General features: G+C 34.9%; 3 protein-coding genes across 4 annotated transcripts; 2 read left to right on the plus strand and 1 right to left on the minus strand.

Moving 5' to 3' along the window:
- Positions 1–29520: 29520 nt before the first annotated feature.
- On the plus strand, positions 29521–765155 carry Sema2a (Semaphorin 2a). Of its 2 annotated transcripts, none has more exons than XM_089597226.1 (11): positions 29521–29982; positions 107661–107748; positions 291162–291213; positions 322237–322299; positions 393883–393990; positions 466699–466969; positions 498469–498699; positions 584856–585269; positions 647833–648109; positions 696232–696679; positions 764304–765155. In XM_089597226.1, exons 1-11 carry the CDS (start codon positions 29811–29813, stop codon positions 764376–764378), a joined length of 2199 nt encoding a protein of 732 aa, XP_089453352.1. In that variant the 5' UTR covers positions 29521–29810; the 3' UTR covers positions 764379–765155. The 2 variants fall into 2 exon arrangements, with proteins under 2 accessions (XP_089453352.1, XP_089453353.1); XM_089597227.1 differs by having other exon boundaries at positions 764307–765155.
- Positions 765156–796273: 31118 nt separating this feature from the next.
- LOC149373393 (uncharacterized) lies at positions 796274–799594 on the minus strand. The gene has a single exon (XM_089597221.1). It carries the CDS (start codon positions 799592–799594, stop codon positions 796274–796276), a length of 3321 nt encoding a protein of 1106 aa, XP_089453347.1.
- A 33077-nt stretch (positions 799595–832671) lies between these two features.
- On the plus strand, positions 832672–837909 carry LOC106638119 (uncharacterized). The gene is made up of 6 exons (XM_089597222.1): positions 832672–833439; positions 833860–834189; positions 834262–834975; positions 835108–835510; positions 835631–835795; positions 835865–837909. The coding sequence occupies exons 1-6, from the start codon at positions 832672–832674 to the stop codon at positions 837907–837909; spliced, it is 4425 nt and encodes a 1474-aa protein (XP_089453348.1).
- The last annotated feature ends 49497 nt before the right edge of the window (positions 837910–887406 follow it).

Below are 887406 nucleotides of genomic sequence, written 5' to 3' on the forward strand. Positions count from 1 at the left end.
GAATGATAAAGTGAAAAATGAATTACTCTAGTGGTATTGTGACTAAGAATAGTTCTAAAATAATTATTTTATAAATAATAACTAAAAAACTCATAAATTAACAAATTAGTTAAACAAACGGAAATATGTGACATCAAGTAACTTACTTTTTTTTTTAAGTGGTAGTACTCCGTGAAATGGATTGATCAAGAGGGAGATTTATGATTTAGTTAAAGAAAATTTTAATGTTACTGCATGAGCAGGATATTTAATTATCGAAGAATTCATATCCACAAAGCTCTAACCATGTGACACATTGTCTGAGTCTTCTAAATATATCGTTTAAACATTATCATCCAAAATTAAAGCAAGAAACTTGAAACTTTGTCTGATAGAAGCAAACGAAGAAGAACTCAAAGCTTACGTGACTGTAGCAATGTACGATATTTCGTGCCAGGGGGTGATTAATAAGGGATAAAAAAGGTACATTTTTGTAAACTGGACAGTACATTCGTCATCAGCGATCCCAAAACCTCTAATGTCACATGTGGCTCGATTTTTTTTTTAATGTGCGATATTTTATATCAGAGAGATGTCAATAAGGGTTGAAGGGGGTTACTTTTTGTGAATTTGACAGTATATTCGTAACTAGCTACGAATGCTACTTTATGCTTTGAAAGACATTACTTGAATCTTCGCCGTTTAACAAGCTTTTTCGGAATCAGCCACACTGTGCACAGTTATAAATTATTTTTTACTATTTATTTGAATTCTTGTTACTTGAATTTAGTAAATCTTGACTGAATAAAATATTCATTTGATTAATTCAAACGATTCTTTAAGTAACTTATATTGTTCAATCAAATAAATTTGTATTTGCTGATAGAATATTTGTATTAGAATACAAATTGTATATGATCAATTTGGAATGACAAATTGAATAATGATGATGTATATGTTGTTCAGTTTCTATTTATATAAAGTGCGAGATCAATTGGTTTCATTTCAATTCGAGATTCGATAGAAACATTCAACTCGACTTCGGTAATGAAGCAGAGCTAACCGAGACTCGGACGGCTCACGACTCTCGTACTTATGACCTTTCTATTATCATTACAATCAATAAGGGCTGTGTAAACTGTTAAATCAAATACTTTATTAAACTCCATAAGTGTGTGTGTAAAATAATTATAAATATCATTTAATTTTGCCTTCGCTTTGAAACCGAAGATTATGCACTACAGTCTCACGCTCCTTTACAGGCTGCGGGACAGTATAGATAGTCCAAATATTCATTCGTTTATAAGTTAGGAAAAGGAGAAACAAAGAAAAGGGAGTGTTGGGCTTTGTAAAATATATACGTCTACGTACCTGTTCTTTTTGCAGGTTAAATTCTATGTGATTCTTCAGTACCGCCTCTTTTGATATTATTAATTTTATTTGGTTCCAACTAATAAAATAATTCTATACAATCTGGTATGTTTGTTCTTTTTATTGAGTTTCAGGATAACTTACAATGGATTTATCAAGCAACTATAACAACTTAGATTAAAATATTAAACTGATAATTAAGAACCACACTTAATGAGCGGTGAAAAGCTACTAACTAAAACTATGCGCAAAAAAATGCACCTTGTACGAAGCTTTAGTTAAAACTTCTTCATCTTACATGCTATGAGGCTGGTACTTGCTGACTTTATGTACCCTTTTTAGGCTTCGAGGCTCGCTTCGGTTGTCACTTGACACTTCCGAGAGCCACGAAGTACCCAGTCAGTCTTGTTAGGTGACGACTTTCGGTAAGTATGACTTTTTTTAAAGTTTTAAAATTTTATCATTGTGAATATATTGGAAAGAAAATAGAATAAAAATGAAAAATGTATTTTTTTACGCAAACCGTCACTTAACAGTGTTAAAATTAAAACTGTTTCAAACAAAACAAATATGAATACAAACAAAAAAATTTTTTTTTATTTTAAGTAATTACGATTTTGAAAGAGAGATTATTGTTTATAAGATTAAATAAATGTATAGTTAATTGGAAGCCATTGAGTTTTAGGAAAATTAATATTTAAAAAAAATTTCTAAATTCAATAGGCCGTATATTTATTTATAAAAGTCATAATTTTTTTCGATATCAAACTAATTTAATTTTAGAATTGTCAGATTTACGATACCAAGTAAATAAAATAATCGAGTAGATCTGATTATGACCAAGAAAAATAATCTACGTAACTTCTTAAATTATAAAGTTAAAATGTTCCTTCAAATAGATAAAAAAGAAATGAGAGAAATTATAGAGAATTCAGGACAATGGAATGCTATGAGAGATTCATTGACCAAAGTAGGAATCTGGTTGATAATTACGCATAACTGCATAACTTGGAATATTCAGATGTTAAACAGCCTTAGGAAAAATTAATGGAAAAATAATAATAAGTCATTCATCCTAAAAATGTACCCTGGCAGTCACGTATTCAGTGTGACTTACATAAATATTACGCCTAATTCATTCTGCTTCTACAAATTTACGGTATAGACTTGCAATAAACGGGTGCATAAGTTTCATATTAGGGCAAAAATAACAACATGATACCGATTTATCATGTGAATTTTTTTTATTTTATAACAATAATTGTTATGCAATGTCAATTTTTCTTTTTAATATTCAAAGGTTAGCGTTTGATAGATTTGCAGTTTTTTAGTACAAACAGAAAATTGTACAAGAACTTCGATAAGAAAAGTTTGAAAGTAGAAAAAAAATAACGAAATTAAGTTAAATGAAAAAGTAGACTTATTATGGACTGTCGATCTTCACTTTATTCGTTGAAAACGTGTAACAGCTGCTTCGGTATCACAGTACCTTCGTCAGACAAATGTACATCAAGACTTAATAATATACAGCATTCTCTCAAGAACATACACGCTGCACCGTGGTCGACAATCAGATAACAGGGGCTACATACATACATACATTCACACATTCATACATACACACACAAATGCATACATTTCGTGTATAGTCAATAATACTGGTCATTTCAAAGCTAAATTAAGTAGAGGCGAATTATTTGAATTTAACATGTCATTCAATAAGATATTAGAGTCTTTTAATTTATTAATTTCTAGTGCTTCTAATGCATCTAATTTTAATCCTTTGTTCCATGTGTGTAAAATCTTAGAATTGTTATTGTAAATATGATTACATTTAAAAATGTGATTGGCATAACAAGAAGTTTCTAGTTGTTTTTCGTAGGCATTTTCGTGTTCCTTGAGTCTGAACTTGAAAGCTCTACCTGTCTGTCCTCTACATTTCTTATCACAAGAACCACAACTAAGTTCGTGAATGCCTGATTTGTTTTCCTTTTCGGTCTGATCTTTATTATTTTTGATGATAGTTTGTAAAGTTTTGTTTGATTTAAAAGCTATGTTTATATTGTACTTCTTCAAGTGCTGTTTAATCTTTTCTGACAAATTGCCTACGTAAGTAATTACATGATACGGTGCAGTTTCTCTTGCGGACTGAGAAAAAACTTTGCTTATAGCTTTCTTATACTGTATATTTTTAATTAACTTGTCAATAATGTTGGAATCATAGCCATTATTGTGAGCTATTTTTTTAATTATTTGTAATTCTTTAGTATAGTTCTCAGAGTTTAAAGGTATGGAAAGGAGTCTGTGAATATAACTATTGAATGCAGACATTTTATGCGAGTACGGATGAATAGAATTTTTATGTATTGTGGAATCCGTGTGGGGAGGTTTATGGAAAATACTATACTCTAGTTAATCGTGAATCCTATGTATTGGTAAATCCAAAAAATTAATTCTATTGTTGTTTTCTTGTTCCATAGTAAATTCAATATTTTTATGTAATGTATTAATATGTTTGAAAAATAAATTTAGTTGCCTTTTTGTACCAGTCCAACAACAAATTACGTCATCAACGTACCGATACCAAAAGAGCAAATTTTTACGAAGACCATGTTCCATAATTTTATTTTCTAAGTCATTCATAAGAAATCTCTGCTAAGAGTGGACTTATGGGATCACTCATTGTAAGGCCATCTCTAGCTAAAAATATTCGGTTTTGGAATTGAAAATAGTTTTGTTTCAAGCAGACCTCAAGAATGTGTAAAATTTCTTCTAAAAATAATTGGCTAGTAGTGGATCTACTAAGTAAATTTTTAATAATGTTTCTTACTTCTAATACTGGTACGCTTGGAAAGAGGTTTTTTACATCAAATAAAATCAGAGTCGAATTTTCTGGTAGTTGTTGATTTTTTAAATCATCTATAAGTTGTATGGAATTTTGTATGCTGTAGGTGAATGTGAATTTAGTATTTTATGTAATTAATTTAATTAACTTTTTGGATACTTTATACGATGGGGAACTATTAAATGAGACAACTGGTCTAATAGGCATATTGTTTTTGTGTAGTTTAATTAAAAAGTATAGTTTTGGTAGCTGGGGATTTATCTGGACAATCGCATAATACGGGAGATTCGATAGAATGGTTAGGTTTTTATGTAGACTTATAACGTCTTGTTGAAATTTATGTGTAGGATCTTTTTTCAGTTCTTGAAAATGACCTGAATTTATAAATTCAAAGGTTTTCGAGACATAGTAATGCTTATCTATAGCTATAACTGTATTCCCTTTGTCCGCTCGAGTTACAATAATATTATTATTTTTCAACTTCTTTCTGATACTAATGGCTATTTTCTGATAGTTTTTTATCTTAAAATTTGAATTTTTTTTTATTAAACTAGCTAACAAATATTTCTCTTTGTTCAAATTATTGACTAAATTGTTCGGTAAAAGTCTTTTGTTGTTCAGTACAGTTTCACATTTGACAGCTATGAGTTCTTTTGCTTTTTTGAAATTTTTTGTACATTAAAATTAAACTTATAACTTTTCTCTAGTAGAGCGGTTTGTTTTTCTGAAAAATTAGTGTTTGACAAATTAACGAATCTATTGAAAAATTTGTGGTCAGAATATCTATGATCATTATTAGTGTTAGTGTCTGTGTAAGATGTGTTTATCCTTTTAAAATATTTCAGTCTATTTACTTTACTTTTTTGTTTTATGTACTCTTTCCAAATGATACAATCTATTTTTACTCTCACATCACTATCAAGTGCCGTAAATTCAATGTTATGGAGTTTGGATAAAAGTTCAATATGAATCACTTTAAGGTAAACACTCAGAACGTCTCTTTTGTTGTATGCTTTTCTTCTATCTTCCACTAGCCATCTTCTAATTGCCCCTGCCACTGCTTTTTTCGCCGACGAGTTGTTAAAGTTGGTTTTTATCAAAATGTATTTGGGTACTAGTTGATGTTTTATACATTCGTTATAAAACCACATATTTTGCGTATGTATATAACAGGGGCTATATACATACATACATTCACACATTCATACGTACACACACAAATGCATACATTTTGTATATAGTCAATAATACTGGTCATTTCAAAGCTAAATTAAGTAGAGGCGAAGTGGTCGACACGGCGTTTAAACGCAATTTTAAATTTCAAAATAAAAAAACTGAAGTTAGAAGTTAGAACTAGACTGAAATATTTTAAAAGGATAAACACATCTTACACAGACACTAACACTAATAATGATCATAGATATTCTGACCACAAATTTTTCAATAGATTCGTTAATTTGTCAAACACTAATTTTTCAGAAAAACAAACCGCTCTACTAGAGAAAAGTTATAAGTTTAATTTTAATGTACAAAAAATTTCAAAAAAGCAAAAGAACTTATAGCTGTCAAATGTGAAACTGTACTGAACAACAAAAGACTTTTACCGAACAATTTAGTCAATAATTTGAACAAAGAGAAATATTTGTTAGCTAGTTTAATAAAAAAAAATTCAAATTTTAAGATAAAAAACTATCAGAAAATAGCCATTAGTATCAGAAAGAAGTTGAAAAATAATAATATTATTGTAACTCGAGCGGACAAAGGGAATACAGTTATAGCTATAGATAAGCATTACTATGTCTCGAAAACCTTTGAATTTATAAATTCAGGTCATTTTCAAGAACTGAAAAAAGATCCTACACATAAATTTCAACAAGACGTTATAAGTCTACATAAAAACCTAACCATTCTATCGAATCTCCCGTATTATGCGATTGTCCAGATAAATCCCCAGCTACCAAAACTATACTTTTTAATTAAACTACACAAAAACAATATGCCTATTAGACCAGTTGTCTCATTTAATAGTTCCCCATCGTATAAAGTATCCAAAAAGTTAATTAAATTAATTACATAAAATACTAAATTCACATTCACCTACAGCATACAAAATTCCATACAACTTATAGATGATTTAAAAAATCAACAACTACCAGAAAATTCGACTCTGATTTTATTTGATGTAAAAAACCTCTTTCCAAGCGTACCAGTATTAGAAGTAAGAAACATTATTAAAAATTTACTTAGTAGATCCACTACTAGCCAATTATTTTTAGAAGAAATTTTACACATTCTTGAGGTCTGCTTGAAACAAAACTATTTTCAATTCCAAAACCGAATATTTTTAGCTAGAGATGGCCTTACAATGAGTGATCCCATAAGTCCACTCTTAGCAGAGATTTCTTATGAATGACTTAGAAAATAAAATTATGGAACATGGTCTTCGTAAAAATTTGCTCTTTTGGTATCGGTACGTTGATGACGTAATTTGTTGTTGGACTGGTACAAAAAGGCAACTAAATTTATTTTTCAAACATATTAATACATTACATAAAAATATTGAATTTACTATGGAACAAGAAAACAACAATAGAATTAATTTTTTGGATTTACCAATACATAGGATTCACGATTAACTAGAGTATAGTATTTTCCATAAACCTCCCCACACGGATTCCACAATACATAAAAATTCTATTCATCCGTACTCGCATAAAATGTCTGCATTCAATAGTTATATTCACAGACTCCTTTCCATACCTTTAAACTCTGAGAACTATACTAAAGAATTACAAATAATTAAAAAAATAGCTCACAATAATGGCTATGATTCCAACATTATTGACAAGTTAATTAAAAATATACAGTATAAGAAAGCTATAAGCAAAGTTTTTTCTCAGTCCGCAAGAGAAACTGCACCGTATCATGTAATTACTTACGTAGGCAATTTGTCAGAAAAGATTAAACAGCACTTGAAGAAGTACAATATAAACGTAGCTTTTAAATCAAACAAAACTTTACAAACTATCATCAAAAATAATAAAGATCAGACCGAAAAGGAAAACAAATCAGGCATTCACGAACTTAGTTGTGGTTCTTGTGATAAGAAATGTAGAGGACAGACAGGTAGAGCTTTCAAGTTCAGACTCAAGGAACACGAAAATGCCTACGAAAAACAACTAGAAACTTCTTGTTATGCCAATCACATTTTTAAATGTAATCATATTTACAATAACAATTCTAAGATTTTACACACATGGAACAAAGGATTAAAATTAGATGCATTAGAAGCACTAGAAATTAATAAATTAAAAGACTCTAATATCTTATTGAATGACATGTTAAATTCAAATAATTCGCCTCTACTTAATTTAGCTTTGAAATGACCAGTATTATTGACTATACACGAAATGTATGCATTTGTGTGTGTATGTATGAATGTGTGAATGTATGTATGTATGTAGCCCCTGTTATCTGATTGTCGACCACGGTGCAGCGTGTATGTTCTTGAGAGAATGCTGTATATTATTAAGTCTTGATGTACATTTGTCTGACGAAGGTACTGTGATACCGAAGCAGCTGTTACACGTTTTCAACGAATAAAGTGAAGATCGACAGTCCATAATAAGTCTACTTTTTCATTTTTTCAGGAGTCCTTTTTTGCTGCCTATCAATTAGATAGTTGCTTGCATTGTAGGTAATGCACTTATCAGCACAATTTTGCATTAATGTGACTATCTGAGTTGATTGAACTTTTCGTTTGACATTTTCAATATTATTTTTGAGAGAATTACTTTCTTTTGTTCTGACACTTATTTGATTAATGTGTATATCAGATGTCCTACTTACTTACAATACATCATTTTTGTTTTGAAGTAGATTCTCGTAAGAATTCTGTTTGCAATCGATTATTTCTTTAACATTTGTAAAAGTTTTGCAACCAAAACGTTTTTCTAATTCAATTATTTTAGACGGTATAAAATCAGAAGTATTGTCAACTCTTTCTTTTTCTGCTGGCCTTTCCTTGTATTAAAAAGATTTTCATAGAACACGTTACCATTTATATCTGTATATTTAGCTGAGTAAAGTGCCTCACATATTTTTAATTTATCCTTTTTAAACTCTTTTATTTCTATATCTTTATTGGACAAATTTTCCAAGTTTTCTTAACACATTTTTTTTTACCATCTATCATTTGATCAAACATTTCTTCGTTTGGTTTAAAATTACAAAGTCCACCTTTATTCTTTATATATTGTCCAGCAAATATAATTGCATGCATTGGCTCATAGTTTAACCTTGATCTAAGATAACTTTTTTCAAGAAAAAAATTACCATCTGTCTTCTCCGGCATTGCTTTAAATTTGGGTATGTATAAACCATCCAGAGCAAAATTAGCTATATTCACATATAAACAGTCATTACTCTCACAATAATCTTTGACCTCGTCCAAAAAGTATCTGTTTCATACTGTTTAATTTTTTTAAAATCATCACATTTGGGTAATTTTATTCAGTCTTGACTTATTTTACGTTGCAATTCAAAGTTTTCAGAATTAATAATTGCTCGGAAACAGGAAAATACTTTATCTAAGGTAGGATATCTGTTGTGGAATTTTTTTTTTAAAGCATTTTTCTGATTAAAGCATACCATTATCTACATTCAAGGATTATTAAACTCACTAGCAGCCCCCCGTCTTGGCTTCGCCCAAGACTTACTAAATCAAGCACCGTAGTGTGCTGACATGTAATGTGAAACGTTTTTATTAGAAATTTTAGATCTGTTCCTGACACTTCTCAGAACAAAAATCTTCTTATTAAAACATATTTGTTCGGAATCCATGCAGTTTATTTAGTCAAATAATAATCTAAGATATACAACTCCCAAAAAATATATATTGAAAAAAATTTTTTTTCCCTTATCTCACAACTTTATTTACCAAAGCAAGAAAGTCCTGAAGCTTAATTTTAACATCTTTTATCGCCACGAAAATACAAATACATTTTCTACTTATTTAAAAATCTGAAAGATTTAAAAGATTACTGTAAGGGTACAATAAAAAGCTGATCTCTCATGTAATAGATTTTATTTGTCGATTTCGACGCTGCGGCTCCAATCTCGATAAATTTTCTGCGTCAGTTTCTTGACACCTGAAATTGTATTCATTAGATAAATTTAAAGTCTTCCTTTCAATTCATCCTCTTGCGACTTTTGGCGTGCTTAAGACTTTTGTGAAAAGGCTATTTTCCGTCAACTTTGTTAAGTTCTAATTTATTTGGTGGCAAGGTAGTTCGACGTACGATGGCCCTGAAAAAGACCAGTTAGCTTCTTAAGTAAACTTTTTCTTGACTAAAGCTTACAGCAATTGCGACTGCCTAGGTACCTCAATCATCTTCTCTGGCCTGCTGTTAAAGTTCCAGACTAACAAGAAGAAAAGTAACAAAGTCCGAAGCTTTGGAGCTAATTGTAGAGATCTGTCCCAACATCTCCTGGTATGACGTCGAAGACGTTGGTGTCTCAAGCACCTTTTTTGCAGACTCAGTTGTTTTCATAATCTAAGATGGGAAGATTGGTTCGTGATGCTTGCCCGTTGGAGACTATCCCGTTGGCTCCAATTTTGTTTTCCTTTATAGCTGTTAGGTTCGCCCAGTATATACCTTGGAGAGAATCGGAGATTCCTGATTGAATGCTTAAAGTCAAGAGGGTAATGTAGGGTCGTCAGTCACCGGGATTCCCAGCCTTGCGACGAACAACTCCGCTCATGATGTCTGCCAGCGAATGACTGTCTTGGTTTAATAACGGGCAGCTTTAATTAACACAGTCTTTTAGTCGTTGAATCGCTTCTGGAAATGATGGTAAAAAATGTATTTGTTGGCAAGGTAGTTTAAACTTAGGTGATCCCTTAAAGAACTGATGAGATTGATGGTTAAGTAGGGAGCGTAAATACTCATAATGGTACTCAAAAGGGCTAGGGGTGAAACTTTCAGCTATTCCTTATTATTATTCTTGATGATGAAGAGCTGGCTGCAGCTAGCTTGACTCTAACCCTTGGAGTCTCTGTGTACGAGGACCGTGATGAAGGGAGGTAGGCCACTGACTAAAGAATATCTCGTCTTCAGGTCATTCCCTGGATAACCATCCGCTCATCGTTAGTCGGAAAAGTGGGCCTAGAGAATACCTTCTCTATGGACATGCCGTTGGAACGACCACTGAGAAGGAAGCTGTTGGGGCTGCCTGTGCTCCTCAGGGCTGTCTTCTCTGACTTACATTAGTAGTAAAAATTTCTCTGACGGTACCAGGCCGGATGGTGGAACGGCCACATAACTCTGAAGTGTTAAAGCAGGTTGTGCTCTGGCTGGATACGTCTCCTGGTATTCCGCCAGAGACGTTATCGGTTTGAATAATTTTTTATTGGGAACACTCGTCAATCCTGGAGGATCAGGGTGAAAATAGATCTAGGCTACTTGTCCATTAAAGAAGAGTGTTATTGGTAACCACGATACCCAGCTGCTCGACTATTATCTACATTCTTGATGCAGCTCGATGAACTGCTGGTAGACGACTGCAGAAATTTTCGAGATGCTCCGGCCTATTATAACCATGCTTTTTTAATTATGTCACAGGTAGCTTCGATTTTATGTTGACACCACTTAGTGGATCCTACTGAGCTAAAGTAAAAAGCTGGCGTAATTTTACAAAACTTGGAGCTTATTAATTGCTATTTTTATTAACTTTTTCAAGATAAAAACTATACTAAAAGCATCTTGGATGTGTCAAAAATCGGTATGCAAAATTTTAGCAAAATTAGTTTAGTTGTTTCTGCAGTTAGCGATTATAACGGTTTTAGCAACTTTGCTTTATATATTAGTAAGATTACTTTCTTGCATTGACGTATTTGTTTTAAAATAAAATTCTACAAATGATTCTTTAAAAAGAATTAAGTTGCCTTGACTATTAGAAATTGATTCCAGTAGGCACTCTGTTTTTTTACCCATGCGTGTAGTGTTTATACTTTTGTAATTACTTTTATTTAATATATTCATACTATCAATAGAAAAATCGTTTGCATCTTTTTCAATATATTTTTTATTTATAAATATTTTCAGGTATTCTAAATAAACATATTATACTTTATTTTCTGGAACTGTACACTTTTGTGCTTGTAATTTTTGAAGTTATACTTTTATAGATGCGTTATGCGTGAGGGTAAATAAACGATTTCAGATTTTGACCTTGAGAAAAAGTGTGACGAAAGTGGATTTTGTTCGCTTCTCCGCCTTCGCCCCACCCTCCGTGACGAACTTGTGGCTTCCTCTATACCACATAACGCCTTATCATATCACTTCACCACACATTTTGCTTTTTATATATTTTATTTCTTTGAACAAGTTGTAAAGAACAAAAATTTTTTTATGAAAATTTTTATTTAATGTATATTAAGTAATTTGGTTTAGTTATTAATTCAATTAATAAATAATTTACCTAATAAAATAACTATTTTTTAATGTTTTTTTAGAAAACATAGAAATTAGTATATTTTAGGGGACCAAATTTCCAGTGTGTTTATGAATAATTATTCCTACATACACAATTTCTCTTTTTTACAGTAAATAAATAATTATTTATACAATTTTTCATTATGTTTCAAAATTTTTAAAAATTAAAAAAAAATTTCTTTGTATTGTACAAATACAATAATTGATTTTTATTGTGTTTTATTCTTTAACAATTTTTTCATTCCTGATTAAAGTGATTTTTGGATTTCAGGATGTTCTTAACATAATTAGTGGGGGAAAAGTTCTGAGAAGTGAGAGGAACGTTTATGTGTGCAGTAAGGCTAGCAACTATTTTACTTATGTGGATGTACTTACATGCATGCTTTTACGCACACTTTATCCCTTTTTTCTAAATTTATTTAAAAATTAACTTGTGAGTTTTTTTTTATATTCGATAGGTTTATCTAAAAGTGATGTTTTATAAGGTGACGGGTTAAATGTCGATTTATTTAAATGTAACATACATAAACTAATCGTACTACTGTGGAATTGCTAATAGTATTAAGTTTTTGTGGGTATTTTTTACGCTATTTCAATATACGTTTGACGTAACAATCATATCTGTCAAAAAAATCTATGTGTGATGAATGTCCTGAAGGAACATTCACTGGTAGGAAATACTATCTTACAGGATGGTTTTTATTAATTTTCTATACACAATTGTATTCTATATATTAAATATGGACTAGGAATACGTGTAGGATCGTATGTGATAGATGTGAGCGTGATGTTGCAGATGTCAATAGCGTAGGCAGTAGGAAGTTGTTCTGATTCACAGGAAAATTCGATGAAAGCGCCGTCTTGTACTGGCCAGCCTATATATTATTTTTGTTGTATCGTGCCGTAATATATTGCTTATATTAGTTCAATCATTCAATATTTATCTAAATCATACCTAGCTAACGTAGAAACACTTATTTCCACGGTAATTGCACCACCTTCGAACACAATATTGTTTTATAGAAAGTATTTCATACTTTAAATTATATTGTTTACCAAATAACTTTATAGAAGTATAACTTCATACTTGGGTACCCAAGCATCCACTGTTCACTGGTTTATTAAGGCTTACTAGTTTTGATAAAATCCCTTCTTAAAACATGCTTTTAAAGTATCATTACTCAGCAACTTTAATTTATTATCTATTTTATCTATGGTATCTTTATCTTTGACATTCTAAATTTTATGTCCAAAAAAATTATCAGAGCAGGCCATCTTCTCAGTATTCGTAATATGCACTGATACAACGATAGCCATTGTATTTAGCAAAAGCGTAATGCCCTTAGCACTGGCAGCTCTGAAATCTGTGGCATTTTTTAAAATTTGTGAGTTCTTTTAAAAAATTTTGACATTTTGTTGTAAGTTAAGAGTTTCAAAGATGTGCAGTCGGGTGCAGGTGACAAGGTTGCAACTGCATCCCGAGCACATAAATGTTTTATATGGCAACTACGTTTTGCTGGTATAGTATCTTGAATCATTTTTTTAAATCTAGACAGTACTGAGTTATGATCACCAATCATAACATTTGCATAATCTAATGAAAAAGAGTAATATTATTTCTTATTAATTCCTACAAATGTTCAGCATTTGCAGATGTTTCTATATCATTGTCGTATACAAGTAGCAAATCTCATAACATATCGACTACATTTTTTCTATCTTTATCAAAATATCTAACGTTGATGCATGGGTATTAATCAACTGTATTATCCGCTGACTCATCAACCGTTATAGAAAATTTTTTTTTTTGAAGAATTTTGATTTCAGATTCCTTGTAAGCTGGTGGGAAATTAAAAACTACAATATCTCTTACACGCCTTCTTGATAAAAAAATATTTTGCAGTGTGAGACAATCAGAAAAACAAGTTTTGAAAAATTTTTTTGTTTCTTTAGTCTTTAAAAATACTAATTTAATCTGACACAAGCTCCAGCAATACGTAATTTTACCTCAGCTGTCTTTTTTTCAATTTTTCCTTATCTTTATTTGCATTGTTCAAGTGTTTAGAAGATGATAAATGTTGGTTTATTTTTCGCAATGATGTTTGCTAGTGGCAATCTAAGCATTTAGCTGCGGTATTTCCAGTAAGTCCAATGCATTGTGAATATTTTTTCACAATGCATGACTCATTATTATTACATCGTTCAATCGTTGGATGATCTATTTTTTTGCTATTATTATTTTCTTCCATAAGAAACTCTATTGTTTCTTCGTTCTTGACAATTATGCTTGTGCTAGTCTCATTTATAAATTTATTGTTTAATTGAACGATTTAATCTTGGATTGTCTGTATTTTTTAGTAATAAACATGGTCACGATCATCAAATAAAAATCGAAGAATACCATTAAAGTGTTTCTTTCGTGACTCCCGAATCAAATGTGCGACTAGAAAGTTAAATTGCATTAAAGTTGTTTTAACTCGTAGGAATGTCATAAAATATTGTTGATTGGATAAAATAAAGCACTCATGTCAAATTTCTCACCGTTATATTTTGTAAAATAGTTTCTAGAAATGATTTTTTAAAAATATGCTTAACCTTCAAATTTCTGTAGACTATGCCCTTTTATACCACTAACACAGAAAATGTAAATATTCGATCACATACTTCTCAATATCACTTGAATTAGTCAGTCGTTCACGTTTTCCAGGGTATTAATTTTCCGGCATTGCACAAGCTTTATTGTATTAGTTTTTCATTTGTTTGTAATGGACAAATTTTTTTAATTTTTTGTAGATAGTGTGAATTATGTATTGCCCTCCGTAAAGGCTCATGCTAAGATAGCCTTTTTTAAAAAGCATTTCCTCTAGCTTAAGTGATTGATTTCGCTGAAATTATTAAAAAAAGTGTATCGTAACCCAATAAACAATTTTAGTAAATTTAGTTAGCTCTGACAACAATTTTTCACGCATGAGCCACGTTTATTTTTATTTTTATTTATTTTTTTTTTTTTGGTACTTTTCTAAAGACGAAAAAAATTCTAGAAAAATCCAGTAAATGGAATTATTGTAATCCAGCCCAAAAATGGCCCGTGTACCAGATCTGACTCTCTTCTTGCGGAGGCTCATGCAGCCTCTTTGCAAAAAATTTTAGAAATATTGTTGGAGCTGAAACCTTACAATAGTTTTATTTAAGGTTCTAACTCTCCGACAACATCGAAAAATTGTGGGTTAGTGACTACATTTCGATGTAATAGTAGTTTTTTTATTGAAGATTCAGCACAGGTCTTATGGGAACAATTCCTAAGTAGCTATGTGAAACAAATCACAAGCGAATATTATTATATGAATGCACATAAAAAACTATAGCATGTACATTTTTAAAGTACTTTACGATAACAGAAAAAAAATTTAATTTAAACAAATAAAATCTCGAAATAAAAATAAATAATATGTGTCAAATGCATACGTATATGAGTCAAATTTTGTTCTATTAGTCAAGGGGCCCACCTTAAAAATGCTTGGGTCAAAAGAATACTGATAAAACTTGGTCACAAGTCAGCATTCATTAAAACCATGGTAAATATACTGACAGGTTGCAAAAACGAAAGAGGAGAGATTAAATCTAAAAGCTAAAATAGAGATAGCACCTTTTGGATGGTAAAATCGGAGAAGCACCACATTTGATTTTAAAGTCAAGATATCACCTTATTTTACATTCAAAAAAATTATATATATATGGAGCATTCCACGTCAAGTGAAACGGTCAAAAAACAGTTTAGGCCAAAATCTATTGGAATCGATAGTCCTTCGGGAGAAATCATTATTCTAATTTTTTCAGAATTTTTTACCGACATCACAGTCGTCAGTGACGGTCACAAATTTGAAATGTTTTCTTAGACCCAGTTCTTTCCAATTATTTTACTAAAAGAAAAAAAAAATAAAATAAAAAAAGTAAGGGCTAAATTTTGTAAATTTTTTGACGTAGAATCGTTTAAAAATACTTAAAAAAAGATTTGAGGTTATGTAACCCTTCTTTTTTAAGTTTTTAAAATTACATAATTTTTTTCGCAAAGTATGACACGATTTTTTTTTAATTTCTCTTTTTTTTAAAACTTTATAACAAATTTTACTTCCGTAATTTTTTGCGTAGTGGGCTTGAAACGGGAACAGGCGCTGAGTGGCGCTGAACATTATTGTCACCAAATTTGACGCTTTTTCACTTGGGTTTCAAAGTTCTGCAATCAGATAAAAAACTTATTTGTATTCATGGAGGCTGCTGATAATAAGTGTGTAGTTAAACTTCTGGAATTCAAAATGGCTGATTCAATAATGGTGGACGATTTCTGGAAATATTCAAAAATAATTCTAAAGAAAATCGTATCATATTTCTTGTTTAATTCTTAGTAAAAATTGTATCTTGTACTTTTTCAATTAAAGGTATGTATTTAGAGCAAAATATTCATGGAAGTTTAACTATACGAATTCACGTCAGATTTCATATTTTGTCCGTTCATCAATCCGTAAGAATAATAACAATACATGTTCATTTATGCAATTGACTTTGTAGAACGCCGATATTGACATTAGTGTTAGGTTATCTGAAATCAACATGGTGGATTCGATATGGCCGCCGGTTCATTGTTGTCATGGAATTTAAATATGAATATGAGCCAGTCTATTCCTGCTGTGGAAGTCTCTGAAGTTTATACGATTTCAAGTGAGCTTCTATGTGCTGTTGTAGTCACGTAAGGCTAAGAGCCCACTTTAAAACTATCAGCCTATCGGCTTATAATATAACCCCTTTGCAGGGATATTAAATGACCTGAACTTCTCATCGGGCCTTAAAATTCAACCTTACTTTTCAGTCATTTTTTTTGTTCAAGAATGTGACTTTGGTATTATATTATAGGCCATAACAAATATATATGGGCCATAATATAATAACGAGGTCACATTCTTAAACAAAAAAAATGACTGAAAAGTAAGGTTGAATTTTAAGGCCAGATGAGAAGTTTAGGTCATTTAATATCGCTGAAAAAAGGTTATGTTAAAAGTCGATAGGCTGGTAGTTTTAAAGTAAGCTCTCAGCCTTACGTGACTACAATAGCACATAGAAGCTCACTTGAAATCGTATAAGCTTCAGAGACTACCGCAGCATGAATAGACTGGCTCATATTCCCATTTAAATTCAATGACAACAATGAACTGGTGGCCATATCGAATCCGTCATGTTGATTTCAGATAACCTAACACTAATGTCAATATCGGCGTTCTACAAAGTCAATTGCATATATGAAAATGTATTGTAATCATTCTTACGGATTGATGAAGGGACGAAATATGAAATCTGACGTGAATTCGTATAGTTAAACTTCCATGAATATTTTGCTCTAAATACATACCTTTAATTAAAAAAGTACAAGATACAATTTTTACTAGGAATTAAACAAGAAATATGATACGATTTTCTTTAGAATTATTTTTGAATATTTCCAGAAATCGTCCACCATTATTGGATCAGCCATTTTGAATTCCAAAAGTTTAACTACACACTCATCATCAGCAGCCTCCATGAATACTAATAAGTTTTTTATCTGATTGCAAAACTTTCAAACCCAAGTGAAAAAGCGTCAAATTTGGTTGTCAATAATGTTCAGCGCCACCTAGCACCTGTTCTCGTTTCAAGCCCTTTACGCAAAAAATCACGGAAGTAGAATTTGTTATAAAGTTAAAAAAAAAAAAAAAAAATTAAAAAAAAACGTGTCATACTTTGCGAAAAAAATTATTTGATTTTAAAAACTTAAAAAAGAATGGTTACATAACCTCAAATCTTTTTTTAAGTATTTTTAAACGATTTTACGTCAAAAAATTTACAAAATTTAGCCCTTCCTTTTTTTATTTTATTTTTTTTTCTTTTACTAAAATAATTGGAAAGAACTGGGTCTAAGAAAACATTTCAAATTTGTGACCGTCACTGACGGATTTGGTGTCGGCAAAAAATTCTGAAAAAATTAGAATAATAATTTCTCATGAAGGACTATCGATTCCCATAGATTTTGGCCTAAACTATTTTTTGACCGTTTCACTTGACGTTGAATGCCCTATATATATATATATATATATATACACACATACTAGTGGAGCTGACACCCTCCTGCGTGCTCTGCGCGCCAACTCCCCACTAACAGATTGAGTAGACAAAATAACGACATCACTCGTGTAATTATCAATGCAGGCTGAGAATGAGTTTACAACAGCCGAATACGTGACTCACAAAGGAGTTACTAAGACAGTTGATAACATAAATATTAATTTTCTAATAGAATTTTTAAATAATGTCAGAGAAGGTTTTCCACCACACAAATTAAAATTTTAAACAAATGCTATAGTAATGTTAATAAGAAATTTAAGTATATCAGACGGTCTCTGTATTGGCACAAGATTAAAAATAATAAAATTATTCAAGTATATTATAGAAGCAGAAATAGTAACGGGAGAAAAAAAAAAAGCAAAGTTTATACTTCTACAATAACATTGAATACTGGCACCTCATCATCATTACCTTTTGTCTTCTATAGAAAACCAGTTTCCCTTTATATTAGCATTTTCTATGTTTATCAACAAATCAGAAGGACAAAGTTTTGATTTCTTAGGATTGTATATTAAAAAATCTTTATTTTCTCACGGACAATTATACGTTGCTTTATCAAGATGTAAAAATCCAAAAAGAATTTTTATTCAAATTGAATCTGAGAATACATCAAAAATTAAAAATATTGTTTAGCAAGAAATTTTTCAGTAATTCAAAAATATGTAACTTCAAAGATCGTCATATTTAAACAGACAAATGTAAATTCATAAAAACCATGAAAAGAAATATGAGGAAAATGTGAAAAGGGTTTTAAAAAAATAGATGGGTTAAAACGACACATGAAATATCACAACATTAAATTAACAGAATGAATTATTGTTTCAAAAGCTTAATCGTGTTTGTCTATTTAATTACTGCTTCTCCTGAATTCTGTCTTTTTGTAAATTGAGTCCTCAGTTAATCAAGAATTGTACAATTGGGTAAAGTACACATGGACCAGAAAGAGTATGTAAATGTATGAGTATGGGTGTAATCTAAATGTAAAAGTTCAATTAAGTTAAACGAATAATGGTCCGTAAGAGACATATAATGAGTATGGGGGAGAGAATAGACAGAAAGGGACCTACGATCAGTGAGTTAAAAAATCCTAAAAACGAGGTATGACTTGGGTACTAAATAACATATATTTTTTAACATTTAAGGTGGTAAAATATTCTATAGATAAGTATTTTTTGGGTGAAGGTAGAGGGGGAGGTCAAGAGGGAGCGAGGGGGAGCTGAGGGGTAGCAGGGGGAGGGGGAGACTGAGACTCACTTTCTGCAACTATATAATATAGGGATATATATATATATACCAGTAATGCTAACAACCAAGAGTTCTCGCGCAAGCGCACAACGATTTTACTCTCTACGTCAGGCAGGCACTGCCAGGCAGTGGAGAGAGAGCTCCCTCTACCGTACCTTTAACCTTAGCACCTCCCACTTTCACACCTTAAATACAATCTAATGCTTCTACAGATTCTAGCTGTCATAGTGGAGTTGACTAACTCTTTTGCCCGCGCGTTAAATCTGAAAAACTCAGGTTCAAGACACAATGCTAAGCACTTTTTTTTTTTTTTTCTTGTTACTACGTATACTTAAGATTTCTTTTTGCTTTTTTTTAATGCTGCAAATAAATATAAAATTACAATTTACGGTTCTTATTATTGCTTATCTGTTAAAAAAAAAATTCACTCTATGTGTACGAAATCCTTTTTTTTCAGAAATAAAAAAATTAATTTTTTATGATACCAAGGAAACGTTTATCATTTTCACACCAACTACGTTTTTTTTTCTTCTTTTCTTAAAAAAAAATTTATTCTTAGAAATTTCTGAATTTCTTAAAAAACGATATAAAACTATATCCAATGCGCTTCTTGCGATCTATGTAACAGACTCTACTATCGTATAGCTACTATGTCCTGCAATTTGATTCAATATTAACTAAAAACAAGCTCAAATTTTTTCCAGGTAGTTTTTTTTCAGTATTAAAATAATTAACGCCTATTTTTCTGTACCAATTTTTTAAATATGTTATTACCATTGTACTAATTCGTTTTTTTACAAACCCTACTAAACAAATTTTGTGACTATTCGTCATTAATCACACAACAGAGAATGAGGCTTTAGTCGAATTATAATTAAATTTTCCTATAAAAATTGTTACTAAGCTAAAAAGAAATACAGAACATCGGAATGATGGGAAAGAAATGTTATTAGTTGACTACTCCTTTCTGATCTTTTTTTCCTTGAGTAAATTTTAACATAGACCACCTCCACTTGTAATAACTTGTCACGAGTTGTTTGTTTTGATGATATATATTCATTTCGCGTCCCGTGTTATTTTATACAACTTGCAAATGCTTTGAGCAACAAGTTTTGGAGTGAAAACCTGAATGTAGCTCAAGATCTTAAAAGGTCTTTTCCTTACAGCGATGTCAAGTAGGAATTATAAAAAAGTAAAATCACTTCGTTTCCGTCATATTTTGTTAACGACAGAGCACAATTGTGTCAATTAGGAGTCAATATTTTTTGAAATAAAATTGTTAACATACGTTCTGAACACAGTATTTTGTTATTTGCAAATGTGAAAATATTGGTCCAAACTATTTTAACTTTGCCGCACTCTAATGCTTAGCCTGAAAGAGTTTTTCCATTTTTATCGACATCAAGCAAAAAAAAAAGAAATAAAATAAATTGAAAATGGATTTATTAGATGGAATTTATTTTATTTGGTCTTATTCTTTCGTCTGCGGTTTAACTGCATTACATTTTATAGGAACAAAAAAATCATCTTTATTTATTAAATTTAAAAAAGTATGAACATAAAGTTAATATCACTTTGAAATATAAATCGCAAAGTAAATAATCTTTTAAATATTTTAACTTTTTGCTTTTTTTGTTTGCTTTTTGTACATGTAATGTTTTGTTCGTCAATGCGCTATTACAAACGTGTTTACTAACTAATTATATTTAGATGTTCTACTTAAATAATTTATCAATAGATTTTAAATGTCTGAATCAATAACGTAAATACAATTCTATTGTATAATCTAATTAAGCTTATAAAAACTTAGATTTTGCAACATACATCAGTACTTCATTAATTGCGTTCAACATCTTTTTACCATTAATTTACTACTCTCTAAATTGATACAGGCATAATATCAAGTGAAATAGGCCAACGAGGGAAATCAATTAAAGATAAAATTTAGAGTTAGAGTAGTCATAAAATCATTACCATTTCTTTAAAATATTAATCTAATATTATGTATTCCTTTTAAACGACCTAGTAGTTATAATAATAACATTATTTTTTATTTAAAAAAAGGCACCAAAATACTTACTGCAAGGTGATGTAAAAACTGAATTATTCTTTACTTAATTATTACTCTTTATCTCTTAACAAAATAATTTTCATAAATAGTTTTTACTTAATATATAAGCAATGATACAAGCCATAAATAGTAATCTTATATTTATTTGCAGCATTAAAAAAAAGCAAAAAAAAACTTGAGTATAAGTAGTAACAAGAAAAAAAAAAGTTGCTCGGCAGCGTGTCTTGAACCTGAGTTTCTCAGATTTAACGCGTGGGCAAAAGAGTTAGTCAACTCCACTATGACAGCTACGGTCCATAAAAGCATTAGATTGTATTTATGCTGTGAAATTAGGTGGGGCTTAGATTAAAGCTACGGTAGGGGAAACTCTCCCTCCACTGCCTGGCAGTGTCTGCCTGACGTGGAGGCAGTAAGAGTAAAACCGTTGTGCGCTTGCGCGAAAACTCTTGGTTGTTAGCATCACTGATATATACGAATAAATATGAAATTCCAGGTCAATTTTAACGTTGCCTCGTGGTAAAAAGTATAGTGAATTCAGTACATATTCAAAGGTTACCATAAAAATTACCCTCAACTACGGTTATTACTTATGTACCACTGCGTTTAAAACTTAGGTAACGACAAAATATGACAGGATTACTGTTGCTTTGACAGTAAAAATTCCTGTAATTTTTTCCTCCGTTTATGGTAGATTATTCCCGTCGTAAGCTTTTTCCCGTCAATATACCTGTACATACTTTACGATTGTTGGATATATGTATACTTTTCAGGCAAGTACCTTTGTGATTTTCCACATATGCTTTTTCACCATGTAATGTTCCTCTAGGAGGGTTTGAGGCGACCTTCTCACAGCAAAAATTGCCTAACTTCCCCCAACCCTCTTCTAGTAATGAGAGGCCTCCCATCCCTTGTCCCTTTCCCAAGTGCTAAGTGCCCATAGTAGTGCCCTTATTAAAAAGGAGCCAAACGTAGAGTACTATAATATAAAAAAAAACAATTAATATATTGCATGACTGTTATCTTACTATCAAAGAAAAGATTAACAGAAGCTATCTTACTGTTAAAAGAAATAAGCCCTTAACCAATGATATTTAACATAAGATGTAATGCAGAAAAATTTAATGGTAGTGCAAGTCAAAAAAATTATATTTTTTACTTTAAAATTATACAAAAGTCCGTACATCCAGGTTGGCTATTAATTTCTTAAGCTGACTAGATCTTATGTCACTCCTTTGCAATAGTTCACTGGTTAAAAACGTCTTTGAAGCTCAAATATACTTATTAATCTCCTAATATATGCTAATATAAGCGACATTCCAAATTTAGATTAAACTTACATTTTTTTATCAACAATGTCAAACAATCAAATTATTTAAGTTATACAATCATGTGTATGTACATCATGATTTTTAAATTTTTAGTAACCGAATTTATCAGAACTGATATCATCCAAATTTCTCATAACTAATATCACTACTGACTCAAAATGATTACAAAAATGGTTGTTCTTAAAACGTTTGGACGTAAAGAAAGTTTTCATGGTTTTTCTACTCCAAATACAATTTATCACAAATTTCTTAATGGTTTAAAGACATACGATATTTTGTTTAAGTGAAGTTCAGTCAATTATTGAAATAAATGCATCCATTTCTAATACCTTGAGGTAAGCTGCTTGAGCAGTCTAAGTATTATAACATATCTTCAATGAAAGCTAAGATCATACTCTTTCGACTAAAAAAACTTTGGCTTATTTGTTGCTATTACTAAAAATTGTCAGAGATTGAATGAAGAGCAACAAAAATCGCTAAAATTAAGACTGACGATGTTTGATCTAAATTTTCGTTTCCACTAAATCGCTTGTGACATTTTATTTTTCTCATTTTATGGAAATTAATTTACGTACACGTAAGTCACAGAATAAATTCCCTACGCAAAGCTACCCATGACCATTCGCGCAGAAAATATCTTTTTTTTTTATTCCCTCTTTTGTAAAAGGTAGTGGAGTCAGTAATTATGGCTATGAAGAATAAGGACGTTGAATGGACTTCTGTCGCTATATCGATACTAAGCTTAGAAGCTGCTGGATAAGGATGGGGAATAACCAGTTCCCTTGTGATTGTAATGTATTGATATTTTGAAAAAAGTATGAAAGTAACATGGTAAGGATATTTAAATTTTTTATACAATACAGTGAATTGCATATAATGAAGCAATTATATTGAATTAAATACCTGAATTACAACATACAGCATGCAAGCTGTAACCATAAAAAAATTTATTTACAAATCAAATATTTGATTGTTCGAATTTATTTAATATAATTTCTGATACATACTATCAATCGTCAAAATTATTAGGTATTAATAATAATTAGCAAGTTGCATCATCCAATCCTTAGCCGTTTATTAACGAATGTTTCATGGATTTACATGCAATAAGATTAAGTAATATCAAAATGGTAAAAATTAGATGTAAAGATTGAAACTATTTACATGTTAAACGTTATAACTGAAATTCTTGCAAACGCGTATTATTAATTACAGAGAAGCAAACAATTAATACATGTGAAAATACAAGTGATAGCACTTGTAGAGCACATATGCCTGTTGTTTACTTCGCCATTGAGGATCCTGCAGTACGATTCCGAACAGCATTCGAAGCGAACCAAGCAGAATCGTAACCACAAGATGGACTGACTAGCAGAGCAACTCGAGGTAGCAGTAGACCTCATATTCTCGGCAGCTCGACTTATTGCGTCGCTCTTCTCGTCAAACTCGTATGTAAGAGGCGAGCGACCGAAAATATAGACAGTAGGCTGTAAATGGCAACATGACGTCACATTTTGTTTTGCTGTCGTTTCTTAGTAATGTTATGGCTAGGCGCCTAAATAAAAATACTTAAATTCAATCATATCATAATTCAATTGAGTATATGCTTTATTATTTGTATATTTTTTTCTATTCTAAGGAAGGAAAAGTCGTGCATTGTTTCTCTAAGTTGGTAACCTACGGTTACACGCTGTAACTTTTGATCCGCGACATGAAATCTCACGGGATAAATAATTTTAGTCCCAATACAGCGTGTGTTCATTTACTTAAGGTCTATACTTGAAGACACGATTATTATATAATACTGTCAAAATAAAAGGTTCATTTTTCAAAGCGATTTGTACCAAAACCACGATTTTAGTGCAAATTTATGTAGTGAAAACCCTTATTTAGCGGGTTGGAATGCGCACAAAAGTAGTATTTATGTAATACTTAGTAAATACATTTTACGGTGTAAATGCGCAGATCCAGTCAAAAAGTTTTAATTTACTTAAAAAGTAGTTTATTTGTGAAAGTGGAAGTGGGACAGGGTATGGATGTGACATTTTGAATATATTCTGTTAATTTTCTCATAAGGGATTTATTCTTATAGATATTTTACTAGGCCTACTATAAATATTTACATTTTAAGTATTTTTTGCCAATTTTTTAGCTGAAAATCGTTACTCAGCATTGAAAAGAAATATGATTGTTTCAAGTGAATTTTGACAAAGTGTTATATTGAACATTTATTTCCGTTGATTTAAAATAAAAAATTTTCACTAGCAATAACATTAATATATTACAGTAGTAATAGCTTCAAAGGTTACAAATCAAACTATTTTTATAAAAACTATTGTATGAATCATAAAAATTTATGCTTCATTTTAGTTTTTTCAAAAGTATACAGCTAATACCTATAAGACTGTCATAACACAATAAACGAGACACTTTGACCAAGTTAGTCAAAGTGTCTCGTTGGATTTTCTACCTCGAGAGTAGGTTATATAAAATAGTTAGTAAATTAAACTATATTTAAATTCTTAACTTATTTTAGGCCGTATGGCAGCAGACTACTAAGAGAAGAGTAGGAAGAAATAATGCCAACAAACTAAAAATCGAGAGAAACAAGCTCTGCAAGAAGTGCAAAAACAGCTTTTCAAAAAATTTGAGAAGAAAGAAACGATTTGGACAATACTTTATTGATTTGATCAGCTGTTACTAGAAAACATGGATAAAAGGTTACAAAGCCAGAATGTTCCTCTGTCTACAGTTAAATAAACAGAGCAAACAGTTTAGTTGAGTCTTATCAAAAAGTGTTAAACTCTATAATTAATTCATAAGGTACAAGTAAATATAAAAACTTGGTAAAAGGAAGCACATTTTTATTAAACACAATATTTGACGTTTCGTCGAAACCAAAGTCGACCTCTTCAGAAATAAATACGAGAGGCGCTTCCCCTTTTACATCACGATTGTCAGGTGACATGTATAAGTATTAAGATAATGATGACATAAAGTATAAAGCGTTTGACGTCAACTCTTCTACACTGAGAAAAGTAGTGTAAGAAAAATTGTTACAACTATAATAAAAACTATTATCTTTCTTAGGATATCTGAGACATACTTGCCATATGGATTTTTATTTACATGGATATTTTTCTTTTTTTAGATCATAGACAAACATCAATTTTTAAAATAATTTTTATTTTATAAAAAAATCTGCTCTGATCAAAAATTGAACTTTTATCCTTTAACTTTCAAAACAGGCTCCATAACTCCTAAGCCACGGTTTCATATGTCTGCTCCAGCATCGATAAAGCGCACGTGGGAATGTATGCTGTTTATGGTGCACACAATGAAGTCGAAAATGAAAGGATTTTATGTAGACCACAGTGTTGACCTTAGATAATTAGTCGATTCAAAATTATTTGCTTGCACGTATAAATTTTTAACCCTTAAAAATCAAAAACTATGATTCTCGTAATAATTACATTGGTATAACCTTAAATTTAAAACTCAATAAGCGTGTATACCTATAAATATCGTATAAAATTACTTTTGAATATAGTAATTCTTAATATACTAAATACTAAATAAATAGTAATGCAGTTGAATTAGAGATTTTGCTATGTCACATAGTAAATTCAAGTTTACAATATAGGACATTTAAAAATGATTACAATAGAGTATACTATGTTAGGAAGGAAAAATTATTATACTATCACGATTTTTACTAAGCTAGATATAGTAACTTCTATTATATTGTGTCTTTTTTTTGACTTTTTTCGACCACGGGCGTTTTTAAAGGTTGGGTGTGCCCTTGGTAGAAAAAATAGAATTCACTACATAATCCTCATGGCTCCGTGGATATCCTACGTCCCTTGAGCCCTTTTTCACAACTTTCTCAGGCTGAAAAATATCCCCGGAGACGTTGGCACTAATCCGACAAAAACTACTATTTCTTACCATGGGTTCAAAGTGGAACTGCCGCTTGCGCCCTCGGGCCACACTTTGGGCCCTTGTAATCACTTTGAGTCTACGGGCAGAAAAGTTTTTTTGCACCTTCCAGACTCAAAGTGATTTACTGGGTGCAAAGTGTGTCTAAGGGCGTAAAATTGCACTTTTCGCTCTCGGTAAGAAAAACATTACACGCTTCTCGAGCACCAACATACAACAACCACGCCCTTCGGGCGTTGATATTTGACCTTTGTGCCCTAGTGACGCAATGCACTATTTTAGGGCTGCTACATAATAATAATAATAATTTAAAATATAATAAAAATTTTTTTAAACGTGAAAATGTGAGCCTTTCAGTGAATATGACGCCGCTTTCCTAAAAAATATAATAATTCTCAGTTTAGTGATAAAACTTTTTTCAACACCATTTTTCTTAGTGTAATTCAACACGTGAAGGCTAAGACATGCACTTTTTAGCACATTATAAGAACATATAGTGCGTTATTACACCTATAGCGTGTTTTTTTACATTTTGCATGAATGATACTACGGAGCTAACTTTTGACTTAGTATCTGTGATTTAGCATACTTCTTAAAATAAATAATGGTAACGTTCTGAAGAGTGCTCACCACGATGCTGACATATTAAGCAGGGGCAGTATAAGAGATGTCTATAAATTAAAATTTTATGAAATAGAAGCGAACAAAAATGCAGTTAGTGCTGAATACTAAGTCTTGTGCATTATGTAAAAGCGAAAAAATTCGCAAGAACAAGGTAAAATAGATAATTTGTTTTTTACCAATGAACTAAACACGAATACCTCATTCAAGCAGACAAACTTGCACGTTTTCTCGTCTCTGCCTCTGTACACACCCAAACATTAATATATTTCAATTAATGTGTTGTGTGCTTATAAGCAATGTGCATATATGCAATATGCGTATTTACGTAACAAATAGAGTATTCTAATAAAAGAAGCTGATGATCCAACGTAGGACTAGATGCAAAAAAAGTTATATTCTTCAAGTGTATCACATGCACTGCTGTAGAAGATTACGACACTGAAAGACGCATAAACCTCCAACAGCTACTTGTATCGTATTGAGAATGTAAGAACGTAGATTTGTAGCATTCCCAATATTTAAATAATGATTTAAGACATAGTGACTAATATCAACCTTGAAATTTAACTTGTAAAATCCAAGGTCACTTAGAAAATCTTAATCCCAAACAAATTGAAAAAGAAATAATTTTGTGACTCGTAACTATTTCCATAACATTAAAGAAGTTTAACACATTCTAGCAACGTCCTTATCCAAGCCTATGATAAGTGACTACAGTAACGAAAGCAATTGATGGTACAATTTTGAAAATAATTTTTAAAGTAAAATATATACATGCATTAATACGAAAAAAAGTTAACTAAAAACTTTTTTTGCATTTTTTTTTTATTATTATAACAATCTTCTGAGTGGTCAAGGTAATAATAATTAGATGAGATATTTTATGGTTTACTTAAAATAACCAGATGAGAAAATGTAGATGTAATTGATTCACTATGAAGCAGTTTTTATTGAGTAGACAATTTTTCTACAGAGAGCTTTCAATCCCCTAAGAACGCTCTATTCTTTTGCAAAAGGGACTTTTCAGAAACTTCTTTACAAAAATTTGTTTATTTTATAGTCCAAACTATGCTTTCTGCATTAAGTAACTAATCTACAAGCCATTTAAGTATTTTTTTTTAATAATATTGAGTTGTAATAATCATGATGATAAATATTGCTCTTTGTTTAGTTACGCATGTGAGAATAGAAAGTGTAGAAAAATTATGACTACAGATTTATTGCACCACTTGAAGTATAGTTAGTTATTGGACTTTTTTAATGTATGTATACTTCTTTACGTTACATTTTGTAAGGATTAGTATGTTATGACTTGAAGAATTACAATTTTTTTCATTTCTGAATTAATACATGCATTCAAAATTCTTTACTTTTTAATAAACAACAGCAAAAATAAAACTTAGAAACTGCCTTTTAAAAAAGAAAAATATTCCATCTTTATCCGTATACGTACATAACATACATTTAACATCTTTTGAAAATTAATTTTTTTCAATCGTATTATTTAAAGATAATTTTTAATATTCTTCTATATATTTATTTTAAGGACGGATCTCAACTCATAGATTACTGTCACATGAGATCTCTTAATTGTAACATTCTTTAAATAGTAATGGCATGCATTTAAATGAATAAAATTGTTAGTTTGAGTTAAGAAGTAAGCATTAGTTATAATTGTAGAACATAAAGTTTGTAATGATATTATCTAAGACCCATCGTTCAGGATATCAATTGATGGATAGTCAAAGTGAGCCCCGTGTATATGTTGACACAAATAATTTCTTATGTTTTATCAGGGTTACACTTACACTTAAGCTAGTTTTCACAAAATCGTAATTAAGCTTAGAAAATTCTCAATCGTCTTTAATTTATAAATATTTTATGAAATGATTATCCACGTAGGAGAAAAGTTGTAAGATTTAATTTTTTCTCTTGTAAAATAAATACTTTAGATTTATAAGAGATGAAGCAGCTGTCAATATACTGACTTTTAACTAGAGCAATACAGTAAGTGTGTAATCCAAAGCATAGTAAGAGTTTGGTTATTTAAAAATAGTTATTTATTTTTGCTTACAAAATACGAAAATAGTGCTATGATCAGCAGAAAAAATTAAAGCTTAAGTAGTAAATAAAATCCGATCATAAGTAGTCAAAATACTTTACGGTGTATTTAAAATTTAACACTATTATTGTGAATGAGTAATGAAGTTTAGTCTTTCAAGTCAGAAATAGTTTCATTAAATTTTTTATTAGCAAAGGTTTTCACTGAATTATTAAAAAATTTTCATATTTTCTACAGATACACCAAAGTAATTTGACATGATTATTTTATATTGGCAGGCTAGATGTATCCTTGATGGGGTGGGAACTAAGGATGTACGTTCAACGAGTTTACTCGAATACTTCCGAGCTCAATCGAAGCAAAGCATAAACAGGGGGATGTTGGCAGTAACACTGTGACCAGGTAGTGAGATACCACAAAAGTAACAGAGTTTTAAAATGTATTACTTCCATTTTCATTGTTTATTTGAAAATACTGAGTATTTGTAGTGAGTGCATTACATCTTTGATATACAATCTTTGGATAAAGCTGTATAAAATAATGTTCAATTTTTATTCATCTAATTAGTTTGTTTGATTTTTCTAACCATTTAGTATATAGGGATATGCAGGCTGAGAGTTTTGAATAGTATTTACCTGTATGAACCACTTGTAAAATTTTGATAATTTTTTAATGTCAGCACTAATGTGATTTGTAACAAATGTCTATGATTTGCTTAGAAATCATGCTTTGTGTAAAGGGAGGTATATTATTATCTATATTTAGTTTATTACCAGAATTAATAAGTGCAAACAGGCCTCAAGGGGCTCATCCAGGACATGCATACTTTGAACAACCGTGCTGTGGACGCACTCACCTTAGGCATCACAAAGGTAGGTATCATATCTATTTATATTCTACAAAGTTACAACACTTAGTTTTTTTTCAAGTGTAGCATTACCTTAAAGTTCAGAAATTGTTGGTAACAATCAAAAGTCTTTATAAAGTCGACAGTAAATCAATTTCATTTAATATAAACACATTGTTAAAAAAAAGGCCAAACAAGTTTATAAAGTTAAAGACAGCTTAGAAATACATTACCCTTTAAATAAATTTTCAACTATAAAATTATCTTTTTCCAGCATGTGGATAAGGTTTATCAAAGCATTTATTAGTTAAAAAAATATTTTTTGACATAACACAGGAAAATTAAAAAAATATTTTGATTACATTTCTTAGAGTTCTTATAAAGTAACCGTATTTGGTATTAGAAATTTGTAAAAAATGAGTAAAAAAGCATGTTAATACATTGTATCTATTTTATTTTAATAATTATTTTTGTTTTAGATTAATTTTACAACCAACTTTTCAAAATTTTCATTTTTTAAGCTTAGAGTAAGCAAGTTTATAATCTTAATACAAAAAAACTATTCTCCCTGACCATCACGTATCTACACTATGTAAGTGTTGAGCTTATATTAAAATTTTTTTACCATACCCCCCCCCCCCCCCGAAGGACGACGCTTCTTTCCTAACTGTAGGGATAAAAGTGCAACATTTTTCCTAGGTAAAAATTTGCATTCTCTAATTATAGAAGCTTACCTGCGGCCCGGGAGACAATTTCAAGGCAGGTAACTCCAAAATACTTTTCTAGTTAGTCAAGAATGTGAGTTTTATATGGGAGGTTATATTTTCTCTACCCTGAAATTGTAAAGAAATGTCATAGTAAGACAGAGAGTAAAAAATCGTAAACGCTACACGGGACAAAAGTATAGTATTGATTTGACTCAAAAGGCAATTACACACCTGGAAAGGATTGTGGTAGTTTCATCCCATGTGGCGTAATAAACCATGAAATTGCTGTATGATATTTATTATTACAGTTAGTATAGTCTACCCTATCATACAATAATATATACGACGTACGATAAAAATATAACTTAGGGTTAAATATGTTTTCATGTTTCTTGATTTGATTCTTTCTTTTGTATTTGAAATTCAAAGTTTGACTTCCAGGATAACAGACTGCCTTTTTACTAAGTTTTTATTCAAACTGTTACAGTTTTTCAAAGCTCACTTATCTTCTTGAGACATGGCCTGTAATATTACACATTAAAATTTTCAATGTATTTCATAAGGTTTAATGAATTACTATAATGACTATGAGCACATCTTAGGTGGTGCCACCTATGTTGAAGTTTAGTACTTAATAAACTAGCATGATACTGTTGGATCTTATAGGAATGGTTCTATTATAATTAACTACAATTCTATTTTTATATGGTGATTTATGGAATTCATAATTCTTACACAACATTGGTACACTAAATTAAATTTGAATTATTTTGGAGTAATTACTACACTATTTTTGTTACATGGTCAAAATTAATTCCATACTTGCCAGGCAAGATTCATCAGTTTGTCAGAAGTGCCATGTTCATAGGTATAGCTGATACCTACTGTTTATCTAAAACTATCATTGACCTTTGTTTTCTTATTTTTTTGCTGATTTGTATTTTTTGAGATAATTATTTTCCGATAAACTATTACAATATCATGTAATAAGTAACAGTTTCATAAACTGCCACATCAAAATAGAACTGTAGTTTTTTGGAATACAGACGTACCTGTAAGATCTAATGCTTTCGTATTGAAAAATTTAGAACTGAACTCCAGCATTGGTGGTGCCATTGAAAACCTGCTCGTAGTAAATATATTATCTTATGAAGCATCAACGTATTTAGAGATATTTCACAAACGTTACCAAAATAGACCTTATGCCTCTTGTACGGTGTTTTTCTTACAAATAAAGCTACAACATCATGTATTAGCCATTACAAATTACTGGAACGCTATTCTTTTAATATAACGATCCAGGTAATAACAGTTTGAATGACAAAAACATTAAATTCAAATTCAGTTTGTTAAAATAACCACCTTACAAAGGATGTCAATTTGTTTTTCAATGCCTCTGATATATATTTAATGGTTCAGTCCCATCACAAGTAATAGAGCTGCGAAATAGGCTCCACACAATAGAACGAGCCAAAAAAACCTGCGCGCCCTTACATTCTGCTCAGATAAAGTTTGTTACGTTAACATGAGCAGAAAACATCAATTAGTTACTTATTTAAGCCTGTAAGTTCAAGTGAGATAAAAGTACATCAAATCTCTTACTCACACTCCCATGCTTAAATGAATTGTACATCAGTCTTTCCTGCCCATGAAAACGAGAAAAAATGTGCCTTAGCTAAATAAAAAAGCATTTAGTTGCTCTAATTGGCTCAATCTTTTGTGTAAAGTCTGAGATACAAATTTACTTATTAAATACAGTTTATTCATACTGACAGCATAACGACCTAATTTCAATTAAGATTCCTGTTTGCTGGATGCTCTACTAAGGTAATTTAGCCTCTCATGATGATCTTTCTGTAAGCAAGCCCATATGCCCCGTTTGTCCAGCATTGACTAGCAAAAAAACGATTTTGCTGATTTATTAGAGGTTGCACTTAGTAAGTAAAATTGTCAATAACTTGTCAAAGCTTACAGTGCATTTGCACCATTTATCACTACCCAGTCCTATGAAGCCTTATAATTACTTTGTCGTGAAAGTTCAGGTATTTGCTCTTTTACCCATGGAATCGCGTGGACCTTCAACCGTTAACATGCGTTATCTTGTACCATTTTGTGTAATCTTGTATCATCTTATATTGAGCGTATATACTTGCTGCATACTCGTGAGCCTGTGCATATACTCGTATGCCCGAGGTGAATGCCGGTACGGCCTAATGAGCTCCCAAGCTGTCCGAATGCCTGGGAGACTAATCAGGCTCCTGATAGTTGAAAATTGTGACCATCATTTTAACAAACAACACCAGCATTTGCACGTTTTTCTGTTTCGTAAGTTTATGGTCGTTTGTGCGAGACAATAGCTAAGTTTCGTTGACTATTAATTAAATCTTCAAGTCGTGCTATGAATGAAGACCAAATGTTCAAGCTGACAGACGCTGTGAGAATATGCAAGCCATTGTGAAAAAAGCGTCTTTTTAAATTAAAGGATCCTAAGCACTAAGTTTAACTTTGAAATTCTATTACCAAGGACTTGGAGCTGCCAGGTAATACTACGAAACGTGCAAATTTTTATGACTTTACCAATTTTCTTTTGTAACATTATATTGTTAATACTTCTTTTTCTATTAACAGATGATACTCTTTGAAATAAGTGAAATAGCTAGAAAGCTGAACTTGAGTATGAGTTCAGAAAGCTTAATAACCATCGTTCAGGAGCCACTTGTTTAGAAAGAACGAGATCTGAATGTAAGTTTTACGAGGAGCTCTTATTTTTCAAGGATAATCTCCTGACTTACAATCCAGCTAGCAATTACAAATCTTTATTTGAAGTAAGGGACTTACTTGTCATTTCCACAGCAAACACTGCGAATAGTCGTGACAGCATTGTCTAAGCCACTACAACCAGGAGTCCTGTTATCGATTTACGTTGGTTCGAGACACTCCTTTCTGACGTAAGAAAAATCAGTCCAGATGATTTAAGTTTCGTCACGAACGATCTGAATCAGTTAGTTTTCCAGTACAGCCAGCCAAATAGACACTGGAAACAGGTTTTGACGTCAGATGATAAGTGAACGCACTGTAGTAATCAATTAATTAATAGCACACGTAACATATATATTTAAAAAATCCATCATGTTAAGTATAACTTGTTTTATTCAATAATTTTATTTGTGAATGTAAGCAGAAAATAAACGAACGTGGCAGATGGCTCACAGATAAAGTAAAAGTCACCATTCAAGAGAAAACGCGTATCTTCTCTTATAAAAACAAAACCTACAAGTAAACCAGAACCCTCTTACTTCTCAACATCTTACAATCCAAAAGAAGACTCAACCAGAGGTATTTTTTTCATCTACTCAAAAATAACATGATTACATTTTCGGCTGATTACTAGTACTTTTAATTTTTTTCAAGTTTTTTATTTTATTTATAAAATAGTTTTTAGTTATGAGAGTTATAAATAAAAAGTATTATTAATAATGTTAAAAAATTTCTTAGATTGCTGTGTAATTAAAGATTGTCACAAAGTAAGAAAACCTTTTTCACCTTTAATCAGCATTAATTACTTTTGTGTAACTTACTTTTTATTTATAAACACTTTACTTTTACTTTTAACAAAATTTTACTCGTGAGAAACCAGCGCGAGGTGTTTGATGTAGAAGGTTAAACCGCACTCGTGGAGGACCGTATGGTAGCAGGGGCGGACTCTAACTACCCAGTTGACCGTTCGATGGTAAAATTTAAACTGTACTATGCCTTGCTTTGCAGTAGACTGGGTTGTAGCAGAGGTGGATTCTTACTACTCAGTCTACCTTGAAGGGCTATCGTCGGGAGCGTTTTCTCGGGGCCTCTGGGCCTTTTTATAAGGAGTAACGGACCTCTGTGACGCGCTGGTTCGAGACGACGCAGAAAAATTTGCCGGAAAAATCTTGAAGGGGAAAGATAATAGCCAAGGATCTAATTGGCTGGAGATGCTCTAGTTCAGCCACTCAAAAATTGGCACATCTCACATCCGTCTCATTCTCCTCCATGCGTCAGGAGAAGGGAAGGTGATTCTCTCACTAGTGCCCTTCCTTTCTCTTTTACATCCAAATTTTTTAAAACTTTAATTTGACTTGATGTTAATGTTAAGATAAAATATCGTTAATTTCGGTAGAATTTCAGTTAATGTGTTTTCCGCTTCTAGTCATTGGAGAGGGAGTTGGCGCGTGGTGCTCTGGAGATTTGAAATTCCGTTACTTATATTGGAGCAGCCGCACGGACTCTCTCCCGACACATATGAGTCAAGGAAAGGGGAAAGAGCTATTGTTAATGATGAGATCGGTATTCCCATTTTCTCTTAAATGTTAAGCGAGTTCAAAAATTTAGGCTATTGCCGATGGTATATGAAAAAATTCGGAAATGTAATAGAAAAAAGGGTAGCTCGGCGAGTTATGCATCTATAAAAACCAAATAAAAAGTTGATGTTGTTATGCTTGGAGTATAGTATGTATTATGATTTGTCTATACGTATTCACTCTACGTTATTCTAATTTTAAACATCGTATCAAGTTGTGCCAGCATTTAGTAGTACACCCCAGTTCAGCTGTTCTTAGTTGGACTTTTTGCCTTTATTAGTTTTTGAAGTTATTACGTTTCTCTGTATTGAAAAGTATTTTATTATCTTATTTGCTTTTCGTTTCCAATCAACATAGGCCTACGTGCGTTTGCATGAATCATAGTTGGTCCATGTGCTGCAGCTACGAATAGAGTTTGCAGGTGATTCATCTCTTTTCAGATGCACGTTGGTAGTTTTAAGTCAACACGGAAAATTCCGAAGAAACGAGCGGGGAAAAAATAATAGTAACTTTAGTTTTCCGACGTTATAATTTATAAAAATAGTTTTACAATCAATGTGACACCTTTATGTGAAGTCAAATAAAGTACCCCGAGATTTTTGATTGTCTTGATTGATGAATGTGTAATTGTTTTAAAATATGTATGGTAACTTAATGATGATTAAAAAAAACAAAGCTTTAATACCTGAATTGAGGTAATACTTTTTAAAACAAGTTAATTTTATACACTCTATGCACTGTAGATAACGTTACGTTTTATGTTAATTTAAGAAATAGGAAAACCATAGTAATTTTAATAAATCAAAACAAAATCGTACAATAAATGAAACAAAGTTGTAAAAAATCATCACGGACATTAACAAATTGTCACTATGTCTAGCATTATAAGAAAATATACTGATTTATATTTAACTATTATAATTAGCATTTTTTCTTATAGATTCACGACAAAAAAAACAATTCTATCACACAAACGGAAGAATTTGTCCCACTGAGGTTTCAGTTAGGTAATAAAATTTAAGAAATAAAAAATTTGTGATACGCATTAACATAAAAGGAATTCTTACATACTAAGTTAATTAGTATTTTTTTTACATGAAAGCTACTGTTTGATCATTAAGTGCTGATATAAGTGCACTTCTAAAGTGTCAGATCAGGTGGGTATAAGCATGCAACACAAGTGAATAAGAAAATAAATATAATAATCATAAGCTTTTATTACCACTTGTACATTAACAATATCAAAAAAAGTCTTAATTTTCTGAACAATATTCACACTGAGTTTTTTAACAAAATAATAAAATCATTAATAGTTTTTGAGCTTGCGTAAAAAAATAAAATTCAATAAAATCAAAGTAAATAGTAAAAAAAAGTAATTAAAAGGCAATATTCAATGAGCATCACTATTAAGTTTATAAGCATTGAGTATATTTTTATACACTTGAGCAAATATAATAGTGAAAGTGGCTGTGTGCACTTGATTGTCTGCGTGTGTGGGTGTGTGTAACTGTAGAGAATGTATCTGTGTCAGAGAGTTTGAACTGAGCACTGTTATAAAATAAGTTTTCTCTAAATTTAAAAATGAATTTACCATACAACACTTGATTATAATACTTTGCGGTGAAAGCACAAATAAAATACAAATGGTTGCAGTAAGCCTCGTCCACTGTATTATGAGTTCTTCTGTGATTTATAGATTATATTAACCTTACAACACATGTATTATGTGAGTAGGTTTTTTGTATGAAACTTGCTTTATGAGCATATTAAACTTGAACAGTATGTTATTGAAACTGATATGATATATATAATTAACAATTTCATATACTGAGTTTAACTAGAACTAAAAGTGCCTGATAATTAACTAGCTTGAAATAATAACTGAAGTGAGTTTGAGCATTAACTATTTGAGAGCTAGTTGCCAACTGAAAATTATGAGTATATATAACGGTAGGTGATGAAAAAACGCGCGAACAGCAGCAACAGTCCAGTCACATACGCCAGCCTATCAGAAAAGAGGTGCCCAACGAAAAAACATTGAAAATTAATCATGGTTGTAAATCGTGAGCCGTACAGTGCTGCCATCACATCTACTGTGGAAAAGTGGGCATAATTCAAATAAACACTGCAGCTTCTAAGATTCTGAACAGTCACTAATACATTTGACAACTATTCTTACATCAATCTATAAAAAAGTAGTTTACATTTTAATTTGATTAAATTTTCAACAAATAAAAAGATTATTAACAAAATAATCCATGAACTTTTGTCGTACAGTTACACCGTTTTCCTTAGCAAACGTCTTATTTTTTTCGTTATCAGCTGCTGTTTCATTTACTACGAAATGGTTTGTTGAATTATTGTAAAAATGTTGCGATCATGATGAATCAAAATATAATGAAGCAAACAAGCGACTTGGACAATCGAAGAAGCTTCTTTAAGAGAGTATTTTATTGTACAATATTATATTCGCCAGGATCCTTTACTAGATCTGAATGCGTTTTTGATCACCATACAAGCACGTGACAATCTTTTCTCAAAGTTTATTGATCTTGTGATAATTTGGTCCCCTTAAAATGTTTCATCAGATGATCCATAAGAGGGTAGGCACCGTCTTCAATAAACACATGAGGTACGACAACTACTGTACTTGGCATAAAACCAGGTCCAGGAATAGTTAGTTCTTTTTGTACAAGAGCTCTATAAAACAGCAATGACTGAAATGTCCTGCCAGTACTTTGGTGCCCAAAATTTTCGACACCGATGCAAATATACCTATACTTTTCATTAACAACTGCTTGTAAAACAATGAAAAATAATCTAGTTATCGTACGAAGAATTTGACTTCGCTGGCTTTTTAATGGCAGTATGGCGTCCATCTATTGCAACTTAGCAATAAGTAAAGTCCTATTTGACCTTGAAATCATTTGTGATTTTGGAAAAATCTTGGTTTGTTGGAACTGTCATATAAAAAGGTTAAAAAACTATCCACAGTGCACTTATAACTTCCTCAGCGATTGTGCACACGGTTGAAATACCCATGCAACAGGAAAAAGCCTATTTAGCAGAAAAGAATCTTGTAGCCAATAACCTATGATAAATATGATTTTTTTGTCATGAATTCTTACAAAGTTAATTAAACTAAAAATTTTATTTTACTTTAGTTAGGAGAAAACTCAGTGGGAGAAACTGACCCTAAGACAGCCTGGGGCATCAATCACGTTAAGACTAAATGTTTGAGTCATATTTCATAGACTTAAACACCGACATGAACTTTGCCCACCTTTCACTTACATTGACGAGTGTAAGAAACGTCCAAGCCATCGTCAAGTTTAATAAGTCTAGATTATTCCGTGGCTAAATATCCTTAGCTTTGATGATTGGCCTAGATGGAATTCTATTAATCAGCCAATGTGTCAGAAATAGTTTTAAAGTTAATATAATACTGAGGGGATAAAAGTGTGAAAATTACCTTAATGTTACCACGAGACTCTCTTCCCGGTAAAGTGGGGATGTATGCAAATTGCACCAGTTCTTTTGTAATAATTCATGTGTTATTGATAATATATACAAATATGTACTTGATGACGCACGCAAGTACTGCTGAAACTTATCAAAATACTCTAACAACTTCTGGAAGAGGTAATGATATTCTCCACAAGTAGCCCTATTTTTATTTATAGGGTGGACTTGGCATGTGCGTATTTTGGGAAGAATGAGAGGTAAAGACGTATCAACTACAAAGACCATATTGACAAAAACAATCTGTAATGATAGTAATAAAAAAAATTACTCAAACCATGACATAGCTATAGTAAAAATACCGACACGTAACTGTTGCAAATTAGTTAACCTGTAAGTTGTTGACTGAACTACTTAATACGTCTCTTGTCAATGTTATTTTTCTGTATTTTCATGACATCGACGACAACCACTTGTCATTTCAGCAAAGATTCGCTATGAATCGATCTGATTAAGAAGATGGCTGGTAACTTGAACTGAACGACGATAGCGAAGGATCAGCGTTTTGCAAAGTTCGACCATTGTTACCCTGATTAAGGACGTTCATCAGTTATCGGGGAGACATTATAGAAATAAAAGCGGTGAGGGGTAATTGAACATGCAGCAGCACCGGCAACTGTTTTACAGATAAATAAACAGCTCTAGAAACTCTGTGACCAATTTTCAAAATTTGATAAGAAAAAAAAAACTTTAACCAGTGGATCGTTTGCAATTTTTGCAACAACTTTGCAAAAAAATTGTCAGATAGATCAGTATTTTGTGAAAAAAATTAAATTGATACTTCCTTGCGAGAGACTAAAACACAAGCTCACCCACCTTTCGTAGTGCATGTGTAATGTTAAAAAATATTAATCGTTTGCAATTTGATTGTTGAACCCGATAAAACATAACTGGCTGATCCGCAGTAACAGTGGGAAAAACAATTATTTTTATTTGATAGGTGACTTGTCTGCTTTGCAAATACGTACATACATAGCGTTGCCAAATTACTTCTAGTGAAAAAAACACTGATATCAGACGACACACAAATGTATAGATAGCTTACTGTATGTGTGCATTTGGGGTTCGAGAACCAACCCGCACCATATCATCGACTGTTTTTGCTGACATTTGATCGAAAGTTATAAAATGTACTATTGATATTTATGCATAAATAATGCTAATTACTCCAGTAACTAAACATCTTTAACATGTTGATCCACGTAAGAAAATTTTTATCTTTTAAATTTCGTTTACCAACTAATAAATTAATATCTTCCTGTAGAACTATTTGTTCATTTGCTATTTCTGATAAAAAGGAAAACAAACAAATTACAATGAAATTTTATTATTAGTGCACTACAATATACACTGTCAAACGCACAAATAATTTATAAATTTATTTTCTGTAAGTAAGTAAAAGAAGCACTAAAAAATAAAAAAAATTTTACTCCTATTTTCTAGTTGCATCTCCAAGTAAAAGAGTGTCAGTTGATCGTTTCAGATAACTTGTCTCGAAAAAACTTTCTGAGGATGCAACTTATGTAGTTGTCAGTTGCATTTGAGATTGAGTATGGACAAAGGAGGATGGACACATTAAGTTAGTGGATGAAGTCGCAATGTTAGGAGTGGTTAAGGACGAAGGAATCGGCTAAAACGCCGTAAGAGACTGGATACTCGAGTTTTTTGGCATCCTAGGCACGGACGATGAGTTCGGATAAGTAAAAACTGGTTGACACTGGACAGAATTTCGGGTGGATGAGGGGTGTTTGGATGAATCAAATCAGGAGTTGCGTGAGACTAAGATGGTGGCATACAATTTGTAAAGGAATATTGTGCAGATTTCAGGGGTTAATACGATGCATGCTGAGTGAGATACGGATAGCCATTATGTAGGTAGAACGAGCCTGGTTTTTAATTGTGGGAATCCTGTAGTTAGTATCCGGGATTGTCATAGTATTGTCAAAGAACATCGAGGTGATCACATGAGGATTTACTGTATCGATGGTGAAGTGAACCTACGAATAAAAAAATAGTAATGAGGAAAAGCAATACTTGCTTAACACTTGTATTTGTACGAACAATAGTTGACGCCTAATTTGTCCTCGTCATGACCATGCCTGAACTTCTTTTTTTCCTGGTGATAGATGTTGACGTTGCTTCTTGTTTTATTGGAGTACCCTCTATAATGTAACAGTTTTAAGTATTTAAAAAATACATTGCTAAAAATTTTAAGAAGATTTTAAACAATCTATTTATATAGATAAAGTGTCAAAATTAAAACAGTATAAAAATGAAGTATAGCAACAAATAAATACTGGAAAAAAAAGTAATTAAAATTTTACAAGGAGAAACTATTATTAATAGACATATCAACGCCAAAGCACAACGTAGTAAGTTTGAAAAAGCAAACGAAGCTTTGGCAACCGTGCTACTATTTACTTTAGATTTGCATACTCGAATTTTCAAATTTCGAAAATTAAGTATTTTTGCCGGTATGCCTGATGTATTTTGGTTTCATTTAGTTTCTTTAATCCCACTTTACAGCTTTACTAAAAAATTTACATCAGAAAGTTGTTATAACAAGAAAAATGAGGCATGTACATCTCAAAATTCTCAAATTAAGATTAAAACTTCTTCAGTTTTAGTTTCAACTTTTAAATGTTTTTATCATGAAGTTGACTGCAAGCTAAATTTTTTTGGTGTATAACTGGGATAGGCGTGTTCTTAAAGTTAAATAGAGCTACCAACAGTGTTAAATTCGCTACAGGTACTTCCTATAATTTCATAGATAAGATAGCGTGCAGCATTGGGAGCTCACATCGGCTAAGATGGTACAGCGTTGGCTCTCCGCCTGCAGAGCTCAGGTTCGGGACTCCGCTCTGTCACTTCCTCGCGGGTAAGTCTATGGTGTTTTCAATTTGACCTAATCACTAGAATATAATATAAGTTGACAATCGGTGATATAATGTCTATTTACCGTGGCATGCAGATTTGCAGATAATAGTAGAGAATAACCATGTCTCAGAAGAGGGGTGGGTGGGTGAATGACCTTCTTATAGTAAAATCGTTTGTACGTCGCTTTCACGGTTTTCGTACGTATTTTCGTAATAAATAATTATTTACTGTAAAAATTAGTTAGTTATTATATAATTTTTATTTGCAAAGTTTCAATTTCATCAATACATAAGAAAGATTTAAAAATAAAAGCTAGTTGAATAAATTACACATTGGGGATTTTTGATGCGTACAATTACATAAGTATGTTACTTAAAAAGAGTTATTGAATTTATATAATTATAGTTTTTTTTCATTCCTGACAATCATATGATTAAGTAGTTCAGTAAAAGAAAGAAAAAGAAGATAGTATTATAAGTGAAAGTTCTAAGACCGTATTTTTAAGAAAATTTATTTCGTTTGGTAAACTTATTAATTATTTAAACAAATTAACGTCTTCACACATTCATGTATTTAAAACATCTTTATATGAGCTACTTTAAGTAGAAATTTAGTGAAATCATTGTAGATACGCGTGGCTATGTTGTACAAACTTCGTTTTTATCCAGTATTTTTAAGTATGAGCGATATCTAACGTAACTAAGTTTTTTTAATACAAACATTAAAAAAACAGTATTTTCCTAAAAAGTTATGATATCTCCATACAAATACCTTTTAATAAATCAAAAAAATTAGGTAAGTTTCATATGTTGTTGAGTTAATATTTCAATGTAAGAAATTTCTGAAGCCTTTACACACTACCAATGAGCAGTATTCTTCCTAATAAATCTGTAGCCTTGAAAAGTTCTGAAATCCAATCATAAAAACAGTAAAGTTTTTTTTTTTGCGCGACGCAGATTTTGTATGACACTCGTATTATACTGTTTAGTACTCATACTTTAACAAAATCAAACCTAATAATATAAACTTTTGACTGGTACTTCATGCAAACCTCATATAACATACAATAATGCCTTGATATATCAAAAGTATATGAAAATATTAGGACATTATTCTAATCCATTTAAAAAAAAGGTCAATAAACAGTACTAGTCAAAAGTTAATATTATTGAGTTTGATTTTGTTAAAGTACGAGTACTCAACACTATAATACGAGTGTTATACTATACAAAATGTACGTTGTGCAAAAAAAAACTTTACTGTTTTTATGTTTGGATTTCAGAACTTTTCAAGGATACAGATTGATTAAGAAGGATACCACTCATTAGCAGTATATAAAGGCTTCAGAAATTCCTTACATTAAAATATTAACTCAACAACACATCAAACTAGCCCAATCCTTTTGTTTTGTTGAAAGGTATTTTTGTGGGGATAAGGAATTGTTTCTGGTTGTATTATAAGCTGTATTATATGACGTTGTGAAATACTCGGATTTTTCTTTAATTGTCATCTGTGCTTGTTTAATAGGAGGACCACATAATGTAATTATTTTTGTTTTAGTCGCCGTAAAAAAAACATCTAATATTTTTAGTTGTCTTTATAGGCACATACATATTTAAAATAAATAATATGCTTAGAATGAGTGGTACCTTTACAATACAATTGATTGTCATTTGAAAGTAACATTCTTTTCCAATTTCTTTTGAGTTGGCTGTGTCGAAATATCAGCATGCTTATATCGTTCCTACAGAAAATTATATCATCTCGTCGTATTTTTTGTACGTTTGGTAAAAGAGTATCAAACCAACGAATATCTATAGCAGGAGTACTGACAAAAAAATTGACAACAACGTCGTTTTGGTTAGAACTCATAGCAACACCTATCGTTGTTGCTGAAGCCGCACTAGATTGTTAACAACCAAAGAGTTATTGAGATGGCCAACTAACTTCTCAATTGGTTCGACAACTGGCTTATTAAGTACTTTCCGAACTAATTTGCTTACTTTTACAGTATCTTTCAAAATAACAAAGCTTTAAAGTATTCCCAATCAGACGTCAAGCCCAAGTTGTGGAGATTAGTATACTCTACGGCAAATCTGAACTTAAGTACCTCTATTTCAGTATACTATCTGTAATTTTTGTGAGAGAAAAAGTCAGACTCTGCCAATATTCTGTTTCATGCAATTACAAACTTAACGGCAAAATATTAACAATTATAAATTAAGTATAGTGGACTTCTCAGGACATTAACAGTCCTTAAACACCAGATTCCAAAGAGCCGATTTTGCTTTAGAATCTACACTTTTATTTTTTTCTATAATGGCTCACATATCCTCTTAGCGTCTATCAGCTTAAATGTTTGGTCTCCATTTATAGCATGACTTAAAGATGTAGTTATCATTCATTAAAACTTAGGTATTATCGCACACAAACGACCAAAAGCTTATGAAACAGAGAAATGTGCAAATGCTGGTGTTGTTTGTTAAAATGCCGATCGAAATTTCCAACTATCAGGAGTGTGACTGGTCTCTCTGGCGTTGGGAACAGTTCGGGAGCTCACTAGGCCACACCAGTGTTCACTCGGGCGTACGAGTATATGCATGGGCTTGCCAGTATACAGTGAATGTATACGCTGAATATAAGACGATGTAAGATTATATAAGATGGTACAAGATAACGCGCGTAAGCAGTTGAAGGTCTACGCGAGTCCATGGGTGAAAAAGCAAACGCCTGAACTTGCACGATAAAGTTATCCTAAAGCTTGATAGTGCTGGGTAGTGCTAGATGGTGCAAATGCACTGTATGCTTTGACGGCTAAACTACCATAGTAGAGCAACGTACAGCTGTGTGGGCTTTAATATCTTTTTTGCCATTGTTAAATTTGCTGGAAAAAGCACGCATGCGCCTAGTTGTCTCAAAGACTCTTAGGCATACTAGAAACTTTATTGAAATATTCTCGTAAGGCTGTCAGTATGAATGCACTGATAAAATGACCGAGTAGGAATGTAAGAAAATTTTCTTAACAAAGTTCTCGATATATTTATACCATATTAACATGCACATGTAAATAAAGGTACCATTGAAGTATTTTTTCAGCCAAGCACTCTTCTTCTATTTTTCTCTTAGTCAATAAAAAATGAGATATTGTCTCTGGATGCAGATTAAATTCACAACTTCCTTTTTACAGATAGTTGCTCTACTGTTAAGCTACTGACGAACTGTGTATATACTCTTACTACCGGTTCAGATAGAGTGTATTATTGACAGAGATGTTTTTTACATTTAAGCTTGATTTATTTAATACAATATTACTTCTCACACTATTGAATACTAGACTCCTTGGAAACTCAATGGTAGAGAAACTGTATAGTAAATAGAATGTTGTGTATTTGATTCATACTTGGAGACGTTACTTTTCTTATTTTTGCTTATTTGTTGAAAATCACTAGGAAAAAAAAAGTCTGTAACGATCGTCTTAACGATATAGACTGAGCCTGATAAGGTTGGCGTTTAGACCAACAAAACGTTCCTAATTTTTTGGAGTTTTCATTCGTACTTTCAAAATTAGCTCTTACTGATCGTGTTCTTAGGCACTGACCTTCAAGTCATTAGGAAAAAAAAAACTTGATTTTCTTTAAGATCATACAAAAGCTTGTTATTGACTAGGGCAAGGATTAGCACAGTTGTTGGTTGGAAAAAATGGTTTTACAGTACCTCTATCTACATGGGCCTATTTATATAATGTAAGAATATCAAGAACTTTATTAAGAAAGTTTTCTTGCGTTTCCACTTATAACCCCAAAAGCATATGAGTCACAATAAAAGAAATTTCAAGCCAATAGCAACAATACCTGGCATTTAACACACCTGGCATCTCCAGAATCTGACGTGAGATACGTAATTAGTGACCCTTATTATCAATAAATAATAATTTTTCTTGCTAAAATTTGTATCAAAAAATTTTAAAAAATCAGTGTGTAATATATGATGTTAACACGTAGGATTCTTAAAAAGAAACCTAAGACTATCAGTTAATGTATAACAGCTATCACCTATTTAGCTCTGCATAGCCGTGTTTCTATACATATGTGAATATTGCCATTGACAAAGTAAAAAACCATTTTATATTTATTATGAATTAAATATTGACATACCACTGAGGACCTATACTTAAAATAGCTTCCAAACCATCAGACCACGGTTAAAAATGGGCACGTGAGAAATTCGTCATCCCAGAGGGGTGAGTCAAGCGAGTAAGGACTAAATCGTGAACTCGTAAGTACGTATTAACCAATATAAAAACGGCAGCCCAAGTCATTGTACTACCATGGGGGTTACCCATAGCTTCATTCCGTCATGTAGTATAAAATAATCCTTATATGTTGCCTTTTTGTTAACATTGAGCTTATTATGCAAAAAGTAGTAAGTAATATAATTATATAAAAAAATTAAGTTAATAGATGAAAAAAGTTTTAAGATTAAGATACCACTCGAAAAGCCTAATTTTTTTAGTATCACAATCATTTAGAAAAAAAAGTACACGAAAACTGTAAAATTAGGAGATTTTAGTTACGGAAAAAATATAACTTATTTTATCAATAAGTGATTAATATTGATTAAATTAGATTGAAGTTAACGTGGGTTAGTATTCCCTTTTTGAAGCAAGGGTGCGGGTACATTCAATATTAATGTTATTAGATTTAAGTTTACGTGCGTTAAAGCAGCCCACCAATCTACAAGCCAAGCACTGTGCCTATGGTCAACGAATCACCACGTACTACGTCTGTCCAGTTTTCAATAGTACTGTAAAATGAATAGCTGCTTGCTCATTAAGTATAGCTGCGCAATGCTGAGTTCAGTTCGTACGTGGTTGTTGAGCCGCGTGCTAGTGCCTTTGTGCGAGTTTTTTACCCATGCACTTGCATCTACATTGCTTAGACAATTCTCATACGCACTTAAGCGTTCTCCTTTGTTTATTGTTTGGTATTTTTTGGTATGATTTCTCGACTCATATATTCAGAAACCTCATCTCAGAAAATTTGAAGTATTTGAATCGAAATTATAATTTGCTCCTTCAAGTTAATAAGTAGTTCTTAAAATATTCGAAAACACTATCGGTTTATTTTACTAAGCTCTTGAGCACGACACTCGCTTTGATACTCAAAACTTTTATCACTGAAACAGTGAGTCGAGTCAAGTAATTTTACGTTAGTAAAATGTACACCTACCAATTTGAGGATCAGCTTATCTATTTTGTAGTTGTTATACTTTCAAGCGTACAGTTACATAAAGTGTGTCACTTTCTTCTAACATTTGTTTCGACAGTTAATGTAGTAAGGTCTTGCGAATGGTTACTCATTAATTAGGGCTTGTAGTGCAAGGTAACCTCGTCAGCTGTGGTGGAATTAGAGGTCAGCATCTCTACAATTGCTGCAGGCCATCCATGCCTGCCCCGACTGCCAGTCGACGCCACCTACTTTTTATGTAGGCCCTTTACACCTGCTGCAGGCTGTCTATGCCTGTATTGTCTGCCAAACGATGTCACTTCCTTATACTGTAAGGCCTCTACGCTTCATGCAAGCTGCAGGCTGTTTAGGCCTGCCTCATCTGACGGTCGACACCACCTGTTTGTATTGCAGACCCTATAATACTACGGGTCATTCTAGTATTGCAGCAGTCAAATATTGAGCTAGTAGAGACGTAAACCTTAGATCTATATTCAAATGTTAACTTTAAGTACTTAGTTTACGATTTAGTCAGTCACTTGCTCTTGGGCTAAAATAATTTTGTGCTATCACAGAGAACCTTTATGTAAAGCAGACTAAGTTATACACAAAGATTAGTAATTGATTCAAAAACTTAAAAAAAACCGGTATTGTAAGGATGTCTTGCGGAAGAGCAGAGGCTTTGATACAGAAATGAGAAAATTTCTTAGAAAGACTTCGTAAAATTTTTGAAGACATATTGACACTTACCAAGGTAGATAATAAGCATTTATACAAATCCCGCTAATTTGGCAGGTTCTTCCTTTAGCGTTTTGTATCTTTCAATTAATCGAGGACTAAATTTCCTAAGTTTACTAGTAATTGCTCTGATTAGGAGGATTTTTGGGATACCTCTAAGTCTCTGGTGTATAGGAAGAAGTATATCTATTAGATTTTCCAATTTTATCAACTATGCATTTATTTAGGTAGTGAGGCCTTAGATTTGATCCGATTCGTTTGTTTAGCCAATGATCAGTACCATGCAGCTTGGCAATGTCCTATAGTTAACAGCTATCTCTTTAATATAACGAATTGTTAAGTTATGAAAACTGAGTCTAGGATGGAGCTTTAATGGACTGGTACGGAAATGTTAGATCCTATGGACTGTACCAGCTATTAACAGTTAGCAGATTTGATAGCAAATCATAGCGTTAGAAGCTTTTGAGGGATTATCTTCAAAGTTCAACTCAACAAGACAAATAGTATAGATACGCTTATACTCTCTCATTTATCAAGCCCTAATAGTGGGGTTGCAGACAGTATTATCACTTCACAAAATTCTCACCAATGTGTAGCTTGCATACAAGATCATTCTCTCAATAAGTCTTAATTATTCAAGACTCATAGCCAAACTTATCCTATTACAAAGAAATAAAGACTTGTAATTGAAAGTCACACTTATTATGCTATTAATTAGACTTTTTATCTTCTACCTCTTAAGGAAATATAATTGCTTTCCTCCTTGTTAAAGTGAGGGTAAGGGAGTATTCAAAGTTAATGCGACCAGATTTAAAGTGTAAAAACTTATAGACAATTCTGATATCCACTCTATAGATTAAGCTTTCTCCTTCGCTTATTGTTCGGTATTTTTGGTACGATTTCTCAATTTATGTATTCAGAAACCTAGTCTCAGAGAAATTAAAGTGTTTATATCAAAATTATAGTTTGATGCTTCAAGTTGATAAATACTTTTTAAAATGCTCAACACTACTGTCCGTCAATCCTTACTGAACTCTTAAGCACGATACCCACTTTGATACTCAACATTACCAGATTTATAAATAGTGGAAGACTTCGAAGCCAAAATCAGAAAATTTGAGTGATAAATGCGATGTTTTTTATGTTTTTTTGTGTGAATACGCATAAGCTTAGTTATATTTTATATTATTTTACATATACTTGAAGAAAGCTACCAGTAGCTCAGTGATAGATCGTTTGCTTTCTATCTGGAGAGCTAGGTTTCAATTTCCACTCATGCACTTACGGCACCTCTGTGTTTTTTTCTCTACATGTTCCGTTATGTGTGTGATAGCATCTGGCTCTTGGGTGTATGACCATACCATCGTAGTCAGGAATGAAACAATACCAAATTAAATATTACAAAGAAAAAAAAATATATGCATCGAGCACAAAGAAGTCCAATAAGGTATCTAAATCTAAATCAATCACAAGTATGTATGTTAATATACTCTCAGCCGTTTGTTGATAAGCTAGAACTTTTGTCAAATATTTGCTATAAAAGTGCTGCCTATGTATTAGGTGGTGGCGAGTACTTTCAAAGATTTTATATTTTTTTTTATATTTTATTTTCATGTTTACAATATTGTTTGACTATCATTTTTTAATGATTTGTTAAGTGCATCTATTTATCTTCTGCTTGCGTTTCCTTTGCCTTTACTGTCATAAATCTTTTAAACTGACTTTTTCTTTTTTATATTTATTTTAATTCTCTGATCAACATGTCAGCCTACTTTGATTTATGTTGATGTACACGCTGAAATTAATGTTTCACCACTTATTGCACCTGCTTTCTCAAATTATTATGACTCCATTTCCTACCAATCAATTATTCATTTTGTGTCTGTACTACGGTTCTTCAGTTGAATTTGTTACTTTTAATCTCACATTTTCCATACGACTTTTCACTTCACGTTATGATAGTTTTATGGTATTTCACAAATAAACTTTGGATCGATAACAGCTTCAAACTAAAACTTCCAGCGGCGATGACGTACTTAAAAAAAAAAAATGTCCTTTTACAATATCTTGAAATCAAGGAAAAAGCAGCCTTCGAGGACAATGCATCTATATACTACAAGGAAAATTATGATTTGTATGGAATCACGAACAATACATTGCAAAATGATAAATAGAAAGAGTGAGAAGAAGCATACGAAGCAGTGGCAGCTGAGCCCATGCTTAGGCGTCTGGGAATAATGTGACTGTTTCCCATCTTTTTACAGTCATATCCTGTTATTTGTGTGCTTATGATGTATCCAATAAACTGATGTAATCCAGTGAAAAGTGCGTAAATAAATATTCGTGTAATATAACAAGCGTGACTATATAATTTTGAAAAATAACCGTGTATGTATGAATACGTAAGTAGTTAGAAATGCTAGAAATCCCAAACTGTCAGCTTGGCACGTAAAACTTCCGATAGAAATCATGATGTAGGCAATAATAATTATTAAGCCCAGCCGTTATATAGTTCTGTTGTTTTTTTACTGTGAAATTCATTTTGTTACTTAAAATCTCTTTGATCAGTGGGCTCGGCTGCAGTGTATTTTCCATTTAGTTCATTACTTTACCGATGCAACACAGCCACCGCGTTACTGAATGGCGTTCACTCACATTAATAAATAGTTAGTCCATCGCAATAAAAGTAATGATGGGTAACAAAAGCATTTTTTTCACAGACCTGGAGCCTAAAACTTGTGCCTGGCCAAAATTCAAAAGTCTATGCGTATTTAGGGGGGTTGCTACGAGTAAAACAACGTTAGCATCGTATTTTGGCTTCTGTTGATCTTATAGATGTTTTTTTTTTTTATAAAAAAATCAGCACCATAAAATGCATTTTATTACCAATTTCTACTTTAAAAATTAACAAAGCTACAGTTTACTAAAATGCTCTTGTTAATAACGACGACAACATTTTTTAGGAAGGTTTTAAATTTTCCTTCTTTGGAGATACTGTCAGTACCTACCAATTCAAATTTATTTTATCAAGATCAATTCTCATTGACACAACTGACAGCCAAACAAAGTTTCAACAAAAGAATTTTGCAGTATGTCACTATATTTTTTCTAGACAACCAAATCAAGGGCCTTGAATCAACGTTAATAAATTCTGTGGAACACCTCAATATCCCGCAATATAACTAAGTTTCTAACGTATTTTTCAAAATTTTTTCAATTTTAACGTTTTAAGAGGTTGGTGCTTGTTTATTGTTTTACAATTATTTTAAAAATTTTTTAAATATCGTAACTCTATGTGAAGTTAACCGCTGAAAATTTTTTACTTTAATCTTTTTTCACTGAAACTGTTTGCTTTTCATAGCTATGAACAAATAAATCTAAACAAACGCTATTTTAAGTTATTTTGAAATATAACAATCACAGCTTAACTTGTATGATCCGACTTTTTGAATAGCTTACTGTATTCCAACCAGCAGTTTGAAAAAGTGTCGCTACTGGCGATAGTCGGAGTCACTAGGCCGCAGATAATGCACCGAAGAAATTGTCAATTTCTCTTTGATAATTTAATCATACGAATGTATTAAGTAAGAAGACGTTGATATGAGAAATAATAACTTTTTTACTATCCAGTTCATTGTTTTTTTTACGAGTGTTGTCAGGTAATATTTTCTCGTGCAATCATATAGTGAGAGTACACATATAGAGGTACCTTGTATGTGTGTGCACTAGAGCGTTGGGGGGTAAAATCGCACCGGGATGGCAGCGCTTGACGGCGGCGCTTGACAGGGTCCGAGAGTAGGTGTTGACGCTTTAAGTCAATCGAATTATTGACTATCATACGCGGAGCAACTGCCACAAATTCTGCCATGGTTGATAGTAAAGGAAAGGTGAAAGTGAACCAGTTTCAATAGATAAAATAAAAATTTTTAAATAACGATTTCACTTTAAATGCACTAAGAAAAGTGGTGTTAAATAAAGGATTATAACAATAAAAAAAATTACAATATTTTTTTAAGAAAGCTGAGACATACTTGCCATATTACAGAAATTACTATGCTATGTGGTGATACTAGATTGTATTTAAATTTATTATTCGAAATAGTAATTTTTAGTTCGTTTGAAAACAATATTTATGCTCAAGTAAAAGAAGAAAAATATACATTCATATTATATATGTAAAGAGAATACATTTGTAATTATCAGAAGATTGAACTATAGTTTTTATTCATACAGATTTTTTGTCCTTTAGATTATAGATTGTTACGGGGTGTCACCAATGCGGATTTAGCGAGGCGGAATTTGCAACCTCGACCAGGCCTGTGTTGCCCGAATACCCTCAGTGACACTTCCTGTACGTGATGTATGCGGGTCTCGTTCCCCGAGACATCGCAGGGGCCAAGTATCGTGGCAACCTTGGGCGTCATAACTTCTCGCGACGACTTTCTTAACACCACACTAGGTTGAAATTGGACACACAACAAATAAATAAACACTCGCTGGTGATGTTTTTGGTAAAACGGAATATATTCAAAAGTATATAAAAGAAAGTAAAAAATATAATACACTCGCGTGTGTATGCGCGCGCGCGCATGCATGTGTGTGTGTGTGTGTGTGTGTGTGTGTGTGTGTGTGTGTGTGTGATCACACGTCGAGCACGGTTGCTTGATGTGCTCACGGTGCAAACTCGCAAACCGGGCAGACAACGCGGGCTATTCGAGGGCCACTGCTTCTTAGCGATGCCTCTCGCAATCGAGGTTCCACTGGAGTCATGAAGCGCGTACGCTAAGACTAGTAGGCGTCCCTACTGGCAGCGTTCGAAGGCTAAGGTCTTCTACGTTGGCCTTGATGACCTCGTGTCCAATATCTCCTGTTATCCCAGCAGGACCAGAAGCCAACTCGGACCCAGGGCTACATTGGATAATCCCTTAAGACTAGCCCTCACTACCACAACAGGAATAATCAGTGAACAACGCTTCTCGCGCAAAAAAAAAAAAAAAAAAAATTAACGCTTCTCACGTAAAACAGCAATTTTTCTTCTCGCGCGCTTGAAGGCCTAAGTTAATCTGCTTTTTTTTCGGCTTCTCTTTTCCTTACCCCTTTCCTATCTAGTTCCTTTTCACACTTTTCCCCCTTCTGCTACGTCCCTACCTGCCCTAGCCTTTTGGTGATGGCTTGACGGCCTCTCACCGTCACACCCCCCGACTGGACGTTGGATACCGGGATATAAAACTCTACTTCTTAGGTGCCATTCAGGAAGGCTTGGGTTAAGTTTATGTGGAAAAAAGATAACAGAAGGTTAGAAAATACAAGGGGGACAAAGGGGCAAGGTTTATTGGCAATAAAAAGAAGTAAAAAAGAAGATAAAAAAAAGATGAAAAATGAAAGCGAAAAATAAAATATATATATCAATAGAATAAACAAAAAAATTCGACGGGGTGGTCCGCCCTTGGCCGCTGGTATGGGCAATGAATTGACCAGTCCCGGACTGGAGGGTGTTACTCCTGGATCCAGTCCCCGTCTACGCGCTTGAAGTGGTAGTGTTCCGTGCTCCTTGGGCACTCCTTAGAGCGCCTAATGCCTTTTAGTCCACACATGTAAGAGCGAACGGGCTAGGTAATTTTTCTCCCGCCATTACAGCGTGGGCCTTGAGCAAGAGGCGTTCGTCCTCCTGGCGGGTTTCAGCTTCGTGGTTCCGGGTCTCCTTAGCGCACTGACGCCCTTCTTTATCAAGATGCTTACGCTCCTTGATCCACGCCTGGTAGAAGGCCTCGAAGTTTCGACGGCCTAAGATGGCGATCTTCTGGGCCTCCATTGTCATAGCCGTGGAGCCGCGCTCCCCGAAAAAGGCCTCCATCTCCGCGAACACGGCAATCGCCTCCTAACAACTCGCCACGACATGGTCTCGGGCCTTGTCAAGACGCTCCTGGATGCCCTTCCAGGTGGCGTTTGGGCTGACAGGGGCCAGTGGCTGTGGAGCTTTCGTGGCCTCTGAGGTGGTCAGGCCTGTTGACGGGGGATCCACCTGGCCGTCTTCACTGGGCTGAATGCCCAATTGCGGAGTTGCCTCTATCTGTGCGTTGAGACCTCGTTTGAAGGCCTCAATTAATTCGTTGGCCTCACCCTCGTTGCTGGCGTGTCAGAGACGCCTTATCAGACCACCCAAACTGATGGCTGTTGTCGGCTCCATCTGTAACAGCTCTGCCCCATAACAACAAAAAGAAAGAAAGTGGGGAGAAGAGAAAAAAATATGGTGAGGTTAGATGGAGGCGCTTACAAACTAAATTCTCGTTGGTTAACGGGGTCACAAACATCGCGCTTTAATTGGCGACTGATCCGTCACTTGGTCGCACGCTTGGACCTTGTCGCGTGGTCTGCCATCGCTTGCAGTTGTCTTAGATGTGGCGGATGGCTTCGACACCACGGTCGCTTTTCACCGATGGCCTAGCTTCAGCCAGGCTAGTCTGGCAGCCTCGCTTCCAATAAATGAGCTCGCATTAGGCGGGTCACGCTTCGCCTGTTTGCCGCTTTTCAACGGTGGTTGAGTAGCGCTGACCACGTCTTCTTCGGACCCCAAGTCGTAAGATGGGGGGTCTTCTTCCACCGTCGCTGAGGCTCTACTAACGTAGGGTTTCAACTGCCCTACGTGTAAAAGGCCCAAGTGCATGCCTCCTTCAGATTCCAACTCATACGTGTTGGACCTCAATACTTCATAACGGTAAAGGGGCCGACATACCTTGGGGCCAATTTTACCACCATGCCCTGCGTTGCCGAGGACAAGACGTGGTTTTCCCGCCATACCTGATCATCGGAAGCGTAGACCACGTCGCAATGCTTGGTATTGCAATGCCGGGTGGCATTGGCCTGTGCCTTATCGCTTTGCTGGGCTGCTTCCACGTGCAGCATCAAAAAACGCTCCATGCGTTGCTTCCAGCTCTCTAGTACCTCATCCTCTAGGCGTTGCTGGGTCGTCAAATCAACCTGTCGGCACATTGTATCTGGGGCGTATGGTTCCGTACCACTGTTAAGCATCGCAGGGGAGAAGCCTGTGAAAGCGTGCCTCTCCGTGTTGTAAGTGAATACATGTTCAGCCAGCTTCTCGTCCCATGACCTATAATTGAATCATGGTTTTGATGGTGCAGTTCAGGCGTTTGACCAGGCTTTCCTGTGGGTGATACGGCAGTGTAAGCATGTGTCGTATACCCAGGCTCTCCAAAAATCCATTGACATCTTTGTTTCAGAACTCGTTGCCATTATCCATCAACAGTGATTCCGGGGTACCATGTTGACAGATAACGCTCTCTTTCAGCGCGCTCGCAACAGCCTTTCTGTTGGCTCACCGTAGTGGCACAACTTCGGCCCACCTTGTCAATAGATCCTCGATCACGAAGATATATTCGTGGCCGTGTGTTGTCTTCAGTAGGATGCCCATCATGTCAGTGGCCACTACTTGCCATAGAGCGGGGATGACCCTACGCCCCATAAGTCCTGGGGGTAGCCTCTAGTCTACCTTGGTTTGTTGACAAACCAAGCAGCTCTGCACGTATCGAGTGACATCCTGGTAGTACCTTGGTCTGTAGTACAGCTGGGACTCCTGCGCGAATGTCTTCTCACGGCCAAGATGGCTGGCAGATGGTGTGTCATGACACTCTTAAAGCACTTAGTCGTGTTGGCTTTTAGGCACCACCAGCTTTCAGGCTTCGGTGTCTCCGAGAGTTTCGTCAACCGTAGAGTCGGGGTGATACGCGTATAGGTATCCCCCGACGATTTTCCATCACGGTACACCTCGTGGGTCGTCTCGTACCTTTTGTACCATCTCTTGGTACCAACGATCTCAAGCCAGGGGTTCCCACACTAGCGTGACCACAGCGCCACTCTCAACATCTTCATAGTGTCGTGACAGGGTATTAGGTACGTAGTTTTGCGTCCCTTTCCGGTGTTTAACTTTCCGGTGTTCAACCTCGAAGCCATAGCTTTGAAGCTCCATGGCCTATCTTGACAGTCGTCTGGTTGGGTTATTAATATTTAATAACCACTGAAGATTGCTATGATCGGTCACAACTTTGAAGCGTGTTCCTTCAATATACGGACGGAACTTCCACGTTGCCCATAAGACCACGAGGCACTTGCATTCTGTTACGCTGTGATTGCGCTCAGCCGGTGTCATCAAACAGCTTGCAAACTCCAGCACCTTTTACCGTCCGTTGACTATCTGTGACAGTACGGCGCCTAATGCAGAGTCACTAATGTCTGTTTGCACCACGTACTGACTCTTGACTTAGGTCGCAGTAGCACGACCGAAGTCGTCAGCAAAGCCTTGGTCTGTTCGAAGGATCGTTGTTGTTCGTCTTTCCAGTCAAACGACTGATCATTGCGTAACAGCTTATTTATCGGCTCTACTACCGTCAAATTGTTTGGCAGGAACTTTCGGTACCATGAAACTATGCGTAGGAACCGCCTAAGTTATTTCAGGTTCTTCGGAGCCGAAAATGCCGTAATTGATTCTAATTTGGCCGGATTCAGTCGTAAACCATCTCGGTTTACGAGGAAACCGAGGTATCTCAACTCGGATTGACAGAACTCACTCTTTCCTCGGTTAAGGGTGAATCAAGGTAGGCATAGGCATAGGGCTCGAGCTCCGGCCCAATAAGGCAGTCGATTAGCTGCCAAAACGTCGCTGGCGCATTACTCAGGCCAAATGGCAACCATTGGAACTGAAAGAGTCTCTTGCTTGGCACTGTGGCTGTTACCAGCTTAGGTTTCCTGGTTAGTGGTATCTGGTAGTACGCGCTGCCGAGAGTAAGGGTCAAATCAAAACGCTCTTTTTTTAGCTTGCGCAGGATGGTATCTATATATGGCAATGGATACGCGTCAGGCGTTATCACAGCGTTTATCTTCCGGTAATCGACGCGAAAACGGTACTCTCCATCCTTCTTGCGTATCATGACCACGGGACTTGCTTAGCCACTATTGGAGGGCTTAATCACGCCACTTTCGAGCATCTTACTCACGTGGGCATATATTACCTCCTGAATCTTATCCGATACCGGGTAGCACTTCTGCTTGATGGGTCGCGAGGTTGTGACCTCGATCTCGTACTCAAACTATGTAGTGCATCCTAAGGGAACTTCACGCTCTCCGTAGGGTTTAGGAGGGCCTACAACTCTTCTTGTTGCTTGGACAAGATTTCATCCAGCCCGATGGCAGTGAGTTGGTCCTTCCCTGTCTCTAACAGCCCTGCTACCTCTAGAGGAACCTTGGTCCCTTGTCCTTTAAGTACCAGGACTCTATCAACAGGATCGTGAACGGTCCCGAAAGCGTTGATAAAGTTAGCACTGACGTAGCAATCAGCGTCTAACTCGGGTAGTAAAATGATGTCCACGTCTCGATTAACCCTTCCTAGTTTGAAAGGTAGAGTGACGAGGTCTAAAGTGCGTGATGGTCGTCCGTCAGCTATCACCGCGCTTCCTAGCGTGGGGCGGAGTTGACGACCGGAGGAGTTTGCTATCTGGATCCCAACTGCTCGCATGGTGGTCTGGGTAGCATCAAGGTCGTATAGCGCTCGCAGCTTGTACCCGGCTACTGCAAGTTGTTGTTACCACCGGCACGCGTCCTTCGATGCTACCATGACCTAATAGGGTTTGGGGGACGGAGGCGGCGTAACACCTTCGCTTACCTCTGCCTTCTCTCGTTTCCCTGCCTCTTGTGAGGGCAGTTCCACGCATAATGGTCTAAGTGATTCCACTTGTAGCAGCGCGACTGTGACTTCTGCAAAGGGGACCTGTCTCTCCAGGACCCAAGATCTCTCGTGCCTGACCCATCTGCCATGCTGCGCACCTCGTCTCGTTGGATTCGATCCAGTAACTTGGGACGCATATTCCTGTGGAAAAGGTCTAAGTGCCGTTTAACCAGCTATGAAGGTTAAATTTTTCTCATGATATTTTTAATCTATGTTTGCTCAGTTTTGTACCTGAATATTTGCCGACAAACCTTTTCTAAATTCAAATTGCGTCACGTTTGTTATTCTTGTATTAAAGTTTAAGTAATTTTCCGATCATACGCCTTTATCATCGCGTACATTTGCAATGCCCAAGAGACCGTTTTACCTTTACTCTTGTACCTTTATTTATCAATGTACTAGAACTTCTACTTTAACTTTTGTCTCTATAAATATTGCTCTGCGAGCATAGTATGTTAGTTAGCGCGCCGCGGCGGCAGAGAAAGCTTCTCTCCACTTGCCTTCACTTGAGCACATTTTCATAATTTAAGCACTGTAAATATATTGTAAATATTTTTATTACACATTTGCATTATATTTATTTTCCGCCGTAAACCACTTTCACCTCTACACGACTGAACTGGATTGGGAGCAGCATTAAACCCCTTCCCTCGCGAACATTTTTGGTAGCAGAGCGTGGTTCCAGGGACCGACGGTCAGTGCAGAAGTGGATATGTGCTAGTGCTCAGTGAAGCCTTGAATTTTGCCTTGACCATTTGATGCCGTGTAGGTGAACGCGCTCTCGCGAAGCTGCAGTAGTGAGTCATTCAAGGAATCAGAGTGTGTGCATGCTCTCCGTGCTTGAATTTGCCAAGGCGGGCGGTCGTTAGCTGCCAACACTCAGCCCTATTATCAAGCGCTTCATCGCGACATCGACTGCGTCATGGCAGACGTCAAGAAACTCAAAATTTTACTTAAGCGTCAACAGGAGTTGTACAAAAGCATTAGCAATGCTTACGAAAACCTCAAGAAGCGCGGCAAGGATAAGTTCACTCGTGCAATCATCGAGAGCCGTATACAGCAACTACGAATAAACTGGGATGACTTCAAGGACACTCATCTCAGGATTCTCAACATTGCTCCAGACGATACTAAGGACATTGGCTATTTCAATGAAGACAGCTACGAAATCGCCGAAGAAGCTTACCTCGATTCGGCAGCTAATTTGGCTGAACAGCTCGGAAAACTTCCTGCATCGCCCGCATCAGACCCAGCTCCTGTTCCACCAGCTATCTCTCGCAACCTGCCGTCCATTGCTGTGCCCACATTTTCCGGACATTTCAACGACTGGCTCGAGTTTAAGGATCTGTTCTCTGTGATCATAGTCAACGATTCTCGACTTTCCAACGTCGAGAAGCTTCAGCACCTCAAGACGCATGTGCAAGGCGAGGCGGCTGAATTGTTGAGGACGATCCAGGTAATCGATGCCAACTTCGAGGCTGCATGGAAAAGGTTGGAGGATCATTATGCAAACAAGCGGCTCTTGGTTGCCGCGCTAACTCGCGATTTGCTAGCCGCGCCGGCTGTAAGCAACGAATCGCCGCTCGAACTCAAAGCATTGCTCAGTGGCACTGTAAATGCCTTGGCTGCACTTAAACAGCTTAAGCGTCCGACGGACCAGTGGGATGACTTGGTGGTCGCTGTTACAGCTCGGAAACTCGACGCTCGAACTTTCCGAGAATGGGAGTCATCGCTCAGCAGTACCCACGAGCCTCCTGCACTTGAAACGCTCGTGCGTTTCATTGAACAACGCATCTCGATGCTCGAGATCGTCGCGTCTTCTACAGAGAAGGCAACACGGAAGAAGGACAAGACGGCGTCTTCTACTTCGCACGCATATGCCGCCTTTACGGAGAAATGCCGCTTTTGCCAAGGTGAGCATTTCATACTACGCTGTGCCGATTTCAAAGCAAAATAGCCACATGAACGCAAACAGTTTGTTGAGGCCAAGAACATGTGCTATAATTGCCTTGGTGCTCACAAACTCGCAAGCTGCAAATCAAGCAAACGATGCCTAACTTGCAACGGGCATCACCATACGCTGCTGCACGAGAATTCTGCCACTACAGTGCATCTTGCATCTTCTGCATGGCCTGCTACACTCACGAAAGGAAGTCGCGTATCCTGTCATTGGATGGCATCGCCAGACTCTTCAAACACTACGCTGTTGCCTACTGCGCTCGTCCGAATTCAAGGCCCGGACGGACGCACACTCATCGCTCGTGCCATGCTCGACAACTGCTCTCAGCGATCCTTTGTTGCAAAGAGCCTGCTAAGTAAACTTCGCCAGGAATATGAAGAGGCCAGCATGGAGGTCATTGGTATCGGTGGCATCAAGACTCCGCAAGTTCATGGAAAAACTTACCTTACTCTCACCTCCATGGTTAGCGACGGGAAGCTCACGTGCGAAGCTCAAGTGCTCTCGCTCATATCCAGCTACAGGTCAGGAAACTTCAAGCTTCCAGGCGACTGGAAGTATCTACAGGGTTTGGAGCTTGCAGACGACTTTCGAGCCGATCTGACGGAAATCGAGTTGCTGCTAGGAGCTGATGTGCTTCCACGAGTTCTTTAAGAGGGCTTACGCATCGGACTACCTGGGACACCCATGGCCCAGCGCACCATATTCGGCTGGACGCTTTCCGGTCCATTACATTATTGACATTTTTAAAATACAGACTCTAAGTTTGTTTTACATAAGTGCAGTGCTAATTGTTAATACTCCGTTTACCCCAAACCGTAGTATGACGGGCGGTATGTTCAGTTTTGTACCTGAATATTTGCCGACAAACCTTTTCTAAATTCAAATTGCGTCACGTTTGTTATTCTTGTATTAAAGTTGAAGTAATTTTCCGATCATACGCCTTTATCTTTGCGTACATTTACAATGCCCAAGAGACCGTTTTACCTTTACTCTTGTACCTTTATTTATCAATGTACTAGAATTTCTACTTTAACTTTTGTCTCTATAAATATTGCTCTGCGAGCATAGTATGTTAGTTAGCGCGCCGCGGCGGCAGAGAAAGCTTCTCTCCGCTTGCCTTCACTTGAGCACATTTTCATAATTTAAGCACTGTAAATATATTGTAAATATTTTTATTGCACATTTGCGTTATATTTATTTTCCGCCGTAAACCACTTCCACCTCTACACGACTGAACTGGATTGGGAGCAGTATAAAACCCCTTCCCTCGTGAACAATGTTAAGAAATTTTGTACGGGCTCACCAGCGTACTGGGTACGCATTTACGCATCCGAGTTCAGACGGTTTTGCACCTCTTCACCGGAGCCATACCACTCTTACCCTGCAGCTACAAAATCCACCCAGCTAATTCACTGGTTGCATTCGTTGTCGCTGCAATGCCAATCATTAGCTACGGCAGAGCTTAGAAAAGCTCTGCTTCCGTAAGCCCTGAAGTTATGTGGCACTTAGTAATGTGCGTGAGGAAGGAGTCAAAGTTGTCGTGACTTTTCCCTGTGAACTTCACGCTCCATTCCCGGATAATTTGTCCTAAATCACAGCATCCAGAGTCGACGTATGACATGCCTAACCCTGACTGTCTTTTTGCCGGAGGTGGGAGACTCCCCCTTTTCCCCCGACCAGGCTGGACGTGTGGGGTCAACTGGTGCAGCCGATTACGGGGGCAGGTTGAAGCACATCGGGCGCATTGACGAGCTTACCGTATACATGTGTGGCCACATCGTGAACGCTTGTGTCTGTGTTGTGCGCGCAGGTGGTGCCGTTGAGTAGCCACTCATCTGTGGGTAGCTTACCAATGCCGTGTACGCACTTGTTACCGCGTATACCGGGCATATTGCTTGCACCCAGCTGACTAGAGTAGGTGGCCATACGGGTCCCATTGTCGTGGGTGGCAGTGACGCTAAAATGTTGGCCAACGCTGACGCTGAGTCTACGTTGTATCGGCCGTTTCCGAATAACGTAGCTTGCGATCCTGCAAGACTCGCAAACGCCTGCTCGCCGAATATTGTTTCGCGCCTTCTTGCCAGCACGTTATCCTTGTGCGTCTTGAACTGGCACGTTCCTAAATTGTGGATGGCTCCTATTAGCTGTACAAGCTAAGTTTACTCGCGTCAAGTTCGCGATGTTTTCATTGGCTTGTAATAGCTTATCGCGCAGCCATCTGTTCTCATCTTCGAGAGTCTGTGACGATCAAGCCCTACTACGTTTATCCAAGTTTCCGATAGGCAAGGACGTGTTAATAAGGAGCTCGTCTTCGTTCGTAGCGGCTGTTAGGACATACGGGGCTCCAGTCTGCGTGTGTGTCATTGCCAATATCGTCATGGCTCTTAGGAGATCGTTCATCTCCTGACTGTCCCGCACTATTTGTAGCGGATGTATAATGTCAGTTGGCTCGTTTGCTTTTGCAAACTTCTCGTAGGCTTCGTTATCATGAGGTGGTGAGCCTCTAGCCGTCGTGTTACAGCTGCGTTGACATCTTTAGTCGGTACAAAATCTTTGGAGACGTATTTTCCCGTGAGCCACTGTTAGAGGCGATGAGCCCTGACTGCATTGCTGCCAATCGTTAACAGCTTGAGATATATTAAAAAATTAATGCCTAGGTCATTTTTATTAATGACCTGATCAATTAATTTACTGTATATGCTTGCTCCTATAGTAGCTCTGCCATGATCTTTTCATATACTAAAATTCGCACTGTATATTAAAATAAGTTACTGGCAGTACGTTTACTGTACTGCAACGCAGAGATTAGCTTGGAAAATCCGATTTCACAGGCTAAGCTTGTTGGCGCAGTTAAAAATAATATTTCGTCTCGAAATATTGTTTTTTTTCTCGCTCGCACTAGTACACAAAAATTTTGAGTGCAAGAAGTCAGCAGTGACTCAAAATTGTCACGTAAACAAAGCCGCTGCTTTGTTTACACACGCGACCTATTCAAGTCTGTCGGTGTGTCTCGCCTATACACGTTATACGCGCAACTTGTTTTGTTTTGCTGTAGCTACAGTATTCCAAAAATTGGGTTATATTTGAATTTAAATGATTTTTTTCGCATTAAAAATTTTTTTTATAATATTCGTTAGTGGCATATTATGGGCAATAAGAATACATGTATTCTTATTATGTAAAGTAAATTAAAAAAAAAAAAAAAAAAACATTTATTCATTATTCATATAGAAAGTATAAGCCCCTCTGCTTCATATTTATTTTGATTCTTACAACATAATTTGTTTAACTTTATTTTGGACAAATGGCTGTATCACATTTTTGTAGTTCAGAGATCTTAGTAATTGATAATCTATTCTGAGTATAGCGAGAGCATTTAGTTTGACCTCAGTTATTAAGGATTGTAAATAATTTTTGACACGACGCAACTGAGAAGATCTGCATTTTCCTGTGCAGTTTATTGAAGTAACACATACACTCATGTGAAGAGTGGCATCGACGTTTGGATAAATACTCAGCAAACCTTCGTTGCAAATTATTTTTTACAATAGCGATGTTGTCCATGATTTTTCAGAACTTAAAAAGCAGTGAGCTCTGAAATGAACACATTCATTGGCAAATATTTCTGAAATCAGTAGAAAATATGTTTAGTAATTCATTAGCTTTTGGATGAGTATCAGATGCAGGTAAGTTTAACAAGTTAGTGAGAAATTAAAATTTGTCTTGAAATCGCTGATATGCATTGCGTCATATTTAAACTCACTAACAGAGTATCGATGGTGGCTAGAAAAGTATTGATTAATAAGTCTTTTTGCCCGCTTAATTTAACTTCTTCTCTAACAGATTCATCGACTTTTCTAATTCTCTTTTTGTTTCGTCTTGTGTCCTTTTCCTACTCTTAGATATCTGAAATGCCTAGAGACCTATCTGAAAAATAATCAAAATCATCTCCATTTTTTGTTGTAAAATAAATTAATAAATTTTACTGTTAAATAGTTATTTAAGTTGAAAATACATGAATTTCTACACTTTGCAGTTTTCTATTTATGGCATTAATTTTACTTAGTAAGAAACTCCAAAACACTAAAATAAAACATCATACAGGTAGTTTCCAATTGCTCTCGTTTAAGCCAAATACTTTTTGCTTCCCACGTTATGACCAGTTCAAATAGCTCATTTTCTTTAATTATTTGTAAAGCACGTCAAACATTCTCTAAAGATTTGTATAAACGTTCACAAATATCTGCACTCGCAGACCAGGGACTTTCTGATAACTTTCTTAAAGTGACAACTCGTTTATTATCTCTCTTTAATTGACGAGATGGTTTGATTTTATTTCGTAATCATGAGATAAATCAGGCATAGAATCTACAATAATCGAAAAATATTTTGCTGACTGTATTTATCCCGCAATACTTTTTGTCATTTTTTTGAAATTGATTAAATTAATTATGAGCAAATCGTATGCAAGAGGTAACTTGTATGATCACTACCTGGATTGCCATATTTTTTAACAGAGCTTTGATAGCTTAGCGATTAGCGATATAGCTTCTTACCCAGAGATATTTAAGGGGGTCGTGGGTTCGAATCCAGTTGAAAGTTATCGAGACTTCTTTCTTGGGCTTTTTCGATGATATGAGTACCGAGGATGCTGAAAAACCCCTTACACGAATTTTCAAAGCAAATAGTCTATTTTTTTAGTCATGTCTGAACCTCCAGGGGCTTAATTTTTAGACGAAAGCTAACATCACAAAATTATACAAAGTATGATACATTGTATGAAAGTATGTAACTAATAAGAAATTTCTATTTATTGGATTTGAAAAAAAAAATACTATAAACAGTTATTTTGTACCGTAAATTTTTAACTAAAATAAAAAAAGCCGTATGAACTTGAAAAAAAGTATATAAGTTACAAGGTATTTTTCTTTGACAGTGGGTACACCTATTGCTTGTGGATGATGTCGGCGGAGTGCCACAGAGGATTTTGGAAACAGGGTTTAATAATAAATGCCCAATCTTGCAAAATATAAATTTATTACAAAGATCTGAGTTATGCTCTAAGGTGTTAAACAAAATAAAGAAAATAGAAATCAAAATGTAAATAATTCTTATGCCATTTATAATTATATCGGCAACAAAAAAAAAACTCAATAATTTATCCTGCCATCCGCACAATTGCCTGAATTTTACGAACGTTGCTCACTTAAAATCAATACGCGCATTTTTTTTCTAATTGTATTTAACTAATTAAGAATTTAACTGAATCCTTCTTATCATTTAACGTAAGAAAAATTGCATTAACTTATTACAACATAATTAGGTCCTAGTATTTTCTGCTTTAATCGTGGATCCATAACAAAATAATATTCTCTTAAAATTTGAGCACTCTTGTTTGTTTTTCGAGAACAAAGAAAAAATTTAATGAGCACCAGAATCATGGCAACTTATTATTGGATTAATTTTGAGAAAAATAATGGAAATAATAAGTTCTTAATGACTAAATTGAGGTACTTAGTAACTCTCTGCGATACATGCTTAAAACAATTCTTATATGAATTAAATCTTGTTCAGCACCTAGGGTGATGTTTAGTTGTTGAAACCCGTATTGAACTTATTTTTAGGAGTAAACAACTGAGCGATGCACAAATTCGTGAAGCCGTTTTGGAGATGCCAATCCCTTTTTTATATTAAACAAGAGGAGGTCTTACATCCCGTCAAGACTGACTCACTTCAGCGTGCTCTTGGATTACCCGATATTATGCCCCGTTTACGCGAAAAATAATTATTTCGATTTCCTAAAGGCAATTGTGGCACAGACGAACAAGCAATTCTTCGATTATTAAGAAAACAGAGAAACTCTATTAGGCCGAGCGAAAAGCAAAAGGAATATTCACTTCAGGAACACGTAAGAAATAACGAAGCACTCGGACACTAGGTAAATCACTCCCAATACTCTCGTGATGTCAAACCAAGGTCTGCCCATTCCAATCGTATAACGAGAGAAGGACTTATCCCTTCGATCGCTTTTCACCCTCGTTCACAAAGGTCACCACGGAGGACAATGGGGAAAGTACTTACGCTTTTCCCCGCTTGCCTGTCCGATGTCCCACTTGGAGCTTCTTCCAACTTATTCTGCTCACCTCGTTCACTTCTCCGAGCCCCTTTTTCGTTCCCTACCTTTGGCGCTCGAGCCCTTTTAATTTTACCAGCGTCGATTCACATTCATTGACTCAATTGTCAAACACGCATTGTCGTCTAGCGTTGAGCATGCTTATAGCCATGACTTCCTTTCAAAAGCATCAGGCTCAACGAGGCAAAGGCACAAATAAAAGGAAATCAAACTAAAATTTACCTCCCAAAGCTTTAACTGTACATTGTTTATCTACTTAGAATACTGTTACTGTTTATATCTCACTGCTACAGAAACTGGCTTAGGTATAGCAGGATGTTGTTCCCAGGATCATTTAACACGTGCTGTTTTTCTATCTCACGGCATCATCCTTCCAGCACGAAAAGCTGCTTCAATATCTTCATCTTGCAGAAAGATAAATCATTTAGTAATTGGAAATTCTTAGATTTATCACCTCCCTGTACTCATGTCAAACTAAAAATCTTGTGTAGAAATAGAAAAGTTAGAGTTACTGCTGAATTGTATGGTTGTCGTGGAGATGCTGGTAGCAATAAGTGATGAGCTACAACAGAGGTAAGTGATATTTCATAGAGAGGTCAGTATAATATACTTGATGTTGAAATAGATTAAGCAATAATAGTATAGTTTTAAGATTATTCTTTTACTTGAAGATCAGAGCCGAAGAAGGTGTTTTATGACTTAGATTTCGTGCTGATTAGCTTATTAGTAATAAAAAATGTATAAAATACCAACCTTTAATATTATTTTTTACCGACGAATCAGAAAAGACCTTTGATGGCGGAAGAATTGACTATGAACTTAAAGAGAAATTTAAATAAGAACTCACAAACGTAACAATGTTTTTGAAATAATTCAACAAAATAAGATAAAAAAAATTTTTAATATTAAAAAATGATATTCTAACAACATACCTTTTTGATCCAATACATACCACTTATCTAAGATTATTCAGTGTTTTAAAAATTTCTCATCATGTTCTAATGGCATCAAACCTGTATCTTGAAACCTGCTGCAAAAAAAGGTGTCGTTAGCTGTAGCAGAGACCACACCACTTCATCATTGTTGGCTACAGCAGAAATGATCATGTCATGATTACCAAAAACAGAGACAGAACAACGTCATCATCGCAAGTAGAGAGCAGCGTCATTAGTAGCAGCAGAGAGCATCAAACCATCATCACTGGCTGCAGTAGAGAGAGCACTACATTGTCACCAAGTGCAGAGAGCATCACCAAATCATCACTAGCAGATAAGTCAGAAGTCAGAAGCTTATTTTAGGCTAAAGACAAGTAGTCCATGGTAGCTAGGACGAAATTATGCATTTTTCAACTATATCAGAGACTCACCATAGTTTACAAAATAAAATATTTTGTTGAGAGTAACCATCTTTCAAAGAATAAGAATTTTAAAAACAAATTAATTTTAGTAGAGGATATAAAAAATAAAATGTAAAAATATGTGTATATGTATAAAACCACTATAGGCACACACTTTTAATAAAAACACATTAATTTTTCAGTCTACTGTCTCTCGATTTTAGTTCTTTTAAAAGTTTGCTTCTGAAACTAGTAGTGGCGTAGGCAGCTCTCGTCGATGCAAGCAGTCTGTTCCACTCCACCGCCACACCCACCATGTACGACGACCCAAACACGTCGAGGCGGGCTCGTGGCACCTCCAGCTCATAAGTACCGACCCTTCTTGTTCCAACTGCCCGTGGATCCTCGTCCCTGAATCTGACTCGCTCAGCAGAGAGACAGAGAGAGTAAGAGACAGATAAAGAGAGTTTGGAGTTTAAAGTTTATTTATTGATATGGCTAAAGATTCCCGAAGCAGGGCTCAGTGTTCCTGTGTAGCCTTAACAGTTTACAAGTAATATTACAAATTACAATACGCATAGCTGTAATAGGGCTACACTTTGCGCGCCCTGTAGCGATCAAAAATATAATATAGTATATAATAAAGAGAATAGAGAAGAAATAAGAAAAAAAAAAAAAAAAAAAAAAAAAGAAAAGAAAAAAAAAGACATAGTAATTATAATTATAAAGAACTAGATCGTTTGCCGTCAAGCTAATAACTATCCGCGGTTTCGCAGCTTGTTGATATCGTGAACATATAGTGCCTGCCTGAAACACGGCCGCTGGTACATCTCACGCACAAACAAGGGCCAGTTATTCCACAACTTTACACGACCGTAGTAGAAGGCACCTCATAGGCAGTCTAGTTTGCAAGTCGGTAGCAAGAGATTGAGATTGGAAGCACGCCTGGAACCACGCTTATCGCAAGGTCTAAATAGAAACCTAGCACCAAAGTAGCCAGGTTCTTCAGATCTCAAAATAGATGCAAGGCTAGAGAGAGTCAAGTACTCGATCCTGTGTGGGTAAGGTAACATATTGAGTCTCACATAGTCAGGGGTAATATGGTCGCGCTTACGTGTGCCGGTTACGAAACGAATCACAGCGTTCATGCATCTACCAAGCTTCGTTTTGAGCTTGTCGGTAAGGGAGAAGAATAAGCCAGGACAGTAATCGAAGTATGGAAGAACAAAGGATCTAACCAGCTTAAGTCTGCAGTCAAACGGCAGGGCAGCTCTACACTTTCACAACGGAAAAAGAGCAGTAGAGCACCTAGCAGCCGTTACGCTGCATTGGGCCTTAAAACTTAACGTAGAGTTTGAGGTAATGTCCAGCAGCTTCAACGTATCAGAGATACTAACCTTGAAACCGTCCATCAGTATGTCAGGAACAGCTATGCCCGTAAGCTTATTTATGTAGTATCTGGAGCCAAACTAAGTTGCGCCCGTTTTTTCCCTATTTACAAGAGACCATTTGACACCACCCAGGAGAATAATCTACGAAGGATTTTCATCCACGTAATGGATTGTAAGATTTTCTTATTGTCTAATGCTGGCTTCTAAGAATACTTTTGAAAAATTAAGCTATTATTAACAAAATTATATAGCTACTGCAAGTAATAAATTAATATTTTATTTTTAAATAAGCCATCGCTTTAATATTTCTAGGGTTAGGTGTGTAAAAATGCAAAAATTTGTATAAAAAACGGCATTAAGGATAATCTGCAATAAAATTTAATTAATTTTTTTGGTTTACTGTCTCGTGGCGAGAGAGTCGCAGGTGACTCGCTCGCTGAGTTGAAAAATAAGGAAAAGGAAAACAAATAAAGACACTGCGTTTTTTTGAGGGGAAAAAACCTTGCGGTAAAAAAAAACCCCTTTTATTGAAGAACACAACTAAATTTACATACACTTGACTCGACTACGAATTAAAACACGCACGCACGCACGAGAGCCGCGAATTACAGCTGTTCGGGTTTAAGACGCTATCGGATACACAACAAATTGACTACACTAATACTATGTCGACGAGTGCCCTCGCGAGAAACGCCGGTAAAGGCCCAGAGAGATATGATTGCCGTGTCAGGGCGAATTGAGTGTGTTATTGCCGTGTCAGGGCGAATTGAATATGATTTAGGTATTGCCGTGTCAGGGCGAATTGAGTATGATTTGTGTTTGAGGCAACGGAGCTCCGCACGCATTGAGGTGTCTCAACAGACTGGCTCAGCCATGCACGCAGGCACGCGAGCGTAACGACCTAAGATGGCGGCGGCGCACAAGCGTGCGCGCCGTGAATATGTATATATGCTTGTAAGCTGACGAAGCAATGACGGGTCATCGCGTCGTCAGCCTTATGAAGGCATGTACGACTGTACATACTCCGGGCGAGAGCTGCGAAATGACGTTAAATATAACTTAATATGAGCAGAATGTTACTATTAACATATTTGAATTTGCATTGGCTTTACATTGAATGGTAATGAATGTGAGTTAACAATTTGACATAAATAAACTCAGTCTCTCGCTCAAAGTATCTTTGATTTATTTGAATTGTTTGATTAAAAACATAAGACTAATGAATTACTAAACAGGCTAATTTTAAAGCGCTCTTATCTTATCTATTTAAAGTCTTTGATTTAGAATTATTGTGATTAACATTAAGCTTTGAGCAAACATAAATAAAATAAATAAATGGAGATGAATTATAAGAATATTGACTAGTTCAATCAACTAGAACGCATTTACAAGTTAAGTTGTACTAAATCTACAAATTACAATCAATCTTAGTAAGTCTATGACTAATCTTGACAATCAGTCGAGTTTCCTTTGGAGTGACTAGAACCAGTGATTAAATTGAAAAATGAACAGTAATTGAAACAACGACTAAGTTAAAATTATTAATGGAACTAGTTCGCTTCGCAAACTTTATCTAATACGTAATATGCAAGTTAAATTTAGAAAATCGGTAATAAACATAAGCTAGTGATATTGCGTTTATAAACGCCCGTCGTGGTTTTGACTTGAGCTACTCGCGCGATGCCGTCGTTCCCAGGACACACCTCAAGAACCACACCCAGCGGCCACCGCCCATGTGGAATTGTCTTTTCGATGAGAATAACGACCGCACCAGGTTTGATTTCGCCAGTAGATTTATGCCATTTTTGACGGATATTGAACTCATTGAGATAGTCAGTATGCCAACGATTCTAAAAGTCCTGTCGAGCCTTAGTTATGAAGTTTCAGGTGGGTAGACGATTATCAGGAACTGAAACAAGATTTTTCTCGGGTAATGTTTTGAAAGACCTTCCTATAAGTATGTGAGCAGGTGTTAATGCAAGAGGGTCATTGGGATCCGTGGAAAGAGTGCATATTGGTCTTGAATTTAGAATAGCCTCAATCTCAATGAGTAAAGTTTGCAATTGTTCGTATGTGAGAGTCTGATTTTTCAGAATGCGTTTTAAATGGTGTTTGAAACTCTTTACCGCAGCTTCCCAAAGACCGCCAAAGTGAGGTGATAAAGGCGGGTTGAAATGCCAAGTTATGCGATTAGGAAGTGCGTAATTTTTGATTTGGTTTTCATATTCGGGTGTTTTAAATAAGTCATAAATTTCTTTCAATTTATTATTGGCTCCTACAAAATTTGTCCCATTATCTGAATATACGTGTTCGGGTATTTCCCTACGACTAATAAACCTACGAAAGGCGGCTAAAAAACCTTCCGTAGAGAGATCATGTGCTAGTTCAATGTGAACCGCTTTGGACATCATGCATACAAAAACACATCCATACACCTTAAGGGTTGTTCTACTTCTAAACTGTTTTTCCTTAATATAAAGAGGTCCAAAGAAGTCCACGTGACTAAATGCTGGGGCTTCAATTACGCGAGCTGCGGGTAAATCAGCCATTTGGGCCTGTAAGGGTTTAGGTTTGGTACGAATACAATCCACACAGTGTCTGATAATTTTTCTAACTTGATCTCTACCATTAATTATCCAAAAGCGTTCTCTGATTAAGTAAAGAGCGGATTGTATTCCTCCGTGTAAATTAGATTGATGGTATTGTCGAATAATTAAATCGGTTACGTGATGTTTGCTTGGCAGCAAAACTGGATGTTTTTGATTGTAAGCAAGTTGTGCATTTTTCAATCGACCACCCACGCGCAAGAGTCCATCGTTATCTATGAATGGATGTAAATTGTCGAATCTGGTAGTTTTTCGATAAGGAACAGAAATTTGCCCAGACTCTGTGTCGTGAGCGGTCGACAGACGTTTTACCTCAACAGGGAAATTCTCGTGTTGTATACTACGCAGTAATTTCAGCTCTGCTTCTCGTGCTTCTTCAACGGTGATTGGTAATCCTTTGTTAAGTTTTGTGCGCCATCTAAAAATTAAAGCTATAGTTTTAATAAGAGTCTGGTATGATGAAAAACGAGAATAGATCTCAGACACTGAGTTTGTGGTTAGAAGGCAGAATCGTTGTTTGAACCCAGAGTCTTCTCGACTTGATATCTCGACACTGGGTGGCCAGGTGTTCTCTGCTTGGGACAACCAACTCGGACCTGAAAACCAAGTGTTATTTAAGAGAAAATCTGCAGGGAGTTGACCCCTGGATAACGCGTCTGCTGGATTGTCATCTGTTCGCACATGTTTCCACTGGACCTCAGCTCCGATAGTTTGAATATCCGCAACCCTGTTTGATTCAAAAGTTCTTGATAAGTGGGGAGCCTTGCTAATCCAATGCAGTGCGATGGTAGAGTCAGACCCCAGCACTACCCGATCGACATGAAGCTCGAATTGAGATCGCATAGTAACGTATAGTTTTTTGAGTAAGGATGCGGCAGATAATTCCAATCGAGGAATAGTCATATTTTTGAGAGGAGCGACGCGTGATTTTGCACATGCAAGTCTTACCAACACTTTGCCCTCTACATCTATGGACCTGAAATAAATACATGCTCCATACCCACGTATGCTTGCATCGCAAAACCCGTGTATCTCGACTCGTGCAAAATTGTGAATCAAGATGTGACGATCAATCGAAAGTTTTTCTAGCAGATGTAGTTGTTTTTCAACAGTGGCCCATCTGGTATGAATTTCCTGGGGCAGGGACTCATCCCATGTGATTTTAGATTTCCAGCAATCTTAAATTAAAACTCTGGCATATAACGACACTGGGCCTACCAATCCAAGCGGGTCAAAAATTTTAGAAATTTCAGATATGAGTTTACGTTTAGTGCAAGTGTCTTTAGGATCAATTACTTGAACCTTGTATTGAAGTTTGTCAAGTTGAGAATTCCAAATGATTCCCAGCGTTTTTTGAACAGGATTTTCCTTTATCAAACAGTCTAAATCAAAGAATTTCTTATCAATGTTGTTAAGAGCAGCTTCGTGATTAGAGGCTCATTGTCGTATCGTAAATCCGCCTCGACTCAACAGCTCAATCACTTCATCACGTATCTGAATAATCTCACCGAGAGTGTCAGCTCCAGTAATGAGATCATCCACATACAAATCTCTGAGGAGTATTTTACTAGCTCGTGGTGAATTTGATGCTTCGTCGTTGGCGAGCTGCTGAATCGTGCGTATGGCTAAAAATGGGGCTGATGAAACGCCAAATGTTACGGTATTAAGTTCATAGGTTCTGATTTGGTGGTTATGGTACCATAGTACACGCTGATATTTTCGATCATCGGGATGTACGATAATCTGCCTATACATTCGGGCTATGTCGGCTGTAATGACGTATTTGTGGGCTCGAAATTTAATTACTTGTTTAAATATTTTGTCCTGGATGGTGGGACCTACTAGTAAAACTTCATTAAGTGAAATTCCTGTGGAAGTTTTTTCCGAAGCATCAAAAACTACTCTAAGCTTGGTGGTCTCGCTAGATGGTTTTATTATGGCATGATGAGGAAGATAATAACCTCCTACAGTGTCGTTAGTTAGTGACATATGATTAAGGTCGATATATTCTTGCATCACCTTTTCATACTCTACTTTAAAATTGGGATTTGCCTTAAATTTTCTTTCAAGTGAATAAAAACGATTTAATGCTTGAGAACGAGATTCTCCTAACTCAAACTTATTGCAACGAAAAGGTAGCCACACGATGTATCGACCTGTAGGGTCTCTCCGAGTATTATTGACAAAATGTTTTTCACAAGCTATCTCATCGCGAGATTTTGAGGGTTTGGTGTCTATCTCTTCGACTAGCCAGAATCTTTCTATCATGGTATCTAATTTTACTACATTACAAGACGCCTTTCTTGAGGTTGATATGTTGTCTGAGCCTCCTGCCACTATCCAACCTAAACTAGTTTTCTGTAATATTATGTTAGTCGTATTATGAGTGATATTTAATTGTCCTACAGCTAATACTGCTAGGGTAGTGCCTGAGGACAATAATATGTCAACTGCTTGAGGTATGTGAAATTTAGGATCTGCTAGTTGTATATTTTTTGGAATGTGATATAACTCACGAGGGAAAATTTCATCTGGCACGAGGTTAGTGATTTTTGGGACAATAAGGAATTCTAACTCTTTTCCAAACTTGGTGTGATTGGATTGAAATTTAAGCTTAATGCATTTTTTGGAAATAGTGCATAAGTCATCAACAGCTCCTATTGAGACTGAACAGTCTCTAACAGGTAGCTTTAATGACTCTGCTAAATTAGAAGTGATCAAGTTGACAGTAGAACAAGAATCTAACAACGCTCGTGCCGAGATGAAATCACCCTTGAGATTTTGTACCTGTAAGATGGCTGTCGGCATAAGCTGTGTGTGTAGTGAATGTGCTGATGATGCTAATGAGTACTGGTCTAGTCATGTTTTTGATGTAATTGATTGTTCCCTTTCAGTTTTTTGGGTCGCAGGAGTAGGAGTGTTTGGTGTTCCTTTGGTCTGTTGTTGAGATGTTGTATTTGATTTCTTGTCTGCATGTAGAATGGTGTGATGATCCCTGTTATACTTTCTACATCTACTTTCGTTTTTGCAAGGTAGTGGATGAGAGCGCAAACAGTTACGGCAGATTTTGTTACTCTTTACAAAATTCCACCGCTCCTGAAGGGCAAGCTTATTAAATGCTGGGCAGACATAAAGCCGATGAACTTCGTTACATTTAAGACAATTTGGTGAAACATTTGTCACTAAGGAGCGAGCATTAAAATCGATAGGAGTTCGCTTGGCCTTCTGGGAGGGTTGAGAATTGTCAGAGGGTCGCTTCCTATTGCTAGCTGATGGTGTTGAAAACTCCTGCTCTATTGCTTTGAGGTTAAAAATGCTGGTTTCTACAAATTTATAAAATTCATCCAACGTCGGGAACATGTCTAAAGCTAGGGTTTCCTGCCATCTCCTACGAGTTGTTGTGGGAAGACATTTAACTAAACTTCTCACTATAAATTCATGATGGATGTTAACGCCTAGCTGCTCTAAAATGCTCAAGTGTTGTTTACCATCATCTATTACTTTGGATAAATCTGCTGCTGTTGCCTTACCAACAGGGGGGAGACTCATAACGGCATCGATATGTCTTTCTAATAAAAGCCTTTTCTGATCATAAAACTCATTCAAAACCTTCCATGCCTGTGTGTAATTTTCTGCAGAAATGTGAAAAACTGCTACCTTGCTCAGTGCCTCTCCCCTCAGTGAACCTTTCAGATGAGCAAGTTTTACCATATCACTAATGTCAGTGCGTAAATGAATTAAGTCAGTAAAAGAGTTTTTGAAAGACTTCCAATCTTCATGGCTGCCACTGAAAGGCAGGACACTGATCGTTGGAAGCTTAGGGGCTTCATGTCTCTCAATGATGGTGGTATTGGTGATGCTACTGTTAAGATCAGGTTGATTCATTTGTTTGATTTTGGAAGCTACCGTGTAATACGTCATTTCAGCTGAGAAAAACTTATCAAAACAAGGGTGCTTAGGTTGATTGAGTGTCAATTCATCGCAATATCGGACGCAATCCTGGTGTATTTTTTGTAGGTCTGCGAGCCGCAGGCCCGCATTGACAGAGTCGACAGAAGAGCTATTTAAAAGGTCATTTAAATTTTGCACTTTGAAAGAAAACGTTTGCAGCTTCTGCACGAGGTATTCAATGCGTGCCGCAGACTTTCGGGACATGATGCTGAAATTTAATTAACACTTAGGGTGTACAAAAACTAAATGTGATTACCAGAATGCTAAGATAAAATTAAGTCAATTTTAGGACGTCACGCGTTGATCGGCGTACACACCATGACTGCCTGCGGCTCACCACATTACATGGAAAAAGGTACAGACAGGAGGAGGGCTCAAACACGAGGCACCGGCCGGCCAGGTTCGGCACACAGTCCGCCGTGCCGGGAACACCAACAATCAACACGCAACTCTACGCAATTCGCGCCAGGGAGAACGAGAGAGAGAGAGAGAGAGAAAGAGAGAGAAGGACAGAAACAATTAACGTAAGTGTCCTCTGCTGAAACGCATGTGCAGGAGACAAAGGGAACAGAAATAGCAAATTCACTTATCTGACTGGGTGCGACGAGCGGCAGCTGGGCGGTGGTGTGTCCAGGCGCGGGAACGGCGGCGTCGATGATGTTGGCGGTGATGATGATCTTCGCGTGGCCAGCGGGATATGCTGCACCCACGCGGGCGACTCTCGTCGTGCACGGCGACTGCGTGTACGCGTGCGATTTCATCCGTGAAAGAGAGAGCTACAAGAAATCGCGGCTCGCGCGCGCACGTGCGTGCAAGGATCACTCCCGGGTTTCGGCACCAAAATGTCTCGTGGCGAGAGAGTCGCAGGTGACTCGCTCGCCTAGTTGAAAAATAAGGAAAAGGAAAACAAATAAAGACACTGCGTTTTTTTGAGGGGAAAAAACCTTGCGGTAAAAAAAAACCCCTTTTATTGAAGAACACAACTAAATTTACATACACTTGACTCGACTACGAATTAAAACACGCACGCACGCACGAGAGCCGCGAATTACAGCTTTCTCTTTCGCGGACAAAATCGCACGCGTACACGCAGTCGCCGTGCACGACGAGAGTCGCCCGCGTGGGCGCAGCATATCCCGCTACAATATTATTCGTTAAGCTAGTGAGTATAGATTGCTGATTACAACTTACTGCTTATACTTTAAAAATTCACGTGCATTGACCCAATAATATACATAGGGATATCAAGTTTTAGTCGTATTAAGCCTACTATTATAGAGTCTAAGGGCTTGACCTTAGATCTGTTATCAGCAATGTGGTAACTATTGTTAAAAAATATATCAATTGATTTTCGAATACTATGTCTCGCGTCCTGTATTAACCATGAACTGTCTTAAATTTTTGTGATCATTGCTTAAGAAAAAGCATGTAAACCATGTTTGTTGTAAATTAGTTTATTTTCCTGAGACTTGGCCACACTGGATCTATGACTTAGTAAATCTACTATACAGACTTGTTCGAGGCATTGAACAACTAATATATAAGCTAAAAAACAATCTGAACTGTGGAAGTTTATAATTTTTTTTTTTTTTCGTGCCTGACACATAAGTTTTTTCTAGCTACTGGCTGTCACATAAAATTTAAAATTTTTGTTTCAAAGAATACCACATTAGACTTATAAGTAATGACGCATTCGAAGATATTAAATAAAAAAATTGAGCCAGTTGTTTGTTATCAGTCAGTATTTTACAGTGGTATGAAAAAGCTTTCTAAAGTTTAATGCATCAATAACAAAGTAAGAGTTTTGCTTTTTGAATAATCAAACAATGTTTACTAGAATTTAGAAGTTATTGAAATAAAAAGATCGTGTATTTATGGTTCATTAAACCTTCAAACTTCTACAATTTTTCTTTAGTTTTGAAATTCAGGAGTACTTATGTTTATCACAAGATTAGTGCAAATCATCTCAATTTTTCTAACAAGTTACAGTTAATTGTGTATGTATAGATAATATTCATAGATTTATTGTTGTTGTAAAACGCTTTCAAATGATGAGTTTTATTTGAAAAAGCAAGTATTTCAATGGATACTTATAGTCAAGGTTATTTTTTTCTATTAGGTTAGAGTCAATGCTTGCACACGCATATATTCACATGTCAAAAAACACGTGCATGCAGGTCTGCATGATTGTATAGCATAGAGGTGTTAATAGTACAGGTCATAAGTTGAAATAAAACGAGCAAACTGCAGTCAATCCTCGTGTAACTACGGACTAGCACACATACGTGATGAGAACAATTAAAGTAACTTAAAGTATGACTTCACTCTTACAGAGTTAATCTTTTATTTAAGAATAATTTACACACTTCAACTCTTTCAGAGTCAACCACGTTCATTTGCAGTTATGTCTTTACAGAATTGAGGGAAAATAGCGGGCCACCCGTAAGACGAAACAGTAAACATAAAAAAAGATTTAAAAAGATACGTTGAAACAAAATAATGATGATTCCACAATTAATTAAGAATTGTGTACACCAAGTATAATTTTCACAGTTCCGATATAAGATCAGAAAACGGTAACTTACTTGTAAGATTACATAAGAAGTCAAATATTGTATAATATAAAAGTAGAAATTCTTTATTGAGGGAAAAAGTAAGACTCCATACTTGAGCAGTAGGTACGTGTAGATATTTATCATTATACAGCGTAAAAGTATGAACAATACATATTGCAAGTCAAGAGTACGTAAAGTGAGTTAACAGCAGTCAGCCTATGTGTAACTGCCGACTAGCGCACACATGTAATAAAAAGTATTAAATAAATAGGAAGTTAGATTATGTATACATTCAAACTTAATTCCTTATTTAACTCCCAAGTAAATACACCACAAAATGGCATCGAAGATGAGATTATTTTAAGTGCATGACATCTCAAAAACAAGTATCTTGGCAGCACGAAAAGTTAGCGTAGTATGGTTAACCTTTTGTAGCATACCAAACCTTATACGGCCACCTGGTAAGCCAGTTTACTTCATTTTCTTTTTTTGGTGTGACCGAATTGGTAATGTTTCTTCTTATGACCCAAAATAAATGCAACAGAACAATTTACAATACTACAAATACAACTACAACAACACCTACAACTGCTGTCACACGTAAGCAGTCTATATCACTATACTTATAACCTTCTGTCTTAAAAACTTCAGAAAGATGCAAGATAGCTACAAAGACTAAAGAAAGTTTTCACAATTTTTAAGCTTACTTCAGAGGAAAATATGCCACATTTACTACAGTAAATCAGTGAAACCTTATTTATCATCAGGATGCCAGAGCAACAGAAGGTAAGAGTTATGGTCAATTGGATATTAAGCTTAAAATTAAAAAAAAACACACAAAACAACGATTTTAACTGTCTAATTTAATGGAAATACGTGTTATCATTCTTTATTGCAAATTAAAAAAAAAAATTGGCTTATTTTAGTAGTTAGTAAATATTTCGGTTAAAATTAATTTTAGAGCAAAATGTAAAGTATCATAGTTATTTATAAATGATTTTACACAAGAATAAGATGTTAAAAAAAGTTTAAAAAAATTTCCATTGTTCAAACAATAGAAAAGCGTATAGTATAACTAGTGGCCTACCTAACTCGGCTTTATCCAAGACTCACTAAATGAAACACCGTAGCGTGTTGACATATAATGTGAAACGTTTTTAGTGAAAAATTTTAAATCTATTTCTGATACTTCTCAGAACAAAAATCTTCTTATTAAAAACTTAATTGTTCAAATTTTATACTGCTCATTTGGTCAAATAATAAGCAGTAAAAAGTAATAAAAAATTAATTATGCTTAAAAGTACCGTGCGTTCCTTATGCCATAAAATAATCGTTGGTTCTAATGGGCCATTGATTTGCAGTTTCTCCCATATAATCGACAAAAAGGGCTAGTTTTTAAAGCTGTAAGGATTTAGAACTCACAAAAAATTTATAATTGAAAAAACTTTTTCTCTCCTCTCACAACATTATTACCAGAGCAGCAAAGTCTGAAAGCTTAATCTCTACATTTTTGTCGTCACAAAAATACAAATACATATTATTCTATCTATTTAAAAATCTGAAAGAGTTAAAAAATAACTATGAGGGTTATAATAAAAAGCTGATCCCTCACTTATTAAACTATTTATTTATCGATTTTGCTGCTGCTTCAATCTCGATAAATGTTCCACGTCAGTTTCTCGATGCCTAAAATTGTATGTATACAATTATTGTATTAAATGAATTTAAAGTTTCCTATAAAATTCAGTCTCTTGTGACTTTAGGCATGTTTGAGACTTTTGTGATATAACAGTTGTTTTCTGTCATCTTTTTTCTGGTCTAATATATATATTGGCAAGGTAGTTTGACGTCTGATGGCCCTAAAAAAGACCGGTAAGAGTTCTTTCCCAACATCCCGAAGTTTGTTTTTTCTTTATAGCTGTTAGATTTGCCCAGCGCAAACCTCAGAAAAGATTGATAATTCCTAGTTAAATGCTTCGAGTTGAGAGAGTTACATAGAGTCATCAGTCGCCAGGGTTCCCAGCCTTGTGACGAATGTATACGTTTTTGACATTACAATGGCTACTCTCAACAAATTTCATTCACACATTAAATCATAAGCAATTTTTTAGCATTAACGTGATACAGTATTGACGCACTTACTAAAAAAATAGAACAATACAAAATGCATCATAAATTATGGACTTCTTTCGGCATACTCAGTAAATATCTGAAGACTAGCAAAAACGTATTACACTGTTGACAAACACTTTTTTTCCTTAATAAGAAGCATTTTACAAGAGGTCTTAGAAAAAGGTATAATAACATAAATTTAATAACGTAAACAAGATGACATGACGTTACTGAAAAGCGTTAAAGAGCCAGAGAATGAAGGAGGTCGATAACTACTTCCTCACGTACGTTATCTACTACCCTCTCTCTGGACACTGGCTCTACACTTCTTTCTTTCTCTCTCTCTTTCCATCTCCTTTTCTGTCTCTTTCTCTATTTTTACACACTAAAACATTGTATTGACTTTTATACGGCGTCAGCATAAATACATATACTACGTTGCCTTTTTTGGCACAGTAGGGTCAATCAATACATTGTATGTATGTTTATTCGTACATTATGCGTACGTGCTACCATGACCTCAGTATAATGTAATTAATAATACATTTTAAGCAAAATAGTACGAAAATAACAATTGTTACAGGTTCTTTAAAGAAGAAAGAAATTATCGAGGTGTATAAAAAGAGATATCTTGGTAATTACACAACGTAACGTTATAAACCTTATTTAATACTATATTCTTATAAAATCAACGTTAGTAATACTAAAAAATTTTGCATTATTAGAAGTTTGTTATTTATATCATTAAGTCTAAAATAATTGTACGATAACAAACCTCATACCAGTGAAACATATCATGGGACATGTGTTTAGGACGAGGTCCCTTCCGTAAGTCGGGTTATCATAATCAATCATTAGCTCGCCCAGGTCTTCTTGGTTTGAGAGCAATATTTTGAATACAAAAGTTATTGATCTGACAATTTTACACAAAGTCTACCTGTTGAACAAAATCATCAAAATAATTTTATTGCTTAAACAATCGAGAAATCTGAAAACGCAAAGCATAAGAATGCAGGAAAATACATGTTGCAATATTCAAAACATAATGTAAATTAGATATTCTATATAGACATTAGAAAGTGTGTTTTTTTATTTAGTTGATTTTTCAAATCTAATTGCGAAGTTCGAAAATGTCAGCCTAAGGTATATTGCTATTAAAAAATTTACTCTTAGCTCTATGCTTCATGCACTGCCATTGATTGACTATGGTATTCGGCAGCGTTGTTTGACCAAGGGTATTACACACAAGTCTATGATTGAAGAACTGAAGCGTTACTTATCGATAGTGTCAGTGTATACATAGTAATTATGTCCATAATTATTTTTAAAAAATTTCATTTCTTTATTATTTATAATAACATATTCATTAGGCGATTTTTATCATAACTTCCTTATTACCTTATAACTACATATCATTACAGCAGTAACTAAAAGGTTTTCACTCTGACACTGACGCTGCCGTTGCACGGCGCTTCGATTTTTCAGTCACAAACTTCGCAATAAGATTTAAAAAATGAACTAAATAAAAAACGCACTTTCTAATGTCTATATAGAATATCTGATTTACATTATGTTTTGAATATTGCAACATGTATTTTTCTGCATTCTTATGCTTTGCGTTTTCAGATTTCTCGATTGTTTAAGCAATAAAATTATTTTGATGATTTTGTTCAACATGTAGCCTTTGTGTAAAATTGTCAGATCAATAACTTTTGTATTCAAAACATTGCTCTCAAACCAAGAAGACCTGGGCGAGCTAATGATTGATTATGATAACCCGACTTACGGAAGGGACCTCGTCCTAAACACATGTCCCATGATATGTTTCACTGGTATAAGGTTTTTTGTCGTACAATTATTTTAGACTTAATAATATTAATAACAAACTTCTAATAATGCAAAATTTTTTAGTATTACTAAGGTTGATTTTATAAGAATATAGTAGTAAATAAGGTCTATAACGTTACGTTGTGTAATTACCAAGATATCTCTTTTTTTACATCGCGATAATTTCTTTCTTCTTAAAAGAACCTGTGACAATTGTTATTTTTAAACTATTTTGCTTAAAATGTATTATTAATTACATTATACTAAAGTCATGGTGGCACGTACGCACAATGTACGAATAAACATACATACAATGTATTGATTGACCCTACTGTGCCAAAAAAGGCAGCGTAGTGTATGTATATATATATATATATATATATATATATATATATATATATATATATATGTAAGTTTGTTGTATTTAACACTTACAAACTTAGCCGCTGGTGCGACTCATGATTCTCATGAGTCATTATGAAAGCACACAGCTAAACCGTCATCACCACCCTCGCCTCTCGTTGTCCACGTACTCTAGTCAGTTAGCTACAAGCGCTCAATGTGTTGGCACCAAATATAAAATTGTATTATAATTGTTGTGTAATGTAAAGTTGTTAATGAAAGCTTGTAACACCTAAAGCGACATAATTGTTGATTCAGGTAATTGTAACATTGTTTTAATTTTAATATTGTGTATTGTTATTTACAATTATTATTGTTATTAAAATTACAGTTATATTTCTTTCTGCATCAACTTGTGTCTGATTTTGTGCCATTCAACACCACTCCTAACCGTCCGAAGTTTCACGTTTAAAGCAACTTGAAACTTACAAATCAACAATTATGGAAGGAAAAATCAAGGCAACATTTCTCCTATCTGCGGAAGCTCAGGATAGTAAAACCACGATTGTAAAAGTAAAGACTATCCAAATCCTGGGACAAGAAGAGAATTTTTTTTTCCCGCCCGAATTTGAGCCCATATCTCAACATACAGAATTGATAAAATTGTCAACGATCCAGGGAGCTGTAAAGAGTCTGAATGCGAGAGGAAAATTCAGGAAAATTGGCATCACGTTAACAGAAAAATTAAAAGAAGCTTACACGGATGAGGAAGGTAATGTGGTGTTTGGCGGTTACTATTTAGAGGTAGTTGATAATACCCCCCCACCCACGGACAGCACATTGCCCACTTCTGTTAATGATAATCCGATGAAATTTGTCGCAAGCAACATGATTCTGCAAAAATTTTCGAGTAAGGATCAAAACGCAAAGTCGTGGTTAGATTTATTTATGCTTGAGTGCAAAAGATTGAATATCGCCGAATCCCAGTTTCCGGAGGTTTTAAAAACTTGTTTGGAGGGACCTGCTTTGGATTGGTTTTCGGTTCTATTTAAGTCTGGTGCTTTGACAAAGCCTTGGAATTATTGGGCACAGTCTTTTCTGGATACATTCGGGGAGATTTCTTGGTGTGAGATTGAAAAAGCTTATTCTTTCCGTTGGTTGGGTGGACCTTTCTTGGATTTTGCATTAAAAAAGAGAAATCTTTTAATAAACGTTGATCCTGATCTTAGTATAAATTCTCAAATCGATTTTATTGTGCTGGCTTTACCAAAATCCGTTAGAACACATTTAAATAAGAAAGACATAATAACAATTGAAAACTTAATGTCGGTACTGCGCACACTTGAGCAAACTGTAAACACACACACAAATACGAGGAGATCCGAGGTGGATACATATACACAGAAACAAAAGTACTTACCTTGTCGTATTTGCGAGAAAATTGGATACCCGAACAGATTCCACCCAGAAAATTTATGTAGAAACAAAACAAATTCGATTATAAAATCAGCAGAAACAAAAAACTAAATTCGATCCCGCTTATAAAATTAAGGGTATTTGTCAATGATACTGAGGCCAGTGGGCTATATGATACTGGAGCCAATGTGTCACTGATGAACTACAATTTTTATAAGACACTACCATTAACAAGTGGAATAAGCGGGATCACATCGATAAAAACATTAAATGGTTCAATACAAGCTTATGGAACAGTAACGGTAGATTTAAAGATTTTTAATTCAACAAGAAAATTTTCTTTTACAATTGTTAAAAATGATTTATTCGAGGATCACTTATTGATAGGTTTGGATTGTATCAAGGAGTTTTCTCTGTGTCAGAATGAAAATTTAAAAATTGTTCAAAGTTCGAATTCTATTTCTAAAAATATAAATGCCAAAGAATGCCAAAATTTGATGCTCGAAGATAAAAATGATAATAATGATTTAAATGATCTCTTGAAAAAACATAAGGCAATATTTGCTAAGAGTAAATTCGATATTGGTACAGTAAAAAATTTCGAGGCAACGGTCAAGTTAACTGAATGTAAATATATTTCAAAAAAACCATATAAATGCTCAATTCCGGATAAAACAGAAATAGAAACGCAAATAAACAATTTGTTAAAAGTGGGACTCGTGGAAGAGTCGTACAGTCCATATGCCGCGCCAGTCACTTTGACTTATAAAAAAGATGAAGGGAAAAAATCGCGATTGTGTATTGACTATCGTGAATTAGATAAATTAATTATTCCTGAAGGCCAGCCGTTTCCTAGAATTGATGATCTAGTGGTACGTGTAGGAAAGTGTATTTACTTTTCAAAACTAGATATCAATTCGGCCTTCTGGTCTATTCCCTTGCGAGCTAAGGATAAATACAAAACGGCCTTCGTGACTCATCATGGTCATTGGCAATGGAGATGCTTACCTTTTGGGTTAAAGTCAGCTCCGGCTATATTTCAGCGGATTCTTTCTAGTATACTAAGAAATAACGATTTGGATTCCTTTGCCATAAATTATATAGATGACATTCTAATTTTTTCTAAAAACTATTCTGATCATCTTAAACATATTCAAAGAACGTTGCAAGTTTTAGAAGAACACGGTTTTAAATTACATGAAAATAAATGCAGTTTTGCACAGAAAGAAGTAACATACTTAGGAAACATAATATCAAACAATAACATAAGGCCAAATAACGATAATATAATAGCGATAAAAAATTTTCCCACTCCGAAAACCAGAAAACATATCAGACAATTTTTGGGCAAAGTAAATTTTTATTTAAAATATATCCCCAAATCAGCGATTGTACTGGAGCCTTTACACAATCTTCTGAGGAAAAATGTAAATTTTGTGTGGTCAAACAAATGTAAGGAAAATTTTACAAAAATAAAAAATTATCTGTGTACTTCACCGATATTAGCAATATTTGATCCTAATAAACCTATATACATTTACACAGATGCTAGCTTAGAAGGAGTTGGTGCAATTTTGAAACAACCCCAGGAAAACGGATCTATTAAACCAGTATTTTTTTTTTCACGAAAACTCAATTCATCTCAAAAGACAAAAAGGGCAATTTATATCGAATGTTTAGCGATAAAAGAAGCCATTTTACATTGGCAGTATTATTTAATAGGCCTACATTTTAAAGTATTCACTGATCACAAGCCTTTACAAAATTTTAATATAAAAAATTGTAAAGATACAGAACTCTTATATATTTTAAATTATATATCGCAATTCGAATTTGATATTCAGTACAATCCAGGAAAAAAAAATTCGGAGGCTGATTGTCTTTCAAGAAATTCCGTTTTGTCTGATGACAACAATGTTGAGGAATCAAAAATAAAGATAGTAAATTTTTTAACATTGGAAAATTTCTTGAATGATCAAAAAAAGTTAGTTCGTGATAAATATTGTAAAATAAAAGATAATATTATATGTAAAAACCTAAATAGGACAGAAAAAATATATTTAACAGAAAAATTTGGTGTAACGGTTCTTAAGAAACTGCACGATTCACAAGGGCATATTGGTGTCAAACAAATGTTATTAACAATTACACCAGTCATATATTTTAAGAATATGCATAAACATATTAAACTTGTTTGCAGAAGTTGTGAAATATGTATAAAAAATAAAACGAGATTTGGCAATTTTAAAGCTCCGTTGTCGCAATTAGGTCCAGCGTCAAAACCGTTAGAAATACTATCATTAGATACAATTGGAGGTTTCAGTGGAAACAGATCTTCAAAAAAATACTTACACTTGATGGTGGACCAATTAACTCGATACGCATTTATTTTGACATCAAAAACACAAATAGCACGGGATTTCATTCATTTGGTAAAAACGGTTGAAAACAAAGGAAATTTTGGGATGATTTTAACAGATCAATATCCGGGGATAAATTCCACAGAATTTAAAAATTACTTAAATCAGAAAAATATTCAATTAATTTTCACAGCAGTAGATTGTGCATTTTCAAACGGACAGAATGAGAGGACTAATCAAACTTTGATAAACAGAATCCGTTGTAGAATATACGAAAATAAACAAAAACCATGGTCTGTTATTGCAGAACAATGTATTCGCGAATATAATAATACGATACATAGCTCGACGGGGTTTTCACTCAATTATTTATTAACAGGAGAGGATAACTCAATAATTCCAAGAGAAATAAACACAAATATAAATAATAATTTAGACTTTAACAGATCTCTAGCACAGAAAAATGCTAACAGATCACATATTGTAAACAAACAGTATTATGATAAACATACTAAAAATATAGAATATCAAAAAAATGATTTAGTTTATATTTAGAGTGGTAATAAGATGAATAAGAAGAAGTTAGATCCAGTCCGGATAGGTCCATTTAGAATAACAAAAAAATTATCCGAATCCATTTACGAAATAGATACTGGTGAGAGAAAAAAAAAAAGCTTAAATATTTTTCATAAGAGTAAAATGATCCCTTACGATCCTGTTCCTGCCGAATCCTCTCGGGGAAGGGGGATGTAAGTTTGTTGTATTTAACACTTACAAACTTAGCCGCTGGTGCGACTCATGATTCTCATGAGTCATTATGAAAGCACACAGCTAAACCGTCATCACCACCCTCGCCTCTCGTTGTCCACGTACTCTAGTCAGTTAACTACAAGCGCTCAATGTGTTTGCACCAAATATAAAATTGTATTGTATAATTGTTGTGTAATGTAAAGTTGTTAATGTAAGCTTGTAACACCTAAAGCGACATAATTGTTGATTCAGGTAATTGTAACATTGTTTTAATTTTAATATTGTGTATTGTTATTTACAATTATTATTGTTATTAAAATTACAGTTATATTTCTTTCTGCATCAACTTGTGTCTGATTTTGTGCCATTCAACACCACTCCTAACCGTCCGAAGTTTCACGTTTAAAGCAACTTGAAACTTACATATATATATGCTGACGCCGTATAAAAGACAATACAATGTTATAGTGTGTAAAAATAGAGAAAGAGACATAAAAGGAGATGGAAAGAGAGAGAGAAAGAAAGAAGTGTAGAGCCAGTGTCCAGAGAGAGGGTAGTAGATAGCGTACGTGAGGAAGTAGTTATCGACCTCCTTCATTCTCTGGCTCTTTAACGCTTTTCAGTAACGTCATGTCATTTTGTTTACGTTATTAAATTCATGTTATTATACCTTTTTCTAAAACCTCTTGTAAAATGCTTCTTATTGAGGAAAAAAAGTGTTTGTTAACAGTATGATACGTTTGTGCTAGTCTTCAGATATTTACTGAACATGCAGAAAGAAGTCTATAATTTATGATGCATTTGGTATTGTTCTGTATTTTGGAGAGAATCAGTTAAGGTATTATAAGTAAAATTCAATAAAACTAAAAATGTGATCTATGCTTTGGTGGCATGGCATGGCGTGACATGGTGTGGTATGGTGTGGTGTGGAGGGGACCAGAGCGAGATGGTATGACAATGGAGACAGGGAAAAAGGGGAGTAATATGAAAAACTATAGATCAATTTCTTTCTAGATGTTAGTTTCCTTTTTATCCTCATCCGATGTCAAGCAACATTACCCTTTTGTATGTATATCTTATATAATAACGTGCTCGAAGTGAACACAAAAACTTATTTACTACGAAAATTAAGCGTCGATGTAAGCATACACGCTGTACCTTAGATTAAAAGTATTCCTCCACTTACCAGTGGGTATGCTATTAAATATTGTGCAAGCTATAAGAGTTTTAAGACAATTTATTATACAAAAGTTCACACTGGTATGCTCCTAAGAAGGGTTAAAGTAAGTAGCTGATACATTTACATTGAATTTACACTATTAACAAGGTAATACTAGAATCAGATGAAATTTTATTGCTAGCTGAGGAACTTACAAGCTGGATAAACAATACAACACAGAGTCTATTTTAATAATGATTGGTAATTGGGACTATCACCTGAAAGTCAGGATAGTAGCAAGTACTTTTTTTTTATCGACTGGATCATAGATCTTAGCTCTAGCCAAAGATAATAATATTTGTTGGATGTTGATTAATTTACGAATAAACTAGGGCCAAGTGATTTGTATAAAATTGTCTTGTTTTATAGTAATCGTGGATCCAGATTAGTATCGCAAAATTGAGGTCATCACATTTTAAGAAAAGTACTAATTAGCGATATTATTTTGCATACATAACAATATACTCAAACTAAAGCATGTATTTAGCTGCCTTATAATGATAAATTACCTTATTGAATTCTTGTGTTAACATGGAAAATATAAAAAAATTGGGTTTTTAAGTTGAAATAAAATTTGTAGCTTGCGATCTTTGTGTTAAAGTTATAGTTTATATTAACATAATTAGTTGAAGCTCTCAAACTGTACGCCATATTTAGTAAGTGTGTCAATACTGTATCACGTACATGCTTAAAAATTGCTTATGATTTAATGTGTGAATGGAATTTCTTGAGAGTAGCCATTGTAATGTCAACAACGTATACTTGATGCGATTCTGTCTCATTATATATTTTATTTAGTTACATATTTTTCATCTTACTTTCAACCGCATCCCATACCTTTCGTTTCAAGCTTTTTTTATATTTGATAGTAGAAATAGAAATATACATCAAGACAAAGTTAAGATAGGAAAACAGTTTTCTAGGCACTAAATATGATAGAAAAAAACTATAAAATGAAGAGAAATACATAGATAGTACTATTTCAATATACAATAATAGAAAAACAGGAAGAAAAAGGTACTGTTATAAATATTACACGTTAACATGCGTATATTAACATACATGAGCAGTGATAGCGTGCCAAAAATTCAAGATTATATTCACCAGGTGCATAACGTACTACTTTCTGCGTCATGACAAAAACTGGCATTCTGATTCCCACAGTGAGTATAAGAACTATATTAAAAGTAAAAGAAGAGATCAAACATTACAGTTAATACAGATAAATTTGTCAGTTTAACACTAGCAAATAAATTTGGAAGCTAAACAACTATTCAAAAGAATTTTTATTTTTTAGTGGTAAGAATTATGTTCACAGCCCATAAAAGCTACGTTGTCATGAGCTAGTATTCTAACTAACACTACCAATAGTTAATATGAATAATTATATCACAGCTATCTTGTGGCCATATCAACTGAATTGTGATTTTTAATCACTCAATGCATAACAGTTAATCTTGTGTGTATACCCACAATTCTTGCTCTTGATTCATATTTCTTCAAAGTAGTACCAAGCAAAAATTTTAGTAATTATGAACATTTTTATTGGGCAAATTGAGCTGCTCATTTTATTTGAATTTCAATGCATTTATTACTGCTAAGAGAACAGTCAACCAAGTTTGCTATCCATGGGCATTTTGATAGATTCTATCCCTTCTAATATCATGTACCTGGCAAGTATACGTAACTTATTATCAAATAATACACACTTTCATTTCTCTCCCTCTAAGCAACCACCTTATTTACTGCCCCCTTTTATGCTAACCTCCAGCTTCTCTGCCTGTTTGCTCATGTTTATTTGCTGATAAGATTTCGTGTTAAAGCGTTGTTGGAAATGCCTATACTACACAAGTCTGTATAGCATACTAGTACATCTTTACACGCAACATGGTCTACATGATGAAAAAAGATAACACTTACGCATTTTCACCCCCAAAATATACAAGTACATAAACCGTACCCAAGAAGAGGTTTAGTGCGTAAAGTGTACAAAAAAAATGAGCCCCACTTGTTAATTTACAGGGTGCATTTTAAAAACAATGTGGATGGTTTCATTGTGAGCTGTACATTTATTGTTGTGCACTAAGGTGGAGTAGGAAATGGATTCTGAAATCAGCTTTTACCAATTACCAATTAATTTGATCACAGTTTCCTGTGAAAAATTAAGCGTTAGGACTTACTTTTACGGGGAATATTTCTTTGATTGCTTAATGATGTGATACAGAAAGACGTTCAAGTTTCGTGCAGTAAGAAATAGTTTAATTGTATAAAAAACAATTTTAGAGTTTCCTAACTCTAGAGTCATAAGGGACTTATCCTAAATGTTCAAGTACGATCAAAAATTCAAAAGATAAAGCTTATAATGGCACGTGATTTTTTTCTAAATTTGAAAAGTCACACATGAATAAATCTTGAATCAATACAGTGCTAATTGTCTTATTTTAAATTTTAGAGATTATATGTAATGAGTTTGTGCCTAAAGGGTAAATTCTTAACACAACCATGAACCTAAACGTGCTTTAAAAACTAAGATCTTCAAAATATCTTATACATGCATCCATACCGATGAAAAAAAAAAGTTTTTAATCTTCCAGTAACAAAAATTTTTGCGCAATATCGAGTCAGATATGCTAAAAGTTATCTTCAAGATATGCTTAAAGGAATGTTATAGGATGTCATACAGTATTTTTCACACAACTGCGAATATTAGTTATTTACGTAACAAGTGCGGAAAAGACGATTTCCCGCACGAGTCGTGATTGACTTGCACGAGTGGCCGGAGTTGACGGGAACGAGTGCCAGTTAAGCACACGAGTGCGTAGCACGAGTTACCGTCACTGGCCACGAGTGCGAGTTCATCACACGAGTGCGGGAAATTGTCCCGCACGAGTTGCGTACAAGTTTTTTCGCAATAAGTGTGCGGAAAATAGGTGTTTTCCGCACGGATATTAGTGTGGAAAATCGATTTTTCTACATAGTGTGCGGAAAATATTTTCTTGTGCTACGCACTCGTGTGCTCAACTGGCACTCGTTCCCGTCAACTCTGGCCACTCGTGCGAGTCAATCACTACTCATGCGGGAAATCGTCTTTTCCGCACTTGGTACGTAAATAACTATTATATAACTTCAAGTTAGAATTTTGGCAAATAAAAAAAAGAATATATAATAACGTTTAACCCTAAAATATTAAGCTTTTTTTATATAAAAGATATCAAAATAACTAGTAACAATATTAAAAACAAAACACGAAATAGCAACCTTTACTTCCAGTAAGAGAATTCGAACATGGTCTAAAAGATTCGTAATCGAGTGTCTTACTGACTTGGCAACAATGGATTGGACACTCGAAGGATAAATTCTAGAAAAAAAGGTTCATCAAAAAAATTATTTATTTTCTTATGTTATGTTTTCAATTAACTGCCTTGACAACTTAATTACAGACTAATACACAATTTTATTAATTCACATTTAACATTATTTTATGTCTGTTAATACGTTTGTTCAGAATAAATCTAGTAATTAAATGTAATTTTACAATGTTTTTAAGCAATATTTATATATTCATTATCATATTAATTGGCACATGTACAGATAATGGCTCTTTCACATTGGCAAACTTAAAACCATCCATACTCTTTTGATAACAAACATACTTTATGTTAAAGGTAAGAATTCATCAATTTTTTGTTTGAAAAAGTTATCAAGAAATAAGTAAAAATGAGAAAAATATCTCTTTCAGACGTAAATCAAACTCACAACTTTCTGTTAACTAGACAATTACTTTTCCACTTGATGTCTCAAGGAGCCAAGCAGTCACTTGCACCATAGGTTTAGATGAGATTTTATTATAAATTTCTTTTATTTGTCTTATCCCGTCCTTCACTTGGATAGATATATTAAAAGATGATTTTGATAAGTGTTAAAAAATTTTTAATTCAATGTGACTATAAGATACCGAAGCAATATTGATAAATTTTTTTATATTAAAGTGCTATACGTCCAGCTCTTATAAAGGGCACTACTCTAGGCTCTGAGGACTTGGGAAAAATAAGTGAATACGGACAAAAGGCCTCCCATTACTGGGAGAGGGTTAGGGGGAAATAAGACAATTCTGCTGCGAGAAAGTCACCTATTTTCTCCACAAGGGGTATTGTGTATCAACCTCCTATTCACTAGAGATTTCTATATATCACTTGAGCAACCAAGGAGCCATGCATTCATACTTACGCCGATAATTGAGATAAGTTTTTATTCTTACTTTTCTTGAACTGTATTACCTTAAGCATGGTTTTAATAGATATACTAAAAAATAATTTTTCTGTTTGTGGATCCATTAAAAATTTAATGTGACTCCGTATTTTCTTATTCTTACTCATTTCTTAAAAATTTCTTAAAATAAAAAATAAGTGAGCTACAATTTTTAATCTTAAGTATATTTATTACTAAAAAGGGCATAAATATTTTGAAGAGAGCTTATATAAAAGTACCACCATCTGTAAATGTGGTAGATAATAAATGTATCAAAATTGATTGCTTATCTCGTAGAATCATATTTAATTCCTCATTTATAATTACACTTAAGAATGATTTTCCAATATATCTATTAAAACTGAGGATGAGGTAGAGCACATAAAAAATTTTTAAATGAGAACTCATCTAAACCTACGGTGAAATTGAATCCATGTCTCCTTTGTATTTCAAGTAATAGAGAAACTATATAGTAAACAGAAGGTTGTGTGTTCAATCCACCTGAAGGAAAGATACTTTTCTCATTCTTACTAATTTCTTAGAAATTTCTTGAAATATGTCATGAATTAATTTTTATTTTACATTTTAAGTGTATTTTTTATAATGTCATGAATAGTTTAGAAAGTGACTGTACAAAAAGCTGTTATCTATATATGTGCCAACTAATATGATGATAAATAAATCAATACTGCTTGTATACCTCGTAAATTCCCATTAAACTTTTAATTTATCAAGAAGCATAAGAATCATTATTCTAGTACCCAAAATCATGACAGTGACAATAATACTGTTTAAGAACCATCAAAGACTTAGTTTTCATTCCCGGATTTAAATTTTTGTACTTGTAATTATAAGAAATAATTATAAATTACCTGCTTTACTAATTTTTCTAAATACATCTCTACATTGAGTAATAACAATTGACTTTTACATTTGACCTGGTAAATATTGGCAAGAAGTGTAAGTGGTAAAAGTTATGTGACTTAGCAATTGGACGTATAAAGATAGTTTTGTACATGCCTATCGAGCCCTAAGAATTGTATTAATATCGCTTATGATGATAATGAATTTTGAAATATTATGAAAAGTATATTTTTATACTTTCAAAGGAAACGCAATTTCTGTCTTATTTTGGGGAATTTAATGGGGAATAAGAAACGTTTTTCTTGAAGTAGCAGGTAAGTAGGCTCTTGCTCTATATATATAAATATGTGTGTCAGTTTCTAACATTAATTTAATAAAGATATCACATTATATCAGTTATATTAAGGTTATGTTGTAACATTAACCACGATCTCTCTTTTTTGCACCTCAATGGTTTTGTTACCTAAGAAAACCCGTAAAAATTAATTATTTATTTCTATCTTTTTTGTTTTTTGAAATATCACGTATTTTTCAAGGTTATATTGTAGTCAAATATTTTGGAAATATATTCCTAATATGTGTAGTAATTTTCTAGTTTTGCTATAATTGTTTCACATTTTTTATTAATAACTGTAGAAAGATGTAGTGTTAAATAAATGATATGAGGTTACATTATTCGTTGAGTAAAGGCTATTAGTGAAAATCAGTAAAACGATCTGGGCACCTATGATGAGCATTTAGTGCAATTAAGGTGGCCAAGCTTGCAGATGATGCTACCAACATGTATTTATACAAATACTTGTCAAGTCACTTTAAAACTGTTTTGGCCTGCACCCTTTCTCTTTCAGATGTCGTCTGTCATCTGCACATTTTGGCACTAAAGTTTCACTTTATCTATGCTGTACTGGAGATCTCACTGTACCAAAGCATATAGCTTGGTATATTAATACTAGTGGGGCTTTGCCCCCCTGCATGCTTCACGCCTCAACCTCCTAAGAATTTTTTACATCTACAAAACTTCAAAATTCCTCAACTCAATATCTACAAAATAATAGACTTGTTAGTTATATAATCGAATATAAGCGACAAGTGTTATTTATTTTGTTCTACTTCTTTTGATGATGTTACTAATATCTCAATAGAATTAAAATATACGTACAACATACAGTTTTGAACAAAGTTATTTTATTACATGGTAAATACAGCATATACATAGAAGTGATGTATTAAAAGATGGAAGTTTGAATGTTAAGGCTTTTTTGTGATAAAAAAATGTACATGTGTGTATAAGAATATTAATCAAAATATCAATCAATCAATATTAAAAATGATAATCACATACAAGCACTACAGTATCTGGTACAGAAAATAGAATTATAAAATTTTTACTCTTAAAAAGTTTGCGTTTGAAAATTTATGACAATTTTTGTAATGATAAAATTTCGAGTATGATGATTAAGGCTATCCTATTATTTGATGTCGTAAAATTTATTTTGTATCAAGCTTCAAAAGTTTTCAGATAAAAGTCAAAGTTAGAATATTCATAGTAAAAGAATCTAAAAGTACTGTGTCATAAAAAATAAGTTATTTTTGTGCTTTTACTTGCAAAAAGTCTTACGTGTAAGATAAATTTTATATACTTCAAAATTAATTAGAGGATAAATTTTTTTTTTTAACCTCAACGTACAGTTGACCTTAAGAAAAAATGTCTTTTTTCTGCCACCAGCTGAAAGTACGTACCTCCTAGTCAGTCTGTTTAGCAAGGAAGAGTCGTTCAGAGTTGTTTACGATCAAGACACGACTTTTTTTGTTTCAAACTGAGACCATTCGAAGCTTAGTGCCGCTGCAGTACATAAAGTTGTATGTTTACGTATTTACAAGAAAGTTAAGAATATCGTATAGCTGACTAACTAAAGCTGTAGAACTAAAAAAAGCAACAAAAAACAACGGAAAAAGTTCTTTTCTTGACTCAAAATGTTATCATCTGATAAATCTTTGGATACAGACAAAATTTAAAATAATTTTGACCTGGAGGCTGTGAAAATTGCGCCAACAGCTTCATTGCCAAAAAAATTTTCAGAACGATACTTACTAGGTTACAAAACTTAGAAACAATGGCAAGAAGTTCATAAAAACTTTCTTTCTGATTTAACTGATAATAATTAGTATCAATACATGCCAACAAAAATGACTACCCCGGACAGTTTATCTTTAGAAATATGTTTTACGATAGAGTACACACGTATATCAACTGCTGTCCAGTGATGATTTTGTTACGACCAGACTTGTTTAGAGTATAGTCTCAACTGTTCTATTGAAGTGTCATTTGTGGATCTCTTAGGGTTAAGCTCGTGATCTTTATTTGTTCTTTGTAATTAAATCATAGTCTTTATTTAAATAATATGGGTAATTTTAATTAATGTCTTTCCTTATTAAAGCAATTTAATAATAATTTGTTCTTTTAAATACAATTGACTCGGGTCACCTTAACAAAGTTCGGTGTTAATTATATTACTGATAAATAACTTACATCTATCCTCATTGTTATTGCTGCTGCTTTGGAGTTCCCTAATGCTTCGTGTGGTAACCTTCAGTGTTTCCTTAAACTACACGAATGAGTTCGTGGCCAGCAGGATGTTGCGATTTCTGCTTTCTCTGCTATCGCCGGAACAACTTTCGGCGAGCCTCCTTTGCAGTACCTCGATCCTTAGCGTAGTCTGATACTATTGATGTTCTCGATACGCACTCGAGTTGCCTCAGCCAACACGTTATGCCTTACGTGTATAAGGTACTTACGAGTCACGAGAGTCAAGAGTTGAGTAAAACTTTAGAGGATAGGTAACAGACGTAAAGAGAGCTATTTTTCATCTTCGTGGTGCGTTCTTATAGGATCAGAGTGAGCAAAAGAGGCCTTTGGTTGAATTAGGTCAACCAATGAGCGGTGTTCTTGCAGACTGCGTTGACAGCAAAACTGTAGGCTTGCATGATTATGTTACATGTCAGGATTTCATGTATTAGGAAATAACAATACAGCAGTACTAATTACATTTTTCTGACAAGTGTGATTGAGGTTTTTGGATCAGTGATGATGAAAGCTCGTATCAGTAACAAAAGAAACGCTAAATATAAGATTGAGTGTGTCAAATAAGTTTACAAATCTCGCAATTAATCCTTTCGAGGATTTTGCAATTAATTTTAAATATAAAGGAGTAATGTGTGAATTACAAATTTTAAATTAGTATACATTATCAGAATCGAACAATTAATGAGCAAGTAACTATTTATTTATACATACAATACAATTTATACATTTATACATACCTGCATTCTTACAACAAGGCTGGTCGTATTCTATGTCAGCATATTATGAAACATTCACCTTAAAGCAAATACACACACGCGCACACATAAGCGACGTATGACCTCTTCTTGTCATACGAGCTTGCTGTATATACACAATACGTTTTGAATGTATTTTACGGATGGATTGCGTTTTTACTCATAATATGATACGTCTGTATCAACTCAGGATGTAATAATTTCACAAACAGTTTTTTTATTAACTATCAGAATAACAAATAAGTTTGTCAAGTTGTTGGATGACCCAAAATGACTTTAGTGCCAAAGCTAATCGCATCATATGTGAACTTAAACAAGCCAGAAAAATTAAAAACATCAGCAACTCTCCTGTCAGAATCAGATGCCAACATGCAAATGATCGAGCAGCTTGGTAGGTAGAGGTCTGACATAATAACTCAAGGTTATACTGAAAACTTCTTGCATAACAGGCAGCTTATATTTAATGGTAATACACACAAGATAAAAACTTCAGACAAAGCATCAACATTAACTAGAGCAGAAGCTTTACTAACAATAGGAGCAATAACTTTGGCAGCAACAACAGCAGCAATAACAACAGTATCTATAACAACAGCAGCAACAGCATTGGCACCATCAGCTTTAAACCTTAGTCATGAAAATCCTTTGACAAACTCTAAATCCATTTTTGTGATGCGAGATAATCTTTGTTTACATTACTTAATACGTAAGATTAATTTTAAAAATTATCATCCCAATTAAAAAGTAGAATCTTAAGCTTTCAAAAAGTTTTCAAAACGTTTGACTGTTTATAAATAGAATTTTATAAATGTTACAAATATGTACAATGTAACGTTACCAATAACTTATTATTTTTTATACTAAATAATAAAGAAATAAGAACTTGTTTTCATAGTTTAATAAAATTTCAATGGTTTTATTTTATTTTCTTGTATGAACTTTGTCTATTCCTGTGACATCATTTTTTATTTTGTTAAGTTATGCATGTGTTCTTTGATGCCCACCCCTCACCTGTAAGACCTTGCCTTCGGCTCGGTCGTCGCAGGCTTAGCGGGCGTCAACACACACTTGCACAGCAGCATAGCAGACAAGCATATCGAACAACGAGCTGCTAGCTCATCAGTTGACGCTGGCTGACCATGTATCCTTATTACCTATACATATCAGTGTATGCTGTACATATAGGTATTATTAATTAAAAATGTTCTTTTGGCTGGATGAGAGAAAAAAGTACTATACGAGACTCGGCCAAACAGTTTTAGTCGACGGCGTCCGACTTATGATGGCCTCGTCTTCGCCTCAGCCGTTATGACCTCGCAGCCATAAACTCCCACTTTCTAGCCTTGTGTCATAATGTACTTTTGTACTGAAATCATACTTTATAAAAACTCTGATTTTGTCATTTAATAATTATCATGGAGAAAGCTAAGACTAATAAAATTTGTTTTCTGTATACACTCAACGGTAAGGATGAGTTATTTTTAGTATTTTAATTGATTCAAGGTATGAGAACTTAATTACTAAATGTTTCACCACTTATTATTTCTGTTTCAAAATTCTTTTTCAATAATTTTGCTATACGTAGTCTAGTGCAATTGCCCAAACCATCCAATATACTCAAATGTCTTATCAACATAATAATATCATCTACTTTAAAATTTAAAACATGTGGTGGTAATCCTTTAAAAATATTATTCATTCCAATCACTTCCTATATATTTTGCATAATTTATGCTGTAATAAGTATGTTCTATCTCTTTATTTCAATTCAAGAGTATATTATTTAATATATTTAATAAAGGCAGCTATTTGTACCATCCCTATTAATTTGATTACAAGCGTTATTAGTTTTTTATCCCTGAGGAAGTTCATAGGGCTCTAGTTCTGTGGTTCTATTTCCAATGTCCATTAACAATAATTGAAAGTATTAATCCGTACACCAAATATTATTTTTAATTTTAAAATCTTAAAAAGTTTTCATAGAAATGAATACTTAATAGTTTCACAAATCATAAAACTTTTACATCCAAGCACTATTACTTGATAGATAGGCTAGATAGTGTAAAGGTAAAAATGTAAAAGGTGTGTTTTTAATGTGCAGGCGATTTTATTGTTGAAATTGCTTTTCTTGAAGTGTACTTAAATCATCTAAATTTTCGCCAAAATTGTTGGTGTGCTTCTTTCCATAATTGACAATTAGTTGGGAAAAAAGTGTCTTTTTCTCTATCTTCTTTAATATCTCCATTCCTTTTAACTTTTAGTATCGGATATGCATAGAGAAAGTTGTTTCTTACATATTTTTCTAAAAAATAAGCAAAGACAGATATTGCTAACTGCAAATTTTAACCTGCAAATATCCTCAAAAGTTAAAAAAAAACCTTTTTTTTTCACTATTTTTTTACTGAAAAATGACTGCACATGGATGGCTTAAAACGCCTATAAGAGTTGTTTATGTTAATCCAAACCTGCTTAAATACTTGTATCGTCATAAGTCAATTACTTTTTCAATTTTTAATGATCCCACTTTTTTTTCGTAACTGCAAATTGCACCGATTTTTTAACCAATGGGTCTCACTGGTCAGACCAAGCCAGAAAAATTATAAGCATTGAAACTTCAGTATACAGTTAAAGTATTTAATAAAAATTAATTTTTTATAGAAATTACAATGATTTTTTTAGTAATATTAGTTAAAGACGAACGTAAAAATTATATAACTTTTTTTTTAATCCATAGTAATAATTCTTGTTGGCACAGCTGTAAAGCTGGTATTTTTATACAAATTAAAAAAAAGATTGTCCTAGCACGCACACGAGCCGAGATAATTTTTTTCTGAAAAATAATTTGGGCGTAACATACGTTGCACAGCGCATAAACTTAAAAAAGTAGAAGTCCAATACTTATATTGTCATAAAAAAAAGTTACCGTACCCATATTGTATGAAATAGTAATAAATAACAGTTGTCAAAGTTGATCATGTGAAAGTTCAGCATGAAGACCAGATCGTTTGTGGCAATGGAGTGGGGGAAAAGACCAGCAGAACTGAATTTGAGGATTTTAAATCTTACGCGCTTGCAAATCCAGCTATAGCTCGGCTTCTACACTACCCACAAATCCTTTTTTGTAATGGATTTGGGAAAGCTTAATGAGACAATAATAAATATCATGTCTATTTATTTTGAATTCTCTAAATAAAGTCTCTACTTAACATACGAACTAAAAGCATTCTAAAAACATAACGTAAGATGTGAGTATGCTGAGCACAATATCATATAAATAGCCGTATTTTAAGTAAAAAATGTTCATTTTATTACAGTAATATAAAATCCATAACAAACTATAGTGAGAAAAAATTAATGATTTATACGAAATTATATTTCCAAATCATCTCAGACCATCAACGAAATCACTATTAATTTAATTAAAAATTTTCTTTTGATTATTATTCAGTTTGACAAATGTATCTTTGAAATTGGTTTCTAAATTAAATGTAGTTTTATTTTTTTTAACATCGTTGGATTTTACTGTTTTACTCAATAATAATTTTACTTATAGTGACCTATAATCTTTACATTCTTTTTCTTAGAGCATTAATGGCTTAGTGGTCAGCGTCCTAACCTCATATATAGAGATCTTTCAGGAGCTGTGCGTTCAAAACCCGATGGGGGACCAAAAAAAGGACCTCAAAATTATGAAGGGTGGGTAAAGGTGGGCATCGAGGGCAATGGGGTTGAAGACTGAATATGTTCGTACAACTGTATAACATAAGTGATATCTTTCTATACAATATAATTATTTTATGAGATCTTTTAGTAGGTCAACACATCCTTCTACACCCTCTTATGGCATCCCTTAGCACTCCACAGCCACCTACAATACAAGGAACAATTCTAACAATTCTTTTATTTCTCTGTTATTTTAACCCAACAAAAATGTGTCAATCCCACGCCCCCCCCCCACTTACCATGACAGAGACCTTAAATATTTTATAAAATGTTATAATTATCCAGTTTTAATGAAAATATGTCAAAGAAGGGTACATATAAAGTAATTTTTCCACCATACAGTCTTTTCCAACATTTTTCTACACATACTTAAAATTTATACTGTAAAAACACTTCATTATAGATCCATTATGAAATACCTACCTCCACAGCCTTTCCACACCTCCTAAATTAACTTATAATTTTTTGTGAGATAACTTTATAATAAGGACAGAAGGGGCTGATCTTTAACACCTCTTTATTTAAAAATTATAATTTTTTTAGATACCTGTTATTTGTATATTTGTCGACACTTTACCTTCACTGTAATATTACTTTAACTTATGTTGCTTCTGTTTCATCAGTTTTAGTTTTATAAACAACAACTTTAATTATAGATGAAATTGTATATTTGCAAGCCTTAATAAATAAGTTTAAATGACTTTAATTTTTTTTAACAAAGGTAGCTAATAAAGTAAAGATCACGTTTAAATCTTTTATCTTACTAAAATATAAAGCAAGGTCGCTAATACCATTGTAATCGCTAACCACAAAAACTACTGAACCGATTTTGTGGAAATTTTGCATACTGACTCTTCATGATTCCGAGATAGTTTTCGCATGGTTTTTTTCTTGAAAAAGTTAATAACGATATCGATAAATAAGCTCAAAGTTTTGCTAAAATAAGCAAACTTTGCGCTTCAGTTCAGTAGGATCCACTTGGTGGCGTCCAGGTAAAATTGAAGCCTGCCGCAACTAAAGATAGTGAAGAGTGATTATCAGAAGCCCCATCGAGTAGACATTTATCGCAGTCGACCATCGGCACTACACCACGAAGAGAGGAGTCCGACGTGCAGCTGGGCATCTTGGCTACCGATGACACTCTTCTTTCATGGGTAAGCGAAATAAATCAGTTGTTACCCCGAATCCCCAAAATAAACGAGTGCCACGGAAAAACAGGCATTCGGAACATCAACATCTCCGATGAAATACCAGAAAACGTTTCTAGCCAGAGCACAACCTGCTCCAGCACTTCAGAGCTTGGTGGCCGTTCAACCATCCGACCTAGTGCCGTCAGAGAATTTTCTTCTTCAAATGCGAGCCAGGGAAGACAGCCCTAAAGAGTACGGAGAGCCCGGCCACTTTAGTGATCGTCCCAACGGCATATCTACAGAGAAGGTATTCTCCAGGCCCACTTTCTTGACTACTGATAAATGGTTGGTTATCTGGGGAACTACCTAAAAACGAGATATTCTTTGGTCAGTGGCATACTTATCTTCCTGTACGGTTTCCATACACAGAAACTCAAAGGATAAGTGCCAAGCTACCTGCAGCTAGCTCTTCATCATCAAGAATAATAATAAAGAATAGCTACAAGTTTCACCACTAGCCCTTTTCAGGATCATTATAAGTATTAACGTTCCCAACTTAACCATCAATCTCATCGGTTCTTTTAAGAGCTACCTAAGTTTAAATTACCTTGCCAACTAATACATTTTTACCACGATTTTCGGAGACGATTTGTCAACTCAAAGACTATATAAAGCCGGCCACTACGAAACCAAGTCAGTCATTCATTGGTAGATGTCACGAGCAGAGTTGTTCGTAACAAGGCTGGGAACCCCAGTGACCAATGAACCTATATTACCCTTTTAACTTTAGGCATTCAACCAGAAATCATCGATCCTTCCCAAGGTCTGTGCTGGGAGAACCTAACAGCTGTGAAAAAAAAAAAAATGAACGTGAGCCAACGGGACAGTTACCAACTGGCAACCATCACGAACCAAACTTTCCACCTTAGATCACCAAAACAACTGAGTCTGAAAAAAAAGGTGCTTTAGACACCGTTTTCGACGTTATACCAGGAAAAGTCGGGAAATAGCTCTACAACTAGCTTCAAAGCTTCAAACCCAGAGGTATCCAGGCAGTCACGTTTGCTGGAAACTTCAGTCAAGAAAGACTTTACTTCCAAAGCTCACCAGTCCTTTTCAGGTTCATTCGACGTCGAAATACCTTGCTAACAAATATATTACAACCTAATAAAGTTAAAAAAAATAGCCTTTAGGGCTCACAAGAGTCTCAACTATGCCAAAAGTCACAAGAAGTCGAATTAGAAGAAAAACTTCAAATGCATCTCATAAATACAATTTTAGGCGTCAAGAAAATGACGAAAGAATTTATTAAGTGAGAGATCAGCTTATCACTATAACCCTCATAGTAATCTCTTGAATGTTTTAGATTTTTAAATAGGTAGAATATGTATTTGTATTTTTGTTGCGATAAATAACGTAGAAATTAAGCTCTGGGACTTTTTTGCTCTGGTATTAAAGTTGTGAGATAAGAGAAAAAAATTTTTTAATGATAAATTTTTGTGAGCTTTGAATCTTTACAGCTTTAAAAAATAGCCCTTTTCGGAAATTATACGAGAAAAACTGCAAATCAATGGCCCCTTATGGCCAACGATAACTTTATGGCATAAGGAACGCACGGTACTTTTCAGCATGATTATAGTTTTTTTATTTTTACAGCTTATTGTTTGGCCAAATAAACTGTATGGATTCTGAACCAATATATTTTAAATAAGAAGATTTTTGTTGTAAGAAGTGTTGGAACTAGATTTATAATTTTTTACTGAAAACGTTTTACATTACATGTCAACACACTGTGGTGTTTTATTTAGCAAGTCTCGGCCGAAGCCAAGACGGAGGGGCCGCTGGTATTGTATTTGGGTGCGTCCAAACAGAGCGGGCCAGCCAGCGCTTGCGACTCTTTTTTCTTGTGAAGTGAGTTCTGTTCAACTCATGTGGTCAGTCTCGGAGAAAAAATCTTTTTTTGTGGAGAAAATCGACTTACAAGATCAAGTCTTTGTTTTTCAAGGTTTGACTTTACTTTTATTTATTAAATTTACTCTAACCAAAAGAGCAACTTTTAAACTACATCTCCTCAAATTTTTAGAGAAGGATGAGCATGGGTTTACGAATGGCTCTATAAACGAATTGTACCTTTAAGTTAAAAACTTTTTTAGAAAGTTAATTTTTTTAATTTCTGGTTATCTTACTAAATATTACTATGTTATTTAAACTATAACTATTTTCAAGTAAACATTACAAAAATCGTATCGAAGCGGTATTTTACATTTAAAAATTTTTTTGTTGTTGTATAAAACCTCGTTTAACTCCATGTGTGTACGTTTGATGCAACACCAGAAAAAAATATTTATTATTATTTACGAATAAATACGTCATATTTTCTTTACAGGTAATCCAGGAGGGTAAGGAAAAACTTACTTCTATAAAACGTTAATTTTTGATTTTTTTTCTTAAGATAAAAATATTTTGTTATTGACATGGACTGTCATACTATCAGTTATGCTTTCATAAGAAATGACAAAGTATAGAACTTTTATACTTCCTTTACATCCTAACAATATAAAAATCGCTTTTTAGGGATTCAAGTGAGATAAAAAAGAGAGAAGTTAAATTAATTTCTTAGAATAAAGCTTCAATAATTTTAAAATAGCAGTAAAAACAGTAAACAGAACAGTAAGAAATACATGTCATACTGAAAAATATTTTAGAAATAAATTATTTATTATATGCGGGGATTTTCGTTTGAATAACTCCCTGATAAAAAATAGTCACAGAAAAATTATGATTGAACAAACTATTGAATCTTGTATTTGATGGATCTGATTCTAAGTTAAAAAATAAGAAATTAATATTTGTTTTACCAATTTTTAGAACTAATCTAGAAGTTTAGAAAGAAGAAAGAAAAACCTAAAATGGTTTCAGAAATCAAATATTAAATGATCTATGTTCTGGAATATTTTCTAACATCTGTGATTTTTTGATAAATAGTGTTATACTATCATTGCATAATAAGTACACTTGTTATATAAACGATCAAATTCTTAAAAAATTAACTAGAAAAACCTAAATGTACTGAGATAATGCAACTCATTAACGAAATGATAAATTGGACGATGATATTTATATAAATTTACTAGTGCAAATATTGCACAGTATTCGTAAAGATAAAGCACCTCATAAACTAAGCCTAAAAACTGGTACAATAATGACGTTACTTAGAAATTTAAGTGTATCAGATAAGCCATGTAAAAAAACACGATTTAATATGGTATATAATAAAAGGGCCATAAATAACTAAACAAGAATTTGGAAATATAATCTTAACTCTAAAAATAACTCTTAACACAGGAAACATCTCAATATTACCTTTTATTAAGTATCATAAGTAATTTACAATCATTGTGACATTTTCTATGACAATAAATAAATTTTAAGGTTACAGTTTTGGTAATGTAGATTTATATTTGAGAAAATAATTTCTTCTCATAGTAAATTATACGTGGCTTTATCGAGATACAAAAATAGAAATTATTGATTTTTCCGAGTAGTGAGACAAAAAAATACGGAAAAAGGAGATGTTTAGAAAAAACTTTTTTTTTCAATAAATTAATTGTATTTGATGATTTTCAGAAATCAATCGACAAAAATTATGGTAAAAAATTAAAAGTTACAATATTTTTTAATGTATTATATTTTAATAATAGTGAATAATGTAATGTATTTTTTCTATGATAAAATTTTTTTGTTAAAAAAATCGATTTTAAATTTTTTAGAATAAGAAATCTCTAACTCCTTTGTTTTACATTTGTTGTCATATAATATGATGCCTTGGTATATGGATTATAAAAAAATTACTCTACCATTGTTTTAAAACATGTGATTCACTTTACTATTATTAATATTTGAAGTTGCAGTTGTAGAAGTAAGTTCTTCTTGTAAGAGTAAATGATTCATCAATAAGTTTGAAGTTCTTGGAGCATTTAATTATTTGTGTGTTATTATTACTATAAGTTATTTAACATTTAGGGTGGCTTAGAAGAGTGCAGGGGAGCTTAAAAAAAATGTAATTAATTACAACTTACTTGAAAACTGATAAAATTGTACCTCATTCAATGGGTGGTTGACGGGCGGCTAAGGAGGATAGTGAGGGAGTGTTTTGATGACCCTTATAGATTATTGTATAATATAGGAAGTAATGCTGATGGCACATAATATTCTCGTATAATGGTAAAGTGTACAAAAAAAAGAGACAGAGGTAAAGAGGTGTAGTGCTAGTGCGTGAGGTGAGGAAGCAAAGGTAATACCCTGAAGTTAGTAATTATTGATTTTCTTTAACCTTTTTGCTCTCTTTGAGTTTTTATGAAGCTTTTTTGTAACGTATCAAATACGTTTTTTGAAACCTTGTAGAAAAAAAAGTAATGTAAATGTATGGATTGCAAGCAAATGAATAAACAGCGTAATGTCAGCCAACCAGATAAATACTACCCCTGTTGGGTGAAAATCCAGACTGGGTCAAAAAAAAATTTCTTTCTATAGATCTAAAGCCTGACAACAAACGTGATTATGTAAGGACCAAGAAGATGTTAGCAATAGGTCTAAAAAAATGGTTAAAATGGCCAAAACAAGTTTTTCAATTCTACCAGAAAAGCTGTAACTTGGACAAAAAAACGTTCCACCTAAAAAGTATGCACAATTTTAAGATAAACAAAATGATCCCCGGTGAACTCTAATCAGTCTTTTTAAAAATTGCCAATATTGCCTTGGTTTTTGGTATTTCGTAACAGGCGTTCTTTTCAACATTTTTTTCAAATTTCAACATAATAAGGGTTTTGTTATTTTTAACAACCTTACAAAATTTCGAGTTGATCAGATACAAACTTTTTGCAAGCCGTCAAATAAACTAAAAGAAACATCCTTCCAAAAAACAGCCCTGAAAAAGTTTTTAGACCACATAAAACTATTATTGGAAATGACTTCTCCTGATTAGATGTTAGTCAACCATTGGTTAAATTTTTGTATCCCTTACTTTTTCGTAAGTATCCTAGAAGTCTATAGGAAAATAATGTTTTTTTACGAAGTAACAGCTGGGAGCAAGAGGGAGTGGCCTGAATCGGTGACGTGGCGCTGGCTTGGGCACGCTACCGATTCAGGCCACTCCCTCTTTCTCACACTACTGTCGACCCGTTTTCGCACAAGTTGCTTTAAACTGGCGTAGTCAGAAAAATTATCGACATCATCTGATCTAAGCATCGTAAATTAACAATTTTTGTAATATGGGGTAGCTAGTGATAATATCAAGATTGCACGTATCAGAAACATTTTAGTAATAAATAAAGCTTCTGCAAATATAGTATTGTACTCTGTACCTTTTTTCACCTTTCCGTTTAAAGATGTCTTTAGATACTTACATCGTCCGTAATATACCAGAAGATGACAAGAACAATTAAAATATACAAGAGTAATTTACTGCAATTATAAAAATTAAAAAATTTACTTATTACAACTAAAAATAATTTTCAAACTTCATCTCATGGTTTTTTCTGCATTTCGTACAAGATAGTATTTCTATAATGTTTGTATTAATACTTCAATCACTATGAATATTCTGTACATAAAGCTACAGAGTTTAATTAGTGTAATACTAAATTTGCCGTAGCTATATATTTATTACTAGAATGTTGCTGATGCCTACAGTCTGAATATTATCACGAGCTACCCCATATAACAGAAATTGTCAATTTCCGACGCTTAGTTCAAAAGATATCAATAATTTTGCGAACCGCGTCAGTTGGAAGCAACTCACTCGAAAACGCGTTGGTGGTACTACGTGCAAGAGGGCGAGACCTATAATTGGCGGTGTCCCCAAGCCAGCTACTAGGGCTGCGCCGCTGCTGGTACTTTGTGAAAAAACACTATTTTCCGATAGATTTTTAGAATACTTATGAAAAAGTTAGGGATACAAAAATGCAACCAGTGGTACATTAACATCTTATTTAGAGAAGACGTTCTTGACAATGGTCTTATCTGGTCTAACAACTTTTTTAAAGCAAGTTTTTGGAAGGACCATTTTTTAATTTACTTGAAGGTTTACAAGCAGAGTCAAATTCGCATTTGTTATGACAAAATTGTAACGTGTGTCTACGGACCAACAACTGCACTGATTCATGCTCGTCACCATCATCTATTTATTTTACAGGTAGACACACCAGTACCTAATTTAAGTAATTTAAGCTGTCCATAGTTAACCATTTCTTGACCACTAGTTTTATTAATTAAATATTTTAACTTATGATCTTACTTTTTTTCATGACAACTTTTTTTTAATTTCTCTTACTTTGCCTCGTTAACACAGCTTTAATATTAACTAAACGTTTGTTCTTACTGTCTCTGGACTGGTATAATTCATTTTACTTCTAGTATCTTAGGCTTTGTAGTTTATCGCTGCATTATATTGCAAGACTGACACCTTCATTTTTGATACGCTCAAAATATTGAATAGAGTGGTTTTAAAAGCAGTAGTTCTCGTAAAATTCTTGTATTGTCAGCTACTTTAATATTGCTGCTTTTTTAATGGTCTTTTAAAGCACACTTACTTTACAAGTGTTGCCTCACATCTTTTAATCTTTTACTGTCTATAATCTACTGTAGCAGTCTATATTATTCTGCAAGTCTGCAACAAAATAATGTTTGCTTATAATTTTTAATCATTTTTGTCCCACTAAGATCACAAGACGCCATTTTTACGAAGTCTTAGCATTAACTACAAAGAATTTTCTGACCTCACTCGCAGAAATTTTTTCAAATCAAGTTATTTCCGCAAATTAATTTATTTACTTAAGGAAGCTTGTAATCTAGATTATACAAATGGATATAAGTTAGAAAGTGTAACACATGATTTTATGTAGAAAAACATAATCCAAGCTAGTGAAGAATCTTGTTGCGCATAACTGTATAAAAAAACCTATTTATCGATTGTAAGGCTAACTTAACAAAGAGTCTATGCATTTAAACACAAAAATACGAACACACTTGCATATACCTTACAACATTATGTTAATGTTTAAAAAGAAAAAAAATCAAATTTTTGCATTTGTGAATACTGCAGTTGTGCCAAAGGCTAGCTTATACATACATAACTATGATTGTTATTACTTCAATTAATAGCGTATTTGCAGTGACGTATAAATAACTAACAAGAGCTAACTTTATTTTTCATAAACTGTAGTTTACTTTCTCATTTTACTTTTTTATAACTCAGCAAGGACATTGCATAGTTGAGAGCCAATTTTTTTTTCTCTATTTCAGATCATATCCGAGAATTCAACTGTGGATTGCTATACTATAGAACACTCTACTTAGATAGCCAACGAGATTCGTTATATGTTGGAGCAATGTAAGTACTGACCTGCGTATATGTTACTTTGGATACGGCTAAGCAATAAAACGCATTAAATGATTTTTTAGAAGAAACCTATTTCACCTAATTACGCATCCTTTTTGATTAAGTACTTATACGAAATGATAGTTACGATAACTGTAGCAACCTGACACTTGACTTTGCCCGATTCATAACCACAACAAGGATTACTCCACATTGATAAGGCGATTCTAGATAAGGTTCTCATTATTATAAGAACTATAGTTAGACAAACATTCAATTAATAGCATAAAAAATACCTTTATTATTTCAAGACTAGGGTACACATAAGCAGCCTTCAGATATAACATACACACACACACACACACACACACACACACAAAGTGGAGCCTTACCTTCATGCGTGCTTTGAGCTTTAACTTCCTTACAATAATAACATTATTTGTTTGTGTAAAAAAGTATTTAGTAAACAAAAAAACGTATGTTAAGGTGGCTCATAACGAATTATACTTCAATATGAACCGAATCAGCTCCAAACATTTGAAGCTGTATTGCCAGGCAATTTTTTGAAAACTAATCTCTTAGGAATTATTGTTTAACTTGGGCTCTTATGGAAGACCATCCAATATTAATTAATAATGTGATAATATTTTCCAAAATATACCTTAACTCTTTGTATGAAAACAGGAATTGAAACAAGAAATCACAAGGTTCTCAATGATATCGAAGAAATTTGGGTGTGCCAGGTAATATTTTGGTACTAGTTATCAAAAAGGTGATTATGTATAAAAAGATAGTGGTTACTTGTGCTATAGCAGCGTTATGACCGGAAGTTTGTTGGTCTGATGGTCTGATGTTACGCAATCAGACAGTACACGTGTAATGAGCCACTTTAAAATATTTATAAGATTTTTAACCTCAACATTCTCAAAATTAATTTACTAATACATTAGTGCGTTTTGAAATCACAAAAATGATATAAGGAACGTCGAAAATCGTTTATACTCCTGGTATTATTGAATTATAGATAAATACAAATATATCTGACTAACAAATAAAGCAAGTTCTCAAAAAACGTTAGAATCACTAACTGCGAAAAATATTAAACAGATTTTGCTAAGATTTTGCATACTGATTTTTGATACTTTTTAGATAGTTTTTGCATAGTTTTTATGTTGCAAAATCAATAATAATAGCAATAAGTAAGCTTAAAGATTTACAAATATACTCTTTTTTTTTACTTTAGTTTAGTTGGATCCATTAGGTACCGTTAAAGTGAAATTGAATCTACCTCCGATCAAAGTCAGTATGTCTAGTTCAAATATGCCTCAGAAGATTGTCGATTACCATAGTTGTTTATCAGGAGTACATCAAGAATGAAGTTTTTAGTCACACAGCTGGGTATCCTGGCCAATAATGTCACTCTTCTTCAATGGGTAAGTGACTTACGTAAAATTCCATCCTGAACTGCCAAGATAATGAAGTACTTCGCAGAAATAGATATTTTCAATGTTAACGTTCCTGGCATAATACCAGAAGACGACTGGCCAGAGTACAATCTGTTTTAACACTTCAGAGTTTCGTGGCTCTTCATCCAACCAACTTGGTACTCCTAGAGTACCTTTCGCTACAACAGCAAGCTACGGTAAATAACCTTGAGGAGTTTGGGCAGCTACATTGGCCAGAAATTAAGTTAGCTTTCTCTTTAGTTCTTCGTCCCAATAGTATACCCACAGAAGAGGTATTTTCCCGGTCCACTTTCCTCACCAACAGTGAGCATCTGGTGATCCACAGAATCACTCGAAGACGCAGTATTTTTTAACCAGTGGCGTAGCGCTCTTTAGCATACTCTCCTTATGCAGAGACTCTGAGAGCAAAAGTCAAGCTACCCCAGGTCCAGATACCCAAGCTTGGAAATCCCCAACAAATGAGTCAAGTCAAGCGCCAGATATGCACTATTCACAGAATGTCAGATCCAGTTTGTCAAATCATCCATCCAAGGCTGACCGTTGAGCATAACGAAAAACAACTAAACGTACCATCACTAGCTCTCTTCTGGGCCATCATTAATCTTTACGTTCACTAAACTATTATCAATTTCATCGATTATTTTAGGGCTATCCAATGTATGTTGAACTACCTTGCCAGTAGTTACATGTTTTAGAAATAGTATTTTGGACGAATATCTTAAAGCAAATCCTGACAAAAGATTTGTCCACTAAAAGTCTATATAAAGCCAGCCAATATTTAACCAAGTCAGTCATTCACTGGCATACGTCAAGAGCGAAGCTGTTTGTTATGATGTTGGGAACCTTGGCCATATAGAAGTTGTATGGATCTGCTGAGACATGGTGATAAAAGTATTACCAAACTGCTTGCCCCAAGTTGAAGCAAGAGGCCAAACACAACTTATTGCTGTTGCAAGAATTTTGCTATAGTTGTACTTACTAGATATTCAGATTTTGGATGGATAACAAAAACGTAAGACTATTTCTAAGTAAAGTAGTTGATTTTACTTAAGTACAAGATGGAAAATTATCTGTAAGGCTGCATATTGGTGATTATCGATTATCAGTAGGTATATGAGAATTTACTTCACAAAGAAATCATCTCCAATCTACACATTGAACAATAAAACAGTTTAGTTAGAGATAGAAAGTAGTTATATAATCTTAAAACCAGGCGTTAAAGACTACATTGTATTTCAACATGTAAACATGTTACCGAACCAATCTTAGAAAAATTTTAGTAAAACTGAAAGCAAAAATACAATTAACCTTGATAATCTCATATTTATAGAAATCAGTAAAGAGTGGAAAACGCTGTTAGACCAACGTAAAATCCATGCTTAAGTTATAAATATACGTTATAAAATTATGAAAAGTCAAATAATAGGACGTGGAGAGTTTACTACCGTTAATGCCAGTATGTTGATAAATACCAATGTCACTCTTAAAAAGGTTAAAATATTTAGTGAAAAAAAGTAATTACTGAGAAAAATTGTTACAGTTAACCAAGTATACCATCAATACATCGTTCCGTTAACGGCTGTTACTTTCGATCTATTTTATTGTTACCTAGTGTTGGAAGTTTTTAAAAGTAAAATGTTAAGAAACACGTCATTTGATACTATCAAGAAATAGTATAATTTAACTGAAGAAGATAAAAAATTAATATTTATTAGGCTTTGCACTGCCGTTTGTTTCTTGCATGATTCAACTTCGTCAAAAATTTACAAGGACATAAAACCAGAAAATATTCTGATAAACAATGATTGTCTGACCAAGTTCTGTGACTTCAGTTCAATTCAAAAGAACGGCATGAATTCTAAATTATCAACATTGTTTGGGGTCTCTTCCAAAGCTACAACTCTATGTATGGCTCCTAAGCTTTCACTTGAACTATCTCATGCTACGACAAAATCTAATTATCGGGACTTGGCAAGCATAACTGTAGAAATATATTTTAAACAGTCTGTATGGTTTATCAAGTCTAAAGATCTAATCCTTGGTCTAAAACAAGCCCTTGATGTTACAAAAAAAGATGTGTACTTAATATTGTACCAAAAAATATATAAACAACTTTGATAACTTGTTTTTAGTACAAATTTCACGGAAAATCTAAGGCCAGTACATTACTTGACGTTTTTAGAGCTAATTCTCTGGATGATGAAAGATGAGAAGCAAGCGTAAGTATTTCAGTAATAGTTAATTCTCTCTACAAGCATTATAATTATTTAAGTAATGGAAGAGAATATCTTTAGATGCAAACAACTAACAAATTATTAACTTGTATTAAAAGTATCTGTTCTGAAAAAACTTTAATCTGTGCTATATACTTGAAATAAAAATTGTTTTGCTTTTGAAAAAGTTGTAAAAGTGTCAATCTATATTATTTTTTAATTGTCACTAGATTTTATAAGGACTTTAATGTAATTTTACTATTATGTCGTAAAAAATTTACATTATAATGTGTTCGATACTACTATTAAGTTTATATTAAAATTTTTTTACGTAAATATAATAACATATTTTTAACGTATATGTTTAAAAATTTCAAATGTAGAAATAAATCTTTAAGTCAAATTATTATACATTGACCTCTTTCCATCCAAATTGCGCTATGTAAACGTCGCGCTTATTTTTCGAGTGAAACTCGCTGGAGTGCGAGAAAACTTTGTCAATTAAAAATTACAAAGCAGTGAAAAAAGTTATCCGCTTCCGCCAGGAGTCGAACCTGGGCCTCCTTTTTGCCGGGAAGGTGCGTTAACCAACTTTGCCACCAAAGCCTCGGCAGACACCCTTCTTCACTGCTCTGCTTATGCATATCTTTAGGTCGAACGCCGATATTATAGATATTAATGTTATTAATTGATGGGTAAGTATTATGTCAAATTATAATACATTGACCTCTTTCCATCCAAATTGCGCTACGTAAACTTCACGCTTATTTTTAGAGTGAAACTCGCTTTTCACTGCTTTTTTCACTGCTTTGTAATTTTTAATTGACAAAGTTTTTTCGCACTCCAGCGAGTTTCACTCTAAAAATAACCGCAACGTTTACATAGTGCAATTTGGATGGAAAGAGGTCAATGTATAATAATTTGACATAATACTTACCCATCAATTAATAACATCAATATCTACAATGAATCTTTAATATGCTTCATGATTTTTCAAATACAGTTCTGTATGAATTAATTTACATTAATTTGGAAAGTAAAAAAAAGTTTTGAAATATTTGCATTTATTCTGACAAATATGTATGTAATTATGTGTTGATAAGTTATGCTTAAAGTTTTTCATAGTTTCTTTGATTATAACTGAGCACTATACTTTCCAGGTAAAAATAAACTTTAAATAGTTCCGAAAGTCATTGATTGAGTCTCAATCACAGTGACACAAACTGTTAGCAAATAACAATTGCAGCTTTAGTTGCGATTGGATTGAGCCATAGTGACAAGTATTTCTGTGCTCTAGCTTTAAAGAATTCTACATCATATATGAGGATAACTCTACCAGCAAATACAATCATTTTTAAATGTACTTAACAATGAAAATAAAGTGCTTATTGTAAATAACACTTACCAGTTTCCTATTGAACTTAAAATAAAAAACAAACAGCTCCAAACACAGTTTCAATAATCAAACAAAACTTAAGTTAATAGAAAAGGATGTATTATGTCATGTATCATTTTCAAAAGGTTAATTTTTTTTAATACAACAACTCCAATGACATTGATGTGTTACTAAATTAATAAACAATTACTTATCCTCTATTATTACCAATTTTCATACAATACTTGCTTTTCATAAAATCGAGTGGGAAGCGGTAATGGGGCAGGAAAAACTTACGAGGGGCAATGAAAATAGGCTACAAGGGTAGTCGGCAGTGGTAAGGGGCTTTACCCAATTTTTACTGAGCCAAAATATCGGCCAGAAATTAGACATGCACTCCTATTTTCGCTAGCTGAAAAAAAGTCGGCTTCTTCAGGCCGACATGCATACACACAAGTCTCACACCCATCTAAACTTATGCACCATGTTCACGTAACCAGTAGGAAATTGGTGGTAAATATAAATATTAAAACAAGTATAATAAATAGAAAGAGCAAACGTGTCCGCACATTCCAAGTGTAGTATTATGCTTATTCCTACTGTAATGTCGTAGCATAGTGTGCTACTTTCGTACAGTGTCAACGTATACAATGTATACATGCACATATGTGTGTGAGTGTAACTTGCTTGCAGAATTATGGATGCAAGCATGAAAGTTTGCATGTATGAGTGTATGTGTGTACTTTTTACTTTTACTGTGCAAGTGTGTACATGTTTACCTTTCCGCATGTTTATAAAACATAGTAGTTAATATAAATACTATATACACTAGTTAATATTATTATTTTAATAAAGTACATTAACAAACAATTTTTGCATGTATAGCATATAAATTCAGATAGCCAGTGTTGATTTAACGGGTTTTCATGATACTGCAAAACCTCTAAATATTACAAAATACGCCATATCTTTAGGAAGAAACAAGATAGAGCAAAAATAACAAGTCTAACAGGCATTCTACAGGCAAAGAAGCATCATGGCACACAAAAAGAGAGGTGATAAGTTATGTGAAGATATAACCACAAATTTTAGTATTTTTAATATTTCTCCATAAAGTCAAGGTGGAAAATTTTTGGAAAAATTATAGCTCTTCGCAAAATTATTACAAACATGTATTATATAGATAAATATCATTTTTTGCCCAACAATAACCTTAAAAATTATTTTAAAAAGTCGAAGCCTTTCATACATGAGAAATATACAGGGAAAAAATAAATTTACCACTGTAACTGCAAAAAAAGAGTACATATTGAACTCTTATGTACTTACAAACCTTGTATTTTACAGAATACATGTCATTTCTACATACATACGAGAACTTCATTCTTACCGGAGTCCCACACCCTGGTTTTTCTTAGTTCGTGGGTCAGCCAAAGGGCTATTAGAGCGCTAGTGGGAGCTCTTTTGGGGCATCTAGTTGCATTTGGAGCTTATGAAAAATGCCTGACTCATTTAACTGTTTATTATAGTGAGATATTTATTTATTCGTATATGTATGTAACAGTCTCCTAACTACTTCGAAGATGAGAAAAGTTTAAAAAATTTAAAAATAAGGCTTCAACAATCGCCAGAATTTGCTTAAATTTCATACGTAAAATTTCTTGCACAAATTTGTAGGTTTCAAGTTTCTTAATTGATTTTCCAAGTAATTTCTTCCCAAATGCATTTTAATGCATTGTATTAGGTTTTCTCTATCTCATTTAAATAACTTTAGAAATATAGTTTTTTACCAATAATTTGAAAAATTCGGGGTGAACCCTGTGTCAAAAAAAAAAATTTATTTTAGAAGTGTTACGTTCGAACTTTTATAAGTAAAGAGCAAAACTCGTAGATTCATTCTACTAACAAATAAATTTAATTTTTGTTGTAAAGGTCTTTGCCATACGTTGTTTAATTTTTTCTCAATATTCAATTTAATAATCAAGTAACAATTATGTTTCTATGAATTAGAATTTCGAATCTTGAAATATTTCATATAATTTAGTAGTTTAGAAAAGTTTAGAAAAGCTGAAAATAGTTGATGTTACAAATACTATAAATTATAAAGTTCAAATTCGCATTAACAATAATTACCTAATTTATAGTTTTCTTAACTTAACTTTACTTCTACGATCGTTGGTTAGCCGCTGCTTGCGCACACGCAGTCGCAAGATCTTACAAGGTTGACTGCAACGATTATTCTAAGCCTAGATGAGAGTACTCGTGGCGATGAAAACAATTAAACTGCTGCTTTTAACGTCAGAACCCAAGTCGACGGTCTTTTCTTTCTTATTCTTACATTTTTTTAATTACCAAAATAGAAGATTTACTGGTTTGAGTTGTTTAATCTTCTAATTTTTTCTTTTATTTTACAATAACGTTTTGGCGCCAATGTCGTTCAACTCTTTTTAAACATAATTATAAAATGTCACAAAATCCCATTAGTTCATGACACTTATATAAATGCTAAATTTGAGACATTCCCCAAATTACATTTGTTTATTTAAAGACGAAAATACTTTTATTGAAAAAAAATCTTAGAAATGTTTCATATTATAAACACCTAATACATAAATACATTAAGGAGACTGTTAAAAATGTCATCTATTTCTTACAGTTTAACTTTAATTGTTAAAGTTCAAACTGAGAATAAATTCATGTTTGCTCAGTCATTCACCCTTTTTTAAGCATAGTTCTAAGAAGTTACAAAATCAAATTGGTTCAGAACACTAACATGAATGTTGAATTTGAGGCATTCCCAAAATTTTGTTCATTTAAAGATGAAAATTCTTTTATTGTACGAAAAATCTTAGCAATGGGTCATTTAATGAATACCTAATTTATAAACACAATGAGAAGACTGTTGAAAATATTATCTATTTCTTACAGTTCAATTTTAATTTTTAAAATTTTAACTCAGGTTAAATTCATATTAGCTTACCTGTACGAATTACCTGTATGTAATTGAAATGTAGGGTCTTCTCGTTTTCTATTTTCAAGGTGCTTTTTCAAAATTGCAGGCATCAGGAAAAAGATAATAGCACCAGAAATTTATAAAACTCTATAAAATATGTGTTATTTACTTAATGTGGATCGCCAAAATAAACCGATCCAGCGTACGAGCCGCTTCTTTGTATACTACTTAGCTCGCTCAAAACGATCGTGATCTCATGAAATGTGTGCGGAGACTCGATTACAAACGTTCAGTTAAATTATTGGATTACCTTAAGTCAGCACTTTCTTAAAAGTGTTATGATCGACTTGTAGCTGCGATGATGAAAACGCTAGGTATAAAAATAACCATACATAGCAACATAGTACACTATAGGTATAAGATCAGAGGTATATCGATCGACAAATCAAATCGTTTTCGAAACTGTTTCGACGAATGTTTTATAAATCTTGATACATGTTTCAAAAACTGTGACATCAGCAGATTATTTACCACGAATCTTTAACCTTGAAAAAAAAAAATTATCTCAATCTGAATTGGCCTCAAGCTTTGCCTTCAGTTCTCCTAGGACTCAGAACTTCTTTCAAAGAGGATCTCCAAGTGTCTCCAGCAGAGATGCCCTACGGTGCGACAGTCAGAGTGCCGGGTGAGTTTTTCACCGTCCAGAGTCACCCGTTAGTCAATTCACCATCATTCCTCTAGGGACTACGTGACCTCATGCAGACCATCAAGCCTGTCTAAGCATCACGACACGTGCCTCCGCTAAAGCCGTTTGTCTTCGCCGACCTGATGAGGTGCTCACACGTCTTCCGGCGTATTGATGTGATCTGGAGACCACTGGACCCTCCAGACTCAGGGCCACACAAAGTTATCTGGCACGTGGACGATCGTAACTACACCATCAAGGTTAAGGGCCAGCCTCGTACCGTCTCCACAAATACACTAAAGCCACCTTATCTCGAAGTCACGGATATGCTGACAACTAGCGAAGACGCCACTGATACAGTACCTTTATAGCTACCAGAAGCAATGGTGCCCTCATCAGCTACAGACGGTTCCGGAGATCAGCCTCAAGTGTTTACCTCAAACTCACAGCCAACGCAGCCTATGCAACGACAATCAGCTGAACCACCGCTTTCACCGGCATCGACGATCTGTTCCAGAGAGCAGCTTCCATCACCCACCATAGTAGCTGGCCCGTCTGTTTCTTCGCCTACCCAACCCTCGCCTGGAACATCACCATCTACCAGCAACAGACGTGTAGCGCTCTGCCCATTTCCAATGGAAATCTCTGGATGGGGAGTCCTTATGGCGTCAACCCCCGGCTGAAGCTCAACACAAGCTTTGCGCCGTAAGCAGCAGTTGGTCCCGCATAGGCTATGGTAATACGCGCCCGAGCACGCCACTACTTATGGACGCATCGATCAACAGCAATTTTATATTCCATATTTAAATTAATCCTTAGTTTCTGGTACTATAATAAAGCCAGAGTCTTATACGACCTCACTTATCTTTTCGTGACCTGCTTCGTACCTCCGTTATGCTCGAGCACCAGGGATTAGCTCACTCGCGATAATCCTCAAAGGTTGACTGGTTTGTGTGCCAGCACGCGGGAGACCACAGTTCGATTCTCGGCCAGTGCGACTCTTTCGAGCAAGTACCTCTGTGAATTTTTGCCACGCAGTGTTCCTCGTGAAGAGATGGGCGACCTTCTCGCAGCAAAACAGCTAACCACCAAGATTCTTCACTAAAGTGGTCTTCGTGACATTATCACTGAACCAACAAATTGAATAAATTGAATTTAATAATGATATAAATTCAGGCTGCCCTGAATCTTTATCAATTTTTTTAACATACTTTATAAGCTCAGATACCGAGAAATAATAGAATAAAAATTCAGTAGTTCACACATGCTCTTATGAAATACATACTAAAAACTATGATGGAAATAATACCGATAAATAAAATTAAAGGAGTTGAAATAAGAATAATTAAATAATAATCGTGCAAAGTTCAAGCCCCGTGTTATGTAACATTTTACAAAAGTAATTATTCAAAAACACGAAAATCATACGCAAAGATTATAGCGACGTTGCGTGTTTCATTGATTTACAGATTCTATGCATGCAGCGCGTTTGTTTACATTTTGCATAAGTAATGTAATCTTGTCAAATTTTAGCTTTGTACCGGTAATATAGTATGCTACTAAAAAAAAAAATTTTAACTTGGCAACGTCGTTAACGGAAAGACTCAAAAATGGGGTAATCTTGTCTTTCACTTGTGAAACGATTATAAAAAGTCGTAAGAAATAGAGTTTCTTCTATGCCTTCTTAGTTCCACAGTTGGATTAGGTTTTAAGAAAAAGTCCTTTTACCTACTGAATGCTGTGTTATACAAACTCACCAGCAGTAAAAATAATAGACGATATTGGTCAATGTTTTTAAAAATTGTTATTAAAATTAAAAAATTGTACTAAAAAAATTTTGTTTGAAATCGGTACAGTTTTAGTCGAATAATAAGCTGTTTGAAAAAGAAAAAAATACAACGATTCTGAAAAGTACCGTGCATTCCTTACGTTATAAAATACTTGTTGGCGTTGATTTGCACTTTCTCAGGTTATGATATATAAAAAGGATTATTTATAAAAGCTTTACAAATTTAAAACTGATATAAACTATGTTTTTTAATTGCTTTTTTAATCCCAAAACTCTAGTATACATAACATTTTGAGTCTCATTCTCCGAAGGAAATCAAACAATCTGATGAAGTGGATCACCAGTTCTTGAAAGCCCAACAAACAAATGTTCATGTGAAAAGCAGTTTGATCATGAAACTACACCCATATCAGTACAAATTTATCCTTGCGACTTTTTAATCGTCATGGAAAAAAAACTCTGCCTAGACTGTACGAACTGTAAACGCTTAAACTAATAAGTTTAATTAGTTGGGACCAACCAAATTTTATTATTAATAGCTGTTTTGCCTTATGCTGGACGTGTTAAAATAAGAGCTCCTATTATATTATTCCATGAAGTTTCAATTTAAAGTCTGGTTTTATCTGGCTAAATTTTTGTTTTTAACTATAATAGTATGTGCACGTGAGGAGGGCCTCGTTTTTGCCATTTAATACTGTAGATCAAAGCATTCATTTCTCCATCTATTGCTTTCTTAGTGAGGATATCAACGAATTTTCTTGGTTTCAAGTAATAAATCCTTTAAACAGTTTCATGCCTGTCTGAAGGTTTTTGATATTCGCTTTTCATTTCTTACCACTTAAGGTAAACATGTGAAAGTGACGAATAAACATGGACGTACAAACTTCCGTACGTACGCCATTACATTTTGAGTTTTCTTATGCATCTATTATTGTAAACCAGTGAATGAAGATGGCAAAATTACTGGCTGTTTGACTCTGGTGAGTTCACTGTTACTATCATAATTGATGTCTTCGCAAATAAAATAATAGCTGTGTGATCATGTTTGCTATCACATCAACCACAAACCTATTGAGTGAGTTCTTATATTATAGCAGGTATTTCATACTGTCAATTTTTAATATAAGTCTATAAGAGTATAATTAAATTGCCTAATCTATTTGAAGTTTTCAAATTCATCAGCTATTCAAGATTCATAATTTGATTTAAATGCCCTTATAAGGAGATTCAAATCATGCATAATTCTTTGTATTAATTCTATCAAAGTTTGTTTAAGAGCATTGTCTGACTGAGAAGCAGTTAGTTTTGCTACAGACATAAAATAAATTTGCAAATACGGCAGACTTCTGTCTTTTTCCAGAAGGAAGCTCATTATTATATGGTACACTTGACCCTGAATTTTAAAAGTTTGTATAAAGTTTCCTTCTCTGATATTTTTGCCTCCAAATAAAGTCATTTAGAATTGAGTATTACGACGTCTCATATTATGAAGAAAATACTTTCATAGAGTGTGTTAATCCATCAATATGAATATTAGGGTTATAATGAAGAGCTGATCTGTCACTCAAATAAACATTTATTCGTCAATTCTTATACTGCTGTTCTAATTTTAACAAATGTTTTGTGTCACGACACCTAAGATTTTAAACGCTTAATTCATTTGAAGTTTTTGTTCTAATTCGGTCTCCTGCAGTCTTAGACATTGTTAAAAAATTTTGTTAGCCCTCAAATTTTTCTTGCAAATTCTCTTATAAGATAGTAATGGTTAATAAGGTAGTTCAACGTTAGCTAATCCTTAAAAGAACCGGTGAGCAAGACTCAGTAAGCTGAGCGTAGATAGTGGAGGAACTATATTTCTTGGTCAAATGCTTATAGTCAAGAAAGTGATACAAGGTTTTTGGTTTCCAGAGTTTTAAGCCTCATAACAAACAGCTCCACTTTCAACATCTGTCAGTAAATAACTGACTTGATTTAATATTGGCTGACTTTTTATAACTCTATTGTTAGTGAACCAATCGTTGTCAAAAGTTGCTCTAAGAGTTTTGTGTAATAGTTCTTAGAAATATACTTATAAGTGAAATAATATAATGTTAGATAGCCATTAAAAAGACTGGTAAGAAAGATTCAGCAAGTTGTGCGCAGACTATGGATGAATGATAGATTTTCTCGTTTATGCGACCCGGGGTGCCCCAGGTTCGCACAAACGAACAAATCTAATAACTCCTGGATTACTGCTTATAGTCGAGATAACAATAAAGGGTTATGGGTGGCCAAAGTTCACAGTCTCACAACGAACAACTCCAACCTCAACGTCTCTCAGTAAATGACTGACTTGGTTTAATGTCGGCTGTCTTTATATAGCTCTGCTATAAGTGGATAAATCGTTGTCAAAAGTCACTTCAAGATTTTAAATCTGAAGTAGTTCTGAAAATATTCTTATTGGCAAAGTAGTTTAGAATTGAATGGCCCTAAAAAGAACTGATTAGATTGATGACTGTGTAGTAAACATAAGGAATAATAATGACCCTTAGAATGATCGGTGTTTATACTTCCAATTATTTTTAAATGTCCGTACTTAATAGCGGACTGTAGGTCCATAAATTGACTCTACGAATCTGGCATGCTGTAAGCAACACAGATCTGCTGCTTCACTTGGCTCTGCTGACGGGGATCATAAAGTTCAAGAATTTGAACCCAGGATGGCCTGACTCTTGCCGTCAGGATTCCTCCGTATAGCGAGCGTGCTGGAGCAAGGTACGCCACTAGCCAAAGAATACTTCATCTTCTTATCATTCCCCAGATTACCAAAAGCTCACTGTTGGTCACGTAAGTGGACCTGGAGGAGATTTCCTCTGTGGGTATGGTGTTGGAACAACCTGCCAAGAAAGAGACTAATGTTCTTTTTAACCAATATGGCTGTGCTTACTGCCAAGGGTTATTTTCCCTGGCATGCTATTGTAGCAAAAAATTCTCCAACAGCACCAGGCCAGACGGTTAGTGCGAGCAAACAAGATTTTTGGCTAAAAAATCCAGACTGGGTCAAAAAGTGAAGAGGTGTGAGTAAAGGGGGTGTGCGAAATAAAAACGAGTATTTTAAAGTAAGACAAAAAGTTTATTCAATTAGACTGCCGACCGACGTAAAACACAAATGACTTGATACAGTTTACTGACTTACTACTGACAAAACGGACAAAGACAATAAAGAGAGCTGACGAGAGACGGAGAAGGCACGGTGGCTTATACTGTACTGACTATAGTGCCCACAAGTATCACCTTGCCTGTGGCGCTGTCTTACACATTATACATACTGCCTATTGAAAAGTCGTACATGCCAACACTTCCTCCTAACTTAAGATAGCTAAGTATATTTAAAAAAAAAAATAATTTAAGATAGATACAAAGAACAATTTTTTTTTTTTTTTCATAAAATAAATAAATAAATGTGTGTTCTTGACTCGGCTCCACGGCTCTGGGAATGCATCCAAGTAGTCCATGAGTCGGTCCATGGCTCCTTTATCGCTTATCTGAAACAGAGACAACTTATTAGTTACCAGTTAGAGTCGCAGAAGCTGTTCGCGATTCTGCTAGCAAATTTTTCGTGGAGCTCGATCGGTAGAGGTTCTGTGAATATATCGGCTATCTGTTCTTTAGTATTCAGCCATCTGACGTTTACTCTACCATAATTTACACATTCTTCAACATAATGCTCATGAATTTCTGTCATATGTCTTAATTTACCACTGCCTGTAATTCTAGCATTTTGCTCAGCTGCCTTATTATCGCACCATAGATCTGCCGGACACAAAGTATTATTAAGTATGATTTGAATCAAATTATCAACTGCCATCAGTTCTCTACATGCTTCACTCAGTGACACATACTCTGCCTGACATGTTAACAAAGACACAAACGTTTGTTTGTGAGTTCTCCATGCCACTGAGCCTCCAAAGATTTTAATCACATAACCACTTGTGGTTAGAGACCCTTTACAGTCGCCAAAACTAGCATCGGAGAATGCTTCCAACCCTTGCTGCCTTCCACAATATCTTAGACCATAAGATTTGGTCCCTGCCAGATACCGAAACACTCTTTTAACCATATTCCAGTCTTCGTTAGTCGGACTTATTTAATGCCTGCTCAGCACATTCACTGCATAGCTTATATCTGGACGTACAGTATTGGCAGCATATAATAAGCTTCCAACAGCCTCCCGGTAGGGAACGCTTCCAGTCGATCTGGACTCGTTCAAGTCAATCTGCCTTTCTGATTGCTCTCTTTGTTTTCTTTGTTGATTTAACACGTGACCTGTGACCATAGGAGTTTTCACTAGCTTAGAATCATCAAACCCAAACTTTTTAAGTATCTTGTATGTGTAATTGGTCTGAGTTAAAGTTAGAACTGAGTTTTCTCTGTCACTTCTGACTTCAATGCCTAAAAACGATTTAACTTCTCCTAGGTTAGTCATTTCAAACTCACTTTGCAGTCTTTCCTTTACAGACTTCAATTTGCCAGTATCATTACTTGCTATAAGCATGTCATCAACATAGAGAACCAACATCAGAATTTTATCTGCCTTATGCCAAGTAAACAGGCAAGGTTCCAAGATGTGAGATCTTAGACCTATTTTCATTGCAGCCTCCGAGAATCTTTCATGCCATTTTTTCGGACTGACTTTAAGGCCGTAGAAGGCTCTCTGAAGCTTGCACACCTTGCTCTGTTTTTCCAGATCAGAACAGACTAAACCTTTTGGTAACTCCATATATATCTCGTCGTCAAGAGTACTATTTAAAAATGCCGTTTTAACGTCAAGCTGACATGTATCCAAATTTAATTTATTGATTACAGCCAAAGCAGTTCTTATCAAAGTCAGTCTTGACACCGGGGCGTAAGTCTCCGTAAGATCATACTCACTTTTATCTTTAAAACCCCGTATTACCAGCCGAACTTTGTGTTTCTTACATCCTTGAGCATCAACCTTTTTCTTAAGAACCCATCGAGAATCGATGATATTCGGACGTTTACCATTTACCAGTCCTGCAGGTCTGTTTACCAACTTCCAGACTTGATTCTTTGCCATTGAGTCAAGCTCTTCTTAGATGGCTTGATTCCAGCCTTCTTTATCCACAGCCTTCATTGCTTATTTATATGAAGCTGGATCTTTATTTATTTCTGCCAGCAAAGAGTGGTAAACTAGATCTTCCGCATAAATAGTATTATCTCCTGACGTTTCAGTACCACCGTTCTTAAAAATTAGGTCTTTTGTTACTTCTTCCCCGAGAGCTAAGCCCACAAAGCTGACGTCATTTACACGACTTTTTTGGACCAAGTTGGCCTTCATTGTTTCTATCAGTCTTTTCGGCCTTCCTATTTTCCGTTGTACCACCGGGGGCGCTTCCTCCGATGCCACTGTCTCTTCTCTTTCCTTTTCGAATTTTAAAAACCACTCGTCTAATTTAATATCTACAGTCACATTTTCCCAGTTTTTAAATGAATTTTTACCAAAAACGTCTCCGTACACAAAAGGCTCGTTAAATCTGACGTCCCAAATTTTATAAAACTTTCCTTCGTCCGGACAAAGCAGACGATACCCTGTCGGCGTGTATCCTACCATAACTGCTCGTTTTCCTTTTGCATGGAATTGAGTTTCAGTGTTTCTCTGAACTCTCAAATACGTGATGCAGCCGAATCTTTTCATCTGACTTAGGTCTGTCTTTATATTCGGAGCCAGCTTCATTAAAGGGATTTTCATGTTATTTGAGCGATGCGGAGTACGATTGTACGCAAATACAGCTGCGTTTAGTGCCAAGTCCCACACGTTTTCCGGGAGTCCCGAATCACATATCAGAGTTCGGACTTTCATTTGAATTGTTTTGTTCAGCCTTTCTGACGTACCATTATGTTCAGGGGTATCTGGACAACTTAGTTGGAGTTCAGCTCCAAGGTCATTTAATATTTTTCGCACGGAGCCTCCCGTATACTCGGTACCCTGATCAGACCTTAGATAAAACACTTTAGCTTCAAACCCGAGAAGATTTGTACAGCCTTTTACAAAATTATCTAAACATTCACCTGTATCACTTTTGTTTTTCATCGGGTAAGCGGTTGCAAACTTGGAATAATCATCAATAAATACCGAAATAAATCTGTATCTTTTTGGGTAAGAGGGTGGTCTAATAATTCCCATTGTATCTGAATGAATTATTTGCAGGGGTTGGGATGCTCGTTCGCGTACCGAAGGGAAAGGCAGTTTTTGGGATTTTGTTCTTAAACACACATCACAAGTCTTAATCACATCATCAAATACGGCTTTTTTCAGACTTTAAACTTCCAGATAGTTTTCCTGCAGTTTCCTTAGATACCCCAACGGAGCATGGCCCAGTCTGACATGCCACAGCATGGCCCCGTTGTTATCTTTGAGTTTTTTATAATTTTCGCTTAACGGACTTTAAATGTCTTTTATTTCTTCGGTCAGGACTTTTCCGACTTCATGAAATTTTCTGTCATTTATTAAAAATACATCTTTAAAACTGTCATTATTCAATTTACCGACCGAGCTCTCTGAATTTTCCGACTTATTATTTAATTTTATATCTGCAGTTGAATTATCAGGAATAGTGTGTGCTTTTAAATCAGCCGTCAAGACTTTCATTCTTTTGCTGTCCGACTTAACAAATTCAACCATCCAATAGGGCTTTTCATATATTCCCGATATCCATACATTTTCAGTATTAGGATCAAAAATACTAATCTCCCTGTCATCTGAATGGATCGTCAAGCCCATATCAGCAAATTTCCATAGCGACAATAAATTCTCGATCAAGTCGCGAGCACACACCACTCCCTTCAACTCAACGTCGTTATTGCAATTTTTAAGCAGCAAATTTTCCACTTTCTCCGTTTTCAAGTCTGTAGATGAGTCTGAGTTTGCACATTTTATTTTACCAATTTTGTTTCTGTCAATATTTGTAAAGAATTTTTCTGACTTTGCAAAGTGATCAGCGACAAATTTAATCTTATTTTCTCTATTCGATTCTGAATTATTTACCCAACCTACAGAGTTTAAAAACAGAGTATTGGGGGGCTCGATCAACGTCAGAGACTCACCTTTATTTGACCCTGAAGCATCTCGTTATCCCTTTGTCTCCCAGCCCTGGTCAGAAACTTTCTGCCTTTTGGGATCTTTTTCATCCCTGACGTTGCTAGAGTCCCTTTTCTGCCCAAAGTTTCGGGAATTGGAGCGGCCTCGGCCACTGCCACGGCCACCGCCATGGCCACCTCGATTCCCTTGACTTCCACGGCCCTGTTTTTTAAAATCCCATGAATCAGACTTATTTTGCTCACCACATCTCGGGTTGCATCTCTTGTAAGCTGGGATATCATGCACGAACGTGCCACACGTGTAGCACTTCCTGAGTCCAGAACCTGCCTTCAGACACTTGTCAGCCATATGGTCCCAGTCATCACAGTTGAAGCAGCGGAGGCGGTCCTGGGGCCAAGAGGTAGTCAAAGCTGCCTTCGTGGGGCGACCTCCAGTGGATTCTGATAGGCCTTCTGACTCGACCTTTACTATGTACGACATGAGGTTTTCATATGTCATACCCTTTCCATCTTTGCTTTGCATTTAAAGCGTGAAGTCTGTCACCTGCACGCTAGGTACCGCTCCGATTACGGCAGTATAAAAGGCATCTCGCTTTTCTTCTTCAGAAAAGGGACCAGACGTACTTATAGTCTCATAATTTCTGACCAGTTCCTTAAATTTTTCTATGAATTTGGCAACCGATTCTTTCCCTTTGTAAAATTTAATTTCATGCAATTTTTTACGAATCATGGCCGTTGTAAGAGGCGTCTCCCCCTTCTTAAGTTCTTTCAGAATTTCCAATATTACAACAGGATCTTGCAGACGAAAAAATCTTAAATGATATTTTTCCGTTACTCTACTTAATAAAATATCTCTGAATTTTTATTTGTCTTCTTTGATAATGTCTTTGTTATTAAATTCCGTATTTTTAATCGAAGAATCAATGACATATAGTAATCCTTTAGACCGGAGTTCAGACTTAAATTTATCGAGGAAAAATTCGAACTTCATATCTTAAGACAGATGATAATTGTATACGTGTTGAGTATCACGGCCGAATTTATGTATTTGACTGATGGTTGTCGCGAGGAGTTCCACGCTGCTTTTAGACAACTTTTCATTTTTTGTGTCATTCAAGAACGTTTTCAATTTGTCTTGCAGACTTACCCGTGTTCTGTCGTTGCGAGGAGTTGATGACTGTAGGGGTGCCTTGGTTGACGATTGGGCCTTGGATGACTCGACCCTGTTCACCCGCCCGCCCAACCGGGACAACCTCTGGTCGAAATTGCGCATGACCAGAATTATCTTCTCCCTTGCTCTCTCAGCCTCCTACCTTTCTTCCTTTGCCTTCCTTGCCCGTTCTTTCTTTGCCTTCCTTGCCTCCTCGTTTGCTTTCTCCTGCCTTCCGATCATCTGACTAATCGCGGCCATCATCGAGTCGAACCTGGCCAGCATGATGTTTTTTGAAAAATTTTTATTTTTCTGTTCATCTGCCATATGCAACTTCGTTTTGCTGACGTTTATCCATTTATATTTGTTTTCAATGGTTTGCACTTTCTTTACTTTAAGTTGGGTATTTTCCGGTATGCGCAACGGGGAAGAGGGGGCTTCGTGTACAGACTCATTTCCGCCTAATTTCTGCCAAAGATTTTCACTGTCTACATTTATCTCATCAAAGTTTCGGACTTCTGACATTTCGGACTTTTTCTCATCTGACATTTTAAACACATCGACCAACTTTTCAAATAACCCGGGTTTATCACGAGCAGGTTCCTCGCTTTCCTCGTCTTCCCTGAATAGATTTTCTGGCAACGTCACTTTGCCTGCCTTTTTACAAAGAAACTCAACGATGTATTTGTAATCGTCACTGATCAGGTAATCAAAAACAAAAGACGGTCATTGTTTTCAGGGAGTCAACCAGAAATCGACCAAGCGCAAGCCGAATCTAGTCAGCGTGGCCTGAAGCGTGTTCTCGTGCTCAAACACAAAGCACGATTGCACGCTGGGTACTCACACAGTCGCGCGTGACCGAACACAAGTCTAACGTGACTGTGCGAGTCACACGAAAAATAATTTCGTCTACACACCTTTGGCGGGAACATCCCTTTGCCCGACACATGCCATTATTTCCCTTTTATCCACCAACAAGATGGCAGCTTGTTGTCGCCCCTCTGACTTGACTTGGGATGAAATTCCCCGACATATTCTCGACAGAGCATCGATAGTTTGCTTGTCTAAAAGAAAATAAAAACTTTTAAAATACCAGCCTTTTCTGACTAAATCTAAAAACCGCCTTCGATAGTTATTGCCTAGAGTTCAATTAATTAAAAGCACCGGGAAAAGACATATATAATTTTCTGCCGACACACGTTCAAACTTTCCCAGTTCAGACATTTATATTGTAACGCGCACGCAACAGTCGAGGCGACAAGAACAAGAAACGCGAGAAAATACGAGAACAAAACATAAACGGCCTCGTAATATATTTTCAGTCAAAAAGCCTCGCGTCATCACGAGAGGGAGAGAGAGAGACCGAACTCTCTCCTCAGCCGCAATCTGTTGTCCCCTCTCGATCCACCCCGCTCTTGCATGTGCGTGTCGCGCTACCAACGCCACGTGTTTCTTGGAATCCCGCGCATTTCTCAAAATGCACAAGAAATCCCCTTTTTTACCTGACGTCGTAGCGTCCAACCTAGGCATCACTCGAAAAAACAAAGTGTTGACCTACCGCTGATCTCGGTTCTGGCGTTCAGAGTTGCTTCCCTATCCTCGACCGGCATCGACAACGCCTGGTCGACAACGGACTCGGCCTGGTCACCAGGGGTCATGCTTTCGGCTGCTTCCTCGATCGGACTCTCTTGTCCATCCTTTGCTGTCTCAGCCCTTTCCGCCATCCTCCGTTTTGTCACACTCACCCACACAAAAAAATTAAGAAGAGATCACGCGCGGTGATGCGAGTCTGGGGCCCGTAACCTAAAGAGGTGTGAGTAAAGGGGGTGCGCGAAATAAAAACGAGTATTTTAAAGTGAGACAAAAAGTTTATTTAATTAGACTGCCGACCGACGTAAAACACAACTGACTTGATACAGTTTACAGACTTACTACTGACAAAACGGACAAAGATAATAAAGAGAGCTGAAGAGAGATCTAGAAGGCACGGTAGCTTACACTGTACTGACTATAGGGCCCGCAAGTATCACCTTGCCTGTGGCGCTGTCTTACACACTATATATACTGCCTATTATTAAGTCGTACATGCCAACAAAAAGAAATCTTTGTATAGATCTAGAGCCCAACAACAAACATAACCACACGAGGACCAACGAAAATATTAGCAATTGGTCTAAAACAGGTTTTTGGCTTCTACCAGAAAAGATGTAACTCAGACAAAAAAATAATCTGCATGAAAAAGATGCAAAATTTTCAGGTTAATAAAGAGAATCCTAGTAGGCCTAAGTCGGCCTTGCCGTTTCTTAGCAAGTTGCCAAAAAGTGCCAATTGCGCCCTGTTTTTCGATGGATCTTAACTTGCATTAGAACAACCATTTGGACTATAAATTTTAACAAAATATAAGTTTTGTGGTTCTAATAAACCTACGAAATTTGAAGACGATCAGATGCAAACTTTTGTGAACCAACAGATAAAACTAAAAAAAGGTCCTTCCGAAAAATGGCTCTAAAAAAGTTTTGAAACCAGATAGAGCAATTTTTAAAAACGCCTTCTCTTCATCAGATGTTAATCTAACGCTGGTTAAATTTAAATATCTCTAGCGTTTTTGAGCAAGTTTTTTAAAACTAATGTGGTTGGAAGAATTATCTTTATACTTAGATCTGAGCATCATAAATTGAAAACTTTTTGTAATATGGGGTAGCTCGTAATAATGTAAAGATTGTACGTATAACATCATTCTAGTAATAAATACGTAGCTGCTACAATCATAGTATTACTCTGTTTGCACTTTGTAGCTTCGTACATGAAATATTCATAGTGATATAACTATTAATACAAAAATTATTAAAGTACCACTTTATATTAAATGTCAGAAAAACTATGAGAAAGAATTTGAAATTTATTTTGTAACTATAAGCAAATTTTTTAACTGTTACATTTGCTATAAATTGTTCTTATACATTTTAATAATTAGTCATCGTTATCTTCTGGCATGTTCTAGATGATGTTATCATCCGAAATTATTTTTAAACGGAAAGTTAAACAAAAGTACAGAGTACAATTAGTGAGATACTATATTTTCAGCAGTTGTATATTTGTTATAAGAATGTTGTTGATACGAACATCTTAATATAATCACGAGCTACCCCAAGTTGAGAAAAACTGTCAATTTACGATGCTCAGATTAGAAGATATCAATAATTATACTGACTGCGTCAGTTAGAAAGTAACTTGCTTAAAAATGCGTTGACGGCACTGCAAAATAGAGGGTCGGCTTGAACCAGCAGTGTGCCGAAGCCAGCGCCACCGCCAGTATTTTACAAAAAAAAACTATTATTCGATACGTTTCAGGATATTTATGAAAAACTTAGGGATATTAAAGTTTAACCAGTGTTAAATTAATACTGGTTAATCATCTTGAAACTTTGTTGGGTTATTAAAGATCACAAGACCCACGTTGTGTTTATATTTACAGTCAAAATATTTATTAGAATGCCAGTAACGAACCACCGAAAAACAGGGTGAAATTGACACTTGTTATCAATTTGTAAAAAATCAGCAAGGCCGATTTAGGTCCATCAAGACTTATTTTGTTCGTCTTGAAATCGTGAATTTTTTTAATGCTGAACGTTTTTTTGTCTGAGCTACAGCTTTTTCGGTAGAAGCAAAAAACCTGTTTTGGCCCTTTTTAATATCTTTTTTGGACCTAATGCTAATATTTTTGTCAGTCCTCATGTAGTTACCTTTATTTTTGGGCTCCAGATCTATACAAAGAAATTTTTTTTCTTTCAGTCTGGATTTTTATCAAATATCAGTTGTTTTCATCTAGTTTGCTCAAACTGATTTAAACGGCCACGAAATTCGGAAGCAGTGGAGCAGGTCGTGATCTAGCCGGATATCTCCTCGTATTAAGATGAACATGTTGAAGTTCACAACGCCTTTTTTTCGTGGCACAAGATAATCTTGCTGGGTTAGGATGGAATTCGACTTAAGTTTCTTGTCCATTTGTAAATACTGTTTTAATTCGACTGCAGGTTGTTTCGTTTTCTCTTCAATGCCACCTAGTAAATTCAACTGACCTGAAGTGTGAAACTGGGATTTTTTTGCAAACACTTATAATTTGATTTAATGATGAAAACATTCAAAACATTACATTTAAAAAACCTAGTGAACAGTGGGTGCTTGGGTACCCGAGTAGAAAGTTATACTTCTATAAAATTATAAGGTAAACGATATAATTTTGAGTATAAAAATACCTTCTCTAAAATAATATTGTGTACGAAGGTGGTGCTATTATCGTGGTAATGAGCATACCTTCGTTAATTAGGTGTGATTTTAATGAGTTAACGGTTATAAACAATATACTATGACACAATACAAAAAAAATAACATATAGGCTGGCCAGTCCAAGACTTCGCCCTTTCATCGAATCTTCTGGTGGTTTGAGAACAACATCCTACTGCCTACGCTGATAACATCTGTAACGTCACGCTTACATTCATCACGTACGATCCCACACTTACTTCTTGTCCATATTTCATACCCAAAATATAATTGTATACAAAAATTAAGAAAAACCATCCTATAGTATAATTTTCTTCAATAGGGTAGTATTACATGACAGTGAATGTCCCTTCAGGACGTTCATCACACATAGGTATTTTCGACAGATATTATTCAAACGTCTAACGTATATTAAAATAGCATTAAGAATACCCACATAAATGGCATGTTTATGATTCATAGGAAGCTCCTAATTTTTTAATAATTTTTTAATAAGAAAATTGTAAAGGATAAAACACAATCAAAATTGATCATTGTATTTGTACAGTAAAAAGAAATTTTTTGTAATTCTTCAAAATTTTAAAAAATATGAAACAGTTGTATAAGAAATTATTTATTTATTGTCAAAGTAATAAATTGAATACGTACAAATAAGTATTTATTAATAAATTGGAAGGGTGCTCTGCTAAAATATACTAATTGCCAAGTTTTTTGAGCAAACATTAAAAAAAAAAAAATTATTTTATTAAGTAAATTTTTTATTTATTTAATTTAAAACTAAACCAAATGAATTAATGTACATAAAATAAAAATTTCTATGAAAAATAAGTTACAAACTGTAAGACAACATGAAGTAATTGATTTTTCCTTGTTGGGCCTACTCATCGTACAGCAGGTAAGGGCCGTAGCCAGAAAGTATGAGGTCGGGCGTTTAAATCTCTTTGGAAACTATTTTTTTTTTTTTTTTTTTTTTGAAAATTGGTTAAGGAAGAAATAAATTTATGATATTTAAAATGTGTGGCATGGCGATGTAATGTGGCATCACGTGGTGTAGAGGAAACCGGAAGTACGTTACGATGGGTGGGGCAAAGGGGGAGAATTCTCTTCCATCACACTTTTTCTTAAGGTCAAAATCTAAAATCATTGATTAACCCCCACGCATAACGCGCTTATAGAAGTATAACTTAAAAAAAAAAGTTTATGAAAACAACCTAGAAAACATCAAGAATCAGTGAAGGAGATTTTAGCCAAATCGGTTAAATAGTTTTTATAGTCAGCTATTACAAGGATTTTGGAGATTTGGCTTTACATATTAGTAAGATAAGAATAGCATTATGAAACTTAATTTAATCTAAGTTAGACAAATCAAACGTTATAAAAATTTGGCATCCTTTACTGAGTTTTTTTATTGACACAGATTAAATATCAATTATAAATTCAGAGAAAAATCAGAAAGGATTTTAGTAAAATTCAGTTCTGATCTAACTACCATTCAATAGTGATATAGACTTTTTTCTTCGAGATTATGATGTTTTTAAAAAATTTTGTTGATTTACGTCAAAATACAATAGTTTACAATAAAAAAAATAAATGACACAAGTTAAACCAGAGGATAGTTAATAACTAAGAACCCAAGTACAAGGTTATACTTCTACAAAATTATATGGCAGACAATATAATTATGCAAATAAGTATACCTTTTATACAACAATATTGCGTGCAAAGGTGGTGCACTTGTCATCAAAATGACCATACCTACGTTAATTGAGTGTTATTTCTATTTATATTGCAATATTTAATAAATGAACAGTTAAGAACAACATATTACTGCACAATCCAGCAGAAACAATAAGAAGGCTGCTCAGTACTAGTTTGTAAATTTTAATCAAATCTTCCGATGATTTCAAAAGAACTTCCTACAACCTACGCTAGTTACATCTCCAATGTCACACTTAAATCCATCACGTACGCTCACATACTTATTTTTAGTCTATACATTTTTTTTTAAATATTACTTTGTCCTAAAAGTTTAGATAAACCGTCCTGTAGTACCACTTTCTTTAATAAGGTAGTATTATAACATGGCAGTGCACGTCTGTTCAGGACATTCATTGCCAATATGTTTTTAACAGCATGTTATTTAAACATTATTTTTACATTTTAATAGCATAAAAAATATTTAAAAAAAATTGCAGATCGTTTAACTGTGGTATTTTTTTTATGATTCCTTTTAAAAAATATTGATATTACGTCAAAAATTATAAAAGAATCACGTCAAATTTTATTAATTTGATCTATACAAATTGCCTAACTTTTTTGTTATGAAAGATTACTTTAAGATTTACCTATTACATTTGTAAATACATCAACAAGTTTGTTTCTTAATAATGCCAATAAATGTATGTATGTCCATTTATATAAGAGGAATAGTTGCCAGCGTTGCTGTATGTATTTTGCTTCTCTTATTTTACTGAACTTTTCTTCTCGCTTACTGTGATGAGCGTCCTTAATTGAAAAAATTACTTCAATTACGAATGAAAAAATTGTGAAAGAATAAAACGCCAATAAATTTATTAATGCATTCATAGAATACAAGAAAAATTTTCTTAAACTTTTTTGAAAATTTTAAAAAAAGATAAAAAAACTGTACATGCATTCTGTACATTGATTTCAAAAGTAACAAATGAACTATAAATTATAAATCAATAAACTGTAAAGTAATTAATTTTTATTAATACATAGAAAAGCTCATCTACTAAAATACACTACTAATTTCTAAGGTTGAAAAAAATCGTGGAACAAAAAAATTGGTTTATTAAATTTTTTATTCTTTTTTACTTTAGGATTGGTTAAAAAAAAATTAAATTGGATAAGTTTAAAAATGTATGCTGTGATGTCGTGTGGTGGTGTAGTGTGGTGTAGTGTGGAGGAGAAAAGGCGCAGAGCAGTACGGTGAGAGGGGTGGAGCGAAGGGAGAGTAACATGCAAAATCCAGCTCCATCACGCATGTTCTCAAGGTCACCAATCTATAATTGTTAATTTACTTTTATGTAGAACGTGCCTGTAGAAGTATAACTTCAAAAGTTCATTGGGTTACACCTGACGTTATAACGGTTCAAACTTTAGATAAATATCTGAAATAATTGAGAAACTGCTGTGTGATGTAAGAACTGTAGATAGCTATGTGTTCTGTAGTAAAACTAAGTAAAGAGTTCCAACATACAGTGGAGGTAGGATCTCTCACTACAAAAAAAGTTTAAACAGTTGCAAAATATTTTGTTTGAGCTGTATTTGTTTTTAAAAAAGTTTTATTCACGATTAACAAGAGATTCAAATATATTTAAGTAAGGATTCAATCACTTTTGAATTGTGATTTGAATCTTGAATCAAACATTATTTTAATGTACTGCCGTATGCAATAAATATATGTAATGAGAAACATGAAAAAACAGTTTTTGATTGAAAAATTTAAATTAATAGGCCAATTTTAAGTAGCCTTTGCTCTATCCATTATTATACTTGATAATCTGGCCAAAAGACAAACGGCATCATAAGATTCAATTTCACTTAAGACTCAAACAATCAGAATGATACAAACTGAAAGGTATAAAAGTTTGCCATTCTGTGATAAAGGTTTCTGTTGACAATGATCAAATGTCATTTTTACATTTAAAAGAGAACTAAAGCATGTTTAAATAGAATTCAATTTTGATCAAACTGCTATTTAATGGACATTTAATTTTTTTTCTGTGAGATAATGCTTTTTTCATTTTTTTTTGTTTATTTACAATCAAATGAAACAATTTGCAAATAAAAAACCAGTGGACAGAGGGTACTTGGGTACCAAAGTAAGAAGTTACACTTTTATAAAATTATACGACAGACAATATAATTATAAATATAAATATAGCTTCCATGAAACGGTATTGTGTATAAAAATAGTTAGGTGTGGTTTCAATAAATATTCTAATATTTAATAACTGAAACATTATAAACAATATATTGTGGCACAATGCAATATAAACAATGCCCTTTTAAGAAGTTTATCACACATACGTTTTTTTGACAGATATTATTCAAGCATCGAAATTATACGAGAAACACCACAAGAACTACCCAAAGAACGTACAGATTATTTAACTGTACCCTCTTTCACATGTTTAATTTAAAAAATTTGTAATTTAACATGTAACACTATGGAAAAATCACTAAAAATTTCATGCATGAGATCTATGTAAATCTCCCAATTCTTATTTGTATAAAAGATTACGTTTGGATAAACCTGTTTCATTTTCAAATAGATCAACATTTTTTGTTTTTGTTTAATAACACATGAAAAAAGGCGTCAAGTATGCGCTAAAGCGTGTATGTAAGCTAATCTATATAAGAAAAATAATTTTCAGTGTTGCTGAGTACATTTGCGCTCTTTCTACCTCTCGAAATTTTTTGTAAGAAGAAAATACAATAAAAATCAATGATTGTAATTATACAATACCAAAAATTCTTTTTTTAAATATGAAAATAATGAAAAAATGTGAAAAATTGTATAAACAATTATTGACTTAGTTTAAAAGAAAGAAATTAATAATAAGTAAATAAATGTTTATTATGACATATGAAAGCTGCTCTGCTAAGTTATACTAATTTTTAATTTAAAAAAAAAACAGGTACCAGAAAATTTATCTTATCAAATAAATTATTTATTTATATACTGTATAATTAAAAGAAAAGTAAATAAAAATTTACATTAGAAATATGTTACGAACTGTACGATGAAATGAAGTTATTGGTTTCCCTATGCCGGGCTTGCTCACAGCAGAGCAGGTAAGGGGCTTGCCTAGTGTAAAGAGGACGGGGATTCGAATCTCTCTCTTTTTTTTTTTTTTTTCTTAGGGATGGGTTAAACGGAATAAGAAATAAATTCAAAATGTGTACTGTAGTAAGTGCGGGGCTTTGATATTGTGTTGTGTGATGTAAAGTGGACCGGAAGTACATCATGAGGGGTGGGGTGAAGGGGGAGAATGAAAGTAAAATCCACTTCCGTTACATTTTTTCTCAAGGTCACCAATCTAAAGTCGTTTATTTACTCCGTAGGGCAGAACGCGTCTATAGAAGTATTACTTAAAAAAAAGTAATACGTAGGTTTCTCCCCAAAGTTATAACGTTTCAAACTGTCGATAAACAGCTGAGATAGTCAGAGTTCTTCTGTGGACTATGAAGACTGTCACAGCTGTTTTTTTTGCAATCAAATTAGTTGAAAATAGCAACATCTAGTAAAGGCAGAAATTTTAATGTCAGAAAAAAGTTTTAAAAATTGCTGAACACTCTGTTCAATCAACATTTGTCTGTAAAAAAGTTGAATACACGATTCAAATAAATACAAGTTGTGATTCAACCACTACTTAGTAGTAATTGTAATCTTGAATAAAAGGCAGTTTAAATGTGCTGCACACAAAAGTCCAGCTAATTGGTTTAAACGAAAACACTTATGACTCGTCATATTCAGAGAAAAAGAAGTATAGCTTCAATCTACGTAAGATTTATTGTACTATATATTTTTTACTGTATTATAAAAATTAAAGTTAAGTTTCTTCTTCAAGGTTAAACGGTACATCAGCTTTTAAACCTTATTGATCTACTATTTTAATGCAGATTCAAAAGGACTACAATAAAATTCAAATGTGGCTTTGGTTTTTTGTTTAACAAAATTACTGTGGCTCAATATTTATTTATTTATATATTTACTTGAAAAATTGAAGGGCAAGAGCCCTACATAAATATAACAAAATTAAGTTGTAACGTAAGGTTACTATCTACTATCCGTGCTTATAAATAACGATCACGTCCACCACCACCCCACATACTGCATTAGCCACCTCTTCAAGGCAATAATGTTACTAGAATTTCTAATCTGAGCAGAAAGAGAGTTCCATACTCTTCTTAGGCCAGGTAACGTTAAGCTGTATTTATAATTGCGAACTGTATTGGTTTTGAGCAAAGGTTTTACATTTCTTAAAGTATAATTACAATCTCAAGGTACGAATAAAGAAGTGACCGACACACAATTGACGGTAGTTGAAGTAATCCAAACATAAAACAACAGCCGTTATAGATATGAAGCTGATAAACATTTAACAGGCTAGTCTCTGACTAAATACACAAGTAATCGTGATTGATTGGTGTTATGGAAAAACTACTTCTGAACAACACAAATCTTAAAAATTTATGTTCTATTTTTTCAGTCTCATGTATCGATTGCTGTGAATACGGTCTCTAGATCTAGGAGCAATACAATACGTGAGGCAATACAAGGGTCTTATACAAATAAACCAATGTATCCACATTAGTAAAATTCCTGCAGCTTCTCATAAGATATTTCAAGGCCTTATATGCCACCAACAAAACAGATCTAATTTGTTTGTCAAAAGTGAAAGAGTCCTTGAGGAGGATACCTAAATCAAGACTTTTAGTAAGTCTTGTCAGCGATGAGAGACCTCCAGTAAATTCATGAAGTACTACCTCCCTAGTCCTAGAGAACGAAATCTTAGCACATTTTTTTACATTAGCTCTAAGATCGTCAGCCTCGCTCCAATCAACCATCACATCATGATTACGCTGCAATATCTGACAACCAGAATCTTTATATATACATTTACATAATTTGATGTCATCAGCAGACAAAAGAATTTGTGATGCATGTATAACATCCTTAATATCATTAACGTCAATAAGAAATAGAAGCGACCCAAAGTAAGACCTATGGGGCTCCAGATTTAACAACTACACCGTCAGATACAGCCCCATCCAAAACAACAATCTGCTTGAACTCAGTAAGGTACAAGATAAACCCCTTAAGCAGAGATCCGTCAAGACCAACTCTATGTATATTTTGGACTAGTATCTTATGATTTATAGAATCAATCACCTTTTTATAACTGATTTAAATCAAAACAGCCTGGGCATCCACATTTAAAGCCTCTCCAATACTATCACAATACATAATTAGTGACAGCAGAACGCCCATGCCTGAACCTATGTTGCTTATCAACCAATACATGATTTATGTTATCACTTACTCATAAAAAAACAAACTTATCGAACAACTTAGCCACAGTGAAAATAATTAAAATAGGCCTATAATTTTCAACAGAAACCTTTTTACCCATTTTAAATACGGAAATGACTTGTGACAATCTCCAACACTGCGACATCCAACCAATTGCCAACGGCTGGTTGAACAGAATCGTAAGGGCCTCTGAGAATACAGAATCGCAAGCTCTTATAAAGGACGCAGGACACAACTCTGGGCTTCTATTTGTATTAGTTTTCATGCCAATCACTGCCTCCTGGATTTCATTCAGGGAGAACGATAGAGAGTGATGCTGTCCCGGCACCACATCTGCCTCAAAATCAGAGGCGTCACGGCAATCAACTTTATTACTAAAAAACAGAACTAAAGTAATCAGAAAACAAATTAGCCCTATCAATAGAAACCGAGGCAGCACACCCTCTATAGGTAATGGTAGCATGCACATCCCGAATAAAGTACACCTCGTTACCATACTTCAAAATTTTTTAAATATTTTAACACATCTTATTTTAAACGTTCTTTATAAACTGTTTGTAACATTCGTGCTACATCCTAATACATACAGCCCTCAAACACTAAAAAAATAAAAAGTCATGTAAGAAATCAGACTGCAGCCAAGACCTATGCATTCTCTTTTTCGCAATTATAAGATTAATTAAGGGCGAAGAGTATCATGCACGGTATGTGTTTGGCTTATACCAATATTTAAGAATAAATCGTTTCATGACTTTCTGTAGTACATCATCAAACTTATCAACAATGTTCAATAACAAAGGCCAATTTACACCTTGCATCTACTCAATGGCACCCTGAATATTCACCGCACCAAAGTCAAAGTGCACACTATCAGCAATACCAGACGAGCAGCTTACACCAGAGACCTCGAAATACGCTGCAACACGATGACTATTCCCCGGAACCAGCGTAAATACCGTCGCCAGGTAAATCAGTGAGCAGGAGATAAGGCCTAAAACCCTTGAGTAGGGACTGGAAAAAGTTGACGACGACCCAGCAATAAAAACTGATGACTCATCTTTTGAGCAAACTGCCGAATAAGAGCATCACCATCCGTGCAGATTGACATGGAGTCAGAGAACTTATCCCAAGTTGTATTGGGTAAGTTAGAATCTCTAAGTAGGGCTATATTTAAGCTCTGGTGCTTATCTAATAGGGTTTCAACAGTATTTATACGGCGATGGTAGCTAGCCAACGGTGATCTGGGGCATAAATAGGCTTCTCCAATCATACAAGAGAAACTAGGCACTTTTGCACTAACAAACAACTGCTCAACAATCTCATCAAAGACCAGAATAGCGCTGTCAAATTGCCTATTCTCTGCAATGACCAAGCCTTGTAGAGCCATCTAAATATCTATGACTTTGGTACAACATGTAATCAGAAAGGCCCAACCCAGCATTCTTTATACCCCCATGCAGGTATTTTTCAGTGACCACCATAAAATCTGGTTCAGGTACAGGAAGCCTCACATTGTTATCGAATGCAGATAGCTTAGCTCACAGGCGATTTAAATTCTAACAAAAGTTTGTAAGAGAACCTAGTTTTCTGAAGGGCCTTGTGTAACTGAGACTCAAGAACTTCTCTTTTTCTTTTTGAGGTCTATGGTGCAAGGTGTAGGTACACACTTAACTAGCCTTACGATCTTTTTGTTGTTGGTACTAGTGTTTTTAAACAGATTAGCTTCTCATTTCAGAGACTGGAAAAGACTTCTTTGGGTGGCTGTCAGGTCAACCACAGCTGAAATACCAGTCGGCAAATCACGCCACCCAGCTAGGACAGCATTAACATCAGTCTTCGTACTCATACGCACTATGATAGACCAAGTTTAACCATCTGTCAGCTTACCAATTCTACGGATGTTGTTAGTTCCCAGCTCCGTTTTCAATTTCAATGATTAAAGGATTTTATTAACCTTAATAATTTCTTTACTTTTTTTATTGATAGAATTTTCAGCAACACCGAAAAGCAGTATATTTAGCAGTCTTTTTGTAATCTTTTAATCTTTTCTGGTACTCAGCCATAGAATCCTGCAGCTGAGATTCACTCTATGCAAGGGGACTATTTTTCAGCACAAACACATCATGAGTAAGTTGTTGCAAATCTTGCAACAGACCGCCAACCATCACCTCACTGCCAGAATACTTGTCTATGTCAGCAATAAGCTTGTTTACATCCTTTCAGATGACCCTCACCTCTGCCTGAAATCCTACCATGGACAAAACTGCCTCCGTTACTTTGTCTGCAGTCTCCTGCAGAGTTTTAACAGACTCAAGCAGACTGGGATTTTCAATACCATAAAAAGTGCGTTCAGAGCACTTATAAAGATATTTTATTGAATAAAAAAAGAATCTAGACTATTTATTCTTTTCGTTGTAATGATAACGAAACAAAAGTTATTTGTTTTCAAGGATTACCATTAGATCTCATTTTTATCTAAAATGTTCTTTTGAAGAAAATTTTGTCATTATATTCTTAAGTGATAAGACATTAGCAGTTAGCTGGACAACTGTTTTTTAGTATTTATCAAGTATTGGTGATTACAAACTTCACTGTTTTTTAGAATTATTTATTATTAAGTTTTTTGCTTAGGTGAGTGAGCATTGGCGATTAGGAACCCAACTGAATTTTAGCTTGATTATAAATTATTTATATCCATAGTCAAGCAAGCATTGGTAAAAAGAAACACAACAATTCTTTGGTTTTATTTGTAAATAATTTTTTTGCTTGGACAAGCAAGTATTAGCGATGAGAGACTCAACAGTTGTTTACTGAAAGTGAGTTGACAAAATATATTTTCAGCAAGCATCGGCCGTTAAGAACTCTATATTTTAATATTATTTATAAATGTATTAAAATTAAATTATCTATAATTTTTTAATTAAGTTCACAAAATAACTGTTGGGTCTCTAATTGTCAGTACTTGCTTGCCTAAGGTAACAGTTTATTAACATAAAATACTAAAAAACAGTTAAAATTTGAATCGCTAATGCTTGCTCTTTTGAGATAACAATAAATAAAAGAAAAATACGAAAAAACAGTTGCATTTCTAATTGCCAATGCTTGTTTACCTGAAAGAAGTATTATAATAATGAATATTTGAAATATTTAGATTTTTGATTGCCTGTGCTTGCTTGTCTAGAAAGAAAACTTGTCAATGAATACTAAAAAAAAAAAAAAATTATTAATTCAAAAAAAGTTGTTAATAAATACTAAAGAACGCTTGGATTTCTTATTGTAGATACTTCCAGCAATATTTGGATTCCTAATTGCCTATACTAGCTTGCCAAAAGAAGAAAAAAAGAAAAAAAAACATTAATAACAATGAATACTCAAATTCAGTTAGCATTATTATAACCGATGCCATCTTCCCTAATAATTTCTTTTTAATTGACTATAATAAAAATAATTGCATAGCTTATTACTAATGCTTTCTTGTCTTAAATTATAGTTCGTGAATTTACTACCTTTTAAAAAAATTAGGTTTTTACTAGCCACAGCTTTCTTGTCTAAAAAAACATTTTATTAACAATGAATACTAAAATTCAGTAAGATTTTTTGGTGATAATATTTGCTCATCTAAAAAAATGATTTATCAATAAGAAATACCAAACAAAAAAGGGGTTTTCAATCCCCAATATTTGGTTCCCTCAAAATGTATTTTGATAATTTAATATACTCAAAAAAAAGTTATATTGCTCATCGCCGATGCTTGCTAGCCAAAGGAAATATTTTTTTAACACTAAATACTTATAAATACGATCAAATAAATTAGCACCTTTAATCGTTTAGTACATTTAGGGTCAAATTATTAATCAATTCGAGGCATATTAAAAAATAAATTATATATTACTTATAAGTAAGTCATATCTGCCAATTGATACAATGATAAATGTATTAATATTGCTCGTATACCTCTCAAAGTAATATTAAATTTTTTACTTATCTACAAGCAATAGAGTCACTTTTTAATGTACCTACTAAAATCAATCTTAAGATGAAAACAGCTAAAAATTAAGAATGATAAGTTATCTAAACCTACGGTGTGAGTGTATGTACGACTCCTCGGTATCTCAAGTAGTAGATCAACTGTATGGTGAACAGGAGGTTGTGTATTCGATCCACTCCTGGGGAGGATATTTTCCTCATTCTTACTTTCTTAAGATCAAGTGGTTCACTGAACAAAGAAGATAATGTATAATTTATTTTCTAATTTGCCTCCAACTGATTGCTGATTCCATCCTATCTGTAATAAATACTAATATTAAGTTAGACATTCTATTACCAATGCTTGATTGTCCAAGGAAGCAACTTATTACCAAATAATACTCAAATATGGTTGGGTGGCTTATGTTAACTCACGTAACAAAATAATTTTATATTAAACATTGCCAAAAACAATTAGATTCCTTATCACCGATGCTTGCTGACTTGAAAAAATATTTTATTAACAATCGGTACCACAATTCAGTTGGATTTTTTACTACTGATGTTTGCTTACCCAACGAAAAAACTTATGAGTAAATAGTAAAAAAATCGGTAAGGTTTTTAATTACTTATGCTTGTTTGGCTAACAAAACAGTTGTAACGGTGCCCCACCGTTAGGCCACATAGGTAGGCTAGGTCAGGTAGGAAAAGGGGGAAAAGAGTTAAAGGGACTAGGTACAAAATGGGTAAGGGAAAAGGGGGAAAAACAAGAAAAGAAGCTGGGAGAGAGCAGACTAGCTTGGGCTTTAACAGCGCGTGGAAGAAAGATTGTTGTTTTACGTGAGAAGCGTTTGTTTTGTTCTTCATACGCGAGAAACATTGTTCGCTAATTTTTCTGTTGTGGTAATGAGGACTGCATTTAAGAGATTCCTTGGTATAGCCCTTGGTGTGATTTGGCTCCTGGTCCTGCTAGAATAGCAGGAGACGTTGGACACGAGGTCATCAAGGCCAACGTAGACGACCTTGGCCTTCGAACGCTGCCAGTAGGAACGCCTACTGGCCTTAGCGTACCCGCTTCACGACTCCAGTGGAACCTCGATTGCAAGAGGCATCGCCAAGAGCCGTCACTCGCGACCACTGTGAGTACCTTGCAATAGGCAGTTTATTGTGAAAGGCAGTGGTCCTCGAATAGCCCGCGTATGTCTGCCTGGTTCGCGATTTTGAGCCGCGAGAATGTCGAGTATTCGCGCTCGACGAGTGTATACATACACACAAACACACATCCACGAGTATATTTGGTATATCTTTCCTATTCTTTTAAATAGATATATTTTATTCTGATTTATTCACGAGTCTTTATTTCGAAGTATACCTTATTTCTTTCCTTTGTGTTGTATTAGAGTCGTCGCGAGTGGCGACGACATCCAAGGTCGCCACGATACTTGGCCCCTGTGGTGTTTCAGCAAACAAAACTCGTGCAAACATATTACAGCGAGCGTTGCGGTAAGTATCCGAGCAACATAGGCCTGGTTGAGGTTGAAGTCTCTACCTCGCAATTCCTCTTTGTACGTACCCCGTAATACAGTTTAATAATAAATGCAAGGTTCAGTTGGGTTTTTTATCACCGATGCTTGCTCACCTCAGGAGACAATTTATTTATGAACACTTAAGAATACTTAGATATCTTATCATCAATGCTTGCTCCCATGAGAATTAATTTTGTTAATTTATTGTACTATGAAAAAGGTGACATTGCTAATTGCCGATGCATGCTAGCCTAATAATATATTTTAGATATTAACTATTTTACAAAATGCATTGATTTCTAACCTTTGATGCTTACTCGCCTATGAGAACTATTTATTAATGAATTTCACTAAAAAAAGATTTGGTTTCTTATCATGAATGTTTGCTGGCTTAAGAAAACATATTATCAATAATCAATACTTTAAGAAAGTTGGGTTTTTTTATAATGACCCTTGCTCACCTAAAAAAGCCGCTTATCAATAAACAGTACTAATAATATTTTTATTGCTAATGCTTGCTTGGCAAGGGAAGCAATTTTTTTATAAATACTAAGAAACGATTGGTTTTCTTATTGTTAATGTTTGCTTGCCAATAGATATATTTCGTTAATTTACTATGATAAAAATAGTTTTGTGTATTACCGACCGTGCGTGCTTGCTCAAAAATACGTTATTTAGACAACTAATTGACTGAAGAACAGTTAAGTTGAAAATCACCAATATTAGCTTATCCAAGCTCCTTAAATCTACGGCTCCCATGTTAAGTTGGCTCCCAAGAATCATTGGCTCCCATGTGTAACTAGCTCCATAAAAACTATGGCTTCTATATTAAGTTGGCTCCCAAAAAATATTGGCTCCCAAGAATTATTGGCTCCCATGTCTCACTAGCTTCAAAAAATCTATGGCTTCTATGTTAAGTTGGCTCCCAAAAATCATTGGTTCCCATGTGTAACTAGCTCCCAAAATCTACAGCTCCCATGTTAAGTTGGCTTCCAAGAATCATTGGCTTCCATGTGTAGCTAGCTCTCAAAAAACTATGGCTTCCATGTTAAGTTAGCTCCCAAAAATTATTGGCTCCCATGTGTAACTAGGGCCCAAAAAACTATGGCTCCCATGTTCAGTTGGCTCCTAAGAATCATTGGCTTCCATGTATCACAAGCTTCTAGAAATCTATGGCTCCTATGTTATGTTGGCTCCAGAAAATTATTGGCTCCCATGTGTAAATAGGTCCCAAAAAACTATGGCTCCCATGTTAAGTTGGCTCCCAAGAATCATTGGCTCCCATGTCTCACTAGCTCTCAAAAATTATTGCCTCCCATGTCTAACTAGCTCCCAAAAATCTACAGCTCGCATGTTAAGTTGGCTCCAATTATTCTATGGCTCCCATGTGTAACTAGCTTTAAAAAAACTATGGCTTCTATGTCAAGTTAGCTTCCAAAAATCATTGGCTCCCATGTGTAACTAGCCCAAAAAAATTAACGGTTCCCATGTGAAATTGGCTCCCAAGAATCATTGGCTCCCATGTGTAACTGGCTCCCAAAATCTATGGCTCTTATGTTAAGTTGGCTCCCAAGAATCGTTGGCTCCCATGTGTAACTAGCACTCAAAAAACTATGGCTTCCATGGTAAGTTGGCTTCCAAGAATCATTGGCTTCCATATGTGACTAGGTTCCAAAAATCTATGGCTCTCATGTTAAGTTGGGTCCCAAGAATCATTGGCTTCCATGTGTCACTAGCTCGAAAAAATTTATGGCTCTTATGTTAAGTTAGCTCCCAAGAATCATTGGCTCCCATGTGTAACTATGTCCCAAAAAACTATGGCTCCCATGTTAAGTTGGCTCTCAAGGATCATTAGCTCCCATGTGTAACTAGCTCCATAAAAACTATGGCTCCCATGTTAAGTTGGCTCCCAAAAAATATTGGCTTTCATGTGTAACTAGCTTCCAAAAAACTATTGCTCCTTTGTTGAGTTGGCTCCCAAGAATCATTGGCTTCCAGGTGCAACTAGGTTCCAAAAAACTATGGCTCCCATGTTGAGTTGGCTCCTAAGAATCATTGGCTCCCATGTATCACTAGCTCCAAAAAATCTATGGCTCCTATGTTAACTTAGCTCCCAATAGTTATTGGCTCCCATGTGTGAAAAGGTCCCAAAAAACTATGGCTCCCATGTTAAGTTGGCTCCCAAGAATCATTGGCTCTCATGTCTCACTATCTCTCAAAAATCTATGGCTCCTATAATAAGTTGGCTCCCAAGAATCATAAGATCCTATGTGTAACTAGCTCCCAAAAATCTATGGCTCCCATGTTAAGTTGGGTCCCAAGAATCATTGGCTTCCATGTGTCACTAGCTCAAAAAAATTTATGGCTCTTATGTTAAGTTAGCTCCCAAGAATCATTGGCTCCCATGTGTAACTATGTCCCAAAAAACTATGGCTCCCATGTTAAGTTGGCTCTCAAGGATCATTAGCTCCCATGTGTAACTAGCTCCATAAAAACTATGGCTCCCATGTTAAGTTGGCTCCCAAAAAATATTGGCTTTCATGTGTAACTAGCTTCCAAAAAACTATTGCTCCTTTGTTGAGTTGGCTCCCAAGAATCATTGGCTTCCAGGTGTAACTAGGTTCCAAAAAACTATGGCTCCCATGTTGAGTTGGCTCCTAAGAATCATTGGCTCCCATGTATCACTAGCTCCAAAAAATCTATGGCTCCTATGTTACCTTAGCTCCCAATAGTTATTGGCTCCCATGTGTAAAAAGGTCCCAAAAATCTATGGCTTCTATGTTAAGTTGGCTCCCAAGAATTATTAGCTCCTATGTGTAACTAGCTCCTAAAAAACTATGGCTTCCATATTAAGTTAGCTCTCAAGAATCATTGGCTTCATGTGTAACTAGCTCCTTAAATCTACGGCTCCCATGTTAAGTTGGCTTCCAAGAATCATTGGCTCCTATGTGTAACTAGCTCCATCAAAAATATGGCTTCTATGTTAAGTTGGCTCCCAAGAAATAATGGCTCTCAAGAATTATGGGCTCCCATGTCTCACTAGCTCCTAAAAATCTATGGCTCCTATGTTAAGTTGGCTCCCAAGAATCATAAGCTTCCATGTGTAACTAGCTCCCAAAAAACTATGGCTCCTATGTTAATTTGGCTCCCAAAAATCATTGGCTCCCATGTGTAACTAGCTCCCAAAATCTACGGCTCCCATGTTAAGTTGGCTCCCAAGAATCATTGGCTCTTATGTGTAAATAGGTCCCAAAAAACTATGGCTCCCATGTTAAGTTGGCTCCTAAGAATCGATGGCTCCCATGTATCACTAGCTTCTAGAAATCTATGGCTCCTATGTTGAGGTAGCTCCCAAAAACTATTGGCTCCCATGCATTAATAGGTCCCAAAAAACTATGGCTCCCATGTTAAGTTGGCTCCCAAGAATCATTGGCTCTTATGTCTCACTAGCTCTCAAAAATTATTGCCTCCCATGTCTATCTAGCTAACAAGAATCTACAGCTCGCACGTTAAGTTGGCTTTCAATATTCTATGGCTCCTATGTGTAACTAGCTTTAAAAAAACTATGGCTTCTATGTCAAGATAGCTTTCAAGAATCATTGGCTCCCACGTGTAACTAGCCCAAAAAAATTAACGGTTCCCATGTGAAATTGGCTCCTAAGAATCATTGGCTTCCATGTGTCACTAGCTCAAAAAAATTTATGGCTCTTATGTTAAGTTAGCTCCCAAGAATCATTGGCTCCCATGTGTAACTATGTCCCAAAAAACTATGGCTCCCATGTTAAGTTGGCTCTCAAGGATCATTAGCTCCCATGTGTAACTAGCTCCATAAAAACTATGGCTCCCATGTTAAGTTGGCTCCCAAAAAATATTGGCTTTCATGTGTAACTAGCTTCCAAAAAACTATTGCTCCTTTGTTGAGTTGGCTCCCAAGAATCATTGGCTTCCAGGTGTAACTAGGTTCCAAAAAACTATGGCTCCCATGTTGAGTTGGCTCCTAAGAATCATTGGCTCCCATGTATCACTAGCTCCAAAAAATCTATGGCTCCTATGTTAACTTAGCTCCCAATAGTTATTGGCTCCCATGTGTAAAAAGGTCCCAAAAATCTATGGCTTCTATGTTAAGTTGGCTCCCAAGAATTATTAGCTCCTATGTGTAACTAGCTTTAAAAAAACTATGGCTTCTATGTCAAGATAGCTTTCAAGAATCATTGGCTCCCACGTGTAACTAGCCCAAAAAAATTAACGGTTCCCATGTGAAATTGGCTCCTAAGAATTATTGGCTCCCATGTGTAACTAGCTCTCGAAAAAATATGGCTTCCATGTTAAGTTGGCTTGCAAGAATCATTGGCTTTCATGTGTAACTAGGTTCCAAAAAACTATAACTCTCGTGTTAAGTTGGGTCCCAAGAGTCATTGGCTCCCATGCGTCACTAGCTCCAAAAAATCTATGGCTCCTATGTTGAGTTAGCTCGCAAGAATCATTGGCTTCCATGTGTAACTATGTTCCTAAAAACTATGGCTTCCATGTTAAGTTTGCTCTCAAGGATCATTAGCTCCCATGTGTGACTAGCTCCATAAAAACTATGGCTCCCATGTTAAGTTGGCTTCCAAGAATCATTGGCTTTCATGTGTAACTAGGTCCCAAAAAACTATGGCTTCCATGTTAAGTTGGCTCCCAAGAATCATTCACTCTCATGTGTAACAAGCTCCATAAAAACTATGGCTCCTATGTTAAGTCGGCTCCCAAGAAATATTTGCTTTCATACGGAACTCTGTCCCAAAAAACTATGGCTCCTAATTAAAGTTGGCTCCTAAGAATCATTGACTCCCATGTATTACTAGCTCCTTAAAATCTATGGCTCCTATGTTGAGTTAGCTTTCAATAGTTATTGGCTTCCATGTGTAAATAGGTCCCAAAAAACTATGGCTCCCATGTTAAGCTGGCTGCCAAGAGTCATTGGCTCTTATGTCTCACTAGCTCTCAAAAATCTATGGCTCCTATGTTAAGTTGACTCCCAAGAATCATAAGCTCCCATGAGTAACTAGCTCCTAAAAATCTATGGCTCCCATGTTAAGTTGGCTCCCAAGAATAATTGGCTCCCATGTGTAACTAGCTTTCAAAAAACTATAGCTATCATGTTAAGTTGGCTCCCAAGAATCATTGGCTCCCATGTGTAACAAGGTCCTAAAAAACTATGGCTCCTATGTTAAGTTGGGTCCCAAGAATTATTGGCTCCAATGTGTCACTAGCTTCCAAAAATCTATGGCTCCTATGTTAAGTTAGCTCCCAAGAATCATTGGCTCCCATGTGTAACTAGGTCCCAAAAAACTATGGCTCCCATGTTAAGTTGGCTTTTAAGAATCATTGGCTCCCATGTGTAACTAGCTCCATAAAAACTATGGCTCGTATGTTAAGTTGGCTCTCAAAAAATGTTGGCTCCCATGTTAACTAGCTTCCAAAAAACTATGGCTTTCATGTTAGAATGGCTTCCAAGAATCATTGGCTCCCATGTTTAACTATCTCTAAAAAATCTATGGCTCCCATGTTAAGTTGGCTCACAAGAATCATTGGCTCCCATGTGTAACTAGCTTTCAAAAAACTATGGCTTCCATGTTAAGTTAGCTTCCAAAAATCATTGGCTCCCATGTGTAACTAGGTCCCAAAAAACTATGGCTTCCATGTTAAGTTGGCTCCCAAGAATCATTCGCTCCCATGTGTAACTAGCTCCATAAAAACTATGGCTCCTATGTTGAGTTGGCTCCCAAGAAATATTGGCTTCCATGTGTAACTAGCTTTCAAAAAACTATGGCTCCCATGTTAAGTTGGCTCCTAAGAATCATTGGCTTCCATGTGTAACTAGCTCTCAAAAAACTATGGCTTCAATGTTAAGTTAGCTCCCAAGAATTATTGGCTCCCATGTGTAACTAGGTCTCAAAAAACTATGGCTCCCATGTTGAGTTGGCTCCCAAGAATCATTGGCTCCCATGTCTCACTAGATCCCAAAAATCTATGGCTCCTATGTTAAGTTGGCTCCTAAGAATCATAGGCTCCCATGTGTAACTAGCTACAAAAAAACTGTGGCTTCTATGTTAAGTTAGCTTCCAAAAATCATTGTCTTCCATTTGTTACTAGCTCTCAAAATCTACGGCTCCCATATTTAGTTGGCTCCCAAGAATCATTGGCTTCCATGTGTAACTAGCTCAAAAAAATTAACGGTTCCCATGTTGAATTGGCTTCCAAAAATTATTGGCTCCCATGTGTAACTAGCTTTCAAAAAACTATGGCTTCTATGTCAAGATGTCTTTCGAGAATCATTGGCTCCCACGTGTATTAAGCTCAAAAAAATTAAAGGTTCCCATGTTAAATTGGCTTCCAAGAATCATTGGCTTTCATGTGTAACTAGCTCCCAAAATTTACGGCTCCCATGTTGAGTTATCTTCCAAGAATCATTGGCTTCCATGTTAATTTGGCTCCCAAGAATTAATGGCTCCCATGTGTAACTAGCTCCTAAATTCTACGGCTCTTATGTTATGTTGGCTTTTAAAAATCATTGGCTTCCATGTGTAACTAGCTTCTAAAAAACTATGGCTCCCAAGAATTATTGGCTCCCATGTGTAACTAGCTCCCAAAATCTACGACTCCCATGTTAAGTTGGCTTTCAAAAATCATTGGCTTCCATGTGTAACTAGGTCCCAATAAACTATGGTTCCTATGTTAAGTTGGCTCCCGAAAATCATTGGCTCCCATGTGTAACTAGCTTCCAAAAAACTATGGCTCCTATGTCAAGTTTGCTCTAAAGAATTATTGGCTTCCATGTGTAACTAGCTCAAAAAAATCGACGGCTTCCATGTTGAGTTGGCTCCCAAGAATCATTGGCTCCCATGTTTAATTGGTTTTCAAGAATAAATGGCTTCCATGTGTAACAAGCTGCTTAATTCTTCGGCTTCCATGTTAAGTTGGCTCCCAAGAATCATTGGCTCCCATGTGTAACTAGCTTCCAAAATCTACGGCTCCTTAGTTGAGTTGGCTCCCATGTTGAGTTAGCTCCCAAGAATCATTGGCTCCCATGTGTTACTAGGTCCCAAAAAACTATTGCTCCCATGTTAAGTTGGCTTTCAAGATACATTGGCTCCCATGTGTAACTAGCTCCATAAAAACTATGGCTCCTATGTTAAGTTGGCTCTCAAAAAATATTGGCTCCTATGTGTAACTAGCTTACAAAAAACTATGGCTCCCATGTTAAATTGGCTTCCAAGAATCATTGGCTCTCATGTGTAATTATCTCTAAAAAATCTATGGCTCCCATGTTAAGTTGGCTCCCAAGAATCATTGGCTCCCATGTGTAACTAGCTTTAAAAAAACTATGGCTTCCATGTTAAGTTAGCTCCCAAGAATCATTGGCTCCCATGTGTAACTAGGTCCCAAAAAACTATGGCTTTCATGTTAGGTAAGCTCCCAAGAATCATTCACTCCTATGTGTAAGTAGCTCCATAAAAACTATGGCTCCTATGTTAAGCTGGCTCCCAAGAAATATTGGCTTTTATGTGTAACTAGCTTCCAAAAAACTATGGCTCCCATGTTAAATTAGCTCCAAAGAATCATTGGCTCCCATGTGTAACTAGGTCCCAAAAAACTATGGCTTTCATGTTAAAATGGCTTCCAAGAATCATTGGCTTCCATGTTTAACTATCTCTAAAAAATCTATGGCTCCCATGTTAAGTTGGCTCACAAGAATCATTGGCTCCCATGTGTAACTAGCTTTCAAAAAACTATGGCTTCCATGTTAAGTTAGCTCCAAAAAATCATTAGCTCCCATGTGTAACTAGGTCCCAAAAAACTATGGCTTCCATGTTAACTTGGCTCCCAAGAATCATTCGCTCCCATGTGTAACTAGCTCCATAAAAACTATGGCTCCTATGTTAAGTTGGCTCCCAAGAAATATTGGCTTCCATGTGTAACTAGCTTTTAAAAAACTATGGCTCCCATGTTAAGTTGGCTCCTAAGAATCATTGGCTTCCATGTGTAACTAGCTCTCAAAAAACTATGGCTTCAATGTTAAGTTAGCTCCCAAGAATCATTGGCTCCCATGTGTTACTAGGTCCCAAAAAACTATGGCTCCCATGTTGAGTTGGCTCCCAAGAATTATTGGCTTTCATGTCTCACTAGATACCAAAAATCTATGGCTCCTATGTTAAGTTGGCTCCTAAGAATCATAGGCTCCCATGTGTAACTAGCTACAAAAAAACTGTGGCTTCTATGTTAAGTTAGCTTCCAAAAATCATTGTCTTCCATGTGTTACTAGCTCTCAAAATCTACGGCTTCCATATTTAGTTGGCTCCCAAGAATCATGGGCTTCCATGTGTAACTAGCTTTCAAAATCTACGGCTCCCGTGTTAAGTTGGCTCTTAAGAATCATTGGCTTTCATATGTAACTAGCTCCTAAAAAACTATGGCTCCCAAGAATTATTGGCTCCCATGTGTAACTAGCTCCATAAAAACTATGGCTCCTATGTTAAGTTGGCTCCCAAGAAATATTGGCTTCCATGTGTAACTAGCTTTTAAAAAACTATGGCTCCCATGTTAAGTTGGCTCCTAAGAATCATTGGCTTCCATGTGTAACTAGCTCTCAAAAAACTATGGCTTCAATGTTAAGTTAGCTCCCAAGAATCATTCGCTCCCATGTGTAACTAGCTCCATAAAAACTATGGCTCCTATGTTGAGTTGGCTCCCAAGAAATATTGGCTTCCATGTGTAACTAGCTTTCAAAAAACTATGGCTCCCATGTTAAGTTGGCTCCTAAGAATCATTGGCTTCCATGTGTAACTAGCTCTCAAAAAACTATGGCTTCAATGTTAAGTTAGCTCCCAAGAATTATTGGCTCCCATGTGTAACTAGGTCTCAAAAAACTATGGCTCCCATGTTGAGTTGGCTCCCAAGAATCATTGGCTCCCATGTCTCACTAGATCCCAAAAATCTATGGCTCCTATGTTAAGTTGGCTCCTAAGAATCATAGGCTCCCATGTGTAACTAGCTACAAAAAAACTGTGGCTTCTATGTTAAGTTAGCTTCCAAAAATCATTGTCTTCCATTTGTTACTAGCTCTCAAAATCTACGGCTCCCATATTTAGTTGGCTCCCAAGAATCATTGGCTTCCATGTGTAACTAGCTCAAAAAAATTAACGGTTCCCATGTTGAATTGGCTTCCAAAAATTATTGGCTCCCATGTGTAACTAGCTTTCAAAAAACTATGGCTTCTATGTCAAGATGTCTTTCGAGAATCATTGGCTCCCACGTGTATTAAGCTCAAAAAAATTAAAGGTTCCCATGTTAAATTGGCTTCCAAGAATCATTGGCTTTCATGTGTAACTAGCTCCCAAAATTTACGGCTCCCATGTTGAGTTATCTTCCAAGAATCATTGGCTTCCATGTTAATTTGGCTCCCAAGAATTAATGGCTCCCATGTGTAACTAGCTCCTAAATTCTACGGCTCTTATGTTATGTTGGCTTTTAAAAATCATTGGCTTCCATGTGTAACTAGCTTCTAAAAAACTATGGCTCCCAAGAATTATTGGCTCCCATGTGTAACTAGCTCCCAAAATCTACGACTCCCATGTTAAGTTGGCTTTCAAAAATCATTGGCTTCCATGTGTAACTAGGTCCCAATAAACTATGGTTCCTATGTTAAGTTGGCTCCCGAAAATCATTGGCTCCCATGTGTAACTAGCTTCCAAAAAACTATGGCTCCTATGTCAAGTTTGCTCTAAAGAATTATTGGCTTCCATGTGTAACTAGCTCAAAAAAATCGACGGCTTCCATGTTGAGTTGGCTCCCAAGAATCATTGGCTCCCATGTTTAATTGGTTTTCAAGAATAAATGGCTTCCATGTGTAACAAGCTGCTTAATTCTTCGGCTTCCATGTTAAGTTGGCTCCCAAGAATCATTGGCTCCCATGTGTAACTAGCTTCCAAAATCTACGGCTCCTTAGTTGAGTTGGCTCCCATGTTGAGTTAGCTCCCAAGAATCATTGGCTCCCATGTGTTACTAGGTCCCAAAAAACTATTGCTCCCATGTTAAGTTGGCTTTCAAGATACATTGGCTCCCATGTGTAACTAGCTCCATAAAAACTATGGCTCCTATGTTAAGTTGGCTCTCAAAAAATATTGGCTCCTATGTGTAACTAGCTTACAAAAAACTATGGCTCCCATGTTAAATTGGCTTCCAAGAATCATTGGCTCTCATGTGTAATTATCTCTAAAAAATCTATGGCTCCCATGTTAAGTTGGCTCCCAAGAATCATTGGCTCCCATGTGTAACTAGCTTTAAAAAAACTATGGCTTCCATGTTAAGTTAGCTCCCAAGAATCATTGGCTCCCATGTGTAACTAGGTCCCAAAAAACTATGGCTTTCATGTTAGGTAAGCTCCCAAGAATCATTCACTCCTATGTGTAAGTAGCTCCATAAAAACTATGGCTCCTATGTTAAGCTGGCTCCCAAGAAATATTGGCTTTTATGTGTAACTAGCTTCCAAAAAACTATGGCTCCCATGTTAAATTAGCTCCAAAGAATCATTGGCTCCCATGTGTAACTAGGTCCCAAAAAACTATGGCTTTCATGTTAGAATGGCTTCCAAGAATCATTGGCTTCCATGTTTAACTATCTCTAAAAAATCTATGGCTCCCATGTTAAGTTGGCTCACAAGAATCATTGGCTCCCATGTGTAACTAGCTTTCAAAAAACTATGGCTTCCATGTTAAGTTAGCTCCCAAAAATCATTAGCTCCCATGTGTAACTAGGTCCCAAAAAACTATGGCTTCCATGTTAACTTGGCTCCCAAGAATCATTCGCTCCCATGTGTAACTAGCTCCATAAAAACTATGGCTCCTATGTTAAGTTGGCTCCCAAGAAATATTGGCTTCCATGTGTAACTAGCTTTTAAAAAACTATGGCTCCCATGTTAAGTTGGCTCCTAAGAATCATTGGCTTCCATGTGTAACTAGCTCTCAAAAAACTATGGCTTCAATGTTAAGTTAGCTCCCAAGAATCATTGGCTCCCATGTGTTACTAGGTCCCAAAAAACTATGGCTCCCATGTTGAGTTGGCTCCCAAGAATTATTGGCTTTCATGTCTCACTAGATACCAAAAATCTATGGCTCCTATGTTAAGTTGGCTCCTAAGAATCATAGGCTCCCATGTGTAACTAGCTACAAAAAAACTGTGGCTTCTATGTTAAGTTAGCTTCCAAAAATCATTGTCTTCCATGTGTTACTAGCTCTCAAAATCTACGGCTTCCATATTTAGTTGGCTCCCAAGAATCATGGGCTTCCATGTGTAACTAGCTTTCAAAATCTACGGCTCCCGTGTTAAGTTGGCTCTTAAGAATCATTGGCTTTCATATGTAACTAGCTCCTAAAAAACTATGGCTCCCAAGAATTATTGGCTCCCATGTGTAACTAGCTCCCAAAATCTACGACTCCCATGTTAAGTTAGCTCCCAAGAATCATTGGCTCCCATGTGTAACTAGGTCCCAAAAAACTATGGCTTTCATGTTAAGTTAGCTCCCAAGAATCATTCACTCCTATGTGTAAGTAGCTCCATAAAAACTATGGCTCCTATGTTAAGCTGGCTCCCAAGAAATATTGGCTTTCATGTGTAACTAGGTCCCAAAAAACTATGGCTCCCATGTTATGTTGGCCTCTAAGAATCATTGGCTCCCATGTATCACTAGCCTTCAAAATCTACGGCTCCCGTGTTAAGTTGGCTCTTAAGAATCATTGGCTTTCATGTGTAACTAGCTTCTAAAAAACTATGGCTCCCAAGAAATATTGGCTTTCATGTGTAACTAGCTTTCAAAAAACTGTGGCTCCCATGTTAAGTTAGCTCCCAAGAATCATTGGCTCCCATGTGTAACTAGGTCCCAAAAAACTATGGCTTCCATGTTAAGTTAGCTCCCAAGAATCATTCACTCCTATGTGTAAGTAGGTCCATAAAAACTATGGCTCCTATGTTAAGCTGGCTCCCAAGAAATATTGGCTTTCATGTGTAACTAGGTCCCAAAAAACTATGGCTCCCATGTTATGTTGGCTTCTAAGAATCATTGGCTTCCATGTATCACTAGCCTTCAAAATCTACGGCTCCCGTGTTAAGTTGGCTCTTAAGAATCATTGGCTTCCATGTGTAACAAGCTCCTAAAAAACTATGGCTCCCAAGAATTAGTGGCTCCCATGTGTAAATAGGTCCCAAAAAGATATGGCTCCCATGTTAAGTTGGCTTTCAAGAATGATTGGCTCTCATGTCTCAGTAGCCCCCAAAAGCTATAGCTCCTATATTAAGTTGGCTCCTAAAAATAATTGTCTTCCATGTGTTACTAGCTCTCAAATTCTACGGCTCCCATGTTTAGTTGGCTCCCAAGAATCATGGGCTCCCATGTGTAACTAGCCTTCAAAATCTACGGCTCCCGTGTTAAGTTGGCTCTTAAGAATCATTGGCTTCCATGTGTAGCAAGCTCCTTAAAAACCATGGCTCCCAAGAATTGGTGGCTCCCATGTGTAACTAGCTCCTAAAATCTACGACTCCCATGTTAAGTTAGCTCCCAAGAATCATGGGCTCCCATGTGTAACTAGCTCAATATAATTAACGGTTCCCATGTTCAATTGGCTTTTAAGAATCATTGTTTTCCATGTGTAACTAGCTCCCAAAATTTACGGCTCCCATGTTAAGTTGGCTCCCAAGAATCATTAGCTCCCATTTTAATTTGGCTCCCAAGAATTAATGGCTCCCATGTGTAACTAGCTCCTAAATTCTACGGCTCCTATGTTATGTTGGCTTTTAAGAATTATTGGCTTCAATGTGTAACTAGCTAATAAAAAACTATGGCTCCCAAGAATTATTGGCTTTCTTGTGTAACTAGCTTCCAAAATCTACGACTCCCATGTTAAGTTGGCTCCCAAGGATCATTGGCTTCCATGTGTAACTAGGTCCCAAAAACTATGGTTCCTATGTTAAGTTGGCTCCCGAAAATCATTGGCTCCCATGTGTAACTAGCTTCCAAAAAACTATGGCTCCTATGTCAAGTTGGCTCTAAAGAATCCTTGGCTCCCATGTGTAACTAGCTCAAAAAAATCGACCGCTACCATGTTCAGTTGGCTCCCAAGAATAATTGGCTCCCATGTTAAATTGGCTCCCAAGAATTAATGGCTCCTATGTGTAACTAGCTTCTAAGTTCTTCGGCTTCCATGTTAAATTGGCTCCTAAGAATCATTGGCTTTCATGTGGAACTAGCTCCCAAAATTTACGGCTCCCATGTTAAGTTCGCTCCCAAGAATCATTGGCTCCCATGTGTAACTAGCTTCCAAAATCTACGGCTTCTAAGTTAATTTGGCTCCCATGTTAAGTTGGCTCCTAAGAATCATTGGCTCCCATGTGTAACTAGCTCCCAAAATTTACGGCTTCCATGTTAAGTTGGCTTCCAAGAATCATTGGCTCCCATGTGTTACTAGCTTCCAAAATCTACGGCTCCTAAGTTAAGTTGGCTCCCATGTTAAGTTGGCTCCCAAAAATCATTGGCTCCCATGTGTAACTAGGTCCCAAAAAACTATGGCTTCCATGTTAAGTTGGCTTTCAAGAATCATTGGCTCCTATGTGTCACTAGCTTCCGAAAATCTATGGCTCCTATGTTAAGTTAGCTCCCAAGAATCATTGGCTCCCATGTGTAACTAGGTCTCAAAAAACTATGGCTTCAATGTTAAGTTAGCTCCTAAGAATCATTGGCTCCCATGTGTAACGAGGTCCAAAAAAACTATGGCTTCCATGTTAAGTTGGCTCCCAAGAATCATTCACTCCAATGTGTAACTAGCTCCATAAAAACTATGGCTCCTATGTTAAGCTTGCTTCCAAGAAATATTGGCTTTCATGTGTAACTAGCTTCCAAAAAACTATGGCTCCCATGTTAAATTGTCTCCCAAGAATCATTGGCTTTCATGTGTAACTAGCTCTCAAAAAACTATGGCTTCAATGTTAAGTTAGCTCCCAAGAATCATTTGCTCCCATGCGTAACTAGGTCTCAAAAAACCATGGCTCCCATGTTATGTTGGCTTCTAAGAATCATTGGCTCCCATGTATCACTAGCTCCTAAAAATCTATGGCTCCTATGTTAAGTTAGCTTCCAATAATTATCAGCTCCCATGTGTAAATAGGTCCCAAAAAGATATGGCTCCCATGTTAAGTTGGCTTTCAAGAATCATTGGCTCCCATGTCTCAGTAGCTCCCAAAAATCTATAGCTCCTATGTTAAGTTGGCTCCTAAAAGTAATTGTCTTCCATGTGTTACTAGCTCTCAAATTCTACGGCTCCCATGTTTAGTTGGCTCCCAAGAATCATGGGCTCCCATGTGTAACTAGCTTTTAAAATCTACGGCTCCCGTATTAAGTTGGCTCTTAAGAATCATTGGCTTCCATGTGTAACAAGCTTCTAAAAAACTATGGCTACCAAGAATTATTGGCTCCCATGTGTAACTAGCTCCTAAAATCTACGACTCCCATGTTAAGTTAGCTTTCAAGAATCATTGGCTTCCATGTGTAACTAGCTCAAAAAAATTAACGGTTCCCATGTTGAGTTGGCTCCCAAGAATCATTGGCTCCCATGTTAATTTGGCTCCCAAGAATTAATGGCTTCCATGTGTAACTAGCTTCTAAATTCTACGGCTCCCATGTTATGTTGGCTTTTAAGAATCATTGGCTTCCATGTGTAACTAGCTCCTAAAAAATTATGGCTCCCAAGAATCATTGGCTCCCATGTTAATTTGGCTTCCAAGAATCATTGGCTCCCATGTGTAACAAGGTCCCAAAAAACTATGGCTCCAACGTTAAGTTGGCTCCTAAGAATCATTGGCTCCCATGTATCACTAGCTTCTAGAAATCTATGGCTCCTATGTTAAGTTAGCTCCCAAGAATTATTGGCTCTCATGTGTAATTAGCTCTCAAAAAACTATGGCTTCCATGTTAAGTTAGCTCCCAAGAATCATTGGCTCCCATGTGTAACTAGTCCCCAAAAAACTATGGCTCTCATGTTAAGTTGGCTCCTAAGAATCATTGGCTCTCATGTATCACTAGCTTCTAGAAATCTATGGCTCCTATGTTAAGTTAGCTCCCAAAAATTATTGGCTCTCATGTGTAAATAGGTCCCAAGAAACTATGGCTCCCATGTTGAGTTGGCTCCCAGGAATAATTGGCTCCCACGTGTAACTAGCCCAAAAAAATTAACGGTTTCCATGTGGAATTGGCTCCCAAGAATCATTGGCTTTCATGTGTAACTAGGTTCCAAAAAATCTATGGCTCCTATGTTAAGTTAGCTCCCAAGAATTATTGACTCCCATGTGTAACTATGTTCCAAAAAACTATGGCTCCCATGTTAAGTTGGCTCTTAAGGATCATTAGCTCTCATGTGTAACTAGCTCCATAAAAACTATGGCTCCCATGTTAAGTTGGCTCCTAAGAATCATTGGCTCCCATGTGTAACTAGGTCCTAAAAAACTATGGCTCCCATATTAAGTTGGCTCCCAAGAATCATTCGCTCCCATGTGTAACTAGCTCCATAAAAACTATGGCTCCTATGTTGAGTCGGCTTCCAAGAAATATTGGCTTTCATGTGTATTTAGCTTCCAAAAAACCATGGCTTCTATGTTAAATTGGCTTCCAAGAATCATTGGCTCCCATGTGTAACTAGCTCTTTAAATCTACGACTCCCATGTTAAGTTGGCTCCCAAAAATCATGGGCTCCCATGTGTAACTAGCCTTCAAAATCTACGGCTCCCGTGTTAAGTTGGCTCTTAAGAATCATTGGCTTCCATGTGTAACAAGCTCCTTAAAAACTATGGCTCCCAAGAATTGGTGGCTCCCATGTGTAACTAGCTCCTAAAATCTACGACTCCCATGTTAAGTTAGCTCCCAAGAATCATGGGCTTCCATGTGTAACTAGCTTAAAATAATTAACGGTTCTCATGTTCAATTGGCTTTTAAGAATCATTGTTTTCCATGTGTAACTAGCTCCCAAAATTTACGGCTCCCATGTTAAGTTGGCTCCCAAGAATCATTAGCTCCCATGTTAATTTGGCTCCCAAGAATTAATAGCTCCCATGTGTAACTAGCTCCTAAATTCTACGGCTCCTATGTTATGTTGGCTTTTAAGAATTATTGGCTTCCATGTGTAACTAGCTCCTAAAAAACTATGGCTCCCAAGAATTATTGGCTTTCTTGTGTAACTAGCTTCCAAAATCTACGACTTCCATGTTAAGTTGGCTCCCAAGGATCATTGGCTTCCATGTGTAACTAGGTCCCAAAAACTATGGTTCCTATGTTAAGTTGGCTCCTGAAAATCATTGGCTCCCATGTGTAACTAGCTTCCAAAAAACTATGGCTCCTATGTCAAGTTGGCTTCAAAGAATCCTTGGCTCCCATGTGTAACTAGCTCAAAAAAATCGACCGCTACCATGTTGAGTTGGCTCCCAAGAATAATTGGCTCCCATGTTAAATTGGCTCCCAAGAATTAATGGCTCCCATGTGTAACTAGCTTCTAAGTTCTTCGGCTTCCATGTTAAATTGGCTCCTAAAAATCATTGGCTTTCATGTGGAATTAGCTCCCAAAATTTACGGCTCCCATGTTAAGTTCGCTCCCAAGAATCATTTGCTCCCATGTGTAACTAGCTTCCAAAATCTACGGCTCCTAAGTTAAGTTGGCTCCCATGTTAAGTTGGCTCCTAAGAATCATTGGCTCCCATGTGTAACTAGCTCCCAAAATTTACGGCTCCCATGTTAAGTTGGCTTCCAAGAATCATTGGCTCCCATGTGTTACAAGCTTCTAAAATCTACGGCTCCTAAGTTAAGTTGGCTCCCATGTTAAGTTGGCTCCCAAAAATCATTGGCTCCCATGTGTAACTAGGTCCCAAAAAACTATGGCTTCCATGCTAAGTTGGCTTTCAAGAATCATTGGCTCCTATGTGTCACTAGCTCCCGAAAATCTATGGCTCCTATGTTAAGTTAGCTCCCAAGAATCATTGGCACCCATATGTAACTAGGTCTCAAAAAACTAAGTCTTCCATGTTAAGTTAGCTCCTAAGAATCATTGGCTCCCATGTGTAACTAGGTCCAAAAAAACTATGGCTTCCATGTTAAGTTGGCTCCCAAGAATCATTCACTCCAATGTGTAACTAGCTCCATAAAAACTATGGCTCCTATGTTAAGCTTGCTTCCAAGAAATATTGGCTTTCATGTGTAACTAGCTTCCAAAAAACTATGGCTCCCATGTTAAATTGGCTCCCAAGAATCATTCACTCCAATGTGTAACTAGCTCCATAAAAACTATGGCTCCTATGTTAAGCTTGCTTCCAAGAAATATTGGCTTCCATGTGTAACTAGCTCTCAAAAAACTATGGCTTCAATGTTAAGTTAGCTCCCAAGAATCATTTGCTCCCATGCGTAACTAGGTCTCAAAAAACCATGGCTCCCATGTTATGTTGGCTTCTAAGAATCATTGGCTCCCATGTATCACTAGCACCTTAAAATCTATGGCTCCTATGTAAAGTTAGCTTCCAATAATTATCGGCTCCCATGTGTAAATAGGTCCCAAAAAGATATGGCTCCTATGTTAAGTTGGCTTCCAAGAATCATTGGCTCCCATGTCTCAGTAGCTCCCAAAAATCTATAGCTCCTATGTTAAGTTGGCTCCTAAAAATAATTGTCTTCAATGTGTTACTAGCTCTCAAATTCTACGGCTCCCATGTTTAGTTGGCTCCCAAGAATCATGGGCTCCCATCTGTAATTAGCTTTCAAAATCTACGGCTCCCGTGTTAAGTTGGCTCTTAAGAATCATTGGCTTCCATGTGTAACAAGCTTCTAAAAAACTATGGCTACCAAGAATTATTGGCTCCCATGTGTAACTAGCTCCTAAAATCTACGACTCCCATGTTAAGTTAGCTTTCAAGAATCATTGGCTTCCATGTGTAACTAGCTCAAAAAAATTAACGGTTCCCATTTTGAGTTGGCTCCCAAGAATCATTGGCTCCCATGTTAATTTGGCTCCCAAGAATTAATGGCTTCCATGTGTAACTAGCTTCTAAATTCTACGGCTCCCATGTTATGTTGGCTTTTAAGAATCATTGGCTTCTATGTGTAACTAGCTCCTAAAAAACTATGGCTCCCAAGAATCATTGGCTCCCATGTTAATTTGGCTTCTAAGAATCATTGGCTCCCATGTGTAACAAGGTCCCAAAAAACTATGGCTCCAACGTTAAGTTGGCTCCTAAGAATCATTGGCTCCCATGTATCACTAGCTTCTAGAAATCTATGGCTCCTATGTTAAGTTAGCTCCCAAGAATTATTGGCTCCCATGTGTAATTAGCTCTCAAAAAACTATGGCTTCCATGTTAAGTTAGCTCCCAAGAATCATTGGCTCCCATGTGTAACTAGTCCCCAAAAAACTATGGCTCCCATGTTAAGTTGGCTCCTAAGAATCATTGGCTCTCATGTATCACTAGCTTCTAGAAATCTATAGCTCCTATGTTAAGTTAGCTCGCAAAAATTATTGGCTCTCATGTGTAAATAGGTCCCAAGAAACTATGGCTCCCATGTTGAGTTGGCTCCCAGGAATCATTGGCTCCCACGTGTAACTAGCCCAAAAAAATTAACGGTTTCCATGTGGAATTGGCTCCCAAGAATCATTGGCTTTCATGTGTAACTAGGTTCCAAAAAATCTATGGCTTGTATGTTAAGTTAGCTCCCAAGAATTATTGACTCCCATGTGTAACTATGTTCCAAAAAACTATGGCTCCCATGTTAAGTTGGCTCTTAAGGATCATTAGCTCTCATGTGTAACTAGCTCCATAAAAACTATGGCTCCCATGTTAAGTTGGCTCCTAAGAATCATTGGCTCCCATGTGTAACTAGGTCCTAAAAAACTATGGCTCCCATATTAAGTTGGCTCCCAAGAATCATTCGCTCCCATGTGTAACTAGCTCCATAAAAACTATGGCTCCTATGTTGAGTCGGCTTCCAAGAAATATTGGCTTTCATGTGTATTTAGCTTCCAAAAAACCATGGCTTCTATGTTAAATTGGCTTCCAAGAATCATTGGCTCCCATGTGTAACTAGCTCTTCAAATCTACGACTCCCATGTTAAGTTGGCTCCCAAAAATCATTGGCTCAAATGTGTAACTAGCTCCAAAAAAACTATGGCTCCTATGTCAAGTTGGCTCTAAAGAATTATTGGCTCCCATGTGTAACTAGCTCAAAAAAATCGACGGCTCCCATGTTAAGTTGGCTTCCAAGAATTATTGGCTTCCATGTTAAATTGGCTCCCAAGAATTAATGGCTCTCATGTGTAACTAGCTCCTAAATTCTACGGCTTCCATATTAAATTGGCTTCCAAGAATCATTGGCTTCCATGTGTATTTAGCTCTCAAAATTTACGGCTCCTATGTTAAGTTGGCTCCCAAGAATCAATGGTTCCCATGTGTAACTAGCTACCAAAATCTACGGCTTCTAAGTTAAGTTGGCTACCATGTTAAGTTGGCTTTCATGTGTAACTAGGTCCCAAAAAAGTATGGCTTACATGTTAGGTTGGCTCCCAACAATCAATAGCTCTCATGTTAAATTGGCTCCCTAAAATTAATGGGTTCCATGTGTAACTAGCTTCTCAATTCTACGGCTCCCATGTTAAGTTGGCTCCCAAGAATCATTGGCTCCCATGTGTAACTAGGTCCCAAAAAACTATGGCTTCCATGTTAAGTTGGCTCCTAAAAATTATTGGCTTCTATGTGTCACTAGCTTCCAAAAATCTATGGCCCCTATGTTAAGTTAGCTCCCAAGAATCATTGGCTTCGATGTGTAACTAGGTCCCAAAAAACTATGGCTCCCATGTTAAGTTGGCTCCCAAGAATTATTGGCTCCCATGTGTAACTAGGTCCCAAAAAACTATGGCTCCCATGTTAAGTTGGCTCCCAAGAATTATTCGCTCCCATGTATAACTAGCTCCATAAAAACTATGGCTTCTATGTTAAGCCGGCTCCCAAGAAATATTGGCTTTCATGTGTAACTAGCCTTGAAAAAACCATGGCTTTTATGTTAAATTGGCTTCTAAGAATCATTGGCTCCTAGGTGTAACTAGGTCCCAAAAAACTATGGCTCTCATGTTAAGTTAGCTCCTAAGAATCATTGGCTCCCATGTATCACTAGCTTCTAAAAATCTATGGCTCCTATGTTAAGTTAGCTCCCAATAGTTATTGGCTCCCATGTGTAAATAGGTCCCAAAAAACTATGGCTACCATGTTAAGTTGGCTTTCAAAAAATATTGGCTCTTATGTCTCACTAGCTCTCAAAAATCTATGGCTCCTATGTTAAGTTGGCTTTCAAGAATCATAAGCTTTCATGTGTAAATGGGTCCCAAAAAACTATGGCTCATTTGTTAAATTGGCTCCTAAAAATTAATTGCTCCCATGTGTAACTAGCTTCTAAATTCTATAGCTCCCTTGTTATGTTGGCTCTTAAGAATCATTGGCTTTTATGTGTAACTAGCTCCTAAAAAACTATGGCTCCCAAAAATTATTGGCTCCCATGTGTAACTTGCTCTTAAAATCTACGACTTTCATGTTGAGTTGGCTCCCAAAAATCATTGGCTTAAATGTGTAACTAGCTTCCAAAAAACTATGGCTCCTATGTCAAGTTGGCTCTTAAGAATTATTGGCTCCCATGTGTAACTAGCTCCTAAATTCTACGGCTTCCATGTTAAATTGGCTCCCAAGAATCATTGGCTTTCATGTGTAACTAGCTCTCAAAATTTACGGCTCCCATGTTAAGTTGGCTTACAAGAATCATTGGCTTCCATGTGTAACTAGCTCCCAAAATCTACGGCTTCTAAGTTAAGTTAGCTTCCATGTTAAGTTGGCTTTCATGTGAAACTAGGTCCCAAAAAAGTATGGCTTCCATGTTAGGTTGGCTCCCAAGAATCATTAGCTCTCATGTTAAATTGGCTCCCAAGAATTAATGGGTCCCATGTGTAACTAGCTTCTAAATTCTACGGCTTCCATGTTATATTGGCACCCAAGAATCATTGGCTCCCATGTGTAACTAGCTTCTTAAATCTACGGCTCCTAAGTTAAGTTGGCTCCCATGTTAAGTTGGCTCCCAAGAATCATTGGCTCTTATGTGTAACTAGGTCTCAAAAAACTATGGCTCCCATGTTAAGTTGGCTTCTAAGAATCATTGGCTCCCATGAGTAACTAGGTCCCAAAAAACTATGGCTCCCATGTTAAGTTGGCTCTTAAGACTTATTCGCTCCCATGTATAACTAGCTCCATAAAAACTATGGCTCCTATGTTAAGTCGGCTCCCAAGAATCATTGGCTCCCATGTGTAACTAGGTCCCAAAAAACTATGGCTCCCATGTTAAGTTGTCTTCTAAGAATTATTTGCTCCCATGTATAACTAGCTCCATAAAAACTATGGCTCCTATGTTAAGTCGGCTCCCAAGAAATATTGGCTTTCATGTGAAACTAGCCGTCAAAAAACCATGGCTTCTATGTTAAATTGGCTTCCAAGAATCATTGGCTCCCAGGTGTAACTAGGTCCCAAAAAACTATGGCTCTTATGTTATGTTAGCTCCTAAGAATCATTGGCTCCCATGTATTACTAGCTTCTAAAAATCTATGGCTCCTATTTAAAGTTAGCTCCCAATAGTTATTGGCTCCCATGTGTAAATAGGTCCCAAAAAACTATGGCTACCATGTTAAGTTGGCTTTTAAGAAATATTGGCTCTCATGTCTCACTAGCTTTTAAAAATCTATGGCTCCTATGTTAAGTTGGCTTTTAAGAATCATAAGCTTTCATGTGTAAATAGGTCCTAAAAAACTATGGCTTCCATGTTAAATTGGCTCCCAAAAATTATTGGCTTCCATGTGTAACTAGGTCTTAAAAAACTATGGTTCCTATGTTAAATTGGCTCCCAAAAATTATTGGCTTCCATGTGTAACTAGGTCTTAAAAAACTATGGTTCCTATGTTAAGTTGGCTCCCAAAAATCATTGGCTTAAATGTGTAACTAGCTTCCAAAAAACTATGGCTCCTATGTCAAGTTGGCTCCTAAGAATCATTGGCTCTCATGTATCACTAGCTTCTAGAAATCTATAGCTCCTATGTTAAGTTAGCTCCCAAAAATTATTGGCTCTCATGTGTAAATAGGTCTTAAGAAACTATGGCTCCCATGTTGAGTTGGCTCCCAGGAATCATTGGCTCCCACGTGTAACTAGCCCAAAAAAATTAACGGTTTCCATGTGGAATTGGCTCCCAAGAATCATTGGCTTTCATGTGTAACTAGGTTCCAAAAAATCTATGGCTTCTATGTTAAGTTAGCTCCCAAGAATTATTGACTCCCATGTGTAACTATGTTCCAAAAAACTATGGCTCCCATGTTAAGTTGGCTCTTAAGGATCATTAGCTCTCATGTGTAACTAGCTCCATAAAAACTATGGCTCCCATGTTAAGTTGGCTCCTAAGAATCATTGGCTCCCATGTGTAACTAGGTCCTAAAAAACTATGGCTCCCATATTAAGTTGGCTCCCAAGAATCATTCGCTCCCATGTGTAACTAGCTCCATAAAAACTATGGCTCCTATGTTGAGTCGGCTTCCAAGAAATATTGGCTTTCATGTGTATTTAGCTTCCAAAAAACCATGGCTTCTATGTTAAATTGGCTTCCAAGAATCATTGGCTCCCATGTGTAACTAGCTCTTCAAATCTACGACTCCCATGTTAAGTTGGCTCCCAAAAATCATTGGCTCAAATGTGTAACTAGCTCCAAAAAAACTATGGCTCCTATGTCAAGTTGGCTCTAAAGAATTATTGGCTCCCATGTGTAACTAGCTCAAAAAAATCGACGGCTCCCATGTTAAGTTGGCTTCCAAGAATTATTGGCTTCCATGTTAAATTGGCTCCCAAGAATTAATGGCTCTCATGTGTAACTAGCTCCTAAATTCTACGGCTTCCATATTAAATTGGCTTCCAAGAATCATTGGCTTCCATGTGTATTTAGCTCTCAAAATTTACGGCTCCTATGTTAAGTTGGCTCCCAAGAATCAATGGTTCCCATGTGTAACTAGCTACCAAAATCTACGGCTTCTAAGTTAAGTTGGCTACCATGTTAAGTTGGCTTTCATGTGTAACTAGGTCCCAAAAAAGTATGGCTTACATGTTAGGTTGGCTCCCAACAATCAATAGCTCTCATGTTAAATTGGCTCCCTAAAATTAATGGGTTCCATGTGTAACTAGCTTCTCAATTCTACGGCTCCCATGTTAAGTTGGCTCCCAAGAATCATTGGCTCCCATGTGTAACTAGGTCCCAAAAAACTATGGCTTCCATGTTAAGTTGGCTCCTAAAAATTATTGGCTTCTATGTGTCACTAGCTTCCAAAAATCTATGGCCCCTATGTTAAGTTAGCTCCCAAGAATCATTGGCTTCGATGTGTAACTAGGTCCCAAAAAACTATGGCTCCCATGTTAAGTTGGCTCCCAAGAATTATTGGCTCCCATGTGTAACTAGGTCCCAAAAAACTATGGCTCCCATGTTAAGTTGGCTCCCAAGAATTATTCGCTCCCATGTATAACTAGCTTCATAAAAACTATGGCTTCTATGTTAAGTCGGCTCCCAAGAAATATTGGCTTTCATGTGTAACTAGCCTTGAAAAAACCATGGCTTTTATGTTAAATTGGCTTCTAAGAATCATTGGCTCCTAGGTGTAACTAGGTCCCAAAAAACTATGGCTCTCATGTTAAGTTAGCTCCTAAGAATCATTGGCTCCTATGTATCACTAGCTTCTAAAAATCTATGGCTCCTATGTTAAGTTAGCTCCCAATAGTTATTGGCTCCCATGTGTAAATAGGTCCCAAAAAACTATGGCTACCATGTTAAGTTGGCTTTCAAAAAATATTGGCTCTTATGTCTCACTAGCTCTCAAAAATCTATGGCTCCTATGTTAAGTTGGCTTTCAAGAATCATAAGCTTTCATGTGTAAATGGGTCCCAAAAAACTATGGCTCATTTGTTAAATTGGCTCCTAAAAATTAATTGCTCCCATGTGTAACTAGCTTCTAAATTCTATAGCTCCCTTGTTATGTTAGCTCTTAAGAATCATTGGCTTTTATGTGTAACTAGCTCCTAAAAAACTATGGCTCCCAAAAATTATTGGCTCCCATGTGTAACTTGCTCTTAAAATCTACGACTTTCATGTTGAGTTGGCTCCCAAAAATCATTGGCTTAAATGTGTAACTAGCTTCCAAAAAACTATGGCTCCTATGTCAAGTTGGCTCTTAAGAATTATTGGCTCCCATGTGTAACTAGCTCCTAAATTCTACGGCTTCCATGTTAAATTGGCTCCCAAGAATCATTGGCTTTCATGTGTAACTAGCTCTCAAAATTTACGGCTCCCATGTTAAGTTGGCTTCCAAGAATCATTGGCTTCCATGTGTAACTAGCTCCCAAAATCTACGGCTTCTAAGTTAAGTTAGCTTCCATGTTAAGTTGGCTTTCATGTGAAACTAGGTCCCAAAAAAGTATGGCTTCCATGTTAGGTTGGCTCCCAAGAATCATTAGCTCTCATGTTAAATTGGCTCCCAAGAATTAATGGGTCCCATGTGTAACTAGCTTCTAAATTCTACGGCTTCCATGTTATATTGGCACCCAAGAATCATTGGCTCCCATGTGTAACTAGCTTCTTAAATCTACGGCTCCTAAGTTAAGTTGGCTCCCATGTTAAGTTGGCTCCCAAGAATCATTGGCTCTTATGTGTAACTAGGTCTCAAAAAACTATGGCTCCCATGTTAAGTTGGCTTCTAAGAATCATTGGCTCCCATGAGTAACTAGGTCCCAAAAAACTATGGCTCCCATGTTAAGTTGGCTCTTAAGACTTATTCGCTCCCATGTATAACTAGCTCCATAAAAACTATGGCTCCTATGTTAAGTCGGCTCCCAAGAATCATTGGCTCCCATGTGTAACTAGGTCCCAAAAAACTATGGCTCCCATGTTAAGTTGTCTTCTAAGAATTATTTGCTCCCATGTATAACTAGCTCCATAAAAACTATGGCTCCTATGTTAAGTCGGCTCCCAAGAAATATTGGCTTTCATGTGAAACTAGCCGTCAAAAAACCATGGCTTCTATGTTAAATTGGCTTCCAAGAATCATTGGCTCCCAGGTGTAACTAGGTCCCAAAAAACTATGGCTACCATGTTAAGTTGGCTTTTACGAAATATTGGCTCTCATGTCTCACTAGCTTTTAAAAATCTATGGCTCCTATGTTAAGTTGGCTTTTCAGAATCATAAGCTTTCATGTGTAAATAGGTCCTAAAAAACTATGGCTTCCATGTTAAATTGGCTCCCAAAAATTATTGGCTTCCATGTGTAACTAGGTCTTAAAAAACTATGGTTCCTATGTTAAATTGGCTCCCAAAAATTATTGGCTTCCATGTGTAACTAGGTCTTAAAAAACTATGGTTCCTATGTTAAGTTGGCTCCCAAAAATCATTGGCTTAAATGTGTAACTAGCTTCCAAAAAACTATGGCTCCTATGTCAAGTTGGCTCTTAAGAATTATTGGCTCCCATGTGTAACTAGCTCCTGAATTCTACGGCTTCCATGTTATATTGGCACCCAAGAATCATTGGCTCCCATGTGTAACTAGCTTCTTAAATCTACGGCTCCTAAGTTAAGTTGGCTCCCATGTTAAGTTGGCTCGCAAGAATCATTGGCTCTCATGTGTAACTTGGTCCCAAAAAACTATGGCTTTCATGTTAAGATGGCTACCAAGAATTATTAGCTTCTATGTGTCACTAGCCTCTAAAAATCTATGGCCCCTATACTAAGTTAGCTCCCAAGAATCATTGGTTTCGATGTGTTACTAGGTCTCAAAAAACTATGGCTCCCATGTTAGGTTGGCTCCCAAGAATCATTGGCTCCCATGTGTAACTATTTCCATAAAAACTATGGCTTCTATGTTAAGTTGGCTCCCGAAAAATATTAGCTTCTATGTGTAACTAGCTTCCAAAAAACTATGGCTCCCATGTTAAAATGGCTTCTAAGAATTATTGGCTCCCATGTGTAACTAGCTCCCAAAAATCTATGGCTCCCATGTTAAGTTGGCTTCTAAGAATCATTCGCTCCCATGTGTAACTAGCTCTCAAAAAACTATGGCTTCCATGTTAAGTTAGCTACCAAAAATCATCGGCTCCCATGTGTAACTAGTTCCCAAGAAACTATGGCTCTCATGTTAAGTTCGGTCTCAAGAATCATTGGCTCCCATGTGTCACTAGCTACCGAAAATCTATGGCTCCTATGTTAAATTAGCTCCCAAGAATCATTGGCTCCCAGGTGTAACAAGCTCTCAAAAAACTATGGCTTCCATGTTAAAATGGCTTCCAAGAATCATTGGCTCCTATGTGTAACTAGCTCCCAAGAATCTATGGCTCCCATGTTAAGTTGGCTCTCAAGAATCATTGGCTCCCATGTGTAACTAGCTCTGAAAAAACTATCACTTATATGTTAAGTTGGCTCCCAAGAATCATTGGCTCCCATGTGTAACTAGGTTTCAAAAAACTATGGCTCTTATGTTAAGTTGGCTCTTGAGAATCATTGGCTTCCATGTGTAACTAGGTCCCAAAAAACTATGGCTCCCACGTAAGGTCGGCTCTCAAGAATCATTGGCTTCCATGTGTAACTAGCTCCTTAAAAACTATGGCTCCTATGTTAAGTTAGCTCTCAAGAAAGATTTGCTCCCATGTGTAACTAGCTTGCAAAAAACTATGGCTCCCATGTTAAAATGGCTTCCAAAAATAATTAGCTCCTATGTGTAACTAGCTCCCAAAAATCTATGACTCCCATGTTAAGTTGGCTCCCAAGAATCATTGGCTCCCATGTGTAACTAGCTCTTAAAAAACTATGGCTTCCATGTTAAGTTGGCTCCCAAGAATCAATGGCTCTTATGTGTAACTAGGTTCCAAAAAACTATGGCTCTCATGTTAAGTTGGCTCCCAAGAATCATTTGCTCCTATGTGTCACTAGCTTTTAAAAGTCTATGGCTCCTATGTTGAGTTAGCATCTAAGAATCATTGGTTTCGATGTGTAACTAGCTCCCAAAAAAATATGGCCCCTATAATAAGTTGGCTCTCAAAAATCATTGGCTTCCATGTGTAACTAGCTTCCAAAATCTACGCCTCCCATATTAAGTTAGCTCCTAAGAATTATTGGCTTCAATGTGTAACTAGGCCCCAAAAAACTATGGCTCCCATGTTAAGTTGGCTCTCAAAAATCATTGGCTCTCATGTGTAACTAGGTCACAAAAAACTATGGCTCCCATGTTAAGTTGGCTCCCAAGAATTATTCGCTCCCATGTATAACTAGCTCCATAAAAACTATGGCTTCTATGTTAAGTCGGCTTCCAAGAAATATTGGCTTTCATGTGTAACTAGCCTTGAAAAAACCATGGCTTCTATGTTAAATTGGCTTCCAAGAATCATTGGCTCCCAGGTGTAACTAGGTCCCAAAAAACTATGGCTCTCATGTTAAGTTAGCTCCTAAGAATTATTGGCTCTCATGTATTACTAGCTTCTAAGAATCTATGGCTCCTATGTAAAGTTAGCTCCCAAAAATTATTGGCTCCCATGTGTAACTTGCTCTTAAAATCTACGACTTTCATGTTGAGTTGGCTCCCAAAAATCATTGGCTTAAATGTGTAACTAGCTTCCAAAAAACTATGGCTCCTATGTCAAGTTGGCTCTTAAGAATTATTGGCTCCCATGTGTAACTAGCTCCTAAATTCTACGGCTTCCATGTTAAATTGGCTCCCAAGAATCATTGGCTTTCATGTGTAACTAGCTTTCAAAATTTACGGCTCCCATGTTAAGTTGGCTTCCAAGAATCATTGGCTCCCATGTGTAACTAGCTCCCAAAATCTACGGCTTCTAAGTTAAGTTGGCTTCCATGTTAAGTTGGCTTTCATGTGAAACTAGGTCCCAAAAAAGTACGGCTTCCATGTTAGGTTGGCTCCCAATAATCATTAGCTCTCATGTTAAATTGGCTTCCAAGAATTAATGGGTCCCATGTGTAACTAGCTTCTAAATTCTACGGCTTCCATGTTATATTGGCACCCAAGAATCATTGGCTCCCATGTGTAACTAGCTTCTTAAATCTACGGCTCCTCAGTTAAGTTGGCTCCCATGTTAAGTTGGCTCCCAAAAATCATTGGCTCTCATGTGTAACTAGGTCTCAAAAAACTATGGCTCCCATGTTAAGTTGGCTCTTAAGAATCATTGGCTCCCATGAGTAACTAGGTCCCAAAAAACTATGGCTCCCATGTTAAGTTGGCTCCCAAGACTTATTCGCTCCCATGTATAACTAGCTCCATAAAAACTATGGCTCTTATGTTAAGTCGGCTCCCAAGAATCATTGGCTTCCATGTGTAACTAGGTCCCAAAAAACTATGGCTCCCATGTTAAGTTGGCTTCCAAGAATTATTTGCTCCCATGTATAACTAGCTCCATAAAAACTATGGCTCCTATGTTAAGTCGGCTCCCAAGAAATATTGGCTTTCATGTGTAACTAGCCGTCAAAAAACCATGGCTTCTATGTTAAATTGGCTTCCAAGAATCATTGGCTTCCATGTGTAACTAGCTCTCTAAATCTACGACTCCCATGTTAAGTTGGCTCCCAAAAATCATTGGCTCAAATGTGTAACTAGCTCCAAAAAAACTATGGCTCCTATGTCAAGTTGGCTCTAAAGAATTATTGGCTCCCATGTGTAACTAGCTCAAAAAAATTGACGGCTCCCATGTTGAGTTGGCTTCCAAGAATTATTGGCTTCCATGTTAAATTGGCTCCCAAGAATTAATGGCTCTCATGTGTAACTAGCTCCTAAATTTTACGGCTTCCATATTAAATTGGCTTCCAAGAATCATTGGCTTCCATGTGTATTTAGCTCTCAAAATTTACGGCTCCTATGTTAAGTTGGCTCCCAAGAATCAATGGTTCCCATGTGTAACTAGCTACCAAAATCTACGGCTTCTAAGTTAAGTTGGCTACCATGTTAAGTTGGCTTTCATGTGTAACTAGGTCCCAAAAAAGTATGGCTTACATGTTAGGTTGGCTCCCAACAATCAATAGCTCTCATGTTAAATTGGCTTCCTAAAATTAATGGGTTCCATGTGTAACTAGCTTCTCAATTCTACGGCTCCCATGTTAAGTTGGCTCCCAAGAATCATTGGCTCCCATGTGTAACTAGGTCCCAAAGAACTATGGCTTCCATGTTAAGTTGGCTCCTAAAAATTATTGGCTTCTATGTGTCACTAGCTTCCAAAAATCTATGGCCCCTATGTTAAGTTAGCTCCCAAGAATCATTGGCTTCGATGTGTAACTAGGTCCCAAAAAACTATGGCTCCCATGTTAAGTTGGCTCCCAAGAATTATTGGCTCCCATGTGTAACTAGGTCCCAAAAAACTATGGCTCCCATGTTAAGTTGGCTCCCAAGAATTATTCGCTCCCATGTATAACTAGCTCCATAAAAACTATGGCTTCTATGTTAAGTCGGCTCCCAAGAAATATTGGCTTTCATGTGTAACTAGCCTTGAAAAAACCATGGCTTTTATGTTAAATTGGCTTCTAAGAATCATTGGCTCCTAGGTGTAACTAGGTCCCAAAAAACTATGGCTCTCATGTTAAGTTAGCTCCTAAGAATCATTGGCTCCCATGTATCACTAGCTTCTAAAAATCTATGGCTCCTATGTTAAGTTAGCTCCCAATAGTTATTGGCTCCCATGTGTAAATAGGTCCCAAAAAACTATGGCTACCATGTTAAGTTGGCTTTCAAGAAATATTGGCTCTTATGTCTCACTAGCTCTCAAAAATCTATGGCTTCTATGTTAAGTTGGCTTTCAAGAATCATAAGCTTTTATGCGTAAATGGGTCCCAAAAAACTATGGCTCATTTGTTAAATTGGCTCCCAAAAATTAATTGCTCCCATGTGTAACTAGCTTCTAAATTCTATAGCTCCCTTGTTTTGTTGGCTCTTAAGAATCATTGGCTTTTATGTGTAACTAGCTCCTAATAAACTATGGCTCCCAAAAATTATTGGCTCCCATGTGTAACTTGCTCTTAAAATCTACGACTTTCATGTTGAGTTGGCTCCCAAAAATCATTGGCTTAAATGTGTAACTAGCTTCCAAAAAACTATGGCTCCTATGTCAAGTTGGCTCTTAAGAATTATTGGCTCCCATGTGTAACTAGCTCCTAAATTCTACGGCTTCCATGTTAAATTGGCTCCCAAGAATCATTGGCTTTCATGTGTAACTAGCTCTCAAAATTTACGGCTCCCATGTTAAGTTGGCTTCCAAGAATCATTGGCTTCCATGTGTAACTAGCTCCCAAAATCTACGGCTTCTAAGTTAAGTTAGCTTCCATGTTAAGTTGGCTTTCATGTGAAGCTAGGTCCCAAAAAAGTATGGCTTCCATGTTAGGTTGGCTCCCAAGAATCATTAGCTCTCATGTTAAATTGGCTCCCAAGAATTAATGGGTCCCATGTGTAACTAGCTTCTAAATTCTACGGCTTCCATGTTATATTGGCACCCAAGAATCATTGGCTCCCATGTGTAACTAGCTTCTTAAATCTACGGCTCCTAAGTTAAGTTGGCTCCCATGTTAAGTTGGCTCCCAAGAATCATTGGCTCTTATGTGTAACTAGGTCTCAAAAAACTATGGCTCCCATGTTAAGTTGGCTTCTAAAAATCATTGGCTCCCATAAGTAACTAGGTCCCAAAAAACTATGGCTTCCATGTTAAGTTGGCTCCCAAGACTTATTCGCTCCCATGTATAACTAGCTCCATAAAAACTATGGCTCCTATGTTAAGTCGGCTCCCAAGAATCATTGGCTCCCATGTGTAACTAGGTCCCAAAAAACTATGGCTCCCATGTTAAGTTGTCTTCCAAGAATTATTTGCTCCCATGTATAACTAGCTCCATTAAAACTATGGCTCCTATGTTAAGTCGGCTCTTAAGAAATATTGGCTTTCATGTGTAACTAGCCGTCAAAAAACCATGGCTTCTATGTTACATTGGCTTCCAAGAATCATTGGCTCTCATGTGTAACTTGGTCCCAAAAAACTATGGCTTCCATGTTAAGATGGCTACCAAGAATTATTAGCTTCTATGTGTCACTAGCCTCCAAAAATCTATGGCCCCTATACTAAGTTAGCTCCCAAGAATCATTGGTTTCGATGTGTTACTAGGTCTCAAAAAACTATGGCTCCCATGTTAGGTTGGCTCCCAAGAATCATTGGCTCCCATGTGTAACTATTTCCATAAAAACTATGGCTTCTATGTTAAGTTGGCTTCCGAAAAATATTAGCTTCTATGTGTAACTAGCTTCCAAAAAACTATGGCTCCCATGTTAAAATGGCTTCTAAGAATTATTAGCTCCCATGTGTAACTAGCTCCCAAAAATCTATGGCTCCCATGTTAAGTTGGCTTCTAAGAATCATTCGCTCCCATGTGTAACTAGCTCTCAAAAAACTATGGCTTCCATGTTAAGTTAGCTACCAAGAATCATCGGCTCCCATGTGTAACTAGTTTCCAAGAAACTATGGCTCTCATGTTAAGTTGGGTCTCAAGAATCATTGGCTCCCATGTGTCACTAGCTTCCGAAAATCTATGGCTCCTATGTTAAATTAGCTCCCAAGAATCATTGGCTCCCAGGTGTAACTAGGTCCCAAAAAACTATGGCTCCCATGTTAAGTTGGCTCCCAAAAATCATTAGCTCCCATGTGTAACGAGCTCTCAAAAAACTATGGCTTCCATGTTAAAATGGCTTCCAAGAATCATTGGCTCCTATGTGTAACTAGCTCCCAAGAATCTATGGCTCCCATGTTAAGTTGGCTCTCAAGAATCATTGGCTCCCATGTGTAACTAGCTCTGAAAAAACTATCACTTATATGTTAAGTTGGCTCCCAAGAATCATTGGCTCCCATGTGTAACTAGGTTTCAAAAAACTATGGCTCTTATGTTAAGTTGGCTCTTAAGAATCATTGGCTTCCATGTGTAACTAGGTCCCAAAAAACTATGGCTCCCACGTTAGGTCGGCTCTCAAGAATCATTGGCTTCCATGTGTAACTAGCTCCTTAAAAACTATGGCTCCTATGTTAAGTTAGCTCTCAAGAAAGATTTGCTCCCATGTATAACTAGCTTGCAAAAAACTATGGCTCCCATGTTAAAATGGCTTCCAAAAATAATTAGCTCCTATGTGTAACTAGCTCCCAAAAATCTATGACTCCCATGTTAAGTTGGCTCCCAAGAATTATTGGCTCCCATGTGTAACTAGCTATTAAAAAACAATGGCTTCCATGTTAAGTTGGCTCCCAAGAATCATTGGCTCTTATGTGTAACTAGGTTCCAAAAAACTATGGCTCTCATGTTAAGTTGGCTCCCAAGAATCATTTGCTCCTATGTGTCACTAGCTTTTAAAAGTCTATGGCTCCTATGTTGAGTTAGCATCTAAGAATCATTGGTTTCGATGTGTAACTAGCTCCCAAAAAAATATGGCCCCTATAATAAGTTGGCTCTCAAAAATTATTGGCTTCCATGTGTAACTAGCTTCCAAAATCTACGGCTCCCATATTAAGTTAGCTCCCAAGAATTATTGGCTTCGATGTGTAACTAGGTCCCAAAAAACTATGGCTCCCATGTTAAGTTGGCTCTCAAAAATCATTGGCTCTCATGTGTAACTAGGTCACAAAAAACTATGGCTCCCATGTTAAGTTGGCTCCCAAGAATTATTCGCTCCCATGTATAACTAGCTCCATAAAAACTATGGCTTCTATGTTAAGTCGGCTTCCAAGAAATATTGGCTTTCATGTGTAACTAGCCTTGAAAAAACCATGGCTTCTATGTTAAATTGGCTTCCAGGAATCATTGGCTCCCAGGTGCAACTAGGTCCCAAAAAACTATGGCTCTCATGTTAAGTTAGCTCCTAAGAATTATTGGCTCTCATGTATTACTAGCTTCTAAGAATCTATGGCTCCTATGTAAAGTTAGCTCCCAATAGTTATTGGCTCCCATGTGTAAATAGGTCCCAAAAAACTATGGCTACCATGTTAAGTTGGCTTTCAAGAAATATTGGCTCTTATGTCTCACTAGCTCTCAAAAATCTATGGCTCCTATGTTAAGTTGGCTTTCAAGAATCATAAGCTTTCATGTGTAAATGGGTCCCAAAAAACTATGGCTCATATGTTAAATTGGCTCCCAAAAATTAATTGCTCCCATGTGTAACTAGCTTCTAAATTCTATAGCTCCCTTGTTATGTTGGCTCTTAAGAATCATTGGCTTTTATGTGTAACTAGCTCCTAAAAAACTATGGCTCTCAAAAATTATTGGCTCCCATGTGTAACTTGCTCTTAAAATCTACGACTTTCATGTTGAGTTGGCTCCCAAAAATCATTGGCTTAAATGTGTAACTAGCTTACAAAAAACTATGGCTCCTATGTCAAGTTGGCTCTTAAGAATTGTTGGCTCCCATGTGTAACTAGCTCCTAAATTCTACGGCTTCCATGTTAAATTGGCTCCCAAGAATCATTGGCTTTCATGTGTAACTAGCTTTCAAAATTTACGGCTCCCATGTTAAGTTGGCTTCCAAGAATCATTGGCTCCCATGTGTAACTAGCTCCCAAAATCTACGGCTTCTAAGTTAAGTTGGCTTCCATGTTAAGTTGGCTTTCATGTGAAACTAGGTCCCAAAGAAGTATGGCTTCCATGTTAGGTTGGCTCCAAAGAATCATTAGCTCTCATGTTAAATTGGCTTCCTAGAATTAATGGGTCCCATGTGTAACTAGTTTCTAAATTCTACGGCTTCCATGTTATATTGGCACCCAAGAATTATTGGCTCCCATGTGTAACTAGCTTCTTAAATCTACGGCTCCTCAGTTAAGTTGGCTCCCATGTTAAGTTGGCTCCCAAGAATCATTGGCTCTCATGTGTAACTAGGTCTCAAAAAACTATGGCTCCCATGTTAAGTTGGCTCCTAAGAATCATTGGCTCCCATGAGTAACTAGGTCCCAAAAAACTATGGCTCCCATGTTAAGTTGGCTCCCAAGACTTATTCGCTCCCATGTATAACTAGCTCGATAAAAACTATGGCTCTTATGTTAAGTCGGCTCCCAAGAATCATTGGCTTCCATGTGTAACTAGGTCCCAAAAAACTATGGCTCCCATGTTAAGTTGGCTTCCAAGAATTATTTGCTCCCATGTATAACTAGCTCCATAAAAACTATGGCTCCTATGTTAAGTCGGCTCCCAAGAAATATTGGCTTTCATGTGTAACTAGCCGTCAAAAAACCATGGCTTCTATGTTAAATTGGCTTCCAAGAATCATTGGCTCCCAGGTGTAACTAGGTCCCAAAAAACTATGGCTCTCATGTTATGTTAGCTCCTAAGAATCATTGGCTCCCATGTATCACTAGCTTCTAAAAATCTATGGCTCCTATGTAAAGTTAGCTCCCAATAGTTATTGGCTCCCATGTGTAAATAGGTCCCAGAAAACTATGGCTACCATGTTAAGTTGGCTTTTAAGAAATATTGGCTCTCATGTCTCACTAGCTTTTAAAAATCTATGGCTCCTATGTTAAGTTGGCTTTTAAGAATCATAAGCTTTCATGTGTAAATAGGTCCCAAAAAACTATGGCTTCCATGTTAAATTGGCTCCCAAAAATTAATTGCTCCCATGTGTAACTAGCTTCTAAATTCTATGGCTCCTTTGTTATGTTGGCTCTTAAGAATCATTGGCTTTTATAAGTAACTAGCTCCTAAAAAACTATGGCTCCCAGAAATTATTGGCTCCCATGTGTAACTTGCTCTTAAAATCTACAACTTCCATGTTAAGTTGGCTCCCAAGAATCATTGGCTACCATGTGTAACTAGCTTCCAAAATCTACGGCTTCTAAGTTAAGTTGGCTCCCATGTTAAGTTGGCATTCATGTGAAACTAGGTCTCAAAAAAGTATGGCTTCCATGTTAGGTTGGCTCCCAAGAATTATTAGCTCTCATGTTAAATTGGCTCCCAAGAATTAATGGGTCCCATGTGTAACTAGCTTCTAAATTCTACGGCTTCCATGTTATATTGGCACCCAAGAATCATTGGCTCCCATGTGTAACTAGCTTCTTAAATCTACGGCTCCTAAGTTAAGTTGGCTCCCATGTTAAGTTGGCTCGCAAGAATCATTGGCTCTCATGTGCAACTTGGTCCCAAAAAACTATGGCTTCCATGTTAAGATGGCTACCAAGAATTATTAGCTTCTATGTGTCACTAGCCTCCAAAAATCTATGGCCCCTATACTAAGTTAGCTCCTAAGAATCATTAGTTCCGATGTGTAACTAGGTCTCAAAAAACTATGGCTCCCATGTTAGGTTGGCTCCCAAAAATCATTAGCTCCCATGTGTAACTATTTCCATAAAAACTATGGCTTCTATGTTAAGTTAACTCCCGAAAAATATTAGCTCCTATGTGTAACTAGCTTCCAAAAAACTATGGCTCCCATGTTAAAATGGCTTCTAAGAATTATTGGCTCCCATGTGTAACTAGCTCCCAAAAATCTATGGCTTCCATGTTAAGTTGGCTTCTAAGAATCATTGGCTCCCATGTGTCACTAGCTCTCAAAAAACTATGGCTTCCATGTTAAGTTAGCTACCAAGAATCATCGGCTCCCATGTGTAACTAGTTCCCAAGAAACTATGGCTCTTATGTTAAGTTGGGACTCAAGAATCATTGGCTCCCATGTGTCACTAGCTTTCGAAAATCTATGGCTTCTATGTTAAATTAGCTCCCAAGAATCATTGGCTCCCAGGTGTAACTAGGTCCCAAAAAACTATGGCTCCCATGTTAAGTTGGCTCCCAAAAATCATTAGCTCCCATGTGTAACAAGCTCTCATAAAACTATGGCTTCCATGTTAAAATGGCTTCCAAGAATCATTGGCTCCTATGTGTAACTAGCTCCCAAGAATCTATGGCTTCCATGTTAAGTTGGCTCTCAAGAATCATTGGCTCCCATGTGTAACTAGCTCTGAAAAAACTATCACTTATATGTTAAGTTGGCTCCCAAGAATCATTGGCTCCCATGTGTAACTAGGTTTCAAAAAACTATGGCTCTTATGTTAAGTTGGCTCTTAAGAATCATTGGCTTCCATGTGTAACTAGGTCCCAAAAAACTATGGCTCCCACGTTAGGTCGGCTCTCAAGAATCATTGGCTCCCATGTGTAACTAGCTCTGAAAAAACTATCACTTATATGTTAAGTTGGCTCCCAAGAATCATTGGCTCCCATGTGTAACTAGGTATCAAAAAACTATGGCTCTTATGTTAAGTTGGCTCTTAAGAATCATTGGCTCCCATGTGTAACTAGGTTTCAAAAAACTATGGCTCTTATGTTAAGTTGGCTCTTAAGAATCATTGGCTTCCATGTGTAACTAGGTCCCAAAAAACTATGGCTCCCACGTTAGGTCGGCTCTCAAGAATCATTGGCTTCCATGTGTAACTAGCTTTTAAAAAACTATGGCTTCCATGTTAAGTTGGCTCCCAAGAATCATTGGCTCTTATGTGTAACTAGGTTCCAAAAAACTATGGCTCTCATGTTAAGTTGGCTCCCAAGATTCATTTGCTCCTATGTGTCACTAGCTTTTAAAAGTCTATGGCTCCTATGTTGAGTTAGCATCTAAGAATCATTGGTTTCGATGTGTAACTAGCTCCCAAAAAAATATGGCCCCTATAATAAGTTGGCTCTCAAAAATCATTGGCTTCCATGTGTAACTAGCTTCCAAAATCTACGGCTCCCATATTAAGTTAGCTCCCAAGAATTATTGGCTTCGATGTGTAACTAGGTCCCAAAAAACTATGGCTCCCATGTTAAGTTGGCTCCCAAGAATTATTCGCTCCCATGTATAACTAGCTCCATAAAAACTATGGCTTCTATGTTAAGTCGGCTCCCAAGAAATATTGGCTTTCATGTGTAACTAGCCTTGAAAAAACCATGGCTTCTATGTTAAATTGGCTTCCAAGAATCATTGGCTCCCAGGTGTAACTAGGTCCCAAAAAACTATGGCTCTCATGTTAAGTTAGCTCCTAAGAATCATTGGCTCTCATGTATTACTAGCTTCTAAAAATCTATGGCTCCTATGTAAAGTTAGCTCCCTATAGTTATTGGCTCCCATGTGTAAATAGGTCTCAAAAAACTATGGCTACCATGTTAAGTTGGCTTTCAAGAAATATTGGCCCTCATGTCTCACTAGCTCTCAAAAATCTATGGCTCCTATGTTAAGTTGGCTTTCAAGAATCATAAGCTTTCATGTGTAAATAGGTCTCAAAAAACTATGGCTCCCATGTTAAATTGGCTTTCAAAAATTAATTGCTCCCATGTGTAACTAGCTTCTAAATTCTATGGCTCCCTTGTTATGTTGGCTCTTAAGAATCATTGGCTTTTATGTGTAACAAGCTCCTAAAAAACTATGGCTCCCAAGAATTATTGGCTCCCATGTGTAACTTGCTCTTAAAATCTACGACTTCCATGTTAAGTTGGCTTCCAAAAATTATTGGCTTCCATGTGTAACTAGGTCTTAAAAAACTATGGTTCCTATGTTAAAATGGCTCCCAAAAATCATTGGCTTAAATGTGTAACTAGCTTTCAAAAAACTATGGCTCCTATGTCAAGTTGGCTCTTAAGAATTATTGGCTCCCAAGTGTATCTAGCTCCTAAATTCTACGGCTTCCATGTTAAATTGGCTCTCAAGAATCATTGGCTTCCATGTGTAACTAGCTCCCAAAATCTACGGTTTCTAAGTTAAGTTGGCTTCCATGTTGAGTTGGCTTTCATGTAAAACTAGGTCCCAAAAAAGTATGGCTTCCATGTTAGGTTGGCTCCCAAGAATCATTAGCTCTCATGTTAAATTGGCTCCCAAGAATTAATGGGTCCCATGTGTAACTAGCTTCTAAATTCTACGGCTTCCATGTTATATTGGCACCCAAGAATCATTGGCTCCCATGTGTAACTAGCTTCTTAAATCTACAGCTTCTAAGTTAAGTTGGCTCCCATGTTAAGTTGGCTCCCAAGAATCATTGGCTCTCATGTGTAACTAGGTCCTAAAAAACTATGGCTCCCATGTTAAGTTGGCTCCTAAGAATCATTGGCTCCTATGTGTAACTAGGTCCCAAAAAACTATGGCTCCCATGTTAAGTTGGCTCCCAAGAATTATTCGCTTCCATGTATAACTAGCTCCATAAAAACTATGGCTCCTATGTTAAGTCGGCTCCCAAGAAATATTGGCTTTCATGTGTAACTAGCTTTCAAATAACCATGGCTTCTATGTTAAATTGGCTTCTTAGAATTATTGGCTCCCAGGTGTAACTAGGTCCCAAAAAACTATGGCTCCCATGTATCACTAGCTTCTAAAAATCTATGGCTCCGATGTAAAGTTAGCTTTCAATAGTTATTGGCTCCCATGTGTAAATAGGTCTTAAAAAACTATGGCTACCAAGTTAAGTTGGCTTTTAAGAAATATTGGCTTTCATGTCTCACTAGCTCTCAAAAATCTATGGCTCCTATGTTAAGTTGACTTTCAAGAATCATAAGCTTTCATGTGTAAATAGATCCCAGAAAACTATGGCTCCCATGTTAAATTGGCTCCCAAAAATTAATTGCTCCCATGTGTAACTAGCTTCTAAATTCTAAGGCTCCCTTGTTATGTTGGCTCTTAAGAATCATTGGCTTTTATGTGTAACTAGCTCCTAAAAAACTTTGGCTCCCAAGAATTATTGGCTCCCATGTGTAACTTGCTCTTAAAATCTACGACTTCCATGTTAAGTTGGCTTCCAAAAATTATTGGCTTCCATGTGTAACTAGGTCTTAAAAAACTATGGTTCCTATGTTAAGTTGGCTCTAAAAAATCATTGGCTTAAATGTGTAACTAGCTTCCAAAAAACTATGGCTCCTATGTCAAGTTGGCTCTTAAGAATTATTGGCTCCCATGTGTAACTAGCTCCTGAATTCTACGGCTTCCATGTTAAATTGGCTCCCAAGAATCATTGGCTTCCATGTGTAACTAGCTCTCAAAATTTACGGCTCCCATGTTAAGTTGGCTCCCAAGAATCATTGGCTCCCATGTGTAACTAGCTCCCAAAATCTACAACTTCTAAGTTAAGTTGGCTCCCATGTTAAGTTGGCTTTCATGTGAAACTAGGTCTCAAAAAAGTATGGCTTCCATGTTAGGTTGGCTATCAAGAATCATTAGCTCTCATGTTAAATTGGCTTTCAAGAATTAATGGGTCCCATGTGTAACAAGCTTCTAAATTCTACGGCTTCCATGTTATATTGGCACCCAAGAATCATTGGCTCCCATGTGTAACTAGCTTCTTAAATCTACGGCTCCTAAGTTAAGTTGGCTTCCATGTTAAGTTGGCTCCCAAGAATCATTGGCTCTCATGTGTAACTTGGTCCCAAAAAACTATGGCTTCCATGTTAAGATGGCTTCCAAGAATTACTGGCTTCTATGTGTCACTAGCTTCCAAAAATCTATGGCCCCTATACTAAGTTAGCTCCCAAGAATCATTGGTTTTGATGTGTAACTAGGTCCCAAAAAACTATGGCTCCCATGTTAAGTTGGCTCCCAAGAATCATTGGCTCCCATGTGTAACTATTTCCATAAAAACTATGGCTTCTATGTTAAGTTGGCTCTCGAAAAATATTAGCTCCTATGTGTAACTAGCTTCCAAAAAACTATGGCTCCCATGTTAAAATGGCTTCTAAGAATCATTGGCTCCAATGTGTAACTAGCTCCCAAAAATCTATGGATCCCATGTTAAGTTGGCTTCCAAGAATCATTGGCTCCCATGTGTAACTAGCTCTCAAAAAACTATGGCTCTCATGTTAAGTTTAGTCTCAAGAATCATTGGCGCCCATGTGTCACTAGCTTCCGAAAATCTATGGCTCCTATGTTGAATCAGCTCCCAAGAATCATTGGCTACCAGGTGTAACTAGGTCCCAAAAAACTATGGCTCCCATGTTAAGATGGCTTCTAAAAATCATTTGCTCCCATGTGTAACAAGCTCTCAAAAAAATATGGCTTCCATGTTAAAATGGCTTCCAAGAATTATTAGCTCCTATGTGTAACTAGCTCCCAAAAATCTATGACTCCCATGTTAAGTTGGCTCCCAAGAATCTATGGCTCCCATGTTAAGTTGGCTTTCAAAAATCATTAGCTCCCATGTGTAACTAGCTCTGAAAAAACTATGGCTTATATGTTAAGTTGGCTCCCAAGAATCATTGGCTCCCATGTGTAACTAGGTTTCAAAAAACTATGGCTCTTATGTTAAGTTGGCTCCCAAACATTATTGGCTTCCATGTGTATTTAGGTCCCAAAAAACTATGGCTCCCACGTTAGGTCGGCTCTCAAGAATCATTGGCTCCCATGTGTAACTAGCTCCATAAAAACTATGGCTTCTATGTTAAGTTGGCTCTTAAGAAATATTGGCTCCCATGTGTAACTAGCTTCCAAAAAACTATGGCTCCCATGTTAAAATGGCTTCCAAGAATAATTAGCTCCTATGTGTAACTAGCTCCCAAAAAAATATGGCCCTTATAATAAGTTGGCTCTCAAAAATCATTGGCTTCCATGTGTAACTAGCTTCCAAAATCTACGGCTCCCATATTAAGTTAGCTTCCAAGAATTATGGGTTTTCATGCGTAACTAGCTTTAAAAATCTACGGCTTTCGTGTTAAGTTGGCTCCCAAGTACCATTGGCTCCCATGTGAAACTAGATCCCAAAAAACTACAGCTTCTATGTCAAGTTGGCTTCCAAAAATCATTAGCTCCCACGTGTAACTAGTTCAGAAAAATTAACGGTTCCCATGTTAAATTGGCTCCCAAGAATCATTGACTTCCATGTGTAACTAGCTCTCAAAATCTATGGCTCCCATGTAAAGTTGGCTCCCAAGAATCATTTGCTCCCATGTGTCACTAGCTCCCAAAAATCTATGGCTCCTATGTTAAGTTAGCTCCCAAGAATCATTGGCTTCCATGTTAAACTAGGTCCCAAAAAACTATGGCTCCCATGTTAAATTGGCTCTCAAGAATCATTGACTTCCATGTGTAACTAGCTCTCAAAATCTATGGCTCCCATGTAAAGTTGGCTCCCAAGAATCATTCGCTCCCATGTGTCACTAGCTCCCAAAAATCTATAGCTCCAATGTTAAGTTAGCTCCCAAGAATCATTGGCTTCCATGTTAAACTAGGTCCCAAAAAACTATGGCTCCCATGTTAAGTTAGCTCCCAAGAATCATTGGCTTCCATGTCTCACTAGCTCCCAAAAATCTATGGCTCTGATGTTGAGTTGGCTCCCAAAAATTATTAGCTCCCATGTGTAACTAGCTTCCAAAAAAACTATGGCTTCTATGATAAGTTGGCTCCCAAAAATCATTTGCTCCCATGTGTAACTAGCTCCCAAAATCTACGGCTCCCATGTTAAGTTGGCTCCCAAGGATCATGGGCTCCCATGTGTAACTAGCTTCCAAAATTTACGGCTCCCGTGTTAAGTTGTCTCTTAAGTATCATTGGCTCCTATGTGTCACTAGATCCCGAAAAACTACGGCTCCTATGTTAAGTTGGCTCCCAAAAATTATTGCCTCCCATGTCTAACTAGCTTCAAAAAATCTACAGCTCGCATGTTGAGTTGGCTCCCAATATTCTATGGCTCCCATGTGTAACTAGCTTCTAAAAAACTATGACTTCTATGTCAAGTTGGCTTTAAAGAATCATTGGCTTCCACGTGGAACTAGCTTAAAAAAATTAACGGTTCCCATGTTAAAATGGCACTCAAGAATCATTGACTTATATGTGTAACTAGCTTTCGAAATTTACGGCTACCATGTTAAGATGGCTTTCAAGAATCATTGGCTCCCATGTGTCACTAGCTCCTAAAAATTACGGCTTCCACGTGTAATAAGCTTTCAAAAATCTACGGCTCTTATGTTGAGTTTGCTTCCAAGAATTATTGGCTTCCATGTCTTACTAGCTTCCAAAAAACTATAGCTCTCAAGAATTATTGGCTCTCATGTGTAACTAGCTTCCAAAAATCTACGGCTCCCATGTTAAGTTTGCTCTCAAGAATCATTGGCTCCCATGTGTAACTAGCTCCCAAAAATTACGGCTCCCATGTGTCACTAGCTCCCAAAAAGCTATGGCTTCTATGTTAAGTTTGCTCCCAAATATCATTGGCTCCCATGTGTAACTAGCTCTCAAAATCTACGGCTTCTAAGTTAAGTTGGCTTCCATGTTAAGTTGGCTCCCAAGAATTATTTGCTCCCATGTGTAACTAGGTCCCAAAAAACTATGGCTCCCATGTTGAGTTAGATCCAAGGAATCATTTGCTCCCATGTGTCACTAGCTCCCAAAAATCTATGGCTCCTATGTTAGTTAGCTCCCAAGAATCATTGGCTCCCATGTGTAACTAGGTCCCAAAAAACTATATCTCCCATGTTAAGTTGGCTCCCAAGAATCATTGGCTCCCATGTGTCGCTAGCTCCAAAAATCTACGGCTCCCATGTTAAGTTGGCTTCCAAGATTCATTGGCTCCCATGTTTAATTGGCTCCCAAAAATTATTTGCTCTCATGTGTAACTAGATCCTAAAATCTACGGCTCCCATGTTAAGTTCGCTTCCAAGAAACATTGGCTCCCATGTGAAACTAGCTTCCAAAAATCTACGGCTCCGATGTTAAGTTGGCTCCCGAAAATCATTGGCTCTCATGTTAAGTTGGCTCTCAAGAATTATAGGCTTCCATGTGTAACTAGCTTACAAAATCTATGGCTCTCATGTTACGTTGGCTCCCAAGAATCATTGGCTCTCATGTGTCACTAGCTCCCAAAAATCTATGGCCCCTATGTTAAGTTGGCTCCCAAGAAATATTGACTCCCATGTTCCACTAGCTTCCAAAAATCTATGGCTCCTATGTTAAGTTGGCTCCCAAGAATCGTTGGCTCCCATGTTTAACTAGGTCCCAAAAACCTACGGCTCCCATGTTAAGTTGGCTCCCAAGAAACATTGGCTTCCATGTGCAACGAGCTCTAAAAAAACTATGGCTTCTATGTTAAGTTGGCTCCCAAGAATCATTGGCTCCCATGTGTAACTATTTCCATAAAAACTATGGCTTCTATGTTAAGTTGGCTCTCGAAAAATATTAGCTCCTATGTGTAACTAGCTTCCAAAAAACTATGGCTCCCATGTTAAAATGGCTTCTAAGGATCATTGGCTCCCATGTGTAACTAGCTCCCAAAAATCTATGGATCCCATGTTAAGTTGGCTTCCAAGAATCATTGGCTACCAGGTGTAACTAGGTCCCAAAAAACTATGGCTCCCATGTTAAGATGGCTTCTAAAAATCATTTGCTCCCATGTGTAACAAGCTCTCAAAAAACTATGGCTTCCATGTTAAAATGGCTTCCAAGAATAATTAGCTCCTATGTGTAACTAGCTCCCAAAAATCTATGACTCCCATGTTAAGTTGGCTTCCAAGAATCTATGGCTCCCATGTTAAGTTGGCTCTCAAAAATCATTGGCTCCCATGTGAAACTAGCTTCCAAAAATCTACGGCTCCGATGTTAAGTTGGCTCCCGAAAATCATTGGCTCTCATGTTAAGTTGGCTCTCAAGAATTATAGGCTTCCATGTGTAACTAGCTTACAAAATCTATGGCTCTCATGTTACGTTGGCTCCCAAGAATCATTGGCTCTCATGTGTCACTAGCTCCCAAAAATCTATGGCCCCTATGTTAAGTTGGCTCCCAAGAAATATTGACTCCCATGTTCCACTAGCTTCCAAAAATCTATGGCTCCTATGTTAAGTTGGCTCCCAAGAATCGTTGGCTCCCATGTTTAACTAGGTCCCAAAAACCTACGGCTCCCATGTTAAGTTGGCTCCCAAGAAACATTGGCTTCCATGTGCAACGAGCTCTAAAAAAACTATGGCTTCTATGTTAAGTTGGCTCCCAAGAATCATTGGCTCCCATGTGTAACTATTTCCATAAAAACTATGGCTTCTATGTTAAGTTGGCTCTCGAAAAATATTAGCTCCTATGTGTAACTAGCTTCCAAAAAACTATGGCTCCCATGTTAAAATGGCTTCTAAGGATCATTTGCTCCCATGTGTAACTAGCTCCCAAAAATCTATGGATCCCATGTTAAGTTGGCTTCCAAGAATCATTGGCTACCAGGTGTAACTAGGTCCCAAAAAACTATGGCTCCCATGTTAAGATGGCTTCTAAAAATCATTTGCTCCCATGTGTAACAAGCTCTCAAAAAACTATGGCTTCCATGTTAAAATGGCTTCCAAGAATAATTAGCTCCTATGTGTAACTAGCTCCCAAAAATCTATGACTCCCATGTTAAGTTGGCTTCCAAGAATCTATGGCTCCCATGTTAAGTTGGCTCTCAAAAATCATTGGCTCCCATGTGTAACTAGCTCTGAAAAAACTATGGCTTATATGTTAAGTTGGCTCCCAATAATCATTGGCTCCCATGTGTAACTAGGTTTTAAAAAACTATGGCTCTTATGTTAAGTTGGCTCCCAAGAATCATTGGCTTCCATGTGTATTTAGGTCCCAAAAAACTATGGCTCCCACGTTAGGTCGGCTCTTAAGAATCATTGGCTCCCATGTGTAACTAGCTCCATAAAAACTATGGCTTCTATGTTAAGTTGGCTCTTAAGAAATATTGGCTCCCATGTGTAACTAGCTTCCAAAAAACTATGGCTCCCATGTTAAAATGGCTTCCAAGAATAATTAGCTCCTATGTGTAACTAGCTCCCAAAAAAATATGGCCCCTATAATAAGTTGGATCTCAAAAATCATTGGCTTCCATGTGTAACTAGCTTCCAAAATCTACGGCTCCCATATTAAGTTAGCTTCCAAGAATTATGGGTTTTCATGCGTAACTAGCTTTAAAAATTTACGGCTTTCGTGTTAAGTTGGCTCCCAAGTACCATTGGCTCCCATGTGAAACTAGATCCCAAAAAACTACGGCTTCTATGTCAAGTTGGCTTCCAAGAATCATTAGCTCCCACGTGTAACTAGTTCAGAAAAATTAACGGTTCCCATGTTAAATTGGCTCCCAAGAATCATTGACTTCCATGTGTAACTAGCTCTCAAAATCTATGGCTCCCATGTAAAGTTGGCTCCCAAGAATCATTTGCTCCCATGTGTCACTAGCTCCCAAAAATCTATGGCTCCTATGTTAAGTTAGCTCCCAAAAATTATTGGCTTCCATGTTAAACTCGGTCCCAAAAAACTATGGCTCCCATGTTAAGTTAGCTCCCAAGAATCATTGGCTTCCATGTCTCACTAGCTCTCAAAAATCTATGGCTCTGATGTTAAGTTGGCTCCCAAGAATCATTAGCTCCCATGTGTCACTAGCTCCCAAAAATCTATGGCTCCTATGTTAGTTAGCTCCCAAGAATCATTGGCTCCCATGTGTAACTAGGTCCCAAAAAACTATATCTCCCATGTTAAGTTGGCTCCCAAGAATCATTGGCTCCCATGTGTCGCTAGCTCCAAAAATCTACGGCTCCCATGTTAAGTTGGCTTCCAAGATTCATTGGCTCCCATGTTTAATTGGCTCCCAAGAATTATTTGCTCTCATGTGTAACTAGATCCTAAAATCTACGGCTCCCATGTTAAGTTCGCTTCCAAGAAACATTGGCTCCCATGTGAAACTAGCTTCCAAAAATCTACGGCTCCGATGTTAAGTTGGCTCCCGAAAATCATTGGCTCTCATGTTAAGTTGGCTCTCAAGAATTATAGGCTTCCATGTGTAACTAGCTTACAAAATCTATGGCTCTCATGTTACGTTGGCTCCCAAGAATCATTGGCTCTCATGTGTCACTAGCTCCCAAAAATCTATGGCCCCTATGTTAAGTTGGCTCCCAAGAAATATTGACTCCCATGTTCCACTAGCTTCCAAAAATCTATGGCTCCTATGTTAAGTTGGCTCCCAAGAATCGTCGGCTCCCATGTTTAACTAGGTCCCAAAAACCTATGGCTCCCATGTTAAGTTGGCTCCTAAGAAACATTGGCTTCCATGTGCAACGAGCTCTAAAAAAACTATGGCTTCTATGTTAAGTTGGCTCCCAAGAATCATTGGCTCCCATGTGTAACTATTTCCATAAAAACTATGGCTTCTATGTTAAGTTGGCTCTCGAAAAATATTAGCTCGTATGTGTAACTAGCTTCCAAAAATCTATGGATCCCATGTTAAGTTGGCTTCTAAGGATCATTGGCTCCCATGTGTAACTAGCTCCCAAAAATCTATGGATCTCATGTTAAGTTGGCTTCCAAGAATCATTGGCTCCCATGTGTAACTAGCTCTCTAAAAACTATGGCTTCCATGTTAAGTTAGCTACCAAGAATCATCGGCTCCCATGTGTAACTAGTTCCCAAGAAACTATGGCTCTCATGTTAAGTTTAGTCTCAAGAATCATTGGCGCCCATGTGTCACTAGCTTCCGAAAATCTATGGCTCCTATGTTGAATCAGCTCCCAAGAATCATTGGCTACCAGGTGTAACTAGGTCCCAAAAAACTATGGCTCCCATGTTAAGATGGCTTCTAAAAATCATTTGCTCCCATGTGTAACAAGCTCTCAAAAAACTATGGCTTCCATGTTAAAATGGCTTTCAAGAATAATTAGCTCCTATGTGTAACTAGCTCCCAAAAATCTATGACTCCCATGTTAAGTTGGCTTCCAAGAATCTATGGCTCCCATGTTAAGTTGGCTCTCAGAAATCATTGGCTCCCATGTGTAACTAGCTCTGAAAAAACTATGGCTTATATGTTAAGTTGGCTTCCAAGAATCATTGGCTCCCATGTGTAACTAGGTTTTAAAAAACTATGGCTCTTATGTTAAGTTGGCTCCCAAGAATCATTGGCTTCCATGTGTATTTAGGTCCCAAAAAACTATGGCTCCCACGTTAGGTCGGCTCTCAAGAATCATTGGCTCCCATGTGTAACTAGCTCCATAAAAACTATGGCTTCTATGTTAAGTTGGCTCTTAAGAAATATTGGCTCCCATGTGTAACTAGCTTCCAAAAAACTATGGCTCCCATGTTAAAATGGCTTCCAAGAATAATTAGCTCCTATGTGTAACTAGCTCCCAAAAAAATATGGCCCCTATAATAAGTTGGCTCTCAAAAATCATTGGCTTCCATGTGTAACTAGCTTCCAAAATCTACGGCTCCCATATTAAGTTAGCTTCCAAGAATTATGGGTTTTCATGCGTAACTAGCTTTAAAAATTTACGGCTTTCGTGTTAAGTTGGCTCCCAAGTACCATTGGCTCCCATGTGAAACTAGATCCCAAAAAACTACGGCTTCTATGTCAAGTTGGCTTCCAAGAATCATTAGCTCCCACGTGTAACTAGTTCAGAAAAATCAACGGTTCCCATGTTAAATTGGCTCCCAAGAATCATTGACTTCCATGTGTAACTAGCTCTCAAAATCTATAGCTCCCATGTTAAGTTGGCTCCCAAGAATCATTTGCTCCCATGTGTCACTAGCTCCCAAAAATCTATGGCTCCTATGTTAAGTTAGCTCCCAAGAATCATTGGCTTCCATGTTAAACTAGGTCCCAAAAAACTATGGCTTCCATGTTAAATTGGCTCATAAGAATCATTGACTTCCATGTGTAACTAGCTCTCAAAATCTATGGCTCCCATGTAAAGTTGGCTCCCAAGAATCATTTGCTCCCATGTGTCACTAGCTCCCAAAAATCTATGGCTCCTATGTTAAGTTAGCTCCCAAGAATCATTGGCTTCCATGTTAAACTAGGTCCCAAAAAACTATGGCTCCCATGTTAAGTTAGCTCCCAAGAATCATTGGCTTCCATGTCTCACTAGCTCAAAAAAATCTATGGCTCTGATGTTAAGTTGGCTCCCAAGAATCATTAGCTCCCATGTGTAACTAGCTTCCAAAAAAACTATGGCTCCTATGATAAGTTGGCTCCCAAAAATCATTTGCTCCCATGTGTAACTAGCTCCCAAAATCTACGGCTCCCATGTTAAGTTGGCTCCCATGTGTAACTAGCTTCCAAAATCTACGGCTCCCGTGTTAAGTTGTCTCTTAAGTATCATTGTCTCCTATGTGTCACTAGATCCCGAAAAACTACGGCTCCTATGTTAAGTTGGCTCCCAAAAATTATTGCCTCCCATGTCTAACTAGCTTCAAAAAATCTACAGCTCGCATGTTGAGTTGGCTCCCAATATTCTATGGCTCCCATGTGTAACTAGCTTCTAAAAAACTATGACTTCTATTTCAAGTTGGCTTCAAAGAATCATTGGCTTCCACGTGGAACTAGCTTAAAAAAATTAACGGTTCCCATGTTAAAATGGCACTCAAGAATCATTGACTTATATGTGTAACTAGCTTTCGAAATTTACGGCTACCATGTTAAGATGGCTTTCAAGAATCATTGGCTCCCATGTGTAACTAGCTCCTAAAAATTACGGCTCCCACGTGTAACAAGCTTTCAAAAATCTACGGCTCTTATGTTGAGTTTGCTTCCAAGAATCATTGGCTTCCATGTCTTACTAGCTTCCAAAAAACTATAGCTCTCAAGAATTATTGGCTCTCATGTGTAACTAGCTTCCAAAAATCTACGGCTCCCATGTTAAGTTTGCTCTCAAGAATCATTGGCTCCCATGTGTAACTAGCTCCCAAAAATTACGGCTCCCATAAGTCACTAGCTCCCAAAAAGCTATGGCTTCTATGTTAAGTTTGCTCCCAAATATCATTGGCTCCCATGTGTAACTAGCTCTCAAAATCTACGGCTTTTAAGTTAAGTTGGCTTCCATGTTAAGTTGGCTCCCAAGAATTATTTGCTCCCATGTGTAACTAGGTCCCAAAAAACTATGGCTCCCATGTTAAGTTAGCTCCCAGGAATCATTTGCTCCCATGTGTCACTAGCTCCAAAAATCTATGGCTCCTATGTTAGTTAGCTCCCAAGAATCATTGGCTCCCATGTGTAACTAGGTCCCAAAAAACTATATCTCCCATGTTAAGTTGCCTCCCAAGAATCATTGGCTCCCATGTGTCGCTAGCTCCAAAAATCTACGGCTCCCATGTTAAGTTGGCTTCCAAGATTCATTGGCTCCCATGTTTAATTGGCTCCCAAGAATTATTTGCTCTCATGTGTAACTAGATCCTAAAATCTACGGCTCCCATGTTAAGTTCGCTTCCAAGAAACATTGGCTCCCATGTGAAACTAGCTTCCAAAAATCTACGGCTCCAATGTTAAGTTGGCTCCCGAAAATCATTGGCTCTCATGTTAAGTTGGCTCTCAAGAATTATAGACTTCCATGTGTAACTAGCTTACAAAATTTATGGCTCTCATGTTACGTTGGCTCCCAAGAATCATTGGCTCTTATGTGTCACTAGCTCCCAAAAATCTATGGCCCCTATGTTAAGTTGGCTCCCAAGAAATATTGACTCCCATGTTCCACTAGCTTCCAAAAATCTATGGCTCCTATGTTAAGTTGGCTCCTAAGAATCATTGGCTCCCATGTTAAAATGGCTCCCAAGAATTATTGGCTTAAATGTGTAACTAGCTCCCAAACATCTATAGATCCTATGTTAAGTTAACTCCCAAGAATCATTGGCTTCCATGTGTAACTAGCTCCAAAAAATTGACGGCTCCCAAGAATCATTAGCCCTCATGTGTAACGAGCTCCAAAAATCTATGGCTCCCATGTTAAGTTAGATCCCAAGAATTATTGGCTCCCATGTTAAATTGGCTCCCAAGAATTATTGACTCCCATGTGTAACAAGCTCCTAAAATCTACGGCTCCCATGTTAAGTTGGCTTCCAAAAATCATTGGCTTCTATGCAAAATTGTCTCTTAAAAATCATGGGCTCCCATGTGTAACTAGCTTTCAAAATCTTTGGCTCCCATGTTAAGTTGGCTCCCAAGAATCATTTGCTTTTATAATTACTAGCTCTCAAAAAACTATGGCTCCTATGTCAAGTTGGCTCCCCAGAATCATTGGCTCTTATTTTATAACTAGCTTCCAAAAATTTACGGCTTCAATGTTAAGTTGGCTCCCAAGAATCATTGCCTCACATGTTAAACTTGCTCCCAAGAATTATTGGCTCCCATGTGTAACTAGCTTTCAAAATCTACGGCTCCCATGTTAAGTTGGCTCTCAACATTCATTGGCTCCCATGTGTCGCTAGCTCTCAAAAGTCTATGGTTCCAATGTTGCGTTGGCTCCCAAGAATCATTGTCTCTTATGTTAAATTGGCTCCCAAAAATTATTTGCTTCCATGTGTAACAAGCTCCCGAAATCTGCGGCTCCCATGTTAAGTTGACTCCCAAAAATCATTTGCTTTCATGTGTTACTAGCTCCCAAAAAACTATGGCTCCTATGTTAAGTTGGGTCCCAAGAATTATTAGCTTTCATGTATAACTAGCTCCTTAAATCTACGGCTCCCATGTTAAGTTGGCTCTTAAGAATTATTGACTTTCATGTGTAACTAGCTAACAGAAAACTAAGGCTTCTATGCTAAGTTGGCTTCCAAAAATCATTGGCTCCCATGTGTCGCTAGCTTCCAAAATCTACGGCTTTCATGTAAAGTTGGCTTCCAAGAATCATTGGCTCCCATGTTTAATTGGCTCCCATAAATTATTGGCTCCCATGTGTAACTAGATTCTAGAATCTACGGCTCCCATGTTAAGTTTGCTTCCAAATAACATTGGCTTCCATGTGGAACTAGCTACCAAAAATCTACGGCTCCGATGTTAAGTTGGCTCCTAAAAATCATTGGCTTCCATGTTAAGTTGGCTCTCAAGAATCATAGGCTCCCATGTGTAACTACCTTTCAAAATCTATGGCTCTCATGTTAAGTTGGCTCCCAAGAATCATTGGCTTTTATGTGTCACTAGCTCCCAAAAATCTATGGCTCCTATGTTAATCTGGCTCCCAAGAATCATTGGCTCTCATTTGTATCTAGGTCTCAAAAAACTATGGCTCCCATGTTAAGTTGGCTTCCAAGAATCATTGGCTCTCATGTGTAACTAGGTCCCAAAAACCTACCGCTCCCATGTTAAGTTGGCTCCCAAAAAACATTGGCTCCCATGTGCAACGAGCTCTAAAAAAACTATAGCTTCTATGTTAAGTTGGCTCCCAAGAATCATTGGCTCCCATGTCAAACTAGCTCTTAAAAATCTATGGCTCCTATGTTAAGATGGCTTTCAAGAATCATTGGCTTCCATGTGTAACTAGCTCCAAAAAATTGACGGCTCCCAAGAATCATTAGCCCTCATGTGTAACGAGCTCCAAAAATCTATGGCTCCCATGTTAAGTTAGATCCCAAGAATTATTGGCTCCCATGTTAAATTGGCTCCCAAGAATTATTGACTCCCATGTGTAACAAGCTCCTAAAATCTACGACTCCTATGTTAAGTTGGCTTCCAAGAATTATTGGCTCACATGTTTCAATGGCTCCTAAGAACCATTGGCTTCCATGTGTAACTAGCTCTTACAAAACTACGGCTCCCATGTTAAATTGGCTCTCAAGAAACATAGGCTCCCATGTGCAACTAGCTTAAAAAAATCGACGGCTCCCATGCTAAATTGGCTCCCAAGAATCATTATCTTCCATGTGTAACTAGCTCCGAAAATCTACGGCTCCCATGTTAAGTTGGCTTCCAAGAATCATTGGCTTCTATGCAGAATTGTCTCTTAAGCATCATGGGCTCCCATGTGTTACTAGCTTTCAAAATCTTTGGCTCCCATGTTAAGTTGGCTCCCAAGAATCATTTGCTTTTATAATTACTAGCTCTCAAAAAACTATGGCTCCTATGTCAAGTTGGCTCCCCAGAATAATTGGCTCTTATTTTATAACTAGCTTCCAAAAATTTACGGCTTCAATGTTAAGTTGGCTCCCAAGAATCATTGCCTCACATGTTAAACTTGCTCCCAAGAATTATTGGCTCCCATGTGTCGCTAGCTCTCAAAAGTCTATGGTTCCAATGTTGCGTTGGCTCCCAAGAATCATTGTCTTTTATGTTAAATTGGCTCCCAAAAATTATTTGCTCCCATGTGTAACAAGCTCCTGAAATCTGCGACTCTCATGTTAAGTTGACTCCCAAAAATCATTTGCTTTAATGTGTTACTAGCTCCCAAAAAACTATGGCTCCTATGTTAAGTTGGGTCCCAAGAATTATTAGCTTTCATGTATAACTAGCTCCTTAAATCTACGGCTCCCATGTTAAGTTGGCTCTTAAGATATATTGACTTTCATGTGTAACTAGCTAACAGAAAAATAAGGCTTTTATGCTAAGTTGGCTTCCAAGAATCATTGGCTCCCATGTGTCGCTAGCTTCCAAAATCTACGGCTTCCATGTAAAGTTGGCTTCCAAGAATCATTGGCTCCCATGTTTAATTGGCTCCCATAAATTATTGGCTCCCATGTGTAACTAGATCCTAGAATCTACTACTCCCATGTTAAGTTTGCTTCCAAATAACATTGGCTCCCATGTGGAACTAGCTACCAAAAATCTACGGCTCCGATGTTAAGTTGGCTCCCAAAAATCATTGGCTTCCATGTTAAGTTGGCTCTCAAGAATCATAGGCTCCCATGTGTAACTACCTTTCAAAATCTATGGCTCTCATGTTAAGTTGGCTCCCAAGAATCATTGGCTCTTATGTGTCACTAGCTCCCAAAAATCTATGGCTCCTATGTTAATCTGGCTCCCAAGAATCATTGGCTCTCATGTGTATCTAGGTCCTAAAAAACTATGAATCCCATGTTAAGTTGGCTTCCAAGAATCATTGGCTCCCATGTGCAACGAGCTCTAAAAAAACTATGGCTTCTATGTTAAGTAGGCTCCCAAGAATCATTGGCTCCTATGTTAAACTAGCTCTTAAAAATCTATGGCTCCTATGTTAAGTTGGCTACCAAGAATTATTGACTCCCATGTGTAACTAGATTTCAAAATCTACGGCTCCCATGTTATGTTGGCTCCTAAGAATCATTGGCTTCCATGTTAAATTGGCTCTCAAGAATTATTGGCTTCCATGTGTAACTAGCTTCCCAAATCTACGGCTCCCATGTTAAGTTGGCTCCCAAGAAACATTGGCTCCCATGTTAAAATGGCTCCCAAGAATCATTGGCTCTCATGTGTAACGAGCTCCAAAAATCTACGGCTTCCATGTTAAGTTAGATCCCAAGAATTATTGGCTCCCATGTTAAATTGGCTCCCAAGAATTATTAGCTCCCATGTGTAACAAGCTCCTAAAATCTACTGCTCCTATATTAAGTTGGATCAAAGAATTGTTTGCTCACATGTTTTAATGGCTCCTAAGAATTATTGGCTTCCATGTGTAACTAGCTCTTACAAAACTACGGCTTCCATGTTAAATTGGCTATCAAGAAACATTAGCTTCCATGTGCAACTAGCTTTAAAAAATCAACGGCCTCCATGCTAAATTGGCTCTTAAGAATTATAATCTTCCATGTGTAACTAGCTTCAAAAATCTGAGGCTCCCAGGTTAAGTTGGCTTCCAAAATTCATTGGCTTCCATGTTATATTGTCTCTCAAGAATCATGGGCTCCCATGTGTAACTAGCTTTTGAAATCTTCGGCTCTTACGTTAAGTTGGCTCCAAAGAATCATTTGCTTCTATTAGTAACTAGCTCTCAAAAAACTATGGCTCCTATGTTAAGTTGGCTTTCCAGAATCATTGGCTCTTATGTATAACTAGCTTCCAAAAATTCACGGCTTCAATGTTAAGTTGGCTCCCAAGAATCATTGCCTCACATGTTAAATTGGCTCCCAAGAATTATTGGCTCCCATGTGTAACTAGCTTTTAAAATCTACGGCTCCCATGTAAAGTTGGCTCCCAAGAATCATTAGCTCCCATGTGTAACTAGCTTCTAAAAAACTAAGGCTCCTATGTTAAGTTGGCTCTCAACATTCATTGGCTTCCATGTGTCGCTAGCTCTAAAAAGTCTATGGTTCCAATGTTAAGTTGGCTCCTAAGAATCATTGTCTCTTATGTAAAATTGGCTCTCAAAAATTATTTGCTCCCATGTGTAACTAGCTCTCGAAATCTACGACTCCCATGTTAAGTTGGCTCCCAAAAATCATTTGCTTTCATGTGTAACTAGCTCCCAAAAAACTATGGCTCCTATGTTAAGTTGGGTCCCAAGAATCATAAGCTTTCATGTGAAACTAGCTCCTTAAATCTACAGCTCTTATGTTAAGTTGGCTCTCAAGAATCATTGTTTTTCATGTGTAACTTACTAACAGAAAACAAAGGCTTCTATGCTAAGTTGGCTCCCAAGAATCATTGGCTCCCATGTGTCGCTAGCTTCCAAAATCTACGGCTCCCATGTTAAGTTGGCTTTCAAGAATTATTAGCTTCCATGTTTAATGGGCTCCCAAGAATTATTGGCTCCCATGTGTAACTAGCTCCCAAAAAACTATGGCTCCTATGTTAAGTTGGGTCCCAAGAATCATTAGCTTCCATGTAAAACTAGCTCCTTAAATCTACAGCTCCCATGTTAAGTTGGCTCTCAAGAATCATTGGCTTTTATGTGTAACTAGCTAACAGAAAACTAAGGCTCCTATGTTAAGTTGGCTACCACGAATTATTGACTCCCATGTGTCACTAGATTTCAAAATCTATGGCTCCCATGTTAAGTTGGCTCCTAAGAATCATTGGCTCCCATGTTAAATTGGCTCCTAAGAATTATTGGCTCCCATGTGTAACAAGTTAAAAAAAATCGACGGCTCCCATGTTATATTGGCACCCAAGAATTATACGCTCCCATGTGTAACTAGCACTTAAAATCTACGGCTCCTAAGTTAAGTTGGCTCCCATGTTAAGTTGGCTCTCAAGAATTATTGGCTCCCATGTGTAACTAGGTCTCAAAAAACTATAGCTCCCATGTTAAGTTGGCTCCCAAGAATCATTGGCTTCCATGTGTCACTAGCTCCCAAAAATCTATGGCTCCTATATTAGTTAGCTCCCAAGAATCATTGGCTCCCATGTGACACTAGGTCCCAAAAAACTATGGCTCCCATGTTAAGTTGGCTCCCAAGAATCATTGGCTCCTATGTGTCGCTAGCTCCTAAAATCTACGGCTCCCATGTTAAGTTGGCTTCCAAGAATCATTGGCTTCCATGTTTAATTGGCTCCCAAGAATTATTGGCTCCCATGTGTAACTAGATCCTGAAATCTACGGCTTCCATGTTAAGTTCACTCCCAAAAAACATTGGCTCCCATGTAAAACTAGCTCCCAAAAATCTACGGCTCCCATGTTAAGTTGGCTCCCAAAAACCATTTGCCCCCATGTTAAGTTGGCTCTCAAGAATCATAGGCTCCCATGTGTAACTAGCTTTCAAAATCTATGGCTCTCATGTTAAGTTGGCTTCCAACAATTATTGGCTCTCATGTGTCACTAGCTCCGAAAAATCTATGGCTCCTATGTTGAGTTGCCTTCAAAAAATCATTGGCTCCCATGTGTACCTAGGTCCCAAAAAACTATGGCTCCTATGTTAAGTTGGCTTCCAAGAATCATTGGCTTCCATGTGTAACTAGTTCCCACAAAACTATTGCTCCCATGTTAAGTTGGCTCCCAAGAATTATTGACTCTCATGTTCCACTAGCCTTAAAAAATCTATGGCTCCTATGTTAAGTTGGCTCCCAAGAATCATTGGCTCCCATTTGTAACTAGGTCCCAAAAACTTACGGCTCTCATGTTAAGTTGGCTTCTAAGAAACATTGAATCCCATGTGCAACGAGCTCTAAAAAAACTATGGCTTCTATGTTAAGTTGGCTCCCAAGAATCATTGGCTTCCATGTGTAACTAGCTCCCAAAAAACTAAGGCTCCTATGTTAAGTTGGCTCTCAACATTTATTGGCTCCCATGTGTCGCTAGCTCTTAAATGTCTATGGTTTCAATGTTAAGTTGGCTCCCAAGGACTATTGTCTCTTATGTGAAATTGGCTCCCAAAAATTATTTCCTTCAATGTGTAACTAGCTCCCGAAATCTACGACCCCCATGTTGAGTTAGCTTTCAAAAACCATTTGCTCCCATGTGTAACTAGCTCCCAAAAAACTATGGCTCCTATGTTAAGTTGGGTCCCAAGAATCCTTAGCTCCCATGTAAAACTAGCTCCTTAAATCTACGGCTCACATGTTAAGTTGGCTCTCAAGAATCATTGGCTTTCATGTGTAACTAGCTAACAGAAAACTAAGGCTCCTATGCTAAGTTTGCTGCCGAGAATCATTGGCTCCCATCTGTCGCTAGCTCCCAAAATCTACGGCTCCCATGTTAAGTTGGCTACCAAGAATCATTAGCTCCGTTGTTCAATTGGCTTTCAAGAATTATTGGCTCCCATTTGTAACTAGATCCTAAAATCTACGGCTACCATGTTAAGTTCGCTCCTAAAAAACATTGGCTCTAATGTGAAACTAGCTCCCAAAAATCTACGGCTCCCATGTTGAGTTGGCTCTCAAAAATCATTGGCTCCCATGTTAAGTTTGCTCTTAAAAATCATAGGCTCCCATGTGTAACTAGCTTTCAAAATCTATGGCTCTCATGTTAAGTTGGCTCCCAAGAATCATTGGCTCCCATGTGTAACTAGGTCCCAAAAACCTACGGCTCCCATGTTAAGTTGGCTCCCAAGAATCATTGGCTTTTATGTGTAACTAGCTCTTAAAAAACTATAACTATCATGTTAAGTTGGCTCGCAAGAATCATTGGCTCCCATGTGTAACTAGCTCCCAAAAAACTATGGCTTTCATGTTAAGTTGGCTCCTAAGAATCATTGTCTCTTATGTAAAATTGGCTCTCAAAAATTATTTGCTCCCATGTGTAACTAGCTCTCGAAATCTACGACTCCCATGTTAAGTTGGCTCCCAAAAATCATTTGCTTTCATGTGTAACTAGCTCCCAAAAAACTATGGCTCCTATGTTAAGTTGGGTTCCAAGAATCATAAGCTTTCATGTGAAACTAGCTCCTTAAATCTACAGCTCCCATGTTAAGTTGGCTCTCAAGAATCATTGTTTTTCATGTGTAACTTACTAACAGAAAACTAAGGCTTCTATGCTAAGTTGGGGTCCCAAGAATCATTGGCTCCCATGTGTCGCTAGCTTCCAAAATCTACGGCTCTTATGTTAAGTTGGCTTTCAAGAATTATTAGCTTCCATGTTTAATGGGCTCCCAAGAATTATTGGCTCCCATGTGTAACTAGCTCCCAAAAAACTAAGGCTCCTATGTTAAGTTGGCTACCACGAATTATTGACTTCCATGTGTAACTAGATTTCAAAATCTATGGCTCCCATGTTAAGTTGGCTGCTAAGAATCATTGGCTCTCATGTTAAATTGGCTCCTAAGAATTATTGGCTCCCATGTGTAACAAGTTAAAAAAAATCGACGGCTCCCATGTTATATTGGCACCCAAGAATTATACGCTCCCATGTGTAACTAGCACTTAAAATCTACGGCTCCTAAGTTAAGTTGGCTCCCATGTTAAGTTGGCTCTCAAGAATTATTGGCTCCCATGTGTAACTAGGTCTCAAAAAACTATAGCTCCCATGTTAAGTTGGCTCCCAAGAATCATTGGCTTCCATGTGTCACTAGCTCCCAAAAATCTATGGCTCCTATGTTAGTTAGCTCCCAAGAATCATTGGCTCCCATGTGACACTAGGTCCCAAAAAACTATGGCTCCCATGTTAAGTTTGCTCCCAAGAATCATTGGCTCCCATGTGTCGCTAGCTCCTAAAATCTACGGCTCCCATGTTAAGTTGGCTTCCAAGAATCATTGGCTTCCATGTTTAATTGGCTCCCAAAAATTATTGGCTCCCATGTGTAACTAGATCCTGAAATCTACGGCTTCCATGTTAAGTTCACTCCCAAAAAACATTGGCTCCCATGTGAAACTAGCTCCCAAAAATCTACGGCTCCCATGTTAAGTTGGCTCCCAAAAACCATTTGCCCCCATGTTAAGTTGGCTCTCAAGAATCATAGGCTCCCATGTGTAACTAGCTTTCAAAATCTATGGCTCTCATGTTAAGTTGGCTTCCAACAATTATTGGCTCTCATGTGTCACTAGCTCCGAAAAATCTATGGCTCCTATGTTGAGTTGCCTTCAAAAAATCATTGGCTCCCATGTGTACCTAGGTCCCAAAAAACTATGGCTCCTATGTTAAGTTGGCTTCCAAGAATCATTGGCTTCCATGTGTAACTAGTTCCCAAAAAACTATTGCTCCCATGTTAAGTTGGCTCCCAAGAATTATTGACTCTCATGTTCCACTAGCCTTAAAAAATCTATGGCTCCTATGTTAAGTTGGCTCCCAAGAATCATTGGCTCCTATTTGTAACTAGGTCCCAAAAACCTACGGCTCTCATGTTAAGTTGGCTTCTAAGAAACATTGAATCCCATGTGCAACGAGCTCTAAAAAAACTATGGCTTTTATGTTAAGTTGGCTCCCAAGAATCATTGGCTTCCATGTGTAACTAGCTCCCAAAAAACTAAGGCTCCTATGTTAAGTTGGCTCTCAACATTTATTGGCTCCCATGTGTCGCTAGCTCTTAAATGTCTATGGTTTCAATGTTAAGTTGGCTCCCAAGGACTATTGTCTCTTATGTGAAATTGGCTCCCAAAAATTATTTCCTTTAATGTGTAACTAGCTCCCGAAATCTACGACCCCCATGTTGAGTTAGCTTTCAAAAACCATTTGCTCCCATGTTTCACTAGCTCCCAAAAAACTATGGCTCCTATGTTAAGTTGGGTCCCAAGAATCCTTAGCTCCCATGTGAAACTAGCTCCTTAAATCTACGGCTCACATGTTAAGTTGGCTCTCAAGAATCATTGGCTTTCATGTGTAACTAGCTAACAGAAAACTAAGGCTCCTATGCTAAGTTTGCTGCCAAGAATCATTGGCTCCCATCTGTCGCTAGCTCCCAAAATCTACGGCTCCCATGTTAAGTTGGCTTCCAAGAATCATTAGCTCCGTTGTTCAATTGGCTTTCAAGAATTATTGGCTCCCATTTGTAACTAGATCCTAAAATCTACGGCTACCATGTTAGGTTCGCTCCTAAGAAACATTGGCTCTAATGTGAAACTAGCTCCCAAAAATCTACGGCTCCCATGTTAAGTTGGCTCCCAAAAATCATTGGCTCCCATGTTAAGTTTGCTCTTGAAAATCATAGGCTCCCATGTGTAACTAGCTTTCAAAATCTATGGCTCCCATGTTAAGTTCGCTCCAAAAAATCATTGGCTCTCATGTTAAGTTGGCTCCCAAGAATCATTGGCTCTCATGTGTAACTAGATCCCAGAAAACTACGGCTCCCATGTTAAATTGGTTCCCAAGAATTAATGGCTTTCATGTGTAACTAGCTCTTAAAATCTACGGCTCCCATGTTATGCTAGCTCTTAAGAATCATCGGCTCCCATGTGTAACTAGCTCCCAAAATCTACGGTTCCCACGTTAAGTTGGCTCCCAAGAATCATTGGCTTTTATGTGTAACTAGCTCTTGAAAAACTATGGCTATCATGTTAAGTTGGCTCGCAAGAATCATTGGCTCCCATGTGTAACTAGCTCCCAAAAAACTATGGCTTTTATGTTAAGTTGGCTCCCAAGAATTATTGTCTCTTATGTTAAATTGGCTCCAAAAAATTATTTGCTTCCATGTGTAACTAGCTCCCAAAATTTACGACTCCCATATTAAGTTTACTCTTAAAAATCATTTGCTTCCATGTGTAACTAGCTCCCAAAAAACTATGGCTCCTATGTTAAGTTAGCTCGTATGAATTATTGGCTCTTATGTATATTATGCTCCCAAAAATCTACGGCTCCCATGTTGAGTTGGCTCACAAGAATCATTTACTTTCATGTTAAATTGGCTTTCAAAAATTATAGGCACCCATGTGTAACTAGCCTCTAGAATCTACGGCTCCCATGTTAAGTTTGCTTCCAAGAATCATTGGCTTTCATGCGTAACTAGTTAACAGAAAACTAAGGCTCCTATGCTAAGTTGGCTCCCATGAATCATTGGCTCCCATGTGTCGCTAGCTCCCGAAATCTACGGCTCCCATGTTAAGTTGGCTTCTAAGAATCATTGGCTCCTATGTTCAATTGGCTCCCGAGAATTATTGGCTCCCATGTGTAACAAGATTCTAAAATCTACGGCTCCCATGTTAAGTTCGCTCTCAAGAAACATTTGCTCCCTTGTGAAACTAGCTCCCAAAAAACTATGGCTCCTATGTTAAATTGGCTCTCTCGAATTATTGGCTTCTATGTGTAACATGCTCCAAAAATTTACGGCTCCCATGTTAAGTTGGCTCCCAAAAATCATTGGCTCCCATGTTTAGTTGGCTTCCAAGAATCATGGGCTTTCATGTGTAACTAGCTTAAAGAATCTACGGCTCCCATAATAAGTTGGCTCCGAAGAATCCCTGGCTTCCATGTGTTACTAGATATCAAAAAACTACGGCTCCCATGTCAAGTTGGCTCCCAAGAATAATTGCCTTCCATGTGTAACTAGCTCCCAAAAATCTACAGATCGCATGTTAAGTTGGCTCCCAAGATTTTATGACTTCCATGTGTAACTAGCTCATAAAAAACTATGGCTTGTATGTTAAATTGGCTTAAAAAAATCATTGGCTCCCATGTGTACCTAGGTCCCAAAAAACTATGGCTCCTATGTTAAGTTGGCTTCCAAGAATCATTGGCTTCCATGTGTAACTAGTTCCCAAAAAACTATTGCTCCCATGTTAAGTTGGCTCCCAAGAATTATTGACTCTCATGTTCCACTAGCCTTAAAAAATCTATGGCTCCTATGTTAAGTTGGCTCCCAAGAATCATTGGCTCCCATTTGTAACTAGGTCCCAAAAACCTACGGCTCTCATGTTAAGTTGGCTTCTAAGAAACATCGAATCCCATGTGCAACGAGCTCTAAAAAAACTATGGCTTTTATGTTAAGTTGGCTCCCAAGAATCATTGGCTTCCATGTGTAACTAGCTCCCAAAAAACTAAGGCTCCTATGTTAAGTTGGCTCTCAACATTTATTGGCTCCCATGTGTCGCTAGCTCTTAAATGTATATGGTTTCAATGTTAAGTTGGCTCCCAAGGACTATTGTCTCTTATGTGAAATTGGCTCCCAAAAATTATTTCCTTCAATGTGTAACTAGCTCCCGAAATCTACGACCCCCATGTTGAGTTAGCTTTCAAAAACCATTTGCTCCCATGTTTCACTAGCTCCCAAAAAACTATGGCTCCTATGTTAAGTTGGGTCCCAAGAATCCTTAGCTCCCATGTGAAACTAGCTCCTTAAATCTACGGCTCACATGTTAAGTTGGATCTCAAGAATCATTGGCTTTCATGTGTAACTAGCTAACAGAAAACTAAGGCTCCAATGCTAAGTTTGCTGCCAAGAATCATTGGCTCCCATCTGTCGCTAGCTCCCAAAATCTACGGCTCCCATGTTAAGTTGGCTTCCAAGAATCATTAGCTCCGTTGTTCAATTGGCTTTCAAGAATTATTGGCTCCCATTTGTAACTAGATCCTAAAATCTACGGCTACCATGTTAAGTTCGCTCCTAAGAAACATTGGCTCTAATGTGAAACTAGCTCCCAAAAATCTACGGCTCCCATGTTGAGTTGGCTCCCAAAAATCATTGGCTCCCATGTTAAGTTTGCTCTTAAAAATCATAGGCTCCCATGTGTAACTAGCTTTTAAAATCTATGGCTCCCATGTTAAGTTCGCTCAAAAAAATCATTGGCTCTCATGTTAAGTTGGCTCCCAAGAATCATTGGCTCTCATGTGTAACTAGATCCCAGAAAACTACGGCTCCCATGTTAAATTGGCTCCCAAGAATTAATGGCTTTCATGTGTAACTAGCTCTTAAAATCTACGGCTCCCATGTTATGCTAGCTCTTAAGAATCATCGGCTCCCATGTGTAACTAGCTCCCAAAATCTACGGTTCCCACGTTAAGTTGGCTCCCAAGAATCATTGGCTTTTATGTGTAACTAGCTCTTGAAAAACTATGGCTATCATGTTAAGTTGGCTTGCAAGAATCATTGGCTCCCATGTGTAACTAGCTCCTAAAAAACTATGGCTTTCATGTTAAGTTGGCTCCCAAGAATTATTGTCTCTTATGTTAAATTGGCTCCAAAAAATTATTTGCTTCCATGTGTAACTAGCTCCCAAAATTTACGACTCCCATATTAAGTTTACTCTTAAAAATCATTTGCTCCCATGTGTAACTAGCTTCCAAAAAACTATGGCTCCTATGTTAAGTTAGCTTTTATGAATTATTGGCTCTTATGTATATTATGCTCCCAAAAATCTACGGCTCCCATGTTAAGTTGGCTTCCAAGAATCATTAGCTCCGTTGTTCAATTGGCTTTCAAGAATTATTGGCTCCCATTTGTAACTAGATCCTAAAATCTACGGCTACCATGTTAAGTTCGCTCCTAAGAAACATTGGCTCTAATGTGAAACTAGCTCCCAAAAATCTACGGCTCCCATGTTGAGTTGGCTCCCAAAAATCATTGGCTCCCATGTTAAGTTTGCTCTTAAAAATCATAGGCTCCCATGTGTAACTAGCTTTTAAAATCTATGGCTCCCATGTTAAGTTCGCTCAAAAAAATCATTGGCTCTCATGTTAAGTTGGCTCCCAAGAATCATTGGCTCTCATGTGTAACTAGATCCCAGAAAACTACGGCTCCCATGTTAAATTGGCTCCCAAGAATTAATGGCTTTCATGTGTAACTAGCTCTTAAAATCTACGGCTCCCATGTTATGATAGCTCTTAAGAATCATCGGCTCCCATGTGTAACTAGCTCCCAAAATCTACGGTTCCCACGTTAAGTTGGCTCTCAAGAATCATTGGCTTTTATGTGTAACTAGCTCTTGAAAAACTATGGCTATCATGTTAAGTTGGCTTGCAAGAATCATTGGCTCCCATGTGTAACTAGCTCCCAAAAAACTATGGCTTTCATGTTAAGTTGGCTCCCAAGAATTATTGTCTCTTATGTTAAATTGGCTCCAAAAAATTATTTGCTTCCATGTGTAACTAGCTCCCAAAATTTACGACTCCCATATTAAGTTTACTCTTAAAAATCATTTGCTCCCATGTGTAACTAGCTCCCAAAAAACTATGGCTCCTATGTTAAGTTAGCTTTTATGAATTATTGGCTCTTATGTATATTATGCTCCCAAAAATCTACGGCTCCCATGTTAAGTTGGCTCACAAGAATCATTTACTTCCATGTTAAATTGGCTTTCAAAAATTATAGGCACCCATGTGTAACTAGCCTCTAGAATCTACGGCTCCCATGTTAAGTTTGCTTCCAAGAATCATTGGCTTTCATGCGTAACTAGTTAACAGAAAACTAAGGCTCCTATGCTAAGTTGGCTCCCATGAATCATTGGCTCCCATGTGTCGCTAGCTCCCGAAATCTACGGCTCCCATGTTAAGTTGGCTTCTAAGAATCATTGGCTCCTATGTTCAATTGGCTCCCAAAAATTATTGGCTCCCATGTGTAACAAGATTCTAAAATCTACGGCTCCCATGTTAAGTTCGCTCTCAAGAAACATTTGCTCCCTTGTGAAACTAGCTCCCAAAAAACTATGGCTCCTATGTTAAATTGGCTCTCTCGAATTATTGGCTTCTATGTGTAACATGCTCCAAAAATTTACGGCTCCCATGTTAAGTTGGCTCCCAAAAATCATTGGCTCCCATGTTTAGTTGGCTTCCAAGAATCATGGGCTTTCATGTGTAACTAGCTTAAAAAATCTACGGCTCCCATAATAAGTTGGCTCCGAAGAATCATTGGCTTCCATGTGTTACTAGATATCAAAAAACTACGGCTCCCATGTCAAGTTGGCTCCCAAGAATAATTGCCTTCCATATGTAACTAGCTCCCAAAAATCTACAGATCGCATGTTAAGTTGGCTCCCAAGATTTTATGACTTCCATGTGTAACTAGCTCATAAAAAACTATGGCTTGTATGTTAAATTGGCTTAAAAAAATCATTGGCTTCCATGTGTACCTAGCTCAAAAATATCGACAGCTTTCATGTTGAATTGGCTCCAAATAATCATTGGCTCCCATGTGTAACTAGCTTCCAAAATCTACGGCTCCCATGTTGAGTTGGCTCCCAAGATTCATTTGCTCCCATGTTAAATTGGCTTCTAAGAATTAATGGCTCTTATGTGTAACTAGCTTCTAAAATCTACGGCTCCCATGTTATGCTTGCTCTTAAGAATTATCGGCTCCCATGTGTAACTAGCTCCCAAAATCTACGGTTCCCACAGTAAGTTGGCTCCCAAGAATCATTGGCTTTTATTTGTAACTAGCTCTTAAAAAACTATGGCTTTCATGTTAAGTTGGCTCGCAAGAATCATTGGCTCCCATGTGTAACTAGCTCCCAAAAATCTATGGCTCCTATGTTAAGTTAGCTCTCAAGAATCATGGGCTCCCATGTGTAACTAGCTTTCGAAATCTATGGCTCCCGAGTTAAGTTAACTTCCAAGAATCATTGGCTCTCATGTGTCACTAGCTCCCAAAAATCTATGACTCCTATGTTAAGTTTGCTCCCGAGAATCATTGGCTCCCATGTGTAACGAGCTCCCAAAAAACTATGGCTCCTATGTTAATTTGGCTCCCAAGAATTATTGGCTCCCATGTGTAACTAGCTCCAAAAATCTACGGCTCTTATGTTAAGTTGAGTCTCAAAAATCATTGGCTCCCATGTTAAGTTGGCTCTCAAGAATCATGGGCTCCCATGTGTAACTAGCTTTCGAAATCTATGGCTCCCATGTTAAGTTAACTTCCAAGAATCATTGGCTCTCATGTGTCACTAGCTCCCAAAAATCTATGACTCCTATGTTAAGTTTGCTCCCGAGAATCATTGGCTTCCATGTGTATCTAGGTCCCAAAAAACTATGGCTCTCTTGTTAAGTTGGCTCCCAAGAATCTTTGGCTTCCATATGTAACTAATTTTAAAAAAACCATGGCTTTCATGTTAAGTTGGCTCCCAAGAATTATCGGCTCCCATGTTCCACTAGCTTCCAAAAATCTATGGCTTCTATGTTAAGTTGGCTCCCAAGAATCATTAGCTCCCATGTGTAACTAGGTCTCAAAAACCTACGGCTCCCATGTTAAGTTGGCTCCCAAGAAACATTGGCTCCAATGTGCAACGAGCTCTAAAAAAACTATGGCTTCATTGTTGAGTTGGCTCCCAAGAATCATTTTCTCCCATGTAAAACTAGCTCTCAAAAATCTATAGCTCCTATGTTAAGTTCGCTCCCAAGAATCATTGACTCCCATGTGTAACTAGATTTCAAAATCTACATCTCCCATGTTGAGTTGGCTCCCAAGAAACGTTGGCTCCCATGTTAAAATGGCTCCCAAGAATCATTGGCTCAAATGTGTAACTAGCTCCTAAACATCTATGGATCCTATGTTAAGTTAACTCCCAAGAATTATTGGCTCCCATGTGTAACTAGCTCCAAAAAATCGACGGCTCCCAAGAATCATTGGCTCTCATGTGTAAGGAGCTTTCAAAATCTATGGCTCTCATGTTAAGTTCGCTTCCAAGAAACATTGGCTCCCATGTGAAACTAGCTCCCAAAAAACCATGGCTCCTATGTTAAATTGGCTCTCTCGAATCATAGGCTTCCATGTGTAACTAGCTTAAAAAATCTACGGCTCTCATGTTGAGTTAGCTCCCAAGAATCATTGGCTCCCATGTGTAACTAGATCACAAAAAACTACGGCTTCCATGTCGAATTGGCTTCCAAGAATCATTGGCTTTCATGTGTAACTAGCTTCCAAAATCTACGGCTTCCATGTTTAGTTGGCTCCCAAGAATCATTGGCTTCCATGTTAAATTGTCTCTCAAGAATCATGGGCTCCCATGTGTCACAAGCTTTCAAAATCTTCGGCTCCCACGTTAAGTTGGCTCCCAAGAAACATTTGCTCCTATAAGTAACTAGCACTTAATAAACTATGGCTCCTATGTTAAGTTGGCTCCTCAGAATCATTAGCTTTTATGTATAACTAGCTTCCAAAAATTTACGGCTTCAATGTTAAGTTGGCTCCCAAGAATCATTGCCTTACATGTTAAATTGGCTCCCAAGAATTAATGGCTCCCATGTGTAACTAGCTTTCAAAATCTACGGCTTCCATGTTAAGTTGGCTCCCAAAAATTATGGCTCACATGTGTAACTAGCTCCCAAAAAACTAAGACTCCCATGTTAAGTTGGCTCTCAACATTTATTGGCTCCCATGTGACGCTATTTCTCGAAAGTCTATGGTTCCAATGTTAAGTTGGCTCCCAAGAATTATTGTCTCTTATGTTAAATTGGCTCCCAAAAATTATTTGCTCCCATGTGTAACTAGCTCCCGAAATCTATGACTCCCATGTTGTGTTGGCTCCCAAAAATCATTTGCTTTCATGTGTAACTAGCTTTCAAAAAACTATGGCTCCTATGTTAAGTTGGCTCCCAAGAATCATTGGCTCTTAAGTATAATGAGCTCTTAAAAATTTACGGCTCCCATGTTAAGTTGGCTCCCAAGAATCATTAACTCCCATGTTAAATTGGCTCCCAAGAATTATAGGCACCAATGTGTAACTAGCCTCTGAAATCTACGGCTCTCATGTTAAGTTGGTTCCCAAGAATCATTGGCTTTCATGTGTAACTAGCTAACAGAAAACTTGTGCTTCTATGCTAAGTTGGCTTCTAAGAATCATTGGCTCCCATTTGTTGCTAGCTCCCAAAATCTACGGCTCCCATGTTAAGTTGGCTTTCAAGAATCATTGGCTCCCATGTTAAATTGGCTCCCAATAATTATTGGCTCCCATGTGTAACTAGCTGCCAAAATCTACGGCTCCCATGTTAAGTTGTCTTCCAAAAATTATTTCCTTCCATGTGTAACTAGCTCTCGAAAAACTATGGCCCCTATGTTAAATTGGCTCTCGAGAATCATTGGCTTCCATGTGTAACATGCTCCAAAAATCAACAGCTCCCACGTTAAGTTGGCTCCCAAGAATCATTGGCTTTTATGTGTAACTAGCTCTTAAAAAACTATGGCTATCATGTTAAGTTGGCTCGCAAGAATCATTGGCTCCCATGTGTAACTAGCTCCCAAAAAACTATGGCTCCTATGTTAAGTTGGCTCTTATGAATTATTGGCTCTTATGTATATTATGCTCCCAAAAATCTACGGCTCCCATGTTAAGTTGGCTCACAAGAATCATTTACTTCCATGTTAAATTGGCTCCCAAAAATTATAGGCACCCATGTGTAACTAGCCTCTAGAATCTACGGCTCCCATGTTAAGTTTGCTTCCAAGAATCATTGGCTTTCATGTGTAACTAGTTAACAGAAAACTAAGGCTCCTATGCTAAGTTGGCTCCCATGAATCATTGGCTCCCATGTGTCGCTAGCTCCCGAAATCTACGGCTCCCATGTTAAGTTGGCTTCTAAGAATCATTGGCTCCTATGTTCAATTGGCTCCCGAGAATTATTGGCTCTCATGTGTAACAAGATTCTAAAATCTACGGCTCCCATGTTAAGTTCGCTTTTAAGAAACATTTGCTCCCTTGTGAAACTAGCTCCCAAAAAACTATGGCTCCTATGTTAAATTGGCTCTCTCGAATTATTGGCTTCTATGTGTAACATGCTCCAAAAATTTACGGCTCCCATGTTAAGTTGGCTCCCAAAAATCATTGGCTCCCATGTTTAGTTGGCTTCTAAGAATCATGGGCTTCCATGTGTAACTAGCTTAAAAAATCTACGGCTCCCATAATAAGTTGGCTCCGGAGAATCATTGGCTCCCATGTGTTACTAGATCCCAAAAAACTACGGCTCCCATGTCAAGTTGGCTCCCAAGAATAATTGCCTTCCATGTGTAACTAGCTCAAAAATATCGACAGCTTTCATGTTGAATTGGCTCCAAATAATCATTGGCTCCCATGTGTAACTAGCTTCCAAAATCTACGGCTCCCATGTTGAGTTGGCTCCCAAGATTCATTGGCTCCCATGTTAAATTGGCTTCTAAGAATTAATGGCTCTCATGTGTAACTAGCTTCTAAAATCTACGGCTCCCATGTTATGCTAGCTCTTAAGAATTATCGGCTCCCATGTGTAACTAGCTCCCAAAATCTACGGTTCCCACGGTAAGTTGGCTCCCAAGAATCATTGGCTTTTATTTGTAACTAGCTCTTAAAAAACTATGGCTTTCATGTTAAGTTGGCTCGCAAGAATCATTGGCTCCCATGTGTAACTAGCTCCCAAAAATCTATGGCTCCTATGTTAAGTTAGCTCTCAAGAATCATGGGCTCCCATGTGTAACTAGCTTTCGAAATCTATTACTCCCGAGTTAAGTTAACTTCCAAGAATCATTGGCTCTCATGTGTCACTAGCTCCCAAGAATCTATGACTCCTATGTTAAGTTTGCTCCCGAGAATCATTGGCTCCCATGTGTAACGAGCTCCCAAAAATCTACGGCTCTTATGTTAAGTTGAGTCTCAAAAATCATTGGCTCCCATGTTAAGTTGGCTCTCAAGAATCATGGGCTCCCATGTGTAACTAGCTTTCGAAATCTATGGCTCCCATGTTAAAATAACTTCCAAGAATCATTGGCTCTCATGTGTCACTAGCTCCCAAAAAACTATGGCTCTCTTGTTAAGTTGGCTCCCAAGAATCTTTGGCTTCCATATGTAACTAGTTTTCAAAAAACCATGGCTTCCATGTTAAGTTGGCTCCCAAGAATTATCGGCTCCCATGTTCCACTAGCTTCCAAAAATCTATGGCTTCTATGTTAAGTTGGCTCCCAAGAATCATTGGCTCCCATGTGTAACTAGGTCTCAAAAACCTACGGCTCCCATGTTAAGTTGGCTCCCAAGAAACATTAGCTCCCATGTGTAACTAGCTCCCAAAAAACTATGGCTTTCATGTTAAGTTGGCTCCCAAGAATTATTGTCTCTTATGTTAAATTGGCTCCAAAAAATTATTTGCTTCCATGTGTAACTAGCTCCCAAAATTTACGACTCCCATAGTAAGTTTACTCTTAAAAATCATTTGCTCCCATGTGTAACTAGCTCCCAAAAAACTATGGCTTCTATGTTAAGTTGGCTCTTATGAATTATTGACTCTTATGTATATTATGCTCCCAAAAATCAACGGCTCCCATGTTAAGTTGGCTCACAAGAATCATTTACTTCCATGTTAAATTGGCTCCCAAAAATTATAGGCACCCATGTGTAACTAGCCTCTAGAATCTACGGCTCCCATGTTAAGTTTGCTTCCAAAAATCATTGGCTTTCATGTGTAACTAGTTAACAGAAAACTAAGGCTCCTATGCTAAGTTGGCTCCCATGAATCATTGGCTCCCATGTGTCGCTAGCTCCCGAAATCTACGGCTCCCATGTTAAGTTGGCTTCTAAGAATCATTGGCTCCTATGTTCAATTGGCTCCCGAGAATTATTGGCTCCCATGTGTAACAAGATTCTAAAATCTACGGCTCCCATGTTAAGTTCGCTCTCAAGAAACATTTGCTCCCTTGTAAAACTAGCTCCCAAAAAACTATGGCTCCTATGTTAAATTGGCTCTCTCGAATTATTGGCTTCTATGTGTAACATGCTCCAAAAATTTACGGCTCCCATGTTAAGTTGGCTCCCAAAAATCATTGGCTCCCATGTTTAGTTGGCTTCCAAGAATCATGGGCTTCCATGTGTAACTAGCTTAAAAAATCTACGGCTCCCATAATAAGTTGGCTCCGAAGAATCATTGGCTCCCATGTATTACTAGATCCCAAAAAACTACGGCTCCCATGTTAAGTTCGCTTCCAAGAAACATTGGCTCCCATGTGAAACTAGCTCCCAAAAAACCATGGCTCCTATGTTAAATTGGCTCTCTCGAATCATAGGCTTCCATGTGTAACTAGCTTAAAAAATCTACGGCTCCCATGTTGAGTTAGCTCCCAAAAATCATTAGCTCCCATGTGTAACTAGATCACAAAAAACTACGGCTTCCATGTCGAATTGGCTTCCAAGAATCATTGGCTTTCATGTGTAACTAGCTTCCAAAATCTACGGCTCCCATGTTAAATTGGCTCCCAAGAATTAATGGCTTTCATGTGTAACTAGCTCTCAAAATCTACGGCTCCCATGTGTAACTAGCTCCCAAAATCTACGGTTCCCACGTTAAGTTGGCTCCCAAGAATCATTGGCTTTTATGTGTAACTAGCTCTTAAAAAACTATGGCTATCATGTTAAGTTGGCTCGCAAGAATCATTGGCTCCCATGTGTAACTAGCTCATAAAAAACTATGGCTTGTATGTTAAATTGGCTTAAAAAAATCATTGGCTTCCATGTGTACCTAGCTCAAAAATATCGACAGCTTCCATGTTGAATTGGCTCCAAATAATCATTGGCTCCCATGTGTAACTAGCTTCCAAAATCTACGGCTCCCATGTTGAGTTGGCTCCCAAGATTCATTGGCTCCCATGTTAAATTGGCTTCTAAGAATTAATGGCTCTCATGTGTAACTAGCTTCTAAAATCTACGGCTCCCATGTTATGCTAGCTCTTAAGAATTATCGGCTCCCATGTGTAACTAGCTCCCAAAATCTACGGTTCCCACGGTAAGTTGGCTCCCAAGAATCATTGGCTTTTATTTGTAACTAGCTCTTAAAAAACTATGGCTTTCATGTTAAGTTGGCTCGCAAGAATCATTGGCTCCCATGTGTAACTAGCTCCCAAAAATCTATGGCTCCTATGTTAAGTTAGCTCTCAAGAATCATGGGCTCTCATGTGTAACTAGCTTTCGAAATCTATGGCTCCCGAGTTAAGTTAACTTCCAAGAATCATTGGCTCTCATGTGTCACTAGCTCCCAAAAATCTATGACTCCTATGTTAAGTTTGCTCCCGAGAATCATTGGCTCCCATGTGTCACTAGCTCCCAAAAATCTGTGGCTCCTATGTTAAGTTAGCTCTCAAGAATCATGGTATCCCATGTGTAACTAGCTTTCGAAATCTATGGCTCCCGAGTTAAGTTAACTTCCAAGAATCATTGGCTCTCATGTGTCACTAGCTCCCAAAAATCTACGGCTCTTATGTTAAGTTGAGTCTCAAAAATCCTTGGCTCCCATGTTAAGTTGGCTCTCAAGAATCATGGGCTCCCATGTGTAACTAGCTTTCGAAATCTATGGCTCCCATGTTAAGTTAACTTCCAAGAATCATTGGCTCTCATGTGTCACTAGCTCCCAAAAATCTATGACTCCTATGTTAAGTTTGCTCCCGAGAATCATTGGCTCCCATGTGTATCTAGGTCCCAAAAAACTATGGCTCTCTTGTTAAGTTGGCTCCCAAGAATCTTTGGCTTCCATATGTAACTAGTTTTCAAAAAACCATGGCTTCCATGTTAAGGTGGCTCCCAAGAATTATCGGCTCCCATGTTCCACTAGCTTTCAAAAATCTATGGCTTCTATGTTAAGTTGGCTCCCAAGAATCATTGGCTCCCATGTGTAACTAGGTCTCAAAAACCTACGGCTCCCATGTTAAGTTGGCTCCCAAGAAACATTGGCTCCAATGTGCAACGAGCTCTAAAAAAACTATGGCTCCATTGTTGAGTTGGCTCCCAAGAATCTTTTTCTCCCATGTAAAACTAGCTCTCAAAAATCTATAGCTCCTATGTTAAGTTCGCTCCCAAGAATCATTGACTCCCATGTGTAACTAGATTTCAAAATCTACGGCTCCCATGTTGAGTTGGCTCCCAAGAAACGTTGGCTCCCATGTTAAAATGGCTCCCAAGAATCATTGGCTCAAATGTGTAACTAGCTCCTAAACATCTATGGATCCTATGTTAAGTTAACTCCCAAGAATTATTGGCTCCCATGTGTAACTAGCTCCAAAAAATCGACAGCTCCCAAGAATCATTGGCTCTCATGTGTAACGAGCTTTCAAAATCTATGGCTCTCATGTTAAGTTCGCTTCCAAGAAACATTGGCTCCCATGTGAAACTAGCTCCCAAAAAACCATGGCTCCTATGTTAAATTGGCTCTCTCGAATCATAGGCTTTCATGTGTAACTAGCTTAAAAAATCTACGGCTCCCATGTTGAGTTAGCTCCCAAGATTCATTGGCTCCCATGTTAAATTGGCTCCCAAGAATTAATGGCTCTCATGTGTAACTAGCTTCTAAAATCTACGGCTCCCTTGTTATGCTGGCTCTTAAGAATCATCGGCTTCCATGTGTAACTAGCTCTTATAATCTATGTCTCCTATGTTAAGTTAGCTCCTAAGATTTATTAGCTCTTATGTGTAACTAGGTCCCAAAAAACTATGGCTCCCATGTTATGTTGGCTCCCAAGAATCATTGGCTCCCATGTCTCACTAGCTCCCAAAAATCTATGGCTCCTATGTTAAGTTGGGTCCCAAGAATCATGAGCTTCCATGTGAAACTAGCTCCTTAAATCTACGGCTCCCATGTTAAGTTGGCTCTCAAGAATCATTAGCTTCCATGTGTAACTAGCTTTATAAAAACTATGGCTCTTATGTTAAGTTGGCTAACAAAAAATATTGGCTCCCAAGTGTAACAAGCTTTCAAAAAACTATAGCTCCTATGTTAAAATGGCTCCCAAGAATTATTGGCTCCCATGTGTAACTAGCTTCCAAATTCTACGGCTCTCATATTAAAATGGCTTTCAAGAATTATTGGCTTTCACGTTTAACTAGCTCCCAAAATCTACGACTTCCATGTTAAGTTAGCTCCAAAAAATCATTGGCTACCATGTGTAACGAGCTTCCAAAAAACTATGGCTCCCATGTTGAGTTGGCTCCCAAGAATTATTGTCTTCCATTTGTAACTAGCTACCCAAAAACTATGGCTCCTATGTTAAATTGGCTCCCAAGAATTATTGGCTTCCATGTGTAACTAGCTTCAATAATCTACGGCTCCCATGTTAAGTTGGCTCCCAAAAATCATTGGCTCCCATGTTAAGTTGGCTCTCAAGAATCATGGGCTCCTATGTGTAACTAGCTTTTAAAATCTATGGCTCCCATGTTAAGTTGGCTCCCAAGAATCATTGGCTCTCATATGTCACGAGCTCCCAAAAAACTATCGCTCCTATGTTAAGTTGGCTCCCAAGAATCATTGTCTCCTATGTGTATCTAGGTCCCAAAAAACTATGGCTCCCATGTTAAGTTGGCTTCCAAGAATCATTGGCTTCCATGTGTAACTAGTTCCCAAAAAACTATGGCTCCCATGTTAAGTTGGCTCCCAAGAATTATTGGCTTCCATGTTCCACTAGCTTCCAAAAATCTATGGCTCCCATGTTAAATGGGCTCCCAAGAATCATTGGCACCCCTGGGCTACTAGATCTAAAAATCCACGGCTACCATGTTAAATTGGCACCCAGAAATAATTGGCTCCCATGTATAACTAGCTTCCAAATTCTACAGCTCCCATGTTAAGTTTGCTCCCAAGAATCATTGGCTCCCATGTTAAATTGGCTCCCAAGAATTATTGGCTTCCATGTGTAACTAGCTTTCCAAATCTACGGCTCCCATGTTGAGTTGGCTCTCAAGTGTCATTGGCTTCTATCAGTAACTAGCTTCCAAAATTCTACGGTTTCCATGTTAAGTTGGCTCCCAAAAATCATTGGCTCCTATGTTAAATTGGCTTCAAAAATTATTGGCTCCCATGTGTAACTATGTCCCAAAATCGACCGCTCTTATGTTAAGTTGGCTTCCAAGAATTATATCCCATGTGTAACAAGCTCTAAAAAATCGACGGCTCCCATGTTAAATTGGCTCCTAAGAATCATAAGCACCTATGTGTAACTTGCTTCCAAAATCAACGCCTCCCATGTTAAGTTGGCTCCGAGAAATCATTTGCTCCCATGTGTAACTAGCTTTCAAAAAAATGTGGCTCCTATGTTAAGTTGGCTCCAAAGAATTATTGGCTCCCATGTGTAACTAGCTTTAAACAATCTACGGCTCCCATGTTGAGTTGGCTTCTAAAAATTATTGGCTCTCATGTTAAATTGGCCCCCAAGAATCATTGGCTCCCATGTGTAACTAGCTCAAAAAAAACTACGGCTCCCATGTTAAGTTGGCTTCTAAAAATTATTGGCTCATATGTGTAACTAGCTCACAAAAATCTATGGCTCCTATGTTAAGTTGGCTCCCAAGAATCATTGGCTCCCATGTGTAACTAGCTTTCAAAACTCTATGGCTCCCATGTTAAGTTGGCTCCCAAGAATCATTGGCTCCCATGTGTTACTAGCTCTTAAAAAACTATGGCTTTTATGTTAAGTTGGCTCCCAAGAATCATTGGCTCCCATGTGTAACTGGGTCCCAAAAAACTATGGCTCCCATGTTAAGTTGGCTTCCAAGAATTATTGGCTCCCATGTATCACTAGCACCCAAAAATCTATGGCCCTTATGTTAAGTTAGCTCCCAAGAATCATTGGCTCCCATGTGTAACTAGGTCCCAAAAACCTACGGCTCCCATGTTAAGTTGGCTCGCAAGAATCATTGGCTCCCATGTGTAACTAGCTCCCAAAAAACTATGGCTTTCATGTTAAGTTGGCTCCTAAGAATCATTGTCTCTTATGTAAAATTGGCTCTCAAAAATTATTTGCTCTCATGTGTAACTAGCTCTCGAAATCTACGACTCCCATGTTAAGTTGGCTCCCAAAAATCATTTGCTTTCATGTGTAACTAGCTCCCAAAAAACTATGGCTCCTATGTTAAGTTGGGTCCCAAGAATCATAAGCTTTCATGTGAAACTAGCTCCTTAAATCTACAGCTCCCATGTTAAGTTGGCTCTCAAGAATCATTGTTTTTCATGTGTAACTTACTAACACAAAACTAAGGCTTCTATGCTAAGTTGGCTCCCAAGAATCATTGGCTCCCATGTGTCGCTAGCTTCCAAAATCTACGGCTCCCATGTTAAGTTGGCTTTCAAGAATTATTAGCTTCCATGTTTAATGGGCTCCCAAGAATTATTGGCTCCCATGTGTAACTAGCTCCCAAAAAACTATGGCTCCTATGTTAAGTTGGGTCCCAAGAATCATTAGCTTCCATGTAAAACTAGCTCCTTAAATCTACAGCTCCCATGTTAAGTTGGCTCTCAAGAATCATTGGCTCCCATGTGTAACTAGCTCCCAAGAAACTATGGCTTTCATGTTAAGTTGGCTCCCAAGAATTATTGTCTCTTATGTTAAATTGGCTCCAAAAAATTGTTTGCTTCCATGTGTAACTAGCTCCCAAAATTTACGACTCCCATATTAAGTTTACTCTTGAAAATCATTTGCTCCCATGTGTAACTAGCTCCCAAAAAACTATGGCTCCTATGTTAAGTTGGCTCCCAAGAATCATTGGCTCCCATGTGTAACTAGGTCTTAAAAACTATGGCTATCATGTTAAGTTGGCTCGCAAGAATCATTGGCTCCCATGTGTAACTAGCTCCCAAGAAACTATGGCTTTCATGTTAAGTTTGCTCCCAAGAATTATTGTCTCTTATGTTAAATTGGCTCCAAAAAATTATTTGCTTCCATGTGTAACTAGCTCCCAAAATTTACGACTCCCATATTAAGTTTACTCTTAAAAATCATTTGCTCCCATGTGTAACTAGCTCCCAAAAAACTATGGCTCCTATGTTAAGTTAGCTCTTATGAATTATTGGCTCTTATGTATATTATGCTCCCAAAAATCTACGGCTCCCATGTTAAGTTGGCTCACAAGAATCATTTACTTCCATGTTAAATTGGCTCCCAAAAATTATAGGCACCCATGTGTAACTAGCCTCTAGAATCTACGGCTCCCATGTTAAGTTTGCTTCCAAGAATCATTGGCTTTCATGCGTAACTAGTTAACAGAAAACTAAGGCTCCTATGCTAAGTTGGCTCCCATGAATCATTGGCTCCCATGTGTCGCTAGCTCCCGAAATCTACGGCTCCCATGTTAAGTTGGCTTCTAAGAATCATTGGCTCCTATGTTCAATTGGCTCCCGAGAATTATTGGCTCCCATGTGTAACAAGATTCTAAAATCTACGGCTCCCATGTTAAGTTCGCTCTCAAGAAACATTTGCTCCCTTGTGAAACTAGCTCCCAAAAAACTATGGCTCCTATGTTAAATTGGCTCTCTCGAATTATTGGCTTCTATGTGTAACATGCTCCAAAAATTTACGGCTCCCATGTTAAGTTGGCTCCCAAAAATCATTGGCTCCCATGTTTAGTTGGCTTCCAAGAATCATGGGCTTTCATGTGTAACTAGCTTAAAAAATCTACGGCTCCCATAATAAGTTGGCTCCGAAGAATCATTTGCTCCCATGTTAAATTGGCTTCTAAGAATTAATGGCTCTCATGTGTAACTAGCTTCTAAAATCTACGGCTCCCATGTTATGCTTGCTCTTAAGAATTATCGGCTCCCATGTGTAACTAGCTCCCAAAATCTACGGTTCCCACAGTAAGTTGGCTCCCAAGAATCATTGGCTTTTATTTGTAACTAGCTCTTAAAAAACTATGGCTTTCATGTTAAGTTGGCTCGCAAGAATCATTGGCTCCCATGTGTAACTAGCTCCCAAAAATCTATGGCTCCTATGTTAAGTTAGCTCTCAAGAATTATGGGCTCCCATGTGTAACTAGCTTTCGAAATCTATGGCTCCCGAGTTAAGTTAACTTCCAAGAATCATTGGCTCTCATGTGTCACTAGCTCCCAAAAATCTATGACTCCTATGTTAAGTTTGCTCCCGAGAATCATTGGCTTCCATGTGTAACGAGCTCCCAAAAAACTATGGCTCCTATGTTAATTTGGCTCCCAAGAATTATTGGCTCCCATGTGTAACTAGCTCCAAAAATCTACGGCTCTTATGTTAAGTTGAGTCTCAAAAATCATTGGCTCCCATGTTAAGTTGGCTCTCAAGAATCATGGGCTCCCATGTGTAACTAGCTTTCGGAATCTATGGCTCCCATGTTAAGTTAACTTCCAAGAATCATTGGCTCTCATGTGTCACTAGCTCCCAAAAATCTATGACTCCTATGTTAAGTTTGCTCCCGAGAATCATTGGCTTCCATGTGTATCTAGGTCCCAAAAAACTATGGCTCTCTTGTTAAGTTGGCTCCCAAGAATCTTTGGCTTCCATATGTAACTAATTTTCAAAAAACCATGGCTTTCATGTTAAGTTGGCTCCCAAGAATTATCGGCTCCCATGTTCCACTAGCTTCCAAAAATCTATGGCTTCTATGTTAAGTTGGCTCCCAAGAATCATTGGCTCCCATGTGTAACTAAGTCTCAAAAACCTACGGCTCCCATGTTAAGTTGGCTCCCAAGAAACATTGGCTCCAATGTGCAACGAGCTCTAAAAAAACTATGGCTTCATTGTTGAGTTGGCTCCCAAGAATCATTTTCTCCCATGTAAAACTAGCTCTCAAAAATCTATAGCTCCTATGTTAAGTTCGCTCCCAAGAATCATTGACTCCCATGTGTAACTAGATTTCAAAATCTACATCTCCCATGTTGAGTTGGCTCCCAAGAAACGTTGGCTCCCATGTTAAAATGGCTCCCAAGAATCATTGGCTCAAATGTGTAACTAGCTCCTAAACATCTATGGATCCTATGTTAAGTTAACTCCCAAGAATTATTGGCTTCCATGTGTAACTAGCTCCAAAAAATCGACGGCTCCCAAGAATCATTGGCTCTCATGTGTAAGGAGCTTTCAAAATCTATGGCTCTCATGTTAAGTTCGCTTCCAAGAAACATTGGCTCCCATGTGAAACTAGCTCCCAAAAAACCATGGCTCCTATGTTAAATTGGCTCTCTCGAATCATAGGCTTCCATGTGTAACTAGCTTAAAAAATCTACGGCTCTTATGTTGAGTTAGCTCCCAAGAATCATTGGCTCCCATGTGTAACTAGATCACAAAAAACTACGGCTTCCATGTCGAATTGGCTTCCAAGAATCATTGGCTTTCATGTGTAACTAGCTTCCAAAATCTACGGCTCCCATGTTTAGTTGGCTCCCAAGAATCATTGGCTTCCATGTTAAATTGTCTCTCAAGAATCATGGGCTCCCATGTGTCACAAGCTTTCAAAATCTTCGGCTCCCACGTTAAGTTGGCTCCCAAGAAACATTTGCTCCTATAAGTAACTAGCACTTAATAAACTATGGCTCCTATGTTAAGTTGGCTCCTCAGAATCATTAGCTTTTATGTATAACTAGCTTCCAAAAATTTACGGCTTCAATGTTAAGTTGGCTCCCAAGAATCATTGCCTTACATGTTAAATTGGCTCCCAAGAATTAATGGCTCCCATGTGTAACTAGCTTTCAAAATCTACGGCTCCCATGTTAAGTTGGCTCCCAAAAATTATGGCTCACATGTGTAACTAGCTCCCAAAAAACTAAGACTCCCATGTTAAGTTGGCTCTCAACATTTATTGGCTCCCATGTGACGCTATTTCTCGAAAGTCTATGGTTCCAATGTTAAGTTGGCTCCCAAGAATTATTGTCTCTTATGTTAAATTGGCTCCCAAAAATTATTTGCTCCCATGTGTAACTAGCTCCCGAAATCTATGACTCCCATGTTGTGTTGGCTCCCAAAAATCATTTGCTTTCATGTGTAACTAGCTTTCAAAAAACTATGGCTCCTATGTTAAGTTGGCTCCCAAGAATCATTGGCTCTTAAGTATAATGAGCTCTTAAAAATTTACGGCTCCCATGTTAAGTTGGCTCCCAAGAATCATTAACTCCCATGTTAAATTGGCTCCCAAGAATTATAGGCACCAATGTGTAACTAGCCTCTGAAATCTACGGCTCTCATGTTAAGTTGGTTCCCAAGAATCATTGGCTTTCATGTGTAACTAGCTAACAGAAAACTTGTGCTTCTATGCTAAGTTGGCTTCTAAAAATCATTGGCTTCCATTTGTTGCTAGCTCCCAAAATCTACGGCTCCCATGTTAAGTTGGCTTTCAAGAATCATTGGCTTCCATGTTAAATTGGCTCCCAATAATTATTGGCTCCCATGTGTAACTAGCTGCCAAAATCTACGGCTCCCATGTTAAGTTGTCTTCCAAAAATTATTTCCTTCCATGTGTAACTAGCTCTCAAAAAACTATGGCTCCTATGTTAAATTGGCTCTCGAGAATCATTGGCTTCCATGTGTAACATGCTCCAAAAATCAACAGCTCCCACGTTAAGTTGGCTCCCAAGAATCATTGGCTTTTATGTGTAACTAGCTCTTAAAAAACTATGGCTATCATGTTAAGTTGGCTCGCAAGAATCATTGGCTCCCATGTGTAACTAGCTCCCAAAAAACTATGGCTCCTATGTTAAGTTGGCTCTTATGAATTATTGGCTCTTATGTATATTATGCTCCCAAAAATCTACGGCTTCCATGTTAAGTTGGCTCACAAGAATCATTTACTTCCATGTTAAATTGGCTCCCAAAAATTATAGGCACCCATGTGTAACTAGCCTCTAGAATCTACGGCTCCCATGTTAAGTTTGCTTCCAAGAATCATTGGCTTTCATGTGTAACTAGTTAACAGAAAACTAAGGCTCCTATGCTAAGTTGGCTCCCATGAATCATTGGCTCCCATGTGTCGCTAGCTCCCGAAATCTACGGCTCCCATGTTAAGTTGGCTTCTAAGAATCATTGGCTCCTATGTTCAATTGGCTCCCGAGAATTATTGGCTCCCATGTGTAACAAGATTCTAAAATCTACGGCTCCCATGTTAAGTTCGCTCTCAAGAAACATTTGCTCCCTTGTGAAACTAGCTCCCAAAAAACTATGGCTCCTATGTTAAATTGGCTCACTCGAATTATTGGCTTCTATGTGTAACATGCTCCAAAAATTTACGGCTCCCATGTTAAGTTGGCTCCCAAAAATCATTGGCTCCCATGTTCAGTTGGCTTCCAAGAATCATGGGCTTCCATGTGTAACTAGCTTAAAAATTCTACGGCTCCCATAATAAGTTGGCTCCGAAGAATCATTGGCTCCCATGTGTTACTAGATCCCAAAAAACTACGGCTCCCATGTCAAGTTGGCTCCCAAGAATAATTGCCTTCCATGTGTAACTAGCTCAAAAATATCGACAGCTTTCATGTTGAATTGGCTCCAAATAATCATTGGCTCCCATGTGTAACTAGCTTCCAAAATCTACGGCTCCCATGTTGAGTTGGCTCCCAAGATTCATTGGCTCCCATGTTAAATTGGCTTCTAAGAATTAATGGCTCTCATGTGTAACTAGCTTCTAAAATCTACGGCTCCCATGTTATGCTAGCTCTTAAGAATTATCGGCTCCCATGTGTAACTAGCTCCCAAAATCTACGGTTCCCACGGTAAGTTGGCTCCCAAGAATCATTGGCTTTTATTTGTAACTAGCTCTTAAAAAACTATGGCTTTCATGTTAAGTTGGCTCGCAAGAATCATTGGCTCCCATGTGTAACTAGCTCCCAAAAATCTATGGCTCCTATGTTAAGTTAGCTCTCAAGAATCATGGGCTCCCATGTGTAACTAGCTTTCGAAATCTATGGCTCCCGAGTTAAGTTAACTTCCAAGAATCATTGGCTCTCATGTGTCACTAGCTCCTAAAAATCTATGACTCCTATGTTAAGTTTGCTCCCGAGAATCATTGGCTCCCATGTGTAACGAGCTCCAAAAAAACTATGGCTCCTATGTTAATTTGGCTCCCAAGAATTATTGGCTCCCATGTGTAACTAGCTCCAAAAATCTACGGCTCTTATGTTAAGTTGAGTCTCAAAAATCATTGGCTCCCATGTTAAGTTGGCTCTCAAGAATCATGGGCTCCCATGTGTAACTAGCTTTCGAAATCTATGGCTCCCATGTTAAGTTAACTTTCAAGAATCATTGGCTCTCATGTGTCACTAGCTCCCAAAAATCTATGACTCCTATGTTAAGTTTGCTCCCGAGAATCATTGGCTCCCATGTGTATCTAGGTCCCAAAAAACTATGGCTCTCTTGTTAAGTTGGCTCCCAAGAATCTTTGGCTTCCATATGTAACTAGTTTTCAAAAAACCATGGCTTCCATGTTAAGTTGGCTCCCAAGAATTATCGGCTCCCATGTTCCACTAGCTTCCAAAAATCTATGGCTTCTATGTTAAGTTGGCTCCCAAGAATCATTGGCTCCCATGTGTAACTAGGTCTCAAAAACCTACGGCTCCCATGTTAAGTTGGCTCCCAAGAAACATTGGCTCCCATGTGTAACTAGCTCCCAAAAAACTATGGCTTTCATGTTAAGTTGGCTTCCAAGAATTATTGTCTCTTATGTTAAATTGGCTCCAAAAAATTATTTGCTTCCATGTGTAACTAGCTGCCAAAATTTACGACTCCCATATTGAGTTTACTCTTAAAAATCATTTGCTCCCATGTGTAACTAGCTCCCAAAAATTTATGGCTTCTATGTTAAGTTGGCTCTTATGAATTATTGACTCTTATGTATATTATGCTCCCAAAAATCAACGGCTCCCATGTTAAGTTGGCTCACAAGAATCATTTACTTCCATGTTAAATTGGCTCCCAAAAATTATAGGCACCCATGTGTAACTAGCCTCTAGAATCTACGGCTCCCATGTTAAGTTTGCTTCCAAGAATCATTGGCTTTCATGTGTAACTAGTTAACAGAAAACTAAGGCTCCTATGCTAAGTTGGCTCCCATGAATCATTGGCTCCCATGTGTCGCTAGCTCCCGAAATCTACGGCTCCCATGTTAAGTTGGCTTCTAAGAATCATTGGCTCCTATGTTCAATTGGCTCCCGAGAATAATTGGCTCCCATGTGTAACAAGATTCTAAAATCTACGGCTCCCATGTTAAGTTCGCTCTCAAGAAACATTTGCTCCCTTGTGAAACTAGCTCGCAAAAAACTATGGCTCCTATGTTAAATTGGCTCTCTCGAATTATTGGCTTCTATGTGTAACATGCTCCAAAAATTTACGGCTCCCATGTTAAGTTGGCTCCCAAAAATCATTGGCTCCCATGTTTAGTTGGCTTCCAAGAATCATGGGCTTCCATGTGTAACTAGCTTAAAAAATCTACGGCTCCCATAATAAGTTGGCTCCGAAGAATCATTGGCTCCCATGTATTACTAGATCCCAAAAAACTACGGCTCCCATGTTAAGTTCGCTTCCAAGAAACATTGGCTCCCATGTGAAACTAGCTCCCAAAAAACCATGGCTCCTATGTTAAATTGGCTCTCTCGAATCATAGGCTTCCATGTGTAACTAGCTTAAAAAATCTACGGCTCCCATGTTGAGTTAGCTCCCAAAAATCATTAGCTCCCATGTGTAACTAGATCACAAAAAACTACGGCTTCCATGTCGAATTGGCTTCCAAGAATCATTGGCTTTCATGTGTAACTAGCTAACAGAAAACTTGTGCTTCTATGCTAAGTTGGCTTCTAAAAATCATTGGCTCCCATTTGTTGCTAGCTCCCAAAATCTACGGCTCCCATGTTAAGTTGGCTTTCAAGAATCATTGGCTCCCATGTTAAATTGGCTCCCAATAATTATTGGCTCCCATGTGTAACTAGCTGCCAAAATCTACGGCTCCCATGTTAAGTTGTCTTCCAAAAATTATTTCCTTCCATGTGTAACTAGCTCTCAAAAAACTATGGCTCCTATGTTAAATTGGCTCTCGAGAATCATTGGCTTCCATGTGTAACATGCTCCAAAAATCAACAGCTCCCACGTTAAGTTGGCTCCCAAGAATCATTGGCTTTTATGTGTAACTAGCTCTTAAAAAACTATGGCTATCATGTTAAGTTGGCTCGCAAGAATCATTGGCTCCCATGTGTAACTAGCTCCCAAAAAACTATGGCTCCTATGTTAAGTTGGCTCTTATGAATTATTGGCTCTTATGTATATTATGCTCCCAAAAATCTACAGCTCCCATGTTAAGTTGGCTCACAAGAATCATTTACTTCCATGTTAAATTGGCTCCCAAAAATTATAGGCACCCATGTGTAACTAGCCTCTAGAATCTACGGCTCCCATGTTAAGTTTGCTTCCAAGAATCATTGGCTTTCATGTGTAACTAGTTAACAGAAAACTAAGGCTCCTATGCTAAGTTGGCTCCCATGAATCATTGGCTCCCATGTGTCGCTAGCTCCCGAAATCTACGGCTCCCATGTTAAGTTGGCTTCTAAGAATCATTGGCTCCTATGTTCAATTGGCTCCCGAGAATTATTGGCTCCCATGTGTAACAAGATTCTAAAATCTACGGCTCCCATGTTAAGTTCGCTCTCAAGAAACATTTGCTCCCTTGTGAAACTAGCTCCCAAAAAACTATGGCTCCTATGTTAAATTGGCTCTCTCGAATTATTGGCTTCTATGTGTAACATGCTCCAAAAATTTACGGCTCCCATGTTAAGTTGGCTCCCAAAAATCATTGGCTCCCATGTTTAGTTGGCTTCAAAGAATCATGGGCTTCCATGTGTAACTAGCTTAAAAAATCTACGGCTCCCATAATAAGTTGGCTCCGAAGAATCATTGGCTCCCATGTGTTACTAGATCCCAAAAAACTACGGCTCCCATGTCAAGTTGGCTCCCAAGAATAATTGCCTTCCATGTGTAACTAGCTCAAAAATATCGACAGCTTTCATGTTGAATTGGCTCCAAATAATCATTGGCTCCCATGTGTAACTAGCTTCCGAAATCTACGGCTCCCATGTTGAGTTGGCTCCCAAGATTCATTGGCTCCCATGTTAAATTGGCTTCTAAGAATTAATGGCTCTCATGTGTAACTAGCTTCTAAAATCTACGGCTCCCTTGTTATGCTAGCTCTTAAGAATTATCGGCTCCCATGTGTAACTAGCTCCCAAAATCTACGGTTCCCACGGTAAGTTGGCTCCCAAGAATCATTGGCTTTTATTTGTAACTAGCTCTTAAAAAACTATGGCTTTCATGTTAAGTTGGCTCGCAAGAATCATTGGCTCCCATGTGTAACTAGCTCCCAAAAATCTATGGCTCCTATGTTAAGTTAGCTCTCAAGAATCATGGGCTCCCATGTGTAACTAGCTTTCGAAATCTATGGCTCCCGAGTTAAGTTAACTTCCAAGAATCATTGGCTCTCATGTGTCACTAGCTCCCAAAAATCTATGACTCCTATGTTAAGTTTGCTCCCGAGAATCATTGGCTCCCATGTGTAACGAGCTCCCAAAAAACTATGGCTCCTATGTTAATTTGGCTCCCAAGAATTATTGGCTCCCATGTGTAACTAGCTCCAAAAATCTACGGCTCTTATGTTAAGTTGAGTCTCAAAAATCATTGGCTCCCATGTTAAGTTGGCTCTCAAGAATCATGGGCTCCCATGTGTAACTAGCTTTCGAAATCTATGGCTCCCATGTTAAGTTAACTTCCAAGAATCATTGGCTCTCATATGTCACTAGCTCCCAAAAATCTATGACTCCTATGTTAAGTTTGCTCCCGAGAATCATTGGCTCCCATGTGTATCTAGGTCCCAAAAAACTATGGCTCTCTTGTTAAGTTGGCTCCCAAGAATCTTTGGCTTCCATATGTAACTAGTTTTCAAAAAACCATGGCTTCCATGTTAAGTTGGCTCCCAAGAATTATCGGCTCCCATGTTCCACTAGCTTCCAAAAATCTATGGCTTCTATGTTAAGTTGGCTCCCAAGAATCATTGGCTCCCATGTGTAACTAGGTCTTAAAAACCTACGGCTCCCATGTTAAGTTGGCTCCCAAGAAACATTGGCTCCCATGTGTAACTAGCTCCCAAAAAACTATGGCTTTCATGTTAAGTTGGCTCCCAAGAATTATTGTCTCTTATGTTAAATTGGCTCCAAAAAATTATTTGCTTCCATGTGTAACTAGCTCCCAAAATTTACGACTCCCATATTAAGTTTACTCTTAAAAATCATTTGCTCCCATGTGTAACTAGCTCCCAAAAAACTATGGCTTCTATGTTAAGTTGGCTCTTATGAATTATTGACTCTTATGTATATTATGCTCCCAAAAATCAACGGCTTCCATGTTAAGTTGGCTCACAAGAATCATTTACTTCCATGTTAAATTGGCTCCCAAAAATTATAGGCACCCATGTGTAACTAGCCTCTAGAATCTACGGCTCCAATGTTAAGTTTGCTTCCAAGAATCATTGGCTTTCATGTGTAAATAGTTAACAGAAAACTAAGGCTCCTATGCTAAGTTGGCTCCCATGAATCATTGGCTCCCATGTGTCGCTAGCTCCCGAAATCTACGGCTCCCATGTTAAGTTGGCTTCTAAGAATCATTGGCTCCTATGTTCAATTAGCTCCCGAGAATTATTGGCTCCCATGTGTAACAAGATTCTAAAATCTACGGCTCCCATGTTAAGTTCGCTCTCAAGAAACATTTGCTCCCTTGTGAAACTAGCTCCCAAAAAACTATGGCTCCTATGTTAAATTGGCTCTCTCGAATTATTGGCTTCTATGTGTAACATGCTCCAAAAATTTACGGCTCCCATGTTAAGTTGGCTCCCAAAAATCATTGGCTCCCATGTTTAGTTGGCTTCCAAGAATCATGGGCTTCCATGTGTAACTAGCTTAAAAAATCTACGGCTCCCATAATAAGTTGGCTCCGAAGAATCATTGGCTCCCATGTATTACTAGATCCCAAAAAACTACGGCTCCCATGTTAAGTTCGCTTCCAAGAAACATTGGCTCCCATGTGAAACTAGCTCCCAAAAAACCATGGCTCCTATGTTAAATTGGCTCTCTCGAATCATAGGCTTCCATGTGTAACTAGCTTAAAAAATCTACGGCTCCCATGTTGAGTTAGCTCCCAAAAATCATTAGCTCCCATGTGTAACTAGATCACAAAAAACTATGGCTTCCATGTTAAGGTGGCTCCCAAGAATTATCGGCTCCCATGTTCCACTAGCTTCCAAAAATCTATGGCTTCTATGTTAAGTTGGCTCCCAAGAATCATTGGCTCCCATGTGTAACTAGGTCTCAAAAACCTACGGCTCCCATGTTAAGTTGGCTCCCAAGAAACATTGGCTCCAATGTGCAACGAGCTCTAAAAAAACTATGGCTCCATTGTTGAGTTGGCTCCCAAGAATCATTTTCTCCCATGTAAAACTAGCTCTCAAAAATCTATAGCTTCTATGTTAAGTTCGCTCCCAAGAATCATTGACTCCCATGTGTAACTAGATTTCAAAATCTACGGCTCCCATGTTGAGTTGGCTCCCAAGAAACGTTGGCTCCCATGTTAAAATGGCTCCCAAGAATCATTGGCTCAAATGTGTAACTAGCTCCTAAACATCTATGGATCCTATGTTAAGTTAACTCCCAAGAATTATTGGCTCCCATGTGTAACTAGCTCCAAAAAATCGACAGCTTCCAAGAATCATTGGCTCTCATGTGTAACGAGCTTTCAAAATCTATGGCTCTCATGTTAAGTTCGCTTCCAAGAAACATTGGCTCCCATGTGAAACTAGCTCCCAAAAAACCATGGCTCCTATGTTAAATTGGCTCTCTCGAATCATAGGCTTCCATGTGTAACTAGCTTAAAAAATCTACGGCTCCCATGTTGAGTTAGCTCCCAAGAATCATTGGCTCCCATGTGTAACTAGATCACAAAAAACTACGGCTTCCATGTCGAATTGGCTTCCAAGAATCATTGGCTTTCATGTGTAACTAGCTTCCAAAATCTACGGCTCCCATGTTAAGTTGGCTCCCAAGATTCATTGGCTCCCATGTTAAATTGGCTCCCAAAAATTAATGGCTCTCATGTGTAACTAGCTTCTAAAATCTACGGCTCCCTTGTTATGCTGGCTCTTAAGAATCATCGGCTTCCATGTGTAACTAGCTCTTAAAATCTATGTCTCCTATGTTAAGTTAGCTCCCAAGATTTATTAGCTCCCATGTGTAACTAGGTCCCAAAAAACTATGGCTCCCATGTTATGTTGGCTCCCAAGAATCATTGGCTCCCATGTCTCACTAGCTCCCAAAAATCTATGGCTCCTATGTTAAGTTGGGTCCCAAAAATCATTAGCTTCCATGTGAAACTAGCTCCTTAAATCTACGGCTCCCATGTTAAGTTGGCTCTCAAGAATCATTAGCTTCCATGTGTAACTAGCTTTATAAAAACTATGGCTCTTATGTTAAGTTGGCTAACAAGAAATATTGGCTCCCATGTGTAACAAGCTTTCAAAAAACTATAGCTCCTATGTTAAAATGGCTCCCAAGAATTATTTGCTCCCATGTGTAACTAGCTTCAAATATTTATGGCTCCTATGTTAAGTTGGCTGCCAAAAATCATTGGCTCCCATGTGTAACTAGCTTCCAAATTCTACGGCTCTCATATTAAAATGGCTTTCAAGAATTATTGGCTTTTACGTTTAACTAGCTCCCAAAATCTACGACTTCCATGTTAAGTTAGCTCCAAAAAATCATTGGCTACCATGCGTAACGAGCTTCCAAAAAACTATGGCTCCCATGTTAAGTTGGCTCCCAAGAATTATTGTCTTCCATTTGTAACTAGCTACCCAAAAACTATGGCTCCTATGTTAAATTGGCTCCCAAGAATTATTGGCTTCCATGTGTAACTAGCTTCAATAATCTACGGCTCCCATGTTAAGTTGGCTCCCAAAAATCATTGGCTCCCATGTTAAGTTGGCTCTTAAGAATCATGGGCTCCTATGTGTAACTAGCTTTTAAAATCTATGGCTCCCATGTTAAGTTGGCTCCCAAAAATCATTGGCTCTCATATGTCACGAGCTTCCAAAAAACTATCGCTCCTATGTTAAGTTGGCTCCCAAGAATCATTGTCTCCTATGTGTATCTAGGTCCCAAAAAACTATGGCTCCCATGTTAAGTTGGCTTCCAAGAATCATTGGCTTCCATGTGTAACAAGCTCACAAAAATCTATGGCTCCTATGTTAAGTTGGCTCCCAAGAATCATTGGCTCCCATGTGTAACTAGCTTTCAAAACTCTATGGCTCCCATGTTAAGTTGGCTCCCAAGAATCATTGGCTCCCATGTGTAACTAGCTCTTAAAAAACTATGGCTTTCATGTTAAGTTGGCTCCCAAGAATCATTGGCTCCCATGTGTAACTGGGTCCCAAAAAACTATGGCTCCCATGTTAAGTTGGCTTCCAAGAATTATTGGCTCCCATGTATCACTAGCACTTAAAAATCTATGGCCCTTATGTTAAGTTAGCTCCCAAGAATTATTGGCTCCCATGTGTAAATAGGTCCCAAAAAACTATGGCTCCCATGTTAAGTTGGCTCATAAGAATCATTGGCTCCCATGTCTCAATAGCTCCCAAAAATCTATGGCTCCTATGTTAAGTTGGCTTCTCAAAATCATAAGCTCCCATGTGTAACTAGCTCCCAAAAAACTGTGGCTCCTATGTTAAGTTTGCTCCCAAGAATCATGGGCTCCTATTAGTAACAAGCTTCTAAAATCTACGGCTCCCGTGTTAAGTTGGCTCCTAAGTATCTTCGGCTCCCATGTGTAACTAGATTCCAAAAAACTACGGCTCCCATGTTAAGTTGACTCCCAAAAATTATTGCCTCCCATGTCTAACTAGCTCCCAAAAATCTACAGCTCGCATGTTAAGTTAGCTCCTAATATTTTATTGCTCCCATGTGTAACTAGCTTTCAAAAAACTATGGCTTCTATGTCAAGTTGGCATCCAAGAATTATTGGCTCTTACGTGTGACTAGCTCGAAAAAAATTAACGGTTCCCATGTTAAATTGGCTTTCAAGAATCATTGGCTTTTATATGTAACTAGCTTTTAAGATTTACGGCTCCCATGTGAAGTTGGCTCCTAAGAATCATTGGCTCCCATGTTAAATTGGCTCCCAAGAATAATTGGCTCCCATGTGTAACTAGCTCCTAAATTCTACGGCTCCCATGTTATGTTAGCTCTTAAGAATCATTGGCTTTTATGTGTAACTAGCTCAAAAAAATTGACGGCTCCCATGTTAAATTGGCTCCCAAGAATTAATGGCTTCCATGTGCAACTAGCTCTTAAATTCTTCGGCTTTCATGTTTAATTGGCTCCAAAGAATCATTGGCTTTAATGTGTAAGTAGCTCCCGAAATTTACGGCTCCCATGATGAGTTGGCTCCAAAAAATTATTGGCTCCTATGTGTAACCAGCTTCCAAGATCTACGGCTCCTAAGTAAAGTTGGCTCCCATGTTAAGTTGGCTCCCAAAAATCATTGGCTCCTATGTGTAACTAGGTCCTAAAAAAGTATGGCTTTCATGTTAAGTTGGCTCCCAAGAATCATTGGCTCCCATGTTAAATTGCCTCCCAAGAATTCATGGCTCCCATGTGTAACTAGCTCCTAAATTCTACGGCTTCCATGTTATATTGGCACTCAAGAATCATTGGCTCCCATGTGTAACAAGCTTTCAAAATCTACGGCTCCTAAGTTAAGTTGGCTTCCATGTTAAGTTGGCTCTCAAGAATCATTGGCTTCCATGTGTAACTAGTTCCCAAAAAACTATGGCTTCCATGTTAAGTAAGCTCCCAAGAATCATTGGCTCCCATGTGTAACTAGCTTTTAAATATTTATGGCTCCTATGTTAAGTTGGCTGCCAAAAATCATTGGCTCCCATGTGTATTTAGCTTCCAAATTTTACGGCTCTCATATTAAAATGGCTTTCAAGAATTATTGGCTTTCACGTTTAACTAGCTCCCAAAATCTCTGACTTCCATGTTAAGTTAGCTCCAAAAAATCATTGGCTACCATGTGTAACGAGCTTCCAAAAAACTATGGCTCCCATGTTAAGTTGGCTCCCAAGAATTATTGTCTTCCATTTGTAACTAGCTACCCCAAAACTATGGCTCCCATGTTAAGTTGGCTCCCAAGAATTATTGTCTTCCATTTGTAACTAGCTACCCCAAAACTATGGCTCCTATGTTAAATTGGCTCCCAAAAATCATTGGCTCCCATGTTAAGTTGGCTCTCAAGAATCATGGGCTCCTATGTGTAACTAGCTTTTAAAATCTATGGCTCCCATGTTAAGTTGGCTCCCAAGAATCATTGGCTTTCATATGTCACGAGCTCCCTAAAAACTATCGCTCCTATGTAAAGTTGGCTCCCAAGAATCATTGTCTCCTATGTGTATCTAGGTCCCAAAAAACTATGGCTCCCATGTTAAGTTGGCTTCCAAGAATCATTGGCTTCCATGTGTAACTAGTTCCCAAAAAACTATGGCTCCCATGTTAAGTTGGCTCCCAAGAATTATTGGCTTCCATGTTCCACTAGCTTCCAAAAATCTATGGCTCCCATGTTAAATGGGCTCTCAAGAATCATTGGCACCCCTGGGCTACTAGATCCAAAAATCCACGGCTACCATGTTAAATTGGCACCCAGAAATAATTGGCTCCCATGTATAACTAGCTTCTAAATTCTACAGCTCCCATGTTAAGTTGGCTCCCAAGAATCATTGGCTCCCATGTTAAATTGGCTCCCAAGAATTATTGGCTTCCATGTGTAACTAGCTTTTCAAATCTACGGCTCCCATGTTGAGTTGGCTCTCAAGTGTCATTGGCTTCTATAAGTAACTAGCTCCCAAAATTCTACGGTTTCCATGTTAAGTTAGCTCCCAAAAATCATTGGCTCCTATGTTAAATTGGCTTTAAAAATTATTGGCTCCCATGTGTAACTATGTCCCAAAATCGACCGCTCTTATGTTAAGTTGGCTTCCAAGAATTATATCCCATGTGTAACAAGCTCTAAAAAATCGACGGCTCTCATGTTAAATTGGCTCCCAAGAATCATAAGCACCCATGTGTAACTAGCTTCCAAAATCAACGCCTCCCATGTTAAGTTGGCTCCGAGAAATCATTTGCTCCCATGTGTAACTAGCTTTCAAAAAAATGTGGCTCCTATGTTAAGTTGGCTCCAAAGAATTATTGGCTCCCATGTGTAACTAGCTTTAAACAATCTACGGCTCCCATGTTGAGTTGGCTTCTAAAAATTATTGGCTCCCATGTTAAATTGGCCCCCAAGAATCATTGGCTCCCATGTGTAACTAGCTCAAAAAAAACTACGGCTCCCATGTTAAGTTGGCTTCTAAAAATTATTGGCTCATATGTGTAACTAGCTTACAAAAATCTATGGCTCCTATGTTAAGTTGGCTCCCAAGAATCATTGGCTCCCATGTGTAACTAGCTTTCAAAACTCTATGGATCCCATGTTAAGTTGGCTCCCAAAAATCATTGGCTCCCATGTGTAACTAGCTCTTAAAAAACTATGGCTTTCATGTTAAGTTGGCTCCCAAGAATCATTGGCTCCCATGTGTAACTGGGTCCCAAAAAACTATGGCTCCCATGTTAAGTTGGCTTCCAAGAATTATTGGCTCCCATGTATCACAAGCACCCAAAAATCTATGGCCCTATGTTAAGTTAGCTCCCAAGAATTATTGGCTCCAATGTGTAAATAGGTCCCAAAAAACTATGGCTCCCATGTTAAGTTGGCTCATAAGAATCATTGGCTCCCATGTCTCACTAGCTCCCAAAAATCTATGGCTCCTATGTTAAGTTGGCTTCTCAAAATCATAAGCTCCCATGTGTAACTAGCTCCCAAAAAACTGTGGCTCCTATGTTAAGTTTGCTCCCAAGAATCATGGGCTCCTATTAGTAACAAGCTTCTAAAATCTACGGCTCCCGTGTTAAGTTGGCTCCTAAGTATCTTCGGCTCCCATGTGTAACTAGATCCCAAAAAACTACGGCTCCCATGTTAAGTTGACTCCCAAAAATTATTGCCTCCCATGTCTAACTAGCTCCCAAAAATCTACAGCTCGCATGTTAAGTTAGCTCCTAATATTTTATTGCTCCCATGTGTAACTAGCTTTCAAAAAACTATGGCTTCTATGTCAAGTTGGCATCCAAGAATTATTGGCTCTTACGTGTGACTAGCTCGAAAAAAATTAACGGTTCCCATGTTAAATTGGCTTTCAAGAATCATTGGCTTTTATATGTAACTAGCTTTTAAGATTTACGGCTCCCATGTGAAGTTGGCTCCTAAGAATCATTGGCTCCCATGTTAAATTGGCTTCCAAGAATAATTGGCTCCCATGTGTAACTAGCTCCTAAATTCTACGGCTCCCATGTTATGTTAGCTCTTAAGAATCATTGGCTTTTATGTGTAACTAGCTCAAAAAAATTAACGGCTCCCATGTTAAATTGGCTCCCAAGAATTATTGGCTCCCATGTTAAATTGGCTCCCAAGAATTAATGGCTTCCATGTGCAACTAGCTCTTAAATTCTTCGGCTTTCATGTTTAATTGGCTCCAAAGAATCATTGGCTTCCATGTGTAACTAGCTTCCGAAATTTACGGCTCCCATGTTGAGTTGGCTCCAAAAAATTATTGGCTCCTATGTGTAACTAGGTCCTAAAAAAGTATGGCTTTCATGTTAAGTTGGCTCCCAAGAATCATTGGCTCCCATGTTGAATTGCCTCCCAAGAATTCATGGCTCCCATGTGTAACTAGCTCCTAAATTCTACGGCTCCCATGTTATATTGGCACTCAAGAATCATTGGCTCCCATGTGTAACAAGCTTTCAAAATCTACGGCTCCTAAGTTAAGTTGGCTTCCATGTTAAGTTGGCTCTCAAGAATCATTGGCTTCCATGTGTAACTAGTTCCCAAAAAACTATGGCTTCCATGTTAAGTTAGCTCCCAAGAATCATTGGCTCCTATGTGTCACTAGCTTCCAAAAATCTATGGCTCCCATGTTAAGTTAGCTCCCAAGAATTATTGGCTCCCATGTGTAACTAGGTCTCGAAAACTATGGCTCCCATGTTAAGTTGGCTTTCAAGAATCATTAGCTCTCATGTCTCACTAGCTTTCAAAAATCTATGGCTCCTATGTTAAGTTGACTTCTAAGAATCATTAGCTCCTACGTGTAACTAGTTCCTAAAAAACTATGTTTTCTATGTTAAGTTGCTCCCAAAAATCATTGGCTCCCATGTGTAACTAGCTCCCAAAATCTTCGGGTCCCATGTTAAGTTGGCTTTAAAAAATCATAGGCACCCATGTGTAACTAGCTGCTAAAAAACTATGGCTCCAATGTTAAGTTAGCTTTTAAGAAGCATTGGCTCCCATGTGTCGCTAGCTCTCAAGAATCTATAGCTCCTATGTTAAGTTGGCTCTCAAAAATCATTGGCTTCCATGTGTAACTAGCTTCTCAAATCTACGGCTTCCATGTTAAGTTGGCTCCAAAAAATCATTAGCTCCCATGTGTCACTAGCTCCATAAAAACTATGGCTTCTATGTTAAGTTGGCTCTCAAGAAATATTAGCTCCCATGTGTAACTAGCTTTCAAAAAACTATGGCTCCCATGTTTAAATGGCTTCCAAGAGACATTGGCTTCCATGTGTAACTAGCTCCCAAAAATCTATGGCTCCCATGTTAAGTGGGCTCCCAAGAATAATTGGCTCCCATGTGTAACTAGCTTTTAAAAAACTATGGCTTTCATGTTAAGTTGGCTCCCAAGAATCATCGGCTCCCATGTGTAACTAGGTTAAAAAAAACTATGGCTCCCATGTTAAGTTGGGTCCCAAGAATCATTGGCTCCAATGTGTCACTAGCTTCCAAAAATCTATGGCTCCTATGTTAAGTAAGCTCGCAAGAATCATTGGCTCTCATGTGTAACTAGGTCCCAAAAAACTATAACTCTCATGTTAAGTTGGCTTTTAAGAATCATTGGCTCCCATGTGTAACTAGCTTAATAAAAACTATGGCTTCTATGTTAAGTTGGCTCCCAAGAATCATTGGCTTCCATGTGTAACTAGCTTTAAAAAAACTATGGCTTTCATGTTAAGTCGGCTCTCAAGAATCATTGGCTCCCATGTGTAACTAGGTATCAAAAAACTATGACTTTCATGTTAAGTTGGCTCCCAAGAATCATTCGCTCCCATGTGTAACTAGCTCCATAAAAACTATGGCTTCTATGTTAAGTTGGCTCCCAAGAAATATTGGCTTTTATGTGTAACTAGCTTACAAAAAACTATGGCTCCCATGTTAAATTGGCTTCCAAGAATCATTAGCTTCCACGTGTAACTAGCTCTCAGAAAACTATGGCTTCAATGTTAAGTTAGCTCCCAAGAATCATTGGCTCCCATGTGTAACTAGGTCCCAAAAAACTATGGCTCCCATGTTAAGTTGGCTCCTAAGAAATATTGGCTTTCATGTATCTTTAGCTCCTTAAAATCTATGGCTCCTATGTTAAGTTAGCTTTCAATAATCATTGGCTCCCATGTGTAAATGGGTCCCAAAAAACTATGGCTCCCATGTTAAGTTGGCTTTCAAGAATTATTAGCTCTCATGTCTCACTAGCTTTCAAAAATCTATGGCTCCTATGTTAAGTTGAATTCTAAGAATCATTAGCTCCTACGTGTAACTAGTTCCTAAAAAACTATGTTTTCTATGGTAAGTTGCTACCAAAAATCATTGGCTCCCATGTGTAACTAGCTCCCAAAATCTTCGGGTCCCATGTTAAGTTAGCTTTAAAAAATCATAGGCACCCATGTGTAACTAGCTGCTAAAAAACTATGGCTCCAATGTTAAGTTAGCTTTTAAGAAGCATTGGCTCCCATGTGTCGCTAGCTCTCAAGAATCTATAGCTCCTATGTTAAGTTTGCTCTTAAAAATCATTGGCTTCCATGTGTAACTAGCTTCTCAAATCTACGGCTCCCATGTTAAGTTGGCTCCAAAAAATCATTAGCTCCCATGTGTAACTAGCTCCATAAAAACTATGGCTTCTATGTTAAGTTGGCTCTCAAGAAATATTAGCTCCCATGTGTAACTAGCTTCCAAAAAACTATGGCTTCCATGTTTAAATAGCTTCCAAGAGACATTGGCTCCCATGTGTAACTAGCTCCCAAAAATCTATGGCTCCCATGTTAAGTGGGCTCCCAAGAATAATTGGCTCCCATGTGTAACTAGCTTTAGAAAAACTATGGCTTTCATGTTAAGTTGGCTCCCAAGAATCATTGGCTCCCATGTGTAACTAGGTTAAAAAAAACTATGGCTCCCATGTTAAGTTGGGTCCCAAGAATCATTGGCTCCAATGTGTAACTATCTTTAAAAAATCTATGGCTTCTATGTTAAGTTGGCTCCCAAGAATCATTGGCTTCCATGTGTAACTAGCTTTCAAAAAACTATGGCTTTCATGTTAAGTCGGCTCTCAAGAATCATTGGCTCCCATGTGTAACTAGGTATCAAAAAACTATGCCTTTCATGTTAAGTTGACTCCCAAGAATCATTCGCTCCCATGTGTAACTAGCTCCATAAAAACTATGGCTTCTATGTTAAGTTGGCTCCCAAGAAATATTAGCTTTTATGTGTAACTAGCTTCCAAAAAACTATGGCTCCCATGTTAAATTGGCTTCCAAGAATCATTAGCTTCCAAGTGTAACTAGCTCTCAAAAAACTATGGCTTCAATGTTAAGTTAGCTCCCAAGAATCATTGGCTCCCATGTGTAACTAGGTCCCAAAAAACTATGGCTCCCATGTTAAGTTGGCTCCTAAGAAATATTGGCTTTCATGTATCACTAGCTCCTTAAAATCTATGGCTCCTATGTTAAGTTAGCTTTCAATAATCATTGGCTCCCATGTGTAAATGGGTCCCAAAAAACTATGGCTCCCATGTTAAGTTGGCTCCCAAGAATCATTCGCTCCCATGTCTCTCTAGCTTCCAAAAATCTATGGCTCCTATGTTAAGTTGGCTCCCAAGAATCATAGGCTCCCATGTGTAACTAGTTACCAAAAAACTGTGGCTCCTATGTTAAGTTGGCTTCCAAAAATCATTGTCTTTCATGTGTTACTAGCTCTCAAAATCTACGGCTTCCATGTTGAGTTGGCTCCCAAGAATTATGGGCTCCCATGTGTAACTAGCTTTTAAAATCTACGGCTCTCGTGTTAAGTTGGCTCTTAAGAACCATTGGCTCCCATGTGTAACTGGGTCCCAAAAAACTATGGCTCCCATGTTAAGTTGGCTTCCAAGAATTATTGGCTCCCATGTATCACTAGCACCCAAAAATCTATGGCCCTTATGTTAAGTTAGCTCCCAAGAATTATTGGCTTCCATGTGTAAATAGGTCCCAAAAAACTATGGCTCCCATGTTAAGTTGGCTCATAAGAATCATTGGCTCCCATGTCTCACTAGCTCCCAAAAATCTATGGCTCCTATGTTAAGTTGGCTTCTTAAAATCATAAGCTCCCATGTGTAACTAGCTCCCAAAAAACTGTGGCTCCTATGTTAAGTTTGCTCCCAAGAATCATGGGCTCCTATTAGTAACAAGCTTCTTAAATCTACGGCTCCCGTGTTAAGTTGGCTCCTAAGTATCTTCGGCTCCCATGTGTAACTAGATCCCAAAAAACTACGGCTCCCATGTTAAGTTGACTCCCAAAAATTATTGCCTCCCATGTCTAACTAGCTCCCAAAAATCTACAGCTCGCATGTTAAGTTAGCTCCTAATATATTATTGCTCCCATGTGTAACTAGCTTTCTAAAAACTATGGCTTCTATGTCAAGTTGGCATCCAAGAATTATTGGCTCCCACGTGTGACTAGCTCAAAAAAATTAACGGTTTCCATGTTAAATTGGCTTTCAAGAATCATTGGCTTTTATATGTAACTAGCTTTTAAGATTTACGGCTCCCATGTGAAGTTGGCTCCTAAGAATCATTGGCTCCCATGTTAAATTGGCTCCCAAGAATAATTGGCTCCCATGTGTAACTAGCTCCTAAATTCTACGGCTCCCATGTTATGTTAGCTTTTAAGAATCATTGGCTTTTATGTGTAACTAGCTCAAAAAAATTGACGGCTCCCATGTTAAATTGGCTCCCAAGAATTATTGGCTCCCATGTTAAATTGGCTCCCAAGAATTAATGGCTTCCATGTGCAACTAGCTCTCAAATTCTTCGGCTTTCATGTTTAATTGGCTCCAAAGAATCATTGGCTTCTATGTGTAACTAGCTCCCGAAATTTACGGCTCCCATGTTGAGTTGGCTCCAAAAAATTATTGGCTCCTATGTGTAACCAGCTTCCAAGATCTATGGCTCCTAAGTAAAGTTGGCTCCCATGTTAAGTTGGCTCCCAAGAATCATTGGCTCCTATGTGTAACTAGGTCCTAAAAAGTATGGCTTTCATGTTAAGTTGGCTCCCAAGAATCATTGGCTCCCATGTTAAATTGCCTCCCAAGAATTCATGGCTCCCATGTGTAACTAGCTCCTAAATTCTACGGCTTCCATGTTATATTGGCACTCAAGAATCATTGGCTCCCATGTGTAACAAGCTTTCAAAATCTACGGCTCCTAAGTTAAGTTGGCTTCCATGTTAAGTTGGCTCTCAAGAATCATTGGCTTCCATGTGTAATTAGTTCCCAAAAAACTATGGCTTTCATGTTAAGTTAGCTCCCAAGAATCATTGGCTCCTATGTGTCACTAGCTTCCAAAAATCTATGGCTCCCATGTTAAGTTTGCTCCCAAGAATTATTGGCTCCCATGTGTAACTAGGTCTCGAAAACTATGGCTCCCATGTTAAGTTGGCTTTCAAGAATCATTAGCTCTCATGTCTTACTAGCTTCCAAAAATCTATGGCTCCAATGTTAAGTTGACTTCTAAGAATCATTAGCTCCTACGTGTAACTAGTTCCTAAAAAACTATGTTTTCTATGTTAAGTTGCTACCAAAAATCATTGGCTCCCATGTGTAACTAGCTCCCAAAATCTTCGGGTCCCATGTTAAGTTGGCTTTAAAAAATCATAGGCACCCATGTGTAACTAGCTGCTAAAAAACTATGGCTCCAATGTTAAGTTAGCTTTTAAGAAGCATTGGCTCCCATGTGTCGCTAGCTCTCAAGAATCTATAGCTCCTATGTTAAGTTGGCTCTCAAAAATTATTGGCTCCCATGTGTAACTAGCTCCCAAAATCTTCGGGTCCCATGTTAAGTTGGCTTTAAAAAATCATAGGCACCCATGTGTAACTAGCTGCTAAAAAACTATGGCTTCTATGTTAAGTTGGCTCTCAAGAAATATTAGCTCCCATGTGTAACTAGCTTTCAAAAAACTATGGCTCCCATGTTAAAATGGCTTCCAAGAGACATTGGCTCCCATGTGTAACTAGCTCCCAAAAATCTATGGCTCCCATGTTAAGTGGGCTCCCAAGAATAATTGGCTCCCATGTGTATCTAGCTTTTAAAAAACTATGGCTTTCATGTTAAGTTTGCTCCCAAGAATCATTAGCTCCCATGTGTAACTAGGTTAAAAAAAACCATGGCTCCCATGTTAAGTTGGGTCCCAAGAATCATTGGGTCCAATGTGTCACTAGCTTCCAAAAATCTATGGCTCCTATGTTAAGTAAGCTCGCAAGAATCATTGGCTCCCATGTGTAACTAGGTCCCAAAAAACTATAACTCTCATGTTAAGTTGGCTTTTAAGAATCATTGGCTCCCATGTGTAACTAGCTTAATAAAAACTATGGCTCCTATGTTAAGTTGGCTCCCAAGAAATATTGGCTCTCATGTGTAACTAGCTTCCAAAAAACTATGGCTCCCATGTTAAAATGGCTTTCAGGAATCATTGGCTCCCATGTGTAACTATCTCTAAAAAATCTATGGCTTCTATGTTAAGTTGGCTCCCAAGAATCATGGGCTTCCATGTGTAACTAGCTTTCAAAAAACTATGGCTTTCATGTTAAGTCGGCTCTTAAAAATCATTGGCTCCCATGTGTAACTAGGTATCAAAAAACTATGACTTTCATGTTAAGTTGGCTCCCAAGAATCATTCGCTCCCATGTGTAACTAGCTCCATAAAAACTATGTCTTCTATGTTAAGTTGGCTCCCAAGAAATATTGGCTTTTATGTGTAACTAGCTTCCAAAAAACTATGGCTTCCATGTTAAATTGGCTTTCAACAATCATTAGCTTCCACGTGTAACTAGCTCTCAAAAAACTATGGCTCCCATGTTAAGTTGGCTTCTAAGAAATATTGGCTTTCATGTATCACTAGCTCCTAAAAATCTATGGCTCCTATGTTAAGTTAGCTTTCAATAATCATTGGCTCCCATGTGTAAATGGGTCCCAAAAAACTATGGCTCCCATGTTAAGTTGGCTCCCAAGAATCATTCGCTCCCATGTCTCTCTAGCTTCCAAAAATCTATGGCTCCTATGTTAAGTTGGCTCCCAAGAATCATAGGCTCCCATGTGTAACTAGTTACCAAAAAACTGTGGCTCCTATGCTAAGTTGGCTCCCAAAAATCATTGTCTTCCATGTGTTACTAGCTCTGAAAATCTACGGCTTCCATGTTGAGTTGGCTCCCAAGAATTATGGGCTCCCATGTGTAACTAGCTTTTAAAATCTACGGCTCTCGTGTTAAGTTGGCTCTTAAGAATCATTGGCTCCCATGTGTTACTAGCTCCTAAAAAACTATGGCTCCCAAGAATTATTGGCTCCCATGTGTAACTATTTTCCAAAATCTACGACTCCCATGTTAAGTTGGCTCCCGAAAATTATTGGCTTCCATGTGTAACTAGCTTAAAAAAATTAACGTTTCCCATGTTAAATTGGCTTCCAAGATTTATTGGCTTTCATGTGTAACTAGCTTTCTAAAAACTATGACTTCTATGTCAAGTTGGCTACCAAGAATCATTGGCTCCCACGTGTAACTAGCTCAAAAAAATTAACGGTTCCTATGTTAAATTGGCTTCCAAGAATCATTGGCTTCCATGTGTAACTAGCTTCCAAAATTTACGGCTCCCATTTTAAGTTGGCTCCCAAGAACTATTGGCTTCCATGTCAATTTGGCTCCCAAGAATTAATGGCTCCCATGTGTAACTAGCTCCTAAATTCTACGGCTCCCATGTTATGTTGGCTCTTAAGAATCATTGGCTTCTATGTGTAACTAGCTCCTAAAAAACTATGGCTCCCAAGAATTATTGGCTCCTATGTGTAACTAGCTTTCAAAATCTACGGCTCCTAAGTTAAGTTGGCTTCCATGTAAAGTTGTTTCCCAAGAATTATTGGCTCCTATGTGTAACTTGCTCCCAAAATTTACGGCTCCCATGTTAAGTTGGCTCCCAAGAATTATTGGCTTCCATGTGTAACTAGCTTCCAAAATCTACGGCTCCTAAGTTAAGTTGGCTCCCATGTTAAGTTGGCTTCCAAAAATCATTGGCTCCCATGTGTAACTAGGTTTTAAAAAACTATGGCTTCCATGTAAAGTTGGCTCCCAAAAATTATTGGCTCCTATGTGTCACTAGCTCCCAAAAATCTATGGCTCCTATGTTAAGTTAGCTCCTAAGAATCATTGGCTCCCATGCGTAACTAGGTCTCAAAAAACTATGGCTCCCATGTTAAAATGGCTCCCAAGAATTATTGGCTCTTATGTCTCACTAGCTTCCAAAAATCTATGGCTCCTATGTTAAGTTAGATCCCAAGAATCATTGGCTCCCATTTCTCACTAGCTCCCAAAAATCTATAGCTCCTATGTTAAGTTGGCTCCCAAGAATCATTAGCTGTCATGTGTAACTAGCTCCTAAGAAACTATGGCTCCTATGTTAAGTTGGCTCTTAAGAATCATTCAATCCCATGTGTTACTAGCTCCATAAAAACAATGGCTCCTATGTCAAGTTGGCTTCTAAGAATCATTGGCTCCTATGCGTAACTAGCTAAAAAAAATCAACGGCTCCTATGTTGAATTGGCTCCCAAGAATCATTGGCTCCCTTGTGTCACTAGCTCCCAAGCATCTATGGATCCTATGTTAAAACTTAATTATTAAATTCAAACTTAATTATTAAATTATACTAAAAAACAGTTAGGTTACAAATTACTAGTTCTTACTTGTATGATATTGCATTTTATTAATAAATAATTCTTTAAAATAGTAAGATAATAATTTGCTAGAGTTTTCTCGATAAAAGTACATTTTATTAGTTCATAATAAAATTGTCTAAATAACACTTAATTCTATCTTTATTCAATCGCTTATATTATTTACTAATAATATTTTTTTTTACTATTACAGTAACTAGTACATAGGGTATGTGTTTAGCTTGTTTTTTAAACATTAAATAAATTTTAGATCAAAGAAAAAAAAAGAATTTTTCTAATATGTTATTTTAAAAATTTATGTATACTAAGAAGACAAAAATTTATTTAAAATAAAAAGAGAGAAAGTGTGAGCCCAACCCTACGCTCTCACCTGTAAGGAGCAACCATTTAAATTTCCTTTCCAATTTTGTTTTTGTTTATTTATAAAATTTTTATGTATTTATTTTAAAAGGATTTATAAATAGTAACTTTATTAAACCTTTTATCTTTTTTTTTATTTTTTCTACTTTTCAAGTTGAATAAGCCAATATTTCATTGCATATCTTTTTTAAACTGGGCACGCAGCACAGAAAATGATTTGAACACATCATAGAATAATTTTTTGGAATTCTTTTGACAGAAAGGCAGCCAAGGTCATTATTATTGATAATTCTATTAATAAAGTACCAGCTTAGACATTTTATAAATAATTTTTTTTTACAATACAATAGTTTATAATTTATCTCTTATCCAGCATAATTTTCTCCATTTGCTCTTTTTTTTTACCTTTTTATGTATCCAACTCACATTTTTTAACACTCCTTGTAGCAAGCGACTATAGCTTAGATACAAAATTGTACATAAACATGCAATTTCACGGTATTTCTTCCAGCGTATTATAAATACAACGTTCTTTAGTATTTTAATCTATCCAATTACATAGTGGTTAAAAGTAGTGAACTGTAGGCAGAGCGTTTTTTTTCCTAGTTACTAATAGCAAGCTGCATGGAGATAAAGTCGTTGGGTGACCTTAGGAAGCCTCGAAGAATAATGATATATATGTATGAATGATGTATACTTCACGGTCTTCTTTGAAAAAAATACTAGGTTAAAGAAATAATATCTTGTACTCATCTATTAGAATGTACTTAAATTTTGAAGCTCTGCAGCTTATATTCTCACATATTAATAAGGCACACAGATACGTGTGCTGCAATGGATAGTAAAGGGCTGTCATGATGGCAGCTCAAGGTGGTAATAGGATCTCCTACTAAATAAATATAAAAAATGCAAAGGTAGCTTGAAAAAATCATCTGAAAGGTATCATCCAGAGGTTATCATTGAGAAGGTTAATATTATATTGAAAAAGTATCGTTTAACTCGAACTTATTATCAACTTTGCTGAGAAGGTATATTTAGATATGTACTTTTGAACTGTGACGTCATATGGAGAAAATTATTTCGTTTTTGAAATAATGCACAAAAATCTCTGCCCTGTTCATCGATTATACTTACATTTGAACTATTTTTGGTAATTTTCTGTCACTATTATAATCATAATAAATTATTCTATTTTTTTATTGATGTCATAAGCATTTGGTACTTCATTTACACCACAGTTTACCTGCAAGAAGCTTTGAGGTCAATTGCTAAAGCAGATGTTCACAATCTACGAAGGTGATTGGAGTTGACAAATCAATCTCTCGAAGCATTGGAAAAGCATGCCTCGATATCTTTATCCAGAAAAAAGATACAATTCTGCCAATCTATTTGGGCTATTTTGATTTGCGTTCAAGACAAGTTGAGCAGTTTACTTAGAAAAACTGGATAAGAATAACAGTAGCATCTTCCAGAGCAGTAGTGGAGTGAACAAATAATGCAAGTGAACAAAACAGTACAAATAATCCTAGTGTGTAGAACGGTGGCAGTGAGCATAACAGTGCAGATAATCCTAGTGAATGAAATAGCGTTAATAAACAAAGCAGCAAAGATACTTCCCCCATGTACTAAAAAAAATAACCATCACAGTTCAAGAATTTTATACCAACTGGAGTGATAATCAATCAAGATATATAAATATTACTTCCTTCTTTGATGATGCACAAGTGATTATTACATCTAAAATTCCAAGTACTCAAGAACAAAACGATGCTTTGGAAAATAATTTGGAGCTTGTGGCAGAGTACATAATTTAAAAAACTGATGTCGAAGTGATTGATCTAAAGAATTTGAGCACTAAGAATGCTAAAGTCTTACGATCAACTAAGATTATTGATGATGATTGGTTCGATTTGAAAATGAAACAACTCATTATGCATCAAATAAAAAAGTTTAAAAAAGATTCTAGTTCAACACAGCAGCAGATAATTAGTTAAACACTTAGTATCAACAAGTATAATTGGATAAAAGAGAACTTATTTCTCAAACTGATAGATGACGTACGTAAAAAAAAGCTTTTGTTAATGTAAAAAATAGTGATAATACGTGTTTTATGTGGGCAGTACTATAGGCTTAATATCCAGCAACTGGACATTCATATAGAGTGAATAGTTATAAGCCCTATGTGAATTAACTTAACTTTAATGAAATAGAGTATCCGATTTCCCTAACCTACATTAGAAAATTCTATAAACAAAATTCTGTTTTTGTAAGTGTGAATCTGCTAAAAAAGTATTGTGATAAGTATTCAATACTACATGCCACTTTAGTTTTATGAAATAGAATATCCATATAAATTTTCTTTTTGTGCAAAATTTTTGTGTTGATGAAGACTAAGAAAAGGAAAAAATTAGATAGTTTTAGAACTAAGAAACCATTATGTTTGGATCGATAATCTGTCAAGATAAGTGGCAAATCATTTAACAAAACACAAAAAAGAGTGTTGGGTATGTAATAGATGTTTACGTTTTTACAATACTGATAATAACATCAAGGTCCAAAAATGCAATTGTGCGAACGGAAAAAAGTGTTGGATAAAGCTAAGTAAAGGAAAAACCATTCTTAAATTTAAAAATTTAAATTTTACTGAACAAATCCGTTACATCATCTTTCAACAATTTAAGTGTTTAATTAAATAGATTGGAAAAGGACGTACTTGCATTTCAGAAGCATAAAGCATATAGTATAGGCTATTATATGGAATGCATCTTTGATAACAGCCAATCAGTTTACAAGAGTTATCAAAGAATAAATGATAATAATACAGAGACTCCAGCCGAGTGGCTTACTCTACAACTGAAAGCCATTACAGAATATTTACAACAGTTATATGAGAATGCAAAGCCAACGGTCTCGACGTAAACAAAGAAGAACGAGTTTAGAAAAGCTAAAGCTTGCCACATTAATGGTGATTCATTTTAAAAAAATCAGAAAAAAGTACGAAATCATTGTCATCTGACCAGAAAATTCGAAGGTGTCGCTCATTAAGGTTACAATATCAGTTACCAGGATTTAAAATTTACATCAGCGATATTTCACAACTCAACAGGCTATGACTCACACTTTACCATCGAAGAATTGTCTACAAGTAAAAATTTTTAGGGTAGAGTCAACCTAACTTCCAATAACTGGGAAAGATACATTTTATGCACGAAGCACATAACAGAAAGTAACATAAATTTCCGATTTATCGATACGTTCTGGAGGATGTATTACAACTTTGTTAGTTCTTTGGAGAAGCTAAGAGAAAGAGTGCTGCCATCTAAAATGAAGTCTTACAGCAAGTTAAACGGCAGTGAAATTCCTGATGCAGATTACGAGAACGTTTTGAGAACATTTGGCATTTAAACGCCAGGAGAGTACTCTGATCTGTATTTGAAGATTGATATCTTCCTCTTTGCAGACATCTTCAAAAACTTTCACTTAATTTGCATAGTAATTAATAAGTTAAATCCTGCACATTGCGACACCACACTTGGTTTATCGTCAAACGCCATGCTGAAGCTTACTCAAGTTAAATTAGAGCTGCTCACTAACAAGACATACTCCTATAGGCTTCGTGCACAAAATTCTTAGCACCAACTTGTGGATGGTTGGTGAATCCACGTAGTAACAAGAATACACAGAGTAGTATGGTTGCCCAAGGTCAATAACTTTTTTATGTGAAATATCTATTGGCGCATTTTTGGGTTCGACCGATGCGATGAAGTGACCCGTGAGATGGCACGATCTCCAGTTTAACTTGGCTTGGCTCGGCTCGGCTCAGATCTCTATCTCTTTCTCCACGTGCTTACTGCCGCCCCTCTCTCGTTTGTAACGTGTACTACCAATATATGTAGCTATATAGAAGAGTATACAATAAGTAAATATCATATATGTACTGTACATATAGTATATACATACGAACTCACATATATTATATATTATGTATGTGTTAAAAAATTTTTCAAATTTTACGGACTCCGAGAATTAAACCCAAATCGCGTGGATTGGTAATCAGGGACGTTATAGGGTGTTTTTATATTATATTTAATTAAGCCTGCCAATTTCAAAAGAAGCAGTGATGATTATTTTTAAGTGGTCTAATAATATCAAAATTATGTGAAATTGTCTTTTAAACTTCGTTTTGCTTACATCTTTTAACGGTTTGATATACAGAAAAAATAAAAATACCAACGTGCAGGTCGAAAAATTTTCTATTAATCAGCACTTTTAGTTTTGTTTTGACTAGCGCAAAATGTTGAGAAAAAAATGAAAAAGGCTTTTTGGAAGTACCTGTAAAAGTAAGTAAGATAGAGAGAGCCATCGATCATCTGCTGTGGTGCCTGCTCTCTCTCTCTCTCTCTCTCTCTCTCTCTCTCTCTATTGCACTCATACAAGTAGGCCTTTTTCATGGCTTTTTTTAATGTTTTGTGCCTGTAGAAAATGATAAAATAATATTAGAATTATTATCATTTTTTTATCATTTAAAAAAAATTTTTTCTCTGTGAACAGAATTATTTAAGAATATTAATATTTTACCATAATGCACGGTTTTCCCGGGGTCTTCCAATTGTGTTTATTTTGTCTTCCAACTCCATTTTAACTCGTCTTTAATAAAGAGCCAACAAAATTCGCGCGTGTGCGCAACTATCCACAGTAAACAGGTATCCAGAAAGAGAAAGAGAGACAGAGAAAGCAATGCACCTGATCGTTTCTTAAACTAATGTATGTACCTATGTGTAGGTAGGTAGTATATAGATATACTGTTTGCCGTGTATTACTGTTCTTTTTTTTTCTCGTTGTTCATATGTTAATGAACAAAAAAAATACAAACATAATTTATTTTTGAGAGACTGGTGTGCGCTCGGTAGAAAAAATAGGATTCGCCACATACGTGACATTGCTCTGTGGCTGTTTTAAAATAGCCCTGAAGATAATGGCACTTATCTGATTAAAACTACTATTTTTATCATAGACAATCAAATACTACTGAGTTAAATAACATATTCTTTAATGTTTCACATCTGTCGTGGGTCCTGAGACCCACACCTATTTTTTTTATGAAGTTTGATTATCTTAATTATCTTAACTTTACGATAATATTTTTTTCAGAATGAGATTTTGCTTTAAAAAGTAGTAAAAAATATTGATGTCCCTTTATTGCTTATACATGTAAACTGTACTGTACGTATTAGTACTACTAAGTAAGCTTCATCTCTCTCACACATTTTACTCAAAACATGCAATGTAGCTTACATGTTCAAGCAACAAAGGGATGTATATTTTTTTTACAACTTACTAAAGTAAAATCTTATGCTGTAAAAAATATCATACTATTAGAAAGGATCTTAATACGAATGAAAAAAGTTATTTAATTTAGCCAACCGTGCTACTCCATGTATTCTCGTAACCAGGTTGACTCGCCATCCAGCCACAAGTTGGTGCTAGTGTCGTTGTGCATGGAGTCTACTAGCGGAGAAAGAAGTCAGAGAAGGTGTTATTAAATGATGCAACCGCTACGTCAAAGTCCATAAAAAGTATATGGGGAGAAACTCTCATTTCAAGGTAGAAGACAAATATCTTATTTACTTCAACGCATACAAATATGGATGGTCAATAATGCAGCTGCTATTAAAAGTAGACTTCTACTGGGTTGACGACATCACAGAATTAATCATCCTTGATATATCGCATGATGGTAATAACTACTTATTGATTGTATGTTTGGAGTGTTCAGTAGCTATTTACGATGATAGTAAGGATTTACTTCTCTGCTTACAACATATGGTTCATTTTCACTCCAAGCAGCATTAGCTAATAATAATTTTGTATCATGAGGAGCGCTATATCAAACATCTAATAGTTTTATTCAAAAAAGATTTATAGAGTTCTATTTTTTTGATAATAGCTCACACCTTACGTAGACCTTAATATGGAGAAGAGAAAACAGAGTTAAAAAATGATCGAAAAGCTTTTTTTTTAACTTACGATTAATGTTCTGTATGAAAAGATCATAGAGAGTAAACGTGATTAAGTAAGAAGGGTGTTATAATGTAAAAATACTCACTGCTCAATCAAACATCCACAGTCGTTGAATCTTTGCAGAAAATCTTGTAGTTATTTTACTTGCATAAACGAAGATTTGCGTGAGAAAAACAATTTATATTGGTTTAAGTGTACTGAATACATCAAATACTCTCATATGCGACTTCCACTATTTAGATATGCGTCAGCGTTGTAACAACTGTAATTGCTTCACACCGACACCAGCAACTTGAAGATTTTTGGTCAAAATGTCTACGATATTATAAAACCAGACACTGAGATTTTTGATGTATTAGATTATATATCGTCATTATAAAATTCATTGGATTAAGACGTAAGATGTATTAGATCCATGTTCAAAACGAGAATCTTAGTAAAAAAGTAAGGCTGTCACAGTAGCTGTTGTGAAAACCAAAATCAGTTTTGAAGACTATTGCAACTGTCTCTCTAATAAATCTACAGTTATATGTCAGCAAAACAATATCCACTCCAAACTACACATTGTTTATAAACTGCAATAGTAGAAATAAGCTCTTAGTTTACAGGATGAAAAATGTCAGTTACTCCCAGATAACACAGATACGTTACCACTGGGCTAAATCTCTCTAAATTCCAAGATTGGAAAAGAAATGAAGGAAAATGTCAGGGGAAAATAAATAAAGGCAGAAAAAGGAGTAAGAGAAGAAGAGAAGAAGAAGAAAGAAACACTACATCCTCCAGCCAAGTTCATTTTATGTCATCTACTTCCAGGTACAACAGATACCCAACCATGAAGGCATAAGTTTATACATGATAAAGTAGCTATACTTCAAATACCAATAAAAATAGACAAACTAGAAAAGATGAATGGGAAAAGGATTCTTGACATAGAAGATGAAATAGTGGAGAAATTGAGTAAAAAGGATTTAAAAAAAGGGATGAGATTTGAGCAGATATATAAGCAGTTCAGGTAAGTTCCAGAGATTATTCGGTTGTCTGGTAGACTTAATGACAGACAGTCTCTCTGCAAGCACTGAAAACTTCAATAGCTATTCTTCTTATTGTAAGTATTGTGCTAACGACCACATGGTATCGTTTGAACTGATATATTATTATTATTATCTGAGAGAAAATAGATTTTACATAACTTAACTGTATTGTGGGAAATACCTGTCCACTGACGAAGAAACTGTCAGTGCTAGAGGTTATAAGAAAGTACCAAGCAACTAATGCTAAGCCTATAACTACAATACATGATTGTAAGGTAGTCATTACTGTTGTAAATAATAAAAGGTAGTGATTTAAGTATAGTAATATATTAAGATGTGAACTTATTGCCTAATATATATTGTGACCTTAACGACTAAGGAGCAACCGCCTACGTCAAGAGCTAAGGCTTCACTGACTGTATTACTTGGCTCTGCGCGTACACTTCGTGGTCGTCATTTACATGTATATGTTTGTTCGGATTAGACTTTACTAATTTATGAACATCACAACATGCCTTCTTAAATTTATAGTCTTATCCTCTTGTTATTTTACTTAATTTAGCCATTAACTTTCATCAATATTCTTTTAACTTTAACATTATTTTATTTAAATTAAGTTTTTCTTTATTTAAACTATTAGTTAACATATCAGCCATATTATTTTTTAAATTAACTTTTACTATACTTATACTTCCATTTTGATAATTGTTATTTACATGGTGATACAGTACTTCTATGTGTTTCGAATTTTTCGTAAAGTTTCCGTACTTGGCAATTGCAACTGCTCCTGAATTATCTTCATAGATATCAATTGATTTTTCAATTTCTACTTTAAAAATTTCATTCAACAAATTCTTTATAAACAATATTTTACTAACAGCTTCTGACAACGCTGTATACTCAGAAAATGTTGAAAATTTAATGTTTCATTGGTTTCGCCCATACATATTTTTATAACACATTCATCACAGATGAGATGGGATCATGAGATCAGCCTGTCATGTCTCATGTAGACATCGTATATTATACTTTTGACATAAGTAGTTATGTCAAGCCAGTTTGTGGAGCTCTTCCATCTTTTGTTTCCTAAATCATACTGTTTATCTACAGAGACTTTATATCCAATACTAAGAGGATCTAGACTGCTGCCTTGAGTCTTACCCAGCTTACGTCCAAATACGTCAATGCTCATGTTGATACTAACTGAAATGTATACGTACCCTTCCTCACACCACTTTTTAATGATTGATAGTATCTCATTATTCTGGCTTCAGTTCTCTGCTGATCTTTCAGCTGTTAGTAATCAAAGGCAGTTAACTAACTTGTTAAGATTATCGCAGTGCACATGATCTACTTATTAAAGTATATTATTAATTGTCTGAGAAATTTAGTGTTAGGGTAACAACTATCCTCCCCCTTTATTATACTTCCAATAATATATTACATTTGACCGATTATTTTAATTAATGTATGACTACTATGATATCTGATAGCTTTATTTTTGGTACATCTTTTTCATTGTGCATTTAAAGTATTCAAAAATATAAAATATGTTTCTAAATCATCTGTAGTGATACAAAATGCATTGGGACATTTTTTTACAAGTAGCTCTGTTAATCCTATGATTATTAAAAACGCTTACCTGATAAGATCATCCTCAAACTATACATGTGAATTACTGAGCATGTGAATTTTTCTTTTTTAAAGCCCAAACACTAAATCTAATAAATCATTTTAATTTTGATTAACTATAGACAAATATTGGTTGTTTTAAGCATTCTTATTAAATTCACCATAATCAATCTTATTTAAAATAATATTATTTGTTTTGTTTTCATCATCGTCAGTTTGACTCACAGCATAAACAAAAATTGTGCCATCATCACTTTACTTTTTTTTTATAATTCTTTTTATTGATAGTTGATAACTTGCATATGATTTTTTAAATTGCTCTCGAATCTCAGAATAGTTTTTTTTCATTTTAGTAACTATTTCCTTAAGAAGATCTGTGATTGGCTTAGAAATTTCATTGAACACCCTTTCAGACTTTTTTTTTCGAATTTTGACAATCTATACATTTTTTAACTAACTCTTCTACTTTTATTAGTTGTCTTGGTACGTTTTTTCCTTACTTATCCATCTTGACGTTGTCATATGTAACGTCTTATAGTAGACCTAATACAGTCTGCTATATACGTATAATGTTTATAACAAAATTTTCCAGGCTCTTCCTATACCGATGGCTATTTATTTGTATCGACAACGACGAACCCATTTTTATCATATTCTAGCCCTTAGCGGGTAGATTCTTAAACGTGTTACAGGACATGTCAGAGCTTACATGATCATCGTACACATGTTTTGGATTTACTTCATCTTTGTGAAGTAGGGCTATAAGATTAACGTTATATCTAACAAAGGATTTGGTACTCGTGCATATAACTGGCAGAAATAGATGTAGTCCACATTCTTAAGTCTTTCTGTAGAGTAAGAAGCTCTAACATAATATTGTTTTTCATTAATCACATCATCAAAAATTATAATAAAATTAGGGTCGGCGTCATCTGAACATACTTCTGCTTTATGTTCATTTAATTGCATATTACTTATGAGTTCCAACAGCTCTCTTAAGATCTTATATTATTGGTGGTTAAGTAATTTGGAATATTTAGACACATTTGAGAATCTTAACTCGTTTGGATATACTAATAGCCTCAATAGAATGTTCATTTTATCATAATTAGATGGATCACAGGAAACAGCTGATATACCATCAGAAAGTTATTCACCATGGTCATTCAAACACTTTTTCTGTTTTACAAAAGCATCGAACTATGAAGCTCACAATTTCACGGCTTATTTTTTAAATTTTATATCCTCCATGTAGGATGGGCCAATCATGACCAATGTTTAAATAAAGCTAAAAATACGTTGCTTTTATAATTTGTTCTATTACTATGGAAACTTGAGTATAATATAAAATTTCCTATAGCCTGTAAATTTAATGATTTTCTTTTCTCTTCGTCGTGACTCAACGTCTGAAGAGTGATGATCATTCATAGTAAGATAGAATGAGGCCTCTTAAGCAAGGCTCTAAGTAACTGACCTGTAGAATTTTACATACCAAAGCTATCAGTATTGTAGTCCAGGTACCAACCTTCAAAAACGTTTCACGAAAGGTGATCTGGGAATGAATTTGTAAGACGCAGCACGCGAATAGCATGATATAGCTTATTTTCAAAATCGAGAGAACATTGAAGTAAAGAATGAGATAAATCTTTAGCTAGGAGAGCTTGGCAGAGAGTGAGGACTTCTGATTCAAGTATTTGTGAGAAAGTTGCTGCTCTAGTGATAACGAGTGCTATCAAGCTTAAAAGTAAAGTAAGTATGGGTTCGAGAAATAAAAAGAGGATTGAGAACAGCATAAAAAAGAAGATAAAATCATACATGGCCGTAAACACAGTTATTAAAGCTGACTTACGAGGTACGAATACTAAAGATGCACACACAGTTATTACTTTTGTTTTAAAAGCTGCTCATAGTGGAGTTAAAAAAGTAAGTGGTAAAGAATATATTAAAACAATTTTATGTCCAGCCTCCTTATTAGAATAAAAGGTATTTTACCCCTGATACATATTTTCAAAAGTTCTTTATCTGAAACAATATAAGACTGGATTTGGTGTTTAGTCATAACTATATACTGAAGAAAGTGAAAAAAAATATTGCTTGAGGAAAGATTTCTGATGGAGCTTTAATTAACGTTAACTTATTTAAGTATGGTAGAATTTTGAAAATTCCTCATTTTCGCGGGGTATTCCTAAAAAATTAGTTACCTATGTATGGGTCGCAATAGTATAATAATGCAATAGTAAATATGAGTGAGAAAAATGGTCCCAGAACTTGTTGGGTAGCATATAAAAAGTATGGTAATAATATTGATTATTTGGACAGCTTTGACAATTGGCTGCCACTGAACGATTTAATACTGTAATTAGGATTAAATAAAATACGGTATAACCATCAAAGATATCAAAATTTTTCTTTTTACACCTGCAGTCATTTGTGTTCTAAGTTCTTATCACAAAAATTTTTAAAAAATGTATTAGGTGATGTTATAATCAGCCTTTATTCGTTCCCTTTTTCATAATCATGGAAGAAGCATTCACACTAAGTCTGTCTGCTACTTTTTCCATATAAAAAGAGAAGTATTTTTTACCTGTAAATGTATCTCTGAAACACAGCTACGTTCTTGATCTTGTTAAACTTTTAACGCTCAATTAAATCTTAAATATTGATAATAATAAGCCTTACGTTTATCACCAATGGGTAGCTACAAAATTAGTAATATAATGCCTTTTCTAATTGAAGTGTTACAGTCTGAAGATATAGTCATTACCATTGGACCAAATAATAAAACACTTCCCAGCGTTATATGGTATAGTCACGACATAGATTTTAGAACCAAAGATTCTATGGGATAAAAATTAGGTCTTACTGAACGAGTTCTACAACATAACTTCTCCCACATTTCTTTCTTCTCTTTCTTCACCTATACCTCTACCGGATTTTTCTAGGAAAAAAGCTTCGTATTGCTGTAAATCAATTCTCTGATGTGTTTGGTAGTCTTGCAAGCGCATACCTTAGTGCATTGGCTATTGATATTGTATATTCATGTTTAAAAGTGCTTAAAAATGCTTCTTCCAATGTTCAAGAAGCTACTTTTGCTCTTTATTATTTTTTCTCAGGTTTTTCAGCTAACTTGATAGTGCCTTATGCTGATAAAGTAGCAAAACAAAGAGCTGCTTGACGAGTTTTGCTTAATAAGAATAAATCTATTCCAATCACCCAAGCTAAGCGAGTGGCACTTGGCCCGTGTAAAACTGCAGCAAACAAATTTGGGCTTTGCAGGAAACAAAAAAGCTATCTTGAGTGCTTTTAAACCTACTGATATGCAGCTTAACTTCAGCACGTTCATCTTATTACCTGATTACTCTACTGCTGTTGAGGGTAAAGCCATTGACTCATTGGATGACTGTAAAGAGCTGAAGAAAACTGGTCTGGAAGTAAAAGAGGATACGAAGCTTGATCCTCGCATTATTATCCATGATGTCCCTGTCGAGTATTCCAACAAACACCTTCATGAGTCTATCATCAGGCAGAATATACCGACCTGCCCTTTAAATGAAATTAAGGTTTTATATATATTCCCAGCACGTGGAAAAAAGTATCGATCTTGTATTGTACAACTAAAGTCGAAATCCAGGACTAAGTTTTTCGAAGCAGGCCGTATCTTCTGTAGACAAATTATATTCTGAGGTATCTTGGGCACGCCATAGTGCTCCACTAGCGAGCAGAGAGGGTAAAGAGGAATGTGAAAGCATCAAAGCTGACTCCTCTCTCCACCACCGCCAAGCGATCATGGCGACAATTCATAGCATGGCAGCTGCGTCTGCGAGGGGAAAAGAGCTACGCACCACAGACTGAGGTATTCGAGTACAAGGCACCCACGCCGTTCTGTACAGACCAACTCATATATAAATAAAGGCTAACCATCTTTGTAAAATTCGAGTAAAAAGTTATTTTATTCCGGACTCCAGTTTTCCTCCTTTGAAACTTTTCCTTACACTTCATTGGCTGGCACTCCGGTTGGTTTGCTTATCATGTGAGATTGCTTTAATGTTGTGAATGTTTAAAGTTTGGACACATAGCAGCTGATTGTCTGGGTCAAGTCTGTTGTGCTTACTGCGCAGGTGATCATCCCTTGAAAGATTGTAAATCGAAGACTGTACTACGCTGTGTTAACTGTTGTGAAGTTAAGTCTTCCAGTAAAGTTTATAGTGCTATTGACAGATCTAAGTGTATTGTGTTGAAGAAAGAAATTAAGTGTAAGGTATGTCTTATTGATTACAGTCATGAGTCATCTTGTGATCGATCATACGAACGTACAACCGTTATTGGAACACTTCAGTAATGTGCATAAGCTAATGCTATGAACCTTTTAGTCTAGTTTTATAACTGGCTACTAGCAAACAATCTGTGCTAGTAAAAATTGTTGACAACATTCGTGCTTATGCTGACGACCAAGAAGTGACACTTCTGGTCTTAATACACATGTCTTGAGCTTTCGAATTTATGAACATTAACTTACTGTGCAAAAAAACTTGTTGGCTTGTCAGACTCAGCTTGCTTTTGGGTGAGGTCATACGTACCTGGGGGATCTCACGTCGTAATTGGTCATAGGAGTCAGACCTACAAGCTGTTATTTAGAACGAGTGGTGTTCTCCAGGGATCTATCTTGAGACCTCTGCTATTTTCGTTGAGCATTAATAATCTGCCTGATTCCTGTGACTGCTTACATCATGTGCATGCTGACGATTTTTTTTTTTTATGTACATGGTCCGTTGCTAATCTAACAGTTAAAAAAGCTAGCAGCATTTTGTACAATAAAAGTAACTGGTCTAATGTCAATGGTTTGAGCGTGAACCCTAGAAAGTTGCGTGCAACGTGAGCTGGTACCCGAGGATTTCAGAAAAGGCTCGCCCAGTACGTTTTGCCAGGTATCAGGTTTTATGACAGTATTATTGTGCCTTGTAAATCTGTCAAACTGCTGGGTGTTACTTTAGAGTTAATCCTTACATTTAGATAACATACTACTTATGTTGCTGGCAAATGTTTCGGTGCACTGGCTTGAAGCGTAGTTAGCGTATAAATGCTAATTTTCTATCTGTAAGCACTAAACTTATGCTAGTCAAAATTCTCGTATTCACCATTTTGAACTATTGCCTGACATTATATTAAGGGCTTTCTGGTAAGCTCACCATCAAGCTTAGCAGGTGCATGAATGCCGCTTTGAGATGTGTCGCTAGGAACGAAAAGTTTGACTATATTACGCCTATTTACCGCAGATTTAAACTTATGCCTCTTCAAGCTAGTTCAAGATTGCTTACTGTGCGTTTCTTGGCATCTGTAGTAAGGACTAAAATTCTATCGTATCTAATGTGTTATTTAAATTTCAAGGACCTTACTTATTCTGCTAAGAGAGTGAGTTACCTTGATTTAATTTTACCTACGTCTCGGCTTGACTTTTTTGTTGCTGCCTTTAGAGTAGGAGCACTCAAGTTATGGAACAAGATCTCGACAAATGTTTTTATGTGTGATTTTATAAACTCCAGTAATCTAAATAACTAAATTACGGCAATCGTAGGTCATATTGCTTTTAGATTATTTTTCTTAGAATACCTATTTGTATTTTTTTTATTACATTCGAATTATTATCTTATTATTTTTGTTTCATATTTTTATGTACTTTATTTTTGTCTGTGATAATAGTATGTACTTTAACTGAGATTTCTTTGTTCTTAATAAAGCCAGTATGACTCTATTTTGTATGCTGTCTTCTGACTTTATTCAGGCTAACATAGATGTTGAGTCCTTAGCCTACTTCATAAAGAATCTAATCTAATTTTATCTAATCTACCTTATTCTTGTATGTAGCTACTCTTAACGTCAACACGTTACGAGTTAAGTGCAATATTACCATTTGAGCATATATAAATAGTTATAAAGTACACACTATTTACAAACTTCTTCCAGCTATCGCTACAATATGAAATTATTAAAATCCCTTATCAAACTATTTGCTTACCTCTAATTGGCCCGATTATTGTCTATATAAATAACAACGTGTTGTTAATTAGCACGGTGACTTCAGTTATTGTCGTGGAGAGGTTATAAAAGTATAGTTACGCATCAAACCATCAGTGTCATGGGAATTGTATAAAATCATTGAATGCTTGTGTTGGACTGAGCGTTGAAGTACATGTAAAGCTAGATTTTCAACAGCCAACACATTCAAGAAAACAACGAAAGCATCCAGAGTTAACACATTGAAACAATCAGTTTTTAAAAAGTCTAGGACTAAGAATAAACGACTACGGTGGAAACGAGCATGCATATTCTTTTTCTTTTACTGTACTACACATGTAAAAGATTCTAAGCATTTAGTCTCCTGTCACCTTTAATAAGTTTATTGCGAGTTAGGAGATTCATGCTCATCAACCATACGCGTCATATATGGTAATAGTGATAAAATTCTTGTATTGATTTAACATCAAGAGTAATGTTTGTTACTATCCCAAATTTTCTTAGTTATCTAAAAGACTAATTATGACAGATGATAACACACCGGTGACTAATATCAAATTTTTAAACTACATTATCTGTCGTTAACTTGAGAAAATAAGATATAAAGTAAGCGCTATAAAGATAAATAAATATAAAAATTTCCGTGTAATAAGCCTTATTCCGAATTGGCTCACGCTAAGTCCTAATAAAAATCCGTTGATAGAGAATATCACTTGGCTTGGTATAGAAGAAGCTGGTAATTAAAGTCTTACTAATGATGATGGTTATGTTGATATTCTAATTTTACTTAGTATGATATAAGGTTATGCTAAAGACTATAATAAAATAGTTGTTAATGTAAAATGTAAACTTATACTTACGAGATCTAGGAATGATTCAAATGCAGTCTTGCAAATACAAATCCCTGCTGTTTAAATGAATGCTGCAGCAACTTCAAAAGAATCGAAGATATTTAAAATAAATACAATTTAGCTAGAATGGCTTATGCCATAGGTTACAATGTCACATTCGTATGAAATTAACTTATTTAAATATTTTTAAAAAGATAAATTTGTATTTATGAGTTATGGACTGTGGGCGCTGCACAGATATCCGCTTCTACCTACTACATTTTAACACATATGGACAATCACGACCTCTTATAAGTTGGAGAAGCCACGATCGGTTATTTTACTTTATAAACAAATCCAAGCATTTACTGTCACTGTAAGTATTTTTTGACACTGCTCTATAAAAAATGTTTAACTTTATGTTAATTCGCAACATAACCCTTATGGTTCTCTGAACTCTGGTATAAGACTCAATCAGTATGCATTGTTGTATGATATGTATGCTAGCTTTTAAAATCCACATTTTAGTAATAATCATGCACCTTTGCTAAGCAAATATCAATTTCTTACCCATACACCTGTTATTGCAATTGATTGCTCTAAGCAAAATAAATCGCTAAAAAGTTCTCCAGTAAATGTAAGCTTAGAATTATAATCTCTCACAACTTTTTCTTACAACACATAAGCCTGTTGCTTAATTCTATGTGACCTCTATATCTGATACGGTTTAATGAGTGGAAACGTCAAAAAACTTATGTAGAGTGTGGTGGGGGTATAATCATTGAGGTAAAGGTGGTGGACGTACAGCACTATAAAGGAAGCTACAGTCGGAATTTGAGTTAATTTAGTCCCTAGCAACCTCAGGAAGAAGATTGACGTATCACATAAGTTAACCAGTAGTCATTTTAGTAGAAATGTGAACTACGAAATAATTTCTTCGAAGGATAAAGATAATAATAAAAAGAAAAGATCTTTATTTGAAAAATTAAGGCATAAAAAGTATGCAGATAACAAACAGTTCATTTCTGATCAACAAAGTCATAAGAAATTTTAATAAATAGATTATATAGTTGATATGCAGGACTTTAACCAGCGTGTCAAGAACTTTGTGTTAAAAGGGTAAGCTATATAGTTTCATTAACTAGAGACGCTGAGTCTATTGCTTTTTTACTCAAGCAATCATTTTGGTACGAGATGCTTATTGATAAACACAAAAAAGAAAACACTTGGCTGTAATGTAATAAGCATGGGGTATAGGTAAACTACCATACAATACCATCAGTTAAATCCTCAGAGAGTATCTCGTTTATGCACGCAAAGTGTATGCTAGAGACTTGGTGCTGAAAAGTTAATAAGAGAGATTCAAATTTTATATTTGTAATATTATTGAGTTTAGTTACGCTCTGATGAATAAAATTAAATTTTTACAGTTTGTAAATATCCCTATAGGGGATATCAAATTCACCGAGCTGTACATAACGTTAAGCTACTTAAGCATTATATTGTAGCAGTAGACTTTATGGATTAAAAGTATACATTTAATGGAAAGGTAAGACACGGCTTCATCAAGCCGTTACGGTTTCGTTCAAGATTCAATGAGTGGAGAACCGTAGTGTGTAAACACGTAATTTTGATTTAAACTAGTGGATAGAACGTACTGGGTACCAAAGTAAGAAGTTATACTTCTATAAAATTATATGGCAAATAATATAATTACAAATATAATTATACCTCACATGAAACGGTATTATGTACAAAGGTAATGCAATTATCGTTGAAAAGAGTAAACCTACGTTAGTTGGATATGGTTTCAATAAATATTTAAACATCTCATAACAGAACAATTACAAACAATAATTTATTGGCACACTACAATATAAATAATATGGTGGCTGGCGAGTACAAGGCTTTGCTCTTTCATTAAATCTTCCGATGGTTTCAAAACAACTTCCTAAGAAAATAAGAGATACCGTTAAAAAATGGCAGATCGTTCAACTGTACCCTTTTTCACATGTTTAATTTTAAAAATTTGCAATTCAACATGTAACCTTATGGAAAAATCACTTTGAATTGGATTTATAAGATGCTTTACCGTTTGAGCTACCAAGGAGCTGTACATTTACTTGCACCATAAGATTAGATAAGTTTCTCATTCCTAATTTTTAAAGCTGTCCTTCATCTAAGCTTGATATAGTAAGTATATAATTCTAATACTTGTCGGTAAACTAAAAATTTAGTACGACCAATAGGTATACAAGCAAATGTTGATAGATCTTAATCATTGTATCAAGAATAGCATATGTATAGATAGCGGCACTTTTTATACAAGCACTCTCTATTCTCCATACGTGCCCTATTCTTAATATCCAATATACTTGAGATTCATAATACTAAACCACATGATTTCGTTTTCAAGAGACTTTCTTTTAAGAAATAAAATAAGAATGAAAAAAATATCCTCCCCAGGTACGGATCAAACACACAACCGTCTGTTTACTAGACAGTTGCTCTACCATTTGAGCTACCAAGAAGCAGTACATTCACTCGCACCGTAAGTTTAGATAAGTTTCTCATTTTTTATTTTTAGAGCTGTCTTACACCTAAGCTCGATATAGTAGGTATATATAGGTAGTGCAACTGTCTAGTAAACAGGAGGTTATGGGTTTGATCCGCACCGGGGAAAGATATTTTTCTCATTCTTATTTATTTTTTGAAAGAAAATTTTTTGAAAACAAAATTATGTGGTTTAGTACTATGAATCTCAAGTATGTTGGATATTGAGAAAAGGGTACGTATGGAGGATAAAGAGTGCTTGTATAAAAAGTACCGCCATCCATACATATGCACCTCTTGATCCAATGATTAAGATGTGTCAACATTCGCTTGTTTACCTATCGGTCGTATTAAATTTCTAATGATTCTTTTTTTTTTTAAGTGAAAAATTAATGATACATAAATAAATGTTCCAAATTTAAAAAAAAAACATGTACCAGAAAAATACATTTTATTAAATAACTTATTTATTTAATATAAAATAGAACTAAATGGATGACTATACAATAAATAAAAATTTACATTAAAAATAAGTTACAAACTGTAAGATAAAATTAAGTAATTGATATTCTCATGTTAGGCCTGCTTAAAGCAAAGTGGGTAAGGGCCTCGAGCGTTCACAAGTTGGGAGCTCAGATCGCTCTAGAAATTGTTTTTTTTTATTTTTTTTTCTTTTTTTTTTTTAGAAATTGATTAAAGGTGAAAAATAAGTAAAATTCAAAATGTGTTGTGTGGTGCAATGATGTTCTGTAGTGTGCATGGTAAGACGATGTTGGGTGGTATAGGGGGGCCAGAAGTACGTCAAGAGGGGCGCGGGTGGGGCGAAGGGGGAGAATCAAGCTAAATCCACTTCCAATTCACTTTTCCTCAAGGTCACCAATCTGAAATCGTTGATTTACACCATAGGGCAGAACGCACCTGGAAAAGTATAATTTTAAAAAGTTTTTCTTGGAATTCATGCAGTTCTGGTCAAATAATAAGCTGTAAGGAAGGTTAAAAACGTATAATGATACTTAATATTACCTTGCATTCTGAACGCCGTAAAATAGTGATTGGCCTAAAAGAATGTTGATTTCTTCTTTCTCACGTTGTAGGCTATAGTAAATAAAAAGGGCTCTTTGTTAAAATTATAAATATTTAAAACTTTAAAAAAAAATAGAATTCAAACACTTTCTTACCAATTTCAAAACTTTATTACCAGAGAAACTATGTCTTGAAGCCTAATCTATTCATTTTTTAGCACCCTAACGAATACAAATAAATATTATTCTAGAGATAAGTAGGGATATTGCCAATGCCTATGCTTAAGAGTGTGCCAATATTTTGGCTCTGATTTGAGCGCCAATCTATTGTGGCCAGCACAGAATTTATGCACATGTTTTCTATTAGCTGGTGGCTCAAAGGATGAGCTCATAGGAGAGGTAAGGAGAGATAAGAGACTGAAAAGTGAGAAATCCTAATGTGTGCATTGGTAATGGAAAAGGAAAGCTAAGTGTCAGATGCAGATTTGGCGCTCGTAACTGAATTTTCGCGCATGCGCAATAGCAAGGAAATATGACGCTGTGACGCTGCACTTTAGCATCTGATACCTGTAGTTTTTCTCATTCTCACGCGGTCAGTCAGTCTGTTTACACGCACTCTCTGTCTTTGTACAACCTTTGATTTGATCTTACTTTTTCAGTTCAGCTTATTATTGTACTTTTAAGATTGTAAAAACTTAAGATAGCATATACTCAACATAGCATAAGTAAACTCGTTCGTATGAAAAGTGACAGTGTTGAACTTTTCATTTTCCGAGACCATACCTGTACATCCATACTGCTAACAGGTTATGGGCCTTAAATTTTAGTGAAGGTGTGTACTTGGCAGATCTCTCTAGCGTTTTTCTTCTCTCTTTGTGTTTAAGTTCATTGCGTGTTTCCTGTGTGCCTTTTATTTCGTGTTTCCGTAATAATGGAAGCAACCGAGAGCTCTTTGTTGGGTGGCGAGCACTGTTAAACGGAGGAGCTTGGCAGTCCTCTCAACCCGCTTTTCTCCAATAAGGGAGAAGATGAGACGTGAGAGTGCCGTGGCTAAATCGCCTCAAGATGTGAACGACGGCCCAACTCTCGAAGCCTCGGGCGGAGCAGTTAGGAAAGATAAACTCAAGAAGGAAGTGAGCATCAGTAAGTACTATACAATGCCTTAAAGTCTCTGTATTAACGTGAAGTGTTGTCTTTTTCTCTCATGTTTGCTTATCGTACTCCTTGAAAGATTTGTGTTTTTTTTTTAAATAGCACAAAATAGTTTATTTATGATTGCATAACTAAGGTTCTTTTTATTAGACAGTCGTCTTTGTTTGGAAATTCGGGAAACTCGAGAACCGGCACGTATTTGTTTATACGAGGGATGGGCCGGAATCATGACAAAAGAGACACATTTTTGCCAAACCAGCCAGTCATCGCCAAGAAGGACGCCTCGAGGTGAGGAGGGGAGGTGCTCGTTTCGGTTATGGCTTACGTTCAGCTGAACTGAGCGTGCGCGTCTTCTAACGCTATGTCTGGTAGCGCGCATAAAACAGAAAATGCTGTTAATCGGCCATTTTCTTTCTCTCTCTATGCCTGTCACATGTGATGCACACGCCACTTTCTCTCTCAGATTCATTCACACTCGACTTCCATGTTATCCTAACGAAGAAATTATTAGCTTGACGCGCATGCAGACACATAAAAATATAGTACTTTTCGTCATTTATTGCCCATTACTTCTTGGTTAAAACGCGATGAATATGATAAACGATGCATACAAAAAGATTAAAGACGATCGAGGAGAACTCGACGAGGTGGTTGTAACTCGTAAGAACAACCTGGCCATGTTACCCATAAACAATAAGACTAGTGCATACATCCGAGGAGATGCACATCACAATCAAGACATGCTAGACCTGTTTGATTTGATAAAAAAAACGTGCTGGTCAGATTCAACTCGTCCCCAAACAACAGCGTATTCAATGAAAAGGCTCTAAGGATGGAAAGAATTTGATTAATACCTTATCTAGAGACAAAAATAAAAATTTAATAGATAAAAAAAAAAATTTGATTAATACCTTTCCTAAAGACAAGAAAAGAGATTTGAGAGATAGAAAAATTAATTTGATTGATACCACATTTAAAGATACGAATAAAGATTTGAGAGATAGAAAGATAAATTCTACCAATACCTCAATTTACGATAAGCTTAAAGATTTGACAAGTAAAAATTACGATTCGTTTGATAGCAAATTTAAAGACTTGCGAAACAGAAAAAATAGCCTAAAAAAAAAGCTAGATAGTTTACATAAAGAGATGGCGCATGAAAATCATAGACTTAAGAAAAAGCTAATGAAAAGAGCCATTTCCTCCTAGGCTACATTCACCCTGGGACCTAATTGATGTAAACGATTGATGAACTTAAGCTTCAACTTCATTGATGGTTCACTGATGTTTAAACGCGGTGTGCCTAATCATAGTCTAAAGATAGAAGTCGTCAATAAAGATAGCCTAGGTTGCTTTAACTATTCCCTCACTAATGCAACTAAACTAGAATTATTCTTAAACTAATTACGGTCATAATTCAAAAATAAAACATTGCTTCACACAATTGATTTGAAATTAGAAGCCACTATAAACATTACTTAAGAAAAAATGGATGAAGATAAAGAACAGGCCCTAAACGTAATACTTGATTGGTTGTCTCTAGATTACCAAAACAAAGTATTTTACATTACTGATTCCTCCATAATGATAAAAAAATGAAAGATATGACAAGAAGTGACATAAAAATGACCACATATTAAATTCATAACAAAATATATTCCGTTTGATTTTACCCTAAAAAGTAAAGTGTAACTAAATTTTGTTAATTTTTTAATTAACTGGTAAGAGATTTTGAAATAGTTAGTAAAACTAACAGTTTCCCTGAAGATAAGAAAAGAGATAGTTTCTATCAAGCGATTATCGATGGAGTACCGGACGTATAAATAGCAGATTTTAACAGGTTGTTGAAAAGCAAGGATGGCTTATCTTATAACAACTTAAGTCAATATATTCTGAAATCGGAGGTAGAAGGTTCACTCCCACCACCAACAACGGGTGCTGGAGGAAGCCGAGTTGGGGCGAACTTGGGATCGAGTTGAGGTGGGACCGGCGCTGAGCAGAGCCGAGGGGGGACAGGCTCTCGACCAGCTGCCACCGTAACTGCTGCAAATGCAGCCACCGCCAGCACCCTATGTTATGAGTGCAACAACAACGGGCACTATTTGAGGGACTGCCCGAAAAAAGAGCAAAACCTCAAGTGGTGCTACACTTGCCAACGGTTCGTTCAAAATCTGCGAGAGCATATAGGGAGGTGCAGAGGTAACTCTAACAGAATAAACGATTGAGATTTTAAACGTAACACGTGGTAACAATAAGAATAGTAGTAATAATAAAGATAGTAATAAACGGAAACATAAAAACAGTATACAAATCATAACAACAAGAAAGTCAAGATCGATAACAAGGAACAAGGCAGCGAAGGTAAAAATAATGTAGAATAACCTAGATCTAATGCATGTAGTGGTTTGTTTGTTGTTAACCCTGAAACTTTGCTCTCTAGGCGCACGGAGGAAACACGAGTGAACGGTTGCAATAAAGTTGAGTTCGTAGCAGATTCTGGCGCTACATACCACTTTGCTAATTCCAAACTCTACTTCAAAAATTCAAATGACTCTGAAAAAAGATGGATTAAATGCGCGAATAAAGATTCCTTTATGGACTTGAGAGTAAATGGAGAAGGGTTTATTTCGGATAAAAATAACCAAAACAAAATAGTCCTTGATAGAGTTGTATGCGCTAAAGCACTCGCTAGAAACTTGCTGTCACTTCACCGTTTTGCTGAGAGGGGCATGAGTATATACTTAGATAACACAAAGCTGGATATATTTGATCCGCGTTCTAACGAGACCTTAATTTCTGGTATCTACAAAAGTCCTGCCTGGATAGTAGAAATACTGCAAGATGGTCAGAGCACAAGTAACAATAATAAATGTGAAGAAATTATAGACTGCTTAATGGTTGAAAATCTTCCGAAAGCAAGGACCAAGAATGTTCAGAAAGTCAGCACTCATGATAGGAGCTGTCCTGGAATCTCCAACAATAAATCTGAAAAAGCTAGTTTGAACAGCTCTCATCACAGTGAGTTTAAGAAAACTGTTAAAGTTGAACAATTAATCATTGTGATGAACTTATAATTGGTGAGATTCCAGATCTGGATGACTACTAAAGATTGACAATGGTATACCCAGAGAAAACAAAATGTGAAGCAGGACGTTGTCTGGACAATTTCGTGACAAGCGCACGAAACTTGTTGGGTTCGGACCAAAGATATGCTATCTTCGAACCGATCAATGCACAGAGTTTACAGAAGGCCAAACCGTAGAAGTTTTCCACAGGTTGGGAGCAGAGCTTCAATTGGCCGGTCCAGATACTCCTTAGCACAAAGGAGTCTCAAAACGGCTCAATCGAACTTTGCAAAACAAAGTGCAAGCCTACATATACGACTCCAGGCTCAGGGAAAACATGTAGGATTTAGCCGTGGGTAGTGCAGTATATGCCTACAATCCAACACCTCACCGGTCTAACGATGTGATAGCCCTTTAGAAAAGTATTCGCCCAACCTGAAGATAGACATAAAATAAATCAGAAGATTTGGCTGCGTCACATTTATCAAGATACAAAGGAACACTAGAATCAAATTTGGCCCACTAGGGATACGAGTCTTGCTGGTTGGTTATACTATCACCGGCTTCTCTTTCTTATGACCAGAAGATGAAAAGTTCTATGAGAGTTGAAACGTAAGGTTCTTAGAAAGACTTATATTCAGAGATATCTGGGGAAAAGACAAAATAGAAAACTGGGGTTACCACAAGACAGACATTAAACAAGATGAATCGTTCATTAAGTTTGATAAGACTAGCCCTGAAGAGTCATTAGAAATGGAGGTAGAACCAGTAGTCAAGAGAAAGCCTGGTCAGCCCAAGAAAATGAGAGAGTTCACTCAAGAAAACCCTAAGCAACCTACTAAAATAAATGATACGAGTTTTTCCGGAGTTATTGACACAAACAAGTTGGATAAAATGCTTTAATCAAAGGGCGATGTTTATTATTTGATCGCAGAAGTCGAAAATAAAATGACACATGCCCTGATTGCTGGTCTGAACAAAGATCCTGCAAACTTCAAAAAAGCTGTCACATTACGGATCAAGATACATGGCTCAGAGCAATCGACAAAGAACTGGAATCAATGCAAAAAAACCAAGTGTGGAAAATTGTAGATAGATCAACCATGAATGCTGAAGAAGGCAAGCCGAACATCATCGACTCTAAATGGGTTTTGAAGAGAAAAATAGCCAAAGATGAAAACACGAAGTTAAAAGCGAGGTTGATGATTCGTGGTTTCAAAGATAGGAACAAGTACGATCTGCAAGAAACGTACACTCCGGTGTCTAGCTCTTGTAAGATCAATAAATAATAGATATAATCTGGAGGCCTGCCAACATGATGTAAAGACAGCTTTTTTAAATGGTTCTATCAAAGAAAAGATATACATGAAGATTCCTGAAGGCCTGCTTGATGATGACAACATTAAAAAAGCTTCTAAGCTGGAGAAGGCCCTCTTTAGACTCAAGATCAGCCCGAAAAGATGGAATGAGCAATTTCGTGACACTGCATCTGAATTGGGACTACAGTCACATACAAACGAGTTTTGCCTTTATACATGGAGAGGAGCAGATAACTTTCTGGTCCTGATCTTATACGTGGATGATATGATGATAGCTAACAATTGTGTAAGTAAAATGAATGAAATTAAGACTGGTCTGCAATCTGAGTTTGAGATGTCAAACCTTGGTGAGGTTGGTACTTTCCTAGGCATTAAGGTGGAAAGAGATAGAAAACGTCATACAGTTTTACTTACACAGACACCATACATTGACAAAGTTCTGTAAAGGTTTGGATTTAACGACTCAAAACCACAAAGAACACCAATGGTGACGAATCAAATCCTGAATCAGCAAAGAAAAGACAGAGAAGAATCAGAAGATACTGGAGAACTGAACAAAACTCAAACTTAAGAAAATATACCTTACAGAGAAGCAGTTAAAAGTCTGCTGTATCTGGCTAACACAGTCAGATTAGATATCTCGTACTCTGTGAATGTATTAAGCAGACACCAATCTGCCTAACTGAAGATGATTGGAGAATGGTCAAACGAGTCTTTTGATATCTGCAACACATCAGAGCTCTAGGATTAACCTACAGAGGCCGAAAAAATAGACTGAAAGCCTATTCAGATGCAAGTTTGGCAGACTGTAAGGACTCAATGATGACAGGTGGATACCTCATAAGATTGTATGGCAATACAGTTGCTTAGAGCAAGAACATAATTACGTTGCAATCTAAACCTGCAAGGCAGAATACGTGGCGATATGTAATACAAATCAGGAGTTGATAGGAGTGGACCACTCAATAAGCTTAATATTGTCATATACTCTGTTGCCTGTGGACCTTTGATGTGACAACAAAGCTGCCGGAGCAAGAACTAAGACAGATGGTGGCAAAAGACTGAGACACATGACCGAGATCAAAGCTCACTACGTTAAGGAATGTGTAGCCAAAGGAAAAATAATCGTTAAAACAATTCAATTTAAGGAACAACTAGCAGATATTTTTACGAAACCCTTGCCGTTTGAACTACATGAAAGACTAACGAAAAAAATTTTGAATGTTAGTCATAGTAAATTGCATGATAGTTAAATTTTAACTTAAGATAGTAAAATTAATGAATTGATAATAGATAGATAATGATAATAGACATGCTGATAAGTGTGTCTTTCTGTGTATGTTTTAGCTCGTCGCAACCAACCTAATAAGTACTCAAGAAGCCGACGTATTCCACATCTTCATCTCATTACTTACTCTTATATATAATTATTCAGTCTTAATAATCAAACCTGTTTTTTCTTTTTAATTTTATATTGTATTGTTGAATTCAGATACGAATGGGAATGAGTGTTATAGATTTATATTTGGCGCTCGTAACTAAATTTTCTCGCATGCGCAATAGCAAGGAGACGAGACGCTGTGTCACTGCACTTTAGCGTCTGATATAGTTTTTCTCATTCTCGCGCGGTCAGTCATTCTATTTACACGCACTCTCTATCTTTGTACAACTTTTGATTTGATCCTACCTTTTTAGTTCAGCTTACTATTATATTTTAAGGTTGTCAAAACTAAAGATAGCATACAATCAAGATAACATAAATAAACTCGTTCGTATTTAAAGTGACAGTGTCAAACTTTTTATTTCCCGAGACCATACCTGTACATCTACACCACTAACACTAAGCCTATACGTATATACATGCAACTAGTTATATATCTAGAGCCATAGTTGTATACTTATACGCAGTAAAGCGTATTACTTTTATTTCTTTCACCTTCTGAAATCAAGATAAGCTTATTTTTTTAAATAATTTATATTTCATATTAATACATGAGCTTACCAATAATTGCATCTGTCTTTACGTTCGCTTTATATCGAACAAGTACAAATAATTTTTTTTCGATAGTCTGTACTGATTTATACGGTGATACTTTTTGCACTTTTTTCTTAAGAGCAAAATAAGTTATGTGAATGTAATTAATCATTAATCTCACAACATAAATATAATTATAATTATAATTATAACCAATAGTTCTTCACCAATAATACATAGCTTAACTGTTATAATAGGATAGGGCTTACATTAAATCTTACGCTTCGAAACTTAACTATGAACATTAGTACTTTAAGTCCTTTTATGTTCCTTGTATTGCTACCTTAGTTGGATAGAGATTTTGCACTATGTTTTTTTTTTGCAGTACCAGGTTCAAATTTCACAGAAACCAAAAATTTCTTATGCAAAACATATTTTGTTATTTAGTAAATCAAATCAATTCGTTGTTGAAAATATCTGCAGAAACTAAAGTAAAGTGCTAGAGTATTGTTATAAATCTTTGAGGTCATTTGTTTCTATGGTTATGAATGTTTAAAAAGTAAAAATAGTACAAAATTTATGTAAAAAGTGTCAAGAATTATTATGCAAAATTTCAGCAAAACTGGTTAAGTAGTTTTCGTGGTTAGCGGTTTCAACGATTTTTGGGACTTTGCTTTGTATGTTAGTGAGATAGTAAATTATATTACATTAGTATTAAATATTTTAAGCATGCTACTCAAACACATTAAGCCTTAGCGTTACAACAATAAATTAATATTAACGATAAAAGTTTAGTCTGTATCGATATTTTCAAAAACCATCTTTGATGAACATGTCGTCACTCTCAACTAATGAGATTGAAAGTTATTTTATCGGCAGTCACGTTACAGTCAGTCTTTTAGAAAAGAATATTTCTTGGATTATACTTATTTAAAAGTATTTCGTGGTTATTATAGTTATAACTTTTGTTAAGTAATCCCACTGTAGCAGTATTTGGTAATAAAAGCATAACTTTATTAGGTTCAACATGTTTTGCATGTCAATACTTTTTGATTGTTCTGATATCCCCTTCAGAGTTAAATTATTGACAAATATAGATACAAATTTTTTGCAACTCTATTTAAAATACATAAACTCATCTAACATAAAAACTTATAAAAAAAGGTAGTCATCCATAAATTCGTGGGACATCTTATGAGACTCTCTTTTAAACTTATTTGTCTTTAGGTGCAAGATTTTTACCCCATCCAAGTCAAAGTTATACCAAAAGTCATGTAAATGCTATGCTATAGCTGACTTGCTGTCATAAATTCCAACAAATCTCAGGTACTTCTTCAGACTTATGAAGAAAACTTCTCTCTCTCGTCTTTTACCCTACCCAAAGTAGCAAAGTCCACATTTACGGGTAATCATGTAAGCTATCCCATCTATTTGTTCCGTAAGAATATTGTCTCTCTTTAGAATTCTCCTTACACCATCCGAGAACACAGAAGTCAGACAGAATTTTAAAAAAGTCTTCAAACTTACAGAAAAATAATGATAGAAAGTTTCATGATTTATTTTAATAAAACTTAATGAATAAAATTCATGTCAGAGCTTTTTATTGTTTGTATTATTTGTATCTAATTCAATACGGATAAGATAGTTAGTAGGTCTCCTCCTTTTCCAGATATCTTAATTACTTGGGCTCCCTTGTCTACATGTATAGCATATCTCAATCGTAAACTTTCTTCCTTACGTAGGCTTTCAAATTATTTCAGACACAGTTTGATATCGCAATAATATGGTGTACTATGTTATTAGGGCAAAAAGTACAAACATAAACTCCTCAAGGTCATAGTTATTAATTTGACTTTAGGACATTAGGCAAAAAAATACTTTGGGCCTAAAGGGTACCAAAAACTTTCCTATGGACCCAAAGAGAATAAAAGGGTGTAAAGTGTGGCCTAAGGGCAAAAAGTGGCAGTGGCACTTTGTGCTCGTGGTAAAACATAATTTTTTTCTTTCTTAACGAAATCATTAAAAACTTACAGACCTTTGTTATAGAACCAAGAATATCCAAGAAGTGAAAACGATTTGAGCTTTAAATGCAAATGCTTAATTTTTTCTAAAATTAACTTTAGAGTAGTATTTTCTACCTTTTTAAATTTACAAACATTTTTCGATAAGGAAAGGCAAGATTCCTGTTCAATAAATACGTGGGATAGCTAACGTTGTACTCTATGAGCATGGACTTGGCTACCTGAAGTAGAATAACACAGCTATCTGTACAGGTCTTAAGAAATATCTAAAATCGGTTGGAAATTACGAAACTAAGTCAGCTGTAGTACAGCATTTCCATGACTTTAGGCATAAAATATCCTTACAACAAAAATACAACTGTTACACTCAGTACAACCTCAAGAGCTAAATATTAATACAAATTACACTTGCTGAAGTGGGTGTAATATTCTGTTAAGAAACGCTGGTAAGATTTCTCTGTTATCTCTACTCTTGTATGGGTATCTAAGTGGCACGATTATTCCACACAGACAAGTTTAAAAACTTCACCAAGGCATCTGCTTAAGCTACTACCATGTTAAAATTTTAAATTTCAAATCAATGGAAATAAAGACTTAGTATTATGTTTGATCTGGGTGAGTAAGACGTAATAAAACTCCATTTATCAATTATTTTCTGTAAATAAGAAAAAAAAAACATGGACAAAGCATGAGCCGATTACCAGGTTACCTTGCATGCTTACTAACAACTTAATTATTCAAAAACAAAACAGTAAAGAATACGAGCACCAAGTTTTATTTTATTGAGGCTAGGGCACTTTCTGACTACTTAATTGATTGTCTAGTGATAAGGACTTGTTTTATTAAGTAATAAAGTGGCAAGTAAGTGCCCTGGATTATCTGGTAATTGACACTCATGTTATTAACTAATGTCTTATTAATTAATGAAGTTGCAAGTAAGCATACTAGGTCAGCTAGTAAAAATTTTCTTTCTTATTTATTAATATTCGTTTATTATTAAAGTGGCTGGAGAGCATCTCAAGTCATCTGGTACTAGGTGCTCATGTCTTTTATTTGAGAAACATTAATTTCTACTCGTTGCTTTATTTGGGAGTCTTTATTTTATTATTTTATTTTCAGTGTTGCATGTATAAATATATATATAACTCGTATATATACATGTGTAAGGGTAAAGAACCTATAATAATACAATATATAAGTAAGCCACTTATGTTGATATTTTTCAAGCCCCCTAACCCGTTTCACTTCCTTCTCAACTTTCTTTTAAAAATTCGATCGTTTCCTCTTATATTCCAGGTAAAAATGCATTTCATCGAAATTTTAATGCCACCCGTCTGACCCCTTTGTCTGTTTCGCAGCTCCTTAACTCTTTTTTCAGCCCTCTCTTTACATTATACGAAGTCTCCTCTCTTTCCCTTATCAAGGATTTATAAGCTTCTTAGGTCTAGATCATCCTTTTTCATGAGTTTTTTTTTATCATACCCACCCTTCCTCTCCTTAATGACTTAAACATTTTTTAGTCTCTGATCAGTCTCCTTTTAAAACATGTATTTTTTTGCATTTTATCCAACTAACTCTAAGAAAGAGACCAAAACAGTCTTTTTTATGTCAATTATTTTCTGCAAAACTTATAGCTTTCATTAGTTGCATGTACAATAATTTTTTTATGAGTATGTGATATGGCATTATTTACGTTTAAATACAACTGTTTTTAAATTTTTAAACATTTATTTTAACATTATAAATCATCTTTTACATTAAATTAAGTATTTAAACTGTATGAATGAAAATTTTATAAACATTAATTTCAATACTAATGTTACTATGCTGCACGTGTAAAATCCCATATTTCATTGTTCATACTTACTGAAATGTATATTTTATTCAAAACATAAACTTAAGATATCTCCGTATTCATCTAAAGTACTAATGAAGCGAAAATAAGTGGACTACCTCAGGGGAAGTTGGCTTGCGTATCCAGGAATATCCAAGTTTAGACGTTGGACAACACGCATGGAGATATAAACATGCTGCTTTAAAGATGTTAACTGGCGTATCAAGGAGTATCCAAGTTTGGAAATTTAGCAATACTGTTAATGCTGCAAGTAAATATAAAAGTATTGCCTTGGGGATGACAACTTGCGTATCTAGGAGTACTCGAGTTTAGTGTTGGGCAGTACAAGGATTGCTACTAATACATGATTGAGCTAGCTCACAGATGCTTACATTTCTCTATAATAAAGTTGTTTTAAGTAAATTCAGCTCCAAATCTCCTGCCATTTCCTATTCCCTTTATCACTTATCCACACCCTTCAAAGTACCTTGTTATTCGGTTAGGCTCTTAATGTTTTATAAATTTCGTAACATCCCCCCTCAAGCATTTCCCCTGAATCTCCCACCTCTCTCTCTCTCAACCCCTCCATCCCCCGTCTATCTCCCTCGATGTATACTTATATATTTAACCGTTTTTTGTTTAAGGTCTTTCCACGATGTATGGGTTGGTTTGATCGTTAGGGGGTTAACTGTGTCTATGGTTGAATCTCAGGTCCACTTGAGTTCATCAGACTTCATAGTGTAGGAAATAATTGCGTTTTTGTAGGGTAATTGACGTTTATGAAATAAGTTGCCCCAATCAATTCAACTATTGTACAAGATATTTTGATGTTTAATAAAAAAAGTCTTGAACTAATACGATGGTAACAATCTTTAGTAAAATATACTGTCATAATTAAAAAAAAAAAATTATTTATGTAGCAAAATAACAATTTATAAAAGAAATATGTAGTACGGATTTGATGACTTTTTCTAAATCATGTTTTTTTAAATGTAAAATAAAATTATGTTCTGAAGTAAATACAATCTCACAAGCTCGGACGTGTGTTAAGTATAAGTAACTTAGGCAGACTTAATGTGCTTTTAATGCATATATTTATAACATGGTATAGTTATTCAGACGTCCATATAACACCTGATTTGTTCACGTAATTACGTCTTCCCTCTCCGTGCATATAGTTGTCCACATGAGACATTTTCTATAAACATATATATATATATATATATATATATATATATATATATATATATATACATACTAGTGGGGTTAACGCCCCCTGCGCGCTTCGCGCGCCAACCCCCCACTAACAGATTGAGTAGACAAAATAACGACATTACCCGTGTATTTATCAATGCAGGCTAAAAATTAGTTCACAACAGCAGAATACGTGACTCACAAAGAAGTTGATTAAACATATGATTAACTTAACATACTTGAATTAACATAAATATTAATTTTTCAGTGGTATTTTTAAATGATATAAGAAAAGGTCTTCCAATATACGAATTAAAATTAAAAATAAATGCTATAGTAGTGTTAATAAGAACTTTAAGTATATCAGACGGTCTCTGTAGAGGCACAAGATTAAAAATAACAAAACTATTTAAGTATAATATAGAAGCAGAAATAATTATGGGAGAAAAAAAAGCAAAGCTTATATTCCTAGAATAACATCGAATACTGGCACCTTATTATCATTACCTTTTATCTGCTATAGAAAACAGTTTCCCTTTGTATTAGCATGTTCTATATTTATTAAAAAATCAGAAAAACAGAGTTTGAATTCTTTAGGATTGTATATTAAAAAACCTTTATTCTCTTACGGGCAATTATACGTTGCTTTATTGAGATGTAAGAATCCAAAAAGAATTTTTATTTAAATTGCATCCAAGAATGAATCAGAAATTGAAAATATTGTTTAGCTAGAAATTTTTCAGTAGTTCAAAAACATGTAACTTTGAAGATCGTCCTCTTCACCTGGATTGTTGAGCTGCCTGAAAATCGTCGTTACTGCCACTCCAAAAGTTAAAGGAGCCTTTTTTAACGTCTCTTCTTTCTTCACAAACTCTAACGCATTATCTAAGCTTGTTAAAGAACATTTTTTTCTTAGCTTCTTGCTCTTCTTAATCACTTTCTTTTTTTTGTTTACTTTTGTAACACTTCTTTTTTACACCTACTGCAACCATTTCTTCCTTTTTCCTTTTAAACATTTGGCTAGACCGTGACTTATCTAAAATGGTACTTATTCAAATTTAAATATATATCTTAAATATACTTTAATGCTATAAATAATAATCAGGGACAAAAGGTAAACAAAATAATTTGAGGTTAAAATACGATTTTCGTTCGTAATTATCTAATATCTTACGGACATTCATAAACTTGTAGGTAAAGCAGTGAGAAATACTTTGTTGCAGTGATTTTACTTAACGCACCGGCTCAAAAATGTCCAATTATGAAACACTCGTCACGGTTGTTTCATAATACGGACTTACAAACGAAACATGTGACCCCCTCTTAAAACTAACTTTTTACTATATTTCTCCATGATAAATCAAACAAACATAGCAAAAAAAGTGTTCATAGGCTATTTTGATTACAGTTAAAAACATTTTCAATGGTTAATACGGTCTTTCCATGGTAAATGTAACAGAAATAAAAACCGTGTTAAGACGATCATTTCTCTTCGATTAAGGAGGTTGGTACTAGCTGCGAGAAGATTTTCAACTAGTTAATTTTTTTTCAATTAATTCATTCTGTATTTTTTTGCACAGATATTCTATAAATAACAAAGAATACACGACTATTTTTTTCTTTGTATATATTTATTTGGTGTGGCTACTAATCTGATACTTTAAAACGTTGTTTCATAATTAGGACTTGTTCCGTCAATTGGTACTCTTACCTTACTGCGTAGACTAGTGTGCAGGAGGTCAGAGGTTCCAATCAATTTGGAAATTATTTTTGGAACGAACTTCCCTTTCTCGCGTTACGAATTTTAAACCCATATGGGCAAGACCAAAGAAAGTGTAACAAGACTTTTTCGACCCCGCTATAGTGATACAGCCGCATATGAAGCTATATACATTGCCGCAGGCAGCTCTCTCTCTTTTCGTGCCTGCACATCGAAGGACCCGACGGCTCTCTTTTGTTTGGCCTCCTTCAGTTGTACTCAGCCAGAAGCTTCTCCTCCCCACACCACGTACTGTCAGCACTGTCTAAACATTCACAGCAGCCACTGTCAGTATACATACGTATAGTTTGAGTCGGTAAATAACGTATTAGTCTCTTGCCACTTCCCACACCCCGCGCTATTGCATTGATTTCACTGGCTGTAAAAATGGCTGCTTAGTTTATTGCCCAAAAACAATAAATATGATTCAATCTCATGTTTTTCCATAACGAAAAAATTTAATATTTCCCTACAGAATTTCCCCAAAAAAACAGAAAAAATATCATTTATTTGAAAATGTATGATTAGCTGCCAACTTTTTATTTTGATTTTTGCTTTAATCTCTGTTTCTATTGCTCGTAGAGTAATTTTATGCTTTTTTCAACAAGTTTTCGACCGAATCGACATCTTTGTTGATTTATTATTTATTAGTATAACACATTAATCGTAACAGAGGGTAAAAAAAAATTATTGAAACCAAAAAAACTTTCAATTGGTGAAAAAAAAAAACTACTATCTCAATTTGAAAGTAAACGTGAAAAAACACAATTTGAAAGTAAACGTGAGAAAACATATACATCGTTGCAAAATAAAAGGCTATCATTCAAATTAAAGAATGATTATTAATTTTTCTAATTAATTTTTTAAAGTAATACTTAAAAGTGTTATTACAAACTTATTACTTGGTTAAGGAGAATAATTGTGCTGTTGTGTTGATACAGTCACAATTTATGTTTCATTTTTTCTGATTTCGTAGGACATGTGCAAACACCAATAAAACTTATCATTTTACTTGAACCCAAGACATACTTAAAGTATTGATTCACTTAGTTTATTCATTCTTAATAATGTGTTGTTTTTTTAAATTTATCTGCTAGTTATCATTGGTTAGAATTAACATGATAAATATATTTTATTATTAATTTTTTTTTCATTTCCTTAACTTGACATTTTATCCTACACATTATAACTGTATTTAGTCAAGGTCTACAAAGAAGTAAATGAAACTTCGTTTGAACCAAGGGTTCATAGACCCCTCATGCATAGTTTTTTTTTTTTTTTTCTTGAAATTGGTTAAAGAAAAAGAAATAAGATTCAATAAACTAAAAAATTTTTTGCTGTGCTGTGGTAGTGTTAAAACGCATTGTGAGGAGAAGCAAAGACGTGGGGTGATACGGCAGGGTAAAGGAAAAGTAACATGCAAAATCCACTTTCGTTACACATTTTCTCAAGGTCACCAATCTGAAACCATTGACAATTGCATATTACGCCTATCTTACTAATATTAAAAGCAAAATCTTAAAGACCATTGCAATAACTAACCACAAAATCTATTTATTCAATTATACTGAAATTTTCTATACTGATTCTTGACATTTTCTAGATGGATTCTGTTCAGTTTTTATCTTAAAAAGTTACTAATAATAGCAATAAATAAGCTGAAACTTTTAAAAAATTATTCTAGCCTTTTACTTTAGTTCATCAGGATCTGTTAGATGACATGGAAGTAAAATCGAAGCTATCTGCATTAACAGTAAGTGGGCCTTGTTATAATATCCACGAGAAAATTGGTAAATACCATAGTCGTTCACCAGCAGTACATCAAGTGTAAAGTTGTGAGTCATGCAGATGGGTATCCTGACTACCAACAACACTTTTCTCCAATAGAGAAGCTACTTACGTCAAATTACATCCTAAGCCATCAAGATTAACAAGTGCTACGAATAGAAAGCGTTCTGAACCTTAACGTCTCCCGCGTAATACCAGTAGACGTCTTGCCAGAGCACAATCAAACCATTTGGAGAGTAGTATTTTCTACCTTTTTAAATTTACAAACATTTTTCGATAAGGAAAGGCAAGATTCCTGTTCGATAAATATGTGGGATAGCTAACGTTGTACTCTATGAGCATGGACTTGGCTACCTCAAGTAGAATAACACAGCTATCTGTACAGGTCTTAAGAAATATCTAAAATCGGTTAAAAATTACGAAACTTATCTTATGATTATTTACGTGATTAAAGCTCAAATCCTTAAGAATTGGATCAAGCCTAATGGTAGAATAATCTTCTTTATTCCAAGAAAAAACTGTCTCATATATATGTATATGAGTGTATATCTGTAAAAGATTACTTATAAAGTTAATTTATATACGGGTGTTAATTAAGCAGACAAATTAAAAGTTATGCGAACGTCCATATGATTTTACCATGTTATTAACCTATATCTTAAAAGCAAGTAAAGTCTGCAAAAGTCACTTTTACTATACACAAACATACACAACCACACACACAAATGGAAAAAATGCTGTCAGAGCACTTTAATAAGCTAAGCATAATATTTATAGCATTTTGTAGTCAATTTTATAATACTATCTCGGAAAAACAAAACAAAAAGTAAAAACTAGACATCTGGGTCAAGACAAACAACGCAATAATGATACATCTTATTATATTGTAACTCTTTTATGGCCAGAGAATTCCTACAGTGGCCCTCTTCGAGAAAGTATAGACTGCAATATAAGACTTTGGCAAGAAACTAAAAGTAATTGTTATAAAAGACATCAAATTAAAAAAATTAATAGAGTAAATGTTACTGGTAAGACGGTACTAATTGTACAACTACAAAGTTATTCCACTGATAATAATTGTGCAATTTAAATAACTATACAATATTTAAATCCTAGTAGGGCTCCACCCCCCTGCATACTTCACGCCCCAACCCTCCAATTTATGAATCAGTCAAATACTGTGATTTTTCAGTCTGCTTCTTGAAATTGAATAAATAAAAAAATCTTTGGAAACTTGTTTAAGAATCTAAACAAAAATAGTGTTAATTTAATAAATTATGTAATAATAAATACTATTTTATAAATTTTCAACACAGTTTTTTGCCTCAATTTTTATCGCAGAAAATATCGAAGGAGCTAAAATTCAAAAAACATTTTTAATCAGTTTATTAATTTGACAGTGTTTCTAGAAAAAAAGATCTAAAAGGTTTTTTTTACATTATTTCAACATCTTTATATGGAATTCTAACTAGGCCTTATATTAGGTACAGATAAGAATAGTCAAAGAAGTTATGAGAATAAAAAAAGGGTAGTTATACTCTCTGGCCCTAATAAATCACACTGATCGTAAATCACGATTTTTAAAATCAAACGTAAACAAACAGATACAACTTTTTGTATTGATAGCCTAGGAGGTTCAGAAAAAACATTTCTATACAAAACGTTAATTTGTTATTTTATTCCTCGTGGAAAAAAGGTTGTATTTATGGCATAGACTGGTATAGTGACAATATTACTTCCAAAAGAAATGACCAGTCATAGAACATTTCGTTTACCATTAGACTTAAACAATGTAGAAGGTTTGTTCTTGGAATCTGAAAAAAACTTGAAAGAAGTAGATTTAATTATATGAGACAAGGCTTTTATGATTTAAAAAAAAGCCTTAGAAATAGTTAAGAGAACATTACGTGATTGATGTGATACAAATATCCATTTTGGTAATAAATTAATTGTTTGAGGAGGCGATTTCAGACAGATTCATCCAGTTAAAAAAAATAGTAACAGAAGCATGATTATAACAAAAAGTATCAAATTATCATATCCTTAGTTGTTGTTCCATATTTTAAAAGTTAATATCATCTTTCTTCGTTCAATTGACAAAACGTTTTTAAAATTATTACTAGATATTGGAGAAATAAAAATTGAATCATTTCGAGGACCAAATAGATGAAAGCAACTGATGTTTGTTCCGATAACTTTAGAAAAAATGTTAACTTTTCATAAATAGCGTTATATTTACTTTTCATAACAAATATACTTATTTTTTTAATAATAAAATTCTAAATCATGTAAAAAGAAGAATGAAAACATATTACATCACAGATCATGCTAATTATCAGTGTTAATAATTTTCGTAATACTATTTACATAAATTTTTCAATTTGATTAGAGATCTAGAAAATTAGAGCAATTGTTATGTTGAAATGAAATTTGAATGTAGTTGATGGCTTAGGTGACGGTACAAGATCGCCAGTTATAAAATTATCACAAATTACAATATTAAATCAAAAATTGTAACTGGAAGAAAAGTTGGATGGAGAGTTCTTGTACCAAAAATAACTCCTAATACAGAAAATTCATCATCATTACCTTTTATGTGATACAGAAATCAATTTCCTTTAGTCTCAGCGTTTTAGATGACTATCAATAGATCCCAAGGTCAAAATATTGACAATATTGGATTATATTTGAAAAAATCACTCTCTTTGGATGGTCAATTATACATTGCGTTATCAAGACGCAAAAATTAAAATAAATTTTATATTTAAATAGAACGTGATGATAATTTAGAAATAGGAAAAATTGTTTGAAAATAAGTTTTTGATGTTAACTAATGTAAAGTTCGTAATAAAAAATTTCATTACTTTACATCAGCCAAAGTATAAAATTGTTTAAAATAATCTTGCACATGATTGTTGAATAATAAAGAAATGTATTGAATTAATAAAATGATTTTTTTAATACTGTTTTATGATGATGCGCATCATTTGACATATTTTAATAAGTGCGATTTCGTTTTTTTCGTACTAAATAGGGCTACAAACAAGTTCTTCGGTTGAAATATTTTTTAAGTTTATTAGTTGTCATTGACTAAGTATAAAAATGTAATATCATGTTCTTATCCATATAAGGGACTTTCTCAAATCTGCCAAGAGAGCTGAGAGAGATGGTGCAAATCAGGGTTGTACCCAGAATTTTTGTGAGGGTGGTTCTATTATATATATGAATTCAAACTAGGGGGACCTTGCCCCCTGCGTGCTTCACTCACCAACCCGTAAGAAATATTTAAAACTTAAAAATTCAATAACTTTGTATGATTTAAAATTAATATTCACAGAATGATGGACTTGTTAGATAAATAATCAATTATTATTTAGTTTGTTTACTTTTCTTAATGCTGTTTCTTATATTCCAATATACTTAAAATATACGTACATTATAGAGTTTCGTATCACAATATTTTATTACATGATAAATACAACTTGTATTTGGAATTAAAGTACGCAGAGATAAAAATTTTATTATGAAGGCTTTTTTATAAAAAAAAAATGTACATATCTGTATCATCACATGAATGAAAATATTAAGTAATAAGGATTCAGTATTATTATAACATAGCAGCGATATGGTATTTGGCATAAAAAATGAAAGTGCGAATTGCTTATGATTATGAAATTGGCGTTTAAAAATACATGACGACTTTTGAAATGATAAAATTTATAGTACGAAATAAAAGGCTGTCCTGTTTTTCAATTTTGTAAAATTAATTTTTTACCAAAATTTAAGATTTTTCAGATGAATGTCACGAAAAATTACGTTGGGTGGGGCTGTGGGGGGTCTGTAAGGGGCTGTCGGGGGTTTCGGAAAAAACTGCGATGTGTCAAAATAAGGGAGAAAATGGCGGATTTTTACCTTATTTTATGGGGGGCGGTTGTAGGTGAATTAAGGTCTGTGGGGGGGCTATAGGGGTTGTGTGGATTGCCCCACCGAGATAACTATATAATATAAGAGCGAGCGGTGGCTCAGTCGGCTAGGTCATGGATTGGCACGCGGAAGACTGAGGTTCGATTCCCAGCCAGTGCAAATTTTCGGGCAAGTACCTCTGTGATTTTTCACCTGTGCTTTTTCACCACGCAATGCTCCTTGAGGAGAGTTTAGGCAATCTTCCCGTAGCAAAAATTGCCTAATTTCTCCCTACCCCCCTTCTGTAATGGGAAACCTCCCATCCCTTTCCTTGGCCCTTTCCCAAGTGCTAAGTGCCCATAGTAGTGCCCTTATAAAAGGAGCTGAACGTAGAGTACTATAATGTACAAAAAACTATACAGTATAGGAAGTTATAAATGTATATATATACATGATTATAGATAGTGACTTATGCGGACTTCACATGTTTTTAACATGTATATCAATGACATGGTAAAATTCTGCGGATGTCCTCATAATTTCACTTTTGTCCTCATAATAACCCTTACATATATGTGATTGTCCGCATAAGTCACCTCTTGATAAACGTATAAGTACATATATATGTATCTCTATCAATGATGGCTTATGTGGACATTATGTATGTATATATATATAACACAGCTACATTATCTAGAAATTTATTCATCCTAAATTTATCAGAGTAATTAATTATAAAATCACAAACTCCAATGGAGAATTGCGTGAAACTTTTAAATTACATGGATTTTTTAATTGGTAACATAAAATTTAAAAAAAGTTTTAATTTAGTTTTAAGAGGTCTAAAATAATAGTCTTCGTGACATTTATTTTGCATACTATTTTACAGATACGTTTTCAGACCGTACAGTGTGATAAAACTCCTTCAATTTGTTACCTTTGTTACTGGGATAAGGGACAAAACTTTTCAAAGAACTTGTACAGGCCTCCAGACTTTTTTATTACACTTTCTAAATAAAAATAAAATAATAGTCTTAAATAATAAAGTAAATAAGAAAATTGAAAAATTTTGATCAAAAAATACCTTTAACAGGTCTAACTGATTCCTTAAATCAATATCTTCTTTTTCCAAAAAACTTTGCCATAAATGGATGCTACCTAAAAACTCACTCTCAAAAGAATTTAGAATAGACGAAGACTAGTCATACAGTTTTTTAACACTCATTTCAAGAATATCATTGTTTTCTGAAGGGAAAACAAATTCTTATCTCATGTTATTACGTTAAGTTAAGACCACGTTCTTACTCTTAAACAAATTTTCTGTTTATCATATTTACGAAGTTTACGTTTTTTTCTGTTTAAACATAATTTTAAATGATTTAAATATTTCTTGTTGCTCAGAAAACCTATCAGTTAAATGAGCAATAAATCTGTTTAAAAATGATAAATAAATTGATATTCAATTGTAATCTTCCACTCTGGTTGTCATAACATTACTGTGATGTACTTGTGCTTCAGCTAATTTAGGTTTTTTTATTTTGATTTCGTGGTCTATGCAAAATATTGCTACTATTGAAAAACTTTTTTGGAAATGCAATTCAGGTGACTCTCTTATCTTTTTCAAACCGTTTTGAACACAATTTACTCAATTCACTACCGAAGATAAATCGATTTCATCATCTTGCAATCATCGACTTAGAGGGATCACGATACGGTGGACACTAACCATTATTTAACACGAATTCCTTATTTTATTTTGAAAATAAAACCTTTCAATGTCAAACGTTATAGTTTTGTCAGAAAAAAGAATAATTTAACATTGTCCATAAAAATTACAGAAATTAGGTATTATAACAATAACATTATGCATATAATAAAAGGGTTTTTTTTTTTTAAATGTTTTATAGATGCCTGAATTTTACAAACAAAAATATCAAGTATTATGAGAGACAAATATCAATTAGCATGGGAATAAATTTACAAGTACAATCTTAAATACAGTAAATTCATGTTATTTTTAACGTTTGGAAACTGAAATGAAAATTTTTATACATTAAAAAAAATAATAATGATTTGTGTTGGTTATGAGAATCTTATTTTATCTGGAACTCTATAGTACATATATTATTCATGAATCCACTTGACACAGTTGCGATTTCTCGATCTTTCCATAATTTTATTTTTTCAAGCGTTTCAATAGCAAACGGTTGTAGTTCGATAAATGTTAAGACTGACTCATGTTTTTCTACTGAGCGCATTTCACACAGCTTTTTAAATTTACTTGCCTTAGGTGCATCCATGCAATGCTTGATATTGTCTCCAATGGCATCTTTTAGTAACGCAATTCTCTCAGGGTAATTGAAAAAATTTTAAGTTGTTATAATAGTATCTATGGTATGCCTTATCTGAGGAAATGCACAAGATTTTGAGACAGCTAAATTTAAAGAGTGTGCATCACAGTGTACATATAAAGCCATGGGACATTTTTCCTGCACGTATGCATGCACTCCATGCAAATCAGAGCTCATAACTGGTGCACCATCATAATCCTGGCCAACTAGGTAATCCAAACTAATTCCTTTGTCAATCAGGCAGGTAAAAATTGCTTCTGTCAATGCTTTTCCAGTGCAATTTTTCGTAGATATTAACGTTGAGAAATCTTCTCGTAACCGAACTTCAGATGATTGTATATCCAAGTATCAAACAGCTATTAAAAATTGCTCCACACCTACCACATTGGCGCTCTCATTGGCTAAGACCAAGATGCGTTGAGATGAATTATCTGCATCAACAATTTGTCGAGAAATAACTTTGTCACAGCACTCAACTAGTTAATTTCAAATTTTAGGGCTAATATATGTAGAATTTTTATCAGCAGCTGCTAAATGCGTTTTGAAATTCGAATTACCTTTAGCCCAATATCTTAAAATTACTCTGAAATTTCCATCATTAGCATGTGGTTTAATCTGATTTACGTCACCATAATCTCCGTTTCCTCACAATGTCAAATTCTGTTTTCCACATAATATAATCGTTTCTGTAATGGGACTAAGATTTTTCTTATTTTCGTGAATAACCTTTACATTTTATTGATCAAGTTGCAAACTAACCGGTAGAAAATTACCAATTCTAATATAATGGTGACTTTGTAAACTCAATAATGCATTCATGGGATACTGTTTTATTTTATGATTTTTGTAGTCTTTAATACCATCTTTCCAATTTATATGTGATTCTTAAATCAATTTTTGTAGACTGCGATATCCTGTGTCCTCTTGTTTCGTTCCAAAAAACGCATACATTACAAATTGCTCCGTTTTGTATTTTTGAGTAAGCTAACCATTCAAAGCGCTCAGGCCAAGAAAACTGAGATTTTAACAGAATCTTATTACGAAATGTTGAGACCGGAGGAACAAACTTATTGTCAGGTTCCGATAAACTGTCATATACTTTTGATATTTCATTATTGGAGGGTAAAGTTTTCAGATATTTAGAATTATCTGCATCGTCGAATATTTTCTCACGACATTTTGTTTAATGTAGTAAAAAAAATCACAATAACAAAATTTAAAGAAAAAGAAAAATAAAGCCCAACATAATTTATTAATTTATATTTCACATACCTCCATTAACATAAATCGAATTTTAAATTGATTTTAGACTCTCAGGCTTAGAAATCTCAGCATTAGTATTAATCGTAACAGTTGGACTGGCTAACGTGTGACTCGACTCAAAAAGCTTGTTTTTGTTACTAAGCTCACTTTTATCACTTCCTTCATTTCCAATAATCTTATTATGTTTAGTAAATCTTGGTCTTTTTATCAACCATTTTTTCAGTTTGCATTAAAATACACAACCTAGAAATTTTTTTTTTTTAAACTGTTGTAACAGACTACGAGCAGATCTTTTTTGAGATTCGAGACTGGTCAGACTGAGTAACCCGGCTCGGCGATCTAAACTCACATTTGACAAGAGAATGTATCACGCAGAGAAGTTGAAGCCTATATAGAGCGGATTGCAGCACGATCAGCCCATGTAACACCTTCCACTTTTCCGCGGTTGTCTCGTTCACCTATTTTTGGGTGCCTCGGCACTCTCATTGACTGTACGAGAAAAAAAGCGATGTACGCTACATAAGCGAATCTACCTATATAAATAGAAGAACATATATACGTACACACACAAGATTTGTACACAAGGCTGTGCGTGCAGCGTTCACGCTCTTGATGTTTAAGAATCAAATACATAACTATGAGTAGAGGTACAGGTATCACTTTTCCTTTTACAGAATTTATTTTTATATAATTTATACTTTCCCTTTCACACAATTTATGGGAGATGCAGAGCTGCAGTGCATCCCAATAAATACATGACTGATCAGGCTATCACGAAGTGGACGGTGTTACATGCATTGGTCATGCTGCCTGAAATGTGTATGATGTATGATATTGACTACTTCACTGCATGTACAACTACAAACTACACCTCGAACTACACTACTACAGTGTGTATACTGTTTCCCTCATGACAATCATGACACTCAAGACTCATAATTTTTTAAGCTACGCTATCACGGAGATCATACACCTATAGAAAGACAAATATATTATTTTAACTATATCTTAAGAAAAAGCTTGGGTTCTTATGCTACCCACAAACGACACTAATATATTAGCAACACTTGAGTGTATGAAAACTAGTGATGTCATTGCTGCTACAGTGCTACGCTACTAGCAAGAGGACGAGCAGCAGTGACGGCTGTGTAGGCGTCTAGGTATAGTTGAGCGGTCGGCACCAAGCGGTAGTGGCAGAGGTGGACTGACAGTATACTGCACCGGGCAAAGATACCAAAAAGTACAATGGGTCAAGGGACAATGTGGCAGATGACCGCCATTTTTAGTACACGCTTAATTGCAGTGTATATTTATAAAATATTTTATATATCGGTGATTCTGCTGTAACTTGCTCACATCGTGTCCGGTACTCATACTCACGTGCTGAAATAAAATCCAAAGCCTTAAAAACGTCAAATTGTGTTAAATATTGTCGACTTTACTTGACATATTATCTCATACCAATATATTGATCCCTTCATTCAGATAACTGATCACTTAGAGTCAAATTTTCCATTCCGACCTATGTCCTTAACTCAATTTCACTCATGAAAGTTTTCACCAGTAAATAATAAGGCTTATATGCCACTTGGGCGTGTAAGCATTATGTACTCTAGCTATTGCTGATAAGATTTGTACCTTAGTCCCACCAAAATCGTCAAAGACGAGTGAGTTTTCAGTGCATACATTTTGTCCACGTATTCTCACCATAATCGCTGTTTTAACAAAAATCAGTTCAAACTAGTAACTTTTTGGATTGGAAATGCTAATCCATGGTCACTTATTAAAGTATGAGACTAAAATAAATAAACCCTTAGGACAGTAGTACCTAAAATTGTTACCTCTCGAACAGCCCAGCTCTTTTTTTTGCGTATTTCGCGCGTACAAACATTTGATTCCGTTTCAACTCCCATGGAATAACCACTGAGTGTGCGTGTGCAAGTACGCAAACTACAGTTTCTTATTGCATTTAAGTCTAGTAAATAAATTATAAGTGGACAAGTCATTGTAATACGTCTATGAGTCGCCTGAGCACTACTAACTTTGAAAATTCCATTCCTAACTTTTTTATTCTAACCTTACCTCACCTCAAAGTGCCGTTTTTTTCGTTTTAGAGCAATCAATCCTAGCCAAACTTTTTTTTATCACTGTTGCGCTAAAAGACGAGATAAATATCTCGAGGTTTTGTCCAATTGGCCCTTTTTCGCTACATAAATGCAAAAACGGTGGCTCTGCTTTCAACGTTGGTAGCCAAGTGGTTCACTCTATTAGGTGGCTTTATCTGGGCTCAAATAAAAGTCAAAACATAGTTCTCATGATTAAAACAAAAATTTTTGAATTTTATGCCCCAAATGAAAAGTTGTAGTGATTTTATAAAAAATACTGAATTTCAGCCAAAATCACATTATTAGCGATGTTTACGCTCTAATTGAAACAGCTGTAACTTTTGAATGGAGGCACAAAATCGAACAAATTTTTTTTTTAATCAATAGATCTTGATCCCAACTTTTATTTTAGCCCAGTAAGACTACTTGAACTGTTGAAAGAGCTACACCTGCTAGAAAGTGATACAATTCCTCAAAAATCGACGAAAACTTACTCATATAAAATTTCGTAAAACTTTTGACCAGAAAATTCAATAGTTGCATCACTTTAGATGTTTGTTAATGATGTTGTGTACAGTAGAAATAGCATGAAAAAAATGTTTTCTAACCACCTTTTTTATAAAATATTTTTCAAGTCGCTCTGAGCAAGTTACGGCAAAATCACCCATTTACATATGGCAATGTGTACATTTCTCATGGACTGTGCTATTAATGGCAAAGCTAATCAGCACTGCGTGACCCCATCCACTACACTGTCCCTCAACTCACTGTCCCAAAAAGGACACTTGGTGACGCAAAAATTTAAGACCTTTGAATTCCTAAATATTTAATCCCAAATAACCCGGGAAGCCTACTATTCAACAGTTTAAACAATAAATAATCCCTTAACAATAAATTCCAAATAACCTGGGGCACCTTTTTTATCTCCGTAAAAAAAAAATGAAATAACAAACAGTTGAAATTACTGGAGTAAGCACCCCGGGTTATCAAGTAAGACAAACTATAAAAGCGTATCACAGTCCCCTAACCTTCAACTTTTGATCAAATTACTTTTTCTTTAAGTTTATTTATTATTCGTACTTCTGTAATTTTGTTTCTATTGTTCAAACTTTTTAGTGATATTTTTAATAATTTAACCCTGAAAAGGACATAAAGGAGCTGTTAAAATGTTGGCATGGATAATATATCTACTTGAATAAAGTCATGCCAGAGTTACCAAATACTAATTCTCTAAGTTAATCAATATGGTGACGAATGAGCAAGTATTTGAAAAAGATTTATATAATTATAGTGAATTATGTTCTTCAGACGATTTACAAATCATCATCTGTTCGAATCCAAGTAACAATATTTTAATTAGGACTTCTGAATTTTCTTTTTTTTGACAATTTTTTTTTTTACAAAACCTTGTATGAGGTACCTATAAGTAATTTTAACCTTAAAGAACGTTCAATTTATGTTATTAAACCATTTTATATAAATATAAATGGTTTCTTCAATAAATGTTTGAAGCCCTCGTTTGTATGATTCGTATCTTTAAAAACTACTGTACATGATAACTTTATGCCTGCTGTTAAAAAAGTATTCTCTTTTTATGGTGAAAGATAAATACGTACGATTCATAATGGTTGCATCTTAGATTGTTATAGAACCATCACTAGTTTAATTTTAATTGTAATATACCGTTGTTAAAATTTTTGATTTATTCAATTAATGTGCTAATTTTTTGTTTTTAGGGATCGTGTGTTCAAACTGAATTTGAGTAATATTAGTCATTCAAATTGTGAGGTAAGAGTATAATTTAGTAAATTTTTTTTAAAAATAAGTTATAATTCACCTCTATTTCTTTTGAATGAAGTAGTAAATAAAAAAAGTTTTTCATTTTTTGCGTGATTTCACAAGTTTCTTAATTCATAGTTGTTATTAGTAAGAAATAGCTTATCTTTTTTTTCCTAATTATATCAGAAATTGTAATTTAAGTAAAATACGATAGCACTGTTACAACTTTTATTCATAGTTACAATTTTCATTAAACTTACTTCTCACCAATTAACCTAATAAGTACAGACTTTCGAATTCTGATTCTCTTTTTTTTTCTTTTATTTTAAATTGGTACTAATAACTCAAGATCCCATAAAACTTTGTTTTTTACTGCGGGCAGTAGTATTCCCCAATTATTAGAACATATAACAGCCTATCATATATTATATAAACCTACTATACCATGGGCACCGTGAAAATATCGTCTGTTAAGTTGCCAGCTTAGCTAGAACCTTGTGTACCAATGGTGCGTTGGATCCATTCATTACTGTGTAGCCTTAACCCAAAAAAACTGCATATTTCATGGCATCCACTACTCGCCGGCTACGTTGGCACTCTCTGCCAAAGCATCAGATCCAGGCTAGTCACCATCCCCGTTGAAGCCTCATATTTCAGGGACTTCTGTTTTGTCTGCACTTAGGCTCAAAAACTTCAGGGATAAAAAAAATTTCTGGAATTACCCTGAAACAAAATTTCACGTAAAATTCCGCTCCAAAACTGCCGGAGTTAATACGAACTTTTTTCGATGAAAGTGGTCGTAAAAAAATCTACATTGACCGAAAATAGAACCCACGATCCCTAGGTTGACATTTTAATAGTATCAAACACGCTATTACTAAGCTAATACTGTTTCTAAGAAACTTTATGAGGTGCTAGATGCATCGTCACCGTGCTACTTAATGATAAAAATTTTAATTTTTCAAACGTAGATATTTTTTGTAGTATACATTTTTTAAGTTATACTTCTATAGAAAAAATAAATCAATGATTTCAGATTAGTCACCTTGAGAACATTTTAAATGAAAGTTAATATATCATTTTATTTCCCCCTTACCCCGTCACGCAGCACCTTACTAAACCTGTCTCTTCTACATAATACTATACCCTCTACACCTCTCTGCACCACACCTCGTCTTATCATCCTGGGCCAGTCCCCTTTCCTCTACATCACACCACACTACACCACACATTTTAATTGTCATTTATTCTTTTTACTCTTATTCTATAACCAGTGATTGTTATAGAGTGACCAAGAAGTTGTTTGTTTGCATAAATCTCTTCTCGTGAATTGACACTGGGACTTGTGAAAATCAAATATAAGTCTTTCAGTTAGGCTTTTTTACAATCTTTAAGTTAATTATTTAATCCATAGATCCTTCATCCAATAAGGCGTCAGACTTAATTAAAGATTCGTTATTCAGTAAAAGAAGGGGTACTGCTTTACATATAACACTTGTAGAACTTCTGCTTTAGTCTCAATTTTTATATTGGAATTAGTATTATCCTCAAACGGAGTGTGCAAAAGATCGTGATGCTTAATACCACATTTTCCACACGATCGCTCGGTTAACCTATCTCTCACATAATTCTTGTCTAAAAAATGAAAGCACAGCTTCTTTGTTCTTACAGTTTTCTAACATTAAGAAATTGAAGATCTCGCAAAATCCCTACATTTAATAATAATCTCGTTTTTGCGACCACAATGAAAGCATTCCTTTTACTCATTACAAACTTTTTTTACATCTTCTTCAACATTAAGGTTCAAAACAACTCTTTTGCTACCGTGAGACGTTCGAGAATCACGTTCGGACGGTTACGTAATTGCTTCGTTTAAATCTACAGCAATTAAATCAGCTTTGATGTTTAATTCGGCCTTTGAAAAAAAAAATCGGATATTTTTTCTAAATCGGGTTTTGATGAGTTCTCATTAGCAGAAGATCTCACATAATTGTACATCGTTAAATTGGGCAACTTTTGATAAAATTGATTTACAAGCTCTGGACTAAAAAATTACATATTTTTCCATCAATTGAATTTATCGCAATTACGAAATCTTTCAGATCACTCGCAAAATCTACCAAGGGACCCCACACGAACGCTATGGATTATGGGTCCCAATGAAATCTTTTGAAATTTTGATATGTTTTGGTTCGTTATGTGCTAAGCAAATGTTGTCATAGGTTCAAGTCGTAATAATAGACAGATTTTGAGTAATTAAATATTTGAGTTGTCAATTTTAGTTACGGTTAGTTTGACATAAGACGGTGTACAGTCAACATACGCGTCTAATTCCATATACAGACAGATGAAATACAAGGGTTATGTCGTACGCGTGCACTACCCATGACTGCGATAAAGCATACATCAAATTGATATCAAAAAATGCGCATGCTTAACTGAATGATTTATTATTGTGCTCAAATAATGGTAGTCGCTGTTGTATTATTATAACCTTGCCTAGCGTGCTACATGATTCTTTCAAAAAGACAAACTGTAACAACTGCAGTGATTAGATATCAATGGTTTATTCTGAAGGTATATTTTAAGTACATGAAATTTCTAATGATATTTTTTTATGATATTTTCAGTAATTCGGTTATTTTAAGTACTTATTAAATAACTACAAGCTCCTTTGTTCCTTAATGATATTATTCTACCTCTGTAATTTTTGAGTGCTTGCTGTGCCCACGATACTCAGTATTGCATAGGCCATATGCGCATCTACCAAGAGTGATCAAAATGATCCCATTCTTGAGAGAATCACCTTATAAGATATCTTATGCCCTCAATAACGTATACTAATGGTAATACTTGTTAACGAAGAAAATTTTTTATTGATCATCTTAAAGTAAAGTCTGCTGATTTTTTTTGGTTTGTGTCATTTTTAAGAGCCTAATGTATCTTCCCAGAGTCAATATCCTTAACCTGTATCCACGCTTCTCCTTGACTGCTTCATCCATGTCCCAGTGGCGGATTCCTTCTACCAACAACGTGAAGAATGCATGGTAGTGCCGTTTATTTTAACATGCTAGTGTACATTTTTGAATATCTGCTTTAAGTGATTCGTTTGGAATCTGTTTCAAGATCGGTTTTAGTATCGATTCTGATTTACGATTCGAAACTTCTGACATCTGCTCTAATGCTTCTTATGTTATCTTGTTTATACTTTTGAGTTTGGTTTCAAATATATTTTTATTTATTTATTTTTTATAATCTACTTGATTAAAACTTCTTGATTGATTTTTTAGAGGTACTTTGTGATATGCACCAAGGCCTGTTTCATAGTCTGTATACACACATGCTTTAAAATCTGCTTTTCATCTGTTTTAATGTTTGATTCAAAACCCATTTAAAACTACAAAATTTTTCATCATTTTCAATACTCATTATAAAATGCCTTTGACACACATTTTAGTTATATTTTAATAAATTGCTCATACTTATTTTAGGACCTATTTATAAATGTATTTTGAGACTAACTTCTATATCTAACGTTTTACTTTTAAATAAAATCAATACATCATAAGTTTTCTCAAACTATAGAACTATAGAACTAACTTACCGTAGTTCACATACTGCCTATCCTTGCAGTCACAAACAGAAGTCTTTTCTAATGTTCTCTTTCTGATACCGCTTAAAGTCCTATTCCAAGCCCTAAACCTAGTAGCAGTTGAAGTCCTTAAGTCCCTACTGGATCCTTCACAGCGGTTATCGATTTGACGATGCATCTTATTAGATGAGTACGGTTACTCATGACTTAAATAATAATTAAAGTAGAGATGCGTTACTTTGATTTAATATTTTTATCAGACAAATCAGTTTTTGCTTCATCTTCTGTACTTAACAAGTTTTGATAAAGAGCCACCACCTCTAATCTACCGTACTGCTAACAACCATATCGTTGTGAGCAAGAATGATGCAGCGTCTATCGTCAGGGCCAGTTCTGATGTTGAGAAGCCACATCCATACTGCTTAGATGCTTAACATAGTAGGCACGCACTAGCTCTAGTTATTAAGAACCCTGTAAGGATCATTTTCTTTAGCAAGCCTTACATCATTTTAAAATATCAATCTTGTTATCTGTAATAAAGCCTATTTTCAATCTACGTATGTGTATTTATAATTAGTTTGTCGATTTTGTACAATGATAACTATAAGATTTTCTTTTAAGATTTGATTAATAATTTATTTTGGGACAAGTCTCTGAAATCTATCTTGAAATCAGTTCTTAGACAAGCTTAGAATCTGGTTTCAAGACGAATTTCTAGACCAAAATGAAGACAAGCTTTGAAATGTATTTTAGAACCACTGTTGATACATGCGTGAAGATCTATTCAATGACCTGTTATTATACGTGCAAACATTTTTGAGACCATTATGTCGTTTGTTAAATATGTCGTTCTACTCTTAGTTGTTTCCATGATGACTTGGGGGTCAGTGCCTAAGCACACGTTCAGTAAGAGCTAACTTTGGAATTACGAATAAAAACTCCAAAAAACTAACTAATACCTAATTTTATTAAAGTTTTCAGTTAAATTTTAGGAGTACGAATGAAAACTCCTGAAAACTAACTAACACCTAATTTTTTTGGAGTTTTAATTCGCCCTCCCAAAATAAGCTCTTACTAATCGTGTGCTTAGGCACTGACCCTTAAGTCATCATTTTTCAGACTACTTTCTTAGTTTACTCTGTGACCTTTTTACAACTCGTCGTGAGACAAACTTAAACACCTGTTTTGTAACTAGTTCTAAGACAAAAATTGAAACTCATTTTGAAACCAATTTTTTCACGCATTTTAAGACCTCTTCCATTACCTGTTTTGAGATTTTCTTTAAGATTTGTTTGGGGACTAGCTGTGAGACCTATTTAAGACCTGCTTTTTACACACTCTAAAATATATCTTACCAGTCATCCTTAGTCTAACTTCAAGACGTTCTCTGGACTGATTTCAAGACGAACATTGAGACTAGCTTTGATATTTATTTTTAAGCCAGTGTTTCATGATTATTCAACCATTATTTAGTATTTTATTTAAGACCTACTTTAAGACCCACTAGGGGACTAGTCTTAAGACAAAAATAAAATCTAGCTTTAAGACCCATTCAGGATTATGTTTCTTCTACCCCCCTGGAATCTATTTTATTTTTCAACAGTCCTTGAAAAAAGTCTTACAACTAATTTTCAGACCAGTCTTAGTACGAGACTTGAGACATATTGTAAAATCATGGGACTCATTTTACTAGCGGTTACTCGTCAAACATTGGGACTTAGTCTGGGCTACCTATAAAACGAACATCGATACTAGTTTTTAAGCCTATTCAAGGGCCATCTTGTTACGTACCTAAGAACCTTTTTAACTAACCGTTTGAAGTCAAACTTTAATACTTGTTTTAGGACTTGTTTTACCACGGATTTTGAGACGAGCTTCGAGACTAATTTTAAGACCACTCCTTTCCCGTTCTCAAAACCGTACTCGGTTATTTGTTTTAAGACTAACTTTGAAATGCATTTGTGAACTTGTTTTAAGACAAACATTTAACGTTTATTTTATTTTTATTTTTATTTTTATTTTTTGTCAAGTTACTTATTTGCCCTGACGTAAGGTCAATGTGGTACATAATTTTATGTTTATTTAACAACTAAAGCAATATCTTTTTGAGATATTTACACGATCGTACTAAATTGCACTTAATGACTTGAGATGTATAGATTGTGTCAAATTTAATGAAGTAGAGATCAAAATCCGGAGGTCGACACAAGTAGAGTGAAAGCCGGAGGTCAAGATACACCAGGTGGTAGCTGGAGGTGGATCCATGCCGAGCGATGGCCTATGGTCGATAGATTTGTTACGATATCATTTGTGAAGATAATATTTACATTGAGACCAATTTTTTTCACGTATTTTTCTACCTTCTTCGTTATTCTTGTAAGATAAACATTTCGGCTTATTGTGACACTACATTTGAGACAAACTTTTGATTGTATTCTAAGATTACCATTTTTCCATACTACTAAACTCTGTAACATAACTCGTTGGAAAACTAATTTTTAGATTTATTATGAGATCAGTGTTTTAACTTACTCGAAAACCTATTCTACTACCCATTTTGTAACAATCTTTAAGACTGGCTTTGGAACTTGTTTGAAGACGAACATTGAGACTAGCTAAGAAATTTATCTTGACACCAGCTTTTTACCAATATTAGGACCTTATTTATTTTCTGTTTTAAGAGTTACTTTGAGTCTTACTTGGTGACTAATTTTCAGACCAAAATTCAAACTAGCTTTAATACCTATTTAAGACCAGTTTATTTATTCCCCCTCAGAATCTATTTTACTACTCGTTTTTAGTCAAACATCGTACCGTGCTCTGGGCTATTTGTGAGACGAACATTGCGACTAACTTTGAAACCTATATGAAGGCCATTTTTTTACGTACTTTAGATTTTATTTTACTACCTTTTTTTAAATAAACTATGAGACTCGCTTTAGAACTCATTTTAAAACGGATGTCGAAACTAGCTGTAAGACTTATTTTAAGACTACTTATTCCACGTACTTGAAGACGTATTCTGTTAGCTGTTTTCAGACTTACTTTAAGACTTTCTTAAGGATAGTTCGAAAGGGTTATGAAGAAGGTAGTAAAATACTTGGAATAGCTAGCTCAATGTGTATATTATCTTAAAGAATGCTATTGTAACAAATCTGCCGACAACAGGCTACCGCTCTATACGGCTCGACCTCCGGCTTCGTATGTCTCGACTTCCAGATTTCACTCTACTTGACCACCGGCTACTTACTTTTACTACACTGAATTTGACAGAATCAAGAAATCTCCGAACCGTTGTTTACATTTTGCACGGGTCAACTTTCGGCTTCAACCCGGTATCCTTCAAACTCTGGCTTTCACTTTACAGGTCAGACTCCAGCATTTAGACTCTACGACATTGAATTTAACACAACTTGAACACCTCAAAACCTCCACTTTTGCTTTGCACAGCTCGACCTTCAGCTTCCACTTGGTAAGCCTTAACCACCGGCTTTTATTCTACTCTTGACCTCCAGCTTTTGATCTCCACTACGTTGAATTTTTTACAATCTATGCATATCAAGTCCTTAAGTGCAATTAAATCCGATCGTGTAGATATTTCAAATAGAAATCGTTTTAGTTGTGAAATAAACTGTTTAATTATGTACATCATCGACTTTACGTCAAGACAAAAAAAATAACTTGACCAAAAAAATTGAAATAAAAATGAATTGAATGTTGAATGTTTCTCTTACAACTAGTTCACGAATGCATTTTAAAGTTAGTGTCCAAACAAATAACCGAGTACATTCCTAAGTACCTAAAAAGAAAAAGAGTGGTCTTAAAATAAATCTCAAAGCAAGTCTCAAAGTCCGTTTTAAAACTAGTCCCGAAACAAAGTTTAAAGTTTGTCTTATAACGATTAGTAACAAAGGTTTTAAAGTACGTGAAAAAATAGCCTCAAAATAGGTCTTAAGGTTATTGTTGATGTTCGTCTTAAAAGTAGTCATATGCACGTCATGAAGGTTGACTAAAAACAAGTAGTAAAATATATCCCAAGGTAGAATAAAAAGATTGACCTCTAATAGGTCTTCAAATTTGTTTTAATTTTTTTTTATATAAAGTTCGCAAATAACTCTCAATATAAGTTTGGAAACAGGTATAAAATTGGTCTTAATATTTGTAGAAAACTGGTCTCAAAAAAACTCAGAGCTAAACTTAATGTGTGTCTAAGAACTAGTCCCAAAGCAATTCTTAAAGTTTCTCTCTAAACGGTCAGTAAAATAGGTTTAAGAGTAGGTTATTCTGGTCTCATAGTAAATCTAAAAATGAGTATAAGAACTAGTTATGTAACAGACAAGTTTGTCTCAAATTTAGTCTCAGAGTCATCTGAAAAGTTTGTCTTGGAAGGGTTATGATGATGGGAGTAAGATACGCGAAAGAAATAGTCTCGATGAAGATATTATCTTAATTAATAATGTCAAAACAAATACGTTGACTGCAGGTTATCGCTCTGCACAGCTTGACCTCCAGCTTTCACCTGTTATATCTCTACCTCAACCTTTCTCTCCACTAGTCTCGACCTCCGGCATCCACCTGCTCTATTGGACCTCCAGCTTTAACTCTACTTGTCTCGACCTCCTGCTTTTGACACCCTCTACATGGAATTCCACATAATTAAGAAATTTCCCATAATGCTATTTAAAACGATCGTGAGATTATCTTAGAAACGTTTAGCTTCAGTGGTGTAATATCCTCTCTTGATCATGTACAACAACAACTTTACATCAAGACAAGTCCATGACTCGACTGAGAGAAAACTTAAACCAGAATGAGATAACCATTGAATGCTTGTCTTGAAACTAGTCCTCAAATGCGTCCTACAGTTAGTCTCAAAACAAGTAACATAACAGATCTTCAGAAACGAGCCAAAAGTAGTCATAAGACTAATCTTTGTGTGTGTCCAAGAACAGGTAATGAAAAAAGTTTTAAAAAAAGTGAAAAAAGTAGTCTTATTAAAGGTCTTATAAATAGTCTTAATTTTTGTCTTAAAACTAGTTAAAAAACAGGTATGAAAGTTTGTCTCATGACGAGTTATAAGGTAAGTCACAGAGTTTACGTAAGAAACTGGTCTCAAAAATGATGACTGAAGGGTCGGTGCCTAAGCGCATGATCAGTAAAGGCTTATTTTGGGAGTGCGAATGATAACTCCAAAAACTAACACCTAATTTTTTGGGTGTTAGTATTGTGGAGTTCTTATTCGTACTTCCAAAGTTAGCTCTTACTGATCGTGTGCTTAGGCACTGACCCTCAAGTTATCATGGAAACAACTGAGAGTAAAACTACATGTTCAACAATGACATGATGGTCTCAAAAATGTTTGCACGTATAATAACAGGTCCACACATGTATTAACAGTAGTTCTAAAATACATTTTAAAGCTTGTCTCAATTTTGGTCTAGAAATTCGTCCTAAAACCAGACTCCAAGCTCGTCTAAGAACTGATTTCAAGATAGATTTCAGAGACTTAACCCAAAATAAATTATTAATCGAATCTTAAAAGAAAATCTTACAGTTATCATTATACAAAATTGACAAACTAATTATAAATACATATACGTAGATTGAAAATAGGATTTATTACAGATAACAAGATTTATATTTTTAAATGGTGTAAGGCTTGCGAAAGAAAATGTTCCTAATAGAGTTCTACAATTTGCGAATTTATTATAAAAATTATTAGGTTTGTATGAATTCTCAACGTTATTCACATATTCAATTTTATTTTCAGATGAAATTTCTGAATTCGAACCATTGCAGGCAAAATTGATTTTAAAACGATCTCTAATCATATCAAAACTATTACCGAGTTCATTACAGTTACAAAAAAATGCTAAGAAAGTCGATTGTTGAGACGTTTAATGCGGAGAGAGGTGCTCCTCATCAAAGTTTGGTTCAGTTGTTTGATACGCGCGACCAGTCACTGCTGATAACATTGTGAAAGAAAGCGGTGCATGCTTGTGCACCGCTGCAGAACCCGTCGTCGCACGGGTTACTGGTGTGCTTTTATGTGCTGCTGCAGAACCTCAAAATTACACTGAGAATGCTAACAGGGTGCCAAAAACGAAGGCACCTTCTCCGATCACAATCTTGGACCAGAAACTAAGGTCCAAGATCAACAAAGCCCTCATTGTGGAGAACATCCATGTCCGCCGCGTCATTACGATCTCTGAAGGTACACGCGTGTTTTCCGACAACTTCAACAGCTTTCAACGAATCGTCCACGACCTTGACGAGAAAAAGGTCGAATTCACCACCCACCAGCTTTACGAGGACCATGAAATGATAGTCTTCATCCATGGAGTCAATATTGGCTACACGAAATCAGAAATCCTGGACATAATCCAGGAAAAAGTACCCTCCACCCGTCATATCTATCGCATGACCAAGGATGATCGGACCTGGTCTCTGGTCATAGTGAACCTTGACGCGTTGGACCCTAATTCTCGCGCCATCTATGACCTTAGGTCACTTGGGGACACTTCCGTTAGAGTCGAGCAGAAGCGCAAGTCTAACGATATTTCCCAATGACGACGCTGCCATAAGTTTAACCACATGGCAGCCTACTGCCACACCGCATTCATCTGTGGTTTCTGCAGTCTAAAGCATGCCACCACAACCTGTCAAAAAAAGAACAAGGACCAAGTCACCCCACACTTTGCAAGCTGCAATAGTGAGCACCACGCTTTCTATCGGAGATATCCAAAAATCCTCCAAAAAAAAGTTCACACTTCCAAGAGAGGAACTGCCTCTTCTCCTTCTTTTGTGAAATCTACCCTTCAGACAATAACCCAAGTCTCGAATACCATTCGCCTGGAAATATCATGCGTGAATGTGGCATTTTCACAACAATACCTGATAAGAGCTTAACCCCTCACTTCTATGCTCAACACACCCCCCACCACCGAGACAATCCTACACTCCATAATGACCCTGCTGATGCGCCTCGACCAAAGAGTGTTTGGTCTCGACGGCAATAAAACAGCAGCATGCTAGACAGAGACCTTAGACTACTTAACTGGAATGTGAACAGCATTGCACACAAAAAAACTGAGCTCACACACATACTCGAGACAAAAGACATCGACATTTCATGCATTACATAAATGGACCTAGACAACACAAAGATACTCTACATACTAAATTACACGGTACACAGACGTGACAGACGTGAGCAGTCCCGTGACAGAGAGGGCTATCCTTTTTCGCAAAAGCATCCTCCATCGAGTCATAAGTACAGACACTGACAACTGCGAAGCAGTTGGTGTCGAAGTACACACCACTTTATCCGCTTACATTAGAATCAGCTCCCTCTATTTCCATTCCAAGGACGATCCTAACCTCCAATGCATAACCTCGCTGTTTGACTCCAACATTCTTATAATCGTTGCTGGTGACTTAAACGCCAAGCACAAATCGTAGGGATGCAAACACAAAAATCCTAATAGTCGTTCTCTCCTCAAACACTTGCGGAACCACAACATTAATATTAAGTTTTCGGGTCAACCTACTAACTATCCTAGCTCTGTAGACTAAGACCCAGACATTTTAGACATATTTCTAACGAAAAACTTGACCATCTCTACGGAATCTCGAACAGCACTAGACCTCCCTATCAACCACAACCCAGGCAACCTAGAAATCTCTAAGTCCCTCTTCACTATACCAGTTACCATCAGCCACATAGATTGGCTCCACCTTGTATATAATCTTGAATCCTCCCCATTCAAATAGGAACTCAACACAGCAGTTGACGAACTTACAGATAAACTTAACAGGTGCACACAAGAGGCTACCACAACAACTACAGATCTGCAATACACACTTAAACTCTCCCTCAACCTCTTGCGTCTCATCAAGGAGAAGAAAAGAGTCCAAAAACTCTGGCAAAAACGAAGAACCCCTGAACTAAAAGTTCACCTTGATTCCCTTGAAGGGAAGTTAAATTCTAAATTCTCAAATTCCGCAGCAAGGAATCCAACAAATTCATAGCCTAGGAAGAGTCCCACCTCAAACAAACTCTACTCGTTAGACTTGGACAAAGCAAAATTTTTGTCAGATTCGCTACAAAATCAATGCTCCCTTAACCTTAGCGCTGGAGCACTAGTACAGGAACACGCGAGAATCAACTACATGGTGCAGCAACAGGTCCTTGACAACCCAGATTTTGAACACTGCACACCCTTCGGAATTAGAGGTATCATCCACTCCCTAAGAACTTGGAAAGCCCCTGGCAGAGACGGTATTTCCAACAGCATCCTGAAAATACTCTCTCAAAAGTTTATCACGGTGATTTGCAACATCATCAACGCCGTGATACGCCTTCGTTATTTCCTAAGTGCGTAGAAGGAGGCTACCATAATTTGCCTCCCAAAGCCAGGAAAACCTCTGCCACATGCCCATTAATTTACTCTCCTTGCTCAGTAAAATCACTGAAAGCGTCATCCTCACTCACCTTAACAAGCACGCCACGAAGAGCAATATCCTTCCAGACGTGCAGTACGGTTTTTGAGCTAGACATTCAGCTGTAAATCAGCTTCTAGTAGTTACTGAAGGCCTCTCTGACAGCCTTATCCACAAAAATTTTACCACGATAGCTTTTCTAAATCTACAGCAGGCTTTTGACAGAGTTTGACATAAGGGTCTCCTGTACAAGCTTATTTAGTAAGGTTTTCAACGCTACCTTATCTGCACCGTCAAATCTTACCTCTTGGACACATTTATCTGCGTTAAAGTAGGTGACTCCCTCTTAGACCCTCGCCCAATAACCTCTGGAGTCCCCCAAGGCTCCAAACTCCTACCCACCCTTTTCAACATATTTCACCATGACCTGCCCCAGCGCAAAGACATCAACACGTACGTCTATGCAGATGACGTCGTGGTCAGCTACACATCAAAACAACACTCTCGGTGCACCACCCTTCTAAACGATCATATCGTCACTTTCCACAACTGGTACAGTCATTGTAAACTAGTCGTAAATGAGGCAAAGACTATAGCCATGCTTATCTTCTGGAAAAATCCAAGGAAGAAACTACAGAAAATAAAGGTCATTGGAGTGGAAATTGACTGGAGATACTCCACCAAGTACCTTGGCGTCACACTAGACCGTCGACTCATGTACGTTCGGCACATCTACAGCACTCGCGGCAAGATATACGGAGCCTTCATGCAACTGAAGCCCTTCTTTAACAATATAGTAGTCTTTCAGAAGACCAAGCTTCCAAATACACAATACACAGTGGACTCATACATCTACACACACATAAAATAACAACAAATTTAATCTTCTCCAACTCTATTCTGGCGCAAGCCAAGATTCAAGCTTCACTTAGATGTGTAAGAATCCCTTTTCTCATTCGTTTGTGAGCGAGCTGGCCTCCAAAGTTCTTCGTTACTTTCCTTTTTCCTTCTTTTCTCATGCCCTTTTGTCTTCTAAGGGAGTGGTCCTCACGGACCTGTCCCAGTTTTTAGTCGGTAGGCACACCATTTGAATCCGACACAACCACCGGATTATCTGGGGTATCTGGGGTATCTATGAAGACTTTCCTCTTCCCGCTCCTTAAAAAAAAAAAAAAAAAAAAAGCCTTGACATATGAATGAAAATAGCATACTCTTTCTTCGTTGAATATTAGAAATGGATCAGGAGTTTTGGATATTTGACTGAAAGAAGGTGTATTTTTGACAATGAATTAGTACAGTTCGTAAGAAACAAAGAGAAAACTAATCATAAGGAGTACTGAAATTTTGAACGAGGATGACATAGCAAAGTTTAAGAAGAGTAAGAAAGAGGGAGAGAAATAACGGACAAGAAAAAAAAAGAAATTGTAGGAAAAAATAGTGTACATAAGGATAAAAAAGTGTTATTTCAAGTAATACATGGATAACAAAATGCAACAAAAACCTAGAGCAGCTTAAGCTTACAAGGAAAAAAGATAAATAATGATGATAAAAAAATTTGTAGAGTTGTTCAACAGACAAAGATCACATGTGACAATTGTGTAGAGATAAGATGCTTACAAGCTTACAACTAGAAAAAAAGATGTGCAAGCTAAGATTTGCAATAATGTTTTTTTCGTAATTTTTAACTCGAATGGACAATAAACGTTAAACTTTAACGTATAACATGCATAGTAAGTTTTATATGGTAAATTATCTAAGCGGGCTTTATCAGAAATTTTCTTTTTACCTGAAGTACACTATAAAATTTTAAAAAATTTTAGAATCAAGTGATAAAAAATAGCTAATCCACTTAAACATAATACAAACTTTGAAATATAAGTCTTTTTCTTAAAAAAACTGAGAAATTGTATCATCAAACAACTATTATTGTTATTACCAAGCACAAAGTTGTTATATTCTCCTTGTTAATATAGTTTAGAAATGACAATGACGTTTTTATCAAACATCGGAGTGTTGATTAATAATAAAAATATCGAAATTGTAGTGAGTTAAAGAAGCAACAGAATGGGCTTAAGGCTTGAAGAAAATCTTATTTCCTCAATATAACAAGGAATTCGAATAAATTACCCTTTATTTTCTGGAGTGCTACGTAGAGGCTGTGGAAGGAGCTTACAACGTGCCTCTCTCGGATAGCTATGTAACATAGAAGATGTGCATATATTATGTAGTTGTGCTATATACTGCCTAGAATATCTCCGTACATCAATATAGACTAAAAAATAATGGGTCTCTTTTTCTATGAGGAAATATATGTTTGTACATAGTAGCTACGGTAGTGCAGTGGCTGAGGCTACTGTTCTCGTAGCTGAGAGTTCCTGACAATGCAAGCTCATAGGGATGTAGTCTTGTTCCTCACTCATTTGGCTTGCAAGTCTGAGAAGCTATTTTCTCATTTATGGACTCAACCATGGTCCAATGGCTTCAAAATTATGCAATGTAAGACTTCTTTTGCTGTGTGGTGATTAATTTATAAGGATTTTCTTTACCATGCCACTATAGGTAGCGCATACATTCATAGCAGTATAGCATTTCGTAGTCTATGGGGCATTGTTATATGTAGGAGTGGTTGTAAAATATTTGGAAAAGAAGCTTACTCATAAATAGTTGTATTAATATATTTTAAGCTGATAAGACACTTAGAACATTATTGCAATAAATATTTTAAGCACATTTTTTAATAATCCTACTACAACCTTACCTTAGAAAACTGAGAAAAAAAATTGATCTTAACGACATTTTTAAGTGTACCAACGAAAAAAATGTAAAGTATCTATGCTACCAGGCATATTGTTTGGGCTGTGAAGGGCTTTAGGATCTCAGTGCCGTACCGTGATCATCACTCCACTGAAATTAGATAATTTGTATAACCAAGATAAATAATTTTATTCTTCTTTACAGCATATGTAATAAAATGTTATAATGATGATGATTAAAAAATACAGAAACAAATTGGGAACACGTTAAAAAAACAGTAAGAAACAAAAATCATTACTCAAAAAAAGCACAAAATAAACAAATAACAAAATCATAACACAAAAAAAAATGTAACAACCAAAATTAAACCGTAAAACACACAAAAAAAAAAACCAAAACTAAAATACAAAAAACAAAAAAAATTCATCCAATGCTGATAACAAAAAACATACCGAAAACACAAAAAAAAAAACAAATTAAAAAAAAACAAACCAGGGGGTATAAATAGGTCATGGGACCCATGGTAAAAACGAAGTTCTTAAAACATGAGATGAGTATAAAGACACACAATTTCTCAGGTAACAAGGGGGTCACCAGACCCATAGGGAGAACAAAGCTCTATAAAAATAAGTACTGCATTCATGTAGTTCACTTAAACAAAAGCTTGAAAAAAAAATTTTAAAAAATAAGAAAATTCAGTTCAGTACTCACGATAGTTAAACTTCATAAGGTCTGTATTTATGCATGACGTACTCACGAAGTTTAACTATCGTGAGTACTCAACTAAATTTTCTTATTTTTTTTACAAGCTTTTGTTTAAGTGAACTACATGAATGCAGTACTTATTTTTATAGAGCTTCGTTCTTCCGATGGGTCTGGTGACCCCCTTGTTACCTGAGAAATTGTGTGTCTTTATACTCATCTCATGTTTGAAGAATTTGTTTCTTACCGTAGGTTCCATGATCCATTTATACCCCCTGGTTTGCTTCTTTTAACTTGTTTCTTTTTTTTTAATTCCTTTATTTTATTTTTTATTTATGTTTTTTATATTTTATTTCATTGCTTTTTTTTCTTAAATTTTCTTTAATTTTTTTTTAATGCACTTCGTTTTCATTATTTTTTTAAATTTTATTTTCTATATTTTTGTTTCATTTCGTTTTCCATTTTTTTTTTATTTCATTGTATTTTTAAATGTCTTTTCTGATTTTCTTTTTTTTTTTAACTTCATTTTTTAGTTATTTTTCAAATTATTTTCCATTTCATTTTTCTTATCATTTCAAATTTTTTTATTTATTTTTTTTTTTCATTGAATTTTTTTATTTTGGTTTTATACCTTTCTTTTATTTTTATTATTAATTGTTTATCATTGCATTTTGTTTGAATTTTTTTTCATTTACTTTCAGTACATAAATTTTTTCAAATTATTATTTTTTTCTTACTTATTTTTTGCAATTGTATTGCCAATTAATACATTTTTTGTTTTATTTTTATATAATTATTTAATGACATTTTGCCATTATTTGCTCATCGAATTCAAAATAAGTGCCCTTTAAAACTATTTAAATGATATATAACTCGAAATGTTTATATATAATGATTTTACATAATTTATTTATTATTGATTTTATATAATTACTGCATTTATATAATTATGTGACGTAACATAATTTGTTTGTTGAATTCGAAATAAGCACCCTTAAAAGCCATTGATACATTCTGCAACTCTATTGTATGTGTTTATTTTAATAATTAATGTATTTATTAAATATTTCATTTATAACAGTAATTATTAAAATTATTTCAATAACAAAAAAACATCAGGTTTAAAAAAAATCGGTCGGTATTTTATGCATTTGATGCATAAAATACCAACATTTAATGCGTAGTAACGCGCCTTATTTGATTTAATCTACATAATAATACTTATGCCATTTAATTATTTGTTTTTTTAAACTTATTATTAAAAAATAATCTTTTTTTTGGAGGAAGAGACTTCTAGTAAGCGACTTCCGTTTTATGGAAGTCTGTCGTTTTTAAAATTCCAGCGCCCCAAGCACGCGACATAAACAACTTCGTTTTAATAAATAGTCAAATTAATAATTTATCATTAGTTGAATGTATTATCAGTGAATGCACATGGAAATAAAAAATAAGTTATGAACCACACAATAAGTACAAGAAACCGAAACACTATAGTCGCCAGCGCTTGTAGCAGAGTGGGTAAGGAACTTGACTTGTATGCAGTAGGTCGAGGGTTCAAATCTCTTTATTGTAAAGTGTTTTTTTTTTTTTTTTTTTTTTTTTTTAAGAATTTTAGAAGAAAAAATTTAAAGTTAAATTAAAATTATTTTCGGAAAACAAAATTCGTTTAAAAATTAATTGCTTGGGAGTGCAAAGGGAATGGTGGGCCGCGGTGTGAAGGAGAGTAGCACAGCACGGTTGAAAGATATAGGGTAAGGTGGGATAAGGGGAAGTATGTAGGGGACTGATGGTGAGGGTGACGGGTACGGAAAAATACAATGAATAAGGAGGAAAAGACTTTCAGTAAGCCACTTCCATTTTATACGAATTTTTTGTTTTTAAAATTCCAGCCCCCCTCCCCCCAGTACGCGACATAAAGAACTTTGTTTCTAAAAACAAACATAAAGAAAACACACAAAAAATAAATTAAAGAAAACCACTTAAGTAACAAAAAAATATATACGAAAAACAAACAGAACACAAAAAGCCTATAATCTAAAAAAATATATATAGAAAAATATAAAAATTCAGCACTTAAAAACACAAAAACAGCATTACAAATAAAAAACTAAAACAACACACAAAAAGAAAGGAACACAGAACACAATAATCACAAGAAAATGGAAAAAAAAACAAAAAAAAAAACCAATTTGCACAAAATGTATAACGAAATAACCATGGTAGCTCTCCGACAACAAATATGTACAAGTTAAGGATTTTTAAATAATAGTGTACGTAACTTATTTCCTCATGATTAAAATCTTTTCTCCTTCCCAAAAACATTTACACCACTTTTAAATTTCACCATTTGAAACTCTGAACTTGACATTCCTGATTAACTTAGTATCGCATTGATGGACCCATAAACCGTAATACTTACTCGGAGCGCTGAATATTAGCTTGAAATATATGCTAAAACAATCGATAAAAAAATACAAGAACTTGGGACGACTTTCCCAACTAGAAGGGTCAACCCATCATTGCTTGTCGCATACGAACCCATACGCAACCAGCCTACCACACACGTAAGGCCGAAACCAATCATCGCACAAAAGCTGGAAGTGGAAAAAATCTTATTTGAAGCAGATCTCTACATCTATGGTGTGAGGCACGTACATGCATCAGGTAGCAATTACATCGATACTTAGATAGCTTCATCAAAGATATGTTGATAAATGCATTAGTGCACAATTCCGAATTTATTTCCAAAATGATTTTGAAATACCAAGCAACGCGAGCTTTCAAGATAATTCTTAGAAATTCAACCAACGGTGTTCAGCATATGAAGTAAGAAAGTTTATAGAACATTCTGAATGGGATCAAGCCAAAGTTCGTGAACGAGACTGGTATTACGTACGCCACCCTTTTGGAGAAATTTCTGTTAGAAAGAAAAGGCTATGAACGACATAAAACTTCTCAACGATGCAAATTTTGTCTCATGGACATTAAACGCTAGAAAGATTGCTGCGTTTGTACCGGTTATTATTTTCAAGCTTATAAAAATAATACTACCGCTAGATAACAGTTTGAATGCCCAAAGCCAGTCCATCATTGAACCATATGTAGCGATATTTGCCTTTACTGTAAATCAACTTCAAACAAATTTGACTTCAGCATCGTACTCCATCGATAATCTCTTTTCTTTCTATTTATCCCTACAATCCTATATAAATAAGTACCTAAAAGTCATTATTCACACCTTTATTTTCTATCAATCTAGCATTCTCATAACTTATAGTAAGATTATCACTAAAAAAGTGGAGTTTTCAAAGCAAAGCCTGAATGTATTTACAAAGAAAGCAAATCAACGCCTAAATGTCACATTTGCAATACTTTTGTAACAATAGTAATAATGATTTAAATTATAATAATAATAATAATAATAATAATAATAACAACAATTATAATAACAACAATAATTATGAAAATAATACACAAAAAGAATGTAATAAGAAAAACACTTATACAAACTGTAAAATTATAAACTCACACAAGTCTTGTCATAAGATATCTCTTAATCATAGCTTGCGTACGTTCTAGAGGTTTAATGCAAATGTAACCCTATTCAAATTATGTAAACACTTATATATCTGTAATACATAACCCTGCATTACCAAGCATAAACTCAACCAGTAAGAACTAAGGGGGGGGGGCGTGTCATGTTTAGTGACGTCTATCCATAGTCGGTAACGAATACCATATGGCATCTCTCACCTAGTGGCCGCAATAATGGATAAATACCAACACACGATCAATCGGTCACCTGCTCACCAGCCATTCCCACTTCCTAATTCCATCCCGGCCAAATTCAACATGTGGCCTAGGCCTGCAGCTGTACTTTTTTCCAAGAATATGTTAACCAACTTTACCTCCACTTTTTGACCCACCACAGGTTCCACCTTTAATTATTGGTCCGATTTAGGGCTTAAATAAAACTGCACCCTGCGGGCTCGTCCTCTTTCTTGGAGAAGCGGCCGACCAGTAAGCAAGTAGTGGGTACTGATTTAGTGAGTCATATTTGTAAGCATTCATCTACTGTTGAGAAAACCTTTATAATATTTGTAATATTTTTGACCAAATCAAATGAACTTTTGCTGATTATTTGATTAAGCTTTTTTGTTCGTGTTATATACATTATTTCACGAAACAGCCAAGCTTCTTTAATGGCCATCGCAGGAAAGCTGTTGACGTTGAATCATCCACTGTTTGTTATAATACTGGTAAATTAGTTTTAATATTTTAATTGCATTAAAATTTCATTGTAAGGTACGCACAAACACATTTGCTGTTCACACACTGAATGCAACATTAAAGTACTCGCGCACATAAGTTACATTGAAGAGCCACGACGTAACAATGGATACAGAAAACAAACACATCTGTGGTATAGAATTCAAAGAGACTACTCATCAAATCTTTATACACACTATTAAGAAATAAGCTATCTCCATTTTTATTAATGATTTGTTTGGTAGAGTTAATGTATAATATTTTGGATATAAACATTTTTTTCTATTTGGTTCACAATCAAAATTTTGATTTCAGGGAAATTAAATTTATGATTGAATTCTTTTCCGTGTAAGTGATGACAAACTTATGTTTCTTTGCATTATTATGTTTATTAAAACATTTTTCTAAAGCATTTTTTGTCTTACCTACATATCATGTGGGGCAACAATTGTAAGCAAAATGATATTTAACGTTGGTTTAATCGAGCTTATCGATTTTATACTTGCGTAGAATGATGATATTATTTAATTTATTTAAGATTGTAAAATAGAATTGTTTGTTAAATTTTTCCAAAGTATTTAAGCAGAATATGAAAAATAATTGGTCTTAAGAGATAGAAACATTAATTAAGGTACGTAAATTGTCATTCATTTCATTTTTTATTTAATAGTATTAGTACTTTTTGTTTGCTAAAATAGTTTCCTGATACGTTTTTGTTTAAAAAAATGTGTATAGTCATCAAGTTAATTTAGCCATCGAAAAATTTTTTTCATAAAAAAATTTATCAGAGAAAAAAGCTCAATCCACGAAATTGAACACGGCGCGGGCGCTTACTCTCAAAGGCGTAGGATGATTCAAATTTAAAATAATTATTCTATTAGATAAGACTAGCTTTACATACTAACCCGTAGTTATTCTTAAGTTTTTGTGCATAATCATACGTAAGAAATTTATTGAGTTGGTTTTTTAACTTCGTGAGTGAATTATAGGTAATTGTCATATTTATTAAAAGTCTCTTGAAATAATCTAACTTGGTCTTAATGCTAGACATTCTGTTGAAAAATTAAAAAAAATTAAACGTTTACTTTTATCTTTTTATCATAGGTAATTCAAATAATGTAATCTATAGTACGTATTACAATAAAAAATTAAATGTTTATATTAAGGAAGGAACTTAGAACCACAAGGGTTAAGCATTGATTTTCAATTTGAAAAGTAACATTGGATTATTAGCAAAATACGTTTATAATAGCATAAAAAACTAAATAAAGCACTTACGTACAGAAAAAAGTCCTTGTGATAAGAAACCTGTTTAATAGGTTAAAAAATTTATACGACATAGTAATAAATAGTTGAGTGTTTGGATTCACGTGTTTGTAGACAAACGTCATATATATACATGATCAATAATAATAGTGCACAATTTCAGAGGTAAAGGTAACTTGTAATGAACAGGTGCTTGGATTTATCTGTTAACGACACACTATTTTTTTTTTTTTGTTAACATGGAAGCTTGCAGGGTCATTGTGGGAGACGTTTTCATCCACATAAAAGCTGTAGAGTCTTATTGGGGTCGATACCAAATGATTATTGAAGAAGGTCATGTTTTTGTCAGCTAAAGATCAAAGCTTGTGGTTAGACAAGAATCAAGAGCACATCTATCCTTTTCAAAAGCTCGCAAAAAGGTGAAGTTAACATAAAATACGAATAAACTACTCGATAGCTCCAAAGAAACAATTATTTCTTTTTTATTATATGTAGGCGAGACAAAAAGAGCATTAAAAAAACTTCCCAATGAACACAATAATAGAAAGAAGAATAAACTTGTCATCACTCAACATAGAAAAGAATTCCGTCATAATTTTGATTTCCCACAAACCAAAATCTTAGACCATGAACCAAATACAAGAAAAAGATGGATATCTAAAGTATTGTACGACAACTTGACTAAACACAGAAATAATAAAAAAGAAGACACTTTAATCCTCAATACATACAGATATATATGCGTGTGTACATATATGAGAAAATCCAATCCAAATTTGCCTTTACGCGTCCCAAAAAAAAATCAAATTTTTTTTTCAAGGCACACCTTTGAAATAAATTTTTTCTTGTTCTATGTACCCTTAATAACAAGAAAAAGGTTGTGTACATGATCTTTAGGCTTTATGACACGGTTTGTCATGGCACAGAAGATTATAATACTCATTTTTTGGAAAACTCTGTGTGAGCAAGGACTTGTTCTGCCTTATTAAACCAGCTTCTCGTTTCAACTCTGTACAACATCAAGTGTCTTTTTTGTAAGAAATCTGTCTTGATAATTAAACTAGACTTAATTCCACAACAGAACTCAATTATTAATCAAGTGACGCTAATAATATAGTTTTCAACTGAAAAATTTGGAAAGAACTTCCATTGTATTCGAGTTAAAAAAAACATTAGTATGAAATTTTATATAAATAGTTTATCATCATACATTGAATATTATACATAACATAAAAAATTTTATAATAAATTACTACAGATTATAAATAATTTATTAATCAGATATCACAGTCATTTCCTTAAAGCCCGGTAGTTAAAGCACGAAAAAATGGTGGATAAAAAACTTTCTGCCACCTGGAAGAAAATCATTTTAAACACCTACAAATATAGTCTAATTATTGGAAAAAAACTTTTTGATTAACAAAAGCGTCGGCTTCAATTGTTATTAAACAAATGTTATAAGCAAATAGGCGTATTTTACGACTGTTCAATAATTATTGAATTTTAAGACAGGAAAATGTCTTCTTTTGTTTTACAGGAAATCTGCTGTTATTATTTACAAATTATTTATACGCACGTAGATAAATATAAATTTCAGTAATCAATAAGTACTTAAACTTCAACGTCTGTGAGTCGTAGGTAAGTAATGAGTGAGATGAATTAATGCACTAACTGTCATGCCTGCAAAGAGTAAAATAAAAAAAATCGATTTCATAATATATTCAATACAATATTGATTAACAAATAATTTTCTTACAAAAATTTTTTCTAGTTGATGGATTCAAAAATTATTGAACAGTCGTGAAAAACGCTAATTTGTTTATAACATTTGCTAAGAGCATCATATCAAAATTAATTTTTTTCTTAAATACGTAGAAAACTGCTTATTTTTGTGAGAAATTATTTGCGTTTGACTGTACCTAAAATTAAGGAAGTTGTAAGCACTTATTTAATTGCAAAGATCATACTGAAAAAAAGGAGTTAAAATTAGAAAAAAACAAAAAAATTTCTATAACATTGACGTTCTTTATATTCTTGATAAAATGCCGTAAGAACTTTGCGTCTAAATTATTTTCACGCTTTAAGTGAGCTAATGAATTTTTAAATTAACAATTTAATTGTTATGTCATTTTTAAAACAAACAAAAATCTTGTGCACGGTTAAATATGCTTGTGATAGGTACTTAATACAAAATTTTTAATCACTTTTAGCAATAAATAATAAGACTATAAATTCATAAAAATTCATTTTTAAAACAAGAAATTTCACGCTTCCTTGTAACTTAACATTGCAAAAAACAAATTTTTGAGCCATCGAAAAAACCTCAATCGATAGAAAGTTTTATCACGAATAATTTTGCTCGAGTACTTTTTTCAATCAGATCAACAGAAAAAAGTTATGAGCCAAAATGTTTAAAAAATTCGACTAATTTTTACAATTTGTTACATAACAATTTAAATCGATGCTTTTGTTGGACGAAAACATTTTTTACAATAATTAGATTACATTCGTAAGCGATTAATATGATTTCCTTTCAGGTGGCAGAAATTCTCTTTTTGTCCATTTTTTCATGCTTTAACTACCAGGCTATAAGGAAATGACTGTGATGTCTGATTAATGAATTATTTATAATGTACAGTGATTTATTATTATATTTTTAATGTTACGTATAATATTTAATGTGAGATGATAAACTATTAACATAAAATTTCATAGTAATGTTTTTTTTAACTCGAATACAATGAAAGTTATTTGCATATTTTCCAGTTGAAAACTATATTATTAGCGTCACTTTCTTAATAATTGAGTTGTGTTGTGGATCTAAGTCTAGTTCAATTATCAAAACAGATTTCTTACAAAAAAGACACTTAATATTGTACAGAATTCAAAAAGAAACAAAAAAAAATTAAATGAAAAAATGTACTTGCTTTGACATTTATATACTAAAATTTGTGTCTACATGTGTGTATGGTATTCTAAATGTCAACCAGATTAAATGCTGTTTTGTAAAGTAAACTCTTTGTTATAGCGACTATTAGGTTTTATTTAAGTATTTGGGTAAATTTTCTACTATGCCAAAGATAATAAGAATTTTAGTATGAAACTTTTGCTCATTGAAATAGTAATAACATTTTAATCTGTTTGTTTAATCGTACAACTTTGTTTAAATAATTTTGTTATAATTTCAGAATCTTAGATCTAATTATTGCGATTTAATTTATGTGTCTGGTTTGCACAGGTCTGTACCTTTTTTTTCATCACACTGCATCGATTTAGAACTTTCATTTATCGTCACATGTAATAATACCACTAGTTTAATAGCTATTTAAGCTTGAATAATAACTTCATATCTATAAACGCCTTTTACTTGCTATTTTGTCATCATAAATAATAATAGGATCCAAAACTTACAAAGCCAACCTTTTTTCCCTGTTTTAAATATAATGATCATACGTAAGTGTCTCTTACTTTGGGCAATGTAACATAATTCACACCTACATGAAGTCTTACAGACAATGCCACTCATATCTAATTTATTTATTGAGTCCTTTCCCAACCTAATAATGAAAGTCAATCTCCGTGAGTCTGCGTAAATAACACAAATATTGTATTTGGACAAGGCCCCGCAAATAGTTGTCTCCATAGGCCGAAAATAGAGAGCAACAAGAAACACATTTCTATTTAGAACTGACGAATTCAAAGAATGAGAATTAACATTTGCATTGCATTACTGAAGGTTTGAAATGCGAGATTTCTGGGATCTTTTCTTCCGTCTGTTTAGAGAACTCATTGGAAAGGCTTGGACCTCTATTTTTTTAATGAGCTTTTAACACTAATAGACAATAATCAATATATCTTAAGTAAAGTAAAGTAGAATGCTGGCATCCATTCAAGACTGAACTATCCAAAGATTCTAAAATGACCTTCGTAAATCAGGTAGAGCAACAATCTTCCATGGAAGTTTCACAGCATTGCCTGTAAACGTTGCCATCAAAAATGAAATAGTTAGAGTTGATGAGAAAGTCAACTCCATCTAAGACCTCTGTTCTGTCAATACCTAAGAGGCTGATCAAATTGTTAACTTAATGAGAAATGCAACTTTTACTTGGGAGAAAAGGAAGATTAGTGTATAGAGATACTACATCGAAGGAAACAATTTTATCAAGTTGATAAATGGGAGAACTTATTGGGAACACAGTTAATCTTGCTGTAAAACTATCTTTATAGGTCTTGATAAGGCCATAAGCCCTGAACAAATAACCACCATTCATGTTGGAAAGATCAGATACAAAAATCGTTGCTGTATTGAAAATGCCCCTGTCATCCCATTTTTTGATCATATTTTTGACATAAGAAACCAGCTGAGCAAGGATTTCTTTACTATCAGTATCATTCAATTTAATGTAATAAGAATCATCAGACGAAATGGCATTGCCTTTACACAAGTAATCTTCTCTATGTAGGACAACAGCAGCATCTCCTTTGTCTGCGCTAGTAACTAATAGTTCAGTGTGATCTGTTAAAAAAATTTCCAATAAATTACTATTATTAGGAATCGTAGTGTCAAAATAGGAGGTTCTATTATTATTTACTGTCTTATTTTTTAAATTATTGAGACACAATTTACTGTTCTTTGTGCCAAGAACCTTGTCAAATTTTTTTAGAGCCAGAGTGCAATTCAAAGAGTTTAAAATTTGATAAGAAATTGAAGATCCGGAAAAGGTGTCCTCTAAGTAAACAATTTCTTAATATTCCATATAAATTAGCTAATATTAAATAACAAAACTTTTTTTACTTAGATGTAAATCATGTGGATGACTCTAAAAGGTGTCTCCAAGTAAACAATTTTTTAATATTCCATATAAATTAGCTAATATTAAATAACAAAACTTTTTTTACTTAGATGTAGATCATATGGATGACTACCCAAACATATAAAAATGTAGAGTTTTATAAATCAGTTGAGCTGTTAAAAATTCCCGTTATGATAAAAAATTTATTTTTTATTCCTTATTACTCTATTTTTGCGCTTTTTTTTTTTGGTAACATCTAAATGAAAAAAATAACCAGCATACCTAAATTCATCAAGTATGTAAGCATATTATGTAAACAGCTAGCTACGAATGCAGTTCTGGTTAGCCAACGAAGGTAGGCATGAGGGTGATGACATCACCCTGTGTTGGTACAATAAGCACAGATTATTATGAAAATTGTACACATTTAAACCCCTTTCTTGAACTTTAAGAATCTAATGCTTTTCTTATAAGCAAATAGTTGAGTCCATTTTTCGCATAAAGCAGGTGCTAGTGAGTCTGGTTTTGAAGACACTACCTAAAAAAGATGTGTGGCATATCTCGGGCATGGGATCTAACACTGTCATTATCAATAAAAAAACTATTGTCTGGATAGGAGCACTAGAGACACAAAAGGGAAACCAATCTAGTGGCAGGAGAACACCAAATAATGATTCTTGTTGTAGGCCGCAAAAACCAACGCACTAAGAGATTAAGGAGGTGCGTAGGCGATACGCGTAGAACGGTGTACCCACTCTGGGGTAGAAGCAGGATCTCTTGTGGGCGATGAATGTTGTACTTATGGACATCCAACCTCAAAATCAAAACCAAAACGCAAACTCAGTATCATGACCAAAACCAAAATATAAGCAACCAGTCCAATAGCAAAAACCGAGAAAAACATTACAAATTTTTGTCGTAGAATATAAGGACACTTTTTGAAATATGCTTGATTAAAGCAGTTAATGAGACTCTGGATGAATACGAAATCGATATCGTGGCTATTTAATAGGCTATACTTCCAGGAGATGAACAAACAGAAGTAAATACATTTTTAAGCACGGTAGAAACGTAAGAAGTAATGTTGGAACGGACTTTTTTGTTACAAGAGAAGTATCAACAGACGTCAAAGAATTTAAAGTGGTTAATGGCAGATTTTCGTGTAGCTTTCTACTCAGAATGAAAAGGAATATATGACGCAAGTTCATCGTTTGATATTAAAATTATACTGTGAGATCTTAAACGCAAAAATTGGCTAGCAAGATATTTTTAGAACAACTATCAGGAAAAAGAGCCTCCCCCAGTTAAGTTATGACAATGGTACAAGAGTCATTGAATTCATGGTATTATTAGATCTTATTGTGATGAGCACTGAATTTTAGCATCGTGATATTTACAAAGCAACTTGGAAGTCTCCATATGGTGTGACTCAGAATCAAATTGATGATGTATTAACCGATAAGAGGCATAGCTCTAATACTCTTGATGTTAGGATCTATAGGGGTGTTGATTGCGATTCTGATCACTTTCTGGTAGTAGCTAAGGTAAGGACATGCTTAACGATATCAAGAAAACAGTGCTTTAGTAAATCTGAAACAAACATTCATGATAGAGAAATTAAAGACAATAATAATAATCTTGTAGAGCATAAGCCCAAAACAAATAGTTGTATAGATAATCAGGCAGTAGTTATGTTTTATTAGCAACTAGCTAGAAATAAAAAAGTATAAAATATTAAAAATGTAATAAAAGAAGTGGGAAGCAAGATAGTGGAACACCATTCGTTAAAAAAAATAAACCATTATTAAAAATATTTAAAATACTCATAATCGTATAAGTGACGAAGACACTTACAAACTTACACGTCATGTACTTCTGCAAATACCATTATTGATTTTAAATAAGCGTATACTTTATCAAAAAACTTTTATACAATATGACTGATCAAATTACAGAATGAAGGTATTAAGCCTGACAGTAAAAATTCAGTGCTTTAATGTTTATCAATGAAGAATAAGTACAATTATGGAAAATAGTTTTTTTTCTTAACTGTTGTCTATGCTAGACCAACCTTCTTTGTTTTTAAAATTGTGTAGACGAAGCAGTTATACAGGTATAAAAACTGTAAATAAATCATGTTGTTCAATTTTCGAGATAATTTAAAAAATCATAACACTAAAATTGACACGTTTTTTTAACACCATTTGAACAGTCTCAAAACCGATAAATTAATATAGCCATCGTAGTATCATGACCTTCAAGTCTTTATAAAGAAAATGAGGCCTACATGAACTTTTTTTTTTGATTGCAAAAGAATTAAATATTATGAAACTTTTAAGATGCTTTCTTATAAACTAATAAAAATTCATGTTGACGAATTAATATTTTTTCAAACATGCCAAAGTTTTTTTCGAAAAATAAATAATACATGTAAATTTTTTTTTATTTTAGCTATCATTTTGAATCATTTTTTTTTTAATATAACTTACCTAATCAAATCTTAAAATATGCAAAATTACAAGATTTTTGTTACCTATATCTTATAAAATGAAGCACCTTTCATGGTAATAACTGTGCAGGAAATTAATTATACGTCTGTTTCTAGCAATTTTTGCTCATAACAGTGTCACTTTAACATATATTATGACTTCTAAATTGGGAATAACTTCTAGACGATGTTTTTTAACCTTACGTGAGTATATTTCATCATGTTTGAGCCGGTCATTAATCAGATTCACGTTTTTATTAGTCTCATAGCTTATTGACATACCTACAAAAAACTAAGGTTTGTGTCAAATATTTTTAAAGTTATACTTTTATAGGCGCGTTCTTTCCTATGAAGTAAATCAACAATTTCAGATAGGTGACCTTAAAAAAAAGTATAACGGAAGTGGATTTCACTTGATTCTCCCCCTTTTCCCCGCCCCTCTTGACGTACTTTGGTCCCCCTACACCACCCAACATCCAATATCATGGCACTACACTATTCCATATTATCCTACCACACCACACCACACATTTAAAATTTTTTTTTTTTTGTTTTAAAATTAAAAAAAAAAAAAAAAAGTTTTCAAAGAGATTTAAGCCCCTGACCTCATGCATACTGAGCGAGTCCATTACTCACTCAACTTTAAGCAGGCCTGACATAGGAAAATCGATTACTTCATTATATGATACAGTTCATAACTTATTTTCAACGTAAATTCTTATTTATTGTGTATTTATCCATTTAGTTTTATTTAACATTAAATAATTTATTTATTAAAAAACATTTTGTTGGAACATGTTTTGTTTTCAAAAATTTGGAAATAAGTTTATATCAGCAGAGCAGCTTGTATATGTATTGATAACATTTATTTACTTATTATTAGTTTTTTACTTTTAAAATAAATAAATTGTTGTTCATACAATTTTTCACATTTTTTCAGAATTTTTGTAATTGAGAAAAAAAAAAATTTCCGTACTGTATGAATACAATAGTTAATTTTTATTGCGTTTTCTTTTTTCACGATTTTTCCTTTGTGATTGAGAACAAAATTCAGAGAGGTGGGAGCAGCGCTAATATATGCAGCAACGCTGGAAATTATTTTTCTCGCATGGATGAACTTACACACACGCTGTTACGCATACTAGACCACTGCTTTTCTGTGTTGTTAAAAAAAACAAAACAAATTAGAGATTTATTTGAAAATGAAACAGGTTGATCTAAAAGTAATTTTTCATGCTCACAAAAATTGGGGGGCTTATAGAGATCTTCTGAATTCAATTTTAAGTGATTTTTCTATAAGGATACATCTTAAATTAAAAATTTTTAAACAAAACATGTAAAAAAGGGTATAGTTAAACGATCTACAATTTTTTTGTGTATTTCTTATGGTACCTTTGGTATACTTTGATGCTGTAATAATATCTGTCAAAAAAAAACATATGTGTGATGAACGACCTGAAGGGAAATTCACTGGCATCTACTACTATGCTATTAAAAAAAGTGGTACTACAAGATGGTTTGTTTTAATTTTTGAAGTACAATTATATTTTGGATTTTAAATATGGACTAGAAATAAGTGTGTTAGCGTTTATTATCAATGTGAGGGCGAGGTTACAAATGTAATCAGCGTAAGCAGTAGGAAGTTATTTTGAAACCATCGGAGGATTCGTCGAAAATGCTCAGTCTTGTACTGGCCAGCCTCCATATTGTTTGTAATGTATTGTGTCAATATATATATATATATATATATATATATATATATATATATATATATATAAATATATACATATTGTTAGTATTTTTTTAGTTCTCAAATATTAAAATATTAATTAAAACCATACTCAATCAACGTAGGTATACTCATTCCAACGATAATTGCACCACCTTTGTACACAGTTCCATTTTATGGAAGGTATATTTATTATTTGAATCATATTGTCTGCTGTATAATTATAAGGAAATATAATTTCTTACTTGGATACCCAAGCACCCACTGTCCACTGGTTTTTTACTGTGATTATTAACAGAAATACTTGGGATTGGGTATTAGTTTTATTAGAAAAAAAAATTCTAAACACAGCATGCAACTTTTAATTTTAGTCTACTGTGTGTTTGTTTTATAATTTGTTAAATTAATCAAGCAAGTTAATTTTTCATAAAGTTTCTTTATCCAATATCGATCATGATGCTACTTAGAAGTTCTTATAAATTTATTGTCATATATTTACCGTCAAAGCCTCTAATATTGCCTTCATAAAGCTAATAGTAAATGTTTTGTGTACAGATCTATGCTTAGCTATGAAGGTCAAGTGTAAAGATACAAGTAGGGTTCTAGTATCTCTTGTTATTTGGGTCTACCTAGTAGTCAAAATTTTTAACTTCACTAACTTTAACGCTCTCAATCTTTCTACTCTTTATTATTTTGTGCATTTTTCCTTCCTTTTAATCAAAAGAAAAGTCGGCTCAAATATGTTTAAAGTATGGCATCCAATAATAATGGTAAAATAAAGCGTAACATTATCAAAAATGTGAAGTTTATAAAAAATGTAGATAAGATGCACGTATCCTAGGAAAATGATTGATTAGTTGCTAATAAGCATTATTAAAGCTGCAAAGCTCAACTTCTAAATTGTTTTCACCTTGATTTTATTAATTTAAATGTAAGATTCTTTTAACAGTTAAAACTATTTGCTTCAGAGCTAAACCATTCATACTTCTTATTGCAGAGGGATAGTCTTCATCTTGAACCGAGTAATGTTGGAAACTGTGTATCAAAAGGAAAATCTGAGGTAAGTACATGGAACGACTTTTTTTCAATGTTTTAAGAGCTGTATGATACTTTTATTGAAATACAAATAAGAAAGTTCTAATACGTAAATTTTTATTATTTAGATATAAAATTATCTAATTAAACGAAAATTTAAGACACAACTTTAATATCTAGTGATAATATCATTAGGTACAGAAATTTCACTTATACTGCTAATTTTTGAATATCAATCATATAAACATAGACTAAAGTTGTTAAAATTTGTACAAAAGTCTCTACAAAATAATATGATTCATAAAATTGTTCATATTTATAAAAAAGCTGCTAGTTGCAACTACAATTGAAGTATGACTATAATTAAATTTTGTAAACCAGAATTTAATACATTTTGAAACCTCAAAAATAAGGTGAACAGACTATTTATTATGTAGATCAACAATTTTACTTACGAGTCTTAGAATACTGCGTTATGAATAAGATAAAAATATTAAAGCACTAAATCTTTTAACTGGTATATTTACTAAGATACGGTCATGTTTGTAGTGACTGGCGCATTTCTAGCCATAACTAAGTTAATTATTAGCTCAGATATGTAAGCATTTGTTACTTGTTCCTCTATCAATATACCTACATAAAAGCACAAAAAATAGTAAGTGCTATACGTATACAAGGCTATTAACCAGAACAAGCATTGCATCAGTAGAATGTAAAAATATTTGAATATTTTTACAAAAAAGGCTTAAATAACTATTAAGAAAGATATCTTACAACTACGTACATACATAACTTTGATGGACGCAGTTTATAGCTGACTACTAATTTATGATTGACTCTTTTTTGTTGTCTTAGGCGTAAGTAAGTATACATATAGTTTCTTATATTAAATAGTTATTTAAGAGGGTTATTTCACACATAGACCCTCCACCCTTATAACCCAACTGTAAAAACGGTACAATTCTACGAGCTTTTTCGTGGTATTTATTTAGTTAAATTTTTGTGTAGTCCTACCTTAACCGTTCCTTTACCACGTTTAGCACCCCACACAACTTTATAACCTAATTACGAGATCACCCAATAACCCCCTTTATAATTTTAGAGAGCTTGCTCACTTTTGAGCCGCATCTCTCAATCAGATAAAATTATATCGGTTATCATATCATTTGTAATTCAATCACTTTCTGCACCCCCTCTTTTTTGCTCTCCTTACTTTTTGTAAGGAGCCACTCTCAGATCCCCACACTTGATAAGCACATTGTCTGAGTAACAATCTAATATTTTTTTTAGCCCTCTTCAGCCACTTTTTACCTGTCCCGTATTACTTTCTTTGTCCACATAATTTGTTTGCATGTTTCCACAACATCCCTAAGGTAGTGCTACGGCATGCTGATTTTTTTTTTCTTAAGATTGCAGTGAGCTTATGAGTTGCATTGTAGAATATGTATAAGAAAGTTTCATGATATTTTTAATATTAATAAAAAAACGACGAATATTCTTGTATATTATTAAATATTATTTGAACCGTTAACATTGTTCGTAACCCTTTTTACCATGGAAAGATAAGAATTAACTTTCTCTCCTCATAAGAGTCTGTTTAATAAAGCAATAAAGTCTACCCTTTTGTCTTCAACCTAGATAATGCAAAACGTACAGTAGAAAAAAATTTATATGCAATGAGAACTCCATATTATTTTAAAAAGTTGAGTACATATTATTTTGGTACATTATTATTTGTGTTCTAATTTATTGTTTGAAGCTTACAAATATAATTTTTTTAAATAAATCAATAAGAAAATTTTTTTTTAAATTGTACATATTTAATTAAACCAAGCAATCTACAAAATAATATTAACGTTTAAAAATGCAGTATAATTTTGTTTTTAGTAACAGTAAACGATATGCAATAATTTTAAAAATTAAACTTATGTCATAAAACGGTGTTAAATTTATTCTTCAATATTTTCCAAGACTGGAAACCAGACAAACAATTGTCTCATGTATTTCTGAAGAAGTATTTACTACATCCACACTACTTTTGTTTTGACTAAAAGTAAAGTATTTAATTTATGTTCGAAAATTGGGTGGGGTGTGGAGATTTCCTAGTATATATACGTATAGTTTTTTTAGTAGATCATTGCACGCAAATCCTCACAACTACCTACAACCCCCCAATCTACTAGCGTTGACCCCCACAACCTCCATAAGATTATAAATCAATTTATATTAATATATGTAGACTATCAGCCATCTTCATAAACATGTATATATTTCTATATTATATAGTTGTTTTGTGTGAAACAGTCACAATTCTCCCCACGCCCCCGACAACTCCACCACAAAGAAAATGGTTGCAAATAGCCACGCCACAAAATAAGGTAAAATTGGTCCTTTTTTACGTGATTCCGACATTGCTAAAGATATGCTAGTCCCACATTGAGCCCCCCCCCCACATCCCCCCAGGTTTTTTTGGCACATGACAGCCCCTCACACTATTTTAACCTACCAAGCATAAGTTTTGTTGCTTTGTCTCCCTTCCTATGCTTTCTCTTCTCTATTTCATTACCCTTTTGGGCTCAGGCTAGTGATGCACACGAATGCATAGCTATATGTTACCATGCGTACCACGTCTGAGGCTGCGATGCGGACGTCCTTTTTTTTTTTTTTTTTTTCTTTTTTCGTGGTCAAGGATTTCGAGGGCAAAGGACTTACGGCTTAAACCTATTTATAATATTGATACAAGTGTCTTTTTTTTGATAATCCTACTATACATTTTTTTATTATTATTTTTTTTTTCTGCTCAACATAAACTACATATATTTTACAATACACAGTACTTCAAAAATATTTTTGTGATGAGAATACATTTACTACTATATTTAATTTACCGAAAAATCTATAATTTTTCTTTTTTTGCGTACTTATTTTATTAGGGTACCAACAATATTAGCAATTATGGCTGATGAATGTTGTCGAGGATGTGCTGGTTAAGGTTAACTGTATCTGGCCTAGTTTTTTGTCATTATGATTATTATTCGTATTACATTTGTTGTAATTATTCACACATATTAATGCAACTGTAAGTATATTTATTGTTTTAGCTATCCTCTCTTTTTTTTAAGTTTTTTTTTATTGTTACTGATGTTCTTAGTTTACCCATCAGCTGCAGAGCTATGTTGTTCTCCAATGTTGTCTCTGTAGCCATTCATTTTCTGTTGCACCAGTCGTTAACTGTAAACAATCTATAATACATTAGTAAAAGGGGACTCCCATTCCTAAAAACCTGAACGATCCTGCAGCTGCTCCTAATAATATTTCCACCGTCATCCATGCGTAATCCTTCCAGTCAGACAGCACTCCTTTTACTGATGCTACCTCGTACCCGTATGTTTGGTGATGCGCACCACCGTGATGTCTTCTTATTTTGTATATCCTTCTTTTCTCTCACCAGTATATTTCTGTTTTATAAATCTTTTAAAAACCGCCGTAGAGAGAGTGAGGGGCAAGAAGAGAGCGGTTAGCCGTATGGCTATGCATCACCTTTTTTTACGTTCTATCTACGCTTCTCTTTTTCTATTTCTACGTTCATGCACACATATATATCTGGAAGGTGGTTTACTCAAATATGACGTGGCCTAATGTATTATACTATTCAAGAACCGAGTGCTTATTTTCAGATACAAGTGGCACTCTCTTTATAGATGTCGATTTCCTATCTTATGTTGCGGAATACGCTGTGCAGTATACATATATCTATTTCTCACTATTCTACTATGGCTACACTTTCTGGTTGTCGCATGCTTGATTTTTTTCCATGCTTTGTCGTTATTATTACTATTTTTTTTTTAATTTATTGTTTTTTTCTTATTTGTTTTTGTTTTTTTATATTTTCTTATTCTCGTCACTAATTGAATAATTAAAATTTATTGATATATTTAATTATCATTACGCTCCAACAGAGGCGAGTCGAGAAAGATGGTCAATCTTGTGCCAGAGGCGCAATTGGCTTATATCGGTCGAGTCTGACTTCCTGTTCGTGAAATTCTCCCACTCCTTTCCTTACATTCTTGTGTGTCATGCATGTAAAAGGAATTATTATAGAGTCTTATTGATTCCAATGATCTAATGGCGCTGGCACTCATTCACTGCAATTATTGTTTTCTATTTTCTTCTCTCCCTTTTTGCTAGCTTGTACTGCGGTTCTTCGTCTATTCGTATGCTTTATTTTTCGTACCATAGCCACTATGTTTTTCCGGGTTGGTGAGTACTTAACCACCTTTGATTTTTTTATTTATTTTTTTTTTGCATTATTCTAATGGTTTGCCACCACCATAGCTTATCTGGGTCCTTGGTATGTCCCATGCTCTGAGATGCTGCGTGGGTTCATTTCAGCAGAAGTTATTGGTGTTGTTTTTAGGATCATTGCTGATTATTTCTGTAACACTATTTTAGCGTCTAAGTAATCCATTATGTTCGTTTTTTTATTTTATTTTTTATTTATTTTTTTATTTTTATTTTTTTTTTCTTGTGGACTTCGATGCGTTGCTTGTTTTGTCTTCTTCCGAATACTAGCGTCAGCTAAGGGAGTTTACTGCACAGTCCATGGGCCTTTGTTGGGTTACGAGAATCGCTTCCGATTGCTCTAGGTCCGTGCCTAAGGAAGCATCTTTGTGGAGTTGTTGGGGATAGTGGGGCGCTTTTAGGTTACCTTCGAGGAAAAACGAAGTGGCCTTTAAACGCCGCAAATGTGATTGCTTTAGGAGATCACGGTATCTAGCGATAACAAACAGCAAGTTTGCACTCCCTAAAATCCGATAGATCTTTTTTTTGAATTCCTTCCTGCATTTTGATCTTTTTTGTTTGTCTGTTCGAGACTTATCATGTTCCATGCTTACAGGATAATTTTTGTCATGTTTACACAAGTTATATACATTTTTGTTTATTGTAGCACTTCGCTTTTGTTTTGGTAACGCTACCTGTTTATTATCTTATTGCTGTTGTTACTATTATTGTAATTATTATCGTAACTACTCACATTATTCTTATAATAAATTTTTTTTGTTACATTTTTCATTAGAGAATGCCACGCGCCGATCTTGTATGCTTTATGTTTCGTTCCCATATCGTTCGTATGTTATTGTTATAATTCCTCACCTTTACCAGCGTTCATATATGTGCTCCCGTTTGTTGTTCTTTCTTTTGGCGTTATCGTTTGTTTACGTGCTTCTGTCGATGTATGTTCTTTCATGGTGCGTCCAAAGGTCGCGAAAGAAAAAAAACTTTTTTTTGTACTTATTCTATTAATATTATTTTTTTAGACGAAGAGTCTTTCATTGCCTGAATGTCTGTTGGTTATACAATTATTAGTTATTTTACATTTCTTCTCCATATAATTTGTTGCTCACTCGTGGCTTCTCCGAGGGTCGCGAATTAAAGAAAAATAACGCTTTTCTCCTATATTCTTATTCACGTATATTTCTGTATATCCTGTCTATTTATACAGTACTATATTGGTACATTAGCTTTATTATTCTTAAATTATCTATTACTATTGTTATTATCATTATTATTCTTGTTATAACCATTCTTACTATTATTATTGTTTTTATTTTTATTATTATCACTATTATAATTATTATGATTATAACTACTATCATTGTATTGTCGTCAGTTAATGGCTTGCAGTCTTTTTAAGGGTCTGGTGTTGGTAGTAGTTCAGATGGGGGCCTTATGCACTTTTTGTTAGTCTCTTTATTTTTTTCTCGCTTTCTGTATCCCACTGGTTCTTTTTACTATTACCTCTGTCTAGTTTGTTAACAGATTGGTTATTACTGCCATCCTTAAGATTTTCTTTGATATACTCTGGAGGTTTCTGTTTGTTAGAGCCGTTGCCATTATTTTTATTATAAGCTATAGGTGAGGAGTCACTACCAGCGTCCTCGACGAAAGCTTGAAAATGTTGGTCTTCAAGGTGTATGTATTTGAATTCCGCGTCTTTTCCCTCCAATAAAGTGTTGGTATACTACCATATCGGGTGACCCTTGTAGGTGTATGCATAAATTTGCTTTATACTTTCGTAAGAATATAAAAGCGCATTCCCTGTCACCGATTTCATAGCTGTTACTGAGTATTTGTTTGGCTCCTTTTGGGTTTTTACATTTGCTTATCCATTTTCACCTGCGTAGAAATTTTCTAAGTTCGTCTGTTGATTCTGTAAACCCGTACAGGAGTATGAGGCAAAGAAACAGACAATTTCCATTTCTAGGGAAATCGATCATTCTTAGCTGTTTGTTGGGTTCTGCACATTGAGTCCCTGCTACTCAAGTCCTTACGTCTTTTTCATAGTTCATCACTATCAGTATATCATTGAATTCCCATAAATTAATTATCATGCCCTCTTCCCCCCTAATTTCTTTCTTTTCAACGTCAATTAAGATCTTTGCTCGAAATCAATTAGTTTATTCGTTATGTATTAACTTTAAATGAATAATTGGGCCTCTGTTATTATTAAGGGTATTGTTTTCGCTGTCAGGTTTTTGTGTACGTGGTAATCGTTTGATCGTGTACCCGTTCGGTGCTGTTCGGCTTGGCCCCATCATTTTCGTCCCCTATTTATTTATCTGCTATGTATTTTTGGCCCTACTCTCTCTCAGTTCATGTACCCCCCCCCCGGTATCTTTCGTTTTTCATTTGTCTTCTTCATCCATGCAAGGTGTTTTTGCTGCTGCCATCTTTTTTGATGTTGCGCTTCTGTACACAAATCCACCCCACGATCTCATTATTAGAGGTATAAAAAAAAAGTGGAAGTACCTACATAATCACGTTAACATGTCCATGGATAAATTTAAGGAGGATGTTCAGTTGTTGCTTGCCTCAACTTGTTTTCAGTTCAATAAAAGTTTTTTTCAGCAAATTATAGGGTGTCCTATGAGCTAACTCGAAAGTGGCTGCTTTCATCTTTTATGCGTGCAAATATTATTTTTCTCGACTTTACGGGGATTTTAAAATATTTAATCTAAATAGTGAGATACTGATACCTTTTATTTCTATATAATTTTCTTTGAAGCTTATAAGGCCGTAGTATAACTTAAAAGCGTCCCAGCTGATATTCTCTTCCATCACTATCGTAAAGTTATCTGGGATTACATGCAGAGTAATAATGATACCGTTAAAAGGTACTTTAGTTTTCCCTAACGTGCCACGTGTTCTGTATGTGACGCCAATTATAAGGATTTTCTCTGCTTTTTATACACGTTTCTGTAGTGAGACAGCATTCCTTTATACTTGATACTTCGGCACCAGTATCTGCGTAAGATTTTGCGCTATGTTATTGCAGTTAATTGCTGCTTAATATTAGTGATGGTGGTTTTCTTCCAGTACTTGATATATTTACCTTGTGGAGAGGTAGGTAAATGTTTTCCTTGTCTTTTTTTCATCAGCTAACGGGCTTCTGGTCATAATTTCCATTTGAAATTTTCTTTCTTCGTGAACATTTTCCGCCGTTTGAGAAGCCTGCTTGGGATCTGTTTCTCCGAAGTGTATTTTGTCTGATTCTGTTGGCTCCTTCTCTCCCTTGGCTGCCTTTGTCTTATTCCAACGCTCTAACTCTCTTTCTATACTCGGGGCCCACTCGACGATTGGGGAGCACGACGAGCGTCCTGCGAGCTTAGATGCTCCTGACTATGAGTGAATATCTCTTTATGAGGTGCATTATTTGTTTCATTCGGCGGTCCTATGTCGTTACAATTCTAACCCTTATCATAATTTGTATTATAATTATGATCTCCTCTTTAATTATTGTAGTTACAATATCGGTTGTTGTAACCGTTATTATTATTTCTTGGATAATCAGTACTGCTGCTGTAGTTATTATTATACCCTCATTATTGAGGGAATTCTTTCTATAACCGTTGTTGTAGTTTGGATTATTTGTACAAGGAGGGTAATTATAATTATTCCAGTAGTTCAAATTTCCTTCTGTATAATTACGGTTATCGTTGTTGTATTGCCTGTACCTGTGGCTCTTATTTAATCTTCCATTCTCTGCGTCTCTTACTAATGTGTGACATTCGCTTGTATCGTGCCCTCTGCGTTTGCAATAAGCGCAATTTTTATCCTTTATATTTTGCACATTCTGTGTTATTTGCGTTAGTGCGTTATTCGCTTTTATATCTGGATTTTAATACTTTTTACTTGTTGTGTCTGCTACCAGTTCAGAACATATTTTTGTAGCATGTTCTTCGTATTCATCGCAATATGAGCAAAAGTGGTAATCCCTGGCTGTTGTATTTTTATCTGTCTTGACGCATTTTTCTGCCTGCTCGTGATTGTAAACCTGGTCATTTATACCTCTGGCCTCTGTTCTTATTAGGCATACTTGAGCCTCGATTTATACTGGCACTATTTCGCGTAGTCTTAGATCACTTTTTATTTTTAAATTGGCTACAATGGCTTTGCCCAATGTTTTTGGATTAAGACATGTTACCGTGTAGTTATCAGGCACTTGTATGTTGTATGTGTATTGTTTTATGGCTTCTTTTGTAGCTCTCTCTTTTAGTACCTGTCGTTCACTAGGGAGTAGTGTCATGTCCAAGTCATACAAGGATATTATTTTATCGTACGTTTTCTGCACGTGTCTGCTGCAATTTTGCTAACAATGTATTGACGCTTCCAATGCTGCTGTATCTATTTTTCAGTTCTACTAAAAATTTGTCTACCGAAGAGAACTGTGCTAGGCGTGGTATGAATTTGAATGCCTTATCTTTGAATTTATTTGGTAGAGAACCTGTTTTTCGCTAAGTGACTAAGTGACAATAACGTGTTCTGGATTTGGTATTCGTAATTAAAATTTCCTGTGTTATGCGGGGGTATTGCAAATTGATCTTGGACATTAAAGTAATTTTTATTTGCCCAACCTGACCTGAACTCTTTTGCAGGATGAGGTTGTGCCGTAGTTTTTAATTTATAATTGTTGTTGTCGTGGCTTGCATTGCAAGTAACGCTATTGTTCCCTATTACTTGTTCACCTTGAACTACCAGGGTTAGTGCTTGTGTTTTTTGTAGAGTAGTCTCTCCATAAGTCTGTCGTCACGGTGGATGTCTTATTGTGTTAATATAGATGCTGTCTGATTTGTATAGTGTTGTACAGCCTGTGTAGCTGCTTCCCTTATAATATCGTGTAGGTCTGCGTCATGTTTAACTTGCTCTTGTTCGCTAGGTTAATTAGTGAGTAGTCAGTTCAGGTTAGTCGTAGTATTTTCGTGCTTGGCGTGGGGAGTTAATTTTTTAAACAAGAGGGTTTATGTGTTTCTGTATGCAGTGGCGCATCAGTGTCGTTATCGCTTATGTCTTGTCTATGAGATAACTGTCCGCGTCTTATGTTTGGCATAAATTTCTTTAGCTTTTTCATTCTAAAAAGTTTCTGTTTTTTGCTGGCTCTCTGCCACTCAGTGTTCTCGACTGCGGCAGAAAACCGAAGACGTGACCGTCATAGTACCGCCGCCCGAACTAACGCTTTGCGGCGAGAGTTAACAAGCGCTAAGTGGCAAATTCAAATGTGCTAAAACCAACTAACTAAATCCCAAGCTAATTAACCTAATAACTCAGTACCCAAAACCTCTTGAACCAAATAACCCTATACTTCAAATAAATAAAACCTAACAATATTTTTAATATACGCTCAACTTATAACTGTATAAATAACTCATACTCATCAAATTGCAAAACCTTTAAAATAAAGATCCAAACGACTTGCAACACATGAATATAATGAAAAAAAACTACCAAATAACCCAGTAAGCTTAATATCCAATTTATTTAATGATAAAAATATAACATATAACTACAGCGCATATCCCTATATGACCCAAGGCACTTCATTGTAAGTTTATTACCTAATCAAATATAAATTAAAAGCCCAAGCGCCTATCACCAGATGACCTGGGGCGCTTACTGGCCACTTTTTCTTAAATTTAACTGAGCGCCTATCACCAGATGACTCAGGGCACTGACTGGCCAGTTTATTAACAAATTCAATATAAATTATAAGCCCAAGCGCCTATCACCAGATGACCCGGGGCGCTTACTGGCCACTTTTTTTTAAATTTAACTGAGCTGCTATTACCAGATGACTCAGGGCACTGACTTGCCAGTTTATTAACAAATTCAATATAAATTATAAGCATAAGCACCTGTCACCAGATGACCCGGGGCGCTTACTGGCAACTTTTTTTAAAATTTAACTGAGCGCCTATCCCCAGATGCCCTCAAATACTTGCTTTCCAGTTTTCAAACCGTCGGATTAATAATTATCGACTCAAGTGCTTGTTGAGAAACGGAAAGAATAAAATTTTTGGCCCTAATGGTATTAATAAATGGCTTAGAAATTAACAACAAACTGTATAACTTCCTTAGTTACCTGATATAAGTTCCGTTCTATTTATTGTTAACTCAAAAATGCTCTCAAATGTTCTAAGTAACATCACAGTATGCCTTTAAAACATTTTATAATTATTATTATTGCAGTAGTTGGCCGATTAGTACGTAAGGTTACTTATACATACAGCACTAGTTATTTGTTAGTTATTTTTGTATCATACAATTAAGAACCTATTAAGTGCCTTACTTTGCTACACATTGAATGCCGTACTATTGGAGCATTTTTCATTTTATTAACCAGTAGACAGTAAGCGCCCTGGGTCATGTAGTGATAGACGCTTAGGATTTAAATTCATATTGGATTTCTTAATAAACTTGCCAGTAAGCGCCTCGAGTCATCTGGTGATAAGCGCTCAGTTTATTAATAAACAAAAGGGCCAGTAAGCACCCCGGGTCATCTGGTGATAGGCGCTTGGGCTATAAATTTATATTTAATTAGTTAATAAACTTGCCAGTCAGTGCCCTGAGTCATTTGGTAAAAGCAGCTCAGTTAAAATTAAAAAAAGTGGCCAGTAAGCGCTCCGGGTCATCTAGTGATAGGCGCTTAAAATATGAATTTATTTTTAATTAGTTACTAAACTTGCCAGTCAGTGCCCTGAGTCATCTGGTAATAGCAAATCAGTTAAATTTAAAGAAAAGTGGCCAGTAAGCGCCCCGGGTCATCTGGTGATAGGCGCTTGGGCTTATAATTTATATTGAATTTGTTAATAAACTGGCCAGTAAGCGCCCAGGGTCATCTGGTGATAGGCGCTTGGGGTATAAATTTATTTTTAATTAGTTATTAAACTTGCCAGTCAGTGCCCTGAGTCATCTGGTGATAGGCGCTCAGTTAAATTTAAAAAAACGTGGCCAGTAAGCGCCCCGGGTCATCTGGTGATAGGCGCTTGGGCTTATAATTTATATTCAATTTGTGAATAAACTTGCCAGTCAGTGCCCTGAGTCATGTGGTAATAGCAGCTCAGTTAAATTTAAAAAAAAGTGGCAGTAAGCGCCCCGGGTCATCTGGTGATAGGCGCTTGGACTTAGAATTTATATTGAATTTGTTAATAAACTGGCCAGTAAGCGCCCCGGGTCATCTGGTGATAGGCGCTTGGGCTATGAATTTATTTTTAATTAGTTAATAAACTTGCCAGTCAGTGCCCTGAGTCATCTTGTGATAGGCGCTCAGTTGAATTTAAAAAAAAGTGGCCAGTAAGCGCCTCGGGTCATCTGGTGATAGGCGCTTGGGCTTATAATTTATATTGAATTTGTTAATAAACTTGCCAGTCAGTGCCTTGAGTCATCTGGTAATAGCAGCTCAGTTAAATTTAAAAAAAAGTGGCCAGTAAGCGCCCCGGGTCATCTGGTGATAGGCGCTTGGGCTTATAATTTATATTGAATTTGTTAATAAACTGGCCAGTCAGCGACCCGGGTCATCTGGTGATAGGCGCTTGGGCTATAAATTTATTTTTAATTAGTTGATAAACTTGCCAGTCAGTGCCCTGAGTCATCTGGTGATAGGCGCTCAGTTAAATTTGAAAAAAAGTGGACAGTAAGCGCCCCGAGTCATCTGGTGATAGGCGCTAGGGCTTTTAATCTATATTGCATTTGTTAATAAACTGGCCAGTAAGTGCCCCGAGTCATCTGGTGATAGGCGCTTGGGCTATACTTTTATTTTTTATTAGTTAATGAACTTGCAAGTTAGTGCCCTGAGTCATCTGGTGATAGGCGCTCAGTTAAATTTGAAAAAAAGTGGCCAGTTAGCGCCCCGGGTCATCTGGTAATGAGCGCTTGGGCTTATAATTTATATTGAATTTGTTAATAAACTTGCCACTTAGTGCCCTGAGTCATCTGGTAGAAGCAGCTCAGTTAAATTTAAAAAAAAATGGCCAGTAAGCGCCCTGGGTCATCTGGTGATAGGCGCTTGGGCTATGAATTTATTTTTAATTAGTTAATAAACTTGCCAGTCAGTGCCCTAAGTCATCTGGTGATAGGCGCTCAAATAAATTTAAAAAAAAGAGGCCAGTAAGTGCCCCGGGTCATCTGGTAATAGGCGCTTGGGCTTATAATTTACATTAAATTTGTTAATAAACTTGCCAGTCAGTGCCCTTAGTCATCTGGTAATAGCAGCTCAGTTAAATTTAAAAAAAAGTGGCCAGTAAGCGCCCCGGGACATCTGGTGATAGGTGCTTAGGCTTATAATTTATATTGAATTTGTTGATAAACTGGCCAGTAAGCGCCCCGAGTCATCTAGTAATAGGCGCTTGGGCTATGAATTTATTTTTAATTAGTTAATAAACTTGCCAGTCAGTGCCCTGAGTCATCTGCTGATAGGCGCTCAGTTAAATTTAGAAAAAAGTGGCCAGTAAGCGCCTTATGTCATCTAGTGATAGGCGCTTGGTCTTATAATTTATATTGAATTTGTTAATAAACTTACCAGTCAGTGCCCTGAGTCTTCTGGTAATAGCAGCTCAGTTAAATTTGAAAAAAAAAGGCCAGTAAGCGCCCCGAGTCATCTGGTGATAGGCGCTAAGGCTTATAAGTTATATTGAATTTGTTATTAAACTGGCCAGTAAGCGACCCGGGTCATCTAGTGATAGGCGATTGGGCTTATAATTTATATTGAATATGTTAATAAACTTGCCGGTCAGTGCTCTGAGTCATCTGGTAATAGCAGCTCAGTTAAATTAAAAAAAAAAAGGCCAGTAAGCGCCCCGGGTCATCTGGTGATAGGTGCTTGGGATTATAATTTATATAAAATTTGTTTATAAATTGGCCAGTAAGCGCCCCGGGTCATGTGGTGATAGGTGCTTGGGCTTATAATGTATATTGAATTTGTTAATAAACTTGCCAGTCAGTGCCATAAATCATCTGGTAATAGCAGCTCAGTTAAATTTAAAAAAAAGTGGCCAGTAAGCGCCCCGAGTCATCTGGTGATAGGCGCTTGGGCTTATAATTTATATTTATTTTGTTAATAAACTGGCCAGTAAGCGACCCGGGTCATCTGGTAATAGGCGCTTTAGCTATGAATTTATTTTTAATTAAATAATAAACTTGCCAGTCAGTGCCCTTAGTCATCTGGTGATAGGCACTCAGTTAAATTTAGAAAAAAGGGGCCAGACAGCGCCCCGGGTCATCTGGTAATAGGCGCTTAGGCTTATAATTTATATTAAATTTGTTAATAAACTTGCCAGTCAGTGCCCTAAGCCATCTGGTAATAGCAGCTCAGTTAAATTCAAAAAAAAATGGCTAGTAAGCGCCTTGGGTCATCTGGTGATAGGTGCTTGGGCTAATAATTTATATTGAATTTGTTGATAAACTGGCCAGTAAGCGCCCCGGATCATCTAATGATAGGCGCTTGGGCTATGAATTTTATTTTAATTAGTTAATAAACTTGCCAGTCAGTGCCCTAAGTCATCTGGTGATAGGCGCTTAGTTAAATTTAAAAAAAAGGGGCCAGTAAGCACCCCGGGTCTTCTGGTGATAGGCGCTTGGGCTTATAATTTATATTGAATTTGTTAATAAACTTGCCAGTCAGTGCCCTGAGTCATCTGGTAATAGCAGCTCAGTTAAATTTAAAAAAAAAGTGGCCAGTTAGCGCCCCGAGTCATCTGGTGATAGGCGCTTGGGCTTGTAATTTATATTGAATTTGTTAATAAACTGGCCAGTAAGCGACCTGGCTTATCTATTGATAGGCGCTTGGGCTATGAATTTATTTTTAATTAGTTAATAAACTTGCCAGTCAGTGCCCTAAGTCATCTGGTGATAGGCGCTCAGTTAAATTTAAAAAAAAGTGGCCAGTAAGCGCCCCGAGTCATCTGGTGATAGGCGCTTGGGCTATGAATTTTTTTTTAATTTGTTAATAAACTTGCCAGTTAATGCCCTGAGTCATCTGGTAATAGGCGCTTAGTTAAATTTAAAAAAAACTGGCCAGTAAGCGCCCCGAGTCATCTGGTGATAGGCGCTTGGGCTATACTTTTATTTTTTATCAGTTAATAAACTTGCCAGTTAGTGCCCTGAGTCATCTGGTAATAGGCGCTCAGTTAAATTTAAAAAAAAGTGGCCAGTTAATGCCCCGGGTCATCTGGTAATGAGCGCTTGAACTTATAATTTATATTGAATTTGTTAATAAACTTGCCAGTCAGTGCCCTGAGTCATCTGGTAATAGCAGCCCAGTTAAATTTAAAAAAAAGTGGCCAGTTAGTGCCCCGGGTCATCTGGTGATAGGTGCTTGGGCTTATAATTTATATTGAATTTGTTAATTAACTTGCCAGTCAGTGCCCTGAGTCATCTGGTGATAGGCGCGCAGTTAAATTTAAAAAAAAATGGCCAGTAAGCGCCCTGGGTCATCTGGTGATAGGCGCTTGGGATTATAATTTATATTAAATTTGTTAATAAACTGGCCAGTAAGCGCCTCGGGTCATGTGGTGATAGGCGCTTGGGCTATGAATTTATTTTTAATTAGTTAATAAACTTGCCAGTTAGTGCCCTGAGTCATCTGGTAATAGCAGCCCAGTTAAATTTGAAAAAAAGTGTTCAGGAAGCTGCCCGGGTCATCTGGTGATAGGCGCTTGGGCTTATAATTTCTATTAAATTTGTTAATAAACTTGCCAGTCAGTGCCCTGAGTCATCTGGTGATAGGCGCTCAGTTAAATTTATAAAAAAGTGGCCAGTAAGCGCCTCAAGTCATCTGGTGATAGGCTCTTAAGCTTATAATTTATATTGAATTTGTTAATAAACTTGCTGGTCAGTGCCCTAAGTCACCTGGTAATAGCAGCCCAGTTAAATTTGAAAAAAAGTGGCCAGGAAGTGCCCCGGGTCATCTGGTGATAGGCGCTTGGGCCTATAGATTATATTAAATTTGTTAATAAACTTGCCAGTTAGTGCCCTGAGTCATCTGGTAATAGGCGCACAGTTAAATTTGAAAAAAATTGGCCAGTTAGCGCCCCGGGTCATCTGGTGATAGGCGCTTGGGCTTATAATTTATATTAAATTTGTTAATAAACTTGCCAGTCAGTGCCCTTAGTCATCTGGTAATAGCAGCTTAGTTAAATTTAAAAAAAAGTGGCCAGTAAGCGCCCCGGGTCATCTGGTGATAGGTGCTTGGGCTTATAATTTATATTGAATTCGTTAATAAACTGGCCAGTAAGCGCCCCGAGTCATCTGGTGATAGGCGCTTAGGCTATAAATTTATTTTTAATTAGTTCATAAACTTGCTAGTTAGTGCCCTGAGTCATCTGGTGATAGGCACTCAGTTAAATTTAAAAAAAAGTGGCAAGTAAGCGCCCCGAGTCATCTAGTGATAGGCGCTTGGGCTATGAATTTATTTTTGATTAGTTAATAAACTTGCCAGTCAGTGCCCTGAGTCATCTGGTGATAGGCGCGCAGTTAAATTTAAAAAAAACTGGCCAGTAAGCGCCCCGAGTTATCTGGTGATAGGCGCTTGGGCTATGAATTTATTTTTAATTGGTTACTAAACTTGCCAGTCAGTGCCCTAAGTCATTTAGTAATAGCAGCTCAGTTAATCATAAAAAAAAGTGGCCAGTAAGCGCCCCGGGTCATCTGGTGATAGGTGCTTGGGCTTATAATTTATATTGAATTCGTTAATAAACTGGCCAGTAAGCGCCCCGAGTCATCTGGTGATAGGCGCTTAGGCTATAAATTTATTTTTAATTAGTTCATAAACTTGCTAGTTAGTGCCCTGAGTCTTCTGGTGATAGGCACTCAGTTAAATTTAAAAAAAAGTGGCAAGTAAGCGCCCCGAGTCATCTAGTGATAGGCGCTTGGGCTATGAATTTATTTTTGATTAGTTAATAAACTTGCGAGTCAGTGCCCTGAGTCATCTGGTGATAGGCGCGCAGTTAAATTTAAAAAAAACTGGCCAGTAAGCGCCCCGAGTTATCTGGTGATAGGCGCTTGGGCTATGAATTTATTTTTAATTGGTTACTAAACTTGCTAGTCAGTGCCCTAAGTCATCTGGTAATAGCAGCCCAGTTAAATTTGGAAAAAAGTGACCAGGAAGCTCCCCGGGTCATCTGGTGATAGGCGCTTGGGCTTATAATTTATATTGAATTTGTTAATAAACTGGCCAGTAAGCGACCTGGGTCATCTGGTGATAGGCGCTTGGACTATAAATTTATTTTTAATTAGTTAATAAACTTGCCAGTTAGTGCCCTGAGTCATCTGGTGATAGGCGCTCAGTTAAATTTAAAAAAAAGTGGCAAGTAAGCGCCCCGAGTCATCTGGTGATAGGCGCTTGAGCTATGAATTTATTTTTAATAAGTTAATAAACTTGCCAGTCAGTGCCCTGAGTCATCTGGTGATAGGCGCTCAGTTAAATTTAAAAAAAAATGGCCAGTAAGCGCCCCGAGTCATCTGGTGATAGGCGCTTGGGCTATGAATTTATTTTTAATTAGTTACTAAACTAGCCAGTCAGTGCCCTAAGTTATCTGGTAATAGCAACTCAGTTAAATTTAAAAAAAAGTGGCCAGTAAGCGCCCCGGGTCATCTGGTGATAGGCGCTTGGGCTCATAATTTATATTGAATTTGTTAATAAACTGGCCATTAAGCGCCCTGGGTTTTCTGGTGATAGGCGCTTAAGCTATGAATTTATTTTTAATTAGTTAATAAACTTGATAGTCAGTGCCCTGAGTCATCTGGTGATATGCGCTCTGATATATTAAAGAAAAAGTAGCCAGTAAGCGCCCCGGGTCATGTGGTGATAGGTGCTTGGGCTTATAATTTATATTATATTCGTTAAAAAACTTGCCAGTCAGTGCCCTGAGTCATCTGGTAAAAGCAGCTCAGTTAAATTAAAAAAAAGTGGCCAGTAAGCGCCCCGAGTCATTTGGTGATAGGCGCTTGGGCTTATAATTTATATTGATTTTGTTAATAAACTGGCCAGTAAGCGACCCGGGTCATCTGGTGATAGGCGCTTGGGCTATGAATTTATTTTTAATTAGTTAATAAACTTGCCAGTCAGTGTCCTCAGTCATCTGGTAATAGGCGCTCAGTTAAATTTAGAAAAAAGGGGCCAGTAAGCGCCCCGGGTCATCTGCCGATAGGCGCTTGGGCTTATAATTTATATTGAATTTGTTAATAAACTTGCCAGTCAGTGCCCTAAGTCATCTGGTAATAGCAGCTCAGTTAAATTCAAAAAAAAGTGGCCAGTAAGCGCCTTGGGTCATCTAGTAATAGGTGCTTGGGCTTATAATTAATATTGAATTTGTTAATAAACTGGCTAGTAAGCGCCTTGGATCATCTGTCGATAGGCGCTTGGGCTATGAATTTATTTTTAATTAGTTAATAATCTTGCCAGTCAGTGCCCTAAGTCATCTGGTGATAGGCGCTCAGTTATATTTAAAAAAAAGGGGCCAGTAAGCGCCCTGGGTCATCTGGTGATAGGCGCTTGGGCTTATAATTTATATTGAATTTGTTAATAAACTCGCCAGTCAGTGCCCTGAGTCATCTGGTAATAGCAGCTCAGTTTAATTTAAAAAAAAGTGGCCAGTAAGCGCCCCGAGTCATCTGGTGATAGGCGCTTGGGCTTATAATTTATATTGAATTTGTTAATAAACTGGCCATTAAGCAACCCGACTTATCTGGCGATAGGCGCTTGGGGTATGAATTTATTTTTAATTAGTAAATAAACTTGCCAGTCAGTGCCCTAAGTCATCTGGTGATAGGCGCTCAGTAAAATTTAAAAAAAAATGGCCAGTAAGCGCCCCGAGTTATCTGGTGATAGGCGCTTGGGCTATGAATTTATTTTTAATTAGTTAATAAACTTGCCAGTTAATGCTCTGAGTCATCTGGTGATCGGCGCTTAGTTAAATTTAAAAAAAAATGGCCAGTAAGCGCCCCGAGTCATCTGGTGATAGGCGCTTGGGCTATGAATTAATTTTTAATTAGTTACTCAACTTGCCAGTCAGTGCCATTAGTCATCTGGTAATAGGCGCTCAGTTAGATTAAAGAAAAAGTGGCCAGTAAGCGCCCCGGGTCATCTGGTAATAGGCGCTTGGGCTTATAATTTATATTGAATTTGTTAATAAACTTGCCAGTCAGTGCTCTGAGTCATCTGGTAATAGCAGCTCAGTTAAATTAAAAAAAAAGTGGCCAGTAAGCGCCCCGGGTCATCTGGTGATAGGCGCTTGGGCTTATAATTTATATTAAATTTGTTAATAAACTGGCCAGTAAGCGCCCCGGTCCATCTGGTGATAGGTGCTTAGGCTATAAATTTATTTTTAATTAGTTAATGAACTTGCCAGTCAGTGCCCTGGGTCATCTGGTGATAGGCGCTTAGTTAAATTTAAAAAAAAGTGTCCAGTAAGCGCCTCAGGTCATCTGGTGATAGGCGCTTGGGCTTATAATTTATATTGAATTTGTTAATAAACTTGCCAGTCAGTGCCCTGAGTCATCTGATAATAGCAGCTCAGTTAAATTTAAAAAAAAGTAGCCAGTAAACGCCCCAGGTCATCTGGTGATAGGCGCTTGGGCTTACAATTTATATTGAATTTGTTAATAAACTGGCCAGTTAGCGACCCGGGTCATCTGGAGATAAGCGCTCAGTTAAATTTATAAAAAAGTGGCCAGTAAGCGCCCTAGGTCATCTAGTATTAGGCGCTTGGGCTTATAATTCATATTAAATTTGTTAATAAACTTGCCGGTCAATGTTCTAAGTCATCTGGTAATAGCAGCTCAGTTAAATTATAAAAAAAGTGGCCAGTAAGCGCCCTGGGTCATCTAGTATTAGGCGCTTGGGCTTATAATTTATATTAAATTTGTTAATAAACTGGCCAGTAAGCGCCCCGAGTCATCTGGTGATAGGCGCTTAGGCTTATAATTTATATTAAATTTGTTAATAAACTTGCCAGTCAGTGCCCTGAGTCATCTGGTAATAGCAGCTCAGTTGAATTTAAAAAAAAATGATCAGTAAGCGCCCCAGGTCATCTGGTGATAGGCGCTTGAGCTTATAATTTATATTGAATTTGTTAATAAGCTTGCCAGTCAGTGCTCTGAATCATCTGGTAATAGCAGCTCAGTTATATTTAAAAAAAAGTGGCCAGTAAGCGCCCCGGATCATTTGGTGATAGGCGCTTGGGCTTATAATTTATATTGAATTTGTTAATAAACTGGCCAGTAAGCGCCCCGGTCCATCTGGTGATAGGCGCTTGGGCTATGAATTTATTTTTGATTAGTAAATGAACTAGTCAGTCAGTGCCCTGGGTCATCTGGTGATGGGCGCTCAGTTAAATTTGAAAAAAAAAGGCCAGTAAGCGCCTCGGGTCATCTGGTGATAGGCGCTTGGGCTTATAATTTATATTAAATTTGTTAATAAATTTGCCAGTCAGTGCCCTGAGTTATTTGGTAATAGCAGCTCAGTTAAATTTAAAAAAAAGTGGCCAGTAAGCGCCCCGGGTCATCTGGTAATAGGCGCTTAGGCTTATAATTTATATTGAATTTGTTAATAAACTGGCCAGTAAGCGCTCCGGTCCATCTGGTAATAGGCGCTTGAGCTATGAATTTATTTTTAATTAGTAAATGAACTTGTCAGTCAGTGCTCTGGGTCATCTGGTGATAGGCGCTCAGTTAAATTTAAAAAAAAGTGGCCAGTAAGTGCCTCGGGTCATCTGGTGATAGGCGCTTAGGCTTATAATTTATATTGAATTTGTTAATAAAATTGCCAGTTAGTGCCCTGAGTCATCTGGTAATAGCAGCTCAGTTAAATTTAAATAAAAGTGGCCAGTAAGCGCCCCGGGTTATCTGATAATAGGCGCTCAGTTAAATTTAAAAAAAAGTGGCCAGTAAGCGCCTCGAGTCATCTGGTGATAGGCGCTTGGGCTATAAATTTATTTTAAATTAGTTAATAAACTTGCCAGTTGATGCCCTGAGTCATCTGGTGATAGGCGCTCAGTTAAATTTAAAAAAAAGTGGCCAGTAAGCGCCCTGGGTCATCTGGTGATAGGCGCTTGGGCTTATAATTTATATTGAATTTGTTAATAAACTGGCCAGTAAGCGCCCTGGGTCATCTGGTGATAGGCGTTCAAGCTATAAATTTATTTTCAATTAATAATAAACTTGCCAGTCAGTGCCCTGAGTCATCTGGTGATAGGCGCTCAGTTAGATTAAAGACAAAGTGGCCAGTAAGCGCCCTGGGTCATCTGGTGATAGTCGCTTGGGCTTATAATTTATATTGAATTTGTTAATAAACTTGCCAGTCAGTGTCCCGAGTCAATTGTTAATAGCAGCTCAGTTAAATTTAAAAAAAAGTGGCCAGTAAGCGTTCCAGGTCATCTGGTGATAGGCGCTTGGGCTTATAATTTATATTGAATTTGTTAATAAAATAACCAGTAAGCGCCCCGGTCCATCTAGTAATAGGCGCTTGGGCTATGAATTCATTTTCAATTAGTTAATGAACTTGCCAGTCAGTGCCCTGAGTCATCTGGTGATAGGCGCTCAGTTGAATTAAAAAAAAGTGGCCAGTAAGCGCCTCGGGTCATCTGGTGATAGGCGATTGGGCTTATAATTTATATTGAATTTGTTAATAAACTTGCCAGTCAGTGCCCTGAGTCATCTGCTGATAGGCGCTCAGTTAAATTTAGAAAAAAGTGGCCAGTAAGCGCCTTATGTCATCTAGTGATAGGCGCTTGGTCTTATAATTTATATTGAATTTGTTAATAAACTTGCCAGTCAGTGCCCTGAGTCTTCTGGTAATAGCAGCTCAGTTAAATTAAAAAAAAGTGGCCAGTAAGCGCCCCGAGTCATCTGGTGATAGGCGCTAAGGCTTATAAGTTATATTGAATTTGTTAATAAACTGGCCAGTAAGCGACCCGGGTCATCTGGTGATAGGCGATTGGGCTTATAATTTATATAGAATTTGTTAATAAACTGGCCAGTAAGCGACCCGGGTCATCTGGTGATAAGCGCTTGGGCTTATAATTTATATTAAATTTGTTAATAAACTAGCCAGTAAGCGACCCGGGTCATCTGGTGATAAGCGCTTGGGCTTATATTTTATATTTAATTTGTTAATAAACTTGCCAGTCAGTACCCTAAGTCATCTAGTAATAGCAGCTCAGTTAAATTTAAAAAAAAGTGGCCAGTAAGCGCTTCGGGTCATCTGGTGATAGGCACTTGGGATTATAATTTATATCAAATTTGTTAATAAACTGGCCAGTAAGCGCCCCAGGTCATCTGGTGATAGGCGCTTGGGCTATAAATTTATTTTCAATTAGTTAATAAACTTGCCAGTTAGTGCCCTGAGTCATCTGGTGATAGGCGCTCAGTTGAATTTAAAAAAAAGTGGCCAGTAAGTGCCCTGGGTCATCTGGTGATAGGCAGTTGGGCTTATCATTTATATTGAATTTGTTAATAAACAAGGCAGCAAGCGCCCCAAGTAATCTGGTGATAGGCGCTTGGGCTTATAATTTATATTGAATTTGTTAATAAACTTGCCAGTCAGTGCCCTGAGTCATCTGGTAATAGCAGCTCAGTTAAATTCAAAATGAAGTGGCCAGTAAGAGCCCCAGGTCATCTGGTGATAGGCGCTTGTGCTTATAATTTATATTTAAATTGTTAATAAACTGGCTAGTGAGCGCCCCGGGTCATCTGGTGATAGGCGCTTGGGCTATGAATTAATTTTTAATTAGTTAATAAACTTGCCAGTCAGTGCCCTGAGTCATCTGGTGATAGGCGCTCAGTTAAATTTAAAAAAAAGTGGCCAGTAAGCGCCCTGATTCATCTGGTGAAAGGCGCTTAGTTAGATTAAAGAAAGAGTGGCCAGTAAGCGCCCCGGGTCATCTGGTGATAGGCGCTTGGGCTTATAATTTATATTGAATTTGTTAATAAACTTGCTAGTCAGTGCCCTGAGGCATCTGGTAATAGCAGCTCAGTTAAATTTAAAAAAAAGTGGCCAGTAGGCGCCCCGGGTTATCTGGTGATAGGCGCTCAGTTAAATTTGAAAAAAAATGGCCAGTAAGCGCCCCGAGTCATCTGGTGATAGGCGCTTGGGCTATGGATTTATTTTTAATTAGTTAATAAACTTGCCAGTTGGTGCCCTGAGTCATCTGGTGATAGGCGCTCAGTTAAATTTAAAAAAAAGTGGCCAGTAAGCGCCCCGAGTCATCTGGTGATAGGCGCTTGGGCTATGAATTTATTTTTAATTAGTTAATAAACTTGCCAGTTAATGCCCTAAGTCATCTGGATATAGGCGCTCAGTTGAATTAAAAAAATACTGGCCAGTAAGCGCCCCGAGTCATCTGGTGATAGGCGCTTGGGCTATAAATTTATTTTTAATTAGTTACAAAATTTTTCAGTCAGTTCCCTAAGTCATCTGGTAATAGCAGCTCAGTTAAATTTAAAAAAAAGTGGCCAGTAAGCGCCCCGGGTCATCTGGTGATAGGCGCTTGGGCTTACAATTTATATTGAATTTGTTAATAAACTTGCCAGTCAGTGCCCTGAGTTATCTGGTGATAGGCGCTCAGTTAAATTTAAAAAAAAGTGGCCAGTAAGTGCACCCGGTCATCTGGTGATAGGCGCTTGGGCTTATAATTTATATTGAATTTGTTAATAAACTTGCCAGTCAGTGCCCTAAGTCATCTGGTAATAGCAGCTCAGTTAAATTCAAAATAAAGTGGCCAGTAAGAGCCCCGGGTCATCTGGTGATAGGCGCTTGTGCTCATAATTTATATTTAAATTGTTAATAAACTGGCCAGTAAGCGCCCCCGGGTCATCTGGTGATAGGCGCTTGGGCTATAAATTTATTTTTAATTAGTTAATAAACTTGCCAGTTAGTGCCCTGAGTCATCTGGTGATAGGCGCTCAGTTGAATTTAAAAAAAAGTGGCCTGTAAGTGCCCTGGGTCATCTGGTGATAGGCGGTTGGGCTTATCATTTATATTGAATTTGTTAATAAACTGGCCAGCAAGCGCCCCAAGTAATCTGGTGATAGGCGCTTGGGCTATGAATTTATTTTTAATTAGTTAATAAATTTGCCAGTCAGTGCCCTGAGTCATCTGGTAATAGGCGCTCAGTTAAATTTAAAAAAAAGTGGCCAGTAAGTGCACCCGGTCATCTGGTGATAGGCGCTTGGGCTTATAATTTATATTGAATTTGTTAATAAACTTGCCAGTCAGTGCCCTGAGTCATCTGGTAATAGCAGCTCAGTTAAATTCAAAATAAAGTGGCCAGTAAGAGCCCTAGGTCATCTGGTGATAGGCGCTTGTGCTTATAATTTATATTTAAATTGTTAATAAACTGGCTAGTGAGCGCCCCGGGTCATCTGGTGATAGGCGCTTGGGCTGTGAATTAATTTTTAATTAGTTAATAAACTTGCCAGTCAGTGCCCTAAGTCATCTGGTGATAGGCGCTCAGTTAAATTTAAAAAAAAGTGGCCAGTAAGCGCCCTGATTCATCTGGTGAAAGGCGCTTAGTTAGATTAAAGAAAAAGTGGCCAGTAAGCGCCCCGGGTCATCTGGTGATAGGCGCTTGGGCTTATAATTTATATTAAATTTGTTAATAAACTTGCTAGTCAGTGCCCTGAGACATCTGGTAATAGCAGCTCAGTTAAATTTAAAAAAAAGTGGCCAGTAGGCGCCCCGGGTTATCTGGTGATAGGCGCTCAGTTAAATTTAAAAAAAAGTGGCCAGTAAGCGCTCCGAGTCATCTGGTGATAAGCGCTTGGGCTATGGATTTATTTTTAATTGGTTAATAAACTTGCCAGTTGGTGCCCTGAGTCATCTGGTCATAGGCGCTCAGTTAAATTTAAAAAAAAGTGGCCAGTAAGCGCCCCGAGTCATCTGGTGATAGGCGCTTGGGCTATGAATTTATTTTTAATTAGTTAATTAACTTGCCAGTTAATGCCCTAAGTCATCTGGATATAGGCGCTCAGTTAAATTAAAAAAATACTGGCCAGTAAGCGCCCCGAGTCATCTGGTGATTGGCGCTTGGGCTATAAATTTATTTTTAATTAGTTACAAAATTTGCCAGTCAGTTCCCTAAGTCATCTGGTAATAGCAGCTCAGTTAAATTTAAAAAAAAAGTGGCCAGTAAGCGCCCCGGGTCATCTGGTGATAGGCGCTTGGGCTTATAATTTATATTGAATTTGTTAATAAACTTGCCAGTCAGTGCCCTGAGTTATCTGGTGATAGGCGCTCAGTTAAATTTAAAAAAAAGTGGCCAGTAAGTGCACCCGGTCATCTGGTGATAGGCGCTTGGGCTTATAATTTATATTGAATTTGTTAATAAACTTGCCAGTCAGTGCCCTGAGTCATCTGGTAATAGCAGCTTAGTTAAATTCAAAATAAGGTGGCCAGTAAGAGCCCCGGGTCATCTGGTGATAGGCGCTTGTGCTCATAATTTATATTTAAATTGTTAATAAACTGGCCAGTAAGCGCCCCGAGTCATCTGGTGATAGGCGCTTGGGCCTATAATTTATATTGAATTTTTTAATAAACTGGATAGTAAGCGACCCGGGTCATCTGGTGATAGGCGCTTGGGCTATGAATTTATTTTTAATTCGTTGATAAACTTGCCAGTCAGTGCCCTGAGTCATCTGGTGATAGGCGCTCAGTTAAATTTAAAGAAAAGTGGCCAGTAAGCGCCCTGATTCATCTGGTGAAAGGCGCTTAGTTAGATTAAAAAAAAAGTGGCTAGTAAGCGCCCCGGGTCATCTGGTGATAGGCGCTTGGTCTTTTAATTTATATTAAATTTGTTAATAAACTTGCTAGTCAGTGCCCTGAGACATCTGGTAATAGCAGCTCAGTTAAATTTAAAAAAAAGTGGCCAGTAAGCGCCCCGGGTTATCTGGTGATAGGCGCTCAGTTAAATTTAAAAAAAAGTGGCCAGTAAGCGCCCCGAGTCATCTGGTGATAGGCGCTTGGGTTATGAATTTATTTTTAATTAGTTAATAAACTTGCCAGTTGGTGCCCTGAGTCATCTGGTGATAGGAGCTCAGTTAAATTTAAAAAAAAGTGGCCAGTAAGCGCCCCGAGTCATCTGGTGATAGGCGCTTGGGCTATGAATTTATTTTCAATTAGTTAATAAACTTGCCAGTTAATGCCCTAAGTCATCTGGATATAGGCGCTCAGTTGAATTAAAAAAAAACTGGCCAGTAAGCGCCCCGAGTCATCTGGTGATAGGCGCTTGGGCTATGAATTTATTTTTAATTAGTTACAAAATTTGCCAGTCAGTTCCCTAAGTCATCTGGTAATAGCAGCTCAGTTAAATTTAAAAAAAAGTGGCCAGTAAGCGCCCCGGGTCATCTGGTGATAGGCGCTTGGGCTTATAATTTATATTGAATTTGTTAATAAACTGGCCAGTAAGCGCCCTGGGTCATCTGGTGATAGGCGTTCAAGCTATGAATTTATTTTTAATTAATAATAAACTTGCCAGTCAGTGCCCTGAGTCATCTAGTGATAGGCGCTCAGTTGGATTAAAGACAAAGTGGCCAGTAAGCGCCTCGGGTCATCTGGTGATAGGCGCTTAGGCTTATAATTTATATTGAATTTGTTAATAAACTTGCCAGTCAGTGTCCCGAGTCAATTGTTAATAGCAGCTAAGTTAAATTTAGAAAAAAGTGGCCAGTAAGCGTCCCAGGTCATCTGGTGATAGGCGCTTGGGCTTATAGTTTATATTGAATTTGTTAATAAACTAACCAGTAAGCGCCCCGGTCCATCTGGTGATAGGCGCTTGGGCTATGAATTTATTTTCAATTAGTTAATGAACTTGCCAGTCAGTGCCCTGAGTCATCTGGTGATAGGCGCTCAGTTGAATTAAAAAAAAGTGGCCAGTAAGCGCCTCGGGTCATCTGGTAATAGGCGCTTGGGCTTATGATTTATATTGAATTTGTTAATAAACTTGCCAGTCAGTGCCCTGAGTCATCTGGTAATAGCAGCTCAGTCAAATTTGAAAAAAAGTGGCCAGTAAGCGCCCCAGGTCATCTGGTTATAGGCGCTTGGGCTTATAATTTATATTGAATTTGTTGATAAACTGGCCAGTAAGCGACCCGGGTCATTTGGTGATAGGCGCTTGGGCTATGAATTTATTTTTAATTAGTTAATAAACTTGCCAGTCAGTGCCCTGAGTCATCTGGTGATAGGCGCTCAGTTAAATTTAAAAAAAAGTGGCCAGTAAGCGCCCCGACTCATCTGGTAATAGGCGCTTGGGCTTATAATTTATATTGAATTTGTTAATAAACTTGTCAGTCAGTGCCCTGAGTGATCTGGTAATAGCAGCTCAGTTAAATTTAAAAAAAAGTGGCCAGTAAGTGCCCCGGGTCATCTGGTGATTGGCTTTTGGGCTTATAATTTATATTGAATTTGTTAATAAACTTGCCATTTAGTGCCCTGAGTCATCTGGTAATAGCAACTCAGTTTAATTAAGAAAAAAATGGCCAGTAAGCGCCCCGGGTCATCTGGTGATAGGCGCTTGAAATTATAATTTATATAAAATTTGTTAATATACTGGCCAGTAAGCGCCCCGGGTCATCTGGTGATAGGCGCTTTGGCTATGAATTTATTTTTAATTAGTTAATAAACTTGCCAGTTAGTTCCCTGAGTCATCTGGTGATAGGCACTCAGTTAAATTTAAAAAAAAGTGGCCAGTGAGTGCCCCGGGTCATCTGGTGATAGGCGCTTCGGCTTATAATTTATATTAAATTATTTAATTAACTTGCCAGTCAGTGCCCTGAGTCATCTGGTAATAGCAGCTCAGTTAAAATTAAAATGAAGTGGCCAGTAAGAGCCCCGGGTCATCTGGTGATAGGCGCTTGAGCTTATAATTTATAATTTAATTGTTAATAAACTGGCCAGTAAGCGCCCCAGGTCATCTGGTGATAGGCGCTTGGGCTTATAATTTATATTGAATTTGTTAATAAACTGGCCAGTAAGCGACCCTGGTCATCTGGTGATAGGCGCTTGGGCTATGAATTTATTTTTAATTAGTTAATAAACTTGCCAGTCAGTGCCCTGAGTCATCCGGTGATAGGCGCTCAGTTAAATTTAAAAAAAAGTGGCCAGTAAGCGCCTCGGGTCATCTGGTGATAGGCGCTTGGGCTTATAATTTATATTGAATTTGTTAATAAACTTGCAAGTCAGTGCTCTAAGTCATCTGGTAATAGCAGCTCAGTTAAATTTAAAAAAAAATGGCCAGTTAGCGCTTCGGGTCATCTGGTGATAGGCGCTTGGGCTTATAATTTATATTGAATTTGTTAATAAACTGGCTAACAAGCGCCCCAAGTCATCTGGTGATAGGCGCTTGGGCTATGAATTTATTTTTAATTAGTTAATAAACTTGCCAGTTAGTGCCCTGAGTCATCTGGTGATAGGCGCTCAGTTAAATTTAAAAAAAAGTGGCCAAAAAGCGCCCTGGGTCATCTTGTGATAGGCGCTTGGGATTATAATTTATATTGAATTTGTTAATAAACTTGCCAGTCAGTGCTCTAAGTCATCTGGTAATAGCAGCTCAGTTAAATTTAAAAAAAAATGGCCAGTTAGCGCTTCGGGTCATCTGGTAATAGGCGCTTGGGCTTATAAATTATATTGAATTTGTTAATAAACTGGCTAACAAGCGCCTCAAGTCATCTGGTGATAGGCGCTTGGGCTATGAATTTATTTTTAATTAGTTAATAAACTTGCCAGTTAGTGCCCTGAGTCATCTGGTGATTGGCGCTCAGTTAAATTTAAAAAAAAGTGGCCAGTAAGCGCCTCGGGTCATCTGGTGATAGGCGCTTAGGCTTATAATTTATATTGAATTTGTTAATAAACTTGCCAGTCAGTGTCCCGAGTCAATTGTTAATAGCAGCTAAGTTAAATTTAGAAAAAAGTGGCCAGTAAGTGCCCCGGGTCATCTGGTGATTGGCTTTTGGGCTTATAATTTATATTGAATTTGTTAATAAACTTGCCATTTAGTGCCCTGAGTCATCTGGTAATAGCAACTCAGTTTAATTAAGAAAAAAATGGCCAGTAAGCGCCCCGGGTCATCTGGTGATAGGCGCTTGAAATTATAATTTATATAAAATTTGTTAATATACTGGCCAGTAAGCGCCCCGGGTCATCTGGTGATAGGCGCTTTGGCTATGAATTTATTTTTAATTAGTTAATAAACTTGCCAGTTAGTTCCCTGAGTCATCTGGTGATAGGCACTCAGTTAAATTTAAAAAAAAGTGGCCAGTGAGTGCCCCGGGTCATCTGGTGATAGGCGCTTCGGCTTATAATTTATATTAAATTATTTAATTAACTTGCCAGTCAGTGCCCTGAGTCATCTGGTAATAGCAGCTCAGTTAAAATTAAAATGAAGTGGCCAGTAAGAGCCCCGGGTCATCTGGTGATAGGCGCTTGAGCTTATAATTTATAATTTAATTGTTAATAAACTGGCCAGTAAGCGCCCCAGGTCATCTGGTGATAGGCGCTTGGGCTTATAATTTATATTGAATTTGTTAATAAACTGGCCAGTAAGCGACCCTGGTCATCTGGTGATAGGCGCTTGGGCTATGAATTTATTTTTAATTAGTTAATAAACTTGCCAGTCAGTGCCCTGAGTCATCCGGTGATAGGCGCTCAGTTAAATTTAAAAAAAAGTGGCCAGTAAGCGCCTCGGGTCATCTGGTGATAGGCGCTTGGGCTTATAATTTATATTGAATTTGTTAATAAACTTGCAAGTCAGTGCTCTAAGTCATCTGGTAATAGCAGCTCAGTTAAATTTAAAAAAAAATGGCCAGTTAGCGCTTCGGGTCATCTGGTGATAGGCGCTTGGGCTTATAATTTATATTGAATTTGTTAATAAACTGGCTAACAAGCGCCCCAAGTCATCTGGTGATAGGCGCTTGGGCTATGAATTTATTTTTAATTAGTTAATAAACTTGCCAGTTAGTGCCCTGAGTCATCTGGTGATAGGCGCTCAGTTAAATTTAAAAAAAAGTGGCCAAAAAGCGCCCTGGGTCATCTTGTGATAGGCGCTTGGGATTATAATTTATATTGAATTTGTTAATAAATTCGCCAGTCAGTGCTCTAAGTCATCTGGTAATAGCAGCTCAGTTAAATTTAAAAAAAAATGGCCAGTTAGCGCTTCGGGTCATCTGGTAATAGGCGCTTGGGCTTATAAATTATATTGAATTTGTTAATAAACTGGCTAACAAGCGCCTCAAGTCATCTGGTGATAGGCGCTTGGGCTATGAATTTATTTTTAATTAGTTAATAAACTTGCCAGTTAGTGCCCTGAGTCATCTGGTGATTGGCGCTCAGTTAAATTTAAAAAAAAGTGGCCAGTTAGCGCCCCGGGTCATCTGGTGATAGGCGCTTGAGCTTATAATTCATATTGAATTTGTTAATAAACTTGCCAGTCAGTGCCCTGAGTCATCTGGTAATAGCAGCTTAGTTAAATTTAAAAAAAAATGGCCAGTAAGCGCCCCGGGTCATCTGGTGATATGCGCTTGGGATTATAATTTATATTAAATTTGTTCATAAACTGTCCAGTAAGCGCCCCGGGTCATTTGGTAATAGGCGCTTGGGCTATGATTTTATTTTTAATTAGTTAATAAACTTGCCAGTTAGTGCCCTGGGTCATCTGGTGATAGGCGCTTGGGCTTAAAATTTATATTAAGTTTGTTGATAAACTTGCCAGTCAGTGCCCTAAGTCATCTGGTAATAGCAGCTCAGTTAAATTTAAAATGAAGTGGCCAGTAAGCGCCCCGGGTCATTTGGTGATAGGCAATCGGGCTTATAATGTATATTTAAATTGTTAATAAACTAGCCAGTAAGCGCCCCGGGTCATCGGGTGATAGGCGCTTGGGCTTATAATTTATATTGAATTTATTAATAAACTTGCCAGTCAGTGCCCTGAGTCATCTGGTAATAGCAGCTCAGTTAAATTTGAAAAAAAGTGGCCATTAAGTGCCCGGGTCATCTGGTGATAGGCGCTTGGGCTTATAATTAATATTGAATTTGTTAATAAACTGGCCAGTAAGCGACCCGGGTCATCTGGTGATAGGCGCTTGGGCTATGAATTTATTTTTAATTAGTTAATAAACTTGCCAGTCAGTGCCCTGAGTCATCTAGTGATAGGCGCTCAGTTAAATTTATAAAAAAGTGGCCAGTAAGCGCCTCGGGTCATCTGGTGATAGGCGCTTGGGCTTATAATTTATATTAAATTTGTTAATAAACTTGCCAGTCAGTGCCCTGAGTCATCTGGTGATAGCAGCTCAGTTTAATTAAAAAAAAAGTGGCCAGTAAGTGCCCCAGGTCATCTGGTGATAGGCACTTGGGTTTATAATTTATATTAAATTTGTTAATAAACTGGCCAGTAAGCGACCCGGGTCATCTGGTGATAGGCGCTTGGGCTATGAATTTATTTTTAATTAGTTAATAAACTTGCCAGTCAGTGCCCTGAGTCATCTGGTGATAGGCGCTCCGTTAAATAAAAAAAAAAGTTGCCAGTAAGCGCCCCGGGTCATCTGGTGATAGGCGCTTGGGCTTATAATTTATATTGAATTTGTTAATAAACTTGCTAGTCAGTGCCCTAAGTCATCTGGTAATAGCAGCGCAGTTAAATTTAAAAAAAAGTGGCCAGTAAGCGCTTCGGGTCATCTGTTGATAGGCGCTTGGGCTTATAATTTATATTGAATTTGTTAATAAACTGGCTAGTAAGTGCCCCGAGTCATTTGGTAATAGGCGCTTGGGCTATGAATTTATTTTTAATTAGTTAATAATCTTGCCAGTTAGTGCCCTTAGTCATCTGGTGATTGGCGCTCAGTTAAATTTAAAAAAAAGTGGCCAGTTAGCGCCCCTAGTCATCTGGTGATAGGCGCTTGGGCTTATAATTTATATTTAATTTGTTAATAAACTTGCTAGTCAGTGCTCTGAGTCATCTAGTAATAGCAGCTCAGTTGAATTTAAAAAAAAATGGCCAGTAAGCGCCCCGGGTCATCTGGTGATAGGCGCTTGGGATTATAATTTATATTAAATTCGTTAATAAACTGGCCAGTAAGCGCCCCGGGTCATCTGGTAATAGGCGCTGGGGCTATTAATTTATTTTTAATTAGTTAATAAACTTGCCAGTTAGTGCCCTGAGTCATCTGGTGATAGGCGCTCAGTTAAATTTAGAAAAAAGTGGCCAGTAAGTGCCCCGGGTCATCTGGTGCTAGGCGCTTGGGCTTATAATTTATATTGAATTATTTAATAAATTTGCCCGTCAGTGCCCTGAGTCATCTGGTAATAGCAGCTCAGTTAAAATTAAAATGAAGTGGCCAGTAAGAGCCCTGGGTCTTCTGGTGATAGGTGCTTGGGCTTATACTTTATATTTAAATTAATAATAAACTGGCCAGTAAGCGCCTCGGGTTATCTGGTGATAGGCGCTTGGGCTTATAATTTATATTGAATTTGTTAATAAACTTGCCAGTCAGTGCCCTAAGTCATCTGGTGATAGGCGATTAGTTAAATTTAAAAAAAAGAGGCCAGTAAGCGCCCTGGGTCATCTTGTGATAGGCGCTTGGGCTTATAATTTATATTGAATTTGTTAATAAACTTGCCAGTCAGTGCTCTAAGTCATCTGGTAATAGCAGCTCAGTTAAATTTAAAAAAAAGTGGCCAGTAAGCGCTTCGGGTTATCTGGTGATAGGCGCTTGGGCTTATAATTTATATTGAATTTGTTAATAAACTGGCTAGTAAGCGCCCCAAGTCATCTGGTGATAGGCGCTTCTGCTATGAATTTATTTTAAATGAGTTAATAAACCTGCCTGTTAGTGCCCTGAGTCATCTGGTGATTGGCGCTCAGTTAAATTTAAAAAAAAGTGGCCAGTTAGCGCCCCGGGTTATCTGGTAATACGCGCTTGGGCTTATAATTCATATTGAATTTGTTAATAAACTTGCCAGTCAGTGCCCTGAGTCATCTTGTAATAGCAGGTCAGTTCAATTTGAAAAAAAATGGCCAGTAAGCGCCCCGGGTCATCTGGTGATAGGCGCTTGGGATTATAATTTATATTGAATTTGTTAATAAACTGGCCAGTAAGCGCCCTGGGTCATCTGGTGATAGGCGCTTGGGCTATGAATTTATTTTTAATTAGTTAATAAACTTGCCAGTTAGTGCCCTGAGTCATCTGATGATAGGCGCTCAGTTAAATTTAAAAAAAAGTGGCCAGTAAGTGCCCTGGGTCATCTGGTGATAGGCGCTTGGGCTTATAATTTATATTGAATTTGTTAATAAACTTGCCAGTCAGTGCCCTGAGTCATCTGGTGATAGCAGCTCAGTTAAATTTAAAAAAAAGTGGCCAGTAAGCGCCCCGGGTCATCTGGTGATAGGCGCTTGGGCTTATAATTTATATTAAATTTGTTAATAAACTGGCCAGTAAGCGACCCGGGTCATCTGGTGATAGGCGCTTGGGCTATGAATTTATTTTTAATTAGTTAATAAACTTGCCAGTCAGTGCCCTGAGTCATCTGGTGATAGGCGCTCCGTTAAATTTAAAAAAAAGTGGCCAGTATGCGCCCCGGGTCATCTGGTGATAGGCGCTTGGGCTTATAATTTATATTGAATTTGTTAATAAACTTGCCAGTCAGTGCCCTGAGTCATCTGGTAATAGCAGCTCAGTAAAATTTAAAAAAAAATGGCCAGTAAGCGCCCCGGGTCATCTGGTGATAGGTGCTTGGGATTATAATTTATATTGAATTTGTTAATAAACTGGCCAGTAAGCGCCCCGGGTCATCTGGTGATAGGCGCTTGGGCTATGAATTTATTTTTAATTAGTTAATAAACTTGCCAGTTAGTTCCCTGAGTCATCTGGTGATAGGCGCTCAGTTAAATTTAAAAAAAAGTGGCCAGTAAGCGCCCCAGGTCATCTGGTGATAGGCGCTTGGGCTTTTAATTTATATTTGATTAGGTAATAAACTTACCATGAAGTGCCTTGGGTCATATAGGGATATGCGCTGTAGCTATATGTTATATTTTTATTATTAAATAAATTGGATATTAAGCTCCCTGGGTTATTTTGTAGTTTTTTCTCATTATATTTTTGTGTTGCAAGTCGTTTGGATCTTTATTTTAAAGGTTTTGCAATTTGATGAGTAAGATTTATTTATACAGTTATAAGTTGATCGTATATTTAAAATATTGTTAGGTTTTATTTATTTGAAGTATAGGGTTATTTGGTTTAAGAGGTTTCGGGTACTGAGTTATTAGGTTAATTAGCTTGGGATTTAGTTAGTTGGTTTTAGCACATTTGAATTTGCCACTTAGCGTGCGTTAACCCTTGTCGCAGAGCGTCAGTTCGGGCGGCGGTACTATGACGGTCACGTCTTCGGTTTTCTGCCGCAGTCGAGAACACTGCTGCCACTCTTCCCATGCTTCTGGGTTATCTTGTAGATTGATTTGTATCATTTTGTCGTTTGTGTTATTTGGTCCCATTTCGTGTACATCCGTGTATTTTTAAACTTTCTGTACTCCTCCTTTCAGTGTATCGTTTTCTTCTACGTCAGTCATAGTGTTGAATTTTATTTTTTTTTCTGTAGTTTTTCTTGTGTGTTCGTATATTTTTTGTCTAATCGCAAGATGCTTTCGTTGTTGTGTATTTTGGGCTCACTTGATAGATATGCGCACTCTTAATTTGTGTTAGTTAGTAGCCTTTCTCCCGTTTTTGCTTTAGGTTAACTTTTCCTTTTATTAATTATATAGTTAAAAAAATTTTTGTATGGGGTGCTTGTCACATGTATCAGGTATATGTTTGTGCGTGCAATTTACAACCAATATTCTTAATAATACAACCAATGTTCTTGAGCTTTTCGATTTAGTTATAATATTGACATATAGAACTATCTCTCTGGGCGCATATTTACCTCGGGGGTTATAAGTATAGTATATAAGAACAATGAAATCTTACTAACCAGATTCCTGTCATAATGGTCAGTATAATGATGATCCTGTGTATATCCGTGGGTTGGCCTTTGTTCCTCCCGTGAGTTTAACTGCCAATACTTTTCTTCGTTGTTTCCTTCTTTTGAGTGATGTATCCTGTGTCCCGTCTGTGGATGCAATCTGGGCTTGACGTACTCTGTTCGCTTCTTGTTCATATTTCCTTGGGGTCAGTAATTGGTAGTTGACTCTAGTATTTTGATGATTTGGTCCACTGGCTTGGTATGCAATTTCTTTTTTTTTTGGTGTACTGGTCTGGTAGCAGTGTTGATAAATTTTTTGATTATTTCTCCCTCTCTTCCTCTGCTTCTCTAGACTTCTTCTGTTGTGGCGGTTGGATCACTCAATTTGGCGTCTGGAACTTTTGATATTTTTTTCCACTTTGCGATGAGCGATATATTTTCTTTTTTTTGCATTTTATTACGTTGATTCATAAAAAAAATAATATTACGTAACAGGCCGTAAGAAATTTTGTCTGTATTCCACTTCTGACACTCGCTGTCACGTGGATTTCTCAGAGTGGTAATAGATAAAAGCGCGACTTGTGATTTACTTATACTTTATATACTTTATTAGGACTCTTTGTATTTGAAGAAAGTTTTATGTGTATTCTCGTCTCCCGGGCCTGGTTCTTTTACTCTTGCGTCTCTAGCTAATCCTCCCTTACTCTGTTGCTTTGTCTTCATATGCGTTTTCTTCCCTCTTCCCCGACCCTTTTGGGCCCAGGCTAGTGGGGGTGCACGCACGCATAGATATACGCTGTCGTACGTAACACAAGTATGAGAATAAAATGTATGCACCTTATTGCTCTAAACGTATTTACTATGTCCATGGTCCAAACACCTTTAAGTTCATCGCCAAACAAACCTATTACATCCATACTAAAAGCCGTGGTTACGTGAAAAGAAAAAAGCCAGCAGAACTTCACAGCGTCATTGAAAAAAAATGATTATCCAACTAATGTTTGCATTTGTTGTGTAACCTTATTTATTAACGTAATTTAACTTCTATCACTTAACTAGAATAACTTGCATATCGATGCACTCTACAAGATTGAATTATACCTACACCTCTTTTAAAAGAAATGTTCAGTAAAAAATGCATACGCCTATAGGTAAGGTATAGTTGTAGTTTACATAGACAAATACATACACGGGTTGAAACCAAAGGTTTGTCAACAGAATAAAATACTCAACAAATTTGTCATTATATAAATAAACTTATAATAGAATTACGGAAGAGGCTGGAAGAATAATAAATGAATTATCTGTTAAAAAACGACATCTTAACAAATTACCCACTAGACTTCATATCTAACAAATAAATAATTTCAATGAGAGTCATCGATTGTACTTAAGAAATAAACATAAATTACTATGTGTATGTATATATTAATGGGTATTATACACGAACCCCCACAGCTGCCCACAAAAAAATGTTATTTACAAATGGGGCCCCCCCCCCCAAAATTAGGTTGATTTCATTTTTTACGTAATTTCAACATACCGGAAAAATATGGTAGCTCCACATTTAGTCCCCCCACGCCCCCCAACATTAATATAAGGTGCCACGCATCGTCTATTTTCTATTCTTTCTGGCTAATCTATTTTTCCAGGCCGCTGATGAGGCAAATAGACACATCTTATACTTAAGAAGTAATAATGCAACACATTCTATCAGTTACTAATTAAGCATATAAGTTATTATAACTTATCAAATTGAATTCATATACGTAGAACGTATTCAAATACATTCACATTTCCAAAATATTAGGCATAACAGTTAATATTCAATAAGTGTAAGGTGCAGGCCACGTTATAACTTTTTTTCGTTTGTATTATTTAAGTACTACGTAATTTTCAATGATAGAAACCCATATTATTATGATTTAATAAAAATAAATGCATCACCTTAAAACTTACATAATAACTTTAATAATTCAAATCATGAAAGTTTACAAAATGTCAAAGAATTTACCTCTGAAATTTGTATGTAATAATACATTTTTTAATGTTCAAAAGTTTCACCGGAATTTCACAAAAATTCGTGTATACTTTTGATTTTTTTTTAAAACACAAGCACTTTATAATTTAAAGCGATTTTTTAGATTTTTCACAAAAATTCAAGTAACGTTTTAATTTGAATATTAAAAATTTGTTTGAAAAAGCTTTTGGCATGAGCTTTACGTAACCATGAAAGGACAGAACTCCACTCTTTCAACTTTTTCGGAAATTAACAGTAATAAACATTGATTAAAAAGTTATTATTGTTATTTTTTAAAAGAGAACCCATCTGTCTCTGACTGATTAAAGAATTAAATTCCTTACTAAAAATAAATTAACAGAATACTGAGTTTAAGAAAACCGGCACAAAATTTTTTGAACAATATAATTATAGTACTCCGAAATTTTTTCAATAATATTATACTAACAAATAATTTAAAAAAAATTTATTCAGAAATAATTGTTTTAAATACGTACAATGAAAGTTCATATAGAATTGAACTTTTGTTAAAAGTTTAGATAAATTGTTATTTTTGAATACAGTACACTAAGTTCATTTACTTAACAAAACTGTGTTATTTCAGAACTATAATACATCATGTTATATATTGTTATTGAAAAAGGCACTATTTGTTTGTATAAAAACTTATTCTTCAAATATTTAGTGTCCAAGATATTTGATTCTTTCGATTGTAACAGTTTATAAATGTTAAAAAATTTATATTCAAAAATTTCATCACATTCTAAATTTTTCATTTATAAATCATTGTCACAGTTTAGTTGTATAATCATACTATGTTTATTTTTGCAACTTGATAAAGCTACATACAATTGACCATGAGAGATCAAAGGCTTGTTTAAGTGTATATCAACATTATCAAAACTTTGACCTTGAGATTTATTTATAGTTGTAGTAAAGGCCAAAACAAACAGAAATTGCTTTCTGAACAGATTTAATGGTACGAAGGATATGTTTCCTGTGTTAAGTGTTATTTAAGGTGTAAATAATTTATGTAGAATTTTTTTACAGTTATAACTTTACTGTTAAAATTCAGTTTTAATAATGTTGTTATTTTAATCTTGTTCCATTACGTAAGCCATTTGCTATGCTTAAACTTCTTATTAACGTAACTACTGCTACAACTTTTAAATTTAGTTCATGAGGTGGTAATCCTTCACTAATATTATTCAAAATTTCTGTTGGAAAATCTATATAAATGCTATTTTCTGATGTATCAACACTTTTTTACGTAGCACGATCTACACTATAATTAGTCACCAATTCCTCACTCATATAATCGAGAACTTTGTTACTAAATAAAAATGTGTACTTATTATTAGAAGTAAGTATTACGCTAGTTCTTAAAAATTTAATATCCATACCAAAAGTTTTTGAAGATATGTCATTAGTTTCTCATTTTTCTGATACAATAAATGTTTTGATTTTTTCTTTCCCTGTGTCTAACATTAATTTAGAAGACTCTTTATTAGCTAAACGAATGTTTATGTTCCATTTCAAAATTTTAAACGATGACCAAAGGAATGAGAATTATATTGTTTCAAAAATTGTTTTGCTTTTGTTACTATTTTTAAACACTAGTAAAATTTGTAGAAAATCTTCTCCCAATACTATAAGTTTGTTTCCGATATAAGTTTTTGTATTACATAAATCTTATAAAGTTCTCTCAAGTACTTAGAGTGCTTGTATAGGAATCATAGATGCTCTATCATAAAGTATTAAAACAAATCCTCCAATTTTTTTTTTCAGATTTCATTTCTAAAAACAAGCATTCAATGTTATTTATATTCAGTGGTAAGCAAAAAGTTCTATGACTGGCATACTTTTAACAAGTAAAACTGAGGCAATACCTGTCCAAGCCATTGATGCCACTTTTTTTCCTTTTGAAATTGATTAGTATGGTAATGTTTGACATACAAATGTTTATCTTGACCCTCCTAGACTGTCTACGAAAAAAATTTTGTAATTTTCTTTACATATAGATTCAAAAATACTACTTTGATAATTTTTAAACTAAATACATGGAGACTGAAATATTTCATTACAGAAAGCTATTTCTTTAATATTATTAGTCATTTCAGAACTCATGTTTTTTAATAAGTGTAAGTTAAATGATTTTCAAAATTTATCCTCTGAATTTAAAATTTCATTTATGTACAGCAAAGGTCGATTTTTATTTTCAACAAAAAAGTCTTCTGAAAAATGACTTTTGTACATTTCCAAAATTTTATTACCTTGAACGTTTTTCGACAGTAAAAACCATGCAAAAAGTTATTTTAACTAAAACGATAGTATAAGAATATTGGCTTCTTTAAATATATCATCAATTTGACGTAATTCTCTTTCAAACCTATTGTAATATCAGTATCTTTGAAACTTTTATAAGTAACGTTCTCATAAGTTTTCAAATCATATAATGATTTCGCCCCTTTTACATTATTTAAAAATAGTTTTAAAAAAACCGTTCATGGTCTTTTGGAGAAATTATGTTTAATCGTCCTATTGCTGTATGTTTCGTCACATTTTTTCTTTTTTCCCAACTTTTAGTTTGATTATTGAAAATATAGTTTTCTCGAACATTTACGTAATGAAATGATCTCACAAAATCATCTACTGAATTAAACTCAAACCAAGCTGTACGTGACGTCTGCCAATTTTCAAGAGTTCTTTCAATCAAGTTTTCTTCCAAAATGATTTTTTATTTGTTTTCAACGAGTACAGCCAAATTTACAATACTTCTTTAATACTTCTACTACAAATAAGAAGTTCTTGCAATCTCCATGCAGCCTTCATCAGACGTAAATATCTATCATCCACATAATTTTTATTTTTATCTAAAATTTCTTCGTCACAATCGTTAACTTTTTTATAACTCATTAAAAGTTTGATCGCTGCCTTGATGCATGTTGTCATTAACTTATTTTATGCTCTGTATTGATGCACAATATTGAATATTCATGTATCATTTATATTTCATTAACAAATATTTGTTAAATGGTACAACAATTAAATTATAAAATCGAATTTCATCTTCATTCTTGGATTTATGAATATGGTTTTCACAAACATTATTGACTCTCTAATACTCTAAATAACCATTCTTCTTTGAATTTGTGAATTCGAAAAAAGGTTTTGGAAAATTTTGGTACATTTATGATTAACATTATCCAAACACAGACTTTTCTTACTGTGAGGACCATAGAGCATATGCTTAATTATTCATTTGGTGAACTTTTTGTTATTAAAATCCATCTCAGCTGAAATAATTGTGTTTATATCTTAAGGTGTTACTATTTTACTATCAGGATACAATCTCATAAGGATATGTGCATGTGGTAGACCACATTCTTGAAATAAAATAGTATAAAGGTAAGCCAAAACTGTTCCAAAAATATTTTTTTTAACTATGTCATCCACAACAGATTGTAATTTAATATAAAACAATCCAACAGTTATTGGAAATTCAAGGTGATCAGTGATCCGTTAGGGGCGAGATGTGAGAAATACATAAACACAACTAGTGTATTTAAATTTTTTCTCTTACTTTGTTTTATTAATGCGCAACATTCACTGACGTATGTGTCAGCCTCATCAGGCTACAAAAATTAAAAAACAAAGATTTTTACAATAAGCGATTTGGTAGAATCACACACAAAAACACAATAAATTCACAATATAAATTATTACCGCAGGTACGCGAGAATTCGTAAGTGCATTGTCTTACTCGTCACCTGTTGAACTATTGACTGACAATAAATTGTACAACACGCCAGTGCTTATATAGGCGACGGTAAAGGGCGATGAACTCGATCGGGACATTCAAATTTTCTCAGTAAAGGAAGGTACGCTCGATTAAAGGAAAGCACGTTTTTTTTCTATTGATATTATGTTTCTCCAGTTTAATATAAAGCATTTCAGAAATAGTTCTTTTTCTGTAATTGGCTTCTTTGTCAAGGATTTTGAAGTTATTCCAATTGGATTCGTGGTTATAATTAATTTGATGTGTGCAAACGACTGAATCAGAATATTTATTTTTAATGTGTTCACTAATGCGAACTTCAGCAGCTCGCTTTGTCTCACCCACATATGACGCAGGACAATTTTTACAATAAAATTTATACACTACATTTGTCTGTTTATGTTTTTCCGTTTTATCTTTTCCTTAACAGACTATGTGGTTCAGTTTATTGTTGATAAGAGGGTAGGTGTGAATATTGTAGGGTTCTAACATGGTTGAGATTTCTACTTTAATGCAGGTACGCGAGGGTGTTTCCTAAACACATGAAACACCTCTATGATAAGTGCTCAGGCGTCAATTTTCGTTGCAAATCGATACATGTTGATTTCAGCAAACGTGTATTGTCCTTCTGTCATAAGCTTTTAAATTTCGAAATCAGCGACATTAACACACACATTAGATTTTTGCAAAACTCAATATCCCGTTTGAAAGATCACATGGCTTCAAAATTATTTCTAAAAACCCACTAAATTTTCTACAAAAGCGAGCCTCTAACATTTTAAAGTATTTAAACTCTAACGGCTTCTTTTCTAGCACGTACCATCCTAACGCTCCATCACTTACGGACACAACGTTAGCTGAATGTTATGGCTTGCCGAAAATACACAAGGTCAATGCCCCCTTACGTCCTATCGTCTCTCTCGTCAATAGCCCGACATATTTTCTGGCAAAAGTAATTTACAATGAACTCAAGAACTCAGTTAATGTTTCAAAATCACACATCAATAACAGCTTCGAATTAAAAAACAAACTAAAAAATACACAACCCACTGCTAACTACAGATTAAAGTCTTTAGATGTCAGTTCCTCATTCACTAATATTCCTTTAGAGATAGTACTGAGGAGCATCGATTGACGTACATTGACTATAACGAATAAATGTCGAATCCTTGTTGAAGATATTCGACAATATACAAAATTTTTATTTCATAACACCTTTTTTCCTTTTGACAACAATTTCTACCAACAAATTTTCGGCACGCCAATGGGTCAACCCATTTCACCTTTGTTCGCTGACCTTGTAATGGATGACCTGGAAAATGACTGTTTCTCCATTTAAAAAAATAATTACAACATTACTCCATCCTTCTATTTTCGTTACGTAGATGATGTATTTCTTTTTATTAACGTTGACCACATTGATCAAATAGTAAATGTCTTTAATTCGTATCATCTCAAACTACAGTTTACGTATAAAATGGAGATTGCTAATAAATTTAACTTTTTAGACTTGACCATAATCAGAAATTCGAATCATTTTAAATTTCAGTGGTTTGAAACACTTACTTCTTCCGGACGAATCTTAAATTATTTTTCTGGTCATCCAGTTAGCTATAAGAGAAATATTGTTATTAATTTGGTTGATAGGGCGATCTTACTTGCCAGTACACGTTTTCACGGTGTGAATATTGCTAGGGTGAAAAACCTGTTGATAAAAAACAATTACACTTTTAACTTTATTAATAAAAACATAAAGGTCAGATTAAAAAGACACAAATATAGTAATCATAACAGAAGCACTACAAACACCTACCCTCTCTGCAAAATTGGCATACCATATATTGACAATAATTTTGAAAAAATTCAACCATGTTAAAACCCTACAATATTCACACTTACCCTCTTATTAACAATAAACTGCAGCATATCGTCCGCTTAGGAAAAGATACAACGAATAAACATAAACAGACAAATGTAGTATATAAGTTTTATTGTAAAAATTGTCCTGCGTCATATGTGGGTGAAACAAAGCGAGCGGCGGAGGTCCGCATCAGTGAACATATGAAAAGTAAAAACTCCGATTCCGTTGTTTGTGCACACCAAATCAATTTTGACCATGAATTCGATTGGGATAACTTTAAAATCCCTGACAAAGAATCCAATTATAAAAAAAGAATTATTTCCGAAATGCTTTATATAAAACTCGACAAATACAACATCAATAGAAAGGAGGATGTGCTTTCCTTTAATAGAGCATACCTTCCTTTACTACGAAAGTTTAAATGTCCCGATCGAGTTCATCGCCCTTTACCGTCTACCTTTGCGGCTCCGCCTATATAAGCGCTGGCTTGTTGTTGTAATTTATTGTCAGTCGACAGCACGACAGGTGACGTGTAAGTCAACCAAACTTACGAATTCTCGTGTACCTGCGGTAACAATTTACATAAAAATTGATTGTATTTTTGTGTTCGAGCCTTCCAGATCACTCATTGTGTGTTTTTAATTTTAATTTTGTAGCCTGATGAGGCTGACGCACATTGTCAGCGAAACATTGCGCATCAATAAATCAACGCAAGAAAATTTAAATACACTTTACTTGTATTTAAATATTTTCTCACATTTCGCCCCCAACGGATCACTGATCACTTTGAATTTCCAAATTCACCGGAGGGCACTGATATATACTAACAAATCATAGTGTATATCTGTCACTTAACTCGGCTCGGTCTGCGAGAATAACAGAACTTGGGTATCTGGACCTTTGGTGGTTTGACTTTTACCCACGGAGTTTATACATATTGAGCACATGCTTTAGAAAAGGACTCTACTGGTCAAAGAATACTGGGTTTTCATGTCGGTCTTCAGATTAACATCTGCTTTTTATTGGTCAGAAAAAAGGGTATCAAGAATACCTTCTCTGTGGAAATACCATTGCCGTTAATGAGCCACAAAAGAAGAGGCTAATAAAATTACTAGGCAATATGGCTACCTTAGCTCCTAGTTGCTTACTTTGGTTTGCTGTTGTAGCAAAATATGCTCTGACAGCACAAAGTTGGTTGGAAGAATGGCAATAAAATCCTGAAGGATTGAAGCAGGTTATGCTCTGGGCTAGGCATATTATCACATAATGCTGAAGACGACGTTCAAAATGTCTATTTTTTCGTGATATTCCATAATCTTAGCAGATCAGCGAAAATTTGATGTAAGTCAGTTGTCCATTGGATGAAAATTAAAAAAAAATTAGTTTAGTAGTTTTTGTGGTTACTAACAACAACGGCTTTTAGCGCTTTACTTTAAACATCAGTGGGACTACAGTGAGACCTTAACCTAACGTTAGTTTTCTTAGATTTAAGCTGAAATTTTTACTGGTAAGAACCAAGTAAATATATTAATGTTTTATTGTGTGACTTTATGTGATTATGAAAATAATCATAAGGAAGAATTTATTTTAATTTTTTACAGTATAAGATCAAATACTAAAATGAAGTAATTCTACGTCTGTACTTGTATAACTTATAAAAGAGTATAAAAATTATTGTTATTCAAGTAATGTACAATAGGCCATATGATTAAGTCAGGAAGTATGATTATAATCGTCTTTGATAATTTGGTAAGATATAAGAATTGATCAACAATCAGTTGAGGACTAAATAAAAACTTAACTGTAGATTTTAATATTTTAATAACAGTCACGTTTTGCTGGCCATGTTTTCCAGCTTTATCAGTCTAGTTATACAGACGAGGAGTCAACGCAATATACATTATAAGTAAAAAGTAAGTTGTGTCAGCTAGATCGTGTGCAAAGTAAACAGATAAAGGGTTATTATACATCTTTATCGTACTTAGTATAAATAAATGTATTATATTTTCATGATTTCAAACGAGAACAACTTACAGTTTGACATAAATATTGTAAATCACAAGAAACATGTAGTTAACCGTTTACTTAACTTTTTTGCTACTAACTCTATTGTTTCAAAATTTTCTTTTTAATAATTGTTTAATATAAAATTTGTCAAACATTTTTTCCGTATGATTAATAAAAAAAATTTTTCACATTGTTATAAACACCTGTGTCTTGATTTTTTTAAATATGATATTATATCATATTTATATAATTGTTAGCATCAATTGTTTTTATGCCGATTCCTTGTCCCAAGCGAATTATTTTTAAATAAGTTTTAAAATATCTCAAAGCTGAAATTGATGAAGGAATTTAACTTCATTTAGTTAAATAGATAACGCAATTATCTAAAAAATAATAAACTTACTGGCACATCTTAAAGATTTGTTTCTACAAACATTTGTAAGAAATTTCAAGATTATGAAAAATAATATCTAAACTCAGAAAGGAACTCAAAGCATATTAAATCCAAAACTTTAAAATATAATTGAGTCCCACAATTGTAATAGTGGCTGTGGCTCTTCAATAAATAAAAATGTCTTACAGAATAAATAAGTAAAAAAAAATGTTAAACAAATTAAAAAACAAGTTTACTTTTTTGGATAACAGTAATATCTTGGGACTTACTATTCCTGTAACTGCTTCTGACTGCTGAAGTACCTGAGAACTAAAACTAGCTTCTAAAACTCCAAGAGAAAGATTATAAAGAGTTATTTATTACGTCTTACTTTTTTACCAAGATAGTAGAAATTATAAAAAAATGTTTTCATTTGTTTTTGTAAAAATAAAATCATTTTGTAAAAAAAAATTACCTTTAACTCAATGCACTAAGAACAAGTCACGAAATACGTTATCTACAGTAAAAAAATTTATGTAAATGTTCCCGTATGTACTATATCAACCTTTATTATTTTATTTTGATCAATAAACCTGTTAGTGCACAATTCTATTTAGGATTAAATAAATTTTAAAACGTCAATTTTATGCTAGTACTACATGATCGACCTGCTGACATTGAAAGTTTTTTCTTTCATATGCTCTAAGACCTATTATTTAGGTAATAACTTTAAAAAAATATTCTTTAATTACTTGAATGAGTTTTGATTATTTACAAAAAACGTCTCAGCTATGTAATGCCATAACACAATAGTTTTCTAACGGAAGTAAACCAAATTTAATAGGCACACAGGCTTCGTAAGAAAAAAAATTTTCAGTTTTTTTGAGCCTAAATAACTGTAACAAAACATATTACTACACACATAAGCAAGATCTTTCAAAATAAAAATTGCTTATAACTAGTGAATCTATATTTAGTTACATTCCGTTGCGTAAAAGCTGTTAATCTAGGTTTACTATGTTTCAACAAATGAATAAGTGATCTCTTGTAAACGTAGATTTGGTCTTGAAGCACGGTTTTTTATAATTACCAAGGCACCAGAGTTACTTGGTGCGCTTGGTTAGTTTAAATTCGTGATGAGAAAAAACCATTTTCAGCAATTACTGCATGAATCACCATATTTTTTTTGTTAACTTTTACTTCTATAGGGTCGCTCTGCCCTACAGAGTAAGTCAACGATTTCAGATTGGTGACCTTAAAAAAAACTGTAACGGAAAAGAATTTTGCTTGATTCTTCTCTCTTTGCTTTACCCCTCCTGACGTACTTCCAGTCCCCTGTACACCACACAATGTTATAACACCATACCCCAAAATGTCACAAGACCACTCTACAGCATTCATTTAGATTTTTGTTTCTTTGAACAATTTAAGAAAAAAAAAAAAAAAAAAAAAAAAACAGTGTCCTAATATACTTGAACCCTTGACCTCTTAAATAATAGCAAAGGCTCCTACCCACTCTGCTACGAGCAATTCTGATATAGTGAAATTGATTACTTTATCTTAATTACTTAAAAATAATTTATTTAATAATATATATTTTTTAGGTACATGTTTTTTTTGAAAATTTTGGAAATAAATATGTATGAACAGAGCAGCTTTCATATGTATAAATAATTATTTATTTACTTATCATGAATTTAATACGTTTAAAATAAATAAATAATGTTTATACAATTGTTTATACCAAATTTAACATTTTTCAAAATTTTTATTATTGAAAAAAAAATTGTTTGTACTGTATAAAAACAATAGTTGATTTTTATTGCGTTTTCTTCCTTCATAATTTTTATTTGTGATGAGGTGATTTGTTGACTCATGGACGTTCTTTACATAGTTACCGAGAAAAAGTTGAGCTCAAAATTTAGAGAGGTCAGAGGAGCGCAAATAAATGCAGCAACGCTGGAAATTATTTTTCTCATATGAATGAACTTATATACGAGGTGTGATCAAAAAGTAAGGTGACTTTTCATTTTTATAAAAAAATATTTATTTATTCATCCAAAACTATGTTATCCCCTTCAAAATAATCCCCCTCAGATACAATGCACTTGTGCCAACGCTTTTTCCAGCCGTCAAAAAACTTCTGAAATGCTATTTTGGGTATTGCTTTGAGCTCCTCCAGCGATGTAGCCTTAATCTCCTCAATCGTGGCAAATCTTCGTCCTTTCATGGGCTTTTTCAATTTTGGGAAGAGGAAAAAGTCGCTGGGGGCATAGTCTGATGAATATGGTGGCTGAGGCATGATGGAAGTACTGTTTTTGGCCAAAAAACTACTAACTAATAACGACTTGTGCGCAGGTGCATAATCATGGTGTTCGCGGATACACGTCTCATACCCAAAACATCCGTCAAAATTAATTGGCATGAGCCAAACGATATGTCAAGATCATCAGCTATTTCTCTAATCGTGATTCGACGATCATTTAGCACCATTTCTTTCACTTTCTGAACATTTTCGTCGGTGTTTGACGTGCTGGGTCGCCCAGAGCGAGGTTCATCATTAAGATTTTCTCGGCCCTCTTGGAATAACTTACACCACTTATAAACATTTTTTTTGCTCATAGTTGACTCACCGTAGGCCACTGTCAACATTTCAAGAGTTTTTGAGCTCTTAATACCATTTTTTACACAAAAATTAATACAAACTCTTTGCTCCATTATTTTCAACAAAAAGAAATCGCTGAGTACGCAAACACGAGTCTAACCTTTAAGTCTCTCACATAAAAGCAACACATGCTATATAGTCAAAACTATAAACATATGATCGTGACTAGTGTACCAACATAATAAAAAAAAAAAAATTTAACTTAAAGTGTAAAGAGCGCGCGCAATTCAAAAAGTCACCTTACTTTTTGATCACACCTCGTACATGCCTCAACGCATACTTGACCCCTTTTTTCTTGTGTTATGAAATAAAAAAAAAATAATAACAATAGATATATTTAAAAATAAAACAGGTTTATCTAAAAGAAATCTGTCATACGATCAAAAATTGAGAGGTGTACACAGATCTTATAAATGCAATTTTAGGTGATTTTTCTGTAAGGTTTCATGTTGAATTGCTAACTCCTTAAATTAAACATGTAAAAGAGGGTACAGTTGAACGATCTGAAATTTTTTTTTGTGTACTTCTTATGGTCTTTTTAGTATACATTTGATGCTTCAATAATATCTGTCCAAAAGATTTATGTGTAATGAACGTCCTGAAGGGACATTCACTGGCATGTACTACTATGCTATTGAAAAAATCGGTACTATAAGATGGTGTGTCATAATTTTTGTGATATAAGGGCATTTTGGATATTAAATATTGAGTAGAAATCAGTGTGTAAGCATATGTGACTGATATGATCGTGACGTAATAGATGTAATTAGCGTATAAGCAGTAGGAAGTTGTTTTGAAACCGTTGGAAGATTCGTTGAAAGCGTACAGTCTTGTACTGGCCATCCTAAATAATGTTTGTATTGTATTTTGCCATAACATGTTGCTTACAATTTTTCAGTTACTGAACATTAAAATATCTACTGCAATCACAACCAATGAATGTATGTACACTTATTCCTTTGATAATTTCACCACCTTTGTACCCAATACATGCAGTTTTGTAGAAGGTATATTTATATTCACATATTATCTGCCATATGATTTTATAGAATTATAACATTTTACTTAGGTACTCAACCACCCACTGTCTAATGGTTGTTAATATAGAATATCACTGTGAGAAAAGACAAAATACGCTAATGAAAATTTGTTCTAAATTTATTTATAACAATGATTTGTAGCTATGATTTTTATTAAGTTTGTAACTTTAAATCCTTATCTTCGAAACCATCGTAGTATTTTTTTTTCAAAATTTCTTTCGATTTGTACTAATTGCAGTGTTATACGAAGACGGCAATAAGAAATATCGTTTGTTGTTTTATTCTACTTGTGATGGGAAATTTCTGAAAAACAATTTAAATTTTGAAGATCAAGAAAAAAAGGTCGTATCGAAAAATTATCTTATATTACTTAAGTAATATAATTTACAAATTTAACAATAGTTTCAAAATTCTATTTGTGCATAGGTAAACTACACTTTACAATAGTATTTTTTTTTTTTATATGTGCATCGCTGTCATGTTCACCGTAATTTTAATCTGCTTCAACGACCTTATAGTTTAAATGTCTGACTCATTCATTGTTTTATACTCAGTTTCTATAACAGTTTCTTGAAGTTTAGTATACTGCTTTAATCTTTGTATGGATCATTCTCATAATCCAAGAGATAATTAGCACCAATTTCTTCAAAAATGCTTACATTGCTATGACTGCAAGTCTATTAATGAGAGTTCAAACAATATTCAGATCATAGCAAACCATGTTTAATTTAGCCACAAGTTTTAAACTAAATAATATACAATGCTGTATCCATGAGTTTGAAAAAACTGTTATGGAGACTAAGTAAGCAAACTGTGACTGAGTCAGTTGTTAGAAAGTGTGAAGTAATTAAAGGAGATGAAGAGCTTAGTAAGCATGATAGCAATACCTATATTAAAACAAGTAGCTTAATTCATGCCAAACTTTTTGTGTTGCATTTGAGGCACGACCAATTTAGTGGATGCCACAAAAAAATTTTTATTTAAGTAACAAAAATTTAGTTTTAATAGTATTTCATTATCATATGCATCTGAGTTTAAATATTATTATGCTAACTTAAAATAGTACTGTTATACAGTAAACAACAAGAAAGGTTTTGAAACAATTGAAAAAGCATTTTGTAGTATAAAAGTTTGTTATTTTAAACTGTATAACAACACTACTTATCAACACTTTTTCAAAAACGTAATGTACAAAAATTAGATGACGTAAAAATTTTTTTTGCTATTTCGAAGCGAGTTTTGCTTATTAAATTGTTAAGAAAGCCCTTCACTGGAATAACTATTTGGCAAAGAAGTTTTATTTTTATAAGCCCTACAAAATTGGTACTGAACACTTTGTAATAGAATTTTAATTTATGTCTGTTACAGACTAAAAAACGTTTCTTTTGCTGTTTTTGTATTTATTCTTTAATACAGAGCGAGATATTTTTTATTACAGTCTAGAGAAGAACGTACACAATGTAATAGTGGTATTTTTACAATATCTGCTTTTGAACGTGGACGTGTTAAATGTACGTAAATAAAGTTATTACAAAAAAGCTAATTTCTTGTCTCAGATTTCTGCACTAAAAATGCTGTCAAAACTTTTTCCTCTATTGAAACTTGACTGAATTTACACCATCAGCTAAAATATTCAAGTTTAAGCTACTTCTAAAGTTTGAGCACATTTAATACATAAATATTCGAAAAACTTAAAAACGTACACACATAAATTCACACATATGTACACCATGTGATTATCTAAGATCACCCTCATACTAGGTTCAAAATTTATTTTATATTATAAATGATTTAAAACTTGTAATACTTTTTGCTACGACAAAATCAAAAGATTCAATGTTCATACTTTTAGTTTAAATGTTTTCATCATAACTGAAATAAATTAATAAATAATCTAAATCTTTGTAACGTTTGTGTAACACTGCAATTAGTTACAAAAAAATCTTAAAAATAAAAACTACTGTCTTATTTTTTGAGAAGCATAAATTTGAAGTTTCTAACTTGATAAGAACCATAACTGTGGAGTAGGAACTAAGGAAAGTACTTTTTTACATCATGGATTAAAAGTAAGTAAGTATATTTTTACCTTTAGTGCTCTTGTTATCAGAAATATTTATTCATTCGGTTAAACCGAGGGCATACACTTATAACAAGCAATTTTTTTATTTCAATAAATTTTGTTGTATTTTAAACTTTAATTGGTAACAACTCTGGTTTCATTCAAGACTCTGAAACTCGATGAGGCTTTAAATTTTTCTTGAAATAGTATCTATTTAGCTATCAAATCTGATTTATTTTTGTTCTTAAACCATTGAGTTGTATCTTTTTGCAAGCAGTTTCCTAAAAACAATATGTTGATTATAAAGCACTAACATGAAGTCCCTTTTGCGAATTGTCTTAATTCCAACTTTGATTGTAAAAATTGCTTTATCTATGCAAAAAAAAATTCGGAGGGTTAAATTAGGTATTTATAGAAGGGACTTAGTATTATTTACACTGGATAAAATGTATCACTTTATTATTTTTCAATCAGTTGAATGACTTGTTCCTTTTTTTACATTTTTCTATTTTTTTTTCTTTCTTTCGAAAAAAGAGGAATAATTAAGCTTAAGGCAACTTTTTATAAAAGTCTTACAACACAAAAATGTATCGAAATAACTCATTTTTTCTTGAAGTTCACAGTTTTCTAATTTTGATAAAACTCTGTACAACAATTACCACTGCAAACCTCTTTTGTACTATTTTATAGGTTATTTCTGATCTACTTTTGGTAAAACCTTTGCTGTACAGAGTCACAACAATTACATTTTTTAGACCAATTGCAATATTATAGAAGCTGTTACTGAGATAAACTAATACCTTGTAATATTCACAACTCTTAACAAAACACCCATGAAAAAGCTTAAAAGACTTACTTTGTTACTAGCCTGGCATTTGTTTTGGTGTCCAGTTGTTTCAAAATTAGAAAATTTTTTTTTTTGCTTCATGTATTAATGATTTTCTTAATTTATGAAGGATGATAAATAACACTATAACACAATCAAAACAAATTATGAGAACATTTTGGTCTAATGCATAATTTACGAAATTCTTTGTTTTTGAAGTTAAACAATATAACTCAACCTGAAAATCTTAATTAAGGTTGGAAATCTTTTAAAACTAGTTGAAGACAGAAAAGCAGCATAATTTTAGATAGCAATCTCAAAATTTAAAAGAATACATAGTTGCATAAGTACATTTGTACAGGTGTAGTATCACCTTCTTGAGATATTTTTTAATTATTTAATAAATTATAAACCATTAGAATTATAGATCATTCAAAATTCAGTTGCAACAATCACCAAAACTTTGAATTAAAAAAGTTGCAAAATAAGACTTTATTGCAAAATAACGTGATTTACCGTTTTTGAAACTTTTTTCTAGTAAGCAACAAATACTGACTATATGTAATTAAAAAAACCTTGTATTTAAAGTCATCGTCTTAAAAATTACAGTATTACATGGATGAAAGTTGTACATTGTTAGCCCTTTATTTTTAAATGATGGGTGCGAAAGAATCTCAAGCAAATCAGGCCACTGTAGATTAACCTAAAAAGTGAATCAAAGAGGATCGAGAAAGAAAGGACCGTTGACTTGGGTTTCAACGTTAAAAGCAGCAGCCTAATTATCATTATCGCCACGAGTACTCTCATGTAGGATTCGTCATCATTGTGGTCATCCTTGTAAGATCTTGTGACTGGGCATGCAAGCAGTGAATAACTGACGATGATGGAAAAAAGTTGAGCTTAGAAAAAGTTCCTAAAAAGTCAGGACCCAACGAAGAAACAAATCATCGTCTTATAATAGATTATAAAAATTAAAAACTAAAACCATTTTGCATGCTTATCCATTACCCAGTATGATAGAAATATTGAATCCAAATTTATGTCAGTATTTGATTTAGCTAATAGATTTTATTAAACAGAAGTACCTCCAGAAAATTCTCGCAAAAAAGCTCAGTGCTTCATATGGTCATAAAGACTGTACGATTATGTCATTAAGATTATGCAACCTATCGGCTACGTTTCAAAGACTTATGAATTCTATATCATTAGGATTATGAGGCGAAAACTATTTATGTTTCTAGATGACGTTTAAGTATGTGCTGAAACTTTAGAAAAGCATGGAATTAAAGTAAAAAAATTATTTCATAGACTAACAGATTTTGTTTCAACCATCGACGCTTCCAAGTTTGCTATCAGTAATGTTTCAGGTCCAGGAGATACAGGAGAATATTACTCTACAGCTTACATGTCTTGTACTATTAATAATGCTAAAAGATATTACGCCACTAAACTGAATGTTTAAATACATATACTGACGCCATGTTACATAACTCCACAGATTTTTGACAGTGGATGCTTAAGTACCCAAGAGTAAAGTTATACTTCTTTAAAATTCTATGGCGAACTTCAATTATTATTTTAATATTTATTAAATTCGAGATTATAAACAATATATAACAGTACAATACAATAAAAAAATATACAGTGTTACGGGGTGCCACCGATGCGGATTTAACGAGGCGGAATTCGCAACCTCGACCAGGCCTGTGTTGCCCAGATACCCTCGGCGACACTTCCTGTAGGGAATATTCGCGGGTCTCGTTCGCCAAGACACCGCCTGGGGTAAGTATCGCGGCGACCTTGGGCGTCGTCACCTCTCGCGTCGACTTTAACACAACACAGGGAGGACAGGGCACACACAGAGAAGAGTAAGCACTCGTGAGTATTATATTAAACAAAATATATATTCAAAACAGTATGAAATAAATACAAAATCTACTATACTCACGGGTGTATGCGTGTGTGTGTATGTATGTACGCTCGTCGAGCGCAAATACTTGACGAGCTCGCGGCGCAAACTCGTGAATCGGGCACACACGTGGACTAATCAAGGGCCGCTGTACTTTACAATAAAACTGCCTGTTAGCAGATACTTACAGCGACAAGGTCACTATTTCGCTGTCACGGGGACGCTCTTCTGGTCTTGGAGAAGCTGCGGCGTATTCGCTGGGGCCAGTAGGCGTCCCTACTGGCAATGGTGGTGAACCGACGACTTCAGCGTCGACCCCGGCCTGACCTGGCTGGGGAAGTCTTCCGCCTCTCACGGAAGTTCGTGATCACCTACCTTCACGGCAGCCTCCAACACACACTTTTGGTCACCCTGGATATTACACCCCAGGTCACAAAAGGTCACAGCGAAGCCTATCACGGCTGAAACACCAACAAAAACAAAAACTCGCTTCACGCGGAGAAAAAGGAGAGCAGCCAAATCGCTTCACGCGCGTTTGCTGGCCCAAGCTAATCTGGCGCTCTCTCGGTCTTTTCTTCTCTTTCCCTCTTTTTCCTTACCGCTTTCCCACCGAGTCCCTTTAACTCTTTTCCCCCTTTTTCCTGCTTCCCTACCTGCCCTAGCCTGCCAGTGATGGCCTGATGGTCTCTCACCGTTACAATAGGCTGGCCAGTACAAGACTGTACACATTATTTGAATCCTTTGATGGTTTTCAATTAAATTTTTACTGCTGACGTTCTATTATATACGCTCCCACCCTTATTCCTAGTCCATAAGTATTGAATACCCAAAGCAAAATTACTTCTAAAATTTTTTAAAAACCATCCTGATGTACCACTCTCTTCGATAGGGTAGTATTACATTCCAGTAAATGCCCCTTCAAGACGTTACGTTCATCACACATAGGTTTTTTGGACAGGTATTATTCACATCAATTATGTAAACAAAAATGAACATAGATAACACCAAAATAACCTATGATAACAACTAATGTCACAGCAAAAGTTCTCTTAAAAAAGCCATCGGCACTATAGAATCGTTAGCAAGAGCAACTTCTGCAAGTAAAAATTGTAACTATACATTGGATCTATCACAGTTACAGATGCTCTGGCAAGACACCTTACATCTTTGGATAATGTGCCTGGAAGAGTTCTCATCGATAATACATAGAACTTTTAAAATAATCTACTAACAAATTTAGCTCAGTTTTTTGTTTTTAACCTTGAGACTACTGTGCCTTTCCGTTTCGAATCAAACGGTTTACTAGAATGGAGCAATGCAATGCTTGCAAGCTTCTTAAAAATGAAAGCTACAACTGAACATGATTAAGATAGACTATTATATTAGTTTATACATTAATATATAGCGTACAGCTACCGAATTCATACCATACTAATTAGTATATGGCAGAAAGGCATGTTCACCAAATGCATGTTCAACAAAAAATAGAATACGATCTTATAATAAATAACTTGTGGATCTAATTCGTCGCCTAAAAGACATGCACTAAAAATATCACGATGAGCTTTGAAAACATAAACATATAAGTTAACAAAACTATGATTAATATTCTAGATCTTAGAATTCAGAAGTTGGTATGGAAATTAGGTAATGAAAAAATCTTAAAAAAGAAAATCAAATAAATAATACGATAGAATTTTTAAAATTTTTAATGTAATTAAATATTATAAAAAAATAAGACTTAAAGCTGAAGGTTAAAAACAATTATCAACATTTAGGTAAAGCAAAGTGCTTTTACAAATGAGATTTCTTTTATGTTTTAGATGTTTAACAACCTGATCAGATGATTCTGAAACTGTTTTTAATACGGTCTTTAACAACAAAAGAACTTGTAGCTTTATCAATGAACCATGCTTTCCGAAAAACGCTTACAAAAATCGAGAGGTGTTAAACAACCCTGAAAATTATCATGAAAACTGGATTGAAATTCATCTTATTGGTACGATGTTACATCAAGGCTAAGCTCAACCTACCTTTCTTTGTCCTCTTCCTTTCCTTCTCACATACTTACACATATACCAAGCACCTGAGCTTATGCTTCGTGAGACACGTCTAAGCGGAGACCAAGTAAAATAAAGACCCAAGAACAAGTCTATATCTCCTTCTTTCCTTCTGCAATGACAGATTTATCTACATCGTTCGATGAAACTTGATAATTATTTTCTATCGTTTTCCTTTTCAGCCTTAAACATTCGTTGACAAGCCGACGCTCGATCCATGATGTTTGGTTCACACATTGACCAACGTTTATGCCACGAGACTTGAAAATGGCATGCTATACTTCTACCACATTTTTTTAACACTTGCAATACCCAGGGCCACCAAGCCGAGAAATCACGTGAACTGTAATATAACCTTTTTTCGATAAGCGAACACTGGAACCCGTATCGCCATACGATATTCTTTGTTGAATAAGCAATACCCCGAAATAAAAAAAGCATATGTAAAGGAAGACGGAAAACATGTAGAAAATCTTTTCCTCTCTCCACCACGAGATAATGCAGACTAATTGTAAGAAGCTACATACGTTTTGTCATCTCTGGCCTGAGTGGCAATCATAAGGAGGCAAGATTTTCGGCTGCATAAGCCCACGGCCTTCTTAACGGTCAGGCCAGTCCAAAAAAACTCGTTTTATGGTCAGATCACTTGAGTGTATAGGTATAGCAGGTTCTCATTAGGTATTATAGGTATCATAGGTGTCTAGGTTAGAGCAGTAGCCAGACTATAGACACACGACCTGAAGAACCCTGTCGCTGCATTCAATGGTCAGTATCTATACATGACTTGGAGAATCCGGCCCATCGTTTCAATTCAAATTATATCCAGACACCCAGATCTTGCCTTGAGAGCCACTTTTGTATTTCTTTTTTTTGCGACAATATAAGTAAGTAGTTTTATTTTTAAAGTTAATTTTTACGCATCCCCTATAGTTTTTTTCAGCGTAACACCTATTATTGCGTGCCATTTAATCTGAATATTGGTGACCAAGCAGTTGGTGATAGAAATATTTCTATTAAAAAAAAAAATTAAATCAAAAAACAACTCTTAAAAGTGTGCCAGTTGGTGTAAATGCCGATGGACAGGCAACTAGCCTTTGTTTAAATCAATCGAGTGGCGCTAAGCTGTGTGCCAGTTAATTTTAGTGCCAACGACCAAGCAACTAGCTTTCATATGACAAAAAATTTAAAAAATAAAGTATCAACGCTACACTGGATGCCAGTTGGTGTTAATGCTGACGGCAAGGCAACTAGTCTTCATTTAATAACTGTAATCATAAATGCTACGTTGTGTGCCAGTTGGTGTAGTTGCCAACGGCCAAGCAACTAGCCATTAGTTACCAAATCTGATCTTTAAAGATAGATGTTGTGTGTTGCTAGTGAAAATGCCAGTGACCAGATGATTGTAGACTCCTTTAAAAGAAATCAAGTTACCATTTCTCAATAAATGACCGGTTACGTGCTATTGGTGTAAATGCCGATAGCCTAGTAGCTAGCTAAGCTTTCTACAATTATAAACCCTGTTCTTACCTCAGTGCTCCCTCTTCAATACTTCCTGTCATGTTCACAGGTGATTGAGCGAAAGCTTAGGCCTGAATATAAAAGTAACTTCTGTACCATCTTTGACGTAAAAATGGAATAAACGATAACCGTGTTTTAAGATAATTAAAATTTTACAAGCTATAACCAAGAATTACATAACCGAATATACAGTATATCAAAGAAGTGCCATAAGCAACTACATACGAATCAATGCTAAAAAATAATACCTCTATCACACCTAAGACAAATACTAAGAAATATTGATTTATTACAATCAGCATTCCAGCAATATTCCTCACCAACTATTAAAGTATTTGACTCTACCTTAAACGAATTTCATAGCATCAAGAAAAAGTGTGCCCCTCTTGACGTCGAGGGATGAATGTCTAAGAAGGTTTTTTGAACAATGGATGCAAATGATTGAGAAGAAATTATTTCGAAATTGAACAATATCTTTTGAAAAAAAAATGTTTTTGTCCTTGATGCAAACCCAATACACATCGTACGATTTTTCTCATAAATGCTTCACAAGAAAATGAAACAAATAATAATAATCAATAACAAAAATGTTACCAATTAGGTACGTAAAATAGTAACAAATAACAATTATTTATTAGAACAGGAAAAAATTGATCAAATTTGACACTTCATTATTGTATAGGTGGTCAATTTTCAAGAGTTTTTGTATTACATTTTAAATTCCTACAAAATATTATCTAACACAATTAAAACTATCGCTGAAGGTCATCTTCACTCTTTACTTGTTTTATTAGATTAATCAAGTCAAATATTAAACAAAACTCATTAGATCAGTTACAAACATTCCCTTTTCATAAATTAAGCATTTACTACCGTTGCTAAGTAACAAAGCTTTTCTCTTTTAACAGCTGTAATACATGACGAAAGATCAACTGTCACAGTATTTTTTCTATCATCCAAGATCCTATATATGGTACTACAAGATGCAACCACTGCCTATACCACAAAATATACTTAAGAATTTTTAAGGTTACGTCAGCATAAGGCCCGAAACAGATAATGGCATGACAAATAACCACAAACGTAATTGTTCTCGAGCTGATAAAATTTATGTAGATAAATGTGCACACTATGGTCGATTGTTATTATGCAAACCTACCTACACACTAATGAAAGAAGTCGACGATGCTGCTCAGAAATTCCTTTTTTTCACTAAATCAACAGAAAAAGCCTAAAAAATGTAAAAGTGTGCCACACAATTCAGAAAAATCTTACTGCATAAAGTAAAAATACTCTTAGAAAAAGTTTTACTCTACAAGATACTTTCTTATACATTAACTTAATTGTTTTTGTGACTATTGCTGAGAATTAGCACTCAAAGGCACTGGAGTTAAGATAATATTAAGTCGACAACGTTCCACTTGTTCTCGTGATGTCATCCACATTCACGTGGTAAACATGATAAAACTAAACTACACCTACGCATGCAAACCAAAATTAAACTTAAAACTATCACCACTTACGTCTTTAGATATGATTCCTTGCACTACATCAATACACTCCACTTGAAAAAGGAAGAAAAAACAGCCATTACACAACAAGCTGAATTAACTGACACCCTATCATAACAATATTTTTCAGGAAAACTGTGACAAGTCGAAAACCATAAAAAAAAAATCTCTACAGAAAAACTACTTTGCGAGAGTATTTGGTAAAATTGACATGGTCATGGTATTATTTATTTACTAAGCATGCATAAATTGGTTACAAATATTTCAAGTCCTTATTTTCATCAGTTTTTGTTCGTCTCTTTTATCCTTCCTTTTCTTCTTACATTCTCTTCTTCACTTCTAGAATTCCGTTGAAAACTATCTTGGTGAATGTAAACAATTATTTAAGGCAGTATATGTCATTGTCAGGGTATTGTCCAATCTTTTCAAACTCGAACGCAAGACGATGCTGATGCACCCTTCAGTCTATTTTATTTATCCATCCTGTCTTATAATCTTTAACAAAAAAAATATGAATAAAATACTATCACTATAACTGCCTGCAACATAAATATCATGTGCATATATCGATTTTACAGGGACATTCAACACATCCCCCTCTCCAACCCCTCTACCTCCTTAGCACCACCTTCCCTCTACGGTAGGCGTAACTTTGTCAAAGACCGTACTGCTTGCAGCCTACGTGTATGGGAGCTTTTAACTAACGGCATACTACCCTGTCGTGTATAGAAGTAAACAGTGGTTATAACATTCTTCTCAGATACATACATTATACTCTCAGTACACTAACACAAGCATAGTCACGGGTTGTTTCAGGTTGCGGGTGACGGGATCTTTCTCTCTGGCTGGCGTGGAGAATCTGGCAGTGGGTGAAGTAAATAATAGGGCTCAGATGATGCCAGGTAACTACATCTTATATAGCTGCACGCTTCATAAATAAGAAAGACGTGGTGGGCTGACTAATCGAGGCTTACTACCACTGAGGAGACTACATGGCGGTACTTTTTAGTGCGTTGTTTACGCCAGCTCTTTTTGGTGAGTTCTCTGCTTCAGTCGTGGGATTGTATGCCTGTTGCTTGTCACGTTGGGATACTTGTATTTTGCCTACATAAACATTTACAACACACAGTTACTTCTTTTATACTATGTACACAACGCCAGGGCAGTCTCCATAGGCGGAACTGAGGGCAAGTGGTGACTCCCAGCCAGTCAGTGCAAGTAGCACCCTTCTCTAGAACTAGAAAGTGCTGCTGCCTTGGTTTAAGCCCTTCCTTAATCTTAATCTTTGAAAAAAAGGTTAGTACTGGCCTTTACTGATCTACACGTCACTAAAAAAAGATCCCAAAAATGAAGAATGTTAACGTAAAACTTGTACCCCAGGTAGTAAACTTACAGAAGAAATCAACCAGCAGTTTAGATCCAGTGAAAGCCTGGGTGGATGCCACAGGCCCCACGGATTCTAGGGGGGGGGGGACAAAGACGCTTTTCCTGGCCAGCAAGAACTTTTGGATAACTTGTGGCCTCCTTTCTCAGACAAAAGATGAAGAGAAAGCCTTTCGAGCATCGGTAGTAACGCTAGCGTGAATAGCAACGTAAGCATCTTCAGCAACCAAACGCAAGAAGAGCTCTCTTCTATGTAAAATAATAGTAAAAAGTTCAAAATAAAGTGTAGCTAAGAAATCGAAGAAGCTCAGTCTGCCACGATGGATATTAAAGAAACGCTCAAAGTTATTAATAAGAAGTTTGGAAAGACGGCAACAGTCGTCAAAGATAGTTACAAATCTGCTCTGAATCATCTTGAAGCAACTGCAAGTACAAGGAAAGCTGTTTTTTTTAAGGAAGAAAGATACGTATACTTTTGGAATGAGTGCTTTAAATCACTGCAATTAAGAGAGCACAATCCATGTAATTTCTGTCGGCACACAGAGAGAAACCATGAACACTGTTCTGATTGAAACAAAACGTGTCAAGAGAAACAGAAGTCCCTCAAGTAGCCTAAAAAATAGTACAAAATCTTCGTCATGTAAAAAGAAAGAAACCAGAACAGTTAATCAAAGAGACTCTCTTAATGCTGACAGAAAGATCGAAGGGACAGAGCAGACACGACGACAAAGATCTTCGTTGAGGTAGACAAAGAACAAACCTTAAAAAATATGCTTGAGTTGACGAAGGAGAATTTTGACCTAGACAAACCAGATATTTCAGTCCAAAGTGTGATCACTACTAAAAAAAAGGAGACACGCGTACTAAAGCCAAATGTGTAAAGGATGCAGCTGCATTCTTACAACAAGTGGAAAAATGAGTAGATGGACAAGGAACGGTGGTAACAAGCAACAAAAAAGTAAAAATAGAAGTTCTAGATCTGAATGCTATTGTCAAAAAACAAGAGGTTAAAAAGGCTTTCATGAGAACTTTTGAACGAAATAGCCAAGAGACTCAAGTATCACTTTTAAAACTCAATACCAGAGGACAAATAATAGGGCTAATAACGGTAGACAAAGCAACCGCAAAACAAGCAGAAAACGTAGGCAGATTAAGAGTCAGTTGTATAAGCTGCTTGATCAGAAGAGGAATCGTAGTAATAAGATGTTAAAATTTCCTGGGATTTGGACATGTTTCAGGTGACTGTAAGGCAGAAAACAGATCTAAGCTCAAACTAACTAAAAAAAGAGTGCTCCAGCTCAGTATGGTATTTCCTCTGTCCAACGACAAAAGCATAAAAAGTTTAGTGGCAATTGCAAAGACTACAGCCTAAAAAGCAGCACTTAACACGGGTGTTGGTCCTCAGGGACCTGGAGTCCTTTTTTAGACTCGAGAAGATTGACATCTCTAGCAACTGGTGACCAATTAGCTTGCTAGAGCTGTGAGAGACGATGATCTCCCTGGTGACTCCACCCTGAAGTAATGCTAACGTGGTTCCAGTGTGGACCTAAGGCCACGCAGCATGGGGGGGGGTTTAGTGGGTATAAGTGGTCTAATAAGAAAAATCTACTATGTCCCACACTGACGCAGTCCCTGCGGTGTGCATAAAGGCATTCATCCTTCCTCCACAAAAAACCCCTCAGTACCCCTTGGCCCCCCTCTAAATAATGAAAGATTCCACTGGTTTCTTTCTTATTTTTATAAGGTTAAGTTTTTTGAAGTCCTCCCACTACTACCGCTATCCACTCTCAGCCCCCTACTCAGTTTTTGAAAAGATTTACCTTTTTTTATAAGATAAATTTTGTTCAGCTTTCCCCTCTACCCCCCTCAGTCCCCTTACTGTTGTACAACCCTATAATCAGACAACCTATTAAACTTCTCTCACGATTCTGGAGAACTACATCCAGCTACCCTTCAGCTGCATCTCTTATTGTGTCATTTTTAGTTAAACTAATTCCCCCTTAAAGCTTTTTTACACTCATCAAAAAATCCACCACAGCATCTTCATAATTTGTTATACATTGTCTAAACAACACTCCAACATTTGCTCTCATGCTTTTGAGACATTCTCAACCAGTTCCTTAGAAATTATTTTATCAATATAATTTGTTAAGACATTTTCACACCACCTTTGAGGTAGTGCTGCACTGGTAGTGACACACTGGTTTTTTTTATTTTCAATCCTCAATACGTTTATGAATTGCATTATATGATATTCACGTAACAATGATTACAAATTTCAAAGGAAGTTTTTGTAAAGATAAACCTTAACAAATATTATTTAGAAACTCATTTGAAAACATATATAACTGTATCTATAAGATTTATTATCATTTTTGTAAGTAGCATTATCAATACTGTAATACCTTTTCATTTCTACTTTTACCTAAGTCAAAATTTTATCATTCTAAAAGTGAATATATTTATTATAACAAGAAACTAGTACGTCATTCATTAAAAAGGTCATAACTTTACCTAAAATATTGGAACAAACATCGGTTGTCTTTTATTTGTTCAACATTCTTTCTTTAATAACTGATTATAATTTTAAAAACGCTTTGTTAATCAAATACGTAAAAAAAATTTTTTTTGAAGTCTTCTAGGATTTTAAAATTAAGTTAAGCTCTCATGGAGCATGATTTTCCTTTCCTTCTGTAATACCTTCAATAAAACATATTTTAATTTTTTTGTTAAATTTTTGCCTTAAATATATTTAGACTTAAATAACTATGCAAAAAAACTTCTTATTTGCAATGCAGCATAACTTTACATGCTTTTTGAGAAGTATTATGAATTTGGAAATGTTCCACTAAATCTAAAGCAATCGCAGAATTTTCAAATGTTCTATAAAGTATTGCCACAACTGTTTAAAGCATAACAATAGATTCTGCTCCATTAATGCAATATAAAATCAGTTACTACTTTTAAAAGTATAAAATCACGTGACTTATATCTAAAAATGTAAGAGTTATAATAAATCTCACAACTTTTACTTTAAGAAAAAATATCAGATTAAAGTAAAATCTTTGTCTTTGTAACGAGAATTGTTGAGCCAACTAACAGCCACCTGGATACTGTCACAAAAGTTCTCTCGTACATCACTAATCTAGTCCCGACACACTGAATTCCTTTTTTCTAGAAGGTCTGCCACAGGTGTCTGGCTTAGGAATGCCAGTACTCCTAAAAAAAAATTAAAAAGGGAAAAAGGACTGCACTAATTACGAATAAGCATAGTTACTGACGTAAATTTCACAGCGCACTCAAGCTATTTATTCGTCCTCTGCACACTTTCCAATATCACACACTTTTTCTGTCTCTTTTTTCTATAACTATAAGCATTAATACACATAATATACTTTTATAATATTCTCACTGTCACGCTGCGCTACCTGGGGCTCGTCCTAGTCTCAGCAGTGGCTCGGTTACACTGCTAGGTTCTGGTTATTTACTTTGTGGTAGCTGTCCTCTCGTCTAGTTGGATACCTTCCACCTTTATCTCTCTCTCTCTCTCCCGGCTGTTCTCTCCTATATGACTTGTCATTTTTCCTGTAGTTCTCGACTCTAATCTCTGTGATATGCTCTCTCTGATGCCCTACTGATACCATACTGACTATGCTATGCAGTAAGTCAGCATAACCACACGTGCCTCTCCTTTTGCATCTCAAGACCCCTGATGCTTCTAAAAACCGGTAAATCTTTGGAGTTTTTGAAAACTTAGTCCTTGACGCGACAAACTGGCTGTTGGTTTCTTCCATTGCGTCACGAGCTTATCCATTACCCTTTTCCCTCTTACACATACACTCACTTAACCATACTTTACACACATTTAACTTTTCTCGTTGCCTTCGGTTCTTTTCTTATCTGTTGGCTCGTAGTCCACGGCACCGAAAAAGCATATTAAATAATGTGTAAGGAATATATTTATAAATCGAAAATATACATTATTATAGAACTCGGTAACCATCGATGACTTGCCCAAAAATGTAGGTATATAGTGACATGATAGATTTAGCTACCACGTTATGCCATTTTACCTCAAAGCCTGTTTGAAGGGTTATACTCCATTAAGAGCATAGTCTGAGCAAAGTTTTAATATTTATATTAGCCTTCTTTAGACATTTTTCACAACTTCCTTGATAGTTATTTTATCCATATAATTTATTAACACATTTCTACACTATCCATGAGGTAGTGTTTTACCATGCTAGTTTTTTGTTTTTCTTAAATTCTTGATCCATTCAACAATTTAACAAACATTATAAAAACGATACTTTTTATTCAATTGAACATTTTGAATAGAACTATATATTATGTGTAAAAATAATATTTTTGTACAGTGATAAAGTGTAATTTTGGTTTTTTTATGAAAGTAAACAGTACAAAATAACTGACAAAATATACCTTATCATATTATAAAAAAATACTCAAATAACAATTTTATGGACGTTTTACATTTATTTATAGTTGAAACGAACTTAGAAACAGAAATACAAACAATCTTATAATTTAACATCATAAAACTTATAATAAAATAAAATCTATTATGCTATGAAAACACTTATAGTATAACAAAATTTTGTTTTGAACAACGTTTTTATTTTTAAATTATTATCTTGTTCTATTTTAACATAAATTACATTTTTACTTTTTCTTCTTGATAACGTGACATATAATAGACCATGCAAGAACAGTGATTCTCATAAATATAGTCCAATGTTATTAAAACTTTAACTTTAAAATTTACTTTTAGTCGTGGAACATACTAAGGTTAACAAAATTTGTTTTCTTTAAAAAATAAAAGATAGAGATGATGAATTAGAAATTGTTCTGTCATTTAAACAAATATTGATATTACGTTTAAGAATACAATACAGTTTTTAAATATATAATGATTCAATAATTTTTTTTACAATCATGCTTCTATTACTTTTTTTTAAAACTTGACAAATCTGTCTAAGATATCCTCTTAAGACAATTAATTTATTACAAAAATAGGGATTCGTATTATATACATTACGTAATGTTTTTTAAACTTTTTTTCAGGCATTTTTTAAAATCATAAAAGCCTCGTCTCTTATAATCGAATTTACTTGTGTCATTTTTTTCAGATTCAAATTCCAAGAATGAACTTTTTACTTTGTTTAAGTATAATGGTAAACAAAATGTTCTATGACTGGTCATTCTTTTTCGAAGTAATAATAATCACGTTTCAGTCCATGCCATAGTTGATTCGTTTTTATATAAGTAATGGAATAACTAATTAATGTTTTACATAAAAACATTTTTCTTGAACCTCCTGGGCCATTAACTTAAAAAATGTTATCTTATGAATCACGTATAGTTGTAAAAATCGTGATTTAGTGTATATTTAATTTATAGTACATTAAATCAAATATTTGAGTACAAAAACAATTTTTTTATAGTACTATTAACTGTTATATAAATTTTTATTGGTGTGGGTGAATAAAAAATGCACACATGACTTGTCTACTGATTTTAAGATTTCTTAGACATGTTAATGTGCACATTTTTTTATTAAATCAACTTTAAGAGGTAATTTGGAAAAATTAAGTATTTAAATGATATTCAAAAATTATGGGTTAGTGTGTAGAGTGTACAGGAGGCCAAAGCCCTACTAGTATATATATGAATAATGTTTCCTGTCCAGCTTCTACGCCACGATTCACAAAAGTACAGCTGTCTTAAATGTACATGAAACCTCTCGGAGCAGCTGCCATAGCCCGAATTGGTATCTTTTGACCTTCATTATTTGAACCTGCCTATCTACATAGATGTATTCAAAACCCTTTATAATAATATTTTTAATCAATCGTAAGTGACGTCTAAAGATCCTTGGCGTACAAAAATTTTCTATCTGAAAAAAAAATATTTAATGTACATCACACTTTAATTATCAGTTTCGTACTACTTACTAAAATACGGACCGTTACGTCACTGATACACTAGCTGCGCTTTGTATCTAATAGTAAAACCACTCTCTCAAAATACCTTACTCTGTCCCTACTTCACCAGGCTTACTTCACAGGTATATCTTATGAGCCCAAATCAACTACTTTTTTTCTTTTTAACTAAAACATTCTATTTCCAACGATACATTTATATTTAGAAAGACTGTTTCGAATGACAGCACAGTTCAAGCTCAAAAGGAAGTTCTATTTATTCCGCTCACTTTACAAAACTGCATATGAGCAAGAATTTAATTTGCTGACTATTGATATGTTTAAGGACCAAAAGGTACTTGAATGTGTGTATATACATATATATCTCCCTATATTATATAGTTGTATTGACGAATGTGAGTCTCAGCCCCCCGCTCCCCCCCGCTCCCCCTCAGCTCCCCCTCGATTTACGTAGTCATTTTCTTGTTTTAACGTCATTTTTAATCAAATTATATTTGAGTGAGCTCCCCCCGCTCCCCCCCCGCTCCCCCCTCTCCACCACAGCTCTTCCTCAGCTTCCCCTCGCTCCCCCTCACCTCCCCCCAATAAAATACTTATTTATCTAATGTTTTACCATCATAAATGTTAAAAAATATACGCAATTTAGTACCTAAGTCATACCTCGTTTTAAGGGTTTTTTAAGTCACTGATCATAGGTCTCCCTCTGTATATTCGCTTCCCCTTACTTACTATATGTCTCTGAAGTACCATTATTTGTCTTACTTGATTGAACTTTTACATTTCAAATCTCTTTCTGGTCCATGTCTACTTTACCCAAATATAAAATTCTTGATTACTTAAGGACTTTATCAAGTAAAAGACAGAATTCAGGAGGAGGTATAATTAAATAGACAAACACAATAAGGCTTTTAAAACAATAAATAATTCTGTTACCTTAATGTTGTGACATTTCATGTGTCACTTTAACCCATCTGTTCTTTTAAAACTCTTTCCACATTTTTCACATACTTGTTTTTCATGGTTTTTATGAATTAACATACTGTCATGAATTAACGTCTGTTTTAATGTGACGATCTTCAAAGTTACATATTTTTGAATTACTGAGAAATTTCTAGCTTACCAATATTTTTAATTTCTGATTTATTCTCGGATGCAATTTGAATAAAAATTCTTTTTGGATTCTTACATCTCAATAAAGCAACGTATAATTGTCCATAAAAGAATAAAGGTTTTTTAATATACAATCCTAAAGAATTAAAACTCTGTTTTTCTGATTTTTCAATAAATATAGAACATGCTAATACAAAGAGAAACTGTTTTCTATAGCAGACAAAAGGTAATGATAATAAGGTGCCAGAATTCAATGTTATTCTAGGAATATAAACTTTGCTTTTTTTTCTCCCATAATTATTTCTGCTTCTATATTATACGTAAATAATTTTCTTATTTTTAATCTTGTGCCTCTACAGAGACCGTCTGATATACTTAAAGTTTTTATTAACACTACTGTAGCATTTATTTTTAATTTTAATTCATGTAACGGAAGACCCTCTCTAATATTATTTAAAAATACTATTGAAAAATTAATATTAACGTTAATTTAATTATGTTAAGTTAATCATATGTTTTATCAACTCCTTTGTAAGTCACGTATTCTGCTCTTGTGAACTAATTTTCAGCCTGCATTGATAAAAACATGAGTAATGTCGTTATTTTGTCTACTCAATCTGTTAATGGGTGGTTGGCGCGCAGAGCATGTGTGTGTGTGCTATTAAGCTGTTTTTTACTGCTGCACTTTCACTATATCAAAAATTAATTAATAGGTAATCTTTGTTAAGGTTATATGTTTGCCATAAATACATACTGTATAAATAATTTAAAATCAAATTAATAATTACAATGAACCATATTTAGTTTCACGACAAGCTTGTAAGATAATAACTTTAGTTGTAAGAGTGTAAGCAAATGAATATCAATTTATTGATTTAAAAAACTAAAACTCATTTTACAAGCAATTAAATGAAACCAATATCAAGGTTTTATAACCAATATGTTATCTTAATTTTTATTTCACAGTTAATAAAAACCTTTATAAATAAGATAATGAGTTTTCACAAAACTTATTTTCATAATAATATACACTCTTTGTTTAAAATTACGTTTTTTTATTGTATTTTATATGACATGTAAGCATGAAACTTTTACGTACGTGAAAAAACATTAACGGAAAAGTTTACATTAAAGAAGTGTAGTTCCAGGCACTGATTTCCAACAATGATTAGCTTGACACTGTTGCTGTATGAAATTGTGGCAAAGATCTATATTAAAAGCAATTTTCAGTATGCAGCAAGAAGCATTATTTTTGATCCTTATATACATAAATAAGAGTAAGTCTCGTAGTGTAAAATCACAATTTTGTATAGAAATTACAACAATATAATAAAAGCGTTATTATAATACTGCAATATTTTGTATAAATGAACATCGAAAAAGCGTTATGGATTCCGCAGTAATATCACTCTGAACATTAACGCCATAAGAATGCTTCATGAAATGCAAAGCATTCACGCCTACTGCACAACACTTTTTATTAAAACCAATATTGAGAAGTAAAGTAAGCAGCAACTCTATGATAACTTCACATTACAGTGAATTAATAGTACAGTCTACTTCAGTAACAGTACAGGCACAACTGTTACAATATGTAATGCCTTAAAAAAGAAGAAGAAAAAAGAGCTAACCAACAACTTTAAGTCACCTTACTACATTGATTACAATACAGTAAAGTAGTTATGATAGCTTTCCTTCAAACAATTCCTCAACAACATTGTTATAATAACAAACAACTACTAATATATAAATATTTATCAAAAAAATATGAAACCCTATATTATAGTATGTAGAGTACAATAGTAATGAATGAAGTTATTCTCATAATAAAAATATTTAAACGATCTAATATCAACATGTATTGCAGTTACATAAATATCTATTCTCCAGAATCAATGTACAGAGTGCCCGTGTAATGCACATGATTTTCTTCAAGAAATTTGTTTTACTATTTAACCATTTAATTATTAATATGGATTCCAAGTTTGTTTGTTAATTTATAGGAATATTTTAAATATATATTATTTCGCTTTAATAGTCAGAATATTTTTTTTCTTTATTAATACATTGTCAGTCCATATAATTTCTATTACAATCTTAAAATTCTTCATAAAAACTGCAATCTTAACAACTTAGAATCAATTAAAATTATTTGTTAGGTGGATAATTTAACTATTAAAACTAACTTTTAATAGTAACAGAAGTTTTAAGCTTAAATTGATATTATCCCATGGAGTGTTGCCACACAGAGAATGCAGGAAGGCAAAGCTCTATAAGTGCATAAATTCAGTCAACGCTCTAATCACCTTGAAACCAAAATGATTTATATTTTTAGTTCGTGCTAAAACCTAATTTATTTTAAAGTCATAAAATTATTTTTCCTTAGGTACGCCGTTATGTATTTATGAATCCTCATATGTAAATACACATAATTTAAGCCAACCATTGTTCTATTCGCATATTTCTTATACCACTTTGCTACTTTGTTTAGTTAAATGATTTTATGTGACATTCTTTATTTACAAATCTTTCAAATAACATACGTTAAATTCTGGCCAGTTTAATCACACATATTAGGAATTTTTTTGTTAATACGTCTCCTGGTGGTACGCCAGAGACATTGATGTCTAAAGCACCTCCTTTTTTGAAAAGCTCAGTTGTTTTGGTGATCTAAGGAAGGGAGATTCATTCGTGATGCTTACCCGTTGGATACTGTTCCATTTTCTATGGATTATTTTTTCTTTATAGCTGTTAGGTTTGCTCATCGCAGACCTCAGAGAACATAGGTGATTCTCGGTTAAATACTAACAGAGTCAAGAGGGTAATATAGGGTCATCGGTCGCCCAAGTTTCCAGCCTCGTGACGAACAACTCCACTTGTGACGTCTGCCTGTGAATGACTGACTTGATTTAATAGTGGCTGGCTTTACATAGTATTTTAGTCGACGAATCGTTGCTGGAAATGGTAGTAAATACGTTTTTATCGGCAAGGTAATTTAAAGTTAGGTGGCCCTAAAAAGAACCAACGAGACTAATGGTTAAGTAGGGAACGTAAATACTTATGGTAGCCTCAAAAAAGACTAGTAGTAATACTTCTAGACTCCCTTCATTATTATTCTTGATGATGAAGAGCTAGCGGTGTGGGTAGCTTGAGTCTAACCCTTGGTGTCTCTGCGTATGGAGACCGTGCTGGAGAGAGGTACGCCAGTGACCAAGGAATATCTCGTCTTTGGATCGTTTCTCGAATAACCAACCGCTTATCGGTAGTTGGGGAAGTGGACCTGATAAATACCTTTTCTGTGGACATGCCATTTTACGAACCATGGAGGAGGCTGTTGTGGCTGCCCAAACTCAGGGTGGTTGTCCCTGACTAGCAGTTGTAATATAACCTATTGTGGTTGGAGCACCAGATGAGTTTGAAAAATGGCCATAAAACCTCTAATTGCCAGAGCCAAGTGTGCCCTGACTAGGCGTCTGTTAGTATTTTGCCAGAGACGTTAGCATTTAGAACGTCTTAGTATTAGTGGCTGCCCATCATTTATTGTGGCTCAGGAGGGAGTTTGATGTAAGTTTCTTGTCTATTAGAGAACAGTGTCATTGGAGCCGGGATACCCAGCTGCACGACTCCTAGCTCTAGGCTTCATGTACTGTTGATGAACTACTGTGTATTTGGTATGTTGCTGGGGCCTATTATAACCACACTAATTTGATTCAATTGCAGGTTGTTTCGGTTTTACTTTCACGCTACCTAGTGGATTTAACTGAATTAAAGCACGAAGCAAGCCCATTTTTGCGAAACTTTGAGCTTGTTTATTGCTTTTGTTATTAATTTTTTCATGATTAAAACTATACTAAAACCATCCAGAAAGTGTCAAGAATCGGTATGCGAAATCTCAGCAAAATTGGTTGAGTAGCTTTCACAGTTAGCGATAACAACGGTGTTAGCGACTTTGCCTTATATATTAGTTAGATTTATAAAAATGAATTTAAAGTTAGGTCATTTAAAAGGTAAAAGCTCCCGATGATACAGGATGCTTTTGAACTTTATCGTGTTGATAGTAACAAAAATAGCAACAGACACTTAAGTTTTTTAAATCCCTTATTTATTTGTATGTTTTGTTTTGAATTTAAAGTTTTTAATTAAATTATAACAATCATTATGTAGTTTCAGCCTGATACTTACTTCTTAATCTGGCAACTCATGTATTGTATCGTCCTAAAACTTTTAAGTGATATATGTTGTACATCTGCATTTTTTAAGTATTATTATGATCTTGTAGCCATAATGTAAGGTTAATAAAAATTGGGTGTGACTATCACTAGTACAACAAAAATTTTTTTATATATTTGTATCATCAAATTACTGGGCCCATATCAATATTTAAGTACTGCTTACGCACTCTCTGTCTGTCTATTTTTTTTACAATAACAAAGAATTTTTTAGAACTAAATTTAAGAAAGTCAAAAAGGATACGCTTAAAACATTTAAAACTACTGGTAAGGACTGAAAAATCTTCTCCAGGTAATTGTTGAACATAAAAACTCCTGTTAATCATACAGTTTCTCCAGTACTCGAGTTTTGACGGGCTGTGCATTTATACACACCATAGATTTTGATAGATTTAGTTCTTGGTTGAACTACATCTACAACATAATTTGAATGTTAAATATTGAGGTAAAATTGAAAGATGATTTTGTGCTTCTCGATAATGTTGATGTAGGAAGTTTGGTGTGACTTTATCACTGACATAACAAGCAAGTTTTTGTTAATTTATATCATCAAATGTATCGGAAATCACTTGTTAAACCACTCTAAAAGTCATACAGAACTTCTTACATCTAAATTATCGATAAGTGGAAAATAATTTGTGATTGTACCTTACAAAATCGAATATAATTGATTTTTAAGTCATCCTAACGATTACAAGAGTAACTTGGAAAAATTTGAGAAAAGAAGTCAAAAAGTGATTCCTTAACATTCTATATCATGGCAACTGTTGAAATAGGATAATTATGACAGATAGTTAATTTATTTTTTATTACTTGATAGTGAGCCAACTCAATCGACATTGTACTGACGTAAAAATAAGTGAAGGTTCTGTCGTATAAGACTATACATAATTAGTTTAAATTATTTTCTTTTATTTTTGTGAATCGTAATGGTCTTTATATATCTAAGCTTGCGTAATTCTAAATAGAAATGACTTGATTAATTTATTATACCAGTTTTACAAATAATAATAACTTATTTTTTCACAGTATTTTGATTGCAGAAATCATATAAGAGTCATACAACCGATGGAAGATGGTAGACGGTTATATTTATGTGGAACCAATGCTCATTCTCCAAAGGACTGGGTTATTCATGTAAGTTATTTTTTACACTAAAAAAGTTTAAGACTATGAGATATTATAAAAAACAAAATTAATTTTTCTTTGGTTCAGTTAGTTTATTTTGTATGTTTAAATTGCTGGGAAAATCGAATTGGTAGACTTCAATGAGTGTTTTTCATTTTGCAATAACGATGAAAGTTTGTTGGACGTTCAAATTATAAGGAATTGTTGATGAGAATAATAATATTGTTTAATTCTGTAATTGAAAATAAAGTCACAATACAGATCTGATCATATATTCTACGTAAATTTTTAAGTGAACAATAGAACTTACAGATACATTCTTAAACAAGTAAATTCATTTTACATTCAGGAGAAGCCATGAATCTGTTTCAAAGTCTTCTTCTCCCTTAGCACTATGCTTTGCTTAGAAACTGTTATGTAACTTTTCTTGTATCATTTATAATGGATTAGGACTAACATAGACGAACTATACAGTTTGGATGATGAAGGTCATCACCAAAAACTAATGACGAAGTATAAAATAATAATGAACATTGCAAGAAAACTCACAGAAAAGTGTTTTAGATATTGAACATGGAAAAAATGTGAGACATTGTATAACTATAAGTTAAGCGATGAAAGGCCACTTAACAGAAGACATGAACTGGCATATAATCTGAAAAATGGATAAAAAGAGAAATGACAAAAAAATAAATAAGTAACACAGAAAGTAAGTAACCTGTTTTTTTTTTTTTTTTTTTTTTTTCAAAGATTTAAGGAATATGGTTATAGCATCATTGGCACAAAAATAACTTTTTTTGTGGGCGTGTGCTATTGATAAGCGAAAAATGAGATTTCTTTAACTCAATCAATAGAAGAGTATCCTATTTGCATTATTGTCTTACATAGAAAGTAAATAGCCTCTTGTACAAAAAAGTGCTTATTGTATAATGAACCGATAAAAAAGAGGTTTTATTGTTTTTTAATTATAAATACATTCTAAAAGTACTTAATTAGGTTTATTGTTATAAATCGTCAGGATTATTTTTATAGAAAAAGATAAGCTGACCCTACTTTTTTTAATACAAATTCTTTAACAAGTTTTAACATTATTATGATAAGTAAAATCTGTTTTATAAGTTATTATAGTTAGATCAATCATAAGCTGACAAAAAAGCTTCCTTGTTTCAAAAAAAAGTTATTTTATTTGCCCTATTGCTTACAGGTCAAGTCAGCTTGTATCTTAACTCTACTACCTCTTCCTCGTCTAATTCTCAAAACCGACTACTTGTAGATCCTGCGTTATCCGGAACCTTCTTTTATGGCAATGATTGCTTATTTTTAGACACGAAATCAGGTTTTGCTAAGACAAATAACCATCTCTTGGTACACATAATCCTTTCTTTCTTACGACTTTTTTTAAAAAAGAATTATCACAATACATTTATTTAATTACTTATAAGGACATTGTTAAGATTTATGAGTGTTAAAATAACAGTGATGTAATAAAAAGTCATGTAATCAATCTTTACATTAAATCTTGAAAACCATTAAACTATTCAAATACATTTTCATTATAAATAGTTAGATTTAATTATTTTAACTGTTATGAGTGGTAATGTAAGCATGTCAATTGTTGCGTAAAAAAGCATAAGTATGTCACACTTAGTATTAGCTTTATTTAGCCTTAAATTCAAAGGAAATGAATCTTATTTTTTATAAATTCAGCCAGACTTTGAGCCATACATTTAGCCAGACGTTGTGTCATACTTTGAGCCATACTTTGAGCCTCACGTTCAGCCATACATTTAGCCCAACGTTCAGATAGACATTGAAAAATGTTTTTAGCAGGACTTTAAGCCAGTTATTTAACCAGACTTCAAATTTATTTTTTGAATACTATATTTTAATAACACAACATTATGTTGTGCCATTAATCTCTTGTTTTCGAAGTGTGATGAGCGAGACACTACTTTTTGATTAAATCAAAATATTGACAATTTCCTCCAGTTTTTACGTGTAATTGCAGTTGGAATATACAAAATCAGTATTTGCAGGTCAAGGGCCAAAAAGTAAGAAAATTAAAAAGTGACACTGAATGAAAACGACTGTCAGTTCTGGCTTTTATCATGAAGGGAGAAAAAGCATTGTTCTTTGCATCAAAACAAACCTGTTTGTTAATGCATTTCTTTAATGTACAAGAACCTATACGTACTCAAAGTATCATCTAAATTAGTGACGTGGAAATCACCCATACCAGAAATTACATATTTGTGACTTTCCGTGCTAAAAAGTGTCTGGCGCCAGGCGCCATGTTCCCGGTAGCACAGTCCACGAAAACTTGAATGTTAACTCGTTGTTAGTTTCTATTTATTCGTGTAAACTTGAATGTTAGTAACTATACGATATTGTAACAGACACCATGAGAATTTGTTAAGATAACCATTTAGTAAACAACACGTTGATAAAGAAATTAGCTACATACACTCATTCGTCAGTCAAGGAAAATGTAAGCTAACAAAAACATTTACAACGGCTAAATCTGCTTTCCAAGATTTTACACTGCGCGCCTTTCAGCCATATTCTTGGTAGTACGAAATAATCCATGCGCACTAGAGAAACCTAGGACACATTTTTGAATGGAATGTAGCAACTGTATAAACTGTGCCCGTACGCATATGTACAAACTTTTGTAACCCACTCTTATCATTCGCGAACCAGGTTAGAAAATCATTTGGCATTTACAATCCACAACTTTAAGTGCCTTAAAACTCATGTGAATTAGCACGGCAAAATTTTTTGGCCATCAGAAATAATTGTATCATTATAATGTACAGTTTCACTCTGTTGGTAACATGTACAGAAAAACAAATGACAAAGTTTGAAGTTTGAGGTCTAGCATCGTGTTTGATGATATAGTCTTATTATATTACTTAATAAATACAATTATTTTATAGATGCACTGTGTTTGTCAAGTTTAAAAAAGAGATCATGCGATTTTATGTATGTAATACATAAGGCCATACATTAAGCCAGACAATAAGCCAGTCATGCAGCCAGACATTCAGCACTACTTTTATACATCTAACCATACATTCCGCCAGACTTTGAGATAAACTTTGAGTCATACTTTAAGCCGTTTAGTTGGCTACACTTTAAGCCATACATTTCGCTAGACATTGTGCTAAACTTTGAGGCATACTTTTAGCCACATTTTTAGCCATACTTAAAACATGACATTCAGACAGACATTAAGCCATACTCGTATCTATACAAGTTTTCACGTGAACCCACAGTTGGAATATACAAATCAAGTGTTAGCAGAGCAAAAGCAAGAAAGTGAGAAAATTAAAAGGTGACACTGGATGAAACCTACTTAGAATTCTGGGTTTTATCATGAAGGGAGAAAGAGCATTATTCTTCACACCAAAACGAACGTTTTTATCAATGCATTTTAACTATGTACGAGAACCTATAAGTACTTTAGGCATCGTCTAAATCAGTTACGTTAGAATAACATGTAAGCTTGGCACGTCTAGTGACGTCTACCCACAATTGGTAACATATACCATATGGTGTTTGTCACCTAGCGGCTGCACCCACAAATCGATATCAACGCATGCTAAGTTGGTCGCATGCTCACCAGCCACTCTCGCTTCCTAACTTCACCCTCACCGAATTCAGCAGCATCCGGCCTACACCTGCAGCTACACTTTTTTTCCAAGAAAATGTTAATCAAATTTATCTCCACTCCTTGACTCACCACCGGTCCTACCCCTGATTAACGTTCTGATTTAGGGATTAAATAGAACCGTGCCCTGCGGTTTGCTATCTTTTCAGGAGGAACGGCTGACCAACAAGCAAGTAGCCGGTATTAACTAAAGGGAGTTATTTTATTCAACGTCAGTCAGATTGTATAAATTATCGTTATAATATTTGTGAATCAATAAATTAAGTTTTGCTAGCTATTTAATTGAGATTTTTATTTCTTATAATATATTACCAGCTTAACACGCAATCTACTTCACTGGCCAACCTAGGAGAGCTGTCAGCCTCTAATTAACCATTACTCCTAAAGGTACTGGTAAATTACTTTTAATACTTTAACTTCATTACAAACACTGTTGAACACAAACGCATTCGCTGTTTGCGCTCTGTACGCTGCATTCAAATTCTCGCGCACTAAAATTGCGTCGAAGAGCCACGACGTAACACGCATATGTACATACTATGAACATACTTATTTAACCAACTCTAATTATTCGCGTTATATGTTAAAAGTTTGTTTGACATTAACAATACACAACTTTAAGTACCAAAAAACTTCTATCTACATGTCTGTCTAAATATTGGCCTAAAAGTATGGCTAGTTGTCTAGCTACATGATTTGCTTATAGTCTAGCTCAATATCTAGCCTCATACAGTTAATATTTAAAATTGTATAACCTTTACTTGGAATTTGACCAACACACTGCATTAAAAAAATTATTGTGTTCATAACATAATCAGAAATATATCATGAAGTACGATGCTGTACCTTGAATTTAATACTTGGTATTTGTGTTTCTGTACAGGTTATAAATCTAGGGAAACAGTACATGATAGTTATATATTTATTTTTTATTGCTAAGAAAGTTTTGCCCTGCTAATTTACATAACTTCTTAGAACCTCAGATACGTATAAGTTCTTATACTTAGCCGAAATGCATTAACAAAAAGGTTTGTTTTGATACAAAGAACAATGATCCTTCTCCCTTGATGATGAAAGCCAGAATTGAAAGTCGTTTTCATCCAGTGTCGCCTTTTAATTTTGTTACTGTTAAGTCTTCCCTTTGCAAACACTGAGCTCATATATTTCAACTGCGGGTACACGTAGAAACTTAGGGGCTTTGTTAATCTTGAAATCTAAATAAAAAGTAGTTTCTAGCTCATCACACTTTGCAAACCAAAGGTTCATGGCACAACATAACGTTGGGTTGTTAAACTATCGCATATAAAAAGTCAATTGGGAGTGCATGTCTGTTTGAATAACTGGCATGCATGAAGTCCAGCTTAAAGTATGGCTTCATATTTGTTCGAATGTTAGGCTAAAAGTACGGCTGAAAGTGTGCCTTAAAGTATGGCACAGTGTCTGGCTCAAAGAATGGCTAAACGTGTGGATTAAAGCATGGCTCAAAGTATATCCCAAAGTTTCGCTGAATGTCTTGCTCAAAGTCAAGCTAAATATATGACTGAATGGATAACTAAAAAGATGGCTAAATGTCTGGTTACATGGCTTATTGTCTGGCCTGGTATAGTTCATATATTAAATCGTATAATCTTTTCTCTAAAGTATCCTACACAGTGAATTTGTCAGATAATTGTATTCATTACATAGTAAGAAATATATCATCAATCATGATGCTGAATCTTGGAATTCAAACCTTGTCATTTATTTTTTCTGTACAGTATACGAACACAGTAAATCTGTACATTATAATGATACGATTATTTCTTATCGCTAAAAAACTTCTACCGTGCTAATTCACATAAGTTTTGAGGCAATTAAAGTTGTGGATTGTCAATCTAAAACGAACTTCTAACCTGGTTCGCGAATGATCAGAGTTGGTTACAAAAGTATGCCCAGATGCAGATAGGTAATTCCGACGTTACTGACTCAGATAATGCCTCGATTACGTATAGGTACTCGTACATAGTCAAAATGCAGTTATTCAATGGTCTGTTTTTATGTAAAAAATAACGCTCTTGCTCTTTTCATAATCAGAGCTGGAGTTCAAAGTAGTTTTTATTTAGTGTCGCCTTTTAATTTTATCACCCTTTGGCGCTTGCTGTGCAATCACTGAGTTTATATAATATATCCTCACAATGGGTACATGTAAAAAACTTGATAATATTGTGAATCGTTAGTTAGTCATATCTTAACAAAGTTTTCACATTTAAATCTGCAACCTGTGCATACATTTTGGGTCTGAAACCTAGTCAAGAAGATTAGCTCGCTCATCACATTTTGAAAACAAAACTAAGTGGTTTAATAGCACTTTTTATTGTTAATTTATTCAACTATAATATACAAGAGAGTGTACTTCTTTTTATTGGTTCATTATACGATAAGCGCTTTCTCGTACAAGAGGCTATTTATTTTCCACATAAGACAATAATGCAAATGATCTACGCTACTATTGATTAAACTAAAGTCATCTAATATTATGCTTATTGATAGTCAAAATGGTAGATTCACTCGACCTAACCATTTTCGATCATATATCTGAACATTGAGGGATCAACATCTATTGACTGTATTGCGTTACCAGTCAAACTAACCTTTGCAGAATCGGCTACTTAAATACTTGTTTACTCAAAAACTTTCTGTTTTCGAGACTTGCGCCTGTGGACAATATTTTTCAGAAAATCATGATCTAGAACATATGTTAATTTCAACTAATTTTACCGAACCAAAAGTCCATTAACTTGCTGCGGGGTTCCTTAAAATCCAATATTATTGCTTAATATTTACTACGAGTTTCCAAACGAGCCATCTTACTACTTGAATATATCACCTGCAAATTAATAGAAGATTAGAAACAAGTCATCCTGCATAAGTTAAAATACTAAGAACTTATTCTAAAACTTGTAATCATTTGCATACCTCAGCAAAATTTTCAGCTTTCACTCTCATTATAAGCATTTAGGCACCAATGCAGTAAATACGTTATGTAATTGTATTTGATAAATTCGCAAGATTGCTCATAAAAATACTGAAAAATCAAGAATTAAAACTTATTTTAGTTACCTTCAAGATTAAGTAAACAAGAGTAAAAGAATATAAATTGCATTAGGCAGCAGACGAATGGAACAATAATATTAGCTGAAGTTAGATATGACAAAGATACACAAACTACAGATGTTAAACTAGAAGCTAACGTATGGGTAAAGAAAGAAGAACGAGTGCACAAATTTGATCAATTTTATAATGATTTTTTGAAAGTAACAGCTTAACCAGACTTAAATACTATGCTGTTACAGAAATAAGATGAAGAAATAATACGGAAATCTCAATTAGTACGCAGATGACTTATACTTTAACAAAAATTACTTAATATACTTAACAAAAATGGTACTATTGAAATTTGGAAAGGAATATAATTTACTCAATATACTTTTGTAACTATAGCAGCAGTTAATGCAACAGAATTTACTTATATTGGTAACTATGATTTAAAACACTTGCAAATAAACTTGATAATACATTGTTAATAACTCAATAAAATGAGGAATAGAAAAGTAGACTTGAAAATTATGATTTCGTTTAATATTAATAAGCTTTTGATAAAACATACTCTTTTATGGATCTTGTATGTAACCTTTTGATAATGCGTTATACAAGTTGAATACTCCAATTTTTTAAATTTTATATAGTTTAATTTCATAAAACTATCAATGACTTACTTGAAGAAATGCAAGAATTTACCTTGACTAGTAAACAAGAAATAATAACTTAAGCATAAAATACTTACCAAGCAGCTTTCATCCTGAATTTCTGTCAACTACATTTACTATTCAAAATTTTAGATATTCATCGTGCTGCTACAAAAGATAAAAAAACAGTGTCATGGTAAGTCAAATGAAAATAATAAGTAACTGTTACATATTAGAAAAACAAATCTCTATTTTTACACATGTTCAAACTATAATTATTATAATTATAATAATAATTACGCTACAGAAAAAAACTTTTTGAGAAATATTAGAACAATTTGCTCAACAAAATAAGATTTTAACTGAGAGTTTTCATTTAAAAAAAGACATTTGCGGACGATGATAGTTTGGAAAAGAGTCCAAAAGAAGCAAAAAAAATAAAAATTAAACCACCTACGGCTCGTTCTATTGAGAAAACACAGTCTCAGATTTCCGCGAAATATACCACAAAAGCGTAAAATTGATTCATAGAATACATATTAAATTCTATCTTAATTTCAGGCTTAAAAATAAGTTTAATTTTAAAGGTAAAAGAAACACACAAAAAAGCATTGGCATAGATTATCATTTCAGTAAAGTCATTTAATAATCATAAAGTAAGAAATTCACATGACGTAAATTTTTCGACCATATACAGACAGCCGTAACTATTATTTGGTCTACTAAAAAATTTTTGAGAAATCTAAAAGAATGCTTCCTAGAAAAAATAAAATGAAATAATTTCGAGGTCCAAAATAATGATAACATAAAAAGGAGAAAATTACCTAGCAAATTTTTGGAGAAAAACGAAAATAAAGTCCCCGTAGGGTTCCCATAAGACTTATTTTGCTTTAACCATGAGATACATTCAAACAAAAATTAAGATTGTACAGTGCTATTATAGAATTAAACAATAATGATCCTAAATATTGAACAAATTACGCTGAACCATTAATACAGATCCTTTGGATTAATAATGAGGAAAAAGATATTATATAATTCCTATTTATATTTCCAAGAGTAAAACATACAAACAAAACTACTTATGCGATGGTAAAAAAAACTTATAACGTCAAATACGTGACCTAGTTTTTCAAAATTATCATTTTCAAGATAATAATTTTCTTTTTAAAACCTTAGGTCAAGAAAGACAGTTTACCTGTCTATATTAAGTAATAGTTTAAGAATAAGCCAGAAACAATGTGTTCACGATTCAAGAGAATTGGAGTCACATAACTTAATTTTATTATACTATTTTAAATTTTTATTGCTTGAAAAATCATTGACTCTCTTCAACGTGAAAAGCTATGTTTATTTTATCCTAAAATCATTGTTTATTAATAATATTGCTTTGTAATGTATACATATATATTTAAGTACTAGTGCAGCCTTTGTGTAGCATTTTGCGCACTCACCCTCCATAAATAATTATGCCATCATGTTTTTTTAAGCTTATTCACAAAATTTCCTTTATGGATTTTAATTACCTCATTACTTGTATTCTAGTGTTATTCCTGTTATTATTTTAAGCTTTATATTACGAAAATTTAAACGAAATTTTTTAGATGCTTTTTTTATTAATAAATAAAAAATATTAGTCATAAAACATTTTATTTGCCATTCGACATTATAAGCATTGAAAGTATTTTTCTAGAAAATTAAACTGTTGAAAAAAAGTTACACGAAATAGATGTAGCTTCAAAAGCTTTGAAAATTGTGTTCAAAATGTTGAAAGATTGAAGTAATATTGACTTGCCCTTTAATACTTATTTATTTATGTAAGACGCAATTTCAGGAAAGTACTTCCAGTGATCCTGCATGGGTATATAGCCTTTATGATTAACAATACTGTATGAGGCTCATTTTTATGAAAAACTTTTAGAATTTTAAACTTAAAAAATAACATACATCGCATAAATAAGGAACTTGCTTTTTTGTTAATGAATATTGAAAATAAAACAATGAAATCATTTAATATTTCTGAAGAATGTGGTTACATTGGGGAGTCGTATTTTTTGAGTGTAAATTTGTATTTAATGACCAATAATTAACACGGGCCATGCAAGTAAATAATAGGGAAAGGGAACTAAGGGAGAAGGGGCTCGTGGCAAGGTATCCTGGCGTATTTTAACGTAGTTAGTTTCTGCCCTTGCTATCTCAAGTTAGAAGATACATCTACTTTTGAGCAGATAGAGCAAGGTTTTTAGCAATTCATTGTTTTGTTATACTGTTCTGAGTCACGAGGCACCCATTAGTATTTTAATGGGGAAAATAATAAATGTATGACAATTAATCTAAAAACTCTCGAAACTAACTTACTCATTTATTCATAGAATTAACAACAATCAAACTCCATCGTGCAACTAGATGATTTAAGCAAATTTTTTTTTGCATGCAAAATTATATTGCATCCATACATGAAAACACAGCTTTCTCTATACCAAGCAAGTTTAACCTTCTGTTAAAATTCATACTTAGCGGCCCTATTATCGAGCGTGGAGTGCATTTAAAGAAAAATAAGGAATAATAACAAAAGAAAGGGATAGTTTCGTTCTTGATTGCTAGCTAGAACTCATCAGTGTGGCATGATAGCGATCTAGCCACAGACAAAAACACGACTAACAATTGCACTGATACGTAATACTATAACGCTGGCAAGATTGACATAGAAGGTTGGGATGCAAGCATGAATTTTCAACCGTATGCCTATAATAAATCAATTAATCTAAAAACTCCCGAAACTAACTTGCTCATTTATTCATAGAGGTAACAACAATTGAACTCCATTATGCAACTCGATGATTTGAGGAGAATTATTTTTTTGCATAAATGTGAGTGAACAAACAGTTTTCTCCATACCAAGCAAGTTAGAGTTTAAAAAAAAAAAATAATAATCCTGCTCAAATCATCGAATTGCATGAAGGAGTTCAATTTTTTTTAACTCTATGAATAAAAGAGTAAGTTAGTTTCGGGAGTTTTTAGATTAATTGATTTATTATCGGCATACGATTGAAAATCCATACCTGTTTCCCAACCTTCTACGTCAATCTTGCCAGCATTAGAGTATTACGTATCAGTGCAAGTGTTAGTCATGTGCGTCTATGGCTAGATCGTTAGCACGCCACACTGATGAGTTTCAGCTGATCGACGATGAAATAATTTCTTTCCTTTTTTTTATCATTCCTTAATTTTCTCTAAATGCACTTCACGCTCTTTAATATGGTCGCCAAGTATGAATTTTTACAGACGGTTAAACTTTCTTAGTGTGGAGAAAACTGCGTGTTCATGTGTGGGTGCAATATAATTTTGCACACACACATACACACACAAAAATAATTTTGCTCAAATAGTCCAGTTGCATGATGAGTTTAATTGTTATAAATAAATATATTTTTTAGCCTCCAACGCTGCTTGAAGCTACCACTGATGTTCTAAGGAGATGAGCAGACCCTACAGCTTACATCTGTATAATAATTATTTTTTGTTTACTCAACTAAAACCTTAGCTTAAAACGAAAAATTCTGTTCACATAGTATTAAAACTGAAATTTCCCCACTCTATAAAAGAAGGAGAGGCATTGTACTAAGTGGGAGAAAACCGAGGCGATGAGCGAGCGAGAATCAGCATAGAGCGGCAGTTCCAGCAAGGAGTCGATAGCGAGTGGTAGGTTCGTACCCTGTAGCTCATTGTCCTTCCTCTGTTACTCATTTTAGAGTGCTTTTTTCTCATGTTTGCTTTTGGTACTAATATATATGTATATAAATATAGTAAAGACGACTTTTGGGCTCGTACCCTAAATTTCGTTTTTCCATCCACATGCTCTATACCTTTTTTTGTAAGAATCATCTAGGTCATGATCTTGTGATTAAAATAATTACCTTTGAATAATAAATGAAAAAACAACAGAGGAAGTAACTAGTCTCCGTGAACAGGAATTGACTTGAAGAACACAAGATAAGTATACCTCTAAAATTTTTTCCAATATAGTTTGCGTGAAAGCACTAGCATTGCTGACACCAAGAGCATTTTCAGTGTGTCCTTATCCCATCTTCATTATATCCTAGAAGGTACTTGCCGGGTTCGTGACAGTTACCTGTCATGTTCCAGATGGGCCCTTGACTGGCATTCGACGAATATTTGGTTGTATTTAACAAGCACTTGGTGGGTGCTTTGTGATAACTGGATTAGTACTTGGTAGGTACTTAACCACTATGAGATACCATGATTTTCTTGTAATCTTTTGTTCGATATTAAAATTATTTTCACTATTTATTTAGTTGAAACTTTTTTCAGTTGTTATTTTTGTATAATATACTAACAATCCTAATGATAGTAACGTAGATATGATCATAACAGGTTTCATGGCTGTAGTAGAAAATTTAAGTAAATAGTAATTTGACCTTGGTAACATTTGTATTCAACACGATTGAATGTTGATTGCCAAAAAAGTTTGGTGTTAGAAGATAAATGGAAAAAATAGTCAATTGAAAATAAATGAAATATTTTTCAACACAATATTAAGAAATTATGATATTCTTTCTAGCATAAAATATTGTTATTTTCCAGTGGGATGCACTTTTTTACAATAACAAAAACACAACTTTCTCTTTTTCAACTGCTAATTATTTAGATTCAAAGCGTTATTACTACGGAATTTTAAGAACATATATGTTGACATTTGCCTAAGATAACTACTATGAACTTGTAACTGTGTATGTAATTTTTTTGTTCATTTTAATTTTATAAAATTCATTAATCATGTACCTACACTAAAAATGCTTTTTATCTGATGGATGAAACAGAACTCTTGATGCAATACCATAAGTGATCTTATAATTTAGTATTGTTACGTACACTTACTATAAATGTAACTGAGTACATCGTCAAGGATACATTAATAATTGCCCTTGCCAGTTAGTACAAAGTTTTTAAGTTCATCAACTCTACTTATCGATTTCATTAGCTTTCGTGCAATGTTGAAGCTACTCTAGATTTTCCTTTTTATTCAAAGAAGTTTTTTTTCATTCTAGCACACTGCATATTTTTTGTACAATTTTGTCTAAAAAAACTGTAAAATGAAACATAGTTGCATTATATACATTTATGAGGTACACGTGTCGGTACTTTTTATTTACTATTTTGTTAATTTTTAAAATTCATATCTTGTTTTTTAAATTTACATTGAAAACATTGTTTTCTATTAACTGTGGTCAAATAACAGTTGAAATATAATGGATTTTTTTGTTATAATAAATAGGAAAATAGATTTCATAATAGTATATTGTATTAAGATTCCAACGTATTTCTCTTGCATGGTTTGAACGTATCTTATATTCCCCATCGCTGCCTTTCTTGTTCTTTTCCTGTCATTACCACCATCCTAACTCCCTAAGTATGTGAGTTCTTTGTGCGTGTCTCTTGCAAAGTTCCCCTCAGACGACTTGGTCATCTATCTGGCTGAGTACTATTTGCAGAGTGCAGCGATCGTCTCAAGCACACACCAGCCATTGTCAAGTTTAATGGTAAGATATTTTTCCAATAAGCCACCTAACTTTCTGTACTAACCTTTTAATTACCAACAGTGACTTTATCCGATGAGCTGGCCAAGTATTGGTTTTCCTTCGAAAAGGAAGGCATTGGAGGCTTAGACATCACTAAAAAAATCAACTATTTATTTTAACATTCGGATACGTGGTATCTCGGCATCCTGGGTACTTATCCCATCGAAAAACCCGAGAAATAATCTCGAGAATCTTTGACGGAATTTGAACCCACCACCCCTCGAGTATCTCTGGCTAGGAGGCTAGCACGCTAACCACTAAGCTATCGAAGCTCTTGAATATAGGTTTTATATTATTTAGCTCATTCATACCTTGCGTAGAACGAGTTGATATTTTAATTTTATCTTGAAATTTCTCCGATACTATGCTGTGACATTCCTTGTCATATACTTAATACTTATTACTTTGAAACACATGGTTCTGTTCTAAAATTATAAAAAGCGAATGATCAGCGATCTGTAAACATCGAACCATGTACTTGCTTCTGCAATCACGTGAAAAAAATTTTATAAGGCACTTCCCTTTGAATATTAATTTGCACTATTACATCCCAGAATGTGAACAATCACCATTTTCAACACTCTTTACTGTGTATATCCACAAGAAGTACCATACACAGTTTTGACAGCAACATGTACTTATGTTTAAATCTGAAAGCTCAGCAGATTTAACCATCAATTGCTGTGTAATTATTGTACCACGACTGTGCTTGTGTTAATCAAGAGTAACAAGGTGAAGCTCTGATTGGTTTTTCAGATCCCTAACCTGACGTGTCCTCTTTAAATGCAAAAGTATAAGAGCTTCTTGTGCATACTAATATTCGCTTTCTCTCTTTTATCAAGTGCTCTAAAGCAACTGCAAAGATAGAGTGAGTTCTGTTGCGTTTTTACATGAAACATTTTATAAGAATTTTTATCGCGTGACTAAGGCTTGTTTATCCAGTGTGCAAAATCAGTTTAAGCTGTGATAATAATCTGAAGTAATAATACTTTACTTGTTTGCCTTTTTTAAAGGATAAGTAAGTAAAAAATTGTTTTTGTTTTAAGATTATATAATATGAAAATATCAATACACTTGTGAATAACTATAGATGTAGCCACAATAATAAAGATTGGGTGCAGCACGTCCAACGTAGCGGGTACAAAAAAAAGATTATTTAAATTTTTGCATAGAAAAAAAGCATTGAACAATACAATTCTATAATATTCAATACCAACATGAATAATTTATCAAAAAATCTTTTTTTTAATTCAAGTTAAATTAAAATTGTTACAATAAAAGGAAATATTCATATACAAAAAATCACAGTCATCTATTATTGTCTAAGAAATAATAGTAGTTGTAATTACGATTTCACGTATTTATTTTTTACCTTTTTTTTTCTCTTCAAAATAACCCTCCTTTTTCTTAAGTATGCAAGTCTTTTATGTGAGCCCCTTGCAAGGTTCTCAAGCACTCCTTAGCTGTTATTAAGGTAATTGGAAAGGTAATTTTCAATAAACCATTTTACTTACTGTACTGACCTTTTTTTTAAAAAATTGTGACTTTATCAGATAAGCTGGCCAGGGGTTGGCTTTCCTCTAAAAAAGAAAATTCCAGATGGTCCAGACATCGTAAAGAAAAGTATGGCTATGGTTATATAATATGGAAAAACAATTTCATAATATTTTGTCAAGTGTGAACTCTTGTTTTGTCTTTGTAAGCGAATAAAGAAGATATACTATTAAAAAGAAATAATAAGCACTAGCATTGAGAATAAAGTAAAATAAATGCTTATTATTAATTGTATGTATACAACTACTTACATATATGCGCTCATGGTTATAAAATCACCCAGTTAATATTAGTATTTCTTGTACAAATTATTCCTCTTTCTGTCCTCCATGATGTGTCTACATAACATCAGTTAACTTTGAATTCTGATGTAGAAACCCACTCTCTTCTATTTACATATACACATCTAGCCCAAATAAGGATTCACGCTACACACGGAAGATACTATACATAGTGATATCTGATGTTGATAGTGGTGACATCGAGAATATCCATGTATACACTAAATATATCGATAGTTTTGCTGTACCACCACTATACTTCTTGACTCTACATGTAAAAAAAATTTACGTCTCAAATCCTGGAGTTAATATTTTAGATATGTACTGTTTGAGTGCACAATGACTTATATTAACCTAGTGCATTTACCTATATGTTCTATTTCGCAACTTAACAGCGCATATCCAAAATATTTACTTTGGGATTTGAAATTTAAATTTTTTTTTACATCTAGAATCAAGAAGTGCAGTGTCGCTATATCAGGACTTTCGATGTATGCAGTGTATACTTCGAGATCCTCGATGTCACCACTATCAACATCGGATTTCAGTAAGTATAGTATCTTCCATGTGTGTAAGTAAAATATTACCATAACCTCTTTGCATTAAACCTGTAATATTCCGATAACATGAACCTCAGGTCCTCATTTGGGCTAGATATGTATACGTGTAAAGAACAGGGCAGGTTCGTGGATCAGGATTCAAAATCGAATAATGTTGTGATGCACGCAAGTCACGGGAGGGAGAAAGAAAAGCTCTTTTGTGCAGGGAACACTGATATCAACTGGAAGACCTTATTGCAATAAACGCGTAAACATTTAGCTGTATGCCACTTCATATGATGGTTCAGCTCTCGATGAAGGACAATAATAAGTAAACATGAACGACTTACTATCTACTTATGAATATCAGTAAATAAGTATTATTTTTCTTAGGTGCATGTATTAAGTATACTGATTTTTTTTTGGGTCAGTTTTAATATTGCAATGACTTTCAAAATTTATTGAGTATATATAAAGTCTGCTGCACCTGTTCTCCTTCAATTATATTATGCTTATCGATATGAGCAATTTACGTTCCATAAATTCCGTATAGTTATATTTTTTGTATCTTTTATGTAGATTTAGACAGAAGTTAAGAAAATCCTTGCATTTTTATTCACTTATTTCTGTTTATAGAATGAAAAGGAAAAATCCATTTTTATGCTTAGTAGACCTTCAATTTAAACTAACTGTTAATAATTTATTTGTATGTTTGCTTCATTTAAAGTAAGACACGCTGCTTTTTATGTAAATAAGGTACCACATGTTCCACTTGGCTACGATATGCTCACAACGAAGACTTTTGTTCATATTCTAGTAACAATTTTCAGGCAGTGGACACTAAATAAACAATTTTATCCATCAGTTTGTTAATCTAGTAAGAATTATGTTTGAGACAATCAGACTATCACTATTAACAAATCTCAGTAAGGAAATAAAAATATAGTAGTTTTTGTGAAATGATCTACTTGTTTTTAAGAACATGTTTAACCTGCAAGAGTAGCGTCAGTAAAAAATTATTTGTTGATAAGTTTCCCAGCTTTCTAGCTCAACTGTCCAGAGAATCATAAAGAGTAATGAGTCTTATGTTTATCACTACGCAGGCGTTTAAGAGCTACAAGAACAAGGTTATCATTTTAGGTGTAGTGCATTTTTTGGTATTTGCAATATTAAAATGACAAAATTTTAAGGAGATTAATACTTTGGTGGTGTAAGCCATTGACAACATTATCTTACTAAAGTATAAATAAAGCTATTCAACTCATGTGTCTGGACACGAATCAAGCAGCCCTATTGATTTCGAAAAATAACTGCACTATTGCATATAACAAGAGGGAAAACGTATTGAAAAACTCATGTTTGAATAAAAAGTAAATTTTTCAATCAATTAAGCTCGTTAATAGTGTTTCCAATTTTTTTCCATAAGAAAAATAGTATATTATGCACAAATGTGTCAATACTCGTGATTTCAACTAAGCAGGACTATCCTTATCATTAAGATTGACTATTACTGATTCGGAAAATGTAAGCCATCGGTTAGCAAAGAGTTTTTCATAAGAACTATACAAAAATCTGGGATTTTCAAAATTTGTGCATTCTTATTGAGATCATAATATGTAAGAGTTGGTACGGAAGTTTTACGTAGAAGATTTTTTTACAATCTTTTTAGCCTTTTTCAGGCGTTAATTGTATACCAAAGCTATTTAAAAAAGATGTTTATAAAAGCCACCGTTACTTACCAAGTAAGAGTGCTTTTACTTTTGTATCATGTCTTTTTCTCTCTTCTAGTTGTTTTTTAGCATCTTTAGCATCATTTATAGCCTGGAAAACTCTAGTGACACTATAAATGATAGCACCTATGGCATTTAAGCCATTAAATGTAGGAATAAGATGTAGTAAAAATCGAATAACGTTTTGTGTTATAGGAAATACTCGAAGCATTACAATACAATATTCTTCTTTCCATCAGCTTTTTCACAGTTCTCTGTAGTTTCTTCAATTCCAAACTAATAACTTAATTTTTGAGCTCAGGTTCTTAGAATCACTAACTTTAAGGTATATTGAATCAAAACTTTCTAAATAATTTTCTTTTCCTTGTTTATTTTATTCCTACTCACTTAACTGCGCCTCGTACTAGCGAATAATTCCATGTCAAGTTTGGATATTAATTTCATGCCATTGGTGAGTGTAAATACAGCAGCTTTTTTCTCTAAACTAGTGTTCTTGGCTCTGAATCTTCGCCACACCTTTTTAACTACAATCTTGTTGGCGGTGTTTCTTGCCATAATGTTTTCCTAATTTTAAGAATAGGCTAGCTTTATTGTGTTGTTTGCCAGCCTGATGTAATTGATTAATATCTATATCCCCACGAGCTCATCTCTTGGCTAATTAAATCCCAGGTCTGCAATACTTATACATTGGTACATGTAATTCTACAGACTGTGTGTTGATAAATGTGTATCTAACTTCAAAGCATTTGTTTGCATGATAAATGATCATCCCTTTTTAAGTGCTAAGCAATGAAAAAGTTTAAAAATATGAGTGGAGAACTATATGATGCTTAAAATTTCAACTGAGTTAGCATTCAAACAATAGGAAATGTGAAGAATAGAACATTATCAAACTTTCTTTTATTTTTTTTTAATTAACTAATAAGCAAGATTAGAAGATATAATTACCAATGGGCTTGAAAGAATAAAAGCATACTATTTAAAGTAGTTTGTTTTAGTTTTAGTTGAGTCAGCATACAGTAAACAATTACTTCATAGAACAGAATAGAAAACTTCTCATCATAAATTTCGACAAAATCTTTATGCAAGATAAGGAAATAATATGCTATTCTGATATGCTATCCGTCACTAAAACAGCTAATCATTGTATTAAACTTTCAAAAATACAAGCAGCTTGCTTACTTTAATTACTCATCCCAACGGATTCAGATTTAAAAATATTTATGAAAATCTGTACATGAAGTCGCTGAATCAGTCAAAGTGTAAGTTCCTAGAACAGATTTAACCATGAAGTGGTCAACATAGACATGCCACTGTTAAGATAAAAAAGTGGCACTATGCTTTGAATTTCGACCTGGTGACCTTTTTAAGCTTTCTAGGCCAAAAGTTATGAATATCAACATGTCAATGTTTCAGTCAGCTAAGAGTAATCGTAATTATAAAGACAATATTTCTTTGTTGAATAATATTAACAAAGACTATGACACAATTGTTAATGAAATTTATGATGACAGGGCAACACGTGATATCAATAAGAACTTATCCATGAATCTATTTTTACAAATGGGTCGTTCTTTTACAAACCGAACAGATTTTGCTAAAAATTAATCGTCACCTCTTCGATTCAGCTGAAAATTTTTTTCCAGTTTCTACATTGGAAAATAAGAGATACGTGTCCAAGGAATTTTTTTTTATCGCCTGTTTTTAATTTCATAAGTTATAACAAAATTTCATAATAGTGGTTGAAAACTCATTTTAAACAATGTATACCTCAAAATCCCTAAGAGCTACAAAACTTTCACCAATGGCACTTTTGTGGTTAAAGAGATGAACTTGAAGAAAAAAACTTTAAAAAAAATTATTAACAAATTCATATTGTTATTAACAATTTGATTGTTTCAATCGATTTTTAATAACTGCTCCCAAAACAAACCAAGTTTGAAATATTATCATCGTGTTATGCGTCAAACTTTATTTAAAAATTCTGTTTTTAAAATATAGAAACTTTTTAATTTTTATTGTTAAAATATTAATGAATGTAGTGTGTAATGGTAAAAAAAACTGTTTTTTTAATTATAAAATTATATCTGTACCTCGTATTAAAAAAAGTTTAATGTAAAAGTTGTAGATAATTGTAAGATCTACAACTTTTTTAGTAACCATTCGTCAGTATAACCTTAAAATTTTGTATTATCATGCAAAAAAGCGAAAAACCACCATTTTATCATTGATTTAGAATAAATTTTTATTAAAATTAAATCATGAGTGATTTATTTTTTAATCTAACCTTCTGAATAATGAAAAACAAATTTTTATTAAAGAAAAAAAAAAGATTATGAACCACTAGACAAAGAAATAATAGTAACAATGCTCGACGTAACATTAATACGTAAAATGTTTTTTGTTCTTCAAACTTTTTTTTTGCTACTTTATTTTTTACTGTTTAATTAAATGTCTGCTTTTATATAAAGAATAAATTTTTTATCTCTCTGACTTTTTAGAATTTTAAAATTTTGAGGGGAAGCCTGCCTACAGTACGATCTATGATTCAAAGTGTTACCCACGCTACTCGCGTACATTCCCCGTACTACAAGTTTGTTGGCTTTTGGATCAGCTGTGTGTATATTTTGGTCCGCTACCAAAACATATTCTCATTCGTTGTAATTTGAAGTTTCATAATTTTTACTTCGTAATAATGCCATGGAAAGAGACACATAAAATGCAAAATACTAGTTATCGATCAGACAGATGTTTTAATCCTTTTAACCTCAAACATCCAACAACAAAGACTGCTGATTTGAGGACAGTAAATGAAAACTATCTTTTAAAACTGTACTTGGCAATTTCGTCGGATGCATAACAACAAAAAATTTGTCTTGACACTTGAAGTTATTAAAGTTGAAAAAAGAAGATACAAAAGAGAGTAAAAATTAACTACCAGAATTGGTACGTACAATATTTTGATAATTATATTGAGTTCAGACATACTTAACCTATTGTAGAATTTTCTGTCGATGTTTTAGTCTATTTTTTTTTTTTAGACGTTACACAAGAGGAATTCTTCAAGTGAAGAATCTGATATAAAAGTTGGGAGCAGTGATGGTACATCTGGATTTTCGGGAGATGATCCATCTTTGCAAAGTGAACAAGTGGATTTTTTCAAAAAAGGATTAAGCTTCTTAGGATTTTCGCCCATCAAAAAACGAAAGCTATTGTCAAAAAGGTAATTGGAAGAAAAATCAAAACAAATATCGTCCATAATTAGAAAAAAATTCTTAATTTGAGCTGAGATGATCCAGATGACCTTGAAGCAGATTTATATAATAATAAAAGAGTTAGATTTATTAAAATAAGTTTACCGTGTGTTTATAAAATAATATACGTGTCTGAAAGTGCAAGTGGATAGTTTAAAAGTAAAAAGAATTTTATTAATCTCACTCATCACTTTAAAGACTTAAAAATAGCAGCAGAGTGAAATTTTTTCCCCACTTTACATGGAAAGGGGCCATGCGACGGAATAGGTGGGACTGTAAAACGACTAGCTGCCAGAGCAAGTCTTCAGAGAATTAACAATCCCATTCAAACGCTGCGAGAACTTTTTTATTGGGCCACGGAATTACTGCCAAATATTACTTGTCGTTATTCTACTAATGACGATTACTAAGAAGAAAGAAAATTTGTGTCAGAGAGATTTTTGAGAGCAACAACGATTAAGGGAACGCTAAATATCATAGCATGGTTTTACTACCTTGTCAAGAATTAGAAGCGATGCTGTTTTCTCTGCACGAAAAAACAAATATTTTGAATATATCCAAGCAACATAATTTTGTTATGAAACTGTAAAAAAAAATTTATTTTGACATGAAAATTTCGTTACATCTATAAATAAATATTAAGCAATCATAACGTTTCTCTGATTTTTCATTACACATTTTCATTAATTCAATAAAATATAATTTTTTCAGTCATTATTGCTCATCTCCGTTTTACAAGTAAAAAATTACTCTTAATAAATGATAAATTGGTGATTTCTCGCTTTTTTGCATGATAATAAAAAATTTTGAGGTTATACTGACAAATGGTAAATACGAAAGTTGTAGATCTTTCAATTACCTACAATTTCTATATTGAAATTCTTTTGATACGAGGTACAGATATAATTTTATAATTAAAAAAACAGTTCTTGTTACCATTACACGCTACATAAATTAATATTTTAACAACAACAATTGAAAAGTCTCTGTATTTTGAAAACACGATTTTTACTTAAAATTTTAACGCAGAATACGATGATAATAATAAAAACTCGATTCATTTCGGGGGCAATTGTTAAAAATCGATTAGAACAATCAAATTGTTAGTAACAATATAAATTTGTTAATAATTTTTTTTTTCAATTTAATTCCCAAAGTTCAACTCTTCAGCTACAAAAGTGTTATGGGTGAAAATTTTGTAGCTCTTAAGGATTTGGAGCTATACATTGTTTGAAATGAGTCTCCAACCACTATTGTAAAATTTGTTATAATTTATAAAATTGAAAATAGGTGATAAAAAAAATTTCTTGGACATGTAACTCTTACTTTTTAATATAGGAACTGGAAAAAAAATTTTAGCCGAATCAGAGAGGTGAAGGTCACAATCTGTTCGATTTGTAAAAGAATCTTTTAAATACTTGATAGAAATAGGCTTCAGCTAGATCGAATTTCTGGGATAAAAAAAAAAGAAATTTATAATTCATACCTGGTGATTTGCCTTCGTGCTGGTAGTTTATTGTCAGTTTTTTTTAAGTGTGCCAAAGAATACAAAAACATTTTTTTCAGATCAGAAAACAACTTTGGTAAAATTGCTTATAGAAAAATTATTTGAACACTTTCGGATCAAATCTTTGCCTAGAAAAATGTACTTTTCTGTGGACTAGCACATTATTTACAAGATTGTTCAAGAGAACTCCAGGCAAGTTTATTTTTCTGTTCAATTAATGATTCCACCTGGTCTATGTGAATAGACTATGATGATTGGGATGATTCTAACAAACTGGTCAATTAACTTAGATAACTAGTAGCAAAAAATTTATTTTGTAATCTTAGTCATATTAATAAAATTAATTTTATTGTTGATGAGCATCAGAAAACTTTTATTATATTTTAAGCTTAGTCGTGAATGGGATTTAAGTGTCAAAATGAACATCGACGTATTTGAACGTGGATCAGCTAAGTCAAAAAGTAGTTGTCAAGGTCTTTAAGAGGAAATAGATATTGTCTCACTATGGATGATAAATTTAATTTAGAAAACAAAACATTGTTTAATATTGTATCTGCTGTTTAACTTTACGATGCTGTAGATCTTGCTACTTTGAAAGAGAGAAAAAATCTGCTATTTATTAATTTGAGTAAGGTATCCTCAGTAATAATACTAAATTTGCAGCGTAAATTACGTACAGTTTAAAAAATTGTGGTACAAATATCAAATAGAACTTGAGAAGACAGTTAGGAGAGATGAAAGAAGTCGTGAAATAGCTTTATAAGCTTACCAAATGTAACTACTGCTGCTTAAAGTTTGACGTCTACGGCTTGTATAAACCATGGTAAGCTTGTTTTGTAGAGGTAATTCCTTAGTTCTACAAACAAACTTTTAATGTCTAATGCAAAAATACATAGAATTTTGGTACTCTATTTATAGATGTATCAAAGTATTTATTTATGAGCGATTTAATTGTGAACTAAAGCAGACTATGTAATGGTAGTTTTCCTACGAGTTTGAAAAGTCTCTGTTTGCGAACCGAGAGGTTTGCGGTCCAAGCCGAAGGCGAGGGACGTAACGAGGTTCATAAAAGAGACTTTTCGAACGAGTTCCGGAAAACTGCTTTTTCGCCCGAGGAAGTACCAGCCTCCCAAAACCACCCGAGGGCGGAAAAGAAAATTTAAGTAACAAGGTAGTTATAAGTAGATTAATATTTTACTTAAGTGGTTAACAGGCTTTCATAATTAGAAAAATCAAACCATAGCTAGGAACTTGACTAATATAGAAGATGCTAATGCAAATAATCTTATTTAAAATTTAATATCTGAAAAACCAATTGCGTATCAATTGTATTTTCAGTTTCCTTAGTATACATCAAAAACTTCATTTTATTCGCATCTTCTTAGAATTGCATTTAAGAGCTTATATCTTTAAATAACGCATCTTCAATCATTCTTGAAACAAATATTAAGAATTTATCACCTAACTCAGCAACAATCTTTATCCCATTTTGTGTATTGACTTTCTTTAGTCTTGGGAGGATAAAAATGCGAATATTCTTAATTTTACTCAGTTATTTAGTGGGGAGATATTGACCTCTAGCAATGTTGTTAAATTAATATGAATATGTAACACAAAAGAAGGTATTGAAGAGCTTGTATAGAATTTAAATAATACTATGTGCAGCTTACAGCATTTAAGGAATCATCAGTACGTGCATTAAGTTAAGAGAAGATATGGTTACTTTTTACTAACCTATAGTTAATTTAGGACTTTTGTTCAGGATAGTATCACAACATCTCTAATCAGATGACTACACAATCCTACTAGAACGCGCTGCCTTGTCTGTAAAATATTCGATACTAATCCTGTTTGCAGTTGTTGAAAAATTAAGCTCAGTCTGTTGTTGCAGCTCCTTACATAAGATTCTCTCCCACCCTTCATTTAACGAGAATTTTAATTGTCGATCAGTAAATATTGCTCCAGTCTTACTTTTTAACTGCTGGTTTTTTCTCCCTTTCTTCTTCTTCTTCTTCTTCAATGATTGGTCTTCCTTCTGAGATGATGCTACAGTGGTCACAAAATTAGATATCTGTTTGACCACACTATACATAACGCTTGTCATCGTGCGTCTTCAACGTTATTTTATTTTTTTATTCTTAAAAGACTGTATAGTCACATGATCATGTCACGTCCTGAATTAATACAGACAAGTGATGTTATAAGTAAAAGTCGTTAGTCATATTCAATTACATTGATCTCATTAATTTAAAAATCTCATTTGCAAGTTCTTCTATAAACAAATGTAAATCATAACCACTCAAGTTACGCAAGGTTATAAGTATTATTCGTAAGTGTTAATAATTAATGTCTTACTTATTGTGTAAAGCACCGTAAACCCTGAAATAAATTTTATTTATACTGAATTGTCTACACATTATTAATAGTCTCGAAGAGAAATATCTTATTGTTTGACTCTTAATTTCTAGGAAAGTGACAATGACCTCAAAATTTTTCATCTTTTGAACTAAAAAACGCATTAAACAAATGACTTAGCAGAGCATTACTAAATTTATCTTGTTTTTAAAGTGTTTAACTTATCATTTTGCATAGATAAACAAATGAGTAATGTAATTAAATCGCTAGAACGGATTATTTCGATAATCTTTTGACAAACCATATAGGAGCTTCTTCATTTTCTTCATAAATATGTATATGTATTACTATTATAATAAGATTTACAATTATTATCACAACACTTCATAAAAAGTTCAATGCTAATCACCTTGTGCTCCTAAATAAGCATAATCATGCTCGACAGATCGTAACCAACATTTAAAATCTGCGAAAAGTGTAATTTTTCATTCACGGTAAAATCTGTTTATGACATGTACATCATTCTCTTCTCATTATTTTGTTTTTTGATTTTCATAAGAATAAAAAATTTTAATTAACAAAAGATTAACATGCTTTTTTTCTTATTAGATGTCATACGACAAAGGATACTATTAAATATACCTTTTTTGCTTTTAAGAAATGCTAATTTATTTAAATATCCTTTTTTTCAACTTCTTTGATATGGTTAGCAGTTGCTTTATTTTGTCCTTCGAGGTATTGACGGGATCCCTCGAAAGTTGAGACTACATTCTGATGAGCATAATTAGTGGTAGAACTGATGGGCGCAAGAAACAAGATGGCCAGCATCAATAACATGTAACTTCACGTGAACTCCTTAAATCTGCATGTTGCCTAAGAATGTAATTCTAAAATACTTAAACAGGTACTATGAATGTAAGGTTAAGTGAAAGCTTGAAAATGACTCCGATATTAAAGTGCTTTAACGTTGTTATAAGCCTTAAAACATGAGGAACCATCAAATTCATAAACCTGCACCAACAAATAGAAATTGTTTCATGCGATTAAAAAATTTCAAGTGACAAAGAAAAGTTATAGTCAATAATCAAGGTTACAGAATTAACAAAAATAAGTTTATTTTTAAAAAATATTCTGAGCTTAAACATAAAGACCACCGTAGAACCATTAGTAATTCTTTTTAAATTCCCCTATCAATAAAAATTTCTACCTACGATGAACATGTAATAAGTATCATGGTCGTAAATAAAATTTAACAAAATATTTTAGAAATAAAAAAAAAAAAACTCATAACGAATTGCAACATACAATACAACTAAAAATTAACATGAGTAATGAGGTATATATAAACTATTTAAAAAAAAAAGGTTGGATAGAATCTTTCCAAAATGGTAAAAAATTAAGTCCCTAGATTAACAAACAAAAGTCATTAAAGTTATTTTACTATTTTAAGCTTACTTCATAATCTCAAAAATTTTCATCAAAATTTTCCGACTCTAATCACTTTGTATAGTGAATTATCATTTTGTGCTTATTCAGTCACACACAAATATATATTAATCCACTGTAACTTGTCTTATAACTATGCTCCTAAAAACAGACACAAAATAAAGAATTTAGCAATCAATAATACGACACTAACATTTGAAATAAATATTATAGATAAACAAAAATTAGAATTTATACTAACAAACTCCTTACTCTTGGATTCATAAGGCACTATAAGTTAAAATAAATTACAAATTTATTTATTTTTTTTTAAAACATTTAAAACAAATTACAAATTCTTAGAATTTAATTTACTAAATAAAAATCAATGAAATAATCATAAAAGTGTTAGTAAACAATTAAAACTATAAAAGTAATAAGAATATATATCAAGATCTTTAACTTTAACATAGCACTCTCAGCATTCTTGCTTTTATTATAAAAAACTAAAGCTGACAAAACAAGAAATAATCGTAGCACAAAATTTTTTCTTTATACAAGTTCAATTCTAAGGGTTTAATTTCATATTTTTTATAAAAATATAAAAAAAACTAGAGATTTGCATTTTGTAAGTGTCATAAGTAGTAACACTTTTCTGTAGTAGAATTCATAAACTGCCGCTACAAATAATACCATTACTATAATGATCATCATTATCATCATTATCATCATCATCATTATCACCATCATCGTCATCATTATCATCATCAACATCATCACCATCACCATCATCATCAAAGTCATAATCATAATCATCGTCATCGACATCATCATTATCATCATCATCATCATCATCATTAACATCATCATCATCATCATTATCATCATCATCCTCACCATCATCATAATTATCGTCATTATCGTCAACGTCATTATCATCAGCATCGTCATCATCATCATCGTCATCAACATCGTCGTCATCATCATCGTCATCATCATCATGGTCATCATGATCGTCATAACCATAAACATCAACGTCATTATCAGCGCCGTCATCATGATCATCATCACCCTCATCATCGTCGTCATCAACATCACCTCCATCATCAGCGTCGTCATCGTTATCGTCATTATCATCATCATCATAATAACCATAATCATTATCATCATCATCATTATTATCGTTGCCATCATTATCATCATCATCGCAATCATCATTATTATCATCATCATCATCATTATCATCATCATCATCATCATCATCATCATCATCATCATCATCATCATCATTATCATTATCATCATCATTATCATCATCATTATCATCATCATCACCATCATCATCATCGTGATAATTATCGTCGTCATAATCATCGTCATCATCAGATCATCATCGTTATTATAATTATTATCATCATCATCGTCATCATCGTCATCATCATCATTATTATCATAACCATCATCACTATCATTATTATTATTATAATCATAATCATCATCAGCATCATTAATATCATTATTATCATCATTATCATCATTGCCATTATTATTAGGATCATCATTATCGTCATCATTATTATCATTATCAACATTATCATCAAATTATTATTATCATCTTCATCATTATCATTATTATTATAACCATCATTATCACTATTCCATAATAATTATCTGCATGATCACCATCAACACTATCATCATCATCATCATTACTATTATCATTATTATTATCATTATCATCGTCATCATCATTATCATCGTCATCAACATAATCGTAATCATGACCGTTTTTACCATCATTATCGCCATCATTAACATTGTCGTTATTATTATCGTCGTTATTATTATAATTGTCATTATTATTATTGTCTTTATCGTCGTCTTCATTATCATTACCAAAATCATTATCGTTATCATCCTTTTCATCATCATTGTCATCATCATCATCATTATAATTATAATTCTTCCTTTTATCATTATTAGCCTCGCCATTATTATTATCATCATTGTTTTTATCATCATCGTCATTTACATTATCATCATTATTATCTTTAAAATCAGTATCATTATTATCGTCATCATTAATATTGTCATCATTATCGTCGTTATTAGTATTATTATTATAATCATCATCATTATTATTATTATCATCACAATTATCATTATCATTACCATTAACATTATCGCTATTATCATCATAATTAACATAAGCATCATTATCGTCATAAATATTTTTATTATTATCATCATTACCTTTATTACCATTTTAAAAATTATCATTATCATTATTATCATCTTTATAATCATCATTATTATTATAGTCATTATTATCATCATTATTATTATCATTATCATTATTATCATTATTACCATTGTTATAATCACCATCTTTATCGTTATCATCATTATTGTCATCATCAGCATCGTCATCATAATCATCATTATTTTTATTGACATTATCATTGTCATCGTTATCTTTATCGTAGTCACTAATATTGTCGTCATCACCAGCGCCGTCATAATCATCGTCTCTATTATCATTATCTTTCTTATCATCGTCGTCACTATCATCATAAAAATTATTATTAATATTATCGTCATCTTTATTATCGTGATGACCAGCAGCGTGATCATGACTATTATGAGTATCATCATCATTATAATTATTATCATCATAATTTTATTAATATCATCATTATCATTACTATCGTTATTATCCTTACCATCACTATTATCATTATTATCATAATCATTATAAATACCATCATCAATATTATCATCATCATTATAAATACCATCATTAATATCATCATCATCATTATCAACATTATTGTCTTCATAATCATTATCACAAACATTTTTATCATTGTTATTATCAACAGCATCACCATCATTATCATTATCATTATAGTAATTATTATCATTATTATCATCATCATGATCATCAATATCAATATTATCATCAATATTAGCATCCTTACTATTATTATCTTCATAATAATCATTTTTACTATCATTATTGTCATAATTATCATTATTAATACTATCATCATTACCATCACCACCATCATCATCATTATCAGTACTGTTTTTATTATAATCATCATCATTATCATTAGTACCATCATTATGACTATTATCATTATTATTATCTTTACCATTATCATCATCATCATCGTCTTCGTCAGCATTATCATCGTTATCGTTATTATTGTCATGAAAATTATTATCACCATCATCATCATCACTTTTATTATCACGATTATTACTATCATCATTAGTACCATGATCATTGTCATCATCATTATCATTATTCTTATTATCTTCATTATTATTATGAACATCATCATTATCATTATCATTATCATCCTTATTATCGTTGTCATCATCATCATTATCATCATTATCATCATCATCACCATTGGTATCATGATCATTATTATTATTTTTTCCATTCTTATGAGCATTATCATTTTTATCATTAATATCATTTTCATCATTATTATGATCAGCACCATCATTACTATCATCATCATAATTATTATTGTTATCATCATCATCATTTTGATCATTATTATCATCATCTGCAGCATTATTATAATCATTCGCATCATTATTATGATCATTATCACCATCATCATTATTGCCATCATAATCATTATTAACATTATCATTGTCATAATCATTATTATCATTATTATTATTATCATCATGATCCACATCGTCACCGTTATCATCCCCATCATCATCATCATCAACGTCATCATCATTATTGTCATCATAAGCATCGTTATTATGATTATCATTATTATTATGCTTATGCTCATTGTCGTCGTTATTCTTATCGAGGACGTTAAAATCGTCGTCATCGTCAATGTCGTCATGATTATCGTCATCATTATTATTATTTTTACTATCATTATTATTATCATCATCATCATTATCATCATAATCAACATTATTATCATTATTGTCATCATTATTATCTTCGTCATCATTATTGTTGTCATCTTCATTAATGTTATTATTAGCGTTGCCATTATTATTGTCATCATCATTATTATTGTGAGCATCATCATCGTCATTATCATTAATGTTATTATGATTATCAAAATAAACAATATTATTCTATCATTAATTATTATAACCATCTTTATTATTATCATCATTTTTATTTCTTTTATTCTTCTTGTCAGCATTATCATCATAACTATAATCATTATCACTATTATTATCATCATTATTGTCATTATCTTAATCATCACCATCATTATTATAATTATCAACATCATCACCATCATCATGATCATCATCATCATTATAGTCAACATTGGAATCGTTATTGTTATTATCGTCATACTTATCATAAACACCATCACCATTATCATTATCATCATTATGACCACTATTATCTTCATGACTATCATTATTATCATTTTTATATCATCATTATCATCATTATTATCATGGTTATTACTATCGTTATTATCATTATCGTTTTCATTATTATCGTCATCATTATCATCGTTATCATAATCATCGTCGTTAACATTGTCATCATTATTATGAACAAAATCATGACTATCAACATTGTCATCACCATTATTCTCATCATCATCATAATCGTTATAACCATCATCTTCCTTGTCATCAACATTGTCGTCTTCATCAGCGTCATGTTTAACATCGTTATTATTATGCTAATAGCTCATCACCCGTTACTCTAATACTTCACGCGCGTTGGACTGGTTGCCGTTTCCTCAGGCAACTGTGTATATATCATTAGTTTTACAGTTATTATTATCATTGTAATTATCATCATTATTATCATAATTATCATCATTATTATAATTGTTATCATTATCGTTATCATCATCGTTGTGATTATTTTTTAAATCATCATGATTATTATCGTCATCATCATCATTGCTATCTTTCGCATCGTCATCATCGTCATCATTATTATAATCTTTGTTATCATAATCATTATCACCATCATCATTATCATCATCTTTTTTACCCTTATTATCGTCATCATCAACATCACCTCCATTATCAGCGTCGTCATCGTCATCGTCATTATCATCATCATCATAATAACCATAATCATTATCATCATTATCATTATCATCAACATCATCATCATCATTATTATCATTGCAATCATTATCATCATCATCGCAATCATCATTATTATCAGCATCATCATCATCATCATCTTCATCATCATCATCATCATCATCATCATCATCATCATCATAATCATCATTATCATTGTCATTATTATTGTCGTCATAATCATCGTCATCATCGTTATCATCATTTTTATAATTATAATTATCATCATCGTCATCATTATCATCATAATTATCATCATAACCATCACCATCATTATTATTATTATTATAATCATCACCATAACCATCATTAATATCATTATTATTATTATCATTATCATTACCATCATCATTAGGATCATCATTATCGTCATCATTATTATCATTATCAACATTATTATCTAATTATTTATATCATCTTCATCATTATCATTATTATTATAACCATCATCATAACTATTCCATAATAATTATCTGTATGATCACCATCAACACTATCAAAATCATCATCATTACTATTATTATTATTATTATTATTATTATTATTATTATTATTATTATTATCATCGTCATCATCATCATCATCGTCCTTAACATAATCGTTATCGTGACCGTTTTCACCATCATTATTGCCATCATTATCATTGTCGTTATTATTATCTTCGTCATAATAATAATTGTCATTATTATTATCGTCTTTATCGTTGTCTTCATTATCATTATCAAAATCATTATCGTGATCATCCTTTTCATCATCATTGTCATCATCATTGTCATAATCATCATCATTATTATTATAAATATTCCTTTTATTATGATTTGCCTTACCATTATTATTAGCATCATTGTTTTTATTATCATCGTAATTAACATTTTCGTCATTATAATCTTCAAAATTAGTATTATCATTATCGTCATCACCATCATTGTCATCATTATCGTCGTTATTAGTATTATTATTATAATTATTATCATTATTATTATTATTATCACAATTATCATTATTCTTACTATCAATATCACCACTATCATCATCATAATTAACATAAGCATCATTATCGTCATAAGTATTTTTATTATGATCATCATCACCTTTATCACCATTATAAAAATTATCATAATCATTATTATCATCATTATAATCATTACTATTATTATAGTCATTATTATCATCATCATTATTATCATTATCATTATAATCATTATTACAATTGTCATAATCATCATCATTATTCTTATCATTATTGTTATCATCAGCACCGTTATCATAATCATCATTATTTATATCGACATTATTATTGTCATCATTATCATCATCGTGGTCATTAATATCGTCGTCATCACCAGCGTCGTTATGATCATCGTCTCTATTATCATTTTTTTCCTTATTATCGTCGTCACTATCATCATAAAAATTATTATTATTATTATCGTCATCTTTACTATCGTGATGATCAGTAGCGTCATCATGACCATTATAAGTATTATCATCATCATAATCATTATCATTATATTCTTTTTAATTTTAACTTTTTTCTTATCATCGCAGATGCGTGTAATTACCCTTGCATACATAATAAATATTTTTATCTTTTTTTTTTATGAATCTCCCAAAAATGGTAGATACTTTGCTTTAATTTTAAGAGATGATAATACATGTTTGATAAAGTATGATGAAAGATTTTATAAAGAACTGCTATCCATTGAAAAGAAGCTTATGAACAAACTGCATATAATTCACATTTTTTCCCCTTTCACCTTACAGAAGGATTCATAAATTAAGATGCAGCTAAACATGCAATTGCTTGTGACTTTTGAAAAGTACATTTTCAAAAGTGATTATCATAAAAAAAAGTTGTATCTTGGTGCTGACCATACAACTTAAGTTATGAATTGGAAAAATTCTTTATGACAAAAGATTTTTTAACTATAAATAAACATTAAAGTCTAATAGATTTAAATAAAAATAATGTATTTTGTTTTGATCTTTGATATTGATGTAAACACTTCATTAAAATTGTAAAACTTTTCATGTAAATAGCAAAATGACTTAATTTGAAGTGTTATTCTTTGAAATCATCTAAGCTTACCATAACAAAAATTTTACGTTCTTAATATAGTATAAAACAAATATTATTGTTCAAAGAAATACACATTTTATTACTTTGAACGTATAAGAATTTGTAAAAAAAATTTTAATTCATAACTTTAGTAGTGTGGTCAGCGTAAAGATTACACTTTTTTTATGATTATAAAATTTGAAAATTTACTAATTTTGTGCTCAATTGTATATTTAGCTGCATTATAATTTTTTAATCCATCTTTTAGAAGTTAGGGGAGAAAGTTTTAAGTCTACGTAATTTGGTCATATGTTCCTTTCTAACCAATTTCAGTTCTTCATAAAAAATCTTTCTTAATACTTTGTCAAACAAATTATCATATCTCAGAAAGATTTCTACCAATTAGGGGATTATTCTACTGATAAATAATCCAAATATTTATAACCAATACATGCAGGTTGATATCACATGTCTGCAATGATCAGGAAAAAAGTTTCACCTAAGAACTGTATTGAGCACTGACTACTTGCCACTGCAACACCAAATTGAGCCTTATTGAGTAAAAGTTATTTTAATTGGCAGAGATACGTACACTTACATTTGACTCGGAAACTAAGTGCATCTTTTCAAGAATAAACTCGTCGAAACTAAAAGTACGTGTATCCTAAATGTTTTCGAAATAAATAATTTAGTTGGATGGCCAGTGTCAAGATTTGACTTTTTTTATAAGGATTGTACCAATAAAAGAATAATGTACATTAAATAACAACATTGACGATGACGTCGTTATTTAGTAAAGAGTGATTAAATTAGGTTTTACAAAAATTAATGTTTGGACAATTTTGTGTATTTTATCAAACATTTTACAAGTCTTTAGGTGAAGACAGTATACGTATGGACATTTTCTTAATGATTTAAGCACAAGAAAATTGTCTTAATTTACAATGCAACGCAGTCAATGAAATACGATAAAGGAAAAAAAATCAAAATATGTATATATATTTAATCAACAAAAGTGTACAATTTGGGAGAGTGTCAAGTAAATTACAAAGAAATATATATTCAAGAGGAGGATATATATTACAACGGCTCCTTTAATGTCTACTTCTTTCTTTCCATAGTATTTTTTTATCATCGCCAAAACGACACGTATATTCATTAGAAGGTTTAAAGGTAGGTTTCAATTTATGCATATATATATTAAAGGGTAATTCAAAAAAAAATTTTTTTTTCTTACAAATAAGGTTAAAAGTTGCTTTTTGACGTGAAAAGATGCTAGTTAAAATTTAAACTCTTCATATTAATACTAAGACTGCCCGCATCGAGTTTTTATTCTATTTTCCATAAGAATAACATAGGGAAATTTTCCTTTGCACATTCTGATTTTTATCGCTGGGCTGTCGTGTGTCATAAATAAAATCTGATTACTTATTTTTGTAGAAAATTGAACGCTCTACAAAAAAGGTCTCTTATGAGTTTTCGCGAAACCTAATATTTTCAAAGTTGTTCGAGCCCGAAATTCCAATAACCTTTATTTAAGCCGTTAAGTACAGTCTTGCATTCAATTGCTTTTCTGTTAAATTGAACTTTGGGCTCGAATGACTTTTAAACTATTAGGTTTCGCAAAAAATCATAAGAGACCTTTTTTGTAGAGCATTTAATTCTCTACAAAAATAAGTAATCTGATTTTATTTATTACACACGATAGGCTGTCATTAAAAATCAGAACGTGCAAAGAAATATTTTCCTATGTTATTGTTATGGAAAATAGAAAAACGCGATGAGGACAGTTTTAATATTTAAATTAAGGGCTCAAATTTTAACTGGCATCTTTATACGTGAAAAAGCAACTTTTAAGCCCGTTTGCAAGAAAAAAAATTTTTTTTAATTACCCTAATATCATACACACATTTACATATACACTAATTTTCTTTGGATAAAAAAATTTGTTTCAATGGTTTTAAAAACACTTCGATAGTTTTTACGCACCAAGCTTTGCCCAATAGCCGTATTCTAGTCGTTTTGCTCATGTTTTCCACGTCGGTGTAAAGTACTGGTAGACTAAATAATTTTTTTACCTCGGTTACCCATAGACCATCGACTATGCCATCCATCAATACAACCTTGTCTGTTAGGGAGGTAAAAGAAATTTTTTTTCATTGCAGGCAAAATTACAGAAAAACAAGAATAGTAAAAAGAAGATTTAGATCACAACATCTGAAAAAATCTTTGATATACATGTGTAATATCCTCACGTTAAATCATTGTTACAAACTGTTTTTAATTTTTTTTTAACCGGTATTGCTAGGCAAAACAATCGTGATGTAAATTTTTGGACGTTTGGTTCGAACATAAAGTTCTTATAATAAATTGAAAAATGAATTATTAACTGATCATCGAGTAATCTATTTTAATTGCAATTATTGACTTGGCTTATACTCGTAAGAATAATAAAAATAAGACTTCTTCGAAGTTTCAACTTATTTAGACAAAGAGTAAAGAACAAAACGTACTTTTTGTATGTAAAGTCGAATTGGTGGTCACTGTACGGACTCTTTCGACCGTTGCAGAACGTACATCTTCGTCAAGGTCGAGCACGTCCTGTAATAAAACCTTTTTCTTCTTGAAGTCTGCATCAACGTGCTCGATATTACTCCATATTAAACGTTTTCGGCACTGGGCGGAAAATTCAGCAGCGTAAATTACTACGGGCTCTCGTTCCACTTGACTGCAAAAAATGTTTTAAAAAAATTATGAAAAAAAAAAATTATATGATAATTTTGAAAAATACTGACAGTGTTATTTTGCGTTGATCTTCAATAGTCATTATGGCAACGTTTTCAAATAGCTAATAAAAACCATCTTTGGTTTGATGGTTTTTTAAAAATTTTAAAATACGAACATACTCGTAAAATAATACTCCAGTACCATTTGGATCTACAATAGACGTAAAATAATTTTTTTTTATAGTTTTTAGATAGTGCAAGAAAATAAAATATGTAAATTATAAATTAGAAATTTTTTATTATCGAAATACATTACCATCCAGACCACGTCGATTTGGATTTGCCGAGTTCAAATCGTTGCAAGGCGATCCACCCAACAACAAATGTATTGGCAACATTTCCAACATTTTTCCATCATCTGTTATACTACGCACGTCACCCAACCGCTTGACACTGTCAGGATGATTATAACGGCTAACCATTACAGCCGAGTTGTTAATTTCGCTCGCGTAATACAGAGCAATATCAAAACCCAAATTCTTGAGAGCTACCAGTCCTACATACGTACCCACCAACACACATATATACAATCGATACAATAAATTTATTTTTGTTATTAATGAAGGTTACTTTTTCCTTTTTATTTTTTTAAATATAGACCTGTACTGATGCCGTCAAACAGTGACAATACACGTATTTTCGGTCTTTCATCGATGATACAATTTGCACTTGGTGCAGCCGCTTGCACTTGTTGATGCTTCTGCTGATCCAATAATTGTAGCACAGACAGCTTCAATAATGAATTGTCCTCTCGCCACAAGTTGTTTAAATAATTACGATATTTTGCGTCGAACTTACATTTATCTATATTTGCCAACTAATTGAATGTAAAACGTGATGAAGCATACGTTGAAATTAACTATACATGGAACAAGGAATAAAATGTATGAATTATTATTAATACCTTGTGGACCAGCGACCCTGAAGAATATTTTGTCAGATTTATTTCTTGGGTGGAAGAAACATTTCTCGCTATTAGTGATGCGTATCGCAAAATTTGTTGCCTGGTCTTGTCGCTTCTTTGTTTAATCGGTGGCATCTTTCAATACAGAGACACACAAATAAACACACCCCAAAAAGGTGCAAGATGAACGTTTTATCTAAAAATGTATAAAAAATTCGAAAATCGAAAAACCAGAATATACACATTTCGAGTCGTACGTATAATATTCTCCTTATTATATAAAGCAAAGATAATTACCGAATAGCATAAACACTATACGCGCAAAAATCAACAGTAAGACGATATAAAAAAATATGCTAAACGTTATACCAATAAGACTCGTTCTTGTAGTAGTCTACAATGTCGATGGACATCCAAAATAGTATGCATATAGTCACACCGTCCGTATACACATACTGTACGTTGCAGACTATATAGTTTGACAATTACATACATTCTCTACTTGTATGTATCTTGTGCTCTATTAGTCTTATTATTAATTGAAAAATCATGTTTATAAGCAAATACACTTTCGATGAAATATTTTTAGTATAAACAAGGTAGTATATTCTCAACACGGGGACAAATTAGTTTTAAGCACATTGTTACGAAAAACACTGTAAAAGGGTATGTTTTCATAGAGTTTAAAAGTGTAGACTACACCCGCAGGAATTTTCAAATTGTGTTATTACTTTTAGGAGTATAATTCTGAATGACAATTTTTTTCAATCGTTTTAAGGTAGAATTACTATACAGTATTAAAAATAACACTCACTAAGACGTCCATAGTTACATACTTTACATCACTTGCGCAGGTGCACGTATATTAATGTAAGTAACAAAACTTAACGTAACGTAACAAGTATTGTAAAATTTATTATAAATAACTGTAATAGCAAAACTATAATGCAAACATCAGTTAAACTTATTGAAAATAACTTGGAAAGCTAAATTGTAATAGTCACTTTAAAATGCACTACTTAAAAGTTAAGTAAAATACTCAAATCCTTAGTTTTCTAAGCTTTGAATATTGAAACACAATTTGATAATGCCCGTGTAACCGTACCCTTACCATAGTTTCCGTTAATTAACAAAGGGTTTGAAGGGTGAAAAACGTTTTAGTAAATTTTCATTTTGTTGTGTTGGGCCAAATTTTACCATCACGAAAATTTTTGCAAAAAACGTTGTATTATCGTCTTTCCGGATCATTTAAAAATTTGAAAAAATTTATACACACTGCTTGATGTTTGAACAACGTTGTAGTAAATTATCATCTCGTTGTGTTGGGCCAAATTTTAGTTTTCAGACAATTTTTGTTACTCTTGTCAGTCTAATTACCAGAAAGTTAACTCACCCAAAATGTCCTTGATAGAGCTTATGGTCTTTGGCAGATGAGCAACAATTAACACCTCCCTCCAAATATGCTTGGTCTTTTCTTTAAAAGTTATCTGTTTTTTTTTGTTACTTTTATTTAAGTCTGATCTTCAATCAGAACTTTCTTCATAGGCAACATTTTTATGTTACTCTTCATCTTTCTCACTATAGTCTTCTTCCTCTTCATCATCTTCTACGTCTTCATCTTCTTCCTCCTCTTCTTTCTCTCTTTTTTCTTCTTCGTCATCTTCCTTTTCTTCTGGAAACGGTGTAGCTTGTTCAGTTAGAATAATTTTCAAAAAATGGTTTCTCATTTTCGCAGTATTTGGTGAATAGTTTTCTCGAGCAGGATCTCCGCTAGTCAATAACGTTAGTGCCGAAGCTCCAGAATAAACACCACAGCTACTACCATCAGGTTGTCTCTTCATTTTTTTCAAATATGATCTTTTTTTCTCCAACCCAGTCAAAACGAGCTTTTAAATGTGTCATTTCACGTGGGTGTACTTTATATTGTGTTGCTTCAGGCATGCTATCGTACACACGAATGATTTTTCCATCAGAATAGAATGTCCGCCAATGGTTTATAACTGTCCAAATGGTTTATAACTTTACCATAAACAGGCTCAATCATACTGTAATCATTTGAGTACATATATAATACGCTTTGTATCTGTATAGACTCGTCAACGTTCTTCACAATACGTATGAAAGCATCCAGTGAATCGTCATATAGCCAACTATTGATCGGTATTACATTCAGCCTTATTAATGGTGTGGATATTACTCTGTTGCCAAAAAATTCTTTAAAATTTTGTAACTCTGCTTCAGTATACTTTGCTTTCTGAAACGATGGAACGTATGTTAAATCATCGTCATCCTTTTTGTTTCCATGATTGTTGGTGCTTTTACTTTTGCTGATTTTCATCGATTCTTCCGTATAGCTGGGATTTCTTATAGACATGTGTCTAATATGCCTACTATCAAGAATTTTGGGGAGAAGACAATCCATATAAAATCTTACTAATTGACGTTGCATTTTATCTTTCGAAAAACTGTGGTCAACATTAACTTTAATAATTTTTCTATCTTTAGGTGTGTGCATCACGGAAAGACAATAACTTCTTTTAGTTACATGCAGTTGTCCTTGAATTTGATAATAATAAGCATGGGACTGATTCATTTCATTAATGCTTTTTGAATTAAAGATTGCTCTAACATTTTTGCATTTTTGTATAGCTTCTTCGCAAGTCATTGTCACAGCGACATAGGGACACTTTATCTCCACGAGGCCATCGTCTCCAAGAAGTGCATCTGGAGAGCACCCCAGCATAGGTAATTTTTCTTTAGCTACTTCTTCCTGTTCAATGCCATACTGCAGGCTAGGAATTCTTTCACTAACAGGCGGATACAGAATTTGCTTGACTTTAGACGTACAGCTTGTAAATGGTTTCCAGGTAATGGCAGATTTAAAATTTGATGCTGTTAATAAGGTTTTTCTCAACGCGACCCACAAAGGACTACGTCTTTGCAGAATTGTGTCACGTTCAATTTCTATCCGATTTTCTTGATTTTCTCTCAATCTATCCATAAACTGTTTTTTCAATTCATCCACCACTTTCTGAGGTTTATCCATTTCAGCATGTTGCTTACCATAGAATTTAAGAGCATTGTTTCCTTTCCTGTGCAGCTTCTTCCTTTTCTTTCCCACTTGCCTCATATGAGTGTTTTCTATTTTCTTAAGTCTTTCATTTGTAACCTTGTAGAGTATCTGTGGTACAGTTTCTCCCATCTTTCGGTACAAATGCATCAAAGATTCTTTTTCATTGTGATGTGTTACAGCGATTGCTACTCTTATATTGTACTGATTTGTTAAACTGTAATTTATTCTTTTTCCGTTAAGTGTATGACATTCTAAAGAATTAGCTTTTTCAGCTTTATTATTAGTAAATTGGTATAAAAGACTCTCACTAAATTGACCCAAGTATTTGATTGCTTCTTCAACTTTCTGATACAAGCCGATTTTCATTAAATTATATACAACAGTTTTAGAACTTACATCACATTCATATCCTCTATTATGACAATCTTTGTGTTCACCAAATACATGTTTAGGAATGTTTAAAATATCTTTATGTAACTCTTCAACTTTGATTTCCCATGAAATATTTTCGTTTCTACGCTTTGCAACAGCAAACTCTGCTTCCTGCCGAATTACAAAAACATTTAATTTTACAATAGATATTAAAGCAACGAAGCCCCTAATCCTGGGCTGGTTTTTTGGTTGAGTAGTCTGAGCTACAGCTCTTATTTTTTTACATAAGTTTTGAAGCAGATGATGACTACACAAAATTCTTTTTGGAACTATGTTATAGTCACGATAGATATTATTATCAACTATTTCTTTATACACATTACTATCAGCGTCTGTTATTATTATGGCATGTATCAATCCATGCATTTCTAGGCTACGTTTGAAACCTTCTACAATAATATCACTTTCCATTGCAGTTGAAGGTTTGTGAACATCCCAATTTTTGTAACAAGTTTGAGTTGGACATTTGCTTTTATCGTCTGCCCGAGCACAAGTTATGCAATATTTATTGCGTACTCCATAAAACACGATTTTTCCTGTCTCATCATCAAGTATGATGGCTGCTCCAGATAAAGAATCATAGTTTGTTCCGTATGACCTTTTACCCCAACTACCATCCGTACATACTGTAATAAAGGGTATTTCTTCAAGAGTAACGTGTCCTTTGGCGATTGCTGCTGATTTTGCTTCTTCCCCAGCTTTTTTGATGCTTTCATCGGTGACGTCTAATATTTCTTCGTACAACTGATCTTGATGTAGTTTAAAAGTTTTTGGTGCCATAAAATCAATTTTCATGCCAGCACACTGTTCTTTCAGTTGTTAATAACCTATTCCGATATGAAATGCTGTACTTACTGATGCCTTATTAATATCCATGTGGGTCTCCTCTCGAGGCTCGGACAAGATTGCAGCTTCATGTTCACACGAATAACATTTGAAGTACAATTTTGTTTGTAAACCAGTTTTAATCGTTCTATCTTTTAGCCAAGTCCAGTCCTGAAATGGACAGTTTCGTGCATCTGTAAGATGTTCGCAATAAGCTTTTTTTAGCTCCTTCATAACATAATCAAAATCTACAATCAATCTAAAGTTAGTTTCCAAGCTATTTCCGCATTCATTTGTGTTTTCTGCATTTTTCAAAAAGTTTTTTTGATCATTTCCATCACTTTCATGTGCCTCTTCATCATACATCTTAGATTTGAAATCCATCAACGAATCTATGTTATTACTCTTCATATGTAAAACTGTATTTATTTTCACAAGCTTCAAAATTACATCAACCTCCAAGCTATACTTTGAACCATCACTTTCGAGATTAAATTTGAATATTTTGCTTTGATTCGCTCGATCGGCAAAATGTGGGCTAATCAAGCCTCGAATCAGTTTGCAAATTCTATTTAATTTTTAGGTCGTGAACCGACCTCTATGGAAATTGGAGAAAAATTATTATTCTACTTATTTTCTTTCACACCAAAAACAACAACCAAGTCTCTTTAAATACCAAAATATTGGATTTATTCAAAATAAAAACGAAATTCGTACAATGAATGTGATCGCTGCCGCTAGAAAGTAACCGCGTCACGATAACAATTCAATTGACGGAGTGGAAAGAAATTTGAACTAAAACAAATGAAGGAATTTTCTTTGGAACTGTAGACTCAAGTCGATTTATTTGACGAGCTTGAAGTCTCAAACTAACAGACAAATCGATACTTAGCAAAACTCAAGTAGATTGGACTGAGGCTGGCGAACTCGAACGAGGCGAGGCAAAATGGCTGCAAAAGGCCTTTCAATCTGCCAGCTGAAGGCTGAGGAGGTGCTCTGACTCCGGCGTAACTTAGCCTAAGTGAAAACTCGCTCAGGCCCGCTGCTAACCGAGGAGTGGGCAGAGAGGTGAGCTCGAGAGGAGCTCGAGCTCTTGTTTCGAAGAGGCGCCGAGAGCGGGGGCCCCGCACACAGCCATACAACGCGTACAACATACTTGAAATCTATGAAGGCATAAGTAAATTTGGCTTGTGCGTTCGCGTTGGCCCCCCTCCAGACACCCCGACTACAACAAAAGCGTCCGCGTCGTCGCGAGTATCGCATGCCCCCGTGCAAACCACCACAAACAAAGTTAACACGAACATTTCAGCCCGCCTTGACGAAATTTCGTCAAAAATTATTTAATAAAACGAGATAGGAAAGCCTGATATCGGATGAGAATCTACCAAAGCTGACCCTAAACTACTTGGTTGTCAAGTAGTATTACATTTTAGATAACAAAACATATTGAAATAAGTTTAATAACATTGAACAAAGTAAATCTAATTTACTCGCGGAAGCTAATTTTCAATTAAATTCACAATAGTTAATGTAAATCATAATTAAAGGCAAAATTAAATTGTCAGATCATTAATTAACAAAATCAACTGAAACTTCACAAAATTTATGAGTCTCCACGCATTTGTCAAGTTCTGGCTCGCTAAGTAACTTGATGACCTTGGCGATGGGTCGCACGAACGATGATTCGGCTGTTTTGATGGTAACCACTCGTACGAGCCCATCAGCTCCAGGATGAGTGGCAGTGACCAATCCCAAAGGCCACTTTGTAGGAGGAGTGAGCTTGTCCTTGATGAGGACGACATCACCCTGAACAATATTAGGTTGAGGCTTCAACCACTTGTTTCGTCGTAGGTGTTGATGTAGCACCTCTCTACGCCAGTTGGCCCAAAAGGAGTTACGCATGTCAGTTAGCAACTTCCAGCGATCTGTCTGTGGGGAGAATTGTTGCCCCTCATCGTAAGGCTCGGGATGAGACAGCAAAGCAGAGCCGACGAGAAAATGGGCGGATGTAAGAGCGAGATCACCAGAGGCTTCGCTGCTCAAGGGGCACAGTGGCCTGGAGTTGAGGCATGCTTCGACTTTGCTGCACATCGTAGTCAGCTCCTTGAACGTCAACTTTGAATCTCCAACCACACGAATGAGATGATACTTTACGCTGCGTACAGCAGCTTCCCATAAGCCTCCCATGTGAGGGGCGCGTGGCGGAATAAAGGACCAGTCTGTACCTTGACGCGCTATAGTATCAATGACAGTGACAAGAAACTCCGATGAACTATGAAACATCCGTCTTAGTTCGGACGCAGCTCCTCTAAAGTTGGTGGCGTTGTCGGAATACAGAACAGCACAGACTCCACGACGAGCACAAAACCGTGAGTATGCTGCAAGAAACGAGGCAGACGTTAGGTCGGATACTACCTCCACGTGCATGGCGCGTGAAACCAAACAAACAAAAATGGCAATGTAGCCCTTGGTTGATTTTACTCCACGACCCCTTGAGAATAGGATCGGAAATGGCCCAGTGTAATCGACGCCTGTATGTGTGAAGGGCCGCGCCGGAGTAATGCGAGCAGCTGGAAGTTGACCCAACTGTTGCTCGGAGCTTCTGGCAGCATGTCGCGTACAAATAACGCAACGGTGAAGCACTCCAGCGGCGACTCTTTGGTCTCTGGTGACCCACAGCGATCGGCGTAGATGTGACATCATCAATTGCACTCCTCCGTGCATAGTGAGTAAATGCGTCTCTTCCACTAAACGTCTGACGAATTGGCAGCCGCCTGGTAAAATGATTGGGTGCCTTTCGTTGTAAGGCAGTAAAGAATGGTCAAGTCGCCCTCCAACTCGAATAAGGCCTTGTTCATCCAGAAATGGGCTGAGTCGACGTAGAGCGCTGTGTTTTGTGAGAGGTTCACCAGCAGACAAACACATTTTTTCGGCTGGAAAGTGCTGCGCTTGTATGGCTCTGTAACAGTAAACTTTTCCCATACGGTACTCAGTTCCAAGCATCAAAATTTTCGCACGCTCAATGCACTTTTGTGCAGCACGCGTACGCCAGCGGTAACAGTAAGAGAGAATTCTAATTATTTTAGAGAATGCCGAAAACTTTTGTAACGTTGGCAAGCATTCGGGTGACACGACCTGCTTTGATTTTTCACGCTGCTGAGCTTAAATAGCAAAAACTTGGAGATGGGCTGGTGTTAGAGGCTCCGACGGAGTCAGAGACGGCCAGGCAGACTCGTCCTGTAACAGCCAACTCGGTCCATGCCACCACAAATCGAGCTTTGCCAGGACGGCAGGCGAGAAGCCTCGTGTCGCACCGTCTGCTGGGTTGTCAGCTGATCTGACATGATGCCATGTTGCTGAAGGAAGTTCAGTGAGAATCTCACTGGTTCTATTAGCCACAAATGTTGGCCAACGAGATGGATGGCTCTTCAACCATTCCAGGACAACCTTGGAATCGGTCCAGCAGTAAATACTGGCTGGTTGAATCGCTGAGCTGCTCAGAAGGTGCTTGGTGAGACGTACCAAAAGAGCGCAACCACACAACTCAAGCCTTGGGAGAGTTTGCACTTTGGTTGGAGCTAGCTTGGTCTTGGCAAGAAGAAGGCTTGCAGTCTGACCAGGTGTCACTGCGTAGAGTACGGCAGCATAGGCTCGCTTAGATGCATCCGCGAATCCATGCAAATGCCACACTTCTCTCTCTTTTTCTCCAAGCCAGCGTGGTATTCGTATGAGCGAGACTTCTTTCAGCTCATTACGAAAAAGCACCCAGCGTTGACTCAGTGCATCGGGCACTGAAGAGTCCCAGTCCAGATCGTTCAGCCAAAGATCCTGTAATATTATTTTGGCAATGATTATTATCGGAGCTAGCCATCCTAAAGGATCAAATAAACGAGCGATTTCGGACAAAATTGTGCGTTTCGTAAACTCATAGTTTACTCCAAGGTCTTTTACACTAAAAGTAAAGGCATCAATGCTGGGTAGCCACTTAAGACCTAAGGTGGATATTACCTCATCGAGTTTTAACTCAACTTCCTTGGCTGAAACTGACGACAAGCCTTGAAGAAGCCCATTGTCATTCGCGGCCCACTTGGCTAGCGTCATACCTGCCGATGCAAGAACTTGTATGAGTTGATCTCGACGTTCCCGTGCAGTTTCAACTGTATCAGCTCCAGCGAAGAAGTCGTCAACGTAGAGCTTTCTTTTCAGAATTTCGGCTGCATGAGGATGGGATTCCTCGTTGTCCTCTGCAAGCTTTTGCATGACCTTCAGGGCCAAGTACGGGGCTGATGAGGTGCCATAGGTGACTGTGATATACCTATAGTCACGAATGGGCTGATCGGTCGTTGGGCGCCACAGTACTCGCTGCCAGTCAGCATCGTCCGGATGTACCAATATCTGCCGAAACATCTAAACGACATCTGTGGTAAAAACAAACTTAGAAAAACGCCACTGTGTTAGCACTTGAAGCACATCGGCTTAAAGTTTGGGTCCCGGCAGCAGCATATCATTCAGAGAACGACCCTTTGAATCCCGTTGAGACGCATTAAATACGATGCGCACTTTGCTCGGGTTCTCAGGACGAATGACAGCATGATGTGGGAGATAGAAACTTGGTCGATCAAGTTTGTTGGGGGGGACGAGCTCCATGTGATGCATGTCAAGGTACTCCTGCATGAAAGTGCAGTAAGAGTTTGAAACTTCGAGATTGTTACGTAAGCGTTTTTCAGAGCGTAATAGGCAGGCAACGGCAATATCACGAGTGCTTACGAAGTCAGGATTGCTTCAAAGAGGCAATCTGACGATAAAACGACCATCTGGAGAGCGTGTATGTGCCTGAGCGAAATGCTTGTCACAGTATCGCTCGTCCTCGGTTAGCAGCGATCTGCGAGGCACCTCCTCGATTTCCCAAAATCTTTGAAGATTTTCAGAAAGCGACTGATCCGTGTACGTGTGAAAAGCTTGAACTAATGCTGTATTACAGCAGCAAGTTTGGCTTAACATTGGGCCAGTTAAAATCCAACCAAAGACTGAATTTTGAGCTACTGGAGTGTCCTTAGGCCCTCTAATAAGGCCACTGAGCATTATTGACGAATAAGCATCAGCACCCAAGATACAGTCAATCTTGTGAGGCTCTGCAAAATCAGGATCAGCAAGATCAAGATCTTTAATGTGCGACCAATTCGATTGAATAATTTTGTTACTGGGTAGATACCGAGTAAGTTTGGGTAGAACCAAGGCGAATATACTCAACCTAAAATTCTCTAACTTCGGGGATACTAATTGTAACATGACCTCTTCGCGAGCCCTAGACGATTCCTCTGCACCTACGCCAACTACTTTAATATCAATTTGTTTACAAGTAAGGCTAAGTTCAGATACTACATGTTGCGCTATGAAAGAGCGTTCGGCGGCAGGGTCAATAAGAGCGCGGATTGAAAATAAATTTCCGTTGGGACCTTTAATACATATGCGCGCAGTCGCCAATAATGCAGCATGACCCACACGAACGCTGTGAACGTTCACAACTCCCTGCTCATGCGAGTTAGATGCCGATTTCTCGTTAGAATCAGTATTTGCCGAAGAACGCCAATTGATTTGGTTGCTCTGTTGAGCTTTTCCGGTATTTTTCTCAAAATGCAACTTCGAGTGATGATTACCTTGGCAATAAAAACAACGATTTGGCGAAGGGCATTTGTCTGCGAAATGAGAAGTCTTTAAACAATTGAGACAAAGCTTTTCATTTTTACAATATTCAAGACGCTGAGCCAGAGACATAGATTTGAATTTCATACAACGACCTAGTATGTGATTTCCTTTACATAAAGGACAACCAGATAACTTATCTGTACTAACTTCGGATTCAGCAGTATGAACAGACACGCGTTTTGCTTGATTTTGCGGCATATGAGTAGACGATTGCTTATTACGCGAACTAGGTGTATCAGTGCCAGTATGGGCTTGTTCAAGCGCATGAACGCGACGTTCAATAAAACGCGTGAGATCGATATAAGTCGGAAATCCATCAGTAGCCTCTTGTGAAATTTCCCAGGATTCTCGTGAATTCAAGTCAAGTTTACGAATGACACAATGTACCACAAAATAATTTGTTTGATCAATTGGGCATCCGAGATCTTTAAGAGCGCGTACAGCTTCTTTTGCGCGATCCATTATCTCATTTAATTCATGTACATTTTGAGCTTTTACTGGCGGCAATTAAATAAGATTCTCAATGCTATTGAACAGTCGAATGCGTACATTATCATACCGGCGAATGAGTTTGTCCCAAGCAACTTGAAAATTCGCGTCGGTAATTTCAATGCCTTTTAGTCGTTGCGCAGCGGAGCCTTGTAACGCGCTCATTAAGTGTTGCAACTTTGCAACATTAGAAATGTTCGTCTTGTCTTTAACCAAAGAAGAGAATCGCTGCTTAAAGATTTCCCACTCCTCCTGCTTTCCCGAAAAGGTGGGAAGCTGTAACGGAGGGAGGGAAGCTTGAACCTCTACTGTTGGATTTCCAGTAGGTTGAGGCATAGGGTGTGGAGGTGTATTCGTTTTTAGAGCCGCAATTTTACCGAGTATCAGCGATCTGGCTTCGGAATAAGCCATCTCAATCGAGGTATATACGTCTTTTTCGAAATAATCATCATCCACGATCTTATCCTCATAATCAATTAAATCATCATGACGACTAGTAAAAGTCTTCCAATAATTATCCAGGATACTTAATCACGTCTCAAAATGATGAATCGTTTGGGATTCGGCTTTCACTTCACTAGTCGAATTTGCGTAGAAATTCTCTATGTTGGAACATAGTTTCAACTGAGCCTTAAGTATCTTTTCCATTTTGAAAGCAACGATTAAAAAATTAAAATAACCAAATCGAGCCCCAACTAAGATAAAACGTCCTTGATATTTACACTATATACAATATATACAGATGTGGCAAGCGACACAGCAATGATAATTTGGTCTTGGACTCGAAAGCAATAGATAAGAAGAGTGACTAATACAAACAATGTAACGCTAAACGCTTACCATGCGCGCAGTAGTAAGTACCTGCCCTCCCCGCGCTCCTCACCTTCTAGGCCAAGGACAGTAAATTCAAGAGTAAGGCTGCGGGGCGATGAAGGAGAGCGTTGGTACGCTGACACCGTCGATCCCGTCTACGAGGCTACGAAGCTCCGCACAAAGAGAAGATTGATGACCGCGTGCTTGCTTGATGACTGTAGGTCTCTTCTTCCTTCTACGCTTTTCGACGAACAAGGGCGTATGTTTGTTGACGTCGAATGGCCTTGAAATTGGAGAATAATAAGAATTTGTTTTTCAATTTCCAACCACGCTCTGCTACCAATTAATATTTTGCTTTGATTCGCTCGATCGGCAAAATGTGAGCTAATCAAGCCTCGAATCAGTTTGCAAATTCTATTTAATTTGTAGGTCGTGAATCGACCTCTATGGAAATTGGAGAAAAATTACTATTTTACTTATTTTCTTTCACACCAAAAACAACAACCAAGTCTCTTTAAATACCAAAATATTGGATTTATTCAAAACAAAAACGAAAGTCGTACAATGAATGTGATCGCTGCCGCTAGAAAGTAACCGCGTCACGATAACAATTCAATTGACGGAGTGGAAAGAAATTTGAACTAAAACAAATGAAGGAATTTTCTTTGGAACTGTAGACTCAAGTCGATTTATTTGACGAGCTTGAAGTCTCAAACTAAAAGACAAATCGATACTTAGCAAAACTCAAGTAGATTGGACTGAGGCTGGCGAACTCGAACGAGGCGAGGCAAAATGGCTGCAAAAGGCCTTTCAATCTGCCAGCTGAAGGCTGAGGAGGTGCTCTGACTCCGGCGTAACTTAGCCTAAGTGAAAACTCGCTCAGGCCCGCTGCTAACCAAGGAGTGGGCAGAGAGGTGAGCTTGAGAGGAGCTCGAGCTCTCGTTTCGAAGAGGCGCCGAGAGTGGGGGCCCCGCACACAGCCATACAACGCGTACAACATACTTGAAATCTATGAAGGCATAAGTAAATTTGGCTTGTGCGTTCGCGTAGGCCCCCCTCCAGACACCCCGACTACAACAAAAGCGTCCGCGTCGTCGCGAGTATCGCATGCCCCCGTGCAAACCACCACAAACAAAGTTAACACGAACAAAATTTATATTCCAGATTTGTTGTGTTACCGTCATTTCTCGTTATAAGATTACTATGACGAACACCTTCTGGAATTTCCAATCCAACTAGATTCTCAGTGATGATCTCAGTGCTCTTCATGAGCAACGCTTGCACACGTATCCATATCAATATCACCTTCCAACATTATACTTGATTTAGGGAAGAATTCGCTTGATACATTTTTATTGATAACTGTGACTTCATTACTTGAAGACGCGTTTGAAGGGATGCCATGGATGACCACATCTTCCGTATATATGTTTTCAACAATTTTTCTACAAATAAATATTAGTCAGAGACCTATGCACATAACCTATACATTATTTACAACGAAAATTTATTTTCTCAACTTTTATGTTATTTGAGTACTAAAAATTTGAATGAATACTGTGTCACCAATTTGTCGGTTCAGAGCAAAAAAGAGTCAAGTGAGGATAAGAAGCAAGAAGAGCCAAGTCAAAATTTTAAGCAAGAAAGGGCCAAGTCGGATTTTATTTTTTTCCTTAATTTTTCCTTCCGATTTTATGATATTTACACTAGTTGTATCATTATAAAAATTAAGCACCTTTTACTACATAATACCCAACATATAAATGCTTATTTAGTGAAAGGTGTTTAATCATTAGAATGATTTAACTAGTGTAAATAGCATAAAATCGGAAGGAAAAAATAAGGAAAAAAAAATACAACTTGGCTATTTCCTGCTCCAAATTTTGACTTGGCTTTTTCTTGTTCCTAATTTTGACTTGGCTCTTTCTTGCTTCTTATTCTTACTTGACTTTTCCTTGCTCTGAACCGACGAATTATTATGGTGAAAATTATTTTTTAGTAAACAACTAATTAAATTTCTAGAAAATAAGTGATAATTTGGTGTTAGAAAGGCTAGAAACCAATTTTCCAAATTGGAAATCTGTTTGGGGATAAGCTGTAAACCATGGGTATTATGAGTACAAAATTATTGGTAGGTCTTGGAGCCTTCTTAAATACTAGAATTTCTTATTTTTATTGGCTTATTAACAACGAATGTAAAAAAAAAATTAAGTATAATAGTTTTTTAACTATTAGCATTTCTTATCTTCATTATCTTATGAGACACGAATTAAAAAAAAAAAACAAAGTACGATAGTTTTGTCTGCCTAGTGCAGAACATTGTTTTTTACTACTTTAATTATCAAATGAATGATATGCAAAGCTGTAGAGGATTTTTTTTCGTATCTTTTGGTAAGCAGGTGGAACTAAATATTTTTTTGTCACCTGGCTATAGAAAACTTCATGCATCAAATGTTCATATTTTTTCATTTATCTACATTCTTTATGTTTTTCGACCATTCCTGTCAACATTAAACCTGTATGTGTATCTGTTTGAATGATCATGGAAAGATGAAGAACGAATTACAATAGTTAACCTTTTTTTCCATGCATGCTTCTTTGATCGACGTTTTTTGTAGGATACCTTTTTCCCATTTTCCTTTATCAACTTCCTTCCCATGCCTGTATAAATCAATACCAAAATAAAATAATAAAAACAATAGTGCAACTTAATAAACAGTTACTAAACAATGTAACGCAAATGTGAAGACATAAGGATTTGTCAGCACAAAATACATGTGTGCATGAATTCATGAGTATACAAATTGCGGTAATCCCGCCGCTTTTCGTTAGCAATATATACATAGCAAAGGGACCGTTTACATGTAGGACGCTGGAAGCCAGTTCAACAGAATATTATACTTGAGATCTAAGGTGAGACGCGCCATCTAGCGCCGAAGAACCTGTACGAAACTAAACGATGTGGCCAAAGTGAACGATAGAACCTGTTATATTAAACGTGTTAAAAGAGCATGAATTTAGCGTTATTTGCTAATGTGAAAAAGCATCATGCAGCGATAACTGGCACTTAAACCTCCCAGGAGTCTCACCTCAAATAGCATTTAGACTTTAGATTTCAAAAGAAAATTCCCTGATCACTTTTTGTACGTGATAACTAGAAAACAAATAGCATAAATCGGTGATAAATATTATAGTTGCGTCTACGTTAGTAAGAATTAAGAAAGATGTATAATACGGATTATTTGCGATTTTAGATAAAATTGTAGATTTAGATTTTTGAAAATAAGCCTTTGTGGGTCAAATTCAATCAATAATATTGTACACAAAACCATTGCGATTTCATGTGACAGCTAAAAGTAATCCAAATCCAATCTGTAAGATTGATTTTTATTCTTAAGTATCACGCTGTAGTCGTAATAAGTGGCTGTAGAATGAGTAGTACCCCTAAAACGCGTTTGAAAATGGGGAGTTATGGTACTCTGGGCACTGAGTCAAGCAAGTAAAGGGAAAAGGGGATATGACAGTAGAAATTCCTGGAAAGACACATCTCGTAGCACTAAATTAAATCTGAGATATATCTTATTCTTCGATCAAAAAAAAAATTGGGCGCTTTTTTTGTGGATAACCGAATTTGCTTACAACTATAATGAAAATAAAAATTAAACACTTGAAAAACGTTCAGCAAGTAATTTCACATGTAAAGTGTGAAGCAGTAATATTAATTGTTTTACTTCCAAAATTTAAGTATAGGCTATATTGCAGTATCACTGTAATCTCATGTCTTACTGTTCAGTCCTACTTAATGTTTTAAATTAAATGAAAAATCTGTTTCCTTTCAAAGTGGAATTAAAACAATAATATAGCAGTTAAAAATTGTATCGAGAAAATGAAACCGAAGGGATTAATTGTAGCATGAACAGTATGGAGAACCTGAAATGCAGCTCTTACATTATTTTAACCAAAAAACGATTTTTATAATTGATTAAAGAAAAATCATTAATTCTTATAACACTGTCATTCTATGTCATTACAAAATTTTCAATAGTGATTTTTAAAAAGTACATTAATCATACCATCGTTTGTAATGGTTGTAATAATTATGTTGACGAGGTTGGTAATAATGTCCATAACCTCTTGGTGGTTCATTATTGTAAGGTTCATACTTATTATGCTTAAGATTATATCTATCCTCATATAATGCTGATAACTGTCGTTTAACATTATTCAGCTCAATTTATAAATTTCGTCTTTTTTCTGTCTCCCTTTCCATATCTGTTAGACGTAATCTTTGTTTTTCTTTTTCTCTTTCTCTTTCAACTTCCTGTAATTTTGACTTCAATTTTATGGTCTGTTCTTAATTTTTTTGCTACAAATAAAACAATAATCGTTGTGATTGTATTAATGCGTTTATGTAGAGTAGTGTGGAAAAGAATCATTAATTAGAAAAGGTAGGTTGTTAAGTAAATCTTTCCATTTAAAGGTACACAGAGAAATTTAATGTACTTCTAGCACACAATAATTTTTATAATAATGCGTGATACCGTCAGAATTACAAAGAATGTTGTGCATTTAAAAAAGGCTTTGTAATGTATATACCAATATATCCAAAAAAAATTTTTCTATTTAAAAATTTGCAACTATCAGACGACTAAAATGAAAATAAAAAAATGTATTCCCTGTTTATTGAATAGCATAAATGGAATTTACATTAGATGGATAAAATATGAAAAAATTGATAAAAAATGCACAAAGTACCTTGTACATATGACAATAATCTCTCACATTCTTATACGAATGATTTTGTGCTCGTTGGTTGAAGAATGTAACAATTATTTTTAAAAACTCCAGTTTGAGAAAAAATAATCAGAGAGTTGTATATATTAGAGAGTTGTATAATTTACAATTCAATACTTACAACTTGAATCGACTTTTTCAGTTTCTTGATTTCATGTTCCGCTTTATCAAGCTTCAACCTCAGATTTTTGTTGTTTCTGGCATAATAGGAAATTTTCTGAAACATACATATTTATAGCCATATAAATTTTTCACGTATAATTACATATAATAGATGCAGATTACATACATCTTCCGATTTCTTCAAATTATACAAAGAAAGAATACTCAGTTTGTGTTGACGCATGAACCAGGTGTTCCAAAGCTGATACCTGTACTTCTTTGTCAACCTTTTGAAGCTAGAAAATAGGATGGTAGATGTGCCATAAGATAAAGCAATATAAATTATTTAATTAACTATTGGGAACTATAGAATTCAGTTTAAAAAACTAATAATCACAATTTATATAAATTGTATGTAAGTACATAAGTATTCCTTACACACCTGGTTATATGTCTCCAATGTAACGCTATACAAGACTGATTTATCTAAGTATTCGTCACACGATGAAAAAAAAAATGCAAAGGAAGGCAGCAACAGATCAAAATACATGTGATAAAACTATTATTGATCAAAATTGTAAAAAAAAAAAAAAAAATACCCTTGTAGCCTTTTTAAGTGTAGCTTTCTTCTCTTTTGTCGTTGGTGTTGCCTTCATCTTCTGCGGTTTGAATTTTGTTCGACTCATATTTGTGATTGCAAGAATTGACTAAACCAATTAGGCAAAAGTTCAAGGTTAGTGTGATATCGGTATTTACACATAGGGCATTCGATATTTATATGGCTTGTTTAGTACGTAAAGTAAGCTACTCAAAAAAGGAGCCAGTAATTTAATGAACTAAGATCCAAAGTCATGCAATTGCATAAGTACTACAAGTTTATTTAAGATCTCACTATGAAACGCTGTTGAAAAAAAAGTGCATCATACGAACTGGATAAGATAAGAAATATTAGATACCATGCCATGATGTGAAAAACCGGAAATTTTACGTACGGTTCACTTATCAGCCATGAGATCTCAAATCTTGTTTACTTTAAAATCTTTCAATGAGAAGGCAATGTAGCACATTTGCTTTGTGAAATATAAAAAAGTCTAAGAACAAGAAAATAAACAAAGACTCACCTTTTGATTACAGAACAACCTGTATGAAGATGAAGAAAAATATGATAGAACGATGGTGAAGACGAGCGAGTATGGTAACGTATTTTTCTCAATACAGCCTATTTAATCAGTCTTCTCACCTCTCGGCTTTCTCGGTTCTCGTAGCAAACACCAAACTGAAGCTAGATCTGATCCTGATCTTTCGACATATCACTTAACCAGATCTCTGACTTAACATATAATTTTTTGCGATAGTCCCTATAAAATAACCGAAATGAAGACTACGCGCATGCGCACAACTTCTATTGCTTATTGCTGGTTATTTTATAGAGGCTATCGCTTAAAAATGCAAGTTTTGCTATATATTGTAAGATCGGGATCAGACCCCTGCATACATGGAGATAACAAAGCACGGCCGTATATAAAGATGTAAGTACTATACAACGGTAACAGTTCGAGCACAAAAATATGATGAAGTGCAGTATCGTTGCATATCTTATTGCCTTCTTTACTGATTCTCCATATTTTGTACCTTATGTGACGCCACTGTTTGCACGTGTTTGATACAAATTTTGTAAAAAAGGCGAAGAGAGATGAACAGGAACCATAATATTTCTCTCTCTCTCTCTCTCTCTATTTACTCTGGCTCCCCAGCTCGGCTTTCCTCCTTGACAGTTATTATATATATACATATATATATATATATATATGTAATAACTATATATATATTTTTCGTACCAGAGGCCGTAAAGCTGTTAGATTATGCGAGAAGAAAAGCAGCTTTCTGGCCACTTGGAAACGAAAAATAGTATACGCACCTGGGCCAGAAGTAAAGAAGCCTCTGATCGTCCGCTTATCCCTCGGCCTCGCCTCGAACGTTAATATACGGACGATCAGTAATTTTCTTTAATTTTCCGGCCCAGGTACGTACACTCAGTAGAACTCTGATCTGTCCTGAACCCTATTATTGAACAGTACTTCACGCCATAGTTCTGAAATAAGGTCCGGGACAAACCAGAGTTCCACTGAGTGTACATTCCAAATATATAACGTAGTATATAATATATGTTATATATTATATATTGTTTATTATATATTATATATAATTATATATTATGTAGTTATTATATGTATATATATAACTATAGGCAATACAAACTTCTATAATATCTACGTCCTTTTAGACAAGGCTGGAGTTGTGACTTTTAAAGTAAAAAATTTTTACTCATTCTATTGTATTGAATTCCCCCAAGTAAAAATTAAAAATTTTTCTCACAGTTTCTGAAAAATTTCGGAGTGAGCCGTGAGATATTAGCAGGCAAATAGATTAATTATTATAAATTAAGGTATTTTTTAACAAAAAATATACATAAGACTCCTTCATTTAAGTACATAATAAAAATAATTAAAAAAAACCTTACCTTTTCTTTGATTTAATTATTCGCTTATATAAATATTTCTGAACTATGTTATGATTACTTTGACAATTTTTAATTATTAGTATGACTGCTAATCTTTTTATCGTCAAATTTTCTACTAATAAAATAATTTGCGAAGCTATTTTGTATTGCTTATAACATTTTCTAAGCTCTAAAAACCATCTTGCATATTTGCAAAATATTGCGTAGTTTTTTGTAAATCAAATTTTCAAAGAGAATTTTCGAGGTCTCATTTTTGAAGTATTTCATCAAATAAATCATGATTTGGTCTCGATAAACACATTTATATTGTATAATTTAACATTCATTTCTAGGCAAATAATTGTTCTCCAAGGTCCGTTTTCATATGACGTTCCAACTCCTTATTTAAGTACTTACATAATAATATGAATGATTAAAAAATAACCTCAATCACCTCAGATTTAATTACTTGATTTTATCATTATATAATTTTTTCTTTTCTATTTCATTATTGCTTATTTATTTTGTAAATGATAATGACAGTATAACTATATGATTCGAAGGTAATGTTTTCGAACTGTTTCGAAAAAAAGCATCGCCTACAACTATAATGGCCTCTAATAAATTATCAACTTACATATCAATTTTCGCGGTTTGGCATTAAGAGAGTATTTTTTTACACATAATATAATAGAAGAGTAACAAAAAATACGAGTTACTTAAAAAAAAAAAAAGAATAAAAAATGTTATTTGAGACCATGTTATTTCGATAAAGAATTGTTAAAAAAGTAAAATAAAACTCATTTGTGGGGAACGAATTTTTTTACCAATTGAAAATTGTAACCATGAGACTTAGAAAATTTCTTAGCTGAAAAGTCAAAAATGAAATTTCAACCGTCAGTCGATCTAAAACGCCTCAATCATACATAGCTATAGCTATAGCTCTGACTCTTTCCCCCTTCCTCGCGGCACTTCAGTTGTTCAGCACACACCTCTATAACTGTATCTCTTGTCTCACTCTCTCTTACTGCATTGAGGAAAAAATACCTTGAATATTTTTTATCTCGAAATTTTTTGCGGGACAAGAAAAAAGTAAAAGTACAGATCGATAGGAAATTTTCCGCTCTACACGCTGGTATTTTTGTTTTTGTCGTATCCAATAACGCTGATGAGATACAGGCAAAATAAGCTTTTAGACACGTTTTTTGTTATGACGCATCTCGTTTAGGATCTTAGAGCATATACTACTGGAGTGAGCATGCAGGTGGCTGAGACCGTGACACGGTAACCAAGCGTAGGTACTACCTTTCTCTCTGTAGCCGAGTTATGATTGGTCAGGCCTGGGAGGCAAGAACTCGACTTTCTCTCTCTAGCCAAGCTATGATTGGTCGGTCGAGTTCTCGCCTTCCAGGCCCGACCAATCATAGCTCGGCTAGAGAGAGAAAGGTGGTACCTACGCTTGGTCGCCGTGTGTCACGCTTTCAGTCGCCTGCATGCTCACTCCAGTAGTATATGCTTTAAGTTTAGGATGCTGATTGTATTTTTTATAGATTTGTACGGGCCTTATATACCAAATAGCAAAAAAGCATCACTGGGTATGAACATTCGCTTCGTAGTACGTTTTTATAGATCAACTATAACAATTTGATGAAAGTTAGAGGTGAACCAATGCAGCAGTAAAATAATCCTTGATGCTGAATAATTAAAAGGATTTTCATGACTAGTACTCATACAAACTGAACAAGCTTTGTTGGTATAACCTTCAAGAACAATAAGTGAGGATGGACACCACTACTTTCTGCTGCGTTCTTAAACACAACTCCTGGGAGATGCCTGAACAAGAACAGAGATCGTCCACAAGATTCTCCCCTTTTTCACTGCTACATTCGTCTACCATACACAAACGCAACATCAACCCGATGTACGGTGGAAGCATAGGTTGGAAGTTATTAAGTTACGGAAATTTGTTCAATAGTATTATAGTGTACTTTTGATATTACTTTTAATTTATTTGTATTATTATTATTGATATTAATAAATAATAATGATGATAATTACAGGTGAAACAGAGGATACTGTGTAGTAAAATAAAAAAATGTACAGTAAAGAAAAAAACTAAGACACTGTCTGTGCATCGATATTACCACAAAAAATTGTAAGCTGAGAAAAAACAAGGCCTTGTGTGAAAAGTGTGATTCGATGGATTTAATGTTACTGATTAAAGAAAATGAGCAAGAGAGATAAAAATGATGAAAATGGAAGAATTAATGATAATGTAAAGTGCGATCAAATTGCTGGCAAAAGTTCAGCCAATCAATCTTTTATACCTTGTTAAACTAATGCCAGAAGTTCTCTTAGTGCTAGAAGAAAGGTAAGTTATTACTTATTAAAGTAAACGTGACTTCATAAGTAAACATTCAATTATTTTATGTCTATCTTTGGCGTATCTACGTAGGACAGCTGATATGTGTGATATGTCTAATCTGACACTGGCCCTGATCGTTAAGTAACCTGTTGAATACTGAGACAGCATCATGGTGTAGTTCTCTGTTTCTGTGATGCCTATAAGATAGTAAAAAAGGGCTCCATCAATTTCAGTCTTCTCTTCTTAAGAATTATAAGATCTAGGTAAAGATTATTCTACGCAGGGAGTACTAGGTATAAAGAAATTCGTGCATCCAAAACCACAGGGTATGAGATGCTGTTGCTTCATGTGTTTGGTAGAACAGGTAATGCAAAGCCATGATGAATTACGTAATTAGAGTACCCTAACTACGCGCGTAAATCTGAAAGAGTCGATAATACTGCAATAGTTTTTATGGCTTTGACGTGACAAGCGGCATTTGACATCAATAAGGTGAGTCGGCTGGCTTACGTTAACACTGTACGTATATAGTGATTTAATTTTTATAATATTCTGGTTTCCCCATTTTTTAGAAGTTTTGTAAAGAAACAAGCAATTATGCGGGATAGGTGTTTTTCTACGTATCAAGCCCAATAATTTTTAGTGCAACAACAGCCTCTCCAGGTGCAACGTTCAGGCTTACTTTCTACAGTCGTCTCAGCTTTTGAGGAGAAAATTGTTGACCTTGAAGCACTGTGAGAGATCTTCCCAGGTGTGCCTAATATCAACGACAGAGAAAAAAATTACCCAGGCTGAAAGGAAGAAAGATCTCCAAGGACGTGTAAAGCAGCCTGCCTGTGCGTAACACGACCACGATTGCGAAAATCAGCAACGTAAGGACAGTCATAGCGTTTGCTCGGCAGCAAAAAGAAATCGAGACGTAGAAGGACCGACTTAGGGACCTGCTACAACTATGCTATCGGGAAAGCCACTACCACAGCACATTCTCAGGCAACGCCATTATCCTCTCAGTGCTTTACTAAAGGGGCTTGATGATCTCCGACTCGATGGTAGGCGTCGACAACCTGCGCGATTTCCTGATCTACGCACCCTACGTCTGCATCTCCATCTGTGGAGCGGATTGTCGAGCTGCTACTGGAAGTTGAAGAAGAAGAAAAAGAAGGCACGAGAATGCGGTTTTTTAAGCTAATAAACTGGGAGCCGAAAATACCAATCGAGGGCAGCTACATTTTTGAGTCGAAGCTGTCGGAGGACATTATATTCAAGGCCGTTGACTTTCTCTATCCAGCAACGAGCGACTCGATAGTCATAAAATAATCTTGCCCTCTATACGTCATTAAGACGATCCCAGTCGTCGAGCCCTCAGGAAATCAACCCTCTTTTTCTCCGGTTGTACGATCCAATCAGTGGCTCGATGCTGCTGTATGGCCACGACCTGCATGAGCTGGAGCCTCGCTTGCTGTTCACGGGCACGATCAGAGACAACATTACTTATGGCATCCTCGAGTAGCAGAAGGCCAGACTACCTACATCTGCAAGCAGGGCATCGCCCTTAATGAAGGCCAGCGCCAGTGGGTAGCCATAGAGTGCACCCTCATCAAGGTAAGCTTGCGCACAGTATTTGAGACGCTTCTTGTCGTCCCACGTTATTCTCAAACGATGGTGTGATTTCAGTTCGCAGAGCTCATGAATATGTTGCTACAGGTGCTTGACAGTTATATTATCCCTGGTTACACCCTAGAGATGAGACTCCAGGCTGCGTACAAAGACTAGCTATGCCTGCTGTATACTTTCTCCTCGCACCTGTGAGACAACTCGCTGTTTGACATAGCTCGCTGCAAACCCTGCTACCTCTCGACTCTGCACTGCAGCTTATTGTTCTGCTTCAGAGCATACAGGTCTGCATAAATATCTGTCCCTACAAAATCAGTCAATTTTCATCGACATTAAACCTTATAGATCTGGAGCAAATAAGTATTTAATCCTCTTAATTCCAAATTTTAATGGTTACGTTAGGTGTTTCTTCTATGTTACAATAGTCAAGGCTGTTTGTCATCGTAAGACGCAGTGGTAAGACTTAAAAATCTCAGGGATAAACATGCCAATCCTTACAGTATTCTGGTATTATAACTGTACATGATAATTCTTATATGGATTGTTTTAATTTTAGCATCAATTCAATCGATCGTGGATTCTGCGTGTGTGCGCGAGCACGTGCGAGCATGTGTGTTGGTGTAAATTCATGCGTAGAATGCTCAACTAAAATGAGAAAGTACAGCATAATACACTAATTTTTATTCACATGACAACGGTAAGCTCATGTAAAAATGCTATACGTACAGAATGTTCAACTAAAGTGAGAAAGTACAGCATTTTAATTGATGGTGTACACAGATTGTTTTTTTATGAAGATGATGAAGGTACCACGATTCTTAATATCATAGTTGCGTAAGTTACAAATTTTACTGATCTAAACGCATGAGTCAAGTTATTTACATTGCAAGACAACTACGAACCCATGTCAAAATGCTATACGTACAGAATGTTTAACTAGAATGAGCGAGTACAGCATTCAAATTCATGGTGTACACAGATTGTCTGTCATAAAGTTGATCAATGTATTAAGATTCTAGATAGTTGGGTGAATTAATTATAAACTTCATTGATCTGCACGAACGAGTCCAGTTGTAAAATCACATGTCAATTGCGGAACCATACAAAAATATTATGTACAGAATGTTCACATATGAGCAAGTGCATTACTCGATTATAAACTTGCAGATGTATAGATTATCCAGGAATCTTCATTGTTTGTGAGTGAGAAGAAAAAATTAAGAATATTGATCAAAGAGAGTGTTTTTCTGCTGGAACTGAAAAATTAAAATTTTCTGTAGATGTTAAATTAAAACTTTAAAATATTTGATTAATAAGATTAGAGTATGCTTGAGTTTTGTAATTGAAAATGAGCTCAAGTAATTTGGACAAGGAATACTTCACCTACATGACTATGAACTAAAACACATACAGAATGCTCAAACGGAATGAGCAAGTACATTATTAGAATCCTAATCGATACCAGCTTGCGTGAAAATCTCCATTGTCTCATGATAGGAAAAGTATCAAAATTACGTAAGCAGAGAAGTTTGTTTCTGAGATAACTGACAGTTTTTTACTGACATGCAGCAAATTTTGAACATGGGTCATTTTCTAATTGATAAGCCGTAAAGATTAAAATTTTTTAAGTTAAAAATGTAAGTCATAACAAGTTTTCTTGAATTTCAAAATTTGAAGTTAAAATCGCCACTCATACTAAAAAGTGTGTTTAGTGCCATCTACCGTTCTTAGGAAGAACAGCATAGTATGCCATATATTTTCTTTGTTATGAAGGTAAGGTATTTCACTTTTTGACATTAACAGCCCTGCACTTCATGAAACAGTTCGCTCCTACGTCCTCTTACTTAAAGTGGAACTGAGAGAGTATGAGTTCAAAGTTATACACCATCAATGCTCTCGACAGTGGCACCCAAAGAAGCGCGAAGTTCAAATTAGCTATATGGAGCAAGACGTGAAAGCTCAGATATCACGACAGTATTTCATACACAATAAATTAATAAATAAACCCCAAGCTATTTAACCCAAGTACCCAGTAAGCCTACTGGTCGCTTTGTCATTAAATATATTTAATAACACAAGCGCCAATCACCACACAACCCGGGGTGCTTACTAGTCGCTTTGTTATTAAATAAATAAATTTAATAACACAAGCGCCAATCACCACACAACCCGGGGCGCTTGTGTTATTAAATTAATTTATTTAATAATAAAGCGACCAGTAAGCGCCCCGGGTTGTGTGGTGATTGGCGCTTGTGTTATTAAATTTATTTATTTAATAACAAAGCGACCAGTAAGCACCCCGGGTTGTGTCGTGATTGGCGCTTGTGTTATTAAATTTATTTAATGACAAAGCAACCCGTAAGCGCCTCGGGTTGTGTGGTGATTAGCGCTTGTGTTATTAAATTTATTTATTTAATAACAAAGCGACCAGTAAGCACCCCAGGTTGTGTGGTGATTGGCGCTTGTGTTATTTAATTTATTTATATAATAACAAAACGACCAGTAAGCGCCCTGGGTTGCGTCGTGATTGGCGCTTGTGTTATTAAATTTATTTATTTATTAACAAAGCGAGCAGTAAGCGCCCCGGGTTGTGTGGTGATTGGCGCTTGTGTTATTAAATTTATTTAATGACAAAGCGACCAGTAAGCGCCTCTGGTTGTGTGATGATTGGCGCTTGTGTTATTAAATTTATTTATATAATAACAAAACGACCAGTAAGCGCCCCGGGTTGTGTCGTGATTGGCGCTTGTGTTATTAAATTTATTTATTTATTATCAAAGCGAGCAGTAAACGCCCTGGGTTGTGTGGTGATTGGCGCTTGTGTTATTTAATTTAATTAATGACAAAGCGATTAGTAGGCTTACTGGGCAATCAGGTTAAATAGCTTGGGGTTTATTTACTAATTTTTTGTGCATGAAATACTGTCGTGATGTCTGGGTTTTCACGTCTTGCTCCGTATAGCTAATTTGAACTTCGCGCTTTTTTGAGTGCCTGTCGAGAGCACTGTACACCATCCAGAATAAACAACAGACCACTTAACACACTATCACCGAACCCGATACTACAAGAGAGAAAAGTGTATCCCAAACAGCCATGTCACGAGATTTATCAGCTAGCGGACAAACAAGAGAATAAAGAACTGGCTGATAGCAATGAACTTCCGGCGCGCATATGGGCAAATCTTAAAAAGAGAATTCAAGGTCATTCAAAGGAAATGAAAATCCATTATACCGACTCAAAAACTTAAACACCATAATACAGAAAAAAATTGACGTTACAGTGAAAATATTAGAGGAGGTTTAGATATAAGTACAGAAGGTCAAGAAAACTACAGTGCTGACTCGGATTCAGAGGAGCTTAACGAAAAGAACTCAAGGCTGCAGCAAGCACTAAGGGATCAAAATGAGTTAAAAACACGGGATGTTGCAGAGAAAAGATAACTTATTTTACAGAGGCCAGCAAACAAATAATAAGGCTACAATATTAGTAAAACCAGGCTACTGAGAGAGAAACTGCTATATGCATGCCAGCAATATTAGACCAAAAAAAAAGTTTACCTAAAGCACGTAAACGACAACTTGATATCCTACATGAACAGAAACCGTGTTCTACAGCTACAAATCTGATGATAGATCCATCAAAGGAAATAATTATAGCTAATTGCCTAGCGTTACAAATAAAAATTAAAAGGTAATAACCAAAAAACAGATAACGCATATGAAAAAAAAATAAGGAAACATGACATAAGCTGTTAAATTTTGTGACAGATAAACGAGAAGAGCTGAATATACATGACTTATGAGAGAGAAGGTCTGATAAATTTTAAGCGTTAGTAATGATTGACATTAAAAAGCAAGATATAGAAGGTAGACCGGAAATGAGTATCGAGATGTGAGAGCCTTGTGAGGTAATGACAATAGAAAAAGTAGCGTGACACACAAGAGAAGAAGTAAACAAAAGCGCACATCACGAGGGGAGTATGGCTTAGTCAGATAAAAGTGAGAATGAGGTACGAAACAAACGCAATGAGTAGCTGGAGAAAGTTGCATTTCCAGATAAGTAGCTAAAATATTTAATAGATAAAACATGAATAAAAATTTTTAAATGCACCTTATCTAGCGTGGTCTGGAGTAAAATATCGGAAATACCATCTGCCCTCCATAAAAAATGTTTGTTTCACTACCTCATATGGTTGTATGAATTTGATATCTCAACTTCTGAGTTACGAACAATTTTGAGTAACTTTAATTTGTTTTAAAAATGTAGAGAGCCAAAAGAAGCGAAAAAATTTTACAGTCACAAACAATATACAAGATCAGCGATTGTTCTTATCTGTTCTCTCATGAGTTCAGAAAAAACATTTGTGAACATTTGGCATTAACCAATGAAAATTACTTTTACACTCATTATATTGCAATGACAGAAGGTGACCTTGTCCATTTACATCTGGAAGGTGTAGGAAAATTTCCTATTTTATTTCTCCAATACAAGCTTCTAGTGCGATGAATACAGAATTTGAGTTAGGGATAGAGACCCCACGAAGAGACCGCAGCAGTAGTAAAAAAAATAAGGAGCGTGAGCATTGATGTGAGCTAGGTGAAACAATAGACAAAGGTAAGCATAGAAAAAAAATAAAATTCATTCAGAAAATAATCAAGACACCCCCGGAAAAGAAGCAGATTCAAATAAGCTTATGGAAAACAAGAAGAGAACAGACAGCAAACGAACAGCGATGATAACAGCAATTAAAGAACAGCAGAGGAAAAAAGAGATCAAGATTACGAATTGTATAACGTGCTATGCTGAACAAATAGCGAGAACGAAGTCAACACAATTATACACTCACCATCGATAAAAAATATATAGTTTGTAGAAAACGCCTACTAATGGGAAGGCAACCATGGATGCCAAATGAGTGGGAAAACCTCCACCTACTACAAAAACTAAGAAGGATCGAAGGCCACCATTTAAGTTCTTAGACCATCGAGCATTTATGACAATAACAAAAGCAGTACCTAATACAAAGGTCATAGATGCGCTGCACCAGAGGAGATACTTTTATCCAACACGTATCGACCACTCAGAAAGACGAATAGGAGAAACTAAAATGACAAATGCATGGAGAATAATAATTATGGACATGTATGTAAGGGAGCATTTTGAAGAAACATTTTTTAAATCAAACATTGAAGAATGTATTAGGGCCCTTAAAGAGGTAATAGTTGCAAACAACATAAAAACGATTGGGATCGTTAGGGATCTTTAATCTAATTAAGTGGAGATACTTTGTTAATACCTTTGAGAAAATATTCAAAAATATTCAAATAGCAACTGTTCTCTGCACAAACACTCCAGTAATCCCGCTAGCAGATCAAAGGTTTGAAATCATCGAAGAATACCACGAAGCGGCAATAAGCAAACATAGAAGAATAAACAAGACATATAACAGGATCGCCAAAAACTACTACTGGAGAAACAAGCTCCCAGATATGAGACAAGTCATCCTAGGATGCACAACATGCTAAACGAAAAAACTTGTCTAAATTAAAACAAAACGAGCCATGCTTATCACCGACACACCAAGTAGACCGTTCCAAAAGATTTCTACAGACTTCTATGGGCTCATCAGTAAGCCCTCAGCAAATCAGTACACACATATTATATATGCAAAACTGGCAAACAAAGTTGCAACGTTGTACCCAGCCAGTTTAGCACATGCACACTACTAGCCCGAGTACAATGGCATGGGTACTGCTAGGCAGCTTCAGCTTCTTTGATGCGACCGTCGTACCCTGACGCTGCAACCCAAAGTGCCCCGCACAGCAGTTATTACTAAAAATTATAAGCCGATCAAGTAGCTACTAATAGACAGGCCACTGAATTCTCGCCAACGAGCCACCAACGATGCCCCCGAGGAGTTACTACGATTTTCCCCCAAGAAGCCACTACTATGCCCTCAGCAAGTCACTACTCGCGACCCGGAGTCACTGCCCGCTATGCTCGAGGAGGGCACGAAATGCACCTCGTGACTCGAGTTTCCTTTACTCCAAAGTAAACTAGCCACGGGTTCTCCGCCCCTACCAGCCACTAGCCCGATATGAGGGACTCTTAGCGTCCTCCTCACGGTTTCGCGCACCTTGCACACACTACAACCACTGATTAGGTATCAACAGTACTCACCCTGGTGTTTGCGATTCTCTGGTCTCTTGGGTCCTCTGTTTCCTGGTGTCTGCTCCGGCCCAGGTGTTTCTTCAACCCTTTAAGCCACCCGATCGCAACCAACCAGCCAAGACCCTAGAGTTCTCTTCCTGGACACAAGATCCTAGGAAGAAGCCTCAGACAATCGCGAGCCACACAAGACTTCACAAAATCTTTCTCTTTGATCACGTAGAGCTAACGGAATCTGAACAACTACTCAAAGAGAGTCAAATTTCGCTACTGCTCAGCCCAGCTACTTCCACTTGCTCGATTACTCGAAACAGTCTCTACCATCAATTCCATGATCGATCGCCCACCGTCGATCAACGATTGCTGATTGGATAATCATGCCCTAGCACCCTCTTTTGTTTATTAAATTATTCTTTAACCCTTCTTGGCATAAGATTTTGACCGGAAAATCATATTGTCGCCTCCATTGGTCTGGTCCTCCTATTTCAGACCATTCCACTCCCTCAAGAGTGGAGGCGCTGCCACGAACCGTCTACACATTACCAACCAATAAGCCACACCTCTCATGTCCAAGTCACGTCAGCGCCGCTCACCGAGAGCGCGCGCACGACCCATGGCCTCAGAGGCATTGCCCGATCGTGTTGAGTACACTCACAGACACGCGCACATAAAACTTGGGGACTTACCACCGCCATGTCTCTGCGTGTGTGTACTCGACTCTACAACTTCATCGCAAAGTTATCGTCCTCGCACCTGTGAAAATAGCAACAGCTGAAAAAAACAGTAAGAATGATTACAGATCAGTTTATAGCGTACTTTAGGTCACCAGAACATTAAGTATCGGACCAAGACACTTATTTTATGAACAAAAGCATGGACGAACTCGCAAGGTTGTTCAAGACAGACAAATTGGGCTGTATAGCATTCCACCCACAAACCAACCGTGCCATCGAACGTATGCATCATACCCTCATGGAGTACATCAAGGCCTACGTAGAACAAAATGATCACTGAGACAAACATTTACCTATGTGTATACACCTATATAATATCACAGACCATTAAAGTACGAGATACTACTCACTGCACAAACAAGTTTTCAGACAAAGAGCTAGAACACCATCTAGTATTAAACTGCCACCCAAGAACCAAACTTCAAACGAAAATTTCAAAGAGTTTGATGAGATCCTGACAGAAATGAAAGCCATTTCAGCAATGAACCAAGTCTAGGTGAAATATCGATTGAAGTATTACTATGACCGCATACTGAATACAAGATATTTCTTGGAGGAAAGAATGGTTTAAGTGCTGAAAGAGTCATTGGAGAGTTAATATGATAAGCAATACGACAGCCCGTATAGAACAATAGGTGCTGATTACATCAGCAAAAATGTTAAACTGCAGAAAGGTGAGAAAGTAAGAATATCGAAATGCAAATTAAAAAAGCATGTATCTTTAAGGAACCGGCAGAGGATGCAGACAGGGTGAGGGACACGAAAGTACAGACTTGAACATTCGACTTTAATTAAAATTTTTGCGGCCCCCGGAGGCAGCGTGAAAATATAACAGTAAAGAGGAATCAATTAGGTTTATGATAAAATCTTTTGCAGCTCCCGGACGCAGCACCACTGTAAACTAGATATATTAATTTATTAGACTTAGATACGCAAGCTCACAGAAAAAAATTTTAATGAGGAGGTACGTATAAACAAAGTATTAATGACATCTATCAATAGTAGAATTTACGTAACATGAATGGAAAAAAAACAAAGCGAATAAGGGGCGCGTGTGGAACTCTCTTACGAGGAGACATACTTCAGTAAGCGTAGAAATAATTCACAGGCCAAATGTTCACATTATATACGGTTAAATACAAAAAAATATTTACATGTATAGGCTGAGATGTACATGTAAACTTAAATAAATTTATGCGAGGAGCACACATAAAAGTTAATGTGAATTAGCAAAAGAAAAAATTATAAACAAATAACAATTTTTTTTAATCCATTGACATCATTACTCTATAGAAAAACAGGTTGTAGCAATTTTTGTTCGGTAGAGAGAAGTACGGAGGAATAAAAGTAAAATAAATATAGCAATCGCAGAAAAAGTTAATTTATCTTTTAAGAGGTCCACGAGCCCACCGTCGAGTACAAGAATATAAACCTTCTTTTCTTCCCCCTTCCATCGTCCTACATTAAAAACAATCCTACTAGAGCAAAAATAGTAATGTAAAGAGAACAGTGGTTTTCTACAATTGAATGAAAGGAGGAGTGTGGAGTACTAAACTACATAAATAACACACACAACAGAATACAGCATAGCACACACACGTACAATTGCAAAAAGTCCATAGGCTTTGCACTGAATAAATTAAAAAGTCAGCATCGTCGAGGGCAGCGACGCAACGTGGCAGCCATGGACGTGTTACGTACAATATGTAAAGCATATCATACTGACTTCCCCTGGTAACAGTGAGGCTACCTTAGCAAGAGGGCACCAATAGGGGGAAGCAGGATGTTATAAAGCCCGATAAGCCTAAATCGCGGCATTTAAAACTTATGAAGAGGGTCGGGTATTATAAAGGCACTTGAGCATTATCAGAGAAGGACACTGGGTGACAATTACGGGAGGACATGACGTACAGTGAGGCAAATCGCCAAAAAGCTGGCCAAAAATCGAAAAATTAAGTAATTGATATTAAATTCAGTACTTAGGAGTTTTTGGAGTCACTGATTACGAATTTCATATCGAATGTACAAAAATTGATCCCCTTCACCCCTTAAGAACCACCCCCTTGCATGAAATATCACATAATTTATAAAGTTCTCTAGTTGTATATCATTTTCAAGATTTTTGGGGTCGCTGATTATGAATTTTATATCAAGTATACAAAAATCCACCCCGTTTACCCCTTAATGATATTTTTCTAGATGTATAATTAAGAAATCAAAATTGAAAGTAAGATATAATTTCTTGTTCATAAGTTTTTATTTGTCTTGTCTATTTTCCTTGTAATGAAATTTTAAAAACTCATAACTAAAAATTAGTATTTAATCAAACTCTAATTCTGATTGGGAATCACTAGATTCGTTTTTTTTGTCACCGGGAATTGTAATACAACTAGTATCTGTTAATAATTTGAAAACATCAGTTAAAAATAGCTTCTTTGTTTTCTTAGATTTAATTCCTAATAATGAAATGTAAGGATCCGAGTGTAAAAGAAGTCCATGAATGATATCTTCGTGAGTCTTAGTACGTGACAGTTTACTGCTGTTGTCTATTCTTAATAGTTTTGTAACCTTGTGTAAAGTTTCTTAAATTTCTTCTGAAAATGGACCAAGAGGTAATACGTAAAGTCGTATCACTGATGTACCATGAATCAAAATCTGGAACGCAGTTCAGGTTAATGGATAATATGATTTTTTTCCGACACGTACAAAGGTCAAAATTAAGATTGGTGATAAATCAATTCAGTTCTGTTTGGTGGACTGCAAAATGTAGAGCTTTTTCAGTTGTTCTGAACTTGAGTCGTGGTTTCTAAATTTAATACCCTATAGTCCGTTATTGTCATGCTAATAAATTGAAAAAAAAAATAGTTACTTTACGAACCAGTGGTGGCATGTGATACTAAAAGTAAAACATTACAAATCGCTCTGTGGTTTCCAAGCAATACTTTTTAAAAGCGATTTCATCAATTATATATCCACAAGTTATTGTTATAAAAATGTTATGAAATCTCTGTATTATCTCTTCGTCGATCCCTAACAACAAGTCAATTAAAATGAATTTTTTACACAAATAGTAGCAATGTCAAAAATATTTATTTGTACCAGTTATTTCTGCAGATTTTGAATAGTTCTCAAAAAATCTTCCAGCGATGCTTCTATCATTAGAATTTTCGGAACAAGGGTTTGGAAAGTCAACCCTTAATAACAACTGAGATAAAAATTTATTTTGAATTTTTTTTTTTCGATTTTCCATTATTTCTTTATACCCATTTTTTACTGTAGCCTAAAAATGTTCGGGTAAAAATTACATGTAGACTCGTATTTATTTTCAACAGTCCACATAGTGCTATTAATTAAAATACTTTTAATTGTTAATTTTTCGATGACAATCAATTTATAAACAAACCTTCCATTGCTTATAACCCAGTCAATAAAATGTATGCAGGCAGCACTCGTATAAGTGCAGCCAAGAGTGTAATATGGATAAGCTATGAGACAATGCTTGGTCATTTTCTTTTTTTTTTGAATAACTTTATTTAAATCATTTATTTGTAAAATCGAAGAGTTGCAAATAAGCAGGCTATGCTTGATATTTCAGTTGATCTATTAATTATTTAAAATGAAATTTTTTTTTTATTTTTAAGTTACAAATGATAACTTTTAAGTTTCTTAGGACAAAAATTAATTAAAAAAAAATTTCCTTCGCTAATTAATAACCTTTTAACGAAAGTTTAATATAAATGGAAACCTATTGACCTTATTATCAGCCATAGTCAAATGGAGTGAAAATAGTATTTTCATGGTTTTTTCGGAAAAAGTGTCAGCTGAGGAATTTCATTTTTTAAACGCTTATTTTTTTGATGGATCAAATCCTTGGTTTTGCGTTGTCATTGTAATCTTACAGGTCAACAAAATCTTGTAGAGCATAGCCTTGGGTAATCCCACACTACCACACCAGTGTCTACATTTTTTAATTGCAATGGAACTATCGATGTAAGAAATAAACTCTCGTTACTCGCGGTAAATTTGTGTCAAGATTGCTTATACTGGGAGTATCCAGAACTCCCGTCAAATCCATACTTCAATATCAACAAGTAATTATTTTCATGCTCAGCATAAAAAATCGGAGGACTTTATAGTATCCTACTGCAAGTATCATTCCACAAAGACTGCAATGAAATTTCAGAAGTTTTTTCCGTTATTGGGATATCAGCTGGATAAGCAGCTTTTTTAGTTTTTACGATGTTTTTGTAAGTTGGATGGATATCAAAATTTTTTGCTCTTGCATTTTGACGTATGGCTTCATATTGTTGCTTAGTAAAGCAGTTTTCAATTATAAAAGTTAAAGCCTCTTCAGGCGTATACTTAATATTATTACTACGTGAGTTTTCCTATGAATCTAAAATTCTTTTTGCGCAACTTGAAGAACCTCCTGTGGTTTCCTTTAACAGTTTTGCAGCAGCGTTATTTCCATCCGAACGTAAGTCCATTGATGCTGCGATGGTTAACACATTTACACTGTCTGTAACTGCGAAGAGATTATGTTTTTCGTCTTTTAAAACTGACAGAACTTTTGTCAAATGTCTTCGATCTTGTTCCTCTTTTTGCGTTTTTGTTTCTATGATATAATCATAATAATAATACATGCATATTATATTGAAAGACAAAGACAATTAAACTTACGTGGGTGGCTATTAAATGTAAAATCTATTTCAGCATTTAACCAGTCTTGCTCTTACACAAAAAATCGATCATTATTACGTTTTGACGCATTCCATTATTCACTGTATCTGTTATAAAATCTTGAGTTTAGTTTATCTTGAAGAGTTTTCCTTGTACAACAATCATAAAAAACATTACATTTATCTATTAACTTCTGTATAATTTTGACTTTCTTTTCGGCCACTGATTTTTCAGTGGTCTTCAGGTAAGCATAATGGAGTTCAGACTGTCTCATTTTGTTCATTGTTAAATTGTATAAATACGCGCGGAAAATTTACAATGGACAAGGCAATATTACTTTACTTATAACAATACTATAGTAGATTATTGATGGATTTCTTTCTTTGCACTATGCAACTGCATCTTACTTTTGCTAGTTCTAATCTAATCAAACAGCTCGAAATTCTAAGTTACACGGTTATACCTAGTAGCGTGGTGTCAGTTAAGGTGCGTGGTTGTTTAAAAAAAGACAACTATTTCATTAAATATTGAAAAGTGTTACTTACATTTCAAAAAACTTATGTTTCTGATTTATTATTCCATTTGAAGTAGAAGTGTTCTCTTGATACTTTTCTGTAAAATGCTTCAATCAAAAAATATTAACAATTACAGCTAATAAAAAATGCCTGACTTGGGGACTTTAAAAAATTATAACTTTTTTTTAGAAGCTTTTTACAAAAAAATTCCAAGAGATTCTTTCTTCCTAAAATATGCCAGATTCTTAGAGAAAAATTTTTGAAACCAAAATTTAGATTTTTTTTTGAAAATTTTTATAATTGTTGAAACAATTACGGCTTAGAAAAGTTGTACCATTCTTTACAAATTGTGAAGAGTCAATTTGGATTCTGCGTTAAAATATACACCAAAAAAAAAATTTAAAAAACCTTTATTTATCCGTTGCAGACTGGTTGTACCAGAAAAGACCTAGCCCTCGGACTATTGCGCTTACTTAACAAATAATTTTTCATCTTATTTAAAGAAAGTATGGGCAAGATTTTTTGATGGATTAACTTTCTAGGTATGTTTAGGTATATGAAATTGCTTGAGAGCCCGTGAAAGCTCGAGAAAAATCTTTTCGATTTTCTACGTTTTCTTTAAATATTTGCAGAAATATACCATTTTTCAAGAATAAAATTAAAAACCTAGAGATTTATTTACTTTCATAAGTCAAAAGGAAAATTTTCTCTTTATATCATATATAATAACACTAAAAAAAAAAAAAAAATTCATGGCTGAATCGAACCAAAAAATTTTACAATCAATTTAAGAAACAAAAATCACACAAAAAATCGAAAAAATTCGGAAAAAGCAAAATTCACTTACTTGGAAGCTGCGTGCGTTTAAGAACAAATTTTTTTGGGTCATAATTTTTACCGACTTATATGCTTTTGAGTATCGAGAATAAGTAAACATCACAAAAAATAGCAAATTCGAAACTTGAAAAATTGAATTTTGGCCAGCTTTTTGGCAATTTGCTCCACTGTGCGACAAGCCTTGAACGGAAACGCACGTGCGACTTTGCCTTATAAATGTGGTGTTCTTAATAAAATCTTTTAGGAAATAAGTATTGATCGTTTTTCGCGACGCACCTCCTTACTAATCTCTTTCCCACGTGACTATAGCACACTTTCAAGAAAAAATTTCTTAGCTCTTTTGTCAAATTGTATTACTACTAGCTTTTTGAGTTAATAGTAATGATAAATGTTTATATTGTAAATAAAAGTTTAAAGTATTTTTTGGTACATGACATATGACAAATAATTTACATTACACAATTCTATACATAATTGGAGATATTTTTGAAACATATTGTGTTAAATATGACTGTAAAATGTTTTTTTTTAATGTAAAAATTAAAGGAGAGTTTTATCCACAGAGCAATCTTACACACTTATCGCGACAAGAATATGTGCCAGGTGTAGGCATGGGTATAGCAAAGTGCCCTTACGATCCTGCAGATAATTCAACAGCAGTTTGGGTAGAAAAAGGCAATCCAGGGGATCTACCAGCACTTTATTCTGGCACTAATGCGGAGTTCACTAAAGCTGATGCCGTCATTTTTCGTACAGATCTCCTCAACTTTACCACTAGTCGAAAAGTATATAGTTTCAAAAGGACGTTAAAATATGACTCTAAGTGGCTAGACAGTGAGTATTATTATATCACTATAAATTAGTAGATAGATAATTGTAGGCATTTATAGTTATATTTTTTTTCACACGCAAGGACTACTTATTATTATTTTTCAAATTTTTATGACAAGCTCATTAAATAGACTTAATTTTTAATTTAAAATGTATAATTTACTGTTGGCTCACATTACCATCCGAGTTCTAGGTACAAGACAACACACAAATGCATCCAAAAATAAACCAGTAGTCAGTGGGTTATTGGGTACCCAAGTAAAAAGTTTTACTTCTCTGGCAGATAATAGGGATAAATGGCCCAACTACTATGGTGCGACGGTAATACAAAATAAGAAGAACATACTGAAAATATCATGTGTTCAGATATTGTAACACGTGCGGGCATTAGAAACATTTAATCCAGAATCATACTTCACATCATGATATACATAATTTTTAAACTAAGTGACTCTAAACGAATTTGATCTACAAAACTTTGTAGCCGTGCGCCATAATTAGTGCACAGCAATTGGGTTTGGGCTTCAGCATGAAAATCTTATGGGAGATACCCAAGCAGTAATTAAGGGCGCAGCAACTGGTGCTGATTTTATAACGGTGCATGGTCAAATAAGCAAGGGATAACAGCACTAGAACAATTGTTTAAAAAACATAAATAAGTAACAAAACAGTAAAACATTCTTTGCCTTAATCTTGTAAGATACTGCAGATAAAAATATATTAAAATTGATTTTATTTACGTAAAAAACATCGAGAAAGGAGAAATTGATTTACTGCAATGTATCAAATGTAATGCGATGTACTATCCTTAGAATCATCTGGTAATAATGTGTGATTATGATGAATATTTTAATATTCAATAAGTAAAAAATTATGAAACACTATATTTAAAACGAACTTTTAGGCTCATAACATTTCTAACGTCACGCTTTTACCTGTCAAATAAACTCACACAATTATTCTCAGTCACGCACATAACACCCATAACATACGTCTACATCTATATATATTTATGAAAAAAGGCTATAATTAAATGTAAACCATTTTTACTCATAAAACTTCGTTTAACGGTGTAAAATCAATGAATCACATATTGTCAATAAAATTTGTTGCAGACAATAACAATCTACGCATAAAACACGATTGAAAATATAATTAATTGTATCGTTTTTCACATGTTCTTTTTAAAACAGATCTCAACTAAATTCTTAATTTCATGGAAGAATCACATAAAGTTGCATTCACACGTATGGTCCGTTAAAATCTTCCCATTTTTTTGTATGATAGAATACTATAAGGTAAATATATTGAATTTTTAAAAAGAGCCACAAGTAAATATTTTACTAAAATAAGAAATAATGGGTCAAAAATGCGTGACAGCGTATATGCAGGTACATCCATATGAACAAAATTAATACCAGCGTTTCTGTATATTTCGATTCTTCTGACCCCTCTGTAATTTTCCCCTGCTAAGTATTCTTCATTTAAAAAATCACCTTATTCGTGAATTAAAAAATGATAAAAGAATAAGATCCAAAGATGTTAATAAATATATTCATTATACCTCAAAGAAACAAACTGTAAATGAGAATACATTAAAAAAGTCTAAATAAGTGTAAAAAAAGTGAGAAAAAAAACCTGTGTCAACCACCATTTTTTTATTATGTTAAAATTAAATGACTAATAATAATAAAATTTAAAAAATGCTTGAATTATATAATTATGCAAATAAATTATTGAGGTTTTAAAAAATAATATAATAAAAAACAAACTTATTAAATAACAATAAATAAATACTTTCATTAACAAAAGTTTGATCCACGATATTAGAGAAGTAAAATGTATCCTCCAGTCAAGAATCTCTTATGATTAGGTAAATACTGTGCTGGGCTGGTTTACACGAGATTGTGAGTTCAAGCCAGTTGAAACATATTTTCATGGAATAAAAGGTTTTTCTTTTTTTCAAATAAAATATATGAATACAAATTAGATAATTCACTTATGTCACTTTCCTGAATAAAAGATTTTTAGATGTTTTTATTTTGCCACAGCAATGTTTTTTTAGATTTATATGAACTTTTTGACGCTAAATACAATTATAACTATGAAAAATTTTTTTAAACCATGTACTTTTTTCTCTAATATTTTAGTTAACAACTTGAAAAAAACCAAATTTTTTTACAAAAACTTTATAAAGTCTTTCCTGGGCATTGTTTATGATGTATACAATACATTCATCAGTTTTATCTCAATTATCTAAACTATAAGCCCTCTCGAGAGTTGCTAAGTCTTTTGTTTACTTGCAAACAGTGTTAATAAGTAAATAATTTATTTTTTTCGACATTTCATTATTTAGCAATAAGACAGTGTAAAATTTATCAGTACATTCCTAAAATACAACTCATATTTTTTATTTTCTAATGCAAGGATACAAAATTTAAAAAATTATTCAAGTTTTCAATCATGAAGGAATTTTATAAAAATGTTAGTTATAACCAATCTTATAACGAGTGCTCCAAGGTCATGTTTTCTTACCTTACGCCTTAAACTCTGTAACACCTCAAACTTATTTATGTTATTAGACCTTGATCATCGATTCCTCCATACCTTGAGAAAGCTTTTTAAAACAAAGATTAAAAAAAAAAATTTTTTAAGTACGACCTTTGGGAGCCATGATAATATTTTTATTTTTGAATAATTCGCCAAACGTCATTTTCAACCGATTGGACTAAAATTTGCAAGTACACAGACTTAGGCAAGATCTTAGGCAATCAACTAAGGTAAAAAAAAAATTGTTTCAAATGTAGATAAATAATTGTTTAGTTAGTTCAATAAAATTTTATTTTGAATGACCTGACAATCACTGAAAAATAAGTCGGAATGATTAAAAATAATTTGAAAAAAAAAAAAAAATACTAAAAATATAATTTTAAATACATTAAACAAAATTTAAAAAATCTTATACCAAATTTAAAATAAAATATAAATCATGAAATGGTGTTAGTACAAAAATTAAAAAATACTACTTCAGTTTGCCAATGAATTTTTAATTGTATATTTAATTTACAATCTTATTTAATAAAAGTTTTATAAGTTATTTAATTTAATATGAATGTATTTCTAATGATACACTTAAACTACAACAGTATTCTGATTTAAACAATTTTTTAAATACCTCATAGAAAACAAACATATTTCAAACATTTTATTTTCAATAGCTAACGAAATATAATTATGTTTAATAAAGTATTTAATACAATTAAGTCATACAAAAATAGTATTAACTAACGTGTTTAATTTAAACGTGTTTAAATTTTAACAAAATTGTCTACTACAAAGCACGTTTTTATAACACTAAAATTCACTTGGTTGGCAGCTGAAACACAAACGTAAAAAAATTGTTGCAAACTTTTCAAGCATACTTAAAGCAGGAGATTTAGAGTACGATCAGTGAATCAGTATACAATGAGAACGTAGGATCAGTATGTATATTTTATAACTTTAGTTTAAATTTTTACTTATTTATTTACTCATCTAATCAGAAATTCTGATTATGCTGTCTATTTGGCAAGGTAAGACCTAGCTAGGCTTCCACGACGGAAGTCTAGGTAGGCGTAAAACAGGGTTTGAAGTTGGCACTTGCTAGTGCCTATCCAGGGCTCCATATATACATTTATTATCTTTTTTCCTTTACAAATAGTTTATGTACATACACGTTAATAATTTTCTGCTGTATTGTACTTTTGTTTTGAATTTTAGTAATCCTATATTCATTAATACTAATTGTATACACAATATTTTGCTGGAAATAACTTAAATAGTTAGTCAAATTATTACGAAAAAAAGAAGTGAAAAATTGTATCACTTATTATAACTGACAAAAAAAGAATGTTTAAGTATAAAGCGTTAGCTTTTTGATTTTTGTATACCACTGTATTGTATATCCTTAAGACTAGACCAACAGAAGAGCAGCCACAGTAGAACAAAGAAAAATTCATTAAACAAAAATTTAACATACATTGCAATTTGAATGTATAATATTAACTCTTACTTAATAAACTAAGTGTACTACTTGTCCATCAGTTTTAACAAAATTGATTAATTGTTTTATAAGGTTCTTGTGAGTATTGAGTTGTGTTCCTAAGTTATCAATGGATATTATTAGATTTTTTGTCAAAGAAGTAAAAGAAATTTACTAAGCTTTTCTACATGATTCCAAGAATTCGCACATATCATCCATGAGATTTATGTACAGAATAACTTTTCATCGTGGCTTCTGCTTATGTATTAAGGAATTAAAACAGAATTTATAATGCTACAAAACTGGCACTTGCAGTACTGAAGTGAGTCAATCCATCGTAGATTCGCTTCCATGTTGAATTGGCTAGCTTTCTGAGAGATTCTTTATTTGTTTGTTCTATTATAAGGCCTGTTACATTACTGGTTGGCTAGTTCTGCATATCATGAGTAAAGTCGTTAAGGAGAGTATTTTGTTCAGTAGGAAACATTGTGCGATACGTTAATTTTTTTGGGGCACTAACTTAACGTTAAAATTCCGCAAATGGACAACTTAAAATTGATGAGCTGAGTTTTTTTTTAATAAAAATTTATATTCCAAATCTAATATCCTAAAATTTTTTAGCAAAATTCTTTATTCCATAAAAGTTAGAAATGAATTAATTTTTAAATAAGGTTTTCTTAAAAATACAATCAACCAGTAAGTATTTTACAAAATTTCACGAAGCAATAATGTCAGATTCAAGAATTAAAGGAGAATGCGAGGGTACATTCAGTTAACAAAAGGAAATAAAACAATTGTGAATTTATCAAGAAATAATTTTTTTAAAACGAAAATAAATCGAACAATGTTCTTGGCTCGTTAGGATCACTATTTTTATTTTGTTTTGTTTCTGTATTGTCAACACAAGCATGCGCGCCTACCTTTTCAACCTGCTCCTTTGCACCCTTTTATGCCTTAGTAGCACATAAATGCATTTAATAATAAGGTTCACTTATTTTATTTTATTTTCACCTCAATTAAAAAACTCTCAGATAAAATAACAAAGAACCCTTCCATATTAAGCTTTGATGATGGCGATCATAAATTCTATCTTTGTGTTAAACTACTAAGCTCATCGAATAAAGCTGATCATCTCATATTGTACGATTATAATCTTATGAGCAAGTTTGTTCAATAAAATACAATGTTTGTTGATGCAACGCTCGACACATGTCCAAACATCAAAGGAATTCACCAGCTGCTTACTATAATGTGTAAAAAGTATAAGTGTGGTATGATTCTTTACTTATTGTATTATATTTCTTATTATATTGGACAATAAAATGACGGTCTCATTTATAAAGTTTCTAGGAGCACCGATGGCTTAGTGCTTAGCGTGCTAGCCTCCTAGTTGAAAAGACTTCAGGGGTCGTGGGTTTGAATCTCGTCGACCAATTCCAGATTTTTTTCTTGGGCTTTTTCGATAAGATAAATATACATGACGCCGAAAAACCAGTTATCTGATTTTTAAAGACGAATAACGGATTTTTCTGGTAATGTCTGAACTTTGAGGGGTTTCTTTTTAGAGGGAAACCAACATCTGGCCAGCTAATTGGTAAAATCACTAACCATGTTTAAAATGATCAGTATAGCGAATAGATGGTTTATTGGAAAATATGTCCTTCCATTAAACCTGATAACAGCTGAGGTATGCTTGAGAAAATCGCTGTGCTCCGTAAATGGTACCCACAGATGTAGGATGGATGATCGAGTGATCTGCGGGGAACTTTGCAAAGGGCTTCGACGAAAGACTCGCATACATGGAGAAGTAGGGTGGGAATAAGGGAAATAAGGAACGAAATTTGTTTAGATAAAGGACTAGACTAAACGTAAGAACTCTGCCAATGAGTATACGTTTAATATAAATAATGAATATTATAAATGTAATATAAACAATGTCACTATAAAACAAATTTCTGAGAAGGTTCTTCACTGACTATGTTGTCACTCTATTCTATACGAATAGAATCAGCTCAAAATCCAGGAAATCGGAATTACGATGTTAAAAATAGTGAATTTAAGTTTCTAACAAATAAAAATAGTTAAAGTAAATTTCACGGATACGACGGTCAGCCCTCTAAGATTTCTTTGAACGCTAGTTAAAAATATTATGATAAATAGTAAGACTTTTTTCTGCAAACAATTCTGGTTATTCTTTTTTATAGCGTAACCTGACATTTAAACCAATTAAAATTGACTTAAATTTATACCAGTTGTTAAAACCTTGCGTTTACTACTTTTTTCATTAGTATGGTGGTCTTTTTTTAAAAATTAAAATTAATAAAAAACCTACTACAACTACAAATTCCTTGTTAAAATAATTAAATTTACAAAATTACCGCTCAGAAAAACGTCTTTCATTGGCATAGCTAGATCTTAGCTCTTAAGAAGGCTTATCACCAAGTACCCTCATAAAACAACAGATAATGGCAGCGATTATATTGATTGAAAATGAAGGCACATCAAAGAATCTCCTTTAATTTAGTAAATAGTGCACTTGTGGCAGTATGAATGAGTAAAAAGATAACCTTTAAATTTACTTTTTTATTTTTAATATAATTAGAATTGTATTGCCAATATGTATTTTTCATGCTCATTACCATAGAGATATAAGGATAGAGTGCGCTTATTACACTAATGTGCGTAAGGGGGAGTGATACGGAAAAGAAAGAGATGGTCACCTAGAGTGTCCTCTCCATCACTTTCTAGCTGAGCGCTGTGATTGGCTGCTGCTCAAGGGGGTATTCTGGCCGTCAGCGGCAGTTACTGACATAGGTTATTGCCTCTTGAGCATCAGCCAATCACAGCGCTCGGGTAGAAAGAGACAGAGAGAACACTCGGCAACCGTCTCTTTCTTTTACCGTATAGCTGTATTCAGCCTCTAGCGCACTCTATCCTTATATCATTCCTACGCTCATTACAAAGAGCGTGATTTCCACTATCATCCGTTTACTTATTTTTTATAGGTAAAAGTTGCTTCTCCTGTAAAAAAATGTTGCGGTCATAAAATACTTCTTGCGGTCATAAAATAAACTTCTTAAAAGGTCGCAAAAACATTTTTAAACTTTCACTTTATTAACTATTTTTCTCCGCAATTTTTGCTAAAATTGGAGGTATAAAATTATCTGAATTTTTTTTTACAAAATCTGTAAATGACTAGAAGTCATTTTTTAAAAAAGCGATAAGCCTCCTTGAGGAAATATTTTACAATTATCTTTCAAAGTTCAGGCACTTTTTTTCAATTTATACGTGAAACTTTATGTTACGTGCATAAAAAACTCTTGTTGCTGTGATGTGTCACTTCATACTGCACAATATTAACTTTTTTAAATGATTATTATAAAGTTATTTGTACACGCAGAAAAGAATCACAGGAACTTTTACTGTAAAAGCAACGGTAATCCTGTGATAATTTGTCACTACATAAATTTTTACCGCAGTGGTACACGAATTTTTACTGGAGTTTACGGTTATTTTTATGGATACTGTAAAATTTATCAAAAACTCACTATAATTTTAACTGTACGGCAACAGTAAAATTTACCCTGAAAGAGCATGTGCTGCAGGGTTATGTGGGCGGGGGGAAAGGGCCGATCAGTTGTCTACTGTAGTGGACTATGTAGCCTATGTGAAAGAACGAGACAGTCGTATCATCTGTATTACAGAATCAACGCATAGATGATCAAAGTAAGGGTATCTTTTATAAATGACTTTAAGCGAAAGAGGATTGCATCATGTTTCCAACAATTTGTTAAGTACCAATTCTATTAATGCAAATATTTGCACAGGTTTAACGTTTGTAGGTTAGTCTGCGGTACAGCAGACAACTGATCGGGTGCTCAGCCTCCCCCTTCAGCCTACGTGACCCTGCAGCCTATAACTATCTGCCTTTTTAGGAGAAATTTAGTTTGCTGTACAGTAAAAATTATAGTGAATTTGGGATAAATTTTACAGTTACCGTAAAAATTACCGTAAACTAAGGTAAGAATTCACTTATCACTGTGGTAAAAATTAACATCATGACAAATTATCACAGGATTACCGTTGCTTTGACAATAAAAATTCCTGTGATTCTATTATGCAAGTATGCATGTACTTATTCTGAAGATAGCAAATAACAATATTTTATTAATACGTACATTTTTTAATTCGTCAAGTTATTACTTTTAGGACATAATTTTTGCAACAATATTTTTTGATATTCTAAGAATTGCCTAGAAAAAACATAAATTTTCAACCAGATATTTAAACATGTTTCATCTTTTAACTTACATTGTCAGCAAAGAGCCCCCTTAAAAACGGTTTTGTAATTGTTTTTTCTGATTTTACTGAAACTTTTTTGTTTTTCAGTTTCACAAATTAAAAAAATTTGTTAACATTTTATCACCAGAGAAAAACAAGAGGCTAACTCAGCTCCGTACTAAGAAGTGAAATAACTTCATTTATCGTTAATATACACGATTAATAAGAAATGTAATGAAAACAGTAAAAAAAGCATGCTTAATAAATTCATGGCAAAAAAAGACAACTTGATATTTCTATAAAAAACAAAAAGGATATTTTGAGGTTGGAAAACATTTTGTTTTAACGTTAAACATTTATATGTTCATTTTAATATTACAGTTATTAAACGTTAAAATGACTAATTTTCAAGTCTGAGTTATCTGTAATACAATTTTTTTACAAATTAGTTTTTATATCCTCAGAATTTCACATTTTTTCTTTACTGTTATCAGTTGATCTTTTTTTTTAATGGTTAACTTAGGATTTTTATTTTTCAGCGATGAGTTGGGTATTGAGCTTGTTTTTCACGTATCTAACTATTTTTATACTTTCATTCTCTTTGATGTTTTCACTTAAATTTATTCGGATGGCACCATGTCTGGACCCAGGGCCTTGCGACCTGGCATCTCCGGTATCACCAATCTTAATTCATTGAGGGTAAAGAAAGACCCCTCGCCCACACTTATGTCCTCCCACCTCCTATCAAGATGCTCCGGGGAAAGACAAAAGACCACCCTCTCCTAGAAGGAAGGCTCCATCGGCGCCACCGGGTCCAAGCCACGCAGTCTTTTTAGCGTTATTTGTTAGCCCAGGCCCCACGTATCTTTATCTACATCAGCCATGAGTTTGCGCCAACATCGATTCTTGATCACCATGATCTCCCGCGCCAGGATATTTTTTTTCTTCTGTACGCAGCAACAGCCACCTTTGCGTCTTCGCGATTTCTGTGTTGCTGTGCAAGATTGCGTAGATGCTGCGCCTCCCCGCGTAGGTTGGAAATTTTTTCGGTCCACTGGTAGCACAAACGACGGCCCCACCTGGCGATTCTTTTAGGCATACACACGTCACATCACTCCTTGATACGTCCCATGGTACCCCCGACAAGAGCCTCGACTTCCACCGAATTAGTGATCTTGGTTAAATCGGCAGGAGGGCGCGCGCTTGTCATGGCTTCCCGCAACAAATCTTGATTGAGCTTCGCCACGTTCCACCCGGCTGCGCGTCCTCAAGATACTCCTCACAAGTTTGGACCATGTTTCTCATTTACCACGAAGCTGACATATTAGTGATAACTAGCCGTGTAGTCCTCCAGAACCCGCTAGTCAGACATCCGCGCCACCATTTGTGACGACGCTAGTGTAAGGTCGATGATCGTGCCTCGGTTTTCGGGTCACCTGAACGTTGCTGAACTACCAGAGTTCATGACGATAAGATCTAGCCTTGCAGCCATCTCTAGTACCGCCTGCCCCCTTGAGTCAGTTCTCGGCTCCCCCAAGTGATGGCCTTGTAGTTGAAGTCGCCAGCCAGGACTATGTTGCCATTTACCCCGCACACACGAATAGTATCCTCGAGTTCAGCAAATCGCCCTCTAAAGACGTCGATCGAAATGTTAGGAGAAATGTAGCAGGTCACATAGAATACACTTCCACTTTTTATCCACACAAACCCGTTCTTGCCTCCAGTATCGGATATGGGGAACTCGTCGCTGCGAATCAGGATGGCCGCGCAACCAGTCCTGTTGCAGTACCAGCCCCGACTCAGTAACGTGTGGGACGGCTTTTTTATGAAGAGCAATTCCACAACCCAGATACGGGAGAACTGGTCCAGCAGATCATGGGCAAGCATGGTCCTATCAAGGTTTACTTGCAGGATCACCGCCATTTTCACTAAGCTCCTCCTACAAACGTCCACAGCACTTGACACCTGGCAGTCCCAGTGACGTATCCAGTGTCCAGTTTCTGGACAAAGCATTCACACAGGTAACAGCTCACTTTTTTATTGAAGCAGTTACGTGCTACAAGGCCCATTTCATCACACCTCTAGCACGCCCCAGTCCTGTCAGGCCCACCACACTGCCTAGCAATGGGGCCAAAGCCCAGACACTTGAAGCAGCGCTCAGCATTGTACTTAGGCCACATCCTGCAGTTCATCCAGCCCAGTCTTATATGATGCATCTTATTAAGAATCGTAGCTGCCGTTGCAGGTGCCTCAACGTAAGCTACCCGATTTCCCCTGACAGTGCCAGATGACAGCCGCACTGCCAAGACAGGGGCCTTCTCTTCCTCAAATTAGCTTCTCAATGGAGCCTGCACAATTTGCTCCATCACAGTAGGGTCAACGTCTCTAATCTCATATGTCAAGTACAGGGCAGGGGTTCTCACTCCACCAGCACTTGCCACAGGGTTTTTTAGCGCGTCGGAGGCCGTCTTGCGGTAGGCAGACGTAGTGTCTCTCAACTCGACGAGAACACTACCTGTTTTCGTCTACCTGATTGTCCCCACGCTTGCCCCAAGCTCGACCACATTGACTCTCTTCATCAGGGCCAGGACCTTGGCATACTTATTGCCCTCTGCTGGCTGTACGATAATCGCATCAGGCCTGGCCCCCTGACGTCTTCCCTCAGCGGCCTTCGATGGCTTGGCTTCTGATTTTGGAATCTTATCCTCCCTAGCTTTTTCCTTCACCTGTTTCTTTTTCTTTTTTCCTTTCTGGATCTCCATCCAATTTTCCCCACTGCCCGTTCCGCCAACCACGCCATGCTCTGGTAGCAGCTGAAAGCCAAGCCCTCTTAGCTTTTTTAAGGTTTTTTCTGGTGTCAATTTTGGGCTTGGGGTTTCTCTTCCTCTCCTTCGCTTCCTTTTTTCTTTTGGTTGTATACCAATCTCTGGCTCCTCCACTTCTTCAAGCCGATCCTGGTAACGCTAAAGGATGCCTTCAGCCGTCGCTCCAAGCCCAACAAGATCTTTAATGGTCCTCGCCGTGTTGGGCTGCTTAGCCATAAGTGCCTTGAGGTCATTCATCACCCTCGCAAGTACCTCTAATGTGATGTCAGCGCTTTTCCGAAACTCGACCTCTGGGTCCAGCTTAGATCCTCCACCAAGCTCAAAATCGTATGATTCTGCAACAGAGTCATCCCTTTCTCGTCCCAGTTCTACCATACTTCTCCTTACTATAGGAGTAACGTCTTTGTGCCCCCTTCCCCCAGAATCTGTGGAACCTACGGCAGCCAACCGGGCTCTCAACGGATCGGAACTGCCAGCGGATTTCCTCAGAGAGGTTACCACCTAGGGTAATTGTTTTTTATTGACGCTTTTCATTTTGACAACTTATTTAAGTATCGTACTGACCCACGAAGGCCAGCACTACCCTTTTTTCTAGTAAAAAAAATTGGAAAGGGTTAGAAACTAAAGCAGCAGCCCACTCTAATTCCAAAGAAGCATGCTACTCGCTAAGGTCGGCCGGAAGTCATCACTCTTCCTCAGTCCCTCCAGCAGAGACTGCCCTGGCATTGTGTAGAGTAAGTGTGAAAGTGGTGAATGTGTGTAGTGTATGTATATGTTGGTATACTCCAGTCGACCTAGCGAGACATGCCCTAGGCATACAATCCCACGATTGGTGCAGACAACCCGCCAAAGTGAGTTGGTGTACCGCCATGTAGCTTCCTCAGTGGTAGTAAGCCTAGATTAGTCAGCCCACCACGTCTTTTTTGTTCATGAGGCGTACAGCCATATCAGATGCGGTTACCCAGACTAACTTGGGCCTCATCGTCTAGCCTCACCCACCGCCAGGCTTTCCACGCCAGCCAAGAAAAGACCACGCCACACGCAAACCGGAACGACTATTTAGTATACCTGTATTTGTTTAGTGAGAATGTGATGCATGTATCTGAGAAGAATGTTTAAACCGGTGCTTACTTCTGTATACGACAGAGTGGAGATTGGTTAAGACCTGTCTAAATTACCACAATACCAAGACAGCAGGCTGATTCTTAGTGGCTTGGACGGGGGTCAGCTCCTGCTGGCCCTCCAAGTCAGCTGATTTTCATTCGAGTATCTAGACAGCTCCCTTTAAGCTCTAGTCCCTACACGCATACACCACTTATACTCTCATTGATTTTTTAAAGTTCCCCTTCTTTGTTTTTTATTGTTTTCGGGGAAACCCCGTTTCTCACACATTCAGACGAATGATCGCCTAATTCTTTAGAGCTTACCCCATCCTAAGCCAGGTATCCCCACCAATGACAAGGTCTTGTAGCCCCTAGAGGGTAAGTAGCACAAGTAGTAGTGCCAGTTATCACCAGTACCAGTGCCAGTTATCACCAGTTCTTCAGCTTTGTAATAAACGAGGACCATTGTGAGAGCTTGCAAGAAGTCATCCGAAGATGCGTTACCGGTTGAAATGTGCTAAAACTCAATCGAGATATGCTGCAGAAAGTCATGGTAAGCTTGGACCCGATGCCCCCGATGAAACCTTTCTTTTTGGAAAAGGTTGTCTCTTGCCTTTTTCCAGAGCGATTTAATAGAAGGGCAGAGGATAGAAGAGCAGGCCAAATGCCTCTCTTTACCCTCGAGGAGTTGAGATCAGTGATATTGGAGATGCCGGGGTGAAAGCCTTCCAGTCTGGATAGGGTGCCATCTAAACTCTTGAAGGTCATAGTTGTGGAGAAGCCACATGTTCTGCTACACATGTTCAATGCATGCCATCACGTCAGACTATTCAGTTCATACACGTCAAAAGACCCAAAGGCTTATTCTTTTGGACAGGGGCATACCACCTCTCCTGGTCCCGTCATCATTTCAACCCTTACGTATGTTGGACAATCATGAATAAATGCTTCAGAAGCTAGTAAGATCTTGCTTAAGAGGAGAAGTGAGCCTCTTGGATAATTAGTACGGGTTTTGAAGGCGATATTCACGATCATGGCTGTGATTGAGGTTCTTGAGTCAATTAAGAAAGCATAAAAAACCTCTAATAAGACAAGGAGCATCTGTGTTCTGGTGACTCTCGACGTAAAGAATGCCATCAACCCAACTAAATGATCTGACAAAATGAGGAGTTCAAAAAGCCAGAATGTACCAGACTACCTGAAGAAGATTCTGGACAGTTATCTTCAGGTCCGAGTAATCCAGTATGACACAAAAGACGGACCAAGAGAGAGGTGGCTGACGTCGGGAGCCACGCAGGGATCTGTCCTTTGACTTGACCTTTAGAATCTGGTCTATGACGAACTTCTGTGCCTTGAAATGCCTCCGGGGGTCAAGATGACGGGTTTTTCTGATGATATAGCATTGCACTTCACAGTGAGATTCTAAGAGGAGGCCAAGCGCAAAATATAGTGGTTGGTTGCAATAGTGTCGGAGTGGCTTCAGGATCACGGTTTCGAACTGGCGATTAAAAAAACGGAGATGGTCGTTCTCACCAGGCAGATATGGTTTGGGGGGGGGACTTCCACCTAAACGTTATTGGTGAGGTCATCTGCGCGAGTCCAGTGGTACGCTACCTAGGAGTATAGATCGATTTATGGCTCACATTCTATAAGCACATTGGTACTGCAGTCGATGAAGCTACAAGGATATCTGGGGATCTTTCATGGTTACTGCCAAATGTTAGAGATCGGTGGAAAGCCAAAAAACGGCTTCTTGTATTGGTTTCCAACTCAGTCGTGCTGTATAGTGTGGAGGTGTGGGCCGATGCGCTCACGGAGAAAGACATCCGAGAGCGCCTTACTTTGGTGCTACGCATCTCTAAGGATCGCGTGAGCCCATCGTACGGTCTTTTTCGCTGCCGCTATAGTAATAGCACGAACAATTTTCGTTGTTTGGCTTGTGCTGGAGCAGCGAAAAAAGTTCTTGGTCTTCATTGACGAAAGTAAAAGCGACAGACGGAAAAAAACGTTAATGACGTGGCAACAGAAGTGGAGTCAGTCTGGTGTGGGTAGGTTAACGCACCGGTCGATACGGCTCCTGAAGCCATGGGTGGGGACAGAACACGGAACGGTTAGTTATATAACCGTTGAATATGTGCTATTTGTGTGCAAGAGATAGCTCAGTGAGTGCTAGCAGCTGATAGACGGGCTTGGCGTGCCACTCATCCTCAAAACCATCATCTCCGAGATGCTGCGTACTAACGAGGGCTGGAGGGTAGTTGATGGCTTTGTAGGGTCTATCATCTGGCAAAAGAAAGAAGAGGTGAGAGTCACTGTGCAGAAAACGGGATCCCCTAAGTAGGCCTTCAAAAGTCATAAGGCTCTGACTGTAGGTGAAGTTAAATTTGGAATCAGGCTATGCTAAGAACATTTACTTATTAGCAAAGAAAGGCATCAAGCATTTAGTGGCGCTTGCAAAGATTGCAGCCTGTAATGGAGCGCTAGACATCGGGTGGCAGTCCATAGAAACCCCAAGTCCATTTGAGGGCTTCACAAGATTGGTACCTCTCGTAACTGGTAGCAAGCTTGTTTACTGATACTGTAAGATACAATGTTGTCCCTGGTGGCTTTACATTTAAGCAATGCTCACGCAAATCTGGGGTGGAACTTGAGCCAGGCATGATAGGTAGGGTTTTAGTGGGTATTAGTAGTCAAATTAAAAAAAATGCATTGAGTCCTACACTACCACTGCTTTTGCAATATGCCTTAATGCATTTGGGCATTCTTCACAAAAAAACCACATCTTCTGCCACTAAAACTCATACTACTAATACAACAACAAAGTTCTAAATTTACTTAGGCCAATATTTATACATAAAAAGTGAGGCTTTAGAATGCTTCTTAATTCCCCGGATTTTGAGTACTGCACGATTTTCAGTAATGCTCTACTACTACTACTATAGATTAAATCCTTAAGAATGAAGTTCTTAACCGTGGGTTACGATGGTGAATATAGTCCCCGTGTGTTTTCTGTATGTAAGGACGGTCGGGAACGGAAACCCATCAGCCAGAAAGCGTAAAAAAATAGCGTATACTTTTAGGGGGGATACAGAGCAGCAGTGGCGAGTGGTGACACACACAGAGAAAAAGAGAGAGAGAGAGAGAGAGAGAGAGATAGAGAGCCTATCACCGCAGGGACCCATCAGCCAGAAAGCGAACGAAAAAAGCGTACACTTGTAGGAAGGGGGAAGACAGAGCAGTAGTGACGACACAGAGAGAGAGGGAGAAAGCACCAGCCAGCCAGTGCAGGGATCCATTAGCCAGAAAGCGTAAGAAAAAAGTGTGCACTTCCATTTTTGCTGGATAAAAGAGATAAGCGCCGAATCAAAGAGAATTTAAATACGAATCGAATGCAAAAAGAATTCTCGCAAACAGATTTTATTTAAATAAATAAGAGCACTTTTTTGGCCAGCATGCATACACACAACTCTTACACACATGTAAGCTTAGGCACCACAATCTCATAAGCAGTAGAAAATTGGTAGCGAATATTAATATTATAATTAATTATATAAATAGAGAAATAATAAAATTAAAAAGAGCAGGCGTGTACGCGCATGCCAAGTATAGTGTTATGCACATTCCTATTGCCGTATCGTAGTGTGTTACTGTGTGCAGTGTCCACGTATACAATCTGTACATGCACGTATGCATGTGAATGTCACTTGCTTACAGAATCATGGATGCAACCATAAAAGTGTGCATGTAGGATGAGTGTGTGTGCACTTTCTTTTACAGCTTGACAATACAATTGTGTACATGTTTGCCTGCTCGAATGTGTATAAAATAAAGTAGTTAATATTAGTACTATACACACTAGTTAATATTTTTATTTTAATAAATTTTATCAGCAAATGATTTTTGCATGTATGGCAGATCGATGCAGTTGGCCAGTATTTATAAAATGGTTTTTTATAATATTGTGTAACCTCCAAATATTACAAAGAACGACACATCCTCAATAAGAAGCAAGAAAGAGCAAAAATAACAAGTTTTACAGGTTTCCTAAAGGAAAAGAGAGCATTGTGGGACACATAAAGAAAAGTGTTGAGTTATGTAAAGACATAACCTCAAATATCAGTATTTTTAATGTTTTTCGATAAAATCGAAGAGGAATATTTTTGGTGAATTCATAACATATTTACCAAATTATCACAAATATTTTTATACTTCTTATTTTTTGCCCTGCAATAACCTTAAAAATTATTTTAAAAGGTTCCCGAGCCTTTTATGCATGAAAAATGTACAAAGAAGATATAAATATGTTGGTTTATGTATAATTATACACACGCGGGTTTTAGTATAATTATGACTATTGATCATTCATACTTGTTGTAATAATTAGGCAGAAGATGCAGTACCATAACATGCTCCGAAGAAGTAAGTTTTAGTATTATTACACTGAGAGAAAAAAATAATAATAATTCTTGGAAAATGCCAGTAAAATTGACCATTTTACTCAGTTATTTAGATGCAAGTTGGAAAAAAGAGAGATATTATTACTTTTTAAGGTAAAAATTATCATTTTAACAGTAAAAATTATGGTTTAAAGAATGTCCACTGCTTGCAAATATTCAATCACGCTCTTTATTTTTTAAAGTAGTTAAATGTTTGTGCATAAGTAAGTGATCTGTTAAGAGTGGTTAAAGAAGTAAAAAAACTTTTCCTCGACGTTGTTGAATAGTTGAGCAATGTTTCGTTGATCTTAACGCTAACCTTATCAAGATCTCTTCATTAAAACAAAAAAAATTAATATTATATAATACCTACGTGAGTCTTTCATATAATAGTTTACTTAAAATACTGGTGAGATATAATAATTATTACAATAAGTATGATAACGCTAAATATGAATCAAATACAAGTTAACATACATTGTATCGTTATGACGATGATTTGCCGACTGTCTATAGTGTAGGTGCATCGTAAGGTAAACAAAATACGTCAAAAACAGAAATATAATCAAGAAAATACAAATTTATGTAAGGTACTTATTGATATTTGAATAAATAGATACATACGTATATAACGCTGAAATTGATATTTTTATAAAAGAGTATACTATTTTAATTCATACATGAGAGGTTTATATGTATAACTCAAAGTTAAAGTGTCTTCTCCTTTGGTTATTCTATTTTTGAAAAATTATGTGTAGCATTTCAGAAAATAATCTTTTTTGTCTGTTAAGTTAAATATCTGAAATTGTTTCATCCTGGAAGTCAAAAATGTGATTTAATTCTCTTATGTGTGAAGCAAAAACAAACTCAGAGTTCCCGTACTTACTTTGATGCTCCTTAATTTTTTTTTTTAAAACTTTTTTTGTTTCCCCTACATATGTAGCAGAACAAGATTTTCAAGTAAAGTTATACAGAACGTTAGTCCCTTCCATTTTCTTTTATTTTATCTTTACCTAAGACTATTACCTTGTCAAGTTTTTTTACAATGCTTGGATATAATTACACATTTATTTGTCTTGAAATTTTGGAACAGGTTTGGAAAAATCAGGGATTATACGGGATAGCTATTTTGATCATATCGCGCAAACAATTCTAAGATATTGCTCAACCATTTAACAACATTGAGGAGAAATTTCTTTACGCTTTATACTCACCGTACTCAACAGATCGTGTGCTTGTGCCCAAATGGTTTACTTGTATTTTAAATGGTTAGAATTATAGTAAGAACAGTTAAAATTACCCTATTAGAAGAGTAAACCTCAAAAAGATCGGCTAATAAATTTTAATTTTCCACATACAAAGGTGAACTGTCCAAGCCATTGTTCTTACTTTTTGATCCATAGCTTATACTATTAAAATAATTATTTTTACTGGTGAATATAGTAATTTTTTCTTTTTTGCCAACTTACATCTAATTTACTGAGTGGCAAGGTAGATTTTGCTGAAATTTCTCTACAATTTTTTTTTTCACTCTTAGTGTACTGCCATGCAAACATTTAAGACGAATTCCAAATGGCAAACGCAGCATTAAATAATACTACAGCTACTGCAATCACAACAATAGCAGCTGTTATTTTTAATAACTCCTATTTCTTGATCTACTTAGATTTATACCCCTGCAGAAGATGCGTCATTTTAAGCTGCTTCACAAAAATCTGGCTTTCAATATAGTTTGGCACGATTTATACCGATGATTGCCCGACAAAATACGCAGCGAAGCACAGAAAATATTACTTCCCTTACGATTACGACATGCACTTCTCTTGTCATTGCAATTACAGCAGCCGTTTTTTAAAAATTGTTCTTATTACTCGATCTACTTATGAAGATACTACGGCAAAAGATACGAAATGCTAAGCAACTGCAAAAAAACCTGCAATTTGAACTAGTTAAGCACAATGCATAGTGATAATAATGGACGGAATACACTGTAAGTAGCAAAAAATACTTCAGGGAGTACTACATGCACTACTTCTGTAGCTGCAATAAGAGCAGCCATTTTTTTTAATTGTTCCTATGGCTAGATCTATCTATGTGGCTATTTCTGCTAGAGATATGACACCCTAAGCCGCTGCAGAGAATCATGGCTTCCAAGTAAGCTTGGCATGATTTATACTGATAATAATTTGCGGACGAAATACGCAGTGAGTTGCAAGAAATACTTCACCTAAGATTACTACATGCACTACTTCCGTAGGTGCAATTGCAGCACCTTTTTTTTTTTTTTTTTTTTTTTCTTATCATCTGAACTACTTGATCTTATTTGGTAGATACTTCTGCAGAAGATATAAGATGCGAAGACGCTGCAGAAAGACAGCTCTTTCAAGGTAGTATGATTTACATATATTTCATACATTTTGTGATATGGTAGCTGGGGATTACGACTAGCGTGTCTGTGTGGTTTTTACCTTAATTTTTTTTTTGTTATTTGTAGCAACACTCAGTATAATATTATGTTAAGATTCTACTAGGGAAGGGGACCGGGATTTAGCTCGCAGTGTACAGTGCTGACTGCAGCAGCATGTAGCGCAATATAGCAAGTATCGTGGACTAGCTTTTTATGACCTATGCAACGGCACTAGTCTGCTGCCACTACAATCAGCACTGCGCACTTTCAATTAAAAATAATACTTTGCGTCTAGTTGTGAACTAAGTGTTTATTAAAATCCACCTGATTACTGAAATATAAGATTCGATTGGCACACCACGAGGACGCTCCCTCTGATGTGGCTTACTAATCTATGTGTTGCTATACGTTACTAAATTCCGTAGGGGTGCTTCGGGTTGACTCTATTTAAACGTTTAGGGATGGGTAGTTATGGGAGGACCACTTTCACTCACTGTATGCACAACGCTAAGATAACCTGGCGTCACCTACCAGTTCAATATTTCGGCCGGACTAATCGTCTTGTTCCCGACGATGCTGCGTGCGTCACGGGCAGCGGAGAGCTTGGGCGACCTGGTTAACGTCGTCGAGGTTGTGTGTTGGCACTAGCTTGCAGTGTTGCGACTACTTAGTGGCTCGGCAGGCGAGAGTCTAACGATGCCACGTCGTGCAGCACCAGTACCAGCCTCGCAGCGAGCGCAAGTGTCTATCCTTGTCTCGCCGCGCAGGCGCAACGTACTCTCTACGGTCTGCCACACACACCACCCAACACGGCCTCGCCGGTCGACCACCGCTACCAAGCTATCTCCCAATACACTGACAGCTATCGCTTACGGACCTACAGCCTACTTTCGTGATATTTCTCATGTACACATTACTAAGGTGCCTTTGTAGGACCACGGGAGAGAGAGTCAAGCCGAGCTCTTAGATTGTTTGTATTATTACGGCCTCCGGGCCTTGTATCAAAATTCCGCGTGTTATACTTAGTAAGCCACATACACAAGGAAAAGAGAGAGCTATCTTTAAGACTCTCGCCGTTTATTCGCGATGATAAGGGCTCTGTAACGTGCTTGTACACACCTTCGCTTCGCCACGTCACACAATAAAGTTTGGCACGATTCATACCGATGATTGCCCGACAAAATACGCAGCGAAGCACAGAAAATATTACTTCCCTTACGATTACGACATGCACTTCTCTTGTCATTGCAATTACAGCAGCCGTTTTTTAAAAATTGTTCTTATTACTCGATCTACTTATGAAGATACTCCGGCAAAAGATACGAAATGCTAAGCAACTGCAAAAAAACCTGCAATTTAAACTAGTTAAGCACAATGCATAGTGATAATAATGGACGGAATACACTGTAAGTAACAAAAAATACTTCAGCGATTACTACATGCACTACTTCTGTAGCTGCAATAAGAGCAGCCATTTTTTTTAATTGTTCCTATGGCTAGATCTATCTATGTGGCTATTTCTGCTAGAGATATGACACCCCAAGCCGCTGCAGAGAATCATGGCTTCCAAGTAAGCTTGGCATGATTTATACTGATAATGATTTGCGGACGAAATACGCAGTGAGTTGCAAAAAATACTTCACCTAAGATTACTACATGCACTACTTCCGTAGGTGCAATTGCAGCACCTTTTTTTTTTTTTTTCTTATCATCTGAACTACTTGATCTTATTTGGTAGATACTTCTGCAGAAGATATAAGATGCGAAGACGCTGCAGAAAGACAGATCTTTCGAGGTAGTATGATTTACATATATTTACATATAGCATGATTCACAGTAATATTGCTTGAAATATTTTTATTACAATTATTTATGAATAACTAATAATAAACCACACTATTAACGGCTCCATTCCTGTTTGCAAAGGAAGGCAAGCGTTTAATAAGTTGCAGAGTTAGCACATGCTGGAAGTACTGGAGATTGTGATATAGTTTATGTAGTTGCAGAATTGCCCTAAAAATAAAATATAATGTGCGGTCTGAACAATACAAAATCAAATATTTTGAGGCAAGCAGGCCCTGAAGTGCACAGAGAATCTTACTGCACATTATTAAAAATTAATTAGTGTTCCTTAATCCAGAATGAATAGCTACAATTACACCTTTCAGTTACAGCTTTTATCATGCTTATAATTATCTATTTAAGAGCTATAATTAATTTTAAAATATAGGTGTAAATGACGGCTATAAGTTTTTCTGAAATTTTTGCCAAAGGTTGGTTAAAAATTGGTTTTTTTAAAGATACATCGATCATTACAGATTCTACTATCTGTATGATAATATTTTAACTCAGGGCTTTCAGTATTTTTTGAATGGATACGAAAAACAAAAGGACATTAAGAAGTTTTGATTTTTTCGAAACTCTTTGAAAGTACTTTCAGCACTCAGTTTAAGTTTTATTTTACATACGATAACGCAAGTAAAGATTTATAGACCTCAAAAAAAATAAATTTTAAAACGAATTTTTGTAAAAAATTCACGCAAAAATTATAGCTATGATTTGGAGCTATATTTATAGCTGTATTTGACGGGTAATTATAGATAATTTATGTATTATTATAGCTTTAACCAAAGTTTTGATTCATAAGTATAATTATGGCTTAATATTTTTGACTGAGAATTCACTAATACCATTTAAAATTACTAAACACTTGTTAGGCATGAAGCGTAAAAACAGTAATTTTTGGCTAAAAAAGTACTGTGACCACTTTATTAAACACTTGTTAATTATTTAGTGTCACAATAGTAATCTTTGACTGAGAATGTACTGTTACCACTTTAAATTATTAAGTACTTGTGAAGGATCAAGTGTAACAATAGTTGAAAAAATGCTATTGCAAAAAAGATTCGAGGTGCCAATAGTGCAGAACAGTATGGGCAGAGATTACCGTGCAGAATCTATCAAACACGTATAGCAAAAAATGTATTTTTCATTTATTTATTGTAAAGATGGGGTCATCTATAAAAAGTCTTAACGTTGTAAACTACAGTGCTTGAATAAAAGAACACACATACATACACACACACACACACACAAATATTGCTCCACACGCTAACCCCCCCACTTGCGTTATGACTCTAATTTTTTTGAAATAAGCTTTGCATTAATATTTTATAAAGCCTTAAAAAGTGATAAAAGTTTTTTTTTAAGAAAAAAAAATCTGTTTAAATAGGTTTGACGAAATTTGGAGAACTACGGCATTTTAAAAAAATACTCAGGAATAAATGTTCTTTGCTGGGGAATAAGCACTGAGCTGCTTTTAAGTAAACAGGCTGCTAAAAAGTGGTAAAGTTTATGTAGAAGAAGAGATGTGCCCTTAACTTTTATTTTAGTGAGCTTCAGTATTCCTTTTAGTGGCCCCTTTTTTAAAATGAGCTGTCTATCCTGTATGTATCAATAGATATTTCTAAAATTTATTAATCGAGCACTTCTTGTTTTTCTTAAACTGTAGCTTACGTGCTGTCCGTGGGTCAGAGAATGTTAAAATATATTAAAAATGTTTGATGTTTTAGAATAAGAATATATTTATAAAAATTTGGATGGCTTGAACTTAATAAAATTATTAAAAGTGCAAAATCATTAAAGTACATGAACATTCCTGAATATTACACATTTAACAATAAAACAAAACAATAAAATAAACGAAAATGCGTTAAAAAAAATATTACAATGGGCAGATAAAATGCAGTTTTTCCAAAAAATCGGAAAGATTTTATTTAAAGTTGATAATAAATAAAGAAGCAAGAAAAACTACTTTCATAGATTTTAAAACTGTTAATGATATCACTTACAATACTTATAAAGAAACATCTATTCCTATGGGATTAGTAGAACATGATTTTCAGACTGATATAATTTTTGAAGAAACATGTAACGTTATGCTGCCTTTTTAACTATGAAAATCTTTCACATGGTATATTACGTTTCAAAATTTTTTTGGCAATATTACTTAGAATAAATACAAAAAATTGTACATTGAAGATTGTCAACATTATGAAAATAAAGCTCTTTTACATTCAAACGAAATTTTTAATTCTGAAAATATGTCTAACACAGATTTCAATTTACCAGAACCAACAAAAACGATAAAAAAAAATTAATACTGACGATGATAAAAAAATATTTTGTAAATATAAATTCCATAAAATGTTTTTACAACTTAGTTATAATAAACATGCAATTTATCAAGAAATAACAAAATTTGAAAAACAATTTTTTTCATTGATGGTCCTGGTGGATCTGGAAAAACTTTTTCGAATAAGACATTAATTCATAATTTTATATTAATCAAAAAAAAATTCTTACAATGGCTTGGATAGGTATTGCTTCTATTCTACTTCCAAGAGTAATAATTACTCACAGAAATTGAAGACTTCCTTTAGATTTAAGCACTATAAAAAGTGCATTCTTACAGTTTAAGCCAGATAAAAAAAAATACGTAATGTAATGTAAAAAAATATGTAATAATTCAAAATGAAGCTTCTATAATACCAAAAAAGCGTTAGAAATCGTTGATAGAACTTTAAGAGATTTATCAAGTAATAAAAAACCTTTTGGAAATAAAACAATAATATTAGGTAAAGACTTTCATCCAATTCTCCCAGTACTAAAAACGAAAACAAAACTGCTATTGTTCAAGAAACTATAAAATTTTTCAATTTTTGGCCTTTGCTCAATATTTTTTAATTGAAAAATAATATACGTTTGATTAATAGAAAATTTTTTTTATTACTACTAGATGTAGACAAAGGCAAAGTTAAAACTTTTAGGATTCCTTAGACATGAAAAACAAATGATATATGTTCTAAGATTTTTAATAATAATAATGATTCTTTTATAAGTAAAACTATATTAACATCTCATGAAAAATACACACGTTTTTTGTACAAAAAAATTTTAAATGAAATGGTAGGAATATTAGTAAGGTATTAAAGTATTGATAAAGCAACTAACAAAGGAGTATATAAAACAGAAGATAATATTTATATTAATTTCCATACAAAATATTTCAATAGTATCAAAAAGGTCTTCCTCTACATAAACTAAATTCAAAAATTAACGCTATTGTTATGGTAGTACGAAATTTACACATATCTAAAAGACTTGGCAACTGTACGAAATGACGAATTACAAAATTGTTTAAATACAACATTGAAGCTGAAATAATCACAGGAGAAAAAAAAAATAATAAAGTCTTTATTCCAAGAATAACACTAAATACAAACAATTTTTCTTCACTACCATTTACGTTGTACAGAAAACAATTTTTATTTACCTTAGCTTTTTCTATGGCTACCAATAAATCTCAAGATCAAAGTTTTGATGCCTTACGATTAAACCTTAGAAAACCATTATTTTCTTATGGGCAATCATATATGGCATTGTCCAGATGTAGAAACGCAAAAAAAATTTTCATCTAAATTGAAACACAAAAAAAAATTTGAAAATAAAAATGTTGTTTGGAATAAAGTCTTAGAGTAACGAAAAAGTATTTTATGGTTCATTACTATTTTTAAATTTTCTTGCAATTTGTTTTTTTACTCAAAAAACACAAGAAAAAATGCCAAAACGTTAAACAAATTTTTAATGTAAGAAATGCGGGAAATGTTTCAAAAGAAATTATCATTTACAAAAACATTTAAAATTTTATAAAAAAAACGTTCAAAAAAATATTTTCAAAATTATGGGAAAGGTTATGTAAAAGCAGAGCACCTAAAAAGGCATTTTCAAGTATGTCATCAAAATGAACATTGTGAATAAGTTAAATTGTAACAAAGTTTGTTCTTATAGTTAAATAAACTAAGACCATTTGTAACAGTTTATATGTAAGGCCTTACACATTTATTTACTGCATTATCATATATACTAATTAAATTACGTAATGTGATAAGATTTGGGGGGAATCTGGTGGGAAGTATGTGAAGGAGCCTCGGGGAAGCGGGGGGTGGTAGAGAAGCACAACATCGCTCTAAGCTTTTAAAATATATACACACATTCTGTTAAGTGATGACTTGCGTAAATAAATAAATTTTTTTATTTTTATTCTATTTTATATTATATTTATTCACTTCATGATAAAATTTTAAGAATTTCAAAAGAGTAATACTTAACGAAAGTCGTCACCTAACGAAGCTGACTGTGTACTTCGTGGCTCTCGGAAGTGTCGAATGACAACCAAATTAAACGACGAAACCTAAGCGCATAGAGTCAGCAAGTACCGGCTCCATAGCAAGTAAGACAAAGAAGTGTAACTTAAACTTCATGCAAGGTGTATTTCTTTGCGCAGCGTTTTAGTTAGTAGCCCGCTGCCGCTCATCGAGTGCAGTACTTTATTAAACAGGCCGCTTGCTAAACATTTTTGTTTAAAAGTGACTAACTGTTCTTTTTCTTATCTCTTTGTATGATCAATTTGTATCTGAATTGAATAGAAATAAACCAATTCACAACAAATAAAATATAGTGAAAGTGATTAAAATTATTATCTTAAATTAAACTTATCTATCTGAAGTGGCTATAAATAAAAAGTGAAAAGAACCACCAGACGATGGATCGATAGCAACGAAGTATAATACAACCAAGGAGAATAAAACTAGGTATTTGATCTTTCATCATTCTAGTACACACACACACACACACACACACACACACACACACACACACACACACACACACACACATATATACATATATATATATATAAATCAAAAATCACATTACACCAAGGAAAGTAAACAACCGAATAGTTGGACATACTGCTGGTCCCACGGCCCGTCAGGGAGCGTGAGACATAAGTCCACAAACATCCAGCCTTTACTGGATGATAAAGTTAAATAATTACAGTTAAGCATTAAACAAAAATTGATAGCAGAGCGTGGTTAATGGTCTCTTGCTATTTGCTTATTTACTACGTGTTCTTTTAGTGCTATTTTTAAATAAATTATAAACACTGTTTAAAAAAGCATGTTCATAAATGCCGTGTATTACCCCACATAATGCAGTGTAAGTGAAAAAGTCTATGTTGTGCCTTTACGGAGGGCATGATATATGCAGTAATTCGTTACAACTAAAAAAAGGAAAGTAAACTGTAAAAATAATAAATGATAATACAATTCTTAATTATTAGTAAAATAAACTGGAAAGGTTAAGTGTTATAAAATAAAAATAAAAATGAAAAAAAGAAGGGTAAAAAAGCAAACAATGTTGTATTTTGAATAACAGAAGAAAAAAAAATAGTGATCTCTTATACTACACAGTTACGAGACAGAACAAATAGACTATTTTAATCCTGAACCTGCTAACCAGAGCGGTTCATACGTTAAGTCCTGCTTGAGTAGCAGTTAATAATGCAAAAAGACAATAGATAATATACTCAAGAATTTAGAATTTACTGAAAATTTATCTGCATTCATTAAACAGAAATTTTTACACAAGCGACAATTCAAATTTAAATAAATCTTATTTAAATAAACCTTTCCCTTCACATATGATTGCGGGTTTCCTATTTAGAGTTTAAGAATAAAATCTAGAATAATAGCTGTTAAGATGTTAATGAAATTGTTTTAAATAAACTGAGAATATTGTCTGTACCCAAAAAAGGGCAGAAATGAATTAAAAAAGATAAAGATAAGTAACCCAATAACCATTTACGACTTCCCTTTCTTTGAGTATATTGAAACTATTGAGTTCCCTTTCGTTGAATATTCCCTGAAGTTAATGTCTTTATCTTTTTTTATTCATTTCTGCCCTTTTTTGGGTACAGACAATATTCTCGGCTTATTAAAAACAATTTCATAAATATCTTAACAGCCATGATTCTAGTTTTTATTCTTAAACTCTAAAAAGGAAACTCGCAATCATATGTGGAGGGAAAGGTTTATTCAAATAAGTACAATCTATTTCTTTTTATTTTTAATTATCTTATATTTATTTAATCATATATAATTGTAAGGAAATCGTATCTTTAATTTCTACATGTATTAAGTAATAACGATTCTTTAAGTTAATAATGCAAAAAGACAATATATAATATACTCCAGAATTTAGAATTTACTTAAAATTTATCCACATTCATTAAATAGAAATTTGTACATAAGCGACAATTTGAATTCGAATTTTCTTTTCATAATATCTATAGTCAAACACATTGGGTTAGACTAGAACGAATTTTGAGTACAACCACGGAAGATTAATGCTAGGTAACTACCTATCCTACCAAGTCACGTAGGGTTAGGTCGTTCTCAGGACCCTTGGGTATCTTGAGCACTGCTCAAGTCGTCGACCCGGGAACTTCACCTAAGAACGTGGTTGCTAACCCTAGTGCCTTGACTACTTGGGGATGCGTCGTCTCTACGCTTAAAGTGGTCGAGCACCGAAAGTCCAAGTAGGAACCGGTTAGTGGAATGGTTACCTATAGGTGGTGTGCAAACCTTATTTTCAGCTCTTGGCCTTCATACTTGGCCTCTTTCTCTCACCTTGTGCTTGTCGCGGTAATGTACCGGTGCACGAGAGAGTTCCAGGTCTGGGTGACCACGGATCCCCGCGTCCCAGGTTTGCTGGAAGAGGAACCGCTGGAATGTAGTACCACTTTATCTTCAAGAGGATAGTATTACATGCCAGTAAATATTGGTTTAGGACGTTCATCATACACAGGCTTTATTGACAGATATTGTTTGGACGTCGAATGTTTGTTTGAAATAGCCTAAAGAATAACCATAAAAAATGGCATATCATTCAATTACACCCTTTTTTTTATATGTTTAATTTAAAAAAATCCCAATGAAACATACAACCTTACAGAAGAATCACGTAAAATTGCATTTATATGATCCTCAGAAGTCTTCTAGCTTAACTGTATGGAGAATTACTTTTAAATAAACCTATCAAATTTTGAAATAGATCCATAAGCTTTTTTTTCCTTAAAAAAAAATGAAGAGATCAAGTATGCGTAAAAGGGTGTATGAAAGTATATTTATATTAGAAAATAAGTGCCAGGATTGATTCATGTTTGCGTTTTTTGCACCTCTCTAAACTTTTACCACATTAACTGTGCTGAACGTCGTCTCAAAAAATCCTTTCAGTCACAAACGAAGATACAGTGAACGAATGAAAAACAAGAAATTTAATTATTATATTTATAGAACCTTGTACAAGTAAACTATTCTTTAGTTGTCTTAACTATTCTTAAGTCACGCGTGTGTCTCCTTTCAAAGTTTGTCGTGTCTTCGTGTAATTATCGCCTGGTGTCTTGACTTGATAACGCTTAAGTGCTCCTGTTTTAGGCTCGTTATGCCTAATATTACCTTGTTCCCCTCCCGTTGATGCCCTCTTGCTGAAGTAGCCTTGCTGTTACCAAAGGGAGTCAGTCGATGTGCCTCGCATATGGTACGTAACACTCGCTTAATCCACATATTATGTTTTATAAGAAAAACAAGTACAACTGTTTAATTTTGTAACTTCCAATTTATTTAAGTCCTTATTTGGTGACATAATTTTGAACTTCAATAGACTGAAATAAGCAATAAGAGTGCAGACTATTGAGATATAAGATAATTTTTCAATTGATTACTGTATGTTATAGGTTAGGAAAGCAATCATTAAATTTACCCTACAGAGCAGTTTTTTGTAATTACATTTGTAACTTCACCTGCAAACACATTTGTAAATACATTTGAAATTCCACTTGAAATTCCACTCGGAGCTGTTAGTAATTTAAAGGGGTATTTTAAGTAACAACAATTAAATTTGATTTTTTGAATGGCAAAAAAAAATTGATATAGTGTTAAGACTCTAAAAATAAGGAGTTAAGTAGTTAAAAAATAAAAATAAAAATAAAGGTTTAAATAAATTTTTCCATAATTCGAGAAAAAATACTTGAACCGCTTTATTTTGGTGTTACCATGCACATGGTACTATCTTACTATGTCATGACACTGCATAAAATGGCTTTTTAAAACTTTTTTGCCGATAAAAATGGTTCAATTTGATTGTTACTTGTAATACCACTTGAAGATAATACCACTGGTAAGAGCCTCGTCCAGCGTGCAGACGGTTAGGGGTTCTATTCTCTTTGGAAACTTTTTTTTTTTTTTTTCCTAAAAAGTGGTTAAAAGAAAATGAAATAAAAATTATAAAATTCAAACTGTGTGGTGTAGTGATGTCATATGGCATCATGTGGTGTAGAGGAAACTGGAAGTACTTCATGGGAGGCGAGGGGAAGGGGGAGAATGAAGCAAAATCCACTTCCATCACACTTTTTCTCAAGGTCAAAATCTGGAATCGTTGATTTACCCTCGCGCATAACGTTCCTATAGAAGTATAACTTCAAAAAGGTTAGAAAGGTTCGTTGATCCAAAATTTTTTACAGCATTGTTTGCATACATTGCAACAAAAGATACGTTTTTGTAAAGTTAGTTTAGTTTCATTACTGTATATTTCAGAGTAATCTCATTTTTTAAGGATAGATAGAGAATTATCTTATGAGAGAATGATGTATTGTAATCTCAGTACATCTACTTTTCTCTGTGTTAGATGTATTGATCCTGACAGAACCATAATTGGCTAATTGAATAGTATGCTTCAATGAGGTTTTGATTTACTAACTAAAACTAAATTCATTTCGTTATTGTAAATAAAAGTGTATCATCTTACTTAGTCAAACGACTAAGTTTACAACCATCCTATTAATTTTAGGAGAGTTCTAAGTGGTTATTTAACTAGGTTGGAAATGTGATGCAATAGATGGTGTACTAGTCATAATCAAAATTTGAGTCTGTGCAAGGACCGTATAAAGGCGGTTATACAGCTGTACTACTGTTGTGGTGTTTCTTTAAACATGATTATGAAACATTGCAAATTTTTTAAATTGCTATTTGTTGTTTAATTTAGGTTAGAACTAAGTCAAGATAATATTGAGTATTACTATTGTACCGCGTCTTACTGCAAGGAATGTTTGATGTATTGGAAAGCAAATAGTAAGTACTAGGAGTTTTATTATGTCAGGCATTTATACAACATTGACCGATGGTAAAAATAGGATAATTACAATGATAGTGAGCCTTGTTCTGATTATTGCTTGTAACGAAATTTTTCAATTGTATTATATCAAAATCTTTTACAAAACCAATACACTTAAAATCGATGGACACACGTAGAATTATTTATGCATATTATGTATAACATCAACGGATTATAGTGGAATAGGCGACTCAAGAAGCAAAGCTAAGTATCAAGTAAGATTTAGCGTGGAGTGGCAGTACCAGCAGGAAGTCGATAAAGAGTTGTAAGCTTGTACCTTATAGCTCACTGTCGTTCTGTAACTTCACCAAAATCAAGCGAATAGACTTATGACAGATAATACCAGTTTTGTCTATTATTATAAGTGATAAAATACTTTTATATTATTTTAAAATTGGTAAGATTCAATAAACAACAAATTTTATTCTTATTGTGAAGCACTCTATTTGTTGTTTGCTTTTGGTACCTATGCATATGAATGTAGTTAGAATAACTTTTGGGCTCGTATCCTGAATTCCATCTTTTCATCCATATACTTAATACCATTTTCTGTTTAAAACAATACATGATATCATTGCGTGATTTATAATATCACTGATAAATTGTCAAGAAGCCAACAACTGAAGCAACTACTACTCGTGAAATGGAGTCACTATTACAAGCACAAGATAAGTACACTCGTCGGGGGTGTCCAAAAACCTTTCCAAAATAGTTCGAGTTAAAACAGTAGCATTGCTGACACTAAGAATATTTCTATCTTATCCTGACTTTTTCCCGATGATCCCCTGAAGAATCATAAAACCCAAAAATCATACCTACACACAGCCCATGTTCCATGTAGAAAGAAGCCTACATAACTCTTCACTTCCTAATTTCCATAATATAATGAAATAACGTAAATTTATAATTCACGAATTATTACATATTATACACGTATACATTAACCCATATTTTGGTAATATAGTTAGTAAAGCCAAGGCCACATGAATTTTAGGAAATTCATGTGACATGTCGTAAGTTACCACAGTTTATGCAGTGAAGCTTATTTTTATTCAGCATATTCTTAGAAATTCTACAGAATATCCAGTTGATAACTTTAAACTCAACGATAGCCTAGGGTGCTAGTGACACTGAAGTTTTCTGTACATTGACAGTTAATATACGATTTTCGTTCGTAGTTGATTAACGAAATGCACTACCGTTTGACAGCTGCCGAAAAAAATAAAAGTTTGTCTATACTGTCCAACTTAGTTGAAACAAAATGATAAAGTTATTTATTTTATTAAGTTCATTTACTATTTGAATGAAATTTATTTCATTCAAACTTCTTAATTCATTCAAATTTTTTCTTTCCAGAGCCAAATTTCGTTGGTTCCTTTGACATTGGTGAGCATGTTTTCTTTTTCTTTCGAGAAACTGCTGTAGAATATATCAACTGTGGCAAAAGTATTTATTCTCGAGTTGCACGAGTTTGTAAAAGAGATACTGGAGGAAAAAACATTCTGTCACAAAATTGGGCAACATATCTGAAGGCTAGATTGAATTGTTCTATCTCTGGCGAGTTTCCTTTTTATTTTAACGAGATTCGTAAGTACGTTTTTTTCACTGTTAATAATATATATAACATCTACAGCGTCCATACAGCTGGCTGTTTGTTATAAACTCTGGCCTAAGTAAAAAAAAAAAACAAATTTTTAGGCATATAAGTATTAAATACGACATTTTACTAGATTTATAAGTAACTCAATTTAAGTTGATAGTGTAGATTGATATAAATAATTACATGAACTCACACAAAATTGTAACTTGTTTAAGCATTGTAACTTTAACTTTATATTTTAAAACTAGTAGGTATACCATTTTATTTCAGAGATTAAGAGTGTTGTAAGATTTTTACACTAGTATTGGTTCCAATATAAATTTGTTTACAAGTCCTTATAACTGTATGATAAATGTTTATATCCAGATGAGTAAGGCATTATACTGTTGTAGTTTGTAAAAATAATGCATTCTTGATAAAAAAGGGGTCAACAAGTATAATTTTTAAAAAGTTTCTTAGTTAACTGAGAAAGTAAAATTCTCTCTTTAAACTCTCAAAATGTTGTTTCCTGATGACAGCAGAGGTTTTAAAATTTAAATTAGTAATCAAAAATATCACGTTACATGTAAAACATAATTACTGCATTTGAAATGTTTTTTTCTAAAAATAATGTTTTTGTCAACTTACACTGATAACTGTTAAATAATAAATTTAATTCATTTTTGTAAATTTGTTAGCCTTAGTTTGAATAATTCACATTTACTTAATCTTTATCATATTAAGAATGTGAAGTGCCAGGTGACATTACAATGAAAAATGTATTTATTACTTTCTAATAATATTTGTACTGTTTACGTAACAAACGACATTTGATTATTATTTAAATCGAGTATCAATGTATCACATCAAGTATCACTGTTTGTGATGACAAAGGGCTCATGACCCTTAGCCAATTACGGCACCACACGGCAACACACGATTTACCTTAAGAAAAAGAATTATTAGTAAGACTCTTGGTGAGAAGACTTGTATTTTATTTAGTGTAATATCTGTTGTTAGGAAGACATTTTACAACTGATTGATACGATATGATTTACACATAATGTAACGAATAGTAAAAATTACCAATTTCTTATACCAAAAAGTTACTTTAGTTGAATATGAGATGTTTTGTACTAAAATTTTAAGCTTAAACAAATGTTCTAACCAAAGCATATACAAATATTTCTACATAATATACATGTAGTTATTTTGAGCTAATTTAGCATCTTACCTTCTTCAACGCCCTCCATTCATCTTCTACCCCCCACTCAAGCCCCTTAAAATACTTTGTTATTCGTTTGTTTTGTGGCTGTTTTTTAAAAGATATAATATTTCCCTTTATCCTTCTTGATCCTGCCTCCTCCTTTACAGATTCTCTACCCATTTTTCACTTATACTTCTCAATTTCTACTTATATATTTGACCATTTAACCATTTTTTGTCAAAATTTTTCTGCAAAGTGAATTCAGTTTCCTCGAGGTTAGTTTAATCGTTTAAGAATGAATTGCATGTGCAGTTTAATCAGGGATCCAGTTCAGTTTGCTGTGCTTAATAGCTTAGAAAATTATTGCGTTTTGTTTGGTAGTTGACTTTCAAGGATTTAATTGGACCAATCAATTCGAGTGTTGTACAAGAGACTTCAATATTTTCTTAAAGAAGTCTCAAACTCGTATAATAGTAAGTTTTTTTTTAATAGTATCCCGTAATAATAAAGAAAAATTGATTATTTGTAATACAAAATAGTTATTTAAAGAAAAAAATTAATTGTTCATTTATAAATTTTAAATTTTTATATGTCTCTTCCAATTTACTGACCTTGCAAATCTTTTATCACATTTTGTACAAAAATTTTTTTATTTAGTAAAATTCACATTCACTGTAAATGTTTATATGACTATTTCAGTGTTAAGATTTCTTGAACTGGTTATTTTAATTAATGCATTCGATTGTTTTTTCTGAATTGTTTTTATTTCCATGAATAATAAAATTTTATTTTATAGTTAATATAATTTCATAAGTATACATGTATTTTTAGTGCAAGTGACTTACGCAGACCTAAAGTGCTTCCAACATACATGGTGATTACATAGTAGAATTATGTGGACGTCTGCATTACTACTCCCCTCCATGCATATAATTGTTTACATAAGTTTCTTGCAATAAAAATATTTAATATTCATGTATATAGCCGTAAAAAGGGTCATTAAAGGGACTTTACTGCATCCTTCGCACCCCCTTCTCACCACCATTTAAATAATTTTTGAGAATAATAAATATTTTAATGTTATTTCCCTTATTTTTAAGATTTTTTAATTTTTTTATCGCCCCTTAACCTTCCCTCCCTTATGGTTTTAAACAGACTTCTTGCCTTTTCTCAATTCCGTTTATAAAAATACAACTCGATTACTATATAAATTGCTTAGAATTAAGAAAAAGGTATCTAAACGTGTCTTAAAATTGTGGAGAAGGTGTTTAAATGTTTAATTCTGTATATCAATAAGTATTTTATGATTTAAAAAAAAAAAAAATGTAAGAATTTTTAATAAGTAACAAAGGTCATGGAGTAATTAATTCGTAAGTTTAACTTAAACATAGAAAAAAAATTATTTCCGAAATAACAAAATTAGATGAATCCATAAATAACTGGGAAACTCCTTTAACAGTTTGTTTAAAATAAAATTATGTTATTTATCGAGCAAAAAAAAAAAATGTAACGTTTCAACAACAAAATAAAAAAGTATGAATGGTGATAAGAAAAAAGAATAAGAACAGTAGGTAGATGGGATATTATTTATTTAAAACACTAGGAGCATTTTTTTATCAACATTAAGTAAAGAAGTACTTTAAGTTAAAAAAAAATACGTTAAAAATATTTTTAAGATATTACTTACTACCCATGAGAAAATTGAAAGAAAATTGCAATGAGCATGGGTTTTATACAGCATGATTTTTCAAATGATAAGAGTTTTAAAGCAACATATACTGTTACGAGACCATTTTACTTACTAAAATTTTTTACATAGCTTTAACTTTCAAACAACATTCTAGGTAATATAATTTAGAATAAATATATAATTATAACTTTTTAAGAAATTTTTAAATAAGAAAGAATATAATGCATTTATTTAGTTAAACAAGATTTTTGAGTCAGAGAATAAGACGTGTAAGAGATTTAATTTACCTATACCTGTAAAAAATCGTAAAAAAGCAAATAATTATACAAGTCATTAAATATGTGACAAGGAACATAAAATCATTTTTATCGGTGGTGTAGGTGGTACAAGTAAGACATTTTTGTATAGAATTTGAGTTTATTATTTTATTTCAACTAAAAAAAGTTTTTCTTGTGGCGTTGACAGGTTTTGCCTTAAAATTACTTCTTGAGGAAATAACAAGCCAAAAAAATTCTGAGTTACTATAAGACATAGACAATGTTGAAAGTAGATTCTTAAAACATTAATCTCAAAAAATGAGCTTAGATGATTGAATTACAAGGGGTAAATCTTTAATGATCGCAAACATAGCATTATAAATAGTAAATAATTGATACACAACAACACTTTAAGGAGGTTAGAGCAACAAATGATTTTCTCACAACAGTCTTCAGAAAACTATTGTACGTTTATTTTTACTATGACAGTAACATATTAAAATTTTAGAAACCACAGCGTCACAGTTTAAAAAAAGAAGCAAACTTAGGATCTTATGTGCAGGTGTTACGTTATGCAAGGCACATCGTATTGACTCCCCAAGGTAACAGCAAAGCTAGCTTACCAAGAGGTCACTGACGTGAAGATTATAAGGTAATATAAGGCCCAGTGAGCCTGAAGTCACGATAGTTAAGCGTTAACAAGAGGGTTGGATGTTACCAGGGAACTCTATCGTTATCAAATCAAGACACTGAGTGATTATTACGGGGAGAACACGATGAATCTAGAACGGAAGCACACGCAATTTACCAGAAGCACTCAGAAAATGTTAAAGGGGACAATGTCGAAAGCTTGGGGAATGCAGTGAAAAGGTTATTTAATAAAGGAAAAAGTTATGATAAAAGAAACAATGTATTTTGTAAGACACGAAGAGAAGCTAGAGAAACAACTATTGGTCAACAAGACAATGCAACTTGTAGACACAGCCAGTTGCAACCGTAAATAAATAGAATATGTGAGAAGACTGGTCAAATCAAACCCTTACATTTTTGGCCTTGACGAAGAATTTTTCAAGGCAACACTTCTGTTGAAGCATTAAATCAAAACAACGTTGGATAAGCCCATCGTGGCAAAATGATATAGACATCAACTGACGATAAAGGATCAAATTAAAGTTGAAAAGAAGAAAATGCTCAAACAAGGGATTATTGTAAGCTCTACCTCACCATATATATATATATAGCTCGAACACCTGGATAGAAGTAAAGCAAATAAGGCTAAATAATAATAAAAAGTTTAGAGTAAACACAGATTATTGACTACTTAACGGAGTAACAATAGGCTCATCTTACCCACTACCGTTTCAGAGTGATATCTCAGAGAACCTAGCGTCAGCACGTTACATTACGGTAGTGGATCTCAAATCAAGATTCTACCAGGTGGAAACACATAAAGACGATACACATAAGACAGCTTTTTGGGGCCCAGACAGGCACTACCAATACAAATGGATGCCAATGGAATGCGAGGATTTCCCAAACACATTTCTATCTCACTAGCACTTGCAGGATCACAAGGCAATAGAATGAAGTATATCTTGATGACATAATGGTCTTTACCCCTGACATTATGATACAAGACAGATGAATTATTTAGCTGTTAAAACAGCCGGTAGCTGCGAATCTAACAATTAAATCTAAAAAGTGTCAGTTCCTTAAAGAAGAAACGAAAGTGCTCGTTCACATTGTAGGCAATAGACAAATTATAACCAAACCAATGAAACTTGAGGCGGCCAACAACTACTCTAGACCAACAAACGTAATGAAAGTAAGATAGTTTCTGGGATTCGTAGGCTACTGCAGGTGATTTGTCTAAAATTATGCACTAATTTCCTAATTATTATCAAGACTCTTAAAAGTGGGCCCTGCACTTAAACGAGGCCTTAAAAAAAAACAGGCTTTCAAAATCCTTGTGGATACACTACGCAGTGGACCTGTACTTATTACCCCAGATTAAAAAAAAAACCCTTCATCTTCACGACAGACGCATCAGATTACGTGGTTGGAGCAATTCGTTAACGGTATATACGTGAGTATCTATTATTAATATTTGTAAACAGTGGCCCTACAGTGTAATTTACAAAAATTGTTGTGTTTTTTGTTTTTGTTTTCTTTGTTAATAAAGTGAGCCTGATGAGGTTGGCTTTAAGACTAATGGAACGTTGTTCAAACTAACACCTCATTTTTGGGAGTTTTCATTCGTACTCCAAAAATTAGCTCTTACTGATCGTGTGCTTAGGCACTGACCCTCAAGTCATCATGAAAACAACTGAGAGCAGAATGACATGTTCAACAAACGACATAATTTAGTAATGATTGACATTTAAAAGTGAGATGTAGAAGGCAGACCCGAATTAAAGAAAGATACTATGTGGGAGCCTATCACGATAACAGCAATAGGAGAACTAGTGCAATACATGAGAAAAAAGTAAAAAAAACGTACATAACGGGGGAGTATGGCTCATTTACAAAAAAATGAGAACGTGGTACAAACTGATCTCAATGAGCATCTGGAGAAAGTTGCATCTCCAGATACGTGAATAAAATATTTAAAAGAAAAAACACGACTAAAAACTTGTGAATGTACTTAATCTTGCGCAGTCTGGAGTAAAAGATTGGAAATAATATCTGAACGATCTAGACACTGTTTTTTTCACAGCTTTATATGGTTGTACGACCTGATATGTCAACTACTGTGTTACAAACAATTTTGCGCAACTCTTATTCGTTACAAAAATGCAGAGAGCCAAAAGAAACAAAAGAAATTTTGGAGTCACAAGCAATGTGTAGGAACAGCAATTGCTTTTATCTGTTCTTTCAAGAATTCAGAAAAAACATTTGTGTACATTTGGCATTAACCAATAAAAATTACATTAACAATCATTATATTACAACGAAAGAAGGTGAGTTTGGCCGTTTGGATCTGGAAGGTGTGGGTAAAAATGCACATAATATGCTTCATATACAAGTTTTTAACATGATAAATACAGAACTTGAGTTAGGAGAACAGGCCTCTCAGAGAGACTGCAGCAGTAGTAAGAAAAGTGAGAAGCGTAAGCATGGATCCGATTCAGACGAAAAAGTAGACAGAGGCAAGCGAAAAAAAGGGACACAAGTCATTCAGAAAAGAAGTAAGACCTATCTGAAAGAGCCGCAAATACGAGTAACTATACAGAAAAATGGGAAGGAAACGGACAGCCAACGAACAGCGACAATGACAGCAATGAAAGTAAAGTAGAAAAAGAAGTGTAGCAAGTTATCAAGTTACATAACGCTCTATGCAAAACAAAGAGCGATAATAAAGCCAACACAGTCGTACACTCATCGTCAACGAAAATATATAGAGCTGCATGAGAGGGGGTACATTAATCCGACACGCATCAACATCGAAGCAAGAAGCAGAGAAGAAGCTAAAATGACAAATACAAGAAGAAAAAAAAATATACACATGTACGTAAAGAAATATTTCGAAGAAATAGCGTTTGAATAGTACATTAAAAATGTATTAAGACTCTTTAAGAGAGTATAGTAGCAAATAAAATGAAAACGATTAGGATCGTTAGGGACCTAGTGATCTCCAATCTGACCTCGTGGGGATGTTTTGTCGATACTTTTGAGGAGATATTCAAAGACATCAGACTAGCAGCAGTACTCTGCACGAACACTCTAGTAACTCTACCAGTAGATCAAAGGTTCAAAATCATCAGAGAATACCATGAATCGGCAATAGGTGAATATAGGAGAATGAACAAGACACATAACAGGATTGTCAAAGACTACTACTGGAGAAACATGTGCCCAGAAGTTAGACAAGTCATTCTGGGATGCACATCATGCCAAACGGAAAAACTCGTGTAATTTAAAACGAAACAAGTCATGCTCATCACTGGCACACCAAGTAGAGCAATCTTAAAGATTCATATAGACTTTTACGGGCTAATCAGTAAACCCATAGTAAATCCGTACACACACACACATTGTGCAAGACTGGCTAACGAAATTTATTGTCCTCACTTTTTGTGAAAATAGCAACAGCCAAAAATTATTAAGAACGATCACAGATTAATTTATAGCGTTCTTCGTGTCACCAGAACATTTATTATCGGACCAAAGCACTTATTTTATGAACAAAAGCATGGACGAACTCGCAAGGTTATTTAAGACAGACAAACTGGGCTATACAGCATTCCACCCACAAACAAATGACGCCATTGAACGTATGCATTATACCCTTATGGAGTACATCAAGGCTTACATAGAACAAAATGATCACTGGGGCCAACATTTATCTGTGTGCATGCACTTATACAATACTACGTATCATCAGAGAATGGGATACTTACCGCACGAACTAGTTCTTGGACAGAGAGCCAGAACACTGTCTAGTATGAAACTGCCAACCCAAGGGCCAAACTTCAAACGAATATTTTAAAGAGTTAGTTGAGACCCTAACAGAAATGAAAACCATTGCAGCAATGAACCAAGCTCAGGCAAAATACTAACTAAAATATTACTGTGACTGCAACCAAGCTCAGGCAAAATACTAACTAAAATATTACTGTGACTGCAAACTGAATACAAGATATTTTTTGGAGAGTGAAATGGTTTATGAGCTGAAAAAGCCATCAAAAGGTAAATATCATTCGCAATACGAGGGCCCGTATGAAATAATAGGTATTGATTATCTTAACAAAAATGTAAGACTACAGAGTGGCAACGAAGTAAGAGTATCCCACGTGGATAAAATCAAAAAATTATGTATGGTAAAGGCACTGCTAAAGAATGCAACCAGAATGAAGGACACGGAAGTATAGACTTAAACATTCGACTTTGCTTACAATTTTTGCGGACCCCTGACGCAGCATGAAAAAATAACAGAAAGCAGGGATTAATTAGGTTATGATAGAATTTTTTGCGACCCCCGGACATTCCACGAACCAGATATATACATACGGTAGACTCAGACATGCAAGGTTTCGAAAAAAAAAAAAAAAAAACAAATAAAAACAACTTTATTGAGGAGGTACGCATAAACAAAGCATCAATAACATTAATCAATAGTAGAATTCACATAACATGAATGGGAAAAAACAAAGCAAAAAGAGGTGCGTGTGGCACTCTCTAGTAAGAATACATATTCAATAAGAGTCAAATTAACTCACTGGTTAAATGTACATATCATAGATAGTAAGAAAAAAAAATACACTCGGAAAAACGTTCTTGTTATTATGCATGCACCCCAAGCCATGGTTTTCCACAAACGTAACAGTTTGGTGCTAAGTATGCGATTGGCAGTAATCGAGAAAATAAAAATTTTTTTTTCACGCACTCACTAATTTATACAAAAAGTGTATCGCCACAGACATACAACATTTGATGTACTGGAGAAGAGGAATCGAGGAACGACCATCTTAGCAAAATCACTGACTCACTAGGGACAGGTCAAGTAGACGCAAAGAAACCTCTACATATATTTTAAAGCATACTATGTTATAGGAGCAAAAGACCTACAGCTACGTAAAAAGAGCTTACTGTCACTAGTATGCACATCATCATCTTAGTAATTTCCTTTGTTTCATCTCTAGCCATTACGTAAGTGTATCTTTTCCAGTGGATTTTTACTTCTTTTATAGAGGAGATACACTTCAACAAATATTGTTAGGATGAAATACCGATAAGTTAGGGTATTATTTTTATATTTCTATGCGATATTTTGTATTATGCGGACAAAAATATGTAATTAAAACGTTTTGCATCGTCGTAAGAAAAAAAAAAAAAAACAATAATAATTTTAACTTACTGAGCTAAACAAAAATTCGTTAACGAATACATATATATACATGAACACGGGTAGTAACAAGCAGCTTGTCACAGCAAAAAATAGCAGAAAAAATACGAAAATTTAAATTGCTGACGTGTTTCCGAAAACTTGAAAGAAATCCGAGCCAATGTCGATTCTTTTAGAACACGATACCAAATTATACGCCTTTTGGAACAAATAAAATATTATGAGTTTTCACGTTAAAACTACTAAAAAATAATAAGCCAAAGAATCAGCTTCATAAAAAAAGTTAGAAATCAAAAATAGATAAAGCAACAAATGAGGCTGTCACGTAGGATGATTAAAAATCTTGGCTTGAAAATTTTAATTAAAGAGAAAAGGGACTCAGAGTAAACAGAAGGAACTTGACAGTAATTAAGAGAAACAAAATTCTATTCAAAGTGTCTTTGAAGGCAGGAAAAAAATATACGAAATTAGACATTATTCTAACCTAAACTAAGAACAGGACAGAAGAATCTTGCAAGACACTTTGATGATAATATCGACAGTAGATTTGTGGAAGACACAATATATGGAAAGACTAGAGCGTAGAGAAAAAAATCCTAAACAGCTATAGACCCCACTGTCATACATGGCCTTCCAATCCTACTACTATAGCAATAAAAATAAGATTTTTTGTCCCAAAGATAATAAAAAAAAGAGTTGGATGTTTTAATACGGCCAAAAAAATTATTTTATACGCGCTATAACGTAAACAGAAATGCTGCTTAATTGCTTGTTAGATCAAATAATAAACCAGCAGATAAATGACCGACAACAAGAAAATACTACACAGTAATTTTCTTAATGTCAAAATGTACGATTCCCTTCTTATATGCATCGGCAGCTATAGTAATCCAAATTTTCTTTAGAAAAGAATTTTAATAATACAAAGCATTTAAACAGTATGCGATTATAATTATTACACTCCAATGACAAGTTTTTGTTTGCTTTTTCTCAGAGATTTAGTAACATGGAAAGGGTGGATATACTTTTAGCAGAGCTCCAGACTGTTAGGTAATGGGTCAACAAATTAGTCATAAAATATTGTGAGCGAGTTCAGCAATTGTACAGTGGGATTATAATAGCATATGCAGTGAGTCTGGTGGAGGTGGACATCAGCTGAGAAAGATGTTTAAAAAAAAATCGGTCGGCAAAGTCGTGAGACATTTTTTATGTAGTTTAAAGGCTCCATTTAACTAGAACGCTACAGGTTCCAAGCCAAAGATATTAGAGAAAGCTGTTGAAGCAGCGGCCACTGTAGACAATGTAATCTTGAATCTCTGACGATCAATTAAAGCACAAAAAAAAATTAAAGGACAGATAAACGATAAATCACGGGTGTTCCAGAACAAGGTGGGTTCGGAACAGCATGAAATATTAGAGACTCATGCTACTATGTACATGTGAGTTTAATATGTACTTTTTTTCGTGGGTTACGGCGGTATGTTTATGTTTTCTCTGTATATTTGTATTATGTATATTTGTATTATGTTTGTTTTATGTATGAAGGACTCGGTAACTTTTTCGAATAGTTTTAAGGTTATCGTTGGGCAAAAAACAAGAAATATGTACATATTTGTAATAATTTTGCAAATATGCTATAATTTTCCCAAAAAATTACCACCTTGATTTAATAGAAAAATATTAAAAATACTAAAATTTAAAATTATGTCTTCACATAACTTAACGCCTTACTTTTTGTCTGCCACGATGTTTTTTTTACCTTTAGGAAACCTGTAAAACTTGTTATTTTTGCTCCATCTTGCTTTCTGTTTAAAGATACGGCGTATTTCGTAATATTTGGAGGTTATACAATGATATAAAAATCCGTTTGATCAATACTGGCTATCTGCATCAGTCTGCCGTACATGAAAAAATTATTTTTTAATGTACTCTATTAACATAATAATATTAATTAGTGTATATAGTATTAATATTAACTACTATATTCTATATACATAAGCGCAGGTAAACATGTACTCATTTGCACAGTAAAAGTAAAAAGTCTGCACACACATACACACACACACTCTCGTCATACACATACACTTTTATGGTTTCATCCATAATTATGTAAACAAGTTACACTCACATACATACGTGCATTATACATTGTATACGTGGACACTGCACACAGTAACACACTACGAAACGGTAACAGGAATAAACATAGGACTACACTTGGCATGCGCATATACGCTTGTTCTGTCTATTTGTTTTATTAATTTTAATATTTAAATTTCGCCACTGATTTCCTACTGGTTATGTAACTGTGGCGTCTGAACTAAGAAGGGTGTTAGAGTTGTGAGACTGCATGTCAACCAAAAAATGTTCCCATTCCTTTAAATAGCATTGGTTTGAAAAAATTCTTTTTGCATCTGATTCGTAGTCAAATTCTCTTTAATTTGGCTTTTTTTTAGCCACTGAAAATGTAAGTGCACGATTTTTTCTTACACTTTCTGACTGATGGGTCCCTGTTTCCAACTGTCCTTATATACAGGAAATACACGGGGTGCATATATCCCATCGTAACCCGCGATAAAGAACTTCGTTCTAATAAAAAAAAATCCATGAATTTGAAGCATAATACGAAAATAACAGCGTGGTAACCCGCAAAGAAAAAAAAAGCCTAATGTAAACACAAAAATATACAGTTTCTTATCACGGTAAAAGTGAATGTATTTTATGTAGGAAATACACCATTGTTAGTAGTTTTATGGTTGTAAGTGTTAAGACTAAAGAGTTTAGCTAGTTAATGCAGCACAGTTACAGAAATAGAGGATGCCTTACTCTAAGACATATACAAAAGTCAACTAAAAGTAGCATATAGAGCAAGTGAAACCAGAGATGAAGTCAAAATAATATTAGGTATATAACTCTAACGCTTGTAGGTGAATTAGAAATTTAATACGTTGAATAGGTGAACAAGCAAATATTGATACATTTATATCATCGTATCCAGAGGCACATATGTATAGATGGTGGCTCTTAATCATCCATACATACTTTTTCTCCATATCAAATATACTCAAGATTCATAATACTAGTCTACATAATTTCTTTTTTTTTAAATTTTCTTAAGAAATTAATAACAATGAGAAAAATGTTTCCCCCGGGTGTGGATCAAACACACAATCTCCTGATTACTAGACAGTTGCTCAACCACTTGGACTACTGAGGAGCTGTACATTTACTTAGCACCATAGGCTTAGATAAGTTCTCATTCCTAATTTTTGAGCTGGCTTGTACCTCAGCATGATATAAAGTGCCGCCATCTATACCTATGCGTTGGTTTGATTGATAGGTTTTGTATTTGATCTGCACCCGGAGAGATCAATTTTTCCATTCTTGTTTATTTCTTAACAAATTTCTTTAAAAAATGTTATGTGGATTAGTATTATAAATTTCCAGTAAATTTTATATTGAGAAAGGGCATGTATGGATGATATTAAGAGTGTTTAAATAAAAAAAATGCCGCCATCTTTACAAATATGCCTAATATATAGATAAAAATGCATTAACATTTTTTTGTATACTTATTAGACGTATTAAACTCCTTACTGACCTACAAGCATTAAGGTCATTTACCTACTATATCAAGCTTAGGTTGTAACACTGCTTTTTTACCTACAAATAAAAAAAGGTACCAGTGCAGCATTGATAAATCTCTTTTACGTACGTCACCTTTGTCCTTCTTACACCTTGGGTCTTTTCTCATGGAAAAGGGGCTGCTGCTGCTGCCACGTATCTCCCCTCACATACACTGTGTACATAGCAGCTGCTATGTGTCCCGATCACATTCTTCTTGTCCTTTCTCGCTGGCACTGCTGCATCTCTGCAGCTCAGATGCTTGTCTGTTGCCATCCTTTTCTTCTCCTCCCAGCGTATATACAGCTCCCGAAAAACAAACAAATTCAAAGAAGCTCAAATTTAATGATCCTTGTATATACGTTGCATTAACAAGAGCACTTTGGGACGTGAAGGTCATTTTTGCCTTGTTTCAAGGTGAAAAATGTATTAATTCTTGCGAGTATACTTATTGGACGTATGGAATTGCTTACTAACCTTAAAGCATTCAAGTCATTTACTTACTATACCGAGCTAAGGTGAAAGACAGATAGAAAATTAAGAATAAGAACCTATTTGAACCTGCGGTTCAAGTGAATGTACAGCTCCTTGGTAGCCCAAGTGGTAGAGCAACTGTCTAGTAAAGAGGAGGTTGTGTGGTCGATCCACACTTTGGGAAGTTATTTTTCTGATTTTTTTTTTCCTTTTTTAAAAAAATTTCTTGAAAAAGAGATTATATAAATTAGTATTCTGAATTCTTTATATATTTAATATTAAGAAAGGGCATGTATAGATGATATTAAGAGTGCTTGTATAAAAAGGGTCACCATCTATACATATGCACCTCTTGATATGATGATAAAATTGTATCAGTATTTTCTTGCATACTTATTGGACGTACAAAATAATATTGCAGGGACCAACTGATAAAAAGCCAGTGTACATACATAAAGAGAAAAGCAGAGGTGAAAACAGCAAACGAGCAAGCTGTATGTAGAGCAATAAGCACAATATAAAACGGGTTGCGAAATCCATAAAAAGCAACTAAATATGTTACATAGACAGCTTCTAAATTTATTAGTAATGCAACAAACGGAGAGTGTGAGAAAGAAAAATTATTATAGTGAACTGTGACATATCGACAGCTGCATATGGGAAACATGAACCATCAAACATTGGTGATTTCAACTTGGCAAAGCTAGCCTAGCGAATGGAAAATGTAAAGAGGAGTTACGAAATCAACACATGAAGTAGTTACAGAAATAAATTATAATAAGCACATGCACAAGGGTCACCAGCTACCACAGGAAAATCTGGAAGTGGAAGGGGTCAAAAGCAAAGAGATTAATCTTAACCCTATAGAAACGGTAGAAAAAACAAACGCAGCCGCAGATATACTGAGCGAAAATGAGAGTAAAATGAAGTCAAAGAGGAATTGGAAGGTCCAAGATGACGCGCAAGGCGTTCTCCAAGAGAACTACGAGCAGAAACCAAGTATGCTGGATACTGGTAAATCGATCAAACCACTACCAAAGGAAAGGTCACAAAGTTGACAGTCTAGAAAATTGTAAGTGAAAAACATCCTCATGAGTCACAACGGTATATGTATACAGGAAAAATAAATTTCTTGGAAGAGCACCAGACCAAGCGGAAGTTAGACTACATGTCAAGTATCAAGATTTTGGTCGTAAGCCGAGTATCAGAGTCAAAGCTTGGGAATCTGATACTAATATTAATTGGCTTTTAAATCATCCAGCAGAAAATATAAGTGATGTTACAAACATGCCATGTCAACCCTCTAAAGAAAAAATAAGCTCAGTAGGTAGATATGACAACACAAGTAAGGAAGACACAACGTATGGGCCACTAAAAGGAAATAAGAACTTATTAGCAAATAAAAACATAATCAACGTAATCAATACACGCAATACATATAATGATAGCCAATCTAAGGATAAAACAGTAAATCAGAGTGTAGCCATACGTAAACAAAGGCAAAACTGCGTGAAATTAAGCAAAATCCTTGAACTTAAAACTTCGTGACAAGCTAAAATACTCGAAAGGGAAAACTATGTACGTTGATCCAGTAGAAGTAGAAAGAATATAACAGTTAGATACATAGTATGATAACAATGCTCGTATATTCTTATTCGTGCAGAAATTTAGGAAGAATATTTGTACACGCTTACAAGTTATTAAAACGGGAAAAACGTGCGGAATTTTTGAAAGGCTTATGATAAACGATAATGAGGAGTAAGTACACTTACCTTTTTAATAATCACTAAAGATTTCTCATCTTCGTTTATAAATAAAGCAAAAAAAAACAAAACCCGAATAAGAGGGGACCACTGGTGAAGGAGGGGTCAGACGTCTACATGAATTGGAAAGTAAAAATAAATGAGCTTTAGGAGAAAAGAGAAAAAAGAGACAAGGATACTGAGCATAGTAAAAATGACACGATGGAAAAAGGTTGTCACGAGGATAGGAGCAAGCCTCTACTCGATCCACCACAACCTCCAGACTCTCTGAGTTACTTTGACTCGCTAAATAGTGAGAATGATAAATAGGTGGGTCTTAATAGGGCCATAAGAATTGAGAAACAACTAAGAGCAAAAAAACCTCAAAGGTAACGTACTATTAAACCCTCTAGCATTTAAGAAATACAGAGTTTTTAGAACACGGTTACCATACAAAAAACTACCATTGCTACCACGAGACGATTCGAACACACAGCCGTTTCAAAGAATGCATCGATTTTAGTAGCCCTAAATAACGAAGAAAAGATCAGCTGGCGACGTTATGCGAACTAATATTAGGAAGGTTACAGTAATGTGATTGTATGTTAAGTTGCACTTTAAGGATATGATCTTAAATTAAATGTTAGAAAAGCGCATCGTGTTTTTTAAAGCCCTAATGATGATAAATAATATAAAAGCAGTAGGTGTAATACGCAACTTAGCAGTACTCCCCATTAGTCAATGGTTCTCCTTCATGGAAACACTCGGGGAAATTTTTAAGAACCGTAAGGTCACAGTAAATTTTTACATGAACATCCTTGTTATACCACCAGTGAATTAAAAATGTAAAGTTATTAAGAAATACCACAAATCAACTATTGGGGCGCACAAGAGAATGAACAAAACCTACAATAAGATAGCAAGAAAGTATGTATTATTGGAGGAACATGTGAGCTGACGAGAAGGAAAACGTATACTCGGCTTCACATCATGCTGGACTAGGAAACTAGTACGTGTGAAAACAAAGCAAGCTATGCTCATTACAGGCATGCCTAGTAGACCATTTCAGAAAATCATAGTTGAATATCATGTACCTATTAACAGGCCTTTATTGAATGACTATATATATATATATATATATTCTTTCAGATTGGCTGGCAAATTTAGTGTATTGATACTGGTACAAACAACAACAGCTGATAAAATGGTAATAACCTTAACGAATAATTTTTAAGCATACTTTTGGGTGCTAAAAAATTTATTATTGGACCAGAGGACACAATTTATGAATAAAATGGTTGACAAGCTTATGCGATTATTCAAAATTGATAAGTTTGAAAACACAGAATTTCACTCTCAGATCAATGGTACAACCAAACGTACGCACCATGTCCTGACAGAGTACCTGAGAGCTTGCGTCAGTAAAACTGAGGAATAGGAAGAGCTACTGCCTTAATGTATGCTCACTTACCATACGTTAAAGCAGGAGAGCACAGATTACATATTTTATGAATTTATGTTTGATCAACAGACAAAACTCACGTCAAGCCTCAAGAGACCACAGGTAGGCCAAACATATACAGTTATCGCAACAAATAATAGGAATGGCCACTTTATTAAGAACATTGGCAGCAATGATCCAAATACAAAATAAATACCGGTTGAAGTACTACTATGACAAAACACTAAACATCAACTCAAAGATAACCGTATTAGAAGAGCCGTCTAAAAAAAAGTATAATAATCAGTATGGAGGGCTGTATGAGACAGTATTGGCTACAAGAATCATAATGTACAATTACACAGAATAAAGATTAGAACAGATTTCCCACGTAGACAAAATTAAAAGCGCCACGCCCGAAAGACAACGAAATTACAACAGAGGAAGAAGGAGACAAATGAACACAACCAAGAGGCATTTGGATGGACTAAGATAAATATGCTATCCAGATCAACGTTTACTTATGCGAGCAGCATAAATGTATATGGAGCAACATCAGGTGTGAAAATAAGAACTTTCTTTCTTAAAAACTTCTACTTTTTCACGGCCCTTGAACGTGCCATGCAGTTTAATAATTGATTTAAAGAAAATCAGAGTTAGCAAGAGAGTTTTAAAAAAAGGAGATGTTAGCAACCTTGCCTCTTTATTTTCCGCAGCCCTTGGACGCGCTGCGTACAATACAACAAAAGTAAACAAAAATTAAAGGATGCTTATATCTGTATACCCAGCATCTAGGAACACAAGTCATAGCATAGATAATAAGTCCATCATACACTATTTGGCAAATCTTTAAGAATACAGTGTTTGAATCAATAAAGATCATTAAGCATAATAGAAAAATCATATGTCCACTTCTTAAAGATGCAAGTAAATAAATAATAAATATTTTTTTTTCGAGAACAAAAATTATACTGAAAAAAAACGACAAAAGAAAAGAAGAGTATTATAAACATCTCTCTCTCTCACACACCTACACACACCGAGACAAAAGCTCCAAATATTAAATGTTATAATCAACAAAAATCTGTTTTTTTTTCGTATGTGTGTGGAATATTAATTACTTTTGCCACTCTTAAAACAAGTAAAAGTAGTTTTTAATAAATGACAAAACCCTCTTTAAAAACTTATTTAGTTCTAAGAGTGCTTTTATGCATCTAGGATGATAAATGTTGCATAATTAGAGTTTGAGGCTCATTAAAAATAAGGTCATAAGAAGATATATTTCTTTGCTAAAATAACTCAAAAAATGTATAAATTCTCTCTTACTTTTAGCGTAAATGTAGTTGGCCTAAAAAAAAATTTTCAGAGGTGAGTGTAACTGCTCCTACCTAAAGAACTGTATCATATAAGAATAATAGTAAACGTTAAGGAAAAGTAAGGACAAGCAAAACGGAACAAAGTAATAGGATAAACCATTAAGTTTATGAAAAGTTACGAAAAAAACTACAAATCAACTTTATATGTGCTATGTGGAGGAGCTGAGGAGGATATAAAAAGGGGAAAGAAGGAGCAAGGATGACGAATTACGCAATGTAGACTTATGTGGACATTATTGAGATAAGAATCCTGATGGTTGTAATAGTAACAAAACCGTTCTTATACGGAATATCTGCATGACTTTCCAATGCTATTAGTATAGAATTTAAAAGCACGTAGAGTCTGCATGAGTCATCTTCTAGAAATGTCAACACATCAATGAATATTATGTAATTGTAAGAAAAAAAGTTAATCTCGGCTTTCCCTACTTCCAATTAGATTTTCTTCAGCCCTCCCTCTATTTTCATAGATATATCCTTATTTTTACGCATTTTTTGACCCAAGAATATTTAAGAAAGAGTATCTCGAATCCCCCTTCTCTTACACTTATTGCTATATTCCACTTTTTCTCAGATTTTCTTCACTCCACCATGGCTCCCTCCCAACCTTTTTGCCATTGACGTGATCTTTTTGTAATCCATGTCTACTGCCTACAAAGAAAAGATTTTGAATTCATATTGAGTTCAACAGCATTCAAAGAATTACATTAGTAAATGAACAAAAACAACTAAGCTTTGTTCAGAATCTTGAAAACAGCAGTGTTAATTCGAATTATGCGCACTTTCCCATAGTAGATGTAATGGCAGCACTGTATGGCTCACGAATCACAAGCGTGACTAACTTTAAGTGTTTTCTAGTTGCGAGCCCTTTTCTAACACACTGGCGTATGTGATTGGTCTGCTTTTACTGTTTGCGTGTTTTTTTATCACCAACTGTTATATGTACTCATAATTTTCACTTAGTAACTAGCTTTTAGCAAGTTAAACTTAAGTCTGTTTTTTTGGACTAGTCATCAAACAATTCATATTTAAAACAATCTCAGTTATTATTTCAAGCAGTTTCAATAACATACTGTTCAAGTTCATATGGTCGTAGAGTAAGTTTCATACAAAAATTGCTCAAGTAAAACACGTGTTGTAAGGTTAACATAACCTATCAATCACAGAAAGATTCATATACAGTGAATAAGGCTCAATCTAGAGCAGTTACATTTCATTTGTACTTTTATTGCAACAGTGCTGTAACCAATGTTGTATTATTCAAGAAGTGTAAGCTCGGTAAAGCTCTTACTAAGTTCAAACTCTTTTACACAGATGTACTCTCTGCACTAACACACGCACACAATCAAGTGAATACAGACTATTTCACTATTATATCTGCTCTTGTGTGTATACATTTACTCAGTGGTAATAAACTCAATAGTGACGATTGACTTTTCATTACTATAACATCATTTTTTTTATAGACTCAGTGTTACTATTCACTTTACTTAATTATATATTATTGTTTTATACCAGTTTACGGAGTATTTTTTATTTTTATTGTTTTGTTGAGCACTCAGTGTTAACGTTGTGTATCAAATTAAAGATTTTTTCAGTATTTTTCATATATCAGTTGTAATTGAAGTATCATATTACTATAAACATTTTGTTCATTTGTGTTAGATGCTCACACCTACCTGATCTTGCATCTTAGTAGAGAATTACAATTAGCGCTTAATAGTCAAACAAACTTTAAGAACAAAAATCTAGTGTATGGTAATTCACCTATTTTATATTAAAAATAAGGGGGCCTACTTCCAACACTTTTTTCTTCTTAATTTTTAAGTTGAAGAGCTTTTTTCTTAGCTTTTTATGAAATTAGTTATAGTTCTAGCTCATTTTTAAGATTTAGGTTAATATTTCTCTAATAAGTAGAGGAACTCATTAAATATTAGACTACATTAGTATTAAATACTACTAACTTTTATTTGGCAAACGGGACTTATGTCAACACTAGCTTTCTAACACTTTTCTTATGACAAATAACCTAAAAGATTAAGTGCAGTAAAATGAAAAGGTGTTGAATATATTGAACAGAAAGAAACAAAGAATTTGTGAAAGTATTTTTTATTGAGTGCTCAAAAAATATGCAATGATGACTTTCTTTTTTTTTAAAGTCAGTTATGCTTTTTAGCATATTGTTTATTGACAATAAAAAGTCAATAATCTAATACAATTTTTTTCAAGATCTATTTATTTTCTTATAAAAATCCTGATTTTTTCATTGACAAAGATATGTATTTGTGTAAAATGCACTGTTAAATATCATAAAATAAATATTTTGAAAGGAATAAACGTCCAAGATTGATGAAAAAAATCAGAAAAAAATAAAAAATTTAATATTAGGGTAATTGTTTGTAAATAATGATTTGAAGTAAAACAAATTTTAATTCATGTCTTGTATCCCATACGAGTACTTAAAACTGTATATGTTAATAAAAAAAGTTTTATTTAAAAGAGTAATTTGGAAATTTTCATCATTATCGTTACAATTATTATCATTATCATAATGATTACGAATAGTAAGATTCTTGTTATTATAAATATTAATATCATTGTTATTACTATTATTATTATCATTGCACTGATCATATCACAATAATTATTATATATAATCGTGGTCAAAATAATTATTATTATTGTGATATGGCTCCGTCATCTCTCTCGTAGATTGAGTCGTAAAAATTCAATTCAGCTTTGCAAGTAAATGTTCTTTCCGCCTCCTTAGTGATTAAGAACTGGTAAGAGAAAAATATAAAATGAAAATGTTCATTCATCACTACGGCTCAGCATTACATGAAGGAAGCCCAGTAATGTCAAAAAAACTCCATCCCAGCACTTACAACCTATGGCTTCGTGGTCAGAGCGAAACCCCACGATGAAAAAACTGCCTTAGTCTGATACTCTTTCTAGCTACAAATAATTGTTAAAAGTCAAAAAAAGAGTTTGCTTTCTAATGCCGAAGTGATGAATAATAATCAATACGTATTGTGCTTTTACATGTATTGAAGTGAATAACAAACTATAAGAAATGAGAATAAGCTTTTGACGTGCGCTCGAGCAACCAAATATGAAGTGCATTGAAGCAAACAAAAGGAAAGTATGTGTAAGCAAACAAAAGATAAGTGCATTAAAGCAAGCGGTGATGCTATTTTAGTATGTTTATTTAAACATAAAATAAATGTATTGAAGCGAAAATACGCTGATCAACGCCACGTAGGCTTTTGAGCAAAATCACGTGGGATGATAGATCCCCTTATGGCACCAAAAAACTTAAGAGACACCGTCAAACCAGCGTCAAGCTGAGAATGCCTCGCATTACCACGCTCGTGAAGCCCACAGTTGCCGAAAAAACGTAGTAATAGCTGCTGTCCGAGGTTTTAGATACATAAGAAATAGTGCAGATGAGAACTAAGGATCTTTGGTATTTTGCTCCATACTTTTTGCCCACGACGACAATTCACGCACGGTCTGGCCACAAGTGATACCGTGCCTTCTTTTAACTTACTAGTACTGGCCTTTGTTGTGCTTATTTAAATAGAATAAAGCAAAAAAAATTAAATAAATATTACCAACCATTCTCTTTGCAGTTATAAAAACTTATATATGTATGTATATATATATACACATATAAATTTAGGGAAAGAAAATTATGCAGACTTCACGTGCTTTAAAGATAAATATTAATCACATCGTAGAATTGCACAAACCTCCACATGACTTCTTATTTGTCCGCATAATTACCCACTCTTCAACATATGCTTGATCGCATAATTCCCCTCTCATATATATACACACAACTAGGGCTTTGCCCACCTGTGAGCTTTGCGCGGCAGCCACTCATTAGTCTATCTCAAAATGATAGTTGTGTTATTTAACGTAACAACTATATTTATAGTCTTTAATTGTAAGTCATGTGACTTTATACTTTAAAAAGTAGCATATATTGCAAAGAAGGATTTAAATAACGTTCAGTGAGATTTTTTTAACAGAAGATATACTAAAAAGTTTTTTTTTTATTTATGACACACAAGTAACAATTGAATATGAGAATTTTAGTTTATTTATAGTGTTTAAAATAATTAAAGTACTTAAAACTTTACATTTTTTTTAAGGAACAAAGACAGCAGGCATTATAACTAATTACAACATAATAATATTGGACTAAAAGAAAAATTAAAGAAAATCATGAACAAAAACTATAATAATTTTAAAAAAAGTTGCAAGATAATACGAATTACAACTTCTAATGAAAAATAAAAATTTGTTAGAACCCAAAATATAATTTAAAAAAAAAAAATTGTTAACAAATGGAACAGATACGAATTGTAATAATATACACAAAGAATGAAAATTTACGAAAAAAAGCTATTTTTGCAAACGACTTTCTACAAAAGTAATGTCATTATACGTACACACAACACACACACACTCGCCCACACACACATTTATCCTCTATTATATAGTTAAATGTATGGGGCATTCCACAAAACTTCTCACTGCCCCTCCTCATTCCCTCACCACCCTCAAAAGACCCCCCACCGTTACCCCACTTTTCCACCACTGCCCTCCCCACCCTCAAAAGACCCCCCACCGTTACCCCACTTTTCCACCACTGCCCTCCCCACAAATTAAGGTGAGATTCGTCTTATTTCTACGGTATTTTTACTTAATAAATATTAAGTCAAGTCCCACCACTGCCTCCCACCTCCCCACCACTCCCCTCCTGATCGTCCTTCTACTGTCTCACCACACAATCTTCCTTGTCCTCCAGCCACCACGATTATTCTGCTATTTTCATACACTTCTATTGTCAGCGTGGAAGGAATTAAAAAGATGTATATAATAATGTGGGATATAAAGTTTACACAGAGCGCCACCTGCGTTAATTTATGTAGTACTTAAGTGCATAAACGATGCTCCACATCAGTCTACATGACAGTAAAATACGAGCTACTAGCCTGTGTACACGACGGTTGGATATGACGGTAAGATTATTGTATCAAGACAGCAAGGCTGAGTTTCAATGAAGTTGATTTGTATTCTATTAAAACTAACAGTGTAGTTTGCGTAATTCCTTTTACCCTTGCATAAACTTATGTATGGACAGTCTCGTGCAGTTGAAGTAATTATGCTGACAGATTATGGTCCCAGCATGCTTGCACTGCGTGGGACTGTTTTTCATAAAGGGCTCTGTGCTGGGGATCTCGTGTTTCCAGTTTTCTCCTTGTGCAAACCTAGAAAGATGGGTATTTCTTCTTTTGTAGTATACCTCCTTTTTTTCTAATCATGAGTTCAAGTGAGAAGAGTATGCTTCTTGAGCCCGAGGTTGAGGTCAAGGTCGATGTGTCGACAAACGATGGCGAGCTGGCTCCAGCGGAATCGGGAAGTGTGGCCGAGGATGGCCAGGAAGCACAAGCCGTGTCACTGCAGGAAGGGGTAACGAGGAAAGGTGAGAAAAAAAAGAACAGATCTATGAAAGACGCAACGTGCCAAGTAAACAGTAAGTTGCTGCTTTTGTAGTTGCGAATCGTGGTAGAAATATTTGTGTGCATACGTGTGTGTATGTGTTTGCATGTGTCTTCCGTCAATTATTTGCTTCCTAGTTGGGTTTGGCCCCAGGAGAAGAGATGAATGGACGTGGGGACAGTTTGGCGGTGCTATGCTGTGGTTACAGTCTTGGGTGGCTTGGGCGCCGGTTTGATACCGGGGACGCCTGGCCTCACCTGTGTGCCGGAGCGCCATCACCGCGGCGTAATCATGTCGATCGGCTCATTTCCATTCTCTGCATTCCTAGAGTGCGCGTGCATGTGTTGCGTCCGCATATAAGTGTGCACGCATGAGCAGCCAATACGCCATCTTCTCTCTCCTCAACCTTATCCTGACGTACCAGGATGTATGTGTTCTATGTGATGGTTACATATTTTATGTGTGCGAACAACTGTATCTCATTGTTTACGCATGCTTGTATGTTTCCGCTCGTATTTCTTCTTGGAAGCAGATAAGGATACTCATGTAACAACGGCTTTAATTTAGATGAGGGAGTAATCAACGCATATATGCGACTCTTTTAACTAAGTGCGGATATTTGTGGAGAAGATCTCGTAAGGAACTTATCCGTGAGAATAGACGACGGATTACTAATACACGCGAATAAGAAAAACTCGATTGCAGCCATCTCAAAGAGTAACTTTGAGCCATCAGTGATTAACAAAAATCACGTGCAATTAAAAATTCTAGCGGTGTTATATTCCTGTCTGCGAAAAATACTGAGAGTTTGAAAACTCTAAAAGGCTTGGATGCGCTTAATTTCTTGCCTAGGCCTTCAAAGAAAGCAACATTCAAAAAGATGGAATTGAAAAGGACTGAACTTCTGACTGATAGAAAGACAAACGATAAGTTTGACGACAAAATGCATTTCAGTAAATATAACGACAGAATACTTAAAAAAGATATCAGCGAGCCCAGCTTTTTCGAGAAAGCTAAAAATTACAAAAGACAAAAAAGCTGCTTTTGAATACGACAGGGAAAAATACAGACTTATCACTCAAACGCAAGTCATTAATAACTATTCAAGATAGACGACTAATAAAAATTAATTTCTAGTTACAAGAAAAGCGTTTGCAGAGGGAAAGGCGAGCTTGTTACGCCAAATAGGTTAGCTAGAGGAACGACAGAGGGTGGAGTACCAAAGGACAGTGTGGACCATGACTGAGGCAGCCGATCGCATAAGGGCCTCAGAAGAGGTAGTGTCAGCCATCTCCAAACTGTCCGAACGGCTGGAGACTTTCATGACTGCGCAAGAGCTAGGTCAAGCGGATCCTACAGCAGACACATTAACCTCTACGGCTTTATGGAAATTTAAATGAAAATTTAATTATGGCAAAGGAGCAAGAAGACAGTAGTTTTATTATCAAATTGACTCTACGGCTTTATCTTCGTCCAAACAAAATTGCAACCATAGAATTGATTCGTTCTCGGAAAAAGTTCTAAAACATACAGTACATGACAGAACGACTGATCTTGATCGAAGTAAAAGGTTTCAACTCAAACTGCTGAACAAGAATCCACCTTCTCGTTAAAATTATACATTCATCCCTAAAAAAAAAAAAGAATTGTTTCTCGATAAATTATTTTCAGAGTTAAAAATTAAAAGACTGCTGCATGTATTGGATGATACTATTGAGTTTTCCACATTTCTATCCGCTAAAGAATTAGATGATCACAAAGAAAGGGTACTACATATAATAATAGATCACATTGATAATTCTTATCACTTAAAGACTGCTCGTCATTCCAACCCCAAAGAACTGTTAAATAAGTTAAAAGAAATTAAAAGAAGTCAGACCAACTTATCGTCACATAAAATCAGACAAAAATTGTATACTTTTTGGTATTTGCCCAATAAAATCAGAGGATTGGACTTTGTTGATAAATTTAAAGAGCTCCTCAGAAGCTACGAAAATCAACAAGGGAAACAATCCTTGTCTGAAAAAGAGATACGTGATGCATTCTATAATGTTGTTACATCACGAGTTGATACGAATTATATTATAACTAAAAACTATCCGTCCATAAAAATTCAGATAAGACGTAGTGTGAATATAAAGCAAGCTCATATGACAAGAGGAGCTTGTATGTCGTTTGTGTGTGCGCGTGTGTGTATTAGCTTTAAGGTGAATGCTTTATAATATGCGGACTTCGAATACGGCCAGCCTCATTGTAAAAATGCATGTATGTAGGAATAAATAGTTACTCGATCATTAATTATTCAATTCTGATGATGTATACTAATTGAAATTTGTAATTCACATATTACTTCATTATATTCAAAATTGATTGTAAAATCCTCAGAAGGATTAATTTCGAAATTGTAAACTTACTGTCACAATTGAGCTTGTATTTGGCGTTCTTCTATTGCTGATACGAGCTTTCATCATCACTGACCCAAAAACTCAATCACACTTGTCAGAAAATGCGATTGGTACTGTTGTATTGTTGTTTCCTAATATGTAAAATCATAACATGTAACATCATCATGCAACTGTTAACGCAGTCTGCAAGAACATCGCTTATTGGTTGACCTAATTCAACCAAAGTTCTCTTTTACTCCATCTGATGCTATAAAAACACACCATCAAAAGGAAAAAGTGCTCTCTTTACGTCTGTCACCTGTCCCTTAAAGTTTGAGTCAACTCTTGACTCTCGCGACTAGTGAGTACCTTATACACGTAAGGCATAACGTGTTGGCTAAGGCAACTCAAGTGTGTATCGAGAACATCAAAAGTATCGGACTACGCTAAGGAGCGAGAAAAATCAAAAAAGGCCCACCGAAAGTGATTCCGGCAATAGCAGAGAAAGCAGAAATCGTAACATCCTACTGGCCACGAACTGTTACAGCACGAAGCATTAGAAAACTCTGAAGCAGCAGTAAAAATAGTCAGTGATAGATGTTAGTAAAATATCAGTAATGAAATTTACGTTGAGCCTTGTTATAGTAACCCAATTAAATTTTATTTAAAAGAACAAATTATTAATAAATTGCTTTAATAAAAAAATACATTAATCAACCATATTATTTAAATAAAGATTATTATTTAATACAAAAATAGAACAAATAAAGCTCACAAGCTGAAATCTAAGGACCCCACGAATGGCACTTCAATAAAACAGTTAAGACCAAACTCTGAACAAGTCAGGTCATAACAAATTGGCATCCCTTGTGTGTTCTTCAAATCTTAGTTCTTAAAAAAAAAAAAAAAAATAATACTATTATAAATTAAATAAATAATATATAAAGAAAATAAATAAATAAAAATGCCCGGAAATAGTGAAGAAAACTCGTCAGTGGACGACTTTTTTATACAACTGTTTTTTAATTTTTCACAAGGATTATGTAAAAATATTTCTGAAACAAGAATTTTCACCAACATAATCATATAATTAATACATGGCAGAACTTTTAAGTACTACAATGAAACAAAACGTAACAGTTCAAAATTTTTATCATAGAGTAATCTCTCTTACAGAAACTACCTTAACAGCCCTTTTGACTGAATTGAATGATGAGAAACTTAAGACAACACAAAAACCACAACTTGAAAAATTAGAGTTACAAACGTTTAATAATGGTTTATCTAACTCGTGGAAATTAAGTGTAACAGTTTTGAAACCCGAAGATATCCATGAAGCTTTAGAAGCTGCTTTACTTGCTGAACGCACTTGCCCACCAGTATAGAATCAGGCCAAGTACGTTTACAAGGCCGTACCCACGACTTCTACTTCTACGACTCCTGAATCTTTGGTACCAAACGTTAGCGAAATTCCTGTTCCTGTCTCTCCTTAGTTTGACCATCAAAAAAAATTCGTCAGTTTTAATGACCTATTGATTCACAATTAAAATTCTTTCCCGCATACCTACGATAAAAATGATGTCGAAATGACTCAATCAAAATTCGACGAGTATGATCAAAAAATTGTACATCCCGCAATTAGCTATGCACCTCAACGACTATTAGGTACCCCACCACCAAGCCGTACAACACCACCACCCTGGAATAATCAACCTAATAACTATTATTACCCTTCAAATTTTCAAGAATTTCCGTATTTTTAACCACCACCCTTTTATCCAACTTACTACCCACAAATATGTTATCCCTATCCTCATACTCAAGGCTATGCTTACCATCAACAAGCTTGATTTCAATACTACAACCAAAAACAGTACCAAAATTATAATCAAGAATGATACCGATACTCTTGCCCTATCTCTCCGAAAAATGATAACGAGACTCGCCGGTTGGACGCGACTGCGAGTTTGAATCTGATGACGCGTCCAAAATCAATAATGGCAATGAAATCTACAGAGCCTTCCGAGCAAAAACAATAGGAAATTCACCAGCAGTTAAATTGCGTTGCAAATTATTTCGGAAAGATTTAGAAATTTTCATATTAAATTCAGGTGCCAAAGTAAATGTCATTAGTTATAACGCATTAAAGAACGGCAAAGAAATGATGCTAATACAAGCTTTCATCATCACTGACCCAAAAACTCAATCACACTTGTCAGAAAATGCGATTGGTACTGTTGTATTGTTGTTTCCTAATATGTAAAATCATAACATGTAACATCATCATGCAACTGTTAACGCAGTCTGCAAGAACATCGCTTATTGGTTGACCTAATTCAACCAAAGTTCTCTTTTACTCCATCTGATGCTATAAAAACACACCATCAAAAGGAAAAAGTGCTCTCTTTACGTCTGTCACCTGTCCCTTAAAGTTTGAGTCAACTCTTGACTCTCGCGACTAGTGAGTACCTTATACACGTAAGGCATAACGTGTTGGCTAAGGCAACTCAAGTGCGTATCGAGAACATTAAAAGTATCGGATTACGCTAAGGAGCGAGGTACAGCAAAGGAGGCCCACCGAAAGTGATTCCGGCGGTAGCAGAGGAAGCAAAAATCGTAATATCCTACTGGCTTTAAACTCGTTTATGTAAGTTAAGGAAACACTGACGGTTACAGCACGAAGTATTAGGAAACTCCGAAGCAGCAGTAAAAATAGTCAGTGATAGATGTTAGTAAAATATCAGTAATAAAATTTATGTTGAACCTTGTTATAGTGACCCAATTAAATTGTATTTAAAAGAACAAATAATTATTGAATTGCTTTAATAAAGAAATACATTAATTACCTATATTATTTTAATGAAGATTATTATTTAACACAAAAATAGAACAAATCAAGCTCACGAGCTGAAATCTTAGTACCCCACGAATGGCACTTAAATAAAACAGTTAAGACCAAACTCTGAACAAGTCAGGTCATAACAATGTTATCGTTAACAACGTATCACAGATTAAAACCCTTGATGCCATAATCGAAGATGCGCAAGGAAAAAGAATGACTTATGACTGCTTAAAATCTTTCTTTTTAAGGACTTAGTCGAGGTGACGGAGAACTGGAGCAGCTGGAGAAATTGCTTTTGCAATGGCACTGTGGGTGTACCAGCCGAACTCTACCCACGATAACGTCTGGTATTATCAGTGTGATGATTTTGGGCACCACTCGTACAACTGCTCAGTCAACGCAGGACTGAGTAAGTGCTACTCCTGTGAAAGGCTGCAATGGAACCTTAGGAGCACAAGAAGAACTATAGGGGTGCCTTCTCAAATGAGAAGAAAAATGTTAATTGAGATTTTAGAAGACGGGAAAACAAAATTAGTAGTGGATCAAATAACTCTACAGATAAAAAGGGAAGAAGGGAGCATGACATTAAACGAAACACCCAGATAAAAGACAGAAAAGGGACGGTGACAAAAGTAACAAAAATGAAAAATTAAACCAAAGAACAAGTTGAAAACGCAAATGACAAGAAATGTGAGACTTTACTTAGGCAAAACAACGTTGTCTCCTTTCTGCTTCTAAGTTCTGTCAATAACGCAAAGACTGATAACCAAAACTTAATTAAATTTATTGCCTACTCAGGAGCAACCGATTACTTAGTAAATTCTCAACTGGTATTTAAGAGCTTCAGTTGCAATAAGACAGGCAAAATTAGGTGTGCAAATAGTTATCTTTTAGCATACTTGAAAATGGAGGAAGAAGGTACAGTTGTTGGTAGAAACAATAATAATGACTTAAGACTGATTTGCTTCAAACCTTTGTCAGAAGACTTACTTTCTGTAAAAAAATTTGTAGATTCAGGACTGGCCATATATCTTTGCAATAATAAAATCCACATATTCGATCCAACGTTGAACGAAAAATTTGTCACAGGAGTCTATCAATAGCCATACTGGCTTATTGACTTGAGCATTCATAACAAAGATAAAAATGAGATTGACAGGAAGTTTGCATACCTGGTGACGAATGGCTTGGGCGAACCTCGGTATAATACACGGAGCAGAGCTATAACAAAAGACAGCAACCAAGATAGAAACTCTAGTAAAAATGTCAAGCAAGAGGAGCCTACTGAGAATTTATCAATTCCACACCCCATAGACTCTTGCTTCGAAAACTCAATCAATGACCGTAAGCTTTTGAATCCAGATAAAATAAGTGTGGAAAAAGCATCCATTAATGACAGTTATAAAACTCTTGAGAAAATTAACCCCATAAACGAAATGGTCTTATGGCACGTGAAATTTGGGCATGCTTTCCTTGCCTACCTTAAAGCTTTTCAGAAAAAATTTCCAGATAACAAGGATTAAAAAAAAATTACGTTTGATGACAGTATATCCAATTGACGTAGACTCAATGGAAAAATTTAGCAAACTCCCGGCTAAAACAGTTAGAGTGAGAGCTACAGCTTCATTTCAGATCATTCATTCGGATACCATGGGTCCAACAAGTCCGATCTCACATCCCAAACGCTACAGGTTTGTGTTGGTCTTTGTGAACAACTATTCTAGGACGGCCATGGCGTACCCAATGAGGGCTAAAAGTGATATGAGAATTTATTTAGAAAATTTTGTTCAAAGCTCCAGAAACATCTTAGGGTATGACGCTAAGTTCTGCTACCTTAGGTCTGACCAAGGCACAAAGTTCTCTAGTGGCTACACCCGAGAAGTGTTAAAAAGACTGGGAGCTGAACTGCAGCTAGCTAGCTCAGATACACCAAGGCATAATGGAACGGCTGAGCGTTTTAACCGAACAATCGCAAGGGAAGCAAAAGTCTACATGTTTAATTCTGGTCTCTCAGAAAACATGTGGGACTTGGCCCTGAGCGTGGCAGTTTATGCTTACAATCGGACGCCTCAATAGGTCAAATAAAATGGAAATCCCGTTGGTAAAATTTACATTGCATAAGAATCTTAATATCAAGCAGTTGAAATGCTTTGGATGCTTAGGCTGAATAAAAAAAATACAAAGAAATTCCTGTTCAAAATTCGGCTCATTAGCTCAGCGAATTGTTCTTGTAGGATACACTGTCACAGGATTTATCCTGATGAAATCAGAAGACGGAAAGTTTTATAAAAGTAAAGATGTGGGATCAAATGAACGACTGGTGTGTAAAGACATACATCTGAAGAACGGTGTATTGAACTGGGAATTCGTCACAGAAAAAATTAATAATGACAGCTGGCTCTTGAAGCTCGATGAAGAAATGGAAAAGAGTACAAAATTGAAAAGAGAGACCGTTAAACGAAAGAGAGGATGACCGCCGAAAATATCTGATACAGAGATGACAGAAGAGACTCCACCAGCAAAACGACAGAAGCCCATACACGACACCAGCATCACAGGACTGCAGGTATTTCACGATTCAAACAACTTAATCAGCTTGGGACAAGAAAACTTGGACAAAGAAGACTGCTCTGTAAAACAAAATCAGAATAAGGTGTATCATGCATTACTGGCAGAAATTTACAAAGATCCAACCAACTAACCAGAAGCCCTGAAAAGTAAAAATAGCACAGAATGGTTGAAAGCTATAGATGAAGAGTTAAAGGCAATGAACGATAACAATGTCTGGAAGATTGTAAAGAAACCAATGACTGATGGCAAAGGCAAAAAACCAAATGTTATTAATTTTCGATGGGTTCTAAAAAGGAAAGGAGATAACTCCGGAAACATAAAATACAAGGCCAGGTTAGTAATCCGTGGATTTAAAGACAGAAATCAATATGATATGTTGGAAACTTAAGCCCCAGTCTTTCGACTGGCTGTAATCCAAGTCTTATTGGCAGTTATTAACAAATATAATTTGAAAACACGACAGCTTGATGTAAAGACTGCTCGTCTGAATAGTACATTAAATGACGAGATATATGTGGAAACACCAGACGATATTCCTCGTGTCCAAGAGTTAAGAAAGACCAAAGTTTGAAAAATTAAAAATATCTGTGTACGAACTAAAAATTAGTTCCAAACGTTGGTGTGCAAGATTTCCAGGGACAGCTACTAAAATAAGATTCCTGGAATATCCAAGTGAACCTTGCCTGTTTACATAAAAATATGATGACAAATTTTTAATTTAGATTCTGTATGTGGATGATATGCTAATGGTCAGCAACGATGTGAGAAAGCTTACAGAAGTGAGTTATAAGCTTAAAGCCAAAGTGGAAATAACCGATCTCGGGGAAGCAAATAACTTCCCGGAAATACAAATCGACTGAGACAAAGTAAATCGAACTATTCGACTAACACGGGAGACCTCTACAAATTAAATACTGCAGAGATTTGGTTTAGATAATGCACGACTGTGAAAATACCTATGGCGATGAGATAAGTCTTTAATTCACAGTGAAGAGAAAGAGAAGAATCTGAGAACAAAGAAGACCAAAAAGCGGACAAACCATAAGATTTCCCATGTCGAGAAGCAATTGGCAGTTTTCTGTATTTGGCAAACACTATTCGACCCGATATCTCCAATGCAGTGAATGTATTATGTAGACATCAAAACAGAAGAAGACAGACAAATGATCAAGAGAGTTTTCCGTTACCTCAATAGTACTAGAAAGAAAGGATTGACACTTAAGAGAAACACAGAAATCATGACTGCTTACTCTGACGCAAGCTTCATGGGTTGCAGAAATTTGCACACGACAAGCAGATACGTCATAAAGTTATTTGGTGACTCTGTGTCTTGGAGAACACACAAACAAACATATATTTCGTTATCGACTTGCCAGGCTGAATATATTGCTATGAGCAAGGCATGTCAAGAACTGATGGCTCTGAGAAACACTTTAAACGCTGTGTTAAATACTACATTTCATCCAATGACTGTGTGGTGCGATAATAAAGCGGCCTAAGCAAGCGCTAAGTTTTATGGTGGAACTAAACTCAGACACATAGAGTCAGTACGAGAACATTATGTTAAAGAATGTGCTAAATACGGGCTTATAGAAATCAAATGGATCGCCTCTAAAGATCAGATTGCCGACATTTCTACCAAAGCTTTACCAATTGAACTACATGAGAAATTGACCGAAAAACTGCTAAATAACTAATAACATTATATCATAGTGAATCCAGCTCTATCTTTCGTATCTAACCTTTATTGTTGAAATCTGTTTTAGTTAGCAATCATCAAAGGAGCTTCGGAAGAGCACGAGAAGAAGACCGTCACTTTCACTATGTACGTATAAATGTATTTCTTTTTGTTTATTTTCTTTTAAGGAACTGTGTTAAATGATTCCTGCTTATATTAAAATTAAAGTACAAGATAATAATAAGACTATCAGTCAGAGACAGCTTGAGAGTGGCGTTCTGTGAAACTGAAGGGAGTGTTGGATGTAAGGTTTACACAGAGCGCCACCTGTGCTAATTTATGTAATACTTAAGTGCATGACCGATGCTGCGCATCGGTCTATATGATAGTTGAGTACGAGCTACTAGTCTTTGCACACAACAGTTAAATACGACGGTAAGATTATTCTATCAAGATAGCAAGGCTGAGTTTCAATAACGTTAACTCGTAGACTACTAAAATTAGCAGTGTAGTTTGCGTAATTCTTTGTACCCTTGCACAAACTTACGTATGGACAGTCTCGCACAGTGGAAGTAATTATGCTGACAGATAAACATACCTGTTCTAAACATGTATACAAAAGATAGTTAAAGTAACAATACAGGGTCGCTCTCAGTAATGAGATTAATTAGTATGAATGTTTTTCATAATGTAAGATATTGAGAGAAAAAATGCAAAATTTCAGCTATTAATTCAGTAATTTCAGGTCAATAAGCTTACTTAAGTGTGTTAAAATTCATACAAAGAAAATAACAACAAATTTTATTAATGTAGTGTATGCAATATAGTTGAAAAAAATTATGATATACTCCTTGTAAAAGAGCATTCGTACGGTAAAATTATACATTGGCTTAGCTGTATACGAATATTTAAAAAAGCAATATATTTACAGCTTTATTTACATGTTTATAACCCAGAGAACAATAAAATTTATAAATATTGGTGGAAAAAGTTTTCAAGAAAAGATGCATGAAAAAAGCATAACAATAGAGTTGATAAAAGAGCGAATAAAGAATTTTAACAGCATGTAACTAATTACCAACGAGTATAGTTATGTGTAATACTTAATTTACTTATTTTTTTTAGAATACAGAGTAAACTATTTCAAAAAAAAGATAAAATGTTAATGAACCTATACATATATTAGAATATTTATTTTAATAACGAAGAAAATAGATTTTTAAAAAAGTAATAAATAATAATCTACATTGTGAAAACATTTAAATACTATGCTGGATTTTTCTTTTCGATTAAACGTTCTTTGTTGTTTACGATAGACCAACTGACACTAATATCCTTATAACAACTATACGTTACCAACTATGTGAAAGGTATTTAATATATCTTTGTTATTATAAGCATAATTACTTATACAGTTCATGCTTTATAATTAAAAACCAGAGTGTGGGACTCGGACTTCTTCAGTAAGAATGGAGTTCTCACATGCATGTAGAAATTACACGTACACTGTGAAATACAAGGTTCATAAATATATGTGAGTTCAATATGAATCTTTTTTCACAGGTTACGGCGGTATATTGATGTCTTCTCTGTTCATTTGCCCTACATGAAAGGCTCGGGAATTGTTTAAAATAATTTTTGAAGTTATTGTTGTGTAAAATACGGAAAATATATCCTACATTTTTCTTATAATTTTGCAAATATGCTATAATTTTTCCATAAAATTTTTTACCTTCATTTTATAGAAAAGTATTAAACATACTGAAATTTGAGATTATGTCTTAACATAACTCAACACCTCTCTTTTTGTGAGCCACAATGTTTTTTCCCCCTTTAGGAAGCCTATAAAAATTGTTATGTTTTCTATATCTAGCTTCCTTCTAAAGAAATGGCTTATTTTGAATATTTGAAGGTTATCTGCACGCATGACCATGGATAATCATTTCTATATTATTATCATCCTATACTAAATGTAATATAACTTTTCTAATTTATTCTGTTTACTTCATAAAGGTACATTGAAAACATCATAAGTTGAAGATGTTTTTTGATAACTCAACGCCTCTGTTTTTGTGCGTCACTATATTCTTATTTTCTTCAGAAAATCCGTAAGACTTATTATTTTTCCTCTATCTTTTTTTCTTCTAAAGATATGGCGTACTTTGCAATATTTGAAGGTTATACCATACTTTAAATACTTAGATAAATATCGGTTTGATCAATACTGGCTATCTGCATTGGTCTGCCGTACATGAAAAAATTATTTGTTAATGTACTCTATTAACATGATGAATTAACAAGTGAAAATAGTATTAATATCAACTACTATCTTACAAATATATAAAGCAAAGTCGCTACAACCGTTGTAATCGCTAACCGCGAAAACTACTGAACCGATTTCGTTGAAATTTTGCACACAGATTCATGATACTTCCTAGATGGTTTTAGTATAGTTTTTATCTTAAAAAATTTAATAACAATAGCAATAAATGAGCTCAAACTTTTGCAAAAATACGCCAGATTTTCACTTTAGTTCAGTAAAATCCGCTAGGTGGCGTCGACATAAAATCGAAGCTACCTGCAACATAATTAAATAAGTGTGGTTATAATAGGCCGGAGCGTATCGATAGTGGTATAGTCGAGCTTCGGCAGCTCAACAAGATGTTCAGAGAATGCTGGTGATAGTCCTGCAGCTGGATATCCCGGTTACGGACGACACTCTTCTCTAAGGGGGCAGGGACCTAAGTGTTCCTTCGCCCTGAATCTCGACGAGTGCAATCAAAGAAAAATAAATTAATTCCAACCGATGCCGTCTCTGCCAGAATATCAGGTGACATATCTAGCCAGAGCACAATCTGCACCACCTCTTCAGAGTTGTGTAGAAGTCCCACCTTCCCACTTCCCACCTGGTGTTGTTAGAGAATTTGTGGCTACAAATGTAAGCAAGGGAAAACAGCTCTGAGGGGCACGGGAAGCCACAACGGCGGCTACCATCTTGGTCGTCGCGTCCCCGACGCGCTTACCCACATGTTTCCGTTTAAAAATGAGCAATTGAGCAGTTGGTTATCCGGGGAACGACCCGAGACGAGATATTCTTTGGTCAGCGGCGTACCTCCCTCCATCACAGTCTCCGTACATCGAGACTCCCAGGGTAAGAATCAAGCTACCCGTAGCCAGCTCTTCATCATCAGGAATAATAATAAAGAATAGCCTGGAAGTTTCACCACTGGCGCTTTGTAGGGCCATTATAAGTATTTACATTCCCTACTTAACCATCAATTTTATCGGTTCTTTTTAGGGGCCACCTAAGTGTAAGCTACCTTGCCAACAAATACATTTTTATTACCATTTCCGGAAGCGATTCGTCGACTAAAAAACTATATTAACTAAAGACGGGCACTATTAAACCAAGTCAGCCATGCACTAGCAGACGTCACCTGCGGAGTTGTTCTTCGCAAGTCTGGAAAACCCGGTGACCGACGACCCTATACTACCCTATCGACTCTAAGTATCAACCAGGAATCACTGATCCTCTCCAAGGTCTGCGTTGGGCAAACCTACAACAGCTATAAGGGAAAAAAAACTTGAGCCAACGGGACAGCCTCCACTGGACAAGTATCACTAACCAATCTTCCCATCTTAGATCACCAAAACAACTGAATCTGCAAATAAAAAAGGTACTTTAGACACCAACGTCTTCGACGTTATACCGGGAGACGTTGGGAAAGAGCACTACAACTAGCCCCAAAGCTTCGGACTTTGTAATTTTTCTCCTAATCAGTCTGGGTCTTCAACAGTAAGCCAGAGAAGATCACCCTGAGGTATCCAGGCAGTCACAATTGCTGTTAACTGCAGTCAAGAAAAAGTTAACTTAAGAAGCTCACTGGTCTTTTTTAGGGCCATTGGACGTCGAAGTACCTTGCCAACAAATGTATTAAAATTAACAAAGTTGACTGAAAATAGCCTTTAGGGGTCATAAAAGTCATAAGCATACCAATAGTCGCAAAAGGGTATATTGGAGAGAAAACCTCAAATGTATCTAATGAATACAATTTGAGGCGTCAAGAAACTGACGCACAAAATTTATCGAGATTGAAACAGCAGCGTCAAAATCGTCAACTAAAGAGTCCATTACGTGAGAGATCAGCTTTTCATTGTACCCTCACAGCAATCTCTGAAATCTTCAAAGATTCTACTTCAGATTTCTTAATGAGTAGAAAATGTATTTGTGTTTTTGTGGCAATAAAAATGTTGGGTTTAAGGTCCAGGACTTTGTTGCTCTGGTAATAAAATTGTGAGATATGAGAAAAAACAATTTTTTTTTAATATAAATTTTTTAGGGGTTTAAAATCTTAACAGCTTTAAAAAATATCCCTTTTCGTGAATTACACAGAAGAAACTAAATTAACAACTTCTTATAGCCATCGATTATTTTATGGCATAAATTTTCAGCATAATTATTTTTTTGAACTTTTACACCTTATTATTTGACCAAATAAACTATATGGATTCCGAAAAAATATGTTTTTAATAAGAAGATTTTTGTTCTGAAATGTATCGGGAATATGTGTAAAATTTTCTAACTAAAAATGTTTCACATTACATGTCAACACACTACGGTGTTTTATTTAGTGAGTCTCGGGCGAAGCCGAGACGGGGGGCTGCTAGTATTCTATATACAAGAGCGCAGGCAAACATGTACACATTTGCACAGTAAAAGTAGAAAGTCCACATACACACACACATACACATACACACACTCGTTATACATACACTATTTCATGGTTGCATCCATTACTCTGTAAACAAGTTACACTCACATACATACGTGCATGCATAAATTGTATACGAGGACACTGCACACAGTAACACACTATGACACAGCACTAGGAATATGCATAACACTACGCTTATTAACTTTAATATTCGCATGTGCCACCTATTTTACTACCAGTTATGTGATTGTGGCGCCTGAGCTTACATGGGTGTGAGGAGCTACCAGTGGCTCAGTGGTTGAGCATTTGCCTTTTCCGAGGAGAGCTAGGGTTCGATCCCCACTCTACGCACTTGCGGCACCTTTGTGGGGTTGATTATTCAGGAGTTCTATTATCACTGTGATAGCTCTTAGATCATCGGTCTACCGTCACATTCAGTAATAAAAAACGGTACCAAAATAAATACTTAAAAACAAGCATGATATGTGACATAACGGAGTTGAATTAGGTACCCAAAAGCCAAATAAATAATAAGACAAGACAAGACATGGGTATGAGAGTCGTGTGTATGCATATCAACTCAAAAAAAATCCCATTTAAATAAATAACAAATAACATCCGTTTGCAAAGATTCTTTATGCATTGAATTTATAATCAAATTCTTTTCAATTTGGCTTTTTTTTGTTGTTTATTTTTTTTTAACCAACGAAAATGAAGATGCATGCTTTTTTCGTCCCTGCGCTACCTGGCTCTCTCTCTTTCTCTCTCTCTCTCTCTCTCTATGTCACTGCTACTGCTCTTGCCTTCCCCCTCCCTACAAGTGCACGCTTTTTCCTTACGCTTTCTGGCTAATGGGTCCCTGTGCTGTCTGGCTGGCTCTCTCTCTCTCTGTGTGGCCACTGTTTCTCTGTATTACCCCTCTCCCTCAAAGTGCACGCTTTTTTCTAACACTTTCTGACAGATGGGTCCCCGTTCCCAACCGTCCTTATAAACAGGAAATATACAGGGAGCATATATATCATCGTAACCTGCGATAAAGAACTTCGTTCTAAAAGATTATTTTCATTCAAGACCTTTCGCCTTCTACCTTAAAGTTTATGTGAAGGATTATAATGGATTAACAAGGAGTTGATGAGCGAAGTGCGCAGAGGGCGGAATCTATACGTTTATGAAGAGATGACTTATGTGGACAATCACATGTATGTAAGGGTAATTATGAGGACAAAAGTAAAGTTGTGTAAGCGTCTGCATAATTCTACCCCGTTATTGATATATGTATTAGAAGCACGTGAAGTCCACATAAGTCACTATCTATAAATATATATATATATATGAATACACTAGTTAAGCTTTACCCCCTAGGCATATTGTGGGCCAACGCCCAAATTTTCTACATCAAAATAATAAATGTGCTACTCAATATAACTTTTTTTATTTTTAGTCTTACAGTCACGTTGTTTCATACTTTAAAAAGTAACGTTTATTGTTTATATTGATGTTTTTGTAACAATGAAATAAAAGAATTTTAATTCCATTTATAGTATTGGTAACAGTTTAAGCAATTAAAATTTTACACATAATTTCTGGTAATAATGACAGAGGACATTATGACTTATAACAACATGATAATTTTAGGTAAGAGGTTAAGATTAATGAAAGCTGTAAGCAAAAATTGTCACAGTTTTAAAGAAATAAGTGGCGAGATAATACAAACATTATAATTTCTAATAAAAAATGAGTAATTTTGTGAGTCATATAAAGCAAACAAAATTGAAAAATATTCTTCGAGAAAAAAAAAATTTTCTTAAGTGGAACATATACAAATTAAAATATTATACACAATAAAACAAAAATTTATGAAAACAAGCTATTCTGGTGAGCAATTTTCTACAGAAGTAAAGTCATAATTCATACGTATATTAAAAGATATCTACTCATATGATATGGTGATTTAGAAGAATCATTTCAAACAACCTTCCTGCGGCCCATTAACCCCTTACCACGGTCCCCTTTTAAATGACGTAAAATTCTAATGGTTCTAATGGTTCTAATGGTTCCTTATTTCTACTAAGTTGAATTAATGTTGAGCTTTACCTCTACCACCTCATAACCTACAAACTATCAGCTCTATTACTGTTTTCCTTACTATTTAAAAAAAATATTTTCAGCCATTCTTTAGCTATGTATTGTAACGGAATGTATATGCTCTCTTACGGTTCTAAAAGCCACGAATTAACGCGAGGAGTACTCTGATCATAACTGCGCTTACTGGGTACTCTCGGAGACACAATCACGTTACAACGCAGACAACGAGTCCACTTTCCCTTGCTCTCGTCTGCTTGCTGAAGGGCTAGCTCAGCTCTGGCTTAACTCAGGATGCTTACGCATCGGTGTTTACGCGCGAGCCCGTGGAGGCAGCAGGATAAGGCTTATACTCGGCTTACAACTCCGTTTTGGACGTCACGATCTCTAAATAAAACCTGTAAATAAAGAGCAGCCAGAAGGGCTTCATGCAGGGAAAGGCTCACGTAAAGCAAAACACAAATATTTAGGGATCACAAGAACGGAAACAACATTAATTGCACTGGTACAAAAGCATCTGTGTGTATATGTGTGTGTGTTTTTCGCTCGATCGCATGAACAGCTAGGCACATACGGCCAGGGAGACTTTCTTCTGGGAGCCGACAGCACGCGGTAATTCAACCTGGCAGGGAGAGAGATTACGCACATGTCACGATTTTCACGCACGTACTGCGCTTACCTGACTTTTCGTAGCCTCGTGTTTACGCTTGTTAGCCAAGCAGATGATCTTTCCACAGGAATTTTCGGCCAGTTATCTTGCTGGCAAGTCACTTGGTTGCAGGCGTAAGGTGGCAGGTGCTGACAAGGCGATGGCAAAGCTATCCCTCGGTGACTTAGTGTGCTTTTCAAGCAAGAAACGCACGTGTGTACCGTACTTATACCTAATCTCTTCTGGCCTAATAGCCCAGAGCGTCCCGCGCTTTTACGCATTGCAAGACGCTTGTCTCTCCATTCTTTCTCTCTCTCTCTCTCTCTTTCTTTCTCTCTCTCTCGTACACATTATGACGCCCTCACTTTCTGTCTGGCCTTTCTTCTTCGCGCAGTCTAGGTGAGCGCAAACGGCGTTTATGTATTAATCACCCATTGCAATATATAAATAAAATAAAATTATATGGGTTATTACGCCTATTTTAGTTAAATTACTTTTTTCACCCCCTCTTTTAGCTTTGCTTATATTTTTGAAGTTATACTTTTACAGGCGCGTTCTGCCCTACGGAGTAAATCAACGATTCCAGATTGGTGACCTTGAGAAAAAGTGTAACGGAAGTAGATTTTACTTCACTCTCCCCCTCCATCCCGCCCCTCTTGACGTACTTTCAGTCCCCAACTACCACATAACACCACCACATTACACACCATTCCCTTTTTACACCATACATTTTTAATTTTACTTATTTTTTCATGTTACCAATTCTAGAAAAAAAATTAATAAAAGAAAAAAATAAAATTGACATTTAACATGATTATTACATTTTATCGTACAGCTCGTAATTTATTTTTAATGATAATTTTTATTTATTGTGTATTCATTTATTTAGTTTTATTTTACATTAAATAAATAAGTTATTTAATAAAATATTTTTTGTTGGTACATGTTTTTTTCAAAAATTAGGAAATAAGTATAAATATTAGCAGAGCAGCTTTCATATGTATTATTTGACACTTATTTATTTATCATTAAATTGTTACTTTTAAAATAAATAATTTATTGTTCATGCATTTTCGCACTTTTTTAGAATTCCGTAATCGAAAAAAAAAATTTCCGTTCTGTATAAATACAATATTTAATTTTTATTCCGTTTTTTTTTCATAATTTTTTCTTTGTAATTGAGAACAAAATTAAGAGTGGTGAAAGGAGCAAAAATATATGCAGCAACGCTGGAAACTATTTTTCTCATGTGGATGAACTTACATACTCGCTTTTACGTATATTTGATACCTTTTTTTTAGGGTACTAAAAAAAAAATTATAGATCTATTTGAAAATTATATAGGTTCATCTAAAAATAATCTTTCATACAAACACGCATTTAAAGGATAATACAGATCTTATAAATGTAGTTTTAAGTGATTTTTCCCCAAGGTTACACGATAAACTGCAAATTTTTAAAATTATACGTGTGAAAGAGGGGACAGTTAAACGATCTGCAATTTACTTTCGTAATTTCTAAAGGTATTTTTAGAATACATTTAATACTTTAATAATATCTGACAAAAAAACCTATATGTGATGAACGTCCTGAAGGGACATTGACTGGCATGTACTACTATGCTATCGAAGAAAGCGGTAATACAGAATGGTTTGGCCTAATTTGTAACATACAATTATATTTTGGATATTAAGTATGGACTAAAAATAAATGTGTGGACGTATGTAATAAATGTGAGCGTGACGTTACAGATGTAATCAGCGTAGGCAGTAAGCACTTATTTTGAAATGAAACCATTGGAAGATTCGATGAAATTGCTCAGTCTTGTACTGGCCAGCCTTTATATTGTTTGTGTTGTATTGTACAATTATATATACATTGTTTATAACTGTTTAGTTATTAAATATTCAAATATCTACTGAAACTACACCCAACTAACGTAGGTATACTTTTCCCAACGATAATAGCATCACCTTTGTACACAGTATCGTTTCATGATAGATATATTTATATTTGTAATTATTATCTAGATGTATAATTTGCCATATAATTTTATAGAAGTATAACTTCTTAATTGGGTACCCTCTGTCTACAGGTTTTTAAGAAAAAATACGCAACCCTCTCGAAATATTTGAACACTCCTACATTTACTCATTTAAAGTATCTCCAATACTTCATTATAAATTAAAAATTATTTTGTCAATTACACTAATATAATAACATTAGATTTTATAATACGTAACAATGACTAAATATATAATAATTTATTACGTAGTTAAAACATTCTTATATAATCATGCTTTTGTTACTATTCTTTAAATCTGGAAGAATCTGTCTAAATCTTCTCCTAAAAAAATTAATGTATATACAAGTAGATATTTGCATAACATTTATCACGTTATATTTTTTAAACGATTTCAAAGGCTTTTTTGAAGATTTAGAATTTGAAAATTGAATTTAGATTGTGAAAACTCAATAGAATTCTGTTTCATTTATCCTTGAGCAATAGCAGCATCTTCAAATAAACTAAATAGTATTTCACCAACTCTTTTTATTATTTTAAAAGATTTTGCGTTATTAATGTGATTAAAAATTAGTTTGAAAAAAAACACTCTGAATCCTTAGGAAATACTGTATTAAGTCAACCTATTGTTAAATTGTTTGAAACTTTTCCCTGTTTCTCCTAAATTTCTGTAACTAAATTTAAATAGAAGTGTTCTAAAATACAAACATATAGATATTTGTTGTGCAAAATTTGGACAAAAATTTAAATGTTGTAAACGTGGAAGAATATTTTGTTCTGCTCTAAGTCTGTACGATAAGAAATTAGAGCAACTATTAAAACGACGATGATTTAAGATGTTTTCTTCTATATTACCTCAATTTTATCTCTTTAGAATTACTAAGTGCTAATGTCATTGGTGAAGAAAGAGAGCTATTTATAATTTTTAAATTAAGGTTCAACTTTGTCGAATGACACTCAAATCTCCTATGTACAATATACTATATATAAAAAAAATCCTCGAACAGGTATCTTCTTTTTTTCAATGTAGAACATGTAAAAAAAGTTTCAGCCAAATAAAAAATGGGTCGGTCAGAAAGGTGTTCGGTTTGTAAAAGAATTACCCATATATGTTTGCTCTACGCACCAACATCTTAATTTTTAGATATCAGTTAAATACCTCATTTTGTTAGTTTAACTTTTGAAGTTGAATCAAAACAAAAATCGTGCAATTTAACATATGAATAAATCTTTACAAGTAGGAGATAAATCATGTGCTAATTTTAATTTACCCACACTTACCAAAATTGATATAAGAGAAAACAGTACCATGAAAAAATTGTTTTTTGTATTAAATTGTTGAATCCAACGTATGATAAATTAATTCAAGATTAAATTGCGGTTTTTAAAAATGTGTGTGATTAAAAAGATAAAATTCTGTTTATTGAGGGCCCAGAAAGTAAGAAAAAACATTTTTATATAAAATGTTAATTCATAACATCATTTCTTGTGAAAAAAAATTTTTATCTATGGTATAGACTGGTGAATCATCAATATAACTTTTAAAAAGAATGACTAGTCATACAAATTTTTTTACAATTTGTTCGAATAATACAAAAATTCATTTTTGAAATGAAAATCCGGAAAAAAATTTCAGAAAAGTAGATTTAATCATATGGGATTTATATGATCTTGAAAAAAGCTTTAGAAATAGTTAAAAAAAACATTGCCTTATTCATACTGTACAAATATTTAGTTTGGTAATGAATTAATTGTTTTGGGAGGATATTTTAGATGTATTCTAATTATTTTAAAAAATAATAATAGAAGCATGACTGTACAAAAAAATATTGAATTATCAAATCTTTAAAGATTGTTTTGTGCTATAAAATGTAATATCAATATCTGTTTAACTGACAAAACATTTTCTAATTTATCGTCAGTACCTTTTATTTTAGAGATAAAACAATTTTTCTAAGTCTTGATGTTTACCACGACTACAAACAAATCTCAAGGTCAAAGTTTTATTAATACTGTACTATAATTGAAAGAACCACTGTTTCCGCATGATCTATTATACGTTGCGTTATCAAGAGACAAAATTAAAATAAAATTGATATTAAAAAAAAAACGAAATAATAGTTTTAAAATAAAAAATTTTATTTATAAAGAAATTTTTTACATTAACTAATCTGAAGTCGATACAAGTATTACATTTTTATGAATTTGCAAAGCTATAAAATGGTTTGTATTACTGTTACACAGTCTATTGAAATAAATAAATGGTACAGGTCAATGTTATTATTATTTAAACATTTTTTTATGACATAATAAGGTGTAATTTACTAATTATTTTATACTGTTTACTTTAATTAAGACAAAATTATGCTATATTAGTATACGTAAATGCTATTTTTATGTATAATATTTAGTGTTATTAAATATCTTCGATTGAAAAAAACTTTTCTTAAATGACTTATTTATTTTGAAAAACTAAATTTATAACATTCAAACATTATATAAGAACAAATGTTTATATGTAATAAAGTATTCTGCTTATTAAATTTTAAATAATATGAAGTTTTTATCAAAAATAAATTTTTTTCTTTGAAACGTTGAACTCTATCTAGGTTACAAACAAAATGGTTAAAATTAGTAAAATATTTAACATAATGTCATGAGAAGGAACAGATGATTGCTGCCTTTTAATGATAAATAGGACCAGTGAAGTCCATGGCTTGAATATTCTATCAGATTATTCGTTATTTTTTATTAAGTATGAAAAAATCTTAACATACTTTTATGCACATCTAATAATGCAATTACTGAACGTATTAAGAACTTAAGACAAAAAAAAACCAACGCAGTACAGCACTACTTTAAAGGTGGTGTGGAAATGTATTAAAAAATTATGTAAATAAAATAATTTTTAAGGAAGTGGTGAAAAATGTCTAAAGAAGGCTAGAACAAATGTTAGAACGTTACTCGGACAATGTGCTCAGAAATTTTGAGAAAAAGGAAAATAAAAATTGTTGCAAGTGCTAAACAACGATTTACTCAATTTACATAACAAATATTCATACTTTCTTAACAAAAAAATTCTTACTTATGTAAATAAATAATTAAAAGTTGTAACGGGGTGTCAGTACTTGCTTACGGTTCTAAAAGCTACTCATTAATGCTAGGAATACTCTGACCAAGACTGTGATTCCCAGGTACTCATATAGACACACTTACGTTACAACATGAACAGCGAGTCTGATCTTTCTTGTTGTTGTCTGTTTGTTGAGGGGCCAGCTCAGCTCTGGTCTAACTCAGGGTGCTCGTGCGCTAGTGTTTATGGCTTACAACGCGGAGGCTTACAACTCCTCTTTGTACGTGACGATTTTTTTATAAAGCCAGTAAATAAAGAATGGCTAAACATGCTTTATTCAGGGAAAGGCTTGCGTAAATCAGGATATAAGCGTTTAATAATCGGAAGAACTGAAACTATATTACTTGTAGTTGTACAAAGGCATCTGTGTGTGTATTACACTTGATCGTGCTAATTAAAAGACACGTACAACTGAGATGGCTTTCTTCACAGAGTCGACGAAATGCAGTACTCCAATCGGGCACAGAGAGAAATTACGCGTCTATCACGCCTTTTGCTCACGCACTGCGCTTACCTGGCTCTTAGTAGCCTCAAATTTTCTCTTGTAGGTTAAGTGAATGGTCTATAGATAGAAATTTCTGGCCTTATACCTTGCTAGCAAGTCGCTTAGCCGCACGTGTAAGATGGCAGGAGCTGACAAGGCAATAGCAAGGCTATCCTGGTGTCTTGGTATGCTCAGTGGGCAAGAGACGCACGTGTGTACACTACCTATACCTAATCTCTTCTGACCTAAGGGCCAAGAGCGTCTTGCGCTAACATCCATATTAAGACGCTTGTCTCTCCTTCCTCTCTCTCGCACGCATTATGACCCCCCCTCTTTCTCTGGCCTTTCTTCCTCGCGCAGTCTAGATGAGCGTTAACGGTGCTCAGGTATCAACTGTCCGTTACAAAGTATATTATGGTATAGGTCATGCTACTTTTAAGGGTACTGATAAATCTGATGGTAACATTCATTTAGATTTTCTAATTAAAGTTTTAAACAATATTTGTGAAGGCTTGTCTCCATATGAATTAATAAAAACTTTCTTAAAATTGTGAGAAAAACTTGTTGGGTCATCCGGTAGTTAGGTTTCGTAACGTTGAGAAGGGCTGATAGAGTGGAGGAAGGGGGGATGAACAAAAATTTAACCTAATAAAAATATATTCCAAACAATACAATCTTACCGTTTACAGAGATAGTGGACCAAAGGTGGGCTAAGGGGGTTCTTAAGGGGTCAGAGGAGAGTTGTCTAGAAGAACCTGCTAAAATCACTATATAAAATAGAAAGAATATACATATCAACATATTTACTTGTGAGGTTTCGCCCTCCTGGGTGCTTTGCGTGCCAATCACCCTCAAACAAATTGTAACTTTAAATTAAAAAATGTTTGAAAAGGTTTTCTTTTTTTTTTTGGTTATCTCACTTACTATTTCTTTAGGATTTTGATTATGATTATGTTAAATTATCCTTAACAAAATTTCATTAAAACACTTTTTTTTAATTTTTTCATTTAATTTCCTTATAAGACCCTTTATTATTTTATGTTTACGCCATTTGCTAATGAATATTTTCTTATGTTTTTTGTAATTATCGATGGTTATTCTTAAATGTTATTCTCTCTTTGATTGTGTTTTGAAATTTAAGCAAGTAATTATCACTTCATGAAAAAAATTATATGAAATGGCATTTTTTTTAAATGTTTGTATTCAAACAGTTATCTAGTACATTTATTTTTGAAGGCAGGATCAATGCACACACGTGTCGTATTATTTTGTCAGAGCAAAGAGTAAAATCACTTATGAGTCTTTTTTTAGTAAAACAAATTTTTGACCTAGTATAACGGTGACTTAAGTCAGTCACATAGTCTATGCAGGAAAGTATGTATGTACGTTATTAAGTTTTCGAGAAACTGAAGTAATTACTATCTAATCAGATTTAGATTTTGTTTGTCACTTAAAAAATAATGTTAACACTGATATCTAACATTTGAACACGATTCATCGAAAGGAATAGTTTTGACAGCATTTTCTATGTAGCACTCTAAGACAAAAAAAATAGTTTCCTAGCGTTCTACTCTTTTAAGAAATAAATTTAAAATTCAGAAAAAAAGGAATGCAACAAAAAATACTGCAATAGGTACATGACACATTGTTTCTTCAAAGGATCAAAAAATTTTTTAAAAACTTTTAGTAAGAAAAGTAACTGGTTTGTGATTGTTTCAAGATATTTGAACATATGAAGAAATTAGATATAAAAAGTTTAAGAGAGAGCGCAGGCACAGAAATCAAACGAAGTAGGTTGGATAAAAATAATGAATGGTTTTTATATTGTAGAGGAGACTACAAACATGTAATAAATAAATGCAAAAAGCTGTATAAAGATGCACTAACTGAAAAAATAATAAACCCCGAAAAATTATCCGACGAACTGTGTGAAAAATCTGGCAGTATCGAGAACAAAAACAAAATAAACAGACAGAACCCGTGTATAATAACTCATTTTTTGGTAAAACAGATTCAGTTTCAATAATAATAATAATAATAATAATAATAATAATAATAATAATAATAATAATAATAATAATGACGATAATAATAATAATAACTATAGTAACAAAAATAATTATTACTATCAACAGCAAAAAAAATATGAGCATGATGGTAACAGATGCCCTAGTAAAAAATGTAATAACAATTACAATTATAGTGATTCTTATATTAGTCAATGGCTAATAAATAATTATGGTACGAATAATCATAATGACAGAAAAGGGGGTTATAATAATAAAAGGTATGACGACAGAAATTATAATTATCGTGACAGGCAAAATAATCAGTAGTCCTACTATGATACCTGCAGGGATGATAACAGGAGAAGTTATTATAACGAACAAAATGTGGGGGTAAGCAATTTGAAAACCGAGCTCTATAACTTGCAGGATATTTGACACGATCCTTAACCATCAAGCATAAAGTAAAAAGCAGTGGGTGCTTGAAATTAAGGTGGGTGAAAATCGGCATGAAATTTTAGAGACTCATGCTACGACGAGTGTAGGCAAATCCATTATCAGCAACAACGAGTCACTTAAGAATAGACTGAAGAGTAGGAAAAGTAATAAACACGACCAGGTGACACACATAGAGTGCAGAAAAAACAAACCCATAATTTTTGTGCAAAATACGAAAATAACAAAAGAGTTATCTACAAAGATTTAAGAAAAGCCTAATTCCAAAGAGAAAGAAGATATACAGTTGCTTCGCACGGTAGAAGTAAATATATTTAATATAAGACATACACTACCATTGATGGTTTTAAAGAGCGCTTACATAAATAAAAATGCTACATTTCACGTTAGTACAGGCGCAAAAATCTCGATGATAAGAGAGAATTGGTTAGATTCCAATATATGTAAATAGCCGGAAATCAGTGAACATAAAAAATGTAACTCACAGATTCTTCCAAACACTGGGGTTAGTAAGAATATCTCTGGAAAAGTTGACGCGTATCCTGCACGCAGTCCTACGTGACTTTCCAATAGAAGTGGAAGGCATTAAAGGATGGGCCACTTTTAAGTTGTATGGCAGTCAAATGTATGCTGCAGAAAATACTGTTACGTTCAAAGGAATCCTTATCCTACTGGAAAAGCCAGATAGCTTCGAGATTGTCACAAGAACACGGCAAGCAATATATGCATATGTTGAGCAAATGCATAGAAAAACAGAAGTAGGCTGGGTGCCTCTGCAAAAATTAAAAGAAGAAATTTTATTCCGCAATATTGTTGCATTAAATAATGTCGGTAAGGTTTATGCAGAGTGTCCAAATACAACAGATGAAATAATAAATATAATGGTTCTATTAGTAGACTTAATGAAGTGAAAGATTATTAGAACAGCTAAAATAGCTGATGTCAATGGACACGACGAAAAACCATTAGGTAAAATTTTCATACGAACATTTGGGAAAAACGATAAATTTGGAAAAAAGATGAAGTCATTTAGAGGGAATACAAATAAGATGAATCATACAAAAAAAATAAGGAAAATTAAAGAAGTAAAGGCCAAAGTAATCATGGTGCCAACGTTGATAATGATAATGAAAAAGTTCGGGCTTATGAGAGGAGTAATACCCATGGAATAATAATCAACAGAAAAGCAAGAGTAGACGAAATTATTACAATAGTCAATGTGTCGGGTTGTGTCAAGGAATAGAAGAAGCACATGAGAGGTCTTACAGAATTAAATCCATATGTGTTGCGATTTGAGGGAGAACCTGTGTCAAAGAAAACTGTGACACACTAGCAAGTTTATACAGAAAATCTCATCCAGCAAAACATTAGGGGTCTCAGCTAAAAGCGAGCGTAGGAAATTGAAAATAAATTTAGATTAAGATACGTACTGGGGTCACTAGTGAGCACAGGCAAGTTTGGCCGCAGAATCGGTCGAAAAGGAAGAGAAAATCCACAAGACAATAGACACTGCAGAGATAATTAATGCAACTGCAGGTACATTGACCAAGAATAAGTGGAAAAGGGAAAAGGAGAGTGACTGAGACATGCTCAAAGAGAATAACAGGCAACAGCCAACGATACCAAGTATGGTCGAATCAAGCCGAACGATGCCAAAAGAAAAAGTACACAGTATATCCATAAGTTAGAAAGTAAATGATGGAGGTCGAAAAAAAGATAGCTTTTCGTGGAAAAAGAAAGTTAAATTTTACGAGAGAAGTTTTATGCACGAATGTATTTACGAGGATAGGAATATGCCCCCACCTAAACCCTCACCATTATCAGACTTCTAAAGCGGCTCCAAGTCACTAACTGATAAAAACTAACAGAGGTTAATTAATGTAATAACAATACTAGTAATCATAAAAATAATAGCAATAACAATAAAAATAACAGTAATAATAAAAGTAATACTGAATATAAAAATCAATATAGCACTATACAGAATATGGGGTACACACAACCAGATATGTGTGTAAGTATATATAAACAAAGTGTTGTTTTTATTCATTATCACGACCCCTGTACGTGCCATGTAATATACAACAAAAGTCAATTTAAATGGAAAAAAGTTATAATACACATAGAAAGCTCGAAAATATTATTACATAGTTGTGATACGGAGAATAATCTAAAAAAGCATGGTAAATAAGAAGAGGAGAAAGAGATGGATATTTAAGATAAAAATTTTTATGGGGCAGATAGTGTTCACCAAAAATTTAGGAAGATAAGTCATTGTGTAGATAATAAGTCTATCATATTTTGCAACATCTTAGGATAACCTTTTAAAAGTAATCAGGGATATTCTTTACAATAACGAAATTATATGTTTACCATCAAAAATATGGGTAAAAAAGCTATTGTATTTCCACGTGAACAAAAAAATCATGTTGAAAAAAAATAACAGAAATAAGAGAAAAACGTAAGTAGTAATAGAAAAAAAAGGTTAAACAAGATATTTACAATGGCGCTTGCGGATAAATGTGGCCTACTGCAAATCAGTGTGATTAGTAGATTCTCCTTGAAGGTGAAATGTGGAAATTAAAAAAAAAAAATTATACTTTGATCTCAATTATCAAAAAATGCAGTTGTATTTGAAAATTCTTATTGACTGGTCACTCAGCTTTAAGCCCTTAACTACTTTATAAAGGTCTCTTTACTCCTGACCTACTAATAATATCAACAATTAAAATGAACAGATTATTCTTCAACATAAAAATTTTTCTAACGTGCAATAACAGAGAAAAAAAATGATTGCGTAATTGATCGTAGTAATAAACTGAACAGTAATGAACAAATAACAACTACTTATCTTATTAAAAAATAATTTTGTTTCATACAATGAGACTGGAATACATTCAAACAAAAAAATTTGTGTACACGTACACACGTACCTGTATGAACGAAAATCGTACTCAAGAAAAAAATACATCTATCTCATAAATAAGGTCAGAATATTCTAAGAGCAGAGACACCTCCAGTGAAGTTTCAAAAAAAACTGTAGCAATTATAAACTGTTCATTGTCAGAATAGTTGACTGAACCTACTAATGAAACTGCCATCGCTGGCAAATGACAGCCCTATCAAAGTCAATAGTAAAACATACAAACAGTAAAAAAACAGCTTGTTATCGGATGTCATAAAAGACGATCAAGAACCGAGGTATTTAAGTATTATTAACCGAAAAAACGAAGATGCAAAACATATACCTTGTATCCTAGAAAAAAACCAACAAATTTTTAACTGAAAATTCTAATGAACTGTTTATAAATTCCCTCTCCAAAAATACGCACAGTTTCATATTAACGGAAAAACAAAACAACAAAAATAATAAATTGTTTAAAATAGTTGTTACATTCTAATTTGATACAGACGGATAATATTATAAGTAAAAACGCAATTCATCTGTAAAATGCATACAAGGCTGATTGTGTATGTACAGCAATATGATAATTGGAGCTCATACGTCACCTATATAGGTGTGTGTATTAGCTTTTAGGTAAATGTTTCATAATATGCTGACATATAATACGGCCAGCCTTGTTGTAAGGATGTATGTATGTATTGAAATTGTACTTTACATAAATAAATGCATTGATCGTATTGTAAGTATCGATGAATAGTTGACTTGTGCATTGATGGTCCATTTCTAATAATGTACACTAATTTGAAAATTGTAAGTAACACATTATCTTATTATACTTAAAATGAATTGTAAAATCCCTGGAAAGATTAATCGCTAAATTTGTAAACTTATTCTTCACCCTTCAACTTGTATTTGGCACTTTTTTTATTGATGATGCGGACTTTCATTATCACTGATCCGAAAATCTTAATGATAATTGTCACGAAAATGCGATTTGCACTATCGTATTTTTGTTTGCTAATCCATGAAATCATAACATAGAAAATTATCGTAAAAGCCTACTGTTTTGCTGTCAACACAGTCTGTAAGAACATCGCTCATTAGTTGACCTAATTCAACCAAAGGCTTCTTTTACCCCCTCTGATGCTATAAAAACGCACCATCAGAAATTGTAACATCTTACTGGCTACGAACTCATTTGGGTAGTTTAAGGAGCCACTGGAAATAACTGCACGAAGTATTAGGGAACTCTGAAGCAGCAGTCATAAGAACTGGCGATAGATGTAAGTTATTTGTCAGTAATACAATTAACACTAAACCTTGTTAAAGTGACCCAAGTAAATTGTATTTGAAAACATAAATTATTTTAAATCGTTCTTCTAAAAAAATGCACTCTCCATATCATTTAAATAAAGATTTTACCCAACAAAAAAGAGCAAATACAGCTTATGAGTTAAGCCCTAAGAAATCCACGAATGACACTAAAATAAAATAGTTAAGACTATACTCTAAACAAGTCCGGTCATATAATAGCTATGAAAGCACTTTTAATTCATATCTAGCAAAAAAGGCACATTTTAATATGATTTAACCACTCAAGCAGTGACAAATCCTTTATAGTCCACTGAAGTAAGGTAAACAGTGACGTTTTAATAATATGTCAATGTGAAAACTTGTATGAGTATTGTGTACATAGAAAAATTGGCAATAAAAATAAAGAATATATTACAAATAAAGCACGATAATGCAATAAAAGGGTGCATAATATGATTATTTATTGAGAGAAATTATTTAACATAGTTAGCATCCAAATAAATATCATTTTTATCCAGGTACGTTGGGTGCAAAAATTAAGTACAGTTATGGTACTCACGTTCTCTTTTTTCTCTACAACGTTACTTAGTATGGTGACATGTAGTCAGGTAGATGAATCATGATAAAATGGCTAGTAAGAAATTTTTTTTTACTACGACGAAAAATATTGGAAACTCTTTGTAATATGACCCTATAATATAAAAAAATAGTTTTGGCTAAAAAAATTGACCGCTCTATTTGTTATTAAACAAATATTGAAAAGTGAATAATTTTTTTCTTAGAACTTCACTTATATTTTCTTTTGAGGTGGTTGAATTCAAAAAATAGCCACGATTATTTGTTTCTTATTTGATTATCTATCGATGGGCATTAGTTAGATAATCTAAAAATATTTTTACCAAGTTACAGTGCAAAAAGTGCAAAGATCGTGATTTGAAATTTCAAATTTGATACAATCACAACTTTTACATTTTTCAATAACAAAGCTTAAAAATTAAGGGTCTAACAGCCCTTACAACCATTTTTAACTGCACCCAAGGATTTTGTTGTCATACGCGAAATAACATCACAAAACGATAAATCATTTGAAATTTTATTTCGCTATCCTAACTGTAAAAATGCATGCAGACCAACATTTCCAGATGGATTGTATTAAGGGTACAAAAGACTTTGATACTGTAGAAAAAAGTTGTTTTTAATTTTGACCCCTATTTTCCATAAAATTTGATTTTTCAATACAGACAAATTGTTATAACTTTGTTATTATTGCATGTAGCAGTACAAGAGCAAGTTGATGTAAAATTATTTATTTTTTTACAAATTAAAAAAAAAAGGTTCGGATCCGATGGTTTTTTCAATAGTTGTGAACAAATTAGTATTTTTTGCAATTGTTTGTATTTTTATTTATGTTTTGAGTAGTACAAATTTATTATGCTTTTACAACGTATCTCACATCATATATTGTATCTTTCAGTTTTTTAATTGTCTGTAACGGCCTTTTTCAAAATGATACAATGGAAGGTAGAGGGCCTTAAACAGAGATTCTCTGTGAATACAAAACGCAGAGTAAACGGCAAAGATTCTCAAGTCATCGTATATAAAACATAAAACTCGTTTTCGTTCCACTACATGCAAAAATAACAAAGTTATAACTGTTTGTTTACATTGCAAAATCGCATTTTACGAAAAATAGGGGTCAAAATTAAAAAAAAAAATTTTTTACAGTATCAAAGTCCTTTGCATCTTTAATACAATCCATTTTAAATTGTTGGTCTGCATGTATTTTTACAATTAGAACAGCTAAATCAATTTTAAAATAATTTATCGTTTTGTGACGTCATTTTTTGTATTACAACAAAATCCTTGGGCGTTGTTGAAGATGGTTTTAAGGGCTGTAAAATCTTAAAAAACGTAAAATCTCTGTAAAGTATTTTCATTGAAAATTTTAAAGTTGTGATTGTTTTAAAGTTTAAATTTTGAATCACGATTTTTGCACTTTTTTGCACTGTAATTTGGCAAAAAAAATTTATTAAATTATCTAACCAGTGCCCATCGATGGATAATCAAATGAAAAATAATTTATCTTTGGCTATTTTTTGAATTCAACCACTACAAAAAAAGTTATAAGTAAAATTTGAAGAAAAAATTGGTCATTTTTAACTATTTGCTTAATAATAAATAGAGTGGTCAATTTTTTTAAACAAAACTATTTTTCCATATTATAGGGTCATATTACGAAGCGATTCTAACAACTTTCATCATAATCAAAAAAATTCCTTATTGGATGCTTCTACTACCCATCTAGTTTCAAAAAGAGGGAGGCAAATCCCTTATTACTACATATATATACTTGGCTAAAATTTCCACAGCTCAAGGGAGCAGGAACAGTATTACAAGAAATAAAAGTGAGATGAATTCTACGAGGCTGCAGCTAATTTTTATCCTAATGCAAAGTAATAAACTACGAGAAAACTAGTCAGGCTGTGACAACTTACAATGAAGATCAGCAGAGTAAATAAAAATATATGTTCAGTAAATTAGGCACTAGAACCTAACTCTCAAGCAAAAGTTATAATCCTGTATACAAAAACAAACAAGTAATAAATGCCTTTGTAAACAAAATATACATACATATATGATAAACAAATGGAATAAGTATTTGGTAAAAAAAAAAAAGATTATTTTGTATTTTGTTTTTCAAACTATACACGGTTGAATAAATATGAAAAAGAAGAAAAAAGAAGAAAAAAGAAGAAAAATAAAAATGAATAAATAAATAAACTTTTGACACTTATTGTAGAATCAGGAAAAATAATATAAAACTACGTGTCAAAAAATAATGCAATTAAGAAAAATAATGATTACATTCTTCTGTTATCGTCATTAGCTTAAGAACGCATATAAATAAAAAAATAAAAATATGTATGGAAGAAAAATAACAATTAGCGAAGAAAAACTTACTGTAAGGCAAACACAAAAAAAATGAATGTAAAACAACTATATTCACAGTTAATCCTATAACATCTTAACGTTTGTAAAAGAATTATAAAATTGAAAAAAAAAACTAAAAAAATTTAAAAAAATTAAAAGAAACAAACTTGGGGGTATAAATGGGTAAGAACGAAGTTCTTTTAACATTAGATGAGTTCCCAAAAATAATGAAACTTCAGATGTGTGTGAAAAAACATCATAGAATAAAAAAACACAATTTCCCAGGTAGCAAGGGAGTCGCGAAACCCATAAGAAGAATAAAGCTCTATAATAATTAGTTTTGCATTCACGTAGTTCAGTTAAACAAAAACTGAAAAAATGAATTAAAAAAAAATTAAAAAATTCGTTTAGTACTTACGATGGTTAAACTTTGTGAGTACTGTATTAATGCACGACGTACTCACAGAGTTTAACTATCGTAAGTACTAAACTAATTTTTTTACTTTTTTTTTTTTTATTCGTTTTTCCAGCTTTTGTTTTACTGAACTACGTGAATGCAGAACTAATTCTTATAAAGCTTTGTTCTTCCTATGGATTTCGCGACCCCCTTGTTACCTGAATAACTGTGTTCCTTTATCTTATGATGTTGTTCGACGCACATCTTATGTTTAATTCCTTTTTAGCACTGATTTCATGTTTAAAGAGCTTCGTTTTTACCATAGGTCCCGTGACCCATTTATACCCCCTGGTTTGTTTTTTTTAATTTTTTTTATGTTCTTGTAATTTTCTTTATTTAATTTTTTTTTTTTAATTTAAATTTAATCTTCTCTTTTTTATTCCTTTATCTATTTCAGTTTTTTTTTTTTTTTTTTATTGCATTGAATTTTTTCATGTATTTTTTGATTTCGTTTTATTTTCATTTTTATTTTTCATTTTGATCCGTTTTTTAAATTTATTTCCTTTTCTACACTGCGTTTCTTTTTTTTCTTTTTTTTTTTTTAATTTTATTTCCTTTATTTTTATTTTATTTTCAGTTATTATTTAAACTGTGGTACTCGGTAATTAAGTGAGGCTTTAATAAATATTGTAATAGCAAATCAATAAGCAGTTATTATCAATATATTATGCAGATAAGGATAGTTTGGATTAAAGCTATGGTACGACGTGCTGACAGGCTGGCCAGTACAAAACTGTGTGCTTTCATCTTCAATAGTGTAGTATTACATTACTACATGACAGTGAACGTCGCTGCAAGACGTTCATCACACATAAGTTTTTTGATAGATATCATTGAAACGTGCATTCGTTATAGCATAAAAAATACCCACAAAAAATTTCAGATCGTTTAACTGTTCCATTTTTTAAATGCTAAATTTAAAAAAAAACCTTGATGTATTATTGAACCTTATGGAGGAATCACGTGAAATTGCATTTATAAGAAAATGATCTGTTGAAAGCTCCCAATGTTTTGTATGATAGATTACTACTAGCAGCCCCCCGTCTTGGCTTCGCCCGAGACTTACTAAATAAAACACCGTAGTGTGTTGACATGTAACGTGAAACATTTTAAGTTAGAAATTTTACACATATTCCTGATACATCTCAGAACAAAAATCTTCTTATTGGAAACATATTTTTTCGGAATCCATATAGTTTATTTGGTCAAATAATGTGTAAAAATTCAAAAAAATAATTATGCTGAAAAGTACCGTGTGTTCTTTATGCCATAAAATAATCAGTGGCCATAAGAAGCCGTTGATTTACAGTTTCTCCCGTATAATTCACGAAAACGGCTAACTTTTTAAGCTGTTAAGATTGTAAACCCCCAAAAAATTTATATTACAAAAAAATTGTTTTTCTCATACCTCACAACTTTAGTACCAGAGCAACAAAGTCCTGGACCTTCAACCCTACATTTTTATTGCCACAAAAACACAAATACATTTTCTACTCATTAAAAAATCTGAAGTGGGATCTTTGAAGATTTCAAAGATTGCTGTGAGGGTACAATGAAAAGCTGATCTCTCACGTAATGGACTCTTTGGTTGTCGATTTTGACGCTGCTGTTTCAATCTCGATAAATTTTCTGCGTCAGTTTCTTGACGCGTAAGTAAAATTGTACTTATTAGATACACTTGAAGTTTTTCTTCCAATTCACCCTCTTGCGACTTTTGGCATGCTTAAAATTTGTGTGACCCCTAAAGGCTGTTTTCTGTCAACTTTGTTAAGTTCTAATATATTTGTTGGCAAGGTAGTTCGACGTCCGATGGCCCTAAAAAAGACCGGTGAGCTTCTGAAGTTAACTCTTTCTTGACTGCAGTTAACAGCAATTGTGACTGCCTAGATACCTCAGGGTGATCTTCTCTGGCTTGCTGTTGAAGACCCAGACTGATTGGGAGAAAAATTACAAAGTTCGAAGCTTTAGGGCTAGTTGTAGTGCTCTTTCCCAACGTCTCGTGGTATAACGTCGAAGATGTTGGTATCTAAAGCACCTTTTTTATTTGCAGATTCAGTCGTTTTGGTGATTTTAGATGGGGAGATTGGTTAGTGATACTTGTCCAGTGGAGGCTGTCCCGTTGGCTCAAGTTTTTTTTCCTTCATAGCTGTTATAGGTTTGCCCAGCGCAGACCTTGGAGAGGATCAGTGATTCCTGGTTGAATGCTTAGAGTCGATAGGGTAGTATAGGGTCGTCGGTCACCGGGTTTTCCAGCCTTGTGGAGAACAACTCCGCAGGTGACGTCTGCTAGTGAATGGCTGACTTGGTTTAATAGTGCCCATCTTTAGTTAATATAGTCTTTTAGTCAACGAATCGCTTCCGGAAATGGTAATAAAAATGTAGTTGTTGGCAAGGTAGTTTACACTTAGGTGGATCCTAAAAAGAACCGATGAAATTGATGGTTAAGTAGGGAACGTCAATACTTATAATGGCCCTAAAAAGCACCAGTGGTGAAACTTCCAGGCTATTCTTATTCCTCATGATGAAGAGCTGGCTACGGTTGCTTGATTCTTACCCTGGGAGTCTTGATGTACGGAGACTGTGATGGAGGGAGGTACGCCGCTGACCAAAGAATATCTCGTCTCGGGTCGTTCCCCGGATAACCAACCGCTCATCGTTAGACGGGAACATGTGGGTAAGCGCGTTGGGGTTGCGACGACCAAGATGGTAGCCGCCGTTGTGGCTACCCGTGCCCCTCAGAGCCGTTTTCCCTTGCTTACATTTGTAGCCACAAATTCTCTAACTGCACCAGGTGGGATGGTGGAACTACCACACAACTCTGATAAGTTGGAGCAGATTGTACTCTGGCTAGATATGTCTTCTGGTATTGTGGCAGAGACGGCATCGGTTGAAATTAATTTTTTTTTAATTGATCGCACTCGTCGAGATTCAGGGTGAATGGACACCTAGGTCCCCTCCCCCTTAGAGAAGAGTGTCGTCCGTAACCAGGATACTCAGCTGCAAGACTATCATCAGCATTCTCTGTACAGCTCGCTGAATTAACGAAGCTCGACTACAACACTATGGAGACGCTCCAGTCTATTATAACCACACTTATTTAATTATCTTGCAGGTAGCTTCGATTTTATGTCGACGCCACCTAGCGGATTTCACTGAACTAAAGTGAAAAGCCGGTGTATTTTTCCAAATTTTGAGCTCAAATATTGCTATTGTTATTAAATTTTTTAAGATAAAAACTATACTAAAACCATCTAGGAAGTATCATGAATCAGTGTGCAAAATTTCAACGAAATTGGTTCAGTAGTTTTCGTGGTTAGCGATTACAACGGTTTTAGCGCTTTTGCTTTATATGTTGGCAAGATTATATAATCGTGTAAAATTTTGAAATTAATCCACAAGTTGGTTTTTAAGTTAAATAAGAAAGAAGGGATTAAGTATTCGTAAAAACGAATACATAGGTATATCCGTACGAAAAAAATAATTGCCAGCGTTGCTACATATTTGCGCTCCTTTTAACTCTCTAAACTTTTTTCCACTATCTGTGATGAACGTTTTTAACTTGAAAAAATCACCTTAGTCTCGAATAAAAAATTATAAAAGAATAAAACGCAATGAAAATTAATAACTGTATTCATAGAACCTCGTATGAATAAACCATTGATGAAAAAGGGATGAAAAAAATGTAAAACTATTGGAAAACATTAAAAATAAAAAAATTGTAAAACTAATCATTTATTGATTTATTTGAAAATTAAAAAATTGATGAAAATTAAATAAATATTTATCAATGCATGAAAAATCTGCTGCTAAAAAAATATTGTATTTAAGTTTGGAAAATATTAATACAATTTAAAAAAAATTGTTAATCCGATAAATAGTTTAATAATCAATATAACATATTATCGAACCAAATTAATTAATAATCAGCAAATGAATATTTGAATTAAAATTTAGTTACGAACCCTAGTATAGTAGAAGGAACCGAAATTTTTATGTTGGGAGTGCTCGTAGCAGAGTGGATAAGATACTCGGCTTGTGTGCAGGTGGTCGAGGGTTCAAATCTTTAGGAAAGTATTTATTTGTTTTTTTTTGTAGAAGAAAACAATTTTTTTTATCATTGTAGGGAAAAAAATTACGACTCAATAAAACATTAATTGCTTGGTGTGTGAGCTTTGATGGTGTACACGCAAAAAGGTTCACACTGTGTAGGACAGTGCAGTCGACACTTTAATACCTCGTGCGCATTTGCCTTGTAAAATGGCGTGTACTGCACGATATTTTTACTTGTAGACACGTCTACCTTCTGTGTATACTACACAGTCCGTAGAGCTACACTTACACCTTCTTACGATCTGCATGCACGACATTTTCTTGTGTTAATAGAAGTAGTCGTCCTTTCGGTAAGCATATGTACGTATAATAAATACGGTGACTTTTTGATCAGTCTATAATAATAAGGTAACTCAGTACTGTCATTGATGATTGTTTTATTGAATACAAATGAAAAGTAAAAAATATTATTGATAATAAATATACAATCAGTAAAAAAAATCACAATACTTATCTACTTATAACATGTAAACCATCACCTCAAAGACTGTTGGAATTTTACTGCAACTTAGTGTAAAGTTGCAGCCTTTTGAAAAGTATAATTAAATGCGTGTTTTCAAAGGCTCAGCTGTAGCTAGTCCTAAAGTATATATTTCGTTTTCTGTAGCGCGTAACAGGATTAAATTAAGTAAAGGTTCTAATAATAAATTTGATTATAAAAAAAAAACGTGCATAGTTGCAACAATTGTCGAAAATGATGGTATACAATACGGCAAAATAATAAATATATTCGTGGTAGACAAGAAAATTATTGTTAGGTACATTCCAATAAAACAAATTGAATTTGATTCGCATTTTTCAGCAGATTCTGTTTGTGTCGAAAAAAAAAGTGCGAATACATACATAACGATTCTTTAATTACTGTTACTCCATCCCGTATTTTTTCTAAAAATGATGGCTTACATGTTATAAGTAGATAAGTATTGTGATTTTTTTTACTGATTGTATATTTATTATCAATAATATTTTTTACTTTTCATTTGTATTCAATAAAACAATCATCAATGACAGTATTGAGTTACTTTATTATTATAGACTGATCAAAAAGTCACCGTATTTATTATACGTACATATGCTTACTGAAAGGACGACTACTTCTCTTTACAGAAGAAAATGTCGTGCATGCAGATCAAAAGAACGTGTGAGTGCCGCTCTGCGGACTGTGTAGTATACACAGATGGTAGACTTGCCTACACATAAAAATACCGTGCAATACACGCCATTTTACGAGGCAAATGTGCACGAGGCATTAGGGTGTCGACTGCACTGTCTTACACAGTGCGAACTTTTTTGCGTGTAGTATGAAGGAGAATAGCAGAGCGAGGCAAAATCAGGAGTGATGAGAGGAGGTGTGCAGGAGACTAGCGCAGCACGGTTAGAATAGAGAGGGTGAGGAGAAGTGTGGAGGAAATTGATGGTGAGGGTGATGGGAAAAGGAGGGATATAAAATGAATTAGGAGGAAGAGACTTCTAGTAAGCAACTTCCGTTTTCTTAAAATCTGTCGTTTTTGAAATTCCAGCCCCCCAAGCATGGGACATAAGAAACTTCGTTCTAAAAAGAGAATAACGTAATAAATAGAGCACAAGAAAATATGAAAATTGAAAAAATTCTATGAAAGAAGATCGATTACGTCAACATGTATGTATATACTAACTACACAGCGTAAGAGGTTGGTAGGAGAAAGAGAAATTAGGCAATAAAACCCACCTTTCTTTTTTCTCAATGGATTTCACACACTCGGCATAAGCAATATGACACGTACATAACACTATTTAAAAGGAAAACATATTTGTGTGTCCCTTCTAGTTTGGAGTTTGGGCCCTAAAGGATAAAAGAGCAGGAAACAGGAGATAGAAGCTGAGAGTGATGGGCAGTCGAAGAACACCAAGCGAGAGAGTTGGTCGATAGTAAGGATAAGTCCTTGGCTTTGAACGGTTAAGCTTAACGCACTTCTTTTCTTGTTTTTGATATTAATAAAGTACTTGATCTAAACTCCTAGTAGTTATTGTATAAATACCCTTAGGCAATACAATCCTACGTTATAATATTGTTAAAAAAGAAATTTTCATGCAATTAATTGGCTTTACTTGATAATTTTTCAATATTAATCAATGAAATTTATGGCACTAAATATAAAGTTATTATATTTATTGATATGTTTTTTTATAGTAAAAATACATACCATGATGTATATTTTCTAAGATAATACTTTTTGGTTGAAAAAATTTGATCTTGAATTCTTTAAACAAGAAATCTCTACTTTTTTTAACAAAATTAATCAATTTAATTTTCTTGTGTTACTATTGTTATGTAACAATATAAAGTTTATTTTCATCACATGAATTTATATGACATCATACAATTATGTATACATATAAAAACGTTATATAATTATTAAATTATCCAAACAAATCGAAGCAACTTTATAGCTATTATTTTAAGATTTAAAATTTGTTATTTATAAATAATTTTTCATGGATAAGAATGAATTTGACATTCTATTAATATGTCAAATGTTCATTCATTTGCCTTTTAAGCAGGGTATAAAAATAGATGAAAAGAATTTGCTTTTGAATTTATCATTAGTTTTTGATACTTAGTAAGTAAGAGGGTTGTAGGGGAACATAAAAAATATTCTGGGGGTGATAAAGGGGTTTCAGAGGGCTGTGGAGGATTTCAGGAAAACGATAGAACTGTCGAATTAACGTTACAAGCGGTTAAATTTTAACTCATGTATAGGGAACTGCAGAGGGATTATGGGGGGGGGGTTGGATTGCAGAGAACCTGTGGGGGAACTTTATAAAGTTTATGCAGCGTAACGTTGGTAAACTAGAATCACTAAAAAAATTTTTCTCTGCTCATTTCTTAAAAAAAGGTGAACCACTTGCAAATTACTCGTACCTGCAGCACAATAATAATTCATGTACGTACACACTGGCCTACGACAACCGGAAATGAAAAACAAACAAATTATTTTTCGATGCATAAAAATTAAACAACTGTAGATGCAAAGTTAAACTGAGAACAGTTGAATTGAGTTGTAATATTCAATGATAATATAACCTTACATTGAGATTAAATGATATAATATTAAGTATTAGAATAACTAAGAACTGATACTTACAGATAAGCGAAAATGATAGTAAATGCTAGAACTGTCACATATAGTCAGAAACAACCCGTACACACTATGGTGTAAGGAAGCAATAATATTTTATACTAACTACGGTAAACTTAGTAAAGCAACCTTATTAACTTTCGAAGAATTAATCGATTTTTACCATTTATGTTCACAGGCTCATGATTTAGGGAGTAACCCTTTTGTACCGCATCAACAACTTTATAATCGTACTGCAATAGTCTAGTTTGCTACCTAACTAAATTCGATCACTTTTTCAAATGTAAAGGAAAACAGTAATTTCAACCTATCCCCTTTTCCCGACTCAAGGATGTCGAGAGATAGTCTGTACTCTTGCCTCTAACAGGGGTAATGGAATTTCTGATTTCCTAGGATACCACGAGCTGACTACCTTTCTAACGACTAGCGGCAGAAAAACATAGACTAAGATTCTACCAAAATTCTGTATTATTTTTGCAACATTATAAACAGTCAAAACTACCTGTAAATCTAATCATGTTAACTCACGTCAGGTGAACGACTATGATTTTTATCATAATCCTTACTTGTATGATTGTTATTGTTCTTATTATTATTACTATTATTATTATTATTATTATTACTACTATTATTATTAATATTAATATTCACACTATAATTGTTATAATTATTACTATTATCATTTTTAATTCTTATGATTATTATTATTATAATTATTAATTTTCTTATTATTACATTGATTATAATCATTACTATAACTATTATTGTTATTGTTATTATTATTATTGTTAGTACTATTTTTTTTTCTTCCTTTTTATTTTTTTTTATTCATCCGAGGTCGTCCAAAATGCTTGCTTAATGCACGATAAAAGAGGGTACGAACCCCTTCCCTGTTTAGAACTCATAGTAAGTCTATAAATGCTCATTTTTGCTACGGTGTTATTCGCAATAAAGACTGGATACCCACCTTACTGGCAAGACTTATCTCCCAGGCATCCTGTTACCTTCTTTTTATTCTGTTTGGTAGCATGCTGTTTTGCAAAAACATCGATTTTTGTTGCTTCCCCTTGTTGATGGCTTGAGTAAGTCAGCGCAGCTTAGGTCTGCAATGGTCATCTAGCTTCCATCTTCTTAAACTAGTATCATAATAATAATGATCATTATTTTTTATGATTATTGTTATCATTTTTAGTATTATTATTATTACTACTACCACTAACATTATAACTATAAGTTGTTATGGTAACGGCCACCGTTACTGCTGTCTGAGTACTAGTGATAATTGATACATCGTAACACAATAATCGTTTATTCATCCAAGCATTAATTTGAATGTTAAGCGATTTTCAACGCTTTTTCGGCAACAAGTTAAGTTGAACAAATGAGTTGTGTTTAGCATTAGTAAATAATAATAATAATAATATGCTATCTTAATGTTAATATTATGTTATATTAAAATTCTGAAAATTTGGAAGTAAAAGGGAAAGGAAGGGCATGAGTAAGTGAATCACCTCTCTTTTTTTGACGCAAGAAGGAGAGTAAGCCATATGGGGTAGTGCCAATTTTTGAGTGGCTCAACTATAGCAGTTCTAGCTAATTATATTTTCGGCTATTCTGCCAGATTCTCCCCCGGCAAGTTTTCCGGCATCGTGATCGAATCAGCGCATGAGCAAGGTTTACTACTCCTTATAAAAAGGCCTGGAGGTTCCGGAAAAATAAGTTGTTTCTATTTTTACGCTTACATGGTCGTCTGAATAGCAAGAGTTCGCCTCTGCTATCACTCGGTCCTCCACGAGTGTGGTTCCTACTTCAATTCAGGCGTCTCTAGCACTGGTTTGCCATGCTCATAAGTTCTTTGTTTTTAGTAAAAGTAAGTGTGAAAAGTTTATAAATTTTTTTTCTTTTTTTTTCCCATTTTTTTCAGGTGTGAGCATAAAATCTAACGTACACATTATTACTCGCTACAGTAGTGGTACCCGTGGATCACCGGGAAATGAATAACTCTAACACGCACACAATTACTGGATACAGCATTGGTACCTGAGGAACACCGGCAAACATTAAACCAACGTGTAAACCATTACCCGCAGCGGTATTGGTACCCCAGAACCAACGGAAATTCAATAACCAATTGAATTGGGCGTAAAAACTAGAACTAATACCATTACTAAAACCTTAGGCGCACCGCGAGTGAGTGCATTGAGATACTGCACAGCAGTTGCTTCAATTCGTTTCAAAACAGTTGTAGTCTCTTTGCAAATACTGTATCGTTTGATTCAACTATCCTCTAGCCCCACGTCCCACCTACGTGCCCAGTGTGTGTCCCGAGTTATTAAGCAAAAGCTTAGACTCAAATAAATCGTCGCGCCAACGTGACGTAACATTAGAATGCTTCACGCAAATACCTACAATATACATACACACATACCTTTTTATATTATATAGATATTTTTGGGTATGTACCTACTAGCCACTTAATGCCACCCTTTCATGCTTTGCACCACCCATTGCTGCCCTAAAACTGACCGACCCGAAAAATCACGTAAAACTTTTCTTGTTCTTATAAAGAATTCTAAGTAAAACAAAAAGGCTGACCAAGCTTTAACACGTTGCGCCTGCACACGCCACTCATTACCACCGTGCTAAGTTAAGGCTCATATCTCTTGTAATTTTTGATGCAGCATCATTACGATTTGACTGAAGATTGACAACTACGATTTTTAAAGTTATACTTCTATAGGCGCGTTATGCGCAAGGGTAAATCAACGATTCCAGATACTGACCTTGAGAAAAAAAGTGACGGAAGTGGATTTCGCTTGATATTCCCCCCTTCGCATCGTTCCCCATGACGCACTTCGGGTCCCATCTACACCACATAACGCCACAACACACATTTTAAATTTGATGAATCTTATTACTTTTTCCTTTAACCATTAAAAAAAAAAAAAGAAACGAAAAAGAAACACTTACCACACAGATTTCAACCTCCGATGTTGAGCTCACTAGTCAAGGCTCTTTCCAACTCTGCTATGAGCGACCCCGAAATTAAAATTTCTATTACTCCATGTTCTGGTGTAGTTCGTAACTTATTTTTTATATTAAACTTCATTTAATGTATATTAATTAATAAAAATTAATTATAAACTACGTGAATAAACAATTTGTTTCATAGAATAATTTTTTTTTTTTAATGTTTTTCAGAAAACTAGGAAATCAGTATATTTTAGCAGAGCAACTTTCCAATTTATTTGTAAATAATTACTCCTATATCATAAGTTTATCACTTTTGCAATAAATAAAAAATTGTTTATCCAATTTTTCATATTTTTTCAAAATTTTTTCAAATTAAAAAAAATGTTTTTTTACTATACAAGTACAACAATTGATTTTTATTGTGTTTCATTCTTTTACGAACTTTTTATTCGTGATTAAAGTGATTTTTTGCCTTAAGGACGTTTTTTACATAGTTAATGAGGGAAAAATTCAGAAAAGCGAGAGGAACGCTAATATGTGCAGTAATGTTAGAGATTGTTTTATCTCATGTGGGTGTACGCATATACATCCTTTTACGCACACTTGATCCCCTCTTTCTCAATTCATTTAAAAACCAACTTGTGGGTTTATTTGAAAATTTAAATGTTTTATCTAACAATTTTTGTGAGGATTTTCTTTTGCTTTTTCAAGTATACATTTGTTATTTAAATGATATTTGTCCAAAAAACCTATGTTTAATGAATGTCCTGAAAGGACGTTTACTGGCATGTAATACTACCTTATTGAAGAATGCAATACTAAAGAATTGTTTTTCTAAATTTTCTATGAACAATTATATTTTAGGTATTGAATATAAACTAAGAATCAGTGTTGAAGCGTATGTGAAAGATGTGAGCGTGATGTTATAGATATAATCAGTGTATAGTCAGTAGGAAGTTGTTTTGAAACCATCGAAAGATTTTATGAAATTGCAATCTGGTACTGGCTAGCCTATGTATTATTTTCATTGCATTGTTCCGTAATATATTGTTAACAATCGTTATCTAATTGCACATTAATTGAAACTATACGTAATCAATGTGGGTTTACTTATTCCCACGACAATCGCACCACCTTTGTACGCAAATCGCTTCATAGAAGGTAAATTTATATTCATGATTCTATTATCTGCGATATACTTTTATAAAAGTATAACTTTATACTTGGATATCCAAGCACCTACTGTCCACGTTTAATTAACTATATTACGTTCAAGATTAGCAACAAAGATTTCTAAAACTTCAGGATAATATTGCTGTCAGAAAAAGAAATTAGTATGTGAACTTCTTATTTGACCTATATTGTAATTATAAGTTATTTGTTTTCAGTAGATTACTACACCATTCAGGAGATACTACTGCGATGCGTTAAGAGCTTCTTTTTACGAAATTCTCTGATGTGTTTAGAAAAAAATGTACTTGAAGCAGTTCTATTTAAATAAAAATTGATTACGATCGACGTAAGGCTTACATTGAAATTTAGAACGTGACTTAACAAATATCGACAACTTAAAAGACTGTATTTTTTTCTCTATGTATAATAACTGTAAAGATGGTTGTAATTTAAGTACATTATAAGTTTTGAAGAAATGAATATTTAAACAAATAAGATAGCTTAAGGCGTTTATTATTTAAAAATTAGGCCAGATTTATTATAAGTCACTTATAAGTCAAAGATTTACAAAACTACATTGAAAAATTTTAATTTATTATCTGATTTACTTCAAACGAAAATATCGTTTGGATTTGGAACTCTAAGAATATCTACGTAAGCCTGATCACGTTAAAAAAGATTTTTTTAAACACATTTTAACGTTGTTATAACTTTGATCCTGAGACTCATTTACTCTCATAAAAAATGCAGGTACAAAAGAAAATTATTACCAGCCACATTTCTCACAAAACTTAAGAAACCTTCTGATTCGAGAAGATCTGAATTTTTTTTGTCATATTTTATTTTAGTGTAGAGTTTTGTTAGAATTTAATAAGTAACATGTAGTTAATGCTATACACTTGCTACAAGCTAAACCAATACATAGAAAATAATAAGGAGTCATCGTAAAGTGCTATTGGCATTAGTATAAGCATTTATTTACGTTTAAAAAAATGATCTCCAACAAATGGACGCCCCTACACTGAAACATTACCTGCCGCAACTTTGAAAATCGTTTTATAATTTCCATCAGAAGCTGAAGTCGTGATAATTTTAAGATTTAATGAAGGGTGAAAGCTACCATTCTATCGTTAGAATGAGAAAATTGCACTGCTTATCTAACAGTGATCTTATCTACTAATACTTATCAAAGATTAAAAATTAGACATTATAGATAAAGTTATATATAAGATTAGGGCCTTCATTTTTTGAAGGTCAGTTTTCAGGTAGTTAACAAATCCTTATTTTGCCACAAATGACATCTTTCTGTGACGATCTTTAATTCTCTATCCATTTATATAGATTACAGCTGGTTTAAAGTATTGACTAAACAGCACTTCTTAAATACTAACAGAACTCTCAACCAGAATAACATTTAACCAAAACATTTAGGATCATCACGAATCATCTGATTTTTTAATACCTGTGAGAGTGGTCACTGGTAAAAGTTTTTAACCACCCTTGAGCTTCAGTTTTTTATTAAATACATTTTCTGTGTTATGCGTAGTCCATAGGGGGTTGGCGCAAGGGAACGTTATATTATATTGTGACACGGCAATTGCGCTTGTCACTGGCTCTCTCAAAATGCGTGGTCAGCATTGAGAGTCTCGTAGTTAATATAATATATATCTCCTCAATGCAGTCAGCTGTATATGGTGTATGCGTTAAGGATGCACCTGTGCAATGAGTATGAGCAAAAAGTAACCTTATCTGACCCTTTCGTACATTCTACTATCCCTGTCCCTTCTGTACTAAGCTCACTACTACTTACACGCATAAGCAAAGCATATAGATGGGTCGAAATAGTATTTTAGGTCCTTTTTTGAAAGATCTCAGGAATACAAGCATATTGAGATACTTTAAATAGCTTAATAATTTCAACTAGATGATTTTCAAATCGTTTTACAAATCCACTTTCGTGTAATCAATTAGTAAAAAATTGGTATTTTTAGCACTAGTTGCGCGGGCGTGGACGAAGGTGCGACGTTACCGTAGGCAAGTCAACGGAGCTCTGAAACAGAGGTGATAATCTACAGATGCTTTTTTGATGTTATACGTAATTTAACAGAGTCATTTAACAAAAAAATACTAGCCCAATCTACTAGTACTTTTGTATTTATTATGATGGCTACCGTCAAGAAAGTACAGGTAAAATAAACTTATAAAAATAACTTTAAAATTTTTTAACCAATTAAAATTGTTTTGGTTTTTTTCCACGTATTAAGTGGCCCAAATTACGTATAACATCAATAAAGTATCCGTGGACCATCAACCCTACTTCAGAGTTTCGTCAACTGACGTGCAGTGACGTCACAACACCACCACACGATGCTCATGCCAAATATACCGATTCTTTATTGATTATTAAAAACAATGGTCAATTTATCAAACGGTTGAAAAATTAAGATATTGGTGGTTAAACTTTTCTTGAGCACATAGGAACCACAAAAACTGAAACCCCCTTTGAGTCTCATTGAAAAAGGTCACTTTTAACATATGTCAATGGTTTTCTAAAAGCTTACAACATTTCGATTAAAAAATATAACTGCAATGTGAAGATCACATTACTGACAGCCTATTTATATTTCAGCACTTTTAGAACCCGAATTATTACCTAAAAAGTTTTTGAAAAAAAGGGAGACTTTTTACAGTTTGTGAGTTATCCACTGGTCCAATTTTATTTATCTAGGACTTATTTTTAAAATTTTTTATCGCGCACATTCGTTATACTAAACTATTTTTTGTAGGAGCGTTATTTTTTGTACGTTATTGTTTACCTAATGTATCTTAATCAATTTGTATTACTTATATCTTTAAAAAAAAAATGTTTGAACCAATAGGTATAAAAAAATTGTTCCACAATATTAAAAATCGATTTTTAAAATTCCCGAAAGCAAAAACTGAGAAATTTCTTAACATATTAGTCACATTGAAACTCATATCAAGTATTTCTTTTACTGCTGATAAAAACTTATACCATCTCTAATTTAAAACATCAATCATACTAGTTGAAAAAATGTGGTTAGTACTGTTGTATTATTTTCTGATGTATGGAATCAAAATATTAACCATTATTGCTCTTATCTTCTGTTATGCTGTCAACTCAGTTTGGCAAGAATATGGCTCATTGATTGACCTCATTCAACAGAGACCTTTTTCACTCACTCCAGTGCTATAAAAACGCTTTATCAAGATGAAAAATTCCTCTTTTTTCGTCTGTCTCTTATCCTTTGAAGCTTCAGTCAACAGTTGGCTCTTGTGTCCTATGAATACATTATATACGTAAGGCATAAAGTGTTGGTTAAGCTAACTCGAGTATGTTTTACAGACATCACTAGTCTTAGACTACGCTAATAAGCATAGTACAGCAAAATAGGCCTGCCAAAATAAACTTTTTTTTCAGTTATAAATTCGTTTGCATAGCTTCAGAAACTACTGAGAAGTAATGCACAAAGTATTTTTGAACTTACAAGCAGCAGTATTAACCAGTGATTAATGTAAGTTTGTTATCAGTAATATAATAATTAGTACTAAATATTATTCGTATGACCTGATGAATTCTGTTAAAACGAATATGTCATTTTAATTTTTTTTAATAAAAAAGTTAAACTATTCATTTTACTTTCATCGTTTAAGCTAAAACTTGTTCTCTATGTCAATGGGACGAATTAAGGTCTGGGCTAAATAATAAGGGACCAACAAACGACTTTTTTTAAGGACGTTCGGTAGAGATAGCGGGGGGGAACCACTTGCGGGACAAGGGGAAAGTAGCGATGAGTGAAGACTTGGCATCGCCGCATGGGTCTCCAATGTGTGAGAGTCATGTAAACACATATATACATACATCAGGTGGTGTGCATTCTGTAGCTGTAGTGTCTGCATTGTCTGGTGTCTCCTGCGTCGATTACGGCAGCGTATGTGTATATTTGTAATATATTTGTGTTAAAGATGTCAGTATTTGATTTTTATTCGTTATAACAATGTAATAAAAACGAGTAAACAATTCAAAAGACTTGTGACAGATATATGTACTTACAATTATACTCTCGTAGCTAATCTAAATAAAATTCTTGAATTTTTATGTGACTTAAAAAGTCTCATTGAAAGTGATATGTAAAATAATTAGGACAGACTTTAGTCTCTGTGATTACTACAAGCATGTGATTTTCTTATCTTGTGTAAAAAAATTGTACTGTATAATAATAACAAATTAAAAATTGTGTTAACCCACTGGTGGCGCCCCCCTAATGGATCTTATAGGAACCCGAACCTATGGACAGGTATCAGTTTAAAGTTGTCGCGGGAATATTGGTGAACTTGAGGTACTATGAAAACAATTAAGGAAGAAATTTTGTATTATTTGCCATGGCAATCTTTGCACTTAAAATAATTGTACAATCTTCCTCAGATAGAAAAATTTTGGAAGTTGTAATACTACAAGAAGCTGAAACATTATTACTAGTATTAGCTTTTAACTTGTTGACCATACAGCTTGGATTACCTACAAATAAATATTTATTTGTTTATTGACATTTGCGTTTGTTAAATGAAAAAAGTGACTACGACGCATGCCTTCCAACAAAATTTGCTGACACTGCATTAATTGACTAGAAGAATTCACCGGAACTTTGTACTTTGGGTCTTTCACAGTCCTATAACAAAAACTTGAGACTGGAAATGTTTCGTACATTGATCGTGCTTCTTTTTTTGATTGTTTTCCCCAAGTTTGTGCAATATCGGTGCACGTTGCTTTTCCAATATTGGTTTTCTCATGCCTGTCGTTTCATTTGTTCATTAAATTATTAATAGAAAATTAGAAAATATTTGTTTACATTTTGTTAACCTCTAAGTACTTTGTTAAATAAATAAGTGAACCAATGATGTGTTTGCATTGTCCACCCTGCCCAGCCTTACAAGAACAAACACATTTAATGCAATTTTCTGAGTCCTTTTTTATAATATTGACGTTTAACTAATGCGGTGTGCCAAACAGATCACTGGATTTTCAACATAAAAAAATCAAATTTGTCTCTTCTAAGCTTTCTAATGTGACTCCACAATACATCAGGTGATTAGCGTTCATAATATTTTCACCCTCTTCGTACTTTCGCATCCCATTCCTTGGATATTTAAATAAATCACTAACATTTAAAAAATAATTACTCATGACAACCTACACTTCCGCGACAACTTTAAACTGACACTTGTCCACAGGTTCGGGTTCCTGTATATAAGATCCATTAGAAGGGCGCCACCAGTGGGTTAACACGACGAATGGGTACGGGAGGAACCTATGTACATACACTCACACACATATATAAGCTTATGTTTTATACAGAAATACATAAATATCTACCATAATATTCAAATATTTACTGATTTACGTCCTGGAACATTTTGAATTTTCCGCTTTCTGCGACATTGCCATTGCGTTTTGGTCGAACTGTTATTTAATTTTTTTATTCATAAACTAATCAGACGATCGTAACGAAGCTTTGTGTACAAATAGTTTATAACATTATCTGTGAAATATAAAAAAATTGGAGACATTTATCAAGCCAATTTTTTAAAAACTAAGTTTTTATAAGTTTTCCCTTAAGCGACCGTATTAAAAGGACTGAACTTTGAAATTCAATATCTTGGAAACGAAACAGACGAACCTCTTCAAATTTCAACAGCTTCATTGTAACAACAATAAGAACGTCTGGTTGAAATTTCAAAAAGATTCATCGCAGGATTCTATCTCTACCGAACGTCCTTAAGTACAATGAAGACTATACATCATTTAAGTCCAGTCATAACGAATAGGATTTGACTAACAATAAATAAGACTTATTGGATTAATAAGTTCATAAGAGATGTTCTACATAATAGAAACACCCAGCCCTGATCCTTGTCTGCGGACACCTGAAAAATTTTTTCAAATATAAAATTGACACTGTCAAGACTTTGTCACTGTCATTTAGTCGTTATTTTGACAAATGCTCAAACTTACAGAAATTTCTTTACGTACGGCTTAAAAGGTGATGATGATGAGTTACATTTATTTGAAGTTATTTTCTGTACACAAACTTATATTGCAAAGTCGTCATGCATATTCATATTTCTTATAAATATAGCTATTACTACAACTTTTGACTAAATTTCGTTGAAGAGGAAACCTCGACGAAAACTATCTAAAACTTTACGAGAAAAAATTTATACGAATATATTTGTCAGAAATATTATTATCTTTATATATATTTATCATCATATAAAATACTTATACTCAATATCGATGTGTTAGAAATTCCTATGTAAGAATTATGCTTCAATAGTCTTAGTTACAACAATACTTCTATCTCTATTAATTTATGACGGAAAAAATTTGTTATAAATTTACACCCAAAATAATTTACTTATGATTAAAACTTATGTATAAATTATGAAGATATTATAAACTACTGCTTATTATATTTCAAGCTTATTAAGCATCATGGCAGCCTCATTTTAAATCATGAAATCAACTTAAAAAATTTTTTTTGAATTTTATCTTTAGAATTACCTTTCTACATTGTTTCAGTCCAAAGGTAAACGGAAGGTCTTGCGAGTGGTCATAACATTTAAATGCAATACTGATGCGATTCAGCCTTTTAAGTGATTTTTTTATCCTGTAAAAAAAAGTTATTAGTTAGTGTTTTATACGAAAATCATGCAAACAGTTGTCATCATTAAATTAAAAAAACAAAATTGTGCTTGCAAAATTTAAAGTTTTTTCGTTTAAAATGTTGTGATTAAATAAATCCATAGCAATCGCAGTATTTTAAAGAGATTTATATAAACTTTTGATACGGATTGTTGAATTCTTGAATAATGTAAATAAATATTTGATTATTCTTTTAATTTAATAATAACTCTAATAAAATTGGAAGCAATTTTACGGGAACGTTATATTTAATCTGCTATAACTGTATTTTATTTTTACGAATTTTTTTCTTTAATCTTTAGGTTACTGTAAAAATACAGTTTTCAGAAACATACACGTTCTTTTATAATTTTGCAAAGTCTTAGGTAACTCCTGCAGGAAGGTAGAGTAGAGCAAGTACGTACATCAGGAAGAAGTAGGGAGATTATCAGTGCCTATAATAAAGAGTGTACCAATATTTTGGCTCTGATTGAACGCCAATCTATCGGGGCCAGCAGAGAAACTAGGGACACGTTTTCTATTGGCTGGTGGCTCGAGGGCTTAGCTCGTGGGACAGCCGAGGATAGATGAATAAGTGAAAATTGAAAAATCCAAATATCTGCATTGATGATAGCGAGGAAAAGCTCAACCTATACGTGCATGCATGCAACTGGCTATAAACCTAATTAGACCATGGAACAGTTTGAAAGAGCGCCACCACTGGCGATAGTCGGAGTCACTGGATCGGTAATAATGCACGGAAGTAAGTGACAATTTCAACAGTGGTCCACGAATCTACCATTTTTATTTTTTACGTATTGACTCCTTAAATACAAAGAACGAAAATTAATAACTTGAGTAGTTACCATTTGATTTTAACCAACAAACTGTAATAAGCTCAGAACAATGATTTTTCGTATATATTGATATTGTAATTTACATGTATAAATTCATAAATTGTATTATATATCTGAATAAATAGTATACTTGCTCATAGATTGTCCATTTCGAATAATTTTAACCAATTTAAAAATTGTAATCAACACATTACTTTATCATATTCAAAATTGATTGTAAAATTTCCAAAAGTATTAATCACGAAATTTGTAAACTTATTCGTCACACTTTCACTTGTACTTGGCATTTCTTTTATTGCTAATGCGGACTTTCATCATCACTGATCCTAAAATCTGAATCGCAATTGTCAAAAAAATGCGACTTGTACTGTCGTATTATTATTTCCTAATACATGAAATCGTAATATGAAGCATTATCGTGCATGCCTACTGTTTTTCTGTCAACGCAATCTGCAAGTACATTCCTCATTGGATGACCTGATGCAACTAAAAGACTTTTTTACGCACTATGATGGTATAAAAACACATCATCAAGAGCAAAAATTTATCTTGTTACGTCTGTCACCTGTCCTCTAAAGTTTTAGTCTACTCTTGACTCCCGTGACTCATAAGTACCTTACACACGTGAGGCATAAAGTACTGACTGACACAACTCAGATCCATTTTAAGAACATCAATAGTATCGAATTATGCTAAGGAGTGCGATACAACGAAGGAGGCCCACCGAAAGTGGTTTCCGTGATAGCAGAAAAAGCAGAAACAGCAATATCATACCAGCGACGAACTCATTCGTGTAGTCTAAGAGACAACTGAGAATTACTGCACGAAGCGTTAAGGAATTCTAAAGCAGCAGTAACAACAGTCAGTAATAGATGTAAGTTATTTATCAGTTATATAATTAATACAAAATCTTGTTTAAGCGATCTGAGTAAATTGTATTTGAAAGAATAAATTATTTCAAATTTTTCTTATAAAAAAAACACATTATCTATGTCATTTAAATAAAGATTTCATCCAACTAAAAAAAACAAATAAGGCTCACAAGCTGGACCTTAAGAGACCCATGAATGGCCCTAAAATAAAACGGTTGAGACCATACTCTTAACAAGTCTGATCATAAGACCAATTAAGCTGACTTCCTGCACCAATGGTCCATTCACTAAAGTGTAGCCTTTTTCTAGAGAAGACTCCATATTTCAGGACATCTACTCTTCACCAGTTAAGCTGGCGCTTTCTACTAAAGCATTGGATCCACGCTAATTAGCATCCCCAGAGAAGCCCCATGTTTAAAGAACCACTCCTCGCCAGTAATACTGGCGATCCCTGGCTGATGCCTGGCATCAGATCCGCTTATTCAAACCTGTAATCCCAAGACTGTCTCGTATTAACTAAGGCCCAAACACCTGTGGGGTAAAGAAGAAACTCTGGCATAAATCTGAAGAAAAATTTGCCAAAAACGCCTCCCCGAAACAGCCCACGTTTCATAGAGTTTTTTTGTGGTAAAAACAGTATTTGCAAAATCTTCACTCACCTCCAAATGCTTTAAATATACAAAATCGACATATAAGGAATTCATTACGTAAAAGCTTTTCAATTTAACACTTACAGTAATCACTTCAATCTTTCGAATTGTTGCATACACGGAAGATTGTTGTTACCAGAAAAACAGGTACTATATGTTAGTACAAGTATTTTCGATACTCTGTACAAGAAAAATGTGTACTGGTACAGGTATATTTGGTACGGTAGTATACTTTAAAGTACCTTATTGAGTATAGCTAAACCTTAATTATGCTTAGTACATCAAAATCCGATACGTGGTACGGGTTTTTCCTGTACCAGTACAAAAAGTTAGTCGGCCAGTGGGAGCATTCAGAATGTCAGTATATATATATATATATATATATATATATATATATATATATATATATATATATATATTCGTGAGGCTCCGCCCCCCTGCGCACTCCGCGCGCCTACCCCCCCTTTTATTGAGTAAAAAGTGTAATTTTTTCAAATAAGGTTTGTATTAATATTTTTCAAATAAGGTTTGTATTAATATTTTTTAAAGCCTTAAAAAATGATAAAATTAAATGTTAGTATCAAAATAATATGTTAAAGTATATTTTACAGAATTTGGAAGACTATGGCATTCTTCGAAATAACTCGGGAATAAATATTTTACTCTGAAAAATGATTACTGGTCTACGTTTAAGGAAATATGAAGAACAAGCTGCTAATTTCAAATAAAAGTGGTAAAGTTTATATAGACAAAGAGACGTGCCCTAGACTTATTGTTGGTGAGCTTTATTATTTCTTCTAGTAGCTCCCTTTTTTATATGATCTGTCTATCCGGTATGTGTCATAAGATATTTTTCAGCTTTTATAACTATATATGCCCCCTGCGCGCTCTGCGCACCAACCCCCGTAATTGCAAATTAGATTTACGAAGTATGGAAAAATACCCGAATTATATTAATTGTTACTTAAAATTTTTATAAGTAAGAAATGTATATTGATCATAATTAATTACATGAATTTTTAACTATCACTTTTTGTTTTCCCTGACTAATAACAGCTATTTCTATGGGATTAGTAGAACACGATTTTCAAAACGATATAATTTTTGAAGAAGCATGTAACGTTATGCTGCCTTTTCAACTACGAAAATTTTTCGCGTGCTTTATTATGTCTGAAAATTTTTTTGGTAATATTATTTGGAACAAATACAAAAAATGTTTCATTAAAAATTGTAAAGATGATCGAAATAAAACTCTTTTACATTTAAACGAAATTTTCAATTCTAAAAATATGTCTTGTAAAGATTTCAGTTTATCAGAACCAACAGAAACGATGAAAAAAAATATTGATACTGACAATGATGAGAGAATATTTTGTAAACATAAATTCCATAAAATTTTTTCACAACTCAGTCATGATCAATGTCGAATTTTGCAAGAAATAATAAAATTTAAAAAAAAAAATTTTTCATCGATGGTCCTGGTGGATCTGGAAAAACTCTTCTACACAAAACTTCAATTAGTTATTTTATATCAATTGAAAAAAAAATTCTTACAATGGCTTGGTCAGGTATTGCTTCTGTTCTGCTCCCAAAGGGAATGACCACTCACAGAACTTTCAGACTTCCTTTAGACTTAAGCACTATAGAAAGTGCATTCTTCCAGTTTGAGCTAAATAAACAAAAATTACGTAATGCACAAGTAATTATTTGGGATGAAGCTTCTATGATACCGAAAAAAGCGTTAGAAATTGTTGATAGAACTTTAAAAGATTAGTCTAGTAGTGATAAACCTTTTGGAAAAAAAAAAATAATTTTAGGTGGAGGCTTTCATCAAATTCTCCCGGTAGTAAAAAACGGAAGCAAAGTTACTATTGTTCAAGAAATTATAAAATTTACCAATTTTTCGCCTTTATTTAATATTTTTTATTTGAAAAATAATATACGTTGAATTAATAAAAAATTTTCTTTATTGCTACTAGATATAGGAGAAGGCAAAATTGAAACTTTTATAATTCCGTAGACATAAAAAACAAATGATATATGTTCTTAAATTTTTAATATGGATGATGATTCTTTTATAAGTAAAGCTATATAAATATCTCACAATAAATACAATCACTTTTTTAACAAAAAAATTTTTAATAATATAGTAGGAACATTAGTAACGTACTACGGTATTGATAAAGCATTTCACAAAGAAGTAGATAAATTAGACGATAAAATTTATACTTATTTCTCTACAGAATATTAATAGTAGTAAAGAAGGTCTTTTTTCACACGAATTAGATTTAAGCATCAACGCTATTGTTATGTTAATACGAAACTTAAACATATCTGAAGGACTTTGCAATAGTATAAGATTACGAATAACAAAATTATTTAAATACAACATCGAAGCTGGAATAACCGCAGGTAAAAATACAGAAATAAAGTCTTTAGTCTAAGAATAACACTCTTTACAAAGAATTCTTTTTCACTACCATTTATATTGTACAGAAAACGATTTCTATTTATCTTAACTTTTCCTATGGCTATCAATAAATCTGAAGGTCAAAGTTTTCATGCCTTAGGGTTATACTTTAGAAAACCATTATTTTCTAATGGGCAATTATATGTTGCACTGTCTAGATGTTAAAACCAAAAAAAAATTTTTATCCCAACTGAATCAGAAAACAAATTTGGAATTAAAATTATTGTTTGGAATAAAATTTTAGAGTAACAAAAAAACTATTCTATAGTTCATTACTATTTTCATATTTTCTTGCAAATTTTATCTTTCATCAAAAAAGCAAATTTTAGTACCGTCTAGTACCCAGATTTATGTAATCATAAACGATCCGTTTTTTGTAATATGTTTTCAGATACACCATCATGGATGCAAAATTTTATCGGTGTGACAAATGTAACTCAAAATTTTTTAATCAAGAGTGTCTGTCATCGCACGAAAAAATTCACAAAAAAAATTTTTTTGTATGTGATCTGTGTAGCATTATAATATTAGACAAGAAAAACTGTTTGCATCACACAAAAGAATTTCAAAACATTGAAAAAAATTTCAAGTGTATTCAATGCGAAAAAAGTTTAAAAAGAAATTATCAGTTACAGAGTTATTTGAAAAGTCATGAAAAAAACGTTCAAAAAAATATTTGTCAAAATTATGGAAAAGGTTATGTAAGAACAGAGCACCTAAAAAGACATTTTAGAGTATATAATCAAAATAAACATTGTAAGTAAGATAATTGTAACAAAATTTTTTGTTATGGTCAAATAAAATTATGTGTGAAAATCAGACCACTTGTAACAGTTAATATATAAGGCTTTACGAATATATTTACATCATATATGGGGGAGCTGGGGGAGAGTCGGGAGGGGAGCGGGGGGAGGTGGGGGGAGCGGGGGGAGCTAGCAAAAAAGTAGGATTACTCGAAAAATGCAAGAAAATGAAAGAATAACTACCTTATTTGGGGGGGAGGTGAGGGGGAGCTGGGGGGGAGCGGGGGGAGCAAAACCTCGCTCTAACTTTTACGACTATATAATATAGGAAGATATTTATGGAGATATCAGAAGGCTTAAACTGGATGGACCAAGAATGTCAGAATAAAGTCTGTAAGTTGCAAAAGACCTTGTTCAGTCTGATGGTCAGTTCTAAGGCATGACATGAAAGATTTTTGAAAGCAGTAATTAAAATGAGTTTAAAGTCTTACATTTTGAAAATTATGTCTGTTTACTCGGCACAAGGCAGATAAAATTCTTATGTAGGTTTTATATGTTGATGATATGGTCATTGCAAGTAATGATTCTGGTCGGTTAAAATATGTTAAAGAAAGTGTGCAAAGTGAAATTAAAATGACGGATCTTGGTGAAGTAGAATTTTTTACTTGGCATCAAAGTAAGGAAAGAAAGAAAGAAGCAGGCTTTAACCTTGACCCAGACTTATTATATAGGTAAAATTCTTAGTAAAATTTTAATTTAAAAACTTGAAACCCATAAGAACTTCCATGGTCACTAGCCATGTGCTGAACCAACAAAGAAAATAAAGAGAGCAATCTAAAAGACAGAGTGACTTACAAGAGACAAAATCAGAAAAAATGTTTACCTTTCCGATTTCATAAAAAAACACGCAGAGAAAAGAAAAAAAATCAAATATTATAATAATAAAAATGATAACAATAATAATTCAAATAAAAAATTAAATGATGATAGCAAAAACTATATTGTTTTACCGTGTATAAAAAATTGTGATAGTAACTTCAAAAGTTTATTAAATAAAGTAAGTTATAAAACCATTTTTAAATCTGTAAATAAACAAAAATTCTTAAACCAATTGGGAAAAGACTCAATTAAAAATAAGAATAAAGTTTGTTCAGTCTATTGTATTAAATGTAAAAATTGTGATAAATGTTATATTGGTCAATCAAGTCGAGTCGTATCAAAAAGAATAAATGAACATAAGAAAGATGTGAAAAGTAAAAAGAACGAATCAGCTATTTTTAATCATGTACAGGACAGTGGCCACTCATTTGATTTTGATAATTTTAAATTCATAGACAATGAACCAAATTTTTATAAGCGTTTAATATCAGAAATGGTTTAAAAAAAAAAATATAATACAGTTAACAAAGTTACAGATACACAAAGTTTAAGCTCAGTTTTTGAATTTTATATAAACAAATACTTATAACAATTTTTATTTTGATAATTCATAATAATTTCTATTTATCAATCTCTATTTTTCTGTTAGTGGCCATTTTCCTTGATATTGAGTTCGATTCTTAAAAGTAAAAACAAACTCAGTTTCATAAATTACCGCTAATTTTGTACTACACCAGGTTCACCACTGTTGTAGTACTACACACACATGTTCTCACTTAGCTTTAAAAAGAATTCCTATTTATAGTACTATATCGCAGTTGAGTAGAATAAATATCTTACATTGACGACACTCTGCGATTATTGCTTAATATTGTAAGTAAAGATAAAACTTATATACATTGTTAGTGCGTTTTCTGTTGTGTACATCTTCATATTCATATTTATATTACCATTGCTGTATATTAATTTTTAGTGACTTGATAAGGACTACCTTGGAGTAGTCGAAACGTCGTTTTTTCAAATGAAGTCAATTTGAACAGCATAGCCCTTAGTACTTGTCATTATTTATTGCAGAAGAAAATGCTTCTTACCGGCAAGCTGTGGGCAGTTTATTATATGTGGCTCATACTGTACGTTCTAAAATTAGTTATACTGTAAATGTTCTTAGTCAACATCAAATTAATCCAACTGTTAAAGACTGGAACATAGTCAAAAAGATTACTTCAGTACTTAACTGGCACTGAGTACTCTCAATCTGAGGTATTCAGAAGGGCAGGCAAACTTTGAAGAATTTTGAAATGCTAGTTTCAGTAATTGCATGATTTCTTTGACGATGAGTGAATATGTTATCAAACTCTGGAAAGACTCTGTTGTTTGGAAAACTCACAAGCAGACTCAGGTAGCGTTGTCAACATGCCAAGCTTAATACACGGAATAAAGTAAAGCTTGTAGAGATTTAATATCAGTGGATGATTCTCTTAAAAACATCTTAAACAACACTAATTGTTTAGCTGATCAGTCGTGCGACAACAAGGCAGCTGAACTAAATTCAAAAATAAATGGAGATGAGAAATTAAAACATATGACAGAAATTTATAAAAATTATTTCAAGAGATATGTAACTTATAATCAGGTTAATGTCAAATGGCTAAGTACTAAGGAACAAATAGCCAACATTTTTATGAAACTGTTACTAATCAAGCTTTACTAAAAATTCAGAAACTACGATTTTAATGAAGTCTGTAACCAAAATAAATGATTATTATGACACATTTTGTTTTACATGTAAAGTAAGGCGTTAACCAGATGACTGTGACCCTTGGCTTGTTTAAATTTACATTTCAGTTCCAAGCATTTTTTATAATTAAAATAATCTACATCAGTGAAATCCAATTATGTTGCGCGTACATGATACATTCAGCTCACTGTAAAAGTAAAAGTCAATTGAGTCAGTAAAGTCTGCTTGCTAACGAAAATTTTTTTTGAAGTTATAACTAACTTATAAATAAAAAGCAAGATGGCAAAGAACGTAGAATCAGGTCCTCTAGTGACTCCGAAGTCTTTTACCAGTTGTAAAGAAAAACCTGAATCAGGAGTGTGTGTATATTGACTGTACAGTTCCATGTATCACATAAGATGTGCGGAAAAAAAAGTAAAAGGCATCAGAGGTGTATTTGTGTTGTGTGGATGTAATAAAAGTATGACCTGTAAACTAACAAAATATACGAAGTTAGATAAGCGAGCAGATAATATAGTATGCAAAATAATAAAAATCTAGACAAATGTATTAGTCAATTAATGATCATGAATAAGAAAAATGAACAGCTAAAGAAAGAGAATTAAATTTTAAACGTTGAAAAAAATAGAGACACTATAACACAGGAAAATCATGGAGAAAAACAAAAGGATTAAAATAATGAGGATGAAGACTACGATACTCTAAAAGAAATTAAAAGACTACATGAAAGTAACTTTTTACTTAAGAAATAAAGTAAAGAGCTAAAGAAAAAAAGCAAACTACTACAACAACATAATAACCTTATAGAAAAGGATGGTATGTATGCACAGGTACTAGGAACGTCTTGTAGTATTCAAAATAGTGATCAAAACAAAGCACTCATGAGGCCTATAGAAAAAACAACAGAAATAGTGATGCAAAGTAATGATAAAACAAAACAGATAAAATATTAAAGAGCACGAAATTTAAACTAAAAGAAAAAAAGATATCAAAGTTAATTTATTTAAAAAAGTGAATAATGAAAAAATAGTTTCAAAGTGTAAAACAGATAATGAGATGGAAACGGTAGCAAAAGAATTGTCTGACATAAAAAATGCGAAAGTTGACTTTAAAAGGCATAAAAGTCTATTGCTCAAAATAATAGGAGCGAATATGTCTAATAGTTTGAATAAGAATGAATTACGAAAAAAACTATGTGGAAATAGTAGTATACGGGAAGATAATGTTGAAATTAATCATATTTTTAAATCGAGTGCGCAGGATTTGCAAATGTTATAATAGAAGTGAAAAGAAGTGCATACTTGACTCTGATAAGTGATGGACATGTATACTAGGTGTCATAGATATAAAGTCTTTGATAAGCATCATTTAATGAGATGTAAAAAAGGATGTAGCTATCTTCATGCTATAAATAAATGTGATCATGCACTGAAAAGTGCAAATTATGCTGGAGATCATGAAACTAGTAACTACAATAACTCTGAACATAATGCTGTAAGAGCTCAATAAATTTCTTCAAGCAACAGCGACAGATAAACAATATTAACTCCTAGGTGATATGAATATAAATGGGCTAAACGGTGGGAAGGTAAAAACATTGAAAAGTGTATTTTTCAGGCACAGAAGATTTTATTGTTGAAATATCTCCATTTGGGATCCTTGTTGGATCCTCTAAATTTGCACAAAAATTGTTCATGTGCTTCATTTTATGATCAACAATCAGTGACAAAAAAAATGTTTTTTTCTCTATTTTCAGTAATTTCTCCGATCCTCTTATTTTATAGTATAACATGTGCATATCGAAAGTTGTTCCTTATAAAATTTCCTGAAAAATATGTACTAAAAAAGGTTGCCAACTGACATTGTTAACCTACAAATAGCCTTTAGAAGTTAAAAAAATATTTTTTTTTACTTTTTTTTTACTGAAAAATGACTGCACATGGATGGCTGAAAATTAAGAAAAAAAGCAATTTATATTTACCTTAACATGTTTAAACAATTGTAGCGTCATTGTTTCATTACATTTCCAGTTATTAATGCTAACATTTTTTTTCTTTAACTGTAAATTGCGCCATTTTTTTCAAAAACGGGCTTGACTGGTCAGACCAAGCCAGAAAAATCATAAAAGAAGTGAAAAGTTAATCATTAAATAAACCATCAAACAAGAAAGTGATAGAGAATGTTGAAAGGAAAAGGGACAATCAAATTCTGAAAGACTTAAAAAATTTTAAAGGAGATTATAAACAGAATAACTTAATTTTAAAAAACCGTCGGTTGTACTTCTTGGTTTCATCAATTTTGATTGTAAAAAAAAATAACTGTATTATCTTCCTTCTTACTTTCTTTTGCTTAGTAAAAATAAGTTTTTCTTTACTAGATTTAATATTGCCACTTCAGTTTACAGACATACTCAATGTTTCCTTGTTGGAATGTATTTAGTGTTAGTTTTAAAATTATCATACCAATATAGGTTAGTTCAAGAAAAAATCTTAAAAAGCTGTAAGTTCATTATTATATCTATGTATATTATGTAGTGGAAAAATAAATAAATTTAAACCTGAATTTACAAGTCTTTAATACCGTATTGAGGTAGTTTTAAGGTAGATGACGCTTTGTAGCAGTAAAAAATAAAATTTTCGTGAAAATATGTTGAAAAATTTTTATATATCGCCTAAAGTGAGAAAACACCATTCTTAGAGGAGTATATCTGTTTGTATATATGTGTGCGAGCGCACACATATATTAAGAAATTATAACAGTTATAACAGAAATTAAGAAAGTTATAACAGTTTTTAATGCCCAACAACTGATTTTTCTTATCTACAAGGGTAAAAAATTTCGTAAAAGAAATTTGCCATAGTCAGTTTCGATAGTGAATAAAAATACCTTTATTTACTCTTTCTTATGTTGAAAATAAAAAGTACAATTTTTTTTTTTTTTTGATACAATTTTATATTACTTGTGAAGGAGTAAATGAACAATGTTATGCATAAATTTACTTGCTTATAGAATTTAAATAAAGACTTTATTTAGTGTGGATATTACGGACTTTGGTAATAATTAAAATCAAAAGCAAATTTATGAAATAAAATATGAAATTTAAGAAAAATCATGAATTTGATAGTTAGATCATGAAATAACTGTAGTAAAAATCATCTTAAAATTGTAAGCGTTGCAGATGTTTTTAAACTCATAAGATCTTAAACAATTTAACCAAATTTTAAAAAAAAGTTTTTTTTTAAATAGAAATTTTACCATTTTTAATAACTTATAACGTTAAGAAGACGTAAACAAAAAGAATCTCAAACATTTGTTCGAAATCGAAAGCAGAGTAATACAGCTTACGAAAGCTTTTTACAAGTTTATTAACAGAAGTTTGGTTTCATGTTTTTGATCTTACTCTTTTTTAATATTAGTTTACACTTATTTGTAAAAAAAACATTTCTAAAAAACCTTATTTGGATACAATTTTTGTAACATATTTATCATAATAATAATGGTTAGAGCTCTCCAAAAGTTTTTTTGTAAAGTAATTAAAATCTTAAAGAAAACATTTTACAGAAGCTTATAAAAACTTAAGGCCATAGTTACGTAAGGTTTGTGCGTGAAGCCTATATGGGACAGAGGCTCACCAGTTTACTTCTATACACATACGTACAGCAGATTATTTAGTTACTGACGTAGCTCAAAACGCATTTCTTCAATTTGACTAGTGTAGCTCACACTGAAACAGCTTAGAATTTCGGACGATGTCATCTACTGTAACTACGAAGCATATGTGATTTAGTTTAAGTTGCACAGTGTTCAGGACTAATCCGAAAATTAAAAGATTCAAGATCTTCGATATCTGAGGAACCATGAGTTCATTTACAAAAACCACTGGAAATGATCGATAGGATAAATAAACTTATTATAATAATAATTGTTGAGACAGCTATAGTGCGTTCTATGAATAATGTATGAATGGAATAGTTAGAAATAAAATTGTTGTTTATATTAAATAATTTTATAATATTTGGCATTGTATCGTGTATATTAATATTGAATTTAATGTTTTCAAATAACTAATAATGATTTCAGAGAGTATATATAAAATACCAAATGATAACACGCACTTTTATGGTACTTTTACGACTTCAACAAATGGATTAATTGGTTCAGCGATATGCTCATTCCATATAGATAGCATTCAAGACGCTTTTCGTGGAAAATTTAAGGAACAAGCAACTAGCAGTAGTGCATGGCTCCCGGTTCTGACAAACAAAGTACCAGAACCAAGACCTGGTCAGTGCGTGAATGACACAGAAACTTTACCAGACACTGTCTTAAATTTTATAAGATCCCACCCACTTATGGATTCAGCGGTGTCCCATCAGAATGAAAGGCCAGTCTTCTACAAGCGAGATACTATACTTATTAAACTTGTTGTAGACAAATTACGTATTGATTTCCTTGGTCTTGATCTTGAATTTATAATTTTTTTTGCTGGCTCAAGTAAGTATTATTTATTAATTTTTTTTTATTAGGGCTAAAAATTTTTTTTAAGTCGTTTGTTTTAATAAGTAATGTATAGAATGCTAATTTTAACAATGATCTTTAGTGTTTTTATTTAAAAACTGTATTAACGATTTCCTATACAAAAACCATGAGCTAGAAATTATGTGCAAAATCTACAGCAACATTTAGATTATAGAAAATTGTACTCACAGCTTAAAAACTATTCGCCCTGAAAGAAATTTTTGGGGAAATTCTTCTATTTGCTTATTTTGTTGAGAAGAATAGAAATAACTACTAAAATCAGAGGTTTAAAAAATAGGTTACCAGAGATAATACGATATTGTTCGTCTCTCGATTAAATATTTTGACTCACATAGGACAACTCACTGTTTCGTCCCACCAGAAATTCTGGATAAAGGTATATAATTTACATTAGCATAAAATTAAGCATGTATGTAAAATTTTTTAAATTATTTTTCTTTAATTGTTAGTACTATCATAATTACTACATTAGCTCAAGATGTGTAAGACTGTAGATTGATCACTTAACTTTCATATAAAAATGTGTGCTTAACACTAAAACGCATGAGTGAACTAGGATAAATCATAAAAAACTTTGTTTTAATCTTCTTAATCCTTGAAGTAAATTCTTTTTCTTATCTTTCAAGAAAAAAACCTATCAATACAAGTCTTTTTCCACCTTAATGACAAAGGTTACTACATTTAAAAGGAAGTCTTATACTTCTTTTATCAAGTAAGTTCTGCACTTACCGGTAATTTTAGATTTCATCGCGTGCTGTAGTCCATATTATTCAGTAGTTACTGGTACATCATTGATCATTGAGATACTATTCTTAGTTATATTATACAAAATTAATTTATCACCGTCAAGGTAGAGTAGCACTCAAGCAATGTGCTTGTTTCATGCTTTTTCTCTGATGTTAGATAGTCTAGCTTATTTCATGACTTTAGATGACGATATCTTGTGGTATGATCGTTAGGATTATCCCTGGATTAAGCTTCGTTGTCTTCTTGAACCAGGTAAATACTTGTTGTGCTAGGATTGGCTCGAGATATATTCAGCTTGTCAAATATTCTGTCAACCGAAACCTAATATGTCTATTTTTCTTTAAAACTAGCATTTTCCTGAGCTGCATCTAAATCATAAATAGGATCTTCTAAATTTCTATCTGATTGCTTGCTTCTGACTTATATTTTATTAATTAATCTTCTGGGTCCATTACAGCAGTGGCCCTATTAAAAGTTTTACCAGGTTTGTGTTAGTCTCACATTGTAATTATCGTTGTGTCTCTTGACTTGAGAGGTGTTCGGTCGTTGTGAATTCTAAATTTCTTATATATTGCTATTAAAATATATTTTGATCTTGTTTTTAGCCAAAAAATTGTTGCCAAGATTTCCTTAAACGATAATTGCGGATCATCATGAATCACTTAGAATTTGGTCTTGAGAGCTCCGAGACAGACGATCGTTGGCCCTATGATATCTTTTTTGGTATTTCCGAGTCTTCCTATTAATTATATATTGTTCATGTCTATGATAGATTCTCCTGCAATTGCCCACTTTTGAGTAATACTGATATGCGACCCAGTGTGTATTGGGAACTGCCTTTTGGGTTGTTGTACATCAAAATAAAATAGATCTCTACGCATCTCAGAAATGTGTACTCAGCATACATGATTGAAGATCGTTATCGAGTCAAGGTCTTATTAAATGAAATAACTTGTCTGAAAAACTCAGAAGATTAAACTGGTATTCCATTTTGAAATTAAATAAGTTGCGTGTCATTGCGCGCATTGATAAAATAATTCCAGCCGTTAATCCTTGAAATGTATGGGTCTCAAAATTTTTAAGTAGTATTTTTTTTGGGATACTATCATATTTAATCTGTTTTTTGTGTGACACAGATCACTAAGATCACTGATTTCCCCAGGAAATGTAGATCTTAATTTGGTACATGGCTAGTTTAGGCATAAGATTCTATCATGTTAACTCAGGTAATATTTGTATAAAGTTGGTCGAACGTATTTGTGTTCCTAACATTTCTAGAGTAGCACTTAACAGTTTATCAGAAGAAAGGGGCTCTTGCTGCCCAAGATAAATTTTTGCGTAACAGAAAGATTTGGCAGAGCCTTTAGCTCTCGTTACAAAACACGGCATAACCCTTTTTCTCCGTTGTTTTTTCACGTTTAATTTCTTGATTGCATAGAAATATTTGTAGTTAAATTGCTTCTTTATCAGGATAGCCTATTTCACCATATTTATCACGATCTATTACTTGCAACAGCAAGTTTAGTTTTTATTTCTAGTTTAGGACTATTTTTAAAACTTTAGAGTACCTTTTGTTATAAGGAAGTGAGGCAAGTTGCTGGAACTAGGGCATCGTCCTATAGCCTCTAAACTTCGTTGATTTTTTGTTATAAATCATTCAGTCAACTAGCGTATTCCATTACTGTCTCTTAATTGTGTTAATATTTGTTGCCCATTTCTTCCAGTAGTTAGTGTATTATTCCAGTTGAAATATATTCAGTAATATCAATTGGTACATACAATAGTAATAAGTTCTCATACCTTTTGTCTTTTAAAATCAAATAATTCAAATGTTTTCATGAAAGAATGACGGTAAAATGCTGTGGTTTAAAGAAAATTTATTCTAACAAGCTTAACGCTACTGATAATGCGAAAGCATACGGTAATACCGGTAACCACATGGCATAGTTAAAATTTCTAGTATTTTTTATCTGGGAATGAAACATTTTCAAGGTTTTATTGAAGAAATGACCAGAAAATTTTGAAACTTGAAAAAGTCTTTTACAATGAACTATATTTTTTGATGCTTACTTTAAATGCGTTTTGATGTGCACTTTTAGTGTACAAGAGTAATAAATTAGATTTTGGGGATGGCTGTTCTTGCTTTTTCAATCAATTTACTTCTAACACACTTTGTTTTATTTGGTTGGTCGTAAAGGATCACCATTTCTTTCGATTCATCATATTCCACGAGATACATACACAGAAAGATATTGTTGCCCCTTAATTCAGAAACTATTTGTAAGGTATCTTCAAGGAGAACTGTTTCTGCCATTGTATCTGACAAAAGTGCAGTGGGGTTGGTGGGTTAGTATCACCTGATGTGGGTGGTGATTGACTCTGCTTAATGTTTTCTAGAGAGATAAGTGGTGGTGTAGTCGATAAAGGGTCTTTGATCTGGGGCTTGATTAGCCTACCGTAGTCTTGCGTGTCTAAAATGTACTTCTTAACGTCGTCTTTGTTATCAGTGACTACTGTGGTATTCAAGTGCTCTGTAGCAGACTACAGAAGGTTCTTTTTCATTTTCATATAGATTCTTGTCAACCAGTTTTGTACTTTGAGTGATGGAGGTGGTAAACTGGTGAGAGGAATTTATTAACTCCACCTATTAGTAAAGAGTTTGAGTGTTCTTGGTTGCGAGTGATCAATTTATGGCTTATAAGGGATCTTCCAGTCCTTTGTACAACGTTACTTGTCTAGTTAATTTATATGTAAATCTGTTTTGTAATTGATTACGCTTTCTGTTTTGTTGCTCAGAAGTTTGGTTTTAAGGCATTTTATTAAGCCTATTTATTATTTTCCCTTAATTTTTTCGAAAGACATTTTGTCCAGCTTTCATTGAGTTTATTCATTGAAATTAGAATATTCCACTTAAAAGGAAAGACTGAAAAAAACGTTCAATCGTATATGAATGTCAACTTGACAGGGGTACTGCATGATAAATTTGACAAGGTGAATGTTTCAACTGAAATTTAAGTAACTTTTCTAGGATAGCAGCTAATGTATGCACTAATAGTGCCTCTATCGTATATTGAGCTTATTTGTCGAGTTAACATGTCATCTTTGTCTGATCCAATATATTATACATCGCTCTGCAGCCTCGAAAATTTTCCTATATTACTTTGGGGAGAAGCAGCCTTAATTGTATGACTTTGAGACCTCAATTCGCGCTCAGTAGCCTAGGAGCTGGATCAAACAGTGATTACGGGTATCTTTACAAAAGCGTCACAATTGCCATACAGAAAGTCTTACCAGGATTCTTCTCTATTTTGGTTAGCGTATTTCACTAATTAGGTTTTATCAAGTTTGTTTAGTTTTAAGTGTACGTAACAGGGCTTCCTGCTGAGTTTTTCAACCAGGTAGGGCTAGTCTTTCTATAAGGGTAAAAACCACTCTAAAAACATATAAATAGATAAAATTATAAAACATATTTTTTAGATTGAGATTTTTTTTTTATAATCGTTAAAATACCTTAGAAACTTTAAAAAGAGGTAAAAAGTACGTTGCGTTAATGATTACTGTCTTTAATTTAGATTTAAAGCATGGCTGTGTTTCAATAAAAATCGAAAAATGCCAATATTTTGACATCCTTCAGATGTCCTCTTCTGGTATGAAAATATAAAAATATTTAAAGATAATGTAAGTTAAAACAAATATAACATTAAATTGACAATGAACCATACCAATACAAATGGGAGGATAACACACAATAACATTGCACGAAGTGCGCAAACAAAAATTTGTTTAACATGGCTTGAGGATAATAAAACAAAGCTAAACAACAAAACTGCATATTTGTACATACATAGACAGAAACTTTTTAGGTAAGGTAAATGTAGAAACAGAGGATAAGAAACTTGAGATGTTTAATAAGAGGTAAGGGACCAAAGAGAGAGGATGTGAAGAACATTAGTATAGGATGTAAGACACGTGGAATACACGAAAAATAACATTATGCAGTAGAATTCTGTTATATTACGAACAATAAAAATGATGTTGATATGCTGTAGGAGGTCTAAACTACCGTTGAATAGGCTAAAATTAACGAAATTTTATGAAATCTGAAAGAAGAATTTAACCATTCAATTTAGTAGACTAAACGTACATTTTTTTAAACTATGTTTTTGAATTATGTACAGACTTTATGGGTAATAATGATGCAAATGGGTGCAAACAGCTCTCAAAATTAATAAAATTATACAATTTTTATTTTATATTGAAATTTTATGTATTATTATAAGTAATATTTGGGAATATGTAGAGAAAATTTGACGTTAAATATCTACAATTAGTAAAGTTTTAATGTTGTAGGGGATTAAAACTATCCTCACATAGGCTTCAATAGACAAAACATCGGAAATTTAGTAGAATAAACTTTTTTTGCTTACTTGAGTTTACTAAACGTATACATTGATAAATTATGTTTAGACGACTTACAATACTTAATAATAAATAAACAGAAGTACGAATAAGGTCTCAAGTTTTACGAACAGCTACAGGGTTGTTTAAGTTATCACTCTAATTAAAGTCACAAAAAATAAAAGTAAAAATTTTGTTTGCAAGTGTTTGAACATAAAAATATTTAGCATTGATTACTATAAAAAGAAAAGCAACCTAAGTGATTTGAATTAATTAGGAATTCTTTTCTAAAGTCTCAAAATTATTGAATGAAATGTTAATGTCAACAGAGAGATGCTAACATTTTCTATACGCTTATTTTTAGTGTACATAGTTGTATGTTTCCTACTTTATCAATACATAAAAATATTTAGTATTAGGATTATTCTTCATCAGAGCTAGTAGAATCAGTTTCTGACACACACCATCTACTATCTTTGTTCATGATTTCTTTAGAAATGCTCTCACTTTTATTTCCGCCTCCATTGTTATGGATATTTTCATCATTCAATATATATTTACAAATAAAATTATTGTAATATTTTTTAAATATACATATTTTGTTTGTTTTATCTTAAATATTGCATGTTTTTTAATCATTTTTAATAATTCAAGGAGTACTGTCTCGAATACCAAAGTACAATTTAATCAAATTCAATTTGTTGACACGTTTAATTTGATGCCTATTGGTTAAAACTATTTTATCACCAAACTTACACTTATTATATTTGAGTAAAATATTAATTTAATGTAAATTTTAGATTGCGCAGCATAAAAATGTATAGCATTTACTACATAATTCTTTAAAATTATATGAGAAAAATAATGAATGGAAAAGCAATTGGAGAATATTAAGCTGCAGCATTTGCGGATTATTAAGTTTGCGTAAATCATAAGAACTGTTCAAGATACTGAAGGTCACGTTTTAGTTAGCCAATAAATATTGTACATTTAATTTTAATACAAAATTAAAGTGTTTAGGCAGATTGAAGAAGACTCTAGTCTATAATAAATTTATTGATATTATAATGACCAAAAAGAAGGGTACTTTTGAGACTAACTTACATATTTTTAAAACATTTTTCAGCATCCTTACTTAACTCTTTAGTCTCATGCTGCTTGATATGATTTTTAATGTAATACAACGACATTTTGGGTCACTCATACTAGGTGATCTATAAAATGTATCCTGCAGCTTTGCCCTTCTGCTATTGTGTCAAGCGGATGAAATAAAATTTTTTTGATAAATTTTATGGCATGTTTTTTTGGCATCTTCCGAAAAATTAAATAATGCCAGCTGTATCTTTTCTGTGACTTCACAGCCGTACAACAACTTGTAAACACTTTGGCTCTTACGAACCCACGGGTATTTATCATTGTATAGTTTATATGTTTGTTGGCACAGCTTACTCAACTTCACTAGGTCATTTTTACTGGTCAGTATTACTGGTTCCATGACCATGTCTCACTTAATCAACGTGAACACCAAAGTGCTTATATATTTAGGCTTAAATCATCTTTTTCCTTTTTGTAAAGTTTGTCCAAACTTATAGAAAATGTTTAATACACGTCTACACGACATGCAGCAAAGTTTTAAGCTAGTTTTGTACGCACCACTAAATCAAGCAATACGTTTATGAAATTTAAGACTTTAAGACTCACCAGAAATGTTTAAAAAAATTTCTGCTTCTAAATATCCCAAAAAATGGTAGACTACAATTCCATGGGTAAAAATATTATATAGTCACCCCAACAAAGAGCCTTCATAGCTGAAGAGGATTTTTAGAAGTTTAAGTTATATATACAATTTTCTACTCTCTTTCTTCTACTAAACAAGTTTTCATGATTACAGAGAATGGTTGAGAAATACTCATCAAAGAGTAAACAGTAAACCATTCATCTATTATGTAGCTTAATTTGACTCCTATAAGTAAGTGGTTAATATCATAATCTCAACACTTATAGGCAAATAGAATCATAAAATTATACAAAATGGATAGTTTCTAAAAAACTTTTCTGTGGAGTAGATCCACTAAAACCATCTATACTTCAATTTTAAGGATAAGTATTTATGTAGCTGATAATATTTCGTTTAGTTTTTATACATAAAAGTTGTGATTGGGAGAAATCGATGGTTTTTTCATGTCTTTATATAGTGCCCATAGAAGTTTTCTGTAACCAACCAAACATATAAATAGTTAATAATTTGTTATAAATCATTACCTGAATGGATTTAATTCAATGTCATTTTAGCAGAAGAAAGTAAATTATTATTTTTAATTGAAAGTAGTTGATCGATTAACAGCTTCAAATAAAATACTACGTGCCTTTAATGATATTGATAGAAAATTGAAAAAATCATTAAAATAACATGTAAGATAATGTACTATACCTCCACACTGAAAAAAGTTTTATGTATTCTTGTGCTAACTTGTAGTGATACTTAGTAATCTGCAATGGTTATTTTAATATGAATCACATAGTTTATACCACGAAATTTCTAAGGTTTTGTCTATTGAATCTCATTTGAGGGTAGTTTTGACCCTCTATAACACACGAATATTACTGATTGTACGTAGAATATTATACCAGAAATCTTTAAAAATTTTTAAAATTTACTTATTAATATACATAAAATTTTAAAAGAAACTAATTATTGTATAATCTTATAAGCTTTGAGGTTTTTTCACTTACTTGCGTCATTATGACCCATAGAGCTGGTACATAATTCAGAAAAATATATATTCAGTTTATTGAAATAAATGGTTAAACTTGTCTTTCAGATTTCATGAAGTTTCGTTAATTTAAGCCGATTTAAGGATAGTTTAGACATTTTATGATATACCAACCTAATCCATTGTACTCATTGTAAAATACTTTTTTATCTTTTTCTTAAATTTTTAAGGATTTTAAACGATTATAAAAAAAACTTTCAATAAAAAAATTTTTTTTCCTAATTTTGTCATCTTTGAGAGTGGTGTTTACCACCTTAATCAAAATACTTTAATTTAGAACCTGTGCAACATCAGTAAAATTATACTGATGTAAATAAAAGATTTAGTTTATGAGATTTGAAATCTCGCGCTTTAGGATATTCTCTTATCTATAAGGGCCAATCATAAGCGTGCGCGCGTCTATCAATACACCAATAGACTTTGTTTATACTTACCTTTGTCCAGCAGCTTGCTGCTGCTGCGGTTATCGTTAGTCAGCCTCAAACGCCCTTTCCGGTAAGTCGCCTGCGCTCGTGTTTATAATTTTCACGTGTATCGTTTTATGTAAGATTATTGTAACGAAAACGATTCACAATTTCAATTGACACGTAATTTCTCCGTCTGACTCAAAAATTAGTTCTGCCTTTCTTTATCTTGCATGTCAGCAAGTATTATGACTTGTTAAAGTAGAATTAAAGAGAGAGACTGTTTTTTATAATATACGGCTGAAGTGTTTAAAAGTGTGTTGTGCATTTATTATTGTGTCCTTTTATTACATTCTTTTTTCACGCTCCCCCAAATCCGACGTACGATATAAAAAATATACAGTCCACTATCTTACTGAGTTCGATTTCGAACATGGTCCTTCGAACCGGATGTGGGGAGGTGAAATATAGGTGTAGGACATTTTCCTTTTGTGTAAGACACGTGGTCGTTTTATCGGCCATCTTGGCTTCTTTTCACGTTCTTCTCGGGCGACGAGGCTGACACGGTCAACGCGTCGGCGCGTAGTCCGTACGCACACACACACACTTATAGCCACATCTCTTTCTCTTTTCTTTATTCGTTTGTCGTCGGGTGCGAGCGAGTCCATTGTTTATTTTGGGGACTCACTGCTGCTCGTGCTTTGGTCGTCAACAGCGTGTGCTGCTGCCTGCCTCTGCAGGCTATTGAGACAACACCGCTGCTGCTGCTGGCTCCACGGGTCCTTTCGTCGTCAGCGTGTGCTGCTGCCTGCCTCTGCAGGCTATTGAGACAACACCGCTGCTACTGCTCGTGCTTTGGTCGTCGTCAGCGTGTGCTACAGCCTGCCTCCGCAGGCTATTGATACAACACCACTGCTGCTGCTGGCTCCACGAGTCCTTTCGTCGTCAGCGTGTGCTGCTGCCTGCCTCTGCAGGCTATTGAGACAACACCGCTTCTGCTGCTGGCTTCACGGGTCCTTTCGTCGTCGGCGTGTGCTGCTGCCTGCCTCTGCAGGCTATTGTGACAACACCGCTGCTACTCCTCGAGCTTTGGTCGTCTTCAGTGTATGCTGCTGCCTGTCTCTGCAGGTTATTGTGACAATACCGCTGCTGCTGCTGGCTTCACGGGTCCTTTCGTCGTTAGCGTTTGTGCTGCTTGTCTCAGCAGGCTATAGAGTCAGCACCGCTGCTGTCAAGTCCTGCAGGTCTTTCGAACTCAACATAACTACGAATACTTGGTCCTATTTACACGGTTTATAAAATTGTATATTTTTGGTTTGTAACATCAGTTCCTTATAGTTTTTCGTTTTTTTGTTTACCGATTAACGTTTTTTTGTTTACCGATTAACTTGAATATATTTTTCGCGAACTTAACTTAATGTAAGCACTTGTAAAAATTAAGAACACTACCGTCGTTTGGCGTTATTGTTGAATTAGTTAGCCTTTGTCTGACTCAAGTTTGGCTAAGGTGCACGGTTTGTATTTATTTATTGAATATTTATTACTTGAATTGAAATTTACCTTATCAAAATGGAAAACCTTTATGAGGTACAAGTTAAACTGTTTAACAAAATTAAAGGTTTTTTTACAAACTTTAAGAAACTTGGCCAGGTGAAAATGACTAGGGGTCAGGCTGACTTTAGGCTTCAACAACTCAGAGGTACTTTTGAACAGTTTAAATCCACTCATGATAACATTATGAATAATAAACCTTTACCCACAACTCATGATTATTTTAAAAATGAGTGCTTTGAAGTGGGAGAGAATACCTTTTATTCAGTTCAGGGTGATTTTAACGATTTTTTCAATTCGCTTAATGATCATTCGAATCCAACAGGCACCTTACCTCCTACTAATGCCAATGATAGTTCGTTTCAGAGTTTTTCTTCTTCACCTCCAATAGACTTGCCATTCTTTGATGGTGATTTTGCTAGTTGGGAAAATTTTCGTGATGTTTATAGGGCTATAGTCCATAGGAAGCAAGAATTACCAGCTATTATTAAATATCAACATCTTAGGGCGCATCTAAAGGGTGAAGCTTTAGACCTTATTAAGAATATAATAAGGTCTAAATCAAATATACCCTTGTCTGAAGAGAGTTATATACAGGCCTGGGATACCATAACCCGGTATTATGATAATAAACGTCGTCTCATTAATACGTATACAACTGATATTCTCAGTTGTCAAGCTATGAGAGGCAGTTCTTGCTCTGAAATGAAGCGCATATCTAAGGAGATGATAAGTTCTGTTGATTCCTTGATATCTTTAGAGAGAGCAGTAGGAGATGCTGACATATTTATCGCTCTTGTAGTTAGTAGATTTGATTTTCAAACGAACAAGGATTGGTAAAAAATGTTAGGTAGTAGCAGTGATCCTCCTACTTTAGGTCAACTACGAGACTTCATTTTGGCACAAATCATTACAATAGAATCGTTTTCTTGTAAACCTGTAAATAAGATTGTAAATATTCGCAGAACTACTCCGTTTAAAAATATGGGATCTTCTAGTGGTAAGCCTATATCTGGTGTTACTGCACATCAGACAGTTGTTTCAGATTCCATTGTTTGCCAATTTTGTAATCAAAAACATCATCTTGTCTCTTGTGATTCATTTAAATCACAGGAGTGGAGCGATAAATGGAAATTTCTGAAGTCCCATCGTCTCTGTGGTACTTGTTTTGGTCTCTCTGTGATATGCTGCATTTGAAACCAAGATCAGTTAGTATGACTCTGTCAGGAGTGGGTGGACTGATTTCCATGGACGCTAGTAAATCAGTTGCTTTCAAATTTAGGCCTCATTTTGAGTCTGGTTTTGAGCACTTTGTTAATGCGTTAGTCGTACCAAAAATTTCTTCCTACGAACCACCTCTAGGTAGTCGTTTGGAAAATTTAGATTATGGGAAGGATGTAATTCTAACAGATCCAGAATTTTACAGTTTAGATAAAATTGATATTTTGGTAGATGCATCTGTCTATGCAATTATTATCGGTCAGGAAGTTCGCAAATTAGCCCCTGACTACCCAATTGCCTCTGCTTCGCAAATTGGTTGATTGTTATCGGGTCAGATGCCCTTTGGTTCAGGATCCAACTTGTCACAAAAATCAAATATTATGGTTTCAGGGCCCTAAGATTCTTCATGAACTACACCCTAACTATCCAGAGTTTGGAGTAGAAATGATTGCCCCAACCTCTATAAATGTAAATAGTTCAATGCCTTCTGTAAATAGTCTTGTAAATAGTTCTGAGTCTTTTTATGTGACTCTATTAACTCGTTGTTCCAAGTGGGAACGGTTGCTAAGAGTAACAGCATATTGCCTTCGTTTTACATACCGTTGTTTACATAAAGTTAAACAAAGGAATTCATATTAACCATAGCTGGAAATCTTAAGCATCCTTTACAGGCTAGTTTGAAGTTTATTGACTTGTTTTCTTTTATTGAAGTTGACTCGATTCACCTTTCAACATCAGAAATTGATTGTGCTAGACTGTGTCTAGTTTATCAGCATCAACAATGTCACTTTTCCGCTGAGTTCAAGGTACTAACTTAAAATCAAGATCGTAGTTTAGAAGATAGCTTACCACTACTTCGATCTATCCGTTTGCTTAATCTTACGCCGTTTATAAACTGCGGATTGATAAGAGTTGGGGGTAGATTAAGTAGAGCCTTACTTGATGATGATGCCAAACATTCCTTGATACTAACAGATAGAGATCAGTTGACATTTATGCTCATTAACTATTATCACAGATTAACTTTACATAGTGGAGTGCAGTTGACGATTATTACACTCCGTCAAACGTACTGGATTGTAAGTGGTAGACGGACTGTAAGAGCTGAGCTTACTCGTTGCATCACTTGTAAAAGATATAAGTCTAAATCACAAACTCAGTTAATGGACGACTTGCCTTGTTCTCGTGTAACTCAGAGTCCTCCTTTTCAAAAATCAGGGATCGATTATGCTGGCCCCTTTCCAATACGCTAGTCAAAACACAAGGGTAAAGGAACTTTCAAGGGTTACATTGCAGTTTTTATCTGCATGTCAACTCGTGTACATCTTAAAGTTGTGGAGGATTATACAAAGGAGGCCTTTATAGCTGCCTTTCACAGATTTATGTCTAGACGTGGCCACTGCACAGATTTATTCAGTGATCATGACACGAATTTCATCGGTGCTGATACTGAGTTGAAAAGAATGTTGGTAGAACGTAGTCGTGACCCTAATTTTGCCTATGAATTAGGTAAATCAGGTACACAGTGGCACTTTATTCCTGCTTCTGCTCGACATTTTGGGGCTTTGTGGAAATCAGCAGTCAGATCCACTAAACATCATTTGAAGCGTGTAGTCAGCGATCAGATTTTGACAGTAGTCGAATCTTCTACTTTATTGTGTAGAATAGAGGCATGCCTCAACTCTCGGCCCTTGGCTCGCCTTAATGATGATTCCTCTGAGCTTAATCCTCTTACTCCTGCTCATTTTTTGATCATGAGGTCTTCATTTCTTGTGCCAGAGCCCGATATTTCTACTGAAAAGGTATCGCCACTTAAACGCTAGAAGCTAGTGACACAATCTCTCCAAGTCTTCTGGAAAATGTGGTCACTTGAATACCTTTCTACTTTACAAAGACGTTGCAAGTGGTTGAATCCTCAACGTTCGGTTAAGCCTGGTGATCTCGTGCTCATAAAAAACGAGTCTTCTCCACCTGGTAAATGGCCTTTAGGCATGGTTGTTGAAGTCTATGAGCATGCCGAGTCTCTCGTCAGAGTCACCAAGATTAGAATCGTTTGATATAGTTTTGTAAGGCCAATACACAAACTAATATTATTGCGTACCGTATCTGAGCTTGAGTCAGGACACAATAATAATTAGTCTTATTTAGATCAATTTATTTTCTTTCACTTACTATTATAATTATCAAATTTCATATCTAAAAGTTACAAACCTTGCGAAAATATATATAAAATTATCAGTAATTTGTTTATTATGTTTTTTTAATTTTATTTTTCGAATTATTTGCTATTGTACGTAGAAAGCGTTCCACTGCTTTATTCACACGGTACTTAATTGTATATTATTCCATCCGCCTGTCCATCAACCTTGGGACTATGTAAAACATCAGGATTACTGATTGTTACCGGCTGAATGTCATTATATTAAAAAAAAAAACTTTCATTATTTAGAATTTTTGTAAGTGGAATGCGATCCACCCTTTTGTCCTTCTAAGACTTGTTATTGATATAGATTCGTTACACTTCTGTCTATCAACCTTGGAACTATATGCAACATCAGTAAAATTATACTGATGTAAATAGAAGATTTAGTTTATGAGATTTGTAATCTCGTGCTTTAGGATATTCTCTTACCTACAAGGGCCAATCATAAGCGTGCGCGCGTCTATTAATACACCAATAGACTCTGTTTATACTTACTTTTGTTCAGCAGCTTGCTGCTGTTGCGGTTATCGTTAGTCAGCCTCAAACGCCCTTTCCGGTAAGTCGCTTGCGCTTGTGTTTATAATTTTTACGTGTATCGTTTTATGTAAGATTCTTGTAACGAAAACGATTTACAATTTCGATTGACACGTAATTTCTCCGTCTGACTCAAAAATTAGTTCTGCCTTTTTTTATCTTGCATGTAAGCAAGTATTATGCCTTGTTAAAGTAGAATTAAATAGAGAGATTGTTTTTTATAATATGCGGCTAAAGTGTTTAAAAGTGTGTTGTGCATTTATTATTGTGTCCTTTTATTACATCCTTTTTCCACGCTCCCCCAAATCCGGCGTGCGATATAAAAAATATACAGTCCACTATCTTACTGATTTAGATTTCGAACAGAACCCCCTTTCTTATGTTTAGTATTGAATAATCTGTAAACTCCAATAATAATCATGGAAATTGGTCAATTCATTTTGGAGATATTTTATTTATATAAAAAAAGCACGTTTCATCCAACTGTGTGGCTTTTATAATAGTGGGAACAGATGATCGTCTAAAATGCTCCCTGGGTGTACCTTCTGTGGTGAAATTATGATCGAGTAAACGTCCAGGGCTTTGCCTCCAGAATGCACATTTGAAGTTCTCTGTGTCCTTCTGTCTTGACGTTGGACAACTTTTTTGCTTTGAATTTTCCCATGTCAGAGAGAGATAAGCGGTGATTTAATATGCTCTTTATCTTTTTTTTTTTTTTTACAATAGTTTTCTATTTTTGCGTAAGTTAAATTCCTATGTTATTGTTAGTCTTGGCTAAGAATAAACACTGTCTTTATTTATGCTTGGGGACTCAAGTTGTTTTGGATTGAGATGAAAAGCCTGAGGGTTTAATTAGGTAATGACTTAATTTTTCATGTTTGAATTACATTTTGCATAATCTTATATTGTAAGTCCATAAGAAAAGATGTATTTGTAAGATCATTACCTGTTCGTTAACTATTTTATTAGTACATACAAGCACGTAATGAGGTTCGCATGTTTCTCAGAAATACTTGTTACGTTCGATAAATTTCTATTGCACTGGTAACGTTCTACATACCTTACGCAGCATACACTTTACATTGTATGCTGACTTATCAGAATGGCACGAGTGCTTTTAGGAGAAAATAAAGAAATGAAACAAAATTCAAATCTGCACATCCAATGTTACATTATTGTTTTACTTATATATACGTGTAAGTTTATGTGCTTCATTGTAAGAATCAGGGTAGCTGAAAAAATACTTACATTTTTTTTGTGTTGTACTGATGTAAGATTATAATTTAAGATCTTTAGATTAATTAAAATTAAGTAATTATTGATAAGAAGATATTTTCTCATTATTATAGCAATTTTTAAATAGCAACTAAATATCTTTAAAAATTTACAGTTTTTTAAGATAACACATAATTATCAATGTTAATGTTTAGAGAAAGAAAAAAAACTTTTTTTGTGATTTATCCTAATAAGCATACATACAGATGATATACATACATACTAATATATGTAACATTTATGTCGTATGGTAAATAATAGGAATGTTTCCGTTTAATGTAAAAATGTATGTAACTACGTCCACTTCTAAGTACATAATGTTACTATCCTTGTCTTTTATCACTTATGGTACTATTCATAACAAACGGTTCATTAGTTTCATTACCTGGAATGGTACGTCAATTTATAGTTAAATGTGGCTCAAACTAATAAAATCTCTATATTAACAACCTTAATACACTTGAAAAGAAAGTAGGCGTAATTTTCTTTGAAATGAGAAAACGACCTAAAATAAAAGTATGATTACAAGTAGGAACCTACACTAGGAATTAAGTTACTATGCTTGTAAAAATAATTGCACATTGTTTTTAAGCGTCGGATTTTTTTGTGAGCTGACCAGCAAGCCATCCTAAAATTTAATTTCGATTACTGTTATCTTGACTTAAAAATACAGTTACACGATAAGAAGCTTACAAACAATTAGTGTTACAAAAATTTTCACTAAAATTCTATGTAGGTGATTAAAAATTTATTATGTCAAGTATGTTTTTTAATTAGGTAGATAGTACATTCATGCAGGTCTATAAATAAGTGATGTGAAAAAGCTGATTTTTTGCTTGAAGCTTGCGTTTTTTACCGTTAAGAAGTTAAGCAATGTTGCCAAATTTGAAGTCATCTCTTTTTTAATTTATGGGATAAATTTTGTAGCAATGGTTACAACACACACACTACATTTAGTTTTGACTTAGATTGAGTTTTATAATTTGTTTTTGAGATTCGTAAGTGGTATCAGAGTTATTTAAAATTTTTACGAGAAATTGATGGAAAGGTTATAATGAAGCCGAAAATTTTCAACTGTATTCAAGTTATCTACTTGCATGGGTGACTTTAACTAGAAGAGATAAATGACATCGGTCAGTTGCTGCTTTTTGAGCACAAGAGCCTTGAACGATCCATGTGTGATCTGTACAGTTTAAATAGATAACGCAAAACCATTTTTTCGTTGTTTAACTATGACTTTTTGTCGTTAAATATAACGAATTCATAATTGTTCTTTTTGATCAGTAATCGTGAAATTTTTTAAACAACATAGTTACCTTATTAGAAGAACTAAAAAATACTAACAAAATTTTTTTAATGATTATCCAAAAAGTTCCTCACAACTTTTGATCGGTTGTGCCTGAAGCTCATATCCTTATTAATTTATCTATATTCTTACACGGCAAAGCCCATTAGAAAAAAGTTTAAAAAAAACAAAATGTAATCTGTTGAAAACATTCCATTAGTTAAACATGAGGTTGTATTAGATGTAACAAATTATTATTAAAACAACGAGAAATGTATATGAAATTTATGCAAGCCAAATAGATTGTTGATTTAAAAAATGTCAAAAATTAAAATAAATTAGAGGTAATAAATAAATACAATAAAATATTAAATTATTTGAAACTATGTTTAAACGATAGAAAAATTTTTATTTTGAATTATTATTGTAACAGGAATTGTTGATTTACTGCTGTGTCATTTAATATCAGTTTTCTAATACAATAATACTGATGTATAATAATACTAAAATCAAGTCAACTGCTACTCAATAAATCAATAATAAAGTACGTAACAAAAATAATTAAAATTATGTGTTTCAGCTTGTAAAATTTGTTTGGATATAATATGCATGAAAGTACGTACATACGTCAATTAAGCTATATATATATATATATATATATATATATATATATGTATTATATACAATCAGCACGTATGTACTCTACACAGTTAACGCACACTCTCGTAGTCTGCTTACCTCTATACTGACTACGGCTACGGTCAACGGTTTCTATACGTTACATCAGTACTTTCTAGTGCCAGACCTCTACGCTTCTATACCTTATTACCTTCTCATACGTGCATGCACACACACACACACGTTCCAGCTTCGGAGATATATATATATATATATATATATATATATATATATATATATATATATATACATTGTAAGGGGTTTTTTATCACTAGAGTCAAAGGACCCAAGGAGCGAGAGGAACAGGCAAGCAAAAGAATAACACCTTGTAGTACAGATCTTTTAAGTAAAGGATTCATTATAAGAAGTAAGAAGCACCACCTTACAAATTTTAACTGCACGTTGGCTCATAGGTGCGTGCTAGTTTAAACTTGAATGTAAATGTAATCAATTACATGTGGGTTACTGTTTTCGCACAACAAATGAATCAAACAAAGGGAATCAATGTCCAAAGGGTGCCGGGGAGTGCTCGATTGGGGGTCAGGCGCGGCACAAACAAAACAAAAGAAAAAGAAAAAAAGAAAGTCTTCCGAATAAAAGGATCAGCACGGAGCCTTAATCACGTCAATTGGGCACGAATAATTCAATGCAAAACGAGCGACGATGAGTAACAACGGTGCGCGAATTACAGCGTGGGTATTCGCGTTCGGCACAAAAGATACGCGGGGTTCGCACGAGGTCACGCTTAGTGATGGCCGTACTACACTTACGACAATGGGTCCGACGTGGGGCTTGGCGTATCGGAGGTGAGGAGTAGACTGCTTCCAAAGGTTCTCCCCTGACAGTAAAGGAATCGCAGGCTGGATGATTAATCGCAAACACGGCGCTTGAGCTGGTGTTGCAGGCGCGTAGGCCGAGAGCGATGATTGTGACAGCACGTGGGCTCGCGAGTCCCGGCCGTTCGAGGAAAACCGTGCTTTTCCTTGATAAGCTCCGTTCTCTTACTGCCTACTCGCTGCTCAATCGCTGCTCATCTTCCTCTCAGTCCGCAGAAATCCCCACTTCCACCACCGCCTAGGGGAACGCGATTTTCCTTCCCCCGTTTAATATCAATTGCCTGCGCTTTGGGGCCTTGGCGCAGCTGATTGGTAGCATAAATAACGGCTTTATCATCGTGGTTGAAGGAAGAGGTGATCAAGTAGGGGTACATGTGGCATTCGGACCTCGCAATATATATATATGCGCAAGTGCGTGCTCGAATACGTAATAATAATGAAATTTTCACTATTTTAATGTTGGATTCTTAAAGACCTATTGTTATCTAATTTTATCTGTCTCTGTTACACCAAGTTTAATAACATTTGAGTTAGAAGTTTTACTTTTTCCGCGGGTCCCGAGACCCACACCTGGTTTTCAAATAATTTTTGTGCTTACAATCTTAAATTGTCTGATGTTATACTTGCTCTTTCAAACTTAACTGCTGAACTTTTCTTAGAGACAAATTTGGATAACGTCTTGTAAACCTTTCGTATCAGTGTCTACCTACAACATTTAATACAAGCAGTTAATCAAATTTTATGAAAACAGTAGTTTATCGAGTATTTACCTGGTCGGTTGTCAAAAAAAAGAGTTTTTCTGTTTAGCCTGATAAGATTATCTTGGATAACATTAAAAGGGCTTATTTATCGTGATAGGATATCCTCTTTAGGCTCTGAATAAAATTAAAGTCAACGATACCTTTTTCTACTTGCTCTTTTAAAACAGTTTTTGGTCCACGTGTACAAACTTGGTGTTTATCCTTCCTACTTGCCAATGTAGTTAATGACACACTGTATGCTGAGGCTACCTTTCATAGAGAGAGGCCAGATGTTTTGTGTGCCCCAACAGGTTTTTGATTCTTTTTTTTTTTTTCAATTTTCTTTAGATATTTTTTTAACTCTCACGCCAACTTTCATTTTTTAGTTACTTTCTATTTTCATACATTTAATTTTCTGTACACGAAACGTAGGTGGAAAATGTTATACTTACTAAGTTTTGTTTTACACGATAATGCAAAACCCTTTTAGACTTTCTACGAGATTATCACTAAATACGTACACTGTGCATACTACGGCATAAGAACAATTTGACTATTAGCATTAAATTTGGCACTAATAAATAGAGGTAAAAAAGGAGAGAAATTATAGGAAAAAAGGAGAGGTAACAGAGGTTAGACTACACAACCCAGGATGTTTACTGGTTGGTTTGTTAAAGAAATAAATAAATTAAATAACACCAACGCCAATTACCACATAACCTGGAGCTCTTACTGATCACTTTGTTAATGAAATAAGCAAATAAAATAATACAAGTGGCAACCACCATACAACCTGGATCCCTTAATGGTCACTTTGTGGATGAAATAAATAAATAAAATAACACAAACGCTAATCACCACATAACCCAGTGCGCTTACTGCTCGATTTAAAAAAAAAAAAAAATAAATAAAATAATACAACTGCCAATAATCTAACAATCTGGGGCACTTGCTGGTTCCTTTTTTCATGATATAATCAAATCAAATAACACAAACGCCAATCACAAGACAACCCAGGTAGCTTTCTGGTTGCCTTGTGAACAAAATAAATAAATAAAATAACACACTACAGAGCCCGGGATGCTTACTGGTCACTTCATTAAGGAAATAAATAAATAAAATAATACAAGCGCCAATTACCACACTACCCGGGGCGCTTACTGGACGCTTTGTTAATAAAATAAATTAATTAATTAATAAAAGCGCCAATTACCAAATAACTTGGGGCACTTACTGGTCGCTTTGTTAATTAATACAATAAACAAAATAACACAATCGCCAAATACCATACGATCCAGGGCACTGAATGGTCACTTTGTTCATACAATGAACATTGTCATTTCGTTCTCAACCACTAGCTGAACTCTTCATTACGGCGTGCTAGTAATCTCAGCCATAGACAAAAATGACTCATATTTGCACTTACATGCAGATGTATATTATCCGATGACAAGATTAATACAGCATGTCGAAATATATGAGAGGTAGATTTTAGGATGACACCAAAAAGCCTGCAAAGGCTTGTATTATGAAACTTAATAAATTTAGTGTAAATGTAGCTCTCAATGATAATTCATGTAATAAAACGTAGATGGAAAATGTTATTTTTACTTAGTTTTGTTGTACATGCTAATACAAAACCCACTAAGATTTTTTACGAAATTATCACTACGCATACTACGGCAAAAGTATAATTTTGCTGGAAGTGCTAAATTTGTCGTTGGTGCCAATTAACAGAGGTGAAAAAAGAGGAGCAAGAAATAGATGGAAACTGAACTACAAAGTGGAGACAAGTCGTAAATTGAGTTAAAGTATTATTTATTAAATTTTTAGTTTATGGACACTTTTTTTTACAATTATTTTACCACTTTTGTTATAAGAATAAGTGCAAGCTTTATATTTATTTGTCTTTTTTACTTTCTAGGCATTGAATACTGTTGAAAATTATTGTGTTTGCACTTTAAGCGTAATAGTATGTTAAAATTAAACGCACCTAGTGAACGAGGGTAAGAATGTCTTAGATTTCAAATGAATAAACGCCTGAGGTGAAGCCGAGGATGGTTAACGTGAAATTTAATGAATTTTTTAACCTTCGAATGTGGTGCGTATTCTGTTTTTCATCAAGCCTGCGGCGAGAGAAGGGATTGTCGTCCCCCGAAACAGAACGAATGTTCCTACTTTTGGTGCAGTATAATGGAAATTCATTATTTGCATCCAGTACTGCTCATTTTTGGTGGTTAATTCTTCACAATCTGAACTTTTCTTAAAAGGAATCTGATACTCAATATTTTAATATTGTAATAAAGTTTTGAATATCGAATTTTATAGAGAGGTTGTTACCAGTTATTGGCTGAACATTAAACAACGCATGCAAGTAGTCACAATTTTGTGATGAGTGGTAAACTGTTCTTCATCGTCTGGGACATTTATTATGGGTATTTCTACACTTCTACATGTTAAACGATAATTTCACTCTAAAATTAAATTTAAAGAAGAGACCTGAACAAAGATACTAGTAGCCATGTGAAAATGTATCAGCAAAACGATTGTAATATGTTTTTACAACATGACAAATTATTTTATATCCTTTAAAGCTCTAGAAGTACTTTAAAAAAACCTTATATAAATATTAACATTTTAATAACTTTTTGTCTATAGACAGCTTTCCTATGGTATGCATGTCATGTCATCTTATACCCACGAAAATTGTGATAAGTGTAATAAGTAGCTTCGTTGTACAGTCAGTAAAACTTTGATCTGTCCCACACTCTATTGTGGAACTATGGCATAAAGTATTGTTCTATTGTAGAGTCTAGGATAAGTTAAAGTTCCACTGAGTGTACACTATAAGCATATACATAGATTTTTTAACATTTTCTGAGTGGCAAAAAACATTTCATACTGATACTAGTAAGAAATACGAATATTTTACTTTACTGACTGCAAAATAAGTAAATAGCCAATATTATAAAAACTGTTTTTCCTATATGCGTAGCAGCCTTTTCAATGAATATGTACACGACTCAGAAAATTTTCAAACAATTCATATGGGTCCTTCAATATAAATGTAGGTAATTTGAAAAATTATCAGGGGTATGAACAGATATAACTTAGATGTAATCGAAAAAAATAGTTAAATATTTTAATTTTTAGTGTTTTTTCAATCTTCGAGGCTTTTCTGCAACTTGGAAAATTCTGAAATAACTGCAGTATGTTTCTCTAGGTGAAATTCTGGTGGTTCTTTTATGACTCCCGAGTCAAAGGTGTGACTGTCAAGTTGATATTTATTAATGCTGCTTAAATTTTAAGCGATTATTTGTTAATGTTATTTATTGAGGCAATTTAAGTACTGATTCAAAATTTTAGATTATAATATACGATATAAAACTTCGTAGGAATAATTATCTAAAATTCGCGCTTCACCTCAAAATACCAGCAGTGGATGCTAACCTATGCTTTCAGCATAGAAAACAAAAATGTATGCCTGTGTTTCTCCTAATATCTTTCAATTAAGTCTGTGAACACATATTTTTTAAGATAGCAGTATGTTTGGGATTGCGTAAGCTTTATTGTGTCAGTTTTTTACTTAATTATGTTCAGTAAATAAATAACTAAGCTAGAACTTTCGTTAAAAAATGCTTAATTGACATAATAGCACATGTTTAGAAAGTAATTTTCATTTATCATTTTCTTGTGATTATATTCGTCAGCCTACTCTGAAATTTTAAGAGGGTAGTGTATTGTAACATAATAAATGATTTCTGAAGATTCCATGCCATTTTTTTCATGTGACTTGGATATAAAAGAAAACGGAGAACTTCTTAACTAGCTAGCTTATTTTACGGTACTCCATTAGTCTTGAAAAAATTTCAAGGTTTCTGGATTAAATATATGCAAGTCCACATGTGTACATTTATAGAACAAAATAAGAAATTCTTTTTGGTTTAGGCTGATTCAGCCAAATTTCTGTTGAAAAGTTGTTACTCTAATTATTACTATTACCACTTGCTATATAATAAGTTTAAAAAATAAACTAAATAGCTTATTACAATACAATTTGGATTAACAAATACTTGTTTATACTCAATAATAAGATATAAAAGTAGGAGAGATTGAAGTCCTGTCTTTGATGTACATTTAATACTTAGTAAGATCCGTTACATATTGTTTTAAATATTTTGCCTTTTGCCAGACGTATAAGTTGAAATCTTAAAAAAATATGAAGTTTTTTAAATGATTGTTAAGATTGAGTAGAAAACAGTTAGTTCTATAAAAAAGGATTTTGTAGGTAACAAAATAGTTTTTTAAAAATTTATTTTACATTTACGGTTAGCTACTCTTACAACCTTGGGCATGATTATTTATTTTTTTTTTTTCAGAAGTTTGTTAACAAAGAAAAAGCTACACTTTTAGAAATTGAATCTACCATACTGACAATAGTTGAAATAAGTAAAAAAATATATGTAAAATTTTATATATCTCACATATCATAAGCAGATAAACTTTTTAGCTTTTTTAAAACAATTTTCAAATTTTCCTCGAATCTTTATGAAGATTATGTTATTGGGGCAGTACACATTATGCTCATATTTTTTATGACCCTTCATATTACACGTACAAAAAGTAACATGCACGTTTTGAGTTAAATTTTAGAGAATTATATTAAAATAATTCATGGATTTGTTAACGGCGACATTACAAATTTTTTGTCTTTTTTCCGAAATTTTAGATGTCTCTGACCAACTCGTAAGGAATAGCATATTTTTGTACTCCAGATTAGACACTGCAATACATTAGAATCATTACAACACTCATACATTGCATCATCAAGTAATATTATACATAGTCTGTTATTTTTGGTTTTAAGGAATGTCATTTTCTTACATGGAGTTGATTTATTATTACCAAGAAATCTGTTACAAAAACATTAGTATAGAAAATTAGTGTAAAAAACTTATGTTTATGCCTGGTGCCTTGGTGGACTGATAAAACTAGCCCCCGTCTTGGCTTCACCCAAGACTCAATAAATGGTACACCAAAGTGTGTTAACATGAAATGTAAAACGTTTTCTGTTGAAAACCTTACATCTATTCCTCACATTTTTCAGAACAAAGATCTTTTTATTAAAAACATATTTATTTGGAATCCATACAGTTTATTTCAAACAATGAGCTGTAAAAAGTGAAAAAATATGATTATGCTTAAGAGTACCGTGCATTCCTTATGTGATAAAATAATTGTTGACGCTAAAGGACCATTGATTTGCAGTTTCCTTCGTATAGTCTACGAAAAGGGCTTTTTTTAAAGCTGTAAAGATTCAAAACTTACAAAAAATATATATTTAAAAAATTTTTCTCTCTTACCTCACAACTTTATTACCAGAGAAACGAAGTCCCACAGCTCAATCTCTCCATTTGTCATTGCCACAGAAATACAAATGCATATTCTACCTAATTAAAAATCTAAAAGATTTAAGAAATTACTGTAAGGGTTATTATTTGAAATCAAATTCTTATTGAAAAAATTCTTTATTTGTCAAATTGACGCTCCTGTTTTAATCTCAATGAATTTTCTGTGTCAATTTTTGATGCCTAAAATTGTATACATTAGATGCATTTGAAGTTTTCCTTCTAATTAACCTTCCTGCAACTATTGGTATAGCTAATACTTTTGTGAGCGCTAAAGGCTGTGTTTTGTCAACTTTGTTAAGTTTTAATGTATTTGTTGGCAAGGTAGTTTAACCTTAGGTGGCCCTTACAAGAACCAACTAGATTGATAGTTAAGTAGGAGGGAATGTAAATACGCATAATAGCCCTAAAAAAAGCCGGTAGTGAAACTTTCAGCTAATTCTTTGTTATTCTTGATAATAAAGAGCTGACTGCAGGTAGCTTGACTCTTACCCTTGGAGTCTGTGTATGGAAACCGTACTGGGGTGGTACGCCACCACCACTGGCCAAAGAATATCGCATCTTTGGGTCGTTCCCCAGATATCTAACCACTTATTGTTAGTTGGAAAAGTGGACCTGAAGAATACTTTTTCTGTGGGTATGCCGTTCGAACAATCACTGAGAAGGAGGCCGTTTTGGCTGCTTAAAGTTCTCAGGGCCATTTTCCCTGGCTTGATGTTAAAGAAAAATTTGCTCTAGTCACTCCAGGATGGTTGGAAGACTGGCCATGAAATCCCAAAGTGCTAGATCAGATTGTGCTGTGGCTAAAGAAGTCTTTTGTTATTTTTCCAGGGACATTAGCATTTGGAGCAACTTTTTATTAGTGGCACTCGTCAGTCTTGGTAGTTTAGGATGGAGTTTGACGTAAGCTGCTAGCCCATTAGAGAACAGTGTTGTTAGTAACCCGGATTGGAATTGGCAACATACAGCTAAAGCCATCTGCTGGCGAACTAGGAAGTAGCGAGAGAAGGTTTTGAGACACTCAAGTAGGCAGCTGTTCTAGTAAACATAAAATAATTTTTTTTTCTATCAAGGCCAAACAGTATTAATGCACAAAAGTTAAAGTTTATTATATAATTGATTGTAATATTACGAATATATCTTTATCATTCCGTTAATCACCTTTTTTTAACTTGGGCTAAAACAAGAAACTTGCATATGGTTTTTTGTGTTTTGAATAAAATTAAATAAATATTTAAGCTAAGCTCTATTATGAGGGGTGATTGTTTTTATTTTTTAAACTTTTGTCCACAGTTTTCTGGCTCTTTCTATCTCCACGTTTCCAAATTTATTTTCTACGTAAACATATTTTGTTTTATCAGAAAACGTGTGAAAACTCAGATGCTTATGTATGCAAGCACGATTGAAACATGCATTAACACTGGGATAAATTCCGCTTATTTTGGGAATATCTGTTACATTGATAACTTTGAAAGAATAATCTAAAAATAAATAATTTTAATTTTAGTATCATCGATAAAATACGTAATTTATGAGAAGTTAAAAAATCTTAAAGAATGATAAAAATGTATAAGTAATGTTACAGTGACTCATTACCTTATTATAAACTATAATTTTTGTGCATTAATACTATTTGGCCTGGGTTGAAAAAAAATTGTTTTGCGTATACTTGAACAGCTGTGCACTTGAATATCTCAAAGCCTTTTCTCGCTACTTCCTAGTTTGCCAGCCAATGGTGTTAGTACTAAATTGCCAATACCAATACCCAACTGCACGACTCCTAGCTCTCTGCTTCAGGCACTGCCGATGATCGACTGTGGTATCTGCTACTTTGCTCGGAGATATAAGAACCAGACTTACTTGATTCTGTTATAGGTAGCTAAGATTACATATGGTCAAGGGACAGCGTGGCATATGAGCCAACATATTGAAGACATTAACAGAGAAACTGTATTATCTATGTATATTATCCACACAACTTATACATTTCGATATATATATATCACTCAAACTTACGAAGCTCACACACGGAAGATTGCTGTTACCAGAATAAGCTATACCAAAAGTGATGAGCATAGAAAAATAACGTACAGGTCTTGAGATTTCTGCAACCAGTCTCACATTTTTACATACTTATCTGGATTGGTACAGGATTTTTCTGTACCATGGATAGTCTATTAAATTTGCATACTGCGCATGGCTTTCTACTGTACCGTCTACCTCGCATAGTACGTGCGCTTATATATAGTGGAGATATTATATATGCATACTTGCATACATGTATGGGATTGTCATTGTTATTTTGGCTCAATATGTAAATTGTTCTTTGCGAGTGAAAACCAATTATTATACGCAACAGGAAAGTGACTACAAGTGCCTACTGCACTTATCATTATATCTTGTTAGATTCGTATCAATGTATTGAACTTTGTATTGTGTTCTGGTGGATGTACTGAAATCCTAACTCCTTTAACTTTTACAGCTACGTATATATATATATATATATATATATACTGACATTCTGAATGCTCCCACTGGCCGACTAACTTTCTGTACTGTTACAGGAAAAACCCGTACCACGTATCGTATTTTGACGTACTAAGCATAATTAAGGTTTAGCTATACTCAATAAGGTACTTTAAAGTATACTACCGTACCAAATATACCTGTACCAGTACACATTTTTCTTGTACAGAGTATCGAAAATACTTGTACTAACATATAGTACCTGTTTTTCTGGTAACAACAATCTTCCGTGGCAGACATGAGATTCCGAGCCACTAATTGGCTGATAAGGATTGCGTCTTTTTCTATGTTTTGTGTATTTTTGTCTGTTAATGCTGTTAGTCCTTTTTTAATGTACGTCATACTTACTAAGAAGAACTATTCAAAATAAGTCCGTTGCTTTAATTTAATTTTATTATTAGCACACGCTAACACAATATTTACCAATTTTCTGCACCATTTTGTTTTAAAAACTATTGACTATACATTACTTGTAATTTACAGAATACTTTTTATGAACAGAGAATGAGATATGGCTATGAATAATTTTATACAAAAATAATACCATTAAATAAAGTATTTATAAATAATTAAAATCAGTTCAATCAGGGAAATCAAACAAAACGAAAAGCAGAGCTATAACGTGAGGTAAGTTCTCAATGGTTAGAAATACCTGGACTTAACTGTATGCATTTGATTATAGATGATACATATCACTCACCGTGATATTTGTAATGTTCTTCTTGGTAAAAGAGTATCAACTTGGATTAAACATGCACGTATTGCTGATCATTATATCCTTTTGGGAACAGACAGACCACCACCACCACAAGATTTAATAATACTGCAACGATGCATTTAAGACCTACGAGTGTAGCAAAATTAAAATGGACATTTGTTACTATGATTATAAAATACAACATTTCTTTCAAGAAATTATCTGAATAACTAGAGATACTACAAGATATAGATAAAATCTGCGTCTGGAGTTCCACAAGAATTAGATCTACAAAAGCTCGAAATGTTGCAGTGAAAGTTATATCTAAAGAAATAACAATAAAGTTAGTAGCAGATTTAGCTCTAATTCTTTTAATCTTCCACTTGGATTAATTCACATTGTTCAAAAAATGCTCTTGCAACGGTTGTAATAAAGAGAGACCTTAAGACTGGTAAGGTAAAAAAACGATTGTTGGATATGTACCACCTATTTTCGAGAATGGTCTAAAAGCAGATACAGAATCAGAAAACATTTTTAAATGCATCAAAAAGTTATTTAAAAATTATGACTCATCACTAGATAATTTATATGCTGCATGATGTGGTGGATGGAGTACAATGGGAAGTGCAAAAAATGGGCCCCAAGTACTTTCGAATTTAGCAGTGCCAGGCATCATTGTCTTTTATTGCTCAGATCATGCAACGCACCTCTGTACGCAATATGCACTTAAACTCTTGCAACAAGATGTCCCCAATTTAATTACCAATCTACATACAATGCCAAAAAGTGCAAATAGAGCTCAAGATTTTTATAATCTTTAAGTTAAAATTAACCTTCCATGACACAAAATTTTGAGATACATTTCTCTTCATCTCTGTCTCTAGATAAATATATAAATCGTGAATTAGAGCAGTAGAAGTAATTGCTTGCTCTTTTTAAAAAGCTGGCTAATAAAAATAACAAATATCTCAATAAGTGCTACAAAAATGATAAAGTTTCTATAACTTATAAAAGTGTTGGATAAGGCACACTATCTATCCATCATAGATTGAGAATTTGGTGAAGCCATTCGATATAAGTTTTTTGAAAATGGATGGAATTTAAGAGAGTTTGCAATCAATTTATTTTATTTCAACCTTGATGTGGCTCTAGAAATAAAAAAAGGCTCGAACGTATGAGTGATCAAAGTTATACAGCACTAAAATACCTTAAATCTTCTTATCCGATTTCCAAACCATTCCATAAAAAATCTTCTAAAAGTTTTGAAACATTTTTAAAAGTTCTTATAAAAATTCTGAATGAGAGAGAATTATATGTGACATGAAAGTGATATTTGTTAGAGTATTTAAAAATTGATGTTATTAGTATGACAGTAGAAAATTTTTTTGGTTCCAAGTCTGACATGTGAATGACGTTAAAGTAGGTTGGTTATTTCCAAAATTAGAGATAGTGGCACTTGTGGCTATATGACAACCTTATTCTAACGCTGACACTGAAAGGGTATTCAGTTTAATGAATTAATTATATTAAGACAGAATTTGGTGATTCTTTACATGGTGTCAGTGAACAATTTTCACATGCATGAACACGGTACACGAAATCTCTGGAGTTCGTGAAACAGTTGTGTCTTTATGTAGAGATCAACACTTGGAACGATCAGAGTAGACCTTAGAACTGTTTCTCGAACTCTTATCAATCAAAAGAGCAGCTCAAGAAAATGTTTATTTTATAAAAAACTGGACACTGAATAACATAATAACTTTTTAGGTAAAAAATTTTTTTTTTAATCCTTGGTGTGATGATGTCAGCTGTTATGAAAAGTTACATTTAAGCTTAAAATTTATAGAGAGTGTATGTATCCCTGATCAAACTGTTACCTAAAAATTACATTCTTGTATCAAAAACAAAAATAAGCGAATAATATTTGACAGTTGAGGTTGATATTAATTTTAAAGGATAAGAAAATAAACGGAGGTAAAAACAACGAAAAAAATTACAATAATTGTAGTTATAATCCTCTCTTAGTTGTGATGTACTTGTCTTACTAATATACCAGTCAAAGTCGCTAAAACCGCTCTAATCGCTATTCGCGAAAACTACTGGGCCGATTTTACTAAAATTTTAAATACTGAGTCTCGATGACTCTGAGGTGGTTTTCGCATAGTTTTTTTCTTGAAAAAGTTAATAATAAGAGCGATAAATGAGCTCAAAGTTTTCCCTAAATAAGCTGGCTTTGCGCTGTAGTTCAGTAGGATCCGCTAGGTGGCGTTAATGTTAAATTGAAGCCACCCGTAATCAAAGATAGTGAAGAGTAATTATAACGTGCCCCATCAAGATGTCAAATATCGTACTCGTTCATCGGCAGTACACCAAGAACAGAGTTGTTAGTCGTGATAATTATTTATTTAAAAGGGTTGCCAGTAAGCGCCCCGGGTCATTGGGTGATAGGCGCTTGTGTTAATAATAATTATTTATTTAAAAGAGTGGCCAGTTAGCGCCCCGGATCATGAGGTAATAGGCGCTTGTGTTATAATATTACAATTTTTAATTTTCACGCGTCTTTGGCAATGCCCTTTCACTGCTGTGCTGTCTGCTCGACGGAACATTCTCCCTAGATCGTATAGCTATATATACCATCTAGGAAAAAAGTTCCGATATTGAATCTGCCTAACCCAACGCTGCAAGGCGGAAGCCCGTGTGCATGGCGGAAGTGCACGCAGCGCCTCGCTCGGCTGTCGCGCTCGGGCGCAAAACCAAACACATACTATGATAGTTTTAGTACTTATTGTTTTTTAAGGTTCAGTATTACATTACTAGATTGATTATATTAAAAAAAATACAATTGACAAACTTCACATTAGATCCTGTGTAGCTGATTAAGTAATATTTTTTTAATTTGTTCATTTATTAAGGTATTGTTTTTTGATTATAATGTATTTTGATTATCACATTGTAACAATGATTTGTCCCTAATTTACTCTAGTTTTTTTGTATCTTTGAGTTTTCCACGTGTTTGGATGCCACTTTCAGGAGCACTAGCCCAGATCCAGAAATAGAATAAGACTGTAAGCTAGAGAACCCTTAATGTCATGACACTGAGTCAGCACTTGCAGGCATTTGCCCAGATGGTAAAGCTATTAAGAGAGAAATAAAGAGAGAGAGAAAAATAGAGTGGGAAAGAGAGAGAAAGAGAAAAATCAAGTGTATAATTAAATGTGTTTCTAAAGACGGAGATAAGAAAAAGTAATTGAAAGGATATGACAGTAAGAATTAGATAGAGGACAAGAGGGAGAGAGAGAGAAAAAGAAAGAGAGAGAATAACATAGAGTAGTGTGGGCAGGTAGAGTAGTGTAAAATAGTTATCGAAGTGTAGCATAGTAGCATTGAGTAGTTTAAAGGAGTGTAAAGGAAATGTTAAGTCCCTGCTTGATACAAAATAATCTTACCACAAGCACAAATGGAGTTCATTTATCTATTTTATACGAGATATCAATTAATATGTACATAATCTCGAATAGCAAGGGAGCTTGTACGTCATGCTGTATGTGCGTGTGTGTGTGTGTATTAATATGTGTTTATTTACTGTAAATGCTTATATTGTCTCCCTATATTATACAGTTGTATTGGCGAAAGTGAGTTCCAGCCCCCTTTACTCCCCCCACTCCTCCTCAGCTCCCCCAAAAAATACTTGTTTATAGAATTATTTGATAATAAAACTACTGTCTTCTTGCTCCTTTGCCATAATTAAGGAAATTTGAATGAAAAAACTTGGAATCTTGGAGCATGGCTATTTATTTCATATATTAGTTGGACAATGTGATCCAATATTTCGGAGTCATCCTGACTCCTTCTTCAGGGAACTGTACAATTTACAATATTTATAATATAAAAAACATTATGACAAATTACATTAAATGAGAATATAAGTCACCTATGCAGATGTGAACATGAAAATGCCAAACGCAGCATGACTGATAAAGACTAGTCATAACCACGGCAATGGAGTACTAATAACTAAATAAACTTAATATTATAAACTTTACCAGTCAAAATGTATATATACAGTTAAGTTATCTACAATATAAGTCACATCCTGACTCAGCACATGTAACTGAAAGATATTAAATGTAGTAATATGGTGTTAAGGTCTTGTCACCACATAAGGGTGCACCCACGGTCAATGTACGTACAAGGAAACAAGGACCAACAGAAACGTGGCCATCAAGTGGCACACCTATTAGGCAACACTCGTCAAGAGCAACGCCACCCATGCATCCTGTCTCTAAGTTCATATAAAAAGGACTTGTAATGATCATGTAGTTTATTGGTATCTAGTTTTCTATTAACATTACGGTTAAAGTACGAAATACATAACATCTCCGAAAATTCCCTTTTAAATTTGTTGTTTTCTTGGTCCAAAATTTTGACTTCATCGAACTTGAACGTATGGCTGAACTCAGAACAGTGCGCGGCAATGACAGAGTTTTTATCACACTTGTGAACCATTCTCTTATGTTCGTCAATACGTGTGGCCAACCTGCGCTTACTTTGGCCTACATAGAACAATCTGCACTCGCACTCTATCCTGTCAACAATGCTTAATTAAAATGCTAAATACTAAATTAAAAACTATTTTCCAAAACTCTAATAAATTTACAAACTTAATCCGACTAGGTAAAGATCAGACTCCAAAATTGCAAAGAAGTGGCATTGTTTACAGGATAGAGTGCGAGTGCGGATTGTTCTATGTAGGCCAAAGTAAGTGCAGGTTGGCCACACGTATTGACGAACGAATAGGTGTGCCACTTGATAGCCACGTTTCTGTTGGTCCTTTTTTCCTTGTACATACATTGACCGTGGGTGCACCCTTATGTGGTGACAAGACCTTAACACCATATTACTACATTTAATATCTTTCAGTTACATGTGCTGAGTCAGGATGTGACTTATATTGTAGATAACTTAACTGTATATACATTTCGACTGGTAAAGTTTGTGATATTAAGTTTATTTAATTATTAGTACTCCATTGCCGTGGTTATGACTGACTAGTCTTTATCAGTCATGCTGCGTTTGGCATTTTCATGTTCGCATCTGCATAGGTGACTTGTATTCTCATTTAATGTAATTTGTCATAATGTTTTTTATATTATAAATATTGTAAATTGTACGGTTCCCTGAAGAGGGAGTCAGGATGACTCTAAAATATTGGATAGCATTGTCCAACTAATATATGAAATAAATAGCCATGCTCTAAGATTCCAAGTTTTTTCATTTAAATTTCCTTATTTATAGAATAGTTTACCATCTGAAATGGTAAAAAATATATGTAATTTAGTACCCAAGTCCTACCTCTTTTTTAGGATTTTTCAAGTCACTGATCATAATTCTTCCCCGGTCTATTCTCTCCTTCTTACTCACTATACGTCTCTGAAGGAACATTATTTGTTTAACTTGATTGAGCTTTTTTATTTGGAATCTCTTTCTTGTCCATGTGTACTTTACTCAAATATGAAATTCTTGATTAACTAAGGATTTTATTTACAAAAAGACAGAATTCAGGAGCAGGTATAATTAAAACGACAAACACAATTAAGCTTTCGAAACAGTAATTCATTTTGGTAATTTATTGTTGTGACATTTTATGTGTCGTTTCAACCTAGGATTTAACGTCAAGTCAAATCAGACTCGAAAAATTTGAAGCTGTTGTAAATTTTCTAAAACCCAAACAGTAGATAAATGTAAGACTATTTTTAGAGCTAGCAAGCTATTATTGTTAGTTCGTCAGAAAATTTTTAGAGTTTACCAAACCTTTACCGTCTTTGTTTGTACAAGACGGGGCCCGGGAGGCAGTGCTCCTGCACGGTTGTTGCGCCGGATCAGAAGGACGGACAAGAGATGATGAGAACTTTTGGGAATTGTAGTGTACGCGGGTAAATAAAAAGGCGAATTCCTTTTATTGAGTCAGCTTTAATTTTCGTTCGGAACTTAACCCTCGCGTACATTGACTTTCTTACATAGGAGGAAGGAGAGACGCAGGGCAGCGTGACTGGCTCTTACTCCTTTTTGTGATGCAGAGCAGTTGCAGACTGACTTGGCGGAGCGATGTTAAGCCGGGGAGAGCACGGAGCTAAGTCTTACCGTCTCTTTCTAGCGCGGCGCATGCGCTTTTCACTCAGAGCACACGCGTTGACGCGTGGAGCACTCGGCTGAAAACACTTTTGACACATACACGCATACAAATGACATCAAGCATTTGACATCAAGCATTTGATGTCATACATACTCCCCGAGTTGATGTGCAGAAAGTAGATTGAATGAACATCTAGAAAAATATGAAAATTAGGTCCTTCAACAGGTATAAGAACTAGCTCAGAGACAATATCAATCAAAGCAATAGCAAACAATAGAAAAGATAACTGTGGAGCGCTTTCCACTTACAATAAATCAAATTATTGGTACAATTTTGTACAACGGTATTTTTCTTAATTTCTTTAAATTGGTACAATGAGTGTTACCAAAACAAAGCAGAAGGGAAAAACATAAATTATAAAGCGAAAAAATGTGCGATATTTTTTTTTGAATTAATTCTAAGTGTTATTATATTTATAAACTATACAATAAGTGAGGCGGTGAGGTTGGACCGCGAAAATAGTTATACCATCTCTCAAATAATTACTTATGGTGGTTCTTCACCTAACCCATTTACTTAAACTTACAGAGAAACTTGGAGGGATTGTTATTAAAGTTATAAGACATCTTCTCTTAAAATTTCAAGTCCCTTTATCAGGCAAATTTTTGAAAACAAGTCAGTCAAAAAATGCACTTTTAACATGTATTCTTATGTAGGTTACTTTTCCATACTATGATATCATGTAATATCTCGTAAAGTAGACTTAAGATCGTAATAGAAAAAGTTTGTATCGAAAGAAGAACTTTTCAGCTTTGTAATAATATAACAAAAGTATGGGCTAATCAGGGGAATAGTATACGATATTTAATCGTAAACGTAATCAGTTATCGATCATGCAGAAATCGGTGGCAACGTCTGCTTGAGTAGGAGCGTACATGCCATTTTCAGAACCTTGCGTCAAAAATAAATTTTTTCATAACTCTTACTCTGACTTTATTAGCACGTTTATTTGTATGTAAATGCAATGATATTATAGTCAAGTGCCAGTACAACATATTTTATGTTGCAAATAATACGCTAATCGAAAATTAGAAAACCACAGGGTCCCGTGTCGCTTTGATACGGCACCATCGTGAAGAACCACCTTAAGATCGTAATAGAAAAAGTTTGTAGTGAAAGAAGAACTTTTCAGCTTTCTAATAATATAACAAAAGTATGGGCTAATCAGGGAAATAGTATACGATATTTAATCGTAAACGTAATCAGTTATCGATCATGCAGAAATCGGCGGCAACGTCTGCTTGAGTAGGAGCGTACATGACATTTTCAGAACCTTGCGTCAAAAAAAAATTTTTTCATAACTCTTACTCTAGCTGACTTTATTAGCATGTTTATTTGTATGTAAATGCAATGATATTACAGTCAAGTGCCAGTACAACATATTTTATGTTGCAAATAATAAGCTAATCGAAAATTAGAAAACCACAGGGTCCCGTGTCGCTTTGATACGGCACCATCGTGAAGAACCACCTCAATTACTTAACGTGTGACCGTTGATTCGATCTTGGAAACGGTACGTAGCAAAATTATCTTATGAATTGGTCTGGTTAAGATAGTACTTTGAGTTTTAACCTTTACGACTCGCACCAGCGCCTTTGGGTCTTCAAAAGCATCTTCGACTCTCCCGAGAGGCCACTTGCCAGGAGGAGTGTTATCGTTTTTAATTAACACTAGGTCCCCTACCTGTAATGACCGTTGGGGAGAGACCCATTTTTCGCGAGTTTGGAGAGAGCTAAGATACTCTGCTGACCACCTACGCCAAAAACATTGTAAGGCTCGGGACAGTAGCTTCCACCGTTGTAAAGGCGAGATTTTCTCGGAAGTTAAGTCAGGCTCTGGTGTCGAGTAAGAAGATTTGAACATTAAAAAGTGAGAAGGAGTTAGTGGACTTAAATCGGAGGGATCGTCTGTCAAGGGTGCCAAGGGCCTCGAGTTAAGGCATGACTCGATCCTACATAACAATGTGGAAAATTCGACGAAGGTAAGGACTTGGTTTCCGATGACTCTCTTAAGGTGGAATTTCGTCGATTTGACTGCAGCCTTCCATAAACCACCAAAATGAGGGGCTGAAGGGGGGTTGAAGTGCCATTGCGTGCCAAGGGTGCAGAGAGCATCGGCAAAAGAGACGTTTTTATGACGATCCATCAACATTTTGCTCAACTCCCGATCAGCCCCCACAAAGTTAGTGCTTTCTGTCTCTTTCTAGTGCGGCGCATGCGCTTTTCACTCAGAGCACACGCGTGGAGCACTCGGCTGAAAACACTTTTGACACACATTTACGCACACAAATGACATCAAGCATTTGATGTCATACATTGTTAAAGAAAGGAAAAAAATTCAAAACGACAAATATTCAGCAAAGAAGCTTTGGATGGTTAGGAAGAATATTATGCAGAGCACCTGTGTTTTCTTGCATTGGCTTAAATAATTAATTTAGACTAACAACAGATGTATCCTATACTGCTGTTGAAGCTGTATTAAGCTAAAGAATATCAGAAAAAGACTGTTTGGTGGCTCATATGTCAAAAACTCTAAATAAAACAAAAACAAATTATGATACCACTAAAAAAATATTCTCAGCAGTAGTTACAGCAGATAATTATTTTCAGTACTTGTATGGCAGAAAGTTGACAGTTTACAGATATTATGAACCACTTTCCCTAATAGAATCTATTAAAGATCCTATAGGTAGGTCAAATAGATAGAGAGCATGACTTTAAGGGGGTAGTGTCACAAGATTCAAAAATTTAGGAACGCCTTGAAAAAATTTGTATAAACTAACAATTATGCGTAGAATAACACATTAAATTTTCAGACATTCTAGCTTCACCGTTCTCGAGAAATAAATTACCCATTTAACACGTACTCTTATGAGAGAAAGAGTGTTTTACTGATTACGACTAAAAAAAATTTAAGACTTTGCTGAAATTCAAATATAATGTAAAATAGTATGTTTTAAACATCGTATTGTACAAACAGCATCCGAAACTTTACCGTTCTTTAGTTATAACGAATTAAAAGTGTGTACTTAAAGATCCGTGAAGATGTTGCAACGTCTTGTTATAGTGTAGAAGGGAATCTGCATTATCGGTATTTGTTCTGTTTGGCTTCTGAAGTAACGCCTTACTCATTGATGCCTTTTTTTTTCGACCATCTGTGATAGCCACGATAGCCTTCATTCTTTTCTCTTCGACAAAAACCACATGAAAACGGAGAGACAAAACCAGATGATTTTACATGGTTTTCTCATATGGTTTTCCACATGGTTTTTCGACATGGTTTTTTTCAATAGAGATCCTTAGGAGGAAAAAAATTATCATGGCACAGAAATAGAGAGGTGTTGAGTTATGAGATGACATAACAAAGTTTCAGTGTTTTTGATATTTTTTTATAATTTTAAGATGAAAAATTTTAAGAAAAATTTAAGTATATTCTTTAAATTATCAAAAATGTGTAGGATATATGTACTTTTTTTTGGACCCGAAATAACTTCAAAAATTATTTTAAAAAACGCAAAACTGACAACTAAATGATAGATAGAATAACTTTATATAGCTTCTAACATGTGTCCGTGGGTGTGTGCAATTTCAATTTTCATTTTCAAAGCAATTTTATTGTCAATGAGCATTATGCCAATGTGGTTATCACAATACTTAACCATTATGGTCACAGTATAAGTACTCTAAAATTTGTGAAATACACATCAATGAACTACATGATTATGAAAAGATTTTTTTTTGTGTTAAGATTCTTTTTTTATATCGTGCCAATTATCAATAACTTCCAACTCCTTACTATTTTCATTACAAATCCTTTTTTTCTCTGTTAATTCATATTTATTTCAGATATTTTTGAAGGTCTCACTTTTGCGCTGCGTCACATGTGACACCACCGGTTTTTTTCTCGAATTATTATTCGTGCTCTGTAGAACGAGGAACAATTTAAAATTGATTGTTGAAAGTCATAATCTTAGGTGTTTGCTGTAACACTTATTGGGTAAACAGAGTTTCTAAATGAAACTTTTCCACCATCAAGGATGGCCCCAACATCCTCAGTCATCACATTAATACGACTACGTATATTTTTTGCCTAATAATAATGATCTTGCTTAGAAAAATAAGATCCCAAACTATTTTGTGACATTGCTTCTCCTATTTCTCTATTAAATAACAAGTTTATTTGATCAGTTTTCTGGCTGACAGGTAATAACTGATTTGCTGCTTATAAAAAGTTAATTTAGATGTTCAAGCAAGTATCAGTTAAAAAAAAATTATTAAATATTTTGAAATGGTCTATAAATTAATATAATGAGAAAATGAGGTTACAGAAAATGTTATCGGAATCAAAATAATTGATTTGTTTTTATAATATTAGTGAACGAATACATGCATTTTTTTATGTACGGCTGTCCTGCATTATTGAAAAAAAGAATTTGACATAGTTTTGACTAATAAGCAAGGGAAAAAAATAATAAATAGGTTACCGCTCGTTTCCATTAAATATTGATTGATATCCATTCTTTTCACTAAAACCCGAAAATTAAGATCAACCTGACAGTAAAGTCCTTGTTCAACAGATTTTTGAGAGTTATTAATTTCATCTAAAAGACATGAAAGACCAAGCACAATTAAACTAAATTACTATTCTTTTTGTTCTTCTCATTATTGTTGTTATTCTTGTTAATGTTGTTAACAACAATATATTCTTATAGTTCTTCAATTTAACTTGGGACTGTTCCATTCTATTTCATGTACAACTCCTGCTGTATATCTTGTTCAATTGTCAGACATCTGGTCTAACAGGAAAGTCTTCTTCTCTTCATTCGTAAGATAAAAGCATTGCCAAGGACAATGTTCAATGATTGTTATTCTTTTGCATATTTCTATATTCTGCATGCAGATTTTATTTTTTGTGTTAAAAAAAACCCTTTTAACACTTAGTTGTATATACATAATAAGCAGGACATATAGTTTTCTATATTATATATAGTCAAATATTCCTAATAAACATTTTAACGACCTAACTAATAATGTACTGTCTTTCAGTTTCAGTCTCTGAATAGGTCATACTAAGCCTAAATAATTCTATTTGATTCACTTCTCACTCAAAAATTATCTTTCTTACTTTACTTAGATTAATTGTATCATAGGCATATGCTGGTTTATGAATTCAGCATTTAAGGAGGCTTGGGCGATTTTGAATTAAATGCTGGCTAGGTCTAAAATTCAGAGATTATATAGATAAAGTTTGCTAGATTTTTTTAGGAAAAAAAAATAGGTAGGTCAACACATTTATTTTCGAGAAAATCGCTTGTGAAAATTCGTCATTTCAACACGCAACCTTACGGAACCCGAAATTCAATAGACTACCGTACCGCAATAAAAAGCTGTGGGCCCACACATTAAATTGGTACATGTACTTGAAAGTATAAAGAATCTATTATTTAAAAAAAAGAATAGGATCAACACGTTAAATTTTGAGAAAATAGCGAGGGAAACATCGAACATGAGAATTGTTTTGTTCAGGTACTGTAAGTGCGCATGCGCTGTACATTCATAAACATACAAGCATGAAAATTTAAGTCTAACACAAGTATAGGTATATAATAGCAGATGAGAGCAAGAGAGTACAGTGTTGTCAGCTTTATCGTGGCAGGGCCGTCATCTTTACACAAGGTACCTTGGGAAAACTAATAAATTTTTTAATATCGATTTTCCGAATGACTATTCCGCGTTTTATTGCTATTTTGTTCACACATGTGTATAATCAAAATGATTATAAAAAAAATATTACAAAGAATCATTTGTATGACAAGTACCCCACAGGGGCCCCTCAATAGATACGACACCAAACGCCCAAGCCTCCTTAATAAGATTCTGCTAACGTGGTGGCAGTTGAAGTATGTGGTTCTTAAAGTAAGCATTTTTTTCTGTATAAATTTGTTTTCTGCACTGTAATAAAGTTCATTAAATCTATCATTTTTTACTTTCTTATGCACTTTAATCAGGAGATACCACTATGCATGAATAACATCCATAGCTATATTTCAGAACATACGTATATATTCTTAGATTGGAGACAAAAACATGTGAAAACAACTGATTACGTACTTTTTTCACTGGTCAAAATTAATTATTTTTTTGTAACATAAACATTTGATGATACCGTCAACTATATTAAATCGGTAACAATAGAATTTACGAGTCTTAACCTAAATTTGTTATACGAAACTCAAACGATAATAACTGCAACAATTAAAATTAAATTATCTTTCAATTTTTGTCTGCCATATTGGATCAGCCAGTTTTAATTTCAATACTAGTATCGTGTTTGTAATCAGTAACCCCAAAAATCCCTCTATAGTAAGTTTCAAGGACATTGTATTAAAAATGTATTAACATTAAGAGTTCTATTTTTTCTTAGTAATTTTTCCAATGTTCAAATCAAATTAAAATTGCTTATAACAATTTTATGCCATTGTCGATAGAGTTTTCCTGTGTACCTAGTCTAATTATCTGTAAGTTAAGAAAACGTTGTAGTGATATGTCTATCCTGTACCGAGATTTACGATTGAGAAACAAAAAAAGAAAATTTGTTAACTATGCTAGTGTGCAGGAGCGGCTACTACAAGAGCCGTACTGCTACAATAGCAATATTTATGGGGCAATAAAAGCATTTGCTGTGGTGCTGTGGCATCACCAACATTTTCCTACACTTGCATGTAAAGTTCCTTTTAGAGGTAAAATAACAGTTTCGTTTTATATATCACGCTATGCACAAGTCGAAGAAAAAACATATAAAATTTGTATTTATTTCCATTCTACAGGTAAACAAAAAATAATTTTTTGTACTCTTCCCTCCGCATCATGGTTAAAATCAGGATATAAAATTAAAATTATTTTTTTTAAGATTCTGTTAATGCTCAATGATAATCAAAAAAATTACACTGAAAAATCGTCATCCAAAGTGTACTCATAAATTTTTTCAAATTTTTTCGTTGATTACAACGCGGGAAACAAAATGAAACACGAGAAGCGATGTGTTGAGTTTCATTAGGGTCTGTGATCCGGTTCACCCTTTATTTTGAGCCCCAAGTAATGATTTCTCACTTCAAAGAAAAAGGAATCCGGGGCATTTCACCACCAATATCCAAACATACTCTATTTACATTATTTGTTATTTTTAATAATAACAATAAAGTAATCAATAGTTCTAGTTGAATTTTAATACTTACTATTAATAAGTAAGTTGTTGTTATTGTTATTATTATTATAATAGTTAATATTTTTACTTTTATTATCAATATACTTTAGTTTAACTGGATACCGCGATACCACAAAATCTCTCCCACCAGGCTGGTGCTGCTCGTATAATCTATGCAAAAACCCTATGTTACTTGGAGGCCTGCTTCCTTGATTTTTTGAAAACGTGGTTAAGTACGCGAACCTGCAAAGGAGGGTAATACTAACGAGATAAATAGGGGCACAGGGCACAGTACAAATTAAAATACAAGCGTATTGAATACATTGTGCTAGAAACAAACAATGTACTAAGAGTATGTAATTGTATACGTCGCAATTGCCACGGATAGTACAACGTTACCCCCTGCAAATAAATGAACACAAGTTAAAGAAAAGTGTATAAGAGAAGAACCTGAACAACAATGGTATACTTATTTGACTTTATTAAAACCCTGTAGTGGGCAGACGGATCGCTAAATTATAAAAAAAGCCAAAAATAGCATAAAACTTAATTTTTACCCCTTGTTTGTTAAGTATGAATCAAATTGGATTGGAGTTATAATTCTACACTGAATTTAAAATAAATATTACTAGATCCGGAAGCTCAATAGAAAATACAAATGAAGAGAAATATATTCAAACACTGTTTTTACTTATACATATCTTTAAAACCTCTTATACTTGGTTGGCACGGTTTAAAAAATCTTTTTAATGGTAAATCCAATGAGACCCTTTTTTTTATAAAAGACAAAGTTTGTAGGAGGCAGTGTGGACAAAAACAAATAATGGTAAATAAGGAACATCCTTATAATTATATATACATGCATACTCACGTACGTCTAACAAAAAACCAGGTTACTGCTCCAAAGTAAGTAAAATTTTTAATAAATATATGATTATAAGTGAACTAAGATAACTATAATATAAATAAAATAAGATAAAGCCTTTGCTTACTCAATATAGACTCCGTAAACACAGATTAACTTAAAAAGTTAGTATTTTATGAAATTTTACGAAAAAAGAAAAAAGTACACCACGATTTCGAGCTGAGTAAAACAAAATCTAAATTAATATTCCTTTGTATTTACGAATTGCCATCAGCTGAAGACAAAAAATATACGTAGTGCCTTCATTACTTGAATGAATAAAAACTCATTACCCTGGCTGCCATGATAAACATTTTCTATATCATAGCTTAATACTTATATGTATGCTTAGAGAATATATACATGGAGGAAGCATTGTATGCTCCGACCGCGAGACGAGAAGAGAGAGACAAAAGACAAATAGCAGTACAACCTTTCTCTCTCTTACACGCCTCTGATTGGTTGGCCCCCTTCCGTATATATAGGTATAGTTCTGCTATGATGCAGTAGAAGTGGGGGACTCGGGACTCGAGGAGAACGGAGCAGAAGAGCTGTATATATATACATATATATATATATAAATTCTCTGAGATAATTGCAGACAGCTCACAGCTGATCGTATGTTATATATATAAAAAGATGATGTAAATATTGCAGAGAAGACGTATACGATTACATTTCTCGTTACATTTTGCTATTTGTTCATTTGAATGTAATTCAAACTAAGTTGCTATTGAAAATAATAAAAAATGCCTGTGAAATGTTGTGTGCCTACATGTAAGGTTCAAAGTGATGATCCTGGAGCCAGGAGTTTATCATTTCATCAGTAAGTTAACAAGTTTGCTTATTCGAGTTTTTACGAGAACAGTCTTTTAAAATGTAGAAAATATGTATTATTGAAGGTTACCAAAAAATCAAGAAGACAGAGGAAAATGGCTGTACGAGTTGAATCGTTTTTTCACTGTTGAAGAGAAATCTTATTTATACGTTTGCTCCCAACATTTTGAATCAAACTGTTTTAGTTCTGGACCAGGAAAAAGGCTAAGAATTAAAAAAGGCTGTGTTCCAACAGTTTTTGCAGATAACCAGTAATGGATCTTGTCTTATATTATATGCTCTGTTGTACATAATGTTTGTATTTTCTAGCTAATAAATTTTTTATACACTTAGATTAAATGCCGCAGAGATAAGTGCCTGCAGCAGCTCTTTTGCTAACGATACTTTCCAGAAGAATGTTACACAAAAAATAAAATATCAAGCAGTACCAGTCAGATTGATGAAATTAATACCAATGAAGTGTCCGCCAATGATTCTCCGGCTGAGCATACTTCTTTGGATAAAAAATTGAACAATTCATATGTTGAACATGAATCGGTGGATTTTGCTTCTACGGAGATATTATGTAAAAGCCCTCATTGCTCTGAAGATACTATTGATGAAACTTCTAGCAAGTATAAGTACTCAGATGAATGTTTATTTTTAAAAAATTGTCAATGCGCATACTGGAACTTATATTTCAACTTTTTTCGTTGTTTCAGTGTGAAGGCTGTGGCTTCGAAGAGTCCAGTGAAGTCAATAGCTAATTTCAATAGTAATTCTATAGAAGCTACTACAGATAATGAAAAAAAAATGAAACGGTTGTTGTTGAAGGCTCAAAGGGAGGTATTGATGTCGCAAAGAAGGAACCGAATTTTGAGCAACAGGTTGTACCGGTCACAGAAAAAAGTGAAAGACTCACAGTCTTTACTTCGCCACATACAAAATAAGAACTATATTTGTGATAAAGTGTCTAGCATTCTTAAAGTAAGTCCTATAATTCAAAAGTCGTTCCCGTAATACATATTTTTTGGTATAAATTTAAAATCATGATCTGGCACCCCACTGTAACAGTATTATAACTAGATTTTTTTATACAAACATCATTTTTTACAAATTGACTGTCAATAAGCTTGAATTTCGTTCCATTGAAAATTAGGATGAAAAAAAGTGCGTATTGAGCTTTTTTTTTTTTTTTTTTCTCGTGTAAGATCCATATTACCAATGATAAAAACTGGAGTATGACTGTCTATTTCTTTTATGTCAATTGTTTTCTTTTTTACAAATCGATTTTTTTCTGAACAGTAGAGGTTTTCGCTGTTTATTTTTAAATGTAATGAAAAAGTATTATGATTTATGCACTGTACTTTGCATTGGAAATTTCTTACAAAATAAAATTTTCCCAAACATAATTCCTGTGATTCCTCTTTTAATTATTGCTGAACACGCCCTGAGACGTTAAAAAATGTTAAAATTAACTTATTCCATCTTAAGTAGAGTGGAAATAAGTATTTGTTACGCTGGAACGTGTGCATCACGACAATTTATTTAAAAGTAAACTTTTTTTGATTTTAAAATATGTATCAGACTCATTAAAAATTTTTTTTTACCTTATGCTAAATAATAAGTAAAGTTTAATTTAGACCTCCAATTTTATTTCTCATTTCTTATACATATTGCAGGATACGTTATCTATTGAAGCGAGAAGCATCATCAAGAGAGTGTTGGATAGGCCAAAGCGCAAATCAAAATTTCCGTTGGAATTACGATCTTTTGCAACAACGTTGCACTTTTACTCGCCTAATGCTTATAATTACGTACGTGAAAAATTTATGAAACACTTACCGCATCCCAATACGATTACTAAATGGCATGCAAACTTGCCATGTACGTCAGGTATAAGTAAACTAAGTATTGACGCGGTTTCGAGGAAGGTCCAATCAGAGAGAGAGAAAAAAGATTGACCCTCTTTTCCCGATAAGCTATTGTTTTTTGGCTGCGTGGATTCAGTCTACAAAGGTAGCATGGCCTTTTGTTGCCAGCCGTCTTAAATTTAGAATACCTTTACGAAGTCCTAGAGCATCACGTCTGTGCTTACATAATCGTGCCCAAGCGTATCCTGTGCTAAGTTTTTCGACTGAAATCCCGTAGCCACTTCATCACCAATGTTACTTACAGAAAAGTCCAATTCTTTACTCAGCCAAATTTTATCGAGTACATAGTCTTGCAAGCTCTTCCACAGCTGTTATTTACGTGACATCATCATCTTGAGCTTCTCTCTTTTTGAGCTCAGAGACAAAGAGGCTACTCCCAAAACTTGCTTGAATTGCTCAAATGTTTATACTACAGCTTTGGTCTCCTGCATCAACCTTAATTAAGCTGGCTGCGCACTTGTAATCACTCCCTGCATTGCCATGAACGAACTTTCTTGGACTTGCACTAAATGGTCCAACTGCTGCACTACTTGCAACATGGCAGTGTCTAAGCTGGTAACTAATTCAGAGAAAGCCCCACGAGAGTTTGCTTGTGCCTCTGCCTGCACTTTCTTCATCTCTTGATCGTACCTCTGCCACTCATCTGCCCAATGTATCTTTACGCACTCAACAGGTTGCCCAAGTTGCTTTCTTCTATAAATTGCTTAAACTCGTCACACAAATTACTCATGCAGCAAATCTCTAGTTCACATTCACACCACAAAACAAAGAAAAACGACAAGGAAGCTATGCCTATGGTCAAGGCCAATCGTGAATTTCTATTCCACTCCTGAATTTGTCTTCTTCTTTTCTTATGCAAGGTGGGTGTAAGGAAATAAAGGTAGCTTGCGTAATATAATAGAAAGAACAACTTTATTCAGTTAAAATAAAATAATAGTTCTGAATCAAAATGCAACAAGCCGAGAGATAGAGAGCAATGCAGCACGAGAAGGAACACAAGGAGTAAGCGTTTCATTATTCTGTTGGTGGTCATCCAGATAAAATAAATTAATGTAGTCGTTGTAGTTGAGACTCTTCAATGTTACAAGAGACTTATTGGAGGGCTAATAGAAGTCGAGATATTTCAAAAAAATTTTTTGCTGACTTGGTTTTGAACAGTAACACACAAACAATGTGTTAAATAACTGCAGCTACTGCACGCTCCAACGCCAACGAGTGAGCTCACTCTACCTGTCAACGTTAGACACATTCACAGAAAGTCAAAAGTAACTTAACTTTATTACGATCTTTATTCTTATAAACGAAGTAAAAAAAAAAATCATTCTCTGCTTTTATTTATGTCATAACAATTTTTGTACTTCAATTCACAGAAAAACTATGGCTACACGATAAAATTAAAAATATTGCTGAAAATTTTCAAATGAGTAAATTATTTAACGTTGAGTTAGGCTTAAAACAGTCGTTAGTTAAGACTAGTATCTAATTATAAAAGAAGCTGTCTGCCACTTTTCCAATTTAATATCATAATATGTAATTACCCAAGTAAGCACAGAAAAGGATGTTTATGTACTATAGTTCAGAAAATTTTTACGAAAATTTAAAATTCTTAAATTTTCTAGTTGCAGCCTGAATCATTTCGTATCGATACGGTAAATCACTTGTTTAAAACGAAGTTTTTTTATCGTGGGTTACGACGGGATATATACTCCCCGTGTATTTCCTGTGTATAAGGGCGGTTGGGAACGTAGATCCACCAGCCAGAAAGTGTAAGAAAAAAAGGGTGCAATTTTAGGAAGGGAGCAAAGAGTAGCAGGGGTAACAACACGGAACGAGAGAGGAAGAGAGAGCCTGCCAGTTCAGAGATCTATCAGCCAAAAAGCGTAAGAACAAAGCGTGAACTTGTAAGAAGGGGAACATATAGCATTAGTGGCGACATAGAGAAACAGTCAGCAAGCTAGCACAGCGACCAATAAGTCAAAAAGTGTAAGGAAAAAGCGTGCACTACCATTTTCGCTGGCTAAAAAAAAGCTAAACTGAAAAGAATTTGATTACGAATCAAATGCAAAAAAATATTTGCAAATCGATGTTATTTGAATGAATGGGAGCATTTTTTTTGTTGATATGCATAGACTCGACTCTAACACTCATCTAAGGTCCGGCGCCACAGTCACATAACCAGTAGAAAACTGGTGATAAATTTGAATACTAAATTTAAAAAAATTGATAAAGAGAACAAGCATTGAATACGCATATATGAACATATCAAGCTATCCACAAAAAGATGTTTAAGGAGACTAAATGTGTGTATGTGTATTGGCACCCTCACTTTGCTACGTCAACATTATAACTCAATGCACATATACTTGTGCGTACTCGCTGATAAACGAATGAGCAAGGGGATCGATTTTGGTAAACAATAAACAAATTCTTTTACAAATGTTTTAACAAATTAGTTCTTGCGTACATGATTACTTTTTTCTCATTTCTATTAACCAAATGACATATTTTATACTCGATTATCATCACTTTTAATAAACCATTAGAATTATAATTCGGTTAAAAAAACAAAAATTATTGCTTTCTGGCTACTGAATTCCCGAGTCATTCATACATGACAAATGTACAGGAAAGACATATACCGCTGTAATCTGCGATAAAAAAAAAAACATATTGAACTTACATGTATTTGCGAACCTTGTATTATACAGTATACATGTGATTTCTACATACATGCGAGAACTTCGTTCTTACCGGGGGACTCTGAGTTCCACTTACTGGTTTTTTTTTCAAATACTTTATCCAAATAACTTAAGCTACATTTTTAAGGATTTCGAAAATTTTGTTGTATTTGCAGCAACTCTTATGTAATAACATCAGAAATAAATTTTTTTTTTTTTTTTGCATTTTTTACCTTACCTATTTATTACGCAACGATTTTTTAAAATTATTATAAGGTAAATTGGCTATGACCTATACACTAAACATTTTTTAATATGACTTCAAGTTTTCCCAATATTTAGTAAAAACTAAAAAATATTAAGACTTTTTGACTTATTTGTCAATAAACACTGACGTAGTAAAACTTTACAATTATTTTCTTATATTTTTCATGTAAAACGCTATTTTGAAGAAATGAAAAAAGAATAGTTTTAGTTTAAGAGGAAATTGACTTCTGAGTATTAAATTCTATTAGCCTGGAAAGTTAAAGGTGAGCACTAAAATACAGCAGATTATAGTTAGGTCTGTTTTTGGTGAATTAGCTGTTTCTAAATTATGTGTAATGTCGATAGTCTATAACTTATGCAATCCTAAGGTAAACTAATAAACTATATGCACAATTTGATTCAAATATAAAAACCTACCCAAGCCACACCACATCTGTCCTAGTGGAAAATGAGATAAATATGCAAATGCACTAATAATATAGCTTACTTTATCTGTTTTCACAAAATAACTACGTCACTACGAGTAAATATTTAAACGTGCTTGACTCCCATCACACTCATGCGAAATCTTTGTCGTTTGTCAGTGTTATATGAAATAGAAAAAAATTACTGAACCCAGTAGACAGTGGGTCCTTGGGTACCTAAGTACAAAGTTATACTACTATAAAATTTTTTGGCAAACAGTATAATTATGAGTATAAAAACACATTCTATGAAACAATATTGTGTACGAAGACGGTGTAATTATAGTAGGAATGAGTATACCTACATTAATTGGGTATGGTTTTAATAAATATTTTAATGTTCACTAAGTTAACGATTATAAACCATCTATTTTGGCGCAATTTAACAAAAATAATATATAGGCTGGACAGTACAAGACTGTGCGCTTTCATCGACTCTTCCGATGGTTTAAAAACAACTTCCTTTCTACTACCTACGCTTATTAAATGTCTAACATCACGCTCACATCTATCGCATACGCTTACACACTTATTCCTAGTCCATATGAAATACCGAAAATATAATTGTATCTAAAAAGTTAAGAAAAATCGTTTTGTAGTACCGCTTCCTCCAATAGGGCAGTATTACATGCCCGTAAACGTCCCTTTAAGACTTTTATCACACATAGGTTTTTGAAACACGTATTATTCACATCAAACATACATTGAAAGAAGTATAAAAATACTCCAAAGAAGTGCAGATCCTTTAACTGTACCCTTTTTTATCTCTTGAATTTTTAAAAAATAGCCACTTAACACGTAACTTTATGAAAAAATTACGTAAAATGGCATTTATATAATCTGTAGAAATTTCTCAATTTTTTAGGTACAAAGGATTACTTTTAGATAAACCTAAAAAATTTTCAAATAGATCCAAAAGTTTGTTTTTAAATAAATTTAGAAAGAGGGGATTAAATGTGCGTAATAGCATATGTGTAAGTACATACACATGAGAAAAACAATTGCCAGCTTTGCTGCACACATTTGCATTCCTCTCATTTCTCTGAACTCGTCCCCAGGTAACTATGCGAAGAACATCCTTACCTCAACAAATCACTTTAATTACGAATGAAAACATTGTTAAAGAATAAAACACACTAAAGATCAACTATTACTATTGTTGACTACAAAATGATTTTTTTTTAATTCTTGAAAATTGTGGAAAAATATGAAAAAATTCTATACATAAAATATTATTCATTATAAAAGTAACAAATTAATGATGAAACAAATTGATGATAAGTAAATAAATATTCACCATAACGTAGGAATACTGCTCTACTAAAACATACTATTTTATAAGTTTTCGGAAAAAGTATTTAAATAAAAAAGTTAGTTTATGAAATAGACTATTTTTTGATATAATTAATTCTTAAACCAAATAAATAATTAGACAGTAAAAACAAACTAACATTAAAAATATTAAACGAACCACACAATAAAAAGCAGTAATCAGGGGTTCAAATCCCTTCAGAAACTGGTTTTTTTTTTTTTTTTTAGAATCAGTAAAAAAAAAAAATTCATTAAATTCAGAATGTAGCGTTTTACGGCGTGGTAGTGACTGGAATAGAACATCAAGGGTGGTGGGGTGAAGGGGGAGTAACATGCAAAATCCACTTTTGTCATAATTTTTCTCAAGGTTACCAACCTGAAGTCGTGGATTTACTCGTATTCATAACGTGCCTATAGAAGTACAACTATTAAAAAATGATTTGTTGTAAGTATAAGACAATAAAGGCATACATAATTATTACTGATATCTCCTTTTCAAGTATAAATATTCACTTTTTCTCTAGTGGCCTGTGATACATACTTTCTCAGTAACCGTTTAGTCAACTATCTTTCTCACAACATGAATAACAAATGCTTGTTATTTTTCATCTCATTTTAGTAATCTATAATTTTGACTTAAAAATCAAGTTATTTTGATAGCTTCATCGCTTGGTATTATCACCGTACAGAGTGTTTCTGCATTATTTTACTTACACACCATATCTGCCGATCCTATAGTAAAAACTTATTGTACCACTTGATTTAGAAGAAAAGAAATATGATACTCAAAAAAATTATTTTTGGATTAATAGTTATGTTTTGGGATGTAAATAAGAAATTCCCTTTGGGTACGATCAGTTAAAAAAAAGTTTTAAGTACTTTCTTCTACATATTTGCATGACTGAACATTAACACAAATAAACTGTTTTACTAAAGCAATACAATGGGATAAACACTGAAGGAAACGTCTGATTATTATTTATTTTTAATTTTAATTTAGTTAGATATCTAATTTAGTTTCACTAGAATATTTGCTATCTTTTACAAAATTAAGGCATTAAGCAGCATTTTCCGTCACTTTTTTGATGCAGTTAAGGGTTAGTTATTCACAGTTCTACTTGTAATTGAGTTCATACATGCTATTAGTATACAATAAACTCGTTATTTTAACTCAGGAATGATTTCTATTACCGAGGTTACATATTTCTTACTTATTATTATTCTTTTAGATCAGGTATAATTTACTGTCTGTGTACCATAGTAATCACCTGAGTGACGTTACATAACCACCAGTTCATTATTTTTGCAACCTATACATCTGTCAAATTGAGTTCGTAAGAAGTAAGAAAAAACATGTGACAAACATTTATGAGTTTATCTCACGAATTAAAGAATGTTTGTATAGAATCACTTCACTATATTGGCCCAAGTTTGTTAGATACATTATCATGAGAAGTGTTTAACAGTAAAAGGAATATTTTGAATCCTGTACGATTTTTACACGTCTTAACAGAAACGAAAAAATAGTAGCTACATCCCCGAGTATTTAATAACTATCAAGATGCTCGAAAGAGAAATATTTATATATTAACTGAGGCATTGGATCTTCACTTATATGCCGATCGAGATGGCCAATAGTGTAATTTCCAACGTAATACGTTAATCTTGCCAACGTTGTAATGATACGTATTAGTGCAAGTGTTACTCATATTCATCTGTCGCTAGAACGCTAGCAAGCCACACTGATAAATTCTAGCTAGTAATCAAGGAAGTACTAATTCCCTTTCTTCATCTCCTATTTCTAAGTTTGAAAGTACTCTACACTCTACAATACTCACTAAGTATAAATTTTAACAGGAAAAAGAACTTACTTAGCATGGTGAAAAGTGCTAGTACAAGGGTGTGTATAATATAATTACACACACACACACGCACGCACACACACGCGCATTAAAATGTCAATTACCAAATTAAGAGACCCAACGCACAGTGTGACGGTACGCAAAATATGTGTCACATTTCCTGCTTCAACTGAATTTTGCTCCAAAAAATTATTTGTTAATATCATTTTACTCATCTTGGACTCTAGTTTTAAAATCCGTTTCCCTCACATGTCTACGTTGTACTATGTATTGTGTAGATGGCGCTAAAGTCATTACAGTGGCCATACCTAATTGCTTATATTTGATTTCTATCAAAGTTTCGACGATAAAAAAAAAGTTAGTAGTGTTTCTCATGGTTTTTTGAGGCACTGAACACGACAATGATATCTTTTTTGCAAAAAAAAGATTGTTATAACAATTTGTTTAAGCAAACATACATTGGAAAAATTTTAAAATACAAGCAGCACATATTTTCTATGTGCTTCAAGCTTTGTCATTACAAACTAAATATTCATTTTGTGAAAAAAAAATTGCTTACACATTTGATTTAAATAAACAAGGACTTACAATTTTTTGAAACACAAGCTGCACATATTTTCTATAGTTTTCAATGTTTGATGATACGACTATAATATTAATATTTTTTCCAAAAAAATTTGCTTAAACATATTGTCTAGACAAACATGGGTTCAAAAATTTTTTAAATACAAGCAATACATATTCCCTATGGTTTTTAAAGTTTGTCGTTACAAATTCAATATTTATTTTGCAAAAAAAAATTGTTCAAATATTTTGTTTAAGCAAACAAGGACTTGAAATTTTTGGAAACACAAGCTGCACCTTTTAATGGGTTTCGAGGTTTCTCGTTGAAAATTTTATATTCGTTTTTCAAAAAAAATTGTTTAAAAACTTTTTTTTTTATAGTTTTTAATAAGAATGATAAGGAATTTAAGATTTATGTTGCAAAAACTGTTAGTTAAACAAATTGTTTCAACAATAATAGCATTATAAGTTGACTCTTCAATAAACAATTTATTTTGCAGAAATATAAGATAATCAAGTTTTCTACGTTACGATAACTGTGAGATTAAAAATCCTAAAATTTTTGACGGTCAGAAAGACAAACAATGATATCTTGAATGTCAGCAAGTCCTAAAAAATTTTAAAAATGCCACAGGTAGCCAATACACTGTTCTCGCTGAAGCTCAATTTAACATACTTGTCAAGATATTTTCAGAATATAGTTCATGCATTTTTCATTTGACTATTATAATACGCAATACATAAAATCGGAAAAAATTGTGCATAAATATTCTAATTACCAATTTGTTGTTTCAAATTTGTTGTTTGCATATAATTTTAATCATACAGAAGAACATACAATTTTTATTAAATGTCATACACTCGTACTCAAACGATCCTGCAAGTTGTCCTGCAGGATCTTTTGGTATAGGTGCTAGTGTAGAGTTTGTTTGAATAAAAAATTGTTGCAATTTTTATTTTAACTCGAAATAAAAAATACTTTATTTATGTAGAAATTTGTTTTCCAATAAGATAACACTGCTTTCAAAATTAAAGTACTATTTATGAATTTAATTAAAAGTACTTGTTGCTCCTCATTAGATTCTACAATATTTACCTAATACATAGGTTGTAAGCATGTTTATTTAATAGTTCATTAAAAACAATAGGACTTGATTTTGAAGTTTATTAATATTCATCATTTAACTTTATACTTTATACTATTTTCTAAGCTAGAAAAAAAATTTCGTATTTAGTAACGATATACCTTAACTGACACCACGCTAGTAGTAATAAATCTAGCTAAACGATCTTATACCTGAGACTGTATCGTTTTCTTAGTCTACCGTATTGGTTGGGTGAAGTTTGTCGTGCGTGACTGTTGTAAAGGGTTTTTCGTTAAACAACAATAGTCATTATTATTACTTTTTGGGACGTTTACAAAATTATTGGCAGTATTAATAATATAAAAATAGTTTATATTTTCGTGGACAATTGTTTAATAACTTCGTTTTTATCATGGCTTTGACTGTTTCATGCAAGGACTTATTATTAGTTTTGAAGACAAATGCTCATTTGTCGTTCGATGATCAAAAACATTGTGTATTACAGTTTTTAGTTCATTATTTCGGTTTTGACGACAATGACCACAAGATTATTAATAATTTGAAAGAAACGCTCAGAAAAATTTTTTTTAACAATGTGAAAAAAAGATTATATGCATTACCGAAAAATAATAAGAATTATGATGCTTTTGGAAGAACTTACTTAACTTGGATAGAAGGATGTTTTAATTTTGATTTGAGCTTTGATGCAGGAATCACAAGAAGGAAAACTAAAGAAGGTAAGTTTGTTAAAAAATTACTAATTTCTTTGACAATTAATGAATAATTTTGGGTAGACGATTGCATTAACCTCCTCCGGAAAGTGGTATTTTTTTTTTTTAATTATCAACATATTTTTTAGTACTAATGTTCATCAGTATTTGATTACTGATCAGTCAATATTAAATATCTTAGGCAATCCTACAGCACAAAAAGTACATTTTAAAGAATGTTTAAATAACATTTCAATGCCTTAGTAAATTTAATACTAGTAACATTTTGAGGAGCAAACATCTACATACATATAGTACTTTCAATTGTAGATAATTCAATAAATTGATTATATAATTGATAAGAAGTAATGAGCTTGTTTCTGTTTTTAAATAATATTAGAGAACTGGTATGTTTCAGGATTTAGTCGACTGATACTTTTACTGATAAAATTTATTGAGAAAACATGTCAATTCTCTGTGTACTTTCATAATGTTATTCTTGATTTTGAGATAGATGTATAAATATATATTTGGAGACACACATTTCCAGTATTAGTTAATTATTTGGATATTACTCTCCAATACAGATTTTTCTGTGGGTCGTCTTAAGAGTACACAAATAACATTGTCATCAAAAAGCACTATTTACATAGGAAGTAGAGATTAAGATGAAAAGCTCAGTGCTGAGGAGTGTTTTCTCGTTACGAAAAATAAATTTAGAGCTGATTACAATTACGCTGGTGCTTGATCAATGGATGAGATAATGGAGTCTGATAAAGCTGTGGAAGTAAGTGGCGCTTTGAAGACATCTGTGGTGACAATGTTATCTCCAGACAAAGCACTAATTTTCATTCTGGATATAAATCTAACGACAAACGCATATTCAATTCTGAGAACAACTGCATTAGAAGCTGGGCAAAATTTACACCCATCATACTATAAGGTGAGCTTGTAAAAATATTATACTTATGTATATGTCGTTTTACTAAGAATGCTGTGCAGTTTAGGTACAAGTCAAAATTCTGAGATTCTGCGTAAAAAATATTTTAATAATTTTTAATCTAAATAAATTTGGACCCAACTTTGGACAAATTTTCAAAATTTTGCTTTTATTAAATAACAATTTTTAATAACGGTTGCAATAGTAACGTCATAACCCTAAGCCGTATACAATAAAATGGTGACACAAAACCCAAAACAAAAAAATTTGTCAACGAAATGAAATCAAGTAATCAAAGTTAAAGATGAAATAGAGAGCAAATTTAACGCTGTATTGTTTTTAGTTTTTACTAGTTGTAAATATTAAAATAAAAAGTTTTAAATACATTATAATCATACTAAAACTTTGCTGGAAGTATAGCATTATAAATACTCATAATGTAGTGTACAAACTAGATGTATATGTAATTTCTTTTAATAGGTTGTAGAAGCAAAACAAAGGGCCTACCCTGAGCATATAATTATAACAGAGTCAGATTGCAAAATATCTTTACAGGACTTAGTAGGTCATATAATCAAAAGATTACTTGAATTTTTAAATATAAAATTTGAAAATCATCGTGAATTGACGCTTAAACTCAAGTATTGTATGGATGGAACTAACGCAAATTCTTATAAACAAAAATCCGAAGACAAACTACAGATGATAGCAAAAAGTTTTGCGTGTCCATCGTTCCACTGCAATTGATAGACAAAACAAAAATAACGGCGAAAAATACTGGATTAATCTATGACCCTCCTGAGTACGATTTTGCAGGCCTATTAAAATACTATTCGAAAAAGAAACAGACGAACTATATAGGGAAGAGAAAAAAACAATAAATGACCTTTATTAATCAGTTTGAAAGTATTTTACTTAATAACTGTACTGTTGGAATAGATATGTTGTGCACCATGATTGATGGAAAGGTTAGTGTGCACATATTTTGTTTTTTTTTGTGTTTTATGTCCAATTTTTCGATCGCTTGTTGATTCAGCTTTCGGGCATGTAGTGATGAATGAACATCGATACATGATACTTATTATTAATAAGAATGTATTAATTATTAATATCATTATTAAGAATGTAGTATTGAAAATGATTTTCAAACAAGCTTTTTCACTAATTTTTCAACTTAACAATATTTTTTTTTTTGTATCGTCATACGTTTCAACATGTCAATATCTTTTTACCTTACGATATCTATAGAATTTTTATTTACTTCTGACCCATCTGTTGTAACTATACCTTCTATCATAAAGTTGAATTAATTAGGTTATGTTTTTACTGAATAAAATTATTTTAATAAAGTGATCTTTACCTGTGGGAGTAATTACTAATTTTTTTTTTAAATTTATTATATGTATAGTTTAGGTATGCAATGCTCTAAATGATGCATCTGGTCAGTGATGTTTTATCTGCAAATGTACTATCTCGACTTTCAATGATGCTGATATGCTGGCTGACGTTCATATCGATCCCACATCAATGCAGTATAGTTTTTCTGTTCTACATGCTTATATTCGTTTCATTGGGGTTGTTTTGCACGTGGCTTACCGATTTGAGCTCAATAAAAGGAATGTTAGCATCAATAAGAATTATTTTATTTAATTTAGTCATCCACTAAAGAGCAGTAAATTTTTCAAATTGATAAAACTAAATACTATTTTGCTACCTCCAGAATACGGATTAGACTTTAAATGCACATTTGCACTACATACACATAAATACGCTGATATACACTGACACATTAAAATACAAATGAAAATTTTCAATGTATAGATTTAATCACTCAAGAAATCCGCTACTTAGAGACAGATTACTTAATTCTATTTATGAATAGTTTCCCAAGGACGAAAAACATGTAATTAACAAGAAAAACAAGAGATCCAGGATATGCTTCGTGAAAAACTGGGTATCTTAGTTGACGCACCAACACAAGGATCCGGCAATACAAACAGTGGCAACACTGCTTACACGTTTTTTAATAACATTAATGTAGTAGCTAAAGTTACCAGTACACTCTTAATTAACACAGAGAAATACTTCAAATTTGTAGCGTGTCTAAAAAGTAAAATTTGATTGTAGGATTTGATTATGACCTTTTGAATATGTTCAAAGTCATACTAGCTGTTGTGTCACCAAACAAAAATATAGATACTGAAAAATTCAAATTTTATTGCCTACATGCAGCTAAACGATACGCTGAGTTATATAATTGGTACTACATGCCTACTACAATGCATGTAGTATTGATACATGGCTTTAAAATTATGCGGGACCTATTTTTACCAATAGATATGTTTCTGGAAGAAGCCCAAGAAAGTAATCATAAAATTGTTAAGTCGTTTCGTGAAAAATACACAAGGAGATTTTATCGGTAAGTATTGTACATAAAAATGTACGCCAAATGAACTACTTGTAGACTATCTTACAGATATTTATGTACTTATGTTGAATAACTATCGTTAAAAAATTTTATATTTTTTAATACAAATGTAAAAATTTTATAATACACAGTTGTATTACTTATTAGGTATACATATTTTTTTGTTGCCATTAAAATGTTAGGTAATTTTGCATGCACAGTTGTCAAGTACTTGGTTATGTTTTATATTTTATTTTAAAGTACATATGTGATATTGAATATATTTTGACATAAATTTTCAAAGTGTGTGAACAATTATATGCTTATTTCAGTGTTGCTACAAACGAGGATATGTTCTATCGGTTACTCCTTAATTCTGATCCCTTGCTGTCATTAACACGAAAAGTAGAAAAGAAAAAAAGTACAGATTTAACTAAAGAGATAAGATCCTTATTTTAAGATGTAGAAGGTGAACAATCGCAGAACTCCTCAGATGAAGAATAAATAAAAAGATGTATGAATTTTTTATTTTACTTAAGTACTTTACAACATGTATGTAATTGCAATTGTAAAATGAGAGAATTTAAACGTGACAGATAATACAAATTCTTTCTTTCAACATCCAAAACTTCCACGAATAAACTTGTCGTTTTACCTTAAATATTTGGGATCAAAATTTTTTATACAACATATACATATGCAAAAATTATTATAAAAAATATTCGATGTTACATACCACTTTTGCAACCTTTTTGCCATTTGTAACTTGGAGTCAGATAAAAGTTTAGAAAAAGTACGTATCGCGAGTCAATTTCGCAGTCTTATATGCCATACAAAACATAAGCTTATTGTATTGTTGATTCTTTAACCCAACTCTCAGCAGAATTTATAAAAAACTTGTATAAGTAATCGGGTTTGAAAAGTCAACTTTAAAAAATTAAAAACGGACATCTGCAACAGCTGAAACATTTATCGTTTGTCTTTTTACCATTTATGTTCTCGTCTTTGCTCAAACTATTTTGTTATAAAAGTTTTTTTCAATGAATAGATAGCAGATCCTTGAGAAGTAACATCAAGGATAAAAGATTAAATGAGTTTTCAGGTAGTTAAAAACTTATGATCTCATAATTGTTCAAACACTTTCTTCACAACTTAAAACTCAAATTCCTTATCATTTCTCTTGAACACTATAGAAAAAATTTGTTGCATGTTATAAAAAATGTTTGTTTTATTATTCATCCAAAAAATTTGTTTGAACAAATTTTTCTTGAGTATAAGAATTATATTCGTAACAATTAACCTTAAAAACCATAGAAAATATGTGCCACTTGTGTATTAAGGAATTTCGAATCTATGTTTGTTAAAACAAACTGTTTAAACAATTTTTTTTTTTCCAAAACAAATAAATAAATTTGTAACGACAAACCTTAAAACCTGTAGAAAATATGCACCACTTGTTTTTTAAAAAATTTTCGAACCCATGTTTGTCTAAACAATTCGTTTGAACAAATTTTATGGAAATAAACATATTGTATTCGTATCAGCGAACATTGTAAAATATAGAAAATAGGTGCAGCTTGTGTTTCAAAAAATTTTAAGTCCTTGTTTATAGTAACAAAATGTTTAAGCAATTCTTTTTTGCAAAATAAATATGACATTCGTATCGACAAACCTTAAAACCCATAGAAAATACATGCAGCTCGTACTTTAAAAATTTTTGAATATATGTTTGTTTAAACAAATTGTTCAAACAATTTTTTTTTTGCAAAATAGATATAATTTTCGTGTTCAGTGCCTCAAAAAATACTACTTGTTATCGTAAGTAAACACTACTAACTTATTTTTTATGGTCGAAACTTTTATGGAAATCAAATATAAGCAATTAGATATGACCAGTATGACGACTTTAGCGCCACCTACACAATACATAGTAGTACAACGTAGACATGCGAGGGAAACGGATTCTAAAACTAGAGTCCAAAAGACGAGTAGAACGATATCAAAAAATAGTTTTTTGGAGCAAAATTCAGTTGAAGCGCGAATTTTGACACATTTTTTTGCGTTTCGTCACACTGTGCGACGGTGCTCATTTATTTTATTTATACACTAACCTACATCTCTTGGTAAATAACAGTAGCATTGTTAATACTGTCAGAGATATGTTGAGAGGTGAGGCAACAAAAATAAATTGTTTTGTGTTTTCTCTGTTCATAAATGAAAAAACAGTTTTTTAGCTTCTCATGGTAGTATCGTAAACAGAAATTTTAGAGAAAAAACAAGTTCGTTCTCAATTATTTGTAAAAATATTGAGTACAATTCATTAAAATACGTTATAAAAACCATGTATTAGTATTAAAATAATATCATGTGGATACAGTTCTTGTTTTATTGTTTCCTACAAAATTTAATAGAAGAGCTCTATATACTGTTAATTGTGCAAAATCGAAAAAAACCAATGGCTGTGGATCAAATTCCTTTTAAAAATCTGATAAGATACCTTGCAAAACTAATAGATTAAGGAGATTTATCTGTTACTTCTGGAGTCAAACATAAAATTTCAATTGTGAAATATGATGCAAGATAGTTTGCTTCCAATAATTTATATGTTGAAGTACGTGTGAATCTTACGGCATATACTCCTAGAGGAAGCATAGCAATGCCTTACAGCATGTGGAGGCAGACCAAGTTCTAGTAATAGCTATGTTTCTCTAGCTGAGGCGCAATTGATTGAGATGTTGTATTTTATCAGTGTCAACCAATTGCTTTTCAACTAAAGTGAGATAGCTACTACGCGTCCATCAATCCATCAATTGCGTTACGTATAGAGGAAGATAGATACTTTTTAAACCTTAAACTTGGTCTGCCTTGTCATACTGCAAAGCATTGCTAACTTTTATCTAGGAGTATATGCTCTTAGGTTATATATAGCACATTTGAGTTTCAGCAAAGTTATACATACCATTGCAACTAACAATTATAAAAAATTGTAAGTATTTCTTCAAAAGTTATTAAAGCTCTTGAGCATCTTTTTTTGTGTAGCTCTGTTCAACCACACAATTAATCCGGAGTCTGAGGTACCCGGATACATGAAGGAACAAAGTGGCATAATGGGCCGAACAAATAACCGAGCGAGCAAACGGAAAAAAAACGTACCCAAGGTTTCCATTTTTAATATTAGCTCTTATGGAGCAGATTTAGAAAATTAATTACGCATAAGTTTTCTAAAGAAATTTTAAATGTATGAGTAGAAAGGTTATGTAATACATGTAGAAAGATTTATTTTTTTTTTAATGCCACTTTGCAAAGTATGGGTAGTGAGGCACGTTCTTGAGATATTTGTGAAGAAAAAAGGTGATAAGTAATCTAGAGTGAGTATAAAAGGAGGTATTGAAAAAGTGTCCGAAAGTCACTGATTTTCTCCACTATTTTCAGAACTAATTGGGAAAATAAACAAGCCAAGCCGTGATGTATATATTTATTCGCTTTGAGCGCAATTCCGAAATCGTGCCCCTACTGGACACTTTGAGAACGATTGGTCGTGATTAGAAAAGGTTTTTATTATAAAAGCTTCCGGCTCCATTCACCAGGTGACCAACCCTTAAATTTCGTTTTTCTACAAGCATGTGGAAATCATTTCATAGTACTGTCCTTTTCTAATCACGACCAATCGTTCTCAAAGTGCCCAGTGGGGGCGCGATTTTGGAATTTCGCTCAAAGCGAATACGTGTCTGAATCTGTGTTACTCTCTCTACCACCTCTACTACGCATATGGTCCTAAAAATGGCGTCTTCAGCCACACTTATCCCTTACTATTTACTTGTAGGTATTTATAGGGCTGTGCAGCTGCCATTTTCTCAAAACTGATACGTGCAAATTTGTAAAAATAACTAGTAGTTTCATAAACTGACCTTTTATTCTGCTTCTAAGAATTCTTGTCAAAGGCATTGATAATTTTTTTTTTCCGAGTGTTCATCCATTTTTCACTTCATTAACAACAAGTATAAACACGTATAAGCACTAGGACCAACTCAATCATACCTATGATCACGTTAACGAAGCGTCAGAAAAACTCTTAATCAACCCTTGAAAATTAACGGTACAGGTGAAACGGCAAGACTTAAATGGTCACCCATCCAAGTACTAACTCTGCTAAATGCTGTTTAACTTTGGAGATCGATGAAACTGCAACTCTACCGTTGTGCCAGTACAACCACTTCTATATTTACCGTCGTATACCGTCATGCGTTGGCCGTACTCAGATTTCGGTAATGCGATTGTCAAACTATTTATATCAATACATACAGCCAAGGAAACTACCGTTATTAGGGCAATGTGCCTTCTACGCCTGTGTATAACATTAAACAAAAATCAAAAGTTTTAGAAAATGATCTTTAATATCATAACAAATAAGCAGTAACAGTTTCTAGATAAAACAAATTTTTCAGAATTTTTCTGGCACTAAATTTTTATTGAGATTACTCTGTAGTTTTTATTATAATTTTTCTAAAAAATTTGAAAAATACTCATTTTTCATTAGACTCTGTTTGCAAGATATGCTCTCATATAATAAGCATATTTCGACTATGTAGCTGTATAGTGTCTCCAAACTTTTTAAGAACATTTATTTTGTACTTATTTAATAGTAGAATTTGTATTAAGTTTTTTTTGTTAATAAATTAAACAGATAAACTTCTTCTAGTCATTGGTTGCCTTGATAAATACGTAAGGAATTTCTAATTTCACGCAAGAGTAAAAATAATCTTTCAACATTAAAGTTAGTAACCAAGAAGCACAAAAGTATAGACAACACAAAATAACTACGGGGAGAAACATATTACATTATAGCCAAGGGACGTATAAATAAAGTTTTTTTATTTGACTGCTTAAAAAATCATATTTTATCAACGTTGCCCAGAATATCAGATAATTTTTCCAGAGATCAAAAGGGGTAAAAATTCCTTTTTACGTACATACATAGCAAAACAAACTATTGTATCACCTAGCCATAGTTTGATAACAACGGAAAATATAATTTATTTAATGTAAAGTAACTATAAAATATAACATTGGTGATGAAATAAAATTCATTGAAAAACGCTCTCCGTAAAAAGGGCAGCATTAGAATATTGGCGTAGGTCGGGGAATGGCACGATCCAGCCCTGGTAGTACTGCTGATTGTATGTCAGGAACTGGGTCAATAACAGTGAAAATAAAAGTTTGTAAGCATCTTTAAAACATTTTTTTTTTAACTCTTGCCTCCAAAAAATTCAAGTCTCTCTTTCAATCACCGCTAATATTTGAGATGCAATAAAATAAAAAGAATCATTTAGTTATTACCATAAAAGGTCAAAGTATTGTCGTAAAAATAGGAATAACAAGCATTTGTAGACTTGGAACTACTTATTTTATTAAAAACTATTCATATTCCTTCCACTCATGGATGAAACTTTTATTTTATGAGGATAACTTTATCGTGGATTATTTTTTGAAGCCATAAGCATGCCATGATAAACTGGGATTCTGCAGCGCAGTATATTATGCCCATACTAACTCAGCTTCAAGCATTTGCTCAAGCTAACTTTTTTTATACTGCAATAGTGTAAGAAATTGTAGACATTTTGTTGGTACTGATACGGACAAAAATAACTGTTTTGACGTATCATTAAATTGTTACTTCGCATATTATGATATACAGTTAAGAACTAATTGTTAATACCCCTTATAATATGTAGTCAGAATAAATGGTATTTTTGTTATTATATTCAGTGTTATATTACGTATAACCTTTAGTGTAACGTATTGATTATATTATCTTTGAATTTCTATTATTATTTATAAAGTAGAATGGCTTATACATGTGAGATTAAAGAAGAGTAATCCAATATCTTAATTTTTCATTTAAGATGATGGTAGAATATATAAAATAGTTCAATGGACTGATACTGATGACATAACACAATCGTCATTACTAGATATATTTGATGTCACTCCTGGAGAGCCCATTCAAGCTATGGAAATCTCTAAGGAACACAAATCTCTTTATGTTACTTCTGATCATAGAATTAAGCAAATCGATTTATACATGTGCTCTCGCCGGTATGATAATTGCCTAAGATGTGTAAGAGATCCATATTGTGGCTGGGATAAGGATTTAAATAATTGCAAGTCTTATGTGCCTGGGTAAGATAGTAACTTTATTTTCCATGGCTTATATTTTATACATACATCAATGAAAATAAAAAATTCCACTATCGATAAAGTAAATTGATTTCATAGCTTTTTAAAAAAATTTAGTTAACAACTAGTTATTTAGTCAAAAAAAATAAATTAATAAAAAGAAAAAGTGAATGTAGACGCATATTCTTGAGACTTCAAAGGATAAGTGTAGACCACACTTGACACTATTATTTGAAAATCTAACGAAAAGCGTGAAAAATTAAATGTACGACTAATTAGGTATGATTCTGATTTGTTTTTTTCCTTCATATGGCAATGAAACTTGATGAAATCAAGCTCCAGTTTTTCCTTGGATAGTCAAGATTGAAGATTGTGCAGTTACTTTTTCATTGGCTAGTTAATTTACCAAATTAATTAATTATTGTACAATAAATGAAAAAGCTATTGATCAATAAGTACTATAAGTTGCCAAAGAAGTTGAGTTGTCGCACATTCATCAACTTTAAAGAAACAAACGTAGTTTGATTTTGGTAAGATTTATTCCAATTGGAACAGCTTAAGCGAATCACGCCTCATTAGTACAATATCTATTTTTTTGCCTTTTGTCTAAAATATGCAATCAACTTTTTTTGTCTTTGGGCTTGATTTCTTTTTTGAATAATTAAAAATTAGCATATACCCTTTTTTTGACTAAAATTAATTTTTACATGTCTAATGTTTTACATTTACTCTATTAAATCTAATTATGATTCATGATAAACAAGACAATTTGAATAATTTTTTAACTGCCCTTAAGTAAAGTCTCTTAATTAAGTAAGCAGCGCATTTTTTCTTCTTCCCAAAAGTCTGTGAAGCCAATTACCCTTGTTGACAATGTAAAAAACTTTTGTTGTTTAGGGATCGACTGCCTTCAAAGCACACAACTTTTTTAAAATTAAAAACTCTTAATGGGAGACTTGAATTGTAAGAAGTCACTGATCTGTTCAAAATAGTTACGGTTACTTATAGAGATGATTGAAAAAAGTTAAACTGCAAGTTTTTATAACTTAAGTAACTAGTTACGTAACGCAATGGTATATAAAGACTAAAGTCCCAAAATGGTAATAGCTTGAAACAATTATAGCTTTAAGAGCATTCCTCAGAACATTATTTTCTTGAAAATCAGTGTTAATTTAGTCTATAGATCTATTTTTGTGGTTTTTATAAGTAGAAACAACTTTTAGTATCTACATAGTAGTAAGAATAAATGTTAAAAAATCAGTAAGAAATCAATACTTTTAAGTAACAGACATGTACTCAAAGATTTACTATGATATTGTTCGTATGTATATGGCGTTAGCTCCCAGCCAAAGCTTACGGGAGTTGGGTTGCAATTCACTTAACGATGAAAATATTTTTTAAAAAATATGTGTTGTAACGAAACATTACATGGATGCAATCACCAAATTTGAACACAATCGCGTCCACAGATTTCGAGGAAAAAGTTCATGAAGTGTTTTTTTCTCGTCGTCTTTTATATGGGCTTAAATGTAAGTTATCAAAAAAGTTGTGAAAAAATACCTTTTACTCTTGACACAGCAATGATAATGTTTTGTAAAACTGATATGTTATTTATGACAACTTTATTCGTATACGTGCAAAGTTTTAACAAAATCACGTCTGCAGTTATGGAGATAGTTGCACAAACGTAAACAAATTTGTTTCCAGCTCGTATGCTATATTCATGTGGCAGACAAGGATGCTCTGAGTACACTGTCTGCTATCAGCTCGACTTTTTACGTGACACGATGGCTTTTCACAAAATCACTTCTAGAAGCCGTTCTACTCATAATTATGATTTTAAACTTGGTATAGGCCTTAATGAGACCTTATACTTCAATGCTATACCATTAAAATCTCTAATTTCGAAAATTTATAGCACACTTTTATTAAAAGAAGATCAGATTGATTATACTGTTTACTCCTTAGTTTTTATTTCCCGTAGAGGAAGTATTTAGGGTATTTAATTAATACCACAAGAAACTAGATACCTTAAAGAATATTCTGTAATTTTTTTGAAGTACATTATTTAAACATAAAAGAGTACTGGCGAGTCAAACACAAATGCATGTTCCGTAATTGAAAGGGCGGATGTTTTTAGGCTATGTTAGTACAGCAGACTTTATCACGGTGCCATATGCATTATACACGTTCTCCCCTTCACCTCCTCGCGGGAACGACCCAACTCCCTTAACACAAGCTTCGCACCAAAAGCGCAGTATATTTTATGCAGGATCTCGTAATGCGCGCTAGAGTGTGCTCTCACACGATGTATCCATCAAACCATCGGCAGCGCCTACCTATAAGTAGCAGACGCTGCCTAAAACATAACGCTCTCGACCAGCGACGACGGCAACACGTGCCTCACCTATGGCCAGCAAATTGATCTTTGAATTAGTCTTTAGTTTTTTGTATCATATAAAGTCCATTAAATTGTACGTCCTAACTTATTGTGTTACTACCTGCTCCGCATCTCCATTATCCTCGAACTTGGAGATTATTTCACTCACGATAATACAGTAATACGATAATCTTCACATACATACTCGTATGTTGCTGTATTGTCAGGATAAAAGATTTGGACTTTTTTTTAGAATAATTAAACTTCATACTTTTTTCAACCTATATTTATACAATGTTCTATAGGCTTTTATGATGAAAAATTGTATTTTTAAAATGAAAACTTAAAAAATTTATTTGATAATCCTAACTGATCACAGAGAACGTCCTTAAATTTCGAATAATAACAATTAATTAGTCAAAAGAGGCTTCATATAAATATAGAGATATAAAAAAAATGTATAATTATGGCAACATAAAACATATGACATTTGAGAAGTAGGTATATAAGTAAAGAAAAATAACAACGTTAATAACCTAGCAGAAACTGAAAAAAAAGTATAAATAGTAAAACTATTGAATGCTAAATGTTAAACAAAAATACCAGACATTGAATTATCTTTTTGAAAGAACTGAAAAAATTCCATATCGATCCATATTGATTGTTTTCGTTGTGTGAACTGGACGAATAAACTGGAAAACTCTATTATATTGATAAAAATTCGATTACTACAAAAATAGCTTTTTTTACACATGTCTTGCACACACAGATGCCAACAAAACATAGGGAAATAACATAAATTTGTAGCGCCACAGGCCTCTGCGCTGAAGAGCCAAAACCGGCGGAAGCAGCAGCTCGCCCCGCGCGAGATTTTTGCGGCAGCAAAATTAGGCACTGCTGCCACCTCTGTTCCTTCACAGAGTCTCTCCTTCAAAGCAGCCACCTAATGTAGCACACAGCAGTTTGGCACTGGCCCTCACCTCAACAGCACGTGCTACGTCTAGTGGGTTACGCCTCGACACAACGATCCATCTTAATAATTCTACAGTTTGTTAATCTCTTAAGTTAATTATATTACACTCTGATTCAAACCTTGGCCTTGTCATTGTGTTAACCCTGTCCTTTTCGCTTGGCCTCCTAGAGCTTGTCAAGCTCACCGTTGTGAACTCTAAAAATTTATGGACAAACAATAAACATAAAAACAAGTTTCTCACGTTTAAACGAAAATTATACATATATTTAGTAAGAATAACTAAATCAAGCAAAATTGTTACATGATTGACCATGAATATTTAACATTATCACCCGGTAAAAACTAGATGTTAGTGGACTTTAGTCTCACGCTCCCTGAAGGGCCGTGGGACAAGCAGTATATCCAACTATTCAGTTGTTGATTTCCCTTAGTAAAATGTGATTTTTTATAGACATATGTATTACAATGATAAAAGATTAAATACCTTATTTTATTTTCCGTGTTCTAGTTAAGATATCATTTTTTTCCTGTACTATACTCTATTAGTGTCAATCCATCATCTAATGGCTTTTTCTCTATTAATAGCCTCTTTAGATGTACTAGTTTGATAATTTTTATCACTTTCACTTTATTCGACTTGTTTCTAACTAATTTATTTTCTTTCTTGTTTGGATATAAATTACTTGTATAATTTAGTACTCCACTCAATGAACGGCAGCCGACTACTAACTAAAACGCCGCGCGAAGAAATGCACCTTGCGTGAAGCTTTAGTTAAAACTTCCTTGTCTTACATGCTGTGGGGCTAGTACTTACTGACTTCATGTATTTAGGCTTATCAGCTCGCTTCAGTTGTCACTTGACACTTCCAAGAGCCACAAAGTACACAGTCAGCTTTGTTAGGTGACGACTTTCATTAAGTTTGACTTTATTAAGACTCTTAAAATTTTATTATTGTGGGAATCAATATAATATAAAATAGAGTAAACAATAAAAAATTTATTTATGAACGCAAGTCATGACTTAGCAGCCTCCCTTTCTTAGAACTATCACCATCCTTGGTGAGTATACATATTAAAACAATCTGATTCAAGGTAAGAAGTGGACCATGGTGAACTAAATACCTAAGAAAAAATTGAAGAAAAAAAAAATCTTACTTTTTACCTTTTTTTCATACAACTATTCTAACCTTTAATTATCCTAACCTAAAATTTATAAGCAATAATCTGAAATATACATATGATCATTATAAAAAAATATATTACATCAAATGTGTTTTTTTTTTTTTTTTTTTTTTTGCTGAATAACATATTGTAATACACTCAAGTGGTGGCTTATTCTATTACTCTATGAAATTATTACAGTTACTTGCGAGTGTGCAATTTTGAAGGATGATAGGGCTTATTATGATTAGTTATGTATGTCTTTTTTTTCTCCTTGGTCCTTAGATCTTTTTTGTTAAATCTGTTAAGTGTATCGCGGTTTGCCGTAACACCTGTCTCAAGGCATCATAGCTTGTAGTGCTAGTCGTATTTTACTAGGCTGACGTCTCTTTGGCATGATAGGCAAGTCTTTTTTAGATTTATTTGCTTTTCACACAAAAGACTGTGCACTTTGAGGTTACTTTTGTTTATTAAATTCCCACACGATGAGTAAACTATTGTTTGACGGGTCTTCTTACTATCCCTGTATGAGTATTTTGCCTCATACATTTTGAGTCCTTCGACGGCTCTTGCTATCGATTCTTTGTTACAATAAGTGGCGAAACTTACTTACAATCGCTGTCCATCATTGTGCATGACATTTAGCGGATAGTAGTTTAGATGACTTAGACTGGCACCTTCGATACTACTTTCCACTGAATTGAGTCACAATCTTTAGGAGCATAATCTTCATTGGCTATATTTTTGTTCTTCCTACTTTTAACTTTTACCCCTTTTGGCTGCTGAGTTATACAATATACTATTGTGTGGCGCATATCTTCTGCCAACTCAGACATTCTATATGTTATATGAACGGGAATAGCATTTTCCGTGGTTGTCGCTTGGTTGAGAAATAAATATCCTCTGTTGGATGCTTGTGTTGAAAGAATTCATTAAAATATTTAGTATTGTAGGGTTTTCGTATAAGGACGCTTATTTGAGTCCTAATACGATTCACTCTCATAAATGAAAGTATTGGAGGAGTTTCTTTTTCGTTATCTTTTATAGGAGTTTTCACTATTGTAGGCAGTTTTATATTCTTACTTGACACTGGGGTTCTGATATCAATTGGCGTTTGTACTTTTTGTGCTGGGGGTTGATTTGCCCATTTTTTTTCGAAGGTTGTTGCGGCATTCAGTATTGCTACTGTAACCGCTGCATAACACAGTTGGTACTATTCAGCATTGTACATGGTGTACGGTGTGATGCATGCTGTTCCTTTAAGGATAGCATCGAACCAAGAATTTTTAGGAATTTTTCCATTTCAGTTTTATTGACCGGATCTTATGTTGAGCCAACGTCAATTCTTCCAAATGTTATAAATTCTGATTAATTTCTTATCCATCAAGGATGAACGTGCTATTGATGTTGCCTGATTCTTCACATTATCCGATGGTTGAGGTAGTGAATACAGTTGTCCCTGTAGTGTTAGTGCTGCATTTAAGCTGTTAGCCACCATTTCTGCCTTCAGTGGTGAACGAAAAATCACCTTATAACCTAATTAATACAGAGCACAGGGTTCCCGTTCTATGGACTGCACTATTCCGAAGTTCTTCAAAATCTCTTTAAGCATAAGCCGGTTATAATTTCCTTGCAATAAGTTGTGGTCCTTTGGCCGTTGCTTCTACGATTATAGGATTTTGTCTATCCATCGTGTATGTAATTCTGCAAGCGTAAATATAATGGGTGTTATGAGGATTATTGATTGATACTGTATATGAATGAGCACTGTTGGAATGTATTTTGTGCTGTTATTAATTGTAATAATTAGTAGGTAATATGTGGAATGTGAATATAAAAATAAAATTAGGTTTATAAAACTATTGGATAATAGGTAGGAAATACATGGACAGATACAATTATTAATTATCATGCTATGCCAAAATATTCGTGGATTCACAATACAATGAAATAAGTAGTCTTAATGAATGCTAAAGCTTAATATTAGAAAAAAAATTTTTTCAATAGAGTAACATGCAACTGTGATAAAATTCAACATGCGATTTTTAAATTTAAAGCTCAAAAATTATCATTTTTATCATTATTATATTTATTTTTTTATTTATATAAATTTCTGTTATTTCTTTTTTTTTTTTATATGCGAAAACTAAAAACAAACATACTTTATATGAATCTTAAATATAAATCCAAACAATAAAGTGCAATTCAGAAAAAGGATTACATGATATCCGTGCTTACTAATATAGTTTGCATGTGAGACGGTTATAACTAACTAAATAAAATTCACTTATTGATTTGACAAAGCTTAAAATTAAGATCTTAGAACTAAGTAGTGTGTTTTTCGTCGTAGAATGTGGCTAGTTGATCAGTAGGGCTCAATTATTGGGTTCATTTTCTGCTATTTTTGATCTTCTCTCGTAGATTGATAATTTAGGCACGGATTGACTTTGTTTCTAAGGTTTGTATACAGCGTTGCCTTCTGCATGTAATCACATGTCTTTAATAAGTCATCAACTCAACTTGTTAATGACATAATAGGTGAGTCAATTTTTTGTTCATTTTGTATTTTGCACTCCGTTTAATTCATTCAGTATATTTCGTGCGATACTTGGGTTCATCGTTCTGCAATCATAGAAAGGCGCTTTCAGGATTCATGTATTTTACATATCCTTGGAACAATCTTCCTCACCGATCTATAACGGCATAACAATATTCTAGGGTACCAAATTGAGAGAAATGATTAAAAAAATTTTTTCCTTTTTTGTTTCTTCTATACCTAATAGTAGAAGACACATAAGTCGTTTTGAATAGATTTTTAGTATGTCATTGTCGTTTTTTGGTGATGTTAATCAAGCAATTCTTTTTGCTTGACAAATAGTGAATTTTATCTTGAAAGTAGAAAATGTTTGAGCTTCCTCTCCTATTTTTAGTGTTTCATCGGATTTTTTATGAACTGAATGACTATTGCAAATGGCGGTTGTAGATCAATGTTAATAACTATGTAAATCCGCAAGTATTCGCATTTCCTTGATGTTTCCTTTATTCTCTAATTGCTTAATGACTTCATGTAAAGAATTATTTATGTTTACTCTAGTCTATATTGTTATTTCATAATCGGGATTCATCGTGCAGCCCAGAAGAAAAAGAGTATTAAATTACTATGAATTTATAAGTCCATTTCTATCTTTTAGGGTGTATGGCATGGGAGTATCAAACTCCGTGTCTCTATTATAGGTCTAGTCTTAGATTATTTAGGTATTTTTTATTTTTCTTCAATTTTGAAATAAAGTTCAGTTGGTTCGTGTTCTTGTAAGTCTTGTTTTATGGTTACTGGGCGCTCTGCGTTTAGTAAGTTGAAAATGCGTTTTATAAATTTTTCCGAGATACAAAGTTTCATAGTCTTCTGGAAACAGCTTTTTATTTTGCTGATGAGTATTGCTATTGTAATAATAATAATAATAATTAGAAAAAAATAATAACTATAATGATAGCTTTAATGATGTTACGTATTATAATAAAAAAAGGAGTTTGTTTTGCCTTTAACTTTCAGGTTCGTATTTTCTCCATTTGATTTATTATATTTTAAACATTTAATTCTCTATCTTTCCATGCTTGTTTATTAAAGTTTAGTTCTTGAATCGATTTTACAACATCATGAAAGTCATTAGTGTCTTTTAATGGTTCATGTTGTACAGTTGAAAGCTAAAGTTCACTTCTACTTGATAGGTATATTATATCTGAGTGATAATCTTATGTTCGCTAGTTAAGGTGAGTTTGTGTGTTTTTCCCGTAAACTTATAATTTATCCGTAAAAAATCTATACCTTTAACTCTTTTTTGTCGATCCATTTTATTAGAACAGATAATGTTTAATTGTTCTTTATTAGGTGTCGAGAATAACCATGAACTATCAGCTGGTACGTAAATCCATTGGCTTTCGGTTTTCGGTGTAAACATAATTTCACAGTATTTTAATACTTTTTTTCCAGGTCGTTATAACATAAGAATTTTACATTCGCTTATAGAATAGAGTTCTTTCAACGGTTCCCTAGCCGAGTATATATAACCGTATACTGTTTTATCATATTAATTAAATGTAACTTCGTTTAATCGTAAATACAAATTATGGTATGCTGCTTCTGCTAAGTAAGGGTATGATGGTTTTATGTAGGCAGATCCATTTTGACAAGATTGAGGTATCGAGACTGGATGTAGTCTATAAAGACTGTAAGGGGTTTGATCTACAAGTGGTGAATGTAATATTACCATGGTTCTATTTTCTTAATGCACAATCTAATTTGCTTAAAGTGCTTATTTTACCAGCATAAAGATTCTCAATAAGTGCTACAAATTCTAGATTTTCTGCTAGGTTCCTTACATCCTGGGCTGCAGTTCTAAAAATTTTTGCAGAAAATAGCTTTAGATGTGCTTGACCTTTTTGTAACTTACGCAAGATGTCGATCAGATCTTCAGGGGAACAAATAATGTGATCTAAGGTAGCCTCAGTTCGTCTAAGGTAAGCTGATAAATGTATCAGATTTCTGTTAAGAGGAAAATCTTGTCCTAAAGTCAACATATCAGCAACTTCTTCTAGAATATGCTCATGGCGTTTCGTAGTATTATATAGTTCTTTGAATGCAGCCACGAGAATATGGCCATTTCTTTTATACAATTTAATATATTCCTTTTTATCGGTATGCAAATTGTTGATGTTAGTGTTCATAACGTTGATATCGTCTTCTGTGACTAAACCGAAAAGTCCTTTAGCAAGACTTCCAATAATTCTAAAACGTGTCAGTCTTTTCGTTAGTATGATAGGTGGTAAAATAATGTTATCTCGCGCATCAGTCCCCACAGTATTTATTATGTTTAATTATATTGCTTTAAGATTCGTCAATTGCTTCATCTTTATATTTAAGAGGTCCATTTACATATAGTAAGTGCAATAAGGAAAACCAAACTGTACAATACAATATCAAAAGGTTTCATTTAATTCTTAAGTAGGTGTGTGTTCCAGTATAAATTTATTAATATCAAGCCATATCACTATCTTCCAATCAGCTCTTTTAATTTTTGTAATACCAATTTGTTCATAGTACATTCCAGGGTTTGTTTCGAGTGGTTCTATGTTAAAGTTGTAATGACTAGCATAGTTTCAATCTGCGCAACCTTCAAGCACTATTGTCATTAAGATGGCCAACATAATCCACATCGCTATGTTCTTATCTTTCTAAAAGACATGAAAAATATAATTCTTACAAGGATACTATTGTTGGGGAACTAGTTCCAATTTATCTGTATGTTTTCATATGATTTTACCATAAGATTTCTTAAGTAACATATTGCTTTCCTCTTAAACTGTTGTAACCTTTGGGAGTTCATTATCATAGCAATCAAATCGATAGGAACGTACTTTTTCCTTCATCCAAATGTTATCTCCTGGTTTAACATTTAGAGGCTTTAATTTTTTATCGTATATAGTCTTTGCTTGCATTTTTCTTTTGATTTGTTAATTTTCTGCCACAATTTGCATTTCTTGAAGTCGCTCAATAAGATCTCGTAAATACAATGGATAGGTAAGTCACTTTTTATCTTTAGGTATCTGCAAGGGCAACCTGGCTAGTCTCTTACATACTAATTCATAGAGAGTAAAATGTTATGCTACATGTACACTTGTGTTGTGCATCAAGGTTGCAAATTTAGCTAAATTGTCATGGTCATCATAAGTTTCAGAGTAAGTTCTTATAAAGTCAGCTGGGGCAGCATGACTTCGCTCTTGTGATCCGTTTGTTTGAGGAGGATATGCTGATGTAGTTAGATGATTGATCCTTAGGGTTCTCATGAGTTGTTCGAATAAATTAGACATAAATGTAGCATGTCTATCTGATAAAATTGCTTTAGGCATGCCGTAAACTAATATTCGATTTTGTACGAGTGCATCGGCAAGCTTACTTGATCTAAGATCTCGTTCAGGGACTAATATGATGTACTTAGTCAAATGAAGCTGTATGGTTAGCTAATGGCAATAACCGTTTGGTGTTATTCTTAGTTTACCAACATTATTAATAGAAACTTTATCAAAAGCTTCAATAGGAGTATCTGTAAGCATCAAGGGTTCTATTGTTTTTGTTCGTTCAATTTTTTTCTCTTGTCATTTGCTGCATTAACAAACATAAACAAGAATATCATTTCTCATTCTAGGCCAATAAAATCGTTCTCCTTTTTTCCGATAAGTTTGGTTTATTTGCTTATGTCGTTCAACAGGGCTGTCATGTAGGGTTTGTATTATTTTATTACGTTCTTAAATTTTTGGAGAATCAACTTTAACGTAACAGACAGTAATTTGTATAGGTGTTTTATCAAAAGTTGTTAATAACATTTCTGTTATCAATCCAGGCTCTAATTTGTCTGTGGGATCCCCCCTTCTTATAATATGGAAAGTTTCAAGATTTTGTCTCAACAAAATTTTTTTAAGTGATTTGAAAGCTTTTGTTAGACTTTCTGAAGTTATTAAATAAGTAGATGTTTCATTGATAATAATTGATAGTATATTATGTCCTCCATAAGGTGTTATTAACATTTGGCCTACTTTTAGTTTCTTCGCCTTCAAATAACTAAAGTCCAGTGCACCTATCGAGCTCAACAGTCTCGAGACAGATGTAACTGGTTGACAATCTTTGCTAATAAAATGAGCTATATTGTCCCTTTTGTACGCAAGACAATCCCTGGTGGTGATAACGTTGTTTATTAGCTTGGTTGTATTTACGTTCTTATAATTGTCAGTACTACTGCTACTGTCACGAAGACTCACATACACCTGTCCGTACTGTTGTTTGTATCGATTGATTGGTGAGAAAGGGTCAAAATGCGATAGTAGCATAAAATCTGGTGCAATACTTCGATTTATTGATTTATTTGTATTGCCGTTTATTTGTTTGTTGTTCAGATTCAAGTTATTTGGGATTTCATCTGTTATTCGTTCCAAGTCTGGTGCCTTAGACCATTTGTTCCTTGCAATAACAGTACTTATGTGCGTTGGTGTACTTGAACTTAAGGGTGTACTTTCTTAGATACGAGAAGTAATTGATAATTTTTTACTCGTCAAATATTTTTTCGTCAAATATTTTTTTTAAATTTCGTCATTATTAAATAGGGGCTTAACGTCTGCTGTACGTCTTGATAGGTCTGAAATTTTTTCATCTAATAAAGAATCATCAAGATTATCAGGATTATAGGTGTCCATTTCGATTAATATGTCCTCAATTTTAGGATCTGGCTTGTCTCCATCAGAGAATCTAGTAACTGATAAAAAATTCATATCAGCTTGCTCGGGTTCATTATTGTTATTAGACATTTCTATATATTTTTGAAGATTTTGGTTGAATTTTTGTGTTAAATTTTGTATTTCTTAATGGGATACCTCATTAATATTACTTCCGTTTAAGTTAATTCTTTCCATAATCCACTTTGTCTAGGGTCATATACTGGTGGTTGTGTATTTTCTTTTGTATCTGTATGATTCTTTAAAATAACTTAGATCGTTTTCGGAAAACATTCTTGTCCTAGACGAAGCACCAAGATTAATTATATCTCTGACTGGTAACTGTGCCATTTCCTTATTTGTGGAACTACTAAGCTTCATTCCACTGGTTTTTGTATTCGTATCGCTAGCGTGTGATGTTAAGGCTATCGATTTCAAAAAATTCACTTTTAATGAGCTGGAATCTTTTGAGATTTTTTTAGTGACATTTTTCAATATACTTGGTTGAGATGCAGACAATGTCTGTGGTTGTGAAAATGTTTTCGTTTTAGTCCCTTGAGTATTTACACTATGATCTTATTTTGGCAGTTCCTTGTTTATTTCTGAACCAAGGGTTCGTCCAAGACCTTTGGCCAATTAAGGTTCATCTGTTTTTAATTTGGCCATTCTCCCAGGTTTTGTTATTTTCACTGTCTTTTCTAAGGGTGTTGGTAGGTTTATAGGTTTCACAGTCGTTAAATTGAATGTTCGTACTATTCCTTACCTCTAATTTTGTAATTCTGTTTTCTTCTTTTCCTCTATTTTCTTTCGACCTTTAGTTATACCACTTAGTAATGGTGATCCATTGCTTATATTGTTTTCCGCACAAAGAAATTGTTTTACTGGACTTCTAGAAAGTTCACCAGCATTGGTCTTGTATTTTCATGGCTTGTATATGAAAGTATATTCATAATCGGTGAATTTAAACATCCAGCGCATTAAACGCCGACACGGATCTTTTCTTGTATGCATCCAATTCAATGGCTCATGATCAACTACAAAAACGACTCTATTTCCTAATAAATACAAACAAAAATAATGCATTAAGTATAGTGCAGCTAAGCATTTATTTTCAGTCGTAGTAACGTTTATTTCGGCTTTATTTAAGGTTCTTTAAAGATAGGTGACACGATGGTTAAACCCATCTTTTTCTTGACTAAGTACCACTCCAACAGCAAAGTCAGATGCACCTGTTGTCAACTTGAATGATTTACTAAAGACGGGAAATTGTTAAAGAGGCTCTTGACATAGATGGTCTTATAGTATTTAAAAACTTTTTTCTGGCACTTTAGTCAATTCAAATTTTCCTCCTTTTTTTAAGAAGTCTGACAATGGCTTAGCTATTTCAAACTGGTTTTATCTTAACTGGTCGAAACGTAACTAAACTTCATGGTTATGATCTACTATATCTTTAGCATAAATAATAATATTATCCTAATACATTAATGTTTAAACATTTAAGAAATCTCTTAATATGAGATCTATTAGTCGTTGGAATGTGGTAAGATGCATTTTTTAAGCCTTCGGGTATCCGTCTGCATTGATAATGTCCATGGAGTGTGGTAAATGCTGTTTCATACTTATAATCTTCAGCCACAGGACTTTGTTGAAATCCATTAGCTCAATCAAAAACTGAGAGATATACGGATCCTTCCGACTGGTCCATGATATCACCGATATTAGGCAATGGGATATCATAGCTAACGGTATTTTTATTCAGTTCTTGAAAATTAATGACTACTCTTTATCATGAACTTTCATGGCTATCAGGTTTTTCAGGATTAATTCAGAGAGGTAAATCGTACGGTAAAGTGGAAGGCTCAATTATTCCATAGTTAAGTTCTATTGCTACGTGTTCTTCTAAAACTTTTCTATGTACCGGTGGGTATCGAAATTGTTTAGTGTTAACAGAGATGCTAATTTTGTCGGGATTTCGTGTGCACCCAGGTAAGCACACAGTTAAGGGTCTCTCGGTAATGAGAAGATTTCTGAAAATTTAGAAATCAGTTCATAAATTCGGTTTCGTTCTTTCAAAATTAAATGACTAGTACGCACAAGTTCTTCTAGGTTATTATTCTATCTTCTTTGTTTTCGATGAATGGTCTCTTACATTCGCTACTAGTTTTGGGGTCAAATTAAGGTGCAATATATTCAAAGGGTATAATTTTTTTTTGGTATATTTTAATCCTAACATTATCCATATTAACGTTCATCGCCATAATATTACATTGACCGTTATCATTTTTTACTATTTCTTCTCCTAATTATACGTTATCGTGCCCTACGTCAACTCGTGGTAAGTATTCTTCACTCAAATCAGTATTAATTAAATTAATTCTCACTAATTTATGTGTTTAAGCCTTGATCGTATATTTAGTTAGTTTTTTTAGTGGTTTTTCGTTCCTCAATACGGTAATTTTGTTCTACATCAGGTGCATTTTTACTCTGTTTAATAGCATGGGATTGGAATGTGTCTTGGTTGGTTAATTCATAATTTTACAACATTTCAAAATGTATTATAAATTATCACTGATTTCTGATAAAATAAATTTATCAAGTTTATCTCAAAAATGAAAATCAGCTTTTATGTCTCCAAATTTTTCGTATTTAGGTATATTTCATCTTTCAGGCAGACCTACGATGAATTCATCATAGAATTTAGGTTGGTCAATTTTATCCTTAAGGCTCTCTGTTTCTTTGTAAGTAGTAAGAATAGTAGCTAAAATTTTATTTTCCTGTGCTTGTTTCTCAAGTTTTATTGCTTTTTGTTCTTTTATATCCCTTTCCAATCACTTAACTTCTTGAAGAGTTTTTTTTTTTTAAGAAATGAAGTTTATTACATCATTATCTAAATCTATAGCATTGTTATAATACGATAATGTGGCTCGTCATTCTTGACAAAACTTTCAACCCAATGAACCGCCATCTTTGATCAAAAAATCGTTAGGGATCATATGAAAAATTTTAGGTTTTCCTTGTATAGTCATATACGTTGTTTCTTTAGTTCAAACTGGGTGAGGTGCAATTCTGGTAAGATTCATAATTTTACAAGTCTCTACTTGTGAATATGGGTGCAACTGATCTAATTTAATCAGGTTTATGACAGCACCATTATCGAGCATGAGTGTGACGAAGCGATCTTTCTCTTATGGGATTGAAAATGTTATGCTTGTAGGCTCGTCGTCTACACTAAGTCCTAGGCACGTACTGATGTGGACAGTTTTGATTCTGTTGCTATTTTCATTACTTGGGCTAAAATATTCGGTGTAGGGGTTGAATTTTCTCTTTAAAGGCTCACCTCCAAACGACGATTGGGGTGAGCTGCCTGAGAGTATAAATGATGCAGCAAACGGTCATCTCCTGGTATGTACTAATTTTAAAAATTCTGATTTTGATAATTAAGATCGAAACTTCGTTGGTTGTTACCATTATGGTCATTATTTTGGGGGTATCTATTATATTTCTGACCTCTGCCTTGGTATTCTTGATTATTACTAGGGCTAAAATTAGCATTCCATTCAGTGATATAATCGTTAGGATTTTCGTTACAATATTGTCCAAATTGTTCTGATGTTCGACTGATTTCAAAAATTCCAATCTCTCTACTGATTCTGATAATTAATAAGGTGGATAATGTTAATACACCCATATGAGTTTTCTGTATCTGCAACGCGGAATTTGTGGGCCTATGAATCATGAATAAGGCAAGGGGATTTCATGATAAGTTTCGAATTATCCGTAATTTGTTAGTAAGTTTCCAGATTTTTTAGTATTCTTTTTTTTTTTTCTTTTAATTTTTAGCGTTTCCTTTCCACAAAGATGATAACATTGTCAAATTATTTGTTGATATCTGCTTTAAAATTATTAATTTTGTTTTCCGATAATTTAGTATTCAATTCGTGAAAGTTATGGTAATTTTGTATTTGATCATTAATTGATTCCAATCTTTTTTCTAAGGCATTCTTCTCTTTTATAAGCTCCTGCACAAATAATTTCTTGAAACCTCTCTCACTTTTTTTATTACTTGCAAAATTATGTGTCGGGAGTTTCATTAAAAATTATTTTAGGAACAATTTTGTGTATATAAGTAAATTATTAGATTATGTTAAATCCTTACTCCATTTTTGAAAATTCTTTTTCTACAACTAACAATATGAAGTGCGAATATGTTTGTGTATATGTATTTGTTATTTTAATAGATCACTTTAAATGGCAGATCATGGGTATAGAGTGTCTGCTACTCAAGCAGGACTAAAGGGATGAACCACTCTGGTGAGCAGGTTTAGGATTAAAAAAGTCTATTTGTTCTGTCTCGTAAGTGTGAAGTATAAGAGATCACTATTTTTTTTTTCTGTTATTCAAAATACAACATTATTTTATTTTTTACCCTTTTTTTTTTCATTTTTATTTTTATTTTATAACACTTAACCTTACGGGCTTATTTTACCAATAATTTAGAATTATATTATCATTTATTATTTTTTCAGTTTACTTTCCTTTTTCCAGTTGTAACGAATTACTGCATATACCATGCCCTCCGTAAAGGCACAGCATAGACTTTTCCACTCACACTGCATTATGTGGGGTAATACACGGCATTTATAAACATGCTTTTTTTAACAGTGTTTATAATTTATTTAAAAATAGCACTAAGAAAACAAGTAGTAAACAAGCAAATAGCAAGAGACCATTAACCATGCTCTGCTACTAATTTTTGTTGAATGCTTAACTGTAATTATTTAACTTTATCATCCAGTAAAAGCTGGATGTTAGTGGACTTATGTCTCACGCTCTCTGACAGGCCGTGGGACCAGCAGGATGTCAAACTATTCGGTTGTTTACTTTCCTTGGTGTAATGTGATTTTTGATTATATATATATGCGCGTGTGTGTGTGTGTGTGTGGGTGTACTAGAATGATGAAAGATCAAATACCTAGTTTTATTCTCCTTGGTTGTATTATACTTCGTTGCTATCGATCCATCGTCTAGGGGTTCTTTTCACTTTTCATTTATAGCCACTTCGGATAAATAAGTTTAATAATTTAATCACTTTTACTTTATTTAATTTAGTGTGAATTGGTTTATTTCTATTCAATTCAGATACAAATTAATTATACAAAGAGATAAGAAAAAGAAAAGTTAGTCACTTTCAAACAAAAATGTTTAGCAAGCGGCCTGTTTAATGAAGTACTGCACTCGATGAGCGGCAGCGGGCTACTCTCTAAAACGCTGCGCAATGAAATACACCTTGCATGAAGTTTAAGTTACACTTCTTTGTCTTACTTGCTATGGAGCTGGTACTTGCTAACTCTATGTGCTTAGGCTTCGTCGTTTGATTTGGTTGGCATTTGACACTTCCGAGAGCCATGAAGTACACAGTCAGCTTCGTTAGGTGACGACTTTCGTTAAGTATTACTCTTTCAAGAATCTTAAAATTTCATCATGAAGTGAATAAATATAATATAAAATAAAATAAAAGTAAAAAAAATTTATGTATTTACGCAAATCATTACTCAACAAAATGTGTGTATATATATATGGTTTTAAAAGCTTAGAGTGATGTTGTGCTTCTCTACCACCCCCCGCTTCCCCATAGCTCCTTCACATACTTCCCACCAGATTCCCCTTAAATCTTATCACATTATGTAATATAATTAGTATGTATGATAATGCAGTAAATAAATGTGTAAAGCCTTACATATAAACTGTTACAAATGGTCTTATTTTATTTGACTATAATAACAAACTTTAATACAATTTAACTTATTCACAATGTTCATTTTGATGACATACTTGAAAATGCCTTTTTAGGTGCTCTGCTTCTACATAACCTTTCCCATAGTTTTGACAAATATTTTTTTGAACGTTTATTTTATAAGTTTTAAAATGTTTCTTAAAATGATAATTTCTTTCGAAACATTTTCCGCATTTCATACATTTGAAATTTTTTTAACGTTTTGGCATTTTTTCTTGTGTTTTTTAAGTAAAAAAACAAATTGCAAGAAAATTTAAAAATAGTAATGAACCGTGAAATACTTTTCCGTTACTCTAAGACTTTATTCCAAACAACATTTTTAATTTCAAGTTTGTTTTGTGTTTCAATTTAGATGAAAAATTTTTTTGCGTTTCTACATCTGAACAATGCCATATATTATTGCCCATAAGAAAATAATGGTTTTCTAAGGTTTAATCGTAAGGCATCAAAACTTTGATCTTGAGATTTATTGGTAGCCATAGAAAAAGCTAAGGTAAACGAAAATTGTTTTCTGTACAACGTAAATCGTAGTGAAGAAAAATTGTTTGTATTAAGTGTTATTCTTGGAATAAAGACTTTGTTACCTTTTTTTCTCCTGTGATTATTTCAGCTTCAATGTTGTATTTAAACAATTTTGTAATTCGTTATCTCGTACAATTGCCAAATCTTTTAGATATGTGTAAATTTTGTACTACCATAACAATAGCGTTAATTTTTGAATTTAATTCATGTAAAGGAAGACCTTCTTTGATACTATTGAAATATTTTGTAGGGAAATTAATATAAATATTATCTCCTGTTTCATATACTCCTTTGTTAGTTGCTTTATCAATACTTTAATACCTTACTAATATTCCTACCATATCATTTAAAATTTTTTTCTACAAAAAACGTGTGTATTTTTTCTGAGATGTTAATATAGTTTTACTTATAAAAGAATCATTATTATTATTAAAAATCTTAGAACATATATCATTTGTTTTTCATGTCTAAGGAATCCTAAAAGTTTTAACTTTGCCTTTGTCTACATCTAGTAGTAATGAAAAAAAATTTTCTATTAATCAAACGTATATTATTTTTCAATTAGAAAATATTGAGCAAAGGCCAAAAATTGAAAAATTTTATGGTTTCTTGAACAATAGCAGTTTTGTTTTCGTTTTTAGTACTGGGAGAATTAGATGAAAGTCTTTATCTAATATTATTGTTTTATTTCCAAAAGGTTTTTTATTACTTGATGAATCTCTTGAAGTTCTATCAACGATTTCTAACGCTTTTTTGGTATTATAGAAGCTTCATTTCAAATTATTACATATTTTTTTACATTACATTACGTATTTTTTTTTATCTGGCTTAAACTGTAAGAATGCACTTTCTATAGTGCTTAAATCTAAAGGAAGTCTTCAATTTCTGTGAGTGATTAATTCTCTTGGAAGTAGAATAGAAGCAATACCTATCCAAGCCATTGTAAGAATTTTTTTTTAATTAATATAAAATTATGAATTAATGTCTTATTTGAAAAAGTTCTTCCAGATCCACCAGGACCGTCGATAAAAAATTTTTTTTTTCAAATTTTAATATTTCTTGATAAATTACATGTTTATTATGACTAAGTTGTAAAAACATTTTATGGAATTTATATTTACAAAACATTTTCTCATCATCGTCAGTATTAATTTTCTTTATCGTTTCTGTTGGTTCTGGTAAATTGAAATCTGTGCGAGACATATTTTCAGAATTAAAAATTTCGTTTCAATGTAAAAGAGCTTTATTTTTATTATGTTGACAATCTTCAATGTACAATTTTTTGTATTTATTCTAAGTAATATTGCCAAAAACTTTTGAAACGTAATATACCATGTGAAAGATTTTCATAGTTAAAAAAGCAGCATAACGTTACATGCTTCTTCAAAAATTATGTCAGTCTGAAAATCATGTTCTACTAATCCCATAGGAATAGATGTTTCTGTATAAGTATTGTAAGTGATATCATTAACAGTTTTTAAATCTATGAAAGTAGTTTTTCCTGCTTCTTTATTTGTTATCAACTTTAAATAAAATTTTTCCGATTTTTTGGAAAAAATACATTTTATCTGCCGATTGTAATATTTTTTTTTAACGCTTTTTCGTTAATTTTATTGTTTTCCTTCATTGTTGAATGTGTAATATTCAGAAATGTTCACGTACTTTATGGATTTTGCACTTTTATCAATTTTATTCAGTTCAAGCCATCCAAATTTTTATAAATATATTCTTATCCTAAAACATCAAAGATTTTTAATTTGTTTTAACATTCTTTGACCCACGGACAGCACGTAAGCTACAGTTTAAAAAAAACAAGAAGTGCTTGATTAATAAATCTTAGAAATATCTATTGATACATACAGGATAGACAGCTCATTTCAAAAAGGGGGCCACTAAAAGGAATACTAAAGCTTACTAAAATAAAAGTTAAGGGCACATCTCTTCTTCTACATAAACTTTACCACTTTTTAGCAGCCTGTTTACTTAAAAACAGCCCAGTGCTTATTCCCCTGCAAAGAACATCTATTCCCGAGTATTTTTTTAAAATGCCGTAGTCTTCCAAATTTCGTCAAACCTACTTTAACAGATTTTTTTTTCTTAAAAAAAACTTTTATCACTTTTTAAGGCTTTATAAAATATTAATGCAAAGCTTATTTAAAAAAAATTAGAGTCATAACGCAAGTGGGGGGGTTAGCGTGTGGAGCAATGTTTGTGTGTGTGTGTGTGTGTGTGTGTGTGTTCTTTTATCCAAGCACTGTAGTTAACAACGTTAAGACTTTTTATAGATGACCCCATCCTAACAATAAATAAATAAAACATACATTTTTTGCTATACGTGTTTGATAGATTCTGCACGGTAATCTCTGCCCATACTTTTCTGCACTATTGGCACCTCGAATCATTTTTGCAATAGCATTTTTTCAACTATTGTTACACTTGATCCTTCACAAGTACTTAATAATTTAAAGTGGTAACAGTACATTCTTAGTCGAAGATTACTATTGTGACACTAAATAATTAACAAGTGTTTAATAAAGTGGTCACAGTACTTTTTTAGCCAAAAATTACTGTTTTTACGCTTCATGCCTAACAAGTGTTTAGTAATTTTAAATGGTATTAGTGAATTCTCAGTCAAAAATATTAAGCCATAATTATACTTATGAATCAAAACTTTAGTTAAAGCTATAATAATATATAAATTATCTATAATTACCCGTCAAATACAGCTATTAATATAGCTCCGAATCATAGCTATAATTTTTGCGTGAATTTTTTACAAAAATTCGTTTTAAAATTTATTTTTTTTGAGGTCTATAAATCTTTACTTACGTTATCGTATGTAAAATAAAATTGAAACTGAGTGCTGAAAGTACTTTCAAAGAGTTTCGAAAAAATCAAAACTTCTTAATGTCCTTTCATTTTTCGTATCCATTCAAAAAATACTGAAAGCCCTGAGTTAAAATATTATCATACAGATAGTAGAATCTGTAATGATTGATGTATCTTTAAAAAAACCAATTTTTAACCAACCTTTAGCATAAATTTCAGAAAAACTTATAGCCGTCATTTACACCTATATTTTAAAATTAATTATAGCTCTTAAATAGATAATTGTAAGCATAATAAAAGCTGTAACTGAAAGGTGTAATTGTAGCTATTTATTCTGGATTAAGAAATACTAATTAATTTCTAATAATGTGCAGTAAGATTCTCTGTGCACTTCAGGGCCTGCTTGCCTCAAATTATTTAATTTTGTATTGTTCAGATCGCACATTATATTTTATTTTTAGGGCAATTCTGCAACTATATAAACTATATCACACACTCCAGTACTTCCAGCATGTGCTAACTCTGCAACTTATTAAACGCTTGCCTTCCTTAGCAAACAGGAATGGAGCCGTTAATAGTGTGGTTTATTAGTTATTCATAAATAAGTGTAATAAAAATATTTCAAGAAATATCACTGTGAATCATGCTATATGTAAATACATGTGAATCATACTACCTCGAAAGAGCTGTCTTTTTGCAGCGTCTTCGCATCTTATATATTCTGCAGAAGTATCTACCAAATAAGATCAAGTAGTTCAAATGATAAAAAAAAAAAAAGGGTGCTGCAATTGCACCTACGGAAGTAGTGCATGTAGTAATCTTAGGTTAAGTATTTCTTGTAACTCACTGCGTACTTCGTCCGCAAATTATTATCAGTATAAATCATGCCAAACTTACTTGGAAGCCAGGATTTTCTGCAGTGGCTTGGCGTGTCATATCTTTTGCAAAAATAGCCACATAGATAGATCTAGCCATAGGAACAATTAAAAAAAACGGCTGCTCTTATTGCAGCAACAGAAGTAGTGCATGTAGTAATCACTGAAGTATTTTTTGTTACTTACAGTGTATTCCGTCCATTATTATCACTGTGCACTGTGCTTAACTAATTCAAATTGCAGGTTTTATTGCAGTTGCTTAGCATTTCGTATCTTTTGCCGGAGTATCTTAATAAGTAGATCGAGTAAAAAGAACAATTTTTAAAAAACAGCTGCTGTAATTGCAATGACAAAAGAAGTGCATGTCGTCGTGGAAGCATCGGTATGAATCGTGCCGAACTATATTAAAAGCCAGATTTTTGTGGGGCAGCTTAAAATGACGCATCTTCTGCAGGAATATCAATCTAAGTAGATCAAAAAATAGGAGTTATTAAAAATAACAGCTGCTATTGTTGTGATTGCAGTAGCTGTAGTATTTTTTAATGCTGCATTTGCCATTTGGAATTTGTCTTAAATGTTTGCATGGCAGTACACTGAGAGTGATAAAAAAAAATTATAGAGAAATTTCAGCAAAAATTACCATGCCACTCAGTAAATTAGATGTAAGTTAGCAAAAAAAAAAAAAATTACTATATTCACCAGTAAAAATAATTATTTTAATAGTATTAACTATGGATCAAAAAGTAAGAACTATGGCTTGGACAGTCCACCTTTGTATAAGGAAAATTAAAATTTATTAGCCGATCCTTTCGAGGTTTACTATTCTAACAGGGTAATTTTAACTGTTCTTACTATAATTCTAACCATTTAAACTACAAGTAAACTATTTGAGCACAAGCACACGATCTGTTGAATACGGTGAGTATAGGGCGTAAGGAAATTTCTCCTCAATGTTGTTAAATGGTTGAGCAACGTCTTAGAATTTTTTGCGCAATATGATCAAAATAGCTATCCCGTATAATTCCCGATTTTTCCAAACCTGTTCCAAAATTTTAAGACAAATATATAATTATATCCAAGCATTGAAAAAAAACTTGACAAAGTAATAGTTTTAGGTAAAGATAAAATAAAAAAAATGGAACAGACTAATGTTCTGTATAATTTTACTTGAAAATCTTGTTCTGCTACATATGTAGGAGAAATGTTAAAAGTTTTAAAGAAAAGACTTAAGGAGCATCAAAGTAAGTACAAGAACTCTGAGTTTGTTTTTGCTTTACACATGAAAGAATTAAATCACACTTTTGACTTCTAGGATGAAACAATTTCAGATATTTAACTTAACAGACAAAAAAGATTAATTTCTGAAATGCTCCAAATACATTCCACAAAAAATAGAATAACCAAAGAAGCAGACACTCTAACTTTGAGTTATACATATAAACCTCTCATGTATGAATTAAAATAGTATACTCTTTTATAAAAATATCAATTTCAGCGTTATATACGTATGTATCTATTTATTTAAATATCAATAAGTACCTTACATATATATGTATTCTCTTGTTTATATTTCTGTTTTTGACGTTTTTTGTTTACCTTACGATGCACCTACACTATAGACAGTCGGCAAATCATTGTCATAACGATACGATGTATGTTAACTTGTATTCGATTTATATTCAGCGTTATCATACTTATTGTTATAATTATTATATCTTACCAGTGTTTCAAGTTAACTATTAAATGTAAGACTCACGTAGGTATTATATAACATTAATTTTTTTCGTTTTAATAAAGGGATCTTGATAAGGTTAGCGTTAAGACCATCGAAACATTGCTCAACTATTCAACAACGTCGAGGAAAAGTTTTTTTACTTCTTCAACCACTCTTAACAGATCGCTTACTTATGCACAAACATTTAACAAGTTTGAAAAATTAGGAGTATGATTGAATAGTTGAAAGCAGTTGACATTCCTTAAACCATAATTTTTACTGTTAAAATAATAATTCTTACTACAAACAGTAATAGTTTTTTTCTTTTTTTTAACTTGCATCTAAATTACTGTGTAAAATGGTAAATTTTACTGGCATTTTCCACGAATTATTATTATTTTTTTCTCTCAGTGTAATAATACTAAAACTCACTTCTTCGGAGCATGTTATGGTACTGCATCTTCTGCCTTATTATTACAACAAGTGTGAATGATCAATAGTCATAATTATACTCAAACCAGCGTGTGTATAATTATACATTAACTAGCATATTTATGTCTTCTCTGTACATTTTTCATGCATAAAAGGCTCGGGAACTTTTTAAAATAATTTTTGAGGTTACTGCTAGGCAAAAAACTAGAATCATAAAAATATTTGCAATAATTTGGTAAATATGTTATAAATTTACCAAAAATCTTCCTCTTAGATTTTATCGAAAAACATTAAAAATACTGATATTTGAGGTTATGTCTTTACATAACTCAACACTTTTCTTTATGTGTCCCACAATGCTCTCTTTTCCTTTAGGAAACCTGTAAAACTTGTTATTTTTGCTCTATCTTGCTTCTTATTGAGGATGTGTCGTTCTTTGTAATATTTGGAGGTTACACAATATTATAAAAAACCATTTTATAAATACTGGCCAACTGCATCGATCTGCCATACATGCGAAAATCATTTGCTGATAAAATTTATTAAAATAAAAATATTAACTAGTGTGTATAGTACTAATATTAACTACTTTATTTTATACACATTCGAGCAGGCAAACATGTTCACAATTGTATTGTCAAACTGTAAAAGAAAGTGCGCACATGCACTTATCCTACATGCACACTTTTATGGTTGCATCCATGATTCTGTAAGCAAGTGACATTCACATGCATACGTGCATGTACACATTGTATACGTGGACACTGCACACAGTAACACACTACGATACGGCAATAGGAATGTGCATAACACTATACTTGGCATGCGCGTACATTCCTGTTTTTATTTACATTCTATTATTTCTTTATTTATTTAATTAATTTTAATATTAAAATTCGCTACCAACTTTCAACTGCTTATAAGATTGTGGTTTCTAAGCTTACATGTGTGTAAGAGTCGTGTGTATGCATGCTGGCCAAAAAAGTGCTCTTATTTATTTAAATAAAATCTGTTTGCGAAAATTCTTTTTGCATTCGATTCGTATTCAAATTCTCTTCAATTCGGCGCTTATCTTTTTTATCGAGCAAAAATGGAAGTGCACACTTTTTTCTTACTCTTTCTGGCTAATGGATCCCTGCACTGGCTGGCTGGTGCTTTCTCCCTCTCTCTATGTGTCGTCACTACTGCTCTGTCTTCCCCCTTCCTACAAGTGTACGATTTTTTCGTTCGCTTTCTGGCTGATGGGGCCCTGCGGTGATAGGCTTTCTATCTCTTTCTCTCTCTCTCTGTGTCACCACTCGCCACTGCTGCTCTGTATCCCCCTCTAAAAGTATACGCTATTTTCTTACGCTTTCTGGCTGATGGGTTTCCGTTCCCGACCGTCCTAACCCACAGGAAACACACGGGGACTATATTTATTATCGTAACCCACGGTAAAGAACTTCATTCTTAAAGATTTGATCCATAGTTGTAGTAGTAGAGCATTACTAAAAATCGTGCAGTACTTAAAATCCGGGGAAATAAAAAGAATTCTAAAGCCTCACTTTTTATGGATAAATATTGGCCTGAGTAAATTTAGTACTTTGTTGTTGTATTAGTAGTATGAGGTTTAGTGGCAGAAGCCACCAGGGACAACATTGTATCTCACAGTATGAGTGAACAAGCTTGCTACCAGTTACGAGAGGTACCAATCCTGTTAAGCCCTTAAATGGACTTGGGGTTTCTATGGACTGCCACCCGATGTCTAGCGCTCCATTACAGGCTGCAATCTTTGCAAGCGCCACTAAATGCTTGATGCCTTTCTTTGCTAATAAGTAAATGTTCTTAGCATAGCTTGATTCCATATTCAACTTCACCTACAGTCAAAGCCTTATGACTTTTGAAGGCCTACTTAGGGGATCCCGTTTTCTGCACAGTGACTCTCACCTCTTCTTTCTTCTGCCAGATGATAGACCCTACAAAGTCATCAACTACCCTCCAGCCCTCGTTAGTACGCAGCATCTCAGAGATGATGGTTTTGAGGATGGGTGGCACGCTGAGCCCGTCTATCAGCTGCTAGCACTCACTGAGCTATCTCTTGCGCACAAATAGCACATATTTAACGGTTATATAACTAACCGTTCCGTGTTCTGTTCCCACCCATGGCCTCAGGAGCCGTATTGACCGGTGCGTCCACCTACCCACACCAGACTGACTCCACTTCTGTTGCCACGTCGTCAACGTTTTTTTCCGTCTGTCGCTTTTACTTTCGTCAATGAAGACCAAGAACTTTCTTTGCTGCTCCAGCACAAGCCAAACTACGGAAATTGTTCGTGCTATTACTATAGCGGCAGCGTAAAAGACCGTGCGATGGGCTCACGCGATCCTTAGAGATGCGTAGCACCAAAGTAAGGCGCTCTCGGATGTCTTTTTTCGTGAGTGCATCGGCCCACACCTCCACGATATACAGCAAGACTGAGTTGGAAACCGAGACAAGAAGCCGATTTTTGGCTTTCCACCGATCTCCAACATTTGGCAGTAACCATGAAAGCGCCCCAGATATCCTAGTAGCTTCATCGGCTGCAGTACCAATGTGCTTATAGAATGTGAGCCATAAATCGATCTATACTCCTAGGTAGCGTACCACTAGACTGACCTCACCAACAACGTTTAGGTGAAAGTCCTCCCCCCCCCCCCAAACCATCTCTGCCTGGTGAGAACGACCATCTCCGTTTTTTTAATCGCAAGTTCGAAACCGTGATCCCGAAGCCACTCCGACACTATTGCAACCAACCACCATATTTTGAGCTTGGCCTCCTCTTAGAATCTCACTGTGAAGTGCAATGCTATATCATCAGAAAAATTCGTCATTTCGACTCCCGGAGGCATTTCAAGGCACAGAAGTTCGTCATAGACCAGATTTTAAAGGTCAAGTCAAAGGACAGATCCCTGCGTGGCTCCCGACGTCAGACACCTCTCTCTTGGTCCGTCTTTTGTGTCATACTGGAGTACTCGGACCTGAAGATATCTGTCCAGAATTTTCCTCAGAAAGTCTGGTACGTTCTGGCTTTTTAAAGTCCTCATTATGTCAGACCATTTAGTTGGGTTGACGGCATTCTTTACGTCGAGAGTCACCAGAACACAGATGCTCCTCGTCTTATTAAAGGTTTTTTATGCTTTCTTAATCGACTCAAGAACCTTAATCACAGCCATGATCGTGAACACCGCCTTTAAAACCCGTACTAATTGTCCAAGAGGCTCACTTCTCCTCTTAAGCGAGATCTTACCAGCTTCTCGAGCATTTTTTCATGATTGTCCAACATACGTAAGGGTTGGAATGACGACGGGATCAGGAGAGGTGGTTTGCCCCTGTCCAAAAGAATAAGCCTTTGGGTCTTCTGACGTGTATGAACTGAATAGTCTGACGTGATGGCATGCATTAAACATGTATAGCAGAACATATGGCTTCTCCACAACTATGACCTTCAAGACTTTAGATGGCACCCCATCCAGACTGGAAGGCTTTCACCCCGGCATCTCCAATATCACTGATCTCAACTCCTCGAGGGTAAAGAGAGGCATTTCGCCTGCTCTATTCTCTGCCCTTCTATTGAAACGCTCTGGAAGAAGGCAAGAGACAACCTTTTCCAAAAAGGAAGGTTTCATTGGGGGCATCAGGTCCAAGATGTGCAGTCTTTTTAACGTGATACGGTAGCCCAGGTCCTACGTATCCTTGTTATTCTCAGTGACAAGTTCGCGCCAGCATCGGTTCTTGCTCACCTTGATCGCCTTTACCAAGGCCGTTTTTGTTTTTCTGTACGTGGGAACAGCTGCCCTGTCGTCCTTGGGAGCTCTTTGTGGCTGTACAAGACACTGTAGGTGCTGCGCCTCTCCACGCAGGTTAGTGACATATTCGGTTTACCAGTAGCAAGCAAGTCAACCCCGTCTAGCAGATCTTTTGGGAATACACACGTCGTACCGTTCCTTAACACGTCTTATAGTGCTGCTCACTCATACCTCGGCCGTCGCTGGATTTATGATCTTGTTCAAATCAGCAGAAGGGGGAGCGCTTACCATGACTTTCTGCAGCATTTCTCGACTGAGTTTTAGCACATTTTAACCGGTAACACATCTTCGGATTACTTCTTGCAAGCTCTCACAACGGTCCTCGTTTATCACGAAGCTGAAGTACTGGTGATAACTGGCACTTTTACTTGTGCTACTCACCCTCTAGGGGCTGCAAGACCTTGTCATTGGTGGGGGTACCTGGCTCAGGATGGGGTAGGCTCTAAAGAAATAGGTGAGCATTTGTCTGAATGTGTGAGGGACTGGGTTTCCCCGGAAACAATAAAAAACAAAAAAGGGGGAATTTTAAAAAATCAATGAGAGTATAAGTGGTGTATGCGTGTAGGGACTAGAGCTTGAAGGGAGCTGTCTGGATCCTCGAATGAAAACCAGCTGACTTGGAGGGCCAGCAGGTGCTGACCTTCATCCAAGCCACTAAGAATCAGCCTGCTGTATTGGTATGGTGGTAATCTTGACAGGTCTTAACCAATCTCCACCTTGTCGTGTACAGAAGTAAGCGCCGGTTTTAACATTCTTCTCAGATACATGCATCACATTCTCACTAAACAAACACAGGTATACTAAATAGTCGTTCCGGTTTGCATGCGGCGGGGTCTTTTCTTGTCTGGCGTGGGAAGCCTGGCGGTGGGTGAGGCCAGACGATGAGGCCCAGGTAAGTCTGGGTAACTGCATCTGATATGGCTGCACGCCTCATGAACAAAAAAGACGTGGTGGGCTGACTTATCTAGGCTTACTCCAACTGAGGAAGCTACATGGCGGTACACCAACTCACTTTGGCGGGTTGTCTGCACACATCGTGGGATTGTATGCCTAGCGCATGTCTCGCTGGGTTGACTGAAGTATACCAACATATACATACACTACACACATACACCACTTTCACACTTACTCTATACAACGCCAGGGCAGTCTCTGCTATAGGGACTGAGGAAGAGTGGCGACTCCCAGCCAGCCCGAGCGAGTAGCATGCTTCTTCGGAATTAGAGTGGGCTGCTGCTTTGGTTTCTAACCCTTTTCAATTTTCTTTACTAGAAAAAAGGGTAGTGCTGGCCTTCGTGGGTCAGTACGCCACTTAAACAAGTTGTCAAAATAAAAAGTGTCAATAAAAAACAATTACCCCAGGTGGTAACCTCTCTATGGAAATCCACTGGCAGTTCCGATCCGTTGAAAGCATGGGTGGCTTCCGTAGACTCCACGGATTTTGGGGGGGGGGGCACAAAGACGTTACTCCCATAGTAAGGAGAAGTATGGCAGAACTGGGACGAGAAAGGGCTGACTCTGCTGCAGAGTCATACGATTTTGAGCTTGGTGAAGGATCCAAGCTGGACCTGGAGGTCAAGTTTCGGAAAAGCGCTGACATTGCACTTGAGGTACTTGCGAGGGTGATGAATGACCTCAAGGCGCTTTTGGCTAAGCAGCCCAACACGGCGAGGACAATAAAATACCTCGTCATGCTGGCAGCGACGGCTGACGGCACCCTTAAGCGTTACCAGGATCGGCTTGAAGAAGTGGAGGAGCCAGAGATTGGTATACAACCAAAAGAAAAAAGGAAGCGAAGGAAAGGAGTTGAAACCCCAAGCCCAAAATTAACACCAGCAAAGGCCTATAAAAAGCCAAGAGAGCTTGGCTTTCAGCCGCAACCAGAACACGGCGTGGTTATCGAAACGGCCAGTGGGGAAAACTGGACAGAGATCCAGAAAAGAAAAAAGAAAAAGAAACAGGTGAAGGAAAAAGCTAGGGAGGATAAGATCCCAAAATCAGAAGCCAAGCCATCGAAGGCTGCTGAGGAAAAACGTCAGAGGGCCAGGCCTGATGCGATTATCGTACAGCCAGCAGAGGGCAAAAAGTATGCCGAGGTCTTGGCCCTGACAATGAGGGTCAATGTGGTCGAGTTGGGGCAAGCGTGGGGTCAATCAGGTAGACGAAAATAGGTAGTGTTCTCGTCGAGTTGAGAGACACTACGTTTGACTGCCGCGAGACGTTCTCCGACGTGCTAAAAAACCCTGTTGTGAGTGCTGGTGGAGTGAGGACCCTTGCCCCGTGCTTGACATATGAGATTAGAGACGTTGACCCTACGGTGACGGAGCAAAATGTGCAGGCTGCATTTGGAAGCTAATTTGAGAAAGAGAAGGCCCCTGTCTTGGCAGTGCGGCTGTCGTCTGGCACTATTAGGGGAAATCGGGTAGCCTACGTTGAGGCACCTGCAACGGCGGCTACGATCCTTAATAAGATGCATCATATAAGGCTGGGCCGGGTGGACTGCAGGATGTGGCTGTTAAGTACAATGCTGAGTGCTGCTTTAAGTGTCTGGGCTTTGGCCACATTGCTAGGCGGTGTGGCGGGCCTGACAGGACTGGGGCGTGTTGGAGGTATGGTGAAAGGGGCCACGTAGCACGTAACTGCTCCAAAAAAAAAGTGAGCTGTTACCTGTGTGAATGCATCGTCCCGAAACTGGACACTGGACACGTCGCTGGGACTGCTGGGTGTCAAGTGCTGTGGACGTTTGTAGGAGGAGCTCAGTGAAAATGGCGGTGATCCTGCAAGTGAACCTTAATAGGACCGTGCTTGCCCATGATCTGCTGGACCAGTTTTTCCGTGCGTGGGGTGTGAACTTGCTCTTCATAAATAAGCCGTCCCACACGTTACTGGGTTGGGGCTGGTACTGCAACAGGACTAGTTGCGCGGCCATCGTGATTCGCAGCGAGGAGTTTCCCGTATTCGATACTGGAGGCAAGAACAAGTTTGTGTGGATAAAAAGTGGAAGTGTATTCTATGTGACCTGCTACATTCTCCCATATATTTTGATCGACGTCTTTAGAGGGTAGCTTGCCGAACTCGAGGATGCTATTCGTGTGTGCGGGGAAAATGGCGACATAGTCTTGGCTGGTGACTTCAACCCTAAGGCCATCACTTGATGGAGTCGAAAACCAACTCCAGGGGGTAGGCGGTACTAGAGATGGCTGCAAGGCTAGATCTTATCGTCAGGAACTCTGGTAGTTTAGCAACGTTCAGGTGACCCGAAAACCGAGGCACGATCATCGACCTTACACTAGCGTCGTCACAAATGGCGGCATGGATGTCTGACTGGCAGGTTCTGGAGGACTACACGGCTAGTTACCACCAACATGTCAGCTTCGTAATAAATGAGAAACATGGTGCAAACTTGTGAGGAGTACCTTCAGGACGCGCAGCTGGGTGGAATGTGGCGAAGCTCAATCGAGATCTCTTGCGGGAAGCCATGACAAGCGCGCTTCCTCCTGCCGATCTTACCAAGATCACTAATTCGTCGGGAGTCGAGGCTCTTGTGAAGGGGTACCATGGGACGTGTTAAGGAGTGATGTGACGTGTGTATGCCCAAAGAAATTGCCAGGTGAGGCCGTCGTTTGTGCTACCAGTGAACCGAAGAAATTGCCAACCTACGCGGGGAGGCGCAGCATCTACGCCATCTTGCACAGCAACATAGAAATCGCGAAGACGCGAAGGTTGCTGTTGCCGCGTACAGGGGAAAAAAAGTATCTTGGTGCGGGAGATCAAGGTGAGCAAGAACCGATGTTGGCGCAAACTCATCGCTGATGTAGATAAAGATACGTGGGGCCTGGGCTAACGAATCACGCTAAAAAGACCGCGTGGCTTGGACCTGGTGGTGCCGATGGAGCCTTCCTTCTTTGAGAGGGTGGTCTTTTGTCTTTTCCTGGAGCATTCTGAGAGGAGGCAGGAGGACATAAGTGTGGGCGAGGGGTCTCTCTTTACCCTCGATGAATTAAGGTTGGTGATATCGGAGACGCCAGGTCGCAAGGCCCCGGGTCCGGACATGGTGCCGTCCGAAGTCCTTAAGGTCATAGCCGCGGAAAAAATACACGTGTTGCTGGACATGTTTAATGCGTCTTTGCGCAACAGACTGTTTAGCAAGTTGTAGAAGATCCAAAGGCTTGTTCTTCTGGACAAGGGTAAACCACCCCCCTTGGTCCCGTCGCCGCTCGGACCTTTGTGCATGCTGGATAATGCCGGGAAAATAATTGAGAGGCTAATACGAACTCGTCTAAAAAGGGGAAGTCAGTCTCTCGGACAATCAGTACGGGTTTTAGGGGGACGATCGACGGTTATGGCTTTGGCTGAAGTCCTTGAGTCGGTGAAGGAAGCATGGAAACCCTCACATAAGACGAGAAGCACCTGTGTTCTGGTGACTCTCAACGGTAGAAACGCCTTTAACTTGGCCAAGTGGTCTGATATAATGAGGGCTTTAAGCCGCCAGAATGTACTGGACTACCTGATAAAGATACTGGATAGCTATCTCCAGGATCGTGTGCTCCAGTAGGACATAAAGGATGGACCAAGAGAGAGGCGCCTGACGTCGGGAGTCGCACAGGGCTTCGCCCTTGGCCCTGACTTACGGAACCTAGTCTGTGATAAACTTCTACGCCTTAAAATGCCTCCTGGGGTCAAGCTGACGGGTCTTGCTGATGACATAGCACTGCACGTCACAGCGAGATCCCGAGAGGAGGCTGAGCACAAAATTCGGATGGTGGTCGCGATAGTGTTGGAGTGGCTACGGGATTACGGTTTTGTACTTGCGATCGACAAGATGGAGATGGTCGTCCAAACCAGGAAAAGGTGGTTTAGGGGGGACTTTTGCATGAACGTTGCAGGTGAGGCAATCTGCACAAGCTCGGTTGTGTGCAATTCGGGGGTGTGGGTCAATTTACGGCTCACCTTCTGGGAGCACACCAAGAAAGCCGCTGACAAAGCCGCCAAGGTTGCAGAAGCGCTAACACGGTTAATGCTGAACGTTGCGGGCTCGCGAGAAGCCAAAAGACGGCTTCTGGCGTCGGTCTTCAACTCGTTACTGCTGTACGGCGTGAAGGTATGGGCGGATGCGGTTGCAAGATGGGACGTCCAAGAGCGCCTTATTTCAGTGCAGCGCATTGGATCTCTAAAGGTCGCTTCAGCCTACCGTACGGTCTCCTCTGCTGCTGTTATGGTGATAGCACGAATGATTCCCGTCGTATTACTGGCACTTGAGTGGCGAAGAAAATTTGTAGGCTCCGGTGACGAAAGTGATGGCGACAGGTGGGAGGAAACGTTAATGACGTGGCAACAAGACTGGGATTAGGCTAGTGTGGGTAGATGGACGCACCAGCTGATTTTTCACCTGTTACGATGGGTAGGGAGACGGCACGGAGAGGTGAATTATTACCTTACTCAGTTCGTCTCTGGGCATGTTTAGTTCGATGCCTATCTCCATCGCGTGGTGGTGAAAGCATCCGCCAGAGGTGCTTACTGCCCCACGGTGTATGATACCGTCGAACACACATTTTTTGTGCACGAGAAATGGCACCGTGGGCGCCAGCAACTGGTGGACAAGCTCGGCATGACACCCCCTCCCGAAAACATCATCTCTGAGATGCATCGCACTGAAGAGAGATGGAGGGCGATGGACGGTTACGTCGGGTCAGTGGTCCATCGCAAGGAGGAAGAGGAGAAAGCCGCCATGCGGGACGATGAGAGGCTGCCCTTTAGGCAGCAGCATAGGAAAGACATCAAGCCTATAGTGGTGCTTGCTAAGTAAGTGGCATACTATGGAGCGCTAGACAGGGTGCTGGTCCTCAGGGACCCCGAGTCCTTTTCTGGACTCGAGAGGATGAGCACCTCTAGCAAATGGTGGTGAGTTAGCTCGTTTATGCTCTGAGACGCGATGGTCTCCCTGGTGGCTCCAGCCTGAAGTAATGGTAACGCGGTTCCGGGGTGGATCAAAAGCCACGTGGCATGGGGGGGTTTTAGTGAGTATGGGTGGTCTAATAAAAAAAAATCCACCGAGTCCCACACTAGCGCTGTCCCTGTGGTGTGCCTTAATGCATTTCCCCTCTCTTCACAAAAAAAAAAGAAAAAAAAAAGTACTATTACTACTACGACTACTACTACTACTACTACTACTACTACTACTACTACCACTACTACTACTACTACTACTACTACTACTACTACTACTACTACTACTACTACTACTACTACTACTACTACTACTACTACTACTACTACTACTACTACTCTTACTGCTACTACTACTACTACTACAACTTCTACTACTACTACTCCTGGGTGGGGTCTTCGCTAGTTTCTCCATACTGGGTGCTTCCCCGGGTGGCGGATAGGGGCATCCTCTTAAAATAAGAGGTGACGATGGGCAGCTGGGGTGGCTCTCTCTGGTGGTGGTCGGGGGCGTGGATCGGGGGGCGTGTGTGGCGTTGGCGTGTGTATCTGTGGCGATGTGGACGGGGGACTAGTGCCCCATGCCTCCGTTGGCGTGGATGCATGGGCCGGCTCTGCTTGTGCTCCTTGGTCTTCGCTTTTTGCTGCTTCCATGGGTGGCACTCTATTGCTTGATGCGGGCCAACAAAAACTAGCACCCATTGTGTATAGAAGTAAGCGGCGGTAAAAACATTCTTCTCAGATACATGCATCACACACTCTTACTAAACAAACACAGGTACACTTACGGATTGTTCTGGGTTGCGTGTGGCGGGTCCTTTTCCGGGCTTGCGTTGGGGGCCCGGTGACGGGTGAAGCCGGATGATGAGGCCTGGGTAAGTCTGGGTAACCACATCTGATATGACTGTACGCCTCATGAACAAAAAAGACGTGGTGGGCCGACTAATCTAGGCTTACTACAACTGAGGAGGCTATATGGCGCCACCTTAGTGCCTAACGCCAGCCCGTTTTGTTGGGTTGTCTGCGCGGTCTCGGGACTGTACACCTGCCGCTCGTCTTGCTGGGATAACCGTTGTGTACCAACAAATACATACATTACACACGAACACCATTCTTACACTTGTTACTCAACGCCAGGGCAGTCTTCGTGGGTGGGACTGAGGGAGAGTGGCGACTCCCGGCCGGCCCGAGCAAGTAGCGGTCTTCTCTGGTGACAGAGAGGGCTGCTGCCCTAGTTTTAACCCTTTCCAAATACTTATTTCTAGAAAAAAGGGTAGTGCTGGCCTTTGCGGGTCAGTACGATACTAAAAAAATGCCACAATGAAAAACGTCGATGCAAAACAAGTACCCCAGGCGGTAACCTCTTTGAGGGAATCTGCCGGCAGTTCCGATCCGGTGAAAGCCCGTGTGACTGACGCAGGCCCCACGGATTCTGGGGGGAGCCACAAAGACGTATCTCATGGCCAACAGGGACTGCTAAATGTTCCATGGCCTTTCTTTACAGACAAAGGGTGACGAGGAAGCCTGTCAAGTATAGGCACTCACGACACCGAGGTTAGCAAGGTGTCGGTATTTAGCAACCAGACCCAGGAAGAGCTTGCCTCTTTAGAAGAAAGTGCCACTAGGCTTGGAGTAAAGCGACTGCAAGTTGCTGATAAAGTCCAATTAGCAACGAATAACATTACAGAGACGCTACAACTGATTAATGACAAGTACGGCAACACAGCGAACGCTGTTAAAAATGGGCTCAAAGCGGCACTTAAGCATCTTCAAGAGGCAGAGGTGCTAAGAAAACGCTGTTTTACTAAAGAAGATTTTTACATCAACGCTTGGAGGTCATCATTTGAATCCCTGCAGTGGAGGAAAAAAAGGCGAGATAATTTCCGACGGCATGTACAGAAACGAACCCTGAACACTGCCTTAAAGAAAATAGAACGAAGCAAGAGAAACAGGAGCCCATCGGACAGCCCTAAAAAACGCCAGCATACTATGTTTTCAAAGAAAAAGAAGACAGGTAGTGGCAAACAAGAAGAAATTCCCCTGAATGACAAAACAAGCTAGAAGAAAAAAGTGGACGCCACAACAACAGTAGTAGTGAAGATGGCTGAAGGACAGACCTTTTCAACGGTGCTGAAGACTATGAAGGCGATCTTTGACCCCGATAAGGCTAAAGGCTAAAGTGGCAGTCTAAAGTGTTGTCACTACAAAAAAAGTAGACAAACTTATTGAAGCCAAAGGTGTAGAGAATGCTACTGCATTCTCACAGCAAATTCAAAAGTCGGTAGCCGGACAGGGTACCGTGAAAATGAGCGACAGAAAAGTGACATTAGAAGTCCGAGACCACGATGCCATTGTAGAGGAAGATGAGGTCAAAGAGGCTTTCGCTAGGACTTTTGGACATCAGAGCCAGGAGCCAGAAGTTGCTCTTTTAAAGCCAAATCCCAGAGGACAGAGGCTGGCTTTAATAAAGGTGGAGAAAGCATCTGCCAGACTAGTAGAAAAGGAAGGCAGGTTACGAGTTGGCTTTGTAAGCTGCCGAATTCGAAGAAGAATCGAAGTAACAAGATGTTTTAAATGCCTGAGATATGGACACGTCTCGGGAAACTGTAAGGAAGAAAACAGATCCAAGCTTTGCTTCCGGTGTGGAAGCACAAACCACCGGAAGAAAGAGTGCCTAGGTCCAGCATGGTGCTTACTTTGCCCAACAACGGACAACAAGCACGAAGCAGGCAGCATAAGCTGCCTTCTATTTAGAAGAGCCCTAAAAGAGGCCAGGGATAAGGCCCAAGCAGGATCAAAATAAGGCAGAAAGGCCTTAAGTTTAAAGACAGGCCTATGTGGACCCACGCTGCACTGGGTACTTCTTACCTATCAGCAAGGGAAAGCATTAAGCTTATAGTGGTGCTGGCTAAGTAGGCGGCCTACTATGAAGCGCTAGACTTATCTTTATAAGCGCTCATTATATTCATTATTATTATTATATTCATTATAATTACTATCACTACTAGCATTATAATCATTATTTTTTTTAACATTTCCATCACCAATATCGATAGTTCCATTATAATTAATATTATCATCATCTTTTTGACTATCAGAAATACCATTATTATTTATATTATTATCATTGTTCTTTTAATCATTATAGTTATTATTATAATCATTATCAAAATCATAATTATCTTTATTATTGTAACATAAATCATATTTTTATAATAATTAAATAATTCAGAAAAATATCTTTAATATTATCAACAGCACTTTTTATATCTTTATTTTAATCATCAACATTCTTATTAACATCAATACGATCATAATTATCACCACAATTCTGATCAACATCATAATTAACACTATTATTTTTATAATTACAACATTATCACCATCACCATTATCATTAGTATTATAATAATTAATATTATTATTGATATTATTGTTATAAGTATTATCATCCTTTAAATAAATAATATCATTATCATCATTATCATTATCAGTATCATCACGTTTTTTTTTTTCCGAGATCCAGAATGCCTTTATGCATGATAGAAGGGTGAACCAACCCACCCTGTGTAGGACTGGTTATGATCATACCCATTAAACTGGAAAGACCTTTCTCCTGGGACACCTGGCTTGAAATCTGCTCTCGCATTTACACTTCAAGCCAGGGCCATGGAGGCTTAGCCCCTAGTTTGAGCTTCCTTTATTGTTTCGTTACCAACTTGTCTTGTAACGCTTGCGTCCTCTAGGATATTTTCTAGTTTCCGTCATGCATCCGAGCTGCTCTTCTCTGTTTACTTGGAGGGATGGAACAAAATAATAGGCAGATGCTCCCCAGCGTAAGCCTTAATCCAGCCACCTCCAATAAAGGCGCAAAGAGAACACCCACCACAAAGCCCGAGGGACAGAGACCTAGGCCACTGAGGTACAGCCGCTCATTGGTAGGACAGTGATATACCGAAGCGGTTCTCAGGAGCCTGCCCGCATTCAAGCACCCACACAAGCCCCCATCTCACTCACCAACTGCCCCGTGGCCACGCCCCAGCGGCCCCATCCACGAGGCCCCACCACCAACCCCCCTCCTGAATCCACCAGGCAACACAGCAAAACTACCACCCCACGCCTCCCCGACGGCGTTGGATCTACGGTCGCACCACCTTCGCTCAGTCGGCCAAAAAACCATCCTCCTATTTGGCCCGGAGAACTGTATGTATGTATTGGGCTACTGCACTCCACCTTTCTTCGTTAAGTAGCGTTTTATTAATGACATTGACGGGATTGAAAGTTTTGATCCTTTCCTGCAGCACGTTTCGTTCAGCTTGCCGCTTGATGCAGTGAAAGAACGAATGTTCTGCGTTATCTTTATTGTGGTCGCAGAACTTGCAAGCAGCCATCTGAGTTTTCCGCATCTTGTTGGGGTACGAGCGGAAATTCCTGTGATTTAAGAGGAATTGGGGAAGGTAGTAATCTACTTCCCCATGTTTTCACTCAGTCCATTCGTTGAGATTTTTTATCAGGCGTGCCATACATCCATCTCTAGATTCCTCTTGCCATCCATGTTGCCAGCGTTCCCAGGTGATTTTCCGGTCGTTTTTTTTGGCCTACATTCTTCCTAGGTCCTGCTCCGCAAAGTGCTTCAATCGTCTTTCCCCCGCAAGGAGGTCGATGTAGATTACGCTCGCTATCACCATTATCGCAGACTCTCAGACTGTGTAATAGGCGCAGGCCATCCTCAAGGCTCCTATTCTTTGAACTTGACCGATTTTTACTCTCTCTTTTTTTTAACGCTTACCTTATCTCCCTATAACTCAGCCCCATACAAAATAATAGACTGAGCCGTAGACATAAGGAGCCTGTGTTTTGCAGACTTTGGTCCTCTAACTTTCAGCATGATTCGGCTTAATGCTGCTACTCTTAACACTGCCTTGTCTACTGCTTGCCTAAAGTGGCTCAAAAACGTGAGCTTTCTATCTAGCGCCACCCCTAGATATTTTACAGCATCCTCCGTCATTACTTTCTTTTCTCGTACCATGAGGTGGATGATGGTATCTATCTCTTTTCTCGTCAATAGTACCATTTCCATCTTCCCAGCTGCAACTTTGAGTCCGTGGTTCTCCATCCATAGAGCCACTCTCCGCATAACTTGGTTATGTCGTATCTGGACAGGTTCCATTGTGCGATCACTACAGCAGCATCATCCACATATTCTACCAAGAACATCTCCTCTGGTATTTCCTGGCGGAGTAGTCCGTCGTATAACACATTTCAGAGATCGGATCCAAGTATGGATCCCTGGAATGCCCCTGCAGTTATTTTCTTCTTTGTTTTGCCTTCTGTTGTCGTATAGGTCAAAAAGAAATCCTTAGGATAATCTCTTAATACTCTTAAGAGATAGTCTGATGTTCTAAAAATGTATTCTGAGGCGTGAAGCATGTTTTTTCATCTTGTTGAGTTAAAAGCGTTCTTTACACCCAAGGTCACCAGAAGAACGAAGAGTCTTGCTCTATGGCATATATTTCGAGTTCTCTAAACTGCTTTAACTACTTTTTCTACTGTTCTTATGGTAGACCATCCTTTCCTGAATCTGTAATGCCTGCCAGATAAGTCTCCCATGTTTTGTATGGCTTGTAGGAGACGGGCCTTTAGCAGCTTTTCGTTTTACTTTCCAGACGTGTCCAGCATGCATAACAGCCTGAGTGATGACGAAGAGTTAGGCTCCCCCTTCTCTCTATCGATCAGTACTAGCCATGCGTTTTTCCAGGGCGTTGGGAACAACCCCTTCCGCAAACATGCATTGTATAGGTTTAAGAGCAGCTGTATGTGTTTTGCCACTACTGTCTTAATGACTTCTGCCCGTATGCTATCTGGTCCAGGAACTTTTTTGTTTCGAAGCAATCCAGCTGCTAGCTCTAGCTTCTTCTGTGTAAATAAAGGTTAATCTTCTATGAGCTTCAAGTCTGCTTGATCCTCGAGTTCTGGATGCGTCAAGAAAAGTGTATCCACGATTTGCCTCATAGTATCCGCATCTGTGTTTGCAGTTGGTGCAAGTCTTTTCAGTTTTTTTATTACTATCTGGTATGTTTTTACCCAGGGGTTGTTATTAACTTCCCTGCACAAAGTCCGCCAGCACTTCTTTTTGCTGTTCTTATTAGCAGCTCGCATCTTTTTTTTTTGTAAGCTGGTACTCGAAGTTCCTTTTTCCAGCCTCTGATCTGTGTCTGGCCCTTTGGTAGAGGCGTCTGTGTTTGAGGCATTGGTGCCTTAATTCCGCAATTTCCTTGTTTCACCAGTAAGTTGAGCGTTTGCTGTTCCATCTTTTTTTTCTGGGCATGGAAGCCTCGCATGTGGTTTTTAACAGTTGCATGGTTGCCTCGGTAAGCTTTTGTACTCCTTCTACTGTGTTCAGGTTTTGTTTATCGCTTTGAATAGCAGCGATGCCATTCTCAACTTTTTCTGCTCGTCGTTCTGTGTCCAGCTTCTAAACATTTCATTCTGTTTTGCGTACTATGCCTCTTCTGTCTATTGTATCGTCGATTTAGAAGACGATATATTGGTGATGGCAACCATTTTTGTCTTCAATAACCTGCCATTTCTTCACTCTCGGCACAAGGTTCTCCAAAGCCAGTGTAATTTCTGGTATTGATTCGCCAAATCCCGGCCTTTAGAAAGTCGTGGTCCTTTCTTCGTTTACATCGACCAGTCCTAGCCTTGCCACTATATCTAGGACTGCCCGGCCCTTAGAACTTGTTGTAGGCATTCTCCATTTTACTGCTCTTGCATTGAAGTCTCCGGCGACTATAAGGTCACCTTTCATGCCATCCCTGATGATATCTTCGTGGTAATTAATTCATTCCTCGATATGAGTGTTTGGTGAAAAGTAGCAGCTGACATACGTAATGCCACCACTTTTTAACTAGACAAAATGTCTTTCCGATCCGCTTGGGTCTTGGCGGATTTTGTCCGGTCTAGGAACTAAAATGGCCGACATGTTTGTTTTGTTGCTAAGCCACTTAGGCGGCTTATAGTTCCTGTACTGCTCACTTAAAAGCGCTACGTCTACCCTTCTTTTACTTAATATTTGTGGCAGAAGGGCATCTGCGTCAATTGCCCCGTTCATGTTTCCTTGGTGAACTCTGGGCATTATGTCGGGCTTCTTTTTCTTCTATCCAGGACCTGTCTACAGATCCTGCATGCTCCAGATCCAGGCACATGATTCGTGCTTTCTCCTCCATGCGTGGATTTACTGCATAGAACACATCGTAGTTCAGCCTTGCAGTCCTTTGCTCAGTGTTTGACTGACCCGCATCTCCAGCAGAGGCCTGATCGGTCTGGACCTTTACCGTCGTATCTTATGTGCCCATATCCCAGGCACCTGTAGCATCGCTGGACAATAATCCTTCGCCTTCGTCAGCAATGGATCCATCCCACTGCTATCGTCCCTTTTTTCAAAATAGACAGAGCACCAGCCTCGTCCATTTTGGCCAGCGCCATTTTTTCCTTCCATCTATTAGGTGGTAGCATAGCCAATTCAATTTCATCTGGATTTTCTCCAGTTTTAGCCACCTCTTGAATGGCTGCCATAACTTTCTGTTTATCGGCGATTGCCTCTGAATCCAGTACCCCTAATGTAACTCTAGGTTTTCTAGTATCATTATTGTTATAAATATAACCATTGTGATCATTATTATTATCATTATTATTATAATCATTGTATCTATTACCATGATAATCATTATTATCACTATTATTATCATCATCGCTATTATCCTTACTCTTATCAATTGTACTAACATCAATACCACTGTCATTTTGATCATTACCATCAATATCATTATAGGCGCCATCATCATGATTATTCTTACCATTATTATGATGATCATCATCATTATCATTATAATTTTTATCATCATAATCATCATGATCATAATGATTGTCATTATTGTCATTGTCATCACTATTATTATCATCACTTTAATTATCATTATTATCGACACCATTATAACCACTATCATCATTATCATCATTATCATCATTATAATCATCATCATCATCATCATCATCATCATCATCATCAACATGATCATCGGTTCTATTATCATTAAATGTTTAATCGTTGACGTTTTGACTATTTTTGTTATTTTGTTATTATTATTAAAATTGTCTCAATAATTATCATTATTATCATTATGATTATTATTGCAACTACTATCTACACCATTCTTATAACTATTATCATTATCATCATAATCACCGTAATTGAGGTCATTATCACCATTAGCATCATCGTAAGTAGCTTTATTATCATAATAATTACTATCAGTATCATTATAATCACTCCTATTATCACTTTTCTCCTTGTCATCATAAATAATAGGATCAGTGGAATTGTTTCATTAACATTATTGTTCCCATTATCACTATTGTTATTATGAGTATTTGCACAACTATTATTATTATTGTTATTATTATTTTCATCGTCATCATTATAATTCCCAGTATTATTATTGTTAATAATGTTATTAAAATAATTACAAATATGAATATCATCATTATCATTATGATCATTATCATTTCTACTATTATTATCATTATCATCATCATAATCATCATCAACATTATCATCATTATCATCATCATCATTATTCTGATCATCACCATTACTATTATTATTATAGATATTACTTTCATTATTATCATCAAAATCAATAAGATAATTATGATTATAAATATGATCATTAAAAATATTAACACCATTTTTGATGTCGGTGTTATTATTATCATAAACATTTACATTTTTATTAATTATATCATTATTATTACTACTATCATCTTTATTATTCAAATATTTAAAATAATTATAAGTATAATTATTATTATTACTATCATTATCATCATTATTATTTTTATTCTTATCGTCACCATCGTCAGCAAGATTATAAGTATAATTATTGTTATTCATGTTATGATTATCATCCGAATTCTAAGTTTTTAAATAAATTTTATTGTTATTTTTGACGGTATTAATTTTATTATTGGTAGTATTATCATTTATTCTATGATCATCATGTTTATTACCATTAAAATTTTTATAGTGTTTATTATTACAATTATTATCATCAGTATCATTATTATAATCATCATCATTAGTTAAATTATTATAATAAATTATGGCCATTATCATTATTATCAGCATCGTCGTCCTTATTATCATCAGCATTATCGTCTTCGTTATCTTTAATACTTTTATCATTATTACTATCATCGTTGTTATAACATTATCATTACTATTAAGCACATCGCCTTTATTGTTTTTTATTTTGATAATCATCCTCAACATTATCATCGACATTATCGTCGTTATCATAATCATACTTATTATCATCATAATCTTTATCACCATCGTCTTTATCATCATTATTATTATCAACATCTCTAATACTGTTTTCATTATCGCCATTATAATTGATATTATTCTTATCTTTATAATTGTCATTGTCATACTTATTATTTATATTATTTTTATTATTATTATTGTTATTTACATCATTTTTAATTATAATAATTATCATTATTATGGTTATCATCATTATTGTTACTATTCAATTCATAATCCTTATTATTATTATAAATATTACCAACTGCATTATTATCCTTCTTGTAATCATTCACATTCTTATTAACATTAATATGATTATTATAATTATTATTATTTCTACTATAATCATTATTTTTATTGTCATTATCAACATTATGACTATCACCATCACTGTTATTATTAACAATATCATTACCATTTTTATCATCATCAATATTGTTATAACTATATAAAATTATAGTGATTTCTGAGAGAATATGTCGCTTCGTTGTATTTTGTGCGATTATAGACCTGACTGACAAAATCAACACGTTCTGTCTTGGATTCCATACAAGCCCGAATGTCTTTGAATTGAAAATTGACTCTTAAATTTGTTCTTCGCAAAATAATTTTTTTTCAGTGTTATCAAAAATATATGGATCATTTGAAACCCGTTTTCTTATATTGAAACCGATGATATCTAGCAAACAAATTACCTGCTCTTGTATTTGTCGCATTTCTTCAAGTAAATTCGAACCAGTAAGGAGATTATCTACGTAAAAATGACATTTTAAAACAGTCCATGCAAAAAGGAATTTCGTGCCTTCGTCCTCGGCTAATTTCTGTGTAGTCCTGATTGCTAGAAAGGCAGTTGGAACATTTCAAAAAGTTACTGTGTTCATTTCGAAAGGATAAATTTATCCGTTACTATCGTACCAAAATAAACGCTGATTCTTTCGATTCTGAGGATCTACCAAAACTTGACGATACATTTTCTCTATGTGTGCCATTATTACAAAAGCGCAAGTCTGAAATCTCAATAAATGATTCAAAAGCTTATCTTGGATGGTAGGACCCACCATAAGCACATCATTAAGAGACATTCCTTTATCGGTTTTACAAGAAGCGTTAAAAATGACTCGTACTTTAATAGTAGAACTCGATAGCTCAAGCACTGGATGTTGTGGTATAAAATAACCTTGTTTGCTTTCGTTTTGAACGATTGACATAGGACTCTGATCTATATAATCTTGCATAACTCGGAAATATTTGGTTCGAAGTTCAGGATTCGCGTTTAAACGCCGTTCAAGCGAATAAAATTGTCATAATGCTGTACTTTTTGAATTGCCAAGATCTATTTTATTCACACGAAACCGCAAACGCACGACATATTGTCCGCTGGGATCTCTGGTAGTATTTTGAACGTAATGATAGTCAATTGACGATTCCTCTGCTCAGTCGATATCTTTTTTACGCGGTATTTCATCTATTTCTCAAAATTTAGTCATGATTTGTGATAACTTCTCTAATTATTCATTACAAATACATTTAGTTTTAAAGATGGTATAGTTGAAAAATGAAAAATCTTTTAGAAAATCGTGTCAAAGCCTTCCCGCGATGATCCAGCCTAATAAAGATTTCTGAGCAAAAAGATCACATGGATCGGTAGCAAGTTTTATTTGGCCTAAAGAAAACAGCGAAAATGTAGATCCTGAATCAATTAACAAATCAACACCACTTGGTATATAAAATTGTGGATCAGTGAGTTGAATATTACTTGTTAATTTAATCAAATGACACGAAAACTTTTCCGAAGGTACCAAACTTGCTATCCGTGGAATAACTGAGCAAGTAAGCTTTTAGGAAAAATTATTGTGAAAAGATTTAATTTTTATACTGAAGCTTTGGTTACATTCTGTACCTAACTCGTTTATCGCTCCGATTGTAATAGAGCAATTTTCAAAGGGCAAGCCTAATGAATTGGCTAAACGAGACCAAATCAAATGCACGGTATAGCATGTTTCAAGTAAAGCACGAGCGCGTACAAACTTTCTCTGCGCATTTGAAACGTAAACGCTGGCCGTTGCCATAAGCCAAGCATGCACATTGTTTATAGCTGCGCTTAACCTTTTTTTTTTTAGTCAAAAATCAGTAACGTAGTAGAATTTCTAGACGATTGAACTGTGTTAAAAGAGGGGGTCGTGTTTGTCATATTGTTTATCTTTGAATCATTGTGTAGCGAGGTATAATGCTTTTTATTACATCGTTTACAAAAACTAGATTGACAAGCACCTTGATGAATTCGTAAACAATTCAAACACAACTATTTTTCATGATATTAGAAATGTTGATGGTACTGATGGTGATAAAGATAATGGTGATGAACATTATGGTAATAATAAGCATGAAAGTAATAACGGCGATAAAGTTGATGATAATATTAAAGATTATCATGATAGTAGAAATGATAAAGGTGATGTAGTAAATGGTAGAGGTGATGTTGATGACAATGATGGTGATGATGACGAAGATAACGATAACGATGCTGCTGATGATAATAAGAATGATAATGCTGATAATAATAATAATGGTCATAACTTATAATAATTTAACTAATGATAATAATAATTATATTAATATTTATGATAAATTTAAGAACAGTGAAAATGCAAATAATTATAATGATAATAATATTAATGATTATTATGATAAGGATGTTACGAACGATGATGCTATTGATGAAAATGCTTTTCATAACGATGACGATGATGATAATAATAATGGTGATAGTAATAAAAATGGTGTAGATAAAAGTTATTATAATTATAATGATAATTATAATAATTATTAAGATACTGGTAATAATATTAACAAAAATAATATAAACGTTAATGACTATATATCTAATTACATCAATACCGATGATTATGTTGTTAATGATGAAGAAGATCATGATTATGATGATGATAGAAATGATAGTGGTTATGATAATGATAGTGATAATAATGATAATAATAATAACGATAATAATAATAGTTATAACAAAGATAACAATGATAAGAATTATTATAATAATAATGATAAAAGTATTGATGATGATGATAATGATGATGATGATAATGATGACGATGATGATAATGATGATGATGATGATGATGATGATTATGATGATGATGATGATGATGATGATGATGATGATGATGATGATAATGATGATTATGATGATGATAATGACGATAATGTTGATGATGATAATGATGATGGTGATGATTATGATGATGACGATGATGATAATGATGATGATGATGATGATGATGATGATGATGATGATGATGATTATCAGTTAGCTACAATTTTGATGTTATTAAGGATGGTGATATCAATGCTGGTGACGATTATTATAAAGAAATTCATAATATATGCATTAATAAGGATAACCATAATAATTAGAACTTTAATTATTTTATTAATAATATTGATTATATTAATAATAATTGTGATAAAAAAGGTTATATTGATGATGAAAATTATAATAATGATGATGATAATGATAATAATAATGATAGTTATGATAACGATAGTATAGACGTTGATGATGATGATGATGTCGATGATGATGATTATAATGATGACGATGATGTTCATTATGATAGTACCGATTATTGTGATGATGATGATCATGATGATGATGATGATCATATTTTTCATGAGTATGTCAACGATAACAGTGACGATTATGATGACGATGATAATAATAATTATGATGATGTTGTCGATGATGATGAATACGAAGAGGATTCTGTTAAAGATGATTTTGATGATTGTGATGACGATAATGATAATGATATTGATGATTATGGTAATAATTTGCGTGTTTTTGATGAAGGCAATATCTATTTAAATGTCATTTGTTTATGGCTCTGTAAATTACGATAGAAAGAAGAAGTTTGGAAGTTTACTATAAAATTCGTTACAATAAAACTAGGATAAATGAGATAAAATTTTTAGTTTATATTGGATTTATGCAGCTATTTGTGAGAAAACATTGTATACAACTTGCATTACTGCAGATTTTTTTTACAAATATTACGAACTTGTAAGAGTCTGCTTTAAAGAGTAGAAATAGTAAATTAAGTGCACTGAATGCTGTAGCACTTTTAACTTTGTAGTCATTACAGCCACTTGTATTTAAGACCCTTATAAGGGTTACATTCTAGTAAGGATTTTTATTTCGTAAGAGTTATAATTCTAAAAGAAGGGTTTCTTAGCGAGGAATCTTATCCCCATTAGTTTATGAAAATTTTTACGGAATTAGTATCTTTATTGCGTACCAAATTATTTCCTTTTTTTTTTTCTTATCATGACTTTTGTTTTTTTTAATTATGCGAGTCTTTCGTTCTGGCCCCTTGCAAAGTTTTTGTTTGATGACTTTATTATCTATCCTACTTATTTTGATTAACAGGGCGTAGCAATCATGTAAAGCACACCCTGTTTGATAATTATGTTAATGAATGAACACACTAGCTAGAGACACACTTTTTTTGTTACTTACATTAGCAAGTATGTTTATGTACAGATTAACAGTACTACGAATACGCCTGGCTTTGCGTAAAGTTGTACTCAGGGTGGCGTTCGCTTGCTACTTGCCGCAAGACTGATATACTTTGTGGCAACGTTTGCTCATAACTATGCCAAAAGTGGCTTCTTAGCTTAAAATAATGAGTTGTAGTAACTTACGATCATGAATGAATGACTAGTTATGCCTTTTCTTTTGTGGTAATAACATTACTAATAAACTTTTTTGATTTTGCTCAACTGCTTTAAGTTTTATGTTGATTTTTCAATTTGTATATTTTCTTCGTAACCAGTGATGTTTCCTAATTTTTTGTTGTACAAATTTTTTAGGTAGTTACTGACTTTTCTTAAGAACGTACTTTACAGTGATAAATCTTGCGACATTTACCAAATTATTCTAAAATCGTTTTATATTTTTCATGCAGAAAAAAAACCTTTCAAGATTTTAACAGTTCTCTAAGACTCTACTTGTCTTTTTCCTTTCTAGATTGTTGCAGGATGTTACTAACAGCTCACTTGATATTTGTGGAAATAGCGTGGGAAAGCGAAAGCTAATAGTTACTTGGGGTCAGTCAGTTCATCTTGGTTGCTTTGTAAAGATGCCAGAAGTTTTATTAAATCAGGACGTAAGGTGGTACCACTATAGCAAAGAGAAAGGACGTTATGAAGTTATTTATAAAAATGGTATAGCTGGAGATAAGTTTATTGAAACATCTGATAAGGGTTTGGTAATTGTTGGAGTAAACGAACAGGATTCCGGAAGGTATGACTGCTGGCTTGGTGGTGCACTTCTCTGTTCCTATAATATTACTGTTGATGCTCATAGATGTTCATCCCCATTAAAATCAAACGATTATCAAAAAATATACTCAGACTGGTGTCATGAGTTTGAGAAGTATAAGTCAGCAATGAAGAGTTGGGAGAAAAAACAAATGGTAAGTTTTAAAGTGATAGTTAGTACTTACGCTCATAAGAAACATAAAAGTTTCATTCTATCAGAAAATTTTAAATATATGAACGTCTCATTTTAATATGCCAATTTTTAACTATGATATGTTGAACTTTAACGCTATAGTTTGAAGTCATGCCTGAGTTTTTAAAAATTGTCAGTCAGTTAATACATTAATTCTATATTATTTTTATGCTCACTTAAATTTTTAGAATACTTTCTACTTCATTACTATCGTACTATTTAGACCGATATTTAACATTCTTTTGCATTTAACGAATGTAGAAAAGATGTATACCAAAAACTTCAAATAATTTAATTAAAAATATAACTTACAAATCTTAGTGAGATTCATTTAAGAAACCTTTTTTTCAATCTGCCTTAAGTTATTTTTTAGAAACTTTTAGAGAAGGAATAAATTGTACTGTTAAAATGTCAGTCTGTCACTGGAACATGATGAATTTATGTTATCACACAAAGAAAATAGTAGAATGGAAATAAGTAAGGAAAATGATTCGAAAGCATCTAATTTCTTGATGATTAAGAAGACACATTATTAAACCCAATTTTGTATTAATTAATTTAATTTGTATTATACATAATGATTTTCTTATGCAGACAAAACACTAGAAATAATGAAAGTCAATGGTACTCAAAGAAATAAAGCATGATAAATCCTAATCAAGTAATGTTTTTCATAAAAAAAGAAATGTTAAATACAATTTAAAATAAATGACTGCATTATACCTAAAATAAGTCATGGTTTAGATTACTACTAGAGTAAAGCTTAAAAAAAATTATGTTTAACGAATTATTGAAGCTGTTTTTAATAAAATAAGCGAAATAAGCTAAATCAACGGCTGATTAATAGATAGCAAAGGTAAATACGAGTGACCACATATCTTATGTTTTGTCTGCTTAGTATGTTATTTCATCCAATGTGATAAATATAAGTCAAAAAATTAAATACCATGCAATTTAAAAACAGCATATCACTTTCTTGTTAAGTAACAATTATATCAGTCAAAATGAAAAAAATGTAAAAACAAATATTAATGTCATAATATAATAAAAAATAATAGCAATAGAAACTATTTTAATATAAACATATAAAGTACAAAACTTGTTACACTTTAAAGGAAATAGAAAAAATGGTTAAGTGATAAAAAGAGACAAACTTCTATAGTTACAAGTTTTTGTTTGCTTTCAAGACAAACAGTTTAATTTACAACTGTATAACTTCCACCACGAATTCGAAATTCTTACAATCTTTAAGCTTCTTCAACTGGACCAGCATATCTGGCATCAATATAACTATTAATTTTATAATATAATAATTTTTTTTAGTCTTCTACTTTTTGAGTTTTAACGTATACTTTTTTACTACCTTGATGTATGTAATAATACGTATACTACTATAAATAGATGCACAGAATTTGACGTTACTATGACATTTATATTTCATCAACAAAAATTTATTTTACGGTACAACCATCGAATTATCTACTAAAATTGTATCTTTTCTTAGAAGTTTATAGGCATGCTGTTAAGAAGTATTATTTTTTGTTTTGTATTTATAGTAACCATTTGTTTAAATAAAGTTATGTGTGTAAAAAGTTTTGAAAATTTTTTGTTATGTTTTTAATCAATTATTCAAGGACTTCGTTCTGTATAAAGTTCATATAGCATGTGTTTAATCACTAATTTTGTACATTCCGTATTACTAGAAGGATATTAAGCTGTAATAATTGCATTGATTTTTCAATATGTGATAAATTGTTTTATCACGATGCAAGGCTATTAAAACGTGAGCACAAGATAAACCACGTGTTTGGAGTTCGATGATGTAGACGTATACTTCTACTTTACTGAACATATCATTTTGAATGATGTCATCCAAAACTAACATTAATTTTAAGTTAAATAGTCTTATAGTTATGTTAAAAAAATTATTTGATTTTGTAATTTTAGGAAATTTTGATAAAATTATCTCCGATTCTCTCTATTCAGGGTAACATATTACTGTTATAAATAAATCTGGTCTACCACATTTTCTTATTGAAAATATTTGTTTTTTTCTTATTCCATCTTAAAAATGTTTCTGCATAAATTGTGGATTTTAAATTTATGTCAATAGTAGTATAAAAAGACTTCCATTTTTTTCCATTTTCTCGAAATTTGTAGAAACGTTCGATGTCCCATTAACAATGGCATCTCATAAGCTTTGATAACGTTGAATTCTTTTATTTGTTTGTTTGGATCTCAAATAGTTTAAATAGTAACATTTCATTATAACGTAAGAATGAATAAAAAATTGTTATGTTAACAATCCATCGTATAAAACTGGATTAAAATTTATTTCATTTGGTCTGTAAGACAATATGTGTGAATAATGTTGTAACATAGTTTGTTTTTCGCTCTTATTTAAGTAATTTTTTAAATAATCCGTTCTTTATCTTAAATCTCCTAAAGTGAAAAATAACGGAAGCACCATAGAATCGGTAAAATAAGATAGTTTATATTTAGCTGTAGGATATTTTCCTACATGATAAAGTATAATATGTAGGGCATCTCACGTAACACGTTCTTCTTAACACGTAAGAATTTAAAAATTAAACAAAGTTTTAACGTTCATCATACACATGTTTTTAAAAATTTTTTCACCTGTACATAATAATAATTCTTAAAAGTCGACGCGTAATAAGTTTTATAGTAAGAAAGAGCTTTAAAACTTATTTACAAAAAAATTATCAAAATGAATTAATACATAAGAATGAATAAAAAATTATTGTGTTAACCATCTATCATATAATGTTAAATTGAAGTTTATTTCATTTGGTCTGCAGTATATATAAATAATGTGTGAAACGTAGTTTTACTTTGTTTATCGCTCTTATTTAAGTAACTTTTTGAATAACCCATTCTTCATCTTGAATTACCTATAGGAAAAAATAACGGAAGGATCATTTAATCAATTAAATAAAATAGTTTATATTTAATCGTCGGAGATCTTCCTGTACAATGAGCTTAAATATCATTTCACACAACACATTCTTCTCAACATGTAAAAATTGAAGCATTAGAAATAGCGTCAAAAATCATTTCAAAACACGGAGTTGTTTTTTAATAATTAAAAGCAAAAGCTCAGCAATCTTGAACCATCAAGCGGTATACCTGATTCTGAAATCGCGTGACGTATAACTAAGTTCTTTTGCAACAAGCTACCATCGCAAAACTTAAACTACGTGTGCAATCTCAATAATCTTATAAAACGCTCATCTTACGAAATCAATTCACATTAGTACACCAAATAATGTGATTAATCCACAATTTCGCCATTCTTTACTGCGGATGTACACAAGAAACATCATACACAATTTTGACAGCATCTTGTACTTAATGTAAAATCCAAGAGATCACCAGTTTTAAGCATCAATTACTGTGAAATTATTGCACCATGGCTGTGCTCATGTCAGTCAAGGGTGATTAGGTTGAGCTCTAATTGGTCGTTCAAATCCCCAACTTGATGCGTCCTCCTTAAAAACAAGAGTATGAAAACTCCTCGCACATAACAATATTCACCTTTTCTCTTTTATCAAGTGCTCCAAAGTAACTATAAATGTTGGAGAGTAAGTTCTGTTGCGTCTTTTAGGCAGATGTAAGACTTTAAAAAAATCTGTGTAAAACTGTGTAAAAAAAGCTCGAGCAAATGAGGCAAACGAGGCCACTGTAAACTCGCCTGAAGAGTAAATCAAGAAGGAAAAAGAAAGAAAGAACCGTTGAGTTCCAACGTTAAAAGCACAAGCTTAATTATTAATTATTGTCATCGCCACAAGTGCTCTCGTGTAGGATTAGAAGAATCGTTGCGGTCAACCTTGTAAGATCTTGCGACTGCGTGGGCGCTAGCAGCAGCTAACCATTCATCATAGAAGTAAGTTAAGTTAAGGAAACTATAAATTGTATAACATTGTAAATGTGAATCTGAAACTTTTATAATTTTTATAATTTTAAAATTAACTATTTCTGGCTCTTCTAAATTTAATAAATCATCAGATAAGACATAACTTGGTTGTTGATTGAATTAATTTTCTTAATTGAAAAACATTTCAATTACTAAATTTTATGAAACATTTCAAGATCTAATAATTCTAATTGATTGACACATAATTCTTACCGTATGACATAAGACATAAGCTCTAACAGTAAGTCAACACCAGCTCAGCGGACACCCCTCCATACATATCGCTCGGTAAAACCTAACACCACAACGCCGAGTCAACGATTTCAAAGAAAAGTATACTGTATGTAATAATAAATAAGGCTTTACAGCCGATGGCTGGTTCTGGACGAACAAAAATTAAATTTATTTGATTGCAGAACGAATCTACAAATTCCGCCCTTCACTTATAGAAGTTTAAACGTAACAAATTGGAATACCTTGTGGAGAACTTAGCCTTTTCTTTTATTTGGAGTATGCCTCAACCAAATCAAGTTTTAATTTTTATTTGTTTTTTTAAATTTCTTTATTGTCTTTCTTTATCTAAATTTTCAAAATTTTTTTTATAATGGATCAGACACTTGAGGATATAAGCAAGGGAGTATACGTAGCTACAAGGGTACATTTACTTGAACGATACCATAGGGCAAGGAAAGCCGAAAAATCACTTGAATTCCTTCAGTCATCACGTAACGCAGCGCTAAATAATTCAGCTTCACGTATAAGTCAAGCTGCCTTACACATACCAATACATAGTGGTCAAAATACACGTCTAAGAGATTTCTTGCAAGATGTTAAAAATGGTAGGTCCCTTATCTCAAATTTGGAAGAGCCTATGTTTCTGAGAACAGTAATTTCCAGGTTAAATAGAAGAACAAGAAGTTATCTAGACATATTAACAATAAATACATGAGACAATCTTATAAATCATTTAAATGCACACTTTGCTCCTTCTAAAACTTACGCTCAATACATGACCGACATTAATAATTCTCAAATGAAGCAAGGAGAAACTGTTCGCGGTTTTCACGAGAGAATTTCCCAACTTATTAATCAAGGTGCTAAAGCAGCTAAAATAGAGGGCGTTTTCAACAACATTCCTAAAAACCAACAACCTGATTCCAAGTTATATCTAGAAATGGTTGGCCGTGAAGCATTCATGCAAGGCCTACCAGATAGATTCAAGGCCAATATGATGTCAAACGTACCAAAAACGTTTGCTGGTGCCTTACAAGTAGTTTTAGAAGCAGAAGAAGTTGGACAAATCAAATACCCCAATACTTACTCTACTATGTACCATCAGAACTCCCATATGTACCTTGCTCAGCAGTTACAACCTACGGCAAGACATAATCTATCAGTATACCAACAAAATAGACAAGAAAATTTTGAATATTTCAGCACAATCAAAACAAAATACAACAAGTTGACTCTAATGATTCCAACATGTACAATCGTGATAATCTATCTTATTATTACAACACTAATCACACAAAAATTTTTCTGACTCCGTTTAATGCAGACGAAAAAATAGTATAACGCCCAGCTCTTCGATATCAAAATAACGACTAAAATAAACAATCAGTGTAATTATTGCGGAAATCAAATAAAACGCAATCTTACCAGTCTTTGAACGATTCGTAAAAAAATCATCGAAATTTTTACCCTACACAACCAACGCAACACCAAAACCAATTATTAGCTTATTTGAATTGCATCTTTCACACATGCTTACTGCAGTGTGTATTTATTTACTTGTCTACTTCTCCAATGGAAGATAACCCTTGTACTTGCAAAAACGTTCAGATACCACGTGAATCGCGAAACGACATAAAATTTCGCTCAAGGTCGAACTCTTTCAATGATCAGCAAAATTTCAGACCCAGTTTTCCTAAACCGGGCCATTCTTTCAACGGGAGCGGTGCTCGTCGCCCAGACGTAGTGGCGAGCAAAGACCTGAATCAGCGTCTACCAACAAACCAATTTGTGCAATCGCCCAAGTGTCCATTGCAAGAAACATTGGCAATGCAAGCGAAGACACTTTTTTTATTAGATATAGGAGCTAATTTCAATGTTATAAAAATATCTTCATTGCTATCAAATGTTATTATGAATGTTAATACAAAAATTAATCTTATTGAATTAACTTCTCAAAATATCATAACATTAGGGACAGTAACGTTAAACATAATTGATAAAAATCACGTTTTTTACGTCTTAGCACAATAAACATCTCTCAGTGAGACTGGAATATCAGCAAATTTATTTCTAGTAGAAAAACGGGCCAAGCTTTATTATGACACAAGAACCTTGATACTAGAAAGATGACCTATAAGTCCCATTCCATTTATGAGAAGACTTGTAACAATAAGTGACGAAGAACGTGCACTTGAATTTGCTTGATACAACGATAGGATGTATAAGAAATGAAAATAATTTTCACGAAATTATAGATAATATTAGCATGAATAATAAAAACTCGGAATCTCTTCCAACTTCTCAACATTTTAAGCCTACAGGAGTAACCATTGGTCAAAATTGTATACGTAAAATACCAGACAGAATAAGAGTTCCCATAAATATTCCTGTAACGTAAACTAACAGCAACGGGTAAGCATACTTGTGCTAAATAAAACCTACTTCTAGTATATTCACAGGTGAAGCAGCAGTAACATACGATAAAGGCTGCTGTTTCACGATAGCTGTAAGCACTAAAGAAGAGCCAGTAGAAATCAAGATCCCTCTGCAAAATCTCACACCTTTTGATCTAGATGATTCAGAAAATTTTCTTGACTCCAATTAGTTATGATTAGTGATGATGTTCCCAATATAACAACAGGCAAAAGAATCAAATATATTACAAAAAAACTTCGCCGACATCATAATGATAAGACAAGCTATAAACAACTTTACCAAATAGGAAAAGAGTATATTGATTACTTACATTGATTTTACACTAAAGGTTGTGCTATTCCACAAACGTCGTATGAACAAAGTAGTATACCAACAACTGACAATAAACCTGCTTTTACTAAAAAATATAGATACCCTTCTGCTCTACATAAGGAAGTTAAAGATTAGATTGATAAACTATTACAAAAAGGAATCACTAGATATTCTTCTAGCCTGTACAATAGTCCGCTATGGATTGTCCCCAAAAAGCCAGGATCCAACAGAGAAAAGAGACATCGTCTCGTAATAGATTACAGAAAATTAAACGCTAAAACTATCTCTAACGTTTACCCATTGCCTAATAATATGGAGATATAAGAGAAAATTGACGGATCAAAATTTTTTTCAGTATTTGACCTAGCTGATGGATTTCATCAAATTGAAATATCTCCAGAAAATGACCATAAAACGGCTTTCAGTTTTTTGTACGGAGATAACGAGTATACAAGTAAGCCATTTACATTATGCAATGTACCAGCTACATTTCAAAGACCTCTGAATTCTGTATTATTGGGATTGCAAGGCACATAACTATTTATATTCTTAGATAATATTATGATATGTGCCAAAACTTTGAAAGAAGATAAAATAAACGTAAGAAAATTTTTCAATAGACTATCAGATGCTGCTTTAGAATTACAGCTAGATAAATGCAGATTTTTAATTTCTAAAGTAACATATTTAGGACATAAAATAGGTGTTTATGAAGTAAAAACCGATCCCAAAAAACTTGCAGGAAGTGAAAATTTCCCAACATCAAAAAATTGTACGAAAATTCAAGAATTTTTAGGACTCACAGCATATTATAGACAATTTATTAAAGATTATGCTAAAATTGCAAAGCCTTTAACCCTATTAATACGGAAAAGTAAAAAATCCAATTGGAGTAAGACACAGGAAGAGAGCTTTGAAAAATTAAAATCAGCCCTGTGTGAGGCCCCGGTACTTGCATGAGTCGATCTCGACAAACCAATTATTCTAACTACTGACGCATCTAACTTAGCTCTCAGTACTGTTTAAAGTCAAGAAAAACCAGGGGAAGACCATCCTGTAGCCTATATGTCTCGAACTTTTAATAAATGCAAAAGAAATTACTCCACTACTAAAAAAGAGTGTTTAGCACTAATAGCCGCCGTAAAACATTTTCGACACTATTTATACGGACAAAAATTGATAGCTTACGGAGATCACAAATTTTTGACATGGATTGAATCAATCAAAGATCCCATAAGTCACCTTAGTCGATGAAGAGCAAAATTCCGCGGGTACAGCTGCACCTATAAGTACAAACCCGGACGTTTGAATTCAAATGCTGATGCTTTATCGCTTAACCTTGGAGATACTTATGAAATAAATAGCGTAAAAGATGATATAAATTTTAAAGGAAGACGTAAAAGCGTCAGAAATTTTTCAACATCTAGCAGTAACAGAAACAGTAGTCGCTCTAACAGTTCAAACTTTGCCAGTGAGTCTAGTAATTATAAAACATTACAGTTCCGTATGTTACCCTTAAAACCTATTTGAAGAATCCCTTGACAAACAAAAACATCGATTGCACGTGCTAATGGGGCCAGTGATATACACAATCAAAGCTTAATTAAAATCAAACCCTCTACTACAGCGAGAAAAGCAACGAGAGGACGAAAAAAAGGCTCTAAAAATTCCCCACTCATTATACCGCCAGAAATAAAAGGATATCAAGGAGAACTCACGGGACCATCAATAGCTCAAAGATTACTTAAGCGCCAAGCTCAAGAAAAACGAAGTTCACCTCCTTCTGACAGACCCACGGCCACTTCAGACTCTGATGATACAGAAATTCTAGATATATCGGAAGATGAAGAGAACCAGCAAGTACCGATACCCCAAAAGGATAAATCTCTACTTCCTAGTCTCTTGAACACTAAACCAGATACATCATTCATTTCAACCACAACAGATCTTAAGTCACAACAATAAGCTAGTACTGGAGCAAGTAAAAGAATGTTTAACCCTTCAGTACAACCGTGAACTTCTACGACTTCTAAAAATAAAATAATTGAAACTGCACCTCAAAAATCAATAGGATTTAAGTTTGGCACAGACCCATCAAGTATACTGGAAAATAAAATAGTTGCTAAAATAAAGCAAAATCCAAAGCTGCAATCCAACACTCACAGATCAACGCATGAACATGCTTTGAAAAGTAGTTTGGATGAAAATAATGCTAAACAATAGCAAAGAAGCTAGAGAGAAAGAAAAAACGTATGGTTATATACCCAATACACCTTCTCATTTAAGTGCTAAACAGCAAGACACATTCATAAAACAGTATTATGCTCTGAAGCAAAGTAACTTGACACAGTCTACTCGTCCTACAGCCGTATTCAAAGTGTTAGAGCAGCAATATAATACCAAACGCGATGACCAAGTCACTCGTAAAGAAAGCACTATAATTAGACTTTTGAAAAGAACAGAAATGGATCACCTCAAAATATTAAGCACATGAGAATGTTTAACACATGCAAAGGACAACATTGCAATGTTTATTTCGGTTGAGTTGACGTTTAATTCTACTAACAATAAATTATCATTAGATTTAAATTATATTTCAAACTCTGAATGGAATAAAACGCAACCACAAGTAGGTGACGTGATAACAACCAATTATGAAAATGAATTAGTATTATGTTTGGTTATCAAAGAAAGAGAAAAGATGAAAAATTGCTTCAAGATCTTCACTCATGCTTAGCAGGTTTATCTAAAGCAATAGAAAATAAATATAAAAAAACATTGAGAATATCCTAAAAAGGTTAAATAACCGAAAATTTTCCCAGAGAAATATTTCCCAAAGCAATTCACAAAGAACTCAGTCATATAAATATTAAAATAACTGTGTGTTTCAGTAAATTTGCTTATCAATCAAACAAAATGAGACAGCAAAAATTGATAGAATACGACAACAGTCTCTTCAGTGGACACAGAGACATAAACAAAACTTATAAAAGTATACGAGTATTGTATAACTGAAAAGGTATAAGTAAAAATATTAAAAATTTTGTACAAAAATGCAAAATTTTCCGAGAACTAAAACTAGCATGGATAAAAACAATAGAACCTATGATAATAACTGATACTCCAGTTAAAATTTTCTCAAACATAGCCTTCAAAACTGTAGGACCATTAACAACAATAACATCTCGTAATAAACATATATTAACTATATAATGTTTATTTTCAAAATACTGTGGAGCAGTGGCTATACTCGATATCCAAGCTATCACAGCTGCAGACGCTCTGGCAAGATATCTCATAGCATTGTATAGAGTGTCTAAAATAGTACTTAGCGATAATGGAAAAAGTTTTCGAAATAATATACTAACAAATTTCTCGAAAATTTTCGGTTTTACCTTAAGACCACTACATCTTACCATCTTCAATATAACGGTTCACTAGAACGTATTTATGCCATGCTTACAAGATTTTTTAAAAAAAAAGCTACAACTAATTAGGACTAGGACAAAATTGTACCTTTTGCTACATATGAATATAATACATCACTGCATCAAGCTACCAGGTTCACACCATATGAATTAGTATACAGCAGAAAAGCACGTCCACTAAATCCATATCTAACCAAAAATCAAATGCAGTCTTATAATAGTTATTTTGTTGATTTGATCAGTTGTTTAAGAGATATGCATGAAAAAACCCACGATGAACTCATCAAATGTAAACATAAAAGTAAACAAAATTATAATAAGCATGCTAGACCTAAGAATTAAAAAGTTGGTATAAAAGTTTACGCAATAAAAGAACCTTGGAGAGGAAAATTAGATAAATATTACAACGGAATTTTTGAAATCACAAATATAAATAAATTTAATAATAACTTAACGCTTAAAGCAGAAAATAAAAAAATGATCATCAAATATTTAGATAAAGTAAAGCGCTGTTGCAAATGAGACTTTCTAAATGAGACTTACTCTAATATAAATACGCATAAGTTAAAAATGAAAATTTCTTTTTTTTAACACTTGCAGCTTACTACTCGTACACAAAGGGTTATTTTCATAAAATTATTTTTTAATCAACAGCCAAGTTTTGCTAATGCAATTAACTGATATTTGTGCATTATTGTGAACTCCGTTAAAAATTTTAATTTTTTCATAAGTTTATAATATACAAATAATTAGAAATTATATCTATAACAAGATTAAACCTTAGCAATTGTGTAAGGAAATAATTTTAGTAGTTAAAATATACATAACTTAATTTCAGTTAATTGGTTTCTTAACTGAAATTGTTTCCAAAACATTTAAATGTAAGCAACGTCTGAAATAATTGCCAATAACACTTTAATGTTAAAACGATAAGAAAATAAAAGAAACAAAAAAGAACAAGGGTTTTTTTAATCGACCAAAGTTTTACACAATTTTTTTTTCACAGGTTTATGTATACTACTGGTTAAAATTATACTTTTTTATCATATTACATACAATTTTTAATCATAAAACAAATTATACGCACGTGCAAAACTATCCATGGAAGATTTCACGTTTTTAAGATGTATTTCCACGCACTGACCTTCAACAACATTTTGTTTAACACTAATGCATTGTTAAGTTGTAACAAAAATCTACAGCGGAATTCATGTCTTATAGTTCGCAAAAAGCTTTTCAAACATGTAAAACTTCAATGAAAATAAACCTCATAGTGTTATAACCCAATTTTACACAGGATTAAAAACAATATAATTAAGGCATGACAGCAATACTGCAGTACCTCCTCTCACTGGATTTCAATCGAGCAATGGAGCAAGTTCAATAAAGCATTACGGATCTTGCGGAAATGTCGCGTGAAACATAAACGCCATGAGGATACCTTGTAAAATGCAAAGCATCCACACCTACTGTATAACACTAGCGATTAAAGCTGCAATCAAGAAGAAAAGTAACCGACAACTTTTTAACGACTTCTATCAACACACCCAGCAAGTAATTCGTCACAACTCGTTTCAGATAAAAGATATATACCATCCTTATTTTATGCTCCGGTTACAGTGCACCAATATACCATATAATGACTTAGAGAAAAAGAAGAGAAAAGAAAAAAAAAACTGAACAACAGCTTGAAATCACCTTATTCATAAATCAATCGCAAACATCATTCCTACCAAATTAAGCAAAATTGTGACCATTAAGCTGCCATTCCCAAATAATAATCCATTCTACAATCATAACTGTAGCATAACATCACCTACAATGAGCTCAACACGGAAGACTTGCAACGACAAAATCTCAAGAAATAAAAATTCATCTTATAACTTGTATTAATTCGTATGTAAAACACAATTTTCATGTCTTACTCTTTCAATTTAATATTTTACTCCACTGAAGAAATATGTATTTCTATATATTATAATTGTGTTCGTATTCGAAGTCCTTGACATGCGTTTGACTGTTTTCGCTCATATGATTGCCAGGGGTGGCAATCAGCTAAGGGGGAGTCGTGTGGCATCCCATGTCATATATTTAATATTTATTACTTCAAAATAAAAAGTTGTTTTCAAATTATAAAAAGCAAAAGCTCAAAAGCTCAGCGATCTCGAACCATCGAGCGGTAAACCTGATTCTGCAATCGCGTAACATATAACTTACTTCTTTTAAAACAAGCTACGGTCGTAAAACTTGAAAGTCCTTTACAAGGACGTGAGATTAAAAGACGAATAAGATACGCTACTACCGTATGACATAAGACATAAATTTTAACAGTAGGTCAACGCCAGCTCAGTGCACACCACTCCATACATATCGCTCGGTGAAATCTAACACCACAACGCCGAGTCAACGATTTTAAAGAAAAGTATACTGTTAGTAAAAACAAATAAGGCATAATAAATTTATTTGTTTGTAGAACGAATCTACGAGCTCTGCCCTTCACTTACAAAAGTTTGGGAGTAACAGTGGATTTATCCGCCTCATAAAAATAATATCTATGGTACGATTTTAATAATTAATCCTGAAAACTTAAAAATATGTTCAGAATGTAGAAGTAAATTCTCACGAAATGATTCATTAAGAAGACATGAAGTTAATATACGTAAACAAGCCGCTTCATTTATGCAAAACATTGTCTTGCACGAAAATCAGGACCAGTCTACAAGGTGCCAGTACAAGGTGCTGGAACAAAAAGGTTTTTTTTTAATAACAGAATTTGATGATAATATTATTTCTTTATTATATTTAAATGGGTGATAAGACGTATTCGCTGATTCTTAATTTAAACTAACAAACGCTTTTTCAGACATCTTAAAACGTTTTTTGATTTAACGCGTCTTTATAACAATATTATTAAGGAAATCGGTCAATACAGGAAAGTGGATTTTTAGAAGATCCATAGTCTCCATATCAAACGCTTAGTCTCAAAATGTGCTGTTCAATAATTTGATGATGTAAAAATATTTTTTTTTATATTTTTGAATAATTCTTGTTTATTAAACAATTAGGACAGCACCTCAGAAGAATACTTAATGTTTAAAAAAATTTGATTTTGATGAGCTCTACAACTTTAGCACTTAACACTTTGTTGTAGAATTGGTATTTATTCCTATAACAAACAAAAAACGTTTTTTAAAAAAGTTTTTACATATATGTTGCTCTATAGAGCGTCTGCAATGCAAAATGTATGATCCAAAACCATAACAAAAAAATTTGTTACAATTATCTTACTTACAATGTTTAATTTAATTGCATACTCTAGAATGTCTTTTTAGGTGCTCTGCTCTTACATAACCTTTTCCACAATTTTAACAAATACTTTTTTGAACGTTTTTTTCATGACTTTTTAAACGTCTCTGTAAGTCATAATTTCTTTTGAAACTTTTTTCACATTCAATACACTTAAAATTTTTTTCAATGTTTCGGCATTCCTTTGTGTGACGCAAACAGTTTTTCTTGTCTCATATTATAATGCTACACAGATCACATACAAAAAACTGTTTTTTATGAATTTTTTCGTGCGATGATAGACACTCTTGATTTGAAGATTTTAAGTTACATTTGTCACACTGATGAAATTTTGCATCCATGATGGTGTATCTAAAAACATATTACAAAAAACGGATTGTTTATGATTACATAAATCTGGGCACAAGACGGTACGAAAATTTGCTGTTTTAATGAAAGAGAAAATTTGTAAGAAAGTATAAATATAGTAATGAACTACAGAATAGTTTTTATGTTACTCTAAAATTTTATTCCAAACAATATTTTTAATTTCAAATTTGTTATTTGATTCAATTAAGATAAAAATTTTTTGTGGGTTTCTACATCTAGACAGTGCAACATATAATTGCTCATAAGAAAATAATGAATTTCTAAGGTATAATCCTAAGGCATCAAAACTTTGACCTTGAGATTTATTGATAGTCATAGAAAAAGCTGAGGTAAATGGTAATTGTTTTCTGTACAATATAAATAGTAGCGAAGAAGAATTGTTTGCATTGAGTGTTATACTTAGACTAAAGACTTTATTTCCTTTTTTTTACCTGAGATTATTCCAGCTTCGATGTTGTATGTAAATAATTTTGTAATTCATAATCTTGTACTATTGCAAAGTCCTTCAGATATGTTTAAGTTTCGTATCAACATAACAATAGCGTTAATTTTCAAATTCAATTCATGTGGAGAAAGACCTTCTTTAATACTATTTAAATATTCTGTAGGGAAATTAATATGAATATTATCGTCTGATTTATAATACTAATTCTGCAATAGTAATTCTGCTTCCGTTTTTAACTACTAGTAGAATTTGACGAAAGTCTCCACCTAAAATTATTATTTTATTTCCAAAAGGTTTATTACTACTAGATAAATATTTTAAAATCCTATAAACGATTTCTAACGCTTTTTTCGGTATCATAGAAGCTTTATCCCAAATAATTACTTCTTCATTACGTAATTTTTGTTTATCTGGCTCAAACTGAAAGAATGCACTTTCTATAGTGCTTAATTCCAAAGGGAGTCTGAAAGATCTGTAAGTGGTCATTTTCTTTGGAAGCAGAATAGAAACAATACCTGTCCAAGCCATTGTAAGAATTTTTTTTTCAATTGATTTGAAATAATAAATTAATGTTTTGTATAGAAAAGTTTTTCCAGATCCACTAGGACCATCGATGAAAAAATCTTTTTTTCAAATTTTTTTATTTCTTGAAAAATTCGACGTTGATCATGACTGAGTTGTGAAAAAATATCATGGAATTTATGTTTACAAAATATTCTTTCATTATTGTCAGTATCAATATTTTTTTTTATCGTTTCTGTTGGTTCTGGTAAAATAAAATCATCACAAGACATATTTTCAGAATGAAAAATTTCGTTCAAATGTAAAAGAGCTTTATTTTGATTATCTTCACAATCTTCAATGACAAATTTTTTGTATTTGTTCCAAATAGTATTACAAAAAAAATTTTCAGACATAATAAACCATGCGAAAAATTTTCGTAGTTGAAAAGACAGCATAACGTTACATGCTTCTTCAAAAATTATATAGTTTTAAAAATCATGTTCTACTAATCCCATAGAAATAGCTGTTTCCTTATACGTACTGTAAGTGATATCATTCACAGTTCTTAAATCTATAAAAGAAGTTTCTTCTGCGTCTTTATTCAATATTAATTTTAAATAAAAACTTTCCTGATCTTTGGGAGAAACTACATTTAATCTGCCAATTGTAATATTTTTTCTAACATGTTTGCATTTATTTCATTGTTTTGTTTTATTGTTAAATGTATAATATTTAGAAATATTAACGTATTTTATTGATTTTGCACTTTAATCAATTTTATTCAGTTTAAACCATGCTATTAGAGGGGAATTTCAATTCTTAAGTGATTTTTTTTTACGAATATTTTCGAAAAATGCCATAGTCTTCTGAATTCTATAAAATATACTTAAACATATTATTTTTATACTAATAATTAATTTTATTATTTTTTAAGGATTAAAAAAATGTGTTATAAGTGTAATTTTTTCAAAATAAGGTTCTTATTAATATTTTTTTAATCCTTAAAAAATGATAAAATCAATTGTTAGTATAAAATAATATGTTCAAGTATATTTTACAGAATTCGGAAGACTATGGCATTTTTCGAAAATACTCGAGAATAAATTTTCTACGCTGGGGTATGATTACTGGTCTGTTTTTGAAGAAATATTAAGAACAAGCTGCTAATTTCAAATAAAAGTGGTAAAGTTTATATAGACAGAGAGATGTGCCCTTAAATTTCCGTTGGTGAGCTTTATTATTCCTTCTAGGGGGTCCCTTTTTTAAAAGAGCTGTCTATCCTGTATGTGTCAATAGATATTTCTAAGCTCTTATAACTATATATGCCCCCTGTGCGCTCTGCGCACCAACCCCCGTAATTGCAAATTAGACTTACGAAGTATGAAAAAATACCCGAATTATATTAATTGTTACTTAAAATTTATATATGTAATAAATGTATATTGATCATAATTAATTACATAAATTTTTAATTTTTATCACTTCAACTATCACTTTTTATTTTCCTTCACTAATAACAGCTATTTCTATGGGATTAGTAGAACACGATTTTCAAAACAACATCATTTTTAAAGAAGCATGTAACGTTATGCTGCCTTTTTAACTACGAAAATTTTTCGCATGGTTTATTATGTCTGAAAATTTTTTTTATAATATTATTTGGAACAAATACGAAAAATTTTTCATTGAAAATTGTAAAGATGATAAAAATGAAGCTCTTTTACATTTAAACGAAATTTTTAATTCTGAAAATATGTCTTGTAAAGATTTCAGTTTACCAGAACCAACAGAAACGATAAAAAAAAATATTGATACTGACAATAATAAAAGAATATTTTGTAAACATACATTCCATGAAATGTTTTTACAACTTAATTATGATCAATGTCAAATTTTTCAAGAAATAATAAAATTAAAAAAAAAAATTTTTTTTATCGATGGTCCTGGTGGATCTGGAAAAACTTTTTTATACAAAACATTAATTTATTATTTCAAATCAATTAAAAAAAAAATTCTTACAATGGCTTGGACAGGTATTGCTTCTATTCTGCTTCCAAAGGAAATGACCACTTACAGAACTTTCAGACTTCCTTTGGAATTAAGCACTATAGAAAGTGCATTCTTTAAGTTTGAGCCAGATAAACAAAAATTACGTAATGTAGAAGTAATTAGTTGGGATAAAGCTTCTATGGTACCGAAAAAAGCGTTAGAAATCGTTTATAGGACTGAAAAATATTTATCTAGTAGCAATAAACCTTTTGAAAATAAAATAATAATTTTAGGTGAAGACTTTCGTCAAATTCTCCCAGTAGTAAAAAACGGAAGCAGAATTACTATTGTTCAAGAAACCATAAAATTTTTTAATGTTTGGCCTTTATTTAATATTTTTTAATTAAAAACTAATATACGGTTAAATGCTGATGATTTTTTTATAAGTAAAGCTATAATTATTATTATATATTAACATCTTTTAATGAATACACTCATTTTCGGAACAAAAAAATTTTAAATAATGTGGTAGGAACATTTGTAACGTACTATAGTATTGATTAAGCAACTTACAAAGAAGTAAATAAATCAGACGATAATATTCATATTAATTTCCCTACAAAATATTTAAATAGTAGTAAAGGAAGTCTTTTTCACACGAATTGAATTTGAAAATTAACGCTATTGTTACGTTAATACGAAACTTAAACATATCTGAAGGACTTTGCAATGGTACAAGATTATGAATTACAAAATTATTTACATACAACATCGAAGCTGGAATAATCTTAGGTAAAAAAAACGAAATAAAGTCTTTAGTCTAAGTATAACACTAAATGCAAACAATTCTTCTTCACTACCATTTATTCTGTACAGAAAACGATTTCCATATATCTTAACTTTTCCTATGGCTATCAATGAATCTTAAGGTCAAAGTTTTTATGCCTTAGGATTGTACTTTAAAAAACCATTATTTTCTAATGGGCAATTATATGTTGCACTGTCTAGATGTTGGAACAAAAAAAAATTCTTATTCCAATTGAATCAGAAAAGAAATTTGAAATTAAAAATATTGTTTGGAATGAAATTTTAGAGTAACAAAAAAACTATTCTATAGTTCATTAGTTTTTTCATACTCTCTTGCAAATTTTATCTTTCTTAAAAAAAGCAAATTTCAGTACTGTCTAGTACCCAGATTTATATAATCATAAACAATCCGTTGTTTGTTACATGTTTTTCGATACATCATCATAAATGCAAAATTTTATCAGTGTGATAAATGTAACTCAAAATTTTCAAATCAAGAGTGTTTATCATCGCACGAAAAAATTCACAAAAAAAAATTTTTTGTATGTGATCTGTGTAGCATTATAATATTAAACAAGAAAAACTATTTGCGTCACACAAAGGAATACCAAAACATTGAAAAAATTTTTAAGAGTATTAAATGTGAAAAAAGTTTAAAAAGAAATCATCACTTACAGAGACATTTAAAAAGTCATGAAAAAAATGTTCAAAAAAATATTTGTCAAAATTGTGGAAAAGGTTATGTAGGGCTCACTTAATTTTTTATTTTTATTATAAAATTATTGTAACAAGCTCTAACACCTAAAAAGAATTTTGGTGCTCTTTTGAGATCCTAAACAACAATTTAAAATTTACTGAGTCAATATTTAGTGTCAAACTGTCTTACAATCATGGGAACAAAATAAAGTGAATTTACGGCTGTACGGTAGATGGTGCGTTTACCCCTAAAAGCAGAGCACCTAAAAAGACATTTTAGAGTATGTAATTAAAATAAACATCGTAAGTATGATAATTGTAACAAAATTTGTTGTTATGGTCAAATAAATTTATATGTGAAAATAAGACCTTTTGTAACGGTTAATACACAAGGCTTTACTAATATATTTACATTATATATGGGGAAAATGGGGGGAGCTTGGGGGGAGCTGAGGGGAGAGCTAAGGGAGAGCGGGGGTGGGGGGGAGTGGGGGGAGCTATCAAAAAAGTAGGTTTACTCGAAAAATGCAAGAAAATGAAAGAATAACTACCTTATTTTGGGGGGAGGTGGGGTGGAGTGGGGGGGAGCAAAACCTCGCTCTAACTCTTACGACTATATAATATAGGAAGATATATGTATATATATTAAATGACTGATTCAGACTTTAATGGATTCTTACAAATATATTAATGACATGGTAGATTTTTAAAGATGTCCACATAACTTATTTTTGTCCTAACAATTATCCCTTACACATATACTTTCCCATATGAATATTCATTGCGTAAGCATGCACATGTAACAGTGGCAGTAGTGTATGTGCACAAGGTACACTAAATATACCCTATATTGCTTTGTACCACATTCATAAACAGAGTTAGAGAAAGATAAATAATTTTTTTTCTATGTTATGTAGTTTGCAATTAAATAATTGTGAAAAATTATAATTTAACTGGGAGCCTAGAAAGCATGTATATATTTAGATAGGAAATTGCGTCCAGCTAATGCTTAGATGCAAATTCTTCTTACTAATTAGCTCCATCACCCAAGCTAATTTCTACGCATTTGCACAATACCTTGACTGCTGATAAATTGTTTGGTAGAAAGTATAACACTTAGAAGATCATGTTAACGTTAAAAAAATATTAAGATGATACTCTTAGCAAATTTTGCATGTTGATAACGAAGAATAACCTGGGCCATGATTTTCAAATGAATCTGGAGCTGTTAATGACAGGCTCAATGGCTCCTGAAAAATTGCCTTTCCAAAGACTGTGAGCCAGCAGATAACGTCAACGAAGCTATATTATGGCTGACAAGAACTTGTCACTTCATGATCACTCAAGCTTGCAAGGAATACGTAAAGGTGTAAAGGTAAACAATAAGAACATCGATGATGACTTCTTGCATTAACTACAAGTAATTCGTGATAGTGTAAGGGTAAATGAACTTCTAAGAGCTTCATTACTGGCAACAAGGTCAAACATGAGGATTGATATTCTTAATATATCATCGTCAACCATGATCTCAGAAAAAGGTAGAAGAGCTTGATCAGCGCAGCTTTTCAAAGAAAAAAAAGATTGCTGTATGACAAGCTATTAAAAGCGAATAAAGTTTTTGACGTACAGGAAAGGACAAAAAATTTGAGGAACATGACCCTATCAAATTGGTGCGACAAGATCATTTCTATAGCAGCACTTGTGAATCTCTCTGGATCGTAATCGATTAAACCTGAGAATAAAATAGCCAAAGGAAAATCGACAAGTCAGCAATGTCCTAAACAGTTTGAGTACTCCCGCTTCCCAATCAAGTCCCCGTGATCACATCCGCCAATCAGCTGGGTGCCATCAATATACCTGCTATGCACGGTAACAAGAGTATACACAGTATTGGTTAGCCACTCACAAATAAGTAGGAGTTTGATTGCACCACCTAGTTCGTACAACAAAGATACAAGGTCAACAATATGGCTGATATATTTCCACCAGTTCCCGTGTTTAACTGCACTGAATGATCTCACTCGTCCTGCCTGGGGCTCGCCTCCTGCTGAAAGACATGCGGGGATAGTCAGGTCGTATGTTGATTCTTAAGGCCAGGATCTTGAATAAACCAAGTGGTTTTACAAGCCACCTTTGACCAAACGTATCTACCTGACAGATTCAGCTTATAAACCTAAGGCTAAAGTTACAGATACAAAAAAACAGCTAGAGATTGCTGGCATAAGAGACTCATAACCTATGAACACAAAGACACAGGAGATAGCGTCCATCTGCAGAAAACAAACTGTCCTTCAAGAGACGATCAAGAAGCTGCCAAAGAGGTCGACCCTAGGGTAGCTGGTTTTGACATGGTAGACAAAAACGTGGCTGAAATGGTCAATGATCTGACCAAAAAAAAGTCAACAAAATCCATAAACCATAAGGAAATGTTAGAGCTGCTGCTAGACCTTCTATATGTCAAGAAGCATCAGACGTCCTTAGTGAGTTGAAGTCGAAACGGAGCCCTTGTCCTTAAAACGGTCTTCATGACGATCACCCTCTTCTTCTTCCAAGGAGAGAAGATATCAAGGCTTAGATCCGCACTCACTAAGACGGAACACAAACAATAAGTCAGGTGCAAAAAATCTCGACATTTTAAAATACATATTCTCCTCACATGAGTCACAACTACGCTGTTATGAATGTAACTACCTTGGCTACTACGAGAGAGATTTTCCTAATAAAAGGCAGAGAAACATTAGAAAGCAGATATAAACGAAAGTATTACGCTGCCCCTCTCTCTCTTTCTCCTAGATATCTAGCGCCTGTGGCTGGCAATTGTATTCCACGCTGAACAGCACAGTAATGGATGACAGACTATTATTACGCACTTTAGGCCTTATCACCCTGCCCTTTGATCTAGGAAGGGCAAAACGTAACATAGACGTCATCGTACTGCCCAAGCTAGACGCTGATGGATACGTCCGTACTTACTATATAAACGCTTTCGGCACCGTCCATGACCCCGTTGACAGAGTTCTGGTACTAAAAGGACAAGGAACTAAGGTCTTCCTAGATTAAATGGCCCAACGGCGATGAGTAATATCCAAATCACCACTATAGTATTGATAGAAGTCTTACGTTTCTTCCATACAAATAATATTTAATGTACAGATATTTTTGATTTAATAACCTATTTTTTCCTATTAAACAATGTATACTTACATATTTGACAATAGATTGTTGGATACTTGTCCCAGAAATATGTATGGGTCATCCTTTAAAATCTAGATAATTTTAAGGGCCAGAATAAACAATCAATCAAAATAAATTTTTAACTATTTAAATATGTATGTTGTATTGTCCATTACTAAAATTAACTTAAATTTATTGCGAGATCTGCCCGAGAACAATTTTTATGTTTACTTTATTTAAAGAAAAATACAACCGTTTTGAACTTATATAAAATCTCATTACAATCAAGATAAAGACGCTGAAATAAAAATTCCACTTAAATTCCACATTCTAATTATGTACTTGATATTAACTAAGTACAATTTATTGAAAATAAGACTTCACCATAGCACTTACATCATAAACAAGACAGTTTCATTTTAACCAACCATCTTCTGAGTCAATAACCTAACACCTCAAAAAGTAAAATGACATGTCTTAGTGTTACGAAATCTTAGTTTTTATTTAAGGGAGATCAAACTTACTAATTCACAAGTCTGTAGTACTGACTTATCGGGTTGGTAAAATGCTAAAAAAAATTTGCCTTGTCATTACCCTTCGTAGAATACAAAATATCTAAATTAAAATGCTGTAGTTTAACTGTGTGCGTTTGCGAGAACATTTTTCGCTTACATGTTACATTTGTCAGATTTTGGTTGCACAACTTAAGTGCCATCCAAGTCTTGGATGCAGTTGTTCTTGGTTTTTTAAAATGCGTAAAAATGTTGCATATGTTAATAACTTTATAGTTTTATGTCGTAGAAAAAGTGGAATATTAGTATTTAACTTCCAAACATCAACGAAACTGTAAATTTTTGAGTAAGACACAAGCACATAACACTTATTAAGCCCCTCTGTTAAATATCAAACTTAGATAATACTTTTTAATGATCTTGATTCTGTTATACCTCCAAAAAAAAATTTCTTGGTCACTTTAAGAAGTTTTTAGTTCCATATCTCTCAATACGATGTAATCGACTGGGATCTGCGATATCCCATTATAAGTAAAATGACTAATGCGTATACACGTGTGTTCATGTATATACACGCGCATACGTGTGCTTCCAAATATATATGCATGTGCATATTTACACACATCATTGGTCAAATAAATGTTAGATATTGTTCCGTTGACACTTAAATGAGGTAGCTTTGCTTCTGTCAGGGGTCCTGAGATCACTCACACTTGGGATTTTGATTATCCTGTCTTTGGACCCTTTATAGTTATAAAATGATGCCCTTTTGTTTGCGTCTGGCTGAATGTCTGGCTGGAAGTCTGGCTCTAAGTCTTGTTGAATGTCTGGCAGAAAGTATGGCTTGAAGTCTGGCTACATGTCTTTTTCGAAGTCTGGCTAAAAGTGTGGCTTTGATTTTTGTCTTATGTCTGGATGAAACTCTAAAATTCTTTTAAAAAGACTTGTACATATTTTTACATTTGTTTAGTAATTACAAACTACAAATCTAAAAAAAGCCCATAATTTCATTGATGTTATTCACTCCTCTCTTAGCCTAACCCCTCCGTCGACTCTTTCTTCATTAAGAATCCATCACGCGCTCTTCTCCAGCAGGTGCAAACGGCGGTCAAAAGTCAAAAACAATAAATATTCATATATATGTGTGTATATATACATGATAAGGTTGTAATAATTCATGCTGCCTGTCAAACTAACCTCATGACAAATCGCCATCCTCAACAATTTTTTTTTTAAACTAGCCATTTGTTTGGAAAAAAATAGTTGCATCTTATTCAGGATAACTTAATCTCTAATAAATAAAATTTTCAGCCAATTTAACCGAGAGAGAATATCCTAAGGGTTTGTGCGGGGTCCTTTGATCGATGCAAGCGGTATCTGCGGATATTTTATACCATGCAAGAAGAGTTATTGGCGTATCAAGGATCATAGATGCTCAAATAAATGCTAAAAGTGTATGCAATTCGAGAATATATTTTTCAAACTAATCTAATCAAATAGTTAATAGATCTTGCTTTAGATCACCAAAAATATCTTAACAAGGTTATTTGCATAGCTCACAATGCACAAGGATTCAATGCTCAATACATTTTTAAGTATACAGTGGAACGCGTAGTAACATCCATTATCATGAATGGATCAAAAATAATACTGATAAAATTTATGAAAAAAAGATTCATCCATAGTCTTAATTACTTTCATATGCCTTTAAGCGGCTTACCTAAGTCGTATGGTCTGTTGGAAATTGAAAAAGGTATTTTTTAACATTTTTGTAACAAATCTGAAAGTCAATAGTACATAGGTCCTTTACCGCTGCTAGACGTATATTCACTTGATAGTATGCATACGAAAGAACGAGATTAGTTTCTAAAATAGTAAAATGAACAAGTAGAAAATATTTACGTATTTAACTTTAAAAATAAAACTATAAAACACTGTAAACTGGACGTGAAAATTTTAAGAGTAGCTTGCTTAGCTTTTCGAAAAACCATTGAAAAATTCAAGGTGGACCCTTTTGGGCAATGCACAATATGAGGTAACACAGTACAATCAAGAATTAGACAAAGGAAAATTATTTGCACATAGTAATAACGAATTTTTAAACAAAAAACACTAGTTTCGGGTTACCAACCTACCTGTATATCTAATAAGCAAAAGGAGTTGTATATTGACAAAATTCGTACAACTGAAGGAATTAATCTTGACAAAAATGAATTAAACCTTAATTCTGGCTTAAGATCTGTCGCAAAATTATCATGGAATTCTTTGTTAGGTTAATTTAGTCAACTTAAAAATTTGACGAAGACTAAGGTAGTGACGGTCCCAGAAAGATTAATGGAATTATTTAAGAGTGCAGAAATCGATGTAAGTGGTGTTTTACTCGCCAACTATGATACATTATATGTAAACTGGAATTATACTTGGAAAACTGCTTATAAAATAATCATATGGAAAAAAAATAAAAAATACGTTTTCCAAAATATTTTTCTGATTCCGAAAAAATATGGATACAAAGTCATAAAAGATAGTTCATCCAGTTACGAAAATCGATCTTTTTTAGGACCAACACATTACTCACTCATACTAGTTAAAAATTTAATTGATTACCTGAGACTCGTATCAGTGTTGCATCAGATGTTTAATAAAATATGATAAATATTTAAAAACTGATGACGTCAGCTCATTCTTCACCATGAACCTTAAACCATGAAAAAGAAATCATCCATACGTAGCGAAAAATGTATTTGGTCACTTTTCACTCGTGTCAGCACATTCTTAAAACCGTTGCGATGAATGTTTAATAAAATTTGATACATGTTTTAAAACCTGTGACATCAGTACATTCTTTACCAAAAATCTTTCACCTTGAAAAAAAGAATCATGTTAATGTCAGTAACTCATGTGAATTTAACCTCAAAACTGCCACGAATAAGAAAAAAACTTTTTTATAAGGTAATCTTGATCATGTGCAATAGGTGCTCAAACCGCTGCGACGTTACAAGCCGGTTGGTCACGTGACCCATCCATAAGCGATGGTGATGGTGGTGGCAGCAGTGTTGGCAAAAAGAGCTCGATTAATGGTTGAACTCAACAAAACGAGCTGACTGACCGCGCAAGTCGCCTTTGCGTTAACCTTTTAAAAACACTTGCGATTTTGCAAGTGGCCCGTGGAGGCCCCTGCCGCAGTCAATCAGCTTTCAACATAGTTTAGTTCGGTAGTATGGATATGCGATGGCAACACCCGTGGACGTGTACACTTAGTGTACCTACAGGTTGCGGCAAGACCATGTTTGTCAGACGGTTTTTACGACACATTAATCGTATGAGTGATACTCGATTCGAGCGGGTCATTTTTTTATGGTGAGTTGCAGTTGGGTTGCCACGGTCTTGGAAGTAATATTGAGTTTCACGAGGAATTTGCTATTGTGCATTAAACAGTCTCAAAGAAACGTTTCGCTGAATGTGGCACTCAAACAACGCTTGCGTGGACACGCAATTGTTCTCAGAAAGCTCGCGAACGCAAAAATTTATCTATCGTCAAAGAAAAAAATCATCGTACAACAGGGGGCAAGTTTCTTACCTGATTTGTTGGGTCCACTTCCTGGAACGGTATTGTGTATGCTGTAACAAATATGAAGCACGCAAAAAAAAACTCTTCTGCTTTAAAAAAGCGTGGATAGATTGCAAAGCCCATTCCTCAACGATGGTCTAAAGTCTGTGCAAACACTGGGTACAACGATGAGTCAGCTCGACGCAAAAATAAACGATATCTTAAATTTACCGTATACCAATGAGCGAGAAAAATTGAAAAAATACCAACATATTATACAACGATATTTGCACCTTAGGGAATTGGACAACAAAAGAAAATGACATGCTGACATGATCACGGAGAACGCCAAGGTATCACAATGTAACGATCCCTCTGACGATAACGTCCACGAGAACGAAGAGAAGTGTAAGGAGGAGGAAAAGCAGGATACTGAGATTATTGAGGGCGTGCTGAAAAAGTTTCATCAAAAGGCTGCAGTAATCTTACGACAATTGCGCGCTACTTGTAACTTTGAGTGGAGCAATGAACATACCATCATCATAGGTGGTGTTCGCATACCACAGTTAATCATTGCTGATATGCTAAAGGATTCATTGAGGAACAGGAAAAAACGCACACAGATAGGGCGTGATCAGCTTGCAGTGACACTTTGTATGGCAAACATTCTGCAAGAGTGTATCAGAAACGCTCGAGTATTAAAATTACTGATCGATGACGACGACGACGATAAATTAAAATCACCAAATAAGAGTCCGAGATCCACGTTGAATAGTGAAAGTTTTCTTGATATAATTGGTGTTCAATCAACGACGTCATCAGAAAATGAGAAAAAAATTTTAAAAAGTCGTGCCTCCATCGAATCAAGTACAAACATGGCGTTGATTAAGCGAAAAAGTGACCAAGGCAAAGAAACAGAAGTAAATTTCAAGGAGGAGGAGAAAAATAGTGCTCATGACGCCTTAATCAACTTTCTACCGTTTGAGATGCATGTATCTAGATACCAATTTTGTGGTCCTGGAACGAAGCTATCAAAGCACATTGAGGATGGTGATGTGGGTAAAATGCCTTGAACGAAGCATGTTGTCAGCATGATCTTTCCTATTCTACGAAGAAGAAGGACCAAAGTCTAAAAGAATATCAAGCGTTGGCTGAATTTGCTTTTTCGCGCATGCTTACCAAAAAACACCGCCAGATAAGGGAACAGTCGCTTTATTGACAGCATGCTGCATGTGTAGCAAGATTACATTTGAGGAGTCTTTTTCGCGCATCAAGAGAGCCATTGGATCTAAGTTTAAAAAAAAAAGAAAATAAATCATAATGCATAAGCTATTGCAAAAGCTTTACTACTAAGCGGCGCAACCAACTGCATACGCTGGTGGTAACAAACTTGCGAGTGCTGTGAAAAATCAATTTTTGTGATCGAACGTTAATAGTTGGCTAGAGAGTTAAGATATCTATAACTTATGTAGACCGATAAAAAATCGTTTTCCCAGAAGAAGCTATAACTCGCGTTACTTTGATGACGCGTTGAAAGCTGATTGAATGGACTTGAGAGCCTTAAAAACTCACAATGATGGCTACGCTTATCTTCTTATTGTCATCGATGTTGTCAGCAAATACGTTTGGGCGGTACCTATTAAGAATAAAACATCGAAAAACGCCGCCAAAGCTTTTTAACATATTTTATCAAGAAGTGACGATTGTACACCAATGATCTCCGAACGGATAAAGATAAGGAATTTATTGATCGTGAAATGCAGTCTATTTAACGAAAAAATAAAATTGAATACAGAGTAGTGTAGCCCACAGACGAAGGCTGCAATAGCTGAACGTTTTGTAAAAACTTTTAAAGAAAGAATATGGCAATACTTTACACATACAAACAATCGACGCTCCGTAGACATTCTTCCAAGTATAATAAAGGCATACAATCGATGCTTCATAGACATTTCCCCAAATATAATAGAGGCAAACAACCGCACGCAGCATTCGTCTACAAAGATGGTACCAGCTGACGTGACTTTGCACAATGTTGCGCAAGCACGAGAAAACGTAAAGCAACGTTATGACAGGTATATTTATAAAAATCAAAAGTACAACGTTGGGTAGTAGGTTTGTATCAGTAAGATGAGAAGTTTCTTAGCCAAAGGTTACGAGAGCGGTTGGACTTTAAAATTGATTAGATTTGTACGTTTCTCTTGCACACAATAACCTTCAGTATATTTTCTCAGAGATTCGGCTGACGAAGACATTGACGGTTTTTTTGACGAGGAAGAGTTGAGCAGAGTACAGAAAGAATTAACGAAAGCTTCTTCGAGGTTGACAAGATATTGAAAAGTCGAGGTAGAGGACGTTATAAAGCATATTTTGTCAGATGAATGGGGTATCCTGATAATAACTGGGTAAATAGTAATCATTTAAGAGACATAAAATAAAGGACAAATTCAACGTTGTGCTGCCTAGCAACAGTAGCATGCAGCATTATCCTGATAATACTACTGTGCACTACGTGAAAAGATTACATCAGCAAATTAGTTTGCAAGGTTGATGGAGTGTTAGTATAACAGGGATTCAATTATCATCGACGGTTCAACATGCGATAAAAGATACTGAAAGAAAAATTACCGTAAAATGTATACCACGGCTACACAAAAATGTACACAGAGAATGTCCTGTGATTCAGGTAGATTATTACAAACGCCGTGGTCTATATGCAAATATCCAAGAAATGGTACAAGAAATCAATAGTTTCGATACCACGTGAAATCACGTAATTTTCAGTTTAGAAAGAGGTGGTTACGTAGTGACTAAGTTAGTATGTTCCAAAACAGTGTGCAGTAATCACATGTATTGCTTACTATTGTCCAAAAATTAACGTAAGATCTTGGGCTTTGAAAGTGCAACAAATCTTTTCTTAGAAAAAATGAATTTCAATCCGTTTATCCAGCAAATCTCGGCAATGCTTCACCGTTAATGCTCATGATTTATAGCGACATTTGTGAACTATACATCGTAGGAAACGTTTAATCACGTTTGTTACGGGCCGTGTCGTTGGACCTTCAAAGTTACGCGTACGGTTTTGTCAAAAATAAAATTTTCTCATCGCTTATGTATATACCATTATTGCTTAACTGATTTCATAACATTGAAATCAATACAAGAGACCGGATTAGTGCCTCCATACCATTTGAATTTGGAATGCTGATGGTAACGCTTCACTTTAAACGAATCAATTGAAAATTATGGGTCCCTACGAAGACTACTTTATCGCACAAAGTGGTGGTGGTGATGAAAGTCTGGTTATAATTTATGGAAACAGTAAAGGAGGTGTAAGACCAATTTTTGTTGGGGCCCCCTATCAACGAGGATACGAAGGTATCAGATCGTTTCTTGCTGGAGTATTTTGACAAGTTTTACCACTCTGTAAACAAGGTGCCAAAGCTGTTGGCAAAGAAGCTGTTCGTACAGGTATAAACATTATGTCTGACGTCACCACTAGAAATATGTTTTTTAAAGAGACACTTCGCACTCGTGTGATGAAGTCTGGTGATGTACTAAAGAAAAAAGCCGAGAAAAAATTAGACAAGCTTATGGAAGGTCCAAAGTATAAAGTTGGACAATTCGACGAATCATTTTAGCTGCAATTGCTTCGTAGCACTATTCAGTCAAAGCGTGGTCGGCGTAAGAGTAAAAAGAAAAAAAAACTAAGAAAACGCGCAAGCAAGATAAAAAGAAGAAAAAGAGAACAATAAAAAGAAAAAAAAAAAAAAGGACAAAGAACTGCAAGAGGTATTTTTAAAAATCAAATTTTTTTTAAATGGCTTTCTTACACAGTTACTCGTGCGAGTGATAAGTGAGTTAGAGAAATCGATTGATCTGATTGTTGAGTTTCATTGTGATGTATGCAATCAGAAAAAATTACTCATCAATGGCGTCGAGGTGAGAATGCAATAAGTGAGATCCTGTGATGCATTTTGTCTCATAGACACTTTAATTTTGGTTTCCGTTCGCATCGAAGAAGCAATTCTTTTAGTGAGTTGCGTTAAAATAATCTCATCTATTTTAGTAGCCCATACCAAAGCTCTGTCAAAGAGTACAGCAAAATATCCGCTCACGCATGTTGAAATGAATGCTGTGACGATGCATAGCGGTATTCATGGCGAAACTTTAGATAATATTATTTTGTGCCAGTTACCTAAGCAGATAATCATTAGTTTCGTCAAAAATTAAGCTTATAATGGCCATCACACTATAAATCTATTTCATTTTCATCGTTTCAATAATAATTTTCATTGTTTGTACAATGACGGTGCTCAAGTTCCTTCCAAACGATTACAGCCAGACTTTAAAATAAATAATTTGTATGTAGATACTTATCATACCATGTTTTTTTACACTGGCGTTCACTTTTTTAATGAAGGAAATCACATTGATCGCGAATCTTATCCCAATGGTTACTGTCTCTTTGCTTTTGATTGAATACCAGATTTATTGGCCAATGAATCTTCTCATTGAAACCTGATGAAACACAGTGGCATTAGATTGGACTTTCAATTTGCCGATGCTTTAACTTTAACTGTTAATGGTATAGTGTATGCTGAGTATGAGAATATTCTCAAAATCGATGCATCACGTCAAATCATGGTCAATTTCAGCAGCTAGATGGTGCCACTAACTACATATCGACGCCTTGTACGAGGTCTATCCTTATTCAGATTTTCCAATGTTAATTTAAATGAGAAAATGTGAAGAAGGCTAAACTTCGTACGAGGCGTCAATATACTTACACTCACTGCTTGGACATGACAATCGTTTCTGGGTTTAGTTTTTGTTGGTACGCTCAACTATATATAAATTGCAATGGACCTCGTAGTCGACATTCAGTATTTCAAGGTGAAAAAAGACGTAACGGTGCCGAAAGAAGTTGCTATCGTTGCTTTGAACAATGGCTTTACCGCACATTGGGTAGTGACACCTCCTTGTCGCTTGTAAAAAATTGAGTAAGAAGGCGCAACGACAAAATATTTGGTTGTTCCGACATCATCATGGATTTGATTTCTTTAAGTGTGCAGTACCTTCCAAATCAATTTTGAAAATTTTGAACGATTCTGGAAGAAGTGGAAGAAAAATTTACGTCAGGGGTTGCGAAAAGTGGTACGATATACATAAAATAGCTCATTGTCAAGTAATAAATTTTAAATACAAGATTGACTGTCCACCTTTAAAAGATTTGTCATCGGAAGTCTATTGTATGCATCATGCATTAAAACCAAATCATTAAAAATATCAGTGTGCTAAAATAACGCTTATAAATGGAAATCTTGGTTCTGCGAACGTTATGGATATCCTATAGATACTGCAAATCATCTCACAAATCACAATGCATACCACCAGTATGTTCCCACCCAATCAGATCCTATGGGTGTAGACTAAACCGACAGCACTCGTCATTAACACTGATGCTCACACAAAACCAGGTATGCATTGGGTTGCTATATACATTGTTGCACATTTCAATGGTTTATATTTGATCATACTTGTTTCAATTAACGTTGCCCTTTATGTGTTGTTGACACAATTTTTCATGCTATAACGTGACTCACTACCTCCAAACGTCTTTCACACTGTCTCTTTCGAGCTACGACTAGTATAAAAAAGTTGGATTAGTCGTTAGTCTCTGACCGATCGTCATACCGTCAATACAATTAAACAGAAAAATTAGAGTTCCAGAAAAAGAGGGTTAGGGAATCGGTAGCAATCGATCTCTCAAGAGTAAAGCAGTATCAACAGTCATCTTTGCAGATTTTTTCCAAGCTTTATGGGTTGAATAAATCATTTAGCAAAAAAGCTGTAGTTGGTCTGGAATAGACAAAGTTACTTGTCAACGATTGGGAATCTGTAGTTCGTCTATTAAGTACAGATTTCGAAGGGTTTCCTTTCAAAATTTCAGATTAAAACAAATTGAAATTGGCGTTTACAAACATTGACAAGTATTTTACCATGGACGACAGCAACTTGCAGGACATCAAAATTTAGGGCTCCAACTGGTCTCTGAAGTTTACTGTAAGTTATAACGATTAGGCTATTGAGCTTGAAGGATAATGAAAACAAGATATGAGTGGTATAGTCGCGAAGCTATACCGTCGTAGTTTAGTTCTAAAAAAGGTGACCTCCGATCATTTAGGCGAACTTATTGTCAAATGTATTGATTGTAATTTACATGTATGGAGTGATTTGTCAGATTTGATGCCTACTGTTGTGCATAATTTTCAGATTATGATTTAGAAAAAGGTTGTTATTTGTATGAAGCGCAAATCAATGAATATAGATCGGATATTGTAAAGAAAATTGTCAGAGATTTGAATAATCCAGATTCATAGATTGTGTATTAAAAAATCGTGTCTATAGATACGACAAAGTATGAATATTTAACAAAAGAATATGCATGCGATTTTATATACAACATTGCGTTATTTCATACAATTGCACTTATAAAGGCTTTGAATTATAAAATAAATTAATAAACGTACTTACCTTTGTTGTTACTTACCTAGAATTTACACCACATCCTTATCAATCACATTTTCCTTTGATGCCATGAAAAAAAACTAAAAATGTTTTAGAGTTTTCCTATTGGAGAAACCTATTATGATGAAAAGAATACCCATACGAAGCGAGAGAGAGAACTTTTAACCTCTCTAGTAACTTAAAAGTGGGGGAGTTCTCTCTCCACGCATAAAGTTAGAAGGGGAACCCGGCCGTGGTGGGGATATGTTCCCCGCCCCGCATGCCTTGTCTTTGCTCATCAGGGAAAGCTCCTATCTAGGTGGTGTGGGTTTGTTGTGACGGGCCAAAGTGCTACAACAGCTACTATAGATTATTAAATTTAGATAAAAGCTACTTTGAGATGTTTTTCTTTATAGAACTGGCAACCCAAGCGATTTCGCTCTTTTAGACTGGGCAACGGACCTGCCTTCCAATATATAATTACTGATATTGACTGTGAGTTGGTTCCTAATCTTAGAGCTTTCCTGGCACAGATAAAATTCTTAGCCATTTCTTGACAACTGCCAACTAATCGTAGTTACACTAGAAGAAAGGAAGGTCGTAATATGTACATATATATGTATTCTTCAGTATTGTTAAAAACAGAATAAGATACATACAAATGAGATACGATTTGTAAAACTAATTGAATCTCCAATCTATAACAATATACTTATTACGCAAAACATTTGCAGCTTATTGTATCACACATACAAATTACAATAGACTTTTATCGATTTTTTCTCTCTGTTCTCAAGCTAAGTGAGAGCTAAAGCACTTTTTATGCATGTATTTAAAGCGTAAAATGATTGTTTGTCACAGCAAATATCTGAAAACCATTTATTTTACTATATACATTCCTTATATGCATGTGAAAAAATGAAAAAGCGACAGTTGATGCAAAAAACGTTTTCAATTTTTTTTTGTAAACTTGACTACCTAAACAACTTTTAAAATTCTTGTATGATTTGAGAAGAAAGTATGCAACTTGTTACATACATAATGACCTCTACATTTATACATTTAATCTCATTACGTGCACCAGGACTGAAAACATCGTTTGAGCAGAAAGTCGTAAGTTGAGCATAGTTAGTCATACATATAGACAGACATAGGGAGAGCAGCAATAATTGCAAGAGGGCGATAGAAAAAACTGTAGGATTTCTCCACGGTTCGACTCATGTGCTTAGAGCATCGACTGCTATGTAGTAAGGCTGTATATTACACAAGAGTGTACCATGCTAGTTCATGCGTTCATCCTTGGCTATAGTCTATGCGTTCGGGTTACGGTGCAAGATGGGTATACGCTGTAGCTAATATGAGAACTTACCAACAGTTTTATGACCGTAATCCACGGTTACAGTCCATGTGAATGGAGCATAGATTGCATTGCCGCGTAAGCAAGTAGCTTGATGCCTTCAACGGTAGTGCACTTTTACTGTAGATTATTTGCACATGCACCATGAGAAATATGCATGGTGTTTCTCCGCGTGTTTATCAAAATCATAATATTGAACTAAATAAAAAACAAAAATTTATTTCTATTTTTAAACACGTCTTATGATTAACTACATGTCTATTTAAAGATTTTTACACTTGTGTTTTTATCATTTAATGAAAATATTTTTTCTTCTAGTATCTTAAGAAAGATTGGCATCATGCAATGGAATTATAAAAAGCTTTTTATTGTTAAAGCTTTTTGAAATTGTTTTAACAATATTTTCTCTTTCTTATGATACTCATCATTAGTTGAATAACGACACGTTATGCTTTGCAAAGCTTCTGTTGCCCAAGTGAATTATTCGTGGGGTGTTTGAATAGGATTATTTATCCTTTAAAGACCAGCTCTGATAGCAAGTTGTTTTAACATCTCATCTATTCCATCACATGGTTCCTTGCCATGAAACGTAGGGAAAAAATACCATTCAGCTGATATTCCAAAATGTTCTACATAATGAGTGTGATGAATAAAGTTTTTCTTGTTCTTGTACTGTGCCCTTGCACCATTCAAGAAATATATTAATTTATCAACACCTTTCAAATTCGTCTTAATAAATTCTGCAAGTTGTTTTTGAAAAAAATGAACAGCAGCTGTTTTATGATGCAAGCATTCGAAAAAGCAAACAAAAATTTTGACATTTAATTCATCTTCTTCAATTCTACTTCCAGTGTATGTAGTACGTTGTTAGAGTTACAATTGTTTTTCTCTGTAAGATCATTGGAAGTTTTATTTGATAGCTGTTATTAGAATCCTCGATTGTTTTGGCTGACACACATGCGCATGCACGCGCGTGGAAAATGTTAAATACCAGCACGATGCCGAAAACAATAAGCACAAACGTTAGCACCAACAGATGTTTCAACCCTTTGAATTTGAGAGGTCATTCAAGTGAAGCGTCGTAATAGCGAAACGTTACTACAAATCAACCACGTCAACTTAATGTACATATAACTGCTGAGGCTTTACAACAAAGAACTTACGATTCCTGTTGTCTGTGCATCTCAAAAAGTGTTAAAAAAAACAAAGATGCAGCTAAAGTTAAAATGAAATTAATTGTACAACATGAGGTCTATGAAGTACACTTATTTTTTAATTTATTTTTGATGCTCATAATTATAATTTATGCTTTACAGCAGAAAGATAAACTAAAGTCATCTAATGAACTATCTGATGTACAATTGAGTAGTGATGGAGTTTCGGGATCTTCAGGTGAAAACCAAATGTTATTAAGTGACAGTGTTAATCGTGTGAATTAAGGATTGCGCTTTTTAAGATCATCACCTATTAAAAAGCGCAAATTGTAACAAAAACGTTTTTCTGAGGAGAAAGTTTAAAAAATTACTAAGACAATAAAAAAAAGGTATTTTATGTAAACAGCGATAATTCAGATGATGTTGATAAGGTTAATGATGATCTCATAATTTTAAGAACCTTACAAGAAAGTTTTAACACTCTACCAGACCGATGTTATAAAGTGAAAATTTTTACTATTCTCAGACACTGGTCTTATCAGAAAATCTAGGTAAACTTTCCCACAGCTACTCACCATATGATAACTATTGCGAAAAATACTGCTTAAGATAAAGGAATACTAGACATTCCCAATTTCAAAAGCCATCTGTCTTTAGGAGTGAATGTTATAAACAGTGGAATAAACTCATATCAATCTGATGAACACACACAAATTATGCCCGGTAAAAAAGATTTCGTCTCTGTGATAGTGAATGGTCACAAAATACAGATGCAAAAATTGCTGATTTTGAAGAATTTAAAAGAATTGTATAAGCTATTTAAAAAAAAGTATCAGAGAATGAAGTGTAGTTTTTCAAAGTTTGCTAGAATACGACCAAAACATTATGTACTGGCAAGAGCCAGTGGCCCAGTGGCACTCATTCAGTTTGTGTGTGTCTGATACATGGAAAAATAAAACTCATGATAGATGGAGTGAATTAAAAATGTATCACAGTTGACTCCAAAAGACCAATAATCAACTATCATAATTGTTTGGATCGTACGAGGTGTAATATTCAATCTACTAACTTTTCTTTGGGATTATGCGATAAATGCCCTGGTGTAAATGATATTATTAAAAAATTACAACAAAATTACAACAAACAAGGTGTGCACTGGAATAATGATCAAGCAACTGTAGATCCGTTCTCAATTTACTATAAAGACAAAAAAGATGAATTAAATGTCAAAATTTTTGTTTGCTTTTTCGAATGCTTGCATCATAAAACAGCTGCTGTTCATTTTTTTCAAAAACAACTTGCAGAATTTATTAAGACGAATTTGAAAGGTGTTGATAAATTAATATATTTCTTGAATGGTGCAAGGGCACAGTACAAGAACAAGAAAAACTTTATTCATCACACTCATTATGTAGAACATTTTGGAATATCAGCTGAATGGTATTTTTTCCCTACGTTTCATGGCAAGGAACCATGTGATGGAATAGATGAGATGTTAAAACAACTTGCTATCAGAGCTGGTCTTTAAAGGATAAATAATCCTATTCAAACACCCCACGAATAATTCACTTGGGCAACAGAAGCTTTGCAAAGCATAACGTGTCGTTATTCAACTAATGATGAGTATCATAAGAAAGAGAAAATATTGTTAAAACAATTTCAAAAAGCTTTAACAATAAAAAGCTTTTTATAATTCCATTGCATGATGCCAATCTTTCTTAAGATACTAGAAGAAAAAATATTTTCATTAAATGATAAAAACACAAGTGTAAAAATCTTTAAATAGACATGTAGTTAATCATAAGACGTGTTTAAAAATAGAAATAAATTTTTGTTTTTTATTTAGTTCAATATTATGATTTTGATAAACACGCGGAGAAACACCATGCATATTTCTCATGGTGCATGTGCAAATAATCTACAGTAAAAGTGCACTACCGTTGAAGGCATCAAGCTACTTGCTTACGCGGCAATGCAATCTATGCTCCATTCACATGGACTGTAACCGTGGATTACGGTCATAAAACTGTTGGTAAGTTCTCATATTAGCTACAGCGTATACCCATCTTGCACCGTAACCCGAACGCATAGACTATAGCCAAGGATGAACGCATGAACTAGCATGGTACACTCTTGTGTAATATACAGCCTTACTACATAGCAGTCGATGCTCTAAGCACATGAGTCGAACCGTGGAGAAATCCTACAGTTTTTTCTATCGCCCTCTTGCAATTATTGCTGCTCTCCCTATGTCTGTCTATATGTATGACTAACTATGCTCAACTTACGACTTTCTGCTCAAACGATGTTTTCAGTCCTGGTGCACGTAATGAGATTAAATGTATAAATGTAGAGGTCATTATGTATGTAACAAGTTGCATACTTTCTTCTCAAATCATACAAGAATTTTAAAAGTTGTTTAGGTAGTCAAGTTTACAAAAAAAAATTGAAAACGTTTTTTGCATCAACTGTCGCTTTTTCATTTTTTCACATGCATATAAGGAATGTATATAGTAAAATAAATGGTTTTCAGATATTTGCTGTGACAAACAATCATTTTACGCTTTAAATACATGCATAAAAAGTGCTTTAGCTCTCACTTAGCTTGAGAACAGAGAGAAAAAATCGATAAAAGTCTATTGTAATTTGTATGTGTGATACAATAAGCTGCAAATGTTTTGCGTAATAAGTATATTGTTATAGATTGGAGATTCAATTAGTTTTACAAATCGTATCTCATTTGTATGTATCTTATTCTGTTTTTAACAATACTGAAGAATACATATATATGTACATATTACGACCTTCCTTTCTTCTAGTGTAACTACGATTAGTTGGCAGTTGTCAAGAAATGGCTAAGAATTTTATCTGTGCCAGGAAAGCTCTAAGATTAGGAACCAACTCACAGTCAATATCAGTAATTATATATTGGAAGGCAGGTCCGTTGCCCAGTCTAAAAGAGCGAAATCGCTTGGGTTGCCAGTTCTATAAAGAAAAACATCTCAAAGTAGCTTTTATCTAAATTTAATAATCTATAGTAGCTGTTGTAGCACTTTGGCCCGTCACAACAAACCCACACCACCTAGATAGGAGCTTTCCCTGATGAGCAAAGACAAGGCATGCGGGGCGGGGAACATATCCCCACCACGGCCGGGTTCCCCTTCTAACTTTATGCGTGGAGAGAGAACTCCCCCACTTTTAAGTTACTAGAGAGGTTAAAAGTTCTCTCTCTCGCTTCGTATGGGTATTCTTTTCATCATAATAGGTTTCTCCAATAGGAAAACTCTAAAACATTTTTAGTTTTTTTTCATGGCATCAAAGGAAAATGTGATTGATAAGGATGTGGTGTAAATTCTAGGTAAGTAACAACAAAGGTAAGTACGTTTATTAATTTATTTTATAATTCAAAGCCTTTATAAGTGCAATTGTATGAAATAACGCAATGTTGTATATAAAATCGCATGCATATTCTTTTGTTAAATATTCATACTTTGTCGTATCTATAGACACGATTTTTTAATACACAATCTATGAATCTGGATTATTCAAATCTCTGACAATTTTCTTTACAATATCCGATCTATATTCATTGATTTGCGCTTCATACAAATAACAACCTTTTTCTAAATCATAATCTGAAAATTATGCACAACAGTAGGCATCAAATCTGACAAATCACTCCATACATGTAAATTACAATCAATACATTTGACAATAAGTTCGCCTAAATGATCGGAGGTCACCTTTTTTAGAACTAAACTACGACGGTATAGCTTCGCGACTATACCACTCATATCTTGTTTTCATTATCCTTCAAGCTCAATAGCCTAATCGTTATAACTTACAGTAAACTTCAGAGACCAGTTGGAGCCCTAAATTTTGATGTCCTGCAAGTTGCTGTCGTCCATGGTAAAATACTTGTCAATGTTTGTAAACGCCAATTTCAATTTGTTTTAATCTGAAATTTTGAAAGGAAACCCTTCGAAATCTGTACTTAATAGACGAACTACAGATTCCCAATCGTTGACAAGTAACTTTGTCTATTCCAGACCAACTACAGCTTTTTTGCTAAATGATTTATTCAACCCATAAAGCTTGGAAAAAATCTGCAAAGATGACTGTTGATACTGCTTTACTCTTGAGAGATCGATTGCTACCGATTCCCTAACCCTCTTTTTCTGGAACTCTAATTTTTCTGTTTAATTGTATTGACGGTATGACGATCGGTCAGAGACTAACGACTAATCCAACTTTTTTATACTAGTCGTAGCTCGAAAGAGACAGTGTGAAAGACGTTTGGAGGTAGTGAGTCACGTTATAGCATGAAAAATTGTGTCAACAACACATAAAGGGCAACGTTAATTGAAACAAGTATGATCAAATATAAACCATTGAAATGTGCAACAATGTATATAGCAACCCAATGCATACCTGGTTTTGTGTGAGCATCAGTGTTAATGACGAGTGCTGTCGGTTTAGTCTACACCCATAGGATCTGATTGGGTGGGAACATACTGGTGGTATGCATTGTGATTTGTGAGATGATTTGCAGTATCTATAGGATATCCATAACGTTCGCAGAACCAAGATTTCCATTTATAAGCGTTATTTTAGCACACTGATATTTTTAATGATTTGGTTTTAATGCATGATGCATACAATAGACTTCCGATGACAAATCTTTTAAAGGTGGACAGTCAATCTTGTATTTAAAATTTATTACTTGACAATGAGCTATTTTATGTATATCGTACCACTTTTCGCAACCCCTGACGTAAATTTTTCTTCCACTTCTTCCAGAATCGTTCAAAATTTTCAAAATTGATTTGGAAGGTACTGCACACTTAAAGAAATCAAATCCATGATGATGTCGGAACAACCAAATATTTTGTCGTTGCGCCTTCTTACTCAATTTTTTACAAGCGACAAGGAGGTGTCACTACCCAATGTGCGGTAAAGCCATTGTTCAAAGCAACGATAGCAACTTCTTTCGGCACCGTTACGTCTTTTTTCACCTTGAAATACTGAATGTCGACTACGAGGTCCATTGCAATTTATATATAGTTGAGCGTACCAACAAAAACTAAACCCAGAAACGATTGTCATGTCCAAGCAGTGAGTGTAAGTATATTGACGCCTCGTACGAAGTTTAGCCTTCTTCACATTTTCTCATTTAAATTAACATTGGAAAATCTGAATAAGGATAGACCTCGTACAAGGCGTCGATATGTAGTTAGTGGCACCATCTAGCTGCTGAAATTGACCATGATTTGACGTGATGCATCGATTTTGAGAATATTCTCATACTCAGCATACACTATACCATTAACAGTTAAAGTTAAAGCATCGGCAAATTGAAAGTCCAATCTAATGCCACTGTGTTTCATCAGGTTTCAATGAGAAGATTCATTGGCCAATAAATCTGGTATTCAATCAAAAGCAAAGAGACAGTAACCATTGGGATAAGATTCGCGATCAATGTGATTTCCTTCATTAAAAAAGTGAACGCCAGTGTAAAAAAACATGGTATGATAAGTATCTACATACAAATTATTTATTTTAAAGTCTGGCTGTAATCGTTTGGAAGGAACTTGAGCACCGTCATTGTACAAACAATGAAAATTATTATTGAAACGATGAAAATGAAATAGATTTATAGTGTGATGGCCATTATAAGCTTAATTTTTGACGAAACTAATGATTATCTGCTTAGGTAACTGGCACAAAATAATATTATCTAAAGTTTCGCCATGAATACCGCTATGCATCGTCACAGCATTCATTTCAACATGCGTGAGCGGATATTTTGCTGTACTCTTTGACAGAGCTTTGGTATGGGCTACTAAAATAGATGAGATTATTTTAACGCAACTCACTAAAAGAATTGCTTCTTCGATGCGAACGGAAACCAAAATTAAAGTGTCTATGAGACAAAATGCATCACAGGATCTCACTTATTGCATTCTCACCTCGACGCCATTGATGAGTAATTTTTTCTGATTGCATACATCACAATGAAACTCAACAATCAGATCAATCGATTTCTCTAACTCACTTATCACTCGCACGAGTAACTGTGTAAGAAAGCCATTTAAAAAAAATTTGATTTTTAAAAATACCTCTTGCAGTTCTTTGTCCTTTTTTTTTTTTTTCTTTTTATTGTTCTCTTTTTCTTCTTTTTATCTTGCTTGCGCGTTTTCTTAGTTTTTTTTTCTTTTTACTCTTACGCCGACCACGCTTTGACTGAATAGTGCTACGAAGCAATTGCAGCTAAAATGATTCGTCGAATTGTCCAACTTTATACTTTGGACCTTCCATAAGCTTGTCTAATTTTTTCTCGGCTTTTTTCTTTAGTACATCACCAGACTTCATCACACGAGTGCGAAGTGTCTCTTTAAAAAACATATTTCTAGTGGTGACGTCAGACATAATGTTTATACCTGTACGAACAGCTTCTTTGCCAACAGCTTTGGCACCTTGTTTACAGAGTGGTAAAACTTGTCAAAATACTCCAGCAAGAAACGATCTGATACCTTCGTATCCTCGTTGATAGGGGGCCCCAACAAAAATTGGTCTTACACCTCCTTTACTGTTTCCATAAATTATAACCAGACTTTCATCACCACCACCACTTTGTGCGATAAAGTAGTCTTCGTAGGGACCCATAATTTTCAATTGATTCGTTTAAAGTGAAGCGTTACCATCAGCATTCCAAATTCAAATGGTATGGAGGCACTAATCCGGTCTCTTGTATTGATTTCAATGTTATGAAATCAGTTAAGCAATAATGGTATATACATAAGCGATGAGAAAATTTTATTTTTGACAAAACCGTACGCGTAACTTTGAAGGTCCAACGACACGGCCCGTAACAAACGTGATTAAACGTTTCCTACGATGTATAGTTCACAAATGTCGCTATAAATCATGAGCATTAACGGTGAAGCATTGCCGAGATTTGCTGGATAAACGGATTGAAATTCATTTTTTCTAAGAAAAGATTTGTTGCACTTTCAAAGCCCAAGATCTTACGTTAATTTTTGGACAATAGTAAGCAATACATGTGATTACTGCACACTGTTTTGGAACATACTAACTTAGTCACTACGTAACCACCTCTTTCTAAACTGAAAATTACGTGATTTCACGTGGTATCGAAACTATTGATTTCTTGTACCATTTCTTGGATATTTGCATATAGACCACGGCGTTTGTAATAATCTACCTGAATCACAGGACATTCTCTGTGTACATTTTTGTGTAGCCGTGGTATACATTTTACGGTAATTTTTCTTTCAGTATCTTTTATCGCATGTTGAACCGTCGATGATAATTGAATCCCTGTTATACTAACACTCCATCAACCTTGCAAACTAATTTGCTGATGTAATCTTTTCACGTAGTGCACAGTAGTATTATCAGGATAATGCTGCATGCTACTGTTGCTAGGCAGCACAACGTTGAATTTGTCCTTTATTTTATGTCTCTTAAATGATTACTATTTACCCAGTTATTATCAGGATACCCCATTCATCTGACAAAATATGCTTTATAACGTCCTCTACCTCGACTTTTCAATATCTTGTCAACCTCGAAGAAGCTTTCGTTAATTCTTTCTGTACTCTGCTCAACTCTTCCTCGTCAAAAAAACCGTCAATGTCTTCGTCAGCCGAATCTCTGAGAAAATATACTGAAGGTTATTGTGTGCAAGAGAAACGTACAAATCTAATCAATTTTAAAGTCCAACCGCTCTCGTAACCTTTGGCTAAGAAACTTCTCATCTTACTGATACAAACCTACTACCCAACGTTGTACTTTTGATTTTTATAAATATACCTGTCATAACGTTGCTTTACGTTTTCTCGTGCTTGCGCAACATTGTGCAAAGTCACGTCAGCTGGTACCATCTTTGTAGACGAATGCTGCGTGCGGTTGTATGCCTCTATTATATTTGGGGAAATGTCTATGAAGCATCGATTGTATGCCTTTATTATACTTGGAAGAATGTCTACGGAGCGTCGATTGTTTGTATGTGTAAAGTATTGCCATATTCTTTCTTTAAAAGTTTTTACAAAACGTTCAGCTATTGCAGCCTTCGTCTGTGGGCTACACTACTCTGTATTCAATTTTATTTTTTCGTTAAATAGACTGCATTTCACGATCAATAAATTCCTTATCTTTATCCGTTCGGAGATCATTGGTGTACAATCGTCACTTCTTGATAAAATATGTTAAAAAGCTTTGGCGGCGTTTTTCGATGTTTTATTCTTAATAGGTACCGCCCAAACGTATTTGCTGACAACATCGATGACAATAAGAAGATAAGCGTAGCCATCATTGTGAGTTTTTAAGGCTCTCAAGTCCATTCAATCAGCTTTCAACGCGTCATCAAAGTAACGCGAGTTATAGCTTCTTCTGGGAAAACGATTTTTTATCGGTCTACATAAGTTATAGATATCTTAACTCTCTAGCCAACTATTAACGTTCGATCACAAAAATTGATTTTTCACAGCACTCGCAAGTTTGTTACCACCAGCGTATGCAGTTGGTTGCGCCGCTTAGTAGTAAAGCTTTTGCAATAGCTTATGCATTATGATTTATTTTCTTTTTTTTTTAAACTTAGATCCAATGGCTCTCTTGATGCGCGAAAAAGACTCCTCAAATGTAATCTTGCTACACATGCAGCATGCTGTCAATAAAGCGACTGTTCCCTTATCTGGCGGTGTTTTTTGGTAAGCATGCGCGAAAAAGCAAATTCAGCCAACGCTTGATATTCTTTTAGACTTTGGTCCTTCTTCTTCGTAGAATAGGAAAGATCATGCTGACAACATGCTTCGTTCAAGGCATTTTACCCACATCACCATCCTCAATGTGCTTTGATAGCTTCGTTCCAGGACCACAAAATTGGTATCTAGATACATGCATCTCAAACGGTAGAAAGTTGATTAAGGCGTCATGAGCACTATTTTTCTCCTCCTCCTTGAAATTTACTTCTGTTTCTTTGCCTTGGTCACTTTTTCGCTTAATCAACGCCATGTTTGTACTTGATTCGATGGAGGCACGACTTTTTAAAATTTTTTTCTCATTTTCTGATGACGTCGTTGATTGAACACCAATTATATCAAGAAAACTTTCACTATTCAACGTGGATCTCGGACTCTTATTTGGTGATTTTAATTTATCGTCGTCGTCGTCATCGATCAGTAATTTTAATACTCGAGCGTTTCTGATACACTCTTGCAGAATGTTTGCCATACAAAGTGTCACTGCAAGCTGATCACGCCCTATCTGTGTGCGTTTTTTCCTGTTCCTCAATGAATCCTTTAGCATATCAGCAATGATTAACTGTGGTATGCGAACACCACCTATGATGATGGTATGTTCATTGCTCCACTCAAAGTTACAAGTAGCGCGCAATTGTCGTAAGATTACTGCAGCCTTTTGATGAAACTTTTTCAGCACGCCCTCAATAATCTCAGTATCCTGCTTTTCCTCCTCCTTACACTTCTCTTCGTTCTCGTGGACGTTATCGTCAGAGGGATCGTTACATTGTGATACCTTGGCGTTCTCCGTGATCATGTCAGCATGTCATTTTCTTTTGTTGTCCAATTCCCTAAGGTGCAAATATCGTTGTATAATATGTTGGTATTTTTTCAATTTTTCTCGCTCATTGGTATACGGTAAATTTAAGATATCGTTTATTTTTGCGTCGAGCTGACTCATCGTTGTACCCAGTGTTTGCACAGACTTTAGACCATCGTTGAGGAATGGGCTTTGCAATCTATCCACGCTTTTTTAAAGCAGAAGAGTTTTTTTTTGCGTGCTTCATATTTGTTACAGCATACACAATACCGTTCCAGGAAGTGGACCCAACAAATCAGGTAAGAAACTTGCCCCCTGTTGTACGATGATTTTTTTCTTTGACGATAGATAAATTTTTGCGTTCGCGAGCTTTCTGAGAACAATTGCGTGTCCACGCAAGCGTTGTTTGAGTGCCACATTCAGCGAAACGTTTCTTTGAGACTGTTTAATGCACAATAGCAAATTCCTCGTGAAACTCAATATTACTTCCAAGACCGTGGCAACCCAACTGCAACTCACCATAAAAAAATGACCCGCTCGAATCGAGTATCACTCATACGATTAATGTGTCGTAAAAACCGTCTGACAAACATGGTCTTGCCGCAACCTGTAGGTACACTAAGTGTACACGTCCACGGGTGTTGCCATCGCATATCCATACTACCGAACTAAACTATGTTGAAAGCTGATTGACTGCGGCAGGGGCCTCCACGGGCCACTTGCAAAATCGCAAGTGTTTTTAAAAGGTTAACGCAAAGGCGACTTGCGCGGTCAGTCAGCTCGTTTTGTTGAGTTCAACCATTAATCGAGCTCTTTTTGCCAACACTGCTGCCACCACCATCACCATCGCTTATGGATGGGTCACGTGACCAACCGGCTTGTAACGTCGCAGCGGTTTGAGCACCTATTGCACATGATCAAGATTACCTTATAAAAAAGTTTTTTTCTTATTCGTGGCAGTTTTGAGGTTAAATTCACATGAGTTACTGACATTAACATGATTCTTTTTTTCAAGGTGAAAGATTTTTGGTAAAGAATGTACTGATGTCACAGGTTTTAAAACATGTATCAAATTTTATTAAACATTCATCGCAACGGTTTTAAGAATGTGCTGACACGAGTGAAAAGTGACCAAATACATTTTTCGCTACGTATGGATGATTTCTTTTTCATGGTTTAAGGTTCATGGTGAAGAATGAGCTGACGTCATCAGTTTTTAAATATTTATCATATTTTATTAAACATCTGATGCAACACTGATACGAGTCTCAGGTAATCAATTAAATTTTTAACTAGTATGAGTGAGTAATGTGTTGGTCCTAAAAAAGATCGATTTTCGTAACTGGATGAACTATCTTTTATGACTTTGTATCCATATTTTTTCGGAATCAGAAAAATATTTTGGAAAACGTATTTTTTATTTTTTTTCCATATGATTATTTTATAAGCAGTTTTCCAAGTATAATTCCAGTTTACATATAATGTATCATAGTTGGCGAGTAAAACACCACTTACATCGATTTCTGCACTCTTAAATAATTCCATTAATCTTTCTGGGACCGTCACTACCTTAGTCTTCGTCAAATTTTTAAGTTGACTAAATTAACCTAACAAAGAATTCCATGATAATTTTGCGACAGATCTTAAGCCAGAATTAAGGTTTAATTCATTTTTGTCAAGATTAATTCCTTCAGTTGTACGAATTTTGTCAATATACAACTCCTTTTGCTTATTAGATATACAGGTAGGTTGGTAACCCGAAACTAGTGTTTTTTGTTTAAAAATTCGTTATTACTATGTGCAAATAATTTTCCTTTGTCTAATTCTTGATTGTACTGTGTTACCTCATATTGTGCATTGCCCAAAAGGGTCCACCTTGAATTTTTCAATGGTTTTTCGAAAAGCTAAGCAAGCTACTCTTAAAATTTTCACGTCCAGTTTACAGTGTTTTATAGTTTTATTTTTAAAGTTAAATACGTAAATATTTTCTACTTGTTCATTTTACTATTTTAGAAACTAATCTCGTTCTTTCGTATGCATACTATCAAGTGAATATACGTCTAGCAGCGGTAAAGGACCTATGTACTATTGACTTTCAGATTTGTTACAAAAATGTTAAAAAATACCTTTTTCAATTTCCAACAGACCATACGACTTAGGTAAGCCGCTTAAAGGCATATGAAAGTAATTAAGACTATGGATGAATCTTTTTTTCATAAATTTTATCAGTATTATTTTTGATCCATTCATGATAATGGATGTTACTACGCGTTCCACTGTATACTTAAAAATGTATTGAGCATTGAATCCTTGTGCATTGTGAGCTATGCAAATAACCTTGTTAAGATATTTTTGGTGATCTAAAGCAAGATCTATTAACTATTTGATTAGATTAGTTTGAAAAATATATTCTCGAATTGCATACACTTTTAGCATTTATTTGAGCATCTATGATCCTTGATACGCCAATAACTCTTCTTGCATGGTATAAAATATCCGCAGATACCGCTTGCATCGATCAAAGGACCCCGCACAAACCCTTAGGATATTCTCTCTCGGTTAAATTGGCTGAAAATTTTATTTATTAGAGATTAAGTTATCCTGAATAAGATGCAACTATTTTTTTCCAAACAAATGGCTAGTTTAAAAAAAAAATTGTTGAGGATGGCGATTTGTCATGAGGTTAGTTTGACAGGCAGCATGAATTATTACAACCTTATCATGTATATATACACACATATATATGAATATTTATTGTTTTTGACTTTTGACCGCCGTTTGCACCTGCTGGAGAAGAGCGCGTGATGGATTCTTAATGAAGAAAGAGTCGACGGAGGGGTTAGGCTAAGAGAGGAGTGAATAACATCAATGAAATTATGGGCTTTTTTTAGATTTGTAGTTTGTAATTACTAAACAAATGTAAAAATATGTACAAGTCTTTTTAAAAGAATTTTAGAGTTTCATCCAGACATAAGACAAAAATCAAAGCCACACTTTTAGCCAGACTTCGAAAAAGACATGTAGCCAGACTTCAAGCCATACTTTCTGCCAGACATTCAACAAGACTTAGAGCCAGACTTCCAGCCAGACATTCAGCCAGACTTTCTGACAGACTTTGAGCCAGACTTTCAGCCAGACCTTCTGCAAGACTTTTAGCCAGACTTCCAGACATACATTTGGTCATTTAATCTGCCAGACTTTCAGCCAGACATACAGTCAGATTTACGGCCAGACATTAAGCCAGACTTCTAAACATACATTCGGTCATTCTATCTGCCAGACTTCCAGCCAGACTTTAACAGTTCCATGACCAACTCGCTCACGGTGGGATTTCTGGCGTGCAGGATTATGTAACTATGAACCACCATGAGCAGGTCCTATAAATCCGTAAGCTAGAGCAGCCCACTGAAGCCCTGTTCCGGTGGTACGTGTACCAACTCCGTGCTCGCCTGCTGAGGGAGGCTCAACCAGCTCTTGGCGAACCCTTGGACCTCCTTGTCCGCCGCTGTAAAGTATTCTTTCTCGATGCTTGCCCCCTGCATGACGAAGTCAAGGCGTGGCAGCAGGAACGTGCCCATCGCATCCAACTTCAGCCAAGGGGCGAGCAAAGAGTTGCCGATCTTGTTGACACCGGAGTTTGTCGGACCTGGTACCCTGTGGGTATATACCCAGATGGTTGTCAGCATAGGTGATGTCGAGCGTGGGCAATGGGACGCCCTGCAGCTCAAACGTGGTCGGCCGCACAGTACCCCCTCTCCCACCAGTTTTAAGATTTACTGACGTCAAAAACCGTCCCACCGAAGGCAAGAGCCCACGGGTTCATGGACCAACTCGGAGACATGCATATTTATTGACGTAAACTACTATCTCACTTTCTCTATTATTTTAAGTTTTTGTGGTTGAATTTTGTAAATAGCAAAATTAATAAACATGTAAATTTGATGTAAGCATTTAAAATGATGCTGAAATTATTTATTGTATAGTTTGAAAAAATCAAAATCCTTCTAAACTCATAGAAAATGGTTTATTTCGTATGATTGAAATTTCTTACTGCCGTTTATCGAAATAAAATTGAAAAATAATGTCTAATGCTTTATTTTCTCTATGTTGTATTGCTAAAATTGTTTTTCTTGTTCTCCTAAATTCTATTCTCCAGTGATATCTTTTGTAAATTTAAAAATACATTTTCTTCCTCATTGAAGTCGAAAAAAAAACTAACCAAAAAATGTTTACATTCATTATCTTTACATTGTTTTTATAACAATAGTTCGATACTTATTATTTTGTAAGTTTAAGTTGTGCGATTAAAATCTTACAGTACTACATCAAGTTACAAAGATTGCCAGTGAACCAACGATCAAGTAGACGTGAAAATAGAAAAAAAACAATTGACAAAGTGTGAAGTCCGAAGTCCGGATAATACGTCACAGTCATACCTTTTTCACAACAACGCTTATCTTTTTTCTACAGTATACAGAAAATTCTCGTGTTCAACATTGTTAACGTTTTCATTATTAAGGACACGTAAATTATTTTTTAAAGTTATAATTTGTCAGTGACGTGAATAAATAGTGTAGTACTTGTGATAACTGCAAGCTGTATCTTAGCTATTTAAAAAAAAAAAATCTCTTGAAAAAATCAAATGGTGATATTTAAAATATGATAAAAGTCTGGCAGAAAAACTGGCTAAATGTCTGGCTGGAAGTCTGGCTAAAAGTCTGGCTGAAAGTCTGGCTTTAAGTCTGGCTGAAAGTCTGGCAGAAAGTCTTGCTATATGTCTGGCTAGAAGTCTGGCTCAATGTCTGGTAGAAAAACTTGCTGAATGTCTGACAAGATATTTGGCTTAATGTCTGGCAGTAAGTATATCTGGAATTCTGACTAGATGTTTTGCTTAATGTCTGGCTGAAAGTCTGGCTGTATGTCTGGCTCAAAGTCTGGGTCAAAGTCTAGCTGTATGTCTGGCTAAAAGTCTAGCAGAAAGTCTGGCTCAAAGTCTGGCTGAAAGTCTGGCTCTAAGTCTGGCTGGAAGTTTGGCTCAATATCTGGCAGAATAACTTGCTCAATGTCTGACTGGAAGTCTAGCTGTATGTCTGGCTGGAAGTCTGGCAGAAAGTCTGGCTGGAAGTCTGGCAGAAAAACTGGCTAAATGTCTAACAGCGATTCTGGCTTAAAGTCTGCTTTAATGTCTGGCAGGAAGTCCAGCTGTATGTCTGGCTGGAAGTCTGGCTCAAAAACTGGCCTTATGTCTGGCTGGAAGTCTGGCTGTATGTCTGGCTGAAATTATGATTGTATGTCTGGCTGAAGGTCTGACTTAAAGTCTGTCTGGAAGTCTGGCTTAATGCCTGGCTGAAAGTCTGGCAGAAAATGTGGCTGAATGTCTGGCTCGAAGTCTGGCTAAAAGTCTGGCAGAAAATCTGGCAGAATGTCTGGCTGGAAGTCTGGCTAAAAGTCTTGCAGAAAGTCTTGCAGAAAGTCTGGCTGAAAGTCTGGCTCAAAGTCTGTCAGAAAGTCTGGCTGAATGTCTGGCTGGAAGTCTGGCTCTAAATCTTGTTGAATGTCTGGCAGAAAGTATGGCTTGAAGTCTGGCTAAATGTCTTTTATGAAGTCTGGTTAAAAATGTGGCTTTGATTTTTGTCTTATGTCTGGATGAAACTCTAAAATTGTTTTAAAAAGACTTGTACGTATTTCAACATTTGTTTAGTAATTACAAACTACAAATCTACAAAAAAGCCCATAATTTCATTAGGACCGAAAACAAATAGCGTTTTTAAAAAGATCTTTATTCATGTTTCTGAGCTGGTTACAAATACATCTAGAAAAGATTCTTATTATTGATATTACAATGTATTGGAACAAGTAATATGTATGAAATATTTTGTGACAGCAGTATTCAAATATTTCTTGAAAAATTATTTTAGTTACTTTAAAAACTGGTCGGATATTAGGTCTTATATCTTGTCTTAAATCTGCTAGTTAGATAATTTTTAAATATCATAAAAATCTTGATCTGAAAATGGATTTTAATGTTTCTCTTATGGTTTGTTTTCAATTTGGTTTCATGATACGTCTCAAACAAGGTCTCAAAAATTTTCTTGGAACTGGTCATATAAACGGTTTCAAAGAGAGTCAAACACTTTATCTTAAATCTGGTCCTATATTACGTTCTATAACGTATTTTTTAATAAATCTCAAGGTTTGCCTAAACGTACGTCTCAAATTGGTCAATGTATTACAAGGTATGCATTAAATCTGGTAATTATGAAGGTACTGAGATCAGTGAAGCAACAGATATTTGAATGGATCTCAATGCTCGTCTTTCAACTTGTTTCGAAAAACAAGAGTCCAAACAATTCTCAATGCTAATTGGATCCTAATGTTTGTCACAAAAATAATTGTTTAAAAGAACGTATTGGAGTATCAAAGAATTTTTTATTCTAGTTCTTCACTTCAACAAGAGGCAGAGCACGATCGTTAACGGCCCTGCAGTTGTTAGCAAATAGGTCAGATTAGAGGTGATGGCTTCTTATCAAAGCCAGCTGCGAGGCAAGGAATAGGAGTTGGTACTGGTGTATCTAATAAAAATATTGAAACAAAGTAACGCGTTACTATTACGATTATTTATACATTAATAATTTATTGAACTTATCTGAGTATTTAATAGGAAGGATTGCAACTCAAAGACATCAACCGCTGCTAAGTTTAGGGCTTGGATCGGACCAACGGTGAATAGCATCAGAGTGGGATTGTAGTAACGGCCACCCAGGTAAGAGGAAGAGCACGACCGCTCATGACACTGCAGTTGTTGATAAATAGGTCAGATCAGTGGTGACGGCTTCTCATCAGAGACAGTTACGAGGTTGGGAGTGGGAGGGGGTGCAGGTTCATCTAATAATACAAAGTAAAAGTATATTTTACTTACTATAATAATTATTTAAGAGTAATATATAGAAACTTATCAGAGAAGGAGATTATTAATAATATATTTTTGAATCAATTAAGAACAATAAAATGGGCACTTAGTACTCGGGGACTCTTATTAAATAAAAAATATGTTCTGGGCTTGTACTAGACCTTTAGACTACAGTAAAAGAGCAGAAACAGAAAGGAACTTTTTAAGTGCCTTAAATAAAATAGGAAAAATATTACATGTAAGAAAAATTGTATTACATATCAAAGTTAAATTTAAAAAAAAATAATAATTGAGTTTTCATGATGAATAAGACAGTGAGAAATTGTAAAATATTATAAATGGTTTTAACAAGCATATTCAATTGAAGATGAGCGCATACATAATAAACGTCTATTGCACAGTTGATTATGCCTATTCAACCGTTCAAACCACATTGTTAAGGCTATGGGATTATTGACTCCTCTCTTAGCCTAACCCCTCCGTCGACTCTTGCTTCATTAAGAATTTATCACGCGCTCTTCTCCAGCAGGTGCAAACGGCGATCAAGAGTCAAAAACAATAAATACACATACATATGTATGTATATATACATTATAAGGTTGTAATGGTTCATGCCGCCTGTCAAACTAACCTCATGACAAATCGCCATCCTCAACAATTTTTTCTAAAAAACTAGCCATTTGTTTGGAAAAAAAATAGTTGCATCTTATTTAGGATAACTTAATCTGTAATAAATAAAATTTTTAGCCAATTTAACCGAGAGATAATATACTAAGGGTTTGTGCGGCGTCCTTCAGCGTTTTTATAGTACGTTAATCGTAACGTATGAATGATTTGTCCTTGAGTCTCTAAAACTAAACGAGTACCATCGTACAGGGGCCCATGACCACACCTGAAATTTTGAGACAATTAAACGTCAATTGCTGTCTTGTAAGTAGAAAAAAATTTTTGAAACTCGTGAACTTCTACGAGGCCCAACCCTGTTGGGTACACAAATTTTTGTCAATCGCAAAAGCTCTTTAGCAGCTCTCTTTTGAGTGGGTCCATAATCGCGTCTTCTAAGGTTCCAATAATTATGTTGCATACCTGTGTGTATTTGTCCCCACATGACGTTAGCGTAAGCTGCTGCTAGAGCTCGTGAGCTCGTGGTGAACAAAGATTATCATGGCTATTAATCGTTAATAATGATTTTTTCTGTACGTTGTTTACAGTTAAGACTACACGTCTTTTTCCACTGATACCACTTATAATGGCACAATTCATTGACAACCTGTCATCAATTCCAAAGTCCTTCGAGCTCTGCACAGCACTGAACAAAATATCCCATAAATCTTCAACAACAAAATTTCGAGTAGGTCTAAGAGATACCCACAATGGGCCGTGATGAAACATTCGGGAATTTATAGTAACACCTTCCTTGAGAGCCGAAAGACGTCTTATTTTATTAATCATCTATATATAAAAGAATTATTGCCTTATTTTAAGGAATGTGTTGACTTTTGTGTATAACAAATTAAACAATTCGTTTTCAAAATTATAAAACAAACGTTATCCATTATCACATAATAGTCAGCCATCTCCTTATTTTTAAGAAATGTGCTAATTATTTTGAATAGAGTATCCACTACTTTGATTTCTCAAGAATTTTAGAAAAATAGTTATGAAACAATCGTTACCTTATATTACATAGTTGGTATTTGGTATCTTACTTTCAGGAATGTGCTGACTTTTATTGACAGGTTGATGATGTGTTATTGGCATGGCTCGCTAAAACGATTAGATTGATCGCGCGATCTACCTCTGATCTCATATCTATAGTGTCTTATATTGCTATACATAATTGTTTTTATACCTAGCGTTTTTTTACATGTCTGGAATGGGGAAGGAGGGGTGTAAAGTAGAAAGATTCTGCAACATTGTGTAGAAAATAATTTACGAACTTAGAAAAAAAGGAAACTTTCTAAAATGCTTCTAACAGAGACGAAAGACCTCTTTAACGGCTCGACTGTGAGTGATCAACAAGATTACGCAGCAATACAAGAAGCCTATACACCACCATCTGTGTGGGAGTTTTTTTTACAACATTTAAGGGAAAACCCGTTGACCCAGCCGTCAGTGGTCAATGTGTTCATGGAAGTGATAGTATACAGAGTTCGATATCGCTTTTACCAGGGGTATGTCGTGTTGTTCCCAGATTTGCAAACAATGTGGCCGAGAGAGTTAATACATGAAAATTTGATGTGGTACACATACAACGACTACGCTGTGGCTGGATTCCGGAATGACCCGTATTTGTTATTTGTTTATTTTGAAGAAAACGGTTGGACAAATATTCACTCTGCAAGGTTAGAGTATTTTGAAAGTATTACTGGTAGTTGATTAGAGCTGTAGTATTATCATTATCAATTAAGTAATTGATTGATAATTTTGTGGGCAGATCATATAGCGTAACGTGTAAAAATTATATAAGAAACCGTGAAGTAAATACAAATTTTTAAAAATCGTCCAATTATCAAATTATTATGGAAATTTTTAATGTATATCAATGTATTATGTACATTTGAAATGTACGATGATTAATATATAAGACATATAAAATAAAACTGTGTAAAATTATTTTCATAACTAACAATACTTGTTAATAAATTTTAGTTTTACAGATCTCAAAAATTTTTATAAATTTTTATATACCCACGGTGTGACTTTCATCGTTTTCACTGAATGAGTACAAAGAGACAAATTGCGAGATCAATCAGTTCGTTTCGGTTATCCACGCGTCTGCCACGGTTTTATGATGTATGTATCAATGATAGCAGATAAAGGAAAAGAGAGTGAGGTAATACAAAAATACTCTCCCCACTCGTCAGACCATCTCACGTACAATAACATGCAACACTTTTGGTCCCGTCAAAGTAACATACTTCATATGTAATAGGATACCTATAATATTACACCACATCGCTTTCCACGTCTCCAAGATTTCGTACATCTATATCTCTCTGCGCGTCTCTTTTTTTTTCTATTCCCGCAACATTAAGATTTCGCATGTTCTTTCCTCCGATTGACAAGGTTTTTCACACTCCCCCCTACCCACCTCACGAATTCTTATTTTGATTATTCATAATTGACGATTCATTATTTTTTGCACTGATACGATTATATTTCTTATTGCGATAATTTTTTATTATACTTCTAATTTTTCTTTTTTTTTTGATAAACTTAATGGATAATTTCTTAAATTTTTTTTTGTATTAAGATTTTGAATCATCGTTAAAGTAAATATACCAAAATCAATATCGTCAGAAATTAATGTACCTAATTTTAGGTGACTAGAATAATTACCGAAAAATATGACGTTACTTTAATCTTCTAATGTAATTACAATGTACATATAAAACAGTTTTACATAACATTGAACTTTAATTCCAGTGGCAAAAAGTCTGCTTTGTGACATAAGATAAGAACCATTATGATTAAATATTATATTTCTAAAGTAATCATTTCTAAGAATGTAGTTTTTAAAATATTGCTACTCGTTGACAATATGTTTTACCATCATTAATCGTACTATTATTTGATGATAATCATAATCATCCAAAAATGTTGAAAAATTAAAAAAAAATTAATTTCCATTACTTACACTTACAATTTTACTAAAATAACTTTGAAATGTTTTTATTCTATCGTAGTTCTCATTTTAACTTTAATTTCTTGGTTGGCTTATTATTCTATTTATATTATTGTTAGTATTAAGATTTTAATACTCTAATATAACATGCTAACCTTAATAAAGGTTCCCTGAGATAAGTAAAGTCAACTCCACATTATTTAACAAATTTCTAAATGTATTAATGTTTTTTTTTCGTTATTCAATTATACTTTTACATTTAATTTGTAAATTTTAACCAAAGTTGTTATTTCGACAAATGGTATTTTCTAAACTTTAGAAGGCAACGTGAGAAGAATAAAAGTATTTAACTGACATTCAAAAATCGGGGGGCTCACGCACGAAGCGCACAGGATGGCATAGCACCACTAGTGTGTATATATATATATATAAGTTTTCAATTTTCTCTTCATTTTCAAAACTGTCCAATACATTTCCCGCTTTTGAACCACATCATAACGTTTAATTTTTTTAATTCTTTTAATATTATATTCTAAATAGTAAGATCTGTTACTAGATCTATAAGGAAAAAACTGTTGTAGTTCTAGAGAAGCAAAGCTTATAAGCTTTTAATAAAATGATTAATAATTCTTATAAGTCAACGGATTTTCTTAAGTAATAAAGCTTACGTATTTGGATAAAGAGAGAAAAAATTTAAAAAAAAAATTTAAAAAGAAACTATTACGTTCAATTTCGATCAAGAAATTATAATACTTGCTTATCTTGCTGAATTCAAAAATTGCTTCTTATAATAAGATTATTGATTGTTTTCTTGGTTTTTTAAATTTTATATATTAATAAAAAAATGGTTAAAACGTAAATAAACGTCTCTTACTCCCATGATTTTTACACGGATTGTCCCAAATTTAACGACTGCTGTAATATACCTTTGTCAGTGGATAAGTGAGCGCAAAAGATCCTTGAAAGGTTCCCAAGCCTGCAAGTCACTAGAAAAAACGAGGATGTGGACTCGAGGAAGCTGTGAAAAGGGATTAACCGAAGCACCTTTGCTTGTATTACAATGAAAAATGGACTCGTCCAGCATAATGTGAGCATCAAATTGTTTAAGAAAGTCTTAGAAGTTGCCTCGTAAGTTAAAATAATCATTACTTTTTTTTCAAAGACCCCGTTAGTAACATATCCATGTTTCGGATCATGATCCGTTGCTAAGATTATGTGCTGATGGTTAATTTCAACCTTTCGTATCTCTCTTCGAAGCGCTTTAAGTTAACCTTTACTTGGCCCTTAGTCATGCAATTTCACCCCTTTTTTTGGAAATTAGCAGAAACATTCTTTATAAGACCATAAAGGGCGTGTTGAGCATGGACATAAACTTCCATAATGTTACGAAACCTTATATCAGGGAGAAAAATTGAGCGTTAGCGCAAAAGGTGGTCAATAGCAAACAACCAAGAGTCTTTTTTCTGAATAAAACATTCAAATTTTCTAATTTTTACCTTTCCCTTCGAATATCAGCTAAGGTTTATTTTGAGTCAAAGATTAGGCTCATTTTAACCATTCTCTTATAAATGTACAAAAGTCAAATAACCAAGAAAACAACTAACAATCTAATTAAAGTAAACAATTTTTGAATCAAGCAAGATAAGCAAGTATCAGAATTTCGTGATCGAAATTTAACGTAATAGTTTGTAATTAAAATTTATTACTTCTTAATTTTTCCTCTTTTTATCAAAATATGTGAACTATCTTACTTAAGAAAATTCGTTAACTTATACAAATTATTAATCATTTTATCAAAAGCTTATAAACTTTACTTTTCTAGAACCACAACAGTTTTCGGTTTCATCAATCAACTGATAAAAGTATTAGTTTGTGCAAGTAACAGTCATTTTGGGATTTGAAATTTGATAACTAAAGTAATTAATTATTACCAATTCAATTTAAGTAAATCAAGCAAGACTGTAAATACATAGTTTTAAAAAGAAATTCTGAGGTTAGAGAAACTTACAATCAATTATAAATTACAAACTCAAAAAATTTAAGAGTCTAAACGACTTTTAAATAAGAGTCAATCTAATACTCTAAGATGTCAAAATTAGAGTAATTGTTAAAATTGTCTGTAATCAATTTCAATATCCAAAATCTTGTGATAGAACTTTGCAACACTAGTGTCATGAATTCGCTAACTCACGAATGTCACTTTTTGTTACACGCACAACGTTTGCTCTCTTTTTGCAGCACGCGAAAGAGAGGGAAACAGAATATTGAAACGCGCACTTTCTACTCTTTTCTCGCACCTCATGAAAAAGAGAGAAAGAGAGAGAGAGAGAGAGAAGATGGGATGCGCACGCATTCTTGTAGAGTTATACAATGGCCGACTAGCCACTATCTAATGAGCAAAGTGGTACTTTTCTTGTCCTTGGTGTGTACGTAATCATAATAGTTATGTGACTCTAATGCTTGTCGGTAAATTAGAAATCAATACGACCAAAAGTATACAAGCGATTGTTTTAAAACTGCTTAACTACTACCCAGACTTTTTTCACGTTAGAAGCAATTTTTCAAAAATAACTATGCTTTTTACTGATTCTATCCTACTTTATTGGAAGGTAAATCATGTGAAAAGTTTAACTTACTCACACCAACAAAACGGATATAGCAAAAAATAGTACCATGAAAAAAATTATTTTTCAAACTCAAATGTTCCATTCAACGTAAGGTAAATGTCCCAGTACTTCTACACATGAGGAGACAAAATGTACCAAAAGTCACTTTTTCTTTTTTGTAGGAATCTGTTATACTCTTAAGTAAGTAAACATATTAGTTTGTATTTAGAAAATCTTCGTTCAATGCCTGAATAAGTACCCAATCTATCTAAATTTTAAAAATTTATACTGAAAATCATCCAAATGATTAACTATTAAGACATGACCAAGTTCTGAGATATCGACTTCATGGTTAATTAAATAAAAAACGAATGACAATTTTTCAAATTCTATGTTAACAAGAAGATAACAAGAAGATAAGCTTTGTTTTATTGATGGCCCTCATATTTCAGAAAAAATATTTTAATATAAGACTTTAATTTATTATTTTGACATGCCATGCAAGGGAACTTAATTATGAGCCATCTGTTGTAGTTTTAAAGATCCTAATTTACACACGCGAGTCGCACCTCATGCTGCACATTCATGCAAGTGCGTGTGTACGTTGAAGTCTTTGCAGAGCCACATTAAGCGGCTCTAAATCTTGTTCCTCGTGAACGTTGTGTCAAAAAGTTATAAACACCACACGTGTGAGAGGTTATGTGACTGACGCACTCATGTCTTTGCACACTCGTTGGTGCTTATGTCCAAACTGACACGCGTGCTTTAAGCACCTTCTCAGCGCAGTAGTATCGTAATGTACTACTTCATGTTTCGTGCAAAAAAAAATTTATTTATAGCATAAACTGGTATACCATTAATATTACTTTTAAAAAGATTTAGCATTCATAGAACATTTTGTTTTCCATAAAACATAAAAAATATAAACTTTTTTTTCTTAGAATTTCAATCTGAAATAAAAAATTTGGAAAAGTGCATTTAATAACATGGAACGAGGTTTCTATGATTCCAAAAAATGCATCATAAAAAGTTAAAAGAACATTACGTGATTAAGCCAGAGTGAAGAGGGGTGATTAGGGTGGGGTTAAACAAAATTTTTAAATTATAAAAATAAGTAAAAACCGATAGAATTTTGTCTTATTTAGAGAGGTGGCTGAAAAAGATAGAGAGGTATCAAGGGAAAGCTCTTTAAGGTAGTGGAGGAGTCTAAGAGGGATGGAGAAAGGCTAAGCAAAAATTGAAATAAGAATAACGTCAGAATCTACAGAATTTTACCTAATCAGGAGAGGTACTGAGGAAGGTGTGAAAGAATAAAGCGAGTGTGTATGACTCCTCAAAATTACTATACACTTTAGGAACATGTTTATTAGTATTCTGACTTATGTTGACATTCCACAAATAATATTACATACGTTAGTAGTATGTTATCTACACTGCGCTGTTATAACCATCCATACGAGGAGAAAATTTGGATCTCTCTCTCTCTTTCTAAGGTGCTCGACTTTGTACGTGCACATTTTGGTATTAATGTAAATTTTGTTTTTTATAAACTTAGCTGTGTTCAGGAGGAATTAAAAAGGAGTGAATTGAAATGCAAATTCATAAACAAATATAGAAGTTAAAGCATTTTTCCAAGACATATTACATAAAGTACAAACAAACTTAAATATATTACCGTTTTTAGCTCTTGATCGAGCATAAAACATAAATTAGCTATAACGAAATTACATAAGTTATTTTTAAATAATGAGGTTTCACACTCTTACACGAAACTTACAATTAACACTTTTTGTGTAGTTTTACGTTTGTACAACTTATCGATTAGTTACGTAATCTTTCACAGTGGAACTTCACGCTTTTACTTAGATTGTGGCGAAAACTACGAGAGAAAAAGAAATAATATCAATCTTAAAAATAAATGCTAGCCAAGTTAGTTGGCGTCTGCACATCAAACAAATCAGTCGTTCGTGTTGCTCTGTGTAAGACATGTCAGAGCGCTAAAACTAAGAGACTGAGTGTACTGGTCCGTTTCTTTTTAAGATTAAGCAGAATCTGAATATTTCAGATAGAGCAGAAGATGTTCGTGTGGAAAGAACGGTGTTGGTTTCTCTTTCTCTCTTGTGTGCTGCAAGAAGTAAGAAGGCTAGCTAGCGTGCGTTTCAAACTCTGTCTCTCTCTCTCTCGTGTGCTGCGAAAAGAAAGCAGAAGAAGCAAAAGGTTTAAGTGTAAAACGAAAAGATATTCTGTCAAATCTTAATACAAGAGTCTTATCAACTTTTTCAAGCGATCTATTGGCGTTTTCAGAAAAAAGCAACAATTAGAATTCACAAACCACTTACTGTTACTTACGGTTTAGCTTGTTTCCCCTTTTTAGCATGTTGAGTCATCAAGGAACTTAAATTAGAAGACCGAGATCGTTTCCCACGGAATTAGATATATTGAATCGAGAGATATGGATGATGTGTTATGAGGAGCTTCTAGAGGAAACAAAGCTATACTAAAAATAGATGATCTTCAACCCTTAGCTCAAGAAGGAGAACTTCCGCTACCCAAATGGTCCTTCAACTGACACAGTTTGATTGAATCTTTTGGTCCAGAATTATCTTTCACCAACAACATCTCGTTGATTGACGCCGATGACGTCGTGACAGTACTAGTTTTCGTTTAGCAGCTAAACACCGATAATTTCTGTTACAAAGTAACGATTGAAGAATTTCCCGAGGTTTGGATGAAAAGAGCGATATTGTCCCGTATTGCAAAATTGTTTAAGTCGCTCTGTTTGCTTAGTCTCTTGATTATCGCTGGCAAAATTCTTATGCAATCGTTATGGATATTGAAACTGGATTGGAATGATTGTCTTCCTAGCTCTTATATTCATGAATGGCAAAGTTGGCTCATGGGGCTTCCAAGTCTAAACCTACTTAAAACACCCTGGTGGAGCTATTATTCTCCTCAATGAGAATGCCTTGTGCTTCATGGTTACGATAACGCTTTAAAGTTGGCTTATGCCACTTTTTTGTATTCCTTTGTATTCCTTTGCAAACAGCCAAAACCAAGGTCGCGTCAATAAAAACAGTAACTGTCCCTTGACTGGAACTTTGCACTGCTCATCTTTTGTCAAACCTTACCAGTCATGACCTCAAGGAAACGGCATATACCTTCAACGCTATGTACTTGTGAAGTGACTTAAAGGATGTTCTGCGTGGGCTTCACAAACTTTCTTCAAATTGGCCAGTGTTTGTAGTGAACCATTGTGCTGACATTAAAAATATTGTTCCCTTAGCTAAGTGGTATTACAAACAGGGTAAACTCAACTGTCACAACATAGCATCGTGGAGTATGTACCCGGAACGTATCCAGTTATTTGAAGGTACGGTAAAGGTAACTTCCGTTTCTCAAATTCCTGTCACCAAATATCCCAGTTGAGATCTTCTATCACGTTTTTTAAAATAAGAAACTAGCTAAAGTAACGGCTAATTGTCTTCAGCTTGTAGTAAAGCTAAACGCCACCCTTAAAAGAAAATTAGTTAGAAATGAGAAGATCAAGTTTAGAAAGTTCTTATTTCTTGAGTTAGCAACTTATGGACGAGCTCATGGCTCACTTTTTAATGCCAGGAAAATCCACCAAGCAGAACTTTACTGCATCTCTCTACATCAAAAATACTTTTTTAATGTTGAACTCAAGATCTTGAAATCGAACGTCAATCTCCCCATCGATCAACAAAAACTCTTGGCTTCAGAAAGTAAGCTTTACGAGTTAGCTCCCTTCCTTGATAATACTTCGCTCCACATTGGTGGACGATTGGAACGATCTGAACTTAGCTCTGACTCTAAATACCCGTTGAACCTGTTGTCAGATGAGCTTTTTACTACTCTGGTGGTTCGTTCCTTTTACCAACAATGTTCACATGGAGAGCCCTCGAATAAAGCTGGTAAATATGCAAAAGGAATTCTGGATTGCTGGTGGTCTTCAACTATAAGTTTGATCCTTTTAAGTTGCGTCGTGTACAGGAGATACTAAGATCATACTCGATCGCTAATGATTAGTTCTCTCTGTACTCTTCGAGTTTTACCGACGCCCACCTTAACAAGGACAGGAATTAACAATGCAGGACCTGTTAAGGTGCGTTTGTCTAAATTTTGAGGCCATACTACCATTAAAGGTTGGATAGCCGTTTTTTGTGTCTGTGTACTCAAATTATCCACCTTGAAATCATAGAAAATTACGTGGCAGACTCATTTATACAGGATTTTATTAGATTAACAGCTTGCCGAGATCATTGTGCTAAATTATACAATGACCAAGACACTAATTTTGTTAGAACCGAAGGACAACTCACACAGATGTTGCAAGACTTCAGTCAATTTTATCCTTGAGCATACACTGGGAAAAAGTTGAGCGGGCGGATCAACCAATATTGTGTGAGCAGTGAACCCAATGATTGGGCTGTCTGCTCTCCTACTTTGGATAGGCAGCTCACCCAAGATAGGTCAGCAGCAGTACCAAGCCTTGGTCAAGCAGAGGGTGCAAGAGTTAGGCGAGCATAATTACTAAGATCACGGTGAGCAGCGCCACCAATAGTTTGGCCCGTCTGCTCTCCCGCTTTGGGTGAGCAGCGTACCCAAGATGGGCAATCAGTAGCACGAATAGATTGTTGATAAATTTGGATAGGAGTTGAGACGAAAAAAGGTGATTATTTTAGCCTTTGATCAAAAAAATAGCCTCATCAGTCATTTTCACTCATACATTCCGTCTCAACTCGGGTGAAAAATGGAGTGCTCACACTTAGTGATCCATTACAAATCGTGGGGTCAATCTTCAATTACATAGCTACATCGGAACTTAGAAATTACATTAAAAGTCCAAATATCAAAAAATAGGTTATTCCTATCGAATAACTTTTTTATTACACGCATTTAAAGTTATTTAGGCTAAGTAACATTTTTTAATTTGAATACTTCTGTCACACGTAAGGATACACTTTCTTTAAAAACCACCAAATCTAAAAATTTATAATTCTAACATTATTCTTCGCATCACATCTCCATACACATACGTAGCTTTAAGATTTGACCCATAAAGTAACATGTCTTACAATCAATTGATATCCTTAAATCTTGTAAAAACTTTTTTTTAGGTGTATCACACACAAAATATGTGTACTTATACTAATTTGTCATTGAAAACCAAAGAATTTTGGGCATTTTCTTTGTTACGTGTACTTAAAAAATAAAATCTTTTCACCTATTTTTCTACAAAATTAAAAAATTTCATCCGCTTGCGTTTCAACTATCTCCATGTCATCTAAATATAGATTTAAATACATCCGTTATTTGACAAAGTTAAACCAGAAAGTATATTTACCTAATAAATTTTAAGAAACTGTTTGCTCAGTCTTTGACTTAAGAGATACACACACATATATATATGCACCGGGTATACCTTCATGCATGTAAACAAACTTACAACTGACGCATAACCTCGCATGTACTTACAAATACTTTTATGCATGCCAGTTAACGCCTCCGCATAGTCCATTTGCTCTCCCATACCGTTTTCCATGATCAGTTTTCTATGAAAGATATTTAGCACTCGTAACACTTCAATTACCCAGAGCAAGTGAATTGTCGTTTAATAATAAAGACACTATAATCGATAATTGATAGACCCTTATACTATGAAAGTATAAGTACTTATTATAGTATATCATGTATATAGGCTTCTCACCCAGAGCGGGAGAGCAGACGGCTCAAACTATTGGTGGCGCTGCTCACCGTAATCTAGTAATTATGCTCGCCTAACTCTTGCGCCCTCTGTGTGTGTGTGTGTGTGTGTGCGCGCGCGCACGTGCGTGTGTCTAACTATAAATAACGTATCGTATCTGTGTAAGAGAGTTTAAATTAAACACTGTTATAAAACGAGTTTTCACTGAATTTAAAACAGCATTTACCATACAATACTTAATTATGACACTGTTGCAGTGAAAGCACGAATGGAATAAAAGTGGTTGCAGTGAGCCTTATCAATTGTACTAGGAGTTCTTCTGTGATTGATAGGTTATATTAACTTTACAACACATCTGTTATGTAAGCATGTGTTTTGTATAAAACTTACTCTATAATCACATTAAACTTGAACAGTACGTTATTGACACTGATATGATATATATGATTAATAATTTAATATACTGAGTTTAACTAGAACTAACAGTGCATAATAATTGGCTAGCTTGTAATACTAACTGAAGTGAGTTTGAGGATTAACTGTTTGAGAGCTAGTTGCCAACTGAAATTCATGAGTATATAACGGTAGGTGATAAAATAATGCACGAACAGTAAAAGAAGACCAATCACATACACCAGCGTGTTAGAAAAGGGCGCGCAACTAGAAAACATTGAAAGTTAGTCACGCTTGTAACTCGTTAACCGTGCAGTGCTGTTATCACATTTAATGTGAAAAAGTTCGTGTAATTCAAATAAACAGTGCTGCTTTCAAAATTCTCAACAGTATCATTTACACACAAGTAGACTTTCCCATTAAATTGGTAGACACTTAATATTATGATGATAATTTAAAATTAATTAATAAACTCTCACCACTAGCTAACAACTATCTTCAAAAATTGATTGATAAATTAGTGAGTAAAATAACAAATACCTTACAAAACACAAATATGATTGATAATCACAGTAAAAATGATAATAATTACAATTTGATGCTATCATTACCGTATATTCCCTGCTTGCACAGGCATATTAAATATTATTGTAAAAAACTTCACATTAGTCTTGTTTGCAGATTAATGACAAGTTTAACTAGATTCTTTCTCTTGGAAAGGATGTAACTGAACCACTTGATTAAAAAACATCGATTACCGCATACTATGTGCAAATTGCAACTACTACTATGTATGTCAAACGTCGAGAGCTCTATAATTAAGGAGATTTGGGAGAAAAGTTAAAAATGGAGAAACGTTCCAAAAAAAATATATTTGAACATTTTAGAAATGCACATACATTTTTCCAGATTTTTTACCAGGAGAAATTTTCGAGAAAAAAATTATGAAATATTGACAGTTTAACACGGTCTCTTAAAAGAGAGCAAGGTTAGGTTTGCCTTTTAATTGAAATTAAGGTATATTCTAAATGTGTTGGGTTAAAAAAAAGCCTTTTCATAGATAACTTTGTATACAAGGAAGATGCTCGACAGAAAAAATCAAGCCTTGCCAGGCATTCTTCAAAAATGTAAGCAGTTGCAGTCGTACAGTTTCAAGTTTGTAGAGTGCAAGAAGAAATGCGTGGTAAAGGGGGCCCAGATGCGCGGGCAGGGGGGACTCCCCGTTCCGAGCTTCTCTGAATGATACTCCCAAACCTCATTAAGAATATCCAAACACAAGAAAGACATGAAGAAAAAAATGGATAGACCTGTACTATTACAACACAGCATCGAATTTGCACAGAACTTTTATTTTGATTAAAATAAAAAGTTAAGGTACAGAAAAAATTACAGAAAACGCCTTTTTCTGAAATTTTTAACGTACACTACTTTGATAATAATATTAATAGAAAATAAAATACAGTGAAAAAAAAATTGTTAAAAGTCTCTTGTTCAGTCAATTAGGGAAGAAAATAAACTTAATTTTTACGATTTGGGGGAGGGGCCTCTTTCAGTTTATAGTATTTGAAAGACATAAACTGTTTTTATGCTTCTTACAACGAACGTCCTGCGATTCTTGTTTGATTGTATTACATGCGTGAACTATGTCATTCGTGTGTGTGCAGAGTATAAAAGCAGCTACACTTAAAACTCTTTGTACATTACGATTCAACATCCTTTTCGTGTGAGTCAAAGATATTTTATACACTTAACTTAATCAACATTTATTGTATTTCATCAGAATTTGCATTATAAAGAATATTTCATATTACTCATAGCTTATGGTAGATGACAGCCGAGACGTTCTCCAAACAGCCAAAACATTGGTTTTGTTTTTAAATAAATACAAAAATCAGACAGTCCCACTATTGGATGTTGTTTTTAATTATTTATCAACTGTTATTGGATGTATTATTTATTAATATTTTTATGAATATATTATCTTTTATAGAAGTATAACTTCATACTGAAGTATCTAAGTACCCACTGACCACTTTACACAATGTTTTGATTTTTACATTTGACAGTTTTGAAAAACGCTTCATCTATTTGTAGACTTATTTGAATTCTCTGAATTATCAAAAAAAGTTTTTTATAATAAAAACCAGACTTCAGGAAATAGAAAAGTATAAAAGAAAGGTGGGGGTTTGAAAAATGTATGAAGTGGACCGTCAAAGGCATAGGGTAAAACACGATGATTCTAATTTTTTAGGAATATATGTATATATATATATATATATATATATATATATATATATATATATATATATATACACTACACCTAATTTCATGGCTAGGTGTAGGGAATTTTTCTTACAATTTGCTATACTAAAAAAAGGGAAAGTTCTCACGTAGTAAATAATAATAACTAGTTTTAGATGATAAATTGTTTGAGATGCTTTATCAAGGTCGAAAATAGCCACTGAAACGTTGTGCAGCTCTAAACATCTAAAATGTTGATTTGTATCATTGACTACTATTCACACGATATGTACTCTCATTTCTCCAAGCATTAATCTTTTTTTGTCATTAACAATGGCAGCACAAAAAATTTATCTTCTCAATCTTGTCAGAAAATATGTCTGACATTTATTTTACAAAAACTAATCTCAACTTCTATTAAATGTAACGGGGTGTCGGTATTCACTTATGGCACTGATAGCCACAAATTAGTACTAGGGATACTCTGACCAGGACTGTGTTTTCCGGGCACCCACGGAGACACACTCGCGTTACAACGCGGACAACAAGTCCGCTTTTCCTCGTTCACGTCTGCTTGCTGAGGGGCCAGCTCAGCTCTGGCTCAGCTCAGGACGCTCGCGCGTTGGTGTTTACGCGCGAGCCCGCGGAGGCGGCAGGATAAGGCCGATGCTCGGCTTACAGCTCCCTTTTGGACACCAAGATTGCTATATAAAACCTGTAAAGAAAGAGTAGCTGGAAGGGCTTCGTGCAAGGAAAGGCTCACGCAAAGCAAAACAAACATTTAATGATCAAAAGAACGGAAACTATATTAATTGCACTAGTCCAAAAGCATACGCGCGCGCACGTGTGTGTGTGTGTGTTTTTCGCTCGATCGCGTTGACGGCAAAGCCTGTACGGTCGAGGAAGGCTTTCCTCTCGGGGCCGACGGCCTGCGATAATTCGACCGGGCACAGAGAGAGATTACGCGGCTATTATGATTCTCGCGCACGCCCTGCGCTTACCTGGCTTTTCGCAGCCTTTTATTTACACTTGTTCACCTAGCAGTTAGCCTCTCAGCAGGAATGCTCGACCTAGTGTCTAGCCGGTAAGTCTTCTCGTCGTAGGTACGTGGCTGCAGGAGTGGGCGAGGCTATGGCGAGGTCATCCTCTCGTGGCTTGACAAACGTAGCGGGCCAGAGACGCACACGTGGTTACCCTACCTATACCTAATCTCTTCTGGCCTAATGGCTAAGAGCGTCCCTCGCTAATACTCGTATCAAGACGCTTGTCTCTCCTCTCTCTCTCTCTTTCGCACGCATTATAACACTTCCTTCCCCTCTCGCTCTCTCTCTGGCCTTTCTTCCTCGCGCAGGCTATATGAGTGTAAACGGCGTTTGAGTATTAACCGCCCGTTACAAAAAGTAAACTTATTTTTAAAAAATTAATTTGACGAATCTAAAGAAATTGTAATTAATGTATTTCTAAGTTGATATACACTTACAAGATTAAAACACAATATTTCTTTAGGTACAATATCCTACAGAAATAAAACAACGTAATAAATAAATTACAATTACTTATTTCAGATATAGGATTAAAAAAAGACACCTTCCCAACAAATCACGGTATTACTTCGAAAATCTTCCTTGAAATAATAGTTATTAAATTACATTATATAAAATGAAGTTTTCAACAATATTTTGTGTAAGATTCTTGGATTTACATGCTTTCGAATTTATGCATGCGATTAAATTTAGAGACATCTGACTGCAATACAAGCTTTTTCATATTTTGTGTTTCAGCAGTGTACATCAAAACAAAATGACAGCAGTCAAAACATTTATACTAATGAAGTATATGGGACACCTTCAATCTAAATATACAATGAGATTAGATTATTCATGGAACAAGACGTCGTCTTTAATATACTCCTCATAATCAGGAACTCTTTAGACTCACGAATAAAAATCAAGCCAATGATTTAAGGTCTTGGAGAAATGAAACATTTGATCTGAAAAAAAATCAATATAAAAACAAGTCTACAATTTAAATTAAAAAAAAATACTATTTCTTACATTATTCTAAGAGCCTATACCTACAAATCAAGAAAAATTCGATACAAAATTACACAACATTATTTTGGATGTTTAATAAAAAAAGTAACCAAATATCTTTTTTTTTTATACTTATTGGATTCTAACTGAATAATATGTTTTTGTATAAAAATAATCTTAATATATTCTAAACAAAATATTCATGAAACATAACGTTTAATTTCTTAAGATCTTAACACATCTTTATATATTATTGGTTACAACTATTGTTACAGATTATTATATCTCAAAACATGAGCTCTACCATCAGTATGGTTTTTTTAAAGAATAAGTTGTAACTTTTATGTGCTTTTTAGGCTACTTTGCATTTATAACAACCTTAAAAATATTTTCTTATGTTTAGAATAAAATAAGGTCTTACTACTTGATAAGTGATTTTTATTAACATGTCATTTCAAAATGATTAAATAGACAAACAATTGTTTTTCGTTAAAATAGATGTACAGTAAACTAGTATAAAATGTTCGATTATTTTGTGTATTTATAAAATTGTGTTTATATTTGACACCAACATTGTTACTGAATAATACCAGAATATAATAATAGCACAGAATATAATAATATAGAAAGCACATGAAGTCATGATATAAAAATATAAAAACAGTACAATTTTACCCTTATTGAACTGATGTGTTTCACAGTTTCTAGGATACACATAGTATCTAAAGCATTTATTGACATTTACATAAGCTACAAGCCAATAAGTAGATTGCTTTAACATAATAAAGAATTTTTATCAGGTGAAGGGCGATGACAGTGCATTTTAAAAGGTAAATAAAGATTTATAACACTTCTGTCTTAATTTTTGAATTCAAATTAGAAATTTAGCATTTTAACAAACTTCTCAAGCTATGATATGGATGGTTTTGCATCACAAGGAAAATTTGCTACTTATCCATCCTTGGCAACTGAGTGGAGTGGGAAAAGCATGTTATACTGTCGATTTTTCCCAGTTCACTTCCGGCTTTAGAATAGCTTAAAAAAAGTTTCTTAAAAAAAATAATAATAATAATAATAATAATAATAACAATAATGAGGTATAGACAACTATACTTCAGGAAAACTAGTGTTGGATCCGTTGGATTACTGGCAGATGCCAAAAGATATAAATATCCATCACTATAAAGTGTCAGAAAAAACTCTCACTCTTGAATTAAGACAAAGAGACTCCAGCTGTGGGGTTTAAGTTGTTGTATGCGACAGACTCACTGCAAGTAGCAGTGAATATAGTAATAGTACGCAGCATTCGTATTCTGCCTGGTATTTAAGTACACTCTTTTGGCTATAACGGACTATCAAGTATAATAACTCCCATACATTATACATGAAATTGGCACCCCTAGTTTATTTACACATAATAAATTCATATAAGACCCAGGCAGTGTGAGCAAACAGAATCAAACGCCTTATATAAGCCAGCTTATGAGTACTGTATTGATACATTTATTCAGCACCACGTGACTCTATCCACTGCACTGTCCCTCGACCTACTGTATTACTAGTGAGTGTTTCGCAAACCACGCCAGTAGTAAACAGACGACGTAAGACGAAAAAGAGGCCTTTTTTCGGTCAGCAGGTGGTCAATAGTTAACAAACATACGACATTAACTGCTGGTGGAGCTTGCGGAACACTCGTTAGCTATACAGTAGGTCGAGAGACAGTGTGGCGGATAGGATCACGTGGTGCTGATTTGCTTCACCATTTATAGCACCTTTCACCACATGCTGTTTTATTACTTTTATACCTATTAAGCCCCACCAGCAGTAAATGTCGTATGTTTGTTGACTGTTGACCACCTGTTGACCGAAAAAAGGCCTCTTTTTCGTCTTACGTCGTCTGTTTACTACTGGCGTGGTTTGCGAAACACTCACCAGTAAAACAGTAGGTCGAGGGACAGTGCAGCAAATAGAGTCACGTGGTGCTGATTTGCTCCACTATTCATAGCACCTTTCACCATTTGTAGTTCTTTTACTTCTAGATCTTTATCCGTGGTATCAGGAGACAAAATACCATTGAAATCACATTGGAATGTGGGATCTCGTCGAATAGGCTTGACACCTAATTGGATATAATGTTATACGGGCGCCTCGTCTGATTGGACGATTCAGGTAAACATGCGCATGGACCTACCTTGAATACATGTATCATGCCTATATTGTTACGACAAAGTGATATTATCGTGTATCTGTATTGCAACAAATATAAGTGACAAACGGCACACCACGTCACTATCATAAATCAAAAAATTAAATAGATTTTTCAGCAAGGTCTTAGCAGAGTTTCTATACCTCCGTATAGTGTTATACTATTATTTCTTACGAAACCTTGAGTTATTCATTTTTGTATTAAATAGATATGTTTATACTATTAAAGATGGGATGTTAGTTGGAAAAAAATCAAAGTTAAGTAAAAAACGGTTTTTGCATTCTTAAACATGGCGCACTACTAAAAAGATCTCAAAAAATATAGTTTCGACTTGATTTTCAACGCTCTACAAGATGAGAAAATAAAATTTTGTGCAGATATAATAAAACCTGTTCAAAATAGCGTTTTAAAGATAAAACAATTTTTTCAAGGTTATGTTCAACTCCAAAAATTAAAAAAAAATTCTTTCAAATAGTTCTGTTAAACTGTATACTAACAAATTTTTTCAGATTTTTTTGATAGTTAGAAAGCGAGAAAAAAATAATAAGTGAGAAAGTTTTAAGTCTGTTGGAGTCAAAATAACGGTTTTTTACATTTTGGAACATAGCGCACTACTGAAAGAAATCTCAAAAAGCACGTTTTCGATTCATTATTTGACGCTCTTCAAGATATAAGGATAAAATTTTGTGCAGATGTAATAGAACCTGGCCAAAATAGGATTTTACAGTTAAAATGATTTTTTTGGATGTTTCTTTCAACTCCAATAGTTTAAAAAAAAAACATTATTGAAAAGTAATATAAAACTCTATATTCACAAATTTTTTCAGATTTATTTTATGGTTAGAACGTGAGAAAAAAGATGGGCCGTGAGAAAGTGTTATGTTTAAGGTTCCTTGAAGTTAAACTAACAGTTCTTTGCATTTTTTCACATGGTACGCCACTGAAAAAAATCTAGAAAAGAACGTTTTATACTTATCATTTCACGTTCTTCAAGATAAGAGAATACAATCTTATGAAGGTGTAATAGAACCTGTCCAAGATAGCGTTTGAAACATAAAATAATTTTTTTGAGGTTAGTTTCAACTTCAATAATTGAAAAAAAAAAAATTTCAAAGTTATGTAAAACCGTATACTCATTGATTTTTTTAGATTTATTTGATGATTAAAGGGTGATAAAAAAATTAGAACGTAAGTAAAAGATGTTTTTTGGCCCTATCAGGACCCAAAAAACATTTTCACAACCACAGACATAATCTACATCTTAACCAAGTATGGTAAGAAATGCCACTAAAAACCCATAAAAAGATTCTAGCTCATTAAAAGTGAATTTTTTTAAATCAGTAGCTGCCAAATTACACGCTAGTGATATGAATACAGAAACGACCAGAATAAAACCAAATAGTTTAAAAAATAAGGAAATGCCATAATTATCAGTAAGAGATATAATTAATCTTATTGCATCGTCAAGAACAAGTATGTTTTCGGAAAATGATCCAAGTGATACTAAAGAATCGTCAGGAGAAGATATGAAACCACCAGTATATGACCCTAGATAAAGCGGATTACGACAAGAATTGACCGAAACGGAAGTAGACTCAAATACAGATACTCACTCAGACTCAGAAGCAACAAATACTGAAATCTCCGTTACATCCATTACACTTAGTGAAGGTTCAAACGACGACGTTTTGGAAGACCAACCTAAAACTACGACCAGTAATATTGATAAGGTTACTTATCAAGAAATACAAAAGCTAAAAAAAAAATTCAACCAAAGGAGTTTTTGTATGAAACTTCCTTTACGAACATATCAACTTGAACAGTATATTATTGATACTGATTAAATATATTTTACGATTAACTAGCTTGTAATAATAACTGAGATGATTTTAAGTATTAACTATTTGATGACGAGTCAAAAATAACTGGCTTGAGTTTTACTCACTGAGAGCTAGTTACTAATTAAAAACTGTAAGAATAGATAACGGTAGGTGATGCAAAAACGAGCGAACAGCAAAAGCAGACCAATCACATACGCTAGAGTGTTAGAAAAGGTCGCGCAACTAGAAAACATTTAAACTTAGTCAAGCTTATAACTTATGAGCCATGCAGCGCTGTCATCACATCTACTCTAAAAAAGTGACTGTCATTCGAATTATTACTGCTGCTTTTAAGATTCTGAAAATTTCCGCCTACCGTCAACAGTATGTTGACTTGAATCATACACTGAAATAATCGCTAGCTTATAAAATGGACGTTGTATTGTTGATATCGCTGTCTTGAGTGTAACTATCCGCGTGGGACTATCTCTTTTTGAATGAGTTTTTACCACTCTGTCCACAGGACACAAACCGGGTGGTAGAGTTTCACTAGATATAAGCACCAATAAACATTGCTGCATATTGTGTGCTGGGCGATGTCATTTTGATATCGACTGCAGATCTTGAGTGTAAGGAGATGACCATTGTTTCCAAAATTTCTGAGTTTAAACTTAGATTAGCTACCAACTTGAAAGTTGAGGCTCTGATCGTAAAGCAGTAAGTGCTGAACCTATTAAAAAATGTCCTAGAGTAAGAACATCCAAATCTTTTGGTTCGTTGGTGAGTGATTCTAGTAATCGTGAATTGATGATTGCTTCAATCTAAGTAAGTATAGTTGTAAGCCCTTTAAATATATATAAAGTTTCACCTAGTGTACGTCGCAAATAAAATTTTATTGATTTCACTGCTGACTCCCACTTATCTCTCATGTGAGGGGCAGCTGGCGGATTAAAATGCCAAGTAGTACTATCCTATGCAAGTATCACTGAAAAACTTGAGTTTTGACGTTGGACTTGTGAAAACAACTGTTAAAGAGCTCTGGCAACAGACCTATTATTTGTTGTGCTCTCTGTGCTCGATATGTAGCACAAGTAACACAATGAAGGATTGATGATTGAACTGGAGCTCTTCTGCCTATGGTGCAAAATTCTTGACGATTTTTCCTGAGTGTAAGTTGAGTTCGTCCATGAAAGTTTGATGATGAACATAACTAACGATTAGTGTAGTGAGATGTGATTCGCAAGGTAGTATTGCTGGATGAGTTGAATCTGGTCCTAGTTCAGTGTTATGAAGTCTGCCTCCCACTCGCAAAACGCCTGTACGATCGATAAAAGCCATTAAATGGTTAAAAACATGATCCTTTGGCAATGAGTTATTCTTAAGTTGATGTATTTCTGCTTGAAATAATTGCTGTTGAGTGGTTGGAACCCAAAAGAACTTAGCTTATAAAGTAAAATCTGATGAGTTTAACTTTAGTGACTCTTGAGTCTTATACAAAGCCCTGAATTTAGCGCAAGCAAACAAAAATGTAGCTGTGAGTCTGTACAACTTTGACAACGTTAAGCGCAATTTTTGAAGCCAATCCACAAACCCAACGTCAGAAGGTACAGTAACCATTGCTACAAATAGATGGGTCTCAGACACAAAATCTTAGGCTGTGCAGGTCAGTTCAGCTCATCCAACACCAACTACCCAGGACCATTCCACCAGAGCTTAAAACCAACAAGTTGTGGAGTTAACATACCCATAGAAGCACAATCCGCAGGACTTCTTTTTCCAGGAACGTGTTTCCATTGAACTTCCAGAACCAAATCCTGCATAACAGCAGCTTGGTTCAGCACAAATTTTTTTCATTTGCTTGGGTGTGAAGAAATCCAATAGAGTGTCACTAATGAATTTGTCCAAATATAATTTTTACTGATGTTAAAATTTAACTGTTGAACTACGTGGTTTGTGAGTTAAGCCAAACAAAGTGATGATGTTAATTTTAACCTTGGTATTGACATTCTCTTGAGTGGCACCACTTTTGTTTTTGAGCAAACGAATCATACTGTCTTTGATATTGAACCTAAGCTTATCACTGAATAGATTACTGCACTCATAGCATGCTGAGATGCATCTGAATATTCATGTTACCTTATCGTTTAGTTATTCTGAGTTCCAATCCATCGTGGCAAAGATATGTTGTTGAGATTTACTGTATCTTGTCTGATGCTAAGCCACTTGTTGGCAATCATATCAGGCACTGGCTTATCCCAAGAAATCCTAAATATTTAAAGTTCCTGAAGGATGATTTTTGCTGAAATTATTACTGGTAAAACGATGCCTAGCCGATCAAACACTAGAGAAATTTCTGAGAGTATGATTCGTTTTGTTGGATAGTGAAATACTGGAGTCAAAGAAGAGTGAAATGTTAAACAATCTACACTAGGTGTCCAGTCAAAACCAAGAACCTTAGCATTGTAGTCATCAAGTGAAATTTGCTGAGTATTACTTGTAGTTGAATAACAAAAATTTGGAGAGTTTGAATGCCACTTAGCCAGTGGCATACTACCCGCCATACAGACTGATTACTTTTGAGCTTTGGTAATAAGTTAGTCCAGATTCTTGGGCTCTCTTAATATACCGTCCACATATCGTCTCTTTTTAAGTAATTCTACAGCTTTCAAGAATTTATCACCTTTATCCTCAATTAATTGCAACAAGGCATTTGTGGCTAATTAATAAGCTGAGCGAGTACGATAAGCGACAGTTGTTAGTTAAAAATGATCTTCTTAAGGAGAACTATTCTGCCAGATAATGCGTTGCAAATCTCAATCATGTGGATGTATATTGATTTTTCTATACATCTCTGATATATCTGTTGAGTATACCTATTCAAAAGAGCGTAACCATAGAAAGACATACGTGATGTTGAGTAAAATATTGGGTCCTGGATGAGTAATACTATTGATTAAGTGACCTGATGAAAAAGTTGATGATCCATTGAATACTACTCTGATCTTAGAAGAGTCATCATGATGTTTGAAGACTCTATGATAAGTAAATGATAATGTGGTTGAGATTTGAGCTTATCTTGTAGAATCTGCCTCATATGTCCTCGGTCCAAGTACTCTTGCATAAATTCTGTGTAAAGTTGGCCAAATTGTTTATTCCTTCTAATCTTGGTTTGTGTATTTGCAAGGCACTTTTAATCCTTAACATCTAAATCGCCAAGAACTGAAGCTGATTGATTAGAAGGAATTTTTACTACATATCTGTCAGAGTTGGTTCTTGAATGAGGAGATCTTAAATACCGCTCACACTCCTCTTTATCTGATGTTAAATGTGAGCTCGACTTTTGAAGTATCTCCTCCTGTATCAAAAACTTGGTAAGTAAATTTTGAAGTTGAGTTTCTTGTAATGAAACAACTTGACGACAATTTTTGATATCATTGTTGGTCTGACAATAAGACATAGGTCCAGAGATAACCTGACCAAAAATAGTCAATTAAGCAATAGGCTCTGAAGAGAGACCTTTGATGATATTTGACTTAATGATTTGAGGATAAACATCAGCACCCAGTAAGATATCAACATTGCTTGGCATCCAGAATTGTGGGTCAGCAAGATTTAAAAGGCGTATATGATGCCAAGATCTGTTCTGCACTGTAAGCGATGGTAAATATGCTGACACCTGTCCCAACACATGTGGATGTAAGGACACTGTAGTATCTTTATATCTTGATTGGAGTATGAGTGACACTTTTCCTTGATTTTTACTAATTTTCCTACCACCGATGCCATTGATGTTTAAGTCAACTTGTTTACACTTCAGCTGTAAAAAAGATGGTGCACTTTCCGAAATAAATGATATTTCTGACCTTTGGTCTATCAACATTCTAACATTGTGGAAAAATATTGAAGACATCACTTTGGTAACGGCAGTTGATAACAAATTTCGATGAGTATGATTATTTCTGGATACTGAGTATGATTGAGATGATTTTGCCTTCTTGATAACTGCGCTGACTTCCTATTAAGATTGATCTTAATCTGGTTGAAAAGCTAAACGAGACAGAGGCTGCAATAACTTTGCACCATGAATTATCGTATGGTAAGCCTTACCGCATTTAAACATCTCTTAGTGTTCAAATACCTCGATGCAGGTTGACGTCTGAGGCAGTTAAAATATGATGGTTTTTTATCAACAAATTCATACCTTTTATTCACCGTTAAGAAAGTAAAGCCTGAACATGCAACAATAAAATGAGATTGGCCACAGTAAGTGCAAGGGTAAACTGTTGTAAATTTTTTAGGTTGTGGCTTCTGCTGAGCTTGACCTTGTTAAGCTGTTGAGCTTATTGTTGACTTGTTATGACCTTTACTTGCTTGATGTGCCTTTTGTTGACCTATAAACTCAATAGCCTGTGCTCTTTCCAACAAAAAATCCTCCAATACATTACAGGCAAGGAAATCTTCCTTGGCTAATGCTGAAGTCTCCCATGCTTCCTTGGTAGGTATGTCCAGCAGCCTTACCAGACCATCTATAGACACTGCATCCAATATATTCTGCGCTGTACCCATACCAAACAACATTCGCCTCAATCTTCTATGCTCAGTTGTCAATCTCATCAATGAGCCAGCATTGTAAGGCTGAGCAGGCCAGATAGACCTGATAGACTTAAAGTGATGAGCTAACACAAAATGTTTGTTGTCAGACCTCTCCGACAAGGAATTCCACGAAAACGCAAAAGACTCACCTGATAATGAATAGCCTTCTAATAATTTGGTAGCTTTGCTAGTGAGAAAAGTCTGGAAGTCGTGAAGCCTCTGCACATTCGTTAATTTTTCCTCGTCAATCACCATGCTAGTAAAAAGCTCCTTGAAATCTATCTAGTCTACATATTCACCACTCAACTCCAGTTACTTAAGTGCTGGGAGCTTAGCGTGGATGAATTGAGGATAACTAGTTGAGCCTGACTAATCTAGATCCGCAGGAATAAGCTAACAGTTGATGCAATTTATTGACTAAAGGTGAGCTTTGTATGCTAACAAATATGCACTAGCAGTGAAGTACTGATGTATGAATATTACTGCAGGATATGAGGTCTCAATAATGGCGTGTTCCTTCTTGAAAGCCTCATACATTAAGACACGGCTCCTCTTCCACTGCTGCACCCAAAGCTACATAGCTTCTTTTTCATTCTGCATAGTTATCTTTCCCAGCAGTTTTGCCAGTGTTTCTCGCTCATTGAAAGTCACTTAAGCAAGCCGCCCAGCTAGAATAACCACAGCAGCTGATTTTAAATACCTGGTGGACATACCAACCAGCACTTCCACACCGTCAGCCCCACGAGACCAGAGTCAGCAATGCGCAGTGATTGCTGCTGGTCAAGAACCACGTTAGACGCCTCTCCACCCTTTGCTGAGTTAAAAGGCATTGTCAATAGCACTACACAATACACAAAAAACTATTGAGCTTATATTGTTACTAAGGAGTCGTACTGTGCACTGTATGTACACCTAAATTACCACCTTATCCGGCTCGAAGGAACATAATGTTTGATTATTAGGTGCTGATGTTAATGCACTACTAAGGTGCTAGATCAGGTGGGCGTGACCATGCAACATAAATAAACAATAAAATGTTTACAATAATGAGAGACTTTAATTACAAATGGTATGTTAAAAATACCAAAGGGATTTTTAATTCTATACACAATATTAACACTGAGTTTTAAAAAAAATAACAAAAATCACGATTAATCTATAAACTTGTGTAAAACAATAATAGTTATAGGAATGTGACTCTAATGCTTGTCGGTAAATTAGAATTCAAATACGTCTAATAGGTATACAAGCGAACGTCGATACACTTTAATCATTGTATCTATAGGCGCATATGTATAGATGGCGGTACTTTTCATACAAGCACTCTCTATTACTATCCATACATGCTCTTTCTCAATATATAAGGTATAGAAAATACTGATAATACAAATCCACATAATTTCTTTTTCAAGAAATCTTTCTTTGGAGAAATAATTAAGAACGAGGAAAAATCCTCCCCGGGTGCGGATCGAACACACAACCTCCTGTTTACTAGACAGTTGCTCTACCACTTAAGCTACCGAGGAGCTGTGCATTTACTCGCACCGTAAGTTTAGATAAGTTCTCGTTCTCCTCGTTTTTCTCGTTCTTAATTATTTCTCCAAAGAAAAATTTTTTGAAAAAGAAATTATGTGGATTTGTATTATCAGTATTTTCTATACCTTATATATTGAGAAAGAGCATGTATAGATGGTAATAGAGAGTGCTTGTATGAAAGGTACCGCCATATATACATATGCGCCTATAGATACAATGATTCAAGTGTATCGACGTTCGCTTGTACACCTATTGGATGTATTTGAATAATAATATTTATGAGCTTCAAATGAATAGTAACACTGAGTCTACGAAAAAAATGATAATATAGTAAAAAGAAGCTTACTGACACTGATTTTTACTATTGAGTTTATAGCCACTGAGTATATCTATACACACAAGAGTAGATATAACAGTAAAATAGTGTGATTGATAGGTTACGTTAACCTCACATCACGTGTTTTACTGCAGCGGTTTTTATATGAAACTTTCTCTACGAACATACCAACTTGAACAGTATGTTATTACTATTGATTTGATATAACTGATGATTAACTAGCTTAAAATAATAGCTACGATTATTTTGAATGTTAACTGTTTGATGACTAGTCAAAAAAACAGACTTGAGTTTAACTTGCTAAAAGCTAGTGACTAACTAAAAATTATGAGTTCTTAAAAACGGTAGAAGATGGAAAAACGCGTGAACAGAAAAAGTAGACCAATCACATATGCCAGCATGTTAGAGTCAGGCATGCAACTAGAAAATAATGAAAGTTAGTTTTGCTTGTAATTTGTGAGCCATGCTGGCTGCTATCACATGTACTGTGGAAAATTGCACGTAATTTAAGGTAACACTGCTGCTTTTAAGATTTTGGACGAAATTACCGTCTGTGACGGTAACATTGATTTTTGAAAAATTTAAAAACGTATTAGAATAATACAAACACTATATGACAGCCCTGTTGGACAAAAGGAAATATATCCAACTTATCAGAAAACAAGAGAATAATTATATTATCCAGGCATGAAGAACTGTATTATTTATTACGTCTAACAATCCAGTAAATGTCAAAAAAAAAGATTGAAAAAATATAAACAACAAAACCCCTAGAACTAACAGGTACACCCATTGAGGCTTTCAATAAAGATTCCAGTGATACTGTCAGTATATTGAGAATTTCACTTAATGGTAATTTCCATTTATTAACCATACAGTGTAATTTGACTAAGTATATTACGTAAGTCCCTGTTGCAGATCTAAGATCAAGTACACTTGCCAACTCACTCGTTCAAAATCTAATATTAGTTGATAGTGTGCCTTGAGTAATTTAATCAGACAGATATGCTACGTTTATGTCTTGTTGATTGGAACAACGTATGAGAACCCTAAGGACCAATTATCTCACGAGAATAGCATAGTATCTGCAAAAAAACGTATCACTAGAGCAAGTTCATGCTGCCTTAGCTGACTTTATATGAACTTACTCTAAAACTAATGATAACTAGGACAATTTTGCTGAATTCGTAGCTCTCACGTATAATACGAGTGTATGTTAAATAACGTTTAATGTCATTTAAGTTTGTTTTCAGCTTCAAATCAAAAACTAAAAACTGTGGACTACAGCCTCACGCTCCTTCACAGGCTGCGAGACAGCAGATAGTCCAACTATTTGTTTGTTTAAGAAAAATTAAAAGGAAGGAAGAAGTAGAGTGTTGAATATAATATCCAGATTAACTTACCTTTCTTTCCGCTAATTATTGATTCTTATGGCCTGCACTTCCTCTTTCCGTCGATTTATAATTATTTATTTTTTTGTTTATTTATTTGTTATTTATTATTTTATAATAATTTAAATTCCTTTATCAATTAGTTTTATATCACTTTATTTTATATAACTAGTATAGATATAAAATAAAACAGAAAAGGAAAAAATGAACGGAATGTCTGGTTAATCTTATAAAATTAATCATTACGTCTGCACTTGATGAGCGGCAGCGGGCTACTGACTAAAACGCCGCGCAAAGAAATGCACCTTGCACGAAGTTTTAGTTAAACTTTTTTGTCTCACTTGCTATGGGGCCGGTACTTGCTGACTTCATGTGTTTAGGCTTCATGGCTCGCTTCGGTTGTCACTTGACACTTCCAAGAGCCACGAAGTTCACAGTCAGCTTTGTTAGGCGACGACTCTCGTTGAGTATGACTCTGTAAAGAGTCTTAAAATTTTACCATTTGGAATGAAATATAACAGGATAAAATAGAATAAAAATAAAAATTTATTAATTTACGCAAGTCGTCACCTAACAGTGTACATGCAACAACAAATTGCACGCCCTAGGAACTAGTATTTGAGGCAGTATTAAGGTTGCCCTTAAAAATACCAAAAGACAAAAGGTAACGATCATATCCATCATATTCACAAGATCTTATTAAGCGACTTAAAGAAATGCAAGTTGTGGTAGAAAATTAACAAATAAAAATGAAGATACGAGTAAAAACCAAATATGATAAGAAATCAAAGCCTCTAAATGCTAAACCAGAAATATACGTTTAAGTACTAAAAGAAGTATGTTTCCATAAATTTCAATGCTACTTTAATTAACCACTAAAAGTAAAAACACATTTTATAATGTTATATTTAAAAAAAACGATAAGAAGATCACACGAAAACACACAGATTAATTAAAACTAGTTCCTCTATGATAGTATCCTTGTAAGAATTATATTCTACATGTCTTCCACAAAAACAACCGTGCAGATTATATCAGCCTGAATGACAATAGTGCTTGAAGGCTGCCCAGATTTTAACTATTCTAATCACATCAACTATAGCACATAACTACCGAAAACAAAACGCGGAATACACTGTGAACGGATCAGTATTACAAAAATTAAAAGAGCTGCCTTGAAGATAGTGACATGGCTTGATATTAGTAAATTTATATGGAAACACACATCTTCTTAAGGATTAAATGAAACTTTCCAATATTGTATTGTATAGTTTGTTTATCCTAATTGTACTTATTATATAAAAATAGACCTCTTAAATTCAAAGACAATGCGATTAAAAAATGTCAAGGCGACACTATTGAACATAATAAATACTATGAGAACCCATGCAGGAGATAACAGTATTTTACTTTCCAACATACAAAAAAAAAGACTGACACCTTTTGAAATTATTAGAAGCATTGCTAAAGATCTTTTCAGCTTAGTCACAAAAGACGATATCAACGTTATAAACACTCGCATCAATAATTTGCATGCCCTCCAAAAAGAATATAATAAACTAGATAAACAAAACAGCCATATTTTTGCAGCTACATACAAGGAACTATATAACTCCACAAAGCGCCATAAACATGTTCTCAAAAAATCTGCTGATGTACTGACTTCAGGACAAGATTTTACTTTTGACAGATATCTGATACATTTATCAGCTTACCTTAAAAGAACTGAGGCTACCTTAGATCATATTATTCATTCCTATGAAGATCTAATTAAAATCTTGCATGATTTACACAGAGATCAAGCATATCCAAAGCTATTTTTTCCAAATACAGTAAGAACCGTAGCATGGAATGCAAAGAACCTGGCAGACAATCTAGAATTTGTAGCACCAATAGAAAACCTTTATGCTGGTGAAACAAGCACATTAAGCAAATTAGATTTTGTGCACTTTGAAAATAGAACCATGGTAATATTACATTTGCCACTCGTAGATGGAACCCTTTATAATCTTTATAGACTACATCCAGTCATGATTCCTCAATCTGGACAAAATGCATCTGTCTACATAAAACTATCGAACAGTTACTTAGCAGTAGCAGCAGACTACCGATTGTATTAACAATCAAACTAAGCTATATTCAACCAATGTAACTCAATCTCAAACCATCAAGATTAACGAGTGCTACTGATAAAAAGGTGTTCTATATACTTTCGTTTCCGTCACAATATCAGGAGTGTGTCTAGCCAGAGCACAATCTGCACTAGCATTTTAGGACGTCATACCCATTGTTCTAACTATCCTTGGCCTATCAGAGCACATTTTGCTATAACATCAAGCCAGAGAAGACAACTCTAAGGTATTCAGGCAGCCACAATGGCGTCCTCCTCAGTGGTCGTCCCAACGCAACACCCACAGACAAGGTATTCTCTAAGCCCACTTCCCCAACTAACGACGAGCGGTTGGTTATCCAGAAAACAAATCCGAAGACGAAGCATTCTTTGGTCAGTGATGTATCTGCCATGAATACGGCCTCCGTACATGGAGACTTCAAGGGTAAAAGTCAAGCTACCCACAGCCAGCTCTACATCATCAAGAATAATAATAAGGAATAGCTGGAAGTTTCGCCACTGGCCGTTTTCAACGCCATTATATCAGCGGTGTTGTTCATCGCAAAGCTGGTAGCCGCAATGACTGACGACCCTATATTATCCTCTCGACTATAAGCATTCAACCAGGAATCACAAATTTTTTTCGAGGTCTGTGCTGGGCGAACCTAACTAACAGCTATGAAGAAAAAATAAACTTTAGCAAACGTGACAGTCTCTAACAGGCAAGCATCATGAATCAGTCTTCCCAACTGAGATTATAAAAACGACTGATCTCTGCAAAAAGAAAAAAGGCTTTGGATACTAACATCTCTAACGTAACACCAGAAGACGTTTTGAAAAATCTCTACAACTTGTTCTATGACTTCAGACGTTACAATTTTTCTCTCGATCAGTCTGGTGCTACCACAGCGAGCCAGAGAAGTACTCTGAAGTATCCAGGCACAACCTAATAAAGTTAAAAAAAAACAGCCCTTAAGGGTCACAAAATTTTTAACCATACCTGTAACCACAATAGAGCAAATTAGAAAAAAAACTACAAATACTTTAAATATATACAATTCAAAGTGTCAAGAAACTGACGCAGACAGTTTATTGATAATTCAACAGCAGCGTCAAAACCGATAAAAAAAGAATCCGTTCAGTAAGAGATTAGCTTTCTGTTAGAACCCAGAACAGTTATCACTTAAATCTTTTAGATTTTTAAATAAGTAGAATAATTCGTATTGGTATTTATAATAAAAAATTGACAGATAAGGCTTTACGATTTCTTTGCTCTAGTAATAAAGTTTTGAGATAACAGCAAAAAGTTTTTGAATTATATATTTATCGTGAGTTTTAAATTCTTACAGCTTTGAAAAGTAGCCCTTTTTGTAGATTAGACGGGAAAAACAGCAAATTAATGGCCCTTTAGAGCCAATGATTATGGCATAAGGAACGCACAGTACTTTTCAGCAAAATTATATTCCTTTTTTTTTTAGAGCTTATTATTTGACAAAATAAAGTGTATGGATGCTAAGCAAATATGTTTTTAATAATATGATTTTCGTTCTGTGAAGTGTCAGGAATAGATGTAAAAGTTTTAACTGAAAGCGTTTCACAATACATGTCAACACACTACTCTATCTTATTTATTGAGTATCGGGTGGAGCCGGGGGTAGGGGCACTAGTACTAAATAATTTTGGCCACTTTGTATACAGTTTTTAACAGGTAATATGATGATGTTAACGGACATTTTATCCGCTATATTTTGTTACTTAGCCCGTATTGGCTATTTAGTGCAAGAATGTTAAAATGTTAAATTTATTCCAGAGATTGATACTCATTCGAAACGTAAAAACAAAATCCTTGACAATCGAATTAAATTTGGTTATTGTACTGTATTAACGGTCACTCTGATATCATATAAACATTAAACTATTTTTCTTTCGTAACATTTGTTAACAAGAATTAATTAAAAAGTAAGAGTTAAAAAGAAACGTTTATAAAGTTATGCATTACGCCATTATATAAATAACAATTTTTTTTTATTCATACTGCTATACGTCGTCTTCTATTAAGGGCTCTACTCCGTGGTTCAAAGATTGGGGAGAGAGAGAAAAAAGGGATGGAAAACCAATTGCAGAAAAAATGGTAGGGTTTAAATAAGCAATCACACTACGAAAAGGTCGCCGATACCTTTCACGAGCAGTATCGCGGGGTTAAAAAACACATGTGAAAAATTCATGGCTGTACTTCTTTAAAAAAGTCGCACTGCTCGGGAATCTAAGCCAAGAGATCTCGTGTTCTAATCCACAACGTAGCTATCACTGCGCACTCACAATATATACAAGAAAAAAAAAAATTTTGTGTTGTATCTGTGAAAATGATAGATTTTTCAACTACTTGCAAACTCAAGATTATTAGGTTTTGTGCATATTTTAATTAATTTAAATTAAAGAGAACGTTTATTTATATTATTTAATCAACCAAAAACTTACTTCAACCACTATACAAGTACGCTCTGGACTTACTAAGAGCATGGCGTGGTTAACAGACCATTGGTGCCAAGGCAATGGCCTGTGAGGGATGGCTCTCAAAGAGGAAGTCGAGTGAAGACTCGAAGAGAATTCGGTTCAGAGTACGAAAGCCCTTGCAAGGCAATTGAGTAAATATTGTTAGTTCTATTTTACTTACTTAAATAATTTTGTAAAAATTTACTAAATTTATGTATTAATCGTTTGTAAGAAAAAATTTTTTTTTCGATAAGAAATGTAGCCTATAATGTAATTTTTAAAACTCAGAAAGTCATTGAGAAAGAGTGAGAAATATTTACAAAGAGATAAGTCACCTGTACAAATTACGTAAGATACAAAAACTGCAAGGAGACGACGCAGCATGAAGACTGTGCCATGGTAGATGACTAAGAAAACAGCGTAAAAGCGATGTCAATTTCACATATTAAGTGTGTTGTACCAAGGAGTCAACGTTTATTCAAAAAGGAACACTCAACAGCCAGAACAAAAGAGGTTGGTCCAGGTGAGGAGAGAATCCTCATATGATACATAAAGTTGAGGGCCAACCACGATGGAAAGTTAACGTGTGGTCTGCTGACAGAATTGGGTGGTAGGTGACAGAATTGTTGGCCCTGTCTTTTTTGAGAGAACCCTTGATGGAGCAATATATGCTGCATTTTTAAAAAGAATACTGCCATGACTATTAAGAGATAATCCAGTGCATTAGGTTATGCCCACCACGATTACCAGATCATGACACCCCTGGATTATATGTTGTGAGGTGTGCTCAAAGAGAGGTACTATCGAGATCCTCTAACAACAAGGGAAAATATGGGGGTCGGAAAAACAGGCTAGCAGGCGCTGGTGAGCCTTGAGATGAGCCGGAGAAGGCGTACGATCAACAAAACATGTTGGCAGGTACTGGTGATGACTCCTGAGATGAGCTGGATGAGACGCATGGTTGGTGAGACAGGATGGCGGACGTTCGCACATGTAGAGGGAAGCTGGAACAGACGCACGATCGTGATTGCTCCTCTGCGTTGAGTTGCATGACTGGCTCAATGCTCCATATTCAGCACATGTTGAGCATAATTGTGCAATGTGCTTTGCTGAAATATCTTACAGTATATTAAGATGCTCTTCTTCAGAAAACGCTTCTCCGTCTCAACTTTTATCAGTATTGGATATCATTAATGAACTTTCATGTTGAAATTCCTGTGGACCTTCTGTCATACATGAAGATGGCATGATTTCTTCGTTCACACCCAGTTTGACGTTATATCCACTGTAATATGACGGTAAAAATTTAATTAAATGTGCACGAAGTTGTATGCATCAATGTGACAAGTATTTTTTAGTAGAAAATGTATACTCGGATGATATTCTTTAATCGTCAAATTGCATCATTTTTCCACGCATCCGAAAAAACCCTATCATAATTTTTGACGTTTTGAGTAACAATCTTTTTGTCTTTTTTGGCAAACATCAACAACCATCTTACAGACTTAACTTTATCATTACTGGTAGAGCTCATGTTTTTCATGGATTTAAATTCTTTAATAGATATCTGGTGGTCTCCATCGTTATACAAAGTATTCGAAACTTTGGCTAATGTATTCTGGTAAGGATTCATGCATGACGTAAAAAATGTAGGCGATGATACAATACTAAAATATTATATGTAATGTTTAGTAAAAACTATCATAAGATTGTTCATACACTGTCCCCACGCCAAGACTAGAATATTTTTACTCCAATGGTTCATCACCATACTCGTAATGTCGTTGTAATGCTGTGTGACGACAGTCTTGAAACTAAATAAAGATAACGCCCTTGTGCCTTTAATCTGCATCATCAACTTGTCATAATCTATCCGCATGACTAGTCCCCCAGTTTGGAATTTTCAGTCCAAATATTCACCGATCGGCCACGCTTGATTAAATGTCGTAGTAAATAGATGAGCTTGCAAGTGTGCTCTCCTGAGCAAAGCCCAAGCCAAGTCACCTCAGAGTTTACTATTTTAGAAGCGAGCAAAGACAAATAATGACGTTGCGCGTTTTCTTGCAAACATTTTCTCCTCACGGTTCATTGCTATAGAAACTAACCCAGTAGGTTTTGAATAATAATAACATACTCAAATATTTGCTTTTTACAGAATATAAGTTATCTGTAGATAAATTATTTGGAGTTTGTTGATCTTATAGGGTGAAATAAGAACTCGATGTTAAATAAGAACAAAAAAAAAGTATCTTCCCCGAGTGCGGACCAAACGCACAAGCTCCCGTTTACTAGACAGTTTCTCTACTATTTGAGCTACCAACGATCTGTACATTCACTCACATCGAAGGTTTGGATAAGTTCTCGTTCTCGATTTGAGCCGTTTTTATCTCCAGCTTGATTTTTAATAGGTGTACTAAAAAACAAACCGATGTTATTTTCGTATTATATTAAAATAAGCTTATTGTATTTTATCTACTTACAAATAAAGATATGGTATCAAAAGTTGTTTCGGGTGAAAATTTAGTACAAAACTTCTAGAATACAGATCTATGCGTCCATAGTTACTTAGTAGTTGGTGCTTGTTGCTGGTACCTTCTCACTAAAGCAGTAAGTACCACGATTCATTTAGTTATTTGTGATGTGCCAATTCACTGATTTGATAGTTAAAAATTTTTTTGTATCCTTTCGTTAAATGCCTGCTCTCAAAAAAAAAAGCGTTACTGGTAAAATGTTCGTTAACGCTTCTCTTAATACAATTTTTGTGAGTAAACAAAGCGCCTCAGATAATTTAGCAGCAGGCACTGTCGTTTCATACTTACTTGGAAGCAAATCAAGCACCATAAATCTTTTATTGCTTAGTGCAAATTTTGTGAGCCTGCTCGCAAATAGAAAAGCGCCCTATATAATTGACAATGAACAGGGGGTTTCCAAAATCAGGGCAGGGACTGAAGAAAGTGGAGGAGATGTAGAGGGGTGACTGAACGGAAGTTTCACCAAATGAAAAAAGTAAAAATCAATATTATTTTCTTAATAACCATCAAAATCCACTTCATTTTATAAGAAGATACTTTAATATATGCATACACATGTAGATGTTACTTACGATAAATCTAGAGACTATTGTTGCTGTTATGAGCATTAAGTTGTTGCTATCATTATTATTATTAACTAGTGGCCTCCCCGTCTCGGCTTCACCTGAGACTCACTAAATGGAACATCATAGTGTGCCGACATGTAATATGAAACGTATTCAGTTAAAAATCTTGCATCTATTTCTGACACTTATCAGAACAAAAATCTTTTTATTCAAAACGTATTTGTTCGGAATCCATACAGTTTAATCGGCCAAGTAAAAAGCTGTAAAAAGTGAAAAAAACATAATTATGCTGAAAAGTTCCGTGCGTTTCTTATGCCAGAAAATAATCGTTGGCCCTACTGGGCCGTTGGTTTGCAGTTTTTCCCGTTTAATCTCTGAACAGGGCTATTTTTGAAAGCTGTAAGGACTTAAAACTCACAAAAAATGTATCATTAAAAAATATTTTTTTCTCTTATGTCACAACTTTAATACCACAGCAACAAAGTCCTAAAGCTTAATCGCTACATTTTTTATCGTTACAAAAATATAAACACATATTTTACCTATTTAAAAATCTAGAAGATTCAAGAGATTACAATGAGGGTTATAGTAAAAAGCATATCTCTCACTTAATAAATTTGTATTCATTAGATGCGTTTGAAGTTTTTCTTCCAATTCGACTTCTTGCGACTTTTGTCATAGTTAAGACTTTTGTGAGCCCTAAGGGCTATTTTTGTAAACTTTATGAGGTTCTAATACATTTGTTGGCAAAGTAGTTTGACGCCCGATGACCCTGAAAAAGACCAGTGATCTTCTAAAGTATATTCTTTCTTGACTGAAGTTTCCAGCAAACGTAATTGCCTCTATACCTCCAGCTGATCTTCTCTGGCTTGTTATCGTGGCACCACACTGATCAGAAGAAAAAGTACAGCACTCAAAGCTTTAGAGCTAGTAGTAGAGCTCTGCCTCGATGTCTCCTGGTTTAAAGTCAAAGACGTTGGTATCAAGCACCTTCTTTTTTGGCAGACTCAGTTATTTTAGTGATCTAAGGTGAAGAGATTAGTTCGTAATGCTTCCCCATTAGAGGTTATCCCGTTTGCTCAAGTTTATTTTTCCTTCATAGCTGCTGGGTTCTCTCAGTACAGACCTTGAAGAGAATCTGTTATTCCTGGTTGAATGCTTAGAGTCAAGAGGTTAATATAGGATTGACAGTCATTTGGGTTCCCAGCATTTCGACGAACAACTCGTTTTTAGTTAACGAATCATTTTCAGAAATGGTAATAAAAATGTATTTGATGGCAAGGTAGTTCAAACTTCGGTGGCCCTTAAAAGAACCAATGAGATTGATAGTTTAGTAGACAACGTAAATACTTATAATGGCCCTGAAAAGGGCCAGTGGTGGAACTTCCAGCTACTCTTTATTATTATTCTTGATGATGGAGAGTTGGCTGCTGATAGCTTGACTCTTATCTTTAGAGTTTCTTTGTACGAAGACCGTGATGGAGGGAGATACGCCACTGACAAAAGTTTATCTCATCTTCAGGTCGATCCCCGAATAACCAATCACTCATCGTTAGTCGGAAAAGTGGGCCTGAAGAATAATATTTCTATACGTATGCCGTTGGGACCACTGAAAAGGAGGCCGTTGTGGCTGCCCATACTTTTCAGAGCTGCCTTCCCTGGCTTGCATTTGCAGTAGAAAATTCTCTGATGGCTCCAGGCTGGATGGTTGAACAGCCACAAAACTCTTATGTATTGGAGAAAGTTGTGCTCCAGCTAGCTTCGTCTCCTGGTACTCCCCTGGAGACATTGACATTCTGAACGCTTATTTTTTCGTGGCACTCGGTTATCTTGGCAATCCAGGGTAAAAACCGATTTATTTCGCTAGCTCATGAAAGCAGAGTATTATCGGTAGTCAAGATACCTAGCTGCAGGATTAACAACTCTGTACTTGGTGTACTGCCGATGAATGACTACTATAACGGACAACTCGATGGGACATGTATATAACCAGAGATCAGTAGGGAGATTGCCAGTGCCTATGGTAGAGAGTGTGTAGCTTTTTTCCACTGATTTGAGCCCACCGTCACGGCAGACCAGTCGAACTATACGCACGTTTACAGCAGCGTAGGGGAAGACCAAAATGTGCGTACGATAGGTACCTAGTAGAAGGGGAAGGAATATGTGCGTACACATGGGTATAACTATTTACGTTTTGGCTGCCTCCTACCTGAGCTCTCAAGTCGAGTTCCTTGGCTCTCGGCTGTCGCTGCAGCTCTTGCATGCACGTGTATACCTATATATGTTTCCGATGCGCTGTATTTCCTCAAAAAAGATTTTGTTATGAATGTTGGACAGTTAAGTATGTTATTATGTACAGTAATATATTACTCGTTAAATAGGTAAGTATTAAAAATATTTGTACAGCTAAATATAGCTTAATACTGAGTTTTTTCTCGTTTAAAGTGACAAATCGAGTAACAATTACGTTAGTCCCAATATTTAATGTAAGTTCTTGGAAATTCTCAATAAAATTAATATTTTTACAACTTGCATAATGTATGTTATTATAGGTACACTAAAAAAAAAATTTTACATGATGTATAAATACGACGTACCGTAACGTTGAAAATTAATAATCTTTAATAAATATTTGCTTATTAAAATTTTTTAAATTAAATAAGAGCTCTTTGCTTTTATCTTAACGTTTATTTAGCAATAAATTACTTTTCTACAATTAAAATGTCGTTCTTCGACAGATGTAACCTTTTCAATAAGAATAAGTACTTATTAAAATATTTAGAAAAATATTAGTTCTGCTTTAAAGTAGTTATATTTTAACTCAATTACAAATAGAGAAAAAAAACTTCAACTTAAACTTTGGAGCTTCATTAGAAAGGTATGTCACTTTATGCACCCATGAGATCAATGTGCTAGTAGTCGATGCAGCTAAGTACTATGCCATGACTCTCTACTTTAATCGCTCCCGGGTTCAATTCTCCAGTGAGGTAAATTTTTTTTTTTTTACATTTGGTTTTTTTTTCCCCTTTTATTTCGATATTACTAAGTGTAAAATTTTTTTAATAATTCTATTTTATTTTCATACTTACGTTGCGTAACGAGTACTCTTAGTTTATTCATTCGTTGGGGGATTTTTTAAAATTTAAAGTATTTTTTGTAACAATATAATGCTAATAACGAGGCACATCTTTATTAACAGTTCATCCTCGTTCAAATGGCTATGCAACTATTATTGGTATATTTAAAAATTATTCTGTCTACCACGATAGTGCGCTCAAATCAGTGGAAAAAAAGCGACACGCTCTCTACCATAGGCACTGGCAATCTCCCTACTAATCTCTGATATAACCACTCTTCATTATCTTTGATTGCGGGTGGCTTCAATTGTACCTCGATGCCACCTAGTGCATTCTACTGAACTTAAGTGCAAAACTACCTTATTTTAGCAATACTTGGAGCTTATTTATCGCTATTAGTATTAACTTTTTCAAAAAAAAAAACTATGTAAAAACTGTCTCGGAACCATCAAGAATCAGTACGCAAAATTTCAGCAAAATTGGTTCAGTAGTCCTTGCAGTTAACGATTACAACGGTCTTATTGACTCTGCTTTATATCTTAGTAAGATAATATTTTCACGTCTCGAGAACCGTTTATTTAACTAAGCATTTTATCAGAATTTTAAGCGATTTTTATCCTTTTTTCTACATTAAGGTTGACAGAATATGCAAACAGTGCCTCATATTAGTCAATATAAGTAATACTTTATCTTAATGTTTATATTAGGTTATAAGGAAAAATTCGTAAGATTTGGATGTAAAAGAAAAAGAAATAGCAGTAGAAACGGAGTAATCTTACCGGCCATTGACGCATGTTGGGGAGAAAGTTTGATATTGGAAGTACCAATTTTTGAGCGGCTGAACTAGAGCAGCTCTAGTTAAAAACATTCTCAGTTATTGTCTTTTATTGAAGATTTTCCTCCCATACATTCCTCTTTAAGTGTGGTTTATTTTTTTGTTTCAAGCACCTTGCGCTATTATTCGCATGTACAATATTATAATTCAGAATAAAAGTGAGTTTTTTCTAGCATTAGCCTTATAGCTTTCCTCCCTTCCAACATGTATGTATATAACCTCGAAGGCGTGCATCATTACTTGTGACGGTAGTAGTAGCCTTTAGACCTCCAATAACCTAATTACAAGCAAATTTTTAAGCATACTCTGGGGCATGCACCACTTTTCAAAATAGAAGTGGTCAACTCTAAATCAGACGCAACTAAAACATACCTTGCATTTCGCGGAATCTCTAGGCTATTTACTACTACTTAAAACGGTAGTAGTAGACTTTAGATTGCAAAACGAAGCACCCACTGTTTTTCTACTAGAGTGGAAACCATCGCTTAAGGTAGTAGTGATAAACTCTAGGCGCGTCGTGAGTATTAGAACATTATTCATGAGTATGCACCATCGGTTAGCACAGCGGCCACTTCCAACAATTAAAGTTGATCCCCTGCTCAAAAGCATTTGTGCTTCTCCACTTAGATTAACAAAGATGACTACGACTTCTAGTTTGAATATCTTACTGCGTAATTTTGACGATTCCTTAGCCCCATGTCCCACCTATGCGCTTTGTGCATGAAAACTTGTTACACTTAAACTTGTTATTTGTGAATAAGTGTCGTAAAAAAAATACATTAAGTGAATATTTAACTTCATTTTTTATGCTGACAAATATCTTTTTATAAAAATGCCATTACTACCGTCTTTATGTCAATATTAAGAAAATTCAATGTTTTACCGTACTAGGTGAAGATTCACAACAAGCTTGCTTAGGTACCTTATCACCTGATCAGCTCGGAAAAAAACATCTTATGTGCTAACTCTTGAAAGTTATGTATGTATGCCTAACACCTCTTAAAAAAATATTTAAAAGCATGTCACATTACACGATTAATTGGATTCTTCAATCATTAAACAAACAAACAAACAAAAAATATATGTATATATATCCAAAAAAATATACAAGGTAATGAATACAAGGTAACAAAAAAAAAGAGAATTTACATCTACAACAAAATTGAAATAATTTATCTTATCAACTCATGTGAATCTTTGATTAATCTGAAGTTGCCGAGGGTGGCAACAATCTAAGAAGGGGGTGTCACATCCCAAGTTGATACAGTCAAATCTTACTAATATATAAAGCAAAGTCACTAAAACCGTTGTAATCGCTAACCGCGAAAACTACTGAACCAATTTTGCTAAAATTTTGCACACTGATTCATGATACTTCCTAGATGGTTTTAGTATAGTTTTTATCTTAAAAAATTTAATAACAATAGCAATAAATGAGCTCAAAGTTTTGTAAAAATACGCCAGCTTTTCACTTTAGTTCCGTAAAATCCGCTAGGTGGCGTAGACATAAAATCGAAGCTACCTGCAACATAATTAAATAAGTGTGGTTATAATAGGCCAGAGCGTATCGATAGCTGTATAGTCGAGCTTCGGCAGCTCATAAAGCTATTCAGAGAATGCTGGTAATAGTCCTGCAGCTGGGTATCCCGGTTACGGACGACACTCTTCTCTAAGGGGGAAGGAACCTAAGTGTCCCTTCACCCTGAATCTCGACGAGTGCGATCAAAGAAAAATAAATAAATTCCAACCGATGCCGTCTCTGCCAGAATACCAGGAGACATATCTAGCCAGAGCACAATCTGCACCAACTCTTCAGAGTTGTGTGGCAGTCCCACCATCCCACCTGGTGTAGTTAGAGAATTTGTGGCTACAAATGTAAGCAAGGAAAAATCAGCTCTGAGGGGCACGGGAAGCCACAACGGCTACCTTCTTGGTCGTCGCGTCCCCAACGCGCTTACCCACATGTTCATGTCTAAAGATGAGCAATTGAGCAGTTGGTTATCCGGGGAACGACCCGTAGACGAGATATTCTTTGGTCAGCGGCGTACCTCCCTCCATCACAGTCTCCGTACATCGAGACTCCCAGGGTAAGAATCAAGCAACCCGTAGCCAGCTCTTCATCATCAGGAATAATAATAAAGAATAGCCTGGAAGTTTCACCACTGGCGCTTTTTAGGGCCATTGTAAGTATTTACGTTCCCTACTTCACCATCCATTTCATCGGTTCTTTTTAGGGGCCACCTTAGTGTAAACTACCTTGCCAACAAATACATTTTTATTACCATTTCCGGAAGCGATTCGTCGACTAAAAGACTATATTAACTAAAGACGGGCACTATTAAACCAAGTCAGCTATTCACTGGCAGACGTCACCTGCGGAGTTGTTCTTCGCAAGGCTGGAAAACCCGGTGACCGACGACTCTATATTACCCTCTCGACTCTAAGCATTCAACCAGGAATCACTGATCCTCTTCAAGGTCTGCGCTAGGCAAACCTATAACAGCTATAAAGGAAAAAAAACTTGAGCCAACGGGACAGCCTCAACTGGACAAGTATCACTAACCAATCTTCCCATCTAAGATCACCAAAACAACTGAATCTGCAAATAAAAAAGGTGCTTTAGACACCAACGTCTTTGACGTTATACCGGGAGACGTTGGGAAAGAGCACTACAACTAGCTCCAAAGCTTCGGACTTTGTAATTTTTCTCCCGATCAGTCTGGGTCTTCAACAGTAAGCCAGAGAAGATCACCCTGAGGTATCCAGGCAGTCACAATTGCTGTTAACTGCAGTCAAGAAAGAGTTAACTTAAGAAGCTCACCGGTCTTTTTTAGGGCCATCGGACGTCGAACTACCTTGCCAACAAATGTATTAAAATTAACAAAGTTGACTGAAAATAGCCTTTAGGGGTCATAAAAGTCGTAAGCATACCAATAGTCGCAAAAGGGTATATTGGAAAGAAAACCTGAAATGTATCTAATGAATACAATTTGAGGCGTCAAGAAACTGACGCAGAAAATTTATCGAGATTGAAACAGCAGCGTCAAAATCGTCAACTTAAGAGTCCATTACGTGAGAGATCAGCTTTTCATTGTACCCTTACAGCAATCTCTGAAATCTTTAAAGATCCTACTTCAGATTTTTTAATGAGTAGAAAATGTATTTGTGTTTTTGTGGCAATAAAAATGTTGGGTTTAAGGTCCAGGACTTTGTTGCTCTGGTATTAAATTGTGAGATATGAGAAAAAACAATTTTTTTTTAATATAAATTTTTTGGGGATTTAAAATCTTAACAGCTTTAAAAAATAGCCCTTTTCGTGAATTACACAGAAGAAACTAAATCAACAACTTCTTATAGCCATCGATTATTTTATGGCATAAAGAACGCACGGTACTTTTCAGCATAATTATTTTTTTGAATTTGTACACCTTCTTATTTGACTAATTAAACTATATGGATTCCGAAAAAATATGTTTTTAATAAGAAGATTTTTGTTCTGAGATGTATCGGGAATATGTGTAAAATTTTCTAACTAAAAATATTTCACATTACGTGTCAACACACTACGGTGTTTTATTTAGTAAGTCTCGGGCGAAGCCGAGACGGGGGGCTGCTAGTCATATTATAAGTAAAGATGCTATTCATCTGTAAAATCCATAAAAGACGTATTGTGTATATACAGCAAGCTCATGTGAAAAGTGGAGCTCATGTGTCATGCGTATGTGTGTATTAGTTTCAAGGTAAATGCTCCATAATATGCTGATATATAATATGGCCAGCCTCGTTGTAAGAATGCATGTATGTATTGAAATTGTACGTTACATAAATCGTATTATATGTATGAATAAATAGTTTACTTGAGCATTGATTGTCCATTTCTAATAATGTATACCAACTTAAAAATTGTAATTAATACAGTGTTTCATTATATTTAGAATTGATTGTAAAATCCCTTAAAGGATTAATCGCTAAATTTATAAAAATGTTTGTCCCACTTGAACTTGTACTTAGCGTTCTTTTATTGCTGATGCCCGCTTTCATCATCACTGATCCAAATAAACTGAATCGCACTTGTAAGAAAAATGCGATTGGTATTGTTGTATTAAAATTTTTTAATAGATGAAATCATAATATGTAACATCATCATGCAAGCCTACTGTTTTGCTGTCAACGCAGTCTGCAAGACCATCGCTCATTGGTTGATTCAATTCAACCAAAGGCCTGTTTTACTCGTTCTGATGCAATAAAAATGCACCATCAAGAGGAAAAATCCCTTTTTTTACGTCTGTTACTTGTCCTCTATAGTTTTAGTCTAACTTCTGCGATTCACAAGTACCTTATACATGTAAGACACAACGTGTTGGCTGAGGCAACTTAGGCGTACTTCGAGACCATCAATAATATCAGACTACGCCAAGGAGCGAGGTAGAACGAAGGAGGCCTGCCAAAAATGGTGATAGCAGAGAAAGCAGAAACCACAACATCTTACTGGCCACGAACTCATTTGTGTAGTTTGAGAAACCACTGGAAATTACTGCACGAAGCATTAGGGAACTCCAAAGCAGCAGTAACAACAATCAGTGACATGTGTAAGTTATTTATTGGTAGTATAATTAACACTGAACCTTGCAGTCAGGGCGCCAGAGCATTAGAGGGTAGTGATTCTTTATAAACATACGATATTAGGCTTAAAGTTTGAAAAAAATACGCTGCATAACACCCCAAATCGTCGACTTTGAAGGAGATACGCGTCATTGTGTTTTATCACAAAATAAATTTAGTTTTTATTAAATGTCTTGAAAAGTTTTTGTTTTAAAGCATAATGTTGAATACAAAAAATTATTTATCTGACAATTTTACATGAGGGATAAATGTTTAAAAAAAAAAATAGAAAATTTTTTCTATTGTTTAAACAGGCGAAAAAGCCGAAAAACATGAAAAATTAAAATGCATGAAAATACTTGTTGCAATATTAAAAATTAAATGAAAAATAAGAGCTTAGTAGACATTAGTATGTTTTTTATTGTACATCAAGTCTGATCAAGAAGTTTCGAAATGGTGGCCTTTTGGATAATTAATAATGAAAAATTTTGATTGTGTATAAAATGTCTTATTTTCTGTAATTTTCAACTTAGATAAAAACAATTGATTACGCTTGTTTCTACATAAATTTGAATGAAAAATAAAGTTGCTATAGGACTAATAGAAGCTGAGATACAATACTTTTAGTTTTTTACGCATTCTGGCCGTTGTATTCAATTCTTAAACTTTGGACCAGCACGATTTTTTTGCTAAAGGTTCATTGTACCTTACAAAGTTTTCTTCCTACGGAATTAATCAATCTTTTTGCATGTAACGACTTATTAGATAAGTGTAAAATAGCGCGTAAGCCGTGGTACTTGAGCAACTGCAGCCAGCGATGTATCGCGCATGCCTAGAAGCTCAAAAAGCCCTAATTGTGCAACTAAGAATTCAGGCACAACGCCAAAAGCTTCTACTAAAGTGCTTTTCAAGCAACATTATATGCACGATATATTGCTGGCTGCAACTGCTCAAGTACTGCGGCTCACGCACTATTTTACACTTCTTTAGTTAGTCGTGACATGCAAATAGATTGACCAATTCTAAAGCGAAAAAACCTTGTATAGTACAAGAAACCTTAAGCAAAAAAATCATGCCCGTCCAAAGTCTTAAAATATTTTTATAATGGCCAGCATGCGTAATAATCTGAAACTATTCTATCTTGGCTTCTATTGGGCCTATAGCAACTTTTTTTTTAAATTCATGAAAAAAAGCATAATGAATTGCACTGAATTGTTGAGTTGAAAATTACAGAAAATGTGACCTTGTACTTTCAATTTTTTGTTAAAAAATATTTATTTGTTTATTGAATGAGTCCAGTTTTTTAGGTAATAAAGGTAATGTTATTCCTCACTGATTCCAAAAAATTTGATATCGATGCCATTCCTGTGGCACATTTTACACATAATCAAAATTTTTAATTAACAATTGTCCAATAGGCTACCATTTCAGAATTCCACGATCGGACTAGGTGGACAATAAAAGACATAAAACTTAATCTATTGCGTGTAAGGACAAGCAAGAGTTAAAGCATTTTCTACAGAGCAACTAGTACACTTATACTAAACTAACAAGGATTTATTCATAGGCTCTCTTTGGGGCTGACTGCAGATACTGCTCCATTGCGTAATCAAAATATTAATAAAATAAGGAATATAATATTAAAGTTAATTACATTAACAACAATATCGTTAAAAATGAATATGGTAATTATAATAATGAACATAATAATGATAGTAACAACAATAATAATAAAAATGGTAATATTAATAATAATAGTTATAATAATAATAATAATAATAATAATAATAATAATAAGAATAATAATAGTTATAGTAACAATAATAATAATAATAATAAGAATAATAATAATAATTATTATTAGTATAATACCCCAGGTTGAGGCAATCAGCCTACGGGGCGTGTGCTCTCCGGGTGGCGGATGGAGGCAGTCTTGCCGTAGATGTATGATTCCAAGGCGCTGTGAAAGTCGGAGCTTGTACCTGTGGGTGGCTAGAACGAAATAAAATAGTTCCCGTGGATTAAATTGCCGAGTAGAATACCTAGTAAAATAATCTAGGGTAGGTTTCTGATAAAACCTACAATGGGTGACGCTGATGAAAACTTAGTACCCCAGGCGGTAGCCTCTCCGAGGAAATCCCCCGCTAGTTCCGACCTGGTGAAAACCCGAATGACTAGTGTTGGCCTCACAGATTCTGAGAAAAGCCACAAAGGCATTCAGAACTGAAGCTAGAAGACAATCTCTGGTAAAAATACATACGAAAGGACTTCATATTACTGTCAGCCATGGACAAAACAGGCTGCTAAGTACTGGAAGCGAAGTGAGTAACGTCAGTGCCGCCAGCTTTTTCAGCAATAACACCCAGATGGATCTTGAATATACCAGGAACTTAAGATCCATCATTACTATGGAGCCGACAAAGGAGGATACCATATTCACAGAACTCAAGGAAATAATAAAAAATACGGTGGAAATAGCAACATCAACGTACATAAAAACAGTTATGCCGATAAAAAAAGGTATAAAGGTGGCTTTGAACCTTCTACATAAGTTTAAGGATAGTCGTGAAGGGACAAGAAATAAAATAAAAAATCTCCTAGAACAAGCCATTGGTAATCTGATGTGAAAGACGTGCAGATCAGGAAAAAAGAAGAAAATCACACGCTCTATCCAATCGAGATTTCTCAAAAAGCGTGCTGACAGGCAAACGAAACAGGAGTCAAAAAGCTTTGAAGAAGCCCAAAAAAAGAAGAAGAAAATTCTCGAAAACTAGGTCGTGGAAGGGTAGAGCTTTGCCTAGGTCCTAAAAAAGATAAGGACTGATTTTAAGCCAAAAGAGGATGAGATCACAGTCAAAGGAGTCACTGTAACTAAAAAGGAAGACCTTTTTAAGTGAAAAACAGAGACGCCCTGATTAACAGTATAGCTAATACTGTTAAAGGGTAACGATTCATAAGATCAGACGAGAAAAAAGTAACGCAGGTAATTCAGGATCTGGATCCGATTACCGAGAAGGCTGACGTGGAACGTGCATTAAGTAGAATTCCTGGATGCTTGCCACAGATAAGAACAGTGACACTACTAGAAAAAAATTAAAGAAGGCAGAAGGCAGCTTTAGTGAATACTGGAGAGGCTGATGCCAGATGTATAGAAGAAATGAAGAGGCTGCCAATAGGTTTCACAAGCTGCCAAGTAAAGAGATGGGTTGAACCGACGTTGCATGGCAGGGTGTGGGTCCCCGCTTGGTCGGTAAGAAAACCCGAACATCCCGCCCGCCTCGATCCAAGAGCGAAACCCTAGTCACCGCCCGCCGAAGCGGGGGGAGTCCCTCGATCGTCCGTCGCAGGGAGGCTAGAGTCCGCAGATGCCACAGGGAGACGCGCAAGCTTGACAATGGGCCGCACGTATTCGCCGGTGGCTGTCTTGACGGCAGCAGCCCGGACTAGTCCATCGGATCCAGGGTGTACGCGGGTGATACGGCCCAGAGGCCAACGTCCGCTGGACTGTAGCAGCGTAGGGTCAAGAAGAACCACCAAGTCCCCCACCGCGAAGTTCCGACGGACAGCGCTCCATTTTGGTCTCTGTTGGAGAGTATTTAGATACTCACGGCCCCAGCGCGTCTAGAATTGGGCGCGAACGGCCTTGACGAGCTCCCAGTGCGTGAGCGGGTCCAAATTCTCTGCAGCGGGGGTAGCTTCGATGATGGAGTCGACGGGAGCCCCGATGAGGAAATGTCCAGGCGTGAGCACTTCGAGGTCAGAGGGATCGCCAGACAAGGGCGTCAACGGGCGGCTATTCAACACGGCCTCAATTCCAACGAGAACCGTAGAGAACTCTTCATACGTTAGATGACGAGAGCCGAGCACACGGCGTAGATGGCTCTTGGTCGACTTGACCGCGGCCTCCCAGAGTCCTCCAAAATGTGGCGCACCAGGAGGAATGAACTGCCAGGAAACCCCCTGTGAGGCAAGAGTCCCGGCGACTAGGTCCCAGTCAAATTCTGCGCCCTGCAACGCCTCGCGGAGCTCCAAATCAGCTCGACGGAAGCAGGTGGCGTTGTCGCTCCAAAGCTCGGATGGTCGGCCTCGACGACCGGTGAAACGGGTGAGAGCACCCAAGAAGGTGGCCGCGGAAAGGTCGCCGACAAGCTCCAGATGCACGGCTTTGGTGGTCATGCACACGAAGACAGCAATGTAGCCCTTTGTGGTCCGGATCCCCCGTCCCTTTGATGTAAGCACGGAGAAGGGCCCGGCGTAATCGACTCCGGTGCGACCAAAAGCGCGAGACGGCGTGACGCGAGACGCGGGCAGCGGAGCCATCAACTGGCTTGAAGAGCGCGCCTGTAACCGGGCACAGATGACGCACCCTCTAATGTGAGCCTTGATTCTGCGTGGCCCGCCGAGAATCCAGGCACGCCTGGAGACGTATGCGCTGGTAACGCGATATCCACCGTGGAGGGCGCGTGCGTGAGCCCAAGAGACCACGAGTCGAGCGAGCGGCGATGTTCCGCTGAGGATGGGAGGGTGCTTCTCTTCGTAAGACAGCGATGAGTGATCGAGCCGCCCGCCAACACGCAGAACTCCGTCGGCATCGAGGAAGGCGGCAAGAGAGGTCAAAGGGCTCCGTTTCGGAAGACGTTCACGCTTCCGCAGGAGTGCCAACTCATCCCCAAACGTCATCGATTGACTCAACCGAACGCAGGCCAGAAAAGCGTCCTGAATCTCAGACGGCGTCAACGGCGAAAGCACAGAACCGGTGGGCATGCGCCGCAAGCGGTGTCGCACCCATCGACGAACGCGCACGAGGAGGCCCAATACAGCGCGCAAGCTCGAGAAGAGCTGCAGCAGGTCCGATTCAGGCGCGCGGAAGGCGCAGCAGAGTGAGAGCGTGGGCGTGGGTGGAGGCAGTGTCTCCTGGGGCCAAGACTTGTCGTCCTGGGCCAGCCACGTGGGGCCTCTCCACCACAGGGGCTGCTGTCGGAGACCACTCATGTCGGCAGTTCTGGTGGCTAGGTCGGCCGGATTCGATTGCGACGGCACGTATCGCCAGGCACTGGGTGGCAGGACCTCCTGGATCTGAGCGACGTAGTTGTCGACGATCACGTTGTTGGCCGGCTGATCGGAGCGTATCCAGTGGAGCACAATTTGAGAGTCGCACCAAGCGTGGCAGTGCTCGATCGTGACTCCCAACTCGCTGGCTGCTGAGCGAAGAAGCTTGGCGGCGATGAGGGCCGCTCGCAATTCTAGACGTGGGATGGTCATGCGAGCGGCGGGCTCGGTCATCGGCTTGAGCGCGCGGATGGGCGCAAGCTTAGTACGAGCGAGAAGCATGTGGCAGAGAGCGGGCCCATCTGAGGACTGCAGCCGCGAATATACAACAGCGGCCATAGCACGGCGACTGGCGTCAGAAAACACGTGCAGCTGGACATTCGACGACGGAGACATACCAATCCAACGAGGCAGAGAAAACCCGGAAATGGCCTGCAGCTTGGCGGTGAAAGCGGTCCAGCGGCGAGTCATGGAGGACGGTACGTTCTCGTCCCAGTCCAAGCGCGCGCCCCACAGGTCTTGCAGTAAAAGCTTGGCGTTCAACACGATCGGGGCAAGCCAGCCGCACGGATCGAACAAGCCTGCGAGCGCGGCGAGCATGGATCTCTTTGTGGTTTGAGATTCGACAACGGGCGGCGTCAAATGGAAGAAATCCGAGGGCGGGTCCCAGCCTACGCCCAGTTCGCTGACGAGGCCTTCAACACTGAGCTGATCCCAAGTAGGACGGAGGCGGACGTCTTCGGGAAGGTCTTCAAGAAGCTCGGGCGTGCTGGCAACCCACTTTCGCAGAGGGAAACCGCCCGCTTGAAGAAGTCCGATCAGCTGGTCGCGCAGACGCTTGGCCGAGCCGATGTCATCAGCGCCGGAGAGGATGTCATCAACGTAGCGATCGTTCATCACCACTGGGACGGCCTCGGGCCAGCGGCGGCCATCATCCTCACACAGCTGCTGTACGACCCGTAGTGACAGGTACGGGGAGCACGAGGCACCGTAGGTAACGGTGAGCAGTTGGTAGTGCGTAGGTGGCTGCTTTGGGTCGGAGCTCCACAGAATGCGCTGCAGGTCGACATCGCGTTCATCAATCAGGATCTGGCGGAACATCATGCGAACGTCAGTACAGAACGAAATCCGGTGACGACGCCAACGCAGGATCACACTGGGAAGAGCCGTCTGGAGCCGAGGACCAGCATGGAGCACGTCGTTTAGGCTATAGCCACTGGAAGTCGGGCTCGACGCGTTGAAAACAACGCGCAGTTTGCGACCTTGGTCGCCGTGCTGCCAAATGCCGTGATATTGGATATAGTGCACTGGACGGTGCGATGCAGCGAGTTGGTCATCAGTAAGGGGGTTCATATGACCGAGGGCAATGTACTCTGCCATGAACCGGGCGTACTCAGAAGCCATCTCAGGAGTCCGCTGCAGCCGACGATGCAACGAGCGCAAACCCGCGGTGGCGCCCTGCAGACTGTCACCAAGGAGGCGCACAGCGTCATGTTTCAGCGGAAGTCGCACAATGTAACGCCCGTCATCAGCGCGATGATAATCGGCGAAGATTCGCTCGCATTCCACATCCTCAGGCGCTCGGCGGCTGACATGTGGCACCTCCTCGATCTCCCAGAATCGCTGGAGCTGCGCAGCCAGCTCTTGATCCCAGGGCGACTGAGTGTTCGTGTGCAGAGTTGTGCCTGCGATGAGGGCGTTCGAGCCCAGGCCAGGGGCCCGGCCGACGAGAGTCCAGCCAAGAGCCGTGCGCTGTCCGACGAGCTCGTCACGCTGAACGTAACCTGGTTCGATGAGGCGGTGGTAAACGTCGACTCCGAGCAGAATGTCTACACGGCGAGGTGTGCCAAACGCTGTATCAGCCAGAGGCTCAAGATCGAGCCACTGTCTCATCACGGCTGGGTGCAAGGGGGCAGACGGAGAGGTGAGCCCGAGCCGCGGTAAGCAGAGCGCTGTCAGGTGGATTGGCGGTGCATGCTCTCCAGTTTCAAGGCGTAGATGCGCTCGGGTTCTCGAAGGGATGGTCAACCCTCCCCCAACCCCATGAATGCTCGCCTCGTTGACTTCTAGCGCTGCGCCGAGCTGCTGGGCCAACCGGATGGAGATGAGTGTAACCTCAGAGCACGCATCAAGGAGAGCTCGACCAGCGACACGTCGGCCAGTGGGACCGGTTAGCTGGACAAGAGCGGTCGGAAGTACGGCTAGTCAGGACGATGGAGGCCCCTGATGCTGTGAGTCGGTGGCGGACGGGCCCGCGGGGTCGACTTTTGGCTTCTTGGGCGAAGAGGGACGCTGATCCGATTCAGGCTTGTGCCGATGGTTGCTCTCGTGCAGCAGACTGTGGTGGGGCTCCCTGCACTGCTGGCAGACGGACCGTGAAGGGCAGAACTTTACTGCGTGACCTGGTCTCAGGCAGTTAAAACATAACTGCCCTTGATAGACCATGCGTCGCCGGGCCTGCGCGTCAAGGCCTTGAAATTGCGCGCAGTGACCCAGGTAGTGCGACTCTCTGCACGACGGGCATGGCGGCAGCGAGCTACTGGTGGCAAGGGCTCTAAAGTTTCGTCCAGGAAACGGGGGGGCCGGAGAGCGCATGCTGGCCGTGTTGGCTGGTCGAGCAGGGCGAGAGGCCTCGACGGAGCTGAGCGCGCGGCACTGTCGACGAAGGAAAGTCGTCAAGGCAGCAAAAGTGGCAACATCTGCCGTGGTGTCCGTGCCAGCGCTCTCCAGTCGCTCGATCTCGTCCTCCCACGCGCGCCGGGTCGTCGGATCCATGCCAGTCATCGCGCAGGAGACAATCCAGTCGTCCCACTGAGACACAGGACGACCCAGAGCTTCCAGCTGATCTCGATGTTTTCCCAGGGTGTCGAAGAGACCCTGAAGCCCTCGAGCTGACTCTTCCTTCAGAGACTTGATGTTACGGAGCGCCGTGATATGATCATGAATGAGAAGACGGCGGTGCTCGAAACGTGCTTCGAGTAAGGCCCAAGCCGTTGGGTAATTGGCACCGATGGTCTGAACGGTGTCGAGAGCTGCCTTGGCGTCTCCGTCCACCAAGGATTTCAAATAAAACAGCCTCTCCACGTCGGTGAGCTGTTTATCGTCGTGGACGAGCGCGCGGAAGAGGTCCCGGAAACTTTCCCAATCCTCTCGCTTCCCCGAGAAGGAAGGGATGCTGATCTTGGGCAAGCGGGCTCCGTGTCTCGAGTTATGACGGTCCAGGTCGGCGCCGCCCGGGCCAGGGAGAGGCGTGAGGGTGTTTCTTGCGTTGTAAAGGCGTGATCGAGAGGCGATATAGTCCGACTCTGCCGTCGAGTACATCTGGTCAAGAGACTCCAGCTTCTCGGGCGGCGGTGACTCCAGGAGACTCACGTGATTGGCCTGGAAAGTGTTCCAGTAGCCGTCCAGCAGCTCGAGCCTTACTTCCACGAGACCCAGGCTCCAGTTCGGGGGGTCGATCTTCTCGACGTCCCGTGCGAACCGGCTGATGACGCCGGCGAGGGCGCTCTGGGAGCCGAGCAAGCTCGTCCAGTCGTCGTTCGACCTGAAAAAACGATCACTAGCTTGACGTTTGCACGAAGCATGTCTTGCCTCCGGGCCACGAGCGGCGGGGCCATGTCATCGTCAGACTCGACACAGCTGTCGACGCGCGGTGCATCGACGGCAGACAAAACAGATAGAAGGAGAGTGAAAGAGAAAGAGTGTGAGAGAGAACACGAAAGGGCGAGGATGCCAGAAGGGACGTGCGTAGACCACGCGCGTGCCAACGCGCACGCAAGCTACACAAGCTTCGAAGCCTGTCCCTCGGCGTCGACCCCCCGCGCCAGCGAAGCGCAACAGCTCCGCCGCGCGAGGCGGACGCGCGCGACACGAGGCCAACATGGTGGCCGCGGCTGATGAGGACACCGCGAGCGCTTGATCGCGGCTAACAATGGCGGCCGCGAAAGCCTCGCTTTCCGACGTTCGAATGGCGTCGAACAAAACGTCGCATCGACAACCGTACGGCCTTATCTCTGCCGTGGCTGAGCACAGCTGCTGGACCGCGGGCTCTGTGGCGACCGCGGTAGCCACCGTGTGCACGCTGTTGATAACGCGAGTGCCTGCAAGGCAAGCGTTAATGGCGGCACGACTTCGTCGCGGCCAACACCTGTGTCGAATCGTAGGAACTGTGTCGACCACGACGACCTCCATTACACAACATTTCTTTAAACTGTACTTACATTACGCTGTGTAAGTCGAATCGCAGACTGTGACCACCCTAGCTGCGGCGTTGGCTGCTCTTCTCCTCGGGATCCGGCTCGAAGGACCAAATGAATGTTTTTACTGCTTTATTTGTTTCGCAGGGGATTACAAAATGCTTTCAACGCTTTAAATAAAAGAAAGGCACAAAGGATAGTCGCTTCGGCGTGTAATCGTCGTCTTCTTCCTCTCTCCTTCTCTGGCGTGGCGTGCGACTGTCCTCGCTGAGCCCTCGTACACGAGTGAGTGCCACCTGCCGAGCGCGGTGACGCACGAGGTGGGAGGCCGGGAGAGAGCGCAGCGACCGACGTTGCATGGCAGGGTGTGGGTCCCCGCTTGGTCGGTAAGAAAACCCGAACAGAAGAAATGAAGAGGCTGCCAATAGGTTTCACAAGCTGCCAAGTAAAGAGATGGGTTGAACTCCTCAGATGCTACCGATGTCTGGGATATGGACGCATAGCCTGGAACTGCAACAAGAATGACCGTTCGAAAATTGGCTTTTAATGTGGCAGCTGCAATCACCGTAAGAAAAAATTGAAAGGAGAAGGCCCGATGTTTCGCTTGTGAAACAGAAGGTGCTAAACACGGAGCAGGTAGTAGCAGCTGCTTAGCATTTAGAAAGGCACTAAAATTGGCCAAAAATAAAGTAACTACTAGACGCAGATGAAGTTTAAAAGAACAGAAGCTAGATAACCATTGCGTACCTAAGCTGCGCTGACTTACTCGAGCCATCAGCAAGGAGAAGGAACGAAAAACAATATTTCCGCAACACAGCAGGCAACCAGATGAAATAAACACAAGGCAAAATCACGATGGTAACGACACATTGATGTAAAGTCACGTTAATGGTCGATATTCCATCGGCCTGGCTCAAAGTATTACTGTGAAAACGGATTCCAAGCCAGGTGTCCCAGGAGATAGGTTTTAAAAGTTTAGTGGGTAATCAGTCATTATTGCGTATAACACCATGGTGAGAGATAAGCATTTACTGTGAGTCCCAGACAGAGAAGGGTTCGTACTCCCTTTTATCGTACGTTAAGCATTCTGGACAAATTCAGATAAAAAAACTAAGCACTCCGGGAGTGCAGGCAGAAGTAAAAACTTGAACTTAGGGCGCGTTGGGCACTTTTTTGGGTGAGCATTTTTAGGTACGCTCGTGACATGAGAAATTGTACATAAAAATCAAGTTTATCAAAGCAATGTGGGCACTTTTTGAATGGACATGAAGTATAATAATATAGAAACTATATTCGAAGAAAGTGGTTTTATTTAAATGAGTAAATATTAGTAAATAGTAAATACAAAATTTATCAATTTTTTTAACACAATACCATAGCAGCAACGCAAGTCAAATGAAATATTTAAAAAAATAAATTTTCTGTTTAATATTCATTTATAAAATTAATATAAAAAACTCTCAATCTCGTCTGTCGCGAGGGCACGAACGAATGCCCATGCAAAGACTGCGCATCAGCGTTGGTCTGAGCATTATTCCACGCTCACAGTTCATGCTTGATCGCACATAGCGCCACTGACTGTATCCCACTGAGAACTACTTTGCGCGAGAATTTGAATTTGAAATCGTATGATTTTTTCAACAGACAGTAGGCGCGGAAATTCAAATTCAAAAGAATTCTTGGTATACTATTTATGTATGTTATCACACAACATCATCCAATATTTTTAGGCATTAATTAGCCAATACATACAAAGATTTCTTTCAAATTTGAATTTCTGCGCCTACTGTCTGCTGAAAAAATCATACGATTTTCAATTTGAATTCTCGCGCCAAGTAGTTCGCGGTGAGATCCAGGCAGTGGCGCTATGTGCGATCAAGCATGAACTGTGATCATGGAATAATGCTCAGACCAACGATGCTGCGTATAGCATGCAGCGCTCTTGCATATCTATACACTCTGAGTATACATATAGGTATGTAATCTCGTCTGTCGCGAGAGTGCGAACGAATGCCCATGCAAAGAGCACGTATGGTAAACATATATTATAAGAATACACGTGGAGTATATCTGTACAGAATCTCGTCTGTCACGAGAACGGCTGAAAATGCTTACCCACAAAAGTGCTTAACGCGCCATAAGAAGTTTTCACTCCAAAAATAATAATAATAATGATAACAGTAATAATAGCAATTATGATAATAATTATAATTATAATAATAATAATAATAATAATAATAATAATAATAATGATGATAATCCTAACAATAGTTGTAATGATAACGATAATTATAATAAAATTTATCATGATAATAATAATGGTCATACTAATAATAAAATAATAATAGTGATAACAATTAGAACGATGATTATGATAATAATATTAACTAATATAATAATAATAAAGTGATAATAATAAAATAATAATAGTGATAAGAATGAGAACGATGATTATGATAATAATATTTACTAAAATAATAATGATAAAGTGATAATAATAAGGATGAAAATAGTAATAACGATTATTATTAAAGGATTGTATCAATAAGTCTACTAATCATAAGTGTTAAGTAGCGATTTGCGTAAGTAAAAAAGTTTTTTATCCTATTCTATTTTACATCATATTTATTTCCTTTCTAAGTAATAAAATTTTGAGATTTTTTAAAGAATCATACTTACCAAAGTCGTCACCTAACAAAGCTGACTATGTACTCCATGGCTCTCAGAAGTATCAAGTCATAACCGAAGTAAACTACTAAGCCTAAGCACATAAAGTCAGCAAGTACTGGCCTCCTCTCATGTAAGACAAAGGAATTTGAACTTAAGCTTCATGCAAGGCTCATTTTCTTGCAAGGCGATTTAGTAAAAAGCTTTTCACTGCTTATCAAGTGTGCCCAAATTTTTTTTTAATCTTTCTCACCGCAAGTACCACTAATTAGTTCATTGTACGAAGCCCTATAGTGTTTGCAGTTAAACCTGAATAAGGATACATATATATATGTGTGTGTGTGTGTGTTTGTGTGTGTGTGTGTGTGCGTTCGTGTGAAATTTTAAATGAATTTATGAAGGGGGCTCCTATGACTACTATTGAGGTCAAATACAAACAAAAAAATTAAATTTTGTTTTTCAACAAACTAATGTATCTTAAATTTATCAAGCTATTTTAAATAAAATATAAAGTGAAACAAACGATTTTTTGTGTATAGTTTTACTTTTTACGAAAAAAAGATTTTTATTTGCATGAGTCCAGTGCAGACAGGTACAGCAGTGTGTCGTTCGGTATAATAGTGACTAAGAATATGTATTATTTGTATATCGCCTTTTTGCTGTTCCTCGTACATAAAGTGTTCCGTATCTGTATATTATAAAATATCTTATAAAAGACTAAAAGTTGTATAGTAGTGTTCTTCCTACTACATACTGCTTTATTACTAATAATGAAAGGTACACATTTCAACCCGTACGCATTTTAACTTTTTTTAAATCTCGCACGACAAAGTGAGTCAGTATGTCTGCTACCCGTATAAACTCATAAACTTCTGAACACGACTATTTAGTTATTACTATCACAAATTTGTTATTATGATTACATATTAGTTCTTTTATTATTATTATAATTATTATTACTATTATTACTATTAATGTTATATTTATAATTATTTCTATGATTATTATTATAATCAGTATTGTCATTATTATAATAAATAATTTTTATATTATCATTATGATCATTTTTCACACTTTTTTTTTATTATGATTAGGTTCATAATATTTACTGTGAATAAAAGCATCGAGGTTGTTTTAAGCATAATTATTCTAACTCTTATTATAATCGTCATTAGTATCTTTGTCACGCGAGATTTAAAAAGTTAAAATGCGTACGGGTTGAAATGTGTACCTTTCATTATTAGTAATAAAGCAGTATGTAGTAGGAAGAACACTACTATACAACTTTTAGTCTTTTATAAGATATTTTATAATATACAGATGCGGAAGACTTTATATACAAGGAACAGCAAAAAGGCGATATACAAATAATACATATTCTTAGTCACTATTATACCGAACGACACACTGCTGTACCTGTCTGCACTGGACTGATGCAAATAAAAATTTTTTTTTCGTAAAAAGTAAAACTATACACAAAAAATCGTTTGTTTCACTTTACATTTTATTCAAAATAGCATGATAAATTTAAGATACATAAGTTTGTTGAAAAACAAAATTTAATTTTTTTGTTCGTATTTGACCTCAATAGTAGTCATAGGAGCCCCTTTCATAAATTCATTTAAAATGCGTACAATTTATTCATTTAAAATGTTTTAAAAAAAATTTGGGCACACTTGATAAGCAGTGAAAAGCTTCTTACTAAATCACCTCACAAAAAAATGAGCCTTGCATAAAGCTTAAGTTAAAATTCCTTTGTCTTACATGAGAGGAGGCCGGTACTTGCTGACTTCATGTGCTTAGGCTTAGTGGTTTACTTCGGTTATGACTTGATACTTCTGAGAGCCATGGAGTACATAGTCAGCTTTGTTAGGTGACGACTTTGGTAAGTATGATTTTTTAAAAAGTCTCAAAATTTTATTACTTAGAAAAGAAATAAATATAATATAAAATAGAATAGGATAAAAAACTTATTTACTTACGAAAATCGTTACTTAACACTTATGATTAGTAGACTTATTGATACAATCCTTTAATAATAATCGTTGTTACTATTTTCAGGGAAAGTTATTTAAGTTTAGCTTCCTCGTAGCACCAGACCTACGACATCAAATAGTCCTGGGTCAAACAACACTGTGCACGGAGAAATCTATCTTGGATTTGACGAGGGAAGTGCTATACTTCGGAAGGAGCCAACGAATAACCATCCCATTTATGTCACGCCCATCTCGGGAGAATCAGCAAACAGCTCTAAACTTAAGTCAGGTTCAACATGGATTCACTGGAGATGAGCGTACTGGCCTTTTCAAACTGTTTCAGGGACACGCAGAAGTATTTGGACCTTTGACGGGAAAGTTACGTCAAACTCGCACCATACAACACGAGATCAGGGTCAGACCACACCAACCTTTCCGGTTAACACCATATACTTGCTCAGACAAGCGCAGGCAACTCATCGAGGAGCAAGTTCAAGAGATGCTAGCTGGTGGCATCATTGAGCCATCCTTCTCATCATATAGCTCCCCTGTCGTCTTGACACCCAAAAAAGATGGCACCATGCGATTCTGTGTGGATTATAGTCGGCTGAATTCGATTACCGAAGACACTTCTCAACGGGTACCCCACATACATCACGCCGTAAAGGATATAGGTGGAGCTATGTGGTTCTCAAAGTTGGATCTAAAAAGCGGCTACTGGCAAATAGCGATGGCACCCGAGTCTATTCAATATACAGTTTTCTCTACACACACTGGTGGTTGCTACCAATTCCGAGTTATGCCATTCGGGCTGAAAGGAGCACCTGGAACCTTCCAAAGGCTTATGAGTCAGGAAGTCCTTACCGTATACCTGGGGAAGTTCTGTCTTGTCTACCTGGACGATATCATCGTCTATTCCAACATACAGGAAGAACACCTCAGACATATCGCTCTTGTCTTGGAGAGGTTGCAAATCCATGGACTCACAGTAGCCATCGGAAAATGTGTCTTCGGGGTGTCAGAGTTGACATACCTAGGACATCAAGTCACCGCCGAGGAAAACAAAGCCTTACCCAAGCATGTCGAGAAGCTATGCAGTTTACCAGTACCAAAAACTCGAAAACAGCTGCAGTCCTTCCTTGACACAAGTGGATGGCTCCGGGAATACGTACCTCGTTATTCCAAAATAACAGCGCCTCTCTCGGACCTCATTAGCAAAAAACGGCTATACAAATGGACACCAAAAGCTCGAGAAGCCATGGAGCGGCTCAAAAAAGAGCTCTCAAAACCTCTACATTTGGCTCGACCACATGAGGGTTGGCCATATGTCTTGCAGACAGACGCTAGCGCTCGTGGAATGGGAGCCATCTTATATCAGATCAGACCCGATGGACAGCGTAGTATCATCAGTTATGCTAGCGCCAAGTTCAATCCATGTGAAGCAAAATATCATAGCAATAAGCAAGAGTGCTTAGCGATGGATTGGGCTATTAAGAAATATCGACCCTTTCTGGAGGATCGACCATTCACCTTGCAAACGGATAACAAGGGCCTCACTTGGCTACGCACGGCTAAGAAAACTCGAGATAAATTGAAGTGATTGTCTATCCTACTCCAGGAGAACAATCCCATCATCAAACACTGTCCGGGTCGAGAAAACCTGCTGGCATACTTCCTCTCACGGAATCTGGTGGAAAAGAAGCCAGATAACCTAGACGATATGGACCGGATACTGCCTCCAACAAATTCTTGGGAAACACCAACTAAACCTGTCTGTTGCGTGGTCGAAACACCTCCGTTACTAAATGAAATTAAAGATGCACAGCTTCAGGACCCGTATTGTCACGAACTTGGTCAAAAGATCATCCAGGCAGCAGAGAGCCCGACTCTCTTACCATCAGATACCCAGTTTTTGTCTTTTCATGGACTCGTCAACGACTTGATATGGCAGCGACCAACGAAGGACTCAAGTTGGAAGGTCTATGTGCCCCAAAGCATGGTACCCCGAGTGCTCTATGAGTTCCACGACACTCACCACGCAGGACATCCAGGAATGGAGGAAACGGCTCACAGTATCAAAGGTTACCACTATTGGCCTGGGATGAACGCCAAAATCAAGAAATGTGTCTGGGACTGTAGGCTGTGCGCATACTGTAAAAGAGCAATCACTGCTCCAGGTACCATGCAACCACATCACCCCAAACACCCATGGGAGATCATAGCCATTGATCTAATGGATTCATATTCAAAGAGCTCTAGGGGACGCCGTTTCATACTGGTTGTCACGGATCTCTTTAGTCGATGGGTCGAGGCCTTTCCTCTGGGTTCATCGGAGGCACCCCGGCTTACCCAGCTCCTAGAGGATGAAGTTTTCGGTCGGTGAGGATATCCTCAAGTCATCCTAACGGACAATGGACGACAATTCATCAGTCAATACTTGCAAGACGCTTGTATGCGTTGGGAAATTCAACATTGGACTATTTCTATTTATCATCCTTGAGCTAACCCTACGGAGCGCTGAAACCCAGACATTAAGAAGGGCCTTCGTCTACATTTGCACGGGCAATCCCACAACAAATGGGACGTACACTTACCAAGAGTATTATACTAATTAAGAAATCGCTGCATCACCGCCACTGGGGCATCTCCGGTTCAACTGCTGTTGTGTCATGATACCTCTTGACCAGGGATATGGAGAACCCGTCAATTGGCTAAACAACTCCCACAAAAGGGATATATTGATGCCATAGAGCATCAAGAGCAGTATCAGAAGCAACACTACCCGACTGGTCAACCCAGTCCTATCTACCCACCAAGTACCTTAGTCTACATACGTAACCACCCACTCTTGAGGGCTCCAGAACAGTTTTGTGCCAGCTTCGCGCAAAAATGGGAAGGTCACTATCCTAACACGGCTTATATGGCAGGGGATATCAACCTAATCTCTACGGGTCGAGCTACCACGAAACCTCACGTTTCTCAACTCAAACTCGCCCACATGGAAGCCATCGATCGCCGCCGACGTCCAAATGTAGTTTTCGACCTGCCGGAATCGACAACTTCTCAGCACACCCCCGACCCACAGTTTTTTTCAAGGTCTGAGCAGAAGATCACGACAACCAATGCTAGCAAAGCGGATAAGTCAACTAGACCATTCCGAAGCAATTCAGAAGAATTAGGTGACGGAGAACCTGATGGACCAAACCAACGTTACAACGTGCGTGCACAAAAACATAAGTGAAGTAAAGCGAAAATATATGTATACATAATGAAAAGACACTGAACAAAGTAGTAAGAGTGAGAGTGTGTATGAGACCGCGGACCTTTGTCAATCGAGAATGGATGACTGAATGACCGCGAAAATTTATATCGAGAGTGATAACTTCTTCGGCTCCTGTAGCTCTACCACTGCTTTCTTAAATTTATAATAAACTCTTTAAAACGGGGGGGTTTGTTACCATCTGAAGCATTATTTTATTAATTATTGTATATTAAAATAATTATTTTTCTTAAATTAGATCGTTTCTACATAAATTTGAATTTTGAAATTTCGCGCGCAGCTCTGACTTCCAACTTGGTACTTGATAGTACTACCTATCGCTCGCCGGGTCGCGACCACTAGTCTTTAGCGAAAATCGCAAGTAAGAAAGCGACGTCAAGTATATAAGAAAAACTGCGTGACGACTGATTGATATTGATCCGACGTATGCAAATAAGTGTAATGCATACCTCCTAAGCCACTTAATTATTAAAGTACATATTTAATAAACACCACTGTACCAATATAAGACACTTGTTTATACCTTTTTTTCCCTTGAACCTTAAAAAAAAAAAAAAAAAAAAAAAAAAACTAGACTTCCACTTGTCAACCTGGTTACTAACTTGTCGAGGCCTCTACGAATTACCGCTCAATCGCTGCACCTCTCCAATAAGTTTGATTCCAATGAATCAAACGGAGCCCCAACGCCAACAACATCGGAAGCAGTGCCACCATTGTTGTTCGACATAAAGGAACGGCACGAGTCACTCAAGAGTGACTCTGATCTCTTCCAACCGCACTTCCCCACTCAAAGTCGTCAAACCCCAACGGCCACTTTTAACACTATTATTATCATCGTTATTATCACCTTCATTCTTTAAAAATTATCATTATTATTATTAATACTATAATTATTATTATAATTAATACTATAATTATCATCATTATCGACATCGTTATCATTAGCATCATCATCATCATCAGTATTATTATTATTACTATCATCTCTTTCATTATTTCTATCATCATTATCGACAATATTTTTATTATCATCATCACCATCATTTTCATTATCATGATTATCATCATCATCATCATTATCATCATCATCATCATCATCACCATCATCATCATCATCATCATCATAATCATCATCATCATTATTATTATCATCAGAATCATCATAATTATTATTAATATTATTATTAACAATGCCATCATCATCATCATTGTCATCATCATCATCCTCATCATCATCATCATCATTATTATTCCTATTTTCTTTACTACAATTATTATCATCTTCTTAGTTATGATTGTCATGTTTATTGTTATCATTATTATCATAATTAGTATTATCATACTACTTATTTGTGTCATTACTATGATTATAACTGTCATTCACATCATTATTATTTTTATTATTATCATCGACATTATCTTCATAAATTTGATTATCATTATTTCTATCATTAACATTATTTCATAATATTGATTTTCATTACTTTTATTATCGTTATCATTATAATAATTGTTATCATCATTATTATTATTATTATTAATATCGTAATCATAATCATCATTATTAACATTATTATCAACATCTTTATGATGATCATCAATTTCGTCATCATTATTATCATTATTATTATCATAATCATCATTTGCATTATTATAACTATCGTTATCATTATTTTTATCATTATCAGTTTTACTATCGTTATCATTTTTTTCGTCATGATCATAATTCTCATTATTATTATTATTATTACCATCTATATAATTACCATCATTGCTATCATCATTTCCATTGTCATAATTATTATTAACATCATGATTATCATCATTTTTATGATCATTATCATTATCAATATCATGATCAATATGATTATTATCATCTATGTTATAATTATTATTTGTATTATAGTAAGCATTATTATCATCATATTTTTTGTGTTTTTATAATCATTATCATTCATATCATTATCATCTTCCTCGTTATTTCCATAATTGTCATTATTATCATCAGTATTATTATAATCATTAGTATCTTTACTATCTCCATTATTATTCTCATCATTATCATAATCATCAACGTTATTATCATCATTTTTATTATCATCATCAACATCATCATTATTATGATCATTATCATTATTGTTATCATCATTTTTATCATCATTATTACTATCATTATTATCTTACTTATAATTATTATCATCATTATTATCATCATTATCCTTAATATTGTCATTACTATCATCATAGCTCACATGCCTTTGTAGCCTTTCCCAGAATCTGTGATGCCATCACCAGCTACCTGTGCTTTTACCAAGTTGGATCTGGTGGCGGATTGCGTCTTAAAGGTTATCTCCTGGGGTACGTTCTTTTTATTAGCATCACTCCTGTTTAGTTATATTTGAGAACCAACCTTACATTTTTTACAAGGTTTTCTCTTCGACGTTTCGGTCCACAAGAACTATTTTATTTAGTTCCAACTACCCACGGGCACCAGCTCATACTGCCACAGCGCCTCGAATACCATCCACCCGTGGAAGGCTTGCCTCCATCCGCCACCTAAAAAGCACGCGCCCACTAATATGGCTGCCTCAGCCTGGGGTAATTATTTTTATTATTATTTTTGTTATGATTATAATTATTATGTTTATTATTATTATTATTATTACTATTAGTATTATCTTTTTTATGATAAAAATAATTTTTTACATATGAGCTGTGTGAGAATAGGGACCTTACCATTTTTGCGTGAAGCTGGCACAAAACTGTTCTGGAGCCCTCAAGAGTGGGTGGTTACGTATGTAGACTAAGGTACTTGGTGGGTAGATAGGACTGAGTTGACGAGTCGGGTAGTGTTGCTTCTGGTACTGCTCTTGATGCTCTATGGCATCAATATATCCCTTTTGTAGGAGTTGTTCTGCCAATTGACGGGTTCTCCATTCCCTTGGTCGAGAGGTATCATGACACAACAGCAGTTGAACCGGAGATGCCCCAGTGGCGGTGATGCGGCGATTTTTTAATTAGTATAATACTCTTGGTAAGTGTACGTCCCATTTGTTGTGGGATTGCCCGTGCAAATGTAGACGAAGGTCCTTCTTAATGTCTGGGTTTCAGTGCTCCGTAGGGTTGGCTCGAGGATGATAAATGGAAGTAGTCCAATGTTAAATTTCCTAACACATACAAGCGTCTTGCAAGTATTGACTGATGAATTGTCGTCCATTGTCCGTTAGGATGACTTGAGGATATCCCCACTGACCGAAAACTTCATCCTCCAGAAGCTGGGTAAGCCAGGGTGCCTCCGATGAACCCAGAGGAAAGGCCTCGACCCATCGACTAAAGAGATCCGTGACAACCAGTATGAAACGATGGTGGAACGCTTAACTTACTGGTGGAACAAGGAAGTTGCGGAATTAAGGCGCAAATGTCTCAAACACAGCCGCCTTTATCAGAGGGCCAAAAACAGACCAGAGGCCAAACAAAGGTACTTCGAGTACCAGCTTGCAAGAAAAACGATCCTTGCTGCTATTAAGAACAGCAAAAAGCAGTGCTGGCAGACTTTGTGCCAGAAAATAAATAACGACCCCTGGGGCAGATCATATCAGATAGTAATGGGAAAACTGGAAAGACTTGCATCAATTGCAAACAAAGACGCGGATACCATAAGACACATTGTGGATACGCTATTCCCGAGGCATCCAGAACTCGAGGATCAGCTGACTTGGAGCTCATGGAAGATGTACCTTTATTTATCCAAAAGGAATTGGAGCTAGCAGCTTGATAAATAAAAAATGGAAAAGCTCCTGGACTAGATAGTATACTAGCAAAAGTTATAAAGGCAGTGTTGGCAAACACCTACAGCTGGTCTTAAACCTATATAATGCATGTTTGCGGAAGGGGTTGTTCGCAACTCCCTGAAAAAACGCACGGCTGGTACTGATCAATAAAGGAAAGGGAGAACTAAACTTTTCGTCATCTTTTAGGCCATTATGCATGCTGAACATGCCTGGAAAGTTATACGACGAGCTGTTTAAGGCCTGTCTTCTACAGGCCATACAAAACGTGGGAGACTTATCTTACAGGCAGTACGCATTTAGAAGAGAAAGGTCTGCCAAAGGAGCAGTAGAAAGAGTATTCAAAGCAGCTTAGAACACTCGAGACATATGCCATAGAGCTAGACCCCTCGTTCTTCTGGTGACCATGGTTGTAAAAAACGCTTTCAACTCAGCAAGATGAAAGGACATGCTTCTGGCTCTGAAATACACATTCAGAACATCAGACTCTCCTTTGAGAGTATTGAGAGATTATCACAAGCACCGCTTCTTGACCTATACGACAACAAAAGGCGAAACAATTGGAAAAATAACTGCAGGGGCATTACAGGGTTTTATACTTGGATTCGATCTCTGGAACGTGTCATACGATGGACTACTTCACCAGGAAATGCCAGAGAGGACGTTCTTGTTAAGATACGTGGATGACGCTGCTGTAAAGATCGTTAAACGCCCGAGGAAACTTGTCCAAATACGACTTAACCAGGTTATCTGGCGAGTAGCTCTATGGATGGAGAACCACGGACTGGAAGTTGCAGCAGGAAAGACGAAGATGGTACTTTTGACGAGAAAAGAAAAAGATACCATCAACCCTTCTCAAGGTACAAGAAGGAGAAATTATGACCAAGGATGCCGTAAAATACGTAGCGGTGACTCTGGATCAAAAGCCCACGTTTTCGAGTCACCTTAGGCAAGCAGCAGTTAAGGTGGCAAGAGTAGTGGCATTAAGCCAAATCATGCCAAACGGTAGAGGTCCAAAGCCTGCAAAAAGCAGGCTTCTTTTGTCTATGGCTCAGTTTGTTATTTTGTACAGGGCTGAGATATGGGGGGATGAGATAAACGTTAAAAAAAGAGAGTGAAAGTTGGCCAAGTTCAGAGAATATAAGCCTTGAGGATAGCCTGCGCTTATCGCACAGTCTCAGAGTCTGCAATAATGGTGATAGCGGGCGTAATCCCCATCGAACTTCTTGCGAGGGAAAGACGATTAAAGCACCTTACGGAGCAGGACCTAGGAAGAATGGAGGCCAAGAAAAACGCCCGGGAAATCACTTGGAAACGCGGGCACTACAGATTTCAAGAGGAATCTAGAGGTAAATGGACGGCACGCCTGATAAAAGATGTCAAGGAATGGACAGAGCGGAAACATTGGGAAGTAAATCACTACCTTACCCAATTCCTCTTAAATCATGAGTATTTTTGCTCGTACCTCAACAAGACTCGGAAAACACAGACAGCTGCTTGCAAGTACTGCGGCTGCGACAAAGATGACGCAGAACATTTGTTCTTTGACTGCATCAAGTGGCAAGCTAAACAAAACGTGCTGCAGAAAGGGATCGGAACCTTCAATCTCAACAACGTCATAGATAAAATGCTACTTAACAAAGGGAAGTTGACTGCAGTAGCCCAATTTATACATACAGTTCTCTGGGCCAAAAAAGAGGATGGTTTCTGGACGACTGAGTGATGGTTGTGCAAACCTGGATTCAATGCCATCGGGGGGGGGGCGTGAGGTTGTGGGTTTTGCTGTGGCGTCTGGGGGGTTCAGAGAAAGTTGGTGGCGGGGCCTTGGGGCTGGGGCCGCTTGGGCGTGCCCGTAAAGTGGATGGTGTGCGGGATGGGGGCCTGCATGGGTGCTTAAGCAAGTGCAGACTCCCTCAAACCGCTTCGCTCTATCACCTTGCTACCGATAAGTGGCTTCGGCCCGGGGGCCCATGCTTTTGGGTTCTTGCCTTCCCCGTTTTTTTTTTTTTTTTTTTATCGCTAGGCATCTGGGGTATGGTCATGAGGCAGTCAATGTGCGGTATGGGGGCTTCAGTGAGGGCTTTAATACGGGCAAGCTCCTGAAAACCGCTTCGCTATATCACTGTCCTACCGATGCGTGGCTGTACCTTGGTGGCCTGGGTTTCTGCCTCTCAGGCTCTACCGTGAGTGCGCTCCTTTCTTCTTTGTTGGGTTTGGGCTTGCACTGTGGAGCATATGCTTATTATACTGCTACATTCCTCCAAGTAAAAAGAGAAGAGCAGCTCAGATGCATGACAAAAACTAGAAAATATCCTAGAGGACGCAAAAGTAACAAGACAAGTTGGTAACGAAAAACTAAAGGAACCCCAAACCAGGGGGTAAGCCTCCGTGGCACTGGTTTGAAGTGTAAATGCGAGAGCGGATTTCGAGCTGATAGTCACAAAAAAAAGTTTTTGCCAGTTTAGATAGTATGGTCATAACGAGTATCACACAGGAAAGGGTTTGTACACCATTCTATCGTGCAGTAAGGCATTCTAGACGACCTCAGAAATAAAAATAAAAAAATGATGATGATTATTATATTAAAAGTGATTTTGATAACAATAATAATAGTGATAATAATATTAAATATGAATATGCTAATTCTAATAAAAACAATGACAATAATAATAATGATGGAAAAGATATTATCAAGAATCAAAATAATGATAATAATGATAATAATAATAATGATAATAATAGTACTAATGATAATAGCAATAATGATAATGATAAGAATACTAAAAACAATGATAATGATGATGGTATTAATGATAATGATAATGATAATGATAGTCATAATAATAATGACACTAGTATAAATGATGGTAATAATGATAATGAAAAGAAGAAAAATAATGATAATGATAATAATAATAATTATAAATTTATTGATAATAATAATAATTTAAATAATAATTATAATGATGATGATCATAATAATATGCATAATAGATATATCAGTAATAATCATAACAATATTGATGATAATAATGATGATAAAGATAATGATGATGATAAAGATAATGATGATGACAATGATAATAATAATTTTGACAATGATAATGATGATGATGATGATGATGATGATGATGTTGACGATGATGATGATGATGATAATGATGATGATGATGACAATAAGGATGATAAAGATAATGATCATAGTTATGTTGATGGTGATAATTGTGATTATGAAGATTGTCAAAATGATAATGGTGATAGTAATAATAATGATGTTTATGTTGATGACAACAATCATAATAATAACGATGATGATTGTGATATGAATGATAACGCTTATGATGATAATAATATTAATAATGATAATCATAATCGCAATAATAATAACTGTCATAATAGCTTTAAAGATAATTGAAATAATAATATTTATAATAGTAATAACTATACTATTGATTCGGATAATGATAATAATAATAATGTTTATAATAACGATTACATATTTAATATAGTGGATAATAATAACATTATTAATAAAGATGATGATTATATTAATCATGATGATGGTAATAATAAAAATGATAAAAATAATGGTGATAATAATAATAATGATAATGATGATAATAATTACGACAATAATAGTGATAAGAATAATAATAACAATGTGAATAGAAATTAAAAAGAATAATAATAATAATAATAATAATAATACCGATGATTTTAATACTATCGATAATGATAAAAAAAATGAAGATAATAATAAAAATAATAATAATGATAATAATAATAATGATCATAATAATTATCATTATAATGAAAACAATGCTAATGATAATAATAATTATGACCATAAACACGATGATGATTATGTTAATCATTTTAGTAACGATAATAATAGCAATGTTAATGATAATGATGATAACGATAAAGATAATGATGCCATTGATAGTGATAATTGTGACAATTATAATAATAATACTAATAATATTTATAGTATTAACAGTTGGTATATTGATTGTAATAACGGCAATAAAAATAATAATGATAAAATAATCACGACAGTGATAATACTGATGATTAGGATGATGATAGTCATAAAAATTATAATAATAATTATGTAATCATGATAAAGACGAAAATGACGATAATTATAATGATTATATCGATAATGATGATTGTGATAAAATAACGTATTAATAGTAATGATGATGACAATAATGGCAACGATAATGATAATAACGATGATCATCATGATAAAAATAAAAATTATAATGATCATGATGATGATCAAGCTGATAAAAATATAAGATTTAACGATGATTAAGATAAGAAAAATCGTTATAATAATTATAATAAGAATGGTGCGGATGATAGTCTGATAATGGGTGTAATGATAATAACAGTATTAAAGAAAACGATTAGAGTAATGATAATAATGTTTATTGTGATAATGACGATAATTATGATAATAATGACATTGATAAAAATAAACATAATATATATGATGACCATAATATTGATAATGATGATAATGATGATAATAATAAGTATGATAATGTTAAATATGGTGATGGTGATGATAATAATTATAATGATGATGACGATGACTATAATAATATTGTTGACGATGATATTGATAATAATATAAATATTAAAGATAATGATAATGGCAATAGTGACGATGAAGATAATTATAATAATAAGAAAGTTAACGATAATAAGACTGATAATAATAGTGATGACAATGATGATAACAATAATAATTATAATAATGATGATAGAGTTGATGATGATAATAATAATAAAAAAAAAAGTTAATGAAAATGATCATCATGATGGTGATAATCATTGTGATAATGGTGATAATAATAATAATGATAATGGTTATAATGTTAATAATGGTTATAATTATAATAATCATAATGATAATAGTAATGATAATAATAATAATGATGATCAACATGACGATTTTAATGATGATAATGATAATAATGATGATAATATGATTATAGTTTTGATGAGAGTGATTATGATGATAATAGTGATGGTCAAGATAAAAATGATGATAACGATGATAATGATATTAATTATTCTAGCAATGATAATGATAATGATAATTCTGATAATAGTTTTAATAATAATAAAAATATGGATAATAATGATGACAATGATAATGACGATAATAATCATATTAATGACGGAAGAGATGAGGATGAAAATAATGATGATAATGATGAAAACAATAATGATCATGATGATCGTGATAGTGATAATAATTATAGTTATAATTATATTGGTAGTAATAATGATAATTATACAAATTAAAATCGTGATAATAATGATGATAATGATAGTAATGATAATGATAATTTTGTTAATAGCAATGAAACTAGTGGTAACAAAGATGAAAATTATAATAGTAATGATTAGAATGGTAATAATATCGATAAAATCAATAATACTGATGCTGATGATAATAATGATAACGACAATTGTAACGGTTATGTTGATAATGATGATGATAGTAATGATGTTGATAATAATGATGACATCAATGACGATAATTACGATAATAATGATTATAATGACAGTAAAAATAATGAAATTAATGATGATAATAATGGTAATGATAATAATGATGATAATAATGATGATGACAGTGGTTAAGATAACGATAATAATAGTTATGATGATAGCAATAATAACGACAATCATGATAATGATAAAAGTAATGATAATAATAATTAAAATTATAATGCTTATAATAATAATAATGATTATAATGATAATGATAATGGTAATAATGAGGGTAATAAGGATAGTCAAGAAAATAGTGATGATAATGATGATTTTGACGATTATAACGATGATGATAATTGATCCCCGGAATGTGGTGGTTAGCTTATGGGGCATGTTTTTTTGGGGTGGTGGATGGAGGCATGCTTTGTGTGGGTGTATGGCTTCTAGCTGCCATGGTGGTTGAAGCTTCAACCTAGGAGTGGCTGAAAAGAAAGTATAAAGTCCCCGTATACAATAAAGCCGAAAAGAAAACCTCGTTGACAAAATCTAGGGTTGGTTATCGAACGAAATGAAACATGGGTGACTTTAATAATAACAACGTACCTTGGCGGTAACCTCTCAGAGGATATCTACCGCTTGTTTTGACCTAGTGAAAGCCTGAGTAACTAGTGTTGGCCTTACGGATTCTAGTTGAGGCCAAAAAAGCGTCCAGCACAAAAGTGCTATGCTTTCTATTATCCCAAAGCAAACGACAACTAAAGGTGGGTTAAACGATCTGACCAACAAACTACAGGATATAGACTAGAATAGGCAGAATAAACTTTAGCTGGAACTGGCTGAATCAATGGTAGTCACTTACCTACAGAAAATCTTAAGTGATACAGAAATGGAGGAGGAAAAAGCACTAGGTAGAATAACGGACGTCCTACAAAGTATTAAAAATGCAATTGACTGGCAGTCAAACGTCAGCAGCATAGTCAAAAAAGCCTGAGTTTACCTGGCAGAATTATGTGGGCTTCTAAGAGACCTTAATGGCCGCCTCGAAAAGACCTTAAGAGGGATGTTAGTGCTAAGGACATCTTTGCCAGCTCGTGTGATCAGGCAGTCTCCGAAAAAGAAAGGTAGAGACGATGGTGCTACCGAGGTTTAAAGCGGATCAAAAAAAAATAAACAACTACGACAACGAATTGTGGAGGGAATTCATAAACAAAAAAGCAGGCACTTGCAAGCTGCAAGGAAAAAGTAGCTGATAGAGAGAAGCTGGTAGGTAGCACACCGTTACCAAACAAAAGTAAGCCAGGAAAAAAAATAAAGAAGCAAGAAAAGGCAAAGGAAAGAAACGAGAACATCCTCGTAAATCTAGCAAAAGGAAAGTCATACGCAGAACTACCAGGAGCATTCCGTAACGTGGTCAACCCGAGAGACTGTGGCGCGAAAGTTACCAGAATATGCAGAACAAAGGCATGTTGTATTCTGGTAGAGCTGGCCAAAAGCACCAAAGACAAGGAGTAGTTGATGCATATCATCTCACTCGCTATTGGTACCGCAGAAAAGGTACAATTTAGGAACTCTAGAGTAACTTTAGAGGTACTGGACTTGGAGGCAGTCACCAATAAAGAGAAAGTTATAGCAGCCAGTTAAGAGGCTGCTAAAAACGGAGAAGATCCAGGTATAATTAAAGTGGCTATGGTACCGCCAAATCGCTGGCAGGAAAGAAAGGCGCTGGCCGAAATGGACGAGGCTGGCGCTTTGTCCCTTTCAAGGACAGGAATGATAGCAGTGGGTTGGATTCGGTGCCAACTAAGGCGCACGATTATCGTCCAGCAATGCTATAGGTGTCTGGGATATGGGCACATAAGATATGACTGTAAAGGTCCGGATCGATCAGGCCTCTGCTAGAGATGTGGTAAAATCAAACACAGAGCCAAGGACTGCAAGGCTAAACCACGATGTATCCTTTGCAGTGAATCCATGGATGAAGAAGAGAGCACTTATTATGTGCCTAAATCTAAAGTGTGCAGAACCTTCAGACAGGTCCTTATAGAAGAAAGAGGATCGCAACACAATGCCCAGAGTTCTCCAAGGTAATACGAACAGGGCAATTGACGCAGAGGCCTATTTGCCATAAATATTATGTGAAAGAAGGTAAGATGTAGCGCTTATGAGTGATCAGTACAGAAACTATAAGCCACCTAAATGGCTCAGCATTGCAACAAATATGACGGCCTTTTCAGTTTCTAGACCAGAAAAAATCCACCAAGACGCAAGCGGATTGGTAAAAAATTTTATCTAGTTGAAAAGTGGTGGCATTACGTATGTCAGCTGCTACTTATTACCAAACACTAGTAACGAGAAATACAGAAGAAGAATAAAAAACCTCGAAGATACCATTAGGGATGGCATAGAAGGTTATCTCATAGTCGCTTGAGACTTTAATGCAAGAGCAGTAAAAGAGGAAATGCCTACAAATAGTTCTAAGGGACAAGCAGTCCTAGATATGGCGGCAAGGCTAGGACTGATCGTTGCAAGCCAAGGGAGGACCATGACTCTTTAAATGCCGAGATTTTGCGAATTAATACAAGCCATTACACTGGCTTTGGAGAGGCCTTGCCCCAAGATTAAAGGAATGGCAGGTAATTGAGGACGAAAATGGTAGCAATAATCAAAATATTGTCTTTGAAATCACCGATACAATAGACAGAAGAGGCATGGCACGCACAACAGGATGGAATGTTAAAAAGCTGGAAACAAAACGACTAGCAAAAAAAGTTTAGAATAACATCAGTGCTAGTCAAAGCGATGAACAAAACCTGAACACAGCCGAAGGAGTAGAGAAGCTTACCAAGGCAACCATTCAACTTCTAAGAACCGCATGCAAGGCCTCCACGCCCAGAAAAAAAAGATCAAATGGCAAACGCTCAACTTACAAATGAAACAGGGAAATTGCGGAATTACGGCACCAATGTCATAAACACAGACGCCTTTATCAAAAGGCCAGAAACAGACCAGAGGCCAGACAAAGGTACTCAAAGTACCAGCCTACAAGAAAGACGATGCGAGCTGCTATTAGGAACAGCAAAAAGCAGTGCTGGTAAACTCTATGCCAGGTAGCGAATAACGACCCCTAGGGGAGAGGGTACAAGATAGTGATGGAGAAACTGATAAGACTTGCACCAACTGCAAACAAAGACGTGGATACCATGAGACATATCGTGGATACGTTATTTCCGACGCAACTAGAACTCAAGTATCAAGCAGACTTGAAGCTCATAGAAGTATACTTTTATTAACCCAAAAGGAACTGGAGCTAGCAGCCAGATCGTTTAAAAACGGAAAAGCTGCTGGACCAAATGGTATACTGGCAGAATTCATTAAGACAGTGGTGTCAAAACACCCATAGCTGCTCTTAAACGTATACAATGCATGTTTTGGGAAGAGGTTGCTTCTAACCCCCTAAAAAAAGCACGGCTGGTACTGATCAATAAAGGCAAGAGGAAGCCTATTTTTCCGTCATCTTTCAGGCCGTTATGCATGCTGGATAGGCCTGTGAAGTTTTGCGAAAAGCTGCTTTAGGCCACTCTTCTAAAGGCTATACAATACGCGGGAGACTTATCTGACAGACAGTACGGATTTAGAAAAGACAGGTCTACCATAGGAGAAGTAAAAAAAGTAGTGAAAGCAGTTCCGGCCATTTATAATTTGTGCCATGGAGCAAGATCCCTGGTTCTTCTGGTAACCTTGGATGTAGGGAACGCTTTTGACTCAGCAAGATAAAAGGACATGCTTCAGGCTCTGAAATATACATTCAAAATACCAGACTATCTCTTGAGAGTAATAAGAGATAGTCTCAAGCACCGCTTCTTGAACTATAAGACAACGAAAGGCGAAACAATTAGAAAAAATACTTAAAGGGCATTCCAGGGTTCTATACTTGGATTCGATCTCTGAAACGTGTCATACGACGGACTACTCCACCAGAAAAATGCCAGAGAGGACGTTCTTGGTAGGATATGTAGACAAAGCTTCTGTAGTGATCGTCAAATGCACAACAAAACTTGTTTAGATACGACCTAACCAGGTAATGTTGAGAGTGGCTCTATGGATAGAGAACCACGGACTCGGAGTTGCAGCAGGAATGACGGAGATGGTACTATTGTCAAAAAAAAAATAATACTATCATCCCCCACAAGGTACAAGAAGAAGAAGTAATGACAATGGATGCCGTAAAATACCTAAGGGTGACGCTAGACAGAGAGCTCACGTATTGGAGCCACCTTAGGCAAGCAGCAGACGAGGTGGCAGCAAGAGTAGCGATATTAAGCTGAATGATGCCTAATGTTAGAGGTCCAAAGCCTGCAAAACGCAGTGTCCTTATGTGTACGGCCCAGTCTATAACTTTGTACGGGGCTGAGATATGGGGGGGTGAGATGAGCGTTAATAAAAGAAAGTAAAAGTTGGCCGAGTTCGAAGAATATTAGCTTTGAGGATAGCCTGCGCCTATCGCACAGTCTCAGAGTCTGCAATAATGGTGATAGTAGGCGTAATCCCCATTGAACTTCTTGCGAGGGAAAGACGATTAAAGCACCTGACGGAGCAGGACCTAGGAAGAATGGAGGCCAAGAAAAACGCCCAGGAAATCACTTGGGAACGCTGGCACTATAAATAGCAAGAGAAATCTAGAGGTAAATGGACGGCTTGCCTGATAAAAAATGTCAAGGAATGGACAGAGCAAAAACACGGGGAAGTAGATTACTACCTTGCCCAATTTCCGTGTCTCTATTATAAGTCTAGTCTTGGATGATTTAGGTAGTTTTTGTTTTTCTTCAATTTTGACATAAAGTTCAGTTGGTTCGTGTTCTTGTAACTCTTGTTTTACGGTTACTGGGCGCTCTGCGTTCAGTAAGTTGAAAATACGTTTTATAAATTTTTCTGAGATACAAAGTTTCATAGTCTTCTGGAAACAGCTTTTTATTTTTCTAATGAGTATTGCTATTGTAATAATAATAATAATAATAATTAGAAAAAAATAATAACTATAATGATAGCTTTAATGATGTTACGTATTATAATAAAAAAAGGAGTTTGTTTTGCCTCTAACTTTCAGGTTCGTATTTTCTCCATTTGATTTATTATATTTTAAACATTTGATTCTCTATCTTTCCATGCTTGTTCATTAAAGTTTAGTTCTTGAATCGATTTTACAACATCATTAAAGTCATTAGTGTCTTTTAAGGGTTCATGTTGTACAGTTAAAAGCTAAAGTTCACTTCTACTTGATAGGTATATTATATCTAAGTGATAATCTTATGTTCGCTGGTTAAGGTTAGTTTGTGTGTTTTTCCCGTAAACTTATAATTTATCCGTAAAAAATCTATACCTTTAACTCTTTTTTGTCGATCCATTTTATTAGAACAGATAATGTTTAATTGTTCTTTATTAGGTGTCGAGAATAACCATGAACTATCAGCTGGTACGTAAATCCATTGGCTTTCGGTTTTTGGTGTAAACATAATTTCACAGTATTTTAATACTTTTTTTCCAGGTCGTTATAACATAAGAATTTTACATTCGTTTATAGAATAGAGTTTTTTCAACGGTTCCCTAGCCGAGTATATATAACCGTATACTGTTTTATCATATTGATTAAATGTAACTTCGTTTAATTGTAAATACAAATTATGGTATGCTGCTTCTGCTAAGTAAGGGTATGATGGTTTTATGTAGGCAGATCCATTTTGACAAGATTGAGGTATCGAGACTGGATGTAGTCTATAAAGACTGTAAGGGGTTCGATCTACAAGTGGTGAATGTAATATTACCATGGTTCTATTTTCTTAATGCACAATCTAATTTGCTTAGAGGGCTTATTTTACCAGCATAAAGATTCTCTATTAGTGCTACAAATTCTAGATTTTCTGCTAGATTCCTTACATCCTGGGCTGCAGTTCTAAAAATTTTCGCAGAAAATAGCTTTGGATGTGCTTTACCTTTTTGTAGCTTACGCAAGATGTCGATCAGATCTTCATGGGAACAAATAATGTGATCTTAGGTAGCCTCAGTTCGTCTAAGGTTAGCTGATAAATGTATCAGATTTCTGTTAAGAGAAAAATCTTGTCCTAAAGTCAACATATCAGCAACTTCTTCTAGAATATGCTCATGGCGTTTCGTAGTATTATATAGTTCTTTGAATGCAGCCACGAGAATATGGCCATTTCGTTTATACAATTTAATATATTCCTTTTGATCGGTATGCAAATTGTTGATGTTAGTGTTCATAACGTTGGTATCGTCTTCTGTGACTAAACCGAAAAGTCCTTTAGCAAGACTTCCAATAATTCCAAAAGGTGTCAGTCTTTTCGTTAGTATGATAGGTGGTAAAATAATGTTATCTCGCGCATAAGTTCCCACAGTATTTATTATGTTTATTAATGTTGCTTTAAGATTTGTCAATTGCTTTATCTTTATATTTAAGAGGTCCATTTCCATATAATGAGTGCAATAAGGAAAACCAAACTGTACAATACAATATCAAAAGGTTTCATTTAATTCTTAAGTAGGTGTGTGTTCCAGTATAAATTTATTAATATTAAGCTATATCACTATCTTCCAATCAGCTCTTTTAATTTTTGTAATACCAATTTGTTCATAGTACATTCCAGGGTTTGTTTCAAGTGGTTCTATGTTATAGTTGTAATGACTAGCATAGTTTCAATCTGCGCAACCTTCAAACACTATTGTCATTAAGATGGCCAACATAATCCACATCGCTATGTTCTTATCTTTCTAAAAGACATGAAGAATATAATTCTTACAAGGATACTATTGTTTGGGAACTAGTTTCAATTCATCTGTATGTTTTTATATAATTTTACCATAAGATTTTTTGAGTAACACATTACTTTCCTCTTAAACTGTTGTAACCTTTGAGAGTTCGTTATCATAGCAATCAAATCGATAGAAACGTACTTTTTCCTTCATCCAAATGTTATCTCCTGGTTTAACATTTAGAGGCTTTAATTTTTTATCGTATATAGTCTTTGCTTGCATTTTTTTTTTTATTTGTTAATTTTCTGCCACAATTTGCATTTCTTAAAGTCGCTCAATAAGATCTCGTAAATACAATGGATAGGTAAGTCACTTTTTATCTTTAGGTATCTGCAAGGGCAACCTGGCTAGTCTCTTAAATACTAATTCATAGGGAGTAAAATATTATGCTACATGTACACTTGTGTTGTGCATCAAGGTTGCAAATTTAGCTAAATTGTCATGGTCATCATAAGTTTCAGAGTAAGTTCTTATGAAGTCAGCTGGGGCAGCATGACTTCGCTCTTGTGATCCGTTTGTTTGAGGATGATATGCTGATGTAGTAAGATAATTGATCCTTAGGGTTCTCATGAGTTGTTCGAGAAAAATAAGACATAAATGTAGCATGTCTGTCTGATGAAATTGCTTTAGGCATGCTGTAAACTAATATTCGATTTTGTACGAGTGCATTGGCAAGCTTACTTGATCTAAGATCTCGTTCAGGGACTAATATGATGTACTTAGTCAAATAAAGCTGTATGGTTAGCAAATGGCAATTACCGTTTGGTGTTATTCTTAGTTTTCCAACATTATTAATAGAAACTTTATCAAAAGCTTCAATAGGAGTATCTGTAAGCATCAAGGGTTCTATTGTTTTTGTTCGTTAAATTTTTTTCTCTTGTCATTTGCTGCATTAACAAACATAAACGAGAAAATTATTTCTCATTCTAGGCCAATAAAATCGTTCTCCTTTTTTCCGATAAGTTTGGTTTATTTGCTTATGTCCTTCAACAGGGCTGTCATGTAGGGTTTGTATTATTTTATTACGTTCTTAAATTTTTGGAGAATCAACTTTACCGTAACAGACAGTAATTTGTATAGGTGTTTTATCAAAAGTTGTTAATAACATTTCTGGTATCAATCCAGGCTCTAATTTGTCTGTGGGATCCCCCCTTCTTATAATATGGAAAGTTTCAAGATTTTGTCTCAACAAAATTTTTTTAAGTGATTTGAAAGCTTTTGTTAGACTTTCTGAAGTTATTTAATTAGTAGATGTTTCATTGATAATAATTGATAGTATATTATGTCCTCCATAAGGTGTTATTAACATTTGGCTTACTTTTAGTTTCTTTGCCTTCAAATAACTAAAGTCCAGTGCACCTATCGAGCTCAACAGTCTCGAGACAGATGTAACTGGTTGACAATCTTTGCTAATAAAATGAGCTATATTGTCCCTTTTGTACGCAAGACAATCCCTGGTGGTGATAACGTTGTTTATTAGCTTGGTTGTATTTACGTTCTTATAATTGTCAGTACTACTGCTACTGTCACGAAGACTCACATACACCTGTCCGTACTGTTGTTTGTATCGATTGATTGGTGAGAAAGGGTCAAAATCCGATAGTAGCATAAAATTTGTTGCAATACTTCGATTTATTGATTTATTTGTATTGCCGTTTATTTGTTTGTTGTTCAGATTCAAGTTATTTGGGATTTCATCTGTTATTCGTTCCAAGTCTGGTGCCTTAGACCATTTGTTCCTTGCAATAACAGTACTTATGTGCGTTGGTGTACTTGAACTTAAGGGTGTACTTTCTTAGATACGAGAAGTAATTGATAATTTTTTACTCGTCAAATATTTTTTTTTAATTTCGTCATCATTAAATAGGGGCTTAACGTTTGCTGTACGTCTTGATAGATCTGAAATTTTTTCATCTTATGAAGAATCATCAAAATTATCAGGATTATAGGTGTCTATTTTGATTAATATGTTCTCAATTTTAGGATCTGGCTTGTCTCCATCAGAGAATCTAGTTACTGATAAAAAAATTCATATCAGCTTGCTTGGGTTCATTATTTTTATTAGACATTTCTAAATATTTTTGAAGATTTTAGTTGAATTTTTGTGTTAAATTTTGTATTTCTTAATGGGATACCTCATTAATATTACTTCTGTTTAAGTTAATTCTTTTCATATCCCACTTTGTCTAGGGTCATATACTGGTGGTTGTGTATTTTCTTCTGTATCTGTATGATTCTTTAATGTAACTTAGATCGTTTTCGGAAAACATACTTGTCCTAGACGAAGCACCAAGATTAATTATATCTCTGACTGGTAACTGTGCCATTTCCTTATTTGTCGAACTACTAAGCTTCATTCCACTGGTTTTTGTATTTGTATCGCAAGCGTGTGATGTTAAGGCTATCGATTTCGAAAAATTCACTTTTAATGAGCTGGAATCTTTTGAGGTTTCTTTAGTGACATTTTTTAATATACTTGGTTTAGATGCAGACAATGTCTGTGGTTGTGAAAATGTTTTCGTTTTAGTACCTTGAGCAATCACACTATGATCTTATTTTGGCAGTTCCTTGTTTATTTCTGAACCAAGAGTTCGTCCAAGACCTTTGGCCAATTAAGGTACATCTGTTTTTAATTTGGCCATTCTCCCAGGTTTCGTTATTTTCACTGTCTCTTCTGAGGGTGTTGGTAGGTTTATAGGTTTCACAGTCGTTAAATTAAATGTTCGTACTATTCCTTACCTCTAATTTTGTAATTTTGTTTTCTTCTTTTCCTCTATTTTCTTTTGACCTTTTGTTATACCACTTAGTAATGGTGATCCATTGCTTATATTGTTTTCCGCATAAAGAAATTGTTCTACTGGACTTCTAGAAAGTGCACCAGCATTGGTCTTGTATTTTCCTGGCTTGTATATAAAAGTATATTCATAATCGGTGAATTTAAACATCCAGCGCATTAAACGCCGACACGGATCTTTTCTTGTATGCATCCAATTCAATGGCTCATGATCAGCTACAAAAACGATTCTATTTCCTAATAAATAGGAACAAAAATAATGCATTAAGTATAGTGCAGCTAAGCATTTATTTTTAGTCGTAGTAACGTTTATTTCGGCTTTATTTAAGGTTCTTTAAAGATAGGCGACACGATGGTTAAACCCATCTTTTTCTTGACTAAGTACCACTCCAACAGCAAAGTCAGATGCACCTGTTGTCAACTTGAATGATTTACTAAAGACGGGAAATTGTTAAAGAGGCTCTTGACATAGATGGTCTTTTAGTATTTAAAAACTCTTTTCTGGCACTTTAGTCAATTCAAATTTTTCTCCCTCTTTTAAGAAATCTGACAATGGCTCAGCTATTTTAAACTGGTTCTATCTTAACTGGTCAAAACGTAACTAAACTTTATGGTTATAATCTACTATATCTTTAGCATAAATAATAATATTATCCTAATACATTAATGTTTAAACATTTAAGAAATCTCCTAAAATGAGATCTATTAGTCGTTGGAATGTGGTAAGATGCATTTTTCAAGCCTTCGGGTATCCGTCTGCATTGATAATGTCCATGGAGTGTGGTAAATGCTGTTTCATACTTATAATCTTCAGCCACAGAACTTTGTTGAAATCCATTAGCTCGATCAAAAACTGAGAGATATACGGATCCTTCCAAATGGTCCATGATATCTCCGATATTAGGCAATGGGATATCATAGCTAACGGTATTTTTATTTAGTTCTTGAAAATCAATGACTTCTCTTTATCATGAACTTTCATGGCTATCAGGTTTTTCAGGATTAATTCAGAGAGGTAAGTCGTACGGTGATGTGGAAGGCTCAATTATTCCATAGTTAAGTTCTATTGCTACGTGTTCTTCTAAAACTTTTCTATGTACCGGTGGGTATCGAAATTGTTTAGTGTTAACAGAGATGCTAATTCTGTCGGGATTTCGTGTGCAACCAGGTAAGCACACAGTTAAGGGTCTCTCGGTAATGAGAAGATTTCTGAAAATTTAGAAATCAGTTCATAAATTTGGTTTCGTTCTTTCAAAATTAAATGACTAGTACGCACAAGTTCTTCTAGGTTATTATTCTATCTTCTTTGTTTTCGATAAATGGTCTCTTACATTTGCTACTAGTTTTGGGGTCAAATTTGGGTGCAATATTTTCAAAGGGTAGAATTTTTCTTTGGTATATTTTAATCCTAACATTATCCATATTAACGTTCATCGCCATAATATTACATTGACCGTTATCATTTTTTACTATTTCTTCTTCTAAATATACGTTATCGTGCCCTACGTCAACTCGTGGTAAGTATTCTTCACTCAAATCAGTATTAATTAAATTAATTCTTACTACTTGACGTGTTTGAGCCTTGATCGTATATTTAGTTAGTTTTTTAGTGGTTTTTCATTCCTCAATACGGCAATTTTTTTCTACACTAGGTGCATTTCTACTCTGTTTAATAGCATGGGATTGGAGTGTGTCTTGGTTGGTTAATTCATAATTTTACAACATTTTAAAATGTATTATAAATCATCACTGATTTCTGATAAAATCATTTTATCAAGTTCATCTCAAAAATATAAATCAGCTTTTATGTCTCCAAATTTTTCGTATTTAGGTATATTTCATCTTTCAGGCAGACCTACGATGAATTCATCATAGAATTAAGGTTGGTCAATTTTATTTTTAAGGCTCTCTGTTTCTTTGTAAGTAGTAAGAATAGTAGCTAAAATTTTATTTTCCTGTGCTTGTTTCTCAAGTTTTATTGCTTTTTGTTCTTTTATATCCCTTCCCAATCACTTTACTTTTTCAAGAGTTTTTTTTTAAAGAAATGGAGTTTATTATGTCATTATGTAATTCTATAGCATTCTTATAATACGATAATGTGGCTCGTCATTCTTTACAAAACTTTCGACCCAATGAACCGCCATCTTTGATCGGAAAATCGTTAGGGATCATATGAAAAATTGTAGGTTTTCCTTGTATAGTCATATACGTTGTTTCTTTAGTTCAAACTGGGTGAGGTGCAATTCTGGTAAGATTCATAATTTTACAAGTCTCTACTTGTGAATATGGGTGCAACTGATCTAATTTAATCAGGTTTATGACAGCACCATTATCGAGCATGAGTGTGACGAAGCGATCTTTCTCTTATGGGATTGAAAATGTTATGCTTGTAGGCTCGTCGTCTACACTAAGTCCTAGGCACGTACTGATGTGGACAGTTTTGATTCTGTTGCTATTTTCATTACTTGGGCTGAAATATTTGGTGTAGGGGTTGAATTTTCTCTTTAGGGGCTCACCTTCAAACGACGATTGTGGTGAGCTGCCTGAGAGTTTAAATGATGCAGCAAACGGTCATCTCCTGGTATGTACTAATTTAAAAAATTATGATTCTGATAGTTAGGATTGAAACTTCGTTGGTTGTTACCATTATGGTCATTATTTTGGGGGTATCTATTATAATTCTGACCTCTGCCTTGGTATCCTTGATTATTTGTTCACGAGAACGCGTTTTTAAAATGTAAACAAAGACTCTGAAGCTGCTGTTGCTGGTTGCGAGAGAGTACGGCCGAACTCAAACACATTCTTAAACGTCACATCCATGAACTAGCTTTACACTTACATGTAAATTTACCAGCAAGTAAAATTTCGGCTATACTGGCTTTTCTCGCTCGCAGGCACGAGCAGTTAGGCTTTGTCTCTCGAGCAGATCAATCGCTCAGCAAAGCATAGTTGCGTCGTTAACGACCTTTTGCGACTTTTAACGTCGAACTTACCGAGTCTCGCTTAGCTCAAAGATTGTTTTGTTTTATTGTTTTTTTCTTCTAATCTAATCTTGTTAATACTTTCAGTTGTTTCTTTATTCCGTTTTTCAAACAAGCAAGCAAGCACACATATTTTTGTTATATTATTAAGTTTATATTTATTGTTACCTGTTTGTTAATAAATCTGATTTTAAAAGTTAAGCGAAACGAGTGCGTGATTTATTTATATTCTCGAGTTTCTTGCGAGATTTTGTCAAACCCTCGAAGAAACGCTTTTGACGCTGTAAAGGCAATATTTTGATCCGGCGGCATAAAAGTCGATATCGCGATACGCCGTTGGCTATTTAATTAAAAATTTATAGTTGGCATTGTCGCGAAAATAAACATGGTAGCAGAGCGTGGTTGCCTTTACTAGTGCCAAACAGTGACTTGAATTCAAGCATTTGGAAAAAGCTTAAACTATTTTCAAGGATTTTGTACACCGTCGGCATCGACTGCACAAATCATACCCTTGGACTTGAGAGGAGAGAGTCGTCGTCAACAGGCAACACTCGGGCATTAGTGCTTATCATTTCAAGGCCTCCTTATTCATCGGCTCATACAACTCAGCTCGACCAGCGTATCTTCAGCGGTATTTTGATGAGCTGGAGTTGGTGGGAGAGGTCGGTGTTGTCATACGTTGCTTCGGCTAAGGTACAGTGCCTCTTCGCTCTCTTCATCTCGCTCCTTTGTTTTTAAAACATCTCGCACTCGTCGTTTTCAAGGCCAAATAGGTCAGTTATTTATTTAGATTCCAAAGGTTCTCGAATTTTTGAATGCTTATACATCTAGCCTTGTACGTAACGGAATATTTGCTTCCTTTTGTTTATATCACACCTTTCTTTTCGTTCGTGAGCATTATTTTATTTTCACAAGTTCGGCGTTTCTTTGGCATTTCATCAATAATATGGAAGAATTACTTGAAGAGCAATTAGTTAACTTCGAACTCGTTATGGATTTCCAAAAAACAATGTTAAAAACTCCTAAAGAAAAGCGTTCGATTGGTTGGTTTAAGACGCAACTCGAAAATTTAGAAAAACAGTGGGACGAATTTTATAAGCCGCACAAGAAACTTCTAGCATCAAAGGAAAGATTTAAGGACGAGAAATATTTCGAGGAAGACTATTATTCCTCAGCGATTGCACAATATACAAATACGAAGACTTTGATTTTAGGAGTAATAAATCCAGGACGCAATCAGTCATCGTTACAGGGTGATAATAATTATTTCGATATAACTATGGAAAGCCCCTCCTATAGATCCCCTCTACCAAAAATCGAGCTGCCAAAATTTTCGGGTAAGCAACTTGAATGGGAAACATTCAAGGAAAAGTTTATCGCGCTTGTACATGACGCTCCTACCATTCCGCCAATCTTGAAGTTGCAATACTTAATTCTCTCACTCGAAGGTGAAGCGGCTAATCGATTCAAAAATCTTCAGATTACTGCCGAAAACTATGAAAGTGCTTGGTTGTCAATTCAAGATCGTTACGACAACAAAAAAGTTCTTCTCGCAACACACATGTCTCATATCATTTCATGCCCGTCGATGCAAAAGAAATCGGTCGCTGAAATAAATCGCATTATGGACGTCGTGCGCGAGACCAAACAAGCTCTTGACAATTTGCGTATTCCCGCTGAAAGAATGGGAGAGTTGTGGCTAACGCATCATATAGTAAGTAAGCTCGATACATCAACACGCTTAGAGTGGGAACGAGAGGCTGATAAGGGTAACGAATATCCGACATATAACTCGCTCACTGAATTTCTCGAAAGACTCGTTCGTGTGTTAGAAGCAGCTTCACCTACCACCTCAAGTAGCTCGAACTCTCAGTCGAAGTCAAGCTCGCAAAATTCATCGAACAAATCAAAATCGGTAGCTGCGCACACAACAGAAGTCACCTCAAACAAGAAAAATGCATCGTGTCTCTGCTGTCGTGGAACGCACTATCTTTTCGCATGTCAAAACTTTAAAAATTTAAGCTTGTCTCAATGATATGATTTTTGAAAAAAAGAGAAGTTGTGTTTGAATTGTCTTCAAACTTCTCATTTTGCCAAGCATTGCCCTTCGCCTAAACGATGCTTTGTCTGTCAGGGCAAACACCACACAAGATTACATAACGATTCTCAAGGATCGACATCAAAACCTGCAGTTGTAAACGACTCTTTGTCATCGTCTGACTCTAGAGACGCTTCTTCAGTCCATTTTTCGAGTCAGGGAATCGCTAAGAGTGTTTCAGCAGGCAAATCAATTCTTTTGGCTACTGCATCTGTAGCGCTAGCAGACGCACATGGCAACAAGGTCACTGTGCGTGCTCTCATCGATCCAGGAGCTGAGAGATCATTCGTCGCGGAACATGTGCTTTCGCAGCTTTCACTCAAAGCTCAGAAAATCTCTCGCTTGATAACTGGCGTGGAAGCTGAGGTAACTTCGATCGCTCGAAAGGAAGTAAGTATCTCACTGCTCTCTAACGTCTATAAAAATTTTGTCATTCAGTTTTCGGCTTTGGTGTTGGACAAACTCACTAATCTCTTGCCAAAAGTCGAAGTTGATCAAAACCAATGGTCACATACGAAAAGTCTCAAACTGGCCGATCCTTTATTCTTTAAGCCAAGTCGAATCGATTGCATCCTCGGTGCAGATGTTTATTCATCAATCATCATTGACGGCTTAGTGAAAGGTCCAGCGGGAACCCCAATAGCTCAAAACTCTGTGTTCGGATGGATTCTGACAGGAGCTCCTGCGAATAGTCAATCGTGTCATCATTCTTCAGTTCAGGTGTTTCACACATACACTGAACCCTCTCTCGATAAATTCATGGAGAAATTCTGGGAGATAGAGGAGGTCCCTCAAGAAAGACACCTCACCCCAGAAGAGCAATTTTGTGAAGATTACTTCTCTCTTACTTACGCTCGTAACCCTCAAGGTCGTTTCGTCGTTCGACTGCCATTTTTTAAGCAAGTCTCGTTTTCTGGTTCGCGAGATATAGCCGTAGCTTGTCTCTTTCGCTCTGAAAAGCGTCTAAACAAAAATCTACTCCTCGCCGACAAGTACAAGGCTTTCATGCAGGAGTACTTGGATTTAAAGCACATGGAATTAGTCCCGTTAAATCAAATTTCACGTGAAGCTTACTACATGCCTCATCATGCAGTTTTTAGACAAGATAAGCCTGAAAAAATCAGGGTAGTATTCAATGCTTCCCAAAAGGATGTAAGTAAATGTTCGCTTAATGATGCACTGTCTCCAGGTCCAAAACTTTAAGCGGACATCACAATCGTCTTAACTCGATGGCGATTTCAAAAATTAGTTTTTGTTACTGATATTATCAAAATGTTTCGACAGATTCTGATTCATCCTGATGATGCAGACTGGCAGCGCCTTGTGTGGCGACCCTCAGTTGAGCAGCCTTTGCAGGATTATAGAGCGCTTACCGTCACCTACGGCACGGCTCCAGCACCTTATTTGGCTCTTCGAGTACTCAAACAGCTGGCTCAGGACGGCCGTACGACGCATCCAGAGGCATCTAAGCTTCTGGACCATCAAATCTACGTGGACGACATATTCGGAGGCGCATACGAAGTTGACTTAGCTATCGAACGACGTGATCAGCTGATCCAGCTTATAGCATTAGCAGGGATAGAGTTGGGTAAATGGTCAGCAAATAATCAAAGTCTTCTTGATGGAATTGTAGCTGGCAACATTGATGAGGTCCCCGTTGACGTGGACGAGGCGGTATCAACGCTAGGTCTCAGGTGGCTTCCTCAAGCCGATAATTTTATTTTCAAACCTACAATAGCACCCTCTCCATCGATCATAACAAAGAGAATTATTCTCTCAGAAACTGCTAAATTATTTGATCCATTAGGTTGGCTTGCACCGGTCATCGTAACTGCAAAAATCATGATGCAGGATCTATGGATCAATAAGTTCGATTGGGACGTACCGATTCGAGGAGATCTCTTGCAGCAGTGGATGAAGTTCCGTAACTCTCTGACAAAATTAGACGTCATTAAAGTGCCCAGATGGATAGGTTGTTCTGAAACATTTTCTTGGCAGCTTCACGGTTTTGCTGACGCTTCAAAGTGAGCCTACGCTGCAGCAGTCTACGCTGTAGTTCCTGGTCAATCTTCGGTTCTTCTTATGGCCAAAACAAAGGTCGCTCCAACAAAAATGGAGACTCTTCCTCGGTTGGAGCTCTGTGGAGCACTGTTGCTTGTTCGCCTAACTAAGCACCTGCTACCTAAGCTGCATCGACAACCACAGTACATTCACTTTTGGTCCGACTCCAAAGTCGTGCTGAATTGGCTAAAAGGTCATCCATCAAGATGGCAAACCTTCATCGCCAATCGAGTAAGCGAAATTACATCTTTGTATCCACAAGCTGAGTGGCGACATGTAATGTCCTCGTACAATGCTGCCGACTGCGCAACTCGAGGACTTACACCTCAGCAACTCTCCGAACATAGCCTGTGGTGGTCAGGACCCATATGGATGACATCACCACAATCGACATGGCCTTCAACAACAGATGATGACTACGCCGATCAACAGAACATTCAAGCATTGGTAATGCAGGAGGCAGTTTTACAAAAGCATGTCGACGACGACTGTCTGATATATCTGCAACGCTTCTCTAGTTTTGCTAAGATACGCCGTATCCTCGCCTATTGCGCGCGATGGATACTCAACGCTCGTCAGGTAACTGACAAACGTCAATACACTTACCTATCTGCTCAAGAGCTTTCTTGGGCTTCTGCCTCTTGTTTTAGAGCACTACAACGTCGATATTTTTCCATCGAATTGGAGCAGCTACAGGCCAACAAACCACTTTCTAAGCGAAGCAATTTGGTACGATTGGCACCTTACTTAGACGAGATTGGCCTCATTAGAGTTGGCGGCCGTTTAGAAAATGCTCCACTTCCATACAGTGAGCGACACCCTATCGTCCTGCCTGGCAATGACACAATTGTAAAGCGACTTGTCCAAGATACACACATTAAGACACTGCATGGAGGAGTACAACTCATGCTCTCACAGTTGTACCGAACTGTGTGGATCACACGAGCCCATCAACTCGTCACACGAGTCTACCGGAATTGCTACAAGTGCATCAGACACAACCAGAAAAGTGGACATCAGCAGATGGCTGCACTACCAGCTCAAAGAGTTACTCCACTACATCCATTCGCCATAACTGGGATAGACTACGCAGGGCCAATCCCAGTGCTTTTCTCCAAAGGTCGGGGTGCAAAAAGCACGAAAGGTTATGTAGTAATTTTTGTTTGCTTTGTAGTCAGAGCTGTCCACATCGAGATCGTGTCTGATCTTACGACCGACGCATTCATGGCTGCGTATGATCGCTTCACAGCTCGACGAGGAGTCTGCGACACGATCTACTCAGACAACGCAACAACATTTAAAAGGGCATCGGCGGAGCTCGGCCGCATGTTTTCTGAGACCTCTGAGTTCAACAAAACGGTAGCTGGTCAACTTGCAACTAGAGGCACAACATGGAAGTTTATTCCACCACGAGCGCCCCACTTTGGCGGCCTATGGGAGGCTGCAGTACGCAGCTTCAAGTATCACTTCAAAAGAGTAATTGGCGACTCCAAGCTTACTTTTGAAGAGCTTTCTACGCTGGCAGCTAAAGTTGAAGCTTGTCTAAACTCTCGCCCTCTATCCCCATTGAGTACAGAGCCCACCGAACTAACAGCTTTAACACCAGGGCACTTTCTCATTGGTTCATCGTGCCTCTCACATCCAGAAGAAGTCGAGAAAACGTTGCAGTTAAGCACTAGTAATCGCTGGAATTTGCTATGCCAAATGCGCAACTCTTTCTGGAAACGTTGGAGAGGCGAGGTGTTACAACAGCTTCAGCAACGTAACAAGTGGTTACATCCTCAACCCAATCTACAAATAGATGATATTGTACTGTTAAGGGATGATCTTACTCCGCCAACGAAGTGGCCACTTGGAAGAGTCACGACGCTCCATCCTGGTAAGGACGGACTCGTCAGAGCAGTCACTGTCAAGACGGCTGATAGTAGCTTTGTACGCCCTATCGTTAAGCTAATAAAGCTCCCAGTCAACACGGACGTTAATGATACCTACCAGCAGCTACAATTAACAAATACAACTTCTTAACAATCCATGTGAAGTGATTTCAGCAAATTCAACAAAAAAATTGACATTTTAATAATTTAAAAGAATGTACTAGTATCAATTTTTTTTTTTCAAACAATTTTTTTCTAATCGAAGATTCGTTATGTATTTTCTACTTTTGTGAAACTTATTTACACATTGTAAGAGGATGAGCGATCCTCATTCGCTTGTCTTGCCCTAGCATATAAGAGAAATTTCAGTTTTACATTTTTTTTCTTTTTCATGAATTTTATATTAATTTTTTCTTTTTTTTGAGTTGCATACATATAAGAACTTATATTTTTTAATAATTAATTTGCTGTGATACAGCAAGGTGGGTGGTATGTTCACGAGAACGCGTTTTTAAAATGTAAACAAAGACTCTGAAGCTGCTGTTGCTGGTTGCGAAAGAGTACGGCTGAACTCAAACACATTCTTAAACGTCACATCCATGAACTAGCTTTACACTTACATGTAAATTTACCAGCAAGTAAAATTTCGGCTATACTGGCTTTTCTCGCTCGCAGGCACGAGCAGTTAGGCTTTGTCTCTCGAGCAGATCAATCGCTCAGCAAAGCATAGTTGCGTCGTTAACGACCTTTTGCGACTTTTAACGTCGAACTTACCGAGTCTCGCTTAGCTCAAAGATTGTTTTGTTTTATTGTTTTTTTCTTCTAATCTAATCTTGTTAATACTTTCAGTTGTTTCTTTATTCCGTTTTTCAAACAAGCAAGCACACATATTTTTGTTATATTATTAAGTTTATATTTATTGTTACCTGTTTGTTAATAAATCTGATTTTAAAAGTTAAACGAAACGAGTGCGTGATTTATTTATATTCTCGAGTTTCTTGCGAGATTTTGTCAAACCCTCGAAGAAACGCTTTTGACGCTGTAAAGGCAATATTTTGATCTGGCGGCATAAAAGTCGATATCACGATACGCCGTTGGCTATTTAATTAAAAATTGATAGTTGGCATTGTCGCGAAAATAAACATCATTACTAGGGCTAAAATTAGCATTCCATTCAGTGATATAATCGTTAGGATTTTCGTTACAATATTGTCCAAATTGTTCTGATGTTCGACTGATTTCAAAAATTCCGATCTCTCTACTGATTCTGATAATCTTTACTGTAATTTTATTCATTACTGTATTGTTGTTATTGTGTATTATAATTTTGATAGTCATTATACTGCCTATTAGCGTGATCATTATGATTCTCGATCTGTCGTTCATTAACTTGTGTTATTTAATGTGATGGAAATGGCTGGTCAGGGTACCTATTTTGTTGTGGGTATGAGTTGTTGAGATCATTTCTAAGATCACTGCAAGGTAGTCCTTGGTATCGTTTGTCCGGGATTATACCCGCTCTTATTTAGCCTGCCAATCTCAATGCATACTCGAAGGCATCGGCTAAGGAAGCAGGTCCTTTCGCATCTACCTGCTGGTTTATCATAGGTACTCGTCTTTTTATGGACATATGTAATGCTATGTCTTTTTTGGGCTCATCATTTGCACGTTGTATGTATTGCCTTTATCTTCTATCAAGGCCTTCTCAGCACCACTCAGCAGTAGCTTTACATACTCATAATATTCACCAACCGATTGACCTTGTCATTGGCGCACTTTCTGCAGCTGAGTTCAATAATAAGCAACGGTTTTTCCTGTTGCATATCTTTTTTTTTAAGGTGTTATAAGATCCTCGAGATTTTCGAAATTTTGGCAGCTTACGCTTATGCGTGCGGCACCCCGTAGATTCTGCAATACTGCTCTCTTATATAAACCTTTTCAATCATCTCTTACTTAGCTTTTTCCGTTTCCAACATCTTGTATATAGTCCCTTAGCAAAATATTTTTCCCGTCAAATATAGGGTTTTATTGCATGCTGAAATGAAAAGTTAGCATTGAAAGACTTTTTCAGCGCTTTAGCTACTGTCATATCGGCGTCATCGTTTTTATTGACCATTTTCTTAGTTGTATAGTTTGCTTTATGTGCGTTTTTATTTTTTTTTTAATTTATTTTAATCCTATATTCTATAAGCGTGGGTAATAAAAAAAAACTCTACTATTATTTTGTTTTGTTTATTTGTTTCCAAAAAAAAAAAAAAAAAAAAAAAAAAAATTATATTAAATCCTTTGCAATGCTCGTGCAACGAGTTTGCTTTACCTTTTATAGGTATACGTCTATCAACAGACTGACAAGTGTAATATGTGTATGCCTGGAAACTAAAGTGAGAGAGTGTTATTAAGCACGCTTGTATAATATCATCTGCTTTGAGCAAGGGAGTATACGGCGCAGGGATTTCTTATATGACCTGTGCAGCTATATATTCTAATTGCTACGTCACCGTAATGTAGGGCGTGATTAAAAACTCTCTTTGCATTGAATGAAAGTATTCGCCTTTTAGCACGCTTAAATATGCTATCACTATATCTACTCTCGACCACTGACTAGCATACGTATTGTTAACAGTGTATGGATCTGTGTTTGTTTTTACTACGCACTTATGTGAGTACGTAACAGGCGCTGACGCCGTAATGCCAATTATGCTGTATGTATCAATACAGTACTTATATGCTTGCTCCTATAAGGTGTTTGGTCCTGTTTATCTACTCTGCCAAGTTCTTATATGAATTTATTATATGTTAATACGCTAGGGGAGAAGATTTTGTGTATCATGTATAAAAGTGCATATACTTGATAGTCTGTTATAGCCAGGAGTGTGTGCTGGAATACTGGGCAGACTACGAATACTGCGTACTATAACGATATTCACTGCTACGTGCAGCCCGTTGCATACAACAACTCCAATCCTACAGCTAGGGTCTCTCTGCCTTAATTTAAGAGTAAGAGTTTTCTTCTTACACTGTATACTGACGCATGCCTATATCTTAAGGTATCTGTAAGTAATACGACGGACCTAACGCTGGATTTCTGAAGTATAATTGTCTGTAATCTTTTTTTTTCTTATTAACTATGGTTATACATTACTAAAAATATATGCACTGCGACTTAATACGGTGGATAATGTTAATACACCCATATGAGTGTTCTATATCTGCAACGCGGAATTTGTGGGCCTATGAATCATGAATAAGGCAAGGAGATTTTATGATAAGTTTCGAATTATTCGTAATTTGTTAGTAAGTTTCCAGATTTTTTAGTATTCTTCTTTTTTTTTTTTTTTTTTTTGAGCGTTCCCTTTCCGCAAAGATAATAACATTGTCAAATTATTTGTTGATATCTGCTTTAAAATTATTAATTTTATTTTTCTATAATTTAGTATTTAATTCGTAAAAGTTATGGTAATTTTGTATTTGATCATTAATTGATTCCAATCTTTTTTCTAAGGCATTCTTCTCTTTTATAAGCTCCTGCACAGATAATTTCTTGAAATCACTCTCACTTTTTTTATTACTTGCAAAATTATGTGTCGGGAGTTTCATTATAAATTATTTTAGAAAAAATTTGGTGTATATAAGTAAATTATTAGATTATATTAAATCCTTACACCATTTTTAAAAATTCTTTTTCTACAACTAACAATATGAAGTGCGAATATGTTTGTGTATATGTATTTGTTATTTTTATAGATCGCTTTAAATGGCAGATCATGGGTATAGAGTGTCTGCTACTCAAGCAGGACTAAAGGGATGAACCGCTCTGGTTAGCAGGTTTAGGATTAAAATAGTCTATTTTTTCTGTCTCGTAAGTGTGAAGTATCAGAGATCACTATTTTTTTTCTTCTGTTATTCAAAATACAACATTATTTTATTTTTTACCCTTTTTTTTCATTTTTATTTTTATTTTATAACACTTAACCTTACGGGTTTATTTTACCAATAATTTAGAATTATATTATCATTTATTATTTTTTCAGTTTACTTTCCTTTTTTCAGTTGTAACGAATTACTGCATATACCATGCCCTCCGTAAAGGCACAGCTTAGACTTTTCCACTCACACTGCATTATGTGGGGTAATTTACGGCATTTATAAACATGCTTTTTTTAACAGTGCTTATAATTTATTTAAAAATAGCACTAAGAAAACACGTAGTAAAGAAGCAAATAGCAAAAGACCATTAACCACGCTCTGCTTCCAATTTTTGTTGAATGCTTAACTGTAAATATTTAACTTCATCATCCAGTAAAAGCTGGATGTTTGTGGACTTATGTCTCACGCTCCCTGATGGGCCGTGGGACCAGCAGTATGTCCAACTATTCAGTTGTTTACTTTCCTTGGTGTAATGTGATTTTATATATATGTATATATATATGTATATATATATATGTGTGTGTGTGTGTGTGTGTGTGTGTGGGTGTACTAGAATGATGAAAGATCGAATACCTAGTTTTATTCTCCTTGGTTGTATTATACTTCGTTGCTATCGATCCATCGTCTGGTGGTTCTCTTCACTTTTTATTTATAGCCACTTCATATAAATAAGTTTAATAATTTTAATCACTTTTACTTAATTTAATTTAGTGTAAATTGGTTTATTTCTATTCAATTCAGATACAAATGAATCATACAAAGAGATAAGAATAAGAACAGTTAGTCACTTTTAAACAAAAATGTTTAGCAAGCGGCCTGTTTAATGAAGTACTGCACTCGATGAGCGGCAGCGGGCTACTAACTAAAACGCTGCGCAATGAAATACACCTTTCATGAAGTTTAAGTTAGACTTCTTTGTCTTACTTGCTATGGAGCTGGTACTTGCTGACTCTATGTGCTTAGGCTTCGTCGTTTGATTTTGTTGTCACTTGACACTTCCGAGAGCCACGAAGTACACAGTCAGCCTCGTTAGGTGACGACTTTCGTTAAGTATTACTCTTTTAAGAATCTTAAAATTTTATCATGAAGTGAATAAATATAATATAAAATACAATAAAAATAAAAAAAATTTATTTATTTACGCAAGTCATCCCTTAACAAAATGTGTGTATATATATATGGTCTTAAAAGCTTAGAGCGATGTTGTGCTTTTCTACCGCCCCCCGCTTCCCCGCAGCTCCTTCACATACTTCCCACCAGATTCCCCCCAAATCTTATCACATTATGTAATATAATTAGTATGTATGATAATGCAGTAAATAAATGTGTAAAGCCTTACATATAAACTGTTACAAATGGTCTTATTTTATTTGACTATAAGAACAAACTTTGTTACAATTTAACTTATTCACAATGTTTATTTTGATGACATATTTGAAAATGCCTTTTTAGGTGCTCTGCTTTTACATAACCTTTTCCATAATTTTGACAAATATTTTTTTGAACGTTTTTTTTATAAGTTTTTAAATGTTTCTGTAAATGATAATTTCTTTTGAAACATTTCCAGCTTTTCATACATTTGAAATTTCTTTAACGTTTTGGCATTTTTTCTTGTGTTTTTTGAGTAACAAAACAAATTGCAAGAAAATTTAAAAATAGTAATGAACCGTGAAATACTTTTCCATTACTCTAAGACTTTATTCCAAACAACATTTTTAATTTCAAGTTTGTTTTGTGTTTCAATTTAGATGAAAAATTTTTTTGCGTTTCTACATCTGGACAATGCCATATATTATTGCCCATAAGAAAATAATGGTTTTCTAAGGTTTAATCGTAAGGCATCAAAACTTTGATCTTGAGATTTATTTGTAGCCATAGAAAAAGCTAAGGTAAATGAAAATTGTTTTCTGTACAACGTAAATGGTAGTGAAGAAAAATTGTTTGTATTAAGTGTTATTCTTGGAATAAAGACTTTGTTACCTTTTTTTCTCCTGTGATTATTTCAGCTTCAATGTTGTATTTAAACAATTTTGTAATTCGTTATTTCGTACAATTGCCAAGTCTTTCAGATATGTTTAAATTTTGTACTACCATAACAATAGCGTTAATTTTTGAATTTAATTCATGTAGAGAAAGACCTTTGTTGATACTATTGAAATATTTTGTAGGAAAATTAATATAAATATTATTTTCTGTTTTTATACTCCTACGTTAGTTGCTTTATCAATACTTTAATACCTTACTAATATTCCTACCATATCATTTAAAATTTTTTTGTACAAAAAACGTGTGTATTTTTTGTGAGATGCTAATATAGTTTTACTTATAAAAGAATCATTATTATTACTAAAAATGTTAGAGCATATATCATTTGTTTTTCATGTTTAAGGAATCCTAAAAGTTTTAACTTTGCCTTTGTCTACATCTTATAGTAATAAAAAAAATATTGTATTAATCAAACCTATATTATTTTTCAATTAAAAAATATTGAACAAAGGCCAAAAATTGAAAAATTTTATGGTTTCTTGAACAATAGCAGTTTTGTTTCCGTTTTTAGTACTGAGAGAATTGGATGAAAGTATTAACCTAAAATTATTGTTTTATTTCCAAAAGGTTTTTTATTACTCGATAAATCTCTTGAAGTTCTATCAACGATTTCCAACGCTTTTTTGGTATTATAGAAGCTTCATTTCTAATTATTACATATTTTTTTACATTACATGTGTATTTTATTTTTATCTGGCTTAAACTGCAAGAATGCACTTTCTATAGTGCTTAAATCTAAAGGAAGTCTAAAAGTTTTGTGAGTGATCATTTCTCTTAGAAGTAGAATAGAAGCAATACCTATTACCTGATAATGCTAGAAATATAAACGGCAAGAGAAAACTAGAGGTAGATACATGGCACGCCTGATAAAAGATGTCAAGGAATGGACAGAGTGGAAACACGGGGAAGTAGATTACTACCTCACCCAATTCCTCTTAAATCATGAGTATTTTTGCTTGTACCTCAACAAGACTTGAAAAACACAGACGGCTGCTTGCAAGTACTGCGGCTACGACAAAGATAACGTTGAACATTCATTTTTTGACTGCACCAAGTGTCAAGCCAATCAAAACGTGCTGCAAGAAAGGATCAGAACTTTAAATCCTGACAACGCCATACATAAAATGCTACTTAACGAAGAAAGATGAACTGCAGTAGACCAATACATACATACAGTTCTCTGGGCCAAGAAGGAGGATGGTTTTTTAGACGACTGAGTTGAGGTGGTTTAAGTGTGGATCCGATGCCATCGCGGGGCCGTGGGGTTGTGCTTCTGCTGCAGCGTCCAATGGGCTTAGAGGAGGGAGGGTGGCAGGGCTTTGGTGGTTGGACCGCTGGGGCGGTTGTTCTGCGGAATAAGGGCCTGCGTAGGTGCTTAAGCTCTTGCAATCTCACTTAAACTACTTCACTTTATCACCTTTCTACTGATAAGTGGCTGTCGGTTGGTGGCCCATGCTTTTGGGTTCTTCGCTTCCGCTGCCCTTTTTTTTTTTTTTTTTTTTTTTCTTCTGGTCGGGCTTCTGGGATGTGATCGCGGGGTTGTTGTTGTGTGGTGAAGGGGCTTACGTGGGCACTTAAATGCGAGCAGGCTCCTAAAAACCGCTTTGCTATATCGCCGTCCTATTGATAAGCGGCTGTACCTCAGTGGCCCAGGTCTTTGCCCCTCGGGATCCGCGTAGTGTGCGCTTCTTGCGCCTATGTTGAGAATGGCTGGGCTTGGACTTACTCTTAGGAGCATCTGCTTATAATTTTGCATCATCCCTTTAAGTAAACAGAGAAGAGCAGCTCAGATGCATGACGGAAACTAAAAAATATCTTAGAGGACGAAAAGTTACTGGACAAATTTGGAACAAAACACTAAAAAAAACCCGAACAAGGGGCTAAGCCTCTGTGGCCCCTGCTTGAAGTGTAAATGCAAGAGCAGATTCTGAGCCACGAGTCTCAGGGGAAAGGTCTTGACAAACTAGTGGGTATGGTAATAACGAGTCCCACACAGAAAACCTATAACTATGATAATGATAATAATAATAATAGTATAATGATTATGATAAAAATAATAATTGTAATAATAATAATAATGATATCTATAAAAATAACAATGATCATGATGATAACAATGATAATAATGATAATATTATTCGTCATCATAATGATGGCAACGACAATGATAAGAGTGATGGCCATGATAATGATGATGATGACGATGATGATAATTAAAATGCAAAAGATAATGATAATGATGATATTGATGATGATGATAATGACAATAGTAATTATAATTGTAAGTATGATAAAATAATGTCGACGACTCTGATTAAGATACTGATTGTGTTGATAATAATAAAAATAAAAACTACAATAAAAATAATGATGGTAATATGTATAATAATAATAATAGTAACCTTGATAATAATAATGATAAGAATTATGGTAATAATAATAAAAAAAGTAGTTATAATAATGGTAATGACGATAATAATAATAGTAAGAATAATAAAAACAGTAATTATAGTAATAATAACGATAAGATTTCTCGTAAAGATGATAATGATAACAATGACGATGATGATAATAATGATAATAATAATGATAGTAATGATAATCATGATAATGACGATGATGATAATAATGATAGTAAAGATAACAATATTGATATTGATAAAGATATCAATAATCATAGCAATCGAAATTGTGATAATTTCGATGATAATAAAGATAATCATCATAATTATAAGTATAATGATAGCAATGACAACTATAATAAAAATAATAATTGTGTTAATAATGATGATGATTATGATCATGATGATAAAGATAATAAGGATGATTATGATAATGGTAACAATAATAATGATGATAGTGAGTACAACGATAACAGTAATTATGTAATATTGACTCCTGATGCCGATGTTGCCGAGAAGTTAAAAATAAAAAGTAATTATGTAAATAATGACGATAAAAATTATAATGATGATATTGCTCATAATAACGATGATTATAATGATTATGATAACAATAATAATGCAAATAATAATTGAAATAATAATTATAATGATGATGATAATGATGATGATTCAAATAATTATACAAATAATGATAATCAAAATAATAATAAAATTAATAATAATTATGCTAAGAATATTAATAATGATGATGATCATCATAATTGTGATAATTATGACAATAGTATTAATGATCTTTATTATAGCAAAGATAATGATAATGATAACGATAGTTACAATTTTTATAATAATAGTAATTATGATATTGATAATAATTATAATGATCATGATAAAGATTATAATAATGGCAATTTCGATACTAATTATATTAATAATAATAATAAGAATACTGATAATAATAATGATAATTATAAAGATAATGTTGATAATGATGAAGATAATAATGATTATGATATTAATCATAATGATTATGAAGATGATTATTGTGGCGATGATGATGATAATACTGATAATAATGATAATGATGGTAATGATTATAATGATGATAATGATGATGATGATAATAATGATATCATCATGATGATGATAATCTTAATGATAATGCCAACTGTAACAATATTAATTACGATAATTATATTCTCAATAATGGTAATAACAATGATGATAATGATCGAAATATTGATAATAATAATGAAGAAAATTATTCAGATAGTAATAATAATAATATTAACTAACCTAAAGATAATAGTACGAATTATGATGAGAATGATGAAAATTATGATGATAATAATGATAATGATATAAATAATGATAATGATGATGATGACGATAATGACGATAATGATAGTAATAACGATGATGATGATGTGATTATTATGATAATGATAATGTTAACGATGATGATGATAATAACGATTGTAATGATAATAGTTATGATAATGATGATTATCGTAGTGATGATTCTGATAATAATAAGAACGATGATAAAGTAGGTACTGATGATAATGATGATAACGATAATAGTTATCATAATAATGATGATGTTAAAAATGATAACATAAAAAATAATAATAATAATGAATTAAATGATGATAATAATGGAAAAAATGGTAATAATGATAAAAATAATGACAATGATAATGGTAACAGTTATGATGATAATAATGATAATGACGATGATGATGATAATAATGATAATTATTATAATGATGATAATATTATCGATAATGCTGACTATAACAACAAAGAAGACGATAATGATTTTCTTGATTATGGTAATAATAACGATGATAATGATCAGAATGATGATAATAATAATGATGAAGACGAATTAGATAATAATAAAAATAATAATAACTATATTAAATATAATAGTAAGAATTATAATGATGGTTTCAATAATAATTATTGTAATAAGAAGTATAATAATAACGATAATTAGAATGATAATAATAACAATAATAATAATAATAATATTAATAATAATAATAGTAATAATAATAATGTCGATTCAAATGATTATCATGATAATGACAATAATAATTAGAATAATAATGATATTCTGAATAATGCTGATCGTTATAAAAATGATAATGTTGATAAAGACGATAATGATGATAATGAAAATTTTAATAATAATAATAATAATGATAATTATAAATATAATAGTAATAATAATCATAATAGTGGCAATGATGATAATAATGACAACAACAACAATGATGTTGATTATGACGAAAAAATATATACACTGATAATAATGATGGTGATCATGTCAATGATAAAGTAAATAATAATGATACTTATGGTTATAATGATGATGATGACGACGACTACTATGATAAGAATAATGAGAATATGGATAATGATGTTGCTTTTGATAATGATGATAACAATGATTATAATAATGATGAAGATGACGATAGTTATAATAATGATGATGTCAATGATAAAAATAAATTGTGATAAAGATAATGATGATAATGAAAATGATAATTATGATGATGATAATAATAATAAGAATGATAGGAATAATGAAAGTGATAACGATAATGACAATAATAATAATAATGATGATGATAGCGATGCTTTTAATAGTAATATTAGTACCAATAATGACAATGACTATAATAAGAATGATGTCGATAGTAGTATTGAAGATTAAGATGATGATAAGGAAAATGTTTTTTATGATGAAAGTGATGATACTGATCATGATACTGATTATGATCATGATGATGAAAATGATGATAATCATGATTATGGTAGAAATGATAATAATGATAATAATGATGATGATTAGGATAATCTTGATGTTAATGATTGTGATGATAATAATATTGATGAAAATAGAGAAGATGATGATAATGATGAGGAGGATGGCGATTACAATTATAACAATTGTAATGATGATGATGGTTATAATGATGATAATGACAATAATAAAATAATGACGACGACTTCGAAAAGAATAATAATGATGATAGTAAATTTAATGACAATTATGACAAAGATAATAATTTTGATAGTCACAATAACGATAACAAGGATAATAATAAAAATGGTGCTGGTGATGATAATGATCACGATACTGATAACAATAAACTTGATACAAATGATGATGACAATGATGAAGATGATTATGATTAAAAAGTTTATAAGGATAGTCATGATGGTAATGGTGATGATTTGGATGATAAAATTAATGATACTATTGATGATTTTGATTATATTAAGAGTCATAATGATTGTCATAATATCAATGACGTTGACAATGATAAAAATAATCATGATGATAATAATTATGATAATGGGGATGATAATGTTGATGATGATGGTGGTGATGATAAAGATGATAACTATGATAATAGTGATAATGATATTTATCATCATAAGAATAATGAAGAAAGTGATGATGATGATGAGTATGATAATGATAAGAATGATGATGAAAATGATAATAATAATAAAGATAATAAAAAAGATAATCATGACAATGATGATAATAATACTAATCATAACAATGATAATAATGTCAAGGATGATAATGATCGTGATGTTCATGATAAGAATGATGATCAAGATTCTTATAAATATAATAATGATAATGATAATAATAACAACAATAATAACAATGATAATAAAGATGATAATAACTATTATGATAATAATAAGGACGATAATAATGATGCTGATAAATAATAATAATTATAATAATAATAATGATCATAATGATAATGAAGATAATGGTAACCATTATGACGATAATAAGGACGATAATAATGTTGATAAGAATAGTATTAATAATGATGAGGATAAGATCAGTAATGGTTATTCCAAAGATAATAATGATATAAATGATAGTGATGATGGTAATGATATAAATTACAACGTTATCAATGAATATGATAATGATGATGATGATAAGGATGGCAATCATGATTATAATGATAATTTTAATAATGATAATTATGATAATGATATTGACGATTATGATGATGATAATAAAAAATATGATGATAATGGTGATAACGATAATAATTATTATGATTATGATGATGATAATAATTATAAAAATAATGATTTTAATGGTGATGGTGATAAAGATGATAATGATGATAATAATGATCATGATAGTTAGGATAATAATAATAAAGACCATGATAATGGTGAAGCTACTTATAATTATAATTAGAATGATGATGGTTTTGTTGATGATGGTGAGGATAATAATAAAGATAATGATAATGATGATTATAATAACGATAATGATAATCATAATGATAATTATAAAGATAGCAATAATAGCAAATATAATAATGATGATTATGTTGATGATTATTTTCTTGATATTGATGATAATGATGAGGATGATGATAATGGCAATAATAGTAATAATAGTAATATTTAAGATCATTTTTGTTATGATAATGATAATGATATCAATAATAATAACTATAATAATATAGACGATAATCACAATTATATTGATAATTATGATGATTATGACAATGATGATAACGATTATAAAAATTATAATGATAGTGATGAGAAAAATAAAAGTTACGATATTAATGACGACGACTTTTATAAAAATAATGATGATAACGATAATGAACATAGTAATAATTATAATCATAATAATAAAAGTGATAACGACTATAAGGATGATAGTCATTATAAAGGCAGTCAGCCTATAGGGCCTGTGCTCTCTGGGTGAGAGTTGGAGGCAAGCTTTCCGTAGGCGTATGGCTTTAAGGTGCTGTGGTGGTCAAAGCTTGTACCTGCTGGTGGTTAGAACAAAATAAAAAAGTTTTTGTGGACCAAACAGCTGTGATAGAAACTTTGAAAAAAAATTTAGGGTTGATTTTCGAATAAAACGAAACATGGGTGACGCTTATAATAACAATGTACCCTAGGTGGTAACCTCTTAGAGAAAATTTGCCTACAGTTTTGACCTAACGAAAGCCTGGGTGACTAGTGCTGGCCTTACCGGTTCTGGGGGAGGCTACAAAGGCATTTAGCATGAAAGTGCTATGATCTTTAAAATCTACAAGCAAATGATAACTAGTTGTTGGTTAAACGATTGGACAAACGAATCACAGGATATATATAAGAATAGCCAGAATAAACATCAGCTGACACTGGCTGAATTAATGGTAGTAACTTACCTACAGAAAACCTTGAACGACACAGAAAAGGAGGAGGAAAAAGTACTAGGTAGGATGACAGACGTCCTACAACGTATTAAAAAAAAAATTGACAGGCAGCAAAATGTCAGCAGCACAGTCAAAGTAGCCAAAGTTTCCCTGGAATGGATCTGTAGGATCTTGAAGGACCTTGAAGGCCACCGTCACACTGTAAGGGTGATGGTGTTATGACCGGACTTAGTCAGAGTAATATCTTAACTGTTTTATTTAAGTGTCATTCGTGGGGTTCTTAGAATTCAGCTCGTAAGCTTTATTTGTTCTTTTATTTTTTTATTAAATAATAATCTTTAATTAAATAATATGGGTAATTAATGTATTTCCTTATTGAAAAAGTTTAATAATAATTTGTTCTTTCAAATACAATTTAATGGAGTCACTATAACAAAGTTCAACGTAAATTTTATTACTGATGTTTTACTTACATCTATCACTGACTATTACTGCTTCTTCGGAAATTCCTAATGCTTCGTGCTGTAACCGTCAGTATTTCCTTAAACTACACGAACGAGTTCGTGGCCAGTAGGATTTTGCGATTTCTGCTTCTGCTGCTATCGCCGGAATCACTTTCGGCGGGCCTCCTTTGCTGTACCTCGCTCCTTAGCGTAGTCCGATACTTTTGATGTTCTCGATACGCACTTGAGTTGCCTCAGCCAACACGTTATGCCTTACGTATATAAGGTACTTACAAGTCGCAAAAGTCAAGAGTTGACTAAAACCTTAAAGAACAGGTGACAGACGTAAAGAGAGCACTTTTTCCTCTTTATGGTGCGTTTTTACAGCATCAGAGCGAGTAAAAGAGGCCTTTGGTTAAATTAGGTCAACCAATGAGCGATGTTCTTGCAGACTGCGTTGACTGTTGCATGATGATGTTACATGTTATGATTCTACATATTGGGAAATAACAATACAACAGTACCAATCGCATTTTCTGACAAGTGCGATTGAGTTTTGGGTCAGTGATGATGAAAGCTTGTATCAGCAATATAAGAACACAAACTACAAGTTCAATTGTGACAGTAAGCTTACAATTTCGAAATTAATCCTTCTGAGGATTTAACAATCAATGAAGTTATGTGTGAAATACACAATTTCAATTAGTATACATTATGAAAATTAAGCAATTAAAGAGCAAGTACACTCATCTAGACTGCGCGAGGAAGAAAGGCCAGAGAGAGAGCAAGAGGGGAAGGGAGCGCGATAATGCGTGCGAAAGAGAGAGAAAGGAGAGACAAGCGTCTTGATATAAGTGTTAGCGAGGGACGCTCTTGGCCTTTAGGCCAGAAGGAATTAGGTATAGGTAGGGAAAACACGTGTGCGTCTCTCGCCCGCTACGTTTGTCAAACCACGAGAGGACAACCTCGCCATCGCCTCGCCCGCTCCTGCAGCCACGTACCGTCGACGAGAAGGCTTACCGACTAGACACCAGGTCGAATATTCCTGCTGAAAGGCCAACTGCTAGGCGAGTAGGTGCAAATAAGAGGCTGCGAAAAGCCAGGTAAGCGCAGTGCGTGCGCGAGAATCATAATAGCCACGTAATCTCTCTCTGTGCCCGGTCAAATTATCGCTGGCCGTCGGCCCCGAGAGGAAAGCCTTTCTCAACCGTACAGGATTTGCCGTCAACACGATCGAGCGAAACACACACACACACGCGCGCGTATGCTTTTGTACTAGTGCAGACAATATAGTTTCCGTTCTTTTGATCAGTAAATGTTTGTTTTGCTTTGCGTGAGCCTTCCCTTGCACAAAGCCCTTCCGGCTACTCTTTCCTTACAGGTTTGATCCATAGCAATCTTGGCGTCCAGAAGGGAGCTGTAAGCCGGGCATCGGCCTTATCCTGCCGCCTCTGCGGGCTCGCGCGTAAACACCAACGCGCGAGCGTCCTGAGCTGAGCCGGAGCTGAGCTGGCCACTCAGCAAGCAGACGTGAACGAGGAAAAGCGGACTTGCTGTCCGCGTTGTAACGCGAGTGTGTCTCCGTGGGTGCCCGGGAAACACAGTTCCGGTCAGAGTAGACACCCCGTTACAACTGGCACCCGACTTTGTGGTTTGCATGAGATGCTCGGCAGAGGCCTTACACTCCCTAGGTGATATTTATGTAAATCAGCGTTTTATTTTATCGTGTTAGTTACAACTTAATGCACTTTAGTGTAGTGTGTGTGCGCTTCGGATTTTTCAAGGCTGCGTGTGTTTACATTTGTGCCTCGACTCGCGCGTGGCCAGAGAGAGAGTCGATAGGTCGCTAAGGGCACGAGAGCGTGTCACGTTGTTGTCAGTCAACGAGGACTTACATGTATTGTGAACATACATAATCCGTGTATAGATCCTCGGCTTGGTCTTTTTGTAGCAATAGATTGTTTTGATTTTCTTATAGATTATATCTTAAGAAGTTATCTTGCATTACGTGTGTCTTTTGATAAATACTTAGAATACTACATTTAATTTGTTGACAAAGCCCAAATCAAGGCGTACAAGCTTGCTTTTCGGCTTCAAGCAACATCGCGCTTGGCTGAACGCGTTGCTGACCGTGTGCGTAAAAGCGGAGACGAGTAGCTGTGTGTAGGCAGGTACGCAAAAACATAGTTGTATTTATCTGTTCCTGTACTACATACAGTTTACACTAGTAGGGAGTTACAGTTGTCGCGCTTAAATTTAGATCAAATTTTTTTTTTTTTTTTTTTGATGAAGTAATTTCTATTAAATTTTTTTTTTTCTGAAATCTTTTGTTTTTTCTTACGACAAGCTTTAAAGCTTAAAAGAGCTCTCAATTACGTTAAACTAACAGTTGAGCGTAGAGTCAGCCCTAATTGTAGCTCCCCAAACCTTTTCTCTTCTCAGAGTGAGTTACACTCAGCTACACGTTTAATTTTTTTTATATATATTTGTTGCGCCGCCGTTTTACAGGAAGATGAGCGAACTCGGGCCACAGGCCGAAGAGATCATAGAAAATTATTGCCTAGATATCGCAGGTCGACCAACCTGCGAAGGGATAATGAAGAATTTAGAACTGTGTTCGGACGGATCGAGGATTGATAAAGCTGCCAGACTTGCACGCTGGTTGTCCAGAGAATATATTCCCTAAGATTTTACTAGGGAAATCAATCCAGTCGAAGACAGGACTAGACGCTGTGCCAACCGCTCTTCATTCATTAAGACTGCAGTGGATGAAGAGCTCAAAATACCTCAGGAAAGCGAGGGAGAGAATGGCGAAGATGTCCACCCGCTGCAACTTTTAGACGAAAAAGCAGTGCAACAAAATCTACACCGCACCTGCTTAATAGAAGAGAATCACTCCGAGGAGTCTGAAAGAGACAACGACGAGGAATCGGCTGACGTCTACGACAAAACAAGAAAACAAGGGAAGACACCAGCTGTGCGAACTTCAGGCCATCCCCTAAAAGATACGCCCTACGTAAGTTCAGTAGAAGAAGAAAATGAAGGAAACTTTAAACTCACGACCAGCGGTGGCAAACCGTTTGTTGTACCTGCGGAATTCGCCAACGAAGTTCTACAGATAAGGAAGCAAATAAATGATTTGCATCTCAACCGGGAATACCAAGAAAGAGAGTTAAAAAGATACAAAGAGTTGCAGAGTAGCACTAGGCCCGCTAGAAATCCGTCGATATTAGGTGCAAATCAAGCCTGCCTCACAAATTGCGAAAGCAATAAAGTACAGTTTCAGGACACCTTTACACAGCACTATTTTAATAGCGAGGGTTTTGGTCATCAAACAGCAGACTTAGGCAAGCAGAAGCCTTCTGGCCGCTCCACTCCATTGGCATCGGACTTCTGTCCAGCCTGGGGGGGGGGAGGGAGATAACTACAGGTTGTGCTCAAGCGGCCGTTAGCTTCAACAACAGAGAACAAATTCGCGATCTGGGCCAAGTAGTGCGTAAGTGGAATCTTAAGTTCACAGGGGAAGGCAAAGAGAGCTTTGACGGCTTTTACACAAAAGCACAGGAATGCCGAGAGTTCGTCAACCTTTCGGACGACGAAATGCTTTGAGCGGTGCCCGCGCTCCTAAACGACGATGCGCTCCTCTGGTTTCGCAACGAGAAATGAAGATGGAAAACCTGGGCAGAATTTGTGACCGCAGCAAGGAAATGGTTCGACATCGGCAAGGGTTTGCAGCACAAGCTGAAGCAGGACACGCTAATGCGCCGACAATACGACGGCGAGCCAGTACGGGGCTATCTAACGCAACTTACGGCGATGTTGCGTCGATTAGACCCACCGATGGATGCAGAAGCAGAAGTCGATCTGCTTGTTGCCAATATGAGGCCGGAACTGCAGCTGTGTATTAAACGGCATGAGGTGCGCGACTCGCGGGACCTGCAAACTCAAGCCGTGGAGGCCGAACGGCTGCTACAGGTCAAAGAAACCTTTCAGGAACCTCCAGCGCCAGAGTACTTTGCGCTACCAGAGTTAGCCTGTCCAAGAATAGTACCGGTGTCAAAGAAACCCAAGCCATCCCCAAAAATCAGCGCCGTAGATGTGAAGGAAACGGCCGACAACCCGACAATCTTGAGCCTGCTACAGAAATTGGTTATAGAACAAGAAGCCAACAGACGCACCAATGAAAAATTGCTGCAACAACTCTTTCAGGCAAAACAGGAAAGAAATGACTCCGGCCGGAATGGTGACGACCGAGGGAACGAAGAGGTAGAACAGCGGAAGACAACGCAACCAAGAAAAAAAGAGGACACGAACAATAAAAAGCCAAGGCGCCAAGGGCGTGGCGTGGCGTCAGCTGAACGCACGCCAGGGAAGCCACGGTGCTTCGGCAGTAACTCTACAGAGCATCGCTTCCTGGACTGCCCCTGCAATCCGGGAAACGCCAACCTGGGAGCGTAAACGAGGGAATCACGCTTCCTTGGGATTCACAACCCTCGTTTGCGAACATTTCTAGTGCCCCTCAGCCCCCCCCTCCTGAAGTGCACCAGGAGGAGGTCCCAGAGCGAGATTGGGAAGAGAAGGGCCGGTGCTGGCTTCCACTCGTGTTACAGGGGTACAAATTTCAAGCCCTTGTAGACAGTGGTGCGAAGCAAACGGTGATGGGCAAGATAGGCTTGCAACTAGCCAGCGCATGCGGCCGGGTCCTGAGCCCCCATTACGGACACGGAGCTGACCTAGCGGGTATCAGTGTAGCCCGATGTGCAGGCTATGTAGTCCTCCCGATAGAGTTCGCAGGACAAACGAGGGAGATCGAAGTTGCGATCCTACCCGACATGAAGGACGATTGCTACCTAGGCATGAACTTCGTGAGAGCTTTTCGGGTAGTCTTCGATGCATATGCAGGCCAAATTTTGCGAGAGAGCGAGAGATTTGACCTTGAGGTCGCGGCAGTAAAAGCAGGAAATAAAATTCAACTGGCTTCAATCGGCCTTGCTGACGTGACGCCCTTGGAAAAGGAGCAAGTCCGCCGGCTAGTCGACAGCCTTACAAGCGATGAAGCACCTCTTGGCTGTACTTCGTGGATCGAGCACGATATTGGGCTAACCACCAAAAAGCCGATTAAACAACGTTATTATCCGGTGTCAGAGAAATTGCAAAAGGAGATGCACGAGCAAGTGGATGAAATGCTTAAGAACAAAGTGATAGAGCCGTCGGACAGTAGCTGGTCGAGCCCTGTCGTGATGATAAAAAAGTCAAATCGCGATTATCGCTTCTGTGTCGATTACAGGAAAGTTAATGCTGTGTCAGAATCGGACGCGTACCCCTTACCATACATGAAGACAATTCTGCGCAAGCTTCGCAAAGCTCGATTCATCTCTACACTGGATTTGAGCAGCGCGTATCACCAAATACCGCTGTCCAAGCGCGCCCGCAAGATCACCGCGTTTACCGTACCGGGAAAGGGCTTATTTCAGTTTTGCAAAGTGCCATATGGCCTGAGTTCAGCCCCGGCCACGTTCCAGCGGCTGATCGCAAGGTGATTGGTCCTAAACTCGAGCCCTTTGCCTACGCTTATCTTGACGACATTATTATTGTCACTGAGACTTTTGAGGAACATTCGAAGTGGCTCGAACACGTACTTAAGAGGATAAAAGCCGCGGGACTTACAATCAATAAAAAGAAAAGTGAGTTCTGTCGTGAGGAGGTTCGCTACCTTGGAATCCTTATAAACCGTGAAGGCCTTCGCCCTGATCCAACGAAGATTGAGCCAATTCTAACTTATCCGGCGCCCCGGAATCTAAAGCAGTTACGTCGCTTTTTAGGCATGGCTTCCTGGTACCGGAAGTTTCTGCCTGATTATGCTTCTGTCACTGATTCCATGACTCAACTACTGAGGAAAGACTGTAAGTTTAAGTGGACCGAGGTACAACAGAATGCTTTTGAGCATGCGAAGGCTCTTATAGCCTCGGCACCCACGCTATAAAGGCCCCTCGTCGACGCGCCGTTCACTATTCAAACAGACGCCAGTGATGTTGGACTTGACGCCGTGATCACGCAAGAGGTCAACGAGCAGGAGCGAGTGTTCGAGTATGCTAGCCGCAATTTAACGCCAGTGGAAAAGAATTATAGCGTGACTGAGAAGGAATGTCTCGCTGTGCTCTGGGCTATACACAAGTTCCGCCCGTATGTAGAAGGAAGTCACTTCAAGGTCATCACGGACCACAGTAGCCTCCGGTGGCTGCGCAATATGCATAACCCGACCGGACGACTTTCGCGCTGGGCACTGAAGTTGCAGAATTGTGACTTCGAAATAGAGCATCGAAAAGGCGCATTAAATTACGTGCCAGATGCGCTCTCACGCCTGTACGAAGAAGAGAAGGAGCTCCCTATTGGAGCGATGACTCTTACGGATATCACGCAAGACGCCTGGTATAACGCCTGGTTAAAGAAAGTCAGTCGCTCGCCCACCGATTTTCCGCGCTGGAAAATCGTTGGTGGACAACTCTATGTGTACCGCCCTGACCCCAAAATTGACGATACGCTGGGCGACTCGGACGCGTGGAAGCTTGTCGTACCCGAGGAGGGGAGAAATAAAGTGCTGAAGGAGTGCCACGACGAGCCATTTGCAGACCATCTTGGTCGAGAGAAGACCTTCACGCGCCTGGCCCGACACTACTACTGGCCTAAATATTATCAAAGCACAGCCAAGCACGTTAGGAAGTGTCGGGTCTGCCAGCAGCTTAAAGTAGAACAAAAGCTGCCAGCGGGTCTGATGGGCAGGCACGTAATTCCAGGCCCGTGGCAGGTCGTCGCGGCCGACATCATGGGTCCTTTACCACGCAGCCCGCACGGATACGAGTATATTTTGATTTTTGAAGATCTGTTCACTAGGTGGATTGAGTGTGTACCCCTGCGAAAAGCCAATGCGAAGGCTGTACTAAGTGCCTTCGAAGAGAGAATTATTTGGCGATTCGGTGCGCCGCTGGAGCTCCTCACTGATAATGGGACGGAGTTTAAAAACCGCCTAATTGACGACTATTTTCGGGAACGGAATATTACACACTGTTACACGCCCGCATACCATCCACAGGCAAACCCGGTGGAACGAGTCAATACAGTCTTCAAAACAATGATCAAGTCTTTCATCGAAAAAGACCACCGTACCTGGGATAGAAAGCTTGCCGAGCTCGTGTTTGCCTATAATACAAGCAAACACCAATCCACAGGCTCGAGCCCGGCCATGCTCAACCACGGCCGCGAGCCACTTGCTCCAAACGCTCTGAAGCGGCAAGCGGACCACATGGCAATGAACTCTCTCGGTCAGCAAGCCATCGAGGAATGGAAGGATCGAATGACTCGTCTGCCACTCCTGCACGAAGAAGCCTACGATGCTGCGAGGCGAGCCCAAGAGCAACAGGCCGAATACCATAATGTGCGCCGACGTGACGTACAATTCCAGGCCGGTGACAAAGTCTGGAAGGAGAATCGAGTTCTATCTTCGGCCAGTAAGAAATTTGCGGCGAAACTGGCACCAAAATTCGTTGGTCTGTACACCATCCTTAAGAATACCGGCTCCAACTCATACGAGCTAATGAACGCTGAAGGCGTGAAAGAAGGCCCTGTTCATGTGCAACAACTAAATGCCTACTCGACAAGAGAAGACACTTCAGAGAGCGAAGAAGACGAAAAATCTGCAGAGTTATCCCTACCGCCGTTGGAGAACGAAGAACCAGCAAAGCGCGACCCGCCGGAAGCGAGCGTAACTGCGGGAGATCTGTGCGATGACGAGTCTGTAAATAGAAGTCGGGGTCACCGGCGAAGAAGGCCCCTCGCAACCCCGAAGACCAATGCCCCGCCGTCGAATAACCTTGTAAATCCTAGCGAGGCTGCGGGACCCATCAAGCGGAGGCGCGGGCGCCCGCCTAAAAACCCGGGTGTACAAGCCATCGAGTCGACAAAACCTGAGAAAAAGGTAGACCAACCGCTGCGGGTCGACGCGCCAGGAAAGCGCAAGAGGGGGCGCCCGGAGAAAGCCACTGCGTCAGCTTACTAGTTGCGAGCTCCAATCCTTTTTATTTTTATTCTTATTCATTCCTACACCGTCCATGCGTCATTTAATACATTTCATTAATTACTCGCATAACTGTTTTCATCATTTGCCTCATCTATTTTTCACTACCACTTTTCAGTAATGGACCAAGCCCCTGAGAACGAGATAGAAGAACGGCTGAGGGGTACGCAATTGGACGAACCAGAGAAGCCCGCAGAGATGACGGTGTCCTCTAGTTACGTCCCCATTGAGCCGCTGGTCGTAGACTGGCTAACGGAAGCAGATGACCTCACGGCCTGCCTCACCCGCCTAGGGCCATCCTGGCCGGACTACCCGCTATCCGACGTAGAGGACGCTGACCGGCCACCTACACACGCAAGGACTGATGAGGTGAGATCCCTCGCCTACGTGGACGAGCTGGGCATCTCATGGGCTGACGCTCCCGTCATGGACCAGTCAAGCGAGTGGTATGAGATCACAGGGGAGACGGTCAATACCGAGGATGCCGCAACCACGGAGAAACCCGATGATGCAGCAAGTAAATGCCAGGCCGCTGAGCCCATGGAGTTGACCCCTACGGAAGACAGCTTACCCGCCCGCGGAAATGAGGAGGCCACTCCGGCCAGAGATGATACGCCAGCCACCGAGTCCGTGGAGGCCGCCCTGGCAGTAAGCGCGGTCTCAACCTCCGAGGTCACTGAGGCTACCCAAGCCGAAAGCGAAACGCTGGCCAGTGAGGCCATGGAAGAAACTCTGGCAGAGATCGGTGCGCCGGCCACTCACACAGTGGCCGCGCCGACCGAAAACATTGCGTCGGCAACTGAGGCCCTAGACGCCAGCCCAGCAGAGGCAAGTATACTCGTCATCGACCCCATGGAAGTCGTCACTTCAGAAGCTGGCATACCCGCCTTCGAAGTCACAGAGGCCATTCTGGCCAAAGACGCTGCCTACACTGAGCAACCAGGCGACGCTAGAAGCGAGGATCCAGCCACACAGGCTACCCCTGCCGAGAATAACGCACCCTACTCAGAGGCAGCCTTGGCAACTCAGGAGCTACACGCACCGGCCCCTACGCCTCATGATTTGGCGCGGAAGAGAAGCGTGGCTGAGATAAGCCGCCTAAAGGAGAGTGCCGCTTGCGCTCTCGGAGAAACTAGGGCAAAGGTTACGGAGTTCTTGAGTGCGATGCATCGACATCTCCTGAAGTATGGAGCGCACGAAGACTCCAACGCTCATGAGGTTTCAGCCCGACAGATTAGAGCGGCCTTTGAGGGCTTCGAGGATGCGCTGGCCTACTCCAAGGCACGCCAACACCGCCTGAAGGAGGAGCTGAGGGAAAGCCCTCATGCACACTCAGGGGAGCCTACGACCACTGACACCTGCTGTTGGCCCCGGTATCCGAGCACCGTTGCTAGCGACCCAACGGCCCTGTGGCCAAAGTACACCAGCACAGGGCGAATTGGCTTTTGTCACAGCTGTGGATTTTTCTTAGTGAAGTGTACTGACCGGTGCCCACGCCGAAAGGATCACAACATGTGGGAGCGTTACCCAGATGGCACTTGGCACCGCAAAAATTAATAAATCTCAGAGATCAAGAGGTCCTTCTGACCACAGGCACCTCACGCCGAACATCTTTTTCTTTTTCCGTATTATCATTTAATTTTTTTTTTCTCTTTTTGAATTACATGCTACACTTGTGTCCTTCTCTTCTTTTATACATGATCACATCTAATCATTTCATACCACAGATGAGTTTTCATTTCTCCACCCAATTGTTAAAATCCTCTCCCTCCGTGGTTTCCCACTGCTGGACAGGATGCAGTTGGAAGAAGCTTCGTGGCAAGCACAAACCGTCTTGGGCGGGGGAGAGAATAGAGGCCAGAACGGCCCAAGCAAAAGTTGAGAAAATTTTTTTTTATTCTATCATTCTATGATAAATATTTGCACTGCTCTTCCGACGCTCATCCTGTTCTTCCTTTCTTCGCCGTTTGGTGAGCGAATCCATTAAGAAGATCCGCAGGGTTACGAATCTTCTGAAGCAGGGGTGTAACGGGCGGTTAATACTCAAACGCCGTTTACACTCATCTAGACTGCGCGAGAAAGAAAGGCCTGAGAGAGAGCGAGAGGGTAAGGGAGCGCGGTAATGCGTGCGAAAGAGAGAGAAAGGAGAGACAAGCGTTTTGATATAAGTATTAGCGAGGGACGCTCTTGGCCTTTAGGCGAGAAGGGATTAGGTATAGGTAGGGAAAACACGTGTGCGTCTCTCGCCCGCTCCGTTTGTCAAACCACGAGAGGACAACCTCGCCATCGCCTCGCCCGCTCCTGCAGCCACGTACCGTCGACGAGAAGGCTTACCAACTAGACACCAGGTCGAATATTCCTGCTGAAAGGCCAACTGCTAGGCAAGTAGGTGCAAATAAGAGGCTGCGAAAAGCCAGGTAAGCGCAGTGCGTGCGCGAGAATCATAATAGCCGCGTAATCTCTCTCTGTGCCCGGTCGAATTATCGCTGGCCGTCGGACCCGAGAGGAAAGCCTTCCTCGACCGTACAGGCTTTGCCGTCAACACGATCGAGCGAAACACACACACACATACACGTGCGTATGCTTTTGTACTAGTGCAGACAATATAGTTTCCGTTCTTTTGATCAGTAAATGTTTGTTTTGCTTTGCGTGAGCCTTCCCTTGCACAAAGCCCTTCCGGCTACTCTTTCCTTACAGGTTTTATCCATAGCAATCTTGGCGTCCAGAAGGGAGCTGTAAGCCGGGCATCGGCCTTATCCTGCCGCCTCTGTGGGCTCGCGCGTAAACACCAACGCGCGAGCGTCCTGAGCTGAGCCGGAGCTGAGCTGGCCCCTCAGCAAGCAGACGTGAACGAGGAAAAGTGGACTTGCTGTCCGCGTTGTAACGCGAGTGTGTCTCCATGGGTGCCCGGGAAACACAGTCGCGGTCAGAGTATTCCTCGTATTAATTTGTGGCTATCAAGGCCATAAGTGAATACGGACACCCCGTTACAACGTCTTATCTGAATTTTGATGGACGGATAGTTTTTAATTATAATATAATTCGTATCAACTCAGGAAGTAACAATGGTAGTGTTGAGAATATCTTTATTAGCTCATGTATTTAGACAGCCTCCGAAAAAGAGAGGTAGAGATGATGGCGCTACCGAGGATCAGAGCGTATCAAAAGAAAACAAGAACGACGACGACGACGACAAACTGTGGAGGGAAGTCTTAAACAAAAGAAAGCAGGCACTAGCGAACCGCAAGGAGCAAATGGTTGCTAGAAAGAAGCCAGTAGGTAGCACACCGACTCCAAACAAAGGTAAGCCAGAAAAGGAAATAAAGAAGCTGAGAAAGGCAAAGAACAGAAATGAGCCCGTCCTCGTGAAACCAGCAGAAGGGAGGTCATACGCAGAAGTACTGGGAGCATTTTATAATGCGGTCGACCCGAAAGACTGTGTCATGGAAATTACCAGAATTCGCAGCACAAAAGCTGGTTGTATTCTGGTAGAGCTCGCCAAAAGCACCAAAGACAAGGAGAAGTTGACGCAGGCCATCTCACTGGCTATCGGTACTGCAGGAGAAGTACAATCAAGGAAACCTAGAGTTACCTTAAAGGGACAAGACTTAGAGGCAGTCGCCGATAAAGAGGAAGTTTTAGCAGCCATCCAAAAGGCTGCTGAAATCGGAGAAGATCCAGGAAAACTTGAAGTGGCTATGCTACCGCATAATCGATGGCAGAAAAGAATGGCGCTGGCCGAAATGGATGGAGCCAGCGCTTTGTCCCTTTTGAGGAAAGGGTCTAGTGCCATCGGGGAGGCATAGGGTGGTGTTTTTGCTGCAACGCCCAAGGGGTTCACGGAGGGGGGGTTGTGGTGGGGCCTGGGGAATTTGGATGCTAAGGCATGGCTGCAGGGTAGTTGGTATGTGGGATGGGGGCCTGCGTGAGTGCTAAAGCGCGTGCAGACTTCCTTTAACCACTTCCGTTTATTACCTACCTACCGATGAGTGGCATTATTATTACTATTATCATTATTATTATTTTTATATTTATCATTGTCGTCATCATTTTTATTATCATTAGTATTATTATTGTTATTGATATTTTGATTATTATTTTTGTTATTATTTTTATCATTATGATTATTATAAAAATCATTATCGTTATAACCATCATTAAATTTGCCAATATTATGATTATAATTATGATCATTATAACTATTTTCTGGTTATCATTATTATCATCATCATTATCAAAATTAGTATTATCTTTTTTCTTATTATTAATATTTTCCTCATTATTTCTATCATTATTATCATTAACATTTTTTCTTTCCGAGGTCGTCCAGAATGCCTTTATGAACAATAGAAGGGTGTACGTATCTTCACATGCGTAGGTCACTTGTTATGACCATACCAACTACACTGGCAAGACCTTTTTCCTGGGACACCTGGCCCATAATCTGCTCTCACATTTACACTTTCAGCCGGGGCCACCGCGGCTTAGCACCGGGTTCGGGCTTTTGTTAGTGTTTTGTTGCCAACTTGTCTTGTAACATTTGTGTCATCTAGGACATTGTATTGTTTCCATCATGCATCTGAGCTGCTCTTTTCTGTTTACTTGAAGAAATGAAGCAAAATAATAGGCAGATGCTCCCAGTGCAAGCCTAAACCCGGCAACCCTTAACAAAGGTGCTAAGAGCACACCTACCGCAGAGCCTGAGGGGCGGAGACCTGGGCCAACAAGGTACAGCCACTCATCGGTAGGTTAGTGATATAGCAAAGCGGTTCTCAGGAGCCTGCCCAAATTCAAGCACCGACGCAAGCCCTCATCCCAAACACCAACCACCCCACGGCACTGGTCCAGCGAGCCCACCCCCAAAGCCCCACCACCACCCACCCCTGAACTCTCCGAGCACCGCAGCAAAAACACTACCCCACGCCTTCCCAACGGCACCAGATTCACGCTCGCACCACCTCCACTCAGTTGTCCAGAAAACCATCCTCCTTTTCATCCCAGAGAACTGTACGTGTGTATTATGCTACTGCAGTCCACTTTTCTTTATTAAGTAGCATTTTATCTATAACAATGTCGGAATTGGAAGTTCTGATTCTTTCCTGCAGCACGTTTTGTTCAGCTTGCCACTTGATGCAGTCAATGAACAAATGTTCTGCGTCATCTTTGTCGTGGCCGCAGTACCTGCAAGCAGCCGCCTGTGTTTTCTGCATCTTGTTGAAGTACGAGCGAAAATACCCGTGATTTAAAAGGAATTGGATGAGGTAGTAATCTACTTTACCGTGTTTCTGCTCAGTCAATTCCTTGTCATCTTTAATCAGGAGTGCCGTCCATTTACCTCTAGATTCCTCTTGACATCTATAGTGCCAGCGTTTCCAAGTGATTTCCTGGGCGTTTTTCTTGGCCTCGATTCTTCCTAGGTCCTGCTCCGTAAGGTGCTTCAATCGTCTTTCCTTCGCAAAAAGTTCGATGGGGATTACGCCCACTATCACCATTATTGCAGACTTTGAGACTGTGCGATAGGCGCAGACTATCTTCAAGACTCATATTCTTTGAACTTGGCCAACTTTCACTCTCTTTTTTTAACGTTTATCTCATCCCCCCATATCTCAGCCCCGTACAAAATAAAAGACTGGGACGTAGACATAAGGAGTCTGCGCTTTGCTGGTTTTGGACCTCTAACGTTTGGTATAATATGGCTTAGTACCGCTTCTCTTGCCACTGCTTTGTCTGCTGCTTGCCTAAGGTGGCTCCAAAATGTAAGCTTTCTATCCTGCGTCACCCCTAGGTATTTAACGGCATCCTTTGTCATTACTTCTTCTTCTTGTACCTTGAGGGGGGTGATGGTATCCATCTCTTTTCTCGTCAATAGTAGCATCTCCGTCTTCCCTGCTGCAACTTAAAGTCCGTGATTTTTCATCCATGGAGCCACTTTCTGCATAAACTGGTTAAGTCGTATCTGGATAAGTTTCATCGTGCGTTCGACGATCACTACAGCAGCATTGTCCACGTATCCTACCAAGAACGTCCCCTCTAGCATTTCCTGGTGGAGTAGCCGTCATATGACACGTTCCGGAGATCGGGTCCAAGTATGGATTCCTGGAATGCCCCTGCAGTTATTTTCTTCTTTGTTTTGCCTTCTGTTGCCGTATTGGTCAAGAAGCATATCCTTTCATTTTGCTGAGTTGGAAACGTTCTTTCCATCCAAGGTTACCAGAAGAACCAGGGGTCTTGATTTATGGCATGTATTTCGAGTGGCCTGAACTGCTTTTATTACTTCTTTCACTGCTTCTATGGTAGACCGACCTTTTCCGAATGCGTATTGCCTGTCGGATAAGTCTCCCGCGTTTTGTATGGCCTGTAGAAGATGGACCTTAAGCAGCATTTTGTATAACTTTTCAGGCGTTTCCAGCATGCATAACGGCCTGAAAGATGACGGGGAGTCAGGTTCCTCCTTGCCTTTATCGATCAGTACCAGCCGTGCGTTTTTCCAGGGGGTTGGGAACAACCCCTTCTGCAAACATGCTTTGTATAGGTTTAAGAGCAGCTGTGGGTGTTTTGACACTACGGTCTCAATGACTTCTGCCGGTATGCCATCTGGTCCAGGAGTTTTTCCGTTTTGAAGCGATTTGGCTGCTAGCTCCAGTTTTTTCTGGGTGAATAAAGGTACATCTTCTTTGAGCTCTAAGACTTCTGGATCCTTGAGTTCTGGATGCGGCGGGAATAGCATATCCACGATATGTCTCATGGTATCCGCGTCTTTGTGTGCAGTTGGTGCTAGTCTTTTTAGTTTTCCCGTCACTATCTAGTATGCTTTGCCCCAGGGGTCGTTATTTACATTTTGGCACAGAGTCTGCCAGCACTGCTTTTTGCTGTTCTTAATAGCAGCACGCATAGTTTTTCTTGTAGGCTGGTTCTTAGAGTACCTTTGTTTGGCCTTCGGTCTGTTTTTTGCCCTTTGGTAAAAGCGTCTTTGTTTGAGACATTGGCTTTTTAATTTCGCAATTTCCTTGTTCCACCAGTAAGTTGAGCGTTTGCCGTTTCATCTTTTTTATCTGGGCATGGAAGCCTCACATGTGGTTTTTAGGAGTTGCATGATTGCCTGGGTGAGCTTCTGTACTTTCTATACTGTTTTAGGTTTTTTTTATTGCTTTGAATAGCAGCGATGCCTTTTTTAACTTTTTTTGCTAGTCGTTTTGTGTCCAGCTTTTTATTATTCCATCCTGTTTTGCGTGCTATGCCTCTTCTTTTTATTGTATCAGTGATTTCAAAGACGATATATTGGTGATTGCTACCATTTACTTTCTCAATTACCTGGCATTTCCTTACTCTTAGCGCAAGGCTCTCTGAAGCCAGTGTAATGTCTGGTATTGATTTGCCAAACCCCAGCCTTCGGAAAGTCGTGGTTCTTGCTTCGTTTACAACGACCAGTCCTAGCCTTGCCACTATATCTAGAACTGCCCAGCCCTTAGAATTTGTTGAAGGCCTTCCTCATTCTACTGCTCTTGCATTGGAGTCTTCGGTGATTATAAGGTCGCCTAAGATGCCATCCTTGATAATATCTTCGAGGTTATTTATTCTTCTCCTGTATTTTTTCCAACTAGTATTTGGTGAAATGTAGCAGCTGACATACGTTTTGCCACCACTTTTTAATCAGACAAAATGTTTTAATAATCCACTTTCGTCTTGGCAGATTTTGTCTGGTCTAGAAACTGAAAAGGCCGTCATATTTGTTGCGTTACTGAGCCACTTAGGTGGCTTATAGTTCCTGTACTGCTCGCTTATGAGCTTTATGTCTACTTTTCTTTCACATAATATTTGTGGCAGAAGGGCATCTGCGTCAATTGCCCTGTTCGTGTTTCCTTGGAGAACTCTGGGCATGATGTTGGATTTCTTCTTCTTCTGTTTAGGACCTGTCTAAGGATTCTGCACGCTCCAGATCAAGGCACATGATTCTTGCTTTCTCCTCCATGCGTGGATTCACTTCATGGAACACATCGTGGTTCAGCCTTGCATTCCTTGGCTCTGTGTTTGAGAAAAGCTTGAGCAAGCCAGGCCATTGTAAATTCACTCAAAAAGTGAATCAAGGAAGAACAAGAAAGAAAGGACCGTCGACTTGGGTTCCAACGTTAAAAACAGGAGCCTAACTATTGTCATTACCACGAGTTCTCTTGTGTAGGATCAGGAACTACGTTGCAGTCAACCTTGTAAGATCTTTCGACTGTAAGTTAAGTTAAGAAAACTATTAATTGTATACCTTTGCAAATGCGAATCTAAAACCTTATTATTTAAACGATTTGTAAAATTAATTATTTCTAGCTTCTCTAAATTTTTTAAATCATTAGATAAGATATAACTTGGTTGTTGATTCAATTAATTTTTGTGATTCAAAAACATTTCAATTACTTAATTATATAAAACATTTAAAGATCTAATGATTCCAATTGATTGACACATAACTGTTACGATAATGAATAAATTAAATATCGCGGAAAAAAAATAGACACAGTATGACACAGACCCTTACAAGGACGTGAGACAAAAAAACGAATAAGATACGTTAGTACCGTATAACATAAGACATAAGCTTTAATAATAAGTCAAAGCGAGCTCAACGTACACCATTCTATACATATCGATCAGTGAATCTTAACAACAGAACACCGAGTCAACGATTTCAAAGAAAAGTATACTGTAAGTAAAATTAAATAAGGCCTTCGGACCGACGGCTGTCTTCAGACAAACAAAAATTCTATTTATTTATTTGTAGAACGAATCTACGAGTTCCACCCTTTACGTATAGAAGTTCGAACATAGCAAAATTATTAGTGCTTAACATTTGTTTAAATAATTTATTATTAAATTGAATACTTATAGGATGATTCCATTTTTAATATGTACAATTAAGAATACAAATAGTTTATTTTAAAGTTTAATACTAAAAATGTTAAGAAAATATGTATATTGTTAAATAATTACTAGAACTAATTTTCATTTTAATATTAAATACATAATGTCTAATAATTTATATTTCATAAATTCATCAAAAAATAATTATTTTTGACTTATAGTGAAGATATTGGTTTTTTTAATTTAATTTTTGGAATATTATCAGACATTTCAGGATTAATGTTAAGAATTTTAGTTCAAGTAGAATAAGGAAATCCAGGTTGTCGATTGGTAATGATGAAATTCATAATTCTTTAATTACTGCGCATGAATTTGTTATAGTTTTTTTGTGATACCTGTGATTAAAGGGGGATTAAAAATTTCTTTAACTTCGTCAGTTATAGGAATGCCTGATATAGCTTCTTTTCGAATAAATAATATAAGATTTTGACGTTTACCTCCAAGAATTATATTATTTATTACTAGAATATTCGTTGGATCAGGTACTGGAACTAATTGAAAAGTATATTCTCCTTTATCTTCTTATCTCTTTCATTTTCACCATCTGTAGATTTTTCAATCCTTTCTTGACATATTGCTATAGCTTTATTAATTATAGGATGAATAATTTTTATTTCTACTGCTTTGAATACGGAAGTTTTCAAATTAAAAATATTTCTATTAATTGCATGAACAATATTATTTAACAACAGTTTTATTATTATTATCTTTACCTGTATTAGCAGGAGCTACTACTATACTTTTATCTGACCAAAATTTAAAAACTTTATGTTTTGATCCTGTAGGAGCGAGAGATCTAGTATTATATAAACATTCCTCTCGATTTTTTGGTCATCCTGAAAATTATATTTCAATTTTACCAAAAATTGGATTAATTTCTCATATAATTTGTGATAAAAGAATACAACAAAAAGTTTTCAGATTCATTGGAATAATTTATGCTATAATTTTTTAGTGGATTATAAGGTCTTATTGTTTAAACACATCATATATTTACTATAGGAATAAATGTAAATACTCAAGCTTATTTTACTTTAGATTCTATAATTATTGCTATTTCTACAGGAATCCAAATTTTCAGATTATTGACATCTTCAAATGGAATAAAATTAAAATTAAATATTACAAAGTCATGATTATTGGTATTTATTTTTTTATTAATATTAGAATGTTTAACAGGAATTTTACATTCTAAGTTTTCAATGAATCTTACTTTTTATGATGTATACATATAGGGCTTTGTTCCTTACATACTCGACGCGCCTACTCCCCAATTTTTAAATTTAAATTAAATACATTATTTTTTTAGTTTGCCTATCAAAGTTTATTAAATACAAAAATAAAGCACTCTTACGTATATATAAATGATAAATGAAATATATAAAAGAAATTTTACAATTAAAAGACAAATTATGTGGGAGTTTAAATTGATGCATACAAATAAAAATTAAAATAAAACAAAACAGAAGTAAAAAAAAAATTGTTTTTAGTACTTAAATGCTTATATCAATGTGTAATAAATTGTTGATTGAATGTTAATTTTCAAAACTATATGTTTTTAAAAAGATTAAAGTTTTCTTATTAATGCTCGAGGAGGTGCTGAAAAGCATTTCTTCTGAAAATGTTAATGTATTATTTTGTTTTTCGTGGAAAAAAACTGTATCCGTGGTATAGACTGTTATAACATTAATATTACTTCTAAAAAGAATAACCAGTCATAGAACTGCTCGTTTATCATTAGATTAAAGCAATACAAAAAAACCCTTCTTAGAATTCAAGTCTGAAAAAAAACAATTGTTAGAAGTAGATTTAATCATATTCAACGAGATTTCTATAATCCCAAAAAAGCAATAGAAATAGTTGAAAGAACGTTACGTGATTTATGTTGTACTAGTATCTATTTTAGTGAAAATTAATTGTTTTAGAAAGAAATATTAGACTGATTCTTCCAGTTTTAAAGATTAGTAATACTACCGTAATTGTACAAGAAAACATAAAATCATCATACCTTTGAACGTTGTTTTATATTTTAAAACGGTATATCAATATGTGTTGAATCACATAACATTATTTAATTTATCATCAATACCTTACATTATATACACAAAATAATTTTCTGCATTCCAAGCATTTTCCATGACTATAAATAAATCTTAAATGGAATTTATATTAAAATAGAACGAGATAGTACTTAAGGCATGAAAAATATTGTTCGAAAAAGAACTTTTAACGTTAACTATTTTAAGGTAGCTGAAAAGGTGTTTATACATTTGCAAAAGTACGAAATTGTACGTAATACTATTGCATAGGTTATTTAAACGAAAAAAAAAATGTATAAAATTAATAAAATTATCATTTAAAAATTGTTTTATAACACAGTATAGTAAATTTTAATAATTATCTTATACTGCTTACTTTTATAAAACAACAAAATTATACTGTATTATTATAACGAGATATTATTTTTACGTATACTGTTTTTTTGTTGTTAAATATCTTTCATAAAAAATAAAACTTCTCTTTAGTGACCATTTTATTTAAGAAAATCGAATTTGTAACATTAAAATGTTAAACTGAAACATAAAATCATATGTATTAAAATAACATGTTCATCAAGTTTTTTAATAATACGGAGTATATATTGCACATATTTTTTTCGTTTAGACGTTGCACATTATCTAGGTTGAAGACGAAATGTTTAAATTTATTGAAATATCCAACACATTTTTATAAAGAGAAATACATGATTTTCACCGTTTTTGTGGTGCCAATGTTTTATAAGATCATTCGTTGTTTTTGGATGTTGTATAAAGATATCATGTTATGCTTTTCATAAATATATTTAATACTGCAATTACTAAATGTGTTGATAAATCATAATTTAAGAAAAAAAGTCTAACGTGATATAGCACTACCTTAAGGATGGTATGACAATGTGTTAACAAATTATAAAGATAATATAAAAGGAAATGTTGGAAAATTTTTAAAGAGGGTAACAACGAACATTAAACCATTACTAAGATTATCCTATTAATCAAATTTAATCTTTTACATAGGCCTTGAGATGAAAAGCAATAGCTTTTAGTCAAAATCTAATACTCTATCTTAAAATAAGAATTGCGTGATTTAACGTAACTGCTCAATTTTTAGTCCTAAATTATGAATCACTAGATTTCATACTTTAAAAATAGTAACTAATTTTAGACTGCACTTATGGAAGAGAATCTTTGAAAAAGTTTAGAGTGGTTGACGGAATTCTTTAAAGTGTTTTTAAAGATGTTGTTGCTGCCTTAGATAAAATGAAATAAGGTTTTTTAATTCATAATATATTTGAAGCAGCATGTAACATTATGCTGCCATGCCAATTGGAAAATATTTGCGTGGTTTTTAATGTCTGATGCAAAAATTTATAAAAAATTAAAATAAATTTCATAGAAGTTTTGAAAAAGGAAAACAAAATAATGCTATATTGCAGCTCAATTTAATTTTAACGTTTAAAAAAAATTCCAAAAGTTACCAAAAAAGCCTTTGATTGGCCAAACATTTTAAAGACTATAATTAAATATTGGAGGAGAAAGATATGAATCATTGCAAGTGCTATATCAATGAAAAACAACAAATGTCTGTTCCAAAAAATGTCACCACTCATCGAGCAAGTGCGCATGACTCATAGACTGAGAGGAATTGCCTGGAGGAAGAAAAATATACCGAAAGCTTAGAGATTTACTACAGTCAGGCACCTGCGTGAGTATGCTAGACGCTGTGGCTCCGTCGTTAACAATTACCAAGAAAAGTACTCTCCATCCCTTCTAGAAGACTGGGGTGTTTAAAATACGGAAGGAGGCTGGACGTTGAGCAAAAGTTTTTGCAGTTTTATTAAAAACGTTTCTCATAAATGATTGCTTGAAAATGGTGTTGTATTCTCTATGGTATTGTATGTTAAAACTATTCTCAACATGTCAATATGCAATTTCTTCAGTTCTGCCAAGATGAAAAGATCAAATAAATTGCCCTCTATCCAAATTTAATGCATTTTATTTAACCACTGGATTATGCTTTTTTATCCGCTGAAAAAAGTATATGAAAGTGAAGTTAAAAGATGTTAACCAAAACATAAAGTAATTAATTTTAAAATATACCTAGTAGCTCCTGTATTAAAAGCAGCCCTAGAAGTAACAGATTTACAAGCTGCTGTAGAGAATGGTTTTCAATCTTATGGTTTACATCCTTTCAATCCACACTACACTTCAATATTGACAATAGACAAAAAAGGAATTGAATGCAAGGTAAAGATGTAACAGGTACTACAGAAAACACAGATAACTTAAAATTTTTGAACACTCCAAATTGATTTTTTAGCTTCTTACATACTAGAATCATTAAAAAAAATATAATTAGACATTTCTTGGCGTGGAAAAAAAGGAAAGTCTATTTTGTTGAATACAATAATTAAATTAAAAAGGCTAAGTGGTATTTTTTTATTTCAGTAAGGAGTAACATTTTTTCTGAACTTCAATTAGATTTTATTTTATTTTTAGTTTATGTGTATTTATGTGTTAAAAAGATAATCGATGTGATAACCATTGAATTTTAAATAACAAGTATACATATTTATGCATACTAGTGGGGCTGACGCCCCTCTGCGCACTCCGCGCGCCAACTCCCAACTAACAGATTGAGTAGACAAAATAACGACATTACTCGTGTGTATCAATGCAGGCTGATGATTAGTTCACAACAGCAGAAAACTTGACTCACAAAGGAGTTAATAAAACAAATAATAACACAAATATTAATTTTCCAATAGAATTTTTAAATAGTACTAGAGAAGGTCTTCCACCACACGAATTGAAGTTAAAAATAAACGCTATAGTAGTGTTAATAAGAACTTTAATTATATCAGACGGTCGCTGTAGAGGCACAAGATTAAAAATAACAAAGTTATTTAAGTATAATAGAGAAGCAGAAATAATAACAGGAGAAAAAAAAAGTAAAGCTTGTATTCCTAGAATAACATTGAATACTGGCACCTCATCATCATAACCTTTTGTTGTCTATAAGAAAACAGTTTCCCTTAGTATTAGCATGTTCTATGTTTATCAACAGATCAGACAAACAGAGTTTTGATTCCTTAAGATTGTGTATTAAAAAACCTATATTCTCTTACGGACAATTATACGTTGCTTTATTAAGATGTAAGAATCCAAAAAGAATTTTTATTCAAACTGAATCCAAAAATAAATCAGAAATTAAAAATATTGTTTAGCAAGAAATTTTTCAGTAATTCAAAAATATGTAGCTTTGAAGATCGTCACATTTAAATAGACGTATGTTAGTTCATAAAAACCATGAAAAACAAATATGTGAAAAATGTGGAAAGAGTTTCAAAAGAACAGATGGGTTAAAACGACACATGAAATATCACAACATTAAGCTAACAGAATGAATTATTGTTTCAAAAGCTTAATTGTGTTTGTCTATTTAATTATACCTCCTCCTGAATTCTTTTTGTTAATTAAGTCCTTAGGTAATCAAAAATTTTATGTTTGGGTAAAGTAAATATGGACCAGAAAGAGATTTGAAATGTAAAAGTTCAATCAAGTTAAACAAATAATGATACTTCAGAGACATATAATGAGTAAGGGGGAGTAAATAGACAAAGAGAGACCTATGATCAGTGATTTAAAAAACCCGAAAATCGAGGTTTAACTTGGGTACTAAATTACGTATATTTTTAACATTTATGATGATAAAACATTCTATAAATAAGTATTTTTTTAGGGGGGGGGTTGGAGGGGCAGTGAGGGGGAGCTGAGGAAGAGCGAGGGGGGGCTCATTTGTATATAATTTTATCAAAAATAACGTTAAAACAAGCAAATAGCTACGTAAATCGAAGGGGAGCTGAGGGGGAGAGGGGGGGGGCTGAGACTTACTTTCGTTAATACAACTATATAATATAGGGAGATATATATGTAAATGATTACTTGATTTTTTGGTGAATATTTGTTATTCTTTAAATAATATGTTATCATATCGTAGATGAAAATACAATCTGTAAATTTAACTGTAAATGATACCGCTGTGAATGTTAACATACAAAAAAATTCAAAAAATCTAGATCTAGTTTTTCAACTACCACAGTCTCCATCAATTGTTTTACTCCTTTACCACATCTTACTAATATATAAAGAGAAGTCAATAAAACTGCTGTAATTGCTAACCGCAAAAACTACTAAACCGATTTTGCTAAAATTTTGCATACTGATTCTTGATGACTCCAAGATAGTTTATGCGTAGTTTTTTTATTGAAAAAGATAATAACAATACTAATAAATAAGCTTAAAGTTTTGCTAAAATCAGCTAGCTTTGCGCTTTAGTTGAGTAGGATCCGCTAGGTGGCATCAAGGTTAAATTAAAGCCACCCGCAATCAAAGATAGTAAAGAGTGGTTATAACATGCTCCATCGAAACTACGATTATCGTAGTCGATCATCGGCACTACACCAAGAACAGAGTAGTCCGTCGTGCATCTGGGCATTCCGGCTACCGATGACATTCTTCTTTTAGGGGTAAGCAAAATAAATCGGGTTTAACACCGGATCACCAAAATAACCAAATGCCACGGAAAATGGTCGTTTGGAACGTCAACGCCTCTGGTAGAATATCAGGAGACGTGTACAGCGAGAGCCCAACCTGCTCCAACACTTTGGCCGTTTAGTGGCCATTCAACCATTTGACCTGGTGCCGTCGAAGAATTTTCTACTTTAAATACAAGCCAGGGAAGACAGTCCTAAAGAGTACGGGCAGCCACAACAGCCTCCTTCTTAGTGGTTGTCCCAACGGCATACATACGGAGAAGGTATTCTCCAGGCCTACTTTCCTAACTAACGATCAACGGTTGGTTAACCAGGGAACAACCTGAAGACGAGATATCTTTTGGTCAGCCTTATATCTCCCTCCTGTACGATCTCCGTACTCAGAGACTCGAAGAATAAGAGTCAAGCTACCCGCAGCTAGATCTCTTTATCATCAAGAATAATAATAAGAAATAGCTGCAAGTCTCACTACTCGCCCTTTTTTAGGGCCATTATAAGTATTTACGTTCCCTACTTAACCATGAATCTCATCGGTTCTTTTAAGAACCACCTAAGTTTAAATTACCTTGCCAACAAATATGTTTTTACTACGATTTACGGAGATGATTCGTCAACTAAAAGACTATGTAAAGCTGCCTACTAATAAACCAAGTCGGTCATTCACTGGCAGACGTCACGACCAGAGTACTTCGTCATAAGGCTGGAAACCCCCGTGACCGACGATCCTATATTATCCTCTCTTTTTTAAGCATTCAAGCAGGAATCACCGATCCTCTCCAACGTCTGCGCTGGGAGAACCTAACACCTATGAAAAAAAAATTATAAATGTGAGCCAACGGGACAGTTTCCAACGGGCAGGCATCACAAACCAACCTCTCCACCTTAGATCACCAAAACAACTGAGTCTGCAAATAAAGAAGGTGCTTTAAACACCAACGTCTTCGACGTTATACCAGGAGACGTTGGGAAAGATCTCTACAACTATCTCCAAAGCTTCAAAAGTTGTAGTTTTTTTCCTGATCAGAGTGGTGCTGCAATAAAAGGCTAGAGAAAATCACGCTAAGGTATAGAGGCAATCACGTTTGCTGGAAACTTCAGTCAAGAAAGAGTTCACGTAAGAAGCTCACTGGTCCTTTTCAGGGTCGTCAGACGTCGAACTACCTTGCCAACAAATATATTACACTCTTATAAAATTGAAAAAAATTTCCTTAAGAACTCACAAGAGTCTTAACTATGTCAAAAGTCCCAAGAAGTTGAATTGGAAGTAAAACTTCAAATGCATCTTATGAATACAATTTTAGGCATCAAGAAAATGACGAAAGAATTTATTAAGTAAGAGATCATTTTTTTACTTCAACCCTCATAGTTACCTCTTGAATCTTTCAGATTTTTAAATACGTACAATTTGTATTTTTCTTTCAATAAAAAACGTAGAGATTAAGCTCCAGAACTTTGTTGCTCTGCTGGCTTAAAGTTGTGAGATAAGAGAAAAAGAATTTTCAATTATGTATTTTTTGTAAGCTTTAAATCAGTGCACCTTTCAAAAATAGCTCTGTTTATAGATAACATGGGAGAAACTGCAAATGAACAGCCTTTTAAGGCCAACAATTTTTTTATGGCATAAGAAATGCACGGTACTTTTTAGCATAATTATATTTTTCTCACCTTTTACAGCTTTTTACTGGACCAAATAAACTGAATGTATTCAGAACAAATATATTTTTAATAAGAAGATTTTTGTTCTGAGAAGTGTCAGAAATAGATGTAAAATTTTTAATTGAAAACGTTTTGCATTAAATGTCAACGCTCTACGTTGTTCTATTTAGTGAGTCTGGGGCGAAGCCGTAGCGGGGGGAGGGCGCTAGTATTTGATAATTGTAACAATAATTTTGTACAAAATATTAATACCTGTTTTTCTGGTAGTGCAAGTTGTATTGTAAAATATTTACTACAAAGACTAGCTGATTTTTATCGAATCCTATAAATTAGTGTTTGTTTCATCTGTTTCTAAAGAAAATGGGTCAACCATCATTGAAGAGCTTGAAGGTATAAAGCAAGGTACATTGTTGTACAAATAAGTATTTTTTTCAACATTGTGAAGGTCATTTTATGAAAAAGTATACTAAAATAAGACGTCCAATGACAGTTCGCTAATAATTTAAAATAGCGTTCAATGGTGATACTGTCAAATTTTGTATTTATTAAAAAACAAAACATCGTTTTAGTCATTTGGACAATGTCCCAGCTCTCATCAGGTACAAAAATCTATGAGTAATAAGAATTCTTTACAATACAAATTTTGGTAAATACAACAAACGCAATTTAAGTGAAGTGTATAACATACCTCTGACTCTTACGAAAAGGATGTAAAATCGTAATTTAGTCAGAGTTTCAAGTTTAAGGTAAAGTACCCTCTATTCGGACACATAATTTTAGGTAATCCACTATTTCTAAATTCACAAAGAAATTAGCTGTTTTTGCGAAAAAGACGGTTGACATATAGATAATAAAGTAATTTTTCTGTCACTTAAAAAAAAAAAAAGTTCTTTGTGACCGTGTGATCATTGTTTAAAATAATTATAAAGATTCAGTCTCAAAACCCCTATATTCGGACAATGCATTTCTAAATAGTCCGAATATAGGTCCCGTTACGACGTAGGGACCATAATCCGGACAGTCGTGAACATTGAGAAAATGAGGTTATGGCAGATCTTTATATACAGTTATATTTTACTTTAATGGCTTTAATTTGTTAAACAAATGCAAAAAACAAATTATTATTGTATTTTACAACATAGTATAACCATTTCTTTGCACTTGTAAGCAAGTGAATTGCTGGATTATGTGTGTCCGAATATGGGGTACAGTTTGAACCGTAGTATCTAATTTCCGGACAGCAGCCAAACACAAAAAACCTCGATTTGCAAGAAAAAACATTTTTTTTAATGAATTATCAAATTAATTCGACGTATGTTGTAACTATCTTAAATCAATTCGATACTGTAGATTACAAATAAATTTTTTTCATTCAGAAATTGTAAAAAAATCATGTAATTATCGCTGCTGTCTGGATATAGGTCCGAACAACACTTTTGTCCGAATACAGGGTACTTTACCTTAGTTGTTTTTATACCCTGTACATACATAAATGCCATAGTATACTCACATAATACAATTAAATAAGAATCGCAAGCAGTTCCATGCCAAACACACGTAAACAGTTTATGTTTTCCTAATACTATAAATAAGAGGGGCCCTTAAATCATGTACATCAAGTAAGTCTTCTTCCTTAATTGACTTAACGAGAGACTTATAACAACTTTTTAGTTTTCTTTTATCTTGTTGTCTATTAATATTATTATTAAAATAATGTGTATTTAACATCTTGAAAAAAAGGCGCTTTTTGTTATTTTGTTCTGTGTCTAAAATTTTTATTTCATCAAAATTGAAGTTGTGTGTAAATGCAATGCTATGTTGTGATAGTACAGATGTATCCTTATATCTACTCTACTCTACTCAACATTATTAGTAACAATAGAAATAATGTATGGAATTCTCCAAGACAGTTTAAAGCGAACACGAGTCTTCCTTAAAAATAATGAACACATTTTAATTACTAAAGCAGACAAAGGTAATATCACTGTTGTCATCGACGAAGAAACTTACGTTAACAAAGAAGAAGAATCATGAAGTGTTAATAAATATTATGTACAGCTAGAAAATAATCCTTTAAAGCAATTAATAAAAGATACAAATAATTTTGTAAGCAAGTAAGATCAATACGGTATTTTTAATGAATTAATTAAGTTTGATAAAGATATTTATAAAATAACTTTAATCAAATTGTACGGATTGATAAAGATACACAAAAAAGACTTTCCTATATGTATCATTGTCGTGATACTGAATTCACCTACTTATAGTTTTTCAAAATTTCTTTCTGATTTTTTGATTAAGAATATTCCACTGGCAAAATCACACGTTAAAAGTAGTTATGACTTGAGAAATGAATTAAAAGATATCATCATTTTACCTGGTTACACTTTTATTAGTGCAGATGTAGTTAGTTTACTTATGAATACTAGTGAAGCCTTAATCATAAATGCAATAAAACATTTTTGGAAATTCTTGAATGGTAATAATATTAATGTTTCTCTCTATGAATTTTGCACAGGTGTATCTTTAATTTTGAATTTTACTTTTTTCCACTTCAACAACAAATTTTATAAAAATGTCTTGTTTTTTAATAAATACAAAATTTGACAAACCACCATTAGACGTTATTTCAAAAAAAAAAGAAAAAAGTGTACTATTTTTTAGGTAAACTGTGGCTTCTGAGCTATAAATCTAACCTTAATGAATCAGACACTCTTGAAAACCTTATGGGAATGGATTACGATATTTCTGATACACAGTCACACTTAAAATCCTTATCACTCGCTAAAAAAATGTTGCTATTATTGTAACTGAACCGAAACACATAATTTTCAACAATAAACCTTCTATTGTTACTGAGCTATCAAATAATGATAATTATTCTTACAATGTTGGCATCAACGTAAACAAAAAATCTAAATGAATGAAATAAAAATAATGAAAATAAAATTTAACAAAGAAAAAGATATAAATATTAATAAAACATTCAAAGACAAGGAATCAGAGATTTCCGTAGTTAAACAAATAAGAGACTAAAATTTTAAAATCTCAAAACCAATTTAAAATAGAAAAGCAATCAAAATAACATGCCATTCTAATATTAAAATTTCAGAATTTCGGAAACATTTCATAAATGTTATTAAATCTATTATTGTAACAAGAAAAAGAGGCTTTTGAAAATATTTGAAAGTTAAACAAGAAATGATAAGTTGATGCATTTTACTAAAGCAACCTTAAATTATTTCTTATATTTTGTGGTACTAAGATATTTGTATGATTTTTGCATGTTAATATCACTAGTCATTTAGTAAAACTAATAAACATGTTTTAACGTTTCTAATTAAAAAAAAAAAAAACGTTGTACGCAACCACTTTTGTTAACTGAGTAGTATGCTAAATACTTTCTCTTTTATCAATGTACTACATTAAATTAATAAAAAACAGTTATACGAACAGTTCTACAGCTCCTGACTTCTGTTCCTAAATCACTTTAAAAAAAAAACCGTACTACATCTTATTATTTAAATAATTATCATATTTCTCATACTTTAACAAATAGATTTAGGCAAATAAATAATAATTCTGCTTGAAATATCAAGATTAAAGTCTTGATTTATGTTATTTCTATGGATAAATGAGCAAGTGGTTTCAGAAAATCAGATTAATTGATTGTTTATACGCATAAGATTGGAAATACATGCCAGTTTCCCAACATGCTGTGGCAATCTTACCTTCGTTATTATAATACGTATCAGTACAAGTGTTAGTTGTGTTTGTCTGTGGTTCCAGCTTGCGATCGAGGACGAAGCAATTTCCTCTCTTTTTCTGCTATTTCTTGTTTGCCTGTTCAACGCACTCCACACTCTATAACAAAGGTACCAAGTATGAACTTTAACAGTAGGTTAATCTTGCTTGGCGTAGAGAAAAATACGTATGCATAAATATTTTTTATTATTTTTTTAGTTTCCTAAATTTGGTTCCCTTTTCTTGATATTCACTGATCATTGTAACGTCAGTCCACAAACTGGGGTCTTTAAATTTCCTTTATTAAATTTGTTTATTAATTAACATTAAGTTTAAAATGAAGTTTTCTTCATTTGAGAGTCAGACGCTCATATTATATGAAATAGCGCTTTGATTACTACTATTAATTACTTTGTTATTACATACGAAAAAAAGTTAGTTTCTTAAAATAATTGTTCTCACACTCTCTTTTATCTTACAAAAAGCTAACTAAAATGGAACTTGTTTCCTTTATTAAATAAAAGGCAATGATGAAAAAGTACTAAAATTCAAACTTATTTTTACAATAAGTTCTTTGGGATCATTATGTTCACTAGTTGTTATTTTAGTCTCAATATTACAATAGAACGGTTTTGGTATTTTAAGTCTTGTTCCGTTACTTCTAATATAAATTAATTTTTAATTATTATTATTATAGCATTGATGTCCAAACAAAGTTTATGTGTTGAAAGACCTTCTCAAATATAATTCAGATATTTTACAAAATTAAAAAAAAATTAAAGTATATTGTATTATCAGTGACATCAACATTTTTTTGAGTTTCGTAGTTTACACTGTAATAAGTAACAAAGTTGCTGTTCATCAAACTAAAAATTTTATTATTAAAAAGATATGTGAATTTATGACGTGTCGTCAAAAAGATACTATTCATAATTTACTATATTAAAAATATTTGAACGCACGTAAATTATTCTCTGTTGTTTCAGAATTTAAAAGTAATTAACTTTTTCTTTTATAATTAAAAATAGCATTGATAAAAATTTTTCATCGATGGATCGCATATTCATCTTCAATTTTAAAAGTTGTAAAAGTGGTTATGAGGAAAAATATTTATGGTTTTTTTTTAATATCGTTTCATTTGCATTTCTTCTTCAGAAGCAGTTTGACAAAATCTTAACAAAGAATTATTAATTTGGCTCTAAATTATGTAACGGTATCAGATAAATTATAATGGTGTATTAAAATAAAAAAAATATAACGTCCAATAGGATCTAGAACCTGCAATGCTTCTCTAGATACTATTAAACCTATAATTTATATAAAATTATCAGCTTCTCATAAATTTCTTTTCCATGGGCCCAAAGTGCAACTGCCGCTTTGCGCCCTCGGGTCACACTTTGCGCCCTTGTAATCACTTTGGGCCAACGGGCAGAAAAGTTTTTTGCACCCTCCAGGCCCAATGTACTTTTCTGCCCTAGGGCCCAAAGTGATTTACTGGGCGCAAAGTGTGCCCACGGGCGCAAAATTGCACTTTGCGCCCTCGGTAAGAAAAACATTATAAGAGACTCGGGCACCAACCTACAACAAGCGCGCCCTTCGGGCGCTCATGTTTGTACTTTGTGCCCTAGTGACGTAATGTACCATTTCCGCCCTCGGGTGGTTTTGGGAGGCTGGTACTTCCTTGGGCAAAAAAGCAGTTTTCTGATACTCGTTCGAAAAGTCTCCTTTACGAACCTCGTTACGGACCTCGCCTTTGGCTCGGGCCGCAAACCTCTCGGTTAGCAAACGGAGACTTTTCAAACTCGTAGGAAAACTACTATTATCTGATTGTCATTCTAGAATTTTGTCATTCTTTTGGTATTAAAAATGAGGGCTTTACCTATCTATGCCATGGATAATGATTTTTCACTGCTCAAAAGAAGTGATGCATTTATGTTTTGTATGCAATTTTTTTACTAGATCCACCTAGAATTTATTTTTATATGCAATTTTCTTACTAGATCTACCTGGATATTACCTTAATTATAACAGCTCAAAATTTTGTTAGGATGTGATATAGCTTAATGTTTATATATTTTAGAAAAATTTTTTATATAATGTTTTTTAAGTTGACTCCAAATTATATTTTCCTAAGCGTGTTCAGAAATGAGGAATGAAGGAACACATTTTTGCAATTGATAAGGTAAGAGAACGGTACATGTTTTTTTAAAAAAATTTTATTGAATTTATTTTCAGATGTGAAAACAGAAAAAAAAGTGTTACATTATTAGAAGAATAGAGGCTTATTTCGGAAGCAAAGTTTATTAATTTACAACTTACCTATTAAATCTGTTAAAGATACAGATGTCAGTAAGTAGACTGTATAATTTAAATTTTAATTACCGCCGGATAAGTAGCAAGGAAGAGAGGGAAGATGAGAAAGTTTGTTACAATGGCCAGTCGTCTGGCCCTTTATTAATACACTGAACACCAAGTTTAATGAGAACTGATTTATTTAATATTAATTAACTCCTCTTCACACTTCAAAAAAAAAAGAAATATGAAACGCTTAGAATTTATAAAAAGTTATTATAAGGAAACTAAAGTGACTCATAGCGATGCGTATAGCGTAGCGAGCAGACGTGAACTGGCTCTCGGAGCGCAAGAGTCTAGAAGTCTCACATGCGCGCGCGCACATACATTCATACAAGTTCACACATATCATCTTATTCTCTCTTAATCGCGAGCAGTACTCAGCGGACTACTTTACATAAGCTTACTAAATGAGATTATTATTCAATAAGAAGTTCCATATAGGTTCGTTTTTACTTTTTTTACACTACCGCAAGTATTATTTATTTCATTTGTCATCAGATTTTTCATAAGTCCTGGCCTGAGCACGCAGTAAATATATTGCATAAATAAAAGTGTTTATTATCAGATTATATATTCCATTAACTTGATTGCAATTCAATCGAAATCGTACTTTCGAAAAAATATAAGGCAAATAGAGAAACTTAAAATAATAAAGCATTATTAGACTTATAATATTAATTAACGCAACTAACTTTACGACCATTAAGCATCTGCATACAAATTATTTGGAACCTTCGTACACATCTTCTGTTTACAACATTTTCTCATTAAAAAAAAATAACAACAATTGTAATGATTCGTAATGTATAATTTAAAAAATCTCCTTGTACCCTTTCTGAGATTTTTTGATTAACCACCTACCTTTGCAAGTTGAAGTCCACTGTTACATAAGAGCAATCATTGACGTTTTGAATAGGGACCAGAAAATGAAAGAGACGTTCGCACAAGTAAGGGTAGTGAAGGTACAGAAATATGCATATACATAGTTGAGGTCTACTATTATTTTATGTTATAACGCAAATTTTTTAATTAACCTCACAGTGTTTGCTTTAAATGTACTTCTTATATTACGTTGACTAGAACGTTTTCAAGTGTCCCCGCAACAAACTTTTATGTATATTATATTAATAACTAAAACTGAGGTCTCCTAACTGTTGTATATGCATTCGTTGAGAGATATTTCGTAAAATTTTAGTTTTAAGTATACATAATGACATTTGTTCTAGATAAAAAAGTATCATCCTAACATAATTAAAAGATCTTACTAAATTTTCTTATTTTTTTACTAGTTGACACTTGATAAAAGAAGAAAATCTACTAACGTCCCCCACTTAGTTGTTTTTTACCGCTTATGGAGTGTCAACTAGTTAATTTATTTTGTCAAGTGTACTACTTGTCAATTTATTATTCGTAGCCAGATATCGCTTTTATTTATGTCGATATCAATGTTATAAAGGCTCAATAAACGTAAAGAAAATAAAAAATGCATTTTATTATATAGCAAGCAAATTACACTTTAAAAATAAGTAATTAAATAAAAGTATACACAGGAGGCAAGGATGATAACAGGATACAATAATAACATTGTAAAAAAAGATCAAGAAAATATTCAAATCTCCACAGTAAAAAAAAAAATAAAAAAAATAAAACAAATGAGGTAAGCCAATTTAATATCTCTTAATACGTCTTTAATCAAACAAAATTAAATACTCTTATATTAAATTGTAGATAATAGTAACTGAAGCCAGTAATGTCAAAAATCGTTTCTTGTACAAAACATTGTGATCCTTACGTAAGACTGTAGATTTTGATCATAATAATCATTTTACTACTTCAAAAACTAAAGTAGACTAATAAAAACATGATAAATCATTGCTGGATAAGACTGGACATTTGCAGGTCAGCAAAGTAAGTGATTTAATAATCTTATTCAGCAATAAATAAAATATCAATACATAATTACTTACTATTCTTACTTACAAAGTCCTTTAAAACGACCCATACAGACTTTTAATATTCTATGTGTGCTATGGTAAAACTTTTCACACTACCTTACCATACACTTCACTGTCTGCTACCACTTCCTACGCCTTCCTAACGTCACACAGCAAAATAAGAGAAAATTTTATTGGTAATAATACTCTTTTAACTCAATAAAATAATATCCCAAACTCGCCAAGCTACCTTGGCTTTTCTCAAACCCCCTCTTCCCTATATTTATTGAAGGCTCCTTGCTAGCATATTGTCAATTGAAAAGAAAAGTCAATGATCTAATAAGATTTTCAAATTTTTTTTTTAGCCCCCTTTACTTTTTAATGTTCTTACTGTTATGTGACTAATAAAGATAAATATTTTTTAAAAGTTGACAGAAAAATGCAATGTAACAAATACTTTCAATACAATAAATATCCGAGAATGATATGGAATCAACAAAAAAAAAAAAAAAAAATAGCCAAACGATAACGATATCAATGTATGCATGCATTATTTGTTAATAATTCAAGAGTAAAACACGTTTACATCAAAATTTAGTTTCTCATAAAAATAATAGATAGAAAATCTTTAAAAAAAAAAGATTTTAAACTCATCATAATTATCACAGTTATGATTATTAACCTAACTATTACTATTATTACTATTGTTAGTATTATCCTCATTATTGTTATTGTTAGTATTATTATCATCATTTTTATTTTTATTGTTATAATTGGTAATATCATTATTATTATTATTATTATTATTATTATTATTATTATCATTATTATTATTAGTATCATTATTATGAATACTACAAAAGTTATTACTATGATTATTCCTGACGTTATAATCAATTTTATTGTCATCATTATCATACAGATCCATCACCTCTCTTACAGATTGATTCACAGAAATATATTATAAAATAGTAAGTTGTTTAAAATTTAAAAATAGCTTATTCAACGAGTATAAAAGTCATACAATAAGTTATAAAAGTTTTATTGACAATTTTCGTGTGTTATTGTTTTTATTTAGCTTATTTGCGTATTTTTGTTTACCTTTAAATTCGTATTCTTTAGAAAAAAAAGTTCCTTTAATTTGTGTATGCTATCACTGTTCAAAAAACAAGTACTATTTAGAAGAACGTAAAAATAATTTGAATGTGGATCATAAAGTCGAACTAGTATACATATTAAACAATAATACAAATCTTTAGAATCAATATGTATTAAATTACTTTTTTGATATGAATTGTAGATGTTCTTTTTTTATTTTACCATATACATATATGTTCACCAGAAAAGTAGTTCTATTAAAAAGAAGTTCTATTAAAAAGAACGTAAAAATGATTAGAATTTTAATAATAAAATTTGATTAGTGCATAGAACACAACTTAACAAGAACAGAAATCTTGAAACTCATTGTAATATCTAGTCAGAAGACAATTGTATTTGATGGAGCGATTCCAAAATCTTTGAGTAGTACCATTTCATCTGAATTACATAATAGCCACATGAGTCTAGTCAAGATAAAAGCCCAGGTTCAATCATACGTGTAGTGGCCCAAGATAGATACAGAATTGGAAACGTGACAAAAAGGTATGGATTATGCTAATGACATGGCAGCAATATACCTAAGGCTTAACTACATGTCTGGAAATGGCCAGGTTTTTCAAATCTTCGCATTTATGCGCAGTTTTTAAGCACCTATTCTGAGTTTTATGTACTTGATCGTTACTGATGCTTATCCTAAGGAAATAGATGAAGAAAGATTAAGATTCCGCTTTAATTTTGAGTAAATTTTGCAAGTTTTTATATAAGAGTGCAGTTAAGCCATTAAAATATAAATTTTAGTTAAATATGTTAGAGAATGGCAAAAAACAAGAAGCCATACGTGAAGATATTTCTCACTACCAATTGACTCCACACACTACAACAAGATTATTTCCTGCAAAATTATAAGACGTTAGGAAGGTTTTGATTGGCTTAATGTATTAGGACTAAATAAAATCCATTCAATTAATTGCAAAGAAAAGGCTTAGAAAAAAATTCTTCAGGAAGTATGAATATCAATTTTGACACAAATGATAATATAAAAAAAGGCATGGTCATTGAGTGACAGCTGAAGTCTTAGACAAACCAAGTCCAACTATTGTACGGTAAAAATAGAGGATAATTTGATCTGTAAAAAAATACTTCGATCATTTCCAACCCTTACTTCATAACCTAAAGACTACGATATGTTTACCGGAAATCTAGAATCAAAGTACTCCTTCTGAGCTGGTTGTTCAAAATTTAGTTACAACT

This window comes from Copidosoma floridanum, unplaced genomic scaffold, assembly GCF_036245765.1.
Source record: "Copidosoma floridanum isolate Cflo_tuat_1 unplaced genomic scaffold, Cflo_Japanese_pri ptg000031l, whole genome shotgun sequence".
Classification (NCBI taxonomy): domain Eukaryota; kingdom Metazoa; phylum Arthropoda; class Insecta; order Hymenoptera; family Encyrtidae; genus Copidosoma; species Copidosoma floridanum.

What these genes read in the sequence shown, in the direction of transcription:
- Sema2a (XM_089597226.1), top strand. Translation starts at nt 29,811, where the DNA reads ATGTCTATGATTTGCTTAGAAATCATGCTTTGTGTAAAGGGAGGTATA. An exon ending in TTTTTATTTTAACGAGATTC is followed by an intron (nt 498,700 to 584,855) that starts GTAAGTACGTTT and finishes TAATGATTTCAG; the next exon opens with AGAGTATATATAAAATACCA. An exon ending in TGCAAGTCTTATGTGCCTGG is followed by an intron (nt 648,110 to 696,231) that starts GTAAGATAGTAA and finishes TTTCCTTTCTAG; the next exon opens with ATTGTTGCAGGATGTTACTA.
- LOC149373393 (XM_089597221.1), bottom strand. Translation starts at nt 799,594, where the DNA reads ATGAGACAGTGGCTCGATCTTGAGCCTCTGGCTGATACAGCGTTTGGC.
- LOC106638119 (XM_089597222.1), top strand. Translation starts at nt 832,672, where the DNA reads ATGGAAGAATTACTTGAAGAGCAATTAGTTAACTTCGAACTCGTTATG. An exon ending in CGAGGCGGTATCAACGCTAG is followed by an intron (nt 835,511 to 835,630) that starts GTCTCAGGTGGC and finishes TTGATCCATTAG; the next exon opens with GTTGGCTTGCACCGGTCATC. An exon ending in TAAAGTGCCCAGATGGATAG is followed by an intron (nt 835,796 to 835,864) that starts GTTGTTCTGAAA and finishes CCTACGCTGCAG; the next exon opens with CAGTCTACGCTGTAGTTCCT.